Source organism: Oncorhynchus mykiss, chromosome 2, assembly GCF_057628025.1.
Source record: "Oncorhynchus mykiss isolate SJ-2025 chromosome 2, ASM5762802v1, whole genome shotgun sequence".
In the NCBI taxonomy this organism is placed as follows: domain Eukaryota; kingdom Metazoa; phylum Chordata; class Actinopteri; order Salmoniformes; family Salmonidae; genus Oncorhynchus; species Oncorhynchus mykiss.
Genome location: NC_143023.1, coordinates 83,693,854 through 84,504,086, shown reverse-complemented (window position 1 = coordinate 84,504,086; position 810,233 = coordinate 83,693,854). Strand labels below are relative to the sequence as shown.

The window sequence follows — 810,233 nt, the reverse complement described above, 5'->3', positions numbered from 1 at the left end:
CCTCAATGTCGAACATAGAATGGATGTTTTCCACTTGTTTTACCAGTGTTTTTCAGCTTACACATTCAGCTATCTCTTTGACCAAATGGTTGAAAAAGCACACCTCAGTCTCAGTGCTCTAACTTCATTCCATCCTGCACTGGAAGGCTATCTTGAACCACTCAAGGTAAGAAACTCTTTCTCTATCAGGCTTCAGCCATAATGCTGAAGGACTCGATCACATCAATTAGTTGATTTAGCTTTGTTTTAGATTTGGTTCATTAAGAAATGTTGTTCTCCCGAGTGGCGCAGAGGTCTATGGCAGTGCATCGCAGTGCTAAAGGTGTTACTACTGACCTGGGTTCAATCCCATGCTGTGTCACAGTTGGCTGTGACTGGGAGACCCATGAGGCGGTGAGACCAACTGAGGCACAGTTGGCCCAGTGTTGTCTGGGTTAGGGGATGGCTCTAGTGACTCCTGTGGTGGGCCGGGCGCATGCATGTTGACTTTGGTTGCCAGTTGTACAGTGTTTCCTCCAACACATTGGTTAAGTGGCTTGGCAGCGCTGTGTTTTGGTGGACACATGGCTCTCAACCTTCACCTCTCCTGAGTCTGTACGGGAGTTGCAGTGACGGGACAAGACTGTAACTACAAATGGGGGATAAAAAATAAAGTTTGCCAAATTACCACATCTCACAAAACTGTTTTAGACTAAACTGACTTTATGACCAAAACTATCTTCTTTTATACTTTAATAAAGCCTAGATTCAATCAGATCAAGCATTATCCTGCAATAGCAGACAGAAGCACAGCGGATGTATAAGCTGTGATGGAGATGGAACTGCGTTGTAGCTGTCAAATCTGTGAGCAGCTGCTCTTGCGATCAATGTCACGAAGCCACACCACCCCACTCACGTTAGAAGTTCAGACTGAGAAAGTGTATGGCAGGCTATATAGACATTATACGCCCAAAATTCAAAAGCATTCAACAAAAAAAGCATTCAACAAAATAATGAGTGTTTCTATCATCATAATAGAGGTGTAGATTCCATCTCACATTCCCATGTTCCATCAAGGCTGCATGGGATTTCTCCTAATGCAACTCCATGCACAAAAACTTATGAATTACACATGGGGAGGTGTCATTCAGATGAAAACAGCAGGCAGACGCTCCCTTTGGATAATTCACAACTGTAATATTTAGACATTCACATCAACAATATCTAAATTAAACTTGTTGTGGGTGAAACATACTTTCTCATTTCAATGGTTGTTCATGAATTTTGCAACCTTAATTAATACTCAAAACTTGCCAGAAGTCTCAGGGGTTGTGTTAAAATATAAGCAAAATTGATCATTGTGCTGAGAAATTTTGATTATCCAAAATGTGCAGTACAATAGTTTCATGCAATGTTTTACAGTACATGCCCAAAATCACAAGTTTGTTGTACTGTAGATGCTAAGCCTATACAGATATAGGATCTTAATTTGAGCCAGTTTGCTACAGCAGGAAACTAATCCTGCAGCAACAGGAAATATGAATTTTTATGTGAATTATAATTAATTGACATTTCTGTAGGGGTTGATGCATTTCTCGAAAGGCTAAATCAAGTCTGAAATTTCAATGTGGAAATTACAAACTTCAGAAGTGTTTTTGAACCTCAAATGTTTTAAACATTTTAAATGTTCTGCATTGCAGGAAAGTCCCCCTCAACAGGGTGATCAAATTAAGATCCTACATCTGTAGGTTAGTTGGCCTGTTTTGTATTTGTTCAATGTAGAGCTTGTGTTTCTAGTAAGTCTTGAACACCAAAGTTCAAATTGCAGAGTGTCAAATTCAAATAAATGACTCTAAAAATCAAACTTTCACACATGTAACATACCAAATTAAAGCTACACGTGTTGTGAATCCAGCCAACGTGTCAGATTCCAAAAAGGTTTTTCGGCGAAAGCAAACGATGCTATTATCTGAGGGTAGCACCTCCATAAACAAAGAGAGAAAAACATATTTCAACCCTGCAGGCGCGACACAAAATGCAGAAATAAAAATATAAATAATGCTTACCTTTGACAAGCTTATTTTGTTTGCCCTCCAATATGTTCCATAAACATCACAAATGGTCCTTTTGTTCGATTAATTCCATCGATATATATCCAAAATGTCCATTTATTTGGCGTGTTTGATCCAGAAAAACACCGGTTCCAACTTGCGCAACGTGACTACAAAATATCTCAAAAGTTACCTGTAATCTTTGCCAAAACATTTCAAACTACTTGTGTAATACAACTTTAGGTATTTTTTAAAGTAAATAACCGATAAAATTGAAGACAGGATGATCTGTGTCCAACATGCAGACAAAGGAGTCCAAAAAGCTACCGCTAAACTTTGTCCAAACAAGTCTAATGACGTTTCCATTTCATCCTCAGGTACTCTAAAATGTAAATAAACTATAATATTTCATACGGAAAGTAGGATGAAAATTAGTAAGATCGCGCCCTCTCCCTCCAAATTCTGTCTTGTTTTTCAAAAACCAAGCCTGAAATCTTGAATAAAGACTGGTGACATCTAGTGGAAGCCATAGGAATTGCAATCTGGGAGACGGATTTACATAGAAACAATAGGTTTCCATAATAAGAACCTTGGTTTTGTTTGGATTTTCGCCTGCCATATAAATTCTGTTGTAGCCTCAGACATTATTTTAACAGTTTTAGAAACTTCAATCTTACCAATTATATGCATATCCTGGCTTCTGGGCCTGACTAACAGGCAGTTTACTTTGGGCACGTCTGTCAGGAAGAAATTCAGGAAACTAGACACTATCCCAGAAAGGTTTTAATAAGGAATTTAAAATGATTTCTACTTTTACTTTTTGTACTTAAGTGTATTTTAACGATTAAATTTACTTTTGATACTTAAGTACATTTTAAGTCAAATCATTTTAGGCTTTTAGTCAAGTAGTATTTTACAGGGTGTCTTTCACTTTTACTTGAGTCATTTTCTATTAAGGTATCTTAACTTTTACTCAAGTATGATAATTGGGTAATTTTTCCACCACTTTGTAGGAGCAACTCCCACCTGGAATATATTGAAACTGGGTTTCTGTATAGCACTTTGTGGCATCTGCTGATGTAAAAACGGGCTTTATAAATACATTTGATGATTGATTGATTTATTGATTGAATGAATGTGTGTTATGAACCGTCCAGGCCAGGGGACCAGTTGCAGCCGAACATCACTGGGCTAGTTGTGTGTGTGTGTACCTGAGACAGGCTCCAGACTGCAGTATTGCAGCCTAATCCTTCAGCCCTTTGTTCCTGTCTTGTCCCCCTGGCCTGGCTCAGACTCTCCCCTTTCAATGCCTGAAAACATATCTGGAATACTTTCACCACAGAGTGTCCCAATACAATTGTCATGTTTCAGTCAGCCAACCAACCTAAGAGCAGCAATTATAGTATTGATTAGAAGACCCAGGAGCTCCAATCAAGCTGTGTTGCTGTGTTACAGATGTATTGTCTGGATGTGGTATAGGGAAAAGAACACTGTTGCTAGGTCTTGCTCTCCAACCAAGAAGGTCATGACAGCAACTCTTTCCAGACTATGATTCTACAAAGGAAAGACAACACAACAAATCATTTTAACTCCCTCATGCGTCCTTGGTGTGCATAAGCAACACAGTTTCTCTTCGAAAACACACTATACCATGCATTTTATTCAAGAGTGATCAAGTTTAATATATTACAAAACAAGCAGACTGGATAGAAAATGGTCAAATATGCACCAAATGTGTTACAATTGATGGATTCAACCATGACTCACTCAAAGCCACGGGAAGTAGTTTGGGGGTGGGGATGCTGCGCCGAGGGGGTGCATGCAATGCAAAAATAAAAAATGCACGTAGTGAAAATTTATACAGTATATGTTTTCCAGTTTCTTGAAATACTTTGCAAATGCAACTTATTTCTTTGAGGACACTGAAACGGTCTATTCAGTCCTTTTACATTTTAGTCAACACTCTTATTCAGAGCAACTTACAGTAGGGAGTACAAACATTTTCATATTGGTCCCCTGTGGGAATTGAACCCACAACCCAAGCATCATGCTCTACCAACTTAGCCACATCATGCCTGCTTCATGATTGTGTTGGTGTGTGTGAACCATGATAGAACCTTAGTTATGTGGACACCGAGGACCTCTCGACCTGCTCCACTACAGCCCCGTCAATGTGAATGGGGGTGTGCTGGGCCCTCAGTTTCCTGTAGTCCACAATCAGCTGTCTTGTCTTGCTGATGTTGAGGGAGAGGTTGTTGTCCTGGCATCACACTGCCAGGTCTCTGACCTCCTCCCAATAAGCTGCCTCATTGTCGTCAGTGATCAAGCCTACGACCGTTGTGTTGTCAGCAAACTTAATGATGGTGATAGGTCGTACGTGGCCATACAGTCGTGAGATAACAAGGAGTACAGGAGGGGACTAAAGGCTTCTGCATGCTTCGGTTCGGCTGGCGGCTAGTTGAACTTGGCTAGGCGAACCAAACGAGTATGCTTCAATACTCCCTTAAAAGACCTTCTCTTGAAAAACAAAAAAAAGTAGAAATAGTACTGTTTGTCCTGCGTCATCGTAGCCAGTATTCACTTTCTAAAAATAGTCCAAATTAAGATAACTCAAGATATTCATCACTAATTTTGACGTATTTGCCGAAGAGATAGTTGCACAATTTTAAATCTAACTAAGATGTTTGTTACAGTATTTCTCAAGTGCAAAAATGTGCATGAAATCGAGTCGTCTATCATTGAATAACAACAGACACTTAATTGAAGAATCCCAATTGAAGAATCCCAATTGTTGACCAATGACCGACAAAGGGGCATAGACATCGGCTACGGACTTAAGCTTGCCTCAAAACATTTTTGTGTGTGCATGAGCAGGTTTTGTCATCTCCAGCGGTCAGTGCAACAATTCTGTTGCATACATTTTTATTTAACTAGCAAGTCAGTTAAGAACAAATTCTTATTTACAATGACAGCATAGGAATAGTAGATTAACTGCCTTGTTCAGGGGCAGAACAACATATTTTTACCTTGTAAGCGCGGGGACTCGATCTAGCAACATTTCAGTTACTGGCCCATCGCTCTAACCAATCAAATCAATCAAATGTATTTATAAAGCCCTTCTTACATCAGCTGATGTCAGAAAGTGCTGTCCAGAAACCCAGCCTAAAACCCCAAACAGCAAGCAATGCAGGTGTGGATGGAAAAACTCCCGAAAGGCCAGAACCTAGGAAGAAACCTAGAGAGGAACCAGGCTATGAGGGGTGGCCAGTCCTCTTCTGGCTGTGCCGGGTGGAGATTATAACAGAACATGGCCAAGATGTTCAAACATTCATAGATGACCAGCAGGGTCGAATAATAATAATCACAGTGGTTGTCGAGGGTGCAACAGGTCAGCACCTCAGGAGTAAATGTCAGTTGGCTTTTCATAGCCGATCATTCAGAGAATCTCTACCGCTCCTGCTGTCTCTAGCGAGTTGAAAACAGCAGGTCTGGGACAGGTAGCATGTCCGGTGAACAGGTCAGGGTTCCATAGCCGCAGGCAGAACAGTTGAAACTGGAGCAGCAGCACGACCAGGTGGACTGGGGACAGCAAGGATTCATCAGGACACATAGTCATGGGTCATGGTCCTAGGGCTCAGGTTCTCAGAAAGAAAGAAAGAAAGAAAGAAAGAAAGAAAGAAAGAAAGAAAGAAAGAAAGAAAGAAAGAAAGAAAGAAAGAAAGAAAAAGAAAGAGAGAGAGAGAATTAGAGAGAGCATACTTAAATTCACACAGGACACTGGATAAGACAGGAGAAATACTCCAGATATAACAGACTGACCATAGCACCCCTAACACATAAACTACTGCAGCATAAATACTGGAGGCTGAGACAGGAGAGGTCGGAAGACACTGAGGCCCCGTCCGACGATACCCCCGAACAAGGCCAAACAAGCAGGATATAACCCCACCCACTTTGCAAAAGCACAGCCCCCACACCACTAGAGGGATATCTTCAACCACCAACTTACCATCCTGAGACAAGGCCGAGTATAGCCCACAAAGAGCTCCCCCACGGCACAAACCAAAGGGACGGCATGGAAGAGCACCAGTAAGCCAGTGACTCAGCCCCTGTAATAGAGTTTGAGGCAGAGAATCCCGGTGGAGAGAGGGACCTGGCCAGGAAGAGACAGCAGGGGCGGTTCGTTGGACCTACTGAAGAGATGAGTCTTCAATAAAGACTTAAAGGTCAAGACCTAGTCTGCGTCTCTCACATGGATAGGCAGACCATTCCATAAAAATTGAGCTCTATAGGAGAAAGCCCTGCCTCCAGCTGTTTGCTTAGAAATTCTAGGGACAGTAATGAGGCCTGCGTCTTGTGGCCGTAGCGTACGTGTAGGTACGTACGCCAGGACCAAATCGGAAGGATAGGTAGGAGCATGTTTTTTTTTCAAGCTTTCAGGGAGGGTTTAGGTAAAATACATTTTGCTGAAGGTAGGGCCATCCATTTACATTTTAGAGAAGTCTAATTTTCTCCACATATTATCCCTTATTATAAATAAAGTTCACTCCCTTAGTGATGAGCTTGGAGGGCACTATGGTGTTGAACGCTGAGTTGAAGTCAATGAACAGCATTCTCAAATAGGTGTTTGTCTTTTCCAGGTGGGAGAGCGCAGTGTGGAGTGCAATAGAGATTGTGCCATCTGTGGATCTGTGGTATGCGATTTGGAGTGGGTCCAGGGTATCTGGGAAGATGATGTTGATTAGGGTGACCACATTTAAAATACCCAAGTGCTGGACAACAGCATGATTTTGCAGGACAATGTAACCTACATGAGAGCAATACAAATGTAAATGATGTCATAATTTATCAAATTTGTACCGACAGATATGGAATATTATTATAGAATAGGCTATGCGTACAATGCATCCTCCAATTGCAAAGTCTGCCTATTGTCTCAATACAATTGTATATTTTTGGGGGTATGGTGGTCTGCTTGAAACATGTAGATATTACAGATTGGGTCAGGGATAGGTTGAAAATGTCAGTGAAGACACATGCCAGGTGGTCAGCGCATGCTCTGAGTACGTGTCCTTGTAATTTGTCTGGCACTGCAGCCTTGTGAATGTTAAACTCTTTAAAGGTCTTACTCACATCTGCTACAGAGAGCGTTATCACAGTCGTCCGGAACAGCTGGTGCTCTCATGCATGGTTCAGTGTTGCTTGCCTTGAAGCTAGCATGAAGGTATTTAGCTTGTCTGGTAGGCTTGCGTCACTGGGCAGCTCGCGGCTGGATTACCCTTTTGTAATCCGTGAAAGTTTGCAAGCCCTACCATATCCGACGAGCGTCAAAGCTGGCGTAGTAGGATTCAATCTTAGTCCTGTATTGATGCATTGCCTGTTTGATAGCTCATCGGAGGTCATAGCAGAATTTCTTATAAGCGACCAGATTAGTGTTCCGCTTGAAACCAGCAACTCTAGCCTTTTACTCAGTGCAGATGTTGCCTGTAATCCATGGCTTCTAGTTAGGATATGTATGTAAGGTCACTGTGGGGACGTCGTCTTCGATGCACTTATTAATGAAGCCGGTGACTAATGTGGTAAACTCCTCAATGTAATCAGATGAATCCTGGAACATATTCCAGTCTGTGCAAGTGAAACAGTCCTGTAGCTTAGCGTCCGCTTCATCGGATCACTTCCATATTGAGCTGGTACTTCCTGATTTGAGTTTTTGCTTGTAAACTGGAATCAGGAAGATAGAGTTATGGTCAGATGGAGGGCGAGGGAGAGCTTTGTATATGTTTCTGTGTGTAGAGTAAACATGATCTAGAGCATGGTTTCCCAAATTTGGTCACAACTCAGAGAAATTGGATAGTACAGTACTTCAGGTCCGCCGTTGATAGGATAGTCTTGAAAGACGCTCATCCAGTTTTTTCTCCAGTTATTCTACGTTTGCCAATAGAGCGGAGGCGGTTACTTGCTCGCTGACGTAGTTTCGTAAGGGTGCCCGCACGTTGGCCTTACGCCATTTCTTCCTTTTCCGAGTCTCGGGGATTAGGGACTGGGGTGTCGACTAGTTGAAGGAGCAATCTTCATCCAAATCGAGGTTAGTGATTGTTGTTCTGATGTCCAGAAGCTCTTTTTGGAGTTCGGGGGCTAAACTATAAAACTATATAAACCTCTCACTAAAAGCTTTTGTCATACAAAAGTTATACTTAAACCCACAATGGTTCTCCAGTAGATTAAATTGTTCACCCTTTGTTAAAAAATTTCCTTTTTTACTTCATCCAGATTACAACCTCTCACTTTCGGTTACTTGGAAATGGAACCATGTTCAAAACATCACTCTTTCTAAAAACAAGCCATACTAAGCTGTTTGCAATTCCACTTTCATCTCCCAGAAGAGACAGAACAAATATTACAACATATATTCTGGTTAAACAGAAATGTACTAATTGATAAAATAAAATAACATTCTCTATGGATTATTTGTTGTTGGTGATATTATGAATGGGAATGGTGGCGTTATGTCACATGGGCAGTTAACAAAATATATGGAAAAGTTAGCTCTTGTAACAGGATTCTTCCGTCGAAGGAGAGGCGGACCAATACGTAGCGTGGTTGAAGTTCATGTTTTTTTAATAAGAAAAACTATACATGAACAAACTACAAAACAATAAATGTGAAACCCGAAACCAGTCCCGTGTGGTACAAACACTGACACAGGAGACAATCACCCACAAAAACCCAACACCAAACAGGCTACCTAAATATGGTTCCCAATCAGAGACAATGACTAACACCTGCCTCTGATTGAGAACCATATCAGACCAAACACAGAAACAGACAAACTAGACACACAACATAGAATGCCCACTCAGATCACACCCTGACTAAACAAAACATAGAAACATACAAAGCAAACTATGGTCAGGGTGTGACAGCTCTATCCTAAATTACAACCAACTGATTGCAGCATTACCACAAAAATGTAGGAGGCAGGTGGAAAGGGGAGATGGTAGGGAATTTGTTTATCTGCCCTTTAATTAAATATCAAAATTGGCAAAAGAAAATAATCTGAAAAAATATATATTATTTTCATTTGTTGAACAAAATGGTGACCGAAGCGCCAAAATAGTTGGGAAAGAGATTTTCGATGTGTTGATTCCATGGCACATGGTTTATGAACTGATACACAAAACAACGATTGACTCAAAACTTTGTTTTTCCATTTAAATTATTATACAAAATTATTGCAACCAACAGAATGTTATGTATATGGGGCATACAACCATCTCAACTCTGACTATATATATATACCACCAAAGAGACTGAATCATTAGATCACTTATTCTGGTTTTGCCCCATGTACTGTATCTTGTTTCTGATCGCAGGTTCAGGAATGGCTGAACAATCACATTCAAACTAATCCTACAAAAAGCACTGTTGGGAGATTTGGAAAGCCATAGTCAATCAATCAACAATATAATAATGCTCTTTGGGCTCTATTCAAGTATATTGCATAAATTCAGCTTTACAGTGTGACTGAAATTTAAAGGCAATGTTCCCGCCTTAGTGGAGACTGCATTCATGGTAAACGCTGCTCAATAGGAAATTACATTTCCAGTGCGCTATTTTTTTTAAATTTCACCTTTATTTAACTAGGCAAGTCAGTTAAGAACAAATTCTTATTTTCAATGATGACCTAGGAACAGTGGGTTAACTGCCTGTTCAGGGGAAGAACGACATATTTGTACCTTGTCGGCTTGGGGGTTTGAACTTGCAACCTTCCAGTAACTATTCCAACGCTCTAACCACTAGGCTACCCTGCTGCCCCTATATGTTTCAGAAATACAGATTGAATAGAGCCCTTAGTAAAAATATGAATCTTAATTTACAACCTGTTGATGCTATGCGATTAAAAAGGTTCAGAAGGTATATCAGAGCAAAATGTAAAAATATACAGCAAATGGAAATCATAAAAGGGTAATGGGATGGGCTAAGAGTAGCTGAGGGGATTAAAGGCTTACGATCTAGTGTTTAATACATAGTTATGACTGAAGACACTATATATAAAACACTATGTATAATGTATACCGGATATGTTTTTACTACTATCTATCCAGATGTAATGTCTATCAAATAAATATATTTTGCTATGTAATTACTGTCTGTAAAAAGTTATTTTTGATCACCAAAGATAAGGGATTTTAATGTTATTTATTCGGATCCCCATTAGCCGACGCCGATGGCGACAGCGAGTCTTACTGGGGTCCGACACAGAAACGACATTACAGACAAAATACTTTACAATTTACATACAATTAAAAACATTCACATGTAGTGTGTGTGTGTACATCTAGCACATGCATGTCAGTATATGCACACAACAAGTAGGTCACATGGGGGAGAGGCGTTGTGCCGGGAGGTGTTGCTTTATTTGTTTTTTGACACCAGGTTTGCTGTTCACTTGCGCTACATAAGATGGAAGTGTGGTGGATAGCCCCCCCCCCCCCTCTTTATTACTATTGTAAAGAGATCATATGCATATCTATGTCTTCTTCTCTTCCAGGTCTTTTACTTGCTGATTGTTGCTATAGGGGTATATGCAAAGGTTAAAAAGCAACCGTTATGACACATTTATTTCAGCATATACCAAACCATATTTGAAAATATGAATCAATACCTGACTTTCTACAATAAACATAGAATTCCATGGTTTGCTTTCTTGTTTTCCAATATCATTGTGAAACTGTGAAATGAATCACCAGTGGTGGTGCCCAGAAATATGCCCCAGCTCCTAGTAGGTCGTGCTAGTGGGTCACACCACATGGTTTTCTGTGAACATCTCTTGAAGACACGGTCAGAGACACGTTCCTGAATGACCCTGCAGTCATTCTGATTGTGGTGGTCGTGGTCATGTTCTTCATCACCTTCTGCGGCTGCAGCGGAGCCCTGCGAGAGAACATTCACCTTCTGAAGGCAGTAAGACCAATCGTTTTCTAATTTCCTTTCCTCATTTCAACCTACCTTCATACTATACATTTAGGAAGATTTGCTCTAAAATTATGTTGAGCACAAATATTTTTTGGCCTTCTATTGGCAAAGGTCAGGACTAGGAACAATGTTATTGAGCAACTTCTCTCTGTACCTTCAGACCAATTACTTTCTCTGGGATACTCTTTATTGTCCATTCCTTACCTGTCCGTACCCACACTCAGCATGTGTCTGCTCTCTTCTCCAGTTCTCCTTCAGTCTGACTTTGGTCTTATTCACTCAGGTGGCCATAGCTGTCCTAGGCTTATTCTACTCAGACCAGGTACTGTTTCTACACTGCCTGAGGTCTGGTACTGTCCCTACTGCCTGGTGCCTGTCTTGTTCCTACTCTCTACCTGTGCTATCCTCCACTTCTAAACAGGGCAGTTAAACAATGCTCGCATCATCCTCTCCACATCCGCTAAATTATTCAAAATGTTCTGCCACTTCAAAGTGGAACCAAATGTTCCATTTCAACAAGATCCCTTAAAAGAAGTTTTCTGCTACTGACATTCTGGATGTGCACTGGCATGCTAGCATGAGGCAGGCGCAAGACAGCAAGGGAGGGAGAGGGGTGGTAGGGGGAGATTCTCCAGGGTAACCGCAAGCTCATTACCACTCTAAAAGCATATGGTATAAAACCAGTCATAGCACATTAGGACCCGATGCTTCCAGCCCATGGGCCTCTACGTGAAGCCTTCTCAACACGGGTCCCCTAGGGACCATTCCCATATTCAAACAATCCGATTTACATGAACATAGTGCTTTACAAATGTACTTAAAGATCTTACTCATCTGAAACCCCACACCGGAGATGCTCTGGAGAAATTTGTGAAAAAATCTATTGTGTACTATAGGGATGACCTGGATCTGCAGAACCTCATGGACTACATTCAGAGAGAGGTAGACCATTTCACACAAAATTCATCCCTGTTAGTGAGCATTTCTCCTTTGCCAATATAATCCATCCACCTGACAGATGTTGCATATAAAGAAGCTGATTAAACAGCATGCTCATTACACAGGTGCACCTTTTGCAGGGGACAATAAAAGGCCCCTCTAAAATATGCAGATTTGTCACCAACACAATGCAACAATGCAACATTAATGCAGGAATGTCCAGAGCTGTTGCCAGATAATTGAATGTTCATTTCTCTACCATAAGCCACCTCCAACATTGTTTTAAAGAATTTGGCAGTATGTCCAACAGGCCTCACAACCGCAGACTATGTGTAACAACGTTAGCCCAGGACTTTCTTCACCTTATTCACCTGCGGGATCGTCTGACCAGCCACCCAGACAGTTGATGAAACTGTGGGTTTGCACAACCAAATCATTTCTGCACAAACTGTCAGAAACCATCTCAGGGAAGCTCATCTGTGTACTTGTCGTCCTTACCAGGGTCTTGATCTGACTGCAGTTCGGCATCGTAACTGACTTCAGTGGGGAAATGCTCACCTTCGATAGCCACCGGCACTCTGGAGAAGCGTGATCTTCATGGATGTACCTCGGTTTCAACTGTACCAGGCAGATGGCAGACAGTGTGTATGGCGTTGTGTGGGCAAGCAGGGCGAGTCTGTGGATCGAGTCCAATCTGATGTTGATGAGGGCCCTAGCTCTGGTTCTCTCCTTGCCTCAGTTAACCATACACAAGTTGCTATCTGTAACCTAAAAACCATTTTTGGTTCCAGGAAGAATCCGTTTGGGTTCCATTCAAAACCTATTCCACAGAGGGTTCTACATATAACCCAAAAGTGTTTTTTACCTAGAACTTTGTTCTAAGAATGCACATACAGAGGTGGAGTGGGGAACAAAGGATTCTCAGAGTGGATCTGCACACCACAAAATCATGCACAGGCAGATTTTAGATTCAAGCCAACACTTGGCTAAAGCTCAACTGAACTGTTACTAATGAAATGGGCTGCGCTCTATTCTCCCTCCGTTTCATGCATCTGCTCTCTCACACTACTCTCTCCATCTTTCTCTTCTTTGATTTGGTCCTGGACATTTCCTACGAGAGGGAAGTGTGTGAATTACCCATGAGTCAAGTCAAAACAATTACATTACAATTCCAACAGCTTTGATGTGGAGTCGTTGTCATGAGAAGGAGTCACTCCCTCTTCTCTTTTCTTCTCTCTCCCCTTTATTCAGCATAGTACACATCACCATATGTTCTGAACACTTGCACAAAAAAAGGTTCCGATCGACGCATGTTAGAGAAAACAGAATGTGTTAATTTAAGTAATAAATATCAGTCTAGACTATGTTTCCATTGAGATGTTTGATGAAATGTGCAAAGCAGTATAATTTTATCCACTGAGCATCGTAAAGCCATTCAAGCTTTGACCTTCAGAAACTGTTCTCAGTGAGGTGTATTCAGCTTTAAGAGATTTCTTCCATATGTAACAGTGTGTGTTGGACTGAGTTAACACTCAGGTTGCGTCAAAAATGGCACCCTATTCCATATACAGGGCCAGGGCCGGCTCCAGGCATAAGCGGTCGCTTATGGCCCCAGGCTGCTATGGGGCCCCCCAACCCAGTAAATGTTTTTATTAACTCAGTCTCAGTCTCAACTTACTGTTGAGCGTTAGCATAGTAGAATACACAAGGTGCAAGTTAAACATTTGGTTGGCTATGAAAAGCCAACTGACATTTACTCCTGAGGTGCTGTTGCACACTCGACAACCACTGTGATTATTATTATTTGACCCTGCTGGTCATCTATGAACATTTGAACATCTTGGCCATGTTCTGTTATAATCTCCACCCGGCACAGCCAGAAGAGGACTGGCCACCCCTCATAGCCTGGTTCCTCTCTAGGTTTCTTCCTAGGTTCTGGCCTTTCTAGGAGTTTTTCCTAGCCACCGTGCTTCTACACCTGCATTGCTTGCTGTTTAGAATTTTAGGCTGGGTTTCTGTACAGCACTTTGAGATATCAGCTGATGTAAGAAGGGCTTTATAAATACATTTGATTTCGTTGTGCAAAAGCTTTTATATCAGTCACAGACAGTCACTCAATTAGCCATGTCAGTTGATAATTTTCAGATTAGTAAAGTAGTCTAGTCAGCTATCTAAACTTGTAGTAATCATGGCAGAATACTTACTGGGCATTTGCCCAGGGGCCTTGACCTCCAGAGGCCCCCATTGATTTTAGTCACTCTCACTCAGATAGCATTAACATCGCATAGGTCATGCAAAATGTCTGAAAAAATTTCTCTCTACCCCATGGCAAAATGTGTAGAACTGCAGAAAACCAAATCTCGACCAGCTCTAGCCCCCAAAAGGCTAGAGCTGGTCCTGCACAGGGCCCGTGGGGCTCTGGACGAAGGTCGTTCACTGTGTGTAGTGATTATGGTTCCATTCGGTACATAGCTAGTGTGTTCTGGTCTCTATCAGATTGCAGGCATTGTTCTCTCCCAGATCCTCATATCTCAGATGCAGGATGAGATCAGCTCAGTGTGAGAAGAGAATGTCCCGACTGACTCAAAGAAGAGAACAGAATGGCCCGGCAAGAAGGAAGAAAACAGTGAGTGAAAAATGACTGGCCACTTGAGAGCCACTCTAGTCTAGGACATACTTCTATGCTTACACTACACAGCCTTCGGAGCATCTTATGTATGGCTGTGTATAGACCATATAGAAATGTGTTCCATCTTACTCTTTGTTGTACATACATGACTCAAGGCTGACATTGGAAGGATCGTGATTTGTCACAAAATTATGGCTTATGGTTCCTAAAATCATATCCCTCTCTTAAAACCTCTTAGGGATAGGCGGGACGCAAATGTCTCAACTGGCCAATTGCCAGGGGAAATGCAGAGCGCCAGATTCAAATAAAATGCTATAAAATTCAAACTTTCATTAAATCACACATGTAAGATACTCAATTAAAGCTACCCTCATTGTGAATCCAGCCAACATGTCATATTTGAAAAATGCTTTTCGGCTAAAGCATAAGAAGCTATTATCTGATAGCCTTCACCATCTGCACCAGCAGTGAACAAAGGAGCTAGCATATTGCAACCCTGCAGGCGCTACACAAAACACTGAAATAAAATGTAAAACATGCATTACCTTTGACGATCTTCTTTTGTTGGCACTCCAATATGTCCCATAAACATCACAATTGGTCCTTTTGTTCGATTAATTCCATCCATATATATCCAAAATGTCCATTTATAAAGCGCGTTTGATCCAGAAAAAAACAGCTTACAAAAACGCAACGTCACTACAAAATATTTCAAAAGTTGCCTAAGTTTGCCTTTGCCAAAATATTTCAAACTACTTTTGTAATACAACGTTAGGTATTTTAAAACGTTAATAATCGATCAAATTGTAGACGGGGCAATCTGTATTCAATACAGGAAAGAAAACAAACCAGCGCTGCTTTTCACGTCTTGCGCAACTCACAAAAGTGTCCCCAGTTCCGAGTTGGCCTACTTCTTCAATACACAAAGGAATAACTTCAACCAAATTCCAAAGACTGGTGACATCCAGTGGACGCGGTAGGAACTGAAAATGGGCTCCTATGAAATATCCCATGGCAAAGAAAATACAGTGAACAGAGAGGGGGAAGAAAAAAATTCTGAACAGTTAGTCCTCTGGGTTTTGCCTGCTACATAAGTTCTGTTATACTCACAGACATGATTCAAACCATTTTAGAAACTTAAGAGTGTTTTCTATCCAAATCTATGAATACTATGCATATCTTATATTCTTGGCATGAGTAGCAGGATGTTGAAATTGGGCACGCTATTTATCCAAATGTGAAAATTCTGCCCCCTAGCTTCAAGAGGTTAACACTTTCATAATGTTTCATATTTCATGCACAACTCATAGGATAAACACTTCACACACAACATTTTTTATGACATCCCAAAATAACAACCAAAACGACATTAGTGTTCTCTCGATCGCCTCTGACCATTCTCCATGTTCTATGTTAGAAATATTGTTCCAGAATTCACTTTAGAATGTGTTAGAGTTTTGTCGGGAAAAGTCTGTGAAACAAAGGCACATTCCTCTGTTGAACAATGGAGAGGGAGACCTGAATCTTTTCTCCTTGATTTACAACAGAGTTGTTAACCCCCACATTCCCTCCTACCCCCTCTGTGGGTGAGAGGAGGTCTAGTTGAAGTTATTCATTGCAAACCTTATCTGACCTATTTGGATCCTCACAGGACAGTCATGACAGAAGTATTAATTACAATATGTATATATGGTTTTAAACATAAATTTGTATTTATATTGACATGAGGATATTTTTTAACATGATTTATATATTTCAATGTAGTATGTTTGCTAATAAAATTTGGTCTATGAGATACAACATATATAGTGTTAGAGAACAACCAGGCATGTGCACAAATAGGGCTCTACATGTCTAGAACACATGCGACTTTTCCCTTCCATTCTCCAAAGTGCCCTTTTGGGTGGTGGTATACTTTTAAAAATATTTTTTAAATACATTTTTGTAAATGTTGTTCGGAACACACTGCCCGCAAGTTCTCATCAACCTCGCCAGCCCCCACCATGTCCATTGGTTGCGCCTGTTGATCTGCCCTGTACGGAGTTTGCAGGCTCCCAGTTGCGCCTTTTGCCCAGTCTGCCTTGTATGGAGATTGCGTGTGCCCGGTATCCAAACATGCATGGCTTGAGAGATGTGGTCACTGGTCCAGTGTGTGTAGCTAGCTAGCTAGCTAGCTATCTATACTGAACAAAAGTATAAACGCAACATGGAACAATTTCAAAGGTTTTACTGAGCTACAGTTCATGTAAGGGAATCAGTCATTTGAAATAAATTCATTAGGCCCTAATCTATGGATTTAATGTCGCGGAAATTCACTAATAACTCAATTAAAATGAATCAATCTTTACTATCATGGCCAGAGAGGTTCACAAACTCAATCCAAGCTTGATGAAAACTCTGAAAAGGGAGTTCCCTTCCAGCTCCTATATACTGCTACACAAACAAGTCACATATGTATGATTTACATTATTCATTATTAATATTGGTTCCTGCATGTACACTACCATTCAAAAGTTTGAGGTCACATAGAAATGTCCTTGATTTTGAAAGAAAAGCAAATGTTCTGTCCATTAAAATAATGTCAAATTGATCAGAAATACAGTGTAGAAATTGTCAATGTTGTAAATGACTACTGTAGCTGGAAACGGCAGATTTTTTATGGAATATCTACATAGGCGTACAGAGGCCCACTATCAGCAACCATCACTCCTATGTTCCAATGGCACGTTGTGTTAGTTAATCCAAGTTTTTCATTTTAAAAGGCTAATTAATTATTAGAAAACCTTTTTGCAATTATGTTAGCACAGCTGAAAACTGTTGTCCTGATTAAAGAAGCAATAAAACTGACCTTATAAATAAATATAAAACTGACTAGTTGAGTATCTGGAGCATCAGCATTTGTTGGTTCGATTACAGGCTTATAATGTCCAGAAAAAAATACCTTTCTTCTGAAACTCGTCAGCCTATTCTTGTTCTGAGAAATGAAGGCTATTTCATGCGACTTGACAAGAAACTGAAGATCTCGTACAACGCTGTGTACTACTCCCTTCACAGAACAGCACAAACTGGACCTAACCAGAATTGAAAGAGGAGTGGTAGGCCCCGGTGCACAACTGAGCAAGAGGACAAGTACATTTGAGTGTCTAGTTTGAGAAACAGACGCCTCACAAGTCCTCAACTGGCAGCTTAATTAAATAGTACCAGAAAAACACCAGTCTCAACGTCAACAGTGAAGAGGCGACTCCGGGATGCTGGCCTTCTAGGCAGAGTTCCTCTGTCCAGTGTCTGTGTTCTGCCCATCTTAATGTTTTCTGGCTTTACTGCGAAAGCAGTAAATACTTTCGCAAGGCACTGTATACAGAATTTTCGAATACAGAACTTTCGAATACTTTCGCAAGGCACTGTATACAGAATTCAGTGACATAATTCAGAACATGGGCCATTCTTACAGTATTCTCCCTATACAGCTAGTCAGAACCATAGGATAAATACATGGGACATATAAGCAGACAATGAAAGCTCTTACAATATTCAATAATTACATTTCTCTAAAACAGCCTATAGGCTACATGTGCACCAGCAAGTCAGAACAGTAGGCTAAATTATGAGGGGGAAAGTGACCAAATTATTAGGGTGAGGCACATGCCGGAACAGGATCAGGCACCCCTCAGTTTTGGACTGTTTCATTGCAGAACCCATTTACCAGGATCCGGTGCCTCTTGTAACATTAAACATTATTTTCACTGTTTGCACTGTAAAAATTATAATTAAAGCAATCAGAGTTAATTCAAAATGATCCTATGTCATTCTTACGGCCCCTTATAAAATGTAATGTGAAAACATTGCCTGATATTCTAAGAATTGATTGGTGTTGGGCTGGCTGGTGTTTATGGTTTGCGCAACATTGTAGCCTATATAGACCAACGCATAGCTATTGTTGTGGTGAGAGAGAAGCGCCTTTATCTCTCACAGAACTAGAATGAGATTACCTTTCCGCGATCTCTCTCCCTGCTCTGATAAACATGAGCATGCAACTCTCATCTCTCCAGCGTTGCACTTAATAATTTATGACCTTATAGAATCATAGCGCGGGAAGGGTGCTGGTGGTGCCGCAGCACCCCTGATAAATAAAAAAATACATTTGCCAAAGTTCTATAGTTACTGCTGTCAGCCAAAACAGGCCATTTACGCGATATTTCAAATACAATCGCGGGAAAACACAGATCCTGCTGAAAAGAGAAGACCAATCTGTCTGTAGGCTACCAAGTTATGAACTTCCAAATAGACCTGTTGAGCGAAGACAATGTTTTCAAAGTAAAACAAGAGCGCGAGATAAAGCTTTTGGCACGAGCGCATCGGCCATCGCTGGCTAATGAACCAGTCAGTGAAGCTGGAAAGCTTTTTTAGGACTATAATTTCCTCATATTGTACAATATGCAGTGGTGGAAAAAGTAGGCACTTGGCATAATTATGGAACGCCGTTTGGGTCTTTACGTGTCAAAAAAGATACACATCATATAACACTATTTGACGCGTTAAATAAGCTTTTAATTTGACATGTCAAATAACACTTCTATTATAGAATGTTGTGTGTGATGAATTTTGCACGTGTAAGCCAAGCGCCACCACCACTACTACCAGTAGCACTGTCATAGCTACAAACAAGCACACACTGGCCACGAACGATGTGTTTACAATACAGCGTTGGTAATAACACGGAACCAAAACCGACTGCGAGCCCTGCGCCATCGGGCATACATTTATTTTGTCCCCCCACGCCTTTATGAATGTTATGCCAATCACATTTTTATTTGGCGTACCCCAGTTTGGGAATACCTGATCTAAACTGATTTAAGTGGATTTAACAAGTGACACAATTAAGAGATCATAGCTTTCACCTGGATTCACCTGGTCAGTCTGTCATGGAAAGAGCAGGTGTTCTTAATGTGTCGTACACTCAGTGCATATCCCTTGTAACAATATTGTAATTACATGATTGGTTATTAAAGATTGTACATACAATGTAACTAAAAGGTTTATACCTAATGTTGTCCTGTCTCCTAATTTCTCCTGTTTAGACTAGTGTCCGCAAAGGTTGTTACATCGTAACTACAAAGGTTGTTACATTGTAACTACATAGTAATTATAAAGGTTATACCCTACTGGGTTTCGAGTTACATTAAGTTGCTTGCTCTTGGGTAGGAACATGACAATTACAAGTAGATCCTATGTAACTATATTGTAACTATATTGGTCTAACGTTACACTTGATTTGGTATAGCCTTTAAGCCAGGTCATAACATAAAAATTAACATATTGAAAATTACTGGTAGTTAATGACAGGGTGTTCCTTGTTACAATTAAAAATAGTTTCAAATTCTTTATATTAAGCAAATCAGATGGCACAATAAATTGTTTTTATTTATTAAAGGATAGCCATGGGTATGCTCCAACACTCAGACATGATTTACAAACGAAGCATTTGTGTTTTGTGAGTCGCTATCTGGCAGTAGGGCCGTTTTCCTGTCCTGCTAAGCAAAAAAAATGTAAGCAATACTTTTGGGTGTCAGGGAAAATGTATGGAGTAAAAAGTACATACTTTTCTTTAGGAACGTAGTGAAGTAAAAGTAGGAGTTGTCAAAAATATAAATAGTTAAGTTCAGATACTCCCAAAAACTACTTAAGTAGTACTTTAAAGTATTTTTACTTAAGTACTTTACACCACTGCACTATGTGTCTCCACAGACCTATAGGCTTGATTGATTCAAGACAAGGTCGTTTTCATTGATCTCAGATTCTCAGTTTGTCAGTGTCAGTATTGCCTGTCATTTTGGTCATTTGTGAGGTATTAAAAAATATTCTGCTTAATTCTCCAGTCATCTCAAATGATGAAGAATCGTATGAAATGCGTTTATAAAGGCCATTTTTTTTCCGGACCCTAGGCCACCAAAAATGTTCCTCATATGTCCAACTTCTGCAAGCGCCTCTCTCTGCTCTATTGCTCTATGCCAGTAAGAAAAAGCGATGATATTGCATGCAATGCTTTACTATAGAAGTGATTTTTTTTCTGTCATCAAACTTTGTCATCAACGTCTGGCATTCTCTGGCTTTATGGTGCTTTCAAGACAACTGTGAACTCGGAAAGAAACAAGGTTGAAGCACGACGTCAGTGATCTTCTGGTCGGAGCTGTAGAAAGAGGCCCAAGTTCCCTACTTGGAATTCCGAGTTGGATGATCGTTCAAAACGTATTTTCCCAGTCGGATCTCATTTTCAGTTGTCTTGAACTCATTGAAGTTTGAGATTTCCCAGTTCCGAGTTTCCAGTGGTTTTGAACGCGGTAGAAGCCATACTGGATTGACAGCATGGCCAATGTATTCATACTTTTCTGGTCCATGGTGTTGAATGTTTATGCTTTTAAGCTTGGAAAAGAGACCCTTAATCACAGACTTGGACCACAAACACACTCCACTGAACAGTAGGCTTGTGATTGCATTTAGAGACTGATTCCTTCCAAACCACTCATTGTTGAATTTGCAATTTCCAACTTGTTTTGTAATGTTCATGTCCAATGGCTGAGGAGCACCAATACGTTTTATCTAGAATTTATCTTCATGACAAGGATTGAAAAGGATTTGCCAGTAGATTGTCAACATGATTCATCATAATGACTGCTTGTCAACCTTGATAGCAAAGATTTTGAAAGTATGATCAGTCCAATCAAAGCTACTGTAACGTGATTTGACGTCCTTTTATCTGTGGCCAATGACCTTGAGCCTTCTTGAATGGGCACTTCTAATGTAACTCGATGGCAGCACCCAGGGGCTTGAATTCTCAAGCTCTCCCCGTAGATTTTACGGTGACGTAGTGTCCCCATGAGTGACAGAACACTGAGCCAATCACGGCGTAACTAGAGAATATTACCAAATCCTAAGCTCCACCGCAGGAAGCACTGAGCTAGGCTGAAACACATTTTTGGATCTTACTAAAGAAAGCAGAAAAGAGACAGCTTTATTACTGAATTATTTATTTTTTTACATTGTTTGCAAACTGATATGTGACACGTATTAATGCCAGAATAACATGAAAACCAGGCAACAATTATAATTTTTTAAATGCTAAACAGGTGGCGCTCAAAATATGAATGACGGGTAACCACTGGATACAGTACAAAGTGTACGCAACACAGTATACAGAGAATTGTGTCTGTATTGCACCTAGACATTGTGCATTGTACAGACTGCAGGAGCGTCAAAAAGGGCAAGCTTAGCCATGAGAACATACTGATTTAACAGTCAAGATTGCACTATCAAGATTTTCTTTCTTCTTCTCCCATTGTGGTTTACAAACACGCCTCATGTTAACGAGGGAGCGGACAGCAGAAAAAAACAAGATTCTTACTGGACAGAGAGAGGACCATTTTCGTAGTCGTGTATTTATGGAGAAGCGGAAAAAACAATGTTATACAGAGATACCAATTGTGTGTTTAGCCATTCACTTTTTTCTCATCATTGGACATTTTGAGAAAGTAACATGCACTGAATGGATGGCAATTTTGAATCACAGTGAAACAGTAATGGAAGTCACCGCAGCACTAATAATGTTGTGATTCAGGGCTAAAGGCCTTTCAATTGGAGGCGGCCGCTCAATGTATTGTACCTGGCAAATTTCTGGTGATGCGTCCCTTCCGACTTCATGGCCACGTGAATCAGCAACAGACTGAAGACATTTCTCTGAGAAATGTGAACAAACAAGGCAATTACAGTACACAAGACAAAAAACTTGTTTTCGACACAGAATGTACTGTATGCACTCCTCTGGGTCGTATTCACTAGGGCACACCATTTCAAAACCTTGTGCAGCAGAAAACGTAAGCGATTCTTACTAGACAAGTTTGGGTTGCACCTGCCCGTTTCGTCCCATTTGCTTCCATTTTGTGCCACGTGAAAATAACCTTGGTGTTGTACCTACATATAGGGATTGTTTTCCTATGGACCGACAGGTTTAACACAGGTTTAAATTATTTATCACTCATTACAAAGTGCTTTACATTCATTACATTGTGCTTTACATTTCCATCCCTATAGACTGGAAGATCACGATCGACTGGTCAATCTTCAAAGTATTCCTAGTCGTTCACCAAACATTTCTGTTGAAAAGCCGATGACAAAGGCTTGCGCTCCTTTTTGTATATTATTTGTGTTGCTCTGTTGGAGGAAGCACTTGATTCCAAGGCCCTGCACACCAGGTTGTCAAAGTGTTCCCATTTTAAACCATTTTAATTGTCTGAAAAGATAAACCAGCAAAGTTTGATACTAGCCTACTTTTAAAACCATGATCAGAGAGAGACGTTCAAAGAATACAGCCAAGAGCTGCTGTTATGAGTGAGTTCATGTCTTAAGTTTTCATTCAGCAATAAGCTCACACTATTACAAAACCTATGTCACGCCCTGACCTTAGAGATCCTTTTTATGTCCCTATTTTGGTTTGGTCAGGGCGTGAGTTGGGGTGGGCATTCTATGTTTTGTGTTCTATAATTTCTATTTCTTTGTGTTTGGCCGGGTATGGTTCTCAATCAGGGACAGCTGTCTATCGTTGTCTCTGATTGGGAACCATACTTAGGTGCCCTTTTTTCCCCACCTGTGTTTGTGGGAGGTTGTCTCTGTTTAGAGCACTTTGCCTTTGAGCTCACGGTTTGTTTGTGTAGTGTTAATGTTTTGTTTGGCGTCATTTTGATTAAAATAAAGAAAATGTACGCTCACCACTCTGCACCTTGGTCCTCTCCTTTGAACAGCCGTGACAACATAGGGCTATCGATACAATTGGCTACTCATTCAGAGTTTTTATTATTATTAGCAGCTCATTGTCTATTATAATATAAAAAATATGTAACTTTCTCAGGTCATAGGAACAACATGAATTTGTGCAGATGCGGTGTGACTCGAGTTTTGCCATCAGGTGGAAGACTGTCTCTCTCTGATCAGTCTCACGGGTAGAAAGGAAGGCTAGAGCAGGGACCATGAGAGGCGGACCCTCTGCTGCTATCTCTCTCCATCCCTCCCTCCGGTGATACGAATGCCGTGTTCAAAACAACTGGGAACTAGTAACTGACTTTCGACTGCAGTGCATTCAAGACAACTAGGAACTCTGAAAAAAACTAGATCTGACTGGGGAGAATCGTTTTGAAAGGTCTACCAACTCGGAATTCCAAGTTGGAAACTGGAATCTTTCTAGAGCTCAGATTTTCCGACCTGAAGATCACTGACGTCATGATTTGACACATTTTTCCCCCTCTTCCCAGTTCCTTGAAAGCTCCATGACCATCAGATGCAGGTACCATCAGTCCAGTAAAATAAAAAAGCAAATTATTTCAATTTATGCTCCGCTGTGCCTTGCAAGTGCTACACCAACTGATATATTTTGTCATCAAAGCTCGAGTTTTGAAATGGATGATCTGAGAAAAACAATATGTGCAGTACACGCATACTAACACAAGTGCTAGCACATGCACTTTACACACACGTACAGTTGAAGTCGGAAGTTTTTCAACCACTCCACAAATTTCTTGTTAACAAACTATAGTTTTGGCAAGTCGGTTAGGACATCTACTTTGTGCATGACACAAATCATTTTTCCAACAATTGTTTACAGACAGATTATTTCACTTATAATTCACTGTATTACAATTCCAGTGGGTCAGAAGTTTACATACACTAAGTTGACTGTGCCTTTAAACAGCTTGGAAAATTCCAGAAAATGATGTCATGGCTTTAGGAGCTTCTGATAGGCTAATTGACGTCAATTGGAGGTGTACCTGTGAATGTATTTCAAGGCCTACCTTCTAACTCAGTGCCTCTTTGCTTGACATCATGGGAAAATCCAAAGAAATCAGCAAAGACCTCATAAAATAAATTGTAGCCCTCCACAAATCTGGTTCATCCTTGGCAGCAATTTCCAAACGCCTGAAAGTACCACGTTCATCTGTACAAACAGACATGTTATGTTTTTTTAATTTTTTTAAGTTCACCTTTATTTAACCAGGTAGGCTAGTTGACCGGGCCAAGATAAAGCAAAGCAGTGTGACAAACAACACAGAGTTAGACATGGAATAAACAAGCGTACAGTCAATAACACAATAAAATAAAAAAAAAGTCTATATACAGTGTGTGCAAATGGCGTGAGGAGGTAAGGCAATAAATAGGCCATAGTAGCAAGTAATTACAATTTATCAAATTAACACTGGAGTGATAGATGAGCAGATGGTGATAAGCAAGTAGAAATACTGGTGTGCAAAAGAGCAGAAAGTAAATAAAAACAATATGAGGATGAGGTAGATAGATTGGATGGGCTATTTACAGATTGGCTATGTACAGCTGCAGTGATCGGTTAGCTGCTCGGATAGCTGATGTTTAAAGTTAATGAGGGAAAAATAAGTCTCCAGCTTCAGCGATTTTTGCAATTCGTTCCAGTCATTGGCAGCAGAGAACTGGAAGGAAAGATGGCAAAAGGAGGAGTTGGATTTGGGGATGACCAGTGAGATATACCTGCTGGAGTGCGTGCTACGGGTGGGTGTTGTTATCGTGACCAGTGAGCTGAGATAAGGCGGAGCTTTACCTAGCATAGACTTATAGATGACCTGGAGCCAGTGGTAGGGCCAGCCGATTAGAGCATACAGGTCGCAGTGGTGGGTGGTATATGGGGCTTTGGTGACAAAACGGATGGCACTGTGATAGACTGCATCCAGTTTACTGATTAGAGTGTTGGAGGCAATTTTGTAAATGACATTGCCGAAGTTGAGGATTGGTAGGATGGTCAGTTTTACGAGGGTATGTTTGGAGGCGTGAGTGAAGGAGGCTTTGTTGTGGAATAGAAAGCCAATTCTAGATTTAATTTTGGATTGGAGATTTTTAATATGAGTCTGGAAGGAGAGTTTACAGTCTAGCCAGACACCTAGGTATTTATAGTTGTCCACATATTTTAAGTCAGAACCGTCCAGAGTAGTGATGCTAGTCAGGGGGGCGGGTGCGGGCAGCGAACGGTTGAAAAGCATGCATTTAGTTTTACTAATGTTGTAGGCTACGGAAGGCAGTTGTAGGCTACGGAAGGAGTGTTGTATGGCATTGAAGCTCGTTTGGAGGTTTGTTAACACAGTTTCCAAAGAAGTGTACATGTCTCCTAGTTTTCTAGATTTTTATGAACGTACTTTGGTGCGAAACGTGCAAATCAATCCCAGAACAACAGCAAAGGACCTTGTGAAGATGCTGGATGAAACCTGTACAAAAGTATCTATTTCCACAGTAAACCGAGTCCTATATCGACATAACCTGAAAGGCCGCTCAGCAAGGAAGAAGCCACTGCTTGAAAACCGCCATGAAAAAGCCAGACTATGGTTTGCAACTGCACATGGGGACAAAGATTGTACTTTTTTGAGAACTGTCATCTGGTCTGATGAAACAAAAATAGAACTGTTTGGCCATAATTACCATTGTTATGTTTGGAGGAAAAAATGGGAAGGTTGCATGCCGATGAACACCAGCCCAACCGTGAAGCACGGGGGTGGCAGCATCATGTTGTGGAGGTGCATTGCTGCAGGAGGGACTGGTGCACTTCACAAAATAGATGGCATCATGAGGTCGGAAAATTATGTGGATATATTGAAACAACATCTCAAGACATCAGTCAGACATCAGTCATTTGCAAGCTTGGTTGTAAATGGGTCTTCCAAATGGACAATGACCCCAAGCATACTACCAAAGTTGTGGCAAAATGGCTTAAGGACAACAAAGTCAAGGTATTGGAGTGGCCATCACAAAGCCCAGAACTCAATCCTATAGAAAATGTTTGGGCAGAACTGAAAAAGCGTCTGTGAGCAAGGAGGCCTACAAACCTGACTCAGTTACACCAGCTCTGTCAGGAGAAATGGGCCAAAATTCACCCAACTTATTGTGGGAAGCCTGTGGAAGGCTACCCAAAATGTTTGACCCAAGTTAAACAATTTAAAGGCAATGCTACCAAATACTAATTGAGTGTATGTAAACGTCTGACCTATTGGGAATGTGATGAAAGAAATAAAAGCTGAAATAAATCATTCTCTCTACTATTATTCTGACATTTCACAATCTTAAAATAAAGTGGTGATCCTAACTGACAGAAGACAGATAATTTTTACTCTGATTAAATGTCAGGAATTGTGAAAAACAGAGTTTAAATGTATTTGGCTAAGGTATATGTAAACTTCGTACTTCAACTGTATGTCACGCTCTGACCTTTAATATCTCTGTTTTCTTTATATTTTGGTTCGGCCAGGGTGTGACGAGGGTGGGTAAGCAAGTTTTGTATTGTCTAGGGTTTTTGTATGTCTACGTGTTTTGTAGGTCTAGGTATTTATATATCTATGGTGGCCTGATATGGTTCCCAATCAGAGGCAGCTGTTTATCGTTGTCTCTGATTGGGGATTTTATTTAGGTGGCCATTTTCCCTTTTGTGTTTGTGGGTTCTTGTTCTATGTTTAGTTGCCTGTCTGCACTACTCATATTAGCGTCACGATTCGGTTTGTTATTTTGTTAGTTTGTTCAGTGTTTCTTCCTATAATAAAGAAGAATGTACGCTTACCACGCTGTGCCTTGGTCTCCTTCGTACGACGGACGTGACACTGTACGTTGTAATATTTTTGTATGGTGGTATTATACATTTTGTATTGTAGATATGAAGTGGTGTAATTATGTTATATTTAGCCAAAGCCTTAGACTTTTGTTTTTACACCTGCACAACCTGGCTCCTGGGACTCACTGGGCCATGGCCTTGGTGGACCTGCTCTGACTTGGGGCCAAGGCAAGGCAGCTCGAGCCTTTCAGGCGGCGTTTACATAATGGCTAACTGTGAACATGGAATTATACTAGTGCGATTGGTGCTTTTTTTTTAGGTTGTTTCTGTTTGATTATTTTTTAAATGATCACAATTTTAATTATTAAAAAAAAAACTTTAAATGCACTATGCATTGTGGGTTGAATGCTGTAACACAGAAAATAATAACTAACAAAAGTCCCATGATGGTAGTGACTACCCATGACTGTTTATCGCTTATTAACCAGCAGTTCAGAAAAAAACATCACAGGGATTTTTTAAAACCATTTATTAAGCTATGAATGAAGTATTGGCAGTATAGGGTTTGCTTATTCTGGGTAGTTTACTGCCCGAGCAAAGTGTCAATATAAAATAACCTACAGGCAGTGAGCGCGGCAAGCTATACCAATCCCCCAGCAGGAACAGAGAACCTAACAGGTGGATGATGGGGTGGTGGTGGGAGCTAGAAGCCAGCTCATAGTATCAGCAGCAGCAAGCGGCAGCAGGATGAGTGAGCAGACCTGGTCAGCTTAAATAGACCTCCAAATAAGGTAGGCCTGATTGATACTAACCTCTGATGCAATCTCAGCTGATTTGTCATCTTGAGGTTCGGCACTGAGGTTTCCCTTTCTGAACTGTCTCTGCTTAATTTCAGAAAGAAAAACACCACGTGGAAATATGTTTAACCATTTATTAAGCAATGAATAATGCAAGTCTTGGCGGTGTAGGCTCTGATTCTTCCGGGTAGCTCACAGACCAAGCAAAGCATCAATATAAAATAGCCTGCAGGTAGTGAGCTTGGTAAACTATACCAATCCCCCAAAACAGCAGAACCTAACATCAGCCGACTCTGTGTAGTTATGGCAGAGCGCCGTTTAGATATTAAGTAGACCAGCTAAAGTAAACCTACCATCACAATAATGAATACTATGTGAGAATGTTAACCATGTGTGTCATAAACTGAGCAACATATGACTTCTATCCCTCGTGACATACCACCGGGTACCCTCGCTTGAGGCAAGATGAGCTTCATCTTGGCACGTGTGAACTCTCTTAGCAGTGTGAATCCAGCCGCCCTAGAGACACACCACCAAGTGCTCTCACTGAACTATACGAGTAGCCTAATCATCTGTGGGCCTACATGAAATGTCTACTAACAAGCAACCTAAGCAATATGCACGCAGCCATCCACCTGTAGCTAATATGCACTGAACTTTATTACAATAACCAACAAAGCAATGCTGTTGACTGTGGGCTGAATGCCGACATATCATACTATATAAGGCATGGAAATCGCAGAGTTCTAAAATCTCCTTGGGCATCGAAAATCTCCTTAGCGTTTAATCTAACATAGCATTCATAGGAAGCAGAGGAACTCACCACATGATCGTCAGTATGGATGCAGGGACAGATAGAGAAGCCGTTGAAGCAGCGCCAATGCAAAATGAATGGCTGCGTATAGCTCAGGAGATGGCCCATAGCGTTGGCAGAGGAGATGGAGCCATGATGAAAACCAACATCTCGTAATTGCTTTGCTTCATCAGTGATGAGTAATGGGTTACCTGGCGTGGCCAATGGTTGCCATCGCAGGTACCATAACATGAAAGAGAGGACAGAAAGCAGTGTTAGTTTGAGCAATGACAACTGGAGTACCTTTACTCTTCCTAGCAGTTTAAGAATGCTTTACCAACACAGTGAACATGTGAATGTCCATAATTAAATGAGAAATTGTTAGATTATGCTATAATTAAATAGAAATTAGTACAAAGTGTATTCCCCAACTGTAAAAACCCATAGAAAGCCATAAAACGGACTGCCTCTAATAAAATATAATTGTATGAGCTGAAACACCCTCCCCTTAACGTGAACCATTTTTTGCAATCGAGTGAAGGTGATAGGTAGTCTTTTGTCATTGCCTGAAGATTGCTATTTTTGAAGGAAATTGAGGCAGAAAGAGCTGTCATCTTGGTGTATGAGGATATTCTACCTATGCAACATAGCTACTGGACATTGGGCTGGCAGAATCAGAATCATGATCATATAGCAATACTGCAGGAACTCATGTAGGTTGTCGTAGCAGCAGAGGATCAGAGTGAAGCCGGGATTAATTGAGAAGCAGTACTGATGCCGAATTGGGTGGCCCATAGCTATGAGTTCCAGTATCTTGTCATTGGCTGCCAGCATCAATGTTGAACAGAGGTTCCCCAGGTTCTGCCCGTGCTCAGCATGCAGGCAGCATAACATAAAAGAGTGGACAAAGCAGTGTTCAATCTGGTGATGATGACCAATGTTCCATGCCAATTCTTTCATCTAAGGGTGTATGAGAGTATGTTTAGCATGTGAGAGTCCATAATGCAAACATAACTTAGGAGATAATGCAAAATTAAAGTGAAGAAACATTTAGTGTGCATTTCAGACTAAAGAACCCATAAAGCCATCATACTGACAGCTTCTGGAAAAGCGTAATGTAAACCCAACACTGTTGCCTTAATTAACTTGAACTCAAACTTCTGCTACTGAAATGATACCGTAAAATGTATGCTACTAGAGTGACTCATGCAACAGTATGCACTAATGAGCTAACAGATACACTACATGGCCACATCTTATTCCAAAAATCATGGGCATTAATATAGAGTTGGTTGAATTTCATAAAAATAAAATATTATAAGGCTGCATTTGCCTGACTGAAATTGGAATAGAAAAGGCATACATGGTTATATAGAAGAAACATTGTACAGAGACAATAGCATAGAGTAAGCCTCTGTAGAGCGGGCACAGCTCAGCCATGACATACCATCACATAAAACATACAGTATTACTAACAAACCCCCCACAACTGCAACTTAACGTTAGTAATGGTGGTTATGTAAATAGCCTCATGTCCTACTAAAATGCTCAGCAGCATCAAATAGCATTTTATTGGTCACATACACATATTTAAAAGATGTTATTGTGGGTTTGGTGAAATGCAGTATCTGCGTACATACACAGTGAAGATATGCTTTCAGAATATATGCTTAGTGATGGAAAGAACCAGTAATGTTTAGCCGACGACAGACTACCGCCATTCAAGTAGCGCAAGATATCACACTGATCGACTGCTGAACGGTGCAGGAGGTGGCCCACAGCATTTGGGCCAGAACAATTGTGGTAGATATGAGTCACGCTCACTGAAATGACTGTAGCATACTGAGCTGCATCAGATGCCTGCATGTGTACAAGCATGCATGATAACGCACGTTAACTTGCTTACAACTATCCTAAAAGTATATGCCATCGTACTGCCATGCTCCAAGCAGATGCTGTGGAAGGGATAGCTAGTGATGGCCTCTGTCACCACGACCAAATGGTGTGCTCTTTGCAATTGCAATAATAGCAACCATGCCATAACGACCATGTGCAGATGATACAGAACATAACAGCTTGAATTAGCACCAAATTCACCTCAGCAAGGTGATATAATGGAGCCTAACCATGCACGTGCTACCACAATGCAAATATTGGCAGCCACGCATACTGTGTGGAGAAAATGAAGGAAGAATATCCCTATCATCTGAATGTGCGAACATTCACCACACAGAGTTGAAACCTAAATCACATGATAGATCTAGTATGTAAGACATGAAGATACTGTAACACAATGCAAGAAAAATTTGAATGAATAACAGTACTAATATGTGATGACTAGAATGAAGTGATTGCTACAATAGCATACAATACCATAGGTAGAATAAGAACAGTCACTAGAATAATATTACTAGATTGCAAAGATGGACCGACAGGGAAGATGTAACATGCATGACACATGATTAGAGCATGCTAATATATCAGCCTAAACCTACTGCGTTGCCTGAAATGATACCATAAAATGTATGCTACTAGAGTGACTCATGCAACAGTACGCACTAATGAGCTAACAGATACACTACATGGCCACATCTTATTCCAAAAATCATGGGCATTAATATAGAGTTGGTCCTCCCTTTTCTGCTATAACAGCCCCCACTCTTCTGGGAAGGCTTGCCACCAGTGGAGGCTCCTCAGAGGAGGAAGGGGAGGACCATCTTCCTTAGTGAATTTCATAAAAATAAAATTGTAAAACATTGAAAAAGTTATCATTTTCTGGTGAAACTATACTAAATATACTCATGTCACCAAATAATTAATTAAAACGCACTGTTTTACAATGAAGGTCTACAGTAGCCTTAACAGCACTCTGTAGGGTAGCACCATGGTGTATCCGGAGGTCAGCTAGCTTCCGTCCTCCTTTTGGTACATTGACTTCAATACAAAACCTAGGAGGCTCTTGGTTCTCTCCTCCTTCCATAAACTTACACAACCTATCCAAGCTCTTGCAGCATGAAGTGACATGTTGTCCACCCAATCAAAGGATCCGAGAATGAATCTAGTACTGAAAGCATAAGCTACAGCTAGCTAGCTCAGCAGTGCATAAAATGTGGTGAGTAGTTGACTCAAAGAGAGAAACACAATAGTTGAACAGTTTTTAACAAATACATTTCTTCAAAAATTAAGGAGAAGCAAGAGAGAGAGTGATTGCCATTTTTTTTCAGTTTCACTTAGCTAGCTAGCAAATGCAGCTGGCTAGTTTAGTTACTCAAACAGACGGATGCTATGTTAGCTAGCTGACTATGACTATCCAACACAACACTGGAACTCTTCCAAGTCAAGGTAAGCTTTAGGTTTAATTCATTATTTGCCACCGTGGCCCGCCGGTGTAACTGCTTACTGACTATACACCGTAACATTACTGCATGATTGTAGCGGATTTACTAACATATTAGTTATATTAGCTATGTTGACTAGGACGTTACTTTAGCTAATATGGGGACAACGATGTAGGCTGGTTTGTAACGGTTATGACAAGGTTTGGAAAGGTTTTTACACCTGGTCACATACAGCTGATGTGTTGCTCATTGAAGTCCACAAACGAAGGGAAAAGGTGAGAGGAGGAGAGTGGATAAAGTCTAGAGTGAATGGCTGCTATGGAAGTGAACTGTGTTTATGCGTGATCAGGGGTGTATTCATTCCACCGATTCTGTTGAAAAACGTTTCTTAAATGAAAGCAAACTAAACGGGGATAAAAATACCTGAATTTGTCCAAAATAAACTATTGTTTGGACTAATGATTACACACTAGATAAGATAGATGCAGGCAAGAGTGTGCAGGTCTGTATTGAATGTGTCACTGTCTGTCATCTAAAAAATGTATCTCGACCTGTGTGCACATACTGTTGTAAACTTTCATTCATAGGCTAGGTTGTGGCAACCTCATGATGGGTATAGGGGAAATTTGAGTATCAAGTAGTATCCTAAACCTATCGATGTTGCATTGAACTGGGTGAATAGAATATGAATGACAGTCACCCAACATGCTGTAATAGAAATAAGGCCATGCTCATGACATTTTTTTATTGTCCTCCCTCATCATAAATGGCACGGACCGCCACTGCTTTCCACTAGATGTTGGAACATTGCTGCGGGGACTTGCTTCCATTCAGCCACGAGCATTAGTGAGGTCGGGCACTAATGTTGGGCGATTAGGCTTGGCTTGCAGTTGGCCTTCCAATTCATCTCAAATGTGTTCAATGGGGTTGAGGTCAGGAATCTGTGCAGGTCAGTCAAGTTCTTCCACACCGATCTCAACAATCCATTTCTGTATGGATCTAGCTTTGTGCACACAAGCATTGTCATGCTGAAACAGGAAAGAGCCTTCCCCAAACTGTTGCCACAAGGTTGAAAGCACAGAATCATCTAAAATGTAATTGTATGCTGCAGCATTAAAATGTCCCTTCACTGGAACTAAGGGGCCTAGCCCGAATCATGGAAAACAGCCCCAGACCATTATTCCCCCTTCACCAAACTTTACAGTTCGCACTATGTATTCAGGCAGGTAGCGTTCTCCTGGCAGCCACCAAACCCAGATCCGTCTGTCGGACTGCCAGATGGTGAAGTGTGATTCATCACTCCAGATAACGTGTTTCAACTGCTCCAGAGTCTAATGACTGTGAGCTTTATTCCAGTCCAGCCGACGCTAGGCATTAAACATTGTGATCTTAGGCTTGTGTGCAGCTGCCCGGCCATGGAAACACATTTCATGAAACTTCCGACGAACAGAGACAGTTTGGAACTCTGTAGTGAGTGTTGCAACCGAGGACAGGCGATTTTTACACGCTTCAGTACTCAGTGGTCTGTGAGCTTGTATGGCCTACCACTTCACAGCTGATCTGTTGTTTCTCCTAGACGTTTCCTCTTCACAATAATAGTACTTACAGTTTACCAAGGTGGTTAAAGCAGGGCAGAAATTGACTTGTTGGAAAGGTGGCATCCTATGACGGTGCCACGTTGAAAGTCACTGAGCTCTTCAGTGCGGGCCATTTTACTGCCAATGTTTGTCTATGGAGATTGTGTGCTCGATTTTATACACCTGTCAGCAATGGATGTGGCTGAAATAGCAGAATCCACTCATTTTAAGTATCCACATACTTACATACATACATACTGATTTGCTCAGAGCAGAAAAGTGTAGCTAGCTATACAATCGTATTAATTGAGACCAGTCCGCAAATTAAATGTAATGTGTTCTAGCTTAAACTGTGTAAAGCAATAGGGTTCCAAAGAATAATAACCATAGTCAGAATCATTTATACAACATTAAAAGTGTGACTGTTGGCGCAAGTCATATTAACTTATGTGACTGGATGACCTGTAAAATGGGTCATTGATTGCAGGGGTCTCATGAGCTGCGCGACATGCAGTGATAGCAGCTATGATATTGATGCTGCACTAAATCAATTAACATCCACATACACTAAAATACTATCGAATCACTGTGATAAGCACCATCTCTTGCTCATGATCAGGAAACATTTTCCTTCTTGTATGGATGAGGGATGCTTCTTCATGATGGGATGTGTGTTGACAGAGCGCTCCGACTCTGCCCTTAAACTGTTATTGGGAACAAACTAGTAGGCTAAATGATAGGTTACTCCGAGGCTAATTCTACTTAGCTAGCTAGTTTGTAGCCGGCTATTGACTGACAACAGTAGAGAAGCAACATGGATGATCCTCGCAATCAATGACATCACTGCAGCAGCCAAACATTGCAACATGAGCATATTGAACGACGCAGTGGGAGGTTCAAACACAGCTGGCAAGCGTTCCCAAGGAAAATATTATCTCATAAACAGCAGCATAGCAAGAACAGCTAGCTACAGCATCAATGCAGAAAAAGAAGCCAGCTCATGGTAGCAGCAAGCGGCTGTAGGATGAGTGAGCAGACCCGGTCAGCTTAAATACACAGCCAAATAAGGTAGACCTGATTGATACAGTACTAGCCTCTAATTGATGCATCAGCCTGAGGCGGGGCACTAGGGTTTCCTTTCTGAACTGGCTCCACTTAATTTATTCACATTTACTTCAATCAAATATTTCAGTTGTTTTGTATATTACATTTGTTTTATTTGATGACTTGGTACCATTTCATTCCAAGTCATCATCTCACCTCTATAGAGCTGCTGCATATGCTGTCTGACAAAATCACAATTTTACTAGTTCTTCAAAGTAAATAAGGAATATTTTAAGACTGCTGAATAGCAACTATCAAATCACTTCGATTGTGTATTTTCAGGTCAAGATATCGCAAAGAAACTGATCTCTTTGTATGCCCTCTTGATCACACATTCTTAGGTCTCTTACATAGCAAGCGCAAAATAAAAATACCTGACAATAACTGTGCAATGGATTATGGTCATTGCGCTAAACTACAACTCCATACTACATCACACAGTTCGGGCATGATCTGATTTATCTCTAGATAAACTGCAGCCATATTTGCATTGAGCTCACAGAAAAAACCTGAACGAAATGGAATTCAAATAAATTAACAGACATAGGTCAATTAGTTGTTTAAAAAACACAAAATAATCGCCATTTCGGATAATCGCTCAGCACTAGCTTACACCTTCAATGGTGTAAACTGTTTTGATTATGCAGAGGTTGTTGATTGGGCTCTTCACAAGTCCTCACTGTCAGCCCTAGCTATGGAAATACAATTTCCCTAGTATAACATAAGGGTGAATGAACCACTAGTGGAACACTGGTGTTACAGTCCAAAACTGCACAAGGGTCATTTTCTCTGACCTAGATTATAGCTCATCCTGGTCTAAAAAGCACTTCAAAGGATATTCCCCATTGAACATGCTTTTTTAGGCCAGGTGTAGGCATCATTTTAAAGGAAATTCCACAGAAGTCCATAGAGCTCCTGAAATCCCCCCGAGGGTTCACACATGGGGGATCACATGACGCTGCCCCCATCTCCATCATGCGGTAGAGTTTGGCCTGCAGGAGCTCCATGATGCAGCTGTAGTTGCCCTGGTCATACTCTAGCAGGTCCTGACACATGGGAAGACTCACACTGCCAGCCAGCTGGTGCTGATTATATCTCCTCTGGAGCTCTGGACACACAGAAGAAGTGAAGATAGAAGACAATGGAGTTGTCTAAAGCATTAGCCAACATATAGTTCAGTGAGAACATACATTTTCTGCGTAGTGATCCCTGCAGAAGTTTATCCAACAACTAGCATCATGTTCTTACTCACTGAGCCACACAGGACCAGACCAGGAATAACGGTAAATTGAAGTTATACAACAGAATAACATATGACAATGGATACTGTAGGACACGACAGCATGTGACTGCAACAGAGAGAATTATGTGAAACTGTAAAACGACAATACAGCAAACCAGACAGAACCAGAGTTCCATCTCTAGACTAGATCATGCATGCATCACTGTTCACAAACATGGAAACATAAAAGGAAGCCTCAAAGCAATAGAATAGAAAAAGTGTATATTGAAATTATATTTCTATGGTTAGCCTACTCTATGTGTCAGGGTCTAAGGAATGCATTAAGCGAAGGAAATTCATTTACCAAAAGATCATACATGGGAAAGAGCCATGTTGGCCAATTCAAAATAGCAGCATAATGGAATCGAGTTTCCCTCGCTTCACTTGAATAAATAGCTGCATTGTCCCAAAGGTGCTTTCGAGCCTCCACACTACATGTTCATGATGCAAAACGTAACATTCTGAAACATGACATCTGCTCAGAATTTTATTTAATGGAGCTCTTGTTTCAGATGGGGTTGTGTGCTGAGGAACATGCATTGTATAGAGCATGTGGTCTGGGTTGTCAGAACACATTACAGCCACATATGTTACCATCACCAGCCACACACAGAGAGAGAGAGAGAGAGAGAGAGAGCGCGAGAGAGAGAGATAAAGAGAGACAGACAGCCTGTCAGGGGGGGGGGGGGGGGGGGGGATATAGAAAGGAGGACAGAGCCTGTCAGGGGGAGGAAAACCTCTCTGCATTGACACATCTGTCCTGCCCCCTTTCTACTCTGAGGCTTCTCCCTCTCTCTTTCTCTCTGAGTGCCCCCCCACCAGTCATTTATTGTTTTCCCTCATCTTATGTTCTGTAAGGCGCCTGTGGTAGTGGCGGTGTGGTGCTCACTTGGCCCACTCCCGGAGACCCTCAAGTAGGCGCCGACAACATGAGGAAGTGGAGGTTGTTGAACAGTAGCACATGGTGTGTAATAATAAGAGTACAGTAGAAATATTGTCTAACCCTCCATCTCCAGTCTATAGAGTAGAGAGCAGGCGTCCAGCATGGCCCCTGAAGCCCTACTGTGCCGAGACACTCAAGGGGAAACAGTCACTTCTGATCAGCAGACTGCAGCCATATGGTTGACTATCTAATCCAGAGGAGGCTGCTTAGGGGAGGACAGCTCATAATAATGTCTGGAATGGAGTAAATTGAATGGTATCAAACCCACGGAAACCATGTGTTTGGTGTGTTGGATACCAATAAATGTATTCCATTCAAGCCATTATTATGAGCCGTCCTCCCCTCAGCAGCCTCCTCGGATCTAATCAAATGCCTCTCCAACAAGGGAATATCAATTTGTTAATATTTTCTTTACTTTCTTGGTTAAATTGATACAGTCGTTTTCTATCCATTTCCAATGTAGCCATACAATGATAAGGGTGACTTGACTGCAGTATGGCATATTACAAAATGTCACCATATAGCCCAGGGACATCACGTAACTTTAGTCACCATCTTTTCATTATTTTTGGATTAGGTCTTTGCCCAGAGGAATAGCACACGGGTTTCATGTAAACAAAAACAGATTGAACATCCATTTGACTTGAAACAGACTGAACCCCAGTATGCAGCACTCAGAAGCACAACACCATATTCCTTTTACTCTGCTCCCCTAAGTGCTGCTACAGGATGAGTCTTGGAAGGCCTCTGGTACACGGTCTACGAAGCCAAATGACTCTTGATGAACTTGTTGGGAGCACTAACCTGGCTGATCGAATGTGTTCAGAGCATATTTGAACATTTTAAAACAAGCATGAGTTTTACAGATAGAATCCACAGTGGTGGGAAACAGCACCATGGTCAGCAGAGGTGGGGAGTGTTGCACATCAAGGGATAAACATTTCAGTACATATGCTGTGGATGCAATGATGTCCGAGGGAAAAATAACAGTGTTTGTTGTTTGTAGTAACTACTTTGTTGTTGTATTATCGTAAACGTACATGGCAGTTTCACCATTAAGGATTACAGCTTTAAAGTTCATTATACAGATAATGCACACTAGTCCAATACAAATTAATTTCCTACTGTAATCAACTTTACACCTCTCATTGGTTACGCAGCCCAAATCTGATATATACATATATATATATATATATATATATATATATTTTTTTTTTTTCAGCTCTGAAAAACGTTTGTGAAAAGATCTGATGTGATTGGTCAAAAGACCAATTAGTGAAAAAGATCAGAATTGGCTGCCTGTCTAAATAAAGCCATGGTAACACATTTGTCAGTCCAGTCAAGTAGAGTTGATTGTCTATGCAAATGAATCTTCTGCACAGTCATAATGTATTCTAAAAAATAAAAAGTAGCACCCTTGCCTTTCTTGCACTAAACACTCGCACTTCTCTTTACTTACTATCTCTGACTTTGCTGATAGCTACTTTAATGAGGAAACATTTATTAATTCTGACTGTGATGTTGTTGCCCCACGTTGCCATCTTAAGATGAACGCACTAACTGTAAGGCGCTCTGGATATGAATGTCTGTTTAATGACTCAAATGTAAAACTAATTATAATGTATTCTGAATGTGGTTTGATTATCCTACCTTGATGGCAATTTAATCAGCGGAGGTCATCGTTTTATGATGACAAAATGTAAAGATTTACAGCTGCAAATTGACACAGAGGAACATCTGACCTCTTTAGCCATTTCCTCAGCCTGGTCGTATAAATGAGTATCCAGAAGTCCAAAAGAATAGAATCCTTTTAGGTACCTGCAGGCAAAAGTACAGAGAATCTCAACACAGTAGATATTGTACAGGTATGAAAGCAGTCATACAGTAATGCCAGACACAAGGCTAGCTAGCTAGTTCATTATTTTTGTGAAATAATAAAGCATGCATTGATTTTGTGGGATCGCAGAGCACAGTTGACAAGGAAAACAATTAAGGATTAATGATAACGCCTTGTTATAAATAGCCATCAATTTGTTTGAGAAAATTCAATGAAATCATTCAATTTGAATCGACTGTTGTGACTAGATTCATGGTCTGACTGCCAGTGGTGATTGTTGATCACAGTAAGCACTAATATACAGAGGCCATTACTGTCTGGCCGAGAATGTATAGGCAGGCCCCAGCCCCTGACAGAATACTACTGCAATACTATGAGCCTTGGAGTTCCCTCATGAGTTCACATACTAGGACAAATACAGTATTACTAAGAAGGCTATATCTGACGGATACTTTGAGTTTCATGTTGTTTGAGAAATGGTAAATCCCATTAACCTATCGCAATGCCCTGACAAGCGTCATCAGATAAGGGTACCCTTGGGACAGTTAACAATAGCATCTCCTCAGAGTACAAAAAAGCCCCATGTGCTTCTGTGTAATCACTACTTATAGAGAGCCATGTGGGGCTTCCAGTGGGGCAGAGCCCCTCATCTGGGTCTGGGCCCCCAGGTAGAAGAAGCCATCGTGGGCAAACTTGAGGGCGAGCAGGTCAGTAGTGTGTTCCATCAGGATCTCCTCACACACATCACACGTCTTATTGAAACTCCTACAGAGGACAGCCAGTAGTTATTCTATATGGTCTCAAGTCAACTTAAAACCACACAAACACAATGAAAGCAAATCAACAAAAGAGCAAATTAGATGTCACCTTGAAAACTAACTGTAAGCCACTCTGGATAAGAGCATCTGGTAAATGAATAAAATATAAAAGTAGAATGTAATATTATTTCTCTATTGCTTAGATGTTTCTAGACTTTGTAAGGAGGTAAACGTGTTTTTAGAAGCATGTGCTGAAGTCAAGGTTGAGTCCCCTAGTAATAACAAAGCAGAGGCAGTGGGGGTGTGAATGGTCTGTTTTCCTGGGTGACCTCAAGCCTCCAAGGATTTATTTTGACCCAATTCCAGTGCTGCTACTCAAGACAATATAAACAGATGTTTTTGGTTTTTATTTTGTGGAATCTTTTCTGCTGTCCAAGATTTGGACCTTAAATCACACTCCTATTACTTGAACATACTCGTTGAACATCTCATTCCAAAATCATGGGCAATTAATATGGAGTTGGTCCCCCCTTTGCTGCTATAACAGCCTCCACTCTTCTAGGAAGGCTTTCCACTAGATGTTGGAACATTTCTGCGGTGACGATTTAGAGGTGAAAAACATATTGTTGTCTATCAACAATGACAAGCGACCAGGGTCTGACAATCTAAATGGAAAATTAGTGATGATAATAGCTGACGACATTGCCACTCCTGTTTGCCACATCTTCAATTTAAGCCTACTCGAGAGCATGTGCCCTCAGGCCTGGAGGGAAACTTAAGTCATTCCTCTACCCAAGAATAGTAAAGCCCCATTTACTGGCTCAAATAGCCGACCAATCAGCCTGTTACCAACCTTTAGTAAACTCTGGGAAAAAATGTGTTTGACCAGATACAATGCTATTTAACAATAAACAAATTGACAACGGATTTCAGCATGCTTATAGGGAAGGACACTCAACAAGCACAGCACTTACACAAATGACTGATGATTGACTGAGAGAAATTGATGATAAAATAATTGTGGGGGCTGTCTTGTTAGACCTCAGTACAGCTTTTGACATTATTGATCAAAGTGAGCTGCTGGAAAAACGTATGTGTTATGGCTTTACAACCCCTGCTATAATGTGGATGAAGAGTTACTTGTCTAACAGAACACAGAGAGTGTTCTTTAATGGAAGCCTCTCAAATATAATCCAGTTAGAATCAGGAATTCCCCAGGGTAGCTGTTTAGGCCCCTTGCTTTTTTAAATTTTTACTAACGAAATGCCACTGACTGTGTAAAGCCAAAGTTTCTATGTATGCGGATGGCTCAACACTATACAAGTCATCTACTACAGCGACTGAAATGACTGCAACACTCAACAAAGAGCTGCAGTTAGTTTCAGAGTGGGTGGCAAGGAATAAGTTAGCCCTAAATATTTGTAAAACTTAAAGCATTGTATTTGGAACAAAACACCCACTAAACCCTAAACCTCAACTAATACTTGTAATACATAATGTGGATATTGAGCAAGTTGAGATGAGTAAACTGCTTGGAGTAACACTAGATTGTAAACTGTCATGGTCAAAACATATTGATGCAGTAGTAGCTAAGATGGGGAGAAGTCTTTCTATAATAAAGTGATGCTCTGCCTTCTTAACAACACTATCAACAAGGCAGGTCCTACAGGCCCTAGTTTTGTCGCACCTTGACTACTGTTCAGTCGTGTGGCCAAGTGCCACAAAAAAGGACTTTGCAATTGGCTCAGAACATAGCAGCACAGCTGGCCCTTGTTATGCATGTGTCTGTGCCAAATTTTGTGTTGCTTCACAGTCTCGCTGTTCCATAAGCTGTTTTTTAAACTGTTTTTTAAATCTAATTTTACTGCTTTCATCAGTTACTTCATGTTGAATAGAGTTCCATGTAGTCATGGCTCTATGTAGTACTGTGTGCCTCCCATAGTCTTTTCTGGACTTGGGGACTGTGAAGAGACCTCTTGTGGCATGTCTTGTAGGGCATGCATGGGTGTCTGAGCTGTGTGCCAGTAGTTTAGACAGACAGCTTGGTGGATTCAACATTTCAATACCTCTCATAAAAGTAGTGATGAAGTCAATCTCTCCTCCACTTTCAGCCAGAAGAGATTGACATGCATATTATTAATTTTAGACTATGGGAGGCACACAGTACTACATAGAGCCATGACTACATGGAACTCTATTCAACATGAAGTAACTGATGAAAGCAGTAAAATTAGATTTAAAAAACAGCTTATGGAACAGCGAGACTGTGAAGCAACACAAACTTTGGCACAGACATATGCACGCACACACACACACACACACACACACACACTCACACACACACACACTAACATATGCACTATACATACACATGGATTTGGTACTGTAGAATGTGGTAGTGGTGGAGTAGGGGCCTGAAGGCACACTAGTGTGTTGTGTAATCTGTGAATGTATTGTAATGTTTTAAAATAAACTGCCTTAATTTTGCTGGACCCCAGGAAGAGTAGCTGCTGCTTTGGCAGCAGCTAATGGGGATCTATAATAAATACAAATACAGCTTTGCACACTCTTGGCATTCTCTCAACCAGCTTCATGAGGTAGTCATCTGGAATGCATTTCAATTGAGTTTGAGTTTATTTTTTATTTTTACAGGGACAGTGCACATTAATCAACGTTTCAGTAAAAGTGCCGGTTTTAGCCAGCCGGCTAATTTTCAACCGCAGTCCCTGGGCAGGTTATTAAAAACAATTACAGTAACAATACAGACAATCATTGAGCACTGTGAGATCCTGTGTTATGCACTATAGCCCGTTACCAGATATGTGATTGAATATTATCTGCTGTTGGCTTGTGTGGATGTATGTGTTATGCAACATTGCTGACTTGAGACATTGTTAACAGTTTCAGGGCCATGGGCCTTTCTCATGATGGAAAAATACAGAATGACATGAAGACAGGAACTGTGCAATGAGTTGGGGGGGGCACATTCAAAACGTAGTGTTGCGAGAACAAACGGTATTTTGTTAGATAACAGGAGCCAGGTGCCTGATAACTGTATATTCTACACAACTACAACGACTGACCACTGAAGCGCTTAGGGGGCTGGGACCAGCCTTTGCGCCAACAATCAACGATAGGCTGGGTGAGTCTAAACCACGCCCAGTCTCTACTCTGACAGGCCGGCTCGGAAGCAGGAACTACCTCTGTCAGAGAATATTTAAAATATCTTTGTCAGGAACAAGTCAGCTCTCTATTTGCCCTGCGAGGTGGAACAGAGTACATACGAAAATTGCATTTACCACTTATTGCTTAGCTAATAAAAAATACATAATATACCATTGTTGACTCAATGTCATATTTATCCTGATACCAGATTCGAATTGACGCAACCCTAACAGCACACGCAGAGCAACATAGGACTAGCAAGACATAGCATGAAGATAGAGCAACATAGCACAAAAAGCAACAAGACAAAATTCATAAAAGCAACAAAATGTTTCCACACATCACACGTTACAGACAACATGGAAAGCAGCAATACACATGTTTTTTTGTGAAAGTGTGATAGGTGGTGCAGTTTTGTGTGTCTGATGGCAGTATATTCCAAACATGGGAACCTCTCATAGAGAAAGCAAATTGACTAAAGGTGCTTTTCCTTAAGGGAACTATACAGACCTCTCATGTCAGACCTTGTGGATCTGCTGCCAAGTTTAACAAAAGTACTGAGTGGAGGGGGAGCCAGGCCATTTAGGATCTTGAATACAAGACATGCGTTGGTGTATTGCACAAGATTTTTCCAACTCAGGAGCTCATGCTTTCTGAGGATGTAACAGTGACGATGGCTATTGGGCTTCCTGTCAAGCACTTTGAGAGCCTGTTTGTAGACACACTGAATGGGTTTTAATGTTGTACAGCAAGCTTGGGCCCAACTAGTCAAGCAGTATGTTAAAACTTGTTACGGCTAGACGTTCCGCTAGCGGAACCCCTCGACAACATCCGGTGAAATGGCAGAGCTCCAAATTCAAATAAAATTACTATAAATATTAAACTTTCATGAAATCACACATGCAATGCACCAAATTAAAGCTACACTTGTTGTTAATCCAGCCAACGTGTCAGATTTCAAAAAGGCTTTAAGGCGAAAGTAAACCATGCGATTATCTGAGGATAGCACCCCACCAAACAAACACATGACATTCATATCTCAACCCGCCAGGCGCGACACAAAACACAGAAATAACGATATAATTCATGCCTTACCTTTGAAGATCTTTTGTTGGCACTCCAATATGTCCCATAAACATCACAAATGGTCCTTTTGTTCGATTAATTCCGTCGTTATATCTCCAAAATGTCAATTTATTTGGCGCGTTTGATCCAGAAAAACACTGGTTCCAACTCGCGCAAAATGACTCAAAAGAAAAACATCAACCAATTTCTAAAGACGGTTGACATCCAGTGGAAGTGATAGGAACTGCAGGCAAGTGCCACAGAAATCGAGACCCTCATAGAAAACTCATTGAAAAGGGAGTGACCTCAATTTTTTTTTCCTGGATGGATTTTTCTCAGGTTTTCACCTGCCATATCAGTTCTGTTATACTCACAGACATGATTCAAACTATCTAAATCTACCAATTATATGCATATCCGAGCTTCTGGGCCTGAGTAGCAGGCAGTTTACTTTGGGCACGCTTTTCATCCAGACGTGAAAATACTGCCCCCTAGCCCGAAGAGGTTTTAAGTGGGGGAGTATCATAGATTTGAAGTACAGTTTTGCTACCTCTGTAGTCAAACTATTTCGTATAAATCGGAAATTAGCTAGGTTGAGTTTGGTTATTTGAATTACCTTTTTCACCTGCTTTTTAAAAAAGAGGTTGTCAATCAGGTATGATGCCAAGGAACTTAAAATCAGATACCACCTGGAGCTTCTCCCCTGACACATAGACATCTGGCTCAGTAGTATCAGTTGCCCTCTTTGTGAAGAACATGCAGAAGGTTTTTTCCATTGAGATGCAAACATGAGTCACTAAGCCACTTTGTAACCTGGACCATTACAGTAGTGAGTTCTTGTGCAGCTTGTTGTATGCTCTTTGCATGCACACAGGTGTGCCTTGTTAAAAGTGAATTTGTGATTGGCATTTGAGCCAATCAATTGTGTTGTGACAAGGTAAGGGTGGTATACAGAAGATAGCCCTATTTGGTAAAGACCAAGACCATATTATGGCAAGGACAGCTCAAATAAGCAATGAGAAATGACAGTCCATCGTTACTTTAAGACATGAAGGTCAGTCAATTTTGAAACTTTGAAAGTTTCTTCAAGTGCAGTCGCAAAAACCATCAAGCACTATGATGAAACTGGCTCTCATGAGAACCACCACAGGAAAGTAAGTCCCAGAGTTACCTCTGCTCTCTGCTGCAGAGGATAAGTTCATTAGAGTTACCAGCCTCGGAAATTGCAGCCCAAATAAATGCTTCAGAGTTCAAAAAACAGACACATCTCAACATCAACTTTTCAGGGGAGACTCCACATGTGTGGTTCCCACAGTGAAGCATGGAGGAGGTGGTGTGATGGTGCTTTGCTAGTGACTCTGTCTGTGATTTATTTAGAATTTAAGGCACACTTAACCAGCATGGCTACCACAGCATTCTGCATCGATACGCCATCCCATCTGGTTTGTACAATTGTTTTTTAACAGGACAATGACCCAAAACACACATCCGGGCTTTGAAAGGTGTATTTGACCAAGAATGAGTGTGATGGAGTGCTGCATCAGATGACCTGGTCTCCACAATCACCCAACCTCAAGCCAATTGAGATGGTTTGGGATGAGTTGGACTGCAGAGTGAAGGAAAAGCAGCCAACATGTGCTCAGCATATGTGGGAACTCCTCTAAGACTGTTGGAAAAGCATTCCAGGTGAAGCTGGTTAAGAGAATGGCAATAGTGTGCAAAGCTGTCATCGAGGCAAAGGGTGGCTACTTTGAAGAATCTAAAATATATTTTGAATTGTTTAACACTTTTTTGGTTACTAAATTATTCTATATGGGTTATTTCATAGTTTTGATGTCTTCAATCTCTGCCTATCCCAGTCTGCTGTCTCCTTTGCTTCAAGATGTCCACCATTGTTCATGTACCCAAGGAAGCAAAGGTAACTGAACTAAATGACTATCACCGCATAGCACTCACTTCTGTCATCATGAAGTTCTTCGAGGGGCTAGTTAAGGATAATATCACCTCTACCTTACCTGACACCCTAGACCCACTTCAATTTGCTTACCGCCACATTAGATCCACAGACGATGCAATCGCCATCACACTGCACACTGCCCTATCCCATCTGGACAAGAGGAATACCTATGCAAGAATGCTGTTTATTGACTATAGCACAGCATTCAACAGCATAGTACCCTCCAAGCTCATCATTAAGCTCGGTGCCCTGGGTCTGAACCCCGCCCTGTGCAACTGGGTCCAGGACTTCCTGACGGGCCGCCCGCAAGTGGTGAAGGTAGGAAACAACACCACTTCGCTGATCCTCACCACTGGGGCCCTACAAGGGTGCATGTTCACCCATGACTGCATGGCCACGCACGCCTCCAACTCAATCATCAGGTTTCCAGTAGTAGGCCTGATTACCAACAATGACGAAACAGCCTACAGGGAAGAGGTGAGGGCCCTGGAATAGTGGTGACAGGAATATAACCTCTCACTCAATGTCAACAAAACAAAGGAGATGATTTTGGACTTCAGGAAACATCAGAGGGAGCACTCCCCAATCCACATTGACGGGACCGCAGTGGAGAAGGTGGAAAGCTTAAAGTTCCTCGGCGTACACTTCACTGACAATCTGAAATGGTCCACCCACACAGACAGTGTAGTGAAGTATGCTCCTCTTCAACCTCAGGAGGCTGAAAGAATTTGGCTTGGCCCCTAAAACTCTCCCAGACTTTTACAGATGCACCATTGAGAGCATCCTGTCAGGCTGTATCACCGCCTGGTACGGCAACTGCACCGCTCGCAACCGTGGGCTTGCCAGAGCATGGTGTGTTCTGCCCAACGCATCACCGGGGGCAAACCCCCTGCCCACCAGGACACCAACCACCCGAGCCACAGCCTGTTCACCCTGCTATCATCCAAAAAACTTGGTAAGTACAGGTTCATCAAAGCTGGGACCAAGAGACTGAAAAACAGCTTCCATCTTAAGGCCATCCGACTGTTAAATAGCCATCACTAGCTGGTTTCCACCCAGTTATGCAACCCTGCACCTTAGAGGCTGTGCCCTATATACACATAGACTTTGAATCACTGTCTACTTTGATAATGGAACACTGGTCACTTTAATAATGGTTCAATAATGTTTACATACTGCTTTACTCATCTCATATGTATATACTGTATTCTATTCTACTGTAGTTCATTCTACATTTAGTCTATGCCACTCCGACGTTGCTCAATCTATTATTTATATGTTTCTTAATTCCATTATTTTACTTTTAGATTTGTGTGTATTGTTGTGAATCGTTTTTAGATGATACTGCACTGAGCTAGGAACACAAGCATTTATCTACACCCACAATAGCATCTGCTAATTATGTGATTGTGACCCATAACATTTGCTTTGATTTCACTATTATTCTACAATGTAGAAAATAGAAAAAATAAAGAAAAACCCTTGAATGAGTAGGTGTGTCCAAACATTTGACTGGTTCTGTATATGATCAAGAGTGGGTGCGCTCTATTCCTGGCAGGCTGATCAGATTCAATAGCAGCCTCATAGGCTGATAAATCAGCCTTGTAGTCTGTCTGCAAGGAGCCTTAGATAAGAAACAGCCTACAAGGCAGCATACTGATTTATCAGCTTTTGAGGCAGCTATTGAATCTGATCAGCCTGCCAGGAATAAACTTCACCCCCTTTTGGATTATATGCATCAGCCTATAAAGCGCCGACAGCTAATCTGCCTGCATTTACCTATGAAACAGCCTACAAGTCAGCATCCTGACATCAGCCTCTGAGGCTGCTATCAAATCTGATCAAGCTCTGAGGCTGAAATTGAATCTGATCAGCCTGTCAGGAGTGGAGCTCACCCATTGTAAATATTATCCACAAAACATTAAATGTGTCCCTTATAATTATAAAAGTATCAGTTGTAAAAGTTAACAACCAGCATTGATAACTAGCTAACTAGCTAACAAGACTAGCCAAGTTAGAGTTAGCTGCATTGTTCCTTGCATGTGACTGGTTGTGGTCTTCGGGGAGCACAACACAGTCTGGGAGACAGGGCTGCCTGTTAGCCATTGTTCAGTGCTTAAATGCCCCATGAGTGCATAGCAATCACATGGCTCCTTGATGAGGTGGTTATCGTGCATCTGAACAAATTAATGGATGATGCGTGATACTTTTTATTATCTTGTGATCTTGACAAAACAACTTTTGTTATGTCATGATCATGAGATGAATACGTTTTGATCTTGACACAAGGGAACAATTGTTTTATTCATATGTCCTCTCTGGACAACTGTTCTTACCTTGAGAAGAAACTATAAACTGTTGGCCTCAGAATACTTTTGATGTCAAGTGGGATTCTAGTGTGTACTGCCGACAGACACCTTCACTGCACTGAGGCTATTGCAATAGAAAATATTTTGTTATCTCGATAACATAGCCTAGCCTACAAACATTACAGTAGCCAATGTAGCTTGTGCTTTTATGCTTGTGTGCACAATGTTATCGATAAAGACAGGACAATGGTGCAGCATCGATTTTAGCATGTACATTTTTTAGTGCGATGCCTGCCAGCAATGCCACTACACAACACAACACTAAACAATACATTAATTGCACTATAACAGTGACAAACAGTGCCCACAAACTGTTAGGGCCTACATAAAGCTGTCCCAACAGCAGTTCCAACATCTTACCACTGCTACACCTGGCACCTCAGCGGATCCTTGTCTGGCAGCGAAATAGTTCATTCAGCGTCATTTACTGACTTAAAAAAAAACATAGCTAATTTGGCTGACTTGCTTAAACAAATGTGGTTTCAAATGACAATTGAGATGTACAAACTATGGCATAAGGGGACGACAAGCGGAAAAGAGGCAATCCGTAATTTCAATTAAGACATTAATGAGCAAGCTAGGACGGACGCAACATTAGTCAATATAACTATTTGTTCAGCACTTTTGATATGCACAGAGGCAGAATTCAGAACATAGGCGGTTCTTACAGTGTTCTCCCTGTACACCAAGTCAGATCCGTATGATAAATAAAGGGGGCATACAGTGGTTCCTCCTTTAAAAGTTGTGAACTTGCACCGCGGGACTTAGAGGTACTCAGCGTCACGGCTTCATTGCTCCAGACCACCACAAGGGGGAGTTAGAGCACTCATTATGCATTTGGGTCCCAAGGTTTTTATATGACCAAAAATATTGAGTGGTTTCAATGACAAATTTTGCTGCAAGCCACCCTTACCTTGTGACGTTCTTCAACAATGATGTCTGACAAAACATTATGGTGGAACCAGATGTAAGTTGTTATAACGTCACAATGAGTCAAGCAGAACATGTACAATTGAGAATAATATGTTAATGTAGAGACAAAAGTTTGTGCATATTTTTTTGTCATAAAGTTAATTTACGAAAATTGCTATTTAGCAAGTTAACTGACTAGCTAACATTAGCCAGCTAGCTAGTGTTAGAAGAATGAATTTGTAATTTGTGTTGTTTAATCTTTTAGGGACTGAGAAAACCAGCAAACCAGGCTATTGTCTTGTGAAACAGTGGATGTAATGAATTTAGCTAGCTAAAGTATTTACTGCAAATTGAATGTACAATTGTGTAAGCTTGCCTTGCAATGCAGCTGAAGTTGTTCAATGTAGGTAGCTAACTATTTACTTGCTTATTGTGTAGTGGAAGATACAAATAACTGTATGCGTATGGATGTGCAGCTAGCTACAGTATGTAGCCGATCTGTGTATGGACCCTAAAACGTTAGGTTCTGAACTGATATTCATACCAGTCTATGAACCTCAGCTGTCATAGTTGTTGTATCAACTTCAAGTCTAAATGGCTTTAATGAAGCCTATGGATAGAGTAGAATATAATAACTTCATTGTGCCAAATATGCAAGTCCTATATACACATGTACTGTAGATTCCCACATTGTAGCCTGTACATTTAATATATTCACTGATCATGTACTCTTCCTTGGTAAATAAAGGTGCGGTTCAGGTATGAATCTCTGAAACATTATTTTTCAGTCATATCAAAGTCCATTATTTGAATGATGCTGTGTCTGCATGTATGTATTACAATTATACACTTCAACAGTGTTAACCACCTGTGGCTCCTGGGATGTCAATGATTGCACATTGAAACATGATTGATTTGTAATTCATATATACAGAAATAAAACTATGCATATCTAACTCCCTTCGTCTGCATTAATCTGAGGACACAGGAAAGTATTTCAGTGAGACACTTAATTACAACCAGTGGAGAATGTGAAAGAAGTTCATTATCCAGGTGTTATAGATACATAAATGCATTATAATTATGATAATTGCAGTATTATAAATACAAGTTCAATCTGTACGTCAATGCACATATGGTGTGCATTATAAAACGAGGAAGAAAGACGAGGTGGGGAGAGAGGTGTAGAAGACAGAAAGGGAAAGAGGTAAGAACAGAGGCAGACAGCATATGATTCATGAATTACAGTGCTACCATAATCTTCTCTCAGTTCATTACAATTGCAGTGTCTCCTAACCAGCCATGGGCTCCCAGTTGGCCCGAAGGTTATCTTAAGAGCAGGTGAGGTGACAATGATGGGACTGGCTTCCTCTCTCAAATCAAAACATACCTGCAGACGAGAGAGCATGATTAAGCCTTGTTTTTTTATTCTAACACGGTCAGTCATCTTAAATCAGGAGGTGAAATGCAAAACTGACCTTGGATCATTAACTTTGGGATTACTACATCTCTGTCTGTATTTCAATGTAAAGCATCTCTTTAATAATACTTCCTTTTGACCCAACCAAGTGACATTTCACCTATGAACATGCTGTGCCCTCTGTGTCAGCCAGTTCAGATGTAGCAGGGGTTCACCAACACAGCTGATATAACCTAGAGGATTTAGGGAGAAGGGTGAGAGAGACTTAAGTGAAGAGAAGTGAAGAAGAGAGACTGATGTTGTGTTTGTGTGGTCTCACCTGCTGTCCACACTAAGTGGCTACAGAGTACTTTATGCTGAAAACAGATACTTGAGGACAAACAATAGAAGATAATGTCAATAGAAGATAATGTATGTGATGTAGACACCTATCGGAGTGTACCTGAAACATTTAAATATAGAGGGCTATGTGTCTCACTACTTGGTTATTGCAAGTCTAACCCCCAGGGAAATCATGACTTGGCAGCAACAGATAGTCCAGTGAAAATGGCTGTTTAGGTGGTGTGAATCTGAAAATTAGCAGCTGACATCTTAATAAAAAAAATGTATGCATGTGAGACAGGTTCCATTTACAACAAGACAGGCAGAGATGGAGAAAAAGAACACAGAACAGTTTATTACCTCTGGTTATGGACACTTTTGCCAGCAATAAAGCTTCCACGGCCTGTTCCTCAGACAGTGAACATCTGGCAATATATACATTTCCGACCCCTTGGTCAGCTCGCTCTCTGAAAGTAAAGAAAACAGCTTAATTTTTATAGATATGAAAACAATAACTGAGACATGACCATTCAATCTTAAGCAGCAGATGTCATTTTTAGGATATGTCAGTACAGTCCAGTGCTGCTTACCTGAGATGCCATCCGCGTAGGTGTCCGCTTTGACTTCCTATATGTTGGACAAAAGTTGCTATCAGAACAATTATTTTTGATTGAAAATTAAAAGGTTTTGCTCTCAACAAAAATACACAAATGTACAACCGCTGAATTGCATAGCGCCACATTCAAATAATATTACAAAAATATTTATATTCATGAAATCACAAGTGCAATATTGCAAAACACAGCTTAGCTTTTTGTTAATCCACCTGTCGTCTCAGATTTTGAAAATATGCTTTAAAGCGAAAGCAATCCAAGCGTTTGTGTAAGTTTATCGATTGCTCGAAAAAACATTATGTACACTTAGCATCAAGTAGCTTGGTCACGAAAATCAGAAAAGCAATCAAATGAATTGTTTACCTTTGATGATCTTCGGATGTTTTCACTCAGACTTCCAGTTACACAATAAATGGTCCTTTTGTTCCATAAAGATTATTTTTATATCCAAAATACCTCAGTTTGTTTGGCGCGTTATGTTCAGAAATCCACAGGAAAGAGCGGTCACAACAACGCAGACGAAAATTCCAAATAATATCTGTAATGTCCACAGAAACATGTCAAATGTTTTTTTTTTATCAATCCTCAGGTTGTTTTTAAAATATATAATCAATAATATATCAACCGTAACTGTCTTTATCAGTAGGAGAGGGAGAGGAAATGGCAGCCCAAACTCTGTTGCGCGTGCAAAACTCATGCCAACACCTGACGTGATGTTATCTTTCTCGGTCGTTTTTCAAAATAAAAGCCTGAAACTATGTCTGAAGACTGTTGACACCTTGAGGAAGCGATAGGAAAAGGAATCTGGTTGATATCCCTTTAAATGGAGCAAAGGCAGGCTATGGAACATGGATTTTTCAAAATAGAAGCCACTTCCTGGTTTGATTTTCCTCAGGGTTTCACCTGCAGTATCAGTTCTGTTATACTCACAGACAATATTTTTGACAGTTTTGGAAACTTTAGAGTGTTTTCTATCCTAATCTGTCAATTATATGCATATTCTAGGGTCTGGTCCTGAGACATAGGCCGTTTACTTTGGGAACGTTATTTTTCCAAACATAAACATAAAACCTCTTGAAGCTAGGGGGTACTAACTTCTTGGATATAGGGGGCGCTATTTTAATTTTTGGATGAAAAACGTTCCCGTTTTAAACAAGATATTTTGTCACGAAAAGATGCTCGACTGCATATAATTGACAGCTTTGGAAAGAAAACACTCTGACGTTTCCAAAACTGCAAATATGTTGTCTGTGAGTGCCACAGAACTGATGTTACAGAAAAAACCCAGATAAAAATCCAGTCAGGAAGTGCCGCATTTTTTGAAAACGCCTCATGGCAATGACTCCTTATATGGCTGTGGAGGAGCTAGGAGTCAGCTTACATTTTCCACATTTTCCCCAAGGTGTCTGCAGCATTGTGACGTATTTGTAGGCATATCATTGGAAGATTGACCATAAGAGACTACATCTACCAGGTGGTCGCTTGGTGTCCTCCAGCTGCAGTATTTTTCCGTTTGCTTCTGATGAGAAACCAACTGCCACGAATGATTTATCATCGAATAGATATGTGAAAAACACCTTGAGGATTGATTCTAAACAACGTTTGCCATGTTTCTGTCGATATTATGGAGCTAATTTGGAAAAAAGTTTGGCGTTGTAGTGACTGCATTTTCGTTTTTTTTTCTTAGCCAAACATGATGAACAAAACAGAGCTATTTCTCCTACACAAATAATATTTTTAGAAAAAATGAACATTTGCTATCTAACTGAGAGTCTCGTCATTGAAAACATCCGAAGTTCTTCAAAGGTAATGATTTTATTTGAATGCTTTTCTTGTTATTGTGAAAATGTTGCCTGCTGAATGCTAGGCTTAATGCTATGCTAGGCTATCAATACTCTTACACAAATGCTTGTGTAGCTTTGGTTGAAAAGCATATTTTGAAAATCTGAGATGACAGTGTTGTTAACAAAAGGCTAAGCTTGTGTTTCAATATATTTATTTCATTTTATTTGCGATTTTCATGAATAGGAAACGTTGCGTTATGGTAATGAGCTTGAGGCTATGATCGCGCTCCCGGAAACGGGATTGCTCGACGCTAGAGGTTAAGAACGTTGGCTAAACTGGAACACTAGCGCGAACCCATAGCAAATTAATGTAATCCAGTTTTGACTGGAGTGATGCTTAGAATTCCGTTGCGCTGTGCACAGGAAGGTGGTGCGGCGGTCCTTTGTGGGCAAATTATGTCATCAAAGTCTGGCATTCTCTGGATTTATGGTGCATTCAAAACAACTGGAGGCCAGATTTACAATTCCTAGTTGACAGACCGTTCAAAATGTATTTTCCCAGTCGGAGCAAATTTATTCCCGACTTCCCAGTTGTCTTGCACTCCATGAAGTCAAGTTTTCACAGTTCTGAGTTAACAGTTGTTTTGAGCGTGGCACAAATCATGCTTTATTGACAGCAATGGCCAATGTTGAATGTCTATCATTTTAAACTTGGAAAAGAGCCCTTTATAATCCCAGATTTGGGACCACACTGCTACGGTCACTGATTCCTTCCAAACCACTTGTTGTGTAATGTTTATGTCCAATGGCCGATGAGCACAGATACATTTTATCTATAATTTATCTTCCTTATTTCTCTTCATATGACAAGGATTAAAAAGGATTTGCCAGTAGATTGTCGACTTGATTCATAATGACTGCTAGCTAAGATTTTGAAAGTATGATGTTGACATGATCAGTCCAATCAAAGTTACTGAACATATAACGTGATTTGACGTTATTTTATTTGTGGCCAATGACCTTGAGCCTTCTTGGATGGGCACTTCTGTAACTCTATGGCAGCACCCAAAGGGCTAGAATTTTCGAGGTCTCCTCTTAGACTTTGCAGTGACGTAGTGTCCCCATGAGTGACAGAACTGGCTTGCCCCACCACCACAAAGTATTGAGCTAGGCTGAAACACCTGCATTTTGGAGCTGCCTTACTCAAGAAAACAAAAGAGAGACCATGTTTGTACGCGGCTTTATTAATACAATGATATATTATTTTTTACATTGTGTGCAAACTGATGTGTGACATGTATTAATGCCAAAATAACATGCAAAACAGGCAAACCCCAGCTGCCCTGAATGAAGGGTCGCCACTGCAATGGTGTAAAATGTAGCCATCTACTGTAAACCTCTGCGCAATAGCTTATGCAAGGAAGCAACATGACCACTTTAACTTTCCTTATAATATATAATTATGGACTATTGAACTTAAACAAATGCTATGCAATACAATGCATACCATGCAGCATTGCTCATCTTACCTGACAGTCCCAGAAACAAGATGCAATCATTTCTGCTTAGCTGTCTTGCATGTTTAAAAAAAAAAGTGTCTCGTCTGCAGACATCCACACCTTGTTACAGATATGGCCCCGCTGGAATACTGGATACACAGAAATATCGGAGTGGAGTTTTCAACCGGCAAGTTGATCAAATCTGTCAGTGTGTGAAGAAACTAAATGCCAGGTTTTGCCCTTGTCGTACAGTAAAAGTGAAAACATCCTTTAATTAATTAGTCGCCAGGTTCATGTAACACATACTGTCATGTTGGGAAGATTCTGAGAACGTTGCACTTATTTAATATGCCATAAAAGAAGCACTCCTGGTTTGAATTGGGCAAATAATCAAGATCAGCTTTTCTTCAGGTGTGCTAGTTCTGGAATAGACCAAATAAGTGGAATTGACAGGGGGAAGCCTACTATGCAGGACAGTCATTAATAAGGTGAATATTCACATTTCTATCATAAAATCATAGTTGTAGTAAGTTTATACAGAAGCCTACACATAAAAGGAGACATGCGTTTCTAAATGAACAACCGCTTTATTGCCGTTTCAGCATACATCCAACACCCTATGCATTTTGGCTAAATAAAGCAGCATTTACATATTCGTTGTGTGTGTCAACATACAGTTTTAAAAATTAGGATTCATTTTTCTTTACATATGATACATTTTTGCACACTTGTTTATAAATATCAATAAAATCTGTCAAACTTATCACACACCATCTAAACCAGCCTTGAAATGATGTAACTTTTTTGTATTCACAGCTCCGTTTAATTCTTACACAAATTCTCAGTGTATGTATCTATCAATACAGAAAAATATATAAAACTGTGACCAACCAGAGATTTACAGTTTGGCAGAAAGGCTAGTAAGGTCAAATGCCAAACAAAAGCACATGCTCCTGTGACTGACAGAATAGAAGTGGTTTAGAGCAACCTTCCTGTCTCCACTTCTACTCATAACTGCTGTTTGACAACCTGTAGTTGTATGAAAGGATTTTACCAAAAAACACAACATAAAAATGTACCTCTGGTGGGATACATAAAAGTTTAAACCCTAAAAATAACTAAAATATTAAAACAGAAGGGAAAAAGCAGGTAATGTACCTCAGCCCCAGGGATAGCGAAGCCAGAGTTCTATGGTTTAGAACTTCCATATTGAAGCATATCCACTGACGTAAGTGTCTCATGACACCAGTTAGTGATGTCAGTTCACTTATGGTATTATGATAACACGATGTATTGATACTGTGTAAGCCCAATAAGACACTGCCCCTAACGTTGTTCTCTTCACTGTTTAACCTACACTGAGGACATTTCATGGTATATGCCAATTAGTATTGAATAAGGGCTACTGATTATAAAATGAAATATCAGTGTGATTTATGGTGAATGGCATGGTATGGAGAAGCCACATGATCGCTCAGAACTAGGGCACCAAGAGATGTGTCAAGTGGGTTGCTTGCTGAAGTATACATGTGTCAATGAATCTATGCTACAGGTTAACTATTCACACCAGCACAACTTTCAGAGTCAAAGACAATGTAACGCAGGATATTTTTCTGAGCCTGCAGCAGCCTCCACCTTACACAATGGCTTCTTGGTGATGGAGTTTTGAGTTGATTTCCTTGCAGTCAATGTTATAAAGAGAGCAGATGTGCAATCCGTCGAGCCTCCAGTTCAGGCACTCTCCTCCGTGAACATGGAAAATACCAAAAACAGTTCATTCAGGTTCTCTATCAAAACCAAGCGAATAAATACAAAACAACCAAGTGACCAGATTCCATTGATCCTTAGTGTTGACTCTTCAGGTGAATCTCTGTGCAAAAAAATGATGCGACTTTTAGAGTCTCATCCTTATTGGCTCCTCAGAATGTGGAAGCCAATGTGTAATTGGAGTGAAAGGCAGCTAAAGGAGAGGATGTCCCTCCCCAGTCAGCAGTCACAATAGTAGAGTATGTTATGAGGTTAGGTTGAGACTGTTAGAATGAGCGTGAGACCACTCCTCCCCTTCCCACAGAAACCCTGTAACAGTCAATAGGTCAAGGGCCTACCCTCATCTAAAAACCCTGCTTTGCTAATATGTCGTGTTCTACACATGTAGTACATTGAAACAGGTATCATTCATTGAATTCCTTTACATCAGCAGGACCTAACCTCTTTCTTCCCTTTGCGTGTTTGAGATTAAAAGAAATAATAAAACATTGTTCCCCATTCTGGAGAACCGCTCCAAGAACTTCTGAAGTTCTGAGAAAGTCCAGGCTGTAGTTGCTCCTCCCACCGTGATTTGATAGTGAGGGGAGATATCATTTGAGGTAATGATGCCTGGCTGGTGGCAGGGTAGATATGTAAACATTATAGACTGCTCCAACAGAGGAGCCGTTATGGAACAACTCCATTCTGCACACATTCTCTGCTGGGTTACCTGGGACCAAGAATGAGGCCGTGGGTTGGGCCTTCACTGAGCCCTGACACAGAGTAGGGGTAGTGTATTATCTGAGTTACGGTGGATGGTGAGTTTAGTCTCTCCTCCTCAGGCCCAGTTGAGGTTGAAGCCCTTGGAGAGCATGACAGACTCCAGGTCCTTGTCCTCCTCCTTCTCACTGAGCCTCTGCTCCTCCAGGAGGGCTACCAGGGAGTCTCTCTGCTCCACCACCTCCAGCATCTCATTCAGGATGTGCTTCTCCTGCGCCAGCTCTACCTCCGTCTTCATGTGGTCTGAGGAGGAGAGGGGGATGAAAGCAAGAGAAAGAGGGACAGATAAGTAGAGAATTCATATATGGAGAGGAACGTGAAAAAAGTGTCTCACTGAGTTAATCAGGATTTGGTGAAACCATGAATGTTGTTTCCCATGGTCCTGCACCTTTCATATTTTTTTATGCTGCGCACGAATTGCACTTCGGGGAAAATAAAGATTTATTGAATTGAAAATTGGCGGTCCTCACCTTCAATTGCCATTCGTTCCCTCAGGTCCTGCTGCAGTCGACTCTGGCGATCCTCCAGCTCCAGTTCTCGTGCACTGGGGGACAGAAAGACAGACTTACGGCCCAACTATTACACCTGTGGCCCTGAATTATGTCTCATGTCTAAATGATGTCTCCAATCTATGTCTAAATTATGTCTGTCTGCCTTTAGTTACAGCACCTTATATAGATACAGAGTTCACCTTCAGTAGGCCAATAACATAGGATAATAAGGGTTAACTCACAATATCATCAGCTCAGATTCGTATCGCACCAGGGCGTTTTTCTCCTGGACCAGTTTGAACCACTCCTGCATGAGCTTGGGGTCGTCCTTTTTGCCCATCCCTGGAAGAAGAAGCAACACGGAAAGGGGAGTGAGGGAAACGGCAGGGCAGAGGAGGCTTTAGGTGGGTCTGATGCAGACACGGACACAGGCAATGCAATGACAGCCAAGCCAAGACGTCTTTGTTGTGGGAATGGATGGCGAAGTGGGAATGATGGGCCGGGCTGGGCCGGACTGTTGACCAGGGGTCGGGATGGTCTTGCCGTACACCTCACAGAAGATGAAGTGGAGGAGATTTCAACTTTGGAAAATGAGCGGGAAAAACAGGCGTTTCAAAGTTGAAAGTTTGTGTATCACTAACTTCTGAGACAGACGCCCTTGCTACTGTACTGTAATATAATAATAATAATCAATAACAACACACTGAACAAAAATATAAACGCAAAGTGTAAAGTATTGGTTCCATGTTTCATGAGCTGAAATAAAAGATACCAGAAATGTTCCATAAGCACAAAAAGCTTATTTCCCTCACATTTTGTGCACAAATTTGTTTACATCCCTGTTAGTGAGGATTTCTCCTTCGCCAAGATAATCCATCCACCTAACAGGTGTGGCATATCAAGAAACTGATTAAACAGCATGATCATTACACTGGTGCACCTTGTGCTGGGGACAATTAAAGGCCACTAAAATGTGACATTTTGTCAAACACAATGCCATAGATGTCGCAAGTTTTGATGGAGCGTGCAATTGACATGCTCACTGTAGAAATGTCCACCAGAGCGGTTTCCAGAGAATTGAATGTTTCTCTCTCTACCATAAGCCGCCTCCCAACGTCATTTTAGATAATTTGGCAGTACGTCTAACTGTCCTTACAACCGCAGACCACGCCAACTCAGGACCTCCACATCCAGATTCTTCACCAGCCATCCCGACAGCTGATGAAATTGTGGGTTTGCACAACTGAAGAAATCATCTCAGGGAAGCTCATCTGCATGCTAGTCGTCCTCACCAGGTTCTTGACTGGAAAATGCTCACCTTCGATGGCCTCTGGCACGCTGGAGAAGTGTGCTCTTCACAGATGAATCACGTTTTCAACTGTACCGAGCAGATGGCAGAAAGCCTGTATGGTGTTGTGTGGGCGAGAAGTTTTACTGATGTCAACGTTGTGAAAAGAGTGCCCCATGGTGGCGATGGGGCTATGGTATGGGCAGTAGTAAGCTATGGACAATGAACACAATTGCGTTTTATCGCTGGAAATTAGAATGCACAGAGATCCCGTGATGAGATCCTGAGGCCCATTGTCGTGCCATTCATACGCTGCCATCACCTCATGTTTCAGCATGATAATGCAGGGCCCCATGTCGCAATGTACACAATTCCTGGAAGCTGAACATTTCCCAGCTCTTCCATGGCCTGCATACTCACGAGACATGTCACCAATTGATCATGTTTGGGATGCTCTGGATCGGCATTTTATGACAGCGCATTCCAGTTCCCGCCAATATCCAGCAACTTCGCACAGCCATTGAAGAGGAGTGGGACAACATTCCACAGGCCACAATCAACAGCTTGATCAACTCTATGCGAAGGAGATGTGTCGCATGAGGCAAATGGTGGTCACACCAAATACCAACTGGTTTTCTGAACCACGTCCCTACCTTTAAAAAAAAAAAAAGATATCTGTGACCAACAGATGCATATCTGTATTCCCAGTTGTGAAATCCATAGATTGGCCTAATAAATTCATTTTAAATTGATTTCCTTTTATGAACTGTAACTCAGTAAAATCTTTGAAATTGTTACATGTTGCGTTTAAATTTTTGTTCAGTATATATGCCATTTAGCAGACACTTCTACCCAAAGCGACTTACAGTCCCGCCTGCATACATTTTTAACATACGGGTGGTCCTGGGAAACAAAAACTCTATCCTGGTGTTGGAAGCACCATGTTCTACCAACTGAGCTACAGAGGACCCCTGTATGTTCAGAGCAGTTGTCGTCTCCTACCACTGTTTGTCCCCCCCCCTTACGGAGAGGGCCATAGGTAGGGGGACAGGGCAGAAAACCATGGTGTATTGCACCACATTGTACCTGGGATGTTGTACTCAGGGAACCTATGGATGTTCTACACAGAGATAAAACACCAGAAGAGTTTCTCTCTATGGAAGTTCTACATCCCTACATGCAACAAAGTACCACCAGTAGAAATAAAGTATCCTGTCAGATCCTATTCATACAGAGCAGTTCCAAAAAACCTGTGTTATGAATGATTTAATTCTCCCTATAGCTTCTACTACTGGGTCAAATGATGGCGCCGATCTGTCATTTAGACCAATAGTGAAGCTATCATACTCCCCTATTAAACCTGCCTGAGTGAGAAGACTGGTATTTGGCATGCATTACTGCAGTCAAGGGCCAGCGGCCAAATAACTTTTACCCTTATGCCACTGTAAAGGTGGCCAGTCCATGCTATGCTATAGAAAGTCTGCTAGCATTTTTCATGTGTCGCACGTAGGTGGGAGCCAAGCGGTTTCAATGAGACACAGGGGGGCAAACCATTGATGCAGCATGATGTACTTAGCTGGAGTGGTGGAGTCTCTTGCAAAACAAAAAGGAAAAACACAGCATACACATAAATCAAATGGCTGTGCTCTCGGGTGCTGCTGCCGGTCTTCGCTGATTAACAGACAAGGACAGAGAGAGGCAAAGCGGAGTTCCTCAGACGGAGGAACTCAGACAGGACAAAGAGGAGATGGAAACAGGTGGATTTGCTAACTTAACCAACAATGTGCTTGCTTTTCCCTCTCCCTCTCTTTCTTTGCGCCTCGTCCACCACCCTTAGCCCAGGTTCCAAGATCACAGGAGAGAAGAGCCACAGTTAACAACATAACACACATCCAGCCTGAAAACCAGATCGCACAGAACACACACAGGCATGTTTTGTTTACATTGATCAGAAAGCTTCTCAAGCAGTTTCACACAGACATACATGTGTTAGAGACAGTAGACCAGATGATCCAGAATGTTGTAGAATATGGAAAACTGAGATGCGTCACAAGTTGTAGGTCTATCGCTCTCTTTATCACAACCTTGTCACACACAGTCTTAGTTGTAACACACTATAGTCAAGAGAGAGGCTGTCAGGCAGCTTTCACACACTATAGAGAGACTACACCACTCAGTAGTGGGAAATAGATGGCTGTTTATGTCCATTAGTTTTACAGCAAACAGAGGACATGCTTTTGATTAAACACACAATGAAGCAGAGTAGTTTCCCCTTTAGCTTTAGCTGCAGCTACTTGGAATGATGGAAAAATGTGTGCACAATAGAGGTTTACTTACTTGGGTTGTTAACCAGGGTTGAGGGGTTTCTAATATGTTTCTGCTTGAGACTGTTAATCTCAAGGCAAATTAATCTGGGAGGGGGTCTATAGAAGCCTCCATGTTACATGGTTGATTCAAGACTGTAAATAAACCATTTAAAAATACTATTGGTGACAGTGTGCACTAGGTTTCTGAGTATCCTCAACTCCACAAACCAAAAGTCGCATAGACATGTCCTGTCCTTATTTTCTCATCTACACCGTTTAGGCAAGTTTACAAATGTCTACATAAATGTGTGTAATGTTCAGTGTGATACGACTATGGTAGATAGCGAACAGTGACATCCTGGGGAAATCTACTGAGCCTGGACACACAGAGGGAGAGGAGGAGTTTCAGGAGACCGAGGGGAGGAGCCCTGCTTTGTGGATCCCCGCGGTCGGTTGTTGTGGTAACCTGAAGCAGCCAGCAGCAGGCAAGGCAATAGGTTACGTTACCTTCAGAGGAACAGCAGGGACAGAAGGAGATAGGTCTTCGGCGAGGGGTCCCGACAAAGAGCTCAACTACTTCCACAACATAGGGAAAGAGTGCCAAGGGGTGGGGTGGAGGAAGAGGAGGAAGAAGTGATAGACAGAGAAAAAAAGTGTAGAGGACATAAAGCGTGAGAGGAAGTGTAGGAGGGAGGGAGAGATGGGGGGAAGATGAGGAAGAAAGAACAGTGAGGAGAAAAATCTAAAAGAATGAGAGCACTAGGAGAAGGAGGGAGAACTGAAAGCACCTGTAGAGAGGAGGTGAGAGAGATCAGTTGTGTGGGGTCAGAGAAGGTGAAAAAAAAAGAGTGAAAACACAAAGGGCTGGAAAGAACGGGGGAATAATCATCTGATGTACTCAGAATAATACTCCTCAAATTCAGAAAAACTGTTGTGACATTAGAGTTCTATGGGGTGATACAGGAGCCTTCACAATACCAATGTTGTGTAATGTGTTGACAATGCTCTGCAAATTAGATTCATCTAAATGAAAACAGCTTTTTATTCATCATCACTTGAGATTCACAGAAATAGAAGATAAATCATCTAAGCGGGAAAGAGTTCATTATTCAATCTTTGAAAATATTTCAGCTCTCCCAGGTAAACATAACTTGTATTTGTTGACGTTGTGGCTACTTTTGAAGTGCAAATTAGCATTTTTGTGCAAAAGCGTGTGAACCTCCGCGAGAAAGTCCTCACATTTAATGAGGTCATACTGTCTACCGGATATAGTGAGGATAGATAAACACTGTACTAGGCACAAACTGTAAGGTGAAGAGGAGATATAAAGTAATTGAGCCTTCTATCAGAGAGTGTATCGGACAAACAATGAGTAGGGGATGGTGTCACACACCGATACAACAGGAAATGCACACAATGTACTCAACAGTCTGAGACTTGGGTGAAAGAGCTCAGAGAGAATGGAATGCTGGTGAAATTAACCACAAGAGTCTATCACAGTAGAATCATAACTCTCCACTCAAACAAGATAGGCTGTCTCACATACTCACTGCTGTGAGATTTTAAAGTGCAATGGTTCCGCCTCATACCTCATCATAAAACCACAGTTATTTATTGTAATGTGTATGTAAAGTACCAAATCATTGAGAATCATTGTGAAACTAGCGTGCCTATTTGAAGTGATTATGGTTGTAAAATGGAGTGATAGATAAGATGTGTCACTGCAGTCAACCCTGCTGGCCAAAAGCGAGAGCATGACAGCAGTTTCCTTTGTTAGCTTTTAGCACCCCCTGCAGGGCTGCTGCACACACAGCACAGCCATGCTGCTTCCCTCAATAGCCTGTGTTTCAGTTCATGATTTGGCCAGTGCCAGCTAGATGGAAGCCAGTCCAATTCACTTCACCAGACAGGGTAACACTGTATCAGGCCAAAGTTGCAGAATGCCGACCATGTATACCGTGTCCTCCACAGCCCAGAAGCTTGAGACCATCAGACACACACTGCATTCAGTTTGGAAGATCAAACCAAGTGGCAATGGTGTCTCTCTTCAATTTCAGAAATACTTACCTTCAATGGATGCCTCATCTAACTTGCTGCGATTTACTCAAAAACAGAAACATTTATAGTTGTTGCATGCAATTGTACCGAGGGTCTATAAACCACATAGTGAATATGATCACACTATTGGGGGACAATGACCAGATAGATTTTTCCAGTGTTACAACACTCCATGCCATCTCCTTTCTAATGGGTGACAACGACAACATCATCACAGAGAGCGGGACAGTCAGACGGTCAAGACACCATATCCACGCTGGGTCACTAATACAGACTCTTTTGGACAATCACAGGTAGCATCAAAAATGACACCCTGTTACCTATGTAATGCACTACTTTTTACCAGAGCCAAATGGCCATATATGGGACACTAGTTTAGACCAGGGCCCATACCCAGTAGTGCATAATATCGGGCCATGGTCAAAAGTAGTGCAATATATAGGGAATAGGCCATTTTGGATACACACACAATGTGAATAGGACGGCTATGAGGGGTCAAGACCAAACACTGCTTTTCAGCACAGACATGTATATTACAGGGAGTTATGCAACAGGGCAGGTATGGGAGAGTCAGAAAAGCATGAGCACCAGAGCTGGGACTACAGGGATACAGCAGCACCAGAGCTGGGACTACAGGGATACAGCAGCACCAGAGCTGGGACTACAGGGATACAGCAGCACCAGAGCTGGGACTACAGGGATACAGCAGCACCAGAGCTGGGACTACAGGGATACAGCAGCACAGCTCTAAGGCTAGTCAAGGGCCAGGAGTTTAGTTAGGAGTTTTGGGGTCAGTAAGGGGCAGGGTGCACTATTTTCCAGTTGGGTAGGTGAGTGTGTGTGTGTGTGGTTCTACTTTAACATTATCCCTGCCGCCTAGCCTAGTGGTTAGAGCGTTGGACTAGTAACCGGGAAGGTTGCAAGTTCAAATCCCCGAGCTGACATGGTACAAATCTGTCATTCTGCCCCTGAACAGGCAGTTAACCCACTGTTCCTAGGCTGTCATTGAAAATAAGACTTTGTTCTTAACTGACTTGCCTAGTTAAATAACGGTAAAAAAAAAAAAAAAATATGTGTTAGCATGTGTGTGTTCGTTACTAAATGCTTTCCTAGTTATTATACTTGTACACTATTCCAATGCATAGATGTTATTATGTAATCCAGGGGTTCCCAAGCTTTTTCCACTCAGGGACCCCCTTCCAGCATTGGGGAACATACTGTGCAAGTGCCATGTCTATTTCCTGCAATCCTACACATTTTGCCATGGGGTGCAATTCTACACATTTTGCCATGGGATGCAAAGAAAATTGTTCAGATTTAAAACTAATTTTCTTGCAATTCTATTCATTTTGTGACTTAAACAACTACAACAATATTTATGGGCAAAAAAAAACATTAGCTGACATGGGCTACTTGATCTGGACATTTCTGATAAGTTATAAATAGCTCTCTAAGTAACGTATACAATGACTGATATGACAAGAGGAACTGATGACGTACTACCTCATTTCAAAATTACACCTTGCACATTCAACTATTACAACTTTCAAGAGTACGTTTAACGCCTCACAGTTTGGGAACCACTGATGTAATCAATGCAGTGAAATTCACATTAAAATGATCAAAGAGTGTGTGAAAATGATCTTAACAAGAAAAGGGGGAAAAAAGTGTGTGATCTTTCTGACTGTGTGTGCGCTAAGTGTCTATTAGAAGTGATACTGGAGGGATCTGAGAGTGACCAGGCTTCTGCCGCAGCAGGGGATGCAGCTCTGAGGAGACAAGCTCCAGACCAGTACTATAGAAGGGAAAGGTGGGTTAGCTGTTAGTTATTTGGAAGCGACAGATTTGAAATACATACCGCCCAGATGCAAGTCCATGATTTCACTGTAATTAGACTCTCCCCAATAGTCTACAACAGGGATATATTAGAGATATGAGTTATTGTACACACACAGCCTCCACTGGGCAACACCAATCTGCAACAAGATGGTCATGCACATGGTTGCACACACACACACCACAACCACACACAGTTCAAACATGTATCCAAGTACTCACCACAATACATATGCAGTCAAGTACACATATTGGCTTTTACTACATGTACTTTTCCGTAATGATAGGGTGGCTACATATATTTCCTGTACGGCTGTGTACTGCCTCTGTGTATGAGACATTAACTATGTGTGTGTGAGGCAACACCAGGTATGGAGTGTCACGGTACCGGTGACTCACTCATAATGATACACGGATGCTTTAGAGTAGGCATACACCATATCAACCACAAGGGTGTAGTGGGTTAAGATGTCTTATATGTACAGTAGTATTCCCACTTTTGATTGGTAACCATACCAATACATCAATGCAATGTAGCATATGTATGCCCTTGGCCACAATTGTATTCAGTCTTGGTAAACAGAAACCCTTCCATATGAGACTATGTGGACAAACACATCCAATGTGAGCACACACAAATCTATGTCGAAACACAAAGACATTCTCCAAATCGCATGCAGCTCAGACGATGACCGACAGAAACAATTAGAGTACAGTATGGGTGTTGTATTAACTACAGAGTCTGATGTTTTGATAAAGTACAATAAGTCCCATTATACAGTCCTTTGAAAGCGTAGACGACAGAGAGGTGATTTAATCTGTGTTTGAAATTCACTGCTCGACTGAACGACCTTTCATATAATTGTATGTGTAGGGTACAGAGACGAGGTAGTCATTAAAGAATTCTGATAAACACTATTATTGCACACAGAGTAAGTCCATACAACTTAATTTGTCACCTGTTAAGCAAATCTTTACTCCTGAACGTATTTAGGCTTGCAATAACAAAGGGGTTGCACTTTTTATTAATTTTCTAAATTGCAGAAAAAATATCTAAAAACATAATTCTACTTTGACATTATGGGCTTTGACATTATGGGCTATTGTTTGTTGACCAGTGACACAATATCTCAATTTAATACATTTTAATTCAAATTCAGGCTGTAAAAGTTATGGGGGGGGGGGGGTCAAGGGGTGTGAATACTTTCTGAAAGCACTGCGAGCATTCACCAGTTTGTATAGTTCACATAGGTTACCAATAATTATAGATTATTTTGAGACTTACAAAATTGTATCTATTTATGCTATACTTTGCATGCCTTGAAACCCTATTTAAAAGTTGTTAGCATTGTATTGTGTAATGTTCTACAGTAAACAAGAATGACTTCATCACTGAGTGAAAGTTCTGATGTCTGTGATAGTCCCTTGTCTTGCACAGTGTGAATGTATTGTTTCAGAGTAAGAGATATCACCAGTGTCTAGACACTGCATATCTAGATACAAAATGAACTTAGATGAGGATTTCTACAAATTCAAGAATATACTTTCATTCACTGCTAAACCAGGGCGACTGGTTTTATGAAAAGTATAGTTTGGATACTCTCAAGCAAGAAAGATAAGCAGAATTGCTGCTATCCCAGCTACTCTACATAAAGGGGAGGTCAATGCCCGTTTAGAGGAAATGTGGTACATAGATAATAACCCCTCAGTAACAGTACTTGAGAATGCTTGAATTGATTCTGTATTTACAGATCTAGAATGTAATTAACATTCAATTAGCGTATAACTTACATAAATGTATTACCATAAAAACAGAGATTAACATATTCAACTGTTGAAGAGGATCATCTCCACCCAACTAGGACACTACATCAACAAACTGAATGAAAAGCTCCAAACTCATTCCCCAATCCCAACATTTAAAAAGTAGGCAGTGGCTATGGATACGGAAAATTCTCTCTTAAAGCTAAGGATCCAGATCACGTTCTGCATGTGTTATTTTACGCACACATTCATTTTTCTAACGTAGCTGCTGCTCACACTCCCCCCAGTTGTGTAAAGTACTTCATTGAAAACACTAAGTCGTTTTTGGGGTCTGTCCTTTACTATTTTTGACAATGTTTACTTTCACTTCACTACATTCCAAAAGAAAATAATGGACTTTTTACTCCATATATTTTCCCTGACACCCAAAAGTACTCGTTACATTTAGAATGCTTAGCAGGACAGGAAAATGGTCCATTCATGCACTTATCAAGAGAACATCCCTGGTCATCTCTAGTGTCTCTGATCTGACGGACTCACTAAACACACATGCTTTGTTTGTAAATGATGTTTGAGTGTTGCCGTGTGCCCCTGGCTATCCATACATTTAAAAAAGAAAACGGTGCTGTCTGGTTTGCATAATAAGGAATTTGAAATGATTCATTCTTAAGAAAATGTAAAACCAAATACTTTTAGACGAGGTACTTTCACTTGAGTCATTTTCTATTACAGTATCTTTACTTTTACTCAAGTATGACAATTGGGTACTTTTTCCACCATTGACTCCACCTCCATATTTCACTCTTTACTCACCCTCTTCTGAACCATGATGATGTTGGCTATGTCTCTGCCTCATATTTCTGAACAGCTGTCTGTTCTTCTCTGTCTGTCTGTTGTAACTAAATATTGCAGTCACCCCCAACACTTTGGAGCAAAAATAATCCGTGTTTTGTGTGATGATGTAGGCTTTACAGTGCATTCAGAAATGATTCAGACCCCCTTTTCCACATTTTGTTACAGTACAGCCTTATTCTAAAATACATTAAATAGTTTTTTAAATCATCATTCAACACACAATACTCCATAATAACAAAGCAAAAACAGGCACAGACCTGGGGAAGGGCACCGAAAAATGTCAAAGTACTGAGTAAAGGGTCTGAATACTTATCTAAATGTGAACAGTTTTTTAGGTTTAATACATTTGCAAAAAAATACCATTTAATCCATTTTCGAATAAGACTAACATAACAAAACGTGGAAAAAGGTGAGGGGTCTGAATACTTTCTGAACGCACTGCATCTTTATAGTTTCTGCCACATCCTAGTTCCTGAAAAAAGAACACTACTTGACTGCCTGTCTTCATGCACAGCTTGTTTGCAATGATGATAACATTCAATCACTAATTTTACTGCGTATCTTTGTCTTGCTACGTTCCACATCTGGGCAGCCGAACGTTCTAGGCAGCTAAGCGTGTTTCCGGACCGGTAAAAAGAGTCGGACAATGGGAAGTTAATTTTGTATCAACCGGTGCCATAGTTATGCTGTATATGCTGGTATCTTGGCGAGAGTAAATAGCTGCATGTACCTCATCAGCTAAGAAGAACATGAAATCTCTAGACTGTTTGTGTCGTAAGTATGTTTGCAATACTGATTTGTTTGTATGTTTCGTATGTTTGCAATACTGAATTTTGAGTAATACATGTAAATAACTGAATCCTCACCTCCTGAAAAAAGAACATGAAATCAGGCTTATGCTTACTGAGAAATGGAATGCAATATTTGGAACAGTTTAGTGTACAACATGACGTTTGTAGGAAATTGCGCTTATGCTTAATAGCCTACTGAGGGAACGCAAGAGTTCGAACAGTTTTGTGCACAACATAAAGTCTGTAGGCTACACCAATGACCAGACAAAGGTGATCAAGGAGGAGGGAGTGGCAGTGGAGTGGGCACACTGATACAAAAAACTAAATCCTGCACATGAGCAGAAATGTCCATATTTTTAGCCTGGGAAAACTGGGATAAAGAAACTCCATGTCCGTATCCACTTCGTAACAAGTATGACCCCACCCCATGTGTGGACCCTGGGGGGGATGTAACCCAATCAGAAAAAGAAGAAGTGAGTGACAGATGGGTACCTGCTTCCCCTCGCAGGGCTTTCTCTACGGCCACGCCCCTCTCCTCCAGCTGTCTTTGCTTCTCCTCCACCTGCTCCAGCTGTCTCTGGATGATCTGAGGGAGCAACGACATGCCAGAGAACAATTCAGAACACACACACACACACACACACTAAAGCTTAATAACCTATTTTGTTGGGAAATAATAACTAGTTATTACAGGCTATTGTGAAATGGTAGAACATGCTGCTAGCCATGTGATTTTTCTCCGTGACCAAAACATGATGACTTTCGATTTTTAGCTGATATGGGAATAATTACACAAATCAGCATATCAAACTGGTATATTGTTTTAGGTTACACGGGCAAGTATAAGAATATTTGCCAGAGCATATTTTTTTATTATAAATATTATTATTTCACATGGCGATGTGGGAAGCTAAAAAGGATAGCTAGCTTGCAATGTTTTTAGCCAAGCTGCTGCCAGCTAGCTACTACTAGCAAAGGAAACTCTTCCTTGCTTTCACAAAATAAAAAATGTTGCTCTTTCCCCAATGTGAATAGGACCGGCGAGGATATTATGTTACCAAAATGTGTCCGCTACTCCAAAAATCCCACTCCACCTACGTGCATACACGAACATAGATAAACGGAGTGAAATGTGGAGTAAACTTAACCCTAACCCTCTGAATTATCCGAGGGAGGAACGACAGGCCAGAACCCACACATATGAACACACACACACGAACATACACAAACATGGAGTGTCTCATTGCACACATATTCATAATATTTCAATGAACTGACAGTTCCCTGGACTAAAAACTTTAGTTTAAAGTTAAAGAGTTTAAAGTTCATGTCTGAAACCCTCTTAATAATTAACTTCTCAAAGTTGGATTGGTTTTGTTCTTTGGTAAAAAGGCATACTTTTTGTCTTATAAAATATTCATAAGCAGTAACACCGAGGGTGCATAGCTAATTAGTATTGTATTGATCTCTGCATGAAGTTCTGTTTTGATGATCTTCAAAGACATGAAACTGGGCTTGCCAAAATCATTCAAAATTCACAGCGGTCTTGGTTCGCAAGTTGGACCCTTCTGTGGACTCATACACAAGATCCATACTCCACCAACTACATTTTCTTCCAAAACAACATATCCTATTGACTACTTACCTGGGCTCTGTGCAGCCTCTTCAACTCCTCCTGCTTGGCCTGTCGCCGGGCAGCTTTCTGTACCCTCCGTGTCAGCTTGGCATTGAGCTCCTCCTCTGTGTAGGTTTTCTGTAACAACATTACACCGTGTTAGAGGCCTTTAGAGAGGTGCTCCCTCAGGCTCCGAGGGAACCAAGCCCTTCATATACAGGACAGCGGAACCTCACAAGTTCACAGAATGCTCAGAAGACCTTCACTGAACACTTTCTACAGGGGAGAAACCAGCTAGGGGTGACTGATAGATTGTAGATTACATTATACTATATGACATTGCAGAAAAACCCCAGAGGAGCCTTCTCCTATGGGAGAGACCAATAGCTCTCCATCCCCACAATGGGAGTAAATAGCAAACTGGTGTTTCTTTCTGAGAGGTGGCTATCCATTATACCAAAGATTACCATTGAGAGTACAAGAAGAGATCACCAATTCTAGAAATGGCATAGCTAGGACAAAGCTAGGACAAGCCCCACAATTAAAACTGAACAGACATAAATACACATAAAACTACAAATGTCTGAGATACCTTAGATTTCCTTGTACAATATTTCACACTTGTATTATTTCCCCAGTCTATAAATTCTCAGAAATGTATGGAAATATATGGATATTTTATGAGTTGTCCATGTCAATTTGTCATCTTTTGGTTATTATTTTTCTGCACTAAAAAGCTGGAGCGATATAGGAAAAGCGATAGTAGTATAGAGAAGTAGACTATAACAAGGAGAGGTAGCTGGAATCCAAGTGGATCCGATAGCAGCACTGGAGAACACTGGGTTGGTTAACATCAGACCAGTACAGACCAAAGATAAGCTGATTGACACCCGACCAGAGAAGACAAAGAAAAAACATGGATGGCCATATTGGAAAGTTGTCATTCATTGTGACCAGAAAAGTAAGGAGTGCAGTAGTGTTTACTTCCAGCGGGGGGGGGGGTAAGTTAGGCGGTCAAATTGACCGCTGGGGCAAAATGTAAAGAGAGGGTTAGGATAGAAGTGCAACGGTTGGCGCATGCGCAGGGGTGATATGACGTGGGTCAATGGACATGTATGCACACACTACCTTTGTGGCGTACGCTCTCTTGAACGCCAATGCGTGAGGGACATAAACAGACTTGGGGGAAGACAAAACAAAACAAACAGAAAAAACAAACAAACAAATGGAATGATTAAATGTATTAATCGGCAAAACCCCCCACAAGTCAACCCAATCACTAACACAACCAAACAGGCAATGTTAAAGGCCCCCCATCTACACAAAGATGAGGGAGCAATGATGAGTTATGCATCAACGTTACTACCAGGAATTATTCATGGAACATTAAATTAAATTATTTGTTTTTAAATTGATACCCAAGGGACAAAATGAAAAAAAAACATTGATGCACAACAGTTGATTAAATGAATATTAAGGGATTGTCCAAAAATAGATTAACCTGAACAGCTAACAGCAGAGCAGTCTGAGCCAAAAATAGGTGACAATAGACTACCTACTATTCCCAGGAGAAGAAGATGTACTACTTCACCTCACAGAACGGTCACTACTCAACATCACATCTCTAAAGAACAACAAACACTAAATTAACCACAGAACTAAATGAGCCCTAGTATATCTCATTGAGCGTCAGAGGGCCTATTAGGATTTAGGACTAGGTGCCTGGGTCCAAAATATGAGGAAACTTGGAGCATGTTTGTCATGCCCATTGATGCTTCAACACATGTTCCGAGACTGTTGTGACCATAACCATGGGCAAGACAATAACAACAGGAAAAGACCACTTTCCTTCTTGCCAGTTGCTTTGGAAAGTGTGTAAAAGTTTAGGATGATGAATGCGTGCCTCTGGCACTGAGATCCATCTATTCTACTGTATAAACCTCCACAAATACAGCAGCAGTGGACTAAACAAGTTTGAATTTCAACCATTTCAGCGTAATAAATGCAAATGACACTGCATATTTTGATTATTCGTTAATATGATAAGTAAAACTAATTAAATTCAACTCCCACCCTAGACGATGCCCGAGTCCAGTTATAATGTGAATATAATACTTTGCTTGCAGACAGAATAAAATTCCAATTCAATATGTAGAAAATGGAAAAGCTCCAGACCTTTTTTTTTATTACTTTTATAATTCTGTTTTGGGATGAGTTAGAGCTTCTAAATAACTTCCTGTTAAAAATAAGAATTTAGGTGATTTAGTGAAATATAGTCCTCAAACCTGTTATTGTAATTGACATTCAACATTTGAATTTTGATGCTTGTTTGAAATTCATAAGCGTTCATCCCACTGTTGCACCTGGTGTAGTACCTCTATGAATTCTTCATGATTCGATCAAGGTCTCGACCTCGTTCTCATTTTTTCTCTCTTTCTTTTTCCCTTTCCCTCAATTTTTTTCCCCTTCTCCATTTTCCTCTATTATTTCATTCTGAATGCCTGACACTAGGTCAAAGATGTCCATATGCCGCTTCGGTTAAGAGTTTAAATCATCATATGAAATATAAAAAAAATCCCACAGTGGGGGTGAGGTTTTCATTAGTGAACTGATGATAGATGAAAATAACATGACTCACATCTGCCTTAGACTTCAGGGACGACCTCTCCAGCACATCATCACATGACAGATCTGAGTCCTCAGAGAAGCTCCGGTTTCGGCGCGACTTCAAATCTGGAATGGAGAAACAAACAAAGACAGCATATCTACCTGTTATTTCTGTATGGACTTGAAGTGACCTTAACTAAAATAACTAGCCTAGAACATATAACCAAAGACTGACCAAAAGGCTTTTACCTCAAAGCCATAAGACTGCTGAACAGTTAAACGGCTACCCAGACTTTCTGCTTTTCACCCCCTACCTACATGTACATAGTACTTCAATCAATCCCCTAACCAAACCTACATGTACATATTACCTCAATCAACCACCCCGACTACATCGTACCCCAGTACACTGACTCGGTAGCGGTACTCCTTGTATATAGCCTGTGTATAGCCTCGTTATTGTTATTTTGTGTTATTTTATTGATGCTATTTTCTTTATAACTATTTGAAAATTGTCTTACTTTTTAACTGCATTGTTGGGAAAGGGCTCGTAAGTAAGCATTTCACGGTAAAGTCTACACTTGTTGTATTTGGCGCATGTGATAAATAACATTTGATTTGATATCTAGACCAAATGCCTTGATCAAGCTCTAAGCAAGTCAGTGCAGTATGGTCCATTGTAAACTACAGGCTCCATGAACTCCCTTGTTTCTCTGTCTGTCTCACCTGATGACCTCTCGAGAGGAGATGATCTCTTCTTCCCTGAATCATTGGTGGTAGAGCTGGACGGCGTGCTGGGACACGACTTGTCATCCTTATTCTTCTTCTTGTCTTTCTTGTACCCTGAGAACACTGCCTTCCACAGGGACTTGTGTTTGGGAGGTGACGGCGTCTCGTCTGCACCGTGCTTGTAGGAGAGCCGGCTCTCGTTCTTGGCTTTCTTCTCCTTCTTGTTCTTGCGTGGCGAGAAAAGGGAGCTGCGCTTCTTGCTCTTGCCTCCCGAGGTGGAGCCGTCAGAGGAGACAGTCGAGCCGTCCAGACTCTTGTTAACCTGAATGCTGAAGAAAAGCTCTGGCAAAGTCTCCGCCTTCTTTGACTCCAGAGCAATCACCGCAGATGTTTTTGGCGAGCCGGACAACTTCTTAGTACTTTTTCCGGATGTCTCTGATGAGGCCATGTTCCACACCACTTTAGCAGTTGCGGCAGAGCCCTTAGCCATGTCCGTCTCTTTCATCTTGCTGAGCTGCTTGGCCATAGCATCTTTTAGAGCTTGGCTCTTGATTGACTTCTCTCTGGCTCTCATCCGCTCTTCAGCTATTTCCTTGGCCTCAGGGGAGAACTGCTGCGCCTTATGGTTTTTTGAGGCCTGCTGGTTCCCGGGGAAATTGGCTGTTCCATTCTCCATAGCCAGGACCATGTGAAGAGGTTTCTCCCTCTCCCTGTTGGGCCTGCTTGTGGGTGGGGTGTAGAACCTGTCCATGGTTGTGTCTGGCGTCCGCTCGTCATACGTGTCCTCCACGTCGTCTGCAAACGGGATCTCTGCCACGCATTCCACAAATGACTTCCTCACCTCCTCCCGACGTGGTTTGCTGCTCTTCTCCCGTCTCATGATCACCACAGGAGCATTGACCGGAGCTGTGATTGGTGACGTGACCAGTGTAGCCCTGGGGGCAGGCTTGGGCACAGACACAGGGCTGAGTTGGGTCCTCGGTACAGGCACAGGGCTCTTGATCTTGGTGGGTGCTGCCTTGGCTGGCTCAGGTGTAGTGGGGCCATCGATCCCATTGTTCCAGGAGACATGGTGCTTCTGCTGCTGCCTTAGGGTGGCTGGCTCCTCGTTGGGTGGGGGCGGCGGGGGGCTGGAGGGCGGGGTGAGCATGGTGGAGTCGGAGGTGTTGTAACTGTCGCTGGCTGCCTGGCTGGTCTGGCTGGTGGTCGTGCTGCCATTGAGGCCCAGGCCAGAGCTGCTGCTTAGGTCCCTTTGATCCGTGGCTTTGCTCTTGGGATCCACAGGGGAGATGACCTGGCCCTCCACTGTAATGTTAAGCCTGCGGATTACCGAGCGGCCGGTGAAGGGGGAAAGCTGCTCCGACAAGTCCTCTGGGGTGTAGGACTTGGGCGAAGAGGAGTCCGGGGTGGGAACCCTACCCACAGTAACAGGACTCTTCTCTGGGGATTTGCTGCTGCTACGTTCCATTGGGGTGAGACCCAGACTCTTTCTGATCTCTGCACTCTTCAGCCAGAACTCCTCGATGATGTCCGTCTTCTTGACAGGGGTTTCCAGGTCTGATGAGTCTAGGGATTTTTGTGGCTCGGGGATAGCCCTGTCAGATGAGGCTGGTTTGACCAGCGGCGTGGAGGTGACTGCAGGGACAGGCTGAGTTCTGACGGGGGTGTCGGAGGTGAGGGATGAGGAAGGCTCTTGGCAGGGCAGGGGCTGGGCACAGATGGGAGACAGAGGGTTCCCTGTCGGGGGACACGAGCATGACGGAGAGTTAACAGGGGATTTGGTGGTAACGGTTTCGAGCAGTGGGACAGGCTGGGAGCAGATAGGGGAATGGACGGGGGAACAAACAGGGGAGCGGATGGGGGACATAGTGGGTGCAGGGTATGGAGGGCTCTTGGCATTGGGAGTCTGAGATGTCCTCTGTGGTGTTGTGATGTCCTCCAGTGGAAAAGGTTCTGGGAAAAAGTGCATGCCAGGGGATTTGACCAGGCAGGGAGAGAGGTGAGACATCTGGAAGACAAGCAGAGGAAGAGGACCATTTAAACTCTGAGAAACTCATAGAATGCCATGAGGGGGAAACATTTCGGTAACCCTTTACATTAAGTTGCCCCTATTATTACGTAACTAACACAGTAATAACTGTGTTAACACAGGAGTTATAGTCTTTACTATGCAATTACATGGCAATACCAGAGTTGATAAATATGCTCAGACCTGGTAACAACAATCGTAACAAGGAACACCCTGCCATTAACTACCGGTCATTTTCAATTAGTTAATTCTTATGTTATGACCTGGCTCAAAGGCTATACCAAATCAAGTGTAACGTTAGAACAATATAGTTACATAGGATAAACTTGTAATTATCACCCAGGAGCAAGCAACTTAATGTAATGTGAAACCCAGTAGGGTATAACCTTTATAATTACTATGTAGTTACAATGTAACAACCTTTGCAGACAATAGGCTAACGAGGAAAAATTAGGAGAAAGGACAACATTAGGTATAACTCTTTTCAGTACAAAGTAACAATATTTAACAACCAACTCAGTAATTACAATGTTGTTACACGGGATATACATGTATTTACAATGTATTTACCCAAGAACAAGCAACAATGTAAAGTTACATTTTTTTATTACTTTGTAGTTACAATAGGCTAACCAGGAGAAATAAGGAGACAGTTTGACCTTTCTTTAATGGATGACAAACCATATTCAAACCATTCAAATTCAATTCCCCATTTCAGACTCAAAGCAATAACTACTTTAGCTACTGCAGGTGGTGGTCAAGCTAGCTGGCTAGCTTTTCCCCTTCACTCACTAATGTAGCTAGCTAGCTAACTAGCTAAGTACTGGCACAATGTCAACACATTTTCCAACTCGGTCAATAAACGTTACAAAATTGTAATAAAACCTATTAAAACATTTAGTTAACAATGTTATTTCACTATTTTTTAGAGTCTTACATGCACGTTTGCACATTACAAAGAAATAGCCTGTGCCTTCCATTTTGGCTACAGAGGAGAGTGTGAGCTAAGACTTGTAATAACTAACCCAAGATAGACCAGAGCCTGTTGTTTCCAATGAGAGCAAATTAATCATAGTGGGCAGAACAAGCAAGGAGGTGGGCAGAACCAAGCACAAGCTAGTGAGATCCTATTGGCATGTTCTAGCATTTATTTGCATATTTCCGTTAGGGAACGTTAACTCTGAAGTGTACGTGTGCAATAACTCAATTAGCCCTTGCACTCCTTCTAAACAACACATTTCTTAAACTCTGGCAAAGGGTAAAGTCTGCAAAACGTAACACACTCAGTTTGTTACAGATTATAGTTTGAAAACAGAAAACTGTATGGAGATCAAATGTTTTTTTTAACTTTTATTTAACTAGGCAAGTCAGTTAAGAACAAATTCTTATTTTCAATGACAGCCTAGGAACAGTGAGTTAACTGCCTTGTTCAGGGGCAGAACGGCAGATTTTTACCTTGTCAGCTCGGGATTCGATCTTGCAACCTTTCGGTTACTAGTCCAACTCTCTAACCACCAGGCTACCTGCCGCCCCTGCCGTTTCATCAATGACGAGATTTGTAGAATGTCGACCAAAATCCATCTTGTGCCATCTGCTCCTACTGCCGGCCATTGGGCTTCCTCTCATCACCATACTTGCTAGTGAGTGGAAATGTCAACAGGATGCTTCACATTTATACATCCGGTGAAATATCTGGCTCATTGTTCTATCTGTGGTGTGAGAGGTGAGAGGTAAATGTGATGTCACTTCCTGGTGAATTCGTCATTATATACAAATCTGGTATAAGTGCAAGATGCTCATGTCTCTGCCCTAACAATGGGAGTCGTTGTCCGAAAGGCGGGAAGGCAGGCAACAAGCTTAGGTCAAAGACAGTATTGTGAAAAACTCATCACGTTAATGAGAAGGGTGTTCTTGAAAGGATGCACATAACTCTGCACTGTTGGGTTGTACTGGAGAGTCTCTCAGTCTTAAATTATTTTCCACACACAGTCTGTGCCTGTATTTATTTTTTATTTTAGTGACGGCCGAGAATCCACTCTCACATAGGTACGTGGTGCAAAGGGCATCAGTGTCTTAACAGCGTGATTTGCCAAGTCAGGATACTCTGAGCGCAGCCCAATCCAGAAATCTGCATTGGCTTCTGATTAAATTAAAAATGTTCATAGAACCGCTTGCTGCAATTTTGATGAGGCTCTCTTGTTCAAATATCGTTAAGTGGACTGAAGGCAGAGTATGAAAGGGATAACGAATCCAATTGTTTGTGTCATCCATGTTGGGAAAGTACCTGCGTAATTGCGCAACCAACTCTCCCAGGTGCTTTGCTATATCACATTGTCAGTAAGCTTGAGTTCATTTGCACACAAAAAAATCATACAAATGATGGAAAGACCTGTGTGTTGTCCTTGTTAATTAATGCAGACAGAGAATTGCTCCAACTTGTTAATCATAGCCTCAATTTTGTACCGCACATTGAATATAGTTGCAGAGAGTCCCTGTAATTCTAGATTCAGATCATTCAGGTGAGAAAAAACAGCACCCAAATAGGGGCAGCCGTGTGAGAAACTCATCATCATGCAAGCGGTCAGACAAGTGAAAATTATGGTCAGTAAAGAAAACTTTAAGCTTGTCTCTCAATTTAAAAAAAGTGTAAATACTTCGCCCCTTGATAACCAGCGCACATCTGTATGTTGTAAAAGTGTTACATGGTCGGTGCCCATATCATTGCATAGTGCAGAAAATACACGAGAATTCAGGGGCCTTGCTTTAACAAAGTTACCCATTTTCACTGTAGTGTCCAAAACGTCTTTCAAGCTTTCAGGCATTCCCTTGGCAGCAAAAGCCTCTTGGTGGATGCTGCAGTGTACCCAAGTGGCGTCAGGAGCAACTGCTTGCACGCATGTTACCACTCCACTATGTCTCCCGTTCAAGGATTTTGCACCATGAGTACAGATACCAACACATCTTGACCACCAAAGGCCATTTGATGTAACAAAGCTGTCCAAATACTTTAAAAATATCCTCTCATGTTGTCCTGGTTTCCAGAAGAGGATGTCTTTCAATTGACCACCGATAAACGTAACTGACATCCAGCTGAAGTTGGAATGTTAAATGTATTTGGCTAAGGTGTATGTAAACTCAGTTTTTCACAATTCCTGACATTTAATCCTAGTAAAGATTACCTGTCTTAGGTCAGTCAGGATCACCACTTTATCTTAATGAAATTAAATTAAATGTCAAAATAATAGTAGAGAGAATGATTTATTTAAACTTGTATTTCTTTCATCACATTCCAAGTGGGTCAGAAGTTTACACTCAATTAGTATTTGGTAGCATTGCCTTTAAATTATTTAACTAAGGTCAAAAAATGTTGGTAGCCTCCCACAAGCTTCCCACAATAAGTTGGGTGAATTTTGACCCATTCCTCCTGACAGAGCTGCTGTAACTGAGTCAGGTTTGTAGCCCTCCTTGCTCGCACACACTTTTTCAGTTCTGCCCACAAATTTTCTATGGTATTGAGTTCTGGGCTTTGTGATGGCCACTCCAATACCTTGACTTTGTTGTACTTAAGCCATTTTGCCACAACTTTGGAAGTATGCTTGGGGTCATTGTCCATTTGGAAGACCCATTTGCAACCAAGCTTTAACTTCCTGACTGATGTCTTAAGATGTTGCTTCAATATATCCACATAATTTTCCATCCTCATGTTGCCATCTATTTTGTGAAATGCACCAGTCCCTCCTGTAGCAAAGCACCCCCACAACATGATGCTGCCACCCCCGTGCTTCATGGTTCGGATGGTGTTCTTCGGCTTGCAAGCTTCCTCCTTTTTCCTCCAAACATAACGATGGTCATTATGGTCAAACAGTTCTATTTTTGTTTCCTCGGACCAGGGGACATTTCTCCAAAAAGTACAATCTTTGCCCCCATGTGCAGTTGCAAACTGTAGTCTTGTTGTTTTTATGGCGGTTTTGGAGCATTGGCTTCTTCCTTGCTGAGCGGCCTTTCAGGTTATGTCGAAATAGGACTTGTTTTACTGTGGATATAGTACTTTTAGGGTACTTTTGTACCCGTTACCTCCAGCATCTTCACATGGTCCTTTGCTGTTTTTCTGGGATTGATTTGCACTTTTCGCACCAAAATACATTAATCTCTAGGAAACCGAACGTGTCTCCTTCCTGAGCGCTATGACAGCTGCGTGGTCCCATGATGTTTATACCTGGGTATTATTGTTTGTACAGATGAACGTAGTATCTTCAGGCATTTGGAAATTGCTCCCAAGGATGAACCAGACTTGTGAACCAGAATTTGTTTTCTTGGCTGATTTATTCTGATTTTCCCATGATGTCAAGCCAAGAGGCACAGAGTTTGAAGGTAGTCCTTGAAATACATCCACAGGTACACCTCCAATTGATTCAAATTTGGTCAATTAGCCTATCAGAAGCTTCATCATTTTCTGGAATTTTCCAAGCTGTTTAAAGGCACAGTCAACTTAGTGTATGTAAACTTCTGACCCACTAGAATTGTCATACAGTGAATAAGTGAAATAATCTGTCTGTAAACAATTGTTGGAAAAATCACTTGTGTCATGCACAAAGTAGATGTCCTAACCAACTTGCCAAAACTATAGTTTGTTATTAACGAGTTTCAACCACTCCAACCTAAGTGTATGTAAACTTCCGACTTCAACTGTATACCAGGAGATGTGCCAGGCCCGCCACATCTGCTGACTCATGCAGCTGTAACGCATAGAATTCACTGGCTTGTACGCAAAGCCATGTCACTGATGCGTTGTGAAACAGTGTTGTTTGATGGCGGCATTGTATGTATAGTTTTTTTGGGCCTTTTCCCCCAGCATTGCCCCAGCCAAGTCCTCCACAATTGTATGGGGCTTGCCTGTCCTAGCCACTCGGTAGCTCACCATATAATACGCTTCTAGCTCATTCCTTCGACGATAAACGTGGATCCGACCATCACCTCTGGTGTAAGAAAACTGCAACTTGTCAGTGAAGAGCACTTTTTGCCAGTCGTGGCTGGTCCAGTGACGGTGGGTTTGTGCCCATAGGCAACGTTGTTGCCGGTGATGTCTGGTGAAGACCCTTCCTTACAACAGGCCTACAAGCCCTCAGTCCAGCCTCTCTCAGCCTATTGCGTACAGTCTGAGCACTGATGGAGTGATTGTGCGTTCCTGGTGTAACTCGGGCAGTTGTTGTTGCCATCCTGTACCTGTCCCGCAGGTGTGATGATCGGATGTACCGATTCTGTGCCAGTGTTGTTACACGTGGTCTGCCACTGCGAGGACGATCAGCTGTCCATCCTGTCTCCCTGTAGCGCTGTCTTAGACGTCTCGCAGTACAGACATACGGACATTGCAATTTATTGCCCTGCAGTCCTCATGCCTCCTTGCAGCATGCCTAAGGTACGTTCACGCAGATGAGCAGTGACCCTAGGCATCTTTCTTTTGGTGTTTTTCAGAGTCTGTAGAAAGGCCTCTTTAGTGTCCTAAGTTTTCATAACTGTGACCTTAATTGCCTACCGTCTGTAAGCTGTTAGTGTCTTAACGACTGTTCCAGGTGTAGTACTGCTGGTAGTAGCAGTACAACCAGTAGAGCTGGTATGCGTCTCTATGGACCCGGGCCTTACTTTTTTTAACCATTTATCAATTTTAGAGCAAACGGAATGAGCAGCAGCTACGTTTGGCTACATACGGAGCGTTAGTGGAATTCCCGCGAGAGAGTAACGGTTAATGTGATTGGATGTTAATTATTTGACTAGGCTACCTGTATTTGACATTGTGTTGTTATTTTGCTGAACACTTGATGGTTTCATTTTATTTTTGGCAGTGAAACAAGGCTACTCAGGCGAGAAAAAAACCTCACCCAAATGTATAGCCCTGTTGGAATATATTTTGAAAATGTGAAGATTTTTTTTTGTAAGTATTTATTTGTAAAAATTATGCCAATCAGATTTTTATTTGGCGTACACCGACGGGATTGCGCGTACCCCAGTTTGGGAATACCTGAGCTACACTAATTTAAATGGATTTAACAAGTGACATAATTAAGGGATAATAGCTTTCACCTGGATTCACCTGGTCAGTCTGTCATGGAAAGAGCAGGTGTTCTTAATGTGTCGTACACTCAGTGTATATCCCTTGTAACAATATTGTAATTACATGATTGGTTATTAAAGATTGTACATACAATGTAACTAAAAGGTTTATACCTAATGTTGTCCTGTCTCCTAATTTCTCCTGTTTAGACTAGTGTCCGCAAAGGTTGTTACATTGCAACTACAAAGGTTGTTACATTGTAACTACATAGTAATTATAAAGGTTATACCCTACTGGGTTTCGAGTTACATTAAGTTGCTTGCGTCTGGGTAGGTACATGACAATTAAGTAGATCCTATGTAACTATATTGTAACTATATTGTTCTAACGTTACACTTGATTTGGTATAACCTTTGAGCCAGGTCATAACATAAAAATAAACACATTGAAAATTACTGGTAGTTAATGACAGGGTGTTCCTTGTTATAATTGTTGTTAACAGGTCTAAGCCTATTTATAAACTCTGGTATTACATGTGGATTCAATGGTAGTGGCACCTTGTAGTAACATGTAACAAGGTCAGATTTTGGTTTGAGTTGTTAACATTGTAATTCACAGGTGACTTTCAAACATGTAATCACAAAACAGTTACATAGCGGAACAAGAAAATGTGTAATAACAACAAGTTACACATGTGGAATAACCTTCAGCAGGTGAATGTGTAATTACACATTCCATGTTCCAATTGTGTAATAACTGATTTTGCAACAACACGATAACCATGTAATTATATAGTAAAGCCTATGTTACTCCTACATTGTGAGTAATAAGGGCAACTTAATGTAAAGTGTTACCAACATTTCTTACCTGTGAATCAGGCTGTGGAGTCGGTGGTTTGACTGGCAAGAGCACAACTTCCCCAACTAACTTCACTGGACTGACACTAGATTGTTCAATGCTGAAGGCGAGCCCCTGACTTTCCGACTTCTTGTCCTCTTCAGGAAACGCTTCACTGATCTCTGACTGGTGTAGAAGAGCCTCAGCCTCGGCGTCAGAGGGTATGTCTTCTGTAATAATATAGACAATAAGTATATCTTAGAACTCAATAATGTACACTACTGTTCAAATGTTTGGGGTCACTCCAAATGTCCTTGTTTTGAAGAAAAAGCTATTTTTTTTGTCCATTAAAATAACATGAAATTGATCAGAAATACAGTGGCAGCTTCATTAAATAGTACCCGCAAAACACCAGTCTCAACGTCAACAGTGAAGAGGCCGACTCCGGCATGCAGGCCTTCGAGGCAGAGTTGCAAAGAAAAAGCCATATCTCAGACTGGCCAAATAAAATAAAAGATTAAGATGGGCAAAAGAACACAGACACTGGACAGAGGAACTCTGACTAGAAGGCCAGCATCCCAAAGTCGCCTCTTCACTGGACGTTGAGACTGGTGTTTTGCTGGCACTATTTAATGAAGCTGCCAGTTGAGGACTTATGAGGCATCTGTTTCTCAAACTAGACACTCTAATGTACTTGTCCTCTTGCTCAGTTGTGCACCGGGGCCTCCCACTCCTCTTTCTATTCTGGTTAGAGCCCGTTTGTGCTGTTCTGTGAAGGGAGTAGTACACAGCATTGTATGAGATCTTCAGCTTCTTGGCAATTTCTCGCATGGAATAGCCTTCATTTCTCAGAACAAGAATAGACTGACGAGTTTCAGGAAAAAGTTATTTGTTTCTGGCCATTTTTAGCCTGTAATCAAACCAACAAATGCTGATGCTCCAAATTCTCAACTAATCTAAAGGAGGCCAGTCTTATTGCTCATTTAATCAGCACAACAGTTTTCAGCTGTGCTAACATAATTGCAAAAAAGGTTTTCTAATGATCAATTAGCCTTTTAAAAATGATAAACTTGGATTAGCTAACACAACATGCCATTGGAACACAGGAGTGATGGTTGCTGATAATGGGCCTCTGTACGCCTATGTAGATATTCCATTAAAAAAATCTGCTGTTTCCAGCTACAATAGTCATTTACAACATTAACAATGTCTACACTGTATTTCTGATCAATTTGATGTTATTTTAAATGGACACAATGTTTGCTTTTCTTTAAAAAACAAGGACATTTCTAAGTGACCCAAACTTTTGAATGGTAGTGTAATTCACCATATTTGGTTGTGAGTGGAAGTGCCAACCAGATGCTTCAAATTTATACATCCGGTGAAATATCTGGCTAATTGTTTTATCTGTAGTGAGAGGTGAGAGGTAAGTGTGATGTAACTTCCTGGTGAACTCACTTATACCAGAGATCTGCATATAATGATGAGATGCTCATGTCTCTGCCCTAACAATGTACTAACGAGTACATCTTTGAACCCGATAATGTACCTCACCAGTTTAACCCTTGCTGTCATCATAGCTCATAAATTACATTTGTTCATACACATTCTGTGAAACCTCACTCAAGTATTAAATTAATAATTAGAAAACTAAACAGTAGATATGTTGAAAAGGTTGGTTGCATACCCTGATCCATCTCGGTGCCCGGCTCAAAATCATGGCTGCCAACTTCTACTTCCGGGTCCTCATCCTCACAGGTCTCTGAGGGCACAGGAGAGCGAGGAAACAGTTAAACAGGGTACCAACTGAGCTTTTAGTTGGTTCAACTAGGGCTGTGGCGGTCATTACATTTTGTAATTGACCGCTAATTAACATAAAACACATTTAGCATAGCCTACAAGCCACTGATGCAGAACTTTGGAATATCTACATTTCAATAAATGTTTAATAAATCCATGTAATATAGCCTACACTATCACAATAAATCTATTATTTTTTGAGAGGTCTAAAGAAACATGATATGAAGAAAATGTAGTCTATTTCAGAATAACAGAATAGCATACTCTGCGTTGTACTTACAGTGGGGCAAAAAAGTATTTAGTCAGCCACCAATTGTGCAAGTTCTCCCACTTAAAAAGATGAGGCCTGTAATTTTCATCATAGGTACACTTCAACTATGACAGACAAAATGAGGGAAAAAAAATCCAGAAAATCACATTGTAGGATTTTTAATGAATTTATTTGCAAATTATGGTGGAAAATAAGTATTTGGTCAATAACAAAAGTTTCTCAATACTTTGTTATATACCCTTTGTTGGAAATGACAGAGGTCAAATGTTTTCTGTAAGTCTTCACAAGGTTTTCACACACTGTTGCTGGTATTTTGGCCCATTCCTCCATGCAGATCTCCTCTAGAGCAGTGATGTTTTGGGGCTGTTGCTGGGCAACACAGACTTTCAACTCCCTCCAAAGATGTTCTATGGGGTTGAGATCTGGAGACTGGCTAGGCCACTCCAGGATCTTGAAATGCTTCTTACGAAGCCATTCCTTCATTGCCCGGGCGGTGTGTTTGGGATCATTGTCATGCTGAAAGACCCAGCCATGTTTCATCTTCAATGCCCTTGCTGATGGAAGGAGGTTTTCACTCAAAATCTCACGATACATGGCCGCATTCTTTCCTTTACACGGATCAGTCGTCCTGGTCCCTTTGCAGAAAAACAGCCCCAAAGCATGATGTTTCCACCCCCATGCTTCACAGTAGGTATGGTGTTCTTTGGATGCAACTCAGCATTCTTTGTCCTCCAAACACGACAAGTTGAGTTTTTACCAAAAAGTTATATTTTGGTTTCATCTGACCATATGACATTCTCCCAATCTTCTTCTGGGTCATCCAAATGCTCTCTAGCAAACTTCAGACGGGCCTGGACATGTACTGGCTTAAGCAGGGGGACACGTCTGGCACTGCAGGATTTGAGTCCCTAGCGGCGTAGTGTATTACTGGTGGTAGGCTTTGTTACTTTGGTCCCAGCTCTTTAGGTCATTCACTAGGTTCTGGGATTTTTGCTCACCGTTCTTGTGATCATTTTGACACCACGGGGTGAGATCTTGCGTGGAGCCCCAGATCGAGGGAGATTATCAGTGGTCTTGTATGTCTTCCATTTCCTAATAATTGCTCCCACAGTTGATTTCTTCAAACCAAGCTGCTTACCTTTTGAAGATTCAGTCTTCCCAGCCTGGTGCAGGTCTACAATTTTGTTTCTGGTGTCCTTTGACAGCTCTTTGGTCTTGACTGTTTGAGGTTGTGGACAGATTTCTTTTGTACTGATAACAAGTTCAAACAGGTGCCATTAATACAGGTAACGAGGAGCCTCAAAGAATAAGTTACAGGTCTGTGAGAGCCAGAAATCTTGCTTGTTTGTAGGTGACCAAATACTTATTTTCCACCATAATTTGCAAATACATTTATTAAAAATCCTACAATGTGATTGTCGGGATTCTTTTCTCATTTTGTCTGTCATAGTTAAAGTGTACCTATGATCAAAATTACATGCCTCTCATCTTTTTAAGTGGGAGAACTTGCACAATTGGTGGCTGACTAAATACTTTTTTGCCCCACTGTACGTTAGTTAGGTCCTGATCTGGCTATGCCATATTGCTGTGGGCTACACTAGTTAATTTAGCAGACAAGATTTCGTTAGAATTCCGTGGCATTATTTTATTATTTTATAATACAATTGAACATACTGTAGCTGAATAAAATAGAAAGGATATTTTCTCCAAACGATTTGAGGACGCACATGCGGCTGTTCTGTGTTGAACGGTTAACAAAGAAACAGGTGCTCTTATATGCTTAATTTAGAGTTATTTATGTAACTTTAGTTGTGATACAAATTTTGGGCTGTATGATTTGATTTTTAATACATTCTAGGCTACATGATGCGACTAATGATGATTTGAAAAAAGTTGCATGAAAGCCATGAGCTCAGCTTTGGTTTTCGCACAGGCTGTACACACTTTAGTCTCTCATTCACAAATTTGACAAGCAATTGATAATCCCTCGAATTTCCCAGCTGCAAAAAAGAAAATCCCCTAAAAAAAAAATCAATGCCTTTAGCGGCCAGTTGCCGTTGTGCCACTTTCTCCCGCTGCGTGCCGAAGCACCTTTCACTCACATGGCTTTCAGTCACGTGATCGGGTCTTTCTCACAGGCTATAAGTGAAGACGGACACATCGGGGACGTAACCTTGTGTGTCCTTATCCAATTCCAAGGCACATTTTGAAGATATTGGAAGTACAGTCCACATTTACTTTTCGTCAGCCAACAAGATGAGTAGGCCTAACGAACAGCAAAAGCACTAGCCTATGTCAATCTACTATCCCTCATAGTAGAAAGGTTGACCTATTCTATTCTGTGCAAGAAATAAATATTCCAAACAGTCAGATAGATTCCAAATTAATACAACCACTAGCATGAAAAAAACTGTTTGACACAATGAGCTTGACGCAACAGATGAGAACGTTTAACCTGTTGAGTGTAGGGGGCAGGATTATGATGTTTGGATGAAAAACGTACCCAAATGAAACTGCCTATTTCTCAGGCCCAGAATCTAGAATATGCATATAATTGACAGATTAGGATAGAAAACTCTAAAGTTTCTAAAACTGTCAAAATATTGTCGGTGAGTATAACAGAACTGATATTGCAGGCGAAAACCTGAGGAAAATCCAACCCGGAAGTGCTGTTTTTCCTGAAAGCTCTCTTGCCTGCCTTCATTCCATTGCCTGCCTTCACTCCATTTAAAGGGATATCAACCAGATTCCTTTCCTATGGCTTCCCCATGGTGTGCACAGTCTTTAGACACAGTTTCAGGCTTTTATTTTGAAAAATGAGCGAGAAAGATCACATCGCGGAATTGTATGGCTGGGTGCCAGCAGTGTCTTGCATGTGCAACAGCTTGGAGCAGACATTTTCTCTCTCTCTCCTATTGAAGAGCACTACAGTCCCGGTTGAAATATTATCGATTATATATTGTAAAAACAACCTGAGGATTGATTATAAAAAAACTTTGACATGTTTCTACGAACTTTACGGATACTATTTAGAACTTCCGTCTGCCTGGTCGTGACCGCACGAGCCTGTGGATTTCTGAACATAACGCGCCAACCAAATGGAGGTATTTTGGATATAAAAATAATCTTTATGGAACAAAAGGAACATTTATTGTGTAACTGGGAGTCTCGTGAGTGCAAACATATGAAGATCATCAAAGGTAAGCGATTCATTTTATTCATTATTATTTTATTCGGCTTTCGTCAAAAAGTTTTTTAGAAATCTGACATGCCAGGTGGATTAACAACAAGCTAAGCTGTGTTTTGCTATATTGCACTTGTGATTTCATGAAATGTAAATATTTTTAGTAATTTAATTTGAATTTGGCGCTCTGCAATTCAGCGGATGTTGATGAAAATGATCCCGGTAACGGGATGGGTGCATCAAGAAGTTAACCTAAAATGTTGATAAACTATTAGGCTGTCACATTATAGGCGCAGCAATGTGCATACGGCAGTAGGCTATAATCAAATGTTCCATTAGCAGGAAAACACCATTCTCAAAAGTGACCACAAATACGATTATGCCCGATTATTATAAAAGGTGAAAATTAATTTTATGGTGAAAATTATCTTCTCCAAACTTGAAACTCAAGCTCTGCATATGTATGCCAGTTAGGCTCTACACCGCTTGTAAAGCAGATTAATGTGCTTGATTTTAAGAGGTTATTAGACCACTTTAGTTGTGATACAAACCTTAACAAAAACACAAGCCTATGGGCTAGGCTACATGCAGCATGCGCTGTTTGTCTTAAGCTGGGCATCATTCACAAATGATAGACTAATATTGTCACCCATCAAGACCATTCTTGATTTAATCTTGTCTTTACATATAGTAAATAATATGTGTGTGAAAATTGGACCATTATCATGCACCTGTCTCAAAACAGGGGCAGCGGGAAAAAAATACATGTCATCTATCCACTTAAATAGCGAATGGAGGATGCTTTCCTGTGGTTCATTTTCATGCCAGCCAGGTAGGCTATACTCCTGTTGTAAAGATAAGCAATGTACTTAATATTTTCTTAACATTAGGAAAGTTGAGAAATAAATGTAGTAGGCCTAGCCTATAGAAAGCGGATGGGATACTCCTCTTTTTAAGAGGCCATCACTTTCTCACGCAATTGCATAGCCGTTAGAAATGTTGCGCAACATGAGCGTTGAAGTGAAGTGTTTGATTAGATTTTCGATACATTTGCATTGATGCCAGATTGATTAGAGGGACATAATAGTGCGGGGGTACCAGGCAGTTAACAAGTTTGGTAGGTTATTAATGACCATCAGCAGCATCAGAGCTTGGAGAAGCCTAATTACCATGAGTACGGTCACATGGAATTTGACTGCCATCAAGACTCGTGACCGCAGGTGTGGCAGTAATACAGTCACCGTACCAGCCCTAGGTTCAACCAAAGAGAGCTGTCTAAGACTCCCTCAAAGCTGTCTAATCTGAACCCTCTGACCTCAGGGCAGGCAAGAAACGAAAGGCTAAACAAACACTTAAGAAAAAGACCTTTGGGCGAATATGAAGCATGGAGACAGGAATGAGAAAAGCATTTGACTAGGCCTAGGAGAAGTCCATTTCTGGGACAATTATAAAAATACATGTGTGGTAAGATGTTCATAGACACGTCATAACATTTACATATATTTGCACACAACAGGCTTTGCAGATAAACAAAGAAAAAGAAGAGCATATATTACCATGACATGATTGGTGGTTAGAGACAGACATGCACTGATCCATTACTGAAAATGCAAACAGAGGACGCTTGCATCAAGAAATTGCAAATTCACAAGGTGTTAACGGCATCCATGTTGAAGTGGAAAAGCAAAAGTATCCCTCCTGTCCAAATGGTCCTTGTGAGATCCATATACTATACAGTATGTTACAAGTTTGCATGTTTTTTTGTGTGTTTGTCAAGAACGAAACCACCCCAAAAGCTTGAAAAAGGAGTCAACCCACCTCAGAAACATGCCACTGTTAATATCAGAGGAAAACAAGGATTCCAGAGAAATGACAACTCCACCCACACAAGTCATTACCCATCTAGTGACATCATGCACGCCAGGCAGACCACCATAGGCTTGCAACAGCCCTGGTGAGTGTGGTGTATAGCCCCCCCCCCCCCCCCCCATAACTTATCTCCTTCTACTCCGATACTTTATAGTGTGATCTGACGTACAGGGAGGTGAGGTTGGGTGGTGAGAAAACTGGTAAAGTGTTGGTCTCTTGCGATGTATAGTTCCAGCATGCATGCTTGTGAGTGTGTGTCTGTGTGTGCTGCCATGCTATAAGGAAGGTAGAGTAGAATAGATCTGCAAAGCCAAGGTATAGGGATCATCATATATAATGATCACATATATCGCTCTGCACTACCTCCAGACACCGACTCCAACCAGACTCGCACAGCCTCATGACGGGCGGATGTGTTGGCGGGGGCTACATTTAAAACAAACATGGTTGGGACAGGATATTAACAGAACAGACACATGGGAAATAAATAACAGAACAAAGCCAAACCAAATGAACAGACAGAATAAACAAAAGGGATAAATAAAGGAAGGAACCCGGGGTGTGATTGGTGACCTTTGATCAGACCAAGTGAAACCTGTGTCTCTCTGTCCATCGGTCACAACCCCAGACTCCTTAACGTCAACACTGAGACACAACATAAATGCTCAACAAAAGAAAGCAGGACAATCAAAACCACAGATAATTATAGACAAGAGGTTGGTTAGTGTGGAAGGGTTGGTCCTCCTGGCCCAGACACACACAGCAGTAGCCAGTCTGATGAGAGACACTGGTCCCCAACCAGGAGACCCACAGTCAGGGAGCAAAGGGGCTGGCCTGGGAAGTGTGCCCAGGGATTAGCTCCTCTGGGCTGGGTTACCTGTGGAGGAGGGCTGGGAGGCTGAGGCAGGAGGCCCCTCCGACAGCACGGAGACTCCTCTGATATTCTTAATGACTGTAGGATCCACAGGCTGCGGCACTTGCTGGATCGGCAGGTATCTGGCTGTATGGAGGTGTAGGGGGTGGACCGTATATGGTTGGTGTGTGTGGATTTGAGATCCATATTGTATGAAGTGTAAGAGAGTCGTTGAGCAATGGGGGTAGGAACACCAAGGGAAACAGACAGGACAGAACGGGAAAAGAGAGGGATAAGAGAGAGAAGGTATAGAGGTGATTTTAGACCAGTAGGAGACAGTACGGTTGAAATATGATATACCACAGGAAGGAGATGGAGGCTGCATGCAATAGTGTCCTGGAACAACAGTAGCAGCTTTACAGTAAAATATTATGAATCAGAAAGACAAAGTCTCTACCATGGTAAAACTGTTGACTGACTAAAAAAGGAACACTGTACATGTTCTTAGTAGAAGTGGATTATTACAAAAACAAAGTTGCAAGAAAACAAGTTAATAGGAAGAATGTTAAGGGGTAGAATAAAACAGGTAGAGATACTTCAGCATGAGAATGTAAAACAGAGAATTAACAATAACCGTCCTTCTCAGTCAAAATTCCACAATTCAAACATAACCATGCCAACCCAACACTGCAGGAGAAAGCCTGGTAAAAAGAAACAAATCCAACACAAGAGTTAATGAATGAGAATGTCCCTTCACTCGTCATTAAGTGTGCAAACCCCATCAGCAGGCAGTGGTGCTACCTTTAAATGTACCTGTATTCTCTTCATCTTTGAGGTTCTCCAGCCATACGCCTGACTGGAGCTCCCTCTCCCACGGGCAGTACTCCCCCTCTGCCAGTAGGGGGAGACATGCCCCACAACAGACAGACAGACAGGCAGACAGGCAGACAGGCAGACAGGGAGAGGGGGGAGGAGACACAGAGAAGATGAGGAAAACAATGACTTCACAGTGACAGGTGAAAGAGGAATACTTTTCTTTAAAAAACAGATTTAGAGAGATAAGAGTACCAATAGTCAGAGTTAAGATGAAGACATAATGTTCACATACAAATGAGGAAGACATCATAGGGAAAACACTGACACCAGTTTACTGTAGAACCCACTGACTGAGTGACTAGACAGGTCTGCTACATTCCAAATCGCACATATCATAATTTTTTATTTTTTTTATTTCATGACAGAATATCAGCACTCCAAACAGGACATCTGAAAACTGAACCTGTAGATAACGACATACAGTAGACACACTTTGTAAACTTTAAATTGTCACGTAATAAAAAATAAAAAACTATTTTACCATCACTCGATTCCTCCTCATCGTCCTCCTCTTCATCATCTTCCTCCTCCTCCTCCACCTTTAGGTCTCTAACAATTTGAGCCCTGTCCTCTCCCCCGGCCCCTGGGTCGCTGTCGGTCTTCAGCTTAGCATGGATCTCCACAGCCTCTTTCCAGGGTACCCCTCCCAGGTCTGAGGGGCTGGGGGGCTCCTGCTGCTCCTCCTCCTCATGGTCCTCATCCTCCTGGTCCTCCTCCTCCATGTCAGACTCAGAGCTGCTGTAGGAGTGCAAGAGAGGCAGGGAGAGGATATATACACACACACACCAACACTTACTGGCACCGTATATATCCAATACTTTACAAGCACTGACATGCCAGCATGCAATATTAAATTATAATTTAAGCATCAGCCACAGTTTGTGTGCATTACAATACAAATCGGAGGGCATGTTGTCCGGTCCTCTGGCAGTCTCTATGGGGTGCCACAGGGTTCAATTCTCGGGCCGACTCTTCTCTCTGTATATATCAATGATGTTGCTCTTGCTGAGGGCGATTCGCTGATCCACCTCTACGCAGACGACACCATTCTGTATACTTCTGGCCCTTCCTTGGACACTGTGCTATCTAACCTAACCAAACAAGCTTCAATGCCATACAACACTCCTTCCGTGGCCTCCAACTGCTCTTAAACGCTAGTAAAACCAAATGCCAAATTTAAACCGTTCGCTGCCTGCACCTGCACGACCGACTAGCATCACCACCCTGGATGGTTCCGACCTAGAATAGGTGTCTGGCTAGACTGTAAACTCTCCTTCCAGACTCATATCAAACATCTCCAATCCAAAATCAAATCTAGAGTCGGCTTTCTATTCCGCAACAAAGCCTCCTTCACTCACGCCGCCAAACTTACCCTAGTAAAACTGACTATCCTACCGATCCTCGACTTCGGCGATGTCATCTACAAAATAGCTTCCAGTACTCTACTCAGCAAACTGGATGCAGTTTATCACAGTGCCCTCCGTTTTGTTACTAAAGCACCTTATACCACCCACCACTGCAACCTGTATGCTCTAGTCGGCTGGTCCTCGCTACATATTCGTCGCCAGACCCACTGGCTCCAGGTCATCTACAAGTCCATGCTAGGTAAAGCTCCGCCTTATCTCAGTTCACTGGTCACGATGGCAACACCCACCCGTAGCACGCGCTCCAGCAGGTGTATCTCACTGATCATCCCTAAAGCCAACACCTCATTTGGCCGCCTTACCTTCCAGTTCTCTGCTGCCTGTGACTGGAACGATTTGCAAAAATCGCTGAAGTTGGAGACTTTTATCTCCCTCATCAACTTCAAACATCTGCTATCTGAGCAGCTAACCGATCGCTGCAGCTGTACATAGTCCATCGGTAAATAGCCCACCCAATTTACCTACCTCATCCCCATACTGTTTTTATTTATTTACTTTTCTGCACACCAGTATCTCTACAGTGCACATGACCATCTGATCATTTATCACTCCAGTGTTAATCTGCTAAATTGTAATTACTCGCCTACCTCCTCATGCCTTTTGCACACAATGTATATAGACTCTTTTTTTATTTGTTATTGACTTGTTTATTGTTTACTCCATGTGTAACTCTGTGTTGTCTGTTCACACTGCTTTGCTTCATCTTGGCCAGGTCGCAGTTGTAAATGAGAACTTGTTCTCAACTAGCCTACCTGGTTAAATAAAGGTGAAATAAAATAAAACATAGGCCTAAACTGGTGAGATTCAACAGTTGCTCCCACTAGCCATGCCCTCGCAGAGCTGACTGTCCCTCTGTCTTACCTGGAGCCCAGCTCTGCGTGCTTGTCCTTGTCCAGCACGCTGCTCAGGTTGTGTTCAGCCAGCGTCTCCTCGGGCACCTCCTCCAGATCTTCCTCCCGCTGTAGAGAGAGACGGTAGTTCTCCAGCTCGATGCGCTCCGGCGTGCCCCGCAGACGCTTAGGCAGGCTGGGCTCCTGCAGCCCGTTGACCTCTGGGACTTGGGTGGATCGTGGAGGGGCGAGGGCGGACGGTTGTCGGAGAAAGAAAACAAGACAGGCTTTCTAAGAATCAGATGGGTAGCATGATTGAGGAGAGGAGCTGGAGGGATACAGCAGTGTAAGAGCCATGCAAGGTGTAGACACTAGGCAGGCTTGGGAATCATTCAAATTGGGGCTATCCTTATCTCCAAGTGCAGTATACCAGTATACTGTACCTACTGTATAACATTCTAGCAACCACATCTTTCCAGAATCACGTTTCCATCTATGTTTCTTCCATGACTATAGTTGAGTACTAATTTTGTATGAACTGATGTGTGTCATGTTTGAGCCATTGTTATGTTTGTATACACATGTCTTTAGATTCTAGGACAAACAGACAAAACCACACAGTCATTCTAATAATTTATTGCATTCATTGTTTTTCCTACAGTAGCTCACAAATATAATAGATTTATTATAGACATTATAATATATATGTATTATATAACATAAGGCTGGTACTACTTTGCCTTTTCCCATCCTTCCTAGCAAGTCTTAAAACTGACAGTCTAATACAGGGATGGGCAACTAGTGTCCCAAATCCGTACCCTGTTGTAGTAAACATGGTCAATTTACCGACTGGGGGGCCCACATTGACTTTGTTTTCACTTTCACTCAGATATCATATTAATATGGCATTAGTCAGGGCAAAATGCATTGAATTGCAGTAAATTAGCTTAAAAACGGCTAACATTTCTCTCCACCCCATGACAAAATGTGTAGAATTGCAGGATGGATATGGATGTGGGTACGCAGACCTGGATCGCATTCCCTCATGATGAGTTCAGATTTTTTGTGGCTCCAACCCCCATCAAAGTTGCCCATTCCTGGTCTAGTAGAATCAGTCTAAATTTGAGATGAGATCATCCACTTGCATAGGGCACGGCAACACTTAAAAATGTGTTCTTTAAAATGATAAATTTAGCTTAAAATAAGGTGAGAGAAACTTACCAACAGAAAATGTGTTGTAAGCAATGGCCGCATGCAACCCTCACTAAAGCATGGTTTGGTGAGGCAGAGTGTGATATTTCATTTGTTTTCATGCGATGGCGCATGTGGTGACAGTTTGTCAGATTAGTGAAACTGAAGAATGCAGAACTCTAGTATCACAGAGGGACATTTAGAAGTCAATAGAGCCTGCATCACAGTCTCATGAGACAATAAATTCATGAGCCAATGAATTCTATTCGACTAACCTCAGTTTTAAAGATAGGGATTACCACAGGTTAGCATGTGTTATGAAATGATCAATGTTAGCCATTAATAGAAACTATATAAACAAAATGATGTGGACACCCTTTAAATAAGTGGATTTGGCTATTTGGCTATTTCAGCCACACCCGTTGCTGACAAGTGTATAAAATCGAGCGCATGGCCATGCAATCTCCATAGCCAAACACTGTCAGTAGAATGGCCTTAATGAAGAGCTCAGTGACTTTCAATGTGGCACCGTCATAGGATGTCACCTTTCCTACAAGTCAGTTGGTCAAATTTCTTCCATGCTAGAGCTGCCCCAGTCAACTGTAAGTGCTGTTATTGTGAAGTAGGAATTTCTGGGAGCAATAACAGATGAGCAGCAAAGTGGTAGGCCACAGAAGCTCACAGAACAGGACTGCCGAATGCTGAAGCGCGTAGCGTGTAAATATCGTCTGTGCTAGGTTGCAACACTACCATGTTCCAAACTGCCTCTGGAAGCAACGTCAGCACAAGAACTGTCCGTTGGGAGCTTCATGAAATGGGTTTCAATGGCCGAGCAGCCGCACACAAGCCCAAGATCACAGCGTTGGCTGGAGTGGTGTAAAGCTCACCGCAATTGGACTCTGAAGCAGAGGAAAAGTGTTCTCTGGACTGATGAATCACGCTTCACCATAATTGTTTTATTTAACCTGTATTTAATTAGGCAAGTCAGTTAAGAACAAATTCTTATTTACAATGATGGCCTACCCCGACCAAACCCTAACAACACTGGGCCAATTGTGCATTGCCCAACTGGCAGTCCGACGTAAGGAAACTATGTTTGGCTGATGCCAGGCAAACCCTACATGCCTGAATGCATAGTGCCAACTGTAAGTTTGGTGGAGGATGAATAATGGTCTGGGGCTGTTTTTCATGCTTCAGGCTAGGCCCATTATATCCAGTGAAGGGAAATCCTAATGCTACAGCATACAAAGACATTCTAGATGATTCTGTGCTTCTAACTTTGTGGCAACAGTTTGGGGAAGGCCCTTTCCAGTTTCACCATGACAATGCCCCAGTTCACAAAGCAAGGTCCATACAGAAATGGTTTGTTGAGATCGGTGTGGAAGAACTTAACTGGCCTGAACAGAGCTCTGACCTCAAACCCATCGAACACCTTTAGGATGATTGGAACGCCGACTGCGAGCCAGGCCTAATCACCCAACATCAGTGCCTGACCTCACTAATGCTTGTGGCTGAATGGAAGCAATTCCCCGCAGCAATGTTCCAACATCAAGTGGAACGCCTTCCCAGAAGAGTAGGGACTAGAGGTCGACCGATTAATCGGAATGGACGATTAATTAGGGCCGATTTCAAGTTGTTGGTTTTTTTTTTACACCTTTATTTAATCGTTATTTAACTAGGCAAGTCAGTTAAGAGCACATTCTTATTTTCAATGACGGCCTAGGAACGAGGCAGAATGACATCTTGCAACCTTACAGTTAACTACGCTAACGCTCTAACCACCTGCCTCACGAGGAGCCAGCCTGTTGCACGAATGCAGTAAGCCAAGGTAAGTTGCTAGCTAGCATTAAACATATCTTATAAAAAACAATCAATCAACGACTGTCGTTGCTCCAATGTGTACTTAACCATAAACATCAATGCCTTTCTTAAAATCAATGCAAAAGTATATATTTTGAAACCTGCATATTTAGCTAAAAGAAATCCAGGTTAGCAGGTAATATTAACCAAATTGTGTCACTTCTCTTGCATTCATTGCAGGCAGAGTCAGGGTATATGCAACCGTTTGGGCCGACTGGCTCTTTGCGAACTAATTTGCCAGAATTTTACGTAATTATGACATAACATTGAAGGTTGTGCAATGTAACAGGAATATTTAGACTCATGGATGCTACCAGTTAAATAAAATACGGAACAGAATAAACGTTTTGTTTTCGAGGTGATAGTTTCCGAACTTGACCCAAGGCTCGTATTTATGTGTGTTTATTATACACTGCTCAAAAAACATCCTAGATCTGAATGAATGAAATGTTCTTATTAAATACTTTTTTCTTTACATAGTTGAATGTGCTGACAACAAAATCACACAAAAATGATCAATGGAAATCAAATTTATCAACCCATGGAGGTCTGGGTTTGGAGTCACACTCAAAATCAAAGTGGAAAACCACACTACAGGCTGATCCAACTTTGATGTAATGTCCTTAAAACAAGTCCAAATTAGGCCCAGTAGTGTGTGTGGCCTCCACGTGCCTGTATGACCTCTCTACAATGCCTGGGCATGCTCCTGATGAGGTGGCGGATGGTCTCCTGAGGGATCTCCTCCCAGACCTGGGCGAAAGCATTCGCCAACTCCTGGACAGTCTGTGGTGCAACGTGGCGTTGGTGGATGGAGCGAGACATGATGTCTCAGATGTGCTCAATTGGATTCAGGTCTGGGGAACGGGCGGGCCAGTCCATAGCATCAATGCCTTCCTCTTGCAGGAACTGCTGACACAATCCAGCCACATGAGGTCTAACATTGTCTTGCAGTAGGAGGAACCCAGGGCCAACCACACCAGCATATGGTCTCACAAGGGGTCTGAGGATCTCATCTCGGTACCTAATGGCAGTCAGGCTACCTCTGGCGAGCACATGGAGGGCTGTGCGGCCCCCCAAAGAAATGCCACCCCACACCATGACTGACCCACCGCCAAACCGGTCATGCTGGAGGATGTTGCAGGCAGCAGAACATTCTCCACGGCGTCTCCAGACTGTCACGTCCGTCACATGTGCTCAGTGTGAACCTGCTTTCATCTGTGAAGAGCACAGGGCGCCAGTGGCGAATTTGCCAATCTTGGTGTTCTCTGGCAAATGCCAAACGTCCTGCACGGTGTTGGGCTGTAAGCACAACCCCCACCTGTGGACGTCGGACCCTCATACCACCCTCATGGAGTCTGTTTCTGACCGTTTGAGCAGACACATGCACATTTGTGGCCTGCTGGAGGTCATTTTGCAGGGCTCTGGCAGTGCTCCTCCTTGCACAAAGGCGAGGTAGCAGTCCTGCTGCTGGGTTGTTGCCATCCTACGGCCTCCTCCACGTCTCCGGATGTACTGGCCTGTCTCCTGGTAGCGCCTCCATGCTCTGGACACTACGCTGACAGACACAGCAAACCTTCTTGCCACAGCTCGCATTGATGTGCCATCCTGGATGAGCTGCACGACCTGAGCCACTTGTGTGGGTTGTAGCCAGGAAGCATAGGAACTGAGAAGTGGTCTGTGGTCACCACCTGCAGAATCACTCCTTTTTGGAGGTGTCTTGCTAAATGCCTATAATTTCCACCTGTTGTCTATTCCATTTGCACAACAGCATGTGAAATTTATTGTCCATCAGTGTTGCTTCCTAAGCGGACAGTTTGATTTCACAGAAGTGTGATTGACTTGGAGTTACATTATGTTGTTTAAGTGTTCCCTTTATTTTTTTGAGCAGTGTAGTTAAGTCTATGATTTGATATTTAATAGAGCAGTCTGACTGAAGGGTGGTAGGCAGCAGCAGGCTCGTAATAGTCAAAGGTATATGGTTTAGAGAGAAATAGTCGACGCGTTATAATTCCTGTAATAACTTGCGGCTGAACTTGAAAGGGGTTCCTTCATTATTTTACCGTTCATGTCTTCCATAGAGAATGTCTTGATCTACTTCAGATAAGGTCTGTGTTTCGTGCAGTTTAGGGTTCAGGCTTAAACCACCTCTGCATTTTGATACCCGTGTAAACCTCACTAGGATAAGGTAACGTTTGTCAAAATATTTTCAGAAATCCACTCCACAAAAAAAAAAAAGATCTTTGCTTATATTTAGCCAATATTGATCAGTTACCTTGTCCTATGGATATCTACACAGTTATAAAATTGGCAAGGTGGTGTAAGCCTACACGTAACACAGACCTTATTTTAAGTGAATCTAAAAATATCCTATGGAATAAATTAATGAAGGAACCGCTTTTCAGATTTTGCTAGAAGGTGTCATGGGAATTATGACTCGCACTTTGGTAGTCAATTCTTACCATGTCCATTATTAAAATAGGATTTCCTGCATATAGAAATGACAGTTTTTGTTTTCAACATTCATCACAGGTAACTTAAACTCTTTTTTTATTCAAACAGTTGAGAGTATTTGTCTACTAAGCAGACTCTTCAGTATCATTGTCACTTCAGAGCTGTGTGTGTGTGTTTTACAGATGGCAGAGAAAAGCAGAGCACCAGTGTGGGACTATTACATGGAATTGGCACCAGGGAAAGCAAGGTGTCTTATTTGTGATAAAGATGTAAGCATGGGGTCAGCAACGGCTAAATCAAAAAATGCCACCAACTTGTGGAATCACCTTAAGAACACCCACCCAAAAGCCCATAATATGTATTATATTAAGTTAAAATAAAAAAGTGTTCATTGTTCATTCAGTATTGTTGCAATTGTCATTATTACAATAATGTGTATATATGTACACTTTTTTATTTATTTATGATTATTTCTTTCTTAAAGCGGCCGATGAATCGGTATCGGCTTTTTTTGTCCTCCAATAAATCGGTATCTGCTTTTTTTTTGTCCTCCAATAAATCGGTATCGGCGTTGAAAAATCATAATCGGTCGACCTCTAGTGGAGACTATTATAGCAGTAAAGTGGGGACCAACTCCGTATTAAATGTACATGATTTTGGAGTGAGATGTTTGACGAGCAGGTGTCCACATATTCTTGTAGTGTATACATCATGTTTGCGGCCTGCTTCTATCTTATTACCAAGTATAAAAATGTTCTAGTAGTTGTGGGATGAATGCCTTATACTTACCTTAAATCTAATACTAGCCTAGCAGGCCTACAGATTTCTTAATAAAGTAATCTAAGCTACAAACTTCACACTAGATAATTAGCCGTACATTAGATACATCAACCTACACGTTTCATCTGTAGAATCTATAAAGTATATGCAAGATAAATGCAGCATTTAGCAAAACCAGTGTATGTGTTAGAATGCAAAGAGGGATGCAGGAAGACAGACAGGACACCCACTGATGGTAGAGTTAGAGATGAGGGGCAGGGTGACTTTCACAATGGACCAATCACAAGCCCTGTTTCAAGCACTAGCTCTCAGCTTCAGGCTACTCTGATAGGAGGGTGAAAAGGTAAAGCTTTACAAAGAACCAATCACAAGCAGTGATACAGGCATGCTCTACTGAGAAGGTCAAATAGGACAAGGTAAAACTAAGGAAGTCAGAGAGCACTACAGGTTACAATCACAATAGAGTTGGGCCTTCAATTAAAGCACAGGCAGGCAAAAGAGCATACTCAACACATTTGTTGAGTAATAAAACATATTTAATATTATAATTAAATTAATATAAATATTACATTTAATGTACATCTATTAATCAATTCAACAGGTTACTGTTAAATTACTTAATTTGTAACTTAATAAGTAATTACAGTATAATTAAGTCTTAACTCACAGAAGCGAACAGCGAAGGCTCATCATTTTGCCTGACTGTTATTTTAATTTCCCAGCTGAGAGAGATCGAAGATGATGCGCCATTCTTTTAAAATGTAGCTGCCAGCGGGGGCTACTATATTGACCAAAAGGGGAGGGAATGCTACATCTTCAAGAAAAAACCAACACACCACAAGCACAGAATCACAGAAATAACATCAATAGGACAGCAAGCTATACAAAAGAGGAATAGAGGACGCTAGCTAACATTCACTCAGAGTCATTAGTTGTGAAGTAAAGCCACAGGTCATATAAGGGAGGGGGATACAGTATGTTATATGGGTACTGTAGTACATCATGCTACAGGTCATGCTAGGAGATTGAGCAAGGCGTTGAGGGTGAAACAGCAGAAGAGGTAGATACAGTAGGTATACAGAAGCTGAGAGTTGAGGGAGTTTAGCTCCACCTGGTGGTAGGTCCAGGACAGGGTGCAGCGGAGGGTGCGCAGGGGCCCCTCCCCCAACCATCGAGCCCAGGCCAGTGAGGCCAGGCGGGGCAGTGGCCCCACAGCTAGAGGTGAGGAAAGTGGGCTAGTGGGGGTACCTGAGGTCTGGCGCTCAGCGGGAGACAGGGATGCCATCTCCCCCCTCCCGGGGGAGTCCACGGTGACCATGACGGGCAAGGACGCCTGGTTGTCCTGAAGACAGGGGTGGAGGAGGTCAATACACACCCTACACTTCCTTATTGTCCGACATGACAGATCCAGTGTGTGTGTGGGGGGGAGAGAGGATGGGTCAGTAGTACCTTTGTATTGAGCAGAGCAGAGGTCGGTGCTGGCCTCTTCCTCTGAGCCTGACCAGACAAGCGGTAACAGTAGTGCGGCTTGCAGTAAAACTTCCCTGCAGGAGACAAAAACAGAGAAATATCAAATCAGCGCAAAACAAAACACATTTCCAGATCAGCCTGCATTCCCCTCATCTGGCTGTTGTATAATCTTTAGTACGGTGAAAGCATCTGTGTGTATTAGACTATGCTGTTCATAGATAGACACTATTATTGTCCTCCTTCCCTCCCTAAGTTCCCAGTGGGCATTCTGGAGTCTGCTCTACCAGTGGGATGACTGGGATCACAAACTAAACAGGGAGAAACAGCCACTCCCTCATTGCTAACAATCTTCTACTTGTTCAATGAGCACAACAGAGACCTTAACACCCATAGAGAAAAGGGAATGACATCACAAGACTGGAGCAGGCTCTATGAGGATAATGCAGGACAATCTGATAACTCTTACTGTAACCACAAGGACAAGGCTTGGTATAATTGACCATGCTAACAGTACATGTATGTCTACCTATGAGTAGGCCAACATTTCAGTCAGCATTTTCTACAGTATCATATAATTCTCAAATGATCCCTGCTGGTTATCTATAAATGTTTGAACATCTTGAAGAACAATCTGGCCTTAATGGTCATGTACTCTTATAATCTCCACCTGGCACAGCCAGCAGAGGACTGGCAACCCTTCAGAGCCTGGTTCCTCTCCAGGGTTCTTCCTAGGTTCCTTCCCTTCTAGGGAGTTTTTCCTAGCCACAGTGCTTCTACATATGAATAGATTGTTGTTTGGGGTTTAAGGCTGGGTTTCTGTACAGCACTTTGTATCATCTGCTGATGTAAAAAGGGATTTCTAAATACATGTGATATATCTGATTGTGTGTCAGTAATGTCTGTGCCCTGTTTGAATTTTGTCAAGACAAAACAAAGTGACTGTCATTCAGTGGGGTGTTCTTGTTCACATGCAGTGAACAATGAGAGCCGGAATTCTTACTGGTTGGTAGGTGACCAAATAATTATGTAATGCAATAAAATGCAAATTAATTACTTTAAAAAAAATCATACAATGTGATTTTCTGGATTTTTGTTTTAGATTCCATCTCTCACAGTTGAAGTGTACCTATGATAAAAATTACAGACCTCTACATGCTTTGTAAGTAGGAAAACCTGCAAAATCAGGAGTGTATCAAAAACTTGTTCTCCCCACTGTATCAACAGCGTATGCAAGCTAGATCTGTTCACATGTAACAAACAGATCTGGGACCAGATTACATTTGTATTGACTGAAAAGTACACTACATTATGATCATTGCGAGTGGTCTAAAGACGCATCTAGGGAGCACGTACCATCCTCCACATCGAAGGCGTAGGATGACAATCTAAGCGTCGTTCCGCAGTAGTCACACTTGAAGCAGCTACGGTGGAAGAACTTGCCCTCGGCACTCAGCCGCTCCATCACGTACACACGCTTCCGGCAGAAGAAGCACACATCACTGCCCCCGATGTTCTGGGGAAACTCCTTCCTCAGGGAACCCTGTAGAGGAAGAGGGGGAAAGGAGATTAGATCAGGGGCAGGGGAGAGGTGCAGAGCGATGGAGAGAGAGGGTAGGTATTTCCATGGAGCCCCAGCTTTACAACTTAGTGGGAAAATCAAACTGATAGAGAATAATGGGATCAACTGTTCCATTGATGTCAAACCATTCACAACCTAGTAGGTCATAACATGGGCCACTAAAACAAAAGAAGTTTGCATTGTCAGAAACACCTGAGATTATAGCACATTTTGGATACCACAATAAACACAAGGTCAAAATGTTCCACATACACACACAGAACACTGGTCACAGAGTTAGTTTCTAAGAAACACACAATTACAAATCGTTCTCTAGAACTAGCAGGAAGTCCTAGTTACACCCATTATCCCCAAACACCACAGCTGAATTCGCAAGCTGGAGTCACTTCACTCTTGGGTCTACAACATGCCTAGTGCCCTACGACACCATTAGCTCTTACCAATTCCACCAATTCCCTCTCGTCAAGTAAGGGCTTGGGTTCCTGAGGTTGAAGCTGATTGGCTATCTGATCAGCCAATAAGCTTACTCCCCCTGTGTACATCTTTAAATATCTCTATCGAGGGCAGAGAAAGAAAGAAAGGACGGTAGGATGAGAGAAAGAGACATGGAGGAAAAATAAATACATGCAAAGAATGCAAAGGAATGTGATAGGTAAGGCACTAAAGAGCACTGGAAAATAACTGATATCATGAGAGGGAAATGAAGCCATGTTTGGTTGATCAAGCGTGTAGATGTGTCGGCTCACCAATCCAATGAACTGCTTTGAATTAGTGTTTTCAAATATGTGCAAACCTGCATAGAACTCTTGAACCCTCATTTACACTAATAAAGCCATGAGACACACCACCACATGCAGTGTCTGACAGAAAGGGTGCTTGGAGTTTAACCATTACAACACCAGTGATGTCTACACACCATTACTTTAATGAGGAGCAACAGCTGTTGACTAGTATGCATTCCTGTATGCATTGTCCACATGCTTGTTAGGACACACATTGGAAATCAGTTCAATCACATATCAGAGGACAGGCAGTGAGTTATTTGGACCATCTCCCAGAGGCAATGAGTGTGTTAGAGTCAGCCCCACTGCAGATCTCCTCAGGAGGGAGAGGGTACCTGTCGGAGCGTTTCAGGGGAGGAGAGGGGGCTCTCTGGGCTATGGCTGCGTGACAGGTGCCACTGTTCTATAAAGAAACGTGAGCGCTTTCTCTTAGGCTCCAGGGGAAAGAAAGAAATGAGAGGACAATTAAGGCAGGAGGACTTGGCATGAGAACAAAGAGAATAGGCAAAGATGCAAGACAAGCTGATATGGAAAACCCTTGGCTGGGTCATATTCTAATTCTACATAACACGAATGACAGATACTGAGTAAACAATAGGATTAATGGCAGTGTTTTATTTATAGTTTTATTACTCGATCTGACATTAATGACATCTTGTAAAGTAACTCAGGAGATCAGAGATCAGGTCAGTTATTTTGGTAAAGTCCTCAACTTTGAACCCAGGCCAAGGCTATTGAGTGGTGTGTATCACCTGTGGCTTTGTCGGCTTGCTTTGAAACTGCGAGGCAAGCTGCTCAGCCCTCTCCTGTATACTAAGGCTATGTAACAGCATTTGGTCATCAGAGCGCAGAAGCTCTAGCTCCTGCAGAAGAACACATTATTAGATTACAAAGAACAGAATAGGACTGGTAAGGAAGAATTTAGCCAATGCGCAAAGCATCCCATGCTCCACACAACATCCAAATTATTTAACATTTACAGTGCCTTGCGAAAGTATTCGGCCCCCTTGAACTTTGCGAACTTTTGCCACATTTCAGGCTTCAAACATAAAGATATAAAACTGTATTTTTTTGTGAAGAATCAACAACAAGTGGGACACAATCATGAAGTGGAACGACATTTATTGGATATTTCAAACTTTTTTAACAAATCAAAAACTGAAAAATTGGGCGTGCAAAATGATTCAGCCCCTTTACTTTCAGTGCAGCAAACTCTCTCCAGAAGTTCATTGAGGATCTCTGAATGATCCAATGTTGACCTAAATGACTAATGATGATAAATACAATCCACCTGTGTGTAATCAAGTCTCCGTATAAATGCACCAGCACTGTGATAGTCTCAGAGGTCCGTTAAAAGCGCAGAGAGCATCATGAAGAACAAGGAACACACCAGGCAGGTCCGAGATACTGTTGTGAAGAAGTTTAAAGCCGGAGTTGGATACAAAAAGATTTCCCAAGCTTTAAACATCCCAAGGAGCACTGTGCAAGTGATAATATTGAAATGGAAGGAGTATCAGACCACTGCAAATCTACCAAGACCTGGCCGTCCCTCTAAACTTTCAGCTCATACAAGGAGAAGACTGATCAGAGATGCAGCCAAGAGGCCCATGATCACTCTGGATGAACTGCAGAGATCTACAGCTGAGGTGGGAGACTCTGTCCATAGGACAACAATCAGTCGTATATTGCACAAATCTGGCCTTTATGGAAGAGTGGCAAGAAGAAAGCCATTTCTTAAAGATATCCATAAAAAGTGTAGTTTAAAGTTTGCCACAAGCCACCTGGGAGACACACCAAACATGTGGAAGAAGGTGCTCTGGTCAGATGAAACCAAAATTGAACTTTTTGGCAACAATGCAAAACGTTATGTTTGGCGTAAAAGCAACACAGCTGAACACACCATCCCCACTGTCAAACATGGGGGTGGCAGCATCATGGTTTGGGCCTGCTTTTCTTCAGCAGGGACAGGGAAGATGGTTAAAATTGATGGGAAGTTGGATGGAGCCAAATACAGGACCATTCTGGAAGAAAACCTGATGGAGTCTGCAAAAGACCTGAGACTGGGACGGAGATTTGTCTTCCAACAAGACAATGATCCAAAACATAAAGCAAAATCTACAGTGGAATGGTTCAAAAATAAACATATCCAGGTGTTAGAATGGCCAAGTCAAAGTCCAGACCTGAATCCAATCGAGAATCTGTGGAAAGAACTGAAAACTGCTGTTCACAAATGCTCTCCATCCAACCTCACTGAGCTCGAGCTGTTTTGCAAGGAGGAATGGGAAAAAAATTCAGTCTCTCGATGTGCAAAACTGATAGAGACATACCCCAAGCGACTTACAGCAGTAATCGCAGCAAAAGGTGGCGCTACAAAGTATTAACTTAAGGGGGCTGAATAATTTTGCACGGCCAATTTTTCAGTTTTTGATTTGTTAAAAAAGTTTGAAATATCCAATAAATGTCGTTCCACTTCATGATTGTGTCCCACTTGTTGTTGATTCTTCACAAAAAAAATACAGTTTTATATCTTTATGTTTGAAGCCTGAAATGTGGCAAAAGGTCGCAAAGTTCAAGGGGGCCGAATACTTTCGCAAGGCACTGTATTTATCCAGGAAAGACCATTGAGGTTAGAAACCTCTTTTGCGAGAGCAACCTGATTGATTGTGATAGAGGTTTTAGCCTTGTGTGCTAGGTTATTTGTGCTTGCTTTAGTTGTTTAAGTGATTTTTATGTGACAGGTTCATCTGACAGGTTCATCATATGCATACTAACAAGGGTGCCCTGACTGCTGTGCCTTGACATAACTGATCCACTATTAGCAGAGGTCACTACTCATTTATGGTGTACTTGTAAATGCTGCATTGTTGCAAAGCCAATTTCTATTTGCCATGCAGTAGAAACACAGTAGAAAAACAGGGGCAAATTCAGCTTTGGTCAGCTATTGAGGTTACTGGTTAACAGGGTGGTTACTAGTAGCCTAGCAGTTAAGAGCGTTGGACCAGTAACCAAAAGGTTTCTGGTTTGAATCCTTGAGATGACTAGGTTAAAACATTGGTTGATGAACAAGACACTTAACCCTAATTGCTCCTGTAAGTTTCTCTGGATAAGAGTGTCTGCTAAATGACTCAAACATAAAATGTAGCAGTCGGAGGAGAAATGTTATAATGCAGCTGTCCTTGATGGCAGTAGGTATATCTTATATAATTTAAAATCGAATCAATCTATCAAAATCAATCTAGTGAGTTTTCCAAGGAGCAGAGATGAGGTAATGTGTTAATGTAGTTCTCCCCAGAGAGGAGGGGCTACCTGTCTGAGCGTTTCAGGGGAGGAGAGGGGGCTACCTGTCTGAGCGTTTCAGGGGAGGAGAGGGGGCTACCTGTCTGAGCGTTTCAGGGGAGGAGAGGGGGCTACCTGTCTGAGCATTTCAGGGGAGGAGAGGGGGCTGGCTACCTGTCTGAGCGTTTCAGGAGAGGAGAGGGGGCTCTCTGGGCTCTGGCTGTGAGACCGGTGCCACTGTTCTATAAAGAAACGTGAGGGCTTTTTCTTAGGCTCCAGGGGAAGGTGAGGACAGATAAATAATGTAGGACAGTTCAGAAAAGGCAACAGGACTGAGTTTGATGACAATGAGGAATTCGCTCTTAGCTAGAGTACAGTAGTGAACCAACACCAAAGACACTCAAACTATTTTTAAAAATGAATAAATCCACAAGGCCCATCACTTACAGATAATGAATTGACTGATTATATACGGCTCTGTTTTTTCACACAACATGCCATGGTGTTCACCTTTGGTTTCTCAGGTTTACCCTTAAACTTAGCGACTAATCTCGCAGACCTCTCCTGAATGCTAGGGATGTGAATAGGCTCTGGCTCGTCAAGCTGCGCGGGTTTCCATTTCTGCAGATTAAACGAAGGTAAGCATTGTGTGTGTTTACAGTCTGTGTGGCCCAAAACATGATAACACTGGTTTGATGCAGTTAGCTGGTATGGTTGGCTTGAGAATTTAAGACAGGCTATGAAATAACAGACCTCTATTGACAACCCACTCTTTCAGGGGGAGTTGGGATATTTAAAAAAAACGAATTTCAAATTCACACATGTATATTAATACACACTTGTACATGTGTCAAATAGGACAAATATAAGCACCCACCAAATTATTATTTACAAATTGCACACATATCATATAATACTGTATGAGTCAGCATGCAAGCACTGCTATGGCGATAGAGATCAAACAATAGTGCCCAAACTAAACATATGAGACTAGCCTTGAAATACTGTATACTTACATACTGTAAGTCATCTGCTTACACTTTGTTGATTGTTCCAATCATATTCTGATCACAACAATCCCTTCCATCCCACACAAGCCGTGGAGCCACCCAGTCACACACACTATGCCTGTGTTGTTAGTTCCCTGAGGGTTAGCACTGACCACAGGCCCATTCAACCATGGTTACCCTGTGTGTCAGAAGGGTCTGGTCCTGGGTGGTGACTTCCTCCTCTATCACAATGCTGAAGGACACCCAGACACTTCAAAACTGACAGCTAGGGCCATGTTTCTCCGCTCATAAACAAACCACAGCATGCCATGTACAGCATCAGATCTTTCACTGCAGAGAGTATGGCAACAAGGCCTACCTACACGCTGGTCAGCCACAACACAAGAAACCCACTGACGAGAAGAACGGAAACTAAGACTAGATACAGTTCATTTTAGTTAGGTTGGAAGTCCTCAAATCAAATGTTATTGTCACATACACATGGTTAGCAGATGTTATTTCAAGTGTAGCAAAATGCTAACGTCTAGGACGTTAATATAGGGAGGGGAAGAAGAGTCACTACATTTAGCTTTCTACTTTGACGGCGCAACTGGATAGCTTGTTCGTAAGGTAAGACAAAACCTGAGAGGATAGAGGTTAGATAAAGGATCAACAAGGCAGAGGACAGGGGAGTGTGTCTGGTCTGGTATGGACTAGACAGACTGGTCACCTGTAAGTGAAGATAGAGTGAGGAGGTGGAGGAAGAGGAGGAGAGCAGAATGGTTTTCTTAGGGCAGCTCCGTGAGCCACAGGTTGACTCTGTACTGCTTCTTGGCTTGAGTGGAGAGGAGGACAGGCCGTCATTTGTCACTGACGTGCACAATTCCTCCATTCAACACGTGCACACACAGACACACAGCTCTGTACCCTTCAGGTGTCATATTGCCTCATCCAAATTCACTTTTGAATTCAGTGAGTCAACAAACATTCACATATTAATATCAATTTAACTAATGATTCACATCCAATAGGTTAAAACAATAATCTGCTACAGTATCACCCTCACACTCATTCTGTAACTACCGCTGGCATTCTACCACACTACACACTCAAGCCAACACTGTTTCATCACACACAGCCACCCACTGGACACGTGAAAATTAAGGCAAATGAACCAAATTTCTTCACATTTACCAACTAATTAGTTTACAGTTAAGCAAGCATGAGAGAAATGTTTTTTTAATTTATTTTTTACAGCCACAAAAACCTTTTGGGACACTCTTGTGAGTGAATTAGAAAAAAGCGAGAGGAATAGCATGATGAGAAAAGTATGAAATACTGTGGTGAGCGAGAGTATACTTATGTGTAGGGTTGCAAAATGTTGTTTGGAACTTTCAAAAAATTCACTAGTTTTCTAGAAATCCTGGTTGGAGGAATCCTGATCTCCTGCTTATTACCTCCTGATTCCGGGAAATCATCCAACTGGGACTTCTGAAAAACCAGGGAATTTATTGAAAGTTCCAAACATTTTGCAACCCTACTTATATGAGTCTGAAGAGCTACTAAAACATGTACAATAATCAGTGAAAATGAGTGTGAGAGATAGAAAAGTGGTATTGGAGAGCCTGCTCCTGGAGAGCTACCTACCCTCCTGAAGGTTTTCACTCAAACCCGTTATAACTAACCTGATTCATCTTATCAACCAGCTAATTATTAGAATGTGGTGCGGTAGATTAGGGTTGGACTGAACACCTACGGTAGCTCTCCAGGAACAGGGCTGGAGAGCCCTGGTCTTTATGTTAAATGGCTTAACGGTCTGTTAGCTAATTATTTCCACCAAAAAATATTTTTCACAACAGACTATTTCCAACCAATTAGCTCAACTGCAGATTAGCTTTCATGGGTGAATGAAGCACAGCTCTGAACTGGCCATTTCACTTAGGGGCTCAAACTGTTAGACATAGCATATTTAATTTAAAAAGGACTAAACAAAAAAAACGACAAAGCAGCTTTGATGATTAGTGCACAAGCGAACTAAGTTAAAACTTTGATGATTAGCACAATGAAGCTAACTGAGCTAAGCTGAAGTGATAGCCTTTGTCTATCAAAGCAGGGGATGTTAGCTAGCTAGTAACTAGCTATGATAGCATGGTTAACTGGTTAGTTGGAGATGGGAGACCGACTAGTAGGCAGGGACTACTACAGCGTCAGACCAGCTAGCCATACCTGCTCCCCTCTGTTGGGGAGGGTCTGACACTTGAACATCTCCTTATAGCCAAAGCTGAGCTGCTCCTGCTGTTGGGTTTGTTTCTGAGACAACATGGCAGGGGAGGGAGAGGGATAGGGATACGCCACATGAGACAAGAGAGAACATGACATCACGTCACTCACTGTCTGGAACAAACAGCACCCACACACGGAACTACTGGTTTCATCACTCCACAGAAAATAAAGCATGCTATGTCTAGGATGAATAACAGTTAACCATCTGGACACAAAGCAGCTTTCCCCTTGTATACTACTGTAAAACACAGCAGAGAGACGGTTGGTTAAGGACATCCAGGGGTTAGACAAGGGTCTAGGGGAGGGAGGTGAAGTGTCCACTCTTTACCTGTCTCCATGCAGGGACCAGAGCTAGGCAGACAGACTCCCTGGGGGGGTCCAGGGGGGCCGGAGGCGGGGGAGGGGGCTGTGCCACAAGAAGATCCAGATAGGGCAGAGAATCCCCCTTTGACCAGTGATGAGTGACAGTCAAAGTGGCCAATAAGAGACCAGGACACAGTGAGCACAACCAACCATGAGTCAAGTTCATGATCCATGATTGGAGGAGAGGAAGAAGAGAAAAATAGAGAGGGAAGTGAATTATCAGAAGACAGAGTTATGCTGGTTGGAAAACAAACTGGGAGCAAAAACTAAGTAAATTGTGTGTATCATAAGAATAGCATGCTGTGTAATGTAATGTGACTACAAATGTAGGATGTTCATTAGATCAATCTTTTGTTACTGAGAATGTTCAAGCAAAGCAGGAAGTACAAACTTGTAGTGTATTTAAGTTTTAAAAAGGCTTCTAAAGTTTGTAATTTCCACTAAATTTCAGACTTGATATGCCATAATGAAAAATGTTATCAACCCCTGCAAACATGTCCATTAATTATAATTCACATAATTTACATGTCCTGTTGCTCCAGGATTATTTTCCTGCTGTAACAAACTGGCTCAAATTAAGATCCTACATCTGGACAATATGACATGCATTATTATTGTACAAACTGGAACTATCTTAGGTTTGTCATTTACTATAGACTTAAGAAAAATAATATGGACACTGTGGCAAAGACATTATCAGCATTTCATGCAAAGAGCTGAGGGTCAAAGAAGTGGTGAAAAGGTGAAGCCCCGTGGTTTGAAACACCCACACAGACACACTCCACTTTCAGCCATTCTGGTGCAACACACAGTCCCAATTCAACTCAGCAGCAGCAGAATCAAATTGAATATTACCACCAGTGGGACTCAACATAAGTAGGGCTTAGCACCTATAAACCAACTTGTACTATACAGCCTCTTTGATGGGCCATGTGTAGCTGGTTATTATACCATTAGAAAAGATGACGACTCAACATTGATTTACCAATCATATTTCAGATTGTCCAAATCTGTGACCAAGAGAGAAACGCTTCTAGCATTCTGCTCGAAGCTCTAGACCTGAGGCAGGCTACTTCTAACGTGTCATCAATTCAATTTACATCAACCAAGTCTTTTGTGTATCAAAGATTGTATCAGATTTCACAACAGCAAAACACACATCCCGAGCAGGAATTTTATATTTGGCACAACTTGGGAATGCTGCCTGTGAGTTGTCTGTCTATGTCAACAATAGTAGCTTGTGTTCCACTAGCCCACAGAGCCCCCCCACTGCTTCAGGCCTGCAGTATTGCCTCTCAGGGTGACTGTCCCAGGATCAGGTCTTGAGTTGGGTCTGTAAACCCATTTCTCCCCATTGTCTGGCTCCTCCGGGACTGTCACCACTATCATCCTACCAACTGTAAGCCGCCAGGCTTAGCATTCTGGACCCGTATTCACAAAGCATCTCAGCATAGGAGTGCTGATGTAAGATCAGGTCCTTTGTAGCTCAGATGGTAGAGCATGGCTCTTGCAATGCCAGGATAGTGGGCTCGAATCCTAGGACCACCTATTAGAGGTCGACTGATTCAATCGGAATGGCCGATTAATTAGGGCCGATTTCAAGTTTTCATAACAATCGGAAATCGGTGTTTGTTTTTGGGCGCCGATTTGCCTATTTTTTTATAATACCTTTATTTAACTAGGCAAGTCAGTTAAGAACACATTCTTATTTTCAATGACGGCCTAGGAAGGGTGGGTTAACTGCCTCGTTCAGGGGCAGAATGACAGATTTTCACCTTGTCAGCTCGGGGGAACCAATCTTGCAACCTTACAGTTAACTAGTCCAATGCAAATACGACCTGCCTCTCTCTCGTTGCACTCCACAAGGAGACTGCCTGTTACGCAAATGCAGTAAGCCAAGGTAAGTTGCTAGCTACTATTAAACTTATCTTAGAAAAAACAATCAATCATAATCACTAGTTAACTACACATGGTTGATGATATTAAAGGTTAAATAAAATAAAAATTACTAGATATTATCTAGCGTGTCCTGCGTTGCATATAATCTGACTGAGCATACAAGTATCTAAGTATCTGACTGAGCAGTGGTAGGCAGAAGCAGGCATGTAAACATTCATTCAAACAGCACTTAAGTGCGTTTTGCCAGCAGCTCTTCGTTGTGCGTCAAGCATTGCGCTGTTTATGATTACACGCCTATCAACTCCCGAGATGAGTAAACGAAGTGAAATGGCTAGCTAGTTAGCGCGTGCTAATAGCGTTTCAAACGTCACTCGCTCTGAGCCTTCTAGTAGTTGTTCCCCTTGCTCTGCATGGGTAACGCTGCTTCGATGGTGGCTGTTGTCGTTGTGTTGCTGGTTCGAGCCCAGTGAGGGGTGAGGAGAGGGACAGAAGCTATACTGTTACACTGGCAATACTAAAGTGCCTATAAGAACATCTAATAGTCAAAGGTTAATGAAATACAAATGGTATAGAGGGAAATAGTCCTATAATTCCTATAATAACTACAACCTAAAACTTCTTACCTGGGAATATTGAAGACTCATGTTAAAAGGAACCACCAGCTTTCATATGTTCTCATGTTCTGAGCAAGGAACTGAAACGTTAGCTTTCTTACATAGTACATATTGCACTTTTACTTTCTTCTCCAACACTTTGTTTTTGCATTATTTAAACCAAATTGAACATGTTTAATTATTTACTAAATTGAGGCTAAATTGGTTTTATTGATGTATTATATTAAGTTAAAATAAGTGTTCATTCAGTATTGTTGTAATTGTCATTATTACAACAAAAAAAAACACACAAAAAAAGGCAGATTAATCGGTATCGGCTTTTTAGGTCCTCCAATAATCGGTATCGGCGTTAAAATCATTATCGGTCGACCTCTACCACCTATACTTATAGAATATATCCACACATGACTAAGTTGCTTTGGATAAAAGTGTCTGCTAAATGGAGTTTTAATTATGCATTTTACTTAATCATTCATTATGATCTAAAAAGGAAAACTGATCCTAGAGCAGTACTCCTACTCTGAAGCTTTATGAATACAGGCCCTGGAGTTCAACACATGAATACAGTAGTACAGTGTTGCTACACACTCAGCATCACGAGACTTGGAGTCATGTTAGACGCCATGAGATGAAATAGATCTACATCTAACTTCTGCATAGTTACTCTGTCTAGACATATTTACTCTGTCTAGACAAACAAAACACTGTCTAGACAAACAAAGCTGTCTTCATGTCATTATCATCCAGGAAAGCTAAATCTCAAGCAACAGTTCTCTTGTTTAAAACAGTTTACTCCGTCTCTAGTCTCTTTCCCCATCCAGGCAAGCAAGACTACTCCTTCTCCCATCGTCAACACCACCCAGACATAATGTGAGTCTCTCCATACCTGTCGTTTGAGGCCCTTGGACTCTGCAGGAGCATTCTCCTCAAACTTGGCGAGGAGCTGGGTGGCCATGGACTTGACTTTGTTATGGTTCCCTACAGCTGCTGTCTCTTCCTTCATCTTCCTCTCCATTAGAGCAGTACTGTTGGACGGCCTGTCATCATGGTTACCCCTCAAAACCTCCTCCTGTTACAAACACATGGACAGTACGAAACAAGAGAATGAGTTTAACCTGAGAGACATTTCTATCTGTCTGCAAAGCAGAGTTCAACGCCTGAATTATATTTTTAACCCTTGAAAGTTTTACGCACTTCTTCAGAATGGCCAGCCTGGCTAGTCTTCCTCCTCTTCCCCAAACCATCCACATCCTTCTCCTTCTTGTCCTGTTGATCACATAATCACATGTTGTCACTGGTTATTTCAGGCAGACAGCTATGGACTCCTACAGTAGCATTATAAGATGATGATATACACAGCAGTAACACAGTGCTGAAGGGAAAGGGACTGCTGAGCTGACAATGATGCTTTGGAGAACCTTGGGGTTGCGTTTGCGGGATATGGCGATGCTCTGGCCCAGCTTGCTAAGGAAGGAGATGGGAGACTTAGTGCTGTTGATCAACGCAGCCTTCTCCTCAGGGCTCATGTTCTGGTTATCTGGAAATATAAAATATACAAAATGTAAGGCGTTACACTAGGGTTATGAAAATTACAAGCATTTCCCATTGGACGAGTTCAGGTAGTCCCTCCCTGTTTCTGGTCTGTTTGGTGCATAATATATATTACTGATCACTCAGTGTGTATAACATTTCAACCAACCTTCAACACTCCCCCCACCCCCCCAAATAAAAACAATATTCATGAAACTAGCATTACTCACCTCCGGCCCCAGGGGGAACTGTGTCCTTGAACATCTCGTAGAACTGGCTGAGGTACATGACCATGGAGAGCTTGTCGGGCTCTGACACCTGGGACATCTCCTTGCCCGTCATGCAGGGGGAGATTCCAAACTCCCGCTCGGCCACGTCGAAGCCCAACTGGTTGTTTTTCTGTTGGTCCCGTTCGTCCAGGGAGTCAAAGTCACTGTAGGGCAGAGAGAGACAGAATGTCTGGGAGTCAAAGTCAAGGTGGACAGAGAGAGACAGAATGTCTGGGTGTCAAAATGGGAGTCAAATTCACCGTGGGCAGAGAGAGACAGCATGTCTGGGAGTCAAAACAACCAGTAACACTGAATGTTATCACTTGGCTTTCCAAATAAACATGACACGCACACTAAGCAGGTTCTAATGCAGTGGATGCAGAGGTTGACATTAGCACCCCTTTCCTTGTACGTTTAGTGTTGCAGCATCAGCACCATGCTATTAGCAGTGCGGGAAGTCAGTGAGATACCTGGAAATAGAAAATATAGAAAATATAAGGCATTACACCAGGGTCGTATCCATTAAGGTTTTGCAATGGAAAATAGGGATACCTTCAGAGTATAAGAATATTTTGAAGATAAATACACAACGCAGAGACAGATGACAAGACGTCAATAGAGTACGAGAGGATAAGAGGACGAAAAGTCAATAACGATCCACGAAAAGTGTTTTTTCTGTAATAGGGGATTAATGAGCAATGAGTCAGAGACATGGGAGGAATGTGTCTATACAGTGAGCCTGAAATAGAAGGGGAACTATACAGGTATGGTCATGTTAGACTTGCAAAAGCTTTTGACACTGTGGACCATGATATTCTCCTGATGAAACTGAAATGTTTGGGTCTAAATGATGTAGCAGTGAATTGGATTAGGTCTTATCTGACCAACATAAGACAAGTATGTAATGTTGGTGATGTTCTGTCAGAGGCTAAAGAAATATCCTGTGGAGTACAGCAAGGATACATTTTAGGGCCTATCTTATTTACAGGTTAATGATATGCTAGACACACTAAAGTGCAAACTCCTGCTTTATGCTGATGACACAGCCATACTGGTATCAGGGAAGGATACAGTTTACAAAGCCAGAAGAGGACTGGACACCCCTCATAGCCTGATTCTTCTCTAGGTTTCTTCCTAGAGAGTTTTTCCTAGCCACAGTGCTTCTACACCTGCATTGCTTGCTGTTTGGGGTTTTAGGCTGGGTTTCTGTACAGCACTTTGAGATATCAGCTGATGTAAGAAGGGATTTATAAATAAATTTGACAGAGGAGACCCTGAGTAAGGAATTGCATTTTGTTAGAGATTGGTTGACGGACAACAAATTGTTGCTACATTTGGGAACAACTGAATCAATTTTGTTTAGAACAGAATGTAGATTGCTTAGGTTTGACAAGATAAAAGCTCAACTGTGCAGGCAAGGAGATTGAATCTAAAACAAGTGTAATTTATCTTTGTGTGTCCCTAGAGCAATCCCTTTCTAGAGACCTGATTGCTGCTAAAGTTCTTTCTAAAATGGCAAACAAATGTATATTTTAATATAGTAACACTAGATATTTTAACATCAAAGTTAAGAAACTGCTCGTCTCAGCATTGATTCAGTGTCATTTTGGTTATGCCTGCTCTGCTTGGTATAGTGGGCTATCAAAAAAGATGAAAAAGAGAATGCAGGTCATGCAAAATAATGTTAATGTTATCAGCTAAATGTGCCCCCTAGGACCCACATAGGGGTACAATTCCCAGGAGGTGGGCTTGTTGCCTTTGGAGTCCAGAGTGGACCAACTTTAATCATATGTATGACACCTTAAATTATTGTGCCCCAGGTTATATGAAAAGCAACATTGATATGGTCTTTAACCAACACAGTTACAATACCAGAGCTACAGTAGTATTATGTCTTGTAAAATCCCAAGAGTAAACAGTACTGTGAGGAGCACGTTTTTCTATACAGGCATTTGTCTATGGAATAGCCTTCCCTTGGAGGTCAAGCAAAGAAAAGTAGAAATAGCTTTAAAAAGCAGGCAAAGGTTTTCATTTGGACAAAGTTGTCTTAAGAGAACCCACTCCACTGCCCCTTGTGCCCCTTTCCGCTGGTCAAGTGGATTTATTTTAATGATACTGTACTGTAGGTATGATGTGCAATGAATAAATTGTTTTAATGTGAAATGAATATGCTTGATTTTTAAGGTTAGGGAAAAGTGCAGTGAAAAGTACCACTTTTTAGCATGTCAATATAAATGAATGTATTGTTTGTAATTTGGTCTCGTCTTTTAATCATTATATGTATTATTATTATTTTTACCATCGAAGACCACTTTGGAAACCAGCTTTTTAATTAATAATTCCAAGTGGGTCCACTGGGTCCACATTGTACATTTTGTGGTATGTGTTACCTTTATTTAACTAGGCAAGTCAGTTAAGAACAAATTATTTTCAATGACGGCCTAGGAACAGTGGGTTAACTGCCTGTTCAGGGGCAGAACGACAGATTTGTACCTTGTCAGCTGGGGGGTTTGAACTTGCAACCTTCCAGTTACTAGTCCAACGCTCTAACCACTAGGCTACCTTGTTACCCAAAATAAATTCAATTAAAATGTGAACTAATTGGAGCCGTCTGTACACTGCCCTTAATGCATATTTCCCATCCATGCAGCCTTTTCCCACACCCCTGCCCCAGTCATCTGGACAATGAAAGGCAGCAGGGCAGAAGTGAACTACTTGGTAAAAGTCAGTCAGGGTTATAATGCTAATCGCTGTGCAGCCAGCAGAGGGTAACAACTTAATCTCTCCCCTCGTTAGGCAATGTGTGTGTCTCTGCTGTGTGTGTCGTCTCTGCTTTGTGTGTGTGTAGTAGGGGTACCATACATAATTTTCCCTGAAGCTACAGGCAATTTGACTCTGAGCTTTTACCTAATGTAAAAGCCAAGGCCTTGACAGCAAGTGCCAGGAGATAAATAACACATGCTACAAACAAAGTGGTAAAGCAGTCACATCAGTCAGGCCTTTCCAGTCAATGAAGGTTTGAACAGTTGCTGTTGCTGACAGTAAGGACCATGTTAATGCCAGGATGTAAGGACCTGACAAAGATCTAAACCATGTGCATATTGACTATCCTGATTAATATTTACTGGCCTAATTCATATTTACTGGCCTAATTCATATTTACTGGCCTAATTCATATTTACAAGCCTAATTACGTGATGGAGCAATCATGTGTGCCGGTCGTACTTCATTCCTATGCTTCTAATAATAATAATAATAATAATAAATAATAATAATAATAATAATAATAATAGGAACTTAGATAGCGCTTTTCAAGGACCCAGAGTTGATTTACAAGTAAACCTAACCTGTAAGCATTTCTACAGGAGAAATCCAGATATACAGAACCAGTTAAAATTTGAACACACCTACTCATTCCAGGGTTGCTTTATTTGTACTATTTGTACTATTTTCTACATTATAGTGAAGACATCAAAACAATGAAAAAACACATATCCAATCATGAAGTAACCAAAAAAAGTGTTAAATCAAATTAGATTTTATATTTGCGATTCTTCAAAGTAGCCACCCTTTGCTTTGATGACAGCTTTGCACACTCTTGGCATTCTCTCAACCAGCTTCATGAGGTAGTCACCTGGAATGCATTTCAATTAACAGGTGTGCATTGTTAAAAGTTAATGTGTAATTTGAGCCAATCAGTTGTGTTATGAGAAGTTAGTGGTGGTATACAGAAGATAGCCCTATATAGTAAAAGACCACGTCCATATTATGGCAAGACAGCTCAAAAAAGCTAAGAGAAATGACAGTCCATTACTTTAAGATATGAAGGTCAGTGAATCTGGAAAATATCAAGAACTTTGAAAGTTTCTTCATGTGCAGTCGCAAAAACCATCAAGCGTTATGATGAAACTGGCTCTCATGAGGACCGACTAAGGAAAGGAAGACCCAGAGTTACCTTTGCTGCAGAGGATAAGTTCATTAGAGTTAACTGCACCTCAGATTGCAGCCCAAATAAATGCTTCACAGAGTTCAAGTAACAGACATCTCAACATCAACTGTTCAGAGGAAACTGAGTGAATCAGGCCATGGTCGAACTGCTGCAAAGAAACCACCAATAAAGGACACCAATAAGAAGAAGAGACTTGCTTGTTCCAAGAAACACGAGCTATTGACATTAGACCGGAAATCTGTCCTTTTGTCTGATGAGTCCAAATGTGATATTTTTGGTTCCAACCACCGTATCGGGGCGGCAGGGTAGCCTAGTGGTTAGAGCGTTGGACTAGTAACCAGAAGGTTGCAAGTTCAAATCCCCAAGCTGACAAGGTACAAATCTGTCGTTCTGCCCCTGAACAGGCAGTTAAACCCACCCATCTAGGCCGTCATTGAAAATAAGAATTTGTTCTTAACTGACTTGCCAAGTTAAATAACAGACGCAGAATAGGTGAACGGATGATCTCCGCATGTGTAGTTCCCACCGTGAAGCATGGAGGAGGAGTTGTGATAGTGTGGGGATGCTATACTGGTGATACTATCTGTGATATATCTATAATTCAAGGCACACTTAACCAGCATGGCTACCACAGAATTCTGCAGTAATACACCATCCCATCTAGTTTGCGCTTAGTGGGACTACCATTCCAAGGCATTTAAATGTTTCCCCTTAAACCACTCAAGGGTTGCTTAAGGTTATTGTCCTGCTGGAAGGTGAACCTCCATCCCAGTCTCAAATCTCTGGAAGGCTGAAACAGGTTTCCCTTAAGAATTTCCCTGTATTTAGCGCCATCCATCATTCCTTCAATTCTGACCAGTTTCCAGTCCCTGCCGATGAAAAACATACCCACAGCATGATGCTGCCACCACCATGCTTCACTGTAGGGATGGTCTTTCACGGTAATGAGAGGTGTTGGGTTTGCACCAGTCATAGAGTTTTCCTTGATGGCCAAAAAGCTCAATTTTTGTCTCATCTCACCAAAGTACCTTCTCCCATATTTTTGGGGAGTCTCCCACATGCCTTTTGCTTATTCTTTTCTTTAAGCAATGGTTTTTGTCTGGCCACTCTTCTGTAGAGCCCAGCTCTGTGGAGTGTGCGGCTTAAAGTGGTCCTATGGACAGATACTCCAATCTCCGCTGTGGAGCGTTGCAGCTCCTTCAGGGTTATCTTTGGTCTCTTTGTTGCCCCTCTGATTAATGCCCTCCTTGCCTGGTCTGTGAGTTTTGGTGGGAGGCGCTCTCTTGGTGGCAGGTTTGTTGTGGTGCCATATTCTTTTCATTTTTTAATAATATGTTCAAAGTTTCAGATATTTTTTTACAACCCTATAGTGATCTGTATTTCTCCACATATTTGTCCCTGACCTGCTTGGAGAGCTGCTTGGTCTTCATGGTGCCCCTTGCTTAGTTGTGTTGCAGACTCTGGGACCTTTCAGTACAGGTACATACACCTAGATTGCACACAGGTGGACTTAACTAGTTATGTGACTTCTGAAGGTAATTGGCTGCACCAGATCTTATTTAGGGGCTTCATAGCAAAGGGTGAATAAATATGTACACACCACTTTTCTTTTTTTTTTTTTTTTTTTTTCACTTCACCAATTTGGAACATGAAATCCAAATAAAAATCTATTTAAATTACAGGTTGTAATGCAAAAAAATAGGACACACGCCAAGGGGGATGAAAACTTTTGCAAGGCAATGTATGTAAATGTGATTGTTTTGCTTTGGCATCATGGGGTATTGCGAATAATTATTTACGAATGCACTGTATATACACACGACTCACATGAGGTCAGGTCTGTAGCGGTGGATGAGGGAACACAGGGCCATGCCACTCTTCCAGGACATGGTGAGGTCGGTCACACTGACTTTCCTGTAGCCCTCTGTCTGTCTCTGACACCAGTTCAGCAGCTTGCTGGAGCGAGCGATGGACTCTGGGAAAGGAAAATCAATAAGTGACTAGTGGATGATAACATGTTTGGGACCAGGGCTTAGGGTGTTTTAGACCAAACAGTCAGAAGTTTTGCTCTTTGGAGTGTTCATACAGTCATTGAACACTGGTCACTTCAATAATGTTTACATACCGTTTTAACCACTTTATATATAGTGGGGCAAAAAAGTATTTAGTCAGCCACCAATTGTGCAAGTTCTCCCACTTAAAAAGATGAGAGAGGCCTGTAATTTTCATCATAGGTACACGTCAACCATGACAGACAAAATGAGGGGAAAAAATCTTTTTATATTTTTTAATCTTATCATTTTTTATGAATTTATTTGCAAATTATGGTGGAAAATAAGTATTTGGTCAATAACAAAAGTTTCTCAATACTTTGTTATATACCCTTTGTTGGCAATGACAGAGGTCAAACGTTTTCTGTAAGTCTTCACAAGGTTTTCACACACGGTTGCTGGTATTTTGGCCCATTCCTCCATGCAGATATCCTCTAGAGCAGTGATATTTTGGGGCTGTTGCTGGGCAACACAGACTTTCAACTCCCTCCAAAGATTTTCTATGGGGTTGAGATCTGGAGACTGGCTAGGCCACTCCAGGACCTTGAAATGCTTCTTACGAAGCCACTCCTTCGTTGCCAGGGTGGTGCGTTTGGGATCATTGTCATGCTGAAAGACCCAGCCATGTTTCATCTTCAATGCCCTTGCTGATGGAAGGAGGTTTTCACTCAAAATATCACGATACATGGCCCCATTCATTCTTTCCTTTACACAGATCAGTTGTCCTGGTCCCTTTGCAGAAAAATAGCCCCAAAGCATGATGTTTCCACCCCCATGCTTCACAGTAGGTATGGTGTTCTTTGGATGCAACTCAGCATTCTTTGTCCTCCAAACACGACAAGTTGAGTTTTTACCAAAAAGTTATATTTTGGTTTCATCTGACATTCTCCCAATCTTCTTCTGGATCATCCAAATGCTCTCTAGCAAACTTCAGACGGGCCTGGACATGTACTGGCTTAAGCAGGGGGACACGTCTGGCACTGCAGGATTTGAGTCCCTGGCGGCGTAGTGTGTTACTGATGGTAGGCTTTGTTACTTTGGTCCCAGCTCTCTGCAGGTCATTCACTAGGTCCCCCCGTGTGGTTCTGGGATTTTTGCTCACCGTTCTTGTGATCATTTTGACCCCACGGGGTGAGATCTTGCGTGGAGCCCCAGATCGAGGGAGATTATCAGTGGTCTTGTATGTCTTCCATTTCCTAATAATTGCTCCCACAGTTGATTTCTTCAAACCAAGCTGCTTACCTATTGCAGATTCGGTCTTCCCATTCTGGTGTAGGTCTACAATGTTGTTTCTGGTGTCCTTTGACAGCTCTTTGGTCTTGGCCATAGTGGAGTTTGGAGTGTGACTGTTTGAGGTTGTGGACCGGTGTCTTTTGTACTGATAACAAGTTCAAACAGGTGCCATTAATACAGGTAACGAGTGGAGGACAGAGGAGCCTAAAATAAGAAGTTACAGGTCTGTGAGAGCCAGAAATCTTGCTTGTTTGTAGGTGACCAAATACTTATTTTCCACCATAATTTGCAAATAAATTCATTTAAAATCCTAAAATGTGATTTTTTTTCTCATTTTGTCTGTCATAGTTGAAGTGTACCTATGATGAAAATTACAGGCCTCTCTCATCTTTTTAAGTGGGAGAACTTGCACAATTGGTGGCTGACTAAATACTTTTTTGCCCCACTGTATGTATGTATGTATGTATCTATGTATGTATGTACAGTTGAAGTCAGAAGTTTACATACACCTTAGCCAAATACATTTAAACTGTTTTTCACAATTCCTGACATTGAATCCAAGTAAAAACTCCCTGTCTTAGGTCAATTAGAATCACCACTTTATTTTAAGAATGTGAAATGTCAGAATAATAGTAGAGAGAATGAATTATTTCCGCTTTTATTTATTTCATCACATTCCCATTGGGTCAGAAGTTTACATACACTCAATTAGTATTTGGTAGCATTGCCTCTAAATTGTTTAACTTAACTAAATTGTTTAACTCAAACGTTTTGGGTAGCCTTCCACAAGCTTCCCACAATAAATTGGGTGGATTTTGGAAGTATGCTTGGGGTCATTGTCCATTTGGAAGACCCATTTGCGACCAAGCTTTAACTTCCTGACTGATGTCTTGAGATGTTGCTTCAATATATCCACATAATTTTCCTTCTCATGAAGCCATCTATTTTGTGCAGTGCACCAGTCCCTCCTGCAGCAAAACACCCCCACAACATGATGCTGCCACCCCCGCGCTTCACGGTTGGGAAGGTGTTCTTCAGCTTGCAAGCCTCCCCCTTTTCCTCCAAACGTAACGATGGTTATTATGGCCAAACTGTTCCATTTTTGTTTCATGAGACCAGAGGACATTTCTCCAAAATGTACGATCTTTGTCCCCATGTGCAGTTGCAAACCGTAGTCTGGCTTTTTTATGGCGGTTTTGGAGCAGTGGCTTCTTCCTTGCTACGCGGCCTTTCAGGTTATGTCGATATAGGACTCGTTTTTACTGTGGATATAGATACTTTTGTACCCGTTTCCTCCAGCATCTTCACAAGGTCCTTTGCTGTTTTTCTGGGATTGATTTGCACTTTTCACACCAAACTACCTTCATCTCTAGGAGACAGAACGCGTCTCCTTCCTGAGCGGTATGACAGCTGCGTGGTCCCATGGTGTTTATACTTGCGTACTATTGTTTGTACAGATGAACGTAGTATCTTCAGGCATTTGGAAATTGCTCCCAAGGATGAACCAGACTTATGGAGGTCTACAGTTTGTTTTCTGAGGTCTTTACTGATTTCTTTGATTGACATCATGGGAAAATCTAAAGAGGCACTGAGTTTGAAGGTAGGCCTTGAAATACATCCACAGGTACACCTTCAATTGTCTCAAATGATGTCAATTAGCCTATCAGAAGCTTCTAAAGCCATGACATCGTTTTCTGGAATTTAACAAGCTATTTAAAAACACTTAGTGTATGTAAACTTCTGACCCACTGGAATTGTGATACAGTGAATTATAAGTGAAATAATCTGTCTGTAAACAATTGTTGTAAAAATTACTTGTGTCATGCACAAAGTAGATGTCCTAACCGACTTGCCAAAACTATTGTTTGTTAACAAGACATTTGTGGAGTGGTTGAAAAATGAGTTAATGACTCCAAGTGTATGCAAACTTCCAACTTCAACTGTATGTACGTATGTATGTATGTATATATGGTACCAGTCCAAAGTTTGCCATTTCACCATCCCGTTAATGACCAGGTTAGTGAACATAAAGTAAATCAAATAAAATCAGTCCATCCAGCAAGTCACATGACATCATGGCAGTTGCTAGTTTCTACGGTTAAGGACTATTATGAAGGAATCGTCAGATGGTCATGCATTTGGACCTAAACCATTAATGATATTACCTTGGAAATGCTTCTCAAACAGGTTATGGTCTAGGTTGAAAGCAATTCATTGTTACATTTCGGTGATTGTAATAATGTCCAGGTCCCAAAAACAAGAGACTTTGAAAAACAGACATGAATGACAATTAAATAATATGAACTAAACTAAATAACTGAATACATTTGTTATGAAACATCGTATAGCTTATTCGAAACAGTACTTACCATTTCGGGTGAGCTTGGGTGTTGACGAGGTCACTACATTCTCCATTTCGATACGCATTTCACGGCTTGAATCCCCCGTGTCAATGAGGTGTTGTACCTGACAACAACAGAGTGGGGTGGGATTTCACATAAGACATATTCCATAGGTCATGGCTACTGCCAGGAGTTTTTGCTGAGCATGTATCTGGACTGAAAAAAACTCTGCTTCTTAGTTATGTTTTGAGCTGCTGCCCTCCAGACAGAGTTTAAGGGTCCCACTGTTCAGTAAGAATAGGAACAAGGCAAGTTTCATTCCATCAGCCACCAGACTGCTGAACAGTGGGATATAGGACAGATGCAGGCCAAACACACGGTCGGACAGTAGGCCGCAGAAACTTTGAATATTTGAAAATGTAGATGTGTGACTTGTGTACTAACTTTCCAGTTTTACATACTGCATGTAATAATATTACATGTGTTGTGTTTTTGAATGTATTATTATTTATTTTTGTACCTTTATTTAACAAGGCAAGTCAGTTAAATAACAAATTCTTATTTTCAATGACGGCCTAGGAACAGTGAGTTAACTGCCTTGTTCAGGGGCAGAACGACAGATTTTTACCTTGACAGTTTGGGGATTCGATCTTGCAACCTTTCGGTTACTAGTCCAAAGCTCTAACCACTAGGCTACCTGAAGAATGCTGACATCACACAATGAAATGGACAATAAAGTATATTGCATCGTGTGTGTGTGTGTGTGTGCGCCTCTCTAGTTACGCAGACACAGGGTTTTCATTCACAAGATGGTTAGGTAGTCAGGACAAATGTTAGGTAGTCAGTCCTGGCCCTACTCAAACTGGATATCATACACAGAGCATTGTGGGTACTGTAGTTCATCATGTTACAATCACACAGTCCTATGATGTCAGTGTATACACTACCTGGTTGGGCCTGAGGAAGTGGAGGCTGATGTTAGGGTAGCGCGTGGTGGGATCCACACTGTAGTGGCTGAAATTTTTACTGATGTTCTCTGGCGTTGTCTGAGGCAGCAGGCGATATATGCTCTCCCTGAAAAAGAGGAGACCATGGTTACAGAATTATAGAAGGCAACAGAACAGAGGATTCAAAATATTCCATTCAGAGCTCCAGAGGCTCTTCGTCCATTACAACTACAGGAGGGGCAGACAGTGGAGCACTCAGAGATAAAGCACTCAGAGATAACAGTGTGTCGAGGGTGTGTGAGTGTATGAGAGAGAGAGGGATAATGAGTATGTGTGTGAGAGTGTGGAGTGTGCGAGCGTGAAAGTCTGACGTGCGAGTATAATGTGTGTGTTATGACATGTCTGCTCCCTCACCTCTCAGCCAGCACGTCCAGAGGGGTGTTTCCCTGGGCCCAGCTCTTCACCATCCAGCCCGAGTCCATGGCTGCCAGGAACCCCCGGGCTATACCAGTGCCCATGGGCCAGAAGGGCTAGAGAGAGGGACAAATACACTAACATGGTGAACTCCGAAGTAAGCATACAGAGAAGAATAAAATCTACTTAAACAATACACCTTTTTTTAAATATATATGTAGGTATATATGTATACATACATACACACACATTTTTGTTAATGTAAAATTGCCTGTTTTAAGTAAGCAAACGTCAATCCACACGTCATCCTTGATAACTTGAATCTCTCTCGATTCACTGTAATTTCTCCACACACATGCTCACGCTTTACTCCCATTTGTATACACAAGACAGTCAGACACTACCTTATCCAGAGTGACAGACAGAGTATATCTTCTAAGTGAGGCTGAAACACCCTCGGCCCAGTAGCCTTCCTCACCTCCAGTAGACTGTCCCCCACCAGAGACACCAGTAGCTGGCGTCCATTGCGTTGGCGCACGAGCGCCGCATTCTCTGAGGCGTACATGCAGGTGAAGTCGAACATGGCCACGTCGGGCTGTCCGTAGTGGTTGATGGCAAAGTCCAGAGTGGGCAGCTGGTGGTTGGTGGAGAAGTCTGCGGCCTCGCGGGCATAAGAAAGAAGAGCCTCCTGGTCCACGTTAGCCCTAGACAGCAGCATCTCTGTGTCTGCATAATCCTGGAGAAGACTGGGAGGTTAGAAGGCTCAGATGACTGGAGGACTGAGAGACACTAAGGATAAGAGACTGCATGTAACATGGCCTGTCACGCAAAGAATGGTGCATGACATCCATGCATGGTATTTGGAAATGGAAATATTTTACACAGGAGGTTATCCTTGACCACCAAAGCAGTACTTTCATTTCAAATCAAGCCAATGTCATTCTGAAGTAATATTGAATTTAATAAACATAGGGCCATTTAAATGTCTTTCATTCGTACTAGAACAATCTAAACACCAACATAGTCTATAATACCCAACTCCCAGCTACTGTGTGTAGCGAGACGCCTATCGATCTCCAGAATGTAGCATCAAATCAAGGCCTGCTTGAACCTGTTTGGGCTAGGGGGCAGCATTTTTACTTTTGGATGAAAAGCGTGCCCAGTGTAAACTGCCTGCTACTCAGTCCCAGATGCTAATATATGCATATTATTAGTAGTGTTGGATAGAAAACACTCTGAAGTTTCTAAAACTGTTTGAATGATGTCTGAGTATAACAGAACTCATATGGCAGGCAAAAACCTGAGAAAAAAATCCAACCAGGAAGTGGGAAATCTGAGGTTTGTAGTTTTTCAACTCAGCCCCTATTGAAGATACAGTGGGATGTTGGTCATCTTGCACTTCCCAAGGCTCCCACTCGTTGTCAACAGTCTTTAGAACATTGTTTCAGGCTTCTACTGTTAAGGGGGGCTGAATGAGAGGGGAATGAATCAGAGGTCTGCCAGAGAGCAATGAGCTGGTCATGGGCATTCACATGAGAGGTAGCTCGCGTTCCATTGCTTGTCTACGGACAAAGGAATTCTCCGGTTGGGACATTATTGAAGATTTATGTTAAAAACATCCTAAAGATTGATTCTATACTGCGTTTGATATGTTTCTACGACCAGTAATATAACTTTTTGTAATTTTCGTCCAACCTTTCCGCTGGACTTGCACACATGTTTGGATTTGTTTACCAAACGCCCTAACAAAAGGAGGTATATGGACATAAATTATGAACTTTATCGAACAAATCAAACATTTGTGGAACTGGGATTCCTGGGAGTGCATTCTGATGAAGATCAAAGGTAAGTGAACATTTATAATGCTATTTCTGACTAATGTTGACTACACAACATGGCAGATATATTTTTGGCTTGTTTGGGCTCTGAACGCTGTACTCAGATTATTGCATGGTGTGCTTTCGCCGTAAAGTTTTTTTTAAATCTAACACAGCGGTTGCATTAAGGAGAAGTTTATCTAAAGTTCCATGTATAATAGTTGTATCTATTATCAATGTTTATGATGAGTATATCTGTGAATTGACGTGGCTCTCTGCAAAATCACTGCATGTTTTGGAACTACTAAACATAACATGCCAATGTAAACTGAGATTTTTGGATATAAATATGCACTTTATCGAACAAAACATACATGTATTGTGGAACATGAAGTCCTATGAGTGTCATCTGATGAAGATCATCAAAGTTTAGTGATTCATTTGATCTATATTTCTGCTTTTTGTGACTCCTCTCTTTGGCTGGAAAAATGGCTGTATTTTTCTGTGACCTAACATAATCGTTTGTGGAGCTTTCGCTGTAAAGCCTTTTTGAAATCAGACACTGTGGCTGGATTAACGAGAATGCTATCTTTAAAATGGTGCCTAATACTTGTATGCTTGAGAAATTTGATTTATGAGATTTCTGTTTGAATTTGGCGCCCTGCAATTTCACTGGCTGTTGGCGAGGGGTTCCGCCCCGTTCCCAGACAGGTTAAATTACTGTTTTGAAAGAGGGCGGTGAGAGGCACATTCTTTTCCTTCCCTGGCTAGGCTGGGCCGGCACCGCCAGGCTGACTGACTGGTGAGATGGATGGGTGGGAAGGAGCAGACAGAGGATCTGAGAGGGTGTTGTTCTCTGATTCATGGTGCTGGGTGGAAGTGTGGACCCGACCCAGCACTCGCCCGCCCGCCTGCCCTTTCCCAGGGGCAGGATGGAGCAGTAAAAAGAGACTAGAGAGTGATTTCCATTGCTATAAAAGGACCTTGCTTGGAAGTAAGTAATCTTGAAGAAAAGAGTGTGAGCAGTAGGGGGTCTGTCCACCCACACCCCTATTGCAACACACACAGGTCATTAGGGATTATGCAAACTTGGCAGGCGTGGAGACGGGCGACCCTGTGTGAAAACAGTGAAGTCTGAAACACAGGACATAGTGTGTCCACTCTCACATCCCCCCTCAGCCTACAGCCTGGCCCAACTCATCAGGGTCATATTTATTAGTGCACACTTGTAGCAAAACTTTTGCAACTGAAATGGTTTGTCCATTTTCTTCCCTTTGATGGCTAATGACTACGACCCAGCACAAGACCTACAGTGCCCCGTTCAGCCCTTCAACTGTATTGCCCTGATTATGACTGCTGATGAAAACTCAGTCAGTGCTAATTAAAAACTCCAATCCAATTATCAAAAGGGTAACAATTCCTAACTTTTTGAATGCCTTGGTAACAATTTTGATATGGTTTGCAAAACATTACCAAACACCTACACCCCCCACGGCTTTCATCTCAAAGGGAGATAGAAATGCAGTGGGAACCGTTACTGGAACATGAAAGCTGAACTTCTAAGAGATGTCATAATGTCCTAAAAGCTTGTGACTGATTTCCTGTGGAAAGTGCCCAGTCTAGTCAAAGGAAACAGCAGTGTTCTGAAGTGAAGTGTTGGGAGTGGGGCACAAACTCATTAAATGTGGTTGAGCTGGTGGTTTGTTCCTGGCCCAGTTTTGGCTTGGTCCTTTGACAGGGAGGAGGCACACAGAGGGATAAAGTGTGTTTGTGTATGAGAGAGAGACAGCTCCAGATGTGTCTCTCTCCCCCTCTGCGACCGCCCCTTTGATCACTCACATGCAGAATGACTCCCTTCTCCAGCAGGCTCTGTTTCTTGGCAGTCATGACAAAGTAGTGCGTGTCATCCTTGTAGTAGACAATGTTTTCTAGGTCAATTCCTACAGAGTCAATAGAAAGAGAGAGTTTTGTTATTTACTTTTGGAAAACCAAGGTTGTTTCTATGGCTATAGCTGCTCCTACAGCTCCTCTATTGGTTGTCTTTGTTAGGGGAATGAGGACAAAGTTGGCGATGACACGACCCAGGAGACAAAACTAAAGGCCCATATAGACAGGACTAGCTCAGCGCCAAGCTCTCATGGCATGGGATCAAAATGTTTAATTGAGAAATGTGAACAGATTTCAGTTCCCCAATCAAGAAGTGCCTCTTTGTTGACATTTTCCCTAATCCATAGATAAACCATGCAGATAGAAACTGACGGGCTCAGAGATGACGCATGGCAACATAAAACTATTCCTAGGTGATACACTGCTCGGCTATTCATTTATCTACAGTTCCTTCAGAAAGTATTCACACCACTCAAAGAGGTGACTTTAAAACAGTTACAGAGTTTAATGACTGTGATAGGAGAAAACTGAGGATGGATCAACAACATTGTAGTTACTCCACAATACTAACCTAATTGACAAAGTGAAAAGTAGGAAGCCTATTCCAAAACATGCATCCAGTTTGTAACAACGCACATATTTTCAAGCATAGTGGTGGCATAGTGGGTATTCTTGTAATCGCTATGGAATGGCGAGTTTTTCAGAAAAAAAAAAAACGGAATGGAACTAAGTACAGTCAAAATCCTAGAGGAAAACCTAGTTTAGTCTGCTTTCCACCAGACACAGAGATGAATTCACCTTTCAGCAGGACATTAACTTTAAACACAAGGCCAAATATACACTGAGTGTACAAAACATTATGAATGCTCTTTCCATGACATAGACTGACCAGGTGAATCCTGCTCTTTCCATGACACAGACTGACCAGGTGAATCCTGCTCTTTCCATGACACAGACTGACCAGGTGAATCCTGCTCTTTCCATGACACAGACTGACCAGGTGAATCCTGCTCTTTCCATGACACAGACTGACCAGGTGAATCCTGCTCTTTCCATGACATAGACTGACCAGGTGAATCCTGCTCTTTCCATGACATAGACTGACCAGGTGAAAGCTAGGATCCCTTATTGATGTCACACTTGTTAAATCCACTTCAAATCAGTGTAGATGAATGGGAGGAGACTTTTACACTTGAGACCGATTGTGTATGTGTGCCATTCAGAGGGTGAATGGGCAAGACAAAATATTTAAGTGCCTTTGAATGGTGTATGGTAGTAGTTGCCAGGCGCACCGGTTTGTGTGTCTCAAGAACTGCAACGCTGCAGGGCTTTTCACGCTCAACAGTTTGTGTGTATCAAGAATGGTCCTCCACCCAAAAGGACACCCAGCCAACCTGACACTATGGGAAGCATTGGAGTCAACAAGGGCAAGCATCCCTGCGGAATTCTTTCGACACCTTGTAGAGTCCAACGCAATATTAGGAAGGTGTTCTTAAAGGGACATTTCTAAATGTTCAACATCATATTCATCATCTCCAGCACCACCACAACGTCAACATATGTGAAAATGGCACATTTCTATGTTTGTAGTAAAAAATATAGAAAATAAGTGTTTCCAATGACATCATCAACCAGTTAGTAGACAATTAGAAGGCAATGCATACTCATAATGGTTAAAAATCACACAATGCACACTGATGATGTAATTGGACACATGGTCTTATTTTACCACAAAACATTTTTCTTTCATGTTTTGTACACTCAGTGTTCACTGGAGTTGCTTACCAAGAAGACAGTAAATGTTCCTGAGTGGATGAGTTGCAGTTTTGACTAAAATCTGTTTGAGAATCTATGGCAAGACTTGAAAATGGTTGTCTAGCAATGACTAACAACCAATTTGACAGAGCTTGAATAATTTAGAAAATAATAAATGAGCAAATATTGTACAATCCAGGTGTGTAACGCTCTTAGAGACTTACCCAGAAAGACTCACTGCTGTAATCACTGCCAAATGTGATTCTAACATGCATCTACTCAGGTGTGTGAATACTTATGTAAAGTAGATTGCTAATTTATTGAAAATGAAATACAGCTAACATTTGAAAAACATGTTTTCACTTTGTCATTATGGGGCATTGTGTGTAGATGGGTGAGAAAAAATATCTATTTAATCCATTTTGAATTCAGGCTGTAGCATGTGGAACAAGTCAAGGGGTATACTTTCTGAAGCCACTGGATGTGTATCACCTAAATCTAGAACAATGTGTAAAATTGTACTAAAAGCCTAGAATTATAATGCTTTATAACTTGTTATAAGCACCTATGAGCCTTTATAACATCATATAACAAGGATTATTACATGTTATCTCTGCCTATGGCAAAATTACTGACCCGTGGCTTCCCGGAGGTCCTGGAAGAACTTCTGGTTGAAGATGAAGGCCACTCCACTGATCTCCTCCACCTTGGCCTCGGCCGTGGTGTTCCTGTTGATAAAGTTGGCCGTGATGGCGATGGCCAACTTGCCTCGGAACTCCTTCCTCCTGAACCCTGTTTGGAGGAGAGGAAGGAGACAGGATGTAAATGTTAGACTGGGGTCAGTGACATTATGTAGACAGTGAATGCCAGCGTTCTTTGTTAGGTTCAGAAATGAAGAGAACATTTCCTTGTATTACACACTACTCACATGTTTATAAAAGGAGAAATTAAGGTGGCGCTTGTTAGGCTTTGATGCACACTGTCATTGACTGACTATCAATGTAACTGCAAGACTTTTTAATAACTTCATGTAAGGTTGCAGGCTGAGTACGGACACTGTATGAAGTGACTACTGGCTAGCCCTGAGGGAAACTGTTTCCCTCCTCTCTAGAGAGAATCAGACACCAGCAGCAGCAGAGGAGAGGGGTCAGAGCAGTCCACACACTACAGGGCTCCCAGTGCTGCTGAGGGATGTTAGCTCATACAGGAAACAGACAGCCAATTCACAGGTTCCTGCTCCGCTCCAGTGAGAGGCCACGGAGGATTGCTCTCTGAAGATGGATGGAATGAGGGAGGGCCGGGGAGACTCACATCACATGTGCACAGCATGAGGCAGGAAAAGAAGGAGTGAGAGAGGAAAAGAGAGAGGGTTGGACCCGTAAACCAACTACAGGTGTGTTTTTGAGGGCTTCAGTTCTCATGGTGTTTTAAACAACTCATTTTGAACCATGTGTTTCTTAGTGGCTTTTTACCTGCCAGCGTGTTTCTTCTTCCGTCTGCCCCAATGATGACGTCAAACTCCAACTCGTTGACTGGGTGTGTCCTGGGGTGGACCTCAGCCCTCCACCCTATCCCTGCAAAAACACACCATGGGAAAAATGAGCAAGACAAGACATGTAACGTTCTATTATTTAGCATATGGTTTCACTGAGAACCATGAGGGATGAGAGAGAGCTCTCTGTTAGCACTGTAGCATACAGTAACATGAACACATTGCCCTTCCTTGTTCCCATAAATGTTTGGATGAAGAGCAGGCATGTCATATGATATGGGTCTTAATGCAGTCATTAGAGCAGTCACTTCACAAGGGTCTTACTCTCGTTCTCCTGGTCCTCGGGGGGCTCGATGAGACCCTTGAACTCCACATTGACGTGGATCTCGATGCCCAGGAGCAGGGCCACCTTTAGCAGCATCAGTTGGAGCTGGCGGATACCTGCACAGAGAGTCAGACAGATTAGAGGAGAACATTTATTAGCTTCAACAACTGAAAACACCACAATGTTACAGTTGATCTATGGTCCTGGAAAGCACCAGAAGTCTTCTCCTCATAGATGATAATGCTGTACACAGTAAAACATGAAATCATTTTCTAAAAGACAGAGTAGGAAATGGGAGTAGGATAGTCTTATCCACTCACTGATATGGTCGATGGCTCCAGCGCAGAACTTTCCGTGGAATTTCTTTGCCCCGAGGCCCCTGAGGTCCTGGATGGAGAAGGGCCACAGGTGGAGCACGTTGTTCCTGGAGAAAGCGTCTCTCTTCTCCAGCAGCACCACCTTGGCCCCCAGGAAGCCCAGCTCGATGGCCGTCCGCAGGCCACATGGTCCCGCCCCAATGATCAGACACTAAGGATGTGGAAAATATAGCATACACAGTACTAGATCTGGCTGATATTAAGATATTATCGAACACTGGAGATATCGATTAAAGCAAAATATTACAATATTCAACAAGGGCAAATAGACAATATTACAATGTGGATATGGGCACAACCCTATTATATATAGAACAATTATCTCTGAGGTACTTTGAACAAGGATATGAGACAGAAAAATAGTCACACCTTAGAGTTGACACATGCTCGTCCCTTCTTGTACTCCTTCTGGCCTGCCCGCTTGTCTAGCTTAACCCAGAGTGCCTTGGCCTTCCAGTAGTTGAGCCTGGACTTGAGCTTGTGGTAGAAGATCCGGTACTCGCAGGGCTTGAGATCCAGATGGTCACAGAGCTCCTGGAAGGCCTTGAGCGTGCCTTTACAGGTGGAGGCCTGGGTGAAGCGGTCAAACATTACGTGGGCAGGGTTCACCCGCTCCCCTGTGGTGGTGAAGCCTCCAGGATCCCCCATGGTCCCCATGGACCTGCAACCCTCTCAGGGGCCTCTGGTCAGGCCCCAGCCCCTGGCTCTAGCACGCACTCCGCTCTGGTGAGGCCTTTAGCTCCCTGCCTCAAGCATCTTCGTTCTGTCAGGGAGCGAGAAGACAAGCACAATTATTACTGAGTTAGGGTAATGTCTGCATATTTCACAATGTCATCAAGACCCATTACTGAGGCTGATTTGGAACTTCCTTTTTTTTTTTTTAACTAGGCAAGTCAGTTAAGAAATTGTTCTTATTTACAATGATGGCCTACACCGGCCAAACCAGGGCCAATTATGTGCCACCCTATGGGACTCCCAACCACGGCCGGTTGTGATACAGCCTGGAATCGAACAAGGCTGTCTGTAGTGACGCCTTAAATGATCTTCAATAGGAACTTGCTGGACATACCACAGGTGACAGTGTAGACTCTCTCCTTTATGCTGTTCTATTAATAGTCTAGAAAAAGGAGTGATCCAGCAGGATCTAATGGGATATCATGTTCCGTTCCTGCAGGATATCAAGTCCACTGCATCATAAACAGGGTATGGAAGATTGGCCTAATCAGCTATAAATGCCAGAACATCAACAAAATATCCATAGGCTGATTGTACATGAGAATTTGAATGACAACAATCTAGCTGATCAGCCTTTGACTGACCCTTCCTTGCCTTTCCTCTCATCACAAGCATCAGTTGTGACTGTGAGCCATTATGTTGGTGAAATCCCTCTGTGATCAATTACAAGACAGCCTTTTTGACATAAATGCAATGCTTGCAAGGGAGGTAGCCTACCTAGCTAGCGAACCAAAGAGTGGTTACCTCAGGTCTTTGTTGCAGTGCCAGTGTTTCCTGACTGTTTTTTGCTGACTGTTTGCTGATTGGCGAGGGCTTCTGTGGCCACAGGACCTTAACCCTGTTATCTAGGAATGAGGCCATTGCCACCAGAGACAGGAAGTCCACTGAACACACAGGCCAAACAGGAAAAGCAACAGGGGCACCAGTGAGCATGGCACGCTGCTCTCAGTGGTACAGAATTTCAGACTCTGAACACAGGAAGTCTTTCCTTCTGTCATCCAAAAACATTTTAATAAAAAAATTACAAAATAACTCCCATTCATTCAGCTTGTGGTGGTTTAATGGAATCAACAGCAGGCACCCGGCAATGTCTCTTGTTTATGAATGTTCACTTTCCTCTGTTCCATTTGTTAACCTGCTAAAACATGCAATGTGGTTTTAAAATGGTCTTGGTCTAGCCCTTTCACCTCAGGGGAGAGTTCCCTCACACATGTTGGTGTCTATAAATCAGCTGCCAGGTCTGGAATGCCTCTCTGTCTACTCTCTTCAAGACTGGATTAAAGTGCAGACTGTGCCCTTTAAAAACAGCCATAAGCCATATTTTATTAGTTCAATGCATTGCACCGACATGCTAAAACAATGGAGGAAGCATGAGCAATGCAAACTGGTCAGCAGTGAATGAAAGGAAACAGCTCTGTACTCTACTCGGTTTGATCCAACCATTTTTCTGAGCAATTGATGAGTTGGTGGCTTTCAGATTTCCCAACCTTTTTAGGTTTTCACTCTCAGAATCACACTTTTTTTCATAGAAAAACACAATTGGATGTTCTGGGTAGGCTACACAACAATGCTATCTAGGAAATGTAGTTTATTTTTTAATTTTATGTACCTACCCTTTAATTCAAGTACACATTCACCTAGCACTGTTGTTTTGTTAGCTGTGTTTCTGTAGCTCACATGTATTTTTAATTTTTTAATTTCACCTTTATTTAACCAGGTAGGCTAGTTGAGAACAAGTTCTCATTTACAACTGCGACCTGGCCAAGATAAAGCATAGCAATTCGACACATACAACAACACAGAGTTACACATGGAATAAACAAAACATACAGTCAATAATACAGTAGACCAAAAGAAAACAAAAAGTCTATATACAGTGAGTGCAAATGAGGTAAGTTAAGGAAATAAATAGGCCATGGTGGCGAAGTAATTACAATATAGGAATAAAACACTGGAATGGTAGATCGGCAGAAGATGAATGTGCCGGTTGAGATACTGGGGTGCAAAGGAGCAAAATAAATAAATACCAGTATGGGGATGAGGTAAGTAGATAGATGGGCTGTTTACATATGGGCTAAGAAACAAAGAGATCTTCTGTTGAATCTGACAATTAATCTTAATGGTTGTACAGTCGTCTCAAATAAAATTGTGAAGGACGTCGGCGTTACTCTGGACCCTGATCTCTCTTTTGAAGAACATATCAAGACCATTTCAAGGACAGCTTTTTTCCATCTACGTAACATTGCAAAAATCAGAAACTTTCTGTCCAAAAATGATACAGAAAAATTAATCCATGCTTTTGTCACTTCTAGGTTAGACTACTGCAATGCTCTACTTTCCGGCTACCCGGATAAAGCACTAAATAAACTTCAGTTAGTGCTAAATACGGCTGCTAGAATCCTGACTAGAACTAAAAAATTTGATCATATTACTCCAGTGCTAGCCTCCCTACACTGGCTTCCTGTCAAAGCAAGGGCTGATTTCAAGGTTTTACTGCTAACCTACAAAGCATTACATGGGCTTGCTCCTACCTCTCTCTCTGATTTGGTCCTGCCGTACATACCTACACGTACGCTACGGTCACAAGACGCAGGCCTCCTAATGGTCCCTAGAATTTCTAAGCAAACAGCTGGAGGCAGGGCTTTCTCCTATAGAGCTCCATTTTTATGGAACGGTATGCCTACCCATGTCAGAGACGCAAACTCGGTATCAACCTTTAAGTTTTTACAGAAGACTCATCTCTTCAGTGGGTCATATGATTGAGTATAGTCTGTCCCAGGAGTGGGAAGGTGAACGGAAAGGCTCTGGAGCAACGAACCACCCTTGCTGTCTCTGCCTGGCCAGTTCCCCTCTTTCCACTGGGATTCTCTGCCTCTAATCCTATTACAGGGGCTGAGTCACTGGCTTACTGGGGTTCTCTCATACCGTCCCTGGGACGGGTGCGTCACCTGAGTGGGTTGAGTCACTGATGTGGTCATCCTGTCTGGCGACGAGTATGAAGCGAGGGCCAACCAACGAGAGTGTACAGGTCGCAATGGTGGGTAGTGTATGGGGCTTTGGTGACAAAACGGATGGCACTGTGATAGACTGCATCCAGTTTGTTGAGTAGAGTGTTGGAGGCTATTTTATAGATGACATCATCGAAGTCGAGGATCGGTTGGATGGTCAGTTTTACGAGGGTATGTTTGGCAGCATGAGTGAAGGATGCTTTGTTGTGATATAGGAAGCCAATTCTAGATTTAATTTGGGATTGGAGATGCTTAATGTGAGTCTGGAAGGAGAGTTTACAGTCTAACCAGACACCCAGGTGTCCACGTATTCTAAGTCAGAGCCGTCCAGAGTAGTGATGCTGGACGGGCGAGCAGGTGCGGGCAGCGATCGATTGAAAAGCATGCATTTAGTTTTACTTGCGTTTAAGAGCAGTTGGAGGCCACGGAAGGAGAGTTGTATGGCATTGAAGCTCGTCTGGAGGTTAGTTAACACAGTGTCCAAGGGGCCAGAAGTATACAGAATGGTGTCGTCTGCATAGAGGTGGATCAGAGAATCACCAGCAGCAAGAGCGACATCATTGATGTATACAGAAAAGAGAGTTGGCCCGAGAATTGAACCCTGTGGCAGAAGTAGTTGGTAAACCAGGCGAGGCAATCATTTGAGAAACCAAGGCTGTCGAGTCTGCCAATAAGAATGTTGTGATTGAGAGTCGAAAGCCTTGGCCAGGTCGATGAATACGGCTGCACAGTAATGTCTCTTATCGATGGCGGTTATGATGTCGTTTAGAACCTTGAGCGTGGCTGAGGTGCACCCATGACCAGCTCTGAAACCAGATTGCATAGCAGAGAAGGTATGGTGGAATTCGAATGGTCAGTAATCTGTTTGTTAACTTGGCTTTCGAAGACCTTAGAAAGACAGGGTAGGATAGATATAGGTCTGAAGCTGTTAGGGTCTAGAGTGTCACCCCCTTTGAAGAGGGGGATGACCGCTGCAGCTTTCCAATCTTTGTGAATCTCAGACGATACGAAAGAGAGGTTGAACAGGCTAGTAACAGGGGTTGCAACAATTTCGGCAGATCATTTTAGAAAGAGAGGGTCCAGATTGTCTAGCCCGGCTGATTTGTAGGGGTCCAGATTTTGCAGCTCTTTCAGAACATCTGCTATCTGGATTTGGGTGAAGGAGATATGGTGGGGGCATTGGCGGGTTGCAGTGGAGGGTGCCGGGCAGTTGACCGGGGTAGGGGTAGCCATGTGGAAAGCATGGCCAGCCGTAGAGAAATGCTTATTGAAATTCTCAATTATAGTGGATTTATAGTGGATTTATGTGATGGATCTTGCAAAACAAATGCCCACTGGATTAATGCAAATAATCCTGATATGATTCTGCCAGGTATGCTAGGACAGCAGAGTCCCTGCCCATCTTCCGAAAACATCTGAAACCCTACCTCTTCAAAGAGAAGCCCACGGCTGTTTTATTCATTCAATTTCTATGGCAGAACATGCAGTCAGAAGCGTACATGTTACTATTCAAAACGGATAATACGGTGACCGTGGTCATTTGGCTGGCCAATTACAGTCATCCAAAATTCCATGACCATCACAGCACCAGTGGTGGCAACAGTTTAGCAGCAGCGGTGTGCCACAGCTAAATTAATACAGGGGGAAACACTGCTGACCTAGGACCTGTTAGTGTCAGACAAGACTAGATTGTGAGGCAGGTACATGGGCTCCAAATCGCTGTTTCGCACCCTGCCAACTCCTCATCGCTGTCAAAACAACTAGGCTCTGGATTTGGCTCTCCCTCCCAGCTCTGGAAGAGCAGCACCGGCAGAGGTGGCCTCTCCACATTGGCCCCCTTATCCCTTTGCTCAACACCACCTCCATCCCTAAATACCTCAAAGGGCTCCTTGAGAAGGCTTTCTGCACCTGTGGGTTCAGTCTGTGTGGGTTCACCTGCATAGGTGGACTGGTTTAGTTCCTCCCTGTAACTTGGATAACCTCTGAAATATACCAGCAGCAGACTAGAACTATATAGTAGAACTATGAACCAGGAAGTATCTATTTCTGGGATTCTCATTTCATACAAGGTGTATGTTTCCTCAAACTGAATGTAGTGGAACTTCAAAAACACCTCTGGAGTTAGTCCTCAAGTTCCAAAAATAAATCTCGGCTGAAAACAGGGGGTCAGAATAAGACTTTAAACAGCACATGAGAGGGGAGAGGAGAACAGTCCCACTACTGGAACACTGAGGTCAAGAAGAACCAGAAAAGCAGAGTAAACATTTCCCAGATTTCAGTGGACAAAGTATCTTGGTCTCCTTGTTTGCTCTGGCAGGACAATATCACCCTTTTGAGACTGGCTGGAATTGAGCCGAGCCTGAAAGTTAACTTTAGAAGCGCTCAATGTGGTAATTCCCCACACTGACTCACTGCTCACAGGGACCAAAGGATTTACTCTCAAGGTCCTGGAAATCCAAACCGCAAGGCTCTAGTCTGGAGGAGGACACATCATGCGAGACCAGAGGAGGAGCAAGGAGCACTCCCCCAGAATTACAGCTCCGTGGCACACTTCACCTCACTACAACCCAGAAATGACTCAAGTTTGGGCAGGGTGGGGGGGGTTTGCTGGGTGATTCAAGCCAGACAGTCAACACAGGATGTGCCATGTCACCGGTGTGCAGTATGCTAGTGTGCTTCCAGAGAAGCCTATAATTAGATGTGCTAGAGCAATGTGGATACTCATATTATCCTCGCCACAGGAAATGCTATGCATGCATCTCTGTTACATAGTGTATGCATAAATAAAACTCAGCACATTAAGAACTAGCCTATCACATTTCAGTGTCGGGAACTTTTACGGCACCAATTACGAATGGGAGAAGGGCATTGACATTAACAAATCATGGACATTATAGAAATAGCTAAGTGACATCAAGAGTGAGATGCAATGCAAACAAGTCAAGCTTTTCTCAAGATGAAGCCTGTGAATCAATATGTTTATTGTGTAGGCCTATTCAGGTGTCCTTAAATCAAACCCCCAGCACAGTGTTTGTATGGGTAAGAAATAGAGGTTGACCGATTAATCGGAATGGCCGCTTAATTAGGGCCGATTTCAAGTTTTCATAACAATCAGAAATATGTATTTTTGGACACCGATTTGGCCGATTTTTTGTTTTGTTTACACACCTTTATTTAACTAGGCAAGTCGGTTAAGAACACATTCTTATTTTCAATGACGGCCTAGGAATGGTGGGTTAACTGCCTTGTTCAGGGGCAGAACGACAGATTTTTACCTTGTCAGCTCGGGGATTCAATCTTTCAACTTTACAGTTAACGCTCTAACCACCTGCCTTACATTGTACTCCACGAAGAGCCTGCCCGTTACGCGAATGCAGTAAGAAGCCAAGGTAAGTTGCTAGCTAGCATTAAACTTATCTTATAAAAACAATCAATCATAATCACTAGTTAAACTAGTAATATCATCAACCAAGTGTAGTTATCTAGCGTGTCCTGTGTTGCATATAATCGATGCGGTGCGTATTCGCGAAAAAGGACTGTCGTTGCTCCAATGTGTACCTAACCATAAACATCAATGCTTTCTTAAAATCAATACACAGAAGTATATATTTTTAAACCTGCATATTTAGCTTAAATAAATCCAGGTTAGCAGCCAATATTAACCAGGTGAAATTGTGTCACTTCTCTTGCGTTCATTGCACGCAGAGTCAGGGTTTGTGCAACAGTTTGGGCCCCCTGGCTCGTTGCGAACTAATTTGACAGATTTTTTTTTTTTTTTTTTACATAATTATGACATAACATTGAAGGTGGTGCAATGTAACAGGAATATTTAGACTTATGGATGCCACCCGTTAGATAAAATACGGAACGGTTCCGTATTTCACTGAAGGAATAAACGTATTGTTTTTGAGATTATCGTTTCTGGATTCGACCATATTAATGACCTTAAGGCTCGTATTTCTGTGTGTTATAATTAAGTCTATGATTTGAGAGAGCAGTCTGACTGAGCGATGGTCGGCACCAGCAGGCTCGTTAGCGTTCATTCAAATAGCACTTTCGTGCGTTTTGCCAGCAGCTCTTCGCAATGCTTCAAGCATTGCGCTGTTTATGACTTCAAGCCTACCAACTCCCGAGATTAGGCTGGTGTAACCGATGTGAAATGGCTAGCTAGTTAGCGGGGTGTGCGCTAATAGCGTTTCAAATGTCACTCGCTCTGAGACTTGGAGTGGTTGTTCCCATTGCTCTGCAAGGGCAGCGACTTTTGTGGAGCGATGGGTAACGCTGCTTCAAGGGTGGCTGTTGTCGATGTGTTCCTGGTTCGAGCCCAGGTAGGAGCGAGGAGAGGGACGGAAGCTATACTGTTACACTGGCAATAATAAAGTGCCTATAAGAACATCCAATAGTCAAAGGTATATGAAATACAAATCACATAGAGAGAAATACTCCTAAAATTCCTATAATAACTACAACCTAAAACCTCTTACCTGGGAATATTGAAGACTCATGTTAAAAGGAACCACCAGCTTTCATATGTTCTCATGTTCTGAGCAAGGAACTTAAATGTTAGCTTTCTTACATGGCACATATTGCACTTTTACTTTCTTCTCCAACACTGTTGTTGCATTGTTTAAACCAAATTGAACACGTTTCATTATTTATTTGAGGCTAAATTGATTTTATTGATGTATTATATAAAGTAAAAATAAATGTTCATTCAGTACTGTTGTAAATGTCATTATTGCCAATGACTGGAACGAACTACAAAAATCTCTGAAATTGGAAACACCCATCTCCCTCACTAGCTTTAAGCACCAGCTGTCAGAGCAGCTCACAGATTACTGCACCTGTACATAGCCCATCTATAATTTAGCCCAAACAACTACCTCTCCCCCTACTGCATTTATTTATTTTGCCCCTTTGCACCCCATTATTTCTCTCTACTTTGCACATTCTTCCACTGCAAATCTACCATTCTAGTGTTTTACTTGCTATATGGTATTTACTTCACCACCATGGCCTTTTTTTTGCCTTTACCTCCCTTATCACACATCATTTGCTCACATCGTATATAGACTTATTTTCTACTGTATTATTGACTGTATGTTTGTTTTATTCCATGTGTTGTTTTATGTGTCGAACTGCTTTGATTTATCTTGGCCAGGTCGCAATTGTAAATGAGAACTTGTTCTCAACTTGCCTACCCGGTTAAATAAAGGTGAAATAAAATAAATAAATAAATTACAACAACAAAACATTTTTTAAATTAAAATCGGCATCGGCTTTTTATGGTCCTCCAATAAATCGGTATCGGCGTTGAAAAATAATAATAATAAATAATTGATCGACCTCTAGTAAGAAACAAATGAAATACAAAGAAGCAGCAAAACATAATTTGCATCATTCTCTGCCTCACAAAGCAAATATGTTGTGGCATCTGGACACATGGCAGGCTTTCACATGTACAAATAGTACACACACACACACACACAAATTTAAAGGGTACACACAAACGCAAACACTCACAGACAAACACACACACGCACAATCAGGCAAATTAACACATTCATATGAGGTTGGATTACATCACTCTGGTTAGCAAATGTAGCGGATTACATGTTTGAATGGACATCCTCGCTGTCCATTGGTTGTTTGACATTTAACCTTTATTTAACTAGGCAAGTCAGTTAAGAACAAATTATTAATTACGTAAGACGGCCTACCCTGGCCAAACCCTAACAACGCTGGGCCAATTGTGTGCGCCGCCCTATGGGACTCCCAATCACGGACGGTTGTGATACAGCCTGGAATTGAACCAGGGTCTGTAGTGACGACCTCTAGCACTGAGATGCAGTGCCTTAAACCACTCGGGAGCCAAAACATGGAGTGGACTTTAGAGACATTAATTCATGACATATATTCTGCCGGTTCAGAGGATCTTGGAGAGATGGTCTGAGGTCCCAGACACAATAAGCAGACAAAGTGCCCAGGCTTCAACCTAAGACTAAGTGTTCATTCTCCACAGCAGATGATCAACGCCTTTAGACTGAGAAAGGAGCAAATAAACCCTCAATCATCCAATTTCTCCCTCCTCCTTTACCTCCTTCTCCAGATTCTGCTTCCCTTTGTCATTCCCCTCTCTCCTTCTTTGTTCCAGAAAGAAGCGTTCTCCTGGTGAACTCCGTGACGGGAGCCTCCAGAGACTGTTCCGGAAAGGGCTCCCCATGCTCCAGACACTCTGCTGTCTGAACTAAAACACAGCATGATGACGGCATGATGTCATCCCCTCCACAGAGCAGTCAGGTGGTGTAGAGGAAGTGAATACCACTCCTGGGGGACCAGAGGAACCTGGGTAATCACAGTGGTACAGCTAGTGTGTCATCACACAATCATCCTTCTCTTGGTGCTCCTGGGATGAGGCTGTTTAAGGTAGAGTAGTCTCAGTGACAGACGAATAGCTAACGAGCGCATGCAAAATGTGATTCTAGAGGGACTGGGAACTGAGGCAAAATTGGACAAAGAAGAAGAGATCAATTATGACGTCTGGACACAAAACATGTTTCATTCTTGCTCACATTAGGCCTATGACTGCCCTTTTCTGAGCAAGAAAAAAAGGTTTTATTTTCATTGTTGGACATAAAATACTTTCTTTTTTTTAAAGCAACTCCAAGTGATTTTAATGTAATAAATCTGTTCAAGTATTCCCACGCATAATAGAGACACACTTGATCATATACAAACATAAGCAAGGTTTGTGTTTTAGTCAAACATATCTGTTTGGGATTCTTGCGGTCAATTTGCAGTCTACAAATTATTTGTAATCATGTTTCTGCCCACCGACCATCCGCTCAGCAATTATTTTTTTATAATAATTTTAAAAATCTAGTTGATGATCCCTGATATACAGGGTCAGTTCCAATACCATATTTACACTGTACAGAGATACTGGAGTGATGGAGGCAGACATGTAAAGGGGTAAGGTGACTAGGCCTCAGGTTATAAGATAAACAGTAGCAGCAGCTTGTATGTGTTATGCAGTTATGGGGCACATACAGACTATGGACCTGGACATACTACGTAAGTTCTATATCATTATTTTCACAAGTCGCTCTTACTGGACCTTTACTGGGCTTTCAAAGGGAAACCCAGGAGCGAGCTCCCCAATGATGCGAGCCTACCAGACGAGCTAAATGTCTTTTATGCTCGCTTCGAGGCAAGCAACACTGAAGCATCCAAGAGAGCACCAGCTGTTCCGGACGATTGTGTGATCCCGCTCTCCGTAGCCGATGTGAGCAAGGTCAACATTCACAAAGCCGCAGGGCCAGACGGATTACCAGGACGTGTACTCAAAGCATGTGCCAACCAACTGGCAAGTGGCTTCACTGACATTTTCAACCTCTCCCTGGCCGAGTCTGTAATACCTACATATTTCAGACCACCATAGTCCCTGCGCCCAAAGAAGCGAAGATACCCTGCCAAAATGATTACCGCCCCGTAGCACTTCACAGTACTGATGTGAGTGCTACGGGGCGGTAGCCGTGAAGTGCTCGAAAGGCTGGTAATGGCTAACACCATTATCCCAGAAACCCTAGACCCACTCCAATCCGCATACCGCCCCAACAGATCCACAGATGACGCAATGTCTATTGCACTCCACACTGCCCTTTCACACCTGGACAAAAAGGAACACCTATGTGAGAATGCTATTCAAATAAAAGTAACAAGTAATTTAAGACCAGCAGTAAAATAACAATAGTGAGACTATATAAAGGGGGGTACCGGTACAGAGTCAATGTGCGGGGGCACCGGTTAGTTGAGGTAATATGTACATGAAGGTAGAGTTAAAGTGACTATGCATAGATGGTAAAAACAGAGAGTAGCAGCTGTATAAAAGAGGGGGAGAGGCGGGGCAATGCAAATAGTCTGGGTAGCCATTTGATTAGATGTTTAGGAGTCTTATGACTTGGGGATAGAAGTGGTTTAGAAGCCTCTTGGACCTAGACTTGGCGCTCCGGTACCACATGCCTTGCGGTAGCAGAGGGAACAGTCTATGACTAGGGTGGTTGGAGTCTGACAATTTTTAAGGCCTTCCTCTGACACCGCCTGGTACAGAGGTCCTGGATGGTAGGAAGCTTGGCCCCGGTGAAGTACCTGGCCGTTCCCCCTACCCTCTGTAGTGCCTTACAGTCGGAGGCTGAGCAGTTGCCATACCACAGGCAGTGATGCAACCAGCCAGGATGCTCTCGATGGTGCAGCTGTAGAACCTTTTGAGGATCTGAGGACCCATACAAATCTTGTCAATTTAATTAGACATGTGATATCTTCTGAATTGGAAAGCAATTGTTCATTAAATTCATCCCAACCTGGACTATGGATTTGTTAGGGAACTCAGTCACTGACAAACGGGAAAATAATTAATTAGCCTACAGTAGTAACTGCAAATCTCTTAACTACTCATGGGGAATATTTAGCAGCAACAAAGGATTACTCTTAACACATTTCTATTAGTAACAGGAGCCGTGTAATTTGATTGTGTGGCCAGTGTGTGTTTGCTTTGGGGTGTTATGCCTCCACGTGCTCGATTACAGGAGCCTGCCAGGCCAGTCAGTCACCTGGATTAGGCTACCTCTCAAATCTCAGCTCAGACATCACAGCCCTCCTAGCTTCTAACATGTCTTGTTAGTAGTGGATTGTGAGTAAGTCATAAATTCACTTGGTTACATGGTTCCAGGGATATTGGACTATCTTTCAAAGCATTTGCATACTTTACTGCAATAGTAGGGTGTGTGGTGGCGTATCTCCAGGTACTCATTAGATTAGATGTCTAAAAAAAACAATCTGAAACCTGGGTGCAAACAGAGCCACACAGCGAGTAGTTTTCTAGTTTCCAAGGCTTAGTCATGTCAACTGTGGAATGGTGGAGCGGTAGAGGAGGAGGCCTCAGCCTCAGACCAGGAACATGTTTGCTTTTCTTCATCTGTTATCCTTTTGTTTGAGAAAGAGTCAATTATTATGTGGGATGAGCCATAATACTCCTCCTTACCAATAATATTACAACACAGACTCTCTCTGTTGGTTTCCATCGTGAAATATCTCACTTGCCAGTCAGAGAGGATTCAAGTTCCCCGTGACCATGTTCATGATACAAAACAAACACAGAATGTTAAAAGGATCCCTGGAGGCTTTAACTCGCTCTCGCCACTTAGGCTAAAACGTACGATTGATAGGTTAGAGGTCCGCACATGAACAGTAGCTAGGCTATATCCCACAGTATTATGACATATCTGCATAACACAAAGCAGCTAGTCTAAACTCAATTGGCTTTCATAGTAGTCATGCATGGGAACCTACAGCTCTCTGCACTCTACTCCATTATTGTTCTTCATATTAATTACAAAGCCACTGTTTAAACTTTGGAGAGCCTCAGCAAATAGCCAGAATTCCAGGCCGCTTGGCTGGGCGCTAAAGATAACCGCAAATGGCGCAGTACATCATACAATCTTAAGAATGAGGAGTGAACTGCACTGTAACATTTCATGCATTTTAGGGTGAACTGCAAGATTTCGGGATGTCAAAATCCTTGCAGAATTTATGTTTATGACCATCCAGAGCCAAATGTGTTGTCTCCTGCCACGAAGATGGATTTTCTAAGTAAGAGATCTTAAAAGCAGCAGTTGATGAAATACCTCTTGGTTGAAAAATTGTTGGAGAATAAATCAATAAATGCAGTCAACTCACAGCAATGTTACAATGAGCCATGGAAAGTTCAATGGACATTTCAGTAGGTCCCAAATATGAACAAATGTCCTGCATTACAAACATTGGCAAATGGACAATGTAAGTATATTGGGGCTATCAAGCTGACACTGTTATTCTCATTCGAAAGTGATATTGCAACGATGGTAATTCCATGACAACAGGGTCATGATCAGTAATGTAGTGACTAGCATTTTACCGCTCAGGCCTCCGACATGTCTTTCTCGTGCCACACACAGTCCCAGAGCACACCAGAGACATAATCCTGCAGCCTACAGTACACACACACACACACACACACACACACACACACACACACACACACACACACACAAGCTTTAATCCCGCTGCGTGGTGGAATTATGAGCAGCTCAGAGGGTAGAAAACCAGTGGACCTTATGGTCCATCATGGAAGGACCAGAGAGACCGAGAGAAGCAGACCCCACCGGCCCTCTGCCCCCAGGGCCCTGGATCTCTGGGCCTGTGACCAGGGCAGCTTTGACCCGTTGGACCTCACCATGACCTGTGACCTCAGGTCATATGGACAGACAGGCAGTAAAACAGCTGTTGCCCCAGCAGGCCTCCAGACAGCACTGGAGAAGTCTCCTCTCACAGTCTCCTCTCACAGAACCAGGCCCAAGTTCACTGTTATTATTCCAGTAAGAGGGAATGGTTGGGCCAGGCTTCATAAAGCCAGGAATAGCCCGTTTCCAGCTAATGTTTGAGCTCAAGGAATCTCAGTCTTAGCACACTCATTTGTTGGGATAAGTTATTGACATGTCACTAAGGAGTTGTCTTAACAAAGAGTAGACACAGAAGACAATGCAAGGCTATATCCCCTTCTCATCAATCAATAGGAAAAACCTGCTAAAGAAAGAATCTACCCTCACCATACCTAAGCAGCATTGGAGTGTTAGGCCACCTCTCATTAGAAAGCTTCAAGCCAACAACAGGCCAGGCCAACTTGGCCAAGACGGACAGGAGAAGTGGGAAAGGACTGGTTTAACTTGTGAATGGCTTTCCTAAGAGTAAGAGGACTTGCTGCCAGCTGCACTCAGCGCAGCACCACACATCCTGAGCCATAGGAAGAGAGGTTTTCCTGTGTGAATGGAGCAACGCTGCTGTCGATTAATTAAAATGGGAAGGTAACCAAAGCCCTGCACTGTGCAGAGCCATGAAGCACGCTGATAGCTTTACCTGAAAGCATGAAAACCGATTCCTACTGAATTACTCTTGAATCCCAAAGTGACTTTACGGGCTGCAGGCGCTAGTTAAATTGACGCTTGGCCAAACGTGGTGTGAAGAAGCCTGCACACTGGACAAATAGTCGACCTACAAAACAAAGCCTCAATCCTAATCAATCTGTGGAGTCCCACTCGTTGACTCACACGCCTGTAGGCCTATTCCTACTACCATCTCCCTCCGCCTGCCCCCTCTTCTGGCATCCCCCACTACTGTCGCTAAGGAAGTGAGGAAGTGAGGAACAGGATGAGGGGTGAGTGAAAGGAAGTGACAGTGTGCTTTGATGAGCAGTGGACGACAATGGGGGGAGAGGGTGGCAATGGACTGGAGCTGGGGGAAGGTTATCTCTGAGACACACAATGGTGGGCAGAACACAAAACCCTGAGGGAAGGAGGGATGGGCCACCATGGGCATGGAGGGAAAGTCTGACATTCTGACAAGCAGGGACATTTTTGTTAATCTGTTCCATTCTTTTCTTTAGATAAGGTAAAAGAGCCAAGGGCACCTTCAAATGCAGAGTTAGGGAATGTGAAATATGGTGGTTTCAAGAGGCAAAAGGTTTACATGAGAAGAGGGGCTGGAGTTCGAGGGGTGTGGTGGGAGCAAAAGTTGCAGCTGTTTGCAATATAGCCTGATCGAAAAATCACATTCACCTTATAAAGTGTTCTCTTACATCAAGGACGGAACATTTTAAAAGTGAACTGAAAAAGTGTTGGATGCATGTGACCTGACAGGCAGCGTCAGCCTCCATCTTGAAGGGTATATCTGCTGTGTACTAAACCCTGGGCTGGCACTGCTCCCTGGCGTTTCTGTGCACAGGCATGCTATAATTAATCATGTAGTCTTCAGGGTTTGTCGTTTAGATTTCATCAAAGCACACATAAATATCAGCCAGGGTATCTTATTAAGAGTTGAGGTCACTAAGCTTAGTGGTATAGTATATAGTCTATTCCAGCATGGCATTGACTAATGACAGTATAACAGATGTCATTTCAGGAGTCACTCCTCCTGCCTGCACAGGTAAGTCCACTCCTGCTGAATACTTTCACTGACATGTACCCTGCATTCCAACAAGGGGAGGTTCCAAGCTTGCAATACGACTTATATTGGAAAAAGCTCCCGCACCTTGAAAGTATGCCTTGAAGAACATAATTCCAGTATTAGATGTGGTGATTATCTTGACACCAGTTTCAAGACACTTTTTAGAACAAAATTATTCAATAATGAATTGCGGTGTCGGGATGGATAAAGTTCATCCCCCACGTAGGTGATTACGACAAACAAATTACTCCAAAAGAGAAGCCATGTGGATATATTGTATAAAATATATTCTGTATCTCCACATGGTTTAAACAAAGAATTAGATTTCAAATTTAGACTTCTACAAGAACACTGTCCAGATCAGATATTGCATGTTGTTTATGAGTTAGCCCCACATATTTATGAATGACTTTAGTCTGATGGTCTTTGTGGTAAGCCATTTATTTTATTTCACCTTTATTTATATGCCTTGTATACTGTTGTGCAGGTTAGTTATCATTGTTTTATCATTATCATTGTTTTAGTTTACAATGGAGCCCCTAGTTCCACTCTTTATACCCCTGATACCTCCTTTGTCCCACCCCCCACACATGCGGTGACCTCACCCATTACAACCAGCATGTCCAGAGATACAACCTCTCCCATCATCACCCAGTGCCTGGGCTTACCTCCGCTGTACCCGCACCCCACCATACCCCTGTTTGCGCATTATGCCCTGAATATATTCTACCATGCCCAGAAACCTGCTCCTCTTATTCTCTGTCCCCAACGCCCTAGGCGACCAGTTTTGATAGCCTTCAGCCGCACCCTCATACTACTCCTTCTGTGTTCCGCGGGTGATGTGGAGGTAAACCCAGGCCCTGCATGTCCACAGGCACCCTCATTTGTTGACTTCTGTGATCGAAAAAGCCTTGGTTTCATGCATGTCAACATCAGAAGCCTCCTCCCTAAGTTTGTCTTACTCACTGCTCTAGCACACTCTGCTAACCCTGATGTCCTTGCCGTGTCTGAATCCTGGCTCAGGAAGGCCACCAAAAATTCTGAGATTTCCATACCCAACTATAACATCTTCCGTCAAGATAGAACTGCCAAAGGGGGAGGAGTTGCAGTCTACTGCAGAGATAGCCTGCAAAGTAATGTCATACTTTCCAGGTCCATACCCAAACAGTTCGAACTACTAATTTTGAAAATTACTCTCTCCAGAAATAAGTCTCTCACTGTTGCCGCCTGCTACCGACCCCCCTCAGCTCCCAGCTGTGCCCTGGACACCATTTGTGAATTGATCGCCCCCCATCTAGCTTCAGAGTTTGTTCTGTTAGGTGACCTAAACTGGGATATGCTTAACACCCCACCAGTCCTACAATCTAAGCTAGATGCCCTCAATCTCACTCAAATCATCAAGGAACCCACCAGGTACAACCCTAACTCTGTAAACAAGGGCACCCTCATAGACGTCATCCTGACCAACTGGCCCTCCAAATACACCTCCGCTGTCTTCAACCAGGATCTCAGCGATCACTGCCTCATTGCCTGTATCCGCTACGGAGCCGCAGTCAAACGACCACCCCTCATCACTGTCAAACGCTCCCTAAAACACTTCTGTGAGCAGGCCTTTCTAATCGACCTGGCCCGGGTATCCTGGAAGGACATTGACCTCATCCCGTCAGTTGAGGATGCCTGGTCTTTCTTTAAAAGTAACTTCCTCACCATTTTAGATAAGCATGCTCCGTTCAAAAAATGCAGAACTAAGAACAGATATAGCCCCTGGTTCACTCCAGACCTGACTGCCCTCGACCAGCACAAAAACATCCTGTGGCGGACTGCAATAACATCGAATAGTCCCCGCGATATGCAACTGTTCAGGGAAGTCAGGAACCAATACACACAGTCAGTCAGGAAAGCTAAAGCCAACTTCTTCAGGCAGAAGTTTGCATCCTGTAGCTCCAACTCCAAAAAGTTCTGGGACACTGTGAAGTCCATGGCGAACAAGAGCACCTCCTCCCAGCTGCCCACTGCACTGAGGCTAGGTAACACGGTCACCACCGATAAATCCATGATTATCGAAAACTTCAACAAGCATTTCTCAACGGCTGGCCATGCCTTCCGCCTGGCTACTCCAACCTCGGCCAACAGCCCCCCCCCCGCAGCTACTCGCCCAAGCCTCTCCAGGTTCTCCTTTACCCAAATCCAGATAGCAGATGTTCTGAAAGAGCTGCAAAACCTGGACCCGTACAAATCAGCTGGGCTTGACAATCTGGACCCTCTATTCCTGAAACTATCCGCCGCCATTGTCGCAACCCCTATTACCAGCCTGTTCAACCTCTCTTTCATATCGTCTGAGATCCCCAAGGATTGGAAAGCTGCCGCAGTCATCCCCCTCTTCAAAGGGGGCGACACCCTGGACCCAAACTGCTACAGACCTATATCCATCCTGCCCTGCCTATCTAAGGTCTTCGAAAGCCAAGTCAACAAACAGGTCACTGACCATCTTGAATCCCATACCTTCTCCGCTGTGCAATCTGGTTTCCGAGCCGGTCACAGGTGTACCTCAGCCACGCTCAAGGTACTAAACGATATCATAACCGCCATCGATAAAAGACAGTACTGTGCAGCCGTCTTCATAGACCTTGCCAAGGCTTTCGACTCTGTCAATCACCGTATTCTTATCGGCAGACTCAGTAGCCTCGGTTTCTCAGATGACTGTCTTGCCTGGTTCACCAATTACTTTGCAGACAGAGTTCAGTGTGTCAAATCGGAGGGCATGCTGTCCGGTCCTCTGGCAGTCTCTATGGGGGTGCCACAGGGTTCAATTCTCGGGCCGACTCTTTTCTCTGTATATATCAATGATGTTTCTCATGCTGCGGGCGATTCCCTGATCCACCTCTACGCAGACGACACCATTCTATATACTTCCGGCCCGTCCTTGGACACTGTGCTATCTAACCTCCAAACGAGCTTCAATGCCATACAGCACTCCTTCCGTGGCCTCCAACTGCTCTTAAACGCTAGTAAAACCAAATGCATGCTTTTCAACCGTTCGCTGCCTGCACCCGCACGCCTGACCAGCATCACCACCCTGGATGGTTCCGACCTTGAATATGTGGACATCTATAAGTACCTAGGTGTCTGGCTAGACTGTAAACTCTCCTTCCAGACTCATATCAAACATCTCCAATCTAAAATCAAATCAAGAGTCGGCTTTCTATTCCGCAACAAAGCCTCCTTCACTCACGCCGCCAAACTTACCCTAGTAAAACTGACTATCCTACCGATCCTCGACTTCGGCGATGTCATCTACAAAATTGCTTCCAACACTCTACTCAGCAAACTGGATGCAGTTTATCACAGTGCCATCCGTTTTGTCACTAAAGCACCTTATACCACCCACCACTGCGACTTGTATGCTCTAGTCGGCTGGCCCTCGCTACATATTCGTCGCCAGACCCACTGGCTCCAGGTCATCTACAAGTCCATGCTAGGTAAAGCTCCGCCTTATCTCAGTTCACTGGTTACGATGGCAACACCCATCCGTAGCACGCGCTCCAGCAGGTGTATCTCACTGATCATCCCTAAAGCCAACACCTCATTTGGCCGCCTTTCGTTCCAGTTCCCTGCTGCCTGTGACTGGAACGAATTGCAAAAATCGCTGAAGTTGGAGACTTTTATCTCCCTCACCAACTTCAAACATCTGCTATCTGAGCAGCTAACCGATCGCTGCAGCTGTACATAGTCTATTGGTAAATAGCCCACCCATTTTTCACCTACCTCATCCCCATACTGTTTTTATTTATTTATTTTTCTGCTCTTTTGCACACCAATATATCTACCTGTACATAACCATCTGATCATTTATCACTCCAGTGTTAATCTGCATAATTGTAATTATTCGCCTACCTTCTCATGCCTTTTGCACACAATGTATATAGACTCCCCTTTTTTCTACAGTGTTATTGACTTGTTAATTGTTTACTCCATGTGTAACTCTGTGTTGTCTGTTCACACTGTTATGCCTTATCTTGGCCAGGTCGCAGTTGCAAATGAGAACTTGTTCTCAACTAGCCTACCTGGTTAAATAAAGGTGAAATAAAAAAAATAAAATAAAATAAATTTAACCAGGTAGGCCAGTTGAGAACAAGTTCTCATTTGCAACTGCGACCTGGCCAAGATAAAGCAAGCAGTTCGACATGTACAACAACAGAGTTACACATGGAATAAACAAACATACAGTCAATAATACAGTAGAAAAATCTATATACAGCATGTGCAAATGAGGTAGGATAAGAGAGGTAATAGAGGCAATAAATAGGCCATGGTAGCGAAGTAATTACAATATAGCACTTAAACACTGGAATGGTAGGATGTGCAGAAGATGAATGTACAAGTAGACATACTGGGGTGCAAAGGAGCATGATAAATAAATAAATACAGTATGGGGATGAGGTAGATTGGATGGGCTATTCACAGATGAGCCATGTACAGGTGCATTGATCTCTGAGCTGCTCTGACAGCTGGTGCTTAAAGGTAGTGAGGGAGGTAAGAGTCTCCAGCTTCAGAGATTTTTGCAGTTCGCTCCAGTCACTGGCAGCAGAGAACTGGAAGGAGAGGCGGCCAAAGGAGGAATTGGCTTTGGGGGTGACCAGTGAGATATACCTGCTGGAGCACGTGCTATGGGTGGGTACTGCTATGGTGACCAGTGAGCTGCGATAAGGCAGGGCTTTACCTAGCAGAGTTTTGTAGACGACCTGGAGCCAGTGGGTTTGGCCACGAGTATGAAGCGAGGGCCAGCCAAAGAGAACATACAGGTCACAGTGGTGGGTAATATATGGGGCTTTGGTGACAAAACGAATGGCACTGTGATAAACTGCATCCAATTTGTTGTGTATAGTGTTGGAGGCTATTTTATAGATGACATCACCAAAGTCGAGGATCGGTCAGATGGTCAGTTTTACGAGGGTATGTTTGGCTGCATAAGTGAAGGATGTTTTGTTGTGAAATAGGAAGCCGATTCTAGATTTAATTTTGGATTGGAGATGTTTAATGTGAGTCTGGAAGGTGAGTTTACAGTCTAGCCAGACACCTAGGTATTTGTAGTTGTCCACATATTCTAAGTCAGAACCGTCCAGAGTAGTGATGCTGGACGGGCGGACAGGTGCGGCAGCAATCGGTTGAAGAGCATGCATTTAGTTTTACTTGCATTTAAGAGCAGTTGGAGGCCATGGAAGGAGAGTTGTTTGGCATTGAAGCTCATCTGGAGGTTAGTTAACACAGTGTCCAAAGAAGGGCCAGAAGTATACAGAATGGTGTCGTCTGCGTAGAGGTGGATCAGAGAATCACCAGCAGTGAGAGCGCCATCATTGATGTATACAGAAAAGAGAGTCGGACCGAGAATTTAACCCTGTGGCACCCCCATAGAGACTGCCAGAGGTCCGGACAACAGGCCCTCCGATTTGACACACTGAACTCTATCAGAGAAGTAGTTGGTTAACCAGGCGAGGCAATCATTTGAGAAACCAAGGCTGTTCAGTCTGCCAATAAGAATGTGGTGATTGACAGAGTCGAAAGCCTTGGCCAGGTCGATGAATACGGCTGCACAGTAATGTCTTTTATCGATGGCGGTTATGATATCATTTAGGACCTTGAGCGTGGCTGAGGTGCACCCATGACCAGCTCTGAAGCCAGATACGGTGGGATTCGAATGTCTTTTATCGATGGCGGTTATGATATCATTTAGGACCTTGAGCGTGGCTGAGGTGCACCCATGACCAGCTCTGAAGCCAGATACGGTGGGATTCGAAGTGATCGGTAATCTGTTTGTTGACTTGGCTTTCGAAGACCTTAGAAAAGGCAGGGTAGGATAGATATAGGTCTGTAGCAGTTTGGGTCTAGAGTGTCTCCACCTTTGAAGAGGGGGATAACTGTGGCAGCTTTCCAATCTTTGGGAATCTCAGACGATATGAAAGAGAGGTTGAACAGGCTAGTAATAGGGGTTGGAATTTCGGCAGATATATTTTTAAAAAGAGGGTCCAGATTGTCTCGCCTGGATGATTTGTAGTGGTCCAAGTTTTGCAGTTCTTTCAGAACATCAGCTATCTGGATTTGGGTGAAGGAGAAATGGAGAGGCTTGAGTGAGTTGCTGTGGGGAATGCAGGGCTGTTGACCGGGGTAGGGGTAGCCAGGTGGAAAGCATGGCCAGCCGTAGAAAAATGCTTATTGATATTCTCAATTATAGTGGATTTATCAGTGGTGACAGTGTTTCCTAGCCTCAGTGCAGTGGGCAGCTGGGAGGAGGTGCTCTTATTCTCCATGGACTTTACAGTGTCCCAGAACTTGTTTGAGTTTGTGCTACAGGATGCAAATTTCTGCTTGAAAAAGCTAGCCTTAGCTTTCCTAACTGCCTGTGTATATTTGTTCCTGACTTCCCTGAAAAGTTGCATATCACGGGGGCTATTCGATGCTAATGCAGAATGCCACAGGGGGGTTTTGTGCTGGTTAAGGGTAGTCAGGTCTGGAGAGAACCAAGGGCTATATCTGTTCCTGGTTCTAAATGTTTTGAAAGGGGCATGCTTATTTAAGATGGTGAGGAAGGAACTTTTAAAGAATTACCAGGCATCCTCTACTGACGGGATGAAGTCAATATCCTTCCAGTATACCCGGGCCAGGTTGATTAGGAAGGCCTGCTTACTGAAGTGTTTTAGGGAGCGTTTGATAGTGATGAGGGGTAGTCGTTTGACCGCAGACCGTTACGGATAAAGGTAATGAGGCAGTGATCGCTGAGATCTTGGTTGAAAACAGCAGAGGTGTATTTGGAGGGCAAGGTGGTAAGGATTATATCTATGAGGGTGCCCGTGTTTAAGGATTTGGGGTTGTACCTGGTGGGTTGAATGATAATTTCTGAGAAATTGAGGGCATTAAGCTTAGATTGTAGGATGGCCGGGGTGTTAAGCATGTCCCAGTTTAGGTCACCCAGCAGCACGAGCTCTGAAGATAGATGGGGGGCAATCAGTTCACATATGGTGTCCAGGGCACAGCTGGGGGCAGAGGGTGGTCTATAGCAAGCGGCAGCGGTGAGACTCTTGTTTCTGGAAAGGTGGATTTTTAAAAGTAGAAGCTCCAATTGTTTGGGTACAGGCCTGGATAGTAATACAGAACTCTAATGAATTGATATAACGTATCCAAGTGAGGACACCTAAGGCAATTGATTGCCCTTTGTGCCAGCTCCCATACAATTCTGTATTTCTTTGTGACTAACTTGTATACAGGGAGACCAGAAAAGCCACAACCCTGATTAGAAGCACCTGCTGCTCATTGGTCCCTACAACTGCTGTTTTGAATTAAAATAACATTTTACCAACAAACAGAAGGCTGGCTGTAAAGCCAAAAATTCTGTGTACGCTATCCCTGATGGAGTGAAGATATAAAAATATAAAAAATACAAAATTAAGTAAGCTTTATGCAACATCTTTTTGAGTGTGGAACCATTACACGTTTGTTTGTCTAAAGTTCCAAGCATCCAATGATATATTGGACTTGAGTGCAATATTTTTGTGTATGAAATATGTGATGAGAAAAACATCATGCAATCAAATAAAAATTTACTAATTGCACACACACTTGGTCATTCAAATAGGTTATGAAATGCACAATGAACACAATGAAAATTGGGTTCACTCAAACAAATTATGTGCAATTTTGCAAGCACTCATATAGAGTACATAAAAGTATCATGCTTTTGGGATGAACCGTTAAAACAAATTGTTTTACTATGTAGGCAAGCTACAGTATCTGGTCTTAAAAATGTTAAAATCCCACATTACCTGTAAAGTCTGGTTTTCATACAGTTCATCAAACAAACAAAAACACTGCATCTCCACTGGAAAAGTTCAAGGGTCCCTTAACTGGCTAAATGTAAACGCATCATCTGACTATGGAATGCTTGTCACTCTGACCCATTCCTGACCCTCAGAGAAAGACCTGTGAACGCCCAATCAACATAGCAAAAGGTTGTGACACGGCATATTATGCCCTAAGATTTAGCAATTGACCGTTAGATTTCATGCTTTAGTCAGACAATAAATAATGCCTTTTTCTGACAACACTTTCACCACATTCTTGAAATAAGCACATTTCTAAATCCAGCTCATTAATCTTTGATGGCATACTTCGATATTTGGTTAAGTTGGCAGGAAGATAACCGCTTTATTGTAAAATGTCCCATAGGTCTGTTCTATTTTGATAGAGTTGCCCTCATAGGCCTAAATGTTAATATGACAATGACCTTCAGAAGAACATAAAGTTAAAAATCCAGGGTTACATATTAGATAGATTTGATCTATTCAATAGCCCATTACCATCTGGTGAAATAAAATAGCTTTTGTATGGAAATGTGCCCGAGTGACCCTTCATCATAAAGGTGGACACTCCTTAGACCCAAATAACTACTGCGCATTCAGAAAGCAAAATCAGACCCCTTATTCTAAAATTGATTCCCTCAATCTACATACATTAAATACCCCATTATGACAAAGCAAAAACAGGTTTTTAGTAATTTTGTGCAAATGTATTAAACAATGTACAAAGTGAAATACATTATTTACACAAGTATTCAGACTAGGGTTGCACATTTTGGGGAAAATTCAGGTGGAAACTTTCCGTGGGAATTAACAGGAATATATGTGAATTAACGGGAATATATGCAAATTAATATGTGTTTTCATTTGGAAATTACAAACTTTTTAGGCACGCTCAGGTTGACTTTCCCACAAAATCACCCATGTCCAGAACAACTGACAATATGTACTGCTCTCAATGGGAATGCACACATTTTCATAACATTTTTAAAAATGTTCATCAATTAATTGATACTAGTCTGGTACTGGATAAGAATACCTCAGTGTTTCTTGACATTATCAGTTATTACTTCAACTGCCACATTAACTGCATGGTAGCTGCTTGAACAAGGTGTGTCCTTTTTTCATGAGTGAAAAGGAGACTTGACTCAACACAACAAAAAAACGGTCTTGACTGACCTCATTTGGAACACGTGGTCTATTTAAAAATGAAAGATGGCGGCTTGCTCAATAAATTCCTGAGGTAGCCGTTCCAAAACATAACATCAAGCATAACAGTTACCGGCACAGACATGAGCATCAGACTTAAGAAATCTCCTTTTAAGGCAAACCAAACACACAAGACAAAGTTTCCATGTGAAGTCCATTGTGTCAGTTAGGGAGTGTGTTTGAAACGGTCAGTAGCCTACATGGATGGTTTTTCTGAGGAGTCAAGTCACCATGCTTTTCAGGGAAAATTTGACAGTCACTTCCAGCTGTTCACTTCCTCCACTGCAGGAGTTGACTTTAAAAACTTCCTTTCATCTCCCTGGTGTTTACTTCTGTATCCCACACAGTCACTTTCTGTGGCCACAGAGGTCAGAGGGTGCACGGTCGCAAAACATTTTGCAATAGGTGTTTTAGTCCATTTTCCCTAATGAACACGACCCCTGTGTGAAGTGGCATGGTGGGAAAGAAAAAAAAGAAAAAAATTGTGTTTCAATCCATTTTCCCTAATGAACACGACCCCCTGTGTGAAATGGCATGGGGGGGGGGACAAAAGAGAGAGAGAGAGAGAGAGAGAGCGAGAGCGAGGTTAGGCTTGGGCGGTATACCGTATTTGTAAATAACCACGGATGGATTTTCAATACTGTCAAGCGATGAAACTATTTATTTGAAGTCTTTCAATACATTTTGATATTTGTAGCTATTTTAAGTAAATACTTGCAGTCAACTTGTGCAATGCGTTAGGAGAAAGCAGATTGCGTTCTTATTTCACTGCTCACATTATGAAGCGTACTTTGTTCTCCAGCAGAGAAAAATAGGCTGGCTACACTGAGAAAAACAGCCTACTGGAGAAAAGTAGCTACACATCAGTCAGAGCGATGTCTGCTGATAGAATGCCCATTTGTGAATTCTCATCCGGTTTAGAAGTGCAACTGAAGCACAAAATTAGTCTAATGCCGAGTATAAATTCTAATAAAATGCATTTTAGATCTTTGATTACAAAACGCAGCAAGATATTTCTTATGCATTTAATCTTTTTTTCCCTGCGTGAAAACGCAGAATTATGCATCAACACAGCCCCTAGTTAAACATGCTATCGAAGTAAGTGGCTGAATTAATAAGGTGACAGTGCATCATATGCTGTTCCGTTATGCCGTGTTTAAGAAGGCAAAGCCCTTTGGATGAGATATTTGTACAGCTGCCACTGCTATCTTAATTTCCTTGTATTTTTTCCTCCTCTCCGTTCTCTGCTCCTCCCCCCTCTTTTCCAAGCAGAGCAGGCAGGCCCCTTGTCCTAGTGCCTCCAGACTAGAGGTCAACTGATTCAATCGGAATGGCCGATTAAATAGGGCCTATTTCAAGTTTTCATAACAAATCGGCAAAAAAAATAATAATAATAAAAAATAAAAAAATAAAAAAAAATCGGCAACCAAAATTACCGATTTCCGATTGTTATGAAAACTTGAAATTGGCCCTAATTAAAGAATTCACAAAGAAAATGTACACACCTTTATTTAATTTTTATTTAACTAGGCAAGTCAGTTAACCTGTTATGACTGCAATCCCCCTATCGGGATAAGTGTCATCAACAACCGATGAATAGCATAGCGCTACATACAATAAATATCACTATAAATAGTGCAATATAGGAAAAGACAGCTTAGCCTTTTGTTAATCCACCTGTCGCGTCAGATTTTGAAATTATGCTTTACAGCGAAAGCAATCCAAGCGTTTGTGTAAGTTCATCAATCGCACGATAAAACATTAAGTACACTTAGCATCAGAAGCTCGGTCACGAAAATCAGAAAAGCAATCAAATTAATCGTTTACCTTTGATGATCTTCAGATGTTTTCACTCACGAGACTCCCAGTTACACAACAAATGTTCCGTTTGTTCCATAAAGATGATTTTTATATCAAAAATACCTCCATTTCTTTGGCACGTTATGTTCAGAAATCCACAGGAAAGAGTGGTCACGACAACACAGACAAAAATTCCAAGTAGTTTCCATTATGTCCACAGAAACATGTCAAACGTTTTTTTATAATCAATCCTCAGGTTGTTTTTAAAGTATATAATCAATTATATATCAACCGCAAATATCTTTCACAGTAGGAGAGGGGAAAACAATGGCTGTCCAAATTATGTTGTTACGCAAGCAAACTCATGTGACCACTTGGCTCATTTTTCTGGCTAATTTTTCAAAATAAAAGCCTGAAACTATGTCTGAAGACTGTTGACACCTTGAGGAAGCGATAGGAAAAGGAATCTGGTTCATATCCCTTTAAATCCAGCAAAGGGAGGCTATGGAACATGGAGTTTTCAAAATAGAAGCCACTTCCTGTTTTGATTTTCCTCAGGGTTTCACCTGCAATATTAGTTCTGTTATACTCAGACAATATTTTGACAGTTTTGGACACTTTAGAGTGTTTTCTATCCAATTCTAATAATAATATGCATATATTAGCAACTGAGACTGAGGAGCTGGCCGTTTACAATGGGCACCTTTTCATCCAAGCTACTCAATACTGCCCCTGCAGCCATATGAAGTTAAGAATTTGTTCTTATTTTCAATGACGGCCTAGGAACGGTGGGTTAACTGCCTCGTTCAGGGGCAGAACAAGCCCGCCTGTTACGTGAATGCAGTAAGAAGCCAAGGTAAGTTGCTAGCTAGCATTAAACTTAATCAATCATAATCACTAGTTATAACTACACATGGTTGATGATATTACTAGTTTATCTAGCATGTCCTGCGTTGCATATAATCGATGCAGTGCGCATTTGCGAAAAAGGACTGTTGCTCCAACGTGTTCCTAACCATAAACATCAATGCCTTTCTTAAAATCAATACACAGAAGTATACATTTTTAAACCTGCATATTTAGCTAAAAGAAATCCAGGTTAGCAGGCAATATTAACCAGGTGAAAGTGTCACTTCTCCTGCGTTCATTGCATGCAGAGTCAGGGTATATGCAACAGTTTGGGCCGCCTGGCTCATTGCGAACTAATTTGACAGAATTTTACGTAATTATGACATAACATTGAAGGTTGTACAATGTAACAGGAATATTTAGACCAATGGATACCACCCGTTAGATAAAATACGGAACAGTTCCGTATTTCACTGATAGAATAAACGTCTTGTTTTCGAGATGATAGTTTCCGGATTCTACCATATTAATGACCTAAGGCTCGTATTTCTGTGGGTTATGTTATAATTAAGGATATGATTTGATAGAGCAGTCGGACTGAGCGATGGTAGGCAGCAGCAGGCTCATAAGCATTCATTCAAACAGCACTTTTGTGCGTTTTGCCAGCAGCTCTGCTGTTTATGAATTCAAGCCTATCAACTCCCGAGATGAGGCTGGTGTAACGATGTGATGTGAAATGGCTAGCTAGTTAGCGGGGTGTGCGCTAATAGCGTTTCAAATGTCACTCGCTCTGAGACTTTGAGTGGTTGTTCCCCTTGCTCTGCATGGGTAACGCTGCTTCGAGGATGGCTGTTGTCGTTGTGTCCCTGGTTCGAGCCCAGGTAGGAGCGAGAGGTACGGAAGCTATACTGTTACACTGGCAATACTAAAGTGCCTATAAGAACATCCAATAGTCAAAGGTATATGAAATACAAATGGTATAGAGAGAAATAGTCCTAAAATTCCTATAATAACTACAACCTAAAACTTCTTATCTTGGAATATTGAAGACTCATGTTAAAAGGAACCACCAGCTTTCATATGTTCTCATGTTCTGAGCAAGTAACTTAAACGTTAGCTTTCTTACATGGCACATATTGCACTTTTACTTTCTTCTCCAACACTTTGTTTTTGCATTATTTAAACCAAATTGAACATGTTTCATTATTTATTTAAAAATCGGCCGATTAATCGGTATCGGCCTTTTTTTTGTCCTCCAATAAATCGGTATTGGTATCGGCGTTGAAAAGTCATAATCGATCGACCTCTACTCCAGACTCCACACAGACACAGCTTGTAGACATACTGCTGGAGAGCCAGTACTGCATGTATCAAAACTGTGTTCATTTGTACATCTCTCATTCACATTTGCTTGCAAAATGTCCAGACTTACCAAAAATGACAGTCGGTAGCTCCTACCTATACATGTATACCTTTATGAGCTGGATTGCAGGTATTTTGTCAGCATTCTGGTAATAAACACCCAATGGGCTTTTTGTTTTTTTGGCACACCCTTGTGTACTAAACTTGTAAAACCGTAAATTCCGGGTGAGAGAAGGACGGTACGGCAATATGAAAATCTGGATAGCACCCAACCCTAATCACAGTCTTTACGTAAAGGTAATGCAGATCTGCAGTAGCACAGATCAGAGGAGCCTGGGTTAGGTGCATTAACCCAGACACCACTGCTAGCATTATATCAAAATCCACATTACTATGCACACTGAGGCCAGACCTTTGCTCTTATCTAGGATCACCAGAGCATACAGTACACAGAGGGCCTGGCAAAATGCAACACATGGAATCCATAATCAAATTCAATGATGTAGGCTAAATGCACTGGATTACTCCGCTAAGAGAGAGTAAGAGCCCATTTGTCCAGAGGAAATGTGTCACTTAGCCACAGACTGACCTTTGCGTACGTGCTGATGAATGGTCAAATCTGGGTCAGATGAAAATGTTAAGTACATTAGACTAGTGTTGTTGGCATCAGTGTACAGTCAATCAACAAAGATCAATGCAAGACAGTGACCCCCCCTAAAATGGCAAACGAGAGTCAAATGTGGTTTGACAAGTGCACATAGGCAACAAAAGCAGATTATCTTTATAGTACATTGTAACATAATAGTCAAACATAGATTGAGGTTATTTTGTTGTCATTGTGCAATATTTCCCATTCATTGTGCAATATTTCCCATTCATGTTGCCTAAGGACTTAAGTGCTTTGCAGTCAGTTTCCCTCCCGTCCTGGAGCCTGACCAGAAGACCGCTTCGTCTGCCCCTTTTACGGCGTGGATCCAATCCATTGTCCTGGGCGAAACAGAGGATCCGCTTCGGGAAAGTCGTATTCCTGGTCGTAATGATGGCGAGTTGACGTTGCTCTTATATCCAGTAGTTCCTCCCGACTATATGTAATAAAACCTAAGATTACCTGGGGTACCAATGTAAGAAATAACACGTAAAAAAAAAAAAATACTGCATAGTTTCCTAGGAACGCGAAGCGAGGCGGCCATCTCTGTCGTTACCGGAAGTGTGTGTGCGTCTCCATGGTTCTAAATCAATAGTTGTTAAGCAGTCAGAAAATGTCAGAAACATTACCTTGCTTGACCAGGTCACTGTTTGTTACATGGAATATGTTTTGTGGAATTCACCGGATTTGTAACGAAACAAATGTGTGATTGAATTTTTGTGAGCTAGACAGCCTACTGCCTGGGAAGGTCTCCCACTCAGAAGTACGAGATGGGGAGGGGGGCGGTGGTAGGTTGACCTCAGGTCTCCCCACTAGAAGCCCGAGGTAAGGGGAGCGGCTAGTCTATCAAATAGCGCACCTCTAACTTTGTACAGTACTAACACAATTAGTCAAATCTGTCACACTATGAAATGCTACCAAATAAACCACAATTCATTCATAATACTATGAATATATCGTTTCAGATATATTGTTGCATTTTTTTCTGTTTTTTTGCAAAATTGTCTAGATAATATAAAACCAGTCTGCACACCACCAAGGTGAATTGGTTTAGTCTTGACTCTTGGTTGACAGTGTTGGGGGATGGGGAATGTAGTCTTGACTCTTGGTTGACAGTGTTGGGGGATGGGGAATGTAGTCTTGGCTCTTGGCTGACAGTGTTGGGGGATGGGGGATGTATTGATGTTCGAGTGCCAAATCAACACAAATGTGTTTCTATTTGTCTTTGTTGCTACTTTTGAAATGTCTTATTTTTGTATATATTTTTTATATATTAAGAGGTCAACCGATTATGATTTTTCAACGGCGACAGCGATTATTGGAGGGCCAAAAAAAAGCCGATACCAATTAAAATCAGCCGAGATATATATATATATATATATACACTGCTCAAAAAAATAAAGGGAACACTTAAACAACACAATGTAACTCCAAGTCAATCACACTTCTGTGAAATCAAATTGTCCACTTAGGAAGCAACACTGATTGACACTAAATTTCACATGCTGTTGTGCAAATGGAATAGACAACAGGTGGAAATTATAGGCAATTAGCAAGACACCCCCAATAAAGGAGTGGTTCTGCAGATGGTGACCACAGACCACTTCTCAGTTCCTATGCTTCCTGGCTGATGTTTTGGTCACTTTTGAATGCTGGCGGTGCTTTCACTCTAGTGGTAGCATGAGACGGAGTCTACAACCCACACCAGGAGACACCAGGAGACAGGCCAGTACATCAGGAGATGTGGAGGAGGCCGTAGGAGGGCAACAACCCAGCAGCAGGACCGCTACCTCCGCCTTTGTGCAAGGAGGAGCAGGAGGAGCACTGCCAGAGCCCTGCAAAATGACCTCCAGCAGGCCACAAATGTGCATGTGTCTGCTCAAACGGTCCGAAACAGGCTCCATGCAGGGTGGTATGAGGGCCCGACGTCCACAGGTGGGGCTTGTGCTTACAGCCCAACACCGTGCAGCACGTTTGGCATTTGCCAGAGAACACCAAGATTGGCAAATTCGCCACAGGCGCCCTGTGCTCTTCAAATAATGAAACATGCACAATTTGGTTTAAATAATGCAAAAACACAGTGTTGGAGAAGAAAGTAAAAGTGCAATATGTGCCATGTAAAACAGTTCAAGTTTAAGTTCCTTGCTCAGAACAGGAAAACATATGAAATTTGGTGGTTCAATATTTCCAGTTAAGAAGTTTTAGGTTGTAGTTATTATAGGAATTATGACGTGTTGACTATTTCTCTCTATACCATTTGTATTCATATAACTTTGACTATTGGATGTTCTAATAGGCACTTTAGTATTGCCAGTCTAATCTCAGGAGTTGATAGAGGCTTGAAGTCATAAACAGCGCTGTGCTTCAAGCATTGCTAAGAGCTGCTGGCAAACGCAGGAAAGTGCTGTTTGAATGAATGCTTACAAGCCTGCTGCCGCCTACCACCGCTCAGTCAGACTGCTCTATCAAGTCATAGACTTAATTATAATAAACACAGAAATACAAGCCTTAGGTCATTAATATGGTCAAATCCAGAAACTATCATTTCGAAAACAAAACGTTTATTCTTTCAGTGAAATACGGAACCGTTCCGTATTTTATCGAGCGGGTGGCAACCCTACGTCTTACATTGCACAACATTCAATGTATTGTCATAATTATGTACAATTCTGGCAAATTAGTTTGCAACGAGCCAGGCAGCCAACTGTTGCATGTACTCTGACTCTGCGTGCAATGAACGCAAGAAAAGTGACACAATTCCCTAGTTAATATTGCCTGCTAACAATAATTTCTTTTAACTAAATATGCAGGTTTAAAAAAAGATACTTCTGTGTATTGATTTTAAGAAAGTCATTGATGTTTATGGTTAGGTACATTTGTGCTTTTTTTTGTTGCTAAATCATCCCCCATTTGGCAAGTAGGCTGTGATTCGATGACAAATTAACAAGCACCGCATTGATTATATGCAACGCAGGACAAGCTGGTTAACCTAGTAATATCATCAACCATGTGTTGATTACTAGTGATTATGTGAAGATTGATTGTTTTTTTTATAAGATAAGTTTAATGCTACCTAGCAACTTACCTTGGCTCCTTGATGCGCTCGCGTAACAGGTGGTCAGCCTGCCATGCAGTTTCCTTGTGGAATGCAATGTAATCGGAGTCCAAAAATGCTGAATACCGATTGTTATGAAAACTTGAAATTGGCCCTAATTTGAAATCGGCCATGCTGATTAAATTGGTCGAACTCTAATTTCTATAGTTTTAAATGTTATGATTATTTATTTGTGTTGTTCCAAATGTCTGAATAAAATGTACAGTTATTGCAGAATGGTGTTTGTTTTTGTTGGTTGGAGGGGAGGGGAGGTCGCCCAGGGAGCCATACAAGCTAGAACCACCACTGCCTATATATCACGGTGTCAAGGCATATTAACTAACAGGTTATAGAACAAACAATGCAATTATCACAACCCATAGGTTGTAATGTGGCTTTTATTTGGGGTTGGCTATCCCGGTGATTTTACCAACGCACCGCTACTGGAGGACAGATGTCACGGTCATTAGCCCACTTATAGCATATACATATCTTAATCTACACTTTATAATGTCTACCAGTTAGCAATATGAGAAAACATGGGACCAATAATTATCATGCCCAATGTAATGAAAGGGCAACCTAATCTCTTCTGTAACAAAGAATGCTTCATGCAAAATGAGACAATGTAACAACCTGGGTGAAATGTTAATAACTTGCAGTCTGTGAAACGTCATAATGCATGCATAATGAATAAAAATGTATACAATTTAACTCATTCATGTGTTACAATGTTGCAAACCAACACGCATATTCAACTGCCAATGTAAACAACGAGTGAAAATTATATTTTGGAGCCGAATGCACATCAATATAGAGGAGAAGCACTTCGAAAAAAAAGGTAACGTATGTGAAAGAGTTAATTCCAAAAATAAAATCACCAACGCGTGGCATTCTGAAATGTGCAGTAGTAACCCACTTACCTAGCTAGAATCTTAGAAAATGGACACTCTTACAAACGATCCGCGAATGCACCTCTTCTTAGCTTTGATCCATATGTTTATACAATCCTGTCGTATATCCGGAAGATTTATCCCATTTCGGTTATTATTGCCGTTTCTATATTCCGCCTGGTAATGTATGTGTGTGTAATCTATAGTTTGTTTGGCACATTCAACTATACTGGGAGAAGGCGCAACTTGAAAACGGACAGAGGGTGCGGGAGAGCGCATCACGATGTTGTAGAGGGGGGACATAAACCTTCGATAATAGAAGCTTTCATAGTCAACATTTTTCGCAAAAATGACAGAAATTAAACCACTATATATAAAAACTAGATTGTTTTAATCAAAGAAAAGTGTTTACATGTTGTGATACAACTCTAAATGTTCAGAGAACTGCAATGAGAAACCCCCCTCAACTGTTCAAAGTGAGACATGCTTTAACTCAGTTTAATCTGATTGGTTTCATCGAACGTGAAGCTGGAGTGTGAGGCTGTCAATAGACCAAAAACTTCGGTAGGGGCAGCAAAGTCTTGTGTATTTTTTTCCTCAAATCTGTGTGATATAAGGTACGTCGAGACAGCGATACCTGCGATGTCGCCCTACTATGTGTGTGTGTGTGTGTGTGTGTGTGTGTGTGTGTGTGTGTGTGTGTGTGTGTGTGTGTGTGTGTGTGTGTGTGTGTGTGTGTGCACGTAGGTGCTCCAACAAATTGTTATTGTCACCTAGTCTAGAGTCTAACGTATGTGGGCAGGGCGAGCTTGTCAAACTGTGAAGTTTAAACTGTAGATGAGAAAAGGCTGAGCGAATGCAATACCTTTCATCAAACCGAGATTACATTTTGAGAACATGATAGGTTTTCCACTTGATCACTTTCATACAGTATGGCAAGATATCACATGAAAATGCCCAGAGCAGAGAGAGACTTTACCGACAACATTTTCACTGTTACATTCTGCATCAAGCATCCAGCAAATTAAATATGTTGTCAAGGATCCTGCCTTGCCCTGCCAGAACAAACACATCAGAGGGGCATTACCCTAAAGATCATCAGAACAATTGACCTCCATGAGACCACCATAAACTTACATTGCCTCTTGTACTAATAACATTAAAGTGTTGTGACTGTTGGCATTGGTGTTTTGGTCATTTATTAGGATGCCCATTAGCTATTGTGAAAGCAGCAGCTACTCTTCCTGGGGTCCACAGAAAACATGAAACATGTCATAACAGAGAACATTAATAGACAAGAAGAGCTCAAGGACAGAACTACATCAATTTAAAAATGACCACGTAGCCTACATAGCAATGCATACAGACAAACTATCTAGGTCAAATAGCCAGCTACTAAGGGAAAGGACAATGCCATACTGATGCTAGACAAGGTGACAATAATAAGAGGCTGAAGGAATTCGGCATGGTCGCCAAGACCCTCACAAACCTCTACAGGTGCACCATTAAGAACATCCTGTCTGGCTATATCACCGCCTGGTGGGGCAATTGTACCATCTGCAACCGCATGGCTGTCCAGAGGATGGTGCGGTCAGCCCAATGCATCACTGGGGGCACACTGCCTGCCCTCCAGGACATCTACAACACCCAGTGTCACAGGAAGGCCAAGAAGATCATCACCTTCTAGAAGGCAGAGACAGAACAGGTGAATCAAAGCTGGGACCAAAAGAGTGAAAAACAGCTTATATATATATATATATATATATATATATATATATATATATATATATATATATATATATATATATATATATATATATATATATATATATATATATATATATATATACATATATCTCCAGGCCATCACTGTTAAATCGTCACCACTAGCCGGCCTTCGCCCAGTACCATGCCCTGAACTTTAAAGGCTGCTGCCCTATATACAGTACATAGTCATTGAACACTGGTCACTTTAATAATGTTTACATACTGTTTTACCCACTTCGTATGTATATACTGTATTCTAGTCAAGGCTCATGTATAACTTCTGCTGTACACACCTTTCCTATTCATAAACTGTCTATACACACTATTATGTACACACACGCATACACAGTACTAGTCAAACGTTTGGACACACCTACTCATTCCAGAATAGAATAATAGTGAAGACATCGAAACTGTGAAATAACACATATGGCATCATGTAGTAAGCAAAAAAGTGCTAAACAAATCTAAATATATTTAATATAATAATAGATTCTTCAAAGTATCCACCCTTTGCCTTGATGACAGCTTTGCACACTTGTGGCATTCTCTCAAACAGTTTCATGAGGTAGTCACCTGGAATGCATTTCAATTAACAGGTGTGCCTTGTTAAAAGTTAATTTGTGGAATTTATTTCCTTCTTAATGCGTTTGAGCCAATCAGTTGTGTTGTGGCAAGGTAGGGGTGGTATACAATAGATAGCCCTATTTGGTAAAAGACCAAGTCCATATTATGGCAAGAACAGCTCAAATAAGCAAAGAGAAATGACAGTTCATCATTACTTTAAGACATGAAGGTCAGTCAATAAGGAACATTTCAAGAATTTTGAAAGTTTCTTCAACTGCAGTTGCAAAAACCATCAAGTGCTATGATGAAACTGGCTCTAATGAGGGGCGCGACAAGAAAGGAAGACCCAGCGTTACCTCTACTGCAGAGGACAAGCTCATTAGAGTTAACTGCATCAGGCCTTCATGGTCAAATTGCAAATAAACCACTACTAAAGGACACCAATAAGAAGAAGAGACTTGCTTAGGCCCAGAAACATGAGCAATGGACATTAGACCAGAAAAACCCTTGAATGAGTAGGTGTGTTCAAACTATTGACTGGTACTGCATATATATATATATATATATATATATATATATATATATATATAAGGGTAAAGGGTGTATATATATATATATATATAACATTGCTTGTTCTGATATTTCTTTATTTCTTTCTTAAAATTGTTTTGATTTGTGTGTATTGTGTGTATTGTTAGGTATACTGCACTGTTTTGTTGGATCTATAATCCGGGTGGCATTTCCACTCATTACCAAATATGGTGGTGAGAGGAAGCCCAGTGGCCAGCAGCGGGAGAAGATGGAGCGAGATGGATTTTGGCCGACATTCTGCTAATTTTCTGATTGATGAAACATTCGATCTCAATAGAGTTTTCTGTTTCCAAAACCAGACTATGTTATGAACATAGTGGACTAAGTTTTATAGACTTTACCCTTTGCCAGTTTAAAAAAATGGCATTGTTTAGGAGTGCAATGGCAAATGTAGTTATTGCACACGAGCACTTCACAGAGTAGGCGTTCCCTAACAGAAATATGCAAATATTTACTAGAACGCGCCAATAGGCTCTCGCTAGCTCCTGCTTAGTTCTGCCCACATCCTTGCTTGTTCTGCCCACTATGAATAATCTGCTCCCATTGGAAACGACAGGCTGTGGTCTATCTTGGGTTAGTTCTAAAAATCTTTGATAACATCTGTTAAATATGTGTCTGCGACCAATATAATTTAATTTAATTTGAAATCAGGCTACCTGATGGGACTTATGCAGAAAATAGGCAATCAAAATAAACATTCATGCTGGCTGCCCCTTAATAAGAAACACTTCTGTATCAGTGACTTTGGTTACAAATGTACAAATGTTCACAAAGGACAGGGAGGATCAGAACACAGCAACCGCTCTACGATGTGACTTGTTGAGATAAAGCCCAGATAAATGTGTCAAAAATAGGCCCTTATCTGTTCTAACATGAGTGTTCAGGGGGATTGTGTGCAAACCGGAGTGTATTATTATGCTGGCAGGAGGCGACATTGTAACACACACACATGAATACACACACACACAAATTCAAACACACACACAAACCCACTATCAGCTTTCTGCACATTAGAGACTCTGACTGCTCTCTCTCTATGTCCCAGAAAGGCAGACACTTGAAATGTTGACTCGACGCTACGTGGCATGTGTGTGAGAGGCTAATTTGTAATTGGTTATAAGAATTTAAAGCCAGGGCCATATTTTCAGCTTAACACATTTCTTACATCAGCTGTCCACTGATATAATAGATAACAATGTCAATACCATAAGAAAGCCACCGGGTTGGTGGCAAGGTAATTACAAATTAGCCTCTCACACACATGCCACGTAGCGTCGAGTCAACATTTCAAGTTGAAGTTCGTGCTGTATCAATTTCAGTGGCAGAGATAGAGAACCTTTATCTATCTGTCCTGTACATTGAAGTCAGCTTGGCTGTCCACTGTGTCTAATGATAGGAGGTGACAGGAGAGTGTCTGCCTTTATCTAGTAAGAGAGAAAAGATATATGACCAGGTAACTATGTTATAATACACTAAATGCCTATGGTATCTGACAACCACCGCCCAAAGTGATAAAACTGTCACCTCACAAGTAAAGCACTAAAAATAAAAAACATTTCAGAGTCAAAAAATGTCAAATCCACAGGAAAAAGCATGAAGAAAAATGCCTCTTACAAAAGCAAAATGATATCACACACAGGGCTCTACATTAGACATTTTCATTGGTAGCACTGGTGCTTGCAACTTCAAGTTAAAGAGTACCAAATGAAATTTAGAGTGTCAGAAAATACGATTTTTAAAATTGATAGAGATACGACCTATATGAATTCTAGCTTATTTTGTGCCCTAGAAACTAATATGTACTAAGCTAACACTGTATACGTTTATTATACAAGTTAAAATGTTGATATGAATACCTGTCATTGAAATAACAACGTTATTTGTGGAATATTAGGTTTCTGCATTGTGTAAAAGCACCAATTTCCTACTGGGCTTCTCTGCTGCACCGCCAATGCAGACGTCAGATTGACCATGTAGCGCCTTTCAGGGCATCGCTGAACAGCACAGAGCTGTTGTGAAGGAAGTTGTCAAGGAAGTGAGTTTGTATTTATACAGGACCTCCCGCCCTACCGTCAACCAATCATGTCACTGCAGAGCTATACAGAGCCATCCGCATTGTTACACAAGTTGAGGGGCGTGCAAAAGAGCTCAATTGGGCCTCTGCGTGCCTCAGCAATTGCGTCACACCATCCATATGGCGCCTCCGACCACATGTTCGGACAAGCATAATTAGCTGTTAGGGTTAGGTTTAGCTACAATGCTCCAGTTGGTTCACAACTGTTGTCCTTCATGCGAAAGAAACAGCCACGACCAATGACGAGCATCAATGGGTGTAACTTGATATAAAGAAACGCCTATATCAGAAAAGGCCCCTAATTGCGGTCTGCAAATACACCTTTCTATTGGGATGCATTACGTTGAAATTGTACACTGTCTTTAAAAACGTTCTTGCGATGACGACATGCAAGAGATCGGTCATTCATTCATTGCTATGATCATTTATCCCCTGAAGAAGCTAGCCCCTTTCCTTTCTTTGTGTGCCCCCAAACGTTTGGATATACTGGTAACGTTACCAGGTTGTCAGCCAATGAGGTAACAACTGAACAAAGTGTAAACAAATGGTTAACGACGTGCAAGTAGTTGTAGAACGGACCACCACATGTATGATACAAATGTAGTCCTTTAATGTGTCAGTTCCAGATCTTTTGAACTGGTTGGGGTAGAAGCAATCCATTTTCGTTGTAGTAAAGGTGCAACCATGGCGCTATCGAATCTGAACTCGTCTGTTTCTTTAGAGCACTCGGAAAGAACCGTACAGCGCGAAGCCTTATCATTACAACAAATTCTGGAAGATTTTTTCATAGTCACACACTGCTCTCAAAATAAAACTTGTGGTCGCACAACAAAATATTTCGTCACACTTTAGAGCCCTGATCCCACACACTGCTGCCTCCATCAATTTCTTATCATGCAGATGATCTAATAGAGGTTTAGTTAGGCCTACAGTACAATGGCAGGCACATGGGCTCCTGGGTCTACAAAAACTCACACACGGACTCTCAGTCCAGCTAAAAATAGTAGCCAGTTCAGTAATGTAAAGTCAAGTAAACATACAACTCTGATCTTCCTGATTACATTAGTTCCTATTTACAGAGCTGTGATAGAAAGGAGAAACCAGCTTCTATGAAAAATCCTGCTGTCCAATAAATGAAATTACTGTACCGTAGTGTGTAGATTACTTGTTCGCTGCATAATAACGCAATAATGATCTTTTACGACATTAATGTTTTGCTATGTAATGTTATGAAACAACCCTACAACATCATATTGATTGGCAAGGGTTCACAACATTTCAAATTGCTGCTCTCACATATCTTAGGTTAAATACTGATTGCATAATGACAAAATTACCACACCACACCTGTCACATCACAGCACAAGACAAGGTCACTCCATAGGACCAAAAATACATTCAGGCACGACAACAACCGCTTGACTTTGAAGAAACCTGTAGTGCTTCCCATAGGGAAGGATAACATAATTGTCTCCATTCTCCCTCCAAGGACATTCCACATCCTGTCGGAACAGGTTGCCCTAGTTGTATTTGCAGGGGTTTGCTAATTAAACTAACCACAGGGGGCCCGAGGATATCGACTGACTCCAATTGACTTGAGACAGAGGGAGAAACCTTGCTGGGCGAGGAGCTAATAAAGAGAGCTCATAGAAAAGAGGAGTTTCACAACCTACTGTGAGGATAACAGTCATTAAGAAACATCAGAGAGGGATCCATCCAGATCTCTGCAGGTGACATTATTTAACTGTCTCTAATTTCAATCGAACCAAACCACCCCTTTTTTTTTTTTTTATTACGACATCTCTTTCCTTCTGAAGATCTGTAAATTACAGACACAGAACAACTGTGAGATCTCACTGACTCCTGCAAACAAATGACTCGCGTAAGGTAGACAGCTCTACACACATTCCACATGTAACAAAGGAAACATGCACAATGTCATCCCTGCAATCTTCAAAGGCATCTACCAGGTATGACATTGCTAATGATAAACTCACAATATCAGTCATGCAGCAAATATGAATTCAGTGTGCTGGATGTGTAGGAGAGAGTGGTGACAGTACTTACAGAGGGAAGAGGCGCAGCAGCTGAAGAGCTTAGGTGATTCCTCTGTCTGTGGTTTGTTCTCGTTCTCTCCCTCCCTCTATCTCTCCTTTCTTGTCTTCCCTTCTCACCACAGCAAGATGCTGCCTGGTCCAGTGCACGTTACCATGGCAACCTGAAAGGGGGGATTCTTATGTGACCTAGTCGCCGAGTTTGAGGATTGGCCAGACAGGGGATAGGGCCCCTCCTCTCAGCGGTAACGTCACACACCCACTGGCTCACAAAGGGGGGGCTCCCGGGCCGCCTGTAAAGAAACACACAATGGGAAGTCTTGAGGAGGGGTGGGGTAATTGGAGCTAATGCACCAAGGCAACAGGGAGGACTTGACTGACAGATCTGAGAAGTATCTGTCTGTCTGTCTACTACTACTGAGCTGGGCACAAAATGTACCCCCAGTGCTCCAAGCTGGCAGGGTACAGAAATAACACATGTTCAATAAGACATACCACTTGTCCCATATATGGGAGCTTGACCAGCATACCTTAAACAGGCTTACTGGGAGAGAGGCTATATATAGATCGCTTGAGAAACCAGACAGATGCACTGCTGTTGTTTCATTCAAAGCTATGTGTGATATTCTACGCTGCGTGCAAATGCAAACACTTGAACAATGCACATTAGATACCTGTCTGTGAATGATAAACAATACATCACATGCTCAAGCACATACACACCCTGACAATGCATATTATAATATTAATTTGACAGGTCTCACCTATTACAGAACTCATTGAGTCTATACACTCTGTAGCACAGACCAATACCTCTGTTCGCAGTAGGGTAAAACAGCATTGATTGTCCTTGCATTCGCTGATAAACCATATCTAACAATACGTGGTCGAGATTAATTTCCTGAATGAACAGATTACTGCACACTTACTTTTATCATAAAAATAAACTTGCCAGAGTCGCAGTTAAAGAGGGATGCAAGCAAGAAACCCGAGAGACCGTCATAGGGCAGGCTGCTGGATCCGCATAAGTGCCATGATTACATAATGATAACAACCTGCTTTACATTTTCAGCCATTTTACAGTCAAGAAAATTGATCTTGAGGCTTGGACCAAGCGCAGCTAGCAACTGGAGCACAGTTAGCTAGTGGCTGGGAAGCTGGGAAAGAACGTTCATTCCACTGTTCATGGCAGCAACAAAATCATTTGGAAAGAGTTGTTGAGAGTACTTTACACTCCATCTGGAAAGAGGGGCTCTCTGTCTATTTCACTGTCCCTCCAAATGATGACATATGTAAACTGTGATAGCGGTCCAGGATACACCCTGAATGAACCAGACCACAGACACTGATGCAAAGATAATGGTCTGTGATTGGTCCAGTCTGCCAAGCCAGGGAGGAGATGTGAAGTGTTTCTGGGACATCGGTAAGGTCATTGTGTTGTCTTTGCCAGGAACATACTTACTCTCAGAGCATCCATAGGCATTTCTTCATAATAAAATACACATTCAATACCGTTTTTAGTTCCTACAGTATACCTGGAATACTGTAATGGACCAATGACATTCCTTTCTGAAGCTTTGAATCGAAGCAAATAATAATAATCATTAGATTTAGTCAACAACATGTGGTTCTACTATTCTCCACAGACAAGGAGATATGTTAGTGATTCACTGCCAGATCCATCAGCTCTGGCTGCAATTAAGCTTGATAACCACAACAACAAATAAAACAGTTTTCTCAACGTCAGGATCACTCCACACAGACATACACAAAACAACAGTGTACTCTAGAATACGGTTTAGCTAAACTTCCCAGGGTTTTCAGTAAACAATTCATTAACTGTCTGGTTATCTCTGATCTGTGTTTACCAGAGTGAACATAGTCTCCTGATTGGCTGGATCTGGCTAGGGTCTTGTAGGGACAGTGACCGTCACAGCCAATCAGAGGTCGCTCAAACGTAGCACTTCATAGTTATGTATTATGCAGCCCTTTTTGACTTCTAATGCAGTACTGTAGCAAGGCAGGCAGACTGATAGGCCCCAGTAGTAAAACATACTGTGTCTGTGGACAAGGCTGTCCATTTCTCCAAGGCAGGCAGACTGTTAGGCCCCAGTAGTAAAACATACTGTGTCTGTGGACAAGGCTGTCCATTTCTCCAAGGCAGGCAGACTGTTAGGCCCCAGTAGTAAAACATACTGTGTCTGTGGACAAGGCTGTCCATTTCTCCAAGGCAGGCAGACTGATAGGCCCCAGTAGTAAAACATACTGTGTCTGTGGACAAGGCTGTCCATTTCTCCAAGGCAGGCAGACTGTTAGGCCCCAGTAGTAAAACATACTGTGTCTGTGGACAAGGCTGTCCATTTCTCCAAGGCAGGCAGACTGTTAGGCCCCAGTAGTAAAACATACTGTGTCTGTGGACAAGGCTGTCCATTTCTCCAAGGCAGGCAGACTGTTAGGCCCCAGTAGTAAAACATACTGTGTCTGTGGACAAGGCTGTCCATTTCTCCAAGGCAGGCAGACTGTTAGGCCCCAGTAGTAAAACATACTGTGTCTGTGGACAAGGCTGTCCATTTCTCCAAGGCAGGCAGACTGTTAGGCCCCAGTAGTAAAACATACTGTGTCTGTGGACAAGGCTGTCCATTTCTCCAAGGCAGGCAGACTGTTAGGCCCCAGTAGGAAAACATACTGTGTCTGTGGACAAGGCTGTCCATTTCTCCAAGGCGGGCAGACTGTTAGGCCCCAGTAGTAAAACATACTGTGTCTGTGGACAAGGCTGTCCATTTCTCCAAGGCAGACAGACAAACAATATGGAAGTGTAATTCAATTTAAGATTAAGGAAACATTACTACAGTATATTCTACAATGTGATGTTTCTTTAGAATAATTTGTCACACTAAATAAACGCTTGTTTTGCATTTAGATTGAAGGCCTTTGCGTTAGGTTCTAGTTTGTTGTCACAGAGAGAGGTAATGTTAGAACTGTACAGACCATCCAACATTAGACAATCGCCTCAGCTGTCGAAGCACTTAGCCCTTGGTCCATCCTGCTTTCACGCTTAACAGTTTCCCGTGTGTATCAAGAATATTCCACCACCCAAAGGACATCCAGCCAACTTGACACAACTGTGGGAAGCATTGGAGTCAACATGGGCCAGCATCCCTGTGGAACGCTTTCAACACCTTGTAGAGTCCATGCCCCTATGAACTGAGGCTGTTCTGATGGCAAAAGGGCGTCGGTGCAACTCAATATTAGGAAGATGGGTTCTGCAAAGCATTTATTAGGATGATGGGTTCTGCAAGGTTCTGCAAAGCGTTTGGTTGTATCTGGATAGATTATTTTTTTGTCAGAGAGCCTAGTATCCTTTTTATATATTGTATGTGGATAAACCTAGCCTTGACATAGCCAGCCTTGATGCCAGGCCTGCCTCCTCAGCCATATTGATTTACATTATTGGTAGTAGGTAGGGCTTTGATGTCCACTCTAACGTGTGAGTGGGTGGTAGTGGGCTCACATTCTACTCAGGCTCTCAAGGAAAAATGTCAGTGTGTGTGGATCTCTGTTACAACTCCCTTCTGCCCTACACACACACACACACACACACACACACACACACACACACACACACACACACACACACACTTCGACTGCCACTCGGACTTCCCACGGGCCAGAAAAACAAACAGCTGTATCACAGAATCAGAGGAGAGGGATGATCCACATAAACTGTGTGTTGAATAAGCATTGCATCAAGTGGTGGTTTAGAGAGAAAAATAACAATATTCACTATATTACAATTGAACAGAGCTGCTTTTGTGAACAGATGTCCAGTCGCCAGTCTTACAATACATTTTTAACTGTGTAAAGAGAGTTTAATTCATCTAATTTCCAACTGCTACAAATCTGACAGAAGCTTTACACTGGTCTGTCTGTGTGTGTGTGTGTGTGTGTGTGTGTGTGTGCGTGCATGCGTGCGTGCGTGCGTGCGTGCGTGCGTGCGTGCATGTGTGTGTGTGTGTAGTCTATATCATCACCAAGGATCTGAAGCGTGAAGATCAGTGGTTCTCAATCCTGGTCCTGGGGACCCAAAGGGGTACACATGTTTGTTTTTGCCCTAGCACTACACATCTGATTCAAATCATAAACTCATCTTCAGGCTTTGATTATTTGCTTCAGGTATGTTGTGTTAGGGCAAAAACTAAAATGTTGTGTCCCCAAGACCAGGATTGAGAACCACTGGTGTAGAGGAAAGGCCTCTCACTACACAAAGCTCTCCTGACATCTCTTTTAGCACTCCACTGGATCATCCAGTACAGGAATCAGGGTGGAGCACCCAGCATTCTGCATGAATTAAATCAAAGTGAGCAACAAGTGTGAAACTGCTATTGAGAACTCTTGAGTTGTAAGAGACATGAAGAAGCAGTTAGTCCCAAGATGCCTCTCTGTCCTAATCGCTGCATGGGTTTCTGACACCTTTATGTAAGATGGCATGATTTATGACGCATTGGATCCACTACTCATAGAAATAGAATGACTAGAACAGGAATCCCCATTCAAATGAATGACTGGAGGACAGAAAGTAAAGCAGGAATTGTACTAATAAAGAAGATCTGTATTACATTATTGCCCATTCAGCTAATTGTATTGCTCTATTTAAAGAACTGAAGAATGAGAGGTATGTTTGTTTACAGTAGATGATGGATAAGCAAAACATACAATAACTAGGAAAGAGTGGTCAATGAAATCTATATTTGGCAGCACAACAGTACAACTCATCAATGGCAGAAGTTTAGTACTGTATCTTGTTTAAAACAACTAGTGCTCTATAAACAACAGATCATGATTGAACCCCTTACGTATCCCCAAAGTTATGAGAGGAAACAAGCTATAGCGTGAACATCATTACAGCCAAAGGGATCTAATTGTCCAATGAAAAGCAGATTGGAATAGAACACACACACACACACACACACACAAATACACATGAACACACAACCGCCGTTGAGGCCCTCACACAGTATGATACCATGCAGCCTTGCCTCAGAGCAACACAACCAGGCTATCCTCACTACTGTGTATTTACAGAGGTCTGACTAATACATGTTTAAGCCAGCTCTGACAGATCAGGAATGCAACGGTGTGACAATATGCTGTGAGACCCTGTGTTACCCCAGAACCTGTGCTACAATGGGCCTCCAGAGTGTTGTATTCTGTGGGGGATTTGCAGGCCACATAGGAACTATAGGGAGACACTGCCTGGCTTAGCTTGTTAGTTAATGGCTGCACTCCCTGTCTGTCATGTCTGATGTACATGGCCATGCCCCTCTCTGGGCGACCAGGCTGGAGCGTCATAAAGGGCTGGTGTGATAATAACAGCAGTGATACTAATGGGCATGCTCATCATGGGCAAGTCATCAGGAGCTCTGTCACGGGCCACTGAGCATGGAGAGCACACTGCACAGGCCTGCTGCTGGGACTGTTCACTGCAGAGTGGAGAACAAGGGTCCTGCTGCAGTCACTATGTGTTACTTAGTGGGGCACAGGTGCACACGCACACGCACACACACACACACTAAAAAACAAATAAATAAAAAATCTGATGTAGATGTAATTGCCAAACAGTCTGAATCAGTGACAAGGAGTTTTGGGTCATCCTGGCCGTGACCTCTTAATGCTCATTAGACTGAGAAGGCACAATAGAGCAAGACATAGGGATTAGTACATGATGCAAGGTGACCCTTCCCTCCTTCAACCTGCTGTTTTTCTCCAGTCTCCAAACCAATGTGGGCTGACAAGTTTGGTGTGACTGAGTTCTCTGGCATGGCCCATAGACGTATCATCATTAATGTAACGGCATTCTTCCTCCTCTTTTGAGGAGGAGTAGAGAGAAGGATCGGAGGACCAATGCGCAGCATGGTAAGTGTCCATAACGTTTATTTTAAGACATAAACTGAACACTATGAAATACAAAACAATAAACGTGAAAAATGAACGAAACAGTACCGTGTGGCAACAAACACTCACACGGAAACAAACACCCACCACTCAAAAGTGAAACCCAGGCTACCTAAGTATGATTCTCAATCAGTGACAACTAACGACACCTGCCTCTGATTGAGAACCATACTAGGCTGAACTCAAAACCCCAACATAGAAAAACACACATAGACTGCCCACCCCAACTCACGCCCTGACCATACTAAATAAAGACAAAACAAAGGAAATAAAGGTCAGAACATGACAATTAATGGGAGCATTATGGACAGAAGGTATCACTAAAGCTAAACAAACACTCCTATGACATGAGGGCCTCATCTTACAAACATGAATGATAGAATTCCTGGTAGTCAACAATTAAACACATATTTTAGTAGATCATCTATTCAAACTAAAACAAATTCCACCAGTTCTTATGTCATTTAAGTCATCCATCAGATATGTATGTACACTGGGATTTCAGAATTAGGACATAATAGATGCAGTTTCTCTGAAATTGTAACTCGTGCCCAGAATTCCATCAATATATTAAGCAAAGTGTATCCAGGCTGACCTGTAACGTGAACATTTCATTTCCTCCTGTGCTATCCAGACTAAACCTGAGACAACACGCTATAATCAACTCCAGTCTGCCTGAGGAGCCCAGAGAGAGCAACAGAGAGGGAGAGAGAGAGAGAGAGGGGGGGGGGGAAGAGACAGTGAGACAGACAGATAGACAGAAAGAGAGAGAGAGAAAGAGAGAGAGAAAGAGAGAGAGAGAGAGAGAGAGGAAGAGACAGTGAGACAGACAGATAGACAGAAAGAGAGAGAGCGAGAGAGGGGAAGAGAGTGGAGAGAGTGGAGAGAGAAAGAGTCAGTCCCAGTCATTCTAAGGGCTGTGCTAAGTAGACCTCAGACAAGTGGTGTGGCAGGGCAGGGCTGAGTCAGCAATAAAGATCTGGGAACGGCTTTACTGGGCACAATCCTCACATGGCCTAAGTCCTTTAATGGGTCTCTGGTATTGGTACATCTGGCCTGATGGAATAATAGATATACCCTATTCAAGACAGAGGGGTCAAAGGTTGTGGTAAGTGGTTCTGACTTGGATGACCCCTAGTAACGTCTCCACGTTGGACGGTCCATACCTAAATATAAGTCTTGTACAAAATGACTGAGGGTGTCGAGGAGTTCATGGTAACTGAGGCATTCTACAATTATGCTCCTAGATGGAGGGGTCAAAGGTCCTGCCTGCTCAGTAGTCAGGTGAGTTCAGAGTAACTGAGAAAGATTGTATGGTTCTCATGATGTCGGATGAAGGTCATTGTGACCAAAAAACATCACTGTATTCTAAATAACTATTTCATAGTTCTATGTTTTTCTGTGGTGAGTGTCCTCTACCCACATTCAGTATCCTGGGTTGTATTATTAGGAACCAAATTAAAGAAAACCGACTTGAACTACCTGAACTTTTATTTTTTCAATAACAAAACGTTTTTTTTACGGTGCACCCTAATGAATATGACCCTCTGGTTCCCAGCAGTCTTATGGTCGAGCACAGAGAGAGACTCAGAGCACATGCTGTTCCCAGCGTGCAGAAGCCATTACAGGGTATTGATCAGGATGCATTAGTCTAACTCAACCAGCAGCAGAAGCAGAGACAGGCGGCGGGACACTAATTGAATAAGGAGCAGCTGTTCGGTTCATTTTGGTGTTCCTCCTCCACTCATGTCATGTTGAGGACAGGGCAGTGGCAGAGCAAGGTTGGGACAGGACAGGAGAGTGGTCTTAGTAGGATTTATAGACGCTCTTGCTGTCTCACTCTACAAACAAGCAGTGGATGGAGTACGGGGGTCCATGTTCTTACTATCCAATATAACTACAGTTATACGGTGCAGTTAAGAGTCACTCGTTCAATATCAATAATTCAAAATAAATTGTCAGATACAGTTGAAGCAGACGTTTATTTTGACAGGCTATATATCCTGTCATGTGTGCTTGCTTGTGTGTTGGGGTGGTTTTGCTAGGGCATGTGTGTGTGTGCTATGCATGATATGTATACTATATGTATACTGTATGTATGTGCATATGTGTGTATTTGTTTGTGTGTTCTATGTATTAAACCAAAGTTTTATGTCCTTGTGCCTCTCTCAGCCGGTCAATCACAGGCTGACCGTCTGCTTCAACTCAAGGCACTACCCTGCCGACTGGCAAACAGGGCTTTAATCGGTCACCATGGCAACCAGATCATCCCGCCGCGGGCTGCGTGAGGATCCACAGCCCTGTTGGCTGAGACAATGTTGGTGACCTCACTCCACTGGGAACACAGAGAAACATGGTGGAATACTGCACACACATACACACATATTAGACAGACAGACAGACAGACAGGCAGGCAGACAGACAGACAGACAGACAGACAGACAGACAGACAGACAGACAGACAGACAGACAGACAGACAGACAGACAGACAGACAGACAGACAGACAGACAGACAGACAGACAGACAGACAGACAGACAGACAGACAGACAGACAGACAGACAGACAGACAGACAGACAGACAGACAGACAGACAGACAGACAGACAGACAGACAGACAGACAGACAAGCATGCATGCATGCAAAGCACACACACACACACACACACACACACACACACACACACACACACACACACACACACACACACACACACACACAGACTGTGCCTGTCTCTTTCAACTGCTTTTCCTAGTACAGCACACATTGTCCACAGAAATCTATTGGAGCATGTCTGACAAACTATCCGTCAGAATTACCTAAGGATAGATTCCATGTGGGTTTATTTGCAGATGGCGTGTGTACAGTGACAGAGACAGACAGGGGAATGATAATAGGGTTATGCCCTGTCTAATCCAACCTAATGACTGAAGCTGAGTCACTGTGTCATTGTCTTGTTCCATTCTCCTAAATGAATTACAGGTGAATCACATCAATAAACATGTCAATGCTAATATCAACTCAGGACATGATGAGGAGTAAACTGGAATGATAGCCCTAGAATGGAGATGAACAATTCCATATTCATATAGCATCTCTGGGATCAGTTTAGCCTTTAAGATCATACTGAATAAGATTATATGGATAGAGGAAGACCTGATTCTAGATCAGCTTTACTAGTCTGAGATGCTTGATCCATGATGTCAGGTTAGGCGGTATGTTGAGTTGATGGTTCACTTCACTTCCATATAGGCTGGATGCATCATCTGGAGATGTCATGAGGTTGATGACATAATGGAAACACTTTGACCTGTACAGATTTAGGATCTTAATTTGATCACTATTTTGTTGCTGAGAATTTTCCTACACCTTCAGGAATTCACTGAAAACCCACACTAACACACAGTTATATTAACAGTATTGCACTTTTCATGTAGCTTACTTTTTGCCAGCTAATAGCCTAACAACCGATCAAGCAACATTATGGACTAAATGTTAAAATCCTGTTACTGCAGGATTATTTTGCTGTGACAATATAGGTCAAATTAAGATCCCACACCTGCATGTGTGTATGTGTTCATGTTGTTTATGAATAAAACACTGATTCATTTGTGATGCATGGTTTTAGTGGAGTCTACTCTCAGGCGATATCAGTGATGCAGTGTAGCCAGCCAATCGTGCATGTGATGACACAGAGAGAGAGAGAGAGAGAGAGAGAGAGAGAGAGAGAGAGAGAGAGTAGTCCTCTGCTCTCACACAAACTACCCACTCTACCCAGTGGGGCTTTTTTCTCTGTGTCTGTCCTTGAACAGAATATTAATTGCATTCTTGATCACTGCCAACTTGTCCCCTCTCTCCTCCCTCTTCTCTCTCTCTCCCTTTTTCTCCACCACCTCTTCTACCTTGCTCTCCCTCTTTCTACCTTGCTCTCGCTCGCTCTCCCTCTCTCTACCTCATTCTCCATCTCTCTACCTTGCTCTCCCTCTCTCTACCTCAATCTCCCTCTCTCTACCTCGCTCTCCCCCTCTCTACCTCGCTCTCCCTCTCTCTACCTCACTCTCCCTCTCTCTACCTCTCTCTGCCTCGCTCTCCCTCTCTATACCTCTCTCTGCCTCGCTCTCCCTCTCTCTATCTCTCTGTACCTCACTCTTCCTCTCTCTACCTCACTCTTCCTCTCTACCTCACTCTCCCTCTCTCTACCTCGCTCTCCCTCTCTCTCTCGCCCTCTCTTTATTGCCTGGAGAGTGACTGGGAGAGAGAGAGAGAGAGAGAGAGAGAGAGAGAGAGAGAGAGAGAGAGAGAGAGAGAGAGAGAGAGAGAGAGAGAGAGGTCAGCCATTCCCTGCCAGGCTGTGTTAACATACTGTAGGTAACGTAGGCAGCAATGACAGCCCAGCTCTGGACAGAGCTTTTTATTAAAACTCTCTCACAGACCATTCAGAGCTTTATGGCTACAGGTTAGACAACGGCCTTAAAGGACACCACAGAAAGTAGCCTGGATGAATTCCAATTCAAGATATTGACCTGGAAGTTAGCACTTTGATGTATTGTAGGTCCTAAGGAGGCGCACCCCGATAGCCATACCTTTCTTTGTTTAAAAAACAATGTTGTATCATCAGAGTTGTATGATGAGATGTTGACCAATGCTAGGCCTTGACTGTCATCTCAGCAGACATCTTGTTATCAGGGATATCCACAGATTATATATTAGACAAGCCTGTTTACTTTATCAGCTCAAAACAGACAGAGGTCATGGTTTCAGAGTGCAGTGTTTGAATCGGACACATGGCAGCCATGACTCTCACAATCAAAAAACCTGGATCCGAGTTCATCCCAAGATCAATAACCAATCACACCTCAAATACCCCTCAAACACACCTCACTCACACACACACACACACACACACACACACACACACACACACACACACACACACACACACACACACACACACACACACACAAAACCAATACCAGGTCATATACATGTTTCGCCCCCCTTTCTCACCAGACAGACAACCAGGCCTGGACTAGTATGTCTCCCTCGTCCCCAGGGCTAGGGCCTTCTCTTGGGCCTCTCTGGTGCTCTGTGGTGACTGGTGCTCCATGGTCTATGACTGGTGCTCTGTGGTGACTGGTGCTCCATGGTCTATGACTGGTGCTCTGTGGTGGCTGGTGCTCCATGGTCTATGACTGGTGCTCTGTGGTGACTGGTGCTCCATGGTCTATGACTGGTGCTCTGTGGTGACTGGTGCTCCATGGTCTATGACTGGTGCTCTGTGGTGACTGGTGCTCTGTGGTGACTGGTACTCCATGGTGACTGGTCCTCCATGGTCTATGACTGGTGCTCTGTGGTGACGGGTGCTCTGTGGTGACTGGTGCTCCATGGTGACTGGTCCTCCATGGTCTATGACTGGTGCTCTGTGGTGACTGGTGCTCCATGGTCTATGACTGATGCTCTGTGGTGACTGGTGCTCCATGGTCTATGACTGGTGCTCTGTGGTGACTGGCGCTCCATGGTCTATGACTGGTGCTCTGTGGTGACTGGTACTCCATGGTGACTGGTGCTCTGTGGTGACTGGTGCTCCATGGTGACTGGTCCTCCATGGTCTATGACTGGTGCTCTGTGGTGACTGGTGCTCCATGGTCTATGACTGATGCTCTGTGGTGACTGGTGCTCCATGGTCTATGACTGGTGCTCTGTGGTGACTGGTGCTCTGTGGTGACTGGTACTCCATGGTGACTGGTGCTCCATGGTCTATGACTGGTGCTCTGTGGTGACTGGTGCTCTATGATCTATGACTGGGGACCTAGTGTTAGTCTGGTTGACACCTAAGTGGATGTCTTCCTGACTTCAGAGTCTGGAAAGACTCCTTGATGTTGTCGGCACGATGCGTTGGTAATGAAGGGAATGTGCTTTTTTACTGATTGGTTCTCCCGTGTCTTTCTCACTCAAACACCCACATGCACAGCCACACACAGCCCCTGAGCACCGCCCCCTTCCAATACAACTGTTGGATTTTCAAATCCAAACAGCGAGAGGACTCAACCCCCCCGGGGAAAAAAACTTGCTCACACCAATTTCTGTGTGAATTTTGCACCAACAAATGGTCCAGACCAGTGTGTCACAGCTCTCCCTCGCTGTGTACCATGTGAGCCGCATTAGCCAAGCTACTATAGTGTACCATAACAGATCAATCTTTAATGGACCTGACTGACTTCTTCAATGATTGGTGGGGATGTGGTAAAGTAATTGATGCAGCAGCAGTCTCTATCATTTGACAGCTTAGCATGACTTCCAGATCTGTTTGTGCTGTCTTGCTAATTTGGTGTGACAATGACCATAGGAGTTTTGTGCAGTGTGCACAACATACCTGGAACCAGGCAAAGCATGAATACCTATGAATGATGAACTGGAGTGAGGACAGTGTTGAGTATCGTGAGAATGAAGAAAACATCTAGGCTCAGGTATGAATTCCCACAGTCATCCCTATCCAACCCCACTACCATCATCTTGTCACTCACAATCTCAGCCATCCTTCCCGTGCTGATGGAGTACTGCAAACACACACAACCAACGATCGGCTGCAGCTGTTCAAATATTGTGACAAGTGATCTGGGCTCAGCACAAAGGGGGCTTTTAAACGGGACTGGGAGACGAAGGATGAGAGAACAGGCTGCTCATCTGACAAGCCTGGCTTGTGATCCCCACCTCTGGACCACTGTTCACCAATGGACTACATTGTTTTGGAGAGGCATGCAGGCATGCTCACACACACACACACACACACACACACACACACACACAAACATAAACACACACGCACGAACGCACACACACACATATGTACACTTCGACTGCCACTCAGACTTCCCACGGGCCAGAAAAACAAACAGCCGTATCACAGAATCAGACGAGAGGGATGATCCACATAAACTGTGTGTTGAATAAGCATTGCATCAAGTGGTGGTTTAGAGAGAAAAATAACAGGGGATGATAAAGCGATTGTATTCACTATATTACAATTGAACAGAGCTGCTTTTGTGAACAGATGTCCAGTCGCCAGTCTTACAAGACATTTTTAACTGTGTAAAAAGAGTTTAATTCATCTCATTTCTAACTGCGACAAATCTGACAGAAGCTCTACACTGGTCTCTCTCTCTCTGTGTGTGTGTGTGCGTGAGTATGTGTGTGTGTGCGTGCATGCGTGCGTGCGTGCGTGCGTGCGTGCATGTGTGTGTGTGTGTAGTCTATATCATCACCACGGATCTGAAGCGTGTAGATCAGTGGTTCTCAATCCTGGTCCTGGGGACCCAAAGGGGTACACATGTTTGTTTTTGCCCTAGCACTACACATCTGATTCAAATCATAAACTCATCTTCAGGTTTTGATTATTTGCATCAGGTGTGTAGTGAAACAAAAAAGATTTAGCATTGGTCCTGAGATCCTCAAAAGGTTCTACAGCTGCAACATCTGGTACGGCAATTGCTCGGCCTCCGACCGCAAGGCACTTCAGAGGGTAGTGCGCATGGCCCAGCACATCACTGGGGCTAAGCTGCCTGCCATCCAGGACCTCTACACCAGACGGTGTCAGAGAAAGGCCCTAAACATTTTCAAAGACCCCAGCCACCCCAGTCATAGACTCTACTACTGCATGGCAAGTGGTACCGGAGTAACAAGTCAAGGACAAAAAGGATTCTCAACAGTTTTTACCCGCAAGCCATAAGACTCCTGGACAGGTAATCAAATGACTACCCAGACTATTTGCACTGTGTGCCCCCCACCCAACCCCTCTTTTACGCTGCTGCTACTCTCTGTTTATCATATATGCATAGTCACTTTAACCATATCTACATGTACATACTACCTCAATCAGCCTGACTAACCGGTGTCTGTATGTAGCCTCGCTACTTTTATAGCCTCGCTACTGTATATAGCCTGTCTTTTTACTGTTGTTTTATTTCTTTACTTACCTATTGTTCACCTAATACCTTTTTTGCACTATTGTTTAGAGCCTATAAGTAAGCATTTCACTGTTGTATTCGGCGCACGTGACAAATAAACTTTGATTTGATTAGATTTTTCACACTCCACTGGATCATCCAGTACAGGAATCAGGGTGGAGCACCCAGCATTCTGCATGAATTAAGTCATAGTGAGCAACAAGTATGAAACTGCTATTGAGAACTCTTGAGTTGTAAGAGACATGAAGAAGCAGTTAGTCCCAAGATGCCTCTCTGTCCTAATCGCTGCATAGGTTTCTGACACCTTTATGTAAGATGGCATAATTTATGACGCATTGGATCCACTACTCATAGAAATAGAATGACTAGAACAGGAATCCCCATTCAAATGAATGACTGGAGGACAGAAAGTAAAGCAGGAATTGTACCAATAAAGAACATCTGTATTACATTATTGCCCATTCAACTAATTGTATTGCTCTATTTAAAGAACTGAAGAATGAGAGGTATGTTTGTTTACAGTAGATGATGGATAAGCAAAACACAAAAACTAGGAAAGAGTGGTCAATGAAATCTATATTTGGCAGCACAACAGTACAACTCATCAATGGCAGAAGTTTAGTACTGTATCTTGTTTAAAACAACTAGTGCTCTATAAACAACAGATCATGATTGAACCCCTTACGTATCCCCAAAGTTATGAGAGGAAACAAGCTATAGCGTGAACATCATTACAGCCAAAGGGATCTAATTGTCCAATGAAAAGCAGATTGGAATAGAACACACACACACACACACACACAAATACACATGAACACACAACCGCCGTTGAGGCCCTCACACAGTATGATACCATGCAGCCTTGCCTCAGAGCAACACAACCAGGCTATCCTCACTACTGTGTATTTACAGAGGTCTGACTAATACATGTTTAAGCCAGCTCTGACAGATCAGGAATGCAACGGTGTGACAATATGCTGTGAGACCCTGTGTTACCCCAGAACCTGTGCTACAATGGGCCTCCAGAGTGTTGTATTCTGTGGGGGATTTGCAGGCCACATAGGAACTATAGGGAGACACTGCCTGGCTTAGCTTGTTAGTTAATGGCTGCACTCCCTGTCTGTCATGTCTGATGTACATGGCCATTTTTTTTTGTTTGAAACAACTAGTGCTCTATAAACAACAGATCATGATTGAACCCCTTACGTATCCCCAAAGTTATGAGAGGAAACAAGCTATAGCATGAACATCATTACAGCCAAAGGGATCTAATTGTCCAATGAAAAGCAGATTGGAACAGAGCACACACACACACACACACGCACACTCACGCACGCACGCACGCACACACGCACACGCGCACGCGCACGAACGCACACACACACACACACACACACACACACACACACACACACACACACACAGCAGTACTGAGAACAGAAATGATGTAATTGTCCAGATATTCACATAATCCCAAGTGAGGGTATGATTTCACGCTGAGGAGGCCTTGCGTGTCATCTTTTTTTCTCAGCTCATTGACATTCCACATCCTCTACTTCTGCTTTAAGAGGGTATGAAATAATACCATCATGCTTTGATGTGAGGGGCCTCTCACACTTGTAATTGTTCCAATGGACTTGGATACAAATATGACCATAGCTCGGTAAAGTTCTCACTAACAAACCTGTTTCTACTAACGGTTCTGAAAGTAGGATGTTGCACTGCCAGAGGGAGAGGTCAATAGTCTTCATGGTGAATTAGCTAGATGTTGTAGCCACCAGCTCCTCACTGTCCCCAGTCAACTACGTTCGTGCCAACTATGTTAGTGTCTGTCAACTACAATATGTTACAGAGCACATCAGTTCCACCATAATATATTCTGTCCATACAGTGGATCCAGAGTCTGACGGATGATTGGTTTGCAGGACAGATGATTGTCAACTAATCAGGAGAATGCTTCCCTCGCAGAGTCTGGATTGGCCACAATCTTGTAAAGCATCCAATAAGACCCAGCAGAAACTAACACTGGAAGTTGACACAACAGACTGTATTAGATGCCTGCTGATGGAAAGTCTCCATTAGTTACAGCCCAGTTAAAGACAAGTGTGTCTTACTTTATTTAGAGGTTTCTCTGGTTTTACTTAGTCAATGCAGTGAGACATTTGAGCCTACCAGCGATTACCAATGATCGCTATTCACATCTTTTGTTTAGATGATTTGTTTCCATGTTGGGTCATGAGAGGTTGCATATTGAGTCTGTAAATAGCTGGAAGTGTTAAGGCTGGTGTTGAGTGTGTAACGTTCGTCGTCCTCTTCTGAGGAGGAGTATGAAGGATCGGAGGACCAATGCGCAGCGTGGTACGTGTTCATGATGAATTTATTACACACAGAACACTAAAACAAAAATAACAAAGAGAATGACACGAAACTAAACAGTCCTGTCTGGTGACAAACACAAAGACAGAAAACAATCACCCACGAAACACAGGTGGGAAAAGGCTACCAAACTATGATTCTCAATCAGAGACAACTAACGACACCTGCCTCTGATTGAGAACCATATCAGGCCAACCGCAAAACACAACATAGAAAAACGAACATAGACAACCCACCCCAACTCACGCCCTGACCAACCTAAAACAAAGACATAACAAAATAACTCAGGTCAGAACGTGACAATGTGTGTATGTGTGTACGAGCGTGCCTTGACTTTCTTGAACTAACACTTGCTCTTGTCTTTTCTCACGAGCATAGTCTTTGCTGCCTTTGTTTTCTGTGATATGCAGTTCTCTCTTAACTACCTTAAGATAAATACACTAACTGTAAGTCACTGTGGATAAGAGCGTCTGCTAAATGACTCAAATGTAAAACTGTAAATGTGTATGTGAGGCTTGCCGTGTGAGGCCTGTGTGAGGCAGGCCGTGTGAGGCAGGCTCTGTTCTTGCCTAAGGAGTATGACCTCAGAATTGAGGTTTACGATCTCTCTCTCCCTCTGTGTCGATGAATCATGTTTGGCTCGTGCTCTGATCATGACATCACTCCTGAACTTTGACCGCATTGCTTTTGTTCAGCCATGTTGAGATTCAGAGAGAGGGAAGAGGCTGTTTGGGAAGAGCTCCTAGATGATCTGTTCTTCTTCTGTCAATGTGGATCCATCAATCCATCCAATCATAACAGTGCAGGGAATGTGACGGTCTGTCACTCTATTGGGCTCCAAGAGATGAGCCCATTTTTCACCTTCAACACAAACTAGCCTATTCTTGATAACTAGATGCTTCAAAGGAGTGTGTCTCTTTTCAGGAGGGAGGCCTGAGCTGAAACCAGGGTCTCCTGCTGAGGGAGGGAACAGTCCTCTGCCAAAGCCACACCCAAACACCACCCTAACGCGCTCCAGGGGGAGCTCAGCAAAGGACATTTGCACCATGTCACCCTTGAAAATAACTGTATTTCTCATCTTACAGGGTCTGCATGGGCAAATTAAGGCTAAATAAATGTATAATAATCTTTCATTCACTATATGCTTCAATATTTCCCGCCCTGCCTAGTGTGAACTAATTCACCACTTTATTCCTCATGTGTTTTACCTGCAGGAGTGCTCAGCTGGAATCCCCCTGTCCCAGTCTCCTCTATCCTGGGAGTCCTCTCTCTCTGGCTTGCATCACAAATGGCACCCTATGCACTTTATAGTCCACTACTTTTAAACAGGGCCCTGGTCAAAAGGTCCCTGGTAACTCTCCTTCCCCCTACTGGAGGAGGCTGTGTAACTAACACCTCGTCTGTCAGACAGAGTGATGAAGACAGCTGGACCCGCTACACACCAGTCACTGTGTGTGTGTGTGTGTGTGTGTGCGGTGTGTGTGATCCAACCCCCACACCACTGCGTGCATACATATCTGAACCAACTCAAACCCCTTGGCCTTGTTAGCTACATGCATGTGTGTAACTGCACCCCAACCCAATCCACTGGCATCTGTTTTTGCCACGACCTCCTCCCCCTAACCTCTTGTCTTGAAGCGCGCACACACACACACAATCTGTCCTTAAACTTCACTAAAGCCATATTCCATGGTGATGCAAGATCACCTCCATATGAAAAAGGTTAGAATGATAAGACAACTGATTGACTACTCCACAGGGAAATACAGTGGACTTTTCCATGACAAATAATGTTAAATGCCATACTGGTCATGCTCATAACAACAACTAGATATGGCACTTCATCCTCCAGCCAGAAGCTTGATAGTGTTACATTCTGACCAGAGTTCTTTTGTGTTTTCCTTGTTTTAGTGTTGGTCAGGATGTGAGCTGGGTGGGCATTCTATGTTGTGGGTCTAGTTTGTCCATTTTTATGTATGGCCTGATATGGTTCTCAATTAGTGGCAGGTGTTAGTCATTGTCTCGGATTGGGAACCATATTTAGGTAGTTTGTTTTGTGTTGGGGTTTGTGGGTGGTTGTTTCCTGTCTTTGTCCCAACAACATTTGTTGTTTTGTATTTGTGTAGTGTTCATGTTATTGTCTATATTAAACATGTCGAACACTAACCCCGCTGCATTTTGGTCCTCCTCTCCTTCGAAGGAAGAAAACCGTTACGGGTAGAGACTTTAGTCAACAAAAAAGGGTTGTGGACATTTATATGAATATGATGCAGACTCATTCTCACATGCAGTGACTCATCATTTATGGGGTGTGTGACCAAAGCATCATCCCATAAATGATGACTGCATTGTTTAACAGAAACCAGATAGGCCATATAACATTCAACAGTCAATACAGTAATCAAATAATCATATGGTCTCCATTCGGTCTCAGAATAACAAGCCTTTTGCCCATGAAAAACGATCAGAACATTTCACTCGTAAAGGGCAACCACTCAAGTCTGAGTTGTCAGAAAAAATGTCACCACCTTGACAGTTTCCTCAGCTACTAACACGCTGAACAGAACAGCAAACACATTTTTCAACAGCTCAACATGAAGTGTCAGAAGTATTATGTCATGATAAAAACATGCAGTTTAATGATGATGGCCATGTACAGTACATTCCTCTTCTAACATCTCAACAAGATTCACAGGGAATACCACACATGTTCATAACATTCACTCCTCCTGTCTCCTCATGACATTCACTCCTCCTGTCTCCTCATGACATTCACTCCTCCTGTCTCATGACATTCCCTCCTGTCTCCTCATGACATTCACTCCTCCTGTCTCATAACATTCACTCCTGTCTACTCATGACATTCCCTCCTCCTGTCTCATAATTCATTCCTCCTGTCTCCTCATAACATTCATTCCTCCTGTCTCATAACATTCATTCCTCCTGTCTCCTCATAACATTCATTCCTCCTGTCTCCTCATAATTCATTCCTTCTGTCTCCTCATAAAATTAATTCCTCCTGTCTCATAATTCATTCCTCCTGTCTCCTCATAACATTCACTCCTCCTGTCCCCTCATCACACTCCCTTCTCCTGTCTCCTCATGACATTCACTCCTGTCTCCTCATCATATTCACTCTTCCTGTCTCCTCATGACATTCCCTCCTCCTGTCTCATAACATTCACTCCTCCTGTCTCATGACATTCCCTCCTCCTGTCTCCTCATGACATTCCCTCCTCCTGTCTCCTCATGACATTCACTCCTCCTGTCTCCTCATGACATTCACTCCTCCTGTCTCATGACATTCCCTCCTGTCTCCTCATGACATTCACTCCTCCTGTCTCATAACATTCACTCCTGTCTACTCATGACATTCCCTCCTCCTGTCTCATAATTCATTCCTCCTGTCTCCTCATAACATTCATTCCTCCTGTCTCATAACATTCATCCCTCCTGTCTCCTCATAACATTCATTCCTCCTGTCTCCTCATAATTCATTCCTTCTGTCTCCTCATAAAATTCATTCCTCCTGTCTCATAATTCATTCCTCCTGTCTCCTCATGACATTCACTCCTGTCTCCTCATCATATTCACTCTTCCTGTCTCCTCATGACATTCCCTCCTCCTGTCTCATAACATTCACTCCTCCTGTCTCATGACATTCCCTCCTCCTGTCTCCTCATGACATTCCCTCCTCCTGTCTCCTCATGACATTCCCTCCTCCTGTCTCCTCATAACATTCCCTCCTCCTGTCTCCTCATGACATTCACTCTTCCTGTCTCCTCATAACATTCATTCCTCCTGTCTCCTCATAACATTCATTCCTCCTGTCTCCTCATGACATTCATTTCTCCTGTCTCTTCATGACGTTCCCTCCTCCTGTCTCCTCATGACGTTCATTCCTCCTGTCTCCTCATGACATTCCCTGCTCCTGTCTCCTCATAACATTCACTCCTCCTGTCTCTTTCATGCCCTGATCTGTTTCACCTGTCCTTGTAATTGTCTTCACCCCCTCTAGGTGTCGCTTATTTTCCCCAGTGTATTTATCCCTGTGTTTCCTGTCTCTCTGTGCCAGTTTGTCTTGTATGTTTCCAAGTCAACCAGCGGTTTTCCCGTTCTCCTGCGTTTTGCATTCACCTTTTTCTAGTCCTCCCAGTTTTGACCCTTGCCTGTTTCTGGTCTTTGTACCCGCCTGCCTGACCATTCTGCCTGCCTTGACCACAAGCCTGTCTGCCACTCTGTACCTCCTGGACTCTGATCTGGTTTTGACCTTTTGCCTGTCCACTACCATTCTCTTGCCTACTCCTTTGGATTAACAAACATTTTAAGACTCCAAACATCTGCCTCCTGTGTCTGCGTTTGGGTCTTGGCTTGTGCCTTGATAGTCTCCTCATAACTTTCACTCCATCCACCATAGTTGCTGCACCGGGCTGGAATGGACAATGTGAAAAGGACATATCTGAGCCAGCACAGTTTGGTCCAGGTCGGCATGCTAGTGTTGAAAGGGGAATTATTACATTTTCTGGTTAAAATCTGCTTTTGCCCTCTGATCAAGGGCTCATGGCTGCAATAAAGAGTCTGTAAGGTAAACAAAATACTATACTAAACAAACCATGTCGACTCAATAAAGACCATAGGAATTTCATACAGTATGTATGACCGGAGAGGATCGTATCTTCACTATTTTAGCACTCATCCATCGTTCAGGTTTTACTGGCGATAGCAGAGTCATATTTCAGACACATCAAAGCAACTGGGCTATTTAATTTGACATCATCCTCCATGCCAGTGTACACAGAGTGAGCTGGCGGTGTTTTGTCTACTGTGACTGGAGAAGAAGCCAGCTGCCAGTCCTCTGCTGGTACTTTGGTTGTTGTTGGCTGAGAAAGCTCACTTTGTGTTGAGCAGCATTTCAATAAGATATTGGCACCAACCTGACTGTGGTTATTGAAAACGGTCTCATTTCATAGCATGTCCAAGCAGAGTGGGGGAGAGCCGAAAAAGACTCATGCTCAGGTGAAAGTGCTACTCGTCTAACATTATAGTTTGTTCATGTGTGTAAGGGTCAGTGTGTGATCAACCTTGCAACATCAACAGTATAACCTCAGAGATTACAATGTTGGCTCTCAGCCTGTAGCAGGGATTCATTCAGTGAAGATCAGGTAGCCAGACAGTGACCTGAAAGAAAGGTCCTGATCTGCTCTCCTAGAGGAAACCAACCTGCACACATACCACAGCACATCAACTACTCAATGACATCACATACTGCTGTTCGCACACCTGACAAAATTTGAGAGCTTGGGACTGTCACGACTCCGACCGAAGGTGGCTCCCCTTCCCGTTCGGGTGGCGCTCGGCGGTCGTCGTCGCCGGCCTACTAGCTGCCACTGATTCTTTTCTCCCCCTCCTTATGTGTTTATTGAGTACACCTGTTTTGAGTTGGTTATAATTAGTGAGGCTTTATTAGTCAGCCGGCCCGCCTGGTTCTTTGTGCGGGATTGATTGTTGTAACCCTGGTGTTTGCATTAGATGTCCATGTTCGTGTATTTAGTGCTAGACTGTTTTTGTTTCCCTGTGTCTGGGGCATTTGGTTTGAGCACCCGTAAGTGGGGGGACCGTAGTTCACTGTGTGTGCATTAAAAAAAGCACTTTATTGAACTCTGCTTTCCTGCGCCTGGTTTCACCCTCACGACCCTCACGACCCAGGACCTTACAGGGACTATACATTTTTTATCAAAATTTAGTTGTTGACATGGCCTTGTTCTGTTCAATGTTTACCTATATAGTACTCTAAATACCCCCAATTTATGTTAAGTTCAAAAGAATACAAGATGAAAAATTCCTGACACCATTCAAACCAATAAGGGTTTGGAACTTCAAAGCCAATCATCTCAGAATCATCTTTTTGCAGATAGAACCTCTCGAGATGCTGATTTGCACATCGATGTCAATGAATCTGCAGGTCTTGATGTCTCTTCTTGCTTGATGAACATTTCAAAAGTAGGCCTCTTTCCTAACCCCATGACATCTCCAGCTAGAGAAAGACCATCATCATGTCAAATGAATTACTGTTCATCTCTCTCGCCGCTCTCCCTCTCAAGGGCAATATAACTGGATAAAAATGAAAGAAAGAAAGAAAGAACATTAGAGGCTAGACTCACAGCAATACATAGAAAACCCCAAACTGTGTAGGGCAGGCTCTCTGGGTTTCAGTGGCTTCCTGTTCCTCAGACAAAGGATGGTAGTTCTGGAATGATTAATAGTCTTTGGTTGGAGCCTGTCCACACACAACCAGCACAGAGTAATGGAAGGTTACAGCTATGCAGTGTGGCCTTGCCTGACAAAACATTATACTCATCGAAATGAATGTAGGCTATAACTAAAGCATAGTCCATGCTGGCACAGGCAGTTAAGCCACATACTCAAAAGTCAACAAGCCTGTCAACAAGCAAAGGCAGATTATTACAGGTAGGGCTGTAGTTTTACAATGTTGAACACTTGTTAAACATTGCTCCTCCTCTAAACAACAGGCCTGGATGGGATATCCTGTCAATAATACAGCAATATACATACATCAGTAATGCTTTAATATTCTGTTTCCTAACAGTGTGATTGGATCATCATACAAATCAAGTGTGTGAACATCAGCAGATTTAATATTCAAAGCAATATTAAGTCTGCAATAGCCATAGCTAGTTTATATTTATGAATGTGAGATTTAAATCATCAATTGTGGCCTGGGAAGAAACATTTGGCCCGGGTTGTGTTTTCACAGCTGATGTCTAGGATCAATGTCTGAAGTAAGGGGCAGCTGCCTGCTGGACAAATGGCCCTGGGCTCTTATCAATGACAGCTATTCACTCACGCCGACCTCATCACGAGGGGAGAACTGCTGAGAACTGCCTCCCCCTCAGCACGGTCACAGAGCTGCACAATATCACACTGTGCCCCACTGATACACTACTGGTCAGCAGAGAGAGAGAGAGGATGGGGAGGGGAAGAATGAGAGAATGGGCTGGGGGGGGGGGGGGGTGGAGAGAGGGGGTGAGGGGGAGGGAGAGGCTTCAATGTTAATTGAATTGAATTGAGAGATATTGAGAGAGGGAGAGAAAGAGAGAAACCAAACTTTGATAAATACCAGTGTGCCATTACAGCAGCAAGATTTGTGACCTGTTGCCCCAAGAAAAGGGCAACCAGTGAAGAACAAATAGCATTCATTGTAAATACAAACCATATTTATGTTTATTTTCCCTTTTGTACATAACTAATTTGCACATTGTTACAACACTGTATATAGACATAATATGACATTTGAAATGTCTTTATTCTTTTGGAACTTCTGTGAGTGTAATGTTTACTGTTAATTTGTATTGTTTATTTCACTTGAGTTAATTATCAACTTAACTTGCTTTGCCATTGTTAACATACAGTTGAAGTTGGAAGTTTGCATACACCTTAGCGAAATACATTTAAACTCAGTTTTTCACAATTCCTGACATTTAATCCTAGTAAAAATTCCCTGTCTTAGGTCAGTTAGGATCTCCACTTTATTTTAAGAATGTTAAATGTCAGAATTTTGTTGTCCCCATGTGCAGTTGCAAACCGTAGACTGGCTTTTTTTATGGCGGTTTTGGAGCAGTGGCTTCTTCCTTGCTGAGTGGCCTTTGAGGTTATGTCGATATAGGACTCGTTTTACTGTGGATATAGATACTTTTGTACCTGTTTCCTCCAGCATCTTCACAATGTCCTTTGCTGTTGTTCTGGATTTGCACTTTTAGCACCAAAGTACGTTAATCTCTAGGAGACAGCACACGTCTCCTTCCTGAGCGGTATGACGGCTGCGTGGTCCCATGGTGTTTATACTTGTGTACTATTGTTTATACAGATGAACGTGGTACTTCCAGGCATTTGGAAATTGCTCCCAAAGATGAACAAAACTTGTGGAGGTCTACAGTTTGTTTTCTGAGGTCTTTACTGATTTCTTTTGATTTTCCCATGATGTCAATCAAAGTGGCACTGAGTTGGAAGGTAGGCCTTGAAATACATCCACAGGTACACCTCTAATTTACTCAAATTATGTCAATTAGCCTATCAGAAGCTTCTAAAGCAATGACATCATTTTCTGGAATTTCCAAGCTGTTTAAAAGGCACAGTCAACTTAGTGTATGTACATTTCTGACCCAATGGAATTGTGATACAGTGAATTATAAGTGAAATAATCTGTCTGTAAACAATTGTTGTAAAAATGACTTGTGTCATGCACAAAGTAGATGTCCTAACCGACTTGCCAAAACTATAGTTTGTTAACAAGTAATTTGTGGAGTGGTTGAAAAACAAGTTTTAATGACTCCAACCTAAGTGTATGTAAACTTCCGACTTCAACTGTATGTTTCCCATACCAATAAAGCCCTTAAATTGAAATTGAATTGAAATTGAATTGAAAGAAAGAGAGCTGGGTGGTAATGATACAGCCCCACACGACTCTACAGTACACTACACACTGCAGAACATAACCACACACCCACACACTGTAGAACACAACCACACACACTTCAGGGATGGCTGGAAATGACATCTTACCCACGAGAGAGAGAGAGAGAGAGAGAGAGAGAGAGGCTATGCGGTAGACCAGAAGGACTAATGACAACAAGCAACATCTTGTGCAGTTTTTCCTCAGGGTTGTTTGAGAGAGATGACACTGCATTCACTTAAAGGCCTATGACACAGGTATAAACATGGCACGAGGGCTGACATTGGGTTATGTATTACGCATCTGGTACAGAACATTGTCTATAGGAATATAGCAGCAGTGTAGTGTTCTCTGTACAACATTAGCCTTGGAGAAGAACACCAGAGAAATGTATGTTATGTTATGCAAACAGAGTCAGTGGTGAAGGTCCATGCTTTGCTTCCGTCCACCTCTCTCTCTCTCTCTCTCTCTCTGTCTCTCTCTCTCTCTGTCTCTCCTATCTCCTCTCTCTCTCTCTCTCTCTCTCTCTCTCTCTCTCTCTCCCCCATCTCCTCACTCCTATCTCTCTCTCTCTCTCCTATCTCCTCTCTCCTCTCTCTCCCTCTCCCTCTCTCTCTCTCTCTCTCTCTCATGGGTAAGATGTAATTTCCAGCCATCCCTGAAGTGTGTGTGGTTGGGTTCTATAGTGTGTGTGTGTGTGGTTATGTTCTGCAGTGTGTAGTGTACTGTAGATTCTTGCGGGGCTGTATCATTACCACCCAGCTCCAAACACAGCCTTTAGTAACGGCTCCACCCACGGCACTCCTGAACGCTCCCAGAATGCACATCACGTCGGCCATAAAAATGAGAAATATGACCCAATAACAGAGTAGAGATAACCTGCGTAGCTGGCCAGGGTTAGGATGAGGAAGGGAGGGAGGGAGTGAAAGAGGGGAAGGATATGTAACTCATGTGTAGCTCTGACAATAGCAGACAATATCACTGCAGGATGAGGAGAGCTATGAGGGCAGAGGAGAAGAGAAGAAGGGAGGAGGAGAAAAGAAAGGATGAGGGGAAGAGAAGAAGAGGAGACGGGAGGCCTCTAAACTGAATAGCTGTGGCATCAGAGGGCTCAATCTGGTGTTTGGGCAAACGCAACCACATAGGTATTTGATGTACGGAGCACCCTGTCACGCTCTACCTAGTCAGTTCTAAATCTCTGGTATTTAGTCAAATTGTGGTATTTATTATTTAAAAATGTTACTGCCTTTTTCTCCCCAATTTCGATTTGATCTCATAATGCGAGCTCCGAAACATGACCGGCCAAACCGTGCTTTTTAACACCCGCCTGCTTAACCATGAAGCCAGCCGCACAAACATGTCGGAGGAAACACTGTTCACCTGACGACCGAAGTCAGCCTGCAGGCGCCCGGCCCGCAACAAGGAGATGCTAGGTTGCGATGAGCCAACTAAAGCCCCACCAGCCAAACCCTCCCCTAACCCAGACAGCGCTGGGCCAAACCCTCCCCTAACCCAGACAGCGCTGGGCCAATTGTGCACCGCCATATGAGACTCCCGATCACGGTCGGTTGTGACACAGCCCGGGATCGATGCAGTGCCTTAGACCGCTGCGCCACTCGGGAGGCCCAAAATGGTGGTATTCAAATCATACACAATACTGCTTCAACTAAGTGGCTGAAGCAGGGTATTGCCAGTGAAAGTAATGGATAGATATTGCATTGGGAGAATTGGGCTGGTGGTGCTGCTGCTGTGGTGTCTCTCACTAGCTGCTCGCGTTGATTTATATCAAGCAGGCAACATCTTTGATGATACAGTAAATCAACATGATCTCATGGGAATATGTCAAAATAGTTACATTTAACCATTGAAATGTATCACCCAAGCAGTAAACAGAGGGGGCGAGGAGCATGTCCTGCAGTACAGTAACAACAAGTCTGGACAGACATGGCATTGCATGAACAATATATTCCAGAGATCGTCATCATTACACCACACGCATTCATTAGTGTTATTCCACAACAATGACTCTGTTTCAAAACCATTTGCCACATCAAGAACAACACACAGTCATAACTACGCACAACAAGCACACACGCAGAGCCAGACTCACACACCCTCCCACCAACACACAAAAGCACACATGCTCACGCAGCAACATACACGCACCTACACACGCCTAAACAGACACACACACACACACACACACACACACACACACACACACACACACACACACACACACACACACACACACACACACACACACACACCATGGTTACAAAAGCATGGCGCATCAAGACACCTACCCAGTCTCTGTTAAGCAACTGTCATCTCTGTCGCATCTATTAATAAATGTTCTCTTTCAGAGCTGACAACATGCAGCAGCACACTCTATACAGTAACACACAACCAGCTACATATCACATTGGCAGTCACAGAGGAATGACACATAGACTTACAGTGCTGGATCCTGTGCTTTGGCTCAGTGAAGAGACCCTCTTACCTCTGTATTACTGTTTGACTGGGATGGCTGCCAGACAAGTCCCTCACTCACACTCCTCCACCTACTCCTGTAGGAAGAACAGCATTACACACAGAGATCTGCAGTGCTGCTTGAGCTGTGAAAGTATGCCTCTCTCTTTCTTTCTCTCTCTTTCTCTCTCTCTCTCTCTCTGCTTTCTCCAAGGTCAGGAGAAATATCCGTCAAGCTGAGGCGTGGCTCCTCCTACAACGGAGCAGTCAGTAACCCTGTCAGCTCTAGCGAGCTCTCCTTTTCCTTCCCCACCACCACTCAGCACTATGGCAGTAATTAGCCCATCATGATCCAGATAGACCCTGCCTTCTCTCAACTTCTTCTCATGTCTGCCACGGCCACCTCACAGACAGACAGAACAGATTAACACAGGGATCCAGGCCCCTCCAGGACAGACAGACAGTATTACTACAGGGTCCAGGCCCCTCCAGGATAGACAGGATTACTACAGGGTCCAGGCCCCTCCAGGATAGACAGGATTACTACAGGGTCCAGGCCCCTCCAGGACAGACAGACAGGATTACTACAGGGTCCAGGCCCCTCCAGGACAGACAGGATTACTACAGGGGTCCATGCCACTACAGCACAGACAGACAGGATTACTACAGGGTCCAGGCCCCTCCAGGACAGACAGACAGGATTACTACAGGGTCCCGGCCCCTCCAGTATAGACAGGATTACTACAGGGTCCAGGCCACTCCAGGATAGACAGGATTACTACAGGGTCCAGGCCCCTCCAGGACAGACAGACAGGATTACTACAGGGTCCAGGCCCCTCCATGACAGACAGGATTACTACAGGAGTCCATGCCACTTCAGGACAGACAGACAGGATTACTACAGGGGTCCATGCCACTACAGGACAGACAGACAGGATTACTACAGGGTCCAGGCCCCTCCAGGACAGACAGACAGGATTACTACAGGGTCCAGGCACCTCCAGGATAGACAGGATTACTACAGGGTCCAGGCCCCTCCAGGACAGACAGGATTACTACAGAGGTCCAGGCCCCTCCAGGACAGACAGACAGGATTACTACAGAGGTCCAGGCCCCTCCAGGACAGACATGATTACTACAGAGTTCCAGGCCCCTCCAGGACAGACAGACAGGATTACTACAGAGGTCCAGGCCCCTCTAGGACAGACAGACAGGATTACTACAGGGTCCGGCCCCCTTCAGGACAGACAGACAGGATTACTACAGAGTTCCAGGCTCCTCCAGGACAGACAGACAGGATTACTACAGAGGTCCAGGCCCCTCCAGGACAGACATGATTACTACAGAGTTCCAGGCCCCTCCAGGACAGACAGACAGGATTACTACAGGGTCCAGCCCCCTTCAGGACAGACAGGATTACTACAGAGTTCCAGGCCCCTACAGGACACCGAGCAGAAGCAGCATGAGGACAGGGCTGGGCTAAGGAGGGTGTAGTACTATGATGAGAACAAGATCAGAGATCAAATCAAAATTAAAGTGTTTTGGTCCTGTACACGGATTAGAAGATATTACAGCAGGTGCATTGAAATGCTTGTGTTTGTAGCTCCTACAGTTCAGTAATACTATGTCAATACAACACTAATATGTAAATAATCCAGAAAGTCCAAAACAAGAAAGAAATGCATCCCCTATACAGTAAACATGTATCCAAAATGAAGTAGTTTTGATGGTATACAGTATACAAATTTCATACTGTAATATACAGTATGCAATTTACGTGGCAGACACATATCCAAAGTGACAACAGTCCACACATTTTGGTATGTGACCCCAGTGGGAATCAAACCCACAACTCTGGTGGTGCCATGCTCTTATGAACTGAGCCACATACAGGACCCCTATAATAGATACGGACAACACAATACCGTAAAATACAATACATTATTTCAATAGTTGCATTGTTTGCATTGTTTTTTAGTTGTATTGTTTGTAGTTGTGTTGTTTGTATTGTTTTTTTAGTTGTATTTTTTGTATTGTTTTTTAGTTGTGTTGTTTGTATTTTTTTAGTGCTATTGTTTGTATTTAGTTGTATTGTTTGTATTGTTTTTTAGTTTTATTGTTTGTATTTAGTTGTATTGTTTGTATTTAGTTGTATTGTTTGTATTTAGTTGTATTGTTTGTATTTAGTTGTATTGTTTGTATTGTTTTTTAGTTGTATTGTTTGTATTTAGTTGTATTGTTTGTATTTAGTTGTATTGTTTGTATTGTTTTTTAGTTTTATTGTTTGTATTTAGTTGTATTGTTTTTATTTAGTTGTATTGTTTTTTAGTAGTATTGTTTGTATTTAGTTGTATTGTTTTTTAGTTTTATTGTTTGTATTTAGTTGTATTGTTTTTATTTAGTTGTATTGTTTTTTAGTAGTATTGTTTGTATTTAGTTGTATTGTTTGTATTGTTTTTTAGTTGTATTGTTTGTATTTAGTTGTATTGTTTGTATTGTTTTTTAGTTGTATTGTTTGTATTTAGTTGTATTGTTTGTATTGTTTTTTAGTTGTATTGTTTGTACTGTTTTTTAGTTGTATTGTTTGTATTTAGTTGTATTGTTTGTATTGTTTTTAGTTGTATTGTTTGTATTTAGTTGTATTGTTTGTATTGTTTTTAGTTGTATTGTTTTGTATTGTTTTTTGGTTGTATTGTTTTGTATTGTTTTTTAGTTGTATTGTTTGTACTGTTTTTTAGTTGTATTGTTTTGTATTGTTTTTTAGTTGTATTGTTTTGTATTGTTTTTTAGTTGTATTGTTTTGTATTGTTTTTTAGTTGTATTGTTTTGTATTGTTTTTTAGTTGTATTGTTTTGTATTGTTTTTTAGTAGTATTGTTTGTATTTAGTTGTATTGTTTGTATTGTTTTTTAGTTGTATTGTTTGTACTGTTTTTTAGTTGTATTGTTTGTATTGTTTTTCAGTTGTATTGTTTGTACTGTTTTTTAGTTGTATTGTTTGTATTGTTTTTTAGTTGTATTGTTTGTACTGTTTTTTAGTTGTATTGTTTGTATTTAGTTGTATTGTTTGTATTGTTTTTTAGTTGTATTGTTTGTACTGTTTTTTAGTTGTATTGTTTGTATTGTTTTTTAGTTGTATTGTTTTGTATTGTTTTTTAGTTGTATTGTTTTGTATTGTTTTTTAGTAGTATTGTTTGTATTTAGTTGTATTGTTTGTATTGTTTTTTAGTTGTATTGTTTGTACTGTTTTTTAGTTGTATTGTTTGTATTTAGTTGTATTGTTTGTATTGTTTTTTAGTTGTATTGTTTGTACTGTTTTTTAGTTGTATTGTTTGTATTTAGTTGTATTGTTTTGTATTGTTTTTTAGTTGTATTGTTTTGTATTGTTTTTTAGTTGTATTGTTTGTATTTAGTTGTATTGTTTTGTATTGTTTTTTAGTTGTATTGTTTTGTATTGTTTTTTAGTTGTATTGTTTGTATTGTTTTTTAGTAGTATTGTTTGTATTTAGTTGTATTGTTTGTATTGTTTTTTAGTAGTATTGTTTGTATTTAGTTGTATTGTTTGTATTGTTTTTTAGTAGTATTGTTTGTATTTAGTTGTATTGTTTGTATTGTTTTTTAGTTGTATTGTTTGTATTTAGTTGTATTGTTTGTATTTAGTTGTATTGTTTGTACTGTTTTTTAGTTGTATTGTTTGTATTTAGTTGTATTGTTTGTACTGTTTTTTAGTTGTATTGTTTTGTATTGTTTTTTAGTAGTATTGTTTGTATTTAGTTGTATTGTTTGTATTGTTTTTTAGTTGTATTGTTTGTATTTAGTTGTATTGTTTGTATTGTTTTTTAGTAGTATTGTTTGTATTTAGTTGTATTGTTTGTATTGTTTTTTAGTTGTATTGTTTGTATTTAGTTGTATTGTTTGTATTTAGTTGTATTGTTTGTACTGTTTTTTAGTTGTATTGTTTGTATTTAGTTGTATTGTTTGTACTGTTTTTTAGTTGTATTGTTTTGTATTGTTTTTTAGTTGTATTGTTTGTATTTAGTTGTATTGTTTGTACTGTTTTTTAGTTGTATTGTTTGTATTTAGTTGTATTGTTTGTACTGTTTTTTAGTTGTATTGTTTGTACTGTTTTTTAGTTGTATTGTTTGTATTTAGTTGTATTGTTTGTACTGTTTTTTAGTTGTATTGTTTTGTATTGTTTTTTAGTTGTATTGTTTGTATTGTTTTTTAGTTGTATTGTTTGTATTGTTTTTTAGTTGTATTGTTTTGTATTGTTTTTTAGTTGTATTGTTTTGTACTGTTTTTTAGTTGTATTGTTTGTATTGTTTTTTAGTTGTATTGTTTGTATTTAGTTGTATTGTTTTGTATTGTTTTTTAGTTGTATTGTTTGTATTGTTTTTTAGTTGTATTGTTTTGTATTGTTTTTTAGTTGTATTGTTTTGTATTGTTTTTTAGTTGTATTGTTTTGTATTGTTTTTTAGTTGTATTGTTTTTTAGTTGTATTGTTTTTTAGTTGTATTGTTTTGTATTGTTTTTTAGTTGTATTGTTTTGTATTGTTTTTTAGTTGTATTGTTTTTTAGTTGTATTGTTTTGTATTGTTTTTTAGTTGTATTGTTTTGTATTGTTTTTTGGTTGTATTGTTTGTATCGTTGTACAGTATGTTACATTTGTGTGACTATCCTTGTCTATCAATGTATCAGTGTTTTGTTACTTGTCACATTTTGTGTGTTTTGTGGTCTCCAGGAGTAGCTGCTGCTTCTGCAGAAGCTAATGTGGATCCAAATAGACAAATAAGTACAATACAGGTGGAAGATGTATAATTCCTATCCCCATGAGCGTACCACCCTCCTTCGGCCATGGATGGAGCATGCAATGATTTAAATAGACCTACACTAAGTCTACAAATCATTATGAACACCTGCTCTTTCCATAACATAGACTGACCAGGTGAAAGCTATGATCGCTTATTGATGTCACTTGTTAAATCCACTTCAATCAGTGTAGACGATGGGGAGGAGACAGATTAAAGAAAGATTTTTAAATCTTGAGACAATTGAGACATGGATTGTGTATGCGTGCCTTTCAGATGGTGAATGGGCAAGACATAATATTGAAGTGCCTGTGAATGGGGTGTGGCAGTAGGTGCCAGGCACACCGGTTTGTGTCAAGAACTGCAAGACTGCTGTGTTTTTCACAAACAACAGTTTCCCGTGTGTATAAAGAATGGTCCTCCACCCAAAGGACATCCAGTCAATTTGACACAACTGTGGGAAGCATTGGAGTCAATATGGGCCAGCATCCCAGCATCCATGTGGAACGCTTCCGACACCTTGTAGAGTCCATGCCCCGACAAATTGAGGCTGTTCTGAGGGCAAAGGGGAGGGGTTGCAACTCAATATTAGGAAGGCGTTCTTAATGTTTTAAACACTCAGTCACTGTATGTCAGGCTTGGATTCGCCATGCCAAAAGATTTTCCCCAATATGCATAAAAAATGAGGATATTTAGAGCGATGCCGATGAGAACCTATGGCCGAATGCTCAAGACAGGCTTGATACAAACTAGTGCCTACTAAACATTGTGAAATATGTCTTCAAAGATCACACCTTTGATCACACATGGGATGAAAATGATGGAAATATGATATTCAGTCAATTGTAATGGGTAGTGTATTGTCTGGTGTGAAAACACTGTACTGTAGCACACTACATTCACAGGGCAATTTTGAAACATGTATCTTCACATTCCTTTACTATTGTATTCCCTCAAGGGAATGTTATATCATACATCACAGACTGGTAGTCAATACCATTGACACCTGTCATCCAAATCAGTCATCAATCCCCATTCACCCCTCCCTCCGTACTACCATGCTAAAGCACCTGAGCCGACTTTGTTGTAAGTGCAGCTTGTGCAACATAGGAGCACATTAGCTACGGTCAATGCTACTAACCCTGTGAATGACATGGTAAACACAGTATGAGGCTGGGAGCTCTAGGGGGTCTGTGTCCTAGCAACCACACATCAAAAAGGCAACAATGTAAAGGTACTGGAAACCAACAGTAGCCTACATTATGATAGGCTTGGGTTGTCTTAGTAGTGAGTGGAGTGGATTTCCATTGGTAACAATGCGTACAGTTTTAGGTTTTGATACTGTACCTTTGCTGATTCCACATCTCTTATGAGCAGTTATGCACCTACACTGTTTATCACTACAAATGACATTGATGCCTGGAGGCTACAGATGCACATTCATCCATTCATGCTTAACACATTCTCCTCACTCCCTCATTGTTGCCAGGGTCTAAAATGTTTAAAGGGAGAACATTTCGTACATTCTCAAGTATCTGTGTTAGGCTAAATGATGCCACACACACACAGCTACACCAGTGGAGGCTGCTGAGGGGAGGACAGCTCATAATAATGTCCGGAACGGAGCAAATGTAATGGCATCAAACACCTGGAAACCATGTTTTTGATGTATTTGATACCATTCTACTGATTCTGCTTCAGTCATTACCACAAGCCCGTTCTGCCCAATAAAGGTGCCACCAACCTCCTGTGAACTACATATTTACTCAAACACACACTCACCCCTCTTACAAGAGTGATGACCTCACTTTCAACAGAGGAGAGTTCTCTTTGTTTAGAAGTGAATGAAGCTCACCACATGGTATTTTGTAATGAGATGGCACCACCGTGCGGTTGCATCTGGTACTTAACGTATTCAGACATCACTGCATTACTGTAGCAGCCTATGAAAACAAATGGACCTCCCTGGATGAAACAGCACTGCTAAGATAACTGTATTAAGAAATAAACTGCATATACAGAGAAATTGTGTGCTCTGCAAAATACATAATTATCATTTTACAAAATACTTTCAGGGGAAAATTAGAATCATAAGCAGATGTTATGTGAGAATGAAATATGTTTTGCTTCTTAATCAGTTGCATGTTTTACTCATGGCGATAGAATACCACAGTATTAAATAACTTAGGACACATGCAACTTGGGTTTCATTGGTTTTTAAAAGCGTTTCTTTTGGAACAGCATGCACAACACAAATGGAAAACAAACCACACACAGCCTTACACTAATGTTCAAAAGTTTGGGGTCAATTAGAAATTTCCTTTTTTAAAGAAAAGCACATTTTTTTCGACCATTAAAATAACATAAAATTGATCAGAAATACAGTGTAGACATTGTTAATGTTGTAAATGACTATTGTAGCTGGAAACGTCAGATTTTAAAATGGAATATCTACATAGGAGTACAGAGGCCCATTTTCAGCAACCATCACTCCTGTGTTCCAGTGGCACGTTGTGTTAGCTAATCCAAGTTTATCCTTTTAAAAGGCTAAATGATCATTAGAAAAACCTTTTGCAATTATGTTAGCACAGCTGAAAGCTGTTGTGCTGATTAAAAAAGCAATAAAACTGGCCTTCTTTAGACTAGTTGAGTATCTGGAGCTTCAGCATTTGTGGCTTTGATTACAGGCTCTAAATGGCCAGAAACAAAGAACTTTCTTCTGAAACTCATCAGTCTATTCTTGTTCTGAGAAATGAAGGCTATTCCATGTGAGAAATTGCCAAGATACTGAAGATCTCATACAACGCTGTGTACTACACCCTTCACAGAACAGCGCAAACTGGCTCTAATCAGAATAGAAAGAGGAGTGGGAGGCCCCGGTGCACAAATGAGCAAGAGAACAAGTACATTTGTGTCTAGTTAGAGAAACAGATGCCTCACAAATCCTAAACTGGCAGCTTCATTAAATGGTACCCGCAAAACACCAGTCTCAACGTCAACAGTGAAGAGGCGACTCCGGGATGCTGGCCTTCGAGGCAGAGTTCCTCTGTCCAGTGTATGTGTTCTTTTGCCCATCTCAATCTTTTATTGGCCAGTCTGAGATATGGCTTTTTCTTTGCAACTCTGCCTTTTAAAAGGATAAACTTGGATCAGCTAACACAACGTGCCATTGGAACACAGACGTGATGGTTGCTGATAATGGGCCTCTGTACTCCTATGTAGATACTCCATAACAAAAAATAGTCGTTTCCAGCTACAATAGTAATTTACAACATTAACCATGTCTACACTGTATTTCTGAAAAATGTGCTTTTCTTTCAAAAACAAGGACATTTCTAAGTGACCCCAAACTTTTGAACTGTAGTGTACATGCATGAAACATGCAACTCAACAAGTCAAACACATTAAACATGGTTGGTCCAGCCAACACAAAGTATGATCTTCACAATAAAACAAGACAACAGTCAAACACATTAAACATGGTTGGTCCAGCCAACACAAAGTATGATCTTCACAATAAAACAAGACAACAGTCAAAAACAAAGGGAAAACATCTCTCACTAAATCTGAGTGATGTGCATGGGAGTTGCAGAACCAGCAGGTGGAGGCATACAGTACATTGTACATTGTTGTCATTTAACAGACACTCTTTTCCAGTACAGTATGGTACAGCACAGTGTTGTGAATGAAGCCAATCAGACCAACTAGGAGTGAAATCACTACAGGTAACTCAGTTTACAATCTAAATCTTAGACTACATCCAGAAACAGTGTTGAATATTAGATGGTGCTAAACCACACACTTTAGCACCAACTGTTAAGACCTATAGAACCCTTGTTGAGAGAAAATCATTTAACTTAATATTGAGACTACTATGATCCAAAACAGTCAGTGGTTGTTGGAGTGAACAGAGCCTGGTTAAGACTCTCGAACAGACAGACAGGCAAGTAGAATAAGACAGGATGGGGGACATAAGTATGAGAGAACCAAAGGGAGGGGGATCCATAAGGTACATGTTGGTCATGAGGAGCCAAAGTAGTGTGTGTCTGGTGTACAGTACTGTAGCCGGTGCAGGTAGCCTAGTGGTTAAGAGTGTTAGGCCAGTAACCACAAGGCCACTAGTTCAAATCCCTGAGCTGACTAGGAGAAAATCTGTTGATGTTCCCTTTTGCAAGGCACTTAACCCTAATTGCTCCTGTAAGTTGCTTTGGATAAGAGTGTTGTGGAGTGAAACTGGGATATACAGTATTTGGGACAATGTTCAACACTGATATAGTATTAATTCATCCAAGTCAGTGAATAAATGTAGTTTAACCCTACAACTAAAATCAATAATTTCTCTTTTATTTTATTGAAATGAAATATCACTTCAATGCCCACAGCAAAGCAATGTGTGTGGAGTTTGTTGAAAATGTTACTGAACAAAATGTAAAAAGAATATTGAACAAAGACAAATGGAGGTAATAAAACACGAGGCAAGTCCATTCAAGAATAAAAATAACATAATATAAACAAAACATCTCAAGTTGACAGATTGACTGAGCAGTAAACTGTGAACAATTAAAACACAGTACATGTAGCTGAACATTTCAATACTGCGTGGAAAAAGGAGGAAATAGATGAAGAATACCCTGGAGATTGAACGAGTGTGAGCACTGACCCTGCTTCTCAGCTGAGAAAATACTGCATTTCCTTCAGCAATTCAATGCATAATTGACTTGACCTATGAATCTTTCAATTACATTTCAGTTGGTGTGACTTGAAGGATATTCACTGAGAAAAGCCAAGTGCAACCCAGTAGTTTGCATACAGTGAATTAAATAGATCAGATTGCATGCCTGGATCTATTAGCTTAATAAAATTGAATAGGCGCTGCAATCTGCATGTAAAGGTACTGTCAATCACTTTGATTTGTTTGCAGGTCAGAACATTTTATAAAATGCCACAAATGAATTATTATACACAATAAATGATCTTAGTGTAATAACTATAGAAATAATGCTGTCATATAGGTTCACCATGTGTTGGAATTTAAAGTCTTAACAAGGTAGCATCCTCAACAACCTGGATATATAAGGTCAAATGTGGACATTGTGCTGAAGATGTTGACAACAAAGTCAATGTAGTTGCATTGGTAAAATAATGTGTATTACCATTTTATTTGGGAATTTTTTTCCCAGAAATGTGGTGGGTACTCTCTTCGTTCGCAGGACTTAATCCTGCTAACTGTTCCGTATGTCCAAACTGAATTTGGTAATTTGGTATGTACTCTGCGCCATCGCCTTGGAATGCCTTTGTTGTTTTATGATTTCGTTATATCCCTGTGGTTTTTACTAGATTACTTGTAGTTTGTCTGTTATGGTGTAATGACTTGGTGCTGCTCATCTTTGCCAGGACGCTCTTGAAAAAGAGATTTCAAATCTCAATGAGCCCTTCCTGGTCAAATAAATAATAATGTATGGGAGTTGCTGAAGTATAATTATTGCAGCTCTCTGTGTCTAGTGTTGTCCCCCCGAACTCTGACCGTAGCTGTATAGTAGATTGAGACAGTTGAAATGACTCACTCTGTCACAACACAAGGCATTGTGTGGCTCATGGCGTAAAACAATGTAGAACAGCTTCAACCCTCACCTGGGACAACTGGTTTCATGGAGTGTGCATATCACCCCTCAATATCATGGCAGAAAACACAAAGTGTTTAAAGAAGCACCAGAAGATGGAGGAGAAGAGCCTCTTCAAAAACAAAACCTGTCATGGTAAGAAGCATCACCGTTAAAAGGTAACATGGTATCAATGTTTGGAGCCTAAATGAAAGATGTCCTACTGATAGAGAAAGACCACTGTACTGTAAAATATTGTTAGGATGTCAAGGCAGCATGAGAGAGAATATCAAACCACATTGCTTATTAACATCATAATCACACACACAGTCTAGACTGCTGTTTAAAAAGAACAAAATCAACAACACCTCAAATTAAAAACAACTGGGCAGGGATCCGTGGTCATGGCCAACCATTCAGTTCACACCTTCTCCCTTAAACCTCTAGGGTCACTTATACTGTAGTACACTGTATGCTATAGGACAGTCTGGGTCAGAGACAGGGGTCTGGGTCAGAGAGCCAGAGCTTAGAGAACAGGTCATTCATATAATGACCCCATCTATGCTTAGGCTACTAGTGGCATATATGATGTCATCTTAGTTTGCCAATAGCCACCTTGACGCAGCCCAGGAGTACTGTCTCTCTCCTGTACAAAGGAACTTCCATGGGAAGCATTGCTAGGTTGGAGCAGGCAGGCAGGGGCAGCGGTATGACTGGTGGATGTAGCAGTAGAGGTTAATTGAGGACCAGAGGAGGCCGTCTGTCTCAGCTGTGGTAACTGGGCACGGCTTGCTGTTTCTGAGAGAGGCGCAGCAGCTCCTCCCTGATGGCCTTGATGAGGGAAGCTGAGGAGTGGTTGGGGGGAGAGGACTCCTCGGGGGGGTAGATGTCCAGGTGGGCAGAGGGCTCCCTTAGGGAACTCCTACTAGGCATCTGGAACATAGAGGAGGAGGAGTCAGGGTAGCCCAGAAGAACCTGAAGCACAAAGGGAAGGAGGGAACAAAGAAGAGGAAAAAGAGAAGAGTTAAGGAGAAAAGAGGACATATGACTACACTTATCGATATATATTAAGGGATAGTTCATGTACAGATTGACAGCTGGGAGGTAGAAGAACTAGAGTGAACTGTCATGACGTTGGCCTGGGGGTAGGTTTATGACAGTCATAAATACCTCTTCCTCCCCTTTTCCTCTCTCTACCCTACTGATGTGAAATTTGAAAATCCCTTGGTTAACATAGAGATTCTGGGAACATCAGAACGTGGGGGGAAATTAACTATATTCTTGTAATCCGACCAATTGAACATATGCGGTAGTACTTAATGAATATGATGTCAGTTCGGTTGTCATCTGAGACATTCTCATCAATCATAAGATGACATAAACTCTACAGTGGAAGGTCTGCACATTGTTTTTATCGGATTCACATGGAATTGTTGTTCAATTTAAATGTTTGAATATAAAATTATTGGTGAAGAGATGAAATGTAATTTTAGCTTCCAATTTAGAGATTTGGGTTTTCATAAGGTTAGGGCTCTGCTCAATCAGTAGCTCGCCCCTGTGAAGGGACATAGGTTATAAAACGTTTCAAACACGCCCTCCTCTCCCTTCCTATATAAAGCCTTGACGACAATATAACCTCCTGTTCCAAGTACGTGAGGTCTACAGCCTCTGCGTTAAAAGGACTAACATGTCAACTACAGAACTAAGGCAACCTCAGCGTGAGCTTTGGTTGTGAATGGTATGAACTTTGAACTCTTATTCACTACAGAAGTGATACCTCCTAGCCGTTGAGTTAGCAACAGCAGCTGCAAACGCGGGCTAGGAAAGAACAGACAGAGTATCCCATCTACCACACAACGACGTTACTACAACGTATCATATTGACCACCAGAGACATTCTTGAAAGGACAAAGGACTCGGTTTGGCAACACGGCCTTCCATCTACCACCAACCTACCGAAGTGCAGCTCAGAGTAAATATTTAATTAATTTAAAAGTAATTTAGAATGCATAAGATGCTGTATTTACGATAGCACAGCTTCTTCCCTTTGTCCCTCAGTCTTCGCGCTCCTTCACTCAAACCCAGCCCCTTTTCTTTTGTGTAACCAGCTGTCATATCTGTTCCGCCCGCCAGGGACGTTTTCCTTTATGACGTAATTTGTAATCAAGGTATGATTCATTCTTTGTATATGTAATTCTGTGTGATTAGTTAGGTATTTAGTAAATAAATAATTAAACCCAATTTTGTATTGCTGATTCAACTTGTTAGCCAGGGTTCGTGAAGATAACCAATAATTTACAATTTTCAGATGAGACTGAATTAAGGTGAAGATTAATATTGACTGCTATTGATGTAAAATATTACTAGGTCTTTAAGAGTTTATTCGGAAGATAACAGCTCTATAAATATTATTTCGTGGTGCCCCGACTCTCTATTTAATTACATTTACATGATTAGCTCAATCAGGTAATATTAATTACAGAGAAAGGATTTTATAGAATAGCATGTCATATCACTTAATCTGGCATAGCCAAAGACAGACAGAACCAACATCCAGATCTACAGAAGTCAAACAGATATGCAGCAGCAATAGAGCATAGAACAACAAGCATGCCATTGTCCTGTATATTTAGAGGACAACTTGAAGAGGAAAATGGAGGTACAGTAAGTCTCATAAGGCAGTGTGAAGCCAGAGCAGGACTCACAGGGTCTCTGGTGGGTCTGAAGTCACCGTCAGAGTAGGGTGCCCAGAATGAGCCTCCAGTCTGACCTGGAGGTGCCCTGCCACCTAATGGGTACCCCCCCTTGATCCGGCTCCCAAGATCCACCTGGTTCAGGTGATTGAGCTGGTTACCTACAAACAGATACACGCACACACACACACAAAAAACACATCAACCCTCAGCCATTTTTTACACTTAATCCTCTGTCACTTCTAATATGCTTTGATGCAATCCTTCAGTTGAAATGCACTCTGTGCAGCACCAGCACTCCATGAGGCAGAGTCCACATATAGAGTTGAAGTCGGAAGTTTACATATACCTTAGCCAAATACATTTAAACTCAGTTTTTCACAATTCCTGACATTTAATCCATGTAAAAATTCCCTGTCTTAGGTCAGTTAGGATCACCACTTTATTTTAAGAATGTGAAATGTCAGAATAATAGAAGAGAGAATTATTTATTTCAGCTATTATTTCTTTCATCATACCCAGTGGGTCAGAGGTTTACATACACTCAATTAGTATTTGGTAGCATTGCCTTTAAATTGTTTAACTTGGGTCAAACGTTTGAGGTAGCCTTCCACAAGCTTCCCACAATAAATTGGGTGAATTTTGGCCCATTCCTCCTGACAGAGCTGGTGTAACTGAGTCAGGTTTGTAGGCCTCCTTGCTCACACACGCTTTTTCAGTTCTGCCCACACATTTTCTATAGGCTTGAGGGCTTTGTGATGGCCACTCCAATACCTTGACTTTGTTGTCCTTAAGCTATTTTGCCACAACTTTGGAAGTATGCTTGGGGTCATTGTCCATTTGGAAGACCCATTTGCAACCAAGCTTTAACTTCCTGACTGATGTCTTGAGATGTTGCTTCAATATATCTACGTAATTTTCCGTCCTCATGATGCCATCCATTTTGTGAAGTGCTGCATGATGATGCAACCCCCGTGCTTCACGGTTGGGATGGTATTCATCGGCTTTCAAACCTCCCCATTTTCCTCCAAACATAACGATGGTCATTATGGCCAAACAGTTCTATTTTTGTTTCATCAGACCAAAAGACATTTCTCCAAAAAGTATGATCTTTGCCCCCATGTGCAGTTGCAAACAGCAGTCTGACTTTTTTATGGCGGTTTTGGAGCAGTGGCTTCTTCCTTGCTGAGTGTCCTTTCAGGTTATGTCTATATAGGACTCGTTTAACTGTGGATATAGATACTTTTGTACCTGTTTCCTCCAGCTTCTTCACAAGGTCCTTTTCTGTTGTTCTGGGATTGATTTGCACTTGTGGCACCAAAGTACATTCTTCTCTAGGAGACAGAATGCGTCTCCTTCCTGAGCAGTATGACGACTGCGTGGTCCCATGGTGTTTATACTTGCATACTATTGCTCGTACAGATGAACGTGGTACCTTTGGCATTTGGAAATTGCTCCCAAGGATGAACCAGACTTGTGGAGGGCTACAATATTTTTCTTCTGAGATCTTGGCTGATTTCCTTTGATTTTCCCATGAGATCAACAAAAGGCATTGAGTTTCAAGGTAAGCCTTGAAATACATCCACAGGTACACCTCCAATTGACTCAAATTATGTAAATTAGCCTATCAGAAGCTTCTAAAGCAATGACATAATTTTCAGGGATTTTCCGAGCTGTTTAAAGGCACAGTCAACTTAGTGTATGTAAACTTCTGACCCACTGGAATTGTGATTCAGTGAATTATAAGTGAAATAATCTGTCTGTAAACAATTGTTGTAAAAATTACTTGTGTCATGCACAAAGTAGATGTCCTAACCGACTTGCCAAAATTATAGTTTGTTAACAAGAAGTGGAGTGGTTGAAAAACGAGTTTTAATGACTCCAACCTAAGTGTATGTAAACTTCCGACTTCAACTGTATATGAACTCTCACAGCAAGCCAACAGCCAACCCCAGACTCTTTAATGATTCAATAGAGACAAGGCTGTTTGAGGCTGGCAGGTTTATGGGAGGGGGTGAGTGGTCTGGGTTAAACACAATGGCATACATTCAGTGAATGTTGAGCTGTGTGTGTGTGTGTGTGTGTGTGTGTGTGTGTGTGTGTGTGTGTGTGTGTGTGCGTGTGCGTGCATGCATGCACGCATATGTGTACCTGTGGTGCCCCCTACTGGCCGTGGCCTGGTAGACGAGGGCAGGTCTTCAGTGTACAGGCCCCTGGTGGAGTAGTGGCTCTCTGGAGGGAGCTGGTCAACATGTCCTGGGTCACCTGGTGGGTAGTTGGAGCCCAGGCCCTGTCTGAAATACACACAATCTCAAATACTGTTCCTACAGAACAATATCATAGCTTCCATTGTATCGTGCATCAACTGTACAGAAGTGTCGGTCAATATTTCAGTGTGTGGTATGTGTGTTTGTGTGTGTGACGTGTATACGTGTGTCTCTCCATATAAGTATTTGCGTGGGTGTGTAAACTAATCAATTATCCAAAAGAAGATAGACCAAAGCAATCGCCACCATGTCTGTATTTTATTGGGTAGTTAGGAGCCCATCAAATAAAGATGGTCCAGACTAAATCATGTATGAGGCCCAACTCCCTGGTCTGCGAATAGACACCTGCAAGGGAGAGCATCCCCCAACTAAATAACTATAGATAATGTATGGATCAACGTAGCCTAGAGTCATCTGAGGAAAACAATACTCCTCCTTTTCTCTCAGAGTTAGTTATCTACACATAGTATTACATTCAATAACATATTATGACGCATATACACATGATATTGTATCTCTGTGGTAAGCTACTCACCTCTGTAGTAAACCTTGGAGTGAAGGAGGGGACATTCCTAACTCAGCGTATCTCTGAGGGGAGAAACAGGCATATTGTCAGGACAAAGACACACAGACACTGGGTAGACTCCCAATCAAAACAGATATCACCCAATAACCCAGAATAAATCAAGATAAAGCTGGAGCATAACATGGGTATTTCTATTGACTTGAATTTTACATGACCCTTTGATACATTTTGGCTGAGAGTCTAGAATCGTACAGCACAGTAATTGGTGTTTTGCAGGAAAGGCTTTTCTGGTTTCTGTCGGATGTTATTTGAACCAGAACAGAGGAATTCAGAACTCTTTCTACACCTGAGCTAGCTAACTGGTTATATATTGGGCTGGTTTTAGACAGAGCTCTTACTCTCTGAATTCATTTCAAATGAAAGGTGGTGAACTTTATAAAACAAAACAGGAACGGTCTAATATTTATTTAGAGCAGCTGAATAGACTATTTGCTCTGATCAAATAGCCTATAATCTGTAGCATATATGTTCTGGTCTTGGTTCAAATGCCCTAAAATGAATTTTGAACAGCAGACAGTGTTATATTTAAGAAAGGAATGCAGTGTAAATCTAAAGTAATGGCATATGCACTATAAATATAGTGTTGGCATTTGTTTGAAGCCGTTGCATCAGGACTGGAAACTCCCTGATTCATATACATAATTTATGATATACTGCTCCTTTGCCTGAGTATACAAAACATTAAGAACACCTGCTTTTTCCATGACAGACTGACCAGGTGAGTCCAGGTGAAATCTATGATCCTTTATTGGCCTCCCGAGTGGCGCAGCGGTCTAAGGCACTGTATCTCAGTGCAAGAGGCGCCACTGCAGTGCCTGGTTTGAATCCAGGCTACATCACATCTGGCCGTGATTGGGTGGCGCACAATGGGCCCAGCGTTGGCCAGGGTAGGCCGTCATTGTAAATAAGAATTTCTTCTTAACTGACTTGCCTAGTTAAATAACAATTTAAAAATATTATCGATGTCCCTTGTTAAATCCACTTGAATCATTGTAGATGAAGGGGAGGAGACAGGTTAAAGAAGCATTTGTAAGCCTCGAGACAATTGAGACATTGTGTACGTGTGCCATTTAGAGGGCGCACCAGTTTGTGTCAAGAACTACAAAGCTGCTGGGTTTTTCCACACACAAATGTTTCCTGTGTGTATCAAAAATGGTCCACGACCCAAAGGACTTCCAGCCAACTTGACAGAACTGTGGGAAGCAATGGAGTCAACATGGGCCAACATCCCTGTGGAACACTTTTGACACCTTGTAGAGCCTATGCCCTGACAAATTGAGGCTGTTCTGAGGGCAAATAGGGGGGTGATGCTCCATATTAGGAAGGTGTTCCTAATCTTTGGTATACTCAGTGTATATAATATTGTAAATCTTTCTAATATAATCAGAGTTAATTTAAATCAGAACATATATCTATAGTATTCCAGAGCAGGCTGAAGTCACATTTACAGTTCAGTTGTGCTAGGTAATCAATAGGTCTATTGAAAGGCCTAGTACTTACTGAGGAGAACGGGCTCAGGGCTGGGTAGGTAGTACCCCAGGGGCGGGCTCCACCACGAGGTGGGGGGCTGGAGCTGGGGGGGTTGGAGTTGACACCGGGCAGGGTGATGCCGGCAGTGCTGCCCTGGGAGGTGGGGGAGACCAGGGCGAAGGCATCGTCCAGCAGGGAGTGCATCTGCTGCCTGGCCTCCTCGATGGAGGGCTGGGGGGGCATGTAGGGGGGAGGGGGAGGGGCGTGCCCTGGAGGGGGCGAGATGGGGCCCAGGAACACGTCGTCGTTGGGGGAGGGGGTCCCAGACTCTGGGGCCTGGTCAGGGTCCGACTGGGAACAATACAGGGTTCATACACATACGCATCTCTATGTACGTATACAAAAGTAAGTGTAATGTGATAGACACTGTGCGCCTGCTCTCTGATCCCATACCCTCTCCTGTTGTTGAACAAGGAACTTAACAACCCCCCCCCCCCACAAGTAGAATACATGTTAGGCAACTGTATAAAACACATGTAGTCAACCCTCAGTCTGGAGAGAAATTGGGTGTGCAGGCTTTTGATCAAGCCCTGCTCAAACACATCAGAGCCAGTTTATCAAGGTCTGGTTGAGAAGCTCATTTCTAAAATGTAGTTTGCCAGAGGGGGACTGGAATAAAACCCTGCGCACCCATTAGCGCTCCTGGATGATGGTTGACCCCCCGTGATGTAAAACACTGCAACATTACAACCAAATACGTTTGATGCCAATACACTGGGTGCCCAAATCAACTGGAGGCATCATTATATCTAATATTTTTCCTAATTCAAATGATTAGAGTCACCATGATTGAACCGAATCCCAACTAATACAATGGCGAAGTGAATTGTTTGTTTTGTCAAAAATAATTGTTAAAATGAATCATATGAATCGTTAAAAAAAGTACATCGCCTTATTTGTGATGTCGGTGGAAAGTTTTTGGGGAGATGACGAAAACAATAATACATGCTATCAGTTAACTAGAGGGTACAACATTTGTTTTAAAATGGCTACATAGTTAGTCTGTTCTGTATCATATTTTATAGGCTAGGTCTACCTGATGCTGCAATGTCCGACGGCCCACTCGTCTTGCAAACACAGACTGCTGAAGTGTCATTCTGACCATGGCTGATATGTTGATTTTTAGTTGATCATTTCCCAAAATTTTCCAGGCCTGGAAAATACTATTTTAAAATTCCATGACAGGATTTTCTTGACCGTACTAACTCTGACAATAAGAGACTCAATTTTTCTAATGTATTACTAATGTTAAGAGAGGAGAGGGGGGAAATGAACATTCATGTTTAATGTACAGTATGTTACGTCTGGACCCGGACCATCGCTCTCTGTTAACATTATGGTACTCTTTTAAAGCACCCTTTTATCCTTGCTCTGGTTGAGATCTCCATTGGAGGAATATTGATGTATGTTTGTCTGTGTGAGTAGTTTGTCTGTGTGAGTGGTTTGTCTGTGTGAGTGTACCAGTGGATGCGGGTGGGAGGAGCTATAGAAAGAATATAGAATGGGATAAATGGAACGGACTCAAACGTGGCTTCCATATGTTTGATTCTGTTCCATTTCCCATTCCAGCCATTACAATGAGTCAGTCCTTATAGCTCCTCCCACCAGCCTCCACTGGTGTATACAATATGTTCCACAGGTATACCCACCACATAGGCCACGTTGTTGACCCCAGGGTATTTCCTGTAGGTGCCGTCACTGTCGTTGGAGATGAGCCGGTCCTTGTCTGCGTCAGTCAGGCTGCCGTTCAACTGGTGCTTCTTCCTCTGCTTGGGAGAACGTCTCCCCCTGCCACTGAGAGACACATGTCAATACAGAGTAGTAGCCCACCTTTACATACAGTTGCTTCCCTCACTTCATGGCAGAGAAAACACCCAACGACAAACACACTAAAATGGCACCCTATTCCCTATAGCTCACAAATATTGACCACTTGGTCTGAAAATGGCACCCTATTCCCTATAGTGCACTCAAAAGAAGTACACTCAAAAGTAGTGCGCTATATAGGGAATAGGGCTCTATTCCAGATGCAACCACAGAGACAGAATCAAAACTTGTAGGCCAGGAATCATCTACTGGTCGTTTGGAATGGAATCCCAGCAATTTGAATAGAGACATCAGACTGTTCAGGGTTTATTATTTAAGGGAGATAGCTTTTTCTGTTTCCCTAACATGTTTGCAAACTGAAGGAGCATTTTTATAATATGTTATACAGTGCATTTGGAAAGTTTTCAGACCCCTTGAATAGTTCCACATTTTGTTACAGCTTTATTCTAAAATGGAATAGATTTTTATCCCCTCAATCTGCACACAATACCCCATAATGACAAAGCAAAATAAGTTTTAAAGCATTCAGACCCTTTGTTCAGTACTTTGTTGAAGCATCTTTGGCAGCGATTACAACCGAGTCTTCTTGGGTCTGACGCTACAAGCTTAGCACACCTGTATTTGGGGAGTTTCGCTCATTCTTCTCTGGAGATCCTCTCAAGCTGTCAGGTTGGATTTGGAGTGTTGCTGCACAGCTATTTTCAGGTCTCTCCAGAGATGTTCAACCAGGTTCAAGTCTGGGCTCTGGCTGGGCCACTCAAGGACATTCAGAGACTTGTCCCGAAGCCCCTCCTGCGCTCTCTTAGCTGAGTGCTTAGGGTTGTTTTCCTGTCGGAAGGTGAACCTTCGTCCCAGTCTGAGGTCCTGAGTGCTCTGGAGCAGTTTTTCATCAAGGATCGCTCTGTACTTTGCTCCATTCATCTTTCCCTTGATCCTGACTAGTCTCCCAGTCCCTGCCGCTGAAAAATATCCCCACAGCATGATGCTGCCACCACCATGCTTCACCGTAGGGATGGCGCCAGGTGCCCTCCAGATGTAAGAATCTTTAGGTGCCTTTTGACCATACTCCAAGCGGTGGCTGTCATGTGCCTTTTACTGAGGAGTGGCTTCCGTCTGGTCACTCCACGATAAAGGCCTGATTGATGGAGTTCTGCAGAGATGTTTGTCCTTCTGGAAGGTTCTCCCATCTCCACAGAGGAACTCTGAAGCTCTGTCAGTGACCATCAGGATCTTGGTCACCTCCCTAACCAAGGCCTTTCTCCCGATTGCTCAGTTTGGCCAGATGGCCAGCTCTAGGAAGAGTCTTGGTGGCTCCAAACTTCTTCCATTTAAGAATGATGGAGGCCACTGTGTTCTTGGGGACATTCAATGCTGCAGAAATGTTTTGGTACCCTTCCCCAGATCTGTGCCTCGACACAGTCCTGTCTCGGGGCTCTAAGGATAATTCCTTCGACCTCATGGCTTGGTTTTTGTTCTGACATGCATTGTCAACTGTGGGACCTTATATAGACAGGTGTGTACCTTTCCAAATCATGTCCAATCAATTGAATTTACCACAGGTGGACTCCAAGTTGTAGAAACATCTCAAGGATGGTCAATGGAAACAGGACGCAACTGAGCTCAATTTCGAGTCTTATAGCAAAGGGTCTGAATACCTATGTAAATAAGCTATTTCTGTTTTAATTTTATTTTATTATAAATGTACTACCATTTCTAAAACCCTGTTTTCACTTTGCCATTATTGGGTATTATGTGTAGACTGATGAGGATTCTTATTTATTTAATACATTTTAGAATAAGGCTGTAACATAACAAAATGTGGAAAATGTCAAATGTCAAAATGTCTCTCACACTGGTAGATTTCTCCTCATTGTGACTGCTAAACGCATGCAATGCGGAACAATCTGAAAGACACTGAAAGTTTCTCCAGAGTTCAAAGTTATCACAACAAAACAAATTTGTCAAAATATTTCTGGATGGTGAACATCTCCAAAAATTATTTTTCTCTGACAGTCATCTCCAAAAATGATTTTTCTCTGACAGTCATTTGCAAAAATAGCTGGATGACTAATACTCTTGAGAATCCGTTTTAAAACGAGAAACATACTGATATCACAAGGGTGATAATTAACTTAAAAATAATTATCTAGCTCAATTATCTAACATCATTGGCAGATCATTTTGCTTATTTAACAACAAAAAAAGAGTAATACAAGTAATTTAGGAACTAGCTTTCTTGAGATTAATAGAGGTGTGCCCCAGGGTTCCGTTTAGCTCCTGTGTTGTTCTCAATTTTTATTCATGATTTGGGAAATGGGATGCAACCAGCAAAGTTACAGATGACACAGTCATATATTCCTGTGCTCCTTCTCTGGTTCAGGCTGTTGAAGAGCTCTAGACTGCTTCTCAGTCACTGAAAAACTGGTCTTGAATATACAAAAAACTAAATTCATTACCTTTACCGGAGCTAGAACTCTGCCAAAGAATATTAGCATTGTCACATCTGGTGGCTTATCCATTGAAAAAGTGTCCTCCTACAAATACCTAGGTATTTGTCCTGGTGGGAGATCTGTCGATGTGCCCTTGAGCAAGGCATTGACCCTGGATGCTTCTGTGTGTCACTCTGAATGGGAGTCTGTTGGATGACTGGTATGATGTAGTAGTTGAGCGGCCTCACTACAAGTATATTGTATGTTTTGGATATTCAATAAAAAAATACCTAAGTATTTGGTTGGATGACAAGTTGTCCTTTAACGTTCATGTGGATAATATTGTGACAAAGCTTAAATTGAAATTGGGTTTTTATTTTCATAATAAGGCTTGCTTATGGATAGAAAGAAGCTTGTTTGGGCCACTTTTCTCTCTGTAATTGATTATGGTGACTTGTGTATATGCATTCAACTTCCGTCTTGCAGAGACTGGACTGGACATGCATCCTTGCGCTTTATTACAAATGCCAAGTCACTCACCCACTATTGCACCTTGTACCAAATGGTAGGTTGGACCTCACTTTATATGCGCAGAAAGATACATTTGTATGTGTTCATCTACAAAGCCCTTTTGGGTGAACTCCCTCTTTACCTCTGTAGTCTGGTCTCCTACACCAGCAGCAGTTACCATACCCGGTCTGCTAGGTGGTTGCTACTTAAAGTCCCCAGGACATTCACAGTATTAGACAAGACTGCCTTCTCTTCTTGTGCACCAGAAGCATGGAATAATCTACAATCCATGCTTCATCTAGATATGTTAGTGCCACTGAATTAATAAAAAATATTGATGGTGGACTCTTGATGGTGGAGTGTAAATGCTTTTCTTAGGCAGGATCATGTTGTTGTATTGTATTGTTGTATGTTTTAATTATGTCATGTATTGATTGTTGCTGCCTTGGCCATGTCTCCCTTGAAAAAGAGACTCTGGGTCTCAATGGGTTTTTCCTGGTTAAATAAAAGGTACAAACTACACTTAAAACGATCAAGGTGAAATATCTTTAAAAATATCTTGAAATATGACATTTGATAATTTAGCTTGGTAAGAAAACCTTTTTTTAAGTGAATTATCACTCAATATCAGATCTTTAGACTTGCTTAGATTTAACTTTTTGCAGTGTGCAGCTTTCTCCGATACATGTTGCCTACTGTACGCACACCCCTCCCTGTGTGCACCCTACCCCTCCCCTACCCCCAAAAAACCTGACCTCTTTTTAGGCTCCATGAACAGTGAGGGCATGTGGATGTCAGGGTTCAGGATCTTGTCGATCTGCATCTGGGCCTTGTGGTAGATGTGGTCCTGGTCCTTGGGGTCAGTGGTCAGACCATTGTCTACCAGGTCGTCCATGGCAGGGAAGTCATAGTGACCCTTCCTCTTGGCCCGCAGACGGATCTTGTTACGGTGGTGCTCGATCTCAGACTTATGCCTCAACGCCACCTGGATCTAAATAATAGACATGACTGCAGTGAGAAACACCTGGCCAGACGCAACTTTACTATACATAATGTATATTTCATTTAACCATGATTTATGTGTGTATATGAGTGTATAAAACATGAGGAACCCCTTCCTAATATTGAGTTGCAGCCCTTTTTGCCCTCAGAACAGCCTCAGTTTGTCGGGGCATGGACTCTACAAGGTGTTCAAATATTGACTCCAATGCTTCCCACAGTTGTGTCAAATTGTTTGGATGTCCTTTGGGTGGTGGACCATTCCTGATACACACAGGAAATTGTTGGATGTGAAAAACCCAGCAGCGTTGCAGTTCTTGACACACTCAAACCGGTGTGCCCGGCACATACTACCATACCCCGTTCAAAGGCACTTCAATATTTTGTCTTGCCATTCAGCCTCAGAATGGCACAAACATACAATCAAGGCTTAAAAATAATTCTTTAACCTGTCTCCTCCCCTTCATCTACACTGATAGAAGTGAATTTAACAAGTGACATCAATAAGGGATCCTAGCTTTCACCTGGTCAGTCTATGTCATGAAAGGGCAGGTGTTCCTGATGTTTTCTACACTCTGTAGGTTAGTCTCATTGACATAAAATCAATTTTCTCTGTATGTCCAGACAGGAGGGAGAATAGAGAGGATCACAGACGTCTACTGTTTATACATGCTCCATGTAAGGTAATGAATGACATTACTGTAACCTGTATACATGTCTGAGTAAGAGTGTTAGTGTGTGAGCGGGTCAGTGTCTCACCTCCTTGTTAAAGCTGCTGTGTGTCTCTGGCCCTCTGCCGTTAATACCGTTGACAGTGGGGCTGTGGTGCTGGGGCGGGACAGCCATGGGCTGCATGGCGATCAGCTGAATCTTATTGGACAGGCGACGGGTGCCGTCGGCCGAGCGCGACATGCGGTCCACATGCTCAAAGATGGAGGCAGAGGAGAGATGCTCGTCATGGCCGTTCATGGGAGGAGGACCTGAAGGAGACCAGGGAGATTGATTAAGGTCAACATCACAACCAGGCAAGGTCTGGAAGTTTGAAGGGGCTCCCGAGGGGCACAGCGGTCTAAAGCACTGCATCTCAGTGCTAGAGGCACCACTACAGACACCCTAGTTCGATTCCAGGCTGTATCACAACTGGACGTGATTGAGAGTCCCATAGGGTGGTGCACAATTGGCAAAGGGTCGTCTGGGTTTGGCCGGTGTAGGCCGTCATTGTAAATAAGAATTTATTCTTAACTGACTTGCCTAGTTAAATAAAGGTGAAATAAAAAAAAGTCACAGGTGTCATGTAACTCTTTACACCACCAGGGGGCAGATCCTTTATTCAGCAAGGGAAGTCAATGAGAACAAATGTTCTCAAATTCTCTTTTACATTAACTAGCATTCTCTGTGCACAGATGATTCTTATCAGCACTGAATTGGATGAATCATTTAACCATTAACCAGATGATTTGTAATGATGACAAGTCTGATGTTTACCAATGTTAGATACTTATTCAGATGTTTGGTAGCCTACAAGGAACTACAATAAAAAGGTCTAAGCTTGTTGTTCAAGATTCATTGTTCCCCACCTCTGGGAGGTGACAGCTCAATACTGGTTATTGATGAGATGCACAACAGAAAGCAATCACAACATAATGGACGTCACATCACGGTCACACAGACAGCAGCTACAAGTCACAAAGCCTCATGTCTACAAAACCGACAGACAGAAGAATAACTCTTACCAATTCTATTCTTTCCTGCAAGCCACAAAGTTAAGGGAAAACAGCAGACAGAAAGCAAGATAGAAGTTAAAAATAATGCAATCCTGTTTGAAATATATTGACATAAGCTACAGTTTGTCCTCACATTTCAATAGACCTAGGTCAGAGACAGTCTCAGACATTAGAAAAAATACAAGTCTTAGCATAGCTCTGCACTATCTCATCATAGTTGTGTATACACTACTCTGAGTGCTATGTCAGGTCTTGGACCATGTGCATATGCTATGTCAGGTCTTGGACCATGTGTATACACTACTGAGTGCTATGTCAGGTCTTGGACCATGTGTATACACTACTGAGTGCTATGTCAGGTCTTGGACCATGTGTATACGCTACTGAGTGCTATGTCAGGTCTTGAACCATGTGTATACACTATTCTAAGTGCTATATCTGGTATTGGACCATGTGTATACACTACTCTGAGTGCTCTGTCAGGTCTTGAACCATGTGTATACACTACTCTGAGTGCTATGTCAGGTCTTGGACCATGTGTATACCCTACTCTGAGTACTATGTCAGGTCTTGTACCATGTGCATATGCTATGTCAGGTCTTGGACCATGTGTATACACTACTGAGTGCTATGTCAGGTCTTGGACCATGTGTATACGCTATGTCAGGTCTTGGACCATGTGTATACACTACTCTGAGTGCTATGTCAGGTCTTGGACCATGTGTATACACTACTGAGTGCTATGTCAGGTCTTGAACCATGTGTATACTCTATGTCAGGTCTTAGACCATGTGTATACACTACTGAGTGCTATGTCAGGTCTTGGACTATGTGTATACACTACTCTGAGTGCTATGTCAGGTCTTGAACCATGTGTATACACTACTCTGAGTGCTATGTCAGGTCTTGGATATAGCAGAATCAGGACAGACAGAGAGAGGACAGAGCAACTCATTTAGAAGAAGAAATGCCAGTGCTGATAATAACATTTGGTCTCCTAGCCTCAGCTAAGCCTATTTAGACTGAGGGGAAAAGGGACGGAGGCTGTGTTTAGCATGCTGAGGAGCAGCCTTGAGAGGTAGAATGTGTGTGCGAGAGGTAGTGTGTGTGTGTGCGAGAGGTAGTGTGTGTTTGAGAAAGGCAGTGTGTGTGTGAGAGAGGCAGTGTGTGTGTGTTGGTAAGACACAATGTGAGTGTGTGTGAGTGTACGGCAGATTGCAGGAGGAAGGGATGTGACGTCGTACTGCTGGAACCTTTCCTCTGTGGTGAGTCAGGTTCAGTCTGTACCTGGCTGGCCTACCCCCCTTTCACACTAACGCAGTCTCTCTTCCTTCTGTCTCTCTCTGTCTCTCCTTCCCTCCTGGTCTATCCATCAGTTGCTTGTATCTCTTCCTCAGTCTCTCTATTCTCCTGTTTAACCTCTCAACATGAGTTGCTCTTTCTCTTTTTCTCTCCCCTCTCCTCCCCCTCCTCCTCCTCTTCTCTTTGTGTACGTGAGAGCATGGATGTGATCCAATGTTGCCATGGACACTTGCCATTTAAAACATTGATTGGGATCTTGCGGGCCTGCTTGCTGTCGTTGGGCATGGCGAAGGCTCTCAGGTTCTCCTCGGCTAACTCCTTATCACGATCACCGGACCCAGCGCTCACCATGGAGTCCCTGTCTGACGGAGAGATCCTGTCCCTGAAAACACACACACCCATGTCATTGAAGCAAATAGGTGTACATGCACACATGTAAGAACACATACGATACGTGCCACACATACACTACCGTTCAAAAGTTTGGGGTCACTTAGAAATGTCCTCGTTTTTAAAAGCAATTATTTTGTTCATTAAAATAACATCAAATTGATCAGAAATACAGTGTAGATATTGTTAATGTTGTAAATGACTATTGCAGCTGGAAACGGCTGATTTTTTTAATGGAATATCTACATAGGCGTACAGAGGCCCATTATCAGCAACCATCACGCCTGTGTTCCAATGGCACGTTGTGTTAGCTGATCCAAGTTTCTAGTTAAAAAAAAAAAAATGCTAAACTTGGATTAGCTAACACAACGTGCCATTGTACGCCTATGTAGATATTCCATTTAAAAAAATCTACCGTTTCCTGAAACAATAGTCATTTACAACATTAACAATATCTACACTGTATTTCTGATCAATTTGATGTTATTTTAATGAACAAAATAGTGCTTTTTATAGGTCAAATAGGTCAACAGAACAAAACACTATAGTTATCAATCCATCAGGGGAAATCCTTTTTGTAATGGCTTTTCTTTGAAAGAAATAAACTTTTTGTCATAATCGATCACCAGTATTATTCCCATTGACAGTATCATTAAATTCCTATCCAACACTATGAGAACAGCTGCCCAGAATGGAAGACATCTCTTTTAATGCTCTACATTAGTGACAATGTGACAGCAACCCATCACACTCATCACCGGATTGAGAGTGCTCACTGCCACTCTAGCATTCAAGCCTAATTTATCTGCTATTAGCTAAAGCAATTAGCGAGAAGAAATGATCTTTTAGTCAGAGCGACCATTCTGTCTCACGAGAATAGACCATCTCCTATTGACACCATTGATTTAGCTGTGGTGGTGTGACTGTGAAGAGGCCAGCGTTAGGTTACTCCGAAACTGGTGTGTAGGTCATGGTGCCGACTGAGCGGGCAACAGTAGAAAGTACATGTTACTGCTTTTATATTTTCTACCTGGCTTATATCGCATAGAAGGAATTCCCCTAACAAAAGACAACAAATATCTATTGTACTGTATTGTATTAATAATTGTTTAAGATGTGCTGTTGTGAATAGAACATCTTTCAAAGCATTTTTCTACAGGAATCTCTCTGCTGAGGTGAATGAGGAGCACGCACACGCAAGCAAGCACGCAGTCACAAAACCTGTGGGGGGCTACTGACCTTCCTCGCCTGCGTGTGCTGCGGGACGCCTTGGTGGAGGAGACGGAGGTCCCTTTTGACCTGGGGCTGGGGACCTCACCGTTCTTGGAGGTGGCGGCACTCTCCTTGGTGTTGGAGTTGGGTGGTGGGGGCCCGGGGGCACCAGGCTCCTGGATTACCATGATGTCATCTTTACTGTGCTGGCCCAAGTGCAGCTTGGCAAAGTCAAAGCCCTTCACACTGGGAGCCTGGAGCTGAGGATAGAGGACACAGAGAGAGAGAGAGAGAGAGAGAGAGACAGAGAGTGACAGACAGAGAAAGAGAGAAAGAGAGAGACAGAGAGAGAAAGATACAGAGAGACAGACAGAGAGAGAGAGAGAGCGAGAGAGAGAGAGAGGAGGATAAAAGAGAGTAGAGAGGAACAGGAGTAGGAGGTGAGAGGACAAAATTGACAGAGAGGGAGGGAGAGAGAGAGAGAAGGGGGAAGAGAAGAGAAAGGTACAGGAGCAAGATGATATATAATAAGAAAAAAAGGGAACATTTAGAGATTGAGAGAGGGGGTGGGAGGGAGAGAGGAGAGAATTTAAAAAAATCACAGTCATTGTTTTGCCAGCTGCATTTAGAGTTTCATTAGAGTTTCATTAGAGTTTCATTAGACAGGTGTACGACTGCAGCGGGAGGGAGGACAGACAGAAGTAGGGCAGGCAGGCGAGTGAGAGAAGTGAGTGAGCGAAGCGACAGGAAGATGGAGGGGGTAGTGATTAGTGAGTGACTGGGCTGACTGAGTGATGGGGGGAGCGCAGGGAGTAAAAAAACATGAATGAATAAAAAGCAGAGAAAGTAATGTGGGGTCACAAGGATTTCGGATTGAAAAGTAAGTAAGCATTTTGTTAGTCTACACCTGTTGTCAAAACCGTGGCCTAGTCTGATGAGGAACTACTATACTGATACTGTACATTATAGTATGATACCCATTCAATATATGGCCTATTTGGATGAGACTTCCAAAACTGCAATGATGATAAGCATCTAAAACATTGAAGACAAGATCTCAACAAATCCTTTGTTTTTCTATAATACACAAACATGAGTACCAGGCCAGACTAGATGACATCTCAGTGTCTGACCCGCCCTCTCTAAAGCCTGGAGACAGGCTAGCACGTCTAATATGGAAAAGACTACTATCTTACTACAGTACGTTGTACCTTCTGCTTCCCTTTCAACACGGTTTTCTTCTTCTCTTCTTCCTCCTCCTCATCTTCCTCTTCTTCCTCCTCCTCTTCTTCTACCTCCTCCTCCTCATAGCTCTCACTTTTCTGCTTGGGCTTTGGCTTGGGAGGAGGAAGGTTTGGTCCCTGATTGGATGCAGTGGGTGGGATGGTGATTGATACATGTGATGAGTTGACCAGCTCCTTGGGTCTTCCATTCACTACCATGGGACTTTATTGCCCCTTAACTACAGGGCCGATTTGCTATCATTCTCTACTCACAACAACCAATAGATTCAAATCCACTACACACTACACAACCCATTCTCTTCAGGGTCTTCTACTAACTACTAGCGTCTACTTTGTACCTTCCCCTTTCTCTCATCTTCCTCTTCCTCCTCCTCTTCTTCCTCCTCCTCTTCTTCCTCCTCCTCCTCTTCTTCTTCCTCCTCCTCTTCATAGCTCTCACTTTTCTGCTTGGGCTTTGGCTTGCCAGGAGGAAGGTTTGTTCCCTGATTGGATGCAGTGGGTGGGATGGTGATTGATACATGTGATGAGTTGACCAGGTCCTTGGGTTTTCCATTCACTACCATGGGAATTTATTGCCAATAGATTCAAATCCACTACACACTACACAACCCATTCTGTTCAGGGTCTTCTACGAACTACAACCTTCTACTTTGTACCTTCCCCTTTCTCTCATCTTCCTCTTCCTCTTCTTCCCCCTCCTCTTCCTCCTCACTCTCAGTAATCATTATTTGCCTCTTGATTGGAAGAGGAGACCTTGATTCCCTGAACGATGATTCCCTGAAAGGTTGAGCGGACTGAACAGAAATAGAAAGAAAAGAGATGGAAATGGAAAGAGGAGAGGTGTTACGTGATTGATGGATGGTAGAGGTCTTAGACTGAGGTAAGGAAGGATAGATGCTTGTACATATTAATCTGCATTTGCCTCATTCCAACTGGACAGAGAGGTCAGAGGCAGAGGAAAAGAAGGCAGACAGACAGATCAATCAGAGACAGGGTAACCCATAACAACAACACAGACAGACCAGGCAGTCTAATAATAGCAGAGCAGGACAGTATATGAGGGGCAGCATGTGTGTCTGTGTGATACCAGGAGGATAGACATTAGAAAGCCCCCAGCAGCAGCAGCAGTAGTCAGAGCACATCCTGTCTGTCTGGATAGCAACGAGTGTGTATTATGCAGGGTGTCTCTGTGTGTGTCCATGTATGCGTGCGTGTGTGATACTGTCAGCCAGGGGGATCTTGTAGAGCTGTGTGGAGCTGCAGTACTGTGGGAGCAGCCCTGGGCAAGAACACAGCTGCTGTGCCTTACTGCAGCGAGAGCCAATTACTGTTGGGCTGCCTGTCACATAGCGAGCATGTGATCCTCTCTCAAGCATGGGCTGCTGCCACATAGGGAGCCTGTGATCCTCTTCAGCATGAGACTGGATCACTGGCAGCAGGGGAGAGAGATAGTACTCTACTACTCTAAGCTCCCATACAGTACAGCCTATCAGCACAGCGGCAAATCCCACTTAAGTCACATTTTCACTTGGTCTCCCATTGACATCAATGGATGACTAAGTGAAAATTCGACTGAAGATGAAGTTAGGCTTCACCCCACAGAGATCAAACCTGAGACCACCACAACTCCCCATAGTGTGAGAACTACAGCCCTCAAATAATAACAAGTACGGGGTGAGGAATGCACTGCCAGGGAGATATAGAGGCCTGGATTCAGATATGTCCTTAAGAGGGGAGATAACTGTACAACACAAACAGTGGAGAGACACAGAGGAGCCGACTGGCTGATAACACAAATCTCTCCATGCTGTGTGTGAAGGTAGAGGAGGAAAAATAGCTGTCAGTGTGAGAGATAACTAACAATACAATATACCACATACAGAGGTGCTGTAGATAGGCCAGAGAGGGATACATAGAGTTAGAAAAATGTTTAGAACAGAAAAGGCTGAAACTAATCCAACGTAGTCTGTGTAGAGTAGGCACATATAAAACAGTGGTTATGGACAGAGACAGGCAACATAACATGTAAGAGCCAACACATCCAGAGATGGAAAGATGATGACAGCAGGTTAAAAGAGGTGAATAAACACAGAGAGAAACAGGGGACTAGGCGATGCTCTTGGTCCATCGTCCCTCCTCCTCTCCTCACCTTCTGTCTTTGCTGGACAGTGGTCATGGCGTCGGGCTGGAACTCCAACTTGTCGGTGCGACACAGCTTCCAGTAGAGGATGGAGATGATGACGATGACCACGCCTAGCGGCACCACCACGCCTATGATGATCCACATGCTGGTGTTCTCCGTGTCTGGAGGAGGGTACCCTGCCACCTTCTCCACAGCTACAGAAAAATGGCCATAGATACATCAAAAACATATAACATGGCATACAACATTATGGAGTGTGTAATTACATGCATGTGCATGTCGGTATGTCTTTGTCTGTGTGTGTGCGTGTGTGTATGCTTGCATGTGTGTATACGTCTGTCTGTGTCTATGTGTTTATGTCCCCATCAGAATTCCAAACGTCCACTATCATGGTTCCTTTCTTTGTTAATCAGGTGTTGCTTATCAGTTCATTATGATTTCCCTTTTAAAAGAGGTGTGTTTTCTGTTCTTGTTCACAGAAGCTTGATTTCGGTTTCCTTGTGTGTCGCCTGAGTAAGTTCTAGTCTAAATGTTGTTATTTATTTTTAAGTATTACTGTGATCCTTCTGTTTCCTTATTTTATCGGTGAAGTATTTACGTTATCCGAAACCTTTGATTCCTCGTCTGATCCATTCTCTGCACCTTGGTCCAACTCCACCACGTCACATCCACACGGAGTTCAATCATAAACAGCTACAGTAGTTACACTGCATGCTACACACTGTGTTACACACATCTTACAGCGGTCTGTTCTTCTGCTGCTACTCTGCAATTAAGGCTTGTCGTATTGCCTGGGAAAAACCTCACTTGCCATAAGAGCAGGCTTAAAGCAGGGACAGAAGTCCCTTGATGTGCTTCGACTCCTACATCTCCAACATAGATATATAATGAGGTGAAGCATTTGGCCCAGTGTATAGGATGAGGTAATCAGTTCAAATAAACACCAACATATACTGAGCAATTAGTCCGTATACTTTTAATTGTGCAGATTTACTGACCTTTGATCAGGAGCTCCAAAATCTTAATGAACACTATTCTGTGCCAATGAATGCACTGGTGCATGGATACAGTAGGGAGGAGGCGCTCCATACATCAAAGCTGATTGCTGTGTATACATTAGTGTCCTTCATACATATTCCAATTTAACTGAGCTCAGTTCCTTTCAACTCCAGTAAAGGTAGCGTGGGCAGGTAGACTTACCCTGTTCTCAATTTCTATTTGTGCTGTCTTGCCATTTCTAACCACGCTAAGGCTCTACTTACGTGTAGCCAGGATGCCCTGTACTCTGTAGCCCAGCACGATGGCTGCCCTTTGCACATCCAGTCTGTTCAGCATGTTGGCCGTGGTGATGGCAGGTAACCGCTGTCCTAGCTGGTCCACAAAGTACACCATATCCAGAGGGTGGTCCGCTCCCACCAGCCTGGTCGTACTCACAATCTGCAGGGAGATGTGTGTTACTGTTAACATCACAGTTCTAGACTAGAAAGCTTGCTGCGACAATGACTGGTACTAGGGTTGCAACATGTCAGTAACTTTCCAAAAATTCTCTTGTTTTCCAGAAATCCTGGTTTGAAGATTCCTTCAATTACGAAGGAATAAACAGGAAATCCAGGAACCCTCCAACCAGGATTTCTGGGAAAAACTGGGAATTTTGGGAAAGTTACTCAAATTTTGCAACCCCACCTGGTTTAATTTCCCTGTTACCCAACAACTATTAAAAACAAAAAAATAGATTTTAAGTGAGAATAGGAATTGGTCTAAAGCAACAAAAAAAAAGGAAATTCACATGAGCACCACGATGCCTATTTCACCCATGCTGTACCAAGGTTTTCCAACACACAGCTTTGACGTACTACAGTAGAAACAGTTGAAGTTGGAAGTTTTCATACACATAGGTTGGAGTCATTAAAACTCGTTTTTCAACCACTGCACACATTTCTTGTTAACAAACTATAGTTTTGGCAAGTCGGTTAGGACATCTACTTTGTGCATGACAAGGAATTTTTCAAACAATTGTTTACAGACAGATTATTTCACTTATAACTCACTGTAACACAATTCCAGTGGGTCAGAAGTTTACATTCACTAAGTTGACTGTGCCTTTAAACAGCTTGGAAAATTCCAGAAAATGCGTCATGGCTTTAGAAACTTCTGTTAGGCTAATAGGCTAATTGACATAATTTGAGTCAATTGGAGGTGTACCTGTGGATGTATTTCAAGGCCTACCTTCAAACTCTGTGCCTCTTGGCTTGACATCATGGGAAAATCAAAAAGAAATCAGCCAAGACCTCAGAAAAAAATGTAGACCTCCACAAGTCTGGTTCATGCTTGGGAGCAATTTCCAAATGCCTGAAGGTACCACGTTCATTTGTACAAACAATAGTACGCAAGTATAAACACAATGGGACCATGTAGCCGTCATACCACTCAGGAAGGAGACGCATTCTGTCTCCTAGAGATGAACATATTTTGGTGCGAAAAGTGCAAATCAATCCCAGAACAACAGCTAAGGATGTTGTGAAGATGCTGGAGGAAACAGGTACAAAAGTATCTATATCCACAGTAAAACAAGTCCTATATCGACATAACCTGAAAGGCTGCTCAACAAAGAAGAAGCCAGACTATAAAAGAAGAAGCCAGACTATTAAAAAACAGACTACGGTTTGCAACTGCTCATGGGGGCAAAGATCGTACTTTTTGGAGAAATGTCCTCTGGTCTGATGAAACAAAAATAGAACTGTTTGGCCATAATGACCATCGTTATGTTTGGAGGAATAGGGGGAGGCTTGAAAGCCGATGAATACCATCCCAACCGTGAAGCACGGGGGTTGCAGCATCATGTTGTGGGGGTGCTTTGCTGCAGGAGGGACAGGTGCACTTCACAAAATGGATGGCATCATGAGGACGGAAAATTATGTGGATATATTGAAGCAACATCTCAAGACATCAGTCAGGAATAGAGGTTGACCGATTAATCGGAATGGCTGATTAATTAGGGCCGATTTCAAGTTTTCATAACAATCGTAAATCTGTGTTTTTGGGCGCCGATTTTTTCAATTTTTATACCTTTATTTAACTAGGCAAGTCAGTTAAGAACACATTCTTATTTTCAATGACGGCCTAGGAACGGTGGGTTAACTGCCTTGTTCAGGGGCAGAAAGACAGATTTTCACATTGTCAGGTCGGGGGATCCAATCTTGCAACCTTACAGTTACTAGTCCAACGCAAATACGACCTGCCTCTCTCTCGTTGCACTCCACAAGGAGACTGCCTGTTACGCGAATGCAGTAAGCCAAGGTAAGTTGCTAGCTAGCATTAAACTTATCTTATAAAAAACATTCAATCATAATCATTAGTTAACTACACATGGTTGATGATATTACTAGATATTATCTAGTGTGTCCTGCGTTGCATATAATCTGACTGAGCATACAAGCATACAAGTATCTAAGTATCTGACTGAGCGGTGGTAGGCAGAAGCAGGCGCGTAAACATTCATTGAAACAGCACTTTTGTGCGTTTTGCCAGCAGCTCTTCGTTGTGCGTCAAGCATCGCGCTGTTTATGATTACAAGCCTATCAACTCCCGAGATGAGGCTGGTGTAACCGAAGTGAAATGGCTAGCTAGTTTGCGCTAATAGCGTTTCAAACGTCACTCGCTCTTAGCCTTCTAGTAGTTGTTCCCTTGCTCTGCATGGGTAACACTGCTTCGATGGTGGCTGTTGTCGTTGTGTTGCTGGTTCGAGCCCAGGTAGGAGCGAGGAGAGAGATGGAAGCTATAGTATTACACTGGCAATACTAAACTGCCTATAAGAACATCCAATAGTAAAAGGTTAATGAAATACAAATGGTATAGAGGGAAATAGTCCTATAATTCCTATAATAACTACAACCCAAAACTTCTTACCTGGGAATATTGAAGACTCATGTTAAAAGGAACCACCAGCTTTCATATGTTCTCATGTTCTGAGCAAGGAACTGAAACGTTAGCTTTCTTACATAGTACATATTGCACTTTTACTTTCTTCTCCAACACTTTGTTTTTGCATTATTTAAACCAAATTGAACATGTTTCATTATTTACTTGAGGCTAAATTGATTTGATTGATGTATTATGTTAAGTTAAAATAAATGTTCATTCAGTATTGTTGTAATTGTCAATATTACAAAGACATTTTTATTTTTTAAATCGGCCGATTAATGGCTAATTAATTGGCTTTTTGGTCCTCCAATAATCAGTATCGGCGTTGAAAAATCATAATCGGTTGACCTCTAGTCAGGAAGTTAAAACTTGGTCGCAAATGGGTCTTCCAAATGGACAATGACCCCAAGCATACTTCCAAAGTTGTGGCAAAATGGCTTAAGGACAACAAAGTCAAGGTATTGGAGTGGCCATCACAAAGCCCTGACCTCAATCCTATAGAACATTTGTGGGCAGAACTGAAAAAGCATGTGCGAGCAAGGAGGCCTACAAACCTGACTCAGTTACACCAGCTCTGTCAGGAGGAATGGGCCAAAATTCACACAACTCATTGTGGGAAGCTTGTGTAAGGCGACCCTAAATGTTTAACCCAAGTTAAACAATTTAAAGGCAATGCTACCAAATACTAATTGAGTGTATGTAAACTTGTGACCCACGGGAATGTGATGAAATAAATAAAAGCTGAAATAAATCCTTCTCTCTGCTATTATTCTGACATTCCACATTCTTAAATTAAAGTGGTGATCCTAATTGATCTAAGACAGGGAATGTTTCCTAGGATTTAAGTCAGGAATTGTGAAAAACTGAGTATAAATGTATTTGTCTAAAGTGTACGTAAACTTCCGACTTCAACTGTATATATAGTCCCCACAATAATGTAGCAGTAGTCCTTAGAAGGGGTATTGGTGGATGTGACTGCAAACAGAGTTGGACTCGTACAGTGAGTCACATCAACTGGTAAAACCTTTCAATATTATTCCTTGTGGTGAGCTCTCCATGAATCGCAACAGTGAGACTCCTTATCGAGGGCTTGTAGTCTTTTCTACCCAGAGTCACACTGCTTTACTAATCAGGCTTTGCCTTTTGTGGTTCTCCACAGCACCTGCTCTACTCCCCTCTCCCCTCTCTTCACAACAACATTTAGGGGACAGGATAGGCCAGGGTATCCATGGCAACACCACCTATTCATCACAGGCCAGCTAATCAAAGACCAACCACCAAGTCTCTTTTTCTTTCCTTCAAGTTCCGTTACTTGAATGCTGTGTCGCCAGTCACTAATAGCAGATCAATTATTAATTCTCTCTCTCTCATTCTGCCTGGCAGCTGTAGTTATTATAAATGCAGAAATCTACTCTAGTTGTGGGGAGGGATATGTTAACGGGCCCTGTGGAGAGGGCAGAGAGGGTGCAGAGAGGGTGCGATGGTCTACACGCAGGTGGGAGCTGTTAGTGATAAATATCATAGCACCTTCAGATATCTGCTTCCCAGATCTCCACAGACCCACGGACATTTAATGGATCGTGAATTAGCGGTGAACCTGTGTTCGGTATGGGCTATGATTAGAGTTCTAATAGAGTACCACATTATGAGTCATAATACCCATAAAACCTAGCAGTCAAACAGGGAAACGGTTCCAATAATTTTTGCACCATTCATTTTTCCCATAGGAGATTTTAGAATATAAAGTGGGGCAAAAAAGTATTTAGTCAGCCACCAATTGTGCAAGTTCTCCCACTTCAAAAGATGAGAGAGGCCTGTAATTTTCATCATAGGTACACTTCAACTATGACAGACAAAATGAGGAAAAAAATCCAGAAAATCACATTGTAGAATTTTTTATGAATTTATTTGCAAATTATAGTGGAAAATAAGTATTTGGTCACCTACAAACAAGCAGGATTTCTGGCTCTCACAGACCTTTAAGAGGCTCCTCTGTCCTCCACTCGTTACCTGTATTAATGGCACCTGTTTGAACTTGTTAACAGTATAAAAGACAACTGTCCACAACCTCAAACAGTCACACTCCAAACTCCACTATGGCCAAGACCAAAGAGCTGTCAAAGGACACCAGAAACAAAATTGTAGACCTGCACCAGGCTGGGAAGACGGAATATGCAATAGGTAAGCAGCTTGGTTTCAAGAAATCAACTGTGGGAGCAATTATTAGGAAATGGAAGACATACAAGACCACTGATAATCTCCCTCGATCTGGGGCTCCACGCAAGATCTCACCCCGTGGGGTCAAAATGATCACAAGAACGGTGAGCAAAAATCCCAGAACCATTCACGGGGGGACCTACTGAATGACCTGCAGAGAGCTGGGACCAAAGTAACAAAGCTTACCATCAGCAAGGGCATTGAAAATGAAACGTGGCTGGGTATTTCAGCATGACAATGATCCCAAACACACCGCCCGGGCAACGAAGGAGTGGCTTCGTAAGAAGCATTTCAAGGTTCTGAAGTGGCCTAGCCAGTCTCCAGATCTCAACCCCATAGAAAATCTTTGGAGGGAGTTGAAAGTCCGTGTTGCCCAGTAACAGCCCCAAAACATCACTGCTCTAGAGGAGATCTGCATGGAGGAATGGGCCAAAATACCAGCAACAGTGTGTGAAAACCTTGTGAAGACTTACAGAAAACGTTTGACCTCTGTCATTGCCAACAAAGGGTATATAACAAAGTATTGAGATAAACTTTTGTTATTGACCAAATACTTATTTTCCACCATAATAAAATAAATTCATAAAAAATTCTACAATGTGATTTTCTGGATTTTTTTCCTCATTTTGTCTGTCATAGTTGAAGTGTACCTATGATGAACATTTACAGGCCTCTCTCATCTTTTGAAGTGGGAGAACTGGCACAATTGGTGGCTGACTAAATACTTTTTTGCCCCACTGTATATGCCGTGACGATCTGGGCGAGATGACGAATCGAGGCAAAGGTAAGAATCTCTGGATCTAATGTTAGCTAAAAGTCATAAATAATAAATTGGCAACATATCTTTAAATGTACAATTCTGAGAACTGTCTTGTGCAAGTTCTAAATTGACACAATACCTGTTCGCAAAGGTGTCAGCTAGAGATGACGTGCCGGAGCTTGCAGGGATCGCATTATGTCTACTTTGATGCTAATTACCATTTTCGATTCTGAGAGTAAATAGAGCCGAATATATTGATATCAAAACGTCACGCCAGTGTAAGCCTACACAAAACACAGCCCTTTTTAAAGTTTTTCTAAAATCACCAATGGGAAAAATAAATGGTGGAACTATTGGAACCATTTCCCCGTTTGACCGCTAGGTTTTATGGGTATTATGACACACCCACTGTGTGGTTCTATTGGTGGAATTCTAATAGGTCTCGGCAAATGGCATTCTACTTCCTTTTCACAAAGTCTGCTGCCTCAGTTTGTAAGATGGAAATTTGCATATACTCCCGAATGTTATGAAGAGTGATCAGATGAATTGCAAAGTCCCTCTTTGAATCCCCCAAAAACATGTCTACTGCATTTCAGCACAAAAGGACCAGCTGACATCATGTCAGTGATTCACTCATTAACACAGGTGTGAGTGTTGACGAGGACAAGGCTGGAGATCACTCTGTCATGCTGATTGAGTTTGAATAACAGACTGGAAGCTTCAAAAGGAGGGTGGGGCTTGGAATCATTGTTCTTCCTCTGTCAACCATGGTTACCTGCAAGGAAACACGTGCAGTCATCATTGCTTTGCACAAAAAGGGCTTCACAGGCAAGGATATTGCTGCCAGTAAGATTGCACCTAAATCAACCATTTATCGGATCATCAAGAACTTCAAGGAGAGCGGTTCAATTGTTGTGAAGAAGGCTTCAGGGCACCCAAGAAAGTCCAGCAAGCGCCAGGACCGTCTCCTAAAGTTGATTCAGCTGCGGGATCAGGGCACCGCCAGTAGAGAGCTTGCTCAGGAATGGCAGCAGACAGGTGTGAGTGCATCGGCTTTTGGAGGATGGCCTGGTGTCAAGAAGGGCAGCAAAGAAGCCACTTCTCCCCAGGAAAAACATCAGGGACAGACTGATATTCTGCAAAAGGTACAGGGATTGGAGTGCTGAGGACTGAGGTAAAGTCATTTTCTCTGATGAGTGCCCTTTCCGATTGTTTGGGGCATCTGGGAAAAAAGCTTGTCCGGAGAAGACAAGGTGAGCGCTACCATCCGTCCTGTGTCATGCCAACGGTAAAGCATCCTGAGACCATTCATGTGTGGGGTTGCTTCTCAGCCAAGGGAGTGGGTTCACTCACAATTTTGCCTAAGAACACAGCCATCCAGGAACAGTTTGGTGACGAATAATGCCTTTCCAGCATGATGGAGCACCTTGCCATAAGGAAAAAGTGATAACTAAGTGGCGCGGGGAACAAAACATCGATATTTTGGGTCCATGACCAGGAAACTCCCCAGACATTAATGCCATTGAGAACTCAATACTCAAGAGGCGGGTGGACAAACAAAAACCCACAAATTCTGATAAAATCCAAGCATTGATTATGCAAGAATGGGCTGCCATCAGTCAGGATGTTGCCTAGAAGTTAATTGACAGCATGCCAGGGCGGATTGCAGAGGTCTTGAAAAAGAAGGGTCAACACTGCAAATATTGACTCTTTGCATCAACTTCATGTAATTGTCAATAAAAGCCTTTGACACTTATGAAATGCTTGTAATTATACTTCAGTATATTCCATAATAACGTCCGAAAAAAATATCTAAAGACACTGAAGCAGCAAACTTTGTGGAAATTAACATTTGTGTCATTCTCAAAACTTTTGGCCACGACTGTAATGATGGTGCTCTTCTGTTTTTAGCCTTGAAAAGAACGTCATATTAGAGTGCTCTGAGCTCTTTCTTTTTGCATTTCAAGGACTGTCTTCAATGTTTGTGTCTGGCTCTAAATAACACAGTGAGACTGTCTACTCTGCTTCTTGTGATCACTAAAACCCTGCTGCCTCTCTCAGCCTCTCACATAGAAGCTGTAGTTTGACTTGACAGAATCAGTACGCTGGCATCACCTGTGAAAGTCCACAGCCAGAGAGAGTGGGATATGGAGGTGTGTGTATGTGTGTGTGTGTGTGTGTGTGTGTGTGTGTGTGTGTGTGTGTGTGTGTGTGTGTGAGAAAGGGTGTGGTTCATGTGGGGCCACACACTGTTCATCATTCCACTCTAATAAACCTGGAGACTGGATGTGGGTTAGTGGCTGGTTGAGGAAACCCAGGTTGTTTTTCTGGTGATGACTCGGGCTTACTCTCTTTAGTAACACAGTGGCTATGGCAGCCTTGCCTAGGGGTTATTACCACAGGGTGAGAGTTGTATTTGCTGTACTTAAGCGCTATAGTCAAGCACAGCACGAGAATTCTAAGATGATTCTCAGTATAGTACAGTGTCTCTGATGTGGTTACCTGAACACTGTGGTTGGCCACACTGGTGGCCCTCTTGTTACGCCTGTCTGCCCTCAGAACCTCTCCCAGCAGCAGGGCCACACGACGCTCCATCTTGGCCTGGAAGGTCCGCCCGTCCACCCCCTGGTCCAGGACACCCAGCATCACTGGACAGGAAACAGATGGTTATGATATCACACAGGACAGGCAATACAGAGCCAATACATTGCCTATCACACAGCCAGAACATAGGCCCTGAATGTGTATCCATCCTCTAGCTGCAGTTGAGATTTAGATTGGGTGGAATACTTAAAGTCAGATGTGTTGACAAGGGGAAGCATACCTGTTCTAACCCAAGACGAGCGAAGCAACTGGGTGGTGTTCAACTCTGGGTAGTGAAAAGCTATTGGGAAAAGAAGTTAGGGAAATAAGGAAAGTACAGACAACCTAAAAATATTCCTACTGAGGTATAAAAGAGGTCCTTAGAAGGTAAAGCAGATTGATTAATAGAATACATGTATTTCCCCAAGGCAACATCCCAGTAGGGGTGCTTGGCATAAAATCCCAATCCATTAGACAGTTGGCATAAAATCCCAATCCATTAGACAGTATGGTAATGGACTCACGTTCGGCGATCTGCAACACAGGAAAGCCCAGGTAGTAGCTGAACTCCACCATGTTGAGCAGCCTCAGGTGGTTGCTGACCTCTGACCCCTTCAGGTAGCCGACGGCATCGCGCACAGCGAAGGTCACGTCCACTGGCTCCCTCTGCTGACTCCTGGGCTGATTCATGGTGATGTTCACAATCTAGGAAAATATTTAATACGTACATACAGGACTCTATTTTAACAAACATAACGCAATGGTAAATCTAAGCGCTTGCGGCAGCACTACACGTTGGGGTGTGTGTCATAAATATTTTGGGTATTTTCACAACCAGAATTATGGGCACAGTAGCTGGCGGTGGCGCGAAAGGGCTGGGTTTTGATGAATTAACAAGTTGAGGGTGTGTCGAGGCTTGACCCCTCACTGGCCAATCAGAATGTGTCCCATTGGCTAAATATGTGGTTGTGTGGTATTTTATGTATTGCATTGTCATCAACTCCAATTTGAATGTTAGTCCGTTAAAGCTTAGTTTAGTAAATAGCGTACAGAAACTAAATCAAATGTAAGCCTATCCCATATTGGATAAATATGTTGAACATGTTTTTGAACAGTAACTGCACGGCTTCAATATGGAAATATATTGTTAGCACTTTTGCAAGATTTTATGTATTTTCAAACAATACAAAATATACACAAACAAGATGATTGACGGGAAAAGTATCATCCAACCCATCGGGTATCTCACTGCACTCTCAAATGCCATGTCTTGAAATATGCAGACAGACTGATTAAAAGTACATTTACATTGTAATACTTCTGACAGCCAACTTTCCAACTCCGCCCATAATCCCTGGTATCCATAGCATTCCCAGAAGGCATGGACCATTGAGTCATTGCTAGTTTCACACACTATGCTATTGTGCTGCAGAATCTGCTAACATTGCTCTTTCACAGCGATTCTGTATGGACCTCGCTGAAACAGGAAAGGTCCACCCCCAAACTGTTGCTACAAAGTTGGAAGCACAGAATCATCTAGAATGTCATTGTATGCTGTACCGTTAATATTTCCCTTCACTGAAACTAAGGAACCATGAAAAACCCCAGAACATTATTCCTCCTCCACCAAACTTTACAGTTGACACTATGCATTCCTGTAGGTAGTTTTCTCCTGGCATCCGCCAAACCCAGATTCTCTGTCAGACTGCTAGATGGTGAAATGCGATTCACCACTCCAGAGAACACGTTTCCACTGCTCCTGAGTCCAATGGCGGCGAGCTTTACACCACTCCAGCCGACGCTTGGGATTACGCATGGTGATCTTAGGCTTGTCTGTGGCTGCTTGGCCATGGAAACCGATTTCATGAAGCTCCCGACGAACAGTTATTGTGCCGACATTGTGTTTGTGGGCTCCCGAGTAGTGCAGCGGTCTAAGGCACTGCATCTCTGTGCTAGAGGTGTCACTACAGACCCTGGTTCGATTCCAGGCTGTATCACCGGGTGATTGAGGGTTCCTTAGGGTGGCGCACAATTGGCCCAGCGTTGTCAGGTTAGGATTTGGCCGGGGTCGGCCGTCATTGTAAATAAGAATTTGTTCTTAACTGACTTGCCAAGTTAAATAAAGGTCAAATAAAAAATTCCAAAGACCGTTTGGAACTCGGTAGTGAGTGTTGCAACCGAGGACAGACGGTTTTTAAGCGCTACGCGCTTCAACACATGGCAATCCCGTTACGTGAGCTTGTGTGGCCTACCACTTCCCGGCTGAGCTGTTGTTGCTCCTAGACATTTCCACTTCACAATAACAGCACTTACAGTTGACCGGGGCAGCTTTAGCAGGGCAGATATTTTACCAACTGACTTGTTGGAAAGGTGGCATCCAATGACGGTGCCACGTTGAAAGTCACTGAGGTCTTCAGTAGGGCCATTCTACTGCCAATGATTTGAAGGAGTGTCTACATATTTTTGTATATAATATATGTTCCAATGTCAATATCAGTTATTTTAAAGTCTTAATTCCAATAGTTAATATTTTTTCTAAGAGGTTGTCAGTTGGATAGGCTATCTGCAAGGTTTTGTTTATCTTAGCTATCATATGAATATCATTTTCTGGCTCAAATTAGGATTCCCTCAAGATTGCTTTTATGTCCAAAATATTTAAAATCGACATTTCGTGATATTAAACTTTTAAGTTGCATGTATTTGAAAATATTTACATTTGTCAGTCCAAAATGGCTTTTTAATTCTGTCATGGAAATACATTTACTTCCTATTACCAAGTAATTTACAGTTTCTATGCCCATAGATTTCCATGTGGACCAATTTAAAATCGGGGAGTTCTGAAAAGCTATCCAAGGATTGTTCCATGCTGTTTTTAGGGAGTTGTTTTGGTTCTTGTAGAATACGTTTTATTTTCTCACATATTGTTATAGTGTTCTTAACTATGAAATTGTTAATGTTCTTAGCTTTATCCACGTGAAAAGGTTCTGGGGATGAGCATCTTCAAAAGGTACCCATTTTTCCTCTTTAGTGCATTTAACTATATGTCTCAAGTAAAAGCCCTGAGTGGCTGGCGGGTTGATACAATTCCCAGTCTGGAAAGTTAAAACCACTCTCAGACTTAGGAAGATGTTCTATAAGTTTTATTTACCCATATAAAGTCTGTTATGCGCAAGTATACTTTTTTAAAGAATGTCTTCAGTGGGGTAACTGCCTCGCAAAGCTGCCGGCTCAGACAGCATCCCTAGACGCGTCCTCAGAGCATGCGCAGACCAGCTGGGTGGTGTGTTTACAGACATATTCAATCTCTCCCTATCCCAGTCTGCTGTCCCCACAAGCTTCAAGATGTCCACCATTGTTCATGTACCCAAGAAGGCAAAGGTAACTGGACTAAATGACTATTGCCCCATAGCACTCACTTCTGTCATCATGAAGTGCATTGAGAGGCTAGTCAAGGATCATATCACCTCTACCTTACCATTCACCCAAGACCCACTTCAATTTGCTTACCGCCCCAATAGATCCACACTCGATGCAATTGCCATAACACTGCACACTGCCCTATCCCATCTGGACAAGAGGAATACCTATGTAAGAATGCTGTTCATTGACTATAGCTCAGCCTTCAACACCATGGTACCCTCCAAGCTCATCATTAAGCTTGAGGCCCTGGGTCTCAACCCCGCCCTGTGCAATTGGGTCCTGGACTTCCTGACGGGCCGCCCCCAGGTGGTGAAGGTAGAAAACAACATCTCCACTTCGCTGATCCTCAACACTGGGGCCCCACAAGGGTGCGGGCTCAGCCCCCTCCTGTACTCCCTGTTCACCCATGATTGCGTGACCATGCACGGCTCCAACTCAATCATCAAGTTTGCAGACGACACAACAGTAGTAGGCTTGATTACCAACAACAACGAGACAGTCTACAGGGAGGAGGTGAGGGCACTCGGAGTGTGGTGTCAGCAAAATAACCTCTCACTCAACGTCAACAAAACAAAGGAGATGATCGTAGACTTCAGGAAACAGCAGAGGGAGCACCCCCCTATCCACATCGATGGGACAGCAGTGGAGAAGGTGGAAAGCTTTAAGTTCCCCAGCGTACACATCATGGACAAACTGCACCTCTCAACCTCAGGAGGCTGAAGACATTTGGCTTGTCACCTAAAACCCTCACAATCTTTTACAGATGCACAATTGAGAGCATCCTGTCGGGCTGCATCACCGCCTGGTACGGCAACTGCACAACACCGCATCACCTGGGGAAAACTACCTGCCCTCCAGGACACCTACAGCACACAATGTCACAGGAATGCCAAAAAGATCATCAAGGACAACAACCACCCGAGTCACTGCCTGTTCACCCCACTACCATCCAGAAAGTGAGGTCAGTACAGGTGCATCAAAGCTGGTCCATCAGACTGTTAAACAGCCATCACTAACACAGAGAGGCTGCTGCCTACATACAGACTTGAAACATACAGACTTGCTTTGTCACTTATTGAGCATCCTAAGTATTTTATATTTTTTGTGGTCCACTTAAAGGATTGCTGTATATCATGAGTCATTATTTTTCCTATTGCCATTATTTCATTTTTTTACACGTTAATTTCAGATCCTGAGATTTTAGAATATATAATAGATATATTTTTAGCGATGGGGGCATTGAGTTTTCAATATTGGTCAAGTATATCAGGAGATCATCTGCAATAAGTTTAGTTTATATTCATGTTTACCAACACTGATACCTAGTTACATTTGGGTCCTGTCTAATTATTTTTGCAAGTTGTTCAATTGACAGTGCAAACAGAAGTGGGAGAGAGAACATCCCTGTCTTGTGCCCCTTTATAAAGCAATTTCAATGCTCTAATCGCTAGTGGAATGTCCACTCACCGTTACTGCTCCCAAATATATAAAGCTACAGCCTACCATCGCCGCTGATATGGCCAATAGTGACTTTGCCAAGTGAAAGGTAAACAAACAAACTGATTCAGCCCACGGACAGCGATCTGAATTCCCGTGATATAACAGTTAGGTCCAACAGAGAAAAGTGGAAGACACATTTTTTTTAAATAAATCATAAATGAAGAACAATAAGCAGTCTTTTTAATTAACTTAATGTTCTTAAACAGGCTTCCTACAGACACTGAAACATTTCATTCAACGGGCATCGCAAATAATAAGTCCAAATGTTTCACAGAAGCTAGACAAAGATGTCCAATGTCAATTTTAAAAAGGGAAACGTCTGTTGATTGTTTTGCTACTTGTGATATTTTAATAAAACATTGGTGATGTACATAAGGCTACTGTGTGCGCCTCTGCTGGCAAAACCAATGCCATAGCCAATTGCGTTCCCGCTAAGACCAGCTTTGGTCAGTCTTAAATATCCCTAGTTGCATTTACTGAAATTGGCATATTGGCGTATGTTTTTTAGAACATACCTCCAATATTTCCACCCCTCCCACCTCAGAGCAAGCGAGCTGATAGAAATAGAGCCCACAATGTCTTTGAGCTGGTGATGGATTTCAAAAGTTCAGTAAATGGTCAAAAGAGACGGCACAACAAACCCTGTCACCAATAAAACCACATGTGAGCATACAGTGTGATGCAGCAGAAGAGCTTGGGCCAAATTGATTTCAATTAATTTGTGGAATTGAAATAGAAAGGGAATTGAAAATAAAATGAACTGCCATAATTTAAATGGCCTTTTCCAGATATGAATGTAATTCCCAGTATAATCCCTTCATTGACTGAGTATGAAATCTATGTCTGAACACTCTCCATATCCTTCTCGCTTGCTACGTTCAAGAACGTCAAACATGAACAGACAAAAAGCACTTTCTCAACTTAATTAGTGGAAAACCTCTGCAAGAACCTGAATCAATAAACCTATGCTGATAATTTTGGTCTTGAATGAGTGACCACTGATCTAAACAGACTTGTATGCTGAGACCAGCACTTAGGTTGTATTACCGCAGCACACACAATTTCACAAACCACACATTTAAGCCATTACTCCCTGTCACTCCCCAAGCCTCAACAATTACAATTAAGTCAAGCAGATCCTGCTTCTTTTCTCTCCCAAATCCAAAGCAAGCCACTACTGCTGCTGCATTCACACACAGTAACCCAATTAGTTTCGAACTTTCCTGGCCAACCGACTCTCTTGAGGAGCTTTTCTTTCTTTCCACTTCCCGATTTATTTCAGCAGACGCTGCTCTTAGAGAGTTCTAGCAGGGAGAGCACAGCGACACGGCCAGTGATATTTTAGTAATAATAAATGTGTGAGCTAAGTGCTTCTGATATAAATGGGTTGTGATTAGGGGTGATTCCAGATGATCATCACAAGTGGGGGTGAAATCCAAGGAAGGAGTAAGTGACTGGTAATGAAAACAGAGCATTAGGAGAAGCTCTATTTTAGTTGACTGGAGTGCTACAGTGTTTTCAGTAGGTCTCCACTTACGTGCACAGTGAAGTTGGTGGACTCCTGTGCGCGTCGGCGCACTTCGGCGTATGCCATGGTAAGGCCTTTCTCAATGCGCTCGCTGAAGTTGCAGACTCGCACGTCGACGTGGCTGGGCACAAACTGCAGCACTGGACAGGGAAACAGAAGGGCAAGGTTAAGTCTAAACATTCAAACACATCCTGCACAGCGCAGAAGACCCAAACAAAAAACTGGCATACCATTCTACTGGGGAGGCACTATTAAAATCTCTATTTCAGAAGTGGCTTGTATAGTTCCACACAGAACAGTGCTCTTACCTGAGTGGACTTGGTACTGGTGGTCTGGTACCTTCCAGTAGTGTGAGATGGGCTGGAAGCGTCGGCCTGACTGGCGCAGGGCGTTGATGACAGATATGGCTGTGAACACCACGGGACCCGACACTGCCCGGAACACAAAGTCTGGAGGGCTCTTAGCAACCTTTACCAAGACACAGAAAATACACAATTATAACTTCTCTTCATTGCAAATAATAGTTACTCATCTAGTTTAGTTTAGATGGGCTGTATTTGAAGTCTTTCAATTCAACTGTCTTTTTGTCTTACTTTCAATATCTACCATCCTCCAAATGCAGTTGAATATATCTTATTCATCAGGCTAAGGGTGGCTACTTTGAAGAATCTCAAATATAAGATATATTTTGATTTGTTGACTTTTTTGGTTACTACATGATTCCATGTGTTATTTCATAGTTTTGATGTCTTCACTATTATTCTACAATGTAGAAAATAATAAAAAAAAAATAAGAAAAACCCTTGAATGAGTAGGTGTCCAAACCTTTGACTGGTACAGAAATAGTTTAGTGCTTAAAATAAGGGGATAAATGTTTAAAAAATGTTTCCTGATCTTTCTTATATCTCTCAGACATAGGACAGACACTTCAGAACAAACTTCCTTTAAATTTATTGGTGACTATCTGTTGTTCCATGTAGGGAATCTGTTATTCAATGCGTTTCTATTGGCTAATAGCAGTAATGCCAAAATCAATGTTTCACCCAATAATGTTCTAATAAAAAAATTCTAAATCAAATAGCTAAATATTCCTTGGTATTACTATCTTAAAATAATTCCATATGTTATTTTAGCACCCCCGCAGCTTAGACAGAGCTTAGGCTCCAAAGGGTTAAAACTCAGAGCATGTTGCACAACAGCTGTTCAGAGGTTTCTTTAGGGGGTAAGCTATGTAATGAAAAGCTAACAGTGTCAGCACTTAGAGGTTAACTTTAACTGTCACGTTCTGACCATAGTTCTGTTATTTTATTATTTGTTTTAGTATGGTCAGGGCGTGAGTTGGGGTGGGCAGTCTGTTTGTTTTTCTATGTTGGTTTTTGTGTTGGGTTTCACTTGGGTTTCACTTTTGGTTTGTGGGTGTTTGTTTCCGTGTGAGTGTTTGGGCCACACGGTACTGTTTCGGTTTTGTAAATTCACATTGTCATTTATTGTTTAGTGTTCTGAGTTTTAATTAAATATCATCATGAACACTTCCCACGCTGCGCTTTGGTCTGATCCTTACTCCTCATCAGACGAAGAGGAGGAAATCCGTTACATTAACTTTATAAAGACTAAAGAAAAAGGCTGCTGTTATTTCTATCCATTACATTAATTATTGAAGTTAAGTTTAAAATCCCAATAAAAGGTGCCCATGGTGCCCCATCATAATGTACCTGCAGTTCAATTGACTTATTGAATTCAGTCTTCAGTATGTCTCGGATTTGGGATTTGGCATATCCAACAGTGGCTCCAGGGGGAAAACCTGCAGAGGGTGGAAGCACATCTCATCTCTATCATGTCTAATTGAGAACATCTTGTTATAGATTAATTAAGTGTACAATATTTTCAAAACATTAAATCACAAACCATGATTTTCATATGAAAAGTGAAAGAATAACACTTCAGAGTTGACAATTATATCTTCGTAGCATTGATCAAGTTGACAACCCACACAATGTTCCTGTCATTAAAAAAGTATATCAACACGACAAAAAGATCATTCAACTTACCGACTTTAACAAAGTACACAGGCTTGGAGACATTACAGAGGTACTGGCGGCCAATGGTTGTAGGCGGGCTTTTTGTGGTTGTTATGTTTAAGGGGGTGGTGGTGGTAGTGGTGGTGGCCAGAGCAGTGGTTGTAGAGGCCTTAGTGGTGATGGTGGTGGTAGTAGTAGTGGTGGTGGCAGGATCAGTTGTGGAGGGGGTGTCTACGGTGCTAAGTGTACTCTGGCTGACGTTTGTCACTGCTGTGACAGGACTATCCGTATCAATACCTTGGTCAGCCATGACTGACACCGGGGGAAATGTGGTGGCATTTGTGGCTCGCTCTGTGGGGCCTGAGGTGACATCGGGGGGTAATTCTGTTTGACCAGGCACTGGGGTGAAGGCGACAGAGGTGCTGAGGAGGGCCGTCTCTGTGGCGGTGGGGGACACATACCACTGGATGTCTGTCTCAGAGGCCATAGCACTAGGCTGCACAGACACTAATACAGAGCTGCTGTCCAGTCCGACACTGGAGGTGGCCACAGGGCTAATCCATTCCCCGGAGAACACCTGACCAGTGACACCCCACAGGGAGGAAGACAGGTCCATGGAGGGGGTTGGCGCTAATGAAGGCTCCAGGAACGACACTGAGAAATTCAGAGAAGTCATCTCCGTGGCGTCTGCTGTGGTCGTATTGAGAGGCTCTGAGCCAGATATATCAGAGGACTCTTTAATCCAGGTAGTGTTGTCAGAAGGCTGGACCTCCACTCCATAGGAGGCTGTGAGCATGTGGCTGGGGTCCTCAGTTAACGTGCTGGTGGCCATGATGTGGATGGTGCTGATGGACATCAGGGAGAAATGTCTGGAGGTGGTGGTCACATTGGTGCCTCTGTGTTCTTCAGAGTCATCCTTGGTCAGCTGGATGGTGTAGTACTCCAGGCTGTTCATGTCTGGTAGGAGAAGGTCTGTTGGTTCAACAGTGAAGGTATCTGTCCAGTCTACGCCTGAACCTTCTGGTAGACTACCTTGAGGTGTTAGTGTTGAGGCTAGCATTGAGTGACTGGGATATGGATGGATAGAGGGAGGAACATATGTGGGGGCCACACTTCTAACACCAGAGCTGAGATCTGTTGTAGTGAGACTAAGTGAAGACGTCACGTGACGCATCGAGGAGAAGGACACGCCAACCCTGGAGGGGAAGGAGGTGTCGTAGCGTTCCGCATTGGAGTCCTCCAGGTCGTACATGTCCGTGGGAAGGTTGGTGACCAGGGAGAAGTCGTCGCCCTCCGAGCCCATATAGGTCACGGTCTCCGGGTGGTCTCCGGAGCCCCAGTCCACCTCCATGGTGTTGGTGGGGAAGAAGTCCTCAGTAGGGACCATGGTGGGCTCGGCTGAGGAGGACGTGGTCTGTGGGCTCAGGAAAGGCACATAGCTGGGAGCCAGCTGCATTTCAGGCGATGGCTTCAGGAGCATGTAAATACCTTGGGCAGCATCATCCTTCTGCATGAGCTCACTGCTGGGGCGCAGGTGATCCAGATCGATTAATCTACTGGAGGGCTCGCTGTGATCCAGCGAGAGATCGCCTAAACTCAGGGACACATCTGGATTAGGTCTAGACTCTGGGCTGGCTTGGTCTGATAGGGCTGCTACATCTGCCAGATTGTCAACAGGCAGTCTAGGCAGGTTGAGGGGTCCAACAGGAAGTGATGTCATAAGTGCAGGAGTTCTCTGTTTTGATGGGTCTTGCTGGTTGATGGGGGGTAATAATGGAGGTTCATCTGAAGCTCTTTCATTAGAGTTTGGGACAATAAACTGTGGAGACGTAGTCCCACTGGTGGCTGTAGAGAAGTTCAAGGGTGTTGTGGATATGTTGGACTGTGGTCCGAGAAGCTTCTGGTGTGGTACTGTAACAAGGGTTGAAGAGGTAGCTGCCATGGTTGAGATAGGCCCAGAGAGCTTCATGTCCCTTGAGAGTCGGGCTGGGCCTTCAGGGTGTTTCTGAAGGACAATTTCAGGCTCCGAAGAGCTAAAAGGGGGAGTGGACAGGGGGTCACTAGACCTAGAAGGTGATTCAAGTGGTAGGGGACCAGGTGAAAGGAGAGCTATAGTTGTAGTGTCATCTAGGTGCTCAGAGGCATCAGTGTGTGAAACTAATAAGGCTGAGGGTGATTCAGTCCAGCTTGGTACTTCTTCCTGAAACTCTTCCAACATGGTGGGATCCAACGGAGGCCAGTCTACTGAAAAAGAAATGACAACAACATATCAAACATGAACTAAGACTGCACTGAAATATTTGATCATCATTGCGACGCCTAGAGTACTGTGGAAAATAGCCTGCTCTTCAAATTGACTAAGAAAGAAATATGATCTCATTGACGATTTGTTATTGCTGTTATTATATGGTGAACCTTTTTTTATTTCATTTTCTTGCTTAGTGAGTTCTGACAACAACCTTGGAAATGACCAAGAAGGAAGCCATCCATCACTCTTCAAAGAACAAAGTAGGCTATAAATGTTGAACAAAATTGCATGATCAAATCAAACGACACTGTAAGGTTGTATTCGGCGCATGTGACAAATCCAATTTGATTTGATTAATAGGATAGGTCTCAAATACGTTCTATCAGGCTCTTTAGCCTTTAGAGTAGCAGCCCACTGGGCAAAAACTGGTGGAATCAACATTGTTTTAACGTATTGTGACGTGCAATCTACGCAGAAAACACATTCCATTTGAAAAATTCATCAATGTAAACTGTTGTTTTGAGGGTCAAATTTACACCACAGAATTATGTCATCATGGTAACCAAATTTCAACATAGAAAAACAGTGTATGAAATATGTTGAATTTGTACCTTTAAACTTATATCCACTATCAGAAACAAAACTAGACTGGGCAGCACCTCCTACTGGATAATTGATCTATCTACAGCTACCCTTAGGTCTCCCATCCAAGGTTTAAACCAAACCCAGACCTGCTTAGCTATGATATTTGTCACTGACTATTACCAATGTGCTATTGTGAGAATAACCGCACGAGCTCCACTTAAACGAAATCAATTCACTGTTGCTATTGAATACATTCCAAAAGGTAGGTTTAACAGAGCAAATGAAATGCGAACATATATTATCAATCATCAATGATGTTATTTAGGCTTATGTAGCATTTGCAAAGTCAACAACAGTAATTGTTTGAATTCAACAAAAAATAGACTAAACGCAGAATTCAACAAAATATGACTAGGTTAATATGCCTGAGGGTTTCAAGCTCTGGTTGATTTTGATCCATCATATCATTTGTTAACTTGTGCACAAGTTAATACACTAGTTATTGAATTTCAAAAGTGACATTGCATTGTCTTTGGTTGTCAACACAACCACATATATAACCATTTTAAGGAGATGTATCTTCTGCTTGGATAGTTCCATCTGTGTCACTGACTTAATTCCAGTTTGTCTACAAATAAATAAATGAAATATGTTAGATTCACATCTTCATCTCAATCAAATCATATTTGATTTAGTCCTATTCTATAACTTAGAATTTTGGTTGAGATGGATACGTGAATCCAACATATCAATTATGAATCGCCTGAAAAACTAGCCTTCTCAAAGTAGGCCACGTGCAAAAACACACCAGCCAACATTACAATTCCACTTATAGGCTGTGACATTGTGTTTGTGTACTTCTACGATCACTACAGTGCCTAGTCTAACTAATGCAGTACCATTTGCCAAAGTGGCTGTAAAATGTATTTTGAATAACGAAACAGACACAGTCAGTGTTCAGTGAACGGATGCAGCCACAAAGTGGACCACAGAAATGACATAAAAGTAATCCCCAGAAACATCATGGAACAGCTTTAGCCTAAGCAGTAACAAATGGGTTACACAGGGCACATTTTGCGATGGTGTGCTATAATGCCTTTAGTGTGTACAATAATTCAATGTGTGTGTGTATAGCCTCATTTCTTTCGTGTGTGATGATGATACTGAGATGTATGGGGACCATATGTTCCACAGTAAAAACCTTAGGACATTCTACCTTAAGGGTCCAAAATGAGCTACTGACTGAAGCGCTCTAGTAGGAACAACTAGCTACTGTAAAATGTTCTGGTGCTTGACCTTGGAATGATGGATGTCCCCATTCTACCTCACCAACAAGCAATTGTAGCTATTATACAAAAGCCCTCACAAACCTACAGTTACAAATTCTAATGATTTTTTAGGGTGGGTTTTGTGAGGCACTGCAGTGCTGTTACGGCCAATATGTCTTCGCTGAGGCAGTGAGTACATTTCTGACACACTTGCCAGACGATAGAGTGCCAACTGCCTTTTTCTAAAGTAATTTGCTTCTTGCATAACTTAAGCATTATGCATGACTAATTGGGAACTGCCATGATTACACAAGTTAGAGTTGAATACACGTGTGTTGTCTGTGTGTGCGTGCGTATGTGCTTGTGTGTGTGCGCACATGACGTGTGTGTGTGTGTGTGTGTGTGTGTGTGCGCTTCCGGGGCAGGATCTGTGTGAGCTGCCAGGAAGCCATGGGTGCCACGCTACAACACTTTGAATAATTCACAGTAAGCCTTCAAATTAGGTTCCAAAGAGCTGTATCAGTTTGCCTAGTTTATATTCTGATTCTATAAATCCATTAGCATCGCACTTAAAGTCCAAACAAAGGCTTGTTCTGGGTAATGTTGGATCAGGGAACTTTGAGAACCAGAAAGCGAAACTATACACTGAGTGTACAAACCATAAAGAACACCTTCATAATATTGAGTTTGCCCTCAGAACAGACTCAATTCATCGGGGGATGGCCTTTCCAAGGCGTCGAAAGCGTTCAACATGGATGCTGGCCCATGTTGACTCATGGCTGGATTTCCTTTGGTTGGTGGACCATTCATGATACACACAATAAACTGTTGAGTGTGAAAAACCCAGAAGCATTGCAGTTCTTGACACAAACCAATGCACCTGGCATAAGTTCAAAGGAACTTGAATATTTTGTCTTGCCCATTCACCCTCTGAATAGCACACATACACATTTTATTGTACCTTTATTTAACTAGGCAAGTCATTTAAGAACAAATTCTTATTTATAATAACAGCCTACCTCACCCGACACTGGACAATTGTGCGCCACCCTATGGGACTCCCAATTACAGCCGGTTGTGATACAGCCTGGAATTGAACCAGGATCGGTAGTGACACCTCTAACACTGACATAAAGTGCCTTAGACCGCTGCACCACTCAGGAGCCCATACACAAACCATGTCTCAATTGTCTCAATGCTTAAAAATCCTTCTTTAACCTGTCTTCTCCCCTTCATCTACACTGATTTAAAGTGAATTTAACAAGCGACATCAGTAAGGGATCATAGCTTTCACCTGGTCATTCTGTCATCGAAAGAGCAGGTGTTCATAATGTTTTGTACACTCAGTTTATGTTGTCAGATAGACAGACCTATGGTGGAAAATTGCAAGATTATGTTATAATACTTTTATTGCATCAAATGGTTGTTTTATGCAACAGAATAGAGGATTCTTATAACTATTGTGTGTGTGTGTGTTCTACTCAGGATGGGCCTCTGGGAGATAACACTGACAGGAGATTTACAACATCTTCTGGGTGATCAAATCTAAAGAGCATTCCAGAGCATGAGTTAATGTTTCTGTTCTATACCGTACCAGGGCAACATGGGGCTCCAGTATGCAGTTGGGGGGCACGGCACTGGTCTCTACACAATGAAAACTGTTGACACAGCAGATACTGTCTGCTATGAATTCTAGGTATCTTTAATACAGATCTTAACCTTGTGACCCATTCTATACATCTGTTGTTCGTCATGTAGGTTGAAAGGGGTGTATCTTGGCAATAAAATACCTTTGTACTTTTGTCACGGGGCTCTCAACAAATCACCGGAGCGTGAATCGTTGACCAGCCATCATTATCGTAGACTACTCAATTGATTCAATACAACATTGACCTGCTCCCTTATTAATAAGTGATTAAAGATTTAGTTTAAGTATAACTCTGACTTGTGTGAGAAGTTTGTCTCTCCTCATTTGATAGTAAAGAAATGAACCACCACAGACCACTAGGCAGATCAGACAGCTGAGTGAGGTGACCACCTAATGGTAAATGTGATGCTATCTTGTAGGACGTAGACTGTCAACATGAGCCTTCTGGAGGAATACTGTGTCAGGTGTATTTACACTGAGATGAACTGTCAGGTGAGATGGAGAAATTATTGTCCACAATTTAATTTGAGAGGACGCTTAGAGAAATGTTCGAAAAAAAGGTCTGTTCAGAGCCTGACTAGGCAATGCTAGCAGCACAGCCACAACCAGACTCATCATAGTGACTCAGTAACCACCTGCCATGTGTCTGCTCTCTGTATGAGCTCTCTGTGCACATCCAAGCAACCACAGTACCAGCTGAAAATATACAGTGCCTTCGGAAAGTATTAAGACCCCTTGACATTTTGTTACATTAGAATAAGTCAAAAATGTATTAAATAAAAATGAATCCTCAGCAATCAACACACAACACCCCATAATGGCAAACCGAAAACAGGTTATTTAAACATTTTTGCAAATGTATTAAAAATAAAAACAGAAATACCTTATTTACATAAGAATTCCGAACCTTTGCTACTGTATGAGACTCTAAATTGATCTCAGGTGCCTCCTGTTTCCATTGATCATCCTTGATGTTTCTACAACTTGATTGGAGTCCACCTGTGAAGGTGGAACACAGAAGCCCTCCATCATTCTTAAATTGAAGAAGTTTAGAACCATTAAGACTCTTCCTAGAGCTGGCCGCCCGGCCAAACTGAGCAATCGGGGCAGAAGGGCCTTGGCTAAGGAGGTGACCAAGAAGACGATGGTTACTCTGACAGACCTCCAATAGTTCCTCTGTAGAGATGGGAGAACCTTCTAGAAGGACAACCATCTCTGCAGCACTCCACCAATAAGGCCTTTATGGTAGATGGATGTCACTCCTCAGTAAAAAGGCACATGACGGTCTGCTTGGAGTTTTCCAAAAGGCAGCTAAAGATTCTCAGACCATGAGAAACAAGATTCTCCGATCTTATGAAAACAACATTAAATTCTTTGGCCTGAATGCCAAGCATCACTTTCCGAAGGCGCTGTACAAGAAAACTCTTCAACACACACATCATCATACAGGCCAAACTACGAGAACCACTGAGTGATCTAGCCGAATAACCACAGCTGCTCAGACATCTAGAATGGCTATGATGCATTTGAACCTTGTTTGTGGAGATGAACTTGAACTCAATCAAGTGGTTATTTCGGGAAAGCTCATCTGCTTTCCTTCAGTGCTCCCATTCAAATCACTATGTTAGATCTAGACAGCGGCTGGCTGCACCTAAGAGGAAAACATTCTAAATGCTATCATAGGGCACCTTAATCAGGCCAACATGTTCCTTTTTCTTGGGCCTCCTGAAAATGAGTCTCTACTGCCAGTGCCTGCATATTCCAGTGTACACTAGCTAGCAAACCGCAACATGGCGTCACAGCGTGCCAAGCGTTTGAACGCCCAGTAGCTGGGTAACACTCCCCCACCCTCCTCCTCCTGACCATTAATAAGACACAAGAGATAAAGAGGCTGGGTGGCTGGCTGATGGGTGCTGGGACGGAAGATCTAGTGAGCCTATGAGGACATTGTGCTACTAGGCTGAGGCACCACAAAAGGCAAGCAGATGATTCAGCACTACTCTGCCTGGTCTCAGGGTCCCTGCTGGATGACTGAGCCTAGCTCTCAGGCACAAGTTCAGTGGAGGTGAGTAACTACTGTAAAAAAGGCACATTGCTCACTGTGTTGCAGGTCTTATGGAAGTAGTAGTCTAACATAAAGCCAAACATGAAGGCTACCTCTGAACTTTGTCAATCACTATTTGGACCATTGCTGATTTGATTCATTCTTGGCTCTGTGTTTTGGGACATTAATGAGCTGCTTTCAACACTAAGCCCATCTATCCAGAAAACATTTGAGGTCCCCTGGTCTCTACAACAGGTACAGAAATGAAGGTCAGAGGCTACTTGGAGTTTATGGAACACCAAACCATCACCGCATCACCCCTGTGCGGTGCAGGATAAATGTATTTACTGTTGCAATTAGGAAAATCAGCTACGCTCGGATTCAGTGGAGGCTGCTGAGAGGAAGACGGCTCATAATAATGGCTGGAACAGAGAGAATGGAATGGCATCAAACATATGGAAACCATGTGTTTGATGTATTTGATACCATTAAACTGATTCCGCTCCAGCCATTACCACGAGCTCATCCTCCACATAAGGTGCCACCAACCTCCTGCTATTACTCCTGCTATTGCTATATCTTGGCCAGTTCGCAATTGTAAATGAGAACTTGTTCTCAACTTGCCTACCTGGTTAAATAAAGGTAAAATAAAAAAAATATAAAAATTACTGACACATCTTTAAATCAGGTCACCATCTTAAAGGTGAACAGAGGTGAACAGAACCTAATCTGTATTTTTTATGTAAATGGTTTGTTATATAAGGGCCCCAAAAAAAAAAAAAATTCTCCATTTTTTTCCCTCACTTGGTTTTGAAAAACTTACCCCAGCAGCAACTGACTTCCTGAGCCTCATTCTGCAGTTCCAGGGTGTGCGAAAAACATGAAAATAAGACTACAAAAACACCCAAATACATCCTTTTACAAACGGCAAAGCTCTCAGTATTGTGATGCAGGTTTTTAAAAAGCTGTATACAGGAAATTGTGTCAATCTAAAATGTATCCACAATCCATTTTGTGAAAAACAAGTACATTTTCTGTCTGTGCATATTGGCGTGCATTTCCTGTAACTGGCATGGAACAGGCACACGGATGCCCCCTTGGAGTGACCACATGAAATATTACATAATCGCAACACAAATGTCAAGTGCTGAGCTGGCAAAAGGAGCATGCCATAGGACAGGCTTGAAGTGTGAAGGTGAAAGGAAAGGCACTGGAGCAACGAACTGCCCTTCTTGTCTCTGACTGGCCGGTTCCCCTCTCTCTTGGATTCTCTGCCTCTAACCCTATTACAGGGGCTGAGTCACTGGCTTACTGGTGCTCTTCCATGCCTTCCCTAGGAGGGGTGTGTCACTTGAGTGGGTTGAGTCACTGACGTGATTTTCCTGTCCGGGTTGGTGCTCCCCCTTGGGTTGTGCCGTGGCGGAGATCTTTGTGGGTGTGGCTATACTCGGGCTTTCCTCAGGATGGTAAGTTGGTGGTTGAAGATATCCCTCTAGTGGTATATCCTGCCTGTTTGGCCCTGTCCTGGGGTATCATTGGATGGGGCCACGGTGTCTCCCGACCCTTCCTGTCTCAGCCTCCAGTATTTATGCTGCAGTAGTTTATGTTTCGGGTGGCTAGGAACAGTCTGTTATATCTGGATATATTAACACGGTGTCCTGTGTTAATTTAAGTATGCTCTCTCTAATTCTCCCTTTCTCGGAGGACCTGAGCCCTTGCTGTCCGCAGTCCACCTGGCCGTGCTGCTGCTGCAGTTTCAACTGTTGTGTCTGCGGCTATGGAACCCTGACCTGTTCAACGGACATGCTACCTGTCCCAGACCTGCTGTTTTCAACTCTCTAGAGACAGCAGGAGCAGTAGAGATACTCTGAATGATCGGCTATGAAAAGCCAATTGACATTTACTCCTGGGGTGCTGACCTGTTGCACCCTCGACAACCACTGTGATGATTATTATTTGACCCTGCTGGTCATCTATGAACATTTGAACATCTTGGCCATGTTCTGTTATAATCTCAACCCGGCACAGCCAGAAGAGGACTGGCCACCCCTCATAGCCTGGTTCCTCTCTAGGTTTCTTCCTAGGTTCTGGCCTTTCTAGGGAGTTTTTCCTAGCCATCGTGCTTCTACACCTGCATTGCTTGCTGTTTGGGGTTTTAGGCTGGGTTTCTGTAAAGCACTTTGTGACATCAGCTGATGTAAGGGTGTAACGCTCATCGTTGGAATGAGGTGAGGACCAAAGCGCAGCGTGGTAAGTGTTCATCATATTATTTATTAAACAGAGAACACTAAACAAAATAACAAAGGAGAACGAAACGAAACAGTTCTGCAAGGTGACAGACACATAACAGAAAATAATCACCCACACCACACAGGTGGGAAAAGTCAAGGTGTCTGAATAGCTTCCAAATGCACTGCATGTAGTGGTATAATAATGTTATGATCTTTTGTTTTATGTGTGATGTAAGTGCCTTAATCTATTTGGACCTCAGGAAGAGTAGCTGCTGCCTAATAAATACAGATGTTCTCAAGGTAGCCTTTGATAAATAAATAACATGTTTTATCAAAATAGGACATTAATGATGCCAATGACACGTTTACTTGTGTAGGCCTAACTTTAAGTTAGCCTAACATTCAAAGTCCAGGTCAACAAGGAATGTAGCCTATTATACTGTAATAATGACACTTTTCAAATGGTTACTGTTTAGCGAAATATTATTGATGAGTAATCAAATGATTTTATTCCTTTCATTAAAAATGCTAGGCTACATTTGTCAATTTCCTCATCCACAAAGCCATTTCATTAGCGTCTGACAGCATTCTAGAATGAATGCTGTGGGAGGTTCATTTATTCACTATGTGAAAAATCTCCACCTAATGAGATTTTATTCCTACTGCACGTGGTGGGGCCTTGATGTGTCTCATTTGCATACCTAATGAATAGCCGGCTATGCCATCTACACACTGGCCCAAATGGTCTTGATTAGAAATATTGAACTCCTCACTCAATCTAAAGACTGTGGATGAAAGAGTGTCTGATTTTAGCATTCCATGTCTACTAGCAACACAGGTCTGTTCATATGACAATGTACAGTAACTACTCAACCAGTTTGAGCCCAGGAGTTGCTGGCAGGTGGGCTGTAGGGTCCTGTGATGGTCTGCTACTGTACTGCTACCTCTTGCCTGTAGCCTTGATGATGGCGAACCATTTATAACATCATAGGTTCTGGGCTTAGACATTTGGCTGGATTTATGCGGATGTGCCAAATGGATCGTCTGTCTTACGTTTTATTGTTGTCTACTACTTTTATTTATCCTTTAGGGTAGCCTAGTGGTTAGAGCGTTGGACTAGTAACCGGAAGGTTGCGAGTTCAAACCCCCGAGCTGACAAGGTACAAATCTGTCGTTCTGCCCCTGAACAGGCAGTTAACCCACTGTTCCCAGGCCGTCATTGAAAATAAGAATTTGTTCTTAACTGACTTGCCTGGTTAAATAAAGGTAAAATAAAAAAAATAAATAAAAATAAAAATAATTTTTTTTTTTATATGGGATCACATCCAGCAATGATATTAAATAGGATTGTTCAGAGAGAGAAAGAGAGTAAAAATAGCAGACCTCATTCTACAGGGTTTGTTCTAGGTGGGTGCATCATTGACAGATGTGAGGCAAGCCTTGTACACACACTTCACTTGCACATTTTGTTTAAATAAAAACATTCCTCTAAGGAAAAACATCTATAGATTCTGGCCTGATACATAAGGATCCTCATCAAGATCTATAGCCAAGAACTCAAAGGTCTTTCAAGATTGAAAAAGTAGCCTTTCCAACTATAATATTTCTACAGGAAATGTGTTGGTCAATGATCATAAGCCCTAAATGATAACTACATTAACTTTCCAATGCGAGGGCACTGTGCGACAGTAGAGAGCAGTGATTCGAGGATGGAAACAAATATCAACTCTGTGTACCCATTTAATCTCCATGAGATTAGGATGTTTATTTTTAGGGGAAATGTGCCTGATTTGATAAAGCAGAAAGACATGATAAAATGATTTAGGCTAGGCTACAGACTGCAATTTGTGTCACACTACATTTTACACATAAGCTAGGCTTATGTAGCACATCACTACTTCAAAAGGAGGCATTTGAACACATTTTTTATTTAGTATAAAAAATGAGCAGAAATGCCTTCTGGAACATGTAAACTTTCATGTGCCTTAATAACAAACTTGTATTCCATCTGTAAATACAAATAATTGTTCAATTACAAGCCTAGTGTTTTAGCCACAGAAAAGGGGAGGAGCCTTCCCGCTAGCCATGATTGAGATAATGGATGATAATGGATGAGCTGGACATGCCAGAAGATGAATTTGGATTGGTCTGCCATGTAGCATGCATGTCTATAACGTGAGCTGCTCAGTATGTGTTGATAATCCTTTCTAGTGCAGTTTTTTTAAAGATATAACGTTAGCCATCAAACTACAAAAGTTTTGCCACTTTTCCTCAACATTGATGCACTGAATTTATTTAACTAGGAAGGTTCGTTAAGAACAAATTCTTATTTACAATTACGGCCTACACCAGCCAAACCTGGACAACGCTGTGGACCACCCTATGGGACTCCCAATCACAGCCGGTTGTGATACAGCCTGGAATCGAACCAGGATGCCTAATGACGCCTCAAGCACGGAGATGCAGTGCCTTAAACCGCTGTGCCACTCAGGATAGCAGGCGCTATGAACAGATCAGTTGGAAAAAGTTGTGATGGTCCACTTTCTGCACATGCCACGATCAGTGTGAACCGGAGGGACTTGACAACGCAATATGAATCATTGAAGCGAGTGAAAATGTAATTTATCCCCCCCACACATCCTACCTATCCCAGCTCTGAAACAGAGCTAACCTGATAAGGCCTGTCCGCAGAAAGAACATCTCTGATGTCTGTGATTCTATCACAACCCATCCCATTTAACTCTACCCAATTCCCAGTTACCCACTGCTTTAGGCTAGATGGAGAAAGCAATACTATGGCCAGAAAAGCAGCGTTTGTTTGATGAAATATTCTGCCATTGGAAGGAAAATATAGAAAAACGTCTCAGTTGTGAATCCCAAAGGACGATACTATAGAGTGTGTATTTTAGATCTAGGGTCATTACACCAATTCGGTGCCTTTTGAGTAATGAAACTTGGTGGGGAAAAAAGCATGTTTCACCTAATTTTAACATTGCCACAAAGAGCATATAATAAACTGAAACATGGTGTCCCCATCTCAAGAGGTTTAAATACAAAAATGACTATAGTACAGTGCATTCGGAAGGTATTCAGACCCCTGGACTTTTTCCACATTTTGTTATGTTACAGCCTTACTCTAAAATGATTAAATTGTTATTCCCTCAATCTACACACAATGCCCCATAATGACAAAGCAAAAACTAGTTTAGACATTTGTGCAAATGTATTAAGAATAAACTGAAATAACATTTTACATAAGTATTTAGACTCTACTCAGGACTTTGTTGAAGCACCTTTGGCAGCAACTACAGCCTAGATTCTTATTGGGTATGATGCTACAAGCTAGGCACACCTGTATTTGGGGAGTTTCTTCCATTCTTCTCTGCAGATCCTCTCAAGCTCTGTTTATTTGGATGGGGAGCGTTGCTGCACAGCTATTTTTAGGTCTATCCAGAGATGTTTGATCGGGTTCAAGTCGGGCTCTGGCTGGGGCACTCAAGGACATTCAGACTCCTGCGTTGTCTTGGGTTTATGCTTTGCGTCGTTGTCCTGTTGGAAGGTGAGGTCCTGAGCAGGTTTTCATCAAGGATGTCTGTACTTTGCTCCATTCATCTTTGCCTCGATGCTGACTAGTCTCCCAGTCCCTGCCGCTGAAAAACATCCCACAGCATGATGCTGCCACCACCATGCTTCACAGGTGTATGCGTTTCCAAATCATGTCCAATCAATTTAATTTTGTATTTATTTCACCTTTATTTAACCAGGTAGGCTAGTTGAGAACAAGTTCTCATTTGCAACTGCGACCTGGCCAAGATAAAGCGTAGCAATTCGACACATACAACAACACAGAGTTACACATGGAATAAACAAAACATACAGTCAATAATACAGCAGAACAAAATAAAACAAAAAGTCTATATACAGTGAGTGCAAATTAGGTAAGTTAAGGCAATAAATAGGCCATGGTGGTGAAGTAATTACAAAATAGCAATTAAACACAGGAATGGTAGATCGGCAAAAGATGAGTGTGCAGGTAGAGATACTGGGGTGCAAAGGAGCAAAATAAACAAATAAATAAATACCAGTATGGGGATGAGGTAGGTAGATAGATGGGCTGTTTACAGATGGGCTATGCACAGGTGCAGTGATCTGTAAGCTGCTCTGACAGCTGGTGCTTAAAGCTAGTGAGGGAGATGTGAGTCTCCAGCTTCAGAGATTTTTGCAATTCGTTCCAGTCATTGGCAGCAGAGAACTGGAAGGAAAGACGACCAAAGGAGGAATTGACTTTGGGGGTGACCAGTGAGATATACCTGCTGGAACACGTGCTACGAGTGGGTGCTGCTATGGTGACCAGTGAGCTGAGATAAGGCGAGGCTTTACCAAGCAGAGACTTGTAAAACACATTTTTGACTGCACTGGTGCTTTAAAATCATCTATAAATCCCAGGGGGAATGGATTGACCACAGGTGGGCTCCAATCAAGTTGTAGAAACATCTAGGATGATCAAGGGAAACAGGATGCACCTGAGCTCAATAGTCTCAACTTCTGTACCACTCCCTTTTGGGGGTCATGGGTAAAAAAAGTTTGAAAACCACAGATACATGATAGTGGCAACAAATGGAGTTGGGTTGGATAATGTAATGGTAGGTTACAGTGTTTCTTACAATCTTCTATTTTGACTAGAATTGTGGACATTGTTAACAAGTGCAGCATTCCCCCAGTTCAAAATAGTTTTGAAAAATACTTCTAATGTTCTGCTTTCCCCTCCCCTCGTGCAATAATTGCTCAATGAGTCTCTGACCCGCAGTTGTGGGAAAACATTTTTGGTGGTGCCATGTGTTTGTACAAATGCCCCCCAAAAAGTCTGTGCACAGCGGTGTGTGAAAATGTGTATGAAACACAGGGGGGAAAAAACATTTTGGACTGCACTGGGGCTTTAAAATCATAAATAAATCCCAGGGGGAAAGGAAGTCAACAGGGAGGAACAAATTAATGCAAGCTTAACTTAAAAAAGTTAAACCATTGAGCCTGTTTATCTATTGGTAACAGAGTTGATGTTTTATGTCTGACCAGCTCAGTTTTCCACCACAAAACACCAGGAAATGTCCAAAAAGAGTAGAACTATGATTTGACTATTAGATGTTCAATGTTTTGTTTTTTTAAGTACCCCTTTCACCATATTAAAACGAGAGTTCAGTTCACGTAACATTTTTTCTCTCCTTAAAACGAATCACTTGAAATAAATATTAACTTCAGAAATTAATTTGTCAAAGCAACAAAATAACTATGGCATAACGATGTATGCTGAGAGTCAGGAAGCAAGTTCAGGGAGTGAATACATTTAAATAAATGAACAAAACAAGAAACACAAACAGCGTACCAACATGAAACAGCTACAATGACGACTGGGGAAGAAACCAAAGAGAGTGACTTAAAGGGCAGGTAATCAAGGAGGTGATGGAGTCCAGGTGAGTGTCATTATGCGCGTAACACTGGTGACAGGTGTGCACCCTTACAAGCAGCCTGGTGACCTAGAGGCCGGAGTGACGGGACATATGGCTTTACAATGATCTTGAAAACTTGGATAAATGTTGGGATTAAGTTGGTTAAAATCTTCCTGGAAGTCACAGAGGATGCAGAGGGACATGTCAGAGGGACATGTCAGAACGCACTTTAGCAAGTCTTTATTCATATACATTTTTTTAACTATATTAAAAGGGCACATCTTTGAATATAAAAGGCTTTTAAAATGCTATATTTGTGCACAATTTCTACTTAAGATATCAAAAGGGACACACAAGGCACTCATTTCTTTGAACAACCCGCCTATCATTGCATTCACAACTCTAAATTGTCTTTCACAGGCTTCCCTAAGCTAAGAACATTGTGTAGATTGTTTTGGAGTCTGTGAAAGCTTGTATGGTATATTTACAGCCTAGTTGGAGTACCCAGATAGAGGACAATGCATGTTTTTAGACAAGACAAGGGTAATTTTATCACACAGTGTCTAGACTGATTTGACTGGTGCTAACAGAAGTATTATTTTTTTCAGATAGGAACATTGTAAGCAGAGAGCCAAAAGCAAGCAGTCCGTCTGGGTTTGAGTCGATGATAAAACTCACGCACACACACACGCACGCACACACACAGCTTCGAGCAAACGCAGAAACCCCCTGAGTCAAACTGAACAGTCCAGTACTAACATATGGAGAACTTTATAAGAACCCACCAACCTTCCATTATCAGAATTGGATAAAAAAAATGTTTCAGCCAAGCAGCTGGGAAAAGCACACTGGCAGGCCTAGTTCTAAGTCTAAATCAGTTGCTGGGAAACACACACAAACAGGCCTAGGTCCTGACCTATATGAGCTCTAAGGGAAAGCTGAGATACCAATACTAATGATATAATTTCTTGTATTTTTGCCAGGCTCCTTACAGTAAAAAAGTAATTGAATGATTGTGCAATTTGAAAAAAGGGAGAGGTGGGCAAAGAAAAAGGTATTTTGGTATTAATACTAACTACAAGCCCACACATGGTTCTGTTTTGAGCAGAGCCCCTCACATGACTGTCTCTTCTGAGCCTGGCAGTCGGCTGCGAACCCCAAGTGCAATCGAACAATCTGTGTTGGCGTTCGCTTTATCTGGGAAGCTTTTAAGATGGGAAAGATTCTATTGTTTTTATCAGTTGCCTTTCATTAGATCTAGATCCTAGAGAGAAACAGCCGAGAACTGAGCAGACCGCCCCTCCCACTAAAAGTCAATGGTTTCATGTTATAGGATCGTCGTTATTGTTGATCGATTGCTTTCCCACATGTTCACTGCTCACATTTGCTTAAATTATGGAAGTAACGATAAAACTAAAATCCTACGTAAGATGTGAGTCCCCATGACAAGGTCAAAATTAGAAGCCTTTTCTAGAGGAGCTGAGAACGTTAACAAGTTAGTCTACTTTAAGAAAAATAATCACTGAATAGGATAGCTAGCTAGGGTTTGAGACAGATGCCCACATAGCTTAGCAGTTACAGAGTAGTTTTCATAATGTCCAGCCAAGTGCTCTCATCTGGGCTGCCCAGCCAGATGGAGCACGAGTGTAGACTTGACTGAGGTCATGTCTGCACTCCATCAAAAAGTTCATGGTGCTCTGGTGTTTTATCCTCAGGGAATCGATTTTAAGATAAGACAAGAGAGAGGGGAAGGGGAGAAGTAATGGGGGGTGGGATCGATACATCTACAAATCGCAATATTATATCGATACTTTGACTAAAAGTATCTATTTGGAAAAATATATATTTTACTGGGTTGTGTTAGTCGGCTGTACCTGCACCAAAACTCTGGTATTTTTTTAATCCTATAGCTTGTTCTCCATCTTCTTTTAAAATAGTGAGCCAACATGTTTTCAGCACTTTTTATTTCCATGACTGATCAAAACTCATTTTCTCATGCACTCTCATCTCTCTGCAACATTCATATGGTGAGCAATATGTTTGGAACATCAAATTGAAATAAAATTGTAGCATGCAATCACAATACATATAGAACCGTGAGAATCGCTATACATATTGTATTGGGACCAAGTATCGTGATATCATATCATGAGGTCCCTGGCAATTCCCAGCCCTAGAGGGGAGTCTTTTTGAGATGGAGACCAGGAGAAAGGAAGAGATGCAGAAAGAGGGAGAGAGAGGAGGAAGAAAAATAGGGATGTAGAGGAGTTATTAAGCAACCAAATTGTTCTCCAGAGATTTTCTCCAGAGAACAAGACCTTTCCATTGCAGAAGTATTGTGTAATTCATTGAAGAACACTCAAGTTCCCCATGCGTCTTCTCCCACTCCCCACCCTCTTCCATCCCCTCCACTCTCCCCGGTCCAGATTTTCTTTGAAAAACAGGAGGCTAGAGGGAGGCTTGTAACTGGAGAAGCCCTGAGGACTGTGTCACTCCACACTCTCCTCTCCTCTGTCTGTCTCCTCTATTCTCAGGTCTGCTCCTAGGACAGTAAACACTGTGACTGGGACAGAATAACATGTTACCTCATAAAGGAAATCATTCTTATCAATGAAGTCGGCTAAATAAGCCGAGGGTGGTCTATTGCTAGGTTGGGTGGCTGAGTGAGTCTGGCTACTTAAGGGTGCAACTGTTTTAACCAATGTTTTAACCAATACAACTGTTTTAACCAATCACATGTTTTTTATTGGCATATTCCTTGTGATTGGTCCCTAAGGCCATTTTGAAATGTTTAAAAGCCGAAACACGTTTGTTCTACTTTTTGCAATAAAGAAGCTTTTTAAAAATTTAATCCCATTTGTCTTCCAAATGTTGCTGAATCTCCTCTCTACATTACTTAAGGGTGCAGACCAGAGAGGACGAGGAACCAAAACAACATTAAACAATTTAGCCCACAGTACCTCAAGAGGCCGGACTGAGCGGCACCATCTGCTGAGAGAAATATATAAATAATTTGCAGGCGTTTGTTGAAGCGTAGAGTGATTTGTACCCAGAGCAATATGGCATTAGTGTTGCCTTCTGCCAAATGTTGAACTTTACCTCACACCGAGTTCACAACAGTGGTGTGTTTCTTTTCACACCCCATAGAAAGCACTCCAAATGTATATTTATGTTTCTATGCCTGTGTGATAACAGGAGCGTAAAACTATGATTGTGATAATGAAAAAGACACCCTGTGCATATTTCAAAGACTATGCTCAATTGAGAAGCTCAAGCTAGAGTTCCCAACTGGTGTTCTTTACCTTCCTCACAACAATGACATTACAACCTCTCGGTTATCTGACTGACACAGCCAGGCTTCCACTCTGTTTTCCAGGTTTGTTTACAAACTGAGACATAATGGTCTTATTAGGAGAGAGAGGCGTTCACTATGGAATACTCTGTAGCACAAATACAACAGGAAACAGAGGCCTGCACCTTGAATCACTGATAAAAACCTGTTGCCAGGGCTGCATTCAGACCGTACTCATACAAATACCACAAATGACAGCGTATGATAAGCACAAGCAGGCTAGAGAGCCTAGGACCACACAGTCCAGACCTGGACATTTGTATTTATTTACATTTATTTAACGAGGCGAGTCTTAAGAACACATTCTCATTTACAATGACGGCCAACCCCGGCCAAACCCGGACAACGCTGGGCCAATTGCGCGCCGCCTATGGGACTCCCAATCACGACCGGATGTGATACAGCCTGGACATATAGGTCTAGGCCTACCAGTATAGCCTACCCACCAACTTCTATATGAAAAATCCCTCAAATGTTCTTTCATTTGTTAAATGTTATTTCAAATATTGTAACCTACTACACCCCCATGTCAAGCCAAAGACCACCAACCTGTGAGCTGTCAGTGATTGCCCTGGATCAATGGAAGTACAATAATAATATTTAGATGTGAACATTTTGTGGGACTGAAAAACTGCAGTGGAAAATTGCCTAGTTAAAAACAGAGAAAGATGGTGCTGACAAATCACTAGCAGATGTCCTAAAACACTGTAGAACCTTCACAAATCAGCCTCATCTTGGTACCTACTAGGCTATAGTAGGCCTATTACTGGTAGTTACAGCAGGTCATTTGGATGAAAATGTCCTGGTAATAAGCAGCCAGGATAAAAAAGAAAATACTTCCATGCTCTTAGCTTGAGGGTCAGTGTTATACCGTAACACAACTAAGAGGTAGGTCTTAGATTTAGGGATGATTTTCACAGAAATATCAAATGATACCAACCTATCTACAGTATTCATATAAGAAACACATGTATTTTGTTTATAGCCTAGGCCTATAGCTTATTTTCATATAATCTTGTGAATTGTGGCATAATTCTGAACCCCATTACATTGACCTGACCTAGACTACCTCTATCCTTGAAAGTGATCCCTATGCCAAATAACGCAGTCTGGCTTCAAAGGGCAGAAAAAGATAGCCATACTGGAGTTGTGGTTCAATGGAACTCTGTTTGGTGGGGCCTGGCAACAACATCAGCACCCCAGTGTTTGGCTTTTGAAGGCTGCTGCCCATTGATCAGTCTCTCTGGCTCCCTGCTCTAATGAATAGCTCCATTGTCATCCCGCACAGATCACATTTCACATGGCAACAGATGCTACTCGTAATTAGCCAAGGCTAGTTTGGACTCTGAGTTGCATAATATTTTTTTTTGTTGCCTGGTCCCGGATTTGTTTGTGTGGTCTTGCTAACTATGGTCATTCACAATGATAGGAGTTGGCAAGACAGCACAAACAGATCTGGGACCAGGGTAGCCTATAGTGTGAAAATGCTGGAAACCAAACCAGACCAGTTTTCACTCACAGAGACAAGGAAAGAACAGAAGTATAAGAAAGTCAAGTAGAAGCAGGGATTTTGTTGGGTCTGGGGGAACAATTATACCAGAGTCGCCATGGTCCATTTGACCTAGGAACTGTTAAAGTGTCCTTTTTCTCTGGTCTTGAAGGAGGTAAAGCTATGGGCTATGGGCTGATAGTTCAATGCTGTTTCTGCAGTCAGCTATCATCACCTTTCACTGTGCTGAAGTGAACTGTATGGTGATCAGTAAGGACCACAAACAGGTCTCGACACAAACGGAGGCCAGACCCACAGACAGCCACAGATAGCTGAACTAGAGCCCTGTAGACAATATTCCTCCTTTCACTGCCACTGGTCTAGAATTACTAAATAGTAAATACCTTGAAAATATATATTCAGAGCCAGTTCAAGCTCAGTTCATTGTCACCTCAACTGTCTGTTTCAGTGAGGGAAAAACATACATTGTTGCCAGTGGGCAAAAAACTGAAGAAGTCCAAAGGAGCTGATCTGCTCTGTGTGGCTGTAAAATGATAGCACCAGTGTGAAAATTGAGTCTGGAGTCTGGAGTAGAGACGTACTCATCAGTATGGTGATTTCATCATCACATTAAGGCCTAATTCAAAGCGGCGCTGCTGCTGAATCTACTGAATCTTTCAGCAGTCGTGAGCCGCTGGGAAGATCACAAGAGACAGCAGAGCCACATCCGCTGACTACTACTGCTTCTACTTGCCAGACTCAGGAGGATGTGTCTTTAACCAGGTTTCTATCCAACCTTTTTATGCGAGTAAAGTACATGTCAGATAAAACATTTCACACCAGGCCTGATGGAAACAACATTTGTAGGTAAACTTTCCCAATGTTGACAAAATAAAATATGCTAGACAAGGTGGGATGTTTTGTGTCGGTTTTGTGTCGGTAAAATTAATTAATATAATTAATATTTGCATACAAATCTGTCACCAATTGGATGGAATCCTAACTTCCGTTACGACTGCACCGCAATTAAGGCACTAGTACCCAAGTACACCCAAGCAGGAACCAGTCAACTGGAAAGCAAAGCAGCGGCATGATAAGAAATACTTATTTATAAGATTACTGCTCTGCCAGTCCCAGAGGGACTAGCCACCGAACGAAGCAGATTACTTTGTTGTTTAATTTCTTCCTACCAAGAACACAGATTGGCCTACGGTAACATCAACTTCAAACACGTCAGAGGTAGGGTAAACTGTTTAGTACTGGATGAGGCTAGCTTGTTGATGAGGTAGGGTAAACTGTTTAGTACTGGATGAGGCTAGCTTGTTGATGAGGTAGGGTAAACTGTTTAGTACTGGATGAGGCTAGCTTGTTGATGAGGTAGGGTAAACTGTTTAGTACTGGATGAGGCTAGCTTGTTGATGAGGTAGGGTAAACTGTTTAGTACTGGATGAGACAAGCTTGTTGATGAGGTAGGGTAAACTGTTTAGTACTGGATGAGACTAGCTTGTTGATGAGGTAGGGTAAACTGTTTAGTACTTGCTGAGGCTAGCTTGTTGATGAGGTAGGGCAAACTGTTTAGTACAGGATGAGGCTAGCTTGTTGATGAGGTAGGGTAAACTGTTTAGTACTGGCTGAGGCTAGCTTGTTCATGAGGTAGGTTAATACACTCTACTCAGCAAATTGGATGTAGTCTATCACAGTGCCATCTGTTTTGTCACCAAAGCCCCATATACCACCCACCACTGCGACCTGTATGCTCTCGTTGGCTGGCCTTCGCTTCATATTCGTCGCTAAACCCACTGGCTCCAGGTCATCTATAAGTCTTTGCTAGGTAAAGCTCCGCCTTATCTCAGCACCCACCCGTAGCACGCGCTCCAGCAGGTATATTTCACTGGGCATCGCCAAAGCCAACTCCTCTTTTGGCCGCCTTTCCTTCCAGTTCTCTGCTGCCACTGACTGGAACAAATTTAAAAAATCATTGAAGCTGGAGACTCAGATCTCCCTCACTAACTTTAAGCATCAGCTGTCAGAGAAGCTTACCGATCATTGCACCTGTACACAGCCCATCTTTAAATAGCCCACCCAACTTCCTCATCCCCATATTGTTATTTATTTTTTGCTTCTTTGCACCCCAGTATCTCTACTTGCACATTCATCTTCTGCACATATATCACTTAATTGCTAAATTGTAGATATTTCGCCACTACTACATTTGCACACACTGTATATAGACTTTTCTATTGTGTTATTGATTGTACATTTGTTTATTCCATGTTTAACTCTGTGTTGTTGTTTGTGTCGCACTGCTTTGCTTTATCTTGGTCAGGTCGCAGTTGTAAATGAGAACTTGTTCTCAACTGGCCTACCTGGTTAAATAAAGGTTAAAAAAATTAAATAATAATAGCAATGTTGCTGGAACTGCATCAAAGTTAACGGTCTTGAAGGATCATTGAATAATCCCACTGGGCACAGATGTCGATTTAACACCTCTTCCACATTGGTTCAATGTATATCCATTGAAATGACATAGAAACGTTGGTTCAACCTGTGTGTGCCCAGTGGGATGTCTTCACTTTGTGATAATGGTGATGATTGAGTAAATAGCCTATATGATATTACTGTGGGCCCCTTAGGGAAGAAAATCATAAAGCTAATAGCCTACTTCTACAATTGTGGCTAGACTGGCTACATCCCTCTATACCAGACTCCAAGACCAAGACTCCCTCTTGCACTGTTCATTTTCAGAAGGCCTGCAAAGACACTTACATTTAGAACACAGGCAAAGAAACACAGACCACAGCTGTAGTTCATCTGAAGACAGTCCAAGCCATGGGTGATAAATATGCACATGCAGTGGTTCAATGCGCTCTTTGCCAAGGGGAATCATCCTAGACTCAGCGAAGCCTTGCTCCATGTCAACAGATCTTAAGAGTAAAGTGGTGAGCTTGCTGAAAGCCTCAAACGAGCGAGGATACATATAAGTTTCCTTCCACGGGCCTTGATTCTGAAACCAGTTTCTCTCCTCCTACAACTCGCTTCCAGCAGGAGAGGAAACCACTTTGATGAATCTCTCTCTCTGCACAGCACAACCTCTTTTCACACCAATGTAATTTCCCCCTCATGGGAATAAGCCTTGAGCTGGGTTTGCATCATCTCTGCAGAGATCCAGAGGGCCAGAGTCAGTTATCACAGTTATCAGCTAAGTTGGGGTCCTCTTATCTGCACACAGGAACTAGCTATATATATAGACTAGCCATATATTTGGGTTATGGCAAACATCTACAGACACATCTGGAGGCACATCTAGATTCTACAGGCCACCCATCTCTTCACACCTTTGATAGCTTTTTTAGAGAAAAGGGCACATATCTGAAAGGGACTCTTGAATGTCACGCAGGCAAGAAAAGTCAATTTGCATAGCCTACACAGTAGTCCTAGAACAGCTTGGTTAACATCTACATTATCTGGCAGCATTGCACAATTTTGCACAAAGTGTGCACAGTAGTGCACGTAGGCCTCTTTGGATGCTGGTCATCTCTCCGTGGGCACGCGGTGCCCCTGCCATACCTGCTTGCTGCTTACTGACTGTGCTGACGCCATTCAAATGGCTGACGTTTGAAACTATTCTAAGGAATGCCTTATTCTAAGGAATGCCTAAGGAAATGCCTGATTGAGCAGAAAAAGAGTAAGCACTAATAATAGGAGATCAGAACCAGCACTGGGAAAAGCTCACATGGACATGGGCCCTACTAAGTAGGTTATGTTGTGAATCTTTTGGATAATCAGATTTTTTGCCTTAAATCCTTTTCTCAACAGCCCTCTCTGTGTACCAGGAGAATAGTTTATTATTATGATTTAGCTGAAAGAGAAAGAATAAGATTGTCTAATTCCTCATTTCCTGGGGTAAGGTGCCCGTCAGGGGTTCTCAGTTTAATCCTATTACCACAGAGTTTCATTTGTTTTTTTACGGCTCTTTTTTTGTGTACCTTTTATTTAACTAGGCAAGACAGTTAAGAACAAATTCATATTTACAATGACGGCCTAACCCACCCAAACCCTCCCCTAACCCGGTAGACGCTGGGCCAAATGTGCGCCGGTTGTAATACAGCCAGGAATCTAACCTGGGTCTGTAGTGACGCCTATAGTACTGCGATGCAGTGCCTTAGACCGTAGCGCCACTCAGGATCCGCTAAAAAGCCCTTTTTATGGAACAAGTTAGATGTTGGGGGGGTAGATCGGGACATGATCTATAAAGTAAACCAGTATAAACATCCTATTAAATGGGAGGATTGGGTTCTTTTTCTCCTTCTCCTCATGACAGGAAATTGTTTTAGGGAAAGATTCTACTTAGGGACCAAGCCAACCCTCGTCTCTGAAGCCCCTCTTTATTAGGAGGACCAGTATGTAAATCACACCATCATGCAGGCTGTGTCCCTGGATCCACTAAATACAGTGTGGTGGAGTCACATCACTCATCAGAAGACACTAATGAAACAGACAATAAACAATGGTTGGCCAAAGGATTGTGATTCAATGAAATACAGAGAAATTGTGTTCACATCTGCAAAATGTCCTTAATTTCTTAGTGATCATAAGCAGATTCAGCAAAGATCGTCTGAGCTCTCAACAATGATTAAGGTCTGACAACAAAAATATTCTTGGTTCGGTCTTGATTTTGTTGCTGATACTGTGAGTGTACAAGTAAAATAGGGCAAAATAACGATGATAGTTATTTTGGTAAGTGACCCGAATCCAATCCTGTGAGATTTTACACAGGCCAACTTTAACAGATCCACTTTAAATATGAATAAGAAGCTCCAGAACCAAAAGCGGTAGCGGTTCTCAATTGGCTTTTGGTAGTGTGGAGTAGATGCACAGCACTGAAAAATATATATTTTTATACCGTCAAATAGAGAAGATAGCATAACATGCTACAGACATAACCTAATAGCATAATCACATCATAACACCAAGAAAAGGTTGGAATAGCAATAATGTTTTAGTATACCTTTCTGACACAGTAGGTACAATAATATAATACAGTTGAAGTCGGAAGTTTACATACAACTTAGCCAAATACATTCAAACTCAGTTTTTCACAATTCCTGACATTGAATCCTAGTAAAAATTCCCTGTCTTAGGTCAGTTAGGATCACAACTTTATTTTAAAAATGCAAAATGTCAGAATAATAGTAGAGAGAATGAATTATTTCAGCTTTTATTTATTTCATCACATTCCCAGTATGTCAGAAGTTTACATACACTCAATTAGTATTTTGCAGCATTGCCTTTAAATTGTTTAACTTGGGTCAAACGTTTCAGGTAGCCTTCCACAAGCTTCCCACAATAAATTGGGTGAATTTTGGCCCATTCCTCCTGACAGAGCTGGTGTAACTGAGTCAGGTTTGTAGGCCTCATTTCTCGCACACGCTTTATCAGTTCTGCCCACAAATTCTCTATAGGATTGAGGTCAGAGCTTTGGGATGGCCACTCCAATACCTTGACTTTGTTGTCCTTAAGCCATTTTGCCACAACTTTGGAAGTATGCTTGTCCATTTGGAAGATGCATTTGCGACCATGCTTTAACTTCCTGACTGATGACTTGAAATGTTGCATCAATATATCCACATCATTTTCCGTCCTCTTGATGCCATCTATTTTGTGAAGTGCACCAGTCCCTCCTGCAGCAAAGCACCCACACAACATGATGCTGCCACCGCCGTGCTTCACGGTTGGGATGGTGTTCTTCGGCTTGCAAGCCTCCACCTTTTTCCTCCAAACATAACAATGGTCATTATGGCCAAACAGTTCTATTTTTGTTTCATCAGACCAGAGGATATTTCTCCCAAAAGTACGATCTTTGTTCCCATGTGCAGTAGTCTGGCTTTTTTATGTCGGTTTTGGAGTGGTGGCTTCTTCCTTGCTGAGCGGCCTTTCAGGTTATGTCGATAGAGGACTCGTTTTACTGTGGATATAGATACATTTGTACCTGTTTCCTCCAGCATCTTCACAAGGTCCTTTGCTGTTGTTCTGGGATTGATTTGCACTTTTTGCACCACAGTACGTTCATCTCTAGGAGACAGTACGCATCACCTTCCTGAGCGGTATGATGGCTGCGTGGTCCCATGGTGTTTATACTTGCATACTATTGTTTTTACAGACAAATGTGGTACCTTCAGGTGTTTGGAAATTGCTCCCAAGGATGAACCAAACTTGTGGAGGTCTGCAACTTTGTTTCTGAGCTCTTGGCTGATTTCTTTTGATTTTCCAACAGAGTTTGAAGGTAGGCCTTGAAATACATCCACAGGTACACCTCCGATTGACTAAAATTATGTCAATTAGCCTATCAGAAGCTTCTAAAGCCATGACATAATTTTCTGGAATTTTCCAAACTGTTTAAAGGCACAGTCAACTTAGTGTATGTAAACTTCTGACCCACTGGACTTGTAATACAGTGAATTATAAGTGAAATAATCTGTCTGTAAACAATTGTTGAAAAAATCACTTGTGTTATACACAAAGTAGATGTCCTAACCGACTTGCCAAAACTATAGTTTGTTAACAAGAAATTTGTGGAGTGGTTAAAAAACAAGTTTTAATGACTCCAACCTAAGAGTATGTAAACTCTTACAAAAACACAGCATGGCAAAGCCACTTGAGTAAAAGCTTGTCTGATATGCAGGAGTATATTACATTATGCATAAATCCAGTTAACCGAAGTGCAGATAAAAACGTGATGAGAAGCAGCAGTTGGCTAAATGTGTTCAATCGTTCAGGAAGAGTGCTATAGATTTCCTGATTTATGGATCAATGCTTTCAATAGAACAAATGATTATGGGCGCCAATGGTAACATGTAATGTCAGAAAGCATGATCATTAAGCAGCATATTGTGTCACACATTGAGATCGTATTTTGAAAGATCAGTTCAATACCCATCTCAACATAGGCTACATTGTAACACTGATGGGTAAACAGACAGTTCTGCAGTGAGTAGGCTAGGCCTAAGTAATTAACTATAAAACCTAACCCTTTCAAGCATGCTTAGATGAGAATCAATAGCTTAGGCCTATTGGTTAAGTGTGCATCAGGAAACTCTTGAGATGATGCATGTATCTTTATTTCTGAGAAAATTATAGGAAATCTTATATTTATAGGCTGATGTCTATATCAGGTGTAAATAGTCAAGAATCACACCTACTAGGTCTGGTATATAGATAAACACAACGACAGGCATTTTAATGTGCATCTTCAGACCACTGACAATAAAAATAAGTACAAAATAAATTGAGTATACCAAACATTGGGAACACCTTCTTAATAATGAGCACCTACCCCCTCCCCCACATTTGCCCTCAGAACAGCCTCAATTCATCTGGGTGTGGACTCTACAAGGTGTCGAAAGCGTTCCACAGGGATGTTGACTCCAATGCCCACAGTTGTGTCAAGTTGGCTGGATGCCCCTTGGGTGGTGGACCATTCTTGACACACAGGAAACTGTTGCGCATGAAAAACCCACAAACCGGTGCGCCTGGCACTTACTACCATAGCTCATTCAAAGGCACTTCAAACTTTTGTCTTTCCCATTCACTGAATGGCACACATACACAATCCTTGTCTCAAGGCTTAAAATGTCTTCTTTAACCGGTCTCCCCCTTCATCTACATTTATTGAAGTGGATTTAACAAGTGACAGCAATAAGGGATCCTAGCTTTCACCTGGATTCACCTGGTCAGTCTATGTCATGGAAAGTTTTCGGTTTAAATACAGTCTAAAATAAAGGCTTTAGGTCCAGGTTTATATTCAGGCAATAGGCGACTTTGCCAAGGACATCATTAAATGTTCTTATACCTGTATAGTAATGTTGTAATTACTAATAGTAACAATGTGACCGAATTCAGCATTGTGGGAGTTTCTTAAAAATGTACATAAGCTCACCTTCCTGAATTAAGTCCCATATTGTATTAGCCTATTGACTGGCCTGTTTGGCAAGTCAAGCCAAATAGGCCAGTAAACTGCCTCTCACTCTTTTTGTTAGGCATTGACAATAGCACCATTAAAATGTGACTGACCGTGCACTCTCTCTCTGAATGGCTCTTGTGTGTGACAGCCACTTAGAAATGCAACTGCCTGATTCAGAACATAACGTGATGCTTTTAATTACCCCTTGTGTCACTCTTCATAAATGTATTTTACACCCAAATTTTTTATCCTTTTTATATATTAAAACATACAATCTACCTGCAGTGAAGCCGCTCAATATTTACATTACATTCAATCATCTTACCGTCTCCTGTCCAGAGCGACCCACAGGGGCAACCAGGGTCAAGAGCCCCGCCCAAGGTCACGTCGACAGATCTCCCACCAACTCAAAACGGAGTCTGGAACCAGCGACCTATCGGCCACCGGCCCAAGCTCCCAACCGCCAGGCCACCAACCATCCAAGATCCCCCCACAAAACAACATTGCAAAAACAAAAAGACATCAAGGACAACAAAAATCAAAACAGCATGGCAATTTGCATATACTCCAGAATGTTATGAAGAGTGATCAGATGAATTGCAAATAATTGCAAAGTCCCTCTTTGCCATGTAAATTAACTGAATTAACTGAAAACATTTCCACTGCATTTCAGCCCTGCCACAAAAGGACCAGCTGATATCATGTCAGTGATTCTCTCGTTAACACAGGTGTGAGTGTTGACGAGGACAAGGCTGGAGATCACTCTGTCATGCTGATTGAGTTTGAATAACAGACAGGAAGCTTCAAAAGGATGGTGTTGCTTAGAATCATTGTTCTTCCTCTGTTGCTTTGCACAAAAAGGGCTTCACAGGCAAGGATATTGCTGCCAGTAAGATTGCACTTAAATCAACCACTTATCGGATCATCAAGAACTTCAAGGAGAGTGGTTCAATTGTTGTGAAGAAGGCTTCAGGGCGCCCAAGAAAGTCCAGCAAGCGCCAGGACCGTCTCCTAAAGTTGATACAGCTGCGGGATCGGGGCACCACCAGTACAGAGCTTGCTCAGGAATGGCAGCAGGCAGGTGTGAGTGCATCTGCACGCACAGTGAGGTGAAGACTTTTGGAGGATGGCCTGGTGTCAAGAAGGGCAGCAAAGAAGCCACTTCTCTCCAGGAAAAACATCAGGGACAGACTGATATTCTGCAAAAGGTACAGGGATTGGAGTGCTGAGGACTGGGGTAAAGTCATTTTCTCTGATGAATCCCCTTTCCGATTATTTGGGGCATCCGGAAAAAAGCTTGTCCGGAGAAGACAAGGTGAGCTCTACCATCAGTCCTGTGTCATGCCAACAGTAAAGCATCCTGAGACCATTCATGTGTGGGGTTGCTCCTCAGCCAAGCGAGTGGGCTCACTCACAATTTTGCCTAAGAACACAGCCATGAATAAAGAATGGTATCAACAAATACTCCGAGAGCAACTTCTCCCAACCATCCAGGAACAGTTTGGTGATGAACAATGCATTTTCCAAAAAGTGATAACTAAGTGGCTCGGGGAACAAAACATCGATATTTTGGGTCCATGCCCAGGACACCCCAGATCTTAATCCCATTGAGAACTTGTGGTCAATCCTCAAGAGGCGGGTGGACAAACAAAAACCCACAAATTCTGACAAACTCCAAGCATTGATTATTTAAGAATGGGCTGCCATCAGTCAGGATGTTTCCCAGAAGTTAATTGACAGCATGCCAGGGCAGATTGCAGAGGTCTTGAAAAAGAAGGGTCAACACTGCAAATATTGACTCTTTGCATCAACTTCATGTAAATGTCAATAAAAGCCTTTGACACTTATGAAATGCTTGTAATTATACTGCAGTATTCCATAGTAACGTCTGAAAAAAATATCTACAGACACTGAAGCAGCAAACTTTGTGAAAATGTATATTTGTGTCATTCTCAAAACTTTTGGCCACGACTGTACACGCATACAAGCACCTGCACAGCATTAGCCTCAGGCAAATAGCCATTGGATGTAACAGAGTTGCCCTTCAGTGTCATTCAAATGTACTTTCTTTGGTTTATTTGAACTTAATTTTTTACTTTTGACTTTGACCGTCATTGTATCCCCCGCCCCTCAACTCCACGCCATCCCAACCCTCAACTTATCCCATCTGTCTCTGCTGGCCACCCTCTTCAGATTTCTACGTGCCATATATCTTTCAATTATGCTGTGATGTTTAACAAAATTTGTATCTATCTAATCGAATCCACAGATTTTGAGTTGAAGAGAAATATTTTAATTAATAGTATTAGTAATTGACTGACCAGCTCTCTCCAGATCTCCCAACAATACTATTTCTAGGGACAATTTTAGATGAATGTTAGGCTTTTTCAGCCAAAAGGCACAAAATCTTTTTATATAACAACTCATACACCCTGTGCCATCAAATATTTCTTCACAGCTTTCAACATGCTGGTCCTCAAATGAAACTGGTATAGTTCCTTTATATTGGACAGACAGACACGTTCCCTACCTGCCTCCTCCATTTTTGGGGTAATGCTGTAATCAGTTGGTTGTAGTCTTGGATTGAGCAGACCTTCCCATACAATTCTGATTAAGCCATGAAAGACATGACTCTACCATTCTAATTTACAAAATAATTTAAAAACAAAATAACCTTTTCAAACATATTTTCCATAAATACAGGTATTTTATCAACCAGCACATTTGAGGTCAACCATAATATTTCTTGTAATCCTCCGAGAGCAACTTTTTTTCTGGGGGATGAAAATGAAATTGTAACTAGCTCTGCAATGCTTGTTTGAAAAAGAGAGAAACCTTGAACAAGGTTTCATTTTCAATTAATATTTTTTTTTTACATGCAATCTGCACAAAAGCAAAAAGGTTGAGCTTTTCCTAATCTACTTGAGAACTATTTTGGGTTGAAGTAAAACATTTGTATAATTGAGAGAGGTTTAGTGCTTTTATATTTAATAATCTCAGCACACCCAGTTCATATTCATTATTATTTACCTTTATTTAACAAGGCAAGTCAGTTAAGAACAAATTCTTATTTTCAATGCCTAGCCTAGCCTGTTCAGGGGCAGAACGACAGATTTGTACCTTGTCAGCTCGGGGGTTTGAACTTGCAACCTTCCAGTTACTAGTCTAACGCTCTAACCACTAGGCTACCCTGCCACCCGATTATATAGATAGGCACGCTTTATCTTGTCCGTTTTAGCATCCCACATAAAGCAAAATATTTTTTGCTCATATGATTTGAAAAACAAATCATCAGGAGTAGGCAGCGCCATAAGTGAGTAAACTGAGATAAGACTAAGGAGTTAATCAGTGTAATTTTTCCATAAATAGACAGGTATTAACCTCTCCATGGTTATAGGATCTTGTCTATTTTTACTAGTTTTCTATTCAAATTCAATATGGTAGAGCTCATTTATATATTTTGCGATATGAATATCAAGTATGTCTACTTCACCGTCAGCCCATTATTTAGGTAAACTGCAGGGTAATGGAAAAGGTGTGTATTTGAAAGATCCAATACGTAATATGGTAAACTTATCATAATTACGTTTTAGTCCAGAGGACAGAAAAGTTATCTAGCTCTTCAATGAGACATTGCAAGGATCTAGCTTACAATTGCTTTTCTGTTTGCATTGACACATGCCAAATTGACACATGCCAAGTTAACAAACAGATTACCGACCATTTCAAATTCCACCATAACTTCTCCGCTATGCAATCTGGTTTCAGAGCTGGTCATGGGTGCACCTCAGCCACGCTCAAGGTCCTAAATGATATCATAATCGCCATCGATAAAAGACAGTACTGTGCAGCTGTCTTCATCGACCTGGCCAAGGCTTTTGACTCTGTCAATCACCACATTCTTATCTGCAGACTCAATAGCCTTGGTTTCTCAAATGACACTCTTCTCTGTACACATCAATGATGTCGCTCTTGCTGCGTGTGATTCTCTGATCCACCTCTACGCAGACTACACAATTCTTTATACCTCTTCCCCTTCTTTGGACACTGTGTTAACTAACCTCCAGACGAGCTTGAATGCCATACAACTCTCCTTCTGTGGCCTCCAACAGCTCTTAACCAACAGCTCTTAACCTCTCTTGGGTAGGGGGCAGTATTTTCACCCCAAATTAAACTGCCTTCTACTCAGGCCCATAAGCTAGGATATGCATATCATTCGATTTGGATAGAAAACACTCTGTTAAAATAATGTCTGAGTATAACAGAACTGATATGGCAGGCGAAAACCTGAGGAAAATCCAACCAGGAAGTACTATTATTTTGAAAGCCTGTTTCCATTGAAAGCCTATCCACCATACAAAGACTTAGGACCCAGTATGGCTTCCTCTAAATCAAATCAAATCAAATCTATTTGTCACATACACATGGTTAGCAGATGTTAATGCGAGTGTAGCGAAATGCTTGTGCTTCTAGTTCCGACAATGCAGTAATAACCAACGAGTAATCTAACCTAACAATTCCAAAACTACTACCTTATACACACAAGTGTAAAGGGATAAAGAATATGTACATAAAGATATATGAATGAGTGATGGTACAGAACGGCATAGGCAAGATGCAGTAGATGGTATGGAGTACAGTATATACATATGGAGTACAGTATATACATTTGAAATGAGTAATGTAGCGTATGTAAACAAAAGTGGCATAGTTTAAAGTGGCTAGTGATACATGTATTACATAAAGATGCAGTAGATGATATAGAGTACAGTATATACATATACATTTGAGATGAGTAATGTAGGGTATGTAAACATTATATTAAGTAGCATTGTTTAAAGTGGCTAGTGATATATTTTACATCAATTTCCATCAATTCCCATTATTAAATGTGGCCAGTCTTTAGGCATTGTTTCTTTACTCTGAAAAATTAGGGAGATACACCACGTTCAATGAGTGGACAGTTGAAATTTCCAGACATGAGCCAAGTGCATGATCATGAGTGCGCCTTTCTTGTTTCTCCTTTTCTATTGACGAAGCTTTTGTCTGGTTTAAATATTATTGATTATTTATGACAAAAACAACCTGAGGATTGATTTTAAACATCGTTTGACATGTTTCTATGAACTTTTATTGTACATTTAAAAAACTTTTAGTCTGGATTTAGTGCAAACAAAAAGGAAGGTTTTGGTCATAAAGAAGGACATTATCGAACAAAACAAACATTTATTGTCTAACATGGAGACCTGGGAGTGCCACTATATGAAGATTATCAAAGGTAAGTGATTAATTCTAACACTATTTCTGACTTTTGTGACACCTCTCCTTGGTTGGAAAATGACTGTATGGGTTCCTGTGGCTAGGGCTAACATAATCGTTTGGTGGGCTTTCGCCGTAAAGCCTTTTTGAAATCGGACACTGTGGTTGGATTTACAAGAAGTTTATCTTTAATGGTATATAATACTTGTATGTTTGAGGAATTTTAATTATGGGATTTCTGTTTTGAATTTGGCGCCCTGCAATTTCACTGGCTGTTGTCTAGGTGGGACGCTAGCGTTAAATGCAAGTAAAACTAAATGCATGCTCTTCAGCCGATCACTGCCCGCACCTACCCGCCGGTCCGGCATCACTACTCTGGACGGTTCTGACTTAGGTATTTGTAGTTGTCCACATATTCTAGGTGCCTGGTTAGATGGTAAACTCTCCTTCCAGACTCACATTAAGCATCTCCAATCAAAAACTATATCTAGAATCGGCTTCCTATTTCGCAACAAAACATCCTTCACTCATGCTGCCAAACATACCCTCGTAAAACTGACCATCATACCGATCCTCGACTTCGGCGATGTCATTTACAAAATAACCTCCAACACTCTACTCAACAAATTGGATGCAGTCTACCACAGTGCCATCCGTTTTGTCACCAAAGCAATAAATACTACCCACCACTGCGACCTGTACGCTCTCGTTGGCTGACCCTCACTTCATACTTGTCACCAAACTCACTGGCTCCAGGTCATCTACAAGTCTCTGCTAGGTAAAGCCACGCCTTATCTCAGCTCACTGGTCACCATAGCAGCACACACCCATAGCACGCGCTCCAGCACGTATATCTCACTGGTCACCCCCAAAGCCAATTCTTCCTTTGGCCGCCTCTCCTTCCAGTTCTCTGCTGCCGATGACTGGAACGAAAAGCAAAAATCACTGAAGCTGGAGACTCATATCTCCCTCACTAGCTTTAAGCACCAGCTATCAGAGCAGCTAACAGATCACTGCACCTGTACATAGCCCATCTGTAAATAGCCCATCCAACTACCTCATCCCCATACAGTATTTATGTATTTATCTTACTCCTTTTCACCCCAGTATCTCTACTTGCACATTCATATTTCTCAGCTCCTGCTGGAGCGCGTGCTATGGGTGTGTGCTTCTATGGTGACCAGTGAGCTGAGATAAGATATATACACACACACATATATTCTGCACATTTACCATTCCAGTGTTTAATTGCTATATTGTAATTACTTTGCCACCGTGGCCTATTTATTACCTTACCTCCCTTATCCTACCTCATTTGCGCATACTATATATAGACTTTGTCTAATGTATTATTGACTGTATGTTTGTTTATTCCATGTGTAACTTTGTGTTGTTGTATGTGTCGAACTGCTTTGCTTTATCTTGGCCAGGTCGCAGTTGCAAATGAGAACTTGTTCTCAACGAGCCTAAAATATATACAGTGGGGAGAACAAGTATTTGATACACTGCCGATTTTGCAGGTTTTCCTACTTACAAAGCATGCAGAGGTCTGTAATTTTTATCATAGGTACACTTCAACTGTGAGAGACAGAAAATCACATTGTATGATTTTTAAGTAATTAATTTGCATTTTATTGCATGACATAAGTATTTGATCACCAGCCAGTAAGAATTCCGGCTCTCACAGACCTGTTAGTTTTTCTTTAAGAAGCCCTCCTGTTCTCCACTCATTACCTGTATTAACTGCACCTGTTTGAACTCGTTACCTGTATAAAAGACACCTGTCCACACACTCAATCAAACAGACTCCAACCTCTCCACAATGACCAAGACCAGAGAGGGTGTAAGGACATCAGGGATAAAATTGTAGACCTGCACAAGGCTGGGATGGGCAACAGGACAATAGGCAAGCAGCTTGGTGAGAAGGTAACAACTGTTGGGGCAATTATTAGAAAATGGTAGAAGTTCAAGATGACGGTCAATCACCTTCGGTCTGGGGCTCCATGCAAGATATCATTTCATTGGGCATTAATGATTATGAGGTATGTGAGGGATCAGCCCAGAACTACACGGCAGGACCTGGTCAATGACCTGAAGAGAGCTGGGACCACAGTCTCAAAGAAAACCATTAGTAACACACTACGCCGTCATGGATTAAAATCCTGCAGTGCACGCAAGGTCCCCCTGCTCAAGCCAGCGCATGTCCAGGTCCGTCTGAAGTTTGCCAATGACCATCTGGATGATCCAGAGGAGGAATGGGAGAAGGTCATGTGGTCTGATGAGACAAAAATATAACTTTTTGGTCTAAGCTCCACTCGCCGTGTTTGGAGTCAAGAAGGATGAGTACAACCCCAAGAACACCATCCCAACCGTGAAGCATGGAGGTGGAAACATCATTCTTTGGGGATGCTTTTCTGCAAAGGGGACAGGATGACTGCACCGTATTGAGGGAGGATGGATGGGGCCATGTATCGCGAGATCTTGGCCAACAACCTCCTTCCCTCAGTAAGAGCATTGAAGATGGTTCGTGGCTGGGTCTTCCAGCATGACAACGACCCGAAACACACAGCCAGGGCAACTAAGGAGTGGCTCCGTAAAAAGCATCTCAAGGTCCTGGAGTGGCCTAGCCAGTCTCCAGACCTGAACCCAATAGAACATCTTTGGAGGGAGCTGAAAGTCTGTATTGCCCAGCGACAGCCCCGAAACCTGAAGCATCTGGAGAAGGTCTGTATGGAGGAGTGGGTCAAAATCCCTGCTGCAGTGTGTGCAAACTTGGTCAAGAACTACTAAACGTATGATCTCTGTAATTGCAAACAAAGGTTTCTGTACCAAATATTAAGTTCTGCTTTTCTGATGTATCAAATACTTATGTCATGCAATAAAATGCAAATTAATTACTTAAACATCATTCAATGTAATTTTCTGGATTCTTTTTAGATTCCGTCTCTCACAGTTGAAGTGTACCTATGATAAAAATTACAGACCTCTACATGCTTTGTAAGTAGGAAAACCTGCAAAATCGGCAGTGTATCAAATACTTGTTCTCCCCACTGTATATAATGTTTATGTAGTTGTACCCACTTCATTTATACTGTATTCTAGTCAGGGCTTATCCTATATAACTAATGCTGAGCACAACGTTTCTATTCATATACCGGTACTGTCCACTGTGTCCATACTGTCAATACACACCATCATATACAGTGACTTAAGAAAGTATTCAGACCCCTAGACGTTTTCCACATTTTGTTACCTTGTAGCTTTATTCTAAAATGGATTCAATTGTTTTTCTCCCCTCACCAAATCTACACACAATAACCCATAATGACAAAGCAAAAACAGGATTAGACATTTTTGATAATTTATTAAAAATAAAACTGGAATATGACATTTACATAAGTATTCAGACCCTTTACTCAGTACTTTGTTGAAGCACCTTTGGCAGCGATTACAGTATAGATTCTTCTTGGGTCTGACGCAACAAGCTTGGCACACCTGTATTTGTGGAGATTCTCACAGAGGAACTCTAGAGCTCTGTCAGTGACCATCAGGTTCTTGGTCAACTCCGTGACCAAGGCCCTTCTCCCCCAATTGCTCAGTTTGGCCGGGTGGGACAGCTCTAGGAAGAGTCTTGGTGGTTCCAAACATTTTCCATTTAAGAATGATGGAGGCCACTGTGTTCTTGGGGACCTTCAATGCTGCAGAAATGTTTTGGTACCCTTCCCCAGATCTGTGCCTCGACATAATCCTGTCTCTGAGGTTGACGGCCAATTCCTTCGACCTCATGGCTTGGTTTGTGCTCTGACATGCACTGTCAACTGTGGGACCTTATATACAGTTGAGGTTGGGAGTTTACGTATACCTTAGCCAAATACATTTAAACTCAGTTTTTCACAATTCCTGACATTTAATCCTAGTAAAAATTCCCTGTCTTAGGTCAGTTAGGATCACAACTTTATTTTAAGAATGTGAAATGTCAGAATAATAGTAGAGAGAATGATTTATTTCAGCTTTTATTTCTTTCATCACATTCCCAGGGGGTCAGAATTATACACTCAATTAGTATTTGGTAGCATTGCCTTTAAATTGTTTAACTTGGATAATATGTTTCAGGTAGCCTTCCACAAGCTTCCCACAATGAGTTAGGTGAATTTTGGCCCATTCCTCCTGACAGAGCTGGTGTAACGGAGTCAGGTTTGTAGGCCTCCTTGCTCACACACGTTCTGCACACACATTCTCTATAGGATTGAGGTCAGGGCTTTGTGATGGCCACTCTAATACCTTGACTTTGTTGTCCTTAAGCCATTTTGCCACAACTTTGGAAGTATGCTTGAGGTCATTGTCCATTTGGAAGACCCATTTGCGACCAAGCTTTAACTTCCTGACTGATGTCTTGATGCCATCTATTTTGTGAAGTGCACCAGTCCCTCCTTCTTCGGCTTGCAAGCCTCCCCCTTTTCCTCCAATCATAACAATGGTCATTATGGCCAAACAGTTCTATTTTTGTTTCATCAGACCAGAGGATATTTCTCCAAAAAGTACCATCTTTATCCCCATGTGCAGTTGCAAACCGTAGTCTGGCTAATTTTTATGGCGGCTTTGGAGCAGTGGCTTCTTCCTTGCTGAGAAGCCTTTCAGGTTACGTCAATATAGGATTTGTTTTTACTGTGGATATAGATACTTTTGTACCTGTTACATCCAGCATCTTCACAAGGTCCTTTCCTGCTGTTCTGGGATTGATTTGCACTTTTTGCACCAAAGTACGTTAATCTGTAGGAGACAGAACACTGTGGTCCCATGGTGTATACTTGCATACTATTGTTTTTACAGATGACCGTGGTACCTTCAGGCGTTTGGAAATTGCTCCCAAGAATGAACCAGACTTGTGGAGGTCTGCAATTATTTTTCTGAGGTCTTGGCTGATGTCTTTTGATTTTCCCATGATGGCAAGTAAAGAGGCACTGAGTTTGAAGGTAGACCTTGAAATACATCCACAGGTACACCTCCGATTGACTCAAATTATGTCAATTAGCCTATCAGAAGCTTCTAAAGCCCTGACATCATTTTCTGGAATTTTCCAAGCTGTTTTCCAAGCTGTTTAAAGTCAACTTAGTGTATGTAAACTTCTGACCCACTGGAATTGTGATACAGTGAATTATAAGTGAAATAATACATCTGTAAACAATTGTTGGAAAAATGACTTGTGTCATGCACAAAGTAGATGTCCTAACCGACTTCCAAAACTATAGTTTGTTAACGAGAAATTTGTGGAGTGGTTGAAAAAATGAGTTTTAATGACTCCAACCTAAGTGTATGTAAACTTCCGACTTCAACTGTAGATAGGTGTGTGCCTTTCCAAATCATGTTCAATCAATTGAATTTAACACAGGTGGACTCCAATCAAGTTGTAGAAACATCTCAAGAATGATCAATGGAAACAGGATGCACCTGAGCTCAATATCGAGTCTCATAGCAAAGGGGCTGAATACTTATGTAAATAAGGAATTTCTGTTTTTATTTTTAAGAAAATTGCAATAATGTTTATAAACCTGTTTTCGCTTCATCATTATGGGGTATTGTGTGTAGATTTAATCAATTTTAGAATAAGGCTGTAACATAACAAAACGTGGAAATAGTCAAGGCATCTGAATACTTTCCAAAGGCACTGTATATTCATATTCCGGACACTGACATTGGTCATTCTGATATTTATTAATTTCTTTATTTTAATTTTTTGGGTTTGTGGATTGTTTGGTATTTCTGCACTGTTGGAGCTAGAAACATAAGTATTTCACAGCACCTGCAATATATGTGTACGCGACCAGTAGGCTGTTGTCAATATGGCAAATGTTATTTAACTAGGCAAGTCAGTTAAGAACAAATTCTTATTTACATTGACGGCCTACTCCGGCCATACCCGGACGACAATGGGCCAATTGTGCGCCGCCCTATGGGACTCCCAATCACAGCCGGATGTGATACAGCCTGGATTTGAACCAGGTACTGTAGTGATTATACCTCTTGCACTGAAATGCAGTGCCTTAGACCGCTGCGCCACTCAGGAACCCAATTATATAAAGGCTATTACACAGAGGGTTATTACACTGACATTTCAAATAGCATTCCATAGCCTTCACCACCTGTTGATTTGCCACCTGTTACGAGTCAGGGAAGTTATCAAACATTAAAGGTTAATGGATCATGTCTGTGAGAGAGGTGTCTGCTTACCTGCTGCAGGTGAACCTGCTGTGATCATTGTCACCAACAGCATCAGCCCTAGAACCGCTGCACCGAAGCCTTGAATGGGCAGAACGGTCTTGGAAATCCCCAATGAACCCATAGAGAAGCGTAAACCCTCCATTGCATGGAAGTCATGGCATTTTATCCACTTATGATGCATCCCAGTAGATACCACGAGCTGGAGAATGCAGGTATTGCTTGTGTGATCTCCCTCAATGTACCCTTTCTTCCATATCATATATCAGCTTTCGGTAAGAGGGGTTGATTAAGCTGTGTGCAAACCAAAACAATGATGTCAAAAAATATTCCATGCATTGTGAGAGCATCGACAGTTGTCTGTCTATCAATATGAGCACATAAAGCAAACAACTTGGGAAAAACATGCAGTCAAAAAAAGATGAACACACAAAAGAGAAAGACAACACACTTTAGGCTAAAATCTTTCTGTTTATCTGAAAACCACTCCATTATAAGGACCCTGACATAACAGTGTGCTAGGCTGGATGCCGGCAGCCTAGTTAGGTCAACCCTGGCTGTCCTTTGTTCTCTCCTGGGTTAAGCTTTCATATGAGGACATGCATTGCCTTTCTCCAAATCAGTAGAGCATTGAGGGAAACGTGCTACTCATGATGAAGACACCTATCTGCTCTGACATGCCAGTAGGCAAAGGTGATGCAAGCGCAAATCAGGGATTAGCTATTAGCTAAGTGTGGGGGAATTCACCGCATGTGCTAAAAACAGAATTACAATGTAACATAGCAAATGTGAAAACGTGTGCGGGTGTGTCTGAGCCGCAACACTAGTAAATACGAATGTTATTCTTATTTACTAGCTAGCGAGCTAGCTATTTATACACCAAAATTACATTAGCTACCTATTAGTAGCGAGCCTACTACTGTACCTAAAGGGGCTCAATGTGTAAAAATGATCCTGACACTACTAGCTAGCTAGCCTGCTCTGCTGCCTGGTTGACTGACTCGTCATGAGTTGTCTCCTTGTCCTCCTTCCCAACCCGTTTTCTCCATGAATATCATAGTATCTTATAACTAAATAAAACAGGTAATACTTTGTTATTTTCATAAACAAGCTCAAGTCAACATACAACAACAAACAAACCATAGACAAGTTTTAAAGTTAGCTAGCTATCTTGCGCTCGGAGTTCAGAGATAACGGGAATCCTGTGCCCCATCTATCCTATGCATTTGCAGTGTCCCAATCACATACAATAGTAGAGCACATCATCTTACCAAAACGGAGCTTCACATTCTCTGTTTCCCTTTGTCTGGACGTTTTCATATCCACAAAAACAATCAAATGAACCGGACTAGCTAAATACCACTTGAAATAGTTAGCTACCTAATATCATTGTCCTTTCCGTTTTCTTTGGGCATCTTTCGCTCTCGCACTGGCCACTCGTCCTGAGGATTGCAATAACTCCTCCCCGAGCCCTGATTAGATATTTATTATCTAACGTCCTACGATCATTGGCTGCAGTGCAGTCCTTCAAACAGGAGGTGTTCGGTTGTCCATCTCTGGCTGCATCTGTGGTTTCACGGCAACACCGTTCGTGCGATGCACACAATCCCTTGAGCTATTACATGGGCTGACAGACAAACTGAATGGTAATTGATTAACTGTATTATACAGAAAATGTTAAACGTTTATTTTCCTGAAAGCATTGTCAGGGAAGGTATACAATAAACGTTTTTCCCTACTTCAAATATGTGTTAGCAAAAGCAATAGTCAGGCCACTTATAAACAAAATACGATGTCATGAAATAGAGACAAGACTGGTGAACACTTTGATTTAACTATGAAAATTAGGGTAAATAACTGATTTAAGGTTCACAGCAAGAAAATATGGTTAATCATCGCCATCTAGTGGCATAAAATGGTCAGTAGAACATTTACACCAAGGATGGATTTGGAACTGTGCTTAGTCTGGCTACTGTACCTCAGTGTTACTAAAGTCATCTACAGCTAGAGTTATATATTTTCTAGGCTGGGGTTATAGGGTTTCTAGTGTAAAGTTGATTGCACTCACTGAACTAGTCAAAGCAAAATATAGAGATCAACAAATTAAATACTTGAGAGAAATTGGTGATTCCTTCATTTAGAATAAATGTAGTTGACTCGAGTTGCAGTGAAACATCATGCATCAACTATCTCCTTCAGTGAGGTGTCCTTCAGGTTATGTCAGGTGCATCCTTATGTCTGTAAAAACCATCAAGCAATTTGCCATGTTGATAAAGTGTACACACCACCACCACTAACCCTCCCCAACACAAACACAGCAGATATAAATAATGACTATTGTATGAGACGGGAGACTGGTGCCGTGACTTAACAGTTTAATGTAAATCCAAGACAAAGTGTGATTACATTTCTACACATATACAATATGCATATGTGAGCATACAAATTCTCATGAATAACTCGATTCACCTCGGAGACCGAAGAAATGATCAAAAGTGACAGTGAATAACAAGCTAGAACATAGTTCACCACAATGCCAGCCCCTTCACCCTACAGTTAGTAAAGAGGGCAATTAAAATAAGCATTTTCTTCTATGACCAAGTTGTCAATTAAAATCCTCCTGTAAATGTACAATGCTATCATTTCTTTTTTTGAAGCCTATTTTAAATTCACTCAATTTTTCTACAACGAAAATGATTAAGAGAAGCACACAACATCTTAATGGTAACACAAGCGCTTAGTAGCCAAGTACTCAACTTTTTAGGAGTTCAATTAATCATTCTTCTTATTCTCATTATTATATTTCTTTAAACATTCTATAAAGCCAGTAAAATATCCATTCTCACAACATACTCAATAATATTATTCTAAGGAATATGGTACATATAAAGCTATATCAACAGATATTAAGGAGACAACAAACGCACTTAAAAAAATCCCCAATAAATGTAAATGAGAGAGACAATTAACAAAGAAGTATACTAGGAAATACTGCAGCACATAATAGCCTGAACAACAATGAGATATCAACACCATTGAAAAAACATACAGCAATGGACACACAACAAGGACAGGGTTTGATGCTAACTTAGGGTTTGATACTTTGTACAAACATATCATTGTTTTTAACCCATTTCATTGTGAATGCAGTTGTTCAAGTACAAAATCAAAATCCGGATCAATATTACTGCAAAATGACTACAGTACAGTATGACAGTTACAGCAGTTTACTGTTATATCCCTTGTCCCTCTGTCATCTATGGAGAAACAAGGTTTTATTGGGATTTATCAATGGGAATTCATTAGGCAATAACCCATCCGCTCAAGGACATTAGTACAATGCTCATTTGCGGTTTGAGCTGGCAAGAAATAGCTAAACAATACATTTTCTAAACCAAATTGTTTCAAAAATGTGTGCATAATAGGAAAATGAGACTTCTAGCATGTCTTCAGCAAGAGGGTAGAAAATATGTCATGTTGGTTCTTAAGTACATGTTTAAAAAAACTGTCCAAATGACAACATTTGACGTATTCCATTAATGGGGGCATCAAACCCTTGACCCTCGGCCTGAATCCCCAAAGACAAAACCTAATGCAGGGGGTGATTCCCTTGACAAACATACAAATACAGACACATCAATACTCATACAGAAGGGCTTTAAAATGTGTTATTACTGGGTTACAGAGTTTCAGTGATGCATATAAAATAAATAATGGTAAAACAAGTACTTTTCCTACCTCCCTGCTTCTTTGGGAAAGTGTACTTTGCAAAGCTCTCATGAAGGGGAGGAGAGGTTGTGTGATTATTCTATTCGGGTAAGGTGTTAAAATGATTCAAGTCACTTCAGAGGGGTTTGACCTGAGAAGACTAACTGGCAATGTGTGCCATTCCTTCAGGAATGTTTCACAATATTTCATACAAGGATCCAGAAAGAGCACTCGCAATCACACTCTGGGAAAAGTTGGAAGCTGAACACTTCTTGTGTAGCGCAAGTATTTCAAGAACAACAAAGTTGTAAAAATACCAGGCTTCACCAAAAGACCGCTTTACACAGCTCTCTTTAATTGAAACCACACCTTAAAGCTCTGAGGGTATGGTTTAGTTATTTGGAAGGCATTATTCTAACATTGAAATGGCTACTGTAGCACGGGAGAGATGATGTTCAAAGTAAACAAACTTCATTAGCACAAGAATACCACATTGTGGTAATTGTAAGGATCTACGTTGATGCTCACATTCTGAATCATATTTTCCATAAAACACATAACACGTTAAACAACGTGGTACGACGCAAAAAAATTTACACATTAAAATGTTATTTCATTCCAAATATAGCAAGTCCATTGAAACAAAATTGAGTGTAGGGTCAAAAGGGCTTCTCGTATATTGCTAAATATAGATTATACTTGAAAATGTTTTAATAAAATCAAATAAATAATATTTGAAAACCCCATATTGGAAGAAACATTTTTCATTTTTCTATGAATTTATGTTGAGTCAAGTTGTTTTAGCTGGAATCAGACTTATTGCATCTTGCACGGCAACACATTTTTTTGTCATAATAAATATATGCCATTTAGCAGACACTTGTATCCAAAGCAACTTACAATCATACATTTTTACGTATGCGTGGCCCCGGGAATCTAACCCACAACCCTGGCGTTGCAAGCGCCAATGTAGAACTCAAATCTTCACTTAAACGAATGATCACTCAAGCAGAAATATCGAAAGCATTTCAGATGAAGCAGGTCACATATTATATTCATTTTGTGCTAGTGACCATTATTTTAAAGGTATTTTTTGTTTTTTATTTCACTCTATAGGTCATTCCATGGCACACTAACTTATAACATGTTTTTGTTTTTTACAAACGAATCTGCTTACAACATTAATAAAGCTAAAATATAACTTTAACAACGTAAAAAACACTTACATGTAAAACAATTCAGAGAGAAGTTTGAAATTCAACATTGGAACATTTAGGGGGTAACGAACATTAGGGGGTAATGGAACATTTAGGGGGTAACGAACATTAGGGGGTAATGGAACATTTAGGGGGTAACGAGTGACAGATCTAAAACATATTTTCTTCAAATCATAGATGTTTGAGAATGGTGGACTGCAATTGGCAGTCAAATAGCTTAAGATATTATGGCAACTTGAATCATTCATGTATGTGTGTGTTGTGCCGATACTGGCGTTCTACTGTAGTATCTGTACACCTCACACACTAACATTTGCTTAAAACCCATCAATAGCCCTCAAAGCACACTCAACGTGCTGTAAAGGTACTTGTTTGGACCAGAAGTTATTGCCAGACCACATGGGGATTATTTGTGTTTGTACTGTACATCGTCAACATGTTGAATTTCTTTGGTGGGAAGAAAGAAAGGTCCAAAAATGACAAGTCATCAGATCAGAGCGCTATGGAGACTGTATGGTGTGCAGTGTGGATGCCAGATTCTCCCTATGGTGGAATGTTTCAGTAGTCTGCCTCTTTATGGAGGGGCCAACCACTCATGTGGAAAAGCATCTCCCGTATCTGTGTTCTTAGGCCCACAGGCCTTATGGAAATCAACAAAAAAAGTACCAACAAAGATACACCACAGAACAGAAAGAAAATGATGTAACCAGCAACCTATACATGCTACGCATCACATCTTTGACTGCCTGGAACCCAAGGCTTGCATGGTGGAGCCAGCTGGAGGGAGTGTGGTGGCCTATTGGTGAAGTACCAAAATGTTGTTGTTTTAGGTTTAGTTTAGGGAGCAAACCTTGGTCTGACACACTCAAGTCTAAGCTACCTACCCATAAGGGCCCAAATGGATTATTGTCAACTTTATAACTTTATTATTGTCAACGGTGTCTGAACACTTTACACAGGTATACACCCCTCCTTATGAATACATAACATCACTGTACAGCAACTCCCAGTTACAAATCAACTTAGAAATGAGCCTAATAACAAATCACTGATAAAAACATCCACAAGAATTATTGCAACAATCTGTAAAATAACACAATACAGTTTATACTGTACCTACATACATTTAAAAAGTTCAATAATAACGTAAAAATAAAATAATCACTTAAAATGCAAGTACTATGGCATGACATGAAGGGATAAGGGGGAAGGCTCTCACTAAAACCACAAGTATTTATGATGTGCCTACTTCATGAGGACACTACAACAAACATAGTAATCATATTTCATTGGCTACGAGAAATACAACTGATATTAAATTAAGCAGCAAACACATAGAAGCAATAGCCCAATCAGTTCTCTTACTATTAGGTATCCCTTTCTGGTGGTATGCTATCTGTGAACACATGATTCCGAAGACAACATGGATACAGTGTCAACAAATGAAGACTATTTCATAGTAAGCCCTTCCAGGTGTACGCAGTAGCATTTCTGTTCCGTTCACGTCTCTCTCTATGTGGAGAGGTGCTACACAACCCTCAGGGCAGAAATGACTAAATAACTTTCATTTATCTATACAAAACCACTACAACAATACAACAACTTGTATCAGAGTTAGGTGTGCATTCATGCAGTGCTCCTGTAACTCCTGCCCACCGTCACTGTTACTACCAACCTGCCCCATGCCAACATGCTATTCTTTTAGTCCCCTTTACATGAGGAATGCCACACTACCACTCTGCCATCCTCAGTTCCTACCCAGACCAACCAAATGCTTTCTACTAGTCCTCCACTCACGCACGCACTCACTCACTCACTCACCTCCCTCGGTCACTCACTCACTCACTCACTCACTCACTCACTCACTCACTCACTCACTCACTCACCTCCCTCGGTCACTCACTCACTCACTCACTCACTCACTCACTCACTCACTCACTACCTCACTCACTCACTCGGTCGGTCATTCACTCACTCACTCACTCACTCACTCGGTCGGTCATTCACTCACTCACTCACTCGGTCGGTCATTCACTCACTCACTCACTCACTCACTCACTCACTCACTCACTCGGTCGGTCATTCACTCACTCCCTCACTCACTCACTCACTCACTTCTGCCAGACCTGGGTTGAAATACTATTTAAAATAATTTCCAATACTTTAGCTGGGCTTGATTGAGTTTGCCTGGTGCAATGCAATAGTTGAAAAACTGCAAACGCCGCCCATCTGGCACTGCAGGCATTCTAAAGCAAACGTTAGAATTATTTAAAAGATTTCAAATAGTATTTGAACCCAGGTCTTACTCCTACCGAGCAACCCCTCTCAACAGTCCTCAATACTCTGCTTCCCTACTGCAAACAACCAGGTTCTCTCTCGGTGGCCTTCTGAAAATTGCCGCCATAGCAACCACCACTTCCCATCAGGCCTTTCTACTGGCTTAGCGTTTAACCTCAGATTCCTATTTTTTTCTCGAACTCTGGACTATTGATGTGTCAAATGAACTCACCACATAAATGTTTTTGTCACTTTCTTGTATTTTTGATTTTTCCATTACCCCTAATTGGATCCTTGTGCTGATACTTCTCTGTTCTATTATTCCTGGGCACCGACTCCCTTGTGTGATATAAAAGTAACACATCTCAAACTAAAGCCATTGTATGTATGTGAGCCATGGTGACTTACAGTTATACTGTACACAAATTAAAATGTATATCCAGCACACAATGTAAAGAGGATTGATCTAACGACTTTGGTTCAGTACCCCAGGCAAGTTAAACTCATGTACACTTTACAAAAAAGCCAAAGGTCAGTTAAATATGAACTCTAACCTCTTATGGCTGTAGTATAATGTCATAAGGATAGGACACAGAGCTAGGGGCTAAGCCTACACCTGGAAGAGAAATCAAATCTGCCCCGGCAATAAGACGTCAAAGAAAGGAACCAGTTCCAGCTAGTCTGTTGGTTCTCAAGGTTCCAGCGAAGTAAACTGTGTGGTTATATCTGTAAGGCACTACGAGGGAACAATGGTCAAACCTAAGACTACGGAGGATTCCAAGTATTATAGCACAAAGGTGCAAGAGGTGGACTACACACACATGGCTGACAGTAGCACACGCACACACAGACAATCACGTTGTACATGCCTATGTTATTATAACCACTTTGTGCAATCACAATGAAAGAAGAGGAACAAAGCAATTCTATTGGTATCAGAAAAAGTTATTCATAAAATAATCTGGGTGCAGACTGCTACATTCTAAAAACAGGGCTCAGCTACAACTCCTATAGCTAAAACATAAGTCTCCTCAAAAAGGTGAGAACTAAAAAACAAACCTTTTTTTTTTTTGTCTTTTGTTGATTATATTTCCAGAAGACTCCGGACTCCAGTTGTCTTTTGGAAAAGGATGGGTGTGGGATGTGGAGGGATGCTTCGTTCTCTCTCCCCCACACATTGAATGATTTGGAAATGTTTAAGACAGTTCAAGGCCATCATTATTTGTTGTATTCTTTGAAGAGCAGCAGGTTTCCGTATTTCACCTTCATTCCCAAATCCTCACGGGAATTCTTGGGAATTCTTATGAGGGGAATTCCAACATTCAGAGAGGGACCCCTTGTTAAAACAGTCCCTTTCCAATTCAAGACGGGAAAACAAAAACAAACAAAAAGCTGTTTTAGGAGAACAAAAAGTCTCCACCTCTCCCAAAGGCCCGTTATGAAGACCTTGCTGTAAGATAATGAGAAATTACTCTCATTTGAAAGTAGAAATATAACCAAGAGAGAAAACAAAGCAAAACTGGCCCTTTTGGAGAATTTGGGGAAAATAAAAGTAATAATAGAAATTCTAGCTCTCCTTTCTGTCTATTTATTTACCTTTTCCTCTCGGTCATTATGTCTTCAAGTAAACGTGACAGTTTTATGAAGATTGCATGTCTCTCTCTCTATCTCTCTGTCTGTGGAGTGGGGATGGGGAGGGAGGACATGGAGTGAGCAGCAGCAGCATTGCTGGGATCTGGATCTGGGGGTCTGGGTCTCCAGTGTGTTGGCTTGGCTCTAGAGGTAAGGGTACTGGTTCACCTTGGTGGGGCTCAGTGGGTATCCAGTGTAGACAGTGGAGGCAGGCGAGGCGCTGATGTACGTCTGGTGAGCAAACTGAGCCTGGTACTGGCTGTGGTGCAGGGTGGGTGAGGGCAGCACGTGGTGCCCCATGCTGACGGGTACCTGGTGAACAATGCCCGGTGTGTGGTATGTGGTGTGCTGGACCGTGTGGCGGGCAGAGCCCGGGGTTGCCACCAGGTGGGCCACAGTGCCCGTGGAGCCCAGTGCTGCGGGCGTGGCAGTGTAGGTGTAGAGGTGGGGCTGGCCGGGCAGGTGGGTGGCAGCCAGGTGGGTGGCAGACAGGTGGGTGTGGACGTTGGCAGTGTGAGAGGGGCTGTTGTGGTGCTGGAAGGAGTAGGGGGCCTGGGCTGCGATGGTTGGGGTGATGTAAGCCTGCTGGTGCCGGTGGCCTCCGTTCCGCTCAGTTACCATGTGATGCTGGGCCTGGATAGGAGCGAGAAGAGATACGAGGATGGAGTCAGAGCAATCCAAATGACAATCTCACTTTCCACACAGTTAATCTATGCTGCAATAGTTTATGTACTGGGGAGCTAGGGTCAGTCTGTTATATCTGGTGTAATTCTCCTGTCTTATTTGGTATCCAGTGTGAATTTAAGTATGCTCCCTCTAATTCTCTCATCTCTCCCTCCCATCCTGGAGGACCTGATCCCTAGGACCATGCCTCAGGACTACCTGGCCTGATTACTCCTGGCAGTCCCCAGTCCACCTAGTCATTCCGCTGCTCCAGTTTCAACTGTTCTGCCTGTGGCTATGGAACCCTGACGTGTTCACCGGACGTGCTACCTGACCCAGACCTGCTGTTTTTGACTCTCTCTCTACCGCACATAATATCTCGATCTCTGAATGCTCGGCTATGGAAAGCCAACTGACATTTACTCCTGAAGTACTGACCTGTTGCACCCTCAACAAACACTGCAATTATTATTTGACCCTGCTGGTCATGTATGAACCTTTGAACATCTTGAAGAACAATCTGACCTTAATGGCTATTTACTCTTACAATCTCCACATGGCACAGCCAGATAAGGACTGGCCACCCGTCAGAGCCTGGTTCCTCTCTAGGTTTCTTCCTAGGTTCCTGCTTTTCTAGTGAGTTTTTCCTAGCCACTGTGCTTCTGCATCTGCATGGCTTGCGGTTTGTGGTTTTAGACTGGGTTTCTGTACAGCAATTTGTGACATCTGCCGATGTAAAAAGGGCTTTATAAATAAATGTGATTGATTGATTGATAATGATATAAATAATTTAGATGGTTCCTTACTTGGCTCTCTCTCCATACCTGGCTGAGATTGAGAGGCTGCTGCTGCTGGAAGGGGTTTGGCCCTGAGCGCTGCTGTCGGTAAGCCACGCCCCCTGACAGGTGGTTGTTGCCAGACACCATGCCCGCACCGTTGGAGGTTTTGAACTTGTATGCCGAATTCTGATGATTCATTGCATCTGCAGAGTAAAGGGAACAAGGTCAAAAGGTCAATCCAGGTCAAGAAAATAACATATGAGTACAGTATAAAAACAAAGGAAAAAAATGTGGAACCGAGGTAGCAACAGTAACCAATGGGGCAGGGCTTAGCGAAGGTTCATTGGTAGTACCAACAATGATAATAATGGATACATTTGCAAAAAAACATTTCAAACAACAATAATAGTATTTCCTATACTCTAGAAGAAAGACTATCAACCATCGCTCCCTGTCTGTGTGGGTGTGTGGGTCTCTGTAGGTACCTGTGTAGATATCTGTGTAGGTACCTGTGTAGATATCTGTGTAGGTACCTGGCATCAGGCGCTCACACTCGCTCAGCACCTCGCTGGACTGGCTCTTCAGAGGGGGGATGATGATGGAGCGAAGGTTGTTTCCGTTGCTGTAGTTGTCCAGCAGGGTGGTCTTGGAGTCATGGTAGCCGTTGTTGTTGGGCTGCCTGGACTCTACTGCATAGGGACTGTTGTTACTGGATGAGTCAGAGTCGGGGGAGTCGTGTACTGTGACACAGCTGATGACGTTCTTCCTCTGCCTGAATGAGCTGCAAGGAGGAGGATCACTTTTTAGTAATGGTACATATAGTAATGATCAGCCTACTAACCTCTTGACCAATGTTGGTGTGTAATACCTACTGTAAATCGGACAGTGCAGATAGATTAACAAGAATTTAAGCTTTCAGTCGATATAAGACACATATGTACAAATGTTTAAAATCCATAATATTTATGATTATTTATTTGAATTGCACGCCCTCCAGTTTCACCAGAAGTTGGCGGGCAGGCCCCCTAGCCCTAAGAAGATATAGTAATGGTCAGCCTACTAACCTTCTGACCAATGTTGGTGTCGAATCCATAATAAATTGTGAATTCAGATCAATCCACAAAAAAATGCCCTTATGCCAATCATGTCCACTCCTATTACTGAATTGGCTAGAACTGAAATGAAACCCAGCTCTTTCAGTTATGAAACAAAACATGCACTAAACATGGCCTCCTGTCATGTATTTAACCCTGGCTCCCAGATCCCTGCCTGCGTGTCATGTCTGGCCCAAAATGACTGACCTGTACCTAGTATGGTTGGTGTTGCTATTCTTGTGATCATCCTCCTCGTCCGTGTCACTGCTGATGGTGATGATGCTGACGGCAGGGCTGGGCGTATCAGGGATGATGATGGTCTGACGCTGCCTGTTGTGGTGCTGATGATGATCCCTGGTGGTGCTAGAGGCCTGCTCTGCCTCGCCCCGTCCCCACCCTCCACAGCCCAGGGGGGGTCCGCAGCTGGAGCTGGAGGAAGGGCCGTTGTTCTGAAGCACAGCACAACGTGGAGGGGTGTTCTCCTTCAGCCGCTTGGAGCGCTGTGGTGATTGTACCGCCTGGGAGGAGGACACCTCGTACGCAGACACGTTCCTGACGGGAGAGAGATGAGAGGGGGATGAGGTGGCACATACTACTACAACCTAATACTAAGTGGCACCTACTACTACAACCTAATACTAAGTGGCACCTACTACTACAACCTAATACTAAGTGGCACATACTACTACAACCTAATACTAGGTGGCACCTACTACTACAACCTAATACTAGGTGGCACCTAATAGTACAACCTAATACTAAGTGGCACCTATCACTACAACCTAATACTAGGTGGCACCTACTACTACAACCTAATACTAAGTGGCACATACTACTACAACCTAATACTAGGTGGCACCTACTACTACAACCTAATACTAAGTGGCACATACTACTACAACCTAATACTAAGTGGCACCTACTACTACAACCTAATACTAAGTGGCACCTACTACTACAACCTAATACTAAGTGGCACCTACCACTACAACCTAATACTAAGTGGCACCTACTACTACAACCTAATACTAAGTGGCACCTACTACTACAACCTAATACTAAGTGGCACCTACTACTACAACCTAATACTAAGTGGCACCTACTACTACAACCTAATACTAAGTGGCACCTACTACTACAACCTAATACTAAGTGGCACCTACTACTACAACCTAATACTAAGTGGCACCTACTACTACAACCTAATACTAAGTGGCACATACTACTACAACCTAATACTAAGTGGCACCTACTACTACAACCTAATACTAAGTGGCACATACTACTACAACCTAATACTAGGTGGCACCTACTACTACAACCTAATACTAAGTGGCACATACTACTACAACCTAATACTAAGTGGCACCTACTACTACAACCTAATACTAAGTGGCACATACTACTACAACCTAATACTAAGTGGCACCTACTACTACAACCTAATACTAAGTGGCACCTACCACTACAACCTAATACTAAGTGGCACCTACTACTACAACCTAATACTAAGTGGCACCTACTACTACAACCTAATACTAAGTGGCACCTACTACTACAACCTAATACTAAGTGGTACCTACTACTACAACCTAATACTAAGTGGCACCTACTACTACAACCTAATACTAAGTGGCACCTACTACTACAACCTAATACTAAGTGGCACCTACTACTACAACCTAATACTAAGTGGCACCTACCACTACAACCTAATACTAAGTGGCACCTACCACTACAACCTAATACTAAGTGGCACCTACTACTACAACCTAATACTAAGTGGCACCTACCACTACAACCTAATACTAAGTGGCACCTACTACTACAACCTAATACTAGGTGGCACCTACTACTACAACCTAATACTAAGTGGCACCTACTACTACAACCTAATACTAAGTGGCACCTACTACTACAACCTAATACTAAGTGGCACCTACCACTACAACCTAATACTAAGTGGCACCTACTACTACAACCTAATACTAAGTGGCACCTACTACTACAACCTAATACTAAGTGGCACCTACTACTACAACCTAATACTAAGTGGCACCTACTACTACAACCTAATACTAAGTGGCACCTACTACTACAACCTAATACTAGGTGGCACCTACTACTACAACCTAAAACTAAGTGGCACATACTACTACAACCTAATACTAGGTGGCACCTACTACTACAACCTAATACTAAGTGGCACCTATCACTACAACCTAATACTAGGTGGCACCTACCACTACAACCTAATACTAGGTGGCACCTACCGCTACAACCTAATACTAGGTGGCACCTACTGCTACAACATAATACTAGGTGGCACCTACTACAACAACCTAATACTAAGTGGCACCTACTACTACAAACTAATACTAGGTGGCACCTACTACAACAACCTAATACTAAGTGGCACCTACTACTACAAACTAATACTAGGTGGCACCTACTACTACAACCTAATACTAAGTGGCACCTATCACTACAACCTAATACTAGGTGGCACCTACCACGACAACCTAATACTAGGTGGCACCTACCAGTACAACCTAATACTAGGTGTCACCTACTACAACAACCTAATACTAAGTGGCACCTACTACTACAAACTAATACTAGGTGGCACCTACTACTACAACCTAATACTAAGTGGCACCTATCACTACAACCTAATACTAGGTGGCACCTACCACTACAACCTAATACTAGGTGGCACCTACCACTACAACCTAATACTAGGTGGCACCTACTGCTACAACATAATACTAGGTGGCACCTACCAGTACAACCTAATACTAGGTGGCACCTATCACTACAACCTAATACTAGGTGGCACCTACCACTACAACCTAATACTAGGTGGCACCTATCACTACAACCTAATACTAGGTGGCACCTACCACTACAACCTAATACTAAGTGGCACCTACAGCTACAACCTAATACTAGGTGGCACCTACTGCTACAACATAATACTAGGTGGCACCTACCAGTACAACCTAATACTAGGTGGCACCTACCACTACAACCTAATACTAGGTGGCACCTACCACTACAACCTAATACTAGGTGGCACCTACCACTACAACCTAATACTAGGTGGCACCTACCAGTACAACCTAATACTAGGTGGCACCTACTATTACAACCTAATACTAGGTGGCACCTACAACGACAACCTAATACTGGTGGCACCTACTACTACAACCTAATACTAGGTGGCACCTACTACTACAACCTAATACTAGGTGGCACCTACCACTACAACCTAATACTAGGTGGCACCTACTACTACAACCTAATACTAGGTGGCACCTACTACTACAACCTAATAGTAGGTGGCACCTACCACTACAACCTAATACTAGGTGGCACCTACCACTACAGCCTAATACTAGGTGGCACCTAATAGTACAACCTAATACTAGGTGGCACATACTACTACAACCTAATACTAGGTGGCACCTACTACTACAACCTAATAATACAGTGCCTTGCGAAAGTATTCGGCCCCCTTGAACTTTGCGACCTTTTGCCACATTTCAGGCTTCAAACATAAAGATATAAAACTGTATTTTTTTGTGAAGAATCAACAACAAGTGGGACACAATCATGAAGTGGAACGACATTTATTGGAAATGTCAAACTTTTTTAACAAATCAAAAACTGAAAAATTGGGCGTGGAAAATTATTCAGCCCCTTTACTTTCAGTGCAGCAAACTCTCTCCAGAAGTTCAGTGAGGATCTCTGAATGATCCAATGTTGACCTAAATGACTAATGATGATAAATACAATCCACCTGTGTGTAATCAAGTCTCCGTATAAATGCACCTGCACTGTGATAGTCTCAGAGGTCCGTTAAAAGCGCAGAGAGCATCATGAAGAACAAGGAACACACCAGGCAGGTCCGAGATACTGTTGTGAAGAAGTTTAAAGCCGGATTTGGATACAAAAAGATTTCCCAAGCTTTAAACATCCCAAGGAGCACTGTGCAAGCGATAATATTGAAATGGAAGGAGTATCAGACCACTGCAAATCTACCAAGATCTGGCCGTCCCTCTAAACTTTCAGCTCATACAAGGAGAAGACTGATCAGAGATGCAGCCAAGAGGCCCATGATCACTCTGGATGAACTGCAGAGATCTACAGCTGAGGTGGGAGACTCTGTCCATAGGACAACAATCAGTCGTATATTGCACAAATCTGGCCTTTATGGAAGAGTGGCAAGAAGAAAGCCATTTCTTAAAGATATCCATAAAAAGTGTCGTTTAAAGTTTGCCACAAGCCACCTGGGAGACACACCAAACATGTGGAAGAAGGTGCTCTGGTCAGATGAAACCAAAATTGAACTTTTTGGCAACAATGCAAAACGTTATGTTTGGCGTAAAAGCAACACTGCTCATCATCCTGAACACACCATCCCCACTGTCAAACATGGTGGTGGCAGCATCATGGTTTGGGCCTGCTTTTCTTCAGCAGGGACAGGGAAGATGGTTAAAATTGATGGGAAGATGGATGGAGCCAAATACAGGGCCATTCTGGAAGAAAACCTGATGGAGTCTGCAAAAGACCTGAGACTGGGACGGAGATTTGTCTTCCAACAAGACAATGATCCAAAACATAAAGCAAAATCTACAATGGAATGGTTCAAAAATAAACATATCCAGGTGTTAGAATGGCCAAGTCAAAGTCCAGACCTGAATCCAATCGAGAATCTGTGGAAAGAACTGAAAACTGCTGTTCACAAATGCTCTCCATCCAACCTCACTGAGCTCGAGCTGTTTTGCAAGGAGGAATGGGAAAAAATGTCAGTCTCTCGATGTGCAAAACTGATAGAGACCCCAAGCGACTTACAGCTGTAATCGCAGCAAAAGGTGGCGCTACAAAGTATTAACTTAAGGGGGCTGAATAATTTTGTACGCCCAATTTTTCAGTTTTTGATTTGTTAAAAAAGTTTGAAATATCCAATAAATGTCGTTCCACTTCATGATTGTGTCCCACTTGTTGTTGATTCTTCACAAAAAAATACAGTTTTATATCTTTATGTTTGAAGCCTGAAATGTGGCAAAAGGTCGCAAAGTTCAAGGGGGCCGAATACTTTCGCAAGGCACTGTAGGTGGCACCTACTAGTACAACCTAATACTAGGTGGCACCTACTACTATAACCTAATACTAGGTGGCACCTACTAGTACATACAGAGTAACAATACCGAAGACAGACACTGCCCAGGTAACAGCTGACAGATTATTTGAATTTATTTTTGTTTCACTTTCAACTTGGAGCTGGCTATTGTGTTCTGATTGGTTTAAGGTTGAAAGCCTCCAGCGCCGGTTGAAATAGAATATTCATAGTGAATCAGGAAAGACAGGGGGATTGTAGGTGATGTTCAGATCTAAAGAGATCCTAGTTGATCCTAGTTGTGTAGGAGATCCTAGATGTTTAGGAGGTCCTAGTTGTTTAGGAGGTCCTAGTTGTTTAGGAGGTCCTGGTTGTTTAGGAGGTCCTAGTTGTGTAGGAGGTCCTAGTTGTGTAGGAGTTCCTGGTTGTTTTAGGATGTCCTGGTTGTGTAGGAGGTCTTAGTTGTGTAGGTGGTCCTGGTTGTTTAGGAGGTCCTAGTTGTTTAGGAGGTCCTAGTTGTGTAGGAGGTCTTAGTTGTGTAGGTGGTCCTGGTTGTTTAGGAGATCCTGGTTGTTTAGGAGGTCCTAGTTGTTTAGGAGGTCCTAGTTGTGTGCGAGATCCTAGTTGTTTAGGAGGTCCTAGTTGTTTAGGAGGTCCTAGTTGTGTAGGAGGTCCTAGTTGTGTAGGAGGTCCTGGTTGTTTAGGAGGTCCTAGTTGTGTAGGAGGTCCTAGTTGTTTAGGAGGTCCTAGTTGTGTAGGAGGTCCTAGTTGTTTAGGAGGTCCTAGTTGTGTAGGAGGTCCTAGTTGTGTAGGAGGTCCTAGTTGTTTAGGAGGTCCTAGTTGTTTAGGAGATCTTAGTTGTGTAGGAGGTCCTAGTTGTGTAGGAGGTCCTAGTTGTATAGGAGGGTCTAGTTGTGTAGGCGGTCCTAGTTGTTTAGTGGGTCCTGGTTGTTTAGGAGATCCTGGTTGTTTAGGAGGTCCTAGTTGTTTAGGAGGTCCTAGTTGTGTGCGAGATCCTAGTTGTTTAGGAGGTCCTAGTTGTTTAGTGGGTCCTAGTTGTTTAGGAGATCCTAGTTGTGTAGGAGGTCCTAGTTGTTTAGGAGGTCCTAGTTGTTTAGGAGGTCCTAGTTGTTTAGGAGGTCCTAGTTGTGTTGGAGGTTCTAGTTGTGTAGGAGGTCCTAGTTGTTTAGGAGGTCCTAGTTGTGTTGGAGGTCCTAGTTGTGTAGGAGGTCCTAGTTGTGTAGGAGGTCCTAGTTGTTTAGGAGGTCCTAGTTGTGTTGGAGGTTCTAGTTGTGTAGGAGGTCCTAGTTGTTTAGGAGGTCCTAGTTGTTTAGGAGGTCCTAGTTGTGTTGGAGGTTCTAGTTATGCTTACCTGGCAGTCATATGATGCTGCTTGTTCTTTTTGGAAGAGGAGTTGTTGTTATTGGTTGACGGTTGCCTCATCACATGGGCCACGCCCACATTGAGAGGCTGGTTGTGGTTGGATGGGAGGGTGACGTGGCCAGCCAGCAGCGCCGGCTGTTGCATGATGGGATTGTAATGGCCGCCGTGTGGGTGAGAATTCCTGGAACACAACAGAATGTCCCATCACTACACTGAACCTGTATTTTATATTATTATATCTGACCTTGCCCCATTTTCATGTCTAACTACATATCTATAACTGCACATGAGTACATACTGCTTCACATATGGGACTAGAGTTGGGTGGCAGCAGTCACCGCGTGAGACAGAGGGGAGAAAAGAGAGCGAGAGGAATAAAGAGAGCGGGAGCGAATGCAGCTGTAGAGGGATAGTTCTGCAGAGGAAGTGCGACACTTTCCCAATCATCTTTGTGGGGATGAGAGAGAGAAGAGAGCGAGAGAGCGAGAGAGAGAGAGAGAGAGAGAGAGAGAGAGAGAGAGAGAGAGAACCACCCTGTCCTTAGACGGACACTGCTAAATTAACCTGCATGCAGACACACACACACTCATATACCTGCATCCAGCTTACATATCCTCATTGTGACACGCCGTGCCTGGGATGATGTCCTTACATACATCTCATCCCTCTAAAGTAAATGTGCTCTTATAAAAACCCCGCTGTTCACTTCTAGACTCTGATTCATGGCAGCCCTCTGAGTGCCTGTCACAAGGCAATGCTCTTCTGTCAATCAGGACACTGCTGTGCTGGTCCTTTCTGAACTTGTTATACATCCAAACCTGCCCATGTTAACCAGGCCTTTATACACAATTGGACAATGAAACTAGCCTGGAATGTTAAGTGATACACTCTGTTAATCATGGTGAAACGGAGCATATCAAATTGGTTTGCAGGCTACAATGAAACTGAATCACCTTTGTCATTTGGCATCACATACAGCTAGATATTCCAGGCTTATACTGTACACATTTGGTACGTTTGACCAAGTCTAATCTTTAATGTCTTCTCTGGTCCTATAGGATTTGATTTGTTATGGTAGTGCTTATAAGACTTTGGTTACATAAGGAGGAGAGCATGTTCCTTACCTCCAGTTAGCCAGGGGCTGGGAGGCCGTCATGGAGTCAGGGATGACGGTGGCGTGCTGGACTGAGGTGTGGGTGAGCTGCTGCCAGGCGGGGGGGAGGAGGATCTGCTGGGTGCCATTGGGCCAGGCCTGCTGGGGGGAGAGAAAAAGAGCAAACGGGGAGAAGAGGTCAGTCACAGAATTAAATACAACACTATTTATATTATATTGTATTTCTCTTGTATCTCTATGGGATCATCTGTCACCTAACAACCTTGTATGTCAATTATGTAAGGTACACTTTAATGTAGACAAAGAATGCTACCTAAATAAAAGAGGCGTTGTTTTTGTATCTCTCATTGTTTTAATTCCAGAGATGATGAAGGCATGGGGGAACAAGGGGAAATAATTGAAAGTGTAATAAAAGTTAAGAAATCCTTGTAAAAACACAAAACAGCCAATGGATTGCAGGTACAAGCAGAACAACTGGCCAGTGTGTCAAGTCCTGACCGTAGTTCCTTTTTTATGTTTCTGTTTTCCGTTTCTGTGTTTGCACCATACGGGAGGGACTGTTTCGATTTTAATTTCTTTCCTGCACTTTGTTCTTTTGGTATTTTCTCGTGTTCTGAGTTATTAAAGGTATCATGGACACGTACCACGCTGCATTTTGGTCCGAACCTTCTTGGTCCGATCCTTCCTGGTCCGATCTTTCTTGACGGGCGGCTCTGGCAGCTCTGGACAGACGGGCGGCTCTGGCAGCTCCGGACAGATGGGCGGTTCTGGCTGCTCCAGACAGACGGGAGAACCTGGAGTGAGGAGACGGAGAGACAGCCTGGTGCGTCTCCTCCCTCCAGGTTCTCCCGTCTGTCTGGAGCTGCCAGAGCCGCCCGTCTGTCCGGAGCTGCCAGAGCTGCCCGCCTGTCCGGAGCTGCCAGAGACGCCCGTCAGTCAGGAGCTGCCAGAGACACCCGTCAGTCAGGAGCTGCCGGAGTCGCCCTTCACTCCGGCGCCGCCCGTCTATTCGGGGCCCGCTGCAAGGGTCCCCATTCCGAGGTCGGCGCTCCAAAGTGGGGTCCACGCCTCCGCGGACAGATGCCCACCCAGACCCTTCCCTATGGGTTTAGGTTTTGCCGGAGTCCACACTTTTGGGGGGGGGGGGGGGGGGGGTACTGTCACGTCCTGTTTTCCGTTTCTGTGTTTGCACCATACGGGAGGGACTGTTTCGATTTTCATTTCTTTCCCTCACTTTGTTCTTTTGGTATTTTCTCGTGTTCTGAGTTATTAAAGGTATCATGGACACGTACCACGCTGCATTTTGGTCCGATCCTTCTTATTCCTCATCAGAAGAGGAAGACAATTGTTACACAGTGTTACAATAGGCTAGTTAAACAAAGCCAGCTGAACTATCTGGCCTTGTCAGCAGTACACATCAACAGAGTGCAGATAACTCAGCAAACCAATATTGGTTCTGTGAACTCTGTGAGTTCTGCAAATGTTCTCATAATACAAAAACTGTCCAGTCGTGAATGTTAGTAGAAAACATTCGCCTGTTGATGCAAGAATATTCCTAGAACACATTTAATCTGTTCTTCATATGTTCCCAGAATGTTTCATTAGGTTGTGGGAACAGTCTGGTGGGAACATTGTGGGGGAATCAGAAAATATATGTGCGGATGATTCTACAATGTTTATTTTAGGGTGCAAAGAACATTGTTACAAGAATGTTCCCAGAATACATTGTGTATTTTTTTTAAAGGTTCCCAGGATGTTTATTTGGGTTGTGGGAACATTGTGGAATTTTCTTGGAGTGTTTTTGGGATGTTATCATCCTAATGTTAGATAAAACTCTAACTAGAACTTAATGGGAATCTTAGTTAATGTTCTGGGAATGTTCCCAGTTTGCTGGGAAGACTTTGGATGTATAGTAAAGATATGTTGCCTCTCCCCTCCTGGTCCCTGTGCTGATGTGTTTGGCATTATCCAAATCACCTCCGATTTTAATTACATTCACATCAAGGCCCATTCAGGGCTGCTGTGAAAGGAGCTGCTTTGTATTGCTGGTGCAGAATGCAGGGAGTTGGCAGGCATAATATGCCCCGAGTCAGAGATGGGTCTGTGTGTCTGTGTGTGTGTATGTGTGCACATGAACGTGTGTGTGTGTTTGTGTGTGTCTGTGTATGCAGCCCTAATAGTTTAATGCAGCTCTATTGATTAGCACTTTAATGTGGGGTATAATTAATTTTTCCTTTAAATAGTGTTTGCATATTCTATTTCCTTCGGCAGTGTCAGTATATTGCAGCACATAGCACAGCACACACAGAAGACAAAGCACTCCATCTTAGGCCTACATCTGCGCTGGGCTTATACAGAGTACAAAGCCTACCTATCACGATGTTATACAATGTACCTGTTATACTCTACTGATAGAAAACGCTTGTAGGGTTTAACCATGTATGACCGCTAGCTTGTGGGAGTGGAATTGTTTTGTCTGAGGTATGTTGGGAGAGAGAATTAACTTAAAATAAAAACAGTCAATGGGTGAAGAGGGAGGGAGGCATCTTTAGGTCAGCAAAACAAGACCGGGATGTGGATTGATAAAGGACACAGGCACAGCCAATAGAAAGGCATGAAAACTGGCCAATAGAAGACAACCTAAGCCACATACAGACTCCCTTTACATCTCCCATGGTTATATTCACATCTCAGGTCTTTTTATCAACACGCCAAAACCATTAAGAGCCACCAATAATTCCATCTCCTCCTCTCCTCCATCTATCTCTCCAAACATCCTGCTCCATCCATTCCTGGCACTCAGCATTGCTCTGTCGCCGGACGTCTGTGTTGTGTAATCGGCCTGTCTGCTCTGAAATGGTAAACAGGTTAGCAGCCCTTTTTCTTTTCTTCTCAGGACCCATTGCCCCAGTAATCAGAGGCGTTATCTTGCTCCCCACAGCCAACCTCTTCTCCCCGGGTGAAAACCCTTTGTCACCTCGGGGCTCTGAAAGCCCTGGCTCTCACTCCCCAATTGTTTCCAAATTTTCTGCATTCCTGCTCCAGATAAAGGTCTTGCCTTGCTGCCTGGCTGGCGGGACTGGCTGACTGGGGCCCTCCTCCACACTCAGCACCACCCAGCCCCACCTCTGCTCTATAGACGCCTGGGTCGAGGGTGGGCTGCGGCTGCAAAGAGGCCTGGAGGCTAAAGCCCCAAACACCCATTAGAGACCTCCCAAAGCAGAGGGAATGAAGGATTCAGATCCTCTACATCCATTTATTGGGTGTACTGCTGCTCGACTACATCATCCCTGTGTTTAATATGTGTGCAGCGTGACAGAGGATTCTTTAATGAATCAAATCTGCCAGGATACAGTGTGTCAGTAGACCATAACACAGTAATAGGATGATACTTACACAATAAACTCTTATGTTCATGAACTGTAACATTTTCAATATTGTCTTGTTCCACCATCATACCTTTACTTGGGGCTTTGCACTGTATCATAATTAATATACTGTGAACTATTTTGTGAATGCTTCTGTTGAGACAGTTTTTCCTCAAGTATTGCATTTATGCTACACAGTGAATGCTATAGGGCACAGGGTAACCTTGTAGCCGAGCAAACCCCTCAAACCCTTCCAAGCCTTTCCAAATCTGTCCCTCTCCTCTGAGGCCTATCATTTCAGAGCGCCTGACTTGGAAGCAGCCCTGAAGCTAATCACCATTCGGTATCTGACTGATTAGTCTTCCACACAGTTCAGAGAGCCTCGCTAGCTGCCTACTGCATGATTAACTATAGATAAGGGAAGCCTTCTGACACCTGGGACTTTACAGGGATATTAAAGCTCTTATGGACATTTCTAGAAACCAGAGGGAGAGGTGTCCTACTACTCTACAACTCTACTTTAATGCTCAACTATACTGGAGGAATAATGCATGGCTGTGTTATTTCAAGGAGGGAGGAGGACACTGGAACCAGGGTTTAACTCACTCAGTCAAAACAAGTGCCTGCAGGGGCAGAGGGATCACAAGAACACCCTGATTGACTCCCCGGCTTGATCAAAGGCTAGCCTGTTATAGAAAAGGATACAGAGGTAAAACCTTTTCCAAAGTAGCTTCCATGACCAAATCATACAAACTACCCTGTTAGTCATAGCCATGTGTGTTTAGGTATGAATGTCTCCCAGTAAATAGAATAGGTTCTGTGTTTTGTGATCCAGCAAAACAAAGATGAGATATCATTATGAGTTCAGGAGATGCAAACAAGGGACTATATGTGGACCCCCTAATCTCCATGACGACGGACTGAGTCACTACTTCCTACCTGTGTCAACAGGCCTGGCTGGATCTGCAGGGGCTGGGTGCCGGGGGCCTGCGTCACTATGGGAACGGCGTTATCCATCCGCACAGAGTAGCCCGTGTGTTTGGACGGGGAAGCCTGCATACCTGAGAACACACAACACAAAGGTCAACAACAACAACAACACAGAGGTGGTCAACAACAACACAGAGGAGGTCAACAACAACAACACAGAGGAGGTCAACAACAACACAGGGGAGGTCAACAACAACAACACAGAGGAGGTCAACAACACTATGCTTCACACAAAAAAGACCTGCACCTTGGGAGAAACAATGATGTCAAAATTGTTATAGAAAAAACATCATTTAAACTAGTTGTTTGACATCTCAATAATGAAACTGCACTAAATTACTGATTCAACTTGAAAACAAAAAGGTAGTCATGGCAATATAAATTAAATCCCAATAAACCCTTGGCTGAGTGGAGCAAACTGTCTAATAATGGAAATTCTTATATGCTGTTTCACATAAATCAAACAAAAATAATGTTTTTTTCAATCTTAACAACATAAACAGAGATCAGACAAAAGCGGTGCTGTAAAAAGCATAAATCAGAGATATGACTAATTAGCTCATAAACATATCGTAGCATCTCGTTTCGAACATGAAGACTGTCATTGCCTTGGGGGGTCAGTGGAAGGCTTACAGAGTCATTGTAGTGCAGTTCCAGATCACAGCTTCATAAGCCCTTCTCTCATCAGGAGAAAACTGAACTCGCTGGTGCCAGACAGGGCTGATCTACTCTACTGAAACTGACTAAGCCTTAGACCTGACTATAGAAAGGCATATAGGTGCCCTTTTTAATTAATTCATTTAGCATTTATGTATACAGGTGATCCCGTTGCAATCTGTTATCTTTCTGATATTTTTTAAAAGTAAACCTGTTCCAAGATGGCATGAAATAATCACTCATTACAGATGCCTTACCACTGATACAGGATCAGATATTTGTTCACCCCCAATGGTTGAGGGAAAGAGTAATCTGATCCTAGATCTGTGGCCTTGTTACACAGCATACACTGTGTTAGTCTAAAGCCTCTTACCTTGGAAGCCAGGTTGGCAGACGATGAGGGCCTGCTGGAAGGGGTCAGGCCGGGCAGCACAGAGCTGAGGGGCCACAGGATGTAGGGGCATGCTCCTCTGTGCCACGGCAGCCATGGAGGCCGCTGAGGGCTGGTAGAGTGCAGATCGGTAGTTTAATATGGAGACATCGGGGTTGCCAAGGGAAAGGGTGGTACTGGTGGTGGAGGGAGCCAGGTTGGTGGCCTAAAGGAATGACGGGATCAAAACGCAAAGCCATAAGGAGATGTTCAGTGGTGGTGGTAAGGTCATGAGGGTTGTTGGGAGACGGGATAGAATCATTAATCAGAAAATAATATTGTCAGTCGTTGTTTTGTTTTTAAACCCCTTTATTTCCCAACTTTATGGTATCCAATTGGTAGTTATAGTCTTGTCTCATCGCTGCAACTCCCGTATGGACTCGGGAGAGGCAAAGGTGGAGAGCCGTGCGTCCTCTGAAACACAACCCTGCCAAGCCACACTGCTTCTTGACACAATGCCCATTAACCCGGAAGCCATCCGCACCAATGTGTCGGAGGAAACACCGTACACCTGGCGACTGTGTCAGCATGCACTGTGCCCGGCCCGCCACAGGAGTCGTTATTGCACGATGGGACAAGGACATCCCTGCAGCCAAACCTGGATGACGCTGGGCCAATTGGTCTCCCGGTCATGACCGGCTGAGACAGAGCCTGGACTCAAACCCAGAATCTCTACCAGCACAGCTAGCACTGTGATGCAGTGCCTTAGACCACTGGGCCACTCGGGAGGCCTGTCAATCATTTAATGACATAAACAGTACATTGAGCCACAGGGGCTTAATTTGTCCATACTGCACATATACAGTGTTAGAGCCGCTACATGTATGCATGTCAGAATAGATTCTGTCTATATGTATTTGTACACAGCTAAATATCCAGAGTACTGATCTAGGACCGCAGTGGAGAAGGTGAAAAGCTTAAAGTTCCTCTGTGTACACATCACTGACAATCTGAAATGGTCCACCCTGTTGCGCAACAGCTTCTCTTCAACATCAGGAGGCTGAATGAATTCAGCTTGGCCCTTAAGACCCTCACAAACTTTGACAGATACACAATTGAGAGCATCCTGTCGGGCTGTATCACCGCCTGGTGCGGCAACTGCACAGCCCGCAATCGAGGGCTCTCCACCCGAGCCACGACCTGTTTACCACGCTACCATCCAGACGGCCTGTTCACCCCGCTACCATCCAGAAGGCCTGTTCACCCCGCTACCATCCAGAAGGCCTGTTCACCCCGCTACCATCCAGAAGGCCTGTTCACCCCGCTACCATCCAGAAGGCCTGTTCCCCCTGCTACCATCCAGAAGGCCTGTTCACCCTGTTACCATCCAGAAGGCCTGTTCACCCTGCTACCATCCTGAAGGCCTGTTCACCCCGCTACCATCCAGAAGGCCTGTTCACCCTGCTACCATCCAGAAGGCCTGTTCACCCTGCTACCATCCAGAAGGCCTGTTCACCCCGCTACCATCCAGAAGGCCTGTTCGCCTTGCTACCATCCAGAAGGTTATGTCTTGAGATGTTGCTTAATTTTCCTACCTCATGATGTCATCTATTTGTGAAATGCACCAGTTCCTCCTACAGCAAAGCACCCCCACAACATGATGCTGCCACCCCCGTGCTTCACGATTGGGATGGTGTTCTTCGGCTTGCAAGCCTCCCTCCTCCAAATATAATGATGGTCATTATGGCCAAACAGTTCTATTTTTGTTTCATCAGACCAGAGGACATTTCTCCAAAAGGTTGTTTTTTTATGGCGGTTTTGGAGCAGTGGCTTCTTCCTTGCTGAGCAGCCTTTCAGGTTCTGTCAATATAGGACTCGTTTGACTGTGGATATAGATTATTTTGTACCTGTTTCCTCCAGCATCTTCACAAGGTCCTTTGCTGTTGTTCTGGGATTGATTTACACTTTTCACACCAAGGTGTGTTAATCTCTAGGAGACAGAACGTGTCTCCTTCCTGAGCGATATGACGGCTGCGTGGTCCTATGGTGTTTATACTTGCGCACTATTGTTTGTACAGATGAACGTGGTACCTTCAGGCGTTTGGAAATTGCTCCCAAGGATGAACCAGACTTGTGGAGGTCTACAATTTTTTTTCTGAGGTCTTGACTGATTTCTTTTGATTTTCTCATGATGTCAAGCAAAGAGGCACTGAGTCTGAAATACATCCACAGGTGCACCTCCAATTGAATCAAATGATGTCAATTAGCCTATCAGAAGCTTCTAAAGCCATGACATAATTTTCTGGAATTTCCCAAGCTGTTTAAAGGCACAGTCAGCATTTCACTGCACCCGCAATAACATCTGCTAAATACAGTGCCTTGCGAAAGTATTCGGCCCCCTTGAACTTTGTGACCTTTTGCCACATTTCAGGCTTCAAACATAAAGATATAAAACTGTATTTTTTTGTGAAGAATCAACAACAAGTGGGACACAATCATGAAGTGGAACAACATTTATTGGATATTTCAAACTTTTTTAACAAATCAAAAACTGAAAAATTGGGCGTGCAAAATTATTCAGCCCCGTTAAGTTAATACTTTGTAGCGCCACCTTTTGCAGCGATTACAGCTGTAAGTCACTTGGGGTATGTCTCTATCAGTTTTGCACATCGAGAGACAGACATTTTTTCCCATTCCTCCTTGCAAAACAGCTCGAGCTCAGTGAGGTTGGATGGAGAGCATTTGTGAACAGCAGTTTTCAGTTCTTTCCACAGATTCTCGATTGGATTCAGGTCTGGACTTTGACTTGGCCATTCTAACACCTGGATATGTTTATTTTTGAACCATTCCATTGTAGATTTTGCTTTATGTTTTGGATCATTGTCTTGTTGGAAGACAAATCTCCGTCCCAGTCTCAGGTCTTTTGCAGACTCCATCAGGTTTTCTTCCAGAATGGTCCTGTATTTGGCTCCATCCATCTTCCCATCAATTTTAACCATCTTCCCTGTCCCTGCTGAAGAAAAGCAGGCCCAAACAATGATGCTGCCACCACCATGTTTGACAGTGGGGATGGTGTGTTCAGCTGTGTTGCTTTTACGCCAAACATAACGTTTTGCATTGTTGCCAAAAAGTTCAATTTTGGTTTCATCTGACCAGAGCACCTTCTTCCACATGTTTGGTGTGCCCCAGGTGGCTTGTGGCAAACTTTAAACGACACTTTTTATGGATATCTTTAAGAAATGGCTTTCTTCTTGCCACTCTTCCATAAAGGCCAGATTTGTGCAATATACAACTGATTGTTGTCCTATGGACAGAGTCTCCCACCTCAGCTGTAGATCTCTGCAGTTCATCCAGAGTGATCATGGGCCTCTTGGCTGCATCTCTGATCAGTCTTCTCCTTGTATGAGCTGAAAGTTTAGAGGGACGGCCAGGTCTTGGTAGATTTGCAGTGGTCTGATACTCCTTCCATTTCAATATTATCGCTTGCACAGTGCTCCTTGGGATGTTTAAAGCTTGGGAAATCTTTTTGTATCCAAATCCGGCTTTAAACTTCTTCACAACAGTATCTCGGACCTGCCTTGTTCTTCATGATGCTCTCTGCGCTTTTGACGGACCTCTGAGACTATCACAGTGCAGGTGCATTTATACGGAGACTTGGTTACACACAGGTGGATTGTATTTATCATCATTAGTCATTTAGGTCAACATTGGATCATTCAGAGATCCTCACTGAACTTCTGGAGAGAGTTTGCTGCACTGAAAGTAAAGGGGCTGAATAATTTTGCACGCCCAATTTTTCAGTTTTTGATTTGTTAAAAAAGTTTGAAATATCCAATAAATGTCGTTCCACTTCATGATTGTGTCCCACTTGTTGTTGATTCTTCACAAAAAAATACAGTTTTATATCTTTATGTTTGAAGCCTGAAATGTGGCAAAAGGTCGCAAAGTTCAAGGGGGCCGAATACTTTCGCAAGGCACTGTATGTGTATGTGACCAATCAAATTTGACTTGATTTGACCAGGTCCTCTTTGTCCACATTATCTTATTCATTATGACATAAAATTCAAAACTGATCCCAGATCAACACTCTCAGACACTTTGTGAATATGGGCCATGGTAAGGTTAGATGAAAAGGCGATATGGAGACGAGTGACAGCGATCCTTTTCCCTCCAGTCTTTCTCTTAGCTACACAACAATATGTCTGAATGCACCCAAATCATCCTGGACCCAGTACTCAAGACAAGCAATTATCTCTGAGAAGGGTCAACATAGAGAGAGGCTTCCTAAGTGACAAAGAATCATGCTTATTTAATGTTTTCAATATTGAAATGTTGCTTAACAGTCTAATGATGAGTAGTTAAGGGGCAAACTGACATTTTGTCTCTCGACTTCCCTAGCTTGACTCCACATCGCTATCCTTATTTAGCAGCCATATTTCTAAGGTGTCAGGCACTTGAAATATACGCTGTAAAACTTGTGCCGTATTTATTAGGGTAAACCATGGCAAACTAATATTCTTGTTGGATAAGTTTAGGTAGTCCCTCCCTGTTTCAGTCCATTTTTCTTCCGTTTAGTGCCTCAAGAATACTACCCTGGGCATGGGGAGACCATCAATGAGGCCTAAGTAAGGCTTAAAGATGGCCTTGATATGAACAAATGCTTTTAAAGACACACAGTGCGCTCAAGTCTTAAATCAAATCAAATGTATTCGACAACACCCAAACTAATTACTGTCTTTTCATTAAGCCTGCGTGGTTGAAAATTCAGAGACGGCATGTTCATTTTTCATTTTGCACTTCTTAGCGAGCTCGATGAGCACCGTTGGAGATAATCAATATGCCAGTGTGGGATTCATCATGCACAACAACGAGAGAGCCTGCAAACAAATAAACTCTAAGACGTTTAAACGTTCCACCATCTAAATAAATCACTAACGTAGCACTGCCTATATCGCCCTGAACCAAGGCGCTCGGAGAAAACATTACGTTAATCCATTTAAATTCTATAGTGAAGTCTAGTTTTACCTCATTCTGCACAGAGTGGGTTCTGTAACAGTCAATATAGTATGTTTGGTGATAAAGAACACCTATTTGTAAAATGTTGGTAGAAATGTTACACATAGGGAGGTTCAGGACCTCTCTACTGTACAGTGCCTTGCGAAAGTATTCGGCCCCCTTGAACTTTGCAACCTTTTGCCACATTTCAGGCTTCAAACATAAAGATATAAAACTGTATTTTTTTGTGAAGAATCAACAACAAGTGGGACACAATCATGAAGTGGAACGACATTTATTGGATATTTCAAACTTTTTTAACAAATCAAAAACTGAAAAATTGGGCGTGCAAAATTATTCAGCCCCTTTACTTTCAGTGCAGCAAACTCTCTCCAGAAGTTCAGTGAGGATCTCTGAATGATCCAATGTTGACCTAAATGACTAATGATGATAAATACAATCCACCTGTGTGTAACCAAGTCTCCGTATAAATGCACCTGCACTGTGATAGTCTCAGAGGTCCGTCAAAAGCGCAGAGAGCATCATGAAGAACAAGGCAGGTCCGAGATACTGTTGTGAAGAAGTTTAAAGCCGGATTTGGATACAAAAAGATTTCCCAAGCTTTAAACATCCCAAGGAGCACTGTGCAAGCGATAATATTGAAATGGAAGGAGTATCAGACCACTGCAAATCTACCAAGACCTGGCCGTCCCTCTAAACTTTCAGCTCATACAAGGAGAAGACTGATCAGAGAGGCAGCCAAGAGGCCCATGATCACTCTGGATGAACTGCAGAGATCTACAGCTGAGGTGGGAGACTCTGTCCATAGGACAACAATCAGTCATATATTGCACAAATCTGGCCTTTATGGAAGAGTGGCAAGAAGAAAGCCATTTCTTAAAGATATCCATAAAAAGTGTCGTTTAAAGTTTGCCACAAGCCACCTGGGAGACACACCAAACATGTGGAAGAAGGTGCTCTGGTCAGATGAAACCAAAATTGAACTTTTTGGCAACAATGCAAAACGTTATGTTTGGCGTAAAAGCAACACAGCTGAACACACCATCCACACTGTCAAACATGGTGGTGGCAGCATCATGGTTTGGGCCTGCTTTTCTTCAGCAGGGACAGGGAAGATGGTTAAAATTGATGGGAAGATGGATGGAGCCAAATACAGGACCATTCTGGAAGAAAACCTGATGGAGTCTGCGAAAGACCTGAGACTGGGACGGAGATTTGTCTTCCAACAAGACAATGATCCAAAACATAAAGCAAAATCTACAATGGAATGGTTCAAAAATAAACATATCCAGGTGTTAGAATGGCCAAGTCAAAGTCCAGACCTGAATCCAATCGAGAATCTGTGGAAAGAACTGAAAACTGCTGTTCACAAATGCTCACTGAGCTCGAGCTGTTTTGCAAGGAGGAATGGGAAAAAATGTCAGTCTCTCGATGTGCAAAACTGATAGAGACATACCCCAAGCGACTTACAGCTGTAATCGCAGCAAAAGGTGGCGCTACAAAGTATTAACTTAAGGGGGCTGAATAATTTTGCACGCCCAATTTTTCAGTTTTTGATTTGTTAAAAAAGTTTGAAATATCCAATAAATGTCGTTCCACTTCATGATTGTGTCCCACTTGTTGTTGATTCTTCACAAAAAAAATACAGTTTTATATCTTTATGTTTGAAGCCTGAAATGTGGCAAAAGGTCGCAAAGTTCAAGGGGGCCGAATACTTTCGCAAGGCACTGTATGTGTAACATCATAGTAAAATAGAGGGTTGTATTGCAAAAGGAAATAGCAAAAGGGCATTATACTGAGAAAGAGGTTAATCTGTGGACATCGGAGGGTTAAGATCAGAATGAATGGTGGATTGGCCACTGTGGCTGAAACTCTAGCGCTTAGTTATTTAACTACAGGTACTGTAGATGTTAGCGAAAGAGCTGTAAGTAGCAGTATAAGTATTGCTGTCTGTTAGTTTACTCCAATTAGGGTAGGGATGGTAGGGTCAGGGGGAGAAATGTATAGAAACAAATATATAAAAAGAACACTGTTGGTACAACCTGGGTATGAATGGTGAGGAGTGTGTTGAGTAAAACCATCAACACTGTGTGGTAGGTACCTGGTTGTGCACAGTGTTGAGCTGGTTGTTGAAGGTCATGGTAAGGTTGGTAGAGGTGCTGGGGGCCACGTGGGTGATGAAAGGGGTCTTGCTCTGGTTGACTGTGTCGTACATGCCCACACGACGCTTACAGATGTCCATGTTCTGGAAGCAGGACTTGACACTGTGAAGAGAGGGAGGGGGAGAGAGGAAGGGAGGGGGAGGGAGGGAGAACGGGAGAGAGAGAGAGGGAGAGAGAGTTACATGTGCACCAGTTAAATATTTATCAGTTATGACTTTCTCCAGATAATCTGTTCCTCCCAGCTAACAGCTAACTGTCTAAATGAGAAATGTGAGGGGATCTCTAGACGTACTGTGTGCTGTGGGGGAAGTCAAGGAGGTGGGTCATGGTTACGAATGGGTGATTGAGGGTCTCGATGGGGGTGATCCGTTTGTCCGCGTCGATCGTAAGCATCTTGGTCAACAAGTCGATGAACTCTCTACGGTCTGCCTTCTCCGCCAGCATGTCACTGCCCTCCAAATCTGATGTCATATTCACCTGCAAACAGACCCAACACACATACACTTTTAATTATCATTTCAAAGTCTGCAGAGGGTATTTTGCAAATGACACCCTATAATCCCTTTATAGTGCACTACTTTTGGCACCCTGGTGCAGGTCATACTTATTTTCCACCATAATTTGCAAATAAATTAATTAAAAATCCTAAAATGTGATTTTCTGTATTTTTTTCCCTCGTTTCGTCTGTCATAGTTGAAGTGTACCTATGATGAAAATTACAGGCCTCTCTCATCTTTTTAAGTGGGAGAACTTGCACAATTGGTGGCTGACTAAATACTTTTTTGCCCCACTGTATATAGTGCACTACTTTTGACTAGAGCCCTATGGGGCCTGGTCAAAAGTAGTGCACTATATAGTGAATAGGGTGCCATTTCAGAGACAGCCTGAGTGTTGTACTGTACTGTTGCTGCAAACAACAGGAAAAAAACTGCAAACTTTTTATATAACTATTAAAAAACACATACAGTAATGGGTGTCGACATCAGTGTCACGGGACAAAGTGATAACCATTCACCTTACTGATATTACAAATATTTCCACTGGTATTCATAACAGAGTGGAGCAACTTAACTTAAACTAGCGTCGTCACAGAGAGTTTTATCTACTGCCCGAGAAGTGAAAATAAACACAAAAATAAACCTGATACGTATTGCTGTTTGCTTATTAAAAGAGACACAAAGGACACCTTCTGAGCAGCCTCTGAGCACCTCTAGAGCTGACATAGACACAACTTTATTTAAATATTCTAGATTACTTTTGGGAGACTGCTTTCAGAGCATAATGTTGGTTCATCTGTCCTAAGCATTCTAGCTGAGGTTTTCTGAAGAAACACTGGACAGCAGTGCAGCAGAAATCTCCTTGGGTGGAAAGTTAGCAGTGTTTGGAGACAGAGGCAGGGACATAGGTAGACACAAAGAGAGAGGTAGAGGCTGAGAGATAGGTAGAGGCAGAGAGAAAGGTAGATGCTGAGAGGGAGGTAGCGGCAGAGAGAGGTAGAGAGAGAGAGGTAGAGGCTGAGAGAGAGGTAGAGGCAGAGATAGAGAGCGAGGTAGAGGCAGAGAGAAAGGTAGATGCTGAGAGGGAGGTAGAGGCAGAGATAGCGGTAGAGAGGGAGGTAGAGGCTGAGAGAGAGGTAGAGAGAGAGGTAGAGGCTGAGAGAGAGGTAGATGTAGAGCGAGAGGTAGAGGTAGAGAGAGAGGTAGAGGTAGAGAGAGAGGTAGAGAGAGAGGTAGATGTAGAGAGAGGCAGAGAGAGAGGTAGAGGTAGAGAGAGAGGTAGAGAGAGAGGTAGAGGCTGAGAGAGAGGTAGAGGGAGAGAGGTAGAGATTGAGAGAGATGTAGAGGCTGAGAGAGAGGTAGAGAGAGAGGTAGAGGTAGAGAGATAGGTAGAGGGAGAGGTAGAGTCTGAGAGAGAGGTAGAGGCTGAGAGAGGTAGAGGCTGAGAGAGGTAGAGACAGAGGGGGGGTAGAGGCAGAGAGTGAGGTAGAGGCAGAGAGAGAGGTAGAGGAAGAGGCAAAGGCAGGGGTAGAGAGAGATAGAGAGGTAGAGGCAGGGGCTGAGGCAGAAGCAGAGGGAGGTCGAGGAAGAGTCACAGGCTGAGGAGGCAAAGACTGATCTGATCTGGAGCAGCCCACAGCCTTCAGTGGCATATCTATGTCTGGGGTACAGGGACACAGACAGGGTCAGGGATAGGCATGCTGTTTATTGGGATTACCATGACAAGATAGTGGGCCCGTTTTTCATAAAGACACACGGCTTATCTCTGTAGCCCTGCTACAGAGACTATCTGATGTACAGCCAGTAAACGCCAACCAATCTGATTCAGTTCTCATTCAAGTTATTCAGGCTCTGTCCCTAACCCCTCCCCGCCTCGCACATCAGCACTTGGCGTGATAAAGGAATAATCTCTGGAATGAGGTGAGGAAATAACCACACTGTCCTCTAAGAGGGAAAGATGACTTTGGGAAATGCGCTCGGTCGCATTGCAAATATGTCGCCTCGCCTCTGTATGTCTGAACAGTAGAAATGTACGTATTTTAATGTTACAGAGAATACCATGCATAGGTACTGTAGAGTAGATTGATTAAATGCAGAGACAGAGCAATGTCTCCATAGGAATGTGCTTGATAATTAAGTTCAAGAGCAGCAAAGCAGTAGAAGACTTTTAGCAGAACCATCACTTCTCTTTATCCTGCCACAACACAAAAACCAAAAACATTGAGTATAGTCCTATATTCAAATCAAATCAAATTGTATTTGTCACATGCGCCAAATACAACAGGTTTAGACCTTACCGTGAAATGCTTACTTACAAGCCCTTAACAAACAATGCAAATCAAGAAATAGTCATGAAAATATTTACTAAATTAACTAAGGTCAAAAAAGGTATAAAAAGTAACACAATAAAATAACAATAACGAGGCTAAATACAGGGGTTACATACAAGTCAATGTGCGGGGGTACTGGTTACTCGAGGGAATTTGTACAGGGGACCTGTTCACCGGGCGTGCTACCTGTCCCAGACCTGCTGTTTTCAACTCTAGAGACAGCAGGAGAGATACTCTGAATGATCGGCTATGAAAAGCCAACTGACATTTACTCCTGAGCTGCAGACTTGTTGCACCCTCGACAACCACTGTGATTATTATTATTTGATCCTGCTGATCATTTATGAACATTTGAACATCTTGGCCATGTTCTGTCATAATATCCACCCGGCACAGCCAGAAGAGGACTGGCCACCCCTCATAGCCTGGTTCCTCTCTAGGTTTCTTCCTAGGTTTTGGCCTTTCTAGGGAGTTTTTCCTAGCCATCGTGCTTCTACACCTGCATTGCTTGCTGTTTGGGGTTTTAGGCTGGGTTTCTGCATAGCACTAAGATATCAGCTGATGTAAGAAGGGCTTTATAAATAAATTAGATTTGATTTGATTTGTACGTGTAGGTAGGGGTAAAGTGACTATGCAAGGATAATAAACAACGAGTAGCAGCAGTGCAAAAACAAAAGGGGGGTGGAGCAATCTAAATAGTCCGGTACCACTTCCCGTGCAGTAGCAGAGACAACAGTCTATGACTTGGGTGACTGGAGTCTTAGACAATTTTGTGGGCCTTCCTCTGACATTGACTAGTATATAGGTCCTGGATGGCAGGAAGCTTGGCCCCATTGATGTACTGGCCCGTACGCACTACCCTCTGTAGCGATGGTTAATTGTTGCCATACCATTAAGATGCAACCGGTCAAGATAATCTCAATGGTGCAACGTTTTGAGGATCTGGGGACTTAAGTGAAACTGAACGTGAGGAGCAGTATGCTTGTATTTCAGCGATTGCTTCACTGTCAGTAACGTTATTGTAAAGTCATGCTGGGTCTCAAAGTGGTGTGGTTAAAATGTACTCACCACCCAGATGTCTTGCCCTCCCTAATTCTCTTTAGACCTCCATCAGGCTCCATTCAGTTCAGCTGGGATTGGAGATGGGTCCTCCAGAACTTTAAGTTCTCCCCACATTTCCCACGACAGTGTGGAGGCAACAACAATCTCAACATGGGCAGACGTCCCAGTAACTGACCCAAATCTCTCTCTCCAGTCCCTCTGTGCCTTCAGCTATCGTCCATTATACAAATGAAGACAGATGTCCACACTGCTTATTTATTTATCTAGCCCTGGATTCTGAGCCTGAGATTTTCTCCTCATTAGGACTGGCTCTCAGTCTACTTTGTTTCTTTCAGTAACCTTGTGTGTGTGTGTGTGTGTGTGTGTGTGTGTGTGTGTGTGTGTGTGTGTGTGTGTGTGTGTGTGTGTGTGTGTGTGTGAGCGTAGTATGGATCAGAGAGGATCAGAGTGAGTGCTGACCCTGGTGATCTGGTCTGTGCATGTTGATTTCATTAGACCACTGTTTTGTGTCTGGGAGTAGGAGCAGCTTGGAGGTATGGCCTCCTAAACTAGCTCAGGCAGAGGCACTAACTTCACTGAGCACCGCTGCCTCTGTGGCTGCACGCTATGCATGCTATGCCAGACCTGGAGCACTCTGGCTGGGCACAGGTCAACGCTAATAGTCCAGATGGGACAACAGTGAAGTGAACACGTGTAGGTTTGCATGAGGTGGAGGATCCCAAGGGCTTTTTGTGCCAGACTGTGTGCGTGTTGTGTGTTGTGTGTGTGTGTGTGTGTGTGTGTGTTGTCTGTGTGTGTGTGTTGTCTGTGTGTGTGTGTGTGTGTATGTGTTGTCTGTGTGTGTGTGTTGTCTGTGTGTCTGTGTGTGTGTGTGTGTGTTGTCTGTGTGTCTGTGTGTGTGTGTGTGTGTGTGTGTGTGTGTGTGTGTGTGTGTGTGTGTGTGTGTGTGTGTGTGTGTGTGTGTGTGTGTGTGTGTGTGTGTGCGTGCGTGTGTGTGTGGAAGAAACTGCAGTCATATTACCTGACTTAATTGGTCATGTACATTGACAGCTCCTTATCCTCCCTTGAAGAAACAAGACATTTTTGATGCCTGGGAAATGTATCAGGGTTTCAATGCGTCATTACCTGTATGTACTGTATGTGTGCTGGAAAAACGAGTATGTTTGGGTGGGTGACAGTAAGAACAAAATATGGACAGAGACACTATCATATCATCATAATCTGCTAAATGTGTTTAGGTCTGTCTCAACTGTCTCTCCCATTGTGATCAGAATGAGCATTAGGGAGAGGAGACAAGTTGTGAGACGAGTGACATAACATATAAAGCTGTCTGTTGACTGTGCTTTCCACACCAGGGTTGGGTATGAGTCACTTTCTGGTTACTTAACATTGTAATGTGTCCTCTCTTTGCTTTATCAAACAAATGGGTTCCCACAAGTTTTCCCTCTGTAAACCTTGGCTGGTGAGAGCAGGGTCATGTACATTAGGCACCAAACAGAAGAAACCGGACTGAAACAGGCTGGGACTACCTGGACTTGTCCAACAAGAAACACCTATTTTCTTTTTACTAATGAATACAACCTAGCATAGGGCTAAAGGCTAACTCACTGAGTCATAGACACAACACTCTCTGGGTTCCCACACTGCAGCTCCTCTAACCTTCTCTGTCATGTTGTGTACATGTACTACACATACACATCCAATTATGGGATGGCCACAACATTCTACCCAGCTTAAATAAAAAAGCAAACTACACACATCAAAGACTGTGACCGAGTTGACCACATGCTCGACTCCGATACTGGTCTGTCATTTATTAAGAAGAAAAAAAGAAAAGAAGAATCAGAAATGAGGAAGGGATTCGGTCAGAGTGCAGCTGTTTTCATTTCCCTCTGAGACTAACTGCATATGCATTGGGGTGTCTGCTGCCTGAGGGTGTGTGTGTGTGTGTGTTTTTTATTTTACTAGGCAAGAACAAATTCTTATTTTCAATGACGGCCTGGGAACAGTGGGTTAACTGCCTGTTCAGGGGCAGAACGACAGATTTGTACCTTGTCAGCTTGGGGATACGAACTTGCAACCTTTCGGTTACTAGTCCAACACTCTAACCACTAGGCTACCCTGCCGCCCCGTGTGTGTGTGTGTGTGTGTGTGTGTGTGTGTGTGTGTGTTGTATATACAGTGCTCTGAACCTGAGCCATATCATCCAGGCAGTTAAAGATGTACTTCCGGGCCTCCTTGGACTTGATCACCGTCTCTCCCTCATGGTCCTCTGGTGTCTGTGGAGAGAAGACAAGAAGCAGATGTTCCATTCAGTTCCCATCAGAGTTCCTCTAGTCTCTGAAAATATTTACATTTTCCTCATTACAGATTCATGTTAACCAGCAGCAGGACTGAGCAAGATAGCAGGACTGAGCTAGCTAGCAGGACTGAGCTAGCTAACAGGCCTGAGCTAGCTAGCTAGCAGGACTGTGCAAGATATCAGGACTGAGCTAGCTAGCAAGAATGAGAAAGTTGGCAGCACTGAGCAAGCTGGCAGGACTGAGCAAGCTAACAGGACTGAGCTAGCTAGCAGGACTGAGCTAGCAGGAATGAGCAAGTTAGCAGCACTGAGCTAGCTAGCAGGACTGAGCTAGCTAGCAGGACTGAGCTAGCAGGAATGAGCAGGTTAGCAGCACTGAGCTAGCTAGGAGGAATGAGAATGCCCTTTTAGCAACCCTGGGGTAACACACAAACACTAATCAAACAGCCATGTCTGGGGAGCAGGGCTGGCGTGGTGGAATACATACACATCTGTGCTCACACACACACAAACGTGCGCATGGACACACACACACACAGGCAGGGACACACATATACGCATGGAAACACACAAATACACATACACACCCACAATAATCTTACAGACCTATTAGCAGAGGAACACTCTCTGACAAAACACTGTAGTATTACAGTATCATAATGTTCACGGTTACTGTCAAATGGAAAAACGCAGCAAGCCAAGATCGAAGTGAAGCTTAGCAATCACTCTGACAACCCTATCCCTGTGTCTGACTCAGTGAAGGGGAAAAAGTTGTTGGTTGCTAGCTATTCGATTTTCCACATGCCAACAACCATGGAAAAAGATGCAGTTGCAGCTTTGTTATAATATACATAGTAATAACTGTCTGTGACAGGCTCTTGTATAACTTGAGAGCACACACGCACACACACGTTCTCACACACACACACACACACACGCAAACACACACACTTTAAAACAGACAGGTTGTTATCATCCAAACTTACTGAAAGGTCAACATTAGTATGCAAGGAGCACGCTATATTATTGGATGTCAATGTAGCATTGTTGTGTGTCATTTTGTACGGATAAGAACTAAGGCATGTGTTCTAAATGGTACCCTATTCTAGGGCTTCACAAATAATGACATTTTAATTGAAATTGCAATATTGACATGAGACTGCACTTTTTTTACGCCATGAATGTAACATTCAAATGTAATAAGGGTCCCCTGGGAAACTCTGACTAAGACATTGGTTTCTACCCTGTCACAACAACTTCTACTATACCTGGGAAACTCTGACCAACACTTTGGTTTCTATCCCGTCACAACAACTTCTACTATACCTGGGAAACTCTGACCAACACTTTGGTTTCTACCCTGTCACAACAACTTCTACTGTACCTGGGAAACTCTGACTAAGACTTTGGTTTTACCCCGTCACAACAACTTCTACTGTACCTGGGAAACTCTGACCAACACTTTGGTTTCTACCCCGTCACAACAACTTCTACTATACCTGGGAAACTCTGACCAACACTTTGGTTTCTACCCCGTCACAACAACTTCTACTATACCTGGGAAACTCTGACCAACACTTTGGTTTCTACCCCGTCACAACAACTTCTACTGTACCTGGGAAACTCTGACCGACACTTTGGTTTTATCTCGTCACAACAACTTCTACTGTACCTGGGAAACTCTGACCAACACTTTGGTTTCTACCCCGTCACAACAACTTCTACTGTACCTGGGAAACTCTGACCGACACTTTGGTTTTATCTCGTCACAACAACTTCTACTGTACCTGGGAAACTCTGACCAACACTTTGGTTTATACCCCGTCACAACAACTTCTACTGTACCTGGGAAACTCTGACTAAGACTTTGGTTTCTACCCCATCACAACAACTTCTACTGTACCTGGGAAACTCTGACCAACACTTTGGTTTCTACCCCGTCACAACAACTTCTACTGTACCTGGGAAACTCTGACCAACACTTTGGTTTCTACCCCGTCACAACAACTTCTACTGTACCTGGCTTTTTCATTAGTTGTCATGCCAAACAACACCAACTATAGAATCTGAACACACATTTAATTTCGCAATATTTGGTAAAAAAACGTAATTTGATTATTTGCCAACGTCGTGCACCCCTACCCTATTCCCTATATAGTGCACTACCTTAGAACAGGGTCAAAAATAGTGCACTTTATAGGCACTACGGTGCCATTTAAGACACACTTGTGTTGAGACCTGATCAATCTTGGAAGAGAACATCACTAAGTGCAGTGGAGCAGTGAATATAGCTGTATCCAGCTGAGATATTAGTATTGTGGAGTCAGGACGTGCAACACAAAACTATGTCTGCAGATACGCCACATGACACAATACATTTTACCCAGTTAATGAGGAAAAAACAGGACAGCTCCACTGAGTCCCTGCATAGAGGTGTGTGTGTGTGTGTGTGTGTGTGTGTGCGTGTGTGTGTGTGTGTGTGTGTGTGTGTGTGTGTGTGAAGAGACACCCCCCTAGCTGGATTCGTCAGACCCAGTTCCAGTTACCAAATCCTCTCACACAAATCCATGTAGCTGTCATTAGGCTTTCACTTTGTTTAGAGCCAGCTATGAGTCTCACTTTGAATGCCTCACAATGAGCTTCTATAGTTGTACAGTATTGACTCCCCTGGAACAACGCTCTGTGAAACCTAACTGCTCTTTTGATCTATATGGAAAGTTTTGGTGCAACAAAAGGGCAATCATAATTTGTATTTTTCTGCGTGTGTGTGTGTGTGTGTGTGTGTGTGTGTGCTACAGGCCTACCTTCAGCCTCCACAGGGGGTAGTTGGTGGAGTCTGTGTCTCTGTTGAAGAATCTGGTAGTCTTAGTCCCTGCACTCAGGAGGTACTCCGCAGGCAGCCCCTGTGTCTGAGAGATGTATCGGATCTACAGGAGGACAAATATCAAATAACACATCAACTATGCATTCAGAGTTTCACACAATCATCCAAACAGCATTAAAATTAAGACATGAAAAATAAGACACGATTAATTGGATATTGTTTTGCCCTTTTGAGGCAAATTGATTTAACTGAAAATCTTAGTGAGTTAGAAAATCATTGCTGGGGGAAATCATTGGGGGTAATTATGCTATAATAATCATAACTCCCCAATATGTTCACTGCAGAGGGAATATGCCCAGACCCATACTGATGCAGTGTCATCCATTATTAATAAAATGACAGTGTGTGACAGGTTGTGTTGTACATTAGATGTGACACATTTTCACAGCAGGGTCAACCTGGTGAGGTCATGTGGTCAGGAAAAACTCTGCCCTAACTGGCCATGAGTTTTCACCGACCAGAAAACCTATCCAAGAAAAACACCTGGAGAGATCTGATGTCAGGCAGTATCAGATGCTGCCTGGGTTTCTGTGTGTACTGTGTATGGTTAGTCCTGTTATGTGAGTGATAGGAATGAGGCCTGTGTGTGAGTGCGTGTGTGTGCATGCATGCGTCTCTGTTTGTGTCTGTGTGGTGTCTCGTCTCCTCCTCCGACAGACAGGCAGCTCCTGATCCCTCTGCAACCTCTCTGTTTATCCCAGCAGATGCCACTGAGCCACTCGCCCCAATTAGCAGCGCTCTGGTGCTCCAGAGCAACATATCTCTCTGTTCCGCTCATCTCTCTCTCTCTTTCTGTTCCTCTCTTCTCTCTTCCTGTTCCTCCTCTTCTCTCTCTATCTCTCTCTTTCTCTTTAACAAACTCACATTAGGCTCTATGGGAAAGCCTTGCGCGAGTGTTGCTCCATCTCTCAGAGCAAATCAAGCTGTTTTTTTTCACCCGTGCTGAAACATATCTAAGAGCAACTCTAATTTGCAAAGCTCTCAAATTGATGCTCTCCCCTCATCCCTGACTTCTAACTTACATTAAATTGTGACATTGACTTCTAGTGATATCTTAGGACTGGTCTTGAAGTGGACTAGTGACTCTTATATACCTTTCATACGAAGACGTTTTTCTGCCAACTTTACCATACTGCCAACTTTACCATACTGCCAACTTTACCATACTGCCAACTTTTTTCCGCCTTTTCCTTATCTGAAAGGTATTGCCGCTATCAAAGCTGAAACATTTATTTTCACCTAATGACCTAGTAATCATTTCGGTAAAGTTCTGCCTACAGCTTAATATGAAACGTATCTGTAATGCTGAGGCGGGATTGGCACACACTACGCTCTTAAACTCTTGATGATTGCTCGGCAGAACCAGTTAACCATTGTCTTGCCAGTTCTAAACTTTGCGAGGCATGTCACTTCGTGTCACAGCCAACCACTAAGCATGCACTGTTTTCTGAACCACAACTTGATGGATCTATAAAAAATTACTGTGGGAATAAATATAACTGAATTATAAAAATATTAGAATAAAGTAGGCTAACGCAATTGAAGGCATGTATCAAAATGTTTCTTACTGAAACTCCCAAAGTAATTCCAATCTATGTAACACTGTACATTTGAAGCAATAGCCTAACCGCGTGTGGTCAACTAGATTATAATTTCAGCACCGTTTTGAATGGGACAGCACCATCACACTGCTTTCAGACAATCAATGTCAGATTTGAGTTTTCACTGAATCTTTGTTTGGATATTGGTTAGACTGGGGAAATGTTAGCTACGTTGAAGTGAGTGCTGCTCCTGATCATCTTGTCTGGTTGACTCATTTAATACAAGATTCAGCCAGCATGTTATGGAGTTTAACAAGTGGATTATTTACATTTTATTAGTGTTATAATGTTTCTTAGGACCTGTCTAAACAAATTAATATTGGATTTATTTTTGATAGTGTATATTCAATGGATTTATTAAAATAGACGCCTACCCACATCGGCACTCCTCTACATCACCAGTGTGCCGGCATGCGGGAGATATAAAAGGCATTTGCAGGCAAGACTGTGGTAAAAATGGGACTGTTTTTAAGGGGATCATATAAACATTTCCCAATTATTTCTACAGGCAAAATACTGTAAATCCTATGTGAAAGCAGTAATAACTCTTAGTACGCCACTGTTGCAAAATGCACACCTTGATTGATTGCATTTCCTGTTTATTGTAGCATTCAGAAACAACGTCTTTTAGCTCTTGTCTTGGATGCTTTCTCTCATTTAGGCATCTCCCCTATGGGCAGACCCTCAGACCTACCTGGTCATACTCGGAGGCCCCTGGGTAGAGGGGCCAGCCTAGGAAGAGCTCAGCGATGACACAGCCCAGGGACCACATGTCGATGGCCTCACAGAAGGGCAGGCCCAGGATGATCTCCGGAGCTCTGAGGATAGAGAGAGGGAGGGAGAGAGAGAGACAGCATGGTTAAATACAGGCCAGAGTATTTCTGTAAGGTAAGCAATGGTACAAGAAGGGGAACCTGTATGAGTTATGGAACTGACCGCACATTGTATCTAACCTGGAAAAGACCATGACAGAGATTCAAACAATTGCAGATAAACGACCTGTGCACTGCGATTTACTTTTCTGCTTGAGCTAACTTCACGTTTACAGCGAACATGATCTCCGTAAATGTCGAGGAAATAGCTTTTAAAAGTCTATTGCTGTGTGCAGGTTGTTAATCTGCGTTGGATTAAATCCCGACCCATGTCATAACACAATGTGTTGATGTAACACTAACTTTAATGAAAGATCTCATCTGGGAGAAGCAAACAAATGAGTGACATTCATTTTCTTCAGTGTTAGGAGCAGCAGCTAACCCTCCCAAGACATCAGCAAACTGGGCCTCTATTCAAAACATTCCCAAAACAAACTTAATTAGATTACATTGCCAGCAGCAGTCTTAACGTCCCGCCCAAGATAAACTAATCAATCAGGCTGTCATTCCCTGATATGTTATCTTACACTGATCTCAGACAAGTTCTCAGGCCTTTAATGCAAACACCTCACTTGTTTAGAGAAGCTTTGAGAAAAGTTGAAGGACTTTGTTTTCTTTGATTCTCCTTCGTATGGAACTGACAGTCACGCTGTTGATCTTAGTGCTGACCGTGGGGGGGCAGGAGCTAATTGATTGATAGCCGTGCAAGAGCAAATCGGGATGTCCAAACATTGGGGAGTCTGGGTTCTGGGATAGAATATGGGGGAGAGGAGAGTGGGAGGGTAATCTAGGGAAGAATATGGGGCTTGGTTACAGTGGCCCTATGTGGAATCAATTATGCTGCCATGAAAAATAAAATCAACATATATATCCACAGAGCCAGAGCAACCCTCGTCCGACTCCGGGGCCGTTTGCAAAGGCCAGTTAAAAACCCCAGAGCCTAGTTTACCAGGTTCCTAGACTTCTGGGCCTTTACAAAACACAGGGGCCAAGTGGCCACTTCCCGACTGCCATCGATAAATAACTGGGTCTGAGTGAGCACTGAACAGGAAGAAAATCACTGTCTCGGTTATACGAATGCCATGACTGACAAACGATTTAGAAAATTATCCCTTTTACTGTGGACTCACCATGAGCTCTGTTACACTAGACCAGATAGATTATAATGCAGTCCACTGAGCTGAAGTCTCTGATGAGCATTTCAATTACTATGCAGACTGCCTCGGTCCCCAATGAGGGAAACTCATTGTGACAGACACAAACACACACGCATGTGCCTACATGTACATACGCACGCGCGCACAAACATAAATACACACACACACTAGAGACACACTACTTCATCATAAAACATTATCAGCGATACATTTTAATGGCATGACAATAATTTTCTGAGCTTTAGGCTGATCATTGCCGAGTTCCCAGCGTTCCCTGCCTGTTGTGGTCATGACAACGGGGCGAGAGGAGAGGAGTGGAGGAGCACAGGCTCCAAGGCAGCCTGGGAGAGAGACAGAGAAGTAACTCCTTGCTGGGAGCCTGCTGGACAGGCCCAGACAACAGATAATGTGGATAAGAGCAGGGCTAAGAGCTGGGCTCTATGGGGCTGGGGGAGGGGAGTGGTAGTGGAGGGAATATGATCACATTTGACACATGGGACTCAGACTTCTCTCTTCTCGGATCTTCCTCACTTGTCTATTTGTGAAAGAGATGTCAGGTTTAACATTGTGAGAAACAGCTCGGACCAAGCTTTATCACGGTGGCAGACACGGGTATATCTAGCGTACAGAGAGAAAGAGAGAGAGAGAGAGAGAGAGAGAGAGAGAGAGAGAGCAGTAGCCTCTCCAATGAACCTAACAAGGAGAGGGCTCAGTAAATACACAGGGTGGTTATTGGGGTCTTGGGGCACACCAAGACAACACACACCTAGACAACACACCACGACAACACAACACACCAAGACAACACACTACGACAACACACTAAGACAACACACCACGACAACACACCAAGTAAACACAACACAACAACACACCAAGAAAACACACCAAGACAACACACCCCGACAACACACCAAGACAACACACCAAGACAACACATCACAACAACACACCGAGACAACACCCCCAAACGAGTCTGAAGGAGGGTTATATTATACACTCAACACACAATGAGCTGGTCCATCTATTGTGGGTTGCCAGAGCAGATAGCACTGGGCAGGACACTGTGTGCTGAGGGGAGTAAGGGAGGGAACCTGAGCTATGGGCCAGGGTCAGTCAGCACAATACTCCCTCTTCAAACTGCATGGGCTTTCACTTTAGAGAGGTATGAGGTTAGGAGCTTTACAATGAGGGATACAGAGGCTCATACACACGCACAAACACACCCAGGCACACACACACACATCCAGGCACACACACACACATCCAGGCACACACACACACACACACACACAGTAACCAGACAAAATAGATACTATGGTTCTGGCTGACATAAGCTCGGCAAATAGCCAAGCTTATGGAAAACTACTTTGTAACTTTCCGTTGCTGAAGATAAGCTGTTATTGCATACACACACACTAATGTGACACCTTTCCCCTAACTGTGTACAGTTTCCGGTTTCCCCAGAGACTTAGGGGTCTTTGCTCTCTGATTAGCACACACACACACACACACGCACACACGCCCTCTATTTGCATAAGTATACTGTATCAGACACCTCTGGCCCCCAGTGCTCCCAACACTCAGGTCACAGAACCTTCTACTCCCACAAGGTCCTTCCTTGAGGTTACAGCAGCACCGCTCCCCTCCCATGCATTACCAATCTCCCTGGAATATTAGCGTCCGCTTAGCATGAAATTAATATGATACAACAACCAATCATGGGGAAATGGTCTGCGCCGGCCTCAATGTTATTTTCCATGGTTGACTGTGTGCCACGTTTGATGTCATGGAACTGTGGGTTTTTATAGCAGTCAGCTTTGGACCATCCTATTTAAATTAGAGAGCAATTAGTCCTGCATCTTTAGCTGTGTGTGTGTGTGTGTGTGTGTGTGTGGGGGGGGGGGGGGGGGGGGGGGTTGTGTGTGTATGTGTCTATCTGTGTGTGTGTGTGTGTGTCTGTGTGTCATGTTCAGGTCCATTAGAGCGGATGATGTAATGCTTGGATCAGTTTCCGGCAGCACCTCCTCGATCCAAGCCCTTTTCAATGATTCCACTGCCCTGGTATCACTGAGGTCCAGCTGCACTCCATCCCTCCCTTCTAATCCAACAGAACGATCACGTTCATGAAATCAAACCAATAATGCAAATCTCCTCACTGCTTCCGTGGCATGCAAAACACAGCAGCTGCTGCTGATGCAGGCCCTGGTAAACACACATCTGTGCAGCTCACACACCTCTCCTCTTCTCTCTCTTTCCTTCCTTCCTTCACTCCTCTCCTCCCTTTCTTCCTTCACTCCTTCCTTCCTTCACTCCTCTCTTCCTTCACTCTCCTTAAGGACACATAAGCAGGATTCTGTCTCCTTTAACACATAGATAGTGTAAAGGTATGCGCCCTACAGCTAGGGTTACAGCAGTGCTCCATAAGAGGTCATAGATAGTAGTGGTCAATACAGGAGATGGAATAAAGGTTGTGGGTAAAACAGTCAAATGGAAAATGCCAGGCAGTCTAGTGTTAACTGCTTACCACATCCTGGCGCTTTATGAGCAGAGCTGCTCTGCATGCAAACCTCAGCTACGTACACACTACACACACACACACACACACACACACACACACACACACACACACACACACACACACACACACACACAGCCACTCAGATTGTGAAGTTTGCACTAGAGGGTGGTGTCACTTTGCAGTGCAAGGCCAATACAAAGATGCCATAAAGTATGTCTTTATCAGAGTAGGCCTATTAGATCCAGCATTTGTGAACACATAGCCATTATCTTCTGGAAAGTTCAATTGACACCACATGTGCAGCATGTGCACTCCATAAGCAGTGGTACAGAAACCCCACCACCAATGTAACAGCTCTAAACTATACCTCATCTAACACATAGACAGCAGCGAACAAGCTGGACCGGACCATAACACTCTGAGGAGGTGGAGTCATGCATGTGGCAGGCAAACTGGTACAATCCTTGCTACAGTACTTTATGTGGGGGGAGGGGCGCTGTGACATCCTCCCAGCTGGCCTCTCATTGATGAGGCCGATCCCCTGGGAGCTACAGTGATGGCACAACCCCACCACAATAAATGAATGGGGCCTTTCTTCTGCCCCCCTAAACTAGGGCAGGCAGACCAGGCGGGTGGGTGGACAGGCGGGCAGCGCCCATCTCCTCTCCTCCTGGCACCTCCACCCATACCCACGCACTGCACTGCAGCTGCTATTCCCGGCTCTGACATCATGGGCAGTGGGCACGTCAGGATGCATCCATCACCCTGACCTTCCCTCAGCTCGGCTTCACTTCAGTCTCCTGGCAGTCTGGCACATCACTGGTCTGGACCCCTGCATTTACATTTGATTGCAATGAGGTTGAACGATAGACATAATTTACTTTAAATGACATCATTGCTTGGCATTGCAGCATTCACACTGGACGTTGTTTCTATTGCAATGAGTCTGAACTATAGACCTCATATTTATTATACAGTATAGCTTACTGTATTCATATATGACATCATTGGTGTGAACTGCCATTGCAGGTGGTTTATATTTCTGATGAGTTTGAGTTCACAACTCTTGGTACAACAATAACTGCTCTTGTACAATGGAGTCAAACTCACACTACACTCGACAACTGCAGTAATTGCCTATTTACTGTTACGTTAACTAGGATGGTTGGGTTAATTTGAAGAGCTCTTTGCTTCCTGACGTGATGAACGAAGTATAGTATTATAATATTATGTATGCCCTTTTTTGGTGGCAACCTCTTGACATAACCCTTTGAAGGCCTTGTACCAAGTTACTGAGGGACAGAGGGAGAGTCCAGGTGAGAATCTAAATGGCACTTCCTTGATTCCTCATGTCCACTCTCCTCACCTCCTTCCAAAACACATTGGATAGGTTTTGAGAAGGAGGTGAAGAGAGAGGATGTGAGGAATCAAGGAAATGCAATTGAGATTCTCCCCAGCACTATCCTCCACCTGTGGCCCCTCCTCTGGCCCCAAAGTTAGTGGTTTCCTCTGTCAGAGAGAATGAGACAATGAAACATGCGTACACACACACACACACACACACACACACACACACACACACACTAAAAAGAACCAGCCCTGCCCAGCCATCGCGTGAGGGAGCGTTGGGGCAGAGTGAATGCTAAATGCCTATTGAGGGCTGCATGATAAAAGGCTGTTTTTGGTCCTCCACGAGCCCCAGTCAAGGAATTTAGCTAGTTGTGTAAGTCAGGACATAACAAACTTTTAAACAGACCTTGAGAAGTAGTATTTTCATTCAGGGTCCAGTTAACATTCCTTGTGCTCAAGGTGTTGTAAAGAAGGGACCCCTCTCTCTATTAAAAAGGCAGAGCTAAGTTCTGATGGTGCTGTAACTGTTTCAACTGTTAATTCATTAGCATAGCTACAGTGGGTCCTCTTTTAAAAGTTGCGTCATATTGCGGCACACCTTCCGTGCTGCTGCAGCATTCTGTGGCACGTCATTTAATTGTCAGACATTTTTTCTGTTACTGCAAGTTATTGCTAGTTTGACCACCAGAGGGAATCTTTGAGAAGCATTTGATTGTATTCTGTATTGGCATTACCAGAGAATTGAAAACCTTTATTGTAATAGCATAGTATATGGGATTGATTTTTAAAAAGTTGGCATAATTAATTTGATTAATATTATGGTGTTTCTATTTATAGAAAAACAAAAAACGAAACCCTGAGGGTTTCCATTGGGATGGAATGGAAAAGATGGCGCTGTAAAACGTGACGGTCGGGAGTAGGCTACAGGATTTGAGGATTCTAAATAGTTTGCCTTCATTAGACAACTTTGTTACAATATTTCTGTAAATCAGTGATATTTATTCCCATTGTAATTGATTATGGATCAATAACTAAATCAACATCTGCATTTTGAAAGGCGTTTTTATAATTAATTCGTTAATTATTAACGAAATGTGTTTATTTGTTTATTAGGCTAATGTGCAGTCTACAATACATACTGTAGTAAACATGGGAAAGTGCCTAATTCCTTATACAAGGGAGAGCAGGCCATGTCTGTACTACAGAGTGCAGGGCATGCGGGACACCTGTGTTATTTTATAGTTGTGATGTCTTCACTATTATTCTACAATGTAGAAAATAGCTAAAATATAGAACAATCCTGGAATGAGTAGGTGTGTCCAAACTTTTGACTGGCACTTGCTGGAATGGAAAATATGGCGCTGTACAATGTGACGGTCAGCAGTACAGTACTGGGCTATTTAGCTAAAGAATCCCTGCAGGGCACGAGGAAGGAGTAGGCTGTCCATGTAAATAAGAATGTGTTCTTAACTGACATGCCTAGTTAAATAAAGGTTACACTAAGAGCATAACATTTCTGCGCCCTAATTTTCTAATTCTTGTCTAACCAATACCCTACTGGAGATTAAGTGAAAATACAAATATAATTGATTTATCAAGACCTGTCCCGATGCTTGCCTCAGAGCAGCGCAAAACGGTGCTAAAATAGTTGTAGGCTTTTGCTTCTAACTTTTCTTTAAATAAACAAGACCTACGCCATTTTTAACAGGACATTACTCAACTGGCTGGGGTCTTTGACAAATTTTTAGGGTCTTCCTCTGACACTTCCTGGTGTAGAGGTCCTGGATGGCAGGAAGCTTAGCCCCAATGATGTACTGGGCCGTACGCACTACCCTCTGTAGTGCCTTGCAGTCGGAGGCCGAGCAATTACTGTACCAGGCAGTGATGCAACCGGGTGAGGATGCTCTCAATGTTACAGCTGGAGAACCTTTTGAGGATCTGAGGAACCATGCCAAATCTTTTTAGTTTCCTGAGTGGGAATAGGCTTTCTCATGCCCTCTTCATGACTGTCTTGGTGTGTTTGGACCATTCTAGTTTGTTGGTGATATGGACACCAAGGAACTTGAAGCTCTCAACCTGCTCCACTACAGTCCTGTCAATGAGAGTGGGGGCATGCTCGGTCCTCCTTTTCCTGGAGTCCACAATCATCTCCTTAGTCTTGGTTATGTTGGGGGATAGGTTGTTATTCTGGCACCACCGGGGCAGGACTCTGACCTCCTCCCTAAAAGCTGTCTCGTCATTGTCGGTGATCAGGCCTACCACTGTTGTGTCATCTGCAAACTTAATGATGGTGTTGGAATCGTGCCTGGCCATGCAGTTGTGGGTGAACAGGGAGTACAGGAGGGGACTGAGCACGCACCCCTGAGGGGCTCCAGTGTTGAGGATCAGCGTGGCGGATGTGTTGCTGCCTACCCTCACCACCTGGGGGCGGCCCGTCAGGAAGTTCAGGATCCAGTTGCAGAGGGGGGTGTTTAGTCCCAGGAACCTCAGCTTGGTGATGAGCTTTGAGGGTGGTGTTGAACATCGAGCTGTAGTCAATGAATAGCATTCTTACATAGGTGTTCCTTTTGTCCAGGTGGGAAAGGGCAGTGTGGAGTGCAATAGAGATTGCATCATCTGTGGATCTGTTTGGGCGGTATGCAAATTGGAGTGGGTCTAGTGTTTCTGGGATAATGGTGTTGATGTGAGCCATTACCAGCCTTTCAAAGTACTTAATGGCTATGGACGTGAGTGCTACGGGTCTGTAGTCATTTAGGCAGGTTGCCTTTGTGTTCTTGGGCACGGGGACTATGGTGGTCTGCTTGAAATATGTTGGTATTACAGCCTCAATCAGGGACATGTTGAAAATGATAGTGAAGACACCTGCCAGTTGGTCAGCAAATGCCCGGAGCACACGTCCTGGTAATCCGTCTGACCCCGCAGCCTTGTGAATGTTGACCTGTTTAAAGGTCTTACTCACGTCAACTACGGAGAGCATGATCACACAGTTGTCCAAAACAGCTGATACTCTCATGCATGCCTCAGTTTTGTTTGCCACGAAGCGAGCATAAAAGTGATTTAGCTCGTCTGGTAGGCTCGTCTCACTGGGCAGCTCGCGGCTGACCTTCCCTTTGTAGTCTGTATTAGTTTGCAAGACCTGCCACATGAGACAAGCGTTGGAGCTGGTGTAGTATGATTCAATCTTAGCCCTGTATTGATGCTTTGCCTGTTTGATGGTTTGTCGGAGGGCATTGCTCAGTGCGAATGTTGCCTGTAATCCATGGCTTCTGGTTGGGGAATGTACGTACAGTCAGTGTGGGGACGACGTCCTCAATGCCCTTATTGATAAAGCCAGTGACTGATGTGGTGTAGTTCTCAATGACACAGGAAGAATCCCAGAACATGTTCCAGACTGTGATAGCAAAACAGTCCTGTAGTTTGGCATCTGCTTCATCTGACCACTTTTTTATAGACCGAGTCACTGGTGCTTCCTGCTTTAATTTTTGCTTGTAAGCAGGAATCAGGAGGATAGAGTTGTGGTTGAATTTACCAAATGGAAGGCGAGGGAGAGCTTTGCACGCATCTCTGTGTGTGGCGTACAGGTGATCTAGAATTTTTCCCTCTGGTTGCACATTTAACATGTTGATAGAAGTTAGGTAGAACTGATTTAAGTTTCCCTGCATTAAAGTCTCCGGGCCACTCAGAGCGCCACCTCTGGGTGAGCGGTTTCCTGTTTTCTTATTTCCTTATACAGCAGACTGAGTCTTAGTGCCAGCATCTGTCTGGGGTGGTAAATAAACAGCCACGATAAGTATAGCTGAAAACTCTCTATGCAAATAGTGTGGACTGCATTTTATCACAAGATACTCTACTTCAGGCGAGCAAAATCTAGAGACTTCCTTAGATTTCGGTGCACCAGCTGATGTTTACAAATATGCACTGAACACCCCCCTCGTCATACCAGTGTGCTGTTCTATCTTGCCGGTGCAGCGTATATCCCTCCTGCTGAATATCCATGTCATCATTGAGCCACAATTCCATTAAACATAAGATATTACAGTTTTTGATGTCCCGTTGGTAGGATATTCGTGATCGTACCTCATCTAATTTGTTGTTCAAACGCATAGCGTAAAAAAATTGCCTGTCCTTGGTTGAAACATTCACTACCGAGTTTCAACCTGTCTCTAGAAGCAACGTCAGCACCTGAACTGTTCCTTCGGGAGCTTCATGAAATGGGTTTCCATGGCCGAGCTGAGTCGGCTGGAGGGGTGTAAGGCTTGCCGCCATTACACTACAGAGCAATGGAAAATCATTCTCTGGAGTAATGAATCATGCCTCACCATCTGGCAGAGAGAATCTGGGTTTGGCGGATGCCAGGAGAACACTACCTGACCCAATGCATAGTGCTAACGGTAAAGTTTGGTGGTCTGGGCTGCTTTTCATAGGTCAGGCCTCTTAGTTCCAGTGAAGGTAAGGACACATCTTTCTTCTTTTTATTTTACATTTTACCCCCCTTTTCTCCCCAATTTCGTGGTATGCAATTGTTAGTAGTTACTATCTTGTCTCATCGCTACAACTCCCGTACGGGCTCGGGAGAGACGAAGGTCGAAAGCCATGCGTCCTCCGAAACACAACCCCACCAAGCCGCACTGCTTCTTAACACAGTGCGCATCCAACCCGGAAGCCAGCCGCACCAATGTGTCGGAGGAAACACCGTGCACCTGGCGACCTGGTTAGCGTTCACTTGTCCCGCCACAGGAGTCGCTAGTGCGCGATGAGACAAGGATATCCCTACCGGCCAAGCCCTCCCTAACACGGACGACGCTAGGCCAATTATGCGTCGCCCCATGGACCTCCCGGTTACGGCCGGCTGCGACAGAGCCTGGGCTCGAACCCAGAGTCTCTGGTGGCACGGCTAGCACTGCGATGCAGTGCCCTAGACTACTGCGCCACCCGGGAGGCCGAAGGTAAATCTTCTTCATTGTCATGCTGAAACAGGAAACGGGCCTTCCTCAAAATGTTGCCACTAAGTTGGAAACACAGAATCTTCTAGAATGTAATTGTATGCTATAGCATTAAGATAGGTAAAACTTAATGCTATAGCATACAATGACATTCTAGAAGATCTTTCTTCTTTTTATTTTAAATTTTACCCCCCTTTTCTCCCCAATTTCGTGGTATGCAATTGTTAGTAGTTACTATCTTGTCTCATCGCTACAACTCCCGTACGGGCTCGGGAGAGACGAAGGTCGAAAGCCATGGAAGCACAGAATCTTCTAGAATGTCAATGTCATTGTATGCTATAGCATTAAGTTTTACCTATCTTAATGCTATAGCATACAATTACATTCTAGAAGATTCTGTGCTTCCAACTTTGTGGCAACATTTTGAGTAAGACCCTTTCCTATTTCAGCATGACAATGCCTCGTGCACAAAGCGAGGTCCATACAGAATTTTTTTTCTTTTCGATATCGGTGTGGAAGAACTTGACTGGACTGCGCAGAGCCCTGACTTCAACCCCATCGAACACCTTTGGGATGAATTGGAACACCCAACATCAGTACTCGACCTCATTAATGCTCTTGTGGCTGAAAGGAAGCAAGTCCCCGCAGCAATGTTCCAACATTTAGTTGGAAGCCTTCCTAGAAGAGTGGAGACTGTTATAGCAGCAAAGGGGGGGGGGGGACACCAACTCCATGATTTGGAATAAGATGTTTGACGAGCAGGTGTCCACATACTTTTGGTCATGTGGTGTATTTCATTCAAGTTCTCTGATGTTAGCTAGACCTACTAGTGGTTCTGTTGTGATAATTATGTTAATTTTGTTGTAAGAGTTAAAGCCTCCACCAAGCCAATAACTACAACGATAACTATAATGATAAACTATAGTCCACATAACTCTAAAATGTTGGCGAGCATCCACACAAGAAGAAAGTTTATCATTTATCATTCTACAGTCCTACACCTGTCAATGAACTGATCAACACATCTTACTGCACACTGCCTACTAATAAAGTGGTAACACAAGACCATTCACGAGGTCTCTAACACACAGATACTGGTTCAGACCATTCACGAGGTCTCTAACACACAGATACTGGTTCAGACCATTCATGAGGTCTCTAACACACAGATACTGGTTCAGACCATTCACGAGGTCTCTAACACACAGATACTGGTTCAGACCATTCATGAGGTCTCTAACACACAGATACTGGTTCAGACCATTCACGAGGTCTCTAACACACAGATACTGGTTCAGACCATTCATGAGGTCTCTAACACACAGATACTGGTTCAGACCATTCATGAGGTCTCTAACACACAGATACTGGTTCAGACCATTCATGAGGTCTCTAACACACAGATACTGGTTCAGACCATTCATGAGGTCTCTAACACACAGATACTGGTTCAGACCATTCATGAGGTCTCTAACACACAGATACTGGTTCAGACCATTTACGAGGTCTCTAACACAGGTTCAGACCATTCATGAGGTCTCTAACACACAGATACTGGTTCAGACCATTCATGAGGTCTCCAACACACAGATACTGGTTCAGACCATTCATGAGGTCTCTAACACACAGATACTGGTTCAGACCATTTACGAGGTCTCTAACACAGGTTCAGACCATTCATGAGGTCTCTAACACACAGATACTGGTTCAGACCATTCATGAGGTCTCCAACACACAGATACTGGTTCAGACCATTCACGAGGTCTCTAACACACAGATACTGGTTCAGACCATTCATGAGGTCTCTAACACACAGATACTGGTTCAGACCATTCATGAGGTCTCTAACACACAGATAATACTGGTTCAGACCATTCATGAGGTCTCCAACACACAGATACTGGTTCAGACCATTCATGAGGTCTCTAACACACAGATAATACTGGTTCAGACCATTCATGAGGTCTCCAACACACAGATACTGGTTCAGACCATTCACGAGGTCTCTAACACACAGATACTGGTTCAGACCTTTCATGAGTTCTCTAACACACAGATACTGGTTCAGACCTTTCATGAGTTCTCTAACACACAGATACTGGTTCAGACCATTCAGATCTTTCAGGGTGTTCATTGTCATAGTAACAACTGCAAATAATACTTAATTGTACATGTAGGCTTAATGAAAAATAGTAACATGTATTTAAATGTGACAATTAAACAACAAACGCAGAGCTTGCACATTTTTACATCATGTTATTGCCTCGTTGCTAAAGTGGTTTGCAAGTGATTTCCATTTTTCTATTGGTTGTCTATTCCGTTGGGTCTTACTTTCCACTGTGCTCATCTCTGTATGTCCTGTGCAACTATTTGCAATGCATCAGTGCAACAATGTTATCATAACCAGCCAAAAGTGATCAATCACACCAATGCACTTTCTCTCCTCAACTTTCCCCAAAATGCATTTTCTATGCTGTAGGCCTGTTTGACATTCAGCAATTAGTAAAAGCAATCCTGCTTCTTTCCCCTGAAAAAAAGGCTATTAGGCCTAGTAGAAAAAAAGTATAATAATAAATGTCCTATAGCTTCCTGGGATTTCACGAGAAGAAGAATGGCCTATTGCGGAGAGGCTTGCATAGCCTATAGCCACGGCTAGTGATGTGTAGCCGAAGTAAAAAGCTAAATATTAGCTAGATATTAGGCCATATTAGCTAGATATTAGGCTAAATATTTACCTGTCAAAGTCCAAGAAAAAAAGTTAACAGATTATGTAATGCCAAATCTGTAGTGTGCTCCTCCAGACTGCACTCTGTGGTCCCTAGAAGTGTAATATAATTTTAACAAAAATGTTTAGATAATGAAATCATAGTTAGCTACACTACGTGTGCTCCTGAGGCTGTGCTGAGTGCACTCCCGGTGTGCAGCTTGTGCCCAACTGGGTTGGAAAAAATTGTTTGACCAGATACAATGCTATTTTACAGTAAACAAATTGACAACAAACTTTCAGCATGCTTATAGAGAAGTACATTCAACAAGCACAGCACTTACACAAATGACTGATGATTGGCTAAGAGAAATTGATGATAAAAAGGTTGTGGGGTCTGTCTTGTTAAACTTCAGTGCAGCCTTTGACATTATCGATCATAGTCTGCTGCTGGCAAAACGTATGTGTTATGGCTTTACACCCCCTGCTATATTGTGGATAAAGAGTTACCTGTCTAACAGAACACAGATTAACGGAAGCCACTCCAACATAATCCAGGTAGAGTCAGGAATTCCCCAAGGCAGCTATCTAGGCCCATTACTTTTTTCAATCTTTATTAATAAATTGCCACTGGCTTTGAGGAAAGTCAGAGTGTCTATGTAGGCAGATGACTCAACACTATACGTGTCAATTACTACAGTGACTGAAATGACTGCAACACTTAACAAAGAGTCGCAGTTAATTTCAGAGTGGGTGGCAAGGATTTTTTATTTTTTATTTAACCAGGCAGAACAAATTCTTATTGACAATGACAGCCTAGGAACAGTGGGTTAACTGCCTTGTTCAGGGGCAGAAGGACAGATGTTTACAATCTCAGCTCTGCGATTTGATCTAGCAACCTATCGGTTACTGGCCCAAAGCTCTAACCACTAGGCTACCTGCCACCCAAATAAATATTTATAAAATTAAAAGCATTGTATTTGGGACAAATCATACACTAAACCTCAACTACATCTGTGGAAATTGAGCAAGTTGAGGGGACTAAACTGCTTGGAGTAACCCTGGATTGTAAACTGTCATGGTCAAAACATATTGATACAACAGTAGCTAACATGGGAGATGTATGTCTATGATAAGGCGCTGCTCTACCTTCTTGACAGCACTGTCAACAAGGCAGGTCCTACAGGGCCTAGTTTTGCCGCACCTGGACTATTGTTCAGTCGTATGGTCAGGTGCCACAAGAAAGGACTCAGGAAAATTGCAATTGGCTCAGAACAGGGCAGCACGGCTGGCCCTTGGATGTACACAGAGAGCTAATATTGATCATATTCACATCAGTCTCTCCTGGCTCAAAGTGGAGGAGTGATTGACTTCATCACCACTTGTATTTATGACATGTTGAATGCACCGAGCTGTCTGTTTAAACTACGAGCACACATCTTAGACACAAAATGCATTCCCCCCCAAAAGACAAAAACAGGTCTCTTCACAGTCCCCAAGTCCAGAACAGACTATGGAAGGTGCACAGTACTAAATAGAGCCATGACTACATGAAACTCTATTCCACATCAAGTAACTCATGCAAGCAGTAAAATTAGATTTAAAAACAGATTAAAAAAACGTATAGAACAACGGGGACTGGGAAGCAACACAAACATAGGCGCATACACACACGCACACACACGATAGCATACGCACTATACACACACGTACACATGGATTTTGTACTGTATATATGTGGTAGTGGTGGAGTAGGGGCCTGAGGGCACACAGTCTGAATGTATTGTAATATTTTTTAAATTGTATAAACTGCCTTAATTTTGCTGGACCTCAGGAAAAGTAGCTGCTGCCTTGGCAGGAACTAATGGGGATCCATAATAAACCCCAGGAAGAGTAGCTGCTGCCTTGGCAGGAACTAACGGGGATCCATAATAAACCCCAGGAAGAGTAGCTGCTGCCTTGGCAGGAACTAACAGGGATCCAAAATAAACCCCACGAAGAGTAGCTGATGCCTTGGTAGGAACTAATGAGGATCCATCATAAATACAAACACAATATAACTGGGCTGAGTGCCACCCCTGTCACAATACTATACACGGCACGGGGTATCAATCAATATTTGCAAAGAGGATATCTGACTGATATATTCTCTCACAAGGCACCTCTGGATGACAATGTCATGCCCATGCCGCATCTCCAAACATGCCAGTAAAAGAGTGACAACAGATTACATACATACTGTACTCTTATCCCATGTAATGTTCCTTTGCAGTTGTCTACTATAGAACTAATCATTAGTTGGACACAGGAGGATTGGTCCATAGACAAGACTGCCATTCCATTAACCTGTTCCATTGTGTGTGTGTCCCAGCCCTTCACAGACAGAGCCCCACTGCCTCCCTAGATGACATTAGCGCTGCTAGTTAACAGCTAACAAAACAAAGAGTGGCTGTAAAACTGCAGAGCTGCAAAATGGAGTGCCGTGTCTCTTAGCCCCGGTAATTACATCTTGCCTGTCATTATTTTTATTCTCCAGCATGCGGCTGATAGCTATCAGTAATACATCTAATTTCCACCTGCGCCAGCTACGTAGCCTAGCCTAGTATGCCACACTGTGTGGGGTCACGAGAGCAGGACTCAATCGGATGGAAGACTGGGAGGGGGAGGAAGGGGAACCATAGTGGGCACACAATGGAAGATGGATGCCCTCTCTCAAGTCTTCCCTCCTCAGACATCCCCCTCCTGGTCCTCATGGAGAAGCGTAAGGAGGGACAAAAGGAAAGGCTCCCTAGTAGATGTACTTAGGTAGAGTAGAGCTGTCTGGTCTGCTGAGGCTAGCAAGGTGTCAGACAAGGTCAGGGATATAAGACTAGAGAGTGGACAGGGAGGGCTTCTGGCTCCTAGCCTCTCCAGACCCCATCAGACCAGTCTGGCAGTCAAACAGTATTAGGGCAGCCTGATAATCTGTGCTCCCCAGCCTAGTGACACCAGCCCCAGGCACACAGCTTTGTCTGATATGCTCTGTCTGACCTCTGACGTGATTGTCCCCACGTAGAGGAGCAGACATTCAGGTCCTGCTGTTGCACTCCACCACTGAGTTAAATTCTCATATGTATGGGTTACTGTAGCCAAACGAGCAGAGTGGATAAACTAGGGTAAGAGGGGAGAGAGAACCAACCAACAAATAGAGAAAGAAAGTCAGAAAGAGAGACAGATGGACAGACAGACAGGTGTACAAATAGACAGACAGACAGACATACAGATGTGCCAGAAAAGAGCCAGACTGAGCCATCTAAACCCCTGGCATGGTACTACTGAGTCTATCTGCCTACTCTGGACCCTCTTCAGTGATCACCATGGCATCTGCCTGCTCTGGACCCTCTTCAGTGATCACCATGGCACCTGCCTGCTCTGGACCCTCTTCAGTGATCACCATGGCATCTGCCTGCTTTGGACCCTCTTCAGTGATCAGCATGGCACCTGCCTGCTCTTGACCCTCTTCAGTGATCAGCATGGCACCTGTCTGCTCTGGACCCTCTTCAGTGATCACCATGGCATCTGCCTGCTCTGGACCCTCTTCAGTGATCACCATGGCACCTGCCTGCTCTGTACCCTCTTCAGTGATCACCATGGCACCTGCCTGCTCCGGACCCTCTTCAGTGACCACCATGGCACCTGCCTGCTCTGGACCCTCTTCAGTGATCACCATGGCACCTGCCTGCTCTGAACCCTCTTCAGTGATCACCATGGCACCTGCCTGCTCTTGACCCTTTTCAGTGATCACCATGGCACCTGCCTGCTCTTGACCCTCTTCAGTGATCACCATGGCACCTGCCTGCTCTGAACCCTCTTCAGTGATCACCATGGCACCTGCCTGCTCTGAACCCTCTTCAGTGATCACCATGGCACCTGCCTGCTCTTGACCCTTTTCAGTGATCACCATGGCACATGTCTGCTCTGGACCCTCTTCAGTGATCACCATGGTACCTGCCTGCTCTGGACCCTCTTCAGTGATGAGCATGGCACCTGCCTGCTCTGGACCCTCTTCAGTGATCACCATGGCATCTGCCAGCTCTTGACCCTCTTCAGTGATCACCATGGCACCTGCCTGCTCTGGACCCTCTTCAGTGATCACCATGGCATCTGCCTGCTCTTGACCCTCTTCAGTGACCACCATCTGCCTGACCTGTGGGGCAGCACTACTGAGTGAGCCACCACAGCACTCCACTCTCCCCACTCTTTCCACTCTCAAAGAGTCCCTGGGCCTGCAGAAAGATGTGGCTCACGACAAGTGATCTCCACCAGGAGGAGTGGTGTGATAGGTGGAGAGAGCCTGCAGCCTGTTTCCCACAATCAGTCAGCCAGTCAGCAAGCCAGCCAGATAGTCAGCCAGAGACTGTCTGTTTAGTCAGTCAGAGAGCAGGACAGAAAGGCTGCTTAACCCCAGAGCCCTGATCACTCCTGCAAATTAGACAGTGTGAGAGATTTCATCAGCAGCTAGAGCTAAACCCTCATCTCTGAGTCTGATAGAAACGGCTAGTGTAAGCGACGCACGCACATACACAATAAAGTGTGAGGCCCAGAAACACATACAGGGCGTGCTGACTGTATACAGTACCACGGTATGGATATTTACAGTGTCTCCGACAGAAAGCAGAGATACTGAAAGGAAACAGTGCTGCAGGGGCCACAGTATAGCGCCATCCATATTGGATATGTGGTAAAACACAAGATGCCCCAAAAAGCTATTTGAAATGTGATGCCTGTGAACGCTGGGATGGGATGGCGCCCTGGGGAGTCGGGCCATGGTGTGCATGCCGTCATAATGGCACAATTTTGAAGTCTGTACTCTCATGAACCCACTCTTATTTAGTCCCTAATTTCTACTGCACAGAGACAAAGAGCAGGGGGAGACATTTACAAACACACAGGCTGATAAACTACTCCCTCCTCTCCACCTTTCTAACACATCCCTCTGTCTCTCTCACTATCTCACTCACACATCCCTTTGCTCCCTCTCTCCCTCCCTCCACCTTCCCCTGCAAAATCAAATTTTAGGTGACATGTAGTCTCTGTGCCTGAGGTGCTGCTCCCTCCCTCATAACAAGCCACAAGGACCAGAGAGAGCTGTAACTAAACCTAACCAGTAACACTGGGCCTCCAGGACAGTCCAGTACGCAGGCAGGCACACACAGGGGCTCCTCTACATATGATATGTCCACTAGATAGGAGGGAGCTAGGCTGGTGTCTACCTGCCTGCCTGCCTGCCTGTCTGTCTATCTGCATGTCTATCTGCATGTCTGTTGGTCTGTCTTTCCCTGGAGTGCAGCTGTGTGCCAGTTGATTAGACTGCAGGATACGATGAGCTGCCCCCTGACAGACAGACAGACAGACAGACAGACAGATGTGGCAATGGTCTTAATCTAAGACAATGTGCCCCTTCACCCAAATCAACAAATAACCAAACCTGTTCTCCCTCAGACACACAGACGTGCGCGCGCACACACACACACACACACACACACACACACACACACACACACACACACACACACACACACACACACACACACACACACACACACACACACACACACACACACACACACACACACACACACACACACACACACCCTGGAGAGAAATTACACCCCATCCCAGGATAGCCTTACATAGTCACTTATGTCGTCGCTCACTCTCTCAGGATGGCATGGCGTACCGTCAGACAGCTAAACCCCATTAGCCACACTGCGTTCTTCCCTGAGACGAATTACAAATGCCATCACGTACAGAAACAAAAGCAGGATTATCAACGTTTAGAGAGGAATTGGACAAATGAATGATTCCCACTCATTCCCTCAACCATCCTTGGTTTCATATCAGAGAGAGAATAGCAGACTGTATAAGAGGCTGTGTAGTGGGGGTGTTGGGCAGGGTGCCTGGCAAAGGGCCAGTAGTGGGGTTTCTGATTTACCATACTCAGGTGGGACACTGCAACATAATGCAGCCAACTACAGTACAACTATCACAACCTACATAAATCTGATGAATTCTCAAACTTCATCTTTTCACATGCCTTCAATAAGCTATTGCAGTTTTGTCAACTACTGACTGAAAAATTAATGACAATATCCACTACTCTGCACCTGTCTTGTCAGACACCAGCAAATGTAATGCATTTTTTCTTCATCAAACGTATTCAGATAAACAAAGTCAAAACTAGCTCCCTGAGGTCTCATTTGAATGTACTGAAAGCACACCACACACACACACCTCCTAATCATTACTATTCCTGTTCCTGTTGCCGTTGCCATGTTGCGTGGGGAATACGACCAGCCTCAGTTGTTTGCTCACTGCAGTCCCTGAATAGTGAGGGATTTCTTCAATAACAATCACTCAGAACGACAAGTAATTCATTTACCCAACCAGCAGTGCCCTGCAGTCAATTGTAAGTATAGTTATTGTTCCCTTCTTGAAGACTCAATTAGAATGGACAAAATGATGTTGTCCTCTCGCAGGCCCCATTAAAAAGGAATTCTGTGGGAACGCGGGCAGACAGACAATGGCTTGATGAACACGGTCGTTGGGAGGGAACTCAGATCACACATTACATGTTGCTTCGGTCTTGTTGTCTTGTGTTCAGTCCTCCCTGAGTGCTAGGGAGGGGAAACACAGTTGACAGTATAGCTGAAGCACAGAGGAGTCATATGCAGGTAGATAGAGATATACATTATCTTGACTAGAAATTTCCTCCTCTTTCACAGTATCAAATGACAAAGGGAGGAGAAATTAATGTAACATATATTTTTGTTTGTGTGTTTGTGAGGGGGGCTGGTTGAATTGGGGAGAGCAGAGACTTCACAGACTGGCAATTGACCAAAATGTCCCTTTGTGATCCAGGCCAAGAGTTTTCCCTGACTGCATGACCTGACCAGGAAAACCTCTGCGTCCTATAAAGTCTAGAACCCAGAGTTGGCAGCCAGGAAAATCTCCCAACCCACAAAGTACAGGTTCTGCTCACACTGTCATAGTGGAGCTAGGCTAGTCATGCTGTCATTAAGCATGACACACTTTCTTTCTCTCACTTCTCTGGGTCTATAAACACACACAGGTGGGAGGCGGCCAGAGGAAAGGTCATGTTTACGAGCCAAATAACAACGTATAAAAATAAGCGATAACGTCACCTGAGGTTGAAGATCTCTGCCCTTGAGAACTTAATGAGAGACATTGTTTGGCTTTCGTGTGTGTGTGCGTGTTTGATGAAGCGCTCTGAAGCATTCTGAGTTACGACTGCGGGCAGCAATGTGTTGCCGTGACAGCCCTTTGACCAACCTCTCAAACAGGTGTTGTCCGCCTCAGAGCTTACCTTGCCTGGGGGGAGATCAACCAACTGTTGCATGTAACAAAAACATGCCAGGAGAGGACTCTGGGTTTCTAAAACATTTCCTTTAGTTAGTAGACACTGAAGCAACAACACACAGGTACAAGCGATAGCAGTACTGACACAACCACCTGTGAACACGAGACTCTAAACCAGCATTGAACATGACACCTCCCAGACATCAAGACAGGCTATACTGTACTGACTAGACTTTACAGTCGAGCTCCCTCTCTCTCTCTCTCGCTCTCTCTTTCTCTCTCATACTCACTCACAATCTCTCTCTCTCTCTGTCTCTCTCCCTCCCTCTTTCTCACGTCATTATCTTTCTCTCTTCCTCTCTGTGTCCCTCTCTCTCTTCTCTCTGTCTCTTTCCTTCTCTCTCTCCCTTTCCTTCCAGACAGCCCCCTCCCCTGTTCCTCTGGGTGTGAATGTAAGGAGAATCTGAGACTAGGAGAGAGCTTCAGAGTTGGAGGGAGTACAAAAGGACACACTGTGAAGGAAGGCTGTATTGATCTGATGGACACCCCAAAGCCAATCAGATGACTCTGATCTGTGATAGACATGGTGGTCCAAAATCGCTGCCGCCTCTCTCAGTGTTGACACTCCAACCTCTGCTCATGACAGAAAATCTCTCAAGCAAAAGCGGCCTGTCATCCACCCTGACAGACTTGCCACAAATCAAACCAAGCCACGTTCACAAAACGGGTGTGCAACTACAAAAGTTGTCCTTGTCTTCAGAGACCAAGGAGCTATAAGCGTTTACCTACAGTAGACGGCTTTGACTACATGAAGTCCGAATGGACAATTCCTCCCAAGAATGACAGATAAAACATGGCAGCAAAGACCTAGCGAGTGAAGGCTCTAGCCTGGACTCCTCAGAGCAGTGCAGCCCCTATTCTGGTCCCCTCTTGCGCTCCTCTCCTCTTCCCACCATCTTCCCCTCGTTTACTTAAAAAAAAAAATGTTTTAACCTTTATTTATCCAGGCGAGTCAATTAAGAATAAATTCTTATTTACAATGACGACCTGTTCACGCTTCACTTCCATGACTTAATTAGACATGACTGGGACCAATGGCGGCATAATCACTGGGAAAGGCTGCTTTAAGAGTTTTCCTGGGATACGGTGGAGATTTTACTAAAGATGACGTTTCCAAGTTTGACATTACACTATGAACCCATGGTAACAGAAGTGAATTCACACACAAAGAACTGAGTACATCATATAAGCTCATATAAACAGAATCTTAGAGTGAGCGACAGGCAATGACCAACAGCCGCCCAGCCTACGTGATACAACTTGAGAAGGTGACCCTCCCTTCCCTAACCATATACAAGTTTCTAATGCCCTTACTATGACATACAGAACCTCGAGTAACCCTTACAGCTTCCAGTCCTCCAGACCGACTGGATTCTAGCAGAGCAGCAGACTCTTGGGATGTGTTCCAAATGGTACCGTATTCCTTATATAGTCCACTACTTTTGATCATAGGGTTCTGGTCAAAAGTAGTGCACTAAATAGGGAATAGGGTGCTATTTGGGATGCAGGCTGGGCCTGGGCTGTAAAACACATAGTAAGTATGGAGGGAGTTAGGCTTCAGCTCTGATTCATCATGTTGGTAAATGACAGCAGTATATCAGCCTCGGTGTCTGACAGACAATTTCAATATATGTATTAGAGGAGCCCTATCAGCCAGCCAGCCTGCCTCCATACCCGCCTAACTGCCTACCTACATGCCTGCCTGCCTGCCTACCTCCCTGCCCTGTCTGCCTTTCTGCCTGCCTATCTGCTCTGACTGAAAGAGCAATAACACGCACACACCACCTCTCTGATGAGCTGACACACAAAACCAGATGTATTAAAGTAACTGCCCAGTGTTTCCATATTTCTATGCAATATGACCTAGAATTACTTACAATATGAGTGAAATAGTTTTCCATCTCAAAAATTGTCATTAAGAAAGTATGTTAAAAATACACTTTTTCTGTGTTGGAACGGTGTGGGCGTACCCCAACAACTAGGCTTGCGTGGTATACTGAGTATACCGGGGTACTTGGAAATAGCCATAAGATGGTTTTCAATACCGTCCATACCACTGAAACTATTTCTCTGACGCTTTTGTTATGCATTTGAATATTTCTAGCTACTTTTTAAGTAAATTCCTGCAGTCAACTAGTGCCATATGTTTGGAGAAATAAGGAAGATTGTGTTCCTCATTTCACCTGTCACAATAATGATTAATTGTGAAGCTTACCAGTAGTACCCAGTCACATGGTGTTTGTTTACAACTACAAGACTACAAGCACACAACGGTGAGAGACTGGAGCCTTGTGAGTCACTCACTGTTTTGCAGCACATGCCAGGTGATCTAGTTACAGTATGGAATTCACAACTAAATGTTTGCCAGCTAGATATCTTATAACTGTTAAGTTAACTGTCTAAAATGTGCTAAATGCTTTGCAGTTGTGCATTTGATTAGCTAATTAAGTAGGTTAGTTTATTCCAAAATCAAGCTTTGCTTGCCGGTAACAGCAGAGAATCCCCTCCTGGATCAAGAGCCTTGCTGTCTAACATTTTGTTTTGTGCATGCAGAAAACCGTGAGTAGCATTTTTTAGTTACTTGAATAACTTTATGAGCTAGAATGTCTGTCCTGAAAATACAATATGGAGTTGGTCCCCCCTTTACTGCTATAACAGCCTCCAATCTTCTAGGAAGGCATTGCACTAGATGTTGGAACATTGTGCTTCCATTCAGCCACAAGAGCATTAGTGAGATTGGGCACTGATGTTGGGCGATTAGGCCTGACTTGCAGTCAGTTTTCCAATTCATCCCAAAGGTGGTCGATGGGGTTGAGGTCAGGGCTCTGTGCAGGCCAGTCAAGTTCTTCCACACCGATCTCGACCAACCATTTCTGTATGGACCTTGCTTTGTGCACAGGGCTGAACAGAAAAGGGTCTTCCCTTATTCCTCCTCCACCAAACTTAACAGTTGGCACTATGCATTGGGGCAGGTAGCGTTCTCCTGGAATCTGTCAAACCCAGATTTGTCCGTTGGACTGCCAGATGGTGAAACATGATCCATCACTCCAGAGAATGCTTTTCCATTGCTCCATAATCCAATGGCAGGGAGCTTTACACCACTTCAGCCGACGCTTGGCATTGCCCATGGTGATCTTAGGCTTGTGTGCGGTGCTCGGCCATGGAAATCCATTTCATGAAGCTCCGGATTAACAGTTATTGTGCTGACTTTGCTTCCAGGGGCAGTTTGGAACTCGGTAGTGAGTGTTACAATCGAGGACAGACAGCAATTGGCGGCCCTGTTCTATGAGCTTGTATGGCCTACCACTTCACGTCTGAGCCGTTGTTGCTCCTAGACGTTTCCACTTCACAATAACAGCTCCAGAAGGGTAGAAGTTTGACAAACTGACTTATTGGAAAGGTGGCATCCCACATTGAAAGTCACTTCAGTAAGGCCATTATACTGCCAATGTTTGTCTATGGAGATTTTATTCACCTGTCAGCAACGGGTGTGGCTGAAATAGCTGAATCCACATACTGAATCCACATACTTTTGTATATATAGTGTAGTTTAGGTCAGAGACTGTATAAAGTGTTTGCAATGCGCTCGTTAGCATTTAGTTAGTATTCTCTATGGGATTTTACATTAACTTATTAGTATTCCTAACATTCGGATAACAAAGGCTCAGTGTGGTTTGAAAATACCGGCCATTGTGTTCAGTGCCGGTATTATGGAATATCCCTGTATGGCACAAGGTCTGTATGAAGTCTGGATCTGGATACCGCCCAAGCCTACCAACAACCGAATGGTGTGGGCGTATTTCGGGCATAAAAAATATTCATGCAAGTAGTCTGCTGATTGGCCAGCTCATCCTCCTCTAGACCGCTGAGTGGGAGATGACATCATGTTCTATGAGGAAATAGCAAGTATTTTTAAATGGTCTGTTTGAGATACAAGTTTGAGGTGGGTTTTTTTCTCCAATTTACTTTAGCCACAAATACGAGTATAGGACGAGTCAACAACATTATTTGGATATTAACAGAATAAGAACTTTTAAAAGGCAGATTTACACTGGGCAGTTACTTTAAGAGGGGGGGAGAGAGAGAACATGAGATATGGAGAAAGAAAGAAAGAAAGAAAGAAAGAAAGAAAGAAAGAAAGAAAGAAAGAAAGAAAGAAAGAAAGAAAGAAAGAAAGAAAGAAAGAAAGAAAGAAAGAAAGAAAGAAAGGGATATGGCTGAGCAAATGTAGAGATGCATCCAAACAGGCAGAGAAATTGGAATCCTACAGTCTGACGGCCGGACGAACAGATGGACAGACATGCAGACAAACACACACACACACATATTCAAACAAGCCAGTTAAGAAGCATAGCACAGAAGCTACCACCCATAACAAACCGTGTCTACAGATCACCCTTTGAGCCTACAGTCTACAGGGTATCACTTTAATTCGAAGAGTTGTTTATTTAATATTTCAGACTGTGACACAAAAGCAGAGTGTGCCACTGTCTCTGCATACTCCCGAAACGTCACTGTACTGATTGCAAGACGTGTAGCCCCGAAAGAGCTCCCTGTATGCCCCACATGCCACTTTCAATTAGTTACACAAAGAGAGTGTTCTGCTGCTGGGAGGAAGATGGGAGCTCATTACTGAATTCCTCTCCACTAGCTTTGAAATACAGATCAGGGGCTTTGTCTACTCTGTCTGCTCTCTGCTCTGGTTGTGGCACTGTTGCATTTTCAGTCCAACTGAGTGCACGGGATTAACAACTGCTCACCTTACTGTAAAGCAGCACTGCTACTGCTGCTACTAGTGCTGGTGTAACTGCTAGTTCTACTGCTACCACTACTGCTATTGTTAGTGTAACTGCTATTTCTTGTGCTAGTACTACTCCTACTGCTAGTACTACTGCTACTGCTGGTTATAGTGTAACTGTTAGTTCTAGTGGTAGTAGAACTAACAGTTAGTGCTAGTGCTACTGCTACTGCTAGTACTACTGCTACTGCTGGAGCTAGTAATACTGCTAGTGCTGCTGCTGGAGCTAATACTACTGCTAGTGCTACTGCTACTGCTGGAGCTAGTACTACTGCTAGTGCTACTGCTGGAGCTAGTACTACTGCTAGTGCTACTGCTGAAGCTAGTACTACTGCTAGTGCTACTGCTGGAGCAAGTACTACTGCTAGTGCTACTGCTGGAGCTAGTACTACTGCTAGTGCTGCTGCTGGAGCTAGTACAACCGCTAGTGCTACTGCTACTTCTGGAGCTAGTTCTACTGCTAGTGCTACTGCTGCTGCTGGAGCTAGTACTACTGCTAGTGCTACTGCTGGAGCTAGTACTATTGCTAGTGCTACTGCTGGAGCTAGTACCACCCCCTAGTACTACTGCTGCTGCTGGAGCTAGTACTACTGCTAATGCTACTGCTGGTGCTAGTACTACTGCTAGTACTACTGCTACTGCTGGAGCTAGTACTACTGCTAGTGCTACTGCTGGTGCTAGTACTACTGCTAGTGCTACTGCTACTTCTGGAGCTAGTTCTACTGCTAGTGCTACTGCTGCTGCTGGAGCTAGTACTACTGCTAGTGCTACTGCTGGTGCTAGTACTACTGCTAGTGCTACTTCTGGTGCTACTGCTACTGCTGGTGCTAGTGCTAGTACTACTGCTAGTTCTACTGTTAGTACTACTGCTACAGCTAATTCAACTGCTAGTACTACTGCTTATGCTACTTCTATTTCTATTGCTACTGCTAGTGTCTGTGTAACTTCTAGTTCTACTGTTAATACTACTTCTACTGCTAATGCTACTGCTAGTACTACTGCTAGTGCTAGTGTAACGGCTAGTTCTAGTGCTAGTACTACTGCTATTGCTACTGCTACTGCCACTAGGTGTAAAATATGCCGTCTTTCCTCAGATAAACACGACACATCCTCACTCATCATAACTCGCACTTGTTCAATTGTGACTAGTTTCAGGAAACTAGCTGTATGTCGTGCGTCACTACTTCACAGGAGAGACATTTGAACGTAAAACATTTTTACAAATTGAATTATGAGCTAAGTTGGTTTCGCCACAGAAAAAGTCCAGATCCTTCCCGCTAGCCATGATTGGCTGAGATAATGGATGGGCTGGACATGCTGAGAGATGAGTTTGGATTGGTCTGCCATGTAAATACACTTCTGTCTATAACATGAGTTGTGCTCAATATGTATAGATAATCCTTTGTAACGCAGCTTTTTTGAAAGATATTACAAAGAACTGCTATAAGGCTCTCCACTTTCTGGAGGACAGAGTTTTGAAATCAGTGGAATGCCCGGTGGAAGCAGAGTATGAAAGCTAAGGAGATAGAAAAATAAATCTGCCATTTGATTGCAAATGCTGAGGCATTCGAAAAGAGAACACAGAAGGCTGTTGTATAAAACACCTGTCTCCAGAATACATCTTCAAACTAAGGGCAACGATGGCATCCGTGACAGAGAGGGAGAAGAAGATAGTCTAGCTAGCTACATTTTCAGATATTATTTGTTTCTAATTTTGTCAGAAAGTTGTTTTCAACGCAAGTTAAAGCATACTGTTAGCTACCGATCATACACATAACGTTAGCTATCTAGCGAGCCAGGCCGCCAGCTAGCTAACGTTACGTGTATGATCTGTGAAGTAATATTATTTGTATCTCAGAACCATTTGCATTGCTAGTTATAGCCTAATGTTAGCTAGCTAGCTAACATTAAACCTAGTTGGTTAGCGTTTAGCTACCTGTGAATTCATGTAGGGTAGTAACGTTATGAGTTAGGATTATGATTCATTGTTTAGCTAGTTACATGTCTAAACAGAAGACTCCACTAGGCAAGTAACCATTTCACTGTACCATTTACACCTTCTGTATCCTGTGCATGTAACAAATAAACATAGATTTTATTTGATATAGTGTGTGTTTACCAGAAACGGTAATGTGAAAAACAACATGACCTGCACCAAAGTCAAATTAGGCCAACAAGATAATGTCTAAGTTCTAAAATTCCACATTAGAATCCCCTGCTTTTATTTCATATTTTCATATCCAGTAGGTAGTTACAATCTTGTCTCATCGCTGCAACAATTTTCTGTAATTTGCTCGTCACTGAGTTTATTTTCCTGTAATAATTCATACAAATTAGCTAAAACTAAGATGTTGTCAGCTATATGATATGATATTATTTGAACTGGCTAGCCAGCTAACTTAATGTTAAGAAGAACAAGCTAGAAACGAACCAACACATTGTTGAGAAAGTTGATTTTAGTTGCCTGGTTTGCTAGATTGACATACACAGTTGAAGTCAGAAGTTTACATACACCTTTGCCAAATACATTTAAACTCAGATTTTCACAATTCCTGACATTTAATCCTAGTACAAATTCCCGGTCTTAGGTCAGTTAGGATCACCACCTTATTTTAAGAATGTGAAATGTCAGAATAATAGAAGATAGAATGATTTATTTCAGCTTTTATTTCTTTCATCACATTCAGTGGGTCAGTGGGTCAGAAGTTTACGTACACTCAATTAGTATTTGGTAGCATAGCCTTTAAATTGTTTCACTTGGGTCAAATGTTTTAACCTTCCACATGCTTCCCACAAGAAGTTGGGTGAATTTTGGCCCATTCCTCCTGACAGAGCTGGTGTAACTGAGTCAGGTGTGTAGGCCTCCTTGCCCGCACATGCTTTTTCAGTTCTGCCCACCAATATTCTACAGGTTTGAGGTCAGGGCTTTGTGATGGCCACTCCAATACCTTGACTTTGTTGTCCTTAAGCCATTTTTCCACAACTTTGGAAGTATGCTTGGGGTCATTGTCCATTTGGAAGACCCATTTGCAACCAAGCTTTAACTTCCTGACTGATGTCTTGAGATGTTGCTTGTTCTGGGATTGATTTGCACTTTTCACACCAAAGTACGTTCATCTCTAGGAGACAGAACGTGTCTCCTTCCCGAGCGGTATGACGGCTACGTGGTCCCATGGTGTTTATACTTGCATACTATTGTTTGTACAGATGAACGTGGTACCGTCAGGCGTTTGGAAGTTGCTCCCAAGGATGAACCAGACTTGTGGAGGTCTACAATTTTCTTCTGAGGTCTTTGCTGATTTCTTTTGATTTTCCCATGATGTCAAGCAAAGAGGCATTGAGTTGGAAGGTAGGCCTTGAAATACATCCACAGGTACACCTCTAATTGACTCAAATTATGTAATTTAGCCAATCAGAAGCTGTGCCATAATATTCTGGAATTTTCCAAGCTGTTTAAAGGCACAGACAACTTAGTGTATGTAAACTTCTGACCCACTGGAACTGCAATACAGTGAGTTATAAGTGAAATGATCTGTCTGTAAACAATTGTTGGAAAATGACTTGTGTCATGCACAAAGTAGAGGTCCTAACCGAAACTATAGTTTGTTCAGTGGAGTGGTTGAAAAACAAGTTTATTTTTACCCCCAATTTTGTGGTATCCAATTGTTGTAGTAGCTACTATCTTGTCTCAGGCTCGGGAGAGATGAAGGCTGAATGTCATGCGTCCTCCGATACACAACCGTACTGCTTCTTAACACAGCACGCATCCAACCCGGAAGCCAGCCGCACCATGCCCCTGGCAACCTTGGCTAGCACGCACTGCACCCAGCCCACCACAGGAGATCCCTACCGACCAATCCCTCCCTAACCCGGACGACACTAGGCCAATTGTGCGTCACCCCACGGACCTCCCGGTCACGGCCGGTTACGACAGAGCCTGGGCGTGAACCCAGGGACTCTGATGGCACAGCTGGCGCTGCAGTACAGTGCCCTTAACCACTGCGCCACCCGGGAGGCCGAAAAACTAGTTTTAATGAGTGGTGATCCTAACTGACCTAAAACAGGGAATTTTTACTAGGATTAAATGTCAGGAATTGTGAAAAACTGAGTTTAATGTATTTGGCTAAGGTGTATGTAAACTCCCGACTTCAACTGTATATACTGTATGTGTGTGTTTAGTTAACAACTCTCTCCGATGAATGCCATCACCTAGGAAACGGTGGCGAATTCAATAGAGGTGATTGGACGAGTCCGGAGTGTGATGTAACTGAGGATGCTGGAACCATCACTGAGGGGGAAGGGGGGACCTGCATTGCTGGACAGGGCTCTGGCTGAAATCTCACCCCACTCTAACTCCCTTCTCTCTCGCCCCCCTCGCCCTTCAGTCGGCCCAGGGAGAGGCTTTAGGCATTAACCTAGCTCTCTGTTGCCACAGCTACTGATGAAGATTGTAAGATGGTGGCTCAGAAATGCGTTGTGGTGAGGGGAGGTGGGGGGGCGCTGCTGGATGAGACTCCCTGATTTGCTCTATGCAAATGACAACAATCACAGGAAATGCCTGAGCCCCAGCTTCCCAGTTAAATGCCATGGCAATAACAAAAGGGCTTCCTTTGAGCGGATCGAGGCAAATTAAACATTTGTTTAGAATATTTTCTTCTTGGAGAATAACATCGAGGGATGTTCTAATTACTCAGAAAATAAAACAAAAAAAACAACACTTTGTTGCACGCCTCACGTCTCCCATTCCTACAACCAGGGAGGGAAAACAACAGCAACAGCTCCGCATAGCAGAGAGGGGCAAGGGTGGTGGAGGTGTTTCTCATTCCATCAGAGTGGAAATAAGGCAGCAGAATGCACACACACCCATCATTACCATGTTCCCTACATTAGCATAAGGCTGAGTAGAAAGGGCACTCCTATCTACAGCATGAGCCATACTGTACCAACCCAGTTAATTCTCCATTAACCACTGAGCATCAGCAGACTGTCAGGCATGCAGGGAATGTGAACACAGAGAGCCTGTGCAGCGGGTGGGGTGCTGTTTTCCCATACAGCTAGGCATTCAAGGGTTAACTCCACCGGTGCTTCATTTTTTCATTTTTTTCACCTTTATTTAACCATTAACGTGTGCAGAAACACAGGAGACGATAATGCTGCAGTGGTTAAACAGACAGGAGCCAGGTTTTGGCTAACAAAACAGCCCTGGACGTCCTCGGATCTCGCCTCCAGAGAGTCGAAGTTGGGCACTGGGCTCCGAGGGAGGGGGACCCTGTCTGTCTCTCCCCTCCCGGACGGGCCCAGACAGACACAGACAGATAGAGGCCCAGACAGATAGAGGCCCAGACAGACACAGACAGATAGAGGCCCAGACAGACACAGACAGATATAGGCCCAGAAAGACACAGACAGATAGATGCCCAAACAGACACAGACAGATAGAGGACCAGACAGATAGAGGTCCAGACAGACACAGACAGATATAGACCCAGACAGACACAGACAGATAGAGGCACAGACAGACACAGACAGATATAGGCCCAGACAGACACAGACAGATATAGGCCCAGACAGACACAGACAGATAGAGGCACAGACAGACACAGACAGATATAGGCCCAGACAGACACAGGCAGATATAGGCCCAGACAGACACAGACAGATATAGGCCCAGACAGACACAGACAGATAGAGGCACAGACAGACACAGACAGATATAGGCCCAGACAGACACAGACAGATATAGGCCCAGACAGACACAGACAGATAGAGGCACAGACAGACACAGACAGATATAGGCACAGACAGACACAGACAGATATAGGCCCAGACAGACACAGACAGATAGAGGCACAGACAGACACAGACAGATATAGGCCCAGACAGACACAAACAGATATAGGCCCAGACAGACACAGACAGATAGAGGCACAGACAGACACAGACAGATAGAGGCACAGACAGACACAGACAGATAGAGGTCCAGACAGACACAGACAGATATAGGCCCAGACAGACACAGACAGATAGAGGCACAGACAGACACATACAGATATAGGCCCAGACAGACACAGACAGATAGAGGTCCAGACAGACACAGACAGATATAGGCCCAGGCAGACACAGACAGATAGAGGTGCAGACAGACACAGACAGATATAGGCCCAGACAGACACAGACAGATAGAGGAGCAGACAGACACAGACAGATAGAGGAGCAGACAGACAGAGGCCCAGACAGATAGAGGCACAGACAGACACAGACAGATATAGGCCCAGACAGACACTGACAGATAGAGGAGCAGACAGGCACAGACAGAAAGAGGCCCAGACAGAAACAGACAGAAAGAGGCCCAGACAGAAACAGACAGATAGAGGCCCAGACAGAAACAGACAGATAGAGGCCCAGACAGACACAGACAGCTAGTCTGTCTATCCTAAATGCTCACTGCGAAAGCCCACCTGCTGTGCAGTCATGCCCTGCCCCCCTCTGTCTGTCTGTCTGTCTGTCTGTCTGTCTTGTCTTCCCATCTGTCTGTCTGCCTGCCCACGCCTAGATGACTGAACTCACATGATCCACTGCTCAGGCCCCAAATATCGAATCATTCAGTACAGCTGTGTGTGTGTGTCAAGTCAAATCAAATCAAATGTGTTTAAATCAAATCAAATGTATTTATCACATACATATGGTTAGCAGATGTTAATGCGAGTGTAGCGAAATGCTTGTGCTTCTAGTTCCGACAATGCAGTAATAACCAACAAGTAATCTAACCTAACAATTCCACAACTACTACCTTATAGACACAAGTGTAAAGGGATAAAGAATATGTATATACAGATATATGAATGAGTGATGGTACAGAACGGCATAGGCAAGATACAGTAGATGGTATCGAGTACAGTATATACATATGAGATGAGTAATGTAGGGTATGTAAACAAAGTGGCATAGTTTAAAGTGGTACATGTATTACATAAAGATGCAGTACAGCATACACATATACATATGAGATGAGTAATGTTGTGTGTGTGTGTGTGTGTGTGTGTGTGCACAAAAAGATGTGCATACAAGGATGCAAACAGAAAAAGCACACAAACTGACTCACACACAAACTGACTCTCACACACACACAAACTGACTCACACACACACACAAACTGACTCTCACACACACACAAACTGACTCTCACACACATACACAAACTGACTCTCACACACACACAAACTGACTCTCACACACATACACAAACTGACTCTCACACACACACAAACTGACTCTCACACACACAAACTGACTCTCATACAAATAGGTGTGCTTTACACGTTACTATTTGAGCTCAAAAGGGTAGGGGTGTGTGTGGTAAGTCAGTCACATTACACAAATAAGGCATTGGGGCAGGGAGAGAGTGTGTGAGTGCTGCTAGTGGCAGTCCAGCCTATTCTACGTTCTCCCCCTCCCATAACAGACTATGATGAAGGGGGAAAAGGTCAACCCAAGCCTGCAAACTCATGTGTCCATCACCCAGATTAAAATCTACAAAACCCTCAAGCTGGTTTTCATTCTTCAGACACACACTAAAGCTCCCTGTACCAGCGACGCAAGAGGATCATAAAATGTTCGCTCTTTAATTGCTGTGAGGTAATTGTGAGCTCTCATAAGAAAAAGGGAGTTTTACCCCAATTCATTCTCCATGTTTGGAGGTAATGGAGCTTGTTATTTTTTTTAATGTTATTTAAATGTTCCCCTAACGCAGATCACTAGGCTAGCCTATATGTTATCTTACATTAATGATAGAACTAAAGGATTTCATTTCAACATCAAAGTGAACTAGGCTACTCTACAGCGTCTGCTTTTTCTTTCAAGATGCTAGTAATGACATGAGTAATGACATAAATCTCACCAACAACTTGACAGCTATTGACATTAGGAAGACCATATTCTAACTGGACATTGCACAGTATTTCTGACACCAATGTTGAGAACTAGAATTACATAATCCTGTGAGGGTTACATAAGGACCCAGAGCTGTGGCAGGAAGCTTCTTCTGAGAAAACACTGACAAGGAAATGACTCATCTAGTGTGTCTGTCTCTGTGAGTCTGTCTCTGTGTGTCTGTCTCTGTGTGTCTGTCTCTGTGAGTCTGTCTCTGTGTGTCTGTCTCTGTGAGTCTGTCTCTGTGTGTCTGTCTCTGTGTGTCTGTCTCTGTGTCTGTCTCTGTGTGTCTGTCTCTGTCTGTCTCTGTGAGTCTGTGTCTGTGTGCCTGTCTCTGTGTGTCTGTCTCTGTGAGTCTGTCTCTGTGAGTCTGTGTCTGTGTGTCTGTCTCTGTGTGTCTGTCTCTGTGAGTCTGTCTCTGTGAGTCTGTCTCTGTGTCTGTCTCTGTGTGTCTGTCTCTGTCTGTCTCTGTGTGTCTGTCTCTGTGTGTCTGTCTCTGTGTGTCTGTCTCTGTGAGTCTGTCTCTGTGAGTCTGTGTCTGTCTCTGTGAGTCTGTCTCTGTGTCTGTCTCTGTGTGTCTGTCTCTGTGAGTCTGTCTCTGTGAGTCTGTCTCTGGAATGTGAAAATAGAAAATTGGATAAAGCCAAAGTTAATGTTTAAAGGGATTGTTCAGGCTTTTGGCAATGAATGTAGATTATCTACTTCCCAATAGTCAGATGAACTTGTGGATACAGTTTTTATGTCTCTGCATCCAGTATGAAGGAAGTTAGAGGTAGTTTCGCATGCCAACGCTAACTAGCATTAGCACTAGCTAATAGCACTAGCACTAGTACCTGAAGACTGAAAGTCTGCTTGCTTCCAGTCTTTATGCTAAGCTAGTTACCATTGGCTGGCAAAACAACCTCTAATTTACTTCATACTGGATGCAGAGAGTCAGGGGAGGGGAGGGGAGGATAGCCCCAGCATACTGATGTATTCCCCCCACACCCATAAGCCTAGCCTGCTCAGTCACTGCTGTAGACTAGACTGTAGACAGCGAGGATGTGCCAGTTTTCACCACTTGTTGAAAAGCCCTAGCTCTTCCTGGGGTCCATCTAGCACCCTTTGATGAAGAGGAGCAGTAGTAGGACTGCTTCTCTTCACCTCTACCCTCTTCTTTCACTGGAAAGGCATCTCAACAGGCCTGCTATTGACCCGGGAGAGCGAGGGAAGAAGGGGAAGGAGGGGAGCAAGTGGATGGGGTGAATGCAGAGATAGGCAAGAGGCCATTTCGGAAGCACTTAACTATAATCAGAAAATGTACCCCAACGCAATTAGAGTTGTGCCACCCTGATGCCCCGTTTACATCGTGACGTATTTCATTACGCCGCAGTTAATCTTCACAGAGTCTTGTCCCACTACTGAACGGATAAGTGTAGTGTTTGTAACATAAGATGAAGGAGAGCCTGTCTCTCAGAGCAATATAGGATAAATATATTGTTTCAGGTGAGAATTGTTTCAGGTGAGAATAAAACATGTTTGTTTAGTTACTTTTTCCACAACATGTTTCTCAAACTTTATAGCAAGAAGCTAGCTTAATTATTATAATAAAAAAAACATCACAATAACTTAAATGGGAGGCAACAGTCATATAATATAATTGGCTTAGCAGCCAATGTGCATTATTTAACATTACTATTCATGTAGTACTCACTTATAGGACTGGGTCATTGTTTACAAGCTGCTGACGATCCCATAAAGCCTTTGAAGAAAAATCTTCTCTGTGGTTCGGTAATTCCCTGTTCTTCAACAGACTGAAGACTGGACTGAAGACGACGTAAAGTTTGAAACATTTCAAAGTATGCAGAGTCCATCTCGCAACGGATCCTTCAACCGCAAAGCGGTTGTCCCCATTGAAATGCATGACATCCGGCACAACATAACGGAGTGCTTATGGGTAATGTGAAGGAGGCTTGAGAGTTTTACATTTCCCTCATAGTTCTTTCAGTGTTTCCCTGTCCTCTGGAGAAACCACAGAAGGGAAATTAAAAAGGCTTCAATCCCAGCTAAAGTGGGGGACAGGGGGGCACAGGGAGGGATACAGTGGGGGTGGTGGTGGTGGCTGGGGTCATCCTTTCCTGTGAGGACTTGGAGGGACGGCGAAGGCAGATTGAACTGTAAATCTTTATTGTCTATTGTTCTCAATAGATGTCAGATCATGTGAAAATAAACCTATCAACTCACTGTCTCGGGGGAAGAATCACAATCTAACGTACTTAGTCTCAACATTCAACATTCAACATGGCTGGTTATTTATCTTGGTCGAGGCTCGAGCGTCCTTTGCCATGTTTCTAACCCTTTCTTTCTTTCAGTTTCTAAACACCAGTGATGTTTTTGAGCAGGCAGCCAAGGGCAGATACAACTTGGTGTCCTCTTCCTCACATGCTTCATCCATCAACACTGAGCTTCATACAATTAGCTCCTTACGAAATGGCCGCCCTTTCATAAATCAACCCGGGCAGAGAAAAGCAGGACCAGGGTAAAAAAAAAGAGACTTTGTCATAGACCGACAGGTAGCGTTGCTATCACACTGCAGAGCTGACTGCACTGAAGCACTCCCAACACTCATTTGAAATTCCCAGCACTTAGTCATCCCCCTTTCCTGCCAGTGGAAAGGCAGAACAAACAAACAAACAAACAAAGAGACCGAGAGGGGCCCATTTAACGGAGGCCGTCAACAACATTCCTGAAGAAAAGGTGCTGAATTTATGATATATTTTCTGCCACAGTATGAATAGCTCATTCAAATTAGAGAGGGAGAAAATGGAAGGTAATGCACTGACTGCAGTCAGAGGTTGAAATAATAAGCATCATCATCATGACTGTGGTAAGTTGAGATAAAGTCTGTCTGATACACTGTGGTATCTACAATGTTCCAGGCCTGCTAGAATACCACCAGTTAACCACCTGTCAACTGTCCTGTTTATGCTGAGTATAATTTTGCTGTATATTTACTTAGAACTGCTACAGACAGACACTTTACACTTACCAGTAACTTTGTGCCCAGAGTGCATACTGCGTAAAACATTCCTCCCCAGCTCACATATCTGAAGGCCTTTATGTATCTTATTGGGCAATAACTCCATGCTCTTAGATCTTACAGCCAGCAATAATTTATGTAGCTGTTCAGCCTGCGGTTATGGAATCCTGACCTGTTCACCGGACGTGCTACCTGTCCCAGACCTATTATTTGACCATGCTGGTCATTTATGAACATTTGAACATCTTGGCCATGTTCTGTTATAATCTCCACCCGGCACAGCCAGACGAGGACTGGCCACCCCTCATAGCCTGGTTCCTTTCTAGGTTTATTCCTAGGTTTTGGCCTTTCTAGGGAGTTTTTCCTAGCCAACGTGCTTCAACGCCTGCATTGCTTGCTGTTTGGGGTTTTAGGCTGGGTTTCTGTACAGCACTTTGAGATATTAGCTGATGGACGAAGGGCTTTATAAATACATTTGATTTGATGTTCATATGGCCAATTGATAACGCGTGGATCAGATGATTGCACCACAGTCTAGATATGTACAGTATGTAGGTGCGGTGGGGGGAGGGAGGAAGGGCATGCAGGGACGGTGGGGGGAGGGAGGAAGGGCATGCAGGTACGGTGGGGGGAGGGAGGAAGGGCATGCAGGTACGGTGGGGGGAGGGAGGAAGGGCATGTAGGTACGGTGGGGTGAGGGAGGAAGGGCATGCAGGTACGGTGGGGGGAGAGAGTAAGGGCATGCAGGTACAGTGAGGGGAGGGAGGAAGGGCATGCAGGTACGGTGGGGGGAGGGAGGAAGGGCATGTAGGTACAGTGAGGGGAGGAAGGGCATGCAGGTGCGGTGAGGGGAGGGAGGAAGGGCATGCAGGTACGGTGGGGGGAGGGAGGAAGGGCATGTAGGTACAGTGGGGGGAGGAAGGGCATGTAGGTGAGGTGGGGGGAGGGAGGAAGGGCATGTAGGTGAGGTGGGGGGAGGGAGGAAGGGCATGCAGGTACGGTGGGGGGAGGGAGGAAGGGCATGCAGGTACGGTGGGGGGAGGGAGAAAGGGCATGCAGGTACGGTGGGGGGAGGGAGGAAGGGCATGTAGGTGAGGTGGGGGGAGGGAGGAAGGGCATGTAGGTGAGGTGGGGGGAGGGAGGAAGGGCATGTAGGTACAGTGGGGGGAGGGAGGAAGGGCATGTAGGTACGGTGGGGGAAGGGAGCAAGGGCATGTAGGTACGGTGAGGGGAGGGGGGAAGGGCATGTAGGTACGGTGAGAGAGTAAGGGCATGTAGGTACGGTGGGGGGAGGGAGGAAGGGCATGTAGGTACGGTGGGGGGAGGGAGGAAGGGCATGTAGGTACGGTGGGGGGAGGGAGGAAGGGCATGTAGGTACGGTGGGGGGAGGGAGGAAGGGCATGCAGGTACGGTGGGGGGAGGGAGGAAGGGCATGCAGGTACAGTGGGGGGAGGAAGGGCATGCAGGTACAGTGGGGGGAGGAAGGGCATGCAGGTACGGTGGGGGGAGGGAGGAAGGGCATGCAGGTACAGTGAGGGGAGAGAGTAAGGGCATGTAGGTACGGTGAGGGGAGGGAGGAAGGGCATGTAGGTACGGTGAGGGGAGGGAGGAAGGGCATGTAGGTACAGTGAGGGGAGAGAGTAAGGGCATGTAGGTATGGTGGGGGGAGGGAGGAAGGGCATGTAGGTACGGTGGGGGGAGGGAGGAAGGGCATGTAGGTACGGTGGGGGGAGAGAGTAAGGGCATGTAGGTACGGTGGGGGGAGGGAGGAAGGGCATGTAGGTACGGTGAGGGGAGGGAGGAAGGGCATGTAGGTACGGTGGGGGGAGGGAGGAAGGGCATGTAGGTACGGTGAGAGAGTAAGGGCATGTAGGTACGGTGGGGGGAGGGAGGAAGGGCATGTAGGTACGGTGAGGGGAGGGGGGAAGGGCATGTAGGTACGGTGAGGGGAGGGGGGAAGGGCATGTAGGTACGGTGAGGGGAGGGAGGAAGGGCATGTAGGTACGGTGGGGGGAGGGAGGAAGGGCATGTAGGTACGGTGAGAGAGTAAGGGCATGTAGGTACGGTGGGGGGAGGGAGGAAGGGCATGTAGGTACGGTGGGGGGAGGGAGGAAGGGCATGTAGGTACAGTGGGGGGAGGGAGGAAGGGCATGTAGGTACGGTGAGGGGAGGGAGGAAGGGCATGTAGGTACAGTGGGGGGAGGGAGGAAGGGCATGTAGGTACGGTGAGGGGAGGGAGGAAGGGCATGCAGGTACAGTGGGGGGAGGGAGGAAGGGCATGTAGGTACGGTGAGAGAGTAAGGGCATGTAGGTATGGTGGGGGGAGGGAGGAAGGGCATGTAGGTACGGTGGGGGGAGGGAGGAAGGGCATGTAGGTACAGTGAGGGGAGAGAGTAAGGGCATGTAGGTATGGTGGGGGGAGGGAGGAAGGGCATGTAGGTACAGTGAGGGGAGAGAGTAAGGGCATGTAGGTACGGTGGGGGGAGGGAGGAAGGGCATGTAGGTACAGTGAGGGGAGAGAGTAAGGGCATGTAGGTACGGTGGGGGGAGGGAGGAAGGGCATGTAGGTACAGTGAGGGGAGAGAGTAAGGGCATGTAGGTACAGTGAGGGGAGAGAGTAAGGGCATGTAGGTACGGTGGGGGGAGGGAGGAAGGGCATGTAGGTACGGTGAGGGGAGGGAGGAAGGGCATGTAGGTACGGTGGGGGGAGGGAGGAAGGGCATGTAGGTACGGTGGGGGGAGAGAGTAAGGGCATGTAGGTACGGTGGGGGGAGGGAGGAAGGGCATGTAGGTACGGTGGGGGGAGAGAGTAAGGGCATGTAGGTACGGTGAGGGGAGGGAGGAAGGGCATGTAGGTACGGTGGGGGGAGGGAGGAAGGGCATGTAGGTACGGTGGGGGGAGAGAGTAAGGGCATGTAGGTACGGTGGGGGAGGGAGGAAGGGCATGTAGGTACGGTGAGGGGAGGGAGGAAGGGCATGTAGGTACGGTGAGGGGAGGGTGGATGGCACACTATTAACATTTGTAATCTCCACAGGCCCTGTCAGTCTGTTCACCTAACACACACACACACAAATACACACACACACAAATACACTCACACACTTAAATACACACACACGCAAATACACACACACACACATACACACAAATACACCCTGCTTCACTCAGCCAGAGCCATCTCTTTGTGTCCGCTACACAAGCATGCACATAAGCATGGAGACAAGCTGACTCACTGAGGAGGGACAGTTGGGAAGTTGGGTGCTTTTGTAAGGCCCTCTCCTCCAGAACTCTATATCAAGGGCTTGGCAGGAATGATGGGGGAATGTTGGGTCAGGTTAGGGTGGGGGTGGAGTGGAGTGGCCCCGAGGTCAACAGTGTCTTGTGTTTGCAGTTTGCACCATAAGATATTTTTTTTAAAGAACAACAATAAACTATTAGAAAGAAGTACAACAGTGTAAAGCAACAATACGCTTGTTGAGGGCAATCTCCATTACCATGGCACTCTGAAAATCAATACACATCGACACAATGTACACAACTGGTAAACGGCTGGAGATAAAAGGCAACTTGTGGTTCATTGTGAAACCGAGAGCTTCTGTTGGACCACAAGGTCCGCAAAGAGAAGAACAAGCCCCACCTGGGCAAACAATAGCAGAGATGTGACAGTGGTGCTTAAACAACAACACAACCCAGCGGCAGTTCAACCAGGACTCAAGGGGTGCTGTCAGTGTTAAGGCCAGCTTTAGGAACAACAGTTAGAAACGCCCCTGTTGCTGTGGCAATAACAGCCACTTCAAAATATACACCCTCTTCATGCACACCCTCTTCTTGATGATATGAATATAGACAACATGTAGAATAAAGAAAAGAGAGATCCGCTTAAGATATATATTTAAATATGGGCTACGTTAGTTAGAAAGTCAATTAAGAACAAACTCTTATTTTCAATGACGGCCTAGGAACAGAGTCAGCTCAGGGATATGAACACGCAACCTTTCGGTTACTAGTCTAACGCGCTAACCACTAGGCTACGCTGCCACCCCACATCATTGATGTGCTTTACACATCAATGAGTTGAAAATACTAAGGCCCGAAGTTGACAGGGAGTCATTTGTATACATGTGCAAGGGGGGATAGGAGGGTTGGCAGCGGCGGTGGCTCGATGGCGTAGGTACTCTCTAAATATACATAGGGCCTCTCTCTGACTGGATTGGCCCAGTACTGAAAAGTGAAGTAAAAGACTGATGAGGAGAGAGCGAGAGAAAAGGGGAGGGCTGCTCTGGGATGCTCAGCCTATAACATAATAACTTCTATACCCCTAAACCCCCCTATCCCCCTCCCTCTACCCTCATCCACCCTTTTCCTCACGATAAGAGTTTAAAAAGTGAATGTGAAAAACCAGAAAGCGATGCTGCGCGTCTCAACAGTGCAAACCCGCTTCACAGAGCACTTTCCACTGGACGATATGCATGCATAGATGGCAGATAAAGGGTGTTTGAAGTCATTGTGTACATTGCAACACGACAATAATGCATGCTGAGAACCAAACCGTGCTTAAAAAGGCATGCAATTCCTCTCAGCTTGAACTAATGATGACCCCCCCAAAAATGTATTTGTTTAAACGAGAGCCATCTGTTTTCATGATAGATTTCACCGAAACGCTCTTAATGAAAGACTACCTGTAACTGTGGTTTGTCGGTTCTTTCATTCTCCACATGTTCATGTAGCTGAGGCTTGGTGCCGTAATGGGAGTTATGTTCTTTGGGAGGCAGACGCTGCTATATCACCCTCCCAGGGAGGAACGCTGTGCTCTATGTTCCCCCCACTAGCCCCGCTCACACATTGATGACCAGCCTGAACATGTCTGCTCTATGTTCCCCCCAGTAGTCCCGCTCACACATTGATGACCAGCCTGAACATGTCTGCTCTATGTTCCCCCCACTAGCCCCGCTCACACATTGATGACCAGCCTGAACATGTCTGCTCTTTGTCTGGTGTCTCCTCTCTGATTGCGGTAGCTACCTCAGGCCAGTAAGACCACTTCAGAGCCATCACATGTAATGACCTGGTAAGTGTGAGGGAGGTGTGTGTGTGTGTGTGTGTGTGTGTGTGTGTGTGTGTGTGTGTGTGTGTGTGTGTGTGTGTGTGTGTGTTTGCGTGCGTGCGAGCGAGCGAGAGAGAGAGAGAGTTAGAGAGAGAGAGAAAGAGAGAGAAGGAAGGAAGGAGCACGGTCTGTAGGTACTACTCTCATCACCTCTGTGAAACTCTGACCCTCTGCTGCTCCATAGCTCATAGCCATGCTATGAGGGTTATGAAGGCTAAATAAATCAGTAACTACACCAACCAGATCGTGAGTGCATTTAGTTCCCTCTACCCTAACATGACCCAAACTCCTGAGCCGTTCCATTGTACGTACATGTACACAAAGACACAGTAAAGGCCTGCACTCATATGCACATCTTTGAAAGATTTGTCAATTCATGATTTGTCTTTTCTTTTCTCCCCAATTCCTGTCATCTGACTAATGCAGGTTGTGCGGGGATGAATAATTATTTAATGCTCAACGGTGCTATTCTGCTTGTGCACTCAATATAAGCTAATAACCAAGGCAGACGGTTGAGAAAGGGAAATGGTCTATGTTCATAAAACAGAGGGATTAGGCTTCAAGGACCAGTGGGTTCTGAGTTTCGAAGGAGTCGAAGAGAAAAGTCACTATCCCAATTTGCACTGGGATTTCCCTCAGTCGAAGTGTGTTTCTCTTCACATGTAACAATGAGAAATATATTTCCACACAAAAAAAAAAGCTCCTATTAATTAAACAGCCTTCTTTCTGAACCCATTTCAGTCGGTAGTCATCTCTAAGGGCTATGGGCGTGCCCTCCGCCTCCACATATAAAGAACAACATACTACTGGAGGTGGATGCATCCATTTTCTAATGCTAACCCTTTTCATTATTAACCAGGAGCCAATACAGGAGTGATTATTTTCCCAAACTATTTACGCCTCAGGCACCAAACGGCTGCAATTTGATACACAGTAATATATTTATTCTGCTGTCACACAACGCTATTGGTCATTTTCAATTATTTATCAACCATCTGGAGTGGAGTAAGATATGCTACCACTGGGTTTCCTTTTCCTGGTTAGCCTATGACATTTGGAACACTTTATATGTATTTGTAAAGCTCCACAAGCCACACTGAGGGACATAAGGAACCAACAAGCGTGCTCAGTCCACAGAGACTTCTTTGTTACTGGTTGAAAGCAGAATATCAGAATGGGATTTTTGACACCCAAGCGAATGTCTTTTAAGGGAGTATGCCAGCACACTTGTTCGGTTAGCCTAGCTGGCTAGGCGCCAGCCAAACTGACACACGCTGACGCCTTAAGCATTACTACAGGAATGGATGTGACTGTTTCATCAGGGAGCAAACACATGTAATTACTGAATTGATGTTGTTTGCTATTTCACGCAGCCACAGAATAGAAAGAAGCTAAACAAATTATTTTGTATTTTAATTATTTTGCATTTAAATTTGAGAGATCATTCACACAAAGTAATGAGACTGGGTGTGTAAGTATGCCTATAGAATAATATGGTAAAGTTGGCCTCATGTAGGCCCTCAAACAAATAAATAAAAGGACATCCAAAATCCATCAAATTAAATGTCGTTTTTTTAGTACCACAGCTTCATTTATGAATGAGGTTGCAGGCGGAGTAGCCTGGTTGCCGTCTCTGTTGATCTATTTCATTCCACTCCTTGTACTCTGTGTCATTTGCCGAAGATGTGGAAAATTACCAGCTATGACTTTGGCAAATGACAAGAGTGTCAAGGAGTGTAATGTTAGCTAAAACAACTCATAACCAGACGACAGGAGGAGGGATCCCGGTTGAATGTGGTACGCGCAATGGACAGTCAAATCAAATCAAATGTTATTGACTCACATACACATTTAGCAGATGTTCTGGAGGTTGTAGCGAAATGCTTGTGTTCCGAGCTCCAACAGGGAAGTAGTATCTAACAACAATACACACAAGTCTAAAAGTAAAAGAATATCATTTAGAAATATATAAATATAAAGACAAGCAATGTCGGAGTGGCATTGACTAGAATACAGTATATACATATGAAATGAGTAAAACAGTGTGTAAACATTATTAAAGTGACCAGTGATTCCATGTCTATGTACATAGGGCAGCAGCCTCTACGGTGCAGGGTTGAGTAACTGCGTGGTAGCCAGCTAGTGACAGTGACTAAGTTCAGGGCAGGGTACTGGGTGAAGGCCGGCTAGTGATGGCTATTTAAGTCTGATGGCCTTGTGATAGAAGCTATTCTTCAGTCTCTCGGTCCCAGCTTTGATGCACCTGTACTGAACACGCCTTCTGGATGATAGCGGGGTGAACAGGCCGTGGCTCGGGTGGTTGATGTCCTTGATGATCTTTTTGGCCTTCCTGTGACATTGGGTGCTGTAGATGTCCTGGAGGGCAGGCAGTGTGCCCCCGGTGATGCGTTGGGCAGACCGCACCACCCTCTGGAGAGCCCTGCGGTTTCAGGTGGTGAAGTTGCCGTACCAGGCTGTAATACAGCCCGACAGGATGCTCTCAATGGTGCATCTGTAAAAGATTGTGAGGGTCTTAGGGGCCAAGCCAAATGTATTCAGCCTCCTGATGTTGAAGAGGTGCTGATGTGCCTTCTTCACCACACTGTCTGTGTGGGTGGACCATTTCAGATTGTCAGTGATGTGTACGCAGAGGAACTTGAAGCTTTTCACCTTCTCCACTGCGGTCCCATCGATGTGGATGGGGTATGCTGCCTCTGCTGTCTACTGAAGTCTATGATCAGCTCTTTTGTTTTGTTGACAAAGAGGGAAAGGTTATTTTCCTAGAACCACTATGCCAGGGCCCTCACCTCCTCCCTGTAGGCTGTCTCGTCATTGTTGGTAATCAGGCCTACTACTGTTATGTCATCCACAAACTTGATGACTTGAGTTGGAGGCGTGCATGTCCACGCAGTCATGGGTGAACATGGAGTACAGGAGGGGGCTGAGCATGCACCCTTGTGGGGCTCAAGTGTAGTGGAGGTGTCATTTCCTACTTTCACCACCTGGGGACGGCCCATCAGGAAGTCCAGGACCCAGTTGCACAGAACGGGGTTCAGACCCAGGGCCCCGAGTTTAATGATGAGCTTGGAGGGTACTATGGCGTTGAAGACTGAACTGTAGTCAGTGAACAGCATTATTACATAGGTTTTCCCCTTGTCCAGATGGGATAGGGCAGTGTGCAGTGCGATGGCGATTGCATCGTCTGTGGATCTATTGTGGCGGCAAGCAAATTGAAGTGGGTCTAGGGTGTCAGTTAAGATAGAGGTGATATTATCCTTAACTAGCCCCTCAAAGCACTTCATGATGACAGAAGTGAGTGCTATGGGCCGATAGTCATTTAGTTCAGTTACCTTTGATTTCTTGGGTACAGGAACAATGGTGGCCATCTAGAAGCATGTGGGGACAGCAGACTGGGATAGAGAGAGATTGAATATGTCCATAAAACTCCAGCCAGCTGGTCTGTGCATGCTCTGAGGACGAGGCTAGAGATTACATCTGGGCCAGCAGCCTTGCGAGGGTTAACACGCTTAAACGTCTAACTCACGTTGGCCACAGAGGACGAGAGCCCACAATCCCCGGGAGCGAGTCGTGTCAGTGCACTTTGAAACCCACACACACCGTGACGTATAGCACTGCCCACCGGGTGAAATACTGTTAACAGAGTGTGTCCTCCTCTCCTCACAAGCCCCAGCTGGCCTGCCTGCCTGGCGCAAATTAGCCAAACTATTTACCCTCATATATGCACATTAGCAAATTCTTCCAATTGAGAAAACAAATGCATCTGTTTGGTTCTGTTCACTTCATGGTAGACTGCACAGCCCTGTGCACACCAGGCATTCTCTATCCACTGCGGCAGTCAGTCAGAGAGGCCTGATGGAGCTCAGCGCAGCCCAGGCCAGCTGCACTACCCTGGGCCTCAGTCTTGGAGGACCTGCCCCAGTCTCTAGTCCCCTGTGACTTACTTTAAATTAGGAGATTCAGGGACCAAAAGGAACTTTCTTCCACAGCCAGCACCGTGACACATATTTTCCATCCTGGTGTGGGGTTTTTAATATTCATCCAATCTGTGATTCAAAGAGAACATTTCAGCTTTGCCACCCTGAGTGGGTGGAACTCCAGGTCACATTTCATAAGGCAGCAGCTTCACTTTCTCCAGTAATATCCTGGGAAATGTATGGAAATTGAAAAGTTAGTAAATGTTAGGGGGAGAACAATAATGGGTGCTAGGATATAGCCTAACTATATAACCAGTAGCTCGGCAGTATCACGCTCCTGCTTCAATAACCTGTTACAGTCTCCACATCAACCAGAGGTGTGATTGCAAGCTTCACACCTTTTTATTAGTTACCTGGGTCGAATGGTACTTTTTCACTAGCTGCCAAAATGACTATATATGTACAGTACTGTATGATACATATCCTTGACTAGTGTGGGTTAATTAGCTAGCCATCTCTAGCAACATGAAGGGGAAGGTTAGACACTGTGAACTAAGATGCCTACAGGCACATTCAATGAGAAGACTGTTATTAGAATTATGTCATGCATCCTAAAGCGGGTGCAGTTGTCACGACTTCCACCGAAGGTGGCTCCCCTGCCCGTTCGGTCACCGGTCTACTAGCTGCCACCGATCCCTTTTTCCTTTTCTGTTTGTTATGTCTGTATTGATTTCACCTGTTCCTTGTTTGAGATTTGTTTTAGGGCTATTGAAGCCGGTTAGGCCCGCCTGCTTTTGGACGGGCTTGTTTTCTGTTTGTCTGTGGATGGTTGCGTGTAGTATGTTCTCGGCTTTACAGTGCAACAATTTAAAACTCGCAAAAAATAAGAATTTAATAACACTGACACTGAAATGTCACAACCAAAAAAATCAAGAGAAATTAGAATAGGAAAATGTAATGCTCCTTGCCAGGTTTAAAAACACGCCTCATCTGCATTTCTAATGAGCTGCCACTGCTGGGAGGTAAATGTAATGCGTTGCCTTCCCAGCAAACTCCCAAGGAATGTGCAAAGATGAAGACTCCCAATCTTCAGCCATGGCGCTCACTTGTGAATATTTCCTGCATCGTAAACAACACCTGCACTACGATGTTGCCAGCACCTCACCTTCCTTTAGACTCCTTGCAAGTCATATTTGGCTCCCAGTAACCTGATACTGCTAGCTTTTAGTCCTAGCCACGGTGAGAGAGACACCTCATGCACGCTTCAGAGAACAGTAACTAACGGTAATCTCATTCATTAAGAACCCTCCTTGATTTCAGTGTTGGAAAAAGCACTAAATTGTCATACTTGTATAAAAGTAAAGATACCTGAATAGAAAATGACTGAAGTAAAAGTGCATTTTTTAAATACACTTTAAAAAATAAATTGTTCAACTAGGCAAGTCAGTTAACAATAAATTCTTATTTGGAATGACAGCCTACCGGGAAACAGTAAGTTAACTGCCTTGTTCAGGGGTACAGATTTTTACCTTGTCAGCTCAGGGATTTGATCCAGCAACCTTTGGTTACTGGCCCAACTCTCTAACCCCTAGGCTACCTGCCGCCACACTTAGGTATCAAAAGTAAACATAATTGCTAAAAATATACTTAAGTATCAACAGTAAAAGTATAAATAATTTAAAATTCCTTAAAATAAGAAAACCAGATAGCCAGGGATATACTCCAAAACTCAGACATCATTTACAAACCAAGCTTTTGCGTTTAATGAATTGAGCCATTTTCCTGTCTTGTGTCAGGGAAAATGTATGGAGTAAAAAGTACCATATTTTCCTTAGGCATGTAGTGGAGTAAAAGTAAAAGTTGTCAAAAATAAAGTAAAGTAAAGTAAAAGAAAAAAAACCTGACTTATTAAGTAGTACTTTAAAGTATTTTTACTTAAGTACTTTACACCACTGCTTGATGTCTCACATGGAGGCAGGCTAAATGTGCTGGAACGGCTCTCTGGCTTCTCCTTCTCTAACTAACAGCAGCTAGGCAGGGCTAGTGTTACACTGGGGCCTGTTAGACTAGCCTGTAAGCGTTAGCGCGCTGGTTGTGCCTGACTGAGAAAGATGAGCACCATAGACAGGGTAGAGGAATGAAGAATAGGATTGGCGTGGTAGCCTGATGGGGCTTAGGTTGAGAGTAGAGGTTGACATGAGAACAGGACTCCCGTGGGTCTTGTGGGTCCTGTGGGATAGTGGCAGGAATGGGAGTCAAGTTCTAGAGTCAAGTTCAGGACAGGACTGGATGGGATCAACAGTCCACAGGAACGGGCAGTACAGGAATAGAATATAAACATCGTTTTTGGGTGGAAATATGTCATGTGTGGAACATTTCGTAAAAACAACATCTGTGTAGGCAAGGAATAATATAGCGTACTTAATAAAACTCTGTAAAAAAAAGGGTAATTTCCCCCTCCCCCTTCAGTTGTAGCCAGTCACTATAGGCTGCCTCAGATACCAATCTACGTCAGTAGGCTGTGATGAAGCCTTACACGCTACCCAAACAGGACACGTCCTGCCTCTCCCATCTCCTCATTGGCTTTTATAAGCATATACCCACGTGCCATCTCCTCATTGGTTATACACACATGGGTGATTGAAAGATCAACTGAGGTCGGTCGGTCGGTTGTGGTAATACACCTTATTATGAAAGTTAGATGCCAATCGCCATATAAAGTCCAAAGAAGAAAAAGCCTGGAAGGAGGAGAGATGACTAGAAACGATTCGGTTGACCGTTTTATGTGTGGATTAATTGTTGCAGTAGAGGACTTTCTGCATTTCAGGTAAAATAACAACTCAACGTTTATGTCCCAGGACAAATTCGCTAGCAACAGCAAGCTAGCTAAATAGGACAACTTATCTAGCAACTGCAAGATAGCTAGCTAAATTGACATAAATATTTAATGCTTTTCGAGCTGTCCCCAAATTAATATAATTGGTTCAGAGTTTGTTTTGATATGTCAACCTGCGTGTCGTGATCACATTTGGTGTGGGGGGACCAAATCAATTTACGCAGGATGGCGCACGTGGCCACATGAGCGCATCCAATTCGGGCATGGTGTTAGCCTTCAATAGAGGAACTGCACCGTCTTGTTGCAGCCAAGGACCCATTAGAGCCAAGGAAAGAGAGATGTTTTAGTTAAAGTTTATGGAGTTGTCTTTGACAATGAAGGGACAAATAACACAACTTGTAAAAAAATGCTGAGGTTTAATCAAATGAGCTACAAACCGGAGAGCGGGACAAGCGGCCTGAAGCAAGCCCAACTGTTTGCCTATTTAACTAAACCCATACCATCTGAGGTGAAGAGTGAAATAAAAATAGATTGACATATGCAGTAGGTTACTGCTGCTCAGTTTTTGTATTTAATTTTTTATGTTCATGTTGTAAATGTTAATGTGTTGTAAATGTTAATGTGTGCGCAGTGCTCAGCTGTAGGCTACAGTTTTATGCCGGAGCTGAGCAGACCATCCTGCTGGGGTCTCTGTCCTCCAGCTTAATCAATCTACATTTAGGCCATTTAAAATACATTCTTATCCAGAGCGATTTGGGCTACAGTACGTGTATTTAACTAAGATATTGTAGGTATGACAACCACATACCACAGTTGAATATTGCATTTCCAAAATTCATTTTCAATACTTCCTAAACAAAAACAATAGCCAACATATTTATGCGCGCAAAAATGAGCACGGCACAAGACCGGTGAGATTTTTATCAGGAAGGGGCAGTTCTTGGGTTATAGAACTGTTGTGGGATCAGGACAGTACAGGAAAATTATTGACAGTAATTCATTTTCACTCCCTTATCAACCTCTAGTTGAGAGTGAGACACCCTATGGCTGAGTGGTCATGCCACTCCATTACTGTAGCCAGCAATGATCAGATCAGAATCACTAGTGGAAAGAGAGAATGTACTGTAGAATGCAGTCCCCTTTAGAAATCTCTGTCCTAGAGTTTCTAGGAGGCTGTCATGAGAGGCATCTAGCCATGGATACCAGTTCAGCAGACTAGAGCACAGATGCTAGCTCAACTCACTAATGGAGTCAGCACTCCTAATATCCCTTACAGGGATAGTCACGTGTGTTGGTCTATTTTCCCCACTCCACCTAAAATGTCTGGCAGACTATTCCCAAAGCCCTCCTCCCGGCTCCTATATTAAATCTGTATGATGTGTGGGATATTGACATTGGGTAATGACTGACAGGAAGGAAGAAGAGAGACAATAATCCATTTATCTGGTCCAGGGTAAGCCGGACCAGTTTACCTGTTACATCATTAGCTAGCTACCGCAGACAGGGGGGAGGGAGGCCATAGGGAGGCTAGCTAGCTAGCTGACTGACGTAATCAACTGGATAAACACACAGTATGAACAGGTACTGCTCTGCTTTACAGACATAGGCTCCAGACCTTCAGGCCAAATAGAAGGATAGAAGGACTTTATACACTGACTGCATTGCTGTGCCGTGCTAGCAATGATAGATTTATGCTAAAATTACATGAGAAACAAATGAATAATAAATGAATAATGTACTGTGTTTCTCTGTGTTTTATTAATTAGAACCACTCCTATCGGAGGAGCTGTTCCTCATTCCTGTAAATGGAATCGCTCATGTTTACCTTGAATACCCATGTTTTATTTGCATGAGTCAACCTCGTGGAAAATCCATAAATCATCTGCAATGCTAACGTACCCTCAGCAGCATATCTATTGCCTGCCTAATGCAAACAGCCCTGTAGCAGGGATCACATTCCCACAAAACACACAGTAACAACCAAGTAAAAGAGCAAGTAACAGAGGGATGGGAAGAATGTTTCAAATTAATTCCTTATTACAGGGGGCTCTTAAAGCAAATGCATAAGAATCTTTTCACTGCATTTTATAAGCTAAATATCAAAAGTCTTTTGAAAAACAGATCAAGATATTGTTAGGGATGTTGCCTGAACAGAAATAAGCAGAAGGGGAATGGCTTGTCAAATGCTGCTAGGCTAGCCGTGGTGGAGGTCGAGTGGAGTGAAACTGCCCAGTGGACTATAGCCTGGTCCAAAATAAATCATTACAGAGGACATTGTGCACAAAGCCGGAGTGACTATGTACATCTTCATGCAACAGTTCCCTATTTTACATTTTGTTTTTAAATAGTGCCGGTACGGCGTAACAGTAAAACATGAGCCTATCACAATGATTTAAAACAAAGATAGAAAGAAAACTGTAGGCTGGTACACCATAATCTATTACTGCCTGTCACCCACATGAGAAATTAGCGAATTAACTTGAAAATGGGTGGCATACGCTCCAATATGCAGTGTGGTTCGAGGTGATCACTAAAGGCAGAGAGACGCGCGGACACCAGCGAACATCAAGTGTGCCAAATGTCAATTGCAAAATGTCATTACACTTTTTGGTCTTTATTATAGACAACTCTTTCGTCAAATGGCAGGTACTGTTTTAGATGCTGGAATTATTTTACAGTGGACAAAGGTGTGCAAGTAGCCTACTTTCTGAAGAGATCTGTTTGACAATCGGATGAAAACATCATGCCTGGTTGTGTTATTGCCCCATTAAAAGCTAAAACATGTTTACAGTTCAATGACATATCTTTACTATTAGGCTTATAAAAAAATTGGAGGTCCCGTACCGTGAAGAAATAAAATCTACTTTCAACCCTGAGTAGAGGGAGATAGTGTTGCCCCATTTACAAATTACGGTTAGTGCCCAGGCATGTGTGGGTTCTGGCTGAGTGTATGTATGTACTGTATGTATGTATGTATGTATGTATGTATGTATGTATGTATGTATGTATGTATGTATGTATGTATGTATGTATGTATGTATGTATGTATGTATGTATGTATGTGTGTGTGTGTGTGTGTGTGTGTGTGTGTGTGTGTGTGTGTGTGTGTGTGTGTGTGTGTGTGTGTGTTCCTGCATATGTATAGTACTGTGCCTCACACCTGCTCTCCCTAGACCAGGCAGTGCCTACACAGCAACAAAGCTTCCCCCAACGCTGGCTGTGTAACCCAAACAGAGTTTGCTATAGGCAGAAAATACTTTAAGCAGTAGGGGAGAAGAAAGCCCTACCCAGTGAGTCATCTGTTTCTTATGCAGGGCCCGCTGGTGTGGATTACAGGGACAGATTACAGGAGAACTTCTGCCTGACCCCACATCTTCATATTGGGGGAAATGGGAGCCCGCCTTGATGTGGAGGTGGGAGCGGTCCACCGCCACGCTATGTGTTTACAGTCCCTGTTCAATGAGGGGTTTCTCTGGCTTTTTTAAAATTTTAAACAAACCCCCAAAAAACTATTTCCCAGAAACTGGTCTCTGTGGCAAATATTTCCCAGGTGCTGTCATTGTAAAGCTGTTACCACCGTGCTGTAAAGCAGCCCACTACTCAACAGACCTGCCGTCCTAATCTTCAAAGCAGCACCACAACCTGGTTGTTTGTCATATTAAACACGATAAGCAGCTGGTTTCTCAGAAAGCTGGTTTCTCAGAAAGCTGGAGGGGGGGGGGGGGGGGGGGGGGGATGTAACAGTAAGGATATGAGCTGGGAACCCACAGGGAATGATAAGGAGACAGAGAGAGAGAAAGACAGAGATAAAGAAAGAGAAAGGGAGCACGAGAGAGAATGAGAGAGAGAATGAGAGAGAGAGAGAGAGAGAGTGAGAGAGAGACAGAGAGAGAGAATAACTAATAATTCTGCAAAAATATCCTCCATGTTCAACATAAAACACCAGATAATGCATGTAGAGCAGAATTAGGATGATACCCGCTAATTATAAAATCCAGAAAAGAGCCTTTAAATGCTACAACCACCTTAAAGGAAGGGATTCCCAAACCTTCCATAACAAAGCCATCACCTACTAAAAAATGTACCTGGAGAAGAGCCCCCTAAGCAAGCTGGTCCTGGGGCTCTGTTCACAAACACAAACAGACCCCACAGAGCCCCTGGACAGCAACAATATTAGACCCAACCAAATCATGAGAAAAGAAAAATATAATTATTTGATACATTGTAAAACATTAACAAAAGAACTGAGCAAATTAGTATGGCCCCAAACAGAGAGTACAGAGTGGCATAATACCTGACCACTGTAACTGACCCAAAATTATTAATTAAGGAAATCTTTGATTATGTACACACTCAGTGAGCATTAGAGGTCGACCGATTAATCTTTTTTTTTTTACACCTTTATTTAATCTTTATTTAACTAGGCAAGTCAGTTAAGAACACATTCTTATTTTCAATGACTGCCTAGGTGGGGCAGTGTAACAGTATAGCTCAGGGGCAGAACGACAGATTTTCACCTTGTCAGCTTGGGGGATTCAATCTTGCAACCTTACAGTTAACTAGTCCAACGCTCTAACCACCTGCCTCTCATTGCATTCCACGAGGAGCCTGCCTGTTACGCAAATGCAGTAAGAAGCCAAGGTAAGTTGCTAGCTAGCAATAAACTTATCTTATAAAAAACAATCAATTAATCAATCATAATCACTAGTTAACTACACATGGTTGATGATATTACTAGTTTATCTAGCGTGTAGTGCGTTGCATATAATCGATGCGGTGCATATCGTTGCTCCAATGTGTACCTAACCATGAACATCAATTCCTTTTTTTAAATCTATACATAGAAGTATATATTTTTAAACCTGCATATTTAGCTAAAAGAAATCCAGGTTAGCAGGCAATATTAACCAGGTGAAATTGTGTCACTTCTCTTGCGTTCATTGCATGCAGAGTCAGTGTATATGCAACAGTTTGGGCCACCTAATTTGCCAGAATTTTACGTAATTATGACATAACATTGAAGGTTGTGCAATGTAACAGGAATATTTTGACTAATAGATGCCACCCCTTAGACAAAATACGGAACGGTTATGTATTTCACTGAAAGAATAAACATCTGGTTTTCGAAATTATAGTTTCCGGATTCAACCATATTAATGACCTAAGGCTCATATTTTTGTGTGTTATTATGTTATAATTAAGTCTATGATTTGATAGAGCAGTCTGACTGAGCAGTGGTAACAGCAGCAGGCTCGTAAGCATTCATTCAAACAGCACTTTTGTGTGTTTTGCCAGCAGCTCTTCGTTGTGCGTCAAGCATTGCGCTCTTTATGACTTCAAATCTATCAACTCCCGAGATTAGGCTGGTGTAACCGATGTGAAATGGCTAGCTAGTTAGCGGGGTGCGCGCTAATAGCGTTTCAAACGTCACTCGCTCTGAGACTTGGAGTGGTTGTTCCCCTTGCTCTGCATGGGTAACGCTGCTTCGAGGGTGGCTGTTGTCGTTGTGTTCCTGGTTCGAGCCCAGGGAGGAGCGAGGAGAGGGACGGAAGCTATACTGTTACACTGGCAATACTAAATTGCCTATAAGAACATCCATTAGTCAAAGGTATATGAAATACAAATGGTATAGAGGGAAATAGTCCTACAATTCTGATAATAACTACAACCTAAAACTTCTTACCTGGGAATATTGAAGACTCATGTTAAAAGGAACCACCAGCTTTCATATGTTCTCATGTTCTGAGCAAGGAACTTAAATATGGCACATATTGCACTTTTACTTTCTTTTTTGAATTATTTATTTTTATTTATTTTTTGCATTATTTAAACCAAATTGAACATGTTTCATTATTTATTTAAGGCTAAATTGATTTTATTGATTATATTATATATATATATATATATATATATATATATTAATTCAGTATTCTTGTAATTGTCATTATTACAAATAAATAAATAAAAATCGGCCGATTTAATCGGTATCGCCCTTTTTTTGTCCTCCAATAATCGGCATTGGTATTGGCGTTGAAATATCATAATCAGTCGACCTCTAGTGAGCATAGCCTTGCTATTGAGAAATAATGCCGAAGACCTGGCTCTCAAAAGAAGACAGGCAATGTGCACACTGCCCACAAAATGAGGTGGAAAACGAGCTGCACTTCCTAACCTCCTGCCAAATGTATGACCATATTAGAGACACATATAGTGGCTTGCGAAACTATTCACCCCCCTTGGCATTTGTCCTATTTTGTTGCCTTTACAACCTGGAATTAAAATGGATTTTGGGGGTGTTTGTATCATTTGATTTACACAACATGCCTACCACTTTGAAGATGTAAAATATGTTTTATTGTGAAACAAACAAGACAAAAAAACAGAAAAATTGAGCGTGCATAACTTTTCACCCCCCCCCCCCCCCCCACAAAGTCAATACTATGTAGAGCCACCTTTTGCAGCAATTTGTTACGGTGCGTGAATGAGGACCCAAAAGCGAATTAACGTAAACAGAGCTTCTTTAATGACAAAACATAGGTAGGCTCAGATGGACCGGCAGATTCCGACAGGACAGGACAAGGTTGCAGCAAACATGACGATAGTCTGGTTCAGGCATGAATAACACAAACAAGAATCCGACAAAGACAGGAGCAAAAACAGAGAGAGATATAGAGGACTAATCAGAGGGAAAAAGGGAACAGGTGGGAAAAGGGGTGACGAGGTAGTTAGGAGGAGACAAGGAACAGCTGGGGGAAAGAGGGGGAGAAAAGGTAACCTAATAACGACCAGCAGAGGGAGACAGGGTGAAGGGAAAGGACAGAAACAAGACACAACATGACAATACATGACAGTACCCCCCCACTCACCGAGCGCCTCCTGGCGCACTCGAGGAGGAAACCTGGCGGCAACGGAGGAAATCCTCGATCAGCGCACGGTCCAGCACGTCCCGAGAGGGAACCCAACTCCTCTCCTCAGGACCGTACCCCTCCCAATCTACTAGGTACTGATGACCACGGCCCCGAGGACGCATGTCCAAAATCCTACGGACCCTGTAGATGGGTGCGCCCTCGACAAGGATGGGGGGGGGGGGGGGGGGGAGACGAGCGGGGGCGCGAAGAACGGGCTTGATACAGGAGACATGGAAGACCGGGTGGACGCGACGAAGATATCGCGGAAGAAGAAGTCGAACTGCGACAGGATTAATGATCTGAGAAATACGGAACGGACCAATGAACCGCGGGGTCAACTTGCGAGAAGCGGTCTTAAGGGGAAGGTTCTGAGTGGAGAGCCAAACTCTCTGACCGCGACAATATCTAGGACTCTTAGTTCTACGCTTATTAGCAGCTCTCACAGTCTGCGCCCTATAACGGCAAAGTGCAGACCTGACCCTCTTCCAGGTGCGCTCGCAACGTTGGACAAAAGCCTGAGCGGAGGGGACGCTGGACTCGGCGAACTGAGATGAGAACAGCGGAGGCTGGTACCCGAGGCTACTCTGAAAAGGAGATAGCCCGGTCGCAGACGAAGGAAGCGAGTTGTGGGCGTATTCTGCCCAGGGGAGCTGTTCTGACCAAGACGCAGGGTTGCGAAAAGAAAGACTGCGTAAGATGCGACCAATAGTCTGATTGGCCCGTTCTGCTTTACCGTTAGACTGGGGGTGAAAGCCGGAAGAGAGACTGACGGAAGCCCCAATCAAACGGCAAAACTCCCTCCAAAATTGAGACGTGAATTGCGGACCTCTGTCCGAAACGACGTCTGACGGAAGGCCATGAATTCTGAAAACATTCTCGATGATGATTTGTGCCGTCTCTTTAGCAGAAGGAAGCTTAGCAAGGGGAATAAAATGAGCCGCCTTAGAGAACCTGTCGACAACCGTAAGAATAACAGTCTTCCCCGCTGACGAAGGCAGTCCGGTGACAAAATCTAAGGCGATGTGAGACCACGGTCGAGAGGGAATGGGAAGCGGCCTGAGACGGCCGGCAGGAGGGGAGTTACCGGACTTAGTCTGCGCGCAGACCGAACAAGCAGCCACGAAGCGACGCGTGTCATGCTCCCGGGTGGGCCACCAAAAACGCTGGCGAATGGAAGCAAGCGTACCCCGAACGCCAGGGTGGCCGGCTAACTTGGCAGAGTGAGCCCACTGAAGAACGGCCAGACGAGTAGGAACGGGAACGAAAAGAAGGTTCCTAGGACAAGCGCGCGGCGACGGAGTTTGAGTGAGTGCTTGCTTTACCTGCCTCTCAATTCCCCAGACAGTCAACCCGACAACACGCCCCTCAGGGAGAATCCCCTCGGGGTCAGTGGAGGCTACTGAAGAACTGAAGAGACGAGATAAAGCATCAGGCTTGGTGTTCTTAGAGCCCGGACGATAAGAAATCACGAACTCGAAACGAGCGAAGATCGTGATATTCCTCCGGCACCCCTGTCAAATCACCAGGCTCCTCCTGTGAAGAAGAGACAGAGGAAACAGGAGGGATAGCAGACATTAAACATTTCACATGACAAGAGACGTTCCAGGAGAGGATAGAATTACTAGACCAATTAATGGAAGGATTATGACAAACTAGCCAGGGATGGCCCAAAACAACAGGTGTAAAAGGTGAACGAAAAATTAAAAAAGAAATGGTTTCGCTATGATTACCAGAAACAGTGAGGGTTAAAGGTAGCGTCTCACGCTGAATCCTGGGGAGAGGACTACCATCCAGGGCGAACAAGGCCGTGGACTCCCTTAACTGTCTGAGAGGAATGTCATGTTCCCGAGCCCAGGTCTCGTCCATAAAACAGCCCTCCGCCCCAGAGTCTATTAAGGCACTGCAGGAAGCTGACGAACCGGTCCAGCGTAGATGGACCGACAAGGTAGTGCAGGATCTTGAAGGAGAGACAGGAGTAGTAGCGCTCACCAGTAGCCCTCCGCTTACTGATGAGCTCTGGCTTTTACTGGACATGAAGTGACAAAATGACCAGCAGAACCGCAATAGAGACAGAGGCGGTTGGTGATTCTCCGTTCCCTCTCCTTAGTCGAGATGCGGATACCTCCCAGCTGCATAGGCTCAGCACCCGAGCCGGCAGAGGAAGATGGTAGTGATGCGGAGAGGGGGGCAACGGAGAGCGCAAGCTCCTTTCCACGAGCTCGGTGACGAAGATCAACCCGTCGCTCAATGCGAATAGCGAGTTCAATCAAGGAATCCACGCTGGAAGGAACCTCCCGGGAGAGAATCTCATCCTTTACCTCTGCGCGGAGACCCTCCAGAAAACGAGCGAGCAAAGCCGGCTCGTTCCAGCCACTGGAGGCAGCAAGAGTGCGAAACTCAATAGAGTAGTCTGTTATGGATCGATTACCTTGACATAGGGAAGACAGGGCCCTGGAAGCCTCCTCCCCAAAAACAGATCGATCAAAAACCCGTATCATCTCCTCCTTAAAGTCCTGATACTGGTTAGTACACTCAGCCCTTGCCTCCCAGATTGCCGTGCCCCACTCACGAGCCCGTCCAGTAAGGAGAGATATGACGTAGGCGACACGAGCAGTGCTCCTGGAGTAAGTGTTGGGCTGGAGAGAAAACACAATATCACACTGGGTGAGGAACGAGCGGCATTCAGTGGGCTCCCCAGAGTAACACGGCGGGTTATTGATTCTGGGCTCCGGAGATTCGAAAGCCCTGGAAGTGGCCGGTGGATCGAGGCGGAGATGGTGAACCTGTTCTGTGAGGTTGGAGACTTGGGTGGCCAGGGTCTCAACGGCATGTCGAGCAGCAGACAATTCCTGCTCGTGTCTGCCTAGCATCGCTCCCTGGATCTCGACGGCTGAGTGGAGAGGATCCGAAGTCGCTGGGTCCATTCTTGGTCGGATTCTTCTGTTACGGTGCGTGAATGAGGACCCAAAAGCGAATTAACGTAAACAGAGCTTCTTTAATGACAAAACATAGGTAGGCTCAGATGGACCGGCAGATTCCGACAGGACAGGACAAGGTTGCAGCAAACATGACGATAGTCTGGTTCAGGCATGAATAACACAAACAAGAATCCGACAAAGACAGGAGCAAAAACAGAGAGAGATATAGAGGACTAATCAGAGGGAAAAAGGGAACAGGTGGGAAAAGGGGTGACGAGGTAGTTAGGAGGAGACAAGGAACAGCTGGGGGAAAGAGGGGGAGAAAAGGTAACCTAATAACGACCAGCAGAGGGAGACAGGGTGAAGGGAAAGGACAGAAACAAGACACAACATGACAATACATGACACAATTACAGCTGCAAGTCTCTTGCTTGGCACATCTAGCCACTGGGACTTTTGCCCATTCTTCAAGGCAAAACTGCTCCAGCTCCTTCAAGTTGGATGGGTTCTGCTGGTGTACAGCAATCTTTAAGTCACACCACATATTCTCAATTGGATTGAGGTCTGGGCTTTGACTAGGCCATTCCAAGACATTTAAATGTTTCCCCTTAAACCACTTGAGTGTTGCTTTAGAAGTATGCTTAGGCTCATTGTCCTGCTGGAAGGTGAACCTCCGCTCCAGTCTCAAATCTCTGGAAGACTGAAACAGGTTTCCCTCAAGAATTTCCCTGTGTTTAGCGCCATCCATCATTCCTTCAATTCTGACCAGTTTCCCAGTCTCTGCCGATGAAAAACATCGCGACAGCATGATGCTGCCACCACCATGCCTCACTATGGGGACGGATGTTCTCGGGGTGATGAGAGGTGTCGGGTTTGCGCCAGAAATAGCGGTTTCCTTGATGGCCCAAAAGCTCAATTTTAGTCTCATCTGACCAGAGTACCTTCTTCCATATGTTTGGGGAGTCTCCCACATGCCTTTTGGCAAACACCAAACATGTTTGCTTATTTTTTTCTGGCCACTCTTCCGCATAGTCCAGCTCCGTGGAGTGTACGGCTTAAAGTGGTCCTATGGACAGACACTCCAATCTCCGCTGTGGAGCTTTGCAGCTCCTTCAGGGTTATCTTTTGTGTCTTTGTTGCCTCTCTGATTAATACCCTCCTTGCCTGGTCCATGAGTTTTGGTGGGCAGCACTCTCTTGGCAGGTTTGTTGTGGTGCCATATTCTTTCCAATTTTTAATAATGGATTTAATGGTGCTCCGTGGGATGTTCAAAGTTCTGGATATTTTTTATAACCCATCCCTGATCTGTACTTCTCCACAACTTTGTCCCTGACAAGTTTGGAGAGCTCCTTGGTCTTCATGGTGCCGTGTGCTTGGTGTTGCCCCTTGCTTAGTGGTGTTGCAGACACTGGGGCCTTTCAGAACAGTTGTATATATACTGAGATCATGTGACAGATCATGTGACACTTAGATTGCACACAGATGGACTTTATTTAACTAACTAATGTGACTTCTGAAGGTAATTGGTTGCACAAGATCTTATTTAGGGGCTTCATAGCAAACGGGGTGAATACATATGCACACACCACTTTTCCATTTGACAGTATTTTTTGTCATTTCACATCACCAATTTGGACTATTTTGTGTATGTCCATTACATGAAATCCAAATAAAAATCCATTTAAATTACAGGTTGTAATGCAACAAAATAGGAAAAATGCCAAGGGGTGAATACTTTTGTAAGGCACTGTATTTCCCTCAGATTACACAGAACCACAAAGAATTTGAAAACAAATCCAATTTTGATAAATTCCCATATCTATTGGGTGAAATACCACATTGTCCAATCACAGCAGCAAGATTTGTGACCTGTTGCCACAAGAAAAGGGCAACCAGTGACTAACAAACACCATTGTAAATACAACCCATATTTATGTTGATTTATTTTCCCTTTTGTACTTGAACTATTTGCACATAATTAAACCATAGACATAATATGACATTTGAAATGTCTTTATTCTTTTGGAACTTTTGTGAGTGTAACTGTACATTATCTATTGTTTATTTCACTTTTGTTTATTATTTATTTCACTTGCTTTGGCAATGTAAACATATGTTTCCCATGCCAATAAAGCCCTTAAATTGAAATTGAGAAGGAGAGACCCTAACCAACTACAGCTCATAAGACTGGCACAGAGCAGAAAAACAGAGCCCAGAGCAAGAGCCTTGGTCCAAACACTGAGGCCAACTAGGAAAACATTCCAATAAACCAACCGGTAAATCACACACGACGCACAAAGCACTGTGATATTGAAACAATCAAGGAGGAGAACACATTTGTAAAGAAACATCTACCTCCCCTTGACAAATCTGTCCCGTCTGTAAACCTATTCAAACCCTATTTATTATTAAACTTGCCAGGTCTCCCTTGGGAAATACTTCTTCTTATCATAACGAGATTTCCTGGTTAATTCAAGGTGAAAAAAACTGCTCTTACCTGTAGTATCTGGACTGCAGGTAGGTGGAGCACACGGCTTTGGACACGTGGCTGGCCGAGCCAAAGTCAATGACCTTGACTCGGTAGGGCTGCCTGGAGGGGTCCACCAACATGATGTTCTCTGGCTTCAGGTCAGCGTGGATCAGGCCCAGGCTCTTGAGTTTCATCAGGGCTGTGGCCACCTGCTGTAAGACTGGCCTAATGTACTTCAACGGCAGTGGACTGAACTTGTTCTGCTTGAGGAAGTCGTACAGGTTCTGCTCCAGCATCTCGAACACCAGGCACGTGTGGTTCTTGTGCTGGAAGCACTCGTAGGCACGCACAAAGTTGAAGTCGTCTGCACTCTCTGTGCTCAACCGGGCCAGGATGCTCACCTCGATCTGGCCCTGGCGCGCGTACGATGGGTGGTTCTTCAGGATCTTGATGGCCACAATCTCGTTGGTGCCCCTCTTCCAGCACTTGACCACTTGGCCAAAGGTGCCTCTGCCCAAGAACTCTAGCACCTCGTAGGTGTTGGTCATGGAGCAGACCACCTCGTGCTGCACCAACTGGTAGTCCCCTTCATTGTTGGAACCACTGTTCTTGGAAGTGGCTGTCGATGTGGCCGTTGCCGTGGCGATAGCCACTGTGGCCCCGCTGGCTGCGTTCTGGATCATCGTTGTGCTGCCGCCGTGTTCCTCGATGATCGTCACGCTGCTGTTGCTGTTGTCGAGCTCCTCACTCTTGCGCTTAAGCCCGCATCGCTGGTAGGTGTCCAGCAGGCTGACGGTGCTGCGACGGGTCAAGTTGTGGACTGCTCCACCGCTTCCTCCTCCGCTACTGCTACTGCTTCCACCGCCGCTACCGCTACCGCCCAAGCTCAACAGAGGCCCCAGAGGCCCTGCAGTGCCTGAGGTACTGCTGGCCGAGGCAACCACAATTTTCCCTGCACTCGCCGGGAAGATGAGCGCAGGCTGCTCGTAGGGCAGAGAGGAATTGATTCCCAGAGAGGTGGCTTGGGACAATTGCTGCTTGCTGTTCTGGTTGTAGACGACTTTGCTGTGTGTGCCGTACCCTGTCATATCCCAGTATGAACTCTGCTCCACCTTCAGCTTCTTCACGCTAAAGAAGGCACTTGACTGGAGAGATTGAGGGGACAAGACTTGCACTTGCGAGGCCATACCTGGAAGAGAGGAGAGGAGGGGAGAAGGGAGTGGGAGAGAGACAGAAAGTGAGCGGTAGGAATTTGAGACAGTGCTTGAAACACAAGTGGCTTCTTTAAATAAAGAGCGCTTATGTCAGGGCCGACGAGGCCCATGTCGACGTATCAATGTCTCACTAAACCAACACAAACTAAAAACTAAAAATCACATTGGTTATTTAACTCTTTAAGGCAACTTTTCAGAATGACGTATTATGTATGCTACTCATGGCAAGAGAAAAATAGATTTCTGTATATGTTTTAAAACTATACAGTATTGTAACGTGCTTGACTATAGGATATACAGTATATGATGTTTAAACAGGAACTTTGTGTTTGTATGGTGACTATCTAGACCGTTGATGTATGCAGAGGAATTGCCTTTTCTCTTCAGTTCCCATCTGGACTAATGTAGAGCTATAATAATACTATTCATAGGGAACTCAGAGAATGCAGAAATGTGTACCAAAATGAGCCCTTCGAAAGTTGCGTGACTCTCAAGGAATGATAGCAATTTCCTCAGCAAAAAGCAAAATGACAACCCAGACCCTGCATTTGTTGGTACACAATCAGCTTGAAAGAGAGAGAGAGAAAGATAAAAAAAGACTCTTCTATTTTCGAAACAACAGAGGAGCATTTGAACTTTGTCTCAACATCAGATCCTGAAGACAACAAGCAAAAGCGGAAAACTGCAAGGCACTGAGCTCATGGGAACTGCCTGCCTCAGAATAAGCTTCTCCAAGCAAACAACAGCCCAAAAATACCCCTCTCAAACAGGCCTGTTTGTAGCACTGAAATTATTGTTACAGCACAAGCCGGCTTACTGGCCTCGGTACTGATATATAACAGTCTCCAATGTACCCCAAATTAGTGTACTAACAAATTTACGATCTACCACCTGTGTACATCTTCACTCACATGCATATCGCATTTTTAAATCCAGACTAAATCCACAAACACACACACTCAAAATCCTAACACACACCCGTGCATGTACACAGTCAGCATATTATACATGCCCTAGCCTACATGGCTAAAACACAGGAGGTTGGTGGCATCTTAATTGGGGAGGACAGGCTTGTGGTAGTGACTGGAGAGGAATAGGTGGAATGGTATCAAATACATCAAACACATGGTTTCCATGTTTGATGCCATTCTATTTACATTCTATTTCCAGCCATTATTATGAGGCATCCTGCCCTAAGAAGCCTCCACTTCGCTAAAACCATGATGGTTCAGGAGTGTGTTGGGAATAGGGGGCAGAGGGAGGAGACATACTTAGTCACTCTGTCATTATTAGCCTTCTGAGTTCTGAATGATGATCTGGCCATCTCCTCCTCTCTTTCTCTCTCTCTCCCTCTCCTCCATCTCATCCTTCTCCTCCACCTCTTCTACTCTCTCCTTCTCTCCCCCTCCTTCTCCTCCACCTCTTCCACTCTCTCCTTCTCTCCTCCTCCTCTTCATCCCCCTCCTCCATCTCATTTCCTCTCTCCTCTCCTCCCTTTCCTCCTACCAGATGTTTGGTAGTATAGCTAGGGACACTGGTCATCATAATGGTCATCTGGTCTTAACCTTAATGCTGCACCGCGAATCCGATGCCTGTAGGCTGTAGGTTAGTTGATAAAGCATATTACTAGGGGCCTTTGCTTTACCACACTACTCCTCTTGCGTAAGGGTTACCCTACACCACTACACGCCCATCCTTGGCCCCCTCTATGCCCTGGGCTGTCAAAAACATGTGGATGAGGGAGTAATGAAGACCGTCCGCTGGGTTAGTAGGAGCAAGGCACTATGCTAATCACTTAAGCCACCAGGGCCAGATGTCACTGCTCGGATTACCCACCAATTCCTTCGGTGGAGACTTTCACGCTAAAAATAATTTGGCCACGTTGGCATTGGCATAGTCACTAGTCACCGTCAGCGGTGCTGCTGCTGTGTGAGACTGACTGTAAAACTATGGGAGGATAATCAGATACTACAGTAGGAGCAATGGCCTACTGCTCTGATCGTGATGTTAAATTCCAGGATTACATTTCCATGATTATGGATGACCAACAATAACAGCATCGGCCAAGCAGCTTTTGGTTTACGGCACTTGGCTCAAGCTGTCCCTTTCCAAAGCGGCGCCATCGCCATCAAAAATCTTCCTCAATCTGACTTTAGCTATTGGTCATTGACTCCTGTTGGTTACTGTTCTGCTGTCAGTGTCCAAACTAGGGCCGTCCCCAACTAAAAATGGTCGACCAAGAGTCATCTGTTCTTTTGACCAATTTTGCGTCGCCCCATGGTTCGCCCAGCCGGCTGCGACAGAGCCTGGGCTCAAACCCAGAGTCTCTGGTGGCACAGCTAGCGCTTTAGACCACTGCGCCACCCGGGAGGCCCTTTAAGCACACTGTTTGATGAAATAATTAAGACACAGAAATGACTAGAGGGAGACCGACAGCAATTGATTTGATTTTGCCGGGCTCAGACTTGCTGTGTTAAATAAAAAGAACAGTGACTGTGTGACTAGCACCCGTTGTCTCTCTCCTCCCTGCTGCAGTGACCACCACAGAACAGTGTTTATCGCTCTGTCCATGTTGCTGAAGCTGCAACATAATTACAGCCATTTCTGACTGAAAAGTTCTGTTACCGAAATCACTCATTTGTTTAGGAAAAACATTCCCTATTCCCTCAACCCTTGCTCTCTTCAAGTGACACATGCATTCAGAAAGTATTCAGATCCCTTGACTTTTTTTGTTACAGCCTTGTTATAAAATGTATTAAATAGTTGTTTTCCCTCATCAATCTACACACACAATACCCCATAATGATAAACAGGTTTTTAGACATTATGTGATCCTAGGGTGGCAACACATACATGCTAAGTGATTTCAATGAGTCTTTCTACATTCTGATTGTTTTATACTGTTCAATTCAACTTCAACCAAAACAAATTTCCTGCATTGCCATTAATCTGAGATAATTTCCACACTGCCATGTAGGGCTGCACGGTATGGGCAAAAAAAACAAGGCCTGATTTTTAACCAAATGTTGCAAAATGACTCCCTGATTAAATAAAAAATATTTATTTGTATTTTTATATGGGCGAAAACTCTAACCGTAACCATGGCCTTTAATGTATCCATGACTCACTAGGGAAACTATGGGAGCTGGGAACACAGTTAATACAACTGACTTGCCTGTGAACACAGAACACAGAAAAGTCATTCAATGAACACACAGTTGGGGTCAAATGGCTGGAATGTTATCTCTGAACAACATGCTTAGGTAACAATACGCACAATTGTACTTCATTGGCATCTCAGAACTAATGAATCATTATTGAATCACCGCTTAAGTTCAAAATTGTCTGTGATCTGAACCCTGAAATCTTAACAACCATCTCCCTTTCTCTGTGGTTTACTGTTCACCTTTATATTTAAACTAACATTGTAGTCTACACAACTTCTTAATTCCACTTATGAAGTTTATTTTCATTTCTGAACTTAGTGCCAAATGCAAAACTGTAAAGGGCCCATTTTTTTCACGTTTATAATGTTAGAATGCCTTAAGTAGCCTGGTCCTCCATTTAATATACCTTAAAGAGCATGGTGTGTTCAGCGCACTGCAATTTAGCAGAGAACCACAGGGATTTTCTCACTGTTTAGAAGCAGCATGCTGAAGTGGAAATGGTCAATGTCTTTAGGGGGGATTATGTCCTCTGTCAAAGGCTAGTTAATCTGCTTTTTAGGCAGAACAAGGCTATTCTGCGCGGGAGGCCACGGGTGAGAGGGTGGGTGGGTGAGAGGGTGGGTGAGAGGGTGGATGGGTGGGAGGGATGGTCTGGTTACTGACTGACTAGGTCCTGTGTGCTTGCCTGTTTTAATTAACACCTGTATTGTGGTGTGCATGACAACTAGTACCAGATCAATATTTTAATATATATATATATTTCACCTTTATTTAACCAGGTAGCCCAGTTGAGAACAAGTTCTCATTTACAACTGTGACCTGGCCAAGATAAAGCAAAGCAGTGCGACAAAAACAACAACACAGAGTTACACATGGGATAATCAAACATACAGTCAATAACACAATAGAAAGATCTATATTCAGTGTGTGCAAATGTAGTAAGATTAGGGAGTTAAGGCAATAAATAGGCCATTGTGGCGAAATAATTACAATTTAGCAATTAAACACTGGAGTGATAAATGTGCAGATGATGATGATGATGATGTGCAAGTAGAGATACTGGAGTGCAAAAGAGCAAAACTAAATAACTATATGGGGATGAGGTAGTTGGGTGGGCTATTTACAGATGGGCTGTGTACAGGTGCAGTGATCGGTAAGCTGCTCTGACAGCTGATACTTAAAGTTAGTGAGGGAGATATAATGTCACGACTTCTGCCAAAGTCAGTCCCTCTCCTTGTTCGGGCGGTGTACAGAGGTCGACGTCACCGGCCTTCTAGCCACCGCCGATCCACTTTTCATTTTCCATTTGTTCTGTCTTTGTCTTTCACACCTGGCTTCACTCAACCAATTACTTGTTTATTATTTAACCGTCTGTTCCACATGTTTTGTTTGTGAGTGTCACATTCTGACCTTTATTTCCTTTGTTTTGTCTTTATTTAGTATGGTCAGGGCGTGAGTTGGGGTGGGCAGTCTATGTTTTTTTTTTCTATGTTTGGTTTCTGTTCCGGCCTAGTATGGTTCTCAATCAGAGGCAGGTGTCGATAATTGTCTCTGATTGAGAATCATACCTAGGTAGCCTGGGTTTCACTGTTGGTTTGTAGGTGTTTGTTTCCGTGTGAGTGTTTGTCGGCACATGGTACTGTTTCGGTTTTTGTAGATTTCACGTTATCGTTTATTGTTTTTGTTCGAGTGTTCATCTGTCTTTATTAAAAACATTATGAACACTTACCACGCTGCATCTTGGTCCGATCCTTACTCCTCTTCAGACGAAGAGGAAATCTGCCGTTACACTGAGTGATTGTTCTTTGTACATCGGTCCGTTTTTGTGGGCTCGCTATGTTACTTTGTATTTTTGTAATTTTGAGTAAAGTACGTTGATTACTCATATCTGCTGTCCTGCGACTGACTCTCTACACCAGCTACACACAGGACCATTACACTCTAACTTGCAATATATGAGAGGTGGAATACACATACAGGCCTTCTGGTTGACTCTTCTCTAGAGGAGAGGAGGAATATACATACAGGCCTGCTGGTTGACTCTTCTCTAGAGGAGAGGAGGAATATACATACAGGCCTGCTGGTTGACTCTTCTCTAGAGGAGAGGAGGAATACACATACAGGCCTTCGGGTTGACTCTTCTCTAGATGAGAGGAGAAATACACATACAGGCCTTCTGGTTGACCCTTCTCTAGGGGAGAGGAGGAATACACATATGGGTCTGCTGGTTGACTCTTCTCTAGAGGAGAGGAGGAATACACATACAGGCATTCTGGTTGACTCTTCTCTAGGGGAGAGGAGGAATACACATACAGGCCTACTGGTTGACTCTTCTCTAGAGGAGAGGAGGAATACACATACAGGCCTTCTGGTTGACTCTTCTCTAGAGGAGAGGAAGAATACACATAAGAGCCTGCTGGTTGACTCTTCTCTATAGGAGAGGAGGAATACACATACAGGCCTACTGGTTGACTCTTCTCTAGAGGAGAGGAGGAATACACATACAGGCCTTCTGGTTGACTCTTCTCTAGAGGAGAGGAAGAATACACATAAGAGCCTGCTGGTTGACTCTTCTCTATAGGAGAGGAGGAATACACATACAGGCCTTCTGGTTGACTCTTCTCTAGAGGAGAGGAGGAATACACATACAGGCCTTCTGGTTGACTCTTCTCTAGGGGAGAGGAGGAATACACATACAGGCCTTCTGGTTGACTCTTCTCTAGAGGAGAGGAAGAATACACATACAGGCCTGCTGGTTGACTCTTCTCTAGAGGAGAGGAGGAATACACATACAGGCCTTCTGGTTGACTCTTCTCTATAGGAGAGGAGGAATACACATACAGGCCTTCTGGTTGACTCTTCTCTAGAGGAGAGGAAGAATACACATACAGGCCTTCTGGTTGACTCTTCTCTAGAGGAGAGGAGGAATACACATACAGGCCTGCTGGTTGACTCTTCTCTATAGCAGAGGAGGAATACACATACGGGCCTGCTGGTTGACTCTTCTCTATAGGAGAGGAGGAATACACATACAGGCCTTCTGGTTGACTCTTCTCTAGAGGAGAGGAGGAATACACATACAGGCCTTCTGGTTGACCCCTCTCTAGAGGAGAGGAAGAATACACATACAGGCCTTCTGGTTGACTCTTCTCTAGAGGAGAGGAGGAATACACATACAGGCCTTCTGGTTGACCCCTCTCTAGAGGAGAGGAAGAATACACATACAGGCCTTCTGGTTGACTCTTCTCTATAGCAGAGGAGGAATACACATACGGGCCTGCTGGTTGACTCTTCTCTATAGGAGAGGAGGAATACACATACAGGCCTTCTGGTTGACTCTTCTCTATAGGAGAGGAGGAATACACATACAGGCCTACTGGTTGACTCTTCTCTAGAGGAGAGGAGGAATACACATACAGGCCTGCTGGTTGACTCTTTAGAGGAGAGGAGGAATACACATACAGGCCTGCTGGTTGACTCTTTAGAGGAGAGGAGGAATACACATACAGGCCTTCTGGTTGCCTCTTCCTTGGTCATAGGGATAGCTAACCCTCTATTGAATGTATTAGAAACCAATGGCAAGTCCAAGTTCTGCTGAAAAAGAGCTGTAACTCTATGTCCATAATCATGAAGCGATGAGAGAATGTACAGCACTTTGCATTTCCCATCAACTGCCTGAATGATAGCAGGATGTACAATCTAGACGCTGGACAGGAAGACATGCTGCAGTATATACAGACCATTGGACAGGGCGGTCTGTCTTGCACTGCTGATCCGGGACAGTCAGGCATCTGCCGGAATTGTCCGCCATGGATGGGGGGCAAATCACTTGTTATGACTTGACCTCAGTTCTGTCTAGACTAAGTATTATCTCCCCTTGCCTCTGATTGGGGCATTCAGTGGCGGGAGAGGAGAGACGTAGCTGTGCCCCCCCCCTCCCCACACACACACCTCTCTGCTGCTCATTCCAGTCAGCATCAGTGTCATTCGCTTCTCTGCCTGCCTGCCTGACTGTCCATCAAGGTCCATTGAGGTCCATTTAGGCCCATGGCAGCGAGACCCTACTGTGTCATATGCAGCACAGAGCCAGCCAGCCAGCCTCTCATAATAAACTATGAGGGCCACTGGAAGGCTGGGGACTGGAGGTAAAAATTAATGCACCATTGGAGGAACATATTGACTGTTCGGAGCGAACAAGCCAGCCATGTCATTCAGCCTGGCCTTGTGTGTCTGGCTTCTGGGAACTGTCTTCAGTGGAGGTGCTGGGGCCTGTCTCTCCCCCACTGTAACACACCACTCCAGACCACTATTGACCACCCTGTCCACTTTATAGCTCCCATCTCAGCTTATTTATAGAATAATGCATCAGAGAGGCAGTCAGGGAGTGAAGTTAGAGCCTCTCCCTGACACACACATTACACATTACACATTATACACACACACACACACACACACACACACACACACACACACACACACACACACACACACACACACACACACACACACACACACACACACACACACACACACACACACACACCACCTATAGCCTATACGGTTTGTATAGGATGCTGTTTGACAGATGCAGAAGGTTTCGAGGCCTATAAACCAGCAGCTTGCCTGGTATGCCACTTGCCTGGTGTGCCACTCCCCGAGTGTACCCAGAGTGTCCAGCGATGGTAAACTACAGATGCTGAGTGAGTTGTGTGAGATAACAACACACTATACATGTGCAAATGTGTGTGCCCATGCACACATGCACACACACACAGTGTCACACATTACAATTAAAATCCATAAGGTCACTTGTAGCCAATACATTTTGAAATCCTCTTTAATGAATAACAAATAGGTAGTCGCCATGATCATGCATCTAAACTAACAACAAGGCAGCCGCTCAGCAGTGGTTGGATAATAGATTACAGCTTGTTATTCACATGTAAAGTTCAGCCCTATAAAAAGCCAACTGTTTGGTTTATGAGGTACCTTTGGCATGGTTTCATTGTGTGCCACAGCTTAACCTCTGCCTGTTTATTTCTCATCCCTGGAAGTGGGAGGGAGGGAGGGAGGGAGGGAGGGAGGGAGGGAGGGAGGGAGGGAGGGAGGGAGGGAGGGAGGAGAGGGGGGTGTGGGCCATGGTGATTGCAGGATTTCTTATTAATCACACACACACTAAGCACAGCGCAGTACAAAGCACAGCACCCAACTTCCTCCCCACAGAGAGAGACCAAGAGAGAGAAAGGGGGGGAAGAGATACACAGAAAAACAGAAGAAGAGAGAAACAGAGCAAGGGAGAGTGAGAGACAGAAACAGAAAGATGGAGAGACATAGAAGACAGAGGGAGACAGCATAACATTGCTGTTACACTAGGCTTTGAACCCCACCAATCCTCTGACGGACTCTGCTTTGACTACTGTTCCAGGTCGCCAGGAAAACACAGCAGGGCCATGCAGGGACACACACCTGATAAGCAGCCTGCCTTTCTTCTCTCTGCTTATCACCCATGTACAGTGCCAGCCCAACAGGCCTCTCTCCACTGCATGCTCTCCCTCTGACTCCTAATGAGCAGCAGGACACCTGCCTATTGAGCGTTATGAAGGGGGAAATATATGGGCAGAGAACAGTGTCACAAGGACATGTTAGAATGTATGTTTTGAGTGTCTCTATAGATATGTTGGCCTAAACATTCAGTCACCAAGGCAAGCTAACCACATGCTGTAATTAATTGTGTGTGCATGTTGAGGTGGCATGTTTGCAGTTCTTACAGTGCTGCCAGGTTACAAACCCCAGAGAAAGACACACCGAGGACACGAACCCCGGAGAAAGACACACTGAGGACACGAACCCTGGAGAAAGACACACTGAGGACACGAACCCCGGAGAAAGACACACTGAGGACACGAACCCCGGAGAAAGACACACTGAGGACACGAACCCCGGAGAAAGACACACAGAGGACACGAACCCTGGAGAAAGACACACTGAGGACACGAACCCCGGAGAAAGAGACACTGAGGACACGGACCCCGGAGAAAGACACACTGAGGACACAAACCCCGGAGAAAGACACACTGAGGACACGGACCCCGGAGAAAGACACACTGAGAACACGGACCCCGGAGAAAGAGACACCGAGGACACGAACCCCGGAGAAAGACACACTGAGGACACGAACCCGGAGAAAGAGACACTGAGGACACGGACCCCGGAGAAAGACACACTGAGGACACAAACCCCGGAGAAAGAGACAATGAGGACACGAACCCTGGAGAAAGACACACTGAGGACACAAACCCTGGAGAAAGACACACTGAGGACACAGACCCCGGAGAAAGAGACACTGAGGACACGGACCCCGGAGAAAGACACACTGAGGACACAAACCCAGGAGAAAGACACACTGAGAACACAAACCCCGGAGAAAGAGACACGGAGGACACGAACCCCGGAGAAAGACACACTGAGGACACAAACCCCGGAGAAAGAGACTCTGAGGACACGAACCCCAGGGGAAGGTCACACTGAGAACACGGACCCCGGAGAAAGAGACAATGAGGACACGAACCCCGGAGAAAGAGACAATGAGGACACGGACCCCAGAGAAAGAGACAATGAGGACACGAACCCCGGAGAAAGAGACAATGAGGACACGAACCCCAGAGAAAGAGACAATGAGGACACGAACCCCGGAGAAAGAGACAATGAGGCCACGAACCCCGGAGAAAGAGACAATGAGGACACGAACCCCGGAGAAAGAGACACTGAGGACACAAACCCCAGAGAAGGTCACACTGAGAACACGGACCCCGGAGAAAGAGACAATGAGGACACGAACCCCAGAGAAAGAGACAATGAGGACACGAACCCCGGAGAAAGAGACAATGAGGACACGAACCCCGGAGAAAGAGACACTGAGGACACGAACCCCGGAGAAGGTCACACTGAGAACACGCACGCACAACATATCCACAGCCATCATTCACTCCAAAGATCAACCAATAATGGCGCTGCGGCATGTCAAGTTTTCTGAAGAAACCATTAACCTTCATAGACCATAATCAGATTGTGGATCAATCTAACATTTTCCAATTAAATTAAATTATAGACCCATACCAAACAATCAAAATACAAGACAAAGACATAGCTGAGGGAATAACACAATAAACAATTTAAGAGAAAATACATTTAAATCTGCTTTTGTTCTTTGTAAATTAATTGGGTTGTACTAAGAGCAGAAAAATGAATGAGTTAATACTCTAAATGATAATAGCATTTACAAGGAGGCACATCTGTATGAACCTAACATGATTATCATGGGGAAAGTGTTTTAATAATATTGTACTTGTTTAATTTGAAATATTATGATCATTAAAAAAGCTAGTTAAATCCTCCATGTCACTGTGCTGATGATGATGAGAGAGAGAGAGAGAGAGAGAGAGAGAGAGACTTGAAACAAACATAAATAACATGGGTTGTGGTTTCTGAGACATTTTGTACTATGCAAAATTAAGACAGTTATATACAATTAAAAACATTTCACAACAGATTAAGTATGTTCCCTCAGGCCACTTTTCTACTACCACATATCTACAACACACAATCCATGTGTACGTGTGTGTATGGTGTATATGTTATCATGTGTGTGTGTATGCGTGTGTCTGTGCCCGTGTGTGTCTCTTCACAGTTCCAGTTGTTCCATAAGGTGTATTTTTATCTTGTTTTTAAAACTAATTTTACTGCTTGCATGAATTACTTGATGTGGGAAAGAGTTTCATGTAGTCATGGCTCTATTTAGTACTGTTCACCTTCCATAGTCTGTTCTGGACTTGGAGACTGTGAAGAGACCTCTGGTGGCATGCCTTGTGGGGTATGCATTTTGTGTCTAAGCTGTGTGCTAGTAGTTTAACAGACAGCTCGGTGCATTCAACATGTCAATACTTCTCACAAATACAAGTGGTGATGAAGTCAATCTCTCCTCTACTTTGAACCAGGAGAGATTGACATGCAGATTATTAATGTTAGCTCTCGTGTACATTTAAGGGCCAGCCGTGCTGCCCTGTTCATTAAGCAGCACCAACCAAAACCAGTCCACCGTGGAGGAGCGTTTAATGGGGTATGGGTGTGCTCTAACAGGGGATAAGGAGGAACCCAGGGGTCAACAGCTCTGCTCTAAGCTATGCCTGTACTCCAGTACAACTCCCACTCAGAAGAGACACACTATACAGCCCAGCCTGGTCTCAACACCCAGCCAGGAATTAACCAAATATTACTGTGTGTGTCCACAGATCACTGCAGGTCTTGTGCGTGACAGACACCCATAGTCCTGGTCCTGCGTCACTGCCTCGTCCTACACTGAATCCCAAACACAGAGGAACCAGTCGGTCCCCATGAGTCACCCAGCGACCAATCAGCAGAAAGTCAGGCATAGTGTTTTCAAGCAAGTTTTTAAGCAGAAGCGTTTTCTGGGAAGAGGGCTTGGTTAACCAGAGCACATCCATCCCCACATGTGGTTAGCCTTTCCTTCCCTTCTTCCTTTTCTCACTCCATCGTTTCTGCTATCACATAGAACTTAGGGGCGGGGCAGGTCATGGCACACATGCTTCCCCAGATTACTTGTGTGTGTGATATTTCAGAGGAGGGTGTTGGACCAGAGCTTAGGAGCAGGAAAGGGCCATGGTGCTTCAGAGTCATTTAGCAGCTGGGCTCCTGTTCCAGGGAACTTATACCCTGACTACACCTCTCGCGTCGCGTGCCCGAGTGTTGCAAAATAAACATAGAAATCTATATTATTAAATTATTGCACCCACACTGCTCGTGCGCGCCAACGAGTGCAAGCTAGCTAGCTAAATTGCCATAAATGTTTAATGCTTTTCGACCTGTCCCCAAATTAATATAATTGGTTCAGAGTTTGTTTTGATATTTTAACCTGCGTGTCGTGATCGCGTTTTGTGTGGGAGGGCAAAATACATTTATGCACGATGGCGCACACACACAGCCGGTTTGGGTTCCGTGTAACTGTCTGGTTCTCTGAAGAGTAGCTTCCTCTCTGGAACAACCATCTCTCTTCACAGAATCCAGCAGACGCCACAGTAGCAGTCGCACAGACGCACACACACAGACGTGAATTACACAGAAAGATATCTGGTGACAGAGCTGCTGAGGTATCAAATGATTTCCTTTGCAAACAGGGAGGCCTCAACTCCCTGACTTTGTCTCTTTCAGAAAGTTACTGAGGTAAAAACAACAGTCCTAAAGCACCTGTGATGGAAGACAGGCTTTCATACACTCCCGTTCAAAAGTTTGGGGTCACTTAGACATATTTTGTTGTTGAAAGAAAAGCACATTTTGTTGTCCATTAAAATAACATAAAATTGATCAGAAATACAGTGTAGACATTGTTAATGTTGTAAATGACTATTGTAACTGGAAACGGCTGATTTTTTATGGAATATACATAGGCGTGCAAAGGCGTATTGTTTGCGCTGTTCTGTGAAGGGAGTAGTACACAGCATAGTACCAGATTTTCAGTTTCTTGGACATTTCTCACATGGAAAAGCATTCATTTCTCAGAACAAGAATAGACTGACGAGTTTCAGAAGAAAGTTATTTGTTTCTGGCCATTTTGAGCCTGTAATTGAACCCACAAATGCTGAAGCTCCAGATACTCAACTAGTCCAAAGAAGGCCAGTTTTATTGCTTCTTTAATCAGGAAAACAGTTTTCAGCTGTGCTAACATAATTGCAAAAGGGTTTTCTAATGATCAATTAGACTTTTAATATGATAAACTTGGTCTGGCTAACACAACGTGCCATTGGAACACAGGAGTGATGGTTGCTGATAATGGGCCTCTATACACCTATATAGATATTCTATTTTAAAATATCTGCCGTTTCCAGCTACAATAGTTATTTACAACATTAACTATGTCTACACTGTATTTCTGATCAATTTGATGTTATTTTAATGGACAAAAAATGTGCTTTTCTTTCAAAAACAAGGACATTTCAAAGTGACGACAAACTTTTGAACGGTAGTGTATATCTAAAGGTCAGTTATTGTCCTTTTTCTGAGGTTGTTTCTCTGAAAAATCCAGAGCCTTTTGCTAGCCCCTGCCTGAGCACACAGCTGCCATGACCCATCACGGAGTGCGTATGTGTGTGTGTGCGTGTGTCATTGATCCTCAATAAAAGGAGACAGGTTAGAGGAGACGGATGCACCCCCTCTGCACACCCCACCGCCACCCCCCACGACCTTTGAGAGCACCCTGGAGGCCCATGGGCCCCTCCACACCCCCCTCGATCTCCTTCATTTCTCCCTTTCTCTCTCTCTCGCTCTGAAATGAAGGGTCAGTTCTTAGAGCAGACAGGTTCTTTCCCTTTGTTGTTTTAAAGACTGAACGCCAGGTCAATGTAGCCAACAATGTGGCCATGAAATAATCATAGCCAACTGAATATCAAAGAAATTGTTCCCAAAAAATTGAATAAGGTGTGAAAAGTAAAAGAAAAAATAACTAATAATCATATTTTTCTATGACCTTAATGTTACATCCTTTTCTTTTTCGGGCAGCTATGACAGTGACATAAACATGAGGCAATTATAGTTTTAAAATGCCCTAAAGAGATAATAATGGTATTAAATTAGATATGGGAAAATATCTGAACTATGGCCTGGGGGACATTCTTTTATTTAGCATTTTCTTTTCACATGTCAGCACAATTGGAGGCACGAGAAGCCAGTTAAATCAGTGATCTGCTATCAGTGTTCTCTCTACCCTCCATCTCGCCATCAAAGCCAGTAACATCTGAGTCTTTGAGGGTATTGTTGACCACACACACATCAGTGATAGACTGAGCAACACCAACTAGGTGGGTAGTCAGTGATCCAGCAGAAACGAAAGAGCAGAAAAAGTTAATAGAAGAGAAATGGAAAAAATAGAGAGAGAAAAAGAGAAAGGATTAAAGATAGAGGACAGGAGGTAGAGAGGTAAGAGACAGAGCTGAACAGAAAAATGTGTGATGTTCATTTCCATGCCTGTTGATTGCTTGCCTGGCTCAGTATCTATCTCTCTCTCTCTCTATCTCTATCTCTCTCTCTCTCTCTCTCTCTGTATGTCCCTTCTCTCCCCAGTCCTCCGTACTGTGAGTGGTGTCTGTCCCTTCTCTCTCCCCTTGGCTCCCAGCAGAAGTGGGGCAGACTGCACGTCTGGCCGTGTGAAGTCTTTTGGTTATCAGCCAAGCGTGTCGCTGTACCTGCAGCCATCTGTGAAGGGGCCGCCTGCCCTCCGCCAGCCAGCCAGCCGATGTTCCACTTCTCTTGTGACAGAAATGGGGATGGCCCATACTCTCTCACTCCCTCACTGTCTCACTCTACACGGTGGACTCCCTCTCTCTCTCTGTTGTGTTGGTAAGGCCAGAGTATTATGGGTCTGCATGAGACCACTCTCTAGTCTTGCTGCAGCTCTGCCCATCTGCTTTTCCACTCCTCACTTCATCACATGCATAATGCATCTCAGATTCTCTCAAGTCTCTCTCTCAGTTTCTCTCAGGTTCTCTCTTAGTCTCTCTTTCTCTGTCTCTCTCAGTTTCTCTCTCAGTCTCTCAGTTTCTCTCTCAGTTTCTATCTCAGTTTCTCAGTTTCTCTCTCAGTTTCTCTTTCAGTTTCTATCTCAGTTTCTCTCTGTTTCTCTTTCAGTTTCTCAGTTTATCTCTGTCTCTCTCTCAGTTTCTCTCTGTCTCTCAGTCTCTCTCTCAGTTTCTCTCTCAGTTTCTCTCTCAGTTTCTCTCTGTTTCTCTCTCAGTTTCTCTCTCAGTCTCTCTCTCAGTTTCTCTCTGTCTCTCTCTCAGTTTCTCTCTCAGTCTTTCTCTCAGTTTCTCTATGTCTCTCTCTCTCAGTCTCTCTCTCAGTTTCTCTCTCAGTCTTTCTCTCAGTTTCTCTCTCAGTCTCTCTCTCAGTTTCTCTATGTCTCTCTCTCTCAGTCTCTCAAGTGGAGGAAAGAATGCAGAGAACATGAAAACCTTGATTAAAAATATATTTTTCACTTTCAAGAGCTCCATAGAAAGGAAGAAATAAGGGTGAGCAACTGGGCAGTTTTAAAATGAGCTGAATGTTCCCTCTTTGAAGTTACTGTATCCGACCGTGCTATGTCAATCATTTAGATACAGTAGACTGCAGTCTATAAATAATGTTGGAGACTATATTGGACAGTAATGTGTAATGTGACATGTCATGTTGAAAGCCTAGATGACCTGGTCTGTGATAAAGGCCCAGTCTGTTGTTCTTCGAGAGAGTGCCATGCCAAATAGACTGGGTGGGAGGATATTATCCAAAACAATAGGATTAAGGGCATGGATAATGTCCACCACCGCCAAACAGGCTGGTATGGAGGTGGGCTGGGCTGGGACAATAGAGGAGAGAGGGGTGGGAGAAATGATTACGAGAGCACAAAAGCTGTCGCTACAGTATCCCCCACACCCTCCTAAACACATCCCCCCAGAACTGCCAAACTACCCATCAGACGGTGTTGCATTGGTGTCACATGGGTAGAATCTGAGCTGACCATGGCTTCTCATCTCACAAACAAACAGAGGGGTATTTGGGGGTGGGGGGTGGGGAGAGAAGGGAGGGGCCATGGAGGAGGGCTGCTGGCATCTGGCCTGAGGGAAAAGACACACATACAGAAAGATTGCCACCTCAAAATTCTGCCCTACTGCACAGGAGTCATGGGAAAAGCAAAGAATTTGCTGTGTCAAATTAATACCATATCATATCCATGACAGAGACTATAGACTCTACTCTCTCACTACATGGGGAAGTCAAAATGAAAAGGGGCCTTTATGAACTAGCAATTGCTACTATACAATTAACAAATACAACTTCACAACAGCTCCTATTCTGTTCCATTTACTCTATCCAGGAACATTTAAGATGGAAGACATAGCATGCAGAAACCCTCTGGACTTAAGTACAAACATCCAGATAGAGCTGCATGAACCTCGCAGGACATGCTTGTCAGAGTCAGAGCCACAGGCAGATGTTCTACACAAGCTGACAGCAAACACAGATCAACAACAGAGAAAGCTGCCTGCTGGAAAAAGGCCTTCACACATGCATGACACTGCACGGAAATGCCTTCTGTAAGCACTGAGCAGCAGATCCCCAGCCAAACACTCACTCCCTCTCAAAACACTAAGCATTGAGCAAGCTAGCAGAAACTCAAGATGACACGGTGTTCTCCAGTCCCAAGATCTGACTGAGAGTTAGAGAGGGCTGGGCAGTATACCGTATTTGATTCTATACTGGTATTGATACACAGACTGGTTTGGGTTTTTACTTTACCTTCTATAACAGTATTTGAATGTTTGGTTTGTTAAATGTGATACGCCGTGTGTAACGTCCATTTTTATAATTTATTCTGATACTTGATTCGATATCTTTCTGCTCTCTCTCCCTCCATGCTGCTTTCCACACAGACCTAGCCCCACCCCTGCCACTCAAGGAGTGTATTTGTTTTTGCTTGTCCAAGAGACACTTGTGTTCAGTCTGCATGGTCAATTTTATTGATTTATTTATTTATAATTAAAAAAATGGCTACATAAATTAAGGTTACATTTTTTTTTTTAAATACAAAATTAAAATATGGTCAATGCAGCACATGCAACAATGTTGATGACAAAGATGCTGTTTACACTTTGCGTTTAATATAAATCCACAAGCGTTCTATAAATACACTATTAATTTGTGTTTCTTACATCTGCAAACAGCAAGTTTGTATTTTCTTAGCAAGTTGTGGCTAAATCGTGTTACCCGCTAATGCTAATCGCTAGTTAGCTGGCTAGCTAGCTAATAAATATACTGAGTCAGAGCAAACGTAGCTAGCTATACAGCCTGATACCAGTGGTGGTGTAGGCCTAAATCAGCATGTTGTTTGTGCAACAGTATCCTCTCAACCAAAGAGGATTAGGCAACGCATGAATATGTTAGCTACATGAAATAGCTAAGAGAAAACCTTTAATGTAGGCAAAAATTATAGGGTCCCCTAGAAACACTGGTTCGTACACTGTCACAATAACTCCTCCCTAGCATTTGAATTTGTTGTCATTTCAAACAACATATCCAAAGGGCCCACTATTATATTGTAACTATACAATTATAGAAAGCATTCTATTTCCATGATTCCAACAGTTCACCTAAGTGTTCTGATCTAAATTGTTAAAAGTCAAATTGCAATTCCAACATTTGGTTAAAAAGAATGCCGAGATGTTTTGCCAATGTAGGGCAGCCCTAGATGGTAGTGGGGAAATGATCTCAAATGAGTGCAGGAAATGCAGAAATTGATGACAATAAAGACATTTATTTTTGATTGAAGTTTAATTGAACAGTACAATTCAATCAGAATGAAGAAAGACTCATTGAAATATTGAGAATATATGTGTTGCCACCCTAGGATCACACACTACTCATAAAGCAATTTAGAAATGGTATTGAGGTGTTTGCTCTGTCCCTGTACTATAGATTGCCCTTTAACCTCTGTAGCCTTCTGCCTGGTGTGTTTAACTTGTCTAAAGTATGGTATCTTTAAAGCTATTTTTTTATTTATTTGTATTTTTATTTGTATTTTTTTCTAGTTGAGTATATTATTAATATTGCTTTGTCTTGTCTGTGTGTGTGTGTATATGTTCAAAACTTTAAAAAAAAAGAAAAAAAAGAAATGGTATTATTATAAAACATAAAATACCGTAACATACGGTCAACATTTTGAAAAGTACTGTGATATGATTCAGTATTTTGGCCATATCGACCTGCCCTAGAGTGAATGGGCCTTGCAGCCTTGAATGTTGTCAGTTCTGAAATGTTCAGGAATCAAGACATTATGCATACTACAACCAATTAAAGATAATTGCTCTTCTTTCTGATCTAGCCTCTCTGTCCACATAACAAAGTTGTTGCAGAAAATGTGCTGACAGAATAGAATAGAGCCTGTAGAAATAGGCTACACACAGTAACATTACAGTCTAACTGTGTATTGCCTGCAAATGCTCTGTTCAGCCTGGCCTCCAACCTGTCATTTCAGGTCTGTCAGAACTCAACCTGCACCCATCTGTTCCTCACCAAACCAAACCGCCAGAGCAGCACACCTGTGAACCATTTCACCAGACAGACACATCAGCGCACTCACATATCCCTCCCGCTTCAACAGGGCTTACACACAGTCACTGCCTGCTCTCACAGTTCCTAGTACCACCTTTCCCTGGCTTAGCTTATTCTATGAAACACTTTCACAAATTAATACCACCAAGAGTGAACACTAGATTTTTATTTATTTTCAGATAGACTACTTTGAATAATGCAAAGGGGATGCTTGAAATGTTCTGCAGATTTGAATAACCTTTATAATGTACTGTATGATAAAAATAGTATTTTGTCTGTAATGTCTTTTTCATTATGTGTCGGACCTAAGAAAGACTAGCTGTCGCCATTGGCATCGGCTAATAGGGATCCTAATCAAATAAAAAAAAGACAAATCTGCAAGCTAAAGTATAAGCATGAGATAGGCCTAAACTCTTGCAACAGGCTATTTATGTATTGACACAACAGGGAAAGCCATGATCACTATCCAAACTATGTCCAGATCTGCTGATGACAGTGAGCAAAACTATCAAAACTCTCTACTCTACATTTCAACATAATAGCCAGGAAGCTCAGCTCTAACTTAGTCAAGGGGTAGCTTGGCCCCAGATTCCTGGGTTTTTCCTGCAATTCTAATCAAAGTTGAAACCATGCGACCTTGGAATGGAAGCTGGGGTCACGGCCCTATGAGGAAGATATCAATCAGCCAGCTCCCAACAACAGCTGAGTGTGAGGGCAGAGGAGTGAGAGCTGAGAGGACAGACTCAGCCTTTCTCTTTCTCTGTCACTTTCTCTCGTTCTCTCTCTTTCTTTCTCTGTCTCTCTCTCTCTCTTTCTCTGTCTCTTTCTCTGTCTCTTTATCTGTCTCTCTCTCTGTCTCTCTTTCTCTGTCTCTCTCTCTCTCTCGCTCTCTGTCTCTCGCTCTCTCTGTCTCTTTCTCTCTGTCTCTGTCTCTTTATCTCTGTCTCTTTCTCTCTGTCTCTTTCTCTCTGTCTCTTTCACTCTTTCTGATTCTCTCTGTCTCTTTCTCTGTCACTTTTTCTGCCCTCTGACATATAGCAATAAGGGTACTCACCCCATAGAAGACAGACAGTGGTCCCTAAATCTCTCCCTCCCTCTCTCCTTCCTTCTTTCCCTCCATACGTCTCTCAGAGATCCACAGAGCATTCAAACACACATCAGCACATAATGCCTGTGTAGATGGAGAACAGATCAATGGTACTAAATTGATCTTGAGAAAAAACTAGGGGGTTGCACAGTGCATTTAAAGATACAAACACAATGATTAGGGAGGGAGACAGGGGTCATTGGTTATCACCGTTTTCCACCAGTGGATGTGGCCATTTCCATGGCTGCTCCTGGCTGCTGATCCACATAGCAAGCAATAACAGAGAATGTAGGCAATTAATTTGTCTCCTTTCTTGCCGTGGTGAAAGGCAAGCCAGGGAACGCCATTTCAACTAATTACCTTGCACAGTGGATTCTTATTTAAACTCTAATGTTCATGTTAATGCAAGCCTCTTTGGCAGTTGAGTTGAACATGCATAGCTCTCTAGCCAGTCTGCATGTAATCGATCTGTCTGGATTGACTAAAAGGATATGTCCATGCATGTAGCTTAGGTTTCACAAATATAGATATTAATACTGTACTCTTCAATTGGTTTTAATTTCCTACTTAATAATCTGTCAGTTGTACCTCTTACTAAAGCTTCAGCTATATGATTCATCAGGATATAGGCCTAAATTGGAATGAAATGCTTCCAAATTACTAGGCCTACACAATTTGTTTGGGCACAACTTAGACCTACAATAACATTCACACAAATAAAGATAAATCCAAACTAAATCAAAAATCCAAACTAAATGTGATTGTATATGTAGTTGCTGGTTTGTTACTAAGGGTTGTGTTCCAAGTTTTACCAGTAGAGGGAGCACGGACTAATAGTAAAATAATACTCACGCAAATGACCATTATAAAAACATCAATTTTCACATTACACCATTCAATTTCCATGAGTTGTCCAGAAAAATAAATGAATGCTTCCTTTTTTCTGGTTAATGACAAGAATATATGTCAAGAAAACTGCAGTGCACTTCTAAAGAGCATGGATGGTTATTGTGCAGTAGCCTGTAATAGGAAAAGATTATGGATATTATTAGATGACCAAATAGCATTTGTCCTGGTAGTCATCACAACATTGAGGTACAATATACAAAATTAAAATTGGACTATATATAACCTGGCTCTATCTACGCTGCCTTATTCCAAGAAATAAGGCTCTTTACCATGTGAGACATAGTAAAAGAACAGAACAGAATAGAAGAAGACTGTAGCACTCTTAAACTACTCTTGTCTTCATTAGGGCAGAGCATTTTTCACAATTCTCTCAATGGGATTAGTCACAGACGTAATGCAGCAACAAAGCATGTCTTTGCTTTGATTGAATATTTAATTAATCTTTGCACCAAAAAAATAAACGTCATGAGCACTAAACATTTAACCACAAATTGAGAATTGAGGTTTTAAATTTAGACAAATGAGGCTAAATTAGCTTTCCAGTTGCGTGACTATTTTCTGAACTGCGATGTTCTTCCTTCTCGCCCTTTCTTTCGCCTCTGTATGGAGTAATGGTCTAATTTCAACAGCAAGATTATTCGTAATCAAATGCAACAACTTTCAAATGATGATTTTGAAATGTATTTGTAGCCGACTTGATTCAAATCGTGGGATATCGCATGGGAAACATTAATTATGACGGCTAGGGATACAGACTGTAGCCTACATAATGATTCGACCATAGATTTCACACTATATATTTGCATCCAGAGCTATTATGTCAATCGGACACATAAAGAAACCAATACGGAGCAAAACTAAACAATAAACTGAAAATGCATCATTGTATCAGTTTGTGATACAAAGATGCGATAGGGTGCATGACAGTTTTACCTCTTATCTCTCTCTTGTAAACAACCTAAGTCGCGAATATTATTTTATACAAGACTGGTTGAACTCAAACTTCAGCTGTAAACATATCTTACCTTCGTACACAGGGGCCATCGGTGCAAGGACTTCTGTTATTCATGGCAGAAAATAAAGCAAGATATCTGTTCAGAACTCAATAAAAATCTGCCATCTTGAGCCACTGACAGAGTCTCTGTCTCCTGCATTACTAGCCCAGTTTATTAGTGAGAAAACATGTCTAAAATCCCATCCAGGGTTCCAAATTCGTGCTCAGTCCACGGGAAAATTATAAAGGAAGATTTCTGCAACACAACCCCGCGGATTGTGAATTGTTTTTAGCTCAAATGTTGAGCCAAATTGCAGGTTGACTTGAGCTAGAGTATAACATGACTGTAGAGACCCTGCAAAAGTTGCAATGAGAACAGCGGAGCGAGTTTGGTGTAGTATAGTCAATTGACTATCGAATCGGTCGTAGTCAGAGCAAGGTAAAAAAATTTTTTTTTTAAATGCATCTATTTGGGGCCCCATTAGTTTCGTTTTAATAACAGTTGCGTGTCGTGTAACTTTGTAATCGTTCATCTAAAATGTTTAATGTAAATTGATATTGTGAGAAAAACCTTAGGCATACATATATATTTAATCTAAAATAACAGTGGGCTATAGGTCATGTATGCATGTGGATGGAGTAGCCTTAATTACTGTAGTTAGGCCTATACTGTTTCCCAATAAAGATAAAAACCTAATACACTTTTTACGAATGTTATTAAAAATCCTTGCCTACTGTGCAAAATGATTTGTTAGACCTCACACGTCTAATTAATGTTATACATTTAAGCAACATTAAAAAATAGGGTATATAGGCTCATTGCAATTATTAATTAAGCTGTAATTAAGCTATAATTCACTTCTCCAGCTTGGCATCCTTATATTAAAAATAACAGTCTAACACAAATAATATCAGGTGCGTAGTAACCTAACAATTGAACCACTAGTATTAGCAAAATATCTACAGGAACAAATGCAAATGTCACATGTCATGAACTATTACGCATGAATAAGCAGTCCAACCTCACATTCAATTCGTTTGAATAAGTTAACAAAGTATCTCTGGGTCTTGTTTTAGAACTGCGCATTTAACATTGTGTTGAATGATTCTGTGGGCCATTCGTCGTGCCTGTGTCAAGCACTCATCATACAGTATGACGACATTAGATTTGCACAGAATTAACTCGAGCCAAAGATCATGGATATACTGACAAGATACCTGTCTCTCCGCTCTAATAATGGGAGTCGTTGTCCACAAAGTGGTATGGTGGGCTTCCTCCCACCTATCCTTTCTTTGGATTGGTGGATACATCTTATTATTGTACTTTTTATATATATTCGATTAGGGTTGTTGACGTCAACCGCCTGTACGCAATGGAGAGAAATCCAACGCTCCTAGCCTCATAATATGAACATGCATAGCCATCTCAAGACAATATAAAGTGTTTTTTCAAAGTTACCGGGATATCACGTGTCCTACTTATATCAGTACACTCATAAAAATGTAAGCATTACGAAACTTATTTTCGATCAAATAAACCTCACGTAGAAAATAATACATTATTTTTTGTTGTTGACCAAATTCGACACTCTCGCGTTGATCTCCATACAACAATCTATTGCTTGTTGTGCGAAACAACGAAAATACGCAACCTGCTGGGGGGGAGACAGATTTTCCGCCGAGTTGGGCCTCTCTCTTCCTCTTCCTCTTCCTCTCTGCAAGTGTTGAACCCGATTACAGGTTAACACAGTAATCTGCCATTTACCAGCAACGTTAAAATTCAACTTCTGCACTATTTTCCCCAGTCACACCCCGGTGGCACATTTTATATTTTCTTAAAGAGAAAAGGGGCGTCAGTTTTTTTGCGCACTCTTCCCCTGTTGATAATAAAATAACAATATATAGGCTATAGAACCATCACTAAAATAATACATTCAGCAGGCTATTATAGATATTTTGAATGCATGAGTCTAAAACACATTGTGGATGAATGGATAGATGAATGCATGACATAATATGTGTGATATAACTGGATAACATTAATTATATTGCATGAAATAGAAATAATTATGTTATTAGTCTACTATTTATTGTAAGCCTACTTCTGAGACCTTTATGCCATGTTGCTGTATAGGTCTGTGGTGCCAGTGAAATAACATCAAGAACATAATTTGTTTGTAATACTTTCCAATCTGGACTCTAAAGTCAGTGCACTGTCAACTTTACATGCACCTCGTTTGACATTCTCATCATCCTCTCCCCACAGCAACTTCTGCAGCAGATCAAATCTGATCTGAGTCACGCATACCATTGCATCCATCATCTGGAATCCTAAAACATAAAACAAAAACAATTAGAACAGAGTTTGTTCTCCATAAAGTCAGCCATAGGACCACCTAACCTAATGATATAAAATAAAGCGTTTTCTAATTTGGGGCCACAGTTAACTACGCTACAAACCGTATACATGACTGTAAATGTGCTTGTTATACATAGCCTAGTCAAGTGCATACGCAATAGGCTAATCTGATTTATGAAATTGACTTTATCTATATAGGCCTATTATGTTGATCAATTTGTCAGCAAAGCAATGCCTTTCAATTTGACAACATATTGTTTTCCTTTACACTATTTTATTTTCTAAATGTAGGTGTTAGCCAGAGTATATCTGAACAGCTGCTTCTGCTTGAGCAAAAGACATTCAACGACCAGGAGAAAAAACCACGCACAGATGTAGTCCTTCTAGAGAACTACAGTACGTATTCATCTCTTCCGTGTCAACAACAAGAAGTCAGCCAACTATATATACTCTACAATCAAGTAATATCGAGGTAAGAATTAAAAGGTAAATATATACATTAACTCTATGTAATTGTGTTCACTCTATAGTTACTGGAAGCTGCGAGTGACTGCCGTAAATGTGTCAAAATGTATCAGTTGTGATCACGTGCAACCTTCAGCGACATAATGCAACATTGTAGCATTATCAAACACCAGTCTTACAATGTCAATTTAAGCATATTAAACGGTCATACATTTTGGCATGGGTTATTTGATAGCTATTCCCATAATTGTTTAACTCAAATCCCATGATCAGTCGAATTAGGCTATGTTATGTGACAGCAACTCAATTCAATGTAGCCATCACTCCTAGACTGGTGTTGTCGGTATTAGGTTGTTAAGTAATATTTATCATTATCTGTCAACAACATTGCTGGGACTGGACACAATCTTTAACATACATTCAATCATTGTTGAATGAAAGGAAACTGGCAAAATACTATTTCAAATTGGACTAGAAAATATAATACAGTTCTATTAAGCTATACCTCATTAGACAAAAACTGTAGGCTATCTGTACAAAGTTAATGGCCCATAAATGTAATAATCTTATTCAGTAATTGTCCCATTTTTCCTAAATAATTATATTAGTAATTAATTGTAGTATCCATAATTATATAAGCCATAACAGTAGTAAGGACTTTTTGATTGAGGTTACCTTAATTTATGTCTGAAATGCGTCTAGGCAAGTACATGATCAAACTGGATTCTGAATTCCTATAGAAGTCTAGTCAGAATAGTTAATTTCACAAGCATGTTGTACTCTTTTGGAAATTATGGCAGAATGCATCAACACAGAGCTTGTACAGAATATTCTGGATTTCTTTCTATAGTGACTTGAATTAATACATAGACCCAGACCTACATGATCCTCAACTATGTCAAGGTTAACATATTGTGTTAAATATCTGCTGAATACTGAATGTTTCTCACAGTCACAGAAGAAGCATGGACTTTGATGTTCAATATATAGGCTGATTGATTTTAAAAGGCAACTCAACCACTTTTCGACCCGATTTTCATCGGTTTGAAATACCAGTGTCTACATATGTGAAAACTGTGCATTTCTACATTTTGAAGAAAAAAATCGAAAGTTAAAAAGTTCTACCCAAAGACATCATCAAAAGTAAAAACTTTTTGAAAACAGAGATTTTCAAACACTATGAGATTTACGGTTACATGGGGAGTGAGAAAATACCCTCCTCTGGCTAGAAACTCGTTGCAGGTTTTGAAAATCACTGTTTTTCTTACTTTTAATCTTACCTTGTGATGTCACAGACATGCATTTTTTATTTTTTCAACCTCAGATCATAGACATTTGGTGCTGGAGATAATGAATATGACGTTGAAAAGTGGCGGAATTGCTCTTTAATAGAGATATAAAGGCAGATGAAAAGACTAGCATGTTCAAATGGGTCATTTTTTGAAAGATCTTATTAGTCATATTTAAGAAGTGACCTGCTGACTATCTGGATGACTCCCAAAAGGCACCCGATATATTCCCTATATAGTGCACTACTTTTGACCAGGGCCCATTGGGCTCTGTTCAAAAGTCATGTGCTATGTAGGAAATGGGCCCTGGTCAAAGTAGTGCACTATATTGGGAACAGGTTGCCATTTGAGACACACCCTATCTGTTGTGCTACATGTCTGGGGTAAGGATAGGGATAGGGAGAGAAGGGATACGGAGAGGAGGGAGAGGTAGAGGTGGGGGAGCCAGCTGTAGTGCAGAGAGAGAGGCTGTTTTCACACTCATTATTATGTGTCAGTGGAAAAACATCTCACCCCATGTAATATAATGAAATAGCCTATACAGTGCTGAATCAGCCTAAATGTGTTGTTGTCCTGCTGTTATCTCCCTCCGCTGTGCTGCATGTTGTGTATAATTGTCTCAGTAATGATCCTCTATGCTCTAGTGTATAAATATAAGGTAGATTACAACTGCATGCACTGTAAATATAAAATAGAAACATACGCTCCTCTGTTTATTATTTTATGATTAAGCTTATCAATGTGTTCTAAAGCCAATAACCTGAGAAAATTGATTTTGAAATGTTGTTTAATTTTTGCATGGTTAAACCAGACTGAATGTAGTTACAGTCTACACTTGACACTTACAGTACATTCAACTTCTGCTATCAGAATGCAAAGCTATCAGAATGCAAAGTTGCTTTGTGGTTTGATTGTGTTCAGATCTGTCTGACGACTTCAGGATGTGGTCAGGGATGCATTGTGTGAGGATTTCTCCTTAATCTGGATGCAATCAGCACATACAATGGGCGAAAGCATATACAATGGGCAACATCATCAGCATTCCTCCCACAAGTCTCCAGAAAACGTGTGTTTTGGGACAGAGAGGCAACTTTTCATTATAATGTTGGAGGAAATACACGTTCCTAGCATGTGAACGTCTTTGCGGACCTCCTAAATGCTGGCCAGCTAGCTAATATTCAGAAACAAATATTTTTTGTTTGGCTAGAGTTATGCTAACCCGTTTGTAATCCCTTTAGCGTTGCTTGCTAGCTTTCTGGCTAGCTACAGAGGTGCACTAACTAGTTAGCTACAGTAGTTAGCTACTGCCATCAGTTGTTGTTGTGTTATTGTCATATGTTGCCTATTCCACCATTTGTAGAATGCATACTGTCATTTGAATATAGCGTAGGTAAAAGGAATCCGGACACACTGCAGACACAGTCGATACATTTAAATGTATACTACCGTTCAAATGTTTGGGGTCACTTTTTGAAAGAAAAGCACATTTTTTTCCATTAAAATAACATAAAATTGATCAGAAATACAGTGTAGACATGGTTAATGTTGTAAATGACTATTGTAGCTGGAAATGGCAGATTTTTTGGGGAATATCTACAAAGGTGTACAGAGGCCCATGATCAGCAACTCCTGTGTTCCAATAGCATGTTATGTTAGCTAATCCAACTTTATCACTTTAAAAGGCTAATTGATCATTAGAAAAACCTTTTGCAGTTATGTTAGTACAGCTGAAAACTGTTGTGCTAGTTAAAGAAGCAATACAACTAGCCTTCTTTAGACTAGTTGAGTATCTGGAGCATCAGCATTTGTGGGTTCGATTACAGGCTCAAAATGGCCAGAATGAAGAACTTTCTTCTGAAACTCGTCAGTCTATTCTTGTTCTGAGAAATGAAGGCTATTCCATGCGAGAAATTGCCAAGAAACAGAATATCTCCTACAACTCGGTCTACTACTCCCTTCACAGATCAGAGCAAACTGGCTCTAACCAGAGGAAAGAGGAGTGGGAGGCCTCGGTGCACAACTGAGCAAGAGGAGAAGTGCATTAGTGTCTAGTTTGAGAAATAGATGCCTCATAAGTCCTCAACTGGCAGCATTAAATAGTACCCGCAAAACACCAGTCTCAACGTCAACAGTGAAGAGGCGACTCCGGGATGCTGGCGTTTTGTTGGTGTTTTGTTGATGTTCTGGTTTATGGTAGGAAGATTTTAATTAATACTGAACAAAAATATAAACGCAACATGTGAAGTGTTGGTCACATGTTTCATGAGCTGAAATAAAAGACCCCAGAATTGTTCCATACGGAAAAAAACAACGTATTTTTCTCAAATTGTGTGGACATCCCTGTTAGTGAGCATTTCTCCTTTGCCAAGATAATCCATCCACATGACAGGTGTGGCATATCAAGAAGCTGATTAAACAGCATTACACAGGTGCACTTTGTGCTGGGGACAATAAAAGGCCACTCTAAAATGTGCCAGCTAACTTTGATTAACTTTGATTAACAGCCAAAAATAACAATTGATTTTATGGTTCATTAAGAATGCTATTTCTTAGATATATGTTTTTGGTTGTTATGAAAAATCCATGCAGTATTTTTCTGGATTAATATACAAGATAATATGAAATACACTTGTGTGAAAATGTCCTTGTGGTTTCTGTTGGTATGCAGGGTGGTGATGTTCCTGCATATGAAAAGAAAGTGGGTTACTGTGAAGCAACCTATTTTAGCTGTAAACACAGTTAGATTGATCTGACAATGATTTTTCTACTCATCAGCTGTTTTGAGTTATGAGCCATACACAGCTCAAGCATAACCAAATACACAGTAAAGGCACAGATAAGCAATCAATGCTAAAACATAGCATATTCATTTCCAGAAACACAGAACACTGGCATTCTATGTGCGCAGTCTCTGTCTATTGACATGTACATGCTTTTCCAGAGTGTACTGTTCTTTTTTCTCAAAATTTAATTTTTGTGTTGCCCAATGTCCTGTCTGTACCACACATTGAGGGTGACTGAGTGTGCTTGTACTGAGTGTGACTCAGTGTGTGATCATCTGGCCTGTATGTTCCTCTCAGAGGGTTGGTCATTCAGTAACACATTGTTCCAGAGGAAAGGGCAGACAGGACAGAGGAGGCTCTCAGCCTCAGGGCTCTCTCTAAGCAGGGGAAGGGAAGGGTGAAGCGCTAGCAGGAGGTTTGGACAAAGCTTCTGCTGAAACAAATCATTGATGGAGAGGTGAATGTTACCGTAGAAACCACAAACCTGCAGAGATTGAGAGAGTTGAAGTAGGCCCAGAGCAATTAATATGTGCTTTTCTTATGTGGTGACACGTGCGTCAATCTACAGTAAGTAACATAATAACAAATACCCATCATAATCTGTCAGTTTAAACTAGAGATGTATGGAAGTAGTTTTGTGCCAGCAAAAATAAGGGGTTAAATAATTGTCCAAAAAAATATTTCATTAGCTTTCTTATATCTCCTAGATATAGGACAGACCATTCAAAACCTTCTTCCTTATATTTTGTCTTTTTTTGCCATTTATGAATGTGTTATTCAAGGTGTTTCTATGGGCTTTAGTGTAAAGGCCAAATACTTTTTTAAATCAAAATATGTTTTAAATATTATTTTGGGGATACCTCAAGGGTTCCTAAAATTCTACATCAAATAGCTAAATGATCCATGGTATGACCCTCTTTTTTTTTTCAACCCCTATTTCTCCCCAATTTCGTGGTATCCAATTGTTGTAGTAGCTACTATCTTGTCTCATTGCTACAACTCGGGAGAGACGAAGGCTGAATGTCATGCGTCCTCCGATACACAACCCAACCAGCCGTACTGCTTCTTAACACAGCGCGCCTCCAACCCGGAAGCCAGCCGCACCAATGTGTCGGAGGCTACACCGTGCACCTGGCAACCTTGGCTAGCGCGCACTGCGCCCGGCCCGCCACAGGAGTCGCTGGTGCGCGATGAGACAAGGAGATCCCTACCGACCAATCCCTCCCTAACCCGGACGACGCTAGGCCAATTGTGCGTCGCCCCACGGACCTCCCGGTCGCGGCCGGTTACGACAGAGCCTGGGCGCGAACCCAGGGACTCTGATGGCACAGCTGGCGCTGCAGTACAGCGCCCTTAACCACTGCGCCACCCGGGAGGCCGGTATGACCATCTTAAAACAATTCAATATGTTAGCTTAGTAGTATCCCACCCCAACGGCTTAGACTTTTAGAAGTTAACTGCCAGAAGGCAGGTAGGCAGGAGGTTCAGCAAAATAGTTGTTTTATTCACAAAATAAGGATAGCCTAGTGATAGCAGTTTAGGATAAGTGATGATTTATGTCAGCAAGGCATATGTAAAAATAACTTAAAAAACAAACAAAAGATTAGCAAAAACTTCTCAAGAAAGAATTGAACTGTATCAAAATTGCATTTGACCTAAGGAAATAGGTTTAGCCTGGCTGACGCGACCCACATTCCTCACAGCTCACCCACTGGGCAAAAACTGGTTTAAACAACAAATCATTCTATGTGATAACGTTGAATCAATATGGAAAACTGATTGAATTTGCAAAAAGTAATCAACATAAGGGAATGTAATTTTTTCACTCAACATTTAACCTAAATCCAATGACATGGTGACATGTTTTTGTTAACCAGATTTAAATCAAAACTAGACGTTGAACCGACGTCTGTGCCCAGTGGGCAGGGAGAGCTGTGACTACACTGGTCTGGAAAGTAGGCCGTTTGTTAATGTAATATTGTGTGTGGCTGTGTGTGGCTGTGCATGTGGGTGTTTGAGTGAGAAAGACACAAAGGAGAACCAATCAGTAAAAAAGCACTGCCCCCTTCATTATCGATGCATTGTGCCGACAACATCAAAGAGCCGTTCCAGACTCTAAAGTCAGGAGGACTTTGAGAGTTAGGTGTTATACAGCGTACCCACACACGGATAGGCTAAATATTACTCATCAGAGCTCCTCGCAGTCGAACACGACAACCAGCAAAGCCAGGTAGAAATGTTTATTTATTTTTATTTCACCTTTATTTAACCAGGTAGGCTAGTTGAGAACAAGTTCTCATTTGCAACTGCGACCTGGCCAAGATAAACGCATAGCAGTGTGAACAGACAACACAGAGTAAGGAGTAAACACAAGGAGTAAACAATTAACAAGTCAATAACACAGTAGAAAAAAAAGAGAGTCTATATACATTGTGTGCAAAAGGCATGAGGAGGTAGGCGAGTAATTACAATTTTGCAGATTAACACTGGAGTGATAAATGATCAGATGGTCATGTGCAGGTAGAGATACTGGTGTGCAAAAGAGCAGAAAAGTAAATAAATATAAACAGTATGGGGATGAGGTAGGTAAAATTGGGTGGGCTATTTACCGATAGACTATGTACAGCTGCAGCGACCGGTTAGCTGCTCAGATAGCAGATGTTTGAAGTTGGCGAGGGAGATAAAAGTCTCCAACTTCAGCGATTTTTGCAATTCGTTCCAGTCACAGGCAGCAGAGAACTGGAACGAAAGGCAGCCAAATGAGGTGTTGGCTTTAGGGATGATCAGTGAGATACACCTGCTGGAGCTACGGGTGGGTGTTGCCATCGTGACCAGTGAACTGAGATAAGGCGGAGCTTTACCTAGCATGGACTTGTAGATGACCTGGAGCCAATGGGTCTGGCGACGAATATGTAGCGAGGGCCAGCCGACTAGAGCATACAGGTCGCAGTGGTGGGTGGTATAAGGTGCTTTAGTAACAAAACGGATGGCACTGTGATAAACTGCATCCAGCTGGCTGAGTAGAGTGTTTGAAGCTATTTTGTAGATGACATCGCCAAAGTCGAGGATCGGTAGGATACTCAGTTTTACTAGGGTAAGTTTGGCGGCGTGAGTGAAGGAGGCTTTGTTGCGGAATAGAAAGCCGACTCTAGATTTGATTTTAGATTGGAGATGTTTGATATGAGTCTGGAAGGAGAGTTTACAGTCTAGCCAGACACCTAGGTACTTATAGATGTCCACATATTCTAGGTCGGAACCATCCAGGGTGGTGATGCTAGTCGGGCGTGCGGGTGCAGGCAGTGAACGGTTGAAAAGCATGCCTTTGGTTTTACTAGCGTTTAAGAGCAGTTGGAGGCCACGGAAGGAGTGTAGTATGGCATTGAAGCTCGTTTGGAGGTTAGATAGCACAGTGTCCAAGGACGGGCCGGAAGTATACAGAATGGTGTCGTCTGCGTAGAGGTGGATCAGGGAATCGCCCGCAGCAAGAGCAACATCATTGATATATACAGAGAAAAGAGTCGGCCCGAGAATTTAACCCTGTGGCACCCCCATAGAGACTGCCAGAGGACCGGACAGCATGCCCTCCGATTTGACACACTGAACTCTGTCTGCAAAGTAGTTGGTGAACCAGGCAAGGCAGTCATCAGAAAAACCGAGACTACTGAGTCTGCCGATAAGAATATGGTGATTGACAGAGTCGAAAGCCTTGGCAAGGTCGATGAAGACGGCTGCACAGTACTGTCTTTTATCGATGGCGGTTATGATATCGTTTAGTACCTTGATCGTGGCTGAGGTGCACCCGTGACCGGCTCGGAAACCAGATTGCACAGCGGAGAAGGTACGGTGGGATTCGAGATGGTCAGTGACCTGTTTGTTGACTTGGCTTTCGAAGACCTTAGATAGGCAGGGCAGGATGGATATAGGTCTGTAACAGTTTGGGTCCAGGGTGTCTCCCCCTTTGAAGAAGGGGATGACTGCGGCAGCTTTCCAATCCTTTCATTTTCCATTTGTTTTGTCTTGTCTTCCTGCACACCTGGTTTACATCTCCTACTAATTAACATGTGCATTTAACCTTCTGTTCCCTCCATGTCTGTGTGGGGTATTGTTTATTGTCAAGGTTGGTATGCTTCCGGCTGGTTTGCGCCGGGTTTTGTTTTATACCCGTGTTTGTGGCAGTCGGTACTTTGTACTTGGGTTTTGTAGTTTGTGCTGCCTCTCCTGTTCTTTGGGAATTTGTTTTGTGACGCGGTTGCATTCTGTGTTATGATTGTCTAAGTAAAGTGCTTTGTCCATTCATCTCTGCTCTCCTGCGCCTGACTTCCATGCACCAGCTACACCCACCATTGACAATAGGTGATATGTCATTAAACAAATAAACCAAAAACACTAAATGACAGTACAGGCACACGTCCGCGGTGGAAGCACCTTGTAAAGTATGCGAACATGCACGAATGGAGCTCTGAGAAGCGGGAACAAACACAAAGCAGGCCTAAGCATTCAAAATAAATGCACAAACTTACATAACCTAGCTAGATATAACTTTTAACCTAGAAGTCAACAGTTATTGTTTGTGTTTTACAAGCACCTTTCACCTGCATTCTGTTTATCTGTTCAACTCATGATCTTGACTATTTAAATGCTTTGACTTCTCATTGCTGCCCCATACATAGGCCTATTCACACACACCTTCTCTTCTCTCCATAGGAGCTCGTTGGCCGGTGGTAGTTTTGGCCTGAGTTGGTGATCGGCATCATGGAGGTGGTTATGAACATTCTCAAGACACCAGTGCCCAGTGGGGTGTCCATGACCCTGGGCCTGTTCATGATCTTCCTGGCTCTGCTGTACTGGTAACTCAATGTCTTCTGCCTCTAGTCTAGGTCAATAGAACAAATCCAAAACTCAGCATGTATTGTATACAGATGTGTCATGTGTGTCTGTTGGTACTGTATGTATTTTTCAGTCTAGTTGGGTTATATTTCCACTAATATGATCCCACTATGGAAAGGGCAGACTCTCACGAACACGATGGTGTTTTCTGTTTTCTACAAAACCCCACAAGTGTCACTGGACTCGTTTGAAGGTAAACCGGTACCGGTTTAAAAAATGAATGGATGTATGGAAATTGGGATAAATATGTATCAAACATATTTGTAAACATTTTTAAAACATAAACATTTGGGATACCTACAGGGGTCGTTAAATTCCAAACCAAATAGCGTAACAGTCCATGTTAGCTTAGTAGTTAGTTCACAGAAGCCGGCATATCACTGTGATTGTATGGTGTTCAGATGACACACACAAAAAGTCCTCAATTCAGGATGAGTGCTTAATCAGCATACACCAGTCAAAATAGAATGTGCTTACTCTCAACCCTCATCACATCTGACGAAAAGTGAGAAAACGACTTTGCAGAAGGAGCACGTTTAATTTTAGCCCCACATTAGCTAGGATTAGTAGTCGTTGAGTTCAGCCATGTGAGATTGCTGCCATACAAAGGAGTGAGATGGCCTGACAAGCATGGTCTTTCTCCTTGCAGAGCACGGAGACTGACTGAACACTGGTCACTGTGCAAATCAAAATCAAATTAATTACAAAGCCCTTCTCACATCAGCTGATATCTCAGTGCTGTACAGAAACCCAGCCTAAAACCCCAAACAGCAAGCAATGCAGAAGCACGGTGGCTAGAAAAAACTCCCTAGTAAGGCCAAAACCTAGGAAGAAACCTAGAGAGGAACGAGGTTATGAGGGGTGGCCAAACCTCTTCTGGCTGTGCCGGGTGGAGATTACAACAGAACATGGCCAAGATGTTCAAATGTTCATAAATGTCCAGCATGGTCAAATAATAATAATCACAGTAGTTGTCGAGGGTGCAGCAAGTCAGCACCTCAGGAGTAAATGTCAGTTGGCTTTTCATAGCCGATCATTAAGAGTATCTCTACCGCTCCTGCTTTTCAACTCTAGAGAGTTGAAAACAGCAGGTCTGGGACAGGTAGCACATCCGGTGAACAGGTCAGGGTTCCATAGCCGCAGGCAGAACAGTTGAAACTGGAGCAGCAGCACGGCCAGATGGACTGGGGACAGCAAGGAGTCATCATGCCAGATAGTCCTGAGGCATGGTCCTAGGGCTCAGGTCCTCCGAAAGACAGAAAGAGCGAATTAGAGAGAGCATACTTAAATTCACACAGGACACAGAATAAGACAGGATAAGTACTCCAGATATAACAAACTAACCCTAGCCCCCCGACACATAAACTACTGCAGCATAAATACTGGAGGCTGAGACAGGAGGGGTCAGGAGACACTGTGGCCCCATCCGATGATACCCCTGGACAGGGCCAAACAGGAAGGATATAATCCCACCCACTTTGCCAAAGCACAGCCCCCACACCACTAGAGGGATATCTTCAACCACCAACCTACCATCCTGAAACAAGGCCGAATATAGCCCACAAAGATCTCCACCACAGCACAACTCAAGGGGGGGCGCCAACCCAGACAGGAAGATCACGTCAGTGACTCAACCCACTCAAGTGACGCACCCCTCCTAGGGACGGCATGAAAGAGCACCAGTAAGCCAGTGACTCAGCCCCTGTAATAGGGTTAGAGGCAGAGAATCCCAGTGGAGTGAGGGGAACCGGCCACGCAGAGAGAGCAAGGGCGGTTCGTTGCTCCAGAGCCTTTCCGTTCACCTTCACACTCCTGGGCCAGACTACACTCAATCATATGACCCACTGAAGAGATGAGTCTTCAGTAAAGACTTAAAGGTTGAGACCGAGTCTGCGTCTCTCACATGGGTAGGAAGACCATTCCATAAAAATGGAGCTCTATAGGAGAAAGCCCTGCCTCCAGCTGTTTGCTTAGAAATTCTAGGGACAATTAGGAGGCCTGCGTCTTGTGACCATAGCGTACGTGTAGGTATGTACGGCAGGATCAAATCGGAAGGATAGGTAGGAGCAAGCCCATGTAATGCTTTGTGGGTTAGCAGTAAAACCTTGAAATCAGCCCTTGCCTTGACAGGAAGCCAGTGTAGGGAGGCTAGCACTGGAGTAATATGATCAAATGTTTTGGTTCTAGTCAGGATTCTAGCAGCCGTATTTAGCACTAACTGAAGTTTATTTAGTGCTTTATCCGGGTAGCCGGAAAGTAGAGCATTGCAGTAGTCTAAGCTAGAAGTGACAAAAGCATGGATACATTTTTCTGCATCATTTTTTGACAGAAAGTTTCAGATTTCTGCAATTTTATGTAGATGGAAAAAAGCTGTCCTTTAAACAGTCTTGATATGTTTGTCAAAAGAGAGATCAGGGTCCAGAGTAACGTTGAGGTCCTTCACAGTTTTATTTGAGACGACTGTACAACCATCAAGATTAATTGTCAGATTCAACAGAAGATCTATTTGTTTCTTGGGACCTAGAACAAGCATCTCTGTTTTGTCCGAATTTAAAAGTAGAAAGTTTGCAGCCATCCACTTCTTTATGTCTGAAACACAGGCTTCTAGCGAGGGCAATTTTGGGGCTTCACCATGTTTCATTGAAATGTACAGCTGTTTGTCGTCCGCATAGCAGTGAAAGTTAACATTATGTTTTCGAATGACATCCCCAAGAGGTCAAATATATAGTGAAAACAATAGTGGTCCTAAAACGGAACCTTGAAGAACCCCTGAATGTACATTTGATTTGTCAGAGGAAAAACCATTCACAGAGACAAACTGATATCTATCCGACAGATAAGATCTAAACCAGGCCAGAACTTGTCCGCATAGACCAATTTGGGTTTCCAATCTCCCCCAAATAATGTAGTGATCGATGGTATCAAAAACAGCACTAAGGTCTAGGAGCACGAGGACAGATGCAGAGCCTCGGTCTGACACCATTAAAAGGTAATTTATCACCTTCACAAGTGCAGTCTCAGTGCTATGATGGGGTCTAAAACCAGACAGAAGCATTTTGTATGTACTAAAACACTTGAGTGTCTCTCTTGATCCTTGGTCCTGGCAGAGTTGTGCAGACTTAGGACAACAGAGCTTTGGAGGAATACGCAGATTTAAAGAGGAGTCCATAATTTGCTTTCTAATGATCATGATCTTTTCCTCAAAGAAGTTCATGAATTTATTACTGCTGAAGTGAAAGCCATCCTCACTTGGGGAATGCTGCTTTAAAAAATTATTTTTATTTATTTTTATTTGACCCCTTTTTCTCCCCAATTTCGTGGTATCCAATTGTTTTAGTAGCTACTATCTTGTCTCATCGCTACAACTCCCGTACGGGCTCGGGAGAGACGAAGGTTGAAAGTCATGCGTCCTCCGATACACAACCCAACCAAGCCGCACTGCTTCTTAACACAGCGCCCTCCAACCCGGAAGCCAGCCGCACCAATGTGTCGGAGGAAACACTGTGCACCTGGCAACCTTGGTTAGCGCGCACAGCGCCCGTCCCGCCACAGGAGTCGCTGGTGCGCGAAGAGACAAGGATTTCCCTACCGGCCAAACCCTCCCTAACCCGGACGACGCTAGGCCAATTGTGCGTCGCCCCACGGACCTCCCAGTCGCGGCCGGTTACGACAGAGCCTTGGCGCGAACCCAGAGTCTCTGGTGGCGCAGCTTGCGCTGCAGTACAGCGCCCTTAACCACAGCGCCACCCGGGAGGCGGAATGCTGCTCTTTAGTTAGCTTTGCGACAGTATCAAAAATACGTTTTGGATTGTTCTTATTTTCCTCAATTAAGTTGGAAAAATTGGATGATCGAGAGCAGTGAGGGATCTTTGATACTGCACAGTACTGTCTTTCCAAGCTAGTCGGAAGACTTCCAGTTTGGTGTGGTGCCATTTCCGTTCCAATTTTCTGGAAGCTTGCTTCAGAGCTCGGGTATTTTCTGTATACCAGGGAGCTAGTTTCTTATGACAAATGTTTTTAGTTTTTAGAGGGCAACTGCATCTAGGGTATTGCGCAAGGTTAAATTGAGTTCCTCAGTTAGGTAGTTAACTGATTTTTGTCCTCTGACGTCCTTGGGTAGGCAGAGGGAGTCTGGAAGGGCATCAAGGAATCTTTGTGTTGTCTGAGAATTTATAGCACGATCTTTTGATGCTCCATGATTGGGGTCTGAGCAGATTATTTGTTGCGATTGCAAACGTAATAAAATGGTGGTCTGGTAGTCCAGTGTCGTGTCTTTTACATGCTATTCTATAAAATAATTTATCCGTAATTCACAGGGCTCTGCTCAATCAGTGGCCCGCCCCTATCTTTTGAAAACCCAAATCTCACATTTTAGAAGCTAAAATCACATTTCATCCCATCACGAATAATTTCATATTCAAACATTTAAATTGAACAACAATTCCATGTGAATCCGATAACTCTGATGTGTAGACTTTCCACTGTAGACTTTATGTCATCTTATCATTGATGAGAATGTCTCAGATGACAACCGAACTGACATCATATTCATTAAGTACCACCGCATATGTTCAATTGGTCGGATTACCAGAATATAGTTCATTTCCCCCCACCTTCTGATGTTCCCAGAATCTCTATGTTAACCCAGGCTTTTGCAAATGTAACATCAGTAGGGTAGAGAGAGGAAAAAGGGGGGAAGAGGTATTTATGACTGTCATAAACCTAACCCCCAGGCCAACGTCATGACATCAGGATTATGAGGAAAAACATTAAGATCCACAACATTTATTCCATGGGACAAAACTAGGTCCAGAGTATGACTGTGACAGTGAGTAGGTCCTTAGACATGTAGGACAAAACCCACTGAGTCGATGATGGCTCCGAAAGCCTTTTGGAGTGGGTCTGTGGACTTTTCCATGTGAATATTAAAATCACCAAAAATTAGAATATTATCTGCTATGACTACAAGGTCCGATAGGAATTCAGGGAACTCAGTGAGGAACTCTGTATATGGCCCAGTGCACTGTTGTGGAAAATGTAGTTTCTTTGTAAAGCAAGCATAAAGCCTGCTGTTTGTGGTATCCTGGTGATACATTACATACTGTAGGTTTCCACTTCAGATGTACAGTATAGCAGTAACAGACACCATGTTGAAACTGTTGGTTTTAACGATGCCCACAACAGACACAAACACATGTACACATGCATACGCACTCACACACACAACACATACAATACATTAACACTCGGTTCCACAGAACAAGTAAATTCCTGTATTTTGGCGCAGCTGCCATTCAGTTGGAAGAAATTAAAGAGTTTTTAATGTAAGTTCCCAAATTCAGATTTATACTGTATCTGAGGATGAAACTAGCCTGCATGAGGGGTCGTCATGACACCGGGGTTAGAAATGAACATATTTAGGAGGAGCAAAGTCAATTTGTCTCTGGCACGACTCCATAAAGACGTAAGCCACATTAAATAATTAAACTCACAGTTTAAAGGAGATGTTGCGTCATTGAAACGTCAAGCGTCAATCATGTCTCAGTAGTACATTTGCACTCATCTAAACTGCACAAGTTGTTCTCTGGGAAATCATAACACTGCCTTGTTTGCTGTGAAGTCCTTTTCCATTTACTTCACATAAATACTCATACTCTGCATGCTCAAAATGTCAAGGCTTGTTAATAATCTTTATCTCCAAGAAATGGCTTATTCACAGTTGCGGCACTGCTGGCAGTTTTAATACAGGGATGTTTTCAACAGCAATACACAAACACTTTCTCCCTCAGGAGATCTAGGGTTTGTCTTGGCCAGGCAGTGTCTGCCCAATCCGAGTTATCCACTGCTCAGGCTGAACCTCAGCTGAACCCTCCCTGGGAGCAGACTCCACCTCTCTCTCATGGCAGCTGAACGCTCAGCCGTCTGGCTCGAAGACCACAGGACAGAGTGCCACCTACTGGCCAGTGGAGTAATGACCTGTCTGTCTGTAAAACAAAGAAGGCTGCTGCTTGGATAAACAGGGTTATAATCATTTGGCACCAATTGTGGAAAACAGACTGAAACAAGAAGGGACTACCCGAACTTGTCCATTTTCTGTTTTGCTACAGAATGCCCTAATGAATACAATCCTGGTTTATTCCCACTATAAAATAATTTGATCGTCTGTTCTTGCGTTTTATGGATGGCAATTATTATTTTTACAAATAGACCATTTTCCCACATGGTTTGGGCAGGTCCAGTCATATTATTTACTTCCTTTCTGACTCAATAGTCCATTGCTTTTCTTTTCTTTCCGGTGTATGTGACAATAAAATATCTATTTTATCATTGTTGTTTCACTCATGTAAGCTTGATGGGGAAATTATCTGTCTGTTTGGGGATACAGAGGGAAGTTTCTATAGCTTAGGTAACACGGATATTTCCACTAGAGGTCGATGACCGATTAACCGATTAATTAGGGCCGATTTCAAGTTTTCATAACAATCAGAAATTGGTATTTTTGGACGCCGATAATTTAACGAGGCAAGTTAAGAACACATTCTTATTTTCAATGACGGCCTTGGAACGGTGGGTTAACTGCCTTGTTCAGTGGCAGAACGACAGATTTTTACCCTGTCAGCTCAGGGATTCAATCTTGCAACCTTATGGTTAACTAGTCCAACACTCTAACCGCCTGCCACATGAGGAGCCTGCCTGTTACGCAAATTCAGTAAGAAGCCAAGGTAAGTTGCTAGCTAGCATTAAACTTATCTTATAAAAAACAATCAATCAATCATAATCACTAGTTATAACTACACATGGTTGATGATATTGCTAGTTTATCTAGCGTTTCCTGCGTTGCATATAATCGATGCGGTGCGCATTCGCGAAAAAGGACTGTCGTTGCTCCAACGTGTACCTAACCATAAACATCAATGCCTTTCTTAAAATCAGTACACAGAAGTATATATTTTTAAACCTGCATATTTAGCAAAAAGAAAGGTTTGCAGGCAATATTAACTAGGTTAAATTGTGTCACTTATCTTGCGTTCATTGCACGCAGAGTCAGGGTATATGCAACAGTTTGGGCCGCCTGGCTCATTGCGAACTAATTTGCCAGAATTCTACGTAACTATGACATAACATTGAAGGTTGTGCAATGTAACAGGAATATTTAGACTTAGGGATGCCATCCGTTAGATAAAATACGGAACAGTTCCATATTTCACTGAAATAATGAACATTTTCTTTTCGAAATTATAGTTTCCGGATTTGAACATATTAATGACCTAAGGCTCGTATTTCTGTGTGTTATGTTATAATTAAGTCTATGATTTGATAGAGCAGTCTGACTGAGCGATATTAGGCACCAGCAGGCTCACAAGCATTCATTCAAACAGCACTTTCATGCGTTTTCCCAGCAGCTCTTTACAAACCTTCAAGCTCTTCGCAATGCTTCAAGCTCTTCGCAATGCTTCGCAGCTCTTTGCAATGCTTCGCAGCTCTTCGCAATGCTTCATTCCTATAATAACTACAACCTAAAACTTCTTACCTGGGAATATTGAAGACTCATGTTAAAAGGTACCATCAGCTTTCATATGTTCTCATGTTCTGAGCAAGGAACTTAAACGTTAGCTTTCTTACATGGCACGTATTGCACGTTTACTTTCTTCTCCAACACTTTGTTTTTGCATTATTTAAACCAAATTGAACATGGTTCATTATTTATTTGAGGCTAAATTGATTTTATTGATGTATTATATTAAGTTAAACTAAGTGTTAATTCAGTATTGTTGTAATTGTCATTATTACAAGTAAATGTAAAAAACCGTCCGATTAAACGGTATTGGCTTTTTTTGGTCATCCAATGATCGAATGATCGGTATCGGCGTTGAAAAATCAGAATTGGTCGACCTCTAATTTCCACCATCTGTGTGTTATACATTGGGTCTCCCCAATATGCTATTAGTTCAGTGTGAGTATTGTGTGAAATACAATGCACCCAGCACACAGGCACAGTGACTGAACTCACCCCTCACCCCATCTCTCTCTCTCTCTCTCTCTCTCTCGGTCTCACACACACACACACACAACCCCACACACACCCTCCTCCGCTGTAACTTGAGACGATTGTTTTCCTGTCCCTGTGTCCCCTCGAGAAAGTGTGCTAAACTCTGTAGCGAAATGAACTCTGCAAGGAACACAGTGTGTGTAACCCAACCACGGTCCATTCACTGGCTAGTCAGTCCAAGTGGAAAGCATGACATAGCCGCCGATGATTTCACAACAAATGAACTCTGAATAAGGCTGTGATATCCAAGTGTCTCATCGTTGTTGGATGCTCTACCATAAGCACTGATTCAAAGGTCATGATGAAGATTGTGATATCATTGGATGATCAGACACAGAGCCATATTGCAAATGTAAGACTTAGGTAGCATCCCTTATATAAATTCATATAGGGAGGTTTAGTATAAGGAGATACTCCTTTAGTTTGTTTTTGATATAAATGGCTTTCAAATTGTCAATATCCTGGCCACACTGTTCACATGTACAGTTCTCTGTATTGGACTCTGACATCATGCATGAACCAACGTGTTTCATTAAGGCTGAATCTATAAGCAGACAGGATAACAGTGGCTCCGCTTATTTAAATAAGCAGATGCCCTTTGTGCAGTAATATCCCTCATTGGAAATATGCAATGAGAGATTGATCAGATCAAAACATTTCATCCCACTCCTTACATGCCTTGCCAGTGCTCTAGGAATAGTGTGCATATGCGAGTGTGTGTATTTGTGTGTGTGTGTGTGTGTGTGCGTCTGCCTGCGTGCGTGCGTGCGTGCAAGTCTTTACAGCTCCCCTTCTAAACCCTGAACCCAACCCTACTGAATAATAGAGGAAGTAACGGAGAGCGGGCTGCAGCTAAAGTATCAGAACTGGGCATTATAAAACGACCCACCCTATTGAGTAGCTCAGACTGGAGCCTCTTCAGGCCGAGCCATAGTACAGTCCCTAATTAGACCTGGGTTCAAATACTATTCAAAATCCTTTCAAATACTTTATCGTGGCTTGATTGAGCTTACCTGGTGCAATTTGACTAATATATTAGTCCCAAAAGTGTGATCTCTGACCCATCTTGCACTCCAGGCATACAAAATCAAAAGTTGAAATATTTCAAATGACATTTGAACCCAGGTGTGCGGGCTCTAATATAAACCCAGGACAGCTGACTTGGCAGCACTGCACCACGGTGCTCTGGCGTCCTGCAGTTTGACTTCCGTTGTCATTGGCCGAGTCCTGTGGAGTGCTTATTTTTTAATTGAGGCTGTTTGGACAGCTCATCCATCACTGACTGCACACCTCACACCTCCCTCCCCAAAAGACAGACAGACAACATGCCCCGCTCAGTCATTTTTATTTTAAAATGGTTATTAATATCGTATATGGTCTGCTGCTAAAATATCACAAATACCAACCTACCCACCCACTGAACTATACGGTACCTCCTTCTCATCCTTCCAAGTGCACAAAGGCACTGCAAAGTACTCTATGTACAGGTAGCAAATGTCCGATTTAAAATGTAGGCTTGCGCTTGACTTGCTATGGACAATAGCTCATTCTCGCCCTCCTCCTCATGATATCTGACCTGACAGACTGACTTGAACCTTAGGAAAGACTGTACACCAAAGAAAAATGTGTTTTTAGAAGCATATTAATAGATTTTCACAAAAAAAAACATTTTTTTGGAGATGCTGTTATGGTAGCCTATAGTATGGTAGATGGTAGATGCTACTCTGTAGTACAAAGCTACACTCTTAGAAACACTACACTCTTAGAAACACTACACTCTTAGAAACACTACACTCTTAGAAACGCTACACTCTTAGAAACACTACACTCTTAGAAACGCTACACTCTTAGAAACGCTACACTCTTAGAAACGCTACACTCTTAGAAACACTACACTCTTAGAAACGCTACACTCTTAGAAACGCTACACTCTTAGAAACGCTACACTCTTAGAAACGCTACACTCTTAGAAACGCTACACTCTTAGAAACACTACACTCTTAGAAACGCTACACTCTTAGAAACGCTACACTCTAAGTCTGTCCCCATAGGAGAACCATTTTTGATTCCAGGTAGAACCCTTTTTGGTTCCAGGTAGAACCCATTTGGTTTCCAGGTAGAACCCTCTGTAGAAAGGAACACATAGGGTTCTGCACGTAAAACCTGCACGTAAAAAGGGTTCTTCAAAGGGTTCTTCTATGGGGACAGCCGAAGAACCCTTTAAGGTTCTAGATAGCACGTTTCTTCCTAAGAATGTAGTCAGTCTTTATGACTAAACTGACATCAGAGAGGATGTGTTTCTTTTTCCACTATAGCCCTATTTTTCCTGTTGCACTCAAGTAGCCATCCCTTTTAATGGGCCAGCAAAGCTCATTTAGTCACCTTTACGTTGTGGCAACATCGTGAGATAATCTTTTCCCATCGTTGAGGTAGGCTGTAAATAGATTTGTTGTTATTGTTTTTCTGGTGCGTGGATTGGGTGAAGCAGAAGGGGGGGAGAGAAACACTGTGTGCGGGCATGCACGCGCCACGTGTGTGTGTGTGTGTGTGTGTGTGTGAAGGAGGGATGGGTCCATGTGACTCACAATTACTGGAAATGGAATGAAGGTGCCAGTCACATGTGCCTTTTGTTTGGCGGCTGCATGACTCCATGACAGCGTGACTCTCCATCTCTGTACAATACACCTGCTCACACTCCAGATCTAATAGAACAGCATGACGCACCTCTCAAATCACCTTGCCTACTTTCCTTTGTCAACCTTTATCATAGAGAAATCCCACTCTCCTCCCACTCGTCACTGGCTTCTCCTTGGTTAATTTTGGTCTGCGGCTTTGCTTGTGGAAGCTCTTTGGAGCAAAACTGAGTAAGTAGCCTCTGGATTGTGCATCCGTACTGCAGCTGTGTGAATCTCTATAATAGAAGGATGGCAGAAAGAGCAGTGATTTGTGTGTTTAATTAACAGTCTTAAAGAGGCAGTGCAGTTAAAAAGGTGATTTTCCTGTTTTTTGTATGACATTTCCACTCTATGAGGTCGAAATAACACTCTGAAAATGTGAAAATTGTGTTAATCCCCCTTTTCTGCAAGAGCTGTTTGAAAGCCTATTCAGGTGGGATGGAACTTTTGGCCCACATCATGACGTCACAATGTGATCTGATTATAATAGACCAGTGTCTATTCATCTAGGTAAGGGGGTGGGCTCTAGACCATCCTTTCAGCCAATAAAAGATGTGTATGTAAATATTATCTTCAAAACAAAAACCTAACACCCACACGATCAGACTGAGCATTTCAAGGGCCAACGGAGGCTAAAATACATTTTTTTAGTTATTTTCATTAAATAAACAAACACCGTGACATACAGTGATGATTTAAAAACAACGTTTCAAAGACTGCAGCTTTAACAGTCTTTCAACATAGCTGATGACTGTAGTTGGAGACCATTATGAGATGGGGAGAAGCATGCTCTGTCCAATAAGAGGGATCCAGTAGTCATCATGGCTGCAGTTGAGCCTCTGGTTAACACAACCCAAAGACTGATGGTACTAATGTAATGGAGATTAACCATGTGCTAGGGGAGATTGTTCAGTGAGAGGTGGATGTGGATACATTGAAAGGGAAAAATATTATTATAAAGAGAGTTTAATAGATTTTCATCTGAGTCTGTGTGCTTCAGCTCTCTATGTATGTGGAAATAAGGCTAATATGAGCTGTAGCCAATGTGCTGATGTCTCACATAATTACCCTGTTATCTAGAGGGATGAGAACTGCTAAAAGAGTTTGTCTGTGGTGGGATTGTGTAATGCTTGATGGATAGTTTGTGTTACATTAGATTGGGTTGATGAGCCCTCTTTCAATACAACAAACTATTAACAAACGGTTACAAACAATCATACACTTTTCCTTATCAATAACTGAAGGAGATGGGGTTCTTGGACCAAAAGTGTTGATAATGTGTGGGTGGGTGGGTGGGTGGGTGTGTGTATGAGGGAAGGGGTCATAATGGTGCAGCCTTGTGTCTGTCTGAGTCTATATGTGTGAAGGCTTTGTTTTATCAGGGTTAATATCCATGGATTGGGGATTGCAGGCCGTTCAGTTTTTGTTGCGGCTCATTGCTTTTCTGCACGGCACAATGGATGATGTTGATTGATGGTGTGGTACAATGGATGGTGTGACAGAGAAGAATGCCAGACATATACTGCTATGGGCATGCGTCAGGGTTACACCCCCAGCTATACCCCCACTGCCCTGTGGCCACATACCTCCATGATGAAGACAGCTCTTGTTGGATAATGAAGAACATATCACACTTTGCAGATGATTGAAAAATTGCGGAGATTCTCTTCCATCAACCCCCAGGATGTTGAATGGATCACATAGAGAATGGTAAAATGGCGCTGGAAGTAAAATGGCGCCGGAAGAAATGGTAACAGTATTACGGGCGCCTAACCAATTGTGCTATAATGTGTTTATTTTCGCGTTATTTGTAACTTATTGTGTACATAATGTTTCTGCCAACGTATCTTACGGCAAAAAAGAGCTTCTGGATGTCAGGACAGCGATCACTCACCTCAGATTAGACAAATACTTTTTCTTCAACAAACAGGACACACAGGATTTACTTTGAACACCCGACAAGGCCAACATCCCCGTCATTGGCAAGAGAAAGAGTAGGTACATAGGACACAGAGCGGGGTTCTTCATAAGGATCCGCAGAAAGCGAGTGGGAAAACTGCCGTTACCGTCAATATTACTTGCCAACGCGCAATCACTGGACAATAAATTACACGAGGTACGATCACGAATATCCTACCAACAGGACATCAGAAACTGTAACATCTTATGTTTCACGGAAATGTGTCTGACTGATGACATGGATATTCAGCTAGCGGAATATATGCTGCACCGGCAAGGTTGAACCGCACACTCCGGTAACACGAGGGGGGGGGGGGGGTCTGTGCATATTTGTAAACATCAGCTGGTACACGAAATCTAGGGAAGTCTCTAGATTTTGCTCGCCTGAAGTTGAGTACTTTTCGTAGCTGTTCATTTACCACCACAGACGGATGCTGGCACTAAGACTGCACTCAGTCAGCTGTATAAGGAAATAAGCAAACAGGAAACCGCTCACACAGAGGCGGCGCTCCTAGTGGCCGGACGATTTTAATGCAGGGAAACTTAAATCAGTTTTACTTCTAAAACTATCAACATGTTAAATGCGCAACCAGAGGGAAAAATATCTAGATCTTCTGTACTCCACACACAGAGACGCATGCAAAGCTCTCCCGCGCCCTCCATTTGGTAAATCGGAACACAATTCTATCCTCCTGAATCCTGCTTACAAGCAAAAATTCAGGCAGGAAGCACCAGTGACTCGGTCTATAAAAAACTGGTGAGATGAAGCAGATGCTAAACTACAGGACTGTTTTGCTAGCACAGACTGGAACATGTTCCTGGATTCTTCCGATGACATTGAGGAGAACACCACATCAGTCCCTGGCTTTATCAATAAGTGCATTGAGGACGTCGCCCCCACAGTGACTGTACATACATACCCCAACCAGAAGCCATGGATTACAGGCAACATTCGCACTGAGCTAATGGGTAGAGTTGCCTCTTTCAAGGTGAGGGACTCTAACCCGGAAGCTTATAAAAAAATCCTGCTATGCCTTCCGACATACCATCAAACAGGCAAAGCACCAATACATGGTCAGGTCGCAATTGTAAATGAGAACTTGTTTTCAACTTGCCTACCTGGTTAAATAAAGGTAAAATAAATAAATAAATAAATAAATAAAACATGGCAAAGATTGAATCGTACTACACCGGCTCCGACGCTGCTCTTAGGTGGCAGGGCTTGCAAACTATTACAGACTAGAAAGGGAAGCACAGCCAAGAGCTGCCCAGTGACACTAGCCTAGCAGACGAGCTAAATAACTTCTATGCTCGCTTCGGGGCAAGCAACACTGTGGCATGCATGAGACCATCAGCTGTTCCAGACAACTGTGTGATCACACTCTCCTTAGCCGACGTGTGTAAGATCTTTAAACAGGTCAACATTCACAAGGCTGCGGGGCCAGACAGATTACCAGGACATGTGCCTCGGGCATGTGCTGACCAACTGGCAGGTGTCTTCACTGACATTTTTAATATGTCCCTGATTGAGTCTGTAATACCAACATGTTTCAAGCAGACCACCATAGTCCCTATGGCCAAGAACACCAAGGCAACCTGCCTAAATGACTACAGACCCATAGCACTCACGTCCGTAGCCATGAAGTGCTTTGAAAGGCTAATGGCTCACATCAACACCATTACCCCAAAAACCCTAGACCCACTCCAATGTGCGTACCACAAACAGATCCACAGATGATGCAATCGCTATTGCACTCCACACTGCCCTTTCTCAACGGGACAAAAGGAACACCTACGTGAGAATCCTATTCACTGACTACAGCTCAGCATTCAACACCAGAGTTCCCTCAAAGCTCATCACTAAGGTAAGGATCCTGGGACTAAACACCTCCCTCTGCAACTGGATCCTGGACTTCCTGACGGGCCACCCCCAGGTGGTGAGGGTAGGTAGCAACACATCCACCACGCTGAGCCTCTCAGGGGTGCATGCTCAGTCCCCTCCTGTACTCCCTGTTCACCCACACTGCGTTACCAGGCACAACTCCAACACCATCATTAAGTTTGCAGACGACACAACAGTGGTAGGTAGGCCTGATCACCGACAATGACAAGACAGCCTATAGGGAGGCCAGAGACCTGTCCGGGTGGTGCCAGAATAACAACCTATCCCTCAACATAATCAAGACAAAGGAGATCAAATCAAATGTATTTATATAGCCCTTCGCCCTATATCGCCCTTCGCCCTTCGTAAATAACAGAACATGGCCAAGATGTTCAAATGTTCATAAATGACCAGCATGGTCGAATAATAATAAGGCAGAACAGTTGAAACTGGAGCAGCAGCACGGCCAGGTGGACTGGGGACAGCAAGGAGTCATCATGTCAGGTAGTCCTGGGGCATGGTCCTAGGGCTCAGGTCCTCCGAGAGAGAGAGAGAAAGAAAGAGAGAAAGAGAATTAGAGAGAGCACATGTGGGGTGGCCAGTCCTCTTCTGGCTGTGGCGGGTGGAGATTATAACAGAACATGGCCAAGATGTTCAAATGTTCATAAATGAATGAGATGATTGTGGACTACAGGAAAAGGAGGCCTGAGAACGCCCCCATTCTCATCAACGGGGCTGTAGTGGAGCAGGTTGAGAGCTTCACGTTCCTTGGTGTCCACTTTAAAACAGACTAGAATGGTCCAAACACACCAAGACAGTTGTGAAGAGGGCATGACAAAGCCTTTTCCCCCTCAGGAAACAAAAAATATTTGGAATGGGTCCTCAGATCATCAAAAGGTTCTACAGCTGCAACATCAAGAGCACTGGTTGCATCACTGCCTGGTACGACAACTGCTCGGCCTCTGACCGCAAGGTACTACAGAGGGTAGTGCGAACGGCCCAGTACATCACTGGGGCTAAGCTGCCTGCCATCCAGTACCTCTACCCCAGCCATCCCAGTCATAGAATGTTCTCTCTACTACCGGGTGGCAAGCGGTACCAAGTCTAGGACAAAAATACTTCTCAACAGTTTTTACTATTTGCATTCCCCCCCCCCCCCCCCCCCCCAAAAAAAACTCCTCTTTTACGCTGCTGCTACTCTCTGTTTATCATATATGCATAGTCACTTTAACTATAAATTAATGTACATACAACCTCAATTAGCCTGACTAACCGGTGCCCGCGCACATTGGCTACCCGGACTATCTACATTGTGTCCCGCCACCCACCACCCGCCAACCCCTCTTTTACGCTACTGCTACTCTCTGTTTATCATATATGCATAGTCACTTTAACCAAACCTAAATGTACATACTACTTCATTTAGCCCAACTAAACGGTGCCTGTATATAGCCTCGCTACTGTATATAGCCTCACTACTGTTATTTTTCACTGTCTTTTTACTTTTTATCTATTGTTCACCTAATACCTATTTTTTACTTGAAAATCGCACTGTTGGTTAGGGCCTGTAAGTAAGCAACGCACGTGACAAATAAACTTGGATTTGATTTGATTGAAAAATTGCGGAGATTCACTTCCATCAACCCCCAGGGTGTTGAATGGATGACATAGAGAACGGAGCATGGTGGTTGTCTGAGGGAGTTCCAGCTTGATTGAGCTAGGCTAGGCATGGGCTCTCTCCAGCTTGGTTTAGCTAGGCTAGGCATGGGCTCTCTCCAGCTTGGTTGAGCTAGGCTAAGCTAGGCATGGGTTCTCTCCAGCTTTAATGAGCTAGTTGTTGGCTCTTGGCCTTATGCTGGGATGCAGGCACCGCAGCCCCACAGTTGATAAAACTAGGCCATGTAGGATGAACTAACACTCACACTTGACTTTTACCCCCCTACTAGCGCTTTACTTTATTAAGTAAAATTGACTTACTATGACATGTGGTTGTCCCACCTAGCTATCTTTTTAACGTTTTTTCGTCTTAAGATGAATGCACTAAATGTAAGTCTCTCTGGATAAGAGAATCCTCTAAATGACTAAAATGTTAATGAAAAATTAGACAAGTCCAGGTAATCCCTCTTGGTTTTAATCTGTTTTCTTCTGTTTGGTGCATAATTACACAACCCTGATTCAATACTATGGTTTAACCATGATGCCCTGGGAGCGTCTCCATCTCCTGGCCCTTTGATTGGCTGTATCTCACGTTGCCAGATCTGTGTGGTTGTTTGATGGAGGTGTGTCTCCTATTGTCAGATAGTTGTAATTTCAGCAGCAGACAGATAAAAAGACCCTGCCAGCTGCAGCCCTTCAGTCTAAATGAGACTTCAATCCCCCTGACCACCACATGACCCGTCGTGCGTATGTGCGCGTGTGTGTGCATGCACACGTTTGTGTTCATCTAGGAGATGAAATGAGAGGGAGACGGCTCTATAAATCTGTCTTTTGTTAATCGCAACCCCAAACACCAGAGCCGGAGACTCTTGAGTATGAAAAATTCACTATCCGCTCCTTATTACATTTTTTATAAGCAACTTTTTCAGTTTTAACCCTGGAGGGGTGAGTCCTGGCTTTTCTCAGTGTTGTCTGTGTCTCAGAGTGCGTCACTGGATGTTCCTAAGAAACCAATGGTTTCCAGGTGAAGACGCTCCGCTCTGACGTGGGTGGGTGGGACTGGGGAAATGAATAGTGAGCTGTGGTTGCCGCACAGCAGGCTCTTACTGTAACAACAGGCCCAGCTCTTACTGTAACAACAGGCCCAGCTCTTACTGTAACAACAGGTCCAGCTCTTACTGTAACAACAGGAACAGCTCTTACTGTAACAGCAGGCCCAGCTCTTACTGAAACAGCAGGCCCAGCTCCTACTGTAACAGCAAGCTCAGCCCCTACTTTAACAGCAGGCCCAGCTCCTACTGTAACAGCAAGCCCAGCTCCTACTGTAACAGCAGGCCCAGCTCCTACTGTAACAGCAAGCCCAGCTCCTGCTGTAACAGCAGGCCCAGCTCTTACTGTAACAGCAAGCCCAGCTCCTACTGTAACAGCAGACCCAGCTCTTACTGTAACAGCAGGCCCAGCTCTTACTGTAACAACAGGCCCAGCTCTTACTGTAACAACAGGCCCAGCTCTTACTGTAACAACAGGCCCAGCTCCTACTGTAAGAGCTGGCCCAGCTCTTACTGTAACAACAGGCCCAGCTCTTACTGTAACAGCAGGCCCAGCTCTTACTGTAACAGCAGACCCAGCTCTTACTCTAACAGCAGACCCAGCTCTTACTGTAACAGCAGACCTAGCTCTTACTGTAACAGCAGGCCCAGCTGTTACTGTAACAGCAGGCCCAGCTCTTACTGTAACAACAGGCCCAGCTCCTACTCTAACAGCAGGCCCAGCTCTTACTGTAACAACAGGCCGAGCTCTTACAGTAACAGCAGGCCCAGCTCTTACAGTAACAACAGGCCCAGCTCCTACTGTAACAACAGGCCCAGCTCCTACTGTAACAACAGGCCCAGCTCTTACTGTAACAACAGGCCCAGCTCCTACTGTAACAGCAGGCCCAGCTCTTACTGTAACAACAGGCCCAGCTCTTACTGTAACAACAGGCCCAGCTCTTACTGTAACAGAAGGCCCTAGTCTCTTTCCTCCACTTTCTCCACTAGTCCTTCTCTCCCGTCTCTCCTTCTCAAACTCTTAGCCTTTCTTTTCCTCTCGCTTCCACATACTGTTTTACTCTCCCTCTTCTCCTCTAGGTTGAAGATGGGAAGGTTCAGACACCGTAATATGTCCATGCGGAAACATTCGAAAATGAACAAATTCATGGGATTAGCACCGTCGCTGGGTTCTACAGGTTTAGCACCGTCACTGGGTTCTACAGGATTAGCACTGTCGCTGGGTTCTACAGGATTAGCACCGTCGCTGGGTTCTACAGGATTAGCACCGTCACTGGGTTCTACAGGATTAGCACCGTCGCTGGGTTCTACAGGATTAGCATTGAAAACGTGACTAGTGGTCAGGACGTCCAGTAATAAAGTGGCTGTAGATTATTTTAAAATCATTTAAAATGACTAGAATGACAGTCAAGCAGTTATACTATGTGTTCACTGAGTATTTAGCTGAATTTCACTACGATTGTGTTTATTTTTCACTTTGATGGCAAACTTTCTGTGCTGCTACCATTCTCTCCCAGTCATTCCGAATGCGGAAGCTGGTCCCTTGTTGAATTCAGGTACAAAGAGTTATGGGATATTAGAAAGTCTTGTCTTAACCTGTATATTTTCAACCTAGCTTCTCCTCATATTCCTTCTCTCATCCCTCTGACCCACCCCCCGCCACCTGTTCTGTGTCTCTCGAGGAGATGCTGTTCCCTCAGCTGGAGCCCTGTGGTGCTCTATGATGTCCTCTACCACTCAATTACTCCCTACCAAGATGTACAGAGAAACAGACAGACAGATAAACAAAGACACACAGATAGACACACAGACACGTGCTGATAGCACATTCACACTGACTTCTGACGCACATACACACACATACACATATACACACACGCACACACTCTCGCACCATACACACACAAAGCAAACCTGCAGGTGCTTCAATGCCCTCCCTCAGCCCCATGAAAGAAGAAAAACAGAGAGACACATACTTTTCTCACCTCCAGGATATTAGAATATTTTGGGGTGTGGTTAGCTCACAGATCTTTTTGTGCAACCGGGAGTGCGTGTGTCATTCCAGTTTATCTAATGTGTTGTGTTATGTCATTGCAAGGCAAATGACCAGCAACTGTGTGTTGTGAAAGTTCTTGTTGTCAATTGAGAACTGTTGACCAAATCAGTGGTTCTTAATTCTCTCCTCAGGGTCCCCAAGCCGGTGTAGACCTAGCACAGCTGATTGAACTTGTGAATTAACACAATAATAACAACTATGGAATTTTAACACTATAAAAGTACTTTGAGGCAGTCACAGTTACAGTTGAAGTCGGAAGTTTACATATACCTTTGCCTAATACATTTTAACTCAGTTTTTCACAATTCCTGACATTTAAACCTCACTTTATTTTAAGAATGTGAAATGTCAGAATAATAGTAGAGAGAATTATTTATTTCAGCTTTAATTTCTTTCATCACATTCCCAGTGGGTCAGAAGTTTACATACACTCAATTTGTATTTGGTAGCATTGCCTTTAGATTGTTTAACTTGGGTCAAACATTTCGGGTAGCCTTCCACAAGTTTCCCACAATGAGTTGGGTGATATTTGGCCCATTCCTCCTGACAGAGCTGGTGTAACTGAGTCAGGTTTGTAGGTCACCTTGCTTGCACACACTTTTTCAGTTCTGTCCAAAAATGTTATATAGGATTGAGGCCAGGGCTTTGGGATGGCCACTCCAATGGCTTTTTTATGGCGATGTTGGAGCAGTGGCTTCTTCCTTGCTGAGCGGCCTTTCAGGTTATGTCGATATAGGACTTGTTTTACTGTGGATATAGATACTTTTGTACCTGTTTCCTCCAGCATCTTCACAACGTCCTTTGCTGTTGTTCTGGGATTGATTTGCACTTTCGCACCAAAGTACGTTCATCTCTAGGAGACAGAACGCGTCTCCTTCCTGAGCGGTATGACAGCTGCGTGGTCCCATGGTGTTTATACTTGCGTACTATTGTTTGTACAGATGAACGTGGTACCTTCAGGCGTTTGGAAATTGCTCCCAAGGATGAACCAGACTTTCTGGAATTTTCCAAGCTGTTCAAAGGCACAGTCAACTTAGTGTATGTTAACTTCTGACCCACTGGAATTGTGATACAGTGAATTTATAAGTGAAATAATCTGTCTGAAAACAATAGTTGGAAAAATGTATTGTGTCATGCACAAAGTAGATGTCCTAACCAACTTGCCAAAACTATAGTTTGTTAACAAGAAATTTGTGGAGTGGTTGAAAAACGAGTTTTAATGTAAACTTCCGACAAGAAGAAGAAGGACAAGAAGAAGTAAAACAAGCTGTGTGTGACTTCAGCGTAACACGGTATGGCCTAATGTATTTAGCATAGCTCATCTCTTTGTAGTATAGTACATCACAGCTTAGCCTGGTTAACCTGAACATGTGCTGTAGCATAGAAACATTTCAGTGTATAATTCAATGAAGCTTCAGTATAGTTTGTTGGTTTCTAGGCTATACAGTACGTCAATCATATACCAGCTCTGCTCCAGCCTCCATTCTTGTATTGTAGGAACAGTAAAGCCTTGGTCTCATAGGAGCACCTGTCTGTCTCTGTGTAGGAAGATCCAGTACAGGACAGACAGGTCAGTGCTGCTCACAGCCTCTCCCTGTGTGTGTATGTGTGTGTTACTGTGAATGTGTTTGTATTTCACTTAGTATGACTGACACAGTGTTTTTCTTAACTCTATGACTGCCTATTCTGCATGGCCTCTACAACAACCCCCACAGTCATAAATATGTTTGTTCTACCCAGTCAATGTGTTGAGACTAAGAGTGTCACGTGCCTGCTGCTGATGACAACACCACTCTCTCTGTCTCTCTATAGATGAGGCCATGATACCAGCCATTATACACTCCCACATTTCCACAGCAACAGTGGAAACAAACACAATATCTCACCCCAGTCTGCACCACTCAGTAACATTTAAGTGATAATGCCTGAGAAGCCGGTGTTTGGAGGATATATTGGCACAGCTGTTGTTAGGCCCGAGACAAAGTCGGGTTACCAACATATTCAAATAAGGCTAGATTTTTATTAGATTTTTTTGTTGATAAATTTATTCATACTGTTTCATCCTTCCACAAGATATAGTCCTGACACAAATCTAGGGTTGCTACCGAAGCCGGCTGGTCGTTCGTTCTATCGGTTTGGTTGCAAGAGACCCGACCTAGTCATTCAGTATTTTTGTTGTTCTAAATGCTCCATTGCCCTACTGACTGGCAACATTCTTATCCCTTGCTTGCTAGCTAGCCAACTACGGCTAACTTACAATCACATCAAACAGTGCAGCCAGAATAACAACAGAGTAGCTGCATTTGCATTTGTTTTAGCTGTTTTCAAGTGACATTTATTTGGATGCATCCATAACAATGAGCTAATGATGCACGATTTCACCTAGCATAGAAAATGTGCTCTCTCATCAGGACACAGTTATTCAGAGTTGCTATCCAACAACACAGCTAACACAATCACTTCAAACTATAGCTGGAAAGACTGCAAACTAGTTGCACTTCGATTCGTTTTACCAGTTTTCTATTGATAGTTCTCTGTATATATCCATAAAAATGATACTTATTAATGTTTCCGACTGGCTGAGAAAAGCTGCCTGCCTGTCTGTCTCATCCCGACTCCCGACACTTTCATTACTATGGGACAGCTGGAGCTCGAATTTGAATATTGAAACAAGGTTGCAAATGTTGGAGAGACAGACGGCAAGGTTTATACAAATTTCCGCTGTTGAAAACTAAATGTTAGTCTAAAAGAAATGTGAGATATTGTCTCAATGCTTTTTCTAGTGGAGATCAAGTTAATAAATTGCCTGGCTGGGCTGAAGAGACAGTGGAACAAAATAGGCATTTTAACATCGTAGATTTAGCCAGTGGCAACTTGTGGAATAGACAACAGCTGGAATGCGGTTTTAACCAATCAGCATTCAGACCCACCCTTTTTTATAAAGGACATTAACGACTGTGTCAATGACAGATGTGAGCTTGATAGAACATGACTGTGGAGTATGAGGCTTCTAAGGAAAAACACCATGTAATTACAAAGCAGTTACTATGTAACAATGTTGTCACACAGTTATTACTGTGTAGTTATATGGGTATGAGGGCAACTTTTAAGTGTTACTAATTATGGTATATGAACACATTTAATTGATAGCAAAGTCTCTTAATCCAACATTAGCAGCTAGGCTAGTTAGCAAGCATCTCTGCCACATGTCCTCATGATGACTCACAGCTCTGTGTTACTGTTACTTATAACCAATTAAAAACTGAAGAAACAAGTCAGGCAGGCTGTTTGGCATATGTATTTTTAAAGCCAAGCAGCTGATCATCTCCATATATTTAGCTAGCTAGGGCTTGGTGTTGTGAGAGATGCTGCTAAGGCTAATGCGAATGGTGGTGTGAGTCACTTTGCTGATGTAAGCGGAGAGGGATGTCTGTCTGTCATGGCTGTGTGACAAGCATGTGGTTATTATTATGTAGGTGTCAGAACATGAGTCAGTGTGTTGAGATATTATTGGTTTTCCTTTTATCTATGGTTGGAGTTTCAGATCTCATTACTAATTATGGTTTTCGTTCAGTGGCTTAGGAGGAGATGAAGTGGATGTTTGAATCTATTTGGGTTTTTAGTATCAGAGGTGTGTGTGTGTGTGTGTGTGTGTGTGTGTGTGTGTGTGTGTGTGTGTGTGTGTGTGTGTGTGTGGAGGTGGATCTGTGTGTTTGCGTGTGTCTGTGTGAATCAGTCCTGTGTTGGCTGCTCAGTCTTGCAGCTTTCTTTTGTTGGTCGTTTACGTATGTTGTAAATGTGACTTTCTCAATCCAGTCAGTGTTGTGTGCCCTTAACCATAAATATGCCTGTCTGTCACTGCTCTTTCCCTGACTGTGTGGGAGGTTTTGTGTGCAAAGCTTTGTTTTCTGACTGTAACCACCTTTTCCTGTCTCTGAGTCCATGGCTATAGCAGCACACAGGGAGACAGCCATCCTTTAATTGCCCTTTACTTGGCCAGGATACACACACACACACACACACACACACACACACACACACACACACACACACACACACACACACACACACACACACACACACACACACACACACACACACACACACACACACACACACTCCCAGAATCCACCCTGTCTAGAGCAGACAGTGTATTACATGACTAAAAAACGTCCTGTGGTATCCCATAATGCTCCTCAAAGTCCCGTACAAAAGTCCCCTTCCTCATTCCAATGACTTGCATATCAGCAGAAAACGCCAGCAGTGCCTGTGATGAATAATGTATGCTGTTCCGTTTTAGGAGTCGGAGTGTGGAATTTTTACATTCCCCAGAGCAAATAAGTCTTTCAAGTGTCATAATGTTGTGTGTTTGTGAGGTACCTCTTAGGCAGCATATCTGCCAGATTAGATGCTGTAACCTCCGTAGCATTACTACTATATCCCCCAGTACATTTTATCTGTTACTAACTCACACCCCAACTCTCTCTCTCTCTCTCTCTCACTCCCTCTCTAGGTATGCTACGTTCCCCTATTCGTCCCTGGCTCAATGTGGAATAAGGCACCCCAAACCGTCCCCATTCTTTGGGAACCTGTTTCTATTTCGTCAGGTAAGATACTGACTGGTATGGAAGAATCCACACTCTCACTAAAATAAATCACTGAATTTAAGCATATTTCCCCAGCCAACCAGTGTGATATTTGTGTGTGCAATCAATACAGAGTTCAATGCAGGATGTTCTTCCCTTTTTACAGAGACAAGGGTATTGCCTGTCTTTTTTGGTTACATACATTGAAAATACTTTGAAGTCACTTAACCCCTCCCCTCCCCCCATTCCACACGCATACACACACACAGACGCACACACACTCCCATGCAGGCATCCGCACACCACCCCCTAAGGCGAGAGAAATCAGGCTTCCAACATCTAGCTGCACTTCATTAGATTTGTTCATTAAATACGACTCACAAGTAATGACTTTTAATACCATTTGATTCCCAAATAGATTGCCCTTATTGGTAATTGCATTACTTTTATGATGAATATATAATGTAAAATGTAAAGCAGTGAGTGGGAGGGCTCAATATAACTGATTCAATATGGTGATATTTTATCTCACTCTCCATTCTGCCCACCCCTACAACAAAGACACCAGAGATGTTGAACAGGAATACCAGTATTTTCCATAGACAGATTGACAGATGGAAAGAGGTCTCATCTTTGTATCTGTGCCATTATTGCATCTTTGACAACATTTTTAAAGTAGTACATTTTCTACTTCATTTGTGTTTGAAAAAAGTGTAAAGCTAATATTGGTGATTTACCACCACCTGCAGTGCTGGATTCGGGAACTAAATCTTGTCATTAATTTATTGTGGCCACTAGATGGCGGTGATATAGCTTAAAGCCATTTACAAACCATGTCACTCAATTTGAAGACAATGCTCTGATCATTCACTAATTTCTCCCAACCCATAGGAATCCCCACCCAGTTGACTACTTTAAAATGGTGAAAGACCTCAATGGAAATGTTCATGCTGCAACAGGTTGTACCCAAGATGAGTCCTGTAACTATCTCTATGGTATTTTCCAAAAATGGACATGATTTACCGACATTTAGGCCTACATTAATTCTGGAATGTGTAGATCAAAGGAGTCATGCCTTGAGTTTACTCACAAAGGTTCACTATATAGTACCAACTGTATCGATATCAACAAGTACAATACCAAAAGGAGACAAATACATTATAACGCAGTAATAGGCTAGAGATGATGCTTGCCCTTATGCTTGCCATTCAGTTTGACGTCTATTCCAGTTACAAGACAATGCCTTTAAATGCAACGTGTAATTATTGCCCATGGTATGGTGTTGTGGCATGCAGATGCTTCTCTGCAGGACATATCTTTATGAGATTCAGCAGTCAATAGTCTTCAGTGGGGCAGGCAGGCAGGGTGGGCTGTGTCCCCTGTCATTATCACTGCAGCTAGCTTTACTGGTCTTTTACGAGGACAGCTATCTCTTTCTTTCTTTATCTCTTCTCTCCATCAGTCATTTTTTATTTATTCTTCCTACGTCCTACTTCTTCCTACTTGGACTTATTTTGCAATCAGTGACATTCAGGGATAAGACTCTAGTAAGCTTGATTCTCAAATTCAGGACCCAGTGCTCTGTAGCCTGGCTTTAGACTATTACACAATAGTCAGTGCCCTTGATGTCCCTTACAGCGGAACTGCAGTGTCGGGCTAAGGGCTGAGGTGGTAAAGTATGCAGGCAGCTCTGCCTTCAGTGCCTTGCATAATTACACTGTCTGTCCGGTGGCTGGGGAGAGTCCTCAGGTGAAGCAGGGGGATGCTGAAGCTGCTTCGATAATGTGTGTCAGTGCTGAGACTCAGATCTGCAGACACAAATAGCCATCTTCTCTCGTAGAATCCTCTGACCCACTTCTGCATGCCACACTCACATCAAGCACAACAACAAGAGAGAGTGTGTGTCTTTGTATGTATGTACTGTACCAGTCAAAAGTTTGGACACACTTACTCATTCAAGGGTTTTTCTTTATTTGTACTATTTTCTACATTGTAGAATAATAGTGAAGACATCAAAATGTGCCTAAGATCGCGCCGACAGAGATGGTCGCCTCGCTTCGAGTACTTAGGAAACTATTCAGTATTTAGTTTTTTTCTGTATTATTTCTTACATTGTTACCTCAGGAAATCTTAAGTCTTACTACATACAGCCGGGAAGAACTATTGGATATAAGAGTGACGTCAACTTACCAACATTACGACCAGGAATACGACTTTCCTGAAGGACAATGGATCTAATTCCAAAAGCCTTCCCAAAACAACGGCACCGCAGAAGGGGCAGACAGAGCGCTCTTCTGGTCAGACTCCAAAGATGTGCACATTGGCGAGTTGTACACTCGGGAGCAATGGGCAATGTCCAGTCTCTTGACAACAAGGTAGATGAAATTCGAGCAAGGGTTGCCTTCCAGAGAGACATCAGCGATGGTAACATTCTCTGTTTCACCATATATCCTGAGGCTGTATTGTCACGTTCTGACCTCTATTTCTGTTGTTTTGTATTTATTTAGTATGGTCAGGGCGTGAGTTGGGTGGGCAGTCTATGTTTGTTTTTCTATGTTTTGGGGCATTTCTATGTTTTCGGCCTAGTATGGTTCTCAATCAGAGGCAGGTGTCATTAGTTGTCTCTGATTGAGAATCATACTTAGGTAGCCTGGGTTTCACTGTGTGTTTGTGGGTGATTGTTCCTGTCACTGTGTTTGTCGTCACAGGATAGGACTGTTTTGCGTTCTCACATTTCTTGTTTTCGTTAGTTTGTTCATGTGTAGTGATTTATTAAAATATGAACAACCACCACGCTGCGCTTTGGTCCGCTTCTCCTCCTCCTACAGACGAACGCCCTTACAGAATCACCCACCGCAACAGGACCAAGCGGCGTGGTAACGGGCAACAGCGGCACAAGGAGGAATGGACTTGGGATGATGTGTTGGACGGCAAGGGTTGCTACACATGGGAGGAGATCCTGGCGGGAAAGGATCGCCTTCCATGGGAACAGGTGAATGCAGCGAGGAGAGCAGAGGCAGCCGGAGAGAGGAGCCGGCGATATGAGGGAACACGGTTGGCAAGGAAGCCCGGGAGTCAGCCCCAAACATTTCTTGGGGGGGGGCTAACAGGGAGTATGGCTACGCCAGGTAGGAGACCTGAGCCAACTTCCTGTGGTTACCGGGGGGCTAGAGAGACCGTGCGTCTCCTTGGGCCGGCTTACATGGCACCAGCCTTGCGCACGGTGTCCCCGGTTCGCCTGCATAGCCCAGTGCGGGCTATTCCACCTCACCGCACTGGCAGGGCGACCGGGACCATTCAACCGGGTAAGGTTGGGCAGGCTCGGTGCTCAAGAGCTCCAGTGCGCCTGCACGGCCCGGTCTATCCGTCACCACCTCCACGCACCAGCCCTCCGGTGGCAGCTCCCCGTACCAGGCTGTCTCTCCGGCCCATCCTTGCAGGGGCTCTCTCCTCTCCAGCGCTGCCGGAGTCTCCCGCCTCTCCGGCGCTACCAGAGCCTTCCTCCTCTCCAGCGCTGCCGGAGTCTCCCGCCTGTTCGGCGCTACGAGAGCTACTCAGTCCGGCGCTTCCAGAGCCTTCCTCCTCTCCAGCGCCGCCAGTGCCGCTCGTCAGCCCAGCGCCGCCAACGCCGCCCGTCTGCCCAGCGCCGCCAGTGCCGCCCGTCAGTCCGGCGGTTCCAGAGCCTTCCTCCTCTCCAGCGCCGCCAGTGCCGCCCGTCTGCCCAGCGCCGCCAGTACCGCCCGTCTGCCCAGCGCCGCCCGTCTGCCCAGCGCCGCCAGTGCCGCCCGTCTGCCCAGCGCCGCCAGTGCTGCCCGTCTGCCCAGCGCCGCCCGTCTGCCAGGAGCCGCCAGTGCCGCCCGTCTGCCAGGAGCCGCCAGTGCCGCCCGTCTGCCAGGAGCCGCCAGTGCCGCCCGTCAGCCAGGGGCCGCCAGTGCCGCCCGTCAGCCAGGGGCCGCCAGTGCCGCCCGTCAGCCAGGGGCCGCCAGTGCCGCCCGTCAGCCAGGGGCCGCCAGTGCCGCCAGTCAGCCAGGGGCCGCCAGTGCCGCCAGTCAGCCAGGGGCCGCCAGTGCCGCCAGTCAGCCAGGGGCCGCCAGTGCCGCCAGTCAGCCAGGGGCCGCCAGTGCCGCCAGTCAGCCAGGGGCCGCCAGTGCCGCCAGTCAGCCAGGGGCCGCCAGTGCCGCCAGTCAGCCAGGGGCCGCCAGTGCCGCCAGTCAGCCAGGGGCCGCCAGTAAGCCAGGGGCCGCCAGTGCCGCCAGTCAGCCAGGGGCCGCCAGTAAGCCAGGGGCCGCCAGTGCCGTCAGTCAGCCAGGGGCCGCCCGAGCAGCTGCCCCTCTGTCCAGAGCAGCTGTCGCCCCTCTGTCCCGAGCTGCTGCCGCCCCTCTGTCCCGAGCAGCTGTCCCTCTGTCCCGAGCAGCTGTCCCTCTGTCCCGAGCAGCTGTCCCTCTGTCCCGAGCAGCTGCCCCTCTGTCCCGAGCAGCTGCTGCCCCTCTGTCCCGAGCTGCTATCGCCCCTCTGTCCCGAGCTGCTATCGCCCCTCTGTCCCGAGCTGCTATCGCCCCTCTGTCCCGAGCTGCTATCGCCCCTCTGTCCCGAGCAGCTGCCCCTCTGTCCCGAGCAGTTGTCCCTCTGTCCCGAGCAGCTGCTTCACCTCTGTCCCGAGCTGCCCCTCTGTCCCGAGCAGGCCCTCTGTCCAGTGGGGTCATTGAGAGGGGTGGCCATGGTGAGTAAGCCAGGGAGGCGGACAATAAGGAGGACTAAGACAATGGTGAAGTGGGGTCCGCGTCCCGCGCCAGAGCCGCCACCGCGGACAGACGCCCACCCAGACCCTCCCCTATAGGTCAAGGTTTTGCGGCCGGAGTCCGCACCTTTGGGGGGGGGGGGGTACTGTCACGTTCTGACCTCTATTTCTGTTGTTTTGTATTTATTTAGTATGGTCAGGGCGTGAGTTGGGTGGGCAGTCTATGTTTGTTTTTCTATGTTTTGTGGCATTTCTATGTTTTCGGCCTAGTATGGTTCTCAATCAGAGGCAGGTGTCATTAGTTGTCTCTGATTGAGAATCATACTTAGGTAGCCTGGGTTTCACTGTGTGTTTGTGGGTGATTGTTCCTGTCACTGTGTTTGTCGTCACAGGATAGGACTGTTTTGCGTTCTCACATTTCTTGTTTTCGTTAGTTTGTTCATGTGTAGTGATTTATTAAAATATGAACAACCACCACGCTGCGCTTTGGTCCGCTTCTCCTCCTCCTACAGACGAACGCCCTTACATGTATTTATTGTAGTTGGGGATTTTAACAAGGCAAATTGGAGAACAAGGCTACCTAAATTCTGTCAGCATATTGATTGCACTACCCGCGGGGGTAATACACTCGATCACTGCTACTCTAACTTCCGCGATGCATACAAAGCCCTCCCCCGCCCTCCCTTCGGTAAATCCAACCACAATGCCATCTTGCTCCTACTGTCTTATAGGCAGAAACTAAAAAATTATGTACCAGTGAGTAGAACCTTTCAACGCTGGTTTGAACCAATCGGAATCCGCGCTTCAAGATTGTTTTGATCACGCGCCCTGGAATAGGTTCTGGTCAGCCTCAGATAACAACATCAATATATACACTGACTCAGTGCATGAGTTTATAAAGAAGTGCATTGGATATGTTGTACCCACTGTGACTATTAAAACGTACCCTAACCAGAAACCATGGATGGATGGCTCATTCACGCAAAACTGAAAATGCGAACCAACGCATTTCACCAAGGAAAGAGGTCTGGGAATATGGCTGAATATAATCAATGTAGTTATTCCCTCCTCAAGGCAATCAAACAAGCGAAGTGCTGGTACAGGGACAAAGTGGAGTCGCAATTCAACGGCTCAGACACGAGACGTAGGTGACAGGGTCTACAGGAAATCACGGACTACAAAAAGAAAACCAGCCACGTCACGTACACCAACATTGCGCTTCCAGACAAACTAAACACCTTTTCCCGCTCTGAGGATAATACAGTGCCACCATCACGGCCCGCTAACAAGGACTGCACCCCCTTCTCCGTGACCGACGTCTGTAAAACATTTAAACATGTTAACCATCGCAAGGCTGCTGGCCCAGATGGCATCCCTAGCCACGTTCTCAGAGCGTGCACAGACTAGCTGGCTGGTATGTTTACGGACATATTCAATCGCTCCCTATCCCAGTCTGCTGTCCCCACGTGCTTCAAGATGGCCACAAGTGTTCCTGTACCCAAGAAGGCAAAGATAAATTAACTAAATAACTACCTCCCCGTAACACTCACTTCTGTCATCATGAAGTGCTTTGAGAGACTAGTCAAGGATCATATCACCTCAACCTTACCGGCCACCCTAGACCCACTTCAGTTTGCATACCGCCGCAACAGGTCCACAGACGATGCAATCACCATCACACTGCACACTGCCCTATCCCATCTGGACAAGAGATGTAAGAATGCTGTTCATTGACTACAGATCAGCCTTCAACAACATTGTACCCTCCAAGCTCATCATCAAGCTGGAGGCCCTGGGTCTCAACCCCGCCCTGTGCAATTGGGTCCTGGACTTTCTGATGGGCCGCGCCCCAGGTGGCAAAGGTAGGAAACAACATCGCCACTTCGCTGACCCTCAACACTGGGGCCCCACAAGGGTGCATGCTCAGCCCCCTCCTGTACTCCCTGTTCACCCACGAACGCGTGGCCATGCTCTCAATCATCAAGTTTACAGATGACACAACAGTAGTGGGATTGATTACCAACAACAATGAGACAGCCTAGAGGGAGGAGGTGAAGGCCCTTGGAGTGTGGTGTCAGGAAAACAACCTCTCACTCAACGTCAACAAAACAAAGGAGATGACCGTGGACTTCAGAGGGAACATCCCCCTGTCCACATCGAAGGGACAGCAGTGGAGAAGGTGGAAAGTTTTAAGTTCCTCTGCTTACACATCACAGACAACCTGAAATGGTCCACCCACACAGACAGTGTGGTTGCGCCTCTTCGACCTCAGAAGCCTGAAGAAATTTGGCTTGTCCCCCAAAACCATGGAAAACTTTTACAGATGCACAATTGAGAGCATCCTGTCGGGCTGTATCACAGCCTGGTACGGCAATTGCACAGCCCTCAACCGCAAGGCTCTTAAGAGGGAGGTGCTGTCTGAACAACACATCACCGGGGGCAAACTACCTGCCCTCCATGACACCTACAGCACCCGATGTCACAGGAAGGCCAAAAAGATCATCAAGGACAACAACCACCCGAGCCTCTGCCTGTTCACACCACTACCATCCATAAGGTGAGGTCAGTACAGGTGGATCAAAGCTGAAACCGAGACACTGAAAAACAGCTTCTATCTCAAGGCCATCAGACTGCTAAACAGCAATCACTAACTCAGAGAGGTTGCTGCCTACGTTGAGACCCAATCACTGGACACTAATAAATGGATCACTAGTCACTTTAAACAATGCCACTTTAAATAATGCCACATTAATAATGTTTACATATCTTACATTACTCATATCATATGTATGTATTGTATTTTATGTCATCTATTGCACCTTGCCTATGCCGCTCGGCCATCACCCATATGTACATATTCTCATTCACCCCTTTAGATTTGTGTGTATTGGGTAGTTGTTGGGAAATTGTTAGATTATTTGTTAGATATTACTGCACTGTCGGAACGAGAAGGACAAGCATTTCGCTACACTCGTATTAACATCTGCTAACCATGTGTATGTGACCAATAACATTTGATTTGATTTGAAAACAATGAAATAACAGATATGGAATCATTCCATTTGCACACACTGTATATAGATTTTTCTATTGTGTTTTTGACTGTACTTTTGTTTATCCCATGTGTAACTCTGTGTTGTTTTTTGTTGCACTGCTTTGCTTTATCTTGGACAGGTCGCAGTTGTAAATGAGAACTTGTTCTCAACTGGGCTACCTGGTTAAATAAAGTTTAAATAAAAATAAAAATCTAGAAACCAGAAAAGTGTTAAACAGTCAACTTTGGACACGCCTACTCATTCAAGGGTTTTTCTTTATTTTTACTATTTTATACATTGTAGAATAATAGTGAAGATATCAAAACTATGAAATAACACATATGGAATCTTATAGTAACCAAAAAAGTGTTATAATATATAAAATATATTTAGATTTGGTTATTATTCAAAGTAGCCACCCTTTGCCTTGATGACAGCTTTGCACACATTTGCCATTCTCTCAACCAGCTTCATGAGGAATGCTTTTCCATCAGTCTTGAAGGAGTTCCCACATATGCTGAGCACTTGTTGACTGCTTTTCCTTCACTCTGTGGTCCAACTCAACTCAAACCATTATAATTGGGTTGACGTCGGGTGATTGTGGAGCCCAGCCCTCCATCACTCTCCTTACTGTTCAAATATCCCTTACACAGCGTGGAGGTGTGCTTTGGGTCATTGTCCTGTTGAAAAACAAATGATAGTCCCACTAAGCGCAAACCAGATGGGATGGTGGTAGCCAAGCTGGTTAAGTGTGTCTTAAATTCTAAATAAATCACTGACAGTGTCACCAGCAAAGTACCCCCACACCAACACACCTCCTCCTCCATGCTTCATGGTGGGTACCACACATGCGGAAATCATCCGTTCACCTACTCGGCGTCTCACATAGACACGGCGGTTGGAACCAAAAATCTCAAATTTGGATTCATCAGACCATTGTCCATTGCTCGTGTTTCTTGGCCCTAGCAAGTCTCTTATTCTTATTGGTGTCCTTTAGTAGTGGTTTCTTTGCAGTAATTCGACCATGAATGCCTGATTCACGCAGTCTCCTCTGAACAGTTGATGTTGAGATGTGTCTTTTACTTGTACTCTGTGAAGCATTTATTTGGGCTGCAGTTAACTCTAATGAAGTTATCCTCTGCGGCAGAGGTAACTCTGGGTCTTCCTTTCCTGTCGCGGTCCTCATGAGAGCCAGTTTCAACATTGCGGTTGATGGTTTTGCGACTGCTCTTCAAGAAACTTTCACAGTTCTTCTTTCACAGTTCTTAAGACATGATCTTCATGTCTTAATGTTATGGACTGTCATTTCTCTTTGCTTATTTGAGCTGTTCTTGCCATAATATGGACTTGGTCTTTTACCAAATAGGGTTATCTTCTGTATACCACCCCTACTGTCATGTACTGTCATGTTGTGTCTTGTCTCTGTCCTTTCCCTTCACCCTGTCTCCCTCTGCTGGTCGTTGTTAGGTTACCTTTTCTCCCCCGCTTTCCCCCAGCTGTTCCTTGTCTCCTCTTGACTACCTCGTCACCCCTTCTCCCACCTGTTCCCCTTTTCCCTCTGATTAGTCCCCTATATCTCTCTCTGTTTTTGTTCCTGCCCTTGTCGGATTCTTGTTTGTTGTGTTTCATGCCTGAACCAGACTGTCGTCATGTTTGCTGTAACCTTGTCTTGTCCTGTCGGAATCTGCCGGTCCGTCTGAGCCTACCTATGTTTGGTAATTAAAGAAGCTCTGTTTAAGTTAATTCGCTTTTGGGTCCTCATTCACGCACCGTAACAGAAGAATCCGACCAAGAATGGACCCAGCGACTTCGGATCCTCTCCACTCAGCCGTCGGGATCCAGGGAGCGATGCTAGGCAGACACGAGCAGGAAGTGTCTGCTGCTCGACATGCCGTTGAGACCCTGGCCACCCAAGTCTCCAACCTCACAGAACAGGTTCACCATCTCCGCCTCGATCCACCGGCCACTTCCAGGGCTTTCGAATCTCCGGAGCCCAGAATCAATAACCCGCCGTGTTACTCTGGGGAGCCCACTGAATGCCGCTCGTTCCTCACCCAGTGTGATATTGTGTTTTCTCTCCAGCCCAACACTTACTCCAGGAGCACTGCTCGTGTCGCCTACGTCATATCTCTCCTTATTGGACGGGCTCGTGAGTGGGGCACGGCAATCTGGGAGGCAAGGGCTGAGTGTACTAACCAGTATCAGGACTTTAAGGAGGAGATGATACGGGTTTTTGATCGATCTGTTTTTGGGGAGGAAGCTTCCAGGGCCCTGTCTTCCCTATGTCAAGGCAATCGATCCATAACAGACTACTCTATTGAGTTTCGCACTCTTGCTGTCTCCAGTGGCTGGAACGAGCCGGCCTTGCTCGCTCGTCTTCTGGAGGGTCTCCGCGCAGAGGTAAAGGATGAGATTCTCTCCCGGGAGGTTCCTTCCAGCGTGGATTCCTTGATTGAACTCGCTATTCGCATTGAGCGACGGGTTGATCTTCGTCACCGAGCTCGTGGAAAGGAGCTCGCGCTCTCCGTCGCTCCCCTCTCCGCATCACTACCATCTTCCTCTGCCGGCTCGGGTGCTGAGCCCATGCAGCTGGGAGGTATCCGCATCTCGACTAAGGAGAGGGAACGGAGAATCACCAACCGCCTCTGTCTCTATTGCGGTTCCGCTGGTCATTTTGTCACTTCATGTCCAGTAAAAGGCCAGAGCTCGTCAGTAAGCGGAGGGCTACTGGTGAGCGCTACTACTCCTGTCTCTCCTTCAAGATCCTGCACTACCTTGTCGGTCCATCTACGCTGGACCGGTTCGTCAGCTTCCTGCAGTGCCTTAATAGACTCTGGGGCGGAGGGCTGTTTTATGGACGAGACCTGGGCTCGGGAACATGACATTCCTCTCAGACAGTTAAAGGAGCCCACGGCCTTGTTCGCCCTGGATGGTAGTCCTCTCCCCAGGATTCAGCGTGAGACGCTACCTTTAACCCTCACTGTTTCTGGTAATCATAGTGAAACCATTTCTTTTTTAATTTTTCGTTCACCTTTTACACCTGTTGTTTTGGGCCATCCCTGGCTAGTTTGTCATAATCCTTCCATTAATTGGTCTAGTAATTCTATCCTCTCCTGGAACGTCTCTTGTCATGTGAAATGTTTAATGTCTGCTATCCCTCCTGTTTCCTCTGTCTCTTCTTCACAGGAGGAGCCTGGTGATTTGACAGGGGTGCCGGAGGAATATCACGATCTGCGCACGGTGTTCAGTCGGTCCAGGGCCACCTCTCTTCCTCCACACCGGTCGTATGATTGTAGTATTGATCTCCTTCCGGGAACCACCCCCCCCCGGGGTAGACTATACTCTCTGTCGGCTCCCGAACGTAAGGCTCTCGAAGATTATTTGTCTGTAGCTCTTGACGCCGGTACCATAGTCCCCTCCTCCTCTCCCGCCGGAGCGGGGTTTTTTTTTGTCAAGAAGAAGGACGGGTCTCTGCGCCCCTGCATAGATTATCGAGGGCTGAATGACATAACAGTGAAGAATCGTTATCCGCTTCCTCTTATGTCTTCAGCCTTCGAGATCCTGCAGGGAGCCAGGTTTTTCACTAAGTTGGACCTTCGTAACGCTTACCATCTCGTGCGCATCAGGGAGGGGGACGAGTGGAAGACGGCGTTTAACACTCCGTTAGGGCACTTTGAATACCGGGTCCTTCCTTTCGGCCTCGCTAACGCTCCAGCTGTCTTTCAGGCATTAGTCAATGATGTCCTGAGAGACATGCTGAACATCTTTGTTTTCGTTTACCTTGACGATATCCTGATTTTTTCACCGTCACTCCAGATTCATGTTCAGCACGTTCGACGTGTCCTCCAGCGCCTTTTAGAGAATTGTCTTTTTGTGAAGGCTGAGAAGTGCACTTTTCATGCCTCCTCCGTCACATTTCTCGGTTCTGTTATTTCCGCTGAAGGCATTAAGATGGATCCCGCTAAGGTCCAAGCTGTCATTGATTGGCCCGTCCCTAAGTCACGCGTCGAGCTGCAGCGCTTTCTCGGCTTCGCGAACTTCTATCGTCGTTTCATCCGTAATTTCGGTCAGGTGGCAGCTCCTCTCACAGCCCTTACTTCTGTCAAGACGTGCTTTAAGTGGTCCGTTTCCGCCCAGGGAGCTTTTGATCTCCTCAAGAATCGTTTTACATCCGCTCCTATCCTTGTTACACCTGACGTCTCTAGACAGTTCGTTGTCGAGGTTGACGCGTCAGAGGTGGGCGTGGGAGCCATTCTTTCTCAGCGCTCCCTCTCTGACGACAAGGTCCACCCATGCGCGTATTTTTCTCATCGCCTGTCGCCGTCGGAACGTAACTATGATGTGGGAAACCGCGAACTGCTCGCCATCCGGTTAGCCCTAGGCGAATGGCGACAGTGGTTGGAGGGGGCGACCGTTCCTTTTGTCGTTTGGACTGACCATAGGAACCTTGAGTACATCCGTTCTGCCAAACGACTTAATGCGCGTCAGGCGCGTTGGGCGCTGTTTTTCGCTCGTTTCGAGTTCGTGATTTCTTATCGTCCGGGCTCTAAGAACACCAAGCCTGATGCTTTGTCTCGTCTCTTCAGTTCTTCAGTAGCCTCCACTGACCCCGAGGGAATTCACCCTGAGGGGCGTGTTGTCGGGTTGACTGTCTGGGGAATTGAGAGGCAGGTAAAACAAGCGCTCACTCACACTCCGTCGCCGCGCGCTTGTCCTAGGAACCTTCTTTTCGTTCCCGTTCCTACTCGTCTGGCCGTTCTTCAGTGGGCTCACTCTGCCAAGTTAGCCGGCCACCCTGGCGTTCGGGGTACGCTTGCTTCCATTCGCCAGCGTTTTTGGTGGCCCACCCGGGAGCATGACACGCGTCGTTTCGTGGCTGCTTGTTCGGTCTGCGCGCAGACTAAGTCCGGTAACTCTCCTCCTGCCGGCCGTCTCAGGCCGCTTCCTATTCCCTCTCGACCGTGGTCTCACATCGCCTTAGATTTTGTCACCGGACTGCCTTCGTCAGCGGGGAAGACTGTTATTCTTACGGTTGTCGATAGGTTCTCTAAGGCGGCTCATTTCATTCCCCTTGCTAAGCTTCCTTCTGCTAAAGAGACGGCACAAATCATCATCGAGAATGTTTTCAGAATTCATGGCCTTCCGTCAGACGTCGTTTCGGACAGAGGTCCGCAATTCACGTCTCAATTTTGGAGGGAGTTTTGCCGTTTGATTGGGGCTTCCGTCAGTCTCTCTTCCGGCTTTCACCCCCAGTCTAACGGTCAAGCAGAACGGGCCAATCAGACTATTGGTCGCATCTTACGCAGTCTTTCTTTTCGCAACCCTGCGTCTTGGTCAGAACAGCTCCCCTGGGCAGAATACGCCCACAACTCGCTTCCTTCGTCTGCGACTGGGCTATCTCCTTTTCAGAGTAGCCTCGGGTACCAGCCTCCGCTGTTCTCATCTCAGTTCGCCGAGTCCAGCGTCCCCTCCGCTCAGGCTTTTGTCCAACGTTGCGAGCGCACCTGGAAGAGGGTCAGGTCTGCACTTTGCCGTTATAGGACGCAGACTGTGAGGGCTGCTAATAAGCGTAGAACTAAGAGTCCTAGATATTGTCGCGGTCAGAGAGTTTGGCTCTCCACTCAGAACCTTCCCCTTAAGACGGCTTCTCGCAAGTTGACCCCGCGGTTCATTGGTCCGTTCCGTATTTCTCGGGTCATTAATCCTGTCGCAGTTCGACTTCTTCTTCCGCGATACCTTCGTCGCGTCCACCCGGTCTTCCATGTCTCCTGCATCAAGCCCGTCCTTCGCGCCCCCGCTCGTCTTCCCCCCCCCCCCCCCATCCTTGTCGAGGGCGCACCCATCTACAGGGTCCGTAGAATTTTGGACATGCGTCCTCGGGGCCGTGGTCACCAGTACCTCGTAGATTGGGAGGGGTACGGTCCTGAGGAGAGGAGTTGGGTTCCCTCTCGGGACGTGCTGGACCGTGCGCTGATCGAGGATTTCCTCCGTTGCCGCCAGGTTTCCTCCTCGAGTGCGCCAGGAGGCGCTCGGTGAGTGGGGGGGTACTGTCATGTACTGTCATGTTGTGTCTTGTCTCTGTCCTTTCCCTTCACCCTGTCTCCCTCTGCTGGTCGTTGTTAGGTTACCTTTTCTCCCCCGCTTTCCCCCAGCTGTTCCTTGTCTCCTCTTGACTACCTCGTCACCCCTTCTCCCACCTGTTCCCCTTTTCCCTCTGATTAGTCCCCTATATCTCTCTCTGTTTTTGTTCCTGCCCTTGTCGGATTCTTGTTTGTTGTGTTTCATGCCTGAACCAGACTGTCGTCATGTTTGCTGTAACCTTGTCTTGTCCTGTCGGAATCTGCCGGTCCGTCTGAGCCTACCTATGTTTGGTAATTAAAGAAGCTCTGTTTAAGTTAATTCGCTTTTGGGTCCTCATTCACGCACCGTAACACCTACTTTGTCACAACACAAATGATTGGCTCAAACACATTAAGAGGGAAAGAAATTCCACAGATGTACTTTTATCTGTTAACTGGTTGAGAAAATGCCAAGAGTGTGCAAAGTTGTCATCAAGACAAAGGGTGGCTACTTTGAAGAATCTCAAATATAAAACATTGTGAAACCGAACATTGTGAAACCCTTGAATATGTAGGTGTGTCCAAACGTTTGACTAGTACTGAATGTATGAGATTTTGTTTAAGTCCATGATCATACGTAATATGGATGAATTTGTACGCATGCACATGTGTTTCATTGACATTTAGTCTGTTTTCATCATGAAATTGGCGTCTGTGCCAGTGCCTGTGACAACAGAGTCACTGCCCACCAGGAGCTGCAGTGGTGGCAGTCCTGTCAGCCACAGTGCCATCTCAGTGGAGAGAGAGCCAGGAGGGGGTGAGTCAAACAGAAAGGGCACTGGGTAAGGTGGATCTTTCTGGAGGATCTCTGAGACGTCTGACGTACAGGGTGGCTGCTCCCCACCCAGCACTCCCCTGCTACATCTCCCTTGGTAGAGCTCTTATTTCTGGCTTGCTGGCTGGTTGATCCTCTCTAATACCCATGACACTGATATAGAGGCTCACCCACCACCACCACCCCTCATGTGCCCCCTTCAAAGATGGCACATCCCCCCTCTCTGGCCCCACAACACAACACAACACAACACAACATATTAGCCTGCCAGAGAGAGCTAGTGTTAGAAGGCATACATTATTGGAGATTGAGAGCTATGAGAGTCAAACCCCCACACATTTAATGGCATGGTTCAGTCTCTACCCGGGCCAGCATCTCTCCATGACTCCCAAGGTCAGGCTAAAGCAGAGGACACTGCAGTGCAGTCTCTCTGGGTGGAACCAGCACCTCTCCATGGTGAATAGATAGAGAGAGGAGTGTCTATCTCTCCCTATTACCAAGGTCTGTCCAAAATGGCAGTCTATTCTCTACCAGAGCCCTTGTAAAAATGTGTGCACTAGGTAGGGAATAAGGTGCTATTTCAGCATATCCCAAAGTCTTCCTGCTGTATTCCCAAACACAAATTAAGGTTTATACTCCCGCCGCAGTAGTATGAGGAAATCCGAATATTTCCTTACATTTCTTGTAGAATTTTTCATTTAAATTTTTAAAAATGTATTTATATATATTTTTTTCTGTGATGGCGCCGGAGGGGAAGGCGCTATTTTTTATTTTATTTTTTATTTTATTATTTTTTTTACTTGTTTTGAACATAATGTTGCTGCTACTATCACTTACGACCAAAAATAACTTCTGGACATCAGAACTGCGATTGCTCACCTCAAACTGGACAAAGAGTTCTTCTTCAATGAGTCGGATGGGAGGGATATAATACAGACACCTGACCAGGCCCAGATCCCCGTTATTCGCTTGAGAAGGAGATCAGGGTGCCTTGTGAGTGGCTAATCTGCCTTTACCCTCCATCCTGCTAGCTAACGTTCAATCGCTGGAAAATAAATGGGACCAACTGAAAGCACGTTTATCTTACCAACGGGACATTAAAAACTATGATATCTTATGTTTCACCAGGTTGTGGCTGAATGACAACATTAAGAACATACAGCTGGCAGGTTATACACTCTATCCGCAGGACAGAGCAGCAGTGTCTGGTAAGACACAGGGCAGGGGCAGGGGCATATGCATTTATGTAAACAACAGCTGGTGCACGGTATCTAAGGAAGTCTTGATGTTAAGCTCGCCTGAGGTAGAGTATCTCATGATAAGCTGTAGACCACACTATCTACCTAGAGAGTTTTGTTCGTTATTTTTCGTAGCTGTCTACATACCACCATAGACCAATGCTGGCACTAAAACCACACTCAATGAGCTGTATACCGCCATAAGCAAACAGGAAACCGCTCATCCAGAGGCGGCGCTCCTAGTGGCCAGGGACTTTAATGCAGGGAATCTTAAATCAGTTTTACCTAATTTCTATCAACGTATTAAATGTGCAACCAGAGGGAAAACAATTCTAGACCACCTTTACTCCACACACAGAGACACATACAAAGCTCTCCCTCGTCCTCCATTTGGCAAATCTGACCATAATTCTATCCTCCTGATTCCTGTTTACAAGCAAATATGTAAGCAGGAAGCACCAGTGACTCGGTCTATAAAAAAGTGGTCAGATGAAGCAGATGCTAAACTACAGGACTGTTTAGCTAGCAAAGACTGGAATATGTTCCGGGATTCTTCCGAATGCATTGAGGAGTACACCACATCAGTCACTGGCTTTATCAATAAGTGCATCGAGGACATCGTCCCCTCAGTGACTGTACGTACATAACCCAACCAGAAGCCATGAATTACAGGCAACATTCGCACTGAGCTAAAGGATAGAGCTGCCGCTTTCAATGTGCGGGACTCTAACCCGGAAGCTTATATGAAATCCTGCTATGCTCTCAGACGTACCATCAAACAGGCAAAGCGTCAATACAGGACTAAGATTGAATCGTACTACACTGGCTCCGACTCTCGTCGAATGTGGCAGGGCCTGCAAACTATTACAGACTTCAAAGGGAAGCACAGCTAAGAGCTGCCCAGTGACACAAGCCTACCAGACGAGCTAAATAACTTCTATGCTCTCTTCGAGGCAGGTAACACTGAAACATGCATGAGAGCATCAGCTGTTCCGGGCGACTGTGTCATCACGCTCTCCGCAGCCGATGTGAGTAAGACCTTGAAACAGGTCAACATTCACAAGGCCGCAGGGCCAGATGGATTACCAGGACGTGTACTCCGAGCATGCTCTGACCAACTGGCAAGTGTCTTCACTGACATTTTCAACCTCTCCCTGTCTGAGTCTGTAATACCAACATATTTCAAGCAGACCACCATAGTCCCTGTGCCCAAGAACACTAAGGTAACCTGCCTAAATGACTACCGACCCGTAGCACTCACATCTGTAGCCATGAAATGCTTTGAAAGGCTGGTCATGGCTCACAACAACACCATTATCCCATAAACCCTAGACTCATTCCAATTTGCATACCGCACCAACAGATCCATAGATGACACAATCTCCATTCCACACTGCCCTTTCCCACCTGGACAGAAGGAACACCTATGTGAGAATGCTATTCATTGACTACAGCTCAGCGTTCACCATAGTGCCCTCAAAGCTCATCACTAAGCCAAGGACCCTGGGACTAAACACCTCCCTCTGCAACTGGATCCTGGACTTCCTGACGGGCCGCCCCCAGGTGGTAAGGGTAGGTAACAACACATCTGCCACGCTTATCCTCAACACGGGGGCCCCTCAGGGGTGCGTGCACAGTCCCGTCCTGTACTCCCTGTTCACTCTTGACTGCACGGCCAGGTATGACTCCAACACCATCATTAAGTTTGTTGATGACACAACAGTGGTATGCCTGATCACCGACAACGATGAGACAGCCTATAAGGGGGAGGTCAGAGACCTGACTGTGTGGTGCAAGGACAACAACCTCTCCCTGAACGTGATCAAGACAAAGGAGATGATTGTGGACTACAGGAAAAGGAGGACCAGGCACGCCCCCATTCTAATCGACGGGGCTGTAGTGGAGCAGGTTGAGAGCTTCAAGTTCCTTGGCGTCCACATCACCAACAAACTAACATAGTCCAAGCACACCAAGACAGTTGAGAAGAGGGCACGACAAAACCTATTTCCCCCTCAGGAGAAAAGATTTGGCATGAGTCCTCAGATCCTCAAAAGGTTTTACAGCGACACCATTGAGAGCATCCTGACCGGTTTGCATCACTGCCTGGTATGGAAACTGCTCGGCCTCTGACCACAAGACACTACAGAGGGTAGTGCGTGCGGCCCAGTACATCACTTAGGCCAAGCTTCCTGCCATCCAGTACCTCTATACTAGGCCGGTGTCAGAGGAAGGCCTTAAAAAATGTCAAAGACTACAGCCACCCTAGTCATAGACTGTTCTCTCTGATGCCGCATGGCAAGTGGTGCCGGAGCGCCAAGTCTAGGTCCAAGAGGCTCCTAAATAGCTTCTACCCCCAAGCCATAAGACTCCTGAACAGCTAATCAAATGCCTACACAGACTATTTGCATTGACCAACCCCCCACCCCCGTCCTTCTACGCTGCTGCTACTCTCTGTTATTATCTATGCATAGTCATAATAATTCTACCTACATGTACATACTACCTCAATTACCTTGACACCGGAACATTGACTCTGTATTTTTATTTACTGCTGCTCTATAATCATTTGTTATTCTTGTCTCTTACTTTTTTTAAGGTGTTTTCTTAAAACTGCATTGTTGGTTAAGGGCTTGTAAGTAAGGACCTGTTGTATTCGGCGCATGTGACAAATACAATTTGATTTGATTTGATAGGACAAACTTCCAAATGTTCTGTGTTGCATTGTCATACACACACACACACACACACACATGTTTGTTTACATACTCATCTCATTTGTACATACTGTACTCGATACCATCTACTGTATCTTGCCTATGCTGCTCTGTACCATCACTCATTCATATATCCTTATGTACATATTCTTTATCCCCTTACACTGTGTACAAGACAGTAGTTTTGGAATTGTTAGTTAGATTACTTGTTGGTTATTACTGCATTGTCGGAACTAGAAGCACAAGCATTTCGCTACACTCGCATTAACATCTGCTAACCATGTGTATGTGACAAATAAAATTTGATTTGATTTGATTTGACACACACACACACACACACACACACACACACATACACTATCCGGGACTTGATAGAGTCTGCCACTGTCGGTGACCCGCTCATCTCCGGCTTCGCTCCTCTCTGTGGTACCAACATTAAGCTAAACTGTGTGGGTGAGGAGCCGGTATTGGCATGCGACAATCTCTGCAGTAATAAAAAGACTGGGGGAGAAAGAAAAATAGAGTAAGAGAGGTAGAGGGAGGGGCTGGGAAGAAGGACAGAGAAATGGATGAATGGAGACAGTTTGAGACAGTTTGGACTGGTGCAGTGTGCAGCACCATGAAGGGGGCACTCCTTCGGGCACACACCAGCGCTCTGTACCCACCACCCCTCCATGGGAGCCCAGACTGCAGGAATGCCAGGGCTGCAGCCATTCTGTGGGCTGCTCTGTCGCTTTGAATATCAATGAGCCCAGTGCTTTCTATAAGCACCTTAACGGGACAAGTTTCCCTTTGTGAGCCAACAGACCACTATTCAGATCAGACAGAAGGGTTGATGAGGGTTGAGGAACATTCTGTCTGTCTGTCTGTCTGTCTGTCTGTCTGTCTGTCTGTCTGTCTGTCTGTCTGTCTGTCTGTCTGTCTGTCTGTCTGTCTGTCTGTCTGTCTGTCTGTCATATGATCTACAGTGCTTTCAGGAAAGTATTCAGACCCCTCCCCTTTTTCAAAATGTTGTTACGTTACAGCCTTTTTCTAAAAGTGATTAAATGAAAAAAAAAATTCATCAATCTACACACAATACCCAATAATGACAAAGCGAAAACAGGTTTTTAGAATATTTTGCAAATGTATTAAAAGTCAAAAGCAGAAATACCTTATTTACATAGGTATTCAGACTCTTTGCTATGAGACTCAAAATGCAGGTGCATCCTGTTACCATTGATCATCCTTGAGATGTTTCTACAACTTAACTGGAGTTCACCTGTGGTAAATTCAATTGATTGGACATGATTTGGAAAGGCACACACCAACCTGTCTATATGAGGTCCACAGTTGACAGTGCATGTCAGAGCAAAAACCAAACCATGAGGTCGAAGGAATTGTCCGTAGAGCTCCGAGACAGGATTGTGTCGAGGAACAAATCTGCAGTAGGGTACCAAAACATTTCTGCAGCTTTGAAGGTCCCCAAGTACACAGTGGCCTCCATCATTCTTAAATGGTAGAAGTTTGGAACCACCAAGACTCTTCCTAGAGCTGGCCGCCCAGCCAAACTGAGCAATCGAGGGAGAATGGCTTAGGTCAGGAAGGTTACCAAGAACCCGATGGTCACTCTGACAGAGTTCCAGAGTTCTTCTGTGGAGATGGGAGAACCTTCCAGAAGGACAACCATCTCTGCAGCACTCCACCAATCAGGCCTTTATGGTAGAGTGGCCAAATGGAAGCCAATCCTCAGTAAAAGGCACATGACAGCACGCTTGGAGTTTGCCAAAAAGCACCTAAAGGCCATGAGTCACATCTGGAGGAAACTAGGCCCCGCTCATCACCTGGCCAATACCATCCCTACAGTGAAGCATGGTGGTGGCAGCATAATGCTGTGGGGATGTTTTTCAGCGGCAGGGACTTGGAGACTAGTCGGATCGAGGGAAGATGTACGGAGCAAAGTACAGAGAGATCCTTCATTAAAATATTTAGTAGTCCACTTGACACCTTACCCCTTACTCTAAAGCTTTACTCCCTCCGTGGTAATATTGTCACTCGTCAGGCGTAGTGAGATGAGAGGTGGCGCTGCACTTATTACATTTGTGTGTTGTGTGCCTGCACGTGCACATGTGTGTTTGTGTGTGTGTGTTGGGGCCTACAGTATATTTAATCAGGCACATCAATCCCCTAGTTAACGGCTTCACTGTCTGTCACACAGGTTCCCTTTTATAGCCAGGCTAGCCATCAGAAAGAAACCTTTATCCCCTCAGAGGACAGAACACAGGGTGCTGCAGCACATACGACACGTCCTGAGAGTACCTAGAGTACACAGACATGGTGGCAGGATACACAGAGGATACACACTGCAGTAGACACACACACACACACACACACACACACACACTAAGGGTCGACATGTGAATACAGATTCATGACTGCTGGGAAGCTATTAAAGGTTACTTTGGGATGAGTATGCTGAATTAGACAAGTATTCTGCTTTGGGGAGTCTTTGATAAAACATTAAATACAATTTAAGCTCTGCTGTAAGCTTTTAGTGCAATACTGGCAGTGTACTGTATACAAATGATGCCGAGACCCCATACTGAGAACAAAATACTATTACGTGTTCGTCTTCTTACTCCCTCTCCCTTAGCTCTGGTGCAGATTTAATGGAGGATCGCCACAACACATTTTACACCATCTTCAACATTCCACTGGTTGGGTGGTTTTAACTCATAACAAATAAGATTGGGCTCTTACAGTAGGACAAGTAATATATATTTTTTAAACATAACCTTTATTTAACTAGAACAAATTCTTATTTACAATGATGGCCTAACTGCCTTGTTCAGGGGCAGAACGACAGATTTGTACCTTGTCAGCTCAGGGATTTGATCTAGCAACCTTTCAATTACTGGCCCGATGCTCTAACCACTAGGTTACCTGCACTGGGCCCGTGATCAGCCCCCCCCTTGTCTACACAGTCTTATTCATTATGATCTAAAAGGCAAATGTGGTCCAACTTCAGCACTCATACTCTAATAGGCTTTATTAATACAGCCCTGGGCTCTATTGATGGATTTCTACCACTCTGGAGTCAGGACAGTTGTTTATCTCACTTTAATAATGTATACATACTGTTTTCCATTTCATATCTATATACTGTATTCTTGTCAAGGCCTATCCTATTTTATTGCTGTACATATACTATTCTATCCACAAATTCTTCAGTTATTATATATTCTATCCACATACTGTCCATAATGTCTACACATTCCATCACATCTGGACTATGACATTGCTCGTCCTAATATTTCCAGATTTCTTAATTCCATTCTTTTACTTTTTAGATATGCGTGTATTATTTTTTATTGTTAGATATTACAGTCCTGTTGGAGCTAGGAACATAAGCATTTCTCTACACCTGCAATAAGATCTGTTAAACATGTGTATGCGACCATTAACATTTTATTTGATTTATTTGTCCGAGAAATTGCCAATTGAATTAAATGTGGCTTTTAAGACCGTCGCTCAGCTACACACCAAGATTCATTCCACAGATTGATGTGAAATCAATTGAATGCTCTGAGTCTAAAGTTACAGTGGCTGATGTTTTGTATTACAGAGCTGTGATGAGTTAAGCTCTCACATACACACACACACACACACACACACACACACACACACACACACACAGGCCTTGAGACTGGAACTGTTGGAGCAGATCAATACTAAAGATCAATGCACGGTAGAGCTGAAACGTTCGTCATCACACCTCCTTTGTCAGTCGGTGAAGCTTTTTGTTAGTTCTGTTGAAGATTGCAAAAGAGTCAACTGGAAGAAGATGAAAGACAGCTTTCCCGTGGTAGTTGGTTCAGATGAAACTATTAGTTTGTGTCGAGAAACATACAGTTCAAGGAGAGTGTGTTTTTAAGGACACACTCTCACATACATACTTTTCTCTCTCTCTCTCACACACACAAACACACACACACACACACACACACACACACACACACACACACACACACACACACACACACACACTCTATCTCTGCACACACACACCCTTTGCAGTAACAGTACCTTATAGTGTTGGTCACAGATGGTATGTTCAGTACAGTGTTCTAGCCCCTTTATTAAGTTGTCAGTCATGTGTCAGTCTTAGCTCTAACACAGGAATGGAAAAGAGTCAAATCAATGCAGCTGTCGCCGTGTACTGCTGGGGTGTTTCTTGTGGTGGCTGTGGAGTTAACGCAAGTAGCAAAGACAATGGAAAGTGCGTATTGAGCAAATATCAATCAGATACCAACAGGTATCTTGAACTCACAGTATTTCATTGTAGCAGAGAGAATGGATATCCTCTCATATAACATTTTAAATTATATCAAATCTCAATTGGTTCTAAGGTTCCTTTCTAATTCTTTCTAATCTTTCTTTTCAGGGCTTTTTCGGTGTTCATACAGACCTGATTCACAAGTATGGGAGAGTATGTGGGTAAGTGACTGACTGACACTGCATTTACATCACACCAAACCCAAGTCACTACAGGACACTCTATTTGACTTGTCTCATCCAGCGTCTGACACAACCTCTGATAGACATACAGTTGAATTCGGAAGTTTACATATACCTTAGCCAAATACATTTTTAACTCAGTTTTTCACAGTTTTCCTGACATTTAATCCTTGTAAAGATTCCCTGTCTTAGGTCAGTTAGGATCACCACTTTATTTTAAGTATGTGAAATGTCAGAATAATAGCAGAGAGAATGATTTATTTCAGCTTTTATTTATTTCATCACATTCCCAGTGGGTCAGATGTTTACATACACTCAATTAGTATTTGGTAGCATTGCCTTTGAATTGTTTAACTTGGGTCAAATGTTTCGGGTAGCCTTCCACAAGCTTCCCACAGTAAGTTGAGTGAATTCTGGCTCATTCCTCCTGACAGAGCTGGTGTAACTGAGTCAGGTTTGTAGGCCTCCTTGCTCGCACATGCTTTTTCAGTTCTGCCCAAAAATGTTCTATAGGATTGAGGTCAGGGCTTTGTGATGGCCACTCCAATACCTTGACTTTGTTGTCCTTAATCCATTTTGCCACAACTTTGGAAGTATGCTTAGGGTCATTGTCCATTTGGAAGACCCATTTGCAACCAAGCTTTAACTTCCTGACTGATGTCTTGAGATGTTCCTTCAATATATCCACAGAATTTTCCGTCCTCGTGATGTCATCTATTTTGTGAAATGCAACAGTCCCTCCTGCAGAAAAGCACCCCCACAACATGATGCTGCCACCCCCGTTGTCACGTTCTGACCTTAGTTCTGTTGTTGTGTCTTTGTTTTAGTATGGTCAGGGTGTGAGTTGGGTGGGTTGTCTATGTTCCTTTTTCTATGTTTTGGGATTTCTGTGTTTGGCCTGCTATGGTTCTCAATCAGAGGCAGCTGTCAATCGTTGTCCCTGATTGAGAACCATACTTAGGTAGCCTGGTTTCACTTTTGAGTTGTGGGTGATATGTTTCCTGTGTCTGTGTTTGCGCCATACGGGACTGTTTCGATTTTCGTTTGTTCTCTCACTTTGTTATTTTGTATTTTGTAGTGTTCAGTTTTACATATTAAAATGGACACTTACCACGCTGGAAATTGGTCCGATATCTCTTACTCCTCGTCAGAAGAAGAGGACGAGCGTTACACCCGTGCTTCACGGTTGGGATGGCGTTCTTCGGCTTGCAAGCCTCCGCCTTTTTCCTCCAAACATAATGATGGTCATTATGGCCAAACAGTTCTATTTTTGTTTCATCAGACCAGAGGACATTTCTCCAAAAAGTACGATCTTTGTCCCCATGTGTAGTTGCAAACCATTGTCTGGCTTTTTTATGGCGATTTTGGAGCAGTGGCTTCTTCCTTACTGAGCAGCCTTTCAGGTTATGTCGATATAGGACTCATTTTACTGTGGATATAGATACTTTTGTACCTGTTTCCTCCAGCATCTTCACAATGTCACAATGGGATTGCTTTGCACTTTTCGCACCAAAGTATGTTCTCTAGGAGACAGAATGTGTCTCCTTCCTGAGTGGTACGATGGCTGCGTGGTCCCATGGTGTTTATACTTGCATACTATTATTTGTACAGATGAACATGGTACCTTCGGGCATTTGGAAATTACTCCCAAGGATGAACCAGACTTGTGGAGGTCTGCTATTTTTTCTGAGGTCTTGGCTGATTTTATTTTGATTTTACCATGATGTCAAGCAAAGAGGCACTGGGTTTGAAGGTAGGCCTTGAAATACATCCACAGGTACACCTCCAATTGACTCAAATTATGTAATTTAGCCTATCAGACGCTTCTAAAGCCATGATATCATTTTCTGTAATTTTCCAGGCACAATTGTGGAATTGTGAATTGGAATTGTGATACAGTGAATTATAAGTGAAATAATCTGTCTGTAAACAATTGTTGGAAAAATTGCACAAAGTAGATTTCCAAACCGACATGCCAAAACTCTAGTTTTTTAATAAGAAATTTGTGGAGTAGTTGCCAAACTATTTTTATTGACTCCAACCTAAGTGTATATAAACTTCCAACTGTATGTGTTAGAAGTATCAGTGAAGCTGTTGAAAAGTTATCATGGTCTCAGATCTGCTTGTCCATGTCTTGCCAAATAATGGTGTTTGTCAAGACATCACAAACTGATCTGGGACCAGACTAATGGAAAGCAACACCATGAGATCCTGGTAGGCTTATTCCAATGCATTACCCCCCTAAGATCAACAGGGAATCAGTAGATCGAGTGAACACATATAAATACCTAGGAATCAAGATAGACAATAACCTGAAACACAATGACTGTGTGTGCCCTTGCAAAGGCAAAGAAACTACAAGAGAGATTTGAATTATTTTCGCAAACTGAACCATTTTAATGTTGATCGCCATATCTTTCAGCTGTTTTATAAATCTGTCCTACAGTGTCCGGTCCTTTGGTCTGATATGCATGTTTGGAAACATGCAAGTTCAAGACCAAATAGAGCTGCAGTGCTTGATCAATGCCGCGGGAATAGACCAAGAATCAGCCAACAGGCTGTACACAAAAACTAGACAAAATATTACAGGACAGTACACATCTGTAACGGTTTCCTTCCGTTGAAGGAGAGGAGGACCAAAATGCACCGTGGTTAGAGTTCAACATGTTTAATATAGACGATAAATGAGAACACTACAAAATACAAAACAACAAATGTGAAAACCGAAACAGTCCTATCTGGTGCATAGACACAAAGACAGAAGACAACCAACCCACAAAACCCAACACAAAACAGGCTACCTAAATATGGTTCCCAATCAGTGACAATGACAAACACCTGCCTCTGATTGAGAACCATATCAGACCAAACAACAAACCCAAGATAGAAACACAAAACATAGAATGCCCACTCAGCTCACGTCCTGACCAACACTAAAACAAAGAAAACACAAAAGAACTATGGTCAGAACGTGACAACATCCCCTTCACTCAAGTCTCAGTCGTAGCAGCAACCAGACTAGGGCAAGTATACTTCTTCAGAAGAAGCTCAGGATGAACAGATATTTTTACAGTTTTAGTAATTTAGCAGACACTCTTATCCAGAGCAATTTACAGAAGTAATTAGGATTAAGTGTCTTGCTCAAGGGCACATGGACAGATTTTTCACCTAGTCGACTCGGTGAAAGGATTGTACAGTAAATTCGTACTGAACTTACTGTAAATATGTGGCCTATTGCATTTTCATATTCATTTTGTGTATTCTGTGTTTTTATGTTTTATGTACTTTGTCTTTTTAGGCACATGACCAAATGAATTTCCCCCTGGTGGGATAATAAAGTTGATCTAATCTAGATGTGCTGCTAGATTATCTCTGGGTTGATTATACAGGCCTGTTTATGGACGGCAGATTTTTCTCTGGGTTGATTATACAGGCCTGCTTATGGACGGCAGATTTTTCTCTGGGTTGATTATACAGGCCTGCTTATGGACGGCAGATTTTTCTCTGGGTTGATTATACAGGCCTGCTTATGGACGGCAGAAATTTCTCTGGGTTGATTATACAGGCCTGCTTATGGACGGCAGATTTATCTCTGGGTTGATTATACAGGCCTGCTTATGGACGGCAGATTATCTCTGGGTTGATTATACAGGCCTGCTTATGGACGGCAGATTATCTCTGGGTTGATTATACAGGCCTGCTTATGGACGGCAGATTTTTCTCTGGGTTGATTATACAGGCCTGCTTATGGACGGCAGATTTTTCTCTGGGTTGATTATACAGGCCTGCTTATGGACGGCAGATTTATCTCTGGGTTGATTATACAGGCCTGTTTATGGACGGCAGATGTTTCTCTGGGTTGATTATACAGGCCTGCTTATGGACGGCAGATGTTTCTCTGGGTTGATTATACAGGCCTGCTTATGGACGGCAGATTATCTCTGGGTTGATTATACAGGCCTGCTTATGGACGGCAGATTATCTCTGGGTTGATTATACAGGCCTGCTTATGGACGGCAGATTTTTCTCTGGGTTGATTATACAGGCCTGCTTATGGACGGCAGATTATCTCTGGGTTGATTATACAGGCCTGCTTATGGACGGCAGATTTATCTCTGGGTTGATTATACAGGCCTGCTTATGGACGGCAGATTATCTCTGGGTTGATTATACAGGCCTGCTTATGGACGGCAGATTTTCTCTGGGTTGATTATACAGGCCTGCTTATGGACGGCAGATTTTTCTCTGGGTTGATTATACAGGCCTGCTTATGGACGGCAGATTTTCTCTGGGTTGATTATACAGGCCTGCTTATGGACGGCAGATTTTCTCTGGGTTGATTATACAGGCCTGCTTATGGACGGCAGATTTATCTCTGGGTTGATTATACAGGCCTGCTTATGGACGGCAGATTTATCTCTGGGTTGATTATACAGGCCTGCTTATGGACGGCAGATTTTATTTCTTAATAGCAGATCAAAGGGAATAGGCTACTGAGTTTCTGTGTGTATTTGAGGAAAATAAATAAGAGTGTAGGAGTAGGGCAGGGAACATTGGGTTTGCCATGGCTAGATTTCGTGCCTAGACAAGAAAAGAGACGTTACGTCAGAATGCGTGGATATATGCCAAAAGGCATTACTACAGCCTTCAGTAAGAGTTGTCCACTAGCGTGATACGTGGTTTTTCAAAAAGAAAAGAGAAAGAGGCTCATGGCACATTTATTGAACCCCCGTCGTCTCTCAGAACACTCCTCCCCTGTCAATTTATCAAAGTTGAAAGCATTCGGTGGTTGTTAGAGATAAATCTTTCAAAGTGTCTTTATTTTTCATATCAGAAATAATATCAAATACAGTATACATAACATGCTGACTAGACCGGGCATGCGCGCATGTTGATTTTGTCCATCCACACCAGACGTGATCAGGACACGCAGGTTGAAATATCAAAACAAACTCTGAACCAACTATATTAATTTGGGGACAGGTCGAAACACAAGAAACATGCATTTAGCTAGCTAGCTTGCTGTTGCTAGCTAATTTGTCCTGGGATATTAACATTGGGTTGTTATTTTACCTGAAATGCGCTTTGTAGAATTTTCATCCATTTTGAGTGACACAAAATCGTGTTCTCCACTCCGACAATTAATCCACAGACAAAAGGGAAAATCTAATTAGTTTCTAGTAATCTCTTCTTCTTCATCTTCTTCTTCTGTGGACTTTATATGGAGGTTGGCAACCAACTTTAAGGTGCCTTACCACCACCAATTGGACTGGAGTGTGGACCTCAGATCATATTTCAATCTCCACTTGGGTATATTTTTGCCTAAAAACCAATGAGGACATGGGAGAGGTGGGACTTGCAGCACATCAAGTGTCAAAAATAGAACCAAGTTATATTTTAGCTCCTGGCTAGGCAGACTCTTTTTGATGCGCGCTAGCAGTTTAGATTAATTATTGAATAACGTGTGTGTACATTTATTTTGCAATGAGTGTGCACACACGCAACGTGAGCAGTGTGGTCAGCATGTAAGATACCTAATGGACAATCTACAAAAACAAAAAAATGAAAAGTTTCTCTGCTAGCAAAATTCACCATGAGTATGGTCAGGCAGAAATATGTATGCTTTTAATTTATTTTGGATAATTCAATACAGCAGTACCTCACAATATCAGGAGAAGGTATATAGTTAGGAGTTAGAATAAAATGTAATAGCATCTCTATAGGTGAAACTACATCATAACTTTACAAACACACAAATGTAATAAGGCATTAATGTATTTGTATAGTAATGATGTTGCCACTATAACCACCGGTTGATGATGAAACTATACAAATTGTCATAACTCTCCTGCGACAATCTGAAGGATCAGATTACAGTGGGTCCACTCTACAGCGTGCTCTCTCTTGTAGAGGGGGAGAGTGGGGAAGTCGGCTGTTTTATGACGGTCATAAAATAGGCTGGAAATGGTTCAACTCAGACTATCGATCACTACAGAATAAGAGTAAATCCTAGACTAGTCTGCAGCTGGAAATTACGTAAGTCTAGTATGAGAATACCGACAACCACTGTACGCCTGACCATCTGTACGCCTGACATATCCATTACAACAGACTCTATCCAGAGCTGCTGCGAAAGCGATAACTACGAAAGACATTGTGACTTCTGGGGAAGTTAACCAGAGACTCTCTGATGAACTGACTCTCCAGCAGACGGACCGGCGATTCCAACAGATAAGACAACAACAACAACATACGGGTGTAAATATATACATTGCAATTATTTTCGAATGAGCGGCTGTTCACATGCAAAGGATTAGCATTTCAAATAATATAATTATCAACTGTGTGTAGTGAATCCATTTTGTATTTCCCGCTCTTTCTGTCCCCACCCCTTTCCATGATCTACCAAGCCATCATACCGGTTTAGCCTACTAGGGATTTATCAATGCATTGTGTAAAACCAATAACTATATTGTTTGTTTATGTAATTCTGTGATTTGATTAGTTAGTAAATAAATAATTAAGCCAATTTGTATATTGCTGAGTCAGTGTGGAAACTAGGGTTTGTGCAGATTTCCAAGGCTTTGCGATGTTCAGTAATGAGAACTGATGAGGTAATAACGATACATTAAGAGAAGACTAATCAATAAGATATGAAAATATCTGAAGAGTCGATTCGGGAAAAAGAGACTATAAACATTGGTGCCCCGACTTCCTAGTTAATTAAAGTTGACATGATTAGTTTAATTACGTAATAATAATTACACATAGAGAACTGATTTGATAAAATTAGTCTTCACATTTAGATACGACAAAACACACTCACACACAGAGAAGCCTGCTTACGACTAGTTGGTCTGAGTAGCCAGGCCACTGTGGTGAGTATGTCACCCATGCAGGTTACGGAATGGAGCTCCCTCTGGGCCAGACAACAAAACCATTACCTGTCCAGTGTGACAGGTGCACTCATAAACAGACACATGGAGTGTTAATGACCGACTGTTTTAAAAGGGGGTCAGAATCTCCCCTCTGATACTGACAGACCTTTACCCCGTATTATTTAAACGCTGCTACACTGGTAAATGTGTAGTTACATTAGCCTTGGGACTGGGGACAAGAAAAGGGCAACATCTTCTCTAGATTACCCTCTTTTAGCGTCACCAAGAGACGGGACTTAACAAGATGGAACTGCTGTGAGAGAGGATCTTCTCCTGTCCTTTTAACCTCAGCTTTATAACACCAGTTATTAGCCCTCCTCTCAGCTTTGTGAAGAATCCTACAAGTCCTCTAAGTACTGTATCTCCTACATACAGTGCATTCGGAAAGTATTCAGACCCGTTCACTTTTTCCATATTTTGTTACATTACAGCCTTATTCTAAAATGTATTACATTAAATGTTTTCCTCATCAATCTCCACATAATACCCCATAATGACAAGGCGTAAACAGGTTTGCAAATGTATAAATACATTTTTAAAAAGATTGATAAGTATTCAGACCATTTGCTCTGAGACTCAAAATTGAGCTCAGGTGCATCCTGTTTTATTGCAAAACAGTGTGTTTTAATCAATTATTTGGTGGCGTGAATTTATTTACTAATAAGGATATATTTTTTTATGTTTCACTATTTTTGTTTTTATGAAATTCACTGAGGATGATGGTCCTCCCTTTCCTCCTCTGAGGAGCCTCCACTGTTGTGGGGAAGAAACAAGGTGAGATAGGACTGACTGACCGGTTAGTCAGTATCTCCTGGCTAACATTACAGTGAACTGAAGCAATTCTGAGAATAACGACTAGACTAGAAAAATAAAGAGTGGTACTGTAGAATACAAACAAATCCCTAACTCATTTACACCCTGTGTTCTGTCAAGCCCATGGCAGGTAGTGAGGGCTGTGTTAAACGTCCATTGTGAGACTCTTCTTCAGTATAGACTCCTCAACAGGTCACATGTCTAAGTCTAAGGTGTGTGGGTGTGTTTTACGCTGCGACTTTGGGTATATTCCCCCCCAGGCCTCACATCCTCTGTGATGATCACAATTGGCATCCTGTTATTTATTGATGTTTGCCCTACAGCTGTGTGTGTGTTTGCGTGTGTCTGTGCATGCTTTCTTCGGTGTATTTTTGTGTGTGAATGCATGCATATACACGCGCAAAGTCAGCGGCCAGGGGTCAGCGGCAATGTCGGCAACCCACCCGACCCGTCTTGAAACACGGACCAAGGAGTCTAACCCGTGCAAAAGTCAAGAGTATTTTTCTCCAAACAACCCATGGCACAATGAAAGTGCTACACTCTCATCTCACATGTGATAACCATGTGTACCCATCTCATGTGTGTATGATGCACACGTGTGTGTCTGGCTTCTCAAGCTGTCCTGTATGATGTCCTGTATGTCTCTCCAGATATTATCTAGGCAGGAGGCCCGTGGTGGTGGTAGCTGACCCTGATATGCTCAGACAGATCATGGTGAAGGACTTCAGCACCTTCCCCAACAGAATGGTAAGTCAATGAGGAAAATGTGATTTTTTTTTTCTCTCGATGATTACCTTATTGATGCATTATGCCAAAGTACTTTTTCTGCTTCTTTTATGTAGCAAATCAAAAGAAAATGATCTATTTTGAACTGCTTATTTTTAAAGCAGTTTTTGACAAGCTACCTGATGATAATATCGAGTTGGGCTATGAAATCTGTACTCTTGTTTGAGCCAGGTCCCTAAATATCATCAAGGAATCCCATTTTAAAGTAGTCAGAGTATGGTTTTCAATTCTGAAACTTACTTCAATGCGAACCCCTGCAGTGAGCAGGCCCTCTGTAGTCACCAGTGTCCTTCTACTGTGAACCTGTAATACGTTTCCGAACTAAAGGAGACACATTTTTAGGGCACACTCTGACTATGTTCCACTGCATTGCAGGAAGAAAGATGTGTCTCTAAAGTTCAGGCTTAATGATTTTGTTCAGCCAATAGCCTTTGTCTAGGAGGCTCTAGAGATAGAAGCGTTTCTGTCTGAGAGCGGAGGGGACCAATGCCATCCTACGGCAGCAGGGTCACAGCTAAAGGTCCCAGTTGGTTTCATCATCCACACGCCATATTGGCTTGGAACTTGTCCAAACCAAAAACCATGGATTTCAGGCAGTATCCACGCTGGGTTAAAGGCTAGAGATACTGCTCACAAGGGACAGGACATGGACGCAAACAAGAAAGAATGCTACAACCGCAGACAAGGCATCAAACATGCAAAGGCCAATATAGGTGTAACGGTTTTCTTCCTGGGAAGGAGAGGAGGACCAAAATGCAGCGTGGTTATTTATAAACATCTTTAATGAAAGATGAAAATGTGAACACTATACAAAATAAGAAAACGTGGAAAAAACCGAAACAAAACACAGAGACAGGAACAATCACCCACAAAAACAATCACCCACCTAAAGAATATGGCTGCCTAAATATGGTTCCCAATCAGAGACAACGATAAACACCTGCCTCTGATTGAGAACCACTCCAGGCAACCATTGACTTACCTAGAACACTCAACTGAACACAACCCCATAGACTACAAAACCCCTAGACAAAACAAGACACATAAATCACCCATGTCACACCCTGGCCTAACCAACATAATAAAGAAAACACAGAATACTTAGGCCAGGGCGTGACAACAGGTGGAAGGTGGAATCCTATTACACTGGCTCTGACACTTGTTGTATGTGACAGGGCTTGAAGACGATAATGGATTACAAAGGGAAATCTAGCCATGAGCTGCCTAACGATGCAGAACACCCGAACGAGCTAAATCCCTTTTATGCTTGCTTCGAAGAATATAACACTGTGCATTGCATGAAAGCCTCTGTTTTCCGTATGACTGTGTGATCTCGCTCTCTGTGGCCGATGTGAGCAAAACCTTTCAACAGGTTAACAATCACAAGGCCGCCAGGCCAGACGGAATACCAGGATGCGTACTCAAAGCATGCACAGACCAGTTGGCAAGTGTCTTCACAGACATTTTCAATCTCCTTGTCCCAGTCTGTAATCCCAACATGTTTCAAGCTGGCCACCATTGTCCCTGTTCCCAAGAGCTCCACGGTAACCTACCTAAATTACTATCGCCCTGTAGCACTCACATCTGTAATTATGAAGTCCTTTGAAAGGCTGGTCTTGACACACATCAACACCATCATCCCAGACACCCGAGAGAAAAAACAAGCCATGAGGTTGAAGGAACAAGAACAAGAAAAATGGCGGACAGAAGACGGGTGGTGCGGCAGGTGCCGCTTCTCATTCGAATGCTGTAATTTTATCTAAACCATCAGGTGTACGCCGATCCCAGCTAAGTAACTCATGCAAAGAGTTAAAGCGCAATTATGTGTTTTATCTCCAGTACTCTGCCATGATTGTCAATTATGTAGCTGTTCTACTGATAATCTCAGTGCGTCCTTGCTGGGATGACACAATCAGTCTACTACCGGAGAATATCAACACCAAACACATTGGTTCACCGTTCCACGGGAGCGGACAGTACACAGCATACCATAATGTTCTGAATAATGGCCAAGTCTACCTCGCTCCTTATTCTACTGAACCGATTAGGCGTAACAAACACAAGTCCAACATTTATCGGAAACTGTTAAACTACCTGTTCATTACCCTCCTGCTCTCCGGGGATGTACAACTCAATCCTGGGCCCAATATCACCGAGCCAGTGATACGCACCGGAGTGGAGAGCGGTGGATGGCCTCGTCCACTGGTCGTCGCCGCTGTGGAGGTGGGTGAGTGCTATGGTCCTATGGTTTCTCTCCACTCACCCGGCTCCAGGATAGATTTTGACTCTTCAAACATACCAGAGTCGCTATATGCGATCCCTGACTCTGTTTCTGGTACGCAAGCTATTTTAATTAGTTCCCCGCATCCAGTGCAGGCGGGAGGGATTGTTAATTGCGCTACCGAACTGCCCCTAATCAAAACGAAACAAAACTGCCTAAACCCAGCCGTCAGAAAACACAGAAAATGTAACTTTTTTCAATGTGTCAATCACTCTCGAGTCATCTGGGACCCACGAGCTAAGCCCAAAGGACTACTAGGGGGGCACTTGAACATTCGTAGTGTCATTCCAAAAAGTGATCAAATTCAACATCTACTCACAGACTCCAACCTTGACTTTCTCTGCCTCTCAGAGACATGGCTCCATGGACACTCTCCATGTGCTGCTTTGATTGTGCCTGGCTACAATGTTTTCAGGAGAGACAGGATTGAAGGAAGAGGGGGGGGGGGGGGTGTGTGATGATTTACATTAAAGAACATATCCGATGTAAACAAATTGAGTGGTCATGTGATAATGAACTAGAATGTATTGGCCTGAACGTTACACTGTCTCCCCAAATGTCTTTTACCCTCATTGGAATGTATAGGCCACCTTCCACCAAAAGTGTGTTTTTTGATCAGTTTAATACCATGCTTAGGGAATGTGATTTTGGGAAAGAAGTCATCTTAATGGGAGATTTTAACATTCATTATGAAGAGAAGTGTTGTAGGAAACCCCTCAAACGGATCACTAATACCTTTGACCTTACACAGCTAGTTAAAGGGCCAACCAGGGTGACTTGTTGCTCTAAAACACAGATTGATTTGGTGTTCAGTAATAAACCAGAGAGAGTGACTAAATCATTCAATATGGTTACTGGGCTATCTGATCATAATCTGACACTTATAGCCAGAAAGCTGTCTAAGAGCAGGTTTAACCTCTCTACTGTTAGAAAGCCGGATCAACTCAGAATACCTAAGAGTGAATTAAACTATTTTGAAAACGCAATTAAGGGAATAAACTGGAATGATCTCTTGTCCTATACAGACGTGGAAGCTGATAGTCAGGTTTTTCTATCCACAATCCAGACTACAATGAATGGCTTCCTAAAGAAAATCAAATCCAAACCTGGCCAAAAGAGCACTCTTCCTTGGCTAAATGGAGAAATCTGGAAATTGATGAAAGAACGAGATTATGCTCTAAGAATAGCCCTAAAATCTAAATTAGAGCATGACAGACGTAGGTTTACCATGTTGAGAAATAAGGTGATGAAAGAAATCAGACAGGCCAAGGCAAACTTTTTTATTAACATAATTGGTGAAGCAAAGGGAAATTCTAAATTGATATGGGAGAATCTAAAAAAGTTAACAGGGAAAGACCATGGTAACACTGCAAAAAGACTATAAATCATGGTGAATAACAATCTAACACAGGATGCAGTTGAAATAGCAATAGCCTTCAATTGCTACTTTATTGACTCTGTCAGGGTACTGACACAGAACCCCTCCACTTGTTTCTTGGGCTCAGTGCTAGTGAATGACACTCAACCTGTCTTCATCATGAGGGAGGTTTCTGAGTCAAAGGTGAACAAGGTGATTAGCTCACTAAAGAACTCTAAAGCCAAAGATGTGTTTGGGATGGACTCTACCTTTCTTAAAAACTACAAAGAGTCACTCATTGGCCACATTACTAAGGTCACCAACACATCTATTGGTCTCGGTGTGTTTCCAAGGGTATGGAAGTCGGCCATAATAACGGCCATCTTTAAATACGAAATTGTTTGACTACAGAGGTAGCAAAACTGTACTTCAAATCTATGATACTCCCCCACTTAACATACTGCTTGACTAGTTGGGCCCAAGCTTGCTGTACAACATTAAAACCTATTCAGTCTGTCTACAAACAGGCTCTCAAAGTGCTTGATAGGAAGCCCAATAGCCATCATCATTGTCACATCCTTAGAAAGCATGAGCTCTTGAGTTGGGAAAATCTTGTGCAATACACCGACGCATGTCTTGTATTCAAGATCCTTAATGGCCTGGCTCCCCCTCCACTCAATATTTTTGTTAAACAGAAAACCCAGACATATGGCAGCAGATCCACAAGGTCTGCCATGAGAGGTGACTGTATAGTTCCCCTAAGGAAAAGCACCTTTAGTAAATCTGCATTCTCTGTGAGAGCTTCCCATGTCTGGAATACACTGCCATCAGACACACATAACTGCACCACATATCACACTTTCACAAGGCTTCTCTGGGGATAAAACCTCCAGGCCAAGAAGATACTGGTGTACCTGTTCCCTGCCTGTAGCAGAGGCCTGAGAGAGTGGGCTCAGTTTAGTTTAGTTACGTTTATTAGGATCCCCATTAGCTACTACACATGCAGCAGCCACTCTGGGGTCCACATAAAATGTACAAATACATGACAAGTACAGAACAGTTATAGATAAGGACATAATTTAAATAAATAAATAAATAAGAGTTATACACTGATTCTACAAAACAGTATGAACATCGGCTCTTTCCATGACATAGACTGACCAGGTGAATCCAAGTGAAAGCTATCATCCCTTATTGATGTCACTCGTTAAATCCACTTCAATCAATGTACATGAATTGGAGACAGGTTAAGGAAGGATGTTTAAGTATTGAGGCATGGACTGTATATGTGTGCCATTCAGAGGGTGAATGGGCAAGACAAAAGTTTTAAGTGCCTGGTGGCGTATGTATGTCTGTTAGAAGTGTAGGCAAATAGATTATACAAGTGCTTAGGCATTTTCAACACACAAATGCTTCTTAAAAAGACTAGAAGAGACGTAGTCAATTTCTCCTCAACCCTCCACCATGAAAAACTATCATACATGTTGTTAGTTCCATGTGTGCAGTTAAGGGCAAGACGTGCTACTTTGTTTTGAGCTAGCTGCAACTCTTCTAGGTCTTTCTTCGCTGCACATAGGGCTGTGGCGGTTGTGACATTTTGTCAGCCGTTGATTGCCATGCAAATATCTGCCAGTCTCACGGTAATTTACCGTTAATTAGCTTAAACATGTTTAGCATCTCCAGCTTCCACGCATTGGTTACAAGCCACTGATGTGGACCTTTGGAACATCTACTGTAACTGAATAAAATATAAAGGATATTTTTTCCAAAGTTTTTCTGAGGGATTGGGCACATGGGTCTATCTGTGCTGAGCAGTTAACAAAGAAACAGGTCCTCCTATAAGCTTCATTTAGAGTTATTTATGTAACTTTAGTTGGGACACTAACGTTAGAATGTTTTAGAAATCAAAACATATAGGCTAAGGCTGCATGATGCATCTCTAATGATGATTTTGATTTGTTGAACACTTTTTTGGTGACTACACAATTCCACATGTGTAATTTCATAGTTTTGATATCTTCACTGTTATTCTACAATGTAGAAAATAGTTTTTTTTTAAATAAAGAAAAACCCTGGATTGAGTAGTTGTGTCCAAACTTTTGACTGGTACTGTATGTGTGAAATTGGTTTTGATTTAGAATGTACCATTATCATGGACCTCTCGGAACAGGGGAAAAAATACATGTTATCCATATGCGCTTGAGTAGCGAAAGGAGGATGCGTTTCCCACAGTTCATTTTCACGCCAGCCAGGTAGGCTACTCCAGTTGTAAAGCAAAACAATGTGCTTAATATTAGGAAAGTTGAGAAATAAAAATTGTAAGCCTACAGATAGCTGATGTGATCCTTCTCTTTATAACAGAGGCCATAAAAACGTTGTTTTCTCACACAATTGAATAGCATAGCCTATCGAAATGTTGTGCAACATGGGCTTATAGGAACACTTTAATTCTATGCATCAAGCAGCTATGAGGAGCTGGCTCTCGTTTCACAACAGGTGATCCTATTCCACTCAAACTCAGAATGCCAGGTTTCTCATGAAGTGTCAGATGTAATTTCCTAAAGCATTTGCATTGATGACAGAGTGATCAGAGGGACAATAGAGCCCTGAGTACCAGGCCATTAGGACCTGATGGAGGGACAATAGAGCACTGAGTACAGGCCATTACTGGCTGTTAGCAAGTTTGGTAGGCTACTAATGATCATTTAGCAGACGCTTTAAATAAACGCAACCAAACATTATAAATTCCAACATTCTACCTTATTGCCTGGTTTGATTGTGTGATGTCATCATAGGTATTTTTGTGATTCAGAATTACCCTGACAATGGAACAGGGTGGCTGCTATATTGTATTGTGAATCATATGTATTTCTATTTTTGGCAACCAGAATAATCATGGCAGTCATGCACATCATGTAAAATACAACTCCCAATACAGTATATAGACAGATGTTAACACCAACCACCCAGAAATATTGTGGTATGTATGCAGCACAAACGCACACATATACAGTCTTTAGATCCAGGGCGGATACAGGAGCTTAGTGGAATGTTTTACATGTTTGATTTAGTGAATTTGACTCAGAAAACTCTTTGGCTGTCCCCATAGGAGAACCTGCTTTTGGTTCCAGGTAGAACCCTTTTTGGTTCAAGGTAGAACCCTTTTGGGTTCCAGGTAGAACCCTTTTGGGTTCCATGTTGAACCTAAAGGGGTTCTACTCTACACCAAATGGGTTCTACCTGCAACCAAAAAGGGTTCTTGAACCCTTTAAGGTTCTAGATAGTGTATGATGTTTGCTAAGAGTGTATGATGTTTACTGGTCGGCTTCCCGTTCCCAAACTCCTGACTCATTGTTCACTTAACAACCAGTCTAGCAGTAGCTCACAGAGCACTGGATGTGCATATGGTGCTGAGATCTGGGCCCTGCTGTGTGTATGGGATTCGTATTATGGAGATGTGGCACTTGCTGTGTTACTGAGTGGTGAATGCAATCGTGTAGTGTTGAGATGTGGGTCTTGCTGTGCGTGTGTGCGTGTGTGTGTGTGTGTGTGTGTGTGTGTGTGTGTGTGTGTGTGTGTGTGTGTGTGTGTGTGTGTGTGTTCCAGAGCCCCTACACCATCTGCAACCAGCAGCAGGAGCAGACCCATAAAATAGTGTCCATGGAGGCATAGACACAAACACACTCTACTGTAATGCTGTGGCCTCAAAAAATAGGACTGGTTTATTTTAATCAAGCACTCTAAACTACCGAACAACAGTTTCCTTTTCCATAAATGTTATTGTGTTAGTGCGCTACTTAATTCTCACCGATGGAACATTACCAAGACACACAGATGAAGAAATTCTAAATGTTATTACATTGTGTCTGGAATATTATACTAGCATGGGAAAATGCTAATACATTAAAATTATAGATACTGTTTAAACAAGTAAACATCACAACATAAACCATGAAGTATTGTCAGCCAGAAATCACCTGTATTGGTCACCTAATGCTTTATTAACATTTCTGAATACTTTATGAAGATTTATAAACACCTTATAACCATTTATGAACGTCTATGAACACCAATAGGTAAGGGATCAGTGTTAGCTCAGGTCACGTGGCAATGTTCTGTATTCCTCTGGATTTCCACAGTATCTCCAGATCTTCAGTATTCTAGCATTGTATCCAATGTTAGTTCCACCAAAGAGGACCATAGGCTCTAAGGACAGTGATAACCATTGACTACATGCGCTTGCTGGACTGGAAAAGAACACAAGAGAGGACAGGCTGGGCATGCTGATTCCTCCATCTCTTCATGAGTCCTAAGATCTGACCTGGGGGCAAGGTGGTGGGGGCTGGGTGGTGAGGGAGACATACACACACTGACCTGTGGTTCTGGTCTCAGACTTCTGAATCACCTATATACAATACAGAGGGAGGGATCTGTGCGTGGTTGCGTGCGAGTGCACACATACTTTATGTGCACGATCAGTACCAGAATTTTGGAGTGTGAATATTCTTGAAATGTTGTCTCCCTCGTTTCTTTGCAGACAATCCGTGCCGCTACTAAGCCCATGAGTGACTGTCTGCTGATGCTGAGGAACGAGCACTGGAAGAGAGTACGCAGCATCCTCACCCCCTCCTTCAGCGCAGCCAAGATGAAAGAGGCAAGACAAGAGCCCCTTTCCTCTTCCTTTTTTCACTCCTCTCCTCTTCACTCCTCTACCCTTCACCCATCTACTCTCTTCCTCTCGTCACCCCTCTCCTCTAACACCATCACTACCCATCTCCTCCTCCTTTCTTTACCCCTCTCCTCTAACACCACCACCATCATCACCCATCTCCTCTCCTCCTTACCCACGTTTCCTAACTTTTTGCATGTTGTACAGCCAAGTGTTGAATTTAGCATGACAAGCCAGAGGTTATATACAGTTGAAGTTTGACGTTTATGTACACCTTAGCCAAATACAATTAAACTCAGTTTTTCACAATTTCTGACATTGTATCCTCTACTGACGGGATGAGGTCAATATCCTTCCAGGATACCCCGGCCAGGTCGATTAGAAAGGCCTGCTCGCTGAAGTGTTTTAGGGAGCATTTGACAGTGATGAGGGGTAGTCGTTTGACCGCAGACATCGTTGAGATCTTGGTTGAAAACAGCAGAGGTGTATTTGGAGGGCAAGTTGGTTAGGATATCTATGAGGGTTCCCGTGTTTACGGATTTGGGGTTGTACCTGGTGGGTTTATTGATAATTTTTGTGAAATTGAGGACATAAAGCTTAGATTGTAGGGTGTTAAGCATGTCACTGTTTAGGTCACCCAGCAGCACGAGCTCTGAAGATAGATGTGGGGCAATCAATTCACATATGGTGTCCAGGGCACAGCTGGGGGCAGAGGGTGGTCTATAGCAAGCAGCAACGGTGAGAGACCTGTTTTCCTCAAATATAGAAGTTTGAATTGTTTGGGTACAGACCTGGATAGTTAGACAGAACTCTGCAGTAGATTGCAACACCGCCACCTTTGGCAGTTCTGTCTTGTAGGAGTTCTGCCAACATATTCTCTATAGGATTGAGGTCAGGGCTTTGTGATGGCCACTCCAATATCTTGACTTTGTTGTCCTTAAGCTATTTTGCCACAACTTTGGAAGTATGCTTGGGATCATTGTCCATTTGGAAGACCCATTTGCAATCAAGCTTTAACTTTCTGGCTGATGTCTTGAGATGTTGCTTCAATAATCCACATAATTTTCCGTCCTCATGATGCCATCTATTTTGTGAAGTGCACCAGTCCCTCCTGCAGCAAAGCACCCCCAAAACATGATGCTGCCACCCCCGTGCTTCACGGTTGGGATGGTGTTCTTCGTCTTGCAAGCCTCCCCCTTTTTCCTCCAAACATAACATGGTCATTATGGCCAAACAGTTCTATTTTTGTTTCATCAGACAAGAGGACATTTCTCCAAAAAGTACGATCTTTGTTCCTATGTGCAGTTGCAAACCGTAGTCTGGCTTTTTTATGGCAGTTTGGAGCAGTGGCTTCTTCCTTGCTGAGCGGCCTTTCAGGTTATGTCAATATAGGACTCGTTTTACTGTGGAAATAGACACTTTTGTAACTGTTTCCTCCAGCATCTTGACAATGTCCTTTGCTGTTGTTCTGGGATTGATTTTAACTTTTCGCACCAAAGTATGTTCATCTCTAGGAGACAGAATGCGTCTCCTTCCTGAGTGGTATGACGGCTGCATGGTCCCATGGTGTTTATACTTGCGTACTATTGTTTGTACAGGTGAACATGGTACCTTCAGGCATTTGGAAATTGCTCCCAAAGATGAACCAGACTTATGGAGGTCTACAATTATTTTTCTGAGGTCTTGGCTGATTTCTTTTGATTTTACCATGATGTCAAGCAAAGAGGCACTGAGTTTGAATTTCGGCCTTGAAATACATCCACAGGTACACCTCCAATTGACTCAAATTATGTCAATTAGGCTATCAGAAGCTTCTAAACCACAACATAATTTTCTGGAATTTTCCAAGCTGTTTAAAGGCACAGTCAACTTAGTGTTTGTAAACTTCTGACCCACTGGAATTGTGATACAGTGAATTATTAGTGAAATAATCTGTCTGTAAACAATTGTTGTAAAAATGTCTTGTGTCATGCACAAAGTAGATGTTCTAACCGACTTGCCCAAACTATAGTTTGTTGACAAGAAATGTGTGGAGTGGTTGAACAACGAGTTTTAATAACTTTAAGAACTTCTGACTTCAACTGTGTGTTTGCTTGTTCTTGATCAGATTGTATGTGCTCCACTTAATCGGTGGATGCATTACCCCCCCATCATCAAACTCGATTGCCTTTTCTTATACATTTCTTATTTGGCTTTCCCACATTTCAAATTCAGTAGAGAGATGATTAGCCTAGGCAAAGTGACGTGATTACGTAGGGACCTTTTCACCGGCTGACCAGAACTTCCAAGACCTGTGTCAAGATCAGTTACTTACACCACCGGCCCTCCCCATAACCTTTATGTACAAATAAGAGAGCAGGTCTGGAGGATAGGATGATTACACAGAAGCATCCCCACTCTTTTACTTCGTTTTTTTCTGGGGGGTGGGAGAAATAACAGGGAAGAAACTTGATTGAACTCTGATCACTTTTATTAGAATGTTTACAGTGCGAACAGTAAAACAATTAATAAATAATGCCATGAAAGGTACCGGATCTGGGAAAATAGGTGCTGGAACAAAATAAGTCAAATCTAATTGGTGCTGGATCCTGTTCCGGCTCAAATTAAGCAATGCATCACCCTCTCTCTCTCTCTCATATATATATATATATATATATATATATATATATACATACACACACACACACACACACACACACACACACACACACACACACACACACACACACACACACACACACACACACACACACACACACACACACACACACACACACACCTCTCTCCTTTTTCACTCCTCCTTCTCTCACCTTCTGTTGTATCTACATGGAACCCATACATGTTCATAAACCTTTAGGCCTTCAGTAGCTAGCAATCTTATCTCCTCTCTTAATTTGGTCAGGATACACTTTCATTTTCCCCCTCCCTCCCTCCCTCCCTCTCCCTCTCTGTGACTTCTGTGTATGGTTTGACATTGTAATAGTGTCATTAGAACAAACAGTAGGTCTGCTTTACAATGTGGAACATAATTACTGGGGCCTGTTGGAACAGCATGTTTTATGTGCTCGTTAAGTCCCCTCTACACTGATACACTGACTCAGTGATTGAGAGAGATTAATGAGCCTGCCTGCCTGCCTGCCTCTCTGCCTGCCTGCCTGCCTGCTTGACTGTCTCTCTGCCTGCCTCCCTGCCTGCTTGCCTGCCTCTCTGCCTGTCTGCCTGCCTCTCTCCCTGCCTCTTTCTCTGCCTGCCTGCCTCTCTGCCTGGCTGCCTGCCTGTCTGTCTGTGACACCAGAGGCAGCTACTGTGGACAGACATATTTCAACTGCTATTGAAATGAACTAACTGCTCTCATTGCATTGCAAAGACCAACCAAACCAAAGATCCTCTATTCTCCACGTAGTGTGTGTGTATGTATGTCACATAATTGATCAAAACTAGCAATATAAAAGAGAAAGAAGGCATTGTATGGCGTAGTGTTCATGTACAATGCATGCTTGTAGTGAGTGTCATGAGAAGGAAAGTTTATCCAGAGAAAGACTGCAAGGCATAACACACTAGAAGGGTAATTATTAGGTACAGTATGTAATTATCGTGTAGTAGAGACAAAGGTAGGTGGTCATTTAGCTAGACCATTAATTGTAATTAGGGCTGTGGTGCTATGTTTACATGGCAACCACCAGTGGTTGGCCACTTAGGTCTAATGAAACCACACACACTTCTCTCTCATGCTCCACCACTGAGGATAAAGGGATTTATGCTGAAAGTCAGTTATGACTGGTTTTGTTTCTAGTGTCCCACACATATATCTTTCGTAAACCTGGAGTAATTCATGCTGTAATTGACAGTTTGGATTTCATTTGTTACTTGCAATCAGTGTCTTAATTGAAGGATGTACTCAGTGTGTTTGTGTACAGATGTAGGACCTTATTTGAATCACTCTTTTTGTTGCTGAGAATTTTCCTGCAAAGCAGACTTGCAAATGCAAACTTGTAGTGTATTTGAGAGAAAAAAAAATTGTTTCCACTTTTAAATTTTTTACTTGATTTGCCTTAATGAAAAATGTATCAATCCCTACAATCCACATAATAATTAATATTTCGGGATTATTTTCCTGCTGTACCAAACTGACTCAAATTAAGATCCTACATCTGTACACATGTACTTTTTCTATCTTTCACTCTCTCTGAGTGTGTGTGATTCATACTCTGTAAAGTTAGCTAACAAAAGAAATAGGCTTGGAACTCAATTAAGAACGTCATTGAGATTGGATTTGCATTCAGGGAGAGCTAATGATTAGTTATTTCTTTCTGTGTTTGTGTTTTGGATTGTTTCGGGGGGTACAGAGAGAGCGAGAGAGAGAGATTGTGACCGCTGCTGAGAGATAGAGTGGTGGTGTGGTCTCTTGATCAGTAGTACTGAGAGAGAGTGGTGGTGTGGTTTTGTCTGGATCAGTAGCACTGAGAGAGAGTGGTGGTGTGGTCTCTTGATCAGTAGTACTGAGAGAGAGAGGTGGTGTGGTTTTGTCTGGATCAGTAGTACTTAGAGATAGAATGGTGGTGTGGTTTTGTCTGGATCAGTAGTACTGAGAGAGAGTGGTGGTGTGGTTTTGTCTGGATCAGTAGTACTGAGAGAGAGTGGTGGTGTGGTTTTGTCTGGATCAGAAGTACTGAGAGAGAGTGGTGGTGTGGTTTTGTCTGGATCAGTAGCACTGAGAGAGAGTGGTGGTGTGGTTTTGTCTGGATCAGTAGTACTGAGAGAGAGTGGTGGTCTGGTTTTGTCTGGATCAGTAGTACTGAGAGAGTGGTGGTGTGGTCTCTGGATCAGTAGTACTGAGAGAGAGTGGTGGTGTGGTTTTGTCTGGATCAGTAGTAGTGAGAGAGTGGTGGTGTGGTTTTGTCTGGCTCAGTAGTACTGAGAGAGAGTGGTGGTGTGGTTTTGTCTGGATCAGTAGTACTGAGAGAGAGTGGTGGTGTGGTCTCTGGATCAGTAGTACTGAGAGAGAGTGGTGGTGTGGTTTTGTCTGGCTCAGTAGTACTGAGAGAGAGTGGTGGTGTGGTTTTGTCTGGATCAGTAGTACCAAGAGAGTGGTGGTGTGGTCTCTGGATCAGTAGTACTGAGAGAGAGTGGTGGTGTGGTTTTGTCTGGATCAGTAATACTGAGAGAGTGGTGGTGTGGTTTTGTCTGGATCAGTAGTACTGAGAGAGTGGTGGTGTGGTTTTGTCTGGATCAGTAGTACTGAGAGAGAGTGGTGGTGTGGTTTTGTCTGGATCAGTAGTACTGAGAGAGTGGTGATGTGGTTTTGTCTGGATCAGTAGTACTGAGAGAGAGTGGTGGTGTAGTTTTGTCTGGATCAGTAGTACTGAGAGAGAGTGGTGGTGTGGTTTTGTCTGGATCAGTAGTACTGAGAGAGAGTGGTGGTGTGGTTTTGTCTGGATCAGTAGTACTGAGAGAGAGAGTGGTGGTGTGGTTTTGTCTGGATCAGTAGTACTGAGAGAGAGAGTGGTGGTGTGGTTTTGTCTGGATCAGTAGTACTGAGAGAGAGTGGTGGTGTGGTTTTGTCTGGATCAGTAGTACTGAGAGAGAGTGGTGGTGTGGTTTTGTCTGGATCAGTAGTACTGAGAGAGATTGGTGGTGTGGTTTTGTCTGGATCAGTAGTACTGAGAGAGAGTAGTGGTGTGGTTTTGTCTGGATCAGTACACCTCTCTCAGCAGCACTCACACACAACTCTCTCTCAGCACCACTCACAGCACCACTCTCTATCAGCACCACTCACACCTCTACTCTCTCTCAGCACCACTCATACCACCACTCTCTCTCCGCAGCGGTCACACCACCACTCTCTCTCAGCACCACTCACACCACCACTCTCTCTCAGCACCACTCACACCACCACTCTCTTTCAGCACCACTAACACCACCACTGTCTCTCAGCACCACTCACACCTCCACTCTCTCTCAGCACCACTCACATACCACTCTCTCTCAGCACCACTCACACACCACTCTCTCAGCAGCAGTCACACCACCACTCTCTCTCAGCACCACTCATACCACCACTCTCTCTGCGCAGCGGTCACACCACCACTCTCTCTCAGCACCACTCACACCACCACTCTCTCTCAGCACCACTCACACCACCACTCTCTTTCAGCACCACTAACACCACCACTGTCTCTCAGCACCACTCACACCTCCACTCTCTCTCAGCACCACTCACATACCACTCTCTCTCAGCACCACTCACACACCACTCTCTCAGCAGCAGTCACACCACCACTCTCTCACAGCACCACTCACACACCACTCTCTCTCAGCAGTAGTCACACCACCACTCTCTATCAGCACCCTCACACCACCACTTTAAAAAAAAAAAAAAAATATTTCACCTTTATTTAACCAGGTAGGCTAGTTGAGAACAAGTTCTCATTTGCAACTGCGACCTGGCCAAGATAAGGCATAGCAGTGTGAACAGACAACACAGAGTTACACATGGAGTAAACAATTAACAAGTCAATAACACAGTAGAAAAAAGGGGAGTCTTTATATACATTGTGTGCAAAAGGCATGAGAAGGTAGGCAAATCATTACTTACAATTATGCAGATTAACACTGGAGTGATAAATGATCAGATGGTTATGTACAGGTAGAGATATTGGTGTGCAAAAGAGCAGAAAAATAAATAAATAAAAACAGTATGGGGATGAGGTAGGTGAACATGGGTGGGCTATTTACCAATAGACTATGTACAGCTGCAGCGATCGGTTAGCTGCTCAGATAGCAGATGTTTGAAGTTGGTGAGGGAGATAAAAGTCTCCAACTTCAGCGATTTTTGCAATTCTCTCAGCACCACTCACACAACCACTCTCTCTCAGCACCACTCACACCAGCACTCTCTCTCAGCAGTGGTTACACCACCAATCTCTCTCAGCAGTGGTTACACCACCACTCTCTCTCAGCAGCAGTCACACCCCCACTCTCTCTTAGCACCACTCACATATCACTCTCTCTCAACAGTGATCACACCACAACTCTCTCTCAGCACCACTCACATCACCACTCTCTCTCAGCAGCGGTCACACCTCCACTCTTTCTCAGCACCACTCACACCACCACTCTCTTCCAGCACCACTCACACCTCCACTCTCTCTCAGCACCAATCACATACCACTCTCTCTTGGCACCACTCACACCTCCACTCTCTCTCAGCACCACTCACATACCACTATCTATCTACTGAGAGTGAGTGGTGGTGTGGTTTTGTCTGGATCAGTAGTACTGAGAGAGAGTGGTGGTGTGGTCTCTTGATCAGTAGTACTGAGAGAGAGTGGTGGTGTGGTTTTGTCTGGATCAGTACACCACTCTCTATCAGCAGCACTCACACACAACTCTCTCTCAGGACCACTCACAGCACCACTCTCTATCAGCACCACTCACACCTCCACTCTCTCTCAGCACCACTCACATACCACTCTCTCTTGGCACCACTCACACCTCCACTCTCTATCAGCACCTCTCACACCACCACTCTCTCTCATCACCACTCACACCTCCACTCTCTCTCAGCACCACTCACACCACCACTCTCTCTCAGCAGCGGTCACACCTCCACTCTCTCTCAGCACCACTCACACCACCACTCTCTCTCAGCAGTTGTCACACCTCCACTCTCTCAGCACCACTCACACCACCACTCTTTCTCAGCACCACTCACACCATCACTCTCTCTCAGCACCACTCACACCACCACTCTCTCTCATCACCACTTACACCACCACTCTCTCTCAGCAGTGGTTACACCACCACTCTCTCTCAACAGTGGTCACACCACAACTCTCTCTCAGCACCACTCACACCACCACTCTTTCTCAGCAGTATTAACACCTCCACTCTCTCTCAGCACAACTCACATACCACTCTCTCTCAACACAACTCACACCACCACTCTCTCTCCGCAGCGGTCACACCACCACTCTCTCTCAGCACCACTCACACCACCACTCTCTCTCAGCACCACTCACACCACCACTCTCTCTCAGCAGCGGTCACACCTCCACTCTCTCTCAGCACCACTCACACCACCACTCTCTCTCAGCAGTTGTCACACCTCCACTCTCTCAGCACCACTCACACCACCACTCTTTCTCAGCACCACTCACACCATCACTCTCTCTCAGCACCACTCACACCATCACTCTCTCTCAGCACCACTCACACCACCACTCTCTCTCAGTACCACTCACACACCACTCTCTCAGCAGCAGTCACACCATCACTCTCTCTCAGCAGCAGTCACACCACCACTCTCTATCAGCAACCGTCACACCACCACTCTCTCTCAGTACCACTCACACACCACTCTCTCAGCAGCAGTCACACCATCACTCTCTCTCAGCAGCAGTCACACCACCACTCTCTATCAGCAACCGTCACACCACCACTCTCTCTCAGCACCACTCACACACCACTCTCTCTCAGCAACAGTCACACCACCACTCTCTATCAGCACCACTCACACCACCACTCTCTCTCAGCACCACTCAGACAACCACTCTCTCTCAGCACCACTCACACCACCACTCTCTCTCAGCAGCGGTCACACCACCACTCTCTATCAGCACCCTCACACCACCACTCTCTCTCAGCACCACTCACACCAGCACTCTCTCTCAGCTGTGGTTACACCACCACTCTCTCTCAGCAGTGGTTACACCACCACTCTCTCTCAACAGTGGTTACACCACCACTCTCTCTCAGCAGTGGTTACACCACCACTCTCTCTCAACAGTGGTCACACCACAACTCTCTCGCAGCACCACTCACACCACCACTCTCTCTCAGCAGCGGTCACACCTCCACTCTTTCTCAGCACCACTCACACCACCACTCTCTATCAGCACCTCTCACACCACCACTCTCTCTCAGCACCACTCACATACCACTATCTCTCAGCACAACTCACATACCACTCTCTCTCAGCACCACTCACACCACCACTCTCTCTGCGCAGCGGTCACACCACCACTCTCTCTCAGCACCACTCACACCACCACTCTCTATCAGCACCTCTCACACCACCACTCTCTCTCAGCACCACTCACACCTCCACTCTCTATCAGCACCTCTCACACCACCACTCTCTCTCAGCACCACTCACATACCACTCTCTCTCAGCACCACTCACACCACCCCTCTCTCTCAGCAGCGGTCACACCACCACTCTCTATCAGCACCCTCACACCCCCACTCTCTCTCAGCACCTCTCACACCACCACTCTCTCTCAGCACCACTCACACCTCCACTCTCTATCAGCACCTCTCACACCACCACTCTCTCTCAGCACCACTCACATACCACTCTCTATCAGCACCTCTCACACCACCACTCTCTCTCAGCACCACTCACACCTCCACTCTCTATCAGCACCTCTCACACCACCACTCTCTCTCAGCACCACTCACATACCACTCTCTCTCAGCACCACTCACACCACCCCTCTCTCTCAGCAGCGGTCACACCACCACTCTCTATCAGCACCCTCACACCACCACTCTCTCTCAGCAGTGGTTACACCACCACTCTCTCGCAACAGTGCTCACACCACAACTCCCTCTCAGCACCACTCACACCACCACTATCTCTCAGCAGCGGGCACACCTCCACTCTCTCTCAGCACCACTCACACCACCACTCTTTCTCAGCAGCATTAACACCTCCACTCTCTCTCAGCACAACTCACATACCACTCTCTCTCAACACAACTCACACCACCACTCTCTCAGCAGCAGTCACACCATCACTCTCTCTCAGCAGCAGTCACACCACCACTCTCTATCAGCAACCGTCACACCACCACTCTCTCTCAGCACCACTCACACACCACTCTCTCTCAGCAACAGTCACACCACCACTCTCTATCAGCACCACTCACACCACCACTCTCTCTCAGCACCACTCAGACAACCACTCTCTCTCAGCACCACTCACACCACCACTCTCTCTCAGCAGCGGTCACACCACCACTCTCTATCAGCACCCTCACACCACCACTCTCTCTCAGCACCACTCACACCAGCACTCTCTCTCAGCTGTGGTTACACCACCACTCTCTCTCAGCAGTGGTTACACCACCACTCTCTCTCAACAGTGGTCACACCACAACTCTCTCGCAGCACCACTCACACCACCACTCTCTCTCAGCAGCGGTCACACCTCCACTCTTTCTCAGCACCACTCACACCACCACTCTCTATCAGCACCTCTCACACCACCACTCTCTCTCAGCACCACTCCCATACCACTATCTCTCAGCACAACTCACATACCACTCTCTCTCAGCACCACTCACACCACCACTCTCTCTGCGCAGCGGTCACACCACCACTCTCTCTCAGCACCACTCACACCACCACTCTCTATCAGCACCTCTCACACCACCACTCTCTCTCAGCACCACTCACACCTCCACTCTCTATCAGCACCTCTCACACCACCACTCTCTCTCAGCACCACTCACATACCACTCTCTCTCAGCACCACTCACACCACCCCTCTCTCTCAGCAGCGGTCACACCACCACTCTCTATCAGCAACCTCACACCCCCACTCTCTCTCAGCACCTCTCACACCACCACTCTCTCTCAGCACCACTCACACCTCCACTCTCTATCAGCACCTCTCACACCACCACTCTCTCTCAGCACCACTCACATACCACTCTCTATCAGCACCTCTCACACCACCACTCTCTCTCAGCACCACTCACACCTCCACTCTCTATCAGCACCTCTCACACCACCACTCTCTCTCAGCACCACTCACATACCACTCTCTCTCAGCACCACTCACACCACCCCTCTCTCTCAGCAGCGGTCACACCACCACTCTCTATCAGCACCCTCACACCACCACTCTCTCTCAGCAGTGGTTACACCACCACTCTCTCGCAACAGTGCTCACACCACAACTCCCTCTCAGCACCACTCACACCACCACTATCTCTCAGCAGCGGGCACACCTCCACTCTCTCTCAGCACCACTCACACCACCACTCTTTCTCAGCAGCATTAACACCTCCACTCTCTCTCAGCACAACTCACATACCACTCTCTCTCAACACAACTCACACCACCACTCTCTCTCCGCAGCGGTCACACCACCACTCTCTCTCAGCACCATTCACACCACCACTCTCTCTCAGCAGTTGTCACACCTCCACTCTCTCAGCACCACTCACACCACCACTCTTTCTCAGCACCACTCACACCACCACTCTCTCTCAGTACCACTCACACACCACTCTCTCAGCAGCAGTCACATCACCACTCTCTCTCAGCAGCAGTCACACCACCACTCTCTAATAGCAACCGTCACACCACCACTCTCTCTCAGCACCACTCACACCCCCACTCTCTCTCAGCAGTGGTTACACCACCACTCTCTCTCAACAGTGGTCACACCACAACTCTCTCTCAGCACCACTCACACCACCACTTTCTCTCAGCAGCGGGCACACCTCCACTCTCTCTCAGCACCACTCACATACCACTATCTCTCAGCACCACTCACACCACCACTCTTTCTCAGCAGCATTAACACCACTCTCTCTCAGCACAACTCACATATCACTCTCTCTCAACACAACTCACACCACCACTCTCTCTCCGCAGCAGTCACACCACCACTCTCTCTCAGCACCACTCACACCACCACCCTTTCTCAGCACCACTCACACCACCACTCTCTCTCAGCAGCGGTCACACCTCCACTCTCTCTCAGCACCACTCACACCACCACTCTCTCTCAGCAGTTGTCACACCTCCACTCTCTCAGCACCACTCACACCACCACTCTTTCTCAGCACCACTCACACCATCACTCTCTCTCAGCACCACTCACACCATCACTCTCTCTCAGCACCACTCACACCACCACTCTCTCTCAGTACCACTCACACACCACTCTCTCAGCAGCAGTCACACCACCACTCTCTCTCAGCAGCAGTCACACCACCACTCTCTATCAGCAACCGTAACACCACCACTCTCTCTCAGCACCACTCACACACCACTCTCTCTCAGCAGCAGTCACACCACCACTCTCTATCAGCACCACTCACACCTCCACTCTCTCTCAGCACCACTCAGATAACCACTCTCTCTCAGCACCACTCACACCACCACTCTCTCTCAGCAGCGGTCACACCACCACTCTCTATCAGCACCCTCACACCACCACTCTCTCTCAGCACCACTCACACTAGCACTCTCTCTCAGCTGTGGTTACACCACCACTCTCTCTCAGCAGTGGTTACACCACCACTCTCTCTCAACAGTGGTCACACCACAACTTTCTCGCAGCACCACTCACACCACCACTCTCTATCAGCACCACTCACACCTCCACTCTCTCTCAGCACCACTCACATACCACTCTCTCTTGGCACCACTCACACCTCCACTCTCTATCAGCACCTCTCACACCACCACTCTCTCTCAGCACCACTCACATACCACTATCTCTCAGCACAACTCACATACCACTCTCTCTCAGCACCACTCACATCACCACTCTCTCTCCGCAGCGGTCACACCACCACTCTCTCTCAGCACCACTCACACCACCACTCTCTCTCAGCACCACTCACACCCCCACTCTCTCTCAGCAGCGGTCACACCTCCACTCTCTCTCAGCACCACTCACACCACCACTCTCTCTCAGAAGTGGTCACACCACCACTCTCTATCAGCAACCGTCACACCACCACTCTCTCTCAGCACCACTCACACCACCACTCTCTATCAGCAACCGTCACACCACCACTCTCTCTCAGCACCACTCACACACCACTCTCTCTCAGCAGCAGTCACACCACCACTCTCTATCAGCACCACTCACACAACCACTCTCTCTCAGCACCACTCACTCTCAGCAGCGGTCACACCACCACTTTCTATCAGCACCCTCACACCACCACTCTCTCTCAGCACCACTCACACCAGCACTCTCTCTCAGCTGTAGTTACACCACCACTCTCTCTCAGCAGTGGTTACACCACCACTCTCTCTCAACAGTGGTCACACCACAACTCTCTCGCAGCACCACTCACACCACCACTCTCTCTCAGCAGCGGTCACACCTCCACTCTTTCTCAGCACCACTCACACCACCACTCTCTATCAGCACCACTCACACCTCCACTCTCTCTCAGCACCACTCACATACCACTCTCTCTTGGCACCACTCACACCTCCACTCTCAATCAGCACCTCTCACACCACCACTGTCTCTCAGCACCACTCACATACCACTATCTCTCAGCACCACTCACACCTCCACTCTCTCTCAGCACCACTCACATACCACTCTCTCTTGGCACCACTCACACCTCCACTCTCTATCAGCACCTCTCACACCACCACTCTCTCTCAGCACCACTCACACCTCCACTCTCTCTCAGCACCACTCACATACCACTATCTCTCAGCACCACTCACACCACCACTCTTTCTCAGCAGCATTCACACCCCCACTCTCTCTCAGCACAACTCACATACCACTCTCTCTCAGCACCACTCACACCACCACTCTCTCTCCGCAGCGGTCACACCACCACTCTCTCTCAGCACCACTCACACCACCACTCTCTCTCAGCACCACTCACACCCCCACTCTCTCTCAGCAGCGGTCACACCTCCACTCTCTCTCAGCACCACTCACACCACCACTCTTTCTCAGCAGTTGTCACACCTCCACTCTCTCAGCACCACTCACACCACCACTCTCTCTCAACAGTGGTCACACCACCACTCTCTCTAAGCACCACTCTCACTACCACTCTCTCTCTCAACCGTGGTCACACCACCACTCTCTCCAAACAGTGGTCACACCACCACTCTCTCTCAGCACCACTCACACCACCACTCTCTCTCAGCACCACTCACACCTCCATTCTCTCTCAGCAGCGGTCACACCACCACTCTCTCTCAACAGTGGTCACACCACCACTCTCTCTAAGCACCTCTCACACCACCACTCTCTCTCAACAGTGGTCACACCACCACTCTCTCAAAGCACCACTCACACCACCACTTTCTCTTATCAGTGGTCACACCACCACTCTCTCTAAGCACCACTCTCACTACCACTCTCTCTCTCAACCGGGGTCACACCACCACTCTCTCCAAACAGTGGTCACACCACCACTCTCTCTCAGCACCACTCACACCACCACTCTCTCTCAGCACCACTCACACCTCCACTCTCTCTCAGCAGCGGTCACACCACCACTCTCTCTCAACAGTGGTCACACCACCACTCTCTCTAAGCACCTCTCACACCACCACTCTCTCTCAACAGTGGTCACACCACCACTCTCTCAAAGCACCACTCACACCACCACTTTCTCTTATCAGTGGTCACACCACTACTCTCTCTCAGCAGCGGTCACAAGCGCACCCTCTCTTTGGCGCTCTCATTTTTTTCTCATGTCCTTTTAACAGATATTCCATGCCATAGCTGTCCTTTCTGTGGTCGAATGTTAGTGCCCTAATTTTCTTTGATAAGAAGAGACTACCCACTCGGCACAGACGTCAGTTGTCAGCTAACTTGAATTCAACATGAAATCAACAAAAAGTGTCACCATGTTAATGGATTTACATTGAGGACTTTTTGCAAATCCAATCAGTTTCCCATGTTGATTCAACGCCATGAAATAGATTTTTTGTTGTTGAAATTACGTGGAAACACCATGATTCCACCAGTTTTTGCACAGTGGGTAGGGAGTTGTCTTGAAGATTTGTTGTTTTTGAAATCTGAGCTACTGCAGTACAACTCTCTGTCTGCCCTGGAGAAGGTAATGGCAGAGAGAGAGTGCTTTTCTTGAGATCTGTTTCTCTCAGTCCTGCATTATAACACACCATGTTTAGAAGAGCTCTTCCCTTAATGAATACATTTATTAATTAGATCGGTGTTTGATCCATCATCATCAGGGTTCTTTTCCCCTTGATAATGCCCTCTGTAATGGTGCTTTAATGGGATTTTAATTGATTCAGCTCCTCTCTTTGGCTCATGGTGTCCTCACCCACACACGCACGCATGCACGCATGCACGTACGCATGCACACATACAGACACTTTTCTGAGAGGGGCTGGAGGTGAGGAGGAGAGTAGCTGGCACAACACTCAGGGCAGCAGTATCCCCTTATGTACTGATTAATGCAAGTGGACCACTTAACATTTACCCCTGATTCCATCTCGTCCATTTATCAGATGAGTCTTGATTTAAAGGGATTTTTGCACAGGAAAAAATTTAAAGGGATCATTTTGGTAATATACAGCGCCTTTGGAAAGGATTCAGACCTCTTGACTTTTTCCACATTTTGTTACGTTAAAGCCTTATTCTAAAATGAATAAAATACAATTAATTCCTCATCAATCTACACACAATACGAAACAGGTTTTTAGATTTTTTTGCAAATGTATTAAAAAGAAAGAACTGAAATACCTTATTAAGTTAAGTATTTAGACCCTTTGCTATGAGACTCAAAATTGAGCTCAGGTGCATCCTGTTTCCATTGATCATCCTTGAGATGTTTCTACAACTTGATTGGAGTCCACTTGTTGTAAATTCAATTGATTGGACATGATTTGGAAAGGTACACACCTGTCTATATAAGGTTCCACAGTTGACAGTGCATGGCAGAGCAAGAACCAAGCCATGATGTCGAAGGAATTGTCAGCGGAGCTCCAAGACAGGACTGTGTCAAGACACATATCTGGGGAAGGATACCAAAACATTTCTGTAGCATTGAAGGTCCCCAAGAACACAGTGGCCTCCATCATTCTTAAATGGAAGAAGTTTGGAACCACCAAGACTCTTCAAAGAGCTGGCCTCCCGGCTAAACTGAGCAATTGGGGGAGAAGGCACAAAGTTCCTCTGTGGAGATGGGACAACCATCTCTGCAGCGCTATACCAATCAGGCCTTTATGGTAGAGTGGCCAGACGGAAGCCACTCCTCAGTAAAAGGCACATAACAGTCCGCTTTCTCAGACCATGAGAAACAAGATTCTCTGTTCTGATGAAACCAATATTCAACTCTTTGGCCTGAATGCCAAGCGTCACATCTGGAGGAAATCTGGCACCATCACTACTGTGAAGCATGGTGGTGACAGCATCATGATGTGGGGATGTTTTTTAGCGGCAGGGACTGGGAGACTGGTCAGGGTCGAGGGAAATATTAATGGAGCAAAGTACAGAGAGACCCTTGATGAAAACCTGCTCCAGAGTGCTCAGGACCTCAGACTGTGGCGCAGGTTCACCTTCCAACAGGACAATGACCGTAAGCACACAGCCAAGACAAAGCAGGAGAGGCTTCGGGACAAGTCTCTGAATGTCCTTGAGTGGCCCAGCCAGAGCCTGGAGCAATCAAACATCTCTGGAGAGACCTGGAAATAGCTGTCTAGTGACGCTCCCCATCCAACCTGACAGAGCTTGAGAGGATCTGCAGAGAATAATGAGAGAAGCTCCCCAAATACAGGTGTGCCAAGCTTGTAGCGTCATACCCAAGAACACTCAAGGCTGTAATCGCTGCCAAAGATGCTTCAACAAAGTACCTTGTAAAGGGTCTGAATACTTATGTAAATGTGATAAATTTGCCAAAAATTCTAAAAATCGTTTTTTGCCTTGTCTTTATAGGGTATTGTGTGTAGATTGATGAGGGGGAAAAATATTTAATCAATTTTAGAATAAGGCTGTAACATTACAAAATGTGGAAAAAGTCAAGGAGTCTGAATGCTTTCCGTATGCATTGTACATAGGCATTAGCCAGCAGATCCGACCAGCTAGCTTACAGCTGCACTAGGGTCAGACAGGCTTCTTGTGTAGATTAATACACAGGGGTGCAGGCGTGAGATATGGCTTGAAAAACGTACCTCAATCCAGGGATAAGATATGCGTTGTACATCAAATTGTCCTATTATCCCAACTGTTACAATAGTGACCTGTGAATGCGTTGTCTACAGCATTCGGTCACATGACAGCTCGATCAGCTGTTCGATTTGACTTACCTGCATGTCAACTGAGCCAGGATCCCAGTCAAATGGATTTTATTTTGCTGGTTCGGTCACACATCTGTAGAATATTTATGTATTTCCCCTGCATGCTTGTGTTCAGTTTGTTCGGTTTCACAAATATGTCTGTTACATAGGCAAGGAGACACATTTTCTTTTCATTACGCAGAAAGTCAACAAAGTCTGTTTTTTACATCCATTGTGAATAACAACAGTTCCTCTCTCAATTAGATTTTTTTTTCCAACTCTCCCCCTTGATAACCACCAAGCCTCTGTGTGAAATAGAACATTGTCATGCTCTGATCCCATATCTCCACATAGTTTTGCGAACAGGCGTGTGCGATATAGTTTACAATTGAAGTTACCTGCTGCATATCTCAGAGCTACAGAGGCCTGCCCGCCATCCCGCCTAGATGGAGCCCCATCTGTGCAAAAGGCCAACATTCGATCCCATGGAATCAGTTTTTCGTCAATATAGCCACGCAGCACACTGAACATTTAATGTTCTGGAATCATGAGACAATCCTCATGAATAGCATCCTCTGACATGTAGCGAACATGTGGGCCCTCACTGCTAAGGTCCAATTGAAGATCATAAGGTGGGGAGTTGTTTGACTCATTCATTCAGAGTTACTTCTTGACTGCTAGCAATAGCATCAATTCTTAGTTTCACAGTGATATCCGACAAGGTATTGATGTGAGTTTTTGTGCCTCTGCCTCATCACACATTGTTTTCACCATATCAAATGCGGCCAGAAAACAATTCTCTGCAATATTGTGTGGTTTCATAGCGTAGTGGCTTAGCCATTCACCGTGGGAATGATTCAAGTGCAATGGTCAAGTGCGGCCTTTTGCAACGATCTAAGGGCGACCTCTGGTTGAAGGTTAACCATTACAATGATTTGAGAAACAAAGATGATATTATATACAGTACCAGTCAAAAGTTTGGACACACCTACTCATTCCTGGGTTTTTATTTATTTAGACTATTTTCTACATTGTAGAATAATATTGAAGACATCAAAACTATGAAATAACACATGGAATCAAGCAGTAACCAAAAAAGTGTTAACTTAAACAAATCAGAATATATTTTATATTTTCGATTCTTCAAAGTAGCCACCCTTTGCCTTGATGACAGCTTTGCACACTCTTGGCATTCTCTCAACCAGCTTCATGATGTAGTCACCTGGAATGCATTTAAATTAACAGGTGTGCCTTGTTAAAAGTTCATTTGTAGAATTTCTTTCCTTCTTAATGCTGTGGTATCCCAGGAGGTCTACCCCGGGGCGATGGTAATAGAGGGGAGGTACGTGAGACGACGTTGGCTCCCTCTGCTGGGGATACGGGAGCTGGGCACCCTGACACGGACAGATATCAGTGGAGGTAATTAGAGGAAAGTGCCAACCAGCCGTGGAGGCTAAATAAAAGGAGCACGATGGCACACCACGAGAGAGAAGGGGGAGAGACGGACACCAGTAAAGAGAGAGAAGAAAGACCGAGCAAAACCGAAGTGATTTCTTTGATATATTTATTTTCCATCTTAGTAAAGTTGTTTTGTGGACTAAAGCCTCCCTGTCTCTGTGTAAATCTCTGTACGCTCAACCCAATACCCCACGGTTTACCACAATGCGTTTGAGCCAATCAGTTGTGTTGTGACAAGGTAGGGTTGGTATACAGAAGATAGCCCTATCGCAAAAAACATCAAGCGCTATGATGAAACTGGCTCTCATGAGGACCGACACAGGAAAGGAAGACCCAGAGTTACCTCTGCTGCAGAGGATAAGTTCATTAGAGATACCAGCCTCAGACATTTCAGCCCAAATAAATGCTTCACAGAGTTAAAGTAACAGACACATCTCAATATCAACTTTTCAGAGGAGACTGCGTGAATGACAGGCTGACTACGACACGAGCGTTGCAAAATAAATTTAGAAATCTATATTATTCAGTTATTGTACCCACACTGCTCGTGCACGCAAACGAGGGTCTGCGTTGCCAAGGGCTAAAATATAAGTCAGTTCTATTTGTGACGCAGATCGCGCTGCAAGTCCTGCCTCTCCCATCTCCTCATTGGTTATAGAAGCAGGTACCCACTTGCCATATCCTCATTGGTTATATCCATGTGGGTGACTGAAAGACGAACGAGGTCAGTGGCGGTAATGCACCTAATTTATGAAAGTTGCCAATCATAGTATAAAGTCAAGAGAAGAAAAGGCCTGGAAGGAAGAGAGATGATTAGCAACGACTCGGTTGACCGTTTTATGTGTGGATTAATTGGCAGAGTAGAGGACCTTGTGCATTTCAGGTAAAATAACAGTTCAATGTTTATATCCCAGGACAAATTAGCTAGCAACAGCAAGCTAGCTAAATAGGGCAAATTTGCTAGCAAGTGCAAGCTAACTAGCTAAATTGCCATACATGTTTAATGCTTGTCGACCTGTCCCCAAATTAATGTAATTGGTTCAGAGTTTGTTTTGATATTTCAACCTGCGTGTCGTGATCGCGTTTGGTGTGGGGGGACAAAATACATTTATGCACAATGGCGCACGATGGCGCACGCACACAGCTGGTTTGGGTTCCGTGTCAGGCCTCCATGATCGATTTGCTGAAAAGAAACCACTACTAAAGGACACCAATAAGAAGAAGAGTCTTGCTTGGGCCAAGAAACACGAGCAATTGACATTAGACCGGTGGAAATCTGTCCTTTGGTCTGATGTGTCCAAATTTTTGATTTTTGGTTCCAACCGCTGTGTTTTTGTGAGACGCAGAGTAGGTGAACAGATGATCTCCGCATGTGTGGTTCCCACCGTGAAGCATGGAGGTGTGATGGTGTGGGGGTGCTTTGCTGGTGACACTGTCTGTGATTTATTTAGAATTCAAGGCACACAACACTTTTGGGCTTCCGAGTGGCACAGCGGCCTAAGGCACTGCATTTCAGTGCTTGAGGTGTCACTACAAACATCCTGGTTTGATTCCAGGCTTTATCACAACCTCCGTGATTGGGAGTCCCATAGGGTGCTGCACAATTGGCACTGCGACGTCTGGGTTTGGCCGGTGTAGGCCGTCATTGTAAATAATAATTTGTTCTTAACTGACTTGCCTGGTTAAGTAAAGGTAAAATGTAAAAAAGAAAAATAATAATAATAAATAACCAGTATGACTACCACAGCATTCTGCAGCGATACACCATTCCATCTGGTTTGCGCTTAGTGGGACTATAATTTGTTTTTCAACGGGACAATGACCCAAAACACACCTCCAGGCTGTGTAAGGGCTATTTGACCAAGAAGGAGAGTGATGGAGAGCTGCATCTGATGAACTGGCCGCCACAATTACCTGCCCTCAACCCAATTGAGAAGGTTTGGGGTGAGTTGGACTGCAGAGTGAAGGAAAAGCGGCCAACAAGTGCCCAGCGTGTATGGGAACTCCTTCAAGACTGTTGGAAAAGCATTCCAGGTGAAGCTGGTTTAGAGAATGCCAAGAGTGTGCAAAGCTGTCATCAAAGCAAAGGGAGGCTACTTTGAAAAATGTAAAATATTAAATATTTGTTGATGTGTTTAACACTTTTTTGGTTACTACATGATTCCATGTGTTATTTCATAGTTTTGATGTCTTCACTATTATTCTACAATGTAAAAAATAGTCTAAATATATAAAATCCCTTGAATGAGTAGGTGTGTCCAAACTTTTGACTGGTACTGTATATATTATTTATTTTACCAGGTATTTGGAAATTCTCCCACGACCCAATTTTCATATTGGAATCTAGATGAGAGTGTTTCTCTGTCTCTATCCCCATGCAGATGGGTCCTCTGATCAACACTGCTACTGACACCCTGCTCACCAACCTCAATTGTCATGCTGAGTCTGGAGAGAGCTTTGACATTCACAGGTACTGCAACTACACTATATCTCCCTCTCAGGAGTGTCATTATACTGTAACTGAATGACTTCTCAGTCATTTGGCTATACAATTGTTACCCTGTAATTTTCCTAACAAAAAGATGACACATTCAAATGTCTACAGACAGCCTCAGATCTGCTATTCTAGTGGTAAATTCTAAGGTGGATGCTGTGTTATCATTGTATAAAAGCTCTCTATGTATGGTATTCAGTACATACATACCATATTGTGTTGACTGGGTTGGTTCTCTCTCCTCAGGTGTTTTGGCTGTTTCACCATGGATGTGATTGCCAGCGTTGCATTTGGCACTCAGGTGGACTCTCAGAAGGACCCAGATGACCCGTTTGTCCACCACGCCCAGAAGTTCTTCTCTTTCTCCTTCTTCACACCCATCATGTTCATCTTCAGTGAGTACTGTGGAGCCATGCCCTGAGGTCTTCCTGATTTGTCAAATTGTCCAATTCAAATACTGCTGCATTCCATAGTTGATGCCATAAATGGAGTGACAAAAACTATATTTTGTCTTCAGTTGCTTTTCCATTCCTGATTCCTCTGGCCCGTTTCCTCCCCAACAAGAGGAGGGATGAGATGAACAACTTCTTCATCAACTGCATTCAGAAGATCATCAGACAGAGAGATGAGCAGCCAGTTGAAGAGGTATTACTATAGCAGCCTACCTATCCTTTGTAAAGATGGGAAAAGATATGAAATAACAAAGGACTTGTAAAGTCTCCTGTCCTTCTCTTCTCTGATCTTGATCTCCCTGTGTGTGTGTGTGTGTGTGTGTGTGTGTGTGTGTGTGTGTGTGTGTGTGTGTGTGTGTGTGTGTGTGTGTGTGTGTGTGTGTGTGTGTGTGTGTGTCTCTGTATGTAGCGGCGGCGAGACTTCCTACAGCTGATGCTGGAAACGCGGAGCAGCAAGGAGTGTGTGTCGCTGGAGCACTTTGACGTGGTCAACCATGCAGATGAGCTGGCCCCCACACACACTCACACAAACCAGCAAGAAAATGTTGACGTCAGCCATGAGTCACCCAACAGGCGCTCTGTCCAGACCCAGAAGAGGATGATGTCGGATGATGAGATCGTGGGCCAGGCATTTGTGTTCTTCTTGGCGGGGTATGAGACCAGTAGCAACACGCTAGCCTTCACCTGCTACCTCCTGGCTCTACACCCAGAGTGTCAGAGCAAACTGCAGGCTGAGGTGGATGACTTCTTCACCAGATATGTGAGTATGGGCCTCTGGCTTTCCTGTATGCACCTTATGTTCACAATCACCTATAATTGCCCTCATTGTTTGTGACAGTATGTTTGCCATGATGGTCTATTGATACTAATAGGATCCAAACCAGATTATGTAAATGGTCCACACTGTCCGCTCCACCTGATGGTGAGACTGTACAGAGTTGAGGTCAATTCCATTTCAATTCAGTCAATTCAGTCAAGTAAAATGAAATTCCAATTCCAGTTTTCTGAATGTCACTTTACTTCCTGAATTGACAATTGAAATGGAATTGACCCCAATCTGGTATTGTGGGCTTCAGCAGCACAGCATAACATACAGTCATTTTGCAGGGGTTTATGACCAAGAGACCCAGTCCTATATCAACTCCACCTCAGCTGTAATAAGTCCATCTCTGCAGCAGTACCAGTCTGCCACTCTGCAGGCCAGCAGAGGTGATGAGTGTGAAAGACAGACAGTGATGGGAGGGGGGGGTGGGGGGGTTGACATTTTTAAGAATGAGGATTTTCAATCTGTTTCTCTGGGGTCACAGCGACCTGCAGTTTGATGTGCGCTGCCACTATATTGCGAAATACAGAACACAGACAGCACCCAAGCTTTCACTGCATTCACTAAGGATGAAAACTGCTATTTTTCTGGCATCCATATGAAGACTTGGTTCCAACACACACACACGCACACGCACACACACACACACACACACACTGTTGTCACAGCCACAATCAACTCTGCAGCATAACACTGGTCTAACAGTGGAGAGAAACAGTTTGACAGGGGAGTGGGGGATCTAACAAGGCCAAGGGTATGTCCAAAATGGCACCCTATTCCCTAGGGTCCATAGGGCTGTGGTCAAAGTAGTGCACAATATATGGAATAGGGTGCCATTTCGGACACAGCAATGGCCTTGTTAGATCCTCCACTCTCCCGTCTCTCTTCCTGCATCCTAATACCCTGACCAAGGCCAGAGCAGTGGAGAACAGAGAAGAGTGGAGCAGACAGCAGACCAGAAGACAGGATCAAACGCACAGACTGGATAGTCTGGAGTCAGACACTATTTCATTCTTTCATGTCCTCTTCCCTCGTTCTACGTCGTGCCGATACGCCGCTCTCTGCTCTCCAATTCTCAATCCTTCAACTCACAGGGTAGGAAGTGTCTACAAAGAGAGCTCTTAGTGTAAACTCTGCCTGTTTGCATTCTGGTGTTTTATTCCTGATCAAAATGCATCAGTGCTCACTTCCTCACTGTTTTATGTCCTTTTTTTATCTTGGTGTTATTTTTTTCTTGGTGTTATTTATTTTCTCATTGCACATTTTCTGCAGTGGACTTGTATCCTTTTGTACTCTGACTTGCCTCTCTGAAATAGAGCACTGAATTGTAGTCTACTGAGTAGCCTTCAAAGCACCGCAACAAGATCTAGTATTTACTGTTACATAGCCTACTGTAATGAAGGAGCTGAGATGAAGAGTGCTGTCTGCTGATGGGACTGGATATCATTTGTCTTAAGGGTAGTTTTACTGAAAGGCTGCACCACTGATAATTACAGTCTATTAACAACACTGTTGTCAACAACTCTACTGTTTTTTGCAGCATTTTGAAAGTCCTTTGCTACTTACTATAAGATTGATTGCTCTGGACCCTGGACTCACCTACCTCAAAATGTTACACTCTCCTGAACCTTTTTAAGGCGTCTGGATCAGAAGCAGATTTTCACAACATCGTACGAGAAATGTTACAATAACGTACAGGCGAAGAACTCATGTTATGGCAGGGTAAATACACATCTCTATGGAGGGCTAGTGAGCTGTATGTAGCTAGCTGGTGAAGGAAATTGGGGTTTTCAACAGTCGGAGTGAATAAATGTTAGTTTGACTTTGGGAACTTGATCAGATACACAGCAATACCTGTGGACATAAACTCTTTTATAGGCTAGCTTGATCTACATTTGACCAGACATCTGGCAGCTGACTGCAGTGTGATGGTCAGTTTTTCTCTCTCTCACTTCTCCTGCCATGCTCATCACAGCTAACTCAACCCAATGCCTTTCAGTACAGTGAAAGAGACTGACTGTGTGGTGTTTTTACCTGCTACCACAAGGTTGGTCCCCTCCTGAAAGCATTTTGAAGGTACATACAGTTGAAGTCGGAAGTTTACATACACTTAGGTTGGAGTCATTAAAACTCGTTTTTCAACCACTCCACAAATGTCTTGTTAACAAATTATAGTTTTGGCAAGTCGGCTAGGACATCTACCTTGTGCATGACACAAGTAATTTTTCCAACAATTGTTTACAGAAAGATTATTTCACTTATAATTCACTGTATCACAATTCCAGTGGGTCAGAAGTTTACAAACACTTAAGTTGACTGTGCCTTTAAACAGCTTGGAAAATTCCAGAAAATGATGTCATGGATTTAGAAGCTTCTGATAGGCTAATTAACATCAATTGAGTCAATTGGAGGTGTACCTGTGGATGTATTTCAAGGACTACCTTCAAACTCAGTGCCTATTTGCTTGACATCATTGTAAAATCAAAGGAAATCAGGCAAGACCTCAGAAAAGAATTGTAGAACTCCACAAGTCTGGTTCATCCTTGGGAGCAATTTCCAAAAGCCTGAAGGTACCATGTTCATCTGTACAAACAATAGTATGCAAGTATAAACACCATGGGACCACGCAGCCGCCATACCGCTCAGGAAGGAGACGCGTTCTGTCTCCTAGAGATGAAGGTAGTTTGGTGCGAAAAGTGCAAATCAATCCCAGAAAAACAGCAAAGGACCTTGTTAAGATGCTGGAGGAAACAGATACAAAAGTATCTATATCCACAGTAAAACGAGTTCTATATCGACATAACCTAAAAGGCCGCTCAGCAAGGAAGAAGCCACTGCTCCAAACTGCCATAAAAAAGCCAGACTGCTGTTTTCAACTGCACATGGGGACAAATATCGTACTTTTGGAGACATTTCCTCTGGTCTGATGAAACAAAAATAGAATTGTTTGGCCATAATGACCATTGTTATGTTTGGAGGAAAAAGGCGGAGCATTGCAAGCCGAAGAACACCAACTCAACCGTGAAGCACGGGGGTGGCAGCATCATGTTTTGGGGGTGCTTTACTGCAGGAGGGACTGGTGCACTTCACAAAATAGATGGCATCAAGAGGATGGAAAATTATGTGGATATATTAAAGCAACATCTCAAGACATCAGTCAGGAAGTTAAAGCTTGGTTGCAAATGGGTCTTCCAAATGGACAATGACCCCAAGCATACAGTGCCTTGCGAAAGTATTCGGCCCCCTTGAACTTTGCGACCTTTTGCCACATTTCAGGCTTCAAACATAAAGATATAAAACTGTATTTTTTTGTGAAGAATCAACAACAAGTGGGACACAATCATGAAGTGGAACGACATTTATTGGATATTTCAAACTTTTTTAACAAATCAAAAACTGAAAAATTGGGCGTGCAAAATTATTCAGCCCCCTTAAGTTAATACTTTGTAGCGCCACCTTTTGCTGCGATTACAGCTGTAAGTCGCTTGGGGTATGTCTCTATCAGTTTTGCACATCGAGAGACTGACATTTTTTCCCATTCCTCCTTGCAAAACAGCTCGAGCTCAGTGAGGTTGGATGGAGAGCATTTGTGAACAGCAGTTTTCAGTTCTTTCCACAGATTCTCGATTGGATTCAGGTCTGGACTTTGACTTGGCCATTCTAACACCTGGATATGTTTATTTTTGAACCATTCCATTGTAGATGTTGCTTTATGTTTTGGATCATTGTCTTGTTGGAAGACAAATCTCCGTCCCAGTCTCAGGTCTTTTGCAGACTCCATCAGGTTTTCTTCCAGAATGGTCCTGTATTTGGCTCCATCCATCTTCCCATCAATTTTAACCATCTTCCCTGTCCCTGCTGAAGAAAAGCAGGCCCAAACCATGATGCTGCCACCACCATGTTTGACAGTGGGGATGGTGTGTTCAGCTGTGTTGCTTTTACGCCAAACATAACGTTTTGCATTGTTGCCAAAAAGTTCAATTTTGGTTTCATCTGACCAGAGCACCTTCTTCCACATGTTTGGTGTGTCTCCCAGGTGGCTTGTGGCAAACTTTAAACGACACTTTTTATGGATATCTTTAAGAAATGGCTTTCTTCTTGCCACTCTTCCATAAAGGCCAGATTTGTGCAATATACAACTGATTGTTGTCCTATGGACAGAGTCTCCCACCTCAGCTGTAGATCTCTGCAGTTTATCCAGAGTGATCATGGGCCTCTTGGCTGCATCTCTGATCAGTCTTCTCCTTGTATGAGCTGAAAGTTTAGAGGGACGGCCAGGTCTTGGTAGATTTGCAGTGGTCTGATACTTCTTCCATTTCAATATTATCGCTTGCACAGTGCTCCTTGGGATGTTTAAAGCTTGGGAAATCTTTTTGTATCCAAATCCGGCTTTAAACTTCTTCACAACAGTATCTCGGACCTGCCTGGTGTGTTCCTTGTTCTTCATGATGCTCTCTGCGCTTTTAACGGACCTCAGAGACTATCACAGTGCAGGTGCATTTATACGGAGACTTGATTACACACAGGTGGATTGTATTTATCATCATTAGTCATTTAGGTCAACATTGGATCATTCAGAGATCCTCACTGAACTTCTGGAGAGAGTTTGCTGCACTGAAAGTAAAGGGGCTGAATAATTTTGCACGCCCAATTTTTAAGTTTTTGATTTGTTAAAAAGTTTGAAATATCCAATAAATGTCGTTCCACTTCATGATTGTGTCCCACTTGTTGTTGATTCTTCACAAAAAAATACAGTTTTATATCTTTATGTTTGAAGCCTGAAATGTGGCAAAAGGTCGCAAAGTTCAAGGGGGCCGAATACTTCGCAATGCACTGTACTTCCAAAGTTGTGGCAAAATGGCTTAAGAACAGCAAAGTCAAGGTATTGGAGTGGCCATCACAAAGTCCTGACCTCAATCCTATGGAAAATGTGTGGGCAGAACTGAAAAAGCGTGTGCGAGCAAGGAGGCTTACAAACCTGACTCAGTTACACCAGCTCTGTCAGGAGGAATGGGCCAAAATTCACCCAACTCATTGTGGGAAGCTTGTGGAAGGCTACCCAAAAGTTTTGACCCAAGTTAAACAATTTAAAGGCAATGCTACCAAATGCTGATTGAGTGTATGTAAATCTCTGACCCACTGGGAATGTGTTGAAAGGAATAAAAGCTGAAATATATAATTCTCTCTACTATTATTCTGACATTTTGTCACGCCCTGACCTTAGAAAGCTTTTTATGTCTTTATTTTGGTTTGGTCAGGGTGTGATTTGGGTGGGCATTCTATGTTCTATTTTCTATGTTTTGTATTTCTTTGTTTTGGCCAGGTATGGTTCTCAATCAGGGACAGCTGTCTATCGTTGTCTCTGATTGAGAACCATACTTAGGCAGCCCTTTTTCCCACCTGTGATTGTGGGTAGTTAACTTTGTTTGTGGCACTAATGCCCTGTAAGCTTCACGGTTGTTTTTTCGTTTGTTGTTTTGTTGGAGACATTTTTAAATAAAAAGGAAAATGTACGCTCACGACGCTGCACCTTGGTCTTCTTCCAGCAACGGGCGTGACAGAACTACCCACTACAAAAGGACCAAGCAGCGTGGCCAGGAGTATGAGACAACCTGGGAGGAGGCAGAGAGGTGGTCGACCCAAGGAGAGTGACAGAGCCCACCTGGGATTCAATTGAGCAGTGCGAGGAGGGATACCGGAGAATGAAGTTGGCGACACGTACACGGCTAGCGAGGAAGCCCGAGAGGAAGCCCCAAAAATACCTTTGGGGAGGCACACAGGGAATTTGGCTGAGTCAGGTTGGAGACCTGAGCCAACTCCCCGTGCTTACCGTGGCGAGCGTCGTACTGGTCAGGAACCGTGTTATGTGGTGGAGCGCACGGTGTCTCCAGTGCGTGTTCACAGCCCGGTGCAGCTCCCCGCATCTGCCGGGCTAAGATGAGCATCCAGCCAGGATGGATGGTGCCGGCTCAGCGCGCCTGGTCTCCAGTGCGTCTATTTGGCCCAGGATATCCTTTGCCGGCTCTGCGCACTGTGTCTCAAGTGCGTCTGCTGCACAGCCCAGTGCGTCTTGTGCCAGCGCCCCGCATTTGCAGGGCGAAGATAACCACCCAGCCAGGACGGGTTGTGCAGGCTCTAAGCTCAAGACCTCCAGTGCGCCTCCACGGCCCAGTGTATCCGGTGCCTCTGCCAAGGACAAAGCCTCCTGTATGTCTCCCCAGCCTGGTGAGTCCTGTGCCTGCTCCCAGAGCCAGGCCTCCTGTGTGTCTCTCCACTCCAGTGATGATCCATGGCAAGAAGCCTCCATTGATGATCCATGGCACAAAGCCTCCAGTGATGATCCATGGCACGAAGCCTCCAGTGATGATCCATGGCACAAAGCCTCCAATGATGATCCATGGCAAGAAGCCTCCAGTGATGATCCATGGCATGAAGCCTTCAGTGATGATCCATGGCAAGAAGCCTCCAGTGATGATCCATGGCACGAAGCCTCCAGTGATGATCCATGGCACGAAGCCTCCAGTGATGATCCATGGCACGAAGCCTCCAGTGATGATCCATGGCACGAAGCCTCCAGTGATGATCCATGGCACAAAGCCTCCAATGATGATCCATGGCAAGAAGCCTCCAGTGATGATCCATGGCATGAAGCCTTCAGTGATGATCCATGGCAAGAAGCCTCCAGTGATGATCCATGGCACGAAGCCTCCAGTGATGATCCATGGCACGAAGCCTCCAGTGATGATCCATGGCACGAAGCCTCCAGTGATGATCCATGGCACGAAGCCTCCAGTGATGATCCATGGCACGAAGCCTCCAGTGATGATCCATGGCACGAAGACTCCAGTGATGATCCATGGCAAGAAGCCTCCAGTGATGATCCATGGCAAGAAGCCTCCAGTGATGATCCATGGCACGAAGCCTCCAGCGAGGAGTCATGGCACGAAGCCTCCAGCGACGGCCTCCAGTCCAAAGCCTCCAGTGACGGTCCCCAGTCCGGAGCCCCAAGCGAGGGTGCCCAGTCTGGAGCCCCAAGCGAGGGTGCCCAGTCTGGAGCCCCAAGCGAGGGTCCCCAGTCCGGGGCTTGCAGCGAGGGTCCCCAGTCCGGGGCCCGCAGCGAGGGTCCCCAGTCCGGGGCCCGCAGCGAGGGTCCCCAGTCCGGGGCCCGCAGCGAGGGTCCCCAGTCCGGGGCCCGCAGCGAGGGTCCCCAGTCCGGGGCCCGCAACGAGGGTCCCCACTCCGGGACCCGCAGAGAGGGTCCCCACACCAGAGGCGCCACCAAAGCGGGGTGAGCCAGAGGTGGAGCGGGGTCTACGTCCCGCATCAGAGCCGCCTGTGATTGTGGGTAGTTACCTTTGTTTGCGGCACTAATGCCCTGTAAGCTTCACTGTTGTTTTTTCGTTTGTTGTTTTGTTGGCGACATTTTGAAATAAAAAGGAAAATGTACGCTCACCACGCTGCACCTTGGTCTTCTTCCAGCAACGGCCGTGACACATTTCACATTCTTAAAATAAAGTGGTGTTCCTAACTGGCCTAAAACAGGGAATTTTTACTTGGATTAAATGTCAGGAATTGTGAAAAACTGAGTATGTATTTGGCTAAGGTGTATGTAAACTTCCGACTTCAACTGTATACTGGTACAAATCATGGTATTGAAAACAGAACCGCACACATTGAAAGATCCACACACTCTTTAATTCTTTCAAATAATCTGCAGCTTATCCTGGTCATTACAAAATCTTAGACATGTTCCATCGATTATAATTGTTTTTTGGTTATTCATTCTAATTGTCATTTTCATTCACAAGCATGTTCTGTGGATTAAGCTGTTAGCCATAATTCATCTCACGTGTGTTCCAGTTGTGTCTGTAGGAGCTGGCAGAAGGCGGGCTATGCTAGCCGAGCCTCCAGCAGAGACACACCGGTGACTCAATCATCTCATCTCACTCTCTTCCTGAGAAGAGCCATGTTGTTTCTTCTGACTCTGCCACTCAGGCTAGAGCCAAACTTGCAAATGTGTCACTAGCTGCACGTATTTCCCTCTCCCTCATTCTCCCTCTCTTTCTCTCTCCTTCTCTCTCTCTTCCTCTCTCCCGCTCTCTACTGTTGTGTCACCACACTCAGGGGCTCCCTTCATTCATTTGCCATTCTTATCTCCCTAAATAACAATGAGTTTAAGCAAAGCAAGGCCCCTAATGACATGCAGAAGTTGTTAAGACTCAATATGGAAAAGGAGGAGAGACCAACGCATCTTAAATGACATGTTTCAGCCTCTGCACTGTCTGTCTGTTGGCAAAGGTCTTCAGGGAGGGGGAGGGAGGGAAGAAAGAGAATGAAAGAGAGAAAATGAAAGAATAGAGAGTGAGAGAGAGGAAGAAAGGGAGTGAGAGTGTAAAGATAGAGGAAGAGAGTGGGGGTACAGGGTTCAGTGTTACTATAGGTACAATAGGGAGCTAGTCATCTATAGTTTAAAAGAAAATTCCAACCAAAATTTTTTGGTATTTTTTTAATTAGTCCATTGTTGATATAGTTCCAAAATGTTTTGCATGTCAGCATTCAAGATATATAACAAAACATACATAAATATTTGTATTTTGAATGTTAAATATCTTGAAAACTTAATTGCTGAGTTGCAAAACATTTTGGGTATACTATATATCAACAATGGACTAATGACACAAATACCAAAATGTTGTTTTTGGGTGCAGTTTTCCTTTTAAGTTACAGATAAAAGGTGATGAGTTATCCAGGGCGCCTCTCCTTTTTGTTCCCTGTGACTATTTTTGGTTGGTGCTGGCCTCTATGGGTGTTGCAGAGGTAAGGCCTGTTTGCTATGAAGCACTAAGAGCTGCTGTAATCCTATAGCACGATGCCAGCACAAACTCTATTGTGTACAGATGCAGGATTTTAAGGGGAGTGATACATTTGGGCAAATCAAGTCTAACATTTAAAAGTGGAAATTACACTGAACAAAAATATAAACGCAACATGTAAAGTGTTGGTCCCAAGTTTCATGAGCTGAAATAAAAAATCCCAGAAATGTTTAAATGTGCAGTTTTGTCACACAATACAGTACCACAGATGTCTCAGGTTTTGAGAGATCGTGTAATTGGCATGCATGGTCGTGGTCGCAGAAGTAAGTGTAAGGAATTGAAACTAAGTAGCCTATCAATGGTTTGAATATTTGCTTCGAATCCACCAAAGCTGTTGCCAGAGAATTGAATGTTCATTTCTCTGTGAATTTGTCAGTACGTCCAAATGGCCTCAAATCAAATCAAATTTTATTTGTCACATACACATGGTTAGCAGATGTTAATGCGAGTGTAGCAAAATGCTTGTGCTTCTAGTTCAGACAATGCAGTAATAACCAACAAGTAATCTAGCTAACAATTCCAAAACTACTACCTTATAGAAACAAGTGTAAGGGGATAAAGAATATGTACATAAAGATATATGAATGAGTGATGGTACAGAGCGGCATAGGCAAGATACAGTAGATGGTATTGAGTGCAGTATATACATATGAGATGAGTATGTAAACAAAGTGGCATAGTTAAAGTGGCTAGTGATACATGTATTACATAAGGATACAGTCGATGATATAGAGTACAGTATATACATATACATATGAGATGAATAATGTAGGGTATGTAAACATTATATTAGGTAGCATTGTTTAAAGTGGCTAGTGATATATTTTACATCATTTCCCATCAATTCCCATTATTAAAGTGGCTGGAGTTGAGTCAGTGTGTTGCCAGCAGTCACTCAATGTTAGTGGTGGCTGTTTAACAGTCTGATGGCCTTGAGATAGAAGCTGTTTTTCAGTCTCTCGGTCCCAGCTTTGATGCACCTGTACTGACCTCGCCTTCTGGATGATAGCGGGGTGAACAGGCAGTGGCTCGGGTGGTTGTTGTCCTTGATGATCTTTATGGCCTTCCTGTGACATCGGGTGGTGTAGGTGTCCTGGAGGGCAGGTAGTTTGCCCCCGGTGATGCGTTGTGCAGACCTCACTACCCTCTGGAGAGCCTTACGGTTGTGGGCAGAGCAGTTGCCGTACCAGGCGGTGATACAGCCCGACAGGATGCTCTCGATTGTGCATCTGTAGACGTTTGTGAGTGCTTTTGGTGACAAGCCGAATTTCTTCAGCCTCCTGAGGTTAAAGAGGCGCTGCTGCGCCTTCTTCACAATGCTGTCAGTGTGGGTGGACCAATTCAGTTTGTCCGTGATGTGTACGCCGAGGAACTTAAAACTTACTACCCTCTCCATTACTGTTCCATCGATGTGGATAGAGGGCTGTTCCCTCTGCTGTTTCCTGAAGTCTAGTCTCTCAAAGCACTTCATGATGATGGAAGTGAGTGCTACGGGGCGGTAGTCCTTTAGCTCAGTTACCTTAGCTTTCTTGGGAACAGGAACAATGGTGGCCCTCTTGAAGCATGTGGGAACAACAGACTGGGATAGGGATTGATTGAATATGTCCGTAAACACACCAGCCAGCTGGTCTGCGCATGCTCTGAGGGCGCGGCTGGGGATGCCGTCTGGGCCTGCAGCCTTGCGAGGGTTGACACGTTTAAATGTTTTCCTCACGTCGGCTGCAGTGAAGGAGAGTCCGCATGTTTTAGTTGCGGGCTGTGTCAGTGGCCCTGTATTGTCCTCAAAGCGGGCAAAAAAGTTATTTAGTCTGCCTGGGAGCAAGACATCCTGGTCCGTGACGGGGCTGGTTTTCTTTTTGTAATCCGTGATTGACTGTAGACCCTGCCACATACCTCTTGTGTCTGAGCCGTTGAATTGAGATTCTACTTTGTCTCTATACTGACGCTTAGCTTGTTTGATTGCCTTGCGGAGGGAATAGTTACACTGTTTGTATTCGGTCATGTTTCCGGTCACCTTGCCCTGATTAAAAGCAGTGGTTCGGGCTTTCATCAATCCACGGTTTCTGGTTTGGGAATGTTTTAATCATTGCTATGGGAACGACATCTTCAACGCACGTTCTAATGAACTCGCTCACCGAATCAGTGTATTCGTCAATGTTGTTGTCTGGCGCAATACGAAACATATCCCAGTCCACGTGATGGAAGCAGTCTTGGAGTGTGGAATCAGATTGGTCGGACCAGCGTTGAACAGACCTCAGCGCGGGAGCTTCTTGTTTTAGTTTCTGTCTGTAGGCAGGGCCTTATATGCGTCGCGGAAGTTAGAATAGCAGTGATCCAAGGTTTTTCCAGCCCTAGTTGCGCAATCGATATGCTGATAAAATTTAGGGAGTCTTGTTTTCAGATTAAAATCCCCAGCTACAATGAATTCAGCCTCTGGATAAATGGTAGATAATGTGGTCGACATTTGATTGTGAGGAATTCCAAATCAGGTGAACAGAAGGACTTGAGTACCTGTATGTTGTTATGATCACACCACGTCACGTTAACCATGAAGCATACGCCCCCGCCCCTCTTCTTACCAGAAAGATGTTTGTTTCTGTCTGCGCGATGCATGGAGAAACCAGTTGGCTGCGCCGACTCCGATAGCGTCTCTCCAGTGAGCCATGTTTCCGTGAAGCAAAGAACGTTACAGTCTCTGATGTCCCCCTGGAATGCTACCCTTGCTCGGATTTCATCAACCTTGTTGTCAAGAGACTGGACATTGGCGAGAAGAATGCTAGGGAGTGGTGCACGATGTGCCCGTCTCCGGAGTCTGACCAGAAGACCGCTCCGTTTCCCCCTTTTACGAAGTCGTTTTTTTGGGTCGCCGGCTGGGATCCATTCCGTTGTCCTGGGTGAAAGGCAGATATTCTTGGTTGTACTGATGGTGAGTTGACGCTGCTCTTATGTTCAGTAGTTCTTCTCGACTGTATGTAATGAAACCTAAGATGACCTGGGGTACCAATGTAAGAAATAACACGTAAAAAAACAAAAAACTGCATAGTTTCCTAGGAACGCGAAGCGAGGCGGCCATCTCTGTCGGCGCCGGAAGTACACAACCACAGACCATGTGTAACCACGCCAGCCTAAGACATCCACATCTGGCTTTTTCACCTGCGGCATCGTCTGAAGGGGATGAATTTATTTCAATTGACTGATTTCCTTATATAAACTATAACTCAGTAAAAAATGTTTTTTTTTTGTTCAGTAAACAAACTTTAGAAACCTTTTTAAACATTGAGTACTAAAGGTTTGCATTTCCTGGAAGAGCAGGGTGATCAAATTAAGATCTTACATCTGTATATCTCAGACATAGGCTACAGTCACTGTCAGTCTACACTTGTTGTTGACAAAGCATGTAACAAATATATATATTTTGAATCAGAAATAACTTGTTATCCTTCATAACAAGCAGAGAGAGCGAGAGAGAGATGCCAATGCTCCTGCACACACAGCATACAGAGCTGATCTGCCAGGCCCAGTGTGTGCTAGTCAGAGCAGAAGCCGTAGCGGTCTGCCGCAGCAGCAGCTTACCTTTCCTGTCTAAATTATTCATCTACATCCTGCCTGGGAGAAGGGGCCTCAGATAGACCTTTCTCTGAGAGGGGATGTCTTCTCATTGCCTCTTCTATTCTCTTTCTATTCCTTTGGACAGGATGAAATGAGGGCCAGGCTGTGAGTAGAGCTGTATGAATGCTCCTTCCCTCTCTCCATCCCAACTTAACATTCCTCCCTCCTTCCCTTCCTCCCATGGGTCATTGTTCAGATTTTAAAAAGCTGCTGCCCTCTTGATTATGTGGGGGAGGGAGAGAGTGAGGAGGGATGAAGGGAAGGAAAAGGACAGAGAGCGGGCTTTGAGTAGGGAAGTAGGGAAGGGAAGCACAGAGCCTCTCACTCCCCATCACCAAGACCTTGCACTGGGTGAGAGAAATATGGAGACAGAGAGAGAGAGGGGGGGTCAAGAAGGGTTTATATTTAGAGCAAGAAAATAGATAAAGGGAAGGTGGGGGTGGAGAACGAAAGAGATGGAGAGGGAGGGAGAATCATTGTGAAAGAGGGCACAGGGTAAAATGAAACTGATAGGAATCTGGACCTTCAGATTCCTGTACCAGCTTGTGTTGAATGCTTTTTGCACACAGTGCTTATTGAAGGAGGGCTTTTTGTGTGAAGATTCAGGTCCTAATCTCACATGTGAGTGGCCAGTATAGACAGAGAGGTTTGAAGTGTGTGTGTGTGTGTGTGTGTGTGTGTGTGTGTGTGTGTGTGTGTGTGTGTGTGTGTGTGTGTGTGTGTGTGTGTGTGTGTGTGTGTGTGTGTGTGTGTTCTACGGGGGCCAATCATGGGTCTCAGCACTGACGTCAGGCCCCTTCCCAGTCATATATCCGTCCAGCCCACGTCCTTAGGGTCATCTCTATTGAACGTCACAAAATGGTCGCCTAGAGTCTTCAGGGTGTTGTGTCATGGTCCCATAGAGGTTTTGTCTTGTTCCCAGTTTGTCCCGGGGATGTTTTTAGGACTTTCTTGTGATGTTGTTTCATGGTCCTCTGAACGTTCTTGGGTCATTGTGTCATGGTCCCCTGGACGTGTTTGTCTACTTTCCGGTTTGTCCCGGGGACATCACATGACGGTCGCAAAGAAACATTCTTCCCATAAAAAAAACACATTTTACCCATACAGTAATTATTATTTAACATGTCCTGGGATTTAAACTCACAACTTATTGGTTCACAGCATTACGATCTTACTGCTACGCCACCATGTCTGTATCAATGACTGGTTTCACCTGAAGGCTATTCCTACACTTTACACTTCAAAGTGAATCTTAGCTCTGTTAAAAATACAAGGGGGCCTCCCGAGTGGCGCAGCAGTCTAAGGCACTGCATTGCACTTTTGCAGCATCACTACAGCCTGAGGCCACAGGCCGTGTCACAACCGGCTGTGACCGGGAGTCCCATATGACAGTGCAAAAAAATACAATGAAGAAAAACTATTTTATTTATCATAGTGATTTAGGAGTGACATTAAATAATGTAACATTTGGCAGACGCTCTTATCCAGAGCCTTACAGTAGTGAGTTCATAGATTTTAATATGTTTTTCATGCTGGTCCCCAGTTGGAATTGAACCCACTACCCTGGCTCTGCAAGCGCCATGCTCTGCCAACTGAGCTACACGGGACCAAAAGAGTATAATGTGCCCCACCAACAGTAAACAACTATACTGAAAACCCAAACTCAAATAATTAAATCAATGAGAGAATAGTCAGATTAAATGATCATTAAAAAGGGGTTCCTTATTTATTACTGGACTATACAGTATATAGTTAGTATAGTCAGTCCTATAGTGTTATTACTGGACTATACAGTATATAGTTAGTATAGTCAGTCCTATAGTGTTATTACTGGACTATACAGTATATAGTTAGTCAGTCCTATAGTGTTATTACTGGACTATACAGTATATAGTTAGTATAGTCAGTCCTATAGTGTTATTACTGGACTATACAGTATATAGTTAGTATAGTCAGTCCTATAGTGTTATTACTGGACTATACAGTATATAGTTAGTCAGTCCTATAGTGTTATTACTGGACTATACAGTATATAGTTAGTCAGTCCTATAGTGTTATTACTGGACTATACAGTATATAGTTAGTCAGTCCTATAGTGTTATTACTGGACTATACAGTATATAGTTAGTCAGTCCTATAGTGTTATTACTGGACTATACAGTATATAGTTAGTCAGTCCTATAGTGTTATTACTGGACTATACAGTATATAGTTAGTCAGTCCTATAGTGTTATTACTGGACTATACAGTATATAGTTAGTCAGTCCTATAGTGTTATTACTGGACTATACAGTAGTATATAGTTAGTATAGTCAGTCCTATAGGGTTATTACTGGACTATACAGTATATAGTTAGTATAGTCAGTCCTATAGTGTTATTACTGGACTGTACAGTATATAGTTAGTATAGTCAGTCCTATAGTGTTATTACTGGACTGTACAGTATATAGTTAGTATAGTCAGTCCTATAGTGTTATTACTGGACTATACAGTATATAGTTAGTATAGTCAGTCCTATAGTGTTATTACTGGACTGTACAGTATATAGTTAGTATAGTCAGTCCTATAGTGTTATTACTGGACTATATAGTATATAGTTAGTATAGTCAGTCCTATAGTGTTATTACTGGACTATATAGTATATAGTTAGTATAGTCAGTCCTATAGTGTTATTACTGGACTATACAGTATATAGTTAGTATAGTCAGTCCTATAGTGTTATTACTGGACTATACAGTATATAGTTAGTCAGTCCTATAGTGTTATTACTGGACTATACAGTATATAGTTAGTATAGTCAGTCCTATAGTGTTATTACTGGACTATACAGTATATAGTTAGTATAGTCAGTCCTATAGTGTTATTACTGGACTATACAGTATATAGTTAGTATAGTCAGTCCTATAGTGTTATTACTGGACTATACAGTATATAGTTAGTCAGTCCTATAGTGTTATTACTGGACTATACAGTATATAGTTAGTCAGTCCTATAGTGTTATTACTGGACTATACAGTATATAGTTAGTATAGTCAGTCCTATAGTGTTATTACTGGACTATATAGTATATAGTTAGTATAGTCAGTCCTATAGTGTTATTACTGGACTATATAGTATATAGTTAGTATAGTCAGTCCTATAGTGTTATTACTGGACTATACAGTATATAGTTAGTATAGTCAGTCCTATAGTGTTATTACTGGACTATACAGTATATAGTTAGTATAGTCAGTCCTATAGTGTTATTACTGGACTATACAGTAGTATATAGTTAGTATAGTCAGTCCTATAGTGTTATTACTGGACTATACAGTATATAGTTAGTCAGTCCTATAGTGTTATTACTGGACTATACAGTATATAGTTAGTCAGTCCTATAGTGTTATTACTGGACTATATAGTATATAGTTAGTATAGTCAGTCCTATAGTGTTATTACTGGACTATACAGTATATAGTTAGTATAGTCATTCCTATAGTGTTATTACTGTATACATTGGCAGCTGAAAGCCGACTTGCAGTATAACAGTTTGGTACATACAATAAACAAAAACAGTAACATTAAGAAATCAGGAAGTAAGGGAGTTGTTGTTCTGGAAGACAAAATGTTTTCAATTATTCCGCCGTGGCTGCTCTCTCTCTCTCTCTCTCTCTCTCTCTCTCTCTCTAACTGATGTGTGCTGAATGTCAACAGCTGTCACGAGGCTGCCATCGTTAAATACCCCTCTTTCCCAACTGCCCTGTGGAATAGTGAAATATAGAAAGGAGCACGCACTCTACAGCTGTGGCGGTGGGGTACTCTCTCTCTCTCTCTTTCTATCTTTCTCTCAGTCTCTCTCTCCTCTCTCTTTTTCTCTCTGTTTGTCCTCACAAAATACTGTGTTCAGCTTGCGTAATGAGGGAGAGATCACTCTTATGCCATTCTGAGCAGTAGATCATATGGAGGTTTAGTCTGTCTTTCCTGTGGTGCCTCTCCTGGCAATGATAGCCTTACAGTTACTTATTCTTCCAAACAGTTATTTACAATATATTGCAGAATATATATTTGATTTTCTTTTTCTATGGAACGTAGAAGTGAGCACACTCGGAGGTCTTTCATAGTATGGGATAGAGTAAATCAAAATCAAATCTAATTTTATTGGTCACATACACATATTTAGCAGATGTTATTGCGGGTGTAGTCAAATGCTGGTGTTCCTAGCTCCAAAGTGCAGTAATATCTAACAGTGTGTGTATTGCTGTACTGGACACCTCCGCAATCCAAGCTCTCCTTTGTAAAAGCCTGTTACTGTATCATTACTTCTCTGAGTGTGGTGTGACCTGTAACCTACCATTACAGCCTCTATATCATGAATCTATCTTCCTCCGTGTAGAGAATAAAATATCCGGGTGCTGTTCTGATTAATCCAGTCATTAGACTGGGCTGCTTTGTATTTAATAACCATCATAGGCAGAGAGAAAGGTTGAGTGGTGATGAGTGAAATATACCCATTAGAGAAGCTGGGAGTTCACAGCCTTATATAGAGATGGTCAGAAAAGAGTGTTGGCAGAGAAATATAATTACTAGAACAGGCTTTCCCATTCAAGTCTATGTTCTGTGATAGGTGGACTGGCGGCCATATTGAGTGTACCCATGAGTGTTCTAGTGGAATTACCGTGGTCTGAGTGGCTTTTCCATTCTAGTAATTGTATTTTTATGGTATAACCATAGCTTTGGGTTGAGGTGGATGGGTTAGTATTCCAGCTGGATTCAAGGGATGGTTTTGGGAATGGGTTGGGAGAGAGCTGACCCCCCCCCCCCCCCCCCCCCCCCTCGGATGCTGCTATTAATATTAAGATAGAATGTTCCTTATGCAGTTACAAACTTACTAAGTATTATAGACAGCCCCAAGCACTTTCCTGAGATTGTTTCATGTAGCGATAGTTCGAATAACATAAGTGGCTCATCTGAATCCCTCCCTTGGTTACATCAAAAGGGCTTATTCTTCACACGTTTCCCTATGGAATTTGGGAATAACAAAACTCATTCTGGGTGCTTAATAATTAGTATTTTGTTTCGGTATCCTACTTTATATTTGTCGCTTTAACATGTGACTAGGCTGTGTTGTGTATGATGAAGTTAACACAGATCTTTATTTTCACATATAGGTAATCTCGTCCTGTGTACTTCTACACTTTAAGCTATGGATTAGGCCTAGATCATTTGAGTATCATCTAATACCAGGTGTTACAGCGAGTGCTTATATCATGCAGCCTGACGTGAACTATCTCCACCACCAAATCTCATTACTGAACCAGCTTGTCTGCCTGGGGGTGTTTTTTTCTATTACCATTCATCAAATCAAATATGAGTCGCTTCCAACTAAAATGGTAACCGCTAAATTAAAGACCTGGTTGATACTCTAGAAGTTATACCAATGATAAGATTATGTGTGTGCGTGTGTGGGTGCATGTAATTACACTCTTCCATCATGCCATGCATTTGTAACTACTGTATGTACATGAGAGGTGTACTGACTGGTATACCTGCATGTGTGTTGTTTGGTGCTAGAGGAGTCTCTGCTGAGGTGGAAGAGAGACCCTGTGTCTTCTCATGATTGGTGACATACAACAGGAGTGTTCTCCTTGAGGCTGATTGCTCTGGTGATGATTAAACATCTACAGTCTCAGCTGGCTCACAGCTGACGTGTTCCTTTTGATATTACAACAACTTCTGGGGTAGCTTCCCATTTCTGTAGTTTCCCATGCTTCGCAGTATGTTGGAAACACCTGCTGTAGCTACAGAAAGTCAACATATGAGAATACCCCTAGAGTCTGCGAGAGCGGAAGATGACTCATCGGCTGACAACATGGTAACAACTGGACCGGAAACGACTACGAGTAATGAGAGCACAGCACAAGAGAACACCACAGCAACTGTCACAAGTTCCGCTGCAGCAGCGGGCCACATACAGATGCAGGTATGTGTCTGTGGTTGGAGGAAAGTTACATCACACCATGGGTTGAGGATCCACCAGGGGAAGAAGGGGTGTTTGGGTAAAGAGAGACAGAGGCCTCGCATTGATTACTTTTTGCGAAAGTGATCAAATCAGTGAAGCACAGCAACTGGACGCAAACCATAGTTTGCAGTACATCAGTACCACTGTCATGGAGGACGTAAACTCAAGCACCGAAGTAACAACTGAGGTGGAACCAACAGCAGGAGTGGAACTCACCCAGCCTCCCAGACCTGCAGTCGAGAGGTGACTACCAGGGCACAGACCGTATGTGAAGTGGCCTGGCGCCAGTGACAAGAAGTTGTGGGAAACAGTGACCTTACTGACCTTACCTTGACCTTACCTTGACCCTCGAAAAACTTTGAGGCACAGTGGAGAAGAAGTTGGAGAGGATGGGGGACATCATCTATGAGTACGGGGCAGAATGCTTTGGAGTGCAAGAGGCAAAAGGCGGGGGAAAGGTTCCAACCCCACCAGTTTCCAGGAGTCAACAAGAAATCAAGCTCCTCGTTCAAGAAAGGAGACAGCTTAAGAAACAGTGGAAGAAGGCCTCGGAAGTGGAAAAGGAGGCCATAGAGGCACTTCAGGCTGACATCAGCCCCGGGGCCAAATGGAGTCCCGTACAAAGTGTATAAGAACGCACCAGACGTCCTGAGGTTCCTCTGGAGGCTTATGAGAACAGCTTGGCAAAAGAAGATAATACCCAAAGTGTGGCATAGGGCAGGTGATCCCTAAGGAGAAGGATGCAGTGAACATCAGCCAATTCCGCCCAATCTCCTTACTGAATGTCAAGGGTAAAATCTTCTTTAGGGTCATTGCCCAGAGGATGGCCGAGTACCTGTAAAGGAATGCGTACATCGATACATCTGTACAGAAGGCAGGAATATCAGGGTTCTCTGGCTGCTTGGAACATTCCAGCATGATCTGGCACCAGATCCAAATGGCCAAGGTGGAGAAAAGGGACCTCCATGTAGTCTTCCTCGGCCTCGCCAATGAATTTGGCTCTGTGCCCCATGAACTCCTGTGGTCTGCCTTCAGATTTTTCCACATGCCGGACACTATCACAACCCTGGTGAAGTCGTACTTCCAGGATCTGCAGTTCTGCTTCACCACCTCAGAGTTCACCACCTCATGGCAGTGCCTGAATGTAGGTATAATGGCGGGATGTACCGTTTCTTCATTGGCATTCCTAATGGCAATGGAGGTTATCATCAGATCCTCAAAATGGGTTGCTGGTGGACAGCGAGTCGACTCTGGTTTCCGCCTCATGGACAACATTACAACATTGACATCCACTGTCCCATGCACCAGGAGACTGCTCAGAAAACTCGAGGAGAACATCAGCTGGGCCCATATGAAGATTAAACCATCCAAGTCACCCCGCATCTCGATTGTGAAGGGAGTACTCTCTGACCTGAAATTCTTCATCGGAGATGACCAAATCCCAACAGTGTCTGAGCAGCTGGTAAAAAGCCTTGGAAGGTGGTATGATGCAAGCCTGAAGGACAAAGACCAGGTGCAACAGCTGTGCAAAGACATCAGTAGTAGCCTAAAGTCCATCGACAACACCCAGCTACCTGGAAAGTTAAAGGCCTGGTGTCTGCAGTTTGGTCTCCTACCCCGGGTGTTGTGACCCCTAGCAGTATATGAGGTTCCAATCTCAACAGTGGAGAAGATGGAAAGAGGGGTCACAGGCTACTCAAAGAAGTGGCTCTGAGTTCCACGATGGCTCTGAGTTCCACCATAGGCCTCTGTGGAGATGGTGTCCTCAAGCTGCCCCTCACCAGTCTAACAGAGGAATTCAAGTGTGCAAAAACCAGGTTCCAGATGACACTAAATAAATCTCTAGACCCAATGGTGAGCAACAACGCGCCGACCTTGGCAACTGGGCGCAAATGGAGGCCAGGAAAAGCAGTCCAGGAGGCAACAGCAGCCCTCAGACATGCTGACATTGTGGGTCATGTTCAGCAAGGAAGAGGGAGGCCTTGGGCTAACTAGCCGTGCTGCTTGGAGTAAGGCCACTGCACCAGAGCGGTGGAAGATGGTAAGTGCAGGAAGTACGCCATCAGGAGGAGGCTGCAAGATGGGCCAAGGCAGTCTCTCTTGCCAAACAGGGACAGTGGACTCAATGGGACAGTGTGGAGAAGAGGAAGATCAGCTGGAAGGATCTGTGGGCCATGGAAGTGAGGCGGTTGAGCTTTTCCATCAGAGCAACATATGACGTCCTTCCAACACCAGTTAATCTTCACCAATGGTATGGTGAAGATCCGGACTGTGCCCTCTGTTCCATGCCAGCCAACCTCAGGCACATTCTCACAGGGTGTGAAACAAGCCTCACCCAAGGACGCCCAAGGACGCTACACTTGGCGTCACAACCAAGTCCTTAAAAACCTTGTGTCCGCCCTGAAGGACAAGCGAGCTGCCACCAACTCCCTACCACCCCCAGCAGCATCACACCCCTTACGGACGACCTTTGTCCGCGAAGGGGCTAAACCACCGAAGAACACCATTAGAGCGAGACCAGCTGTGCTTGGCCCGCGACTGGAAAATGCTAGCTGACATTGGCCGGCAACTTGTGTTTCCTCCAGAGATCGCAACCACCACCCTAAGACCTGACATGGTGCTCTGGTCCCGTTCGCTCAAGAAGGTCTTCATCATTGAGCTCACAGTACCCTGGGAGGACTCAGTAGATGAGGCTTATGAGCGAAAACATCTGCGCTATGCCGATCTAGCTGCCGAAGCATGGCATCATGGCTGGAACACAGAAGTCCGACCAGTGGAGGTGGGCTGCAGAGGTTTTGTGGCAACATCTACAACCAGACTGCTTAGAGACCTGGGAATTAAGGGCCAGAGCCAACGTTCGTCAATCAAAGCTGTATCGGAGGCGGCAGAAGGCAGCAGTCAGTGGCTCTGGATGAAGAGGGAAGACCCCAGCTGGGCCCCGAAGTGAGAGGGCCAGGAGGTATGCGGTCAACAATGCTTGACTCAGGGAGGAGGACGCCCCTGCCATGCATAGTCCCATGGGATGTTGGCTATCAACAACAAGGCAACTCCTATGACTAATTGGGAATGGGACACAAGCGTAGGATTGATCAACCTGTCGCTGGCCACCTTTGGAGAGGGTGTATAGTGTGAAAGGCCGAAACACCCTAGGAACCAAAAGGTACACTACTGACGATGCGCTCCCCAAATTTCACCAGGCTCACTGTTCATGAACTCTTGGAAGTGCTTGCACAAAGGATAGTAACATCTCATGCTGTGTTCTTGGAATCTGAAAACAAAATTACATGACTGAATGACTAAGGCAGATACTAAGGTATCATGTCCAAATGTAACTAATTTACAGCCATGTCAATGGAGGCTTGAATAGGATTGAATAGGTTTAGTTCCTTGCCAGTAGCAGCTTTCATTTGAGCCTGCCTCAGCTATTGATCTCATCATTAGTTTGTTAACAAAGACATACTGCTTTGATGCATATCAAAAAATAAAGAAAAACAGCTCTTTATTCAAGCATAAGTGTATGGTAATTCATTCTACCTGTGATTCCTGGTGTCCCTCCTGCCTCATCCCTGGATGTTTAATATGGGAATGAGGATAGACTCTGGCATATGAGGGACATCAGCTGCTTGCTTTAATAAAGTTATTGAAATGGTAATTCTCAGCTACTGGATGATGACCTATGTACAGCCGAAGATCCCTGTCTTTATATACGAATAGTGAATGATTTATGTCCTAGCACAGCTCATGTCTGTGAGGGATATATAGTGATGTCCATGACACCTTGAGTTTTGGTTGTGAAGGTGATTTCTGTATGTGTGCACTGTGTTTAAGAGAGGGAGAAAGTGTGTGTGTACGATGGAGGGAAAGCAGATGTGCGGTTTAATGGATCTAATTGTATTATTGTCTGGGACCTTCGGGTCCCTCCTCTCTCGATCCCACCCCAGTGAAGAAGCCCCAGCAGCTCCTCTGATATGCTAATGTCTTTTTCCTCAGGTTCTCTGTCAAAGAGCTCTCTGTGTTCTGCCTTCTGGAGTACTGAAATATATTTTATCATATATTACTGAATGGACTGTTATGGTTGTGTCTGTACCCTGAGCTTAACCAGAGATATGGATATAATGACGAGATACTGACAGCGCCTTCAGAAAGTATTCATACCCCTTTACTTATTCCATATTGTGTTACAGCCTGAATTCAAAATGGATGAAATAAATAAAAAATCTCATCCATCTACACACAATACCCCATAATGTTTTTAGATTATTTTTTTTGCAAATGTATTGAAAATGAAATACAGAAATATCAAATTTACATAAGTATTCACACCCCCGAGTCAATACATATTATAGTCACCTTTGGCAGCGAATACAGTTGTGAGTCTTTCTGGGTAGGTCTCTAGGAGCTTTGCACACCTGGATTGAATAACCTGCCCAGGGACTGCAGTAGAAAATTAGCCGGCTGGCTAAAACCGTCACTTTTACTGTGCACTGTTCCTGTAAAAATAAACTCAAACAATATTTGCCCATTATTCTTTTCAAAAGTCTTCAAGCTCTGTCAAATTGCTTGTTGATCATTGCTAGAAAAACATTTTTAAGTCTTGCCATAGATTTTCAAGCAGATTTACAGTACAATTTACAGTATCAAAAGTTTGGACACACCTACTCATTCAAGGGTTTTTCTTTATTTTTACTATTGTAGAATAATAGTGAAGACATCTAAACTTTGAAATAACACATGGAATCATGTAGTAAAAAGTGCTAAACAAATCCAAATATATTTTATATCTAGATTCTTCAAAGTTGCCACCCTTTGCCTTGATTGCAGCTTTGCACACTCTTGTGCCTAGAATTCTAAATAAATCACTGACAGTGTCACCAGAAAAGCACCCCCACACCATCACACCTCTTCCTCTATGCTTCACGGTGGGAACCACACATGTGGAGATCATCCATTCATTTACAATGCGTCTCACAAAGACACTGCGGTTAGAACCAAAAATCTAATGGTCTAATGTCCATTGCTCGTGTTTCTTGGCCCAAGCAAGTCTCTTCTTCTTATTGGTGTCCTTTAGTAGTGGTTTCTTTGCAGCAATTCGACCAATTTGACCACCTTCAGTGCTCGGTTGACTCCACCAAGTCTCTCCCCAAACAATTTGATTTGCTGGTTTTAAGCATAAACTTTCGAATAGCTATTTGTTGATTGTTACGGGGTGTTATCATTCTCCATCAGCACCGTACAGTACCCTACCTGCACTAAACTCTCTCCTGGCCCCTTACACTAAGTCTGAATTTGTCCTGCTAGGTTACCTAAACTGGGACATGCTTAAACCAACTGACCAAGACCTAAAGCAAAGTGACTCCCCAAATCTTTCTCAGATTATTACCAATTCCACAAGGTATGACTCCAAACACCCAGAAAAGGCTACTCTCCTCGATGTTATTCTCCCAAATAATCCTGATCGGTACCAGTCCGGTGTTTTCTGTAATGACCTGTAATGCCTCTGTTTTACAGCCTGTGTTCGTACTGGCTGCTCCGTGAAATGTCCTATCCTGATTTGTCATAGACGCTTGCTAAAAACTTTAATGAGCAAGCATTCCTTCAGGACCTGGCCTCTGTAAATTGGTATAGAATCAGCTTGATAGCCTCTGTCAAATAAGCTTGGACCTTCATTTTTTATATCTTCAGTGATATTCTTAACAAACACACCTCCATAAAGAAAATGAGAATTTAAAACAGGTTCAACCCATGGTTCTACCGTGATCTTGCAGAGTTACTCCACCTCAAGATTTGCATTTGGCGAAAGGCTCGGCACACGCATACTCAGGCTGACCGGCTATCGTTCAGGCAAATGAGAAATAAGTGCACTTGGGCTATCCGGAAGGCCAAAGTCAGTTACTTTAAGGAGCAGTTCTCTCTCTGTGGGTCTAACCCCAAGAAGTTCTGGAAAACGGTTAAAGACCTGGAGAATAAACCCTCCTCCTCACAGCTTCCCATGTCCTTTAAAGTTGATGATGTGGTTGTTACTGACAAGAAGCACATGGCTGGGCTCTTTAATCACCACTTCATTAATTCAGGATTCCTATTTGACTCAGTCATGCCTCCTTGCCCGTCCAACATTTCTTCATCTCCCACCACTTCTAATGCGACTAGCCCCGATGCACCTCCCACTTTTCCCCCTGCCCCGCTACACAGTTTCTTAAACTTGACTCCAAAAACCCTTTCTTCCTTAAGGTTGCTGCCTCTATAATCATCAAGCCTATCTCTGACCTTTTTAACCTGTCTCTCCTCTCTGGAGAGGTTCCCATTGCTTGGAAGGCATACACAGTTAGTCCTTTATTTAAAGGGGAGATCAAGCTGATCCTAACTGTTATAAGCCATTTCTATTTTTGCCCTGCTTATCAAGTGTTGGAAAAACTTGTCAATAATCAACTGACTGGCTTTCTTAATGTCTATGTTATTCTCTCTGGTATGCAATCTGGTTTCCACTCAGGTTATGGATGTATCACTGCAACCTTAAAAGGTCCTCAATGATGTCACCATTGCCCTTGATTCTAAGCAATGTTGTGCTGCTATTGTTATTGTCTTGGCCAAAGCTTTTGATACGGTAGACCATTCCATTCTTGTGGGCTGGCTAAGCAGTATTGGTGTCTCTGAGGGGTCTTTGGGTTGGTTTGCTAACTACCTCAAAGAGTGCAGTGTATAAAGTCAGAACATCTGCTGTCTCAGCCACTGCCTGTCACCAAGGGTGTACCCCAAGGCTCGATCCTAGGCCCCACGCTCTTCTCAATTTACATCAGCAACATAGCTCAGGCAGTACATAACTCTCTCATCCATTTATATGCAGATGATAGTCTTATACTCAACTGGCCCTTCCCGGGATTTTGTGTTAAATACTCTACAACAAAGCTTCCTTAGAGTCCAACAAGCTTTCTCTGCCCTTAACCTTGTTCTGAACACCTCCAAAACAAAGGTCATGTGGTTTGGTGAGAAGAATGCCCCTCTCCCCACAGGTGTGATTACTACCTCGGAGGGTTTAGAGCTTGAGGTAGTCACCTCATACAAGTACTTGGGAGTATGGCTAGATGGTACACTGTCCTTCTCTCAGCACATATCATCGCTGCAGGCTAAAGTTAAATCTAGACTTGGTTTCCTCTATTGTAATCACTCCTTTCACCCCAGCTGACAAACTAACCCTGACTCAGATGACCATTCTACCCATGCTAGATTATAGAGACGTAATTTATAGATCGACTGGTAAAGGTGCTCTCGAGCGGCTAGATGTTTTTTACCATTCGGCCATCAGATTTGCCATCAATATTCCTTATAGGTGTTGTATGTGGAGGATGAGGGCTGCAGTAGATGTCTCAATAATAAGCAACAACCAGTGGGTCTTGCAACAGGTATACAGAGATGAAGAGTATAGAGTGAAGTGATATGTCCTGTTCTGCAAGTCACATTCTGTTAAAGGTACCCAAAGCACACACATCCCTGGGTTGCTCGTCTTTTCAGTTCGCTGCAGCTGGCGACTGGAACGAGCTGCAACAAACACTCAAACTGGACAGTTATCTCAATCTCTCCATTCAAAGACTCAATCATGGACACTCTTACTGACAGTTGTGGCTGCTTTGCGTGATGTATTATTGTCTCTACCTTCTTGCCCTTTGTGATGTTATCTGTGCCCAACAATGTTTAAACACTGTTGTGTGCTGCTACCATGTTGTGCTGTTGCCATGTTGTGTTGCTACCATGCTATGTTGTCATCTTAGGTCTCTATTTATGTAGTGTTGTCTCTCTTGTCGTGATGTGTGTTTTGTCCTCTATTTTTTTGTGTGTTTTTTTTTGTTGAATTTTACCCCTTTTTTCTCCCCAATTTCGTGGTATCCAATTGTTAGTAGCAACTATCTTGTCTCATCGCTACAACTCCCGTACGGGCTCGGGAGAGACGAAGGTTGAAAGTCATGCGTCCTCCGATACACAACCCTGGGTCACACTGCTTCTTAACACAGCGCGCATCCAACCCGGAAGTCAGCCGCACCAATGTGTCGGAGGAAACACCATGCACCTGGCAACCTTGGTTAGCGTGCACTGCGCCCGGCCCGCCACAGGAGTCACTGGTGCTCGATGAGACAAGGATATCCCTACCGGCGAAGCCCTCCCTAACCCAGACAACGCTAGGTCAATTGTGCATCGCCCCACGGACCTCCCGGTCGCGGCCGGTTACGACAGAGCCTGGGCGCGAACCCAAGGCCTCTGGTGGCAGAGCTGGCACTGCAGTACAGCGGCACTTAACTACTGCGCCACCCGGGAGGCCACTGTCCTATATTTTTAAGTAATTTATTTTTATTTTTAATCCCAGCCCCCATCCCCGCAGGAGGCCTTTTTCCTTTTGGTAGGCCGTCATTGTAATTAAGAATTTGTTCTTACCTGACTTGTCTAGTTAAATAAAGGTTAAATAAAATACAAATAAATGAAGGCCTGATTCACGCAGTCTCCTCTGAAAAGTTGATGTTGAGATGTGTCTGTTACTTGAACTCTGTGAAGCATTTATTTTGCCTGTAATTTCTGAGGCTGGTAACTCTAATGAACTCTGGGTCTTCCTTTCCTGTGGCGTTCCTCATGAGAGACAGTGTCATCATAGCGCTTTATGGTTTTTGCGACTGCTCTTGAAGAAACTTTCAAAGTTCTTGAAATTTTCCGCATTGACTGAACATGTCTTAAAGGACTGTTGTTTCTCTTTTCTTATTTTTGCTGTTCTTGCCATAATATGGATTTGGTCTTTAACCAAATAGGGCTATCTTCTGTATACCAGCCCTACCTTGTCACAAAACAACTGATTGGCTCAAACGCATTAAGAAGGAAGGAAATTCCACAAATTAACTTGAAATGCATTCCAGGTGACTACCTCATGAAGCTGATGAGAGAATGCCAAGAGTGTGCAAAGCTGTCATCAAGGCAAAGGGTGGCTACTTTGAAGAATCTCAAATATAAAATATATTTTTAATTTGTTCAACACTTTTTTGGTTAATACATGATTCCATATGTGCTGTTTTGACGTTTTCACTATTATTCTACAATGTAGGAAATAGTAAAAATAAAGAAAAATCATTGAATGAGTAGGTGTGTCCAAACTTTGGTACTGGTACTGGTACTTTATATACTGAAGACATTTCAGCTTTTCATTTTTAACAAATGTGTAAACATTTCTAACAACATAATTACACTTTGACATTATGGGGTATTGTGTGTAGGCTAGTGATGGCCAATCCATTTTAAATTCAGGCTGTAAAATGTCAAAGTCAAGGAGTGTGAATACTTTCTGAAGGCGCTATATGTCTCCGCTCTAACAATGGGATTCTTTGTCAACAGAGCAGAATGGCGGGCTGTCAAGCTCCTGCCAATTTCTCTCTTTGGATTAGTGGATACATATTCGATGAGGGGTGTTGACATCAACCGCCTGTGTTCAGTGGAGAATGGGATGCTATGCTAACCTCATGAATATGCATAAACCATTTTGAATTTCAACAGGGACAACTCCGATATAAAGGTTTTTTTCTCATTTGCCGAGATGTCACATGCATCACTTATATCCGTACACTTGTAATAACTTATTAAGCATTATGAAACTTCTATTAGATCAAATAAGCCTCATGTATCAAAACAGCAATTCATGTTTATCTCGGCTAAATTTGACTCTCATTGCCCTAATATAAAAACACCTCATCTGCTTAAAATTATTTTTTATTTGTTTTATTTCACCTTTATTTAACCAGGTAAGCTAGTTGAGAACAAGTTCTCATTTGCAACTGCGACCTGGCCAAGATAAAGCAAAGCAGTTGGACAAATACAACATCACAGAGTTACACATGGAATAAACAAAACATACAATCAATCATACAGTAGAAAAATCTATATTCAGCATGTGCAAATGAGGTAGGATAAGGTAGGTAAGGCAATAAATAGGCCATTGTGGCAACGTAATTATAATATAGCAGTTAAACACTGGAATGGTAGAATGTGCAGAAGATTAATGTGCAAGTAGAGATACTGGGGTGCAAAGGAGCAAGATAAATAAATACAGTATGGGGATGAGGTAGATTGGATGGGCTATTTACAGATGGGCTATGTACAGGTGCAGTGATCTGTGAGCTGCTCTGACAGCTGGTGCTTAAAGCTAGTGAGGGAGGTACGAGTCTCCAGCTTTAGTGATTTTTGCAGTTTGTTCCAGTCATTGACAGCAGAGAACTGGAAGGAAAGGCGGCCAAAGGAAGAATTGGCTTTGGGGGTGACCAGTGAGATATACCTGCTGGGGTGCGTGCTACGGGTGCTGCAATGGTGACCAGTGAGCTAAGATAAGGTTTACCTAGCAGAGACTTGTAGATGACCTGGAGGCAGTGGGTTTGGCGACGAGTATGAAGCGAGGGCCAGCCAACGAGAGCATACAGGTCACAGTGGTGGGTAGTATATGGGCCTTTGGTGACAAAACGAATGGCACTGTGATAGACTGCATCCAATTTGTTGAGTAGTGTTGGAGGCTATTTTGTAAATGACATCGCTGAAGTCGAGGATTGGTAGGATGGTCAGTTTTACGAGGGTATGTTTGGTAGCATGAGTGAAGGATGCTTTGTTGCGAAATAGGAAGCTGCTTCTAGATTTCATTTTGGATTGGGGATGTTTAATGTGAGTTTGGAAGGAGAGTTTACAGTCTAACCAGACACCTAGGTATTTGTAGTGATGCTGGACGGGCAAGCAGGTGCGGGCAGCGATCGGTTGAAGAGCATGCATTTAGGTTTACTTGCATTTAAGAGCAGCTGGAGGTTAGTTAACACAGTGTCCAAAGGGCCAGAGGTATACAGATTGGTGTCGTCTGCGTAGAGGTGGATCAGAGAATCACCAGCAGCAAGAGCGACATCATTATTGTATACAGAGAAGAGAGTCGGCCCAAGAATTGAACCCTGTGGCAACCCCATAGAGACTGCCAGAGGTCCGGACAACATGCCCTCCGATTTGACACACTGAACTCTATCAGAGAAGTAGTTGGTGAACCAGGTGTGGCAATCATTTGCGAAACCAAGGCTGTTGAGTCTGCCAATATGAATGTTGTGATTGAGAGAGTCGAAAGCCTTGGACAGGTCGAAAAATACGGCTGCACAGTAATGTCTCTTATCGATGGCGGTTATGATATCGTTTAGGACCTTGAGCGGGGCTGAGGTGTACCCATGACCAGCTCTGAAACCAGATTGCATAGCGGAGAAGGTATGGTGGGATTCGGAATGGTCGGTAATCTGTTTGTTAACTTGGCTTTCGAAGACCTTAGAAAGGCAGGGTAGAATAGATTTGGTCTGTAGCAGTTTGGGTCTAGATTGTCTCCCCCTTTGAAGAGGGGGATGACCGCGGCAGGTTTCCAATCTATGGGAATCTCAGACGATACGAAAGAGAGGTTGAACAGGCTAGTAATAGGGGTTGCAACAATTTCGGGCAGATAATTTTAGAAAGAAAGAGAGGGTCCAGATTGTCTAGCCCAGCTGATTTGTAGGGGTCCAGATTTTGCAGCTCTTTCAGAACATCAGCTATTTGGATTTGGAAGAAGGAGAAGTGGGGGAGGCTTGGGCGAGTTGCTGTGGGGGGTGGAGGGCTGTTGATCTGCGTAGGGTTAGCCAGGTGGAATCTGCTTAACGTTGACAGATTTTGGGCAGAAAAGGGGCTCCCCTTTTCCTTTCCCTCCCTCTCTCTGGTTTAACCTAAACTCAGATTGCCTCTGTTCCTACTTCCTCCTCCCCCAGACAGGCTCTCCTCTCCATTTCCACTGTGCTTCAGGGACTGATACCCCTCACTGTGTTATAACCCATCACTGAGTGTTGCTGTGTGAGCTGATATGAAAATGGGAAGTGTTATTTGTATGCCAGCCAGGTGGTTTTGTTTTTTGTTCATTGTCATTCAAATCATTAGCTTCATAGTTTTGCATTCAGGTGTTGGGTCTGTCTGCCAAGAGGTTGGTTTAAGGGTGCTGGGCAGCTAACCTGAACCGCCAACCAACCTGTGTTGACCAGTTAATGAATGTTTCTCTCTCGCTCTCTGCCCTGACCTCTCTCCAGGTGATAAGAACACAAAACATTTCCTTCCAACATTTCAATTCTGCAATTAGTCAAACCAATTAACAATTTGGCCAATGCCACGACTACCCCAAGCTGAAGTGTTTTGTTTCCTTTCATCGTCTCATACTCTCATTGTTGCACTTGGCTTTGTAATATTTTTTACATCGAGGTCATGTCTTTCACATAATTATTGGTTTGGAGATTGATGGAGAAGATTAGAATTAGCCAGTTGTGATATAAACTCAGCAAAAAAAGAAACGTCCTCACTGTCAACTGCGTTTATTTTCAGCAAACTTAACATGTGTAAATATTTGTGTGAACATAAGATTCAACATTTGAGACATAAACTGAACAAGTTCCACAGACATGTGACTAACAGAAATGGAATAATGTCTCCCTGAACAAAGAGGGGGGTCTAAATCAAAAGTCAGTATCTGGTGTGGCAACCAGCTGCATTAAGTACTGCAGTGCATCTCCTCCTCATGTACTGCACAAGATTTGCCAGTTCTTGCTGTGAGATGTTACCCCACTCTTCCACCAAGGCACCTGCATGTTCCCGGACATTTCTGGGGGGAATGGCCCTAGCCCTCAACCTCCGATCTAACAGGTCCCAGACGTGCTCAATGGGATTGAGATCCGGGCTCTTCGCTGGCAATGGCAGAACACTGACATTCCTGTCTTGCAGGAAATCACGCACAGAACGAGCAGTATGGCTGGTGGCACTGTCATGCTGGAGGGTCATGTCAGAATGAGCCTGCAGGAATGGTACCCTATGAGGGAGGAAGATGTCTTCCCTGTAACGCACAGCGTTGAGATTGCCTGCAACGACAACGAGCTCAATCCGATGATGCTGTGACACACCGCCCAAGACCATGACGGACCCTCCACCTCCAAATCGATCCCGCTCCAGAGTACAGGCCTCGGTGTAACGCTTATTCCTTCGACGACAAATGTGAATCCGACCATCACCCCTGGTGAGACAAAACCGCGACTCATCAGTGAAGAGCACTATTGCCGACAGTCTGAGCACTGATGGAAGGATTGTGCGTTCCTGGTGTAACTCGGGCAGCTGTTGTTGCCATCCTGTACCTGTCCCGCAGGTGTGATGTTTGGATGTACCGATCCTGTGCAGGTCTGCAGGTGTTGTTACACGTGGTCTGCCACTGTGAGGACGCTGTCTTAGGCATCTCACAGTTCGGATATTGCAATTTATTGCCCTGGCCACATCTGCAGTCCACATGCCTCCTTGCAGCATGTTCACGCAGATGAGCAGGGACCCTGGGCATCTTTCTTTTGGTGTCTTTCAGAGTCAGTAGAAATGCCTCTTTAGTGCCCTATGTTTTAATAACTGTGACCTTAATTGCCTACCGTCTATAAGCTGTTTGTGCCTTAACGACCGTTCCACATGTTCATTAATTGTTTATGGTTCATTGAACAAGCATGGGAAACGGTGTTTAAACCCTTTACAATGAAGATATGTGAAGTTATTTAAATTTTTACGAATTATCTTTGAAAGACAGGGTCCTGAAAAAGGGATGTTTCTTTTTTTGCTGAGTTGAATAGTTAAATCACAGAGAGATTATCTACTGTTTGCTTTTTGTTTGCAGAGAGCACAGATCTGCCCTCCCCCACTCTTTCTCTCTTTGTTCCCGGCTATTAGAAGACAATGCAAACCGACAGTCATTGCATTTGTGTATTAACAATCCCCTAAAGCCACATCTCTTGTTTGAACATATACGCCTCTATCCCTATCAATAACCATAAGTGACCATTGCCATGGCAACCCCGCGGGATGCGGTGGAGAAAAGGAGGCTGTGTCTGTTTCCAAAGCACCTACTTCTAAGGGACTCTTGGGGCCCGGGCATTCAAATGGGGGCAATAGAATGTAAATAAACTGGAATGACTGGGCAGCAGCAGCACGGAGAGGGCCAGACAAAGATTGAATCTCAAATGGCACCCTATTCCCCATATAGTGCATTGCTTTTGACCAGAGCCCATAAAGCTCTGGTCAAAAGTAGGGAATGGACTGCCATTTTAGCCGCAGCCACACTGTGTGGTAGTAGGCCACAGGAAATGAAAGCCAAAGACACTGAGGCAAACTAGCATAGAAGGGAAGGTTTCAGCTCCCATATTCAACACAGTAATTACTTGTTTTTCTACTCCAAATAGGACCTGTAATGAAGAGGGACAGAGAAATAGAAATAAGCACACACAGGCACTCTAGAGGCCAAATCATTTAGTCTCACTACTGATTGTACTGAGAGATTGAGCTTCAAGCCAAGCTTGCTATTCATTTCCAACTGTGCAAACATTAATCTGATTTTACAGAAGAGTAAAGGTGGATATTAGGCTATGAGAGGCTTTAAAATGTGTCTGGTGAAGTTATAAGGTTTCTCTGCGTTTTCATGGTGATTCCTTTGATGCTTTGAACACAGCGGGACTTTTAGTCTTCAATACATTTAGAAATTCTGTGAAATGCAATAAATGTTATACTTACTTGTTCTGTTTTTGAAGTGCTATGCACGAAATATTCAGATGTTGAAGGCTGGTTTTGGGGAGTACCTCCCCAACAAGGTGGATATTGCTAGGTGTGTGAGTGTCATAGATGCATGGATCATAGATGTTTAACTGACTTGTTTTATATAAATGGTGGGATATCAAGACTGCAGAGTCAAGACTTTGGCTATCCCTCTTTAGACTGATATGCCAAATGGAGATAATTTTTTATCAAGCATATCTGCCAAATCGCTCTTTCCATTGGGCTGCATTAGTTTGACGTCTTTAACACCAGGATTTGTCACCTACCGTATGGCGCCAAGAACAGCTTTTTTTTATCTACATTTGAATCCATGTTTTTGTGAAAATGTGTGCCTGTAGCTACACAAGCTAGATAGGTCTCCTGATGCTGAGGTGTGAAGTAGACCTGTCAGTAACTGTAGATCAGGTGTAGGCAATTAAATTCAGCCGAGGCCCGATTTTTATCAGAGCGAATGGTTGGGTGGCCTGAACATAATTGTATTAAATTTGTACACTGCAAATTGAGGTTGTATTTGATATAAACAATCATTTCATACATTGAGACACGATCACATCTCTTTTTTTATTTGTGGGAATAATTGGGAACAGATTTTGTGAATAACACATTTTTTGCTTAATTCCGGCTGATTTTACAGTATTTCTTTATATATATTATTTTTTACAAAAAGCTTTGGAGGGGGGGGGGGGCAAGAGAGAATCAAGTTGCCATCTGTAGCAGACCCCTGCTGTAGATGACAGGGGATGAAACAGCAGGCTTTATGACGCCCTTCGCCTCCCTCCTATCACGACCTTGGGGCTCCAACTGCTGCTCTGCCCTTTAGAACACTGATCGGTGTCCTACAGGAAGAGCCGGTCCTCGCATGGGGAGGGCCTCAAAATATGGGTCTGAAAGGTTCTGAAGTAAGCACAGGTTGACTGGAAAGGGTCTCAAAGTAAATTTTTGCTGGACCTATCATTGGTAGTGTGCTGCCATTGTTTTCAAAAACGCATCTTTTGACCAATAATGTTACTTGGGTAGATAATCATCTAAGAAAACCAAAGGTCCAAACATCATGTCTCCATCATAATCCATTCAAAATGTTTTGTGGTTTTTAACCTTGTAGGATGGTCAAAATTAGAGCGACTAAATCGATGGAGGCTTAGAAAAGTGGTAAAAAAATCTGGAAAATAGCATTGCGTCAGCTGGATGCTGTGTGAGAATTAAGGCTACCTGAAAGGCTTACCATTGAACTCGTCCTCTCTCTTCTCAAATCCGGAGGACATAAAACAATATAGGACGTGAGATAGATATCCATTTTGAGACATGACATGTAATATTTTCATATTTTAGTATATGCTGTCCATATTAATGCAAAGTTCATGTTCTTTTTGAAGACTTCACAAAAACAAGCGTATCTCTGTGAAATGTCAATAGAGCACCGCAAGCTTTTTATTTTCAAAGCCTTTTACATTTAATTCAGTGAGTTTATTTTCCACAAGATATGGTCCAGAAAAACGTGCCGACAGAGATGAGACAGGGATTGGCAACAAAACTAAAACTTGATCGCCCTGGTGCAAAAGAACGGCCAACAGCCTTTTTGTCATAATGCAACTTCATGCGTTTTTGAGACGAGGAGAGAGACTTTTGGGCTAACGCACATGCAGCGTGCAGTCTCTCCCGCATCTTACTGACATAATCTAACACAGTTTTAGGGGCGCTACTGGGTGTAGGAGATAAGATATGCTCCTTCAAAACCTTCAGCAGACCCCTTGGAGTGTGTCCAAACACAAGGTCAGCAGGGCTGAACCGTAAGGACTCTTGTATTGTTTGCCTAATAACAAATAGGACAAAGGGCACCCCCTCATCCCAATCTGTACTGGTATCCATGCAATAGTTGCGTAGCATTGCCTTCAGCGTCTGATGCCAGCGTTAGAGAGCCCCTTGACTCTCTGGATGATACGGACTGGAGAACTGATGGGAAATACACAATGCCTTTAACACATTTGAGAACAGTTTTGACATAAAGTTGGATCCCTGATCAGTTTGGATTACTTTAGGGAGTCCACACGTAGAGAACAACTTCACTAGTGCCTTCACCACAGTCTTAGCTGTTATAGTACGGAGAGGAATAGCCTCTGAGTATGGAGTAGCACTGCACATTATTGTTAGTAGGAACTGGTTACCTGACCTGGTTTTCGGCAACGGACCTACACAATCGATTATCACTCTTTCAAACGGTTCCCCCACCACAGGAATCGGGCAGAGCGGCGCACGAGAAACTGTTTGATTCGCTTTCCCAGTGAGTTGACATACATGACATGTTTTACAAAATTGGACCACGTCAGACTTCAAACCTGTTCAGAAAAAATTTTGAAGGACATGGTTATAAGTCTTTGCTATCCCCCAAGTGTCCGGACCACGCCTGGTCATGGGCGAGTGACAGCATCTGCTGTCGGAATGGTGTAGGAACAACCACTTGACACACTTCACTCCAGTCACTAACGGTGTCATGAGCTGCCCATTTACGCATCAAAACTCCTGCTTCCATAAAGTAGGCAGTCTCCTTAGTTTTAGCGTCCTCAGTGGAAATTACTAAAGCAAAACACTTGTGAAGACTGGTGTCTCCATTTTGACATTCAATCACCTTCTCGGGGGTGACAGACCAAAAAATGTCATATAATTGGGGCGCGATTTCACTTTCCCCTTCCTTAGCTTTTACGGGAGTAAAATTTCAGAAGGAATACTTGGTGCATTGTCTTCTACCTCAACATTCCCAAAATGGAACTAGACAAATCCACCACATCTCCTAGCTTGCAAGATTGTGCCCTCGTTAACACACAAGCAGGAAAAACATGGGGAAATGCTTGAACCAATTTATCATCTGTAGTTCTGATTTCTGGGTTGTCTACTACCTCTAACACAGGAGTGACGTTACCACCAGCGATATCATTCCCTAGTAGCAATGTGACTCCTTTTACTGGCAGTGTAGACACTACACCAACACAGAAACGTCCTGATACCAAGTCTGACACTAAGTGGACCCAGTGTAATGGTACAGGTACTGTTTTTGTCTCTATTCCCTGTAATATGACATGCGAGCCACAATACGTTTCAGGAGACCAGGGTAAAGCATCAGTAACAATTACTGACTGCGCCGCCCCGGTGTCTCATAAGATTTGTATAGGCTTTTGATCAGCTTGTTCTCCAGTTAAGGAGATAAAACAGGTAGAGATAAATGGAGCATAGACAGGATCCTGTTTCCCAAATGTTGAATCAATAACTCGGTCCAACGGATGAGCCAATACTTGACTAAACCCACACTTTCATTTTTGGGGACGGTGACAGGGACTGTTTTGGTTTATTTTTCAAAACCAGGCAGTCCGCAATCACGTGACCCTTTTGGTGACAATAAAAACATTCACGGATTTCATGAAAAGGTTTAGGGTTGTCAGAGGAAAAGCGACCTGAATGAGGCACTGATGACGTAATCATTCGGCCTTCAAAACAAGGCGCACCAAAGACAGTCTTGTGTGTTTAAGCGTACTCATCTGCCACTACTGCTGCCTGTGCCAATGTTGCCACTTTCTGTTCATTTAAATAAGCTACAATTCTATCAGGGAGGTTGCTTTTAAAATCCTCGAACAGCATCAACTCCCGAATATCAGCAAAGGTTTTAGCTTTGCTGGCTGAACACCATCGATTAAACAGAGACTCTTTGTCCCTTGCAAACTCAACAAAAGTACGGTGAGAGGGTTTGTTGTGGTTCCTGAAGTGCTGCCTATAAGCTTCATAAGTGCCTGAATAAGCACCATAAGTGCCTGAATAAGCCTGCAACACAGTAGTTTTAACTGTATCATAGTGTAAACTGTCTACCAGGGAGAGAGCAGCTACTACTTCTGGGCTTTCCCAGACAATTTACATTGCACAGGAGCGGCCAAACCTCAGTGGCCAATGCAGCGCAGCGGCCACATGCTCAAACACAGAGAAATAGGAATCAACTACTTACATTGAAGTGGGCTTGATGATAAGCAGGTTGTGGAGTCGCACTGGAGCTAGCGTCTAGCTCCAGTTGTCGGATCCTCACCACCTTGTCGATTTCCATTCTCCTCATTTCTAGAACAAATTTAATTTGTCTCTCTTTATCTTTTTGCTCCATTTCTAAACGGGCCAGCCTCACCTTCAACCTAGCAGTCCTGTCTGAACGACCCGAAGATAAAGGATCGAGTCGTGGCAATGTAAAGGGGGTACGAGCAACCCCTTCCTCCGCCATGTCCTCTGACTTGGCATCGGAAGGTCTACCCATCTCTTCCTGAAGCCTCCCTCTCCTCATCTTTCAACTTACATTTTTTTTTGTTTTAACCCGGATGAGCCTCCATTATGTTATGTACGCCTACAATGTATGAAATCTAATTTTATTTTTTCACATGCTTCATAAACCACAGGAAACTGTAGGCTAACAGTGAAATGCTTACTTACGGGCATCTCCCAACAATTCTGAGAAAAATATAGAAAAATAATAACACAAAAAAGAAACAATGAGTAACGATAACATCGCTAAATACACGGGGTACCAGTACCGAGTCAATGTGTATGAGGTAATTGAGGTAGATATGTATAGTGCCTTCAGAAAGTATTCAAACCCCTTGACTTATTCCACATTTTGTTGTGTTACAGCCTGAATTCAAAATGGATTAAATTGGTTTTTTTCCCCCTCACTCATATACACACGATACTCCATAATGACAAAGTGAAAACATGATTTTAGATTTTTTTTTGCAAATATATTGAAAATTAAATACAGATATCTCATTTACGTATATAAGTATTCACACCCCTGAGTCAATCAATACATGTTAGAATCACATTTGGCAGGGATTAGTCTCTACGGACTTTGCACACCTGGATTGTACAATATTTGCATATTGTTCTTAAGAATTCTTCAAGTTGTCAAGTTGGTTGTTGATCATTGCTAGATGGCCATTTTCATGTCTTGCCATAGATTTTCAAGCCAATTTAAGTCAAAACTGTAACTAGGCCACCCAGGAACATTCAACGTTATCTTGATAAACAACTCCAGTGTATATTTGGCCTTGTGTTTTAAGTTATTGTCCTGCTGAAAAGGTACATTTGTCTCCCAGTGTCTGGTGGAAAGCAGACTGAACCAAATTTTCCTCTTGGATTTTGCCTGTGCTTAGCTCTATTCCGTTTCTTTTTATCATGTTAAACACTTATTGCACACATAGTGAATCATTCAGAATGGTGCTCTCATGCATGGTTCAGTGTTGCTTGTCTCGAAGCGAGCATAAAAGGCATTGAGCACGTTTGGTAGGCTCACGTCAATGGGCAGCCTGCTGCTGGGTTTCCCTTTGTAATCTGTGATAGTTTGCAAACCCTGCCACATCCAATGTAGTATGATTCGATCTTAGTCCTGTATTAACGCTTTGCCTGTTTGATGGCTAGTCGGAGGTCATAGAGGGATTTATGATAAGGATTCAGATGAATGTCCCACTCCTTGAAACAGTTGGTGTAGAAATCCTTTGGTTGTGCAAACCCACTTATCAGCTGTATGGGTGGCTGGTCTCAGATGATCCCGTGAAAAAGCCGGATGTGGAAGTCCTGGGCTGGTGTGGTTACACGTGGCCTGGGGTTGTGAAGCCAGTTGGACGTACTGACAAATTCTGTAAAATGATGTTGAATCGACTTATGGTAGAGAAATTAACATTCAATTCTGTGGACATTTCTGCAGTCTACATGCCAATTGCACGATCCCTCAAAACCTGAGATATCTGTGTCATTCTGTTGTTTGACAAAACTGCACATTTTATTGTCCTCAGCAGAAGGTGCACCTGTGTAATGATCATTCTGTTTAATCAACTTCTTGAAATGGCACACCGGTCAGGTGGATGGATTATTTTGGCAAAGGAGAAATGCTAACTAATAGGGATGTAAACAAATTAGTGTACAACAGAAATAAGCTTTTTGTGCATATGGACAATTTATGGAATCTTTTATTTCAGCTCTTGAAACATGGGACCAACACTTGACATGTTCCATTTATATTTTTGTTCAGTGCATATTCAGTCAATAAAAATCAAGTTCCATTTAAGATTGATTTATTGAAACCGTAATATCAACAGGTTATATTACATTGTGGAACACAATCTCTAAAAAGGCAATAAGCTCAGCAGTGGCGCTTGTCTATGGCTGTGCAATGGCATAGCCTTGTTTTATTAATTTAGCAGACAAGGCGCTCTTATTTCATTTTAGCTGTGTGAAGTGATGCACATCTCGTGCCCAGAACAGATATTTTCAAAGAGTGATCATTTGAAACGGGGCTTAATTTGGCCAAAATCAACCCAAAATCAACATACAGACATTGGATGTAGTTTATTCTGCCTGTTCTTTGTAATTTTCTAAATGGATGAACAATTCCACATTGAATTACAGCCACAACATCTGTTTTGTGAGTAGGCATATGCTTAATGATTCTGATGAAAATACGCTCTTTGTCTTTATCAAACTAATGTTTTTGCATATTTTCAGTGTGGAACCTATCTATGTTTAGGGGGGTTATAAGCTAACAAATTCTAAATGGCCCTAGCAGATCGCAAAGTAACTTAAAGCAGGTTTCCCAAACTCAGTCATGGGGCCCATTTTGGTTTATGCCCTGGCACTACACAGCTGATTCAAATAATCAAAGCTTGATGAGATGGATATTTGAATGATCTGTGTAGTGCTAGGGCAAAAACCAAAACGTGCACCCAGTGGGGGCCAGTGTGGGAAACCATGGCTTAAAGGGATACTTTGAGATATTGGCAATGAGCGCCCAGAGTCCGACAAACTTGTGGATACCATTTTTATTTCTCTGCGAGCAGTTTAAAGGAAGTTAGCACTAGCGCAATTGCTAACTAATGTTTGTGCAATGACTGGAAGTCTATGGGTATCTAGCACGCTAACAGATACACATAGGCTTCCAGTCATTGTGCTAACGCTAAACAACCTCTAACTTCCTTTTTACAGGACACAAAGACTTAAAAATGGTATCCACAAGTCCATCTGACTCTGGGGAAGTAGATAAACTATTGGATATAAGAGCAACGTCAACTCACCAACATTATGACCAGAAATACGACTTTCCCGAGGTGGATCCTCTGTTTTGCCCACCACCCAGGACAATGGATCGGATCCCAGCCGGCAACCCAAAACAACGGCGCCACAGAAGGGGGCAGATGGAGCTTCTGGTCAGGATCCGTAGACGGGCACATCGTGCACCGCTCCCGAGCATACTACTCACCAATGTCCAGTCTCTTGACAACAACATAGACGAAATCAGTGCAAGGGTATCCTTCCAGAGAGATATCAGAGACTGTAACGTTCTTTGTTTCACGGAAACATGGCTCACTCGAGATGCGCTATCGGAGTCGGTACAGCCAACTGGTTTCTTCACGTATCGCGCCGACAAAAACAAGCATCTCCCTGGTAAGAAGAAGGGCGGGGGTGTATGCCTTATGATTAACGAGACGTGGTGTGATCATAACAACATACAGGAACTCAAGTCCTTTTGTTCACCTGACTTAGAATTCCTCACAATCAAATGCCGACCGCATTATCTACCAAGAGAATTCTCTTCGATCATAATCACAGTCGTGTATATTTCACCCCCCCAAGCAGACGCATCGACGGCCCTGAACAAACTTAATTTGACTCTATGTAAACTGGAAACCAATATATTTATTGTAGCTGGGAATTTTAACTAGGCTAATCTGAAAACAAGACTCCCTAAATTGTATCAGCATATCGATTGCGTGACCCGGGCTGGCAAATCCCTGGATCATTGTTATTGTTAACTTCTGCAATGCATATAAGGCCCTCCCCCGCCCTCCTTTCAGAAAAGCTCACCATGACTCAATTTTGTTGCGCCCAGCCTATAGACAGAAACTAAAACAGGAAGCACCCGTGCTCAGGTCTGTTCAACGCTGGTCCGAACAATCGGGATTCCACGCTTCAAGATTGCTTCGATCACGTGGACTGGGATGTGTTCCGCATAGTGTCGAACAACAACATTAATGAATACGCTGATTCTGTTTATTAGCAAGTACGTCAGTGATGTTGTACCCACCGTGTCTATTAAAACATTCCCAAACCAGAAACCATGGATTGATGGCAGCATTCGTGCAAAACTGAAAGCGCGAACCACTGCTTTTAATTAGGGCAAGGTGACTGGAAACATGACCGAATACAAACAGTGTAGCTATTCCCTCCGCAAGGGAATCAAACAAGCTAAGCGTCAGTATAGAGACAAAGTAGAGTCGCAATTCAATGGCTCAGACATGAGAGGTATATGTTCAGAGTCTACAGTCAATCACGGACTACAAAATAAAAACCAGCCTCGTCGCGGACCACAATGTCTTGCTCTCAGACAAACTAAACAACTTCTTTGCTCGCTTTGAGGACAATACAGTGCCACTGACACGGCCCGCTACAGAAACATGCGGGCTCTCCTTCACTGCAGCCAACGTGAGTAAAACATTTAAACGTGTTAACCCTTGCAAGGCTGCAGGCCCAGACGGCATCCCCAGCAGTGTCCTGAGAGCATGCGCAGACCAGCTGGCTGGTATGTTTACGGACATATTCAATCAATCCTTATCCCAGTCTGCTGTTCCCACATGCTTCAAGAGGGCCACCATTGTTCCTGTTCCCAAGAAAGCTAAGGTAACTAAGCTAAATGACTGCCCCGTAGCACTCACTTCCATCATCATGAAATGCTTTGAGAGACTAATCAAGGACCTTATCACCTCCACCCTGCCTGACACCCTAGACCCACTCCAATTTGCTTACTGCCCCAATAGGTCCACAGACGACGCAATCGCAGTCCCACTGCACACCGCCCTAACCCATCTGGACAAGAGGAATACCTATGTAAGAATGCTGTTCATTGAATAGAGCTCAGCATTTAACACCATATTACCCTCTAAACTCATCATTAAGCTCGAGACCCTGGGTCTCGACCCCGCCCTGTGCAACTGGGTCCTGGACTTCCTGACGGGCCGCCCCCAGGTGGTGAGGGTAGGTAACAACATCTCCACCCCGCTGATCCTCAACACTGGGGCGCACAAGGGTGCGTTCTCAGCCCCCTCCTGTACTCCCTGTTCACCTATGACTGCATGGCAATGCACGCCTCCAACTCAATCATCAAGTTTGCAGAAGACACTACAATGGTGGGCTTGACTACCAACAACGACAAGACGGCCTTCGGGGAGGAGGTGAGTGCACTCGGAGTGTGGTGTCAGGAAAATAACCTCACACTCAATGTCAACAAAACAAAGGAGAGGATCGTGGACTTCAGGAAACAGCAGAGGGAGCAGCCCCCTATCCACATCGACAGGACAGTAGTGGAGAGGGTGGAAAGTTTTAAGTTCCTCGGCATACACATCACGGACAAACTGAAATGGTTCACCCACACAGACAGCGTGGTGAAGAAGAAGGCGTAGCAGCGCCTCTTCAACCTCATGAGGCTGAAGAAATTTGGCTTGTCACCAAAAACACTCAAACTTTTACAGATGCACAATTGAGAGCATCCTGTTGGGCTGTATCACCGCCTGGTACGGCAACTGCTCCACCCACAACCATAAGGCTCTCCAGAGGGTAGTGAGGTCTGCACAACGCATCACCGGGGGCAAACTACCTGCCCTCCAGGACACCTACACCACCCGATGGCACAGGAAGGCCAAAAAGATCAAGGACAACAACCACCCGAGCCACTGCCTGTTCACCCCGCTATCATCCAGAAGGCGAGGTCAGTACAGGTGCATCAAAGCGGGGACCGAGAGACTGAAAAACAGCTTCTTATCTCAAGGGCATCAGACTGTTAAACAGCCTTCACTAACATTGAGTGGCTGCTGCCAACATACTCAACTCTAGCCACTTCAATAATAGAAAAATTGATGTAATAAATGTAGCCTAGGCACTTTTAACAATGCCACTTTATATAATGTTTACATACCCTACATTACTCATCTCATATGTATATACTGTACCCTATACCATCTACTGCATCTTGCCTCTGCCGTTCGGCCATCACTCATTCATATATTTGTATGTACATATTCTTATTCATTCCTTTACACGTGTGTGTGTAAGGTAGTTGTTGTGAAATTGTTAGGTTAGATTACTTGTTAGATATTACTGCATGGTCGGAACTAGAAGCACAGGCATTTCGCTACACTCGCATTAACATCTGCTAACCATCTGTATGTGACAAATAACATTTGATTTGAATATCTCTGGTTAAATATAAAGCATTGACATCTGTTTCGAGTACTCATGTCCATCCCTAGGTACCTCCTGAGTGTTTGCCTGTATGCAGGAATCAGGAGTTATGGTCAGATTTGCCAAAGGGAGGGCAAGGGAGAGCCTTGTATGTGTTTCTATGTGTGAAGAAAAGGTGATCTAGTTTTCTCTAGTTGCACAGGTGACATTCTGTTAAAAATGAGGTCAAGTTTCCCTGTAATAAAATCACTGTCCACAAGAAGCACTGTTTCTGGATGAGCATTTTCTTGTTTGCTTATGGCCCTATACAGCTTGTTGTGTGTTGTCTTAGTGCCAGCATCGGTTTGTGGTGGTAAATAGACAGCTAGTATGGTATGCAGCTTACCATGAGGTATTCTAACTCAGGTGAGCCAAACTTGAGACTTCCTTAACATTAGAGATCATGCGCCAGCTGTTGTTAACAAAGACACACCCCTCCACCTCTTATCTTACCCGAGGCTGCCTTCTGATCTTGACGATGCATGGAAAAGCCAGCAAAATGTATATTATCCATGTCCTTGTTCAGCTACGACTCCGAGAAACATGGGACTTAAAGAACTATAATATCCTGTTGATAGGATAGTCTCGCCAGTTTGTTCTCTAGTGATTGTACGTTCGCCCACAAAACAGAGGGAAATGGCGGTCTAGATGCTCGCCGACATAGTCTTATCATGACACCGCTTCACTTGTACCACATGCAGATGCAGCCAAGCAGACATCAAAACAACTCAGGTGCTTAAGGGGGTCTTAGGAGGATATCTAAAGGTGGGGAGCTTTACCACACTCTCCAGGTCCCCTGTGCCCTCTGGTGGCCCCCAGGACAGGCGATAGACAGAGCGGGCTCCTCTCCACCCAGTCCCTCCATCCATTAGCCACTCCAGAGCCCACGGTTATTACTGTCTGACCTCACACTGTAACTGGGAGGGGGGAATTTCAAACTGTGATTGCTGTAAGGTCAGGTTGGTCAGGTCAATCAATCCTATTCCTCTGTTATAGAACACTGCGCATCAGTAGCTTTCCTGTGTATTATAACCCACATTCATTAGGTAGCAAATGGCAGAATACAGGGAGGGACAATATTAACTTTTTTGTTTTCTGTTGTAAAACGTTTTTCTACAGTGTACACTAAATGTAGTACATTTCTAAATCTTGATGATGTTGCTGTGCCATCTTTCAGTGAAAGGGAGTGTGTTTTTTCTAGGTCTCTGTGTGCCGTTGGAATAAACAATGGGCTTATTTGATGACTAAAGGGCTGAGGCATGCTAAACACTGATATCTGATGGGGCACAATGTTGTGAGGTACGTCACGCCCCGTGGTGCAGAACCAGGGTGTTTGATGCACACGCACAGACGGACACACACACACACACACACACACAAACGGATAGACACACACACACACAGACACACACTGGGGCCAATGTGTTCCCGATTAACTTGTGGAATCAGCTTTGTTAAACTGCCCTGCAGGATTTGGATAAGTGATTGTCATTGAATCTGCATAATTAGGAAATCATGGCGTCGGAATACAAATGCTCCAACTAACTCTCAACTCCACAGACGCTCCCTCTCCCCTGGCCTGGCAGTAAACCAAGCATGAATAATCATTAGGTACACCGGCACTACAGGCGGAAATAACACTGTCGCTGCATGCTACATATTTCATCCACAGTCTGGCGGAGAGTGTTGTGGTACTAGGCTACAGACACATTGAAAAGCGCTCTCTCTCTCTCAAGCCCATCTTACACAACAGGTCTGGCAGCTAGCAGCGTTTAGGCTTTATCAGTGGAGCAGAGAGCCGTGTTAGCTCTTAGCGCTCATTAGGGACATGTCATTCCCCTGGGGAACTGTGTGACGGCCAATGAGAAGTGACAGGAAGGCCAGACAATGGAGCCCCGTTTTTACAGGCTCTGGAATTGTCCCCAGACACACACACTCTTCACACAGGGCAGTGACTGGCCCTCTAACCACCGAACCACACACACATGGGCACAAATGTACAAGCATGCACACACACATTGAGCACAACAGCAGTGTTTTAGGGACAGCGGGGTGTTTGTTCAGCGTAGTTATTGTTTAACAGTGTTAATGTCGACTCAGTCACTCAACATCCATACATTCATCTAGGATGTAGTTAATCTTTGTGGTTTATTTGGTGCAGTAACAAACACCAAACTCTTACATTCTCAGCCATGCTCTCCAAATAAACTCATAACCATAGCATAGTCTTGAATAACATGAGTTGCTGCACTCTGCTGGCATCAGTATGAATTGCACTTTGCTTCTTTTCTTGATTTTTTTGGTGTCAAACGTGCTTTCAGTATTGACTCGATAGTATAGGAATGCAAGATTGTGTTATTTTCTCTGTTGTAGGATTCACCAGATTACACCAATGTCCAGGAGCTGAAATATCTTGACATGGTCATATCAGAAGCTCTGCGCCTCTACCCGCCTGGTTTCAGGTAAGAGCCTTAAAGTATTGATAATATTGACATTAGAATGATTCACAAGACAACTCTCTTATGTACTGTATATGACCATGTTTGGGCTTCCAAGTGGCGCAGCAGTCTGAGGCACTGCATCTCAGTACTAGAGGTGTCACTACAGACCCTGGTTTGATTCTGTATCACAACCGGCCGTGATTGGGCGTCCCATAGGGCAGCGCACAATCAGCCCAACGTCATCCGGGTTAGGGTTTGGTCTGGGTAGGCCATCATTGTAAATAAGAATTTGTTCTTAACTGACTTGCCTAGTTAAATAAAGGTGAAATAAAATAAATGTCCCCCATGTTTCCATAGTTCATCATTTCATTATGTGCATTGTGGAAACTGAGCAACCATTTTGTTTCAGGTTTGCCCGTGAAGTTGACGAGGACTGCATGGTGAATGGACAGTTCCTACCCAAGGGAGCCACCCTGGAGATCCCTGCAGGCTATCTGCACTATGATCCAGAGTACTGGCCCGAGCCAGAGAAGTTCATCCCTGAGAGGTAGGCGGCAGTCAGTCTACTGTAGCTCAGTAATTAGGTTCCATTTCTATCGTATCAATCTAACATAGAGAAGTCCCAGCACAGCTACATTGTTACACAGCACAGCTACAGGACACTTGTCACTGCCTCACATTATGTTAATGTTCTGTACAACATGGAGTGACAACATTGACACGTGATAATACAATACAGAAGTATAGTATCAGATTGTATTCCAATACTGACCACTGAGGCCTCTACTCTGCCATTCAGATTCACAGTGGAGGCCAAGGCCAGCAGACACCCGTTTGTGTACCTGCCGTTTGGGGCGGGGCCCCGCAGCTGTGTCGGCATGAGGCTGGCCCAGCTGGAGATCAAGATGGCCCTGGTGCATGTCTTCAGGAAGTTCAACATTGTGGCCTGCACAGACACCAAGGTGGGTTAAACCTCCATATTCTCTAAAGAGTCTTAGAGTAGGAATGCTGATCTAGGATCAGGTCACCCCTGTCCATATAAGCATATTGATCTATGATCTAAAAAGCAAAACTGAACCTAGATCACCATTCATATTGACACACTTTATGAATAAGGGCCAATATTTCTTATTTTGGCACTTATCCCAACCTCCATTTGTAAAGGTCATAATAAGATTGAAAATACAGAGTCACATGTATACAACCCAGTCTATGCTGTATCCTAGCTCTTTAACATGTTGCTCTTCTACATGTATGTTGCAGGTTCCTCTGGAGTTGAAGTCTCACACCACTCTCGGACCCAAGAATGGCATCTATGTGACAATCACTAAAAGAGAGATAGAGGGAGAACCGGCGACTCCCCCTGCAGGAGAATAGCTCTGTTCTGTATCTGCTTTCTAGAACGTAGTGTGATTTCTATGAAACAGATACATTATCCATCCAGTGACTGCTTATTTTAAGGCTAAAAATAAAGTAACATTAACCTAGCCTGGTCCCAGATCTGTTTGTGCTGTCTTGCTAACTTCTATGGTTATTGTCACAAGTTGGCAATAAAGCACAAACAGATCTGAGACCAGGCTAGCATTAACCTCTTCTTTAACTTAAACATCTAAAAGTATTTGGTTAAATGTACTTAAGTATCAAAAGTAAAACATTTCAAATTCCTCATATTAAGCAAACCAGACGGTACCATTTGTATTTTATTTTTAAAAAATACATGGATAGACAGGGCCACATTCCAACATGCAGACATCATTTACAAATGAAGCATGTGTGTTTAGTGAGTCTGCCAGATTAGAAGCAGTAGGGATGACTGTGAATTGCACTATTTTCCTGTTCTGCTAAGCTATCAAAATGTAACAAGTACTTTTGGGTGTCAGGAAAAATGTGTGGAGTAAAAAGTACATTATTAAAAGTAAAAGTTGTCAAAAATAAGTCAAGTACAGATACCCCCAAAAACTACTACAGTAGTACTATAAAGTATTTTTACTTAAGTACTTTATGCAACTGCTTCCATGGTAAATTACAATTTGCACAGAAAAAGTGAGGTTGTGCCAGGGGCAGCTCACCTTTTTAATCAGCCAATGTACTGGATGGAGGTCAAGCCCTCCAAGAGGCCCCTGCCAATGGCACAATGATCGCCACGGTGATTCTGCAGGACTAGAGAGAGGTGGAGGAGAAGCATGCTGGGGGAACTGTGAGCTGGTGGGAGGGGGAAGACTGTGGCAAACTTCTTATAACAGAAGAACAACATTCCTTGACATCTGTATAAATTCATGTTGATATCCATTGTTACTGAATAGTCACTGCAGGACTGCATTAAAGGGAAGGATCAATTCATAGTATAATGTATGTTAGAACATGCCCATAAACTATTAAAGGGATAGTTCACTCAAATAAAACAAATATTATATTGGTTTTCCTGTAAGTAGTCTATGGATAAGACCATCCATGCTTTAGTTTGGTTTACCTGTCCACTGTCTACAAATACTATGCAATTACCTTGTCCATAGACTTTTTACAGGGTAAAGTAATCCGAATGTTTGTCATTTGGATGGACTATCCCTTTAAGGATTTGTATTGTCTCTCCCAACAGCTCTATGGCTGGAAAGTGAGTCTTTGCAAGCATCCTCGCAATTATCCATCATAACAGTGTTGGCATTGACTAAATGTTATAGGACCTCTCCCTCACAGATTTCCAAATCTTTCATCTTTAAAATGAAGCTATGATTTGCATGAAGGTAATACTAATAAGATCACGACTCGATGAGAGCGGAAAGCAATATCAGCTCACTCCATTTCTCATTTCCTCTTAAGTTGAAAAGCTCTGATGTTACTGTGTATGATTTCTTTAAGCTTGACTGTATAGAATTTATACCAATGGGATGGTTTTAATTGTGTTGATTTGGAGTGTTGCTCTGCAATTTGATGTTACATATTCATTAAATGTGAAATTAATAATCAGAATCAGGCAAAGATGTTATCAATATACATTCTGAAATATTCCATTTTAATTGAAAGGTATAATGATGACATGCTATAAAGAGTAAACGCAATGGTGAAATGGAAAAAATCTCTCCCAATCATTCAGAATGTGTGTAAAATGTAATAGTTCATGTTTAATCTATTTAGCGTCTGATTTCTTGAATATTGTCAATGAGGAAAAAACTGAGTAAAGAGACATTTTATTGCAGTGTAACAATTTAGATCATTGTAAAGATAAATATTAAGTTGATAGTGTACATAAGAAAAGAGCATAACAGGACTGTAACAAGAGGTATTCAGTGCTCAGCTTAAGAAGTTGATATTTCACATTACTAGACGTTTAAGTTTGACACTGTACAACATTTTAAAAAACATATCCACCTCAAGGAATAAGTTGTAGCTTTCACCTACCTAAGAGAGATCAAATATACAATGATGTCTCTGACGTAAGAATTTCCATGTGTACATTAATATCGAAGACCCGATGACCATTAAATTAAATAAAAACCTCCCCGTGCTCTAGCGGTTACAGGGCCGTAGACCCTGGCACACATATACTGTGTGGGCATGGGTTCAAATCTGACCCAGTGCCCTTCTGACTCACATCTCTCTCCTTCATTTCCTGTGTTCTCGCCATTGTACCATCAACCAATAAAATATGTAAGGAGTGGGACTGCCACACGACTTTAAAAAATGAAATATATAAAAAGAGCTCGATCCTCTGCAACCGTTGTGCCATGTTATGCATGACTTACTGAAAAGGAAAGTAAAACATCTTAGGGCTGGATCAATTCCAATCGCCGAAGTTCAGCGCTACAGTGTGATTTAAATGTAAAAGGTCATTTCCGATTAAGCCGGCATATGCAGCATTTACTGTGAATGCAAATCAAATTTTATTGATCACATACACATGGTTAGCAGATGTTATTGCGAGTGTAGCGAAATGCTTGTGCTTCTAACAATTTCACAACAACTACCTAATACACACAAATCTAAAGGGATGGAATAAGAATATATACACATACAAATATATGGATGAGCGATGACCGAGAGGCATAGACAAGATGCAACAGATGGTATAAAATACAGTATATACACATATGAGTAATGCAAGATATGTAAACATTAAAGTGGCATTATTAATGACTAGTGATCCATTTATTAAAGAGGCCAATGATTTCAAGTCTGTATGTAGGCAGCAGCCTCTGTGTTAATGATGGCTGTTTAACAGTCTGATTGCCCAGCTTTGATGCACCTGTACTGACCTTGCCTTCTGGATGGTAGTGGGGTGAAAAGGCAGTGGCACGGGTGATTATTGTCCTTGATGGTCTTTTTGGCCTTCCTGTGACTGTAGGTGCTGTAGGTGTCCTGGAGGGCAAGTAGTTTGCCCCCAGTGATGCGTTGTGCAGACCGCACCACCCTCTGGAGAGCCCTGCGATTGTGGGCGGTGCAGTTGCCATACAAGGTGGTGGTGATACAGCCCAACAGGATGCTCTCAATTGTGCATCTGTAAAGGTTTGTGAGGGTCTTATGTAACAGTATAATTTTAAACCGTCCCCTCGCCCATACCCGGGCGCGAACCAGGGACCTTCTGCACACATCAACAGTCACCCTCGAAGCATCGTTACCCATCGCGCCACAAAAGCCGCGGCCCTTGCAGAGCAAGGGGAACTACTACTTCAAGGTCTCAGAGCAAGTGACGTCACTGATTGAAAAGCTATTTAGCGCCCACGCTAACTAAGCTAGCCGTTTCACATCCGTTACATTAGGTGACAAGCCAAATTTATTCAGCCTCCTGAAGTTGAAGAGGCGCTGTTGCGCCTTCTTCACCACACTGTCTGTGTGGGTGGACCATTTCAGTTTGTCAGTGATGAGTACGCAGAGGAACTTAAAATGTTCCACTTTCTACACTGCTGTCCCGTTGATGTGGATAGGGGGTGCTCCCTCTGCTGTCTCCTGAAATCCATGATCATCTACTTTGTTATGTTGACATTGAGTGAGAGGTTGCTTTACTGACACCACACTCCAAGTGCCCTCACCTCCTCCCTGTAGGCTGTCTCGTATTTGTTGGTAATCAAACCCACTACTGTCGTGTCGTCTGCAAACTTGATTGAGTTGGAGGCGAGCAGTCATGGGTGAACAGGGAGTACAGGAGGGGGCTGAGCCTTCTGGGTACGGGAACAATGGTGGCCATCTTGAAGCATGTGGGGACAGCAGACTGGTATAGGGAGAGATTGAATATGTCCGTAAACATATCAGCAAGCTGGTCTCCGCATGCCCTGAGGACGTGGCTAGGGATGCCGTCTGGGCTGGCAGCCTTGCAAGGGTTAACACGTTTAAATGTCTTACTCACATCAGTCACGGAGGAGGGTGGGCCCGCAGTCCTTGGTAGCGGGCCGCGTCGGTGGCATGGTATCATCCTCAAAGCGGGCAAAGGTGTTTAGTTTGTTTGGGAGCAAGACGGTGTCCATGACGTGACTGGTTTTCTTTTTGTAGTCTGTGATTGCCTGTAGACCCTGTCACATACATCTCGTGTCTGAGCCATTGAATTGCGACTCCACTTTGTCCCTATACCGACATTTCGCTTGTTTGATTACCTTGCGGAGGAAATAACTACACTGTTTGTAATCTGCCACATTCCCAGTCATCTTTTCATGGTTTACTGTGATGTTAGTTTTGCGCAAATGCCACCATCTATCCACGGTTTCTGGTAGGGTAGGTTTTAATAGTCACAGTGGGTACAACAGGTACTTCCTTATAAACTCACTCACCGAATAAATTAAGGCTGCACCAAACATTACCCAGTCCACGTGATCAAAACAATCTTGAAGCGTGGATTCCTGAGTGGTCAGACCAAGGTTGAATAGTTCTCGTCACGGGTACATCTTGTTTGAGTTTCTGCCTATATGACAGGAGGAGCACAATGGAGTCATGTTCAGATTTGCCGAAGGGAGGGCCTTGTATGCATTGCGGAAGTTAGAGTAGCAGTGACCAAGTGTATTGCCCGCACGAGTGCTACAATCAATATGCTGATAGAATTTAGGTAGCCTTGTTCTCATTTGCTTTGTTAAAATCCCCAGCTACAATAAATGCAGCCTCAGGATATATGGTTTTAAGTTTGCATATAGTCCAGTGAAGTTCCTTGAGGGCCGTTGTGGTATCAGCTTGAGGGAGGATATACACGACTGTGACAATAACTGACGAGAATTCTCTTGGGAGATAAGATGGCCAGCATTTGATTGTGAGGAATTCTAGGTCAGGTGAACAAAAGGACTTGAGTTCCTGTATGTTCTTACGATTACATCATGAAACATACACCCCCGCCCTTCTTCCCTGAGAGATGTTTATTTCTGTCGGCACAACGCATAAAGAATCCCGGTGGCTGTACTGACTCCAACATATCCCGAGAGAGCCATGTTTCCGTGGAACAGTATGTTACAATCCATGATGTCTCTCTGGAAAGCAACCCTTGCCCTAATTTTGTCTACCTTGTTATCTAGAGACTGGACATTGGCGAGTTATATACTCGGAAGCGGTGGGTGGTGTGCAAGCCTCCGACGTCTGACCAGGAGGCCGCTCAGTCTACCTCTTCTGCGGCAACGTTATTTTGGGTCGGTCTCTGGGATCAGATCAAATGCCCTAGGTGGTGGTGCGAACAAAGGATCCGCTTCGGGAAAGTCGTATTCCTGATTGTAATGTTGGTAAGTTGACGTCGCTCTGATATCCAATAGTTCTTCCCGGTTGTATGTAATAACACTTAAGATTCTGGGCTAACAATGTAAGAAATAATACATAAAAAGATACGGACTAGAAGCGTGTTACGGTTTTCTTCTATCTCCTCCTCTCACGAGGAGGTGTAGCAGGGATCGGACCAAAACGCAGCGTGGTTATTTAGATTCATGTTTAATGAACACGAACAGTACAAAAACAAGAAACGTACCACGAAAACCTAAACAGCCTAATCTGGTGCAAACTAACACAGAGACAGGAACAATCACCCACCAAACACTCAAAGAATATGGCTGCCTAAATATGGTTCCCAATCAGAGACAACAATAAACACCTGCCTCTGATTGAGAACCACTTCAGGCAACCATAGACTTTTCTAGATAACCCTACTAATTCACAATCCCAATACCTACAAAAACCCAAGACAAAACACACCACATAATAAACCCATGTCACACCCTGGCCTGACCAAAATAATAAAGGAAACACAAAATACTAAGACCAGGGCGTGACAAAGCGACTGTGAGCGTGTGAACATTTCCTTTAAATTTCAATCATGCTATAGCACTGAACTGGCGAAATGGATTAAAAGAGCCCAAAATAATAGCAAAAAAATACCCCAAAACTAGCCCCAATTCAATAAATCACTAGCCCCATTTCAATACAGAAATAACAGAAATACAGTAGGTAGAGCATGTGAGGACTGTTAGCAAGTCACAAAATATCAGTTGTCTTCAGTGGAAGACATTGGTATTGACCCCTGTGGATTTTAGGAGTACTCAATTAGGTATTCAGGATAAATCTGCTGTTTCTCAAACACAACAAAAATGGATGGGTTGTTTTCTGAGTCGACACAGCTGTCGTAGAGGACCTTGCTGGTGCTTTTCTGAGGTGGACGACGGTATGTTTGACACCCATTGGTGAACTCTCCAACCAAGACCAGAACCACAAACATAATCTTCTTACTGCCGCTCTGAGATCTTATGTACTCGTTAGAGTATAAGGCATCTCTAGCAAAGTAGCTCCCTGTAAAATAACAACAACAGCGTGTTAGAGACAAATGTTTCAAAAGTCTAGCAGAAACATTTTATTTTATGTGACTTGATATAGCAATAGAGAGATTCACCTTGGCCATAAAGTGTTCCATTGACACCGCTGGTCCTCCAGTCAAAGTTCTGTTCACAGATGACATCTATAATAGAGTGGTCTGTGCCGTGGAACAATTCTCTCTCATCAACCAGTTTCCCGCCATTCTTCTTCATCATCTGTTCCTTCTGCCTAACCACAAGCACACAAAACAATACATTAAAGGGATAGTTCAGCAATTTTACATATTAAGATATTTGTTTCCTTACCTTGAATGCAATCTATGAACAAGGAGTGGCTGCAATCCATACATTTGGCTTTGTTCAAACTAGCCACTGCAAACACATGCTTATACAGTAAAACCTCAAAGATACGAACCTCAAAAGTTGCAGACTGACCGGTCAACGAACAGGAAATATCAAACATGAATTAAATTTAGCAAGTTTGAAATGTCATGCCTAAATATCCTCTTAGCCCTTTACACTGGTTGGAATTGGCCTATATGGATAGGGCTAAATTTAAATGTGTCTTACAGAAGAAATATGAAAAGCATATGTATAACCATGGTAGCGATTTAAAGACAACAATTTGGAGTTGATGGGAAGATTATTAAATCAAAAGGTCAAGACACAACAGGGTGGCAGGTAGCCTCGAGGTTAGCATGTTGGGCCAGTAAACAAAAAAGTTGCTGATTTGATTATCGGAGAAAACAAAATAAACATCTATAGCTGTGCCCTTGAGCAAGGCACTTAACCCTAATTTCTCCAGGGGTGCTGAACAATGGTGACCCTGGCCATGAACCCACTCCCCGCGGGTGTCTCAGGGGGAGTTTGGATATGTAAAAATAAACACTTGTGTGTAACAGATAAGCACCCCCCCCCCCCGCGCCCAAATTATTATTGTCAGTTCACAAGACTGAAAACAAACATTACACTGGATTTTACATTTGGTGTACCTTTCGCTGCAAATAGTCTGCATTCATTCAGTAACATAATAATATTCCTGGGAAATGTGGGGTAAGTGCAACATACGACAAAAAAATTACAACAGTTTGAGTGAGGACTAACTGGTGTCTCCAAGTGGCCCCACACACACACCTCTCCAAAATGAGCACAGTTCCTAAGTCATTTCAATAAACTTTAATGTCTCAAAGAAGAGTCTTCAACCATAAGGTGTTTGAGCTCTCCTAGCTGTGACGCTGAGGAACTACGGCAAGTAGTTTGTAGTCGTTTTCTTTGGAATTACAACCCTGCATCCCAGCCATTACACAATTACTGTTGTGAAGAAAATTAGCATTCTGTTCAGAACAATGCAGGGTATGACGTCTTGTCATCTTGTAACTGTACATCAAACATGGTGATCATAAATATTGACTGTAATGTCATCAGTTTAATGACTTGGAAATGTGAAGTGCACATTAATGGACTCACAGGTGTTTGGTTTGATTGTACGACAAAGCCATATTTATTATAAATCCTCAATATCTCATCTTTCAAAATACAATTTACAGCATTTCCCCTCAATCAAATACAAAATGTGCAAAAGTTGCCCAATCAGAGTGGCTCTCAGTCAAAACCCGTACAACGCAGAGCATGAGCAGTGTCCAATTTGGCTGGAGCGCAGAGTTGCAGCCCCCTCGCCCGCTCCAATTTTGTTCCAGTAGCACTCACTTCATTAGCTCAGGGCATGCCTGCCCCAGCATAGCCCCTTTCTTTAGCTACTGTCATGGAGTTTGCTAAATATTTTCATAAAGAAACTGATAAAACATTCAGGTGCAAAATCAAGGTGACTTACAAAGATGAGGACCAAGAGAGGGAGTGTAGTGATGTTGTGTCCACAACTAAAGAATCACTGTGGAATCTGAAAAGACATGCATTCCAAAAGCATGATGGTGTACTTACTACGTGCACATACTAACAGAACAGAATGAAGTGGGTAGCTAGCTACGTGTCATTGTATCAAAGTATTTAGAAACCAAAAAAAATCTACTCTTAAAAGTTGTTTATTTTCATAGATTTTGTCCCAATAGGCCTGCTGACATATTACCTCTCAAGGAGCTTTCCCTTTTGATAGGGTTATGTTGCATAAAAATCTGTAGACCTACCAACAACATCAAAAAAGCTATGCATCCCTTCCCAACATGGCAAGAGTAGCCCAAAGGGTGTTTAGCATCCCTAGTGGCTCTGCAAGGGTGGAGAGGGTATTCTCAAGTCAAAGCAAATGTTATTGCTCACATACACACATTTAGCAGATGTTATTCTGGGTGTAGAGAAATGCTTCGGTTCCTAGCTCCAACAGTGCAGTACTGTCTAAAAATTCAAATCTAAAAGTAAAATAATGAAATAAATATACATATATGAATATTAGGATGAGCAATGTCGGAGTGGCATTGGCTAAAATACAGTATATACACAGTTGTGGCCAAACGTTTTGAGAATGACACATATTAATTTTCACAAAGTCTGCTGCCTCAATGTCTTTAGATATTTTTGTCAGATGTTACTATGGAATACTGAAGTATAATTACAAGCATTTCATAAGTGTCAAAGGCTTTCATTGACAATTACATGAAGTTGATGCAAAGAGTCAATATTTGCAGTGTTGACCCTTCTTTTTCAAGACCTCCGCAATCCGCCCTGGCATGCTGTCAATTAACTGATGGCAGCCCATTCTTGCATAATCAATGCTTGGAGTTTGTGGGTTTTTGTTTGTCCACCCGCCTCTTGAGGATTGACCACAAGTTCTCAATGGGATTAAGGTCTGGGGAGTTTCCTGGCCATGGACCCAAAATATCAATGTTTTGTTCCCTGAGCCCCTTAGTTATCACTTTTGCCTTATGGCAAGGTGCTTCATCATGCTGGAAAAAGCATTGTTCGTCACCAAACTGTTCCTGGATGGTTGGGAGAAGTTGCTCTCGGAGGATGTGTTGGTACCATTCTTTATTCATAGCTATGTTCTAGGCAAAGTTGTGAGTGAGCCCACCCCTTGGCTGAGAAGCAACCCCACACATGAATGGTCTCAGGATGCTTTACTGTTGGCATGACACAGGACTGATGGTAGAGCTCACCTTGTCTTCTCCGGACAAGTTTTTTTCCGGATGCCCCAAACAATCGGAAAGGGGATTCATCAGAGAAAATGACTTTACCCAAGTCCTCAGCAGTCCAATCCCTGTACTTTTTGTAGAATATCAGTCTGTCCCTGATGTTTTTCCTGGAGAGAAGTGGCTTCTTTGCTGCCCTTCTTGACACCAGGCCATCGTCCAAAAGTCTTCGCCTCACTGTGCGTGCAGATGCACTCAAACCTGCCTGCTGCCATTCCTGAGCAAGCTCTCTACTAGTGGTGCCCGATCCCACAGCTGAATCAACTTTAGGAGACGGTCCTGGCGCTTGCTGGACTTTCTTGGGTGCCCTGAAGCCTTCTTCACAACAATTAAACCGCTCTCCTTGAAGTTCTTGGTGATCCGATAAATGGTTGATTTAGGCGCAATCTTACTGGCAGCAATATCCTTGCCTGTGAAGCCCTTTTTGTGCAAAGCAATGATGACGGCACGTGTTTCCTTGCAGGTAACCATGGTTGACAGAGGAAAAACAATGATTCCAAGCACCGCCCTCCTTTTGAAGCTTCCAGCCTGTTATTTGAACTCAATCAGCATGACAGAGTGATCTCCAGCTTTGTCCTCGAACAACACTCACACCCGTGTTAATGAGAGAATCACTGACATGATGTCAGCTGGTCCTTTTGTGGCAGGTCTGAAATGCAGTGGAAATGTTTTTGGGGGATTCAGTCATTTGCTTGGCAAAGTGGGACTTTGCAATTAATTGCAATTCATCTGATCACTCTTCATAACATTCTGGAGTATATGCAAATTGCCCTCAAACAAACTAAGGCAGCAGACTGAAAATTAATATTTGTGTCAATCTCAAAACTTTTGGCCACGACTGTACATATGAGATGAGTAAAGCAGTATGTAACCATTATTAAAGTGATTAGAGTTCCATTATTAAAGTGGCCAGTGATTCAATGTCTATGTATATAGGGCAGAAGCCTCTAAGGTACAGGATTGAGTAGCTGGGTGGTAGTGGCTAGTGATGGCTATTTAACAGTCTGGTGGCCTTGAGAGAGAAGCTGTTTTTCAGTTTCTCGGTCCCAGCTTTGATGACGTCGGATGCTATAGGAGTCCTGGAGGGCAGGCAACCGCTGATGCGTTGGGCAGACCGCACCATCCTCAGGAGAGCCTTGCGGTTGAGGGCGGTGCAGTTGCCATACCAGGTGGTGATACGGCCCATAGGATGCTCTCATTTGTGCATCTGTAAAAGTTTGAGGGTCTTAGGCTCCTAGCCAAATTTCTTCAGCCTCCTGAGGTTGAAGAGGCGCTGTTGTGCTTTCTTCACCACACTGTCTGTTGTGGGTGGACCATTTCAGATCATCAGTGATGTGTATGCAGAGGAACTTGAAGCTTTCCACCTTTACTGTGGTCCCGTCGATGATAGGGACGTGCTCCCTCTGCTGTTTCCTGAAGTCCACGATCAGCTCCTTTGTTTTGTTGAGGGAGAGGTTATTTTCCTGGCACCACTCCGCTAGGTCCCTCACCTCCTCCCTGTAGGCTGTTTCGTTGTTGTTGGTAATCAGGCCTACCACTGTTGTGTCGTCTGCAAATTTCATGATTGAGTTGGAGGAGTGCGTGGCCACGCAGTCATGGGTGAACAGGGAGTACAAGAGGGGACAGAGTAGAAAGCCTTGGCCAGGTCGATGAAAACGGCTGCATAGTACTGTCTTTTATCTATGGCGGATATGATATCGCTTAGGACCTTGAGCATGGTTGATGTGCACCCATGACCAGCTCGGAAACCAGATTGCATAGCGGAGAAGGTACGGTGGGATTCGAAATGGTCGGTGATCTGTTTGTTAACTTGGCTATCGAAGACTTTAGAAAGGCAGGGCAGGATGGATATACAGTTGGAGTCATTAAAACTCGTTTTTCAACCACTCCACAAATTTCTTGTTAACAAACTATAGTTTTGGCTTTGTGGATGACAAGTAATTTTTAGACATCACTACTGGGCCGGGGCTAGCAGATGGGTCTTCGGTGTCATTGCATCGGAAAAGCCTGTTGAAACCACATCAGATAATTACATCGGCAGACCAGTCGTGATGGATCAACGGGGCTCCGTGTCGGCAATAAAAGGTCCCGGTCAATTGGCAAAAGAGGTATTGAAGCCCACGAATTAACAGGTATACCTCTTCGGCTAGACGGGAGATGGGCCTAGCTTGAGGCTAGCTCAAGGCTAATTGGTGTTTGCTTCAGGACAGAGGTGTTAGCCAGCGGTGGCCAATCGGTTGCAGCTAGCTAGCTGTGTTGATCCGGTGTAAAGGCCCAGAGCTTGCGGCAGGAATCCGGTGATGTGGTGGAGAAAAGCAGTTTGATATGCTCTGGGTTGATATCGCGCTGTGCAGACTGGCAGGTATTGACCGAGCTAAAGCTGGCTGGTGACCGAGCTAAAAGGTGAAGACCGCTAGCCGTGGCTAACAGCTAGCTAGTTAGCTGGCTAGCTTCTGATGGAGGTTCCAGTTATAACATATAAAAATATCAGAGCCGTACCACATTGGGTGAGGCGGGTTGCAGGAAAGCATATTTAGAATGTAGGTGGAAAGTGAGATTAAAATATATACGGGGAAAAAACCCAGATGAGACCGACTATTTACATGACTAGACAAACACACGTCCGACTGCTACGCCATCTTGGATGAATTGAAATAGGCTAATAAATAATAATTATATAGCGTAAATAATTCATTAGACCTATTTAGAGTGCTTACATGCTGTTTAATACGACATGTAGCCTAAATGAAATGATGAGCGCTTCTTACCGTCACCTGTTTATTAAAATACTTTTAATTCAAATCATATGGTTTAATTTCAATACTTCAAAACCAAATACTGTAGTATGTCCAGGTAGTCAAAGACAGATGGGTGTTGGTTAAATTGTGATTTTAATAAATGGAGTGAATCTGGATCAGCAGTTTTTTTTCTGTGAGTGAGGAACAGTTTTTAGCAGAGGGGTTGGAAAGGACATGGAGCACCGGCGCAGCGCTCTGTGAGAGGTGTGGGATTTCCAACTGCTCAACTCCGCTCACATGCTCTGGTACAGCGCAGATCCAGCACTCTGACATGTATAGCATGTTACTACTGTACAGCCACTGCGTTCCGATTTAGGAATTTATCAGTGCCCAAATCTATAATTTTCAACCCGTATACAAGTATACAAGTGTTAAGGGCTACATGGATAGTGTTACTCAATAAATTTGGTGTAAAATGATCTTGCAATGATTTGGGCATGACATTTTAAACATGCTAAACAGGGAAGATATACTTTTTTAGTACAAAAATACAAATATTAATGTCTCCAGTTGCTAGTCAAAACCAAAGTGTAGATTGCAGTCACTCCTTGTCCGGGTATGTACTGAATTTGCATCGGGGACGATGTAAGGAAACAAATATCATTATGTAAATATGCTAATGTTTCATGTACCAAACCACTGCGAGATTCGATGCCAACTTACAATACAGAACTCTGCAAGCCAAGGTCACCGTAGTTACTGTTATACTACAGAAACCCATTTGTGGTCTCAAGAAGGCAGGATGTCTCAAGGATGCTAAACTAGCAACAGTATGACTAGCTGCTATCCACAACCCACTCAGAAGAAAACCTGTTGAAAGCAGCACAGATGTCAAAATGTTCGTATCTATTCTATGTATTGCACAGAACTCAGGACCACTGCTTCACAAAAACACGGAACTGCCCCTCTGAAGCTTTCCAACTCATCACGCTAATGAAAATGGCCTTCAACGGCACAAGGCTGAGGAGTGAGTCTCAGAAGATCTACTAGACACCAGTTTTTCAACTGAATACAGCTACAAGCTACAGTCTACAAAACATACCACTGGAAGACCCTCCAGAGTGAGGGGTTCTGGATCCGTTTGATGCTGTGGATGGTGCTGCTGGCCATGGTATTTTTGAATAGCTTCTCCAACTTTTGGTACTCTTCTATCTGGCTTGAGAGTGGAACCAGCTGAAGGAAACCACAGATTACTTTATTAAGTGAGATGTCTCTATGGGAAATATTCCACACGTATATTAATATCACTAATATGGAAAATCTATATCGATATCAGTTGCAGTTTTTCAATCCGATTTCGATATATAGCATTGCAACTGTGTGAATGTTACATTTTCTTTTCACTTCCACAGTTTTGTGAAGTCCAGACAACGGCTTGCTAATTGCCCATTAGGCCAGGTGCAAATGTTCTGGGGGCTTAACCTACCCAACCAGTTTGAATAAAATGATAGGCCCATTGATGGCCCATCAGTTGGCAATTAAGTATGCTAAATTGAGAGGCAGAGAGAGGTTTCTGTGCCTGCAGGAACAGTCATGTATGCTATTTTACTTAATGGTGTAGGATAACATAAAGGATAAACCGATATCCCTTGCTCAATTCGATATCATATTGCATTATCGATATTGGTGCCTACCATTATAATAGTGTCAAAGCAAATCAAATGGTATATGTCAGGTGTCGAAAACCACAGTTTTAGACTACAGTGAAATGCTTGTGTGCTCACGTGTGTTTCATTTAAACTCAACTAAATTAAACAGTACAGTATCACTACATAGTACCTTGTAGTCTGTGGCATCAGACAAGACTCCTTTGTCCCAGTGTGGAGGGACAGTCACAGAGGAGCTGGAGCTCTCCTTAGACTCACTAACACAGAGACAAAAGAAGAAACAGGAAATTCAGCAGGGAAGTTCCAATAGATAAGGGTTGGCTTCTAGTTTGAATGATTCAGACACAGATATCCAATAGGCCTTCCTGAATGCTCAGTATTATTTGTCCAACTACTTCATTTGGCTCTGGGGTAGGACTGGGAGATGTGAAATTTGACGAGTGGCACACTTCACATTACATTCATTACAGACATACAGTACAACCATGAAGGACAATACCTCTTCAGCTTGGCATTCACATCTTCCTTAGAGAGAAAACAGGGCCTTCTACAAATTGCTCTTTTGGTTTTAAATCTAATATTCTGCTGATGCATCTCTGAAACAGAAACAATATTTATGATAACATTTTAACAGGTTGTTAGCCAATAAAGAGCTGATGAACTGCTGAATTACTATATATCTGTAACACCTTTGAGACTGAGAATGTACTTCTGATCTCCACATTCAAATGTAATCTCGCTGTCAGAGTCAGTTTGGTAAGCATTCTCAAGGGTCTGGGAAATGACAGAGGTCACATTCCCCTCACCATCCTGCACAGAATAAGACCACAGTTTAGGTCAACTTAAAGAGGATGGAATAAAGTCACAATAAAAACCACATCCATGCATATTCAGTATTCAGACTGACCTCATGGCCATACTCTATCCACTGGCCACAGTCATGTCTCCAGTACCACAGCCACTCTGTTGTGAGGATGAAGTAAGGGGGTTTGGTGACGGATGAAACAGTGGACAGACGACGAACTGGAGGGCTTCCACATGTCATGGTGAGGAAGTTCACAGGCTTACTTCCTCCACTGAGGGCAACACAGATGAACAACAAAATAAGACCAGTTGTTTAAAAAAGGTAATATACTCTATCTAATAAAACGCTAACATATCTTAGATCTGGTATGACCGGTAACAAAAATCCACACCAAACCTAATATGATGACAACAGTACCTTGTGTCATTTTGTGGGTTACAGTAGGCCTTCTCAATCTCCTCTACATTGTCCAGGTCTCTCCAAGTCACTCCATCTAAGATCTGCCATTTGTAAGGCAGATGGTAGTGGACACGGACACATGTGTCTGACAACACAACCACAGAAACATGTAAACACACTACTGTAAACAGAAATGTTGATAATAAAGTATGTTTAGGTTGAAGTTACCTTTGAAGCTGCAGCGACTGCGGATGGAGAAGAGGCAGATTTCATTCCTGTCAGTCTCACTGGTGGAGCTGGAGGAGGGCTGATGTTTCTCAACTGGCATCATGACTGGAGCAAGGGAGGGTGCTACAGCTAGACACAGGACAGACACGGTTACTAAAGTGCTGTTTGCATGGATTCTCTGTATTCCTGGATTCTACCTTGTCATTTCCTTACCAGCTGGATTTTCTTGGTGAGTGATGATGAATTTATTCTTGTAGATAGTGTGGAGGATCTTGATGTTCTCTTGGCTGAATCCTCTGCTGTTTAGAATCTTCATTGCAGGGGCATCGAACGTGTGGGCCCTCTTACAACCAGCACCAAACCTACAGTCACCCTGGAGGAAGTGCAGGCAGAGGTGGAGTTTTGTGCAGCTGCTTTTAAACTTGCAGATGCCATGCTCACCAACGCGCTTGTTGTAATGGGAGCAGATCTGGAAGGAGTTGAAAGGAGATGGTCAAACATCCAGAGCGCATACTACATGCAATTTGGCTTACTCTTTTTCCATATCAGTTGGTGCCGGAGCTACAGTATTACCCCAGTGCTAACCTATCCAATCTTTTTAGATCAACTATTAATTTAAGGGTAATTTTGGGTGCCACCCACCTCAGGCATCAGGTAGGGGTCGTTCTGCAGCAGAAGTTGGAACAGCTCTGCCTCCCCCAGGTCATGGTGACCCACCTCACTTATAATAGCTGCGTTGTGTGGGCAATCTAGACTGTGGGCCTTTTTGCACTTGTTCCTAGAGTTTAAAGAGACATGCAAACAATGTTTGAGTACACAGACATAAGATGTGCAAATTAAACGAAGACAACAGAAGACAAGTTTATCAGGTCAACAAATGCTGAAGGCTGCTCAGCAAAAATATATGTTAGCTACTTTATCTATTTAATCAAATGTATTTATAAAGCCCTTTTTACATCAGCCGATGTCACAAAGTGCTATACAGAAACCCAGCCTAAAACCCCAAACAGCAAGCAATGCAGATGTAGAAGCACAGTGGCTAGGAAAAACTCCCTAGAAAAGCAGGAACCTAGGAAGAAACCTAGAGAGGAACCAGGCCGTGAGGGGAGGCCAGTCCTCTTCTGGCTGTGCCGGGTAGAGATTATAAGAGTACATGGCCAAGATGTTCAAACGTTCATAGACGACTAGCAGGGTCAAATAATAATCACAGTGGTTGTAGAGGGTGCAACAGGTCAGCACCTCAGGATTATTCACTAACAAGTCCAATCAAAGCTTGTCTGATACTCATTTTGCGCGAGATATATAATTAATGAGTTACAGGGCCAGTTACATCAGGTGTGTATTCATTACATCTTGCAATAGAAACCGTTTACCGCTTAAGAACCAAAAAAGGAGGCACCTACCTGAATTTGAAAGATAGAAACTCTCGTTTTTATTGCAAAACGTTCTCTGTTTGGAGTAAAGATTTGTTGCAGAATGTTTTACAACAGAATCGGCATAATGAATACACCCCAGGTAGCTGGCCTGTGTTTGTGGTCAAAGTGTACACAAAAAGACACATTTCTGGGTTGAAAATTCCAGATAAGTTTCCAGCAAACAAACAATTCTCGGAAGTTATCAATACCATCTTGTACACTGCTTCACACCCTGCGTGTATGTGTGACGTTGGGAAATTAACACAGTATTCAGACGACATGAACGGGTTTGTATACCCAGCGTGATCGGGTTAAGTATTCGATGACACTTACCTGGGAACGAACAGCTTCCCACTGGGCACAGAAGTCAATTCATTGTCTATTCCACGTTGGTTTAATGTAATTTCATTGAAATGATGTGGAAACAATGTTGATTCAACCAGTGTGGGTTAACTATATTTGCGCCTGTAAGTCGCTCTAGAAAAGAGCGTCAGCTAAAAATCTTCATTTTATTACACTTGACAGAACGCAACATTTTAGCTGGTCCCATCAGAGAACATGGCACACATTAGCCCTATGCTAACTCACTAGGTGGCAGTGAATATATCCTAGAACAAATTCTTCATCAGCTTATCAAATATCATAGACTTTATATCCACCAACCACTGGCATTTCAAAAAAATTAGGTCAGCCTTGCCACTAAAGGGATATTATAAACCTACAAATTCAAGGTTTACTTTGTGTCTATTTAATTGACGCATCCTTGACTAGGATACTAGCTACTACTAACGTTTTCGAATGTGACAATACCACACGTTTTTGTTTATTCGTTTCACACACATCCATATGCTTAAGGAACAAAATATCGTACATTGTAAAAAAAGAAAAAGACGTAGAGCCTTATGGATTTGTCAAATAGTATTCATGTAAACTATCATCATAACTTCTAGGTGGCACACACTGCTAAAGCTGTTGACTTGAAATTGATAGTGCACTTAAAATCATGGGTTCGTGACCCCCTCATATTTATGCTGCAATAGTTTGTATCGGGGGGCTATGGTCAGTCTGTTATATCTGGAGTATTTATCCGGTCTTATCCAGTATCCTGTGTGAATGTAAGTTCTCTCCCTCTCTTTCTGAGGGCCTGAGCCCTAGGACCATGCCTCACGGAACCCAAACCGGGTGTGCGCGTGCGCCATCGTGCATAAATGTATTTTGTCCCCCCACACCAAACACGATCACGACACGCAGGTTAAAATATCAAAACACACTCTGAACCAATTACATTAATTTGGGGACAGGTCGACAAATTCCTCTAGCAACGTCTTGGGAGTTAGTTGAGGAAAGGTGGGAAAATGAGAGCGAATGAGAGCGAACATGAGAGCAAACAAAGTTACGGGTTTGAAAATAGCAGAAAAGATTAGAATGAGCCAGATTAGATTTAGCCACAAGATCATTAAAAATAACAAACTTCCCATCTAAAAATAAATCTTTGAAACAAACGAAACCTCTCTCACGCCACAAAAACAAAAGCCTGGGCGAGTTTGGAGGGTACAAATAGGTTGTTGATACAGATAGGGCTTAGAAGAGAAGGGGCAGAAAGTCTAAAACACTCTACTCAGCAAACTGGATGTAGTTTATCACAGTGCCATCCGTTTTGTTACTAAAGCACATTATACCACCCACCATTGCGACCTGTATGCTCTAGTCGGCTGGCCCTCGCTACATATTCGTCGCCAGACCCACTGGCTCCAGGTCATCTACAAGTCCATGCTAGGTAAAGCTCCGCCTTATCTCAGTTCACTGGTCACGATGGCAACACCCACCCGTAGCACGCGCTCCAGCAGGTGTATCTCACTTATCATCCCTAAAGCCAACACCTCATTTGGCCGCCTTTCGTTCCAGTTCTCTGCTGCCTGTGACTGGAACGAATTGCAAAAAGTTGAAGTTGGAGACTTTTATCTCCCTCACCAACTTCAAACATCTGCTATCTGAGCAGCTAACCGATCGCTGCAGCTGTACATAGTCTATCGGTAAATAGCCCACCCAATTTTACCTACCTCATCCCCATACTGTTTTTATTTATTTACTTTTCTGCTCTTTTGTACACCAATATCTCTGCCTGTACATGACCATCTGATCATTTATCACTCCAGTGTTAATCTGCAAAATTGTAACTATTCGCCTACCTCCTCATGCCTTTTGCACACAATGTATATAGACTCTCTTTTTTTCTACTGTGTTATTGACTTGTTAATTGTTTATTCCATGTGTAACTCTGTGTTGTCTGTTCACACTGCTTTGCTTTATCTTGGCCAGATCGCAGTTATAAATGAGAACTTGTTCTCAACTAGCCTACCTGGTTAAATAAAGGTGAAATAAAATATAAATAAATAAAAAAGGTGATTTGCCTGCTCAGATAAAATGACTGACGAGCCTATACAACTTTGTAAAAAAAAAAATGTTGGCAGAAAGATCAGAAGACATTGAAAAAAGGTATAGAAACCTAGGTAAAATGTTAATTTTAACAGATTGAATACTGCCAGCTAATGAGAGGCAGACTATCCCAGCAGTGTAAGTCTGCTTTAACGCATGTGACTAGGCTTGCAAAGTGAGTTTTATGGAGGTTAGCCAGAGTGTGTGTTATATTCACAGCCAAATAGGAAAAACCAGAGGGCGACAGATGGACAGGCAGAGCTCCAAGGGGAATTTGCTTGGCAGCAGGTTTGATAGGACAACAATGTTCAATTTGTAACCTGAAAATGATCCAAACGTGTTCAAAATATGCATTATATTATCGACAGAGTTCACAGGGTTAGTGATATATAATATTAGATAATCTGCATACAGTGACACTATGCTCTTCACCAGCTCGGTGGATTCCACTGAATGATGGTGATCATTTTAAAGCCAAGGAAAGCGGCTCTATCACAAGAGCAAAAAGGAGCAGGGACATAGGACACACTTGACGGGTCCCTCTGGAGCGGGGTAAATATTTTGAATGTTGAGAGTTGGTGTGTACCTCAGCCGTAGGAGCAGAAATATCCATGAGATGAAATTGAACCCAAAACCAAATCTTAAATAAATAATCCCACTCCACCCGATCGAAATAATTCTCTGAGAGAAAGAATTTCGGGGTCTGGGGAGATAGTATAATGTTCAAAAGCCGCCCTACATTGGAAAACAGTTGTCGCCCTTTGACGAAACCCGTTTGATCATCAGATAGGACATCCTGAAGGCAGGGTTCCAACCGGCATGCTAGAACCTTAAATTATTAGCTAACATCAGCGTTCAAAAGTGAAATGGGCCACCACATTCCGCCGGATCGTTATCTTTCTTAAGCATAGGTGAGATGGAGGCTTGGGTTAGCGTCGGGGGAAGAGAGCCCAGTGTTAACGAGTTGGTGAACATATCTAATAGTAATGGGGCAAGTTGATCTGAGAATTTTTATTTTATTTTTTAAGTCAACGGGGTTGCCATCAGGGCCTGGGGCCTTGCCACTGTGCATTAACTTTAGACCCTTTGTTATTCCATCAAGATGCAGAGGGTTGTCCAGAATTTTACTCATGTCCATATCTGAAAAGTTGCCCATAGCTGTATTATCTGATGGGGGTTCGGATTTGTAGAGGTTAGAATAAAATGACACGAAAGTTGAATTAATATTAGAGGGATCACTTGTAAGATTAAGGGAGGAGTCTGCTATTGGACCAGGTCTCTCGTGGAAAATAGATGTTCTCAATGAGAAAAACCGGTATAACTAATGGTAAAATAAATATAACATGTAAATACCTGAAAGATAAGATGATGCTGACTGGCGTTTAAGTTGGTGTGCCAAAAGGTGGCTGGACTTGTCACCATAGTCATAGTACGTTCCCTTTGTTCGTTGCAACAGAAACTCTGCTTTATCAGTGGAAAGCAGATTAAATTGAGTTTGAAGTTTCAGCTTCTGCATATAATTCAGGGGATGTGAAGTTGAATATTGCCGGTCTATTGCCAGGCTTGAGTCCACCAGTTCCTGATGTTTCAGTTATTTTTGTTTGACATAATGATCGTTGTAAGAAATTATCTTTCCCCGTAATACTGCTTTGAAAGTCTCCCAAAAGAAGAAGGTGTCATCATTATTTGTTTGAATGAATACATCTATGTTGGTCGAAATAAAGTCACAGAATTTGTTGTTAGAGAATAGGGCCGTGTTAAATCTCCATTCGGAGTAAGTGCCAAGTCCAGAATGTGGGGGGGAATGATCCGAAATCACTATCGCTGCATATTCTGTAGTTTTAACTGCACGATATATCGGTGTCTAGTTTAACGCCGATGTTAAAACTACCATGCATACCTACCTACCTATATAACGAGGTACATGACGTAATGACACTATGTAAAATGTTGTGCAACACAGCATTCCTAACCTAGCCCACACAATGTCTGCTGTGTGGATCGAGCAGTCAACAAGTTGAGCAGTCATTTGAAAGAGTAAGACATTTTCAGCGAGACAACTCAAAGGCGAAATCCATTAAAGCCAAGATAATGGAATTCATTGCCCTTGGCAATCAACCGTCCTCTGTCGTGAGTGACGGTTGCTTTCGCCTACTGGTCGAGCACCGGTACACACTACCAAGTGTGCCATTTTTCAGATGTTGCCCTACCAGTTAGACAGTAACAACATCACTGCTATTAGCTTCCCGACATACATACATACATACTGTGGAAGGCCGTTTGGGTCTTTGCGTGTCAATAAAGATACAGTAGCACTGTTAAAGCTGTACAAAAAACGTCTGCAAACACCGGCCACAATACCGCGTTGGTAATGAAACATTTGTTTGACTGCAACTTCTGGGGTAGCTAGCTTTAGCTTGGTACCTAGCTAGCACCAATACAACCAGCCTGAAAACAATGACCAGTAGAAAGTGCAGGCATTTTCATTATGTTACTTAACCCTGTTGCCCAAAGCTAACGTCATAAACAGCCAGCTAGCTTCATCTGGCTAGTGAGGCTCGACCGGAACGGGCTGTGTTGTGAAAATAGCCACAATAAGGATTAGGCACAATAGTGGAATAGTGTTATTTGACGTGCATATTTTTATACACACAAAGACCCAAACAGTGTTCCATAGAAATCCTGGTTGAGAATGAAACGACAGAACACAGCAAATAAGTGAAAAAAATTGGTTTTGATTATGTTTTACTGGTAATGGGGACATGCGTAAATGCCAACAAAATAACTTTTTGGTCAGTGTGTGTGTGTAACCTTTATTTCACTAGGCAAGTCAGTTAAGAACAAATTCTTATTTACAAATGACATCCCGGACGACGCTGGGCCAATTGTGCGCCGCTCTATGGGACTCCCAATCATGGCCAGATGTGATACAGCCTGGATTCAAACCAGGGACTGTAGTGACGATTCTTGCACTGAGATGCAGTGCCTCAGACCGCTGCGTCCGTGTGTGTGTTAACTACTTAACTGTTCTCGAATGCTTAAAAGGCCGCTAAAATGTTAAATATCCGTTATCTGTTTTTTTTTGCCAAGGAAAATATTGGATATCGGTATCAACCAAAAATGTCATAGCGGTGCATCACTAGTTTTAACTGAGGGGGCTCTATCTAAAAAAAAATGTTTTTTTAAAAGTAGTATATGCATGGGTAGGCTTAATGAACATGAGAAAAGTAGGAGAATTATTTTGTGACCGGGTGGAGGAAGCGCCATGGACCAACACAACCCATTTGGGTCACGAGTGTAGAACGAGCTTTTGCCATCCCGGAAGGAGTAAGTGTTCTGAAATCAGATTGGTCAAGTCTTGGTTCAATAACACAGTTAAGGTCCCCGCCAAAGATGAGGCGGTGGGTGTCAAGATTAGGGCGAGAGGCTAAAAGAGACGTCATAAATCTAGTGTCATCCCAGTTAGGGGAGTAAACAGTCACAAGACTACAGGGGTTTGGAAGAGGGTGCCACTAACTATTGTATAACGTCCTCCAGGATCTGAAATGATCTGTGAGGGTGAAAACTGCACTCGTTTGTGAATCACTATTGCTGTTCCCCTGGCTTTGCCGTTAACAATTTGAATGAAAAACCTGTCCAACCCATGCTTTACACAATCTAGTAATGGTCGTACAGTAGGTGCGTTTCTTGAAGAAATGCGATATCAGTATTCAACCTTTTCAGATATTATAATAATCTGGAGCGCTTCATTTTCTCCCCACAACCGCAAATGTTCCCTGCACCAGTCTGACTGAAAGTCCTAAAGTACCATCCTGACTTGTTGAACTAGACATTAATCATTATAAGAGAAGTCAAATTGAGAGAGGAGCAGCATGAGCAAAACATCTGAATAAGAAAATAAAATAAAAAAGCAGAACACAAGAATCTTTGGATAATGCCAACATACACAAAAATAGCACAACATCCTTCAAAAGATAAAATACAAATCCTAAAATCGTCATTATGCACAAGACGAGCAGCAGGAATTCTCCTACTCAGTTGATTACCCTACCTGTGCAGTGAGGTCAAACCAATCTAGGAAAGAAGTTACATAACGCCCTTGAAAAAAATATGTAATATGTCAATAGGCAAGTGTACATTTTGGGTTTCGGTCACACTTTAAACAACGATAATAACCTTCAGCTTCAGTTATTGAAAAATGTTAACAGTGATTGGTGGCATTTCAATGGCCATAAAATGTGTACTCCACTAGGTGTCGCCACAGGGCTGAGTAAATAGATGTTTAAAATGAACCAGTAGGCTATAAAAAGGGTCAGCCCATGTATCGTTAAATTGTTGAACGTCGTTAGGAGGGAACAATTCCATAAGAGTATACAAACAGACAATTAGCATTTTGGATATGTAAAATTATGCAAACGAACCGTGGGTCTAAACTTCAGCTAGTGCAACAATTAAACAAGAGTACTATTGGAAGAGAGGATTGGTAGTATTAGACTCCAATGTCGCAGTGCAAGATAAAGTCCAAGATAAAGTGAATGTAACTGAGGACCGTCAGTGACCAACCTCAACAATCATTGCCAACGTAAACCACCGTAGTTCAGTGTCCATAAAAATAAAGAGTATGTTTTTTCTTCAAAATTGTATACATCAAGCAGACCAGTGAAAAATGTATATACACACACAAATATTGGTGGACAGGATCGGTGTCTAACTAGCTAGTAACATTGGCATCCAAAATGACCTAAAGGCTGCCAATCTGCAATGTAGGCTATAGATTGCCATTAATGGAGCAGCAAGTTCAAAGCCTTAGTAAAATGAAAAAAAAATCAAAATGCTGCGCTTTTACCAGCGATCGTCTTGATAAAATAAACTAAAACAATATCAAATGGAAGTTTAAAGAGCAGTGAGAAAGTATAGTATCTAATTGTCAACAATATAAACGAGTTAAGTGCTGCTTCAAACATACCTACTGTAGGGAGCAAGCTTTAGCATATGATTGTTTCACGAGAAATGGACCGATAGATGGCCATATATGTATGTAGCCTAGTGTCCACACCGTCACTAGAAAGAACGTTACTCACCTAATACAGACGGGTGAGAAATCGTCCCAATCTAGGCATTCAATGTATTTCAGGCATTCAATGTATGCCTTGTCGGTAGAAGGACTCAGCTGCCTTATTACCAAAGTGGTATTGTAAACGCATCATTCGTGGCCAGTGTATGCATATTTGCAGACTTTTTTTGTACAGCTTTTACAGTGCTACTGATCGTAGTGGTAGCGCTTGGATTCCACGCATAAATTCAGCACACACACACAAGATTCTATAATAGAATTGTGTTATTTGACGTGTCAAATTAAAAACTTAGTGTAACGAGCCTGGGTTTATCAGCGCGGATATCGACTCCGCCACTCGACCATGCTTTTGCGGCACAGTCGATAGCGCGCTGGACTTCAGGCTAGAAGGTCGAGGGTTCGAGACCTGCTCCCTGCTGTTTAATTACATTATCTAACGCGCCAAATAGTGTCATTTGACGTGTAACTTGTATTTTTTGACACCCAAAGACCCAAAAGGCGTTTCATCGTCAAGCACCCAGGCTGGGTGACCTGCTTAAATTGGCTAACTTGCTAGCTACTGTACTTCCAGACACAAATGAGAGCACACCTCACTGACCATTTTCTCCCCCCTCTAGGGCCCCTAGCAAACCTGGTGGCCCTAGAGCTTTGGTGACAAATTTTTAATGGCAACAATTTAACAACACTTTTTTGCTCATATTCAACCAGTGTTGCGCCTTCGTAAATCCATCAGTTAATCTGCGCCCTGGCACACTCAGACGAGAGTTCTCTGAATTCTGAGTAGATAGCCAGAGTAATTTAAAAAGGCACTACAAATGTAGCTAAATTACGGTGCCTGTTGCTACACCCAAATTAGCAACATACTGGACTCATAACTAAGTTGTATTTACATATGCTATGAAACATCTGCAGACCCACTGTGTATAGCCTATGCGACAAGAAACTTGATAGCCTACATATAATAGTCTAAAAGAGCATGTCACTTACCCGTACTTGCAGTTACCGCATACAAAGTGGCTGCATATGTGTAAATTATCGCACTGATGACACTCTTTATGAGAGGTTTGACAGACTCGTAGTGAAGTCTTAGCAACAATAACACTGTCCTGGCTCATAACACAACCCGAAGCATTTTCTTTGCCTTCACTGATGGCATATTTTCTGCTGTCACGAAGTATTCCAAGTAGGTCCTCATTTGCACAAGTGAACTTTTGACCAACGATCTGGTCAAGCTGCTTGAAGTCCAAACATCCTTGATTTCCACAGATAATTTTTGTAACATATTGAGACACCACAGACGACATCGTGTTATAGTAGGCACCTGGTATCGTTATGGTAGGCACCTAGTATCGTTATGGTAGGCACCTAGTATATTTATGCTCATCACCTCACCCTAAATTTGTATGTCGTCAGTTCCACTTCTGGAGAAACGAAACTGACAATCAAAGCACCTGCCCTTTAAAGTTAAATCCATTCTGTTGTAACACAGACAATTAGGAAAGCTAAGGCTAGCTTTTTCAAACAGAAACTCAAAAAAGTTATGGGACACTAAAGTCCATGGAGAATAAGAGCACCTCCTCCCAGCTGCCCACTGCACTGAGACTAGGAAACACTGTAACCACCGATAAATCCACTATAATTGAGAATTTCAATAAGCATTTTTCTACAGCTGGCCATGCTTTCCACCTGGCTACCCCTACCCAGATCAACAGCCCTCCACCCCTCACAGCAACTCGCCCAAGCCTCCCCATTTCTCCTTCACCCAAATCCAGATAGCTGATGTTCTGAAAGAGCTGCAAAATATGGACCCCTACAAATCAGCTGGGCTAGACAATCTGGACCCTCTCTTTCTAAAATTATCTGCCGAAATTGTTGTAATCCCTATTACTAGCCTGTTCAACCTCTTTCTTATTGTCTGAGATCCCCATAGATTGGAAATCTGCCGTGGTCATCCCCCTCTTCAAAGGGGGAGACACTCTAGACCCAAACTGCTACAGACCTATATCTATCCTACCCTGCCTTTCTAAGGTCTTCGAAAGCCAAGTTAACAAACAGATCACGGACCATTTCGAATCCCACCGTACCTTCTCTGCTATGCAATCTGATTTCAGAGCTGGTCATGGGTGCACCTCAGCCATGCTCAAGGTCCTAAACAATATCTTAACCGCCATCGATAAGAGACATTACTGTGCAGCCGGATTCATAGACCTGTCCAAGGCTTTCAACTCTCTCAATCACCACATTCTTATCGGCAGACTCAACAGCCTTGGTTCTCAAATGATTGCCTCGCCTCGTTCACCAACTACTTCTCTGATAGAGTTCAGTGTGTCAAATCGGAGGGTCTGCTGTCCGGACCTCAGGCAGTCTCTATGGGGGTGCCACAGGGTTAAATTCTTGGACCGACTCTCTTCTCTGTATACATCAATGAGGTCGCTCTTGCTGCTGGTGAGTCTCTGATCCACCTCTACGCAGACGACACCATTCTGTATACTTCTGGCCCTTCTTTGGACACTGTGTTAACAACCCTCCAGGCAAGCTTCAATGCCATACAACTCTCCTTCCGTGGCCTCCAATTGCTCTTAAATACAAGTAAAACTAAATGCATGCTCTTCAACCGATCTCTACCTGCACCTACCCGCCTGTCCAACATCACAACTCTGGACGGCTCTGACTTAGAATACGTGGACAACTACAAATACTTAGGTGTCTGGTTAGACTGTAAACTCTCCGTCCAGACCCATATCAAACATCTCCAATCCAAAGTTAAATCTAGAATTGGCTTCCTATTTCGCAACAAAGCATCCTTCACTCATGCTGCCAAACATATCCTTGTAAAACTGACCATCCTACCAATCCTCGACTTTGGCGATGTCATTTACAAAATAGCCTCCAATACCCTACTCAACAAATTGGATGCAGTCTATCACAGTGCAATCCGTTTTGTCACCAAAGCCCCATATACTACCCACCATTGCGACCTGTACGCTCTCGTTGGCTGGCCCTCGCTTCATACTCGTCGCCAAACCCACTGGCTCCATGTCATGTACAAGACCCTGCTAGGTAAAGTCCCCCCTTATCTCAGCTCGCTGGTCACCATAGCATCTCCCACCTGTAGCACACGCTCCAGCAGGTATATCTCTCTAGTCACCCCCAAAACCAATTCTTTCTTTGGCTGCCTCTCCTTCCAGTTCTCTGCTGCCAATGACTGGAACGAACTATAAAAATCTCTGAAACTGGAAACACTTATCTCCCTCACTAGCTTTAAGCGCCAACTGTCAGAGCAGCTCACAGATTACTGCACCTGTACATAGCCCACCTATAATTTAGCCCAAACAACTACCTCTTTCTCTACTGTATTTAATTTATTTATTTATTTTGCTCCTTTGCACCCCATTATTTTTATTTCTACTTTGCACATTCTTCCATTGCAAATCTACCATTCCAGTGTTTTACTTGCTATATTGTATTTACTTTGCCACCATGGCCTTTTTTTGCCTTTACCTCCCTTCTCACCTCATTTGCTCACATCGTATATAGACTTGTTTATACTGTATTATTGACTGTATGTTTGTTTTACTCCATGTGTAACTCTGTGTCGTTGTATCTGTCGAACTGCTTTGCTTTATCTTGGCTAGGTCGCAATTGTAAATGAGAACTTGTTCTCAACTTGCCTACCTGGTTAAATAAAGGTGAAATAAAAATAAATAAAAAGTAGAGTTTGGAATTCATTTAGTTCCTGCTGACTTCCTTCACAGAGCACAAAGACACCATCTATGTACAGTGGGGCAAAAAAACTCTTTGGTCAGCCACCAATTGTGCAAGTCCTCCCACTTAAAAAGATGAGAGAGGCCTGTCATTTTCACTTCAACTATGACAGACAAAATGAGGGAAAAAAATCCAGAAAATCACATTGTAGGATTTTTTTATGAATTTATTTGCAAATTATGGTGGAAAATAAGTATTTGATCAATAACAAAAGTTTATCTCAATACTTTGTTATATACCCTTTGTTGGCAATGACAGAGGTCAAACGTTTTCTGTAAGTCTTCACAAGGTTTTCACACACTGTTGCTGGTATTTTGGCCCATTCCTCCATGCAGATCTCCTCTAGAGCAGTGATGTTTTTGGGCTGTTGCTGGGCAACACAGACTTTCAACTCCCTCCAAAGATTTTCTATGGGGTTGAGATCTGGAGACTGGCTAGGCCACTCCAGGACCTTGAAATGCTTCTTACGAAGCCACTCCTTCATTGCCTGGGCGGTGTGTTCGGGATCATTGTCATGCTGAAAGACCCAGCCACGTTTCATCTTCAATGCCCTTGCTGATGGAAGGAGGTTTTCACTCAAAATCTCACGATACATGGCCCCATTCATTCTTTCCTTTTCACGGATCAGTCGTCCTGGTCCCTTTGCAGAAAAACCGCCCCCATGCTTCACAGTAGGTATGGTGTTCTTTGGATGCAACTCAGCATTCTTTGTCCTCCAAACACGACGAGTTGAGTTTTTACCAAAAAGTTATATTTTGGTTTCATCTGACCATATGACATCCTCCAAATCATCCAAATGCTCTCTAGCAAACTTCAGACGGGCCTGAACATGTACTGGCTTAAGCAGGGGGACACATCTGGCACTGCAGGATTTGAGTCCCTGGCGGCGTAGTGTGTTACTGATGGTAGGCTTTGTTACTTTGGTCCCAGCTCTCTGCAGGTCATTCACTAGGTTCCCCCGTGTGGTTCTGGGATTTTTGCTCACCGTTCTTGTGATCATTTTGACCCCACGGGGTGAGATCTTGCGTGGAGCCCCAGATCGAGGGAGATTATCAGTGGTCTTGTATGTCTTCCATTTCCTAATAATTGCTCCCACAGTTGATTTCTTCAAACCAAGCTGCTTACCTTTTGCAGATTCAGTCTTCCCAGCCTGGTGCAGGTCTACAATTTTGTTTCTGGTGTCCTTTGACAGCTCTTTGGTCTTGGCCATAGTGGAGTTTGGAGTGTGACTGTTTGAGGTTGTGGACAGGTGTATTTTATACTGATAACAAGTTCAAACAGGTGCCATTAATACAGGTAACGAGTGGAGGACAGAGGAGCCTCTTAAAGACGAAGTTACAGGTCTGTGAGAGCCAGAAATCTTGCTTGTTTGTAAGTGACCAAATACTTATATACTTATACTTAATACATCATTTGCAAATTAATTAATTAAAAATCCTAAAATGTGATTTTCTCGATTTTTTTCTCCTTTTGTCTGTCATAGTTGAAGTGTGCCTATGATGAAAATTACAGGCCTCTCTCATCTTTTTAAGTGGGAGAACTTGCACAATTGGTGGCTGACAAAATACTTTTTTGCCCCACTGTATCTCTTCCATAGAAGTATTTTAGAAAGTAAGGGGTGTGTGTCTGTTTGAAAGAGGAATGCTTCTTCAAGTTGTCCCACATACAGGTTTCCATAGTTGGGGGGAAAAGTGGAGCCCATGACTACACCCCAAATTTGAAGGAAAAAGTCTGACTCAAAGACGAAGTAGTTATGGGATAATACCAGTTCAGTAAGTTGTAAGATGTAATCACTGGATGGAGCAAGGGTAGAGTCTCTCTACTGAAGGAAGTGTTGTAGTGCCTGCAGTGTGTGGGATGTTAGTGTACAAGCTCTCCACATCAAAAGTGGCCAGCAGGGTGCCCTCTGGTATCCTTCCTAAGCCTTCTATTAATGATATCATGTGACTAGTGTCTTTGACATATGATGGCAGACTCTCAAAATTCGGTTTAATGTGGTAATCCACAAATTTAGAAATGTTGATGTCACAGAGTCGATTGCTGCTACAATGGGTCCACCTGGAGGAGGAGATACTTGTTTGTATAATTTAGTGACTGTATAGAAAGTTCGTATCTTGGGAAATTTCACACATAGAAATTCAACTTCTTATTTAGTGATTTGTCCTGATTCCCAACAGCTTTCCACTGTGGATGAGATATTATGCTGGAATTCCAGGGTAGGGTCACAATTCAGTTTGTGATAGAAGTCACCTTTAGATAGTTGTCGGCGACATTCATTCACATAGTCATATTTGTTTTGTATACAAATTCCTCCTCCTTTGTCACATTTTTTTAATGTTAATCAAAGGATCTGACTTTAAGTCCTTAAGAGCCATTCTCTCGTCTCTACTCAGGTTATCATAGGATTTGTGTTTCTGTTTGTCTTTCAGTAAGTCACCAACATAATTTAATAATCAACAATCCTACTGCGTTTGGTGGGAGGTACAAACAAACTTTTTGCTCTAAATGTAGTTCTCAGAGACCTCAGCTGGGTTAATGGCTCCATCTCCTCCTTGACTCAAGGTAGGACAGGTAAGTCTATTGATTGCGTGGTAGACCTATGTATACCTAGACCTATGTATATCTCACTGAGGATGACATTTCAAGTGGAGTCATGTAAGTTTCACTCTTATCAAATAACTCATGCAATCTCAGATGACAGAAAAACTTGAATAGATCTATCTGGACATTAAAGTCATTAATGTATGCAGTGGGTACAAATGTTAACCCCTTATTGAGAACACTGAGGTGAGTGGATGTCAGGATCTTACTTGATAATTTGAAGACATTTAGCTCCTGTTGGAGTGTGGGCCAGTCCTGGGTCTCAATTGAGTTGTCGTGGGGTGGTAGTGGATTTCTTCTTCCCCCGACGTATGTGTCGAACCCTCTTACGTGCTGGGGGTGTTGGCCTCGACGTTGTTCCCGGTGTCCCTGCCCTCTGTTGTAGAAAAAACTCTCACCGTTGGTAGAGGAGCCAGAGTTAGTGCTGTCTGTGGATAGTACTTGCCTCGACGCGAGCATAGAAGTTATTCCGCTAGTTTGGTAGGCTTGTGTCACTGAGCAGCTCTCGGCTGTACTTCCCTTTGTGTTCTGTAATAGTTTGCAAGCCCTACCAAATAAGACGAGCGTCGGAGCCGGTATAGTACTGTCAGGATTTGGCCAGGATTGTTCCGGTTTTGGCCACTAGATTCCCCCATTGTGCTTTTTGACCCTTTTGTTTTCCCTTGTTTCCAGTTATTATTTGCACCACCTTTTGCCTGAAGAACTTTCCTTTTTACTTTAATAAAACACCGTCTCAAGTACTGCTGTGTCTGTCTCATCTTCTGGGTTCTGCCAACTATTAGTGGCTCAGTTTAGAAAGTGACTGTTTCTCACACCGGAGACCCGAGTTCGTAACCGGGTCTTGACAAATACGTTTAAATCTTAGTCCTGTATTGACTCTTTACCTGTTTGATGGTTTGTCGGAGGGCATAGCGGGATTTCTTATAAGCTTCCGGGTTAGAGTCCCGCTCCTTGAAAGCGTCAGCTCTACCCTTTAGCTCAGTGCAAATGTTGCCTGTAATCCATGGCTTCTGGTTGGGGTATGTACTAGAGGTCGACCGACTATGATTTTTCAACGCCGATACCAATTATTGGAGGACCAAAAAAGGCGATACCGATTAATCGGCCGATTTATTTATTTGTAATAATGACAATTACAACAATACTGAATTAACACTTATTTTAACTTAATATAAAACATCAATAAAATCAATTTAGCCTCAAATAAATAATGAAACATGTTCAATTTGGTTTAAATAATGCAAAAACAAATTGTTGGATAAGAAAGTAATATGTGCCATGTAAAATATGTGCCATGTAAAAAAGCTAACGTTTAGCAAGTTCCCTGCTCAGAACATGAGAACATATGAAAGTTGGTGGTTGCTTTTATCATGAGGCTTCAATATTCCAAGGTAAGAGGTTTTAGGTTGTAATTAATATAGTATTTATAGGACTATTTCTCTCTATACCATTTGTATTTCATATATCTTTGACTATTGGATGTTCTTATAGGCACTATAGTATTGCCAGTGTAACAGTATAGCTTCCGTCCCCCTCCTCGCCCCTACCTGGGCTCGAACCAGGAACACATCGACAACAGCCACACTCGAAGCATCGTTACCCATCGTCCACAAAAGCCGCGGCCCTTGCAGAGCAAGGGGAATAACTACTCCAAATCTAAAAGCGAGTGACGTTTGAAACAGTATTAGCGCACACAGAAATACGAGCCTTTGGTCATTAATATGATCGAATCCGGAAACTATCATTTCGAAAACAAAACGTTTATTATTTCAGTGAAATATGGAACCGTTCTGTATTTTATCTAACGGGTGGCATCCCTAAGTCTAAATATTCTTGTTACATTGCACAACCTTCAATGTATGTCATAATTATGTAAAATTCTGGCAAATTAGTTCGCAATGAGCCAGGCAGCCCAAACTGTTGCATATACCCTGACTCTGCGTGCAATGAACGCAAGAGAAATTACCCAATTTCACCTGGTTAATATTGCCTGCTAAACTTGATTAGTAGTTATAACTAGTGATTATGATTGATTGTTTTTGATAAGTTAAGTTTAATGCTAGCTAGCAATTTACAGTGCCTTGCGAAAGTATTCGGCCCCCTTGAACTTTGCGACCTTTTGCCACATTTCAGGCTTCAAACATAAAGATATAAAACTGTATTTTTTTGTGAAGAATCAACAACAAGTGGGACACAATCATGAAGTGGAACGACATTTATTGGATATTTCAAACTTTTTTAACAAATCAAAAACTGAAAAATTGGGCGTGCAAAATTATTCAGCCCCTTTACTTTCAGTGCAGCAAACTCTCTCCAGAAGTTCAGTGAGGATCTCTGAATGATCCATTGTTGACCTAAATGACTAATGATGATAAATACAATCCACCTGTGTGTAATCAAGTCTCTGTATAAATGCACCTGCACTGTGATAGTCTCAGAGGTCCGTTAAAAGCGCAGAGAGCATCATGAAGAACAAGGAACACACCAGGCAGGTCCGAGATACTGTTGTGAAGAAGTTTAAAGCCGGATTTGGATACAAAAAGATTTCCCAAGCTTTAAACATCCCAAGGAGCACTGTGCAAGCGATAATATTGAAATGGAAGGAGTATCAGACCACTGCAAATCTACCAAGACCTGGCCGTCCCTCTAAACTTTCAGCTCATACAAGGAGAAGACTGATCAGAGATGCAGCCAAGAGGCCCATGATCACTCTGGTTGAACTGCAGAGATCTACAGCTGAGGTGGGAGACTCTGTCCATAGGACAACAATCAGTCGTACATTGCACAAATCTGGCCTTTATGGAAGAGTGGCAAGAAGAAAGCCATTTCTTAAAGATATCCATAAAAAGTGTTGTTTAAAGTTTGCCACAAGCCACCTGGGAGACACACCAAACATGTGGAAGAAGGTGCTCTGGTCAGATGAAACCAAAATTGAACTTTGCAACAATGCAAAACGTTATGTTTGGCGTAAAAGCAACACAGCTGAACACACCATCCCCACTGTCAAACATGGTGGTGGCAGCATCATGGTTTGGGCCTGCTTTTCTTCAGCAGGGACAGGGAAGATGGTTAAAATTGATGGGAAGATGGATGGAGCCAAATACAAGACCATTCTGGAAGAAAACCTGATGGAGTCTGCAAAAGTCCTGAGACTGGGACGGAGATTTGTCTTCCAACAAGACAATGATCCAAAACATAAAGCAAAATCTACAATGGAATGGTTCAAAAATAAACATATCCAGGTGTTAGAATGGCCAAGTCAAAGTCCAGACCTGAATCCAATCGAGAATCTGTGGAAAGAACTGAAAACTGCTGTTCACAAATGCTCTCCATCCAACCTCACTGAGCTCGAGCTGTTTTGCAAGGAGGAATGGGAAAAAATTTCAGTCTCTCGATGTGCAAAACTGATAGAGACATACCCCAAGCGACTTACAGCTGTAATCGCAGCAAAAGGTGGCGCTTCAAAGTATTAACTTAAGGGGGCTGAATAATTTTGCACGCCCAATTTTTCAGTTTTTGATTTGTTAAAAAAGTTTGAAATATCCAATAAACGTCGTTCCACTTCATGATTGTGTCCCACTTGTTGTTGATTCTTCACAAAAAAATACAGTTCTATATCTTTATGTTTGAAGCCTGAAATGTGGCAAAAGGTCGCAAAGTTCAAGGGGGCCGAATACTTTCGCAAGGCACTGTACCTTGGCTTCTACTGCATTCGCGTAACAGGCAGGCTACTCATGGAGTGCAATGGTTAGAGCGTTGGACTAGTTAACTGTGCGGTTGCAAGATTGAAACCCCTGAGTTGACAAGGTGAAAATCTGTCGTTCTACCCCTGAACAAGGCAGTTATCCCACCGTTCCTAGGCCGTCATTGAAAATAAGAATGTGTTCTTAATTGACTTGCCTAGTTAAATAAAAGGTATAGAAAAATAATAATAAAAATAATAATCGAAATCGGTGCCCAAAAATACAGATTTCCGATTGTTATGAAAACTTGAAATCGGCCCTAATTAATTGGCCATTCCGATTAATCGGTCGACCTCTAGTATGTACGTAGAGTCACTGTGGGGATGATTTCATCGATGCACTTATTGATGAAGCCAGTGACTGATGTGGTGTACTCCTCAATATCATTGGAAGAATCCAGGAACATGTTCCAGTCTGTGCTAGCAAAACAGTCCTGTAGTTAAGCATCTGCTTCATCTGACCACTTTTTTATAGACCGAGTCACTGGTGCTTCCTGCTTTAATTTCTGCTTGTAAGGAGGATAGAATTATGGTCAGATTTGCCAAATGGAGGGCGAGGGAGACTGTTGTAGGCGTCTCTGTGTGTGGAGTAAAGGTGGTCTAGAGTTTTTTTCCCTTCTGGTTGCACATTTAACATGCTGATAGAAATGAGGGAAAACTGATTTAAGTGTCCCAGCATTAAAGTCCCCGGCCACCAGGAGTGACGCTTCTGGATGAGCGTTTTCCTGTTTGCTTATGGCGGTCTACAGCTCATTGAGTGTGGTTTTAGTGCCAGCATCGGTCTGTGGTGGTATGTGGACAGCTACAAAAAAATACAGATGAAAACTCTCTAGGTAGATAGTGTGGTCTACAGCTTCAGCCACAACTCAGTGAAACATAAGATACTACAGTTTTTAATGTCCCGTTGGTATTTATTTTCCAGTGATTGAACGTTGGCTAACAGTATGGATGGCAAAGGCAGATTAGACATTCATCACCTGATCCTCACAAAGCACCCTGATCTCTTTCCGCGAAATCTCTGTTTCTTTCTCCAGCGAATGACGGGGATGAGGGCCTGTTTGGAGTATATGCTTCCCGTCCGACTCATTAAATAAAAATGATTTGTCCAATTTGAGCGGAGTAATCGCTGTTCTGATGTCCAGAAGTTCTTTTCAGTCATGAGAGATATTGAGAATTTTCCAGAACATGTGTGGCCATTATACATTTCAGGATAGTCAGCAAAACTAGTGCTCTCTATATGTGCTCTGGGTCATTAGACACCATTAGACATACAACTGTCTGGGGAGTGGAAACGACTGGTTATTCCTGTAACTGTGTTATGGCCTAATATGTACTGTTGCTATGGTTACACCTCTTCTCCAGAGCATTGCTGTCCCTTTCAGAGGAGTTAGCAGTATGAAGGTTATTTCTGTAAAATGCCAAGGACTGTTGCTGTGGTCCTACTGTCTTAAGGCGAGTACATGTCTGTATTTTTTAACTATTGGTGTGGCTCTACAGTTTCCATGCCCTAATATGAATCCAAACTAAAATTAGTGCAAGACAATAAGATAACGTTGACTAAATTCCAGAGGGGATGAGTCATTAAGAGGAGTTACTATGGGTGTGAAGAATGTATAAGAAGTATGTGCCAAGACTGGAAGGTAGTTGATTCATGAACCAGCTCGGCTTATATTACTTTGTAATAAAGTCTTATTGAACTCACTGGCTCCGGTATTTGAGCAATATTATTGACTGAACAATCCCACAACAGAGACAGTAGCAGCAACATTATGTACAAAATAAGTTACAAACAATGCGAAAAAACAATCAAAATAGCATGGTTGGTTAAGAGCCAACAAAACGGCAGCCATCCTCTCCGGCGCCATCTTTCAATCTCCCAGTCGCTGACGCTGAAAAACATCTCCAGAACATGATGCTGCCACCACCATGCTTCATCGTAGGGATGGTGTCAGGTTTCCTCCAGACGTGACGCTTGGCATTCAGGCCAAAGAGTTCAATCTTGGTTTCATCAGACCAGAGGATCTTGTTTCTCATGGTCTGAGAGTCTTTAGGTGCCTTTTGGCAAACTCCAAGCTGAAGAATGGCTTCCGTCTGGCCACTACCATAAAAGCCTAATTGGTGGAGTGCTGCTGAGATGGTTGTCCTTCTGGAAGGTTTTTCCATCTCCACAGAGGAACTCTAGAACTCTGTCAGAGTGACCATCGGGTTCTTGGTCAACTCCCTGACCATGGACCTTCTCCCCCAATTTCTCAGTTTGGCCGGGCGGCCAGATCTAGGAAGAGTCTTGGTGGTTCCAAACTTCTTCCATTTATGAATGATGGAGGCCACTGTGTTCTTGGGGACCTTCCCCAGATCTGTGTCTCAACAGAATCCAGTCTCGGAGCTCTTCGACCTCGTGGCTTGGTTTTTGTTCTGACATGCGCTGTCAACCGTGGGACCTTATACAGACAGGTGTGTGCCTTTCCAAATCATGTCCAATCAATTGAATTTACCACAAGTGGCCTCCAATCAAGTTTTAGAAACTTCTCAAGGATGATCGTTGGAAACAGGATGCACCTGAGCTCAATTTCGAGTCTCATAGCAAAGAGTCTAAAGACTTACGTAAATAAGGTATTTCAGTTTATTTTTAATATATATGCAAACCTGTTTTCAATTCGTCATTATGGGGTATTGTTTGTTTATTGCTGAAGATGTGAAGAATTTTTTTTTAATCCATTTTAGAATAAGGCTGTAATGTCATTTATTTTAGAAAAAGTCAAAGGGTCTAAATACTTTCCATAGGCACTGTGTGTATATGTATATATATGTATGTATATATATATATATATATATATATATATATATATATATATATATATATATATATATACTTTTTTTAGTCATTATACAATATTATCAGCAATAAACTACTAATATCCCTATCATATATGTCTAACTAAACAGGTATAAACAAGAAAATACTAAATACATACAAAAAAAGTATATGAAAACATTTCAGTTTCATTGTATTCACTCAGATAGAAATATAATTATAATGATTCAGGTTATTCACTATGGATAATGTATTAACAAGATAAATTCTATCAAAAATATTGTTTCATTTTGGCAAAGAGTTCTGGATTTTTTGTTTGTGTATAAAGTATTTGGCAACAAGAAAGACAAAAATACAATATTTTCAATGGTCTTATCATTGCATTAGTAACATATTATATCCTTCATGTAAAGAAAGACAGGTAGTGTTCAAAAAGGTAAATAAGTATTCTGTAAGGTTTTCCCCAAAATATATCACAGATTTACATTCATAGAACAAGTGTGTGAGATTTTCAACTTTTTTGCAGAAAACACAGATATCATGAATATCAACAAATGTGGACAACATAGAATTACATGGATATATATTTTGTAGAATCTTCAAGTGCACTTCCTTAAATGTGTTTGGTATACCATATTTGTACGGCATCAAGCAAGCTTATTTACAGACAATGTCAGGAATAATATTCCAAAAAACATTTCCTCTTGGCATTAGTTGGTTCCGTGAAATTTGTCTTATGTATTTGTCAAGTAAGCCCACACCTTCCAAGCTGAGTTCTGCTTGTCTAGCTTGCTAGCTAAGATTTTGAGAGTATGATGTTGACATGATCAGTCCAATCAAAGCTATGGTAGATATAATGTGATTTGACGTCATTTTATCAGTGGCCAATGACCTTGAGCCTTCATGGATGAGCACTTGTAATGTAAATCTATGGCAGCATAGCTTAAATTCCCGAGCTCTCCCTGTAGGTTTTGCGGTGACGTAGTGTCCATGAGTGACAGAACACTGAGCCAATCACGGCACAACTAGAGAACATTACCAACCCCTACGCTCTGTATTTTCTGCTGGCTGCCCTACCACCACATAAAGCTCTGAGCTAGGCTGAAACACCTGAATTTTGGAGCTGCCTTACTCAAGAAAGCAAAAAAGAAACCATGTTTGTATATGGCTTTATTATCTCAATGATATATTTTTAACATTGTTTGCAAACTGATATGTGACACGTATTAATGCAAAAAAAAGAAGAAGAAAACAGGCAACAAAAAGGTGCGACTAAAAAACAGGTGAGGCTCTGCCCCACATGCCCTGAATGACAGGTCGTCACTGTTCCGCATACAAAGTATCTGCTCAGGTGTAAATTGTCGCACTGAAGACACTCTTTAGGAAAGGATTGACAGACTCTTGGTGAAGTATTAGCAAGAATAACACTGTCCTGGCTCATAACACGACCAGAAGCCTTCTCTTTGCCTTCACTGATAGCATATCTTCCACTGTCACAAAGTATTCCAAGTAGGACCACATCTGTACAGTGAACTTTTGACCAACAATCTGGTCAAGCTGCTTGTCCAAACATCCTTGATATCCACAGATAATTTTTTACAACATATTGAGACACTATAGACCCACACCTTCTTGTTACTGCAGGCACCTGGTATCTTTTAAGTGATAATGCCTGAGAAGCTGGTGTTTGGAGGATATATTGGCTCGGGTGTCGTTAGGCCCGAGACGAAGTCAATATATCCTCCAAACACCAGCTTCGAGGGCATTATCACTTTTATGCAACAGGTTACCAACATATTCAAATAATGATTGACATATTTTCATTCAAACTTTATTTTGATGAATTGATTCATACTATTTCATTCATCTTTTTGTTCTGTATCTATGGACGCGACCCAGTCATTCAGTATTTTTGTTATTTTTTAATTTTTAAAGTATTTTTGTTCTGTGTCTATGGACGCAACCCAGTCGTTCAGTCTTTTTGTTCTGTATCTATGGACACGACCCAGTCATTCAGTCTATTTGTTCTTTATCTAAAGCGCGACCCAGTCATTGTCTTTTTGTTTTGTATCTATGGACACGCCCCATCGTGTGTTCCATTGCCATACTGGGTGGCAACGTTCTTATCCCTTGCTTGCTTGCTTGCTAGCAAGCAAACTACGGCTAGCTGCATTTGTTTGAACTGTTTTCTAGTGACATTTATTTGGAGACATCCATAACAATGAGCTAATGAGGCGCAATTTTGCCTGGCATAGAAAATGTGCTCTCTCATCAGGACACTATTATTCAGAGGTGCTAGCCAAGAACACAGACGCAATCACTTCAAACGGAAGTTGGTAAGACTGCAAATTAGCTGCATTTCGTTTGACCTTTTTTAATTGTTTTGTTGTTGTTGGTATATATCCGTAAAAATCAAGCCAGCTGATTCAAGATTTCGACTGGCTGAGAAACGCTGCCTGCCTGTCGTTCTCGTCCTGACTCCCGACACATTCATTACTTTGGGACAGCATAATCTAATTATTGAAACAATTTTGCAAATGTCGGAGACAGACAGCAAGGTTTATGCACATCTCCGCTATTGAAAACAAAATGTAAATCTAAAAGAAATGTGAGATAATATCTAGATGCTTTTTATAGTGGAGATCAAGTTTATAAATTCCCTGGCTGGGCTAATGAGACAGTGGATTGCGCAGTCAGAGGGAACAGAGTAAATGAGCATGTTGACGTCATAGATGTAGCCGGTGTCAATTTGTGGAATGGACACCGGCTGGAATGTGGTTTTAACCAATCAGCATTCAGGATTAGACACACCACTTGTATAAATGCTCATAACCTCACCCTAAATTCTTCGGTTGTCTGTCCCACTTCTGGTGAAATGAAGCTGAAAGTCAAAGCTCATGCCATATCTGGGATCCTTGGGACGTCTCTATCCCATTTAAAAATGGTTAAGGGTAGGGTTATGTAAAGGTTATGGTTAAGGTTAGGGTAAGGGTGGGTGGAGGTTAAAGTTTTGGGTAGGAACGTCCCAAGGAAGGATCTAAGGTGGCTGGCCTTAAAATTACCTCTGCTTTCGACTTGAACAATCTGGCATTTATTGAAAATTCACTCCTCTCTTCTGTTGATATGATTAACATAAGATGTTGCCTTACATGGACCCCTCTGCTTTTTATTGTTGTCTTACATGGACCCCTCTGCTTTTTATTGTTGTCTTACATGGACCCCTCTGCTTTTTATTGTTGTCTTACATGGACCCCTCTGCTTTTTATTGTTGTCTTACATGGACCCCTCTGCTTTTTATTGTTGTCTTACATGGACCCCTCTGCTTTTTATTGTTGTCTTACATGGACCCCTCTGCTTTTTATTGTTGCCTTACATGGACCCCTCTGCTTTTTATTGTTGTCTTACATGGACCCCTCTGCTTTTTATTGTTGTCTTACATGGACCCCTCTGCTTTTTATTGTTGTCTTACATGGACCCCTCTGCTTTTTATTGTTGTCATACATGGACCCCTCTGCTTTTTATCGTTGTCTTACATGGACCCCTCTGCTTTTTATTGTTGTCTTACATGGACCCCTCTGCTTTTTATTGTTGTCTTACATGGACCCCTCTGCTTTTTATTGTTGTCTTACATGGACCCCTTGTCACGAACCTCGCCGAGGATGGTGCCTCTTCCTGTTCGGGCGGTGCTCGGCGGTCGTCGTCGCCGGCCTATTAGCTGCCATCGATTCCCTTTCCGTTTGTTTTGGGTTATTGGTTAATTGGGTACACCTGTTTTGTATTAGGATTTGTTTGTAGGGTATTTAGGGGCACTAGGCCCGCTGGGTATTTGTGCGGGCTTGTTTTTGTTACTCTGTGTTTTGATGGTGTGATTTTTTCCTGTATTTATTCTCCGGACTGTTTAGTCCTGTCGTTTTTGACTGGCAACTTATTTTACGCCCTGTGTGTTGGCGTGACTGTTTTTGTTGCGCTGGGGAATAAATGTGAAGAAACGACTGAACCCTGCTCTCTGCGCCTGATTCCAACCACCACACCTAGTAGATCGTAACAGAAGCCCGCACCTTCGAAATGGAGTCAGCAGGAGCAGCGACCACTCCTCTCCCCACTATGGAGGAGCGCGTTCATCACCACACAGCTGTCCTCCATCGGATTGGTACCGCGATGGACCAGATGATGGAGAGGATGGAACGATGGGAGAGGAGTGGTCTCCCGACGTCTACCCCAGCTCCCCCACTGCCGACACCACCTACTCCACCTACGTCGTCCTCTGGGTCCGGCGCACTACGTCTCTCCCCCCCGAGGGAGTACGATGGAGCGGCTGCTGGGTGCCGGGGATTTTTGCTCCAGCTGGAGCTCTACCTGGCTACCGTGCGTCCGGCTCCCTCGGGTGAGGAGAGTGTGAGCCTCCTCGTCTCCTGTTTAACGGGCAGGGCCCTGGATTGGGCTAATGCAGTCTGGAACAGTCTAGACTCGGCTCGGGACAACTACCTGGAGTTCACCCGCCGTTTTCGAGCAGTGTTCGATCATCCACCAGAGGGTAAAGCGGCGGGTGAGCGACTGTTCCACCTCAGACAGGAGACGAGGAGCGCGCAGGACTTCGCGTTGGAGTTTAGGACCCTAGCTGCTGGTGCTGGGTGGAATGACAGGGCCCTGATGGACCATTACCGGTGTAGTCTCCGGGAGGACGTCCGCCGGGAGCTGGCTTGCAGGGACACAACTCTCTCCCTGGATGAACTAATAGACATGTCTATTCGATTGGACAACCTGCTAGCTGCCCGCGGGCGTTCAGAAGGGGTCCTGTTAATTCCACCTTCCAGCTCTCCCACTCCCACTCCGATGGAGTTGGGAGGAGCTGCATCTAGGGGGATCAGAGGGGGCTCCTCCTGCTCCTATTGTGGACGGAGAGGACACACTTCGGACCGGTGTTGGAGGAGTCCTTCTGGGAGTCGAGATGGTCGGCAGAACGCTCCTCGGCCACCCCAGGTGAGTAAGCACCAAACTCACCCAGAGCTCCCTGTTGGTCACATGTTTTTGTTAATTTTTTTCCCTGCTTTTTTCCCCTCTCTTCAGCATAAGGCGCTAGTCGATTCAGGCGCAGCTGTGAGTTTTATGGATCGTGGACTCGCCCGTAAATTGGGTATTCCGTTAGTGCAGATAGACCCACCTGTCCCCGTGCACTCCTTAGACGACGACCGCCGAGCACCGCCCGAACAGGAAGAGGCACCATCCTCGGCGAGGTTCGTGACAGTACCCCCCCCCTGACGCGCGGCCCCTGCAGCGCGCCGACCCCGGCCTCGAGGACGACCCGGAGGACGAGGCGCAGGGCGATCCGGGTGGAGGCGATGGAAATCCCTCAAGAGGGAAGGATCTAAAATGTCCCTCCCCGGTACTAGGCACCTTCCTAGAGGGAAGTTACAGCCCCTCCCGGTTCCACAACGGCCATGGTCCCATCTCTCGGTAGATTTCCTTACTGATCTTCCCCCATCTCAGGGGAACACTACCGTTTTGGTCGTTGTGGATCGGTTCTCTAAGTCCTGCCGTCTCCTCCCATTGCCTGGTCTCCCTACGGCCCTACAGACTGCAGAGGCTCTTTTTACCCACGTCTTCCGGCACTGTGGGGTTCCAGAGGATATCGTCTCCGATCGGGGTCCCCAGTTCACATCTCGGGTTTGGAAGGCGTTTATGGAGCGTCTGGGGATCTCGGTCAGCCTTACCTCTGGTTATCACCCCGAAAGTAATGGGCAGGTGGAGAGAGTAAACCAGGAAGTGGGCAGGTTTCTGAGGTCGTATTGCCAGGACCGGCCAGGAGAATGGGCGAGGTACGTCCCGTGGGCAGAGTTAGCCCAGAATTCTCTTCGGCATTCGTCCACGAATATGTCGCCATTCGAATGTGTACTGGGCTACCAGCCGGTCCTGGCTCCATGGCATCAGAGTCAGACCGAGGCTCCTGCGGTGGAGGAGTGGGTACAGCGCTCTAGAGAGAACTGGCGGGCAGTCCAGGATTCTCTCAGGCAGGCCAGTGAACGGCAGAAGAGAGACGCTGACCGCCACCGCAGTGAGGCCCCGGTGTTCGCACCAGGGGACAGGGTCTGGCTCTCGACCCGAAACCTGCCCCTCCGCCTGCCCTGCCGGAAGCTGGGGCCGCAGTGTGTGGGGCCATTTAAAGTCCTGAGGAGGATAAACGAGGTGTGTTATAGATTGCAACTTCCCTCTTATTATCGTATTAACCCCTCGTTTCATGTGTCTCTCCTCAGGCCGGTGGTAGCTGGTCCCCTACAAGACGGTGAGGTACCGGAGGTCCCTCCACCCCCTCTGGACATCGAGGGGTCCCCGGCGTACACAGTACGAGCTATTCTGGACTCGAGATGCCGGGTGAGGGGCCTGCAGTACCTCGTGGACTGGGAGGGGTACGGTCCGGAGGAGAGGTGCTGGGTACCGGGGAGGGACATTTTAGATCCTTCCCTCTTGAGGGATTTCCATCGCCTCCACCCGGATCGCCCTGCGCCTCGTCCTCCGGGTCGTCCTCGAGGCCGGGGTCGGCGCGCTGCAGGGGCCGCGCGTCAGGGGGGGGGGTACTGTCACGAACCTCGCCGAGGATGGTGCCTCTTCCTGTTCGGGCGGTGCTCGGCGGTCGTCGTCGCCGGCCTATTAGCTGCCATCGATTCCCTTTCCGTTTGTTTTGGGTTATTGGTTAATTGGGTACACCTGTTTTGTATTAGGATTTGTTTGTAGGGTATTTAGGGGCACTAGGCCCGCTGGGTATTTGTGCGGGCTTGTTTTTGTTACTCTGTGTTTTGATGGTGTGATTTTTTTCCTGTATTTATTCTCCGGACTGTTTAGTCCTGTCGTTTTTGACTGGCAACTTATTTTACGCCCTGTGTGTTGGCGTGACTGTTTTTGTTGCGCTGGGGAATAAATGTGAAGAAACGACTGAACCCTGCTCTCTGCGCCTGATTCCAACCACCACACCTAGTAGATCGTAACACCCCTCTGCTTTTTATTGTTGTCTTACATGGACCCCTCTGCTTTTTATTGTTGTCTTACATGGACCCCTCTGCTTTTTATTGTTGTCTTACATGGACCCCTCTGCTTTTTATTGTTGCCTTACATGGACCCCTCTGCTTTTTATTGTTGTCTTACATGGACCCCTCTGCTTTTTATTGTTGTCTTACATGGACCCCTCTGCTTTTTATCGTTGTCTTACATGGACCCCTCTGCTTTTTATTGTTGCCTTACATGGACCCCTCTGCTTTTTATTGTTGTCTTACATGGACCCCTCTGCTTTTTATCGTTGTCTTACATGGACCCCTCTGCTTTTTATTGTTGTCTTACATGGACCCCTCTGCTTTTTATCGTTGTCTTACATGGACCCCTCTGCTTTTTATCGTTGTCTTACATGGACCCCTCTGCTTTTTATTGTTGTCTTACATGGACCCCTCCCAGCATTAAAGTCCCCGGCCACCAGGAGTGACGCTTCTGGATGAGCGTTTTCCTGTTTGCTTATGGCGGTCTACAGCTCATTGAGTGTGGTTTTAGTGCCAGCATCGGTCTGTGGTGGTATGTGGACAGCTACAAAAAAATACAGATGAAAACTCTCTAGGTAGATAGTGTGGTCTACAGCTTATCATGAGATATTCTACCTCCGGCGAGCAAAACCTCAAGACTTCCTTAGATATCGTGTACCAGCTGTTGTTTACAAATATAAAAGGCTCCTCCTACCAGAGGCTGCTGATCTATCCTGCCAATAGAGTGTATAACCCGCCAGCTGTATGTTATTAATGTCCTCGTTCAGCCACAACTCAGTGAAACATAAGATACTACAGTTTTTAATGTCCCGTTGGTATTTATTTTCCAGTGATTGAACGTTGGCTAACAGTATAGATGGCAAAGGCAGATTAGACATTCATCACCTGATCCTCACAAAGCACCCTGATCTCTTTCCGCGAAATCTCTGTTTCTTTCTCCAGCGAATGACGGGGATGAGGGCCTGTTTGGAGTATATGCTTCCCGTCCGACTCATTAAATAAAAATGATTTGTCCAATTTGAGCGGAGTAATCGCTGTTCTGATGTCCAGAAGTTCTTTTCAGTCATGAGAGATATTGAGAATTTTCCAGAACATGTGTGGCCATTATACATTTCAGGATAGTCAGCAAAACTAGTGCTCTCTATATGTGCTCTGGGTCATTAGACACCATTAGACATACAACTGTCTGGGGAGTGGAAACGACTGGTTATTCCTGTAACTGTGTTATGGCCTAATATGTACTGTTGCTATGGTTACACCTCTTCTCCAGAGCATTGCTGTCCCTTTCAGAGGAGTTAGCAGTATGAAGGTTATTTCTGTAAAATGCCAAGGACTGTTGCTGTGGTCCTACTGTCTTAAGGCGAGTACATGTCTGTATTTTTTAACTATTGGTGTGGCTCTACAGTTTCCATGCCCTAATATGAATCCAAACTAAAATTAGTGCAAGACAATAAGATAACGTTGACTAAATTCCAGAGGGGATGAGTCATTAAGAGGAGTTACTATGGGTGTGAAGAATGTATAAGAAGTATGTGCCAAGACTGGAAGGTAGTTGATTCATGAACCAGCTCGGCTTATATTACTTTGTAATAAAGTCTTATTGAACTCACTGGCTCCGGTATTTGAGCAATATTATTGACTGAATAATCCCACAACAGAGACAGTAGCAGCAACATTATGTACAAAATAAGTTACAAACAATGCGAAAAAACAATCAAAATAGCATGGTTGGTTAAGAGCCAACAAAACGGCAGCCATCCTCTCCGGCGCCATCTTTCAATCTCCCAGTCGCTGACGCTGAAAAACATCTCCAGAACATGATGCTGCCACCACCATGCTTCATCGTAGGGATGGTGTCAGGTTTCCTCCAGACGTGACGCTTGGCATTCAGGCCAAAGAGTTCAATCTTGGTTTCATCAGACCAGAGGATCTTGTTTCTCATGGTCTGAGAGTCTTTAGGTGCCTTTTGGCAAACTCCAAGCTGAAGAATGGCTTCCGTCTGGCCACTACCATAAAAGCCTAATTGTTGGAGTGCTGCTGAGATGGTTGTCCTTCTGGAAGGTTTTTCCATCTCCACAGAGGAACTCTAGAACTCTGTCAGAGTGACCATCGGGTTCTTGGTCAACTCCCTGACCATGGACCTTCTCCCCCAATTTCTCAGTTTGGCCGGTCGGCCAGATCTAGGAAGAGTCTTGGTGGTTCCAAACTTCTTCCATTTATGAATGATGGAGGCCACTGTGTTCTTGGGGACCTTCCCCAGATCTGTGTCTCAACAGAATCCAGTCTCGGAGCTCTTCGACCTCGTGGCTTGGTTTTTGTTCTGACATGCGCTGTCAACCGTGGGACCTTATACAGACAGGTGTGTGCCTTTCCAAATCATGTCCAATCAATTGAATTTACCACAAGTGGCCTCCAATCAAGTTTTAGAAACTTCTCAAGGATGATCATTGGAAACAGGATGCACCTGAGCTCAATTTCGAGTCTCATAGCAAAGAGTCTAAAGACTTACGTAAATAAGGTATTTCAGTTTATTTTTAATATATATGCAAACCTGTTTTCAATTCGTCATTATGGGGTATTGTTTGTTTATTGCTGAAGATGTGAAGAATTTTTTTTTAATCCATTTTAGAATAAGGCTGTAATGTCATTTATTTTAGAAAAAGTCAAAGGGTCTAAATACTTTCCATAGGCACTGTGTGTATATGTATATATATGTATGTATATATATATATATATATATATATATATATATATATATATATATATATATATATATACTTTTTTTAGTCATTATACAATATTATCAGCAATAAACTACTAATATCCCTATCATATATGTCTAACTAAACAGGTATAAACAAGAAAATACTAAATACATACAAAAAAAGTATATGAAAACATTTCAGTTTCATTGTATTCACTCAGATAGAAATATAATTATAATGATTCAGGTTATTCACTATGGATAATGTATTAACAAGATAAATTCTATCAAAAATATTGTTTCATTTTGGCAAAGAGTTCTGGATTTTTTGTTTGTGTATAAAGTATTTGGCAACAAGAAAGACAAAAATACAATATTTTCAATGGTCTTATCATTGCATTAGTAACATATTATATCCTTCATGTAAAGAAAGACAGGTAGTGTTCAAAAAGGTAAATAAGTATTCTGTAAGGTTTTCCCCAAAATATATCACAGATTTACATTCATAGAACAAGTGTGTGAGATTTTCAACTTTTTTGCAGAAAACACAGATATCATGAATATCAACAAATGTGGACAACATAGAATTACATGGATATATATTTTGTAGAATCTTCAAGTGCACTTCCTTAAATGTGTTTGGTATACCATATTTGTACGGCATCAAGCAAGCTTATTTACAGACAATGTCAGGAATAATATTCCAAAAAACATTTCCTCTTGGCATTAGTTGGTTCCGTGAAATTTGTCTTATGTATTTGTCAAGTAAGCCCACACCTTCCAAGCTGAGTTCTGCTTGTCTAGCTTGCTAGCTAAGATTTTGAGAGTATGATGTTGACATGATCAGTCCAATCAAAGCTATGGTAGATATAATGTGATTTGACGTCATTTTATCAGTGGCCAATGACCTTGAGCCTTCATGGATGAGCACTTGTAATGTAAATCTATGGCAGCATAGCTTAAATTCCCGAGCTCTCCCTGTAGGTTTTGCGGTGACGTAGTGTCCATGAGTGACAGAACACTGAGCCAATCACGGCACAACTAGAGAACATTACCAACCCCTACGCTCTGTATTTTCTGCGGGCTGCCCTACCACCACATAAAGCTCTGAGCTAGGCTGAAACACCTGAATTTTGGAGCTGCCTTACTCAAGAAAGCAAAAAAGAAACCATGTTTGTATATGGCTTTATTATCTCAATGATATATTTTTAACATTGTTTGCAAACTGATATGTGACACGTATTAATGCAAAAAAAAGAAGAAGAAAACAGGCAACAAAAAGGTGCGACTAAAAAACAGGTGAGGCTCTGCCCCACATGCCCTGAATGACAGGTCGTCACTGTTCCGCATACAAAGTATCTGCTCAGGTGTAAATTGTCGCACTGAAGACACTCTTTAGGAAAGGATTGACAGACTCTTGGTGAAGTATTAGCAAGAATAACACTGTCCTGGCTCATAACACGACCAGAAGCCTTCTCTTTGCCTTCACTGATAGCATATCTTCCACTGTCACAAAGTATTCCAAGTAGGACCACATCTGTACAGTGAACTTTTGACCAACAATCTGGTCAAGCTGCTTGTCCAAACATCCTTGATATCCACAGATAATTTTTTACAACATATTGAGACACTATAGACCCACACCTTCTTGTTACTGCAGGCACCTGGTATCTTTTAAGTGATAATGCCTGAGAAGCTGGTGTTTGGAGGATATATTGGCTCGGGTGTCGTTAGGCCCGAGACGAAGTCAATATATCCTCCAAACACCAGCTTCGAGGGCATTATCACTTTTATGCAACAGGTTACCAACATATTCAAATAATGATTGACATATTTTCATTCAAACTTTATTTTGATGAATTGATTCATACTATTTCATTCATCTTTTTGTTCTGTATCTATGGACGCGACCCAGTCATTCAGTATTTTTGTTATTTTTTAATTTTTAAAGTATTTTTGTTCTGTGTCTATGGACGCAACCCAGTCGTTCAGTCTTTTTGTTCTGTATCTATGGACACGACCCAGTCATTCAGTCTATTTGTTCTTTATCTAAAGCGCGACCCAGTCATTGTCTTTTTGTTTTGTATCTATGGACACGCCCCATCGTGTGTTCCATTGCCATACTGGGTGGCAATGTTCTTATCCCTTGCTTGCTTGCTAGCAAGCAAACTACGGCTAGCTGCATTTGTTTGAACTGTTTTCTAGTGACATTTATTTGGAGACATCCATAACAATGAGCTAATGAGGCGCAATTTTGCCTGGCATAGAAAATGTGCTCTCTCATCAGGACACTATTATTCAGAGGTGCTAGCCAAGAACACAGACGCAATCACTTCAAACGGAAGTTGGTAAGACTGCAAATTAGCTGCATTTCGTTTGACCTTTTTTAATTGTTTTGTTGTTGTTGGTATATATCCGTAAAAATCAAGCCAGCTGATTCAAGATTTCGACTGGCTGAGAAACGCTGCCTGCCTGTCGTTCTCGTCCTGACTCCCGACACATTCATTACTTTGGGACAGCATAATCTAATTATTGAAACAATTTTGCAAATGTCGGAGACAGACAGCAAGGTTTATGCACATCTCCGCTATTGAAAACAAAATGTAAATCTAAAAGAAATGTGAGATAATATCTAGATGCTTTTTATAGTGGAGATCAAGTTTATAAATTCCCTGGCTGGGCTAATGAGACAGTGGATTGCGCAGTCAGAGGGAACAGAGTAAATGGGCATGTTGACGTCATAGATGTAGCCGGTGGCAATTTGTGGAATGGACACCGGCTGGAATGCGGTTTTAACCAATCAGCATTCAGGATTAGACACACCACTTGTATAAATGCTCATAACCTCACCCTAAATTCTTCGGTTGTCTGTCCCACTTCTGGTGAAATGAAGCTGAAAGTCAAAGCTCATGCCATATCTGGGATCCTTGGGACGTCTCTATCCCATTTAAAAATGGTTAAGGGTAGGGTTAGGTAAAGGTTATGGTTAAGGTTAGGGTAAGGGTGGGTGGAGGTTAAAGTTTTGGGTAGGAACGTCCCAAGGAAGGATCTAAGGTGGCTGGCCTTAAAATTACCTCTGCTTTCGACTTGAACAATCTGGCATTTATTGAAAATTCACTCCTCTCTTCTGTTGATATGATTAACATAAGATGTTGCCTTACATGGACCCCTCTGCTTTTTATTGTTGTCTTACATGGACCCCTCTGCTTTTTATTGTTGTCTTACATGGACCCCTCTGCTTTTTATTGTTGTCTTACATGGACCCCTCTGCTTTTTATTGTTGTCTTACATGGACCCCTCTGCTTTTTATTGTTGTCTTACATGGACCCCTCTGCTTTTTATCGTTGTCTTACATGGACCCCTCTGCTTTTTATTGTTGTCTTACATGGACCCCTCTGCTTTTTATCGTTGTCTTACATGGACCCCTCTGCTTTTTATTGTTGTCTTACATGGACCCCTCTGCTTTTTATCGTTGTCTTACATGGACCCCTCTGCTTTTTATTGTTGTCTTACATGGACCCCTCTGCTTTTTATCGTTGTCTTACATGGACCCCTCTGCTTTTTATTGTTGTCTTACATGGACCCCTCTGCTTTTTATTGTTGTCTTACATGGACCCCTCTGCTTTTTATTGTTGTCTTACATGGACCCCTCTGCTTTTTATTGTTGTCTTACATGGACCCCTCTGCTTTTTATCGTTGTCTTACATGGACCCCTCTGCTTTTTATTGTTGTCTTACATGGACCCCTCTGCTTTTTATCGTTGTCTTACATGGACCCCTCTGCTTTTTATCGTTGTCTTACATGGACCCCTCTGCTTTTTATCGTTGTCTTACATGGACCCCTCTGCTTTTTATTGTTGTCTTACATGGACCCCTCTGCTTTTTATCGTTGTCTTACATGGACCCCTCTGCTTTTTATTGTTGTCTTACATGGACCCCTCTGCTTTTTATTGTTGTCTTACATGGACCCCTCTGCTTTTTATTGTTGCCTTACATGGACCCCTCTGCTTTTTATTGTTGCCTTACATGGACCCCTCTGCTTTTTATTGTTGTCTTACATGGACCCCTCTGCTTTTTATTGTTGTCTTACATGGACCCCTCTGCTTTTTATTGTTGCCTTACATGGACCCCTCTGCTTTTTATTGTTGTCTTACATGGACCCCTCTGCTTTTTATTGTTGTCTTACATGGACCCCTCTGCTTTTTATTGTTGCCTTACATGGACCCCTCTGCTTTTTATTGTTGTCTTACATGGACCCCTCTGCTTTTTATTGTTGTCTTACATGGACCCCTCTGCTTTTTATTGTTGTCTTACATGGACCCCTCTGCTTTTTATCGTTGTCTTACATGGACCCCTCTGCTTTTTATTGTTGTCTTACATGGACCCCTCTGCTTTTTATTGTTGCCTTACATGGACCCCTCTGCTTTTTATTGTTGTCTTACATGGACCCCTCTGCTTTTTATTGTTGTCTTACATGGACCCCTCTGCTTTTTATTGTTGCCTTACATGGACCCCTCTGCTTTTTATTGTTGTCTTACATGGACCCCTCTGCTTTTTATTGTTGTCTTACATGGACCCCTCTGCTTTTTATTGTTGCCTTACATGGACCCCTCTGCTTTTTATTGTTGTCTTACATGGACCCCTCTGCTTTTTATTGTTGTCTTACATGGACCCCTCTGCTTTTTATTGTTGTCTTACATGGACCCCTCTGCTTTTTATCGTTGTCTTACATGGACCCCTCTGCTTTTTATTGTTGTCTTACATGGACCCCTCTGCTTTTTATTGTTGCCTTACATGGACCCCTCTGCTTTTTATCGTTGCCTTACATGGACCCCTCTGCTTTTTATTGTTGCCTTACATGGACCCCTCTGCTTTTTATTGTTGTCTTACATGGACCCCTCTGCTTTTTATTGTTGTCTTACATGGACCCCTCTGCTTTTTATTGTTGTCTTACATGGACCCCTCTGCTTTTTATTGTTGTCTTACATGGACCCCTCTGCTTTTTATTGTTGTCTTACATGGACCCCTCTGCTTTTTATTGTTGTCTTACATGGACCCCTCTGCTTTTTATTGTTGTCTTACATGGACCCCTCTGCTTTTTATTGTTGTCTTACATGGACCCCTCTGCTTTTTATTGTTGTCTTACATGGACCCCTCTGCTTTTTATCGTTGTCTTACATGGACCCCTCTGCTTTTTATTGTTGCCTTACATGGACCCCTCTGCTTTTTATTGTTGTCTTACATGGACCCCTCTGCTTTTTATTGTTGCCTTACATGGACCCCTCTGCTTTTTATTGTTGTCTTACATGGACCCCTCTGCTTTTTATTGTTGTCTTACATGGACCCCTCTGCTTTTTATTGTTGTCTTACATGGACCCCTCTGCTTTTTATTGTTGCCTTACATGGACCCCTCTGCTTTTTATTGTTGTCTTACATGGACCCCTCTGCTTTTTATTGTTGTCTTACATGGACCCCTCTGCTTTTTATTGTTGTCTTACATGGACCCCTCTGCTTTTTATTGTTGTCTTACATGGACCCCTCTGCTTTTTATTGTTGCCTTACATGGACCCCTCTGCTTTTTATTGTTGCCTTACATGGACCCCTCTGCTTTTTATTCAACTGTGTTGTATGTTAAACATTAAATAAGTAAATTGATGTAATAATACTAATGGTCACACGATGGCACTACAGTATTGCAAAGAACACGCTATAACTTGTGTTACAATATACTGTATATCATGTTGGTATAACTGTTATAACACAGGATTCTTTGTGGGAACCGTTCATGCCTACATTGACTTTCATTTGGAGTTCCCTTCCCTACATTTCTCCCATTTACAATTTGTATTTCAAGAAATCATTTCAAATACATCAACATCATTTGCAAATAAATTCATTAAAAATCCTACAATGTGATTTTCTGGATTTTTTTTCTCATTTTGTCTGTCATAGTTGAAGTGTACCTATGATGAAAATTACAGGCCTCTCATCTTTTTAAGTTGGAGAACTTGCACAATTTCTCCTTCAGGCAGGAAGACATTTTAGGAGACACCTGCTGTAGGGGAGAGTGGGTTAAGTTGAGCCACTTTTTACATTCAACATCACTCAGTCAAGGGAAATATACTATTCTTTCTAACAAATATATCTACATATATTTCAGCATGTTGTGTATCCCTGGAATGAATCAGAATTCATGTAAACATAGTGTCCAAAAAAGTGGTCTCTTGGCACAACTTACCCCGTATTGGGTAAATTAAGCCACCTACACATTTCTGTAGTGAATTAAATATTACCGCTACCTTTTTAAAACTGTCTATATTTATTTCCCAAACATAATTCAACACAATCATGTAATCTTAAGCCTGTGTTAACACCTATTATTTATTGGGGACACTGCCCTGTGTAGGGTGCTGTCTTTCGGATGGGACGTTAAACGGGTGTCCTGACTCTCTGCGGCCATTAAAGATCCCATGGCACTTATCGTAAGAGTAGGGGTGTTAACCCCGGTGTCCTGGCTAAATTCCCAATCTGGCCATCAAACCATCACGGTCACCTAATAATCCCCAGTTTACAATTGGCTCATTCATCCCCCTCCTCTCCCCTGTAACTATTCCTCAGGTCGTTGCTGCAAATGAGAATGTGTTCTCAGTCCACTTACCTGGTAAAATAATGGATAAATAAAACCTAACAAATGCTTATTTTTACACTTTTAACATATGACATAACAGGGCCTGGCCTATCTCAGCAGTAACACTTTGCATTACGCCTGGGAAGAAAGCGCTTCAATTTGCTCAACCTGCCCTTGGCTCAACTTAATCTAAGGTAAACGTTTGGACTATATTAGCCCACACAGCTACAAGGATGCTAGGAAACCATACACCACTTTTCCCATGTAGTTTCTTCCTTCACAGACTCCATGAAATTATGACCTCTTCCTAAATATTTGGTCAAATTATGCATTTTGTGTTTGGTTTCCTAGAAACAAGTGTCTCAACTTACACCGCTCTCTCCTATAGTAGCCTCCGACACATGCCGGCTTTGCCTCCGAATGCCCCAGCATCAGCCTAGCATGTCAATGAAACCAGAGAACGCTGCAGAGAGAATTCTCTCTCCTGCCTAATTTTTAATGCTAAGATCTTGTACTGGGTGCTAGTGGGTAGTAATGTGCTATTTTGAACTGTATTTGTGACAATGCAAAGGTCCTCTGCCATCAACATGACACAGCCAGTTACTGCTGTAGGGGCTCAGTCCCTGTCCTCAACTGCTAGTGTATTTAAGGGGAGAGTCCTCATTGAAACGGGTTCATTTGAAAATGGAGAAGCACTAACTCTATAATGAACATCAGCTTGTGAATGAGTTGTACAATGTATACTCATTTGCAAGCTAATGTTCATTATTCTACCTTACTTTGAAGAAAATGGGTACATGACCTAAGCTAACATGAAACGCTAAAAACTATATTCTATATTTAAGAAATAACATAGTTTCTGCACCATTAAATAGTGAAGTATGTCATGTAACACAATGACCAATGATTCAACAGAGGCTTGTAATTCTGCTGACAGTGTGCACAGTGCTCATGTTATCACAAGAGTACAAGGCCACTTCAGAATGAACAAACTACACTGAACAAAAATATAAACACAACATGCAACAATTTCTACAATTTTACTGAGTTACAGCTCATGTAAGGAAATCAGTCAATTGAAATACATTCATTAGGCCCTAATCTATGGATTTCACATGACTGGGAATACAGATAGACATCTGTTGGTCACAGATCCTGCTGAAACATGAGGTGATGGCAGACGATGAATGGCACGACAATGGGCCTCAGGATCTCATCACGGTATCTCTGTGCATTCAAATTGCCATCAATAATGTAATTGTGTTCGTTATCAGTAACCAGGATTCATCCATGAAGAGCACACTTCTCCAGCGTGCCAGTGAAGGTGTGCATTTGCCCACTGAATTCGGTTACAACGCCAAACTGCAGTCAGGTCAAGACCCTGGTGAGGACAACGAGCATGCAAAGGAGTTTCCCCGAGAAGGTTTCTGACAGTTTGTGCAGAAATTCTTTGGTTGTGCAAACCCACAGTTTCATAAACTGTCTGGGTTTCTGGTCTCAAATGATCTCGCAGATGAAGAAGCAGGATGTGGAGGTCCTGAACTGGCGTGGTTACACGTGGGCTAGGGTTGTGAGGCTGGTTGGACATACTGCCAAATTCTCTAAAACGACATATCTGGTTTATGGTGGAGAAATGAACATTGAATTCTCTGTCAACAGCTCTGGTGGACATTCCTGCAGTCAGCATGCCAATTGCACACTCCCTCAAAACTTGAGACATCTGTGGCATTGTGTTGTGACAGAACTGCACATTTTAGTGGACTTTTGTCCCCAGCACAAGGTACACCTGTGTAATGATCATGCTGTTTAATCCGCTCCTTGATACTTGATCTGTAAGGTGGATGGAAATGCTCACTAACAGGGATGTAAATAAATTTGTGCACATTTGAAAGAAAATGTGTGCGAATTGAGAATTTCTGGGATCTTTTATTTCAGCTCATAAAACATGGGACCAACACTTTACATGTTGCGTTTATATTGTTGCTCAGTGTATTTCCTTTATTAGACAGAAAAACCCTTGAGGAACAGCCCTCAGAGCTCTAAAAGTTGTTAAGATGTTACATGCCAAATATACAGTTCTATGCAATGTCACAATGGATAAGCAGTATCTTTATTATTAAAGATTGACTCCGCAAAATAACGGTGCCACGAGCAGCACCGCAGATATTGAGATGCAAGACTTCGCTCATTAATTAATTTGTCTCGCTTCCTACTCCACTTGCTCATAACACAGGGTCTGAAATAAGAATGCAACCGTACAGAACATTGAAAACGTTTTAGAGAAACTATGAACTAAGGCACTCATGTGTACATACTACAGATGTACATGGACACAAAGCAACAGTCAACAGGCAGGACTCCACTGCTAACTGTGTATAATGGCATATAGAAAGACGACACAGATTACAACAGGCTCATGTTCATTAGGACACTGTTGCAAAACGGAAAACAAAATGAGTGTTTCTTATTGGGGTAGTCCCTTCCTGTTTGTTTTCTTCCCTTTGGTGTCTGATGAATACGACTGAAGTTTGGGTGGGACACCTGCAAATTCCGTGGCTCTGTTCTTTGGACCTTTGAATTTCTACAACCCTTGTTCTAAAAATCCCATTCAATTCTAACAAACAAAATCTTGAACAAAAATGATTACAAAATCCAGAAAGGGTTAGTAATCCAGAATTCAAATCATATTCACTTTTAATATACATGACATTTTGGCAACAGACAAAAATAAACCTGTTGCAGTTTGTATGCCAAGGAAAGCATTGCTTATTGCAAACTTGAGACAATGCTTTTTGGAGTCCTTGTTCTTTAACCAGATGCAAGCTTCCCACGCATGCACCCATCAGTCTCTTGTCTTCAGCTAGCTACACAGCACCTTAAAAAGAGACCCATAGAGGGCACTGTCACAGGGGAACATAATTACAGTATGAGGAGGCCATTTCCCTTGTGATGGTTAGTTGTCACATGCACCCACCAGTGGAGGCTGCTGAGGGGAGGATGGCACATAATAATGGCCGGAATGGAGTGAAGGGAATGGTATCAAACACATGGTTTTTTATGTGTTTGATACCATTCCATTCACTAGATTATACTCCATTCCATACATTATTATGAGCCATCGTTCCCTCAGCAGCCTCCACAATGACACCCACATCCTGTGACATGGTTTTCAGTGAACATCTGAGTATGCATTCCCCATGTCCACATCTGCTGCGTCTGCTCCTCTATACAGCTGGGATCTGGCACACAACAATCATTCAAAAGGGGGTATAACCTAAATGTACTAACAAAGTCCTGATGGAGAATCTAAACATCAGTCACATCTCCCCCACAGCGTAATGGACCAGCCCATCTCCCCATCCACAACACAAGGATTAGCCTACAGGTCAGAAGGGGCTATGGGGATGGGATATAAAGCTCCTAAAACACTGACAAGAAGCAGTATGAACAAAATGGGTCTTTTACAGTAACAGTCAGTCCAGCATTCTGTCTTTGGGAGTTTACTGCCATGAGTTTAGGGAGTCTAAAAGAATGCTTACATTGCAGAAGGAGGGAGAGAGAGAAACAAACATCCATGCTGTAAAAGTATATGTCGTCTTTGGACAGAGAAAGCCAGGCATTGTGTGTTGTTGTAAACCAAGCTCTGGTGTGTTTTCTATACTCTGTTTTATATGCAAAGCATTCTCAACCGCTCCCCTTGAATATAAAGACAAAAAGCCAACGAAGGTTCGACACAGGTCTTCAAGAGTATATAAACATTTTCACAGGATTTCCATAACGGGTAATATTTCACAGTGGTTGTATCCTCTTGTCTCCTTCCAGACCTCGATTAGAACTATGATGCTGCGATAAAATTAAAGCGATATAAAATCAACATGTAGGCAATCTTGTAACATCTCGTGACATCATTCTCAGAACTTTTGGGAGGTGCAGCCTAGTCCTTGACAAAAGTGTATCGAGTTCATTTGTACTCTTCTGTTGTGCACCAAATAAACATCTCATCATCTACTGTCCAATTATATCTACAGTATATAGAGTTGCAGCAAAATACATTGGCACCTTTGCACATTTCTTAAATAATTCCCTGTTTCTTCTCAAATAAGTAGAAACTTAAAAAATAAATAAACCGGTCTCCACTCCCTATTGGTTTTTCAACATGGCAGAACCAATTTTATGTTTGTGAACTTAAGTTTACAATTTGAGAAAATAAAGAAAATGTCATGGACAAAATGATTAGCACCCCAGAGCTTGAAGTTGGAGCTTGAAGTTGGTTACATGGCCTTTGGCCAAGATAACTTCAGATAAATGCTTCTTGGAGCCATCAGTGAGCTTGCTGTACCTTTCAACTTGCAATTTGGCCCACTCTTCTGCAGCAAACTGCTATAATTGTTCAATGTTTGAGGGAGCCCTCCACCAACTGCTGCTTTCAGATTCCTCCATAGGTTATGGATGTGATTCTGATCTGAACTCTTCGCTGGCCACTCCAGAACAGTTCAGCGATTCTTCTTGAACCATTTCAGGGTGCTTTTGACGTGTGTTTTGAAATGTTGTCCTGCTGGAAGACCCACAACCTTAAAGAAAGACACCATTTTTGGACACTGGGTTGAACATTGAACTCCAAAATACCTTGATAATCTGCTGATTTCATGATTCATGATGTCTTGCACACATTCAAGGCCCCAGTACCAGAGGCAGCAAAGCAACCCTACTGCACAAGTACTAGCTCCTGGGTGCCAATCATTTTTCCCAGGCCATTTGTCTTAAGTTTACAAATTTAATTTAGAAAATAAAGTTTATAAAAATAAAATATGTTCTGCAATGTTGAAAATTCAATAACAAAGGTTTTTTCCAATTGCAATTTATTTGAGAAGAAATAGGGAATTATTTAAGAAAAGTGCAAGGGTGCTAATATATTTGGCCAAAACTGTATGTGAGAGTGCATCCTTATGATCACACACATATCTGGACTCTTGCCCTCCCTGCTTCAGTCTCAGCTATAAACATTAGCTACATCCAAACTTCCAACAGCTTTCAAATGGTGGTTTGAAATTTCACTATTGACAGCTTATATTTCTGAGTGGTACTCTAAATCTAAGCATTGTCCATCTAAGTGAGAAGCAAACCTTAGTCAGGTTCAACTGACACGGACTACATTTCCCATAGTTCCCCTGGCTGAGTAGTAAGCAAAACAGAATTGCAACGTGCACTATTTTGTTTCTTTAGCGTTCATTCTTTTGTAGTTCTCTAGTTTTTGTAAACTACCAGTCAAGTTTCTCTAACCTCAAAGGAAGCCTTGTGAATTGTTGTTCTGTATACAGTAATGATCAAGAAGAAAAAGTTGACTTATCTTGCAATGCTAGGCATTTCAGCAGATTCTACAGTATTTTCCACATGGATAGTTAGTCACACTGAAACATGCTCCTTTCCTTGTGGTAGTTCAGTCTGTCTAGCAGACCTGAGAATGTTCCTGTTTTCATTGTTAATAAATGTGGTTAACTTACTGGACACTGGTTAACTTCGACACAAGAAAACACATCTTTCTCACAAAGCAAATTACAACAGCATCCTCAATGTCCAGGCAATGGACTGTTCTTATACTGTCTTATACAATATTGTTACTATTATTATCATTTATAGACAATGATAACATATTGCTACTATATGTAGTCAGAGACCCTCTCCCAGTTTCCTGTTGGTCCATGTTCCCATCCCAGAGTTCAAAGTTCACATGGTGCACGACTTGTCTAGGGGGTCTTGGGGAGGGTGTACAGGGGGAGGGTGAGCCGGGCCCGTCTTGGGCAGCACCAGGGGCTTGGGCCTCAGGGCAGGCGGCTTAAGCTGCACCCCCATACGGGGTACCACTACCGGCTTGAAGGTGCTCATGGTGTCGCTGGAAGAGCTGGTGCTGCGGCGCATCGGGGGCCCCCCGGCCTCGCCGGTCTGAGCCCTCAGAAGGATGTTGTGGAGGGGGCTGAGGGACTCGCTGGAGCTGGCTGGGGTGGGACCCCCGGTCGACTGCCTCTGCTCCAGGGTGTCCAGCACAACATCGGGAGCGTGCTTGGCCGAACTCTGCCTCTCCAGCTCACGCAGCTCGTTCAGCGCCGTGTTCATCGTCTCCTCTATGTCCTGCAGGGAGGGAGAGAGAGGCAAATCAAGGGAGGAGAGAAAGAGAAAAGAACAATAGACAAGGGAATACAGTGACATCACACCACCAGCACACATCATACATACAATACATGTATGTGAGCACCGTCAGGATAAAAGTGCTGCTGAAGACTGAAATCCCTGGGTATGTTCCTGACTCAGAATAAGACAGGATGCAGCGATGACAGGACAGTCATCCGAGCATCTCCCAGAGACCGACAACCCAACGGAGAGAGACATCGTCCTCTCTCTGACCCTAAGCTTCCTAATTAGAAGTCTCTCCACGCTGCTTCTCATGCTTTCGCACAATGCACACTGCTACAGCCAAGATGTGCTACATTGTTATCAGAGCTCTGATAAGGTCATTGGGGCCTGTGCCGACAAAGTATTACCATGCAAACACTGACGCTGCTTTGTAATAATGACTTTCTATTTTCTGTTCTGACACGTAGCACCCGGACCAAATGAACAGCTTTTTCAACTGTACGTGACTGTGCGGAACATTATAAAAATAGGTGGTCTCAAAAGCTATTTTACTCAACATCAATGTCCCAGAATCTGTCTCTGAAGCTATTTGATGCTGTAACAGAAACAAACATTGTATTTTTGATATTCTACTAGTACTGACGTTGCCGATAGTAGTTCTTTTAAAGAAAGGTTTGTAGCAATGATCGTGATATGTGGTCGTCTGCTCTCCCCTACTTTAGCTGACTGAATTTATTGTAAGTCACTCTAAATAAGAGCATCTTGATAACTATAAAGGAAAACTAGATTGTGAATGTGTTTGGGAGTATTGTGACAGAGGTGTTCAGTAGTAGCAGAACTCAGAGTAAGCAGACTAACTAGGTTGACAGGGCTGCTGGTGGAGGGAGGTGCGCTCGTCCCGCGGCGCTGGCGCTGACCTGTGCAATGGTCTCCGGATCCAGGGGCTTGCCACCACCATGCGGGTGGGGGTCCTGGAACACGGCTGTGTACTGGCCCGAGCTTGTGGAGCGTCGAATGGGCGGGCTCTCCATCTTCTTCAGTGACTCGTGGCGGCTGATGTTGGTCAGGCTACCGTGGCCTGTTCGGCGCCGGTGCTCGGGGCTGTCCATGGGAAGCTGGCCGTGGTTACGGCCCCGCAGCAGGTCCCGGGGGCTGAAGGAGTGACCCAGAACTGGGGAGCCCATCTCAGGCGTGTGAGCCTGGCCACCGTGGGTCTGCTGGGAGGGGTGCACCATGCAGTTGACATCATTGGGGCGCGCCGGGGGGCGGCGGGAGGGGGGCTCCGTCCTCTTCTTATGCCTGCTGGGATATGGGAGAGGGCAGGAAGAGACAGACAGACACTGAGGTCAAGTCTATGGGTTTTAGCTAAACCTTAGAAATGTTGCAGTGTCTGTAAACAGCCGTGGTAATGTTGTCACACATATTCTTAGTCAGTACGGGGTAATGTACAATGACACAGATTCTTAGTCAGTATGGGGTAATGTACAGTCACACAGATTCTTAGTCAGTATGGGGTAATGTACAGTCACACAGATTCTTAGACAGTATGGGGTAATGTACAGTCACACAGATTCTTTGTCAGTATGGGGTAATGTACAGTCACACAGATTCTTAGTCAGTATGGGGTAATGTACAGTCACACAGATTCTTAGTCAGTATGGGGTAATGTAAAGTCACACAGATTCTTAGTCAGTATGGGGTAATGTACAGTCACACAGATTCTTAGTCAGTATGGGGTAATGTACAGTCACACAGATTCTTAGTCAGTATGGGGTAATGTACAGTCACACAGATTCTTAGTCAGTATGGGGTAATGTAAAGTCACACAGATTCTTAGTCAGTATGGGGTAATGTACAGTCACACAGATTCTTAGTCAGTATGGGGTAATGTACAGTCACACAGATTCTTAGTCAGTATGGGGTAATGTACAGTCACACAGATTCTTAGTCAGTATGGGGTAATGTAAAGTCACACAGATTCTTAGTCAGTATGGGGTAATGTAGAGTCACACAGATTCTTAGTCAGTATGGGGTAATGTACAGTCACACAGATTCTTAGACAGTATGGGGATATAGACTCTAGACAGAGTTGTTGAAGCCTTCTGTCTGAATGTAGTGTTCAGACATAAACCTATATGTCAGTCCCAAAGTGCTCCTAGTTGCTTGTTCTGAGGCAGGCCTCCAGCTGCAGCACTGCGAGGCTTGCAGGCTGGGTCTTTATCTGAACCTTTAGCCACACAGTGCCATCTTGCCTGCCCCCCTGCCTGCCTGGGATAAGGTTCAGCTGGCTCAGCATTAAATCTGTCCTCCACCCTGCTGTCTCAACACACCCTCCTGACTGAACATAGATATACACCTGACCTGCCACACACAGGTGTGCATCCCTTACGCATGGCACGCACACAGAGACCTAGTAGCACACAGGCACACTCACGCACGCAGGCACACATACCATGTGGTTAAAACTCTTAGATTATTGATACCAACAGAATAAGAACAAGTCTTTGATATTAATTACTAGTCTGCAGCTAAGAATTCGGTATCATTGAACGTGAAAACCGACGAAACATCTATTCTATAACAACATGAATGAATGTCACTCTGAACTATCCATTCTAACCACGACAGAGTGAGATAGAGGGCGGACAGACTCTCCAACAGAAACAAACTTTTCAACAGAGATCCCGACGACACACTGAGCATAAATATATATATACTGAAATTGTTCCCGAATGAGTGAGCGTTCATGTGCAAAGGATTAGCATTTCAATTGTTATAATTATCACTCTCTGTCTAACAAGCAGAGTTTAGCCCACACCCCCCTATCATTTCTTTGGAACCATATCTACTTTGTTTGTTTGTTTGTTTGTATGATGCATTTCTGTGAGTACATAGTTAGTAAATAAATGATTTTAAGACAATTGATGTATGTATGACTCATAGTGAAGACTGGGCTTGTGCAGATAACCAACAATTTACAACGTTTGGAATGAGACTAACGTGAGGTAAATAATAATTCAAATAGATCAGATATTAAAATATCTGAAAGTTATATTAGGAAAATTATAACTTTGTAATCTGAATATGTTCCTTGGTGCCCAGACTTCCTAGTTAATTACAGTTACATGATGAATCAGTTTAATCGCGTAATAATAATTACAGAGAGTGATTTGATAAATAAGTCTTCAGTTTTAATGATGCCAAAGACACAACAATCACTACTGGGGCTCTGATAAGACCCTGCTCTGCTCTGCATATTTATGAAACCCAGCCTAGCACTTTTTCTGGCCAGGGCCCATTAGGCTCTGTTCAAAAGTAGTTCACTATAGGGGGGCATTTGGGACACAGCCCAGGAGACAGCCATAATGTTTCATCCCCCTACCTAATCAGCACCAAATGTGATTGCTGCCAGACAGGCAGCAGTGTCGGAGGATGATATGATAAGAGAAATATATAAAGATATTTAACCATAGAGGAATAACAATTTACGATTGTTCCAGTGGATATACTCTGAGGAAAAAGTTCAGTGAAAGATGGTTATGAGAGGAGATTGTGAGGGGATTAAAGTATTTTGAGGATTTGATAAAGGGTGATGGGGGACTTTTTCATTCACTAACTGTTTTTGTTCGGTCTTTTTTAATTCTTCAATAAACCATTGAGAGATGACAATTTTTGCCTCACCACTAACATAATATCAAACTAATATTCCCTACACAACACCAGGCAGAAACCCTAAATAAATGACTTGTTATGCAACGACACAGAAACTGACAAATAACATCTACTAAAGTGGTTTAACATTTGTCCAAATGGGTATTGTTGCACTGTAGCCTGGTCCCAGATCTGTTTGTGCTGTATAGCCAACTCCTTCAGTCATTAACATGCCACAAGACCATAGTAGTCGGCAAGACAGCACAAACCGATCTGGGACCAAGCTACCTGCACTGTACTTCCTGTCTCATATCCCAAAACCTTTATCTCCATCAAGTTTCATTCATGAGTCATTCAGGGCTCCCGAGTGGCGCAGCGGTCTAAGGCACTGCATCTCAGTGCTAGAGGCATCACTACAGACCCTGGGTTGAATCCCAACCGGCCGTGATTGGGAGTTCCATAGGGTGGCGCACAATTGGGCCAGCGTCGTCCGGGTTTGACCGGGGTAGGCCGTCATTGTAAATAACAATAACAATTCTTAACTGACTTGCCTAGTTAAATAAAGGTTAACAATAAAAATGAGTCTAGCAGCTATTCATCCTTTAATCATCCTTCCTAGGCGTGTTTCAAGTCTCAGTCTAATTCCTGCCTAACACGGTCTGTCTCAGCCACCATCATTAAGAGTGGCGATTCATCATGGAGGTAAATATGGGACATAATGTGTTTTGATACAGATGGAGGACTGACTGGGGATTTGTGGGGTAAACACGTGGAGGAGTAAACACCCCTCCACGTGGAGGAATAAACACGTGGAGGAGTAAACACCCCTCCACGTGGAGGAGTAAACACGTGGAGGAGTAAACACGTGGAGGGGTAAACACGTAGAGGGGTAAACACGTAGAGGGGTAAACACGTAGAGGGGTAAACACGTAGAGGGGTAAACACGTAGAGGGGTAAACACGTAGAGGGGTAAACACGTAGAGGGGTAAACACGTGGAGGGGTAAACACGTGGAGGGGTAAACACGTGCATGGACTCTTCATAACCAGTAGGGGGAGTAAGATCACACAACTCAATCTATGGACAGGCTTGCAGAAAGGAAAACAACAGCTACAGTACAATCTACAGACAGTCATTGGGTACTTACAAACCATATTATAATATGAATCATGACTGCCATGTTTTCCATACTATTGATAATGTCATACAAAAGCAAACCAGATAATACAATAATGTTCTCTGGTTGACTACAATTCTAGGCTGTAATTACTGCTGTTGTATAATAGAAATGCTGTAAATTGGAGTAGAAGGAGAGATATCTAAATAAAGCCAAAGATATGAATGATTCAACAGTGCTGAGCCATGTCTGCATAGAACAGTAGAGAGGGAAATAGAGAGAGAGATGGTGGGAGGGTGGGGAGAGAGGGAGGGAGGGTGGGAAGAGAGGGAGGGAGGGATGGAGGGAGGGAAGAGAGGGAGGGATGGAGGGAGGGAAGAGAGGGAGGGATGGAGGGAGGGTGGGTGGGAAGAGAGGGAGGTAGGGGTGATAGAGAGGGAGGGATGGAGAGAGGGGTGGTAGAGAGAGGAAGGGGGGTAGAGAAAGAGAGGAAGGGGGGTAGAGAGAGAGGAAGGGGGGTAGAGAGAGGGGAAGGGGGGTAGAGAGAGGGGAAGGGGGGTAGAGAGAGGGGAAGGGGGGTAGAGAGAGGGGAAGGGGGGTAGAGAGAGGGGAAGGGGGGTAGAGAGGGAGGGAGAGGGGGGGTAGAGAGGCAGGGAGGGAGGGAGCAGGGGGTAGAGAGGCAGGAAGGTAGAGAGAGGAGAAGGGGGGTAGAGAGGGAGGGAGAGGGGAGTAGAGAGGGAGGGGGGGTAGAGAGAGGGGAAGGGGGTAGAGAGGGGGTAGGGGGGTAGAGAGGGAGGGAGAGGGGAGTAGAGAGGGAGGGGGGGTAGAGAGAGGGGAAGGGGGTAGAGAAGGGGTAGGGGGGTAGAGAGGGATGGAGAGGGGAGTAGAGAGGGAGAGGGGGTAGAGATTAAGGGAGCAGGGGGTAGAGATTAAGGGAGCAGGGGGTAGAGACAAAGGGAGCAGGGGGTAGAGACAAAGGGAGCAGGGGGTAGAGAGAAAGGGAGCAGGGGGTAGAGAGAAAGGGAGCAGGGGGTAGAGAGAAAGGGAGCAGGGGGTAGAGAGAAAGGGAGCAGGGGGTAGAGAGAAAGGAAGCAGGGGGTAGAGAGAAAGGGAGCAGGGGGTAGAGAGAAAGGGAGCAGGGGGTAGAGAAAGGGAGCAGGGGGTAGAGAGAAAGGGAGCAGGGGGTAGAGAAAGGGAGCAGGGGGTAGAGAAAGGGAGCAGGGGTAGAGAGAAAGCGAGCAGGGGTAGAGAGAAAGCGAGCAGGGGGTAGAGACAAAGGGAGCAGGGGGTAGAGACAAAGGGAGCAGGGGGTAGAGACAAAGGGAGCAGGGGGTAGAGAGAAAGGGAGCACGGGGTAGAGACAAAGGGAGCAGGGGGTAGAGAGAAAGGGAGCAGGGGGTAGAGAGAAAGGGAGCAGGGGGTAGAGAGAAAGGGAGCAGGGGGTAGAGAGAAGGGGAGCAGGGGGTAGAGAGAAAGGGAGCAGAGGGTAGAGAGAAAGGGAGCAGGGGGTAGAGAAAGGGAGCAGGGGGTAGAGAAAGGGAGCAGGGGTAGAGAGAAAGCGAGCAGGGGGTAGAGACAAAGGGAGCAGGGGGTAGAGACAAAGGGAGCAGGGGGTAGAGACAAAGGGAGCAGGGGGTAGAGACAAAGGGAGCAGGGGGTAGAGAGAAAGGGAGCACGGGGTAGAGACAAAGGGAGCAGGGGGTAGAGAGAAAGGGAGCAGGGGGTAGAGAGAAAGGGAGCAGGGGGTAGAGAGAAAGGGAGCACGGGGTAGAGAGAAAGGGAGGGAGGGAGCAGGGGGTAGAGAGAAAGGGAGCAGGGGGTAGAGAGAAAGGGAGCAGGGGGTAGAGAGAAAGGGAGGGAGGGAGCAGGGGGTAGAGAGGGAGGGAGCAGGGGTTAGAGAAAGTAGTCCTGGCTCAAGGGGTAGATGGGTGCCCGGGGCAGCAAGATAACAAGGAATGGAACGCATTGCTAGTCAAAAGTATGATTCATTAACATTTCTCCAGCAGAGAGAGAGGTGAAGTGAGCAAGCCTTTCAATAAAACACTAGCTAAACTTACAGGGCTGATGCCAGTGACAGATTTCTCAAGGTTGCCTACTCCGTCATACAAATTAGAATGCAGCAATGAACAGAAGAACGAGTGAGAAAATACTGTAGCTCTCCCAGAAGCCTTTATAGTCCCTGCCAAAAAGATACGCCAGGAGTGTTTGTGTGTGTGTGTGTGTGAGTCTGCCCTAGATTGCTCTGAGAATGACAACTATGAAATAACCACTAATGTATTTACACCCTGATGTTGACTGAAGCCAACCATCTGAAAATGGACTTAGATTATCCACTGACTGGGACAACTCATCATCAACGATGATTCTATTGGCCATTAGGCTGAGAGTAGGAGCGCTGACCTAGAATCAGGTCTGCTCTGTCCATATGATTTTTTCTAAAAAAGCTGATACTATATCAGCTCTCCCAGTGTCTTTGTGAATACGGGCCCAGGTTTAGCTGACAGGTTTAGCTGACATTGTGGATGACCCTGCATGTAAGATGACATCTGGTCCTTCTCATGTAGACTGACTAACTCCAGTACTGTCCCTCAGTGTTAGTCATAAGGTACAGGTACACACAACAGTTTTTCCTCTCTTGGAATTCATTCTAGATTCATTTCCATTCCAGAATGTTTAATTTTTTTAAACATTTTTTAGTAGTTGACCACAGAGCACAGTGGACTGGGTGGTGGTAGGGCAGCCAGACCCACCCCCTGGCAGCCAGAACCACCCCCTGGCAGCCAGAACCACCCCCTGGCAGCCAGAACCAGAAAACAGGCTATTGGTTTGGCTGTGTTTCATTAGCGAGATACCTGAGAAGATTCCACAGTGAGACGTCAAGGTGTGCTGTTCCAGTAGGCTAGGGTGTGTGTGTCATGCAATGTAAAACAGAAATGCTTGTGTGTTGTTGGACAAGTCCAAGTTGTCCCCCCCATGTTTCAGTACATATTCTTCTGTTTGGTGCTTAATAAATAATGCCTCACTAGGTAAGGTAGAGGTGAGATGTGGTTGAGCTCACCTGCCAATGTAGGCGTCAGTGATCCTGGTGTCGGTAGGAGAGCTCATGTCTTTTCCTGAACACTTGTCCTCAGCTCCATGGCCGCTGCTGGCCTCACTGTCAGCCTTCTGACTAAGCGTGTCTGAGAAATTATCATCCCTGTGACACACACACACAGACACGCACACATACACGCACACAGACACATACACATACACGCACACACATACACATACACGCACACATACACGCGCACAGACACATACACATACACGCACAGACATGCACACAGACACGCACACATGCACGCACGCGCACACATACAGGCACGCACACAGGCACGCACACAGGCACGCACACAGGCACGCACACAGGCACGCAAAAGAAGACAAAAAGACAATCCGGAAAAAGTCCAAGCAATGTTTTTATGCAACAATAATTTAGAAGAAGTCATCTGATACCACAGTGAATAGTTTATAAGATGAAGTCACCTGATACCACAGTGAATAGTTTATAAGATGAAGTCATCTGATACCACAGTGAATAGTTTATAAGATGAAGTCACCTGATACCACAGTGAATAGTTTATAAGATGAAGTCACCTGATACCACAGTGAATAGTTTATAAGATGAAGTCATCTGATACCACAGTGAATAGTTTATAAGATGAAGTCATCTGATACCACAGTGAATAGTTTATAAGATGAAGTCATCTGATACCACAGTGAATAGTTTAGAAGATGAAGTCATCTGATACCACAGTGAATAGTTTAGAAGATGAAGTCATCTGATACCACAGTGAATAGTTTATAAGATGAAGTCATCTGATACCACAGTGAATAGTTTATAAGATGAAGTCACCTGATACCACAGTGAATAGTTTATAAGATGAAGTCATCTGATATCACAGTGAATAGTTTATAAGATGAAGTCATCTGATACCACAGTGAATAGTTTAGAAGATGAAGTCATCTGATACCACAGTGAATAGTTTAGAAGATGAAGTCATCTGATACCACAGTGAATAGTTTATAAGATGAAGTCATCTGATACCACAGTGAATAGTTTAGAAGATGAAGTCATCTGATACCACAGTGAATAGTTCAGTGCATTGAGTTCAGTCAAGCATTCCTAACTAGCCTCTCCTCCAGGCTCTTGTTGACATATAGGCCTGGATCTATTATCCTTCCATTAGAAGTGGTGTGTCCAGGGCTGCCAGGCAGCATGACCAAAGCCAGCTGTATGGGTTATCTCAGTGGGCTGCGTGCCTGACTGAGCTGAGCGCTAGCTGCATACACTATAGATGGTGACTGATCTTGTCAGGTGGTAGCAATCAGAGCTGCTTAGTAGCCACAGAGCCTGGTGGAGTGGGGAATAATGGACTGGACAATAAACCACACACACCTAGGCTTGCAAAACGCAGGAATATTACCGGTCATATCCTAATGTTACTAGTGAACTACTGGAATTTTTCAGAAAATTCCAGTAACTTTGGTAAATTACCGGGGGTTTGCAATCCTACACACACCACAGATTACCGACCATTTCAAATCCCATCGTACCTTCTCCGCTATGCAATCTGGTTTCAGAGCTGGTCATGGGTGCACCTCAGCCACGCTCAAGGTCCTAAACGATGTCATGACCGCCATCGATAAGAGACAGTACTGTGCAGCCGTCTTCATCGACCTGGCCAAGGCTTTCGACTCTGTCAATCACCACATTCTTATCGGCAGACTCAACAGCCTTGGTTTCTCAAATGATTGCCTCGCCTGGTCAACCAACTACTTCTCTGATAGAGTTCAGTGTTTCAAATCAGAGGGCCTGTTGTCCGGACCACTGGCAGTCTCTATGGGGGTTCTTGGGCCGACTCTCTTCTCTGTATACATCAATGATGTCGCTCTTGCTGCTGGTGATTCTCTGATCCACCTCTACGCAGACAACACCATTCTGTATACTTCTGTCCCTTCTTTGGACACTGTGTTAACTAACCTCCAGACGAGCTTCAATGCCAAACAACTCTCCTTTCATGGCCTCCAACGGCTCTTAAATGCAAGTAAAACTAAATGCATGCTCTTCAACCGATCGCTGCCCGCACCTGCCCGCCCGTCCAGCATCACTACTCTGGACGGTTCTGACTTAGAATTTGTGGACAACTACAAATAGCTAGGTGTCTGGTTAGACTGTAAACTCTCCTTCCATACTCACATTAAGAATCTCCAAACCAAAATTAAATCTAGAATCAGCTTCCGATTTCGCTACAAAGCATCCTTCACTCATGCTGCCAAACATACCCTCGTAAAACTGACCATCCTCGACTTTGGCGATGTCATTTACAAAATAGCCTCCAACACTCTACTCAACAAATTGGATGCAGTCTATCACAGTGTAATCTGTTTTGTCACCAAAGCCCCATATCCTACCCACCACTGCGACCTGTATGCTCTCGTTGGCTTCCTTCTTCCTTTGGCCGCCTTTCCTTCCAGTTCTCTGCTGCCAATGACTGGAACGAACTGCAAAAATCACTGAAGCTGGAGACTCATCTCTCCCTCACTAGCTTTAAGCACCAGCTGTCAGAGCAGTTCACATATCACTGTACCTGTACATAGCTCATCTGTAGATAGCCCATCCAACTACCTCATCCCCATACTGTATTTATTTATTTATCTTGCTCCTTTGCACCCCAGTATCTCTACTTGCACATTAATCTTCTGCACATCTACAATTCCAGTGTTTTAATTGCTATATTGTAATTACTTTGCCACCATGGCCTATTTATTTCCTTTACCTCCCTTATCTCACCTCATTTGCACATGCTGCATATGGACTTTTTCTACTGTATTATTGAATGTATGTTTGGTTTTTCCATGTGTAACTCTGTTGTTGTATGTGTCGAACTGCTTTGCTTTATCTTGGCCAGGTCGCAGTTGCAAATGAGATCTTGTTCTCAACTAGCTTACCTGGTTAAATAAAGGTGAAATAAATAAAAAATAAAATGTGCACGTATGCTACGTCCACACAAGAAGGATGACTGAGGCCCAGCAATCTGATACACAATGCTCATTTTACTGTATTTCACCCAAGTGCTTCTATACACGGAGTATACACAACATGAAGAACACCTGCTCTTTCCATGACACAGACTGACCAAGTGAATCCAGGTGAAAGCTAGGATCCCTTATTGATGTCACTTGTTAAATCCACTGGATTGTGAATGTGTGCCATTCAGAGGGTGAATGGGCAAGACAAAATATTGAGGTTCCTTTGAACGCGGTATGGTAGTAGGTGCCAGGCACACCGGTTTGTGTCAAGAACTGCAACGCTGCTGGGTTTTTCACTCTCAACAGTTTCCTGTGTGTATTAACATCCAGCCAACTTGACTGTGGGCTTTGGAGTCAACATGGGCCCTGTGGAACGCTTTTGATACCTTGTAGAGTCCATGGCCCGACGAGTTGAGGCTGTACCGAGGGGGGGTATTCAATATTAGGAAGGTGTTCGTAATGTTTGGTAAAGTCAGAGTATGTCACACTGAATTTTTTTAGTAGTGATATCCGCCCATTAGTGCCCGAGTTAGACCAGGAATGCACAATCCCTCCATCAGTGATCAGACTGTCCGCAATAGGCTGAGAGAGGCTGGACCGAGGGCTTGTAGGCCTGGTGTAAGGTCCTCACCAGACATCACCGGCAACAATGTTGCCTATGGGCACAAACCCACCATCGCTGGACCAGACAGGACTGGCAAAAAGTGCTCTTCACTGACGAGTCGCGGTTAGCTCTCACCAGGGGTGATAGTCGGATTTGTGTTTATCGTCGAAGGAATGAGCGTTACACTGAGGCCTGTAACATGGAGCGGGATCAATTTGGAGGTGGAGGGTCCGCCATTGTCTGGGGCGGTGTGTCACAGCATCATCGGACTGAGCTTGTTGTCAATGCAGGCAATCTCAACGCTGTGCGTTACAGGGAAGACATCCTCCTCCCTCATAGGGTACCCTTCCTGCAGGCTCATCCTGACATGACCCTCCAGTATGACAATGCCACCAGCCATACTGCTCGTTCTGTGCATGATTTCCTGCAAGACGGGAATGTCAGTGTTCTGCCATGGCCAGCGAAGAGCCCGGATCTCAATCCCATTGAGCACATCTGGGACCTGTTGGATCAAAGGGTGAGGGCTAGGGCCATTCCCCCCAGAAATGTCCGGGAACTTGCAGGTGCCTTGGTGGAAGAGTGGGGTAACATCTAACAGCAAGAACTGGCAAATCTTGTGCAGTACATGAGGAGGAGATGCACTGCAGTACTTAATGCAGCTGGTGGCCACAACAGATACTGACTGTTACTTTTGATTTTGACCCCCCTTTGTTCAGGGACACATTATTCAATTTCTGTTAATCCCATGTCTATGGAACTTGTTCAGTTTAGGTCTCTGTTGAATCTTATGTTCACACAAATATTTACACATGTTAAGTTTGCAGTTGACAGTGAGGACGTTTCTTTTTTTGCTGAGTTTATATCCCCTCCACACACAAGTACAGTATGCTTGGCCATGCTTCAGGACACCTGGCTGTAAATTCTCAGGGTCATTCCTTTAACTAAGAAAACAGCCATCAGCCCCGGCACCTCCCCCAGTGAATTATTGATACAGGCACATGTAGGGACAGCTGGTAAAGGACCTACAACACTAACGGAGGGGGAGAGCTTTAAACATGCATTTCTCTGGCTAGCTACTAAACAATGTCTCTCTCACCCTCTTAATGAGGGTGTAGCTCCACCCCATTAGGCATGGATCATTGCCTGGGCAGGGAGGCGGTTGCCAGTGTGAAGGGGCGCTTGGGGTTTGTCGGGGGGGGGGCTTGATAGAGGGCAGAAGGGGTAATTAAGGACCCCTAGAGAAAATTTGGTTCATCATAGAGTGGGTAGGACAGACAGAGGCCCCCAGCCTGCAGCCCAGGACCCTGCTTCACACAGCCCCAGAGCCTTGGCTCCTCAGAGTCATTGTTAGTTAGAAAAAGCCGTGATTAATTCAGAGGAAGAACATTAAAGATGGACAGATGTCATCACTTTCACTTTGAAAAGGAACCACAAATGGGATTAAGGGAGGGTGGATCTTCTCTGTTAAGAGGGAAAATAAAATGCTAGATACAGTGTGAATGAGTGGCTGATTGGTCAGTTACGTGAGTGAGCAATAGATTGAACAGGACGCAAGTTGTAATGAGGAATCCTCTTCAAGGAAGTGGAACAAATTTACTGCATACAACAGTCTTATGTATTGTTAAGGGAGTTGTGGTCTAGACTTCAAGGATGAGGACATATTGTGCAAGTACCATTATTGGAGAGCAACTACAAATCCTGCCCCACTAACGAATCCTGTGCAAAACCACCTGTAGAGTCTTTAAAAATCATTGATTTAATTCAACATATTAATTCAACATATTGTTATGTCTCCAGGTGTATTTATATTACCTGTCCACCTGTCCATATTACCTGTCCATATTCTTATTCCTGTCCAAATGGAATAAGAATATGTAGATAATAAATGTGCCAGTGTCTCCTCTAGAAGCTGTGTGTGTGTCTATGGGCTGCATACTCACATGTCCTGCACCACGATGTACTGGTGAGGTACCAAGCCGTCAATGCCGTTGTGCCGTCCCTCCCACCAGTCGTCCGATGCCCGCTGGTACAGCAGCAGGGAGGCACCCTTCTTGAAGCACAGCTCTCGGGCAGAACGCCCCACGTAGTCAAACTTGGCAATTGCTTCGATGGGCTCGCCCTCTGCAGAAGAAAACGAGGAACACAGTCAGGTATGTCAAACTAAAGGCTGATAAAGTACATGAAGGAATCCATTTTTCTTTTAGCAGAGTGGTGTCAGAGTATAAACATTTCTGGCAATTATATGTCACGATTATGTATGTCTGAATGATGTCACAAATGGGTCTGGTATTATTGATCTGAGATTGAAAGCAGCAGCAGTCAGTCTAGTTTAGTTAGTGTCAATAACAACCGAGCTACACACATACAATAGAACACCCTGGACAACAGGCCCTGAAGGCCCTGAACAGGGATGATTATAGCTCTTAGTGAAAGGAGATCTATACTGCTCAGTACACAGTAAGTTAGCCAGAGTATGGACTTCTGCTGAGGTTAGACTACGACAAGCTGTCACAAAGACCTATGGAGATTCTGCATGGGATGTCTAAGTGAGGACAGTGTTTATAAGGTAAACCCAATACAAACACTGTCATCTGCTTTTTGTTGCGAGTGTCTGTGTTGGGAGTACATTACCACACCACATATTATTTAAAATGTTGTTAGAAACCTTTATCACATAGTGCGATACTGACTGTGTTACAAGGGGCTAAGACATACCTGTAACTGCTGGCATGTGAGCTAAAAACATCAAGGAACAGTCATATGGGCCCTTTCCTCTTAGGTGGTGCCAGCCATGACTCCCGACCAATGGCGATACAGCAATCGTCAATGGTTAGTTTCCTCCCACCCCCAACCCCATCCACCCCCAAGAACATCCAACCACTAGAATTCAACCACTAGAATTCCTAGTGCTCCTCCCCACAGCAAGGCTTCCTCGATAAGAGGTATCAGTGGAGAAGCACCACAGAGCTCAGATAGCAGGAAACCAGAGCAGGATGTGTGAAAAGCCACCATGACATTCTTTTCACAGAAACAACTCAGTGAGATTCCCTGAACATCCTGGTGAGAGGAGCAGTGGAGAGGACAGTGATTCCAAGATAACATGTATCCTGGTTCTCTTGTTTTTTCTCCCTCTCCCCCCTCTCGGCCGTGGGGAATGCCGTGGGGGTGTTGTGGAGTCAATGAGACATGACAGACAGGAATTTGATCTCTGATTTCATTTTAATTTTATAGTGCGCAAGCTCATAGACAAGGACACTCATAGCAGTGTGTGCACACAAAAATTGCTGGACAGAAAAAGTAAGAGGTTCTGATATAACAGCAGTGCAATGTAGGATGCCGTTACACCCAAGTGGACTAGTCCCATGACTCGCTCTGCTCATGCATGTGAATAGGGATCACCACCTTGGAGTGAGATACGGCAACAATCGATAAAGTGAGAGGCAGAAAAGCAGCAGCTAGTCAGGCCCCAATGAATTCTCTCTCGCTCGCTCTGAAAATAAATCTAAGATCCTGCTTATCTGCTACAGGACATGATGAGCAGAGACAGATTGGGGGGGGGGGGGGATAGGGGAAGAGAAATGACATGTTCAGTGTTTACTGAACTGGGTAAAGAGAATGCACTACTCCAACACCCTATAGTGTTTAATCAGCAGAGGGAAGGAACATCAATGTATTGACAGAGCGAGAGAAATGGGCATCTAAAAAAAGGACACTGTTACGCTACGATGTCACGCTACGATGTTACGCTACGATGTCACGCTACGATGTCACGCTACGATGTCACGCTACGATGTCACGCTACGATGTTACGCTACGATGTTACGCTACGATGTTACGCTACGATGTCACGCTACGATGTCACGCTACGATGTCACGCTACGATGTCACGCTACGATGTCACGCTACGATGTCACGCTACGATGTCACGCTACGATGTTACGCTACGATGTTACGCTACGATGTTACGCTACGATGTCACGCTACGATGTCACGCTACGATGTCACGCTACGATGTCACGCTACGATGTTACGCTACGATGTCACGCTACGATGTCACGCTACGATGTTACGCTACGATGTCACGCTACGATGTTACGCTACGATGTTACGCTACGATGTTACGCATGTCATTGCCTGTTGTTACAGGAGTTGACGGAATGCAGGTCGTTAAAATTGAGTACTGTCTGTAGCATGTGAAAGAATTAAGGCACACCCGGAAGTTCCAACCATTTTCCCCCATGTGATGCATGTGTTTCCTATCTCTCTCACACACACACACACACACACACACAAGTTCTGTAAATGTGGCTTCTCCAGTTCATCCATAATGGGAGTAAATGGGCTTTAACACACCAGGAGGGCTGAGGAGAGGGCTTGGCCTTATTGGCTGGTTACAAAAGGTGGATGATGCTAACAAAGACATTGAAGCCCTGAAGACAACTAGGATCGAACATTGACGTCATACAGCAAAATTCTAAATCTGAGTAAGATCCTAAGTATTTTCAACCACTAACTGAGGACAATAGGTCTGAATGTGCTTCAAGAGCCCACAGGGAACGGCAATAACATCAGGGTCAGAAAGACTTTCCGCTCAACCCTAACAGGGTGATAATATTTGGACCAATACCATGGTAGCCCGAGTTAGGTTCATATGGTTGATTAGGCCTGCTTGTCCATAATTAATTGCTTTGCAATGGATAACTACATGCTCTAGGCTGTACCATCAGGTGCCATTCATTAGGAAAAATAGTTTTTCTTATTGGACATGTCCAAGCAGTCAGTCCCTCCCCCGTTTCATAGATTTTTCTTCCATTTGGTGCCGAATAATCACGCCTCAGGTGTCTTCATTAGTTAGAATGGACATACATGTGTCTGACTCTGTAAGAGGGTGTGCTAGCAAAGCTATGTAATGAGACGTGATGGTTTACATTTCCATCCTGGAGCTCATGTATAAATGATGTTTAAAGACTGATGGTGAATGATGAAAAGGACAATCTAAAAACACTTTCAGACCTAAAGGGAAAGGAGATGGGATTGTGCCTGTTATTATGATTAGGCTACTAATGTGTGTTTTCATTATTACTATGGAACCGGGTTGGGCTCCGTTGTAGACTAGACAATGTGGACGGCTACAACACAACTTTGAAAGTTTTTGTAAAGTTTTTTGTTACGTAGTTGTACAGCATTTTTGTAAAATGTTTGTTACGTACAGTGCCTTCAGAAAGAATTCATACCCCTTGACTTATTTCACATTTTGTTGTATAACATGTAAACATGAAATATATATATTTTTCTCTCACCCATATACACATAATACTCCACAATGATAAAGTCCTTCTGGGTAAGTCTCTAAGTGCTTTGCACACTTGGATCGTACAATATTTGCACATTCTTTTAAAAATTATTCAGGCTCTGTCAAGTTGGTTGTTGATCATTGCTAGACAGCCATTTTCAAGTCTTGCCATAGATTTTCAAGTCGCTTTAAGTCAAAACTGTGACTAAGCCACTCAGGAACATTCAATGTCGTCCTGGTAAGCAATGCAGTGTCTACACTGGTTCAGTGTATATTTGGCCTTGTGTTTTAGGTTATTAGGGCGGCAGGTAACCTAGTGCTTAGAGCGTTGGACTAGTAACCGAAAGGTTGCAAGATCGAATTCCCGAGCTGACAAGGGAAAAATGTGTCGTTATGCCCCTGAACAAGGCAGTTAACACACTGTTCTTAGGCCGTCATTGAAAATAAGCATTTGTTCTTAAGTTCTTAACTGACTTGCCTAGTTAAATAAAGGTAAAATAAAAATTGTCCTGCTGAAAGGTCAATTTGTCTCCCAGTGTCTGTTGGAAAGCAGACTGAACCAGGTTTTCCTCTACAATTTTGCCTGTGCTTAGCTCTATTCCATTTATTTTCATCCTAAAAACAACTCCCTAGTCCATGCCGATGACAAGCATGCCCGTAACATGATGCAACCACCACCATGCTTGAAAATATGAAGAATAGTACTGTGTTGGATTTGCCCCAAACCTAAGGCTTTGTATTCAGGACATAAAGTACATTTCTTTGCCACATTCTTTGCAGTTTTACTTTAATGCATTATTGAAAACAAGATACATGTTTAGGAATATATTTATTCTCTACAAAATGTCTAAAGGCACTTTAGCTGTACAGCGTTTTTGTAATGTTTCCCTGAGAAACAACCAGTTTCTGTCCTATTCAGCCAACCTGACCCCTCTGTAGCCCACGGAGGAGGTGAGTCAGTGTATTTGATTTGGAACAGACCAACTCCATCGCACCCCCCTCGTCTGAGACCGGGTCCAACAGACCAGATGGAAGAGCAGACGTCTCAACTCAACACTTTTTACTTAGTTTTTAGAAGTATATAGTTCCCTGGCCTGCAGTGCAGTGTCTCTGAGGCTGGTGTGAGTGAGGCCTATCACATTAACACACGCTGAAGTCGTTTAAAAGCATAGACAATACAGATGGTATTATAGACATAATCATTCATCATCATCACTCCCCATTCATATTTGGAGTTCAAAATAATTCCCCAAAAGTATTTATATGCTGGGTATATTTGAGTGACCAACCCATAGGATTAGGGCTCATTCAAATACTATCGGCTAACCCCAAAACTTAAAGCTCCCTCATCACATTACCCGAGGGGGTCCGGAGGGATGCAGAAGAGCCCACCAGGGATCTGGGGGGGAGGTGCTGCCATCACTGTGTGGCCCAGGTCCCATGGGGTGTTGGCGATACAGCAGGAATTAGAATATGAATAGATGCCCACGTCTCTGGAGCCCAGTTCCCTGCCCCTCCAAGGTCATTCCATTTAGCAAGGCAGGATTATCCACACAGGCCAGTGGGCTCTTGGTTTAACCCTCACTAGACCACAGCACAGACACTGGAGAAAGTCTGGATTTAACCCTCACTAGACCACAGCACAGACACTGGAGAAAGTCTGGATTTAACCCTCGCTAGACCACAGCACAGACACCGGGGAAAGTCTGGATTTAACCCTCACTAGACCACAGCACAGACACTAGAGAAAGTCTGGATTTAACCCTCACTAGACCACAGCACAGACACTGGAGAAAGTCTGGATTTAACCCTCACTAGACCACAGCACAGACACCGGGGAAAGTCTGGATTTAACCCTCGCTAGACCACAGCACAGACACCGGGGAAAGTCTGGATTTAACCCTCGCTAGACCACAGCACAGACACCGGGGAAAGTCTGGATTTAACCCTCACTAGACCTCAGCACAGACACCGGGGAAAGTCTGGATTTAACCCTCGCTAGACCACAGCACAGACACTGGAAAAAGTCTGGATTTAACCCTCACTAGACCACAGCACAGACACTAGGGAAAGTCTGGATTTAACCCTCGCTAGACCACAGCACAGACACTGGAGAAAGTCTGGATTTAACCCTCACTAGACCACAGCACAGACACTGGGGAAAGTCTGGATTTAACCCTCACTAGACCACAGCACAGACACCGGGGAAAGTCTGGATTTAACCCTCACTAGAGCACAGCACAGACACTAGAGAAAGTCTGGATTTAACCCTCACTAGACCACAGCACAGACACCGGGGAAAGTCTGGATTTAACCCTCACTAGACCACAGCACAGACACTAGAGAAAGTCTGGATTTAACCCTCACTAGACCACAGCACAGACACTAGAGAAAGTCTGGATTTAACCCTCACTAGACCACAGCACAGACACCGGGGAAAGTCTGGATTTAACCCTCACTAGACCACAGCACAGACACCGGGGAAAGTCTGGATTTAACCCTCACTAGACCACAGCACAGACACTAGAGAAAGTCTGGATTTAACCCTCACTAGACCACAGCACAGACACTGGAGAAAGTCTGGATTTAACCCTCACTAGACCACAGCACAGACACTAGAGAAAGTCTGGATTTAACCCTCACTAGACCACAGCACAGACACTGGAGAAAGTCTGGATTTAACCCTCACTAGACCACAGCACAGACACTAGAGAAAGTCTGGATTTAACCCTCACTAGACCACAGCACAGACACTAGAGAAAGTCTGGATTTAACCCTCACTAGACCACAGCACAGACACTGGAGAAAGTCTGGATTTAACCCTCACTAGACCACAGCACAGACACTGGGGAAAGTCTGGATTTAACCCTCACAGACACTAGAGAAAGTCTGGATTTAACCCTCACTAGACCACAGCACAGACACTAGGGAAAGTCTGGATTTAACCCTCGCTAGACCACAGCACAGACACCGGGGAAAGTCTGGATTTAACCCTCACTAGACCTCAGCACAGACACCGGGGAAAGTCTGGATTTAACCCTCGCTAGACCACAGCACAGACACCGGGGAAAGTCTGGATTTAACCCTCACTAGACCACAGCACAGACACCGGGGAAAGTCTGGATTTAACCCTCACTAGACCACAGCACAGACACTAGAGAAAGTCTGGATTTAACCCTCACTAGACCACAGCACAGACACTGGGGAAAGAAAGTATGCTTTTCCCATGACGTTCACATCTGGTATGTCATAACATCATAGGGTTACAAGGGTGCCTGGTTGAAGGGTACTCACCATCCTCACTGGTATGCGTCTCAGTGCCTCCCTCATTGTCCACCTCCTCTATGGCCCCATGCTCACTGTAGGGACTCTCACTGTGGGGGGAGAGAAGGTCAGAGGTCAGGGTTAGGGGTCTGAGATTATAGGTTGACGTCAGGCTACCATGGATACAATTGTACCCGCTACTCAATTTCATCCATCCTCAGCGTGTATCTTGTTTAAAGTGGATTCCCCTATTTGCCTCCTTTCCTTCTTTGGCAATGATGTGACACTACTGGACTGGTGAAAGCAAATACCTGGTAGTAGTATGCACTCACATAGATATAATCTATCAAAGACTTTTAGTGTAGATCAGGGGTGTCAAACTCATTTATCCCCACAGCCTGCATTCAGTCTTCACCGAGGTCTGGAGGGCCGCTGTTAAAGGGGGCTGAACGCAATGATTCCGCATGTGTTTTTCTATTGCTCATTAAGAAAAACAAGATTTGGGTCTTGGGGGGTGTGGTTCGATGTGGGTGTGCTATGTTTGCATATCTTACCCTGGCAGTTACTGTCTTTTGTCCCTCCTGAGTCACGGTAGCAACAACCTAGCCACTACCACTTCCTCAAAATATAAATCAATAAATCTGTAATTCATTTTGACTTCATTGCAGAGCAGGTCTTAGTTGTGCAATTGTACATCAGGTATTTACACTACAAAAGTCAGTGAACTGCAGACAGAATAAAGTCAGCTGCTGCTGGCTGCAGTCAGGACTGATTTCTGAGAACAAGTTCATCATCAGCAAGCTGTTAAACTAAAATCACTACTAGCTAGCTGGCTAAGTTCCATCTTTGTGTTTGTTAATTAAGCTAGCTAGTTGTAGCTAGCAGGCAGGCCACATTAGCTAAATCAGCTTATCAAGACACTGTTGGTTGGCAACGTGTCTTCTTCGGTGCCGTTTTGTTTTTACAACTTTCTCACTATCTGTTACCAGAGTGTGCACCTGTCTGGCAGTGTTTCATAGCAAATCATGTTACAAAACAGGTTGCGGCAGGACAAAAGATGCTTGCGAATGGGTTTCAAGTGTACATGATGTCAGTTGTCATTTTGACCAAACGAGTTGCAGACTGGAGTGATCCCTATCAAACACAGGAAGTGGTCCCACTCAGGAAGTGGCCCCTGCATAAAGGGCTTAGGGACCAAATAACATTGCCCACGTAGCCTAGTGGTTAGAGCGTTGGACTAGTAACCTGAAGGTTGCAAGTTCAAACACCCGAGCTGACAAGGTACAAATCTGTCGTTCTGCCCCTGAACAGTTCCTAGGCCGTCATTGAAAATAAGAATTTGTTCTTAACTGACTTGCCTAGTTTAAATAAAGGTTAAAAAAATTGTCTTAAGTAAACAAGTCTGAGTCCGAGCTCCTGTGTAATGGACAAGTCTGTCTCACTGACTTGACTTTAGATATTTTGAGATGCACCTACAGCCACATTGAGAGGCATCCACCGACTATTGGCAGCCACCGACTACCAAATAGAGGGCATCATCAGTATTCCCATGACACAGGCTAGGTGCTGTTTATCGGTTTTCAGACGTCCCTGGCATTAATGTCCCTTACATCTTCCACAGATCTCCTCCGACTGGCACTTAGCGCCGCTTCCCAGGGTAACACACCACAGCCACCCGCCTCAGTACAGCGATGAGGGGGGGGGGGGGGGGGGATGGAGAGACGACAACAAATCTTCTAGGTTTGATGTGGCTCGGTCAGGGATGGTGTCCTGATGGCTGTGACAGGTGATTATCTCTGGCAGAGCAAAGGCTTACGCTCTGCCAAGGAACAGAGAGAGAGACGTGCTCTTCAGAGGAGGAGACAGGCTCTCCTCACAGCTGTGGAGCCATCCTGCCAAACTTTACTTTAGTCTGTTAATGTAATTCTATGTGATGCACTTTAGGTTATAATTAGTGTTTCCTTCCCAATTGTGATCGCTTCGGTCCATCTCACCTCATCAAGGACAATATCTAAAGCATAGGAGTTGGCAAGACAGCACAAACAGATCTGGGACCAGGCTAGTGCTCTTCAGGGGAAGAGAACGATAACGTCTCCCTAGTCAGCTCCTCATAGCTGTGGAGCTAGCTGGCCCAGGGACGTTACTCTGCTCTGTTTTAACGTACAAATACAAGCTGCATTACATGATGTTAAAATGACTGTTTCCTTGCCAAGTGACTTGGTCTCTTTTCTTCTGCGTCTGGGGACATTATGGTGATCGATTTAGTCAGTGTCATTTCGTCAAGGCAGATATCTAAAGGTCTGATACAGAAAAGAGAGCTGTACCTTGTCATATTGTCTCACCACGGACACTTGAATCATTTAGCAAAATGACCTGCGTTAACTCTAACGACGTATTGAGACAGCTGCAGCTCCCACTGCAGTGCAGACACACACATACTGGCAGCATGGAGTATTATGTCCCATATGAAGGGATATTTGGCTGCGAGCCTGAGCTACGATACATTCACAGGACGGGAATGAGAAAAACACCCCTACTGGCTCCCCAGCCAACACCTCAGTGAAGAGCTACGATACATTCACAGGACGGGAATGAGAAAAACACCCCTACTGGCTCCCCAGCCAACACCTCAGTGAAGAGCTACGATACATTCACAGGACGGGAATGAGAAAAACACCACTACTGGCTCCCCAGCCAACACCTCAGTGAAGAGCTACGATACATTCACAGGACGGGAATGAGAAAAACACCCCTACTGGCTCCCCAGCCAACACCTCAGTGAAGCTGGTCAAAATGACATCATTGCAAGTCGCCCGCATAGTTTCACTAATGAATAACCTCTGACTTCATCGAAGGGCGACCCTGCTCAGTCAATCATCTCACAGGGTTCTCACAGGTCAGGGACCTTCTGGAATATCAGACATGGAAAGCCAGAGAATTGAACACATCTATTGACACAATGAAGAAAAATCATGAAATGTCAGATGAATTGCTGTTGGAAATGAAACGTAGATTCAAATGTATTCTTCTGTACATTTGTCACAAGGTGTTGCCCGGCACATGTTTAGCCACTGTCATACAAATTCTCATTTGTAGACATGGGAAGTCATGAAAAAGTAATGGAATTTCTAAAGTGTCTAAAAGCAAGAACCCTGACCAGTAGTCTCCGCCAGCCATGCCCTTCTCACACACCCTGCTCAAATCATGCAGCTCAATCGTTCAGCTCACCAGTTGCCTTTCTAGTAATTCTATTTCTATGTTCAGCTCACCAGTAGTCTTCCCCGGCCATGCATTTCTCATAGACGGGCCCGTCCAGCTCCTTGGTGTCGGGGAAGATGGTTTCGTGGTGGATGATGATGGTCTTGATGATCTCGTTGACGTGTGCCTGGCACAACACCTGGTCCTCGATGTTGGGTGTGGGCATGAGGGTGGGCCCGAAGCAGATGGCCAGGTTATAGGGGTCCATCATGTTCTCATCGCTGTACTGGGACAGGCTGGGGGGCAGAGGGGGGACGGGGGAGACGGAGCAAAGAGAGGGTGAGTGAGAGTGGTAGAGGGAGATAGACAGAGCGAGAGATAGGTGAGAGATAAAGGGTTTACATACAACAATCGACTTTACATTAAATTAGCATAATCTCTTTAACAAGATAAAGCGGATAAACGTTGCCCTTCTCAAACACAGAATTTTTATTCGATTGTGTACAAACAGGAATGAGTTCTGTGTTGTACAACTGCATTCAGCCGAGGCACCAAATTGACTGCCTATCCTCTCACTGTCTGGGTAGTGATCATTTCTCAAAGCTTTTTAATAACCTAACAGATCACACAACGGGATTATGCTCCTCTCTTTATTAGCTAAGCAGTAAAACAATTGAGCCCCTTTCAGGTGGAGTAAATTACTAAGGAGTAAATCTCTCCAGTCATCCATTAACCCCAGACATGTTTACTTTAACGCTAGCTCATTTTCTCTCTCTACATACAGTAACAAACAGGAGAAATGTACTGTACAATGCTCGTAAAGGTGCAGGTTATTAGGGCTATTTGGTGACTGAGTAACATGTCTGAGTAACATACAGTAGGCCAGTCAATGTGTGTTTTGTGCTTTCAAACCGTATATCAGACAATGAAGAGTCCGTGAACAAGCCTGGGTCATATTATTCATTAGGACATGCAATGGAAAACCATTCACAACAGGAAACCAACATTTGCCAGGTAGTACCTCTCCCTATCAGTATATTTTTTTCAGTTTGATGCCTAATGAATATGACCCTGGAATATGGTTGTTGAGGACTTACTGATTGAGAAAGGCAAAAAGGTAGCGCATCACGATGAGGATGGATCTGGGCACGGCGGTCAGGAGAATCTTACGGATGTAAAGGGACCGCTCATACAGGTTCTCTATTCCTGGGGGGATGGGAAGGAGGGGGCGAAGGAGAGGGAGAGAGGGGGGAAGGAGAGAGAGAGAAATGTTAGTACTATGGGGTTGTATTAAATCATTAGATATTACTCATCATATACAGTGCCTTGCGAAAGTATTCGGCCCCCTTGAACTTTGCGACCTTTTGCCACATTTCAGGCTTCAAACATAAAGATATAAAACTGGATTTTTTTTGTGAAGAATCAACAACAAGTGGGACACAATCATGAAGTGGAACGACATTTATTGGATATTTCAAACTTTTTTAACAAATCAAAAACTGAAAAATTGGACGTGCAAAATTATTCAGCCCCCTTAAGTTAATACTTTGTAGCGCCACCTTTTGCTGCGATTACAGCTGTAAGTCGCTTGGGGTATGTCTCTATCAGTTTTGCACATCTCTATCAGTTTTGCACTGAATTTTTTTCCCATTCCTCCTTGCAAAACAGCTCGAGGTCAGTGAGGTTGGATGGAGAGCATTTGTGAACAGCAGTTTTCAGTTCTTTCCACAGATTCTCGATTGGATTCAGGTCTGGACTTTGACTTGGCCATTCTAACACCTGGATATGTTTATTTTTGAACCATTCCATTGTAGATTTTGCTTTATGTTTTGGATCATTGTATTGTTGGAAGACAAATCTCCGTCCCAGTCTCAGGTCTTTTGCAGACTCCATCAGGTTTTCTTCCAGAATGGTCCTGTATTTGGCTCCATCCATCTTCCCATCAATTTTAACCATCTTCCCTGTCCCTGCTGAAGAAAAGCAGGCCCAAACCATGATGCTGCCACCACCATGTTTGACAGTGGGGACGGTGTGTTCAGGGTGTTGCTTTTACACCAAACATAACGTTTTGCATTGTTGCCAAAAAGTTTCATTTTGGTTTCATCTGACCAGAGCACCTTCTTCCACATGTTTGGTGTGTCTCCCAGGAGGCTTGTGGCAAACTTTAAACTACACTTTTTATGGATATCTTTAAGAAATGGCTTTCTTCTTGCCACTCTTCCATAAAGGCCAGATTTGTGCAATATACGACTGATTGTTGTCCTATGGACAGAGTCTCCCACCTCAGCTGTAGATCTCTGCAGTTCATCCAGAGTGATCATGGGCCTCTTGGCTGCATCTCTGATCAGTCTTCTCCTTGTATGAGCTGAAAGTTTAGAGGGACGGCCAGGTCTTGGTAGATTTGCAGTGGTCTGATACTCCTTCCATTTCAATATTATCGCTTGCACAGTGCTCCTTGGGATGTTTAAAGCTTGGGAAATCTTTTTGTATCCAAATCCGGCTTTAAACTTCTTCACAACAGTATCTCGGACCTGCCTGGTGTGTTCCTTGTTCTTCATGATGCTCTCTGCGCTTTTAACGGACCTCTGAGACTATCACAGTGCAGGTGCATTTATACGGAGACTTGATTACACACAGGTGGATTGTATTTATCATCATTAGTCATTTAGGTCAACATTGGATCATTCAGAGATCCTCACTGAACTTCTGGAGAGAGTTTGCTGCACTGAAAGTAAAGGGGCTGAATAATTTTGCACACCCAATTTTTCAGTTTTTGATTTGTTAAAAAAGTTTGAAATATCCAATAAATGTCGTTCCACTTCATGATTGTGTCCCACTTGTTGTTGATTCTTCACAAAAAAATACAGTTTTATATCTTTATGTTTGAAGCCTGAAATGTGGCAAAAAGTCGCAAAGTTCAAGGGGGCCGAATACTTTCGCAAGGCACTGTAAATCTTAGTAGTACAGACCGAAGCTATTTACACAATGCGGTTGAACTGTTTTTAGCTTGATCTACATTTCTTATTAGTATGCACATTTCAATTTAAAATACATGTATCCGAGGTGTGTGTGTGTGTGTGTGTGTGTGTGTGTGTGTATATGTATGTATGTGTGTGTGTGTGTGTATATGTATGTATGTGTGTGTGTGTGTATGTGTGTGTGTATGTATATGTGTGTGTGTGTGTATGTGTGTGTGTGTATGTGTATACGTGTGTGTGTGTGTGTGTGTGTGTGTGTATGTGTATACGTGTGTGTGTGTGTGTATGTGTGTATACGTGTGTGTGTGTGTGTGTGTGTGTGTGTGTGTGTGTGTATGTGTGCGTGTATGTATATGTGTGTGTATGTGTGTATATGTGGTTGTGTGTGTGAACAGTTCCGCCGAGAAACCAACACATCCAGAGAACGTATCACTGTGATTTCTGTCACTTTGTCGTCCATGCTCTTCTCTAAAATGGGTCTGACCCACCACTTTGCAGGGCTGCATATTTAAGGAGAGTTATCCATCTGAATGTGACCATTCACTCATTGATACCCAGTGTGACTGCAGGCTGCAACGATAAATAGCACAGCAGCATATCCGGGCTGAGGCCATTAGGATAGGTCACAAATTCTATAGCCTGGTTGAATCAGACTCAATGCTGCGCTCAATGGCGAGAGCTGTATCTGGAGCCCTCACCAAGTTAACCACTGATGAAGTTGTCTCAGAGCACAAAACTGCTCCCAATAGCACTATAGATGCTAGCACTATCATAGAAGACAATTGCACAGTTATAAATCACACCGGTATAAGTTCTGCTGTTTCCAGTTCTGTTGCTGCACTAAATATCGTAAGAATGTTACACTCTTCTATCAGATGGGAGAGGGAGCATGTGTCTTCTTGAGATGTCTCAGAGCACAACGTTCTGATTAGAAGTCTCTGGACAAGAGTGTCTGCTGAAGCACTAAAACATGTCGAGACCTCATACTGTTTCTCTATCTCGGTCTCTTTCTAGTCAGCCAGAGAAAATGATCTTTGGCGTTTTAAACTATTTTTGTCACTACTGCTATAATTATCAAGGACAAAGCATCTCACAAAACATCCCTTTAGTCTCATCTCAGAATGATCACGAATGGTGGAGCACTGATCTGTTTCACTGATCTGTTTCACTGATCTGTTTCACTGATCTGTTTCACTGTTCTGTTTCACTGTTCTGTTTCACTGATCTGTTTCACTGTTCTGTTTCACTGATCTGTTTCACTGATCTGTTTCACTGATCTGTTTCACTCGAATCCGCCCATCTCCTCCGTTCCAAAGCAGCCCATTTCATTTTTTCATTGACGACAACGATGGCTGCCTGAAGTAGTGCTGTCACCGTGAAACGAGTTTGGGCCATCTGGGAGTTGGCTTTTGGGAATACTTGTGATGTTATTCATCTTACACTCGGTTTCTTAACTCGGTTTCTTTCTGCATGGTTCCTGAACACTTCAGATGGATGCTATTTAAAGAACAGTCACCCCCCCTTCCTCACAATCACCCCAGCCCACTCGTTGTGAATCCCAAATGAAAAGACCATAGACAGACTACACAGGCATTTGCAGCTGTACAACAAAGACCAAGTTAAAGTTCAAATGCAGCACTGTGAAAAACATGGACAACATTCTGTACCTAGATAAATGTGTTTACCCAGTGCCCAGTGAGCCAACCATTTAAAGTAAAAGGTGATACTGTGCTAAATATCTGGCTCATTCTGAAAGGAGTGGAGGGTTTTATTAATATGGAGACTGGTGGCTGGGCAAGAGGCCCACTCTCCAATTGCTGGTATGTGAAGCCTGAGAATGTAGACAACAGGGAATCCCCATCACTCACACACTGACTGCACAATATAAACCAATGCCATATCTCTCGCTCACATACACACAGAAGGCGGCGAGTGCACACACAGAATCCCCCCCCCCCCCCCATTCTCACACACACCAAAGGCATTACGGCAAACGTTGTGTACAGTACGTGACCCACACTAGCTAGCCAGTCCATTGTTCTTGAACAACAGTGCCTACCCCACTAGTCCCCCCCACCCCCAAAGCCCCCACATGACATCTTATAAAAGGTCAGAGCGTGTCCCACAAAGAGCGGACTGAACTATGCAAGACCGTGTCACACTGCCGTTACAGCAAGAGAACAATATGGCCGTCTGTGACAGAGTAGTGATCTCGCCACTGTATGGTTTGATGTAAACACTACGGTAGTTGTGCGTTTATACTTTTCATTACCCAACACCAGGCTGTATGGTGAGCTTTGTGTCCTAGCTCACCACATGAATGCTCTAGTCAGTGGAGAAGATAGTCAACAACACAAAGTGGTACTATTCACCTCCAGGCACAAAGACGGTATAACACAATGCTACTGATGAACACACCACAGAAGAGTAAGTAGTAGCTATGATGTTTGTGATGATTTCCCCATAGTGGGACATTAAGAGTTGACCTGTGAAGGGCATGTGAACACCAACTAATGACTTACATGGCTCCTAGAGGGCATCTGCTCCATCTGAATGTCACAATGTATACACTTCCATTCAATATGAACACATTAAGTTCAACTTTGCAGATATGCCCATAATATGTGTGGGTGTGCACGCGTCTGTGTGTTTGTTTGTACATGCTTGCGTGTGTTTATTATAATGTAGCACAGCCAGCTGTGCTGGTCCAGAGACAACCTCAAGCAGAGGTACTTACTGACGCAGGAGAGGAGGTCATTAAATCTTTCCTTGGGCAAGAGGGATTTCTCCAGGCCCCGGAAGTAGAGTTTAAGAACCCCGGCAACCGAGTTGATGTCGTGGTTGTTCTCTTCATCTGTCAATGGGTCCTTACCTGGGAGATCGATAAGTGTATGTGAGGGTGTTGTATGCAGGCAATCATTACATTTCCCCTGACTAGAAGGAAGTTTGAAACTTACAAACAAGCAGTGCCCATTAGACTAGGGTACATTGTAAACATGTCAATGTTTCTGCTTCTTTCATCAGCTTAATAAGTTCTTTCCAGTGTTAACTAATTATCTCAAAAGAGAAAATTAACTAGCAATTAAGCAAAGTCATATTCTGCAGCTCAAGCTGAAGTACATAATTGATTTCCTATGTTTGCTTTTCCTTCTGTCCCTATGTGCTGCAATCCACTGATGGTATCAAATGTGTGAAGTGTAATTTGACTGACTGACCTATCAATCCTGGACAGTATAAAAGTATTGGGCTGACTGTACAATAATATGTTAACATCCTACAGTACCTTACAGTAACAGAACATCCTACAGTACCTTACAGTAACAGAACATCCTACAGTACCTTACAGTAACAGAACATCCTACAGTACCTCACAGTAACATAACATCCTACAGTACCTTATAGTAACATAACATCCTACAGTACCTTACAATAACAGAACATCCTAAAGTACCTTACAGTAACAGAGCATCCTACAGTACCTTACAGTAACAGAACATCCTACAGTACCTTACAGTAACAGAACATCATACAGTACCTTACAGTAACAGAGCATCCTACAGTACCTTACAGTAACAGAGCATCCTACAGTACCTTATAGTAACAGAACATCCTACAGTACCTTACAGTAACAGAACATCCTAAAGTAACACAACATCCTACAGTACCTTACAGTAAAATAACATCCTAGAGTAACATAACATCCTACAGTACCTTACAGTAACAGAACATCCTACAGTACCTTATAGTAACAGAACATCGTACAGTAACTTATAGTAACAGAACATCCTACAGTACCTTACAGTAAAATAACATCCTAGAGTAACATAACATCCTACAGTACCTTACAGTAACAGAACATCCTACAGTACCTTACAGTAACATAACATCCTACAGTACCTTACAGTAACAGAACATCCTACAGTACCTTACAGTAACAGAACATCCTACAGTACCTTACAGTAACAGAACATCCTACAGTACCTTACAGTAACAGAACATCCTAAAGTACCTTACAGTAACAGAACATCCTACAGTACCTTACAGTAACAGAACATCCTAAAGTAACATAACATCCTACAGTACCTTACAGTAACAAAACATCCTACAGTACCTTACAGTAACATAACATCCTACAGTACCTTACAGTAACATAACATCCAACAGTACCTTCCTGTAACATAACATCCTACAGTACCTTACAGTAACAGAACATCCTACAGTACCTTACAGTAACAGAACATCCTACAGTACCTTACAGTAACAGAACATCCTACAGTACCTTACAGTAACAGAACATCCTACAGTACCTTACAGTAACAGAACATCCTACAGTACCTTACAGTAACAGAACATCCTACAGTACCTTACAGTAACAGAACATCCTACAGTACCTTACAGTAACAGAACATCCTACAGTACCTTACAGTAACAGAACATCCTACAGTACCTTACAGTAACAGAACATCCTACAGTACCTTACAGTAACATAACATCCTAAAGTACCTTACAGTAACAGAACATCCTACAGTACCTTAGAGTAACAGAACATCCTAAAGTACCTTACAGTAGCAGAACATCCTACAGTACCTTACAGTAACAGAACATCCTACAGTACCTTACAGTAACAGAACATCCTACAGTACCTTACAGTAACAGAACATCCTACAGTACCTTACAGTAACATAACATCCTACAGTACCTTACAGTAACATAACATCCTACAGTACCTTACAGTAACATAACATCCTACAGTACCTTACAGTAACATAACATCCTACAGTACCTTACAGTAACAGAACATCCTACAGTACCTTACAGTAACAGAACATCCTACAGTACCTTACAGTAACAGAACATCCTACAGTACCTTACAGTAACAGAACATCCTACAGTACCTTACAGTAACAGAACATCCTAAAGTAACAAAACATCCTACAGTACCTTACAGTAACATAACATCCTACAGTACCTTATAGTAACATAACATCCTACAGTACCTTACAATAACAGAACATCCTAAAGTACCTTACAGTAACAGAGCATCCTACAGTACCTTACAGTAACAGAACATCCTACAGTACCTTACAGTAACAGAACATCATACAGTACCTTACAGTAACAGAGCATCCTACAGTACCTTACAGTAACAGAGCATCCTACAGTACCTTATAGTAACAGAACATCCTACAGTACCTTACAGTAACAGAACATCCTAAAGTAACACAACATCCTACAGTACCTTACAGTAAAATAACATCCTAGAGTAACATAACATCCTACAGTACCTTACAGTAACAGAACATCCTACAGTACTTTACAGTAACAGAACATCCTACAGTACCTTACAGTAACAGAACATCCTACAGTACCTTACAGTAACAGAACATCCTACAGTACCTTACAGTAACAGAACATCCTACAGTACCGTACAGTAACAGAACATCCTACAGTACCTTACAGTAACAGAACATCCTACAGTACCTTACAGTAACAGAACATCCTACAGTACCTTACAGTAACATAACATCCTACAGTACCTTACAGTAACATAACATCCTACAGTACCTTACAGTAACAGAACATCCTAAAGTACCTTACAGTAACAGAACATCCTACAGTACCTTACAGTAACAGAACATCCTACAGTACCTTACAGTAACAGAACATCCTACAGTACCTCTCTCGAATGAGTTCTTGATGTCATTGATTTCCATCTGAGACCCGGACACACGGAATATCCCTTGATGCTGAAGGCCTGCAGGGAACAAAGAATGGCAGAGGGGAGAGAGAAGTACAGAACCGAGAGAGAGAGAGGAAGAGAGAGGTGAGACAGAAAGGTAGACACACACGTTTAGTCCATTGTGACAGGCAGCCATTATAAAAGACCACCAGTGCAAAAAGAAAAGCCAGTTTAAGTCCCAACTAAAGGCCACATCCCATTCCTCTTGCCCTTAAGTTTTCCAATTAAAGATAATTAATGAGGGAGAGAGACCGCAACCAAGTCTTACTAAAGTGCCCTCCAGCCAGGATTAGCATTTAATAACGAGAGAGGTCAGTTCGGAACTTAATTAGTCAGGGTCTTCCCCACTAGAGACGGCCGCCCCAGTAAGACATCGCCGGTGTCCGCAAAACACAGAGAGGTCATTAGCGTCACGCCTTCAAAAGTTTAAGCCGACGTGTTTTGTTGGAGTTTTATTAATGCGTCTCACAGTGATAGTCTAACTAACCTATTTGACAGTGTGTGTGAAGGGTGTGTGTGTGTGTGGAATGTGTGTGTTGCATCCCATTGGCTGCATGGACAGATGCTGTAAACAAGATGGCATCTGCATAGTCTTTCCCATGACTGTGACTAAAATGGAACGGATTTTAACACAGACACGGGAAGAATGGAAACACCCAGACAATTAACACTGAAATTGCCGCAATGTTACCCTTGACCAGGGGAGAAGTTTTAGCACCACACAGTCATTTTGGACTGTTACGCTTGATTGGCCTGCAAGAGGTGAGAAAAGGAGAGAAAATCATAGCTGTCGCAAAACAAATACAAGTAATATATGGATGACCAGCTCACCATAGAGATTGATGAATCGAACACAGCTCTCCACCACACGGGGAATAGCTTGTCCAGAGTCCTTCACAATGAGAGGAAGGACATGTCATATTAACAGATGGCTCATTCTGAAATACATTATATCATTCAGTCTTTACATGCTTATTTTTCCCGAAATGCATGCCTCCATTATTATACTTAATGGGTGAAAGGAGAAATGACCGGTGACATTTTACTGTAGCCAGCCTTATGTATGCATTCATAAAGCCTTTATAATAACTACTTATGATAATATAACATCTGCCATTGGCATATAAGGGACTACAGTAAAGTGTTACCAATGATCCTACTGAAGGTTTACAGAGACAGACTAAAGTTTTGCAGCTACAGAACCATTCATGCCCAGTTTCTCTTAGCCAATACAACTCAATGGGGCTTCGGTGGTACCAAACATGGCCTCTTTATCTTGTTTTATTGTGTTACGTCAACACTTGAGAGCACACTTGGGACACTGATAAGGGATGTGAGGTTATGTAACAGAGCCACTACCACACACTCCATATGGAGTGGAGAGAGAGGAGGAGGAGTGAGAAAAGAGGAGAGAGAGAGAGGAGCTGTCCCTTTACAGAGAACACATTCCTCCCTCCTTCAGTAGAAGGGTACAAGAGCTGCACTCCAGAGTAGTACCAAAGTACCAGCTGCTAGCTCCCTGCTGAGGCAGAGACCTCTTACATGCTTCTAATAATGTTGTGGATGGGTTTTCACCCAGGGGGCGTAGACACACGGCCCTAAACACATCAACCATGCCGGGATTCCAGGAACCACCGGGTATCAATGTTCTGTAGCTGAGGACTGAGCAAGACAGACTATGTTTGGAGGAATTCAATATCTGTCAATGTAGATGTTGCAAGGTCTGAAATAAGTGTTGGGCATCCTACGAATTTTACAATGTAATCTAAGCCAAATTGTAAGTATAGGGTACATTTTCAATTAATAGGGTACAGATCAAATTGTACTTCATAATCCAGTTGTAGCCCTGGCACAGGAACATATGAATAAATTGACATCTATAGATGTGAGCAGTTCAGTCTGTCAGGGCAAACCTCCAGGGAGTTAGTATTGCACATCAGCACAAACGGGTGAAAGATTATCACAGACAGGAAGTCGAGGGGATGTTAGGGGCAGAAAAAGAGAGAGACAGAGATAGGAAGTCAGCATAGACAGTAAGACTGTGACAATAACAGTATCGCAATATTTTTTAAATGGCACAAATGAAAACACAAAGCAGACCAAACTATTTGGTCCTTTAAAAACCTGCTGTATGTAAAATATTGTGTGCTATAGCTTGCAAAATACACTGCTCAAAAAAATAAAGGGAACACTTAAACAACACAATGTAACTCCAAGTCAATAACACTTCTGTGAAATCAAACTGTCCACTTAGGAAGCAACACTGATTGACAATAAATGTCACATGCTGTTTTGCAAATGGAATAGACAACAGGTGGAAATTATAGGCAATTAGCAAGACACCCCCAATAAAGGAGTGGTTCTGCAGGTGTGGACCACAGACCACTTCTCAGTTCCTATGCTTCCTGGCTGATGTTTTGGTCACTTTTGAATGCTGGCGGTGCTTTCACTCTAGTGGTAGCATGAGACTGGCCCGCCCGTTCCCCAGACCTGAATCCAATTGAGCACATCTGGGACATCATGTCTCGCTCCATCCACCAACGCCACGTTGCACCACAGACTGTCCAGGAGTTGGCAGATGCTTTAGTCCAGGTCTGGGAGGATATCCCTCAGGAGACCATCCGCCACCTCATCAGGAGCATGCCCAGGCATTGTAGGGAGGTCATCCAGGCACGTGGAGGCCCCACACACTAGTGAGCCTCATTTTGACTTGTTTTAAGGACATTACATCAAAGTTGGATCAGCCTGTAGTGTGGTTTTCCACTTTAATTTTGAGTGTGACTCCAAATCCAGACCTCCATGGGTTAATAAATTTGATTTCCATTGATAATTTTTGTGTGATTTAGTTGTTAGCACATTTAACTATGTAAAGAAAAAATTATTTAATAAGAATATTTCATTCAGATCTAGGATGTGTTATTTTAGTGTTCCCTTTATTTTTTTGAGCAGTGTAAATAAATGTGACTCTGGATGACAACATAATGATGTTTGTTTCCAACATCAGGGAGCTATTTCTAAAGAAGTTAAACCCGCTTCGTGTTTTGTTTCCTTGCCACAATACTAACGAGTATGGCAATACTGTTATCACCCCAGCCCTGACAGACAGACAGGTAGCAGTAGGGACGGGTCCCTCTCCACTCCACAGTGTCTCCACTCTACCTGGTGTCTGGTGTGCGAGTTCCGTCGTCCGCGGCTATGAAGAAGCAGAGAAGAAAGCAGAGAGAGCGAGAAAGAGGTGAAACCCAGATTAAATCACCACAGCAGCCAGCTACAGTACCACAGCCCAGCCCTCCCCCACACACTAAGAATAGAGCTGGCGTCAAACGCAGGGGAAGCAGCAGGGCATTGTGGGGAGGTGGTGGATTCCTTATCGCTCTGGCCACCATCCCCTGGCTGTCACATATATCCTGCTGACAATGGCTGCTTTCAAACCAGCCAGAGAAGAGAGAGAAGGAAGAGAGAGGAATAGGGAGGAATACCAATGCCCTAGCTGACAGCAGAGACTCGGGGGAAAGATGGAGACAAACATCTTCCCTACATCCCGTCCTCCTTCCCCCCACCCTCCCCCTTTACCCCCCTCCACTGTGCTAGTGTGCCCTCTGCTCTGTCATCATACCTCCTTCCCTGGATGCACTCTGTCAGTAGCAATGCCACCCCTGTGCTTCCCCAACGTTTGAGACTACAGAGAGAAACGAGAAGATAAAATCCCTGACTGGTGTGGTCAGCCTAATGATCAGACCCCAGGAAAAAGACAAAAGTGTGAGTTGTTGAGTTACGGTCATTATTATGGAAACGGTCGGAGAGACGGTCGGTAGCAGTCCAAGGCCAGACTTGACCAGTACCTTGACAAAGGACTCCAGATTGCCATTAAACAACTTAACGTTAAAGACCGAGCGGGGCCTAGCCCTCCTATTTGTGCCACTGTGAGGTTTGGGCGGCACATTGGGAGGCCTGGAAAATGGAGAGTGTGTTAGAGAAATCTCCCACCATGAACATACACCGTTTGTCTGAACTCACCAATGTCCGAAGTTCAAAAATCTGACATCTGAGATTTCAGACAAACTACGCACGCAAATGTGAACAATCCTAAACTATCACACAAAAGTGACTTCTTGTGTTGTGAAGTCGTGTATGGTGTCACCCAGCCTGTCCTGTGAGTGTTAGTCGTGAGATGACGCTGGGCCCGGATCCTGATATCCCACTAGTCTGTCACCATCTCCTAGAGAGATTATTAGATGGAGGGTTTGATATCCCCATTAGTCTGTCACCATCTCCTAGACAGAGATTATTAGATAGAGGGTTTGATATCCCCACTAGTCTGTCACCATCTCCTAGAGAGAGATTATTAGATGGAGGGTTTGATATCCCCACTAGTCTGTCACCGTCTCCTAGAGAGAGATTATTAGATGGAGGGTTTGATATCCCCACTAGTCTGTCACCATCTCCTAGAGAGAGATTATTAGATGGAGGGTTTGATATCCCCACTAGTCTGTCACCATCTCCTAGAGAGAGATTATTAGATGGAGGGTTTGATATCCCCACTAGTCTGTCACCGTCTCCTAGAGAGAGATTATTAGATGGAGGGTTTGATATCCCCACTAGTCTGTCACCGTCTCCTAGAGAGATTATTAGATAGAGGGTTTGATATCCCCACTAGTCTGTCACCATCTCCTAGAGAGAGATTATTAGATGGAGGGTTTGATATCCCCACTAGTCTGTCACCGTCTCCTAGAGAGAGATTATTAGATGGAGGGTTTGATATCCCCACTAGTCTGTCACCATCTCCTAGAGAGAGAATTACCACTCAACTTCAAAAGGTCATGAAAAGACCAGGCCTACTGGGATGAGTGTGTGTGGGCGCCGTGCGGCAGCATCCACCTGACAACATGTCCCGGTGGGAGAGGGTGTGTGTATTTGTATTTATTATGGATCCCCATTAGCTGCTGCCAAAACAGCAGATTCATTTTTCTGGACCCCAGGAAGAGTAAGGCAGTTTATACAATTTTAAAACATTACAATACATTCACAGATTTCACAACACAATGTGTGCCCTCAGGCCCCTACTCCATCACTACCACATACCTACAGTACTAAATCCATGTGTATGTATAGTGTGTATGTGTGTGTATGCATGTGTCTATGCATGCATGTGTCTGTGCCAATGTTTGTGTTGCTTCACAGTCCCTGCTGTTCCATAAGGAGTTTTTTATCTGTTTTTTAAATCTAATTTTACTGCTTGCGTTAGTTACTCGATGTGGAATAGAGTTCCATGTAGTCATGGCTCTATGTAGTACTGTCTGCCTCCCATAGTTTGTTCTGGACTTGGGGACTGTGAAGAGACCTATTGTGGCATGTCTTGTGGGGGTATGCATGGGTGTCCGAGCTGTGTGCCAGTAGTTAAGACAGACAGCTCGGTGAATTCAACATGGCAATACCTCTCATAAATACCTCTCATCTCCTCCACTTTCAACCAGGAGAGTGGCATGCATATTATTAATATTAGCTCTCTGTGTACATTCAAGGGCCAGCCGTGCTGCCCTGTTCTGAGCCAATTGCAAGTCCTTTTTTGTGGCACCTGACCACACAACTGAACAGTAGTCAAGGTGCGACAAAACTAGGGCCTGTAAGACCTGCCTTGTTGATAGTGTTGTTATGAAGGCAGAGCATCGCTTTATTATAGACAGACTTCTCCCCATCTTAGCTACTACTGCATCAATATGTTTTGACCATGACAGTTTCCAATCTAGTGTTACTCCAAGCAGTTTAGTCACCCCAAATTGCTCAATTTCCACATGATTTATTACAAGATTTAGTTGAGGTTTAGGGTTTAGTGAGTGTTTTGTTCCAAATACAATGCTTTCAGTTTTAGAAATATTTAGGGCTAACTTATTCCTTGCCACCCACTCTGAAACTAACTGCAGCTCTTTGTTGAGTGTTGCAGTCATTTCAGTCACTGTAGTAGCTGACGTGTAAAGTGTTGAGTCATAGAAACTATGGCTTTACTCAAAGTCAGTGGCATGTCTTTGAAAGCTGAAAACAGCAAGGGGCCTAAATAGCTACTCTGGGGAATTCCTGATTGTAACTGGATTATATTTAATAGGCTTCCATTAACCTCTTGAACCTCTGGGGGCAGTATTTCATTTTTGGATGAAAAACATTCCCGTTTTAAACAAGATATTTTGTCACGAAAAGATGCTCGACTATGCATATAATTGACAGCTTTGGAAAGAAAACACTGACTTTTCCAAAACTGCAAAGATAGTCTGAGTGCCACAGAACTAATGCTACAGGCGAAACCAAGATGAAATTTCATACAGGAAGTGAGCCAGATTTTGAATGCGCTGTGTTCCAATGTCTCCTTATATGGCTGTGAATGCGCAAGGAATGAGCCTACATTTTCTGTCGTTTCCCCACGGTGTCTGCAGCATTGTGACGTATTTGTAGGCATATCATTGGAAAATTGACCATAAGAGACTACATTTACCAGGTGTCCGCTCGGTGTCCTCCGTCGAAACTATTGCGTAATCTCCAGGTGCGTGCATTTTTCCATTTTGTTCAGAGGAGAAACCAAACTGCCACGAGTGATTTATCATCGAATAGATATGTGAAAAACACCTTGAGGATTGATTCTAAACAACTTTTGCCATGTTTCTGTCGATATTATGGAGTTAATTTGGAAAAAAGTTTGCCGTTGTAATGACTGAATTTTCGTTTTTTTTCTTAGCCAAACGTGATGAACAAAACGGAGTGATTTCTCCTACACAAATAATATTTTTGGAAAAACTGAACATTTGCTATCTAACTGAGAGTCTCCTCATTGAAAACATCCGAAGTTCTTCAAAGGTAAATTATTTTATTTGAATGCTTTTCTTGTTTTTGTGAAAATGTTGCCTGCTGAATGCTAGGCTTAATGCTATGCTAGCTATCAATACTCTTACACAAATGCTTGTGTAGCTATGGTTGAAAAGCATTTTTTGAAAATCTGAGATGACAGTGTTGTTAACAAAAGGCTAAGCTTGTGAGCCAATATATTTATTTCATTTGCGATTTTCATGAATAGTTAACGTTGCGTTATGCTAATGAGCTTGAGGCTATAATTACGCTCCCGGATACGGGATTGCTCGTCGCAACAGGTTAACAAACACCCTCTGTGTTCTGTTAGACAAGTAACTCTTTATCCACATTATAGCAGGGGGTGTAAAGCCATAACACACACGGTTTTCCAGTAGCGGACTATGATCAATAATGTTAAAAGCTGCACTGAAGCCTAACAAGACAGCGCCCACAATCATTTTATCATCAGTCATTTGTGTAAGCGCTGTGCTTGTTGAGTGTCCTTTCCTATAAGCATGCTGAAATTTTGTTGTCAATTTGTTTACTGTAAAATAGCATTGTATCTGGTCAAACACAATTTTTTCTAGAAGTTTACTAAGGGTTGGTAACAGGCTGATTGGTCGGCTATTTGAGCAAGTAAAGGGGGCTTTACTATTCTTACTATTCCAGGCCTTAGGGCACACGCTCTCTAGTAGGCTTAAATTGAAGATGTGGCAAATAGGAGAGGCGATATCGTCTGCTATTATCCCCAGTAATTTTTCATCTAGATTTTATGACCCTGTTTGCTTGTCATTGTTGATAGACAAAAACAAAACAAACAAAAAAATCACCTCTTCCACACTGACTTGACGGAATTCAAAAGTACAATTCTTGTCTTTCATAACTTGGTCCGATATACTTGGATGTGTAGTGTCAGCGTTTGTAGCTGTCATGTCATCCCTAAGTTTGCTTACTTTGCCAATGAAAAAGTAGTTAGCAATATCAGTGGGCTTTGTAATGAATGAGCCATCTGATTTTTCCCAAAATTGAATTAAGGTGCCCCAAAGCTTTCAATAGTGTAATGCAGTTTCTACAGTCATTTTCTTAATGGGTGCGTGCTTATTAGTAACTGGAATAAGTCGATTCAAGTGCAGCGTCTGGTTGCTCCTCATTACACACCACAGACCAGCAAATATTATTTGTATCCGTGACTGTGGCATGTAGGATGACAGGGGGGGTTGTCTCGTGAGTTCAATAATCTCACAACTGTGGCATGTAGGATGACAGGGGGGGGGGGGTTGTCTCGTGAGTTCAATCATCTCACGACTGTGGCCAGCAGGGTTGTCCCTCTACTGCCATTCTCATGGTTATATTTAAACACATTTCTACCAGAATAGGCAAGAGAAAAAACAAACGTGAGTAATGTGTCAAAACAATCAATATCTTCGTATTAGTCACATGCGCCAAGTACAACAGACCTTACAGTGAAATGCTTACTTACGAGCCCCTAACCGAAGAATACAGATAAGAATAAGACATAAAAGCAACAAGTATTTAAAGAGCAGCAGTAAATAAAAATAAATATATATATATACATACATACATACACACACACACACAAATCCTTCTCCACACTAACTAAACACAACAGACTCTGAATACCCCATATACTCATAAACAGATCAATATTGTTAACCAGTTTGTAATAGGCAAACTCAACCCTCAGTCTCGCTGCCAACATCCCCTCCAGCAATCCCACCACATCCACAGACCCCTGTCCCCGAATACTGTTTTTTCAGGTCTTCCATAGTGCTAATTTAGCTGCCCCTAACACAAAATTAAGCAAAACAACTACACCCCTTCGACTAAACCTGTACTTTAGCTAAAATATAAACTGTTGGGAAGAGAAAATCTCTCCCAAAGCTGAGAACCAAGAAGTGATCAGGTCAATCATCCTGACCAACCTGGGACACTGTAAAAACAGATTCTCTGTGCCAGAGTTTCAGACTCAGCACAGAATGTACACCCCTCCCCAGGTGTACCAGATGCATGTTGGTGGCTATGGCTCCAGGTATTATCCTCAATTGGAGGTCAGATGTCCTCTTTTCAATAGGCAGTTTGTATAAAGACCGCCAACAGCCTTTTGGGGATGCACCTGGACCAAACACACCCACCCACCTCGCAGATTTTTACCCCTTCCAGGGAAGAGGCATGGGACAGTTTGACACAAATTTTGTACAGGGCCTTCTTTCCCACCTCCTTGAACTCCCTCCAGCCCCGGGGCATCGAATGAAATCAGCATCCCCACGTCCTCCTCAAATGACCCCGCCGCAGCACTAACAATCAGTACAGGAACCTCATAATACAGACCCTCCTTCCAACGTTCAGAATTGGAAGTGTCAGTCACATACTGCAGTGTCAGTCACAGACCTCAGCTACGACCTTCCTCAGTAGGCGAGAATCGGATCCCCGCTCTTTCTCCCAGCTCCTCCAACGATCTGCTCCTGCTCCGCATCAGAGGACCTAGCTTAGTACACCCCACACTTAACAGGCATGAACGTAGGCTTGCTGAACCCAGAGCACGGGACTGGATGGCAGGCTCTTCAAAAAGCCACATCCCTGGTGACATGCCGGCCTTACGGGACTTGACAAGAACTCTCCAAGCCTGAATAACAGACTCATAAAATGAATTCAGGCCAGACAAATCACCCCTTCCAGCTTGAAGAAGAAAAGGTGCTTGTCTAAGCCCAAACAGCCCGCTCTCCTCATCAATGTGTAGGCTGTGTCGACCCAGCTAGAACCGTCAATGTACAACAGTCTCTGGGCTGCTTGAAGCCGGAAAGCCATGATCATGGAAGAAATGTCCACCAGGCCTTGCCCACCCTCGTGCAGTGGCAGGTACAGGGCTTTAATCCAGTGTTGTCCAGACCAGAAGAAATTGACAAGGGTCCTCTGAAGCGCTTGTATCAGACGTGGCTGTAAAATCATAGTCTGTGCCACAGGGTAGAGGCGGCAAGATTATTAGCTACCAGGACCCTTCCTCTATAAGACAGCTGGGGTAGCACCCATTTCCACCTTGACAGTCTGGCACACACTTACTCCACTACACCCTCCCAGTTCTTTTTCTGAAATACATCAGAGCCTAGAAAAAAAACCAATGTCTTCATCCCATCTCTGCCCCACTGAAGCCCACCTGGTAACCGTGGAGCAGACCCCGTCTGATGCTGACCTGCCCACCGTGATTCACTAATTTCCCAATTAACTCTGGTTAAGGAGGCCCCCTCATACACCTTTAAAGTGTTTGAGAGAACCTTAACATCCTCACCCCCTGTAATAAAAACTGTCTAACTGTCTTCCTGGTCTAACTCGGGCAGTTGTTGTTGCCATCCTGTACCTGTCCCACAGGTGTGATGTTCGGATGTACCGATCCTGTGCAGGTGTTGTTACACGTGTGTTGTAACTTTAATGTGTTACAGAGTTAATGTTTAAGTTAATTAATTGAGCTGTATCTAAAGATATTTCTTTACAGTTATTTACATATGTAATTGTATTGGTTAGTATTGAATTACGCTTTTGACTGCAAGTTCCAGAATGCCTTGCGACAGGAAGTCATGTGCAGGTGCAAGGTGATTAAGCTGACTTTCCGCTAGCATCTTACCTGCATTGCTCTGTAGAATTTAAAGTTGTTTAAATGTAACGTGAACAAGTATTATTACTAAAAGAAGCTTTCATATCAAACCCGACGTCCCGAGTCCTTACTTTGACAACAGTTAATCAAAAATTTGGTGCCGAAACCCGGGATATGAGCTGCGACGAAGAAGCGGCTGAAATGGCTGAGGAGTAACGTTGGCATGAAGCAGAAAGAATGAGACGAAAGCGGGGTACCATTCGAGGCACCACAATGCGGATTTTGAATCAGGTTGACGTGGAAATAGCCCAGTCAAATCCGGATACCGATCACTTGAGTACATTGTTGAAATTGCTATCAGCTAAGGAGGACAGTTTGTTTGAACTTGATAGTGGAATTGAACAGTTAACGCCATTGGACGGATTGGAGGCAGAGATTGCATGCACGGAGGATTACAAAGAGCGCATTATCATGCTGAAGAGCCGTGCACAAAGAGTGATAATATCAATATCATGGATATCAATCCACTACCAGCCCGGGTGAGTGACGCTAACTCAAACAGATCACAGAGACAATCAGTAAGGCTACCAAAGTTGATTATTGAGAAATTCTAGGAGATGTCAGTATGTGGCAGGAGTTTTGGAGCCAGTATGAGACTGCTATTCACAATGATTCACTGTGTAATAAAAAGAAGTGTATCTATCTGAAAACTTATCTCACTGGACCAGCTGCAAAGGCAGTAGCAGGACTGATGTTAACAGACAGTAATTATGATGATGCAATCACTTTACTCAAGAGCAGATTTGGAAGGAAAGATCTTGTGATTAGTGCTCATATGTCAAAGCTGCTGAATCTCACATCTGTGAAGAAATCCTCTGATCTAAATGCATTGAGGCAGCTATATGATGAATGTGAAATTCAGATTAGGAGCCTGGAATCACTGGGTGTAGTGTCAGAAACCTATTGAAGCCTACTATGCCCAATCTTACTGCAGATGATTCCAGAGGACATAGGTGTTGACTATAGTCGTCAGAGGGGAGTAGATGATGAATGGAAAGTGTCTGACATGATCAGTTTCCTACAGAAAGAGGTTCAGAGCAGGGAGAGAGCGCTACAAATGACAAGATTATGCAACCAACAGAAAGAGAGCAAACCATGGAACAAGTCATGCTTCTCCAATGAAATGAAAACAAAAAGACCCAACATGCCCTCTGCTGCAGCACTGCATACAGCCAGTCAGGAGGAACAAAACTGTCTATTCTGTGACAGTGCAGACCACAAATCAGAAAACTGCCCTGACCCCAATATTGCTACACGCAAAGAGAAACTAAAGAAAATGGGAAGATGCTTTATATGTTTAGGACAGAGACACATAGCAAAATGCTGTAAGGTCAAAGATGTGTCATGTGCAACATGTGGAAGCAGACATCACATTGCTGTGTGTACCAGTAAGAGGAGTGAGGTGCAACCCCCTACTGTTTCTGTAGATGCTGTTGTTTCCTCAGTTATTCCCCATTCAGTGAGGATGAAACCAGATGGACAGAACACTGTGTTGCTACAAACGGCAAAGACATGGGTAGAAGGCCCATCGGGCAGGAAGATAGCTCGTTGCTTACTAGATGGAGGCAGTCAGAGAAGCTTCATACATGAAAACCTTGTGAAGGGCTTGAAGCTACCAGTAATCAGACAAGAGGCACTCATTCTTCACACGTTTGGCTCCTCCGCCCCAGCAACGTCCCAACGCAACACAGTGAAAGTCATCTTGGAGAATGTCTGGGACAAACAGCAGAGAATAGAGATAGAGGCAATTGAAACCCCACAAGTATGCACAGCTGTGATGAAGGTTCCTGGTGAACAGATTCAACATGAGCTCAATAGAAAGGGACTGCAGCTCACAGACTTTCCAGGAGATGACAATGATCCTGAACTATAGTTCAGATAGTATCAGGCAGAGTGGAGGGACTGACGGAGACGCTAGTTGCTTTAGAGAGCACCTTTGGATGGTCGGTGCAGGGACCCGTGCCCATGTCAAGTGTCGCTGAGGCAACCTGCATGTTCATCCCACTTGATGAAGACACACTAGTCTCCAAGCAACTGCATGCATTCTGGGAGCTTGAGTCTCTGGGTATTCTAAGCGAGAAAACACAGAACGCAGAGGAAAACGAGGCTCTACAAAGGTTTGAGGAAACAACCACCTTCAAAAATGGGCGATACCATGTGGAGTTGCCATGGAAATGAGAAATGCCAGAACTCCAAGACAACTATAGAATCGCCAATAAACGGTTTGAAGGTCTGAAGAAAAGACTGAAGAAGGATGTGACGTTGTACAGCAGATACAATGAAGTAGTAGAGGACTACTTACAACAAGATATGGCAGAGGACGTGCCCAAGGACAACGCATCAAGCGCAGACAACGTAAAATACTACCATGCAGTACTCCGAGAAGATAAGGTGACCACAAAACTGAGAGTGGTGTTTGATGCCTCGTCCCATGAAGATGGCTGTCCATCCCTCAATGACTGTCTACTCACAGGACCGAACCTGAATCCGGATCTGCTCAGCGTTCTGATAAAGTTCAAATTACATGAGATCGCATTCATGGCAGACATCAAGAAAGCTTTCCTGCAAATAGCCCTAGCAGAGAGAGACAGAGACGCCGTGAGATTTCTATGGCTCGCAGGCCCACCAAGGGGAGAAAATGAAGAGGAGCTGTGTGTGCTGAGGATGAAAAGAGTGGTATTTGGAGCTTCCCCAAGTCCATTTTTGCTGGCAGCTACAATCAGGAAGCACCTGAAACAATATGAAACAGAACAACCAGAAGTTGTAGAGATACTGAGAGAGTCACTCTATGTAGATGACTTCATTGTAAGTTCACGCAATGTTGAAGAGGCTTACCTTGTGACAACAACTGCAAAGCGAATGCTGTCGATTGCAGGCATGGGCCTTTGTAAATGGATGACCAATTCTCCTGAATTGAAAACAAAATGGGAGGAGAGTACGACAACTGACCACCCGTTGACGCTAGAAACACAAGGATTAGTGCTGAAGGTTTTAGGTTTAGTATGGAGGCCGGAAACAGATTACTTTGTGCTTGACCTCAGGCCGCTACTGAGCATTCTAAAGCAAAAGGAAAACACAAAGAGAAGTGTTCTGCAGTCGTCTGCACGAATCTTCGACCCTCTTGGTTTCTTAACTCCCTTCACCATCAGGATCAAGTGCATGTTCCAGGAAATGTGGGAGAGGGGACTCAGCTGGGACGAAGAATTACCACCTGATCTGACACGAGAATGGCAACAGTGGTGTTCAGAACTACCCCAGTTACACCAGCTCACTATACCAAGGTGGTACAGAACAGACATGCGGCCACAGAATAACCCCACCCTGAAACTACACGTGTTCTGTGATGCAAGTGAAAGGGCTTACAGTGCAGTAGCTTACTTGCAAGGTGAGTCACAAGACAGGGAAACAACAAGTCTAGTCGCATCCAAGTCCAGGGTAGCCCCACTTAAGAAAATGACGCTGCCACGCCTGGAGCTCATGGGAGCTGAGATTGAAGCGAGACTAGCAAACAACTTGATGACCACACTGAAAATGGAAGAAAAACAGATCAAAATGTGGACAGACTCGATGATCGTGCTGCATTGGATTTGCAGCTCAGCTCAGAAATGGAAACAGTTTGTTGCGAACAGAGTGACGGAGGTCCCGTCCTTGACCAATCCAGAGTCATGGTCACATTTTGAAGGGAAAACTAATCCAGCTGACCTCCCTACAAGAGGACAAACTGTTCGAAACTTGACACAGAGCGAGCTATGGTGGAATGGAACCAGAATTCTGACATCACCCAATCAGTCCGAAGAGACTGATGATAACAAGGTTCCGGAAGAGGTGAAAAAAGAACTCAAGTCCAGTTGCCAGGTTACTGTACAACTCGCAGCAAACTGCACAGACATTACTGAACCTGTGTTGGAGCTTGAAAGGTACAGCAAACTGAAAAGAGTGTTCAGAGTCACTGCCTGGATAAAGAGATTCAGAGCCAATGCTCGCACAACCATAAAGATGCAAGGTGAACTGACTGCTGACGAACTGTTCGATGCAGAAAAGTACTGGATTAAGGTAACTCAACAACAGAGTTTTGGACAGGAGATCAAACTACTGAAGACAGGAAAAAGCCTAAACAATGACTGTAAAATCAGAGAACTGAAACCTTTCCTGGACGAACACGAACTACTCATTGTAGGAGGAAGACTGCAACAGTCCAAGTTCACATTCAGAGAGCAGCACCCATGGGTTCTGCCCAATAAGTACAGATACGCAGAAATGCTGATACAGTACCACCATGAGAAGGTGATGCATTCTGGAGCAAGTGACACTCAGCACCCAACATTAAACAAGGGGGAAATGACACGCAGATGGAAGTACAGGCAGAGACTTGTGACCAGTTTCTGGAACAGTTGGCGAAGAGATTACTTGCTGGATCTAAAGTCAGCACACCGCTGTGACACACGACAGCCCACCCCACTGAAAGCGGGTGACGTTGTACTCATTGGAGAAGATAACACACCCAGACAAACCTGGAAACTAGGAAAGATTGAGGAACTGTTTCCAGGCCGAGATGGCCTAGTTAGATCATGTTCAGTTCGTACTACTTCAGGGACTTTGTTGAGGAGACCTATTCAGTTGATATACTGCCTAGAGATCTAGTTGAACACAGTTGTTCATCGGGGGGTGGGGGGGGGGGGGGGTGTTGTAACTTTAATGTGTTAAATTTTTTTTTAGAGTCAGTAGAAAGGCCTCTTTAGTGTCCTAGGTTTTCATAAATTGCCTTCCGCCTGTAAGCTGTTAGAGTCTTAATGACCGTTCCACAGGTGCATGATCATTAATTGTTTATGGTTCATTGAACAAGCATGGGAAACCGTGTTTAAACCCTTTACTATAAGGATCTGTGAAGTTATTTGGATTTTTTATCTTTGAAAGACAGGGTCCTGAAAAAGGGATGTTTGTTCTTTTGCTGAGTTTATCACATTTATCACATGGTTAAAACTGAAAAAAACTTGTATTGACAGAAAAAGATGTGTTCCTTTGTGCAGTATATATCCCTCCCTCAGAATCCCCATATTACTCAGAGGAGATCTTCCCCACCTTTGAGGAAGACACGTGCCATTTCCAGGCCCAGGGAAATGTGCTCATCTGTGGGGACACAAATACGAGCACAGGAACACTACCTGATCTAACGAGCACACGAGGGGACAGCTTTATTACAGGCCATACTGTTTCAAACGGTCTTAATCTCCCCATAGAAACAACAGTGACAGCACCATCAACAAAAACAGAAGGGATCTGTTGCAGCTCTGTAGAAGCCTGGGTCTGTACTTTGTCAATGGTAGGTTACAGGGGTACTCTTTGGGAAGATTCACCTACTGCTCACCTCTTGGCCACAGCACAGTAGACTATATGATTACAGACATTGACCCTTTCTCTCCCAGCTCATTCACTGTCAAGCCACGAACACCTCTGTCTGATCACAGCCAAATTACATTGTTCCTCAAAAGAACAGACATGGAAACAACCACACATCCACAGCCCAGTAAGCTGTACAACATCAGAAACTCATACAGATGGGCCCAAAACAGCACAGAAGAATACCAGAAAGCAACCTGTAGCCAAAATATCCAAACACTCTTAGATAACTTTCTGGATACCACATTCACTTACAGTAAAGAAGGTATCAATCTAGCAGTAAAAAACATCAACTACTGTATATATTCAGGCATATGGCAAAAAAGTGGTTAGTCTCCACAATTCAGAGGTTAAATGCCTATTCTTCGCAAATGACCTATGCCTGCTGTCGCCCAGTAAACCCCAAAAAGACTAAAATAATGATTTTCCAGAGAAGATCCAGATCTCAGGGAATTAGACCAAAGTCCTCAATTGGTACACAATAAATAGAGTACTGCACACACCTCATTACTTAGGTGTAAAAATAAGCACAACTGGACACCTTAATGATGCAGTGAATGAACTGAGAGAGAAAGCAAGCAGGGCATTCTACGCCATTAAAAACAAATTCAAATTGAAATACCTATTAAAATTAGGCTAAAACTAATTGAATATGTCATTGAACCAATTGCACTTTATGGCAGCGAGGTATGGGGTTCACTTGCAAATCAAGATTTAATCAAATGGCACAAACACCCCATTGAAACCCTACATGCAGAGTTCTGTAAGATTCTCCTACATGTCCAGAGGAAAACTACAAACAATGCATGCAGGGCAGAATTAGGCCAATATCCACTAATAATAAAAACTTGAAAAAGAGCAATTAAGTTTTGGAAACATCCAAAATACTTTGACCCCCTCTCATATCATTACCAAGCCCTGCAATACCAAGAGCTGAGCAAAGAAAAGAGTCCCCTCATCCAGCTGGTCCTGGGGCTGAGTTCACAAACCTGTCCTACTAATACACTGAAGCCTCAGGACCAGAACATCCAATCAATCAGAATAAAACAAATTACAACACAGTCAAAACAAAACTACATTGCTTATTGGGAAACACAAGCACAAAGCAAAATCCAGTGCTATCTGGCTCTAAATCAACAGTACACCGTGGCTAACTACATTTCCTGACAAAATGTAAAAAATATAAAACAATTAGAGAGTTTCATTTCCCCAAATTTGAAACCCTTATTCAAGGTTTCAAAGACCTCTCTGATGAGAATAGGCTACCTGTTCTGTTGGGGGAGGACGCAGAGAGCTGTGAGTTGGCAGCGCACTACATTGCTGCCTGCCATAAGATGAGGGACAGTGTCTGACAGACCAATCAACCTGCACATGTCCTCTACTGTATGCGTATTGTTATTGTTCAATGTATGGTTATTTTGACCCTTGGTTATTGTTGTTACTGTTGTCCCGTTGACAATTTTGATTCTTATTATTTTAATATTGTAAATATCCAAAGTAATCTTTGGAAATATGTACATTGTTACATCATGCCAATAAAGCAAATTTAATTTAATTGAAAGAGAGAGAGAGAGAAAGAAAGAGAGAAAAAAAGACAGCGAGAGAGATAGAGCGCGAGCGCAAGAGAGCGAGAGAGAGAGCGAGAGAGAGAGAGAGCGAGAGAGAGAGAGCGAGAGAGAGAGAGCGAGAGAGAGAGCGAGAGAGCTAGAAAGACAGCGAGAGAGAAAGCGAGAGAGAAAGCGAGAGAGCAAGAGGGTTGAGGCTCTTGGAAGGGGACAATATTACCAGGCCATACCATGCTGGGCATATGGCAAATTCAAACCCTGGGGAGTCTAGAGCAGTAACATCTGGTCTCTCTTCTCCAGGGTCAGCAGTTTGATAATAGCTCAAGTACAGTAGGGATTGTTCTACTCTTCACACAGTGATAAGTGAGAACTTTAAGTGGCAAACTTTTATTTTCTTGGTCGTTTTACTGTAGGAGGATAAAGAGAAATGGCATTCGCAACGAAGAGTACACTGACTTTTACTTATGGGGATACGTTTTCAAAGAACTGAATAGGGACAGCTAAATATAGACAGAAAGGGTCTTATTAAAACCTAAGAGGTTAGTGTGTGAGGGAGAGAGAGAGCGTGGTAGTGTCTTACCTTGTGGTCATATAGTCCCCTTGGTGACCTGTGGAGACCGAGGGGAGAAAGGGGAAGGGAGAGAGAGGATGTGAGATGAGACATGGGACCTTTCCCAGAGGAGCCTGCAGATCATTGTGCACACGCTCAGTAAAGCATATGCAGCCCTGCCATCTGCCCACAACCACTGGCTTCATGGTGACGCACACAATGACACATAATGACTCACACACAGTAACACACACTTATACTTTAACTGCAGTAAAAAAAAAATGCCTGTCCAAACACACACACAAACACACACACAATTTTACCTTCACACGCAAAAACGCATGTTTTCACAAGTCAAGAAACTCCAAATCCAACAAATTGCTCCTAACAAGAGGAACGGTTTCAACTTTAAACCTGTGCCCATCCACAATGCACATGGACAGGATCCGACCTGTCAGGGTAACACCAGGGTGGGGCTAGCTTTACCTATACCTACTTGAACACACTCACCAACATTCACTGTAGCAGGCAGGAGTCCATGGCTAATTATTATCAAAGTCCCCATTCTCTTCCTCAACTCCTTGTACAGCCAACAGATTGACTGAGACTGACGGATTTAGACCACACGAGAACTTGCTTCCTGCTTTGTTAGCTAGTTAGCTAGCATTCAGCAGCAGCTTAGTGTTGACAGTAGCTTAGTCAAATGCCTTGAGGAGATCCCACCAATGTAGAACACAGGGAACCCAGCCATAATAGTCATACCGCACTAATGCTGCCAGGCCATTAAGCTAACCACTAATCAATCACGAAGAGGGATAGTACATCAGCACAATCCCTTTAGCTCTGACTTGGTGCCTAATGCTGAGGTTAGCATCTCGGTTGTGAGGCCTGATGGAGAAAGTAGCAAAATGGAAATTTTGCCACAGAGGTTAGATTGAAGTGGACCATTTTAGAATCAAACAAATGTTTTTAACGGTTTCTAATTAGCTCTAAAGTACTGCACTTGGTTTGGAATGTGCATGCAATCTTTCCCTTTCATTTATTCAGGAGTTCCTTTACAAACCCACACAGACAATAGCGGAGACGTTCAGTATACCATTTCATACATATGGAAACCTGCTTAGATCACAACTCAGCCAAACAGACAGAAGGGACATACAGACAGAGGAGTCAGACAGATACAGACAGATAGACTAACTAACCAACAGACGGACAGACGGGACCGCCAGACAGGAAGTAGGCCAGCACAATGTGGGTCTCTGATCCCTTACCTTCTCCCAGAGTCCTCTTCAGTAGGTCGTGCTTGGCCTGCAGTTTGGAGATGAGATTGCTGCCCTCCAGAAACTCCCGGAATTTCTGTGGAGAATTCAGAGTGATTACTAGGGCTGATGAGCCAAGTAAGCGTTGCCTGCCCTTACGACACCAATCTCTGATAAGGCAGCCAAGGGCAAAGGACAGAACAACAACGGGAGTCTTTTTAAAGCTTTATCGCACCATGTCCATCTTTAGACAGCCAGGAGGACAGAAGAAGAGGAAATAGCCTAACCGCTCTCTAAGGAAGATATATTTTTGGAGAGCTTTGTTTCTGAGAGTTAAAATGCCAAGAGAGGGAATACATATGATATGCACACATTTTAGAGCTCTAACAAATCCCTAGAAATACAAGCACAGCTTCTGTTCACATTCCTCAGATAGATTACAACTACTACCACAACTACAAGACCATGGATCCCAACCATCCAAACTAGTCAAAATCCAATGTATTAATTTCCTAGCCATCTATCAATAGCAGTTTCCATAGTGACTGACAGTCTGAATTTAAAGTCAGCAGGACTTACTGAACGTGTCCAATAAGAAACTATAGTTTTTGCTTTCCATTGCAAAACATTTTGCTATGTTTTGCTACTACAGTATGCACATGAATATGACCCTGCCCAGTTCTCTACAGTCATAACCTGGAGGTTACCAATAGGGGGCACTCCACTCACCATGAAGTAGAATTGCTCTGTCTCCTGCTGGTTGGCCCTCCGTTTGGCGATGCTGGGCTTGCTGAGGTAGGTCTCAGACACGGTGGACTTCACCGACTCGGTGGAGCGGCTGTGGTGGAAACACTCGGATACGTCGTAGTCCTCGATGGTCACCATGTCCTGGATGGTCGTCAGGGTGGCCTCTGACGTCTTCTTGATCTGGAGGGCACCCAAAGAGGATCAGCGCTTTAGGACAGGTTTATAGTGTCACAGGTGTAAACACATTCAAACACATTACACTGTCATTTGTTTTCCCTCAAGTACTCATAAGCTCACTCAAGTTTCCCAATCCGGCTCGAAGGACCAGTGCTCAGTGACGACCACTGACCAAATGACCCCTGAACTCCTAGGCAGTAATGTGATAAATGCATGGCTTTTCATTTCTTTCTGCATGGCCTTTCGTTTCACACTCAGCATGACAAATGCATCCGTCCTTGAGCATGACTCCAGACCAGAGCAATCAATTTGCATGCACTCAGAAACAATAGAGGTGGAAGGAAGGTAGGGATGAAAGAATAGAGGTGGAAGAAAGGTAGGGATGAAAGAATAGAGGTGGAAGGATGGTAGGGGCGGCAGGGTAGCCTAGTGGTTAGAGCGTTGGACTAGTAACTGAAAGGTTGCATGTTCAAATCCCTGAGCTGACAAGGTACAAATCTGTCGTTCTGCCCCTGAACAGGCAGTTAAACCCACTGTTCCTAGGCCGTCATTGAAAATAAGAATTTGTTCTTAACTGACTTGCCTAGTTAAATAAAGGTTAAAAATAAAAAATAATAAAAAAGTGATGAAAGAAACCAAATCAAATGTATTTGTCACATACACATGGTTAGCAGATGTTAACGCTTGTGCTTCTAGTTCCAACAATGCAGTAATAACCAACAAGTAATCTAACCTAACAATTCCAAAACTACTACCTTATACACACAAGTGTAAAGGGATAAAGAATATGTACATAAAGATATGAATGAGTGATGGTACAGAACGGCATAGGCAAGATGCAGTAGATGGTATCGAGTACAGTATATACATATGAGATGAGTAATGTAGGGTATGTAAACAAAGTGGCATAGTTTAAAGTGTATTACATAAAGATGCAGTAGATGATATAGAGTACAGTATATGCATATACGATGAATAATGTAGGGTATGTAAACATTATATTAAGTAGCATTGTTTAAAGTGGCTAGTGATATATTTTACATTAAATTCCATCAATTCCCATTATTAGAGTCACTGTGTTGGCAGCAGCCACTCAAGGTTAGTGGTGGCTGTTTAACAGTCTGATGGCCTTGAGATAGAAGCTGTTTTTCAGTCTCTAGGTTCCAGCTTTGATGCACCTGTACTGACCTCGCTTTCTGGATGATAGCGGGGTGAACAGGCAGTGGCTCGGGTGGTTGTTGTCCTTGATGATCTTTATGGCCTTCCTGTGACATCGGGTGGTGTAGGTGTCCTGGCGGGCAGGTAGTTTGCCCACGGTGATGCGTTGTGCAGACCTCACTACCCTCTGGAGAGCCTTACGGTTGTGGGTGGAGCAGTTGCCGTACCAGGCGGTGATACAGCCCGATAGAATGCTCTCGATTGTGCATCTGTAAAAGTTTGCGAGTGCTTTTGGTGACAAGCCAAATTTCTTCAGCCTCCTGAGGTTCTTCACGATGCTCTCTGTGTGGGTGGACCAATTCAGTTTGTCTGTGATGTGTACGCCGAGGAACTTAAAACTTACTACCCTCTCCACTACTGTCCCATCGATGTGGATAGGGGGGTGCTCCCTCTGCTGTTTCAAGAAGTCCACAATCATCTCCTTGGTTTTGTTGACGTTGAGTGTGAGGTTATTTTCCTGACACCACACTCCGAGGGCCCTCACCTCCTCCCTGTAGGCCGTCTCGTCGTTGTTGGTAATCAAGCCTACCACTGTAGTGTCGTCCGCAAACTTGATGATTGAGTTGGAGGCGTGCATGGCCACGCAGTCGTGGGTGGACAGGGAGTACAGGAGAGGGCTCAGAACGCACCCTTGTAGGGCCCCAGTGTTGAGGATCAGCGGGGTGGAGATGTTGTTACCTACCCTCACCACCTGGGGGCGGCCCGTGTGGAAGTCCAGTACCCAGTTGCACAGGGCGGGGTCGAGACCCAGGGTCTCGAGCTTGATGACGAGTTTGGAGGGTACAATGGTGTTAAATGCTGAGCTCTAGTCGATGAACAGCATTCTCACATAGGTATTCCTCTTGTCCAGATGGGTTAGGGCAGTGTGCAGTGTGGTTGAGATTGCATCGTCTGTGGACCTATTTGGGCGGTAAGCAAATTGGAGTGGGTCTAGGGTGTCAGGTAGGGTGGAGGTGATATGGTCCTTGACTAGTCTCTCAAAGCACTTCATGATGATGGAAGTGTGTGCTACGGGGCAGTAGTCATTTAGCTCAGTTACCTTAGCTTTCTTGGGAACAGGAACAATGGTGGGCCTCTTGAAGCATGTGGGAACAGCAGACTGGGATAAGGATTGATTGAATATGTCCGTAAACACACCAGCCAGCTGGTCTGCGCATGCTCTGAGGGTGCGGCTGGGGATGCTGTCTGGGCCTGCAGCCTTGAGAGGGTTAACACGTTTAAATGTTTTACTCACGTCGGCTGCAGTGAAGGAGAGTCCGCATGTTTTGGTTGCGGGCAGTGTCAGTGGCACTGTATTGTCCTCAAAGCGGGCAAAAAAGTTATTTAGTCTGCCTGGGAGCAAGACATCCTGGTCCGTGACGGGGCTGGTTTTCTTGCTGTAATCCGTGATTGACTGTAGACCCTGCCACATACCTCGTGTCTGAGCCGTTGAATTGCGACTCTACTTTGTCTCTATACTGACGCTTAGCTTGCGGAGGGAATAGCTACACTGTTTGTATTCGGTCATGTTTCCGGTCACCTTGCCCTGGTTAAAAGCAGTGGTTCGCGCTTTCAGTTTCACGCGATTGCTGCCATCAATCCACGTTCTGGTTTGGGAATGTTTTAATCTTTGCTATGGGAACCACATCATCAATGCACATTCTAATGAACTCGCTCACCGAATCAGCGTATTCGTCAATGTGGTTGTTGGACGCAGTGCGGAACATATCCCAGTCCACGTGATGGAAGCAGTCTTGGAGCGTGGAATCAGATTGGTCGGACCAGCGTTGAACAGACCTGAGAGCGGGAGCTTCTTGTTTTAGCTTCTGTCTGTAGGCAGGGAGCAACAAAATGGAGTCGTGGTCGGGGGAGGGCCTTATATGCGTCGCGGAAGTTAGAATAGCAATGATCCAAGGTTTTATCAGCCCTGGTTGCGCAATCGATATGCTGATACAATTTAGGGAGTCTTGTTTTCAGATTAGCCTTGTTAAAATCCCCAGCTACAATGAATGCAGCCTCAGGATATGTGGTTTCCAGTTTGCAAAGAGTCAAATAAAGTTTGTTCAGAGCCATCGATGTGTCTGCTTGGGGGGAATATACACGGCTGTGATTATAATCGAAGATAATTCCCTTGGTAGATAATGCGGTCGACATTTGATTGTGAGGAATTCTAAATCAGGTGAACAGAAGGACTTGAGTTCCTGTATGTTGTTGTGACCACACCACGTCTCGTTAACCATAAGATGTTTGTTTCTGTCGGGCGCGATGCGTGAAGAAACCAGCTGGCTGCACCGATTCCGTTAGAGTCTCTCGAGTGAGCCATGTTTCCGTGAAGCAAAGAACGTTACAGTCTCTGATGTCCCTCTGGAATGCTACCCTTGCTCGGATTTCATCAACCTTGTTGTCAAGAGACTGGACATTGTCGAGAAGTATGCTAGGGAGTGGTGTGTGATGTGCCCGTCTCCGGAGCCTGACCAGAAGACCGCTTCGTTTCCCTCTTTTACGACGTCTTTGTTTTGGGTCGCAGGCTGGGATCCATTCCGTTGTTCTGGGTGAAAGGCAGAACACAGGATCCGCTTCGGGAAAGTCATATTCCTGGTCGTACTGATGGTGAGTTGACGTTGCTCTTATATTCAGTAGTTCTTCCCGACTGTATGTAATGAAACCTAAGATTACCTGGGGTACCAATGTAAGACGTGGTTAAAAAAGGAACGCGAAGTGAGGCCTTTGCCTTCAGCTCAAGTGCTTTTCCAAGAGCTCATAAATGTCAAGGCTTGGCCAAGCATATCCCATCACTTACAACAATGCAAGATTCCACTAGACACTGACAATAAACATATACTTCTTTCCAGTGGATATGATATAATAATTGTGTTAAAGCTTTAATGATTTCCATCTTATTTGCAAACAAACATTTCCCGCCTCAGAAACGTCCCTTCTCAATTTGAGAGAAGTTTTGGCCACTTATAAAACTTCCATTCTGTGAGGAGGCCTAAACTGACGCCCTGATGTAATATACACTGCTCAAAAAAATAAAGGGAACACTTAAACAACACAATGTAACTCCAAGTCAATCACAAGTCAATCACACTTCTGCGGAGAGAGGATGGAAAAAGAGAAAGGGGAGAGAAAGGAAATAGAGATCGAGTGACAAGGAGAGAGGAAGGAGAGAGACAGGAAGGAGACAGTGAGAGAGGAAGGAGAGAGGAAGGAGAGATAGGAGACAGAGGGAGAGAGAGGAAGGAGTGAGTGAGTGAGTGAGTGAGTAGACCTGGCTCTCAAGATAATACAGGCTATGTGCACACTCCCCACAAAATTAGGTGGAAGCTGAACTGCACTTCCTAACCTCCTGCCAAATGTACGACCATAGAGACACACATTTCCCTCAGATTACACAGACCCACAAAGAATTTGAAAACAAACCCAATTTTGATAAACTCCCTTATCTACTGGGTGAAATACCACAGTGTGCCATCACAGCAGCAAGATTTGTGTCCTGTTGCCACAAGAAAAGGGCAACCAGTGAAATACAACCCATATTTATGTTTATTTATTTTCCCTTTTGTACTTTATCTATTTGCACATGATATGATATTTGAAATGTCTTTATAATTTTGGAACTTTTGCAAGTGTAATGTTTACTGAAACATTTGTGGTCATACGCACCATCCTTAAAAACAATGTAATGTTTACTGTTATTTACTTGCTTTGGCAATGTAGACATACGTTTCCCATGCCAATAAAACCCCAGAGCGCGAGAGAGAGCCACTCTGCATACAACACAGAACTTTGACAGGGAGGTTAAGACCCATGACTCATTCAATGTTTGAGGCACCTTAGAAAAACAGGGTGCTATGAATGAATAAAGCCAAGGCTCTCTTTCATTCAACTCCCCTTTCATCTACATGTGGTAACGGTAACGGTTAGGTTCATAACCGATTCTGCACGCGCGCGCACACACACGGTTGTATTACACTGTCATTTGTCTCTATGTGGAGCATTAACCAGAAACAACACTACAGGTCTGGACAGGGATAATGACAGTCTGCAAGACAAAATGTAGGATTGGCAGGCAATTCAACTTCTAATAAGAGACATTTCAAATTTTAAAAAGTCCATCTATGGTTTGGTGATTTACGACATTTATGACATCACTATTATAGTTTTACCTTCATTACTAAGGGAACTGGGTTATTTGACAGTTTTAGTAGTTTCAGATGAAGAGTGATAATACTGAGTGGAATGAGGGTGCTCAAAATACTTCCCTTCCTTTTCCAACATTCTGCTTTGATAGGACCAAAAGACCTGGGTCTTCCTAGAGGCTTTGTGAATACGGGTACTGAATATGGGTACTGAATACGGGTCCAGAGTTGCACTATTTAGGACCAGCCCATGGGTTCAATCATCTCTGTGCCATGGACATAGGAGTACCTTTCCTAACAAGGCCCTGAATAAGAGGCGAGCCCCCACTCTCCCAGCCTCTCCCGGGTGGGACAGTGGAGGCCAAGGGGCCCAGCTATCACAGCATGAAGAGGCGCTCTGACAAAGGCCGTGAGGCCGACACCTAAAGCGTATTAAAGAGCAGTGTGCGGGTTTCTTCTTTTTCTCATCTTATTCAACTGTTACCATGCACCTGCCAAAAGATAGGGCAGATGTGCAAGTGCCTTTTGAATTACAGTATAGAGACGACCCATGCATGAAAGTCCCTCCATCATTCAGCAGACTACTAGTTACCAGTGTTGACTGCTAGGCTCAATTACAGCAGGGCTTTCAGATGGAGAGGCTCACTGAGATCTACCCACTGGTGCCCAGCAGGATCAGATCAGGAGGCCTGGGACTTGGGACTTCACAACTAGCATGGGACTTCACAACTAGCATGTCACCTCCAGTATAAACCTGTCTGGGGAATAGCATGATTTCTATTCCTCAGGGCCTGTGGTGAGCAGCAAGCTAATCTCACAATCAGTGAATCAGGGCTGCCAACACTGAACTAACACCGAGCACACATCTCCCACGTTGATGCGACACCCTGAGGTTTATCTGTAGAAAAACAAAACACAGGCTCCCTGCAAAGGAGACCGTATTGGATTGCCGGGGTTTAGTACAAAACGCCTTGAAAATATTTATTAAGTCTAGCGAGAGATAGAGACGCTGTCTGTATCTGTCTAAAGAGAAGGGAATTTAAATGTAAAATCACCAGATTATTAGCTAGCTCTGAGAAATACCCACATTGAATGGCAAAGGAATTGTAATGAACACAACACTGTCCTCAGAAGTAGAGGTTTAACCAACAAGGGGAGTTGATAACCAACATTGCAGAACATACTCCATTTCTGCAGATATATCTGCATATATACACTGTAGATCCAATCATCTTTGGAGGGCACGCGAACCAGACCAGGGGGCCACAGTGGGCCCAATGGGGATGAGAGAATTCCTACTCTCATGCTAATAAATGATTCATCCATGTTTTCCTTCATCCTCTCGTGCTGTCAAGGAAACAGCTGCAGATCATGATACCAGAGAAAAACACAACAAATCCCAGCTTTTCACTTTTCCTGGCTGGAGTAGATCTTGGTCCGTCAAATCTTTGCCTCCTCCTTCCTCATTTCCTCAATTCCTCTCAAAGCGCATTGGAGGAGAGGATAAAATTCCCTCCGTCAAACCTCCTCCAATGAGCTTGGGGAGGAATTGAGGAAACAGGGAAGGAGGAAGCAAGGATTTGACAGCTAGTAATGTGTGTGTACAGTTCTGCTTCAGTGTCTTCAAATGACAGCCGCTGGAAAGGCCTTTTCAATGAGACACCATGAAGAGGCCATCTTGTGGACTTGACACAGAGCAGTGGTTCCCCATCCTGATCCATATGTGGAGCTCCGTTTCATCCAGGCAGACAAGGGCATGCAGCACCATGGCTCTTCCTGACCCTCCACACCGATTGGTTCTGCCTGCACTGACTACACACAGGCACTGTGAAAGCACCAGCTGGGCTTAGGTGTCAACAACAACTCCCATCCAGAAATACATCATACCCCCAGTGGGGGATAGTCTGAGCCTTGTACTCTACTCTCTGAAACACACCACAAACATACAGTGAAGAGGTCAAAAAGATAGACATCTTGCAGACATTATGCATCTGACAAAAAAGCAGATCTATACATTTTCTTTAGTTGTATAATCAAGCCGGTCTGAAATCGCTCTTCACATTTACAAGCATTCTTTCCCAAGTCATTATTTCTTCGCGAGATAAAAGGCAGAAGGCTGTGTGCTCTGGTGTGAGACAAGACGAGATGCAGCGGAGAAAGGAGAAGCAGGTCAGACGTGAGACAACAAGAGACACAAGAAGCCAGACTGATGGACGTGACTGCACTCCCTAACACCACCACAGCAGACAGTGTGATTTCCTTCCCATTGGCTTTTTATTTAGTAAGCACTCAGGCATGCCAGCCAGTCCGATTAAAACGTTACAGCCAGGGATGCACCTCCAATGTCGAAACCGGGAGAAGTGGGACAGTGTACAAATAAAAGAGATTGTGTGTGTGTGTGTGTGTGTGTATGTGTGTGTGAGAGAGAAAGAGAGTGATTTTTTTCCACCATTGGGAGCAAGGGAGAAGACTTCTCTGAGTGGTTCTGAAGGCTGCCTGCAGTGTAGGAGAGTTTTGTTGTATGGAAACTATTCCAACTTCGATTTCTGAAAGAGTTAAGATATCAACGCCCCTTGGCTACCTTCTGACTGAAGTGAACTTTTCATACAGCATTTCAATTCCTTCCCAACATGCGACCACAATGGACCATAATGCAAGCAGATGATGTTGGTTGGTGTGGTTGGCTACCCAAGCGAGTCAGGGTTGGGTTCATTAGGATCCAAATGAAAAAAACTGACTGAAACAGAGAGGGACCACCTGGATTTAAGGACTAGCAGGTCCAATAAAAAAACACCCATTTGCATTTTTCATTGCAATACTTTTCTGTTGCATACCCTACTGAATAAGACCAAGGTATGGCAGTGTTAGGCTCCCTCTTACCTCCTCGTTCTCGATGTTCAGAGTGGCCAGGCGGGACTGTAGTTGCTGGAACCTCAACATCAGCTCTCCGCTCACCGGCGGCTGCATCGCGATCTGGCACACCTGGGCAGGAAGAGGAAACACATCATCACTAAACAGAAAGTCACCACCATCTGACAGGGGGTTACTTAATCTTATCCTAAAATGGCAAAGACATCAGAAATGTGTTTTAAACTACACCACAAACGTCACTGACCCAGATGTGAATCCAGACAGCCGCAGATCAATAGCTTGTAAACAGACATGATATCAGGGACCCCAGAGCCAACGACTCAAATTAATTCAGCGTGTTGCGCTGCTCCATTTCACTTGAGGCTGAGAAATGAGACGTGCTTGCCATTGGCTTCAGCCTATAAACATCTCCTCTGACGGCACAGACACAGTAAAACTGTGCAATTAAGCTGCCAAAACCAGGGCTCATTTAGTACAAGACGTTAAAATCAACCTCACTTCCACCCTATACAGCATATAGGACTGAACATATTGGTTCTGTTAAAAAAACTGAGGTCTCCTCAACCATTAGGACAAACAGCACTAGCGTTCACTACAGTAATGGATGGATGAATGAATGAATGAATGGCTGAGTGGATAGATGGATGGAGAAATGGACACAAAGAACAACAAGCCTGTGGATCTCAATGTCTCACCTCATCGCCCATGTGGGGCTGGAACTGGAACTTGATGGGCGGGCAGAAGGCTGTGGGGTACAACTCCATGAAGCGCTGGCGGTCGCTGCGGGGGTCCAGACTGTCCACGGCGTTCTCGATGATGTCTAGGCCCTCGTGGCGACTTGTCTCCAGGTTGTACTCAGCCGATAGGTAGGTCCTCAGGGCACGGTTCAGGCTGGCGTGGTAGCCCAGATCACAGCACTGGTAGAGGGGAAGATGAGACTGTATTGGATCAGGATGCCCCGTTTACTGCAACTTCTGACAACCTGATGAGAAGCTTCTAAAATGTCAAGTCCAGCCATGGTACAAGGTAAAAAAAACAAAAAACTAACTTTAGTGCCCACAACGGTACACCAAACACATTCTGCAGATTGTCCTAAAACATGACATTTATTTTCCAGCAAAAACACATACGTTCATGGAAAAACCAACAACTTCGTAATGGTTTCAACACGGTCAACAATGTCTGCTCTCTTAGTCTCTCGACACACTGCAGTCATGAACATTATTGGCCATTAACTGAGTAGTCTGATACATTCTCTGACTGCTGGCTTGGCCCGGAGTTATAGAACCTGAATAATGTTCCCAACATCTGATGCTGGATCTCATTAACTAGGACCTTGGTAAGCCAGGGCCTGAGAGTTCACACAGACAGCCTTGGAGGTGATGAAGACACCCAGACACAGGAGCATTGTCTGCCAGGCTACCTAACGCCTTGCTTGTCCACATTACATTGGATGTATGTTATCTGTCCAATTCATCAACTATAATTTCTTTAACAATTGACTGTCAACTCTTATGACAGATTGCACAACATACTAAAACAAGTGTACACACACACCCACGGACACTGGTACGCACAAACACACATGCAAAACACGCAGGAGCTCACACACAGGTACGAACACACATACCCTCGTGATTTACATAGGCTAGAGAGCAGGAGGGAGGGAAGAGGTGCACATTTTAGCACCCAGAATGGCCCTTCCTCACCGTCTGTCTGGAATACACAATCGCTAAAAGTACCGAGCGTTCACCGTGTTGGCCTGGCAACACTGGAGAAATGGTGCAGTACATTATTTTTAAGGGTGAAAAAGAATATCCCAGGTAGCTAGTGTATAAATATGTCCCGTTTATAGGTCTGGGTTCTGGAGGAGAAAACAAAGCCATCTGCTTGGTAGGTAGAGTAGAAAACAGAAGACATAGTACAGAGTGGTGATATGAGAGACGGGATGGCTGACCTGCAACACACATCAGCAATTCCCAAATATTGGTTAAAGGGGCAGGGTCTTTCCCACACCCCATTCAAGCTAAAGATGTGATAATGTGTGTGTGTGTGTGTGTGTATGTACAGTGCATTCGGAAAGTATTCAGACCCCTCGACTTTTTCCACATTTTGTTACCTTACAGCCTTACTCTAAAATGGATAAATTGTTTATTCCCCCTTGTCAATCTACACAAAAATACCCCATAATGACAAAGCAAAAACAATTTGCTTTGAAAATTTTAAAAACTGAAATATTTACATACAGTACCAGTCAAAAGTTTGGACACACCTACTCATTCAAGGGTTTTCCTTGATTTTTACAATTTTCTACATTGTAGAATAATAGTGAAGACATCAAAACTAGGAAATAACACAAATAGAATAATGTAGTAACCAAAAAAAGTGTGTAAAACAAATAAAAATCATCAATCTACACACAATACCCCATAATGACAAAGCAAAAACTGTTTCGAAAATTTTGCAAATGAAAATAAAAACGCATTTACATAAGTATTCAGACCCTTTACTCAGTACTTTGCTGAAGCACCTTTGGCAGTGATTACAGGCTCGAGTCTTCCTGGGTATGATGCTACAAGCTTGACACACCAGTATTTGGGGAGTTTTTAAACATTATTCCTTGCAGATCCTCTCAAACTCTGTCAGGTTGGATGGGGAACGTCACTGCACAGCTATTTTCAGGGCTCTCCAAATATATTGGATTGGGCTCTGGCTTGGCCACTTGAGGACATTGAGACTTGTCCCGAAGCTACTCTTGCATTGTCTTGGCTGTGTGCTTAGGGTCGTTGTCCTGCTGGACGGTGAACCTTCGCACCAGTCTGAGGTCCTGATCGCTCTGGAGCAGGTTTGTCAAGGATCTCTCTGTACATTGCTCTGATTATCTTTCCCTCGATCCTGTCTAAACTAGTCTCCCAGTCCCTGCTGCTGAAAAAGATCCCCACAGCATGATGCTGCCACCACCGTGCTTCACCGTTGGGATGGTGCCAGGTTTCCTCAAGTTGTGATGCTTGGCGTTCAGGCCAAAGACTTCAATCTTGGTTTCATCAGACTAGAGAATTGAGTTTCTCATGGTAAGAGTAGGTGCCTTTCGGCAAACTCCAAGGGGCTGCCCTGCCTTTTACTGAGGAGTGGCTTCCGTCTGGCCACTCTACCAAAAGGCTTGATTGGTGGAGTGCTGCAGAGATGTCTGTCCCTCTGGAAGGTTCTCCCATCTCCACAGAGGAACTATGGAGGTCTGTCAGAGTGACCATTGGGTCCTTGGTCACCTCCCTGACCAAGGCCCTTCTCCTCCAATTACTGTTTGGTTAGGCAGCCAGCTCTAGGAAGTGTCTTGGTGGTTCCAAGTTGCTTCCATTTAAGAATGAAGGAGGCCACTGGCTCCATGTCATGTACAAGACCCTGTTAGGTAAAGTCCCCCCTTATCTCAGCTCGCTGGTCACCATAGCATCACCCACCTGTAGCACGCGCTCCAGCAGGTATATCTCTCTGGTCACCCCCAAAACCAATTATTTCTCTGGCCGCCTCTCCTTCCAGTTCTCTGCTGCCAATGACTGGAATGAACTACAAAAATCTCTGAAACTGGAAACACTTATCTCCCTCACTAGCTTTAAGCAACAGCTGTCAGAGCAGCTCACAGATTACTGCACCTGTACATAGCCCACCTATAATTTAGCCCAAACAACTACCTCTTTACCTACTGTATTTATTTATTTATTTTGCTCCTTTGCACCCCATTATTTTATTTATACTTTGCACATTCTTCCATTGCAAATCTACCACTCCAGAGTTTTACTTGCTATATTGTATTTACTTTGCCACCATGTCCTTTTTTTGCCTTTACCTCCCTTATCTCACCTCATTTGCTCACATCGTATATAGACTTGTTTATACTGTATTATTGACTATGTTTGTTTTACTCCATGTGTAACTCTGTGTCGTTGTATGTGTCGAACTGCTTTGCTTTATCTTGGCCGGGTCGCAATTGTAAATGAGAACTTGTTCTCAACTTGCCTACCTGGTTAAATAAAGGTGAAATAAATAAAAAATAAATAAATAAAAATTCTTGGGGACCTTCAATGCTGCAGATATTTTTTGGTACCCTTTCCCAGATCTGTGCCTCAACACAATTGTGTCTCTGCGCTCTATGGAAAATTCCTTTGACCTCATGGCTTGGTTTTTGCGCTGACATGCACTATCAACTGTGGGACCTTATATAGACAGATGTGGGCCTTTCCAAATGTGGGCCTTTCCAAAACCTTTCCAAATCATGTCAACCAATTGAATTTACCACAGGTAAATCCAATGAAGTTGCAGAAACATCAAGGATGATCAATGGAAATAGGATGCGAGTCTCATAGCAAAGGGTTTGAATACTTATGTAAATAAGGTATTGTTTTTTAAATATTTAATACATTTCCAGATGAGTACATTTGGCTATTTCAGCCACACCCGTTGCTGACAGGTGTATATAATCGAGCACACACCCTGTTGACTGGGGCAGCTCTAGCAGGCATACATTTGACCAACTGACTTGTTGGAAAGGTGGCATTCTATGACGATGCCATGTTGAAAGTCACTGAGCTCTTCAGTAAGGACATTGTACGGCCAATATTTGTCTAAGGAGATTGCATGGCTGTGTGATCGATTTCATACACCTGTCAGCAACGGGTGTGTCTGAAATAGCCGAATCAACTAATTTGATGATCTGGTGCAACCAATTACCTCCAGAAAAGACATAATTAGTTAAATAATGTCCACCTGTGTGCAATCTAAGTGTCACATGATCTCAGTATATATACACCTGTTCTGAAAGGCCCCAGAGTCTGAAAGACCACTAAGCAAGGGGCACCACCAATCAATCAGCACCATGAAGACCAAGGAGCTCTTCAAACAGGTCAGGGACAAAGTTGTGGAGAAGTACAGATCATGGTTGGGTTATAAAAAAATATCCAAAACTTTGAACATCCCACAGAGCACCATTAAATCCATTATTAAAAACTGGACAGAATATGGCACCACAACAAACCTGCCAAGAGAGGGCCGCCCACCAAAACTCACAGACCAGGTAAGGAGGGCATTAATCAGAGAGGCAACAAAGAGACCAAAGATAAACCTGAAGGCACTGCAAAGCTCCACAGCGGAGATTAGAGTATCTGTCCATAGGACCACAGAGCTGGGCTTTACGGAAGAGTGTCCAGAAAAAGGCCATTGCTTAAAGAAAGAAATAAGCAAACACGTTTAGTGTTCACCAAAAGGCATGTGGGAGACTCCCCAAACATATGGAAGAAGGTACTCTGGTCAGATGAGACTAAAATGTAGCTTTTTGACCATCAAGGAAAACGCTATGTCTGACGCAAACCCAATACCCCTCATCACCCCGAGAACACCATCCCCACAGTGAAGCATGGTGGTGGCAGCATCATGCTGTGGGGATGTTTTTTCATCGACAGGAAAACTGGTCAGAATTGAGGGAATGATGGATGGCGCTAAATAAAGGGAAATTCTTGAGGGAAACCTGTTTCAGTCTTCCAGAGATTTGAGACTGGGACAGAGGTTCTCCTTCCAGCAGGACAATGACCTAAGCATAATGCTAAAGCAACACTTGAGTGGTTTAAGGGGAAACATTTAAATGTCTTGGAATGACCTAGTTAAATCCCAGACCTCAATCCAATTGAGAATCTGTGGTATGTCTTAAAGATTGCTGTACACCAGCGGAACCCATCCAACTTGAAGGAGCAGTTTTGCGTTGAAGAATGGGCAAAAATCCCAGTGGCTAGATGTGTCAAGCTTATAGAGACACACCCCAAGAGACTTGCAGCTGTAATTGCTGCAAAAGGTGGCTCAACAAAGTACTGACTTTGGGGGGGGGGGGGGGGGGTGAAAAGTTATGCACGCCTTTTGTCTTATTGTTTGTTTCACAATAAAAAATATTTTGCATCTTCAAAGTGGTAGGCATGTTGTGTTAATCAAATTATACAACCCCCCCAAAAATCTATTTGTAAGGCAACAAAATAGGAAAAATGCCAAGGGGGTGAATACTTTCGCAAGCCCCTGTATTATCTGTATGTCTGTGCTCTCTGTCTGTACTGTCAGTCATGCAGTATGGTGTATAATATGAGGACTGAGACTAGAATAGTACAGTATTTCGGATCACAAAAGCTAATAATCTCCTGGGCTTTTTAATTCTCTTCCTTCAGTAATTTCCATCCCACAGTCTGTCTGGTGTGTGTCCTCTCTCACCATCGCTCAGATTTCTGCTCTGCTGCTAAACTCATCAGTTTCTTTCCACAGTTCAGACCTGAAAAAGGGACTCAGAAAATACTGCTGAAAGGCAGGGTTTCTTCAGCATTATGAGGATAGAAAAAAATAGTAATACAATTTTCTGTAGCAGTGAGATGGGATTTTTGAAAAAAATACTGATTGGGTGGCAGACAACTTCATTTGAAGTCTGGAGTGAGGAGAGGCTTAGACTGAGAAGCAGCTCTCCGTTTGTGGCAGAATCTCTCCGGCAGCTTGTCTCTCTGCAGCAGACATACACTGAGTGTACAAAACATTATGCTCTTTCCATGACAGACTGACCAGGTGAATCCAGGTGAAAGCTATGATCCCTTATTGATGTCACTTGTTAAATCCACTTCAAATCAGTGTAGATGAAGGGGGGAAGGGTTAAATGATAATTTTTAAGCCTCGAGACAATTGAGACATTGTTTGTGTGCCATTCAGAGCGTGAATGGGCAAGATAAAAGACGCTGCTGGGTTTTTCCATGCTCAACAGTTTCTTGTGTGTATCAAGAATGGTCCACCACCCAAAGGACATCCAGCCAACTTGGCACAAATGTGGGAAGCATTAGAGTCAACATGGGCCAGCATCCATGTGGAGTGCTTTCGACACCTTGTAGTCCATTTTGTACACTCAGTGTATAATTTCCTTCAGATCTTTGGGGTTGTGTCCGAAATGGCACCCTATACCCTTTATAGTTCACTACTTGTGATAAGGGCCCTTAGGGCTCAGGTCAAAAGAAGTGCACTATGTAGGGTATAGGGTGCCAATGTGGATGCAACCTAGGGGTTATTAACGAGAGAAGAGGGAGTAGACACTGTTCGGTAACACACTGTCAACCAAACATTCCCAGTTTTAGAGTACAGATGAAGGAGTCTATTCTTTAGCTGGACGTTTCTTCCAACGGTTTACTTACGTCAATTAAGTCAGACAAGTCGTGGATGTAGTACTTGAAGACGGAGGAATTTGTCGCCTCCAGTGTCAGCAGGTACTCGTTCCGTGCTTTGATTGACTTCAGCTTGTTCTCCGAGTACTTGGCCTGGCGCTGAGATAGATAGGTATGAATGAGAGAGAGAGAGGGAGCGAGACAAATAGAGAGGAAGAGAGAGACAAAAAGAGAGAGAGAAACAGAAATAGAAATTAATGAGCAAAAATGCCTTTATGAACAGCTGAGAATGCTTTCATGTCTGCATGTACACAGTCTGGTGGCTCGCTCACAACACAACTCAGGATGATTGGCAAACAGGAGCTGGTAGCCCTGCTCATTCAGACATCCTCCTTCCTCCCTAGCTGCCTGCCAGACACAGACTGTTAGTCACTAGCCAATAGACACTGACTCACCCACTGACACGGTCTTCCATATTTTAACGCTTCCCCCAATCCCAACGCATTCCAGGAAGAGCCTGTGAGAAAATGCTGTTCCTGTGGCCATTAAACAATTGGTCACAGAGTTCTAACATAAAACAGGCCTGTTCCTTCTGAGAATAACAAGAAAAAAGTAATCTGGCTGCAAGTGATAGTGTGGTTTCCAACACACACACACACACACACACGGGGTGGCCAGTAGAAGTCTGGCTGGCCAATAGAAGTCTGTTTCTGTTACAAATGATAAATACTTTCAGGGACACCTGGATGTCAACCTGAGTTCAAGGTTTGGGCCATAGAAATGGAAAATATATTCATGTAGAGGAGAGCATCACCATAGAAGCTATAATAGTCTGAGCTTGACTAATCGCAGTTGGCTGTGATTCACCCCTAACTGTGTTTAATGAGAAGACATTCCAACCTTCCCTTCAGCAACCATTATCATTGTTACCAGTGTAAAGACCTTCACAATACCCTTCTCTCACACCATCGTGCCATCCCAAACCATACTGTGCTGGCTCTGATCCTTTTCATGTAGTCTTTTCTAGCACAAGTTCCACCAACTATGATGGAGGCATAAGCAGGCCATCACAGTACAGCTTTGCTTGGCTTGGTTTGGCCCTATAGTGTGAATCAGGCATAAGTGTGCTGTACCTTTTCCTTCATCTTCTCAATCTTCTTGACGGAGCTGCGTCTCTGGTGCTTGTCTTCCAGGCGATAGCTGAAGACGGGCTCGGCCCGGCCGATCTGCTTCTCCTCCTGCTTCTCCGCCTCCTTCAGCTTGCTCTCTGCACTAATGCTCTCCGTGTGGTACATGTGGTAAGTCTTCATCACCTGGGGGTTGGATGAAGAGGTCAGAGTCATTCAACCTCACAGTAAGAGTCAGAGGCTGCTTTGAACCAAACAAAGCTTTCATCTACTACCCACCCACTCTTCACAGATCACTCCAGCTCTACTTCACAATAGGACTCTCCTACACCACCACAAATCATAGGCAGATTACCTCTCTTTTTACATGATGCTCTTACAACCTCAACAAACACGATTCACTGCTGTTCCCATTTACCATATTCCTCTGAGTTTGACATTCCAGCTACAGAGAATTACATCTACACTTAGCAGTTTGCTGGAATTACCACCACCGTTTTATTTGGGATGACAATTCCATCCGATTTGTGTAGGAAATGCTATAGCTCTGTAATGGGGCACCGAGGGACTTCAATCCACCCACAGACATCCAATCATCCCTGGCTGCTATAGCCCAAAGCAGAGTGCCGTCAGAGGGGTGCCAGCAGGCAGGGCCCACATCAGATCAGATGGTGACAGACTAAACCACTTACACAGCACTGTTCTCTCCCCTTTGAAGTGGAAAGCAATGAAACCTCAGGCCAGGAGTTTCAAAAGACACCAAATATGGCTTGGCATGAAGTGATATGCAGACCTGGGTTCAAATACTATAGCTGTGCATGATTGAGCACGCCAAGAGAATCAATAGAACAGTCTGTAAAGTCTAAGCCCCGCCCACCTGGCACTCCAGGCAGGCTAAAGCAAAAGCTCAAAGTATTTGAAAGATTTCAAATAGTATTTACTCAGATCTGGTGATACACTACATTTTAAGTGGTTATGCCCCCCATGTCAATACGTCAGAACCATAATCAAGGAGGAGTGACGCAGGCATAGTGCGAAGCATTACCTCCACAGTAACCCGCTGATTAAAGCTACTTCCTTTTGTTTGACTCATTGTTATCCAAACAGGAGGGAGCTATTACTATTACTCACACTCAAATGAGTGTAGAAAACATTAGGGAGTGACTCATGAATAGCCAGGTACAACTGCTGCTCAAGTAAACCCCGATTTCTTCAAGGGCCATGACATGAGTTCAAGAGACTATTTTTAACACATCATAATGGCTATTTGTTTGGAATGGAAGGCTGGCAGAAATTAAGGCCTGATATTCCAAAAAATATCTATGTATTCTGATCAACATTTTAGCTTATTATAATAATTGAATGTATTTACAGTGTTACATATTAGGTTCTAGGGCACAACATGTAATTAGCTAGAATTCATATAGGGCCAATATAGACTGCATCTCTATCAATTAAAACAATCTTATTTTCTGGGGCTCCTAAATTCCGTGGTGCCCCTAACTTTTTTAAAGTTGGGAGCACCAGTGATACTAATGGATTGATATACAGTGCCTTGTGAAAGTATTTGGCCCCCTTGAACTTTGCGACCTTTTGCCACATTTCAGGCTTCAAACATAAAGATATAAAACTGTATTTTTTTGTGAAGAATCAACAACAAGTGGGACACAATCATGAAGTGGAACGACATTTATTGGATATTTCAAACTTTTTTAACATATCAAAAACTGAAAAATTGGGCGTGCAAAATTATTCAGCCCCTTTACTTTCAGTGCAGCAAACTCTCTCCAGAAGTTCAGTGAGGATCTCTGAATGATCCAATGTTGACCTAAATGACTAATGATGATAAACACAATCCACCTGTGTGTAATCAAGTCTCCGTATAAATGCACCTGCACTGTGATAGTCTCAGAGGTCCGTTAAAAGCGCAGAGAGCATCATGAAGAACAAGGAACACACCAGGCAGGTCCGAGATACTGTTGTGAAGAAGTTTAAAGCCGGATTTGGATACAAAAAGATTTCCCAAGCTTTAAACATCCCAAGGAGCACTGTGCAAGCGATAATATTGAAATGGAAGGAGTATCAGACCACTGCAAATCTACCAAGACCTGGCCGTCCCTCTAAACTTTCAGCTCATACAAGGAGAATACTGATCAGAGATGCAGCCAAGCGGCCCATGATCACTCTGGATGAACTGCAGAGATCTACAGCTGAGGTGGGAGACTCTGTCCATAGGACAACAATCAGTCGTATATTGCACAAATCTGGCCTTTATGGAAGAGTGGCAAGAAGAAAGCCATTTCTTAAAGATATCCATAAAAAGTGTTGTTTAAAGTTTGCCACAAGGCACCTGGGAGACACACCAAACATGTGGAAGAAGGTGCTCTGGTCAGATGAAACCAAAATTGAACTTTTTGGCAACAATGCAAAACGTTATGTTTGGCGTAAAAGCAACACAGCTGAACACACCATCCCCACTGTCAAACATGGTGGTGGCAGCATCATGGTTTGGGCCTGCTTTTCTTCAGCAGGGACAGGAAAGATGGTTAAAATTGATGGGAAGATGGATGGAGCCAAATACAGGACCATTCTGGAAGAAAACCTGATGGAGTCTGCAAAAGACCTGAGACTGGGACGGAGATTTGTCTTCCAACAAGACAATGATCCAAAACATAAAGCAAAATCTACAATGGAATGGTTCAAAAATAAACATATCCAGGTGTTAGAATGGCCAAGTCAAAGTCCAGACCTGAATCCAATCGAGAATCTGTGGAAAGAACTGAAAACTGCTGTTCACAAATGCTCTCCATCCAACCTCACTGAGCTCGAGCTGTTTTGCAAGGAGGAATGGGAAACAAAATTCAGTCTCTCGATGTGCAAAACTGATAGAGACATACCCCAAGCGACTGTAATCGCAGCAAAAGGTGGCGCTACAAAGTATTAACTTAAGGGGGCTGAATAATTTTGCACGCCCAATTTTTCAGTTTTTGATTTGTTAAAAAAGTTTGAAATATCCAATAAATGTCGTTCCACTTCATGATTGTGTCCCACTTGTTGTTGATTCTTCACAAAAAAATACAGTTTTAGATCTTTATGTTTGAAGCCTGAAATGTGGCAAAAGGTCGCAAAGTTCAAGGGGGCCGAATACTTTCGCAAGGCACTGTATATTGTTTTCGAGTCCTGGTCACAACTAACCTACTCACTCTAGTAAAGTTTTTGTAAAAATTGCTTTCCTCCTGTCTCAATCAGCTAGCTTGTTAAACCACCCAAAAGCTATAAGATCTCTGAACTTTGACAAACACACATTTCTCTCTTTCAGGATCTTTAGAGGTCATGAACAGTGTGGACAGTGGGAGAGGCCTTAGCCTGGCTGTCACTGTGGCCCGCTGGGTCGGAGAGAACCAGCACCCTTTCCCCTGCGGTGGCAGGCCAGCCCTAGAGCCGAGTCCCAGATGTATTTGTGCTGTCTTGCCAACAGACAATGATACAGTAGCAATGGAGTTGGCAAGATGGCACAAACATAACTATTGCCATCCCCTGCCAAGCCACTGAAGATAGTCACTCCAAAGCAGATGGAAAAAATAAAAAGAGATCATGCGGCATAACACAGAATGAACAGACTCTGCGTAGAGTAAATTACAGTCCCACCGGCCGGTATACATTATAACCTCAAATCGGAATTAAAATACAGACTGTGTTTAAAACCTAAACATCTCCTTTCCACCCCAAAAAAATATATTTTGGTAATGGGTGGAACAACAGACTTCGCCCTGTACATTTTGTGCTGGTGGCCAGAGCCACGTAGTAGGGACCAGTGGAGAGCGCCGGAGAGGGGCGACCAACCGCAGCCGTACTCCTCACTTACTGGTCTGGAGCACCACTGGTGTGTTTACTTAGACTCTCCCCTGCTTCTTTTAGAGGGACAGATTTAGAAGGACTGGGACCAGACCTGTTATTTCACAGGCCCTGGCCACACAGGCCCCTGTGGCTGTGTGATGCAATCGCCTACTGAGTGTGGGTGTGTGTTTTTCTGCACCAAGGGGTAAATCAGGTCAAATTGAGCCGCAGCAAGAGGGACTAACACACTTTGAGCTGTGGCCGTTACACGTGTCATGGATGATTGGAAGTAGAACACAACATAATCTTCATTCCGCTACAGGGAAGTTGTACCCCTGCTGAATGTCTCCTGGGACAACAGAGTAACTGTTCCCCATCTTTTCCTTGCGTTTTACCATAACAATCAATGCTGTAATCATAACATGATATCTGTTTCGTGGTTACACATCGGAATTGATTATTGGAATTGTCCCTGACCACTTACAATCACCAGTGCAGAGTGATTAAGTTAATTTGATGTTATTGACCTGACGTGGAGGGCTGTGGTCGGCTGGTTGAGAATGAGCCACACATTCACTACCTCATGATTGAGGATGGGTGAGAGGTTTGTTAAGAAGGTAGTTGTGTCCTTGTTAACAGGGAACTCATCTAATATGGTGGTGCATAATGCACAAGGACTAACATTTCATAGCCCCTCAAAGTGCCATAGATCAACTCTATTTATCATGCCCTCAACTAGTTTAGTTTACAGCAGCACTTTTAATTCACAACATTAGGGGCCTCTATCCCCTGTGGAATGGGAATGGGGATATTAATGCACTCCAAAAAATAAACCCTAGGTTAAAATAACACTGGGATATTATGTGTTCCAGTGTTTGGCTTAGTTTCTGGTCAGTGTTTGGTTTAGTTTCTGGTCAGTGTTTGGCTTAGTTTCTGGTCAGTGTTTGGCTTAGTTTCTGGTCAATGAAAGATCCCAACTGCTCTCTAGCCATTGGTCAAACTATTCTTCTAACAGAATCAACATCAGAAGGTTAGAAAATCTAATGAAGCAGATAGTATGTACATAAACTACGCGTCATACAATATATGTGAGTAGGTTATACTAGAGGGAAGATGCCAAGGCCATGTAGACCACACAAGCCATAAGCATCATACCCTTCTACCTGGATGTATTAGCATGTCATTAGGGTAACAATGGCCACTTGGGGGACTTGAATCTCTGCTGCCCCTATAACAGGCCTGAAAGCAGCAATAATGCTGCTGAATTAAATATTGATCAGTCGTTTAAGCGCCCTGCCTTCCCCCAAGGTCAGAAACGTTTGTGACAATGACCATAGGCGTAGGCAAGACCGCACAAACTGTTCTGGGACCAGCCTATCCTCCACAGATGGCAGGGAAAGCAGATCAACATAGAAGCCTGCAGCTACTTTAAGGCATGACCAGGTAGACACTGGTCTGGGAGCCCTTTCTTAGTGCCCTACTCAAGATTTAAGGCTGAGAGTTGTTCCTAACATGTGACCTGATTACAGTGATACCCAAGATACACCACAGGTGTTGTTAACAAATGGGAGCAAATTAAGCATCAAATAAATGTTATTAGTCACATGTGCCGAATACAACATTCACCTTACAGTGAAATGCTTACTTACGAGCCCCTAACCAACAATGCAGTTAAAAAACATAAGATAAGAAAAAGGAATAAAAGTAACAAGTATTTAAAGAGTATTTAAACAGTAAAGTAACAATAGCAAGACTTTTAACAGGGGGGTTCGTGCCCAGGCTCTGTCGCAGCCGGCCGCGACCGGGAGGTCCGTGGGGCGACGCACAATTGGTCTAGCATGGTCCTGGTTAGGGAGGGTTTGGCCAGTAGGGATATCCTTGTCTCATCGCGAACCAGCGACTCCTATGGCGGGCGGGGCGCAGTGCGCGCTAGCCAAGGTAGCCAGGTGCACGCTGTTTCCTCCGACACATTGGTGCGGCTGGCTTCCGGGTTGGATGCGCGCTGTGTTAAGAAGCAGTGCAGATTGGTTGGGTTGTGTATCGGAGGACGCATGACTTTCAACCTTCATCTCTCCCGAGCCCGTATGGGAGTTGTAGTGATAAGATAGTAATTACTAACAATTAGATACCACGAAATTGGGGAGAAAAGGGGGTAAAATATATTATAATAAAAAAAAAAGTATTCAGACCCTTTTACTCAGTACTTTGTTGAAGCACCTTTGACAACGATTACAACCTCGAGTTTACTTGGGTACTACAAGCTTGGCACACCTGTATTTGGGGAGTTTCTCTCATTCTTCTCTTCAGATCCTCTCAAGCTAATGTCAGTTTGGATGGGGAGCGTCGCTGCACAGCTATTTTCAGGCCTCTCCAGGGGTGTTCGATCGGGTTCAAGGCCGGGCCTCTCGAGGACATTCAGAAACTTGTTCCGCAGACACTCATGCGTTGAATGGCTGTGTGCTTAGGGTCGTTGTCCTGTTGGAAGGTGAACCTTCACCCCAGTCTGAGGTGCTTTTACTGAGGAGTGGCTTCCATCTGGCTACTCTACCATTAAGGCCTGATTGGTGGAGTGCTGCAGAGATAGTTGTCCTTCCCATTTCCACAGAGGAACTCTGGAGCTCTGTCAAAGTGACCATCGGGTTCTTGGTCACCTCCCTGACCAAGGCCCTTTTCCCTCAATTGTGCAGTTTGGCCGGTGCGTTCAACTCTAGGAAGAGTCTCGGTGGTTCCAAATATCTTCCATTTATGATTGATGGAGGCCACTGTGTTCTTGGGGACCTTCAATGCTGCAGACATTTTTTGGTACACTTCCCCAGAGCTCAATTTCAGGTCTCATAGCAAGGTGTCTGAATACTTACGTAAATAAGGGATGTTTTTTATTTTTAATACATTAGCAAAAAAAATCGAAAAAACTGTTTTTGCTTTGTCATTATGGGGTATTGTGTGTATATCGATGAGGGATTTAAAAAATATATATATTTTAAAATAAGGCTGTAACGTAACAAAATGTGGAAAAAGGGAAGGGGTCTGAATACTTTCCGAATGCACTTTATTTCCGTTAGGGAACGCCAAATCTGTGAAGTGCACTTGTGCAATAACTCAATTCGCCCTTTCATTCCTTTTAAACAATGCAGTTTTGAGAAACGATAAATGGTCAAGTCAACAAAACTTAGTCCACTCTGTTCGTAACAGATTCTAGATTTGGGAACAGAAAACGTTGCAGAATGTCAGCCATGTTTCATCTAGCTCCATCTTCTCCCACTTCCCGCCACTGGACATAATTGGTGGTGAGAAGAAGTTCTACACGGATGCTTCAGATTTATACATCCTGTCAGAGATCTGGCTCCTTGATCGAACTGTGGTGATATAGTAAGTCAGGAAACAGTCAATTAAATGACACATTCAAACTTACAGTGTAAAGCTCGTTGAGGACCTTCATCAAGTCTTCCTGAAGCTGAAACGTTATCTCCTTACTCTGAAAAAGAGAGAAAGAACGTGTTCAATGCGAGACATCTATCATCTTTGCAGTACAGTCACATATTTATACATTGTCACATGGAACAAACAAGTATACAGAGTTGGGAATAGAGTAGAGCACTGAGACCTGGTAATGAGGTCATCAAAAAGAGAGAGTTGCCCATAGAGCCGTCTGTCTGCATGGCGTGAGAGAGATCTCAAATTAATTAATTAAATCTGCCATCAGACATGCGCCCACAATGAATATTTCTGAGATTCTCCCTACGGGGAAATAACAGTTATTTGATTGATGCAGAGTTAAAGCAGGGGTCTCAAACTGGCAGCGTGCGGACCAGATGCGGAATAGACACCGGCTGGAATGCGGTTCTAACCAAACAGCATTCAGGATTAGACCCACCTGTTGTATAATATGTGATAAGGCACATGGTTATCCCATTCAACGTATGTATTACCTGGGCATTAGCACACAGTTTTCCACACAGTCTCACACAACCCCTATTATCTGGCCCCTAACTCATTGTGCAGGCCTTTTCCAGCCCTCAGAGGGCTGTGAAACATGATCTATCCCACCACAACTGTGGTTTCCTGTATGGGCATGACGCCGTAACCGATGAGGAAGTCTCTCTGCTGAGGTCACCAACCTCCCTGATCCAGGTGGATCTGCAAACATCCTAGTTGCCACAAACACCCATGTTAGAGTGAGCCACTGCAGACACAGTCAACAACACTCCAATGGAACGTCATATCTGAATAATATGCTTTAGCCAACACCTCTACGCTCTTGTCGTCATGCCATACATGTTTGGGATGACAAACACAGCATACCAGGGGAGTTGGCTAGAGCACCAACAGTGAAACTCTTAGTTAGAGCATCTATGATTGTTTGAAGGAGGAAGACAGGGCACAAACAAACACAGGTCCATCACAAAGAGAGCTCTGCTCTACTGTAAATCCTGCTGACTGACTGGTGGAAGAGGTGGTGTCCAGTCCAGACATGTGGACGTAAACCATAGAGGATTAGCCCCCGTTGTGTGTGTGTTTGTGCATGCATGCGTAATTAAGTAAATCCATCAATCAGTCTCCTCTGGCTGACCCAGTCCAGCCTACACCAGTCCTGGCACTGGCCTACACCTCCTCAGCCAGTTCTCTCTTTTACTTACATATTACCACACAGACAGCCACCGGACAAATAGACTTAGCCATGTATAAATAGAGCTAAGTCACCTAAGCGGAAGTTAAGGCGCTCTCACACACAGAGAATGAAGAGCAGAATCTATAAGCTGGTTGTGGCACTGAGGTTTGGGCCAGGTAAATTATGGATTGGTGAGATCATTCCTGTTGCTCAAAATGTGTGAAGCAGGCTGCAACAAAACAAAATACACAAACAACAGTTCAAAAGTTTGGGGTCACTTAAATTCTTGTTTTTGGAAGAAAAGCACATTTTTTTGTCCATTAAAATAACATCAACTTGATCAGAAATAAAGTGTAGACATAGTTAATGTTGTAAATAACTATTGTAGCTGGAAACGGCAGATTTTTTATGTAATATCTAGATAGGTGTACAGAGGCCCATTATGAGCAACAATCACTCCTGTGTTCCAATGGAAAACCCTTTTGCAATTATGTTAGCACAGCTGAAAACTGTTGTTCTGATTAAAGAAGCAATAAAACTGGCCTTCTTTAGACTAGTTGAGTATCTGGAGATTTGTGGGTTCTATTACAGGCTCAAAATGGCCAGAAACAAAGAACATTCTTCTCACATGGAAAAGCCTTAATTTCTTAGAACAAGAATTGACTGACGAGTTTCAGAAGAAAGGACTTTGTTTCTGGCCATTTTGAGCCTGTAATCGAACCCACAAATGCTGATGCTCCAGATACTCAACTAGTCTAAAGAAGGCCAGTTTTATTGCTTCTTTACTCTTTAAAATCAGCCGTTTCCAGATACAATAGTCATGTACAACATTAACAATGTCTACACTGTGTTTCTGATCAATTTGATGCTATTTTAATGGACAAAAAAAATTGCTTTTCTTTCAAAAACAAGGCCATTTCTAAGTGACCCCAAACTTTTGAACGGTAGTGTATATACAGTACCAGTCAAAAGTTTGGACACACCTACTCGATCAAGGGTTTTTCCTTTATTTTCAACATTGTAGAATAATATTGTAGACATCAAAACATTGAAATAACACATATGGAACCAAACAAGTTTTAAACAAACCAAAATATATTTTCGATTCTTCAAAGTAGACACCATTTGATGACAGCTTTGCACCCTCTTGGCATTGTCTCAACCAGCTTCACCTGGAATGCTTTTCCAACAGTCTGAGTTCCCACATATGCTGAGCACTTGTTGGCTGCTTTTCCTTCACTCTGCGGTCCAACTCTGATGCAGCACTCCATCACTCTCCTTCTTGGTCAAATAGCCCTTACACAGCCTGGAGGTGTGTTGGGTCATTGTTCTGTTGAAAAACGATGATAGTCCCACTAAGCGCAAACCAGATGGGATGGCGTATCGCTGCAGAATGCTGCGGTAGCCATGCTGGTTAAGCATGCCTTGAATTCTAAATAAAACACTGACAGTGTCACCAGCAAAGCACCCCCACACCATCACACCTCCTCCTCCTCCTCCTCCTCCATGCTTCACGGTGGGAACCACACATGCTGAGATCATCCATTCACCTACTCTGCGTCTCACAAAGACACGGCGGTTGGAAACAAAAATCTCAAATTTGAACGCATTAAGGAAAGATATTCCACAAATTCACTTTGAACAAGGCACACCTGTTAATTGAAATGCATTCCAGATGACTACCTCAAAGCTGGTTGAGAGAATGCCAAGAGTGTGCAAAGCTGTCATCAAGGCAAATGGTGGCTACTTCGAAGAATCTCAAATATAAAATATATATTGATGTTTTACACACTTTTTTTGGTTACTATATGATTCTATATGTGTTATTTCATAGTTGATGTCTTCACTATTATTCTACAATGTAGAAAATAGCATAAATTAAGAAAAACCCTTGAATAAGTAGGTGTGTCCGAACTTTTGACTGGTACTGTATATATATATATATATATATATATATATATATATATATATACACACACACAATGTTATGATTACCTTTAAAGGTCTTCTATTATTTAAAGGGGAATGTCAACTGGGGTTTTTCCAACACAGATAATTTATTAAAGGACTAACACAAATGGGCTTCCCCTTTTAAGTGCACTGTTTATGAGTGATGCTAACCACATCTGAGTGAGACAGGAAGAGACAAGAATCCACTGAGCACCCCCCAGGGGTGATGGGTTTCATGTTGCCTCCAACATTAATTAGGCTCCAGAGAGGGACAGTACATAACCCTGGAGTCAATTTCTGGTGGCTGCTCCATATGGCAGAAGAAACACACTGGGACTCTAGTGAGAGGCTACACAAATCATATTGGCTCATATACTATACAAAAACAGTCATTGGAGTTAGTCTAGTTATGGACCAAGCCAGGTAGTAAATCAGTAAATTGTCCAGCTCTAATCCTAATGAAGTGTTAAAACACTTTACACTGCGCTTGATCAAATGGCAAGAGCAATTTAGTGGTACCTGGTGCAGTTTTGTGTTTCCCTCACCCTTCGTCCCTACCTCTGTAGTGAATGAATGGAGGAGTGTGCAATGGAGTAACTTGACAAACTAATACCTTCCTTTCTCCTCCCTCCATACAGATGAGGCTTTCGAGCCTTGGGAGAAATTCACCTTGTAGTTCCACCAGAATGGGACTTCCATAAATAAAAGAGGACTGACTAAGTAAAACAAAAAGCGAGTTGTATGAATAATGAAAAGAGAATACATGTGATAAGACCTGCCCGACCATGAATGGACTGAGTGACAAAACTTGTATTTAGAAGTTTCTCCTTCGAACAAAGACAAATAGAGGTAAGCTGTGACTTTCTTGTGCACAGTACTATTCATAAATAAACATAGCATGAACACAAGCCAATGGTCAACTGTTAGGATATTTCATTTAAGGTTCTATACACCTACACCTCATAACATAAAAAGGTAGAAAACTTTGGAATTTGAAAATATAAAAACACTAGTCTTTGATGCCAGGATGACAAAACAGCAGTCCTCTCGTGTTAAAAGAAGAGGAGCTGTAGTAACTGTTGTAACTGGGGGGCCTCCCCCGGTGTTTGTCTCTCGTTAATGGAGAGATCAAAGACACGGACTCACTGATTAGAGGGCAGGGGTGTCTCTGCTCCCCTGTTACAGACTCCCCCCCCCCCCCACCAGGAGGATGCCGATTGGTTTGGCCCCTGGCTGCCAAACTTCACTATATGAGCCAGAGGGGAGACACAAACACACACATGCACGAAACGCATCCACACAGTCACAAACACTGAAGACCTAACGGTGTCTGGTGACTGCAGGTCATTGCCTGTGTGTTCAAGCAGTCATTGCCTGTTGTGTTCAAGGCCAACCAACAATTATAATTGGTGGAGCAATAAGGAGGGATAATAATTTCTCCCCTCATGCACTGTGTGTAATGTCTGAATGCAAACATCTTCATATGAGGGATGCTATGAACTAAACCTCATACATTATATTTTCACTCTTATCAATGCTTCTCAGGTACCAACTAACAGAATGAAGTACAGTATAGTCTTGATTTAAATATCCAAAATGTATACATACAGTATAATTGCTTTGATTACATTGCAGGAGGGGAACACATTGATGAGTTTAGTGGACTATCATTTTAAACATCAGTAATGTGGGTTGAGTGGGGGGAGAAAGAAACATCTGACAAAACACTGTCGGTCTGTCTGTGTGTTGTTAGTGTGTTGACCAGTCCTCTGTACCAACCAGTTTAAATCACTGAGACGATAATGACTTCTACCATAAATAAAATACCCCTTTTGTTTAGTCTTGATCTAGCAGACAGATTTAAAGACCCCTCTCTTTTAGTCGTGCTCTAGCAGACAGATTTAAAGACCCCTCTCTTTTAGTCGTGCTCTAGCAGACAGATTTAAAGATCCCTCTCTTTTAGTCGTGATCTAGCAGACAGATTTAAAGACCCCTCAGCTGAAGAGAAAGAAATAGGAAACATTTGATACAAAGCACCCCATTGAAACAGGCCCTGGTTTGTCATTTTCAGGGCTGTGGTTGGTTCATGTGACTCCTGGTGCATAGGAGAGCTCATAATCTGGTAGGGAGTTGTCCTCTTTGTGGCAGGAGTGAAACAGGCGGCAGCAACATTAGTAGTAGGGTTTCTGTCATGAGGTCAGACCTCAGATGGGAGGGTTAGGTAGGCCGTTTATGCTTATGATCAGGGCAGTGTGGGATGAGGGGCGTCCTCTGTACACAACCCAGCAACTGAGCTGCCATCAAGATGTCATCAGACACAACTTGAAACATAATAATCCAATGATACACCCAACCATACACTGGACTGCTCTCAGAGATCTGATGTATCTAAGGCTGTAGATTGATAAATGTATAATTAGCAGCAGGGACCAGTTTTGTCCTGACTATGTGAATGAGCCCAGGATTTATCCAACATAATGAGGTACCAGAGAGCTCCATGATCAATTAAAGACAAGTGGTAAGGAACAACTCCTGTCCCTAATCAGTTGCACTTCCTTACGTGAGATCACTGGGATCTCACCTCGTCTGACCTCTAACCTCTCTGTGACCGCATCTAGCCAGGTCAAAGGTCAGAGTACAAACTACATTACAGATCTCACCTTCTTGAGCAGGCGTGTGGAGTCCTCGCTGATCTGCATGAAGCGCATGATGACGTTGTTCAGGTAGATGTCACTGAGGGTGGCGTGGTCCTTGCTCTCCCTCCTCACCTGGTTCAGCAACAGGTACCAGCAGTTAACCGGGGACAGCAGGTTCTGGTCCTTCCTAAAAAGGATTTATAAGATACAAGATGACCCTCTTTACAGAAATATTTTCACTTGACTCATGTTCATTCAAACAAAACAGTGACTGTGCACAACTTCATTATCATACACTGATCACTGCATAGACAAACGAGATAGAGACACTGACAAGTAGAGACAGGGAAATGTAGGGATGTGTTCAGTCACCCTAAGAAACAGAGGTGTGTGTGTGCGTGTGCCTGTGTGCCCTCTTGCCTGGCTCTCTGAAGGCGGGCTTTGTCATCTGATTTGATTATTAGGATCCCCATGAGTCGACGCCAATGGCGATTGCTAGTCTTACTGGGGTCCGAAACATAACGAAAAAGACATTACAGACAAAAAGGCTTTACAATTTACATACAGTACCAGTCAAAGGTTTGGACACACCTACTCATTCAAGGGTTTTTCTTTAGTTTTTACTATTTTCTACATTGTAGAATAATAGTGAAGACATCAAAACTATGAAATAACCAATATGGAATCATGTAGTAACCAAAAAAAGTGTTAAACAAATCAAAATATTTGAGATTATTCCAAGTAGCCACCCTTTGCCTTGATGACAGCTTGGCACACTTTTGGCATTCTCTCAGCCAGCTTAATGCTTTTCCAACAGTCTTGAAGGAGTTACCACATATGCTTAGCATTTGTTGGTTGCTTTTCCTTCACTCTGCGGTCCAACTCATCCCAAACCATCTCAATTGGGTTGAGGTCAGGCGATTGTGGAGGCCAAGTCATCTGATGCAGCACTCCATCACTCTCATTCTTGGTCAAATAGCTCTTACACAGCCTGGCGGTGTGTTGGGTCATTGTCCTGTTGAAAAACAAACCATAGTCCCACTAAGCGGAAACCAGATGGTATGGCGTATTGCTGCAGAATGCTGTGGTAGCCATGCTGGTTAAGTGTGTCTTGAATTCTAAATAAATCACAAACAGTGTCACCAGCAAAGCACCCCAACACCATCACACCTCCTCCTCCTCCATGCTTCATGGTGGGAACCACACAGGCGGAGATCTATTAATCTACTCTGCATCTCACAAAGATTTAGCATGGGTCCTCATATCCTCAAAAAGTTCTACAGCTTAACCATCGAGAGCATTCGGCCTGGTTGCATCACTGCTTGGTATAGCAACTGCTCATCATCTGACTGCAAGGCGCTACAGAGGATAGTGTGTACGGCCTAGTTCATCCCTGAGTTCAAGCTTCTTGCCATCCAGGACCTATATACTAGGTGGTGTCAGAGGAGGGCCCTAAAAACTGTCAAAGACTCCAGCCACCCTAAACATAAACTGTTCTCTCTGCTACCGCATGGGAAGCAGTACCGCAGCACCAAGTCTAGGTCCAAAAGGCTCCTTAACAGCTTCTACCCCCCAAGCCATTAGACTGCTAAACATCAAATGGCTACCTGGACTATTTGCATCAACCACCTTTTTTTACGCTGCCACTACTCACTGTTTATTATCTATGCATAGTCACTTCACCCCTACCTACATGTACATATTACCTCGACCAACCTGTACCCCCACACATTGCCTCATTACCCCATGTATATAGCCTTGTTATTTTATTGTGTTACTTTTAATTTCACTTTTTGGGGGGTGGTATTCGCTTACTTTTTTTTTTACTGCCATTGTTGGTTAAGGGCTTGTAAGTAAGAATTTCACTGTAAGGTCTACATCTGTTGTATTAGGCACATGTGACAAATCACATTTTATTTGAAACAACAACAAACAGCAGGGATCTAGACAGCCACAAGCCCGGGACAATCCGCGGTCCCAGCCACAATGGCTAACTGTCGAGTGCTGCGTTCAAGCCCTCAAGAAAACACCGCTGGCTTGCTTAGGCAGCTAGCTAGCACCTAGGCCAAGCAGCTCTCAGACCCGGCCTTATTCGGCAGGATCACTGGACAGATAGTAGCGGTCCCGAGTCATAGGATCAAAACTCAAAAGGTAGCTATCTAGTAACCAAACTTTTTCTATAGACGTTCACAGCAACAAACTTTCCAAAATAACTAACCGAGCTCTACCTTGTTCCGCGTTCAACAGGAAGTGACGTGAAAAGCAAATGTGTGCTTGGAGATCAAGGTCTCAGTTACCTGACAGCTCTGTCCTGTCTGCGCAACACTCACCTAGCGAGATGTTTCAAGACTTCTTAATGTGGATCAGGCCCAAGAATGGCCAAGGCCTTCGACTCTGTCAATCACCGCATTCTTATCTGCAGACTCAATAGCCTTGGTTTCTCAAATGACTTCCTCGCATGGTTCACCAACTAGTTCACAGACAGAGTTCAGTGTGTCAAATCGGAGGGCCTGTTGTCTGGACCTCTAGCGGTCTCTATGGGGGTACCACAATTCTCAGGCCGACTCTTTTCTTTGTATATATCAACGATATTGCTCTTGCTGCGGGCGATTCCCTGATCCACCTCTACGCAGACGACACCTTCTGTATACTTCTGGCCCTTCCTTGGACACTGTGCTAACTAACCTCCAAATGAGCTTCAATGCCATACAACACTCCTTCCGTGGCCTCAAACTGCTCTTAAATGCTAGTAAAACCAAATGCATGCTTTTCAACCGTTCGCTGCCCGCACCCACCCGCCCATCCAGCATCACTACTCTGGACGGTTCTGAACTAGAATATGTGGACAACTACAAATACCTAGGTGTCTGGCTAGACTGTAAACTCTCCTTACAGACTCATATTAAACATCGCCAATCCAAAATCAAATCTAGTATCGGCTTTCTACTTCGCAACAAAGCCTCCTTCACTCACGCCACCAAACTTACTAACTATTCTACCGATCCTCGACTTCGGCGATGTCCTCTACAAAATAGCTTCCAATACTCAGCAAACTGGATGCAGTCTATCACAGTGCCATCCGTTTTGTTACCAAAGCCCCATATACCACCCACCACTGTGACCTGTATGCTCTAGTCGGCTGGCCCTTGCTACATATTCGGCGCCAGACCCACTACCTCCAGGTCATCTATAAGTCTATGCTAGGTAAAGCTCCGCCTTATCTCAGCTCACTGGTCACGATAACAACACCCACCAGTAGCACGTGCTCCAGCAGGTATATCTCAATGGTCATCCCCAAAGCCAACACCTCCTTTGGCCGCCTTTCCTTCCAGTTCTCTGCTGCCAGTGACTGGAACGAATTGCAAAAATCGCTGAAGTTGGAGACTTATGTTTCCCTCACTAACTTTAAACATCAGCTATCTGAGCAGCTAACCGATCGCTGCAGCTGTACATAGTCCATCTGTAAATAGCCCACCCAACCTACCTACCTCATCCCCATATTGTTTTAATTTACTTTTCTGCTCTTTTGCACACCACTATCACATCATCATCTGCTCATCTATCACTCCAGTGTTAATCTGCTAAATTGTAATTACTTTGCTACTATGGCCTATTTATTGCCTTACCTCCACACGCCATTTGCACACACTGTATTTAGACGTTCTTTTTTTTCTATTGTGTTATTGACTGTACGCTTTTTTATTCCATGTCTAACTCTGTGGTGTTGTTTGTGTCACACTGCTTTGCTTTATCTTGGCCCGGTCGCAGTTGTAAATGAGAACTTGTTCTCAACTAGCTTACCTGGTTAAATAAAGCTGAAATAAAATAAAATCACAAAGTATTAGCTAGTAAGTATTAGCTTCCACAGCCCTTCCCAGGTGATGAGTGCCCTATATAATAGCATGCACTATATATCAGCACTGAGTGCACACTGCACCTGTGGGGGAGTTGGGTTGGAGATGTGTATCAACAACATTTCTGGGGCATAGCTGGAGCAATGTTTTAAGCTGATCTGACTTCTCGCAACAGGGGAGAGAGCCTGCCACAAGCTTACATAAACTTAGGAAACTAAAGACTTCCTTGTTAGATCATTTGTTAGAGAAGTTACTTTACATGTAGTAAAGTTTTAGAATAGAGCATTACAAGAAACAATACAGAAAGAGGAAAAGAAAAGAGGCTAAGAGGGAGAAAGAGAGAAAGCGACAGACAGAGTGAGACATGGCTGTGCTTAAGCAGCGGCCTGCAGCAGGCTGAATTCCTAAATGTAATCTAAAACATTGCTCCTGCTGTGGAGCAGAGCAGTTAGCCGAGGAGAGGAAGGAGGACAGAAGAAAGGCCAGGTCCTGAGGCCTTAGGGCCAGCTGGCAGAAATCATATGGAACACTGGAAGAGCTCCACCCCGAAGGTCAGTCAGCAAAGACAGGCAGTACACCCACACTTGTCAACGCAACAGGTGAAACTCTGTACCCTCGCACTGGCACATGGCCAATGCTGCATCCCTGAACTACATAACTCTTTGATGATAGCTGCTGGAAGCGGACAAAACATCCCGGGCCACAGAGCTGTAACATTCCATCTCTCTCGCTCGCCCTCTCAGAACTCTCTGGGAAGTTTGGAAAACAGGAACTATAGTGCATGTGACAAAAGACAGGACAGGAAATGAAAAACATCCTGGTGACTGCCAAACGCAAGGCCATTTTTCATAAAAGGAATAATCAAATTTAGCTAAAAGCATAAGTGACGCATGGGGAAACATGTACAGAACATGGCATTGGCAGGGAAGTTACCAGGAAGCAGTTATGGCAATAGAAGACTTATGGCAGAGTTGCTGGACAGCATCACACCCACACAAGACTGAAGTTACCGTAAATCTTTCCTGCCTTATGCTTCAGTGGAGTGGCGTGCTTTCATTTATTCTCTGTTCCTGCCTGTGTGTGTGCAAGTGTGTGTTTTTTTAGCCTGCTATGTATGAGAGAGGCTACCAGAAAGTGAGTGTTTGTGTGAAGTGTGTGTTTGTGCATGCACATGTGGGTCTATTGTGTGTGTGTGTGTACACTTGAGTATGTGATTGGCCGGTCTCTACTGTAATGAGCTTGGTCATGGGACATCAACTGTGACCACGGGTTAGATAATTAGATAACTGGGCCTTTTAATATACCCATCCGCTAGTGGAGGGGCTCTGCTGAGAGAGGGGTGCACTACAGCGTGTGTCCGTATGGCCGTCTACTTTTGACCAGAGTCATATGGGCCCCTAGTCAACAGTAGTGCACTATGTAGGGATTGGGAATAGGGTGCAATTTGGGATGCAGCCTAAAAGAGACAGCTGATGAGTCACCACACAGCCTTCTTTCATCACACGCTTTGTTGCACATAATGGCTGGAATGAACAACTGACAGGAACTTACAATTACAGTCCCCGAAACGTCAGAATGAATGGAGGAAAGGCTTTGGGACCTAAAAGGGTCCTTATTCCAAATGTGTAACTAGTGTAGATGAAAACACTAAGGGAGCCATTGAATGAACAGTAGCTGTTGTAATAAATCAATGGCCTAATAGTGGGGTTGTGTGCTGGCTATTGAGACATACTGCTGGACCAAGTGACAGGCCATTGAGTTAGGCGTGTGTACGCGCGCGCGTGTGTGTGTGTGCACGCGTGTGTGTGCGTGCGTGCTTGCGTGTGCGCGCGTGTTTTAGGGCTGTCCCTGACAACAACAAAAAATATCTTGGGTCGACCGAGTCTTGTTCTGTTCTTTCGACCAATCAATTGGTCAAAATGGTTCCGTATATAGACAGATAACGTTATTCAAACAAATACAGTTTAACTACATATGCACTGAGCTTGTCTGATGCTTTACGCACACTTTGATTAGATAACAAAGACACACACATGAATCAAGATGATCACAGTGTGTGACTGGCGAACGTGGTCTCGCTCTCCTCCCTACGGCAGTGAAAAGGCACCACAGCACAAGAAGTGTTTATTGGGATGTCCATGAGGAAGCTGCAACATCATTACAGTCATTTAGTTTCTTGTTCGCTTCTGACTGAAAAGTTCTGTTAACGAAATCCCTAATTTGTTTTTGAAAAAACATTCCCTTTTCTCTCAACCCTTACTCTCTTTACGTGAAACATCGCATGCATGTGACAAATAGGGCCTGACCTATAGCCTATCATAATCACATCAATACATTGGTTATAACAAAGTATGACCACCATGACACGTGACAGCGAAATAGATGCGGAGGACATGAAAAAGAAGCTCAAAATGGGTGAATGTTTACTGGTTGCTCAGGAGGGAAAGGAGAAGTCAGATCTGTGGAAGACATTTGACTACTGGAGATCCAGAAAAAAAGGGCATAGGAGCAAGCATTGAGTGAATATTGTGTGTGCCAAACAGTTGCTGTTAGATGTATATTTATGGGGATCTGTTGGAACAGTGTAAATGACACTAAATAACTGTACCAGAGTCTGTTCTAACAAAAAAAGATAAAAAAGCCTTTATTAAAGCACACTAAAAACAGTTGCAAGAATTCTTGAATTGCAGTTAATTTATTGTTTAGGATAATTATTCAAAGCTCCCTTTGTTATTTAATTGAAAACTAAAATGCTTGATTGCATTTCAAAGCATTAATGTCCTGTATGCTGTGTGATGGAATTAACGAATTAATGATTGATTGACTGATACGGTAGCCTATTGAAATATAGTCCTAAGTAAGTTACTGTATTAATACTAAACAGGATGCGCTCTCAGGCGTACAGCTCGATGGTGGTTATACAAGGCTACTATACAAAGACTACTAATGATAACGACATTACTTAATACTATATTGATTATCATAATAATAAAATTCTAAACAGTTGAATCTGTGAAATTGCTTTACCCGACATTTTTACATTGCATGAGGCTTGGTGCTCACGGAATCAGTTGGCTATTAAACAAACACTCAAACAGGCAACAGAAGCAAGATCTATCTTATTTCTGTGTTCTTGGGGACCTTCAATGCTGCAGACATTTTTTGGTACACTTCCTCAGATCTGTGCCTCGTCACAATGCTGTCTCAGCGCTCCACGAACAATTCCTTCAACCTCATGGATTGGATTTTGCTCGGATACGCACTGTCAACTTTGGGACCTTATATAGACAGGTGTGTGCCTTTCCAAATCATGTGCAATCAATTGAATTTACCACAGATGGACTCCAATCAAGTTGTAGAAACATTAAGGATGATCAATGGAAACAGGATGCAACGGAGCTCAATTTCAAATCTCATAGCAAAGGGTTAGAATACTTCTGTAAATAAGGTATCTTTATTTTTAATCAATTTGCTAGTATTTCAAAAAACATGTTTACTCTTTGTCATTATGGGTAGATTGCTGAGGATATGTTATTTAATCCATTTCAGAATAAGGCTGTAATATAACATATGGAACAAGTCAAGGGGTCTGAATACTTTCCGAAGGCACTGTATATGGATGATTTCTAAAGCCAGGCATATTTAACAGTTAGGCTATTGTAGGGCTGGGCGGTATAGACCGGTATTAAAATACCGGTATACCGTATTTTACGATACACCGGTATTAAAATACCGTCACATAATATAACCATACACAATGGATTAGTTCACTGAGACAGGCGCGAATCAGACAGGTGTCTGGTCGACTAAAGAAATCTTGGTTGACCAACAGCCTATCAACCAAACAATCGGCCAGTCGACTAAATGCGATCAGCGCTAGTGTGCTTAAGTGTGAGGGCTGTCAGTGTGTGTGTGGAGGTGACGAGGGCCATGGCAGCACAGTGACCTCTGGGACTCTGCCAACTACCCTACATAATGGCAGGTAACTCTCTCAATGTCATTATTTCTACACAATGCAGAAATTTGGTTAAACCACAGAGGGCGACACAGATAGAAAGGGTGGAGAGTAAACAACTGTCCTCGGAAGAGATAAGAAGGAGAACGAGGGAGAAAGTCTGCGCGAGAGAGGAATCTCATTAACTGTTTGTGCTTTTACGTGTGGGCGTGCGTAGGTGCATGCATGACTACATGTGCATGTGTGTGCAGGTTAAAGTAACTGTCCTGACAGCTCCAACTCCATTGAAAAGCCATTATAACCATATAAAACTGTCACTTCTTACAGTAGCGACAAGTAAGGATAATTAATCCCACTATGCAGTGTCTTTACACAGCAGCATAGGCCTTATCTGAAATAGCAAAGTCCTTTATGATAAGACTTTTTCATTAATAAGCCGCCTCACTAGCTTTAATGGAAGTTTCGCTCTGGGTGGATTGCAAACTGTTATAGTTAGTAGGCTAATTAATTGCCTGGTGAGTGAGGCTATAATGTCAGCTGATACAGTAAACAGTTGGTCCTCTGTCGCTTAGTGGGTTGAGCATGGTGTTTCCAACACAAGTATTGTGGGTTTGATTCAGCTCAGATTCATGCTGAGGCCACCCATAAGAAATATGTATGCACGCATGATTGTAATTCGATTTGGAAAGAAATGTTTGCTAAATGGTTTATTATATTATGATATTACATAATGTTATACATATTATATTTACAAAGGAATGGAATGACAGCTACTATCTGAAATTGGGAGTGTTTAGTGTATATTTGGATAATTTCACCACGAATGAAAGGTCATTTAAATCCTATGAGACACAAAAAGGGAGGTCTCTTTGACCGATTCGCTTTGTTTGATGGGGGAAATAAATGTTGTCTATTCAAGTCGCTCCCTTTCAGGGGTGGCCTTGGCTATATAAATAATTCAATTATACCCCTCTCCATTCCATCCCTCTGACATTCCCTAAACAAACAGTACTGCATAATGTGTGTGTGTTTAATGTGTTCATTTTGCAAACAGCAATGGTACTGTCATTGACTGACTGACTGTCACTCCCTAGGACAGGGCTCTGGCCACTCTGCTGTGGGGCCTGATGTTGCTCTCTCCCACTGCATTCTGGGAGGTAAAGAGAGAAGTGGGTAAAAGAGCTGCTGACCCAGCTGGGGCTTATAGGGTGATATGGTGCCTGTCTGCTCTGGAGGGGAGCTATGATGAGAGAGTACTGTCCACACAGGAAAACAGTCAGTTTGATTTTTTCTCCCTCATCAATCCACACACACACACACACACACACACACACACACACACACTTTGGCAAATATATCATGTTTATAGTATGTATAAGCTGGAAGTAGAAGCCTAATAGTGGTTGTCCATTAGTTTACACCAATTAGGGGAGGGGTGGTAGGGTTAGGGGAAAATAATAAAGGACAGTATATAACAAATAAACTAGATATAAATAATATATGGGAGATTGGAAGTGACGCAGACAAATATATTGATAGAAGCTACAATCTATCTGCAATATTAAAGCTGATCTACCCCCTAAAGAATATATAGTGCCTTCGGAAAGTAATCAGACCCCTTGAATTTATCCCCAAAAAATGTCCGTCACAGCCTTATTCTAAAATGGATTAAACTGCCCCCCCAATCTACACACAATACCCCATAATGACAAAGCAAAAACATATTTTTTGCGTGCAAATTAATTCAAAAACAAAAAACCGAAATATCACATTTACATAAGTATTCAGACCCTTTACTCAGTACTTTGTTGGCAGCAATTACAGCCTCGAGACTTTGGGTATCACGCTACAAGCTTGGCACACCTGTATTTGGGGAGTTTCTCCCATTCTTCTCTGCAGATCCTCTCAAGCTCTGTCAGGCTGGTTGGGGAGCATCGCTGTACAGCTATTTTCAGGTCTCTCCAGAGATTTTTGATCGGGTTCAAGTCTGAGCTGTGGATGGGCCATCTTTCCCTCGATCCTGACTAGTCTCCCAGTCACTGCCGCTGAAAAACATCCCCACAGCATGATGCTGCCACCACCATGCCTCACCGTAGGGATGGTATTGGCCAGGTGATGAGCGGTGCCTGGTTTCCTCCAAACGTGACGCTTGGTATTAACCAAATGTGACGCTTGGTATTAAGGTAAATAGTTTTAAAAATCTTGCTTCTCACGATCTGAGGCATTTAGGTGCCACTCTACCATAAAGACCTGATTGGTTGAGTGCTGCAGAGATGGTTGTCCTTCTGGAAGGTTCACCCATCTCCACAGAGGAACTCTGGAGCTCTGTCAGAGTGACCATCATGTTCTTGGTCACCTCCCTGACCAAGGCCTTAATCCCACAATTGCTCAGTTTGGCTGGGTGGCCAGCTCTAGGAAGAGTCTTGCTGGTTCCAAACATCTTCCATTTAAGAATGATGGAGGCAACTGTGTTCTTGGGGACCTTCAATGCTGCAGCTGTTTATGTGTTTTTGTTCCCTTCCCCAGATCTGTGCCTTGACACAATCCTGTTTCTGAGCTCTACGGACAATTCCTTCGACATCAGGGCTTGGTTATTGCTCTGACATGCACTGTATAGACAAGTGTGTGCCTTTCCAAATCATGTCCAATCAATTTAATGTACCACAGGTGGACTCCAATCAAGTTGTAAAAACATCAAGGATGATCAATGGAAACAGGATGCACCTGAGCTCAATTACAATTTCTTGAATACTTATGTAAATAATAAAATATTTTTATTTTAATGCATTAGCTAAAATCTCAACAAAAAAAAATGTTTTCTCTTTGTCATTATGGGGTAGTGTGTAGATTGAGGAGGAAAAATTTGGGGTCACTTAGAAATGTCCTTGTTTTTGAAAGATAAGCACAACTTTTGGCCATTAAAATAAAATAAAATTGATCAGAAATACAGTGTTGAGATTGTTATTGTTGTAAATGACTATTGTAGCTGGAAACAGCTGATTTTGTATGGAATATCTACAGTGCCTTGCGAAAGTATTCGGCCCCCTTGAACTTTGCGACCTTTTGCCACATTTCAGGCTTCAAACATAAAGATATAAAACTGTATTTTTTTGTGAAGAATCAACAACAAGTGGGACACAATCATGAAGTGGAACGACATTTATTGGATATTTCAAACTTTTTTAACAAATCAAAAACTGAAAAATTGGGTGTGCAAAATTATTCAGCCCCTTTACTTTCAGTGCAGCAAACTCTCTCCAGAAGTTCAGTGAGGATCTCTGAATGATCCAATGTTGACCTAAATGACTAATGATGATAAATACAATCCACCTGTGTGTAATCAAGTCTCCGTATAAATGCACCTGCACTGTGATATTCTCAGAGGTCCGTTAAAAGCGCAGAGAGCATCATGAAGAACAAGGAACACACCAGGCAGGTCCGAGATACTGTTGTGAAGAAGTTTAAAGCCGGATTTGGATACAAAAATATTTCCCAAGCTTTAAACATCCCAAGGAGCACTGTGCAAGCGATAATATTGAAATGGAAGGAGTATCAGACCACTGCAAATCTACCAAGACCTGGCCGTCCCTCTAAACTTTCAGCTCATACAAGGAGAAGACTGATCAGAGATGCAGCCAAGAGGCCCATGATCACTCTGGATGAACTGCAGAGATCTACAGCTGAGGTGGGAGACTCTGTCCATAGGACAACAATCAGTCGTATATTGCACAAATCTGGCCTTTATGGAAGAGTGGCAAGAAGAAAGCCATTTCTTAAAGATATCCATAAAAAGTGTAATTTAAAGTTTGCCACAAGCCAACTGGGAGACACACCAAACATGTGGAAGAAGGTGCTCTGGTCAGATGAAACCAAAATTGAACTTTTTGGCAACAATGCAAAATGTTATGTTTGGCGTAAAAGCAACACAGCTGAACACACCATCCCCACTGTCAAACATGGTGGTGGCAGCATCATGGTTTGGGCCTGCTTTTCTTCAGCAGGGACAGGGAAGATGGTTAAAATTGATGGGAAGATGGATGGAGCCAAATACAGGACAATTCTGGAAGAACCTGATGGAGTCTGCAAAAGACTGGGACGGAGATCTGAGACTGGGACGGAGATTTGTCTTCCAACAAGACAATGATCCAAAACATAAAGCAAAATCTACAATGGAATGGTTCAAAAATAAACATATTCAGGTGTTAGAATGGCCAAGTCAAAGTCCAGACCTGAATCCAATCGAGAATCTGTGGAAAGAACTGAAAACTGCTGTTCACAAATGCTCTCCATCCAACCTCACTGAGCTCGAGCTGTTTTGCAAGGAGGAATGGGAAAACATTTCAGTCTCTCGATGTGCAAAACTGATAGAGACATACCCCAAGCGACTTACAGCTGTAATCGCAGCAAAAGGTGGCGCTACAAAGTATTAACTTAAGGGGGCTGAATCATTTTGCACACCCAATTTTTCAGTTTTTGATTTGTTAAAAAAGTTTGAAATATCCAATAAATGTCGTTCCACTTCATGATTGTCCCACTTGTTGTTGATTCTTCACAAAAAAATACAGTTTTATATCTTTATGTTTGAAGCCTGAAATGTGGCAAAAGGTTGCAAAGTTCAAGGGGGCCGAATACTTTCGCAAGGCACTGTACATAGGCGTACAGAGGCCCATTATCAGCAACCATCACTCCTGTGTTCCAGTGGCACGTTGTGTCCAAGTTAATCCAAGTTTCTCATTTTAAAAGGCTAATTGATCATTAGAAAATCCTTTTGCAATTATGTTAGCAGCTCAAATAAATAAATAAACCAGGAGAAATGACAGTCCATCATTAGTTTAAGACATGATGGTCAGTCAATCCGGCAGAAAATTTAAAGAACTTTGAAAGTTTCTTCAAGAGCTTCAATGCCATACAATTCTCCTTCCGTGGCCTCCAACTGCTGTTAAATGCAAATAAAACTAAATGCATGCTCTTCAAGCGATCACTGCCCCCACCTGCCCACCCGTCCAGCATCACTACTCTGGACGGTTCTGACTTATTGGGACAACACAATACCTAGGTGTCTGGTTATACTGTAAACTCTCCTTCCGGACTCACATGAAGCATCTCCAATCCAAAATTAAATCTAGAATCGGCTTCCTATTTCGCAACAAAGCATCCATCACTCATGCTGCCAAACATACCCTAGTAAAACTGACTATCCTACCAATCCTTGACTTCGGCAATGTCATTTACAAAATAGCTTCCAACACTCTACCCAGCAAATTGGATGCAGTCTATCACAGTGCCATCCATTTTGTCACCAAAGCCGCATATACTACCCACCACTGCGACATGTATATTCTCGTTGGCTGGCCCTCGCTTCATATTCGGCGCCAAACCCACTGGCTCCAGGTCATCTATAAAACTCTTTGCTAGGTAAAGCACCATCTTATCTCAGCTCACTGGTCACCTTAGCAGCACCCACCCGTAGCACGCGCTCCAGCAGGTATATATTTCACTGGTCACCATAGCACCCATAGCACACGCTCCAGCAGGTATATATTTCACTGGTCACCCCCAAAGCCAATTCCTCCTTCGGCCGCCTTTCCTTCCAGTTCTCTGCTGCCAATGACTGGAACGAATTGCAAAAATCACTGAAGCTGGAGACTCATATCTCCCTCACTAACTTCAAGCATCAGCTGTCAGAGCAGCTCACAGATCACTGCACCTGTACATAGCCCATCTGTAAATACCTCATCCCCATACTGTTATTTATTTTTACTTTTTTTGCTCCTTTGCACCCCAGTATCTCTACTTGCACATTCATCTTCTGCACATCCATCACCCGTGTTTAAGTGTTAAATTGTGATTATTTCGTCACTACGGCCTATTTATTGCCTTACCTCCCTTATCTTATCTGTATACAGCCCATCTATCTACCTCATCCCCATACTGTATTTATTTATTTTGCTCCTTTTGCACCACAGTATCTCTACTTGCACGTCTACCATTCCAGTGTTTAATTGCCATATTGTAATTACTTTGCCACCATGGCCTAGTTATTGCCTTAACTCCCTTATTTGACCTAATTTGCACTCACTGTATATAGACTTTGTTTTATTTTTTTACTACTGTATTATTGACAGTATGTTTTGTTCATTCCATGTGTAACTCTGTGTTGTTGTATGTGTCTAACTGCTATGCTTTATCTTGGCCAGGTCGCAGTTGTAAATGAGAACTTGTTCTCAACTGGCCTACCTGGTTAAATAAAGGTGAAATTTAAAAAAAATGAAAATAAAGAACGCAAAAACCATCAAGCACTATGATAAAACTGCCTCTTATGAGGACTGCCACATGAAAGGAAGACCCAGAGTTACCTCTGCTGAAGAGGATAAATACATTAGAGTTACCAAATAAGTGCTTCAGAGTTCAAGTAACAGACATCTCAACATCAACTGTTCAGAGGAGACTGTGTGAATCAGGCCTTCATGGTCGCATTGCTGCAAAGAAACCCCTACTAAAGTACACCAATAAGAAGAGACTTGCTTGGGCCAAGAAACACGAGCAATAGACATTAGACCGGTGGAAATCTGTGCTCAGCATTTGTAGGAACTCCTTCAAGACTGTTGGAAAAGCATTCCTCATGAAGCTTGTTGAGAGAAGACCAAGAGTGTACAAAGTTATCAAGGCAAAGGGTGGCTACTTTGAAGAATCTCAAATATTTTGATTTGTTTAACACTTTTTTTGGTTACTACATGATTTCATATGTGTCATTTCATTGTTGAAGGTCTTCACTATTATTCTATAATGTAGAAAATAGTTAAAATAAAGAAAAACCCTTGAATGAGTAGGTGTCCAAACCTTTGACTGGTACTGTATATCATAAAATATATTAACTACATTTGCCACCAGTCCATAGCTATCTCAGCATTCATAGTTAACCCAGCAGTGCTGCAGTTCTTGATACAAACCGATGCGCCTGGCACCTACTACCATACCCAGTTCAAAGGCACTTAAATCTTTTGTCTTGCCCATTCACGCTCTGAATACACAATCCATGTCTTAATTGTCTCAAGGCTCAAAAATCTTTAACGGGTCTCCTCCCCTTCATCTACACTGATTGAAGTGGATTTAACAAGTGACATCAATAAGGGATCATAGCTTTCACCTGGATTTACCTGGTCAGTGTAGGTCATGCACTGAGTGTACAATGTTTTGATCAGTCAGGGATATTAAAAGTGCTGAAAACATGTTGGCTCACTATTTAAAAGGAAGATGGAAAACAAACTATAGGATGAAAAATACTGGTGTTTTTGCGCAGGTACAGCCAACTAGCGCTAGCTAACGCTATCAAGCTAAAATAACATCCCTACAGCCTACCGCTGCTGCAGAGCTGTACCCTAGCAAGATCGCTTCTGGGACAACTGAGGTGCTGTAGCAATAATCACATAGGTAGCACAAATTGTGTACTTCCTTACAAACAGTCACTTTATCTCACTCCTAAAAGCGACCCGATAGAGTAGAAAAACATGGCTGACGAGACATTCCTTGTCCTGGACACTGAAATGTACCATAGCCCCTCTGACTCTCTTTCTCCAAATGGAGGAAACCGAGGCCAGACATCAGGGCTAGTACAAAGCATCCTACTTTACCTGACAAAGACTTGACTTCTCCAACTTCTCTGGTGATTTTTATTATTTGACCAACTTAAACTGAATGAACATAACTTGGCTTCCTGTCAAATGTGGAACAACTTCATAAGAAATCTGTGACAATGCTCAACTCAGTTAGCAGCGGTTAGCAGCCTAACTGCACGCAGCTTGTCAGTATTCACTGCTCTCCAGTGTGGAAATGCCAGCTAATTAGCCAGTGATTTAAAGAGCACATTTTAAAGCTAATCCATTTTATTACACACACACACAGCCAGCCCAAGCTAGGCTGAGGCACTGCACTAACGTTAGGCCATGAAGCTCAGAGTCAGACGTAAGTACACTTTTTCAACCTCAAGTCGTTCCAAAGGAAACATCCTAGAGAATGTGGAAAATACATAAGCTGTTCTGTATTAACCTTGTTTATACAATCACAAAAAATAAATAGGCCACGTCTTAAAACCCGGCAGCAGGGCATTCACTGTTAGTCAAACGTTTGGCATTTACAGAGCACCGAAATATGCCGCTCGACAAATGTTTACCCTACAAATGAACAGACTGGACTCTATATCACACGGTGAAATCCACAGCTAGCGATCCATGCCATCATATTCTCCTCAGTCCCCCAGTCCTGCACACACAGCTGGTAGAGCCATTGTGGTTTTCAGGCGCAGTAGACTCAGTAGAGGCCTATTTGAGGACACAGAGTAGGGCAAACAGACGTTTTATTTTTTGGTCCCCGCCGCAAGTTCAAACAATATGCTAATGTTTCCTTTTCCATAAGCAGTATCCTCCAGCATAATGAGACCCCAAGTACAGCATTGCTCGACTGTGTCAACATTCCAATACGGCTCATCAATGGCATCAGGCCAGAGTCAAACGGTGCTTTACCACACAGAGAGGGGGTAAAGAAACAAGACATGGGAAAGAGATTGAGGGATAGGTCTTCTCTTACAGTGTGATCATACTTCAATTGATTAACACATTTTCATCTTTTGTCATTTCAGGTCTTGTCTCATTTGTGGTTAGACTACATCAGACCGAGACCAACTCACTATAGACATAGTTAGGTTATTCTCCACAAGAATGATTATAGAACTAGGGTTCCTCTCACCATTCCATGTATTCTGTATTATGGATCTGGTCACCATTGGAGAGCGTGAGCAGTCATGATATGATCATCTGATATCCATTTTTTAACTCAGAAAATCTATAACCCATTCTGGGAGGTATCAGTTCGTTCATTGGAGTTTCTCCACTTACATAATTCACATGGTGCTGGAAATACCATCTACACATTGACAGAGGGTGACAGTTTGTGAATTGTGATGGGGGAAAGTATTTGAAATATAGGGCTACCCATGCTAACCCTCAGAAGTACCCATGAACAAAAGGGACATTATGCAGAATGGGCTAAAGGGGAAAATAGAGGATATGGATATTTATTGCTGGAGCTCCTGGTGTAACAGCCTGCCTTCATAGGATATTGCTTTTCAATAATTATTGTTCATTTATTCATATTGGGAACACATACATTTGAACATTTATGAAAAAAAGGGGAAATAAAACCCGCCCGTCTAAATCGATTTCAGTCGTCTAATGGAGGAGAGGAAATTAGTAGAATGACATGACAATTAAATGTCTTATGCAGTTTGATAATGAGAAATGAATAGGAAAAGGAATCATTGAGCGCTGCTGGTGGGTGGGTGGGTGTGTGTGACCAGACTGATTATAATAAAAAAACATTTATTGATTTGCCGGGTCAACATTGTAATCAAAGTTGAATGTATTTTCCAGATTGATAGCCATGAACATATAATCAAATATGACACTGATTCTGGTTGCCTAATGCAACAGGTATTCATGAACACTGAACCTGAGAGAGGCATATTTCAGACAGCGACAGTACCATCCAGTGACTTAACTTGTACAGAAGAAAGACATAAACCGAGACATAAAGACATAAGTCTCAGACCTAGACCCAGGCAGACAGCCCCCAAGTCAGGGATAGAGATCGACACAGACCCAGGAAAAGAGAAAAACACATACAAGACATATATACACTTGTACCCACTTGTACTGCTGGTGGTCCTTGGTGCTCCGAGTCTTAGCCATGAACCTCTCTGCCAGTTTCTCCAGGTTCCTGGAGTACTCCATCTCAATCTCGGACTTCTTCCTGAAGAAGTCCTGCAGGTCCTGGAGGAGCTGCACCCTCATCTCTGTCTGCTGGTCCAGGCATTTCTGCTGCTCCACCAGCTGGGCACGGATCTCTGAGGACACAGACAGACACAACCAAGTCAGATGGATGTCAAGAACCACACACACAAAAGTCAGAGGTTTGTAGATCTCTTAGAACCACACAGAGCAGACAGGTGAGAAATATGTCAATCTTATTAGTCAACACCAGCCAATATTCCAATGGAAAACAATGCCTTCAGAAAGTATCCATAACCCTTGACTTATTCCACGTTGTTGTGTTACAGCCTAAGTATATGTTTTCCATCTCACCCATCTACACACAATACCCCATAATGACAAAGTGACATGTTTTTAAAAAGTGTATAAAATATAAAATACAGAAATATCTCATTTTACGTAAGTATTTACACCCTCGAGTCAGGACTTTGTAGAGGCACCTTTGGCAGCGATTATAGCTGTGAATCTTTCTGGCTAAATCTCTAAGAGCTTTCCACACCTGGATTGTTCAACATTAGCCCATAATTATTTTCAAAATTATTCAAGCTCTGTCAAATTGGCTGTTGGTTATTGCTAGACAATTTTCATGTCTTGTCATAGATTTTCAAGTAGATTTAAGTCAAAATTGTAACTCGGCCACTCATTGTCTTCTTGGTAAGCAACTCAAGTGTAGATTTGGTCTTGTGTTTCAGGTTATTGTTCTGCTGAAAAGTGTATACATCTCCCAGTGTCTAGTAAAAAGCATACTGAACCAGGTTTCTCTCTAGGATTTTGCTTGTGCTTAGCTCCATTCCTGTTTTATCCTGAAAAACTCCCCAGTCCTTTAACATTTACAAGCATTTCTATAACATGATGCAGCCACTACTATGCTTGAAAATATGGAGAGTGATACTCAATAATGTGTTGTATTGGATTTGCCCCAAATATAACACTTTGTAATCAAGACAAAAAGTGAATTGCTTTGCTCCATTTTTTTGCAGTATTACTTTAATACCTGTTGAAAACAGGATGCATGTTTTGGAATATATTTTTATTCTGTACAGACTTCATTCTTTTCACACTGTCAATTAAGTTAGTATTGTGGAGTAACTACAATGTTGTTGATCCATCCTCAGTTCTCATATCACAGCCATTAAACTCTGTAATTGTTTTAAAGTCACCATTGGCCTCATGGTGAAATCCCTGAGCGGTTTCCTTCCTCTCAGCCAACGGAGTTAGGAAGGGCGCCTGTATCTTTGTACTGACTGGGTGTAATTAACTTAAATTATGCTCAAAGGGATATTCAATGTCTGCTTTTGTATTTTTACCCATCTGCCAATAGGTGCCCTTTTTTTGAGGCATTGAACACCTCCCTAGTTGAATCTGTGTTTGAAATGTACTGCTCGACTGAGGGACATTACAGATAATTGTGTGTGTGGGATACAGGGATAAGGTAGCCATTACAAAAATCATGGAAACACTTGTATTGAACACAGTGAGTCCATGCAACTTATGTGACTTGTAAAGCACATTTTTACCCCTGAACTTACAGTTGAAGTCGGAAGTTTACATACACTTAGGTTGGAGTCATTAAAACTTGTTTTTCAACCACTCCAACAAATTCTTGTGAACAATGTATAGTTTTGGCAAGTCGGTTAGGACATCTACTTCGTGCATGACAAATAATGTTTCCAACAATTGTTTACAGACAGATTATTTCACTTATAATTCACTGTATCACAATTCCAGTGGGTCAGAAGTTTACATACACTAAGTTGACTGTGCCTTTATACTGCTGGGAAAACTCCTGAAAATTATGTCATGGCTTTAGAAGCTTCTAATAGGCTAATTGACATAATTTGAGTCAAGTGGATATATTTCAAGGCCTACCTTCAAACTCAGTGCCTCTTTGCTTGACATCATGGGAAAATCAAACGAAATGAGCCAAGACCTCAAAAACAAATTGTAGACCTTTACAAGTCTGGTTCATCCTTGGGAGCAATTTCCAAATGCCTGAAGGTACCATGTTCATTTGTACAAACAATAGTACGCAAGTATAAACACCATAGGACCAAGCAGCCATCATACCGCTCAGGAAGGAGACGCGTTCTGTCTCCTAGAGATGAACATACTTTGGTGCGAAAAGTGCAAATCAATCCCAGAACAACAGCAAAGGATATTGTGAAGATGCTGGAGGAAACAGGTACAAAAGTATCTATATCCACAGTAAAACGAGTCCTATATCGACATAACCTGAAAGGTCGCTCAGCAAGGAAGAAGCCACTACTCCAAAACCACCATAAAAAAGCCAGACTATGGTTTGCAACTGCACAGGAGGACAAAGATCATACTTTTTGGGGAAATGTCCTCTGGTCTGATGAAACTGAGGAAAAAGGGGGAGGCTTGCAAGCCGAAGAACATCATCCCAACCGTGAAGCATGGGGGTGGCAGCATCATGTTGTGGGGGTGCTTTGCTGCAGGGGGGACTGGTGCACTTCACAAAATAGATAATTTTCCATCCTCATGAAGCTATGTGGATATATTGAAGCAACATCTCAAGACATCAGTCAAGAAGCTTGGTTGCTAAAATGCAAATTAATTAAAATTATACAATGTGATTTTCTTGTTTTTTTTTTTTGATTCCGTCTCTCACAGCTGAAGTGTACCCATGATAAAAAGTACAGACCTCTACATGCTTTGTAAGTAGGAAAACCTGCAAAATCGACAGTGTATCAAATACTTGTTCTCCCCACTATGTAAACGTCCAACTTCAACTGTATTTTAGTTTGCCTTAACAAAGGGGGTAAATACTTATTGACTCAAGACATTTCAGCTTTTCATTGATTTCTAAACATAATGTCAAAGTGGAATTATGGGGTATTGTGTGTTGGTGGGTGACCAGAAAATCTCAATTCAAGCGATTTTAAATTCAGGCTGTAACAACGACTGTGGAAAAAGTCAAGGGGTGTGAATACTTTCTGAAGGAGGAAAAGGTGAATGATCACATTGAAGCACAAATAGGATCTCCAGGTGCTTTGGAAGTGAGGGTTGGAAGTGCTGGTCTATGGTGGTTCATTACAGCTGCTGAACGCCACTCTAGGATGAATGAGCCCTGTTACTAATCAATAACCCAGAGATGGAGCATGGAGATGCTGCCTTGACACACTGCCAGGCAAAGCCAGGGTCTTTCACAACTTGCTATCTGTGACTGCGCACCACATTCACCAGCAGGGAAACAGGGGACATGCTAGAGTCTTCACAAATTGTACCTGTGACTGCACACTAGTGAGGCTAAACTCATAACCCACAGGCCCTGCGGTTATATCTGCGGGGCGGGCGGGTTTAGGGCCACAAAATATTGTGTGAATGAAGGGCGTGTGGGAGGCGGGTGGGTTGAATAAAGAGAAAACAATGCATTAAAAATCCATAAATGTATAATTATAGTGCAATTCATATCTACAGGCTACATTGATGTTTTTCTTTCGTAAGCCTAAGCTTTAGGGCCCAACGGTAAGCGTGCCAAATATGCGCCAATTGCCAAATGATTTTGGGAACTTGGCCAGAAAAAGTTAACGTCGATCCGCTGAGGCAAAAAGGACAGTGTTGGAGTTAAATTCAAGAAGAGAAAAGCTGCGAAATGGGAGAGTTGAAAATAAAGAAAAGGTAGGGCCAGAACAGTAATGTTTGGAGAAAATTTGGTGAGGTGGTAAAAGAGGACGATAGCAGTGTTATAGAATGAATGGAATAGTAACAGAAATCTGGAAACTGACTGTAGGTCTATAACCTCTCACATAGCCGAATATAATATCATCTCCTGCAGAATTAAGCAGTTCTTGCAGTAAAAAGATACACCAAATGTACATTTTCACTCGGGAACAGTAGTAGATAATGAATAGCGGTTTGGGACTGTCTGTAAAGGTGCCATCTTTATCAGCATAATAAAAGCGGATAGAATTCAACCACATTTGTGTCAAGAAATGTTGGGTCATTTTCACAGCTTTTCATTCCCGTGAAACAGGTCAAACTGATGTAATTTTGCATTTTCTCCCAGGTCCCTAAGTCTCTGCTGTGCAAGAAAGGCAGAGATGAAAGACTAAACAAATGAACGATGTCAGCTAGATTGAAGCATTCATCTGATCAATGTATGACAGATTTTCTTGTGAGGTTTATTTAGTCTTCTAGGGCAACAAGTAATGACAAGAGAAGCTGCATGCACCCAGTTATAGATAAGTTGAATAACAAATAGCCTACCAAAATGTTGGAAATCATAAGCAGAAACATAGGCCAATCTAAATTAGGCTTACAGCGCATTTTCTATATTTCTGGGTTAGGGTCAGGTGCGGGCCTAATTTTCGCATATAGTTGGACAGTTGCGGATGGGTTATTAGCAATTGCGGGTGAACAAACAGCTGACCACACTACTAGGAAATGCGCTAGAGATGCGCTGCCATCAAACTGACATGTCAAATCAAATTTCATTGGCCACATGCACATGGTTAGCAGATGATATTGCGAGTGTAGAGAAATGCTTGTGCTTCTTGTTCCAACAGTGCAGCAATATCAACAAGTAATCTAACAATTCCACAACAACTACCTAATACACACAAAATCTAAAGGGATGGGATAAGAATATGTACATATACATATATGGATGAGCAAGGACCGAACGGCATAGGCCAGATGCAATAGATAATCTGTTGCGGATAAAAGGCTGTGCGATGACATAGTGCACATAAAAAAATTGCGGTTAAATTCCCATGTACCGAATAAAAAATACAAGTCAAATGTGTTTCCATCGCATTTAACTCCTCTGATGGTATTGTCACACCACTGCACAACAACAAAAAATGTCGTTATGTATTGATTGTGCCCACTCTGGTCTTGGAACATGCGCTCTAGCCAATAGCTGGCAGGTACGGTGTGGGTATAGCCTACAAAATTAGATCATTATGGACAAAAGAGTGAGATAAAACAAAAACATTCGACCACATCCAAATATCGATTATCATGCCACCAGAATAATACCCTTGATATTTATTTTAAAGGAGCATCAACATCAACTGTTCTGCCTGTGGCTATGGAACCCTGACCTGTTCACCGGACGTGCTACCTGACCCAGACCTGCTGTTTTCAACTCTCTAGAGACAGGAGTGGTAGAGATACTCCTAATGATTGGCTATGAAAAGCCAACTGACATTTACTCCTAAGGTGCTGACTTGCTGCACCCTCAACAACTACTGTGATTATTATTATTTGACCATGCTAGTCATTTATGAACATTTGAATATCTTGGCCATGTTCTGTTATAATCTCCACCCGGCACAGCCAGAAGAGGACTGGCCACCCCTCATAGCCTGGTTCCTCTCTAGGTTTCTTCCTAGGTTTTGGCCTTTCTAGGGAGTTTTTCCTAGCCACCGTGCTTCTACACCTGCATTGCTTGCTGTTTGGGGTTTTAGGCTGGGTTTCTGTACAGCACTTTGAGATATCAGCTGATGTAAGAAGGGCTATATAAATACATTTGAATTGATCAAGCTCATCACCGTGCACTTTCACCACCCTGTGAATTTCATCATAACTTATTTTATCTGTAGCCCAATAAACAGCATGCTTTCCCAAATCTTAGTGGGGCTCAAACACCATGGTTAGTATATCAATATTTGCACATAAAAGATGTTTCCACCACCATTTCTCGAATAATTAATTTTACTGACAAAAATATCCTACCTAGTCTAGCATAGTTTGTGTTGTCAGCATTTGGAAAGTTTACCAACAAATTTGCTGTTTCCATCCGGCCTGTTCTTCAATCAAATAAAAAGGTTAGATGGAAATCTGGTTAATGTCTCCAGAGATTCTGGTTTTAGTAGTCAGCCAACATAAAACTGATACACTGGCATACAGTAAATGATCTAATACCACAAAACACACCTCAATGGCCAGTTATGGCAAAAGTTGAGAACTATTCCTAATTTCACCTCAGCTTAATGACCACTCAGCCATCAATGACCGTAAAGTACAGGCTACGAAAACAGACTGGGATTAAATTTGTTTAAGAGGATAAAATAGGCATTTTCCAAACTGTCCCAAGGATCCCCCAAAGAGTACTCCTCCATTTGGCATCCATCAATAACTGGCCAATACCAGTGATTGAGTCAAATCATTGATTAACTGCTGACTCAATTAAACTGGGCTCAGAGCTGCTCGTTGTGTGTTCCAAAATGCAATGGTGGAATTAGCCAAGAGCTTGGCTTCATTCATCAGCGTAAATGCCTTCCCAATCTTGATAAATTAATGATTTAAGTGGGGTCTATTAGAAATCCTTGATTAGGTATTTTCATTCCCAAGGTTTCAGGAGAGGCTCTTTCATCCTGGCACATTCAAATGGGGGCAGGCGGGACAGGAAAGGAGGGGGATAAACTGAGGAGGGGGTTGAGGGCTTTTGCTTAGTCTGATTTGTTAAGGGAAGAAACAGCAGAGTATCTGAGTAGCCAGAGAGAAACCAACCATAAGCCGGAAGAACCCTATGGCTACAGGGCAGCAAAGACACCCTTCACCCCTGTATGGGTAACCAAGCCATAGCCTCTTTATTCTAAACTTCAACTTTAAATTTAACTTTTTAGATTGTAGGTCCAGTGCAGGTAAGGTAGGCCTATAAGGAAGCTGGGATTTGTGCCATCATGGTGGGCTTCCAAGGGCTGGTGGTCAATGTTTGTAAGTCACAAGATCAACCAGGTTCTTCAGCAACATAGAGAGCTGAAGGCGAAAGGATATTTCTAGAGGCTACCATAGCTTTGGGGGTTTTATATGAATGAGAAACACAGAATTTCAAGTGTGTATAATTCCTAACTTTAAACAATGGATGAGGATTTGGAATTAAAGCAAGGCAAGCATGAAATTAACGCAAAAGAGCTGAGTGGATCATTTAACACAATTCTATTCATGACTGAACATGGCATCTCCTTAAATCATCCATAGTGCATGTCAAACATTGACTAGTGGCACTATGCCGTGTTGAAGCATTATGAATGACATTGCATATAAATCACCTGTCAACATTTGATGAATTATCGCTCATGATAATGTAGGCACATGTAAAACAGGGGACTACACGGTATAAAACTAGGACTCTCTCTTTTTATTTTTTTGTCACTAAGCATAGGCTTGTATCCAGAGCGATTTACAGTAGTGAGTGCATATATTTTATATAATTTTTCATAATGGCCACTCGTGAGAATTAAACCCACAACACTGGCGTTGCATGTGCGAAGCTCTTCTAGAGGGATTCTAGAAGTTCATGGTTGGTTCATGGAATAAGGAATATTACGTTTCAGCCTGGTTTGGCCAAGTCCTACCAACTGAGCCACACGCGACACTCTCCCTATACATAACTTATTGTATTCAACTAAAGATATAATATTGTTGTCAAATTGTAATTATTTATCTTGAATGACTAGGAGGCTGAAAAGGAAATACATTTGACAGAGATGCTTAAACCCCTAGCAGGACTGTGGCGGTCATGAAATTTTGTCTGCTGGTTATTGTCATGCAAAAAATACTGCCGGTTTCACAGTAACTGACATTAACATTAACACATTTAGCATCGCAGGCCTCCAGTTGCTGGCTGAGGCGCAACTTTGGAACGTCTAAAAATCATAATCGGTCGACCTCTAGTCATTTTACATGTAAATTACCTGAGACATCTAAGGGGATATCTCAGAGATTTCCAGCAATTTTGTCTGGCACCTCAGGGCAACTGAACACCTTGCTCTGATCAAAATGATTGGGTATCAAGTCTTCTGCTAGTAAGTGTTTGATGTGGGCAGTTTACAAGCACCTCTGTGGCTGTAAAATAGGACAGGACCAAGGAGGGAGTCTACAGATGGGCTTTGAGGGATTCTAGAAGTTGTAAACAGTAATATCACAGTTCAGCCTGGTTTGGAAAAGGAGCATACAAGGATGCATACTGACTCTGTGGGCCTTTGCGACCAGGGCATGTCCAGGGCTGAAAGCACAAAACCAACCATCCAATCCAAATGAAAGGTGTCCCAGAATGCACAGTGGGTGGACATAGACAATGAGAGAAAGAGCCGTTTGGTCTTTGTGGTGATTAGATGGAACCAAGGGCCTTTTGTTCTGTACGGGATGTCCTCCAACCAGCCCTTTCAAAGAGCGCACGACAACATAGGCTACTTCCCATTACCCCAATCACGGTGGCAAATATGTCCAAAGTTGCAACTCATTGATTTTAATTGCAGGCCCATTTGTTGTGAGAGAAAGTGCCATGTAGGCAGGGCGACAGAGAATGAAACATTGTTGATCTCCTGAAAGAAATGAGCATCGGTGAAAACAACTTGCCCACCGTCAGAGAAGCAGAGACAAGTTTTCCCTTCCTCTGCCATGCGAAAAGGCTCTCCATTCTCCCACCAATTCACTTTGCTATGAATCAAATCCACTAAAAAGCTCCCCTGGCCCATTCACTGCTCTTCTTCCCCGGTTATCTTTTACATTTAGTTGTATAATTAGTCCTCCAAGGGTCTCCACATGCTCATCAGCAGCACCTGAAATAGCTCAGCATGGGGTCTGGAGGGATGATGGTAGATACACCATCCCTGCCTCACCATCTGGTAGATACTGTGCATTCAGAAAGTATTTGGACCCCTTGACTTTTTCACATTGTTACGTTACAACCTTATTCTAAAAATGGATTAAAAAGCAAACCCTGTATGTATGAAAAAATAAAGAACTGAAATATCACATTTACATAACTATTCGGACCCTTTGCTCAGTACTTTGTTGAAGCACCTTTGGCAGCGATTACAGCATCAAGTCTTCTTGGGTATGACGCTACAAGATTGGCACACCTGTATTTGGAGAGTTTCTCTCATTCTTTTTTATTTTATAAAATTTTTACCCCTTTTTCTCCCCAATTTCGTGGTGTCCAATTGTTGTGGTAGCTACTATCTTGTCTCATCATTACAACTCCCGTACGGGCCCTGGAGAGACGAAGGTTGAAAGTCATGCGTCCTCCGATACACAACCCAACCTAGCCGCACTGCTTCTTTAACACAGCGCGCATCCAACCCGGAAGCCAGCCGCACCAATGTGTCGGAGGAAACACCGTGCACCTGGCAACCTTGGTTAGCGCGCACTGCGCCCGGCCCGCCACAGGAGTCGCTGGTGCGCGATGAGACAAGGACATCCCCACCGACCAAGCCCTCCCTAACCCGGACGACGCTAGGCCAATTGTGCGTCGCCTCATGGACCTCCCAGTCGCGGCTGGTTACGACAGAGCCTGGGCGCGAACCCAGAGTCTCTGATGGCACAGCTGGCGCTGCAGTACAGCACCCTTAACCACTGCGCCACCCGGGAGGCGAGTTTCTCTCATTCTTCTCTGCAGATTCTCTAAAGCTCTGTCAGGTTGGATGGTGAGCGTCACGGCACAGCTATTTTCAGGTCTCTCCAGGGAGTTTGTTCGGGTTCAAGTCCGAGCTCTGGCCGGGCCACTCGGACATTCAGAGACTTGCCCCGAAGCCACTCCTGCGTCGTCTTGGCTGTATGATTAGGGTAGTTGTCCTGTTGAAAGGTGAACCTTCCCAAACGTCTGAGGTCCTGAGTGCACTGAAGCAGGTTTTTAAACAAGGGTCTCACTGTACTTTGCATTGTTCATCTTTCCTTTGTTCCTGACTAGTCTCCCAGTCCCTGCCGCTGAAAAACATCCCCAAAGCATGATGCTGCCACCACCATGCTTCCCCGTAGGGATGGTGCCAGGTTTCCTCTAGATGTGACGCTTGGCATTCAAGCCAAAGAGTTCAATCTTGGTTTCATCAGACCAGAGAATCTTGTTTCTCATGGTCAGAGTCTTTTAGGTTCCTTTTGGAAAACTCCAAGCGGGCTGTCATATGATTTTACTGAAGAGTGGCTTTTGTCTGGCCACTCTACCATAAAAGGCATGATTGGTGAAGTGCTGCAGAGATGGGAGAACCTTCCAGAAGGACAACCATCTCCACAGAAGAATTCTGGAGCTCTGTCAGAGTGACCATTGGGTTCTTGGTCACCTCCCTGACCAAGGACCTTCTCCCCCGATTTCTCAGTTTGGCCAGGCTGCCAGCTCTAGGAAGAGTCTTGGTGGTTCCAAACTTCTTTCATTTAAGAAGTCATGTCCAATCAATTGAAAATAACACAGGTGGACTCCAATCAAATTGTAAAAACATCAAGGATGATGAATGGAAACAGGATGCACCAGAGCTCAATTTTGAGTCTCATAGCAAAGAGTCTGAATACTTTTGTTTTTTATTTATTTGCAAAAATTCTAAAAACTTGTTTCCAATTTGATGTTATGGGGTATCTTGTTGTAGATCGAAGACAAAAAAGTTTTTTTTTTTTAAATCCATTTTATAATAAACCTGTATTGTGACAAAATGTGGAAAAAGTGAAGGGGTCTGAAAACTTTCCAAATGCACTGTACGTGGGGTTAGGAAGGCTGTCCATCAAATCAAATCAAAATCATGGCTTCAAATGGAGGAAGATCGACTGGATAAATAGCATCAAAAAGGTAATTATGGACTAGGATCATGATTCTTTACCCGATAACACACTTTCAGTTACTGCTGAGAGCTGGATCACATGCCAGAGAGCTGGGTCTCTTGTGTTCTGACCTTTGGGGAGAGTATTCAAATGAGCCTTCGCTAAACCCAGTCCCAGAATTTTGGGTAACCAATCACAGCGCTCCAATGGATAGCAACTGTTGTTGAGTCTGACACCTTGGATACAGTGTTGCCAATAGTGATGGGCATTCTGGCTCTTTTCAATAATTAAATGAAATCACTCTACCTTAACCACAATGTATTTAAAAATGCATTGGTTTGTTATAAAAAAGAATGCTATTAAACATTTGCATTTAAAGTATAACTTTTGAATGTATATAAACAACGCGCATTTAAATGTAACAATTCAAAACAAATACAATCTGAACAAAATAGAATATGTATCCATATCATAGAAAAAATAAATAACAAATGTGCAAAACTGCCAGCATCCCACTTAAAACATTAAACTGGTCCCTCTTTTCTCTCTCTTCTTTATTGCCATGTTATAACCAGCAGCACACAGCAATGCTGACCATATTTTGCTTTTATGAGAGATTTGCATTCAGAAATGCAAGCTGCCTCACTTCAGGGGCTGATGCGGTTTCTTCTCTCAATAATTATTTGTCCCGTTTTCGAGAAGAGGGGCGCCTCCAAATAGGATCGGACCTCCTTTATGGCTGAGGGATTCCTTCGTGCTGCATCCTCAGTTGCTCTCTCGTCAAACAGCATCCAAACAGCAGACGTTTGTGGCACTACTGCTGGTGCAGTTCTGCCCAGTTGTTAAATGTTATACTGCACCACCCATCTGCCCCAGCCGTCTGCCCCAGCCCCCATCCGCCCCAGCCGTCTGGCCCCAGTCGTCCTAAAAAAAGGTTGTTTGTCAGTTTCTGGTTTGACCACTATTTGCCTCATGTAGCGTGACACATCTCCTTCGCATAGAGTTGATCAGGCTGTTGATTCATGGGGCCATACATTATCACGATGAAACGTGAGGTAATATTCGGCGTATGAATGGCACGACAATGGGCCTCTGGATCTCGTCACAGTATCTCTGTGCATTCAAATTGCCATCGATAAAATGCAATTTTGTTCATTGTCCGTAGCTTTTGCCTGCCCATACCATAACCCTACCATGGGGTACTCCGTTCACAATGTTGACATCAATAAACAGCTCGCCCACACAATGCCATACACGTGGTCTGCGGTTGTGAGGCCGGTTGGATGTACTGCCAAATTCTCTAAAACAACATTGAGGTGGCTTATCATCTCTAGGGTAGGGGGCAGCATTCGGAATTCTGGATGAAAAGCATGCCAAAATTAAACGGCCTGCTACTCGGGCCCAGAAGATATGATATGCATATAACTGGTAGAAAACACTCTAAAGTTCCCAAAACTGTTAAAATAGTGTCTGAGTATAACATAACTGATTTGACAGGCGAAAACCTGAGAAAAATCCATTCAGGAAGTTGTGGTTTTGTAGTTTTTCTATTCAATGCCATTTCAGTATCCATTGACTTAGGACTCAATTTGCAGTTCCTATGCCTTCCACTAGATGTCAACAGTCTTTAGAAATTGTTTCAGGCTTGTATTCTTATAAATGAGGGAGTAAGACCAGTCTGAATGAGTGGACCCTGACGTGTCACCAACCTTTTTCATGCGCAATCCCGAGAGAGTGCATTTCTTGTTTACCTTTTATATTGACAATGTTATTGTCCTGTTGAAATATTATAGATCCTTTAGGCAAAAAACAACCTGATGATTGAATATAAACATCATTTGACATGTTTCTATGAACTTTACGGATACAATTTGGATTTTTTTGTCTGCCTGTTTTGCGTTTGAGCCTGTGGATTACTGAAGAAAACGTGAACCAAACGGGAGTTTTTGGATATAAAGAGACTATCGAAGAAAAGGAATATTTATTGAGTAAATGAATGTCTTCTGAGGTTATGGTAGAGAAATTAACCTTAAATTATTTTGCAACAGGGCTAGGGTTGTGAGGCTGGTTGGACATACTGCCAAATTCTCTAAAACGACATATCTGGTTTATGGTGGAGAAATGAACATTGAATTCTCTGTCAACAGCTCTGGTGGACATTCCTGCAGTCAGCATGCCAATTGCACACTCCCTCAAAACATCTGTGGCATTGTGTTGTGGCAAAACTGCACATTTTAGAGTGGCCTTTAATTGTCCCCAGCACAAGGTGCACCTGTGTAATGATCATGCTGTTTAATCAGCTTCTTGATATGCCACACCGGTCAGGTGGATGGATTATCTTGGCAAAGGAGAAATGCTCACTAACAGGGATGTAAACAAATTATTTTGTTAACAAAATTTTAGAGAAATAAGCTTTTTGTGAGTATGGAACATTTCTGGAACATTTCCTTCAGCTCATGAAACATGGGACCTACACATTACATGTTGCATTTATATTTTTGTTCAGTGTAGTTGAGATGACCTCATGCAATGGAGAGACTGAGCTTAAAAAGTCTTTCAGATTTATTTTGAACATCATGAGAGCCTCAGTACAAATAAGTACTTTTGTCACATACTGTACTGATTCAGAGTCACAACTTTTGTTGAGAGATAAAAATCATTATGGAGTGACTCAAATGTGTTGCGGTGAAGCAGTACCCATGTCGCGACGCGTGTTATTACAAAGAGAGCCATTGAATGACATCAGTTGGAATAATATACTAAGCGATTAATCATTTATTGGTTATGTGAGAGACCGAGCTACTCTCCAACAGTGGAGTCTCTTGTCAGTGACAGCGCTGGGCAGATAGAGGCAAGAATGTATCACCACCTTAGTGTTATGTCACAGAGCGGTCACTGAAGAACCTAGTGTCCAACTGTCTGTGGAGCTGCCACATCCAAGATGACAACATATAGAGATGAGAGAAGCTAAACAACGTTGCTAGTGTAGCGTGGTGGTCCCAGATCTGTGGTGCTGTTTTAACAACTCCTATTTGGAACCTCCAGACTAGGGCTTGTGGCCTACTGCCATAAAAAGGGGAATAGTGAATAGCCTAATTTACCCATCTGCAAAGTGACAGAAAAAAAAATAGGCTTAATTTCTCAAGGGTAGCTAAGAGTGTGTGTGTGTGTGTGTGCGTTTAGCCAGGGCTGCCCAGGACACTCACACACTAAGCATGCATCCTTGGGGACGCCTGTGTGAGGCAATGAGTCAGAGACATGCTTCTTTCTCTGAGTCAGAGATCCTGATCGATAAATACTAGTAGCACACACCAAAAAAGGAGAGAGGCTGTTGGCTGAGAGGCTGAGGCTGACAGAACACAATATCCTGAGATTTCAAGCATTCAGTCCATGGGAGCCATCAAAAGTATATCTTCACACATTGTTTAAACCAACATTGTGAAGTCAATACAGTATGCAGCGATGTTGGGCTAGTTCCCACTTCGTTCTCTCTTGTTCCAGTATTTCACTACGCCACAAGCATTTTGCTACACCTGCAATAACATCTGCTAAATATGCATATGCAACCAATACAATGTCATTTGATTTTGTTTTCAGCCATGGAGTCTCAGGGTTGTTTTGTCAAGAGCAGCAGGAACAGCTTTGTTTGTTTGGTACTACAGCCACATCAATACCGCTGGGGTGCAGAGGCCTGTGATCTACTATTAGCCTGTCACTATTTCCTGACTCGCACACCCTCTAAGTAACACACACTGGGTCACGGCCACACACACAGGAAATGCTGCTCTACTGGCCAGGTTTTTCCTTTAGTTTTCTATTTATTTTTGATTGACGAGGCAAAATCCTTCACAAACAGTCCAGGCCAAAGCGACTCATTATATATTGACATTAACAAATGTATCTCCCATTCAACAGGGTAATTATTCAAGTGTACAATCACACAGGCAATAACTGTCATAATCCTCAAATCAGCATTAGGTCATATCTGCCAAGCAGGCACAATAGCCAACAGCAGTGGCTGCTAAGGTGACATTTCAACCAGAGTGAACACCGGCAGAGCGTAGTGGGCGGCATCAATCACTACCGGGCATCATTATGGTGGAATGTGAGGACCATCATTCAGCTCCAACCCAAATAGAGGAGCAGAGTTCAAGGAGCTGAATGGTGGGAGAAGTAAGCACACTTTAGAAGGAAATTGTATTTATTCAGCAGCTGTCCTGTTTGCTCTGGACGCCTTTGGTTCTGCACTTTGACTCCGTGGCTGGTGGGGTTGAGTAAGTGTGGGGCTACAAATCCAGCATGTACACCCTCCCTAGAGCCTCAACAGGAGCTGTGACGTTAGATAGAGGAGAGAAAGAGAGAGAATGTCCATTCTCAGTCTTCTTCATCCTCTATGCATTTCCTTACCCACCTTACCTCCACCCCCTGCTTTTACCAATTCAACACCCCCTTGGCCCTAGCCACTCAGCCTCCTCCAGTTCCCTAGCCTCCTACAGCCTTAACCCTCCTGTCTCACCTCTTTAACCTCCCTCATCATTTATCTCCAGTCCCAGTCCAGCTGTGGCTGTCTGCCCTGAGGGGACAGCAGCGGAGAGTGAACTCCTTGGCTTTGGAAACTCAATACATGCATCCAGGCTACGGTTGTGTTGAACAGGGCCATTCCATCCCATACACTCCCACTTGGAAAATGACATCAACTCTGCGTTTCAGATCTACCATATCTTTTCCCCCACAGTGCTGAAAAATGACAAGGAGGCTAGCATCTGTAGTGGCTTTGTACTTTGGTTTGGTAATACCAGTGATGGGAGAGAGATAGAGGGGGCTAAGGATTGTATGTCAGACACCACACACCTCCCTGCTCCTTCACACGATGAACTGTCAGTGCAGGCCCCAGCTCTTACAGTTAGGATGATTTGTTTGGGCGAAAAAAATCTAAATCCTGTGGTTTAGAAAATCCCCCAAAACAACTTCAAGTACAGCACATATGAAAATTCCATATGAATGTTCATGCTTCCACTGAGGTAAACACTCAATACAGTTTGAAAGTAAAGGCATGTCAAGGTTCAAATGGAATATGGATTCAGAAAAATGTATAAGTGAACCACATGAATGGCAGAGTAGTTGTAATGCCGAGGCTGTATTACTGCTGAGCACTCAGCCTGAAGGGTCCCCTAGGATAAAGCATGAAACCTGAGGAGCCCCTGGGACAAAGCATGCAGCCTTGAGAGTAGAGGGGCCACACAATGAGGTGCCTAGTCCAACACCCATGCGTTGGGGGAAGAGATACAAGACCATGCACCTGTGTATGGAGTTAAACCTAGCAATACAGACCATTCTTCTGATGTGTCACAGGGGAAAGTAATTCTGACACTCCTCCTCACCCCTGTTTCTTAATGCTCACCCAGTCTCCCTCTACTGCCAGGGTGTCACTGTCTGCCAGCCAGGGCTGACAACACATCCCCACAGCCAGGACACTGTGGCACCAGGGAGCCAGAGGAGAGGACTGGTGTGTGAGTGCACACAACCACAGCTGAGGTGTCATTTTCAAAGTTAGATCCATTGCCCTGTGAAAGGTCATACATTACCACTTGCCTGATTGAATTCCAATGCACCAAGCGAAACTTCCTCAGTACAGAAACTATGAACAGCGCAGCTAGCACTATTGCTGCTTATAAAATGGCTATTGGTGGGCTAACCCATTAGCAACCTCAGTCTGATACAGATAACACAGGCCCTAGCCATTTACATTCTGTAGGTCTACATCAGGGGTGTCAAAATCACTCCATGGTCTTTTTTCTTCCTTTCAATTAAGACCTAACAACCAGGTGAGGGGAGTTCCTTACTAATCAGTGACCTTATTCATTCATCAGATTGGAGGTCAATAGGGGTTGAGGATGCCTAGGAGGGCTTAGATTGGGAGAATAAAATACAATTTCATATAAAAAGAATAACTGCGAGTTTGGCCATTTTTCAATCCTTTTATTATAATTTCAAGAAACGATCAAAATATGAAAGAGCACTTCAAAGCACTTTAATGTAGGAATTTAAAAAGAAATACAAATCAATAGAGTAAACTAATAATGTAAGTGCAGACTGTCAGCTTTAATTTGAAGGTATTTTCATCCAAAAATAATGTAAAATAATGTTTCTAAACACTTCACAATTAATGTGGATGATTCCATTATAATGGATAGTCCTGAATAATGACTGAGAAAGTTAGATGCACAAATATCATACCCTCCCAAAAAATGCTAACTTGCCCGTTATTGAAATGGCGAGAGGTTAGTATGTCTTGGGGGGTATGATATTTATGCGTCTAACTTTCTTAATCATCATTATTCACAAATGATTACAGATTGATCCATTCAGGACTGTGAATGATGTGATAAGTGATAAGTGATAAGTCAGAAAGTTAGACACACAAATATCATTACGCACAAAATAATCTGAAACCCAACCAAAACAAACAGCAAATGCATCCAACAAGTTTAGTTTACAGCCACAAGCTTTATGTAATCATTGCGTGCTAGGAATATGAGACCGAACACTAAACTTTTCACTACTTTAATACACATCAGTGAATTTGATATGGACGAAAATACCTTCAAATTAAAGCTGACAGTCTGCACTTTAACCTCATAGTCATTATACCATTTTAAATCCAAAGTGCTGGAGTACAGAGCCAAAACAGCACGAAATCTGTCACGATCCCAATATTTTGGGAGCTCACTGTATATTCACAGCAAGTACCAGATCAATGTGCAGAGGTATGAGGTATTTGAGTTAGATATGTAGATGGCAGGGTAAAGTGACTAAGCATCAGGATAGATAATAATACGAGTAAAATAAAGAAAAGCGTAGCAGCAGAAAATTAGTATAAAAGTGTGTGAGTGAATGTGTGTAACATTCATGTGCATGTACATTGCATTCGGAAAATATTCAGACCCCTTGACTGTTTCCCCCATTACATTACAACCTTCTAAAATGTATTAAATTGTTTTACAAAAACACGCAATTCCCCATAATGACAAAGCAAAAACAGGGTGAGAAATTCTAATTTAGAAAAATAAAATACTATATATAACAATATTGCATTTACATAAGTATTCAGACCCTTTACTCAGTATTTTGTTGAAGCACTTTCGGCAGCGATTACAGCCTCGAGTCTTCTTGGGTATCACACTACAAGCTTGGTACACCTGTATTTGGGGAGTTTCTCCCTTCTCTGCAGATCCTCTCAAACTCTGTCAGGTCGGATGGGGAGCGTCGCAGCACAGTTATTTTCAGGTCTCTCCAGAGATGTTGGATCGGGTTCAAGTTCGGGCTCTGGCTGGGCCATTCAAGGACGTTCAGACTCCTGCGTTGTCTTGGCTGTGTGTTTAGTGTAGTTGTCCTGTTGGAAGGTGAACCTTCGCCACAGTCTGGCATCCTGAGCACTTTGGAGCAGGTTTTCGTCAAGGACCTCTGTACTTTGCTCTGTTCATCTTTTCGTCAATCCTGACTAGTCTCCCAGTCCCTGCTGCAGAAAACGATCCCCACAGCATGGTGTTGCCACCACCATGCTTCACCGTAGGGATGGAGCAGGGTTTCCTCAAGATGTGATGCTTGGCATTCAGGCCAAAGAGTTCAATCTTGGTTTCATCAGGACCAGAGAATCTTGTTTCTCAAGGTCGGAGAGTCCTTTAGGTGCCCTTTGGCAAACTCCAAGCGGGCTGTTATGTGCCTTCTACTGAGTAGTGGCTTCCGCCTGGCCACTCTACCATAAAGGCCCGGTGGAGTACTGCAGAGACGGTTGTCCTTCTGGTTCTCCCATCTCCACAGAGGAACTCTGGAGCTCTGTCAGAGTGACCATCACGTTGTCGGTCACCTCCCTGACCAAGGCATTTCTCCCCGATTGCTCAGTATGGCCGGACGGCCAGCACTAGGAAGAGTTTTGGTGGTTCCAAGCTTCTTCCATTTAAGAATGGGGGCCTCTGGGTTCTTCAATGCTTTCTGAACTCTGAGCTCTGCGGACAATTCCTTCGACCTCACGGCTTGACTGTGCATGTCAGAGCAAAGACCAACTGTGGGACCTTATATAGACAGGTGTATGCCTTTCCAAATCATGTCCAATCATTTGAATTTACCACAGGTGGAGTCCAATCAAGTTATAGAAACATCAAGGATAATCAATGGAAACAGGATGCTCCAGAGCTCAATTTCGAGTCTCATAGCAAAAGGTTCTGAATACTTATGCAAATAAGGCATGTGTTCAATGTAATACTTTTGCCAAAAGTATTTAAAAAACCTGTGTTTGCTTTGTCATTATGGGGTATTGTGTGCAGATTGATGAGAAAAACATTTAATTTAATCCATTGTAGAATAAGGCTGTGGCGGAACAAAATGTGGGAAAAGGGGTCTGAATACTTTCCGAATGCACTGCGTGTGTGTTTGTGTTGTGTCGGTATGCGAGCACTCTGTGTGTGCGTGTGTGAATGCGTGTGGGTTTTGTGTGAGAGCATCAATGTAATGTGTGAGTGAGTATATGGTGTGTTTATTCACAGTATAGTCTACTGAGGGTACGTAGGGTCAGTGCAGATAGTGAATTAATGGTACCTGAACTATTTAGCAGTCTGGCTATTTAGCAGTCTTACGGCTTGGGGATAGAAGTTGTCTCAGAGCCTGTTGGGCTGAGGCCCGATGCACCGGTAGCGTTTGATGGGAAGGTAGCAGTGTGAAAAGTCTATAGCTTAGTTGGCTGAAGTCTTCTGCAATTTTTTGGGCCTCTCTGACACCGCCTGATATAGAGATCCTGGATGGCAGGGAGCTCAGCCCCAGTTATGTACTGGGCTGTCCGCACCACCCTTTGAATCGCTTTGCAGTCAAGAGAGGTGCATTTGCCGTACCAAGTGATGATGCAGGCAGTCAAGATGCTCTCGTTGGTGCAGCTATAGTACTTTTTGAGGAGCCAAGGGCCCATGTCAAATCTTTTCAGTCTCCTGAGGGGGAAGAGACGCTGCCGGGCTCTTTTCAGAACTGTTTGGGTGTGTGTGGACCATGTTAAGTCCTTAGTGATCTGGGCGCCCAGGAACTTAAAGCTCTCAACCTACTCCACAACAGCCCTGCTGATGTGGATAGACACGTGCAGGGGTTCAGTCCCATAGTCCCTCACTTTGTGATTAGCTTGGAGGAAACTACGGTGTTGAACACTGAGCTGTAGCCTATGAACAACATTCTCACATCGTTATTTCCCCTCTTGTCCAGGTGAGAGAGGGTAGTATTAACTTCTTCGATATAGGGGGCGCTCTTTTAATTTTTGGATAAAAAAACGTTCCCGTTTTAAACAAGATATTTTGTCACGAAAAGATGCTCGACTATGCATTTAATTGACAGCTTTGGAAAGAAAATATCTTTACAGTTTTGGAGACGTCAGAGTTATCTGTGAGTGCCACAGAACTGATGCTACAGGCGAAACCAAGATGAAATTTCAAACAGGAAATGCCCCAGATTTTGAAGGCGCTGTGTTCCAATGTCTCCTTATATGGCTGTGAATGCGCCAGGAATGAGCTTACACTTTCTGTCAATTCCCCAAGGTGTCTGCAGCATTGTGACGTATTTGTAGGCATATCATTGGAAGATTGACCATTTTACACTACATCTACCAGGTGCTCGCTTGGTGTCCTCTGTCGCAATTATTGCGTAATCTCCAGCTCCAGCTTAATCTCCAGCTCCAGTATTTTTCCATTTGCTTCCGAGGAGAAACCCAACTGCCACGAATGATTTATCATCGAATAGATATGTGAAAAACACCTTGAGGATTGATTCTAAACAACGTTTGCCATGTTTCTGTCGATATTATGGAGTTCATTTTGAAAAAAGTTTGGTTTCGGGGGTTTTTCTTAGCCAAACGTGATGAACAAAACGGAGCGATTTCTCCTACACAAATAATATTTTTGGAAAAACTGAACATTTGCTATCTAACAGAGTCTCCTCATTGAAAACATCCGAAGTTCTTCAAAGGTAAATGATTTTATTTGAATGCTTTTCTTGTTTTTGTGAAAATGTTGCCTGCTGAATGCTAGGCTTAATGCTATGCTAGCAATCAATACTCTTACACAAATGCTTGTGTAGCTATGGTTGAAAAGCATATTTTGAAAATCTGAGATGACAGTATTGTTAACAAAAGGCTAAGCTTGTGAGTGAATATATTTCTTTCATTTCAGTTGCGATTTTCATGAATAGTTAACGTTGCGTTATGGCAATGAGCTTGAGGCTATGATTACGCTCCCGGATACGGGATTGCTCGACGCAAGAAGTTTTTAAGTGTAATTGAGATTGCGTCATCTGTGGATCTATTGGTGGCAGTATGCGAATTGGAGTGGGTCTAGGGTAGAGGTCGACCGATTATGATTTTTCAAAGCCAATTCTGATTATTGGAGGACCAAAAAAGCCGATACCGATTAAATCAGCCGATTTTTTATTTATAAAAATTACAATTACAACAATACTGAATGAACACTTATTTTAACTTAATATAATACATCAATAAAATCAATTTAGCCTCAAATAAATAATGAAACTTGTTCAATTTGGTTTAAATAATGCAAAAACAAAGTGTTGGAGAAGAAAGTAAAAGTGCAATATGTGCTATGTAAGAAAGCTAACGTTTCAGTTCCTTGCTCCGAACATATGAAAGCTGGTGGTTCCTTTTAACATGAGTCTTCAATATTCCCAGGTAAGAAGTTTTAGGTTGTAATTATTATAGGAATTATAGTACTATTTCCCTCTATACAATTTGTATTTCATTAACCTTTGACTATTAGATGTTCTTACAGGCACTTTAGTATTGCCAGTGTAACAGCATATCTTCCGTACCTCTCCTCGCTCCTACCTGGGCTCGAACCAGCAACACAACGACAACAGCCATCATTGAAGCAGCTTTACCCATGCAGAGCAAGGGGAACAACCACCCCAAGGCTCAGAGCAAGTGACGTTTGAAACGCTATTAGCGCGCGCTAACTAGCCAGCCATTTCACTTCGGTTACCCCAGCCTCATCTCGGGATTGATAGGCTTGAAGTCATAAACAGCGCAATGCTTGACGCACAACGAAGAGCTGCTGGCAAAACGCATGCAAGTGCTGTTTGAATGAATGTTTACGCGCCTGCTTCTGCCTACCACCGCTCAGTCAGATACAAGCATACAAGTATCTAAGTACAGTGCCTTGCGAAAGTATTTGGCCCCCTTGAACTTTGCGACCTTTTGCCACATTTCAGGCTTCAAACATAAAGATATAAAACAGTATTTTTTTGTGAAGAATCAACAACAAGTGGGACACAATCATGAAGTGGAACGACATTTATTGGATATTTCAAACTTATTTAACAAATCAAAAACTGAAAAAGTGGGCGTGCAAAATTATTCAGCCCCTTTACTTTCAGTGCAGCAAACTCTCTCCAGAAGTTCAGTGAGGATCTCTGAATGATCCAATGTTGACCTAAATGACTAATGATGATAAATACAATCCACCTGTGTGTAATCAAGTCTCCGTATAAATGCACCTGCACTGTGATAGTCTCAGAGGTCCGTTAAAAGCGCATGAAGAACAAGGAACACACCAGGCAGGTCCGAGATACTGTTGTGAAGAAGTTTAAAGCCGGATTTGGATACAAAAAGATTTCCCAAGCTTTAAACATCCCAAGGAGCACTGTGCAAGCGATAATATTGAAATGGAAGGAGTATCAGACCACTGCAAATCTACCAAGACCTGGCCGTCCCTCTAAACTTTCAGCTCATACAAGGAGAAGACTGATCAGAGATGCAGCCAAGAGGCCCATGATCACTCTGGATGAACTGCAGAGATCTACAGCTGAGGTGGGAGACTCTGTCCATAGGACAACAATCAGTCGTATATTGCACAAATCTGGCCTTTATGGAAGAGTGGCAAGAAGAAAGCCATTTCTTAAAGATATCCATAAAAAGTGTCATTTAAAGTTTGCCACAAGCCACCTGGGAGACACACCAAACATGTGGAAGAAGGTGCTCTGGTCAGATGAAACCAAAATTGAACTTTTTGGCAACAATGCAAAACGTTATGTTTGGCGTAAAAGCAACACAGCTGAACACACCATCCCCACTGTCAAACATGGTGGTGGCAGCATCATGGTTTGGGCCTGCTTTTCTTCAGCAGGGACAGGGAAGATGGTTAAAATTGATGGGAAGATGGATGGAGCCAAATACAGGACCATTCTGGAAGAAAACCTGATGGAGTCTGCAAAAGACCTGAGACTGGGACGGAGATTTGTCTTCCAACAAGACAATGATCCAAAACATAAAGCAAAATCTACAATGGAATGGTTCAAAAATAAACATATCCAGGTGTTAGAATGGCCAAGTCAAAGTCCAGACCTGAATCCAATCGAGAATCTGTGGAAAGAACTGAAAACTGCTGTTCACAAATGCTCTCCATCCAACCTCACTGAGCTCGAGCTGTTTTGCAAGGAGGAATGGGAAAAAATTTCAGTCTCTCGATGTGCAAAACTGATAGAGACATACCCCAAGCGACTTACAGCTGTAATCGCAGCAAAAGGTGGCGCTACAAAGTATTAACTTAAGGGGGTTGAATAATTTTGCACGCCCACTTTTTCAGTTTTTGATTTGTTAAAAAAGTTTGAAATATCCAATAAATGTCGTTCCACTTCATGATTGTGTCCCACTTGTTGTTGATTCTTTACAAAAAAAATACAGTTTTATATCTTTATGTTTGAAGCCTGAAATGTGGCAAAAGGTCGCAAAGTTCAAGGGGGCCGAATACTTTCGCAAGGCACTGTATGTTCAGTCAGATTATATGCAACGCAGAACACGCTAGACAATATCTAGTAATATCATCAACCATGTGTAGTTAACTAGTGATTATGATTGTTTTTTATAAGATAAGTTTAATGCTAGCTAGCAACTTACCTTGGCTTACTGCATTCGCGTAACAGGCAGTCAGTCTCCTTGTGGAGTGCAACGAGAGAGAGGCAGGTCGTTAGTGCGTTGGACTAGTTAACTGTGAGGTTACAAGATTGGATTCCCTGAGCTGACAAGGTGAAAATCTGTCGTTCTGCCCCTGAACAAGGCAGTTAACCCACCGTTCCTAGGCCGTCATTGAAAATTAGAATGTTATTAACTGTCTTGCCTGTTAAATAAAAAGGTATAAAAAAAATTACAAAAATGTTTTTTAAAACCGATTTCCGATTGTTATGAAATCGGCCCTAATTAATCGGCCATTCCGATTAATCGGTCAACCTCTTGTCTAGGGTGTCTGGGATCATGGTGTTGATGTGTGTCATGACCAGCCTTTCAAAGGACTTCATAATTACAGATGTGAGTACTACAGAGCGATAGTCATTTAGGGAGGTTATCTTGGAGCCCTTGGGAACAGGGACAATGCTGGTCAGCTTGAAACATGTTGGGATTACAGACTGGAGCAAGGAGTGCCAGTGGTGTTGGCTTGTGGAGGCATGTAGACGCATACTTTCTTACCGCAAGAAGTGTGTACGGACCCTCAAGTAAAGCACATTCCACCATGTCAAACCCAGAAGACCATGTTTCTTCTGCTGTTATTGTGGACAGCATGCAGAGATTCCCCCCCAGATGATCCCCTCTAATTATCCTGTAGTCGCTCTGCCATGCAGACAAGTGATGGACGACATCGCCTCAGGAAAGGGAACACACAGCCGGATGCCACGTCTGCTGCCAGAGAGACTGACCCAAGAGACTACAGACCTAAAACTATAAAGAGCCGAGTGCATTAACCCCGAAAAAGCCACATGCGGAACATTAACAGTTCCATTGTGATTTGTATGACCTATCCTCTAAACAGTCCCCCCCATAAAGTCTTATTCCACTCGTTTTCTTTCTCCATTCTTAACCACCCTTCTCCTCCCGTCGTCCTCCTCGTTCGACCACAAAACACAGCACTGTGGAGCATGTGTGGTTTAGCCCGCTTTTGATAGAGTTGAGCCGGTTAGAGGGAGGGTAACCAGAGAGCAACAGCGCTTCCATTCAAGACCAGCGCTTCCATTCAAGACCAGTGCTTCCATTCAAGACCAGCGCTTCCATTCAAGACCAGCGCTTCCATTCAAGGGGCTGGTTGAGAGTAATAACAGGATAACCACCATGAAACCCTAGACCAAGACACTGGATGGTTGAGAGTAATAACAGGATAACCACCATGAAACCCTAGACCAAGACACTGGATAGTTGAGAGTAATAACAGGGTAACCACCATGAAACCCTAGACCAAGACACTGGATGGTTGAGAGTAATAACAGGGTAACCACCATGAAACCCTAGACCAAGACACTGGATGGTTGAGAGTAATAACAGGGTAACCACCATGAAACCCTAGACCAAGACACTGGATGGTTGAGAGTAATAACAGGGTAACCGCCATGAAACCCTAGACCAAGACACTGGATGGTTGAGAGTAATAACAGGGTAACCGCCATGAAACCCTAGACCAAGACACTGGATGGTTGAGAGTAATAACAGGGTAACCGCCATGAAACCCTAGACCAAGACACTGGATGGTTGAGAGTAATAACAGGGTAACCACCATGAAACCCTAGACCAAGACACTGGATGGTTGAGAGTAATAACAGGGTAACCACCATGAAACCCTAGACCAAGACACTGGATGGTTGAGAGTAATAACAGGGCAACCACCATGAAACCCTAGACCAAGACACTGGATGGTTGAGAGTAATAACAGGGCAACCACCATGAAACCCTAGACCAAGACAGAAAAAGAAGACCGAAGTATCCGGTTTTTCAAAAATGTTGCATTTTTAAAAGGAAAAGGGGCTTTTGAAGAACAGGTCAGATTGGGGGAAAATTTATCTTCAAGAAGCAGCTGGCTGGTGGACAGAGGCAAAGCACAGCACAGCTGGAAGTTGATTGCTCACATGCACACACACAGTCTCTCTTCCCCCTTTTCAATTACACACAATTACACACGCACATGTATTGGTTTGTCTAAAAATCCCGGTGTCTAAACATTGGCAGTATCGATTCCTGAGGAAATGATTTTCACATTAGCCACACTAGGTAACAAACACACTGTGCCCTTGTGACCTAGCATGCTGAGCGTATATATGATCTATTAAAATGTTTGTTTGATGATGTATTCCTCTTTGTCTCCGTGTGTGAAGAATAGCAACTCAGTTTCATTGAACAATTACCACAATAATCCATTTAAAAACAGCGCCCGCAGACAATAGGATTACTTGGATTCCCATGTCCTGTAGTACAACTGGACCAGTCATCTCATTCTAAGCACTGTCAGTTACTACTGAACTCCTCTGCATGTTCCCATGGAAACAGTACCTCTATGATCAAGCTCCAGTAAAATCAATCATGTATCAAATAAACCAACCAAATCTCTGATAAAACGTAAACGTATTTCATATGTATAAAGTCTTATAGGTGATATGCATCATTGGAGTGCCCTATAAAATGTAATTACTACACATCATAACATACAACTGTATAGGGATGCACAATGCAGGACAACAGCATATGAGCCTCCAGACAGTTAATGGTCTGCAGCCCCTACAGATAACAATCACATTTACTACTCTGAGAGGAGGCAGAAAGCTCAAAGTAAACTTCACCCTGCTCAGTTCATCTACCCCCCACTCATCCCCAGTAAAAACACCAGCCACAGGCCTGTGGACAAAGTCATCAACTTAAACAGTCGAGATCATCTTCACTGCAGCCAGACAGCCCGCCGACGTTTGAACCGTTTAAAGACTGTTCTGTTGTCAGTCTTAATGCAGCGAGCTCTTCTGAGGAAGAGCAGCCATATTCACCCTGCTGAGATAATCCATTTGTATAGAGCTGCTTCAGCTCTGTGTAAATATCTTGACTAGGAAGAATGTAAAGCAGCAGGATCTCTAATCAGAGGCTTAGAAGAGAGTGTCGGCAGCCAGGACCCGTTTCACCACAGAAACACCTCGGGATATCTCCCTTACACATACACAACGAGCCTCACATCGATCTCATGTTTGCTGATTTCCTCAGCTATTCCTTCTCCATTATCATGCGATATCTGTGCAAACCAATGTGTGCTAGCACCAGAGAAGTCTCAAGATCGCGAGACTCAAAAGATTCCATTACTTCCTGTAACTCCTGCAGGGAAGATTTAGACAAGTCAACGAGAGTGGTATGTTCTCATTTCACAGGAAGTAATCACGTGTTGAGTCTTGGTTCTTAAGCTTCTCTGCTTCTAGCATGCATTGAAATGGCTATTTTCACCATCAAACCAGCTCCCTTCTAAGCACTGACAATGCCCTCAACTCCCGGGGACAGAGGGATGATAGTGGAGGCAGCAGCGCAAACACCTGAGGTGCATCTGGACATCTGGTCAGACATCTGGTCACCAAGCCAAGGCCCTGAGACACAGTGGATCAGTAGAATGGATGGAGCCTGGCTCTGGATGGGGCTGACGGGCCAGGCTGACTCCGTACATAGCAGCATGCTCTCACAGGGACCCAGAGAGGAGATTCCTGTATGAAGGTATGACTCTTCACATTGGGGTTAAACCTCACTGATTCAAGATTAGTTTGATGGTGATCGTAAGTGTTGACGAAAACATGCTATGAAGCTGGAGAATGAGGTAATTTAGAATGTTAGAACGCATCAGGCACTGTCCAATTCAATTGCATCACTTCCCTTCTTGCTGAAAACTCTTTCCCCTTGAAAATCAACTATTGAAGGCCCACACAATACTTCCGCAATCACGCTTATTATCATCACTTCAGACACTTGTGGAACATTCTCTGATGGCCACAGGAGAGCTATGCTCGCTGACATTTTGCCAAGAGCCCATCTTCAAAGCGCCAGCCTAACCTCAATTGAAAGCCATAAATAACAGATAGGCACAGATTTTGGAGTTTTACGACCAAAGATGTGCATAGATTTTGAATGGCTGTTTTAAAAGGCCTATCTGCTAATGACTCAGAATGCTGACGAATCCCAGCAGCCTCACACTGCAGGGAGGGAGGGAGGGAGGGAGAGACACCCACCCACCCTGACTGGTGCAACACAAGCCTATGCAGACAAAATACTAAGTAGGAAAACTCAATTCCACCTCACCAAACTAAAATGACAACTCAAAAGAAAAAAAATGTAACAGAAAAGATTGTAGCACTATAAATCAAGAGGACTTTGCTATGTGGGCACAAAGAGGAGTATCCCCTGATGAAGAAAGCTGATGGTAGTTGTGGCCATTCTGGTGGTTTTACCCTGGGGCATGATGAGCAAACATTTCCTCACACCCAAATCCATAGAGAGATGGCGGAATGACCTTGGGCTTGGAGATGAAACTGTGGTTGGATCCCCAACCTGATAATGGAGGAGGTGTTGGTTTAGGGAAGAGGTTGGTTAATTTGGGTTTACACCTGACATTTGACTGGGTGCGGAGTAGTGTGACAACGCTGTAGGAGTCACTCCCTATAGGAAAAATTATAATGTAATCATGCTTAACATGAGGAAAAACAAATTCCTTGCTATACTTGTTATAATGCGGTAACAAGGATCTTGTCTGGGCCCTAACTCCTGTAAACAAAATGCATTTAATCTGTGTAGCGTTCCTCAAGTGTTGGATTTTTCACTTAAAAGTCTTCATAGGTTTGGTCCATGTGATATTTATTTTCCTGTCCACTCACGTTTCAACGATTTTAGGATGGCCCGAACCCCTGCCCTACTACACAGTCTGCGGCCAGCTCAGTCTCACTCCCCCTCAGTGTCCCAGTCAGCCAAAACTATATTGATTTTTCAGCAGGCAACTGTACTGAAAGCTTAGCCGTGAAAAATTAGGAAGTGTACAAAAGACGAAAGAACCTGTCCCCACAGGGGACCAGAGGCCGGGGAGGCTAATGTAATCTTCCCCTCCTCTCCCAGAGCCTTAAATCTGGGGCCAGGTCTGAGTAGAGGAAAATGCCTTATACAGCCCCCTTTCCCAGGTAATTACATTGGAAGGCAATGTGGAGGAAGTGACAGAGGGTCACATACTGTTGTCTCCTCCTATGACTAGCCCTCAGGGGCTGTTCAATAGCCAGGTCCCACCCGCTTTCCCATGGCAAAGGTCTCTCTGTCTAGGCCAACAATCCTGTGTTTCAATACAATCTGTTCAGTTTCTCATCCCGTTTCCTTTGATCCCTTAAATCAGTAGGCCTCTAAGTGACACTGATAGCTGGTTTGGCTTTTCACTTTGTGTTGACATATCCAGGCCTTTGAGATGAATCAATTAAATGATATCATCAGTTTCCCCAAAGCTCTTAACAGTAAACTGGATCATAAGTCATGCAGGATTTGATAAAGACAGGAAGCCATTTAAAAAAAAATATTGGGCCACATCACTAGAGAACCACAAGGCATCTATCTGCCCAGAGTGTGTATGAGAAAGAGAGAGTGAGAGAAGGAGGGAGGATATCAGCTTACAGACCCAGCCCTTTGTTTCTCCGCACTATAGAGAGCAGGTCTGTCTGGGCCTTTCTCTGTGAGTCAGTCTCCCTCAGAGCCATTACTCAATGACGTGGTCCACTCCCTCCTCTACGCTGCGGGCGAGTGTGTGTATATGTGTATGCATGCATGCCAAAAAGTGTGTGTGTGGCCTCAGACCTCTGCTCTCCGCTCACGCATGTACCACATGCCCAGGTGACCATACATCACCCCTCCTCTGACCCCCCGTTTAACATAATAAATCACAGCACCCTGAGGAAGACTGACTCTTCCTCCAAGCACACGGCATGATTAAAAAGTAAGACAGACGAGTCGGGTGACACACACACAATGGACAGAGCACTAGTGTTTGCAGGTGAATGCTACTTCACAGTATTCATTCAGTATGCCCATATTGCCAGGAAATGAGTTACCCTTAGTATTTAAGGATAAAGTGTTTTACTTTCAGACGTCCTCCACATCCTTCTGTATTGCATATCTTTGATCTAAATTAGATCACTCCCCTAGCAATCCTTTTGATTAAGCAACTAATAATGTAATTATAAAATCAGGCTTAAAAGGTAGCATTATAATAAGCAATATTGTCAAAAATATCCATCCCTCTATGATAAAAAATAAATAAAAGAAGCAGTTTATCAAAAAACGGAATGCCCCTTTTCCATTCTTCTTGAGTGTCCACTTTGGCTAAAACTATCTTTGCTCTACTTGGGTCAATGACTTAACAGTAACAGAACTGAACAGAACAGCATCAGGCAGGCAGTCTATTTCCAGACCAGCGTGAGTTGAAAGACTAACAGGGATTGCTGTGTGCCTGCTGCTAGTGCCCTGCCAGTCTCAATCATTAGAAACATGAGCCTACAGGGACTGACTGTGCTCCACTTTCATTCTAACTTCAAAAAACTCAAAAAGAATGCATGACAAAAATGGGCATTAAACTGCAGTGCATCACCTGCTCCAATCCTTGTGCAATGGTGGCCTGACTTGCTGTAACAATGACATCATAAAAGAGCTGGATGGAAATACCTGATAGCTCAGGCATCTGGTGTGTCTATTACCCCATGAACCGGTAAACTTGGTGGGCTATAAAAATACTAACTGGACATGAGAGAGAAGTAGAGCACTTTCTCATTTGTCACAGTGGGGTAATCACCTAACCAAATGTAAAAGGAAAGAAGAGGGTGAATATTTCAGTTGCATAGCCACAGGGCCATCTTGCAGCCACAGCTGTCAGGGCCAGAGTGCACTGGACAGAGGGGAAACACCAGGGGCTCAGGGGGGTGGACAGAGGGGGATAGAACAGGGGACCTGGAGTCTTGTTGCGCTCTGCTAAGCCTGATCTTTATTCAAGACCCTTTACTTGACCTGTCAGGCCTCTATGCTTTCAAGATGACACCAGCACTGATTGTGTGTGCGCACGCAGGCATGTGTGCGCACATATGCGTGTGTGAGAGAGAGAGAGAGAGTTTTCAGTGTCTGAAAGAGAATGTGTGGGTGTGTCTAACTTCAGCATAGGTGGTGACTCAGTGGGGATCTTCTACAGATCTTTTTTCTGTCCGTATGCCCCAGGATGATATAGTTGAAACTAGAACTTTTCCGTTCTGAACCATTTAATTTTTTGTTCTGTTCCACCCTTTCCAACCAGCAAAATAAAGTTCTGAACCAGTTTGAACCCCACAAAAAGTACCAGTTTATATCATCCCTTTTTAAACCTCTGAAATATACAATTATTATTTTTTTTACAACATTTAATTACTTCACCAATCAGCGGGGATAGAGCAGCTTGCTGTGGAGCGGGTAAGCCATTTAATCTGTATAGGAAAGAGCTACTTGTATTTTGCTGTAACAGCATGGTTTAATCATAATGGAAAAAAAAGTCACAGTATAGGGTGCGAGATGCAACTTAAATTGAGGGTGAGGAGAGAGAGAGGATGGAGGACGCTTGCCTTGAAGAGCTGGGCATCTGGTTATGACATGAATTATCTGCATTAGGCCCACCGAATTATACCTGAGGAGCAGCTTCTATGGAGGAACTTTGAATGTCTGAACAGCAAATCGCAAGAAAATTGAAGTATCAAATCGCAGTAGAATACTGAGAATTATGAGAATCACAATACGTATCGACACCTAAGTATCGTGATAATATCGTGAGGTTCCTAGCAATTCACACGCCTAGTAGAAACAAGGCTTTCAGGTTGGGAATCACATTGCGATATTATTATTATTTTTTCACTTTTATTTTTTAACCAGGTAGGCTAGTTGAGAACAAGTTCTCATTTACAACTGCGACCTGGCCAAGAGAGAGCAAAGCAGTGCGACACAAACACATAATTACACATGGGATAAACACATGTAGAGTCAATGACAATAGAAAAGTCTATATACAGTGTGTGCAAATGTAGTAAGATTAGGGAGGTAAGGCAATAAATAGGCCATAGTGGCAAAATAATTACAATTTAGCAATTAAACACTGGAGTAATAGATGTGCAGAAGATGAATGTGCAAGTGGAGACACTGGGGTGCAAAGGAGCAAAAAAATAACAAATTGGGGATGAGGTAGTTGGGTGGGCTATTTACAGATGGGCTGTGTACAGGTGCAATGATCAGTAACCTGCTCTGACAGCTAATGCTGTCAGAGGGAGATATAAGTGAGGGAGTTAGTGAGGGAGATAAGTCTCCAGCTTCAGTGATTTTTGCAATTTGTTCTAGTCACTGGCAGTAGAGAACTGGAAGGAAAAGCAGCCAAAGTAGGAGTTGTCTTTGGGGATGACCAGTGAAATATACCTGCTGGAGCGTGTGCTACTGGTGGGTGCTGCTATGGTGACCGAGAGAGCAGAGGCGTTGCATTAAACACAGTGAAGACCAAAGGAAGGCCACGACCTTGAAGAACCACTTGTCCATGCATGACCGCTGGCAGCAGGCACACAATAAGGAATATGGCGCACAGCTCTCAATTTCCTAAATGGGCCTTAGAACAGAGCACCCATCACAGCCGTGGCAGGAAATGTACCCATGTCTCCAGTACGTACAGGAGTCCACAAGACCAGCCTGGTGCTCCTGACTCAGACAGCCAGCCCTTCTTCAGACCTTCACACAGGCCCAAGCCCTCTCCTCAGTCTCCTGCTTCCTACAACAGCCCTTTCATGTGTGGGTGATAAGCCATGGGAGACCATGGGGAAACTCTTCATTATTTCCGATACTACTCCAAAATGTTCCCAGCTTGGGCAAGAACGAGGTGGCAGTGGCCACAAGCCAGTTGAACCATTTTGTGTCTCCACAGTTATGAAACAGCATTGTATTTTTCCATAACTAAAGACAGAGGGTTGCTCCTTTTGGCTCCAGGCTATAATAAAATCAGGTTTAGAGGATACAAAGGAGACGAGGCCTCTGGCTGACATTTCATTGACTGCTGCTTTTTAAAGAGGAGCTTCCCCCTCTCGTCTCCTCACGGTGGTCCCGGACGTCAGTTTGAGGCTGCCTTCGCTGAAGTGGTGGCCTTTAGCTATTGATTACGGTGAGTCAACTCTAAGCCTCCTTTCCCGCAGGTTAAGAGGTCAAGGTAGAAGGGGGATGTGGGGGACAAGAGGGGCAATTCCACAGTAAAAGAATGATGCTGAGAAATCAGCTTTTTCACTTTAAAATGTCAATCAAAAAACAATTATCGCTAAGTTAAAGAAAACATACAACTCTAAAAATACTGAAGAACAGTGCATATGCAAAGTTTGGTAACAGAATGACGGTTTGTGCTGTTGGTGCAGTCATTCTGTTACCAAACTTTGCATCTGCATGTTTCTTGTAAAGCAATCAGTGGAAATTGTTAAAAGTCATCCGTGTGCATAGAGTTGTATGGTTTGTTTGACTTTGCTATCATTGGTTTTTGTTTGGAACACATTTTAAAGCAAAAAATCTCAGCATCACTCTGTTACCATGGAAATTCCCAGAGTCAAAGGATCAGTCAACATACAGTACCAGTCAAATGTTTGGACACACCTACTCATTCGTTTTTTTTTTTTTTTTTTTACTATTTTCTACATTGTAGAATAATAGTGAAGACATCAAAACAATGAAATAACACATATGGAATCATGTATTAATTAAATTTGAGATTCTTCAGCTTTGCACACTCTTAGAGAATGCCAAACCAGCTTCATGCGGTAGTCACCTGGAATGCATTTCAATTAACAGGTGTGCCTTGTTCCAAGTGAATGTGGAACTTCTATCCTTCTTAATGCATTTGAGCCAATCAGTTGTGATGACAAGGTAGGGGTGGTACACAGAAGATAGCCCTAGGTGGTGAGGGTAGGCAACAACATCTCCTCCCCGCTGATCCTCAACACTGGGGCCCCACAAGGGTGCGTTCTGAGCCCTCTCCTGTACTCCCTGTTCACCCACGACTGCGTGGCCACGCACGCCTCCAACTCAATCATCAAGTTTGCGGACGACACAACAGTGGTAGGCTTGATTACCAACAACGACGAGACGGCCTACAGGGAGGAGGTGAGGGCCCTCGGAGTGTGGTGTCAGGAAAATAACCTCACACTCAACGTCAACAAAACCAAGGAGATGATTGTGGACTTCAGGAAACAGCAGAGGGAACACCCCCCTATCCACATCGATGGAACAGTAGTGGAGAGGGTAGCAAGTTTTAAGTTCCTCGGCATACACATCACAGACAAACTGAATTGGTCCACTCACACAGACAGCATTGTGACCTCAGGAGGCTGAAGAAATTCGGCTTGTCACCAAAAGCACTCACAAACTTCTACAGATGCACAATCGAGAGCATCCTGTCGGGCTGTATCACCGCCTGGTATGGCAACTGCTCCGCCCTCAACCGTAAGGCTCTCCAGAGGGTAGTGAGGTCTGCACAACGCATCACCGGGGGCAAACTACCTGCCCTCCTGGACACCTACACCACCCGATGTCACAGGAAGGCCATAAAGATCATCAAGGACATCAACCACCCGAGCCACTGCCTGTTCACCCCGCTATCATCCAGAAGGCGAGGTCAGTACAGGTGCATCAAAGCTGGGACCGAGAGACTGAAAAACAGCTTCTATCTCAAGGCCATCAGACTGTTAAACAGCCACCACTAACATTGAGTGGCTGCTGCCAACACACGGACACTGACTCAACTCCAGCCACTTTAATAATGGGAATTGATGGGAAATTATGTAAATATATCACTAGCCACTTTAAACAATGCTACCTTGTATAATGTTACTTACCCTACATTATTGATCTCATATGTATACGTATATACTGTACTCTATATCATCGACTGTATTCTTATGTAATACATGTATCACTAGCCACTTTAACTATGCCACTTTGTTTACATACCCATCTCATATGTATATACTGTACTCGATACCATCTACTGTATCTTGCCTATGCTGCTCTGTACCATCACTCATTCATATATCCTTATGTACATATTCTTTATCCCGTTACACTGTGTACAAGACAGTAGTTTTGGAATTGTTAGTTAGATTACTTGTTATTACTGCATTGTCGGAACTAGAAGCACAAGCATTTCGCTACACTCGCATTAACATCTGCTAACCATGTGTATGTGACAAATAAAATTTGATTTGATTTGATTTATTTTGTAACAGACCAAGTCCATATTATGGCAAGAACAGCTCAAATAAGCAAAGAGAACTGACAGTCCATCATTACTTTAAGACATGAAGGTCAGTTGATATGGAACATTTCAAGAACTTTGAAAGTTTCTTCAAGTGCAGTCGCAAAAACAATTAAGAACTATGATGAAACTGGCTCTCATAAGGACCACCACAAAGAAAGACCCAGAGTTAACTCTGCTGCAGAGGATAAGTTCATTAGTTACCAGCCTCAGAAATGTGCCTATGATAAAATTAAAAGAAGCAGTTTATCGAAAAACTGTGAATGCCCCTTTTACATTCTTCTTGAGTGTCCACTTTGGCTAAAACTCTCTTTGCTCTACTTGGGTCAATGACTTAACAGTAACAGAACTGAACAAAACAGCATCAGGCAGGCACAGTCTATTTCCAGACCAACGTGAGTTGAAAGACTAACAGGGATTGCTGTGTGCCTGCTGCTAGTGCCCTGCCAGTCTCAATCATTAGAAACATGAGCCTACAGGGACTCACTGTGCTCCACTTTCATTCTAACTTTTAAAAGAAAAACCAAAAATATTTTGTACGAATTCACCTGGTCAGTCTGTCATGGAAAGAGAAGGTGTTCCGAATGTTTTGTACACTCGGTGTATAATATGGGAACAGGGTGCTATTTGGAATGCAGACAGGGAAACCATAGGGAACACACAAAACCAGAGCAAGTAAGCTTAGTTTTTGGCTGCATCTTTACAGTGGAGGACACGATTGAGTCTTACATATAGAGCCTTACATAATGGGTGACACTGATGGATAACACTGTGTACATCAGTAACATTAGACAGTAAGGACACAAGGAGGTTTGGCCAAACAGCCATGATATCGAAGACAAAATGTCAGGAAATATTGAGTGAAATAATCAGACTCATCATTAAAAAAAAGAGGCCACAATGTTTGGTTAGATACTGAAGAGAGTGATATTAGTTTACCTGATTTGGAGATGAACGAACCCCATTTGTCAACGAGAAGGCATCATCATGTCATCACTGTGACAAACTAAACAGTCTCCTCTCTGAACGCATCTATAATGCATAGGATGACTTCATGACTCAATAGTGTACATGCCTTGGTAATGAAGTGGTTTCAGTACAATGTCATTATGTTACCTTTTTTATGCACTTACAGTACCAACAATGTAGCTCATGTTTATAATGCATCTAGGGCCAGTTTCCCAGACAAAGATTAAGACTAATCCTGGACTAAGAGATATTCCACATTGAAATAGCCTCTTATCTTAGCCCAGGACTAGCCTTAATCTGTGTCTGGTTAACCGGCCCCTAGAGTAAACCCAAGTGCTGAAATTGTTGTGTCTTTTAAAACAGGGAAGAAGTGGGGAGACTTGGGGAGATTTGTTGAGGACATGTAGCTGTAGCCTGATTTCTTCCCAGAGGGCTGTTACAGGACAAGCCGGGTACCTGAGCCGAGCAACAACAGCTTGTGGACCCATTGCTGTGGTCACTCTGGCTTTAAAAATAGAAAGGAGGAAGCCAAAGTGGCAGATGTCACATTGTTTAAGCAAATGGAGGAAATAGAGGGGACTGGGACCGGCTGCCTCAGCCTGCCTTGTAGGATGTTTACACTTGTCTTAAAGAGAGCCTCCACCGCAAAACACATAAACAGCTTACCTCCACACAATAAATTAGTTTGCTAAACACGAACACAGATTAAAAAGACTAGTTAACTGTGAGAGAGAGGCAATGACCTGAACCGTCTAATTCCTAGTCTGACCTCATCCGTCTGTCTGCCCATTCACCCAAAAGATTTACACCCAACTCGCCCAACAGACAGGCTGTTGGTCTGTTTGTATGTCCATTTGCCCATGCGTCCCAAATAGTTACACCCAACTCAGCTGCAGGCAGCAGCCTCGCCCAACAGACAGGCTAGGGATCTGTCTGTCTTTCCATCTGTCGGTTCTCTCAGGAGGTTCAAAGGAATGGAGTGGCTGCCAGGCAGGGTGGGTGAAATCCCACCAGCCTTGCTCAACAGCGTGGTCCAATTTCATTAACGCCGCATATCTCATATCAGCACTGATGCAGAGCAGCTCCACGCAGCCAAATCATGATTTCCATCCAGCAAATGACCGGGCTCTCCGGTGAGGTCTGGTCTAAACCAGACATCCCACTCCATGGCTAACACCACAAGCAGAGAGAGAGAGAGAGAGAGAGAGGGGGAGAAACAGTGCCAGCCTCAAACTCTGCAAGAGGAATGGTCTCTTTATTCATATATCCCTTCCATGATTTATTTCATCCACTCTTTGGTAGAGAAATGTAGTGAATATATAATGTGTGGCTTGCATTTACTGGGTTATGGAGTAGAATGGAATTCAAATAACCAGTGTCCGTTACAGCCAAAGACAAAAGGGCTCCTTTTCTTTCATCGGTTGCCCCCATCAGTGCCACTTGAGTTACAGTTTTATTGTTTTGGGATGGGGTCGATCTCAGGGTTGGGCATGGGAGGAGGCTGCACTGTTGTCCTGATGGCTTTTGTGGACTGAGTGAAAAGCACAGCAGGGGGAGGTTTATTCTAACGGCAGAAAGAGCGAGTGACCACAGATGGTGCTGTCAATAACCTACCGCCCACACCCATCTCCATACCACCAGGGGTGAAGACAGCAAAGCACACAAGCAAGGCAGCACACCTCAGCACAAAGCAGAGGGGGCTGGTGAGACAGATGGTAGGTGTATGAATGTGGTAATTGTAAGACAACGTCCTGTAGGAAGTGAAAATTCCATTAATCCCAATCTTTATTAATACCTCCGAGTCATTAGTGAGCACACTGGTGATGACCTGAGCTTAAATAGGGGTAGAGGCACTGTTAACAGGTTCCCTGTTACTGTTAATAATATCAGTTTCAAATCAACACGAAAAGCAGCCAACATTTAAAACACACTTTTTTTGCCACCTTTTCTTTATATTGCCGGTAACAAACTTGTACTTTTGTCTGCCAATCGAGGTAGTCATGAATGTGGTAAAGTTCTGTCTGTGATTTAGTATAAAATGTAGCCGTAATGCTGAAGCGGCATTGGCACGCATTACACTCTTGATGGTTGCTAGACAGCTCTGTTACCATCCTTGTGGCAGTTCTAAACTTTGCGAGGCATGTCACTTCACCCATCATGTCGCATAGCCCACCACGATGCATGACCTGTTTTCTTAACCAGAACTGGATGGATCCATAAAGAATAACCGTGGGAATGAATATCCCTGAATGACGAAAATATGGGCTAATGCAATTGAAGTCATGTAGCAAATTGTTGCTTACCGAAACTCCCACAGCAGATCTGGCATTATGGGCGGGCCTTAGGGGGCCTGGCCCACCCTAACGCACCTCATTGCCCGTCCAGATAAAAAATAGAAATATTGACATTTTATTTGACCCGAGATGCGGACCAATCTCAAAGAAAGCATCTGAGCGAGCGAAAAAGCACCCCTCACCATCAGATCGATTGTCTACAAATAGTGAGACAGTCTGGACCAAACGAGTATGGAACGTCATTCTATTTCTGTCCAGACAGCATCAGATACATGGGCTATATACAGTGGGGCAAAAAAGTATTTAGTCAGCCACCAATTGTGCAAGTTCTCCCACTTAAAAAGATGAGAGGCCTGTAATTTTCATCATAGGTACACTTCAACTATGAGGGGAAAAAAATCCAGAAAATCACATTATAGGATTTTTAATGAATTTATTTGCAAATTATGGTGGAAAATAAGTATTTGGTCAATAACAAAAGTTTCTCAATACTTTGTTATATACCCTTTGTTGGCAATGACAGAGGTCAAACGTTTTCTGTAAGTCTTCACAAGGTTTTCACACACTGTTGCTGGTATTTTGGCCCATTCCTCCATGCAGATATCCTCTAGAGCAGTGATGTTTTGGGGTTGTTGCTGGGCAACACAGACTTTCAACTCCCTCCAAAGATTTTCTATGGGGTTGAGATCTGGAGACTGGCTAGGCCACTCCAGGACCTTGAAATGCTTCTTACAAAGCCACTCCTTCATTGCCCGGGCGGTGTGTTTTGGATCATTGTCATGCTGAAAGACCCAGCCATGTTTCATCTTCAATGCCCTTGCTGATGGAAGGAGGTTTTCACTCAAAATCTCACGATACATGGCCCCATTCATTCATTCTTTCCTTTACACAGATCAGTCGTCCTGGTCCCTTTGCAGAAAAACAGCCCCAAAGCATGATGTTTCCACCCCCATGCTTCACAGTAGGTATGGTGTTCTTTGGATGCAACTCAGCATTCTTTGTCTTCCAAACACAACGATTTGAGTTTTTACCAAAAAGTTATATTTTGGTTTCATCTGACCATATGACATTCTCCCAATCTTCTTCTGGATCATACAAATGCTCTCTAACAAACTTCAGACGGGCCTGGACATGTACTGGCATAAGCAGGGGAACACGTCTGGCACTGCAGGATTTGAGTCCCTGGTGGCGTAGTGTGTTACTGATGGTAGGCTTTGTTACTTTGGTCCCAGCTCTCTGCAGGTCATTCACTAGGTCCCCCCGTGTGATTCTGGGATTTTTGCTCACCGTTCTTGTGATCATTTTGACCCCACGGAGTGAGATCTTGCATGGAGCCCCAGATCGAGGGAGATTATCAGTGGTCTTGTATGTCTTCCATTTCCTAATAATTGCTCCCACAGTTGATTTCTTCAAACCAAGGTGCTTACCTATTGCAGATTCAGTCTTCCCAGCCTGGTGCAGGTCTACCATTTTGTTTCTGGTGTCCTGGTGTCCAGCTCTTTGGTCTTGGCCATAGTAGAGTTTGGAGTGTGACTGTTTGAGGTTGTGGACAGGTGTCTTTTATACTGATAACAAGTTCAAACAGGTGCCATTAATACAGGTAACGAGTGGAGGACAGATGAGCCTCTTAAAGAAGCAGGGAGGTAGACAGACAATGTAACTGAATGTTGTTGTTTTTTATTTTAACAAAAGTTACAGGTCTGTGAGAGCCAGAAATCTTGCTTGTTTGTAGGTGACCAAATACTTATTTTCCACCATAATTTGCAAATAAATTCATTAAAAATCCTACAATGTGATTTTCTTGATTTTTTCCCCTCATTTTGTCTGTCATGGTTGAAGTGTACCTATGATGAAAATTACAGGCCTGTCATCCTTTTAAGTGGGAGAACTTGCACAATTGGTGGCTGACTAAATACTTTTTTGCCCCACTGTATAGTAAGACAGTGGGCCAACACTGCAAATAGTGCTGCTGGGAGATTTGAGATAATCGATCGGTAATATAATAGTCTTCGTAAATGAAAGATTTTTTTGATATCTGTAAAAACTGCAGGGCGTTCAGAAAGTATTCAGACCCCTTGACTTTTTCCACAGTTACATTACAGCCTTATTCTAAAATTGATTAAATAAAATGTTTTTCCCTCATCGAACTACACACAATACCTGACCCCTCCTGTCTCAGCCTCCAGTATTTATGCTGCAGTAGTTTATGTGTCGGGGGGCTAGGGTCAGTTTGTTATATCTGGAGTACTTCTCCTGTCCTATCCGGTGTCCTGTGTGAATTTAAGTATGCTCTCTCTAATTCTCTCTCTCGGAGGACCTGAGCCCTAGGACCATGCCTCAGGACTACCTGGCATGATGACTCCTTGCTGTGCTGCTGCTCCAGTTTCAACTGTTCTGCCTGTGATTATTATTATTTGACCATGCTGGTCATTTATGAACATCTTGGCCATGTTCTGTTATAATCTCCACCCGGCACAGCCAGAAGAGGACTGGCCACCCCACATAGCCTGGTTCCTTTCTAGGTTTCTTCCTAGGTTTTGGCCTTTCTAGGGAGTTTTTCCTAGCCACCGTGCTTCTACACCTAAATTGCTTGCTGTTTGGGGTTTTAGACTGGGTTTCTGTACAGCACTTTGAGATATCAGCCGATGTACCGAGGGCTATATAAATACATTTGATTTGAATACCCCATGACGAAGTGAACAGGTTTAGACATTTTTGCAAATGTATGAAAAATAAAAAACAGAAATACCTTATTTACATAGTCGTGGCCAAAAGTTGAGAATGACACAAATATTAATTTTCACAAAGTCTGCTGACCTCAGTTTGTATGATGGCAATTTGTATATACTCCAGAATGTTATGAAGAGTGATCAGATGAATTGCACTTAATTGTAAAGTCCCTCCTTGCCATGCAAATTAACTGAATCCCAAAAAACATTTCCACTGCATTTCAGCCCTGCCACAAAAGGACCAGCTGACATCATGGCAGTGATTCTCTCGTTAACACAGGAGTGAGTGTTGACAAGGACAAGGTTGGAGATCACTCGGTCATGCTGATTAAGTTCAAATAACAGTCTGGAAGCTTCAAAAGGAGGGTGGTGCTTGGAATCATTGTTCTTCCTCTGTCAACCATGGTTACCTGCAAGGAAACACGTGCTGTCATCATTGCTTTGCACAAAAAGGGCATCATAGGCAAGGATATTGCTGCCAGTACTTAAATCAACCATTTATCAGATCATCAAGAACTTCAAGGAGAGCGGTTCAATTGCTGTGAAGAAGGCTTCAGGGCGCCCAAGAAAGTCCAGCAAGCGCCAGGATCGTCTCTTAAAGTTGATTCAGCTGCGGGATCGGGGCACCACCAGTACAGAGCTTGCTCAGGAATGGCAGAGGCAGGTGTGAATGCATCTGCATGCACAGTGAGGCAAAGACTTTGAGGATGGCCTGGTGTCAAGAAGGGCAGCAAAAAAGCCACTTATTTGCAGGAAAAACATCAGGGACAGACTGATATTCTGCAAAAGGTACAGGGATTGGAGAGCTGAAGACTGGGGTAAAGTCATTTTCTCTGATGAATCCCCTTTCCGATTGTTTGGGGCATCCGGAAAAAAAGCGTGTCCGGAGAAGACAAGGTGAGCGCTACCATCAGTCCTGTGTCATGCCATCAGTAAAGCATCGTGAGACCATTGATGTGTGGGGTTGCTTCTCAGCCAAGGGAGTGGGCTCACTCACAATTTTGCCTAAGGACACCGCCATGAATAAAGAATGGTACCAACACATCCTCCGAGAGCAACTTCTCCCAACCATCCAGGAACAATTTGGTGACGAACAATGCCTTTTCCAGCATGATGGAGCACCTTGCCATAAGGCAAAAGTGATAACTAAGGGGCTCGGGGAACAAAATATCGATATTTTGGGTCCATGGCCAGGAAACTCCCCAGACCTTAATCCCATTGAGAACTTGTGGTCAACCCTCAAGAGGCGGGTGGACAAACTGCTTGTAATTATAGTTCAGTATTCCATAGTAACATCTGACAAAAATATCTAAAAGACACTGAATCAGCAAACTTTGCGGAAATTAATATTTGTGTCATTATTTTTAAATGGACAAAAAAAGTGGTTTTCTTTCAAAAACAAGGACATTTCTAAGTGACTCCAAACTTTTGAACGGTAGTGTAAGTATTCAGACCCTTTGGTCTGTAGAGCTCAGAAAAAAGATTGTGTTGACACACAGATCTGGGGAAAGGTACCAAAACATTTCTGCAGCATTGAAGGTCCCCAATAACATAGTGGCCTCCATCATTCTGAAATGGAAGAAGTTTGGAACTACCAAGACTCTTCCTAGAGCAGGCCAGCCTGAGCAATTGGGGGAGAAGGGCCTTGAACCCCAGGGAAGTGACAAAGAATTCAATGGTTACTCTGAAAGAGCGCCAGAATTCCTCTGTGGAGATGGGAGAACCTTCCAGAAGGACAACCATCTCTGCAGTACTCCACCAATCAGGCCTTTATGGTGGAGTGGCCAGACAGAAGTAACTCCTCAGTAAAAGGCACAACAGCCTGCTTGGATGTTGCCAAAAGGCACCTAAAGGACTCTCAGACCATGAGAAACAAGATTCTCTGGTCTGAATGCCAAGTGTCACATCTGGAGGAAACCTGGAACCATCTCTACGGTGAAGCATGGGTGGCAGCATCATGCTGTGGGGATGTTTTCAGTGACAGAGACTGGGAGACCAGTCCTTAACAAGGGAAAGCTGAACCGAGCAAAGTACAGAGAGATCCTTCATGAAAACCTGCATCAGAGAGCTCAGGACCTCAGACTGGGTCGAAGGTTCACTTTCCAACAGGACAACAACCCTAAGCACACAGCAGAGACAACACAGGAGTCAATGTCCTTGAGTGGCCCAGCCAGAGCCCGGACTTGAACTCAATCCAACATCTATGGAGAAACCTGAAAATAGCTGTGCAGCGATGCTCCCCATCCAACCTGACAGAGCTTGAGAGAATCTGCAGAGAAGAATTGGAGAAACTCCCAAAATACAGGTTGTGCCAAGCTCGTAGCATCATACCCAAGAAGACTTGAGGCTGTAATCTCTGCAAAAGATGCTTCAACAAAGTACTGAGTAAAGGGTCTGAATACTTGTATAAAATGTGTGTGTGTGTTTAAAATGTGTTCAAAAACAAAATTGCAACAAGTTCTAAAAACCTGTTTTGCTTTGTCATTATGGGGTATTATGTGTAGATTGATGAGGGGGAAAAATACCTATTTATTACATTTTAGAATAAGGCTGTAACGAAACAAAATGTGTAAAACGTTAAGGGGTCTGTGTCCATATGGCAGAGCTGGGGCTCTCGCATTAGTTTTACTTCAGATTTTTGTGATTAACTACGTGACAAAGATTGAGAAACTAAAACATTATTATTGAAATGAAACTGTTCCAGGAAAATGTGCATATAAAATAAATCACAACTGTCACATTGATTGGTCGAAACAGTAGGATAAGTTGTAAGTTTCCCCAAACTTGAAACTCACAAGCTGCCTATGGTCTTTACTGGAACACCTGTAAAAAAAAAGTTGTGGACACCCGAGCACATATAGGAGGTCCTGTGAAAAAATAATAACGTGCCAGCCTATGATCAAAGGCCCTTCCAACTGATTAGTTCTAGCGCCGGCCCTGTCCCAAAACCATCCAAGCATTATATTAAATTTGAAGCAATACCTGCGTGTGGTCAACTATGATCATTTAATCACCGTTTTGACAGGGACAGCACAATCACGCTGCTTTGAATCAAGCAGGGGGACTAGTCTTGATAAATCAGTCAGATTTTTGTTTTCACTGAATATCAGTTTGGATATTGTTTAGGCTACAATTAGGCTGGGGAAATGTTAGCTAAATTGATGTGAGAGCTGCTCATGATTAGTGTAGTGGATTATGTTGCTCTTCACCGGTTTAGTAGCCTACTCCAGACAAAAGCCTGTGACTTGTCTGATAATCAATGGGATTTTGTTTCACTGAATCGCCGTCTGTATAGGCCATTTTGTTCATCGTCTCTGGCTGGGAAAATAAGTGGAGGTGTAGCTCATCTGTCACTGATCAGAAACATTTAGCATCCAATAATGTGCAGCCTATAACAGTCAAACTTAAAATATGCTATTCTTTTGAAAATTCATTTTAGTGTTTCTTAGGACCTGCCTAAAATTAGTAATGGACTTTTGTGATGGTGCATTTTAAATGGATTTATTCAAATAGACCACTCACATCGGCCCACCCCTACTCCCTCTCGTCAACTTGCCGGCATGCGCACAGGATTATATATCTGGTACAACACAATCATACCCTTCAACCTTTCCTTCAAGGAAACACTGTTTTACAGCCTCACAAAACAGATTATCTGCAAAAATCATTAGGTCATAACCAACTTATTTCATAGTGTCAACAGAGCACAAGCCTTGGGCACTATAGTAGGGCACAAAAGACTACAATAAATCTGCTACTCTCTAGCTGTTCAATTTTGCACCATTGTCTGCCACTTCAACCAGAATGCAATCACACAGACCACAGAGTTTGAATGTCTCATAACCTTCTACATGATGACACCTTTTACTGTGTTCCTGAATGAAGATGCTGAGGAAGAACAGCTGCCTGCCCATAAACTGCTCTCTGGTATCACCCAGCAGCCTCCTGGGCACAGTTAGATTGATTATATTGTTCATAAAACCACTGCTATTACATGCTCCGAGGGGTCGCCATAAAATCAACTGATCAAAGGAAGGCTGATACATGATTTGTATTGTGATCTCACAAATATCCTGAAAATCTCTGTTGAGGGCATTGGGTCTATTACATAATGTAGGAAACAGCTGGCAACTAAAAAGTACTTCCAGGTTGCCCATTTGGGAAAAAAAAGGTCATGACCTTGGTTAGTATTTTTTTCCCCCATTGGGATGGACAGTAAAAAAAAAGGAATGAAAAACAGGATATCCTAGACGAGTCAAGACTTTAGGAAACTGGTAGGCAGAGCAGACAGAAAACAGACAGCTTCCCATGTTTTCAACATTCTGAGAAAGCATTCCATGAGCTGCCCTTCGTGGTGTCTTCTCTCAACGTCAGGGGTTCTCAAAGTGGAGTCCTCAGCAAGAAGTAAAAATATATATAATTTTTATTAACATTACTAGCAGATTAAACAAATTTTGGCCAAGGGATCCGTGAAATAAGTTGAGAGGTAATACGATGTAATTTTATTACTCTACAATTGATGTTCTTAACCATGGGCAACATGGGCCTGGGAGGCTCACAGAGATATTGGTATCAACAGTACTCCACCAATTATACATTTTTAATACATAAATGCACTGTAATTTTAGCTATAACCTGCAAAATCCTTTCTGCCTAAAGGAAAAATGCAAGATATTAGCTTTAAATCTACAACAAATATCTGCCACACTATCTATCTATATAAAGTTGAATTAGATTTGGCCAGCCATGCACTGCCGAAGTCATAGTAAAACTCCTTGTATGCTATTATTATCATCATCATCATCATCATCTCACTCGAGTTGTGTTCTGATTATGTTCTGGTCCCTGATGAATTTGCCATCACAAAAGGGGTCCCTGGCCCCAAAAAGTTTGAGAACCCCTGCTCTACAAGACTATTTGGATAATGTACTGTAAAGAGAAAGTCTCAATGTTGGTTTTGGTAAGGCAAAATGGTGGTGTCAGCACAACGAGTCACAATTACGGCTGGGAATCATGTCTAAATAAAGAGCAGGCAGCTTTAGTGTACATGGCTTTCTGGATCCCCATCTTACATTGGGAAATCGCCCAACAGACACTACTGTCTCACCAGCCATTCAGAGTACTGGCAGCATTAGGCCTATGTTCTGATTGCTCAAAATAGTAGAAGTAAAATTGTAAAAACATTGAGCTATTAATCATGAACTTACACCATTTATTTTCTTCCAATATACTCGTATGCCAGATTCTGCTCAAGTCACCTAAACAAAACATGAATCTAGCACCACAAGTAAACAAAACATGAATCCAAGTAGACAAGTAGCGTAAACACAATATAAATGTATTTTGCCACAAAACAAATTATATTAAAACATAACTAGATCAACATGGACAATGATGTGTGCCCCCACCCATTGAAGCTTAATGACGACCAGTGATACTAGCAAGAGCAGTGTGCGGGTTTCTTTTTTCTCATCTGCCCCCACCCATTGCCTTGCATACATATGGACAACAGTCCCAGCCATTCTCATCTTCAATGGCGAGGGGTGAGCCTCTTATTTCAAAGGCAGTGGGGAAGACCACAGGGGCACCCTTTATGATGGTTTGGGACAGGACCCCGGTCAGCAACTTGTGGGGGGGGAAGGGCCGACAGGCCCAACCAGGCCACGGAGAGCATGCCATCGCTAGACATCAAACCAACAAGAGGGGCCTCTGGGGCCAAGAGAGAACAGACAGGGGAAAGTTGTTGTTCTCTGTTCAGCTGGTCACAGGGACAGAATGACAGATGAAGTCTCATTTCACCCACACCCCTCAACTGGCTTAAATACTAATGAACTATCCATAATTTAATGATAATACATAATATATAGGCCTAAAGCGGTCTAAGGCACTGCATATCAGTGCTAGAGGCATCACTACAGACCCTGGTTTGATTACAGGCTGTATCATAACCGGCCGTGATTGGGAGTCCCATAGGGCGGCATACAATTGGTCCAGCGTCATCCGGGTTAGGGTTTGGCCGGGGTAGGCCATTGTTGTAAATAAGAATTTGTTCTTGACTGAATTGTCTAGTTAAATAAAGGTCAAATAAAAATCAAATAAAAAAAACATGATGTTCAGTTTAGAGTTGTAGATTCCTGTAATATCACCTATGAATAATTTCCTCTAACCTTGAATGCAAAATAACTTCAACTTTAATTCCATTTGGTGGGGAAGGATAAAAAAGATTCTCCTGGAAGATGCTTAAGAAATGAATGTCAGTTGAATGACAGATTAGGCTCTGATTGAAAACACTGCCAGCCAGCCAAGAGAGACTGCCAAAGCCAGACAGCAAAGAACTAGAGAGGATGAAATACGAGGATAAACTATTGACTTGAATAATAATCACTCTTAGCTTTTCTCCATACAGCTCTCAGAAGTTGTCAGTAGAAAGAGTAGGAAATGCTTTATATTTATTTTTAAGTAGAATCACTGGAGTTGGTGTCAGGCATAACTGCCAGATGGACAATGATGGTGGTTGCACTGCCAGTTGATAGGATAGTGGAGGTTGAGAGGGTCCTCTCAGACAACTATTTGTCCAAATAAAGCATACCAGTCATCATTTTCCAAAAGAGAGGCTGCGAGGCTGGGAACTAGCACATCAAACATATTCCTCTCCTTTCCTCTGGGGTTGCTTGAGGTTCTGCTCCTTGAGTAATCAATGTCTGTACAAAACTTGCCTCCGGCTTCAGATATATGCTTTGGCAAATAGAGATACCCGTTAAAAGATGCTACAAAACTGGGGTGCCAAAAATATTTCAGAACCTTGGGTTTACAATGAATGGAGAATGTTGTGTTTTTAGTAAGTATTTTACAAATACAACTCATGACTTATGTATGCAACATCAAAGGTATGTGTGTAAAATTAGATAGTGACAGCTTTAGCAGAGTTTGGAAGTTCACAACAGCATTAATCTCAAGGGTCAAGATTATGTTGAATAAAAGAGCCAAGGAATTTGTACAAATCAAGAGGCTGGGAGTAGCGACTGATGGTAATCTTCCCTGAACATAAGATTGTTTTTTTTTAATCCAAGTATAGCCACTTTCACCTCTTCACACAGACTAGCCTATGGACAAAGGATAAGGGAGATATCACATGCTTCCCCTTATTTCCAAATGACACTGACAATCACATTATATACTTTTAGTTCATGCTGCCTACCACTATTCATGAAAAACAGAATGGCTATATAGGATGAATATACAACAAATCTAAGGTAAATAGTCTGGAACATACAGTTCTTACACAGAGTATACAAAAGTTAAAGATCTGCAATGCAAAGAGGACAGCAAGGTATGCAGATAAAATATCATGGAACTACTCATGGGGTAAATCAATCTTTCAAAAAAAGTCATATGGGGAAAACTATGACTATCTATTGAGGCCAAATAACTCAACTTCAAAACCAACAGAGTGAGATCAAGGCTGATCCACCATAGAGTAACAGGTTGTCTCTGTGTGCTATATTCAGACCTCTGTTCCCCAAGAGGAATGCTCCAGTTGTATCAGCTGTGTTATTATTACCCCATTTGGCTCACTTTGCATGACAAACGGGAGGTTCTGCACCCCCAGTGTCCCTTATGACTGTGCATCACCCTTCTAATACAGCTGAAAGGCCTTAGTCATCACAAGCGAAGGGGCTACACACATTCCTCGCAAATGAGAGCTTCTGCTCAAGTGTACACAATCTGGTAATTCCTCAAGCAGCATTGCTCCCTCTCTCGTCCCCCCCAGCCCTCTCTGGATTTAAGGTTTGCTATGGAGACCTGAATAGGTGGTATGTCAGAGCTCCCAACAGCTCTGGAGAACGCAGTTCCTTGGCCAGGGCCAAGTCCCCATGGTTACCACAGAGCAGCAGTAACTGCCCCTTTTCTGTGTACATTTGTCTGGAAAAAAAGCCTATTGTATGTTTGCAGGGGGCTTGGAGAGTGAAAAAGTTGGGAAATTAATGTTAATGGCCCCAAGCCAAGTATCAAAAGAAGCACCTGTATAAATCATGTATAAGCACCAGGTTTTATTGTTTGCGTTTGTTATTTTGAGACCCAGGCTATTTTGAGGTGACAAGAACACTCCAAAGCAGAGCCATTTAAATCAGAACGTTCTGGAAAAGGATTAGGACACGCCTAAAATAAGATGTGGCTATCTTTACAGACCGGGGCTGCAGACAATGCCGGATGAAGGTATATTTGAAACAAGTCATACAAAACACAAGGAAGGCAAATGAAGTGAACCCAAATTAAAGGATAGAGCATTTGACAACAGTGGGAATGAAAGGGAACAGAGTACAGCCTGACAAATCGAGAGCTTGATAGTATAAGGTTCTATCTGCAAAGATAATTCTGAAATAATTGGCTTTAAAGTACCGAACCTCATTGGTTTGAATGGTGTCAGCAATTGTTATATTTTATTATGAATTTAACATAATTTGAGGTATTTAGAGTACTATATAGTACTATTCTGTTCAATATTCTGTCAATAACTCAATGTTGACAAACGCAGATAGAACCTTAGTCCCAAACGCTTGAAATGTTAATCTTTCAAACAAAATATATCTTTCTATCTACTGGTAAATAGGTCTCTCAAACTGGTCTATAATATTGGACACAAACACAGAATATAACAGTTTGTTAGAGTCTTCTTTAGTAGCCCAATCATATTGTTGATCTCTCATCGGTGAGTCTGGCAAAAGCTTTACGGAGCACAGGGTCAGCTAGGCTATATATCTCATACTCTTGAGTTTAGACACAGCTCACTAAATTAACCCCATAATGGGGCTAAAATCAAAGTAGGCGAAATGTAAAACTAATTTACCTTTAACTTGACTCTCGTAATCAGCAATGATTTCTTTATCCTTTTTGAACTTTGTATTAGACATGTTCGGGTCGATTCAGAGTAGTTAGGAAATTCAACTATTAAAAGGCTCGTCTTGCTGCACGCCTATAACAACCGAAGCATCACACAGATTGAGTAGTTTTCCCCTACCAAACAACAATTTGTAGCCACGAAAACTCGGCGCCAACTTTCAAATTAGATGTATTCCCTTGTAAAGTAGCTATTCAAGAAAAGGTTTAGTCCATTGTTCTCCTTATACACGAGTAGTCCTAGAAAAGGAGGCCAACACGAAATCCTGATATCAATCAATGAAATCACTGATAACTGCTGGCAATGTCAGGCAGAGCGGAGATGTCGATGCAACTGCATAACCTTTAATAATCCGATAAATAGAAATGTTCAATGTGGTGAGAGGCGCGCGGTTTTATTGCACGCGGCACTAAGGTAGTACACGGCAACTGTACGTCACGTGTCTTATATATATCGTTCTTTTGGTGCTCTCTAGTTTCCCCGGTCCCACACTTCCCATTTGCTTCGTTTTCCCAGACAAAACAGACTGCAACACAGCTGCCACAGACTCCGTGTGGAAATGGGAGGGATCGAAGAGGCATAGCGGAAACAAGAGATGGATTGACATGATTTGTATCTAACCAGTAGTGCCAATTATGTTTTCGGGCTAATTTCAGTGAAATTCCTGCTGGATTTTCCCCAGCCATGTACAGGGTATGATCCACATACGCCCCAAGGCAGTGTTGATATTATAAACACGGCTGTAAAATTGTATCAAAGTTGCACCAGTGACATTGGAATGATTATACAAAGTAACTGCTACCAGTGTTACAATGTTTCCATTGGTTAAATAACCTTGGGGGTTTCTACACTTAAAAATGACTGTAAGAAAGAATCAATATATTCAACACAATATTTTAGTTTTAATTCTTTATATTAGAAGTTATGCATCTATCCCCACTGTGCTGTGTGGCATTTTCATTATGTCTATGGTACCACACTAGAACCTATGGATCTGTGTAACAAAAAAAGATGTATCTTATGTAAAAGTGGCATCAGTTTATGTACAGTTGTTTTCTTTACCAGGATCAATGTCCCTGATGAGGGCCCTATGAGAAAATGTAAGCATGCTTTATGAGAAGAAACCTCTTAATATGTATTTAATATAACCAAGTGTTAATTCTGCTCACTATACCTGTACATTCAACAAAACAATATGTACTGAAATGACTGTGGTTCTATAACTCCATCTGCAGGAGATCATGTTATGGTGCAGATTCATTCTTTCCAGTCTCCTGTACACATATCCTATTAAATCATTTTAAAAGTTTGTTTTAATGGCAAGACAAACATTGCACAACATTTCACAGAAAAGGAACAGTGTTCATTATTCAAGCTACATTTCATTAGCAGCATGAACACATCTTATGATATGGTTTACAGCAATTGCATTGGAGATACACTTACCGCTGTCACAATAACAAACCCTACATAACAGTTTAAAGATGGATCTATGACTAAACATAAAGGAAAATTAGATATCCAGCTGACAAATATCGAGATGGGTAAAAAATTCTAAAAGGCCCATCACAATACTGCTTTGAATTGTGTGCATTCAGTATATGTAAGTTCAACCACAATTAAAGTGCTTTGAAAGGCTGGTCATAACACACATCAACACCATCATCCCGGACACCCTAGAACCGCACTAATTCGCATACCATCCCAATAGATCCACAGATGACGCAATCTCAATTGCACTTCACACTGACCCCTCCCACCTGGAAAAGACAGGAAATAACTTTGTGAGAATGCTGTTCATAGACTACAGCTCAGCGTTCAACACCATAGTCCCCTCCAAGCTCATCACCAAGCTCGGGTCCTGGGACTGAACACCTCCCTCTGCAACTGGATCCTGGACTTCCTGACGGCCCGGGCCCCAGGTGGTGAGGATAGGCAACACACCTCCGCCACACTTACCCTCAATATGGTGGCCTCTCAGGGGTGTGTGCTTAGTACCCTCTTGTACTCGCTGTTCACCCACGACTGCCTGGCCGTGCACGACTCCAACACCATCACGTTTGCTGATGGTAGGCCTGATCACCATAGGAGATGAGACAGCCTACAGAGAGGTCAGTGATTTGGCAGTGTTGTGCCAGGACAACAGCCTCTTCCTCAACATCAGTAAGACCAAGGTGCTGATAGTGGACTACAGGAAAAAGAAGGGAGAGCACATCCCCATTCACATTGACAAAGGCTGTAGTGAAGCGGGTCGAGAGCTTTAAGGTCCTTGGCGCCCACATTACTAAGGAATTACATGGTTCACACACAACCGCACAGTCATTTAGAGGAAACTGTCGCTCCTTTTCCCCCTCAGGAGGCTGAAAAGATTTGGCATGGGCCCTCGCATCCTCAAAAGGTTCTACAGCTTCACCATCAAGAGCCTCTTGAATGGCTGCATCACCGCTTGGCATGGCAAATGCACTGACTGCAAAGTGCTACATCCAGGACTTCTCTATCAGGCGATGTCAGGGGAAGGCCCCAAAAAATTGCCTAAGACTTCAGCCACCCAAGCCTTAGTGTGAACAGTCTACTACCGTCCGGCAAACGGTACCAGTATGGGCTCACGGAACAATAGGCTCCGAGACAGCAGTTTTATGGCTTGGGGTAGAAGCCAAATAGTCTGGATAACCATTTCATAAACTATCTGCATTGACCCTACGAGAACAGGACACAAGGAGTATGCAATTGAGATCTTCCCATACACTATATACAGTACCTTTGGAAAGTATTCAGACCCCTTTGGACTTTCTCAGAATTTTGTTGTTACAGCCTTATTCTAAAATAAAAAATAAATAAATTCCTCCCTCAATCTACACATATCCCATAATGACAAAGAAAAAAAACAGGTTCAGAAATTGAAGCAAATGTATAAAAAATAAACATTGAAATATCACATTTTCATAAGTATTCAGACCCTTTACTCAGTACTTTGTTGTAGCACCTTTGGCAGAGATTACAGCATCAAGTCTTCTTGGGTATGACGCTACAAGCTTGGCACACCTGTATTTGTGGAGTTTCTCCAATTCTTCTCTGCAGATGCTCTCAAGGTCTGTCAGGTTGTATGAGTGTTGCTGCACAGATATTTTAATGTCTCTCCAGAGATGTATGATCGGGTACCATCCTTATGGTGATGCATGGTGGTTGGCAGGGACTGGGAGACAAGTCAAGATCGAGGCAAAGAAGAACAGAGCAAAGTTCAGAGAGATCCTTGACGAAAACCTGCTCCATAGCGCTCAGGACCTCAGACTGGGGCCAAGGTTCACCTTCCAACAGGACAACGACCCTAAGCACACAGCCAAGACAGCACAGGAGTGGCTTCGGGACATGTCTCCAAATGTCCTTGAGTGGCCCAGCCAAAGCCCATACTTAGGGCTTTGCCAACCACCATGCATCACCATAAGGATGGTACCAGGTTTCCTCCAGATGTGATGCTTGACATTCAGGCCAAAGAGTTCAATCTTGGATTCATCAGACCAGGGAATCTTGTTTCACGTGGTCTGAGAGTCTTTAGGTGCCTCTTGGCAAACTCCAAGCGGGCTGTTATGTGCCTTTTACTGAGAAGTGGCTTCCATCTGGACACTACCATAAAGGCCTGATTGGTGGAGTGATGCAGAAATAGTTGTCCTTCTGGAAGGTTCTCCCATCTCCACAGAGGAACAATAGAGCTCTGCCATAGGGTGACCATAGGGTTCTTGATCACCTCCCTGGCCCTTTTCCCTTGATTGCTCAGTTAGTCTGGACAGCCAACTCTAGTAAGAGCCTAGGTGGTTACAAATGATGTAGCTCATGGCTTGGTTTTTGCTCTTTTTTATTTTCAATGTTTTCGCTTTGTCATTATGGCGTATTGTCTATAGATTGCTGAGAAATGTATTTGATTTAATCCATTTTAGAATAAGGCTGTAACGTAACAAAATGTGGAAAAGGTCAAGGGGTCCACTGTTGGGGAATAATCAGAATTAGTTGGTAACATAGGTAAGATGTTTTATATTCATTATATGTTTGTGAGTTACTTCTCATCAGAATGTTTATTTTGGTATAATACTGTGGCCGGGTTGCAGTCATCTGTTCTCTGTCAGGACTAAGTTATTTGGGCTGCAGAGAGGGGACAGGTCAAGCGTGTATCTCTTGGCTCCACAATGTCTGTGTGCCAGTCAATGTGTCTCTGTGATCTTGTCAAGGAGGGGTGGATTTGATATATGCCTGTTGATATGAGGATTTGTTTTATGGTTCTGAGTTTGAGAAAATAACATAGTTTAGGAGACAAAGCTGAACGATAATTTATGGCCAAGGCTGTCTGGCTATGTGTCTTTGCTATAAAGGATCTCAGTTGTGTAAGGACTCTCAGATAATTCATTGATAGACACTGAATTGATCTGAGAGTCACAGGGTTGTGATGGAGTGTCACGTTCTGACCTCTATTTCCGTTGTTTTGTATTTATTTAGTATGGTCAGGGCGTGAGTTGGGTGGGCAGTCTATGTTTGTTTTTCTATGTTTTGGGGCATTTCGATGTTGTCGGCCTAGTATGGTTCTCAATCAGAGGCAGGTGTCATTAGTTGTCTCTGATTGAGAATCATACTTAGGTAGCCTGGGTTGCACTGTTTGTTTGTGGGTGATTGTCTATGTTGATGGCTTGTTTCAGCACAGGTCTCATTTTGTAGCTTCACGGTCGAATTTGGTTTATTGTTTTTTTTACTCTCTTGTATAGTGTTCAGTCTTTCGTTATTAAAGATTTACCATGGACACTTACCACGCCGCATATTGGTCCTCTGATCCATCTCGTCTCTCCTCTTCAGATGAAGAGGAGGACGGCCGTGACAGAATCACCCACCAACCAAGGACCAAGCGGCGTGGTAGAAAACAGCGACGACAGCAGCAGCAGCAGCGGCAGCAACAACAACAGCGGCCGGCTTCACAGGACTACACAACTTGGGAGGAGATAGACAGATGGGCCATCGACCCAGGGAGAGTGCCGGAGCCCGCCTGGGATTCGATGGAGCAGTGCAAGGAAGGTTACAGGAGAATGAGGTTGGCGAAGGCAGCAGGGCAGTGCGACAGGTACGAGAGGCAGCCCCAAAATGTTTTTTGGGGGGGTCACACGAGGGGTGAAGCTAAGCCAGGTAGCAGACCTGCGCTCACTCCTCGTGCTTATTATAAGCAGCGTGTTACTGGTCAGGCACCGTGTTATGCGGTTAAGCGCACGGTGTCGCCAGTACGTGTCCATAGCCCGGTGCGCTATAGGACAGCCCCCCGAGAGTGTCATGCGAGCGCGGGCATCGAGCCAGGGCGTATGGTGCCTGCTCAGCGGGTCTGGTCGCCGGTACGCAGTTTTGGTCCAGGGTATCCTGCGCCGGCTCTGCGTGCTGTGTCTCCGGGGCGCTGGGAGGGTGCAGTGCGTCCTCTGCCTGCGCTCCGCTCGTACCGGGCGACTGTGGGAATGGAGCCTAAGGGAGAGGTGCGTGTAGTAAGCACTAGATCTCCCGTGCTTACCCACAGCCCGGTTCAACCTGTGCCTGCACTCTGGAGGGTCCGGGCTAGAGTGGTTATCCAGCCTGGGGAAGTGGTGCCAAGGTTGCGCACCAGAGCTCCAGTGCTCCCCCACAGCCCGGTCCTTCAGGTGCCTCCTCCTAACCCCAAGCCTCCTGAAGGGCTCCCCAGCCTGGTGGTTCCTGTGGCAGCCCCACGCACCAGGCTGTCTCTCTGTCTCCTCCCTGCAGGTGGTCCCGCCTGTCCGGCGCCGCTGCCGGAGTCTCCCGCCAGTCCGGCGCCTCTGCCGGAGTCTCCCGCCTATCCGGCGCCTCTGCCGGAGTCTCCCGCCTGTCCGGCGCCTCTGCCGGAGCCTCCCGCCTGTCCGGCGCCGCTGCCGGAGCCTCCCGCCTGTCCGGCGCCGCTGCCGGAGCCTCCCGCCTGTCCGGCGCCGCTGCCGGAGCCTCCCGCCTGTCCGGCGCCGCTGCCGGAGCCTCCCGCCTGTCCGGCGCCGCTGCCGGAGCCTCCCGCCTGTCCGGCGCCGCTGCCGGAGCCTCCCGCCTGTCCGGCGCCGCTGCCGGAGCCTCCCGCCTGTCCGGCGCCGCTGCCGGAGCCTCCCGCCTGTCCGGCGCCTCTGCCGGAGCCTCCCGCCTGTCCGGCGCCTCTGCCGGAGCCTCCCGCCTGTCCGGCGCCTCTGCCGGAGCCTCCCGCCTGTCCGGCGCCTCTGCCGGAGCCTCCCGCCTGTCCGGCGCCTCTGCCGGAGCCTCCCGCCTGTCCGGCGCCTCTGCCGGAGCCTCCCGCCTGTCCGGCGCCGCTGCCGGAGCCCCTCTGCCCAGAGCTGCTGCCGCACCTCTGTCCCGAGCAGCTGTCCCTCTGTCCCGAGCAGCTGCCCCACCTCTGTCCCGAGCTGTCCTTCTGTCCCGAGCAGCTGTCCTTCTGTCCCGAGCAGCTGCCCCACCTCTGTCCCGAGCTGCCCCTCTGTCCCAAGCAGCCCCTCTGTCCAGTGGGGTCATTGAGTAGGGGGGCCATGGTGAGAAAGCCACGGAGGCGGACAATAAGGCGGACTAAGACAATGAGGAAGTGGAGTCCGCGTCCCGCGCCAGAGCCGCCACCGCGGACAGACGCCCACCCAGACCCTCCCCTATAGGTCAAGGTTTTGCGGCCGGAGTCCGCAACTTTGGGGGGGGGGGGGGGGGTACTGTCACGTTCTGACCTCTATTTCCGTTGTTTTGTATTTATTTAGTATGGTCAGGGCGTGAGTTGGGTGGGCAGTCTGTTTGTTTTTCTATGTTTTGGGGCATTTCGATGTTGTCGGCCTAGTATGGTTCTCAATCAGAGGCAGGTGTCATTAGTTGTCTCTGATTGAGAATCATACTTAGGTAGCCTGGGTTGCACTGTTTGTTTGTGGGTGATTGTCTATGTTGATGGCTTGTTTCAGCACAGGTCTCATTTTGTAGCTTCACGGTCGACTTTGGTTTATTTTTTATTTTTTTTACTCTCTTGTATAGTGTTCAGTCTTTCGTTATTAAAGATTTACCATGGACACTTACCACGCCGCATATTGGTCCTCTGATCCATCTCGTCTCTCCTCTTCAGATGAAGAGGACGGCCGTGACATGGAGCTCATATAATTAAAGATAGACTTTGATAACTCTGACTTGTGTGTGGTTTGCTCTCATGATTTGGTAAATACAGGAAATTTCCACGACACTACACACACCGGCAAAACGCAGCCAAAACAAGCTCGCAAGTGATTTTTTTTTTTTTGTAAAAGTTTAGTTTAGTAAGAAAAAGACTGGAAAATCACCAGAAATTCAGCAAAAAAAAATGCGAAATCTGTTCCCAAGTAATCCCACAAATAAAAGAAGAGTCAAGTGATCGTGTCTCAACGTAATCAAGGTATGAAATTATTATTTTCAAATACAATCTATTTTTGGGCTTGTGTTGTCAAATTTCCTTGTAAAAACTGCTACTTTTTTTGACTCTTATCTATCCTAATGTGTACATTAAGGCAGAGTAAAGTGACTAGACATCTACCTCAAATACCTCGTACCGCTGCACATTGATCTGGTATTGGTACAATCTGCATATACCTTCATTCTTGTGTATTTTATTTCTCATGCTACTCAATACTTTTTTAAAAGTGCATCATTGGGAAGGGTTAGGAAGCAAGCATTTCACAGTAGTCTACACCTGTTGTATTTGATACATGTAACAAATACAATTGTATTTGTTGTCTAGTGGTAGCTTTACAAATTACCCACATAAACCCCAAGACATTTGGCTTCTCTCCCTGAAGACACTTAAAATGAAATCCACATTGTTCCTTGTAAGGATGATCCATTTTCCTCTGAGCTGTAAGTTTCTCTCTCAGTTGTTTTTGAAGAACGCCTCCTTAAATCAAATGACATGTTATTGGTCACATACACATGGTTAGCAGATGCTAATGCGAGTATAGCGAAATGCTTGTGCCTCTAGTTCCGACAGTGCAGTAATATCTAACAATTCCCCAACAACTACCTAATACACACAAATCTAAAGGGATGGAATAAGAATATGTATATAAATATATGGATGAGCGATGGCCAAGCGGCATAGGCAAGATGCAATAGATGGTATAAGATACAGTATATACATATGAGATGAGTAATGTAAGATATGTAAACATTATTAAAGTGCCATTGTTTAAAGTGACTAGTGAGTCTCTGTAGGCAGCAGCCACTCTGAGATAATGATTGCTGTTTAGCAGTCTGATGGCCTTGAGACAGAAGCTGTTTTTCAGTCTCATGCTCCCAGCTTTGATACACCTGAAATGACCTCACCTTCTGGATGGTAGCTGGGTGAACAGGCAGTGGCTCGGGTGGTTGTTGTCCTTGATGATCTTTTTGGCCTTCCCCTGACATCGGGTGCTGTAGGTGTCCTGGACGGCAGGTAGTTTGCCCCTGGTGATGCGTTGTGCAGACCGCATCACCCTCCGGAGAGCATTGCGGTTGACCTCTAAGACCTTGGTGAACCTGTCCTTCATCTGCAGGTGGAAACTGCTATACCACTCCAGCAGTCTCCTCCTCCTCTCAGTCCTCTCCTCCTGGCTCATCCCCTTCTCCTTCTCCAGGAGGCCTGGCAGCTCCTTACAGTCCTTGAGAAAGATGAAGAGGGCTCCTGCAGCTTTGAGGAGACGCAGTGGGGAGCTGTGTGCAGCAGAGCACCCACCTGGAGTCACAATGTCCTCCACCACGGGCACCGAACCATAGGCACAGCCTCGTAGATGCGGTAGCACTCCATGTAGATTTCCACGGAGCAGAGGGTGAGCTCGCTTTGGGCCAGGGCTGTCTGGTACCGTCTCAGACTCTTTGCTGTCTCCTGAGGAAGCCACCTGATGCAGGAGAGGAGGAGGAATGACTGTAAGGGATAGTGAGCAGAGGGTTAATTTAATGTATTACATATTTAAACGAGAAGTCAATAGAGTACTAACGATCAATGTAAAGTGTTTTTTCTGTAATAGGGGATTAATAAGCAATTGGTCAGAGATGTGGGAGAAATGTGTCTATACAGTGAGCCTGAAATAGGATACTTGTTATTTGGCCATTGGCCCAGTTTTATTGCAAGGAATTGTAATTGGTCAACCACAGGCTAGGGCTAGGTTATAAACTACATCCTGTCACTTTGTTCACTGGAGAGAACCACTGAGGACAGGGGAGCATGACAATCTACCATATACCTCTCAGCATAACATCTATGATTTATCCTCTTTGAATAAACCTATTTTCATACACCTGATTTGCTTTGTAGTCTGTGTAATTAAAGAACAACATCAACTGCTAACACAAAGATCATAAGAGTTTAACTTTATTTGAGAATGTCAGAGTTGGTATTTTATTGGTAAACAAGGCCTAACAACAAGAGTATTTCCAGTGAAGTGAGCCAGGATGCAAAAATTGGACTGAAAACCATTACCGTGAACTGAAACAGACGGTGCGCGACAGCAACAGCGACATACTTCTCTCAGGCAGTAATGATGCACTATTTGTCCAGTCCTGTTTTTTTTCTAGATCCCCATTAGTGTTTCCCTCGAGGAGTTCTTGTAAACGGTTCCCAAAAAGTTACAGAGGAAGGGCCTGGTGGAGTTCACCATCTGGGAGTTTGCCGTGACTACAGGAAACTGCCTGTATCCTTGCAGACAGAGTTCAGTGTGTCAAATCGGAGGGCATGCTGTCCGATCCTCTGGCAGTCTCTATGGGGGTGCCACAGGGTTCAATTCTCGGGCCGACTCTTTTCTCTGTATATATCAATGATGTTGCTCTTGCTGCGGGCGATTCCCTGATCCACCTCTACGCAGACGACACCATTCTATATACTTTCGGCCCGTCATTGGACACTGTGCTATCTAACCTCCAAACGAGCTTCAATGCCATACAACACTCCTTCCGCGGCCTCCAACTGCTCTTAAACGCTAGTAAAACCAAATGCATGCTTTTCAACCGATCGCTGCCTGCACCCGCATGCCCAACTAGCATCATCACCCTGGATGGTTCCGACCTTGAATATGTGGACATCTATAAGTACCTAGGTGTCTGGCTAGACTGCAAACTCTCCTTCCATATCAAACATCTCCAATCGAAAATCAAATCAAGAGTCGGCTTTCTATTCCGCAACAAAGCCTCCTTCACTCACGCCGCCAAGCTTACCCTAGTAAAACTGACTATCCTACCGATCCTCGACTTCGTCGATGTCATCTACAAAATGGCTTCCAACACTCTACTCAGCAAACTGGATGCAGTCTATCACAGTGCCATCCGTTTTGTCACTAAAGCACCTTATACCACCCACCACTGCGACTTGTATGCTCTAGTCGGCTGGCCCTCGCTACATATTCGTCGCCAGACCCACTGGCTCCAGGTCATCTACAAGTCCTTGCTAGGTAAAGCTCCGCCTTATCTCAGTTCACTGGTCACGATGGCAACACCCATCCGTAGCACTCGCTCCAGCAGGTGTATCTCACTGATCATCCCTAAAGCCAACACCTCATTTGGCCGCCTTTCGTTCCAGTACTCTGCTGCCTGTGACTGGAACGAACTGCAAAAATCGCTGAAGTTGGAGACTTTTATCTCCCTCACCAACTTCAAACATCAGCTATCTGAGCAGCTAACCGATCGCTGCAGCTGTACATAGTCTATTGGTAAATAGCCCACCCATTTTCACCTACCTCATTCCCATACTGTTTTTATTTATTTACTTTTCTGCTCTTTTGCACACCAATATCTCTACCTGTACATGACCACCTGATCATTTATCACTCCAGTGTTAATCTGCAAAATTGTAATTATTCGCCTACCTCCTCATGCCTTTTGCACACATTGTATATAGACTCCCCCTTTTTTTTCTACTGTGTTATTGACTTGTTAATTGTTTACTCCATGTGTAACTCTGTGTTGTCTGTTCACACTGCTATGCTTTATCTTGGCCAGGTCGCAGTTGCAAATTAGAACTTGTTCTCAACTAGCCTACCTGGTTAAATAAAGGTGAAATAAAAAAATAAATACATAAAGTATCTGAAAAGAGAGAGACATAGAAATCCACAGTCAAATAACGCTTTTTTTTCTGGTACAATGGATAGGTATGGTGTACTGAAATGGAAACATGAGCTAAATAAAAGGTGTATGGTGAGGGTAAAAGACAAACAAGAAGAGAGGAACTCTAAGATCATGAGAAAATAAATCTGGGTCCATATTCAAAGTGCTAATCAGTTCCCCCGTCCATATAATTATAGATCAGATCAGCACTCATACTCTAAAACCTTGTTACATGGCCCCAGATCCCATAAAAGAAGACATACGTGGCTACTCCAACGGGCCACTGGAAGACATCCTTGTCATTGACCCAGGGGCTTCCATAGACCAGGAAGAGCAGGTCCACGAAGACCCCATGCCTCCTCAGGTAGATGTTGATCCAGTCCTTTGTGCAGCGCTTGCTGCCTAGCAGTACCACAGCTAAACAGTTTACAGCATCAACCCACATGAGGGTCTGGATGTGCTGCAACCACCGGGTAGCGCAGGGGATCTTCTGTTGCTCCTGGCCATTCAGCACCAGAACCACACTGTCTGTGTCCAAAGGAACGTGGCCCTGGATCACCGCTGGGCCTGTGTAGAAACTATAGACAAAGAAAAGAAAAAGGGAGAGAAAGAGATAGATAGAGAAAGGGTGGGGGGGGCAGAATAACTGACATCAGCAAGATCATATGTATCTTTTATTATGACATAAGTCTAATTTGTGATGCCTTACGTGAAATCTATATCCCCCTCTCTCCACTATGCTTGTTACAGTATGTTGGTGGGGTTGACGGGCCCTTTCAAAATATGTTCCCAAAGGTAAAGTCTTGAAAGAAGAGAGGAGTTACTTCGGTGTGACAATGTCCATAATAATTTGTGTTTTACACCATCATGTAGCTTAACTGTTACTGTAAGAGGAGATATCAAGCAATACTGGACAACTTGTCACAGAGCATCACTAAAAAGGCATGGCTTACCTATGGCAGCTTTCCCCCTGATTTGAACTTTGTATCTCTTGGGCCTGTTCTTGTCAATGAGCTCCTGGTATATTGTCTGAAAGCCTCCCTCCAATTGAGAAGAGCAGAGATATCATCAGCCTGCTCAGCCTCCCAAGGGTTCCACTCCTCATCCCCATTGTATGGAGCCACAACACCATCACCTGTAATCACCAAAACAACAGAACAATAACAATATTAGAGCTAGCTAGCTTTTGGCCTTCAGTAGCCAATTCACATGACCTGTCCAAAACCATCTCCAGGTATTCACGTGTTGTTTTTATAATTTGATATACAGTACCAGTCAAAAGTTTGGACACACCTACCCATTCAATGTTTTTTTTTTTTTTTTTTTACTATTTTCTACATTGTAGAATAATGGTGAAGACATCAAAGCTATGAAATAACACTAATTGAATCATGTATTAAGCAAAAAAAAGTGTTAAATTAAAATATATTTTACATTTGAGGTTCTTCAAAGTAGCCACTCCTTGCCTTGACAGCTTTGCACACTCTTGGCATTCTCTCAAACAGCTTCACGAGGTCACATGTAATGGATTTAATTTAACAGGTGTGCCTTGTTAAAAGTTAATTTGTGGAACTTCTTTCCTTCTTAAATGTGTTTGAGCCAAACCAGTTGTGTTGTGACAAGGTAGGGGTGGTATACAGAAGATAGCCCTTTTTGGTTACATACCAAGTCCATATTATGGCAAGAATAAGCAAAGAGAAATGACAGTCAATCGCAGATTTTGCTGCGAGGAGGCAGAGTCATTAAATAATTTATTTTGGGACTGTCCATATGTCGCTCGTTTTTGGTCACAGGTCCAGGAATGGCTTAAGAATTGCAACAGTGAAGAGGTGACTCTGGGATACTGGCCTTCTAGGCAGAGTTGCAAAGAAAAAGTCATATCTCAGACTGGCCAATAAAAATAAAAAATGGGCAAAAGAACACAGACACTGTACAGAGGAACTCTGCCTAGAAGGCCAGCATCCCGGAGTCGCTTCTTAACTGTTGATGTTGAGGCTGGTGTTTTGCGGGTACTATTTAATGAAGCTGCCAGTCGAGGACTTGTGAGGCGTCTGTCTAATTTGAGAAACACTAATGTACTTGTCTTTTTGCTCAGTTGTGCACCGGCGCCTCGCACTCCTCTTTCTATTCTGGTTAGAGCCAGTTTGCGCTGTTCTGTAAAGGGAGTAGTATACAGCGTTGTACGAGATCTTGTGTTTCTTGGCAATTTCTCACATGGAATAGCCTTCACATATCAGAACAAGAATAGACTGCAGAGTTTCAGAAGGAAGGTCTTTGTTTCTGGCCATTTTGAGCCTGTAATCGACCCACAAGTGCTGATGCTCCACATACTCAACTAGTCTAAAGAAGGCCAGTTGTATTGCTTCTTTAATCACAACAACAGTTTTCAGCTTTCGGCATAATTGCAAAAGGGTTTTCTAATGATCAATTAGCCTTTTTAAATTATAAACTTGGATGAGCTAACACACCGTGCCATTGGAACACAGGAGTGATGGTTGCTGATAATGGACCTCTGTAAGCCTATGTAGATATTCCATTAAAAAAATCTACCCGTTTCCAGCTACACTAGTCATTTACAACATTAACAATGTCAACACTGTATTTCTGATCCATTTTATATTATTTTAATGGACAAAAAAAACAAAGACCGCAAACATATATCCGCAATTTAAAGCTGATCCACCCCCTAAAAAAAAAAAAGCATAAATCCCGCCTATTTATACAATTTATCCTCTTAAATGTGATAAACCTAACCACACTGCTAACCTTATGGCTAACCTTAAATAATAAGACCAAAAAAAGCACATTTTTGTTTAAAGGATTTGTTACGATATAGCCAAAGATGAACTAACTACTGTATCTGCGATATAGCCATACGATACTTTGTGGCTGTAGTATCTAGCTAGTGGAAACATTCATAAAGCGACTGTTTACAGTTCAAGGACCCAGCTCAAATGCTGGCATAAGAATTGCCAGAGAAAAATGTGAAACTTTTTGGAATTAATCTACGTGAAGCATCTTTTTATTACGAAATAAGTCACCTATTTTATATTTTGATAATTAATGCGACTATTGAGGCATAATGGTAGCTAAATACTAAATAAATTGCTAACAGTATCCTAAAATACACGTCAGGATTTTACGCAGGCCGATCGACCTGCCAATAAATGGAGGAACTCACGGGTCTTTTCAAAGGTCGGTGTGTCCCTCAACCGAGTTAAATTACTGGTTCGGATAAAGATGCTGTCCTTAGCCGCTCGTTCTGGGGCTTTGTTCCCGTACTTGCAGGCGACCAATGTAGCTGTGAATGGATCCCTCAAAGCACTGCTCCCTGGAGCGGTGAAGGGAGATTCACTGCTGAAATCCAGCTCACAGAAGACGCCCGCTATTTCAGCTTGCGTTAGTGGTAAGGTCGCATTCAGAAAACTAGCTTGCTAACTGCTGATCTTGGGCAATGTATATTGTGATTTTTTAAATTTTTTAACCCGCCTCAATGTCAGTGATTACATTTTTTGGGGGGGGTTGTCTCAACCAGACCTTTTGGTACTTTGTTCCTTGGCTTTAGTTTAGGTTGATATGGTTCGTCTTGTGAACTTCATGTTGTGACCAAGACATGGCGCCCTGAGTGGACTTGTCAACATCCTGTATAAGAAGCTTAACTATTACCTATGAATACAAACTCCTCGTAAAAACAGCTACATTCTACATATCAAACGTTGCACTGTCTAAGAGGCAGCAGAGCCGACCGCCTGAGTCTAGGGGTAATAGACTTCCTGTGTAGATTAAGACACCGCGGTGGCGACGGGAGCTATGACTCAGAAAATGTACCTAAATTCAGGGATGATGTTTCTCTCAGAATTATCCCAACTGATACACCGAGCAAAAAAAAACTTAACTGTAATTTTTGTCTTCATGCTATGAAGCAGAAACAACAGTAGCCATTTTGGAATGGCAGTGTCCGCCAATCCGCTCCTTTGTTGTTCAACGTGACGTGTCTCCGTAAAGGCTGCTGTGGCTTCTGCAAGGTCCGGAAATTCCGGAGGATGAGGGTCAAGGACCGGAATGGTCTGTAGTGGCAAGACAGGAAGAAGAGCTCATGATACCGAAAGCAGTGGAGCATCTAGTGAAGAAGGCCATGGTAGGAAGCAAGTGTAATGATGTGGTGAATGTTTGAGACCACCTCACTCACACCCTATTCGACTCACTTTTATTTTTTATTTCATATTTTATTTAACCAGGTAACGTTAAGCTAGTTGAGATGTTGTTCTTACTTACAACTGCGACCTGGCCGAGATAAAGCAAAGCAGTGCGAAATGCTGTAGCGAAAGAGGTAGAGGAAATTAGCTTGGTTCATTGGAAATTGTGGTAGCCAGGGTCAGCAAGAGATTATAAAAATGGATGTGCTTAATGGGAAGAAGATTAAAAACCATGTCCCTGGTGTTTATGCTAGATTGAGGGGAGTCCTCACTGGGCTCCCAATATGTCTGTAGACGATATTAAATAAAATGTCAAGGGAGAGAGCGATTGAGGCCAAAATGTTGATCAGTGGGCAAGGTCAGGTGTGAAAGCCTATCAGTGCTACAGAGGTTTGAGGAGGTTTTGCCTGGGAAAGTACAGATATAATTCCTCAGTTTCAATGTCAGGATTTATCCCATCCCCATTGCAGTGTTTTAAATGTCAAATAATGGTACATGGAGCTGTTCAATGTAAAGGAAGGAAAAGATGTGCCAAGTGTGGAGGGGACCATGGTTAAGAAGAATGTGGGAGCAATGTGAAGGTTGTGTTCTAATTGTGGGGGGGGGGGGGGCGTTGACGCCAGGTGCAGAGACAGGCTAGAGAGGCTCCGAGATATAGAGCAAGTCATAATGTATTGTATGCAGAGGCTGTAAAACAGATTGGTGGAACTACACTGGCATGATGAAGCTTCCATAGCTGTTCCTTTAGTAAGTAGACCTAATGTCGGGGCTGGTGTTTCTGCTGGTCTTGGCGTGGTTTGGAGGTTGCGCTCATGAAATATTGCACTCATGAATGTGCGGTGTCAAAGGGCACTTTGATAAAGTTGACATCATAGCTTTTATTGGTAAGGTTATCAATATGACTCCGGTTGTGGAAAGCAGAAATGCCAGGTTGAAGGTTGTGGAGATGGAAAAAGAGATTGGGGCTAATGGATATTACTGTTAGGATTGTTCTGCAACCATTAAGGGTGGAGTGTTTCAGCATGATAAAGTGGGAGGATGACAGAAGTTAGTAGGGATTTAGTTTTATTTTCATGTTAATTCAGAATTGGGCAGATCATGATTGATTGTACATTCCAGCACACTAGTTGGCTGCATGCACTTAAATTGTTTGCGGACTGCCATGATATCCTAGAAGAAAAATAAGTTGGCTAGCAAGAGGATGAAAATGGCAGTTTCTTGAAACGGTTGTTCAATCCCTTGAGGTAACAGTTGGGGCAATTTTGAAGTACACTTTCTTTGTCATCCCTGGATTGGGTAATGTTTTCTGAGCCATATCTCGTGCCAGCTCTGGGGTGTCTTAATCTACATAGGAAGTCTGTGCGACCCTGGTGCAGCTGTAAAGCAAGCGGGTCGGCTCTGTTGGCTACACTGTCTGCATGATCTCAAGTCACACAGCTTTGATTGTCATCACTCTTTTATGTATAAAGAACCTGTCTAATAACGTGAAATATATTAAGTGTGAACATAATTTTGCATATTATATTTCTCATATGTAGCCCCTGGTGGAATTCGCATGGCCCACACAGACATCAAGGTCCCAGACTTCTCTGACTACCGTCGTCCTGAGTTGCTGGACCCCAAGAAGTCCTCCCAGGAGAGCAGCGAGTCCAGGAAGACCTTCTCCTACCTGGTCACTGGGGCCACAGCTGTGGTGGGCGTCTACACAGCCAAGACGGTGGCCACCCAGTTCATCTCCTCTATGAGCGCCTCAGCCGACGTGCTGGCCATGTCCAAGATTGAGGTGAAGCTGGGAGAGATCCCAGAGGGCAAGAACATGACCTTCAAGTGGAGGGGCAAGCCTCTCTTCATCCGCCACCGAACTGAGAAGGAGATCGCCACCGAGGAAGCTGTGGATATGGCCATGCTACGTGACCCCCAACACGACAAGGACCGCGTAGCCAACCCGAAGTGGATCATCGTGATCGGTGTCTGCACCCACCTGGGCTGTGTGCCCATCGCCAATGCCGGAGACTACGGAGGATACTACTGTCCCTGCCACGGCTCCCACTACGACGCCTCGGGGAGAATTCGGAAGGGACCCGCACCTCTCAACCTAGAGGTGCCCTATTACGAATTCCCAGACGACGACACCGTTGTTGTGGGATAATGTTTGCGCTCCATTACTTCCCTCGCTAGTATATTTATTTGTTTTTTCAAATGGGTAAATCTGAGAACTTAGGTTAAAGAAAGGTTACTAATAAAGGGGCATTTTAAAATAACCTGAAACATGTTTTTGTGTATTTGTTCAAAGGTAAGAAAACCAGTTAACATTGGATCCAGCGCTTTGCTCTCAGGTTACCTGCTCTGGGTAGTCTGTTAAATCTCTTGCCAAAAATGGTTACTTTCTACATTTTGTCTGCAATGCTCTGAATTCTCCTGAAGAGTTTTAGGGCCTCCAGGATATCTTGGTAGGCTATAGTGTCAGGAATGAGGGTGGTTTGCCTCACTGAACATCATTCTAACTGCTGCATATCAACACAAACATTCCCGTTGCCTTTTAATTGTTGAAAATGTACCTTTCAGATTGTAGGCAGCAAACAGCAGTAATGTTCACATTTGGATTGCTCCATGTCAAGGGGTGGTGATATTACCATCAACACGGGTAAGATGGGTATACACTGGCCTATTGGTATACATCGGTGTGAACGTCAGTTTGTCAACATATACAGTGCCTTGCGAAAGTATTCGGCCCCCTTGAACTTTGCGACCTTTTGCCACATTTCAGGCTTCAAACATAAAGATATAAAACTGTATTTTTTTGTGAAGAATCAACAAGTGGGACACAATCATGAAGTGGAACAACATTTATTGGATATTTCAAGCTTTTTTAACAAATCAAAAACTGAAAAATTGGGCGTGCAAAATTATTCAGCCCCCTTAAGTTAATACTTTGTAGCGCCACCTTTTGCTGCGATTACAGCTTTAAGTCGCTTGGGGTATGTCTCTATCAGTTTTGCACATCGAGAGACTGAATTTTTTTCCCATTCCTCCTTGCAAAACAGCTCGAGCTCAGTGAGGTTGGATGGAGAGCATTTGTGAACAGCAGTTTTCAGTTCTTTCCACAGATTCTCGATTGGATTCAGGTCTGGACTTTGACTTGGCCATTCTAACACCTGGATATGTTTATTTTTTAACCATTCCATTGTAGATTTTGCTTTATGTTTTGGATCATTGTCTTGTTGGAAGACACATCTCCGTCCCAGTCTCAGGTCTTTTGCAGACTCCATCAGGTTTTCTTCCAGAATGGTCCTGTATTTGGCTCCATCCATCTTCCCATCAATTTTAACCATCTTCCCAGTGGGGATGGTGTGTTCATGGTGATGAGCTGTGTTGCTTTTACGCCAAACATAACGTTTTGCATTGTTGCCAAAAAGTTCAATTTTAGTTTCATCTGACCAGAGCACCTTCTTCCACATGTTTGGTGTGTCTCCCAGGTGGCTTGTGGCAAACTTTAAACAACACTTTTTATGGATATCTTTAAGAAATGGCTTTCTTCTTGCCACTCTTCCATAAAGGCCAGATTTGTGCAATATACGACTGATTGTTGTCCTATGGACAGAGTCTCCCACCTCAGCTGTAGATCTCTGCAGTTCATCCAGAGTGATCATGGGCCTCTTGGCTGCATCTCTGATCAGTCTTCTCCTTGTATGAGCTGAAAGTTTAGAGGGACGGCCAGGTCTTGGTAGATTTGCAGTGGTCTGATACTCCTTCCATTTCAATATTATCGCTTGCACAGTGCTTCTTGGGATGTTTAAAGCTTGGGAAATCTTTTTGTATCCAAATCCGGCTTTAAACTTCTTCACAACAGTATCTCGGACCTGCCTGGTGTGTTCCTTGTTCTTCATGATGCTCTCTGCGCTTTTAACGGACCTCTGAGACTATCACAGTGCAGGTGCATTTATACGGAGACTTGATTACACACAGGTGGATTGTATTTATCATCATTAGTCATTTAGGTCAACATTGGATCATTCAGAGATCCTCACTGAACTTCTGGAGAGAGTTTGCTGCACTGAAAGTAAAGGGGCTGAATAATTTTGCACGCCCAATTTTTCAGTTTTTGAATTGTTAAAAAAGTTTGAAATATCCAATAAATGTTGTTCCACTTCATGATTGTGTCCCACTTGTTGTTGATTCTTCACAAAAAAATACAGTTTTATATCTTTATGTTTGAAGCCTGAAATGTGGCAAAAGGTCGCAAAGTTCAAGGGGGCCGAATACTTTCGCAAGGCACTGTAAGTTGAATGCATTCTTTATGGCACCGACTCAATAAAAGGACTGGTGTCAGTTTAAACCAAACCCTGAAGAAGGGTTAGGCCTCTATATTCTTAATGTTTAAACATGCATAGCACACCAGTCTAGAAACAACTGACTTGATAAGTGGCAGCTTTCAAAGATGTAGCGTATGAGTGACTTCCAGAAGGACATAATTAAATGGGTATATCTTTTCACAATTCTTAATTTGGGTAGTCCAAACAAAGGACAAACCTCTTGAAATAACAATAATTTCATGAACTTGTTCTTTCAATCAGTGTCTCCTTCCCTTCTCATGGACCATGGAGGTTTTCTTCCTTCAGTGTACAGCCCCACTATTACTAGTGTCTTGTCCTTCATTTGAAAATCTGCATTTGAGATTGTTCAAAATGGCATACCAGCATAATTTCCTTTGAAAACCCTAAAGAGATGTGTTCTCTGAACTCCCCTCAGAGGCCTTGTCAGTCTACATACTGCATCTCTGGCTGGTGCCCCTTGTTCACATAACCCTGGAGGGCAGCAGTCACCTGCTGCTGTAGGGTGGTGTTGCCCATGACCAGGGCAATCAGCTGGGCCATGTTGGTCAACTGGACATCACCCATGACATCAGAGTTTCTGACGATGCACCGGGGTCAGTTCCATGATTGGAGGCAGCGGCAGAAACTGGTCATCCAGTAGGCCACTGACAGCACCCCCCTGACCGATGATTCGGAAGAGGTAGGGAGATATGTCTGAAATAAAGCATCAGTTAAACAACCGTTTTAAATGTTACAGACCACAAGCCATTGTTCTCTACGAAGTTAGTTTGTGCATAATTCTTATGATTATTTTGAAGTGTATGGTCTAAGTGATCTCACCCTTCGACATGGAGCATTATTCACAGTTGGCTACTAACAATACTAAGGAATTTTCATTGAGCTGACAAGCATTCTTTTCATTTTGATAATCCCCAGTGAACTTGAGTTTCAAATTCCTTTGTGTCCACATCGCCAATGAACTATCATGGTTTAAACACACCGAGACCGTCGTGAAGACGGCACGACAACGCCGTTTCCCCTTCAGGAGACTGGAAAGATTTGACATGGGTCCCCAGATCCTCAATGTTCTACAGCTGTACTGTCAAGAGCATCCTGACCAGTTGCATCACCGCCTGGTATGGCAAATGCTCTGCATCTGACCATAAGGCGCTACAGAGGGTAGTGCATACGGCCCAGTACATCACTGGGGCCAAGCTTCCTGCAATCTATATACTAGGCGGTGCCAGAGGAAGGCCCCAAAAAATTGTCAGACTATTCTCCCCCCCCTTTATTTTACAGTGCTGCTACACGTTTTTATCTATGCATAGTCACTTTACCCCACCTACATGTACAAATTACCCCGACTAACCAGTACCCCCGCACATTTACTCGGTACCGGTACCCCCTGAATATAGCGTCATTGTTACTTTTATACATTCATTTTTTTGTTATTTAGTAACTTTTCTTAAGCCTATTTCCAGAAATGCATTGTTGGTTAAGGGCTTGTAACTAAGCATTTCATGGTAAGGTCTACACCGGTTGTATTTGGCACATGTGACATAACATTTGATTTGAATAGCAATGCCAAAAGGGGGGGCCTCCAACCAGTCCTCTTGCAAAGGCTAGACCCCCTGCTGCCACGGCCCCTTCGTAAAATCACAGTGGCCTATATCTGCTGTTTTAGACAACTCAGAACACATCTTTTCTTCTTTGGGACATTCTGGGGAACAAAGGTTGAGGGTTCAGACCCACATTCTTCAATAATCAAATGGGTATGATGACTTAAAAAACAGAAGTGACATTTGAACAGCAGGAAATATGTGGCTACAATAAATAGATAAGCATTGTCAGGGTACTACAGTATAATATAGATGTAAGTATTCTACATGTTTCGGTTTAGACATTTTAATTAACATTAATGCTAATTCCTATTTGCTACAGTTCAAGTTACAATGTATCACTTCATGATATGGGCTAATGATGAGGATACAAGTATCATTTGCTCTCTGACACTGCATGTGAGCTACACAGTGATAAGATACAAATACTGCAATATAAACTAATAGTCAAACTACCTTGCTGATGAACTAAAATCCTTATTAAACTGTATGCTTGCTAGATTTATTTTAAGGTTCGATGCCAGTCAAAATTTGTTATTTTTGTTTTTAACAATGTGCATATCTGTCATTGGTTTTAAAGCCTCATTCTTGATTTCCATTGAGCCTTGTCATAGTCGTTTTGCATGGCCCGGTGCCCAGGGTGAGCGGAATTTTAGACTATTCCATTGTTCCTTAATTGAAATCTCCACTCACCAGGCCAAGCAAAATGCACTGGCCCAGTGCTTCATTGGATTGGTTAATTTCATCTAAAGCCACTACAGAGGGCGATGAGCGAAACGGTCTGAAACGTGTTTATAGTTTTTCATATGGTCTGTTTTTGGTCTGTTTTTCCAATAATATTTAGTCATTCCTATATTGGGAGTCATGAGTTAATCATTAATTACCACATGAAATTAGCATACATCTCTAATACATTTGATAAATATTGCTGGTATTATTGACCTTTTATTTAACTAGGCAAGTCAGTTATGAACAAATTCTTATTTACAATGACGGCCTACCAAAAAGTAAAAGGCCTCCTGCGGGGACGGGGGCCTATAAAAATATTGGACAAAACACACATCACGACAAGCGAGACAACACTACATAAAGAGAGACCTAAGACAACAGCATGGCAGCAACACATGGTAACACAGCATGGCAGCAGCACAAAACAGGGTACAAACATTATTGGACACACAACAGCACACAGGGCAACAAGGTAGAGAACAATACATCACGCAAAGCAGCCACAAGTGTCAGTAAGTGTCCATGATTGAGTCTTTGAATGAAGAGATTGAGAACTGTCCAGTTTGTGTGTTTGTTGCAGCTCGTTCCAGTCGTTTAGCTGCCTCGAATGGAAAAGAAAAGCTTTGGGGACCTTTAACATAATGTGACTGGCAGAACGGGTGTTGTATGTGGAGGATGAGGGCTGCAGTAGATATCTCAGATAGGGGGGAGTGAGGCATAAGAAGGTTTTATAAAAAAAAATCAACCAGTGGGTCTTGCAATGGGTATACAGAGATGACCAGTTTACAGAAGACTGTAGAGTGCAGTGATGTGTCCTATAAGGAGCATTGGTGCCAAATCTGATGGCTGAATGGTAAAGAACATCTAGCTGCTTTAGAGCACCCTTACCTGCCGATCTATAAATTACGTCTCCGTAATCTAGCCTGGGTAGGATGGTCATCTAAATCAGGGTTAGTTTGGCAGCTGGGGTGAAAGAGGAGCATCTACGATAGAGGAAATCAAATCTAGATTTAACTTTAGCCTGCAGCTTTGATATGTGCTGAGAGAAGGACTGTGTACCGTCTAGCCATACTCCCAAGTATTTGCATGAGGTGACTACCTCAAGCTCACTCGAGAGACGCTAACGGAATCGGTGCAGCCAGCTGGTTTCTTCACGCATCGCGCAGACAGAAACAAACATCTTTCTGGTAAGGAGAGGGGCGGGGCGTATGCCTTATGATTAACGAGACATGGTGTGATCACAACAACATACAGGAACTCAAGTCCTTCTGTTCACCTGACTTAGAATTCCTCACAATCAAATGTCGACCGCATTATCTACCAAGGGAATTCTCTTCGATTATAATCACAGCCTTATATATTCCCCCCCAAGCAGACACATCGATGGCCCTGAACGAACAGTATTTGACTCTTTGCAAACTGGAAACCACATATCCTGAGGCTGCATTCATTGTAGCTGGGGATTTTAACAGGGCTAATCTGAAAAACAAGACTCCCTAAATTATATCAGCAACCAGGGCTGGTAAAACTTTGGATCATTGCTATTCTAACTTCCGCAACGCATAATAGGCCCTCCACCGCCCTCCTTTTGGAAAAGCTGACCACTACTCCATTTTGTTGCTCCCTGCCTACAGACAGAAACTAAAACAAGAAGCTCGCGTGCTCAGATCTGTTCAACGCTGGTCAGACCAATCTGACTCCACGCTTCAAGACTGCTTCGATCAGGTGGATTGGGATATGTTCTGCATTGCTTCCAACAACAACATTGACAAATATGCTGATTCGGTGAGCAAGTTCATTAGAAAGTGCATTGACGATGTCGTTCCCATAGCAACGATTAAAACATTCCCAAACCAGAAACCGTGGATTGATGGCAGCATTCATGTGAAACTGAAAGCACGAACCACTGCTTTTAACTAGGGCAAGGTGACCGGAAACATGACCGAACACAAACAGTGTAGCTATTCCCTTTGCAAGGCAATCAAACAAGCTAAGCGTCAGTATAGAGACAAAGTAGAGTCACAATTCAACGGCTCAGACACAAGAGGTATGTGGCAGGGCCTACAGTCAATCACGGATTACAAAAAGAAAACCAGCCCCGTCACGGACCAGGATGTCTTGCTCCCAGGCAGACTAAATAACTTTTTTGCCCGCTTTGAGGACAATACAGTGCCACTGACACGGCCCGCAACCAAAACATGCGGACTCTCCTTCACTGCAGCCGACTTGGGTAAAACATTTAAACGTGACTTGAGTAAAACATTTAGACGTGTAACCCTCGCAAAGCTGCAGGCCCAGACGGCATCCCCAGCCGCGTCCTCAGAGCATGCGCAGACCAGCTGGCTGGTGTGTTTACGGACATATTCAATCAATCCTTATCCCAGTCTGCTGTTCCCACATGCTTCAAGAGGGCCACCATTGTCCCTGTTCCCACGAAAGCTAAGGTAATTGAGCTAAACGACTACTGCCACGTAGCACTCACTTCCATCATCATGAAGTGCTTTGAGAGGCTAGTGAAGAACCATATCACCTCCACGCTACCTGACACCCTAGACCCACTCCAATTTGCTTACCGCCCAAATAGGTCCACAGACGACGCAATCTCAACCACACTGCACACTGCCCTAACCCATCTGGACAAGAGGGATACCTATGTGAGAATGCTGTTCATCGACTACAGCTCAGCATTTAACATCATAGTATCCTCCAAACTCATCATCAAGCTCGAGACCCTGGGTCTCGACCCCGGGTCTCGACCCCGCCCTGTGCAACTGTGTACTGGACTTCCTGGCGGGCGCCCCCAGGCGCCCCCAGGTGGTGAGGGTAGGTAACAACATCTCCACCCCGCTGATCCTCAACACTGGGGCCCCACAAGGGTGCGTTCTGAGCCCTCTCCTGTTCTTCCTGTTCACCCATGACTGCGTGGCCATGCACGCCTCCAACTCAATCATCACGTTTGCAGACGACACTACAGTTGTAGGCTTGATTACCAACAATGACGAGACGGCCTACAGGGATGAGGTGAGGGCCCTCGGAGTGTGGTGTCAGGAAAAAACTTCACACTCAACATCAACAAAACATAGGAGATGATCGTAGACTTCAGGAAACAGCAGAGGAAGGTGGAAAGTTTAAAGTTCCTCTGTGTACACATCAACGACAAACTGAAATGATCCGCCCACACAGACAGTGTGGTGAATAAAGCGCAGCAGCGCCTCTTCAACCTCAGGAGGCTGAATAAATGTGGCTTGTCACCTAAAACCCTCACAAACTTTTACATATGCACAGTTGAGAGCATCCTGTCAGCCTGGTACAGAAACTGCACCCTCCTCAACCGAAAGGCTCTCCAGAGGGGTGGTGCGATCTGCACAACGCATCACCGGGGGCAAACTACCTGCCCTCCAGGACACATACAGCAACCGATGTCAAAGCTGGGACCAAAGAAGCTGTTTTACAGTCTCATCTCAAGGCCATCAGACTGTTAAACAGCCATCACTAACACAGAGAGGCTCGAAACAAACATTGGCCAATTGGTAATAAATGGATCACTAGTCACTTTAAATAATTCCACTTTAATAATGTTTACATATCTTACATGTATATACTGTATTTTATACTATCTATTACATCTTGCCTATGCCGCACGGCCATCGCTCATCCATATATTTATATGTACATATTCTTACTCCATCCCTTTTAGATTTGTGTGTATTAGGTAGACTACTGGTTAGATATTACTGAACTGTCGGAACTAGAAGCACAAGCATTTCGCTACACTCACATTAACATCTGCTAACCATGTATGTGACCAATAAAATTTGTTTTGAGTGTAATGTTTACTGTTTAAATGTTTTGTTTATTTCACTTTTGTTTATCTATTTCACTTGCTTTGGCAATGTAAACATGTTTCCCATGCCAACAAAGACCCTTAAATTGAAATTATATTTGTACAACTGAATGCATTCAACTGAAATGTGTCTTCTGGATTTAACCCAACCCCTCTGAATCAGAGAGGTGCAGGGGGCTGCATTAATCAACATCCACGTCATCGGCACCTGGCAGTTAACTGCCTTGCTCAAGGGCAGAACGACTTTGTCAGCTTGGGGATTTGATCCAGCAATATTTTGGTTACTTGCGCAATGCTCCTACCCGCCAGGTTACATGCCACCCCGATGGGGTGTGGCTTGATGCGGACATTACTGTTTAAAGGACAGCGGTACATTTTGAACCTGATCCCACAACCTTTTTTAAACAGGTCGTTTAGAACAGCACCATTTCTGTTTAATTGAATTCTTATTGCTTGTTTTCGTACGCAGCCCTGAGCTTGTGTGACCTTTTCCTGAGATTTTGCCATTTGAACTTACAGTATATTTAGCAAAGGAGACAGATAACTGATCTTCCCAACTATAATGCTGTCCTCTATCTGGCAAATTAATTAATTAATTATATGTGCAACATAAGTAGAAGATTCGATCTTGCACAATTCACAATGTTAAAAAAACAAACATAATTACAGTAATTTTACAACCTCAATCTATCATACTAATTGGATTGATGTAATAAAGTTTTAACCAATGCTCTGTAACTACAGTGAATTTACAACTATTTTATATAATTTGCAAAGTATGTACATGTATGCACTCGCTACTGTAAATTGCTTTGTATAAGAGCGTTTGCTAAATGACTAAAATGAAAGTGCAAATATAAACTAACGCTCTGGGTTTAAAATATTATGGCATTTAATGGGGAGGGGGGGATTGGAACCAATCACACAATATATACAGTCAATTTACCTCACGGAATGTGGAAAGAGACCGTTTGTAATATGTTTAATCTAACAATTTTGCGAGAAAGGGAAAAGTGTCTGTAGCCTATTGTGAAATGCAAAGTTTTACAATATGTAATCATTTTTCATGCATTTGCAACATTGTTGTGCTTGAGAGCAGTTTACCCAGAGTACACCGGGAAACGGGCAGAGGAACATGGCGCAGGGTCGACGAGGAGGACGCTGAACAATTGAGGATTATATTCCGTGGATATTTCGGAGATCATGCTGAAATCCTAAAATGAGAATGTGAAATGGTTTCACTTCCGAAATCTTGGATATCTACCACTGCCCCTTTGATGAATAATAGGAAAACGCCTCTCAGGAATACCTGCAATTGCATTCATAAACATTTTTTTAGGACTTACAACCCCTGAGCATTGTTTTTTATTCACAAACGTCACATTTTCATCTAAATATTACATGGGAAAATGGCTGAGAGAAATAAAATGATTATAGAGGTCCCACAAGGAGTTGATAGACTTCGAGTGGAGCATAAAAAGGTAAAACAATGAATTAGCTTGCTACTGTAGCTAACGTTACCTGGCTAGCGTGAGCTGTGCGTGTTGATCATTCACGCACGCGGTCGACAACATAATTTTGCAAATCGTTTTGCATTTTCGTGAGATGAGACCTAACATGTATTCCCTTTCAGCAGGTTGCATATTCATTTATGCCTTTTTTTTCTAGAAGCTTCCTTGAGGTAGCGGTCACATGTTGCTTGTTGTTTATTTCAGCGTGGATCCTGGACGATACATGTTGTGTACAACCATCGAGAATGCATAATCAAGTTTGTCAATTTCTCTGATATTGACCCATGTTTATCTATTTCAGCAAGAACAAAGCATGGAAAGTAAACAAATTAACCATGCACGTAACAATACACAAGCATTTCCTTGTGCGGCCGGGCTACTGCCCATTAAAAATTAACCTAGATTCAACATCCATAACTAACTACTTTAATCTTATCTAAATGTAAAGCGAATAGCAATCCAAAGTGTAGGGCATTGATGACTGATGATGTTTAATAAAAGGCATTATACTGGCAATGCAAATGCAGTACAGGACAACAGTGAAGAAAGAGCCAGCTAGCGAGCCACTGTTAGTCAGTTGGCAAAGTCATGTTCTTGTTGTGTTACATTAGAATTGGAGTCTTGCAGTATGCAATGGAGGGTGCAACTTTATGCCTTTCAAATAGAAACATAGGCCTAATGTGTTGGGACATGCTTCTACCCAAAGTGTAGTACTGTAGTAGGCTACTTCCTGGTATGACATTCATTGCAAAGTATGCAGATGCCCCTTCCTGCCCCCAGGTTGGTGCTCCTGTGTATGTAAGTATATACTGGGGGGTTCAGAAAAGCTTTTGATCCTTTTACATTTCGATACAATTCATCTTTGACAGCTGTTTAACCAAAATACTCTAAACTTCCCGATAATTTGCTTCTGTGTTGTTTTCCCCCAGTGAGTAAGTGTAAACAACTAAAATGGAGGGGGTTCTTCTGTCAGTTTTTTTTAGGGAGAATAGAAATGCAAAGTTTGACCTAAATAATTGTCACTCTGTTAACAACAGGTGGTGCAAGGCTGTGAAGGTCAGATCCAGCACTGGTGAGTTTGTGTAGCGATTCCATGTAGTGCCTGGCATTGGAGTCAGCCACTACCACTCATACACACAGCATCTTGTGAGTTATGGTGCTACTGTGCTTCTAGATAACATTACTAGTTCCACCACAAGTCACTCACTACATCCTTGATAGTACATAGATAGATAGGCTAAACACGAGATCTATGTGTCCTTTCAGGCATAACCTGTAGATCAGGAAGGGCATGTGTAATGTTTTGTTTGTGTGCCATTTTTTTTAACTGAAATTAAAAAAACTTTGGACTTTCAGGGCGAAGGTAAAGGGTGACTATGAAACCCTCGAGGATCGACTCAAAACTCTTCCAGATCAGGTGTCCTATGACATCATGGTACGTTCCATCTTTCTCTTATCAAATCAAAGTTTATTGGTTGCGCACACAGATTTGCAGATGTTATCGCAGGTGCAACAAAATGCAATAACAATAGACAACCCCCCCCCCCCCACACACACACACACACAATAAAATAAATTATTAAGAAATGTCAGAACGAGCAATATCAATAAAAGAGTCCAGAGTCCAGAGCATATATATAATATATATACAGTATTCAGACCCCTTCACTTTTACCTCATTTTCTTACATTACAGCCTTATTCCAAAATGTATTAAATACATTTTTCCCATCAGTCTACATACAATATTACATCATGACAAAGCAACCTTTGTGATGAGATTTGAAATTGAGCTCAAGTGCATCTGGTTTCCATTGATCATCCTTGAGATGTTTCTCCAACTTGATTGGAGTCCACCTGAGGTAAATTAATTGGACACAATTTGGAAAGGCACACACCTTTCTATATAAGGTTCCACAGTTGACAGTGCATGTCAGAGCAAAAACCAAGCCATGAGGTCAAAGCAATTGTCCATAGAGTGCAGAGACAGGATTGTGTCTAGGCACAGATCTGGGGAAGGGTACCAAAAAATATCTGCAACATTGAAGGTCTCCAAGAATACAGTGGCCTCCATCATTCTTCAATGGAAGAAGTTTGGAACCACCAAGACTCTTCCTAGAGCTGTTCGCCCAGCCAAACTGATCAAGCAGGGGAGAAGGGCCTTGATCAGGGAGGTGACCAAGAACCTGATGGTCACTGACAGCTCTGGAGTTCCTCTGTGGAGATAGTTGCCCTTCTGGAAGGTTCTCCTATCTCTGCAGCACTCCACCAATCAGGCCTTTATGTTAGAGTGGCCAGACGACGCCACTCCTCAGTAAAAGGCACATGACAGCCCGCTTGGAGTTTGCCAAAAGGCATCTAATGACTCTCAGACCATGAGAAACAAGATTCTCTGGTCCTGATGAAACCAAGTTTGAACTCTTTGAGTCATGTCTGGAGGAAACTTGGCACCATCTCTACAGTGAAGCATGGTGGTGGCAGCGTCATGCTGTGGGAGGTGTTTTTCAGCGGCAGGGACTGGGAGACTAGTCAGGATAAAGAGAAAGATGAGCAGAGCAAATTACAGAGAGATCCTTGATGAAAACAAGCTCCATAGCACTCAGGACCTCAGACTGGTACGACGCTTCACCTTCCAACATGACAACGACCCTAAGCACACAGCCATGACAATGCAGGAGTGGCTTCGGGACAAGTCTCAATGTCCTTGAGTGATCTAGCCAGAGCCCGGACGATCGAACATCTCTGGAGAGACCTGAAAATAGCTGTGCAGCCATGCTCCCCATCCAACCTGACAGAGCTCGAGAGGATCAGCAGAGAAGAATGGGATGAAATTCCCAAATACAGGTGTGCGCAGCTTGTAGCGTCATACCCAAGAAGACTCAATTGCTGTAATTGCTGCCAAAGGTGCTTCAACGGAGTACTGAGTAAAGGGTCTGAATACTTTTGTAAATGTAATATTTCTGTTTTTAATAAATTTGCTAAAATGATTAACCTGTTTTTGCTTTGTCATTATGGTGTATTGTGTGTAGATTGAGGGGGGGAATTTAAAAAATAATAAATAAATAAAAAACAATTTTGTGTTAAGGCTAACTTTTTTTTTAAAGTCAAGGGGTCTGAATACTTTCTGAAGGCACTGTGTGTATATCTAATGTATGGACAGCATATGATTAGAAAAAGGTGTGTATGGCAGTAGTTGTACAGGATGAGCCATGACTAGAATACTATATATATCCTAACCGTAGCAGGTAGCCTAGCTAACTAGGTGAAAAATCTGTCTGTTCCCTTGAGCAAGGCGCTTAACCCTAATTGCTTCAGGGTTGCCATTGATAATAGCTGAGGGTTTCTTAGCTATTATCAACAGCGACAAATACATTAACAATTCAAACTTGTACATGTGTGAAATAGGATAAATGTAAGCACCCATATACAAAGTGGATAAAACAAACATTTTTTTCAGCAGTATGAAATTATACTGGAAACTTTCTGAACAAATGTAAGAAATAATAAAAAAAATGTGAAATGCAAATTTGGCTAGAAAACAGGGTGACTGTGTCTGTCGGCGCCATCTTGTCCAGTCAAATGCAGTAAATGCACTGGGGAGTGAGTTTCCATAGCAGGGTATTATTTACAGTTTATTATGAGGTGTGTCGAGTGAATTCCCAAACCATTGTCCCCTTTTGATCTGGAGCAAAAACACAGCAGTTAATACAGCGAGATGGGTGCTTTTGAGATGTTTACACATGGTGTGTTGTAGGGAAGGCCTTATCTTTCCCTATCAGTTTCTATTCTCATTTTCTTTCAGCTATTCAGGTTCACTTTTAGTTTGTAAAAAAAGTATGCAGAACCATGTTTAAATTGCCCTAATATACAGTGCCAGTCAAAAGTTTGGACACACCTACTCATTACTCATTCTCAGTGCTAGAGGCATCACTACAGAACCTGGTTTGATTCCAGGCTGTGATTGGGAGTCCCATAGGGCGGCGCGCAATTGGCCCAGCTTCGTCCGGGTTAGGATTTGGCCGGAGTAGGCTGTCATTATGAATAATATTTGTTCTTAACTGATGTGCCTAGTTAAACATTTAATAAATAAAACTCATATGGAATCATGTAGTAACCAAAAAAGTGTTAAATCAAAATAGATTTTAGATTCTTCAAAGTAGCCACCCTTTGCCTTGATGACAGCTTTTCACATTCTTGCCATTCTCTCAACCAGCTTCATGAGGTAGTCACCTGGAATGCATTTCAATTACATTGTAAAAAAAAAATCTTTACGACCCCTTTCTCAATACTTTGGTCACTTTTTCAAAACTCTTTACACAGTTCTCCTAACCAACTTTCAGCTTGGCACAGCAGTTAATTTCACATCCAAAATTCACTAAAACTACCAAAACACTCCATACATGTCTCAGATTAACTCATTATTCCATAACACTGACAAAGTTTGTCACCCAACAAGAATACTTTGTCACACGAAAAACAATGACCTAAAAACACTAACAACAGGTAGCATTACCAAAAAAGAATGACACCTCTCTACTGTTTAGAATTCACTGCAGTATATGTTACAGGAATGAATCAGATATGGTGCAATATGCTTCAATATGTTTTATGTCATTTTTTGGCATTGAGTGATTCCAAAATACAAGAACTTGTACATACACCATCTACAGATACAGTAGAAATGCTAGTCCACAGGTTCTCCTCCACATCACATCTTATGTCATCTTGGGCAATACACCTAGGAAATAATATTTTGGTATGCCTGTTCCATCCCTGGCAATCTTCTGCAGATATGTCCAGGCATCCAGCATTCATTGCGCCCGGGAGGGACATTTGATCATGTGGATGGTGGTCATAAACCTTCCACCATGAGGAAAATAATTCCTCTATGGGGTTGAGGAATGGAGAGTAAGGTGAGAGGAAAAGGGACACCATCCTGGGATGAACTGCAAACCACTTTGTGACTGCACGTGAGTGGTGAGATGCCACATAGTCCCATACAATTACAAACGTTGGCCGATTTCGCCTCACTGCAACACTTTTCTCACCTGGCACAACCCTTCCATAGATGTCATCCAGGATTGAAATGAGATGCTCAGTGTTGTATGGCCCAATTAGCGTTTTGTGTAACAACAATCCATCAGAGGATATTGCTGCACACATTGTGATGTTGGCACCCCTCTGGCCCGGGACATCCACTGTGGCTCTTTTCCCAATCACATTCCTTCCTCGCTTCTGTGTTTTTGCCTGGCTTCAATCTCCATGACTCTCTCAAATAAATCCACAAGGTAACATAAGAGTTAGGCTAATACGGTAGTTTACATTATACCTAAAAACATGCCATTGTGTGCCTCTGCCCTGTTTGGTTTTTCAAAACCAGTTCTGTATTTTATAGTCATCTTACCTGGACATATTGGTTCCTGAGTTGCTTGACTCTTTCAGAGTTCCTCTCAAAGGGGACAGTATACAACAACAACAACTACTGCTTCATCCCGAATTGATGTTGTTTCAGGACTCTATAAATAGTTGTTATGCTTACATTGTGAATATTTCCAAATGTAATGTTGTCTGCAAACACTCTGTCCCGAATCTCTGTGAGTTTTATGCCATTGTTTCTGATGACCATATCAACGATTACAGTTTCCTGCACAGCAGTGAAAATCCTACCTCTCCCGCCTGTGGGATGTAACCGTTGTGTCATAGGCAGAAATACAAAAACAATTACACACAAGTGGGTTTGGAGGCTTTGCTCAATTTACTTTTGAAATGTGCAGAATGTGCCCTTGCAGAATGGACATCTTACGTGTTGTTTTGCCAGAAATTTACCACAATAGATTCCACTGTTGAGCGTTGCAGATTTGGCTGCACTCTCAGACCAGCCTCTCTCATTGATAGACCATGATTTATTACATGATCAATTATAGTATCCCTAATCTCATCTGAGACTACAGCTCTTGGTCTTCCACTCAGTCTTCTTCCACCACGCACATGTACTCCTCTCCCTCCCTCTCCCAGCCACTTCTCTATCTCTGGCTGGGTCCATGTTTACATTACAGTCCAGCATTATTCATATGATGTCCCTCTTTGTGTAGATGGTAATGAAATTGAAAGACTAACACCTGAGTAGGTGTTCAGCTACAATGGGAATCAGCTGTGGTTGGTCTAATTGTTTTGATAGTATTTCATTTTTATACTTGGAATATATTTCAATACGCTATTACTGTAGAAATGTAGCATATTGCTGTCTTATTCAATTTTGTGTTATGTTAGGTTTTGAACTTAAGTTTAACAGTTTTGAAAAGAGTACGTAAACATTTGCAAATTGGCCTGTAGGTACATAGAGTTTTGGTGGTGCTTGTGTCTGAGTGAGAAAATAATTCATGAAATTTGAAAGATTTAGTCATTGAATGCATTTTGTGCCAAAGCAATGAAAAATGATCCACAGTTTAGCCAACATAGACTGCTGCTGTACTTACTGTGTGAAGAGCTTTGAAAAAGTGACCTAAGTATTGAGAAATGGGTTCTAGCGATTGTTAAAAACTGTAATATTTGTGGATTTTTTTCCCCTTAATGCGTATTAGCCAATCAGTTGTGTTGTGACAAGGTAGGGGTGGTATACAGAAGATAGCATATTCGGTAAAAGACCAAGTCCATATTATGGCAAGAACAACTGAAATAAGCAAAGAGACAATCCATCATTACTTTAAGACATAAAGGTCAGTCAAGGAGAACAGATGATCTCTGCATGTGTTGTTCCCGCCGTGAATCATGGAGGTATGGGGGTGCTTTGCTGGTGACACTGTCTGATTTATTTATAATTCAAGGAACACTTAACCAGCATGGCTACCACCGCATTCTGCAGGGATACGCCACCCCATCTGGTTTGCGCTTAGTGGGACTATCATTTGTTTTTCAACAGGACAATGACCCAACACAGTTCCAGGCTGTGTATGGGCTATTTTGGAGGAGATTGCTGGGCCAATTGTGCGCCGTCCTATGGGACTCCCAATCACGGCCGGTTGTGATACAGCCTGGAATCAAACCAGGGTCTGTAGTGACGCCTCTAGCACCGAGATGCAGTGCCTTAGGCCGCTGCGCCACTATTTAATAGTTTTGATGTCTTCACTTTTATTCTACAATGTAAAAATAAAGAAAAACCCTTGAATTAGTAGATTTATCCAAACTTTTGACTTGTACTGTCGCAAGACCCAGTGGTTGATGCTTATTTATAAACCCTCTTAGGTTTCACTCCTCCCTATCTGAGATATTTACTGCAGCCCTCATCCTCCACATACAACACCCGTTCTGCCAGTCACATTCTGTTAAAGATTCCCAGAGCACACACATCCCTGGGCCGCTCGTCTTTTCAGTTCGCTGCAGCTAGCGACTGGAACGACCTGCAACAAACACTCAAACCGGACAGTTTTTTTAATCTCAATCTCTTCATTCAAAGACTCAATCATGGACACTTACTGACAGTTGTGGCTGCTTTGCGTGATGTATTGTCGTCTCTACCTTCTTGCCCTTTGTGCTGTTGTCTGTGCCCAATAATGTTTGTACCGTATTTTGTCATGTTACCAAGATGTGTTGCTACCATGTTGTTGTGTTGCTACCATGCTGTGTTGCTACCATGCTGTGTTGTCATGTGTTGTTGCCATGCTATGTTGTTGTCTTTAGGTCTCTCTTTATGTAGTGTTGTCTCCTCGTGATGTCTGTTTTGTCCTATATATTATTTTTTATTTTTTTTATCCCAGCCCCGTCCCTGCAGGAGGCCTTTTGCCTTTTGCTAGGCCGTCATTGTAAATAAGAATTTCTTCTTAACTGACTTGCCTAGTTAAATAAAGGTACTGTATATATAACAAAAATTCAATAAAAACCATTGAAAGTCTAGTTGAAACTTGAACTCAACTTGAATAATGCAAGTTGATCTCCTTCTCCTCTGCTGTAACAGGTGCCATTTGGCCCTCTGGCCTTCATGGCTGGGAAGCTGGTCCATACCAATGAGATCACCGTGCTGCTGGGGGACAACTGGTTTGCAAAGTGCTCTGCCAAGCAGGCCCAGAAGCTCGTGGAGCACAGGAAGAAACGTGCGTTTGTTTTGGAAGCCATTTTGAATTTTCTCAGATACCATGGCACCATGCCCAACTCTGACACCCACATAACTATTATTATTTTAAAAAACGAGAGAATTCCTCAATTGAATGCCTATATATTGTTTCGCAATGTATGCTAGTGATAATTCTTATTGAGAAAGATTGAGGTCATGTTTTGAATGTCTTCTCAACACTACCACGGTTCATCCAGCAGGGGTGTTGTTGTCATGGACTTGCTGTCAGACAAACCGAAAAAGAGGTGATCACTCAGTTCAAACTAAAAGTTGAATGGCTACTTATTTTGTGAATACTTGGGTTGTTAGAATGTTTGATACATTTTTTCTGATGGACCATTATGTATCAAATTACATTTGCATTAGCAAATAAGTAATAACACAGTCATCTTGGTCATAATTTGCAATACTGCAAATTTCTATTGAAAATGCGGAATTATGTTCAGATTGCTATTTGTTGGTTACTCATCGATTTTGGCCATCTGCAATTATTTTGTCACAATATGTCCAGACTTAAACCCTCCTGCCAAATAGAGTTTTTTCCCCTTCACTCCCCTTTAGTATTCACTCTGCACCCGAAAAATCTCTTTAATATATAGCGTCAGATGGGCCTAAATAACAATGTCTGATGATGATGCGGCCATTATTAGACTGGTGTTTACCTGAAGCGTGAATGTGACATAACCTTTCCTGCCCCTGACCCTGCCCAGGCCGCTTTTACACAACTAAGTGCCATAATGCAAACATGGATCGCTGAGATCTGTCAAACAGCCCCGCTGAGTTGTCAGGCCGTCCGCGTTTGACCTTTCCCCAACGTTTCGAGACGTACGGCTGAAGGCTCGCTGTTGCCATGGCAACGGTGCCCCTGCTGCCATTAGCAAACGGGGGTTTAATTGTTGTGAAGATTTAATGATCCGAAGTAGCACCGAGGGCATGCGATGTTATGAACTGTTTGTCATAATTTTCCTTTTTTTTTTTACTGTGTTAAGAGTTTAACCCCTTGCTGGCGGATTTTTCTATTCCATCACACAATATTTGTGCTTTGTTTTTTAGATGTAAATAGTGCGCTGGATGACTTGCACAAGACGAGGAAGGACTTTGAAGCCAGAGTTGGGTTTACAGAGGATCTAGAAAAACTCTCAGGCGTAAGTGTAATTACAGTGATAATAAAGAGTTTTTAGGATGCTCTTCAGCCAGCTTATCTGATAGACAACTCCCTGTGCAGAAAATCTATTTATATGATCAAATATTTTAAACACACACACACACTTATACCCTTCTCTGTTTCCTCAGGCTAAAGGGGACTATGTGGACATCAGAGAAGAGGTTGGAAGTATTGAAGAAATGGTCAGCAAAGGAAAGCTGCGTGTGGCTCTTAAGCCCCACTCTAAGCCCAAGATGGAGGCTGTTGTGAAGATAGAGGAGGAGGAGGACGAAGAGGGCAGTGGAGAGGGAGATGGAGGGAGCAGGAGAAGAGTGCTGTCCGAGGAGGAGCTATGGGCCAGACTGGATGAGCTGGAAGCGCAGGAGGAGCAGGAAGAGGAGCATCACCGGTAGAGTTAGATACACACACACACGAAATGCCAAATGTTCAAATTGAGGAGTAATTCAGCGCCACTCTATCCACCTTCACACCTGTGTTTCATTACAAAATATAGTGAAGATTAGATTTCTCCCGGCTTGATACTTTGTTTCTATTGTTTTCAGACGGTTTGACAGTGCAGACACCAATGGCAACGATGACACAACATCCTCTGAGGAAGAGAAGGAGGGAGATAGCGGCAGCCATCATCGTGTCAATGGACATGATGAGAGGAGCAAAGGCAGGGCGTTTGTGCCTTACAACGGCAGCCAACTCAACAGTACAACTCAGTCAACCAGGGAGGGGGAGGAGGAGGAAGATGAAGCAGAGGAGGAGGAAGGCGACTGTTTGCCTACCATCTATTTCTCTCATACGGTGGAACCTAAGAAGGTCAGTGTGTATGAAGCGTATTAATCTCATCGCAGTCAACCATTATGTTATTTGAGCTATGTAAATCAATGTACTTCACCTCCCTCTGTCTCTCCAGGTGAGGATAAACACAGGGAAGAACACCATGTTGAAGTTCAGTGAGCTGAAAGAACAGAAGCAGCAAGCCAAGAGGAAAAAGAAGAACGGCACCAGCAACGGTCACTCTCACCACGGGCTCCACAACATCACTACGCCCACAGACCTCTACAGGTACACACAGGCTACACATCAATCGTTAAATGTTTGGTTGGTATGAACTTTTGGCAACATTTTGGATCAAATGTAAAAATGGCATATGGAATGGTGTTTACTCTGAATGTTTCCAGATTTCTTTATTCTGATTTGGTATGGTGTCTGTCTATTAACAAGTTCTGTGATCTGATTGGGTATAATGGGTGTATGTTTGTGGCCTTTTGTCAGGTTGTTTGTGGATGTGAAGAACGGCGAGCCTATCCCCAGAAAGTCAATCCTGAAGTCCCGGAGCAGAGAGAGCAGTGTGTGTAGTGACACCAGCGAGAGCAGCGCTGCCGACTTCGAGGAGCGGCGGACGTTTGGACGCACTCTGAGCCATGACGAGAACACATACAGCGACACCAGTGACGGCATCACGGAGGAGGACAGCCCCACCGGGGTCCTCCTACATCCCACCAGCAGCTTTCAGGTAAACTCAGCTGGTCCTGATTCAATACTCCATCAATTTTCTAATACTGTAAAGATCTTCAATTCAGTGCCAACAACTTTATTTGTCCCTTTAGGGAAATTCTTATTACAGCAACAGCCGTGCTTCAGACACATACAACAAACCGGCACAGATACAATAAATAGACAAGAAACATGAGAGATAATGATTTAAATGTACAGTGCAATAAATACGATCATCGGTATAAAACGTGCAAGAGACAGGGGTGATTAGTTCACAATTTCTTTGAACTTAAATAAATGCTTAGAGCAGGAGTGGTCTATGTCCTGCCAAGTTTACAGCATCACATTAACCGCCATCTTATTCTTTGTCATTGATCCAGGCCTTTTCAGGCACGGTGGTTGAGAAGGAGCCCATTCCCTTGTCGACCCCCCAATTCACCATTGCTCTGCCAGTGCTGCCCACCATCCCAGAGAGGAAACTGGAGGAGGTGGCCCCCGAGGCCCCCCAAGAGGCCCCAAAGAGGGTGTCCAAGTTCAAAACTGCCCGGCTGAAGCAGAAGTGACCCAGAAGAGCCAGTCTCCAGGATCCACACTACGGGCTCCTTTTTTAACATTGATTTTCTATGCCAACACTTTTTTGAGTTGGACAGACCGTGAACCCACCCTATGATCTGCCATCCCTCTTCTTTTTTTGGCATCACTCTTCAAGCCTCTCTTCTTCTCTTTCATAATGCTTTTCCTGTTAGTACACATTGCAATATAAACAATTTGCCTAACTTTGTTTCTCAACAAAGTATAACTTTGTTGAGAAAGCAACCCAACACTCTCACGCTTAACCATTTACCTGCCTTGTATAATGGAACATCAAGCTTTTTAGCAAATAACCCCATTATTTATGAATTAGTACTTCACCGCAATATGTTTTTAAGTAAAGAGGTCGTTTATTTAGAGCCCTCATCCTCCAACATTATGGCCCTACATTAGTCAACACTGCCTAGGTGCACATTTTATGGTGGTTGATCTTGTGTCAGTGTCTTGACTATACTCTGACAAAGCCAGTAGTTTACAACTCTATTCATTGTTTGATCCATGATTTTGCCTGCTATGCTAAGACGACATACTCTGCATCTCTTGCCTTTTCTACGACAGGGTCAGATGTCAACTTCCCTTTATTTCCTCAAATCCCCTTGTACCTGCCTATTGAATGTATGTCCACCTCTGTGACCAGCTTTATGTCAAAAATAAATATTGTTGTAAACTGGAATTAAAATAAAAGATTTTTGGACAAAGTCAGGTGTTACTCCCCTTTGGGTAGATTTTATCAAACCTTATTTCCTATCCTCACTAAGAACAAGACAGACCAACAGAAAAGTTGTACGTACGCAGTAGAAAACCTGCTGAGTGTCAACTATTCAACATGCACCAATTGTCGGGAAATAACCAAGATGACGGCTGATGTTCTATGGTCAGATGTGATAGGATGGCCATCCACTGCTGATGTACGTGTTGGTTTGTCCTGTCCATTACACAGGTATGCCACATGTATTGACAATGTTGAACCACAATGATCAGCAATAGATCATCTCTCCTATGTAAAATGACTTGCCAACTCTATTTTTGTACCACCTTTTCATATGGCTGCTGTGTCGGCTGGGAATTCTGCATCTGTGAGCTCCATCCTTCCAGATTCGCTGTAATTAAAGTTGCACCTTGTGAGTTTGAAAAGCTATCACTAGCTGCTCGCTAAGTAGCGAGAGTGCAGGGTTCGATAAGCAGCTTTTAAACTGGTCCTTAGTTGATTCCCCCTCGTCAGGATTAGGGCTGCAATGGGAAAAATCTATCCAGGTAGCATGAGACAGATTAGCTAATGCTTAACATGGTTGGGCGCTGGCTAGACACAGATCATTGGACTTAAAAAGCTTTGAAGGTATATGTTGGAACATGTACTTAACATTTCAAAGAGATCTAGAGGAACACGTTAATAATTGAAAACAACAGAGAGATCTACATTGCAGGGTTTAAAGAGGATTTAAGAGTTAGGTCATTTAGGATCTCCTTGCAGAGACGAGCAGGTATTGTTGATCAGACAGATGCTCAGAGAAGAGGCTCTTGCTCCCTGCTACAAATGTCATGGGGCATTAAACTGTTCCTTGCTGTACACCTGGGCCGGTTTCATGGACCAAAATAAAGCCTACTCATCCTTCTTAAAACTATGTTCTATAGAGAATTGCTGCTTTTAAATGTAGTTGTGCATAATCTTGGTCTATGAAATATCCCCTGAAGTATTAAATCAACATGTTTCTATACTATACGTATGCACACACTCACTTGTTCTTGAATCTATTTAACATTCAAACAATCTTAGGTCAAATAGTTCATTTGAAATAAAGACCTCTGTAAATGGTGTCAGAGTGCACCAGCAGCTAACAAAAACTAACGTCAGTACATTGACTATACATTTTCTATAATAAATAAGTAGAATGCCTGAGGATGTATGCACAATTTGTGCATATATTGTGAGTGTGGTTATTGTATAAATTAACTCCCTCCCTCTATTTGAAAATAATCCAGTGAGAAAGTCATTGGGATGACAGCAGTGTGATGGATGTTACACGCATCCAATTAAGATTTCTGAAAAGAAGCCTCTGAGCACTCTAAGCACTTATACAGCTGAATCACAAGTCAG

At 43.3% G+C, this 810,233-nt stretch overlaps 8 protein-coding genes and 1 pseudogene across 121 annotated transcripts; 3 read left to right on the top strand and 6 right to left on the bottom strand.

Annotated features, from left to right (window-relative positions):
• Positions 1-55,277: 55,277 nt before the first annotated feature.
• On the bottom strand, positions 55,278-201,601 carry LOC110498015 (protein-methionine sulfoxide oxidase mical3a). 50 transcript variants are annotated; one of them, XM_090210303.1, is made up of 45 exons: positions 201,321-201,601; positions 174,069-174,348; positions 133,893-134,286; positions 133,467-133,674; positions 133,146-133,262; positions 132,802-132,903; positions 131,966-132,121; positions 129,527-129,627; positions 126,349-126,606; positions 125,871-125,986; positions 125,457-125,583; positions 124,537-124,633; positions 120,711-120,858; positions 114,896-115,098; positions 114,554-114,672; positions 114,330-114,401; positions 114,022-114,204; positions 110,588-110,704; positions 110,203-110,286; positions 108,707-108,811; positions 107,498-107,608; positions 104,464-104,574; positions 104,047-104,145; positions 103,370-103,483; positions 102,704-102,890; positions 101,330-101,424; positions 101,129-101,222; positions 93,630-93,825; positions 91,826-92,082; positions 91,282-91,359; positions 90,493-90,615; positions 89,979-90,041; positions 89,303-89,347; positions 84,179-84,253; positions 82,522-82,721; positions 73,574-75,584; positions 72,879-72,973; positions 71,369-71,419; positions 70,271-70,378; positions 69,118-69,211; positions 65,238-65,288; positions 61,829-61,894; positions 57,970-58,069; positions 57,707-57,780; positions 55,278-57,479 (listed from the first exon to the last, which is right to left on the bottom strand). In XM_090210303.1, exons 3-45 carry the CDS (start codon positions 134,178-134,180, stop codon positions 57,295-57,297), a joined length of 7,284 nt encoding a protein of 2,427 aa, XP_090066429.1. In that variant the 5' UTR covers positions 134,181-134,286; positions 174,069-174,348; positions 201,321-201,601; the 3' UTR covers positions 55,278-57,294. The 50 variants fall into 50 exon arrangements, with proteins under 50 accessions (XP_090066429.1, XP_090066423.1, XP_090066419.1 ...); XM_090210297.1 differs by lacking the exons at positions 174,069-174,348; positions 201,321-201,601 and adding an exon at positions 167,033-167,539; XM_090210293.1 differs by lacking the exons at positions 174,069-174,348; positions 201,321-201,601 and adding an exon at positions 167,033-167,279 and having other exon boundaries at positions 82,522-82,718.
• Positions 201,602-208,295: 6,694 nt separating this feature from the next.
• LOC110498007 (UPF0606 protein KIAA1549) lies at positions 208,296-291,810 on the bottom strand. 4 transcript variants are annotated; one of them, XM_036957279.2, is made up of 21 exons: positions 291,514-291,810; positions 290,255-290,536; positions 250,529-252,742; positions 250,193-250,281; positions 248,789-248,948; positions 248,490-248,620; positions 242,557-242,737; positions 242,274-242,333; positions 241,952-242,097; positions 233,814-233,988; positions 232,558-232,745; positions 229,192-229,424; positions 227,796-227,944; positions 225,296-225,516; positions 224,293-224,528; positions 220,421-220,565; positions 218,742-219,062; positions 217,191-217,243; positions 216,540-216,682; positions 214,401-214,549; positions 208,296-212,670 (listed from the first exon to the last, which is right to left on the bottom strand). In XM_036957279.2, exons 2-21 carry the CDS (start codon positions 290,502-290,504, stop codon positions 212,461-212,463), a joined length of 5,454 nt encoding a protein of 1,817 aa, XP_036813174.2. In that variant the 5' UTR covers positions 290,505-290,536; positions 291,514-291,810; the 3' UTR covers positions 208,296-212,460. The 4 variants fall into 4 exon arrangements, with proteins under 4 accessions (XP_036813174.2, XP_090066083.1, XP_090066075.1 ...); XM_090209957.1 differs by having other exon boundaries at positions 220,421-220,559; XM_090209949.1 differs by having other exon boundaries at positions 250,529-252,739; positions 291,514-291,698.
• A 784-nt stretch (positions 291,811-292,594) lies between these two features.
• On the bottom strand, positions 292,595-416,985 carry LOC110497999 (homeodomain-interacting protein kinase 2). 50 transcript variants are annotated; one of them, XM_036957254.2, is made up of 15 exons: positions 415,907-416,985; positions 393,382-394,543; positions 333,165-333,288; positions 330,790-330,912; positions 327,876-327,962; positions 322,087-322,271; positions 321,734-321,896; positions 314,620-314,842; positions 313,539-313,660; positions 309,242-309,372; positions 308,107-308,298; positions 301,826-302,164; positions 301,052-301,299; positions 300,564-300,721; positions 292,595-299,709 (listed from the first exon to the last, which is right to left on the bottom strand). In XM_036957254.2, exons 1-15 carry the CDS (start codon positions 415,923-415,925, stop codon positions 299,221-299,223), a joined length of 3,765 nt encoding a protein of 1,254 aa, XP_036813149.1. In that variant the 5' UTR covers positions 415,926-416,985; the 3' UTR covers positions 292,595-299,220. The 50 variants fall into 50 exon arrangements, with proteins under 50 accessions (XP_036813149.1, XP_090066119.1, XP_036813117.1 ...); XM_090209993.1 differs by having other exon boundaries at positions 300,546-300,721; positions 301,004-301,299; positions 301,820-302,164; positions 415,907-416,291; XM_036957222.2 differs by having other exon boundaries at positions 300,546-300,721; positions 301,028-301,299; positions 301,820-302,164; positions 415,907-416,291.
• Positions 416,986-418,525: 1,540 nt separating this feature from the next.
• LOC110497983 (thromboxane-A synthase) lies at positions 418,526-562,704 on the top strand. 5 transcript variants are annotated; one of them, XR_016488742.1, is made up of 15 exons: positions 418,526-418,706; positions 427,476-427,618; positions 451,499-451,592; positions 474,614-474,666; positions 483,089-483,185; positions 491,400-491,516; positions 512,408-512,496; positions 512,767-512,915; positions 513,038-513,165; positions 513,382-513,732; positions 559,564-559,652; positions 560,041-560,178; positions 560,431-560,593; positions 560,895-561,092; positions 561,209-562,704. XR_016488742.1 is itself a non-coding variant. In XM_021574496.3 (14 exons), exons 2-14 carry the CDS (start codon positions 427,524-427,526, stop codon positions 561,006-561,008), a joined length of 1,677 nt encoding a protein of 558 aa, XP_021430171.1. In that variant the 5' UTR covers positions 418,526-418,706; positions 427,476-427,523; the 3' UTR covers positions 561,009-562,704. The 5 variants fall into 5 exon arrangements, 3 of the variants coding, with proteins under 3 accessions (XP_021430171.1, XP_021430162.1, XP_021430181.1); XR_016488743.1 differs by having other exon boundaries at positions 418,575-418,720; XM_021574496.3 differs by having other exon boundaries at positions 560,895-562,704.
• A 3,799-nt stretch (positions 562,705-566,503) lies between these two features.
• Positions 566,504-586,883, bottom strand: LOC110497974 (protein mono-ADP-ribosyltransferase PARP12). The gene is made up of 12 exons (XM_021574474.3): positions 586,281-586,883; positions 577,011-577,146; positions 576,582-576,837; positions 576,369-576,497; positions 576,159-576,285; positions 575,844-576,012; positions 575,626-575,746; positions 575,436-575,532; positions 575,109-575,193; positions 574,372-574,502; positions 567,472-567,623; positions 566,504-567,371 (listed from the first exon to the last, which is right to left on the bottom strand). Exons 1-12 carry the CDS (start codon positions 586,595-586,597, stop codon positions 567,115-567,117), a joined length of 1,977 nt encoding a protein of 658 aa, XP_021430149.3. The 5' UTR covers positions 586,598-586,883; the 3' UTR covers positions 566,504-567,114.
• A 29,589-nt stretch (positions 586,884-616,472) lies between these two features.
• LOC110497968 (SLIT-ROBO Rho GTPase-activating protein 1) lies at positions 616,473-770,061 on the bottom strand. 8 transcript variants are annotated; one of them, XM_036957193.2, is made up of 22 exons: positions 769,450-770,061; positions 719,857-720,052; positions 702,370-702,532; positions 696,563-696,625; positions 689,320-689,499; positions 688,217-688,345; positions 681,716-681,937; positions 681,030-681,131; positions 672,616-672,813; positions 671,899-671,983; positions 670,658-670,685; positions 656,457-656,565; positions 653,446-653,506; positions 652,552-652,629; positions 649,612-649,746; positions 644,994-645,102; positions 643,968-644,192; positions 640,729-640,808; positions 634,082-634,262; positions 628,521-628,658; positions 621,554-621,997; positions 616,473-620,692 (listed from the first exon to the last, which is right to left on the bottom strand). In XM_036957193.2, coding segments are annotated over exons 1-22 (2,991 nt in total). In that variant the 5' UTR covers positions 769,514-770,061; the 3' UTR covers positions 616,473-620,691. The 8 variants fall into 8 exon arrangements, with proteins under 8 accessions (XP_036813088.2, XP_036813084.2, XP_036813085.2 ...); XM_036957189.2 differs by having other exon boundaries at positions 621,613-621,997; XM_036957190.2 differs by having other exon boundaries at positions 621,613-621,994.
• A 7,129-nt stretch (positions 770,062-777,190) lies between these two features.
• Positions 777,191-781,420, bottom strand: LOC110497962 (ribitol-5-phosphate xylosyltransferase 1-like; annotated as a pseudogene). The gene is made up of 3 exons (XR_016490524.1): positions 781,401-781,420; positions 780,809-781,154; positions 777,191-778,426 (listed from the first exon to the last, which is right to left on the bottom strand). The product of XR_016490524.1 is annotated as a ribitol-5-phosphate xylosyltransferase 1-like (transcript).
• A 1,911-nt stretch (positions 781,421-783,331) lies between these two features.
• Positions 783,332-787,040, top strand: LOC110497954 (cytochrome b-c1 complex subunit Rieske, mitochondrial). Its single transcript, XM_021574443.3, has 2 exons — positions 783,332-783,982; positions 786,311-787,040. Exons 1-2 carry the CDS (start codon positions 783,817-783,819, stop codon positions 786,919-786,921), a joined length of 777 nt encoding a protein of 258 aa, XP_021430118.1. The 5' UTR covers positions 783,332-783,816; the 3' UTR covers positions 786,922-787,040.
• Positions 787,041-796,154: 9,114 nt separating this feature from the next.
• Positions 796,155-808,836, top strand: LOC110497945 (unconventional prefoldin RPB5 interactor 1). Its single transcript, XM_021574433.3, has 10 exons — positions 796,155-796,758; positions 797,826-797,860; positions 798,145-798,223; positions 804,739-804,874; positions 805,948-806,039; positions 806,188-806,447; positions 806,602-806,866; positions 806,964-807,115; positions 807,326-807,566; positions 807,928-808,836. The coding sequence occupies exons 1-10, from the start codon at positions 796,687-796,689 to the stop codon at positions 808,108-808,110; spliced, it is 1,515 nt and encodes a 504-aa protein (XP_021430108.3). The 5' UTR covers positions 796,155-796,686; the 3' UTR covers positions 808,111-808,836.
• Positions 808,837-810,233: the final 1,397 nt, after the last annotated feature.

Coding starts and splice junctions, on each gene's coding strand:
- LOC110498015 (XM_090210303.1), bottom strand. CDS start 134,180: ATGGGGACCATGGGGGATCCTGGAGGCTTCACCACCACAGGGGAGCGG. Junction 104,575..107,497: donor GTAAACCTGAGAAACCAAAG/GTGAACACCATG, acceptor GTTCTTCTGCAG/GAGCTAGAGCTTCTGCGCTC. Junction 84,254..89,302: donor TAACCACCAATCATGTCATG/GTAATATATGCT, acceptor CTGTGCCCTCAG/AGACCTGTGAGGATGAGGAC.
- LOC110498007 (XM_036957279.2), bottom strand. CDS start 290,504: ATGATATGGAAGAAAGGGTACATTGAGGGAGATCACACAAGCAATACC. Junction 248,621..248,788: donor CCAGTACCAAGTCCACTCAG/GTAAGAGCACTG, acceptor TTCCCTGTCCAG/TGCTGCAGTTTGTGCCCAGC. Junction 232,746..233,813: donor ACAGGGCATCCTGGCTACAC/GTAAGTAGAGCC, acceptor ATTTTTCTGTAG/CTGTGGAGAAGGTGGCAGGG.
- LOC110497999 (XM_090209977.1), bottom strand. Junction 330,913..333,164: donor GGGCCTCCGAGTATGACCAG/GTAGGTCTGAGG, acceptor GTCCTCCTGTAG/ATCCGATACATCTCTCAGAC. Junction 322,272..327,863: donor TGGCTCAGGTTCAGAGCACT/GTATATACAACA, acceptor GTCTGTTTGCAG/GTGAATATGACATCAGATTT.
- LOC110497983 (XM_021574496.3), top strand. CDS start 427,524: ATGGAGGTGGTTATGAACATTCTCAAGACACCAGTGCCCAGTGGGGTG. Junction 491,517..512,407: donor GCGCAGCCAAGATGAAAGAG/GCAAGACAAGAG, acceptor ATCCCCATGCAG/ATGGGTCCTCTGATCAACAC. Junction 560,179..560,430: donor GAGAAGTTCATCCCTGAGAG/GTAGGCGGCAGT, acceptor TCTGCCATTCAG/ATTCACAGTGGAGGCCAAGG.
- LOC110497974 (XM_021574474.3), bottom strand. CDS start 586,597: ATGTCGTCTGTGGTGTCTCAATATGTTACAAAAATTATCTGTGGAAAT. Junction 576,286..576,368: donor CAGTCGCTGCAGCTTCAAAG/GTAACTTCAACC, acceptor TTGTGTTGTCAG/ACACATGTGTCCGTGTCCAC. Junction 576,013..576,158: donor AACCCACAAAATGACACAAG/GTACTGTTGTCA, acceptor TGTTGCCCTCAG/TGGAGGAAGTAAGCCTGTGA.
- LOC110497968 (XM_036957189.2), bottom strand. CDS start 769,513: ATGTCTAATACAAAGTTCAAAAAGGATAAAGAAATCATTGCTGATTAC. Junction 681,132..681,715: donor AGCCCCACATGGGCGATGAG/GTGAGACATTGA, acceptor CTTCCTGCCCAG/GTGTGCCAGATCGCGATGCA. Junction 628,659..634,081: donor TACATCGTGGTGCAGGACAT/GTGAGTATGCAG, acceptor TGTGTGTCACAG/GGATGATAATTTCTCAGACA.
- LOC110497954 (XM_021574443.3), top strand. CDS start 783,817: ATGCTGTCCTTAGCCGCTCGTTCTGGGGCTTTGTTCCCGTACTTGCAG. Junction 783,983..786,310: donor TATTTCAGCTTGCGTTAGTG/GTAAGGTCGCAT, acceptor TCTCATATGTAG/CCCCTGGTGGAATTCGCATG.
- LOC110497945 (XM_021574433.3), top strand. CDS start 796,687: ATGGCTGAGAGAAATAAAATGATTATAGAGGTCCCACAAGGAGTTGAT. Junction 797,861..798,144: donor GAAGGTCAGATCCAGCACTG/GTGAGTTTGTGT, acceptor TTGGACTTTCAG/GGCGAAGGTAAAGGGTGACT. Junction 807,116..807,325: donor ACGCCCACAGACCTCTACAG/GTACACACAGGC, acceptor GCCTTTTGTCAG/GTTGTTTGTGGATGTGAAGA.